The sequence below is a fragment of the Homo sapiens genome, chromosome 11 (assembly GCF_000001405.40).
Source record: "Homo sapiens chromosome 11, GRCh38.p14 Primary Assembly".
Taxonomy (NCBI): Eukaryota; Metazoa; Chordata; class Mammalia; order Primates; family Hominidae; genus Homo; species Homo sapiens.
The window spans coordinates 63,449,928-64,525,074 of NC_000011.10; the positions used below are offsets into that span (position 1 = coordinate 63,449,928).

The window sequence follows — 1,075,147 nt, forward strand, 5'->3', positions numbered from 1 at the left end:
CCTCCCCTTTCTGCCCACCCCCTGACAGGCCCTGGTGTGTGATGTTCTCCTCCCTGTGTCCAAGTGTTCTCATTGTTCATCTCCCACTTATGAGAACATGCAGTGTTCGGTTTTCTCTTCCTGTGTTAGCTTGCTGAGAATGATGGTTTCCAGCCTCATCCATGTCCCTGCAAAGGACATTAACTCATTCCTTTTTATGGCTGCATAGGATTCCATGGTGTATATTTACTACATTTTCTTTATCCAGTCTAACATTGATGGGCATTTGGGTTGGTTCCAAGTCTTTGCTATTGTGAATAATGCTGCAATAAACATACATGTGCATGTGTCCTTATAGTAGAATGATTTATAACCTTTTGGGTATATACTCAGTAATGGGATTGCTGGGTCAAATGGTATTTCTGGTTCTAGATCCTTGAGGAATTGCCACACTGTCTTCCACAGTGGTCAAACTAATTTACACTCCCACAAACAGTGTAAAAGCTTTCCTATTTCTCCACATCCTCACCAGCATCTGTTGTTCCCAGACTTTTTAGTGACCACCATTCTAACTGACGTGAGATGGTATCTCACTGTGGTTTTGATTTTCATTTATCTAAAGACCAGTGATGATGAGCTTTACTTCATATGTTTTTTGGCCGCATAAATGTCTTCTTTTGTGAAGTGTCTGTTCATATCCTTCACCCACTTTTCGATGGAGTTGTTTGTTTTTTCTTGTAGATGTGTTTAAGTTCCTTGTAGATTCAGAATATTAGCCCTTTGTCAGATGGATAGATTGCAAAAATTTTCTCCCATTCTGTAGGTTGCCTGTTCACTCTGATGATAGTTTCCTTTGCTGTGCAGAAGCTCTTAGTTTAATTAGATCCCATTTGTCAATTTTAGAATTTTAGTTTTTGTTGCAATTGCTTTTTGTGTTGTAGTCATTAAGTCTTTGTCCATGCTTATGTCCTGCATGGTATTGCCTAGGTTTTCTTCTAGGGTTTTTATGGTTTTAGGTTTTATGTTTAAGTCTTTAATCCATCTTGAGTTAATTTTTGTATAAGGTGTAAGGAAGGGATCCAGTTTCAGTTTTTTGCATATGGTTAGCCAGCTTTCCCAGCACCAATTATTAAATAAGAAATCCTTTCCCCATTGCTTGTTTTTGTCAGGTTTGCTGAAGATCAGATATTTGTAGATGTGTGATGTTATTTCTGAGGCCTCTGTTCTGTTCCATTGGTCTATATATCTGTTTTGATACCAGTACCATGCTATTTTGGTTACTGTAGCCTTGTATTATAGCTTGAAGTCAGGTAGTGTGATGCCTTCAGCTTTGTTCTTTTTGCTTAGGATTGTCTTGGCTATGCAGCCTCTTTTTTGGTTCCATATAAAATTTAAAGTATTTCTTTCTAATTCTGTGAAGAAAGTCAATGGCAGCATGATGGGAATTGCATTGAATCTATAAATTACTTTGGGCAATATGGCTATTTTCATGATATTGATTCTTCCTATCCATGAGCAGGGAATGTTTTTCCATTTGTTTGTGTCCTCTCTTATTGAGCAGTGGTTTGTAGTTCTCCTTGAAGAGGTCCTTCACATCCCTTATAAGTTGTATTCCTAGGTATTTTATTTTCTTTGTAGCAATTGTGAATGGGAGTTCACTCATGATTTGCCTCTCTGTTCATCTATTATTGGTGTATAGGAATGCTTGTGATTTTTGTACATTGATTTTATATCCTGAGACTTTGCTGAAGTTGTTTATCAGCTTAAGAAGTTTTGGGACTGAGACAATGGGGTTTTCTAAATATACAATCATGTCATCTGCAAACAGAGACAATTTGACTTCCTCTCTTCCTGTTTAAATACCCTTTATTTCTTTCTCTTTCCTCATTTCCCTGGCCAGAAGTCCCAATACTATGTTGAATAGGAGTGGTGAGAAGGGGTGTGTTTGCCTTGTGCCAGTTTTCAAAGGGAATGCTTCCAGCTTTTGCCCATTCAGTATGATATTGGCTGTGGGTTTGTCATAAATAGCTCTTATTATTTTGAGATATGTTCCATCAATACCTAGTTTATTGAGAGTTTTTAGCATGAAGGGGTGTTGAATTTTATCGAAGGCCTTTTCTGCATCTATTGAGATAATCATGTGGTGTTTGTCATTGGTTCTGTTTATGTGATGGATTACATTTATTGATTTGTGTATTTGAACCAGCCTTGTATCCCAGGGATGAAGCCAACTTGATCATGGTGAATAAGCTTTTTGATGTGCTGCTGGATTTGATTTGCCAGTATTTTATTGAGGATTTTCGCATCAAAGTTCATCAGGGATATTGGCCTGAAATGTTCTTTTTTTGTTGTGTCTCTGCCAGGTTTTGGAATCAGGATGATGCTGGCCTCATAAAATGAGTTAGGGAGGAATCACTTTTTTTCTATTGTTTAGAATAGTTTCAGAAGGAACGGTACCAGCTCCTCTTTGTACCTCTGTTAGAATTCAACTGTGAATCCATCTGGTCCTGGGCTTTTTTTGGTTGATAGGCTATTAATTACTGCCTCAATTTCAGAACTTGTTATCAATCTATTCAGGGATTCAACTTCTTCCTGGTTTCGTCTTTGGAGGGTGTATATGTCCAGGAATTTATCCATTTTTTCTAGATTTTCTAGTTGATTTGCATAGAGGTGTTTCTAGTATTCTCTGATGGTAGTTTGTATTTCTGTGGGACCAGTGGTGATATCCTGTATGTCAGGCCTCTGAGACTAAGCTAAGCCATCATATCCCCTGTGACCTACATGTATACATCCAGATGGCCTGAAGTAACTGAAGAATCACAAAAGAAGTGATATTTAAATGGCCTGTTCCTGCCTTAACTGATGACATTCAACTGCAAAAGAAGTGCAAATGGCCAGTCCTTGCCTTAACTGATGACATTAGCTTCTGAAATTCCTTCTGGCTCATCCTGGCTCAAAAAGCTCCCTGACTGAGCACCTTGTGACCCCCACTCCTGTCTGCCAGAGAACCCCCCTTTGACTTTAATTTTCCTTTACCTACCCAAATCTTATAAAACAGCCCCACCCTTATCTCCCTTCGCTGACTCTCTTTTCAGACTCAGCCTGCCTGCACCCAGGTGAAATAAACAGCCTCATTGTTCACACAAAGCCTGTTTGGTGGTCTCTTCACACAGAAGCGAGTGAAATTTTGGTGCCATGACTTGGACCAGGGGACCTCCCTTGTGAGATCAATCCCCTGTCCTTCTGCTCTTTGATCCGTGAGAAAGATCCACCTATGACCTCAGGTCCTCCGACTGACCAGCCCAAGGAACATCACACCAATTTTAAATCCAGTAAGCGACCTCTTTCTACTCTCTTCTCCAACCTCTCTCACTATCCCTCAACCTCTTTCTCCTTTCAATCTTGGCACCACACTTCAATCTCTCCCTTCTCTTAATTTCAGTTCCTTTCCTTTTCTTGTAGAAACAGGAGATGCATTTTATCCGTGGACCCAAAACTCCAGCACCGGTCACAGACTCAGGAAGACAGTCTTCCCTTGGTGTTTAATCATACGCGGATGCCTGCCTGATTATTCACCCACATTTCAGAGGTGTCTGACCCCTGACCCCTTCTCTCCATTTCTCTACCCCTTCTCCACTTTTATGGGGGGCAAGAACACCCCCAACCCCTTCTCTCCATGTCTCTACCCCTTCTCCACTTTTCTGGGGGACAATAACCCCCTGACCACTTCTCTCCATGTTTCTTGGGGAGCAAGCACCCCCCACCCCTTCTCTCTGTGTCTCTACTCTCTCTTTTCTCTGGGCTTGCCTCCTTCACTATGGGTAGGCTTCCACCCTCCATTCCTCCTTCTCCCTTAGCCTGTGTTCTTAAGAACTTAAAACTGTCAGGCCTCTGAGCCCAAGCTAAGCCATCATATCACCTGTGACCTGCAAGTACATATCCAGATGTCTGGTTCCTGCCTTAACTGATGACATTCCACCACAAAAGAAGTTAAAATGGCTTGTTCCTGCCTTAACTGATGACATTACCTTGTGAAATTCCTTCTCCTGGCTCATCCTGGCTCAAAAGCTCCCCCACTGAGCACCTTGTGACCCCCACCCCTGCCAGCCGGAGAACAACCCCCCTACTTTGACTGCAATTTTCCTTTACCTACCCAAATCTTATAAAATGGCCCCACCCCATCTCCCTTTGCTGACTCTCTTTTCAGACTCAGCCCACATGCACTCAGGTGAAATAAACAGCCTTGTTGCTCACACAAAGCCTGTTTGGTGGTCTCTTCACATGGATGCAAGTGAAAAAAAACCTCTTCAACTCACACATGACCTAAAACCTAAATGCCTTATTTTCTTCTGCAACACCCCTTGACCCCAATACAAACTCGACAGTGGTTCCAAATAGCCAGAAAACGGCACTTTCAATTTTTCCATCCTACAAAATCTACATAATTCTTGTCATAAAATGGGCAAATGGTCTGAGGTTCCTGATGTCCAGGCATTCTTTTACACATCGGTCCCTCCATAGTCTCTGCTCCCAATGCAACTCATCCCAAATCTTGCTTCTTTCCCTCCCACCTGTCCCCTCAGTCCCAACCCAAAGCATCACTGAGTGTTTCCAATCTTCCTTTTCTACAGACACATCTGACCTCTCCCCAGGCTGCCCCTCACCAGGCCGAGCTAGGTCCCAATTCTTCCTCAGCCTCTGCTCCCCTACCCTATAATCCTTTTTATCACCTCCCCTCCTCACACCCGGTCCAGTTTACAGTTTCATTCTGTGACTAGCCCTCCCCCACCTGCCCAGCAATTTCCTCTTAAAAAGGTGGCTGGAGCTAAAGGCATAGTCAAGGTTAATGCTCCTTTTTCTTTATCCCAAATCAGATAGCATTTAGGCTGTTTTTCATCAAATATAAAAACGCAGCCTAGTTCATGGCTCGTTTGGCAGCAACCCTGAGATGCTTTACAGCCCTAGCCCCTAAAAGGTCAAAAGGTCATCTTATTCTCAATATACATTTTATTGCCCAATCCGCTCCCGACATTAAATAAAAGTACAAAAACTAAATTCTGGCCCTCAAACCCCACAACAGGACTTAATTAACCTTACCTTCAAGGTGTATAATAATAAAGTAGAGGCAGCTAAGTAGCAATGTATTTCTAAGTTGCAATTCCTTGCCTCCACTGTGAGACAAACCCCAGCCATATCTCCAGTACACAAGAACTCCAAACGCCTGAACCACAGCTGCCAGGGTTTCCTCCAGAACCTCCTCCCCCAGGAGCTTGCTACAAGTGATGGAAATCTGGCCACTGGGCCAAGGAATGCCCACAGCCCGGGATTCCTCCAAAGCCATGTCCCATCTGTGAAGGACCCCACTGAAAATCAGACTGTTCAACTCACCTGGCAGCCACTTCCAAAGCCCCTGGAACTCTGGCCCAAGGTTCTCTGACTGACTCCTTCCCAGATCTTCTAGGCTTAGCAGCTGAAGACTGACACTGCCTAATCACCTTAGAAGCCTACAGGACCATCACAGATGCTCTAGGTAACTCTCAGAGTGGAGGGTAAGTCCATCCCCTTCTTAATCAATACGGAGGCTACCCACTCCACATTACCTTCTTTTCAAGGGCCTGTTTCCCTTGCCTCCATAACTTTTGTAGATATTGATGGCCAGGCTTCTAAACCTCTTAAAACTCCCCAACTCTTATGCCAACTTAGAAAATACTCTTTTAAGCACTCCTTTATAGTTATCCCCACCTGCCCAGTTCCCTTATTAGGCCGAGATATTTTAACTAAATTATCTGCTTCCCTGACTATTCCTGGGCTACAGCCACACCTTATTGCCACCTTTTCCCCCAGTTCAAAGACTCCTTCACATCCTCCCCTTGTATCTCCCCACCTTAATCCACAAGTATAGGATGCCTCTACTCCCTCCTTGGTGACCGATCATGCACCCCTTACCATCTCATTAAAACCTAATCACCCTTACCCTGCTCAATGCCAATATCCCATCCTGCAGCATGCTTTAAAAGGATTAAAGCCTGTTATCACTCACCTGCTACAGCATGGCCTTTTAGAGCCTATAAACTCTTCTTACAATTCCCCCATTTTACCTGTCCTAAAACCAGACAAGCCTTACAGGTTAGTTCAGGATCTGCGCCTTATCAACCAAATTGTTTTGCCTATCCACCCCATGGTGCCAAACCCATATACTCTCCTATCCTCAATACCTCCCTCTACTACCCATTATTCTGTTCTGGATCTCAAACATACTTTCTTTACTATTCCTTTGCACCCTTCATCCCAGCCTCTCTTTGCTTTCACTTGGACTGACCCTGACACCCATTAGGCTCAGCAAATTACCTGGGCTGTACTGCTGCAAGGCTTCACAGACAGCCCCCATTACTTCAGTCAAGCCCAAATTTCTTCCTCATCTGTTACCTATCTCGGCATAATTCTCATAAAAACACACGTGCTCTCCCTGCTGATCCTGTCCAGCTGATCTCCCAAACCCCAATCCCTTCTACAAAACAACAACTCCTTTCCATCCTAGGCATGGTTAATGCAGTCAGAATTCTCACACAAGAGCCAGGACCGTACCCTGTAGCCTTTCTGTCCAAACAACTTGACCTTACTGTTTTAGCCTAGCCCTCATGTCTGCATGCAGTGGCTGCCACTGCCTTAATACTTTTAGAGGCCCTAAAAATCACAAACTATGCTCAACTCACTCTCTACAGTTCTAATAACTTCTGAAATCTATTTTCTTCCTCATACCTGACGCATATACTTTCTGCTCCCCAGCTCCTTCAGCTGTACTCACTCTTTGTTGAGTCTCCCACAGTTACCATTGTTCCTGGCCCGGACTTCAATCCAGCCTCCCACATTATTCCAGATACCACACCTGACCCTCATGACTGTATCTCTCTGATCCACCTGACATTCACCCCATTTCCCCATATTTCCTTCTTCCCTGTTCCTTACCCTGATCACATTTAGTTTATTGATGGTAGTTCCCCCAGGCCTAATCGCCACACACCAGCAAAGGCAGGCTATGCTATAGTAAAAGCCACCAGCCCGCCTCTTAGAACGTCTCATTTTCTTTCCATCATGGAAACCTATCCTCAAGGAAATAACTTCTCAGTGTTCCATCTGCTATTCTGCTACTCCTCAGGGATTATTCAAGCCCCCTCCCTTCCCTACACATCAAGCTCGGGGACTTGCCACTGCCCAGGACTGGCAACTCTTAACTCCCTCTTAGAGAGGATAGATGATCTTTGCTGGCAGGGGACCCTCCAATACTTTCACCCTGATGAAGTTCTATTCTTTACTTTTATACTCACTCTTATCCTCATTCCCATTCTTATGCCACCCTCTACCTCTCCCCAGCTACCTCCACCACACTATCAACCTCACTCATTCTCTCCTAGCTGTTTCTAATCCCTCCTTAGTGAACAACTGCTGGCTTTGCATTTCCCTTTCTTCCAGCGCCTACACAGCTGTCCTCACCTTACATGCAGACTAGGCAACATCTCCTGTCTCCCTACACTCTGAACTTCCTTTAACAGCCCTCACCTTTACCCTCCAGAAGAACTCATTTACTTTCTAGACAGGTCCAGCAAGACCTCCCCAGACATTTCATATCAGCAAGCTGCCGCCCTCCTCCGCACTTACTTAAAAAACCTTTCTCCTTATATCAACTCTACTCCCCCCATATTTAGATCTCTCACAACACAAACTACTATTCCTGTGGCCACTCCTTTATGTATATCTTGGCAAAGACCCACTGGAATTCCCCTAGGTAACCTTTCACCTTCTTGATGTTCCTTTACTCTTCATCTCCAAAGCCCAACTACGCACATCACTGAAACAACTGGAGCCTTCTAGCTCTGTATTACAGACAAGCCCTCTATCAATACTGGCAAACTTAAAAACATTAGCAGTAATTATTGCTTAGGAAGACACTTACCCAGTATTTCACTCCATTCTTGGCTACCTTCCCCTTGCTCGTCAGACTCTCCTCCCAGGCCCTCTTCTTGTTTGCTTATACCCAGCCCCGTAAATAACAGTAAAAGTTTGCTCATAGACACTCAACGTTTTCTCCTACACCATGAAAATCAAACCTTCCCCTCTACGCTGTTACCCCATTAGTCCCCATTACAACCTCTGATGGCTGCCGCCCTAGCTCGATCCCTAGGAGTCTAGGTAAAAGACACCCCTTTCAGCCCTCCTTCTCATCTTTTTACTTTGCGTCTCCAGTTTTGCCTCACACAAGGTCTCTTCTTCCTCTGTGGATCCTCTACCTACATGTGTCTACCTGCTAATTGGACAGGCACATGCACACTAGTTTTCCTTACCCCCAAAATTCAATTTGCAAATAGAACCAAAGAGTTCCCTGTTCCCCTCATGACACCAACATGACAAAAAAGAGTTATTCCACTAATTCCCTTGCTTGTCGGTTTAGGACTTTCTGCCTCCCCTATTGCTCTCGGTACTGCAATAACAGGCATTTCAACCTCTGTCATGACCTTCTGTAGCGTCTCTAATGACTTCTCTGCTAGCATCACAGACATATCACAAACTTTATCAGTCCTCCAGGCCTAAGTTGACTCTTTAGCTGCAGTTGTCCTCCAAAACCGCTGAGGCCTTGACTTACTCACTACTGAAAAAGGAAGACTGTATATTCTTAAATGAAGAGTGTTGTTTTTACCTAAATCAATCTGGCCTGGTGTATGACAACATAAAAAAACTCAAGGATAGAGCCCAAAAACTTGCCAACCAAGCAAGTAATTATGCTGAACCCCCTTAGGCACTCTCTAATTAGACGTCCTAGGTCCTCCCAATTCTTAGTCCTTTAATACCTGTTTTTCTCCTTCTCTTATTCCATTTAATTTTTCAATTCATGCAAAACCGTATCCAGGCCATCACCAATAATTCTACACGACAAATGTTTCTTCTAACAACCCCACAATATCACCCCTTACCACAAAATCTTCCTTCAGCTTAATCTCTCACACTCTAGGTTCCCACGCCACCCCTAATCCCGCTCGAAGCAGCCCCGACAGACATCGTCCATTATCTCTCCATACCACCCCCAAAAATTTTCACCGCCCCAACACTTCAACACTATTATGTTTTATTTTCCTTATTAATATAAGAAGAGAGGAATGTCAGGCCTCTGAACCCAAGCTAAGCCATCATATCCCCTATGACCTGCACGTATACATCCAGATAGCCTAAAGTAACTGAAGAATCACAAAAGAAGTGATATTTAAATGGCCTGTTCCTGCCTTAACTGATGACATTCCACCACAAAAGAAGTTAAAATGGCCAGTCCTTACCTTAACTGGTGACACTACCTTGTGAAATTCCTTCTCCTGGCTCATCCTGGCTCAAAAAGCTCCCCCACTGAGCACCTTGTGACCCCCACCCCTGCCCACCAGAGAACAACCCCCCTTTGACTGTAATTTTCCTTTACCTACCCAAATCTTGTAAAACAGCCCCACCCCTATCTCCCTTGGCTGACTCTTTTCGGACTCAGCCCGCCTGCACCCAGGTGAAACAGCCTTGTTGCTCACACAAAGCCTGTTTGGTGGTCTCTTCACAAGGATGCAAATGAAACTCTGTATCATTTTTTATTGTGTTTATTTGATATTCTCTTTTCTTCTTTATTAGTCTAGCTAGCAGTCTATTTCCTTAATTTTTTCAAAAAAAAAAAAAGCCCCTGGATTCAGATTATTTGAAAAGTTTTTTGTGTCTCTGTCTCCTTCAGTTCCACTCTGATGTTACTTTTTTCTTGTCTTCTGCTAGCTCAATCATCCCAGGTCAACATCCCAGGTCAATTCCTGCTGTGCTGGCAGCAGGAATTTCAAGCCAGTGATTCATAGCTTGCTGGGCTCCATGGGAGTGGGACCTGCTGAGCGAGACTACTTGGCTCCCTGGCTTCAGCCTCCTTTCCAGGTAAGTGAACGGTTCTGACTCTCTGGGGTTCCAGGCGCCACCAGGGGATGAAAAAAAAATTTCTGCAGCTGGCTCGGTGTCTGCCCGAACAGCCGCCCAGTTTTGTGCTTGAAACCCAGGGCCCTGGTGGTGTAGGCTCACCATGGAATCTCCTGGTTTGCGGATTGCAAAAGCTATGGGAAAAGCATAGTATCTGGGTGGGATAGCACAGTCCCTCATGGCTTCCCTTGGCTGGGAAAGGGAGGCCTCCTGCTCCTTGCACTTCCCGGGTAAGGTGATGCCCCACCTTGCTTATGCTCGCCCTCCATGGGCTGCACCCACTGTCTAACCAGTCGCAATGAGATAAACAGGATATCTCAGTTGGAAATGCAGAAATCACCCGCCTTCTGCATAGGTCTCACTGGGAGCTGCAGACTGGAGCTGTTCCTATTCGACCATCTTGCCAGAACCCCCAACAAGAATATTTTTAAAACAAAGTAAATACCACCATACTCCTGGAAAAAAAAAATACACTTTTGCTGTCTGCCAAGAAGCAGCAGCATGGGGTTCACAAATAGTTGGATTCCTAGTAAAGATTCTGCCCAGCTGAAAATTGGCTTTGAAAATAATGCGACCAGAAACTTTGGGAGAACAGAACTTTAAGTGGCTCAGATAGCCTTCTTAGAGTTTGGATTACCATTGGTTGTTCTCCTAAAGTGATAAGAAGTTTCTAGAGGAACAGTGTGGAGATCAAAATGGCCTATGATCACCAGAATGCTATATATCCAGCCCCTATGCCCTTTGTGCTGTACTTGCCTATGTGGGTTATAAGGACCCAAGTCCTACAGAGTCAGGAATCACCCTTCCCTTTAAAATCTTCCTTCTTTGACAAAGCCCCGCTCCTACATGACTGCAGGAAATCCAGTTCTTTCCCAAAATATTCCAGAGGATACCAAAGGTAGCTTACATTTTCAACCAACATGGTGCCTCTCTGGTCTGCTTGTTTCCTATGGACCACCACTGGTCCTGAGCCTCTTCTCTCCATAGCTACAAACTTTTTGGGTACCACAAACCATACTTCTCCTTTTATTCCCCAAGAACAGCGAATAACAAAGCTTGAAGATAACAAAAGGGGAGTATGTGACAATAACTTAAAACTGGGAACTAGAGAGCAGCTTCTTTCTACTCCTGGTGTCACCCAAGGGTCCCTTCTGGCTTTTCCCCTGCCGCCTCTGCCCTGCTGCCCCTATGGTGGGGTCCATTCCCTTTTTTTCAGTTGGCATCTCTGGCTGACATGTTCTCCACCCCTAGGCAGCAAAACCAGATTCCTTTATGGCTCTAAAATCTCTGCAGAGGTGTTTGTTTCCTAAAGTTATCTTTTCTATCATTAAGCAAAATAACTGGATTGTGCGCAGCCCCCTGCTGGATCATGTGTCACTAGTACTGGGCCTCCCTACCATTAAGGAACCCAGCACTTTCAAGTTCTCTGATTCTCCATGTGACATGCCCAAGTGAACCAATACCACCACTGCCCCAATCACCCACCCATTCCCAAAAAGTGAAAAATAAGCACACAAACAAGTGACTAGTGTTTAATCTCAGAAACATTTGCATTCAGAGTACGTTCCCTTAGAATTTTCTCCTCTCCACTCCATGAGGAGTGGGCATGTGCTTTATTATATCAACAAGACTAAGAAGCCGCACCCGAGTGGTCCCACTCAAAAAAGAGATTTCTGTTTCTACCTCAAAATGCAGAAACCATTACAGATTAAAAGAGAAACACACACACACACTTTGAGAAACTCGCCCTTCCTCATCTTCAAAGTGTGGGGTATGCATTCCAGATCTCTCAGCCTGATGGACAGCTTGGAAGTGGAAGGGACCAATGTCCAGCAAGTGGACTTTGCCCCATGTCCATTGTGCCTTGTGTCTTCCTAGCCAACTCAGAACTCCTCACATCCAGCCCCCAGACTACCGCTCATGGGCTCAGGCAAAGGTGGGAGTAGCCAGGGTTTGGCACTTGGGAGACACTCAAAAATATTTTTTGGACAAACAAGTGAATGTGAGCCCTGAAACTTTCTAGAGAGTCTCTGTCCCATTGGGTTCAAGCCAGTAAAAAGCCAGAGAAGTGTCTTTCTGTCCCAAACATAAGCAAGAGATGGATGAGTCCTCTGTGCAGAAGTTACTAAACACTCCTTGGTGTGGAGGAGTTTTTTGTTAATGAAACAACATCCAGTTTGTTTGATGAAAGATTAATATGGTCAATGAGCTCAAAGTCATCTTCAGATTAAAGCATTCACTAAAACATGGCTGGGTTAGTTTGCAGCTAAAAGGAATAAATATACTTTATAAAATATGAGTTCCTGGTACTCAGGTTCTGCTTCCAAGGAAGTCTCAACCTAGACCATATAATGAATAGAGACTGAAGGAAGAGGTATTGGGAACTCAACTGATTCTCAGGCAGGGGAGTGTGAGAAGAAATGGGGAAGAGGAACTAGGGATATCAGTTTCATCCTGGTCATGATTCACAGAAATGAGTGCAGAGGGAAGACAAAGTCAGATGCCCAGACTGCAGTGTTGGGGAACAGGAGGCCATTGAGTTTAGATTGCTAAGAAAAGGATGGAGGGTAAAAACATTGAAGAGTTTCAGTGAGAGTCTATTTTCTCCAAATAGGAGAAAAGCTTATGGAGATACCAACAGACCTTATCTGAAACACTCTGAGGGTTCCATCTTGCTCTTTTCCACATTCTTCATATTTTCTAGGTATCTCTGGAGGCATAAGAGAACACTTTTCTAGCTTTTTTGGGTGGTTTCAGCTACCAGCTATCACTACAATCCCCAGCCATAATTTCAGATCTTCCATCCTGTCAACTTTCTTCAAAACACAAAAATAACTCCTTTCTCTCCCTCACTCACACAGTAGAGTTCAATTGATTAAACTTATCAAATTATTTTAAATATTCATCTGAAATCAGTGAGACTAGAAACTTCACATTTTAGGGTAATTATGAGGTACAAAAGCAAGATAAATTGTCTTATCGATGATACTTTTGATAGAAGATTTTTAAACAATAAGGCATAAAGTTGATGTATAATTTTAAAAAGAAAATATTTCTTGGGATATGTGTTTCTAGATTAAGGTACCATGGGCCCTGAATAACGAATCTCAGTTTTTCTTAAGGTCCTCCTCCTCTGAGCTACACTGTGGGTCGAAAAGGGCAGGATTATCATAAATGGAAAGAAGCTAGAGACATTTTAGTTAAATAAAAAGAACATCTGGAAAAAGACATCTTCGTTACTGGAAATATTCAAGCAGAGGTTTCTGGGATGTTTCTGATGGCACTCAAGCATCGGAGACCAAGGTCAGCCTAAGACACAAGCAAGGTCCCATCCTACAAAGAGAGTGAAATTAGATCCGTATATGAAATGCCTAGCACAGTGCCTGGCGCATAAGAGATACACACTAGATACCAGATCCTTCCCATCCTGAGAGTCTGTGGGTCTATGCTCGTATATATTGGATGTATTTCTGGAAGGGTAATTGGATACATTGTAGATTCTTCCAGAAGTTCACAATTTTCTTAATCGGAGCCATTGAGAGAAGGCAAGGGAAGGAAGCATGTTCTTTTTGCTTGTGTCAGTAACTCTTCCTCTAGCTGGAGTTTTCATCACCTTCAGGCAGTTATTGGTTTGGGCTTTATGCTATCCACTACAGCTGAAATAACTGCTCCAGCAGCCTTCGCTCCTTCCATCAGGGCGTGCTCTACCTGCAAAGCACATCAGTTCACAGGACAATCAGTACCAATCCTAGGCTTGCACCCTCCCCTACCTCCACCCCACCATACCCATTCAGCAACCAGCCTGTCTGGAGTCTATTCCCAAGAGAAGAAGCAGTCCATGCTATCTTATATTTTCAAAACTCCTAGAGTGACAAGAGACCAAGAAAAGCCAGGATTGTTGGAGACAGACAACCCCTTCCTCCCTCTGTGCCATTTGGCCCAGGGTCTGCTTCCAGTGTGGGGCTCAGAGGCAAAGGATCTCACAGCACCACAGCCACTGAGGCCCTCATTCTACAAACAGGGGATCCAAGAGCCAGGGAGCGGAACTCACTTGGACAGAGCCATACAGTGAATTCATGTCCAAACTTAGCTCTTGGGTTCTTGGGCCTCATGACTCCTAGGCCCAAGCTTCTTCAGAGGACTTCTTGTAATGCCCTCAGTCCTTGGGGTCTTCATGTGCAAATTCTCACGGGACGGGAGGTTTCTCACACCAGGGCCCACCAAGCCCCGGACACTAGAGAAAAGCCTCACAAGAATGGAGTGCAGGCTGGAGAGGATGCAGAGCAGAGAGGAGGAAGGTGCAGAAAGTAAAGGGCACAGCAGGGAGGCTGCCAATGGTCACTGAGGATGGGCTGGCAAAAGCAGAGACTAACATTGGAATGTGAGCCCAATCTGCTTAGACAACAGAAGAAACATAGAAAAAAAATAGAATAATTATGTTCTTCTTTTAATCCTTAATTTTTTCCATCTCTTTAAAGGGGGATAATAGGTTGGGTGTGGTGGCTCACGCCTGTAATCCCAGCACTTTGGGAGGCTGAGGCGTGTGGGTCACGAGGTCAAGAGATTGAGACCATCCTGACCAACATGGTGAAACCCCATCTCTACTAAAAATACAAAAATTAGCTGGGCATGGTGGCGTGCACCTGGAGTCCCAGCTACTCGGGAGGCTGAAGCAGGAGAACCGCTTGAACCTGGGAGGCAGAGGTTGCAGTGAGCCGAGATCACGCCATCGCACTCCAGTCTGGGTGACAGAGCAAGACTCTGTCTCAAAAAAAAAGGGGAGTAGTGATAATAAATGCTTTCTCTGCTCATCTCATGGAGTTTTAGTAAGGATCACCTATTAACATGAATAGCCCAAGTTTTCACATACATTTAGGATTCAAAGTTATTTCACATGCACTGAACTACATGAATTTATTACTTCTCTATATGGGAGGAAGTGACAGAGCCAAATGCAGTATAGGCCAGGCAGGTAATGTGAGTGAGGCAGGTGGGTGACATACCTACCCCTTATCCCCTGCAAAGCCACAGCATGTCCCTACAGAGTGTCAGCAAGTAGGAATGCCAGCCCAGTGGCCTGATCAATTGTATGTTAAAAAGAAAGCTGAGGGCCAGGCTCAGTGGCTCATGCCTGTAATCTAGCACTTTGGGAGGCCGAGGCGGGTGGATCACCTGAGGTCAGGCATTCAAGACCAGCCTGGCCAACATGGCAAAACCCCATTTCTACTCAAAATACAAAAATTAGCCAGACGTGGTGGCGCACACCTAGTAATCCCAGCTACTTGGGAGACTGAGGCAGGAGAATCGCTTGAACCCAGGAGGCGGAGGTTGCAGTGAGCCGAGATTGCACTACTGCACTCCAACTTGGGCGACAGAGCAAAACTCTGTCTCAAAAAAAAGAGAGAGAGAGAGAAGCTGAGAACCTACATCTTTTTATATAAAATTTCTATATTTTTAAATATTGGCAAGTAATTCAAACAAAAAGTGTGTGTGTGTGTGTGTGTGTGTGTGTGTGTGTGTGTGTGTATCCAAGATGTGGCCCACAAAGTACTAGGTTGCAATTTTATCAACAGAGTATCTGCTTCTGCTTATCCCTGCTTTGTTAAGGAAGAAATGGTCTTTGGCCAGTCACGGTGGCTTACACCTGTAATCCCAGCACTTTGGGAGGTCGAAGTGGAGGATCACTTGAGCCCAGGAGTTCAAGACCAGCCTGGGCAACATAGCAAAACCACCTCTCAACAAAAAAATTAAAATTAACTGGGTGTGGTGATGCACACCTGAAGTCCCAGCTATTCAGGAGGCTAAGGCAGGAGGACGGCCTGAGCCCAGGAGGTTGTGGCTGCAATGAGCCATGATTATGTCATTACACTCCAGCCTAGGTGACAGAGTGAGATCCTGTCTCCAAAGAAAGAGGGGAAAAAAAGAAAAGAAAGAAAAGCTTTCAGAAATATACTGATTTGACCAAGGATACCCCTCTAGTTAATAGTTGAGCTGGGGCTCCAATCGCTGGTCTTACTATTAGCCCAGTGCCTTTTCTACTCCTCCCTGGGTTAATAAAGGTGAAAATACCTCCTGAACCATAAAGTCCTGCAGAAATAGAAGGCCCTACTAGTATAACGAATAATATAATGAAAGCCCTGATTACCATTCTGATCACTAATGAAATGACAAACCCCAAGAAAGCTCTGGAAGAAGCCATCATCAGAGCAAATGGGGTCACACCTGCTGGCTCCGGGGTACGCCATATCTGAGGCCATTGACAAAGTGCTCACAGTTCCCTTCAATCAGGCTGTACTGCACGATCTTGTTGACCATCTTTTTTGTACGCTGGATGATCTTGTCCACCGGCAAGGGCAGGTACGTCCCATCTAGCTTGTTATTGACCTTCCAGGAGCAGCCATGCAGCACATCCTCCAGACGACTGTATTTCACCACGGCCCGATTGCTAAAGATGGAAGTAATGCTGCCCACCTCAAACTCCTCACCTGGAGACCAAAGACAAACAAAGGTTGGGAAATACAAGGAGTAGCAAAGCAGAGCACAGTCTAAGACTCTGAGTAAGCTGCTTCCCCTGGAGTCTCATTGGCACCATCAGTAGAAGGGTGGCAGAAGAGGGGAAGTTGGAATCAAAGAACCGCAGAGAATCAACTTTCCTGAGAAGCCCTTTGCCCTGCGCCTCACTCCCTGCTCTCAACCCGCACAGGAGTCTCTTTCTCATTAAACTCTTGGAGCACCTTCCCATGTGGTCCCAGACTGTGTTGCACTGACCTACCCAAGTCCTAGGATTTGAGTCTCATTTCCTGAGAAGACTTCAGTAATCTTCACAAACATGTAAAGAGCACTCTCTATGTAAGTGTCAGCTCATGGGTAAAAGGCTATCACATACATGATTATGGTGGTTCCATGTCACGCCTCCCTCTGGGCTGCCACAGGGACACAGGGGAAGCCAGCCAAGCAGGGCTCTGAATGGCACCTGCTCCTGCCAGCTTCCACCTACAGCCACTTGACTGACCTCTACTCAAATACGGGGATTCTCATTAAGGGTATGTTTGAAAACAGGGTTCCACAGCTTTGAAAAAAGAAATGTTTGAAAGGTGCTACATTATCATATTCAGCCCTGAGATGAGACAGAGACTGAAAGAGGGTCAGGAACCTGCCCAAAGCTGGGTGGGTAGTCATTTAAAGTAGCACTGCTACAACCATGTTGATATGCGAATGTGTATACCCTTCCCTTTATAAGTTGTCCAAGGGCAAGAAATGCTCCATGATCTTTTCTTACAAATTTGAAGAAAATCTGCTGATTTTATAAAAGCTGGCAATAGATAATTCAGCATTCAGGAGCAGAAATGGCAGAATTCATTTTCAGAGAGCAAGATAGGGGTGGGGGAAGACATAACTGATAAGTATCTCTGTGGTTGTACAAGAGGGAAACTCCTGGACTTAGTCTGGAAAGAAGAGATGAATTTCTACATTCTTTGAGTAGGTTCTGAGACAAGAAGTGGGAAGGGTATGAGTGGATGGGGCAGAGAAGAGAGGCAATGAGAAAGGGGCTCTGCTCCATGGGAACATCCCTGCATGGTGAGAGACTGGGCCAGAGGAAGAGGACAGGACACAGGGATGACAGCTGAGAACAAGTTAGGACCAAAGGCCTTTGGTATAGTGCCCTTCTGTAATTCAACTTTGAACTGGCAATACCTGCACAGGAGACAGCATTCAAAGTGCATTCAATGGTATTCAACAGGGTCTACCTACCCCTTCCTCTCCCAAACCCCAACCCTTATCAGGCCTCATCTCCTGAGATAACCACTGTGACCAGCAGTTCTAGATACCCAATTTTAAGTTGTTTCCCATTTTGCTGTACTCTTCCTCTACTATCATCACCTCCTCCCCCATCAAATCTCCACTAAGATTTAATTAACACAAATTGAATCTCAGCCATATGTTAAGCAGCTGTGAGAAATGAAAAGAGGGCTGTATCTACATTTAGGGTGAAACAGCAAGGAGCATGTTGGAACAGCAGCGAGACAAGGTGAGGACGAAGGTGCCAAAGGTGATCAAGAAGCCAGATGCAGTGTCTGAGGACTATAGAAAACAAATGACGATCAGAACATGTGAGCATCTGCACCCTCCTTGGGGAATCCTCAGAAAGATGAGGATAGATGCTCAACTTTTGTCAATACAAAATGGAGCTCAAGTTCTAAAATGTGTGTATTTAAACAAAGGGCCCTCTAGGAGGTCAGGGAACTTGGGCCACGCTCTTTACACTTGTATCACTCTTAGGCCTGGACACTCATTGGTTTTTGGTGAACAGAGACCAAGCTCTGTCACACAGTAAGCAAAGGTCCAGTCATGCTTCAAGGGGTCCCATTGCTAAAGAATGGCAGTAACTGAGGAACACAGTAATTAACTGTGCTTCTATTTACTTTGCTAACTTCAATATCAGTATTTCAATAGACTATTCACTCTTACTTGGGGGAGCCAGATGGACCACGCAATCATCTTCTACATAGATGGCCCAGTGCTCATAGCCAATTCGAAAAATCTCAATCAGGTCTCCAGGTCTGGGTCTTGGTTTTCCCTATAATGGAAAAATAAAAGATAAATGGCACATGCTCAAGGAACTCCAGAGACCTTGTTTTAGGATCAGGGACAGCTCAGCCTAAAGATCCCCTCAGTGTGGTTCATCACTTCACAGAAACCCAAGCTAAAGAAATTTCTCTTCACACTGAGGACCAAAGAAGTCCCCTCCTCTCCTACCCCACTCACATTACTAAAGCCATCAAGGATACCCGTGCCAGTTATCAATGTATTGCCTCTCAGCTGTGAATGTATCCTCCAATATATACCCTGTGATAGATGACTAAACTTGTTTTAAGCATTTCTTCCTTAAAGCAAGTAAGATGTTAAACCTTCTCAGTAAAGGGTGCTGGCTTTCTCTTGTACTGCAAGACAAAGGGGTTCTCCTGCAGTTTCTGGCTGGGGTGGGCAGGATGATGGTCAGTAGTGTGGGTGTGTGGACATCTAGTAGAGTTCTACCTCAGACCCAGGATCCTCAAGGCCTCCTGCCCCTGCTGGCACCCTGATTCCCTCTGCAGGGCCCCCACGTGACCCACCTGAAGCCCAGAGGGTGCCCCCATCCTCTGCACACCCACACCACCAGTTGCTAATAGCCACTTCAGTCCTGCTTGCCCAGCAAATGCAAACTTCTCTATTATCGTGTGTGTGTGTGTGTGTGTGTGTGTGTGTGTGTGTGTGTGTGAGAGAGAGAGAGAGACAGGTAGAGAGAGAATGAGAATATACATGAATAGGTAGGCATAGAGTTGTACATAAGCATCCATCTTTTTAAAAAATATTTGACCAGAGCTCCAGGTTGCACCTTCACTGCTGTGTTATCATCTCCTAGAGACCCAGCTTCTGTGGCCCTGTGACCTGCAGGTCTTTGGAAATCCATAGCTAAGATGTTAGGACTCCGCTGGAAGCCTAGAAATGGTATTGCTGTCTCTAAGCCAGACCTGATCAACTACCTGGAGCAAAGAAAAGAGCCCTGGAATATGGAGAGACACAAGATGGTAGCGAAACACCCAGTTACATGTTCTCATTTCACCCAAGACCTTTGGCCAAAACAGGGTATAAAAGATTCATTCCCAAAAGTGATACTAAAAAGATATGGAAAATGTGAACATGAGAATTTACAATTAAGGAAAGGCTGTAAAAGTGTGGGTGAGTGCAAAGTGCACAAAGGAGGTCATAATGGACTTAATTAATGTCATTAATGTCGTTAATTTGTCAACTACTCAGAGCAAAATATTTTAATGTAATACATATGTGAAAGTCTCTAGCAAATTTTCGAATTCAAATAGACATAAGACATGGCATACTGGAGAGAAACCTTTCAAATGTAAAGAATACGGCAAATTGGCCAGGTGCAGTGGCTCACACTTTTAATACTAGCATTTTGGGAGGCCAAGGTGAGTGGATCACCTGAGGTCAGGAGTTCAAGACCAGCCTGACCAGCATGGTGAAACCCCATCTCCACTAAAAATACAAAAAAATTAGCCAGGCTTGGTGGCACGCACCTACAGTTCCAGCTATTCAGGAGGCTGAGGCAGGAGAATAGCTTGAACCCAGGAGGTGGAAGTTGCAGTGAGCTAAGATCGCGCCATTGCACTTCAGCCTGGGTGACAGAGCAAGACTCCCATCTCAAAAAAAAAAAAAGAATGTGGCAAATTATTTCACATGCTCTCACACCTAACTCAACATCAGAGAAGTCATACTAGACAGAATTCTTACAGATGTGAATAATGTGGCAAAGCCTTTAACTGGTCTTCAAACCTTAATGAACATAAGAGAATTCACAGTAGAGAGAAACCCTATAAATGTAAAGGATGTGACAAAGCCTTTTAAGTGCATCTCAAGCCTTAGTAAACATAAGATAATTCGTGCTGGAGAAAAACCCTACAAATGCAAAGAATGTGGTAAAGCTTTTAACCAGTCTTCAACTCTTATTATACATAAGAGATTCATACTGGAGAGAAACCCTATGATTGAATATGGCAAAGCATTTTAAAGGTCCGTAAACATAAGATAATTCATACCGGAGATAAACTCTACAAATCTGAAAAATGTGGAAAAGCTTTTAACCACACCTCATACTTTTCTAAACATAAAATAAGTTATACTGGTGAGAAATCCTAGAAATGTGAAGAATGTGGCAAAGCCTTTAAATGGATGTCACACCTTACTGTATGTAAGATAATTCATACTAAAGAAAACCCCTACAAATATAAATAATGTGGCAAAACTTTTAATTAATGTTCATGCCTTATTGCACACGAAAGCATTTATACTTTAGAAAAATTGTACAAATATAAAGAATGTGGAAAAGCCATTGCTATCTGCTCACATCTTACTCAAAATCAGAGAATTCATACTTAATGAAACCATTATAAATGTAATTACTGTAAAAAAAACTTTCAGAAAATATAAGCCTTTAAAGTGAATAAGAGTATTTATTCTGAAGAAAAACATTACATATATAAAGAGGACTGTAGTGCCTTTACTTGTATTACAAACCTTATTGTACATATTTTATACTAGAGGAAAACACCAAAGCAGTTGTTCAAACCTTGTTGAACATCAGAGAATTTATGTTGCAAAGAAACCTTACAGATGAAATGAATGTAGAAACACATTTGTTTAAAAACTCCAGCATGAAGAACACCAGAGAGTTCATACTAAAAGATACTTTTGCAGATGCAGTAAATGTGAAAAAAATATTTAATCAAACATTAAGTCTATATAAACATCAGAGGATTCACAGTAGAAAGAACTAAGGTATAGACACTTCATACATTACACTAAATCAGAGTGTTGAGTACAGAAAATAATTCAAAGCCAAAACTGTCAGATTTTTTTTGTATATAACTTTAAAAGAAACAGAAGACTTTTTTTGAAGAGTTATAATTACAAAGTATTTGTTTTCCCTTGAAAAAATTATAGCTTGTTGAAAGCAAATGTAATTTAATTCTCAAATTACTTCATGCTGTTCCTTCATTCCTATTGTTTATGTGAAAGCATGTGATCCATTATTGTTGCATCAGATCTATGATAGATTCTTTTTCATTAGTTGGGCATTATTTATGACCATTTCCATGGAAGAGTAAAGACATTGAAATAAATGTAAGGTGCGCAATGAAAATCTAAGTGGAGAGGCTCTTTGTGGTTGACTTATAACATTGTTTGAGTGAAGCAAGAGGTAAGTGTTCAGAGTAATATTCTTCTACATGACAGTGAGACGAAAACATTTTGAATTTTAGTAGTAAATCATTTTACCAATTGTACTTTTATGTAATAAAATGCAGTACATTTTGAAATTCTGATTTAAGATTACAGGTGAACTTAATTTTTTAAACAAAATTGTTTTTAAAAAACATTAATAGGCTGGATAAAGAAAATGTGGAATACTATGCAGCCATAAAAAGGATGAGATCATGTCCTTTGCAGGGACATGGTTGGAGCTGGAAGCCGTTATCCTAAGCAAACTAACACAGGAACTGAAAACCAAACACCGCATGTTCTCACTTATAAATGGGAGCTGAATGATGAGAACACGTGGACACACAGGAAGGGGAACAACACACACTGGGGCCTGTCAGGGTGGGGGTTGGAGGAGGGAGAGCATCAGGAACAATAGTGAATGGATGCTGGACTTAATACTAAGGTGATGGGTTGATCTGTGCACAAACCACCATAGCACAATTTTACCTATGTAACAAACCTGCACATCCTGCACACATACCCCAGAACTTAAAAGTTGAAGAAAAAAAAAGGAAAGAAAAAAACAGCCCAAACAGCCATCAATAAGGACCAGTTAAGTAAATAATCCTATATCCACACACACAGAGACATTAGAGAGAGGAAGTTGAATTTACATGAGCAGCGTAATGCTGCTGAGATTCATGCTTGCTGCAGCATGCGTCAGTTACTCCATTATATGGAGGCACCACATTTTGCTTAACCAACGTTGTTCTTTTTCAGTATCACTTTGGCTATCCCAGGTCCTTTGTCTTTCCATGTAAATTTTAGGATCACTTCATCAATGGTTATCAAAAAAAATATTTTGACAGGGATTGTGTTTAATCTGTAGATCGATTTGGTGAAGACTGCCACCTTAAGATTGCAGATATTTCGCAATCCACAAACATGGAATTTTTTGTGTGTACTTAAATCTTCAATCTCCCTTACCAATGTTTTGTAGCCTAACATTTTTGTTAAAGTTATTCCTAAGTATTTTTATGCTATGATGAATAGAATTATTTTTTTAATTTCATTTTCAGGTAGTTCACTTGTAATATAAAGAAATTCCATTGATTTTTGTACATTAGCCTTATATTCTGCAACTTTGCTGAACATATTTAATTCTAATGGTTTTGTGGCCCAGGCGCGGTGGCTCATGCCTGTAATCCCAGCACTTTGGGAGGCCAAGGTGGGTGGATCACTTGAGGCAAGGAATTCAAGACCAGCCTGGGCAACATGGTGAAACCCCATCTCTATTAAAAATACAAAAAAAAAAATGAGCCAGGAGTGGTGGCACACGCCTGTAGTCCCAGTTACTTGGGAGGCTGAGGCACGAGAATCGCTTGAATCCGGGAGGCAGAGGTGGAAGTGAGCTGAGATCGTGCCACTGCACCACCGCACTCCAGCATAGGTGACAGAGCAAGACTCTGCCTCAAAAAAAAAAAAAGTTCTAATAGTTTTGTAAGTACAGGCATGTCTCATTTTACTGTGCTTTGCTTTATTGTGCTTCACAGATATTTCATTTTTTACAGATTAAAGGTTTGTGACAACCGTGCGTCAGATAAGTCAATTGGCGCCTTTTTTCAAACAGCGTGTGCTCGCTTTGTTAGCATTTTTTAGCAATAAAGTATTTTTAATTAAAGCATGTACTTTTTTACATGTAATGCTATTGCAAATTTAATAGGCTACAGAATAATGTAAACATAACTTTTATATGCACTGGGAAACCAAAAAATGTGTGCGACTCACTTTCTTGCAATATTCGTTTTATTCTGACGGTCTAGAACCAAACCCACAATATGTCTGAAGTATACCTGTATGTGATTGACTCCTTAGGATTTTCTACATACATTGAATTTTTCATAGGTGCCCTTTTTCAAGTTGAGGAAACTCCCTTTAACTGAGTTCAAGAGAATTTTTTTTTATCATGAATGGCAGATTTTGACAAATGCTTTTTCCAGAGGTATTGAGATGATCATATGATTTTTGTCCTTTACTCTATTAACATGATATTTTTTTGTTGTTTTTTTTTTTTTTTTGGTTTTTTGAGAGGAAGTCTAACTCTGTTGCCCAGGCTGGAGTGCAGTGGCGCAATCTTGGCTCACTGCAACCTCCACCTCCTGCGTTCAAGTGATTCTCGTGCCTCAGCCTCCCAAGTAGCTGGATTACAGGCATGCGTCACCACTCCCAGGTAATTTATTTGGTTTGTTTCACCTTGTTAACCAGGCTGATCTCAAACTCCTGACCTCAACTGATCTGCCTGCCTCCACCTCCCAAAGGGCTAGGATTACAGGCATGCCCCACAGCGCCCAGCCCTGGTATATTACATTAATTGACTTGGGGGTGTTACACCAAACTTGCATTTCTGGGATAAATCTTAGTCATTGTGTATAATCATTTTTATATTCATGCTGGATTCCATTTGCTAGCATTTTTCTGAGGGTTTTTACATGTATATTCATAGAGATATTAGTCTTGTAGCTTCCTTTTTTTGAGATACCTTGGCTTTGGTATCAAGGTAATACTGGCCTCACAGAATGAGTTGGGAAGCATTTCTTCCTCTATTTTCAGAAAGAGTTTATGAAAGATTGGTAATTTTTCTTATTTAAACGCATGGTAGAATTCTTGAGCAAAGCCATCTGGGCATGAGATTTTCTTTGTGAAAAGATTTTTATTTACTAATTCAATTTAGATTTTCTAGTTTTTCTTGAGCCAGTTTTATAATTTGTGTCTTTCTAGGAACTTACCCAATTCATCTCAGTTGTCTAATTTGTTTGCTTAAAGTTTTTCATAGTGTTCCCTTTTATGTCTATAAGATTGATAGTGAGCCCCCTCTTACATTCCCAGTTTTGGCAATTTGAGTGCTCTCTCTTTTTTTCTTGGTTAGTGTAGCTAAAAGTTTGTCTATTTTACCTTTCCAAAATACTATCTTTTGGCTTCATTCATTTTCTTTATTGATTTCTGTTTTCTATTTCATTGATTTCTACTCCAGTTGTTATCATTTTCTTACTTCTGCTTGTTTTGGTTTTAGTTTGCTTTGTTTCCCTAGTTTCCTAAGGTAGGAGCTTAGATTATTGATTTGAGATATTTTTTCCTTTCTAATACAGGCATTTGCAGCTATAAATTTTCCTCTAAGCACTTCAGCTGCATCTCATAAAATTGATATGTTCTGTGTTCATTTTCACTCAACTCAAAATATTTTCTAACTTCCTTGTTCTTTTTTTGACCATGGGTTATTTAGATGTATGTTGCTTAATTTCCAAATACTTGTAAATTTCCCAAAATATCACTTGGCTATTAATTTCTAATTTAATTTCATGTGATCAGATAAAATATTTTGCAGGATTTCAATCCCTTCAAATTTACTGAGACTTGCTTTATGGCCTAGAAGAGGGTCTACACTGGAAAACACTCATGTGTGCTAGAGAAGAATATGTATTCTGTTGTTGAGTAAAATGTTTTATAAATGTCAGTTAGATCATGTCAGTTAGTTGCTTACATCTTCTATCTGCTCACTGATTTTCTGTCTAGTTGTTCTATCCACTATTGAGAGTGGGGTATTGAAGTCTCCCAACTATTATTTCTGAATTCCCAATTTATCCCTTTATTTCTATCAGTTTTTGCTTCATACTTTTTGGGATTATTTTGTTGGATATGTATATGTTTATAATTGTTATATCTTCCTGATGAATTCACCTTTTGTCATTATAGAATGACCCTTTTTTTCTAATAATACCTCTTCTCTTAAAATCTATTTTGTCTGATATTAGTACAACCACTCCTGCTACGGCTACTGTTTATATCAACCTATTTGTGACTTTAGATCTAAAGTGTGCCTCTTGTGGATGGCATATAACTGGATCTTGTACTATCAAGTCATATGATCTCTGCCTTTTTTTGGTGTGTTTAATTCATTCACATTTAATGTTACTATTAATAAAGTTGGATTTATGACTATAATTTTACTGTCAATCTTCTGTACATCACGTCTTTTTTGTTCCTCTGTTCCTCTTTTGCCTTCTTTTTTGTATCAAATACGTATTTTCTAATGATCATTTTAATTCCTCTGTTAACTTTTTAATAACATTTTTAATAGTTTTCTTTGTGGTTGCTCTAGGGATTACAATGTGCATCTTGACTTATTGCTATCTACTTCAGATTAATACTAACTTGATTCCTGTAAAATATGGAAACTTAAAATTAGCTCCATTCCTTCTTCCCTCCTTTATGTTATTATTGTCAGATATATTACATCCAAATATGTTATAAACCGAAGACAGTGTTACAAATATTGCTTTATACAAATTTTTGTCTTTTAAATTAGTTAAGAGAAAAAGGAAAAAGTATACTTATGGTCATTTATATTAACTACATTTTACCATTTCTGGTACTCTCCATTTCTTCCTGTTGATTAAGATACTTACTGTCTGGTGTCATTGATCTAATACAGCTTCATTTCAGTCCCTCTCCTTTGTGCTATTACTATTATATTTATTATATATTTGCATGTTATAAGACCAAGAATAGGATTTATAACTAGTTTTATTCAATTACCTTTCAAATTGGTCAGCATAAATGATAAAATATATATTTAGATTCTTCTGTATAATTACCTTTACTGGTGCTTTGTATTTCATGTGGCTTAGAATGCTATCTGGTGTGACTTTCTTTCCACCCAAAGAATTTTCTTTGCTATTTATTTTAAGGCAAGTGTGCTAGCCACAAATTCTCTCATTCTCCATTCATCTGGGACTATCTTTATTTCACCTTCATTTTTGCAAGATACATTACTGGATACAAAATTATTGGTTAACAGGTTTTTTTCTTTCAGCATTTTTAATATGTCATCCCACTGCCTTCTGGTCTCCATTGTTTCTGATGAAAAGTTGACTATTGTTTTTTATTGTGCATCTCTTGTATACAATAAGTCTTTTTTTCTCTTGCTGTTTTCAAGATTCTCTCTTTGTGTTTGGCTTTCATCTGTTTGAATGATATGTCTGGGTATTCACAGAGCTTCTTGGGTGTATAGATTAATGTTTTACATCAAATTTGGAAAGTATTCAGTTATCTTTTATATAGGTATTTTTTTCTGCCTTTTTATCATCTCTCTTTCTGGGACCCCAATTATACATTTGTTGGTTTGCTCAATGGTGTCTCCTTGGCCTCTGAGGCTCTGTTCATTTTTCTTTTTCTTTTTCCTCCTACTCTTCATACTAGGTAGTTGCTGTTGATCCATCTTTGAGTTTGCTGATTCTTTTTTCTTTTTGGTAACTCAAATTTGCTGTTAAATCACTCTAGTGAATGTTTTATTTTGGCCATTGTGTTTTTCAACCCCAGTATTTTCATTTGGTGCTTCTTTATCATTTCTACCTCCTTATTAATATTGTATATTTGATCGGTCATTGTCATTCCACTTTCCTTTAATTCTTTAAACTTGATTTTATTTACTTCTTTAAATATACTCAAAATAGCAGTTTAGAAGTATTTGCTACATGCAACATGTAGGCCCACTAGGAAACAGTCTCTACTGTTTTTGTGTGTATGGGTCCCTCTTTCCTGTTTCTTTGCAGGTCTCATAATTTGTTGTTGAAAAACTGGACGTTCTAGGTAACATACCGTAGCAACTGTGGGCTCTGATCTCCTTCCCCACCCAACCAGGGCGGACGGTTGTTGCTGTTTGCTTGTTTGTTTGTTGTTTGTTTAGTGACCCACCTGGACTGATTCTGTGATGTCTGTTTGTCTCACAGCATGTAACCACTGAGATATCTGCTTAGAGTTTTTTTCTTGTTTTTATTTTTATTTATTTTTTTGAGACAGAGTCTCGCCGTGTCGCCCAGGCTGGAGTGCAATGGTGTGATCTCGGCCCACTGCAACCTCCGCCTTCCAGGTTCAAACGATTCTCCTGCCTCAGCCTCCTGAGTAGCTGAGATTACAGGTGCCTGCCACCATGCACAGCTAATTTTTGTATTTTAGTAGAGACAGGGTTTCACCATGTTGGCGAGGCTGGTCTCGAACTCCTGACCTCATGATCCGCCCACATCAGCCTCCCAAAGTGCTGGGATTACAGGCGTGAGCCACAGTGCCCGGCTTCTTGTTTTTAAGCCTGGCTTCCTAGATCGGCATAGCTTAATGGCCAGAAGTTGAGCCACACCTTGTGCCGCGAAGGCTTTACCTTTTGTCAGTGGATCTCTGTGTGGCTTGGAGAATTCATTCAAAGTTCCAGATTTTTATGAGTCTCCAGTCTGTCCTGAATGTGAATGTGTATGCAGCCTTGTGCATACCTTCTAGACCACCAGACACATGTGGCAGCTTTTCAAGACCCTCTTTAGTTGTATCATTACCTGGATTTCCATGTTAAATTTTTGGCAGGCCTGTTGGCCTATTGCTTGTCCTAACCAGTACTGCAACCTCAAGCTAGCTGCAATTTTGGTCTTCCATGATTGTCACTGAGATAACTCTTGTTTTCAACAACCCTGGGCATGGAAGTAAAGTCAGTCACCCTCTGCTGCCACGCCATTCCCTCCCACAAGCCCCACCCACCTGGATAGAACTTCCTTACCACAACCGCAGAGCTGGAGGTGAAGGGGCAATGCTAAAACACTACAGACTTCCACTGTTCTTTCTGAGAACCAATAGACTTTCTTTTTTTTTTTTTTAGACGGAGTCTTGCTCTGTTACCCAGGCTGGAGTGCAGTGGCGCGATCTCAGCTCACTGCAACCTCCGCCTCCCTGGTTTCAAGGGATTCTCCTGCCTCAGCCACCCGAGTAGCTGGGACTACAGGCTCGCGCCACCACGCCCTGCTGATTTTTTGTATTTTTAGTAGAGACGGGGTTTTACCGTGTTAGCCAGGATGGTCTCAATCTCCTGACCTGCCCGCCTTGGCCTCCCAAAGTGCTGGGATTACAGGCGTGAGCCCACGCCCGACCACGGATGGACTTTCTTAAATTAACCCTTCTCAATCTGTTGTATGGCTTTGGTCAAATTTCCAGTCTTTAAATGACTGTCTTTGGCAATTTTGTCTGGCTTCATAATTGTTTTGGGAAAAGAGGATTTGCTGAGATCTGCACTCAGCCATTCCACAAGTCCTGCCCACTTGCAGCAATGAGTTTTTGTGGGCACAAAGCAAACAGTATACACTACAATATTTCATGGAAGGAACTGAGGCCAAGAGAGAGGAAGTGCTTTGTCTAAAGTCCCACAGCAAGTCCATGGTCGAGCTAGGACCAGAACTACTCCCTTGCCCCTGCCAACAAACCAACTCTTTCTTCTGCCTTAAAGGGAAAATGTAATGGCAGCCACATATCCACTAGAGGGCTCCCCATACCAGGCTTCTCACCCAGAAAGCAGAATGATATTGCAGGAGACTTCAAACTGGACTTCATTTTCTTTTGCCATAAGCCCAGGGAAAGCAGTAGGGATATCCCCCACCATAAATCCCGGAAGCCGGTAGTATACAGAAGAGGTTGAGTGCTACGAGTTGGGAAGACAGCATGTGAGTGATGTAGATGGATACAGAGGAGCAGAAAGCAGCCAAGAGAGTAAGTGAAGAAAGGCAAAGTGGAGGAGAGCTCTTTCTCGTCCTTTGAAGAAGACTAAAAAGGAACAATAGCAAATAGTATTTTCTTTGTGATTCAGATAGTAATAAGACTATATTGCTTTAAGCAGATGCCTCTGTCTTCATAAATGGCAAAGGATCAGAGAAACTGTTTTAAAATGTTCATAAGAAAGTCTGAAGTTTAAATATTTTGAAGCTCATTTTAAAAAATCAAGTCAGGTTCAACATTTGCATGTGCAGATGCAGGTAAACAGTTAAATTGCCTTTAATTTATAATTTAGGTATATACAGATTTTTGATTCATAGATTGTCTAATTATTTTTTCCTTTCAGACATAGGTAAATGAGAGAGGAAGAGAAGTTATTTAGCCTAATTTCTTTATATGAACATATGTGCTAAGCTGAGGCCATTTCTGCTATTATACACACATGACACAGGAGACCCCATAGGCCCATCCTCACTGTTACAGTAATCTAAGGACCATTACTATCTAAGTCCTGACACTGGTCAGGAAGAAAAACAGAAATGCCCATGGACAAAAGATGAACAAGAAGTGAAGAACAGGCGCCAGAGCTCAAATCAATCCAACTCAGGCTATTATTTCTGGCATTGATCAGGGTGAAGGAAATGGCAGTAACAGTAAGATTATGGGACAGGTTTTTCTGAGTCACTCCAGAGGGAAAGCCACTTGACACGTTATGTTACTCTTGAACTAACCCCTGATTCCATCTCACTCTACCTGACCACAGACCCCAATACCTTAGAGTCCTAACCAATGCCTTTCACCCACCATCCACCATATCTAGTGGAGGGCAGGGCTCTCAGAGTCGGCCAAGCCAGCTGGACGGTCACGTCTGTTCTTTGTAGGAACATGCGGTCCGTTCTTCACCATCCCTCCACCTTGGACATATTTCCCCACCAACCAAATAGCCAGTTACTTCCCACTCAACATGGCTAGGTCATTCCCTATGACAACAAACAAGCAATCAATCAAATCCTTGTTGTTGTTTCCTGGAAAACTGACAGCAAGAAGATAACCCAATTCATTGTGAGGCCAATCTAAGCCAGAAGAAAGCTCAGAAAACCCAAGTTCTGTTCATCAAGGATGTCGAACAAGCTTTGTGGTACAGAAAACAGAAGGCTCAGGGATTGGAGAAGGAAAGAGGAGGGAATTTTGGAATTTTAAGTATTTTCTTTTGCATTTTAATACTCTCTCATCTGCAATATTGCCACTGGATGAGGTAGTAAGGTATAAAACTAAATGGGATTCACAGAGACTTAACAGTTATCCACTCTCTTGTTAAATTTCCTCCCACTGTAAATCGATTATATTGAGTATTGATTCTCAGCCTTGGTTACAAATTGAAATCGCCTGTGGAGCTTTAAAAAGTTCAGATTGGTCTGGAGTATAGCCTGGGTGCCAGAGTTTTAAAAGCTCCTTAGGTGAGTTTAAGGTGCAGCCAAGGTTGCGGTTATACTGGGGTCTTTTCTACAGTCCCATCCTTCCCTTTTTCTTTTCTTTAACATCTCTCCAGCATTTCATGAAGTTCTGCTAACTTCATGAGCCACAGAGTAGCTGTCTGTATGCTACAGAGCCGCCTCCAATCCCAGTTGATGCTGGTACCTTCAATTCTAGGTGAAGATTTTGCTGCCCTGTTTGCCTTTGTGTGATTGGATTAATTCGAAAGCCTTGTCTTCAAGCTCTTTCTTTTATTAATACTTGTTCAGTTCTATTTCCCATGCATTTTGTATATCTCTAAGTGTGTCTTTCATTTCCATAAGTTGTGCTTTTAATTTATAATTTCTATTTTTCTGGAGCATTTTTCATCCATATGCTGTATTGTCTTAAAAAATTGCTTTAACTTGGTTTTCACCTTTCTCTGGTATCTCCTTGAATAGCTTAATAATCAACCTTCTGGGCTGGGTGTGGTGGCTCACGCCTATAATCCCAGCACTGTGGGAGGCTGAGGCAGGTGGATCACCTGAGCTCAGGCGTTCAAGACCAGCCTGGCCAATATGGCAAAACCCCTCCTCTACTAAAACTACAAAAATTAGTGAGACATGGTGGCACATGCCTGTAATCCCAGCAACTGGGGAGGCTGAGGCAGGAGAATCACTTGAACCTGGGAGATGGAGGTTGCAGTGAGCCAAGATCGTGCCATTGCACTCCAGCCTGGGTGACAGAGCAAGACTCCATCTCAAAAATAATAATAATAATAATAATCAACCTTCTGAATTCTGTTTGTCCCTTTAGAATAAATGTTCATTTCAAAGCTCCCCGTACATCTGCACAGGCTGGCAACCCAGCTCTGGCCCTTCTCCCGGAAACAGGTGCCCACTTAGAGAAACTCCTATTTTCTAAGGCCTCCTATCTGACAAAGAAAAAAATAATCATAGCAAAGACTTGGAACCAACCCAAATGTCCAACAATGATAGACTGGATTAAGAAAATGTGGCACATATACACCATGGAATACTATGCAGCCATAAAAAATGATGAGTTCATGTCCTTTGTAGGGACATGGATGAAGCTGGAAACCATCATTCTCAGCAAACTATCGCAAGGACAAAAAACCAAACACCGCATGTTCTCACTCATAGGTGGGAACTGAACAATGAGAACACATGGACACAGGAAGGGGAACATCACACACCAGGGACTGTTGTGGGGTAGGGGGAGCGGGGAGGGATAGAATTAGGAGACATACCTAATGCTAAATGATGAGTTAATAGGTGCAGCGCACCAACATGGCACATGTATACATATGTAACAAACCTGCACGTTGTGCACATGTACCCTAAAACTTAAAGTATAATAATAAAAAAAAAGAAAAAAATAATCAAAAGTATGAACAAAGCCTCCTAGAAATTTGGGATTATCTCAAATGACCAAAACTAAAAATAATTAGTGTTCCTGAGGAAGAAGAGGAATCTAAAAGTTTGGAAAACACATTTGAGGGAATAATTGAGAAAAATTTCCCTGGCCTTACCACAGATCTAGACATCAAAATACAGGAAACTCAACAACTGGGAAATTCATCACAAAAAGATCATCATCCAGGCACATAGTCATCATGTTATCTAAAATCAAGACAAAGGAAAGAATCTTATGAGCTGTGAGGCAAAAGCGTCAGGTAACCTAGAAAGGAAACCCTAATAGGTTAACAGCAGATTGCTCAGCAGAAACCCTGCAAAACAGAAGGGACTGGGGTCCTATCTTTAGCCATCTCAAACAAAATAATGGTCAGCCAAGAATTTTGTATCCAGCAAAATTAAGCTTCATAAGTGGAGGGGAAATAAAGTCTTTTTCAGACAAAGAACTGCTGACAGAATTCACCACAACTAAGCCAGCACTACAAGAAATGATAAAAGGAGTTCTAAATCTTGAAAGAAAACTTCAAAATACACCAAATTAGAACCTCCTTAAATCTCACACAGCCTATAAAATAATAACACAATTTTTAAAAAAAAAGATATTCAGGCAACAACTAGCACAATGATTAAAACAGCACCTCACATCTCAATACTAAAATTGACTGTAAATGGCCTAAATGCTCCACTTAAAGGATACAGAATGGCAGAATGGATTAAAATCCACCAACCAAGTATCTGCTGTCTCTAAGAGACTCACCTAATGCATAAGGACACATAAACTTAAAAGGGGAGGAAAAAGATATTCCAAGCAAATGGAAACCAAAAGTGAGCTAGAGTAGCTATTCTTATATAAGACAAAACAGACCTTAAAACAACAACGGTTTAAAAAGACCAAGAGGGACATTATATAATAATAAAAAGATCAGTCCAACAGGAAAATATCATAATCCTAAATATATATGCACATAACACAAGAGCTCCTAAGTTTATAAACCAATTATTACTACACCTAAGAAATGAGATAGATGGCAACACAGTAATAGTGGGGGGACTTCAGTACTCCACTGACAGCACTAGACAGGTCATCAAGACGGAATGTCAACAAAGAAACAATGGACTTAAACAATACCCTAGAACAAATAAACTTAACAGATATTTACAGAACATTCCACCCAACAACTGCAAAATATACATTCTTTTCATCAGCACATGGAACATTCGCCAAGATAGATCATTTGATAGGCCACAAAACAAGTTTCAATCAATTTAAGAAAATCGAAAATATATCAAGTACCCTCTCAGACCACAGTGGAATAAAATTAGAAATTAACTCTGAAAGGAACCCTCAAAACTATACAAATACAAGGAAATTAAGTCATCTACTCCTCAATGATATTTGGTCAACAATGAAATCAAGACAGAAATTTAAAAATTCTTTGAACTGAACAATAATAGTGACACAACTTATCAAAAGCTCAGTGACACAGCAAAAGTGGTGCTAAGAGGAAAGTTCATAGCATTAAATGCCTACACCAAAAAAAAAAAAAAAAAAAAATCTAAGGTTACACCTCAAGGAACTAGAGAAACAAGAATAAACCAAACCTAAATCAGCAGAGGAAAAGAAATAACCAAGATCAGAGCAGAAGTAAATGAAATTGAAGCAAAAAAAAAATATATATATATATATGTATATATATATATATATATATATATATATATATATATATATACACATATATATATATGAAACAAAAAGCTGGTTCTTTGAAAAGATAAACAAAATTGATAGACCATTAATGAGATTAACCAAGAAAAGAGAAGAGATCCAAATAAATTCAATTAGAAAAGACATGGGAGATATTAAAACTGAGACCACAGAAATACAAAAGATCATTCACACACACAAACTAGAAAATCTAGAGGATATGGATAAATTCCTGTAAATATGCAACCCTCCTAGATTAAATCAGGAAGAAATAGAAACTCTGAACAGACGATAACAAGTAGCAAGATTGAAACAGTAATTTTTAAAAATGCCAACAACAGAAAAAAAAAAAAAAGTCCAGGACCAGACAGATTCACAGCTGAATTCTATCAGGCATTCAAAGCATTGATATCAATCTTACTGAAACTATTCCAAAAGACAGAGAAAGGGGGAATGCTCCCTAAATCCTTATATAAAGCCAGCATCACCTTAATACCAAAACCAGGAAAGGACATAAAAAAAAAAAGAAAACTACAGACCAATATCCCTGATGAACACGGATGCAAAAATCCTCAACAAAATACTAGTTAACTGAATCAAACAGCATATCAAAAAGATAATCCACCATGATCAAGTGGGTTTTATAGCAGGGATGCAGGGATGGTTTAATATATGCAAGTCAATAAATGTGATATATCACATAAACAGAATTAAAAACAAAAATCACATGATTATCTCAATAGACACAGAAATAGCATTTGACAAGATCCAGCATCCCTTTATGATTAAAAACCTCAACAAAATCAGCATAAAAGGGACAAACCTCAAGGCAATAAAAGCCATCTACGACAAACCCACAGCCAACATTATAGTGATTGGGGAAAAGTTGAAAGCATTCCCCCAGATAACTGGAAAAAGACGAGGATGCCCACTTTCACCACATTTATTCGACATAGTGCTAGAAGTCCTAGCCAGAGCAATCAGACAAGAGAAAGAAATAAAGGGCATCCAAATCAGTAAAAAGGAAGTCAAACTGTTGCTGTTTGCTGATATGATCATAGACCTGGAAAACCCTAAAGCCTAATCCAAAAAGTCCTAGAACTGGTAAATCAATTTAGCAAAGTTTCAGGATACAAAATTATTGTACACAAATCAGTAGCCCTGCTGTACACCAACAATGACCAAGCTGAGAATCAAATCAAGAACTCAACCCCTTCTAAAACAGCTGTAAAAAAAAAAAAATACTTAGGAATATACCTAACCAAAGACATGAAAGATCTCTACAAGGAAAACAAAACACTGCTGAAAGAAATCACAGATGACACAAACAAATGGAAACACATCTCATGCTCATGGATGGGTAGAATCAATATTGTGAAAATGATCATACTGCCAAAAGCAATCTACAAATTTAGTGTAATTCCCATCAAAATACCTATTCACAGAACTAGAATGAAACAATCCTAAAATTAGTATGGAACCAAAAAAGAGCCCACATAGCCAAAGCAAGACTAAGCAAAAAGAACAAATCTTGAGGCATCACATTACCTGACTTTGAACTATACTGCAAGGCTATAGTTACCAAAACAGCATGGTACTGGTATAAAAACAGGCATGTAGACCAATGTAACAGAATAGGGAACCCAGAAATAAAACAAAATACAGCCAACTGTCTTCAACAAAGCAAACAAAAACATAAAGTAGAAAAGGACATCCTATTCAACAAAAAATGCTGGGATAATTGGCAAGCCACATGTAGAAGAATAAAGCTGGATCCTCAACTCTCACCTTCTACAAAAATCAACTCAAGATGCATCAAAGATTTAAATCTAAGATATGAAACCATAAAAATTCTAGAAGATAACATCAGAAAAACCCTTCTAGACATTGGCTTAGGAAAAGAGTTCATGATCAAGAACCCAAAAGCAAATGCAACATAAACAAAGATAAATAGATGGGACCTAATTAAACCAAAAAGCTTCTGCACAGCAAAAGAAACAATAAGCAGAGTAAACGGACAACCCACAGAGTGGGAGAGAATTTGTACAAACTATGCATTCAACAAAGGACTAATATCCAAAATCTGCAAGGAAATCAAGCAAATAAATCAGCAAGGAAAAAAACAATCCCATCAAAAAGTGGGCAAAGGACATGAACAGGCAATTCTCAAAAGAAGATATACAAATGGCCAACAAACATATTAAAAAACTGCTCAACGTCACTAATTATCAGAGAAATGCAAATCAAAACCACGATGCAATAATACCACCTTACTCCTCCAAAATGGCCATAACTTAAAAATAAAAAAAATAATATGTGTTGGCATAGATGTGGTGAAAAGGGAACACTTTTACACTGCTGGTGGGGATGTAAACTGATACAATCACTATGGAAAACACCATGGAGACTCCTTAAAGAACTAGAAGTAGCACAACAATTTGATCCAGCAATCCCACTACTGGGTATCTAACCAGAGGAAAAGAAGTCATTGTATGAAAAAGGCACTTGCACATGCATGTTTATAGCAGCACAATTCACAACTGCAAAAATATGGAACCAGCCTAAATGACCATCAACCAATGAGTGGACAAAGAAAATGTGGTATATATATATATGCACACACACACACATACACACACACCACGGAATACTACTCAGCCGTAAAAAGGAATGAAACAATGACATTCACAGCAACCTGGATAGAGCTGGAGACCATTATTCTAAGTGAAGTAACTCAGGAATGGAAAACAAAAAAATCATATGCTCTCACTTATAAGTGGGGGCTAGCTATGAGGGCACAAAGGCATAAGAATGATGTAATCAACTTTAGGGACTCAGAAGGGAAGGGTGGGAGTGGGGTGAGGGATAAAAGACTACACATTGAGTATAGTGTACACTGCTCAGGTGATGGATGCACTAAAATCTCAGAAATCACCACGAAGGAACTTTTGCATGCAACCAAACACCACCTGTTCCCCCAAAACTATTGAAATAAAAATACAGATAAAAATGTATCAAATATGTAAATGTAAAAAACAAAACTATAAAATACCTAGAAGAAAACAGGAGAAAATCTTTGTGACACTGGATTAGGCAAAGGTCTCTTAGATACACCACCAAAGGCACTATTCATAGAGATTTATATGAAATCATGTTGTATGTCCACTTCTTTGGCGGTCTCCTTCATATAACTATTTTGAGTGACATCCGTGTTGTTGCTTTTTATCAACAGTTCATTCCTTTTTATTACTGAGCAGTATTTCATTACATTTCCGTTTTATAAAAGGAAAAGCTGACACATTGGACTTCATCAAAATTTAAGAACCTGTTCTGAAGAGACAAGCCACAGATGGAGAGAAAATATTATAAAGTATATATCTGATGACGTACTTGTATACAGAACTTCTGAAGAACTCTCAAAACATACAAACCAATAGGAAAAAATGGGCAAAAGATTTGAACACTTCACCAAAGATTATATATATGGATGGCAAATATACGCATGAAAAGACGTTCAACATTATTAGTCATTAGGAAAATGCAAATGAAAACCACAATGAGATACCTACACATCTATTAAAATAGCTAAAATTTAGAAGATTTTGACCATGCCAAATGCTGATGAACTGGAACTCTTATAAACTGCTGGTAGGAATGTAAAATGATACAACCACTGTGGAAAACAGTAAGTTAAGGTTAGAGCTCTTTTAGAATTTGTCTGGCAGGCTTGGAAAGCCCCAAAAAAGAAAAAAAAAATGTTAAGGAAAACAGTAAATTAAATATACATCTACCACATGACCTAGCCATTTCATTCCTACATATTCACCCAAGAGGAAAAAATATACAGTCTGCACAAAGACTCGTACATAAATGTTCAAGCAGATTTGTGATAGTCAAAAACTAGTAACAACTCAAATGCTCAATCAACAGGTGAACACATAAACAAGAGTGGTATATCCATACAATGAAATACTGCTCAGTAATAAAAAGGAATGAACTGTTGATAAAAAGCAACAACATGGATGTCAGTCAAAATAGTTATATGGGCTGGCTGCAGTGGCTCATGCCTGTAATCCCAACACTTTGGGAAGCCGAGGCGGGAGGATCATGAGGTCGGGAGATCGAGACCATCCTGGCTAACACAGTGAAACCCCGTCTCTACCAAAAATACAAAAAATTAGCCGGGCATGGTGGCAGGTGCCTCTAGTCCCAGCTACTCGGGAGGCTGAGGCAGGAGAATGGCGTGAGCCCAAGAGGCAGAGCTTGCAGTGAGCCAAGATCACGCCACTGCACTCCAGCCTGGGCGACAGAGCGAGACTCCATCTCGAAAAAAATATATATAGTTATATGAAGGAGACAGACAAAGAAGTGCACATACAATATGATTTCATATAAATCTCTAAAAATGTGAACACATCTATGGTGACAAAAAGCATATCAGTTGTTGCCTGGGGATGGGAGTGGTATGGGAAGAGAGAGGGATTACAAAAGGCACAAAGAAACTTTTGTAAATGACAGAGATTATTCATTATCTTGATTGTGGTGAAGATTTGACAGGATATATATATAGATGTCAAAATGTATCAAACTATACACTTCACTGGCATATATATATGCCAAATTTATCAAATTGTATATTTTAGATATGTGGAGTTTACTATATGTCAATTACACCTCAATAAAACTGCTTTAAAACAAAGCATAACCAACATCCCAAATCAGGATATTTATTAGACCATCTAAACCAAGTTTGTCCAACCCGCAGCCCACAGGCCACATACAGCCCAGGACAGCTTTGAATGTGGCCCAACACAAATTTGTAAACTTTATTAAAACATTATGAGACTTTTTTGTGGGTTTTTTTTTTTTTTAAGCTCAACAGCTATCGTCAGTGTTAGTGTATTTTATGTGTGGCCCAAGACGTTTCTTCTTCCAGTGTGGCCCAGGGAAGCCTAAAGATTGGACACCCCTAGAAACAAAGTAAAATACAATATGTAGAGAAGTTGCCAGGAGGTTAAAGATAGTCACTTTGAGAATTCTTGTTACACCTACCTCAGCTGCTTGCTTTATTAACTTGCCTTCATTCTCAGGCTTTGGAATTGAACTCCAGTCTGCTTTCTGGCTGGGTGTGGTCTCCAAGCTAACTACAGCCTTCTCCCTAAATGATTTTGCAATCACAAAGTTAACAAATATCACTATTTCATAATTATTGGAAAATCTGTATTACAGATTTGTGATTTTTAAGATGGCTTTTGGTTTGGAGACTGTAGGGAACATTTCCCCCCGTTTGTTTCTGTGAACCCATTAGCTTTCATACAAAAGAATTGCTGTTTGCTGGTTTTCTGACAATTGTTCAAATGCTAATGATAGCAAGAAGCAGTTTTGGGGGTTTTTATTTTTTAATTTGCTAATAATGTCTTTTTAATGTTTATCAAAGTGATACTTGCACATGGTTTCCAGTACATAAGAATTTATAATGAAATGCAAGGAGCCTTCCTCCTTTCCCTTTTCATCCCAGCCCTACTGCCCAGAGGCAAACCCCTTGAACTCTTTCTTCCAATAATTAGCCCCAGATTTCTAAGAAAGCTTGATAAGCCACAACACTGCAACTGCAAGTAATATGAATGAAATCAGTATATTTCTCCCTTGAAACAAAATGTTACAGGAGAGGACAGAAATGAAAGGCAAGAATATGCTTTCAAGCATATTAAATTAAGGTAGTATAGTAGAGTAAAATACTTCGAAGCCAAAAGATCTAGGTTTGAATCCTAGCTTTCATGATTGCTGTCCCACCTTGAGCTAGTAAATTAATGTCTGACTCTCAGCTTGATTATCTTTAAAAATAGAGATGAAAATGTGTCTCACAGTGGTCAAGAAGGTGAAAGGACACAGCACATGTAAACATCTGGTATACCACCAACTCAGAAATGACTTTTTCTTTACCTTTTCCCATGCTTTAAACTCTTCTCCAGAAAAAAATAGTGTGTGGGGCAGAGGGGACACCCCTCATTTTCAGTAGAGCTCCTCTCCAAAATTTCAGCCCCTCGGAATTTTTTAAAGCAGCAATCATCATGTTGTTAATGAAAGTGAATTCAGGAAATCTGCCAAAGGCCGACTCATTGTTCACTGATTAGTGAGACCAAGGACAATACTGTAAGCCTCCTGCTAAAGCCATTCATTTCTCTGGGGTCTAGAGAATGGCCTTGTGGCTAGAAACAGCTGCAACGCATGCCTGTGGCCAGCAGGTCCCAAGCCCAGTACCATCTGTTATCACCCAGGATCACACCAGCCTTCCCCTTGCTGGGTACCGGCTGGCTGGTTCACACAAAAACCACCTCTGGGTTTGTTTTACAGAACTGCATTCCAAGTCAATTCTCCAAAAGATTTCTTCCACCCAAAGACCCCAACCTTACAATCTTCTTACCCTTGCTGGATGCTTCTGCCCTGTTCTAATGTGCCCGGCGGAGGCTGCTTGGCTGGGAGCTGGACCAACGCTGCGAATCCCACGGATTCTTCTAATTCAAGGGGGGAAATGCTATTTAGACCTGTGAAAGGAGAGTTCGAGCAAGCACCTTGACCGCTACGGAGAGTGGGCTCAGAGCTCTAGTCTAGCATCGTGCCTGGCCCCTGGTTAGGCCTCAGAAAATCTTGGGATGAATGGAGAGGGTTGTGGAACTAGGTGCTGGAGCGGGTTCAGTTCCTCTGCCAAAGAGAGACTTTGGGATTCCTGGGAACGGAATCGGGGAGAGGATGAAGAAGGGCGCCTCGCCTCTATCCTAAGCCCGATGGGAGGAACCTCTGCCGAGCCAGAGCCGGTCTTAACACCACCCTCCGGAGCTGCCACCACTGCCTCACTTCCATATGAGATATAGCGGGAAGGAGGGAGTGGCTGCCTGGCTCGCTTTGATTAGCTTTATAACAAGCGGTCGTTCTGAAATACTCGCTCATGATGGCTAACAGACAACACAATCGCCAAATGTCTTAAGAAAAGGAGCTTTGAGGGTAACCGCCCGCTGGGACCTGAAGGACAATTGCGGATTGTCCTTCAGCCGCATTCTTGGGGCTGACCTGAGTGGGGCACAGCTGAACGTCTGAGCGCAGGCGGCTGGTCCTTGGGCCCGGTACTGGCGGTTCGCGAGGCGGGTTTGGGGAGGGGTGGGGGAATCCTAGGGAGGCGGAGCGCGTACTCCCCCTCGGCGCCCGGGCTCAGGCCCATCCCGCCTCTGCGGCCTCGCCGGCCCCCAGGCCTTGCAGGGGACTACGCCCCTGGCGAGTTCCCAGTCGGCGCGGCCCCTGGTCGGCGGAGCCGCGGAAGCTTGGGCACTGGGGGCGGCTCGGGGAGGAACCGCGGAGGGGAAAGCGCCGCGGGCTGCAAACGGCAGAGGCGCGCGGGGTGGCGACAGTGGCGCGGGCGCAGTGAGCGCGTCCGAGAACAGAATGGGACGAAACGGGGCGCTTAGAGGCCCGGGAATCTGTGGGTCTTTTAGGCGGAGAGGGGCGAAGGAGGTTATTCGTTTTGGGGAAGGTCATGGAAACAGCAAAGGCTCAGAGGTGGTGCCTAAAGTGGCTGGAGAAGCTGAACGGTTTGGAACAGAGGCGTGACTTGGAGGGGTAAATGGAGACCAGATTAGGAAGCCTTGGGAGGCACAATCAGGGGTTAAAATCTTGAACAATTCAGAGTTGTTTTATTTTTAAAAATATATAGAAAATGAAATCTACACTTACGTAATAGATAACTTATGAAAAAGTACATGGAATACACATGTTGCAGTCTTGCCAATGTACCTTAATGTAGCAGTTTCTCCTTGTCTGGACTGATACCCGGGATTCTTTGTCCTACTCCAAGAAAATTAAGGAACGGGACATAAGGTGAGGTGGGAGCGAAAGTTTAATAAGCGAAAGAAGAAAGCTCTCCACAGTGAGCTGAGTATGCAAGTGGATTGCCCTGTTACAGCTGAATTCAAAAGCTTTTGCAAGAAAATCTCTTATCTCTGTAGTAGTTTGAGTAACTTCTCTTATCAGTAAAGCTGTCTTACGCAGCTGTGGTTATGTATCTATGCAAGCACAAAGCACCGCCTTTTTTGTTTGCATAACTGTGGGTTTGTTTTAGGTAAGCCCCCCTCCTCCCTGTGAAAGTTCCCACCATGTATATGCCTGAAAAGGGGAGAAAACTTTCCTGGGAGCTCCCTAATTATACAAAGAACAAAAGGCTTCTGTGCTGGACCCTGTCTGCTTATCTGTGTGCAGGTGGAGCCTGAGTTTTTTACCAGGTTGTTTTATTTTTGCCTGTTGCTGTGACTTTTCAGGCAGGCCGCTTCTGCATTGAGTCTTCCCCAACTGATTTTCTCTTTCCTTCTCTCTCGCACACAGTTAGGAAACATAATGTAATTACTACCCATGACAAAACCATCCTACGTAAGAAATGGAACATTCCTAGTACAGATGCTCCCCACCTATGGATTCCTTCCTTATCCCTTCTCCCTCTGCACGCCCAACGTCTATCCTGACCTTTGTGTCTGTCATACCCTCACTTTTTAAAATAGTTTTTTAAATCGCTTCTTTGTATCCCTAATACATCACTTTGTTTTGCTTCTCTGAAACTTTATAAAAATGGTGCTATGGTCTGGGTGTTTGTGACTCCATAAAATTCATGTGCTAGAATTCTAACCCCCAAAGTGATGGTATCAGGAGATGGGCCCTTTGGTCATGAGTGGGATTCATAAGAGCCCTTATAAAGGAGGTCCTGCAGAGCTACCTAGCCACTTCCACCATGTGAGAACACAGCAGTTGCTGAGACCAGTCCCTCACAAGACAGGAATCTGCTGGTGCCTTGATCTTGGACTTCCCAGCCTCCAGAACTGTGAGAAATAAATTGTTGTTGTTTATAAGCCACCCAGCGTATGGTATTTTGTTATAGCAGCCCAAATGGACTAAGACAAATGGTATCATGCTGTTAAGTTCTCTTCTGCAATTTTCTTCTTTCAAAGTTGTTTCTATAATACATACACAGTGCTGTATAGTCCTGTAATTCATTTTCACTGCAGTAAAATATTCCACTATGTGGCTATACCACAATTTATTGACCTAGTGATAAAGCCACTTGGTGATTTGTTGGTTCTTTTTTTTTTTTTTTTTTTTTTCAATTTGGGGTTGGAAACAATTGAGAAGAACCCAATTTGTATCCTGGTGTATGCATGCAGACATCACACAAGATGTAATACCTAGGAGTATATACAAATATCCAACTTTACAATAAAACACTAGAACTATTTCCCCAATTGGTGGTCCCAATTTCACTTCTACCAGCAATGGGTAAGATTTATTAATTTACATCCTCACCAACACTTAGTATTGTCACACTTCTTGATTTTTCCAGGTGAGTGAATGTAAAATAGTATTTCACCAGCGTTTTAATTTGCATTTCCCTGATCACTAATAAAGTTGAGACCTTTACATATATTTATCACATTCCCTCTTTTTAAAAGTGTCTGTTCATGTCCTTTGCCCATTTTTCTTTGGAGTTGTGTTCTTTTTGATTTGTAGAGCTCTTTGTATATTCTTGATACTCATCTTTAGTCAGTTATACTTGTTTACACACATTTTCTTGCAGTTCATGGCTTGTCTTTTCACTTTCTTCATGATGTCTTCTGACAAGTAGAATTCATGTCTTTTCTTTTGTGGTCAGCTCCCTATCTTTTCATGAAGTCTTTCTTGCCCTGAATTCAGAAAACATTCTCTTATATTTTCTTTTTTTTTTTTTTTTTTTTTTTTTTTGGAGATGGAGTCTTGCTCTGTCGCCCAGGCTGGAGTGCAGTGGTGCTATCTTGGCTCACTGCAAGCTCTGCCTCCCGGGTTCACGCCATTCTCCTGCCTCAGCCTCCTGAGTAGCTGGGACTACAGACGCCCACCACCATGGCCAGCTAATTTTCTTTTTTTTTTTTTTTTTTTTTTTGTATTTTTAGTAGAGACAGGGTTTCACCATGTTAACCAGGATGGTCTCGATCTCCTGACCTCATGATCTGCCTGCCTTGGCCTCCCAAGTACTGGGATTACAGGCGTGAGCCACCGTGCCTGGCCAGATAGTCTCCTATATTTTCTTGAAAATGTTTTTAAATTTTGCCTTTTTCGCTAATCCATTTGGAATTGATTTTTGTATATGTGGGAGGCAGGGATCCAACTTCATTTTTCCTCATATGAATAACTGTCTCAGCATCACTTGTTGATAGTTTCCACTTCTTCATAGATGAACAAGGCCACCTCTGTCCTGCATAATGCTTTGAAAGAGCAGGAATACTGTTGACTCTATTCAGTATCACTGATAAATGTATCTGTCTTTGTGCTACTATCATGTGGTTTTAATTGCTACATCTTTATGATAAATCTTGATGTACAAATATCTCAAGATCCCTCCTTACTTATTCTTCCTCAGGAACTTCTCAACCATGCTTGAGCTTTTGCCTTTCATTATAAATTGCAAAACTAGTTTGTCAAGTTGCTCAAAATACCCTATTGGCATTTTGCTTGGAATTACAGTAAATCAATAAATCAGCTTGGCAATTTTGGCATCTTTACAAAATTGTTTCTTTCAGTTAATAATGTATTCTATCTCTCTATTGTTAGGTTTTAAAACCTTTCAATGAATTCTTCTAATATTCTTCATAAATATCTAATCTTAGTATATTGCATTTTCCCTCTACTTATTTGGAAGTTTACACTGTATTCTTTTACTTATTGCCCTTGAAATTTTAACATGTATGCTTAAGTCTAAAATTAATATCCTAAACAATCCTCTGAAACAATGTAAGGACCTTGGAACACTTTCACTCTAATCTTTCCTACCCATGCTATTTTAGTCTGCCCCTTTTTAATCCCCAATTCACATTATTATTACCATTATTATATTAGGCAGACATTCTTTTAGATTTGCCTATATGTTTGCCACCACCTTTGCTCATCATTCCTTCTTGCATCACAAACCTTCTGTCTGAGGTCACCTTTCTTCCCAAAATACAGATGGGCCTTGAAGGTCCTATAGTGAAGTTCTATTGGTGATTAACTGCTGGTTCTCACGGTGCTGAGATGAGGACCTCAGTGCTTCCTGTGACACCATGTGGAGGAGCTGAGATGGAGAAGCAGAAGGACTTCTAATTCTGGAAAGGCCTGTTAAATTAAGCTTAGCCTAAAGCTGCCTCCTTACGTATTTTAAGTTCAGCCTAAAGGTTTCTCTGTACATAGTGAAATGTAACTTAACTGGATGTGTAAACAGACTATAACCTACTCTTGTGCCAGCCACCGAGTTTTAGCCAACTGTTCAAATCATGTTCAAATAAGGCAAATGCCAAGCTGTAACCCGTCCAGCTGTTGCTGTACCTCACTTGTTTCTGTATATCACTTTCCTTTTTCTGACCATAAATCATCTTCGACAATGCAGTATCACTGGAGTGTCTCTGAATCTCCTGTGATTCGACAGGTTGCCTGATTCATAAATTATTTGCTCATTTAAACTATGTTCAATTTAATTTGTCTTTCTTTTGACACGCCCAAAGGGAGACCCAGGTGCCTCTCTGGCGGTGGGGGGTGAGAGTCCTCAGTGGCAGAGAGTGTTGGAATGAAAGAACTTTGCCTGCACACTGTCTCTATGGAGACCACATACACAAAGGCCCCCAGCACAAGAGAACTACGCAGAGCTGGAGGGAGTCCATGGACTGTCCCACGGCACACTAGAATCTATCACCTCTGTCCCTTCTCCATGCTCCCAACTGCAAAGGGAGGAAGAGGTGGTGTCTTTGAGGTAGACATAGTAGCCCCTGTCATCCTTCTATTCCAGGGTACTGCAGTGGGAGGGAGGGTGCCCAAAGGAGCAAACCGTGCTCCCCACATCCAGGCCCTTAGCCATGCATCTCACCTGCCATTAGTAGGATATGGAATCAAAAGCTTAACATTAATTATGGCTTTTGTTTTGAATTTCTACTTTTTACTATGGACATTTTCACATACATATGAAAGTAAGAAAGAAAAGAAGTATTCTGTTTGAGAAATGCAAGCCTCCTTTAAATTATCAGACCCAAAGAGACACTGGAATGAGAAGCAGTCGTGTCCCACTGCCCCCTTAAGCTTAGTAATGATTTCGAAGCTGCTTGCTAGGCAGGCTCCAGACTGAGAACCCACATAGCCTGCCACCCTCTGGATTATACCCATGGCATCTTTTTTTGTGGGGGGATTGGGGGGGATATTCATCCCTTCAAGGATTTATCCATTGTGTTACAAACAATCCAATTATATTCTTTTATTTTTAAATGTATAATTAAATTATTGACTATAGTCTCCCTGTTGTGATATCAATACTAGGTCTTATTCATTCTATTTTTTTGTACCCATTAACAATTCCCCCTCCCTCCCACCTCCCCACTACCCTTCCCAGCATCTGGTAAACATCCTTCTACTCTGTATCTCCATGAGTTTAATTGTTTTGATTTTTTAAATCCCACCAATAAACGAGAACATGTGATGTTTGTCTCTCTGTGCCCGGCTTATTTCACTTAGCATAATGACCTCCAGTTCCATCCATGTTGTTGCCAATGAGAGAATCTCATTCTTTCTCGTGGCTGAATATTACTCCCTTGTGTATATGTACCACAGTTTCTTTATCCATTCATCTGCTGAGACACTTTGCTTCCGAATCTTGGCTATTGTGAACAGTGCTGCAGTAAACATGGGCATGCAGATATCTCTCTGATATACTGACTTCCTTTCTTTTGGGCATATACCTAGCAGTGGGATTGCTGGATCATATGACGGCTCTATTTTTAGTTTTTAGGAACCGCCAAACTATTCTCTATAGTGGTTGTACTAATTTACATCCCCACCAACATTGCACAGCAGTTCCCTTTTGTCCACATCCTCCAGCATTTGTTATTGCCTGTCTTTTGGATACAAGCCATTTAATTGATATATCATTGTAATTTTGATGTGCATTTATCCGATGATCAGTGATGTTGAGCACTTTTTCATTTGCCTGTTTGCCATTTGTATGCCTTCTTTTGAGAAAATGTCTATTCAGATCATTTGCCTTTTTTAAAATCAAATTATTAGATTTTTTTCCTATAGAGTTATTTGAGCTTGTTATATATTCTGGTTATTCATCCCTTATCAGATAGGTAGTTTGTATATGTTTTCTCCCATTCTGTGGGTTGGCTTGACACTTTGTTGATTGTTTCCTTTGCTGTTCAGAAGATTTTAACTTGGTGTGATCCCATTTGTCCATTTTTGCTTTGGTTTTCTATGCTTGTGAGGTATTCCTCAAGAAACTTTTGCCAAGACCAACGTGAAAGTTACCCCAATGTTTTCTTGAAGTAGTTTCATGGTTTGAGGTCTTAGATTGAAGTTGTTAATCCACTTGATTTGATTTTTATATATGGCAAGAGATAGGAATCAAGTTTCATTCTTCTGCATGTGGATATCCAATTCTCACAACACCATTTATTGAAGAGATTGTCTTTTCATCCAATATATGTGCTTGGCACCTTTGTCAAAAATGAGTTCACTGTGGGTGTATGGATTTGTTTCTGAGTTCTGTATTCTGTTCCATTGGTCTATCTGTCTTTTTATGGCAGTAGCATGCTGTTTTGATTACTGTAACTCTGTAGTATAATTGGTAGTCAAATAATGTGATTCCTCCAGTTTTGTTCCTTTTACTCAGGATAGCTTTGGCTACTCTTGTGATTCCACACAAATTTTAGGATTTTTTTTTCAATTTCTGTGAAGAATTACATTGGTATTTTGATAGAGATTGCACTGAATCTGTAGATTGCTTTGGGTAGTATGGACATTTTAACAATATTGATTCTTCCAATCCATGAACATGAAATATCTTTCCATTTTTTGTGTGTCCTCTTCAACTTCTTTCATCATTGTTTCACAGTTTCATTGTAGAGATATTTCACTTCTTTGGTTAATTCCTAGGTCTTGGATTTTATTTGTGGATATTGTAAATGGGATTACTTTTTAAACTTCTTTTTCAGATTGTTCACTGTTGACACATAGAAATACTACTGATCTTTGCATGTTGATTTTGTATCCTGCAACATTACTGAGTTGGTTTATCAGTTCTAATAGTTTTTCGGTGGACTCTTTAGGTTTTTCCAAATATAAGATCATATAATCTACAAACAAGGATAATTTTACTTCTTCCATTCCAGTCTGGATGCCCTTTATTTCCTTCTCTTGTCTAATTGTTCTAACGAGAACTTCCAGTTCTATGTTGAATAACAGTGGTGACAGTAGGCATCCTTGTCATGTCCCAAATCTTAGAGGAGAGGCTTTCAGATTTTCCCCACTCAGTATGATACTAGCCATGCCAGCTGGTATCTCCCTAGGTCACATGCCACCCTAATTGATTGGCTGTATACCCAACCTGGCACTAGAAGTTGCCTAGGAATTGCAGTTCTTGTGTCCTAGACTGCCTTTCAAGTTTACCTAGGACCCCAGAGCACTTCACCCTGTGGTGGCTAGGCTTGCCAAGAAACTCAAGTTCTGACCACTGGCTAGGGCTGGTTCAAATGCTCCCTCCATGCCTGAGCGCTGGCTGAGCCCAGCATGGCTTTATTCTCTGCTGTGACAGAGCAGCACTGAGTTCCATGTAAAATCCTTCAGTCACCATGCTCTCCCTCCCCAGAGTGCACAGATTCTCTTCTCTATGGTGCATGGCCACTGCTAGGGGGTGGGGTAGGGGTGGTGTCAGCAATTCAAGACTGTCTCTCTTGCCTTCCTCAATGTCTCTTTCCACAATATGAAGTGAAAACCAGGTACCACAGTTGCTCACCTGATTTTTGGTCCTCGTGATGATGCTTTTCTGTGTGCAGATAGTTGATAAAATCTGGTGTTCCTGTGGTGGGGGGCGGGTGGTATAGGCTTCTATTCCACATCTCGCTCTGCCCCTTCTCTGTTTTTCATGAAGGACACTAGAATCTTCCCAGTCATCAGGTTCAAGATACTGGAGTCACTCATCCATCCCCTTTCCCTCGACTCCCTTATTCAGCTGGCTGTCAGGTTCTGTCAATTCTTCTTGCCTAGTATTTCTCCTAAATATCCTACCCTCTGTTCCAGAATGATTTGAAACTGACCTCTAGAGAAAGAGGATCCGTGGAAGAGTTTTCTAGTGATCTAGAAGGCTATCAGATAGAAGAGGGAGGCAGAGATATAGACCAAAGTAGGTGAAAGTACACATTAGTCCCTCCTCTAGGCCCCAAGAGTTACACCCATTCAGAAGCAGGGATTGTGAAAGAGCCTGCTGGAACAAAGAAGGGGACAGAGGGGGCCACCTCAAGATCCCTGACCACAAATTATTTTTCCTAGGCTGTTAATTGATAATTGATTAATAATAGTTATAATTGGGGTATTATAATTAGTAAATTATAATTTTTTATTATAATTTTAAATTTATATATAATTTTAAAATTATAATTTACTAATTGTAATGCCCCAATTATAATCTGTGGCCAGTTAGAAGAAGAGTATGGGACTAGTTTGTGCTTGAGCCACAATTCCAGGTCTACTGGGATAAATTGAGGAGCAGAGGCTGGACAAGAGCCATAAATCATCAGTGGTTATGAAACCACCTTTGCAAATTTATGATGGTGAGAAAATTATGACAGGGAAAGAGATCTGATCCAACTAACATCCATCTTGCTCTTGACCTCCAAACTGCCCTTGATCATTCCTGAGTTTAGGCCAAGCTAACTTTGGGAGACATTTATGTAAAAAGTAAAGTAGAGGTTCCTCTTCAAAGACTTTCCTCCCCATCTAATTAGAAATAAATAGTAACTTCTCTTAGAAGCAAAATTTATTCAAAGACCTGTGCTAACATTCTTAAATATCTGCTAGCCGTAATAGAGAAATCAATGTACTTTATGTTCTTAGCTCCCACAATTTAGCCTAAATATTTGCCCTGGCATGCTTATACTGGTCCAAGCAAGCATTAGGTTATAGCCTGTTCCTCTTCCTTATTTGAAGGTATTTTTACCTTTCTCAGCATTCCGCAAGTTACTTCCTCCTTCCTTTGTTCTCCTCTGCCTTTGCCTCTCTTAAAAAGCTCTAAGTTGCTAGCCAATCGGGACAACTACAGAATATGAGGTCCCGTTCCAGCCAGTGGAAACCGGACACAGCAGTAGGGTGAACACATCAGGTTATAAATGACCCTGTCTCCTTTGTTGAGTGTACTCTTATGGCAAAACTGCTGGCGAGTGTACCCTTTCTGCAGAAAGTATAAAAATGGCCTTGCTGAGAAAATTAAATTTATTTTCAAGTGCTATTTCATTATGGTACTGGGGAACAAACATTTCAAACATTTAGTTTATAGTTTAAATGATAATAGCCCTTCCCTAAAACTAACCCACCTTTGTAAAGCTAATGAAAGGCCACCAGGTTAGGAGGATGAGAGGAGCCTAGATTCTGCCAAGGTGTAGAGGTAAACAATTACCAGCCATTATTCCAGAGATCATAAGATTTGCAACTCCCCCAATTACTCCTGCAGATAATATCATGATTGTAGAACCTCAGATTGACAATTTGAGATGTATTTTCAGGTTTTTGCATTTCTGACAATCAACCGATGGCTCCACCTGGACCTGCCAACCCCGCCAAGCAGTCGTGGACCCAGAAGCAGACTCCCTGGCCTGCCAAACTATCCTTACAAAACCCTAGCCTCCAACTTTTCAGGAAGATTGATTTGAGTAATAACTCCATTTACCACGTGGCACGGCTGGCCTCAATGATTAAACTCTATTGCAATGCTGTGGTCTCAGTGAATTGGTTTTGTCTGTGCAATGGGCAGGAAGAACCCATGGGGCGGTTACAGTTACATTCATTCATTCCATAAATATATTTGAATACTCACTCTGTGTCAGGCACTTTGCTCAATACTGAGGGTATAGGAATAAGTCTGCCATCATGAAACATAGTCAGGGAGTACAGCGAATGGGGAGAAAAATTAAACAGTTCTTCAAATATACAACGAGTGATGGTAGGCATTGTAAGGGAAAAATGGAGTAGGGAGCTGAGCTGGCCGTGGGGATGCACCCCAACCACCTTGCACATGTGTTCTCAGGACCTCCTGAGGGCTGTCATGGGCCATGGTCACTCATATTTGGCTCAGAATAAATCTCTTCAAATATTTTAGAGTTCGACTCTTTTCATCAACAGGTGGGAATAGATGATCCCCTGCCAGGTTTGGGGAGAAAGGTGTGAGGACTAAACTCTGATTTTTTTATCTTGCCCAAATTCCTGAGGGGTCTGGGGAGTCATGCCCTACAAATCATAAATTCTCATCAGATGGGTTTTATTTAACCCTATATATTGTGACTGACTTTCCAACCTAGCTCTGGCATAACATTAGGAGACAAGGAAAAAAATCAAAATATTTTACCCCAAAACATGTTTCTTTGCCATATTTTGAAATGACCCTGCAAAGTTGTTCTTTGTGGGGGAAAATGTGCAACTGTAAAGAATCTCTGTTAACATAGCTAGGTTTTTTTCTTCCAGACCCTCCTAATCTCCTAAAGAGATTAACTGAGACCTGAATAGGAAACATTTGTCATCCATTGTCTCTAAGGGCAGCCACGATCAGACTTCAAAAGAACTTTGGTCTCCACAATCTTTATCTTAATCTGAACTTTCCCTTTCTATGAATTCCAGGTCTTTAGACAAACTCAACCAATTGTCAACCAGAAAATGTTTAAATTCACCTACAGCCTGGAAGCCCCCTGCCCCCCTCCTTCCTGCTTTGAGTTGTCCCACCTTTCTGGACCAAACAACCTATGTATATCTTTTTTTCTTTTCGTTTTTTTTTTTTTTTTTTTTGAGATGGATGGAGTTTTGCTCTGTCACCTAGGCTGAAGTGCAGTTGTGTGATCTCAGTTTACTGCAACTTCTGCCTCCTGGGTTCAAGTGATTCTTGTGCCTCAGCCTCCTGAGTGGCTGGGATCACAGGTGTGCACCACTATGCCTGGCTAATTTTTTTGTATTTTTAGTAGAGATGGGGGTTACACCATGTTGGCCAGGCTGGTCTCAAACTCCTGACCTCAAGTGATCCACCCACCTCGGCCTCCCAAAGTGCTGGGATTACAGGCGTGAGCCACTATGCCCAACCCCAAACCTATGTATTTCTTCAATGTATTTGATTGAGGTCTCTTGCCTCTCTAAAATGTATAAAACCAGGCTGCACCCCAACCACCTTGCACATGTGTTCTCAGGACCTCCTGAGGGCTGTCATGGGCCGTGGTCACTCATATTTGGCTCAGAATAAATCTCTTCAAATATTTTAGAGTTCGACTCTTTTCGTCAACAGGTGGGAATAGATGATGCCCTGCCAGTGTCAGGGTCACCCTAGGCCGTTGGCCCCCTGAGGTCACCAGCACTTTCCTGGATTTCTCTCACAAGTTCTCCCTCATTCTGGCTCAGGAAGAGAGACTGCTTCTCTCACCCCTAAACACTCACAGACACTGAGGCCCTTTCTTATCCTGGAGCAAGCAGAAGCTCTTGACAAGCCCAATAAAGTCAAAAAGCAGTTACCTAAAAAGAGAAAGGAAATGCACCATCCTCTTCCTGCAGCTGCCTCCCCGGAACAGGCCTCATCAGCCCTACCTCTGGCTGTGGCAATAGCCTTGGGGTTTCAGGAAGATAACAGTTACAGCTACTCCACTCTTAGGGGCTGAATTGGGTCCTTTCAAAAAGCCTGTGTTGAAGCCCCAGACCCTTAGAATGTGACTGTATCTGTAGGCAAGGCATTTTAAGAGGTGATTAAGGTAAAATGAAGTCATGTGGTTGGGCCCTCATCCAATATGACTGGAGTCCTCATAAGATGAGAAGATTAAGACACAAACGCAGAGACCTGGGGAAGGTGGCTATCTGCAAGCCAAAGAGAGAGGCCTCAGAAGAAACCAAACCCTCTGACATATTGATCTTGGACTTCTGGCCTCCAGAACAGTAAGAAAATAAGTTTCTGTTGTTCAAGCCACCTGGTCTGTGGGTTTTGTTATGGCAGTGAGGACTAAACTCTGACGTTTTTCTTCTCTTGCCTAAATTCCTATTTAAGGGGCCTGGGGAGTCACAACCTACAAACCATAAAATCTCAACAGAGGGGTTTTGTTTAACCTTACATAATGTGGCTCACTTTCCATACTGACTCTGACATAACATCACATGACGGATAAGAAGGAAATCAAATATTTTACCACCAAATATGTTTCTTTGCCATATTTTAAAATGGCCTGCAGAGCCATTCTCGTGGGGGGGAAATTGCATTTGTAAAAAATCTCTGCTAACATAACTAGATCTTTCCCCCTTCCAGGCCCTCCCAAGCCTGAAGAAATTAATTGAGTCTAGCACCTTTTTGGGGTCTGAATAGAAAACATTTGCCATCTATTGTCTCTAAGGGTGGCCACCCTTGAGGCTTCATCTACATAATGAGAACCCTGGTCTCCACAACCTCTTATCTTGACCCGGACACTCCCTTCTATTGATTCCAGGCCTTTAGATAATAACTTAACTCTTTCAACCAATAGCCAATCAGAAAGTCTTGGAGTCCCCCTATGACCTGTAACCCCCACCCCGACTCCCTCTTTGAGTTATGCCACCTTTCGAACCTGAACCAATCATAAAACCTGGCTGCAGCCCAACCACCTTAGGCACATGTTCTCAGGACCTCTTGGAACTGTGCCTTAGGCCTTGGTCACTCATATTTGCTTCAGAATAAACGTCTTTAAATATTTTACAGAGTTTGACTTTTTTTATCCACAGCAGCCCAAGCAAGCTAACGTATCCTCCTTCCTCATTTCACCCAGGAAGGAAGTGAGGCTGGATGGGGAAAGCACACCATTGACCTCAAGCCGCAAGATCTGCACTGGTTCCGGGGCTGGGACTAGGACCCAGATCTGATTCCAGTGCAGCGTCCCATGTCCAGACCCATTCAACTTGGAAACCAAAAGTAAAATTCTAGGCCCCACAACCAACTGAACGGACCCCTCCTCTCAGCCAAAGGCATTCCAAAGTTAACCTGAGAAACAGTTCAGACTGTGATGGGAAGTGGGGGTTGGATATGCCTTATTATGCCCTCTCCCCCTTTGAAATTCAGGCACAACTGACCAGCATTAACATTAAAACAAAAATCTGAAGACTGACTAAACAGACTCATTGTAGCAATAAGACACCAAGTTCTATCCTGGCTCTAGTATAGCATCACATGACAGAGGGCCCTGAAAGAAATTAAACCATTTTACCCCAAAATATTAATATACATATTTGACATATTTTGAAATGGCCCTGCAAACCTCACTCTTGTGGGGAAAATCTGCTCTGCAAAGCATCCCCTTCCCTTTCCAAGTCTTTTCCCTGATCCAGGCATCTTTTTAGGTCTGATAAGAGCTCTGATGCCTGCTTCCTGGAGGCTTCATCTGCATGATAAAACCTTGGTCTCCACACCCCTTAACTTAACCCAGACACTCCCTTCTACTGAGTCCAGGTCTGTAGGTACTTACTTAACTCTTTCAACCAATAACCAATCAGGAAGTCTTTGAATCCACCTATGACCTGGAAGCCCACCTCTTCGAGTTGTGCCACCTTTCTGGACCAAACCAATGTACATATCACATGTATTGCTTGATGTCTCATGTCTCCCTAAAATGTATAAAACCAAAATCTAGCTCAATAACCTTGAGCACACGTTCTCAGGATCTCCTGGGGCTGTGTCACAGGCCATTGGTCACTCATATTTGGGTCAGAATAAATCTCTTCAACTATTTCAGAATTTGACTCTTTTCTTCAAGAAACTGGCCCCTCCACCCTTAGCTTCCTCTCACTGTGTATACAGAGCACCCTTCCTGAGCACGTCTGATTGAATTTCTCCAAATAAGCACCTTCAGTAACCCAGCTCCACCTACTCGGCAACATCTGAACAAACTCAGCTCCGCACCCAAAGCCCTTCTAGTTCCATCCTAAGTCAATGCTTCTCAAACTTTAAAGTGCATCAGAATCACCTGGAGGGGCTGTTAAAATGCAGATTCCTGGCCCCAGCTTCCAGAGAGTGCTCCTCAGTTGGTCTGGGGTGGGGACCCCAAACTTGCATTTTTAACAAGTTTCCAGGTGAGGCTGATGCTGGTGGCTTGTGGACCACAGCTTAGGTAGCACTGGCTAAGATACCTTATCCCAGGACCCTTCATGCACTCTCCCTCCATCCAGGGAGCTGCTTACTCTGCCCTCAGCACCCCATGCGCTTGAGCCTTTGCCCAGCCTGGTCCTGGTCCAGGAATTCCCTGCTGCCAAGTCTGATGCAATGGGTCAGATCCTGGAACCTCCTAACTCAGGATAAAGTTGAGAGGTTGTGCTGCTTTTTAAAGGGAAAGCCTTATTGGGATTTGAACCAGAACTGGAAGGACTGTAGTAAAATGCAGATATTTGGGCCCACCCCCAGATACAGGCCTCGCTGTGGGACATGCTGCTATGGTCACTTTCTCCATGTACAGATGAACAAAGGGTGGCCCAGAGATAGGAAGTGACTTTCCCAAGGGCACACAGCACATTAGACGAGAGGCTGAAGAGGAAGTCAAGTTTCAAGTCTCCCTCCTGCGCAGTTCTGTGCTTCTTGTGCTGCCTTTTCCAAGCTTAAGGGGCTCTGCTTTTTCCCCTTCCCTCATTCTACTTTCTTGTGACCCCAGCTGGGCCCCAGCATTTCCAGCTGATGCTGAAATGGAGCCTCAGGGGGCTGTAAAACTTGGAAAAGGAAGAAGAGTAGAGGAAGGGGCAAGAAAATGAGAGGAAGAGAGCCAGGCGTGGTGGCTCATGCCTGTAATCCCAGCACTTTGGGAGGCCAAGGCGGGCGGATCACGAGGTCAGGATATCGAGACCATCCTGGCCAACATGGTGAAACTCAGTCTTTACTAACAATACAAAAATTAGCCGGGCGTGGTGGCACATGCCTGTAGTCCCAGAGAGGATGAGGCAGGAGAATTGCTTGAACCCAGGAGGCGGAGGCTGCAGTGAGCTGAGATCGCGCCACTGCGCTGCAGCCTGGCAAGAGAGCAAGACTCCATCTCAAAAAAAAAAAAAAAAAAAGAAAATGAGGGGAAGAGATAAAACCCTTTGTGGTGAAGGGAGGAAGGAATGGGAAGTCACCCAAGGCTGTCCAGGGAGCTGGGGGTGGGGCTGTTTCTGGAACCTAAGCACACGTACCACCTCCCCTTCCTCTGACCTAATGAGGGCTCGAGTTGGAAACCACAAACCCTCGTTGGCCCCACAGGAGCCAGCCTCTGGCTTCTCTCTGCAATGGCCATGTGCTGCAGACCCGGAGTGGGTAGTTAGTTGGTTAATGCCAGTCTTCCTCCCCTGGACACTGAGTTCTGCTGACAGCCCCCGCCCAGCCAGAGCTCTGCTGTATACCACCGGGAGTGGGGCTGGTGTGGAGCCTGGAGGTCGCCCGCTGCCCTCCTAGGGCTGCTCCAGACAGCATTAAAACGCTGCAGGTCGCAGGTGAGACTAACAGCTGGGAGAGCTGCTCCAGGCATTTAGGACCCTGACTGGGGCAGATGAGTCAGCCCAGTGGGGGCAGGGCTCCTGGAACGAGGATCTACAGTTGGAGTTGCCCCACTGTCATGTCACCTGGAGAAAAACTGGACCCAATTCCTGACAGCTTCATTCTGCAACCACCAGTCTTCCACCCGGTGAGTTGTCACTCTAATGTGGAACCTCCTCGGTCTCTGGGCTCTTCCCTTCCAACTGGGCCCACACTCCTGGGTGGTGGGGTGGAAAGGACCTCAGTCTTTCTGCTTCTCCCAGCACCTGCCCTGGGTTCTGGAAGGCCCTCCTGAGCTTAGTAAAGTGGCTGACTGCTAATTCCCACTTGGGTGTAAATGACTGCTAGGCTTCCAGGGTCACTGCATTTTGAAAGTGGCGAAGCCTGGAGCCACAGTGCTCTGCCCCTACTGTAATGGATGCTAGGAGGATGAGGGTGTGGGGGTAGGATTGTTGGGGGAATGCTGATTACTTAGTAAGGACAGTCTCATCCCCAGCCTGGAAGGAAGGGTCAGGTGGGAATTTCCACTCAGGGATAGGGGTTGGGGGTGTTTCTCTCTTTCTCCTCCAGCTCAGTCAGTGCCCAAGAGGTTTTCTGAAGCCAGGCAATGATTTACAGAAGGCTGAATTCCCAGCAGACACCCCCTACTAATGAGCATTAATTATCACTTTCCCTTACTTGGCCCTCCCCTCCCATGAGAGCTGCATCCACTCAGTTAATTACAGGCCTGGAGGGAGCCTGGGAATGGGAAGTGATCAACTGCTGAACCAACCAGCTGAGCTTGCCAAGCTGGCATCCCAAGCCTCCCTCCCATGCTTCTCAGGTGCCTGAGGAATGGGCTGAAGCAGCTGCCCAGGTTACGGCAGCTCCTTGCTTTAGAGGCTGAGAGCTCGCACCTGGAGGGCCATCCTGGTGGTTTTCAGTTTTTTCTAGGTGGTTTGGGTTCCTAAAGGTTGTTGGGAGTTAGAGAGCAACACAGGAAGGCCAATCCTGTGATACCACTGGTATGTACCTGCCATCCTGCTCACATTCATTCCAAACACATCTATGCAGAGCCCTCACGGCGTCAGGTGAGGCACTGAGCCTACAGGAGGGAAAGAGAAGGCTTCAGTTTTGAGGGGCTTATAAACTAGGGAAAAAAGCCAACCAGTCGCTCTAAGCCAAGGGCCAAGCCAGCCACATGAGCAAAATGCCCTGGGAGCTCAGGGGAAGAAAGGAATAATCCAAGGAACCCAAGTGGATGATGCTTGGAAAGAGTCAGGGTGGAAAGAGACAGGAGGAACAGCCCAGAAAAGGCAGGAAGTTGTAAAACTGTATGATGTATTTTAGGAAGGCCAGGCAACTTCTTTTTTTTTTTTTTTTTTTTTTTTTTTGAGACCAAGTCTTGCTTTTTCGCCCAGGCTGAAGTACAGTGGCATGATCTCAGCTCACTGCAACCTCCTCCATCTCCCAGGCTCAAGCAATTCTCCTGCCTCAGCCTCCTGAGTAGCTGGGATTAGAGGTGCATGCCACCACACCCAGCTAATTTTTGTATTTTTAGTAGAGATAGGGTTTCACCATGTTGGCCAAGCTGGTCTCGAACTCCTGACCTCAAGTTGATCCACCCGCCTCAGCTTCCCAGAGTGCTGAGATTACAGGCATGAGCCACAGAGCCCAGCCCAGGTAACTTCTACATGGGGAAAGGTGAGCCTGGGAAGGCCATTGTTAAGTGCCTCTCCAGGGGTCCATTTCAGAGTTAGCTGTCAGTTCCTAACTTGTCCATTCTTCTTGCCTCCCAGTTCCTAGTCTCCAGCCACTCAACAGTCCTCAGAAAGCCCCAGTACCAGGCTTCTGGGGACCAGGGTGACATCTAGTGGATGGCAAGCCTCCCTGGGGTCACTGCAGCCTGTTGTGTCCTAGGAGCTGGGGAAAGGCAACTGGCTGGTGCTGAATTTGGCAAGGGAGCGGAATTTGACTTCTCTGGTGTAATGCAGCTTTGCCGTGTGACGGTCCAGGAAAGGGGATTAGGTGGAAGAAAATATTTCAGTGAACACTGATTTTTACCTATAAGGAATTTTCTGTTTGGAGAGGAAAAGTTGAGTTTTATTCTGCTCCTTTCCTCCCACTCGCCTGACATAGAGGTCCCTAAGCCCTTTCTCCAAACCTGCATGGATGAGTTTCTTTTCTTGTTCAGGTGGTTCCTTATGTCACGACGATTTTTGGAGGCCTGCATGCAGGCAAGATGGTCATGCTGCAAGGAGTGGTCCCTCTAGATGCACACAGGTAAGGCGGGGGAGGTGGCCCAGGGGGTGCTGGAGCTCAGCCCTAGAGGCATCGAGCTGGAGGGCTCCTCCCTGCCACTGAGATCTCTGTGGGTCTCTGGTCAGAACCGCACTTTGAGAGCCTCACCTCCCAGTAGGTTTCAGGTGGACTTCCAGTGTGGCTGCAGCCTGTGTCCCCGGCCAGATATCGCCTTCCACTTCAACCCTCGCTTCCATACCACCAAGCCCCATGTCATCTGCAACACCCTGCATGGTGGACGCTGGCAAAGGGAGGCCCGGTGGCCCCACCTGGCCCTGCGAAGAGGCTCCAGCTTCCTCATCCTCTTTCTCTTCGGGAATGAGGAAGTGAAGGTGAAGGAAGGGACGGGCATTGGGTGGTCTAGAATTTGTGTCCTTGCGCCCTTCCTTCCCTCAGCCAGACTCCCCACGACACAATGTTGAGTGGCATTGGTAGTGGTCAGGTACCAAGAGGACCAAGGAGCTGCCATGCCCGGTTCCAGGCTGCCCTGGGCCCACATGGCAGCAAGAAAGCTCTACAGTGCCTGGCTCCAAAGAGGGCACTCCTGCCATAGTCATGGCAAGCACTTAGAGAGAACCTACTGTATACCAGGAACTGTTCTAAGCCCTTAAAAGTATCTGCTCATTGAATGCTCACAATAACCCCATTAGGTAGGTACCTTCATTATCCCCATCTTACAGCCACAGTGGCAGGGGAGAGGGACAGAGAACTTGATCTCAAGGTTTAGACCCCTAATGTGAGCTCCTGCCAGAAACATGATGGGATCTTCAGACATCTCCAGGAGACAGGGCAGCTGGCGGGAGGGTAGCCTCTTGAGCCTCAGTTTCCTCACGTAAATGGAGCAAAGATGACTCTTTGGGCTGCTGAGAAAGCACAATGAGGGGCCTCTGTTGGGGTAGAGGGAGCGTTGAAGGTGCCTTAGTCTCCAGGCCAGCTCTGCAACCTTTGGAAGATTACTTAAGCCGCCCAAGGCTCTGTAAAATGTACCTACCTCATAGAGATGACGTGAAGTTAAGTGAGGCAAAATTGAGGAAAAAGTGCTTGGCAATGCCTGGGACATTGTTATGAACTCAATGAACATTAGCTGCTGATAAGCCAGCCTCTGTCTGTCTCTCCAGGTGAGTGTGAATGGACAGCACTTTCTCCACTTCCGCTACCGGCTCCCACTGTCTCATGTGGACACGCTGGGTATATTTGGTGACATCCTGGTAGAGGCTGTTGGATTCCTGAACATCAATGTAAGTTTCCTTGGGACCAAGGCCTGGGCAGTGGCAGCCTCTAATTTCCCCTGACTCCTGGACGGGCCTGGGACCCCTTCCTCCACCCTAGACTGAGAGAGAGGACGCCCTGTGCACCAGTAATAGCCAAGGGGGAGGGAGTCCACTGAGGTTTCGGGTGTGAGTGGGCTGAGGGGGAAGAGAAAGTGATGGCAGAAAGGGTGTCCAGGAGCCGCAGGCAGGAGTCTGTAACCAGTGTGGGTCTGGTTAACACTGAGAAGCAATGGCCAGGAATGATTTGGCACACTGGGGGCCGAAACGGGTGGCAGCTGGCTTTATCATTCCCACCTGATGGGCTTATTAAAGCCCAGATTTCTGGGGCTTGCCACCAGAGATTCTGATTCAGTAAGTCCAAGGTGGGGCCTAGGAATTGGGATGTTCAAAATGCCAGCAAGAAGCTACCACTGACCAGCCGAATGGGAACATGAGGAGCTGTAAAGGCCAGGGCTCTGCCCACCTCCCAGGCATAGGTAGGGGATTGCAGTGGTCCTAAATGCTGCTGATTCTTTTCTCTCTTTCTGAACAGCCATTTGTGGAGGGCAGCAGAGAGTACCCAGCTGGACATGTGAGTTTCTTGGCAGCAAGGTCTGAGCAGCCACACCAGCTGACCCGCCCTTCTGGACTGCTGCTCCCATTACACAAGGCCCAGCTGCCCCTTCCCTCACTGCTGCGGTTGCCACGGACATGGCTGGCTCTGCTTCAGTCTCTGGAGGGCCTGGATTTTCCTCTCCCAGCCCCTCTCCAGGCCCAGCTTGGGAAGATGAATGGGGGTGGGCTGCATGCAGAGGGGGCAAGACCCCGTATTCCTAGCAGGAGAGGCCTTAGTTGAAATGCTCATTTCTCAAACCACCTCTGCAAGGTGGCTGGGGTTGGTCTTGCGGGACAGAAGGGGAGATGAGGCCCATGTACTGCCCAAGGCCACACAGGGAGTGGATGACAAATCCTCCACCCCGTTCTTCCCTATTATTCCAGCGCTGGTGAACCTCTGAAGTCCAGAGGATCCCACTGGGGCTCCAATGACTCACCTACTGCTGTGAGAGAGACAAGCCCCAAATATTCCCAATTTGTTAGAATAACAAGAGTTTCCCTTTTCCTGAGCAAATACCACATGGCCTTGTGTCCTCTCTTTCTTTCCCTGACAGCCTTTCCTGCTGATGAGCCCCAGGCTGGTGAGTGAACCTCCCTCCTGCTCTGTCAGGGCTGGGGGCGCAGCCTGGGTGAGCAGCTAATGAGCTCAGCCTGGTAGGACATGCCCCCAGCCTCAGGATTTCCCCTTCCTTTATAGAAAACTGCAGGCTGTGGGTGGGCCAGGCAGCTTATGCCCCCAGCCGCATGATTTCCCCTTCCTTTATAGCAAGCTGCAGGCTGTGGGTGGGCTGGGCAGCTTCAGGCTGAAGCTCCAGCTTCATTTTACCTTTTCTCCACTTATTGTGAACATCATTACTTGATACTTCTCTGTGCCAGGCCCGGTGCCAGGCTCTAGGATAGAGGAACAAGCTGGTCCCAGCCGTCCAGTTGCTCACAGGCTGGTGGGGGACAGACCACTAGATGGCAATTACAGTTAAGGATGCAGTGAAGGGAGAAGGACATGGTGGTCGGGACACAGAGAGGCCAAGCTCAGCCTGGACAGGCCGGGGAAAGTGTTCGGCAATAACAGAGTACAGGAGGCCAGGTGCTTAACAAATAAGCAGCGTGTCCTGGCGGCAGGCCTGGGCAGAACATGCCTGCCCCAGTGCTCCCCTGGCCCCCGGGGATGGGCGGTCCTCCCCAGTCCCCCTGGAAGTCAACTTCTCAATACCTCCCTTGTTCCTTCAGGAGGTGCCCTGCTCACATGCTCTTCCCCAGGGTCTCTCGCCTGGGCAGGTCATCATAGTACGGGGACTGGTCTTGCAAGAGCCGAAGCAGTAAGTATCCAGCATCTAAGTGGAGGGGAGGGAGCAGCCTCTCTGTGACAGTCACATGCTATAAAACATCATCTCTTTTAATCTCCTAGCACCACCATTTAATCCCCATTTTACAGATGAGGAAACAGAGGAGCAGAAAGGAGAAGTGGCCCAATTTGGCAGAGCTTATGAAGGTCAGGCTGGGACTGGGACCGACAGCCCCACTGCTGGGAGCATCATTCCTGCTGGTACATCTAGTCAGGCCTAGCCTCTTGTCCCAGGTCCTAGGAAAGGGGCCCCAGGAAAGGCCCTTCGTAGGTGCAGGCTGAGGCCCAGAGCAAACATGTAGCTTCCTATGGTAACACAATGTGTGGTTCAAAAGATACAGCCAGACTGCCCCAGAGAAGAGGGCTGGTATTTGGAAGCCAGGACTTGGAGGGACCCAGTGACTAAGTGGACATTACCAAACTTCTCCTACATGGTGCTTTCAAACCCAGACCTGTGGCTCCAATCCAGTTAGACAGGAGCCACTGGCCGGCCTGCCTTGAGGAAACGCATTAGAGTTTATGACTTCTCTGGGCCAGAATGCCTGGGTTGGCATGTGCTCAGGACACCTACTTGTGCAACCTTAGGACAGATACTTTTCCTCTCTGTGCCTCTGTTTTCCTCTCTGTAAGAAGGGGATGATAGGCCGGGCGCGGTGGCTCACACCTATAATCCCAGCACTTTGGGAGGCCGAGGCGGGTGGATCACGAGGTCAGGAGTTGGAGACCAGCCTGACCAACATGGTGAAATCCTGACTCTACTGAAAATAGAAAAATTAGCCGGGCATGGTGGCGCATGCCTGTAATCCCAGCTACTCAGGAGGCTGAGGCAGGAGAATCGCTTATACCCGGGAGGCAGAGGTTGCAGTGATCCGAGATCGCGCCACTGCACTCCAGCCTGGGCAATAGAGCAAGACTCCATCTCAAAAAAAAAAAAAAAAGATAGAGGGGGTTGATAATAATGCCGACTTTAGGGGTGGTACTTAGAATAGTGCCTGGTACATGGTAAGTGTCCACAAATGTGGGTACTACTGCAATCATCTCAGTGGAGGTAGGGGAGGGCAGAGTAAGGAAAGCACCCTATGTTCTCCTTGCTTAATTTTGTTTTTATTTTTAAGTCACTGACCTCACTAAACCCTTGCCCTGCACACTGCCGATCATGCCTGTGAATTCTGGGACAGGCATGAAGCCCAGCACTCGATGGCCTCGGCCTCCAAAGACAGGCATGACTGAGTTGGATTCCTGGTTTTGTCTCTTATAAACAGTGCGGTCGTGGGCCAGTCACTAAACCTCTCTGAGTCTGAGTTTCCCTACCGGAAAAAGGTGAATGATAATTCCAACCTGCTAGGGAAAATGAAAAGTGCTCAGTGATGGAACACTTCTTCCCACAAAACTTGGAGGCATGAGACCGGGTTCATATTGTAGCTCAAAGTCACAAGGTTACTAGTGACATAGTCAGCAAGTAACTGCTGTTTCCCAAGGGCCATGAATGCATGTGTCCTCAGAGGCCAGACAGGTCTCATAAATAGTGAGGAAACCAGTTGGGAAGGTGGTAAAGGGGAAGGAGTATCTCCATACACCCAGTCATGCCAGATCTTCTGACTATTTTTAAAGCAAAAATAGAAGCCATCTTTTATATAAACTCTCTCAATTTTTGAATATTATATTAAAGTTGAAGAATACTATGGACCAGACAAAACATTCCTATACACCAGTTCAGCCGAGATCCACCAACATGAAGATTTAGCACAGCACCTGGTATTTAGCGAGGCTGCAACCAATGCAGCTGCTGCTATTTTGTGAAAGCAACTGATGGCTTGAATGGGGCAGAGAGAGTAAGAGATGGAGGGCACAGGATTCATCTGCAGTGAAAATCTATCCCTCCTTCTTCACCTCATCCCTTCCCTCCTCGTTATTGAGTGGGAGTGTATGACTGCAGCCTCAAAGAGCTTCAACAGAGCTTCACTGGGCATCTGGTGATTTGTGATTATTCAGTGATCTAGTGGGCATCTAGTGATTCATGATTATCCAGTGATCTGGCGGGCTGAGCTGCATGAAGGTGAGGTAGGGAGACACTGAGGCCTCCTCACCAGGAGTTCGCAGGCCAGAGGAAGACACAGTGTTGTCTGGCAGGACGGGGTAGGGGGAGCCATAGTGGGGCTGGAGGCTCCACGCAGTCCACTCTCCAGGGTTCCTGCCTTCCAAGCTTCTTCCCAACATTGGGCCCTGGCCACCTCCTTCCCAAAGTTGGAAACTTACGGGGCCTCCTCCTGTAAGGATCTACCAATAGCCCTTGAAAGGCCTGTCCAGGGCGGCCTTTTCCCCTACCTTACCTGCCTCTGCATCCCATCAGGATGCCGCGCCTTCTCCAGCATAGCTCTTCAAGAAGGAAACTTGGGAAGTTCCCAAGACATAAAAATAATCTGGGCCGGGCGCGGTGGCTCAAGCCTGTAATCCCAGCACTTTGGGAGGCCAAGGTGGGCAGATCACAAGGTCAAGAGATCGAGACCACCCTGGCCAACATAGTGAAACCCCATCTCTACTAAAAATACAAAAATTAGCTGGGCGGTGCGGGCATGCGCCTGTAGTCCCAGCTACTCCGGAGGCTGAGGCAGGAGAACTGCTTGAACCTGGGAGGAAGAGGTTGCAGTGAGCCGAGATCGTGCCACTGCACTCCAGCTTGGTGACAGAGCAAGACTCTGTCTCAAAAAAATAAAATAAAATAAAGAAAAATAATATAATCCGGTTGCCCTATTTGAGAGGCAGGTGCCAGATCCCCCCACCCCCAAATCTAGAGTCATGAATCCTAGTTCACATCCTAACCTAAGGCCCTACCACTATTACTAGTAACAGAGAAGTCATTTAACTTCTTGTCCTCATCACTTAAATGGGCTGACAAACCTCACAGCACAGAATTTGTGAGGATTAAGGAAAGGCAAACTAGCTTCTGTAAAACACCTACTGTGTGCTAGGAATTGCTAGTTTTCACATACATTATCTCCTTTGTTCCTTTTTTTTTTTGGCTCTATGAGGTAGAGATTGTATTATATAGCAATATTTTTAAACAATAGGTATCATCTGAATGCTTATTACGTTCCAGGTGCTATTCTAAATAAGCATTTTTTTATGTATTCATTTAATTCTTACAACAATGCCACAGGCAGGTACAGGGCAGTTATGTTATCGTCACATTACAGATGAGGAAACTGAGGCACAGAGAGATTAAGAGTCTTGCCCAAGGTCACAGGACTAGAAAGTAGCAGAGCCAGGGTTGAATCGGGACTGCCTGACTCTAACCACTATGCTGTTTGGAAAACATTTAAGATAATACCTGGCACTTAGTTAGCATTCAATAAATGTTAGCTGTAGCTATCATCATCATAATCATCCCCATTTTCAGGAGGAGAAACTGAAGCTCAGGCTAGGCAATTTTCACACACTTCCCTCCCACCCCCATCCTCCTGTAGTCATAGATGGCAACCCTGGAGGTCAATCTCAAGTTCATCTAGAACTCGTGTTCTTTCCACTGTTCTGAGCATTCAGCCATGAGGCTGTCATAGGCCCTCAGTGCTTGTTTCTGGAGGCTGAAGCAGCTCAACCTTCCATCCACTCCCTGACCTCCATCCTTCCCCTGGGGGCTGAGCAGCGGCCTATGGGCAATGGGCGCTGATTCCTTCTCCTTCCTCCTGCTTCCTGCAGTTTTACTGTGAGCCTGAGGGACCAGGCTGCCCATGCTCCTGTGACACTCAGGGCCTCCTTCGCAGACAGAACTCTGGCCTGGATCTCCCGCTGGGGGCAGAAGAAACTGATCTCAGCCCCCTTCCTCTTTTACCCCCAGAGATTCTTTGAGGTAGGTCAGAGCCAAATGATTACATCCCTTCAGGCTGGAGCACAGAGCTGAAGTCCCATAATGACCTGGGAGATGCTGGGGCAGGTGTGCAGGACAGATGTTATGGGGTGGGAGGCCAGAGCCAGCAGAGCACAGCGAATGTCTGTACAGCAGTCCTCAACGCTCCACTCTGATGCCAGGGATCCCATGGCCAGAAACTCAATTGATGCAGGTGGGGGGGGGCCCAGGCATCAGCTTTATTAAAAAGCTCCCCTAATGATTCCGACGTGCAGAACCACTCCTCTACAGGAAGCAGCCCCAGTTACAGGTGGTGAAACTGAGGCCCAAGGCTGGGAAGATCCTTGTCAAAGACCACAGTGGGCTGGTGACAAGCCGGGCCCCTTATCCTGTTCTTTTCCAGCACTGTACTGGGTGCCCCCTGGGTCCAGTCTTCGTGTCCTATGAGAGGAGGAGGGTCTCACTGGAGAGAGCGTCAGGCAGACAAGGGAAAGTCTGGCTGGAAGCTGCAACCCCCTCATGTCCTCCTTTCCCAGGTGCTGCTCCTGTTCCAGGAGGGAGGGCTGAAGCTGGCGCTCAATGGGCAGGGGCTGGGGGCCACCAGCATGAACCAGCAGGCCCTGGAGCAGCTGCGGGAGCTCCGGATCAGTGGAAGTGTCCAGCTCTACTGTGTCCACTCCTGAGGATGGTTCCAGGGAAATACCGCCAGAAAACAAGAAGGTCAGCCCACTCCCAGGGCCCCACTCTCCTCCCCTCATTAAACCATCCACCTGACACCAGCACATCAGGCCTGGTTCACCTCTGGGGTCACGAGACTGAGTCTACAGGAGCTTTGGGCCTGAGGGAAGGCACAAGAGTGCAAAGGTTCCTCGAACTCTGCACCTTCCTCCACCAGGAGCCTGGGATATGGCTCCATCTGCCTTCAGGGCCTGGACTGCACTCACAGAGGCAAGTGTTGTAGACTAACAAAGATACTCCAAAATACAATGGCTTAAAGAATGTGGTCATTTATTCTTTATTATTTATTTATTTGTGGTCAAATAAATAAATAAGGTTATTTATTTATTTCGTTCTCATCTAGCAATTCTAGAGACAATGGTCCAGCTTAGCAGGGCAGCTCTGCTCCCTGGAGACATTCAGGGTCTGTCCTAGCCATTGTTCCACCACCCCCAGGGCATCATCATTGTCTCTGTGGCCCAAGCTCAGCTGCCACCCTATCTTGGCCTCACCCACTGAGAAGGCTAGTAGTGGCAGTGGACAAGACCCACCTGATATCATAAGCCCCAGACATGGGTCCGACACACACCAGCTACAGTCACATTTCATCTGCAGGCACTCAGTCTCGGTCACACTACCTGCAAGGGAGGCTGGAAATGTTCTTCAGTGGGACACATAAGACCAGCCACATGAAATAGAGTAGTCATAAAATAACAGAATAGTTTTATTCTATTACTATAAAAAACAGGGAGAATGGATTTTGGTGGATAGCCACAGTCTCTGAGACAAGTAGATGCTGTTAATATCCTCATTTTATAACATAAGAAACTGACGCACAGAAAGGCTAATTTGCCAAGATCACACAGTGAGTAAGTCATGGGATTAGAACCCAGGGATTCTGTCTGCAGAGTTTGCGGCTCTTAACCATAAACCATTATCTAGAGTACACAGGCACACTAGAGCTTCCAGATAAAGATGGACATCGGAGCTGGAGGCTTGAGAGGAATCAAAGAACCTTGCAAGTCGAAAAGTACAGACAAGACAAACGAAGGACCACCACCAAGGAAAGAGCAAGATTAAATGAGAAATAATTTAAGAATTATATATAACTGTATATAATATATACCATATATACATATATATAGCATAGTATACATTATACAGTAATATATGTGCCATGGTCTGAATGTTTGTGTCCTCCCAACTAAAATTTATATGTTGAAATCCTAGCACCCAAGGAAATGGTGTTTGGAGGTGGGGACTTTGGAGGGTGATTAGGTCATGAAGGTGGAGCCTTCATGAATGGGATTAGTGCCCTTATAAAAGAGACTCCAGGCCGGGCGAGGTGGCTCACGCCTGTAATCCCAGCACTTTGGGAGGCCAAGGCAGGCAGATCACCTGAAGTCAGGAGTTCGACACCAGCCTGGCCAACATGGCAAAACCCCGTTTCTACTAAAAACACAAAAATTAGCTGCGCATGGTGGCACACGCCCGTAATCCCAGCTACTCAGGAGGCTGAGGCAGGAGAATCGCTTGAACCCGGGAGGCAGAGATTGCATTGAGCCAACATCATACCACTGCACTCCAGCCTGTGTGACAGAGCCAGACTCTGTCTCAAAAAAAAAATATATATATATAAATAAAATAAAAGAGACTCCAGAGAGCTCCCTCACCCCTACCACCATGTGAGATTACAGCAAGAAAACAGGCGTTTATGAAATGGGAAGCAGGCCTTCACCAGAAACAAAATCTGCCAGTGCTTTGCTCTTGAATTTTCCAGCCTCCAGAACTGTCAACAATAAATTTGTTGTTTATAAGTTACCCAGTCTAACACATTTTAAAGCTGGACCTCTACCATTCACCATGTACAAAAGTTAACACAAGATGGATTAAAGATTTAAAGTAAGACCTTGAACTATAAGAATCCTAGAAGAAAACCTAGGAAACACCATTCTGGACCCTGATCTTGGAAAAGAATTTGTGACTAAGTCCTCAGAAGCAATGGCAACAAAAACAAAAATTGGCAAGTGGGACCTAATTAAAGAGCTTCTGGGCAGCAAAAGAAACTATCCACAGAATAAACAGACACCACACAGAATGAGAGAAAAATAGTATATTCACAAAGTGTACATCCCACAAAGGTCTAATATCCTGAATCTATAAGGAGCTTAACAAGAAAAAACCCCATCCAAAAGTGGACAAAAGGCATGATAGACAGGTCTCAAAAGAAGACATACAAGTGGCCAATAAACACATGAAAAAATGCTCATCATCACTAATCGTCAGAGAAATGCAACTCAAAACCACAAGAGGATATCATCTCATACCAGTCAGGATGTTTATTATTAAAAGGTCAAAAACAGCAGATGCTGGTGAGCCTGCAGAGAAAAGAAAATGCTTATGCACTGTTGGTGGGAATGTACATTAGTTCAGTCACTGTGAGAAGCACTTTGGAGATTTCTCAAAGAACTTAAAACAGAACTACCATTTGATCCAGCAATCCCATTACTGGGTATACATCCAAAAGAAAATCATTCTACCAAAAAGACACTTGGACTTGCATTTTTTTTTTTTTTTTGAGACGGTGTCTTGCTCTGTCACCCAGGCTGGAGTGCAGTGGCACGATCTTGGCTCACTGCAAGCTCCACCTCCCAGGTTCACGCCATTCTCCTGCCTCAGCCTCCCGAGTAGCTGGGACTACAGGCATCCACCACCATGCCCGGCTAATTTTTTGTATTTTTTTTTTTTTAGTAGAACAGGGTTTCACCATGTTAGCCAGGATGGTCTTGATCTCCTGACCTCGTGATCCGCCCACCTCGGCCTCCCAAAGTGCTGGGATTACAGGCGTGAGCCACCATGCCCAGCCGGACTTGTATGTTAATTGCAGCACTATTCACAATAGCAAAGACATGGAATCAACCTAGGTGCCTGTCAACAGAGGATTGGATGAAGAAAATGTGGTGCATATACACCATGGATTACTACACAGTCATAAAAAAGAATGAAACTATGTCCTTTGCAGCAACATAGATGCAGCTGGAGGCCATTATCCTTAGTGAATTAACAGAAGAACAGAAAACCAAATACCATATATTCTCACTTATAAGTAGGAGCTAAACATTGGGTGGTCATGGACAAAGAGATGGCAATAGACTCTGGGGACTACTAGACTGGAGGGAGAAAAGAAGGAAGGAATGGGAGAAAGGGTTGAAAAACCATTGGGTATTATGCTCACTACCTGAGTGACGGGATAATTCACACCCCAAACCTCAGCTTTACACAATATACAAACCTGCACAGGTACTCTCTGAATCTAAAATAAAAGTTGAAATTATTTTTTAAAAGAAGATAAACCTCAATTTCCACAAATGTTTTATAGGATATTTTTATTAAAATGTATTCTGTGTATAGATTTTTAGGGGCACAGAGGAGCTTGCATCTCTACATTGCTTCTTCCCAATCATATATACAGTATATCCCTCAATTTATTTTGGTCATCCTTTATTTCCTTCTGTCACTGGGAAACCAAGTTCTTTCCTTACTTTGTATTGATAGCCAAGAAAGAATATCCAATTGGAAAAAAAGGCAAGCAGATTTTATTGCTGGTCAGGAACGGAGGAGTGAGCTCTTTTTCTAAAGAACCCCTTCCGAAGGTGATGGAATCCAGGGAACTTTAAGGAATTAGATGTGGGGCGGGGAGGTATGTATGTAAGCATGTACAGGGAGGAACTCCAGATGTGCAGTTACAGATCATAAACATGCTTCTTCATATGAGGTATGTTCAGAAAATGGCAGCAATTTTCTTCTAGGGGTGGGGATTTGATATGGTTTGGCTATGTCCCCACCCAAATCTCATCTTGAATTCCCATGTGTTGTGGGAGGGACGCAGTGGGAGGTAATTGAATCATGGGGGCAAGCCTTTCCCAGGCTGTTCTCGTGATAATGAATAAGTCTCCTGAGATCTGATGGTTTTAAAAAGAGGAGTCCCCCCCTTTTTTTAAAAAAGTTTTTAAACTTCTATTTGCATATTTTTGAAAATTTTGCATTCCAATACTTAAAATCATTTGAACAAAAAAAAAATGGCACTCTGATTAAACAGTATTACAGGCTGCATGACACCTTGGGCCAGCTTGGTTTTACTCTAGATTTCATTGTTGTCCCACCCCACTTTTTCCACCCCACTTCTTCCTTCACCAACATGCACGTTCTTTCCTTTTCTGCCAGCCAGAAAGTCAGATGGGAGTGGCAGGCTTGGCCTTCATTGTCAGTAGTTCTTTGGTGTGAAAGGGGCAGCAGAGTCATTTAAACTTGATCCAACCTCTATGCATCTTACAAAGTTAAACAGCTAAAATAAGTAAAATAAGAAAGCAATGCTTGTGGAATGTACAGTGCATATTGGCAGCACATGCCTCATTACGATTCACCAGCTTGCTTCTCCTGTTCAATCATTTCTTTGGAAGGCAGTGGATTTTTCTCTTGCACTTCTGTCTTCTTCAGTTTCGACTTATCTCTTTGCCTCTGCCATCCATGTAAGATGTGACTTGTTCCTCTTTGCCTTCCACCATGATTGTGAGGCTTCCCCAGCCATGTGGAACTATTAGTCCAATTAAACCTCTTTATTTTGTAAATTGCCTAGTCTCAGATATGTCTTTATCAGCTGCGTGGCCTAATACAGGACTTTAGCATTATAATGATACGTTAATGATCTGAAGGTAACAAGGCATCACCAGCTCAGTTTGCTGGGGTCTTGCTCTGACCTTATCTTCCTCTAGTAATTGCCAAAGAGTCCTGAGGCTCCAGCAGCCTCCTGGGCCATCTGAAGTTCTCTTAAGCAAACATACCTGTAGGTAAAATGATTTAAAAACCTGTTTAAGGAAGAACAATGAGCTTTCTTAGTTATCTACTGTTTAAGAAAATAACAAGCTTTCTCAGCTATGTCTCCAGGGTTGCTCTGGTAACATAAGATGTGTGTGTTTGTTTTTACTGGGGCATCGCACAACTTTTGTTAGATTTATACTTAGGCACTTTATAGCTTTGTGTGTGATTTGTAAATGCTATCTTTTTAAAAAATTGTACTTACTTGATACTGGTACAAAAATGCACCTGATTTATGTATATTAATCTCGTTCCTAGCAAACTTGCTAAAATTATATATATTTTATTAGTTCAAATAGACAATCTTGCCCTGGCACAGTGGCTTACACCTGTAATCCCAGCGCTTGGGGAGGCCGAGGCAGGTGGATCGCTTGAGGTCAGGAGTTTGAAACCAGCCTTGCCAACATGGCGAAACTCCGTCTCTACTAAAAATACAAAAAATTAGCTGGGCATGGTGGCACATGCCTGTAATCCTGCCTACTCAGGAAGCTGAGGCACAAAAATCTGTTGAACCCAGGAGGCAGAGGTTGCAGTGAGCCGAGATCACACCACTGCACTCCAGGCTGGGGGACAGAGCAAGACTCTGTCTCAATAAATAAACAAACAAACAGATAGGTAATCTTACCACTTGCAAAAAATAATGATTTCTGATTTCTTCCTTTCCAATCTCCCTCTCCCTCTCTGTCTCTCACTCTTCCCCCCACTCCCAACCACATTCCCTCGCTTCCTTCCTCTCTCCCTCATGCTTCCTTTATTATATGACATTGGCCAAGAATTCTTGCACACTGTTGAGTAGCAGTGTGGTTAGCAGGCATCCTTGACCTGTTCCTGACCACAGGGAAATGCAATTAAGATTTCACTATTAAATATGATGATTATCATAGGTTGGGAATAGATACTATTTTTAGGGTAAAGAGATTTTCATTTTTTCTTAGTTTGTTAAGATACACTTTCATTTTTTTCATGAGTGAGTGTCAAGTCTGTCTTCTGCGTTTACTGATATGATCATATTTTTTCTAATCTGTTAATGAGGTAAATTACATTAATAGGCTTTCTAATTTCATGCTATAAGTATCTTTAAATTCCTTAAATTCCTGGAGTAAATGAATTTTTAATGAATACATTGCTGCATTTCATTTACTGATACTACTGTTCTTGCATTAAGTTCATAAATTAGCTTATAATTTTACTTATCCATCCATCAATACTATCATAGCCTTAGATTCTGGATTGTCTCTTTTCTGTGCAAGGTCATCAATTGTTTATATGTACTCTAGGTCTTTAATCCATAGATTCCATCTTCCTTTCTTTTTTTCTTACATTTTATTGTTGGGGATAAAACTGATAACTTTTCCTTATAGAGCTTCTCAGAGTCTGAATTCTGCTGGTTAATCCCTAGGGCATTGTTTAAAATACTCCACTGTCTCCTGTACTTCTTTTCATCTAGAGTTTTGATCAGATTCAGTTTCAATTTTTCAGCAAGAAAACCAAAACTACTATCTTATTCCCTAAATGTTTCTTTTTTAATTTAATTTAATTTTATTTATATATATTTTCTTGAGAGAGTCTCAACTCTGTCACCCAGGCTGGAATGCAGTGGCGCAATCTCAGCTCACTGCAGCCTCCACCTCCCAGGTTCAAGTGATTCTTATGCCTCAGCCTCCTGAGTAGCTGGAATTACAGGTGTGCTCCACCACTCCTGGCTAATTTTTGTATTTTTAGTAGAGATGAGGTATCGCTATGTTAGCCAGGCTGGTCTCAAACTCCTGACCTCAAGTGATCCACCTGCCTCAGGCTCCCACAGTGCTAAGATTCCAGTCATGAGCCACCATGCCCAGCTAAATATTTCTTTTTTTATAGCCTCCTGTTCTTGTTTCCTGAATATATTTTCTCTTCTCTCTTCCATGATATAAATTATAGGGAGCCGAAGACCCGTGGGATGTGACCAACTCAGCATTCCACTGGAGGCTATATGATCAAACAGCAAACTGTTTATCATAAATGCAGGATGTGAGCAAACTCACGACTGCTCCTGCCGACACAATGTTTGCTGAGGGCAATCGCTTCCTGGCACCAAGTTCCTTGAGGTTATCTACTGGGAGATCTAGGGAATGCAGTCTTGCAAGCCTACTCTGACCCCTTTTTCCACCCCCCTTTTCACTATCTCTTTTGCCTAATAAATATGGAGGGCTGTGTAAAGCTCAGCGCCCTTGTCCACTAGAGGCAAGTTGCCCCCGACCCCTTCTTCCTAATATACTCTTTTGTCTCTTGTCTTTTATTCCACGTTCGACCCCCCCACCCTTTCTTCAGTCCCCCTAGGTCCATACGGTTTACATAGTGGCACCCCGAACAGCAACAGAATCGGGTGCTCAACAATAAATGATGCTTTTGTAAATTTTCTTCTGCTTGCCATATTTTCTTTGTTTTCTTGAAGCTTATTTGTTAGTTATTTGTGTATTTTGCTGTCTATCTTTCAAATTAGAGGATTTCCTCAAATGCCTGGCAATCCTTAGTTGTTTGTGTTTTTGTTGTTTTTGTTTGTTTGTTTGAGATGGAGTCTCGCTCTGTCACTCAGGCTAGAGTGCAGTGGCATGATCTCAGCTCACTGCAACCTCTGCCTCCTGGGTTCAAGCAATTCTCCTGCTTCAGCCTCCTGGGTAGCTGGGAATACAGGCACATGCCATCAAGCCAGGCTAATTTTTGTATTTTTGCAAGAGATGGGTTTTCACCATGTTGCCCAGGCTGGTCTTGAACTCCTGACCTCAGGTGATCTGCCTGCCTCAGCCTCCCAAAGTGCTGGGATTACAGGTGTGAGCCACTGCACCCAGCCAAGTGGTTTGTTTATATTCAAGAGTGAGGCACTAAAATGCTAATTGGAAGCTTTGTGTACATGGGTTGGGCTTATTGACTTATATGACTCCTCACAGTGAAACAGGTCAATGGTCAATGGTCTCATTGTCTGAAGTGTTATCTGAGTTCATTGTCTCATGACCAAGAAAATTAAGGAGCATGGCTCCAAAGGGTGAGGTTGAAGTAAAAGTTTAATAAGCGAAAGAAGAAAGCTCTCCATAGTGAAGAGGGGAGCCAGAGTGGGTTGCCATTTTACAGTTGAATGCAAAAGCTCTTATAAGAAACTCCTCTCATTTCTCATGTCACCTGGCACATTTGGACCATGCAAGAGGGCTTACAAAAAAAATCAAACTTAATTGATGTAGAACAAATTCCATCCCATACAGAATATAGGTCTATAGTTTTTAATTTTCACAAAGAAAAGATAACCAGCTCATCAGAACATACTATTGGTACTGGTTTAGCAAAGGTTCATACTTCTAAGGTCAAGGCTGATATTGAAACAAAAAGATGTGTTCTTACCTGGAGAAGCCACATGAGCCACAAGGGCCATGTGTACTACATGGGTACAAGGAGGAGCTGGTACCATTCCTTCTGAAACTATTCCAATCAATAGAAAAAGAGGAAATCCTCCCTAATTCATTTTATGAGGCCAGCATCATCCTGATACCAAAGCCTGGCCAAGAAACAACAAAAAGAAAATTTTAGACCAATATCCCTGATGGACATCGATGCAAAAATCCTCAATAAAATACTGGCAAACCAAATCCAGCAACACATCAAAAAGCTTATCCACCATGATCAAGTGGGCTTCATCCCTGGGATGCAAGGCTGGTTCAACATATGCAAATCAATAAATGTAATCCAGCATATAAACAGAACCAAAGACAAAAACCACATGATTATCTCAATAGATGCAGAAGAGGCCTTTGACAAAATTCAACAACCTTCATGCTAAAAATTCTCAATAAATTAGGTATTGATGGGACGTATCTCAAAATAATAAGAGCTATCTATGACAAACGCATGGCCAATATCATCCTGAATGGGCAAAAACTGGAAGCATTCCCTTTGAAAACTGGCACAAGACAGGGATGCCCTCTCTCACCACTCCTATTCAACATAGCGTTGGAAGTTCTGGCCAGGGCAATTAGGCAGGAGAAGGAAATAAAGTGCATTCAATTAGGAAAAGAGGAAGTCAAATTGTCCATGTTTGCAGATGACATGATTGTATATCTAGAAAACCCCATCGTCTCAGCCCAAAATCTCCTTAAGCTGATAAGCAACTTCAGCAAAGTCTCAGGATACAAAATCAATGTACAAAAATCACAAGCATTCTTATACACCAATAACAGACACACAGAGAGCCAAATCATGAGTGAACTCCCATTCACAATTGCTTCAAAGTGAATAAAATACCTAGGAATCCAACTTACAAGGGATGTGAAGGACCTCTTCAAGGAGAACTACAAACCACTGCTCAATGAAATAAAAGAGGATACAAACAAATGGAAGAACATTCCATGCTCATGGGTAGGAAGAATCAATATCGTGAAAATGGCCATACGGCCCAAGGTAATTTATAGATTCAATGCCATCCCCATCATGCTACCAATGACTTTCTTCACAGAATTGGAAAAAACTACTTTAAAGTTCATACGGAACCAAAAAGGAGCCCACATCGCCAAGTCAATCCTAAGCCAAAAGAACAAAGCCGGAGGCATCATGCTACCTGACTTCAAACTATACTACAAGACTACAGTAACCAAAACAGCATGGTACTGGTACCAAAACAGAGATATAGATCAATGGAACAGAACAGAGCCCTCAGAAATAATGCCACGTATCTACAACTATCTGATCTTTGACAAACCTGACAAAAACAAGCAATGGGGAAAGGATTCCCTATTTAATAAATGGTGCTGGGAAAACTGGCTAGCCATATGTAGAAAGCTGAAACTGGATCCCTTCCTTACACCTTATACAAAAATTAATTCAAGATAGAGTAAAGACTTACATGTTAGACCTAAAACCATAAAAACCCTAGAAGAAAACCTAGGCAATACCATTCAGGACATAGGCATGGGCAAGGACTTCATGTCTAAAACACCAAAAGCAATGGCAACAAAAGCCAAAATTGACAAATGGGATCTAATTAAACTAAAGAGCTTCTGCACAGAAAAAGAAACTACCATCAGAGTGAACAGGCAACCTACAAAATGGGAGAAAATTTTCACAACCTACTCATCTGACAAAGGGCTAATATCCAGAATCTACAATGAACTCAAACAAATTTACAAGAAAAAAACAAACAATCCCATCAAAAAGTGGGCAAAGGATATGAACAGACACTTCTCAAAAGAAGACATGTATGCAGCCAAAAAACACATGAAAAAATGCTCATCATCACTGGCCATCACAGAAATGCAAATCAAAACCACAATGAGATACCATCTCACACCAGTTAGAATGGCGATCATTAAAAAGTCAGGTGCTGGACTGACTAATCATTAAAACAACAGGTGCTGGAGAGGATGTGGAGAAATAGGAACACTTTTACACTGTTGGTGAGACTGCAAACTAGTTCAACCATTGTGGAAGTCAGTGTGGCGATTCCTCAGGGATGTAGAACTAGAAATACCATTTGACCCAGCCATCCCATTACTGGGTATATACCCAAAGGATTATAAATCATGCTGCTATAAAGACACATGCACATGTATGTTTATTGCGGCACTATTCACAATAGCAAAGACTTGGAACCAACCCAAATGTCCAACAATGATAGACTGGATTAAGAAAATGTGGCACATATACACCATGGAATACTATGCAGCCATAAAAAATGAAGAGTTCATGTCCTTTGTAGGGACATGGATGAAACCGGAAACCATCATTCTCAGCAAACTATTGCAAGGACAAAAAACCAAACACCGCATGTTCTCACTCATAGGTGGGAATTGAACAATGAGAACACATGGACACAGGAAGGGGAACATCACACTCTGGGGACTGCTGTGGGGTGGGGAGAAGGGGGGAGGGATAGCATTAGGAGATATACCTAATGCTAAGTGATGAGTTAATGGGTGCAGCACACCAACATGGCACATGTATACATATGTAACAAACCTGCACTTTGTGCACATGTACCCTAAAACTTAAAGTATAATAATAATAAAATAAAAAGAAAAAAAAATTAGCCAAGCATTGTGGCACACGCCTGTAATCCTAGCTACTCAGGAGGCTGAGGCAGGAGAATGGCTTGAACCCAGGAGACAGAGGTTGCAGTGAGCCGAGATCACACCATTGATGGGACAGAGTGAGACTGTCTCAAAAACAGAAAAAAAAATGTGCATCCAGTAATGTGATCATACCCTCCCTCTTTCCCCTCCAACCCACTTACCCTCTTTAAATTTAGGAGCTCTCAAAATCACCTTTGGAAAACAGTATGGACCACAGATTGTTCCTGTGGATTTTATGATCCTTTTCTCTGTCCATGTCCTTAACTTTGGCAAAAATAAACTTTTAAATTGAGTGAGACCTGTCTCAGATACTTTTTGGTTTACAGTCATGAGTCAATAATAAACAGAAGGAAAAACCCAAATGACCTATAAATGTATAAAATAATACGCAGGCCAGGTGCAGTGGCTCATGCCTGTAATCCCAGGCCAGGTGCAGTGGCTCATGCCTGTAATCTGGATACACAGGATGGAGCACCCAGAGAGGCCATGGAACCTCTGCACCCCTTCCTGCATGTCTTACCCCATGCATCTCTTTGTTTGTATCCTTTAAAATAGCCTTTGTAATAAACTGGTAAGTGAAGGGGTGGGTTGCCCCTCCACACCTGTGGGTGTTTCTCGTAAGGTGGAATGAGAGACTTAGGAAAGAAAAAGAAACAGAGACAAAGTATAGAGAAAGAAATAAGGGGGCCCGGGGAACCAGCGTTCAGCATATGGAGGATCCCGCCAGCCTCTGAGTTCCCTTAGTATTTATTGATCATTCCTGGGTGTTTCTCCGAGAGGGGGATGTGTCAGGGTCACAAGACAATTGTGGGGAGAGGGTCAGCAGACAAACACGTGAACAAACGTCTTTGCATCATAGACAAGGTAAAGGATTAAGTGCTGTGCTTTTAGATATGCATACACATAAACATCTCAATGCTTTACAAAGCAGTACTGCTGCCCGCATGTCCCACCTCCAGCCCTAAGGCGGTTTTTCCCTATCTCAGTAGATAGAACGTACAATCAGGTTTTATACCGAGACATTCCATTGCCCAGGGACGGGCAGGAAACAGATGCCTTCCTCTTGTCTCAACTGCAAGAGGCATGCCTTCCTCTTATACTAATCCTCCTCAGCACAGACCCTTTACGGGTGTCGGGCTGGGGGACGGTCAGGTCTTTCCCTTCCCACGAGGCCATATTTCAGACTATCACATGGGGAGAAACCTTGGACAATACCTGGCTTTCCTAGGCAGAGGTCCCTGCGGCCTTCCGCAGTTTTTGTGTCCCTGGGTACTTGAGATTAGGGAGTGGTGATGACTCTTAAGGAGCGTGCTGCCTTCAAGCATCTGTTTAACAAAGCACATCTTGCACCGCCCTTAATCCATTCAACTCTGAGTTGACACAGCACATGTTTCAGAGAGCACGGGGTTGGGGGTAAGGTTATAGATTAACAGAATCTCAAGGCAGAAGAATTTTTCTTAGTACAGAACAAAATGGAGTCTCCTATGTCTACTTCTTTCTACACAGACACAGTAACAATCTGATCTCTCTTGCTTTTCCCCACAGGTAAGTGTAAGTAAGTGTTTGCCTGAGTTCTGTGAGCTGCCCTAGCAAATTAACCAAACCCAATGAGGAGGTCCTGGGAACCCCAGTTTATACACAGCTAATCAGAAACACAAGTAAAACAACCTGAAGCTGGCAATTCACATCAGAAGTTGGGGAGAATCTTGTGCAACTGAGCCCTCAACCTGTGGGATCTGACATTATCTCCAATTAGTGTCAAAATTGAACAGAATGAGAGGACACACAGCTGATGTCTGCTGCAGAATTGATGAATGAGTAGTTGGTGGGGACAAATCACACATTTCTTGGTGAGCAGAGGTCACAGAAGACGTTTTGTTGATTATTGTTGAATGAGAGAATAGAAAAAGCACGTTGTTTTTTTTCATGCGCGTCCGTGTGAAGAGACCACCAAACAGGTTTTGTGTGAGCAATAAAGCTTTTAATCACCTGGGTGCAGGCGAGCTGAGTCCGAAAAGAGAGTCAGCAAAGGGAGATAGGGGTGGGGCCGTTTTATAAGATTTGGGTAGGTAAAGGAAAATTACAGTCAAAGGGAGTTTGTTCTCTGGCAGGCAGGAGTGGGGGTTGCAAGGTGCTCAGTTGGGGAGGTTTTTGAGCCAGGATGAGGCCAGGAAAACGACTTTCACAAGGTAATGTCATCACTTAAGGTAAGGACCGGCCATTTTCACTTCTTTTGTGGTGGAATGTCATCAGTTAAGGTGGGGCAGGGCATATTCACTTCTTTTGTGATTCTTCAGTTACTTCAGGCCATCTGGGCATATACGTGCAAGTCAGAGGGGATGCAATGCCTTGGCTTGGGCTCAGAGGCCTGACATTTTTTATTCCTACAGTCTCAGAGGAATATAGCTAAAAATGTGTTTACAGAGAAGTTTATAGTATTAGCTTATATTAGAAAAGAAGATATGTCTCAAATCAATGATCTAAGCTTTTACCTCAAGGAAGTAGGGGAGCCAGGTTTTCAGCAATTGGCCAGAAAAGAAAAAAAAAGAAGGGGGAGGAAGCATATGAAAACCAAAACAAGCAAAGAAAGAAAATGTAATAAAGATAGAAGAAGTAATAAATAAAGTAGAAAAAGAAAAAAATCAATCAGTCTAAAGCTGGTTCTTTGAGAAGATCAATAAAATTGATAAACCTCTAGCCCAGGGGGTCAGCAGAGACCCAAGTAATAAATATGTTAGGCCTCGCATGCCAGGAGGCCACACAATCTGCCACTGTAGCACAAAAGCAGCCATAGACAATACAAAAATAAATGAGAATAGCTGTATTCATGGGTCTTGTAAGACAGGCAGTGGGCCCAGTTTGGACTGGTTTGGATCTGTGTCCCATGCCAAATCTGTGTCCCATGTTTGGGCCCCACATTGTAGGGGTGGGTTGCCCCTACACACCTGTGGGTGTTTCTCATAAGGTGGGACGAGAGATTTGGAAAAGAAAAAGACACAGAGACAAAGTATAGAGAAAGAAATAAGGGGGCCCGGGGAACCAGCGTTTAGCATATGGAGGATCCCCCCAGCCTCTGAGTTCCCTTAGTATTTATTCATCATCTGTGGGTGTTTCTCAAAGAGGGGGATGTGTCAGGGTCACAAGACAATTGTGGGGAGAGGGTCAGCAGACAAACACGTGAACAAAGGTCTTTGCATCATAGACAATGTAAAGGATTAAGTGCTGTGCTTTTAGATATGCATACACATAAACATCTCAATGCTTTACAAAGCAGTATTGCTGCCCGCAGGTCCCACCTCCAGCCCTAAGGCGGTTTTTCCCTATCTCAGTAGATGGAGCATACAATCGGGTTTTATACCGAGACATTCCATTGCCCAGGGACGGGCAGGAGACAGATGCCTTCCTCTTGTCTCAACTGCAAGAGGCATTCCTTCCTCTTTTACTAATCCTCCTCAGCACAGACCCTTTACAGGTGTCGGGCTGGGGGACGGTCAGGTCTTTCCCTTCCCACGAGGCCATATTTCAGACTATCACATGGGGAGAAACCTTGGACAATACCTGGCTTTCCTAGGCAGAAGTCCCTGCGGCCTTCCGCAGTTTTTGTGTCCCTGGGTACTTGAGATTAGGGAGTGGTGATGACTCTTAAGGAGCGTGCTGCCTTCAAGCATCTGTTTAACAAAGCACATCTTGCACCGCCCTTAATCCATTCAACTCTGAGTTGACACAGCACATGTTTCAGAGAGCACGGGGTTGGGGGTAAGGTTATAGATTAACAGAATCTCAAGGCAGAAGAATTTTTCTTAGTACATAACAAAATGGAGTCTCCTATGTCTACTTCTTCCTACACAGACACAGTAACAATCTGATCTCTCTTGCTTTTCCCCACACCACATTGGAGCTTAGCCCATGAAAGAATTCAAGGATGAGCCTATGGTGAGAGAAGGCAACTTTTTTGAACCAGTACTGCTCCTTGCAGAGCAGGACTAACCCATAGGCAGCGGGCTGAGTTGGCAACATATGGGCTGTTGGCAGCTGTACTTATACCCACTTTTAATTATATGCTAATTAAGAGACGGGTTATTCAGAACTTTCTGGAAAAGGGTGGAGAGTTTCCAGAACCATCTAAGGTAACTTCCAGGCCATTACCATGGCCTATTGCAATGGTATTTGTAAACTGTCATGGCACTGGTGGGAGTGTCTTATGCTAATGAGCAGTGAGGGCAAATAGAGGTCACTTCCATCACCCTCTGCTAGTTTTGGCTGGCTTCTTCACTGCATACTGTTCTGACCACATCCTGCTCCAATCAACATGATCAACAGGGCTGCAACGAGAAAGCAAGTCCTGCCAGCCTCCTACCTCGCTACTATAGTAGGTTAGTGGAGGGGGAACATTTCCTTGTCCCAAATTCCAGCCAGAGTCTTTCTCAACATCTAAATACTGAATGCTGCCATGGCTTCAAATAAATTTGCAATGAAAAAACATATTTTTAAATGGCTTTCTATTTTGCTGCAGGAAAGGAAAACAAAATCTCGGGACCCAAACTCACTAAGCCAAAGGGAAAATTCAAGCTAGGAATTGGGTCACCCAAACCTGCCTCCCATTTTGTTCCTAAATAGATAGCTACAAAAATAAAAAGCTATATAACTCCCTAACAATTTGCTCACAAGGGAATTCTTTGTGAGCCCCAAGATCTTCACCCTAAAACAGTTCTGCTGAATGACACCCTGATGATGTAAATTGACAGCTTATCATCACAGGTATGGGAGAAAGGACAGAACTATAAGTCATCCCTCCATTCACCTGAGACAAATGCATATTTGACTGCTTATATAAAAATCCAGATTCACTAAGCATGAAATGAATGCATAATTAACTATTCCTCTACCCCCTCCTTTCACATGTAAAATGCAGATTCAGTGAATGCTGATCAAAGACTCAAAGGAATGCAACCACTTGCCTCTTTTATCTACCCTCCCTTTTTTTCCCTTTTCTCTTTCCCCTAATGCCCACACTTTTCCCTTTAAATAATGATGTCCCCAGACGCACTTTGGAAAAAGCACGAATCACAGATGTTTCCTATGGTTTTCTGTTCCTTTTTTCCTGGATGTGTCCTAAACCTTAGCTAAATAAATCTCTAAATTTTTGACTGAAAGCTGTCTCAAATATTTTTTGGGTTACAGCAGCTATTGCATCTAGATATACAATATAAATTAATGTAAAATATCATATGCTTGTAATTTCATACATGCTAGAGATATCATCCCAATCAGGGAAAGCTGCAAGAAGAAAGTGTTGGTGGTAAAGCACAACTTCCTAGATTTTTGCTGTCAGTGGGCTGGTTGGAATTTAAACTCTTTGAGTATTAAAAACAAATCAGTCTTCATAACTGATTATTTCTGCTATTATTGTTACCTATTGGAGCCTCTAGGAAAAAAAGAGGCAATAGAGAAAGAGAGGCAGTCTCCGTTGCTAATGTGCTCTTGTGGGATTAGATGTCTGATCCTTTGGAGCAGACCATCCATCCTGATGTGGGTCAGTTTGGACTCCAAGTCTGACAAAGCAGAACAGGCTTCAGAAAGCCTTGTTTGTCACTTGGAATACAGCCGTCACTCCTGCAGCATCTAAGCTTTGGTGCTGCTGAAGAAAGGCCACTGGCTGTTTTGGAGTCCTGCATTCACAGACCCCAGCTGCCTGGAACTGACTCTAAGCTAAAACCTGACACTATCTACCACAAGCTGTTTCAACCTCAGCACAAGCTGCAATGAACTGGAAGTGTAAGCAGACAGCAAGGGTTTCCAGGGATTATAGGAATTTAATCAACTCAGCAATCAGCCTTTTACAGCCTACCATCCTGTAGCCTGTTTCTTCCTAAACCTTGCATAGAATGCAGTCATGTGGTTGGTTAAAACCAGCTCCTAACAGATCCCAGCAACCTACAGATGAATCTGAGTGAACTTTCCTCATTACCATGCTAAAGTCTCCACCCCGGAGGAGCTACAGCTTCATTACCATAGCATGCAACCTATGTGTTGGCACGATGACTCACTGCATCTGTGCAACTGGGACCCCTCCTCTGCATGTGCCGATGCACCCTCTCCCCTCTCCATCACCCATAAAACCCTCCTGTCACTTTTCGTAGGGAAGACTGCTTTGGAGAATCCTCACAGTGTCCTCCTTACTTGTGCCAAGTAATAAAACTGCTATTGATCCACACCTGTGTTCTCATGAAAAGTTGTTTGTTACTAAACGAATGATCCCCGTTTTTTTTCGAGTAACAGAAGTGGGCATGTATGGTTTCTTCTGATAGCAACCAAATACATGTCATTTGTCCACATCAATCAGTCCTGCAATTCTCCAACACTGACCGCATGTTCAACAATCCGACTCAATTCCGACGCTAACTATCCAGAGTTAGGCTCAGCCTCCACAGGTAAAGTCTCCAGGCTCAGCAACAAATGGAGTTCCCTGGCTACTCACATTTCTACCTGGCTGACTACAAATGGTGGAGACCCCCTAAATCCCCTTTAAATTTGATAATTCCCTAGAACAACTTCCAAAATTTAGAAAACTGCTTTACTTATGATTGTCAGTTTATTATAAAGGATACAACTCAGCAACAGCTACATGGAAGAAACTAAGAAGAAACTAATATGGGGGGCAGTGATTGTGCACAGCTTCCATTGTTAAAGAAAAAATTATCTAATGATACAAGCTTGATATCCACTGCACTGGGATTTTGCAGCAAGAGAGAGAGATGGGGCTCAAACTTGAACACAGCACGGGCAAGTGGGAATTCATAGGCAAGGAGAAGCATACAGGTCAGTGGATGCAAAATTACAAAGAGGAAACCTCAGGGGCAAGAGAGATTCTGGTTAAACCACACTAACAGGATTCTTGCTGAAGACAGGCCGGGGTGATCAGACATCACCTGGAGGACAGTGAGAAGGATGAACCCGGTCAGATATTGAGGGTGGGAAGTTCCTGCTAAACTGACTTGGCAGGGTCCTTTGCTAAAATTAGATTTTACAAGGAAGTACAGATGTGCCTAGGAAGAGGTTTGGGAACCTGACTAAAATGTGGTCACACAGAGAATCTTTGCCACCATGCCCTCTCCAGCCAGGCCAGTCTCCCACCACATCTGTGTTCACCTGCCCCAAAGCTCTCCCAACCCCGTCATGTAGGGGTTTCTACGGAGGCTGCATAATGTAGACATTACTGATTAAATAATGGTGATCAGTCCCCAACCTGAAGTTATCCAGCTCTCCCTCCTCAACCAAGAGCCACCTCATTAGCATAAACTCAGATTTGTTTGACAGAGACTCCTTCTGAATAACATGACATCCTATCACTCAGGAAATTCCAAGGGTCTTAGGACCTCTGTGTCTGGAACTGGGGTCAAAGACCAAAAATATATTTTTTTATCATGCCACATAAGGCATAAATAAACTTTTATTATGCTACAAGGCATAAATTTATTTAAAAATAAAAATTTTTATTATGCCACAAGGCAAAAACCCAGACTCTGGGATTGTTGAATGCAGACTCTTGTGGGGGCCCCCTTAAAGAGTTTTGTGATCCTAAATATTTCAAAATGGAGTCACTTACGACAAGTGACTCAGCCCACAGTGAAACTGCTGAACCCTCAAAATGATAAACATAGGTATAAAGGACTGAGGTAATAAGATAACATCTGCTGTGGCCAGACACCCCCAAGACCTGATGAGAAACTGAAACCAAAAGGTGGCTGAGATAATGACCATGGACACTCCTGCAGAGGGCCATAAAAACAGCAAAGAAACTGACCACGGCAAGACACCTGTAGAAGCTCTGCCCGAGAAAGCTCTGAGGCTTCCTCATGATATCCACAGCGGTCCCTGGAAGCTCTGCCCAAACACAGCAACATCGTTCAACAGTGTTTTGAGTGAAACCCAGAGGCATGCTAACCTAAACAACAGAAATGGGGGTTTTTTGTTTTGTTTTGCTTTGAGACATGGTTTCACTCCAGTTGCCCAGGCTAGACTGCAGTGGAGCAATCTCAGCTGACTGCAGCCTGACTTCTGGGTTCAGGCGATCCTCCCATCTCCGCCTCCCAAGTAGCTGAGAGTACAGGCACATGCCACCATGCCCGGCTAATTTTTTTTTCTGTATTTTTAGCAGAGACGGGGTCTCGCCATGTTGGCCAGGCTGGTCTTGAACTCGTGGGCTCAAGTGATCCACCTGTCTAGGCCTCTGGTTGGGTGTGAAAATATGGCCCAGTTCTGGCCAATGGAGAAGGGAACAGGTCATCTGGGGAACTGTGGGAAAGACTTAACTCCCTGAAAAAAAGACAAATGAGAATTATCTTTCCCTCCATCTTTTGGGCATAGCCAGGTAAAAATGGGCCACTCAAGGCTGCTACAGCCATGGGAGTCCCTGCAGGGCAACAGTGCAGACCCAGGACCAGTGCAATGGAGACAGCCTGCTGAGTCCTTGGTGACCTTGGTGAGCCACTAAACCCAACCTGAGTCACCCTCTTCCTGCCTTTCTGTTACCGAGACAATGGGTGTCCAGGCTGTTGAAGCCCTTTTGAGTTTAGTTCTGCTTCTTGCACCCAAATGCATTTTAATGGGGCCATGAGCTCCCAGGCTCCACATGGTCTAAGGTACCCCTCACCTCCAGGGCATCCCCATGGAATGAAACACCCCCTCTGGCCTTCTCCCAAGACTTCTGGCCCAATATTTTCTGGGTGTCTTTACAAGACAATGTCCTATGGGGTGCACTGGGGATTGACATCTCCCTGCCTCCGAATGCCTCCCCTTCCTGGAGTAGGAAGAGCTGCCCAGGGTTCTTTTTAGAAGAGACCTTTATTTTGGCCAGGTGCGGTGGCTCACACCTGTAATCCCAGCATTTTGGGAGACCGACGGGGAGGCAGATCACAAGGTCAAGAGATCGAGACCATCCTGGCCAACATGGTGAAACCCCGTCTCTACTAAATATGGAAAAATGAGCCAGGCATGGCAGCAGGTGCCTGTAATCCCAGCTACCTGGGAGGCTGAGGCAGGAGAATCACTTGAACCCGGGAGGCAGAGGTTGCAATGAGCCGAGATCGCACCATTGCACTCCAGTCTGGGTGACAAGAGCGAAACTCTGTCTCAAAAAAACAAACAAACAAACAAACAAACAAACAAAAAAGAAAAAAAAAGAAAAGACCTTTATTTCTCAAGCAAGGGCAGAAATTCAGGGCTCCCCTTCGACTCTGGCTGCTCCCAAGGTGGCTTTAAAGCACCAATGAGTCCATGGCTTGTGTAAGAAATGATTAGTCCTTCCATCTAGAGAAATAGCTCCTTTTTAAACAGTTGTCTCTTTTAAACAGTGTTTAGTATTTAAGTGAGGTTGAAACAGTGTCAAAAGGAAAGTGAAAGTGAAATTCTCTCCTTCAGCATAAAAGCTGATCCACAAACAAGAGGAGCACCAGACCTCCTCTTGGCTTCGAGATGGCTTCGGTAAGTTTCCCAGGGCTTTGCATTACTGACTCTACAGCAGTTGGGCAGCTCCCCCTAGGAAAGGCCTCAGTCCAGGCTCCTGGCCTTGGGCACACAGCTCCAGAGCTCGTCTTTAGAAGGCTGTCATGGAAAACTGTATTTGTCTTTTAAAAGTGCATCTGCCCAGCTGGACAGGGAGTCCTCTGGGCAGAGTCCACCTCCTCTGCGTAACTGGCACAGTGCGGGGAGCCCGGGACTCCCATGTAGTAGAGAGCTGTGGGGTGCCGGGTGTCAAATCTACCTCAGCCTGAGGAGAAGCCAGAGTGTGGGCAGGTGGGGGACTCTGGGTTGTGGGAAGCAAGCAAATCCCAACATCGTCTGCTTCTGCTGTGACTGGGGCTCAGTCCCTTCTCGGCCCCAAACGATGCTTTCTCTCTCCTCGTTCCTCTGTGGCATCATCCAGCCTTCTAAGGTGCATTCTAATCTCAGCAGCTTTCTGAAAACTGAAATTTCTCCTCCTATCAGCCCAGATGTACCGATTGGCAGAAGCTCTAGGGAGAGCAGGCTGAGCTCGGTGGTGTGTGACTAAAAAGGAACAGCGGGGCTCAGGCTATTACTAGAAACAAAACCATTCCGGGAAGGAGTCCTGCAAATTCTGGAGGGCAGCCCACTCCAACAGCACCACCTGATCCTGGGGAAGGGCTTTACTGCTGCCAAAACAAATCAGGGCTTTTAACAGGGAGCCCAGGCCAAAGCTCATATCTCACTGGCCACCAGCTGAGGTTGCCAGTACCTTGACTGTGGTTTTAGACATTCAGCATTGCAGTTAAAAGCCCCTCTCTCTCCCCACATGGAAACCATCTCCTGTGGTGCCCTGACATACAGAGGAGGAGCTGGGAGGGAGTCCTGGCCCTGCTCCTTTCTCCTCCCTCTTCCTTGTCTATTTCCTTGCCCCATTCTACGCCAGGCCCTTCACTGGGTCCTGGAGGTGCAGGGAGGGAGGAGCACACAGGATCCTGCCTGCCTGGAGCTCACAGCCCAGAGGGGCACAGGGAGGCACAGGGAATTGCAGCTCAACTTGACCCCTGCAGAGAGCAGCAGAGGCCCCCGGGGACCCAGGTCCTAGGAGTGGGGTGGCGGGTCAGCTGAGCCAGGCTGGGGCCATCAGGGCAGCTTCTCAGGTGAGGGGGTTTGAGGGAGGGGAAGAGGAAGAGTGGCTGCAGGGAAGTGATGGAGGCAGGGAGAACCAGATGTGCAGAGCAGCAGAGACCAGAGCCAGGGCAGTAGTGAGGGGCTGGGATGTCACTCAGTGGGCCTGTGGGTGCAGAGCCCAGGGAGGGAGAGGAGGGTGAGGAAGGGCCAGTCAGGAAGGGCCTGGGAGCTGCCCACAGGGTGTGTCCTGGGCCCTGAGGTCAGAGGACGGTCATGGCCAGATGTGCCCTTGGGAAGGCCACCATGGGTTCTGAGGAGTTGGATATGGAGTGGCAGGGACAGGAGGCAGGGGCTGGTCAGGGGGTTGTGGGGGTCACAGAGGCAGGCATGGGGCTGCCTGAACCAAGTCAGTGGATGGGATATTGACAAGCACACCAACAAGGAGAAGCTTCCGGAGTCCACATTGATTGGTTTTAGTGACTGGATATTGGCATGAGGAAGAGGGCAAAGGAGAGCAGACCCCAGGTCTATGATGGGACATCCTGGGATGAGGGAGGAGGAGGCTGTCACCCACTGAGGACAGGGACAGAGAGGGTGAAAATGGAAAAATCCTCCAGTCATGAGGCTGCTATGCCCTGGGGCAGGACATGGAGAAGTGGGAAGGAGGTGAGGAAGGGGAAGAAGGTGGCCAAGACAGGAACCAGGGTGAGGGGTGTGCAGGGAAGAACCAGCTCGGCCTCCTTCCAGCTGAGTGTTCTCAGGAAAGCCCTGCCACCTCTCTGATCCTCAGTTTCCCCATCTGTGCAATGGGATGATCATGCCTTCCCCTGGGGCTGTGGAGATGGTGCAGTTATTGTAGGACAAGTTCCCACAGAGGCCTGTTCTGTGAGTGCAGAGCCCCCTCAGTGCTGGGAGCTGGGGGGCCCCACAAGACCCCACTCAGGTCCCAGCAGGATGCTGTGAGCTCCTGTCTCCCAGGGTGTCATCTCCAAGAGATAGGTGTCCTGAGGCTGGATGGGGCAAGGTCTGAGGAGGAGGTGGCTCTTGGGGCCATGGAGAGGCACAGGGCAGGAGTGATGAGGAACTGAGGGTCAGTCTGCAGAGGGCGGAGAGCTCAAGACTCACCTTCCCAGCCTTGCTCCTGGCCTCAGTGAAGGTGCTGGTTCATGCAGGCTCTTGAGTCGGCCTACTGAGGAGCATGTGTACAATGCACACATGCACACACATCTGCATCCTCAGCATGCACACACACAGCACACACATGTCACACATGCGCCCAGACGGTCCTTCTGTCTCCCATCCCACAAGATCATTCTCCAGGCTTCCAGCCCCCAGTGCCCCCACTGAGAAGAGCCTCTGAAAGTGACAGCAGGGCTGAGGATCTCATGGGGCTAGCAGCTGATGAACATCAGCAAGGCGTCTCCAGGATGAGCTGCAGCTCCCCCAGCCAGGGTCTCTGCTGTTGCCTAGAAGGCCGGGTACTCCATCTCTGGCTTTTCTGTTGCAGCCACACCAAGAGCCCAAACCTGGAGACCTGATTGAGATTTTCCGCCTTGGCTATGAGCACTGGGCCCTGTATATAGGAGATGGCTACGTGATCCATCTGGCTCCTCCAAGTAAGGACTGATGAATATATAATTTTCAAAATATTTGTTAAAAGGATAATGAGAGGGCCGGGCACGGTGGCTCATGCCTGTAATCCCAGCACTTTGAGAGGCCGAGGTGGGCAGATTACCTGAGGTCAGGAGTTCAAGACCAGACTGACCAACATGGAGAAACCCCATCTCTACTAAAAATACAAAATTAGCCAGGTGTGGTGGCACACACCTGTAATCCCAGCTACTCAGGAGGCTGAGGCAGGAGAATCACTTGATCCCCGGAGGCAGAGGTTGCAGTGAGCCGAGATCGTGCCATTGCACTCTAGCCTGGGCAACAAGAGCAAAACTTGATCTCAAAAAATAAAAAAATAAGTCAATGAGAGCCACTGAAAGACAGTTAAGCAAGGGAAACTTGAGTTAGGAGACACATTCTTCTTAGAGGATGCTTGATGAGATTGCACACACATATGTCCCATGAAGTAGACACAGTGCATTCCATAGGTCCTGGCAGAACGGAAGAAGAGACCGTTGCCTCCCGCAGCGAAGCTGGGCTGCTTCAGCATTGGGATCTCTCCAGCTCAAAGTCAGTTACCTTGGCATGCAGAATCTCATACGACTTAAACCAGCCAGGTTTCTTAGGTCTTAAAGAAGAAAGTTTCTCAAAAGGAACAATGTTTCTCCGTGCCAGATCCTTTGCCTCATATGTTTTCACACAACAAGGTGTCTTGATATTATATACTTAAGATTCCTTACTGGGAGCAATTCTCACAGGTTTATACATTTTTTTAAAATTCTCATACAAATACACAGTAAGCAATACCAATGTTTTATTTAACTCATTAATAACAGAAGCAGAAATATGACATACCCAGTTAAAAGCAGAATGAAGGAAACGTATGTATGGATAGCCAATGAAAGGGGAAAAAACGAACACAGAGGCCAGGCACAGTGGCTCACTCCTATAATCCCAGCACTTTGGGAGGCCAAGGCGGACGGATCACTTGAGGTCAGGAGTTCAAGACGAGCCTGGCCAACATGGTGAAACCCCGTCTCTATTAAAAATACAAAAATTAGCTGGGGGTGGTGGCAGGCATCTGTAATCCCAGCTACTCAGGAGGCTGAGGCAGGAGAATTGCTTGAACCTGGGAGACGGAGGTTGCAGTGAGCCGAGATCCTGAGACAGTGCCACTGCACTCCAGCCTAGGAGACAGAGGAAGACATTGTCTCAAAAAACAACAACAAAAATGCAGAAATGAGACAATGAGACTGCCAAATTAGGTAGGTGCAGGCAAGTTCATATCCTCTAGGGCAGTGCCACTACATAACTTCTCATGTTCTCTTTTCACCAAGCATTTACATTGTCACTGGACAAAAACCATTCCCATCACTATCAGGGCAAGACATTTGCATCTTATCAGTTTTCTCCAAGCCATCATCTCCCAGGCAGGATTGTAAAAATGTCTGAATTGATGGAAAATAGTAAATCAAGCCCACTTAATCCAGATGATCCTCAGGGACCTTGTAAGACAAAGCATGGCAATGAAGACACATGGTCCTTTTTGTGCCTAACTTGCAGTGTGTAAAGAGGCTTTTTTTTTTTTTTTAAGACAGAGTCTTGCTCTGTCACCGGGATGGAGTACAGTGGTGCAATCTCAGCTCACTGCAACCTCCGCCTCCCAGTTTCAAGCGATTCCCCTGCATCAGCCTCCCGAATAGCTGAGGCTACAGGCGCATGCCACCACAGCCAGCTAGTTTTTTGTATTTTAGTAGACATGGGGTTTCACCATGTTGGCCAGGATAGTCTCGATCTCCTGACCTCGTGATCCACCAGCCTCGGCCTCCCAAAGTGCTGGGATTACAGGCATGAGCCACCGCGCTCAGCCGTAAAGAGGCTTTTTAAAGACAATTTTTCTCTCTTTCCTTTTTTTTTTTTTTTTTCCTCTGAGACAGTGTCTTACTCTGCCATCCAGGCTGGTGTACAGTGATGTGATTACAGCTCACTGCAGTCTTTTTTTTTTTTTTGCATAAACATTCTGATTTAATAAATGGTATGAATATATATTTTGCATACTTTACAATAAAGAAAATTTTGAAAGAAAATTGATCTAAAACTGTTTCCCTCCAATTTCCATGGTAAAGTCAACTGCATACAGTTCTTTCCATGTATAAGTTTTACATTTGTATTTTCTACAATTAAATAAATCTAAATGTTAAATTTTAGCACATATATCCAATTATGTACAAAATTACAATGTCAATTTATAAGTCAAGCTTACTTAAAAATCATAAATTACAAAAAACACATTATGAATAATTTTGTTCTGGAAGTATCATACCAACTCATACGATCTAGGTGAACCCAAAAGTAAAAAACAATGATTATAAATTACAGTAGTGTCTGTAAAACCCTGTTATAAAGGAGGTATTCTTTTAAAATATGTACCTTATATATAAAAGCTCCTGACTCCTTTTAAGGACCAAAATTATTTTCAGTTTAACCATTTTCATTAAAATGCTTATTTAAAAGTATCGCCTTATAAAACTGAGTATATAAAATACAATGCAGCCCTTGATAACTAAGAATCTTTATAAATGCTAATTATTTAGTGACCTGTTTATCAAACTATTTCTGTGGATGGGGTGATTTTTTTTCTTCCTCTAAATTAAGTGGCCCTAGACTAATATATTTATATAGTTATTCTGTTTTCTTCCGTACTGTCATTTCACATCTCTATCAGTGAGTTCCTCAGGATTTGCCTTTATTTTACAACTATGAAAGTCTTCAATCCAATTCCCTGCTTCCACACATAGGACACAGAAAGCCTAAACTTTCCTTTTTTCTGGGCTCCAATGGGAAGCAGCATTTACAACGTGTCTGGCTTGGTAGGAGGAAGATTGTCAATTGAGGTATCATGTGTGTTCACCTGCCTATCTTGCCCTATTTCTTTGGTTGCTGTAAATTTCCTGCTTCTCAAATATCTGGATTTTTGGCTACCTATTTGGCTTCCGTCTTTGGTGTTTATATCTGTCTGGTTTTAGCAGGTCTCTCTGATTCCTGACTCACAGCTCCTCTCCTTCACTAATATTCAAGTGTGCTGCTTGCCTAACTCCTCATTCCTTCTCCTTGAATTTCACTTTACAATTGCACTAGGTTCTATCATCGTTGGCCACAGATTACCACAAAACATAATTTCTTAAATTCTGCACATTTCTAATGCTTCTAATCTTGGTTTCCTACAAGATCTAACACTAAGCTTGTGTTATCCTGATTACAGTGTATGTAAAACAATGCTTGTGGAAAACTAACCTAGGAGAAAGCTTATAGGGGAAACCTGATAATGAATTTTATTAAATTAATAACCCTTATAAAAATTTCAAATGTAATACTACCTGGATTTGAACTTCAATACTTTTCTTAAGTAAAATTCTTAACCACGGTAGAAGTTATGTTTGTTGATGTTCACTCATCTATACCCTCCATATTCTCAGCAAAGTTGGCATAAATCTGACCTGAATAAATAGGGTTATAACATTATCAGGCTTGTAAAATACTTTATCAAATCAATGCATCAGTTAAAGCAGGGGTCCCCAACCCTGGGCTGTGTGTGGCCTGTTAGGAATCGGGCCACACAATAGGTGAGCTGAGAGGCAGGTGAGTGAGCATTCTGCCTGAGCTCCGCCTCTTGTCAGATCAGTAGTAGCATTAGATTCTCATAGGAGTGCAAACCCCATTGGGAACTGCACATGCAAGGGATCAGGCTCACTGCAGTCTTGACCTCCCCGAGTTCAGGCCAGGTGATCCTCCCACATCAGCCTTCTGAATAGCTGAGACGAGATGATAGGCGTGTGCCACCACGCGCAGCTAATTTTTGTATTTTTTGTAGAGACAGGTCTCGCCATGTTGTCCAGGCTGGTCTCGAACTCCTGAGCTCAAGTGGTCCACCTGTTTAGGCCTCCCAAAGTGCTGGGATTACAGGCATGAGCCACTGCGCCCAGCCAACAGGATTTTCTTAAGAGGGTTCTAAATGCAAACATCAGCCTTGAGATTAGAAACGGGGCAAAAGAGGTAACACACCTAATTATTGTGTGCATTAGGTACTATCCATTTTAATAAAAATAAGATAACACCTGGAGTCACTATATAATGGAATTGGGGCTCCATTGGTTGACAGCTCTTCTGTGTTCCTCTCTATGTGCCTAGAACTGTGCCAGATTGTAGGACAGAAGACACTTTACAAAGGATTCCCTCAGGGTCAGCCCAGTGCAGTGGAAGGAGCCTGCCCTTTGGGGCTTAAGAGAAGCAGTTTCACATCCTGATTCTAGGACTTTTCATAGCACAGAAAAGTCTCATGATGTCTCTCAGCCCAATATTGGTTTTTAAATTGAGATGATAATATTTTCCTTGAAAGTTAAAAAGGAGATTAAATTAGGAAGTATGTGTAACAGCACAGCATGGTAACTGAAACAGTGGGTACTAAACGAATTGGATCTTTTTCCGAAACACAAGTGTACAAAGCTGAACAGGTAATAAATATGCTTTACCATCATTGTTTATAATGATGAAAATTTTTCCAATACCTAAATGACGGATAACAGGGGATTGGCCACAGAAGTGATGTACATGCATAGCATGGAATATGGCAGCAGCCACTGGCAATCATGACATTCACTGACTTGAACGAACATTCACACCTTATTTTATTAAAAAAAGAGAGCAAAATCTATTAGCCCGGCGTGGTGGTGGGTGCCTGTAGTCCCAGCTACTCGGGAGGGTGAGGCAGGAGAATGGCGTGTACCCAGGAGATGGAGCTTGCAGTGAGCTGAGATCGCGTCACTGCACTCCAGCCTGGGCAACAGAGTGAGACTCCATCAAAATAAAAAAAAAAAGCAAAATCTGTGAATCCTTCAATCACATTTGTGAAAGGATAAACACCAGTAGTTCCTTAGTGGAGATTTCAAGCCCTTCTCTCCCTACTTCACCTTCCCCTGCCAGTGAGAGTGCCTCTGATTGCAGGTGAGTACCCCGGGGCTGGCTCCTCCAGTGTCTTCTCAGTCCTGAGCAACAGTGCAGAGGTGAAACGGGAGCGCCTGGAAGATGTGGTGGGAGGCTGTTGCTATCGGGTCAACAACAGCTTGGACCATGAGTACCAACCACGGCCCGTGGAGGTGATCATCAGTTCTGCGAAGGAGATGGTTGGTCAGAAGATGAAGTACAGTATTGTGAGCAGGAACTGTGAGCACTTTGTCACCCAGCTGAGATATGGCAAGTCCCGCTGTAAACAGGTAAGGACCTCTCTGGATAATCCATCTCCCTCTGCTTGGGGCTGGACTCACGGGGCTGTGCAGCCAGGCGATCACTGTGAATGATGCAAATGCAGCCTCTTAGAGACCTGCTGGCTGAGAGTCAGGACCTCTGAGCTCCAATGCCAGATCTGCTTCTAATCCACAGAGGGTCTTTGGACAGTTCCCTTCCCCCCAGGCCTCTCCATGTGCAGAGGAGGGGGTGGATGGAGGAGCTCTGAGGATCCTTCCCCTCTAAAACCTATCCTGAAAATGGCTCCTGAAGTTCTGGGGGTCATCAGGAGAATCTGGGCCAACCCAGGACAATGACAGGTCCTGCAACCCCCCAAAGAGTACTCAGGCAAGGGACGCTCAGGGTCCGTGGACCTGTGTAAGAGCTCAAGGACATTTGTGTGTAAGATCTGGGCACAGCCTCCATCCCTTGCCCCTTCACAGTCTTTCACATTTGTTGCCCCAAAACACTCAACTAATAAGTGGCAGAACCGGGATTTGAACCCCAGCTGTCCCTTTCTAGAGTCTCTGCCTGTGATGCCTACTCAGGGCCCCTGGCCTGCGTGACTGAATGGTTGGGGGCCCTTGATGAGAGAGGGATGGTGGCAGGAGTAGAGGCTTTGCGGAGGGAAATCCAGAGTTTGGCGTGGCATGTGATGTCTGAGGTGCCCCATTAGAGGCCCAGGTGGAGATAAGGCATGGAGTTTAGGCTGAAGTACAGCTGGAGATGGAAGTTTCCAGGCTGCAGTTGGGAATAGTACACAGTGACCCCAGGGCACGCATATGGCCATGGCCTCCCTAAGTCTCCCCTCAGCTTCTGCCACAGCCCTCCCTGTGCAAAGGTGTAGCTCAGGGAGGACCCAGACTGCAAAATAGTCCCCAGTCTGGCCCCTGGAGCTCTGACCCTAGGAAGCGAGGCACAAACCTTCTTCCTTGCCCCAAATCAGAACAAATGTCCTCACTTGGAAGCTCTCTCAAAAGGACCTCATGGGCCCATTCTCAGGACAAGCCCAGACAAGTCGAACACCAAGAAGTGGTCACAGCCCAGAAAATGGAGTCCCTGGGGATACAACCAACGGCTTCTCTGGGAGAGGATTCTGAGCCAGCCAGCTGGGAGAGAAGAGAGGAGATGCCAGGCCTTAGGGGAGGCAGGAGAGAGGGGAGAGGGAGAGGAGTTCCAGGCCCTTGGGAGGGAGAAAGTGCCAGCCTGGCTTGCCGTGAACGCTCAACAAAAGCTGCTTGCTTTGCAGGTGGAAAAGGCCAAGGTTGAAGTCGGTGTGGCCACGGCGCTTGGAATCCTGGTTGTTGCTGGATGCTCTTTTGCGATTAGGAGATACCAAAAAAAAGCGACAGCCTGAAGCAGCCACAAAATCCTGTGTTAGAAGCAGCTGTGGGGGTCCCAGTGGAGATGAGCCTCCCCCATGCCTCCAGCAGCCTGACCCTCGTGCCCTGTCTCAGGCGTTCTCTAGATCCTTTCCTCTGTTTCCCTCTCTCGCTGGCAAAAGTATGATCTAATTGAAACAAGACTGAAGGATCAATAAACAGCCATCTGCCCCTTCAGAAAGGACTTCTACCATGTTTTTATAGACTTCTGAATCACAAAGGAGGAAGGTAACATTGAGTGAACACTCACTGGGTAGTTCCAGCAATTTCTAGCCGGGTGACTTTAGAGAAGGCTCTTGATTCTCAGAACCTCAGTTCTTCCATGTCAGGTGATGTCAGGAGGATCACCTACGATAATGCATACACGACACCCAGCACTATGTCTGATATGTAACAGATGTTCAAGGAATTGTCTTCATCATTCTACACAGACATAACAGCGACATAATTGCATGTCATTAATTTTACTCTCAGGGAGGCGAAAAAAACCTAATTACCTTCCGGTATCGTCTCATGTGGTGCTTAAATCCCCTCACAACACCTACACATCTACCAGCATCTTCCCAGTTACCTTCCTCAGTTGGCCCTCTTTTTAGAAAGTTTTTTTTTTTTAGCTCAAAGGTCTGAGTTCTCACCCACCTGTGACTACTAGATGGAGTAATATTCTTTCCATGCCCAGATTGCCATGGCTCAAGCTGGTCCTGGGTGGAATGCTGAGAATTAGCTACCTCTAAATCTCCCTCCACTACTTCCAGCATGCCCTGGGTATGGCTCCAGAAGTGCCCAGGTCCCCATGTTTCTGTGCTTCCTCACTCCAGCCTCTGCCACCAGTGACCCTACTCAGTGGCCACTTCCATGGTGGTCACTGTGGCCACCACCACTCTGGCTTCAGGACTGAGGACATCACCCTCCCCTGGGTTGTACTTTTTCATGCATGAGCAAGCTGGTTGGTCCCTTAATTCCCCAACACAGTGGAGACCAGGCTGTAATGATTAACGACACTCCCCTGGAAGCTCAAGGCTATTGGAAGGTTGAAGAACAAAGAGAATAACTTATCATTGCTACAATTAGAGGGGGCTCTGCTCAGATTCCTGGCTGAAATACCAGGCTCCATTTGGGGATTGCAGAAGCATCCATGCCTGCCTTGCTCCAGGGCTACCTCCACAGCAGAGGGCCCAGCTGTTCTACCCAGAGTCCAGGCCTAAAAGGCAGAAGGCCCAGCAAGAGAAGAAGGCTTTCTCACTTCTTGTGATCTAAGGCTCACCTCCCCAGACTTCATTACCTGTCCAGGATCAATTGTTCCAGGGTGCTGGACAATGGGAGCATCCAGGCCCTTCCAAGGTGTGTTTGACCTCCATGACTAGGTCAGATCCCCATTAGGAGTCTCAGGTGTCCATGTGTCTGCACTTCATGTGATTCTCACAGTTGCAATGAACACTGATCCATGTGGTTATTTTACTAATGTGCCTTTCCCTGCCAGTATTTTGGGGACAGTCCAAGTTTGGTACCATTGGGACTCTAGCATCAAGCACAATGCTTAACTTACTATAACCACTCGATAGATGATGGATTACAAGCATGCACCTGTAATCCCAGCTACTTGGGAGGCTGTGGCAGGAGGATTACTTGAGCCCAAGAGTTTGAGATCAGCTTGGGCAACATAGTGAGACCCCATCTCTCAAAAAGGAAAAAAAGATAGTGGTTTACTTAATTAATAAATCTATTAACTGATATGTAGAAAAACAGGGCCAGGCACAGGGGCACACACCTGTAATCCCAGTACTTTGGGAGACCAAAGGAGGATCTCTTGAGCCCAGGAGTTCAAGACCAGCCTAGGCAACATAGTAAGACCCTGTCTCTACAAAAAAATAAAAATTAAAAATAAAAAAAGATTAGCCAGGTGTGGTGGTGCATGACAGAGCAGGAGCATCGCCATCTTGGACAAATACCAACATTCTGTGTTCCTCTTGATTAAAAACTGCCTAAATCCAGCCCCAGAACGTCAGTCCCAGAACATCAGGGCATTTCCCTATGCTGGGAAACCAACTCCCAGCATAACCAGAAACATTCCAACCCTAAGATAAAACCCTTTCCAACCAGAAACATGCCAACCCCAAGATAGCCTCCCCTCTGACGAGAGACATTCTAACCCTACAATAAACTTTCCCTCACATAGAAACATTCCGAACCTACAATGATCTTCCCACTTCCTAAACTCTTAAATATCCTTAGTCTGTTAGAACACTCCTGACCAAAATCAACCAGAAGCCCTTCTCAGGTTTATTCTCTAAATAAACCTGTCTTTGGCTGTTGAGCCCCTTTTTGTGTTTCTTTCCTCTTTAATTCTTACAGCGTGTGCCTATAGTCCCTGCTACTCAGGAGGCTGAGGCGGGAGGATCATTTGAGCCCAGGATTTCTGCAGTGAGCTATGATCAAAAAGAGTACAAGTAAAAAATAAAAATATAAAACATGACCACTGTTCTCAAAAAAATAAAAATAAAAAACATGACCACTCTTCTCAAAAAAATGTTGTGGCCACCACAGTAAAGGTTAATGCCCACCAGAATTGTGTTGCTATGAAGTTGAGAAATACACTGAACCAGTTCCAGACCTCTCTGGACTGACTTCCATGAACTAGATTTCACTAAATATGGAATATATATATATGTATATATACACACACACACATACACACACACATATATAATACATATTTTATATATAATTATATATATATGTAACAAAAGCATACTTCATTTTTTCATAAGTTCATTAAATGGTTGTACCACCTCTGGACAGTCCTTGGTCTCAGCAAATCTTTTTGCTAAGATTAAAAGTAGCTGAAGGCTGGGCACAGTGGCTCACACCTATAATATCAGCACTTTGGGAGGCCGAGGCAGGGGCATCACCTAAGATCAGGAGTTCGAGACCACCCTGGCCAACGTGGCAAAACCCCATCTCTACTAAAAACACAAAAATTAGCCAGACATGGTGGCGGGCGCCTGTAGTCCCAGCTACTCAGGAGGCTGAGATACAATAATTACTTGTACCCAGTGACGGAGGTTGCAGTGAGCCAAGATCGTGCCACAGTACTCCAGCCTGGACAACAGAGAGAGACGTTGTCTCAAAAAATAAATAAAAGTGGCTGAAGAGAGCATGCATATATTCCTTCCACAAGCTGTTTTTCAGCTTAAGAAATTTTTAAGAAAACTGATTGGTGCTGGAGAAACAGGAATCCTGGGCTGTGTGTGGTAGTACTCGATTGTCCTTTGTCGTTTGTGTCACTCTCGAAGACAGCATCCCTCTCCCCACCCAGGAGTGACGGGACAGCTGGCAGGACACAGAGAAGCCCTAGTGCTGCCCTCCTGCCTCATGGACAATGAAATGTTTTGCTTATGTGCATCCACCAGAAAGTGCTCTGAAGGTGTTTGGGATCTGAGACAACCAGGACACAGAAGGAACAGGAGCAGGGGAGCTCTCAGTGCTGCCTGCCCTATTGTCCTCTTTCCTGGGTGGCTTAAAGTCTCCTTTTGGGGTAAGAGAAAATAATTTAAGACATTAGTAGGGAGGGTCTTAGTTCCTGCAAAGATCTACTCAAACCATCAGGAGGTCCCATGGTTGGACCTGGCCCTTCCTGCAGAGCCCTGACCCTTGGCACTCAAGACACAGGAGAAGAAGGAAGCCGTCATGATGGGCCAGGGATAGGGCCCTGGGATCTGTCTCTAGCCCATCAAAGAAAGGTGAGAGGTGACAGCGTGCTGGCAGTCCTCACAGCCCTCGCTCGCTCTCGGCGCCTCCTCTGCCTGGGCTCCCACTTTGGTGGCACTTGAGGAGCCCTTCAGCCCACCGCTGCACTGTGGGAGCCCCTTTCTGGGCTGGCCAAGGCCGGAGCCCACTCCCTCAGCTTGCAGGGAAGTGTGGAGGGAGAGGCACGAGCGGGAACCGGGGCTGCGTGCGGCACTTGCTGGCCAGCTGGAGTTCCGGGTGGGCGTGGGCTTGGCGGGCCCCGCACTCGGAGCAGCCAGCCGGCCCTGTCGGCCCCGAGCAATGAGGGACTTAGCACCCGGGCCAGCGGCTGCAGAGGGTGTACTGGGTCCCCCAGCAGTGCCAGCCCACTGGCGCTGCACTCGATTTCTCGCTGGGCCTTAGCTGCCTTCCCAGGGGGCAGGCCTCGGGACTGCAGCCTGCCATGCCTGAGCCTTCCCCCACCTCCGTGGGCCCCAGTGCACCCCGAGCCTCCCCGACGAGCGCTGCCCCCTGCTCCACAGCACCCAGTCCCATCAATCACCCAAGGGCTGAGGAGTGTGGGCGCACGCGCGGGACTGGCAGGCAGTTCCACCTGCAGCCCCGGTGCAGGATCCACTGGGTGAAGCCAGCTGGGCTCCTGAGTCTGGTGGGGACGTGGAGAACCTTTATGTCTAGCTCAGGGATTGTAAACACACCAATCAGCACCCTGTGTCTAGCTTAGGGTTTGTGAGTGCACGAATCATCACTCTGTATCTAGCTGCTCTGTTGGGGCCTTGAAGAACCTTTATTTCTAGCTCAGGGATTGTAAATACACCAATCGGCACTCTGTATCTAGCGCAAGGTTTGTAAACACACCAATCAGCGCCCTGTGTTTAGCTCAAGGTTTGTGAATGCACCAATCGACACTCTGTATCTAGCTGCTCTGGTGGGGCCTTGGAGAACCTTTGTGTCCATACTCTGTATCTAACTAATCTGATGGGGATGTGGAGAACCTTTATATGTAGCTCAGGGATTGTAAACGCACCAATCAGCACCCTGTCAAAACAGACCACTCTGCTCTACCAATCAGCAGGATGGGGGCGGGAGGGGCGGGAGGGGCGGGGGCCAGACAAGAGAATAAAAGGAGGCTGCCCGAGCCAGGAGTGGCAACCTGCTCGGGTCCCCTTCCACATTGTGGAAGCTTTGTTCTTTTACTCTTTGCAATAACTCTTGCTACTGCGCGCTTTTTGGGTCCACACTGCTTTTATGAGCTGTAACACTCACCGCGAAGATCTGCAGTTTCTCTCTTGAAGCCAGCAAGACCACCAGCCCACCAGGAGGAAGGAACAACTTCAGACGTGCTGCCTTAAGAGCTGTAACACTCACCGCGAAGGTCTGCAGTTTCACTCCTGAGCCAGCGAGACCACGAACCCACCAGAAGGAAGAAACTCCGAACACATCCTAACATCAAAAGGAACAAACTCCAGACGCGCCACCTTAAGAGCTGTAATGCTCACCGCGAGGGTCCGCGGCTTCATTCTTGAAGTCAGTGAGACCAAGAACCCAGCAATTCCGGACACAAAGGGATGTTAAACACAGCTTCTCCTGCCATCTCTGTTTTGGAAAGCGTGCTCAAATTGACCACAACAGCTGTTCTGTTTACACACTCCGAAGTCAAAATCACTAGCCGCATTCTCAGGCTACATGATCTCCATAGTTCCCGGGAGGTGGGCAGTTTTAATACTGTGTGGACGGAAACTAGATTCAGAGTCTAAGCCACTGACCCAAGGTCACACAGCCACTAAGCAAAAGCTCTGGATTCCCTTCCAGTCAATTTGACCTAAAAGTCAGTTTTCTGGGCCAGGCCACTGGAATGTTCTCTGATGAGACTTGCATGGGCAGTCTCACTCGCAGCCTTGCTTGATGTCCCAGGACAGCTCCTGTCTGCCCACTGCAGATTTCGCAGGCTCAGGCCTTGGAGCAGCATCACTCAGTGCAAGCTTGAAGCTGTGGGCAGAAAGGTCAGGAGCTGCTCAGCCCCCCATTCTCTCACTTCCTGTGAAGAAATTGGTGGGACCAAAGATGGCGGATGCACCCCGGAAGCATCCTCCAGGGGGAGACCTGTGCTTCCCTGGGGCGGTGGAGGGAGTAAGTGTTCAGGGCAGCCACTTGTCAGGGTGAGAGCTATGCTGAGAGCACCTGGAGAATCTTCCTGGCTAGCAGACAGCCACCTTCTCACTAGATCCTCACGTGGTGGAGAGAGTGCCAGCTCTGGTCTCTTCCTTTTCTTTTTTTCTTTTTTTTTTTTTTTTTTCTGAAACAGGGTCTCATTCTGCCGCCCAGGCTGGAGTACAATGGCATGATCTTGGCTCACTGCAACCTCTGCCTCCCGGGTTCAAGCAATTCTCGTGCCTCAGCCTCCCGAGTAGCTGAGATTACAGGCACCTGCCTCCACGCCTGGCTAATTTTTGTATTTTTAGTAGAGATGGGGTTTCACCACGTTGGCCAGGCTGGTCTCGAACTCCTGACCTCAGGTGATCCTCCCACCTTGGCCTCCCAAAGTGCTGGGATTACAGGCATGAGCCACTGTGCCCGGTCTAGTCTCTTCCTTTTCATATAAGAACACTAAATCCATCCTAGAGGCTCTACCCTCACAACCTAATTACCTCCCAGTGACCCCACCTCCAATACCATCCCACAGGTGGGTTAGAGTTCAACATATGAATTTGGAGTGTGAGAGAAACACAAGCATTCAGTCCATAGCAGAGCCCAATTGTGTCTTTAATAGAATTCATACTAAGCTGCATTTCCAAATACATTTTCCTGTGCTTTTAACTCCATTAAAATAAAGATTCATGAACACAAAACAGTAAAATCAGTAAACCAAACTCCACTCCTGCTGGCTAAATAATATTCCTCCGTAAGAATTGGTGGTTGTTGGGACAATTTCTTGGATTTATTGCCTTTCCCGCTTGCTTCTGGCCAGCAGGATCCCCACAAGGCTTGCGGCAGCCAGCAGGCCTGCTGCCACACCTACTGTCGTGACTGCACCAGTGACCTGCAGCAGAAGAGAAGGGAGAGCACACTCAGCATCAGGGCGGGACCACGATACATACACCAGGAAACTACAGCTCAGGAAAGACTCATCTGGCCCAGTCCTCTTCATTTGAATCACAGAGGGAACAAATATTGGCTGGGAGAGGGGATGCCAAGAGGTCAGGCCACCCAGGAAAGAGGAGTGGAGATGTCTGGTGGGCACAGAATGAATGGAAGAATGAAGCCATAGGCGTGATATACACAGAGTCAAAGGAGGAAAACCAGATGCACCTGTGGGTATTAAAAGCATAATAGGTCGGGCTCAGTGGTTCACACCTGCAATCCTCACACCTTGGGAGGCTGAGATGGGCCGATTGCTTGAGCCCAGGAGTTCAAGACCAGCCTAGGCAACATGGTGAGACCCCCATCTCTACAAAAAAATACAAAAAAAAAAAAACAGCTGAGTCCAGGTGGTGCACACCTGTAGTCCCAGCTACTCAGGAGGCTGAGGCAGGAAGATGACTTGAGCCCAGGAGGCGGAGGTTGCAGTGAGCCAAGATTGCACCACTGCATTCCAGCTTGGGTGACAAAGTGAGTCCCTGTCTTAAAAAATAACAATAATAATTAAAGCAAAAAGCATAGTAAACCCCCAGCAAGGACAGAGGGGCAGTGCCCCAATGTTCTAGGTCAGGGCTGGCTGACTGGGGCCCTTGAGGCAGATATGAAGTTGGGAAATCACCCCTGGGAACTCTCACTACACAGGCTTGAGGGCAGGGAGCTCGCCTGGATTGGTCTCAATGTCCCAGGTGCTGATCCCACTGCCAGGCACAGAGTCGGCACTCATAATTCATCTGCTGAACAAATGCTGGCCCATGAGGAGCATTGAGGGTGTGCTTTAATGAGTAAGATTGTCTCACTTATGTGCTGGCAGGAAATGGTTCTGCAAAAGGAAGAAGAAACTGAAAAAACCACAGAGATGTGAGGCCGACCCCCGAGGGTTGGTGTGCTCGGCACAGCTTTTGGGAGCTAGCCGAGACAGTCTGCTGCGATCCTGTGGGTCTGCCCTGCCTGGGCCACTGTCTCTGAGAGACTAGCACTGGAGCGACTGGGGGAAACAACACGGGGTGGGGGGTGGGGGTGAAAACTGTGAGAATGGCTGCTTTCTAGATATCAGCACTGTGCTGGGAACTCTCCAGGCCCAGTATTTTTTTTAATCTGCCTGACAACTCTAGGAGGTAGTGATTCTAATTCCTACTTTCCAGAGGAGAAGACTGAGGATGGACAGTGTAAAGAACTCACGCAAAGGCCGGGGGGGCGGTGGCTCACACCTGTAATCCCAGCATTTTGGGAGGCTGAGGTGGGCAGATCATTTGAGGTCAGGAGTTCGAGACCAGCCTGGCCAACATGGTGAGACCCCCGTCTCCACTAAAAAAAATTAGCCAGGCATGGTGGCGGGTGCCTATAATCCCAGCTACCTGGGAGGCTGAGGCAGGAGAATTGCTTGAACCCAGGAGGCAGAGGTTGCAGTGAGCCAAGATCACGCCACTGCACTCCAGCCTTGGTGACAGAGTGAGACTATGTCTCAAAAAAAAAAGAAAAAAAAAAAAAGAACTCACGCAAAGCCACACAGCTGACAAGTGACAAGGCTCAGATCTGCCTGACTTCCCAACAGGGGCACTTAAGCCCTTCACAGACAGGGAAGCAAGTATTTAAACCAGCGACCAAATAGCAGATTTCTGTGGAGTATCAATGAATTTGAAGCATGTGAGTGACTGGGGAAAAGAAAGGGGGAAAAAAAACCATTTTATTCAAATACACTCAGAATTGTTTCCAAGTGTCAAAGACAAACAAAGCCAGACATAACTTAAGACAGCAAAAACAGATTTGATTCAGTCTCTACTGACAGCAGGGAAAGAGCTGAGCTCCATTCCAATTTGTGCAGAGGTGACTGACATTGTAAAGGGAGATGGAGGAGTAGGGAGACGGGTGAGCGAGGGCTCATAGAGTCAGGGAGGTGAAATATTACAAAGGATTAGTCCCTGAATATGCGATGAGGCCAGCTGTGTCTGCTAGCTGGCAATTATCAAAGTTAGGATTCTAACCTCCCACGGATATTGGGGACAGAGGCTCTATCCTTCCTGATGATTATATTTCAAAGGACTGGCTCTCAGGTCCTTGAGGAAGGCACTTCAGAGTTGTAAGGGATATACAGTCAGCCCTCCATATCCATGGATTCCACATCCATGGATCCAATCAATTGTGGATTGAAAACATTTGGAAAAAAAATTTTTTAAAGAACAATAAAAAATAATACACATTTTTAAAATACAGTATAACTACTTACATTGCATTGAGTATTATGAGTAATTATGAGTGGCTCATGCCTGTAATCCTAGCAGTTTGGGAGGCCAAGGCAGGTGGATCACTTAAGCCCAGAAGATTGAGACCAGTCTGGGCAATATGGTGAAACCCCATTGCTACAAAAAAGAAATACAAAAATTAGCCGGGTGTGGTGGCGTGTGCCTGTAGTCCCATCTACTCAGGAGGCTGAGGTGGGAGGATCCCCTGAGCCCAGGAAGGTTGAGGCTGCAATGAGGTGAGATCACATTTCAGTGAAGCACCTCTGCACTCCAGCCTGGGTGACAGAGTGAGATGCTGTCTCGAAAATAAAATAAGTACATGGGAGGATGTGCACAGGTTATATGCAAATATCATACCATTTTATACAAGGGACTTCAGCATCCATGGATTTTGGTGTCCTCAGGGGGTCCTGGAATCAATCCCTTCCCCACCCATGGATACCAAGAGATGACTGTATCTATGTTTCAAAGGGACAGAGGAAGGATTCATAATTATAAGTCCTTTGTAATAAACAGTCTAAGAAAGGGTCAGGGTCTTTGTCAGGTGTTCGTTAGAACAAATGGTAAATTCTCCTGGCAGCAGAGAGCTTTCTTAGGCAGGCATTTATCGGGGGGCTAGGGTCATCCTACGGACACAGCCTTATTTTGCCAGAAGCAGTGCTAGAGCTTGGTCATCTATTAGAGCAGGGGCTGGATGGCGTTGTTGTGTGCCAAGAGTCCTGCAGCTTTCACAAGTCCACTTTCTTACAGAGCAAGAGCTAGAGACAGACAGAGGAGAGTCTTTCCAGACAGACAGAGTCAGATGAGAAGGAAGGAGGGAGAGGAAGAAAGAAAGGCAAGTTATTGGGTGACCTGCAGGAGATGAAGTTCAACAAGAGAGGCTCCAGGACAAGGGACAAACTAAATAAAACTGCCTCCCCTGAGTCTTCCCCATTGGCTTGAGTTCTGACCCCTCAGAAGCATAGCAGAGGGCCAACCACTTCCTAAAATTGGGGTCTTCCAGATTGATTTTGTGGCTTCTGCACAGCCTATAGAAGAGCTTTTAGATGTATGATAAGGCAGCCCACCCCCAATCCCCTTCCGACACCCCTCCCATTCAGAGATAGGTCTACCCTCCTCAGCTCAACAGAGGGGAGACCCTGTCAGCAGGGTTCCCACTGAGTACCAGAGCATGTCCCACCGTGCCCCAGTGCCCAGCATGGCCTGGCAGTCTCTCAGTTAATAGCGTGGTCTCCCTCCTGGGGTACTTGTTTCCAGAAGTTGTGGATTTTCCTTACCCATCTCCCCTTTTTATCACCTCTCCTTCTCCTATCATACAACAGAACAGCTAAATCCTCCCACACCCTGAATCTACGGTGCACAGGCTAAGGTGTAAACACTCCTAGTCACCAGTAAGGGAGGATTCAAGAATGCATTGCTCCTAAACAAAGAGGGCTTCAGAAAGGAATATGCAACCACGTCGAGGCTCCTGCCTCATCTGTCTGCTGCTTTAGAATGAGAATTCTAAAGTGAGATGGTTATCATGAAACTGTGCATTAACACACTCATTTGAATTGAAAAATTGTCAGTTTTTTTCTGAACGTCAAAATAAGCCTGATTAGGCTGATTGGTTTGACAATAACACCTGGCTCGGCTATTTAAACTACACGGAAGACATTTTTCCCTAACTGAATGAGCTAAATGTGCAACTCCAAGATTGTGAAGAAAACATGTACACAAATATGTAATATGCAATATACCAAAATCCATCCTTTCCTTTACAAATTTTTTACATTTATGATTTTTTAAAGTGTTTGATGTCATCTAAGAATGTATGAGGGGATATGTGGTTTTTTAAGTTATCTTGGACTGAGTGTGGTGGCTCACACCTGTAATCCCAAGGGAGGCCGAGTCAAGGGGATTGCTTGAGCCCAGGAGTTCAAGACCAGCCTGGACAACATGGCAAAACCTCATCTCTACAGAAAAATCCAAAAATTAGCCAGGCATAGTGGCACATTCCTGTAGTCCCAGCCACTCAGGAGACTGAGGTGGGAGGATTGCTTGAGCCCAGGAGGTCGAGGCTGCAGTGAGCCATGATCGAACTCCACATGATATACTGCAGTCTGGGTGACAGAGTGAGACTCTGTATCAAAAAAAAAAAAGTTTGTGAGACCCTGTATCCAAAAGTTGGCCAACTATGGCCCATGGGTCAAATCCAACCTGTGAACTATTTTTGTAAAAAATAAATAATACACTTATTGGAAGACAGTCTCGCCTGTTCATTTATATATTGTCTGTGGCTGCTTTTGTGCTGCAAACTACGGCAGCAGGGTAATAAGACAGAGAACACCTGGCCCATAAAATCGAAGACATTTACTATCTGGCCCTTTACAGAAAACAATTGCCCAACATGATCTGGGCTTTTCCCCTTCCTGGCTCACGCTGTTCCCTCTGCCTACACTCCTTATTGCCCCCGTTCCCTGGTAATCTCCAGCTCATTTTCTTTCAGATTAATCAAAATAATTAAATCAGGCTGGGCTCGGGTGTGACCTCTTCTACAAAGCCTTCCTTGATCGGGGCCCTTGGAGAGAACACATGTAGGTTTAACTCCCCCGCTCTTCACCATGGCTGACATGGACTAGAGACTCAATAACTAGGAGTTTAATGAATTTGGACAAGTTACTTAAGCACGGTGAGCCTCAGTTTCCCCATCTGTAAAGTGGGAATCATAAAGCCGGCCTCTAGGGCTGTGGAGGGCTGTTTCAGGCTGTGACTCCCTTCTGTGGCCACCCCCCAACCCACTGCACTGGTCTACATTGCCGACTTGCCTATCTCCCCACCCTTGTCCCCACCCCAAATGTGACACCCTCAAGGACAACAGTTTCATATCTGCTATTTTGTCTTGCTCATGTCTATTTCCATCCCACCCTGGCCCCAGCAGGGACCCAGCCTCTGGCAGCTGAGGGAGTGGCCTGGCTCCTGGGAAGGGGATGCAGGCTGAAGATGCACCTGGTCACTGCGGGAGACGCCATAGCGCAGATGGTTCACGAAGTGCTCGCAGTTGTCACTGGTCAGCGAATAAGGCAACTCCTGCCCCACCAACTCCTCTGCCCGCTTGACGATTTTGTTGGAAGGCAGTGGTGTGTATCTGTCATCGTGCTTGTTATTGACCCTGTAGTTGTCTCCCCCAGCCACCACAGACAGCAGTTCCTTCTTCACTATGGCTTTGTTGGTCAGGGCAGACAGGACACTGGCCGCACCAGCTCCAGCAATTTCACCTGTGCAAACAGTGAGTTCAGTCCTGGGCAGGGCCTGGGGGGCTCAGAGCTGGAAGCCAAGCAGCCTCATCGCCCCGAGCACCATCAAGGAGGAGCAGCTGTGGAAGGACTTGTCCATCCTGCCTGGCCTCAAACTTGAAAACAGGGAAGACCCAAGCCTGGGTGACTTTGGAGAAGGTCCCTAAGTTCTGGTTTCCTCATTTCTAAAGTAAACAACCTGAGCTCTAAAGGACCATGTGAGTTCAGATATACCTGAAAGAGTCAACAGTCAAGGCAGTGTGGTACAGGGCAAAGAGAGGAGGCAGAAGAGCCCCAGGCCATAGTCCCAACTGCCGCTCACTAGCTTGTGGCTTAGAAAAAGTCACTCCAGGCCAGGTGCCTGTAATCTCAGCACTTTGGAAGGCCAAGGCAGGAGGAACACTTGAGGCCAGGAGTTGGAGACCAGCTTGCACAATATGCTAAAACTCCTGTCTCTAAAAATAAAAATTAAAAAAGTAGCTGGGCATGGCAGCACATACCTGTAATTCTAGCTACTCCGGGGGCGAGGCTGGAGGATTGCTTTAGCGCCGAAATTACAGGCTGCAGTGAGCTGTGATTGTGCCACTATGCTCCAGCCTGGGCAGCAGAGTGACACCTTGTCTCCAAAAAGGTAAAGAAAAGAAAATGTCACCCATTGCCCTGAGCCAGTGCTGTGGGAGCTCCAGTAGGTGAGGGTGGCATTTTGAAACAGTAGGAAAGGAAACAGCTGAACAAGACAGAAGCCTGTCCCAGGAATCCAGGGTCCCCAGGTCCTGGCCGTGGCTCTCTTACTGTGTGTCTTCAGAAAAAGCCCTTCTCATCTTGGGACCCTGGTTTCATCATTTTCAAATTAGAGGAACTAGGCCAGGGGATGTCCATGCCCTCCAGCTTTAAATTCTCCAATTGGCCTCTAAAGGGGACCCCAGACTCCTGGGAAGCTGAACTTAGTGATGTGAAGCCGCATGCTCAAGGCACACAGTCTGTAAGCAGAGGAGCCACAATTCCAAACTGGTTCTGTTGAGTTGGGAGGCCCACATGCTCCTTCCGTTATACTATGTGCTCAGTTGTACGCTATCTGAAGGAAGCAACTGCTTCTTACTCTTGCTTGTACCTCCATAACAACAAATACATAGGAGATCCCACGGAGGGATGCTCACCAAGTACAGTGAGTTGGTTCAGACTGAACCCCACTCTATAATGGAATAAAGGTCAATAGTCTCTCCACCAATTTACTGCAAAAGAAGAATAGCAGTTGCTACATCTAGCAGGAAAAAGCACAATTCATTCAGCATTATGTATTGAGTGCCTACTCTGCTAGACCCTGAAGTGAGGACAAGCACGTAACTGTGCATCTCTTCACATTCTTGATCTTAACCCTTGTGCTTAAAAAGAGAACCCATCCTTACTTGCCGGAGCCAGATGGACCACATAGCCATCTCCCACGTAGATGGCCCAGTGTGCATAGCCAAAGCGAGAAATCTCAATCAGGTCTCCAAGTCTCGGTCTTGGTCTGGCCTGCAACAGAAAAACCAGAAACAGGCAGAGGTGAGCCATCTGCAGGAAACATTCTAGGGCCTGACCTGCAAGGAGCCCCAGCTCAGCCTGCAGATTCCCTGTGCTCATCACCTGCAGGAAACAGGAAGGAGGGAGCACTCCTCACATATGTAGGAAGCACCTTCATTTACTGGGGCTGCAGGACTGAAAAGTTGCTCTTCAGGGGACAAGGAGGAGATGAAGAGAGTATCTTTGAGGGAGATTTTCATGCATGTGCAGCACAGGAGTGTGATGGAGTGATGTGCCCAGGCTGAGTGTGAGTGCATTTTATGCACAGAGTATGTTTTTGTCAGCTAGTGACTGCATGATTCCGAAGGAAGCCTAAAATGCCTCTTTAAGGGCCACCTGCCATGAGCCTGGGCCCAAGTGATTCCTACAAGTTCTAGAGGTCTGACTTGCAACGCCCAACATGTCAGAGGCAGGCGGACACTTGACCCACATTACACACCACTCCTTTGGGTGAAAACTATCATTACCCCCACTTGACAATGAGCACATGGAGTCTCAGGAACGTTAGGTAACTTGCCTAATAAGTAGAAGAGCAGGAATGAAGGGTAGGGCTGAATGTTTCCAACATTAATGCCTTTAACCATCCCAGAATGTCCTAGGCAAGCCCAGGGCAGCTGAAGTCTGAGCTCAGGCTAAAATTAAAGCAAGGGATGGCAGGGTGTGTTTGGAGTTGGTGGTAGGGCAGTGCCCCTCTGGAGGGTGCATGGGTGCGAGGAATGTTGCCCTGGCCACACCCAGAATGGGAGACAGCCCTTGCCACATAAATTCTGTTTCCGGTATGCTCTGGTGCCAGCCAGCACCCCTCCTCCCCCTATCTCAGCTGAGCCAAGCCACAAAGGAGTTGAACTGCTGCCGAGGGTGGTGAGAGTGCCAGCCAACTCAAAGTCTGGTGGGGAGCTATAGTTAAAAGTAAAGCCTTTCATTTGAAGTAATTTGGATGGAATTGGAGATCATTATTCTAAGTGAAATAACTCAGTAATGGAAAATCAAACATCCTATGTTCTCACTCGTAAGTGGGAGCTAAGCTATGAGGACGCAAAGGCATAAGAATCATACAACGGACTCTGAAGACTGAGGGAAAAGGGTGGGAGTGGGTGAGGAATAAACGACTACACACTGGGGCTGGGTGTGGTGGCTCACGCCTATAATCCCAGCATTTCAGGAGGCCGAGATGGGTGGATTGCCTGAGGTCAGAAGTTTGAGACCAGCCTGGCCAACATGGTGAAACCCCCATCTCTACTAAAAATACTAAAATTAGCTGGGTATAGTGGCAGGTGCCTGTAATCCCACCCACTTGGGAGGCTGAGGCATGAGAATTGCTTGAACCCGGGAGGCAGGGGTTGCAGTGAGCAGAGATCGTGCCACTGCACTCCAGCCTGGGCGATAGAGTGAGACTCCATCACAAAAAAAAAAAAAAAAAAAAAAAAAAAGACTACGCATTGGGTACCGAGTACACTGCTGAGATGATAGGTACACCAAAATCTCAGACATCACCACTAAAAACTAATTTATGTAACCAAATACCACATGTTCCCCCCCAGAACCTCGAAATTTAAAAAAAAGTAAAGCCTTTGACTAGAGGGGTCAAGAGTCAACTTGACCAAATAAGGGACAATTTGAGCATCAAAAAAAAATAATAAAAATAACTGTACACAAACTGAAACACATCAAATATGTTAAAACCCACGTGTTCATAAGGATATTTTTTAAAAACACTAGGCATCTTTGGAGGATGGAAAAGAATCACCCTATTATTCCAAAAGCTGGTAAATAAAGGAAAAGATTCAAGCATTTCCTAACTGAATTGTCCTCACGGAATGCAATTTAAAACTACAACAAACCCCAAAGCTACAAACCAATACTTGTAAGGTAGCCATATATGTATGCAAAAACAGAAAAATATTTGGAAGAATACGCACCAGGTTGTACAGAGGGGAAAGGCTGTACAGATGGGAAGGATGGTCAAAGGGGACATTAGTTTTTATGCTAATAGTTTTGGTTTTTGGCTTTTGGCTTTTTTTGAGACATGATCTCATTTTGTCACCCAGGCTGGAGTGCAGTGGCACTATCACAGCTCACTGCAGGAAGCCTCAGCCTCCCCAGCTCAAGTGATCCTCCCACCTCAGCCTCCCAAGAAGCTAGGACTATAAGCACATACCATTATCCTTGGCTAATTTTAATATTTTTTGTAGGGATGGGATCTCACTATGTTGCCCAGGCTAGAGTTTCGGTTTTTCAGACAAAGTGAATGTGTTCACGTATTTCTCCTGGAATTAAATACATTCTTTCTTTTTTAAGTCGAAGCTTTAGAGTCAGAGCCTCCTAAGTTCGAATTCCCTCTCTGACTTTTGGGCAGCCCCCTCTCTATACTTACCAGTATATCATTCCTCCTATCCATGAAGTTGGCAGTAATTATGCCTACTTCATAGGATTGCTTATTAACTACCTGGTGTGGATTAAATAAAAGAAGTGTTTAGCATGGTGTCTGGACCCCTGAGCACTTGGGAAATGTGGCTGCTATTGGGTCTAAAGGAAGAAGGAAACTAAGAAGGAATTGGAGGGAAGGAGGGAAAGTAGAGGGACTGGCCCTGCCTGGAGGCGAGGGAGACAGAGCCCTTTCTGACAGCCCCCATTGCCACCCACACAGCTGGAGCCCTTTCCCTGGACCCTCCCTCCCCAGCTAATCCCTCCCACTGAGGATGATGTGACAGAGGAGGCGGCCTGTGGGGTAAACCAAGGGCTGCTCTCCCTGAGCCCACCATTCCTGCCTTCAGGAGGCTTAGCAGAGCCACTGGTAGTTTGGCCAGAGGAGGGCTTGGAAAAGCATAAACGCAAACTTTGGCCACAGTAGAACCAGACCCCATGCGGCAGCTGAGGCTGGGGAGCCTCCAGGGTCATAACCCAGCACCGTGGTTCCTTCCCACAGTGTCTGAGAGAGCCAGACCCCCAGAACTCAGCATGTGCCCATGTGCCCTCCATGCCAGAGCTGTAGACCAACAAGAATACACATAATCATCACTAATAGGGTGGTTGTTCCTCAAATCAAAGCTTTAAAACCGTTTCTGGGGACTTACCAAAGCCATCCTTCCTTCAAGATGATGTCTTGTGTGTTGCTGACTCTGTGTCCAGCCTTAAATTAGCTCTGAGTTTCACTTTCCCTGTGACCCAGCCCATATACAACTATTTCAGAACATAGGCTGGGTGCGGTGGCTCACACCTGTAATCCCAGCACTTTGAGAGGCTGAGGCGGGAGGATCACAAGGTCAGGAGATCGAGACCATCCTGACTAACACGGTGAAACCCCGTCTCTCCTAAAAAATAGAAAAAATTAGCTGGGCATGGTGGTGGGCACCTGTAGTCCCAGCTACTCCAGAGGCCGAGGCAGGAAATGGCGTCAACCCAGTAGGCAGACCTTGCAGCGAGCAGAGGTCGTGCCACTGCACTCTAGCCTGGGCGGCAGGGCGAGACTCAGTCAAAAAAAAAAAAAAAAAAAAAACAGAACATAGATCAAGGTTCATGTAAAATTTTCCCTGTCTTCAAACAGGGGCAGAGCACATATCAAGTAGGCAAGGCGGCATGAAAATCAGCCAGACAGAAGAGGAATCAGAGCTCAGGATATAGATTGAGAAGGACTTAGTGGCAGTGTGGTCAGGGGCACAGCTGACAATCACCAAGTTTCAGGTGGAACAAGCAAGATCCAGTGGTTGTGGGGGCAAGGGAGGATATAGAGACAGAGACCATGGGGGAAAATTTCAAAAAGGAGAGAGGAGCCCCAGAGAGACTGAGATTCATGCCTCCAAATTGGGAATGATGGTTGCCGGGACAGGCAAACATTTCCACCAACCTCAAACCCCATGGCCCTAGAAAAATCGTATTATTGGAGGCACATTCCTCTACCCTGGAAACAGAGTGAGCCTGCTTGGACAGCAGTATAGAAACCACTCCCCTTTCTGCCTCTCACCCACAGTTCAGAAACACTCATTCCACACCAAATGGAAACCAAAACCCAGTACTGGGTGTGTAGAGGTTGCTTCTTTGAGGCACCTGCATGCTTATCTCACCCAAGCTCCAAATAAGTATCTCTTCTGTCATCTACATATAGTTGTCCGGTCCTGAGCAAACTGGACAGGAAGGGGTGGGTGGGGCTGGGGGGAGCTGAGCATCCTCACTGTGGGGCATGGGGGCGAGGACCAATAACTTACCCTCTTCAGGCTATAAACAAACAAACAAACAAAGAGCTTTAGTGTGGGGATGCAGATGGACTGGAGCCAGAACTGGAAAACTCTTTGGGAGCCACAGCAGTTCTGCATGACCAGCTACTCCCTCAGCTCACGTGGTCATGTGGTCTTGCTCCCATGGAGACGGCCTCTCTCAGCACCTCCACTCCATTCTCCTCTGAGTTGCAGTGGGACAATCTTCAAAGTATTCCTTCTGGAGGGAGACAGTAGGGTTGGCTTGGCTAATTATCTCCTGCCCCATTGTCCAGAGACCTCTGGGCCGGTCCCACTCAGGCTTGCTGATCATCTTTTTAGGGGCTGACCTCCAGTCCAGCAATCTCAGTTCTTCCTATGCCTGCCCTCCCCTTGCAACCACATCACACCCCTGTTTCCTGGGGCAGGAGGACTTCCACGTGCTGTCTGCTGAAAGGATCTCAGGTGGGTTGGCACAATGACCAACCAGACCATGCAGGGCGGAGTTGGGGAGGAACATCACTGTACTCATGCTGGGGCTTGTGGCTTTTCACCGAATCCAAGCTGTTCAGAGTGTCAGGAAATTATGTCCAGGAGCTATAGGAAAGGAGAGTCTGCAAATCAAGGGCCAGTGGAATGAGAATTCTGCTGTCTCCCTACTGTTCATGCTGAGCAGGAAAGGTGACAAAGTTCTACTGACAGAGAACAGGGTAGGGCAGGCCACACCCAGCCTGCTGGTAAGCTCTAGGCCTACAGCCTGGAATACTTACATTTTTGTTCACATGCACGCTCTCTATGTTTGTTTAATTGTATAAAAGGCTATAAAAGGAAAGATAAGCCTCCATTCTCCCCACCTCCAGCCTCCAGCCTCCAGCAACCCAGTTCCCCTTTCTAGAGGCAATGTTATCTTTCTATGTACATGCCAGGAATATCTTGGGCTACATATAATTTTAATGGGCTTTGGCCGGGCACAGTGGCTGATGCCTGTAATCCCAGCACTTTTGGAGGCCAAGGTGGGTGAATCACTTGGGTCAGAAGTTCGAGACCAGCCTAGCCAACATGGCAAAACCCCGTCTCTACTAAAAATACAAAAATTAGCTGGGCTTGGTGGCGCACGCCTGTAGTCCAGCTGCTCGGGAAGCTGAGGCAGGAGAATCTATTGAACCTGGGATGCAGAGGTTGCAGTGAGCCAAGATCACGCCACTGCCCTCCAGCCTGGGTTACAGAGTGAGACTATGTCTCAGAAATAAATAAATAAATAAATAAAGGATTTTATTAAATCTTATATCCATATAGAAGAATAATTGCAACATAAGTATAAAACACTAGAAATAATAACAAAACAGGTACCAATAAACCTAGTTGAAGAAATAGAAAATAACCAATTTCTTAAATAAGCCCTGTGTCCCACAAAAACCTGTCCACAGATGTTCATAGCAGCCGTGGTGGTTAATTTGTTGTGTCAATCCGACAGGGCCATGGGGTGCCCAGATGCTGTGTGATGTCTGGGCATGTCTGTTGAGGTGCTTCCAGATGAGATCAGCATTTGAATTGGTGGAATGGGTGAAGCAGATGACCCTCCCTTATGTGAGTGGGGAGCATCAATCTGTTGAGGGCTTGATTAGAACAAAGCTAGAGGAATGAGAAATTCGTCCCCTTTTCGTCTGCCTCACTACTTGTGTTGAGATAGCTCACCTCATCTTCTGCCCTCATACTGGGATTTACTCTATCGGCTCCCTGGATTCCCAGGTCTTTTGACGCAGACGGAATGATACCACTGCCTTTCCTGAGTCTCCAGGGTCTCTAGCCTGCAAACAGCAGATGGTGGGACTTCTCAGCCTCTGTGATTGCTGCAGCAGCTAATTTTTTGTAAGAAATCTTGATGGGGCCGGGCATGGTGGCTCACGCCTGTAATCCCAGCACTTTGGGAGGCCGAGGCGGGCGGATCACGAGGTCAGGAGATTGAGACCATCCTGGCTAACTCGGTGAAACCCCGTCTCTACTAAAAAATACAAAAAAAAACAATTAGCTGGGCGTGGTGGTGGGCACCTGTAGTCCCACCTACTCCGGAAGCTGAGGCAGGAGAACTGCATGAACCCGGGAGGCGGGGCTTGAAGTGAGCCAAGATGGCGCCACTGCACTCCAGCAGAGGTGACAGAGCGAGACTCCATCTCAAAAAAAAAAAAAAAAGAAATCTTGATGGATAGATAACCTCCCATTGGTTCTGTTTCTCTGAAGAACCCTGACTAATACTCAGCATTATTCATAATTGCCAAAAGGTGACACCCAAGTGTTCATCAACTGACGAATAAATGACGAAATGTGGTATATTCGTATGATGTGATATTATTCAGCCATAAAAAGGAAGTACTGATACATGCTAAAATATAGAGGAAGCTTGAAAACATGATAAGTGAAAGAAGCTGGTCACAAAAGCCATATAGTATATGATTCCATTTATTTGAACTGTCAAGAATGGGAAAACACACAGAGACATAAAGCAAATTCATGATTGTAATGATTATTTAGGGATGGAAGGGCTAGGGGATTCAGGTTGTGTTTCTTTTTAGGTGATGAGAAGGTTTTAAAGTTGATTGTGGTAATAGTTTCATGACTGTGAACATGCTAAAGGGCATCGAATTATATACTTTAGTAAGTGAACTATATGGTACTGAGGCAGGATAGATAGTCAAGGAGATGACCACGTCCTTGGGACATGGCAACCACACTGTCAACAGCACAATGAGCCCTGTAACCATGTTCATTGGGACATAGCAACCGCACCAACAACACAACAAACCTCAGCACTCACATTGTAATCAAGCTCATCCAAGCAGAACTACCTTCACTGGGGACTTTCCCCTGTAGAGAGCATGTGCATTTTCACTTTGCTTGTCCTCAGAATGACCCTTTGCTCATTATAATAGTAAAAAACACACCCCTGGGTAGAGATTTAAGACGGCAATGAGACATGCAATGTATGAACAAGCATGTACAGCAACTGCTCATGTGCACCCAGAGGACCACCCAGAACATGATTACTAGGAACACACCTCTTCCCACCCACTATGAATAATCACATAAGACTCTCATAAAGGGAGTTCCCTCAGAGCCAGTCTTTGCTGACTCACTCTTGATCAGCCCACTCTGACTTATCTTTCAGAGTGTACCTTTCAGAGTGTATCTTTCAGAGTTTTATCTTTGCACTAAATTACTTTCAGCTGTTTCTTTTTACACTCAGCTTTCAGAGTGTTCTTTCTCTTTTGCAATACATTGCTTTCTGTTGTTCCTCTATGGTTGTGTCTCTTGTTAAAATTATTTTAACCAAGAAGACAAGAACAGAGGTCTCACAATCACCGTCAACAGTATGTAAATTATACCTCAGTGAAGCTATTACCAAAAAAATTAACCCTGTGTTCCTCTTCCTCCTAATGCAGTTGTAGCCACTCTCCTGAATTTTGTCTCTATTGTCCTATTGATTTTTAAATTTTTTTATAAACACATCCCTTAATAATATATAAATGTAATCCTTAACAATATACATTTAGTTTATAATTTTTAAAGTTTGTAAAAGTAGAATCAAACATCAAGCATTCCATAACAATATTTTTGGTTCAATATTAGGTTTCATACCCATGTTGATTGGCCATAGCTATTCATTCATTTGCATGGTACTCCCATGTGGCAAATGGGAATGTGCCACAGTTTACTTATCCTGACTCCTGTCAACAATCACTGGAGGTTGTATATAGTCCATTCTCACACTGCTATGAAGAAATACCCAAGACTGGGTAATTTATAAAGGAAAGAGGTTTAATTGACCCACACTTCCACATTGCTGGGGGGCCTCAGGAAACTTACAGTCATGACAGAAGGCAAAGGAGAAGCAGGCACCTTCTTCACAGGGCAGCAGGATGGAGTGAGTGCAAGCAGGGGAAATGCCAGATTCTTATAAAACCACCAGATTGGCCGGGTGCGGTGGCTCACGCCTGTAATCCCAGCACTTTGGGAGGCCGAGGCAGGCGGATCACGAGGTCAAGAGATCAAGACCATCCTGACCCACATAGTGAAACCCCATCTCTACTAAAAATACAAAAATTAGCTGGGTTTGGTGGTGCAAGTCTGTAGTCCCAGCTACTCAGGAGGCTGAGTCATCAGAATCGCTTGAACCCGGGAGGCGGAGGTTGCAGTGAGCCAAGATCGCACCACTGCACTCTAGCCTGGTGACAGGGCAAGACTCCATCTCAAAAATAAATAAATAAATAAATAAAAATAAGATCTCACAAGATTCACGTACCATCATTAGAACAGCATGGGGGAACCACCCCCACGATCCCATTACCTCCACCTGGTCCTGCCTTTGACACGTGGGAATTACAATTCAAGATGAGATTTTGGGTGGGGACCACCGCCAAACCATATTAGGGGTGTTCCCAGTGTGTCACCATTACTGAACAGGTTACTGTTAATACTCTCCATAGTATGTTTTGATAAACAGATGTTCTTATCTAATGTAATGAAATTTATCTCTTTGTACCTTACTTTTTGTCTTTATTTTTTGTGCTTATGAACTACAGTAAGGTCATAAAGATGTTCTCCTGTATTTGCTTCTAAAAATTGACATTTGGCCAGGCACGGTGGCTCACACCTGTAATCCCAGCACTTTGGGAGGCTGAGGTGGGTGGATCACCTGAGGTCAGGAGTTCAAGACCAGCCTGGCCAACATGGTGAAACCCATCTCTACTAAAAAATACAAAAATTAGCCAGGCGTGGTGGTGCACGCCTGTAATCCCAGCTACTCAGGAGGCTGAGACACAAGAATTGCTTGAACCCAGGGGGCAGAGGTTGCAGTGAGCCAAGATCATGCCACTGCACTCCAGCCTGGGCAACAGAGCGAGACTCTGTCTCAAAAATAAAATAAAAATAAAAATTGACATCTGTCCTTCACATGTAAGTCTGAAATTCTCCCCAAACTGACTTTTTCTGTGCAGTGCAAAGTCCATGTGGTTATATGTGAATACCATTTACTAGTTAGGGATCAACAAACTATAGCCTACAGGCAAATGCAGGCCTTCATCTGTTTTTGTTTTGTTTGTAATAGACACTGGGTGTCACTATGTTGCCCAGTTCAAATAATCCTCCTGCCTCTGCCTCCCAAAGTGCTGGGATTATAGGTGTGAACCACCATGCCTGGTCTCCTTTGCCCGTTTTTGTACAGCCCAGTAGCTAATAATGGTTTCTGCATTTTAAATGGCTGAGAAAAACAAAAAGAAAGCTAATAACTCATGACCCATGAAAATTATATGAAATTTAAATCTCAATGCACATAAAGTTTTATTAGAACATATCCATGATCATTTGTTCACGTACAGTATTGTCTATAGCTGCTCTTACAATACCACAGCAGAGGTGACTAACTACAACAGACACTGTGAACACCACGTAAGGCTGTCTAGCCCTTACCAAAAAAGTTTGCCAATCCCTCAATAGTTCATCCTTTCCCCCCATGATCTGCAGTACTGTCTCTGTTGTAAATTAGAGTTTCATTTATTTGTGGGTCTGTTTTGGAAATTTGGCTCAATCCATTGGCCAATTTAACTATCTCTACACCAAAAATACACTATCTTGATCACAATAATAATTTATAATAAGCCTTAATAATAACACAAGTCTCCCTGCCTGATGTTCCTTCTTTGTTAATGAAATAGCTAACCCTGCCTCTTTACTTTTCCAAATACATTTCAGAATCTGGCTTCCAATTCCAGGAAAGACCTTGTTGGGATTTGGTTTGGAATCACATTGAATCCATAGGTGAGTTTTGAAAGAAACTGACATACTTATGCCATTGAGGCTTCCTATCCATTAATGATATATCTCTCTCCATTTATGAGGTCTTCTTTAATGTCCTTCAATATTTTCTCCATAGAGGTCTCACTCATTTGTTACCATAATCCTTGGTAAAACTCACCTACACGACCATCCAGGCACACCATTTCTTTGTAGAAAAAGTGTTAACTACTGATTTATCCTTTAATGAGCAAAGGACTGCTTAGATTTTTAAATATTTTCTTGGTTCAATTTTGATGACATTTTTCTTGGAATATATCAATTCCATCAAAATTTTCCAATTTTTTATAATTATTTATCAATATTTGTTTTTGCTGGTTTAATCTCTGCAGCATCTATAGTTGTGGTCTCTTTTTTACTCCTAAATCATTTGCTGTGCCTTCTCTCTTTTATATGCTTGTTTTTCTTCATTTATTTTTGCTCATATCTTTGTATTGTCTTCCCCTTTTTCTGTCTTCTTAAATTGGATAATTAACTCCTTAACTTGCACCTCTCCTTCCTTTCTTTCTTTTTCTCTTCTTCTTTTGCTTTCTTTCTCTTTTTCTTTTCTTTTCTCCAGGCTAGTATTGAATTCCTAGCCTCAAGCGATCCTCCCACCTCAGCCTTGCAAAGTGCTGGGATTACAGGCATAAGCCACCATGCCAAGTCACCTTTTCCTTTCTTAATGTAAGGATTTATGCTACAAAATTTTTTCTAAGCACCCCTTTAGCTGCATGGTCCAAATATTGGTATCTAGTATTTTTGTTATCATTCAGCTCTAAATATTATCTAACTCCCATTAGTTTTCTTTTTTTGACTCATAATGTATCTAGCAGTATATTCTAAAATTCCTGAAAGTATAGGGTTTTTCTGGTTATCTCTCGCTATTGATTCCTGAATTAATTGCTTTACGGTTAAAGAAGATTATTTCTACGTTACTAATCTAAAATTTGTTGGCTTGCTTTAAGACTCTCATAAATATTCCATGTGTGCAGTTGAAAAGAATCTGTATTTCACAATTATATTATATATGGTCATTAAGTAAGCTTGTTGGTAAATTTTCTATGTCTTTATAGACTTCTATGTTTCCTTCATTCATCAGTTCCTTAGAAAGGTGTATTTAGATCTCCCACTATGATGATGTTTGTCCTCTCCAAACTTCATGTTGAAACTTAATCCCAAATGTGGCAGTATTGAAAGATGGGTCTTTTGGCAGGGTGTGGCGGCTCATGCCTGTAATCCCAACACTTTGGGAGGCCGAGGCAGGCAGATCACCTGAGGTCAAGAGTTCAAGATTAGCCTGGCCAACTTGGTGAAACCCCATCTCTACTAAAAATAGAAAAATTAGCCAAGCATGGTGGCACACACCCATAATCCCAGCTACTCAGGAGGCTGAGGCAGGAGAATTGCTTGAACCCAGGAGGCAGAGGTTGCAGTAAGCCGAGATCCCACCACTACACTCCAGCCGGGGTGACAGAGTGAGACTCTATCTCAAAAAAAAAAGGAAGAAAGGAAAGGAAGGAGAGGAGAGGAGAGAAGAAAAGAGGAGAGGGGAGGGGAAAAGAAAAGAAAGAAAGAGAGAGCAAAAGAAAGAAAGAGAGAAAGAAAGGAAGAAACAAAGAAAGGAAAAGAAAGAAAGAAAGAAAGAGAAAGAAAGGAAGGAAGAAACAAAGAAAGGAAAAGAAAGAAAGAAAAAGAAAGAAAGGAGGAGGAAGGGAGGGAGGGAGGGGAAGGAAGAAAGAGAAAGAGAGAAAGAAAGATAGAAGAAAGACAGAGAGAGGAAGGAAGGAAGGAGGGAGGGAGAGAAGGAGGGAGGGGAAGGAAGGAAGGAAGAGAGAAAGAGAGAAAGAAAGGAAGAAACGAAAGAAAGAGAGAAAGAAAGGAAGAAAGAAAGAGAGGAAGGAAGGGAAGGAAGGAAGGAAAAGAGAGAAAGAACAGAGAAAGAGGAAGAAAGAAAGAGAGAAAGAGAGGGAGGGAGGAAGGAAGGAAAAGAGAAAGAAGAAAAAGAAGAAAAGAAAGACAGGAAGGAAAGAAAGAAAAGAAAAGGAAGGAAGGAAAGAAAGGAAGGAGGGAAAGAAAAAGAAGAAAGAAAAAGAAGAAAGAAAAAATAAAGAGCCTTTAATTGGTGATTGGATCATAAAGGCTCCACCGTCATGAATGGATTAACCCATTCATGGATTAATGAGTTAATGAATTAGTGGTTTATCACAGGAATGGGACTGGTGGTTTTATAAAAAGAGGAAGAGAGAACTGAGCTAACACACTCAGCCTCCTCACTATGGGATGCCCTGTGCTGCCTCCAGACTCTGTAGAGAGTCCCCACCAGCAAGAAGGCCCTCACCGGATGCACCCCCTTAACCTTGGACTTCTCAGCCTCCAGATCTATAAGAAGTCAAATCATCTCTCATTAATTACCCACTTTCAGGTATTCTGTTATAAACAGCAGATGATGAATTCCTCTTTGCAATCAGTCAAAAATTTCATTATTTTGAGACTTATTAAATGCAAGCAAGTTATATATTTCTAGTGAATTAAAACTTTTATCAGAATTTTTTTGTCCTCTGTCTAGTAATAACTTGCTTTAAAGCCTATATTTTCTTTTTCTTTTTTTTTTTTTTTTTTTTTTTTGAGACAGAGTCTCACTCTGTTGCCCAGGCTGGAGTGCAGTGGCGCGATCTCGGCTCATTTCCATTTCAGTCTTTGTGTGTGTGTGTGTGTGTGTGTGTGTGTGTGTGTGTGTGTGTGTGTGTGTGTGTGTGTGTGTGTGTGTGTGTATTTTTTTAGAGACAGTCTCGCTTTGTTGCCCAAGCTGTTCTCTAACTCCTAGACTCAAGGGGTCTTCCTGCCTCAGCCTCCCAACTAGCTGGGATTACAGGCAGACACCACTGTACCGATTTTATTTATATTTTATCTGTTTTTATATTTTGAATGTATCAGCTGTAAACTGTATTCCCTGGATTTGTTTTTTAATCCAGTGTAATGTTTGCCTTTTACTTTGCAAATTTAGTCCACTTAGGATTACTTATATATTTGGAATTAGTTCCTCCATTCTATTTTTTTATTTCTATACATGTCATCTGTTTTATGTAATTTTTTTCTCATTTATTGTGTGGTTTGGTTTTGGGTTTTTTTTGTTTTGCTTTGTTGTTGTTTTTAATTGAACCAGGTGTTTTTGTTTTGCCTTCTTGTGTTTGTTTTTCTCATTCCTTTTTCCCCCATAATTAGTTTGGAGGTTTACATTCCATGTGTCCCCCTCACCTTATACCATGTGAGAGAGCGAGCTTCCAAAGACCTACTGCTTGTTGACCTGTGTCCCTTAAGTTTGGGGAGCTCGAGAACTGGCATTAAGTGCTACATCTAAAAAGCCGGGGCAAAAAAAAAAAAAAAGGAAACTGTACTGAAAGAAAATGATTATTCTATCAACACTAGGACATGAATGGGCAGGTGTTTACCCTACACCAGAAGTGGACCCGGCAGGAAGGAGCTGGCATGGAGCCCTCTGTAAATCCTGCCCAGGCCTCCAAAAGACAGAATTGTCCCCAGACAACCTGGAGATGAAGGAAACATTCACAAGCAAGTAGGGAAGCATCGCCCTGTGGAAGGAAAGACCGTCGGCCCCAGGGGAGTACATCTGAGGAATACTCAGAAAAAAACCCTTCAGAAAAATGGTCACTTTGAACACCTGCCAAGCCCAGCAAGCAACAGCTGCAAGACCTCAAATGACCAGTCACACAACATGGTACCTTCTCCCAGCCTGACCCGTAAGGGCTCAGCAGCAGGGACGTCAACCATGAGCCCAGCCACATCCCTAATCCACTAAGCTCTCAGGCAACATTTGCACCATGTGACCCACCATCAGGCATAGGCGATAGGTCTAGTGGAGATCACCTGACCCAAAGGTAGCCAATGGGAAAGTTGAGTTATCTGGCGAACTGAGCCAATCAGATTCTCTCCTGGAGGTGCCACTGGGAGTGTGGACCCACAGACAGCGGGGAAAGAATCTGAGCCAATGTGGGAGGAGAGGAGCAGGCAGGAAGGTGGGTCAGAGACTTGGGGATCATGGCAAGCAGAAGCAGTGAGGAAGCAGGAGTGCCAAGGAGATGGAAGCAACAAGGCAAAGGAAAGACGTGTAGAGCAAAGGAAAATAAGGGAAATTTTAGTAAGATTGGCAAGCATCTATACTAAATTTCCTTATAGCCGAGGACTTTTTTTTTTTCAACTCAGCTGAACATCTACAGACTCCAGCTGCTGAGTCTCAGAGGCCATCCTAGATCTAGTTCCGGGCCAAGGGTCCTGGCTGTCTGCTGCTTTCTGTTCTTGTGTATTATGTCTTTCTGTCTCCCTTCCGCCCCGCATGTATCCTGACGACCAGAAACGCCCTCTACTTGAGATAACTGGAGCTGGACTCTGCCTCCTGCAATGCAAAGAACACAGCACGCAAAAAGAAAGTGAAAGACAATCCCTGACCAGGAAGACAGCCCGGCTGTTCCCTGAACAGACTTCACACCAGGCAGTTCTTGCTGCACTTCCCCCAATAAAATCCTCCCTCGTTTTGCTTTATTTTATTCTGTGAAAATAAGCCTTATTATAAATCACAATGAAATCCACAAACCAAACCCCAAACTCTCTAGCAAAACAAGACCCCCTTGATGTATAAAGTCATCGCTGACAGGACAGTCTTTTTCAGTTATTGCTTTTGTCGCTTGTTTCTTGAGAACATGACTCCAATAAGGCTCATGGCTGCCAAGCCCATTCCTGCAACGCTTGCAGCGATGATGACATCTCTGACCTGCAACAAAGAAGAGGGTGGGTCACACTCTGTGTCAGGATCCAGAGTACAGGCTGCACATTCAGCAGAAACATTCAGCTCGGGATACCTCACATGCCCCTTGGCCTCCCTGGCCAAACTAAGGAGTCAACAAACATTGGTAGGGAAGAGGGGAGGAGAGGGCTGGACGGGAAAAGAATTCGTGGCTGGAGCCAGCTGGCCTGAAATTTACATGGAACCAAAGATGGAAAACTGGATTCACCGTGTGGGTATTCAAAGCATATAAATCCTCAGAGCGTGGCTGTGGAAAGGACAGGGAGCTGATGCCAGGATGGTCAAGATCTTGGCTGGCCAATGGGGAGCTCTAGAAGCAAAGGTGGAGTCAGGGAGGAATTGTTATTGAGTAGTCAGTAACCTGTGACCTCCATAAGAGCAAGGAACTCGGCTGTCTTGTTCATCACTGTATCCCCAGTGCCTGGTCCTGCCAGGCATGGAGGATGGAGGTACTCTTCACATGTTCTTAAATAAATGACTCAATTATAAATAGTAGTGATGTTATGCTTAGAATTATTAGGATATCTGACTTGTTTGTAGTAGGAAAAAAAGTGTTTCAAAAGTAAAAGTAAATGTCCAGGTAAAAATTGAATATATGTCCAATTTTACTGCCTCCTGAAACTCAACTAAAAGTAAACTAAGGCATTTGTTTAAGGCATAATTCCACAAGAATACAGAAAGCACTAAATCCTAAGGCAGCAAAGGAAAAAGATGAGGATAAACCCTAATTATATAAAAGAATACTCCAAAAGGATCACATATTAAACCCAGGTACCTCTGGAAGTGGGAAAGAATGAGAGAGAGCTTTAGCTGGTCCCTGAACCTCCTCCCTGACCCCCAAAAGAAGTCTGAACGTTTATTCTTTGCAGAGGGTACAATAGAAGGCTTAGGGGCCTAGAAACCTAGAAGCACATGTGAGAATGTGGGTATCATACCACAAACAAGGGATTGAGAGATTGTAAACATGCTAAATGTGAGACTCCCAGACCTCCTACTCCTCTGTTCCCAGAACTTTACGCTCCACACAAGAGTCCAGAAGACTTTTCTGGGGAATCTGGCCCAAATGCAAACAACAAAAGATACCAATACTGGGAATTCCCAAACAGCCCACCCAGATCATCCTGCAGTGCAACTCAGAGTCAGCAAACCACTGCCCCTACACCCACCCCCACTCACTCAGAGCTCCATCCAGTAGCAAACCCCCACTTTTTTTTTGACAGACTGAAAACTGTTCAGCACAGTATGAAAGAGGTGAGATGCTCAGCTGGGTGTGGTGGCTTACGCCTGTAATCCCAGCACTTTGGGAGGCCGAGGCAGGTGGATCACTTGAGGCCAGGAGTTCCAGACAAACCCAGCCAACATGCGAAACCCCATCTCTAAAAATCACAAAAATTAGCCAGGCCTGGTGACACGTGCCTATAGTCCCAGGTACTCAGGAGGCTGAGGCAGAAAAAAATCACTTGAACCCGGGAAGTGGAATTTGCAGTGAGCAAAGACTGCGCCATTGGGCTCCGTCCTTGGCAACACAGCAAGAATGAGGTGAGGTACTGTTTATATAAATCATAATTAAGTGATCTCAACAATACAATGATTTTACAGTATACATTAGAGGCCAGTATATATAGAGGGTAAGAGAATAGTAACAAGGAAAACATAGGTAGAAAGAATTAGCATCTCTTTCCTAACCTATGAAGTTGAATAATAAATCTTGGTCAAAATAATTTCCTGATAGTAAGACAGTGAGTATATTAAGTGTATAAAACTGAAAAACCAAAGTGATAAAATAAGAAAGGTGCCTTTACACAAGTACCACTTGACAGAAGTGTTATTTGTAATTTCTCTTGGAAAAAAAGAAATGTTTAAAATGCTTTAAGGAATCTAAAATAAAAAGAACAAATACATATTTAGCTTAACAAATTTAAGAGGAGAAATTGTATTTAGATGTTGTAATTTAAAAACCTAGGGCAACAACATTTAACAAACAGACATTGTTTTTAGGATATAATTTGTTAACTATTTTAGTTTACACTAAGTAATGTGAGTTGGTTTTCTTTGAATTCAACTGAACATGATGGTTGGCAAGTGCACTTTTTTTTTTTTTTTAATCTTTGAGATGGAGTTTGCTCTTGTTGCCCAGGCTAGAGTGCAATGGCGCAATCTTAGCTCACTGCAATCTCCACCTTCCAGTTTCAAGTGGTTCTCTTGCCTCAGCCTCCCGAGTAGCTGGGATTACAGGCACCCGCCACCACGCCCAGCTAATTTTTGTATTTTTAGTACAGATGGGGTTTCACCATATTGGCCAGGCTGCTCTCGAACTCCTGACCACTTGATCCACCAGCCTCGGCCTCCCAAAGTGCTAGGATTACAGGCGTGAGCCGCCGCACCCAGCCAGGCAAGTGTACTTTTAATCATGAGCATACAACCAACACACCAAACATCTGAAGAAGTCCTCTAAAATTGAAGACAGAGACAAAAAAAAAATAGCAATCTGGAGAAACAGAAACTATATCTAGAAAAGAAAACATCCTTTTAACAACTATAGCTTCTCAGTCTTTTGGCTAAGATCAAGTATAAAAATTACCACTGGAGAATAAGACAGCATATTGCATCCAAAAGGAAACGTCCTTTTAAAAACTATCATTAGATCGCTTCTCGGCCTCTTGGCTAAGATCGAGTGTAAAAATTATCACTGGAGAATAAGACAGCATATTGTATCCAATAAATAAGAACGTGGTACTATAAAAAATAATGCAATATTGAGAAAATAAAAACGGTTCATAGAAAATAAAAATGTGAAAAAACAACTCAACAGAAAAGTTGAAAGATAAAGCTAAGTTAAGGAAATCTCTCAAAAAGAATAGCAAAAAAATAAAGAAATAGAAACCAAAGGGAAAAAAATAAAATAAAAAACAGAACAATCCGGCTGGGTGCAGTGGCTCAAGTCTGTAATCCCAGCACTTTGGGAGGCCAAGGCAGGCAGATTGCTTGAGCTCAGGAGTTCGAGACCAGCCTGGCAACATGGTGAAACCCCATCTCTACTAAAAATACAAAAAATTAGCCAGGCATGGTGGTGCGCGCCTGTAATCCCAGCCACTTGGGAGACTGAGGCTGAAGAATTCCTTGAACCTGGAAGGCAGAGGTTGCAGTGAGCTGAGATGGTGCCACTGCACTCCAGCCTGGACAACAGAGCAAGACTCAGTCTCAAAAGAAAAAAAAAAAAGAAAAGAAATAGTGCTCTGAGTCCCATCTTAATGGATAAAAGTAGACCTACACAAAGGCACATTACTATGAAATTTTATAGCATTGGGTAAAGATATTACAACATTTAGAGCAGGGAGAAAAACAGGAAATGGAGAAAAGATCAGGAATCAGGATGGCTTCAGATTTCTCAAAGCAATTCTGGAAGCAAGAAGACAATGGAGCAGTACTGGTACCAAAACAGAGATATAGACCAATGGAACAGAACAGAGCCCTCAGAAATAATGCCACATATCTACAACTATCTGATCTTTGACAAACCTGACAAAAACAAGAAATGGGGAAAGGATTCCCTATTTAATAAATGGTGCTGGGAAAACTGGCTAGCCATATGTAGAAAGCTGAAACTGGATCCCTTCCTTACACCTTATACAAAAATTAATTCAAGATGGATTAAAGACTTACATGTTAGACCTAAAACCATAAAAACCCTAGAAGAAAACCTAGGCAATACCATTCAGGACATAGGCATGGGCAAGGACTTCATGTCTAAAACACCAAAAGCAATGGCAACGAAAGCCAAAATTGACAAATGGGATCTAATTAAACTAAAGAGCTTCTGCACAGCAAAAGAAACTACCGTCAGAGTGAACAGGCAACCTACAGAATGGGAGAAAATTTTTCCAATCTACTCATCTGACAAAGGGCTAATATCCAGAATCTACAATGAACTCAAACACATTTACAAGAAAAAAAACAAACAACCCCATCAAAAAGTGGGCGAAGGATATGAACAGACACTTCTCAAAGGAGACATTTATGCAGCCAAAAGACACATGAAAAAATGCTCATCATCACTGGCCATCAGAGAAATGCAAATCAAAACCACAATGAGATACCATCTCATACCAGTTAGAATGGCGATCATTAAAAAGTCAGGAAACAACAAGTGCTGGAGAGGATATGGAGAAATAGGAACACTTTTACACTGTTGGTGGGACTGTAAACCAGTTCAACCATTGTGGAAGTCAGTGTGGCGATTCCTCAGGGATCTAGAACTAGAAATAACACTTGACCCAGCCATCCCATTACTGGGTATATACCCAAAGGATTATAAAACATGCTGCTATAAAGACACATGCACACGTATGTTTATTGCAGCACTATTCACAATAGCAAAGACTTGGAACCAACCCAAATGTCCAATAATGATAGACTGGATTAAGAAAATGTGGCACATATACACCATGGAATACTATGCAGCCATAAAAAATGATGAATTCATGTCCTTTGTAGGGACATGGATGAAGCTGGAAACCATTATTTTCAGCAAACTATCACAAGGACAAAAACCAAACATCGCATGTTCTCACTCATAGGTGGGAATTGAACAATGAGAACACATGGACACAGGAAGGGGAACATCACACACCAGGGCCTGTTGTGGGGTGGGGGGAGGGGGGAGGGATAGCATTAGGTGATACACCTAATGTTAAATGATGAGTTAATGGGTGCAGCACACCAACATGGCACATGTATACATATGTAACAAACCTGCACGTTGTACACATGTACCCTAAAACTTAAAGTATAATAAAAAAAAAAAAAAAAAAGAAGAAGACAATGGAGCAATGCCTCCAAAACTCTGAAGTGAAACCATTTCCAACCTAGAATTCTATACCCAGACAAAGTATCAAATCAAGTGAGAGGGTAAAATGACAAATAATTCAGACACACAGGGTCTCAAAGAATTTACCTCCCATGCATCCTCTTACAGAAAGCTGCTGAAAATGGTTCCCCAAAAACAGGGGAGTAAATGGAGAAAGTAGAAGACATGAGATAGAGAAAATGGGCCTTCTACTACTAGAGAGACTGGAAGGGAATCTCCCCAGAATGACAGTAAAGGGAGATTCCAGGATAACAACTTAGTACCAGGTGTAAAGAATAACTGGTAGGCAGAATGATAAGCCCCAAAAGGTGTCCATGTCCTAATTTCAGGAATCTATAAATATATCATGCTACATGGCAAGTGAGAATTAAGCTTACAAATGGAGTTAAGGCTGCTAATCAATTTACCTTAAAATACAGAAATTATCGGCCAGGTGTGGTGGCTCACGCCTGTAATCCCAGCACTTTGGGAGGCCGAGGAGGGTGGATCACGAGGTCAGGAGTTCGAGACCAGCCTGGCCAACATGGTGAAACCCCATCTCTACTAAAAATACAAAAATTAGCCAGGCGTGGTGGCACATGCCTCTAATCCCAGCTACTTGGGAGGCTGAGGCAGGAGAATCACTTGAACCCAGGAGGCAAAGTTTGCAGTGAGCTGAGATCACGCCACTGCACTCCAGCCTGGGCAACAGAGCAAGACTGTCTCAAAAAAACAAAAACAAAAAAAAGAGGAAATTATCCTAGATTATTCAGATGGGCCCAATGTAATTACAAAGTTCCTTAAAAGGTAGAAGACAGACAGAAGAGTTAGTGTCACAATGATGCAATATAAGACTCAACCAGCCATTGCTCTAGCTTTGAAAATAGATGGGGACTATAAGCCAAGGAATGCCAGTATGTTGTGGAAAGTCGGGGACCCCAAACGGAGGACCAGCTGAAGCCACAGCAGAAGAACATAAATTGTTAAGATTTCATGGACATTTATCAGTTCCCAAAATTAATACTTTCATAACTTCTTACACCTGTCTTTACTGCAATCTCTGAACACAAATTGTGAAGATGTCATGGACATTTATCACTTCCCCAATTAATACTCTTATAATTTCTTATGCCTGTCTTTAATCTCTTAATCACGTTATCTTCGTAAGCTGAGAATGTACGTCACCTCAGGACCACTATTGTACAAACTGATTGTAAAATATGTGTGTTTGAACAATACGAAATCAGTGCACCCTGAAAAAGAACAGAATAACAGCGATTTTCAGGGAACAAGGAAAGATAACCATAAGGTCTGACTGCCTGCGGGGTCGGGCAGAATAGAGCCATATTTTTCTTCTTGCAGAAAGCCTATAGACAGATGTGTGAGTAGGAGAAATATCGCTGAATTCTTTTCCGAGCAAGGAACAACCCTGGGGAAGGAATGCATTCCTGGGGGTAGGTCTATAGACGGCCGCTCTGGGAGTGTCTGTCTGATGCAGTTGAGATAAGGACTGAAATATGCCCTGTCTCCTGCAGTACCCTCAGGCTTACTAGGATTGGGAAATTCCAGCCTGGTAAATTCTAGTCAGACTGGTTGTCTGCTCTCAAACCCTGTTTCCTGTTAAGATGTTTATCAAGACAATGCGTGCACAGCAGGACACAGACCCTCATCAGTAATTCTAATTTTGCTTTCACCTTGTGATCTTTATAGCCCTTTGAAGCATGTGATCCTTGTGACCTACTCCCTGTTTGTACGCCCTCTCCCCTTTTAAAATCCGTAATAAAAACTTGCTGATTTTGTGGCTGGGGGTTGTCATCACGGTCCTACCAATATGTGATGGCACCCCTGGAGGCCCAGCTGTAAAATTTCTCTCTTTGTACTCTTTCTCTTTATTTCTCAGCCTGGCCAACACTTACGGAAAATAGAAAAGAACCTATGTTGAAATATTAGGGACTGGTTCCCCCAATACCAGTAACCTCTAGAAGTTGGAAAAGGCAAGAAAATTGATTTTCTCCTACAGACACTAGAAAAGAATGTCAATGCTTTGATTTTAGCCCAGTGAAACTCATTTTAGACTTCTGGCCCACAGAACTGTTGATAATAAATTGTGGAGTCTTAAGCCACTAACTTTGTACTAATTTGTTACAGCAGCAATAGGAAAATAATGCACTTATCAATCCAGATTGGAGCATTGTGACTCCAGAGCCTAGCATGTTGAGGACTGCCATAACCACTATCCTCTCCCATTGTACTGTGTTTCTAACCTAAAGCAACTTCTGGAGGATGTGATCTACCTAAATAAGAGAAAGAGCAAAGAAACAGAAAACTAAGAGATCATAGAATCAGAGAATGCAATCCAAGAGAAGGAAAGGAAATCCAAAGGATGACAGCCAAGGGGAGTCCAGGATGACAGCCATGCAATTGGCCAAGGAGCAACCAGCACAGAGGGAAGAAGGGCCATCTCTGGGATAGACGTGTCCAAGCAAAATAAACAAGAACTTGTAGGTTACTTGACATGGTTTCCCTTGTGGAGAACTGTACTGAGAGCTAATTGGATCATGTGGGAAGAATTGACAACAGGTACAAAGAAAACTCGGCAATGAAAGGAAGTAATAATTATCATAAAGAAAAAAGAACTCCCTCCACTTCCCTCCCAAAACAGAAAGGAAACTATCACAATTCACCACGACACTCAGCTGTGAGTTTTCTCATCATGAGTTCTGGCTGCTGAGAAATCAGTTCTGGGCACCTTGTGTTAATTACACTGCTGTGTTTCCTGAGGTTAAACACAACTATGTGTTTCCTGACATTAAACACATTTATGGCCCAGATAAGCCTCAGTAGCATCAAGATACGTATATATTTTTAACCACTGAAGATCCCCAAACTCTTCTCAACATTGGTCACATAGAAGTTTTAACAGATAGCCAGGCACAGTAGCTCATGCTTATAATCCCAGCACTTTGGGAGGCCGAGGCAGGCGGATGATGAGGTCAGGAGTTCGAGACCAGCCTGACCAACATGGTGAAACCTCATCTCTACTAAACATACAAAAATTAGCCAGGCATGGTGGCACGCACCTGTAATCCCAGCTACTCAGAAGGCTGAGGCAGGAGAATCACTTGAACCGGGAGGCGGAGGTTGCAGTGAGCCGAGATCACACCTCTGCACTCCAGCCTGGGTGACAGAGTGAGACACCATCTCAAAAAAAAAAAGTAGTTTTAACAGACAGAATTCATGATGACCAAAGTTTGGATGGAGCTACCAACCTGAGGTTTGACTGCTGCTAAGTCTTTAAATGCTCCTCTAAAAGATAATTAGGCATGGTTTTGTGGCAGCCATGGTTCTGTTGGGTTAACTTGCTAGGGAACCTGCATAAAATCACTTGTATCCAGCATTTTCCTTGCTAAGCTCTGTGTCAGGGTAGGAGAAATAGTCTGCAGATAATGGAGGAGGAACAATATGTCCCTAGTTCTTTATAGAACCTCATGGTGTGAAAACAAAAGCTGATGCAACTGGTTCATACAAAAGATACTTTGTCAAGGAAAACAACAATAACCTCATTGTTTGTGGCCATGCTTTGTACATAGTCAAAGAGTATGATTAAACACAAGACTGTTGGAAGCTAGTTAGTCCTAATAGTGCAAACTTGATGGGAAAAACTCTCTCTCCAAGAGTCAGTGCTACCTTCAGATGCCATTGATCATTTTCATGTTGCAAGACTGAAAGGTCCAATCCAGCTGCTGTGTTGTTATTACAGGATTTCTGATCATGAAAATGGGCTACCTGGTGTGTGTCACAGGTCTTAAATCAGGATATCAGGATATTGTGAAAGAGAAAAGCTGTCTCTCATTAGAAATATTAAGAAGACTGTTTTTTTTTTAAGTGGGCAAACAAATTCTGCCAGACTACAGACATTTAGACATTTATACTACAAAGCTCTTCTGAGTTAAGCCTTGATTTAGGGAAATCTAAATCATTTCTGGAAAAAAGAAAGTGCTAATGTGCTGCCTTCACTTTCAACAATGTTATAGGTGGATTAAAGAAGAAGTGGAGATAGTAGTGTTATTCTGAAAGCAATCCAATTGAGACTGTTAGAGGTTACAATATAAGAATGGTTATGAAATAGTTGTATATTTTCCAACAGTGATCAAGTATACAAAAAATAATAAATCATTTAAAAAGAAATAAAATATTTGCATAAAAATTTGGTTTCATTTACAGTAATTTCAAAATAATACCCCACAATTTATCCAGATTTATGTAATATATGTATTGCCGCCAGACACATCTTCAATTTCTATTTACCTTAATATTTTCTCTCACTCAGACTAGACTTCATTGTGAGTATAGCTTCTGGTTGCTTTTTTTTTTTTTTTAAGTACTGTTCAGTATGAAAGTTTCTTTACAAAACCCTACTAAAATATATGTTTTTTGAAACCTAAATATTTTTAGGTAGGTGGAAAGTAGGAGAATCTTTTTTTTAGAATATTCTTAGGCATGTAAAGCACAAATTACGTTTTAGTTTAAATTCATTGTTTCCCTTCTCAGGAAATTTGATTAATCATAAACTTTTTTTTTTGTTTTTTTTTGTTTTTTTTTTTTTGAGACAGAGTCTTGCTCAGTCGCCCAGGCTGGAGTACAGTGGTGCAATCTCGGCTCACTGCAAGCTCCGCCTCCTGGGTTCACGCCATTCTCCTGCCTCAGCCTCCCAAGTAGCTGCGACTACAGGCCACCACGCCCAGCTAATTTTGTTTTGTATTTATAGTAGAGACGGGGTTTCACCAGGTTAGCCAGGATGGTCTTGATCTCCTGACCTCGTGATCCACCTGCCTTGGCCTCCCAAAGTGCTGGGATTACAGGCGTGAGCCACCGCACCTGGCCATAAATATTCTTTTGAAGGAAAATCTAGTCTGCTTCAAAGAGCTCAGCACAAATATAATGACTGGTCAGATTCTTTAAAACACACAAAAATATCCTCATGAGTTAAATGAAAAGGAGAGTCACTGCACTGACAGTGCTTACAAAGAAAAATACTGGTGGACATTTTCTGATATGTACTAAATCTATCATCTCTAGCAAGATGGGGCATGCATCGAAGTTCTTTTTTTTTTTTTTTGAGATGGAGTTTTGCTCTTGTTGCCCAGCCTGGAGTGCAATGGCGCAATCTTGGCTCACTGCAACCTCCACCTCCCGGGTTCAAGCAATTCTGCCTCAGCCTCCCGAGTAGCCGGGACTACCGGTGCACACCACCACGCCCAGCTAATTTTTGTATTTTTAGTAGAAACGGGGTTTCACCATGTTGGCCAGTATGGTCTCGATCTCTTGACCTCATGATCTGCCCGCCTCGGCCTCTCAAAGTGCTGGGATTACAGGCATGAGCCACTGCGCCCGGCCAGAAGTTCTATGTTAATTTGACTCACAGCATGTGTCAGTGATCATTACTCACCTAAGTCACTAGTTCTCAACTGGAGACAGTTTTTCCCTGTGGGGGGAATTGTCTACAGACGTTTTTGGTTCTTACATCTGGCGGTGGGATGCTACTGGTATCTAGTGTGTAGAGGCCAGGGATGCTGCTAAGCATCCTACAGTGCACAGGACAGGACTTGACAATGAAGAATTATCTGGCCCATAATGTCAATAGTGCTGAGGCTGAGAAACCCCTATCCTAGACCAAGAAATGAAAGAGGAAATCTTTAGAAGCAGTAGAGATGGCACCTCTGTTTTTGTTGTAGAATATTCTGGCTTCATTTTCTGTGATGGGATCAAGTAGAATTGTTCATGCTGTTTCACTGTTGTGTTATCATTGTTTTGCCTCTTTCAAGTGAATGGGTAGATGGGTAGGGCCAAAGTCCCAGGAAGAAAAGTGTGATGTGTTCAATTTGCATTGTTTCATTTTGCAAGTGTTAAATTATTGTTTACAAAAAGAATAATGGTATAAGACATTTCTTAGTTATTTTACTATCTCAAGATTTGGAATTTTATTTAATTACTCCAAATAGCATTTATGGCCAGGCGCAGTGGCTCACATCTATAATTCCAGCACTTTGGGAGACTGAGGCAGGAGGGTTGCTAGAGACCAAGAGTTTAAGACCAGCCCAGACAACAAAGTGAGACCCTGTCTCTACAAAAAATACAAAAATCAGCCAGGCATGGTGATGTGCACCCATAGTCTCAGCTACTTGGGTGTGTGTGTGTGTGTGTGTGCACGTGTATGTGTGTGTTTGAGAAGGAGTCTCGCTCTGTTGCCCAGGCTGGAGTACACTGGCGCAATCTTGGCTCACTGCAACCTCCACCTCCAGGGTTCAAGCGATTCTCCTGCCTCAGCCTCCTGAGTAGTTGGGACTGCAGGTGCCCGCCATCACACCCAGCTAATTTTTGTATTTTTAGTAGAGACGGGGTTTCACCATGTTGGCCAGGGTGGTCTCAAACTCCTCACCTTAGGTGATCCACCCACCCCAGCCTCCCAAAGTGCTGGGATTACAGGCGTGAGCCACCACGCCCGGCCAGCCCCGTTCTTTATTCTGTTAATAACTGCTGAAAGAATAACTAAATGAGATGATTAGGATATATTTTGTAAACCTACCAAATATTCTTAACGTAGAACTCTGAATTTCAAAAAGTATCTTATTGCTTCCCAAGGTTGTCTTGTACTCTGTATTTGGAGTTTATTGCTGCATAGGAGCATGAGTTTTACCAAGAGTAAGTAAACACCTTGATAGTGATGCAAGATCACCAATGATGAAACTCAATTTGTTATCATGTTTGTCTTTCTTATGCTAATATTGTCACTGCTAATTCAAAAAAAAAAAACTTCTATTATACCTAAATCTGTCAATAAATGTTCATTTTCAAATTTAAAAAGATACATAAATGGGCCAGGCACAGTGGCTCACGCCTGTAATCTTAGCACTTTGGGAGGCAGAAACAGGCAGATCACTTGCAGTCAGGAGTTCCAGACCAGCCTGGCCGATATGGGGAAACCACATCTCTAATAAAAATACAAAAATTACCCAGGTGTGGTGGCACATGCCTTTATTCCCAGCCACTCTGGAGGCTGAGGCAGAAGAATCACTTGAACCCAGGAGGCAGAGGTTACAGCGAGCCAACATCGCACCACTGTGCTCTAGCCTGGGTGACGAAACAAGACTCTGTCTTAATAAATAAAAAGATACATAAATAAAAAACAAGAGAGAGAAGATAAGAAAATCAGCAAAGCAGTCTAGGGATCCAATAGCCTAATAATAGGAGTGCCAGAGAATACAAACTGGAAAATTTCCAAGAACTAAAGAAAGTGAGTTTCCAAGTACCTGGCACAATACATGAAAATAGACCCGTGCAAGGTAATAAATTTCAGAACACTGAGGATGAAGAGAAGATTCTATACAGTTCTGAAAAGAAAAAATAGATCACATACAAACAATAAAAAATCAGAACAGCTTCAGACTTCTCTACCACAATAACAAAAGCTAGATGACAATAAACCAATGCCTTCAAAATTCTGAAAAAAAAAATATTATTTCTAACCTAGAATTCTATACCCAGCCAAATGATTAATCAAATGTGAGGATAAAATAAAGATATTTTCAGGCATGCAAGATCTTTTTTTGTTTGTTTTTTGTTTCTTGGGTCTTTTTTTTTTTTTTTCTGACCAAGTCTCACTCTGTCACCCAGGCTGGAGTACAGTGGCGTGATCTCGGCTCACTGCAACCTCTGCCTCCTGGGTCCAAGCAATTCTCGTGCCTCAGCCTCACCAGTAGCTGGGATTACAGGCGCATGTCACCATGCCTGCCTAGGGATCTTTTTAAAATGTACCATTTCTCAGTAAACTATTAGGGGAAGTAGTCTACCAAAACAAGGGCATAAACCAAAAAAGAGAAGGATGTGAACTACAGAGGATAAAAGCATTAATATAGCAGGGAACTGAAAGAAATTTCTAGGATGCTAGTAAAGAGAGATACCAAGATGACAGCAATGCCTCATCAAGTGTGACAAGAGACAAATGTGGCCGGGCACAGTGGCTTATGCCTGTAATCCTAGCACTTTGGGAGGCTGAGGCGTTAGGATCATTTGAGCTCAGGAGTTCAAGACCAGCCTTGGCAACAGAGTGAGACCTCATCTCTATTAAAATAAAAAACAATAAAATAAAAAAAATTTTTTTTGAGACTGGGTCTTGCTCTGTCACCTAGGCTGGAGTGCAGTGGTGTGATCTCGGCTCACTGCAACCTCTGCCTCCCGGATTCAAGTGATTCTCTTGCCTCAGCCTCCTGAGTAGCTGAGATTACAGATGCCCAGCACCATGCCCGGCTAATTTTTGTATTTTTAGTAGAGATGGGGTTTCACCATGTTGGCCAGGCTGGTCTCAAACTCCTGACCGCAAGTGGTCTGCCCGCCTTAGTCTCCCAAAGTGCTGGGATTACAGGTGCGAGCCACTGTGCCCGGCCTAAAATAAAATTGTTTTAAGAAAAGAAAAACAAGACACAAATGTTTTGAAGGCTGTTATCCCCAAGAGATAGATGTAGTAAGTGCCACCATCCCCTGGTCTCCTGCTTTCTTTCACTGCATCACCTTTTTAACCTGACAATATTCAGGCACTAATGAAGTTCTTCTCATGGCCCTGCCCACTGATTCCCCAGAAGAAAGCTCTTATCAACTCTCAGGGAAGTTGAAGCCAGACCATGACCAACAGACTGCAATCTTCACAAACATTGGCAATATTGCCCTTTCTTTACCTAGTTAGCTATGTACCACCTACTCAATTTCTAAGTTGATCACCTTTAACATTCATATATAAATAGTTGTTGAACATGAATAACCCAACTGATCGAAGAAAAAAATAAGAGGATACCCATTCAAAGGTAACTAATATCCCACTGTAGACAGGTATAGGAACCGCCTAACAAACATGAGGGTTGGTGTAGTAAGCACAGCTGGTTATCAGCAGTATGAAGAGAGTAAGAGTGATTCCTATAGGTGGTGTTAGTCAGTGTCTTCCCATTCAAGTGGCTGTGGCCCACAGAGGCCAGGGGACCAGGCAATGGATGAGCCAAGCAAAAAAAAAAAAAAAAAAAAAGAGGAGGATAATTTAAAAAAAAAAAATGAGGATAATCATGACTATTTTTACTACTACAATGTATTCAGTGTGCTAAGAATAAACATGCTCTTATTTAATTCACAAGGTAATCCTCCAAGATGAGTATTATCATTCGTACTTTACCAAAGTGTAGGGAGCTGGACTAACTCTCCTGAGGTCAGACAGCCGGCAAAAGGCAGAGACCAGGTCCAGCCCACGTTGGCCTGACTCCAGGAGCCCAGGCTCTTAACCACCACACTGACCAGGGAAGAAGAAATTGGATCTCAAAAAAAATAATAATAAAAGTGAACAGCCTGATGGATCTTAAGCTAATCATTCACTGAAAAAAATATGTATTCTTTTGCATCAACAGCCATGTAAGAACCTTCCCAATGTTCTTTTCACCTATGCAAAGAAAAAAAAAAAAAAAAAGATGGAAGTGGCTGAAAGGGAGGGGGAAGAAGTGCAAGGAAATGAGAAGAGAAAAAGAGATTGAAAGGAGAGGAAAGACAAAAATAAAATCAAGTAAATGAACAAAACTGCATCCCCTAGGGTCTCCCAGATTCACCCTTAGGGTTCAGCCAGGCTGAAGACAGTGCTGTTTATAAGCACGATCAGGCTATGCCACACAGACCTGGGCTTCAAATCCCAACTCTGCTAATTATCTGCACAGGAAAAGACAGGTACCAGGTCTGGAGACTCAACAAAGATTTTTTTGATGAAATGAATGGCTGTAGACAAGTTACTTAAGCTCAGTTTCCCAATCTGTAAGGTAGTGGGTCCTAAAACCTGCCTTTAGGGCTGGGGAGGGCCATCTCAGGGACAGGTGGCCAGGGAGGGCTTGGCAATGGGAATGATCATCATGTCTGTGACTCCTTTCCTTGGCCACCCACCCCCGCCCCCGACTACACTGATCTGCATTGCCAACTTGCCTCTCTCCCCACCCTTGTCCCCACCCTTGTCCCAACTGTGACATCCTCAAGGGCAGTAATTCTGTCTCTGCTATTTTGTCTTGTTCATGCCTCCATAGCCATGCCCAGCCTCCGTCAGCAGAGGGAATGGTCTGGTTCCTGGGGAAGGCGACACAGGCAGAGGACGCACCTGGTCACTGCGGGCGACTCCATAGCGCAGCTCATTCACAAAGTGCTCGCAGTTCTCACTGGTCAGCTTGTAGAGCACCTCCTGCCCCACCAGCTCCTCCGCCCGCTGGATGATTTTGCTGCAGGGCAGCGGCGAGTACTTGTCATCATGTTTGTTGTTGACCTGGTACTTGTCACTCCCGGCCACATCATACAGCAATTCCTTCTTCACGATGGCCTTGTCAGTCAGGGCGGACATGACACTGGCTGCACCAGCTCCTGCGACCTCACCTGCAGATCCACAAAGAGGAAACAGAGGGATTGGTCCTGGGAAGGGCCACGGAGGCTCAGAGCTGGCCCCCAGCCGGGCATCTGCCCTTGGCTCATCCACAAAGGATAAGCAACAAGTGGAAGGGTCAGACGCATGGCTGTGGGCCTTGGGGAAGGTGTGTGTGGTCTCTGGGCCCTGGTTTCCTTATCTAAAATGAAAGGGAGTGAAGTTCCATGATTTACTGTGATTTTTTTCTTACTCTAGAGAAGGTGGTCTTCTATACCTCATGACACTTAAGTGGCCCCCTTGGTTATGCAAATATGAGCCAAGAGCATACTCATCCACCTGGGAAGATAAGGTGGGAGACTTTTATGATGGCATCAGGGCTACACCTACTTGACCACACAAAGCTGCTTACTGCAGAAAACATGGCTGGGTTTTCCAGAGTCCCAGCCCTTCTGGAAACAGACCCACCAAAACGCACAGCTGTCCCCCTAGCTGTGATGGATGCTAAGGAGGCTTAGTGGGTACATGGGCACAGCCCAGGCCAAGGCCCAGGGCAAGGAAGGGCCACAAAGCTCCAGAAATGAAATGATCTTGAAGACAAGGAGTCCAGGTTCAACATGAAGACCAGGATGGTGGACAGGGAAAGCTGATGCCAACACAGACTGGGCATTCCTCCCAACTCAAACAACCTGTGTGGCGCAGGGAGAGGCAGGCACTGAGTATGATGATTGAAAAAGTGGGGATGGGCTGGGCACAGTGGCTCATACCTGTAATCCCAGCACTTTGGGAGGCCAAGGCAGGCAGATCGCTTAAGCCCAGGAGTTTCAGACAAGCCTGGGCAACATGGCAAAACTCCGTCTCTACAAAAAATACAAAAACTAGCCGTGTATGGTGGTGTGCACCTGTGATCCCAGCTACTCAGGAGGCTGAGGCAGGAGGATCACTTGAGCCCTGGAGGTTTAGGTTGCAGTCAGCTGAGATTGCGCCGCTGCACTCCGACCTGGACAACAGAGTGAGATCTTGCCTTAGGAAAAAAAGAAAAAGAAAAAGTAGGTATGCACTCAAGGGATGGGCCTACGCACCCAGGGAGCATGTCAAAGGAGGTTCACTCTCACTCTCCTCAAACAGCCACTGTGACCCTGTCAGGGTCAAGGCCCCCAGGGTGCCACAGCAGCACCCTGTTAAACTGGGTAGGACCAGTCTTCAACAATGACATCCGTGTGACAGCAACAGCAGGAGAGGCCGATTAGATTTCAGGTCCTGCTCTTCTCCGCTTTCCAAAGACCAATAAACCTTTTCAGCCTGCATGCAATGCCTACATGCAATGCCAAGATATTAGAAATTTAGGGAATTCAGACTTGATAGGAAAAGGGCACGTGAAGCTTGGAAGATTCATTGAAGTAAATAAAAGAGAGGGTGCCTTATTGGAGCCCTGCGTTTGTCGGGAGGATGAGCTCCTGGGGCCCACCCAGCCTCAGCTCCCAGGCAAAGTGGGTGACAGCGCAGGGACTCGGAAGAGGCAAGCAAGTTGCCTAGAGCCCAAAGTTTAAGGAGGCACCAAATCTCAGGGCCATGCAAGTGCAGAGTCAACAACCAAGAGTGAGGACTTCCTTAAACTTATATCTAGATGCCACCCAGGACAGGGGTACCCTGTGCTCAAGCTGGCGGTGAGAAGCTCTGGGTTCGACCCCAGCACATCACCAACCAGCTGAGTGGTCTGGACCTGTCACTTCACTTTGCTCCAGAAATCCCCAAATACACACTAAAATTGATGCACAAATACATATCAACACAGTAATTTAAAGTTCCTTCTTTTTTTTTTCTTATTTTGAGACAGAGTCTCACTCCATTGCCCAGGCTGAAATGCAGTGGTGTGATCTTGGCTCGCTGCAACCTCCTCCTCCTCAGTTCAAGCGATTCTCATGCCTCAACCTCCTGAGTAGCTGGGACTACAGGTGTGCACCACCATGCCCAGCTAATTTTTATATTTTCAGTAGAGATGGGGTTTCACCATGTTGGCCAGGCTGGTCTCGAACTCAAGCCTGGTCCGAGCTCAAGCAATCCACCCACCTCGGCCTCCCAAAGTTCTGGGATTACAGGTGTGAGCCACCACACCTGGCCTAAAGTTCCTTCTTTTAAAAAGTGAGTCTACTGAAGAAAATATGAAGTGAACAATCACAGAAAGAGCATGTGGATGTGGCAATCCATCAGCGACTGAATTTTGGGATAGCTTGGACTGGGCAGTGCAGCATTGTGGTTAAGTGCACAGAATCAAGTCAGACTGCCTGGGTTTGGGTCCTGCCTGCACCCCTTACCATTATGCAACCTTGGGTAAGTTTCTTAACTTCTCTGAGTCCCCCATTCCTTGTAGGATAGAAACAAAAATAGTCCCTACTGCACAGGCAGCTGTGAGGATTAAAGGGGTTGGCCAGAAAACATGCTTTCACCAGTGTCTGGCACAGGACAGGCACTTCAGCAAGTTTATAAGCTTCCTTCCAGCTCTAATTTCTACAGTTTTCTCAGCAGCAGAAGGTCAGTCCTCCTTGCCTCATCTATCCCACATGACTCCTGTGAAACTCAAGTGAGATGCAGGTAGAAGCATCTTTTCCTTTGAAGGAGTATCACTGACCTGATGGTCTGTGACACACCTGTCCACCTGTCCACCCGGGTGCTTGTCATGCCTTCCCCAACCCTCTATCTACCACACACACCTGCTCAGTGCAGCCAATCAATACTGAGGCCCTACTGGGTGCCGGGCCTTGTCCAAGGTGCTGAAGTCAGTGACGTGATCTGGACAGCAGGCCTGCCCTCAAGCAATTCCCATGCTACTGAGAAGACGCTGACAATGAACAAATACACAAAATAAGATACTTGCAGGTACCAACAGACACTATGGAAAGACAGAGTGGAGTGACATGGCAAGGATGACCAGCAGAGGCTGCTGTTGCTCAGGCTGGGGAGGCCACCCCAAGGAAAAGGCATCTTTGCTGAAGCTTGAATGATGAAGCATCTAGAACAGAAGGAACAGCAGGAATGAAGTCTGCAGGGAGGAGAGAGCTTGGCATGCCAAGAGGCAGCAAGGAGGCCAACGTTGCTGGAGTCTAGAGACCCAGGAGGGGAGAAGAGAAAGACGAGGCCCAAAGTCACAGACCAGGCCAGACCAGGCCGGGCCCTACAGGCCACAGTGTAGACTTTGATGCTTTGTTTTGGTTTGGTTTTGGTTTGTTTTTTTGAGACGGGGTTTCACTCTGTCACCCAGGCTGGAGTGCAGTGGTGCAATCTTGGTTCACTGCAGCCTCCGCCTCCTGCTCGTGCCTCAGCCTCCGCCTCCTGCTCGTGCCTCAGCCTCCAAGTAGATAGGACTACAGTGGCGCGTCACCATGCCCGACTAATTTTTGTATTTTTAATAGAGACGGGGTTTCGCCATGTTGGCCAGGCTGGTCTCAAACTCCTGATCTCAGGTGATTCACCCACCTCAGCCTCCCAAAATACTGGGATTACAGGCATGAGCCACCGCACCTGGCCCTTGATTTACGCTTTCAAACAATCACACCACCTGCCCATGAATGAGGAACTGGCCGTGAGTGGCAAGAGGCAGAGAGACCAGCCAGAAGTGACACTGCCACCAGGCGAGGGAGGGTGGTTGCTCATACCAGGGCGCTGCAGTGGGGATGGTAAGAAGTGGTCAGAGCTGGGGTCTGTTTCAGAGATAAAGCCAACAGGATTCCCTGATAGATTAGACATGGGTTGGAAGGAACGGAGAATGACTCCTAGGCTTTAGGCCTGAGCAGCTGAATGGTGTCTTCCACTGGAGCCTCCCATTTGGGGCAGATCAAGTTCAAGATGCCAGGTAGACACCCAAGTGGAGTTACCAAGTAGTCAAGAGGTTATGCAAGTCTGAAGCTGAAGGGGGATGTAAATTGAGGGTTTGGGCTTAGGAGATATTGACAAATAGAAGGTATTGGAAGCTAAGGAATCCAATGAGGTCATCTGAGCTCGATTTAGGGAAATGAGAGAGGAGGAGGAGCCCACACAAGAGACCAAAAAAGAAGGGCCCAGAGGGAGAGGAAGAAAGTCAGGTGCCAGGTGGAGAGCAGGAAGGTCACTCACATCAAATGCTGCAGAGAAGCCAAGTCAGCTGTGATGGGACTTGGCTTTAAGCTTTGGCAAGATGTGGAAGCTTTTCCCTACCCTTGAGAACTGCTCTGTCAGGGGGGCAAAAAAAGAGAGTCTGAGAGCAAAACTCCATCTCAAAAAAAAGAAAAAAAGAAAAAGAAAAAAGAAAGTGTGGGTATAGGGGATGGAAGGCAGAATGGGAAGCGAGGAACCGGAGGTGGCCAGGCAGACAAAGCTGTAATGAGATCTGCTCTGTAGGGCGTTAAGCAGAGAAGGATGTGAGGCCGGGCGTTTGATCAACGGGATATATTACAGCTGTCTCTATGTCAATACGAATGATCCAGTTGAAAGGGAGAAGATGACAATACAGAAGGAGGTGGGGAATTTGAGGAGCAAAGTGCTTATGAAAGGAAGAGGAGGGGGTGGGGGTACATGGGTAAGGGGCTCAGGGTGGGGAAGATGACATCTACTCTGGTTACTACTGATAGGGTGAGGCCACTAGTTAGAATTAAAACGATATGCAAAAGACATGTTCAAGGGCCGTGCGCGGTGGCTCACGCCTGTAATCTCAGCACTTTGGGAGGCCGAGGCAGGCAGATCACTTGAGGTCAGGGGTTTGAGACCAGCCTGGCCAACATGGTGAAATCCCATCTCTACTAAAAATACAAAAATTAGCTGGGCATGGTGGTGCGTGCCTGTAATCCCAGCTACTCCAGAGGCTGAGGCAGGAGACTCGCTTAAAAGCAGGAGGTGGAGGTTGCAGTGAGCCAAGATCATGCCCCTGCACTCCAGCCTGGGCCACAGAGCAAGACTCCGTCTCGGAAAAAAAAAAAAAAAAAAAAGAGTGTCTATAACAGCTCTATTCATAGCAGTCAAAACCTGCAATGAGTCTGATGTCAGAAAAATGGATGCTAAATTGTAGCATATTCATATAACAGAAAATACACAGCAGTGAAAAAGAATTCCTGCTACTCACAGCAGCATGGATGACTCACATGGGCATGATGTTGGCTAAAAGAAGCCAGACACAAAAGAGCACGGGCCGTGTGATACCTCTTCCATGAAGTTCTAGAACAGGCAAAACTCATCTATGGCAGGAAAAGCTAGAATGATGGTTGCCTGGGCGAGGCGTGGGGAGGCATATTGTAGAAGCATGAGAGAGCCTTTCAGGGTAAGTGGCACAGTGGGAATGTTCTAGATGTGGATCTGGGGCACTGTTACATGGATGGTTTTTTTTAATTCACTGACTGTATACTTTACTATGCTTGTACATTTTACAATACTTATGTTATACCCCAGTTTAAGTTAAAGGCTTAAGAGAAGGGTGAGGAATTCTCACAAGAGTTCTCCAAGTTAAGTATTCATATCCTCAGTTTGCAAAAAAGGAAATCAAGGCTGAAGAATGGAAACTGGATTCATAACCAAGTCTCTCTGCCCAAACACCTGCACTCTTCCCAGGAGCTTTACGCTTAAGAGTTGAGTGTGTTGCGGCCGGGCACAGTGGCTCACGCCTGTAATCCCAGCACTGTGGGAGGCCAAGGAAGGCGGATCACGAGGTCAGGAGATCGAGACCATCCTGGCTAACACAGTGAAACCCCGTCTCTACTAAAAATACAAAAAATTAGCCAGGGGTGGTGCCAGGTGCCTGTAGTCCCAGCTACTCAGGAGCCTGAGGCAGGAGAACGGCGTGAACCCGGAGGCAGAGCTTGCAGTGAGCCGAGATCGCGCCACTACACTCCAGCCTGGGCGACAGAGCGAGACTCTGTCAAAAAAAAAAAAAAAAAAAAAAAAAAAGAGTTGAGTGTGTTGCATACAAAGTCACGGCATAAAAAACACATCAAAACAGAGCTTCGTCCTCAGATGCCACCTTGGTCCCTCTACAGCAGCGGTCCCCAACCTTTTTAGCACCAGGGACTGGTTTTGTGGAAGACAATTTTTCCATGGACTCGGCAGTGGGGAGGGATGGTTTCGGGATGATTCAAGCACATGACATTTATTGTGTACTTTATTTCTATTATTATTACATTGTAATATATAATGAAATAATCATACAACTGACGATAATGCAGAATCAGTAGGAGCCCTGAGCTTGTTTTCCTGCAACTAGATGGTCCCTTCTGGGGTGACGGGTGACAGTGACAGATCATCAGGCATTAGATTCTCATAAGGAGTGATATGGTTTGGCTCTGTATCCCCACCCAAATCTCATGTCAAACTGTAATCCCCATGTGTCAGGGGAGGGACTATATGGGAGGTGACTGAATCATGAGCGAGATTTCCCTCATGCTGTTCTCATGATAATGAGTGAGTTCTCACAAGATCTGATGGTTTAGAAGTGTGGCACTCCGGACATGGTGGCTCATGTCTGTAATCCCAGCACTTTGGGAGGCTGAGGCAGGTGGATCTCCCGAGGTCCAGAGTTCAAGACCAGCCTGACCAATATGATGAAAATCCATCTCTACTAAAAATAGAAAAATTAGTCGGGCGTGGTGGCAGGTGCCTGTAATCCCAGCTACTCGGGAGGCTGAAATAGGAGAATCACTTGAACCTGGGAGGTGGAGTTTCCAGTGAGCCGAGATTGTGCCATGGCACTCTACCCTGGGCAAGAAAAGCGAAACTCCATCTAAAAAAAAAAAAAGTGTGGCACTCCCCCGCCTCCTGCCACCATATAAGACCTGCCTTGCTTCCCCTTCACCTTCTGCCATGATGGTAAGTTTCCTGAGGCGTCCCCAGCCATGCAGAACTGTGAGTCAATTAAACCTCTTTCTGAAGGGCCGGGCGCGGTGGCTCACGCCTGCAATCCCAGCATTTTGGGAGGCTGAGGCAGGTGGATCACGAGGTCAGGAGATCGAGACCATCCTGGCTAACACGGTGAAACCCCGTCTCTACTAAAAATACAAAAAATTAGCCAGGTGTGGTGGCAGGCACCTGAGTAGTCCCAGCTACTCAGGAGGCTGAGGCAGGAGAATGGCGTAAACCCAGGAGGCGGAGCTTGCAGTAAGCCGAGATTGCGCCACTGCACTCCAGCCTGAGTGACAGAGCAAGACTCTGTCTCAAAAAAAACAAAAAACAAAACTCTTTTCTTTATAAATTACCCAGTCTCGGGTAGTTCTTTATAGCAGTGTGAAAACAGACTAATACAAGGAGTGTGCAACCTAGATCCCTTGCGTGTGCAGTTCACAGTAGGGTTCATGCTCCTATGAGAATCTAATGCCGCTGCTGATCTGACAGGAGGTGGAGCTCAGGCGGTAATACAAGCGATGGGGAGCAGCTGCAAATACAGATGAAGTTTCGCTCACTTGCCCACCACTCACCTCCTGCTCTGGAGCCCAGTTCCTACCCAGTACCAGTCCATGGCCTGGAGGTTGGGGACCCCTGCTCTAAAGAACCCCCTGAGGTTCCCAGGAGCAGACCTTGAAAACCAGTGCCCCACACCAAACTGCCCCATATCAAACTTCTTGTAACATTCAGAGACAACTGCCAGTTGGGAAGCAAGAAGAATGTTGGGGTCACCTGTTACCCACAGTTCCCCATCCCCTCTCTTCCCAGCCCCTGGGGCCCATCACAGTGGAGGTCCCATGTGTTCTTACTTGGAGGGGCCAGATGAACCACATATCCATCGCCAACATAGATGGCCCAGTGTCTGTAGAAAGGGCGAAAAATCTCAATCAGGTCTCCAGGCTTAGGCTCTGGCTGCAAAACCAAGAACAGGGCTGTTAGAGGGAGCATGAGATCGTGGAACCAGGACAGGGCTCAGTGAGGAAGGTGCAGCTGAGTGGTCCCCAGCTATCAGCTCAGCAGAACATATGTCCTGAGCCCTGCTCTGCCAGGTCCAATGCCAGTCCAACTTCACAAGCTTGTGACCCAGACCTGCAGGCACCATGGGCCTGCCCTTCTGTCAATACAAATTGCCAAGTGCAAACCTAAAAGGTTTCTTCATGAGCTGGAGTCTCTGCCTTATTATTTCTAGGAATATTATTTATTGAACTCTTACTCTGAGCCAAGCACTCCACTCTCCATGTTTTACAAGATGGCTCAATAAATCCACACAACCATCCAATGATGAACCCCATTTTATGGATGAGGAAATCAAGGCCTAGAAATGTAAAAGAATTTGTGCAAAGACATATAACTCATGAGTGACTTGGCCAGGACTGAACGCCCAGTTGGCTGATTCCCAGCCCAGTCTGACCATCAGGAAACACCACCAGTTATGTGACTAGAGCTGCCCACCTGGGGTCCATGCCAGAGGCTGCCAGATCTGGAGGGCATTCCACAGACACTCCCCAACACCTGGCCTGGGCCTAATGGAGAACTGGCATCAGTCTCCAGCAGTAATGTCCCCCGGCTGCTCAGCCTGATGCTAAGGTGTGCATGTTCACATTGAGTGAGTATGTGTGTGAGGGTGGATGCATGAGTGTGAGACTACGTGTGAGAGTGAGTGTGCGTATGTGAGAAGGGGAAGGTAGGGAGGGTGCAGTAAATGCTCTCACCCTGTTAGGGGAGCATGGGGCAGAGTTTGAGAAAACTTCAGAGAGGTTCAAGATCCCATCCATTCAACATTATCCACGTCCATTCAGCATTAACCACATCCCAGAATCAGACCCTGCACTGAGTGCTGGGGGAGGGGAAGTTCCGACTCTCACTAGAATCAGGGGTAAAGAACTTCTCCAGGCCAACCTTTAAACCCCTTTAATGAGCAAAGAAATCAACCTTTCAGAACACCTAGAGACAGAGCCCATCAGAGGCTGGTTCTGGCCCCTTCATCCTTTGCTGGAGTCTTCAGCCACAGTCAGGGCTAAACTGCCCTCAGCACAGTGAAGATATGGGGTGAGGACTCCGGCTTGCTTGCACCTTGAGTCAGATCCATAGGGGTTTTCCCACATCTCGCCAGCAAGCTTGGTGGCCCTACCAGAGACATTCCATCAAGGATGAGGCATGGGGAGGACTCATCCTCGGCTGACCTCCCCTGGGCGCAAATGATGGGCAGTGGTTAACAGCCAATCACAACTCTACAACGCCTATGAAGGCGGGTCAAAGGCCAGTTTGCTTATTATTTCACAGAAACATTAAAACTACAAACAGGTAGCATGTGTGGCAGGGAATTTTACAGATAAATCATGTTCTTTTGTTGCAGTAAATATAATTTCTTTTCCAAAATAGAGGGCACTCAGTTCTTACTGAGAACCTATTTCAGAACAATGGACAATGGTCACAATTTATGAATCCCATTGTTTTCCAGGAAAAAAAAAAGAGTATTAATTGTTTGGTCAGAGTTTGGGGATTCAAGAATCCCCAAAAAGGAATTTAAACAGGGATCTCCTCAAACAGACAAGGACATAAAGACTGGGTGGGTACCCATCCCTGAGGGAGGCTGCAGGTTGGAAAGAGATGGTGTGGACATCAGTAAGACCATGTTGAGTAATAAGCAGCTGGCAGTGTGCAGAGCCAAAGAGCTCACCTGCTCCACATAAACACCAATGAGAGGAGCCCTCACATAGAACATGCTGCCTTTATTTTTTCTTTTTAAGACAGGATCTCACTCTGTTGCCCAGGCTGGAGTGTAGTGGCATGATCGTGGCTCACTGCAGCCTCAACCTCCCCAGGCTCAGGTCATCTTCCCACCTCAGCCTCCCAAATAGTTGGGAGCACAGGTGCACACCACCATGCCTGGCTAATTTTTACATATTTTTAGTAAACACAGGGTTTTGCCTTGTTGCCCAGCTGGTGTCAAACTCCTGGGCTCAAGGGAACCTCCCACTTCGGCCTCCCAAAGTGCTGGGATTACAGGCACGTGCCATCGCGCCCAGCCCCATGCTGCATTTTTTAAAACAGAAGTTATTACGATGACAAAAAATAATTTAAAATATTATAATGGTTCAGACAGAAAAAGTATTCCGTTATCTAAAAAGGAAGAGTGAAAAAGTCATACCCAAAAAGCCACATACTGTATGATTCCATCTATATGTCATTCCAGAGCAGGCATAACTACAGCACGGAAAAGTGATCTGTGATTGTCACAGGGGTTGAGGAGAGGGACTGACTAGCAAGAGGCGTGAGGGAATTTCAGGGGTAAAATTTCTATACTCTTCTACATCTTCATGGTTTTTTTGTTTTTTTTGTTTTGTTTTGTTTTGTTTTGTTTTGTTTGAGACAGACTCTCGCTCTGTCTCCCAGGCTGGAGTGCAGTGGTGCGATCTCGGCTCACTGCAACCTCCACCTCCCGGGTTCAAGCGATTCTCCTGCCTCAGCCTCCCAAGCAGCTGGGACTACAGGCGTATGCCACCACGCCTGGCTAATTTTTTGTATTTTTAGTAGAGATGGGGTTTCACCATGTTGGCCAGGCTGGTCTTGAACTCCCAACCTCAGGTGATCCACCCGTCTCAGCCTCCCAAAGTTCTGGGATTACAGGCGTGAGCCACCACGCCCGGCCTACTCTTCTACATCCTGAATGTGGCAACCATTCTGCAATTACATGTGTTTATTAAGACTCACAGAAGTAAACACTGAAAGGGTAAGTTATAACTTAATTTTTTTTAAGAAACTAAATTTTAAAAATAAATAAAAATTAAACAAAAAAAAAAATTTTTTTTTTTTTTTTTGAGGCAGAGTCTCTCTCTGTCACCCAGGCTGGAGTACAGTGGCACGATCTCGGCTCACTGCAAGCTCCGCTTCCCGGGTTCATGTCATTCTCCCACCTCAGCCTCCCAAGTAGCTGGGACTACAGGCGCCTGCCACCACATCCGGCTATTTTTTTGTATTTTTAGTAGAGATGGGGTTTCACCATGTTAGCCATGATGGTCGCGATCTCCTGACCTTGTGATCCGCCAGCCTGGGTGACAGAGTGAGACTCCATCTCAAAAAATAATAATAATAAATAAATTTTAAATATTTATTTACAGTTTAGAAGGGAAAAAAGCTGTAATTTTTTTTTTTTTTTGACATTCAGCCAATCTGCCTATTCTTTGTAAGGGCAAGAGATACATATTCCCAAGCTCAACACATAATTACGCTCAAGCTCAACACATAATCTCACTCAAGACAACTTCTTTTTGAAAATGAAGTAAAAGACAGTGGGCTCACCTATGGAGCCCTACACACTAGTTAGGAGCAAGGGTTTGATGGTCACTTGGCAAGTTGGATATCTTTAAAAGACACTGCGAAGTGGAAAAATGGGGATGAGCTCTGTAACAAAATGCCACTTATATAAATTAAAGATACATGGCCGGATGCAGTGGCTCACGCCTGTAATCCCAACACTTTGGGAGGCCAAGGTGGGCGGATCACCCGAGGTCAGGAGTTCAAGACCAGGCTGGCCAACATGGTGAAGCCCTGCCTCTACCAAAAATAAAAAAAATTAGCCAGACGTGGTGGCGTACGCCAGTAATCCCAGCTACTCGAGAGGCTGAGGCTGGAGAATTGCTTGAACCCAGGAGGTGGTGGGGGTTGCAGTGAGCAGAGATTGCACCATTGCATTCCAGCCTGGGTGACAAGAGCGAAACTCTGTCTCAAAAAAAAAAAAAAAAACAAAAGGAGGCCAGGCACAGTGGCTCATACCTGTAATCTCAGCACTTTGGGAGGCCGAGGCAGGCAGATCACGTGAAGTCAGAAGTTTGAGACGAGCCTGGCCAATATGGTGAAACCCCCCGTCTCTACTAAAAATACAAAAATTAGCCAGGCGTGGTGGTGCACATCTGTAATACCAGCTACTTGGGAGGCTGAGGCAGGAGAATCACTTGAACCCAGGAGGCGGAGGTTGCAGTGAGCCAAGATCGCACCACTGCCCTCCAGCCTGGGTGACAGTGAAACTGTCTCAAAAAAAAAAAAAATGATGATTAAAGGGAACAAATAAACACAGAAGACAGGGGAGTCTTGTAGGGACCAGCAAGGACAGGGCGCTATGAAATGAAGATATGAATAATTCACCTCTACCACTAAGATCCACCTAGAAAAACAAGTACTTATCATTATACACGTCACCCATCTCAGCTGAATCAAAACTAAGAATCCAAAAACTCATGTTCTAAATTTAGAAGTATGAAAACTGCAGTTCATGGGCCAAATTTGGACCTCTGCCTGCAAGAGGTCTGCCTGCAAGCTAAGAATGGTTTGTACTTTTTTTTTTTTAATGCTTGGGGGAAAAGTCAAAGGAGGAATAGTATTTTGTGACACATGAAAATTATATGAAATTCAAATTTCAGTGTCCATAATGCTTTAGTGGAACATCGCCAGGCTCATACATTTACATTGTGTCTACCCTGGCTCCTCTCTACAACAGCAGGGTTGAATAGTTGTGACAGAGACCATATAGCCTGCAAGATCTAAAATGCTTACTATGATGGCCAGGCGCAGCGGCTCATGCCTGTAATCCCAGAACTTTGGGAGGCCAAGGCAGGCAGATCACTTGAGGTCAGGAGTTCGAGATCAGCCTGGCCAACTTGGTGAAACACTGTCTCTACTAAAAATACAAAAATTAGCCACGCCTGTTGGCAGGCTCCCGTAGTCCCAGCTACTCAGGAGGCTGAGGCAGGGAGAATCGCTTGAACCCAGAGGCGGAGGTTGCAGTGAGCTGAGATCACGCCATTGCACTCCAGCCTGGGCAACAGAGCAAGACTCTATCTCAAAAAATAAATAAAATAATAAAATGTTTACTATCTGTCCATTTACAGGAAAAGTTTGCCAACCCCTATTGTAAAAGAACCTACATTGATTCCAGGAATGCTACTGCACTGCCTTGTCAGGTAGTTCTCTGTTCCAGGATCAAGGTCAGGGCCAGCAGAGTGCCTGAGAAGAGAACTGCCTCCTCCATGGCAAAGTTCAGGAGAACCCCAGCCCACACAGTGACCAAGGCTCTCCCACACAGCTCACGCAACAACAATGGCAGAGTTGAGACTCTGCACCCACGGGATTTCAGAACAAAAAGCCTTTATCTTTCCACAAAAGCAGTGTTACCAAGAGCTGCATAGCAACCATTTTCCTTAGCAAGCAAACTGAGGAGCAATTTCTGGTCTCTGAAATTCACATTGAAAAAAACAGCTTGGATGCCGGGCTTAATACCCAGGTAATGGGGTTGATCTGTGCAGCAAACCACCATGGCACACTTTTACCTTTGTGACAAACCTGCACATCCTGCACATGTACCCTGGAACTTAAAATAAAAGTTGAAGGAAAAAAAAGAAAAGAAAAAAAAACCCTAACAACCATCAAAAAGGGCTAGTTAAGTAAATTATCCTACACACACACACACACACACACACACACACACACACACACACACACACACAGACAGAGATATTAGAGAGAGTAAGGTGAATTTACATGAGCAGGCATGGAAATATTAATTGAGAAAAGCAAGTTGAAAGACATTATTATTCCATTGTTGCTTAAAATACATTTTTAGGCCGGGCACAGTGGCTCATGCCTGTAATCCCAGCACTTTGGGAGGCCAAGGTGGGTGGATCACTTGGGGTTAGGAGTTTGAGACCAGCCTGGCCAACATGGCAAAACCCTGTCTGTACTGAAAATACAAAAATTAGCTGGGCATAGTGGCACATGCCTGGAGTCCCAGCCACTCGAGAAGCTGAGGCAAGAGAATCACTTGAACCTGGGAGGTGGAGGTTGCAGTGAGCTGAGATCACGCCACTGCACTCCAGCCTTTTTCAATAATATATATACATATAATAGACTTTTTTATACATTTATACAGAAAACGTATTATACACTACATATGAGCTAAGGAAAATAACCAAGCTGTTATATATTACATACGCAACAGTGCGTGGTTGGGATTCAGAACTTTTATATTTCATGTTATATTATTTTATTGTTTGAATTTTATTAATATGAATTACTTTGACAATAAAAATGTTAAAAAGTATTTAAAGGGAAAAAATACTCATGTTGATGGACTTGCAGTTTTTAAGTTGGGAAATGTAGATATTGTCTGTTGCCAAACCTCATGAAACTGCCTCTCAATTGAAGGTATTAATTTTCTTTTTAATTATATTCTAGGCCGGGCGCGGGGGCTCACACCTGTAATCCCAGCACTTTGGGAGGCCAAGGAAGGTGGATCACTTGAAGTCAGGAGTTTGAGACCAGCCTGGCCAACATGGTGAAACCCTGTCTCTACAAAAAATACAAAAATTAGCCAGGCATGGTGGTACATGCCTGTAGTCCCAGCTACTCAGGAGGCTGAGGCTGGAGAATCGCTTGAACCTGAGAAGTGGAGCTTGCAGTGAGCCCAGATGATGCCATTGCACTCCAATCTAGGCGACAGAGCAAGACTGCCTCAAAAAAAAAAAAGTATTTTCTAGTTTTCCAAAATGTTTAAATAAGCATGTGTTCATTTTAGAACCAGAAATTGAGCTAAGACTTGACAGAATCAGTGGTAATCCATACAATCACTATCATGTAAAAATAGCAAAACAGACACAAGCAAAAAGACTAGAAAGCTCTATAACAATATCCTAATGGACATTCCCTCTGGTTTCTGGGTGCTGGGGCTAAGCGTGGTTTTTGTGATAATTTTTGCTTCCTTCTATTTTTCTATATATTCCAGGTCTTCTGCAATGAGTATCTTTTAAGTTTACAGCATGCTTCTCAACATTTTATCACGAAAAATTTTCAAACGTTCAAAATTGAGGCCGGGCGCAGTGGCTCACGCCTTGTAATCCTAGCACTTTGGGAAGCCAAGGTGGGTGGATCACCTGAGGTCAAGAGTGCGAGACCAGCCTGGCCAACATGGTGAAACTCCATCTCTATTAAAAATACAAAAAAAATGAGCTGGGCATGGTGGAGCACGCCTGTAATCTCAGCTACTCGGGAGGCTGAGGCAAGAGAATCGCTTAAACTCAGGAGGCAGAGGTTGCAGTGAGCCAAGATCACGCCATTGTACTCCAGCCTGGGCGACAAGAGCGAGACTGTCTCAAAAAACAAAACAAAACAAAGTTAAAGGAAGTTTTTTAATGAACGTCTGTATACCTGCCACACAGATTGTGCAATTATGTGACTGTATTTGCTTCATCACAAACATGTCCATCTATTCATTCCCTCTGTCCAGTGTCTTTTTTGTTCTTTGTTTTTGTTTTTGTTTTTGTTTTTGAGACGGAGTCTCGCACTGTCGCCCAGGCTGGAGTGCAGTGGCGCGATCTCGGCTCCCTGCAAGCTCCGCCTCCCGGGTTCACGCCATTCTCCTGCCTCAGCCTCCCGAGTAGCTGGGACTACAGGCGCCCGCCACCATGCCGGGCTAATTTTTTGTATTTTTAGTAGAGACAGCGTTTCACCATGTTAGCCAGGATGGTCTCGATCTCCTGACCTCGTGATCCACCCGCCTCAGACTCCCAAGGTGCTAAGATTACAGACATGAGCCACCGCGCCTGGCCCTTTGTTTGTTTGTTTGTTTAATTTAAGAACTAACGCACTGAGGGAGTCCCAAGCGATGTCAGGGCAATGACAACACAGCCGACCCGCGCTCTGTGCTCAAGTTCACGGGGTTCCTGACTCCAAGCCTGCAGTCTTGATCCGCAGCTGTGGTTCTCAGACCTGAGCCTGCACCAATTACAGAAGAGGGGGTTGCTGACATGCAGGATCACTATAGCTTTTTGGCAATTCCCCTCTTCCGCCATCAAGAGCGCGGTGTAAGCGGCCAACGACACCCCTGGAGAACCCCTTCACCTTGGGAGGATGCCCACCTCTGCTTTGGAGGGCCTAGAAACCCATACACTGGCTGAGCTGTGCGCCCGGCACCAATCTAGGCACCTGGGCTCTGTGATCAGGGCGTGGAGCTTTTTGTTCAGTAACAGGAGACAAAAGGTTTTTAAAAAAATACCTTAGTAGGCCGGCGCGGTGGCTCACGCCTGTAATCCCAGCACGCTGGGAGGCCGAGGCGGGTGGATCACCTGTCAGGAGTTCAAGACCAGCCTCGCCAACATGGCAAAACCCCGTCTCTACTATAAAACACACACACACACACACACACACACACACACACACACCTTAGTAAATAAGTAAATAATCTAGAATATGAGAAGAGATCCGAAACCAACAGAAAGAAACAAAAAGCAGAGCGGAGCAGGGTCGGGAGCTGAGCGCTGGTGGGGTGGGGGCACGGGGTGCAATAGGAATTAGAGAGTCAGGGAGACTCCCAGAGCAGCGAGCTGGAGGCGGCCTCGCCTGGAGGCCGGAGATGAGCCTTGCAGATGGCTAACACCTCCGGCAGGGGGAGCAGCCGAGCAAAGGCCCCAGCGGGGCGCGTGTCTGAGCAACAGCAAGGAGGCCAACGAGGCCGGAGTAGGCGTGCGGGGAGGGCAGAGGGTGGGAAGCGGGGGTAGAACGGAGGGTCCAAGAAAAGCAGCCGGTCCGGAAGGCAACGCAGCACCTGACAGCGCTACACCTTTGCCTCTGTCACTGGCAGGGGCCACTGCCAAGTTTAGAACCCAGGAGACTCAGGATCCAACTTGGGTTTTAAAAGGGTCCCTCTGGCTGCTCCGTTGAGAAGAGATGAGATGTAGGGTGCAAGGAGGAGGCGGGAGCCTGCTAGGAGGCAACTGCAGAGAGGGGGGATCTGGGCATGAGTAGTAATGGATGCTGGATCTCCTTTGAAGCTGCAGCCCACCGACTGTGCTGATGGAATGAGGTGGGGTGTGAAGGAAAGAGGAGTCAGATGACTCCAAGGTGTCTGGACAGAGCAACTGGGAGGCGGGATGGGGCTGTTTAGAGACAGAGTAGGCTGGGGGAGAACCAGGCACTCACGCTGGGCAGCGGGTATCCCAACGAGAGGCGGGGACACAGCGCACACATCAGTATGGAGCTAGGGGTCATGGTTTAGAATGAGGATCATCCGTGTTCCTTATGAGATCAGCTCCTCCTGAGAGTTGGAGGCAAAAGCCTGGCTGAAATGTGTTTGAGAGAATGGGGACACAGTGGCATGTGCCTGTAGTCCCAGCTACTCAGGAGGCTGAGGCTGGAGGATCACTTGAGCCAAGAGTTCAAGGCCAGCCTGGGAAACATGTGAGACCCCATCTCTAAAATTTAAAAAATAATAATAATAATAATAAAGAAAAGAGAGAGAATGGGAGAAGATGAACTGGAGGTGATGTCAAAGAGAGCACCTGAGCACCTGAGATTTTTGTTTCGGTCTTGAAAGATGAGGGAAACTTGTATGTGGTAGAGACATAATTTAAACCCAGATCTAAGGACATCCAAATCCTACACACCGTGCTGCAATCATAGAAGCTGGTGGGGAGGAAGTAGCCTTTATGGAGATGTACGGAGAGAGGCAAGCAGGAGATAAGGAGGAGGCGGAAGGAGAGGGCAGGCAGGGCAGGGGCTTCCACTGTGGTGAGTGGGAATCTCAAGGTGCTTTTGGGGTTTGGTCAGAAGCAGGGTTCTTGGGGTGGAGCCCAAGCCTGGAATTTTTTTTAAAGTTCCCAGGTGGGCCGGGCACAGTGGCTCACGCCTGTAATCCCAGCACTTTGGGAGGCCGAGGCAGGCAGATCACGAGGTCAGGAGATCGAGACCATCCTGGCTAACACAGTGAAACCCCGTCTCTACTAAAAATATAAAAAATTAGGCGTAGTGGCACGTGCCTGTAGTCCCAGCTACTCGGGAGGCTGAGGCAGGAGAATTGCTTGAACCCGGGAGGCAGAGGTCGCAGTGAGCCGAGATCGTGCCACTGCACTCCAGCCTGGGCGACAGAGCAAGACTCCATCTCAAATTAATTAATTAATTAATTAAAACAAAGTTCCCAGGTGATTCTACTGTGTAGCCTGGAGCAAGGCCACAGGAGAAGGGTTGTCTAAAAGGGAGAGGTGGGGAGACTGAAGAGTTGGGTTAAGATGGCAGTCATGCCTCATTTCACAGGTGGGGAAACTGGAGCTAAGGGAGGTAACATCACCTGCCCAGGGCAGCCTGAAAGTGGCAACCAGCCTCTTCCTCACCCCTGCAAAGAAAAAGAAGACAGCCCCACCCTACAGCGGACTTTACCTCTCTCCAATCAAGGTCCCTCCAGATGCACCCATGCAACTCTGACTCAGTCCAAGACCCCCGGCTCTGGCACTGTGCGGGACCAGGGAGGACAGTGAGGATGCTTTCAGAATACTTTTTAACCCAAGGGTTGAAACAAAACAAAAAGAATGTTTTTCTTTCACTCAAGGCTATGCAGGAAGCATTCCAATCCACCTACGTGCCATTTGTCTCATCAGAGTTTGAGGGTTTGGGGTTGTTTATGACATATTTCAGGACTACAAAAAATACAGAAAGTGGGATAAAGAGCATGAGTGCTCTGTTTTTAAATCAAGATGAATTTAATTTTCAGAAACAGCATAGCGATTACACACTTGGGGGCCCTGTGTTCAAATCTGAGCTCTACTACTTACTAACTATATAGTCTTGGCCAAGTTACCTAATTACTCCTAACCTCAGTTTCCTCAGCTGCAAAATGGGGATAGGTACAGCACCTGATTTGTGGGATTATCCTGAGGATGAACAGAGTTAATATCTAAAAAACACTCAGTAAATAGGGCTTGATAACGTAGGAGCCATTCACTAACTGGCAGCTTTTACTGCCACCGTTCCCCAGGATGTTGTCATTATTTTTGATTTGGAAAGGTCACAGACCGCTCTCGGACCAGGTGGAGACACTGTGGAGGCTGTGAAACCCAGAATGAAACGAATTCTCCATGTCCCAAAACCACATTCTGTGGTGAGTGTGGAAACCCCTAAACTCACCCCCTTCACTTCTGACGCCCTGGGGGGAAAGCCTGTGATAAATGGAAAGGCTAAAGTCCAAGGTGGGTACTGAGAAAAGACTTCCCAGTTGGGAGTTTTGGTGCCAAGGTTTTAGGAAAAGAAAAACCCATAAGAAGCTAGGTCTCTATTTTCTGAGGCTGCATTCCCAGAAACAGGGCCCAGCCCACCTCCGGGGGCCTCAACTGAGCCCCTCTGTACTCTATTGCTGTGTGATCTCCAAGGATCACTTCACCTCTCTGAACTTCTCTGGTAAACAGGGCTAAGACCCATCTGGCAGGGTTTGTGTAAAGAATCATTGAAATAATGGAAGTGAAAGCTGTAAAAGCACTTATGCCTACGAGAGGGTTGAGACCCCATGCCGCACGCAGGCTGGGTGAGGACAGGGAGGAGAAGGAGGCCTGGCTGCCCAGATTCCCAGCCTCGGGCAGAGAGAGAAGGAGGAGGAGGGATGAACAGCAGCTGGCCTGACACATTACACTTTCCCTTATTGCCACCCTGTGCCCAGGCCTCTTAGCAAGTGGGGGAAAGATACTGGCAGCTCTGGCAGGCACCAGGCCCAGCCTCAGCAGCCCAAAGGTCATAAACATCCTGGAAAAGGAAGCAAAACTCATCCACCCTCCCAGACTTTGACCACCAGGCCCAGGCCTATTCTCCTACAGGGCAAACCTCACCTTCTGGTGAGTCAGAACTGCCCCTCTACTCACCCCCACCACTACCACCAAGCACTACTGGGGGTTTTCACCTGTTACCTGGAATCCTTATAAGAGCCCCATGTTACCAATCGGGAAACTGAGCTCAGAGATGGGAATTAACTTCCCTAAGGTCTCGGAGCTCCCCGAAAAGTAGCACCAGGATTCCGCAGCAGATCTGCCTGAGCTTAAAGGTGAGGTTCTTCCCACCACACCAAGTAATTCACTCCAAGGTACTGACGTTCAACAACTGTGCTCCCATGGCAAAACTGGCCTCTGCCTCACCGCACTCTCGGCCTGAAATGCCCTTTTGCCGTTCACCTGGAAGATTCCTACTCATCCCTCGAGATGGGCTCAACATGTCCACTCCTCAATGCATCCCCTGATGCCTCAGCAAAGCGAGTTGCTGCTGCCTCCACAGCCAAGCCATAGCCCTATTATTGGATGATTCATTGTTAAGCCTAGCCTGTGGGAAGAAGCGATCAATTTCCTTGCCCAGCCTGCCAGCATTCCAAGGACCAGAATTCCGTCTAATTCACCATTATCCAGCCTGGCACTGACAATGTTCTCAGCAGAGGTGTATGGTGGAGGGATGCACGGCTTCCTCCTCCAGCCCCTCTCAGCCCGTGGCTGAATAGGGATGAAACCCTGGAAGGCCTGAAGCCCCAACTGCTATTTAAGAAGGGTCCTCTTCTCTTCTTCTCTCCCCTCCCCTTTGCACCTTAACTAGTTCCACACAGATCCATCAGAAAATCAAGCAAACTCAGATCACAGAGCAGTCAATGACGGAGTCTAGACTCAGAGAACAGGGAAGGCCTATCAATTTCCTCATATTATGGAGCCTCAGTTTCACTTTGGGGTTTCATTTCCTTGGCAGCAGCTGCTCAACAAGCCACAGATTCAAGGATGGCGCAGGTGGAGGAGGGAAGGGAAAGGCTCCCCGCCCACTCATTCTAGCAAATTTGGAACACAGAGAGGAGAGAAATAATCACAGCAGGAGGCATCACAGGCTGAACTAAAGGGCTCAGGAAACTGTGGACACACCCTCTTCGATCCCCCAGGAGGCTCCTGGGGGCGGCTACAACAACTAACATAAAAGCCGCAAAAGCCCACAGTGGGGAGGCAGGATGTCCTTCCCCACTGTAGACAAATAGGAGCAAGATTGCTGTAGAGGATAGTTTTGTTTGGAGTTTTTTGTTTTATTGTGTTTTGTTTTTTTCTGCAGGCTCTCGCTCTGTCACCCAGGCTGGAGTGCACTGGCGCAATCTCGGCTCACTGCAGCCTCGACCTCCCGGGCTCAAGTGATCTACCACCTTGGCCTCTCGAAGTGCTGCAATTACAGACATGAACCACACGTCTGGCCCAAAGGGAATTTTAAAACAATAATAAAACCTATCAAAAGTCGGTCTGCCTTTTATTACTACCATGTGCTGGCCATTTTAAACAATGTCAGTGATAAAATACCACTCCCCCAAAAAATGTCTTATTCACCTAAATTCTAATTGCTGCAGTTACCATTGAGATTTAATCATATACATGTGAGCCACCAATTAGCACATTTTTATTTCTTATCCTTCTAAAACTTTTGTCTTCTACAAGTTAAATCAGAGAACACGCAGTTATCAGTTCCTGAAACACACAGACTCAGCCATAAGTTCTGTTTCAACAATCAGTTCCTAAAGGCTCAGAATAATTTGAACTCCATTTATACAGTTTATGTAGCCAATCTCTGTGGTCCTGCATTTTCCTGTGTTTAAACATAAAACAGCCTGTCTCCCAGTGCCAAAAGAAACTAAAAGAATGATGTTTGAAAGCCTGGGTGATTTTCATCATTTCTAAAGCAATGGATTAAATAAATGTCAAGGTTCACTATCACTCAGCCATTTTCTCTGATTTTTGCAGAAGAAAAACTTGGGGAATTTTGCCAAATATAATTGAAATGTATGATGGGCCGGGCGCGGTGGCTCACGCCTGTAATCCCAGCACTTTGGGAGGCCGAGGCGGGCACATCACCTGAGGTCAGGGGTTCGAGACCAACCTGACCAACATGGAGAAACCCTGTCTCTACTAAAAATACAAAATTAGCCAGGCGCGGTGGCGCATGCCTGTAATCCCAGCTACTTGGGAGGCTGAAGCAGGAGACTCGCTTGAACCCAGGAGGCGGAGGTTGCAGCGAGCCGAGATCACGCCATTGCACTCCAGCCTGGACAACAAGAGTGAAACTCCATCTCAAAAAAAAAAAGTATGATGAACTGTCTGGTGAAGATTTTGTTGTTGTTTTGTTTTTAGAGATGGGGTCTTGCTATATTACCCAGGGTAGTTTCAAACTCCTAGGCTCAAGTGATCCTCCCACCTTGGCCTCCCCAAGTGCTGGAATTACAGTAATGAATCACTGCACCCAGCCTGTCTTAGTGAAAATGTCTCTAAAAAGGAGATATTTAAGCTGTAGAACTGATTAAAGAAAAAAAGATTTAGGCAGTATTGCAATGTCTGGAATTTATTATGAAATGGGATTTTTATAAATCTCTGCCAAACTAATCCTGATGGTTAAGGCTTTTCCTTTGTCTCTCTAGTTTTATATGAAAGCAGCTTTTGAAATTAAAATTAATAAAAAGTGTTCTTCAATCAACTGGGAGCAAAGATGGACTAGTAGATATAGCTCCCCTGAATACTGACCATGAATATGCAAAGATTGATTTTGACAATGTCATGGACAACTTTTCAGAAGTTTCAAAAACAGAAGTTGTAGTGTTACTATTATTCATCTCTGATACCATCCTACATCTAAGTTTTTCCTTTTTTCAAAAATACATTAATGTGATTAAAACCTACTAATCCATTTTTTTTCCTGCTTTTGCACTCACATTTACTTTTTCATTTTTAATTTTTTTACTCTCATGATTACATATATAAGGTTTTTACTGTCATGATTACATATACGAGGTTCAATAAAAGAAAATGCTCACTGTGTTTCTTTCTGGACATTATTACTATTCATTGCATGATTATTGCTAAAAATAATGTTATCAGATAGAGAATGATATTAAAAAGTGACCACTCCAGGTGTCAAACAAACATGCCAGATACACCCTGACACCAGGCAAAACTCTTTATATGGACTGAGATAATAACAACAGTGAATTATGGTTGAGCACTCAAAATGTGTGCTAGGCATTGTTCTGGGCACTTTCTGAGTATTAAGTGATATAATCTTCACTCTGCGGCAGGGCTCGGTGGCTCACGCCTGTAATCCCAGCACTTTGCGAGACCGAGGCGGGCGGAGCACGAGGTCAGGAAGTCGAGACCATCCTGGCTAACACGGTGAAACCCCGTCTCCACTAAAAATACAAAAAATTAGCCAGGCGTAGTGGCGGGCGCCTGTACTCCCAGCTACTCGGTAGGCTGAGGCAGGAGAATCGCTTGAACCCGAGAGGCGGAGGTCGCAGTGAGCCGAGATCATGCCACTGCACTCCAGCCTGGGTGACAGAGCGAGACTCCGTCTCAAAAAATAAAAATAAAAATAAAAATAAATAAATAAAACAAAACCTTCACTCTGGGAAACAGTGGATTTGAACTTGATGAGAGTCTCACAACCAGATGCTCAACACTAGGAGGGTCCACCTCCAAATCCCATCCTCTGAATCCCTCTGCTGCGGTCCGGCCAGGCGGAAGGGGGGCAGTCGCCAAGCACAGTTAACGCTGGGACTCCGCTGGCAGGGCTGGTCATGGGATGAGTCAGCTGACATAGCCCCCAAGGCCTGTCCCGCTGTCCGGGTGTGGCTCCGGAGGGCAGCGCCAGATTTCTGCGGACAGACCTGCCCTGGCCACCTCCCTCCTGAGGGTCCCGCCTTCCGCTGGGCGCGTTTCAGGCAGGGCGCCCCCACACCGGCCCCCGGAAGGACGCGCCGAGACAACTCCCAACAGGTGCGCGCCGACCCGCAGCTGACACCGATGCCTCGCAGCTGACAGAGGTGCGGGCCCCACATCCTCGAGGCTCCTCTCTCGGAAGCAGTAATTCAGGCTCCGAGACAACGAGTCCCCACTAACAGGGGGCTCCCAGCCCCGCCCAGCCCCGCCTCGCCCCGCACTTACAATGGGCGCACGCATCTTCCCTCGCGGTGTGGACCCTCAAGGCCAGGCTCGATTTCGCTGCGTAGATGTCTGAGGCAGGGGGAGCAGGGATTTATTGTCATTAACAGGAAACTGCGTCTCCAGACCCCACGGGACTGCGGCTTCTGTTGGGCAGGGCGTGAGAGGCGCGCCTCGGACCCCAGGAACAACCACCTCGCTCCCTTTAACAACTTTCTCGCCGGGGCCCGGCGGGCGCCCAGGAGGCTGCAGGTGCCAGCGGGCGGCTCGGCAGGCTAGTCTACACCCGCCCTACCCAATTAGATCTCTTCCTCGCGGAAGGGGAGAAGCATCCCAGGCACCTCGCCCGGCCTTATCGCACCCTTCCAGGAAGACCCGATCCACCCACCTCGCGGTCTCGGAGGCAGCGCTGCAGCCCCAGCAATTGGACCGGGTCTAATGGCCGCGGTGGCCGGGCCGGCGTGAGGTCACCCGGCCCCTCCCCGCGCCGCCGGCTAATGAGAGCCTCGCAGAGCGCCCGGCCCCGGTCCCGAGCCCGGCGACTGCAGGACGCCCGCGCCCCCGGCACCGCCTCTTCCCGCCTCACCCATGCCCTGCGCGCCCAGCATCCAGGAGTCGCACACACTCGACCTCTGCACACACATCACACTGCAGGGCCATGATGGGTTTACTTTCGCCTTCACTCAAGAATGGGCTTATAGTTTAAAAACTGAAGGAGTTAAAAATATACCACCAAGGGCCGGGCGCGGTGGCTCACGCCTGTAATCTCAGCACTTTGGGAGGCCGAGGCGGGCAGATCACGAGGTCAAGAGATCGAGACCATGCTGGCTAACACGATGAAACCCCGTCTCTACTAAAAATGCAAAAAATTAGCCGGGCGTGGAGGCATGCGCCTGTAGTCCCAGCTACTCGGGAGGCTGAGGCAGGAGAATCACTTGAGCCCGGGAGGTGGGGGTTGCAGTGAGCCAAGATCGCGCCACTGCACTCTAGCCTGTGCAACAAAGCGAAACTCAGTCTCAAAATATATATATGTGTGTATATATATGTATATATATGTGTATATATATGTGTGTATATATGTGTGTATATATGTGTATATATGTGTATATATGTGTGTATATATGTGTGTATATATGTATATGTGTATATGTGTGTATATATGTGTATATATGTGTGTATATGTGTGTATATATATGTGTGTATATATGTGTGTATATATATGTGTATATATGTGTATATATGTGTATATATGTGTGTGTATATATATGTGTGTATATATGTGTATATATGTGTATATATATGTGTGTATATATGTGTGTATATATGTGTGTATATATGTGTGTATATATGTGTGTATATATATGTGTGCATATATATGTGTGTATATATATGTGTATATATGTGTGTATATGTGTGTGTGTGTGTGTGTGTGTGTATATACACACCACCATGGCATATTGGCTGTTTTGAATTAAAGGCATTTAAAACTCAGCAGGTGCAAGAAGACCCCTTTTCTGTGTCTTAAAAGCAGATGAAATTTCCATGTTGAAGGACACCTTCCTTATACTAGAAGAAAAAGCAACATCCTTATCCTCAAAGAGGAGATGTTGAGACGGAAAGAATTCTGTACAGACCTTGTTGAAATAACTTTTTTCATTTTTTACTTTTTGGGGTTTTTTGTTTTTTTTTTTTTGAGACAGTCTCACTCTGTCACCCAGGCTGGAGTGCAGTGGCTCTATCTCAGCTCACTGCAACCTCTGCCTTCCGGGCAAGCGATTCTCCTGCCTCAGCCTCCGGAGTAGTTGGGATTACAGACGTGCACCACCGCGCCCAGCTAATTTTTGTATTTTTAGTAGAGACAGGGTTTCAGCATGTTGACCATGCTGGTCACGAACTCCTGGCCCCAAATGACCCACCTGCCTCAGCCTCCGAAAGGGCTGGGATTACAGGCGTGAGCCACCACTCGGCCCATTTTTTACTTTTTAATTGACAAAAATTGCCACGTATTTGTCATGTACAACATGTTGTTTTGAAATATGTATACATTGTGGAATAACTAAATCGAGCTAATTAACATATGCATTACCTCACATACTTCTTTTGTGGTGAGAACACAAAACCTCTCCGTAATTTTCAAGAACATAGTACATTGTTATTTACTATAATCACCATGTTGTGCAATAGATCTGGTGAACTTATTCCTCTATTCCTCCTAACAGAAATTTTGTACCCTTTGACCAACATCTCCCTGACACCCCCCTGTTCCCCCCAACCGCCGTAACTGCCATTCTACTCCCTACTCGTGGGTTCCATTTTTTTAGATTCCATATATAAGTGAGATCACAAAGTATGTGTCTTTCTGTGCCTGGCTTATTTCACTGAACGTAATGTTCTCCAGGAAAATAACTGTTATCTGGTAAGCCTCCCCACATAATTTAGTTGCATCTTTTTAATTTTTATTTTTATTTAAATAGAGACAAGGTCTCAAACTCCTGGACTCAAGTGATCCTCCCTCCTTGGCCTCCCAAAGTGCTGAGATTACAGGCGTGAGCTACCGGGCCCCGCTCTTAGTTGCTTCATTACAACTTACTATTCTTTGTCCAATTCGGTGTAGAAGTAACTGACACCAACTACTTCTTTGGGTCTTCATTTCCTTATGAGGGCTCCTGTGTTGCAGGACGCAGAGGAGTAGAGAGACCAGTATAGGCCGGGCGCGGTGGCTCACGCCCGTAATCCCAGGACTTTGGGAGGCCGAGGCGGGTGGATCACGAGGTCAGGAGATCGAGACCATCCTGGCTAACACAGTGAAACCCCGTCTCTACTAAAAATACAAAAAATTAGCCGGGCGAGGTGGCGGGTGCCTGTAGTCCCAGCTACTCGGGAGGCTGAGGCAAGAGAATGGCGTGAACCCCGGGGGGCGGAGCCTGCAGTGAGCCGAGATCGCGCCACTGCACTTCAGCCTGGGCGACAGCGAGACTCTGTCTAAAAAAAAAAAAAAAGGAGAGACCAGTATAGGTGAATACAGGAGGATATTTATTTTAAGGTGCACACCAGCTCAGTGGGTTCACATCCAAAAAACTGAGCCTTGAACAAAGACCAAGCAGGATTTTTATAAGCAAATTTACAGAAGCAGCAAAGCAAAGGCAGTTAATCATATAATGACAGGTCACATAATCTATAGCATAACTGATGACATGGCATAACTTGTGGCCTTGCATAGCTGGTGGCCTTGTAGCTGCATTGAAAGTAAAAACAAGAACTGGCTAAATTTCTTTTAGCCAGATATTTTGTCCTTTTTTTTTTTTCTTTCACCTTTACTCCGGAGGTGGGGCATCTGGAGCCTATTCCTTTGGTTTTGACTTCTCAAACAGCATTATCTTATAACTGTCCTTGAAGTGAGCTTGCTAGGCAGAGGAAAACTTGCTCTTCTTTTCTTTTTAACCATTGCCTTGCCACATTCTGGGCTTTGGCTTTTACTTTTCTTGGAGTGAATGAATGCAGTACTTATTATTATTTTTAAATTTCTGCCTCACCTATGCCAGTAAAACTTGTATTAAAGAAATGTGTATGCTTTTCTCCTGTTAATCTTTTTTATTTTTTTGAGACAGGGTGATATGGTTTGGATCTGTGTCCCCACCCAAATCTGTTGTCAAATTGTAATCCCCAATGTTGGAGGTGGGGCCTAGTGGGAGGTGACTGGATCACAGGGGCGAATTTCCCCCTCAGTGCTGCTCTCTGATAGTGAGTTAATGCTTGGGAGATCTGGTTGTTTAAAAGTGTGTAGCACCTCTCCCCTTTCTCCCTTTCTCTTGCTCTGGCCATGTGAGGTGCTCACTCCCCTTTTTCCTTCTGCCATGACTGAAATGTCCTGAAGCCTCCCCCAGGCTTCCTGTACAGCCTGCGGAACCATGAACCAATTAAACCTCTTTTTTTTTTCTTTTTTGAGAGGGAGTTTCCCTCTGTCACCCAGGCTGGAGTGCAGTGGCGCAATCTCAGCTCATTGCAACCTCTGCCTCCCGGGTTCAAGCAATTCTCCTGCTTCAGCTTCCCGAGTAGCTGGGACTACAGGCATGTGCCACCATATCCAGCTAATTTTTCTATTTTTAGTAAAGACGGGGTTTTGCCATGTTGGCTAGGCTGATCTCAAACTCCTGACCTCAGGTGATCCGCCCACTTCGGCCTCCCAAAGTGCTGGGATTACAGGTGTGAACGACCGCAACCGACTTAACCTCTTTTCATTATAAATTACTGAGTCTCAGGTATTTATTTATAGCAGTGCAATAACACAGTGTCTCGCTCTGTCACCCAGGGTGAAGTCAGTGATGAGATCATAGCTCACCACTATGGCCTTGACCTCCTGCACTCAAGTGATTCTCCCACCTTAGCCTCCCAAGTAGCTGGGATGACAGGTGCCCACTGCACAACTGGCTAATTTCTTTTTTTATTTAAGCAGCAGTGTTTTACTATGTCACCCAGCCTCGTCTGCAACTCTGGGGTCAAGTAATCATCCCGCCTCAGCTTCTCAAAATGCTGGGATTCCAGGTGTGAGCCACCACACCTGGCCCTGTTGATCTATCTTATGTCAATGTAGTTCTTAGGCCCAGCTGAGACCCTAAGAGGATGGAGGTGGGGCTCACAAAACTGTATTAAATTTAAAGCTATTCAAAGGCAAGGATCTAGCAGAAAGTGCTTTTAACTATTGGGTCTTAATGTCATCACATATCCCCAAATCCTTGCACAAAACCTAGCACATCGGCTGGGCATGGTGGCTCACACCTGGAATCCCAGCACTTTGGGAAGCCGAGGCAGGCAGATCACTTGAGCGCAGGAAATCGAGACTAGCCTGGCCAACACAGTGAAACCATATCTCTACTAAAAATATAAAAATTAGCCACTCATGGTGCTGGGCACCTGTAATCCCATCCCCGCTACTCAGGAAGCTGAGGCAGGAGAATCATTTGAACCTGGGAGGCAGAGGTCGCGGTGAGCTGAGATTGCACCACTGCACTCCAGCCTGGGCCACACAGCGAGACTCCATCTCAAAAAAAAAAACCTAGCACACCATAGGCATTCCATGAATGAAAGCATGAATGAAGAATGAATGACCAACACAGGCTCTTTCTCTGCACTGGGATATGACTTCACACGAGTAGAACCAGCTCTTGTTCATCTCTGTATTCCTACCACTCCAGTGCCAGTACTGAGCCTTGCAGTCAGGATGTCCGGACCAAATCCTGACCCTGCCACTTACTATAATAGTTGTAGGGCCCAGGCCATGTTTTCTTCTCTGAACTGTTTGTCTGTAAAATAGGGCCTTAGTGATATTGTATAATGTTTAAGAATACATTCCCTGGCAGGGCGCAGTGGCTCACGCCTGCAATCCCAGCACTTTGGGAGGCTGAGGCGGGAGGATCACGAGGTCAAGAGATCGAGACTATCCTGGCCAACATGGTGAAACTCCATCTCTACTAAAAATAGGAAATTAGCCGGGTGTGGTGGCACACACCTGTAGTCCCAGCTACTTGAGAGGCTGAGGCAGGAGAATCGCTTGAACCCGGGAGATGGAGGTTGCAGTGAGCCGAGATATGCCACTGCACTCCAGCCTGGGCAACAGAGTGAGACTCTGTCTCAAAATAAAAAAATGTAAAAAAAAAAATACATTCCCCAAAGACAGAGCAACAAATGAAATGATGCTTATAAAGTGCTGAGCCCTCAGATCACGAGGTCAGGAGATTGAGACCATCCTGGCTAACATGGTGAAACCCCGTCTCTACTAAAAATACAAAAAATTAGCTTGGAATGGTAGCAGCGCCTGTAGTCCCAGCTACTTGGGAGGCTGAGGCAGAATGGTGTGAACCCGGAAGGCGGAGCTTGCAGTGAGCTGAGATCGTGCCACTGCACTCCAGCCTGGGTGACAGAGGGAGACTCCGTCTCAAAAAATAAAATAAAATAAAATAAAATAAAAATAAAGTGCTGAGCCTGACGTCTGGCACGTGGTAAATCCTCACACAACACACGGTGGCTGTTATTAACATGAGAATAGGTATGTGCCCATCAACATCACATGATCTTCACCAGCTTTCTGACAAGGAGACTCAGAGGCAATATAAATACCATAGCTTTATGTGCCTTATCACTCATCAAACAAATTACGGAGCACCCTGAGCCAGGGACTGACTATAAGGTCATCCAAACCCAGGATGGACAGGTTCGGTTTTGAGGCAGCCGGGCTGACTTCTGCCTTTCCTCACCCTCTGCTTCCAGAAGCACCCAGATGTCACCTCCCTTATCTTTTCCTGTTGCTGTGCCAGAAAAAAAGCAAAACAAAACCAAAAAAAAATCATACTGGGAAGGGGGAACAGTACTGAGGGCTATGTATTTTCACTTCTCACACAGTTCTCAAAAGAGGAGCTCTCTAAGAAAGGCCCCGGGACTTACTGAGAAACTGCCCCATGATGCCACACCATCACCAACAAGACGGTCCTTACCCCCCGCACAGAGCAGGTGGACAGGTGGACTGTGATGCCAGGATCCAACTAGTGTCCACCTCCAAAGCTTCCAGGCTTTTCTGCATAGCATGGCTATGAAGCCCCATTCCTCTTGTGATAAGGAGGAAACTATTAATTTTTTTTTTTTTTTGAGACGGAGTCTTGCTATGTCTCCCAGACTAGAGTGTTGGAGTGCAGTGGCATGATCTCAGCTCACTGCAACCTGCGCCTCCCAGGTTCAAGCGATTCTCCTGCCTCAGTCTCCCAAGTAGCTGGGATTACAGGCCCACGCTACCACGCCTAATTTTTGTATTTTTAGTACAGACAGGGTTTTATCATTTTGGCCAGGCTGGTCTCGAATTCCTGAACTCAGATGATCTGCCTGCCTCAGCCTCCCAAAGTGCTGGGATTACAGGCATGAGCCACCATGCCTGGCCAGTTTTTAAGTATTTGTAATCTCTCCATTCTCTGCCTTCTAAGGAGGATAGATGGATCCTCCAGAATCCATTGTTTTGCTGACTCTCTGAGGAGGAATAGCTGAGCAGGTGGGAGAAAATTGCACAGGCTAATTTGCTTTGCAGGCCTAATAGGCCCAATGGGGAATCTGAGCAAGCTGGGTGACACACAGGAAGGCCAGGGCAGGAGAAAGAAAGGGTGCAAGGGTGACGAGAGAAAGTGAACAGGGAAACTGCATTTTGTTTTTTTTTTTTTTTTTTTAGGGAAACTGCATTTAAAGGGAAGCTGTTTGCAATGCTTCTTTGCACACAAGGAACAGAATCCACAAAGTTCACAACAAGGAACAGAAACCACAAATTTCACAACATGACAACATTCAAAATGGGAGTATGTCTCAAGTGCTCCACCAGCCAGCTGAATGCAGGGTTTTCACAGGTGTAAAACATGTGACTATGCCAATTTTGATAGTTTCCTCTGACCAGAAAAATCAGGCTTTTATGAAAGAAACCAAAAGTGAAGTATAACTTCCTTCTGAATCCCCTTTGAAACCCAAGTCCTACTGAAGAGGAAAGAGAACAAATCCCTATTGAAATGCCCTGAAGAGCTTCCACTGCCTAAATGTGCAGCATAACCATCTCTACCTTCTCTTTAAAAAAAACATTCTAGAGGCTGGGCACGGTGGCTCACGCCTGTAATCCCAGCACTTTGGGAGGCTGAGGCGGGCGGATCACAAGGTCAGGAGTTCGAGACCAGCCTGACCAACACGGTGAAACCCCATCTCTACTAAAAATACAAAAATTAGCATGGTGGTGCGTGCCTGTAATTCCAGCTACTCAGGAGGCTGAGGCAAGAGAATCGCTTGAACCCGGGAGGCATAGGTTGCAGTGAGCCGAGATTGAGCCACTGCACTCCAGCCTAGGCACAGAGCGAGACTCTGTCTCAAAAAAAATAAGATAAAAATAAAAATAAAACATTCCAGAAGGCCAGGACTGGTGGCTCACGCCTGTAATCCCAGCACGTTGGGAGGCCAAGGTGGGTGGATCACATGAGGTCAGGAGTTCAAGACCAGCCTGGCCAACATGGCGAAATCCCGCCTCTACCAAAAATACAAAAATTAACTGGGCATGGCAGCGGGCGCCTGTAATCCCAGCTACTCAGGAGACTGAAGCAGGAGAATCGCTTGAACCCGGGAGGCGGAGGTTACAATGAGCCAAGATTGCACCACTGCACTCCAGCCTTGACGACAGAGCAAGACTCAGTCTCAGAGAAACAAACAACAACAACAAAAAAATTCCAGAACCTTTAACCTGGGAAATGTCCAGGTTTTGTGTCTCTTGTTGTTCAATGGCCATTGTTAACTGGAATTGGTTATCTGTAATGGATTATTTGTTTTGGTCTGCCCAGCAGTCTTTCATTTGGTGACTCCATGTGGTTCTGGTGGAGCTGTCAGTCATAGCACGTGGTCATCACTCTGACTACAGACACCTGCACCCTAGGTCTGGCTGGTTATAATGCCTCAGAGGCCAGGCTAGTGTTGACCATGGAAGGAGCATGACTCAAGCCAAACAAATCAGAAGCCTTCTCTGGAATGGAGATATACACACGTGTTTTTTCATAGGTAGCTCAAAAAAAAAAAAAGCCTGTTTCCTCAGGGCACATTAAAGTGGGATGACATAAACCTGGAACCACTGGTGCCTGTCCTCCCCTGGGGCATGGAGGAAACCTATCTGCAACAGCAGATAAATAGGTCACTGAACACTGAAATAAGAGCCCTGTTGACATTTGAGTTCCTCCAGTGCCTGATGTCAGCTTTACCCCTATATGTCCGATTACAAGAAACTTTTTCCCAGTTAACAATTTTTTCCTTCTTTAAGCTAATTAGAGTTGGACTTGTCTTTTGCAAAGTGATATATGATAATCAAAAGCAAGAATGTCAATGCGCCAAAGACAAGCCAGCTTGCTTGACTGCTCCCCATCTATACAGGACCGCATTCGTCACCCTGGTCCTTCCTTCTCCCCAGTTTATGCTGAGAGCGTCTACACATCAGTGTAGATGGTGGCACCCAAGTCCTGAATCTTTGTTTTCACCATACTCTTCACATCATCAGCCTCTGAGTTTGCCCCTTCCCTGCTAAACTGTGATGAACTCAAGGGCAGCACCTGGCAAAGCACCTGACACATGGTAACAACCAGGGATGGATGGTTGGATAGAGAAAGTCTGCTGATCCCACCCAGTGTTTCCAACTTGGGAAGAAATCTTTTTACTGTAGGGCTAAATGGGGTATGTCTAGCTATTTGTCGTATTTGAGAAGTTCAATTCAATCTCCTCACTGTGTCCATCAGTGAAAGAGAAAGCTTTAAGTAGAGATTTACGTTCCCTGCCCCCACCCCTGAAGAGCAACTGTTTAATCAGCTGGCTCCAGATGGGGCAACTAAATGAAAGTGCTACAAATTCAGAGGTCTTCACAAGTCCATGTTACTGTAAATGAAATTTGCGTAATTTTTTTTGAGAGACAGGGTCTTGCTGTTGCCCAGGCTGCAGTACAGTGATGGGACCGTAATTCACTGCTGCCTCCAACTCCTGGGCTCAAGTGATCATCCTGCCTCAGCCTCCAGAGCAGCTAGGACTACAGGTGCGCACCGTCATGCCTGGGTTTGTTTTTTGTTTTTTCCAGAGACGGGGTGGAAGGTGTCTCCATATGTTGCCCAAGCTGGTCTCAAAACTCTTGGGCTCAAGTGATCATCCTGCCTCAGCCTCCCGAGTAGCTAGGACTACAGGTGGGTGCCACTATGCACTTTTATTTTGTAGAGACAGAGGTGGAAAGTGTCTCCATATGTTGCCCAAGCTGGTCTCAAATTCCTGGGCTCAAGCATTTCTCCCACCTCAGCCTCCCAAAGTGCTGATTACAGGAGTGAGCCACGACACCTGGCCCTTGTGCTCACTTTTAAGCAACCCTGCCAACAATAGAGCCTTCTCCAGGACTATGCTAGTAAGACACTTGTTCAGTGTCGTTTTGTAGGACAGAGAAAGCTAACTCAAACCACATTGCCACTATCCCGTCAGAAGTCTTATTCACTTTGCCAAGCCAAACTATTTCACAGAACCTCCCATATTAAAAACACAGAGAAAGAAAACACAGATAACATGGTGTTGTGATCTTTATTCCATTAAATGATCTTACAAATTGGAGTAAAACAGAAACATGCTTTTAATATACTAATAGCATAATCTCATCCCATTGCACTTTTTAAAAACTATATTAAGTTTCAAAGCCACTCAAAGGCAAGGGTCTAGCAGACAGTACTTTTAACAAATCATTTTTTAAAATAAAAAAACCTGAGGAAAATTTGTGTATGTACAAGATTAGTATTAACTCCTTTAAGGCTTACATCCATGACAGCATGTATCTAATTAGAAAGCTATGGGAATCAATGCTACCTTCCCTTGCTCATAAAAACATTTAAACTGTAGTTCTGGCACACGAAATTTGCCCCAAAGAAAAATGTCTTTCAAAGCCCTTCTGTCCCTAGATCTGTTTTGCAAAGTTTCTGATATGGGGTACTTAGGTCACTAATGACAGGAATTAGGATCTTGTCTTCTTTCTTGTTCATTATTTTTATTTGTGGCTTAATGTTTCACCTGTATGTGAAAGATTTGGGGGTTCAAGTCACAGTGCTGAATTTTACTTTTTAAAAGAAAAACTATCAAAAATTGCTTTTAAAAAATCCTAATTACATTAGAAAATAGGATACCTGTACATTCATTTTTCAGAGAAGGCACTATGACAATGGAGAAAAACAGCTTTAAAGAGCTTAGATAATCCTCTGAATTAAAGGCATTCTTACTACTTCTGAACACAGAAAACGCCTGGGGATTGTACTGGCAAGAGACCACCTATTCTAAACCTCAGGTACAAAGTGTCCACTTGCCTCCAGACAATACTGAATTGTACTTTCTCCTTGGTACTTCCCATTCGATGAAGCAGTCTCTCTCTGTGGTCTCTGAACCACTATTTATAAAAGTGATGACTCCAGGACCACAGCCCATACCACCTGAGGCAATCCCTGGGTACAAAGCTAGGAATCTGAACTTTTTAAACAAGCCTGCTAGGTAAGTCTTATGCACTCCAAGGTAGATGAGAACCACTACCCTAAACATAGCTACAACAGGACTTACAGCAAGAAAAACCATTTGACTGCAAATATTATTTTACAATGGGCTTCTTAATGTCATTTTTAAAAATTAATCACACAAATAGTTTGTACTTTCATAACTGAAGCTTGTCTTCATTATGCCCTTATCCCTTGACTAGAATTTTGTTAAATAAAACATATGTAAGCCAGAATGACACAGCCATGTTGACAACTTGAGATGGAAGATCAAATCATCCTAAATTACATTTCAATAGTTCCAGGAAAGAAAAAAGTCCTGTGAAGACTTCCATGTAAGTTACATCATTTTTTAAAAGAACCTAGCAAAAAATTAAAAACTGTTTTATTAAAGTTTTAATTTTTAAAAAATTAAAAAATTAAAACTGTTTTATTGCTTTTGCATGGACTTGATTCAATCTACTTAATTTTGCTATAACTCATACATACATACATACTTATCCAAACTCACCCTATCCAAGGCACCATTTTACAAGCCAAGTAGAACACTGTGTGTGATCCACTAATGAAACCAACCACCAGTACAAGGCAGTATTTTTGTGTGTTTGACCAAAGCGCTTTACTTCATGTAAGAGAAAAAATAAAGCAAAACAAGGCCAGGTTCCAGTGGCTCACGCCTGTAATCCCAGCACCCTGGAAGGCCAAGACAGGCGGATTCCCAGAGGAGTTGAGACCAGCCTGGTCAACATGGCGAAGCCCTGTCTCTACTAAAAATACAAAAATAAGCCGGGTGTGGTGGCACATGCCTGTAATCCCTGCTACTTGGGAGGCTGAGGCAAAAGAATCACTTGAACCCAGGAGGCGGAGGTTGTAGTGAGCCAAGATTGCGCCACTGCACTTCAGCCTGGGTGACAGTACAAGAGTCCGTCTCAAAAAAAAAAAGGAATAAAGCGAAACACAGGCAATTTTACCAAGTATAAAAGAGGTGTTAAAACGTAAACTTCCATAGAACATTTCTTGGTATACTACGAAAATAAGGCATGACTCAGCTGGGCGGGGTGGCTCATGCCTGTAATCCCAGCACTTTGGGAGGCTGGGGGGAGTGGATCACCTGAGGTCAGGAGTTTGAGACCAGCCTGGCCAACATGGCAAAACCCCACCTCTAGTAAAAAAACAAAAATTAGCCAGGCGTGGTGGTGTACACCTGTAGTCCCAGCTACTCAGGAAGCTGAGACAGGAGAATCGCTTGAACCTGGGAGGTGGAGGTTGCAGTGAGCGAGATTGCACCACTGCACTCCAACCTGGGCGACAGAGCGAGACCTCTGTCTCAAAAAATAAAATAAAATAAAACAAGGCATGACTCTGAAGGTGTTTTATCATACATAGTAGTTTGTCTCATTTTATCTATGAGCCAATCTTACAGAAAGATTTCTCAAAGAATGAAAACTCTGATTCTACCATTTTTACTATAAGCAGCTCATTGAAATTATTTTTTCAAATTATCAACACTTAATTTATCCTGAAATATTTTAATAGAAAATTTTGGAAGCCTCCTTTTATATATTCATAGGAATGAGTTCCATATATTGTTAGGATTGTGTAAAATTAAAAATGCCTGCATGGAAAGCGGCAGAGCAACAGACACGACGCAAACAGGCACAGTCTGAGCATCTGAACCACAAGTAAAAGGTGAGAGAAGTAAAAGATATTATTTTTAACCTGGTTATAAATCTCCCCAGGATGATTTATAGCCAGTAATGATAATGCATCTTTTATTGAAAAAGCTGATATAAAATCATCAATTTACTGTTGAGAGAAAAGAGGCCAAAGAAAACTCTTAAGAACCCTCACTGAGAAAACTTTATAAAACACTTTCCAGAAGCAGAACTAAGAAAAAAAAAAAATGGTGAAGAGGACTTCCTCTGGATAATTAAACCAAGGTCTCTTTATAAGACCAAAACAGAAATGGTGAATTTAAATAGTAACTGAATCTTAAGATTTCATTAAATCATACATTATCACTTTTTTTAAAGTGACCTAATACTTTAGTATGAGTTTTCGACACATCACCCCTTCTTACCATTAAATTTTTTAAGTTATTCTGAAATCTATAAATTTACTTATAGAATGTATTAAAAGCTAAGTATGTCAATATTTACAGAGCCTGCTAATAGGTATGAACTTTCAGAGAGATAAGAGGTCACCTGAAAATGCACCAACATTTCAGAAGCAAGCTTTCAAGTTAACAGTCAAAGCTTGGTTGGCATCACTGATAAATGCAAGTAAACAAGCTGGAATTTTTCTAAAGTGTAACAGCAGTGAATAAAATAGCAAGAACTATTTGCAAGATGGCATATAAATATGAAACAATATGCTGCGAATTTAGGACTTACAAAAATACTTCAGTGGTAAAGTGTCAAAAGAAAATTCTTTGATAAAGAGATTACATGCGAAAAGGGACTTTTTTTCTACCTTCCATTCATACTTCATGTATGTAAAGTTTACACTCAGATCTTACCTTCATGTATATAAAATTTACACTCTTACCTCCCTCCCATAACAAAAGTTAAATTATCTTAGAAATTAAGGCTTATATACCTGAATGTTTATATAAATACTTGCAGGCAAGTTTTAAGTTTTAAAATCCACAATAATTCCAAAAGGAAAAGCAACTAACAGATAAAACTTTTATCTCCTAATCAAGGTAAATAGAAAAAAAGAACTCTTAGATACTTCTAGATATTTTTTATATTTGGGTAGGACTTTGATCCTTGCTAAGGCAAAGCTATCTTAAAGCTACCAGACTAGCCAAAGTAAAATTAAATAGATAATTCACTAAATAAAATGGGTTAATTTTAGCTTCATTATTAAGAACATTAGACACGGCAGAGAATGCAAATTAACATTCTGAATAAAGACCTTAAATCAGGTTATTAATTGCTGCTAAGCCACATGAAATTAGACATCAATTAAACGCAGTAATATTTGTATCTTCCCTCTAATCCTTAATAAAGTTCTGTTCTTATGCAGAACTCTCAAAAACAAAACCCCTCAAATGACAATTACAAGAGTTGTGTAAAACATACATACATATGTAAACCTACAGTGAACCTGACCAAGGCACAAGTTCAAGTGACTTATCAGAGGTCACATGGTTCATTTAAACTTAGCTTTTTTCTTGAAGTATCTAGCGCATTCCTTTTATTATGAGCCACTCTGGCTTTTCAAGGCACGTTTGCCTCTTTTTCTAGAAAGAAGCTATAGGGACCAAAAAAAAAAAAAAAATAGAGCAAGTTGCAACAAAACTGTCAGCCTACTGGGTAAAAACCTCACATTTCAGAGTATGGTATATTTAAATATGACATGATTTTTCCACACTATGTGGCAACAGGATTCCCTATTGTAAATTTTTTTTGAGTGTAATGACATCATTTTCAGTTAGTCTTTAGTTCTGAAGTTTCTCCAAGTTCTGTAAACTTTTAAAAAAGGAATCCTTCTTGGCCGGGCACGGTGGCTCACGCCTGTAATCCCAGCACTTTGGGAGGCCAAGGCGGGCAGGCGGATCACAAGGTCAAGAGACCAAGACCATCCTGGCCAACATGGTGAAACCCCATCTCTACTAAAAATACAAAAAAATTAGCTGGGTATGGTGGCGTACACCTGTAGTCCCAGCTACTTGGGAGGCTGAGGCAGGAGAACTGCTTGAACCCGGCAGGCAGAGGTTGCAGTGAGCCAAGATCACACCACTGCACTCAAGCCTGGTGACAGAGCGAGACTCCAACTCAAAAAAAAAAAAAAAAAAAAAAAGAATCCTTCTCAAAAGAGTAAAGTATAAAAGAAATGTCAAGTTTCACCCGAAAACGGCACCTTTCATGAGGTTATCCTCCATCCCCTCCCCATCGTGTGTGCAAAACCATGGAATCAATCTTAAAAGGCACTAAGTGGCACATAAAGAACTTAAAAGCTGCATTTCCATTTTTCCTCTAGCTTCCTCCTCCATAAAGTGCACAAAGCAGAGTAATATGAAAATAGACACAGGCTTGCATCTATAACAGCAAGGAAAAGAAATGCTTCCAAGAGAAATGGAAGTGTGTTTAATAATTTGAAACCACAGGAGAGGTCTGCTCATTTATTACAGGGCCATGTTTTAGCTCTTCCTGGATCGTCTCAGATCTGCCATTCCTCTGGATATGAACCTGTGGCCGTGGCAGAAACCCAGAAATCAGTAGGGGCTTGTTGTGTTCTTGTTTGATCTTCACGTTAAGATGCTATTGAGCTTTTTTATCCATGGATGGTCTTCCAACAACTGCATCCCTCACAGTGGCCTGAGTGGAATTACCGATATGAGAAGAAGCCTGCAAAAGTCCATTTATTCAACATATAAGTTAATAAAATACAACACAGCAACAAGAAAGTAAGTCCTTAAACTTTCAAAAACCTGTCTCCATCATCGGCATGTTACAGAAAGCAGTTGAATGAAAATGCAGGGATACAGAGAGGCTGTGGCAGCAGCTAACTCCCAAGAGAGCCAGGGGAACATCTGCTCTGTGGCTAGGGTAGGATAGGCAGCTCCTGTGGCTTCACAAGCTGCTAACCCAACTCACCTGTTCATGTTACTCAGAAAAACAAATGTATCATCTCAAAGATCTACAAAACTTGTGACCATGTCAATGTCCAAGAGCTACTGGGTTAGTCAGGTGTGGTGGCACTCGCCTGTAACACCGGCTGCTTGGGAGGCTGAGGTGGGAGGATCACTTGAGCCCAGGAGTTTTAAGTTACAATGAGCTAAGATACCAGCCTGGGTGACAAAGCAAGACCTCGTCTCCAAAAAAAATTTTATAAATAAATAAATAAGCAACCCAATAAATAAATAACCAAGCCACTGGCTTTTGGAAGATTTTTAAATAAAAAAGATACCATCCCTTTCCTAATCCAGTAGGACTCAAAACCGAACATTTTTCGTTAAGTTCATAATTTTTTCAAAGTTCTTGCTTTTCAATGAAGTAAATTAATCTAGAGGGGGTGAGAAGTGAGAATCACATAAAAATTATGTCTGAAGAGCATGTAATTAGAAGTTGCCGACCAGGCGCAATAGCTCATGCCTATAATCCTAGCACTTTGGGAGGCCGAGGTGGGTGGATCACCTGAGGTCAGGAGTTCAAGACCAGCCTAGCTAACATGGCAAAACACTGTCTCTACTAAAAAAAAAAAAAAAAATACAGAAATTAACTGGGCATGGTGTCAGGCACCTATAATCCCAGCTACTCTTGGGAGGCTGAGGCAAGAGAATCACTTGAACCCAGTGGGCAGAGGTTGCAGTGAGCCAAGATCACACCACTTCACTCCAGCCTGGGCAAAAGCGTAAAAATCTGTCTCAAAAAAAAAAAAAAAAAAAAAAGTTGCCAAAGGGGAACACAATCAGTATGTCTAAGTTGGAATGTTTTTGCATTAAAGGGCTATTTTTGGGCTGGGCACGGTGGCTCACACCTGTAATCCCAGCACTTTGGGAGGCCGAGGCAGGCGGACCATGAGGTCAGGAGTTCGAGACCAGCCTGGTCAACATGGTGAAACCCTGTCTCTATTAAAAATACAAAAACTAGCGGGCCGTGGTGGCACACACCTGTAGTCTCAGCTACTTGGGAGGCTGACGCAAGAGAATCACTTGAACCTGGGAGGCGGAGGTTGCAGTGAGCCAAGATCATGCCACTGGACTCCAGCCTGGGCAAGAGAGCACAGCGAGACTTTGTCTCAAAAAAAAAAAAAAAAAGCGGGGCGGGGGCCTTTTTAGACATGGAAACAAAATATTAAGAATAAATATTAATATCCTAAAGGATAATAAAACATACAGTCTATCAGAAAACAACAGCCAACGGAGTGGCCACTGTCTCATGTCTTCACTATGAAATTCTTCCAAACTGAGATATTTTACAACAGAAGCACAAATATCTGCCCATTATCAACCCTCAGGCTCTTCAGCAGCACCACTTACCTGCTCCAACACATATGCGGCACCAAAATCAATAGCTCCGCCCAGCTCACGATATTGACCAGAATACCTGATGTAGCCCCAGGTGAGGAGTGCTATTAACAGTAGTCCAACCATACAGTTGAACAACTGGGCTACAACCTCAAGACCTATGAAGCCAGTGAGGCCTGAGGCTATGTACAAAGCTACAATGCCCGTGAACAGCACTGCAGGGGTTCGGAAGGTGCTGAAGACGTTCTTGCTACCATTGTGCTTGCAGAAGTTCTCATATAATTCCTTGATTTCCTCCTCCAGCTCCTGCTGGTAACGAAAGCTGAAATCCTTCCCACCCATCTTCTTGGTCTTCTTAAAATGGTCCAGAGCAAGTTGTTTGAATTCACAGTGCTTCTCCTCTAGAATGTCTGGAGACAAATAAGGTTTCTCTCCCCCACAAACCTAAAAAGAACAAAGAAACAATATGTTAAAAGATCTCTTCAAAAACAAGTGCCAAATAAAACATGAAAAGATAATGAAAGGATTAGAATGTTTTAAGATGTTAACAATGTATTAATAAGTTAACTTTTAAAAGATGACTAAGACCAATAAAGTCTAGTTTCACTTCCTCTGAAAAGCACACTTAAAAAACCAGGGTGATAATATCAATTGGAAAGAGCAGTGACACTGGGACGGGTGCGGTGGCTCACGCCTGTAATCCCAGCACTTTCGGAGGCCAGGGCGGGCAGATCACTTGAGGTCAGGAGTTTGAAATCAGCCTGGTAAACATGGTGAAACTCCGTCTCTACTAACACAAAAAAAATTAGCCGGGCGTGATGGCAGGCACCTGTAATCCCAGCTACTCAGAAGGCTGAGGCAGGAGAACCGCTTGAACCCGGGAGGCGGAGGTTGCAGTGAGCCGAGATCGCACCACTGCACTCCAGCCTGGGCGACAGAGTGAGACTCCGTCTCTAAAAAACAAAAGCAAACGGTCGACTTCTGCAGGGCCCAGGTGAGAAAGGCCCACCTGTGTCCTGGTTGAGGGTCCTCAGGGTTCTTTGGGACCCGAGGATTCCTGAAATCATGGATCACCCACATACGCTTTGAGACATGCTTTAATTTTTTTTTTCTGGAAGCCCTGCGACTTCCCTAAAAATTAAATGAATTATAGAACAGATCTATGACCAATGGTGGCAGAGTCTACATAGAACTATGCTTCGTGGTGCTCTGGGGAAACCTTCTGACTTGTTGGCTATGCTATTCAGTATGGCTGTATAGCTCACTGTGCTTCTGAATACGTTGGTGGTGTTGTCATGTGTTCTGGACCATCAATGGAGCCTACAATTCAAAATTCAGATACTGTCTTTGCACAAAATCTTAGTCGACATTTTGATAGTATCCAAAGAGGTGACATTGTGATTGCAAAAAGCCCAAGTGATCCAACATCAAATATTTGTAAAAGAGTAACTGGTTTGGAAGGAGACAAAATCCTCACCACTAGTCCATCAGATTTCTTTAAAAGCTACAGTTATGTCCCAGTGGGTCATGTTTGGTTAGAAGGTGATAAATCTACAGAATTCTACAGATTCCAGTTACTATGGACCTATTCCATATGAACTAATAAGAGGACGAATCTTCTTTTAAGATTCGGCCTCTGAGTGATTTTGGATTTTTATGTGCCAGCCTTAATGGCCACAGATTTTCTGATGATTAGTAAGCATTTATTCTTTTGACTTGATTATTGTCTCCTGCTCATGTGAATTTATTACTCCCATTGAAACTATGTACTTACCAATAAACTATTTGCTATTCAAAACAAAACAAAACAAAACAAGAACAAACAAACAAACAAAGAAATGGTAATAATTAGAAGGCCCCCGTTACCAGGACAACCTGAATATAAGTTTATTGCCTCATCACTTAAAGATACATTAAGTAGGATCAAGTTGGGCTTTTGAAGTCAGCAACAATGCCCAGATTATAGATATTTCAGAATAAGGCGTATGTCCCACGTACCTCTTCCATGTTGTTATAATAAATGTCCTTGGCAGAGGCTGCAGCTGCTAAGTTGTTGGCTTCAGCAGTGGCCTTTTAAGAGAGAAAAACGTGAACTGTAAATCCTTCCTCTTTTAACATTCCTCCACAAATAACCTAACAAAAATCTTCTCTATTCCCCATTCTTCCTTTTTTATTAACCTTCTATTTTTCTAGATTTCCATATAGTTCAACTGATGAAATAGAATACACTTTTTCTGCCAAATTTTCTACCAAAAAAAGGTAGAAGTTCATATACATAGAAATATGTATTCTTATACATAAGAATCTTTAGCAAAAATTAAATCTCCAAAATTCAAGGAAAATATTATTTCCATTGCATCAATTTATTTTTTAATTGTTTAAATTTTTCTTTTTTTTTAAGACAGAGCCTCACTCTGTCACCCAGGCTGGAGTTCAGTGGTAATCTCAGCACACTACAACCTTCGCCTCCTGAATGCAAGCCATCCTCCTGCCAGTGCGTGCCACCACGCTTGGCTAACTTTTTAAGTTTTTGTTTTGCAGAGCTAGAGTCTCCCTATATTGCCCAAGCTGATGTTGAACTCCCAGGCTCAAGTGATCTGCCCACCTCAGCCTCCCAAAGTGCTGGGATTACAGGAGTAAGCCACCACACCTGGCTCCATTGCTCCAACTTTAAGAAATAGATGTGAGTCAAAAAAAAAAAAAAAAGAAGAAGGAAAGGTTGGGCGTGGTGGCTCACGCCTGTAATCCCAGCACTTTGGCACTTTGGGAGGCCGAGGCTGGCGGATCATAAGGTCAGGAGTTCAAGACCAGCCTGGCCAACATGTTGAAACCCCATCTCTACCAAAAACACAAAAAAATTAGCCAGGCGTGGTGATGTGCGCCTGTAGTCCCAGCTACTCAGGAGGCTGAGGCAGGAGAACTACTTGAACCCAGGAGGTAGAGGTTGCAGTGAGCCGAGATCACGCCACTGCACTCCAGCCTGAGCAATAGAGCAAGACTCTGTCTCAAACAAAAAAAAAAAAAAAAAAAAGGAAAAAGCCGGGTGTGGTGGCTTACGCCTGTAATCCCAGCACTTTGAGAGGCTGAGGTGGGAGGATCACTTGAGTCCAAGAATTCAACACCAGCCTGCTCAACACAGCTAGATCCTGTTTCTATTTAAAAAAAAAAAAAAAAAAGAAGAAGAAGAAAAAAAAGGGGGCTGGGCGCGGTGACTCACGCCTGTAATCCCAGCACTTTGGGAGGCTGAGGCGGGCAGATCACGAGGTCAGGAGATCGAGATCATCCTGGCTAACACGGTGAAACCCTGTCTCTACTAAAAATACAAAGAAATTAGCCGGGCGTGGTGGCAGGCGCCTGCAGTCCCAGCTACTCGGGAGGCTGAGGCAGGAGAATGGCGTGAACCCAGGAGGTGGAGCTTGCAGTGAGCCGAGATTGTGCCACTGCACTCCAGCCTGGGCAACAGAGCAAGATTCCACCTCAAAAAAAAAAAGGAAAAAATTATTTGCAATGTCAATCCCAGGCTCTAGCTCCCTTTATGAAAATTTTCTGCTACAAAATAAATCAACACTTGGCAATAAATCCCCTTATGTTCAACATATGAAAGTCAAAAATTATGTTTTAACCAAATGACATTCTAGTTGCAAATTAAAAACCTGATTAGTGAATAGTAAACAGGTGTGTCAGGACATGTTCCACTAAAGTAAATAACAGGTCAGGCACAGTGGCTTACACCTGTAATCTTAGCACTTCGGGAAGCTGAGGCAGGCACATCGCTTGAGCCAAGTTTGAGACCAGCCTGGGCGACACAGCAAGACCACATCCCTATTTTTTTCTTTTAATTAAAAAAATTATAGCCAGGCATGGTGGCTCACCCCTATAATCCCAGCACTTTGGGAGGCCAAGACGGTCGGATTGCTTGAGTCCAGGAGTTGGAGACCAGCCTGGGCAACATGGCTAAACCGATCTCTATTAAAAAATACAAAAATTAGCCAGGCATGGTGGTACATGCCTATAATCCCAGCTACTCGGGAGGCTGAGGTATAAGAATCACTTGAACCCAGGAGGTGGAGGTTGCGGTGAGCCAAGATTGTGCCACTGCACTCCAGCCTTGGCAAGAGTGAGACTCTTGTCTCAAAAAAATAATAAATTAGAAATTATATAAAAATAAAAAAAATAAACAACAGATGACAAGAACTTGCTTGTCTAACATGGTGGGTATGTTTCAACCACGTATAATAAACTGTGCTTCCCAAAGTGTGTTTGGTGAAAAGACTAGGCCCAGTGAGGAGAGGCCATTTCGTTTTAACTGTACCACCATGAATACAAACAAGTGAACTAGAAAAGGTCGCCACACTACTGCAAAATGTGCTAAAAAAAAATTAACAGACCTCAGCATGATGAAAAAGGAGAAAAAGTGCATTCTCTTCCTAAAGAACTCTGCTTATTGTATACAGGTCAACTCAAGTAATTTAAGGGTAGCGTTTAGGATGTCAAATCATTGTTTACCTGAAGCATGGACTTGGGGTGAGGCAGATCTTCTCCTTGATAAATTTTAATATATGCCTTAAAATATAAACATAAAAACTGCTATAAAATGTTATTCAGTCATATCTTACTCATATTTAATTTTTAGAAAGTGACCATACAACTGCATTTTCCTAAAGACTTAGGTCAACAACCAGGAATTAGCAAAAACACACCACACACCTTTGAGTGCATGTTAGCATTTTTAGTTAACTAAAAATGTTCTCAAGCAGCACAAGCCTACAGAGGCTAGGATTCCCATCCAGCTCCCCATGCACGCTGGCCTCACCACTACCTGTGGGCAGAGTGACCATCCGCCTTGAGGTAGTCGTGTCACATCTAGGTGCCGTCTCCTCCTACTCACAGCAACTTCCTAACCACCTCCTGTCCACACCATCTTCCTTGAGGAACAATCTTCCTTTAGTCACAGCTAATTGCTCCTCTAAGAGAGTGCAAAGAACATCCATTTGGTTCTTAGACCGATACTGCCACCCAATGGCCCACTCCTGGAAGGACACCAAGGTCTCTGAAAATGCCTCTCACCATCTCCCCCAGAAAATTTTTAAGTTTCAAAATATTTAAATTCAAGTTGATTTACGAGTGAGATCAGCTTTACCAAAAATCAAACATTTTAATAACTAAAACCCATATTTACCTTAAAATACTCCAGTAGTCCCCGACAGGTGACCTTTGAGCCATTGATCTCCTTTTCCATTAACTTAGATGGGTTTAATACATACGGTATCAGTGCCTGTAACTGCTCTTTGAATTCACCAGCAATATCTGTTCACAGGACGACAAAGAAGGGAAAAATAAGCCAAACAGCCTTATTCAACCAAGGTGAACACACAATGCAGTCTTCCCAGTCTAGTGCTTTTAACATTGGTTGTTAAAAGTGAGAGAGAAGCCGGGCACGGTGGCTCACGCCTATAATCCTAGCACTTTGGGAGGCCGAGGCAGGTGGATTGCCTAAGGTCAGGAGTTCGAGACCAGCCTGACCAACATGGTGAAACCCCGTCTCTACTAAAAATAGAAAAACTAGCCAGGCGTGGTGGCAGGTGCCTGTAATCCTAGCTACTCAGGAGGCTGAGGCAGGAGAATCTCTTGAACCCAGGAGGAGGAGGTTGCAGTGAGCCAAGATTGCACCATTGCACTCCAGGCTGGGAAACAAGAGTGAAACTCCATCTCAAGAAAAAAAAAAAAAAAGTGGGAGAGAAGAAGGGGTCTGAGACTATGTTTTGACACTTTCTGGCTATGACCAAGTTGCTGACAGATCTCTGTCCCAATGTACCTTCATTTTTCTCCTTCCCCACTGTAGTAGAAAGTCTTCTCTAGTTCAAAATAGAATACTATATATGCAGAATATCTTTACCTTGGTTTTCATTCTGGGATATCTGGTCTACTCCCTAGCCTTTCAAGAAATTTCACTTTTTAAAGAATTTGATGGCCGTGCGTGGTGGCTCACGCCTGTAATCCCAGCACTTTGGGAGGTCAAGGCGGGTGGATCACGAGGTCAGGAGTTCCAGACCAGTCTGGCCAAGATGGTGAAACCCCGTCTCTACTAAACATACAAAAATTAGCCGGGGGTGGTGGCGGGCACCTGTAATCCCAGCTACTCGGGAGGCTGAAGCAGAGAATAGCTTGAACCCGGAAGGCAGAGGTTGCAGTGAGCCGAGATCGCACCACTGCACTCCAGCCTGGGCAACAGAGTGAGACTCCATCTCAGAAAAAAAAAAAAAGAATTTCATTAACAGGGTCTTCAACAAGTCAATTTTCAACCTCTCAAGTTGTCTCAGGCCTTTGCCATGCCCTCACACTACTACTCCTTTAAATCAATTAGAAATCACTGGTCATTGATTTATTCTTGTTAATTTTTTTAATGTTAAAAGAAGTAGAAGTACCTGTGCCTCATTATATTTATTTTCTATTATCTCCTCAGAGACCCTCGGAACCACCCCAAAATGAAAAGACCACTAACTCAAGAAAGGTGACAGATTCTCTGCAGCTTCTACAAGGTTCCCACAGAGGGATCAGTACAGCCATTAAATAGAGCTCTTTCCTCAAAGTAAGAATTATTAGCTGGTCCAACTATGAAGACACAGGAGAATTAAAATACAGAAAAGCTGATTTACATAATCTTCTAACATCTTCCTGGGTTCCCAGCTATACACTGAAAAAAAGCAGGTAGGAGCCCACATCAAATAAGAACTCTTTAATACTCCACCAACCAGACTATAATATGAAAAATGAAACTAAAATTTCAAGAAAGCATGGGAAAAATACTTTATAACCTTGCAGTGAAAAAGTATAAAAGTATACATAACAGGCCATTCTGTACACATTCACATTTGCTTTCATATACTAAAGAAACTCTGAAAGACTACAAAAATGGAAGAGAGACTTTTCACTGAGTACTTTTTAATCCTTTTTAAAATTTTAAACATGTGAATGTATTACATATCCAAAAAACCTTTTTGTATGGTTTCAATTTCCATCACACTGAAAGATGGAGTGTTTCAAAAAATACCTCACACAAGTAGCAGCAGGATCCAGATGCTACACTTGTCACTTTAACAAGCTGTACAGACCCTATATGCTACTCATGTTTCTATGAAGGCTACACCAAAATAATAGTTTTAAAATTAGAATAGACAAGAACTATCTCATAACAGAAACAAACTCAATCTTTAGTGGTGTCAAAGAAGACTGTGCCCTACAAAGCCTCCTGTGTTAATTTCCAACTAAACAACTCAGTAGTTACTGTATTAGGTCTCCCTGTGACAGTAAGTAGGAAGATAACAATTTTCTTTATGCTGACAACACAGTCATCTTGCATCTGATGAAAAGTATTCTCAAAAAGCAGCTATTCTAGGCCTAGCGTGGTGGCCCGCACCTGTAATCCCAGCACCTTGGGAGGCCAAGGTGGGCAGATTGCTTGAGGCCAGGAGTTCAAGACCAGCCTGGCCAACATGGTGAAACCCCGTTTCTACTAAAAACACAAAAATTACCCAGGCATGGTAGCGCACTCCTGTAATCCCAGCTACTCGGGAGGATGTGGCACAAGAATCGCTTGAGCCCGGGAGGCGGAGGTGGCAGTGAGCTGAGATCGCACCACTGCACTCCAGCCTGGGCAACAGAGTGTAGACAAGACTTTGTCTCAAAAAACAAAACAAAACAAAAAAAAAAAAACTCAGCAGCTATTCTAGCTAATTACTTCAAGAAACAGCAGCTCAGCATCAGTTATACCAAAACTAAGATCATGTTTGGCAGGCATCTACCTCTAAATAAGTGGTTGATCTTTAAAAATAAAATAAAACCACTAAAATAATTCCTAAAGTATCTGGGGGAACATTTGCAGAAATAGTTTCAGAATGTAGTTCTTATGAAATTTAAATGTTCTACAAAAATTACACTTTAAGTTCCTTTTATGGATTAGCCCTAACAACCTCAGGCTAATGTCTTTTCCAAGTTACACAGAACAGGACTGCAGAATCTCAACCATGGAACTGCACAAGTATATATTTGAGAAAATATAATGCCTACCCTTTTTTTTAAATTCTGAAAACTACGTTAGTTCTACTAACAGGTCTCCTACAATAAACTGTGTGTGGTTCTCAAGCTAGCACTTGCCAAATACAAATCACCCGCTATTTGCAATTTAGCATCCAATTTACTCTTCACTCAAAACCCTTCAAAATCTTGGTTAAGTGGTTCCCTAAAATTAAAAAATATCCATCTCCAAATCTAAAATGTACATAAACCTTTGCAGAGCTAGTAAGAATTCTTCATGAACAATCCTCATAATAATTGTAGTTCCTTAAATAAACACAGAGGGCAGGCTTTTAACATATTTTTAAAGTTAGGCAAAAAAGCAAATTTTTGTTTTTCAAATCTTTCCACTTAAGAAAGTACTGGCTGGGCGTGGTGGCTCAAGCCAGTAATCCCAACACTTTGAGAAGCTGAAGTGGAAGGTGGGAGGATCACTTGAGGTCAGGAGTTCGAGACCAGCCTGGGCAACATAGGGAGACCCTGTCTCTACAAAAAAATAAAAAGATTAGCCAGGCATAGTGGTGCATGCCTGTAGTCCCAGCTACTGAGGAGGCTAAGGTGGGAGGATTGCTTGAGACTGGGAGTTAGAGGCTACAGTGAGCTACAATCACGCCACTGCACTCCATCCTGGGCAACAGAGCAAGACCCTGTCTCTAAAATAAATAAATAAATACATACATACATACATGAATGCATACAAATTTTAAAGTACTTATTTTTTTTAAATAAATAGGATCATACCACATATGCTACTCCACTATCTTTCTGCATTTAATAATATATCACAAACATCTTTCTGTATAAAGACACACAGATTCAACTATCTACCTTATCTTTTTTTTTTTGGGACAGAGTTTCGCTCTTGTTGCCCAGGCTGGAGTACAATGGCGCGATCTCAGCTCACTGCAACCTCCACCTCCCGGGTTCAAGTAATTCTCCTGCCTCAGTCACCCAAGTAGCTGGGATTACAGGCATGTGTCACCATGCCCAGCTAATTTTGTATTTTTAGTAGCGATGGGGTTTCTCCATGTTGGTCAGGCTGGTCTGGAACTCCCGACCTCAGGTGATCTGCCTGCCTCGGCCTCCCAAACTGGGATTACAAGCGTGAGCTACCGCACCCGGCCTCTACCTTATCCTTTTTAATGACTGCATTTTATTCCTTTCTGCAGATGTACCTTAATTTTTGTTTTTGTTTTTGTTTTTTTGAGACAGGGTCTCACTCTGTCACCCAGGCTAGAGTGCGGTGGTGCAATCACAGCTCACTGTAGCCTTGACGTCTGGGGCTCAAGCAATCCTCCTACCTCAGCCTTCTGAGTAGCTGGGACCACAGGGGTGTGCCACCATGTCCAGCTAGTATTTTTTTTTTTTTAGCGATGGGGGGGATCTCCCTATGTTGCCGAGGCTGAGATGTACCATAATCTAACCAACTCCACATAAAGACACATTTGTGTTGTTTCCAGTTATTCTCTATGATAATAATGCTACCATAGTATCTTTTTTTTTTTTTTTTTTTTTTTTTTTGAGACAGGGTTTTGCTCTTGTCGCCCAGGCTGGAGTGCAATGGCGCAATCTCGGCTCACTGCAACCTCTGCCTCCCAGATTCAGGCGATTCTCCTGCCTCAGCCTCCCAAGTAGCTGGGATTACAGGCACCTGCCACCATGCCTGGCTAATTTTTGTTTTAGCAGAGACAGGGTTTCACCATGTTGGCCAGGCTGGTCTCAAACTCCTGACCTCAGGTGATTCGTCCACCTTGGCCTCCCAAAGTGCTGGGATTACAGGCGTGAGCCACTGCACCCAGCCAGTATACATATTTTTATCCACTTATTTAAATAGTTCCTTAGGATAAACTCCTAGAAGTGGGATAGTGGATCAAAGGACGTGAACATTCTGAATTCTGATGCTGCCACGTTACAATTCATAAAGATGATCATTTATTACCAATGCTTTTGTGCTTTCCTGATTATTGTGATGCTGCACATATTTTCATTAATATATAATGACCATTTGTATTTCTTCTTTTTGGACTTGCCTTTTCATGTAAGAAAGGAAGATTTAAGACTTACCAGTGCATTTTATATAGCTCTATCTTGATGAGGAAACCAAATAGTACATAATTATGAGACTAAAGATTGCTCATACAGAATTTGTTCCCTATTTTATAAATGTTATATATGAAACTTGACACGCTTAATATTTAGTGATTAAACCATTCATAATCTACATATATGTATAGTGAGTTGAACAGCATCCCCCTCCCCAACAAAATGCATGTCCACCTGGAACTTCAGAAAATCTTATTTGGAAACAGTCTTGCAAATGTAATTAGCTGAAAGGAGGTCATACTGGATTAAGGTGGGCCCTAAATCCAAAGACTGGTGTGCTCACAAGAAAAAGACAGAACACACAAAGAAGGCGGTCATGTGACAACAAAGAACCTGGAGGCAACTAAAGGTACAAGTCAAAGAATGCCAAGGACTGCTGGCAACTTCCAGATGCTAGGAGAGAGTGTGGGACAGGTTCTCCTTCAGAGTCTCCGGGCGGAACCAACCATCATTTTGGACTTCTGGCTCCCTGACTTGCGGGGGAATAAATTTCCGTTGTCTTAAGCCACCTAGTTTGTGGTAATTGGTTAAAGGCAGCCACAGGAAATTAATACAACCAAAAGTGACACAAATTTCAAAAGCCAGGGTTACTGAACTTTAAAAAACTCTGCCTACTCCCTGAATGATAAAAATGAAAATGAACTTTAAAGCAATGCATTGGAATACTAAAACTGAAACTATGGAAGAATGCCATGTGTGTGTGTTTATACTGGATAATCACTAGGAGTCACTCTAATTCACCCTCTCCTAACACCTCCATTTAAGAATTCCACTGGACACATTCCCTATCAGTGATGAACAAATCTGAGTTCAGGTTGGGAAAAGTACAACCAATAATGGAGCATTATAATCCTAAACAATATATTACCTAGAGACATACACATACACACTTAACTTTCTCTCCCTACTCAGCTCTGAAAACTCCCTTGAAACTGCTTTTCAGGTAAAAGGTTCTAGGTCCACTGCTTGCCAAGCGGATTTCTCTCCCCAAGCAATAATCTTAGATTTTTCAATTGCCATGAAACAGGCCAGGGAAGTCTCCTCCTCAGGAAAGCTGTCAATCACGTAAAAGTATCAGAGAAGTGACAAATAAAAGGTAAAGGTTAAGTCTCTTTAACTCAGTTTCTTTGCAATATTAAGACCAGCTAGAATGAAAATCTTGAGTTGAACATTCATTTTCTTGGATCAACTAAATCAAATAGGTTGGAAATGATGCATTTTATATTTAATATGAGGCTATGAAAACCATTCACTTCAAAACCTTTTAGTAGTAACTAAACAGTACATATCCTCTAAATGATTTCCTCCATATAACAGAAGAACCCCTATTTTAGCCCAGTATGGGTTTGGAGCAACAAGAACTTGGATGTAGATCTACGCCTCACCACTTACTTAACTAGCTGAGCACTTTGAGCAAGTTACTTAACTTTCCTCCTTTTCCTTAACTATTTTTGCCATTTTCCTCACATATAAGATAAAGGAAATGACATCAAAGTCATTGGAATTACTGGGAGCATAAATATCAAAGTACCTAGCATAGTGTTGCAAACATTACCAGGAATCTGAGAGACTCGGATAAGCTTATTAACAAGTGCTCAGTTTAACACATGTATAAATTAAGGGCTAGCCATTTAATGACTCAAGGCCTTAATGAAAAAGGAACAAAGATAAGATAATGGAGCCCAAGAGTCCCAACTACGATTCCTCTCACCTACCATTTAGTTAGCACTTCCTGATATTAGCACATGACCCAGCGTCAGGTTTTGCTATAATCACAAATAAGATGAAAATAATAGCTCTGCCATGCATCATGCTGCCTTCCCTTAGGAAGTTAATTTTACTTAATATTAGCTGACTAATGTTTAGTCTTCCTTTATTTAGCATTTGTATCTCTTGTAAACCAAGAACCATAATGAGTCTCTTTAGAAAGACTACTAATGGATATGAACACCACCATTTCAGGTGGAGAAGTCAAGGTAAACTAATTCTGATGGTCTCAGTAAGTCAGGAGCAAAATCTGAACTAGACTTTAAATACTACTCTTTCTAAGAGAGCATACCATTTTTCTTAAGCATTCACTTGATTTGTAAGTGATTCATTATTTTTAATTCCAAAGATCGAATCACAGGTTTAAAATAACACCTGGAACACACCTTTTAATTTCCCATCAAAGTCAGGGCTTGTGGCCACCTGGAGTCCTGGATGTGGTAAGAGAAAGCAGGTGACATCGGAGAAACATGAGTGAATGTGATTTCGAACATTCTGAATTTCTTCATGTTGATGTTCCTTCACCTGCCAATGAAGACCAAGAATTTACCAACCAAAAGTCATTTGGTTTTCTTCACTAGGGACAACTAGTATAAGGACAAAGGAAAGAAGACTCCTCAACTCTGATGGATCATAGTGGCCAAATGAGAAAACTCAGAACCCTAAGAAGCAATAAACACACAAATCTGATTACCTACGGCTTGACTCCTATAGCTAGCAAACAGGTGCATAAGAGTTTCATTAAAATGAGTATTACACAAGAGATGGTTTGTGGGGATGAAGGAGGATCTAACCAATTAGTAGTGACAGACAAAGGATTCCTGTGTTTTGGTTTGGGGGAACAGGTTAGGCCTGTTTATATCTATCCCAAAATAAGTAAAAATTTTGAAGAATAACATAACTAAAATTCTGAGTATGATTTCTAAAGACACATATAGAACTTGGTTTAAAATGTAAAATGGAAATTATAATCAAAGCTTGGGCACTGGCCCAGAGTTTTCTTCTACAGTTCCTGTGTACTGTATATACAGGTTCTTTAATCTTGTCAAGAATAAATATTAGCTTGTGTTAAGATTCATATATAGTTAATGTATTCAATATCATTTTCAATAATTGCTTTAAACACAATAGCCAAAAGCAAATGAGAAAGCTATCACTACTTTGAGATAATTCATCAGAAGATTATAGTCCCACTTACCTGTAAACGCTTATCCAAAAATGCCATTCCTCCTTGGAGTCCATAGCTATATTCATAAGGGAAACTCCAATCTCTAACCAAAAACATCAGTGTCTATTTAAGAAAAGAGCGGAACATATTTTAACATGCATAAACACATTTTCAAGAGAACAACTGCAATACATCTTTGCATAATGCCAGCTTCTACAAAGGGGGTAAAGTAGAAGGATTTACCTTTTTTTTTTTTTTTTTTTTTTAAAGAGATTGGGCCTTGCTCCGTCACTAAGGCTAGAGTGCAGTGGCATGATCATAGCTCACTGTAGCCTAGAATTCCTGGGCTCAAGTGATCCTTTCACCTCAGCCTCCCAAGTAGCCGGGACTACAAGCACATGCCACTACTCCTGGCTTATTTTTTAATTTTTTTATATAGACAAGGTCTTGCTCTGTTGCCCAGGCTGGTCTTGAACTCTAGGCCTCAAGCAATCCTGTGGCCTTGGCCTCCCAAAGTGCTGGGATTACAGGTGTGAGCCACCACACCCGGCCAGATTTATCTATTCTGTAATGTCTTAGAAGTTTTACAAACACTGGAGGGACATGTTTAAGCCAAATATGAGGTCAATATATCCTATCTGCTATTTTTGTTCCCACAGGTTAGTAGGAACAGAAGGAAGACATTAATGAGAAAATGGTAAATTTGGGACTCTGCCTTAAAGAAATCTATGGGGAATACAGTAAAGGACAAAAGAGAAAACCACATGGCACCAGCTAATCATAAAATCAGATCTGTGGCCGGGCACAGTGGCTCACGCCTGTATCCCAGCTACTTGGGAGGCTGAGGCAGGAGAATCACTTGAACCCAGGAGGAGGAGGTTGCAGTGAGGCGAGATCACGCCACTGCACTCCAGCCTGGGTGACAGAGCGAGACTCTGTCTCCAAAAAAGAAAAAAATCAGGTCTGTTTTCAGCATTAGAAAGGAAGGCCAGCCACCGTGGCTCATGCCTATAATCCCTTTACTCTGGGAGGCCGAAGCAGGTGGGTCACCTGAGCTCAGGAGTTTGAGACCAGCCGGTCAACATGATGAAACCCCATCTCTACAAAAAATACAAAAAATTAGCCGGGCGCCTGAAATCCCAGCTACTCAGGAGGGTGAGGAAGGAGAATTGCTTGAACCTGGGAGGCAGAGGTTGCAGTGAGCCAAGATCATGCTACTGCACTCCAGCCTGGGCAAAATTTTAGAAAGAAACTCCATCTCAAAAAAAAAAAATAAATTAGAAAAGAAAAGAAATAAGGCTTACACACTGAAAGCACCTCTAATCCCATTGACTGAGGCTGCTGTGCTTCCTCATTCTCAAGAAACACTGAACTGAGGCATAGGTCAGCAAAGACTTTTTGCAGAGAGAGAGAGAGAGAGAGAGACAGAGAGAGACAGAGAGTGAGTGAGTGTGTATGTGTGTGTTTGTGTTGAGACGGTCTTGCTTTGTTACCCAGGCTGGAGTGCAGTGGCACAATCATGGCTCACTGCAGCCTTGACCTCCTAGGCTTAAGTGATCCTCCTACCTCAACCCCACCGAGTAGCTGGGACTACAGGCGTGCACGACCTTTTTATTTTATTTTATTTTTGTTTTTTTCTTTTTTTTTGAGACAAAGTCTTGCTCTGTCGCCCAGGCTGGAGTATAGTGGCATGACCTCGGCTCACTGTAACCTTCACCTACCAGGCTCGAGCGACTCTCCTGCCTTAGCCTCCTGAGTAGCTAAGATTACAGGCACCCACCACCACGCCCAGCTGATTTTTGTATTTTTAGTAGAGACAGGTTCCATGTTGGCCAAGCTGGTCTCGAACTCTTGACCTCAGGTGATCTGCCTGCTTTGGCCTCCCAAAGTGCTGGGATTACAGGCATGAGCCACTGTACCTACCCCCATTTTTTTAAGAGATGTCTTGCTATGTTGCCCAGGCTGGTCTCAAACTCCTGGGCTCTAGCAATTCTTCCACCTGGGTCTCCCCAAAGTGCTGGGATTACAGGTGTAAGCTACCACGCCCAACCCACAGAGCTTACTTTTTAAGCGATTACTCTGCCGTTGTAGCAGGAAAGCCGTCACAGACAGTACAAAGACAAATGAGCATGGCTGTGTTACACTAAAATTTTACCTACAGACAATGACACTTGAATTTCAGGTAATTTACGTGTCATAAAATAGTACTGCTCATTTTTTTCAACCATTTAAAAATGTAAAAACCATTCTTAGCTCACAAGTCATATAAAAACAGGTGGCAAGCTAGATTTGGCCTATGAGCTGTAGTTTGCCAATCTGTGAAAACAAAAACAAAGGTATGAATTATATTTAAAATAAATATTCTAACCTGGAAAGGCTTTTGGAAAATTTCATCCATTGCCAGACGACCGTATTCTGTGAAGAGCTTTAAAAAAGAAGCATTATGGTTTGTAAAGCAAAATTACTTAAAATAGTTCTATGGCCTTTTTAGCAAAGTATTCATTATATTTATACTGATACCAGACTTCTACAGTTTCAAAAGCCCACAGGAGTCATGAACCTTAAAATCATCTTGGTTATTCCCTGCTCACATCCCACATCCCAATTCATCAACAAATCCAGAATCCAGCCACTCACTATTTCCATGTGGCTTGGAATACTGCAATAGCCTCCTAACTGCCTCAGCCCATGCCTCCCTATGGGCTATTCTCAACACAGCAGCCACATTGACTCTTTTATAATATGGTTAGTTAGATCATATAATGGCTTTGCTCAAAACCCCACAACCTCATTCAGTATTAAAGCCAGTCCTTACAGTGTGATGCAGCCACACTGGCCCTCCTTCCTGTTCTTCAAATACACGGGGCACACCGCTGCCTTAGGACCTTCGTACTGGCTCCTCCCACTAACTATAAGTTCTTCTCCCAAATTTCCTCATGATCTGCTCCCTCACTTCTTAAGGTCTTTCAAATAGCTCCTTCTCAGTGAAGACTTCCATGGCCATCTACCGAAAAAGATTACAAGTTTGCCAATAATATTTCCTACTTCGTGTCTTTAAAAAAAAATTTTTTTTTTTGAGACAGAGTTGTGCTCTTGTTGCCCAGGCTGGAGCGTAATGGCGCGTGGCTCATCGCAACCTCCGCCTCCCGGGTTCAAGCGATTCTCCTGCCTCAGCCTCCCAGGTAGCTGGGATTACAGGCATGTGCCACCACACCTGGCTAATTTTGTATTTTTAGTAGAGACGGGGTTTCTCCATGTTGGTCAGGCTGGTCTTGAACTCCTGACCTCAGGTGATCCACCTGCCTCGGCCTTCCAAAGTGCTGGGATTACAGGCGTGAGCCACCACACCCAGTCTTAAAAGTTTTTTTCTTAACATTTATCATTATCTAATATACTATACCTCTTCTTGATTTGATTTGCATCTGTCTTTATACTAGCATTTAAACTCCATGAGGGCAGGAATATTTGTCTGTTTTGTGCACTACTGGATTTCCAGCAGCAAGAAAAGTATTAGGCCCATAATATTTATGTCATTCAAATGACTGAATTCTTTAAGGTTAAGGTTTACATGTATATTTACCTCTAAATCTTCAGGAAGCCTCACTAAAAGCATAACAAAACAAACTTTAAAAGTAAATAAATAAACAGGACAAAGCAGCCAGCAGAAAAGCCCTGTCAAAAACATTCTGGATGGAAAATAGACAAATGAGAACTGTCTCAAGTTTTGGCTTTCTCTGTTCTGCTAAGAAATCTGGAAGAGACAGGGGCCAACAAGGAAGAAGCAAATTATCTCAGTAGAAATCCCTGAAATGCTCAGAAATTATAAGCATACAGTTACCTTACAGGAGGAGGTGTAGGAGTCCAGCTGACAACTAGGAAATATGTGAGTCTTAGGAGAAAGTACCTACACTTCCAGGCACCCCTCTCTAACTGCCGTATTTTTCCTGCCTCCATAGAAGATGGGAAGTGTACTATCTGGAGAAGATAAATCCAAAAAAAAATCTAGACTTAGATACCAAACTCAGCTGAGGTTAGGAGTAAGTCTCCTACCTTCAAACAGGTACTTAAATCAAAGTCCACATAGTGAGCAGTGGGACTCCTTAGCCCTCTCACCCTACTGGTTGCCACAGCAAGCTTCTACCCACCAAGGCAGGAATTTAAAGAAATTTTTTCCAGGGAAACTAACAACCCAAGAATAAATATCTGCAAAAAAAATAGACATTTAGGAGTTGGCAACAAAATAGCTAGATAACCTTGCCAAACCACCTACCTCATTGTGATCCAAACCAGTACACAAGGCCTATCCTCTTATCAAAGCTCCCAGTTGGATTGTTAGTGGCTCTCTCTTAAATAGGTAGTCAAGGACCACCAGCTAGACATTTGAGAAAAGCCTCTTAGCAGGGCTGGCCGCTCTAATCCCAGCACTTTGGGAGGCCAAGGCAGGGAGATCACTTGAGGTCAGGAGTTCGAGACCAGCCTGGCCAACATGGCGAAACCCTGTCTCTACTAAAAATACAAAAATTAGCTGGGCATGGTGGCACATGCCTGTAATCCCAGCTTCTCAGGAGGCTGAGGCAGGAGAATTGCTTGAGTCCGGGAGGTGGAGGTTGCAGTGAGCCGAGATCGCACCACTGCACTCCAGCCTAGGCAGCAGAGTGAGACTCTGTCTCTAAAAAAAAAAAGCAAAAAAACAAAAAGGCCAGGCACGGCGGCTCACATCTGTAATCCTGGCACTTTAGGAGGCTGAGGCAGGCAGATCATTTCAGGTTAGGAATTTGAGGTCACTCTGACCAACATAGTGAAACCCTGTCTCTACTAAAAGTACAAAAAAAATTAGCCGGGTGTGGTGGCACGCACCTGCAGTCCCAGCTACTCAGGAGGCTAAGGCAGCAGAATCACTTGAACTTGGGAGGCGGAGATTGCAGTGAGTGAGCCAAGATCGTGCCACTGCACTCCAGCCTGGGCAACTGAGGGAGACTCCATCTCAAAAAAAATAAAAAAAGTACTAAAAATCCAGGTTAGGGGGGAAACTTATTTGGAAACAAAACCTGCCTTCAACTGACATGAAGCTTTTTATAGGCTTATTTACCCCATTTTATTGGTTATATATTTCACTGAAGAAATATTAATGTGTTTAATCAGAAGGCTCTGCATGAACATCAACACCCAGCTAATTTTTGTATTTTTAGTAGAGACGGGGTTTCACCATGTTTGCCAGGCTGTTCTCGAACTCCTGACCTCATGATTCACCTGCCTCAGCCTCCCAAAGTGCTGGGATTACACGCATGACCCACCACACCCAGCTGTGATTTCTTTTTTTACATCAAAATATTTAATCTATCTGGTCTATCTGGAATTTTTGTATATAGTACAAGGTAGAAATATAATTTTATTTTCTTTTTTTTTTTTTAAAGACAGAGTCTCACTCTGTTGCCCAGACTGGAGTGCAGTGGTGTGCTCTCAGCTCACTTCAACCTTTGCCTCCCAGGTTCAAGTGATTCTCAGGCCTCAGCCTCCCGAGTAGCTGCGATTACAGGCATTTGCCACCGCACCCAGCTAATTTTTTTTTTTGTACTTTCAGTAGAGACAGGGTTTCACCATGTTGGCCAGACTGGTCTCGAACACCCAAACTCAGGTGATCAGCCTGCCTCAGCATTCCAAAGAGGAATATAATTTCTAATTTATCTAAATACATAGCCAACTGTCCTAACACCATTTATTGACTGATCTATGCTTTATGGTATATGTGTATATATTCTTAAGTAGAATAAAATATATGAAAATGTAGTATATCGTAAGTACACTGCATTGATCTATTTTTTCCTGAAACAATGCCATGTTCTTGTAATTACAGATTTATAATATGTACTAAGTCAATTATCTCATATTTCCCCTGTAATTTTTTTTTTTGGCTGTTTTACAATTTAACTTTCCAAATGAATTTCACAACAATTCTGTCAAGTTCCCAAAATAATGCCTTTATGATTTTGTTTAGTGGGGAAGAACTGACAAGTTTATAATTCTCATTCTAAATGAGATAATGTTTATAACACACCGCAGTATCTAGTACAGAGTAAGCAATAAATACACGTTGGCTATTATCATCCCCATATGGAAGAAACAAGGCATATTTCTGCATGTTAAATCTTTTATATGCCTCATACAATTCTGAAGTGCTCCATATAGATCTTTTTTAAGTTTATTCTGTTTTCAATATTTTGTTGCTAAAGTCAATTTTTTCCATTACATTTTTAAACTGGTTATTGTTAGTAGAGAGGAAAACCTAATGATTTTGTATCTGTATTTTGTAATGGAGACCTTAATTATTTTTTAAGTTCCAAATAATTTTCTAGTTCATTCTTACGGATTTCCAGGCACACAAACATATTACTTTCTCCTCTGTAATATTTATATTTTACAGTTGCTGAGTCTACCAACAGCCTTGTCATGTGAGACAAGGTGAATTACATAACTGCATCATAATCTACTTACTACTTCTTATGGGTTGAATTGTGTCCTGAAGAAAAATATGCTAAAGTCCTCGCACCTGGTACCTGTGAATGTGACCTTACATATATCTATAGCACTTGGCCCTCTACCTCACACAAGGTAAGCATTCGAAAAATGGTTGAAAGGAAGGAGCTTAGAAAGGAATAAATTTCAGGTGAAATGGTGACCAACTCAAGTTGTGATCGAAGTTTTACAGAGCAACAGCTCTCAACCACTAAGCCATGGCACTGGTACAGAACTACCAATTATGAAGTACAGACAATTGCCATAAGCAACATTAAGGATCGAGGTTTAGGAGGAATTTTCCTTGTTTTTTAAAATAAACATAAAATAGAACTAATTCAAGGTAATCCCTATAATAATGACACCCTTACTCACTCACATTCTGATGCTTTCTTGAATGTCAGTGGGAGAAGTAGCATTAGAGTAACATACCAGAATTGCATCCAACCCTGGAATACTCACAAAAGAGCATTTTGTGGGAAAAACAGATAAGACCTGCTGCTATAAAAAAAGAGAAGAAAAAGGCCGGGCGCGGTGGCTCATGCCTGTAATCCCAGCACTTTGGGAGGCCGAGGCAGGCGGATCACGAGGTCAACAATTTGAGACCAGCCGGACCGACATGGTGAAACCCCGTCTCTATTAAAAATACAAAAAGTAGCCGGGCATGGTGGCGCACACCTGTAATCCCAGCTTGCAGTGAGCCAAGATTGCATCATTGCACTCCAGCCTGGGGACAAGAGCAAGACTTCGTCTTAAAAAAAAAAAAAAAGTCTATTCTGAACATAGCAGCCAGAATGATCCCTTTACAACAGGTCAGATAACATCATTGCTGACGACCCTCCCATGGCTCCCACCTTCCCCAGAGGAAAAGACCCAGAATGAGTGGGACCTCACTGCCTCTCTGACTTCATCACTTAACCCCTTCCTGTCACACTCTCCAATCCTACCCACCGGCCTCCCTGCCATTCCTTGATCTTGCCAAGCACACTCCCCTCAGGGTCTGTCTTCCAGCAGCTGCTCCTCTCCTGTAATAGTTTTCCGCCCAAATGTATCTGAAGGACTCACTTGCCCACTTTCTTTCATTCTCTGCTCAAATCATTAAGGCCTTCCCCGACCACTCCTGCTCCACCCCACCAATGGCTATACATAGTATAGAATTACTATGAACCAAAAACCTTCCTCTACATTTCAATCTTTTGCTAAAAACTACTCAGTTGTAAAATGTTCCTTAATCTTAAAACTTTTAAATAATATGATGTTAAAATTGTTATGAGAAATATATACCTGCAGCTGTTGAAGATCATCTTCTTGAATGTTCTGAGATAAATTATAAATCTAGAAAACAAAAATCCAGATTGATACTACTCTGGCTTACTTCAAACAAATCCCAAATAAGCCTAAAGGGCTGACAGAAGCTTTGAACAATTAAAGACTTGCATATAAGAACATGAGGCCTGTTCAAACAGCAATATGATCTGTCTTTTGGAAAACTATGCACATAAGATTGAAATCAAAAATTCCTCCTTTACAGTTTAAAACAGTTTTCCTAAGCTCTTATCAAATCTGTATTTTCTATATGATATAATAAATTTCCATTTTTTGGACTTTTCTTGGAACATATTATATATAATTATGACCAAAGAGGAAAAATTCTTTGGCTCCTTCTCAAACTTTTAAAAGTTTAACTGCATCTACAGTTTAAAAATAATATTTACATATCATCCTAGAAATTCTGTTAACAGAACAATAACCAAAACTGTATTTCCTCCCTTTATCTTATTTCCTTTGCGAGCTTTTTTCTGAGTCAAGTGGTTTTTACCTGAACAGAACTAGTCATAGTGCTTAGAGCAAAGATGGTAGCACAGTCTTTCACAGTTGACTGGCTGTCAAATGCCCCCTGGGTATCCATCAGAACAACTGCAACCTAAAAAAAAGGAAAATACAAACAAAAGAGATTAAACTAAGAAGGAGGAAACCGTAAAGGAGAAATTGAAAAGTACAGGTAATATATACTTAAGTACAGGTAATGTTTATGTGAGCCTTAAGCACCTGCTTGTAGGTTCTGTACAACTATTTAGGTGCTTTGCTTTGACTACAGCACTCTACTGAAGATTATCCAGCGTTATACAGAGCAATATGGAAGGCAAAAATTGCCCCACCAATTGAAACAGACAAAAGTTGAAAGCAATTAGCTTATCACCCAGCCAGGCATTTGGATGTTTCCTGTTGTTGAAAAAGAAACTAAAAAATATTCATCTTGGCCAGGTGCAGTGGCTCACACCTATAATACCAACAGTTTGGGAGGCCGTGGCAGCAGCAGCACTTGAGCCCAGTTCAATACCAGCCTGGGCAACATAGTGAGACCCAGTCTCTACATAAAATTTAAAAAATTAGGTCAGGCGCAATGGCTCATGCCTGTAATCCCAGCACTTCGGGAGGGAGGCAAAGTCAGGTGGATCACTTGAGGCCAGGAGTTCCAGACCAGCCTGGCCAACACGGTGAAATCGTGTCTCTACCAAAAATACAAAAATTAGGCCAGGCGCAGTGGCTCACACCTGTAATCCCAGTACTTTGGGAGGCCAAGGCAGGTGGATCACCTGAGGTCCAGAGTTCGAGACCAGCCCGGCTAACATGGCAAAATCCCGTCTCTACTAAAAATACAAAAAAAATGGGCGTGGTGGTGCACACCTGTAGTCCCACCTACTCCAGAGGTTGAGGCAGGAGAATCACTTGAACCCTGGAGGCAGAGGTTGCAGTGAGCCGAGACCACACTACTGTACTCCAGCCTGGGTGAGAGAGCGAGATTTTGTCCCAAAAAAAAAAAACCAAAACTCTTTGGTATATACCCAAAGGAGCTGAAAACTTATGTCTCAACAAAAACCAACACATGAGTATTTATAGGAGCTTTATTCTTAATTGTCAAAATTTGAAAGCAACCAAGATGTCCTTCAACAGGCAAATGGATGAACAAACTGGTGCCTTCATAATGTAGAATACTATTCAGCAATAAAAAGAAATGAACTATCAAGACACGAAAGAGTTGCAGAAATCTTAAAATTGCATTGCTAAGTGAAAGAGGCCAATCTGAAAAGGCTGCATATTGTATGATTCTAACTATATGACATTCTGGTAAAGGCGAAACTATGGAGACAGTAAAAAGATCAGTGGAGGAGTTTGTGGGGAGGGAAGAGAGGAACAGATAGGTACATTACAGAGAATGTTTAGGGCAGTGTGACTATTCCGTATGATACAGTAATAGTGGGCATGTGTCACTATACAGTTGTCAAAATCCAATGTACAACACAATGAGTGAGCCCTAAAGTAAACTATGTATGGGTTTTAGCTAATGACAATATATTGGTTCAAATATTAATTGTAACAAATGTATCACACTATTACAAGATGTAAACAACAGAGCAAACTGAAGGAGAATGTGGGAACTGGGCAGGTTGCAATTAATTTTCCTGAAAACCTAAAACAAAATAAAGATACAATTTGTTTTTTTTTTTTTTTTGAGACGGAGTCTTGCGCTGTGGCCAGGCTGGAGTGCAGTGGCGCGATCTCGGCTCACTGCAAGCTCCGCCTCCCAGGTTCACGCCATTCTCCTGCCTCAGCCTCCCAAATAGCTGGGACTATAGACGCCCGCCACCACGCCCAGCTAATTTTTGTATTTTTAGTAGAGACGGGGTTTCACTGTGTTAGCCAGGATGGTCTCGATCTCCTGACCTCATGATCCGCCCGCCTCAGCCTCCCACAGTGCTGGGATTACGGAGTTTCACTCTGTTGCCCAGGTTGGAGTACAATGGCACGATCTTGGCTCACTGCAACCTCCACCTCCCAGGTCCAAGCGATTCTCCTGCCTCAGCCTCCCGAGTAGCTGGGATTACAGGCATGAGCCACCATGCCCGGCTAATTTTTGTATTTTTAGTAGAGACAGGGTTTCACCACGTTGGTCAGACTCGTCTTGAACTCCTGACCTCAGATGATCCACCCACCTCGGCCTCCCAAAGTGCTGGGATTACAGGCCTAAGCCACCATGTCTGGCCTATTTTTTTTTTTTTTTTGAGACAGAGTTTTGCTCGTCACCCAGGCTGGAGTGCAATGGCGCAACCTCGGCTCACCACAACCTCCACCTCCCAGGTTCAAGCGATTCTCCTGCCTCAGCCTCCTGAGTAGCTGGGATTACAGGTGCACACCACCATACCCGGCTAATTTTTGTATTTTTAGTTGAGCAAGACTGTCTAAAAAAAAAAAAAAAAGTTGTTTTCTGTTAATTTTAATATCTGTGTTAGTTCTGAGACAGTTTTGATTGATTTTTCTCCTCATTTGGGTTATATTTTTCTGCTTCTTTTATGTCTGCAAATTTTTGATAGGATGTAGACTTGTGGATTTTCCCTTGTTGGGTGCTGGTTATTTTTGCATTCCTATAAAATATCTAGCTTTATTCTGAGATGTAGTTAAGTAATTTGGAAACTCTGGTTTTTTCTGTTCTTGCTGTTTAGATTTGTTAAATGGAACCAGAGTGTTGTTATTCCTCATTACTGAGGCAAGACTGAGTACTCTTCCTAATCCCACTGCAATCTCCGCCGCCCAGGTTCCAGCAATTCTCCTGCCTCTGCCTCCCAAGTAGCTGAGATTACAGGTGGGCGCCACCACGCCCAGCTAATGTTTGTATTTTTAGTAGCAACAGGGCATCACCATGTTGGCCAGGCTGGTCTCGAACTCCTGACCTCAGGTGATCCGCCCACCCCAGCCTCCCAAAGTGCTGGGAATACAGGCGTGAGCCACCGCATCTGGCCTTTTTTTTTTTTTTTAGATGGAGTTTAGCTCTTGTTGCCCAGGCGGAAGTGCAATGGTGCGATCTCGGCTCACTGCAACCTCCACCTCCCGGGTTCCAGCGATTCTCCCACCTCAGCCTCCCAAGTAGCTGGGATTACAGGCATGACCCATCACACCCAGCTAATTTTTTGTATTTAGTAGAGATGGGTTTTCACCATGTTGGTCAGGCTAGTCTCAAACTCCTGACTTCAGGTGATCCACCCACCTCGGCCTCCCAAAGTGTGAGATTACAGACGTGCGCCACCGCGCCGGCCAAAGAATTTTAAATGAACATCTTGTGGAACAACTTCAAGCAGCAAGAGGCACATGTAATAGGAGTCTCCAAAGGGAGTAACAGACCAAAAAAACTTGAAGAAATAATAACCTTAAAATGTCCAAATTTGATAAACATTATAAATCTGCAGATTCAAGAAGCTCAACAAAACCCACATACAAATAACATGAACTACATCAGCCTGGCGCAGTGGCTCACGCCTATAATCCCAGCACTTTGGGAGGCCAAGGCGGGCAGATCACGAGGTCAGGAGATCGAGACCATCCTGGCTAACACAGTGAAACCCCGTCTCTACTAAAAATACAAAAACTTAGCCGGGCGTGGTGGTAGGCGCCTGTAGTCCCAGCTCCTTGGGAGGCTGAGGCAGGAGAATGGCGTGAACCCGGGAGGCGGAGCTTGCAGTGAGCCGAGATCACGCCACTGCACTCCAGCCTGGGCGACACAGTGAGACTCCGTCTCAAAAAAAAAAAAAGAACTACATCAAAACACATAATAATTTGCTCAAAAACAGTGATAAAATCTTAAAAGCAACCAGACATACCCTATAAATATATATACCTATGTACCCACGAAAATAAAATTTTTTTTAATTTAAAGAAAAAAGCAACCAGACAAAAAAGACAGATTAGGTACAAAAGAACAAAAATAAGAATAACAGTGTATTTCTTGTCAGAAACAATGTCAGCAGACTGGGCACAGTGGCTCATGCTTGTAATCCCAGCACTTTGGGAAACAGAGGCAGGTGAATAACCTGAGGTCAGGAGTGCAAGACCAGCCTGACCAATATGGCGAAACCCCGTCTCTACTAAAAATACAAAAATTAGCCAGGCGTGGTGGTGCGCGCCTGTAGTCCCAGCTACTCAGAAGGCTGAGACAGGAGAATTGCTTGAACCCGGGAGGCAGAGGTTGAAGTGAGCCGAGATCGCACCACTGCACTCCAGCCTGAGCAACAGAGAGACTCCCTCTCAAAAAAAAAAAAAAGAAACAATGTCAGCAAAAAGGCAAAGGGGCAACACCTTTGAAGTACTGAGAAAAATACGTTGGCCTAGAACTCTACACTAAGAGTAAATATTTTCCAAAACAAAGGCAAAATAAAGATTTTTCAGATGTATGAAAGCTAAAAGAATTCAGTACCAACACTCCAGCACTTCAAAATATCAAAGGTGGCCAGGTGTGGTGGCTCACCCCTGTAATCCCAGCACTTTGGGAGGCTGAGACAGGCGGATCACGAGGTCAGGAGTTCCAGACCAGCCTGGCCAACATTGTGAAACCCTGTCTCTACTAAAAATACAAAAATTATCCAGGCATGGTGGTGTGCACCTGTACTCCCAGCTAATGAGGAGGCTGAGGCAGGAGAATTGCTTGAACCTGGGAGGCGGAGACTGTAGTGACCAAGATGGTGCCACTGCACTCCAGCCTGGGCAACAGAGTGAGACTACATCTCAAAAAAAAAAAAAAAAAAAGGACAAACAGGTGTGAAGGCATGCTTATAGGATTGGGCTAAAAACAGAAGTAATGGATGAAAGTCTGTATAAGAAACACATGACTTACCCCTCCCGATCCTTACAAAGAAATCTGTGGAGAGGCTCTATGCCCATAGCTTACAAGGCATAGATGAGACTGGGGCTAAGAAGCCCTACTGATAGCTAGGGGATAGTGAATGCCCACCTTCTGAACAGTGAGATCCCCAATGCCATTTCCCTGCTCAACTCCCAGAACAACAGCCAGGTCTGTGCCACCCATACAGGAGTAAGGAAGTAAAGAACAGAAGTGGTAACACATAAGAGCATCAGCCTCTGGGAAGTGAAAACTGGGTAGAGAGGAGAATAACACACATGACAGCTGCTTTCTGTTAGAAGCCTTACAGTAGTACCTGACCTTTTAAACTATATTCATGCATTTTATTTAAGAATCTTAAAAACAATCAATATGTATTAATTTTAAATCATTCACTTTGATAAAAAGTTGTTTTCACATCTTCCTTCCTTTTATTGAAAAAAAATTTCAGAAAATAACAGTTCATAAAAGACACAAACAAATCAACAGGTATATACCAGTGGAAAACACAATATGAAACTAAAAATGCCATTGGCTTTTTTTTTTTTTTTTTGAGACGGAGTCTCGTACTGTCGCCCGAGCTGGAGGACAGTGGTGTGATCTCGGCTCACTGCAACCTCTGCCTCCCGGGTTCAAGCGTTTCTCCTGCCTCAGCCTCCCAAGTAGCTGGGATTACAGGCACCCACCACCACACCCAGCTAATTTTTTGTATTTTTAGTAGAGACAGGGTTTCACTATGTTGGCCAGGCTGGTCTCAAACTCCTGACCTTGTGATCTGCCCACCCTGGCCTCCCAAAGTGTTGGTATTACAGACGTGAGCCACAGCACCCGGCTGCCACTGGCTTCTTTAATTGGTTAAGAGCACAAAATGTAACAGGCAGAAGGTCTGTTTCAAACAAATTAAAAAGCTATGTGTTTTTTAAATTCTCCCCAAGTTGGATATACACACACCCACAAAAATAGTGTGTGAAGGAAAGCTGTCATACACAGTAAGTTGTATCCTGAATTATTCAAGGAAACACATGTTGAAATAGGAATTAACAGAGTCAGCAACAGATTAATATTTTTTAACTGAGTCTAAAAATGCTACATAGCCCTAAGGAATACTACATAAAGTACTGCTAGGTACAAACAAAAAAGTCTGTATAGCTTTTAGCAAAAATGTTTTTCCAGAAAAGAAAATTAAAATAATGCAATCAGCAGACCAAGGAGACTACAGCTAGACATCAGAGCTACAACTTCGCATACCTGTGTCAGAAAATCCTATTTATCCACAACAGACTAAAATTTCAGGACAAAACAGGGACTTTTTAACTTTTCTTACTTTACCCATTTTAAATTCTTTGATAAAAGGTTTTTAATTGGGTTAACACAGTACATGCTGAAGTTCATATTTTGTTGTTGTTGTTGTTAATCTGTAAGGTCATTTTCATCCTTACCTTCTTCCCACCTGGCTTCTCCACAGTGAAAACTTCACTCCAGATTTGAATCCCAGTGGTTTCTGGATCAGATCCCCCTCTCCAGGAAAATCCTGTTAACGGTTCTTCTGGGTCACCCAACCAATTTGAATGGCCACTTTCCTTCTACAGAAGTAAGAAATTTCTATTAAATCTTAAATTAAAAATTTTATGCATCAAGGATAATCTATGAGCTTATTTCGCTTTTTTGGACATTAAAGTCTCACTTTTTACTTGAAATAAAATAATTCTATCTTACCTGAGAATATAAGTATCGTAGCATAAAATCCAGAATGAAGGACTTGCCCTTTCGGAAGGCACCAGCCACTGAAACCACCACCACATCAAGATCTCGGATGTGGTCCTGCAAGAGGATGCTGGCCAAGGCTTTCTCATCTAGCTCAAAGGAATGTTGATCTTTCTGAACCAAAACAACCTGCACTGGACCAGGCTTGCTGCTCTCCATGGCATCATCTATGTTCATGCAGAGAAAAAAAATCAGTGTCAAATATTTAAAATATGTTTTTGAATATAGGGAAAACAAAAACTTCTTAAACAGGGGACAGGGCCAGGCTCAATGGCTCATGCCTATAATCACAGCACTTTGGGAAACCAAAGCAGAAAGATTACTTGAGGCCAGGAGTTTCAGACTAGCCTGGGAAACGGTGAAACCCAGCGCTATGAAATTTAAAAAATTAGCCATATGTAGTGGTGTATACCTGTAGTCCTAGCTACTTGGGAGGCTGAGGCAGGAAGACTGCTTGAGCCCAGGGGTTTGAGGTTACAGTGAGCTATGACCACACCACTGTACTCCAACCTGGGTGACAAAACTAAACAAAACAAAAAACGGACACAAAAATACTAACCATAAAAGGGCAGGGCACAGTGGTTCGCCCCTGTAATCCCAGCACTTTGGGAAGCCGAGGTGGGTGGATCACTTGAGGTCAGGAGTTCAAGACCAGCCTGGCCAACATGACGAAACCCCATCTCTACCAACAAATACAAAAATTAGCTGGGTGTGGTGGCACGCACCTGTAAGTCCTAGCTACTCGGGAGGCTGAGGCACGAGAATAACTTGAAACTGGGAGGCAGAGGTTGCAGTGAGCCGAGATCATGCCATTGCACTCCCACCTGGGTGACAGATAAGACCCTGTCTCAAGTTAATGGGTGCAGCACACCAGCATGGAACATGTATACATATGTAACTAACCTGCACATTGTGCACATGTACCCTAAAACTTAAAGTATAATAATAATAAAAAATAAATAAAATAAAATGTTGTTAAAAAAAAAAAGACCCTGTCTCAAAGAAAAAAAGTACTATCCATAAAAGAAAATAAAATGACAACACAGACTTCATTAAAATTAAAAACTTTGTTCACTTAAAGACTTCAATAAGTAAAAATGCAAGCCATGGGCTAGGGAAGAGTATTCACAATATCTGTTTCCAAAGGACCCACATCCAGCATCAACATAGCAATCCATAAGAAAAAAATAACAGGCACTTTGTAAGAAAAAGATATACAAATCCTATTAAAAGGTACTTCCATATCATTACTTAACAGGGAAATCTAAATTAAAACCACAATAAGATACCACTACCTGCCCATCAGAATGGCTAAAATTTAAAGACTGACAATATCAACTGTGGGACAGGGTATGAAGCAACCGCAATTCTCACACATTCTGATAGGAGCACAAAATACTAAAGCCACTTCAAAAAACTGTTTGGCTGTATCTACAAAAATTAAATATATCTGTGATCCAGCAATTCTACTCCTAGGTATACACCTAAGAGAAATGAATGCCTATGTCCACCAAAAAACATATATACAAGAATGTTGAGCTGGGCATGGTGGCTCGCACATATAGTCCCAGCTACTTGGAGAGCTGAGGCAGGAGGATTACTTGGGCCCAGGAGTTCAAGACCAACCTGGACAATATTGCAAGACTCTATCTCAAAAACAGAAAGTTCATTATCAGCTTTACTCAAAACAGTCCAAAAGTGGAAATAAAACAATGTCTATCAATAATAGTGTTTGCCACTGCTAAGCTTTATTTAGATATATATATACACATATATATATATTATTTAATCCTCAGAACAACTCTTTGATGTAAATAATACTGCTCCATTTTAAGAAGAAGGAAATGGCCAGGCTCAGTGGCTCACATTTACAATCTCAGCACTTTGGGAGGCCAAGGCAAGCTGATCACTTGAGGTCAGGAGTTCAAAACCAGCCTGGCCAACATGGTAAAGCCCCGTCTCTATAAAAATACAGAAAAAAAAAAAAATTAGCCATGCGTGGTGTCGCACGCCTGTGGTCCCAGCTACTGAAGAGGCTGAGGGAGAAGAATTGCTTGAACCGGGAGGCAGAAGCTGCAGTGAGCCGTGATCGCGCCACTGCACTCCAGCCTGGGTGGCAGAGTGAGACTTGGTCTCAAAAAAAAAAAAAAAGAAGGAAATGAAGGCTTATGAAGGTTCAGCATATTGCCCAACAGGTCCTAGATATAAGCTCAAAAAGATCTTTAGGTGGTTGTATTTTGCATATCACTAGTAATAACTCAAAAAGTTTTAGAAGCTATTAATTCTATAGTTCAAAATTAAGCACTAACTATATTATACTTTCCTTACCAGAGTTTCCCTACCAAAGCACAAAGATAACTAATTAATTTGAAATTCAGGCCAGGCACAGCATCCACGCCTGTAATCCTAGCACTTAGAGAAGCTGAGATGGCAGGATTGCTTGAGGCCAGGAGTTCAAGACCAACTTGGCCAATATAGCGAGAGACTGTCTTAAAGAGAAGAGAAGAGAAGAGAAGGCAAGGGGCCGGGCGTGCTGGCTCACCTGCGCAATCCCAGCACTTTGGGAGGCCGAGGCGGGCAGATCACCTGAGGTTGTGAGTTCCAGACCAGCCTGACCAACATGGAGAAACCCCATCTCTACTAAAAATACAAAATTAGCCCGGTGTGGTGGCACGTGCTTGTAATCCCAGCTACTTAGGAGGCTGAGGCAGGAGAATCGCTTGAACCCAGTAGGTGGAGGTTGTGGTGAGCTGAGATTGCACCACTGCACTCCAGCCTGGGCAAAAGAGTGACACTCCGTCTCAAAAAAAAAAAGTGAAAAGAAAGCAAGAAGGAAATTCATTCAGGCTAGACATGGTGGCTCACACCTGTAATCCCAGCACTTTGGGGGCCAAGGCAGGCGTGTCACCTGAGGTCAGGAGTTCGAGACCACCCTGGTCCAACATGGTGAAACTCCATCTCTACTAAAAATACAAAAATTAGCCGGGCGTGGTGGTGGGTGCCTGTAATCCCAGCTACTCCAGAGGCTGAGGCAGGAGAATTACTTGAACCTGCACGGTGGAGGCTGCAGTGAGCCAAGACCGTGCCACTGCACTCCAGCCTAGATTTCAGAGCAAGACTCTATCTCAAAAAAAAAAAAAAAAAGAAAGAAAGAAAGAAATTCAGAGCCACTTAGTAGCTGTGGACTTATGGGAAGTTCACAAAAAACTACCAGTGGGGCGTAAGGAATGAATAAAGAACTATTTCCCTAAGAGTATGTGTCACTGGTATTAAAGATGTTTTTAGGTAGTTAAAAGGACATAGTAATTTTAATAATTATGCATGTTAATGTATACTTTAAAACAACAAATCTGTATTTTGATAAATTATTCTTTAGAAGGATGCTAAGTTTAAGAAGTCTGTTTATTTATTTAAGACAAGGTCTGGCTCTATAACTCAGGCTGGAGTGCAATGGCACAATCTTGCCTCACTGCAACCTCTGCCTCTCCGGCCCAAGTCATCCTCCCACCTCAGCCTCCCAAGTAGCTGGGACTACAGGCATTCATCACCACACCCAGCTAATTTTTGTATTTTTGGAGAGACAGTGTTTCACCATGTTGCCCAGGCCCGTCTTGAACTCCTGAGCTCAAATGATCCACTCGTCTCAACCTCCCAAAGTGTTGGGATTACAGCGACACCGTACCCAGCCAAGAAGTCAATTTAAAGTCGACTTAAGGAGACATATTAAGTAAAGCTTAGTACTGACAGGCAGACATGGCCAAAATCACAGCGACACAGTACCCAGCCAAGAAGTCCATTTAAAGTAGACTTAAGGAGACATAGTAAGTAAAGCTTAGTACTGACAGGCAGACATGGCCAAAATCACAAAGATGGTTCCAAAATGACTTTGTCTAACCAGCACTGAAGGCTACACGATCATGGCAGGCAAAGCAGACAAAACAGTTTGACTGCAAGACTCTCTCCCCTTCAAGCTACTGGAATTGCTGCTCACTTTTTACATTTATAGTATCAGATAGCAACAGAAGGGTTCTTCGCACTTTTTTTTTTTTTGGAGACAGTATTTTGCTCTGGCACACAGGCTGGAATGCAGTGGTGCAATCCTAGCTTACTGCAGCCTCAAACTCCTGGGTTCAAGCAATCCTCCCACCTCAGCCACCAGAGTAGCTGGCAGTACAGGTGTGTGCCACCATGCCTGGCTAATTTTTTAATTTTTTTGTAGAGATGGGGGTCTCATTATGTGGCCCACATTAGTCTCAAACTCCTGGGCTCTAGTGATCCTCTCACCTCAGCCTCCCAGAATGCTGGGATGATAGGCCACTGTGAATGTGGATGATAGCCACTGTGGCTGGCTTCTTCCTACTTTTTAAGTTTTTGCAGACTATTGGAAAACAAGTTATAAATATAGGTTAAATGTCATGCTATCATTGTAATCAATGTATACTAATACTTTTCTTTCCTGTTATTGCCTGGATTAAAAAGGAAACACTTCTGTGAATAATCTCTTAGGGTTCTTATTGCCCCAGCAGCAGGTAAATCCAAGATCCAAAGACCTTCAGTCTTTCATACAAAGAACTAATGAGAAGAATTTATTCAGACTTCAGGGATAAGCCACAGTGTTAAGTACTGTGTAGCACTCAAAGAAATACAAAACAAAGTCTTGATTGTGGCAGAGATGTCTGGTTGTTCCCCCAATATTAATTTCTCCCTCCTGCTATATAATAGATTTTTAGCTGGGCATACAACTGCCCAGAAGAAACACATTTCCAACCCAAATTTATAGCTAGGATATGACCAGGTGACTAAATTCTGAACAATGGGAAGTGACTGGAAATAACAGACACAACTTCCAGATCAGGCATTTTCCCCCTGCTTGCTGGCTAGATGTAAAAGTGGGAGTGAATCATCTTGGGCCAGGCATATGAGGGCAACACCCCAGGAATGCTGGAGAAACAAGAGAGGTCAGATTTCGTATAGCAGAACTGCCATATTGGTTCACTTCTGTGTGAAAGAAAAATAAATGTCTACCTTGCTTAAATCACTTATTTGGAGGCTCCATCAAATACAGCCAAGCCTAGCAGCCAACACAACAGTCTTCCAGGACTTTACAATTAAGTTCATCATACCAGATCTTTTTGTTTTATCTATTTCACTATTAAAAGTTTACTGAGCGAGGCCAGCCTCGGTGGCCCATGCCTGTAATCCCAGCACCTTGGGAGGCCGAGGCAGGCAGGTCACTTGAGGTCAGGAGTTCGAGACCACCCTGGCCAACATGGTGAAACCCCATCTCTACCAAAAATATAAAAAATTAGCTGGGCGTGGTGGTAGGCACCCGTAATCCCAGCTACTCGGGAGACTGAAGCAGGAGAATCGCTTGAACCCGGGAGGCAGAGGTTGCTGTGAGCCAACATTGCGCCACTGCACTCTAGCCTGGGCAACAGAGCGAAACTCTGTCTTTTAAAAAAAAGCGTACTGAGCAATGTGAATGTAATGAGCAATATCAATGTAATGACACACAGCACATACAATAAGCTATTGTTTTTTTGTTTTTTTTTTTTGAGACGGAGTCTCGCTCTGTTGCCCAGGCTGGAGTGCAGTGGCGCGATCTTGGCTCAGCGCAACCTCCGCCTCCCGGGTTCAAGCGACTCCCGAGCAGCTGGGACCACAGGCATGCACCTCCATGCCCGGCTAATTTTTGTATTTTTAGTAGATAGAAGGTTTCACCATATTGGCCAGGCTGGTCTCGAACTCCTAACCCTGTGATCCACCTGCCTCAGCCTCCCAAAGTGCTGGGATTACAGGCGTGAGCCACCGCACCCGGCCAATAAACTATTGTAAAATGAATGAATGACATGTACCATAATGTGGTTGAAGGCTACAACCCAAAGGATCCAAGTGGCATTGTCAGAGCAGTAGACATGGAAGATAAAGTTACGTGGTTACAAGATGGGGTAATCCAATGATAAGAATGTATACAGTTGAGACTGGGCATGGGGGCTCATGCCTGTCAATCCCAACACTGGAAGGCCAAGGTGGGTGGATCACCTGAAGTCAGGAGTTCAAGACCACCCTGACCAACATGGAGAAACTCTGTCTCTACTAAAAATACAAAATTAGCTGGGCGTGGTGGCACATGCCTGTAATCCCAGCTACTCGGGAGGCTGAGGCAGGAGAATCGCTTGAACCCCGGGAGGCGGAGGTTGCGGTGAGCTGAGATTAAGCCATTGCACTCCAGCCTGGGTGACAGAGTGAGACTCCATCTCAAAAAAAAAAAAAAAAAAGAAGAATGTATACAGTTGTGTACAGTGAACTGCACTTCAAGAGAAGCTGAAGACTACTGAGGACAGCTATGGGGGAAAAGTCCTTACTCATCTCTTCCTCTCCCTGTAGCACGGTACCCAAGAATAAAGGAAGGGAACCAGGCTCTGTTTAGTTGGAAGAGCTGGGGTGATTCTGCATTTCTCTTCACACCAGTAATATAAGCATGATTATCAACACCCACCAGATTAAAAAAGATCTTGTTGGCCAGGCATGGGAGGTCTCGCCTATAATCCTAGCACTTTTGGGAGGTTGAGGCAGGCAGATCACCTGAGATCAGGAGTTCGAGACCAGCCTGGGCAACACGGCGAAACCCCATCTCTACTAAAAATATGAAAATTAACCAGGCTTGGTGGTAACGCGCCTGTAATCCCAGCTACTTGGTATCACTTGAACCTGGGAGGCAGAGGTTGCAGTAAGTCAACCACTGCACTACAATCAGGACAACAGAGCAAGACCCTGTCTCAAAAAAAAAAAAAGATGTTGTTCACTGACAGTGATCCTTGGGTTTGGGCTTATGTAAGGGAAGAATTATTTTGAGCTGTACACACCAATAATGCAAGTTAAATGGAGCTGCTTATATATTACACCTTTTTTAAGACTGGGTCTCACTCTGTTGCACAGGCTAGAGGTGCGGTGGTGCAATCATGGTTCACTGCAGCCTCAACCTACCGGGCTCAGGCAATCCTCCCACCTCAGCCTCCCAGTATCATCTCACTGCAACCTCTGCCTCCTGGGTTCAAGCAATTCTCCTGCCTCAGCCTCCTAAGTAGCTGGGATTACAGGTACCCACCACCACGCCTAATTTTTGTATTTTTAGTAGAGGTGGCGTTTCACCACCTTGGCCAGGCTGGTCTCGAACTCCTGACCTCAGGTGATCCACCCGCCTCAGCCTCCCCAAGTACTGGGATTACAGGCGTGAGCCACCGCGCCCGGCCTACCCTCTATTTGGATGATACAACTTCACAGATCTCTAACTTGCATTTAGTCTAAATGTACAACTGCCTAAGGGACAGATTCACCTGCTTACTCTCAGAAGTAACCTGTGGAAATATACAAATTTAGGACTCAAAACACAAGTTCCTGTTCCAGCCCTGCCACTAACAACCTGTGTGATCCTGGGCATGTCTAGTTTTCAGTTTCATCACTAAAATGGGTCAAGTGCTAACTGGGTGTGGTGGCTCATGCATGTAATCCCAGCACTTTGGGAGGCCGAGGGGGGTGGATCGCACACCGTGCGATCAAGTGATCTATCCACCTCAGACTCTCAAAGTGCTGGGATTACAGGCATGAGCCACCGTGCCCGGTCCACTTGTCAGGAATCTTAAACTCTGGAGATCTAGTCTCCGGGGAGGGTACTAAAAATATCTGTAAGTGGCAACTTTACATGCCTTGTCCCTTTAGAGAAGCAATTATTTTCCAAGGTCTAATTCTGCATACTGCAACAACAGTTAATGCTGTATTACATTACTTACATGAATATGGATAACGTGATGTTTTTGCACAGACACAAAGCTACAGCTGGACCACTGTTACATCTATCATTCATATGTATTTATGTGAATTTACAACATATGTTTAAAATTCCAGAAATAAACAATTCGTAAGTCTTAAGATTGCAACGCAGTTCTTAGTACCATGATGAAATCTTGTGCTATCCTGCCTGGGACATGAATCATTCCCTTTTCCAGAGTATCCACACTGTATATGCTACCATGCCCATTAGTTATTTAGTAGCCTTCTCACTGATCAACGTAGTGTATACAGGGCTCAGTGCTATCAGCAGTTTCAGGCATCCACTGGGGGCCTTACAATATATGCCCCTCAGATAATGGGGACTACTTCATTGCTGTAAATAGCTCATGATAATATTCTATCACTCATCAGTTCAAGTATGTAGAAAATGTTGAAAATCTTTGTATAATTAGAAAGCATTTTTTTTTTTTTGAGACAGATTCTTGCTCTGTCGCCCAGGCTGGTGAGCAGTGGCGTCATTCCTGCTCACTGCAACCTCCACCTCCCAGGTTCAAGTGATTCTCCCACCTCAGCCTCCCAAGAGTTTAGGATTCCTGAGAAGTGGGCCGGGTGCAATGGCTCACGCCTGTAATCCCACCACTTTGGGAGGCCAAGGCGGATGGATCATTTGCAGCCAAGAGTTTGAGACCAGCCTGACCGATATAGTGGAACCCTGACTCTACTGAAAATTCAAAAAAATTGGCCAGGCGTGGTGGTGCATGACTGCAGTCCCAGCTACTCGGGAGGCTGAAGCAGGAGAATCACTTGAACTTGGGAGATGGAGGCTGCAGTGAGCTGAGATCGCGCCATTGCACTCCAGCCTGGGTGACAGAGCGAGACTCTGTATCAAAAAAAAAAAAAAAAAATGACAGTGTAGACTAGGGTTTCTCAACCTCAGCACTACTGACATATTGACATTGGAGCTGCACAACTGTTGTGGGGGGCTATCCTACGCACTACAGGCTATTGAGCAGCATCCCTGGCCTCTACCCACTAGATACCAGTAACACTCCCCACAACAGGTTCTAACACCCAAAAAACGTCTCCAGTCATTGCTAAATGCTCCAGGGGCAGGAAGAGGCAATATTACCATAGGTTAAGAACCACTGAGTAGAGTCAGCCTTGGTGTTTATCCTTACCATTCAAAGAGTTCTGAATACAAAGTAACCAACCAGTCACAGAAACACTTTGCTGAGTAGATTCATGTATGACTCAGGGTAAAGTTATGACCTGAGTTTTCCAGTCTCCTTATAAAATATCATATTCTCCAAAGGGCAAGAGCAACACACCCAAAACAGAGGCATACCATTTTCATGCCTTGTTCTTGCTGGCAGTCTTTAAGGTTTCTAACTGACAAAGCCAGAGAAAACATCATCACAGGCAAGAGTAAGTATACTAAGACCTTAGCCAACTCTAGAACTGCTGGGTGTGGTTCCTTCTGGTGGTGGAGGGGTGGGTGCTTTTATATACCGTTTTGTCTTAAGGCAGTGATTGTGCCAGTAGATACACTGCAATACGCTTAAGGCTGTTTCAGTGAAAATACTATTTAAATCTAATTAACCAGAATACTGGGCAAATTTTATATTTGTCTGTTGTAGAAAATCTTTTCGCCATAGCACAGAAGGCTGAACAAAACCATATTTTTTGTTGTTGACTAAGGATTGTGTAATGCTTCATAGGTTTACAAAAATTATCTATGACTAAATGGTACTGAAGATTCAGAAAATCCAAGGAGAGGGCTGAATCTGAAAATGATGCCAGGCTATATCACAAGTGGAGGAAAAAAACCTTTTTAATGGAATGAGCTCAGTAACACTTTTGTATCTCTTTCCTAAGAATAAGAATGCCACCAAAGGTTTGAATTAGCTGTGTTCCTTTTTTTTTTTTTTTTTTTTTTTTGAGACAAGGTCTCACTCTGTTGCCTAGGCTGGAGTGCAGTGGCAAGAACAAGGCTCACTGCAGAAAAAAGAAAAAAAAAAAGGCTCACTGCAGCCAACTTCCTGGGCTCACTCCATCCTCTCACCTCAGCCTCCTGAGTAGCCAGAACTACAGGCCTGCAACACCACGTTGGCTAACTTTTTTTTAATTTTTTTTTGGGTGGGGGGGGGCGTCTCACCATGTTGGCCAGGCTGGTCTTGAACTCCTGACCTCAGGTGATCCACCTGCCTCAGCCTCCCAAAATGCTGGGATTACAGGAGTAAACCACAGCTCCCGGCCAAGTAAGGATTTCCTAATTAGCGCCTACTATACCAGGAAAGCCTGTCTTCTAATCTGTTAACATACTTCAGCTGTGAAATATATCTAAGGTGTTCTGACAATCGAAATACCACGCAACTGGGCCAGGCGCCGTGGCTCACACCTGCAATCCCAGCACTTTGGGAGGCCGAGCTAGGAGGATCACCTGAGGTCAGGAGTTCAAGATCAGCCTGGCAAACATGGTGAAACCCCGTCTCTACTAAAAATACAAAAATTACCCAGGCGCGGTGGAGGGCGCCTGTAATCCCAGCTACCTGGGAGGCTGCGGCAGGAGAATCGCTTGAACCTGGGAGGCGGAGGTTGCAGTGAGCAGAGATCGCGCCATTGCACTCCACCCTGGGCGAGAGAGCAAGACTCCTTCTCACCAGAAGAAAAAAAAAGAAAAGAAAAAGAAAATTAAGCTAGTACACAACACCACATCTATCCCGTTACTTCTATTTCATGAATTCTACTACAATGAGGTAGTAAACTGTAGCTAATACAATAATGGGCCGGGCACGATGGCTCACGCCTGTAATCCCAGTACTTGGGAGGCCGAGGAGAGGAGGGTGGTTCACCTGAGGTCAGGAGTTCGAGACCAGCCTGGCCAACGTGGTGAAACCCCGTTTCTACTAAAAATACAAAAAATTAGCTGGGCCTGGTGGCGGATGTCTATAATCCCAGCTACTCGGGAGGCTGACGCAGGAGAATCATTTGAACCCAGGAGGCGGAGGGTGCAGTGAGCCGAGACTGCGCCACTGTACTCCAGTTTAGGTAGCAAAAACGAAACTCCGTCTCAAAAAAAAATAGCCGCGCATGGTGGAGAGCGCCTGTAATCCCAGCTACCCGGGAGGATGAGGCAGAAGAATTGCTTGAACCCAGGAAGCGGAGGTTGCAATCAGCCGAGATCGCGCCATTGCACTCCAGCCTGGGTGACCAGAGCAAAACTCCGTCTCAAAAAATAATAATAAAACAATGTGCTGGACTACTGCAATACTGAGATCCTTCTCAGCCAAGTGTTTACAGGTGTTAGAGCGGCAACAGGAATTTCTGGAGTACAAGCTAATCTCTGTGGGAATGGAAAAAAAAAAGCACTAATTTGAATTTCAGTACCTATGTTGCAATGCTAAATTCTTGACAGGGATTAGTACTCCGTAGGTTATGCTTCTTAAATCTCCAAAAGTAAGCCAATATGTGAAATCGTACATTTTTGGTCCGTTATTCTAAGACTGACAAAACGTTCCATTGCTTCGTATTTGAATTTGAGAACTGAGACTCATTTAAAAATTCTTCACTGTTCTTTTCCTTTTTGCTCTTCGATTTCGCAAGTGAAACGGTCATTTCAACAGCACACACATTACACTAGAATAAAGCCAAGTAAAATGACAGACTAAATCAGATCCGTGAATACACGGTGACTCCTTATTTGGTTTTTAATACTTTCACTATGTTTCATGTCTTCGGGAAAGCAAAAGAACAACGTACTGTGCCAAAAGCACTAACTTACGAAAAACCAATTTAGACCAATTCTTTACAGCGTTAAGTATGGGTTGAAAACCAACTTTCCTAATACTTGTGGTCAGTGCCTCAAGGTCGTTAGGATAAAAATAAAGCTTCCAAGACACTTCGCAGCCTTCCAGCACTTCCAGAAAGGCCAAATAAACCAGCATTCACCTTCCCGCTCCATCCAGGCCCCGATTCTCCGACCAGAGAGGGCGCTGAGTGCCCGGGCACGGAGGGGCAGCGCCCTGGGGCGCCCGGCTCTGCCCAGGGCGGGGCTCGGCGGGGCCGAAGCTCCGGACGCCGCCCACGGGGACCACCGGCCCTTGGGCCGCCCAGGGGCAGCTGCAGCCCAGGGGAGGAGCTGGAGGAGCCCCCGGCGGCACCAGGGCCCGAGCCCTGACGGCGGCCGCCCCCGGCCGAAAAGTAAGGAAGGTGCCGCCCTCGCTGGACCAGCTGGGCCCGAAGAGGGGCCCCCCCACCACAAATTCGGAAACCGAGTGACCCCGGCGAGGGACGCGCGGTCCCAGCCCCGGGACGAGGAAGGGCGGCGGCGCGGGCGGGGGTTCTTTTCAGAACTACAGCAGGGAAGGCGGCGGGGGTGGCCGCGGGGCGATCCAGGGAAAATCGGCGCCTCACCTGCTCCTCTTGAGGCAGCTGCTGCCACTCGCTGAGGGGACAACATGGAGCCTCCGCCTTCAAAGCAGAAGCAGCAGGGGTGCAGAGGAGAGGGACGGGTGCGGGCGGGAACGAACCGGGCCCTGGAAGCGGGAAACGGGCGGAGCCTGGGCTCTAGAAAAAACTAGCCAGAAGGTGGGGCACGCGGAGCCGCGACGGAGCGAGCGCAGCGCGGTCTGCGTGGCCCAACGGACAGCCCGAGGCGTGGCGAGCGCAGGACGAGGCTAGGCGAGGCGGGGCGGGAAAGCGCACGCGGCAGAATCCCGCCACCGCCTGCCGCGTGTGCGCGAAGCGAGCCGCCGGGTACCTGTTGGCGGGGCGCTGAGTGCTACCGTCCTTTGGGAATTGTAGTCCCGCGCTCACTGGGTCCCGGCCAGCGGTCCTCATACTGCGCACTCATCTGGGGCGGGGCTTGGCGTGGTTCTCCGACGACTGAACTACAACTCCCAGCAGGCTGTGCGGGAAGGGGCGGGCTGGCTCGGGTCCTCCTGCGAGCTGCGGCCGGCGCCTAACGTGCAGACCAGGCCCCAGGCCGAGGCTTTATCCTGGAACCACCAGTGTGAGAGACAGCTTTGGTGTTTAACTAGGCCTGGGACCACAGGTGGGCAGAAGAGAGGCCTCAACCCTGGATGGCATGAACGTCACTGGGTCTTTAATGATTTTGACTTCATAAGGGCAGGTGGCCGTGACTTCATTACCACCTTTATTATCATCTCCCTATATTCCTGTCCCTGGCCATGGCTGATGCGCACCATCACCGCTCTGATAGCTAATGTAAGAAGTCCAGGCCGGGCGCCGTGCCTCACGCCTGTAATCCCAGCACTTTGGGAGGCCGAGGCGGGTGGATCACCTGAGGTCGTGGGCGTTCGAGACCAGCCTGACCAACATGGAGAATCCCCGTCTCTACTAAAAATACGAAATTAGCCAGGCGTAGTGGCGCACGCTTGTAATCCCAGCTAGTCCAGAGGCTGAACAGGAGAATCGCTTGAACCCAGGAGGCGGAGGTTGCAGTGAGCCGAGATCGCACCATTGCACACCAGCGTAGGCAACAGGAGCAAAACTCCATCAAAAAAAAAAAAAAAAAACTTGCACGCACATCCCAGCATTCTCTGCTCCTTTTCCCTGCATTACTTTTCTCCAAAAGACTTCATACCACTTGGCCAGGCGCGGTGGCTCACGCCTGTAATCCCAGCACTTTGGGAGGCTGAGGTGGTTGGATCACCTGAGGTCGGGAGTTCAAGACCAGCCAGGCTAACATGGTGAAACCCCATCTCTTCTAAAAATACAAAAAATTAACCAGGCGTGGTGGCAGGCGCCTGTAATCCCAGCTACTCGGGAGGCTGAGGCAGGAGAGGTTGCATTGAGTGGAGATGGCACCACTGCACTCCAGCCTGGGAGAAAGAGCAAGACTCCATCTCAAAAAAAAAAAAAAAAAAAAAGACTTCCTGCTACTATCTGACTTATGTTTTACCTTTCATTGTGTTTGTCTCTTCCCACTGAATGTAAGTTCCAAACAGATAGGAATTTTTGTCTGTTTTGTTTACTTGTATATCCCCAGTCCCTAAATACTGCTGGCAGATAATAGAGACTCAAATATCTATTGAATTAATGGATGAAGAAGATATATGTTACATCTAACACTGCTCACTCACTTTCTGGTTCCTTTAATATTAAATACCTAACTTTTACTATTGAACAAAATACCCTAGTTTATTTTAAGGGCTCCCCAGAGATTCACTGAAATCCAACTTCTCAGGAAGTGACCAGCAAATACTGATATATGTCTCAATATTACATCATCAAGGTATCAAGGTCAATGTTAGCACATCAGCATTGTAGCCCTTGTAGAAGCTTTTGGCATTTGGAACAAAACAGTACAAATTATAGGTGGACTTAAGGATTAGTCACAACTTAGAAAGCAACCCCTGTAAATGAGAAACATGTTTTGTGTTATTTCCTTCTCAAATATCCAGGGTCATCAAAACACTGGACATTGAAAGTGCCAAATATTGACAATACTGGTTACAGCCTGCCTTCAGCTATCTCACTCTGAATTGAGTTATGTGCTATGATCAGAGGTTGAGCTTCCCTTGAGGTTTTCCAGAAGTAGGTGACATGTAGACATATTTGAGTGGACAGACTACTGGCTTTGGGGTCAGACTTACCTGGCTCTGATGTTCACTAGCTATGCAACCTTGGGCGAGCTACTTAACCTCTCTGAATCCATTTCATCATCTGCAAAATGATTTAAAGACCCACACGGTTGTTCTAGGCTAAGTGAGCTGTGTGTTTGGAAATGATGACTGCGTGGTTAGTGATCAAAATTAGTAATCAGCATATTCATTCTGGAAAAGCAAAATAAAGTCATAAATATTCAAGATACTCAAGTGGTTTATGAAACACAAAAATAGCAAAATTGTTTTCTGCAATGGCATCCACCATGACTCAGGTTCCAAAGCTTTCCAAAAATAGGTCATTTGTTATATGCCAGGTACCGTGATAGGCCATAATGCTGCATAAGACACATTCCTATCCTCCAGAGACTCGCAGTCCTGTGGGATAGACAGCTGAGGAAATATCATTCACTGTGACTGTACTGGGACACAGTTCAGCTTTCTGCCCTCTATGTGCAGGATCATTATTTAAGCAACTTGGAAGGGACAAGTTGGAATACTACATCCCTGGGCATCATTTAAATTTCCATACCTTATTTTGCATGTGTGTAAAATGGGGTAATGATTTGGCATCTTCATTTGTAAAAAGAAAATAGCCAACCCCACTTGATAGGGTCTTATAAAGTTGAATATTAGGTCCTCAACATGGTAACATACTGAAAGCTTAAGACCTTGTCAGCTACTTCATTATTGGTATTTCAGCCAACAGCACAGCGGTCTAACTGGGAGGATCTCTTGAGCCCAGGAGTTCAAGACCAGTCTGGGGGCTGGGGGCAGTGGCTCACACCTGTAATCCCTACACTTTGGGAGGCCGAGGCAGGTGGATCACCTGAGGTCAGGAGTTGGAGACCAGCCTGGCCAACATGGTGAAATCCCGTCTGTACTAAAAATACAAAAACTTAGCCAAGAGTGGTGGCAGGCACCTGTAATCCCAGCTACTCCAGAGGCTGAGGCAGGAGAATCTCTTGAACCCGGGAGGCAGTGGTTGCAGCGAGCTGAGATCCTGCCATTGCATCCAGCCTGGGCAATAAGAGCAAAATTCTGTCACAAACAAACAAACAAACAAAACGGTCTGGGCAACATAGGGAGATCCCATGTCTACCAAAAATAAACAAATAAATTAGCCAGGTATGGTGGGGTACCTGTGGTCCCAGCTACTTGGGAGGCTGAGGTGGGAGGATTGCTTGAGCCTAGGAGGTAGAGGATGCAGTGAGCCATAATTGTAGCACTGCATTACAGCCTGAGCAACAGAGCAAACCCTACCTCCAAAAAAAGAAAGAAAGAAAGAAAGAAAGTGGGGGCGGGGGACAGCGCACAGTGGCTCATGCCTGTAATCCCAGCACTTTGGGAGTCTGAAGCATATGGATCACTTAAGGTCACAAGTTCAAGACCAGCCTGGCCAACACAGTGAAACACTGTCTCTACTAAAAATACAAAAATTAGCCAGGCATGGTGGTGTATGCTTGTAATCCCAGCAACCTGGGAGGCCGAGGCAGGAGTATGGCTTGAACCCAGGAGGCAGAGGTTGCAGTGAGCCAAGATCATGCCACCACTGCATTCCAGCCTGGGTGACAGAGCGACTCCACTAAAAAAAAAAAAAAAAAGGCAGTGGGGATGAGGATACAGATTTGCTATATTCACCTTTGCTTATGTTTGCCACAGGAATATCCTAATAGTGGCCAGGCTCGGTGGCTCACGCCTGTAATCCCAGCATTTTGGGAGGCCGAGGCAGGCAGATCACGAGGTCAGGAGATCGAGACCATCCTGGCTAACACGGTGAAACCCCGTCTCTACTAAAAATACAAAAAATTAGCTGGGCGTGGTGGCGGGTGCCTGTAGTCCCAGCTACTTGGGAGGCTGAGGCAGGAGAATGGCGTGAACCCAGGAGGCAGAGCTTGCAGTGAGCTGAGATCGCAGCATTGCACTCCAGCCTGGGCGACACAGCAAGACTCCATTTCAAAAAAAAAAAAAAGAGAAAATCCTAATAGTAGCTACCTATATGTGTGTAGAGGAGTGGAGGGAGTTAGTGATAAAACTTTACAATATATATATTCCTGAATATTTGTGTACGTATATATGAATGATCTGTGACTACATATCAAATTTTTTTTTGAGATAGAGTTTCACTCTGTCGCCCAGGCTGGAGTGCAGTGGCGCAATCTTGGCTCACTGCAACTTTTGCTTCCCAGATTGAAGCGAGTCTCCTGCCTCAGCCTTCTGAGTAGCTGGGACAACAGGCATGTGCCACCAGGCTCGGCTAATTTTTTTGTATTTTTAGTAGAGACAGGGTTTCACGATGTTAGGCAGGCTGTTCTCCAACTCCTGACCTCAGGCAGTCTGGCTACCTCGGCCTCCCAAAGTGCTGGGATTACAGGTGTGAGCCACTGCGCCCGCCCTTCAAATGTCTTAATTTAAAATATATAATTTTTAAAAATTTAAAAATAAAATAAAATATATAATTTTTTCTAAAAGTCAAGAAAATATAGGGTAATTAGATGGCTTAGAAGTTAAACTGGGAAATTATCTGTATAGGCCGAGCACAGTGGCTCAAGCCTGTAATCCCAGCACTTTGGGAGGCTGAGGTGGGCCAATCACCAGAGGTCAGGAGTTCAAGAACAGCCTGGCCAACATGGTGAAACCCCATCTCTAGTAAAAATATAAAAATTAGCTGGGCTTGGTAGCGTGCACCTGTAATCCTAGCCAGTGGGGAGGCTGATGCAGGAGAATTGCTTGAACTAAGGAGGCGGAGGTTGCAGTGAGCTGAGATCATGCCATTGCCCTCCAGTGTGGGCGACAAGAGCAAAACTCCGTCTCGAAAATAAAGAAATTATCTGTATAAGATACCAGTCCTGGCCAGGAGTGGTGGCTCATGCCTGTAATCTCAGCACTTTGGGAGGCCGAGGCGGGTGGATCACCTGAGGTCAGGAGTTCGAGACCAGCCTGACCAACATGGAGAAACCCTGTCTCTACTAAAAATACAAAATTAGCCGGGTGTGGTGGCACATGCCTGTAGTCCCAGCTACTCCAGAGGCTGAGGCAGGAGAATCGCTTGAATCCGGGAGGCAGAGGTTGCGGTGAGCCAAGATCGCACCATTGCACTCCAGCCTGGACAACAAGAGCAAAACTCCGTCTCAAAAAAAAAAAATACCAGTCCTTACTACGTACTCACACATGCACACAAAAATACCAGTCCTATAAAGACAGGGCCAAAGAATAAGAGACCTAGCACAGCGCCTCAGGTGTTCAAGGGAACTTCAGAGAAATGGCCATACTCCAGTGTGCTCTTTATTTTTCTTTCTTTTTTTTTTTTTGAGATGGAGTCTCGCTCTGTTGCCCAGGCTGGAGCGCAGTGGCGCGATCTCGGCTCACTGCAGGCTCCACCTCCCGGGTTCACACCATTCTGCTGCCTCAGCCTCCTGAGTAGCTGGGACTACAGGTACCCGCCAGTAAGCCCGGCTAATTTTTTGTATTTTTAGTAGAGACGGGGTTTCACTGTGTTAGCCAGGATGGTCTCGATCTCCTGACCTCGTGATCCACCCACCTCGGCCTCCCAAAGTGCTGGGATTACAGGCGTGAGCCACCGCGCCTGGAGTTATTTTATTTTTCAAGATGAGGTCTCGCTATATTGTCCAGGCTGGTCTTGAACTCTTGGGCCCAAGCCATCCTCCTGCCTTGGCCTCTCAAAGTGTAGGGATTACAGAGGTGAGCCACCATGACAGCCAGGGAGCACTTTAAAAATTCCATCTTGGGCCGGGCGCGGTGGCTCACGCCTGTAATCCCAGGACTTTGGGAGGCTGAGGCAGGCAGATCACGAGGTCAGGAGTACAAGACCAGCCTAGCCAACATGGTGAAACCTCGTCTCTACTAAAAATATAAAAATTAGCCAGGCATGGTGGCATGGGCCTGTAGTCCCAGCTACTCGGGAAGCTGAGGCAGAAGAATCACTTGAACCCAGGAGGTGGAGGGTGCAGTCAGCTGAGATCATGCCACTGCACTCCAGCCTGGGTGACAGAGTGAGACTCCATCTCAAAAAAAAAAAAAATCCCATCTTGGACAAAAAAAAGGAAAAAAAAAATCCCAGCTGAGCCATTTCCCACCAAAAACTTCCACTCAATCCCCATTATTCTTAAGACAAAGCCTCAGTTCTTTGGTTCAATACTACTGCTTCTCCAAAAACTGGCCCCAACATATCTTCCTCATTTTAGATGTTATCCCTATATCTTCCCTCCTGTCCTAATTCAAGCCTTCAGCTCCAGCCAATTTGGTCTAACCAACACCCAAGACACCTTATACACGCTCACGTCTGAGCCTTTAGCCACCACATATGGCTGTACAGTCTGAGTGTTACACCAAGGCAGCTTGTGGAGACAAGGGGCAAGAGGGGATCAAATCTAGGTGAGGTTCTGCTAGCCAAATCAGCATGGAACTGTATCATGGGTGGGGCTGGGAGAAAGAGGTTCTTTTTTGTGATTCATCTGCCCAGAAGAGTACTTTTTTTGTATACATTCACAAAAGCAACCCCTGTATTTGCTTCATACCATCCTTTTCTGCTTTTAATGACTTCCTTACAATTCCAAACACCTATCTAACTTTGAGCATCTTCACAAAACCTCCTGGCTGGGCGCAGTGGCTCACGCCTGTAATCCCAGCACTTTGGGAGGCCGAGGCAGGCAGATCACGAGGTCAGGACATCGAGACCATCCTGGCTAACACAGTGAAACCCCGTCTCTACTAAAAATACAAAAAATTAGCCAGGCACGGTGGCACGCACCTGTAGTCCCAGCTACTCGGGAGGCTGAGGCAGGAGAATCACTTAAACCTGGGAGGCAGAGGTTGCAGTGAGCCGAGATCGCACCACTGCACTCCAGCCTGGGTGACAGAAAAAAAAAAAAAACCTCCCTAAGCCACTACAACTTCATGGTAATTCCTTCCCCTCGTTGTTTTTGTTTTTGTTTTTGTTTTTGTTTGAGGTGGAGTCTCACTGTGTTGCCCAGGCTGGAGTGCAGTGGCATGATCTTGGCTCATTGCAACCTCTGCCTCCCAGGCTCAGGTGATTCTCGTGCCTCAGCCTCCCGAGTAGCTGGGATTACAGGTACACACCACTATGCCTGGGTAATTTTGTATTTTCAGTAGAGATGGGGTTTCTCCATGTTGGCCAGACTAGTCTCAAACTTTTGACCTCAGGTGATCCGCCTACCTTGCCCTCCCAAAGTGCTGGGATTACAGGCGTGAGCCACTGCGCCTGGCCCCTCTCTTTTAAATTCATTTAATTTACTTGCCATCTAATCAAAGCACTATGGTTTTATGGTGTTTGGGGTTGTTTTTAGTTGCTATTTAATTTATATTATTTAACTTTATGTGAGTATGTTTTTTGTCCTAACTAGCTTGTAAGCTCATTGAAGACAAGACTAACATATTTTGGAGGTCTCTTCAAAGTTCCCAGAATTGTGTTATACACACAGCACATGATCAATACACATTCATAGAACTGGCCGGGCACAGTGGCTCACGCCTATAATCCCAGGTGTGGGAAACTGAGGCAGGAGGATCACCCGAGGTCAGGAGTTCAAGACCACCCTGGCCAACATGGTGAAACCCCGCCTCTACTAAAAATACAAAAATTAGCCGGACATGGAGGCATGTGCCTGTAATCCCAGCTACTCAGGAGGCTGAACCAGAACTGCTTGAACCCGGGAGGCGGAGGTTGCAGTGAGCCAAGATGGCACTACTGCACTCCAGCCTGGGCAATAGAGCAAGACTCCATCTCAAAAAAAAAAATGTCTGAAGGGTCTGAAAAGACCAGTAAGACCACGTGCATATCTTGCTTTTTAACTTCTCTGCTGCTACATATTAGGAAAATGGACTTCCTTCCAGCTGGAGTCTCCAGATTGTAGCAAGTGCTGTCAGAGTTAGCTACCAGCATCATTTATTTCCTTATCTAGCACTTAATAATGTAGATTTTTGTTTGTTTGTTTTGTTTTAAGGAGCAGAGCGTTTAATAGACAAGAAAGAAGGAAGGAAGAAGAAAACAGCTCCCCTAATAATGCGATTTTTAAAAAAACATATGCACGTATCAGAATGGGTAGATAACTGGCTTGGTTATCCGATCTGCTATTATTTCCCTTTGCCATCCAAGAGACAGTTTGCTGCATTATCAGCTGATGCAGTAAGTGCCAGGGTAAGGTATTAGCCACAAAGTTATTTTGGGAAATATTTTTCTATGCCTTTTTCAGAGCATTGCAAAGGCCAGGAGTCATCCTCCCACCCCCTGGGGCTTTACCTGACCTTAAAAACTCAAGGGCAGATGTAGTACACAGCTTGTTCTAGAAGATTTCCACTGGTCAGATCGCCTTTCCCCTCAGTGGCAGCTTGGCTGACCACCTCCCGCTTCATGAGGCTGCATCTTTACAGGATCTGCTGATCCTGCAATTGTACTTTGGGTCATCGATTGCTGCTTTAGCAGTAACAGTCGACAGCCTTGATTTTTATTATTTCCAGGATACAGTCCTCCTTTTTTTTTTTTTATTTGACGGAGATTTGCTCTTTCACCCAAGCTGGAGTGCAATGGTGAGATCTCTGCTCACTGCAACCTCTGCCTCCCGAGTTCAAGCAATTCTCCTGCCTCAGCCTCCCGAGTAGTTGGGATTACAGGCGCCCGCCACTACCCCCAGCTAATTTTTGTATTTTTAGTAGAGACAGGGTTTCACCACATTGGCCAGGCTGTTCTTGAACTCCTGACATCAGATGATCCACCTGCCTCGGCCTCCCAAAGTGCTGGGATTACAGGTGTGAGCCACCGCGCCCAGCCAACAGTCCTCCTTTAACAAAGACTATGCACCTTTCCAATATTTTGACCAGATGTAGGGAGAAGGCTTCGAATTTGGCAATCCAGCCCAGGAAAAGCAAAAAATGAACAAAATCCAATATAGGCTAGAAATCTGGTTTTAAATACATGTTCTGCTAAGGACCTCTTTTAGTCTATGAATAAAATTCAATTATGTGTATTTTGTGCCTTATTCTGATTTTTTTTACTTTTTTTTTTTTTTTTAAGGCAGGAAGGTTCTCGCTGTGTGGCCCAGGCTGGACTCCAACTCCTGGGCTCAAGTGATCCTCCCTTCTCTGCCGTAGCAGAGACTACGGGCCTCTGCCACTGACTGCGGCCTTATTCTGAATTTTTAATATCTAATTTTATCATCCCCCATAATCACAGCCAACATTTTCTTATCTCCTGGCTCTTCTTCATCAGCTCAGCATTTTTTTTCCCTCTCTAAAATATGTCGTCTCTATCTGACAGTCTATTCGGAGGAAAAGAGAACCTTAAGACCCAAGGTGGACCCTTCTCTGGCAACAGTAACGAGATAAGAATACGAAGCAGGTTCTGCGACTGCATTGCAATGTGATTGGAATGAGTAATCGTTTTTCATTCTGTATAGCATCTTTCTCCACCTACCAAATGGGGGGCCGTGCCATCTCTGCCTCTCGGTGAGGAGATATTACGACACAGCCAGTGAGATTCACAAAGCACCTTGCAGAGTGGGCCTACTCTACACTCTGGTTTTCAGTTTTTATTGGAGTCACAGGTGGGAATGCATCAAACAAAAGATATAGGCTCTGGAATGTACGGGAAAGAGAGTTTCCATAATGGAAGCCCAAAGACATTTCTACCGTTAAAATACATAATCTGCCGACCCTAAAACATTCACATAAAGAGGCAGGAGGGAATACTATCCCGCAGCTCCACGATTAGCCGCAGTCGTGGGCGGGGATTGGGGCTTGGATACGCCTTTTGCGTCTGGTCCCCAAGGGACGCTCCCCAACCCTCGGCGCGCGAGGCGCCGCGTGAGGCCGGCTTTGCCCCTCCTTCCCTGCAAGAGCGCAGAGGAGCGGTTCTTGCGCCTGCGCCCTGCGCCGCTGCGCGCTTTGGCACCCGCTTGGGGCCCTTTGTGCGCATGCGCGCTCGCGCTCCCGCCCTCTAGCTGCGCTCGGCTGAGTCAGTCAGTCTGTCGGAGTCTGTCCTCGGAGCAGGCGGAGTAAAGGGACTTGAGCGAGCCAGTTGCCGGATTATTCTATTTCCCCTCCCTCTCTCCCGCCCCGTATCTCTTTTCACCCTTCTCCCACCCTCGCTCGCGTAGCCATGGCGGAGCCGTCGGCGGCCACTCAGTCCCATTCCATCTCCTCGTCGTCCTTCGGAGCCGAGCCGTCCGCGCCCGGCGGCGGCGGGAGCCCAGGAGCCTGCCCCGCCCTGGGGACGAAGAGCTGCAGCTCCTCCTGTGCGGGTAAGGCGCGCGGGGAGCCCCCGCCCTGGGAAAGAGGGCGAGCGGGAGCCTGGGGGCTGGGGGGATTAGGAGGCGAGGCGGGAGGAGGACGAATTACCCTCGACTACTGACGGCTTCAGCCCCCCGGGGACGAGCGTTTGGAAAATGGGCAAAGGGGAAGGGGAACGTAAGGTTGTGCAGGCGGTGAGGAAATAGCGGGGTGTGAGGAAAACAGGTTGGGGGCGGGGAGATAGTCCAGTGGGCGTTAACGCCAAGACTGGGCAGGTGGGGAAAAATACCAGCTCGTGGGATAAAATGGAGAGTTGCTCGATGCATATGGTGAACCTGGGTGATTTAGTGAGGATTAGAGAGATTGAAAGGATACGGGCAGGTGGGTGGTGGGAGAAACAATTTGTTACTATTTTTGAGGGGATGGTGGTGAAAGGGTTGCATTGCAGGTTTGCAGACAGGTGTTGACATAATCAAGCATTCATGATAGTCCTCCAAAATATTTTTGGCTGCCCATGGGAAGGATGAGGAAGTTTAATGGAAGCATTGTAGCCTGTTTTTTTTGTTTGTTTGTTTTGTTTTTACTGTTTTCGGCTAGACTCCATGAATGCCGGATTTTTCTGAGGCTCCGAGGTAGAAGGAGGCGTGATGAGAATAGCTCAGGGAAGATTTGGGAGGGAGCTGCTAATGGTCCAAGATGGATCCGTGGCTGCATCTGCAACAGCCTGCTCTTCCCTGGCGCTGCGTGGGGGTGGGGACACGCAATCAGTCGCTTATATTCTAGAAAATAGAGTCATGCTAAGCTATCAACATGTTTTGATTTCATGTTTTCTGTGGGCTACTATTGATCGAAGTATAACAAAGGGGGGTGTTTATTGCAGAAAGGGGGAGGGGGAGAACATTCAGACAAAGCAAGGGCTGGTTGAGTCCCCTTCTCCCATCTCTGTGAAAGACTAAGAACGAAGCTGCAGACCTCCTTTAGTTTGCATTGTATACGCGTCTGCCTGCTGGTAAGAGCTGCCTGGCAAGCTCCCCTTATGCAGAAATCTGCAGTGCAGATGCCTTCTTAAGGGGGGAAAAAAAAACCACCATGGGCAGGTGGTAGTTCTCAAAGGAACGGAGTCTTTGAAGGGAAAAAAAATGCCTTTTGTCAAAGGCAGGGCCGTAAATTCGGGAGAGTAGAGATAATTTTGCTCTCTATTTAGTTATGTTAAAGGATTTTGATCATTTTTTTTTAATGCTTCGTTGTCTCCTTTGGCAGAATCTTGGGTTCTAAAGAAAAAATTTCTGATCTTAACCTTAAATGTATTATTCTCTACGTGTTTTTCTAGCAGTGAATTTTCACCTGTCTGAGAGCTTTGGAGCCCTGTTGGATTTTTTCAGTGTGGTTATGGCCATTTCAGTAGAAACAGGCAGTATCAGGAAGCTTTTGCAGATAAAAGAATGAGGCAGCAAATTTAGAACCCTGTCTCCTTTAAACCACCAGCCTTTTCTCCAAATTTTTGTGTTCTGGGCTAAGGTCCAGATGAACAGCGACTTCCTTATAACTTAGCAACTTGATCTTTTTGCTTTAATCACTTGTCATTGCTTACTGTTTGGTAGGCCCTTTTGTACTTACCTTTTGGGTTTTCTTGATTTTTCATTTTTGATTCAGACCTAAGTTTTAGAAATTTGGCTCTGTAAGCTCAAGATAAGACAGATGTTAAGTGTTGAAGAGTCATTTTAGTTAGCAGATTTGAAAATTTAGTCCTAGTTTGTTTATAACTAAATGGTGAAATCATTTGAGATTCAACTTTTTCATTCTTTTAATGCACTTATGGAAGAACTGGCCTAGTAGGCCAATGAAATAAGAGTATTTTGTTCACAGACACACAGGCATACCACAACCTAATTGGCACCTAAATTGGCAATACGAATTTAATGACATAACATATTTCTGTTTGGCTTACCTTTTTTTATGTCATCTACCCTTGTCACAATTTTTATCTATTTATTGTGTATTTTTTGCACTTCTCTTTATAATAGTGGAAAAGGTGCTGAAATTATGTGTTTTGTCGAAAGTAGTAGAATTATATCGTGAAGTGCTGTTCCAAGTACATGAGTTTGCATTACATTTTCCGAATAATATTAAATGCCGCGGTTTCCACTCGTTATTTCTTTCTCTTTTCTTTTCTTTCTTTTTTTTTTTTTTTTTTTTTTTTTTTTTAGACAAGGTCTTGCTCTGTCACAGACTGGAGTGCAGTGGAGCCATCTTGGCTCACTGCAACCTCCATCTCCGGGGTTCAAATGATTCTCATGCTTCAGCCACCCGAGTAGCTGGAATTACAGGCGTGTGCCACCACGCGTGGTTAATTTTCTTTTGGTTTTTTTTTTTTTTTTTTTTTTTTTGGTTTTTTTTTTGAGACGGAGTCTCGCTTTGTCGCCCAGGCTGGAGTGCAGTGGTGCGATCTCAGCTCACTGCAACCTCCATCTCCCAGGTTCATGCCATTCTCCTGCCTCAGCTTCCCAGTAGCTGGGACTACAGGTGCCCACCACCATGCCCGGCTAATTTTTTGTATTTTTAGTAGAAACAGGGTTTCACAGTGTTAGCCAGGATGGTCTTGATCTCCTGACCTCGTGATCCGCCCACCTCGGCCTCCCAAAATGCTGGGAATACAGGCATGAGCCACCACACACGGCCCACACCTGGTTAATTTTTATATCTTTGGTAGAGATGGGGTTTTGCCATGTTGGCCAGGCTGGTCTCAAACTCCTGGCCTCATGTGATCTGCCCTCCTCGGCCTCCCAAAGTGCTGGGATTACAGATGGGAGCCACTGTGACCAGCTTTACCCATTATTTCTTAGTAAAATTTTATTACAGAATTTGTATTTCTTAGATGTGCTGTAGACACGTATCACTATTAGCACTTAAAACAGTGATATATAGTAGTACTTGGTAAGTATTTGTTGAATAAATTATCAAATTTACGAGCTAGAAAGGCACACTTGAGAAATAAACTAAAGAGAAACTCTTTTTGGAGTCTCGCTCTGTAGCCCAGGCTGGAGTGCAGTGGTGTGATCTTGGCTCACTGCAACCTCTGTCTCCTGGGCTCAAACCATTCTCCCACCTTAGCCTCCTGAGTAGGTGGGATTACAGACATGCACCACCACGCCCAGATAATTTTTGTACTTTTACTAGATATGGGGTTTTGCCATGTTGGCCAGGCTGGTCTTGAACTCCTGACCTCAAGTGATCCGCCCACCTCGGCCTCCCAAGGTGTTGGGATTACAGGCATGAGCCACTGAGCCCAGCCAAGAGACTCTTATCTTAAATGCTTATCCATTGCAAATGTGCATTCATATTGTCTAAAAAGCACTAATACAGTTTTGGTGGGCCCAATGCAAGATCCTCATTTGTTGGGTCACTACTTGAACATAAAAGTTTACCTTAAGATACTGCAGTGTGGGGCCAGGCACGCTTGCTCACTCCTGTAATCCCAACACTTTGGGAGGCTGAGGTGGTTGGATCACCTGAGGTCAGGAGTTAGAGACCAGCCTGAACAACATGGTGGAACCCTGTCTCTACTAAAAAATACAAAAATTAGCCGGGCACAGTGACGGGCACCTGTAGTCTCAGCTACTCGGGAGGCTGAGACAGGAAAATCACTTGAACCCAGGAGGCGGGAGTTGCAGTGAGCTGAGATCACACCATGGCACTCCAGCCTAGGCGACACAGCAAGACTCCATCTCAAAAAAAAAAAAAAGTTACTGCAATGTGTTGTAATCATTTTTATTGCAGAAGCCTTTCCTCCTTGCTGGATGTTTTTCTTCATGTCACAAAGGAAGTGTCTCAGGCTTTTGCACCATGAAAATAAGATGAAGTTTGTTATTCCAAAATTTAACTTATTTAAAATGTAGATGCTAAAAAATTACCTTAATTGTTTAAAAAAAAAATCTGTACGTATTGCTGTCATCCTCCAGCTTCATGTTCTTTCACCAAGCTCCTCTTGGTTTTGGAGACTTGTCTTGATTTTAGTTAAAGAAAAATAAGTGATTGGTTGGTGTCCTACAGAAAACAATTTTGTCTTGACTGACCTGTCCAGTAATTAATTTTAGAAGTATTAGTTACTATATACAGGTCAAGAATGAGTGATGGCACTCTGTACTTTAGTGCCTTAGGTTCTAATGCAGCCAGCAATGTAGTATGCTTAGAGATGGGGATCAGGGGTCAGGATGGCTTCCCAGATTTCTGCCTTTGAAGGAAACTGAAGATATCAGAGGCAAAAATTTGAGGTTGAGGTAAAAGAGACTGAAATATTCAGTGTTCATTTCAGAGCAAGAGTTGCCTTTATTAGGCCTCAAGTATAGAGACACGTCTATCATCTGAACTTTAAAAGTACTTTAATAGTTTACTGATGACACGATGTTGAAATTCTGTAACTTGGCCGGGCACGGTGGCTCACGCCTGTAATCCTAGCACTTTGGGAGGCCGAGGCAGGCGGATCACGAGGTCAGGAGATCGAGATCATCCTGGCTAACATGGTGAAACCCTGTCTCTACTAAAAATACAAAAAATTAGCCGGGCGTGGTGGCGGGGCGCCTGTAGTCCCAGCTACTCGGGAGGCTGAGGCAGGAGAATGGCGTGAACCCAGGAGGCGGAGCTTGCAGTGAGCCTAGATTGCACCACTGCACTCCGGCCTGGGGGACAGAGCGAGACTCCGTCTCAAAAAAAAAAAAAAAAAAAAGAACAAATTCTATACTTGCTAGAGACTGCTTTTTATTGTTGTTATGAAAGTTGGCTGAGTCTGGTGGCTCACACCTGTAATCCCAGCACTTTGGGAGGCTGAGGTGGGTGGCTTGCTTGAGCTCACGAGTTTGAGACCAGCCTGGACAATAGTGGTGAAACCCCATCTCTACAAAAAGACAAAAAAGCAAGAATTAGCTGAGCATGGTGATGTGCGCCTGTGGTCCCAGCCACTTAGGAGACTGAGGTAGGAGGATGGCTTGAGCTGGGGGCAGAGGTTGCAGTGAGCTGAGATTGTGCCATTGCACTCCAGCCTGGGTGACTGAGCCAGAACTTGTCTTAAAAAAAAGAAAAGAAAAGGAAAAAAGAAAATCATGATGCCAAAATAAAACTACATTTTATATGTTTGTTCATGGAAATTAGCTCAAAGCAAAAACAGCTTGGGCAATTTTTTGAAAAAGGTTTTGCTTTAAATATTTCTTTCCTCACTCATGAAACTTAGTTGTTCTGTGTACTTTTTATGGCTTCATTTTCACACTTTGTTCTACCATATTAATCAAATGTGAATATGTAATTTGTGTTTTGAGTTAACCCTTAAATAAAAAGGAATGTGGCCCCCGTCCAACACTGACATCATCTGAGTGTTACATTCGTGTCAGATTATCAGTGGCAGTGTAATGTGTTAAAACACAGACTTGAGCTCCAGGAATGCCTAGATTTCAATCCTGGCCCTGTCTCTTAATAATTATGTGATCTTGTGCAAGTCCTGAGCCTCAGTTTCCTTAACTTGAAAATTGGGATAATAGTATCTATCTTGGAGTTGGTATGAAAATTAAACACAATTTGGCTGGGCACGGTGGCCCACGCCTGTAATCACAGCACTTTGGGAGGCCAAGGCGGGTGGATCATCTGAGGTCAAGAGTTCGAGACCAGCCTGGCCAACATGGTGAAACCCTGCCTCTATTAAAGATACAAAAAATTAGCTGGGTGTAATCCTGTAATCCCAGCTACTCAGGAGGCTGAGGCAGGAGAATCACTTGAACCCAGGAGGTGGAGGTTGCAGTGAGCCAAGATAGCGCCATTGCACTCCAGCCTGAGCAACAGGGTGAGACTCCATCTAAAAAAAAAAAAAAAGTGAACACATTTATAGGGCTTAACACAGTGTCTTGCCTGTAGTAAATAACTGTACCATTAATGTGAAGAAATGAAATATAGATCAACAATGTGACCTAGACACATTTGCTTTGTACCCTTAAATCCTGACCTTTATTAAATAACAATACCTAATGTTTGACATCCATTTGTAGGTTACAAACTACTTGCACATATTAATAGATACCACATAGCAGTTCAAGTACAAATGAGAAATCTGTCTTCCTCACAATCAAAGACTATTGTTATGCCTTTTTTCCCTTTCCACATGTGAGTCAGTTGTTTCAGTTTGTGGCCCTTCACATTAATGTCATAAAGCTGCCACCCGCTTCCACTGAGGTGGTCTGTTAAAGAGGTAGAGGGAGGAGTCAAGATGTTTCCCAGAAGGCTTGGCATGAATCAATATGCTTAAATACTTATGCAGATTCTGACTAATAAATGTTGTTATGATACATTAGGAAACCCCTTTCAGCACAGAGGCAAGCATACAGGAGACAGCAAGAATGGTCATGTCAATATGGCCTGCAAATGCCTGCTGACTTGGATTGTTTTTATTCTCCAAGAATAAGAAGTGTGTTTTGCTTTTTTTTTTTTTTTTTTGAGACGGAGTCTCGCTCTGTCGCCCAGGCGGGAGTGCAGTGGTGCGATCTCAGCTCACTGCAACCTCCATCTCCCAGGTTCATGCCATTCTCCTGCCTCAGCTTCCCAGTAGCTGGGACTACAGGTGCCCACCACCACGCCTGGCTAATTTTTTGTGTTTTTAGTAGAGACAGGGTTTCACCATGTTAGCCAGGATGGTCTTGATCTCCTGACCTCATGATCCGCCAGCCTTGGCTTCCCAAAGTGCTGGGATTACAGGCGTGAGCCACCACGCCCGGCCAAGAAGTTTTTTTTTAATGCTGTTTTTGTTTATTGTCAAATTCACAAGTAATGGAACCACTCTGATCAAATTAAACAACCAATCTACATACATTTAGTAGGTGCACCCTTACCCTAAATTGTCATTTCTAAGGGGTTGTTCATTAAGTGGCTGGTAAGAACCTCAGTGTTTTTATTCTTGGTGTTTTAAAGATGGGCTGAAAATAAAAACCAATATTACTGCTTTTATCAAATTATCCTGTGAGGAAATAATATATTTATCCTGATATAGGAGTTACCTGTCTAGTCCTGTGCATGTTTCAAGCCTTGTAAAATGAAGTTTGGTCATGAAGGAATTGGTGACGTCTGGTTGAAGGGAAAAGGGAAAGTTGAGCTTTCCAATTTTGTTTGAGTCAAGAGTATATTTTGCAGAAAGACACTTCTCTTTACCCATAATCCTAGAATTTACCATTTTTGTAATTCTGAACAGAATTACAAAGGCTTCATTAAGTAAGTAGGTTTTCTAATATAAATGTGCATATTTGTTGTGTGCACTTAGCTTATAGTTTGTGTTAACTTTATTGTTGATGATGAATTTAGCCTCCTAAAGTATACAAACTTGTGAAAAATTCATCAATTTTGTAGTATAACTTTTTCTCTTAATTTAGCTAATACTCTTTGTATTGTTCTAATTTTGGTATATGTGCTGCTGAAGTAAGCACTCATAGTAAAACTTTTTAGACAAAAATTAGCAGGTCGATATTTTGTTCTTATAATTGACTTATTCAGAAGTTGCCCAGAAAACTGACTTAACCTTCTATTCTGTTCATTTATGACAGCTACTAGTTGTAGAGTTATTTTGGATCATAGGGTATGGTGTTGATGTTTTGAAAGAAGTGTGTGTGTTAAATAAGTTTAGCTGTAATCAGTATTGCTTGTGATTGCATCATTGAAGTCTTCTGGGCATCTGTGAGTTTTGTAAGACATGTTACTCTGTGATATTGCAACCTCAGAGAGAATCTCTTTAAATACTGTAACGGGGTTTGCATTTCCATTTTACGTATGGGAGAAGATTATCAGCAAGTGGCCTGCTCTTGTGATTTTTTTTTTTTATTTCAAATAACTATTCTTACCTGTTTTCTCCAATCAACTGATTTATTATCTCCTATAACCATATCATTGTAACCTAACCAGAGAAGACAGTGAGCTTATCAGCAAGTGGCCCACTCTTGTGATTTTTGATTTTTTTTTTTTTATTTCAAAGAACTATTTTTTTGAGACAGAATCCCCCTCTGTTGCTCAGGCTGGAGTGCAGTGGTGGGATCTCTGCTCACTGCAACCTCCGCCCCCCGGGTTCAAGCGATTCTCCTGCCTCAGCCCCCTGAGTAGGTGGGATTGCAGGCTTGTGCCACCATGCCCAGCTAATTTTTGTATTTTTAGTAGAGATGGGGTTTCACCATGTTGGTCAGGCTGGTCCCGAACTCCTGACCTCAAGTGAACTGCCCCCGCCTCGGCCTCCCACAGTGCTGGGATTACAGATGTGAGCCACCACACCCAGTCTCAAAGAACTATTCTTACCTGTTTTCTCCAATCAACTGATTTATTATCTCCTGTAACCATATCATCATAACTTAACCAGAGGGAACGGTGAGCTTTTTGACCTGTTCCTCATTGGTAGCTCGCCCTTCAAGATATATGGAAGGACATTCTGGAAAACCTTTTGTTATGAAAATTGTGTCCTGTTATTTGAACATATTTCAGTGGAGGGCATTGTCTTTATTTTACGTATGAGATAGAAGTACTTGATTTTCACGATATCTTACATTTGTGTACTGCTTTATGATTTAAGTTGTGCCCATATGTTACCTTAATTCAACAACTGAGCATACATGAAGGCTCTTTGCCAGGTGCTGTGGAAGACAGAAAGGTAAATAAAATATAGATCATTCCTCTAGAGGCCATATTCTATAGAGGAAAGACTTGTATTATGTTTATCTGTGAGGTAGACAGGTAGCGATATAACCCCCTTCTTACAGATGGGGACTCAGGCACAGAGAGTTTAATGCCCACGCTTTAAGATTTGAAGCAACATGTAGTAAAAGTGGCTCAGTTACCCTTTTGAATTCAGTGATCAGTTTAATTTAAAAGTCTTAATTTCTGGCTCCACGGTTCTTAAGCCAGGTGCCTTTTTATTTCACTGCTCTACAGAAACTTTCTAGTCAAGTTCACCAGATATTTTCCACATTGTTAAATTCAGTGGTCACTTCATCCTCCTCTTAACATGCTTTCACAACAGCTTTTGACATAATTGATTATTCTCTCCTTGAAATGCTTTTTTAATTTGTCTTCTGTGACACCACATACTCACTCTCACTGGCTTTTCATCCTCTGTCTCCATAAAATTCACCATTTTAAGGTGGGTTTTAGTGTATGCACAAGGTTGTACAGCTATCTCCACTATCTAATTCCAGAACATTTTTATTACCCCAAAGAGAAACCCCATATCTGTTAGCAGTAATTCACCGTTCTTCCCTCCCCTCAATTCTCTGACAACTATTAATCTGCTTTCTGACTCTGTGGATTTCCTTATTCTTGAGATTTAATATTGCTAATTCTTTTTTTTTTTTTTTTTTTTTTTTGAGATGGAGTCTCACTCTGTCACCCAGGGTGGAGTGCAGTGGCACGATCTCTGCTCACTGCACCATCCGCCTCCTGGATTCAAGCGATTCTCCTGCTTCAGCCTCCCAAGTAGCTGGGATTATAGGCATGTGCCACCATGCCCAGCTAATTTTTGTATTTTTAGTAGAGGCAGGGTTTCACCATGTTGGTCAGGCTGGTCTTGAACTCCTGACCTCAGGAGATCCACCCTCCTTGGCCTCCTAAAATGCTGGGATTACAGGTGTGAGCTACTGCGTCCGACCTAATTATTTTTATTTTGATAGAGACGAGGTCTCACTATGTTGCCTAGGCTGGTATTGAACTCCTGGGCTCAAGCGATCCTCCTGCCTTAGCCTCTCAAAGTGCTGGGATTATAGGCATGAGCCACAGTGCCTGTCCCAATCTTTCCTTTTAAGTTCGTTCTTCTCACAGTCTTCTCAATCTCAATAAATGGCCATTCTGTTCTTTCCTTCTTTTGCTCAAATCAAAAACCTTGGAGTTATCCTTGATTCCTTTCTGTCCCTCATAGAAGCCATCAGCAAATGCTCTTGATTCTACCTTCAAAAAGATATCCAAAGTCTGACCAATTCTGTCAATCTCCATTGCTACCACCCTGGTCCAGGCTAGCTCTCTTGGGTTATTGTAGATGCCGCCTATCTGGTCTCCCTGCTTTCTCCTTTGCCTCTCTTCAGTCCATTTTCCACACAGCAGCTGGTATAAGCCTGTGAAAATGCAAGTTGGATCATGTCACTTATGGGCCAAGTGCTACAGTGGCTTCCTGTTACACTCCGTAAATGCTGATATCCTCAGAAGACTTATTAATAAATACCCTGTAATATCTGGCCTCAACCTCCCCCTTTCTCACCTGGCTTCAACCATACTGGCCTCTTTGTCTCACTCTGTTGCCCAGGCTGGAGTGCAGTGGCGCGATCTTGGCTCACTTCAAACTCTGCCTCCCAGGTTCAAGCAATCCTCTCACCTCAGCCTCCCAAGTAGCTGGTATTACAGGTGCGCACCTCCATGCCTGGCTGATTTTTGTATTGTTAGTAGAGACAGGATTTCACCATGTTGGTCAGACTGGTTTTGAACTCCTGACCTCAAGTCGTCCATCAACCTCGGCCTCCAAAAGTGCTGGGATTACAGGCATGAGCCACTGTGCCCAGGTTTCCTTGTTCTTTACACCAGAAATAACCCTCTACCTCGGGGTTTTATTTGCTGTTCACTCTGCCTAGAATGCTCTTCTCTCATTGCAGTAGACTCAATGTTTATGTCCCCACCCCTGCAACCCGGCCAAATCATATGTTAAAACCTAACCCCCTGGCCGGGCGCGGTGGCTCATGCCTGTAATCCCAGCACTTTGGGAGGCTGAGGCAGACAGATCACGAGGTCAGGAGATGGAGACCATCCTGGCTAACATGGTGAAACCCTGTCTCTACTAAAAATACAAAAAAAAATTAGCTGGGCGTGGTGGCATGCGCCTGTAGTTCCAGCTACTCGGGAGACTGAGGCAGGAGAATCGCTTGAACCTGGGAGGCGGAGGTTGCAATAAGCCGAGATCATGCCACTGCACTTCAGCCTGGGTGACAGAGCGAGACTCCGTCTCAAAAAAAAAAAAACACCTTCAGAAGGAAGGAATGCTTTTATAGACCACTTTGGTTTTCTTTTTTGCATGTCATGTGGCAGTTTTAAGTTATTAAAATAAGTACTTTTTAATGGGAACAACTTGACCAAATTTGTCACAATTTGTCACAGAATTTTGAGACCTATTAAAAAAGTTCAATGAGAAAGAAAAAAAGAGAGATGGGGTCTCACCATATTGCCCATGCTGGTCTTGACTGAATTCCTGAGTGCAAGAGATCCTCCTTCCTTGGCTTCTCGATGTGCTGGGATTACAGGCATAAGCCACCATGCCCAGCTTCCTTATTGGTTTTGTCCAGCAACTAAAACAAGCCCTTGGCTCATAAGAGGTGTTCAATAAATATTTATGGGAAGAATGAGTGGAGAAACTCTTCCCAGAAAAACATGCATATTAACAAAGTATTGTGGCCAGATGCAGTGGCTCACGCCTGTAATCCCAGCACTTTGGGAGGCCGAGGCGAGCGGATCACCTGAGGTCAGGAGTTCGAGACCAGCCTGACCAACATGGAGAAACGCCATCTCTACTAAAAATACAAAATTAGCTGGGCATGGTGGCACATGCCTGTAATCCCAGCTACTTGGGAAGGCTGAGGCAGGAGAATCACTTGAACCTGGGAGGTCGAGGTTGTGGTGAGCCGAGATCGCACCATTGTACTCCAGCCTGGGCAACAAGAGCAAAACTCCATCTCAAAAAAAAAAAGTATTGCATAGTTTTCACAGGGTTCATGAACTGCTGTCAAATTCATTCATAAACTTTAGGTTAAGAACATTTGGTTTTTGAAAGTCAAATTGTAAACTTTGTTACATGCTTATAATTCGTAATTTCTATAAGACCTCTATGGAAATGGATGTATCCATTTAAGTGCTGAGGAGAGAGTTTTCCTGTAAGCCCATAAAACTGTATCTGTAATAGAAATATGTTTAAGGTTAGCCTCTTTTATTTCTTCTGGACTGTAGGTATTTTCTACTAACAACTTTAATCCAGAAAAACATCTTTTCATAACCACTTGAATGCCACATTCTGGCATATTAGAAAGAGACTCTGGCCGGGCACAGTGGCTCATGCCTGTAATCTCAGCACTTTGGGAGGCCAAGATGGGAGGATTGCTTGAGCCCAGGAGTTTGAAACCAGCCTGCACAACATAATGAAACCCCATCTCTACAAAAATTAAAAATAATCTGGGTGTGGTGGTATATGCCTGTAGTCCCAGCTCCTTAGGAGGCTGAGGTGGGAGTATCACTTGGGCCCTCAAGGTCGAGGCTGCAGTGATTGCACTACCACTGCACTCCATCCTGGGCAACAGAAGACAGAAGACCCTGTCTCAAAAAAAAGAAGGCTGGGGTATTAAGATATATTTGTAACCAGTTTATTAATTAATTATGGTTTTTTTTTTTTCTGAAATGGAATTTTGTTCTTGTTGCCCAGGCTGGAGTGCAATGGCGTGATCTCGGCTCACTGCAACCTCCGCCTCCCGGGTTCAAGCAATTCTCCTGCCTCAGCCTCCCAAGTAGCTGGGATTACAGGCATGCGCCACCACGTCCGGCTAATTTTGTATTTTTAGTAGAGACGGGGTTTCTCCATGTTGGTCAGGCTGCTCTTGAACTCCTGACCTCAGGTGATCTTCCTGCTTTGGCCTCCCAAAGTGCTGGGATTACAGGTGTGAGCCACTGCGCCTGGCCTTTTAATTTACTTTTAAGACAAGGCATGGCTCTGTCACCCAGTCTGGAGTGCAGTGGCATGATATCGGCTCACTACAACGTCCATGTCCTGGGCTCAAGCCGTCCTCCCACCTCAGCCTCCGGAGTAGCTAGGACTGTAGGCGTGGCTATTTTTTGTATTTTTCTAGAGACGAGGTTTCACCATGTTGCCCAGGCTGATCTTGACCTCATAAGCTCAAGTGATCCTCCCACCTCAGCCTCCCAACGTGCTGGGATCACACGAGTGAGCCAGCGCGCCCAACCTTTAACCAATTTCATATCTACATAGTCCATTTTGTTTCTGTCAGGCTTTCTAATTTTCTTTTGCAACAAGAGTTCTGCTTTGTTCTTCCTCTTAGATTGCATATGCATTTACTCTAATAAATGGTGCAAAGAAAGCTTTCCAGCTCTTTTTAGTGATGTAACAGAAGAGTGGGCATCTTGGAAATTAGCACTGTTTTGACTTATATGAGAGGGAACTGCTGTCTTAGTAACTACTACATTAATAAGACAAATGTCCAGTTACTAGTTACTACTCAGTCTAGTTTTGAAATAACAAGCTAAATCTAAAAATCTCTTAGAGTTTGGGTTTCAGCAAACATTTATGAAGCTCCTGTAATATTCAAACCTCCATATTCTGTGATTTCTGCTATATGCTGGTCAATCTGAAAGATACGAAGATATGTAAGAGGGCTTTAACCCTCAGGTGCTTCCAATCAGTTTGTAATTATTTTCCAACAATAAATAAATTGAATTTATTTCATTAGATATTTTGAGAACTAAGATATTAATAATTTTTTTCTTTTTTTTCCCCCTGAAATTCCTGAGCTTCAACTAGTTGGTCTGTTTTTATAGTAGTTATGTTAGCTATAAATGAATAAATAAAAATCAGCCTGCCAGTTTATGTAGATTCTCCCCTCGAGGAGGTGGAGCTTAACTCCTCCACCACTTAGGGGTGGATGATGAGCTTAATGACTTGTTTCCACAGAGTACAGTGTGGAAGGGTGGGGAGAAGTACTGCTTCCTCCAACCAGGTGGAGAATCCTGGCAAGCACTACCTCAGCCAGGGATCAGGTTAACATCATCAGTTGATAAGTCATGTTGATAGTCTGTACTCTTGATATGCTGTGATGAGCATGGCCCTTGGTATTCTTCCCGAAAAGCCATCACTCCAGTCTAACCATGAGAAAAACATCTGACAAATTCAAATTGAGGGACATTCTGTAAAATATCTGACCAGAGTCTTATTAAAACTGTCAAGAGAAGTCTGAGAAGCTGACAGTCCAGAAAAGGCTAAGGAGACATGATGACAAAATGTGATATGGTATCCTGGATAGGATCTTGGGAAGAGAAAAGGGGCGTTAGGGAAAAATTAAAGGGGATCAAGAAAGAAGGACAGAGTGAGACCTTACTTCTCTAAAAAATAATAAATAGTAAGTAAAAATTACCTTTGTAATATTCTTTTTTATTAGAATACGATGAACATCTCTTAGTGTCAATAAATTCCCATCTACAACCCAGTTGTTAATGACTTATCCTATTGTTTGGATATATGAAACTTAAACGGTCTAATTATTAGACCTTTGTTAAGTTTCCTTTAAAAAAAAAAAAAAAACCTATTTTAAGGAATATTGTGATGAGGCCGGGCCTGGTGGCTCATGCCTGTAATCCTAGCACTTTGGGAGGCTTAGGCGGACAGATCTTGAGGTCAGGAGCAACATGGTGAAACCCCGTCTCTACTAAAAATAGAAAAATTAGCCAGACGTGATGGTGCGTACCTGTAATCCCAGCTACTCAGGAGGCTGAGGCAGGAGAATCACTTGAACCTGGGAGGTGGAGGTTGCAGTGAGCCGAGATCACACCACTGCACTCCAGCCTGGGCAACAAAACAAGACTCTGTCTCAAAAGGAAAAAAAAAGAATATTGTGATGAAGCCAGGTGCGGTGGCTCACGCCTGTAATCCCAGCACTTCGGGAGGCTAAGGTAGGAGGATGGCTTGAGCCCAGGAGTTCAAGACCAGCTTGGATAACATAGTGGGGCCCTGTCACTATTTTTTTTTTTTTTTTTTTGGAGACGGAGTCTTGCTCTGTTGCCCACGTTGGAGTACAGTGGTGCCATCTTGGCTCACTGCAACCTCCACCTCCCGGGTTCAAGCAATTCTCCTGCCTCAGCCTCCCGAGTAGCTGGGATTACAGGTGCCTGCCTCCACACCCAGCTAATTTTTGTATTTTTAGTAGAGACAGGGTTTCACCATGGTTGGCCAGGCTGGTCTCGAACTCCTGACCTCAGGTGATCCACCCTCCTTGGCCTCCCAAAGTGCTGGGATTACAGGCTTGAGCCACCACACCTGGCCCCTGTTGCTATTTTCTTTCTTTCTTTCTTTCTTTCTTTTTTTTTTTTTTTTTTTTTGAGATGGAGTCTTGCTCTGTCGCCCAGGCTGGAGTGCAGTGGCGTGATCTTGGCTCACGGCAAACTCCGCCTCCCGGGTTCACGCCATTCTCCTGCCTCAGCCTCCTGAGTAGCTGGGACTACAGACGCCTGCCACCATACCCGACTAATTTTTTGTATTTTTAGTAGAGATGGGGTTTCACCATGTTAGCCAAGGTGGTCTTGATCTCCTGACCTCGTGATCTGTCCGCCTCGGCCTCCCAAAGTGCTGGGATTACAGGCGTGAGCCATCGCGCCCGGCCCCGTTGCTATTTTAAGAAAATTTTAAAAATAAGAATATCGTGATGAATAATCTTATAGCCACATATTTGCACTGGTTATTTATTGGAATTAGATTTTCAGCAGGTCCACTTATGCTTTTTTTTTATTTTTATTTTTTTTTGAGATAGAGCCTCACTCTGTCGCCCAGGCTGGGGTGCAGTGGTTCCATCTCAGCTCACTGCAACCTCCGTGTCCCAGATTCAAGCAATTCTCCTGCCTCAGCCTCCCAAGTCAAGTAGCTGGGATATGTGCCACCACACCCAGCTCATTATTATTATTATTATTATTTTGAGACGAAGTTTCACTCTTATCCCCCAGGCTGGAGTGCAATGGTGCGATACTGGCTCACTGCAACCTCTGCCTCCTGGGTTCAAGCAGTTCTCCTACCTTGGCCTCCCGAGTAGCTGGGATTATGGGCACCTGCCACCACGCCTGGCTAATTTTTGTATTTTTAGTAGAGACAGGGTTTCACTATGTTGGCCAGGCTGTTCTTGAACTCCTTCCCTCAGGTGACCTGCCCGCCTTGGCCTCCCAAAGTGCTGGCATTACAGGCGAGAGCCACCGCGCCCGGCCCACCTGTGCTTTTTCAATCCCATATCTTCTAGCAATTTTGTGGGCTTTGTTCCAGAAAAAATTGTTTCTTTTTTATGTATTTTCAGACTTTTTTCTTCATTGGCTCCTTTCTGTCTTTCTGTAAATATACTTGTCATTTTCATTTCTAAAAAACTTTCCCTCAACGTTGCCTCTCCCTATAGCTGCTGCCCAGTTTTTAGTTCTTCCCTTTATCACCCGTATTTCCCATACTTTTTGTTTTCAGTGTTTTTTAAACTTACCTTCACTCCTCAGTCTTCAGTGTCTGTTCCCTCCCCCTCTACCACTCTCATTTTAGTCATCAATGCGAAATTAATTTCTGTGACCCTTTTCATAGTCTTTTTTTTTTTTTCTTTAAAACAGTGTCTCACTCTTGCCCAGGTGCCATGGCTCAATCTCAGCTCACTGCCACCTCCGCTTCCTGGGCTCAAGTGATCCTTTCAGCTCAGTCCCCCCAAGTAGCTGGGACTACAGGAGCAAGCCAGCATGCCTGGTTAATTTTTGTATTTTTTTGTAGAGATGGGATTTCACCATGTTGCCCAGGCTGGTCTCAAACTGCTGAGGTCAAGCCATCCACCTGCTTTGGCCTCCCAAAGTGCTGGGATTACAGGCATCAGCTACTGCGTCTGATTGTTTTTCATAGTCTTAATTTAGCCATTCAATGGCTTTGACTCTTAACCATTCTCTAAAGCATTCTCCAAATGGCACCATTTTTTCCTTTCTTGACTTCTTTCTGTTTTCTTCACTGGTCTTTCTTTCTTGATCCCCTTTAAATACACATATTTTAAAATTTCTCTTCATGCCATCTGGTAAGATCAAGTGGCCAATCTCAGCATACCTGGGAAACTTAACATGATCTAAGATCACTGAGGAACCATTGACTCCAGATACTGTCTTGTACATGAGGCAAGGCTGGGAGAGGTTGTTCCGACTGACTGCCAGCACCTGCTCCCGAGCTCCTACCACTGGCCCCTTTAAATATTGAGATACCTCAAGATTCTTTTGTAAAACTTCTGTATTTCTTCCTGGATGAAGGTATTCACTGCAGTGGTGTCAGTTCTCACCCAAATGTTAATTCCCAGATATTTATCTACAGCATTTACCTCTCTCCTGAGCCTGTCCCTATTACTGCACTGCCTGTTCAACAGTTGCCACTTATATATGCCTTAGGCAACTTTTTTATATTGAAAGTTAATAATATAAGGGATTCCTGGCCGGGCACAGTGGCTCACGCCTGTAATCCGAACACTTTGGGAGGCCAAGGTGGGCGGGTCACTTTAGGTCAGGAGTTTGAGACCAGCCTGCCAGCATGGTGAAACCCCACTAAAAATACAAAACCCCTACTAAAAATACAAAAATTAGCCGTGTGTGGTAGCATGCACCTGTAATCCCAGCTACTCAGCAGGCTGAGGCATGAGAATCACTTGAACCTGGGAGGCGGAGGTTGCAGTGAGCTGAAATCACACCACTGTACTCCAGCCTGGGCGGGCGACAGAGCTGAGACTCCTTCTCAAAAAAAAAAAAAAGAATTCCTTCTGTGTTCCCAACCATGGCATTTCATTTAGTCCCTCAGTGATCTTTTACTTCTCCAGTCTTTAACATCCAGGCAGATGGTCTCAAGACCTGTCTTCTCTCTTGTCAGCAGTCCTCTCATTCCCATCCTCACTGCCTTAGTGCGAGCCCTTATCTCTTGCCAAGATTATGCAGTAGCTTTTCAGTTCCGTCCATGCTCTACCCTGCTGCCAGAGTTCTTTCTAAAACACGTGATATTGTCACACCCTTACTTAAAAACCTTCAGTGATTCCTTATTACACAAAGGATATAATCCAGATTACATGGCATTTAAAGCCATTTGGAATCTGGCCAATTGTTCCTTCTCCCCAGAATGCCTTTCCCTTCCTTGTTCACCTCATGAACTTAAATCTTTAAAACCAAGCTTACCACCTCTTCTGAAACATTCTTAATTTACCATAGTGGCTGTCTCTGCTGCATTCCCACAACTCATACAGTTTTACTGGTGCATATTTGATTTTCAGCTACTTGTGGGCACTGTATTACCAGTACTAACACAGGTCCTGGACTTCGCTACTTAATGAAAATGGTTTCATTAATGGCATTTGAGGATTAAGATCATTCTGGGGTTCAGTTCCCTGTGACACAAATACAGAATATGAATACAATGTGGTTTTGTAAGTTAGAAACCTCATGGAATATTGTACCAGCCATTACCAGTTATCTGTGTTCTGCATCTGCATAACAATTTGCATGTTGAAATTTTCCATTAGGAGGGAGTGGTGTTAGGTGAAGGTGAAAAGGCAAACAGCTGGCATGCTCATAGGCTCTTCTTTGGCATTGGGCTTGAAGTATTTGGTTTTTCAGGTTTGTTGGGATTTAAACGCATCATTGGCAGAGATTTAATGTTGATAGTAAATGCATGTAGAAATGGATCCATCTGGAAACATAGAGATAGGAAAACATGATTCTTTTACTTTTTTTTTTTAAGGTAAGGTCTCACTCTGTTGCCCAGGCTGGAGTACAGTGGTGTGATCACGGTTCACTGCAGCCTCAGCTTCCTGGCCTCAAATAATCCTCTTACCTCAGCCTTCCAAGTAGCTGGGACTATAGGCTCATGCCACCACACCCAGCTAATTTTTTTTTTTTTTAATTTTTTGTGGAGACAGGATCTCACCATGTTGCCCAGGCTGGTCTTGAGCTCCTGGGCGCAAGCGGTCCACCTGCCTCAGCCTCCCAAAGTGTGGGGATTACAGGCGTGAGCCACCTCACCTGACCTGTTTCCCTGCCCCCATCCTTTTTATTTTTTTTTTTTTGAGATGGAGTCTCACTTTGTCACCCAGGCTGGAGTGCAGTGGCATGATCTCAGCTCACTGCAACTGCCCTCTCCTAGGCTCAAATGGTCCTTCCACCTCAGCCTCCTGAGAAGTAAAGGATTAATTGAAATGTTATTTTTTATTTGATCTTCTTCATTGGTCACTGTGTATCCTGATAAGAATTTTCAGGCCAGGCTTGGTGGCTCACACCTGTAATCCCAGCACTTTGGGAGGCTGAGGCGTGCGGATCACGAGGTCAGGACATCGAGACCATCCTGGCCAACATGGTGAAACCCTGTCTCTACTGAAATACAAAAAATTAGCCAGGTGTGGTGGTGCGCGCCTGTAGTCCCAGCTACTCGGGAGGCTGAGGCAGGAGAATCGCATGAACCCAGGAGGCAGAGGTTGCAGTGATCCGAGATTGCGCCACTGCCCTCCATCCTGGTGACAGAGCGAGACTCCTTCTCAAAAAAAAAAAAAAAGAATTTTCAGCTTTTAGTGCTCATATATAATTTGTTTCTTACAGTACTTCTCTTCCAAATTTTTATACTTTCTAAACCCTTGCTGTTTGAAGTATTGATATCATTTTGTTGTTTCTGTTTTTTTCCTGATATCAAATGTACAGCTCTTTTCCAGAATGTCATATAGTTGGACTGGGCCAGTATGTTGCCCTTTCATACTGGTTTCTTTCACAGACCAATAAGCATTTAAGGTTCCTTCATGTCTTTCTGTGTCTTGATAGCTCATTCTAGAATATCTTTTAACATCTCAATTTCTAAATTTAATCAGCTAAAAAGTCCCATATTTTATTTAAATCATCTACATAAAGTATAATGAAACTCAGGGTATGAGCCAGAGAGTAAAATTTCTCTCTATTTGTGAACAGTTCTACAGGCTTTATAGGGAGCAAAGTGCCGGAGGCTCCTCAGTTTCTGGGGAGGCTTCAGGAAGCTTCCAATCATGCAGAAGACACAGGGGGCACAGGCATGTCACATGGCAAAAACAGGAGCAAGAGAGCTACCCTTGATTAAAGTATCACTTAGACCTGGGTGTGGTGGCTCATGCTTGTAATCGCAGCACTTTGGGAGGCTGAGTGGGAGGACTGCTTGAGCCCAGGAGTTCAAGACCAGCCTAAGCAACATGGCGACACCTGTCTCCAGAAAAAAATAAAAAATTATCTGGGCGTAGTGGTGCACACCTGTAGTCAGTGCTACTCGGGAGGCTGAGGCAGGAAGATCACTTGAGCCCAGGAGGTCAAGGATGCAGTAAGCTGTGATCATGTCAGTGCACTGGGCAGCAGAGTGAAACTTTGTCTCAAAAATAAATAAATAAGGAAAGGACAATTTTTTAATTTGTAGGAGTAGATGTGGTACTTCATTTTCATATAATTAAAAAGCAGCTTTATATTTGAAACTAAATAGTTTTCATGAATTAGTACTTATAGCTATAGCCCTGTCCTTTAAAGCAATCTTCTAGCTTAAATATATTTCTAATATTTGTGAAAATATTTTTATAATTGCAAGATAAAAGGGAGTTAATATGTAAAGTTCAGTATTTAGGGACAATTTTGGAGGGTTTTGTTTTTCACATGGCTTTTTTATTCTTTTTTCATCATTTTTATTGAAAAAGTCATTTTATGTTCTTAGTGTGTGGTTTTTTTGTGTTTTTGGTTTTGGTTTTTTTTGTTTTTTTGTTTTTTTGTTTTTTTTTTGAGACAGAGTCTCGCCCTGTCGCCCAGGCTGGAGTGCAATGGCGTGATCTCAGCTCACTGTAACCTCTGCCACCCGGGTTCAAGTGATTCTCCTGCCTCAGCCTTCGGAGTAGCTGGGATTACAGGCACGTGCCACCACGCCTGGCTAATTTTTTGTATCTTTAGTAGAGACAGAGTTTCACCATGTTGGCCAGGCTGGTCTTGAACTCCTGACCTCATGATCCATCTGCCTCCACCTCCCAAAGTGCTGGGATTACAGGCATGAGCCACTGCGCCCGGCCGTCCCTTTGTTACTTAACAAATGGGAGCACACTGCTTTTTAAGCACACTGCACTTTGTTTTTGTTTTTTTGTTTTTTTGTTTTTTTTTTTGAGACGGAGTCTTGCTCTGTTGCCCAGGCTGGAGTGCAATGGCGTGATCTCGGCTCACTGCAAACTCCGCCTCCTGGGTTCACGCCATTCTCCTGCCTCAGCTTCCTGAGTAGCTGGGACTACAGGTGCCCGCCACCACGCCCAGCTAATTTTTTGTATTTTTAGTAGAGACGGGGTTTCACCGTGTTAGCCAGGATGGTCTCAACCTCCTGACCTCGTGATCTGCCTGCCTCGGCCTCCCAAAGTGCTGGGATTACAGGTGTGAGCCACTGCGCCTGGCCTGCACTTTGCTTTTTGAGTTTAATTCGTAGATGGACTATGTCTACGTATACACTTAGCCTACCTTATCTCAGGTTCTACATCTGTGGATTCAACCAATTGTGGACCAAAAATATTTTTTTAAAAAACAACAATAAAAAAAAACACAATTTTTAAAAACAATACAGTGTAACAACTATTTACATAGCATTTACGTTGTATTAGGTGTCTAAAGAATACTTAAAGTATAAGGGATGATGTGTGTAGGTTATATGCAAATACTATGCCATTTTATACACAGGACTTGAGCATCTTCAGATTTTGGTGGTGGGGGGTGGTGGTTTTAGAACCAATCCCCCTCAGATACCAAGGTATAGCTGTACCTCATTCTTTTTCATGGCAGCAAGTGTTTCATAGTTTGCATGTAACTTTAAAAAAAAATAACTTTAGGGGCCGTGCTAGTCTTCTGTGTATCCCTCCAGTTTTAGTATATGTGTTGCCAAAGCAAGTGATAGGTGTAACTTTAGAGTATTCCTAATATTTATAACCAGAGCTTTTATGAATATCTTCATACACATATTTTTTTTCTTTTTTTTTTTTTTGAGACGTCTCACTCTGTCTCCCAGGCTGGAGTGCAGTGGCGCGATCTCGGCTCACTGCAAGCTCCACCTCCCAGGTTCACGCCATTCTCCTGCCTCAGCCTCCCGAGTAGCTGGGACTACAGGCGCCCGCCACCACGCCTGGCTAATTTTTTGTATTTTTCATAGAGACGGGGTTTCACCGTGTTAGCCAGGATGGTCTTGATCTCCTGACCTCGTGATCCGCCTGCCTCAGCCTCCCAAAGTGCTGGGATTACAGGCATGAGCCACCACGCCTGGCAACACATATCTTTGTACATGTATGCAAATATGTCCATAGTATATATTCTTAGAAGTGTAACTGTAGAGTTAGTATTGTGCAGGGGGACTGGGAGGAGAATATGTGCATTTTAAATTTTGATACATGTTGCTGAATTAGAGGAGTATAATTTTATTTAATTAATTAATTTATTTTTTTTTTGAGAAGGAGTCTCACTCTATTGCCCAGGCTGGAGTGCAGTGGCACAATCTTGGCTCACTGCAAACTCTGCCTCCTGGGTTCAAGTGATTCTCCTGCCTCAGCTTCTTGAGTAGCTGGGATTACAGGCGTGCACTGCCACGCCTGGCTAATTTTTGTATTTTTAGTAGAGACGGGGTTTCACCATGTTGGCCAGGCTGGTTTCGAACTCCTGACCTCAGGTGATCCACCTGCCTCAGCTTCCCAAAGTGCTGGTATTACAGATGTGAGCCACCATGCCCAGCCTAGAGGAGTATAATTTTAGAAGATAGATTTCTCATGTAGTCCTGTCTTCCCCATGGATTAATTGTGATTTTTAAAAAAATATTTAGGGTCAACTTTGCATATTTGCCAATTAGATATTTTCAAATGCTTATATTAGTGACTTACCTCCTCAAAATGCATCCAGGAATGGTTAAAAGCAAATATTAATTAGTATTCAGATACTTATTTTCCCCTTCCCACACAGAGTAGCAGAGCAGCAGCATCTGTTCTTGAGGTTGTGCTTAATGTAAAATGCTAGGGGTTCCTCTTTTCTTTTTTTGAAGGTGAGAATGTTTGACTAAAAAAAAAAAAATGAATGGATTAACTTTTAGAAATGCATCTTGAAAATAAAATAAGGTTTTGCTACCAGGTGAGTGAAAACAATAATTGGAAATAAAGATTTGAGTTTTCCTCCTTGTTAAACCCAATGAAATTATGATGCTTGGCTCTTCCTCCCCATCAAAAAGAAAGTTAAAGTTAAAATTCCTGTGTGAGGTTGTCATATTCTCATGCTGTATATTTTCTTTCAGATTCCTTTGTTTCTTCCTCTTCCTCTCAGCCTGTATCTCTATTTTCGACCTCACAAGGCAAGTCTGTAATTTTTTTGTGTGCATTGGTAAAAGAAAAATGTTGAGAAAGAGGCTGTAACTGGGGATACGAGGCACAAGTCTTCTATTGCCCCAAATCCCCTAAAATAAAAACTAATTACAAGCTGATTCTTTCTATTTAGCAGTTTCCAGTGGGTTTCGTGTAATGGTTAATAAAGTAAAATGAGGCTGGGTGGACCCTGTAACATAGCATAAACTTCAGGAGTAGTTTTGAGTATTTCTTTAAAATTAAAAACTTGCCCACCAGAATTTGGAGCAGATAGAATTGTGGCTCAGAGGCCAGGTGCAGTTGCTCACACCTGTAATCTCAGCACTTTGGGAGGCAAAGGCGGGCAGATCACTTGAACTCATGAGTTTGAGACCAGTCTGGGCAACATGGTGAAACCCTGTGTCTACAGAAAATATCCGGGCATAGGTGGTGCATGCCTGTAGTCCCAGCTACTCAGGAGGCTGAGGTGGGAGGATTGCTTGAGCCCAGGGGCTGGAGGTTGCAGTGAGCGATGATCGTGCCACTGCACTCCCCGCTGGGTGAGAGAGCAAGACCCTGTGTCACCATCACCACCAACAGCAACAAAATTGTGGCTCAGGAAACACCCAACCCCTAGAATGCATTTAATATATTGTTTTGGAGCTATGAAACTGGTTTACAGAGGTAGCAGATTGGAAAAACAGTATAAAAGTGTGCTTCCACTGAACTAGAAAAATACCAGCCTAGCTAGGGTATTTTAATGTGAATTTATCTGAGACACGTCATAAAAGCTAGGCTAGTTCCAAATTGCCTACAAACATTGAACAAGTCAGTTATGTGACTTTTGGCAAGCAAGGCTTCTTGTCCTAGAGATTGAGTTGTGGCTTTGTTTTGTTTTGTTTTGTTTTTAATCTGTCAGTCTGTAGGGAAGGGAATCAGTTTGTGGAGGCAACATTGCCAAGAAGCTGAAAGAGAGGGTACTATGTGCTTCATCAATTTATACTAATAATAAAGTATTATTTCATTCGTGCTGTTTTTACTAGACCCAAATATATGTCAATTGAGAACCTTTATTTTAAAAGAGGAAAAAGTAATTAAAATCACTAGACAGATTGATAGATTTAAGAAGTCTTGTGCAAACAGTTTGTTGTTACAGGTGGAGTTCTCTAGCTGCAAAAGACTTTTATAAGAATAAAAACATAATGGGATTTAAAAAAATTAGTAAAACTTTTGCCTGGTTAAATCTGCTTCTTAGGAAACATGGTAGGGAATTTTTTTTTTAATTTGTTGTTGTTGTTGTTTTGAGATAGGGTCTCACTCTGTCACCCTGGCTGAAGGGCAATGGCACTTCATTGAATTCATAGTTCACTGCAGCCTCAATCTCCTGGGTTCAAGCGATCCCCCCACCTCAGCTTTCTGAGTAGCTGGGACTACAGGCACATGCCACCATGCCCTGCTAATTTTTTAATTTTTATTTCGTAGAGACATTTTGCTATGTTGCCCAGGCTGGTCTCGAACTCCTCAGCCAGTCTGGCTCAGCCAGTCCTTCCACCTTAGCCATCCACAGTGCTGGGATTATAAGCATGAGCCACCACCACACCTGGCCAACAATTTGTTTTAATTTAAACTGATGACATTAGAACCCCCAATTCCTTTATAATGTGTCTCATTGTGTGAATTTGGGTATCTTGTGGGCCAAATAATGACCTCTGAAATTAACATGTTTACATTAAAAGATAGAAATTTTGTTAATGTTAGAAAGTAACTCAAACGTATGAAGTAGTTATATTGTTCTTGACATTTGGAACTTGACAATATTTTTATTTTTAAGGATTTTTTTTTCTCATGAGAAAATAATTTAAGCAAATAGGTATTAAATTATTCTACTGTGGAAGAAAAATATGGTATAAATAGAACAAATAATTATTTCCTCTCTTGTAAGTATTTCAGATCTTTAAGAATACGTTCTAACCTTAAGTCACTATTTTTTTTCTTTTCTTTTTTCTTTTTTTTTTTTTGAGATGGAGTCTTACTCTGTCACCCAGGCTGGAGTGCATTGGTGTGATCTCAGCTCAGTGCAACCTCCACCCAAGAATCGCTCAAGCAGTTCTCTCGCCTCAGCCTCCTGAGTAGCTGGGATTACAGGCGTGCACCACCACGCCCAGCTAATTTTTGCATTTTTAGTAGAAACGGGGTTTCACCATGTTGACCAGGCTGGACTCAAACTCCTAAACTCAAGTGATTCGCCTGCCTTGGCCTCCCAAAGTGCTGGCATTACAGGCATGAGTCACGTCGCCAGGCCAAGTCACTTTTTTCATATAGAAAAGGGATAGTTGATACTCTAAACGGTGTAACGGTGTAACCCATGGCTTACATACCTAATGTATAACGTTGAAAAGATAACTGTCATAGCTTTAAAAATTATTTTAATCCCTGGTTAACAACACTTACATGTACACTCAAGTAGAAGGGAGGTAAATAAAAATGATTTAAATTAAAAATGAATGTTTTAATAGGCTTCAGTTTCACAGTGTGTATTAGAATTTGCAAGACAGCATACACTTATTCTTCCTTTTTGCCTACAAAAAAAATTTTTTGACCAATGTAGATTGAGAATAGTCTTATTGTAGAAAGGTAATTAAGAATGCCCTATCCGACTGTGCGCGGTGGCTCACACCTGTAATCCTAGCACTTTAGGAGGCTGAGGCAGGCGGATCACCTGACGTCAGGAGTTCGAGACCAGCCTAGCCAACATGGCAAAATCCCGTCTCTACTAAAAATACAAAAATTAGCCAGGTGTGGTGGCAGGCACCTGTAATCCCAGCTACTCGGGAGGCTGAGGCAGGAGAATCACTTGAACCCGGGGGACAGAGGTTGCAGTGAGCCGAGATCACGCTATTCATTGCACTCCAGCTTGGGCGAAAGAGCAAAACTCCGTCTCAAAAACAAAACAAAAGAATGCCCTATCCTCGAATGGGTTTCATTTAACCTATATTAGTAGCATTTTCTCCTGCAACAAACAAATAAACAAAACACATGATGGAAAAGTAGCCCAGTGGGGCCCTACGTCATTGGCAGTCTAGAGGTTAGCCTGTTCAGTTGTTTGAAGGAACACCTTGGCAGATGATTAGTTGTTTTCTAGGGTAGCCAAGACTGGTAGCTTCCAGTCTGCCTTAGTAAAAATAAGGGAAGAGGAAGCTGTTGATACATAGTTGGTTAACTGTATTAAAACCCTGAATGGAGATGAGGGCTCTGGGAACAGTCCACTTCCACACAGGCCTTTGAAAGTGACTGCTGCCACCTGCATGCACTTTGAGTCCGTCACTGACACTAACCCAACTAATTTCTTTGGCTTCATATACCTTAGCTATCTAGCCTTAGGGAAATTGTGTCTATTTTTATATACCCCAATCATATTAAGCAATATGTAGTAATAATAGGACTTAAAAAAAAAATAGAGACAAGGTCTCACTAGATTGCCCAGGCTGAACTCCTGAGCACAAGCGGTCCTCCTACCTTGGCTTCCCAAAGTGCTGGGATTACAGGCATGAGCCACCATACCTGGCCTAAATAGGACATGTTAAGATTTAAGTGACTTTTTTTTTATCCTGAAATACATATTTATCATTATTGGGTTTCAGGTAGATGCATGTATAAAAAATGTCATTGATTCAGACTGAGTTAAAGGCAGTTAAAGTTTTTAAAAGTAAATTTTGTGATATTTACTAAGTTGTACTGCTTTGAGAATACAGCTACATAAGCTAGGAAGTTAAACTTCTGATATGAATAGATTTCTAGTTAGAATGTCAGTGGAATAATCAGTTCCTTCTTCAATAAGTTGTACCCCTGAGTAGTCCTTGTCCTTGCAGTCTTTTGCTTATGGTTTCCTTTTTCCATCAAGCAACAATTATATTTCAGCCTAATCCCTGAGAGTTTCAAAATAGTGGATTACATTTTAATGATGTTTTCCTGTACTTCATAAAACATACAAAGATATTGACAGAAGTATAGATGTAGTATGTGGCTAATTTTTATTGAACTTTTACTATGCCCAGTAAACTTCACATGAATCATCTCATTTAATCTTCATAAGCAGTTCTATGAAGGGAAGGGACTAGCTCTTTTACCAATTGAAATGACTTGAAAATGGTGAAATCACTTGCTCAAGGTAACACAGCAAGTAAGTGATAGAGGGAGGATGCCAAAGCCGTGGTCATAACTGCTGTACCTATAATAAAGATGATCAAATAAACTAGCTGTATTTTAGGGTTTAGACTTCTTTTTAGAGATGGCATTTTGAAGTTAATATTAAAATCATGACAGCAGAAGAGGCAGATACCATTGTTTTGACCATATTATCACTATTAGTGATATAATTTAGTATCATCTGGGGTATATGCTCCCTCCAACAAAATCAAAATCAAACTGAAATTTTGTTTTACTTTTCAAAACCCTTGAGAGTGGAAGCTAGAAAATACTGTTTCTTTAGAAAACATTGGAAGAAAAGTAGGTGAAAATGAGATTGGAAAGAGGATCCATCCACCATGCCGCATTGGAAGCATTGCATTAATGAATGCTTGCATTCAATTTGACTAATGCAGTAGGCATCTGGAATAGGAAGTTACAACCCTGAACTTTGGGGGCAAGCATTGAGGAAAAAATAAATTTGCCAGTTACAGCCTTTTTTTAAAAAAAAAAAAAGAAAAACATTTTTCTTTGTACAAAAGAGACGTTTTGTTTAGGATCTAGCTTGGCTGCAGAATGTCTGCTGGCTAACTTCCTATTTTGATGCTGTGGCTGCAAGTTGTTGATACTGTTTTGCACGAATTTGTCTTGTTTTGTGAACATGAGAAAATTCAAGTGTAGGAAAACCTATACCTGAATATTTCAAACCTCCCTCAAATGAATATGCATAGTATGGATATGAAAAAGTAAGTTAGTGGCTACTACAGGCTGGCACCCATTCTTCACTGATGTATATAGTTATTCCATGTTATAGATATCCTTTTAGTAAAAAGTAATGAATTTCTTAGGTGAGCAGGTAATTAATCACATGGTAACTATAACCTAGTTTTAAACTATTTACTCTTTTTAGGAAGAACTCTTTGATATAGGATATAACATTCCTTATTCCTTAATTATAGATCACATTTTGTTTTTAGTAATTAAGTTATACGTACTTGAATAGATGAGTACTAAATCTTTATCTAAGAGACACTTTGGGGAAAAAGAAGCAGAATAAACAGTATATGAAGGGTTTTCAATTCAAATGTATTTACTCATAAGTATTTTTTGTTGGTTGTTTCTTTGTTTTTTAAGAGATGTGGTCTCACTGTGTTTCCCAGGATGATCTCAAACTCCTGGACTCAAGCAATCTTCCCGCCTCAGCCTCCTGAGTAGCTGGGACTACAGGCGGGCACCACTGTGCCCAGTCTTAGACATTGTAGTTTTTTTGTTTTTTTTTTTATCATGTTACTTTAAACTCCCCATCTTGCTCTGAAAGATAAAATACTCTAGGCATAAAAGAGAGAAATTTCTTCCTCAATTCCCATACCAGATTTTCTAGTCAGATGTGTTTTTTTCCTTATTCCAATAAAAATGCAGAATTACTGTACTTTAGAATTAGTATATGGAAGTGTTTAAAGTAGGCACGGGAAGACCGCTCCTGCTGTATGCCTTGGTACTCTTAAGTTGTGCAAGCCCATCTATGTGAGGAGAAGCCGTGACAGTGGCTCCTCCTGTGGGATTTTTATGGGACTAGAGCTCTGAAGTATGGCCCTTATCTTTCTGCTCTCCAACACATACCAAATGTATTAAGGCTGTGGTTCTGAAACCAGTTTCGTTGCCTGGGAAACTTGTAATACAGATTCCTGAGCTCTGTCCTCCTTAGGAAGTTCTGAGGCAGTAAATCAGAGATAAAGCCCATGAAGAACTAGTAGTTGCTCTTAAGTTTGAGAGGGATTGTGAAAAATTGTGCCAAAGGCTGTCTTTGTGCTCGGTTATTAAATTGTTCAGCTGGTTGTACATTGAACTAAAATATGCTTTGACCCTGCTGGTGGTAAAGATCATTTGTGAAACATTTTGTTGAGGAAAATTTACTGGCTGGGTGTGGTGGCTCACATCTGTAATCCCAGCACTTGTGGGAGGCCGAGGCGGGTGGATCACTTGAGGTCGGGAATTTGAGACAAGCCTGGCTGACATGGCAAAACCCCATCTCCGCTAAAAATACAAAAATTAGCTGGGTATGGTGGTGCACGCTTCTAGTCCCAGCTACTCAGGAGGCTGGGGCATGAGAATCACTTGAACCGGGGAGGTGGAGGTTGCAGTGAGCTGACATCAGGCCACTGCACTCCAGCCTGGTCGACAGAGTGAGACTGAGACTGTCTCAAAAAAAAAGGAAAAGTTATTTATCTTTCAGTGTTGGCTTAGAATTTCTTATATGTTAAGTTCTCTTGTGGGGTTTTTGGTTTTGTTTTTTGGGTTTTTTATTTTTTTTTTGTTATTTTTTTTTGAGACAGGGTCTCACTCTGTTGCCCAGGCTGGAGTGCAGTGGGTCAATTAGGGCTCACTGCAGCCTCAACTTTCCAGGCTCAAGCAATCCTCCCACCTTAGCTTCCTGAGTAGCTGGAACCACAGGCGTGTGCCACCACACCAAGCTAATTTAAAACAAAAAATTTTATTTTTGAGACGGAGTTTTCGTTCTTGTTGCCCAGGCTGGAATGCAATGGCGCGATCTCAGCTCACCACAACCTCTGCCTCCCAGGTTCAAGTGATTCTCCTGCCTCAGCCTCCTGAGTAGCTGGAATTACAGGCATGCACCACTACTCCCAGCTAGTTTTGTATTTTTAGTAGAGACAGGGTTTCTCCATGTTGGTCAGGCTGGTCTCGAGATCCCAACCTCAGGTGATCCACCTGCCTCAGCATCCCAAAGTGCTGGGATTACAGGCGTGAGCCACCGCGCTGGGCCCTACAATTTTTTATAGAGAAGGGATCTGTCTCATTATTTTGCCCAGGCTCGTCTAACTCCTGGGCTCAAGCAATCCTCCCACCTGGGCCTCCCAGAGTGTTGACATTACAGGCATGAGCCACTATGCCAGGCTGGGCTCTCAAGCATCTTTATCTGCATAGAACCTAGCACAATTCTTAGGATGCCATAGGCATTTGGTTTGTACCAACGTATTCAGACGTTGCATCACCTAAGATTTTGAAGTAGATAAAAGCTCTTTGAATTATCTTCCTTAATATGTGAATGGTAGGAGGGAAAGTGTCTAAAGCTCTACATGAGGATTTTCTGTATTATATACCAGATGAAGGTGGTTACAGTTTGCCAATATGCCTTTTCTCTCCCTAGTAAAAAGGCATGTGGTCTGGAGTCTCTATGTCAAGAGAGTTTTTTGAGAATGTGGTGTTTGGGGACATTTATTGGGGATTTACTAAGTGGCAGCTACTACTGTGAACATGTATTAACTCATTTAATCCTCACAGCAGTTCTAAAGTTAGGTGCTTTAATTTTCCCATTTTGATGAGATTGGATTAAGCAGTTTACTCAAGGCCACACGATTAGTAATTGTGATTAAAGGACTTTGATTTTTTTTTTTTTTTTTTTTGAGATGGAGTCTCACATTGTTGCCTGGGCTAGAGTGCAGTGGTGTGATCTTGGCTCACCGCAATTTCCACCTCCTGGGTTCAAGCGATTCTCCTGCCTCAGTCTCCCGAGTAGCTGGGATTATAGGCATGCGCCACCACACTCGGCTAATTTTTTTGTATTTTTAGTAGAGATGGGGTTCTCCATGTTGATCCGGCTGGTCTTGAACTCCTGACCTCGTGATCAGGACCAGCTCGGCCCCCAAAGTGCTGGGATTACAGGCGTGAGCCACCGTGCCTGGCCGACTTCGAATTTTTTAATAAGAATTTTTTGGCCGGGCGCAATGGCTCACACTTGTAATCCCAGCACTTGGAGAGGCCGAGGCAGGCGAATCACCTGAGGTTGGGAGTTCCAGACCAGCCTAACCAACGTGGAGAAACTCCGTCTCTACTAAAAATACAAAATTAGCTAGGCCTGGTGGCGCATGCCTGTAATCCCAGCTACTCCGGAGGCTGAGGCAGGAGAATCGCTTGAACCCAGGAGGCAGAGGTTGCGGTGAGCCAAGGTCACACCATTGCACTCCAGCCTGGGCAAAAAGAGTGAAATTCCATCTCTCAAAAATATAAAAGAATTTTTTATTTGGGTCTAAAAATTTAGAATTTAGAATATGACTACCAACTTAATTTCTTAGTCTTTGTTTCAGATAATATATCTCAGTGGAGTATTTAGAGTTTAAGAAGATGAGTAATCATGGAGCTGAGTACTTGATAAGTTTGAGAACATGTTCATGATCATTGTGGGGATATGACATTTTTTACCTCTTACCATATATCGATTCTCACCCACCCCCCATTTTTTGAAACAAGGTCTTGCTTTGTCACCCAGGGTGGAGTGCATGGCTCACTGCAGCCTCGACCTCCTGGGCTCAAGCAGTCCTCCCACTTCAGCCTCCCAAGTAGTCAGGACCACAGGTGTATGCCACCATGACTGGCTAATTGTTTAATTTTTTTGTAGAGATGGGGTCGCACTGTGTTGCCCAGGCTGGTCTCGAACTCCTGGGCTCAAGCTGTCTCCCTGCCTTGGCTTCTCAAAGTGCTAGGATTACAGGCATGAGCCACCACACTCAGCTGATTCCCTTTTTAGTAAATCTACTAGATCTATGACTTTATTTGTTAATAATTAGAGTAGCACCATGTTTTTAAGTGATTAGAACTCTTGAAAATGAATATCCACACTAAATTCCATTATAGCAAAGAACTAATTTAGAAAATGTTCATAATGAGAGTTTTGATGGCGATTTGTTTTGAGTAGTGTTGAAAGGCTCTTAGAGTGCATGTGAAGGGATGAATCTTTTGAGAAAAGAAAGATAGTAGACATTTTCTGAGACATAAAATAATCCAGATTTATTCCACCAGACAGCTTTACAGTGTATAGTATTTTAAGAGCTAACTGCCTTCAGATTCACTGGACTTTTCTGTCCTTTTGCCAGGTACTGACTTGGGCAACAGCAGTGACTACAAGTGCCATACTGACCAATTGGAAGAGTCTTTGCTTATCGGAGCTGTTCTAAAAGGCTTATTAGTTTTTGGTCTTCATTCTATTTAATGTTTTCATGCCTTTATAAACTTTTTACTTCCAGCCCAATTTTTCCCATTGTCTTGGTACAGGTCAGCTGTGTCCAAGTTTGTTAGGGTTTCAGCTAGCCAAAAATGGTATTTTCATTTGCTGAAATTCTAAACAAAATAATTAAAGTTAAAGCACAGATGATGATGCTACCTTATTTTTCTACATGTGGGAAAGCTTGATTGATAGTAATGATTAGCGCCTGCATCTCACAATCACTGAGAAATGAATGCAGCACTGAGCTCTGTTTGCCCTCTAAGCTTGTCCCCAGAAAAAACAAGATATACCCTAAATAGTAAGTTATAATATTTTTATTAGGGAACATTATTAGAGTTTTTTTTTAATATATCTCGTAGCCATGTCATATTAATCTTTTTTCTTTTTTCCTTTTTTTCATTTTTCTCTTTTCTCTTCTCTTCTCTTCTCTTTTCTCTTTCTCACTCTGTCACCCAAGCTGGAGTGCAGTGGCATGACCATGGCTCACTGCAGCCTTGACCTCCCAGACTCAAGCAATCCTCCCACTCCAGCCTCCCAAGTGACTGGGACTACAGGCACGTGCCACCATGCACGGCTAATTTTTCTATTTTTTGTAGGGGCAGGATCTCAGCATGTTGCCCAGGCTGATCTTGACCTCTTGGACTCAAGCAATTTTCCCTCCTGTGCCTCCCAAAGTTCTAAGATACAGGCATGAGCCACCACACCCAGCCTAGAGAATCCTTAATGTTTGAAGTCTGTCAGGCTATCATGGTGCTCAGCAGAGGATGTGTTAGTATTCTGAGAATAGGACTTCTAACTTTAGTTTTACCTGAGATTATTCTACACCTAACTTGAAACTTTTGGAGTATTAAAGGTTCAAAGAAGTTAAGAGAAAAGCAAAGCTTGATAAACTGACCAGTTTGTGTCCTGCTAAAGCATAGACAGTTTTACCATGCTCTTCCCAGTGACATGAATATTCTTTGGTTAGCATTCAATTTGGTTGCTTTCTTTTTTGTTTAATCAGGCACTGTCACCACTGTATTATTGTCATCATTTTGCTTATTGATTTTGCTTATTGTCTGCCTTCCCCTCTGTGTTGTAAGCTCCATAAAGGCAAGAAATTTTTTCTGTTTTATTCACTGCTTTAAGCCCAGTTTCTAAAACAGTGTCTGACACGTGGTAGGCACTCAATAAATACCTGTTGAATTATTACTAATTCATTTTGTAGACTTTCATCTGTAAGATGACAGATCTGAATCATCTGAAATCTCCATCTCCATAAAACATATAAGCTGGCTGGGTGCAGTGGCTCATGCCTGTAATCCTAGTACTTTGTGAGGCTGAGGCGAGCAGATTGCTTGAGCTCAGGAGTTCGAGACCAGCCTGCGCAACGTGGTGAAACCAGCTCTCTACTAAAAATACAAAAAATTAGCCAGGTGCGGTGGTGCACGCCTGTAATCCCAGCTACTTCGGAGGCTGAGTCAGGAAAATCGCTTCAATCTGGGGGGCGGAGGTTGCAGTGAGCCGAGATTGCACCACTGCACTCCAGCCTGGGCAACAGAACTAGACTCTGTCTAAAAAAAACACACAAAAAACACACAAAAAAACATATAAGCTGAACCTCCCCTGTGGGGTGGAGTCAGTTTGACTCACCTCAGAGTTGTTTGAAGAGAGAGGTTCCCAAACAGTTTTACCATAACCTTAGTTCACTGAATGTTTTGTGGTAGAAACACTGACTAGTAAGTTCAGTAACAATGCATGGCTCAGATTGTGGAATATTTCTGATTTAAATGTAATCTGTAGTACTTCACACTTCAGATTTTTGAACCTTTTAACCTACAATACTGGGCTTCATTTCTGTTATGCCCTAATCTAGTCATGCTGAATATCCATACTGTATAATGGTAGATGCAAACCATGTTTACTAAATTAGAACTACATATGAATTACAGTTTACTTCAAGTGTTTTGTTTTGGTAATATAGCTTTGCCACCAAGCTTTTACAGTTTTCCTTGAATGTACAAAGACTTTTTATTCTAATAACCAGATTACAGTTATACTATTTCTAAAGCTCAGCTCTTATTACATCAAGTTTCAGTGATGTGTTGAAGTAGGGGAACTTTATATGGCATTTCAAAACATTTTCATAATACTGGAATTTTATTTATTGTAAAATATTTTTGTCTTTAATAAAATAATTTTGAATGAAGTCATAATTTTGCTTTTATCTGGTATTTGGATGTTTACATGAAAAAGGGAACATAAGCTGAATAAAGGTAATCCCAAAAGAACTTCTCTGTCACATTTTCCCAGTTACTCATTCATGCTCAAGGCATTGCTGTCCTGAGCCTACTTAGGTCTCAGCTGACCAAGCTGAATCTTTGATTCACTTATTTGGGGCTATTTATTTAAGACCCACTTTGTCCCAGCTCCAAAGATACAACAGTATGCAAGAAAGACAGCGCCCAGGGTGGGCGTGGTGGCTCATGCCTATAATCCCAGCACTTCAGGAGGCCGAGGTGGGCAGGTTGCTTGAGCCCAGTAGTTTGAGACCAACCTGGCAATGTAGTGAGGCACCAGGTCTGTAGAAAGTTTAAAAATCAGGCCAGGCGCGGTGGCTCATGCGTGTATTCCCAGCTCTTTGGGAGGCCGAGGCAGGCGGATCACGGGGTCAGGAGATCGAGACCATTCTGGCTAACACGGTGAAACCCCGTCTCTACTAAAAATACAAAAATAAAATTAGCCAGGCGTGGCGGCGGGTGCCTGTAGTCCCAACTGCTTGGGAGACTGAGGCAGGAGAATGGCGCGAACCCGGGAGGCGGAGCTTGCAGTGAGCAGAGATCGCGCCACTACACTCCAGCCTGGGCGACAGAGCAAGACTCCGTCTCAAAAAAAAAACAAAAAAAAAAAAAAAAGAAAAGAAAGTTTAAAAATTAGCCAGGTGTGGTGGCATGTGCCTGTGGTCCCAGCTACTTGGGAGGCTGAGGTGGGAGGATAGCTTGAGGCCAGGAGGTCAAGGCTGCAGTGAGCCACAATTGTACCACTGGCACTCCAGCCTGGAGGACAGAGGGAGACCCTCTCTCAAATACAAACAAACAAATAAATGAAGTAAGAAAGCACCAGCCCTTGGGATATTTGTTTTGATCCTTTTCCCCAGTAAAAATTTGTTAGAGTGGGAAGTTAGAAAACAGTGTGGTAGATTGATGGCTACTATGGTATTAACTGATAAGACTTAACGTATTACTTTGAGAAGGATATTTTCTATTTTAAAAGTAATTCTGGAGTTAACTCTGTCTTTTTTTTTTTTTTTTTTTTTTTTTTTGAGACAGTTTCACTCTTGTTGCCCAGGCTGGGGTGCGATGGCGTGACCTCAGCTCACTGCCATCAATGTCTGCCTCCTGGGTTCAAAGGATTCTCCTGCCTCAGCCTCCCGAGTAGCTGGAATTACAGGTGCCTGCCACCACGCCCGGCTAATTTTTTTGTATCTTTAGTAGAGATGAGGTTTCACCATTTTGGTCAGGCTGGTCTCGAACTCCTGACCTCAGGTGAGCCACTGCACCCAGCCAAGTTAACTCTGTCTTAACCAAAGAAATCAATTTGCACAGTACAATATTGATTTAAATGACAAGTTAGTACAAGAGATTTTGGAGGGGCCAGGCGTAGCGGCTCACACCTGTAATCCCAGCACTTTGGGAGGCCAAGGCGGGTGGATCACTTGAGGTCAGGAGTTAAGAGACCAGCCTGGCCAACATGGTGAAACCCCATCTCTTCTAAAAATACAAAAATTAGCTGGGCTTGATGGTGCCTGCCTGTAATCCCAGCTACTTGAGAGGCTGAGGCAGGAGAATGGCTTGAACCTGGGAGGTGGAGGTTGCAGTGAGCTGAGATTGCGCCATTGCACTTCAGCCTGGGCAACAAGAAAAAGACTCCGTATCAAAAAAAAAAAAAAAAGATTTTGGAGGGGGTCCACCTTTTTCAGTACCCTTTAGTTTAGAACATCACAGCTATTTATTTGTACATGGGACAGATTCTCCCTGTGGATAGAATAGAATAATTCTAGTCTCATTTTTCAGATTCAGGAAGGGCCCATTGCATCTCCTAAAAATCAAAAAAGTCTGGCCACTAGTTTTTTTCCTTTTCAGATTGTGAGACTAACAGATTTATAGAGGCAGTCTGTGCTCTGAATTGTTCAGCTTACAGATTGAAGTCTATCAACCCTTTATAGTATCAGGTTATTTGTTTTGTATAAATTATTTTGCTTTTGTTGATTAGCTCTATCAAAGAATAAAAAACCTCCCAAGATTTCTCAATCTTACCGCCCTTCTTTATGCTTTCTCTGTACAATGGAAAAGTAGACCAAAAGTATTTGTCATGAAAATTTTTTATCATTTGCAGTTTGTGGCATGATATGGCTTTTCTGTTTCACTGTTGGCAGTTTTATGCATGTCCTGTAGGATAACTTGATCGTTTTGTTACATATTTATGTGTGTATATATACATCCTGTGTGTGTATATATATATTTATGTAATTTAAAAAATAAAAAGCATGCTGCTTGGCTTGGCTAGCTAATGTGTAATTGTACCTGGTAAACAATTTTTTTCTTTGAAATTCTGATCATAGAGGGATTGAGCTCTCTTTGCTCTGATGAGCCATCTTCAGAAATTATGACTTCTTCCTTTCTTTCATCTTCTGAAATACATAACACTGGCCTTACAATACTACATGGAGAAAAAAGCCATGTGTTAGGGAGCCAGCCTATTTTAGCCAAAGAAGGAAAAGACCACTTGGATCTTCTAGATATGAAAAAGATGGAAAAGCCTCAGGGGACCAGCAACAACGTATCAGACTCTTCAGTTTCTCTTGCAGCAGGAGTTCATTGTGACCGTCCTTCTATTCCAGCCAGTTTCCCAGAGCATCCTGCTTTTCTCTCAAAGAAAATTGGTCAAGTGGAAGAGCAAATAGATAAAGAGACCAAGAACCCAAATGGGGTATCAAGTAGGGAGGCTAAAACTGCATTGGATGCTGATGACAGATTCACTTTGCTGACAGCCCAGAAACCACCTACTGAGTACTCTAAGGTAGAAGGCATTTATACATATTCTTTGTCTCCATCCAAAGTTTCAGGAGATGATGTTATTGAAAAGGATTCCCCTGAATCACCATTTGAAGTAATTATTGACAAAGCAGCATTTGACAAAGAATTTAAAGACTCATATAAGGAGAGCACAGATGATTTTGGTAGCTGGTCTGTGCACACTGATAAAGAATCATCCGAAGACATTTCAGAGACTAATGACAAGCTTTTTCCACTGAGAAATAAAGAGGCAGGACGTTACCCAATGTCTGCATTGCTCAGTAGGCAGTTTTCACACACAAATGCAGCACTGGAAGAGGTGTCCAGATGCGTGAATGATATGCATAACTTTACTAACGAAATACTGACTTGGGATCTGGTTCCCCAAGTGAAACAACAGACCGATAAATCTTCTGACTGCATCACAAAAACTACAGGACTTGACATGAGTGAATATAATTCAGAAATTCCAGTTGTAAATCTTAAAACTAGCACTCATCAGAAAACTCCTGTATGTTCTATTGATGGGAGCACTCCCATCACTAAATCAACAGGTGATTGGGCAGAAGCATCTCTCCAGCAAGAAAATGCTATTACTGGAAAACCTGTACCTGACTCTTTGAATTCCACAAAAGAATTCAGTATCAAAGGTGTGCAAGGCAATATGCAGAAACAGGATGACACACTTGCAGAATTACCTGGATCTCCACCTGAGAAATGTGACTCTTTGGGTTCTGGAGTGGCCACAGTGAAAGTGGTTTTACCTGATGACCACCTGAAAGATGAAATGGACTGGCAGAGCTCTGCATTGGGAGAAATCACAGAAGCTGATAGTTCTGGTGAGTCTGATGACACAGTAATAGAGGACATCACAGCAGATACATCATTTGAAAATAACAAAATTCAGGCTGAAAAACCTGTTTCCATTCCAAGTGCTGTTGTAAAAACAGGTGAAAGAGAAATCAAAGAGATTCCCAGTTGTGAGAGAGAAGAAAAAACATCTAAAAACTTTGAAGAATTGGTCAGTGACTCTGAGCTGCATCAAGATCAGCCTGATATTCTTGGAAGGAGTCCAGCTAGTGAGGCAGCATGTTCAAAAGTACCCGATACGAATGTCTCCTTAGAAGATGTGAGTGAAGTTGCTCCTGAAAAGCCTATTACTACTGAGAACCCCAAACTTCCTTCAACAGTGTCTCCAAATGTTTTTAATGAGACAGAATTCTCATTAAATGTGACAACATCTGCCTATTTGGAGTCATTACATGGGAAAAATGTTAAACATATAGATGATTCCTCCCCAGAGGACCTGATAGCAGCCTTTACAGAAACCAGAGATAAAGGAATAGTAGATAGTGAAAGAAATGCTTTTAAAGCAATATCAGAGAAGATGACAGACTTTAAAACAACTCCTCCTGTAGAAGTCTTACATGAAAATGAGTCCGGTGGTTCTGAAATTAAAGACATTGGAAGCAAATACAGTGAACAAAGCAAAGAAACAAATGGAAGTGAGCCTCTAGGTGTTTTCCCTACCCAAGGTACTCCAGTAGCATCTCTTGACTTAGAACAAGAACAGCTCACAATTAAGGCTCTTAAAGAATTAGGTGAAAGACAGGTTGAGAAGTCAACTTCTGCACAGCGTGACGCAGAATTGCCTTCTGAAGAAGTACTGAAGCAAACTTTCACATTTGCTCCAGAATCTTGGCCACAGAGATCATATGACATCCTAGAACGTAATGTCAAGAATGGATCTGATCTTGGGATTTCCCAGAAGCCCATCACTATCAGAGAAACTACTAGGGTAGATGCTGTTTCCAGCCTTAGCAAGACTGAATTGGTAAAAAAGCATGTCCTAGCAAGACTTCTGACAGACTTCTCAGGTAACCATTTATATTAGAATACTGCATGTGGTTAATTCTGTGATTGATTACTTATCAGCGTGCCATTTATGTTAGTCTGATTTATACCTACAAAATTATGGCTAAAATACAAAAACAATATGCTGTATGATGGGAAAGGCAGATTCTTCTCCTGTCTTTTTTTAAATGATTGCTTGATTTGGTTTCCTTAATATCAATATTTCCCAAAGCAGTAGACCACTTTGTAACATTAATCTTCCCCTAAATATTTTTTCTATGCTCGCTGGGTACGGTGGCTCACGCCTATAATCCCAGCACTTTGGGAGGCCGAGACGGGCGGATCACAAGGTCAGGAGATTGAGACCATCCTGGCTAACACGGTGAAACCCCGTCTCTACTAAAAATACAGAAAAATTAGCTGGACGTGGTGGCGGGCGCCTGTAGTCCCAGCTGCTTGGGAGGCTGAGGCAGGAGAATGGCGTAAACCCGGGAGGCAGAGCTTGCAGTGAGATGAGATCGCGCCAGTACACTCCAGCCTGGGTGACAGAGCAAGACTCTGTCTCAAAAAAAAAAAAAAAAAGAAAATTTTTTTTCTATGCTCCAGTTATATTTCAAGGTACTTCTTTTCTTATAGGTTGCCCCTAAGGTGATATTAGGTGAGAATCTAATATCATCAGGTTCTTACTTATTTACAAAGCTTGTTTTTAAATCTCCATAATTGTCATACTTTTTAGCACTTGGATTTTTTGATATGTGCTTTGTGGAATCTTAGCAATCAAAGATAAAGGAATTCCTGCTGGGAAAGATAGTAAATGAAACTTTTAATTAATGTGATCGTATACTATAGAGATTTTATGCTCTGAAAGTAGGTAACCAGTATTGTAGTACTATTTTGTGAGTAATGCTTAGGAGAACTCATGCATTCTTCTACTTTCTATCTTATTTAATATTCTTCAGGCCAAAACTCATTATTAGATGGTACCAGAAACCCCTTCTCTTGTCTTTTATCTATTTCAAATGATCACTTTTCTAGCAAGTGGCTTTCAGTTAGATTACTGCAAATGCTGTCTATTCTGGGATCTTGGAAAGTACAAGAAAAAAAAAGGATCTTTCAAGCCCCTCTACAAGGGACCCCCATCCTTTAATGTAATACCAAGTTTTACATCTACTGTATGGTCAGTGTTAGGTGCTATGTAGAGGTCTGTGGTTTTTAAACTATTTGATTATAGATCTTTTATCAAATGAAATCATACACAGAGTTGTAGTATTTACAAGAAAATTAGATTTTTGTTAGGCTAAATGTATTTTGTGTTTGATTTTGTGCCTTTTTATAAAGGCATTTTCTTACTGGAAACTGTAGGTAGATTTATCTTTTTAAGTTTTAATATTTAAAATAGATAAATTGTACTTAACCTTACAATGGTATTGTGAGGATTAAATATGAAAATGCAGGTAATACAGTGCCTAGCACATAGTAAATATGCAGTCAGATTTAGCACCAAATACAGGGCCTGCCACATAAGTAGTACTGGATAATTATTTGTTGAATGAATGATATGAATTATTTCACTAACAATTATCAGTGAAAGACATTGAGGCTTTTTGATAAACCAAAAATTTTGAATTACCAATTAAGGATAGCTCTTATACTCTAGCATTTGAAGCTCACTGAATTTGGATTAAAGAGTACTAGGTTCTAATTCTTGCTGTGCTGTGTCTAGAAGTATGACTTTGAACAAGTAACTTACATAACCTTTCGGGGGCCTCAGTTTTAATATCTGTAAAGTGAGGATGTAAAGTGAAGTAGATGGTCTTCAATTATCATTTAAATAATATGATTCTCTGGCTCTGGTACATTCTAGATTTCTTCCTCAGTTGTCATAATTCTTACAGGTAGTAACTTTTGGGCAATAAGGCATATAGGAATTATGCTACAAGAACTCCAGTGTCTAATTCTGGCAAATTCCTGTTTTAGCATGACCTTAGATGACTAGTCTAATTGGTTCAGCATCTTCCTTTGTTAATGTGATGATCATTATTTTGCCCTGCTTTGTATGTTGCAGTAAATAAAGTGCTGTGTAAATGCTAATTATTAGTGATTATCAACTGAATTATTTAATCTAGCGTGAGAGATGTAAAGGGCTATGGAAGTTCAGGATATTTGTCACTGACCAAAGTCTATGATTAGTGTATGTTTTTAGATTGTAATTAAAGAAGACCGGTATAGTTAGACCAAGAAGTTTAAAGGCCTTTCTTGCAGCTTTCAAAAGTGAAAACCTTTTAAAATTGTCTTATTTATGAATAAATCTTTAAAAATATAATCCATTTCATTGCAGTGAAATAAATAAATAAAAACATAAACCATTTCAGTAAAATGCATCAGTGTCTAGTTTTATTTATTTATCTTTTTTTTTTTTTTTTTAATTTTTTGAGACAGAGTCTCACTCTGTTGCCCAGGCTGGAGTGCAGTGGCGCGATCTCGGCTCACTGCAACCTCCACCTCCAGGGTTCAAGCGACTCTCCTGCCTCAGCCTTCCGAGTAGCTGGGATTACAGGCGTGTGCCACCACGCCCAGCTAATTTTTTGTATTTTTACTAGAGATGGGGTTTCACCATGTTGGCCAGGCTGGTCTCTCAAACTCCTGGCTTCAAGTGATCCGCCTGCGTTGGCCTCTCAAAGTGCTGGGATTTACAGGCCTGAGCCACCACACACAGCCGATTGTCTAGTTTTAAATACGTGTATCTGCATATTCTTCCTTTCTAAGGTAAAAACAGTGCTTTAATTATATTCTGCCTTAAGTTGTTTGGGAAAATAGGCAAAAGAAACAATGAAAGAATTAGTGGTTTTCTGTTTGTTTTTGCTATTTTATGGTATATTATGTAACAGCTTGTAATGAAGCCTTTATCATATTATAGTTGGTTGCTGAGTAATTAAGTTATGATAGACTCTCATAGTTTGGGGAAGAAAATCAGATCCCTGCCTCTCACATACCTAGTGTAGTGAAGATAGTTTTTTGTGTTTTAGTATCCAGATTGGCAGGATGCAAGGAAATAAGCATATAGTTTGGTGAAGTACATGTAAATTGTTACAGCCTTTCTGGAAGGCAGTTGGCAATATGTAACAGACCTAGAACTGCCCTAGCAATCTTGTTTTTAGGAATTCTTTTTTTTTTTTTTTTTTTTTTTTTTTGAGACAGAGTCTCGCTCTGTCGCCCAGGCTGGAGTGCAGTGGCGCAATCTCGGCTCACTGCAAGCTCTGCCTCCCGGGTTCACGCCATTCTCCTGCCTCAGCCTCCCGAGTAGCTGGGATTACGGGCGCCTGCTACCACGCCCGGCTAATTTTTTGTATTTTTTAGTACAGACGGGGTTTCACCATGTTAGCCAGGATGGCCTCAATCTCCTGACCTGGTGATCTGCCCACCTCGGCCTCCCAAAGTGCTGGGATTACAGGCGTGAGCCACCCGTGCCCGGCCCTTTTTTTTTTTTTTTTTTTTTTTTAAAGACAGAGTCTCACCGTGTTGCCCAGGCTGGAGTGCAATGGCACGATCTCGGGTCACTGCAACCTCCACCTCCCGGGTTCAAGCGATTCTCCTGCCTCAGCCTCCCAAGTAGCTGGGATTACAGGTGCCTGCCACCACGCCCGGCTAATTTTTTGTATTATTAGTAAAGACGGAGTTTCACTATATTGGCCAGGCTGGTCTCGAACTCCTGACCTCGTGATCCGCCCGCCTTGGCTTCCCAAAATACTGAGATTACAGGCGTGAGCCACGGAACCCAGCTGGAATTTATCCTTTTTTAAAAATGTGCAAAAATAACTACACAGATGTTCATTATAGCACAGTTTATGATAGTGGCAGATATCTCGGTGTCTTAACAATTAGAGATTGGTTGAGTATATTATGGTATAACTGTGCAATCGAATATTACACAGTCATTGAAGTTGTTAAAGTTTTGTTTTTTTTTTTTTTAAGAAATGGAAAAATATAGAAAAGTACAAAGGCAGCCTACACCCATATCTTCTCTATATGTAGAATTAACTTATGTTAATTGTTAGCATTGGTAGTCATATTTGCTTCCAAACTAAAGGACTCTTTGATTACCACCTGGCCACGCCCTCCATCTCCCCTTCCCCAGACGTAACACCGTCATGGACCTGGTACATCCTTCCAGTTTATTTTAAATAAATGTGTTTGTATTGTTTTATGCTTTTTAACCATTCATTCATGTTATCATGTTTGTTGTATAACGTTTTCCATTCAACATTAGGTTTTTAAACTTCTTTCATGTTGGAATTTATATAATTTATTCATTTTAACAGCTATGTAGTAATCCATTATATGAATATATTATTTTCTTTTGGTAAGGATTTAGATTCTTTCCTATTTTTTGCTATTATAGACAGCGCTGAAGTTAACATTCTTCTTTTTTTTTTTCCTTTTTCTTTTTCTTTTTTGAGATGGAGGAGTTTCACTCTGTCGCCCAGGCTGGAGTGCAGTGGTGCAATCTCCGCTCACTGCAAGCTCCGCCTCCCGGGTTCATGCCATTCTCCCGCCTCAGCCTCCTGAGTAGCTGGGACTACAGGCGCCTGCTACCACGCCCAGCTAATTTTATTTTTGTATTTTTAGTAGAGTCGGGGTTTCACTGTGTTAGCCAGGATGGTCTCAATCTCCTGGCCTCGTGATCCGCCCGCCTCGGCCTCCCAAAGTGCTGGAATTACAGGCATGAGCCACCGCGCCCGGCCTTAAGTTAACGTTGTTATACTTGTCTGTTTTTACACATATGTGACTATTTCCCCAGCGTTAGGGTGCTACTGCTTATCAGTTTCACTTCTAGCTCTGTGCCTTATTTTTCTAGTTACTGTCAAAGTTAGTGTCTTCTGTTATGTAAAAATGTTCGTAATTTATTAGTAAAAACTACATTGTTCAGCACCCAGCAGATGGTGGGTGCTAAAGTGGAATGAAAAGAGTTACCAAACAAGGAATACAAAATAATTCCTATCTTGGTATCATTTAAAGTGAATCTATGCTAGAAAGATTCCATAAAGAAAAAAAATGAATCTATATACCTACATATACAGGGAATCTGAAGTAATTTTTAAAAGCAATGTCAGAATGGTTTTCTTTTCTTATGGCCAAGTAGGCTTTTACTGGACCTGACCTTCCTGCATATAACTGGACAAAATTTTTAAAAAACAAAGACCCGAAGGCACTGGAGGATGAACGGGAGCAGTCAGATTCTGAAAGAGAGTTGACACATGTAAGAAGAGACAGCATGAAATTAGTTTTTTATTTTTACTGCTTTTAGCTAGAGGACAGGCTGAAGTGGGCACCTGACAGGCTGGCTTAAACCTTCATAGAAAACCTAAGCAGTGGACAGCATTTGGGTCAGCCACAACCACTGAGTCAGTGGAATGTAAGGGGAGGAGGAATCTTGGAAGGGAGAGATCCAGAGAGTGACAGCCTAAAATTCTGTAGATAAAATAAACTGTGTTTAAGCCTCTGTTTAATTGTAAACCACACTTAACACAAAAGATTATAAGCAGCACAACTAGAGATGAAAGAAGTGAACTGGGCCGGGTGCAATGGCCCACGCCTGTAATCCCAGCACTTTGGGAGGCCAAGGCGGGTGGATCACGAGATCAGGAGTTCAAGACCAGCCTGGTCAAGCTGGTGAAACCCCATCTCTACTAAAAATACAAAAATTAGCCGGGCACATTGGCAGGCGCCTGTAATCCCACCTACTCAGGTGGCTGAGGCAGGAGAATCGCTTGAACCCCTGGGGGTGGAGGTTGCAGTGAGCCAAGATCATGCCATTGCACTACAGCCTGGGTGACAGAGTAAGACTCCGTCTGAAAAAAAAAAAAAAAAAGAAGAAGTGAGCCGAGTTTGTAGTTTGAAGGCCAGGCACAGTGGCTCATGCCTGTAATCCCAGTACTTCAGGAGGCTGAAGCAGGTGGATCACTTGAGCCCAAGAGTTCAAGGCCAGCCTGGGCAGCATGGTGAAACCCCATCTCCACTAAAAAATACAAAATTAAGCCAGGCATGGTGGCCTGTGCCTGTAGTCCCTGAGCCCAGGGAGGTCAGGGGTGCAGATCGCACCACTGCACTCCAGCCTGGGTGACAGAGTAAGACTCTATCTTGAAAAAAAAAGTTTGCAGTTTGAATCTAACCAAATTTATTACATGTTAAAACAAAAGTAATGATACTCTCCAGAGGAATAGAACACAGTCTGGAATTTGTACAGCATAATATTCACAATGTCCAGGATATAATCCAAAACTACATGTTTTAAGAACCAAGAAATTATAACTCAGTCTGAAGAAAAAGAGACAATCGATAGAAACTAACTGCATGTGTTGGAATTAGGAGTCAGGATTTTAAGGGTTTTCATTTTAATCACTCAAAGAAGTAAAGGGAAATATTCTTGTATTGAATAAAAAAGAAAATCTCAACCTAGAAATCGAAACAAAAAAGAGTCAGGTGGGGATTCTAGAACTGTAAAATATAACCACTGAAATTAAAATTCAGCAGGTGACCTTAACAGCAAAATGGAGATGACAGGGGAAGAAGCTGGTGAACTTGATAGCATACTAAAGAACAGAAAGAACACATATTTTTTAAAAGTGTCACCAGAGCTTCAGAACCCTGTGGGACAATATCAAAAGACCTAACTTTGGCCAGGCACAGTGGCTCACGTCTGTAATCCCACCACTTCAGCACTTAGGGAGGCCGAGGCAGGAGGATCACTTGAGCCCAGGAGTGCGAGACCTGCAAAACCTATTTTTTATAATTGGAGTCCTAGCAGGAGAGGAAAGTGAGAGAGAGACTGGAGAAGGACATATTTAAAGATAAAATGGCTGAAATTTTCTTAAATTTTATGAAAGGCACATTTACTGATGAAAGACGCTCATCAAACACCACCTACTAGGATAATTACAAAGAAAACCATACCTTGGTGTATGTGTCGGGGTCCCCAAGATAACCATCAGGGCCAGTGATTTGCTAGAAGGACCCATAGGACTCATAAACTGTAAACTAGCAGTTAATGGTTTATTACAGCAAAAGGACATAGGTTAGAATTGGCCAGAGGAAAAGACACACGGGATAAAATCTAGGAGAGATCAGATGCAAGCTTCCAGGTATTGAATGGAGTCATACAGGGATGTACTTAATTCTTTTACAGTGATGCGTGATAACATGTGCAAAGGATTCCCAACCAAGGAAGCTCTTTCAATCTTTGGTGTCTAGCACGGCATGCAGTGCCCATATGACTGAACTCAGCTACTCAGACCCCAGACCCCCAGAGCAAAAACATGTACTGGCAATAAATCATATTGTTAGGATAAATTTATCTGATACAGCATGGCCTAAGACCTCAGGCATGCAAAAATACTTATGAAGCAGAATATTCAAAGGGCTCAGAGGCCATCTCCAAGGAGCCAGCAAAGGGCTAGTCCTGAAGACAGACCTTTCTTTGGCATGTGCAGGGCTTGGCATTCTAGGCCTGCTGAGTTTTCACCCTTTCCTATACAGTGTATCGTAGTCAAGTTGCTGAAAACCAAAAATAAGGAGAAAATCTTGAAAGTAGCTAGAGAAGAGGCTGGGCGCGGTGGCTCACGCCTGTAATCCCCACACGTTGGAAGGCCGAGACAGGTGGGTCACAAGGTCAGGAGTTCGAGACCAGCCTGACCAACATGGTAAAACCCCATCTCTACTAAAAATACAAAAATTAGCCGGGGTGGCAGTGCACACCTGTAATCCCAGCTACCCAGGAGGCTGAGGCAAGAGAATCACTTGAACCCAGGAGGCGGAGGTTGCAGTGAGCCGGGATTGCGCCACTGCACTCCAGCCTGGGCGACAGAGCGAGACTCCGTCTCAAAAAAAAAAAAAAAAGAAAAAAGAAAAGAAAGTAGCTAGAGAAGAATGACACAGGGAAATGACAATTATAATTAGAGCTTACTTCTTACTAGAAACCACAGATGTTTAAAAGGCAGTAGAGTAACATCTTATAAAGTGCCCAACAGGGAAAAAAAACCTGTCAACCCAGGTTTCTGTATTCAGGAAAAAAACAACAAAAAAAACAAAAAAACTGCAAGATTAAAAGACATTTTTAGATAAAAGAAAACTAAAAGAATTCTACCAGAAGACCTGCACTACAAGAAATGCTAAAGGAAGTTTTTCAGATTAAAGGAAAGTGATACCAAATAAAAACTCAGACCTTTAGGAAGGAATGAAGAGAATTGGAAGTGGTAAACACCTGGGTGAATATGAAAGGCTTATTTTTTTCCTCTTAATTTCTTAAAATATATAGGATTGCTTAAAGCAAAAATTGTAATAACGTGTATAGAGGTTATGATGTTTATTTCTTAGGACAATTATAACAGAAAAAAACGAGTATATGGACTGTACTATAGCAAAGGTTTCTGCTTTTTTTTTTTTTTTTTTTTTTTGTTTGTTTGAGACAGGATCTGGCTCTGTGGCTCTGTATCCCAGTCTGGAGTGCAGTGGTGCAATCATGACTCACTGCAACCTAGACCTCCTGGGCTCAAGCAATCCTCGTGCCTCAGCCTCCCATGTACCTGGGACCACAGGTGCATGCCACCACACCTAGCTAATTTTTTTATTTTTTTAGTAGAGACAGAGTCTCATTATGTTGCCAACACTGGCATTGATCTCCTGGGCTCAAGTAATCCTCCCACCTTGGTCTCCCAAAGTGCTGGGATTATAGGCATGAGCCACTATGCCCAGCCTGTTTCTACATTTTTAATGTAATGGTACTATAAATATATATATATTTGGAGACAGGGTCTCGCTCTGTCACCCAGGCTGTAGTGCAGTGAGTGGCATGAACACAGCTCACTGTACCTCAACCTCCCAGGCTCAAGCAATCCTCCCACTTCACCTTTTTGGGACTATAGGTATATGCCACGATGCCCAACTAGTTTTTAAATTAATTTTATTTTTATTTATTTTTTGAGACAGAGTCTCACTCTGTCACCCAGGCTGGAGTGCAGTGGCGTGATCTCAGCTCACTGCAACCTCTGCCTTCCGGGTTCAAGGGATTCTCCTCCCTCAGCCTCCCAAGTAGCTGGGATTACAGGCACTCACCACCACGCCTGGCTTATTTTTGTATTTTTAGTAGAGATGAGGTTTCACCATGTTTGTCAGGCTGATCTCAAACTCCTGACCTCTAGTGATCCACCCTCCTCGGCCTCCCAAAGTGCTGGGATCATAGGCGTGAGCCACCGTGCTCGGCCAAAAGATGTTATTTAAATATAAAGACACAGGTTGAAAGTAAATGGATGGAAAAGATATCCCAAAAAATTTATAAATGTATGCCATGCAAACAGTAAGCATAAGAAGATGAAAGCTTTTATCAGAAATAAATAAGGGACATCTTATCATGATAAAAGATACCAGGAAGTCTTGACAGTTATAAGTGTGTATGTGCCTAATAATGGCTTCAAAATACACAAAGCAAAAATTGACAGAATTGGCTGGGCAATGGCCCATGCCTGTAACCCCAACATTTTGGGAGGCCAAGGTGAGAAGATCACTTGAGACTAGTTTGAGACCAGCCTGGGCAACATAACCCTTAACCCAACATAACCCTACCCTGGAGTTTTTTTGTAGAGACCCCCATCTCTACAAAAATTCAAAAATTAACTGGTTTGGTGGCATGCATCTGTAGTCCCAGCTACTCAGGAGGCTGAGGCGGAGGATTGCTTGAGCCCAGGAGGTGGAGGCTGCAGTGAACCATGATCACACCACTGCACTCCAGCCTGGTGACAGAGTGAGACCCTGTCTCCCAAAAAGGCAGAATTAAGGAGATATATTGGCAATCTGTAATAATTGGAAAATTTAATACCTCTTTCTCAGCAATTAACTAGACACACCCAGGTATCTGAACAGTACAATCAATGAATTTGACTTAGATGGTGGTTATAGAACACTACTCCCTACAATAGCAGAATACACATTATTTTACAAGTGTATAAGGTATGCATTCATTGGTATCGATAATATACTACTAGGCCCACAAAACAACTCAGCAAATTTCAAAGGATTTTTTTTTTTATTTATTTATTGGAGACACAGTTTCACTCTGCCTCCCAGGCTGGAGTGCAGTGGTGTGATCTCAGCTCACTGCAACCTCTGCCTCCCGGGTTCAAATGATTATTGTGCCTCAACCTCCCGAGTAGCTGTGATCACAGGCGCGTACCACCACGCCCACTAATTTTTGTATTTTAAGTAGAGACAGGGTTTCACCATGTTTGCCAGGTTGGTCTCGAACTCCCAACCTCAAGTGATCTGCCCACCTTGGCCTCCCAAAGTACTGGGATTATAGATGTGAGCCACTGTGCCTGGCCAAATTTCAAAGGATTTAAATCATACAAAATATGTTCTAAGGCCATAATGAATTTAAGCTTTAAATTAATGAAGATATCTATGATGAAGACAACATCTAGGAAAATTCCCAAATATTTGGAAATTAAGACAGTTTTACCTAATCTATAGATAAAAGAAGAAATCACAAGAAAAATATTAAGTGATTTAAACTGAATCACTTAAACTGAACAATGAAAATAAATCAAACTTGTGGAATACAGTGCTGAGAGGGAAATTATATAGCTTTATTTATTTTTTATTTTTTATTTTTTTGAGATGAACTCTCGCTCTGTCACCAGGCTGGAGTGCAGTGGCACAATCCCGGCTCACTGCAACCTCTGCCTCCCGGGTTCAAACGATTCTCCTGCCTCAGCCTCCTGAGTAGCTGGGATTACAGGCGTGCGCCACTACACCCAGCTAATTTTTGTACTTTTAATAGAGATGGGGTTTCATCATGTTGGCCAGGATGGTCTCGATCTCTTGACCTTGTGATCCGTCCACGTTGGCCTCCCAAAGTGCTGGGATTACAGGCTTGAGCCACTGCGCCCAGCCATGTATATAGCTTTAAATGCTTATATTGGAAAAGACAAAAATCTAAAACAGTGATCTAAGGTTCGAACTTGAAAATCTAGAAAAAGAAGAGCAAAGTAAACCCAGTAAGTAGAAAGAAAAAAAAAGAGCTGAAATCAATGGAATAAAAAAACAAACAATAGAAAAAATTAACAAAGCCAAAATTTGGTTCCTGGAAAGTTCAACAAAATTATTTTTTATTTTTTTGGAAACAGGGTCTTGCTCAGTCACCCAGACTGAAGTGCAGTAGCATGATCATAGTTCATTGTAATCTCAAACTCCTGGGCTTCAGCGATCCTCCTGCCTCAGCCAAGTAGCTAGGACTACAGGCAGGCATCTAGGGACTACAGGCACGCACTATCATACTTTATTAATTTTTAAAAATTTTTTGTAGAAATGGGGTCTCATGTTGCTCGGGCTGGTCTCGAACTCCTGGCCTCAAGTGATCCTCCCACCTTGGCCTCCTAAAGCGCTGAGGTTATAGGTGTGAGCCACTTTTGGCCAAAATTATTTCTTGACTGGACAAGAAAAAAAAAAAAGCACAGATTACCAATATCAAGCATGAAAAAAGGGTTTTCCATTCAGATCCTACAGATATTAAAAGAACAGTAGATTATTATGAACAATTTTATGCCAACAGATTTATCAACTTAGAGAAATGGACAAAATCCTTGAAAAATGCTACTTAATGCTAACACAATTTATATTAAAGAAATTAAATTCAGTATCAAAACTCTTTCCACAAAGAAAATTCCAGGCCCAGAGTTTTCACTGGAGAATTCTTCGAAGCATATAAGGAAAAAGGAGAGGAGAATACTTCCCAATTTATAAACTAGTATATATGTCATATATAATACATATGTATAGAGTAATACCAAAACTGGACAAAGACATGGCAAATACAATTATAGACTAATATTATTCATGAACGTAAATGAAAAATCCTTCAGAAGATATTAGCAGATCATACCAGCAACATAATAAGATAATGAATGCATCAAGGCTAATTAGGGTTTGTTACAGGATATACAGGATACAAGGTTGTTTTAAGATTAAATAATCAGGGCTGGGCTCAGTGGCTCACGCCTATAATCCTAGCACTTTGGGAGGCCGAGGCAGGTGGATCACTTGAGGTCAAGAGTTCAAAACCAGCCTGGCCAACATGGTGAAACCCTATCTCTACTAAAAATACAAAAAAAAAAAGGCTGGGCACAGTGGCTCACGCCTGTAATCCCAGCACTTTGGGAGGACCGAGGCAGGCACATCATGAGGTCAGGAGGGAGGACCGAGGCAGGCACATCATGAGGTCAGGAGATCGAGACCATCCTGGCTTACACGGTGAAACCCCGTCTCTACTAAAAACACAAAAAATTACCCGGGCGTGGTGGCACGCGCCTGTAGTCCCAGCTACTTGGGAGGCTGAGGCAGGAGAATCGCTTGAACTCAGGAGGTGGAGGTTGCAGTAAGCCAAGATTGCACCACTGCACTCCAGCCTGGGCGACAGAGACTGTCTCAGAATAAAAAAAAAAAAGATTGGATAATCAATATAATTCACCACATTAACAATGAAGAAAAACTATGGCATAAGTTCAGTTCATAAAAAGTGTTTGAAAATGTTTGGCTGAGTGCAGTGGCTCATTCCTGTAATCTCAACACTCTGGGAGGCTGAGGTGGGAGACTTGCTTGAGCCTAGGAGTTCAAGACCAGCCTGGACAACAAAGTGAGACCCTGTCTCTACCAACAAAAAAAAAAGGAAAAGAAAAATTAGCTGGGCGTGGTGGCGGTGGTGGTGTGTGTCTGTAGTCCCAGCTACTCGGGAGGCTGAGGCAGGAGGATTGCTTGGGCCCAGGAAGTCGAGGCTGGAGTGAGCCATGATTGTACAACTGCACTCCAGCCTGGGTGACAGAACAAGACCTTGCCTCAAAAAGAAAAAAAAACACCACATACATACGTATGTATATATGTATATACACACAGACACACATATATATATACACACACACATTCAGTGAGATCCTGTTTCTAAAATTTTTAAATAAAAAAAGTTCGATATCCTTTTCTGATAGAATTTTCTACAAACAAGGAATAGAAGGTAATTCCCTCAGTCTAATAAACAGCATCTGTTGAAAACTACAGCTGATGTCATCCTTAATACTGAAATGCTGAACACTTTCTCCTGAAGATTGGGTACAATGTTCACTCTCACCATTTGTATACAACATACTGGAGGTCACTTTGGGAGGCCGAGGTGGGCAGTTCATTTGAGGTCAGAGTTTGAGATCTGCCTCACCAACATGGTGAAACCCCCATCTCTACTAAAAATACAAAAATTAGCCAGGTGTGGTGGTGCACACTTGTAATCCCAGTACTCAGGAGGCTGAGGCAGGAGAATCCCTTGAACTCAACAGGCAAAGGTTGCAGTGAGCCGAGATCACACCACTGCACTCCAGCATGGGTAACAAATCAAGACTGTCTCAAACAAAAATAGCCAGGCACAGTGGCTCATGCCTGTAATCCCAGTACTTTGGGAGGCCGAGGTGAGCGGATCACTTGAGGTCAGGAGTTTGAGACCAGCCTGGCCAACATGGTGAAACCTCTACTAAAAATAGAAAAATTAGCCAGGCATGGTGGCACACACCTGTAATCCCAGCTACTCAGGAGGCTGAGGCAGGAGAATTGCTTAAACCCAGGAGGCGGAGGTTGCAATGAGCCGAGTTCACGCTACTGCACTCCAGCCTGGGTGATAGAGGGAGACTCTGTCTCAAAACACACACACACACACACACACACACACACACACACACACACACACACCATACTGGAGGTCCTAGCCACTGAATTATGGCAATAAATGGAAATAGAAGGAATCAGGATTAGAAAGGAAGAAGTTAAACTTTCTTCATTTGCAGATGACATGATTGTTTACATAGAAAATCCTAAGAAATCCACAAAACAACTATTAGGATTAATAAGTGAACTTAGCAGGATTGCGGGATAGATATTAGGTTGATAAACAAAACTCAATTTTGTTGTTATATATTAATAGCAAAATTTGACAATAAAAAAAAAACTTTTTTTGAGACAGCCTTTCTCTGTCGCCCAGGCTGGAGTGCAGTGGCGCAATCTCTGCTCATTGTAACCTCCGCCTCTAGCTGAGACTGCAAGTGTGCACCACCATACTTGGCTAATTTTTGTAATTGTAGTAGAGACAGGGTTTCATCTTGTTGCCCAGGCTGGTCTCGAACTCCCAACCTCAAGTGATCTGCCCACCTCAGCCTCCCAAAGTGCTGGGATTACAAGGTGTGAGCCACAATGCCCGACCTAGAAAATTATTTTTTTAAATAAGTAGTTCCATTTACAATAGCACCAAAAGCATAAAATACTTGGAATAAATTTAGCTAAAAAAGTACTTAAGACCGCAGTACTAAAAGCTACCAAACACTGCAGAGAGAAGCTAAAGAATGACTAAGAGGAGAGAGGTGCTATGTTCATGAATTGGAAGACTCAGTGTTGTTAAGATGTCAGTCCTACTCACACTGATCTATGGATTCAAGACAATTCAAAGTCCCAGATTCTAACATTTCTCTCTCTCTCTCTCTCTCTCTCTCTCTCTCTCTCTCTCTCTCTCTCTCTTTCTTTCAACCCCTGTTTCCTGGGCTCAAGCCATCCTCCCACCTCAGCCTCCTGAGTGGCTAGGATTGCAGGCATATGCCACCACACCGAGCTAATTTTTGTATTTTTAGTAAAGATGGAGTTTTGCCATGTTGCCCAGGTTGGTCTTGAACTCATCAGCCCAAGCATTCTGCCCAATTTGGCTTCCCAAAGTGTTGGGATTACCAGTGTGAGCTAAAGCGCCTCACCAATTCTAACATTTCTGTGGAAATACACAGAGCAAAGAACAAAATTGGAGAACTTGGAACATTTATTTAAAGACATTATAAAACTCCAGTAATAAAGACAGTATGGTACTGACGAGTCTACAAGTAAAGAAACAGAGAACCCAGAAATAACAAATTAGCACAAATTTAGCAACTTAAATTTATTATCTCACAGTTTTCATGGATCAGCATTCTAGGCATGGGCTAGCTGATCCTCCTGCTCAGGGCCTCACTGGGGTTGTGATACCATCTGAGACTCAGGGACCTCTTTCTTTCCAAGCTGGCTGGTTGTTGACAGAATTCAGTTCCTGGAAGTTGTGGAATGAGATACCCACTTTCTTTCTCCCTGGATGTCAGCTGGGGAAATCATGCTCAGCTCCTAGAAGCTGCCTGCGGGTGCTAACCTCATGGCCCTCTCACAACATGGTAGCTTGCTTCTTCGAAGCTATCAAGAGAATCTTATACAGTCAGTCCTCTGCATCCGCAGGTTCTGCATCCTTGGGTTCAACCAACCTCGGATTGAAAATACAAAAGAAAAAACAATAAAAAATAATATAAAGGCCAGGCGTGGTGGCTCATGCCTGTAATCCCAGCACTTTAGGAGGCTGAGGCAGGTGGATCACCTGAGGTAGGAGTTCAAGACCAGTCTGGCCAACATGGTGAAACCCCATCTCTACTAAAAATACAAAAAATTAGCTGGATGTGGTGGCACACACCTGTAGTCCCAGCTACTCGGGAGGCTGAGGCAGTAGAATCGCTTGAACCCGGGAGGCGGAGGTTGCAGTGAGCCAAGATTGCACCACTGCACTCCAGCCTGGATGACAGAGACTCCGTCTCAAAAAAATTTTAAAAAATAAGTATCCAAATGGATATGTCTAGGTTATATGCAAATACCATGCTATTTTATATAAGGGACTTGGGCTTCCATGGATTTTTATATCCTTGGGGATCCTGGAACGAATCTCATTCAGATACTGAGAAATGACTGTTTATATAACTCAAATGCAAAAACTAGAATGACTATCCCATCATATTCACAGGTTCTGTCCACAGTTAGGGGCAGGGGAAAGTGTTATACAAGGCATGTACAACAAGGGGCAAGAGTCTTGGAAGCTATCATAGAATCCTTTTTTTTTTTTTTTTCCCTGTGATAGGGTCTTGCTCTGTTCCTAAGCCAGAGTGCAGTTTTGCAATCCTAGCTCACTGCTGCCTCCTGGGCTCAAGGGATCCTCCCACCTCAGCCTCCTGAGTAGCTGGGACTACGGGTATACGCCGCCATGCCCAGCTCCATCTTAGAATTCCGCCTGCCACAATTCTAACTTCACATGATGTGCAGAAATTAAAATGAATTAGATCTCTGAACATAAAAACTAAAACCAAAAAACTTTTCCAAGAATGCATAGGAAAACATCTTCATGACATAGGGTAGGCAAAGATTTCTTAGGTAAAATACACTAACCATAAAATTAAAGATTGATGGCCAGGCATGCCGGTGTCTCATGCCTGTAATCCCAGCACTTTGGGAGGCCAGGGTGGGTGGATCACTTGAGGCCAGGAGTTTGAGACCAGCCTGGCCAACATGGTGAAACCCCATCTCTACTAAAAATACAAAAATTAGCCAGATGTGGTGACGGGCACCCGTAGCCCCAGCTGTTAAGGAGACTGAGGGAAGAGAATCACTTGAACCCAGGAGGCAGAGGTTGCAGTGAGCTGAGATCATGCTACTGCACTCCAGCCTGCTCAACAGAATGAGACTCTGTCTCAACAAAAGAAAAAAAAGGAAAATACTTTTTAGGTAACTAAGGTCAAAAGTTCACATTTTTAGATCCATACTATTCACCTGGAGAGGGGTAGACAATGCCATTTTGTTTTCTGTTTTATAAATCTGAAATTGAGGGCAAAGGGGATGGTAGGTTATTTTAATGAACAAACAACTATTTTTTCTGAGAGTGTGAGATGAACATTAGTTTGAAAGGGGTTCCTACATATTTCTCTGGCCTGCTGCCAGACTTATCTATGGCCAAAAGTATGTGTGTCTGTCTTTGACAGTGACAGCTTTGTATTCTGTCAGTGATCTTTCTGTGCCTTTTGAGGGGGTGGATTTCCTTGGTTAAGGATAAATCTGTAGCAGAGCAGAGTCTTAACCCATTTCAGCAGCCACAAAATTTGGGCCTGAGTTTACAAACACATCACCTGACGTCTCTTTTGCAACTCAAAAGTGGCTTCATTTATTATAACTATTAATGTGAAAGTAACCAAAGAAAAGAAATAATCTGTGTAAAAATGTCTGCATCTTTGTCTTTACATAAATTGTTCATATTAAAAAGCTTAACTGTTTCCCCTTTATTAACAGTTTCCTTTTTGAGGTTATAAAACATGGCCTTTTTTTTCCTTTTAGTTATTTCAGGCATGTTTGAGTGTTCTTAGGGATGTGTTATAGACAAGTTTTAAGAAACTGTTGCAAGGAAGGTGGAATGAATTGGAGATTTATTTGTTCTTAAAAAATGAAGTGGCTGGGTTCAGTGATTCACGCCTGTAATTCCAGCACTTTGGGAGGCCAAGGAGGGCAGATTGCTTGAGCCCAAGAGTTTAAGACCAGCGTGGGCATCAAACTGAGACCCCCATCTGTACAAAAAATTTAAAAAATTAGCCAGGCATGGTGGCATGTACCTGTAGTCCCATCTACTTGGGAGGCTGAGGCAGGAGGATCACCTGAGCTCGGGAAGTCGAGGCTACAGTGAGCTGTAGTCACACCAGCCTGGGTGACAGAGTGAGACCCTGTCTTTAAAAAAAAAAAAAAAAAGAAGGTAAAGCTGACAGACTACTAAACCTTGAAATTTCTTTCACATTTGTTCCTTTTCAGAATAAGTATTTGAACAGCTCTTCTTTTCTACCTTTGAGGTGTATACTTGGGAGAATAAAGTCAATTGACTTTTGGAAATGGCTAGTTAGAATCAAAACAAGAGCTTTCCCCAAATTCGGTAATAAAATTAACGGGTGAGGAATCAGTAAGGTTTACTGCTGTTCCTCCTGGAAATGGCACAAGACTGATTTCCTTTTTCCTTAGCCTGAGATTACCATTGGATGTGTTAGTGCCCTCTTCAGGTGTAACTTGGGTACTGCAGCCGGCGTCCTTAAATAACAGGGACAAGAAATAGATACTTTAATAAAATAAAACTTTAAAATAAATACCTTAAAGTTTTTAAAATAAAAGTAATATGGCCACATTACAAAAGATTTGGAAAATAAAAAGAAGGAATCAGTCGTAATTCCACCAGCAACGTAAACTCTTGGTGCAGACATTCCTTGTCAGATGTTTCATCTGTCATTAGCAAAATAATATAACTGAAAAATTAGTGATTTTACTTATGTAATGAATCACGAAAAGAGAAAAAAGTAAGGTCCTTTAAATGAAAAAAAATTAAGTGATATGATATTAAAGATAAAGTTGTAACCTGAAAAGTAAGGGAACATTGACTTCGTTCTTTTGAGAATTTTTGGCTTTTTATTTTTCCAGTACCTTTTGAACTAGCTTGGGTCACTTCCCTGTAGGACTTTAGGAAGAGACTAGCCAAGGCTTCATTCTTTCTCTATAAGGTTGTGTACTAGTGTGGCAGTTCGTTAGCCCATTGCCTCACAATTCTCTTCTGTTTTAGAACACCCAAGATAACACATAGCACACCCAAAGAAAAGGACATTCCCTGTCTGTATCAGTGGCTCTCTCCAGTAGTGATTCTCTACCTGACACATAACCAGAATCAAGCAATAATTTGTCCATAGCTTTAAAAAGGTGACATGCACCATCAGGAGTCAGGATCTACTCCCCATCCCACGTCCTTTATCCCATCTCACATGCAGCTGAGAGTCACTGACTTGGACAGTCTTCTCTAAAGAGTCTGCTCATAGAAGGTAAATTTAAGACATAAAAATGTTTAAGACTCTTAATCAAAAGACTTTAATTTTTTCTGATAAATTCAAAAAGATAGACTTTAACCAGCCCTGATGTTTGAGTGTAGATGATGAGGGAGAAAGAAGAGTGAACCCTATTTCTGTATTTGTCTTGGGTTTCTGGGTGGATGGTAGAACTATTTTCTGATCAGGGAAGAATGTCAGTCAGAAATGATGTTTTCTTTGATGTGTGGAATTTGAGGGGCTGAGATGCCTCAAAGTGATCCCTTCTGTTTCCGTAGCTTCAAATTACTACCTACATGTTGATAACTCCCAAATCTATACTCTATGTTGGTCTGGTCTGCCCCATAGGTGATGTATCATACTGCCTCTATCTCCTGGTCCTCTGTCTCCGTATATCATTTACACACCAATCTATTTAATCATAGTTCTGATAGCGCAACACTTTTTCATAGAAAAGTTTATATGGAAGTTTGATACATAAAATAGATTTGGTTAATAAGGCCCCTTCTAACCTCCCCATCTTAGTTTCTTTTTTTTTTTTGAGACGGAGTCTCACTCTGTCACCCAGGCTAGAGTGCAGCAGTGTGATCTTGGCTCACTGCAGCCTTCACTCCCCAGGTTCAAGTGATTCTCCTGCCTCAGCCTCCCAAGTAGCTGGGACTACAGGTGCCTGCCACCATGCCTGGCTAATTTTTTTTTTTTTTTTTTTTTTGTATTTTTAGTACAGACAGGATTTCACTATGTTGGCCTGGCTGATCTCAAACTCCTGACCTCGTGATCCATCTGCCTCGGCCTCCTAAAGTGCTGGGATAACAGGCATGAGCCACCGCGCCTGGCCTTTTTTTTTCTTTTAATAGAGATAGGGTCTCACTATGTTGCCCAGGCTGGTTTCAAACTCTTGGAATTCAAGCGATCCTCCAGCCTCCACTTCCCAAAGTGCTGGGATTACAGTCATGAGCCACCTTTAATTTCTTTGTATCTTACTGGCAACAAAGAGGAAAGGAAAAAATCTTGTTGCTCTATAGCTAACTTTAACTTCAATTCTTAAATTTTCTGTTACAATTGTAGCAGAGGTTGGCAGTCAAATGAATAATAATAGCTGATATTGTGTTACTATCTAATCAATAGTATTCTGAGCACTTCTACACATTAATCCACTTAATCCTGGCAACATCCCTATGAAGTTGATCTTGTATTATCCTATTTTACAAATGAGGGACCCGATGCACAGAGAGATTGAGTGTCTTGTCCAAAATCACAGAGCTGGCAAATGGAAGAGGATACAAACTCAGGCATTCTGGAGCCAGAGTCATTTCTGTGCTGTACTAACTCTAAAGCTGGGGATAAAGTATTTTACTAGGTAGGGATCCATGGCCAAGTGGAAGCCAGGAAGCATTAAGGGGTGAAATAATCTTTATTTTATTATAGTTATTTATTTATTTATTTATTTATTTATTTTTTGAGATGGAGTTTCGCTCTTGTCGCCCAGGCTGCAGTGCTGTGGCTTGATCTTGGCTCACTGCAACCTCCGCCTCCTGGGTTCAATCAATTCTTGTGCCTCAGCCTCCTGAGTAGCTGGGGCTACAGGCGTGTGCCACCACGCCTGGCTAATTTTGTATTTTTAGTAGAGAGGGGGTTTCACCATGTTGGCCAGGCTGTTCCCAAATTCCTGACCTTAAGTGATCCACCCGCTTCAGCTTCCCAGAGTGCTGGGATTACAGGCATGAGCCACCGTGCCCAGCATTTATTTTTTTTTTTTGAGACAGCGTCTCATTCTATTGCCCAGGCTGGAATGCAGTGGCATGATCTTGGCTCACTGCAACCTCTGCCTCCCGGGTTCAAGTGATTCTACTGCCTCAGCCTCCCCAGTAGCTGAAACTTACAGGTATGTACCACCATGCCCAGCTAACTTATGTGTTTTTAGTAGAGATGGGGTTCTGCCGTGTTGGCCAGGCTGGTCTCGAATTTGTGACCTCAGGTGATCTTCCCGCCTCAGCCTCCCAAAGGGCTGGGATTACAGGCATGAGCCACTGCGCCTGGCCTGAAATAATCTTTAAACATCTCTTAATGCACAATTGTCTGTTTCTGGATTTTCTATACCATTCTATTGCTCTATTATCTTTCGACCAGTACTATAGCATCTTGATAATGGTAGCTTTATATTTAAAATCAGGTCATGTTAATCTTCTAACTTTATTTTTCAAAGTTGTTTTGGCTCTTCTAGGTTTTTTTTTTTTTTGAGATGGAGTCTCGCTCTGTTGCCCAGGCTGGAGTGCAGTGGCGCGATCTCAGCTCACTGCAAGCTCCACCTCCTGGGTTCACGCCATTCTCCTGCCTCAGCCTCCCAAGTAGCTGAGACTACAGGCACCTGCCACCACACCCGGCTAATTTTTTGTATTTTTAGTAGAGATGGGGTTTCACCGTGTTAGCCAGGATGATCTCGATCTCCTGACCTTGTGATCCACCTGCCTCGGCCTCCCAAAGTGCTGGGATTACAGGCATGAGCCACCGCGCCTTGCCTGGCTCTTCTAGGTTCTTTACATTTGAATTTGCATAGGAATTTTAGATTAGCTTGTCCATTTTTACAAAAACCTACTAGGATTGTAGGCCAGCGCAGTGGCTCATGCCTGTAATCCCAGCACTTTGAGAGGCCAAGGCTGGTGGATCACTAGAGGTCAGGAGTTCGAGACCAGCCTGACCAACATGGTGAAACCCCGTCTCTACTAAAAATACAAAATTAGCTGGGCATGGTGGCACACGCCTGTAATCCCAGCTACTTTGGGAGGCTCAGGCAGGAGAGTCGCTTGAACCTGGATGCGGAGGTTGCATTGAGCCGAGATCATGCCACTGCACTCCAGCCTGGGCAACAAGAACAAAACTCCATCACACACAAAAAAAAGAAAGGATTGTGATTAAAGTCGTGAAGAATTATAGGTCAATTTGGGGATAATTAATGTCTTGGCAATTTTGAGTCTTCCAACCTTTGAAAACAGATAGCTCTCCATTAATTTAGATCTTTGTTGGTTTCTCTCAGCAATGTTTTATAGATTTCACTGTACTGGTCTTATATATCTTTTGTGAGATTTATACCTAAGTTTATATATATATATTTTTGTTTGTTTGTTTGTTTGTTTGTTTTGAGATTGAGTCCCACTCTTGTCACTCAGGTTGGAGTGCAGTGGCGCGATCTCAGCTCGCTGCAACCTCCAACTCCTGGGTTCAAGCGATTCTTCTGCCTCGGCTTCCCGAGTAGCTGGGACTACAGGTGACTGCCACCATGTCTGGCTAATTTATTTTATTTTATTTTATTTTTTGTATATTTAGTAGAGACGGGGTTTTGCCATGTTGACCAGGCTGGTCTCAAACTCCTGACCTCTGGTGATCCGCCTGCCTTGGCCTCCCAAAGTGCTGGGATTACAGGCATGAGCCACCGCGCCCAGCCTGTTTTTCTTGACTTAGTGAGCTGGCTAGAACCTTTAATACAGTGTTAAACAGGAGTAGAGGCAGAGAGAACTTCTTGCCTTCTTTCAGTAAGTACGATGTTTGCTGTAAGTTACTGGTAGATTACCTTTATCAAGTTGAGGGATTTCCCTTCCCTAGTTTCCTGAGATTTTAAAATCAGGAATGAATGTTGGATTTTCTCAAATGCTTTTTTCTGTATCATATGGTTTTTCTTTTTTAGTTGTTAATATGGTGAATTATGGAATTCTTCCTTGGTGGAATTCTTTAAAATGGAGAATTATTTTGATTATTGAATGTTAAGCCAATCCTGTATTTTTTCAAAAGAAACACCTCAGTCATGATGTAGTATTGCGTTTATTTATTGTTGTGTTTGGTTTGCTAAATTTTTGTTAAGAATTTTCACAAGCTGGGCACAAATGTCAAGTGGCTCATGCCTACAATCCCAGCACTTTGGGAGGCTGAGGCGGGCGGATCATCTGAGGTCAGGAGTTGGAGACCAGCCTGGCCAACATGGTGAAACCCTGTCTCTACTAAAGATACAAAAAATCAGCTGGGCGTGGTGGTGCGCGCTTGTAATCCCAGCTACTCAGGAAGCTGAGGCAGGAGAATTGCTTGAACCCGGGAGCCAGAGGTTGCAGTGAGCCGAGATCTCGCCATTGCACTTCAGCGTGGGCAACACACTGAGACTCCGTCTCAAAACACAAACAAAAACTTGATGAAGGAAGATAAAGGTGGGAAAGGGGCCAGGCACAGTGGCTCACGCCTGTAATTCCAGTGCTTTGGGAGGCCGAGGCAGGCAGATCACGAGGTCAGGAGTTCGAGACCAGCCTGGCCAATATGGCAAAACCCTGTCTCTAATAAACATACAAAAAATTAGCCGGGAGTGGTGGCAGGCACCTGTAATGTCAGCTACTCGAAGGCTGAGGTGGGAGAATCGCTTGAACCTGGGAGGCAGAGATTGCAGTGAGCCGAGACCACACCATTGCACTCGAGCCTGGCGACAGAGCAAGACTCTGTCTCAAAAAAAAAAAAAAAAAAAAAAAAAAGTGGGAAAGGAAGGAAAGATAACACATTAAAAAATAAATAATTTCCTGTTTTAAAAAGTAGTTATGCATTGATTACCAGTGGGATACATTCTGAGAAACGTCATTAGGTGATTTCATCATTGGGCAAATACCATAGTTAACTTACATAAACCTAGAAGGTATACTACTACATACCTATGCAATATGGTATCATCTATCGCTCCTAGGCCACAAATCCATACAGCATGTTACACTATATTGGATACTGTAGGCAGTGTGGTACAGTGCTTAGTATTTGTACATCTAAACATTAAAAAAATACAGTAAAAATACAATATTCTAATCTTATGGGACTACAGTCATATATGTGGTGCTTTGTTGTCCACATGTCATTTAGTACATAACTGTACTATACTCAGCCAGAACAGGTACATGAAAATAAAAGAGAATGAAAAGAAAGTTTCTGCTGGTCGCTGTGGTTCACACCTGTAATCCCAGTACTTTGGGAAGCCAAGGCCAGTGGATTGCTTGAGCCCATGAGTTTGAGACCAACATGGGCAACATGACAAAACCCTGCCTCTACAAAAAATAGAAAAATCAACCGGGAATGGTGGTGCACGCCTATAGTCCTAGCTACTTGGGATGCTGAGATGGGAGGATGGCTTGAGCCCAGGAGGCAGAGGTTGCAATGGGTCAAGATTGTGCCACTGCACTCCAACCTGGGCGATACAACCAGACCTTGTCTAAAAAAAGAAAAGAAAATTTCATGGACGCAAACCATGCAGCCTCTTGCTGGTTATGAAATACACACTAGAACTAGTGTAAGTCTAGTGGCTTCATTTTAAACTATTGGCAACTGCCTCATTTCTCACTTTTTCTTCATATTTTTCATCCTCTTCTCCCCCAAGGTATTAGAGAGGGAAAAGTTTCCAAAAACCATGCCAGTTTCCTTCCTTTGGTGTTCTATACTTGGAATCCTTAGTCTTCTGTGGTCAATAGAGTCATGTGCAAAAACTTGACTAGTTTAAGGGGAATTATTAGGAAACAAATGGTTTTGCTGTCTTTTGGTCATTAGCTTGGCCCCATGTTTAAGCATTCGGTAACAACTGTGAAGAGCCTGCTACAAATAAAGTGGTAGGTGCTCTGAAGAAAAATAAAGCTGTTAAAGGGAATAGAAAGTGATGAAGGCAGGGGCTGTTAGACAGGCTGGTCAGTGTCTGAGGAAGTAGCCCTGCACTGAGACCTGAAAAGTAAAGAAGCAAGCCATGGGGAGTTGGGGAGGAGCATTCCAGACAGAGGCTTGATGTGTTGAACCATCTTTTCCAAGCTCTTCCTCTGTTACCTTCTCTTTAGTCACTATGTCCCCTTTCTATCCCAGACCATAATTCCACCATTTATCTTAAGGCTGAGCCCAGGGCCTATATTATTATGCAGGTTGTTTACTGCACACATCTAGGGGCACTGTTTACACTTGTTATCTTTGTAGGTTTGAATATTTCTATTTCTTATGAGTTTTCCAGCAGATGGCAGTAACACGCATGAAGACAGGGTGACTTTTTCTAGTTTGCACAAAGGTCTTTTTTGAGACGGAGTCTCACTCTTTCACCCAGGCTGGAATGCAAAGGTGCGATCTCGGCTCACTGCCACCTCCGCCTCCCAGGTTCAAGTGATTCTCCTGCCTCAACCTTCCGAGTAGCTGGGAGTACAGGCACGCACCACCATGCCTGGCTAATTTTTGTATTTTTAGTAGAGACAGGGTTTCGCCATGTTGGCCAGGCTAGTTTCGAACTCCTAACCGCAAGTGATCCACCCACCTTGGCCTCCCAAAGTGCTGGGATTACAGGAGTGACCCACCGCACCTGGCCTAAAGGTGTAGACACTCTGATTTGCATCTAGGCACATGTCGTCTTTATCCCTTTTCCTTCTCTGATACATCAAGGTCCTTTTCTCTCTGGGTCCTAGCCTCATTCTCTAAGTTTCCTCTTCCTGTCTTTCAAATATTTTGAATGTATAGAAGAATTACAGTTGTGCTACAAGGAAGTCCCGTATAATCTGCACTCTAGTTCACCAGTTGTTATCATTTGGCCACATGTGCGTTATCATCCCCTCCCTCTCAGTATAGATAGATGTTTTTTTCCTGAACCATTTGAGAGCTGATTGCAAACATTCTGCCTCTTTACCCCTACTTTGGAGTGTGTTTCCATTGAACAAAACATCTTTGTTTTACGTAACCAACGAAAGTTATTGTTAAGGAAATTTTGCTTTTTGTTTTTTGTTTTTTTTTTTTGAGACGGAGTCTCGCTCTGTTGCCCAAGCTAGAGTGAAGTGGCGCAATCTTGGCTCACTGCAAGCTCTGCCTCCCAGGTCCACGCCATTCTCCTGCCTCAGCCTCCTGAGTAGCTGGGACTATGGGCACCCGCCACCACGCCCAGCTAGTGTTTTGTATTTTTAGTAGAGACGGGGTTTCACGATGTTAGCCAGGATGGTCTCGGTCTCCTGACCTCGTGATCTGCCTGCCTCAACCTCCCAAAGTGCTGGGATTACAGGCGTGAGCCACCGCACCCGGCTGTTAAGGAAATTTAACAGTAATTTAGGAAATTAAACATTGATAAACAGTACTTTTGTCAATTATATAGTACACATTTAAATTTTGTCAGTTGTACCAATGATGTCTTTATAGCTGTGTTTACCCCTTTTCCAGAGTCCAGTCTAGGATCACACTTTGTGCCTCATCCTGTCTCCTTACTCTCCTTTAATCTGAGAATTAAGATTAAAAGAAGTAAGTTCCTCAGCCTTTCTCTTTCACACCACTGACATTTTTGAAGACTATAGGCCAGTTGTTTTGTAGAATATTTCTCAATCTGGGTTGGTCTGGTGTTTTCTGATTAGATGCAGGTTACATGTTTTGGGCGGGAATACCATAGAAGTGATGTTGTGTCTTTCTCAGTGCATGCACTATGTCTGGAGGCATATGGTATCTGTTTGTTCTACTACTGATGACGTCGGCCCTCTAAGCCTTCTGTGTTGAAACTGTTCCTTGTAGTTATATGAATTCTAACATGTATATGCTTGAACTCTGACTATAGGAATTCTCCTACTTACAGGAATTCACTCTTAAGTAGGCAGTATTCTATTAAGTTCTTCTGTTCAATCTCTTAGTTCATCAAGTGAGCCTGAGTTCCCTCCCAATTCTTTCTCTCCTTTGCAGCATCACTATCTGGGACTCTCGGGTTCCCATCAGGAGTCATAATACCTTCTCTTTCTCCTAGTAAGTTGCATCCCTTAGCCAGACTCTTTGAACCAGTGATTACTTCTTATATACAATCAGCATATTTTTAGTGTTTTATTGAATCAAGTTAAGGTTCTTTGGCTCTAGGAAGGTTAGTCTTCAAAGAAATGGTTTCAGAAGAGAGCTGTATAGCTGAATGTGGGGAAGAACTAGGTACCCTCAAGACAACTTGAATCACACCCAGTTCATTTTATCGCAAATAAGTCTTTTCCGCTAACCTTATTTGAATTACTGCATGTCATTTACACTGTCTTAGCCTCTTTATTCCTTAAACTCTAGGAGGTAGATTTCATTTTCTTCATTTTTCAGATGTGAGGAAATGGAGGCTTGGAAAGGTTAAAGTAATATAGTGAGAAATTACCAGGACTTAAACTCATGTCTCTCCAACTCCAAAGCCCTTGCTCTTTTTTGAGAGCAGAGAGTGGCTGGGAGGAAAGTCCTCTAGCTATTCATGGTGAAATTAGCCTTCATAGACAGAAATACAAAAGGTAATGGCAGCCACGTGCAGAGGCTTATGCCTGTAATCCCAGCACTTTGGGATGCCGAGGCGGGCAGATCACTAGAGGTCAGGAGTTCGAGACCAGCCTGGCCAATATGGTGAAACCCTGACTGTGTCTCAAAAAAAAAAATAAAAGTAATGTCACTGCTAGATTGGAGGTGATTGCCGGCACCTGCCACTCAGAGAGTTGGAGGTGTCTTTAAACCAGGACCATCCTGGGCAACTAGATCTTACAGTTGGGGACTTACAAACTGGGAAAATCGAAATACTTCTACTTAAACTCATTTCCTGACATAATTATTAATAGTGCCCCACTCACTTTTTTTTTTTTTTTTAAACAGTCTCATTCTGTCACCCAGGCTGGAGTGCAGTGGCACGATGTTGGCTCACTGCAACCTCCGCCTCCCAGGTTCAAGTGATTTCTCGTGCCTCAGCCTCCCGAGTAGCTGAGATTACAAGTGTGCACCACCATGCCCAGGTATTTTTTGTATTTTTAGTAGAGACAGGGGTCTCACCATGTTGGCCAGTCTGGTCTTGAGCTCCTGGCCTCAAGTGATCCACCAGCCTCGGACTCCCAAAGTGCAGAGATTACAGGCGTGAGCCCCTGCACCCTGCCAGCCCCACTCACTTTTTTTTTTTTTTTTTTTTTTTTTAGACGGAGTTTCGCTCTGTCACCCAGACTGGAATGCAATGGCGCGATCTCGGCTCACTGCAGCCTCCGCTTCCCGGGTTCAAGCGATTCTCCTACCTCAGCCTCCTGAGTAGCTGGGACTACAGGCACATACCACCATGCCCAGCTAATTTTTATATTTTAGTAGAGACTGGCTTTTCACCATGTTGGCCAGGTTGGTCTCGAACTCCTGACCTCAGGTGATCCGCCCGCCTTGGTCTCCCAAAGTGCCAGGATTACAGGCGTGAGCCACCATGCCCGGCCCCCACTCACTTTTTTTAAGAGTACTGCAGCTTGGCCAGGCATGGTGGCTCATGCCTGTAATCACAGCACTGTGGGAGGCCACAGCAGGAAGATTGCTTGAAGCCAGGAGTTCGAGACTAGCCTGGCAGCATATTGAGACCCTGTCTCTACAAAAAAGAAAAAAGTACCTGGACATGGTGGCACATACCTGTAGTCCTAGCTACTCAGAGGCTGAGGTAGGAGGCTTGCTTGAACCCAGGAGTTAAAGGCTGCAGTGAGTAATGATAGTGCCACTGCTCTCCAGCCCAGGTGACAGAGTGAGACGCTGTCTCAAAAAAGGGAGGAGGTAGTATTGTGGCTTGGATAATTATATGGTCCCCTATACATAATCCTTCCTGAATTCTTTTCAGATTAACATTGAGACTGGTGTTTCTTTATAACTAGCACTAATAGTGCTTGGTCTATTTTTATTTACCACTTTCTTTGCCCCTGCCCCAATTTATACACTGGGGCAAAATTAGCTTTGGTTTTATAGTCTGTTCACCTAACTAATTTATAGGCCTGGTTTGCATAATTTAGTTAACAGCAAGATTTTGCCACACCTGCTTTATCATCCTTTCTGCCAAACTATTTAAGGTAAATGGCACTTTACCCCGGTGTATTTCCATAGCTGAAATAAGCTCTTAAATTTTTATAATCCTATCCTGAAACCTAATCGGTGTAGCAGAAGAACGTTTTGCCTCGTGAGTTATCACCCCTGACATAATTTGATTTTCATTTATAAGATTCTCTTAGAACCAAGTACAGTGGCACACACCTGTAGTCTGGCTACTCAGGAAGTGAAGGCAGGAGGATCACTTGAGCCAAGAGTTCCAGGCCAGCCTGGGCAACATAGTGAGACCCCATCTCTTTAAAAAAACAAAACCAGATTATCTTAAAGTGGGGCATACCTGTATTTGTGTGCTAATGTGAGGCTCCACAGGTATGCAAGACATAGTAGCTGTGGATGTTTCTTATAACTTATATTCCCTTTTCTTTTGTCAGTGCACGATCTGATTTTCTGGAGAGATGTGAAGAAGACTGGGTTTGTCTTTGGCACCACGCTGATCATGCTGCTTTCCCTGGCAGCTTTCAGTGTCATCAGTGTGGTTTCTTACCTCATCCTGGCTCTTCTCTCTGTCACCATCAGCTTCAGGATCTACAAGTCCGTCATCCAAGCTGTACAGAAGTCAGAAGAAGGCCATCCATTCAAGTGAGTTGAAGTCTTAAAAGCAACATTCTACATTTTAGTGGAAGGGTTCACTGAAGCTGATAGGTCTAAAACTCAGACCTGACTAAAAATCAAGAATTATGGGGCCTAATGCAGCTGATTGGTGGCATGAAGCATCCCCTAGAGACCTTGAAATCACCTTAAGAAGTGGCCAAGTTAGAAGCCAAGAACTTTTTGACAAATTAGAGGCTCATACTTGAAGTTCAAAGAGGGAGTCCTTCAAAGAAGACTCTAAATTCTTTTTTTTTTTTTTTGAGACGGATATTGCTCTTGTTGCCCAGGCTGGAGTACAGTGGCGCGATCTCAGCTTATCGCAACCTCTGCCTCCCAGGTGAAAGCGATTCTCCTGCCTCAGCCTCCTGAGTAGCTGGGATTACAGGCATGCGCCACTATGCCCAGCTAATTTTGTATTTTTACTAGATACGGGGTTTCTCTATGTTGGTCAGGCTGGTCTCAAACTTCTGACCTTGGGTGATCCGCCCGCCTCAGCCTCCCAAAGTGCTGTTTTTTTTGTTTTTTGTTTGTGTGTTTTTGAGACAGAGTCTCACTCTGTCGCCCAGGCTGGAGTGCAGCGGTGCAATCTCGGCTCACTGCAAGCTCCTCCTCCTGGGTTCATGCCATTCTCCTGCCTCAGCCTCCCGAGTAGCTGGGACTACAGGCACCCACCATCACGCCCGGCTAATTTTTTTGTATTTTTAGTAGAGACAAGGTTTCACCATGTTCGGCAGGATGGTCTCGAACTCCTGACCTTGTGATCCACCCGCCTCTGCCTCCCAAAGTGCTGGGATTACAGGCGTGAGCCACCGCTCCCGACCATAATGTTTGTATTTTTAGTAGAGACAGGGTTTTACCATATTGGTCAGGCTGGTCTTGAACTCCTGACCTCGTGATCCACCCGCCTCGGCCTCCCAAATCATGCATGGGATTACTATGCATGAGCCACCGTGCCCGGCAACTCTAAATTCTTGAGCAGGGCAGGGAAAGCAGAGCACCTAGAGCAGCGCTCGGTTAGATGGGGTTCCAAGTGCATGTTTAATCCCCCACATAGGTAAGACTTGACATGACTTTCAAACCTTGTTGTGTCTGTGCTTTGGTAATACCAGAACTCAGTGTTTTCATTCTTGGTTTATTACTGATTTCCTCCGTATCTCTTACTAGTTTTCTTAACGCTGGAGGTCTTAATGAAGTCAGTAATCTTCTGACTACATTTCTAGTATACAATTTCTAGCTTTTTTGATTGTGCTGTAACTTTAACTAATGTTTTCTTCACACTTTCCTCTTGAAAATCTTACCCCATAAACAATGTTGACTTTAACGTGAGCAAATGACAGTTTTTTGAAGGCTCTTTTTTCATAGAGAAGGAGACCCTGCTGTGACCTCTCAGGACTACAACAGAATAGGTTTCTGGCCACACCTGTGCTCCTTGTATTTTCTCTTGGTGGAAATAGAAGGAATAACTTACAACTTTATGTGGCATTAAAAATTTTATTGCAGTTCAGGTGCGGTGACTTACGCATGTAGTCTCAGCACTTTGGGAAGCTGAGGCAGGCAGATCGCTTGAGGTCAGGAGTTCAAGACTAGCCTGGCCAACATGGTGAAACCTCGTCTTTACTAAAAATATGAAAATTAGCCGGGCAAGGTGGCAGGTGCCTGTAATCCCAGCTATTCAGGAGGCTGAGGCAGGAGAATATCTTGAACCCAGGAGGTGGAGTTTGCAGTGAGCTGAGATTGTGCCATTGCACTCCAACCTGGGCAACTGAGCAAAACACCATCTCATAAAAAAACTGCTAAAAAAAACCCCCAGTACCCTGTTTTTATGTGTTCTGGGCTGTTAATTACAAATACAAATGTGGTTTTCCAAAATGTTTTTTTTAAAAAACAAAAACAGCAAAATTTTAGCATAAACAAAATATAGTTTTAGAAACTCCAGGATATGTTAATGTTAAAACTGCTAAAAAAAAAAAAAAAAGTACCTTGTTTTTATGTGTTCTGGGCTCTTATTTATAAATGGATTTACCTTCATGAATATCCAATGAGGTAGTAAAAGTGACACAGAACATAGGTCAGTTCTTTACTGTGCTTGACTGTCCCATGCTTTGCAGACATCTGGCATATTTGCCTCTGCCCACTAAATGACAGTGTGTCTCCACCCCACCTGATGACAACAAAAAAATGCTCCTACAGGTTCTAACATGCACCCTGGGAACCAATTTTACATTCTCAGTAACTACTGTGCTAACAAAATCTTCTTCCATGTCAAATGTATGACTGTTATTTCTTCTTCTGGAAGAGCCTACCTGGACGTAGACATTACTCTGTCCTCAGAAGCTTTCCATAATTACATGAATGCTGCCATGGTGCACATCAACAGGGCCCTGAAACTCATTATTCGTCTCTTTCTGGTAGAAGATCTGGTTGACTCCTTGAAGGTTAGTTGTTTCTGCAGCTCTTGGTGGTAAAACAGAAAAAGCAGGGACTGGGTTATAATTTGGAGGAAAAACAGTACATAGGATTTTATCAGACAAAAATGAACGTATGCTTAGCTCAGTCATTCTATAATGGGATAGGTGTCACTAGAGAAAGGTATAGCCTTCTGCTGGGGAACAAATATCAGAAGAGAGGTGATATAATTGGAAGCAGTGCAGTTTCAGTCTTTGGACCTCAGAAAACTACAGACTTCACTCACATACCTTCAAATGTATAACACAAGTAGGGAACCTTCATTTGGAAATTGTCCATGTCACACATCACTAAATTTATGCAGACTTAATTAGCTGGAGGAGAATGACATCAGTTAATGTGAATTTTGCCTTACGGTTATTCCTGCTTAACTTTTGATATGGCCTTCACAGCTGGCTGTCTTCATGTGGCTGATGACCTATGTTGGTGCTGTTTTTAACGGAATCACCCTTCTAATTCTTGGTAAGGTGGCAAGGAGAATGTGCCCATGCTCTTTGAAGTAGTTTGTAAGAATAAGAGTGAAGAGAAAGCCCAGCATGGCTCTACTCATTCTTCATTGCCCAGTCTTGACCCATAGAGACCTGGGAGTAGAGGCACTGGAGGAACCGGAGTTTGTGGTCACAGGTTTATGAAATGGTCTCAGTTATAAATTAAGAAATATCAAAACAGCTGGAAGTAAAGGACAGTTGTCTAGATTTGGTTTACGTATGGGGATCTTATTTACAGAAACCATTTTGGTAATTTGGAAATTGTTATTTGTGGTACAAAGAAGGTAGCCTGTATACCTGAAGAGGTTTTTTTTGTTTTGTTTTAACACTACCTTAAATTAGCTGTCTTAATTGGGAGTGCTAACCAGGATTTCTCATTTTGAGGAATGCCTGTGTTTTCCTGTATTTTTTGAGGAAAAATGTATATGTTACTCTGAGTCTTAAGATGTGACTGTCTCTCATATACACTTGCCATGTCCCATGATTCTGTCTTACAGCTGAACTGCTCATTTTCAGTGTCCCGATTGTCTATGAGAAGTACAAGGTAAGCATTTATCTGTTCCAAATCAAATGTGCCAGTTGATGTATGACTAGTTGTAGTTCATTTCTGAGACATTGAATGTTCAGAGCAGTCTTTTTATAACTATTTCTACAATCTAATTTTGTGAGTCAAGTGCCTATAAGAAACTGGTGGCAGTAGTTTCCTCCAAGGAGAGAAACTGGATATTTAGGAGAGAGATGACTAGGAAAGAGAAACTTCCTTTTTATACTTGTGTGCCTTTCGAGTTTTTAATCATGTAGATGTATTTTCTATGCAAAAGTAATAAGTTGAAAAAATGCTTAGGCCAGGGGTGGTGGCTTGTGCCTGTAATCCCAGCACTTTGGGATGCTGAAGCGGGAGAATCCCTTGAGCCCAGGAGCTCAAGACCAGCCTGGGCAACCTGGCAAAACCTTGTCTCTAAAAAAAAATAGCCGGATGCAGTGGCCTGCACCTGTAGTCTAAGATAGGAGAATCTACTTGAGCCTGGGAGACAGAGGTTGCAGTGAGCCGAGATCATGTCATTGCACTCCAGCCTGGGTGATGGGAGTGAAACCCTCTCTCAAAAAGGCCAGGAGCAGTGGCTCATGCCTATAATCCTAACACTTTGGGGGGCCGAGGCAGGCAGATCACTTGAGGTCAGGAGTTCGAGACCAGCCTGGCCAACATGGTAAAACTTCATCTCTACTAAAAATATAAAAATTAGCCCAGTGTGGGGCCAGGCACGGTGGCTCACGCCTGTAATCCCAGCACTTTGGGAGGCCGAGGCGGGCAGATCACGAGGTCAGGAGATCGAGACCATCCTGGCTAACACGGTGAAACCCCATCTCTACTAAAAATACAAAAAATTAGTCGGGTGTGGTGGCAGGCGCCTGTGGTCCCAGTTGCTCAGGAGGCTGAGGCAGGAGAATTGCTTGAACCTGGGAGGTGGAGGTTGCAGTGAGCCGAGATTGCACCACTGCACTCCAACCTGGATGACAGAGCAAGACTCCATCTCAAAAAAAAAAAAAAAAAAACGCTTAGATGGGAGATTGAGACCACGGTGAAACCCCGTCTCTACTAAAAATACAAAAAATTAGCCAGGCATGGTGGCGGGCGCCTGTAGTCCCAGCTACTCAGAGAGGCTGAGGCAGGAGAATGGCATGAACCTGGGAGGTGGAGCTTGCAGTGAGCCGAGATCGCGCCACTGCATTCCAGCCTGGGCGACAGGGAGACTCTGTCTCAAAAAAAAAAAAAAAAAAATGCTTAGATGAATAAAAGCCGGGTGTCTAAAAGGAAACTTTAAACTCTAGGTTATTCAGGTAATCCATCAGTGTGATGAGGTGTTTGCATTGTTGGATGATGTGTACCAAGTATACTAGATGCCATGAGATTATTCTTTATGGATTAAGTCATCCATCAAGAGACTTTTTGGCTTTTTGGTATTAAGTGAATTAGTGTTACACAAGAGCCATAACATATTTATGATGACAGAAAATAGATTAGACACACAGTTTCTAGTCATTGGAAACTGTTATATACTCCAGTGTCTCTAAAGAAAATACTTACCAAGTAAGACTTAACCTCTGCAAAAGATGAGTGATTTTTTCACTTTAACAAAGTGTGGGGTGTTTATGGTGTAATTTGGATTCTAAAACCAGAGGTTTTAAAAATACTTTTAAGGCTAGGTGTGGTGGCTCATGTCTGTAATCCCAGCACTTTGGGAGGCGGAGGCAGGTGGATTGCCTGAGGATGGGAGTTCAAGACCAGCCTGACCAACATGAAGAAACCCTGTCTCTGTCTCTATTAAAAATACAAAATTAGCCAGGCATGGTGGCGCATGCCTGTAATCCCAGCTACTTAGGAGGCTGAGGCAGGAGAATTGCTTAAACCCGGGAGGTGGAGGTTTCGGTGAGCCGAGATCACACCATTGCACTCCAGCCTGGACAACAAGAACAAAATTCCATCTCAAAAAAAAAAAAAAAAAAAAAAAAAAGGCTGGGCACAGTGGCTCATGCCTGTAATCCCAGCACTTTGGGAGGCCGAGGTGGGTGGATCACGAGGTCAGGAGGTCGAGACCATCCTGGCTAACACGGTGAAACCCCGTCTCTACTAAAAATATAAAAAATTAGCCAGGCGTGGTGGCGGGCGCCCGTAGTCCCAGCTACTCGGGAGGCTGAGGCAGGAGAATGGCGTGAACCCGGGAGGTGGAGCTTGCAGTGAGCCAAGATAGCGCCACTGCACTCCACCCTGGGCGAGAGCGAGGCTCCGTCTCAAAAAAAAAAAAAACTTTTAAAAACTGGGTGTTTTCATTTTCTACACTGGTCAGTCGTGTTTAAAAAATGGTTAAACTAGACAAAAGAGCCGTGCCTTCAGGAAAATTGGTGATCTGTATGTTACCACAACTGAATTTATTTTCCTTCCTTAAAGACCCAGATTGATCACTATGTTGGCATCGCCCGAGATCAGACCAAGTCAATTGTTGAAAAGTAAGTACATTTAGAGACCACATCATCATGAGGTATGCTTCCTTCCCCCCAATTATCTTTAGTCCCTTGTACAAAATGCAGATGCCAAGGAAAGTAATTTTCATTTTGATAAAAACCTTAGTTAATAGTTTCATTTTACTAAAAATTATTATAGCTGCTTCTATAAAAAGGAAAAAAAATCCTTTATATCTTTTTCTGGCCCTGCCTTCTGGACCTTTGTAGGCCAGGCATTTTGACTCACATCTGTAATGCCAGTGCTTTGGGAGGCCGAGACAGGAGGATTGCTTGATCCCAGGAGTTCAAGACCAGCCTGGGCAACATAGCTAGGCCTTGTCTCTACTAAGAATAAAAAATTAGCTGTGCATGGTAACACGTGCCTTTAGTCCCAGCTACTGGAGAGGCTGAGACAAGAGGATCAATGGGAAAAAAAAGATCAGTGGAATTTTTTGGAGACAGGGTCTTGCTTTGTCACCCAGGCTGAAGTGCAGTCTCGACCTCCTGGGCTCAGGTGATCCTCCCACCTCAGCTTCTCCAGTAGCAAGGACCATAGGCTACTCTGCCTTTTTGAACTGGCTTTTAAATGTTCTTCATTACAGGCTGGGCACGGTGGCTCACACCTGTAATCCCAACACTTTGGGAGGCCAAGGCCGGTGGATCACGAGGTCAGGAGTTCGAGACCAGCCTGGCCAACATAGTGAAACCCCATCTCTACTAAAAATACAAAAATTAGCCAGGTGTGGTGGCATGCAACTTTAGTCCCAGCTACTCAGGAGGCTGAGGAGGGAGAATTGCTTGAACCTGGGAGGCGAGGTTGCAGTGAGCAGAGACCATGCCATTGCACTCCAGCCTGGGTGACAGTGAGACTCCGTCTCAAAAAAAAACCAAAAAGTTATTGGTTGCTTCCCCACCTTCATTTATTTTCACATGTATTCATTTAAGCCAAACGTATCCCTCTCAGAAACAAAAGTTCTAGTAAATAAGTAACTTAAGGATCAAAGTTGTCTTTTCTAAGATTGCCAAATCTCTGTTCCCATTTTTTTAAACCAATTAATAAATCAGGAAATAAAATATTGACAAACATCTTTATGACTCCCTATATCAAAGAGTTGTTTTCTTCTTTTTACTTTTTTTCCCCATACCTAGAGGACAGTATTTTTTTTCTTTTTTCTTTTTTCTTTCTTTTTTGTTTTGCTTTCTAGAGACAGGGTCTCACTCTGTCACCCAGGTTGAAGTGCAGTGGCACAAGCTGAAAGCTCACTGCAGCCTTGACCTCTGACCTCCCTTGCTCCAAGTGATCCTCCCACCCCAGCCTCCTGAGTAGCTGACACTACAGGCATGTGCCATGCCCTGGCAAATTTTTTATTTTTTATAGAGATGGGGGTCTCACTATGTTGCCCAGGCCAGGCTTTAACTTCTGGCTTCAAGTGATCCTCCCACCTTGGCCTCACAAAGTGCTGAGATTACAGGCATGAGCCCTGCTTTTATTTTGAATTATTCATAGCAAATACTGTGAACCTAACGCTTTGAATTTGTTAACATTTTTCTTTTTTTCTTTTTTTTTTTTTTTTTGAGATGGAGTCTCGCTGTCACCCAGGCTGGAGTGCAGTGGTGCGATGTCTGCTCACTGCAGCCTCCACCTCCCGGGTTCAAGCGATTATCCTTCATTCACCTGCCTCAGCCTCCTGAGTAGCTGGGATTACAGGTGCACACCAACACGCCTGGCTAATTTTTGCATTTTTTAGTAGAGACAGGGTTTCACCACATTGGCCAGGCTGGTCTTCAACTCCTGACCTCATGATCTGCCTGCCTCGGACTCCCAAAGTGCTGGGATTACACGCGTGAGCCACCATACCCAGCCGGGAGAATGCATTTCACATTGCTTATGCAAGTCCAGGACTGTCCTCTAGCATCACAGTTAAAATAAAAACCTAGAGCAAATGCTAATGTTTTCACTTTCTTTCTTTTTCCCCTCCTTTTCTCAATAGGATCCAAGCAAAACTCCCTGGAATCGCCAAAAAAAAGGCAGAATAAGTACATGGAAACCAGAAATGCAACAGTTACTAAAACACCATTTAATAGTTATAACGTCGTTACTTGTACTATGAAGGAAAATACTCAGTGTCAGCTTGAGCCTGCATTCCAAGCTTTTTTTTTAATTTGGTGTTTTCTCCCATCCTTTCCCTTTAACCCTCAGTATCAAGCACAAAAATTGATGGACTGATAAAAGAACTATCTTAGAACTCAGAAGAAGAAAGAATCAAATTCATAGGATAAGTCAATACCTTAATGGTGGTAGAGCCTTTACCTGTAGCTTGAAAGGGGAAAGATTGGAGGTAAGAGAGAAAATGAAAGAACACCTCTGGGTCCTTCTGTCCAGTTTTCAGCACTAGTCTTACTCAGCTATCCATTATAGTTTTGCCCTTAAGAAGTCATGATTAACTTATGAAAAAATTATTTGGGGACAGGAGTGTGATACCTTCCTTGGTTTTTTTTTGCAGCCCTCAAATCCTATCTTCCTGCCCCACAATGTGAGCAGCTACCCCTGATACTCCTTTTCTTTAATGATTTAACTATCAACTTGATAAATAACTTATAGGTGATAGTGATAATTCCTGATTCCAAGAATGCCATCTGATAAAAAAGAATAGAAATGGAAAGTGGGACTGAGAGGGAGTCAGCAGGCATGCTGCGGTGGCGGTCACTCCCTCTGCCACTATCCCCAGGGAAGGAAAGGCTCCGCCATTTGGGAAAGTGGTTTCTACGTCACTGGACACCGGTTCTGAGCATTAGTTTGAGAACTCGTTCCCGAATGTGCTTTCCTCCCTCTCCCCTGCCCACCTCAAGTTTAATAAATAAGGTTGTACTTTTCTTACTATAAAATAAATGTCTGTAACTGCTGTGCACTGCTGTAAACTTGTTAGAGAAAAAAATAACCTGCATGTGGGCTCCTCAGTTATTGAGTTTTTGTGATCCTATCTCAGTCTGGGGGGGAACATTCTCAAGAGGTGAAATACAGAAAGCCTTTTTTTCTTGATCTTTTCCCGAGATTCAAATCTCCGATTCCCATTTGGGGGCAAGTTTTTTTCTTCACCTTCAATATGAGAATTCAGCGAACTTGAAAGAAAAATCATCTGTGAGTTCCTTCAGGTTCTCACTCATAGTCATGATCCTTCAGAGGGAATATGCACTGGCGAGTTTAAAGTAAGGGCTATGATATTTGATGGTCCCAAAGTACGGCAGCTGCAAAAAGTAGTGGAAGGAAATTGTCTACGTGTCTTGGAAAAATTAGTTAGGAATTTGGATGGGTAAAAGGTACCCTTGCCTTACTCCATCTTATTTTCTTAGCCCCCTTTGAGTGTTTTAACTGGTTTCATGTCCTAGTAGGAAGTGCATTCTCCATCCTCATCCTCTGCCCTCCCAGGAAGTCAGTGATTGTCTTTTTGGGCTTCCCCTCCAAAGGACCTTCTGCAGTGGAAGTGCCACATCCAGTTCTTTTCTTTTGTTGCTGCTGTGTTTAGATAATTGAAGAGATCTTTGTGCCACACAGGATTTTTTTTTTTTTTTAAGAAAAACCTATAGATGAAAAATTACTAATGAAACTGTGTGTACGTGTCTGTGCGTGCAACATAAAAATACAGTAGCACCTAAGGAGCTTGAATCTTGGTTCCTGTAAAATTTCAAATTGATGTGGTATTAATAAAAAAAAAAAAAACACAAACAATGACTGTGGCATCATTCTGCTAACTTTATTCTTTATACACAGTTTGGGTAAAGTAAGAACCAAACACTGCTTCCACTCCCCCTATCCTCACTCCACTTTGGGGACTTTAAAAAGTGACTAATAGTTGGTACTCGTAAGGATTCCCAAGACTGCAGAATTTAGTTGTACAGCATAACTGTGCATTTGATCTCTGAAAGAAAATAAGAGACCCTCTAAGAGGTGGTGACCTTAGAAGAATGAGGAGGGGTCAGGGGGTCTTTTACCCCAGTTCAGCCTCACACCAGCCTGGGAGATTTTCCCACCTGCAACGCAAAGCAGCCTGTAAATTACATATAGCCACAATACACTTAAATTGAGTCAATCACCGTGGAAAATGGGAACTAAATACATCATCAGGTCTTCATTGAAAGAACTTGAGTGGTCACCTGTGATTAGCTCTTCTCCTAAACTAAGGCTGCTGTGACCCTTAAGCTGGCTTTTAAAAATGTATTCAACATACCTCTTAGAAAACTTAGGCTGAAATATTTTTTAAATGACTGATGCAAACAATTTCACAAATACGCATACAAATGTTTGAATAATGTCACTAAGTAACATGGTATATAAATATGTATTCAGAGTAACATTTACATATTGGCCATAATAGCAAGCATACCATTAACAACAACAACAAAAAAAATCATGAAGAGACTTCACCTGTTCATGTCAGAATCCCAAGGCAAGGAGGCACACCTAGGCAAGAGGGCCAACTCAACTTGCAACGTCTAACCTGTGAGGCCATAACTTCCATCAAAGCAGGAATCAATGGAATCACTACCGCAGCCCTTCCCTTTCACTGGTGCCCGGCACTTCAGCTGCATCAAGATCAATGGAGGGCTCATGAAAACACTGCTAGGCCCCAACCAAGTTTCTGATTCAGTAACCCTGGGGTATGGCCCAAGAATTTTTATTTCTAGCAGATTCCTAAGGTGATGCTGCTGGTCTCAGGGACACACTTTGAGAGCCACTGGTGTGTTTGGGGCTGTCTCAGTAAAGATGTCCACTCTCCTGAGGCCTCTCTCTGCCTACGGAGGGGGGGGAATCTAACCCCTCTGCCCTGGCTTATCCGAACTTTGGCAGTGGGCTTGAGTGATTATAAATTGGTTCCCCCAATTTGCCTACTGTTTTTGAATGGGCAGAGTAAAAAAAGTGGTGTTAATACTCTGGATCCGAAAAAATGCATGAAGGAAAGTAAAAGAATGGCAGTGCCCAGCCTGGTGCCATCCATAATCTCCGTTCTCAAGCTTTTAATACTGTCTCAAAAACCGTGGAGGTTCAAACTCACTGGGAATTTACTTTTCAGTCAATTGACAACCCATTCAGGATCTTCCTGAATCCCTGGTGGCCTCCACAACAAAAAGCACAAAGCCCCCTGCCGAGGCAGCCTTGGGCCCTGCGGCAGCCGCCCCACCTCTGGAGTTCTGCTGGGGAGGGGAAGGACGATTGGATGGCGCCTTCCAGCTGAGGCCCTGCAGAGCTCAGTGTGCTCATCCCAAGGCAGTGTGCAGGGCTTTGCCACCTTCAGGAGTCACAGATCCACCGTGGTGGCCTGCATTGCCCAGCATGTCAATCCTTCGGCAGGCCTGACAAATTTTAATAACTGACCAGCGAATTGGGAAGCAGTGTGGCATCGTGCAAAGAACACTGAGTCAGGAGCTAGGATTTTCATTCTAGTTCTTGTACTGTCCCTACCTGGCTGTGTGATCATCTCGGTTCCTGGGCTCCAATTTACCTATCTGTGAAGGTGAGGAGGGTAGTACTAGTGATCTCCAGGGCCCTTTCCAATTCTGACAATCCTCAATTATATAAAAATGCTATAAAATCCGTGGTATAAAATCCAACTCCCAAACAGGAAGCGTCAAGGGGACTGGGCCTGAGGCACTTGAACCTTAGGCTCTGGCCTGGGGGTCAGGGATGAGAGGAGGGGCCTCCTCTTTGCCCTCTGCTTTCCCACTCCTGGGCTCTGGCCTGGGGGTCCGGAATAAGAGGGGCCTCCTCTTTGCTCTCTGCCTTTCCACCCCGAGGCAGGGGCTGGACCACGCTGCCCAGGCATCTCTTCCTCCAGACCCAACCCTCAAGTTCCACCCACTAGCCTCCCCGCCCCGGCTTTAGGACCGCGGGAACTGTTCCTGCAGCAGCCTGGCTTTGTGAAGAGCAGACAGTAGGGCCCGGAGTCTCCCAGCGGGATTAACATCAGCACAGCTAGTTGGGGTCCTCCCGTCCCCGCCTCTGCCCTCGCTCCTCCTTCCTTCAGGTCCTCCCTCCACCACCTCACAGCTTATCTCTGATACACGCATAATAAATAAGACATTTGCACATAAGGGTGACTGGGTCAGCTCTGTCCCCGCCCCTCCCCCTTTCATATAAAAGCATTAAATACAGTTTCAAAATAAAATACAAAGAGCAAAAAAGGGCCTGATCTCGGGGCCACCTGTTCTCCACAGGAGAATGAATCTACACATCCCTCTCGGACCTGCCTGGGAGATCGCGGGGCCCCATCCCTGCCACACAGGGCCTGCGGCTGCCACGGGGAAAAGAGGCCGAGGCCCGGCCCCAGGCCCTGCGGGTTGAGAACGGACGCCGCATCCACCGCGGACAAAGGGGGATGGGGATGGGGCGGGAATCGAAGGCTGACTGCCGGGACCGCCTGTGCCCCGGGCTCCCACGGACTTGGTTTAGGGGTAAGCAGAGACCCTCGGGGCAAGAGGAGCAAAGGAAAAAAGTGCTAATCCCTTTACAAGAGCTTTCCTGGAGGGCGTGGCAGCGGCCTGGGAGGAGAGTGGGGCCGCCGGGCGCACGGTTCTCACTGAGCCTGCCGGGGAGGTAAGCGCAGCTGGTCCAGCCCGGGCCCCGGGCGCGTAGCCCCGCCCTCGGTCCAACGCGCCTTCCCACCCCGGGAAGGCTCCCGAGCCCTGCGGCCCAGCCTCCCGCTGGAAGCCCCAGTCCGCAGCCGGGGCCTCCGAGAGGCCGAGAATCCCAATTAGGGAAGGGCAGCCAGCAGCCCCCAAGCCGGGAGCCGTGCCTGCCAGCGTGCAAGGCTGCAGGGAACTGGGCCCCCAGCCAGGGCCAGAGCCAGAGCCCGCACGGCCCCCCTTCGGCCCTAATACTGACTGACGGCGCCCCCAGTCCCGGCCTGCGGAGAACCCCCTCGCGGGGTGCGGCCGGGAGCGCTCGGCGCTAACACGTGGAGGCCACTGAGGATTCTCGGAAAACGTGGGCCCTGCGCGGGGAGGGCAGGGCTCCGGGCCGATGGGAGAGTGCGCTTCCCGCAGCGCACCGACTGGCTCAGGGACCCAAGTGGCACCGCGCAGACGCCGGTGGCCCCACCCGATCCCCCGTCTCCGCCCGGCCCGGCCAGCGGGGGGCGCGGCCGCGGGAAGCGCTAACACCGGACGCGAGGGTCTCCCAGCCGAAGGGCCGGGCGAGCACAGGGCGGGGCGGGGCCGATCCGACCCGACCCGACCTGACCCGGGGGCCCGCTAGGCCGCTACGCCCGACACACAGCGCCAGACTTGAGGTCCGCGCCGCCGTCACGCGGCGCCGGGGCGGGCGGCCCGAAGCCCTCGTGGCCGTAGCAGCGCAGCGCCGCCTCCTCGTAGGCCTCCAGGATAGTCTGGCGCTCCTCAGGCGTGAAGTCCATGGAGAAGGGGTGCACCTGCAGGATGTGGCGCTTGATGGTGCTCACCTTGAGCGTGGCCAGCGCGCCCCCGCACACCATACACACCAGGCCGCGCCGGCTGCCGTCGTAGTCCATCAGGTACTCGCCCCGCCACCGCGGCTGGTAGTTCCGCCGCTGCTCCCGGCTGCGGGGCGGGGGCGGAGGCGGGGGAGGAGGCGGCGGCGGCAAGGCGAGTCCCCCAGGCTCCTGGCCGTCCTCTTCGTCCTCCTCTTCTTCGGCGGGCCGCTCCAAGGGAGCTCCAGGGGACAGCGGAACGTCGCCTAAGGAGGGACAAAGGACCGCATTGGCGACGGCGGGGGGCAGCGGGCTGGGCCCCGCGTCTCATCTCCAGTCACCCCATCTTTGCCCTTCTATCCCATCCTCCAGTCCCTTCTGCCCCAGCAACTGCCCGGCTCTCCCTCTCCGCCTGCTCTGGCCCCACCGCTCACCCCACTCCTCCTCCTCCTCCTCTGGCTCCTCCTCCTCGTCCCCTCCCCCCTCGTCGGAGGCTGCGGCAGTGCCGGGGGGGATGGGGCCCTGGGGGGACTCGGGGCGGGGCGGCCCCAGGGCCAGCAGGTGGGCGGCCTTCTCGCTCCACTCCCGGGCGATGAGGGCCTGGACAGGCCCGCCGAGGCGCGTGGAGCCCGGGTGGCGCCGGCGGATGTGGCGCTCGATGGTGCTCATCTTGAGCGAGGCCAGCGCGCCCCCGCACACCCCGCACACCAGGCCGCGCCGGCCGCCGTCCAACTCCATGAGGTACTCCAGCCGCCAGCGCTCCTGGGGGTGGCGGCGGTGGGCGCGGCCCCGCGGCGACCGGCCCGGGACCCCCGCCCTCTCGCCCTCGCCCTCCTCCAGCTCCTCCTCCTCCTCTGCGGGCCCGGGCCTCTCAGGGACCCAGCCAGCCTCTTCCTTTACGTCTGGGGGGCTGAGATCCTGAGAGGAGGGGGCTCCAGCAGCGGAGGCCGAGTCCCGGCTCTTTCCGGTCAGGTCCTGGGGGGCGAGGTCATCGCCTGTTGGGGAAGGGGTGAGGGAGAGGGGCTCAGCCTGCTGGCTGGGTTGCCCTTGCCCACTCAGAGGGGTCCATCCTGGCTCCTCACCCCAGCCCCAAGCTAGAGGCCCCAGTCTGTCTCTGTCTGGGGGCAGGGGGAAAGTATGTGTGTGGAGCACCAGCTCCTGGCCTTCAGCCCTCAGCCCTAAGTCCCTGCCTCCCAGTTTTGGCCACAGACCCCACTTCAGAGCCCCAGTATGAGGGGGTCTCAGCCTGGGATGGGCCTCGCACCTGGTGGGGACTGGGTGAGCTCAGACAGCGCCTCGGGCTGGCCCCCCCAGGCCTGCAGCAGGGCACTGCGCTGGGGGCCGCTGAGCCCCAGGGAGCCAGGGTGCACCTCCAGCACGTGGGCACGGATGTCGTCCAGGTGCAGGCTGGGCAGTGCCCGGCCACAGGCCATGCACACCAGCCGGTTCCCCCGCGGGTCATAGTCCATGAGACACTCGGCCCGGAACCAGTTCTGCAGGGACTCCTTCAGCCTCCTCTCCAGGCGCCGGGCCCCCAGCCCCCTGCTGCCCCCGGCCCTCCGGGAGGCTGAGAGGCGCAGACGCCGAGCCCGGGGTGCCACTGGGCCCCCTCGCCGCTGGCGCCGGCAGCCCCCACCAGCTGGGGCTTTGCCTGAAAGGGTTGGAGGGAAGGAACTGAGACGCTGGCCCCACGGGAGCATACCCACTACAGCCAGGTCTCCCACAAGCCTCTCACTCACTTGGGCCCCAGGCCTAACCTTTGCCCTTCTCTTCCTCTCTCCTGAAATCCTAACTCCCTAAACCCTCCTCTGCTAGCATTTCAAGCACCACCCACACCTCCCCCAGACTGGAATCTAGCCCTGTCCCTGGCCTTCACCGTCAGCCACACCTCTCCAGCACCCTCCCCTTCCCTCACCCACCCCAGCCAGGCCTCCCTGCTCCAAGCCTTTCCACTGCCTGTCACCCAACTTCTCTCCTTGATACTTCAAAAACCACAGAATGTACAAGCTGTCATGGACATCGGAGACCCTCTCACCCCACTGTCCTTCCCCCACCTTTGTATAATAAGGGCAATAAACAGACCCCACCCAGAGGAGGAGCAGTGCCTTGCTCAAGAACACCAGCTCCTTGGCAGAGCAGCTGGCCCACTGTGCCCCACTGGCCACCCAGGCCCCTGCCTGTACAGAATCTGCATTTGCATTACCTGGGCCCTTGGGCGGGCAAGCTGGGACACCGGCCCCCTCCTCCTCCTCCTCTTCTTCCTCCTCCTCCTCCTCCTCAGCCCCCTGGACCCCCAGGCCCTCGGCCTCTCCGCAGGCCCCCAGCCCCAGGTGTGCATCCCAGCTGTTGCTGATGACTTCCTTCTCCCGGGGACTCCAATGCAAGGAGTAGGGGTGCTTTTGGCGGATGTGGCGCTTGATGGTGCTGAGCTTGAGGGTGGCCAGGGAGCTGCCGCACACCATGCACACCATGCCGTGCCGGGCAGGGTTGAAGTCCATCAGGTACTCCAGCCGCCAGTGGTCGTGGTAGTAGCGCCGGTGGTCACGGCCAGGGATGCGGCTCTTTCCAGGCCTCGAGGCCCGGGCCTCACAGTGGTCTGAATATTTCCTGCCTGAAGATGCTGGTCCCCTGGCCCTGGAGGAGGGCAGGGGGGCACTCCCCCAGGACCCCAAGGCACCCCCTTCCAGCTGAAGATCTTGCCCTGAAGAAGGGGAAAGGGAGACAGTTTTTCAATCTCTGATTTCCAGGGAAAGAGGCGAGGGCTTTGATGGTGAGCCCTGAGAAAGGGAGCTGGGGGAGGGGGTGTTCCGGGGCAGGAAAGGGACGGCAACAGCAATAAAAGGGATGGTAGAAGTGGGAGCCAAAACATTAGCCCTTTACAAAGGGCAAGGACCCTTTAAGAGGAGATCAAGAACAAAAGGACGCAGGGCACTGTGGAAATAGCTCTGACTTTTTAAAAAATAAGGTGAGGGCCAAGGAGCCAACCAGCTCTGTAAGGTGCCCTTTCTGGACAAGAGCCGTAGGGAGAAAGCCAGGAGAGCAGCAGGCCAGGGCGGTTCCAGCTGGAGCAGAGCAGGCAGTGGGGCCAGACAAACAAAGGGGGCATCTGTCTACAGCCAGGGCTGCACACGGGACCCACCCACCTGGGGCCCCCGCCAGGAGGGCCCCACCCACAGGTCTTCTCCCTTTTTCCAGTAATGCTTCAAATATAGCTTCCTGAGACTCCCATTTTGGGGATGGGCTAGGCATTGTCAGTTCCCCAAATCTAGGCCCCCACATGGGAGGGATCCCCAAGACAAAGCTGCCAACATCTCCAGGGAAAGGAGTTTCTGAGACTGAAACTTCTCCAGATTCTGGAGGAGCCAATGACCCTGTAAAGGGATGGCAGGAGGGCCACCAGAGTGACAACTAATGACACTGCGGCAGGGAGTGGCCACCATCCACTGAAGCCCATTAAGTCTTTCTGGGGCTTTATTTGCTGCTCTGGCAGGGAGCCGGCCACTGCCCAGCAGTCAGAAGGGCGGGCACTGGAGAGGCCCCACTAACCCAATGGTGTTCCCTGTGCCAGACACCCACCCAGAGCAGTCCCCTACCCTCCCTACAGTTCCCACCCCTCTTGATTTAGAAAAATGGTCTCCTGGGCACACAGGCAGGTTCTGGTCATTCTCCCAGTGGAGAATCACAGGGTTGGGAAAACAAAAGACAGGATCAGAAAGGGCTCCTGTCACCCTTGTGGAAGTTTTTTTGTTTTAGTTTTTATTTAAGTAGATCCATAGAATCCACTGGCTTCGGAGTCATAGGCCTGGGTTCAAGTCCTGGCTTCACTGGTAACTTGCTCTGTGACCTTTGATAGGTCATGTCCGCACTCTGGGCCTGAGCTTCTTTGTCTGCAACGACACTGGCTAGCTGGCTGGTCTCTAAGCATCCTTCCAGCGCTGGATCCAGGCTAGTCTAAGGTGGATTGGCCCTTTAAGAGCCGAAAAAGGGGGAGGAGCCGAGGTTCTTTAAAAACAAAAGGGGATGGGGCGTTTCTGGGAGGGGAGAGACCGGGAGGGGAGCCTGGAGATTCGGGCAGAGTCTCCCTGGCCTGGAGGAAACCCTCAAGGGTCTTAAGGCGTGACCCTGCAGCCGGGAAATGAGTCAACAGTCTCCTTTGAGAGCGAACGAGGAGGACTGGTTGGTTCCGCTAGAGCTGACAAATTAGGGCAAAAAAAAATTCTGAAAAGAAGGGAAGGGAGAATGCACCGGCCGGAGGGGTGCCTGCCTTTGTGGGCGAACCCATCGCTTTAAAAACTGCCCGCGGTGGGAAAAGATGGTGTGGGCCCCCGGGGCGCAAGCGATGCACTTTCCTAGGGAGAATGTGGGAGAAAAGAAAAAGGGTGCATGTCTCTCACAAGGCCACGAGACGAGAGGAGCAGCCCGATTTAAAACAGCAGAGTTCGGAGCTGAGCTCAGCTCCGCTGGGGAAAAGCCCCCGAAGGGGACCCAGGGTCTGGGCGGACTTTTGAGAGAAAGCCCGATTAGGGAGACCACCTGGGAGTCTGAAAGAGAAAGGGGCGGGGGCCAAAGTCCAGCCTCGCTCCGTGGCGCCCTGCCCCGTGGGGCCCCTCGGGCCTGGCCCCCAAGGCGGGGCGCTGCGGGCGGCAGCGGGGCCCTTTAAGGGGGAGGCGAGCCGCCCGAGCCCCGCGAGCCGACCCCGGGAGCTGGGCGGGGGGCTCCCCCGCCAGCCCTGCAGCCGCGCTCCGCGCCCACCAGGTGGCGCCCCCGGCCGCCCTGCCCGCGTCCCCCGCTTTGTTCGGCGGCGGAGAGGGGCCCCGAGCCGCAGCCCTCCCTTCCCCCACGCCGGGGCCCCCGCCCGGGCCGCCGGCCCCAGCTCTTACCGCCTTCGTCTTCCTCTGGCTCCGCGCTGCCGCTCGATCCGGCGGGCGGCAGCCGTCGGCCCCGTGCCGAGGCCACTGCTGGCCCGGGGCCGCCCCTGCCGCCGCTGCTCCGGCTCCGGTGGTCCCCGCCGGGCTCCATGCGCTGCGCTGCGGAGCGGGGCCCCGGGGCGGCGGGGCGCGGGGCCGCGGGGCCGGCGGCAGCCCGCGCGGAGCGCTCGCTGCGCGGGGCCCCGGGGCGCGGGGCGCATGCACGGGGCGGCCGGCCGCACGGACGGCAGGCTGCTCGCTCGGCGGCGCGGGCTGGACCGGGGTGGGGATTCCTGTCTGGGGCCCCTGGGGCTCCTTTAAGGGCTCCTGGGTAAATTTAAAGGGGCCGCGCGCTATTTCCTCCTGCCAGCTCGCGGGGGGCTGGGGGGAAAGGCGGGAGGCAACGAGCCCAGCCGAGGCTCAGCAGCCTGCGCCCGCTCCGGACGCTAGGGGCACGGACCTCGCCGCCCCCGCGGGCCCGCACCGCCGCCTGCGGGGCTCCGGTCCCGGCTCCCAAAGGGTCACTGAGGTGGCGAGGGGCGCCCGCGTCCGCTGCGACGCGCTTCCACCCGGGCTCGGCTCGCGGCCACCGCCCCCTCGGGGCATCTCAGCGCCGGGAGCGCCCGCTGAGGAGGCCGGGGTCCCTGCCCGGGGCTGCCTCCCGCCGCGCAAGCGGGTCGCGAGCTCCGTGCGGGCCCCGGAGCGGCCGCTACTGGCAGGGGCCCCAGATGGCTGCGGCCCCGCCGAGAGGGTGGAGCCGTGGGGGCGGCCGCGCCCCCTCCCGCGGGAGCCGCCCGGGAGCGCTGAGAGCTCGGGCTTCTCATGGGAGGGGCGGACAAGCGAGGCTCCCCCGAGCCAGCCAGGGGTGGGGGCGGCGGCCGCAGTGACTCGGGCTGGGGAGAGGGGCGCACAGCAGACCCGCAGAGAGCCGGCTGCGCCGGGGCCCGACCCTGCGGGCTGGAGGTGGCCCCAGGATGGAAGCCGGGAGGAGAGGGCGTGCGCGGCGGTGACTCAGGATCCTGCCCCCGCAGGCCTGGGGGTGCCTGACGAGGCCCTTGACGCAGCCCCAGACCCCCGGCCCGGCCCTAGGAAGCGAAAAATGCTGGCCCCGGGCGGGGTGTCGGGCACCTGGGGAGGCGCGTTACCACGGCTCGGAAGCGCTGGGCGGACCCTGGCTGCGGGTCCCGGGGCGCCCCCGGTCCCCCAGCTCCGGAGAAGCGGAGCGCAGGGACCCGGAGAGGCAGCCGGGGCGCAGCAGCCTGGGGTCCTCCTGCGAGGACCGGCGGGAGGAGCAGGTGCTCGCTTTGCCTGAGGTTGGGCGCCCACAACAAAGGCGATTCCTGGAGATCCAAATTACAGGGTGCGGGAGGCCTGCAGGGTCTTCTTATCTGGAGGCGGGTTTTGTTCCCTGCACTGGCGAGTTACCCAGCTGTCGCCGATGGCAGTTCGTCCGCTTGTCACCACCTACTGTGTGCCCGCATGCTTTCAGACGCTGGACACACAGCACTGAAAAACATGGGCAAGACCGATACTGCCTGTGACTTTCCTTCTCAGAGGCACCCACAGCCTCTGAAAAGGAAACCGCTCCAGCCTTTCGGGAGCCATGGGAATTAAATTACTTGGAACACAGGAAACCTGTCCCCGAAGTGCTTATGAGGAGGGGACAAGAACTAAGATTTCTTAAGTGCCTCTGGGCTCTGTCGCCGCGGAGATGTCCCGTCTCTTCCTCAGCCCCCATGTTGACGTGCTTGAGACTCCACCTTGGGTAAACTGAGTCTCCTTTCACAGCTCTGCTCTCTTCGCGGCAGGCCCTGCGCTCAGGGGGGCGGGGGGGGGTTGCACTTCCTCTCACCCACTGGGGTCAGAGGCCCTGATGCTGATGGGTGCCACGCAGGCCCTGAGATGGGAGATTCCTTAATTCATTATGTCCCTCATCTGTGCCAGGCCCGGGAACACAAAGGGAAAGTGAGACAGAGACCTGGGCTTCACGCACTTCTAAGTAGTATGGTTTAAAAAAAAAAAAAAAAGAAAAAGAAAGAAAGAAAAGAAAGGAAAAGAAGCTAAAAGAGCCTAATGTCCTAAAATGAAAGAAGCCTGTTCTTCTGGGGCCAAGGGCCCTTGTGCTTTATTCTAGTTTAGTTGCTCACTCCACAGAGAACCAATGCTGAGGGCCAGCCCCTGTGAGACTCTGGTGTCTGTCCTGCCAGTGCTCTGTGTGTATAAAAAGGGTAATTTTATTACCAGAAGAAAGGTATCAAAGCCACCTGGAGCCACCTTCAACAACCTCTGCCCTCCCCTTCCCACCCACATTCTGCACGACCTCAGGAACGGCTGCACGCTTGACAGTTCTAAAAGTTTCCCACTCACTACTTGATCCCCGCAGCAGCCCCGTGAAGCTGGAACTTTGTTGTCGGGATGAAGAAATGGAGACTCAGAGAGTCAAGAGCCTTGCGCAAGGCCATTCATTTATTTCTGCACTTCTTTTCTTGTTCAGAAAGCAGTCATAAGTGATGAGAACAGGGCTGGGGGTGCAGAGACTTAAGAATAACATAATGCAGTGGGGGGGTACCCCCCAACCCCACTGGGGGAAGGGGAAACCAATGGCAGTGAGTCAGGGCCACATTCTCACTTTCTCAGGCCTTAGGTGCTTTTGTCTTCATGAGGTATCTTCCTCTATTTAAAAAAAAAATAAAAATTTAAATAATTCAGTAGATTTTCATGGGCCCTACGCATTTATTTTTTTGATGTGAGAAAAAAAATTGTCTTTGACCCTTACATTTTTTTCATCTAATTTTAAAATAAAACATTTTCATGAGCCCCTAAAAGTACCTTGCACTCTAGGCACCAGTGCCTCGGTGCCCTGGGTCCCTGGCACTGATTGCAGTAGAGGGTGATAAGCACCAAGGAAAAGGGAAGCCCCAGGAAGGGTCACCCAACTGGGGAAGACTTCCTAAAGAGGGCATTGTTTAAACCAAAACTAGAAAGACCAGGGTATTGCCAGAAGGAGAAAGGGAACAAGGGTTTCCTGGCAGAGGCTGGGAAAATTCTGGATGAAGGAGGGTTTCAGGTGGGAGAGGGAGAAGAGGAAATAGAAATTGGCAGGGACTAGAGCCTTAGGTGCCACATGGAGAGTCTCAGTTTGTCCTGAAGGCACTGGGAATGCTGGGAATTGTGGACAATTATGGAGGCAGCTGGGAGAACGCTGGGGAGAGGGACAGCAACAAAGACCCATGTCAAGGCAGCAGCCCCAGGGCCAATGGAGAGGAGGCAAAAGATTTGAGCAGGGCCACAGCACATCATGGTGTAAACTTCACTGCATTGAGGAGGAAGAGAAGGAAGAGGTGGTGGCAACTGGAGGATGAATACCAGCTGAGTGAGGAGGAGGAGGAGAAGGAGGAGGAGGAGGAGGAGAAGGAGGAGGAGGAGGAGGTGGCAACTGGAGGATGAATACCAGCTGAGTGAGGAGGAGGAGAAGGAGGAGGAGGAGGAGGAGGCAACTGGAGGATGAATACCAGCTGAGTGAAGAGAAGGAGGAGGAGGAGGCAACTGGAGGATGAATACCAGCTGAGTGAAGAGAAGGAGGAGGAGGAGGCAACTGGAGGATGAATACCAGCTGAGTGAAGAGAAGGAGGAGGAGGAGGAGGGGAAGAAGGAGAAGGAGGAGGGCAAGAAGGAGGAGGAGGAAGGGGAGGCGACCGGAGGATGAATACCAGCAAAGCCAGGAAAAAGGATACCTCTTCTCACCAAGGGGCTATTTCTTACCTAAGTGATATACCTAAAAGTTGCTTATGCCTGGGGCAGGGGTCAGGAGTGTTGAGGGCTAGTAGTGGTTCTAGCTTGAGCATATCAAGAAGATAGAATTACAGGACATGGTGTCTGCTTGAATGTGATGATCCGGGAAAGGCCCTGCTAACTCCCAAGTATCTGGATTGAGAGGATGGGGCTATAAAAAGAAAAGTAGATTTGGAAGTAGAAAATGAGGTTACAGGCTGGGCGCAGTGGTTCACACCTATTACAGCACTTTGGGAGGCTGAGGTGGGTGGATCACCTGAGGTTGGGAGTTCGAGACCAGCCTGACCAACATAGTGAAACCCCATCACTACTAAAAATACAAAAATTAGCTGGGCGTGGTGGCGCGGGCCTGTAATCCCAGCTACTCGGGAGGCTGAGGCAGGAGAATCACTCGAACCTGGGAGGTGGAGGTTGCAGTGAGCTGCGATTGTGCCATTAGCCTGGGCAACAAGAGTGAAACTCCGTCTCAAAAAAAAAGAAAAGAAAATGAGGTCACAACCTGAGAACTTTGGAGCCCATTTCAAACCCAGAACTCCTGATTTTTACACCTTACCTCTTCCATTCTCTAACTCAGATTCACTTAGTCCCCTGTGTGGTGTCTCCAGCCAGCCCTAGAACTTCTAAGGTTGTTGGTCCCAGCCTTCAAGGGCCAGCGTCCCCCAGTGGGGCAGCCTTCTCCTAGTGCTTCAGTGGCTCCTTGGGCAGGTCCCGTTAAAAGGAGGGCCACTGACAACAAAAACAGAGGAACTGTGAATTGTGTTCCCAAAGGAAGGTTTTTAAGGAGGTAAAACATTAACCTCCCTAGACCCAACTTTGTGACAAATTCTGGATTCTACTTTTCAGGATATCTCAGAACTAAAAAAAAACAAATCCTGGTTCTAAAAGTAGCCTTCAACATTCTCCAGAGAGCAGACCCAAACTCCTTCAAAAAACTAAGATCGGTCATATAGGCTGTAATGTTAAAGGAACTTTCTATGTAGATTGTAAATTAAATCATCCCTTGTAAAATCCCAAAGGAATTTCAAACTTAAGGATTATATCCAGGTCTAAGCCAAAACCTTGAGCTTTGAATGTGTGTGTTGAGGGGAGAGAGTGTGGAATTTTATTTAATTTAATTAATTTATTTATTTTTTTGAGATGGAGTTTTGGTCTTGTCGCTCAGGCTGGAGTTCAATGGCTCACTGCAACCTCTGCCTCCCGGGTTCAAGCGATTCTCCCGCCTCAGCCTCCCGAGTAGCTGGGATTACAGGCGCCCGCTACCACACCCAGCTAATTTTTGTATTTTTAGTAGAGACGGGGTTTCACCATGTTGGCCAGGCTGGTCTCGAACTCCTGACTTCAGGTGATCTGCCCTCCTTGGCCCCCCAAAGTGCTGGGATTACAGGCGTGAGCAACCGCGCCTGGCCTAATTTTTGTATTTTTAATAGAGACGGGGTTTCACCATCTTGGCCAGGCTGATATTGAATTCCTGACCTCGTGATCCACCTGTCTTGGCCTCCCAAAGTGCTGGAATTACAGGCGTGAGCCACTGCCCCTGACCTAATGTTTGTATTTTTGCAGACATGAGGTGTCACCATGTTGCCCATGCTGGTCTCAAATTCCTGAGCTCAGGCGATCCTCCCACCTCGACCTCCCAAAGTTCTGGGATTACAAGCATGAGCCACTACGCCCGGCTTCTTTCTTTTTAAAATTGTAAGAACACTTAACATGAAATCTATCCTCTAAACAAGCTTTTAAATGTACAGTGCACTATTGTTGACCATAGGCACTAGGTTCTACAGCAGATCTCTACAGCCTATTCATCTTATTTAACTAAAACTTTATGCTCATTGGCCAGGCGCAGTAGATCACGCCCATAATCCCAGCACTTTGGGAGGCTAAAAAGGGCGGATCAACTGAGATCAGGAGTTTGAGACGAGGCTGACCAACATGGTGAAACCCCCATCTCTACTAAAAATACAAAAATTAGCCAGGCATGGTGGCACACGCCTGTAGTCCCAGCTACCCAGGAAGCTGAGGCAGGAGAATTGCTTGAACCCGGGAGGCAGAGGTTACAGTGAGCCAAGATTGTGCCACTGCACTCCAGCCTAGGTAACAGAATGAGACTCCGTCTCAAAAAAAAAAAAAAAACTAGGCCGGGCGCAGTGGCTCACGCCTGTAATCCCAGCATTTTGGGAGGCCGAGGTGGGCGGATCACAAGGTCAGGAGATCGAGACCATCCTGGCTAACATGATGAAACCCCATCTCTACTAAAAATACAAAAAATTAGCTGGGCGTGGTGGCGGGCGCCTGTAGTCCCAGCTACTCGGGAGGCTGAGGCAGGAGAATGGCGTGAACCTGGGAGGCAGAGCTTGCAGTGAGCCGAGATCGTGCCACTGCACTCCAGCCTGGGCGACAGAGCCAGACTCCATCTCAAAAACAAAAAAAACTCTATGCTCATTGATTAGTAACCCCTCTTTCCTCCTTTCCCCAGCTCCTATCAACCACCCTTCCACAGTTTGATTCTATGAATTTGAATTTTTAAAAAAATTTTTTTTTAGATTCAGGATCTTGCTGTGTTATCCAGGCTGGAGTGCCATGGCACAATCATAGCTCTCTGTAACCTCGAATTCCTGGTCTCAAGGGATTCTTCCGCCTCAGCCTCCCAAATAACTAGGACTACAGGCACCCACTACCACACCTGACTAATTTTTTAATTTTTTTGTTGAGATGGGTGTCTCCTCACTATCTTGCCCAGGCTGGTTTCGAACCCCCTGCCTCAAGCAATCCTCCTGCCTCAGCCTCCCAAAGTGTTGGGATTACAGTTGTGAGCCACATGCCCAGTCAAATTTGACTATTTTAGAAACTTCATGTCACTGAAATCATGCAGTGTTTGTCTTTCTGTGACTGGCTTAGTTCACTTAGCATAATTTCCTCAAAGTTCATCCATGTTGTCACATGTTGAAGAATTTCCTTCTATTTTAAGGCTGGATAAGATTCCATTGTATGTATACAAAGCATTTTCTTCATTCATCTGTTGGTGGACATTTAGTCTGTCTCCACATCTTGACTATTATGAATAAACATAGAAGTGCTAATATATCTCTGAGATCTTATTTGAAGTCTTCTGGATAAATGCCCAGAAGTGAGATTTACAGTGGCTATACCATTTCTCATTCCTAACCAACAGTGTGCAAGGGTTCCGATTTCCCCACATCCGTATGAACAGTGATTGCCCTGTACAGCGAAGCACTCTGAATGCCTCAGCTATGCAAACCATTTACTGGGGTGACTTGATCAATGAGAAAATACAGGATAGCCGGCTGGGAGTGGTAGCTCATGCCTGTAATCCCAGCACTTTGGGATGCTGAGGCAGGTGGATCACCTGAGGTCAGGAGTTTGAGACCAGCCTGACCAACATGGTGAAACCCCGTCTCTACTAAAAATTAGCTGGGCATGGTGGCTGGCACCTGTAATCCCAGCTACTCAGGAAGCTGAGGCAGGAGAATGGCTTGAACCTGGGAGGCGGAGGTTGCAATGAACCGAGATCACATCATTGCACTCCAACCTGGGCTACGGAGCGAGACTCCATCTCAAAAAAAACAAACAAACAAACAAAAACACAGGATAGTCTTCTTGGCCCTACCTGTTGGTGCCAATGGAAGGATAATTCTTAGGGCCAGGGCACAAGTGTCCTGAGTTCCCCCTGCCAGTGTGGAAAACCACAGATGCACTGGACGGTGCTCCTCAGAGCCAGCCTTGGATGCTGGCTGCTGCTGGCTCCCCAATTCCTGGTTTTAGGGACCTCTAAGATGGCCCCAATGTCCTAACCCGTCCACCCCACTAAAGAGGGACAGTCCCATAATGGTCCAACTCTTTGACAAGACCATGAGCAAGGATGAAGAACAAGGGGTAGTTGACCAACAAGGCCTTCATTCCTGTCCCTCTTTATTAAAAAAAAAAAAAACATAGACACAGAGTCTCCCTATGTTGTCGAGGCTGGTCTCGAACTCCTGGGCTCAAGTGATTCTCCAGCCTTGGCCTCTGATATGGTTTGGCTGCGTCCCCACCCAAATCTCACCTTGAATTATAATAATTCCCACATGTGGAGGGTGAGGCCAGGTGGAGATAATTGAATCATGGGGGCAGTTTCCCCAGTATTGTTCTCGTGGTAGTGAATAAGTCTCACAAGATCTGATGGTTTTATAAATGGGAGTTACTCTGCACAAGCTCTCTTGTCTGCCACCATGTAAGACATGACTTTGCTCCTTATTCCCCTTCTGCCATGATTTTGAGGCATCCCCAGCCATGTGGAACTGCGAGTCAATTAAACTTCTTTCCTTTATAAATTACCCAGTCTTGGGTATGTCTTTATGAACAGCATGAGAACGGACTAATACAGCCTCCCAAAGTGCTGGGACTACAGGTATGAGCCACCACACCCAGCCTGTCCCTCTTTAAATGTGTCAAAAGTGTAAATTTTGTATTTCTGTCTCCTTTCCATAACCTCAGAGTATTCCAGTGGCTGCTTACTGTTTTATCAATCCCCTCAGACTGAGTCAGCACCTTTTTTTTTTTTTTGGAGACAGGGTCTCACTCTGTCGCCCAGGCTACTAGAGTGCAGTGGCACAATCTCAGCTCACTGCAACCTTTACCTCCTGGGTTCAAGCAATTCTCCTGCCTCAGCTTCCCGAGTAGGTGGGACTACAGGCATGTGCCACCACGCCTGGCTAATTTTTTGAATTTTTAGTAGAGTTGGGGTTTCACCACGTTAGCCAGGCTGGTCTTGAACTCCTGACCTCAAGTGATCCGCCTGCCTCGGCCTCCCAAAGTGCTGGGATTACAGCATGAGCCACTGTACCCAGCCAAATCAGCACACTTTTGATAATAAATGATTAAAAATAAAAATAAAAATAAAACTGGCTTAAAAGTTTAAAGCAGGAGAGGGTGTATTGGTTCATGGGACTGAAAATTAAAAAATGATCTTCAGATGTGGCTCGATGCAAGGTTCAAGCAGTGTCCCGGTGATCTTAATGTCTGTCTGTCTGTCTCTCTCCATCTCTACCCTGCTCCCCTGTTTGTTGGCTGTCCTTTTGGAAAGGTCTTTCTACAGGATGACCCCAGCACCTCCAGACTCACAGCCTGACAACTGGAAGGCTCACAGAAAAGAAAGAGATCTTCTCTCCTCCAACAATGTGAACAAAGTCCCAGGTCTAAATCTCACTGGATCACATTGGATCATGAGCCTGTCCTTCAACGAGTTACTGAAACTAAACTCACGGGATATGCCATTCACTTAAGCCTGGGTCAGAGGCCCGCTCCTGGAGGAGTCAGCACTCCCAACTATGTGGACTAAGGGTGCTCTCTATAAAGAAAAACTGGATGGAGTTAACACAAGAAGTAATGCTGAACAGCAGAAACAACAGAAGTCTAGTCACTCATGTTGAGAACATATTGCCATTCCAATTAATAGCAAGACACAGTAACAGGAGTGAGGCACATCTTAGGGGTTGGCCCTTCCATTCTATCCCTTCACAGCCCTGTAGGAAATGGCTCTCCTCTGCTCTCTGGCCAGCTCTCCAAGGGCTGTCCCCAAGATCAATCCCTTCCGACCCAGAATGGGGCCCACAGCAGTCACCTTTCCTCCAAACTTTCCAGCCCAAAAGCCTATAGTTGCCTACCCAGTAAGAGTGGTCACTCTGACCCATGAAAGACCAGTCAGATCTCTCTCCTGACATTCTTTTTGGGGATTTCATAGACAGCCAAATGATCTCTGAGATTGACTTGAAACTGCACAAATCTATCATGAAGAATAGAAGCAAGAGGCCGGGCGTGGTGTAATCCCAGCACTTTGGGAGGCAGAGGCGGGTGGATTACAAGGTCAGGAGATCAAGACCATCCTGGCTAACACGATGAAACCCCGTCTCTACTAAAAATACAAAAAAATTAGCTGGGTGTGGTGGTGGGCTCCTGTAGTCCCAGCTGCTGGGGAGGCTGAGGCAGGAGAATGGCGTGAACCCGGGAGGCGGAGCTTGCAGTGAGTTGATATTGCGCCACTGCACTCCAGCCTGGGCGACAGAGCGAGACTCTGTCTCAAAAAAAAAAAAAAAAAAAAGGCTTTGGTCTTTATACTAAGAGAAATGGGAGGTAACTGAAGAGTGTGTGTGTGTGTGTGTGTGTGTGTGTGTGTGTGCGCGCGCGCGGGTGCATGTGTGTGTGTATGTAGAGATTACCAGATTTTTATTTTGATAGAATAACTGTGGAAATATATTTCAAGGGGACAAAGAGTAGAGGCAGGAAGACTGATTAGAAGGCTATCGAATTGGACTATCAGAGAAAGAGAGGCTGCCAGGAATAGACAGTGGAGAAGGAAATGCAGAAAGGAGCAGATTTCAGAGTTACGGAGGAAGGAAGTTTAACAGAATAGGGGATGGACTAGGGGAGAAAAGGGGGTTCCAAGGATGAGAATGAAGTTTTGAGTTTGCATGAAAAGAAAGATAGTATTGCTACTCATTGAACTGAAAGACAGTAGAAGAGAAGTGGGCTTGGAGGAAGGGGTGTATCAGCTTGAGTAACAGATAGGGTGTATGTGTTACATTTGGCTGCAAGTAACAGAGGACAGAGGCTAAAATATAAAGCTCTTTGTTGTTTATGTAAGAAGTCCAGGGGTTGGAGGTCCCAGACTTAGTTCAAATTCTTCCCACTCTTCAGCTCCATCATTTTTAGCTGGCTTTTAACTCTTTTGTTTGTTATCTCATGATCAAAAGCTGTATACCACAGCTCCAAATATGTGCTCATACCAGCATTCCAAGGAAGAAGAAAGAGACAAGGGCAAAAGTTCTTTCCTCCAGAGGCTCTGTCTTTTATCTGGGAATCAAACTCTTCCCTAGAAACTCCCCAGGAAATTTTCCCTTACCTCTCATTGGCCAGAACTGGTTGCATAGTTGTCTCTGGCTACAAAGGAAGCTAGGAATATTTGTATTCAGTATTTGGCAACAGGAAAAGCAATTATCATTGGTAGTTTAACCATAATTCATCCCCCGGGGTTGCGGGGAGAGCCTGTATTCCTAAAAATCAAGGGATTTCCACCTACTTCCTGTACCAAGCAGACATATATTGGCAGGATACAGGAGGCTGGGAAGGCTGGTGGGTCACAATGAACTGAGCATACATAGGTACACTATCATTTGTGCATATCATCTCCATTTCTTTCTGGAAACACCAGCTTCATTTTTCCTTCTGGAATGATACCTCTTCTCACACTCAAACTAAGTGGTTTTGGTATAGCTGATTTCATCCCCCACACTGAGTTGACATATGACCCAGGTAGGGTTACCAGATAAAACACAGGATGCATACTTGGGAATACTAATCCAAAAAAATTTATTCATTGTGTATCTGAAATTCAAATGTCCTGTATTTTTATGTGCTAAATCTGGCAACTCCACATCCAGGCCTATTAATAGGACACTAGATTGATTTGGAAAAGGCCATGAGTCCTAAGGTAGGCTGAGGAGAGTCATCCTTTGGACATCTGCTGGAGCTCTCTGGAAAGAGCCTGTCTCATTCTACTGGGGTTGCAAAGCTAGCAGAACATATGATCAGCTGCAGATATGTGCCCATGACCCAAATCTGGTCCATCAGAATACTATTTTCCCCAATTACAATGTTTGACTGATAGCTGGGCATATAACCCAACCCAAGCCAAGTCAGCAAGACTTGACCATGGAGCTGATGACGGAATTAATGGGCAGGAGAAATCTCTGTCCACGGGAGTTGCTGAGCTTGAGGAATGTAAGCCTGAAGCTGCTGGCAGATATCTCACCCCTGTGAGAGGAGGGTAGGCCTAAGAGTGAAGTCAGAAGAGAGAAAACCAGAAGCAAGAGATGGAAAGACAGACATCGAGTCTTCTCAATATCATTTTACCCTGAAGTCACCCTGACCCTGGACTTACTGGTTAATTGAGCCAATAACTTTCCATAATGGCTTAAGCCAGTTTCGGTTGGGGTTCTGGCACTTGCCACCAAGATAGTCCTGATTAGGGAAGATCTCAGGTTCAATTTTACACGCAGTAAATTTGAGATACCTCAGAGTGGAGACATCAAGTTGGCTGATGCAAATGTGGGTCTAATCTAGAGGTTTAAATTGGTAATTCTCCTTTGTATAGATGGAAAGTGAATTCCCCGTGCAAAAGCAGAAGATGGGTCTTCATTGAACATTTGATGAATAAATGAATGAAGGCATAAACAAATGAATACAACAGTCTGATTATTCCTTGGTAGCCATTTAAACCAGAAGTGCTGGCTAGGCACGGTGGCTCAACCTGTAATCCCAGCACTTTGGGAGGCCGAGGCGGGTGGATCATTTGAGGTCAGGAGTTTGAGACCAACCAGGACAACATAGTGAAACCCTGTCTCCACTAAAAATATGAAAATTATCTGGGCACAGTGGTGCGCGCCTGTAGTCCCACTACTCGGGAGGCTGAGGCAGGAGAATCGCTTGAACCTGGGAGGCGAACGTTGAAGTGAGCCGAGATCGCACCACTCTACTCTAGCCTGGGTGACAGAGCAAGACTCGGTCTCAAAAAAAAAAAAAATCAACAACCAGAAGTGCTGACAAGTCCAAGTAGATGAGATAAATAGAATGAATACAGCTCAGGAAATCATTAGTGAACTGGCAGACCAACTTGAGTAACTTTCCCAGAAAGAAACAAAATACAAAAAATAGGAAAATATAAAATAAAAACTATAAGATGCAGAGGGTACAAGTAGAAGTAAAAATACCCAGATAATAAGATTTCAGAAAGACACACATAAAAATAAATAGAAAGGCCGGGCGCGGTGGCTCATGCCTGTAATCCCAGCACTTTGGGAGGCCAACGTGGGTGGATCACCTGAGGTCAGGAGTTTGAGACCAGTCTGACCAACATGGCGAAACCCCGTCTCTACTAAAAATACAAAAGAATTAGCCAGGCGTAGTGGCAGACACCTGTAATCCCAGCTACTTGGGAAGCTGAGGCGGGAGAATCACTTGAACTGGGGAGATGGAGGTTGCAGTGAGCCGAGATTGCACTACTGCACTCTAACCTGGGTGACAGAGCAAGACTCCGTCTCAAAAAAAAAAAAAAAAAATTGAAGAAATAACATGGCTGGGCATGGTGGCTCACACCTGTAATCCCAGCAGTTTGGGAGGCAGAGGCAGGTGGATCAACTGAGTCGGCAGTTCGAGACAAGCCTGGCCAACGTGGTGAAACCCTGTCTCCTAAAAATACAAAAATTGGCCGGGCCTGGTGGTGCATGCCTGTAATCCCAGTTACTCGGGAGGCTCAGACAGGAAAATCGCTTGAACCCAGGAGGTAGGGGTTGCAGTGAGCCGAGATCGCACCATTGCACTCCAGCCTGGGCAACAAGAGTGAAACTCTGTCTCAAAAAAAAATTTTTTTGAATAAATAATAAAAATAAAATGTATTAAAATTTAGGAAAAGATCAAAAAGACTTCTGTTTCCTTTGAGGATATAGAAGTTTTTAGCAGGCCAGTGATCCCATTGCAAAACAAAAAAATTTTAATTGCAAAAATCATCTTTTTTTTTTTTTTTGAGACAGAGACTCACACTGTTGCCCAGGCTGGAGTGCAGTGGTATGATCTAGGCTCACTGCAGCCTCCACCTCCCAGGTTTAAGCGATTCTCATGCCTCAGCCTCCGGAGTAGCTGGGATTACAAGTGCCCGCTATCATGCCTGGCTAATTTTTTGTATTTTTAGTAGAAACAGGGTTTCACTATGTTGGTCAGGCTGGTCTGGAACGCCTGACCTCATGATCCACCTGCCTCGGCCTCCCAAAGTGCTGGGATTACAGGCGTGAGCCACCGCACCTGGCCACAGAAAAAAATCATCTTTTTTAAAGACAGCAGAGAGCTGTGAACACAACGAGAATGAAATGAATTAAAAATTTTTTTTTAATTTTTTCAGACAGAGTCTCACTCTGCCACCCAGGTTGGGGTGCAGTGGTATCATCTCGGCTCATTGCAACCTCCGTCTCCCAGGTTCAAGCGATTCTCCTGCCTCGGCCTCCCTAGTAGCTGGGATTACAGATGTGTGCCACCACACTAGGCTAATTTTTGTATTTTTAGTAGAGATGGGGTTTCGCCATGTTGGCCAGGCTGGTCTCGAACTCCTGACCTCAGGTGATCCACCCAACTCGGCCTTCCAAAGTGCTGGGATTACAGGCGTGAGCCACTGTGCCCGACCTTTAAAATGTTTTTTTAAATCCCCTCAAAAAAAAAAAATTCCAGAATGAATGAGCTGACCATCATTGGTCAAATTTTTTTCCTGGAGGCAATTCCCCCATTCTAGGCATAAAAACCTAGTCCAGGCAAAGGGACTCTCCTGGTGAGAAGAGAAACCAGCAGAGCTTTTGGTGGTCATGAGGCACTGGAAGCTCCTAGAAGCTCCTCAAAGGCAGAATGAAATCTTCTGCAGCCTCATAGTGTTCAGTAGACAAAGTCCCAAACATAGGACATTTGCCAGATTTTGAAGATACAATGGTCAGGAGGCAAAAGAGTGAGGCTCAAAACCTCTAAAAGGCAGAGGCTGAGTGAGGTGACTCACACCAGCAGTCGCAGCACTTGGGGAGGCTGAAGCAGGAGAACCACTTGAAGCCAGAGTCTGAGACCATCCTGGGCAGCACAGCAAGACCCCATCTGTACAAAACAATTTTAAAAAATTATCTGGGCATGGTAGTGTACGCCTATAGCCCCGGCTACTCGGGAGACTGAGGTATGAGGATCAACGGGGCCCAGGAGTTCGAGATTGCAGTAAGTTATGTTCATACCACTGCACTTCAGCCTGGCTCACAGCACAAGACTTTGTCTCTAATAAATAAAAATAGGAGGCTAAGACAGGAGAATCGCTTGAACCTGGGAGGTGGAGGTTGCAGTGAGCCGAGATTGTGCTACTGCACTCCAGCCTGGGCGACAGAGTGAGACTCCATCTCAAAAATAAATAAATAAATAAACAAATAAATAAATAAAAATAAATAAATAAACAACAGAACAAAATCTCCCACAGCTTATAAGCTGAAGAGACAGATACCTTCCAGGCTCCCCTTCAAAAGCCCAGGAGGATCATGGCTGTGGAACAGGGATAAGAGAGGTAGCCAGACTCATCCTAAATCCAGCTCAGTTCCTGACTGTATTGAGGTGATCAATTCCTAACTTTATTAACCTAAAAGAGTAAAAGTAGAACACTCTCCAGTGGAAGATAAAATCTTCTGTATGAAAGATAATGGTTCTTTGGATCAGGCATGTAAGAAGCTTGGAAGTTGTCACTCCATCCTGTTAATAAGTAAAAAGCTAAACAAGCTGAAAAATCAACAATGCTTCTTAGATCCATAAGAGAAATGGAGTCACAGGGCAAACCACTGTCTTCAAAATTGGAGACACAGACAGGTGAATACAGAGAATCACCATTTACCCAAGCAGAAGCCTCTGAGGGGGCCAGGCGGGGTGGCTCATGCCTATAATCCTAGCACTTTGGGAGGCCAAGGTGGGCGGATCACTTAAGTCCAGGAGTTTGAGACCAGCCTGGCCAACATGGCAAAACCCTGTCTCTACTAAAAATACAAAAATTAGCCAGGTGCGGTGGCGCAATCCTGTAATCCCAGCCACTTGAGAGGCTAAGGCATGAGAATCACTTGAACCCGGGAAGCAGAGGTTGCAGTGAGCTGACATCGTGCCACTGCACTCCCTCCTGGGCTACAGAGTGAGCCGGGGAGGGGAGGGGAAGGGAGGGGAGGGGAGGGGACCAAGAAACCTCCGGGGGATCCAGTGCTGGAGAGGAAACCATGAACTGCAATTGACAAAGTGCAGGAGGTTCAGTGTGGACAAGCCTGAAAGTTAAAAACTCCAGGATGACCCAGTCACAGGCAGGCCCCCGCACCTTTGTGAGTTTTACCTCCAGGAGCTTGACCTGGTTTTCACAGTAAATATTGGAGAAAAATTCCTTCATGCTTCCAGCAGTGGGAGGGGAAAAGGAACCATTTTGAAATACACCAGAGCATTCTGTTCTCAACAAAGTCTGCCCTCAGGAGAAATCAGGGCCTAAGCTTCCGGGTTTTATCAGGGCTTAACTCAGCTGGGAGAAGGGAAGTACCCAACTCCAGACCCCTCTAACCTTCCCTGTGGGAGAGGAAAATACCCCAATCCAACCCACTGTACATATCCAGACCCACCTAAAGGTGGTGGGGAGACTAGCAGCATGTGTGAAGTCCACAGTCCAGAGGCACAGACTTACTGAAAGACTGCGACCTATTCACAGGACAATAGTATCCTTTACCACACTCCCCCCATACCTTACCACCCCTTTACAAAGGCCTGTTTTCAGCAGGTTCTTTTACCCAGTACATTATGTCCAGCTATCAAGAGAAAATTACAAGGCATGCTAAAAAGACAAAAAAAGAGAGTTTGAATAGACAGAAGAAGCATCATAAGCAGACTCAGATATGGGAGATATTCAGAATTATTAGACCAGGAATTTAAAACAACGATGAATAATACGATGGCTTTCATGGATAAAGTCAACAGCATGCAAGAACAGATGGACAGTGTAAGACAGGTGGAAATTCTACGAAAGAACCAAAAAGAAATACTAGAGATGGAAAACATGAGGACAGAAATGAAGAATGTGTTTGGCGGATTACTTAGTGGTACAGTAATCCACTGAACACAGCGAGGAAAGAATCTCTGCGCTTGAGGATATTTCAATAGAAACCTCAAAAACTAAAAAGCAAAAAGAAAAGAGACTTTAAAAAAACCCCACAGAAACAGAACTTCAAGAACTGTGGGAAATTATGAAAGCTGTAACAACGTGTACTGAGAATAGCAGAAGGAGAAGAAAAAGAGAAAGTAACAAAAGAAAAGACATATTTGAAACAACAATGACTGTAATTTTTCAAAATTAATGTCAGAAACCAAACCACATATTTAGAAAGGTCAGAAAACATCAAGCCAGATAAATGCCAAAATGACACCTAGCCGGGCGCGGTGGCTCATGCCTGTAATCCCAGCACTTTGAGAGGCTGAGGCAGGAGGATCACTTGAGGCCAGGAGTTCGAGAACAACCTGGGCAACAGAGAGACCCTGTCTCTACAAAAAAAAATAAAAATAATTCTCTGGGTGTGGTGGCACCTGCCTGTGGTCTCAGCTATAGGGGAAGCTGAGGTGGGAGGATCGCTTGAGCCCCAGAGGTCAAGGCTACAATGAGCCATGATTGTGCTACCGCACTCCAACCCGGGCATCAAAGCAAGATCCCATCTGTTAAAAAAAAAAAAAAAAAAAAGGTTGGCACAGTGGTTCACACCTGTAACCCTCAGCACTTTGGGAGGCCAAGGTGGGAAGATCACTTGAACCCAGGAGCTCAAGATCAGCCTGGGTAACATAGGGAGACTCCCTCTCTACAAAAAAATTAAAAAATAAAAATAAAATACATAAAACATAAAAATAAAAATTATGTGAGGGCAGTGGCATGTACCTGTAGTCCCAGCTACTCACGAGGCTGAGGCAGGAAGATCCCTTGAGCATGGGAGGTTGAGGCTGCAGTGAGTTATGATCACACACTCCACTGCACTCCAGCCTGGGTGACACAGCAAGACCATGAAGAAAGGAAAGAAAAGAAAAAAAGAAAGAGAGAGAGAGAGAGAAAGAAAGAAAGAGAGAGGGAGGGAAGTAGGGAAGCAGGGAAGGAAGAAAGAAAGGGGAAAGGAGAGGGAAAGGGAGGGAAGGGAAAGGAAGGGTCCAGAAAGAAGCCAGAGGAGAAGAATAATACCTATAGAAGAGCAAAGATAAGAATTACATCCAACTTCTCAGAAACCATGCAAACAAGAAAAGAGTGGCAAACAGAAATTGAAGGAATTTGTTGCCAGTGGTCCTACCTTGCAAGAAATGGTAAAAAGAGGTTCTTTGAAGAGAAGGACAATGGTATAGGTCAGAAATTTAAATCTACATAAAGACAGAAAGAGCGGCCAGGCGCGGTGGCTCACTTATATAATCCCAGCACTTTGGGAGGTGGGTGGATCACCTGAGGTCAGGAGTTCGAGACCAGCCTGGCCAACATGGTGAAACCCCGTCTCTACTAAAAATGCAAAAAATTAGCTGAGTGTGGTGGCGTGCACCTGTAATCCCAGCTACTCTGGAGGCTGAGGTAGGAGAATTGCTTGAACCCAGGAGACGAAAGTTGCAGTGAGCCGAGATCGTGCCACTGTACTCCAGCCTGGGCAACAGAGTGAGACTCTATCTCAAAAAAAAAAAAAAAAAAGAGCACTGAACAAGGACAAAGTAAAAGTAAAACAAAAACTTTTTTACTTTTTTTCTCCTTAATTGATCTAACAGATAACAGTTGGTTTAAACTAATAATAATGATGTACTTATGTATGCATTTATTATGTACATAGACATACATTTATGTATATTGATGTATACGTGAAATGAATGACAGCAATAATACAGGAATGAGAGAGAAGAATTGGGATTTTTTTTTTTTTTTTTTGAGATGGAGTCTCGCTCTGTCGCCCAGGCTGGAGTGCAGTGGCTCGATCACGGCTCACTGCAAGCACTGACTCCCGGGTTCACGCCATTCTCCTGCCTCAGCCTCCAGAGTAGCTGGGACTACGGGCACCTGCCATCATGCCCAGCTAATTTTTTTTTTTTTGTATTTTTAGTAGAGATGGGGTTTCACCGTGTTAGCCAGGATGGTCTCGATCTCCTGACCTCGTGATCTGCCTACCTTGGCCTCAAAGTGCTGGGATTACAGGCGTGAGCCACCGCACCCGGCCAAAACACATCTTGATAATTTTTTTTTTTTGATGGCCTCCCTCTGTCGCCCAGGCTGGAGTGCAGTGGTGCGATCTCAGCTCCTTGCAACCTCCAACTCCTGGGTTCACGCGCTGCTCCTGCCTTAGCCTCCTGAGTAGCTGGAATTACAGGCACCTGCCACAATGCCCAGCTAATTTTTTGTATTTTTAGTAGAGACAAGCTTTCACCATGTTGGCCAGGCTGGGCCTCGAACTCCTGACTTCAGGTGATCCACCCACCTTGGCCTCCCAAAGTGCTAGGATTACATGCCCGGCTAATTTTTGTATTTTTAGTAGAGATGCAGTTTCACCACGTTGCCCAGGCTGGTCTCAAACTCCTGACCTCAAGTGATCTGCCTGCCTTGGCTTTGCAAAGTGCTGGAATTACGATATCTTAATAAACTTTTTTTTTTTTTGAGACAGAGTCTTGCTCTGTCACCAGGCTGGAGTGCAGTGGCACAATCTTGGCTCACTGCAATCTCCGCCTCCTGAGTTCAAGCAATTCTCCTGCCTCAGCCTCCTGAGTAGCTGGGACTACAGGTGCGTGCCACCACACCCAGCTAATTTTTGCATTTTTAGTACAGACGGGGTTTCACTATGTTGGCCAGGATGGTCTTGATCTCTTGACCTCAGTGATCCACCCGCCTCAGCCTCCCAAAGTGGTAGGATTACAGGCCTGAGCCATCGTGCCCAGTCAACTTTTTTTTTTTTTTTTTTTTTTTTTGAGACAGTATCTTGCTCTGTCACCCAGGCTGGAGTGCAATGGCGTGATCTCTGCTCACTGTAACCTCCATCTTCTGGGTTCAAGCGATCCTCCTGCCTCAGCCTCCCGAGTAGCTGGGATTACAGGTGCCTGCCACCACACCCAGCTAATGTATGTATTTTTAATATAGATTGGGTTTCACCATGTTGGCCAGGCTGGTCTCGAACTCCTGACCTCAAGTGATCCACCTGCCTCAGCCTCCCAAAGTGCTGGGATTACAGGCCTGAGCCACTGCACCCTGATGATGATAAACTTTTTTTTTTTGTATTTTTAGTAGAGAGGGGGTTTCACCGTGTTAGCCAGGATGGTCTCGATCTCCTGACCTTGTGATCAGCCTGCCTCAGCCTCTCAAAGTGCTGGGATTACAGGCATGAGCCACCACACCCAGCCGATAAACTTTTTAAAATAGAAAAGATACAAAGTATGCTCTTAGACCATGATGGAATTAAAGTAGAAATAAACAAGACAGATAGCTGGAAAATCCCAAAAACTTGAGAGATTAAACAACACACTTCTAAATAACACATGGGTAAAACAAAAAATCCCAAGAGAAATTGCAAAATATTTTGAACTTGGACGGGCAGGTTGGCTCCCGCCTATAATCCTAGCACTTTGGGAAGCTGAGGCGGGAGGATCGCTTGAGACCAGGAATTCGAGATCAGCCTGGGCAACATAGCAAGAACTCATCCCTACAGAAAAATTTAAAATTAGCCAGGTTTGGTGGCACATGCCTATAATCACAACTACTCTGAAAGCCAAGGCGAGAGGATCACTTGAGCCCAGGAGTTCAAGTCTGCAGTGAGCAATGTTTGCTCCACTGCACTCCAGCCTGGAGACAGTAAGACCGTGTCTCCCCTAAAAATAAAAATAAATTTAAAAAAGAAAAAACCAGCCTGGGCAACATGGCAAAACCCCATATCTACAAAAAAAAAAAAAAAGTACAAAAAATTAGCCACACCGGGTATGGTGGCACGCACCCGTAGTCCCAGCTACTCAGGCGGCTGAGGTGGGAGGATTGCTTGAGCCGGGGAGGCGGAAGTTGCAGTGAGCTGAGATCCCCCAACTGCACTTCAGCCTGGGGGACAGAACAATACTCTGTCTCAAAAAAAGAAAAACAAAAGAACAAAACCCCATAACTTATCAAAATTTGTGGAATGCAACAAAAGCAGTGCTTAGAGAAAATTTATAGCATTGTATGCATGTACTAGAAAAGAAGAAAGAGGCTGGGCACGGTGGCTCACACCTGTAATCTCAGCACTTTGGGAGGCCAAGGCCAACTCACTTGAGTACAGGAATTCGACACCAGCCTGGGCAACATGGTGAAACCCCCATCTCTACAAAAAAACACAAAAACTAGGCCGGGCGCGGTGGCTCACGCCTGTAATCCCAGCACTTTGGGAGGCCAAGGTGGGTGCATCACGAGGTCAGGAGTTCAAGACCAGCCTGACCAAGATGCTGAAACCCCGTCTCTACTAAATACACAAAAAATTAGCTGGGCGTGGTGGCACGCGCCTGTAATCCCAGCTACTTCAGAGCCTGAGGCAGGAGAATCGCTTAAACCCAGGTGCCAGAGGTTGCAGTGAGCCACTGAACTCCAGCCCGGGCAACAGAGCAAGACTTCGTCTCAAAAAAAAAAAAAAAAAAAATTCCAAAAACTAGACAGGCATGGTGGCGCGTGCCTGTACTCCCAGCTACTTGGGAGGCAGAGGCGGGAAGATCACTTGAGCCTGTGAAGCGGAGGTTGCAGTGAGAAAAGATTGGGCCACTGCACTCCAGCCTGGGTGACAGAGCCAGACCCTGTCTCAAAAAAAAAAAAAAAAAAAAAAAAGAAGAGAAAAGAAGAAAGACATCTAACAAAAGCAACTTAGCCTTCCAACTTAGGAAACTAGATAAAGAAAAGAAAAGAAAATTAAAACCAAAGTAAGCAGTAAAAAGAAGTAACAAATTAGAGTAGAAATGAATGAAAGTTAAAAAAAAAAAAAAGAAAAATCAATAGAGAAACTCAACAAAACCAAAAGCTGGCTCTTTGAAAAAATAAATAAAATCAATAAGCATCTAGCCAGGCTAAGAAAAAATATAGAGGACACAAAGTGGCTCATGCCTGTAATGCCAACAATTTGGTAGACGGAGGCAGGAGGATCCCTTGAAGTCAGGAGTTTCAGACCAGCCCTGGCAACAGAGTGAGACTCCATCTTTTGTTTTTTTCGCTTTTTTTTTTTGTAGAGACAGAGTCTCACTCTGTTGCCCAGGTTGGAGTATGGTGGCGAAATCTTGGCTCTCGGCAACCTCCGCCTCCCAGGTTCAAGCAATTCTCCTGCCTCAGGCTCCCAAGTAGCTGGGATTAAAGGCACTCGCCACCACCCCTAGCCAATTTTTGTACTTTAATAGAGACAGGGTTTCACAGTGTTGGCCAGGCTGGTCTTGAACTCCTGACCCCAGGTGATCCACCTGCCTCAGCCTCCCAAAACGCTAGAATTACAGGCATGAGCCACAATGTCCAGCCAAAACATTTTTTTTGAATTAGCTGAGTGGGGTGGCATGCACCTGTAGTCCCAGCTACTCGGGAGGCTGAGGTGGGAGGATCACTTGAACACAGGAGTTTGAGGCTACAGTGAACTAGGTCATGCTACTGCACTCCAGCCTGGGCAACAGAGCAAGACACTGTCTGAAAAAAAAAAAAAAAAGGAAGAAAGAAAAAGGAAGGAAGGAAGGAAGGGAGGGGCGGGCGTGGTGGCTCACACCTGTAATCTCAGCACTTTGGGAGGCCAAGGTGGGCGGATCACTTGAGGTCAGGAGTTTCAGACCAGCCTGGGCAAGCAACATGGTGAAACCCCATCTCTACAAAAGTACAAAAATTAGCCGGCCATGATGGCAGGTGCTTGTAATCCCAGCTACTCGGGAGGCTGACGTGGTGCAGTGGCTCATGCCTGTAATCCCAGTACTTTAGGAGATCAAGGGAGGTGGATCACTTGGAAGCCAAGAGTTCAAGACCCGCCTGGCCAACATGGCGAAACCCCATCTCTACAGAAAATACAAAAATTAGCCAGGCATAGTGGTGAATGCCTGTAATCCCAGCTACTTGGGTGGCTGAAGCACTAGAACTGTTTGAACCCAGGAGGTGGAGGTTGCAGCAAGTCAAGGCTGTACCACTGTACTCCAGCCTGGGCAACAGAGTGAGACTCTATCTCAAAAACTATAACAACAATACAACAATACTGTATATATTAGCAACCAAAAATATGATATACTTAGTGTAGAAAGTAAAAAATTTGCTCTTCAAAGTTTCCCTTCTTGTTAAAGAATAAATCATAAGTGTTAGAAATAATAGTTTCTGGCCGGGTGCGGTGGCTCATGCCTGTAATCCCAGAACTTTGGGAGGCCGAGGCAGGTGAGGTCAGGAGTTCAAGACCAGCCTGGCTAACGTGGTGAAGCCCCGTCTATACTAAAAATACAAAAATTAGCCAGGTGTGGTGGCAGGCACCTGTAATCCCAGCTACTCAAGAAGCTGAGGCAGAGAATTCTTGAACCCGAGAGATGGAGGTTGCCGTGAGCAGAGATTGTGCCACTGCACTCTAGCCTGGGTGACAGAGCAAGACTCTGTCTAAAAAAAAAGAGAAAAGAAAGAAAGAATAGTTTCTTGTAAAGACTAACTTCCTTCAAGCCTCCTTGCTTTGTGCTAATAACTCTTTGTTAAGCCCTATCCTATGCAGCTGTTAGACATAAGGGAATAAGTACATTCTATGTCCTTGTACTTTAACCAAGACATTTGTTCTGGACATGCTCAGGCATGTCCCAGCTCACAGCCTATGCCCCTTCCTTATTTGGGAATGTTATTACTTTTCTAAGTCCTTTCATAAGGAACTTCCTCTTTTCCTCTGTTCTCCATTGCTTTTACCTATTTAGAAAAGTTTTAAATTATTAGCCAATCGGGTTTTAGTTTAGATCATGCAGTCTGGCTCCAACTGATGGAGACCGGACACAGTAGCAGGGACAAACTGCATAAGGAATAAAAATTGTTTCCCTCCTTTGTTCAGGTGTGCTCTCACCAGTGTTCCATCTGCGAGGAGCACCCTTTCTGTAGAAATTAAAATTGCCTTGCTAAGAAAACTTTTTGTCTGAATGCTGATTTTTCCTTGCAGTACCGACGAACAAGTATTCTGTTTCTAAATAAACATTTTATATATAACATTATTATTATTATTTGTTTTTCTCACTTTTTTTCTTTTTGAAGCAGAGTCCCCCTTTGCCGCCCAGGCTGGAGTGCAGTGGTGGGATCTTGGCTCACTGCAACCTCCACCTCCCAGGTTCAAGTGATTCTCCAGCCTCAGCCTCCCCAGTAACTGGGACTACAAGCATGTGCCACTACTCTGGGCTAATTTTTGTATTTTTAGTAGAAACGGGTTTTCACTATGTTGGCCAGGCTAGTCTCAAACTCCTGACCTCAGATGATCCACCCACCTCAGCCTCCCAAAGTGCTGGGATTACAGGCATAAGCAATCATGCCCGGCCTTCACTTTGTCTTATGGTGCTGACCAATAGAACTTTTCATGGAACCTTTTATGATTATTCCAAAACTTATAAGGAAGTGTAATCACCAATGATAGTCAAGACTCTTCTGAATAAAAAAAGCAGAAAGGAAGACTTGTCCAACTAGGGATCAGAACTTACTAGGAAGCCATGGTACTTAATAACATGAGGTGCTGAGGCAGGAGAAGACAGATTAAGTAACCCAGACACAGACCCATGCTTTGTATGAAACGTTGATGTATGACAGACATGTTTTGTTAGGTCACTGGAGAAAGGAGGTATTGTTCAAAAATGGAGATGGAAAACTTAGCTATCCTTATAAACAAAAGTTAAAATGGATCACTCCCTTATACCATATTACACCAGCAACTACACATGGATAAGGGTGTAAACATATATATGTATATATATATGTATTTTGAGACAGAGTCTTCTCACTCTGTCTCCCAGGCTGGAGTGCAGTGGCCCAATCTTGGCTCACTGCAACCTCTGCCTCCCAGGTTCAAGCAGTCCTCCAGACTCAGCCTCCTGAGAAGCTGAGACTACAGGCATGAGTCACCACACCTGGGTAATTTTTGTATTTTTTAGTAGAGACAGGGTTTCACCATGTTGGCCAGGCTGGTCTCGAACTCCTGACCTCAAGTGATCCACCCACCTTGGCCTCCCAAAGTGCTGGGATTACAGGCATGAGCTACCACACTTGGCCAGGGTGTAAATATTAAAACAAAACTTTAAAATTTAATAAAAAGGAGAGATGAATATTTTTAAAACATTGGAGTAGAGAAAATTTCCCTAGAAAAAATAGAAAAAGATGTCATTTCCTCCTTCCTTTTTTCTCCTTCTTCTCTCCTTCCCCTTTGTTAGGGCTGAGCTTTCCACTGGCCCATAAAGCAGAAGGAGGGGGCCCAGTATGTTCCAGTCAACCTGTGTGACTAGGACAGAGGGAAGGAGTGGGATTGGGGAAGTGAGTAAGCACATTAAGGATGAAGGGAGTCAGACTTGCCACTGTAATATGTTACACATGGAAAGAGGGAAGGCTGGAATAAACCCTGCAGGGTTGGACTAGAAATTGGAGTATTGGCTGTGATTGTGTTTTTTTAATATACATAGACATAGATGTCTATTACTTGTACCAAAAAGTAAGGATGTGTGCATAGAAGAATTGTGGAATGTCAAAAGAATACAGAAACCAGCTTGAAGGGGTTTTCATTGGCCTAATCTAGAAAAAATTGAACATTAAAATATATCGATTGGGCATCATGGCTCACGTGTGTAATCCCAACTCTTTGGGAGGCTGAAGCAGGAAGAACACTTGAGGCCAGGAGTTTGAGACCAGCCTGGGCAACATAGGGAGACCCCATCTCTACAAAAGTAAAAATTAGCCAGGCATGGTGGTGTGTGCCTATAATCCCACCAACTCAGAAGGCTGAGGTAAGAGGATCCCTTGAGCCCTGCAGTTCAGGTCTGCAGTGAGCTATGATTGCCACACTGCACTCCAGCCTGGGCAAAGAAGCAAGACCTGCCTCTAAAAAATAATAATAATAATAACAATAATAATAATAAATGGCCGGGCGAGGTGGCTCATGCCTGTAATCCCAGCACTTTGGGAGGCAGAGGCAGGCAGATCACCTGATGTCGGGAGTTCGAGACCAGCCTGGCCAACAGTGTGAAACCTCGTCTCTACTGAAAATACAAAAATTAGCCGGGCATAGTGGTGTATGCCTGTAATCCCAGCTACTCGGGAGGCTGAAGCAGGAAAATGGCTTGAACCCAGGAGGTGGAGGTTGCAGTGAGCCAAGACCGCACCACTGCACTCCAGCCTGGGCAACAAAGTGAGACTCTGTCAAAAAAAAGAAAAAATTTTGTACAACTCAAGAAAAAGACAATTAAGAATAGGCAAGGGAGAGCCTGGCGCGGTGGCTCACACCTGTAATCCTAGCACTTTGGAAGGCCAAGGCGGGTGGATCACTTGAGGTCAGGAGTTTGAGACCAGCCTGGCCAATAGGGTGAAACCCCACCTCTACTAAAATACAAAAATTAGCCAGGCTTGGTGGTGGGTGCCTGTAGTCCCAGCTACTCAGGAGGCTGAGGCACAAGAATCGTTTGAACCCAGGAGGCGGAGGTTGCAGTAAGCGGAGATCCAGCCACTGCACTCCAGCGTGGGCAACAAAGTGAAACACCATCTCAAAAAAACAAAAAACAACCCCCCCCACAAAAAAGATCACGCAAAAGGGCCAGGCACAGTGGCTCACCATTGTAATACCAGTGCTTTGGGAGGCCAAGGTGGGAGGATTGCTTGAGGCTGAGATCAAGACCAGCCTGGGCAATATAGAGAGACCCTGTCTCTACTCACCTCCCACAAAAAAAAAATTAGCAAAGGACTTGAATAGACATTTCTCTAAAGAAGATACACAAATGGCAAATAAGTACATGAAAAGATGCTCAACATCATTAGACATTAGGCAAATGCAAATTAAAACCACAGTTGAAACCCTCCCAGGTTCAAGCGATTCTCCTGCCTAGCCTTCCAAGTAGCTGGGATTACAGGTGTGTGCCACCACACCCGGCTAATTTTTGTACTTTTAGTAGGGACACGGTTTTACCATGTTGGCCAGGCTGGTCTCGAACTCCTGACCTCAAGTGATCTGCCAACCTCTGCTTCCCAAAATGTTGAGGTTACAGGCGTGAGCCACCACGCCAAGCCAATCAGGTGGTTCCTTCCTTCCTTCCTTTTTTTTTTTTCTTTGTCAGAGTCTCACTCTGTCGCCCGTGTTGGAGTGCAGTGGTGTGAACTTGGCTCACTGCAACCTCCGCCTCCCAGGTTCAAGTGATTCTCATGCCTCGCTCCACAAGTAGCTGGGATTACAGTCGCACGCCACCACGCCTGACTAATTTTTGTATTTTTACACCATGTTGGCCAGGCTGGTAAATTTGGTGATTTCTTAAGCGTATCTTGGGGGAAAAAAGTTTCTGAGAGCAGTAAGTATAAACGTGTGTCTAAAATGTGTGTCCTTTTATTTATTTATTTTTTTGAGATGGAGTCTTGCTCTGTCGTCCAGGCTGGAGTGCAGTGGCGCAATCTCGGCTCACTGCAACCTCCGCCTCCCGGGTTCAAGCAATTCTTTACCTCAGCCTCCTGAGTGGCTGGGATTACAGGCGCCTGCCACCACGCCTGGCTAATTTTTTGTATTTTTAGTGGAGACGGGGTTTCACCATCTTGGCCAGGCTGGTCTCGAACTCCTGACCTCGTGATCCACCTGCCTCGACCTCCCAAAGTGCTGGGATTACAGGTGTGAGCCACTGTGCCCGGCCTGGACTTATCTTTTCCAATAGTTATTATTTCTTCCTGTACTTCCTGGGGCCTTGGAGGTATCATGAATCCATACCTGCTTTTTTTTTTTTTTTTTTTTTGAGACAGTGTTTTGCTCTTGTTGCTCAGGCTGGAGTGCAATAGTGCAATCTCGGCTCACTGCAACCTCCGCCTACTGGGTTCAAGTGATTCTCCTGACTCAGCCTCTTGAGTAGCTGGGATTACAGGCACCCACCACCACGCCCAGGTAATGTTTTTTGTATTTTTAGTAGAGATGGGGTTTCACCATGTTGGCCAGGCTGGTCTTGAACTCCTGACCTCAGGTGATCCATCCACCTCAGCCTCCCAAAGTGCTGGGATTACAGGCGTGAGCCACCGTGCCCAGCCTTTTTTTTTTTTTTTAGACAGAGTGTCACTCTGTCACCCAGTCTGGTGTGCAGTGTGGCACCATCTCCCCTCACTGCAACCTCCACCTCCCGGGTTCAAGCGATTTTCCTGCCTCAGCCTCTCCAGTAGCTGGGATTACAAGCGCACACCACCACGCCCAGATAATTTTTATATTTTTAGTAGACACGGGGTTTCGCCATGTTGGCCAGGCTGGTCTCAAACTCCTGACCTCAAGTGATCTGCCTGCCTCGGCCTCCCAAAGTGCTGGGATTACAGGAGTGAGCCACCGCGCCTGGCCATTGCTCTGGGTTCTTGATGCCTGTCATCACCTGGAGCTTGCTGGGCTGGCAAGAAGTGAACATCAGTGCCCTGTTGGCTGAAGCCCAGGATACAGCTCTAGACAACAGGATATAGGAAGGAACCCAGAAGCAAAACCTCCTCCTGTGGAAAGGGGTGGAGTCTTCCTTAGGAAGAGAGAAGTCGCCTTCCTTAGAGACTAGGAAGGAAGTTCATGGACACATGCAGGGTGAACCTGAGGACCAGAAGAGGAGAAGAATCCATGAAGATGCCATCCTTGAGAAGATCAAGAGATGTACTGCTTTACTGCATGCTACAAGGGAATGAATGGCTAAGTGAGCCTGAATTGTAATTTCTGTCTCTTTTATAATGTAAATTCCTTCTGAAAATGCCATAATTCCATGTTTTCCAAGCATTAGTATTCATGGGAATCACCTATAGCAGTGGTCCCCAACCTTTTTGGCACCAGGGTCTGGCTTCATGGAAGACAATTTTTCCACAGACAGGGTTGGGGGGACGTAGGATCGGGGGACCGATGGCTTTGAGATGAAACTCTTCCACCTCAGATCATCAGGCATTAGATTCTCATAAAGAACATGCAACCTAGATCCCTCAAATGCACAGTTACAATAGGGTTCACGCTCCTGTGAGAATCTACTGCTACTGCTGATCTGAAAGGAGGCAAAGCTTAGGTGGTAATGGCTCACCACCCCCATCACCTGCTGTGTACCCAGTGCCTAACAGGTGACAGACCCATACTGGTCTGCAGCTCTGGGTTCAGGGATCCCTGACCTCTATTTGTTGTAAATATAATTCCTAGAATCCTTCTATAGAGTCTGAATTAGTAGAAAAGGCAGACAGCTGTGGTTTATCCTGTTCAGCATCCTTCACCCTCTCTTTTGGAATACTTCTGGGAAACAAACTGGAGGACAAAATCCATAAGGACTTATTCATTAGCTCCCATCCCCATCAGTCAGTGATGGCCCCAAGGCATCGATTCTGCCACTTCTAGGATGCACGTGTGCTAGCGCTGAGCAGGCAAGAGTCCCACACTGAAGTATCAGAGAAGCTCCAGGGCAAAAAGCAAGAGGCACCAGGTGTGGGCCAGGTGCAATCACACTGCACCCATGCCAAGGCAGCAGAGCCTGCATAGAACTGGCGGTAGCAGCTGTGGCTTGAAAAAGAGGCATGGGCTGGGCGCTGTGGCTCACACCTGTAATCCCAGCACTTTGGGAGGCCGAGGCGGGCAGATCACCTGAGGTCACGAGTTGGAGACCAGCCTGGCCAACATGTTGAAACCCCATCTCTACTAAAAATACAAAAAAATTAGCCAGGCCTGGTTGTTCACGCCTGTAATCCCAGCTACTTGGGAGGCTGAGGCAGGAGAATCACTTGAACCCAGAAGGCGGAGGTTGCAGTGAGGCGAGATTGCGCCACTGCACTCCAGCCTGGGCAGCAAGAACGAAACTCTGTCTCATATCTCATTTTTTATTTTTATTTTTATTTTTTATTTTTTTCAGACAGAGTCTCACTCTGTCGCCCAGGTTGGAGTGCAGCGGCACGATCTCCGCTCACTGCAAGCTCCGCTTCCCAGGTTCAAGCGATTCTCCTGCCTCAGCTTCCCGAGTAGCTGGGACTACAGGCGCCCGCCACCACACCCGGCTAATTTTTTGTATTTGTAGTAGAGACGGGGTTTCACCATGCTAGCCAGGATGGTCTCGATCTCCTGACCTCGTGATCCACCCGCCTTGGCCTCCCAAAGTGCTGGGATTACAGGCGTGAGCCACCACACCTGGCACTGTCTCATATCTCATACCTACACACACACACACACACACACACACACACACACACACACACAGAGGTATGGCCAAGAGGATTTGAAGTAATGCACAAGAGATTTCCCATATGCTCCACTTCTTCCAGCTCTCAGCCCTGCATGGGCCCTCCATTAAGACCAATCCATCACAAGAAGATGTGTAGGACCAGCTATGTTCATTACCTTCCTCCGCTATTCCCCTTCTCAGTCTCTCTCACCTACACCCAACATTTTGTTTAATGGGTAAAGTGACCCAGAGGTAAGAAACAAAACCAAAAAAAACCCACCACCATTAAGTGATGGCACTAGTGGGGATTTGCACCCGCTCAGTTCTTCTCTAGAATTTGTTTGGGTGTTTTTTTGTTTGTTTTTGATATGGAGTCTTGCTCAGTTGCCCAGGCTGGAGTGCAATAGCGGGATCTTGGCTCACTGCAACCTCCGCCTCCTGGGTTCAAGCGATTCTCTGGCCTCAGCCTCCCGAGTAGCAGGGATTACAGGCGCCTGCCACCATACCTGGCTAATTTTTATATTTTTAGTAGAGACAGGGTTTCACCATACTAGCCAGGCTGGTCTCAAACTCCCAACCTCAGGCAATCTGCCCACCTCGGCCTCCCAAAGTGCTGAGATTACAGGCATAAGCTACCACACCTGGCCTAGAATTGGGGCTTTTTTTTTTTTTGAGATGGAGTCTCACTCTGTCGCCCAGGCTGGAGTGCAGTGGCGCAATCTCGGCTTACTGCAACCTCCTCCCCTCCAGGTTTAAGCAATTCTCTGCCTCAGCCTCAGGAGTAGCTGGGATTACAGGCGCGTGCCACCACACCCGACTAATTTTTTGTATTTTTAGTAGAGACGGGGTTTCACCATCTTGGCCAGGCTGGTCTGGAACTCCTGACCTCATGATCCACCCACCTCGGCCTCCCAAAGTGCTGGGATTACAGGTGTGAGCCACCGCGCCTGGAGAGAATTGGGGCTTTTAACCACGCAGTGCTGAGAAAAATTTCAAGGTAAGTGGCATCTGGGTTCAGTGAGAAAGAATACCATAACTGATTAGAGTGTCTACCAAAGGAATTGGTAGATACAACACCAAGAGAACAAGTAACAAAAGAAAAACCAGACTGGGCACGGTGGCTCACGACTGTAATCCCAGCATTTTGGAAGGCCAAGGCGGGAAGATCACCTGAGGTCAGGAGTTTGAGACCAGCCCAGCCAACATGGTGAAACCCTGTCTCTACTAAAAATACAAAAATTAGCTGGGTGTGGTGGCAGGCGCCTGTAATCCTAGCTACTCGGGAGGCTGAGGCAGGAGAATCACTTGAACCCGGGAGGTGGAAGTTGCAGTGAGCCAAGATCACACCACTTAACTCCAGCCTGGGCAAAAGAGCGAAACTCCATCTCAAAAAAAAAAAAAAAAAACAAAAAACTAGATACACTGGAAATTGGACATCAAAATTAGAAACTTTTGTGCTGCAAATCATAGACAGTGAAAAGACAACCCACAGAATGGGAGAAAACATTTCCATATCATATATCTGATAAGGGTCTAATATCCAGAATATATAAAGAACTCTTACAACTTGATAATATAAAGACTAATAATCTAATTTTTTAAAGGGGCAAAGGATTTCAACAGACGTTTCTCTAAAGATATACAAATGACCAAAAAAAAAAAGCACATGAAAGGTGTCTGATGTCATTAGTCAACAGGGAAATGCAAATCAAAACCACGGTGAGGTATCTCTGTGCCCCCACCAGGATGGCTGTAATATAAACAATGGACAATAACAAGTATTGACAAGGATGTGGAGAAATCGGATTTCTCTTACACTACTGGTGGGAACGTATGATGCGGCAGCTGTGGAAAAGAGTTTGGCAGTTCTCCAATAAATTAAACAGAATTACCATATCACTCGGCAATCCCACTCGCAAGCATATACCCAGAATAACTGAAAAAACACATGTTCAAACAAAAACTTGTACATAAATGTTCATAGCAGCTCTATTCACAACAGCCAAAAAGTGGAAACAACCTGATGCCCATCACTGATGAATGGAAGTAAAAGATTATATATACATACTATCAAATATTATCCAGAAATAAAAAGAAATGAAGCCAGGCACAGTGGCTCACGCCTATAATCCCAACACTTAGGGTGGCTGAGGCGGGAGGATCACTTGAGCACAGGAAGTCAAGACTAGCCTGAGCAACACAGTGAGATCCCATGCTACAAAAAATTATTTTAAATTAGCCGGGCATGGTGGCGTGCACTTGCAGTCCTAGCTACCCAGGAGGCTGAGGTAGGAGGATCACCTGAGCCAAGGAAGTCCAGGCTGCAGTGATCTGTGATCACACCACTGTACCTCCAGGCTGAGCAACAGAGTGAGTCTCTGTCTCAGAAAAAGAAGGAGAAAGAAAAGGAAAAAGAAGGAAGGAAGGAAAGGAGGGAGGGAGGGAGGAAGGGAAGGGAAAGAAAAAAGAAAAGGAGAAAAAGAAAAAGAAAGAAAGGGGCCGGGCAGGGTGGCTCACGCCTGTAATCCCAACACTTTGGGAGGGCGAGGTGAGCAGATCATCTGAGGTCAGCAGTTTGAGACCAGCTTGGCCAATATGGTGAAACCCCGTCTCTACTAAAAATACAAAAATTAGCTGGGTGTGGTGGTGGGGGCCTGTAATCCCAGCTACTCGGGAGGCTGAGGCGGGAGAATTGCTTGAACCCGGGATGTGGAGGTTGCAGTGAGCCACGATTGCGCCATTGCACTCCAGCCTGGGGGACAAGAGCGAAACTCCATCAAAAAAAGAAAGACAGGAAAGAAAAAGAGAGAGAGAGAGAAAGAAGAGAAGAGAAAGAAAAGAAAGAGAGGGAGAGAAAGAAAGGAGGGAGGGATGTTGGGAAGGAGGGAAGGAAGGAATGAAGGAAGGAGGGAAGGAAGGAAGGGAAAGAAAGAAAGAGAGAGAGAGAAAGGAGGGGGGATGTTGGGAAGGAGTGAAGGAAGGAAGGAAATGAAGGAGGGAAGGAGGGAGGGAGGGAGGTTGGGAAGGAAGGAAGGAAATGAAGAACTGATACATGTTACAACGTGGATAGACCTAGAAAATATATTGCTAATTTAAAAATGCCAGTCACAAAATGCCCACATATTATATGATCCCATGTATACAGAAGGTCCAGAATACACAAATTTGTAGGGACAGAAAGTAGGTTAGTGGTTGCTTAGGGATTGGGGTCGAGGGAGAAGAGTGAGGAGTGACCGCTAATGGGTATGAGGTTCGTTTTAAGAGGGAGGAAAATATTCTAAAATAAGATTGCCGTGATAATTTCACAACCCTGTGAATATACTAAAAAACATTGATATGCTCATTAAGTGAACGAGGTATATGGGAATATAAATTCTATCTCAATAAAGCTGTTTTTTAAAACCTGAAAGTCTCAGGCTGGGCACGGTGGCTCACGCCTGTAATCCTAGCACTTTGGGAGGCTGAGGCGGGCGGATCACGAGGTCAGGAGAGCGAGACCATTCTGACTAACTCGGTGAAACCCCATGTCTACTAAAAATACAAAAAATTAGCCAGGCGTGGTGGCGGGCGCCTGTAATCCCAGCCACTCGGGAGGCTGAGGCAGGAGAATGGTGTGAATCCAGGAGGTGGAGCTTGCAGTGAGCTGAGATGGCGCCACTGCACTCCAGCCTGGGCGACAGAGCAAGACTCCACCTCAAAAAAATAAAATACAATACAATAAAATAAAAAATAAAACCTGAAAATCTCAAATTCTGGGAAACCTCTCAATGCTGGGCAAACCGGGAGGTCTCCCTGGCACCACTCTTATCTCCATAAAATTTATTTATGTATTTATCTATTTATTTAATTAATTTTTGAGATGGCTCTCTCTGTCGCTCAGGCTGGAATGCAGTGTCTCGATCTCGGCTTACTGCAACTTCCGCCTCCTGGGTTCAAGCAGTGACTCTCCTACCTCAGCCTCCTGAGTAGCTGGGATTACAGGTGCCCGCCACCATGCCCAGCTGATTTTTTTTACTTTTAGTAAAGACAGGGTTTCACCATGTTCAACACGCTGGTCTCGACCTCCTGACCTCAGGTGATCCGCCCACCTCGGTCTCCCAAAGTGCTGGGATTACGGGCATGAGCCACCACGCCAGGCCCATACCTTTTTTTTTTTTTTTTTTTTTGAGACGGAGTCTCACTCTATCACCCAAGCTGGAGTGCAGTGGTGTGATCTCAGCTCACTGCAACCTCTGCCTTCAGGGTTTTAAGCATTTCTCTCTGCCTCAGCCACCCGAGTAGCTGGGATTACAGGTGCTCACCACCACGCCCGGCTAATTTTTGTATTTTTAGTAAAGACAGGGTTTCACCATGTTGGCCAGGCTGGTCTTAAACTCCTGACCTCAGGTGATCCACCCACCTAGGCCTCCCAAAGTGCTGGGATTCCAGGTGTGAGCCACTGCACCCGGCCTGCCAGGCCCATAAAATTAAAAAAAAAAAAGGGGGCGGGGGGGATTTGGGGAGAGAATGCAGTGTCTGGAGTATTAGTCAGCTTTTTGTTGTGGCAATGTTGTGTAACCAACAACCCTGGAACTTAGTCATTTACGGCAGCAAACATTTCTTTCTTATAGGTCTGTAGGTCAACTGTGGCTGCACTAGGCTAGCTGGGCTCAACTGTACTTGGCCCAGCTGTACTGTGAGTTAGGTTCCAGTCTACTCCAGGTGTCTCTCATTCCAGGACCCAAGCTGAAGAAGCAGCATATCCCTAGGGCATGCTCTTCTCAGATGGATGGCACACGCAATAGAAACCAAGCACACACCATACAATTACTACAACGCCTCAGCTAAGATTACTGCTTACTTCATGTCTGTTCACGCCCCATTGGCCAAGGCAAGTCACATGGTCACGTCCACAGTCACAAGGGTGGGGAAACATTCACTGTCTCATTTGAGGCACTGAAAAGCAAGGTAATGGGGCTGGACATATAATCTAATTATAGGAGGGGGTGGGATAGCTGGAAACAATAAGCCAACCAACTCAGAACAAATGCTTGCCATTCTTGCTCTACGAGACCTTTAGGGAGCAGGTCAAGAAGGATTCATCAGGCCAGGCATGGTGACTCACGCTTGTAATCCTAGCACTTTGGGAAGCCGAGGTGGGAGGATCACTTGAGCTCAGCAGTTCAAGTGGCAGAACATGGCAGAACCCTGCCTCTACCAAAAAAATATAAAAATTAGCTGGACGTGGTGGGATGTGCCTGTAGTCCCAGCTACTAAGGGGGCTAAGGTGGGAGAACTGCTTGAGCCCAGGAGGTTGAGGCTGCAGTGAGCCATGTTCGTGCCACTGTACTCCAGCCTGAGTGACAGAGTGAGATAAACACACATAAAAAGATAAGAATCGATCTATTTTGTCTAATTCTGCTGCATTAGCATCTTGTGTTTTTTTGGTTTTGGGGGGTATTTTTGAGATGGAGTTTTGCTCTTGTTGCCCAGGCTGGAGTGCAGTGGCACGATCTCGGCTCACCGCAACCTCCACCTCCTGGGTTCAAGCAATTCTCCTGCCTCAGCCTTCTGAGTACCTGGGATTATAGGCACGCGCCACCATGCCCAGCTAATTCTTTGTATTTTTAGTAGAGACGGGGTTTCATCATGTTGGCTGGGCTGGTCTCAAACTCCTGACCTCAGGTGATCCACCCGCCTCGGGCCTCCCGAAGTGCAGGGATTACAGGCGTGATAGGGTCTTTTTTTCTTTTTTCCGAGACGGAGTCTCGCTTTGTCGCCCAGGCTGGAGTGCAGTGGCACAATCTTGGCTAACTGCAACCTCTGCCTCCCAGGTTCGAGCGATTCTTCTGCCTCAGCCTCCCAAGTAGCTGGGATTACAGGCACCCACCACCACACCAGGTTAATTTTTGTATTTTTAGTAGAGACAGGGTTTCACCATGTTGGCCAGGCTGCTCTCGAACTCCTGACCTCAAGTGATCCGCCCATCTTGACTTCCCAAAGTGCTGGATCATGCCTGGCCAGGTCTTTTCTTAAAAAATAGAAATGGCATTTTAAATTCTGATTATAAAAGCAAAAATATCAGACAATACAGGATACTTTAACAAAAAAGTAGGAACAGCTTCCAGGAATAATTCTATGCCCGCCAATCTGACTCACCTCATTTTATTACACCAACGTGCAGGGCAGAAAGTCATTTGGTGATACGAGGATGTAAACAGTGCCTAGCATTGAACACACACGTGGACAGAGGAGGAGAAACAGGTTTGACATGTACAGAGCTAGAAGCTAGTCTGTGGGAATTAGTGGCCCATCTCCTGCCATGTGGAAAAAGACAGGCTGCAGGAAAGGGAGTATGGCTGATGTACACAAACAGAGGCAGAGACTGGGGGTGAAAAGAACGTCCTGGTAGCATTTATGTCCTGGGTCCGGTTATTCCTAAAGTCGGCCTGTATCCCTGCCCTTCCCACAATTGGGCATTCAGCCCTTCCTTCAGTTCCATGAGCCAATAAATCCCCCATTTTGTTCAAGCTAGTATATTTATTTATTTATTTCTTGAGACAGTCGCCTAGGCTGGAGTGCAGTGGCACGATCTCGGCTCACTGCAACCTCCACTTCCCGGGTTCAAGCGATTCTCCTGCCTCAGCCTCCCGAGTAGTTGGGACTACAGGCGCCTGCCGCCACACCCAGCTAATTTTTGTATTTTTAGTAGAGACGGGGTTTCACCGTGTTAGCCAGGATGGTCCCAAACTCCTGACCTTGTGATCTGCCCACCTCGGTGTCCCAAAGTGCTGGGGTTACAGGTGTCAGCCACTACGCCCAGCCAATTTTTATATTTTTAATAGAGATGAGGTTTTGTCTTGTTGTCCAGGCTGGTCTGGAACTCCTGACTTCAGGTGATCCACCCACGTCAGCCTCCCAAACTACTGGGATTACAGGCGTGAGCCATCACACCTGACCTTGAGCTAGTTTAGATTGAGAGTTCTGCAACAAGAACCCTAAAATGTGGCCACCCAGCTGGTGCTAACACCACAGATTCTGGGCTGATGCTGCAACTATAAAGATGGACAAAAACTGGTCCTGCAAACAAATAATTACAGCACAACGTGCCAAGTTTCATAACAGTGGGGTTCCAACGGATGTGGGACCAAGAGATGGACTTCTGACCACACACAACAACTGAATAAAATTTCACCAAGGAGTGCTAAGTTTTAGGGGCTGAACTGATACCAACATTGCTGTTAGGTCATTACTTTTCTTCTTTTGGATGACTTTAGGATAAGCTGGCAATAGGATTACTGAGCTGAAGAGCATGGCTATATATTTATTATGGCTTTTGCTAAAGACCACTACTAAATGCCAAGCCAGTTAAGAGTGAAGCCCCCCTGCCCTTACCTAGGCTTCAGACAGCCCTCTCCTCACTTGGAGCTGGGTCTAGTCCACTTGCTACAGCAGCCCACCCATATTTCTTTTTCTTTTTCTTTTGAGACGGAGTCTTGCTCTGTCACCCAGGCTGGAGTGCAACGGTGCAATCTCGGCTCACTGCAACCTCCGCCTCCCGGGTTCCAGTGATTCTCCTGCCTCAGCCTCCTGAGTAGCCGGAACTACAGGTGCGTGCCACCACCTGTAATTTTTGTATTTTTACAAAAATTAGCAGCCTGGCTAATTTTTGTATTTTTAGTAGAGATGAGGTTTCACCATATTGGCCAGGCTGCTCTCGAACTCCTGACCTCGTGATCCGCCTGCCTCAGACTCCCAAAGTGCTGGGATTATAGGCATGAGCCACCACGCCCGGCCCCCATATTTCAATATCCCCACAGCTATTCCCACTTGAGGCAGTCCACTCGCTGTCTCAGCTTGTCACTGGTGTCCTAAAATGCTACCAACAATAAAAGCTGTGCCAAAAGGAAATGCTTCCTCCAGCTTGGGCCTCCAGCCTAGGGGACACCATGGGGAGTGGCCTGGAGCAACTATTTGCTGGGACAGAAGCCATTGGTTCTCCACTCTTCCTGTTTTCAGTCTGTCCTGCCCCGTCCTAGGAATCTCATGTCTCAAGGCCAAATTCGCTAAGTCAAAAGACGAGTTACAGACATAACTTAGATTAGTAAGGGTCTACCCTCTCTCCTCCACAGGAAGCTGTCTCAACAATTAAGATTCCTGGCTGGGCACAGTAGCTCATGCCTGTAATTCCAGCACTTTGTGAGGCTGAGGTGGGAGGATCGTTTAAGCCCAGGAGTTTGAGACCAGCCTGGGCAACATAGGGAAACCCTGACTCTATAAAAATACAAAATGGGGCCAGGCGCATTGGCTCACACTTGTAATCCCAGTACTTTGGGAGGCCGAGGCAGGTGGATCACCAGGTCAGGAGTTCCAGACCAGCCTGGCCAATATGGTGAAACCTCATCTCTACGAAAAATACAAACAATTAGCCAGGCGCAGTGGCTCACGCCTGTAATCCCAGCACTTTGGGAGGCTGAGGTGGGTGGATCACAAGGTCAGGAGATCAAGACCATCCTGGCTAACACGGTGAAACCCCATCTCTACTAAAAATACAAAAAAATTAGCTAGGCGTGGTGGCGGGCGCCTGTAGTCCCAGCTACTCGGGAGGCTGAGGCAGGAGAATGGTGTGAACCCGGGAGGTGGAGCTTGCTGTGAGCCAAGATCACGTCACTGCACTCCAGCCTGGGCTACAGAGCAAGACTCTGTCTCAAAAAAAAAAAAAAAAAATACAAACAATTAGCTGGGCATGGTAGCGCGCACCTGTAATCCTAGCTACTCAGGAGGTTGGGGCAGGAGAACTGCTTGAACCCAGGAGGCAGAGGCTGCGGTGAGCAGAGATCGTGCCACTGCACTCTAGCCTGGGCGACAGAGCAAGACTCCACCTCAAAAATATATATGTAATAATAACAATAAATTAAATAAATAAATTCCAATTCTTGGCCAGGCACAGTGACTCACACTTGTAATCCCAGCACTTTGGGAGGCTGAGGCGGGAGGATCGCTTGAGCCCAGGAGTTCGAGGCTGTGGTGAGCTATGATTTCGCCACTGTACTCCAGGCTGGGTGACAGAGCCAGACTCTGCCTCTACAACAAACAAACAAACAAAAATTTGATTCCTGTATATGGCACTTTCTATGTAGCTGTGTAGCTGGTGGAGGAGAATTCCTGGAATTCCTAATAACTCCACTGAAGATGGTCTGGAGTCTTCCCTCAGAGCTCAGCGCAGAGAAGGTTTGCTCAGCAGAGCAGGTATGCAAGGCAGAAGGCCTGGCTTTGCAGGCCGACCAATTCGCTTCTGTGACTTTCATGTTGTTTGATTTGGTTTCTTCATCTAAGCATTGCAGTGTTTAAGAGCAAGGACAGGGGATAGAGCTAGGGTTGGGTCCTGCCTTAGCAACTAGCCACATTTCATTAAATCTAGGACATCATGGTTTGCAAGATGAACCATTATTTTATGTATCCCCAAAGAAAAAAATACTGCCAAACTATGACAATGATCTCTTATCACTTGGAATTTTATTTTACGTTTATTAAAAGAGCTCTTTTGGCCAGACTCGGTGGCTCATGCCTGTAATCCCATCACTGTGGGAGGCCGAGGTGGGTAGATCACTTGAAGTCAGGAGTTCAAGACCAGCCTGGCCAACATGATGAAACCTCGTCTGTACTAAAAATACAAAAATTAGCTGAGCATGGTGGCACATGCCTGTAATCCCAGCTACTCAGGAGGCTGAGACAGGAGAATCGCTTGAACCCGGGAGGTGGAAGTTGCAGTGAGCCAAGATAGCGCCACTGCACTCCAGCCTGGGCAACAGAGCAAGACTCTGTCTCAAAAAAAAAAAAAAAAAAATTAAAAGAGCTCTTTTAGGCCGGTGCAGTGGCTCATGCCTGTAATCCCAGCACTTTGGGAGACCAAGGCAGTCGGATCACTTGAGATCAGGAGTTCGAGATTAGCTTGGCCAACATGGTGAAACCCCATCTCTACTAAAAATACAAAAAATTAGCCGGGTGTGATGGCGGACGCCTGTAATCACAGGTACTCAGGAGGCTGAGATGGGAGAGTCACTGAAACCTGGGAGATGGAGGTTGCAGTGAGCCGAGATCGTGCCACTGTACTCCAGCCTGGGAGACAGAGTGAGACTCTGTCCCAACAACAACAAAAAAAAGAGCTCTTTTAGACTTGCAGATTTTTTTTCTTTTTTTTTTTTGAGACAGAGTCTTGCCCTGTCACCGAGGCAGGAGTGCCGAGGCAGGAGTGCAGTAGCACAATCACAGATCACTGCAACCTCCAACTCCCAGATTCAAGCGATTCTCATGCCTCAGACATCAAGGTAGCTGGGATTACAGGGGCACTCCACCACACCAAGCTAATTTTTTTTTTTTTTTTTTTGAGACGGAGTCTCACTCTGTCGCCCAGGCTGGAGTGCAGTGGCGTGAGATCGGCTCACTGCAAGCTCCACCTCCCAGGTTCATGCCATTCTCCTGCCTCAGCCTCCCAAGTAGCTGGGACTACAGGCGCCTGACACCACGCCCAGCTAATTTTTTGTATTTTTAGTAGAGATGGGGTTTCACCATGTTAGCCAGGATGGTCTCGATCTCCTGATCTCATGATCCACCCACCTCGGCCTCCCAAAGTGCTGGGATTACAAGCATGAGCCACCACGCCCGGCCTTTTTTTTTTTTGAGACAGAGTTTTGCTCTTGTTGCTCAGCCTGGAGTGCAATGGCCCAATCTCAGCTCACTGCAAGCTCCACCTCCTGGGTTCAAGTGATTCTCCTGCCTCAGCCTCCTGAGTAGCTGGGATTACAGGGGCCCACCACCAGACCCGACTGATTTTTTGTACTTTTAATAGAGATGGGGTTTCACCATGTTAGCCAGGACGGTCTCGAACTGCTGACCTCAGGTGATTCCCCTGCCTCGGCCTCTCAAAGTGCTGGGATTAGAGACATGAGCCACTGTGCCTGGCAATTTTTTTTTTTTTTTTTTTTTTGAGATGGAGTTTCCCTCTTGTTGCCCAGGCTGCAGTACAATGGCACAATCTCAGCTCACTGCAACCTGCGCCTCCTGGGTTCAGGCGATTCTCCTGCCTCTGCCTCCTGAGTAGCTGGGATTACAGGTGCCCGCCATCACACCCGACTAATTATTTGCATTTTTAGTAGAGACAGGGTTTCACCATGTTGGCCACGCTGGTCTCGAACTCCGAATCTCAGGTGATCCAACCGCCTTGACTTCCCAAAGTGCTGGGATTACAGGCGTGCGCCACCACGCCCAGCCATCCAGCTAATTTTTGTATTTTTTGTAGCAACTGGGTTTGGACATGTTAGCCAGGCTGGTTGCGAACTCCTGGCCTCCCGCCTTGACCTCCCAAAGTGCTGGGATTATAGGTGTGAGCCACTGCACCTGGCCCTAGATTTGTTGATATTTTAACATAGGTTTTCATGATATATCACTCTTCATATACATGAAAATGTAGGCAAAATAAATTGGTTGGGGTTGTCAAAGCCCTGTGACCAAGGACCACCAGGAACACACTTGTAACCAAAATTAGGTTTAATTTGCTGCAGTGAAGGAGAATACATCCCAGGGAAACCCTCAAGGCACCCTCAGGAAACTCCTTAAATTTGGCCTCGTTCCCATAGTTCTATGGAAGAATTAGGGAAATGGAACTGGTTCAGGATTGAATGCTGTCAAGAAACAGGGGCAGTTCAGAAACTGGGTATCTTTTTTTTTTTTTTTTTTGGAGATGGAGTCTCGCTCTGTCACCCAGGCTGGATTGCGGTGGCGCAATCTCGACTCACTACAACCTCTGCCTCCCGGGTTCAAGTGATCAGCCCGCCTTGGCCTCCCAAAGTGCTGAGATTACAGGTGTAAGCCACCACGCCCAGCCTGGACTACAGTAATTTTTGCTAAAGAGAAATAGCAATTGCTCCAAAAAAGGTGAAGTCAGGCCGGGCACAGTAGCGCACACCTACTTTCCAGCACTTTGGGAGGCTGAGGCAGGTGGATTGCTTGAGTCCAGCCTGGACAACATGGTGAAACCCCATCTCTAAAAAAAAAAAAATTCTTTTTTTAAAAAAAGGCAAAGTCGGCCAGGAGCAGCGGCTCACACCTATAATCCCAGCACTTTGGGAGGCCGAGACAAGCGGATCACCTGAGGTCGGAGTTCGAGACCAGCCTGACCAACATGGAGAAACCCCGTCTCTACTAAAAATACAAAATTAGCCAGGTGTGATGGCGCATGCCTGTAATCCCAGCTACTCGGCAGGCTGAGGCAGGAGAATCTTGAACCTGGGAGGCGGAGGTTGTAGTGAGCTGAGATTGCGCCATTGCATTCCAGCCTGGGCAACAAGAACAAAACTCCGTTTTAAAAAAAAAAAAAAAGGCCGGAAGCAGTAGCTCGCGCCTGTAATCCCAGCACTTTGAGAGGCCGAGGCAGGAGGATCACAAGGTCAGAGTTCAAGACCAGCCTGGACAAGATGGTGAAACCCTGACTCTACTAAAAATACAAAAATTAGCCAAGTGTGGTGGCAGGCGCCTGTAATCCCAGCTGCTTGGGAGGCTGAGGCAGAGAATTGCTTGAGCCCGGGAGGCGGAGGTTGCAGTGAGCCGAGATTGCACCACTGCGCTCCAGGTTGGGTGACAGAGTGAGACTCCATTTCAAAAAAAAAAAAAAAAAAAAAGGCGAAGTCACTTTGTGGTCATGAAGTGGCTTCATCTATGTCTCATTCTAAACATAGCTTACTTTCTGCTGGTAACAGCACAGTCTGAATGCCAGAAAAGCCATCTTTCACTTTCTTGATAGTCCTAAACTTCAGTCCTAAACTTCACGTTGATGTTGATTATAGAAAGCATCACCATTTGAGGGATATTAAAATGTGGGGGAAATATTCACTCTAGGTTGGATGAAATAAGATTCTTGCTGTATTACCTTGGGCAAGTAATCTAACCCTTTAAGCTTCAACTTCTTGCTCTATAAGCTGAGAATAATATGACCTAAAAGAAATAATGTCTACTAATTGGGTGGTACAATACTGGGTGTATCACTCAAGGTTCAACCAGGAAAATAGGAACCACTTTTTTTTTGAGACAATCTAGCTCTGTCGCCCAGGCTGGAGTCAAGTGCAGCGGCATGATCTTGGCTCACTGCAACCTCCGCCTCCTGGGCTCAAGCAATCTTCCTGACTCAACCTCGTAAGTAGCTGGGATTACAGGCACACACCACCATGCCGGGCTAATTTCTTTTTTCTTTTTTCTTATGGTAGAGACAGGGTTTCACCATGTTGGCCAGGCTGGTCTCGAACTCCTGACCTCAAGTGATCCACCTGCCTTGGCCTCCCAAACTGCTGGGATTACAGTTGGGAGCCACTGCGCCCCGCCAGGAGGGAACCACTTTAAGTATTGAAAACAGAGAGAATGTAATGCAGGGTTTTGGTGACACGATTAACAGGGGTTAACAGGGAGGTCTGGAAAGCCCAGCAGGGGACAGAGAGAGGCAGTACAGAGACTGGCAAAAGCAAGAAGCTGCCTACAACTCCTAACCTGCAGGGACAAAAAGAGGAGGTGGACTGAGTAGAGCCCAGGGGCATGGATCATCCTACAGATGTTGGGACCACAGCTACCTATCCATGAGCTGGAGCCACAGAGAGGCCTCATCTGCTGCTGGAGATGTCACCTGAGCCTGAGCAAGAGAGAGAAAGAGAAGAAATACCATGGCTCTTTCTTTCCTCCTGCCTTCTCTTCTCCTGCCACTGCCTCCCATTGGCTAAACCGAGGCCTGAAGCCAGATGCTCTGGGAGCCTGAGAAACTGCCCCCCGCAAGACTCAGCCCACTGCAATACAGAGCAGAGCAGAGGGGCACGGAAGGGATCTGTAGCAAATGGTAGAGAATGACCATTCAGCAGAAATAGTTAAACAGGCTTGGTAATACCTTTGTTGTAAAACCTTTAAAATATCAGATACACTTGCACATAACAAAATAATTCCCTTAAAAATAGACTGCAAGGCCAGGCGCGGTGGCTCACGCCTGTAATCCCACTTTGGGAGGCCGAGGCAGACGGATGATGAGGTCAAGAGATCAAGACCATCCTGGCCAACATGCTGAAACCCCGTCTCTACTAAAAATACAAAAATTAGCCGGGCATGGTGGCACGTGCCTGTAGTCCCAGCTACCCAGGAGGCTGAGGCGGGAGAATAGCTTGAACCTGGGAGGCGGAGGTTGTGGTGAGCCGAGATAGCGCCACTGCACTCCAGCCTGGTGACAGAGCGAGACTCTGTCTCAAAAAAAAAAAAATTAAAAAATTGACTGCAATCCATATAGACTAGTTCACACCTCTTCTCACACCCCCATCCTACTACGCGATTCTGAATACTACTGTGTCTGGTCTGATATAACGACATTCGAAGATGGATTTTCAGTGTCAGACATTTTGCATTTTCTGAGCTGAAATCTCATGAGGGTTGCTATAGAAGAGGGAGATGCACATTCCATGTCACAGAAGTAAAAGCTCACCCAGAGTGTGGTTATAGGGCAGCAATGTCATGGCAACTGGACTCTGGTCTTGGGGCTCTCAAGGGATTGCTGTGTGTCCTTGGAGAGGGTCACAAAATCTCCGGACTCCCGTGCCAAAAATGGAAATCATACCCATCAGGGTGGTTTATGTCCGCTCACAGTCCACTCTGCTTCTCTTCTTTGCCTTCCCAGAAGGGTCCAAAATGGTTTTTGAAAGAAACGATGAGCCGGACTAAGAAAACAGATAATGTGCCCACGGCCACGGAGCTGGCAGATGAGAAGGAATTCGGTCTCTGCGTTTCCATACCAAGGCCCTTTCCACTCACCCACCGCTTCTCTTCCTGCCCGGGGCATCTGCTGGCGGAGGAAGGCTTGTCCACGGAAAGGCAAAAGCGACTCCCGATCAAAATCCGGGGGCACCTGGTAGCGCTCTCCACGCCAGCAGAAACGCCCAACTGACTTCTTAATGGAGGGAAACCCCGGGCTTGGCCCGCAGACTGAGGGGCCCGCGTTGCGGGTTTTGGGGGCCCCTCTGCCTCTGCGCACCGGGTGGCCCCGGGTCCCCTCGGCCCTTCCCGCCGCCTCCCGGGTCCAGGGTTTCTAACGGGGCCGCGTGCCCGGGGCGGGGCCACGCGCGATTGGCCGCGCGGCATCGGGGGCGGGTCCGCGGCTGGCCGGCCGGGCGGGCGCCGACAATGAGCCTCCATAAAAGGGAGCGGCGGGGGGCAGGGGCCCCGGATTGAGCCCTCCCCGCCCGGGCTCCCGACGCGCCGAGGTCTCGGGGAGGCCCGGACGCGCCGGTCGCAGGCCCGGCCGGCGAGCGGCGGGCGGGCGGCGGGGAGGGGGCTGCGCGGGGCGGGCGGCGGGCCCGGCGCTATTCCGGCCAGGAGGCGGGAGGCGGTTGCCGGCTGCGCGCCGAAGCCTGCGCGCCAGTCCTCCGGCCACTGCTATCGCCCACGGCCGCACCATGGCCCTAAAGGCCGAGGGCGCCGCACTCGACTGCTTCGAGGTGACGCTGAAATGCGAGGAAGGGGAGGACGAGGAGGAGGCCATGGTGGTGGCCGTAATTCCGCGGCCCGAGCCGATGCTCAGAGGTGAGGATGGAGGGGATTCCACTTCCGCGTCACGGTGCGGGGCCGGGGCTGGGGCCGTCCCTCCCCAGTCGGGGTCCGGGACCCGGGCACCTTCTCACCCCCTTCAGCCTTGGGGCCCAGGTTTCCCTCTCGGATCTGGGTCCAGGGCGCGCTCTTGCACCTCCCCCACCATGGTTTAGAAGCTCAGGCCTCCTCGATTTCCCCCTCCCTTCCCCTTTCCCCCGCCCAGGGTCTGGAGACTTCGATCCACGCCCCGCACGCTCCGGATCTTCCGGTGCCCAAGCGCCCCCTCTCCCGGGCCCAGCACCAGAGGCCGGATCCCCAGAGGCGCTGGGTGGTTGCGGCCGCCGTCTCACAGCCTGGGAAGGGGAGGCAAGCACAACGGCCGGGCTGTGTTCTAGTCCGAGGGGCGGCGAAGCCTCTAGGCCGGAGGCTACAGGCGGGCGCCGCTGCCGACCTCCAGGAGAATTTTAAGGGCTCTCCGAGCATAACGCTTCCCTGCCCACCACCCCGCTTCATTCCCATTCCCGGGCCTTCCACTTGCAGGAGCCACAGGTGTCAAGTTCTGGAGAGAAGGGATGAATGGGACTGCATACAACAGCTAGTTTGGAAAAGCAGTGCAGTGCTAGAACGAGATTAGCTTTGGGAGGGGATGGGAGGAACAATCTCAGAACACTCGCTCTCCCCTCCCCCTTCACCGATTTCTAGTCCTCAGGAGCTTGCAAACCGTAAGAAAACAAAGAGCCATCTTTGTGGGAGACTTAATATGCATGAAAATGCAAATATATTTCCATTCTCCCACCCCGCTTTTCTTAGGCGGGATAGTACCCAAAAGAGGTTGAGAGCAGCAATGCCATTCATTGAACTTCAGCCGAACAGAATGATGTCTGCCTGCACTGCCTGTCATCCTTTTTGGAACTGGAAGGGTTATAAAATTCATGAGGGAAATAAAGGTCACCTCCCTTCTCGGAGCATTTAGTCCAAAAGATAGGTTGTTTTCCTACTTCTGCTAATATTTGTTGAGTGTTCATTGGGCATTGTCAGAGGCTGTCTCAGTTAATCCTCTCAACCCTGCAAGGGTGGCCTTATCCCCACTGTTAGGGCAGGAATAGACAGGTGAATTCATTCAACCAATATTCACTGGACGTCTACTTTAGGCTGTTTAGGCTAGTGTTTTTAGGCTGGGAAGTAGTAGTAAACAGAGCAACCGAAACCCTGCTCTTGAAGAACATATATATACCAATGGCTAAAGACAGAGAAATAGGTTCATGTATAGTATGTTGGGTGGCAATAAATGGTTCAGAGATCACTAAAGCAGGAAAAGGAGAAAGAGGAGGAATGGGTATTTAATTGAATATATCGAGTGGTTCAGAAAGGGTTTTCTAATAAGGTGAATTTTGAGCACAGACCCGAAGGAAGTGAGGATGCCAACCTTGCAGATATCTGCAGGAAGAGCATTTCAGGCCGAATAGCAAGTGCAAAGGTCCGGCAGCACAAGCTTCTGGAAAGATTTCGGTGGAGAGAGGAAGAAAGATTGAATTCAAGGTTTTTGGCCTGAGCAACTGGAGGAAGAGCCTTCCCATTTTCCGAGATGGGGAAGGCTGCGGTGCTCTTGGGAGACTGGGAGTGAAAGTTTGAATATGATTACGTTTGAGATGCCTATTTATGACATATTCAGGTGGAGAGGTCAACTAAGCAGTCAGATACATGGGCCTAGATTTCCTGGAAGTATCTAGCTAGTGGCGTAAACAGAAATTGCCAGCAGGCAGACAGTGGGAAGAGAAGGAAGTAGAGAAGTGTCTAAGGACTGAGTCCTGGGAAACTCCAGTGATGGCAGGTTGGAGACCGAGTCAGTCCCTCATCACACATTACTAAATGCCACTGCATGCGAGGAGATACAGATACAGATGCTGGAGATACAGATGCAAAACATCAGAAATCTGTATGGTCATGGATTTTTTTTTTTTTTTTGAGACGGAGTTTTGCTCTTTTTGCCCAAGCTGTAGTGCAATGGCACAATCTCGGCTCACTGCAACCTTCGCCTCCCGGGTTCAAGTGATTCTTCTGCCTCAACCTCCCGAGTAACTGGGATTATAGGCATGTGCCACCACGCCCAGCTAATTTTGTATTTTTAATAGAGATAGGGTTTCCCCATGTTGGTGGGGTTGGTCTTGAACTCTCAACCTCAGGTGATCCGCCCACCTCGGCCTCCCAAAGTGCTAGGATTCAGGCGTGAGCCACCGCACCTGGCCGTGGTCATGGATGCTATGGTGTGGTAAGGAGACAGGCAGTGAACATCCCAAAAACAAGTGCCAGGTGGTGATGTGTGCTGTGTTGGAGGTGATGCATAAGGGGAATGGGGTGCTCTAGTGAGGGGAGATGGTCTTCAGCAACAAGCCAGAGGAAGGGAGGGAATATTGAGAAGAGATGAGGAAGAACTAGCACACATAACTGAGAAAGAGGGCCAGGGAAGCAAAAGAAGAACCAACAGAAGGTCATGCCCTAGACGCAAGTGATGAAAATCAAGATGGAAGAGGTGATCGGCAGAGGATGAAGTTGAGAAACTGACCGCAGAGTTTAGCACTGCTGACTTGGATGAGAGCTGTTTTGGAAGACTAGTAGGGAAGAAAGCTGATTGCAACTGAGAGGTCATTTCTGCCCATGGTCGCATGAGAGATAGGTACAAGACATATCTCGTATCTCTTTCAGACACCACCTCTTGTATCCATGCAAGCCGAGGCTCCTATTTCTCATACCACCTCTTCCATGCAGCCCCCAGGTATTAGGGCCTCCTGTGTTTTAATTTTGTCCCATCCTCTCTGGAAGGTAGGAGGGAGATGCAGCCGTGAAGGATCATGGGCACTTCGTAAAAGCACTGAGCTTCCAGGCTGATGCAGGTCTAAGGCTGCCTTCTTTGCTGAACTGGAAAGGGTGATGCCCTGTGAAAGCTTATGGTCTGTCTGTGTACACAAAGAGCAGGTATCAGGCAGCAATAGGAGTGGGACCATGGCTGTAAATGCTCTGTGAGCACTGAGAAGGGAGGCGAGTTCTGAGGGGATGGGGTGGCCTTTAGAACGGGCATGGTGGCTCATGCCTATAATCCCAGCACTTTGGGAGGCTGAAGCAGGAGGATTGCTTGAGCCCGGGAGTTCACAACCAGCCTGGGCAACATAGCAAGACCCCATCTCTTAAAAATTATTTTTTTGTTTGTTAATTAGCTGGGTGTGATAGCATGCATCTATCTGTAGCCCTAGCTACTCAGGTGGCTAAGGCTGGAGGGTCCCTTGAGTCCAGGAGTTGAAGGCAGCAGTAAGCTATGATAACACCACTGTACTCCAGCCTGGGTGACAAAATGAGACCCCCATCTTTTAAAAAAAAAATTATTAGCCAGGCATGGTGGCGCTCACCTGTAGTCCCAGGTGCTTGGGAGGCTGAAGCAGGAGGATCGCTTGAACCCAGGAGGTCAAGGCTGCAATGAGCTGAGATTACGCCATTGCATTCCAGCCTGGGTGACAAAGTGAGACTCTGTCTCAAAATAAATAAATAAAATTTAAAAATTAAAAGAATTTACCTTCCTCATCCTCAAGAAAGTGTAGAAGTCAGATTTGGATGAAATCTATTGTCAGGGATTGGGGTTCTGGAAAGCTTCGCAGGGATGATGTTGCCCAGCCCAATTAGGGTGGTCTGGACAGATGTGCAAAGGCTGGAGACCTGCAAGAATGCAGCCTGTTGGGAAAGTATGTGTAGTTAGTCCTAAGGTCCAAGACTAGATCAAGAGGAAGTATAGACGCGAGAGTCGTGGGATCCCGGGCACATCGGCTGTGTTGAGTGTGGCGTGTGCCTCATGGGCTCCAGGGGAAGGAAGAAGAACACTTTGGCCAGAAATGCTCTCCTCCCCCATCCCACTCAAACCACTGAGTCTGGAGACGTGCTAAGTGTTGTTGGTTGTGGGCACCTTTAGTGATAACACCCTCCCCCTCTCCCCTCGCAGTGACCCAACAGGAGAAGACCCCACCGCCTAGACCCAGCCCGCTAGAGGCAGGCAGTGATGGCTGTGAGGAGCCGAAGCAGCAGGTGTCTTGGGAGCAGGAGTTCCTGGTGGGCAGCAGCCCAGGAGGCAGCGGGCGGGCACTGTGCATGGTGTGTGGCGCTGAGATCCGGGCACCCTCGGCCGACACAGCTCGCTCGCACATCTTGGAGCAGCACCCTCACACCTTGGACCTGAGCCCTTCTGAGAAGAGCAATATCCTGGAGGCCTGGAGTGAAGGGGTGGCCCTCTTGCAAGACGTGAGAGCTGAGCAGCCGTCCCCACCCAACTCAGGTAGTTGGTCCTGGGGCTGGCGAAGGGAGAAGTCGGACTTGTTGGGGCACTAGAAGCTCATTGTGCTCTTGCTCCCTGCAGACTCGGGCCAGGATGCCCACCCAGACCCAGACGCCAACCCAGACGCTGCCAGAATGCCAGCCGAAATCGTCGTTCTCCTTGACTCTGAGGATAACCCATCCCTCCCTAAAAGGAGCCGGCCCAGGGGACTCCGCCCCCTCGAGCTTCCTGGTTAGTCAACAGAGAAGCCAGTGAGCCCCGGTGGAGGTGGGGGTTTGGGGACAGGGTGAAATACAGGCCCTGTGTTCTGGGCAGGTATCTTCAGGAGCCCTGGGGTGGCAGGGTTCGGGGATGGCCTCTTTAAAAGGGTATGAGGTCTTTTCTTTTTGCAGCTGTCCCTGCCACAGAGCCAGGAAATAAGAAGCCCCGTGGTCAGAGATGGAAGGAACCCCCAGGGGAAGAGCCAGTCAGAAAGAAAAGAGGCAGACCTATGACCAAAAACCTGGACCCTGACCCAGGTGAAGGGGAGGCCCGGGGGAGGCGTGGGCTCTGGCCGCAGTGCTCTGAGGAAATCCGCATCAGTGAGGATGGAGCAGGGCCTGGGCGCAGGGCGCCTGCAGCTCCTGAGGCTTTTTCACTCACAGTTCCATCCCGTCCTCCCTTCCAGAGCCCCCATCGCCAGACTCGCCCACGGAGACTTTCGCAGCACCAGCCGAGGTCCGACACTTCACTGACGGCAGCTTCCCCGCCGGCTTCGTCTTGCAGCTCTTCTCCCACACCCAGCTCAGGGGCCCAGACAGCAAGGACTCACCCAAAGACAGGGAAGTGGCAGAAGGAGGCCTTCCCCGGGCGGAGAGCCCCTCTCCAGGTGAGCCCTCCTGAGAGGGAAGCACAGTAGGGACCTCGCAGGCAGCGCTCCTGGGCCAGGCCTCAGAGAGGCTGCTCTATGGCAGAGCCCACAGTAGGGGTGGGTGGGGTGGGTGGGGTGGGTGGTGCTCAGGTTTCCTGGTACACGGGGCCGGGGCAGGGGATCTGAATGATGAGGAAGGCTGGCCTGAAAGCTGAGCTTTTCTTTTTCTGTTTGTTTGTTTTTTGAGACGGAATCTTGCTCTGTTGCCCAGGCTGGCATGTAGTAGCACAAGCCCGGCTCACTACAACCTCTGCCTCCCAGGTTCAAGCAATTCTCCTGCCTCACCCTCCCTAGTAGCTGGGATTACAGGCGTGCGCCACCATACCCGGCTAATTTTTGTATTTTTAGTAGAGACAGGGTTTTCCCATGTTGGCCAGGTTGGTCTCAAACTCTTGACCTCAGGTGATCCAACTGCCTTGGCCTCGCAAAGTACACCACGCCTGGCCTATTTTTTTATTTTTTATTTTTTGAGACAAGAGTCTTGCTCTGTCGCCCAGGCTGGAGTGCAGTGGCGCGATCTCGGTTCAGTGCATCCTCTGCTTCCCAGGTTCAAGCGATTCTCCTGCCTCACCCTCCTGAGTAGCTGGGATTACAGGCGTGTGCCACCATGCCCAGCTAATTTTTGTATTTTTAGTAGAGACAGGGTTTCGCCATGTTGGCCAGGCTGGTCTCGAACTCCTGACCTCAGGTGATCCACCTGCCTCAGCCTCCCAAACTGCTAGGATTACAGGCGTGAGCCACCGCACCTGACCAGGTGGGCTTTTCTTAGTGTTTCCTTGTTTCCTGGAATTGGTCACTGGGTCCGGGTAGGCCAGTGTTTCCCAGAAGCCTGATACTGATTTCCACACATGCAGTTTGTTCTAGCTAGAGCCTGAGGGGTGCCCACCTTACCCTGGTGGAGCTGAGGCCCAGATGGGGCCACTCAGCAATTCAGTTAGGTGTCCAGAGAATAGATAAGATGAGCAGTGGACAGACACCTCCAGGGGACACCAGCTCAGTAAATTGCCTCATAACAGCAGTAAGTGCTTGTGTTGTTTGGGCTCCTACTGAGTTTAAGAAGCTTACATACAAGGCAAGTCGTGGTGGCTCACGCCTGTAATCCCAGCACTTTGGCAGGCTGAGGCGGGCAGATCACCTGAGGTCGGGAGTTTGAGACCAACCTGGCCGATATGGCGAAACCTCATCTCTACTAAAAATATAAAAATTAGCCAGGTGTGGTGGCAGGCGCCTGTAATCCCAGCTACTTGGGAGGCTGAGGCAGGAGAATTGCTTGAACCTGGGAGGTGGAAGTTGCAGTGAGCCGAGATTGCGCCACTGCACTCCAGCCTGGGCAACAGAGTGAAACTCTGTCTCCAAAAAAAAAAAAAAAAAAGAAGCTTACATACAGTTTATTTGGCCCTTACAAAAATAACTTGTATAGAAGGGCAGATGTCCATTCCTTTTTCCAAAAGGGAAAACCATTTCTCAAAGAAATGGTTCCTTCTTCCCCATGGTCCTTATGTCAGTTTCCTATTTGCTGCTGTAACAAATCACACAAATCTAATGGCTTAAAACAACACACATCGGGCCGGGCGCGGTGGCTCACGCCTGTAATCCCAGCACTTTGGGAGGCTGAGACGGGCGGATCACGAGGTCAGGAGATCGAGACCATCCTGGCTAACACGGTGAAACCCCGTCTCTACTAAAAATACAAAAATTAGCCGGGCATGGTGGCGCACGCCTGTAGTCCCAGCTACACGGGAGGCTGAGGCAGGAGAATGGCGTGAACCCGGGAGGCGGAGCTTGCAGTGAGTCGAGATCGCGCCACTGCACTCCAGCCTGGGCGACAGAGCGAAACTCCGTCTCAAAAAAAAAAAAAAAAAACAACACACATCGCTTGTGCCTGTAGTCCCAGCCACTTGGGAGGCTGAGACAGGAGGATTGTTTCAGCCCAGGAGTTCAAGGCTGCAATGAGCTATGATCACACCACTGCACTCCAGCCTGGACGACAGAACGAGACCCTCTCTAAAAACAAAACAAAACCCAAATTTATTATTTTACAGTTCTGGAGGTCAGAGGTCCAAAATGGGTCTCACTGAGCTAAAATCAAGCTGTTGGCAGGGCTGTGTTCCTTCCTGGAAGCTCTAGGGGAAAATCTATTTTCTTGACTTGCCCAGCTCCTAGAGGCTGCCTGCATTTCTTGGCTTGTGGCCTCCTTCCATCTTCAAAGCCAGCAGTGGCTAGTAGAGTCTTTCTCAGATACTGTCCTGGGTTCCGGCTCATCTGCCTCTTCCCCATTCAAGGACCCTCATGATTATATTGGGCTACTCAGTCCAGGATAATCTCTTTTTGAGTCCGCTGATGAGCAACCTTAATTTCATCTGTAACCTTCATTCCCCTTTGCCATGTAACAAAACATTCACGGGTTCCAGGGATTAGGGTGAGGGGCATCATTCTGCCAACCACACATGACCCAGCAGACAGAATTAGGATGAGACTGGAATGTAGTCCAGCAGGGCAGAGACCAAGCCTAGTCCTCTGTTCACCTCTCCATGCCAAGCATAGTTTACAGGCGCTCAGGAAATGCTTCTTGAAGAAGTGAATAGGTAGGAGTGCACGTCTCCTTGTACCAACTTGTCTGAAATGTGTGTTTGAAACTAGAGCCATAGAATGATGGCCAACGAGGTGGCTGGAGGCTCTCCTGAGAGTAGGGCTCTCAAAAAGCAGGTGTGCTTTTGTTTTTGTTTTTTGAGACAGAGTCCCTGCCCAGGCTGGAGTACCATGGCGCCATCATAGCTCACTGCAACCTCAAACTCCCAGGCTCAAGCAGTCCTCCTGCCACAGCCTCCTGAGTAGCTGGGACCACAGGTGTGCATCTCCACACCAGGCTAATTCTTAAATTTTTTGTAGAGACAGGTTTTCACTGTGTTGCCCAAGCTAGTCTCCAACTCCTGGGTGCAAGCAGTCCTCCCACCTGGGCCTCCCAAAGTTCTGGGATGACAGGTGTGCTTTTTTGCATAAAGAAAAAAGCCTTGGCTAGGCACAGTGGCTCACAGACCTGTCATTCCCAGCACTTTAGGATGCCAAAGTGGGAAGATTGCCTGAGGCTAGGTGTTCGAGACCAACCTGAGCAACATAAGGAGACTCCATCTCTAGAAAAATTTTTTAAATTAACTGGGCATGTTGGTGTGCACCTCTAGTCCCTACTAAGACTAGAGGCTAAGGCAAGAGGATCACTTGAGCCCAAGAATTTGAGGTTGCAGTAAATTCTGATTGTACTCCAATCAGATTGTACTACTGTACTCCAGCCTGGGCAACTGAGCTAGACTGTCTAAAAAAAAAAAAAAAAAAAAAAAAGAAACAAAGAAAAAAGGCAGCGTATTATGTACTCCTTTAGTCACACTCCACTCACCCCTCACAAAGTTTTTCTTTGTGTTCACTGCTATACCACTCTTAATTTGGTTTGTATCCTTCAGAGAGAGCTCTCTGTGTGTTTGCGTGTGTGTGTAGTTGCTTTTGTTTATTTGCCTAAATTTGAGCCCCCCGTTTTCTGATCTCGAGGCAGGCCTCACCCCTTCACGTAGATCACAGTTTTAACTGTCTCAAGTTTCAGCTTGAGTCACATTCCAGTCCTGGCTCCCTGAGACCGAGTGTGCTGCTTGGACTTGAGCGTGTCCCGAGTCTCCTGGTCCTCTCCGGTGGATCCCTGCTCTAAATGGCTGACCTCTTCCACTGTCTAATGGGTCTTCTGATTTCATTCTCGAAAGGGAGCCCTCATTTCAAGTCCTGGGGTACCCTGTGCGCAAACTCCATCTATCTGGAGTGGTGAGTAGATGAGAAGAGAATCCCTGAGATTCTAGGTTTCTTTGGGGTGAGTGGGCAAAGTCTGAGAGGAAGGGGCTTCAGCAGGCTGCTTGAGTGATCTGAGGGGGCGGAGGCAATTGTAGGGTGTTGTCAGCAGTGGCAGCCTTCGTGGAGGTTGGAGATGCCTGGGAAACCATAGAGGATACCTCACTGGTACACAAGTGTTCCTGGAGCCTGTGCCCGAGGGAGGCACCCTGGGAGATGGCATGAGTGAGACAGCCTTTGTCCCCCAAAATTCTGTGTCCAGGTATATAGGCTGGAGGCAGTAAATCTTTAAAAACCAGGGGCCCCCGTGGCGGTTCTTTGCGGAGCAGAGGCTCTGGACCTGTGGTTTCAGACGATCTCACGAACCCAAAGCTTGGACAGATTTCTCAGAAACCTGTGAGGCTTCGACCAAAATGTCTCTACTTTCTGTGTTGTTATGTACGTATTGAAGTTCTCTGAAGACTTTATTTAAATAAAGATCCTGCCACTTTAAAAAAAATTAGAGGTGTAAAAATCGTGGATTTAACAGTTGGAAAAGGCCACCTGTGGTCAGGTTAGCTGAGCTGATGAATGTGAATGTGAGGTAGTCCAGGAAGACTCTAGAACCTTCTGAGGACCTTGCCAGAGGAGGATGGGGAGAGTGTGCAGGCCAGGAGAGGAGGTGGGCCACAATGACCCACTGACAAGTAATGGAAAGAGGAGCCTCTCTGTCTTGCTGGTGTTTTTCTTTTTTTTATTTTGGAGATGGAGTCTCGCTCTGTCGCCCAGGCTGGAGTGCAGTGGCGTGATCTTGGCTCACTGCAAGCTCCGCCTCCTCCCAGGTTCACACCATTCTTCTGCCTCAGCCTCCCAAGGAGCTGGGACTACAGGCGCCCACCACCACACCTGGCTAATTTTTTGTATTTTTAGTAGAGACGGGGTTTCACTGTGTTAGCCAGGATGGTCTCGATCTCCTGACCTCGTGATCTGCCCGCCTCAACCTCCCAAAATGCTGGGATTACAGGCGTGAGCCACTGCACCTGGCCTGTTTTTCTTTTTCTTTTTTTTTTTTGGAGATGGAGTTTTGCTCTTGTCGCCCAGGCTGGAGTGCAGTGGTGCAATCTTGGCTCACTGCAACCTCCGCCTCCCAAGTTCAAGCGATTCTCCTTCCTCAGCCTCCTGAGTAGCTGGGATTACAGGCGTGCGCCACCACGCCTGGCTAATTTTTTTGTATTATTAGTAGAGATGGCGTCTCACCCTATTGGCCAGGCTAGTCTCAAACTCCTGACCTCGGGTGATCCGCCCACCTCGGCCTCCCAAAGTGCTGGGATTACAGGCATGAGCCACTGCACCTGGCCGGTCCTTCTCTTTATGATCTCGTGGTTACGGTGGGCTGATCACTCACTCCTTCCTGGAGACAACTTTCTTCCCTTGGCTTTTCAGGCAGCTGCTCGCCTGGTGTTCCTCTTCCCTCACTAACTGTTCCTTCTCAGTTTCTCTTGCCGCTCACTCTCAGCTCCCAGAGTTGGAACACGTCGTATCATTGTCTGCCTTTCCCTTTCTAGAATGTAAGGGCCTGCAGGTTAGGGTGTTTGCGTCCTGCACTATAATATCTGCGGTAACCAGAACAGTGCCTGGCACAGCGTAGGCCCGGCTTATGTGTTTGGTGAATGAGTACGTGCTTAAGTATCCGCAGCCGTGGGTCAGTGTCGGTACTCGCTCCCTGGGAGATCTCATCCAGGTTCACAGCTTTCAATGACATGTGTGTGCTCATAATGCCCACCTTGGCTGCTCCTTCCTGGTTCCATCCTCTTTTCCAGTTGCCCAGGTGGCGTCTCTACATGGGTGTCTAAAAGATCTCAAACATTGTGCCACCGCACTCCAGCCTGGCGACAGAGCGAGACTCCATCTCAAAAAAAAAAAAAAATCTCAAACTCGCCACATTGAAACTGAACCCCCAGTCTCACCAATGCACCCTACCCCTAGACTCCACAATCTTCCCTTTCCCAGTGAACAGGCAGCCCCAGGCTTCAGTTTGCTGTGACCACACCCACACAGTCATCCTCTTCTTTCTCCAGCCCAGCATCTGTCCAGCAGCCGATCCTCCAAAACAAGTTCAGAGCTCACACTGCTGTCACCACATCCACTGCTGCTACCCTAGTCAGGGCCGGCTCTCGCCTGGTTCCTGTAACAAACCTAAGCCAGGTCTCCTGGCTGCTGAGCTTTGCCCGCTATGCTCTGCTCTCCTGTAGCAGCCAGAGTGTCCCTGCTGAGAACACAAGTCAGATCCAGTCACTCCTCTACTCATGGCCTTTCTGTGCTGCTCCTGTTGCACTCCAGATAAAAGCCAGAGCCTTCATGGTGACTAGTGAGCTCCCCACAGGCTCCTGACCTCTCCCCCCACATCCCGCTCCCCGCACAGGCACTGGCCTTGCTGTTCCTGGGGAAGCCAGCGTGCTCCACCAGGGCATCCACATTTGCTCCTCCCTCTGCTCAAAATGCTGTTCCCTCCCTGTCTGCCTCACTGGCTCCTCACTCCCTCTGTGTCTGTGGTCCCCTGTCAGCTTTCTGCTATCCTATTATCCTATCTCCTTTCCCTGGTGTACTTTGCTACTTTGCATCTGTCCATATATAACATACTGCATTTTTTATTTGTTTATCCTATTTATTAGCTCTGATAAATAGAATGTGAAGTCCCAGAAGGCCACTTAGGGAGCTCCATTCACCGCTGTACCCCTAGCAATCCAAACGGCATTGGGCATATAGTACTCAATAAATTATTGTCAAATTAATGAACAAATGGGGTTCAGTGTTCCTTCAGGGAGCCTATAGTTTATCAGGGAGACAAACTGTGTTCTGGGAACACAGAATAGCATTTGGTAGGTGATAAAAATGGGGTGGCAGCCACTAAGTCATTTTAAATTCCAGCACATCGCACAGCAAAATTGTACCTGTTTTCTGTGCCACATTTTAAATAATCGTGTCTCTAAAAACAGGGTAGAAAAGGAACACACACAAATAAATCCTTCCCAATATAGACAGTGCAGTAGTTGAAATCACCATCTTCTGTTTTTGCCTTTCAATGTAATGTAACTTTTTTTTTTTTTGAGACAGTCTCACTCTATTGCCCAGGCTGGAGTGCAGTGGCGTGATCTTGGCTCACTGCAACCTCCACCTCCCAGGTTCACGCGACTCTCCCGCCTCAGCCTCCTGAGTAGCTGGGATTAGAGGGGTGCACCACTATGCCTGCCTAATTTCTTTGTATTTTAGTAAAGGGGTTCTCCATGTTAGCCAGGCTGGTCTCAAACTCCTGACCTCAAGTGATCTGCTCACCCTGGCCTCCCAAAGTGCTGGGATTACAGGCATGAGCCATCATGCCCAGCCCTAATGTAACGTAACCTTTGCACACGTCCCTGTTGCGTGCTCGTTTTTTATGGCTGCACGCAGCCACGGCAGTCCTCAGTCCTCTTTCCTCTGCCTCGAGGCCCAGCTTTGCCCATTATGAGTGCCTTCTCCATACTGGTAAGGTGGACACCTGGTCTTGGTGATGTAGGTGTTGACACTCAGGAGATAAAGAGCCTGGTGGAAGTTCGCCAGGGGTCTTTTCTGTCCCCCACGTAGTCCCTCATGAGCTCCTTGGTGGGCACAGCTATGCCTTAGACTGCTTCTGGGTGTTCCCACCCCATCACCTCTGCCCCACTCAGGCAGAACCCGTTAGGCTAGGATGCCCAGTAAGTTTGAGATAAAATGGAGTTGGCTGCAGGTAGGAGTTACAGGAAGAGGCACGAGCACCAGGCGTCCCTGTGCCAAAATACACACAGGAGGAAGGCTGCCTGGCTTCAGCTGGCTTGTCCCTAGGGAGGCTGTGCGCCTCATTTTCTAGCTGGCAGCAGTCCTCGATCACCCAGGAGTGGAGCTCCCTGCCATCCTTGGGCTTCCCCTCATGCCAGGCACTGGGCTGTGGACATAATGAAAGCCCTGGAAATGTGGGTACAGTTTGCGGAGCTTCCAGGGGGCATCCTCGTGGTGGGGTGTCTGGGGGGCTCTGACTGCTCTCTGCTCTCATCCCTGCCCAGCTCCCCCTCCGGGGCTCCGCGGGACACTGGATCTCCAGGTTATCCGCGTGCGGATGGAGGAGCCCCCAGCGGTCAGCCTCCTGCAAGACTGGTCCAGGCACCCCCAGGGCACCAAGCGTGTGGGAGCAGGTGACACCTCAGACTGGCCCACAGTTCTGTCAGAATCCAGCACCACTGTGGCAGGGAAGCCGGAAAAAGGGAATGGAGTGTAAATTCTTGCTTTCCTGGGGAGGGAGGGAGGGATGAGGCAGCGTCCCCCAGTGGCTTATAACTCAGAGCTGCCTGGCTCACCCACCTGGTGGAGAGAGTAGAAACAGGTGCCAGGGCAGGAGGGGGCTGGGGCAGCATCCACTGTTATTTCGGGGCACTGGAAAGTGTCTGTTCCTGGCCAGGCCTGAGGTCGGCGAGGGTGGCTGAGGCTGTTGTGCAGTAGGGCACTGGGCCTGTGGAGAACACCTACCCCAGTCCTTCGCTGACCCCCACCTCTGTTTGTCCCCCATGACCTCCTCCCACCCTCCCCCTGCTCCCCACCATTCTCCCTTGGCACAGTGCCTTACACAAGAGTGGTCATAAGGGGGTTTGAACTGAGTCCCACTACCTCGGGGGACACCTCTCCTCCCCACTTGTTCAGGCTTCTAAACCAGGAGGCCTCCATTACCTCTTCCTGTCCCACCCCTGCAGAGGCCTGAAGCTGGGCCTGGGCACCCCATTCACTCCCGTTCTCATTTACATCTGTTTTCCTGTTGTATATATCACCTTTGTTGACAATAAATTATTTTTTTTTATTAAGAGTTCCGTCTGGGCCATCATTGGGGGAGAGGGTTTGCTAGCAGGATACCTGGCCACCTAGAGCAACCCTGAGGGGCAGGAGGGTTGGAAGATGGTCCTGGGGGGAGCCAGGGAGCCACCTCTCCTGAAGGTGGGACAGCACCAGGGCAGGCCTCTGTGGAGCCCAGGAACGAGGGCTGACTTGTGCTATCAGTCACCTGTGGGCGTCTCACCCCCTCCCTTCCTCTCTGCTCTGGAAAGGGGGTCAGAAACAATTTTCTTTAACATTGTACCTTCTGGCTCACCTGGTAGGCCTCTGCCCAAAAGAGGTCACTGTAGAAGCCCAGGGGTGCTCACAACCAGGGAGCTGGGAATTAGCCTGAGCTTGCTTGCTTGCTTGCTTGCTTTTTCTTTTCTTCTTTTTTTTTTTTTTTTTTTTTTTTTGAGACAGAGTTTCATTCTTGCTGCCCAGGCTGGAGTGCAGTGGCGCGATCTCGGCTCACTGCAACCTCCACCTCCTGGGTTCAAGTGATTCTCCTGCCTCAGCCTCCCTAGTAGCTGGGATTACAGGCACCCACCACCATGCCCATGCCCAGCTAATTTTTTGTATTTTTAGTAGAGACAGAGTTTCACTATGATGGTCAGGCTGGCCTCGAACTCCTGACCTCGGGCGACCCACCTGCCTCAGCCTCCCAAAGTGCTGGGATTACAGGCGTGAGCCACCACGCCCGGCTTATCCTGAGCTTTCTAAAGTGAAATGGCGGTAACCAGCTTGCAGGTAGAAAGATGCCTCTCCTCCCTTTCCGTATGATGGTGAGGGGCACAGGGGTCCTAAACTCAGCCCCGCCTTTTCCAGCCCTACAGGCCTGCACCCTCAGCTGTCCACCTTCATCCCCCCCAACCCTTGGCTTAATTAAACCCAAACACTTGCTGGTTTCCCCTATTCCCTGGATCATGAGGAGGCCACTTTTGGTCTCTTCACCGGATTCCTTACCTTCCTAAACTAAACCAACAGGGGCCAGATCTGTGCGTGGTTTTCCCTTTGGTGAGATGGAGCACACAGGCAGCCCCTTCTCAAACCCCAGCTGTACTGTCCTGTTTAGAGCCCATGGCAGGTGTGGTAAGCAGGACTGTATACCTCTGCACATGCTGACAAATGTGCACATAGGAGAAGTGGGGGCACAGGTGGGACTTGGAGGGCAGCTATTCCTGTAGGACGCTGACATTGGCACATTTTTTTTTTTTTTTTTGAGTTGGAGTCTTGCTCTGTCACCCAGGCTGCGATCTTGGCTCACTGCAACCTCTGCTTCCCAGGTTCAAGCGATTCTCCTGCCTCAGCCTCCCGAGTAGCTGGGATTACAGGCGTGCACCACCATGCCTGGCTAATTTTTGTATTTTTTGGTAGAGATGGGGTTTTCGTCATGTTGGCCAGGCTGGTCTCAAACTCCTGACCTCAGGTGATCCACCCACCTCGACCTCGCAAAGTGCTGGGATTACAGGCGTGAGCCACTGTGCCCGGCCAACACTGCCAGATTTTGAGACTAACCAGGAAGTTCATCTCGGGCAGGCAGGGTCTGGGCCTGGGCAGCGTGTGCTGTGTGCTCACCTGATGGGGTGTCACCATGTGCCAAGCCAGGTATGAGGGATCTCACGACTTGGTGGGCTCCTGGGACATGATCCCTTCTCCCCATCTGATAAGCTCAGGAGGAGCCTAGAAATATACAGGGTCTTTGTCTAGGGGACATTAAAAGACAGGTGTGGTGGACAGAAGGCAGTGGCCAAGGCTTCAGGATGCCTTGTATCTAGTGTGGCTCCCCCACTGCATGATGGCAGGCAGGCAGGCCGGCCACGGAACTCCCATGTCTCAAACACCATTATCCACAGATTGGCAAAACTTGTATCCTACCTGATAGGAGGGAATAAATAATGCTAAAAATCTGGTTCTGCAAGCACAAATACTGCAAATGGTTTTCTCTCATCCTTTCAATCCTGTGACTTGTGTTTACATTTATGCCAATGTGCTTTTAAAACAACATGGCTGTGTTGCTGGGTGTTTACACTTGAGAAAACGTATGTAAAAGTTTGTTGTAAAATTGTGAAGCCAAATGCCCCTTTGCTGTTCTATGATTAATGGCTTGGCCTTCTAGACTGTGAGCTCCTGGGCAGGGACCAGGTTGTATTGACTTTGTTTTCCAAGTGTCCTGCCTGGGGCCTGGCACATAGTAGGTGCTCAATAAATGTTTCTCGAGTGCCCTCTGAGTGTGTATTCCTGTGTGACATTTTTCTAGTGCATGTTGGTCCCTGGAGTGTGGTTCTCAGCACAGGGTGGTTGCTACAGTGACTGTGCAGGGTGGGAACTTCATCCCCACATTGTGGCCAATAGGGGTCTCCCCAGCCTCAGCCAGGGCCCTGGGGACTATGTGAGTGTGTGTGGCCAGCAGCTGTGTGTGGCACCTCTGGGCTTCCAGGAAAGAGTTGGAGAAAGTGGGGCTGAGGATATGACTCCAGCCCAGGCTGGAAGGACCTTACTGACGGATTGCCCAGGGCTTTCCTACTCCACACCGGCTTGGAGTCCGTGACGCTGGTCCTGCATCCTGGTGCAACACCAGGGAAGCTCTGCACGAATGTCGGTGACTCTCAGGGCTGGTGGTGGCACCTTCATCCATGTGGTGCTGTGGCCCAACCATGTGTTTGGTTGAAGAAGTTGGGGAAGAGGGTGCCGCTGCCCCTGACTGCTGAGCCACACACCCATTTCCTGACTTCCCAGACCTCCTTGGCTCTCTGAAGCCAGCCACCTCCTGCCCTCCCAGCTGCCTTCCATGGGATCCAGGTGTGGGAGATCTTTTTGGATACCTAACAAGGAAAAACTTTCTACATTCCCAGTACTTCTGACACCAATGTTAGTGGGGAGGGGGGCGCCCACATCAATTCTCCGACTCTCCAGACACCAGCCAGCTGTTCTAAAATTCAGTTCTGACACTCACTACCCAGAGTTAGCACGGTCCCTGCAGGTGAAGGGCTCAGTCCCAGCAGACTGCCCCTGCTTCAGATACCAGTTCTAGGTCCCAGCTTGTCACCTGTACTTCTGACCAGCCCAAATTTGGAAGTTCCCACAACCCCCTCCTCAGTTTTGATAATTTGCTGTAATGGCTCACAAAAATCACAGAAACAGGCCGGGCGCGGTGACTTACGCCTGTAATCCCAGCACTGTGGGAGGCCGAGGCGGGTGGATCAACTGAGATCAGGAGTTCGAGACCAGCCTGGCCAACATGGCAAAACCCCGTCTCTACTGAAAATACAACAATTAGCTGGGCGTGGTTGCGGGTACCTGTAATCCCAGCTACTCTAGAAGCTGAGGCAGGAGAATCACTTCAAGTCAGGAGGTGGAAGTTGCAGTGAGCAGAGATCACGCCATTGCCCTCCAACCTGGGTGACAGAATGAGACCCTGTCAAAAAAAAAAAAAAATTAGGGAAACATTTACTTACATTTACTTGTTTATAAAGGATGTTACATAGGATATAAACAAACAGGTGATGAGGTACTGAGGGCGAGGTTCAGAAGGGTTCCAAGCACAGGAGCTTCTGTCCTAGTGGAGTTGGAGTGAGCCACCCTCCTGGCATGTGGATGGGGTGCTGTCCCTGACCTGGAACCTCCCAAACCCCATTATTTAGGGTTTTTATAGAGGCTTCATTAGGCACGATTGATTAAATCATTGGCCACTGGTGATTGGCTCAATCTCCAGCCCCTCTTCCCTCCCCAAGGTCTTGGGTAGGGATGAAAGTTGCAATCCCCTAATCACGTGGTTGGTTTCTCTGGCCACCAGCCCCATCCTCCAAGAGTCATCTCATTAGCGTGAACTCAGGTGTGGTGAAAAGAGACTCATTATGAATAACAAAAGATGCTCCTCTCTCCCCATCACTCAGGAAATTCCAAGAGTTTTAGTTCTGGACCAGAAACCCGGATGAAGACCAGATATATATGTCTCTTTTTTTTCTTTTTGAGTCGTAATCTTGCTCTGTCGCCCACGCTGGAGTGCAATGGCATGATCTTTGGCTCACTGCAAGCTCCACCTCCTGGGTTCCAGTGATTCTCCTGCTTCAGCTTCCTGAGTAGCTGGGATTACAGGCACCTACCACCACGCCCAGCTAATTTTTGTATTTTTAGTAGAGACGGGGGTGGGGGGGTTTCACCATATTGGCCAGGCTGTTCTCTTGGCCAGACTGGTCTCGAACTCCTGACCTCGTGATAACTCCTGCCTCGGCCTCCCATAGTTCTGGGATTACAGGCGTGAGCCACCTGCGCCCAGGTGTCTTTTTTTTTTTTTTTTTTTTTTTTTTTTTTTTGAGACAGGGTCTCGCTCTTGAGGCCCAGGCTGGATTGCAGTGGCACAATCTCGGCTCACTGCAACCTCCACCTCCAGGGTTCAAGCAATTCTCCCGCCTCAGCCTCCCAAGTAGCTGGGATTACAGGTGCTTGCCACCACCATGCCCAGCTAATTTTTTGTATTTTTAGTAGAGATGGGGTTTCACTGTGTTGCCAAGGCTGGTCTTGAATTCCTGACCTCAGGTGATCCACCCGCCTCGGCCTCCCAAAGTGCTGGGATTACAAGTGTGAGCCACCAAGCCTGGCCGATATATATGTCTTTTTATATCACAATGCTGGTAATCCTCTCTTTCTTGGGGACAAAGCCAGTCTGAGACAAGGGAACAGTCACCCCTGCCCTCCTTGAAGAGAAACTGGAGCATGTGGGAGTGTGAATGGGAATGGGGGACACTGGCTGGGCCCCTGCCGCACCCCAGTGGTGGCACTGGTCTGGTCCAGGCCTTGAGGCTTTCTAGCAGATGCTCCTGCAATCTGAGCTTCCTGTTTCTCTGCAGAAAATGCGGCAGTCACCCCCACCTCCACCCCACACACAGCTGGGCTGCTGTGTGGCTCAAATGAGACTCTGCATTTGGGGCCCTTTGTAAACTGTAAAATCCTGCACACCCCTAAGGTGTGGTAGAAGATGGGGGCTGGGATGGGAGAGGGTCTCTAATGGGCTTGCAGACCCTCTCTGCCATCGGAGTCTCTTGGGAGGGGGGCACCCTACTGAGGCTGCTTGCAGGTGCAGGGACAGGGAAGGGACTGCAACACCTCCTGGGGTGTCTGCCTTCCTACCTCCCTGGAGCCAGGTGCCTCAGCCCAGAGCCATCATGCCACCAAATTTGCTCAGTCCCTTTCTCCCCTAGAGAGAACACCCTCATTCTCAGGACAAATGTACCAGCGTCCAGGAAGGAAGAGGAGCCAGCCTTTGGGTTCCCAACACCAATGTCAATGGCTTGGATCTCCTCCAGCCCCACATCTGGTGGGGGTGGGCAGAGGAAGCAGGAAAAGCAGGTGTGTGATGGGAGATGGGGTAACCACCCTGTGTTGCTTAGATCACACAAGCATCAGTGAAGGACCCCATGGGCAGGCACTGTTAGAAACTATGGGGTACAGACAGGACACCTACCCTGGCTTCATCACAGATCACCTCATATTGTGCCCATTATACAGGTGAGGAAACTGAGGTACAGTGAGATGAATGCAGTGACTTGCCTGCCATTCCAGAGCTAGTAAAGGAACAGCTCTGGCCAGGCATGGTGGCTCACGCCTGTAATCCCAGCATCTTGGGAGGCCAAGGGGAGGCGGATCACCTGAGGTCAGGAGTTCAAGACCAGCCTGGCCAACATGGTGAAACCCCATCTCTACTAAAAATACAAAACTTAGCTGGGCATGGTGGCAGGCGCCTGTAATGCCAGCTTGGGAGGCTGAGGCAGGAGAATCACCTGAACCCAAGAGGCAGAGGTTGCAGTGAGTGGAGATGGTGCCACTGCACTCCAGCCTGGGCGAAAGAGCAAGACTCCATCTAAAAAGAAAAGAAAAGGAAAAAGAAAATAAGAAAAAAGAAACAAAAGGGAAAAGGGGGTCTTACTCTGTTGCCCAGGCTAGAGTGCAGTAGTGCAATCATAGCTCACTGCAACCTCAACCTCCTGGGTTCAAGTGATCCTCCCACCTCAGCCTCCCAAGTAGCTGGGACTACAGTTGTGCCACCATGCCTAGCTAACAGGGGTCTCCCTATGTTGCCCAGGCTGGTCTCAAACTCCTGGACTCAAGGGATGCCCCCCACCAAATTTGGCCTCCCAAAGTGCTGGGATTACAGGCGTGAGCCATCACACCTGGCTTTTATTTTATTTATTTATTAATATTTAGAGACAGGGTCTCACTCTGTTGCCCAGGCTGGAGTGCAGTGGTGTGATCATAGCTCACTGCAGCCTCGACCTCCCAGGCTCAGGTATAATCCTCCTACCTCAGCCTCCTGAGTACCTGGGACTACTGGCAAATTTTTTGTATTTTTTGTAGAGACGGGGGTTTGCCATGTTGCCCAGACTGCTCTCGAACTCTTTAGCTCAAGCAATTCATTCACCCACCTCAGCCTCTCAAAGTGCAGAGATTATAGGCATGAGTCACCATGCCGGGTCAGGCCTTAATTTTTTTAAGAAAAGGGCTAGGTGCCATGGCTCACGCCTGTAATCCCAGCACTTTGGGAGGCCGAGGTGGGCAGATCATGAGGTCAGGAGTTTGAGACCAGCCTGGCCAATATGATTAAACCCCGTCTCTACTAAAAATACAAAAATTGGCCAGGCGTGGTGGCGCACGCCTGTGGTCCCAGCTACTCAGGAGGCTGAGGCAGAAGAATCTCTTGAATCCTGGAGGTGGAGGTTGCAGTGAGCTAAGATTGCACCACTGCACTCCAGCCTGGAGACAGAGGGAGACTCCATCTCAAAAAAATAAATATATAAATACGTAAATAAATAAATTTAAAATTTGAAATGTTTTTAAATTTAAAATTTTTGACACATTTTATTCAGATAGTAGTCTGATCACATATGGTCTAAGAACAGTCAAATCATAAATCAAATATAAATCAAATGTTAAAGATGGATCTTCAAACATTGTAGCCAGTGATGCCACACTCACCTATGATCTCTGTGACATAAAACCACATCCACACCCCAGTGACCTCTGAAACATTCAACACAGCTTCCTTGACTGTGAGCTGTTTGAAGCTACCAGTTTGAGCGCTATTGACTTTTTTTTCCAGGCCCTGAATAACTCTAGGGATCTCAGCAGGGTTTGGAGGAACCAACTCCACCTCGGCGTAGTACTGAAATGTGGCCAATCAAGGCTTCAACTGAGTCACAGCAGCGTTCACCAGTACCAGGGCCTTCTCTGGCGAGGTGGTGGACAAATCAGGTCATGGTTCTAGGATGGAAAGTCTGTCGCCCCGAAGGGCCCGCTGAATGCCAACACCTCCCGGCAGTTTTACTCTCTGTGTGTGTTTTGTTTTCAGTTGTTCAGGCGGGAAAGCCTGCAATCGTCTTTAACTCCCCTCTTTCATAACCCCAACCCATCCGAAAGCCTGTTGGCTGTACCTTTCAAATATGTCCCAAATCTGATCACTTCTCACTACTTCCACTGCTGCTGCCTGGCCCCAAGCCACTGGCATCTCTCCCTTGAATTGTTGTAAAAGCCTCCTTGCTAGTGCCCCGGGTCTGCTTCTGTCATGCCCTTTCACTCTGTTCTCAGCCCAGCAGCCAGTTAGATCATGTTACTCCGGCGGCAACTCATCCCACTCCCAGGGAAAACCACAACGGTAGCCCACCAGGCCTGGTTCCCGTCGCCACACACCTACCTCCTCACTCACTCTGCTCCAGGCTCATTGGCCCCTTGCTCTTCAAACAGGCCAGGTATGCTCCTCTGGCTGGGTTCCTCTTCCCCTAGATGTCTGCAGAGCTCATGCCTTCACCTCCTTCAAGTCTTTTTTTTTTCTTAGCCTCCCAAAGTGCTGCGATTACAGGTGTGAGTCACCACGCCCGGTCTCCTTCAAGATTTTACTCAAGTGTCACCTTCTCAGTGAGGGCTCATGAACCCCCTCAGTACTGTAGCTTGTCTTCCACCCTCTCACCCCTGTAATCCTGGCTTAACTGGCTCTGTTTTTTTCTGATATCACTTAATACTGACTCTTTTGTTTGTTGTATGTCTTCCTCAAAATGAAAAGTAAGCTCCCCAAGGGCAGAGTTGTTTTTTTTTTGTTTTGTTTTGTTTTGTTTTGAGACAGAGTTTCTCTCTTGTTGCCCAAGCTGGAGTGCAGTGGCGTGGTGATCTCGGCTCACTGCAACCTCTGCCTCCTGGTTTCAAGCGATTCTCCCGACTCCACCTCCCAAGTAGCTGGGATTACAGACGCCCACCACCGTGCCTGGCTAATTTTTTGTGTGCTTTTTTTAGTAGAGACGGGGTTCCACCATGTTGGCCAGGCTGGTCTCGAACTCCTGACCTCACATGATCCCCTCACCTTGGTCTCCCAAAGTGCTGGGATTACAGGCATGAGCCACCGCGCCTGGCAGGCAGAGATCTTTATCTTGTTCACTGATCTACCTAAAAGCCTAAAACAATGCCTTGCACATAGTAGGTGCTCAGTAGGGATTTGCTGAATGAATAAATGAATTTGCAGATTTAGAGAGGGGGTAAATGTGTGGCAATAATTCATCTTTGAGGAGAACTAGGAGGGTTCATGGATTTGAGTAGGTGAGATTTGAACTGGATCTTGAAGTGGTTCTGGAAGCTGAGGTGGATGATGGGCAATCATCTATCAGCTTGACCAAAGGCATGGAAGTGAGAGAGACTGGCAGCGGGGTAGGAGTTAGGGAGAAGTGTGATCAGTGATAGTTGGAGAGGTTATTGTAAGGCAATGTGAGGCCAGATTGAGCAAAGTTTTAAATGCAGGCTAAAGGCTTTTCCTACAGCCAGGACCAGCTACATAATTTGTGGGGCACAGTGCAAAATGGAAATGCATGGCCCCCTTGGTCAAAAATTTCAAGATAATGGGCCGGGCGTGGTGGCTCACGCCTGTAATCCCAGCACTTTGGGAGGCCGAGGCAGGTGGATCACTTGAGGTTGGGAGTTCTAGACCAAACTGGCCAACATGGTGAAACCCTGTCTTTACTAAAAACACAAAAAATTAGCCGGGTGTGGTGGTGGGCACCTATAATCCCAGCTATTCAGGAGGCTGAGGCATGAGAATCACTTGAACCTGGGAGGTGGAGGTTGCAGTGAGCTGAGATCGCACCACTGCACTCCAGCCTGGGAGATAGAGCGAGATTCAGTCTTAAAAAAAAAAATTTCAAGATGGTGACAGCAGAGCATTAATCCAAGCTCAGGGTCCACCTGAGCACAGGGCTCTGTGTGACTGCATGGGGTCGTGGGCCCAAGAAGCCAGCCCTGCCTATAACCAGTGAGGGAGCTGGTGATAGCTTTCTAGCAGAGCAGAGATGTTATTGGAGCTGGACTTTGGGAAGATTATTCTGACATGTCTGGTGCAGTAGGTTGGAGGGAGTCTAGGCGGGGAGACAAGCTCAGCAGCCTTGTGCAAAGCTAGCAAGGAAGAGAAAGGATAGGTAGGGTAGGGGTTGGGGATGAAGGTCAAAGGGCAGGGGTGAGGCAGGGGTTAGAGCTAGAGTGAGAAGCTTGGAGAAGATGGAGTCTATTTAGACGAGAGTGTGGACCAGGGAGAGACTGCTGGAACACCAACCACCAACTGCTTCCTCTCTCTTTTCCCTGCTTTCCAGACCCTGGCATTAGAGGTGATACCAGGCACAGGAATCAGCAACGTGTCTCCCTTTGGCCACCAGAGGGCAGATGATTCTCAAGGATCGAATTTGGGTTGGGGAGTGAGGTGTTCTCTGTCCTCCTCTTCTCTCTTTCCCTCACCTTCATGGGTGTGCCTTCACCTTCTTCCTCAACGGTTGGGTGCCTGAATAGAGCTGGTATGGGGCATGGGGAGCAGTGCTGAAGTCCCAGGATTTACTAAGAGTGTAGTGATACCTGTTGCCTTAGGAAGTACTTTCATACCCTGGTAATTACATCTGCTCAGATGCCTATTTCTCTGATTGATGGGATGAAGGCTGGCTCAAGATGCTGTAGCTGGGAGTTGGAGGTCAAGTAGCAGGGGTCCAATCAGCAGTTTTCCCAATAACTCCTGGAGCCTCTCTGCTCCTGTACCTTTGGGAACCTGTTGCCTGAGTCTGGTTTCTGACTCCTGCGGGGCCTCTGCCTCCTGCCCACCTTAAGCCACTGATGGGAGGGTGTGGTTCCAACGTGTTCCAGGTACTATGGGTGAGGACAGCTTGGCGCTGGGGAAATCAGCCCAGGATACTCCCTGTCCTTGGTAACGCAGTGTAAGGGGAAGTGAGGAATGGACTGCAGTTGCCATACAGACTTCCTGTTAGTCAAGGGCTCTCCAAAGCTGAGAAGGACCTCCGAGTTCATGAATCCAATGGCTTCACTTTACTGATGGGGAAAATGAGGCCCAGAGGAGGAAAGAAAAGAAACTTTAAATGCCTTATCTTGCAGAGGCATTTTAAAAGGTAACTGGAATTCAGAAATGTCATTTTGAATGTCAACGCAGGAGCAAAGGCAAAGGAAAGAGGAGCCTAAACTCAGTGATGTTATGTGATTTTTCCAAGATCACGCAGCATTGGCACTTGGCAGAGCTGGGGCTGAAATGCAGGGCCCTGGACGCTCCCGCATCCGGTGCAGAGGACGCTGCCCTGGGCCTGCCTGGGGCCTTGCCGAGCCCTGCGGACTAGATGCGGGAATGCACGGATGAATCCACAGAAGCCAAGATAGACGGTGGCAGACAGGCAATAGACTGATGCTGCATTTGACAGGTATATTGATAGGCTAGATGATAAAAAGAAGATGAATTTTATGAGCTGACCGACAGATGGACAGAAATGCAGACAGGAAGCTGCTATAGAACCAGAGGATGCCAATCACAGGGACGGCTAACAATCTTGTTTTGTATTTAGTCAAATCACAAGCACAGACAGGTGACCCACGCTTCCTGTTCAAGGTTTGAAAATGCCCGAAAACTGACGGAAAGACACGAAGCGAATCAGACTCCGAGAGCCACCCGGGGAAACGACCGGGTGCTCGGAGGGCCTCGGGTGTTGCCGGAAATGGCCGACGACCGCCCTCGGCAGGGCTGTGGGAGGGGGCGTGGCCGGCTCAGCACGCGGAGCAGCTTCGGGTATTTCCGGAAACTGCCGAAAGCCCCCTTGAAGTGGGCGGGGAAAGGCCGGTGGGCGTGGCTGGATGGCCGTGGACGGGGGCGGGGGGTAGGCACCCGGGGTCGCTTCGTGGATTTCCGTAAACAGAGCCGAAGCTTCGTCTTCGGAATCGAGGAGGAGAGCGCGTCCCCGGGGTTTACCTTCTTCGGCTGTTTCCGGAATTCACCCGTAGTCTGTGGCCGGGAGGAGAAGGCGCGCCCCACCTCCCGTTTCTAGCCGCTTCGGATGTTTCCGGCTGCTGCCGGCGAAAAGAGCCGAGGGCCGGCGGTGGTGGCGGCCATGTTGGGAGCAGCAGGTCCGGCGGCGGCTGCCTGTGTGCCGGGCGCGGAGCAGTGCCGCTGAGGGCAGGGGAGGAGCGAGGCAGGCGGCCGGCTGCGGCGGCAGAGAGTAGGCGGAGCGGCGCGGCCCGGCCGAAAGGCGGCACAGCCCAGCCGGGGGTCGGGGGGGTGCGGTCCGGAGCCGCTCGGAGCCGGCGCGGCCTAGCCCGAGCGGCGCATCCCCGGGCTGGCGTGAGCGGCTGCCCGGCCTCCCCGCACCCCCGGCCGGGGCCCATGCGGCGGGTGCTCCTGCTGTGAGAAGCCCCGCCCGGCCGGGCTCCGCGCCTTCCCTTCCCTCCCTTCCTCCAAGCTTCTCGGTTCCCTCCCCCGAGATACCGGCGCCATGTCCAGCGCTCGGACCCCCCTACCCACGCTGAACGAGAGGGACACGGAGCAGGTAAGGAGCCCCGAGGGCTCCCCGAATTCTCTGGCTGGGCCCTTTGCACCTTGCGGAGCCTCCTCCCTCTTCTGCTCTCCTCGTGCCCCTGCTGCCATCCTGCAAGCCTCGGCTGCCCTGTCATCCGGCTCCTGGCTCCGGCTCCGCACATCCCGCTTCCGAGTCCTGACCTGGGACCCACCTCGTCCTGACTCCAAGCTGCACACTTGTCTTTCTGCCAACCCCCGTCTCCCCTCACCGCCCTCCTGCGCTCTTCCGTGTCACCTCCCCAGCTTCCCTTTCTCTTCCCTTTTTCTCTCAGGGGCCTTTCTGGTCTTCCTCCACCCACGCTTAAAGCAGCCACCCTCCCGCTCCTCGAATAGCAGCACCCCGCGATTTGCCACAGATCGTTGTCCACCTCTCCCTTCGTCTCTCCTGCCTCGCTTCCCCTCCGCCCGCACCGGTTCTGCCAGTCTCTGGGTTATCACCCTCAGGGTCCTTGCCCTGGACTGCGCTCTCGATCCCTGGCCCCTTGCAGTTCCCCCAGCTTTTTCTACCCTGCTTCTTCGTTTTCCAAATTGTGCTCTCCCTCTTGCTTGCAACCCACCAGCTCCACCCTCATCACCTTTCCAAATCCTTCGCCTACTCTTTGCTCATCACTTTCCCTTCTTTGCTCCAGGAGCTCCCTGGATCCTGGCGCTGGCATTTGTCGCTTCCGTGTTTCCCCACAGCTGTCATGCGCATAGTTTTCCCACAGGTTGCGTTTGGGGTTCCAATCATCACTCCCTTCAGAGTCTTTGGATCCCTCTTGTTCTCTTCCCCTCGGGTTTGGCTTTTAGGTCCCTGGGCCTCTTGTTTCTCTCTGTGAGTGTTCTACCAGCCTTCTACTGGGCTCTTTCTCCCAACCCAAAGACACTTGGCCCCACCGTATTAACACAACCTGTTGCTCAGTCCTTTCCCAGACCTCGCTGCATCACAGTTTTTGCCTTTCTGTCTTCGTACGCTGGAACACAAACCATGATGACTTTCTGTGTCTTCACTCCCGTGCCTGGCACTTAGAGTATTTTCTTTCTTGCTTGTTGCCTTCCTGTTTCTCCACCCTCACCCCATCTTCCTTACTGTGCCTTTTAATCAGCGTTGCCTTTCATCTCCGCATTAGTCTCCTGCCTTCTTCATGTCCTGTGTATCCCCACACCGTGCTTGGATCCATTCTGTTCCTATTGGCTAAGTCTCTGTAATGCCCAGGAAGTCCAGGTGTTTTGCATGCTAGTTTCTTGAGCTACACCTCAGCCTCACGACTCTACACGGTCCCCCTCATCCTGGCAGTCACTGCTATGTTTTTCACCCAAGTCTTAGCCTTTCTGTGTCATCTCACTTTTGATCCCAGAGACGTCCACTTTCCACACCTCCCCTTTCTTTCACCATCTCTAGCGTCCTTTGCTGACTGCTCTGTGCAGAGTCCCCTGCCTGTCATACCTTTCTTGGTGGAGAACTTTACTAGGCCAAAAAAACTTGACTTGAAAAAGAAGTGCTTCTGCCCCGGGGCTGCTGTGCTTTTTGCCTTCTTTCCCCTCCTTCCATCCTTTATGTTTCCCTCTTACTCCCTTCTTTCTTTGTAGCCCGGTAGAGCAGTTGTTGTATTCTCTTGCATGTGAACATTCTTCTTTGAAAAATCTTACCTCCTTTCTTTTACTGTGTTTTTCTATTTTGTTACCCCCTGGCCCTCTGTCACCTGGGCAGTTAGGAACTAAAGAGAAGTTCTAGGCAGAGTTTTTCTCTGCAGGGTTGACCCTTTTATTACTTGTGGATTATTTGCTTCTGGGGGTGAAATAGGGGTTGAGAGGGAGGGATGGTTGATTTCCATTTCATCACTGGGTTTGGCAGCTGGTTCTGCATGGGACAGGGGTCTTTGGAGACAGAGGAGCATGTTCTGTGTCTCGCAGTCTTTCTCTCCCTTGCCTACCGGCTGTTTCTCTCTCCTTACTGGGAATTGCTTTCTCTGGGCCCTCTTGAGGTTGCTTATTCCACCCATTTTCCTCTCACAACCTTTGTTTTAGCAGGTAAACCCTGCTTAACCAGAGAACTTTCCCAGACTGTTGATCGTGAGCTGGTAGGAGGAGGCCAAGTGACTGACTGGCACCCTCAGGCATTTGGGGAGTGGCGATGGAGTGCCTACTCTCAGTGAGGCTGGTGGGGGGCATTGTGTTCAGCAGAGCAGAGTAACAGACTGCCTCAGTGTGGTTTCTTTGTGCTGCTTACTACATGTAAATGTATTATTGCCATGGTATTTTTCCTGTGATGTGTGTGTTGATTTCCTTTCTTCCTTACATGCCTAGCATACTGCTGAGCATATAGTAGGAATTCCACCGTAGTGTGCATCCACTGATTCCATGATAGCAGCAATCAGTGACCATTTGGGAATGTAAGTAAGCTCTTTGCTCTTTGATAACTTTGCCCAGAGCAGTAGCTGCATACATTGTCATCCTGTTAGGATTATTAATTACCCATCCTATTTCTACTCTTTATGGACTTAGATTCTCCTTAGCCCCTTCATACCTTCTACTGTTGTTCTCAGGGTAGCCAGTCACTGTATCGATTTAATATTAAGTCTCATTCCAGTAAAAGCAGGGACTTTGGAAAACCTTGGATGCACCTATTCCAGACAGATTCCTGTATTCTTTTTTTTTTTTTTTTTTGAGATAGAGTCTCGTTCTGTCGCCAGGCTGGAGTGCAGTGGCACAATCTTGGCTCACTGCAATCTCCGCCTCCTGGGTTCAAGCGATTCCCCTGCCTCAGCCTCCTGAGTAGCTGGGACTACAGGCACACACCGCCACGCCCGGCTAATTTTTTGGATTTTAGTAGAGACAGCGTTTCACCATGTTGTCCAGGATGGTCTCAGTCTCCTGTCCTCGTGATCCGGCCTCCCAAAGTGCTGGGATTACAGGTGTGAGCCACTGCGCCGGGCCTGATTCCTGTATTCTTTAAAACGGGAAAAAAGACAAGCAGCAGCTCCTCAGGTCACAAGGCCAGGTATATCAAACACTGGCCTCCGAGAATAGATCATGCCACCAAGTGAAAGAAACCTCTTCTTGGTCCTGTTGTGATTTTAGATAAAGTAGTCATGGAAGCTTGGTCATTACTATAGTCTTAATGTTATTTTTTTTAAAAAGGGGATTTAGTTGGGCTGATTTCCTCCCCTAAAGGTCCTCTGTCACCTTATTTAAATTTAAAACTGGTTTTACCAGAAAATAGGTAAACAAACACCACTGGTTGTCTCCAGTCTCTTTTCTTGCTCTTCCTCTCCCTCTTCTTTAAAAATGTGGCTGATGAGAACCTGTTTCCAGGAGCCCTTTAATCACTCTGAAACACACAGACACTGAAAATGTTGAAGCATAAAAATAAACCTTGCGTTACAGGGAGATTGCCTGTGTGCTGTCCACTTCGCTTATAACAGTGAAAGTAGGAGATTAAAAAAAAAAAAAAGTTAAGCCCTGTCTTTAAGATGGTTTTTGTGACACCTGATTCCAGATGTGCTTTTTCACAGCCATAGACTTCCTGCTTTTGCAGAAGGAGGGTTCTAATCTGGGGCTCGTAGCTTGGGGGATTCTTAGTTTGTGAGCTGAGCTTTTTGTTCACTTCTTTTCCAAATGACTCTGCTGGCCTGAAGCTTGGCAGTTGTGAAAGCAATCAGCAAGATGACTGTTTGTCTTCCAGCCAGCAGCAGCAGTCACAGGCAAGCCTGGAGAAAGGTCCAGCTTCCAGAGTTCACCTGCTAGAGTTTTCCATAACACCTGGGGGAGAGGCTACTCCATCTGGGACCTGCCCCACCTCTGGGCCTCAGAAACTATGAGAGAGGGATTGAGAGAAAACTTGCCCCACTTCTGCTGCAGTGGGAAGGGAGGGGGCTGCTGTCAGGCTTCTAGGCAGTGAGCGGCATTGTTTATTCTCTCAGTTCTAGGAAGGGGAGTTTAGAAGTACTGGTGAAGAAAACAAAGTTACAAGATCCTATAAGGAACAGCTGAACTACTCCAAACACTCTCACTGGACCCCCATTGTTGATTCTGGATAAAAATATATATATATATAAAACTCTTTTTTTTTTTGACACAGAGTCTTGCTCTGTCGCCCAGGCTGGAGTGTAGCGATGCGATCTCGGCTCACTGCAACCTCCGCCTCCCGGGTCAAGCGATTCTCCTGCCTCAGCCTCCTGGGAGTAGCTGGGACTACAGGCGCCCACCACCATGCTGGCTAATTTTTGTATTTTTAGTAGAGACGGGGTTTTGCCATATTGGCCAAGCTGGTCTCGATCTCCTGACCTCAGGTGATCTGCTGGATAAATATTTTTTTTTTGCTTTTGGTGTAACTTAGGTAGATTGGATCGGCTAGCTAGCATCTCAGTCCACACTCTGAGCTGTGCAGCAGTGTGCCCTGGTGCTAATTCTCACTCTGTCCTTTGATTCTGGCCAGGGGGTCCTTGGTGGTGCTGCCTTCTGGTCAGGAATGTGGGTGAATGTCAGACCAAATAGTGTCACTTTCGGCTTGGCCCTAGAGATCAGGAAGGAAGTGTTGTTAGAGCAAGGGCTTTGGGAGTCCTTGGAGTTCGTAACCTTTGAATCTGAAAAGTAACTGTACCTAGTAAATTAGAATAATTTCTCTCTGGTCAGGCACCATGGCTCATGCCTGTAGTCCTAGCACTTTGGGAAGCCAAGGCAGGAGGATTGCTTGAGGCCAGGAGTTCAAGACCAGCCTGATCAATAAAGTGAGACTCCATCTCTACAAAAAAATTTTTTTAAATTTAGCTGGGCATGGTGGCACATGCCTGTGGTTGCAGCTACACAGAAGGCTGAGGCAGGAGGATGGCTTGAGCTGGGGAGGTCGAGACTGCATTGAGCTGTGTTTGTGCCACTGCACTTCAGCCTGGGTGACAGAGCAAGACACTATCTCAGAAAAAAAAAATTACTTTTCTCCAATTTATGGACTTCGGAAAGTAGCTAAACAGATGGATATAAGACAGTTGTTGAAACTCGGCCTGCTGCAGATTAAAATAAAGTTTGCACAAGGATAACTTAATCTTTCAGACCAACCAAAGTTTGGGCTGGAGATTTTTCTCAGCATAAATGTCCTAAGCAGAGTTGGTGCCTATGAGGTAGGAAAAGATTGAGACTTTGCTTGCCTAAGAGGTTTGCAGGGTTCGAGCTTTTGGGAGTCAGAACTTCTCAGACTAGATTGTTTCCCCTTTGGACAGAACAACCCAATTCTCAGTGGGCATTTGATCAGGACTAACCCAGGCCTTCATGAACTCTTTCCCATTGAGCACTTAGCCACCTGGCTGGCATTTCTCTTCTCCCAGGAGCTTCCATGAGGTTCCTACTTATGTATTATGTCGACTTGAATGAATATTTTATGTCTAGAGTGCAGCCAAGCCTCAGACTTTGTGGCCCATTATCGACAAATGGGGTAGGGGGTGGGCGCCACCTTTGGCCCCGTGATAGCTTCTCTGCTAAATGGACTCCCCCCAGCAGCACTTTGAAGCCCATTAATGGATTGGAATGAAGTAACCTCAGCAGATGGAAAGGGTGAGGAGGGTGGTCATCTTCCTTCCCTGAGACTGCCTGATGAGGCTTTCCTACAGTAACCAGGACAAGCCCCTATTCCCTCTGCTTGGTTAAGCTGTGGACTGGAGCTACTAGGCCTCTGCTTTGAGAGGAAGTATAGAAAGGATTTGATTCTCTTTTAGCCATGGTGGGGCCGCCAGTTTCCCCACTTTCCCATCAAAGCAAAAATTGAGAAGGATGTGGAAAGGGTGGGTGGAGTTTAAAGCTGGCCCTTCCTCCTTCAGTGGAAGTTCAGCAAAATGACAAACCAGATAGGTGGCTAAATTTCCTTCTCTTGATGGGAGATTCCAGTATTTGTACGTTTTGTGCTTGTAGCTTGGATTCTCCAGGCCTCCTCCCAGCTTTCATCAAACATGAGTGAGTCACTGAAGTGTTGTCTATGCATTTTCTCCCTTCTGTCTCTGCAAAGGGAAGAGTAAGCCTTTACAAACCTGTGGGGGAGGAAGTCACCCTCTTCCCACTGCTGGAGAGCCAGGCTATCCCCAGGTTAACCCTGAAAGTGCTAACTCCTGAGCAGAATGTTACTGCCACCCGCCCCCTTCCTTTTTGTTATAGGCCATTGAAGGTCATTGCTCGTCTTTTTTTTTGAGACAGTCTTGCTCTGGTCACCCAGGCTGGAGTGCAGTGGCAGGATCTCAGCTCACTGCAACCTCCACCTACTGGGTTCAAGCGATTCTCATGCCTCAGTCTTCCAAATAACCAGGATTACAGGTGCGCACCTCCATGCCTGGCCACTTTTTGTATTTTTAGTAGAGATAGGGTTTCACCATGTTGGCCAGGCTGGTCTTGAACTCCTGGACTCAAGTGATCCGCCTGCCGTGGCCTCTCAAAGTACTGGGATTACAGGAGTGAGCCACCGCGCCCGGCATCATTGCTTATCTTTTAGACTGAGATAGTACAGCTGATTCTAAACAGCACCCAGAGAGAATCTGGCCTCTTGATTTCCAGTTGTGTCTCAGAGGAGGAGGCATCCCAGTTCCTCCTCTTGCCCTCTAGACATCTCCTCCTCTGATAAGTATAAATAGGCTAGATCCCTTTATCTTCATATCTGTTTTTGTCTGGAATGTTTCAAGTTTCTCAAGCTAGGTGTGGTGGCTCATATCTGTAATCCCAGCACTTCGGGAGGCCACGGCAGGAGGATCACTTGAGCCCAGGAGTTCAAGACCAGCCTGAGCAACATAGTGAGACCTCATTTCTACAAAAAAAAAATTTTTTTTTTGAGACGGAGTCTTGCTCTGTTGCCCAGGCTGGAGTGCAGTGGTGCGATCTCAGCTCACTGCAACCTCCGCCTCCCGGATTCAAGTGATTCTCCTGTCTCAGCCTCTTGAATAGCTGAGATTACAGGTGTACGCCACTGTACCCCGCTAATTTTTGTATTTTTAGTAGAGATGGGGTTTCACCATGTTGGTCAGGCTGGCCTTGAACTCATGACCTCGTGATCTGCCTCAGCCTCCCAAAGTGCTAGGATTATAGGCATGAGTCACCCCGCCTGGCCAAAAAAAATTTTTTTTTTTTTTTTGAGACGTTGTCTTGCCCTGTCGCCCAGGCTGGAGTGCAGTGGCACGATCTCGGCTCACTGCAAGGTCCGCCTCCCGGATTCACGCCATTCTCCTGCCTCAGCCTCCCGAGTAGCTGGGACTACAGGTGCCCGCCACCACACCCGGCTAATTTTTTTGTATTTTCAGTAGAGACGGGGTTTCACCTTGTTAGCCAGGATGGTCTCGATCTTCTGACCTCGTGATCCACCCACCTCGGCCTCCCAAAGTGCTGGGATTACAGGCGGGAGCCACCGCGCCCAGCCCAAAAAAATTTTTAAAAAGTTACCTGGGTGTGGTAGCACATGCGTGTATCCCACCTACTCAGAAGGCTGAGATGTGAGGATCACTTGAGCCTGGGAAGTTGAGGCTGCAGTGAGCTGTGATCATGCCACTGCATTCCAGCCTGGGCAACAGAGTGAGACCCCATCTCAAGATAAATAAGGTTTGTCAGTCCCTGTGGTGGTTCTTTCCGCAGATGTCTGTCTTTGGGTTGGCACTTATTTCCCCCTACTTGCAGTTATTCCTTACATTTCTCATTAGAAAATGGCAAAAAGGGCAAAAGTAAATTCATTTCCTTTTTACACCAAATCATTAATTTTAGGCTTATAAAACTAAATGAACAGAAGATTTGGTAGGAGAGGAGGGGAGATGGACACTGATACTGGTGGCTAGGTGATCCTGAGGGACAACTGGTGCCTGGCAGAAAGAGAGGAGGGCTGTGTTCAGTGACTGGCTCCCAGCCACCTTTTTGGCCTTTTTCTTTTTAACATGAGGAAGGCGGAGCAGACCAGGGGCTTCTCTGTAGAACCAGTCAAGCTGGTTTTGGGCAGCCTTGGCCTATTTTCTTGTGTGCTCTTTGGGAAGTTGGCAATACAAAGGTCTGCCTCCTTTGGGGCTGTGTTCGTTGAGGCGAAAGTTTGGAAGACAACTATCTGTCAACAACCCCCTTCTCCCCAAACACTGAATGGGTCTCTGAGCTGGTCCTTCACTCCAGGGAGGAGGCTTTCTCTCCACCCTATGCTGAACCTGAAGGCAGCTTTGCTTTATACACCTTTCACTGAAAGCTCTAAGACATTAACTCCTTTTTTGGACTCCCTTCCCAATTCACAACTTGGTGAAAGACCCTCAGCCTAGCCAGGAGGAAGGGACTGGGTCTGCCTTTGGCTCCTCATTTATGGGTCTGGGAGGGGATCAGGACTCCTTACTGCTATGATCTGGCTGCTAAATTCAGTGACATCCCAGGCCTTTTTTCGTCCACGCAATGGGACTGTCTGTCCAGGCCTGCTGGGAAAGAAAAGAGAGAAAAAATAGTTTTTGCTCTTTGGCAGCTTACAGGGACTTCAGCCATAGGAAACAACCTGTAGGAAAGGTGGGAGCTTCCGGTCACCATGTGTGCTGACACTTCCTGCAATAGCACTAGGAAGTCTTTCTCAGGGAGCAAGGCCAGCCAGGTAGGATTATTTCCCAGTCTCCCAGCTAAGCAGGAAATGCCAAAATATGAACGTTTAGTAATTAGTGAGTGTAACTACCTGCTGACAGAGCTCCAGCCTAGACCTTGTCCTTGGGGGCTGGTTGCCCCTGTTGATACTACAGTGAGCTACTCATTGCTTCTGATTACCATTTCAGTATGAGTTTTGCTTTGGTTTCTGATATCCCATGTGCGGCTGCCTTTTTTCTCCACCTTCTTTTTGTTGTGTCTTTTTGTTTTTTTGAGACGGAGTCTTGCTCTGTTGCCCAGGCTGGAGTACAGTGGCACAATCTCAGCTCACTGCAACCTCCGCTTCCCAGGTTCAAGCAATTCTGCCTTAGCCTCCCAAGTAGCTGGTACTACAGGCATGTGCCAGCACACCCGGCTAATTTTTTTTTTTTTTTTTTTGAGACAGGGTCTCGCTCTGTCGCCCAGGCTGGAGTGCAGTGGCGCGATCTCAGCTCACTGCAAGCTCTGCCTCCCGGGTTCACACCATTCTCCTGCCTCAGCCTCCCGAGTAGCTGGGACTTCAGGCGCCCACCACCATGCCCAGCTAATTTTTTGTACTTTTTTTTTTTTTAAAGTAGAGATGAGGTTTCACCATGTTAGCCAGGATGGTCTCAATCTCCTGACCTCATGATCCACCCACCTCGGCCTCCCAAAGTGCTGGGATTACAGGCGTGAGCCACCGTGCCCGGCTGTAACACCTGGCTAATTTTTGTATTTTTAGTAGAGATGGGATTTCACCATGTTGGCCAGGATGGTCTCGATCTCCTGACCTCGTGATCCGCCCGCCTCGGCTTCCCAAAGTGCTGAGATTGCAGGCGTGAGCCACCGCGCCTGACCTTGTTGGTGTTTTTAAGAGACAGGGTCTCACCCTGTCACCCAGGCTAGTATGCAGTGGTGTGATCATAGCCCACTGCGGCCTCAAATAGCTCCTAGGCTCAAGTGATTCTCCCACCTTAGCTTCCAGAGTACTGGGACTACAGGTCACACCTGGCCCCCTCAACCTTCTGGACTTTTCACTCACCCCATCACTCCCTACTTCTCCGCCACAGAAGACTGTCATTGGCTATCTTTGCAAGTAGTATTGAAGCCACTCGGAGATTGTTGCTTTGTCTTTTTGCTCATGAAAGTTTGAATTACTGGTTCTCCAGTCACAGGAAGTGGGGCTCCTTAGGCCAGCTCCATCTCACGTAGTGTACTGATTATGTTGAGCTTATGGCACAGCTGAGAGGAGAGTCCAAACTTTTTGAACACTTTTTGACTTCCAATAAGTGGTTCCACTATGGTTAAGAGCAGGTTTGGTGGGCCGGGCGCGGTGGCTCATGCCTGTAATCCCAGCACTTTGGGAGGCCAAGGCAGGCGGATCACCTGAGGTCAGGAGTTCGAGACCAGCCTGACCAACATGGTAAAACCCTATCTCAACTGGAAATACAAAAATTAGCCCGGTGTGGTGTTGTACACCTATAGTCCCAGCTACTCGGAAGGCTGAGGCACAAGAATCACTTGAATCTGGGAGGTGGAGGTTGCAGTGAACAGAGATCATGCCACTGCACTCCAGCCTGGGCAACAAAGCAAGACTTTGTCTCAAACAAACAATAAGAGCAGGTTTTGCGGCTAGATTTCCTGTATTGGAATCCTGGATCATCCTCTCCTGTGATCTTAGGTTCCCTCTGTGTCTGTTTGCTCATCTGTAAAATGGGAGAAGAATAGTACCCATCTTATAGGTATAGCTGTTATGAGTATTAAAAGAGTTAATGAATAGAAAGCATTTAGAATAGCGCCTGGCACAGCAGAATGATCATTGTCATTATTGTTCCAGTTGAACAACACAGTGAATTTTATCTGAGCACCACACAACTCTAGGTCAGTATAAGGGGTGATGTTTGGGATTTCTCTGTAATCAGTTGAAAAAATCTTGTTCTGGCATCTTCAAGCCACTGGGGTCCTATAGGTGCTTTTTCTAACATTTCTGTTTTTTTGTTTGTTTGTTTGTTTTTTTGAGATGGAGTCTTGCTCTTGTTACCCAGGCTGGAGTGCAGTAGCACCATCTTGGCTCACTGTGACCTCCACCTCCCAGGTTCAAGCGATTCTCCTGCCTCAGCCTCCCAAGTAGCTGGGATTACAGGCACCTGCCACCATACCTGGCTAATTTTTTTTTTTTTTTTTTTTTTTTTGGATTTTTAGTAGAGATGGGGTTTCACCATGTTGACCAGGCTGGTCTTGAACTCCTGACCTCATGATCTGCCCACCTCGGCCTCCCAAAGTGCTGGGATTACAGGCGTGAGCCACTGCACCCGCCCTAGTTTGCTTTTTTACCAATCACCTATCTGAAAAAAAATGGAATGCTACTGGAGAGATTCATGTACTTCTGAGAACACTTTTAGCTCATTTTTTATAAGGCATCAATATTAGATAGTTTTCTTGATTAAAGAAAAAAAAACACCACCCACTGCCTGCCTATATTTCTGGGTTGCAAATGATGGCGGTGGATGTGCAGCCTCATCCGTGGCTAGAAGGCCAAATCCAAAGTCACCAGAGCTTGAGTTTTTTGAGAGTTGAGATCTGTGTGTCAAAGGGGAAGCCCTAGGGTGGTTCTCTGCAGCACCAAGAGCAGGGATTCATACCATCATGTTCCTTTCTTTTTTCTTTTCTCGTCTTTTCTTTCTTCCTTTCTTTTTGTTCTCATGAGTTCTCACTGTGTTGCCCAGGCTGGTCTTGAATATTTGGCCTCAAGTGATCCTCCCGCATTGGCCTCCCCAAGTGCTGGGATTACACACTCAGCCATGTTCCTTTCTTCAAGTACGGTATTGACCCTTTGGCCACAGGAGAACGTGCCCAGTTTTTCTTAAAGACCACGTGGGAACTCAGCAGCCCATGATTGTAGGTTCCTTTTTCCCTCATAGAGTGGCCTTCAAGGGCAGGTTCTTGTTATCTGCGTTTCAGAGACCCAAAGGGACACAGGCATTTCTGCTCCTGGGAATTTGCGGACTTTGAATCTTGAGCTCAGATTTTGGTCTCTGTTGGTTGCTTGTTTATCTTCATCTCTTGTCATTTCTGGAGCCTGCATGCCTTCTCAGAGCAGCAGGTAAGTTGCTTAGTTTTTTCACATTGAAGCTGTGGCTGGGGGAAGGTAACAGTGTCCCCTCAGAACTCATGGAGATGCCAGGCATAGTGGAGGCTGAGGCAGGAGGGTCACTTGAGGCTGGAGGATTGCTTGAGGCCAGCCTGGGCAACATGGTGAGAGCTCATCTCTAAAAAATTTTTTTAAAAATAACTCATCAGGGGCTATTTCTTTCATTGTATTTTCCTCTTCCTTTTGAACCCCTCTGCTGACTTGTTTCACTTTCTTTTTTTCTGTTTGGTTTCTTTGAACTCCCTTTCTTCATTATCATGTCCTCATTCCCGTCCATCTTAGGTTTTTCATTTCCTTGTTCCACTCTCCCTAACCTGTTTCTGTGCCCTGTTTATGGCATGGCTCAGGATATGAATTTTGATCTCCGTCTGAGATCTCCTTCAGGTATAGAATCCCAGACCACCTGGTCCTTTTGTTCTCTCATTCCTCTGATTTCTGTACATTTAAGGATTCACTGCTTTAGAAAACTTTTTTTTTTTTTCTTGTTTCTGGAGCCACCTCTCTCAGTAAAGCCAGGCTTGGCAACTTATTAGGGACAGCATTCTGGTTTCCCTGGTGACAGGGTTTAAGCTGATTCTAGGCTGTTGCCTCTAACCCATCAGGAATGCCATAAGTATAGACCCTGTCTTGGGAGAGATCTGGAGAGATACTTGAGAATTTTGGACACTGTAATATTGAATTTGGTTCTAATTGTGATCTAGAGACCCTCAGACTCTTTCAGGTGATGCACGAAGTCAAAATTCTGTTCATAGTAACGTTAACACAGTGTTGCTTTTTCACTCTCATTCCCTCACCAGTATACAGTGGCATTTTCCAGAGGCTAAATGATGTGTGGTAACATCACATTCTTCTGGCTAATGAAATGTGTAATTCTGTATTCTTGTGTTTTCTATAATTTTTAAGGTAGTACTTTAAGGTAAAAATATGGAAGTTTTCATTGATGGACTCAGTTTGTTCTTAGTACTTCTGTGCTCTTACTAGGTTTCTTCAGTTATAACTGCTATCATCTTTTTGTACACTTCATTACTGTCTAATAAATCCTTATTTTGAAATCCCAGCATTTTCCTGGAACCTTTGAGAAAATATAAGAAGTAAGTACTACTTGTAAAACTTGCTTGTAAAAACTTTTGGGAAAACTCCTAATTTTAAAAATTTTATTGACAACTTATTTTAGCACTTTATTCTAAAATAGAAAAAAATTTATATTATTTCTCTTATATGTAAGGGTGGATTGTTGGCTTAAAAAAGGGAGATTAGAAGACTTGCTTTTTCAACCCATAGCTGCAACTTGTATGTTAAAAATACTGAAGTGGACATACCAACAAGTATAAAGGAGGACTTTAAAGAATCTGGGCAGAACTGTAAATAAGAACTAAAAAAAAAAAAAAAGAAAAGAAATGAAAGTGTAATGAAAGCTACCTTCTCAGTTTCATAAATGTTCATAATGTACCTTACTGCGTCTTATGCGACAGAACATTTTCATGTAGTATTATGGTACCAGTTAAGTTGTGGCATTCTTTCAAGATCATTTAGAGTTTAAAGAAAAAGGAATTGCATATTTTATGCGTACGTACTATGAGCTCTTTAAAAGCCAAAATTTCTTCCAGTTTTTAAACTAGAAATAAAAAAGTCACTGAAGCCTCTATCTAACAGGATAAGTTGCCACATTGCTTTGGCTGGAAAAGCCCACACAGAAACTGAGAGACGAATGAAGTCTTGAACAGCTGACATTCCTGAATGCCCACTGGATGAAAAGTCAGTAAAATTCAAGGCAGTGCCGCTTTAAATGTTACCAGGATTCATTAAATTAAAGATTTAGCCAGGCGCGGTGGCTCATGCCTGTAATCCCAGCAGTTTGGGAGACCGAGGCAGGTGGATCACCTGAGGTCAGGAGTTTGAGACCAGCCTGGCCAACATGGTGAAACTCCTTCTCTACTAAAAATACAAAAATTAGCCAGGCGTGGTGGCGCATGCCTGTAATCCCAGCTACTCGGGAGGCTGAGGCAGGAGAATCGTTTGAACCCAAGAGATGGAGGTTGCAGTGAGCCGAGATCGTGCCATTGCACTCCAGCCTGGGCGACAAGAGCGAAACTAAAAAAAAAAAAAAAGATGTAGCTGCACACATGAAGACCAAGTTAATATCTTATTTACAGAATTTTACTTTCACCTTACAAATGAGCAAATCTATAGATGTGGCTCGACTTGCTGTATCAGCACCAACTGCTCATCAAAGAATAATTTATTTTATGTGAATGCTCAGCAGCAGATACAAATGGTGATAAATATTCAAAGGGTTGAATAACTTCCTGAATCTCATGACTTATCCTGGAACAACTTTATTTCCATTTGCACCCTTGGTGCAGAAGCAGTGGTGGAGAAAACTGCTGACGCCGTAACATGGATCAAGGAAGTGGCACTAAGCTCTACTAGTGGTCATTGTCATGGTCTTCTTTCCCACCACAAACTTGTGGTTGAAAAATAAAAGCCATTTTTACTTGAGAATGTCTTGAATGAAGGATTAAAGACTATCATTTTTTTTATTTACTTATTTATTTATTTATTTATTTTAATTTTTATCTATTTATTTTTTTGAAACAGAGTCTCACTCTGTCTCCTAGGCTGAAGTGCAATGGCGTGATCTGTGCTCACTGCCACCTCTGCCTCCTGGGTTCAAGTGATTCTCCTGCCTCAGCCTCCCAAGTTGCTGGGATTACAGGCACCTGCCACCACGCCTGGCTAATTTTTGTATTTTTAGTAGAGACAGGGTTTCGCCACGTTGGCCGGGCTGGTCTGGAATTCCTGACCTCAGGTGATCCACCTGCCTCGGCCTCCCAAAGTGCTGGGATTACAGGCATGAGCCACCATGCCTGGCCAAGACTATTAATTCTGTGTGTGTGTGTGTGTGTGTGTGTGTGTGTGTGACAAGGTCTCACTGTGTCACTTAGGCTGGAGTGCATTGGTGCAACCTCCGCCCACTGCAACCTCTGCCTCCCGGGTTCAAGTGATTTTCTCACCTCAGCCTCCCCAGTAGCTGGTACTACAGGTCCGCACCACCACGCCTGGCTAGTTTTTCTATTTGTTTTTTTTTTTTTTTTTTGGTAGAGACAGGGTTTTACTATGTTTGCCAGGCTGGTCTCAAACTCCTGACCTCAAGTGATCCACCTGCCTCAGCCTCCCACAGTGCTGGGATTACAGGCATAAGCCACCATGCCCAGTCTTTTATTTTATCAACCCTTTAATAAAGGTCTCTTTAGGCCAGGCATAGTGACTCACGCCTGTAATCCCAACACTTTCGGAGGCCAAGGCGAGTGGATCACCTGAGGTAAGGAGTTCGAGACCAGCCTGTCCAACATGGTGAAACCCTGTCTCTACTAAAAATACAAAAATTAGCTGGGCATGGTGGTGGGTGCCTGTAATGTCAGCTACTCGGGAGGCTGAGGCAGGAGAATTGCAGTGAGCCGAGATCGCACCATTGCACTCTAGCCTGGACCAACAACAGCGAGACACCATCCCAAAAAAAAAAAAAAAAAAAGGGTATTCCAAGTGAGGAAATACAAAGTATTCATGAGGCATTGCTGCTGTATGCCAAACTTGAGGAAAGCACATGTGTTGGAGCTGAACCAGCTGCAGGGATCATAATTTTTTCTTGAAAGAACAACTGATGGACAAACTAGAGTTGTTCATATGGACATTTTATGAAAATGAACAAAGTGAGCCTGTCATTGTTGCCAGTGATAAAATTCAAGTTTTCAAGTGAAAATTAGAATTTTGGAAAACTTGTGTCTGCTAAAACTTTTCCGAGATTGGTAGTAAAATTAATGAATGTGATTTTTTGACATTGTGTGAAACGTCAGTGTTTGGAAATTCTGCACAATTCAGTGAAGAAATATTTTCCAGATTGCTAGTGGGTAAAAGAGCCATTCAAAGTGCAGGACGAGGCCAGGCATGGTGGCTCACGCCTGTAATGTCAGCACTTTGGGAAGCTGAGGAGGGAGGATCGCTTGAGGTCAGAAGTTCAAGACCAGCCTCTGCAACATGGCAAGACCTCATCATCTCTGCTAAAATGTTTAAAAAATTAGCTAAGCATGGTGATATGCACCTGCAGTCCTAACCACTCAGGAGGCTGAGGCGAGAAGATCTCTTGAGCCCAAGGTCAAGGCTGTAGTAAGTTGTGATTGTGCCACTGTACCCCAGCCTGGGCAACAGAGTGAGACCTTATTTCAAAAACAAAAAAAAAAAAAAACAGTGCAGGATGACTAATGTAAAAGTATATGAAATGTTCCTTGATAAAATTTCAGGTTCCACATTGCAACTAGCCTTTAAAAACTACCACTTGTTGAATTTTGGTGTAGTATCAAAGAAGAAAATCCTCAGTATCTGAAAGGCTGTTGAACTCTATTTTTCAACTACATGTCTCTGTGAAGTGAGATTTTCTTCATATGTTTCAACCAAAACAACTTATGAAAACACATTGAATGTGGAAGCAGAGAGAAGTCAGCTGTCTTTCATTAAGCCAGACATTAAAGAGATGTGCAAGAATGTAAAGCACTGCTACTCTTGTGGTGAAATTTCATTTTGTTTTGGAAAATACAGGTTTTTTATTTTAAAAAGATTATTAGCATAAACATGTGGATTTATGATCTTGAATGGATTAATAAATATTTTTTAAAATTAGTTTCAATTTCTAATAAGATAGCTGTGTAGTCCTCAATAATTTTTTAAGCATATAAAGAGTTCTTGAGACCAAAGGTGAGAAAACCACGGTAGCAGACAAAACATGGGGCCCTTGTCTTGATCGGTTGGTTGGTTACTTGCTTTGACTTCATAAGGAGCTCTTGTTTTGCTGGTTCCCAGCCCCAGTATAATCCCTGCCTGGGCCTCAAAGAGGCATTCAGTACTTTGGTTTGCAGTCCTTCTGGTTCCAGAAGCTAGTTCTCTGTGATGTGAGGGACTTTGACCAAAGATAACTGATTTCCTCCTTCTGATACATACACCACTGGCCCTGTGGGTTTTTTTTTTTTGTTTTTTTTTTTTTTTTAAATATATGGCTTGTTTATTCTTTTTCTCCCCTTTTTTCTTTATTTCTTAAATTTTTTTCTCATTTTCCCTTTTAATTTCTTTATTGTTGGTTTATTTATTTTGAAACAGAGTCTTACTCTGTTGCCCAGGCTGGAGTGCAGTGGCGTGATCTCAGCTCATTGCAGCCTTGACCTCTCCAGGCTCAGTTGATCCTCCCACCTCCGCCTCCCAAGTAGCTGAGATTACAGGTGTGCGCTACCACACCCGGCTAATTTTTGTATATTTAGTAGAGACAGTGTTTCGCCATGTTGGCCAGGCTGGTCTCGAACTCCTGGCCTAAGTGATCCGCCAACCTCGGCCTCCCAAAGAGCTAGGATTACAGGTATGAGCCACTGCAACCTGTCTTGTTTTTTATTTTTCTCATTTTTTTCCATTTTTAAATTTTTCATGTTTTTTTTTTTTTTTTTTTTTTTTTTTTTTTTTTTTTGAGACAAAGTCTCTCTCGCTCTCTCGCTCTCTCACTCTCTCGCCCAGGCTGGAGTGCAGTGGCGCCATCTCGGCTCACTGCAAGCTCTGCCTCCCGGGTTCACGCCATTCTCCTGCCTCAGCCTCCCGAGTAGCTGGGAGGGACTACAGGCGCCCCCCACCATGCCCGGCTAATTTTTTGTATTTTTATTAGAGATGGGGTTTCACCGTGTTAGCCAGGATGGTCTCGATCTCCTGACCTCATGATCCGCCCGCCTCGGCCTCCCAAAGTGCTGGGATTGCAGGCATGAGCCACCACGCCCGGCCTAAATTTTTCAGTTTTTATACTCATTTCCTTTTTGTTCGTTTTCTTTCTTTAATTTGTTAGTATTTGTTGTTTTTTGAGACAGCCTCACTTTATCACCCAGGGTGGAGTGTGGTGGCACGATGTTGGCTCACTGCAACTTCCACCTCCCAGGTTCAAGCAGTTCTCCTGCCTCTGCCTTCCCAGTAGCTGGGATTATAGGCACTTGCCACCAAGTGATTTTTGCATTTTAGTAGAGACGGGGTTTCTCCATGTTGGTCAGGCTGGTCTCCATGTTGGTCAGGCTGGTCTCGAACTCCTTACCTCAGGTGATCTGCCTGCCTTGGCCTCCCAAAGTGCTGGGATTACAGGCATGAGCCACCGCCCCAGCCTGTTTTTTGGTCAGCTGTTTTGTTTTGATTGCATTATAAGATTAGTTCATCAGGTAGACTTCCTTTGGTATATATTTAGTTGTGGTTTGGAAAATAAGTTTTTTATTAAAAATAAGTCATTTATGTTTACATGTAATGAGTTTACTCATGTTCTGTTAAATGAATTGATACATATTTAAATTTTTCCTCACTTGAATTTCTAATATAGTAAATACTGATAGATAAAATTCATATAAACAAAAGCTTCTGGGTGTTCAGTTATTTTTCAAAATGCAAAGAGTCCTGAAACCAAAAACTGTAAGAATCATGGTTGTAGACAAAACTTGGTTTGGTTCTCCATGACTTTGGTTGATACATTTTTTTTTTATTTTTTTATTTTTTGAGACAAGTTCTCATTCTGTCACCCGGGTTAGAGTGGAATGGCATGATCTCGGCTCATTGCAGTCTCAACCTCCCAGGCTCAAGCAATCCTCTCATCTCAGCCTCCCAGAGTGCTGGGATTATAGACATGAGCCATTGTGCCTGGCTATATTATCATCGTTATTATTGTTTTGTTTTGTTTTTTGAGATGGAGTTTTGCTTTGTCACCCAGGGTGGAGTGCAGTGGCACCATCTCAGCTCACTACAACCTCTGCCTCCTGGGATCAAGCGATTCTTGTGCCTCAGCCTCCCAACTAGCTGGGATTACAGGTGCACAGCACCACACTTGGCTCATTTTTGTATTTTTAGTAGAGACAGGGTTTTGCCATGTTGGCTAGGCTCCTGGCTTCAATTGATCTGCCTGCCTCGGCCTCCCAAAGTGCTAGGATTACGGGCATGAGCCACTGTGCCTGGCCCTGTAATATAATTTTACATGAGTTAATAGTGTAACATTTTCTCAGTTGTAATTTTTTTTTTTGAGACAGTGTCTCACTCTATCACCCAGGCTGGAGTGCAATGGCACGATCTCCACTCCCTGCAACCTCCCAGGTTCAAGTGATTCTCCTGCCTCAGCCTCTTGAGTAGCTGGGATTACAGGCATGCGCCACCACACCCGGCTAATTTTTGTACTTTTAGTAGAGATAGGGTTTTCACCATGTTGTTCAGGCTGGTCTCGAACTCCTGACCTCGTGATCCACCTGCCTCTGCCTCCTAAAGTGCTGGGATTACAGGCCTGAGCCACTGTGCCTGGCCAGTTTTAATTTTAATACAATAAATATCAGTAGCTATCACCCACATGAAGAAAGCCATTTGACGTCATCAGTAAGAGTAAAGGGATTCCAGACAGTGTGAGAACTCTTTTGTAAACAGAGATAGGACTGATAATCCCTGTCCTCGATTGGTTGATTACTTGCTATGACCTCATAATGAGCCTCTGTTTTGCAATTTCTGGGGCCCTGGCTGGGCCTCAGGAAGGCACTTGCTGTCTTGGTTTTCAGTTGTTCTAGCTGAGGAAGCTGGTTCTCAGTGACCTGATGGACCTTGGCCAAAGTTGGCTCATTTCCTCCTTTGAATACATAGCATTACTTTATGTTTTTTTATTCCATTAAAAAGATCATTTGGCTTACTTGGATTTTATTATGAGGTTTGTGTTTTATTATGAGGTAGGTTTGTGTTTTTTTGTTTTTTTTTTAACTTATATGTTGGCTATTGGTCAGTTCCAAATTTGAAAACTGCAACGCTTACACAGCTTCTATCCTTGAAGAACCTTGGTGCCTACAATAGCTGAGAGCTGGTAGGCTGCAGTCACTAAGGCCAGACACTCAATAGTCTATTCCCTGGGTGGCTTGAGACCTGACATACTTTGTTTCTTTTTGTTTCTTTTCCTTTTGTACTTGACTCTTTTTAACCTGTTTATTTCTTTTTTTTTTTTTTCCCCGAGAAGGAGTCCTGCTCTGTCACGCAGGCTGGAGTGCAGTGGCACGATCTCGGCCCACGGCAACCCTCCGCCTCACAGGTTCAAGCAATTCTCCTGCCTCAGCCTCCTGAGTAGCTGGGATTGCAGGTGCCCGCCAGTATACCCGGTTAATTTTTGTATTTTTAGTAGAGAAAGGGTTTCACCATGTTGGCCAGGCTGGTCTTGAATTCCTGACCTCGTGATCCACCCACCTTGGCCTCCCAAAGTACTAGGATTACAGGCACAAGCCCATGCCTGGGCTAACCCCTATTTCTATCTTTCTTTTTTTTTTTCGAGACAGAGTCCCACTCTGTCGCCCAGGCTGGAGTGCGGTGGCCGGATCTCAGCTCACTGCAGCCTCCACCTCCCAGATTCAAGCAAATCTCCTGCCTCGGCCTCCCGAGTAGCTGGAACTACGGGTGCGTGCCACCATGCCCGGCTTATTTTTGTATTTTTAGTAGAGACAGGATTTTGCCATGATGGCCAGGCTGGTCTTCAACTCTTGACCTGGTGATCCACCTGCCGTGGCCTCCTAAAGTACTGGGATGACAGTCATGAGCCACCACATCCGGCCTCTAACCCTTGTTTCTTAATGAAACATACCTGTAAACCCCACTGTTATGTAGGTATACTTTATTTTTCCTGTAAGAGGTAGGTTTATTTGGAGTGTTTGTAGCAGTGTGTGAACTTTGTATTTCCTTGACAAGTCCTTAAGTGACAGGGAAAATTGTAGTAGTATATAATCTGTAAACTACCCTGTAATTCTCAACTTTGTTCTTTTGCATATACTCATTCTCCAATTTCCATAGCACCTCTAACTTTTAACAGCTTCCCTAAGTCCTACAAATAATAGACCTTGGGCCTCCTCTAATAGTCACTTTGACCAACTTTAAGCAAATCTTTTAAAACTCATGTCGGCTGGGTGCAGTGGCTCACTCCTGTAATCCCAGCACTTTGGGAGGCTGAGGCGGGTGGATCACGAGGTCAGGAGATCGAGACCATCCTGGCCAACATGGTGAAACCCCGTCTCTACTAAAAATACAAAAATTAGCCGGGCGTGGTGGCGTGCGCCTGTAGTCCCAGCTACTTGGGAGGCTAAGGCAGGAGAATTGCTTGAACCCAGGAGGGGGAGGCTACAGTGAGCCGAGATCATGCCACTGCACTGTAGCCTGGGTGACAGAGACTCCCTCTCAAAAAAAAAAAAATAAATAGAAATAAAAAAGCCAGGCACAGTGGCCCACATCTGTAATCCCAGCACTTTGGGAGGCCAGGGCGGGTGGATCACGAGGTCAGGAGTTCGAGACCAGCCTGGCCAATATGGTGAAACCCCGTCTCTACTTAAAATACAAAAAATTAGCTGGGTATGGTGGCGCGTGCCTATAGTTCCAGCTCTTCAGGAGGCTGAGGCAGGAGAATCACTTGAACCCAGGAGGCGGTGGTTGCAGTGAGCATAGATCACGCCACTGCACTCCAGCCTCGGTGACCGAGTGAGACTCCATCTCAATGAAAAAAAAAAACAAAAACAAAAACTCATGTCATTTGCTCAGAATCACATCTCATTGGAATCATTTTTTTAAAACTGTTTAATCAAGTGCTCAACATATCAATTCGTGTCTACATAGAGGATCATAGCTCCATTTCCCATCACTCAGCAAGTCCCATAATCTGCTTTTTCCACAAAGCGTATTTCTTTTCAGATTTACATGTGGCATGCATTTCAGTTCCAGAATTGAACTTAATGTGCTATTTTCTCTCTTCGGCTACTGGTCTGTGTGGAAGATAAGGAACTTTAATTTCGGGTTGGGTGCAGTGGCTCACGCGGGTAATCCCAGCACTTAGGGAGGCTAAGGCGGGCGGATCACGAGGTCAGGAGTTCAAGACCAGCCTGGCCAAGATGGTGAAACCCCATCTCTACTAAAAATACAAAAAACGTAGCCAGGCGTGGTGGTGGGCGTCTGTAATCCCAGCTACTCTGGAGGCTGAGGCAGAGAATTGCTTGACCCCGGGAGGTGGAGGTTGCAGTGAGCTGAGATCGCACCACTGCACTCCTGCCTGGGCGACAGAGCGAGACTCCGTCTCAGAAAAAAAAAACAAGAATTTTAATTTCAAATATTTGTTTACTGTATTAGTTAAGGCAACGGCTTAGTAATGGCACCTCCTGGATGGCCCTGTAAGCGCATTAATCTGGTCCAAGTCATTGGGAAACTCAGCCTTAAAGGGAATGGACTGAGTGGTTGAAGAGTAGGCAGGGTCTCCTCATTTTTGCATGGTTTGCCTCTGAGGCTGTGTATCTTTAGCTACAGACAGAATAGCTAACATTTATTGAGCCCTTACTCTGTCGCAAGCACTTGTTTAGTTGTTTTACATTCATTAACTCATTTACTCTTTTTTTTTTTTTTTTTTGAGACAGAGTCTCGCTCTTGTTGTCCAGGCTAGAGTGCAACGGCACGACCTTGGCTCACTGCAACCTCCGCCTCCCGGGTTCAAGCAATTCTCCTGCCTCAGCCTCCCAAGTAGCTGGGATTATAAGTATCTGCCACCATGCCTGGCTAATTTCTTTCTTTCTTTCTTTTTTTTTTTTTTTTGAGACGGTGTTTCGCTCTTGTTGCTCAGGCTAGAGTGCAGTGGCACTGTCTTGGCTCACTGCAGTCTCCGCCTCCTGGGTTCAAGCAATTCTCCTGCCTCTGCCTCCCGAGTAGCTGGGATTGCAGGTATCCGCCACCATGCCCGGCTAATATTTTGTATTTCTAGTAGAGATGCGGTTTTACCGTGTTGGCCAGGCTGGTCTCAAACTCCGGACATCAGGTGATCCACCCATCTCAGCTTCCCAAAGTGCTGGGATTACAGGCATGAGCCACCATGCCTGGCTTCATTTATTCTTTGTAAGTTAGTAGATCTCACTGTTTTACAGGTGAGGAAATAGAGGCCCAGAAATGTTGAATAACTTGTTTAAGGCTACAAACCCAGGTGGTCCAGAGTATGTCATTGTCAGAACCAGCTTTTCTTGGTTGTGAAGAATCCTTTGTCCCTGGCTTCAGTTGTGTCCAGGCAGTAGAAGATAGTTTCCTTAGGATTAGCTCCCAGTCAGTGTGAGGCAGATGTCTTGCAGCGGAATTTAGAGTCACAAATGGCCTCCTCTGCCTCCAGTTGTTTCTTTTGTCCTTGGTGGCCATTGGTAAATGTGGCCGAAATGGTGTGGATGGAGTGGGAGCAGCTTTCTGGGCTCACCTCCCTACTATTGAGGGCTCTACGCAAGAGCTATGGGAGACCTTTTTAAGAAACCCTCTTTAACCCCAGCTTCTGATTCACATCTTTATCTTTTCCCATCTTCCGGAATTTCAAGAACCCCTTTAGAAAAACCAAAGCCCCGAGTCCTAAAATTGATAACCAGCAATTAAGTACCTTAAAGTGTAGGGCATGATGGATTTCTAGGTTTGACTATCCTGCTTTGTGGCACCCATGAAATGTTGGGATTCTAGAACTCTTTCTTTGTAAGCACCCCACTCCCCACCAAAAAAAACCCCACTAAACATAAGAAGCTTTTGTCTGTGGATCTTAACTGTGTATATTTTGTCTCTAGGAAGCAAACTCAGATTCTCTCTTACAACCGTCTGTGTGCCACTTGCACACACACAGGCACAGAGCTACTTGCTTGTAGCCTTGACTGCCAGCAGCCCTGAACACCGTAGCTGGTGGTGCCAGGCCTTGTGTGTGTTTAGGACTTGCCAGTTCAGTCCTGGGAGCTGAACTCTGGACATCCTGCTGTGTGTCTCTTTATCCCATCGCTGGTGTAATTTATGCCACTACTTCCTGTTTGCATTTGCTCAGTCTCTCCTTTGGTTTGCTTCTCTCTGCTGAAGCCGGTCCCCATAGCTGTGCACATGGCTAGCTATGGGGACTAGGCATCTAGATATTCTAGACATCTGCAGTTGTTTCTTAGTGGGAATGGTTGCTTTATGTCTCTCTACAGAATTTTAGTTGAACTTGAGTGTATGATTTAATTTACTTGCTTGTCTAACTTCGGCAAGGGTGCCTTTTATTTTAAGATGCCAGCATGGGGTGAGAGTAAAGGGGTGAACTATTGCCCTCCCCCACCCCCCCACCCCCCACCCCCCCACTTTTTTTTTGAGACAGGGTTTCTCTCTGCCACCCAGGCTGGAGTGCAGTGGCGCAATCTCAGCTCACTGCAACCTCTGCCTCCTGGGTTCAAGTGATTCTTGTGTCTCAGCCTGCTGATTAACTGGGACTACAGGCGCCTGCCACCATACCTGGTTAATTTTGTATATTTAGTAGACACAGGGTTTCACCATGTGGGCCAGGCTGGTCTTGAACTCCTGACCTCAAGTGATCTGCCTGCCTTTGCCTCCCAAAGTGCTGGGATTACAGGTGTGAACCACTGTGCCCCCCCGCCCCACACCACCACCACTTTTTTTTTGAAACAGGATCTTGTTCTGTCACCCAAGCTGGAGTGTAGTGGCCCAAACATGGCTCACTGCAGCCTCAGCCTCCTGGACTCACACAGTCCTGCCTGAGCCCCCTGAGCACCTGGGGACTAATAGGCACGTCCCACTACACCCAGCTAATTTTTTTATTTTTATTTATTTATTTATTTTTTTGAGACTGAGTCTCGCTTTGTCGCCCAGGCTGGAGTGCAGTGGCGCGATCTCGGTTTGCTGCAAGCTCTGCCTCCTGGATTCATGACATTCTCCTGCCTCAGCCTCCCAAGTAGCTGGGACTACAGGCGCCCGCCACCACTCCCGGCTAATTTTTTTGTATTTTTAGTAGAGACAGGGTTTCACCATGTTAGCCAGGATGGTCTCGATCTCCTGACCTCGTCATCTGCCTGCCTCGGCCTCCCAAAGTGCTGGGATTACAGGCGTGAGCCGCCACGCCCAGCCTATTTATTTATTTTTTGAGATGGAGTTTCACTCTTGTTGCCCAGGCTGGAGTGCAATGGCTTGATCTCGGCTCACCGCAACCTCCGCCTCCCAGGTTCAAGCGATTCTCCTGCCTCATCCTCCCGAGTAGCTGGGATTACAGGCATGCACCACCACCGGCTAATTTTTTTTTGTATTTTTAGTAGATACGGGGTTTCTCTGTATTGGTCAGGCTAGTGGTGGTCTTGAACTCCCGACCTCAGGTGATCTGCCTGCCTCAGCCTCCCAGAGTGCTGGGATTACAGGCGTGAGCCACCGTGCCTGGCTTTATTTTTATTTTTTGTAGAGAATGGGGTCTTGCTTTGTTGGCTAGGCTGGTCTCAAACTCCTGGGCTCAAGTGACTGTCACCCGCCTTGGCCTCCCAAAGTGTTGAGATTACAGGCGTGAGCCACTGTGCCTGCTCTGTTGCCCTTGATTAAGGTATCACTTAGGGCTGGATGTAGTCGGTGGCTCACAGCTGTATTCTCAGCACTTTGGGAGGCCAAGGTGAGAGGATCACTTGAGCCCAGGATTTTGAGACCAGCCTGGGCAACAAAGCAAGACTCCATCTCTAATATTAAATAAATAAATAAGATTTACTTATCCAAAAGCACAATTATGTGCCTTTTTTCTTTTCTTTTGAGACGAGAGTCTGACTCTGTTGCCCAGGCTGCTGTAGTACAGTGACGCAGTCTCGGCCTTGACCTCCCAGGCTCAAGCAATCCTCCCACCTCAGCCTCCCAAGTAGCTGGGACTACAGGCATGTGCCACTATGCCTGGCTAATTTTTTGCACTTTTTGTAGAGATGGGGTTTCGTCATGTTGCCCAGGCTGGCCTGGAACTCCTGGCGTCAAGCAACCTACCTGCCTTCGCCTCCCAGAGTGCTGGGATTACAGGCAGTCGCCATTGTATCCAGCCCAGTTATGTAGTTATGTGCCATTTCTAAACTACTTTAGAACCCATCTCTTTGGTGTTTGTTTGTTTGAGACAGAGTCTCACTCTGTCACCTCAGCTGGAGTGCAGTGGTGTGATCTCAGCTCACTGCAGCCTCGGCCCCCAAGGTTCAAGCGACCCTCCCACCTCAGCCTCCCAAGTAGCTGGGACCACAGGTGCTCTTTTTGTTAAGAGTGGAAAAGCCAAGGTCCATGTACTTTTTTTGAGAAAGACAGCCTGTTGGCTTTCTTCAGAGTGGTTCTGCCCCTTCCCGTACCCCATCTCCAACACATTTTTATCTCTCAACAGAGGTAGCTGCTATTCACTCAGGTGTTCTTTAATGCTGTGGCCACGGCTTCCTTGGAGAGTGTGGCAGTGCTTTCCTTGCTAATGAAAAGGCTGTCATAATGGGTTAGGTCCATAGGGGCTCTGCCCTTCTGTACTTGTATTCCCAGGGAGAAAAATCTCTACCTTAATTACCGACATCTCATGCTGGCAGAGAGGTGTGGTTGCTAATTGATTAGATGACAGTCCTTTTCATTGATGTGGCACTGTTGGGGTGGTTTTGTTGTGCTTTTTCAAGTAAACAGATAGATTTGGGCCAGGTAAGTTGATTTTGGAGAGATGAAGTTCTGTGTAGGGATTTCCCTTTATTAAGCTCATGTCTTTAGTGCCACTTTTGTGTCCTGATTTTCTAACTTGATAGTAAGAAGTACTAAGTTGGCTTGTCTTGCTATTTTGGTGTGGGTGGTGAATAATGTCTCTTCTACCCTGCTCTCTGGTGCGTTCCTGTTCTGTTTGGTAGCACCACATTCCTCTATTTCGTTTGGTTTTCATTCCCTCTTTCTCTCTTGTAATGGTTGGACCCTATTCTGAAATATATATTTTAAGATAGTGTTACTTTGGGTGGTCGAGGCGGGCAGATCACCTGAGGCCAGGAGTTCGACACCAGCCTGGTCAACATGATGAAACCCTGTCTCTACTAAAAATACCAAAATTAGCCAGGCGTGGTGGTGTGCATCTGTAATCCCAGCTACTCGGGAGACTGAGGCACGAGAATTGCTTGAACCCAGAAGGCAGAGGTTGCAGTGAGCAGAGATTGTGCCACTTTACTCCAGCCTGGGCAATAAAGCAAGACTCAGTCTCAAAAAAAAAAAAAAAAAAAGTAGTGTTTAAAAGCAAACACCCTGCCTTTCTTGAAACCACAGAAACTGCTTGTGAAACAGCCGATAGGGCAGGCTGCCAAATACAGACTGTTAAAACCAATCTCTTAATGACAAAATGTCAAACACTGATGTTAAACCTTCATTATGACTGTGGTGTGAGGATTTTTCTCAATAAGAAATGTTTAGGTGCTGAACTCCCAGTTTCACATTCAGAATGCTTCTATTATCAAATTCCTCTTGGTACATCATTTCCGAGAGGCTTGTGTAGCTAATCCACTATCTACTGTACAGGAAAGATTTTAAATAAACCTATTCCCATTCATCCTCATCTGTGTTTTTTTGTTTTTTGTTTTAATTTCAAGAAGTAATTTTCTTTTGAGGTGATTTGGACCAACCGTCTCACTAGCTTTTCCCATTTAAGATAGGAGAACTAGATTCAGAATTGTGTCTTTTTCCTAACAGAAGACTGGGGCCTTAATCTTTACCCCCCAGGCTCTGATTAACTGACTTTTCTTTTTTTAGATGGCATAGAATCTTCTGTCTGTCTAGAGAATTTTGTTTCTTGCCAGGCACTGTCAGGAATTAGTATTCATTCCTCCCTGCTATCTTCCTGAAGAGCTGTGAACCTGCTGGTAGCCTGATGGATAAGGGTACAGTTGTTTGTTTATTTATTGAGACAGGGTCTCATTCTCTCACCCAGGCTGGAGTGCAGTGGCATGATCTTGGCTCACTGCAACCTCCGCCTCTCAGGCTCAAGCTATCCCCCAACCTTAGCCTCCTGAGTAGCTGGGACCACAGTCATGTGCCACAACACCCAGCAAATGTTTTGCGTTTTTTGTAGAGACAGGGTTTCCCCATGTTGCCTTTGCTGGTCTTGAACTCCTGGGCTCAAGTGATCCGCCTGCCTCAGCCTCCTGAAGTGCTGGGATACCAGGTGTGAGCTACCACAGTTGGCCAAGGTATAGTTTTATGAGCTGAGCTATAGAACTGGTTGAATGGGAATTAGGGAAAACAGACAACCAATAATTGGGAAGTAAAGGAAAAATATATAAGTGTGCCTCCTTGGTCACAGCTAGCCTTGTGACATTGGGGTTTTGGATATAGAACTTCAGGAATCCCTTCCACCTCCTTCCCAAGAGAATTTCTTCTGTTGGTGTTGTAAGGGGCTTTTTCCAACTTCATTTCCATTACCAAGAGTCTTGAGTGGCTTTATTTTCAACTTGGGTTTTTTAAGCGCTTCTCATGTCACCTTTGTTTGTGTACTGGGCCTGTCTCAAGTTTCCAGAGGGAGATGAAAGACAAGAAAAGCTAAATGACTGGTTCTTCAGTGAGTTTCCCAGAGTGGCTTCTTCTCATTCCAGCACTGCCTAACTCTCACCATGGCTGACGCCGTGGGCAGGCATCCGCATTCATGGAAAGCCAGGTCCTAGCTGGAAGTGACACAGGGATCTTCAGATCTCTCTTAGCCCACTGTTCCTCTGAAAAAAAAACAAAAGCCATAGACAGTAAATTGGGGGAATAGGCTGACCATAACTTCAGTTCGTGGATTTGGGTCCCACACTGGATTGTGTGATTTGTGCTTATCTCCTACTAGATTGTTACCTTCTTTGAAGGCTGGACTGTATCTTATCCTTCTCTGTATCACTTCGGACACCCAGAAACTGTTGGAGTACTTTGCACATGGTCACCTCTTAATGAATTATTTGTGAAACAAAAATTTTTTTAAATTGTAACATGAGGCTGGGTGTGGTTGCTTAGGCCTGTAATCCCCGCACTTTGGGAGGTAGAAGTGGGCAGATTGCTTGAGTCCAGGAGTTTGAGAACAGCCTGGGCAACATAGCGAAACCCTGTCTCTATAAAAAATAGAAAAGTTAGCTGGGTGTGGTGGTGCGGGCCTGTAGTCCCAGCTCCTTGGGAGGCAGAGGTGGGAGGATTGCTTGAGACCTTGTCTCAAAAAAATAAAAAAAAATTACTTAAAAAAATCGTAACATGGGTATTCTCCATTACAGTTACCCTTAGGGAAGTGTGTCCATATTGATTTGTAAGTCTGATATCAGTCTATCTGATTCTTTGGCTGTGTAAGTCACAAGTCTTAACCAGTATCTTAAGTAGGTGTGGTAATGACTACAGAGAAGTGCTTTTTCAGGATGAGAAGATGAGGGAGAAAATTTACACCATTGCTGGATTGTGTTAAGAACTCGGAGAGGAAACCACAGGGAGGATGCACTGCTGAGGAAATCGTCTGGCTTCCTGGAGTGGGGACCAGAGCCAGAGAGCCAAGCCCTCCTGGCTTTGCTGAGTTCTGTCCTTGCCCCTGACACCAACGTGTCTGCCTGCGTTGTTGCTCCTGGTTACAGTGGGCTCAGTCTTGCCTCTTTTTTGATGGGTGGGCAGAGGAACACTAGTGTTGGGAATATTGTCCAGCGTTGGAGAGATCATGTGGTCTGTCAGAAGGCTGGAGTTATTTATAGTGGGAGAAAAGCCCAGGAGCATGGCACGGGAAGAACTGATTTCACACCAGCTCAGCGCCTGATGATGGTGAGGACCCAGATTTTCCTTTGAGCATCTCAGAGCAGATCAGTCGCTTTTCCTGATTGACCCATGAACTGTGAGACTAGGGACCATGTTTTCCGAGGCCACTGTGAGTGAGGGAAGAGTGAGAAGGATGACCATTTTCTTCTTCCTTGATTCTGGTCTTTGTGATGTGTGGTATGAAAGTGTCATCTGACTTTTGAATCTCCTTTTATTGAACTGGTGAAGAAGGCACCAGCTGTGTGGGGTGGTGGAAATAAGGACCTGTTAAACTGGTCTGCCTGTATCTGCCTCCCTGCTCCCCCCTCACCCCACCCACCCCCACCCTGGGCAGGGAGGCTGAAACTGCTGCTTGCTAGGCTTTGCCAACTCAGTTTCTCTTCATGGATTACCTGCTCGCGGCAGGCAGGCAGGCAGCTCCCCACCTGGAAGCCTGCAGACTCGCCGAGCTGAGAGAATCATGCTGCAGGTGGGGGCAAGTGCTAGGAACTAGGTGTGCCACTTACCTTAACAGGAGCTGTGCCTAGTCCGGGCTGCTCAAACTAAGGCTGCAGAGCCCTGGGGCCTGTTGGAAATAGACTGTGCCTTTCCCTGCGCCTTGTGGCCACATTTTTATGGTATGTGGAGAGTCTGGGAGGGGCCGGGAGCTTGTAAATTGTGAGTAAATGAAGTCTAGGGAGGGAGATGATCCTTCTTGAGGGCACCCTGAGTTCAGGGTTGTCATGTTTCTGAGGTGTGCTACTGCTTAGTACCCTGATTTCTGGAGTTGTCTACCTAGGTTGCTTTTAATTTTTTCAGCCTTAGGTGGAAGAGATTTTCCATCTTGGTGTTTAGGCATGTTAGGTGAGGTTTACTTCCGGAGCCAGACTTTTAGGCAGGTTGTCTTGACATAAGTCAAGGTCAGGAAGCGATCTTCAGGACATGCAGACGATGCCCACTTCCTGCTGTGGTCTTGAAGAGGGCTGGAAGGCTTGTGAGCACAGAGGCACTGAGGGCTGTCGCATCCATACAGGAAGACACTCAGGGCTCGTCTCCGGTGCCTCATTTTATAAGCATGGAAACAAAAGTCCCAGGAGGGTGAATGACTTGCCCAAGGTGACATAAATTGTTTGCGCAGAGCTGGGTCTAGAATGGATCTTATGCCCTTGGCAGCGTGCCCCCATTGCCATCACTTCAGAGGGGCTGGCTGCAGCCCTCAACGGCAGAAGGCAAGCTGGGAAAGGACAAGTGGAAGGGTAGCAGGCCCCAATTCTGCACACTGGAGAGCACCTCTGAAATCCTGCCGGAGACTATGCCCATAGAGGTGCCAGAGGCCCTAGGGAATGATGATTTATTTTGTATTTTGTATTTTTGTGGAGACAGGGTCTTACAATATTGCCCAGGCTGGTCTCAAATCCTAGGCTCAAGTGATCCTCCCACCTGGGTTCCCAGAGTGTTGGGATTGCAGACATGAGCCGTGGCGCCCGGCTGGGAATGATTTAAAAGTCGGCACCAGCATTCTAGCCCTGACCCAGGCTAAAAGGGGTCACATGGAGCAGAGCTGTGCAAAGAGCTTTTGGGTGAGGAGTCACTCCGAGAAAAGCGAGAAGACTCTGACCCCGAGACTTCCCGTGGTGAGTTAGGAAAGCATTTCTGGAGAGCCTGTTAGGTGCCAGGCACTGTGGCTGGGCACTGAAGACACGAAGTGATTTAGTCTTGGAAATTCCCTTATGCTGCTCTCAGTCTGTGTAATAGTGAACAAGACAGCCAACAAGAGTTGTGAAGGAGGCCGTTCAGCAAGCAATGAAGTGCTAGTGCAGGAAGGCCCGAGCTGGGAAATGTCCGGAGAGACCCTGTGAAGTGATGCAGGGATCAGGAAAGCTTCCTGGTGGAAGCAATGTCTGAGCTGAGGCTCACCACAAAGAGGAATGGGAGTGACTGCTAGAGGGAAAGTGTTCCAGGCAGTGGAAAGCTGTGGCCAAGACCTGGGGGGGTCTGAGAGGCCATTGTACATTTGAAGACAGGTGGCTGGAACCCAGAGTGAGACTCTAGGAAGGGAAGAGAGTTAGTCTGGAGCTGCAGGCAGGGAAGGGGAGACAGCCAGCTCATAATACAGTGTGGGCAAAAATCCAGAAACCATGTGGATCTAATTTGATATCAATTTTACATGTATATGTGTATATACCTACACACACATACATAAAATCAGTTATGTTTGTGTGTGTGTATATGCATATTTGTGTGTGTGTGTACGTGCGTGCATACAGAAAGTTGTTTTTTTAAGGCATGCTTTAAATACGAAGCCATCACTTCCTTTTCCCAGTCCTGGGTGCCTTTTGAGATGAGTGTTGGTGCTCCCCCCACCGCCATGTGCCATCTTCTGGAGTAAGAGGGAGTGCTTTCACTGTGTGCAGGTGTGGCTAAAGAGTATTCACTGTGTGCAGGTGTGGGTGAAGAGTATTCACCGTGTGCAGGTGTGGCTGAAGAGTATTCACCGTGTGCAGGTGTGGCTGAAGAGTATTCACCGTGTGCAGGTGTGGCTGAAGAGTATTCACCGTGTGCAGGTGTGGGTGAAGAGTATTCACCGTGTGCAGGTGTGGCTGAAGAGTATTCACTGTGTGCAGGTGTGGCTGAAGAGTATTCACTGTGTGCAGGTGTGGGTGAAGAGTATTCACTGTGTGCAGGTGTGGGTGAAGAGTATTCACTGTGTGCACGTGTGGCTGAAGAGTATTCACTGTGTGCAGGTGTGGGTGAAGAGTATTCACTGTGTGCAGGTGTGGGTGAAGAGTATTCACTGTGTGCAGGTGTGGGTGAAGAGTATTCACAGTGTGCAGGTGTGGGTGAAGAGTATTCACTGTGTGCAGGTGTGGGTGAAGAGTATTCACTGTGTGCAGGTGTGGGTGAAGAGTATTCACAGTGTGCAGGTGTGGGTGAAGAGTATTCACTGTGTGCAGGTGTGGGTGAAGAGTATTCACTGTGTGCAGGTGTGGGTGAAGAGTATTCACTGTGTGCAGGTGTGGGTGAAGAGTAGGCTGTCCAGGATTTCAATCCTTGGCTTTTGCTCTGCAGCAAGGGCTGGCTGAGGGCACTGTGAGGCTTCTTCAGGCCCAGGAGTCAGGCCCACTTTCCCTTTTCTCTTGAGGGAATGACTCAGAGAACACTCCTGCCACCGGAGGTTCTGCAGGCTTTTGAGAGGCAGCCAGTGGAGGCTGATGGTAGCAGTTGGTGAGAAAGAGGAAGTATGTAGTGGCCATTCCTCCGGCCACTCCTGACAAATATTTCTGTCACTAAACAGCACCTCTCTGTGGCAGCCTTGGGCTGTGTTCTGGAAAGGGAGGAGCTTTCCTCTCCCTGTGGGAGGGCCTGTCATCTGTGGCTTCTGCTTTGCCCTTGGCCACAGACTAGATTGCACAACACAGCCAATGAGAGTCCCTCTTCCCTCACAAGTGCTTGGAGTGCAGACCTTAACTTACAGGGTTGTAGAAGTGACCGTGTTCCACACTGCAGGGTCCAGGTCACAGCCGGCAAAGCACATGAAAATTGACCTAAGGTTAGAATGTGATTATCCTACTGGGAAAGGTTTACTGGGACAGCATTTCACTTCTGACTCCATAGGCTGTCGTCTCCTGCCAGGGAGTGAGTTTTGTTTCCATGCTTGTCCAGTCTTTACTGCTTTCCCAGAGGCCATAAACCTGCCTTTTCCCAGAGGCCATAAACCTGCCCACCTCCTGCTATGTTCTAGTTCTGATAGGAGTACCATTCAGAGTTCTTGGCAGGGGACCAACCCGCTTCTACCGTGGTTGGTTTCCCCTCCTTTTCCCAGCTTGTTTGATGTGCACGTTCTCCAAAATTCTTATGCAGCTGGTTGGCTCTGTAGTGCCCAGAGATTGGAGCTCCTGCAACGGGAACCCCGCCGCTTCCCTCCCTGGTTTTAGGGGCAGGGCTTGAAAATAAAGAATCATAATCTCCCTTCCTCCTCCTCCTCCTCTCCCCCACTTCTCCCTGCCCCCACCCCCACCCCCACCCCCACCCTGCCAGGCAAACTGGAGTGACCAGCTCAGAGCGGGACTCAGTCCACCTCCCTGCTCTGCATGTCAGCAGTGATCTGGAGGAGATTCCGGGGCGCATGAGTATGTGAACTCTGGAGCACGTTACTGTCCCGGGCTGGCACTCTGTGGCAGGTGTGTGCACTCATTCTGCTGTTACTGGAGACCAGTCTCCTTAGGGGTGATGGTGACCCAGCTAGATGTCTGCCAGGTCTGTCCAAGGCCACCCTGTTCTCTAATAGCTTGGGAAATGGAAAGCACTTCTAAATACCCCTGCTCTTCAGAAGAGCTGGCTGGGTGGTTTGGGGAGTTTCTTCTTTGAATCTCTTAGAGTACAATATCCCTTTTTTCCCGAAAGCCAGGTTCTTTAGTTCCTAAGCTCCATTCTCTTGTTGCTAACTTACTACCTTCAGTTTTCTTAGGTTGGGTGCATCTTCCCTGGCCTCAACAAGACAGTGGCTGAAAGGTCAAGAGAGTGGTAGCTGCTCCTTTGAGAGAAAGGGGATGTTGGAGTGGGAGCACAGGCTGCCAGCAGTTGTTTCACCTTCCCCCTTTGGCTGGCTAGGAAAGGGGCACCACTTTAGTCTTCTGCCAACCTCCACAGCCAGCTGTGGGAAAACCCAAAAGGAAACATCCTCTCGCTGCTAAGACTTGAGAGCCTGAGGCAGAGACCAGCCAGTAGCAGCCCGACCCTGCTGAATGGGGAGGATTGTTTATTTTATTTTATTTTTTTCTGAGACGGAGTCTTGCTCTGTTGCTCATGCTGGAGTGCAGTGGCGCGATCTCGGCTCGCTGCAACCTCCACACCCCAGATTAAAGCGATTCTTCTGCCTCAGCCTCCCGAGTAGCTGAGACTGCAGGCATGCGCCACCACGCCCAGCTAATTTTTGTATTTTTAATAAGAGACAGAGCTTCACCATGTTGGCCAGGCTGGTCTTGAACTCCCGAACTCAGGTGATCCGCCTGCCTCGGCCTCCCGAGGGACTGGGATTACAGGCATGAGCTACTGTGCCCAGCCTGAAGATTGGTTATTTAGGGGCTGTGACAAATGGTTTTGCAGAGGAGCACTGGAAAGCCTGTAACTTCACAGAGCCAGGGGTCAGCTTTTGTGCCATAGCCTTATAGCTTCTGTGGCCTGTAGTGCCTGAGGCCAGGGGATCAGGTGCTGACCACCTTTCCCTCTTCCTTCCTGTGTCTTGCGGCCAGCGACTGTTATTGTCAGGTTGACCCTCTGGTTAGAGAGGATGACTTTGGCCTGGTGTCCAGACTCCCTGCTGCCTTATCCCCTCTGCCCTGGAACTGCACCTAAAAACAATTACTTTCCTCCTGATTCCAACATAAGTGGTCACAGAAAGTTCTGTTTTGGCATTTTGATTTCTGATTGGGAGTTTAGGCATCTGAGAATTGAATGCTTGCTTTATACAAATATACCCTTAAGACATCTCCTCTTTTTTCAGCCCTACATGCTTTGCTTGGGTATTAATTGAACTTGGGGCTTTTTAGGGACCTTATGTTGCCTACCTTCCTAGTTTCCCCTCCACTCCACCCCCAAAAAACCCAAAGAACATTGGAAAAATTGAGCAGTGCCTCAAGGTCACTTGATCATAAGTGGTATTTGGCATAGTTAACTGGTTTGGTGTTTGGTGAGAGATTTCTGCTTTATATTTGAGCAAAAAATTTCTTGGCGGGAGGCCTCTATGCTGTGTTGCCAATGCTTGCCCTGTGCGCAGGGTTTGCCCCCTCCCCTCCCTTGACAGGTTGTTCTAATCCCCTTGTCTATAAACAAGTGCAGCAGAACTTGTCGGCCCAGCTCACATGACCTTGGTTATCTCTTTAACCAGCATCAGCGTTAGATACCACGGTCACTTGACATGGTAGAGCTGTCAGGGTAGAGTGGAGATACCAGCAGGAATCCTGGTCCACGAAGAAAGGTAAATGGGAGTGTGTGTGAGGCCTTAGGACTGGGTGGGAAAAGTCTGTTCCCATGGGGTAGGGCTTTCAGCTGTGAGAAGAGGATAATTTCATTCCTTCTCCTTTTTTAAGAGACTGTCTCACTCTGTCGCCCAGGCTGGAGTGCAGTGGTCTAATCAAGGCTCACTGCAGCCTCAACTTCCTTAGCTCAAGCAATCCTCCTGCCTCAGCCTCCTGAGTAGCTGGGACCACAGGTGCATGCCACCATGCCCAGCTAATTTTTTTTTTTTTTTTTTTTTGAGGTAGAGTCTCACTCTGTCACCCAGGCTTAAGTGCAGTGGTGCGATCTCGGCTCACTACAGCCTCAGCCTCCCAGGTTCAAGCGATTCTCCTGCCTCAGCCTCTTGAGTACCTGGGATTACAAGTGTGTGCCACCATGCCCAGCTAATTTTTATATTTTTAGTAGAGATGGGGTTACACCATGTTGTTCAGGCTGGTCTGAAACTCCTGACCTCGTGATCCGCCCACCTCAGCCTCCCAAAGTTGTTGGGATTACAGGCGTGAGCCACCACGCCCAGCTAATTTTTCTTTGTTGAGATGGGGAATCTCATTATGTGGCCTAGGCTGGTCTCGAACTCCTTGCCTCAAATGATCCGCCTACCTCAGCCTCCCAAAGTGCTGGGATTACAGGTGTGAGACACTGTGGCCAACTTTCATTCCTTCTTTATCACCCTAAAATTTCTAGTTCTGGCGTCTTGTTTATCTTTCTCAAATCCTGTCTGCAGGGGCCCAGGACATGCAGCTGTTTCAGGAAACCGCCCTTGAGATGGGGCAGATGTATGCTAGTTCATGGGCTATAAAACTCAACACCAAAAATCCCATCGTCCTAAACAGTGACCTGTTATGTTGTGTGAAGGACAGTGGCGATGGGGGCCTGGCCGCCAGAGAGGCTGCTGGATTCTATGGCAGACACACTCAGGAGCTGGAAGTGTGGCTAAGCTTTCAGCAGCACCATCACTTCCCTCCCCATACACATGCACACAGGTTTCCTTTGTCTCACAGCTGAAGAGGCAGCGCCCAGCTTCAGTAAGCACTGTGTATGAGAATGGACTTACTCTGGCCACACTGTGCACACGCATGTGTGTGTAAAACACTGATCACATTTCCCATAAAGACTGTTGATTTGCAGAGTTTCCAGGCCCATACATCTAGGGCGGGATGTGTGTGTTTTCATCAGGGGAGAGTAGAGTGGCCTTTTGTGGAAGGGATAAAATGGTTGAGCTGCTGGAGACTTTTCTAGCTCCATTTATACAGCAGCCTTTCTGCCTGGGTGCAGACTTGAACCCAAGTCCAAGTTCAAGCCATGTGTGTAGATGACCAGAACTTAGCCTTCAAACTTAGCCTTCAACTTCAGGACTCTCCTGGAGAAAACATCCATCTCCTTTTGGAGATACAGAGAATTCGTGATGAGCTTTGAGTACAGAAGTTCAAGTTATATTTTCTGGCAACCTACAGAATAAGTTGGGAAAGGATATGTAATTATAGAAATAACCAGCATGTCGCCAGGCATTGTTGTCCGTGCTTTAGATGGTGTGGATATTTTGTAATTTCTGATTCTTTACCTACTGTTTTCAAGACTTGGTAGGGACCCCGTTATGGCTGTGGGGTTCTTTGTCCTTGGTAGTTAGCATGAACTATGTAGAGCAACAGAATGGGTAGCCGTGGCCTCTGGCCACCCAGCTAAATTCTACTGATGAGAGGTATCCTGGGTGGGTTTCTTCTTTGGGTCTTCGTTTATGCCGCCATTCCTATTGCCAGTTAGAGCTGCCTTTTAGGATTTGTTGGGTAGGAGCTGTATTCCTCTTGGAGCCATCTTTTCTTCCCTGCCATCTCTGAGTGAATTCAGAGGTGGAGAGCTACAGACTTGGCTGCTTGCCTCCTTCAAAACACCCAGCATTCCCTTGTCCACAGTCTGTGTAGCAGCACATCTAACAATGCCCAAAAGCGGCCCCCTTCCTCCCAGCCACTTGTTAATGGGTGGTTCTGGTTCCTGAGGGCTTCGACCAGTGCACGAGCTAATCTCACTGAAGAGTGCCATTCCCAGGTTCATACCACAGAAGTTAGAAAGCTCAAAGCCCAGGTCTTCTGCACCGAAGAGTGCCATTCCCAGGTTCATACCACAGAGGTTAGAAAGCTCAAAGCCCAGGTCTTCTGCTGCCTTGGGCCATTCCCTTCTCTTAGAAACCAGTTCAATCAGACTCTTTTTTTTTTTTTTTTTTTTTTTTTTTGAGACGGAGTCTTGCTCTGTCAACGAGGCTGGAGTGCAGTGGCATGATTTCGGCTCACTGCAGCCTCGACCTCCCCAGGCACAGGTGATCCTCCCACCTGGGCCTCCTGAGTACCTGGGACTACAGGTGCCCACCACCACGCCTGGCTGATTTTTGTATTTTTAGTAGAGATGGGGTTTCATCATGTTGGCCAGTCTGGTCTCGAACGCCTGACTTCAAGTGATCCGCCCGCCTCAGCCTCCCAGAGTGCTGGGATTACAGGCGTGAGCCACTGCACCCAGCCCAGACTCTTTTCATAGGATGCTGAAAGGATGAATTAAGTATAAAAAGTGCCTTTTGGCCAGATGCAGTGGCTCATGCCTATCACTTGAGAGGAGCTTGGGCAACATGGTGAAACCCCATCTCTACAAAAAATACAAAAATTAGTTGGGCATGGTGGTGGGCACCTGTAGTCCCAGCTACTCAGAAGGCTGAGGTGGGAGGATCACCTGAGCCTGGGGAGGTCGAGGCTGTAGTGAGCCAAGATCGCGCCACTGCACTCCAGCATGGTGACAGAGACCCTGTCTCAAAAAAAAAGTGCTTTTTAATAAGGTACACGTAATGGAAAATGGCTGTCATCTGGTTTGCCATACTCTGCTCCTAGGTAGAAAGTACAAACAGCAAGGGCCCCTTGGAGCAAAATTGTCATTGCCGCCAGTGAATAAACAGCAGTGGTTGGCTTTGAGGGGCACCTTCAGCCTAAAGCCATAAGCTGACATATACTCAGTCTCACTGAGAAGCTCGGGCTTTCCACTGTTCACCTAACTGCTGACAAATGAATCCTCCATTGATCTGGCAAGCTGGCCAGGATACCTGCCCAGGCCATGGCCACTTAGTAACAGGATCCGGTTCTCAGTGCAGGGTTGAGACTGCAGCAGCAGTGGCAAGCCCAGTAAGGCAGGTATGAAGCACAGCCCCCGCATCGGTTGCCTAGTAGGGAAGACAGTTGTAAAGAGCATTTGCCCCTGTTATGTCAGGGTACTGTTGCAGGTTGTCTTTTCTCCTCTAGCTGGAAGTTGTTCTACCCAGTCTTCCTTAATTAGCTCTTCTTTTGTGTAAGGCAGCACCCATTTAAAATTCTTTTCCTCCAGCCTCATTCCTCATCTCCATTTGGGTTTATATCTCCTCAGAACCTCTCTCCTACCCAGCCTTAAGCTCTACCCCAAATGCTTTGAAGCTCTCTTGTTCAAGTCTTTTTTTTTTTTTTTTTTTTTTTTTGAGACAGAGTCTCTCTCGCTCTGTCGCCTAGGCTGGAGTCAGTGGCACGATCTCGGCTCACTGCAAGCTCCGCCTCCTGGGTTCACGCCATTCTCCTGCCTCAGCCTCCCGAGTAGCTGAGACTACAGGTGCCCACCACCACGCCCGGCTAATTTTTTGTTTTTTTAGTAGAGACAGGATTTCACCGTGTTAGCCAGGATGGTCTCGATCTCCTGACCTCGTGATCCACCTGCCTCGGTCTCCCAAAGTGCTGGGATTACAGGAGTGAGCCACCGCACCTGGCTCAAGTCTTCTTGATTCAAGCCCTCACCCAGAGCTTGAAGACTAGGGAGCCCCCGTGTCTGCTGCCCATGGTGCTTGGAGAGCAAAGATCTGTTCCCGGGTCCTGAGTTGGAACTCTGAATTCATTTCCTGTTCTGGGCTATGGTTTAAGTCTTAAGTACAATTCACGTACCCCTTGAAATACTATGCTGGGACCTCATGGGCTGGCCTGAGAACACAGCTACCATTTGTAACATGTTTCTATGGAAAAAGAGTTCCTTCTTAGAACAGAACTTTTGGTAACTTGGGGATTTCTTGACTAATATGCTGCAACAGATTTGCATTTGCCTGTGGAAGTGTCTCTTTATTTTGTATTCAGCTGGGCACGGTGACTCACGCCTGTAATCCCAGCACTTTGGGAGGCCGAGGCAGGCAGATCACTTGAGGACAGGAGTTTGAGACCAGCCTGGCCAACATGGTAAAACCCCATCTCTACTAAAAATACAAAAAAATAATCTGGGCCTGGTGGTGAGCGCCTGTACTCCCAGCTACTCTGGAGGCTGAGGCAGGAGAATCACTTGAACCCAGGAGGTAGAGGTTGCAGTGAGCTGAGATGACACCACTGCACTCCAGCCTGGGCGATAGAGTGAGACTCTGTCTCAAAAAAAAAACATTTAAAAAATCACATTTTGTGGTCATGGCACTATCTATCACACAAGTAAGTTGTCCTCCTATATGCCAAATGACAGAAAAGAAGCACCCTCCTCTTCCCACCCAGAAAGGTTGCTAGAGAGCTACCCTTGTCTTCTGTGATTGCCTTGAGGGGCAGGTTTGTCTGGGTTCTCCATGTCAGCTGATTTGATCCATAGTCCAGTAGCACCTGAAACAGGATGCCCTCATTCCACAACTTAGGTGCCCTCTCCTGCTTGGTTTTTTAATGATCTGCTACAGGAGAAAGATAGCACCTCTCCCTTCAGCAGGAGCAGCCCAGTAAGGGCTTGCTTCTAGAAAGATTGGCCAGTTGGATTTTTAGTGGTCACTTAAGTGGAGTAGCCACTTTGCAGCCTGGCCCAACAGGGAGACAGTTCTGAGGTGAGGGTGGCAGTGACAGCCTTGGGGTGGTTTCTGATGTGCTCTGACCTCTGGCCATGGTGACTTCTGGAGCAACAAACTTTGTCCCAGTATTTTTTTCTGACATTTCCTCCTCCTTATTCAACTCCCTCTTTGAAACTGGAGGAGTAGGGAGGCAGTATTTGTTCACTTCCAGAGAAAGATGCAGCAGGAAGAGGCATATGTCTTGTTCTGCACTTTCCAGCAGCAATGCTGGGACTAGGGGGTCTAGAAGGCCTGTTTCCCAGCTCCAGGCTGGATCTTATCCTCAGCATACAAGCAAGTTTTAAGGAAACAACATTGGAAAGGGCAGAAACAAAGGGTTAAATCTGTACCCAGGTAGAAAGACTGTTGCATAAATGCTGAGTTTTTTTTTTGTTTTTTTTTTTAAGATCTCATGCTTCTTTTTTACTTTGTGTTGGCAAAAACCCCAGGAGAAGATGGGAGATTCTGGGAGGAGATGATTATGCTGGGTGAGTCAACTGAGCTCCCCAGCTGCCGTTTTTAGTTCTTTTGCTTTTCTGTAACAGGAGGCAGTTTGGGGAGGGGTTGGGGGCAGGGTGGGAATGCTGATTTTTGCAGCAGGACAGGAGGCAGGTGTGTATGGGTGAAATTATTTTGACACCCTAGAGTTAACCGGGCCTTAGAGTCAGTACATTGGTTCAAGTAACAAATATCAAAGCAGAACTCTTAGTGTGGCAAACAATAAATAATTGTCTCCTAGATTCTTATACAAGTCACTGTCCGTCCCCAATTGGTAGCTCTTAGAATGGCTCGAGTTGCATTCATTGTCACAGCAAGACACAATGGTTTTGATAGCAAAGCAGTAGAGAAACTAAATGTAGAGAGGCAGAGAGAACTGTATTAAGTCTGAGGACCTGGTGGTTGTCATGGGCAGCAGGAAGTGTGAAGGAGAGGGTTTTCCCTCCGATGAAAGGAAGGCTAGGGCTTGATTCAGGGGAGCAAGTGGGATGGGCCCTGCTGGTCCCTGGCTGTGCCTATATTCTGAGTCTGTCTCCAGCTCACCTTGGTGATCACTCACTTTTCATCCATCACTGGGATAGGGGATCTCGTGGCTCATTACCCTCATGGGTATTTTTTGCAGAGTACACTGAAGTGGGCTATCAGTTATCAGTTGGTCCCAGAGACCGTCATGAAGACATCGCAAAATGTTTTCTTATGTATTCATTTGTGCACATTTATTAATTCAGTACTTTACTGAATACTGTGCTGGGCATTGTTCTGGGCCATGAATAAGACAGACCTGGCCTGGTGCAGTGGCTCACGCCTGTAATCCCAGCACTTTGGGAGGCCAAGGCAGGCAGATCACCTGAGGTCAGGAGTTCGAGACCAGCCTGGCCAACATGGTGAAATCCCGTCTACTAAAAAAAAAAAACAAATTAGCCAGGCATGGTGGTGGGCACCTGTAATCCCAGCTACTTGGGAGGCTGAGGCAGGAGAATCGCTTGAACTCGGGAGGCAGAGGTTGCAGTCAGCCGAGATCACGCCACTGCACTCCAGCCTGGATGGCCAGAGAGAAACTCTGTCTCAAAAAAAAATACCAAGGTCCCTCCTTTTGTAGTGTAGTCTAGCAGGAAGGACAGATAGTAACCAACCAACTTCAAGGGCAACGAATGCCTCGAAAGAGGGGAAATGGGGCTGGTAGCAAGAAATTGTGATCTTCCTTCCTCTACCCTTATCTCTTGGGGTCGAGAGTGGGGTCGAGAGTGGGCAACTTTAAAGATCAAAAAGTTGTGCCTCTCTTGTTCCCTAAGTATTGTAACATGGGTCAGCTAGGTGTGGGCACTGTTGGGCACTGAGGGTATATGAAGGTGAGGGAGATACTGGCTCTCATCTGTCAGAGCATGAGGGGGTTAAGGTATGGGGACACAAACAAGAAATCAATGGGGCTGGGTGTGGTGGCTCACGCCTGTAATCCCAGCACTTTGGGAGGCTGAGGCAGGAAGATTGCTTGAGCCTAGGAGTTTGAGGCCAGCCTGGGCAAGATGGCAAGATGCCATCTCTACAAAAAAAATGAAATAAATAAAAAACTAGCCAGGCATAGTGGCACACACCTGTAGTCCCAACTATTCGAGAGGCTGAAGCAGGAGAATCCCTTGAACCCAGGAGTTTGAGGATGCAGTGAGCTGTGATTGTGCCATTGCAGTCCAGCCTGGGCAAGAGAGCAAGACTTCATCTCACAAAAGAAGAAGAAATGAAGAGTACAGATAGAGCGCTGAGAGTCTAGAGAAGTGAGTCTAGAGAAGTGAGTGACCACTCCCCGCTAAGACGGTGTCTGGATTTGAGATAAACAACGGATAAGAGGACTTACCTGGATCACAGGAAGGCGCATAGGATAGATGACCACTTTCCTTTTAGTATGTGTAGATCTGGGTAGCTCTTTGTACCACAATTCTGACCCATTCTTTTTTCTTATTATTTTTATTTATTTATTCAAAATAATAATTTTTTTTTTGAGACAGTCTTGCTCTGAGCCACCATGCCCAGCCTGAAATAATAAAAGTTTTAATCTTTTAAAAAATATGGGCCAGGCTTAGTGGCTCACACCTGTAATCCCAGCACTTTGGGAGGCCGAGCTGGGCGGATCACCTGAGATCAGGAGTTCGAGACTAGCCTGACCAACGTGGAGAAACCCTGTCTCTACTAAAAATACAAAATTAGCCGGGCATGGTGGCGCATACCTGTAATCCCAGTTACTTGGGAGGCTGAGGCAGGAGAATCACTTGAAACCCGGGAGGCGGAGGTTGCAGTGAGCCGAGATCACGCCATTGCATTCCAGCCTGGGCAACAGGAGCGAAACTCTGTCTCAAAAAAAAAAGGAATGCTTCACAAATTTGTGTGTCATCCTTGCACAGGGGCCATGCTAATCTTCTCTTTATTGTTCCATTTTTTTGTATATGTGCATGTACAGAGTAGTGGAGCTGGGTTATCACTACAGTCTAACTCCAGAATGACACCCTTCACTACTATACCATATATGGTGCCCCAGTATACAGCAGTGGAGCTAGGAAGAAAAGCCCAGTGTCTAGAGAGCCCAGAAAATATGCCAAGAACATATATACTAGGCAAAGAAAACGAGGTTAGGAGGAAGCCCAGCCACCTCAGCTGCACTGGTTAGGATCTGCTGCCTCCCCACAGTCCTCTGTAAAGTGAGCCAGACCTCTATGCTGCAGGCTTCCTTCTGCCTACCCCCACCACCCCCATCCCCCAGAGCCCTGGGCTACTGGCAGGCTGGCTCTCCTGTGATATGGAGGAACTTGTTGGTCTCCATGGTTACGGTAACCCACTGGTATGGGAGGAACCGCATAAAGTGCGAGGCTGGCAGTGTGAGCTTCCCTCAGCCCTTGGCACCATGTGGTACTGGTATGTCGGCTGTTTCATGGACCTTTTCTGGGAGGAGGGAGTTAAGGAACTGATGAAGAAGGGAAGAACCCTGGCAGGACCACTGTCGTCATCCTCTGGGCCACACAGAGGGCGAAGGCATGGGCACCATGTCATTCAGCTACTCCTCCTGCAGGATGGTTTTATGTTAGGAAAGAGGGTCCTCTTTGCCTGATTGCCCAGCCATGGCAGAATTTGACTTTTCCTTGTTATAGAGGGAATACCAGGATGACAGGAATCAACTTAGCTATACTGGTACTTACAGTCAAATTTCTAGGTATTGTAGCTCTTCCCAGAGCCCAGAGAACCCTTGGAGAGGGGAAACAATGGTTCCTACCCAAAAATGAAGCTAGATAATAATAGAATACATCATCAAGACATTACTGAACACCACGTTCTATGGTAAACACTGACATGGATTTTCCTTTTTTTTTTCCTTTGAGACAGGGTCTTACTCTGTCACCCAGGCTGGAGTGCAGCAGTGTGATCACGGCTCACTGCAGCCTCAGCCTACCTCCCTGGGCTCAGGTGATCCTTCCACCTCAGCCTCCCAAGTAGCTGGGATTGCAGGCACTTGTCACCACACCCCGGCTAATTTTTGTGTTTTTTTGTAGAGCCTGTGTTTTGCCATGTTGCCCAGGCTGGCCTCGAGTTCCTAGGCTCAAGGGATCTGCCTGTCTTGGCCTCCCAAAGTGCTGGAATCAGAGGTGTAAGCCACCACGCCCGGCCAGATTTTCTCATTTAATCTTCACTCTAATTCTGTGAAATGGGTACAGCTAGTATCTTTATGTCCCAAATGAGGAAACAGATTTGGAGAAGTTATGTCACTTTGCTCATGTTCAGTCAGCTGGTAAGCAACAGAGGTGGGCAGAGCGACTATAGTAAGTTTTCTGTATAGTTTACCTCTTTTAAGTTTCTGGAAGGCAGGAGCCAGATCGCACTGAGCTTTGCAACTGGAGCCAGGGCTCCAGAGTACTGCTCAACAAAGGTTTGCTAGGGCAACAGTAGCTGGGGATTTAGCGACCAGACCCCAGCAAGCAGATTCTCAGGGATGAAAGTAGTCCTGGAAGCCTCTAAAGCCCTGGTTGCTCAGTAGAATCTAGTTTCAAGAGGAGCCCAGCATTTCAAGTGGCTCTGAAGACAGAGGAGATTTGGAGAGTGCTCTTTGCATTGTGGCTTCCAGGCCTGAAGGAGAGTGAGCTGGAGGTTGCTCTCTGTTCTCACCTCTTATGCCATGTCAGGTTTTTCCCAGGCAGGCTTGAGTCCTGGGGGAGCCCCGCCTCATGGCCCAGGCTGCAGTGCTGATCTCCCTGCCTTGTGGTGAGGATTGCAGCTCAGAGAGCTAAAGGGCAGTAAACCACCTTGGTTTTGGCTTTGTGCTTAAGTTGCAGGCTCTTCTGGTTATCCTTTGTGAAGGAGGCTCTTACCCTGGCTGGAAAGAGGGAGCAGCCCCTGCCTCCCATCTACAATGGGACAGTAAAGGAATATGGCTGTTTCTCAAGTGGAACAGTCACAGTTAATTTTGGGGGTGGGAGCATCCAGGCTTTCCACTGGTGAGTGCCTGCCAGTTTTACAAGCTCTCCTACACTGAATGCTCCTCTGGTTTATTGACTCTTGGCAGTTGATAGCGATAGTTGCTCATGGCAGTTGATAGCGATAGTTGCTCAGAATCAAAGGATGAAAAGACAGTTTCTGGATACAGTGAGGGAGGAAGGGTTAAAAAACAAAGGACTCCAACTCCCAGTTACAAGATGTCCCATATGGCCATGCGCAGTGGCTCACTCCTGTGATCCCAGCACTTTAGGAGGCCGAGGTGAGAGGATTGCTTGAGCCCAGGGAGTTCGAGACCAGCCTGGGCAACATGGAGAAATCCTGTCTGTACAAAAAATACAAAAATTAGCCGGGCTTGGTGGCCCATGCCTGTAGCCCCAGGTATTCAAGAGGAAGATCACTTGAGCCCAGGAGGCGAAGATTGCAGTGAGCCAAGATCGTACCACTGCACTCCAGCCCGGGCAACAGAGCAAGACCCTGTTTAAAAATAAATAAATAAATAGGGACTTGCCACAGGCACATGACCTTTCTTAAGAGACAAAGTCTTGTGCTGGGAATGGTAGCTCATGTCTATAATCCCAGCACTTTGGGAGGCCAAGGTGGGCAGTTCACTTGAATTGTTGAGTTCAGTACCAGCCTGGACAAGCTTGCAAAACCCTATCTCTACAAAAAATACAAAAATTAGCCGGGCGTATTGCTGTGGGCCTATAGTTGCAGCTATTCGGGAGGCTGAGGTGGGAGGATGGATTGAGCCCAGGAGGCAGAGGTTGTAGTGAGCCAAGATCGTGCTGCTGCACTCTAGCCTGGGTGATAGAGTCATACCTTGTCTTGAAAAAAAAAGAGAGGCTGGGCGTAGTGGCCCATGTCTGTAATCCCAGCACTTTGGGAGGCTGGGGCGGGTGGATTACTTGAGGCCAGGTGTTCAAGACTAGCCTGGCCAAGGTGGTGAAACCCCATCTTACTAAAAATACAAAAATGATCTGGACGTGGTGGCACGCACCTGTAATCCCAGCTATTTGGGAGGCTCAGGCAGGAGAATCACTGGAACACAGGAAGCGGAGGTTGCAGTGAGCCGAGATCGCACCACTGCACTCCAGCCTGGGTGACAGAGCAAGACTCCATCTCAAAAAAAAAAAGAGGCCGGGTGCAGTGGCTCAGACCTGTAATCCCAGCACTTTGGGAGGCCAAGGTGAGCAGATCACAAGGCCAGGAGATCGAGACCATCCTGGCCAACATGGTGAAACCTCGTCTCTACTAAAAATATAAAAAAATTAGCTGAGTGTGGTGGCGGGCGCCTGTAATCCCAGCTACTCGGGAGGCTGAGGCAGGAGAGTTACTTGAACCCGGGAAGCAGAGGTTGCGGTGAGCCGAGATTGCGCCACTGCACTCCAACCTGGGCAACAGAGTGAGACTCTATCTCAAAAAAAAAAAAAAAGAGACGAGAGTCTAATTCTGTCACCCAAGCTGGAGTGCAGTGGCACGATCATAGCTCACTGTTACCTCCACCTCCTGGACTGAAACGATTATCCTGCCTTAGCCTCCCGAGTAGCTGAGACTACAGACCCATGGCACCATGCCTGGCTAATTTTTGAATTTGGAGAGAGAGGGTCTCACTCTGTTGCCCAGGCTTGTCTCGAATTCCCAGGCGCAAGTCGTCTTCCCACCTTGGCCTCCCAAAGTGCTGGGATTAAGGCATGAGCAACAGTGCTCAGCCCCGTGTGGCTTTTTTTTTTTGAGACAGAGTCTCACTCTGTTGCCCAGGCTGGAGTGCAGTGGTGCAATCTCTGCTCACTGCAACCTCCACCTCCCAGGCTCAAGCAGTTCTCATGCCTCAGCCTCCGAGTAGCTGGGATTACAGGTGTACGCCACCACGCTCAGCAAATTTTTGTATTTTTAGTGGAGATGGGGTTTCGCCATGTTGCTTAGGCTGGTCTCGAACTCCTGACCTCAAGTGATCCACCAGCCTCGGCCTCTCAAAGTGCTGGGATTACATGGTGGGGGCCACCATGCTTGGCCCCCATGTGGCTTTTAATCTAAATCCTACCCTATCTCTTCCCAGCTTTTCTGTTTGTAGTCAGTGCTTTGTATTTCCTCAGTTTACAAAATCCCTTACTGTCTCCCACAAATAGGATTGAGGAAACAGTCCTTCTGTCACATTGCAAAGCCCTAGAAAAATGAAGGGACTAGAAAAATGAAGCTGTTTGATCCTGCTCTGGTTCTCAGTCTACCAGTGAGTGAAGGGCCGGAGGGCCCGGGCAAGCTTGAGCCCAGGATCCAGTGGGCCCACTGAAGTCAGGGCCCACTTTTGGGGGGCTGGGAAAAGGAAGGGTTGCTGTGGGACCACTGGGATAGGCCTTTAAACAGCACTTCACCATTGGCCTGAATCAAACATTGTCATTCCCAGTGTCCCGAGCACCTTCCCTGAGTCTTCATACCTTCTGCCTCCTAGCTTATGGAGGAGGAGCCAGGGGCTTATCTTTTGGGGGAAATGAGAGCACGATTAGGCATCAAGAAGGGTTGATGAGAAACTGGTAAGGGGGACTGTCAAGAACAGCAGAGTGCTGAAATGGTGACAAAAGCTCTGGGCTCCGGCCCCAGCTCTGTACTGAGAAGCTGTGAGATTTTGGGCAAGTCTCATAACCTCTGAATGCCAATTTCTCAATGGAAAACAGGGAGACTACCTACCCTATAGGTCTGTGTTTGGAGAAAACAAAGTGTAAGCGCTGGACATACAGTAGCATCAGAAATGCTGAATCCGTTGGCCAGGGCTCATGTGTAAGGCAAACATTTCTTGGCCACTCCTGAGTAGCATGGTCTTGCAGGAATATATGCTTAAGTGCTGTGAGAGCACAGAGGAAGCTTTGCCCTTCCCTAGAGGGTTAATGGCTACCAACGTGAGAAGGTCACGGAGTTCCTTAATGAGAGGGAGCCTAGCCTAGAATAGGGGATGAATGAGAAATTGTTCTGAGAACCAGAGGCAAGGCTGCAACCAGCACATAGACAGGGGTCGTTGGTCTAGAAGGGGAGTCTTCTCCAGATGAGAGACAGCCAGCTTGCCCTGTGCTCACCATGTGCCCAGATAGTGGGGGCTTAGCAGGAGGAAGGTGTGAGGAATCCCAGGCCTTTGGAATTCCTTGAGAAAGCAGTGTTGTTTTGAAGGTAAGGCAGGGGATTGGTGACTGGAAACTTGGAGGTGAGTGAGAACCTAGGGATGAACGTTCAGAAGCAGGGCTGGAAGGAACTTAAAAGGGACATTTGGATTGTTTCTAGCTTTTGGGCAAAATCTAGGATTAAATATGATTTTTTCATTGATAGAATGCTCTATCAGTGATAAAGGCTCTTAATCTAGAAAACATACACCTCATAGGGGGCTTTACAGAGTCCCCAAACTCCCTGAAATTATGCTCAAAATATTTTGTGTCTAAGTGGAATGTGCATGTTTCCAAGGTTAAGCACTGCTTTTTTAGGAAGTAGGAGGTCCGTCCGCCACTGTCAGCTTGCTGGTTTCTGCTTACCCTCCTCCCCACTTCGTTCTTGAGGGGGTGGTTTGCTGGTCTTTGGCAGGGCCGCCACTCTGGGTCAGCACATCTGAGTCACACATGTTCCTCCCCAGCCCTATTGGAGGCTTTGTTAAAGTCATCTGCCCCTACCCAGGTCCCACCTGCCACAGGTGAGCTAGGGTTTTATGACAGCCGTGGCTGCAGTGAGTCTCCTCGACCTCTCGCCAGCTGTTACCCAGCAAAGCACCTTGGGGAGGGTGGGGCTGCCCACTTCCGGGGAGGGGGGGAGGGGGAGGGGAGAAGGAAGTTGATCTAAACCCGCCTCTTTCTCTGTCTCCCTTCCTGCCCTATTCCCCTCCTGCCCCTTCCCTCCCACCTTGCTTCTGGTGTGCTGTCCTGGAATTGCACGCGCTTCCTGACCACCAGGCTCTGGCCCTTGAGAAGCCAGCGGGGCTTTGTCCCTGTTGCTCTCCTTGCCAAACCCAGTCTCTCTGCTAGTGGTGGTTTCGGTTGCGACACCGTCCAGGTTCCCAGGCAGGAACCGCTCGGCCTGGCTGCTTAGCTACTTTTCACTGAGGAGGTGGTGGAAGGTGTCGCCTGCTCTGGCTGAGTAAGGGTGGCTGGCTGAGCCGGCAGCCCCCGCCCTAGGCCTGGCTCTTCCCGGCCTCTGTACTTTGCCCTCGCTGCCTGACAGGTTCTGCTGTGGGCTCTGCTGAATGGAAGTCGCTGGTAGTCCTTTTCCCTTTCTCCAGTCGGGTATGTTGTCCCCCTTTTTACTCTAGGATTGCCTCCTCCTCTTTCTTTCCTCTCATCTCAAACATAGGATCTTTAGAGAGTTGCTAAGGGGCGCCCTGCCTGAGTCCAGCATAGTAATATTCATGGGAAGGGTGTCCAGATGTGGAAGAGGCATTGACTAGGAAAGGAAGAGGGGGCACATACCAGAAGGGTCTCCCCTGAGAACAAGCAGCTTGACAAGTGGGCGAGGAGGGGCTGGTGGGAGGCAGAGGCCTGAGGCCTCAGAGAGGATGCTCCCGTGCTACAGTGAGGGGGAGCCTAGGATCTGGGGCCATTGCCCAGGACTGGTGCCCAAGGGACACTTTTCTCCCCCAACTCTATAGTGCCTGGCTTACTCTGCTTCTGGCCAGGGAATATCACCCCTCCTGGTTTGGCTCCTTCTCAGCCCTCGGGAAGCCAAAGGACACTTGAAGCCAGCCCTGAATGCAGAGCCCCAAAGCATGAGCTTCTCCATGGGACAACTGTTGGTAGGAGCCTCCAGCATTAGGGCAGGGGCCCTGCCTACCTGAGTCAGCGCCAGGCCTCTCGGGGTGGAGGCTGTCTTCCGGGCAAGCCTGACAACACACCTAGGCCGAGTCTGAGATCCCAGGCGGAAGGGGCCTGACAGGCCCAGTGGATGCAAAACTATCTTTTTATTTTCTCCTCCATGTCCTGCCTTCTCTCTTCCTCTCAGTAGCAGACCCCAAAGCTGTTTCAGCCCTACTTCTGAATCAGGCCTGCTTAGTAACTACTTGGTTTGCCTTTTGGTTCCAAATAACTGCCTTGCAGGGTGACCCCTTATTCTTTCTAAAGGCTACTTGAGAGCCATAGGGTCTACTCTTGACAGACCTCCTCCATCCTTTAGGGCCTGTCTAGAGTATGATATAGGCCAGAGCTTTGGGAGTGCCTGGTGTGCCACGTCTTACTATAAGCAGGGAGGATGGTGGTAGAGGGGAGAGCGTGGCTTTTGCCAGGTCCTATTGAGTTGGCCCAGCAGGGCAGCTAATCCTCAGCCTGCCATCCTGTTGGTGAGACCCAGGGCCAAGCTGAATGGTGCAGCCAGAACCAAAAAAGAGAAACTCTCTCTCCATATTAGCCACTGCATACTCTTACCTCTTTATCCTTCAGGGAAGAAGCTAGGTGAGGAAGTTGCCTCACTTGGGGCCTTGGCCCAAGAAGCATTTCTGTTGGAGACTCTCTCCTCTCTTTTCCCTTTTTCTTTTCTCTGCTTCCTTCCAGTGGCTTGCCTCCTTACCCTGGCTCACATCCCTGCTGTGGGAAACATCTTACAGCATAGAAGAAGGGGTGCAGGGGTAAGTAAGGGAAGGATTGAGCACTTGGAGTCCTCTGAGTTGGATGGTTCAGTCCCGAAAAGGGGGTTGGTGACTTTGGAGCAGGGGATCAAAGAGCAAGCACCAGTGCTTGTTGCTTCTCTGGCTCCTGAACAAGCAGAACCTCCTCTCTTTCCCTGTCCTGGATACCCAGCGTGGGACCAGCCCTTCACAGCCACCCTGTCTTGAGTTCCTGACTCTCCTCCTTCCCTCTTTTGAAGGCTAGAGGTGCTGGTGTCGGCTAGCAACAGGTTGAGGGAGTGTGGCATTTCACCAGGTCTGGAGGAGAGCGGGCACTCAACCTGGCCCCTTCTGCGGAAAGGCCCGTAGCATCTCTTGTCAGCCTTCAGCTGAGCTGTAGCTGGCTTAGCGGGCTCAACTTCGATTTGGAAGGTTGTTTTGACAGTGAGACTTCTGGATTGGCAGACAGTAGTATTTGGGGACATAATGATTGCTCTTATTGAACATCGGATAAGGCATTTTACATGTGCTCTTTCATCTACCTGTGTAAAGTAGGGAATGTTTATTGCCACTTTACAGATAAGGAAATTAAAGCTTGTACGTGGGGGAGCCAGGGCTTGAACCTGATTCTGTTGGACTGCAGAGTTCCTCGGGATCCTCCCTGGCACAGATGTCTGGCAGTATTGGCCACTGGTCGTTTTTTGGGTAGTTCTCTTCCCCATTTGTAATAGTCTCACCTCCTTCTTGACAATGTTGATGTTACACTTGTTTTATTTTGGGGCTTTTTGTGTTTGTTTGTGTGTGTGTGTGTGTTTTCCTTTTTGTGAATGGGGGTCTCACTGTATTGCCTTTTTAAATATATTCTTTTTTTTTTTTCCTTTTTGTGAACAGCAGGTCTTGAACTCTTGGGCTCAAGCTATCCTCCTGCCTCTGCCTCCCTAAGTGCTGCCTGTAAAGGCATGAGCCACTGTGCCTGGCTTGATGATGTTGATGATAATAATAAAGTTAATATGTGCTGAGTAGGTGACAGATTTAGGATTTGAAACCTGGCAGCTTATCTCCGACATCTACAGTCTTAACCAGAAAGGAAGAGAATGAATGGTACAATCTTGCTTGTGGTTGTTAAGCTCCTTGAGGCCCACTTGTGCAGCAGGGCCAGGCAGGGAATGCTGACCTGCTGTGCCACACAGACCAGCCCCTCGGTTCACCAAGAGGGATGGGCAGAGCAGAGCTCAGGATGGGCATGGGATGCCCAGATTTGGTCTCAGTTGGCAAAAGGCCCAAGTCTGCAGGTAGATGCTAAATCCCTGGTCTGGATTTTGAGAACTTAGAGACCGTCACACTTCCTGCTGCCTTGGGCTTATATCCTCGGAGAAACAGGGAGTGACAACAAACTTAGAAGGTGAACTAGAGGTTGCCAAGGAAACTTTCCCACCCATCTTCCTCTCGTAGGAGTTGGGGCAGAAGGAAGGTTTTTTCCTGTTCATTGCCCGTTAGGCAGATGGGTAGGGTTGGAGGCAGTCTAGCAGCACTGAAAGGGAGGATGGGGCTGAGAAAAAGGTAGCCTGAGGAGACCAGGCTTTCAGTACCCTGCTGGACAGGGCTAGGGTACCCTTCAGGAGGCTGGCCCAATCAGGTGCCAGCAGGGCCTAGAAATGCCCTTCTCTCCAAGGGGTGTGAACCCTAGAGTTCCTTTGGAAGGGAAAAAAGCAGGTATTTAAAAATCCACTTGTCTTGCAGACACTGTTTGAGGACCAACCAGGCTTAGGTGAGCTACAGGGTGCGTGGAGAACAGAGCACCAGAGAGCTCTGTGGGCTGGAATGAGCAGACAATAAGAGCTGGGGGGCTTCATGGAGATGCAAAGGTTGATGAGGAAGAGAGAAGGAAGTTAAAAGGGCCTCTTCTGGGATGTGAGGAGCCTCCCCCTTCAAACATCTACCAAATGCATGGGATCTTCCTCCTCCAAGGTCCAACCCCATGTGTTTCTGGGATCTGGTCAAACAGCTCACCAAAAGACAGCCTGCAGCTACCATGCAAAGGCCCTACGTGGGCACAGTGAAGAAGGGGAAATGTCAGAATCAGGATACTGTACTTAACTTGCTGCTGTCGTTTCTGCCTGAAAAGCATCTGGTTGAGCTAGCAAGCTTCTTGTCTAGGAATGCTGGACAGTTCCTTGGGTAGTAGCAAGTCATTCTTTTTTTCTCTGTGGTTTTTGAGTGCTTCACGTACAGCCAGCAGGGGCCATGAAAGGAAGAACTTTCACTCACACTCCTCTGGTCACCCTGCTGCCCTCCAGACTGTTTCCTTGAAGTTTCCAAGGCAGCTCTGGATGGTTCTGGGATGAGGCTCTGGCCTCATATGCTTTGTTGCAGTATGCTGGAGCGATCGCTCCAGATGTTCTTTGTGAGATGTAAACCAGGGCGCTAATCAGGAGTTAGACCAGACTCTGCATTTTTTTTTTTTTTTTTTGAGACAGGGTCTCGCTCTATCACCCAGGCTGGAGTACAATGGCATGATCATGGCTCACTGCAGCCTCGAACTCCTCCTGGGTTCAAGCGATCCTCCCGCCTCATCCTCCAGAGCAGCTGGGACTATAGGTGCATGCCACCACACCCAGTTGATTTCTTAATTTTTTTTTTTTTTTTTTTTTGAGACGGAGTTTCACTCTTGTTGCCCAGGCTGGAGTGCAGTGGTGCGATCTCAGCTCACTGTAACCTCCTCCTCCTGGGTTCAAGCAATTCTCCTGCCTCAGCCTCCCTAGTAGCTGGGATTACAGGCACCTGTAATCCACCATGCCCAGCTAATTTTTTGTATTTTTAGTAGAGACAAGGTTTTACTATGTTGGCCAGGCTGGTCTCGAACTCCTGACCTCAAGCAATCCACCTGCCTCAACCTCCCAAGATTTCTTAATTTCTTAATTTTTTGTAGAGACAGAGTCTCCCTATGTTGCCCAGGCTCGTCTCAAGCTCCTGGCCTCAAGTGATCCTCCTGCCTCAGCCTCCTAAAGTGCTGGGATTTAGGCATGAGCTACCTTGCCTGGCCTAGACTCTGAACAGTTTTAGTGAGATACCATAAGTTTATCCAAGTTTCTTCTGTGTTGTAGCATATATTCTTTTTTACTGCCAACCAATATTCCCCGGTAAGGATATGCTACGTTTGTCTATCCGTTCATCCAGCTGATGGGCATTTGAATTGTTTCCACTTTTTGACTATTATGGATTATGGTGCTGTGAACCTTGGTTACAGGTTTTTTGTGGATTTCTGTTTTCATTTCTCTTTTGTATATACTGAGGAGCGGAATTGCTGGCTCATATAGTCTGTGTTTAGCACTTTGAGGAATGTACACGTCTTCACATAGATGTATGTTTTTTGTCTAGACCATACCCTTTTTGTACAGGTTGAACATCCGTAATCCAAAAGCCAAAATGCTCCAAAATCTAAACTTTTTGAGTGCCAGCATGATGCCACAAGTGGAAAATTCTACACGTAACCCCATATGACAGGTTATAAGCAAAATTCAATCACTTTATTTCATGCACAAAATTATTTTAAAATGTCATGAAATTACCTTCAGGCCATGTATATAATGTACACATGAAAAATAAATGTTTAGACTTGGGTCCCATCCCTGAGATATCTGATTATGTATATGCAAATATTCCAAAATCCAAAACAATTTAAAATCTGCCACGTTTCTGGTCCTAAGCATTTTGGATAAAGGATATTCAACCCGTATTATGTTTATATGCCTCTTCAGTGCTGGTAGTTGTAGCTTCTGCTTCCTCATCCCCTCATTTGAGCCGGGTGGCAGAGCAGGGCAGACTGCTGCCTTGCTCAGACCTAATCGTTCAGTTCTTTCATTGTACAAGTATTCATTGAGCAGCAAACATAAGCCAGTCTCTCTAAGTGCTGGGATGTATCAGTGAATAAAGAATATATGCCTGCTTTCATGTGCTTCCATTTTTACTGGGGGAGATGGCAAATAAATGTAAAGTGATAAATAACAAAGGTTCAGTGGGGCATTCGTAGTTCAGCGGCAGAAATTTCGTCTCCTACGCGGGAGACTCGGGTTCGACTTCGGCCATGCAGTCCTTCCATGCAGGAAGGGCTACTACGTTTCTACCCAACAAAGTTATTATGGCTGGGCGCAGTGGCTCACGCCTGTAATTCCAGCACTTTGGGAGGCCAAGGCGGGCGGATCACCTGAGATCAGGAGTTTGAGACCAGCCTGACCAACATGGAGAAACCCTATCTCTATTGAAAATACAAAATTAGCCAGGCGTGGTGGCGCATGACTGTAATCCCAGCTACTCGGGAGGCTGAGGTGGGAGAATTGCTTGAACCCGGGAGGTGGAGGTTGCGGTGAGCTGAGATCGCACCATTGCACTCCAGCCTGGGCAACAAGAGTAAAGCTCTGTCTCAAAAAAATAAATAAATAAAAAATAAAGGTTCATGTAAGTTTTGGGTGGCGATGAGGGCGTTGAAGCAGTTATGACCATGTAGCTACCATGACTTTGAGATGCAGTCTTCTCGCAGTGTGCACAGGCAGCATGGAGGGAGGCAGGGTACCGGCTCTCCCTCCTGAACCAGACGAGCTGTTGTGTTGCCAATGGAGGTTCAGGGAGCCAGTGATGGGACAGCTCTGCTCCTGAGCTTTGCCACCCACAGGACCTGGGCACTGGACCTTATGATGTGCTTCTCTGGAGTGAAGACTGGCTGTCACCTCAGCCCCCTCTCCTTTCTTCTGCTGCCATATCATTCTTCACATGCCTACCAGCCCCCTGGAATCTGCCCCTGCACCCTCATCCCTTATATATTTTGCAGAGAGCGTTTAGAGGACTGGAAGTGTGGCATGTAATGGTATCTCTGTTTCCACCCCGCAGCCCACCTTGGGACACCTTGACTCCAAGCCCAGCAGTAAGTCCAACATGATTCGGGGCCGCAACTCAGCCACCTCTGCTGATGAGCAGCCCCACATTGGAAACTACCGGCTCCTCAAGACCATTGGCAAGGGTAATTTTGCCAAGGTGAAGTTGGCCCGACACATCCTGACTGGGAAAGAGGTGAGCACTGGGACTGGGGACATGGCAGCACCTCCCAGCCCTGTTGACACTCCAGCAGGTGGTGATGGGACTACTACTGCAGCCAACCTCTTGTTTATCCGGCAGAAATGAGATCTGAGATATAGGGGTGCAAAAAGCTGTGGGATGAAAAGGAGTAAGAAATATAAAGGAGGAAGTAGATTGGAATCCTGGGTTTCGCTGGTCAGAGAAGTGATTTGGGGCCTTTTTGTCTCATCCTCAGGTAGCTGTGAAGATCATTGACAAGACTCAACTGAACTCCTCCAGCCTCCAGAAAGTAAGCACATGGCACCTCCTGTCCCTTTTTTTTTTTTTTTTTTTTTTTTTTTTGAGTCAGAGCCTCACTCTTGTCGCCCAGGCTGGAGTGCAATGGTGTGATCTCGGCTCACTGCAACCTCCGCCTTTTGGTTTCAAGCGATTCTCCCGCCTCAGCCTCCCGAGTAGCTGGGATTATAGGCACCCGCCACCACACCTGGCTAAGTTTTGTATTTTTAGTAGAGATGGGGTTTCACCATGGTAGCCAGGCTGGTCTCGAACTCCTGACCTCAAGTGATCCGCTCGCCTCGGCCTCCCAAAGTGCTAGGATTATAGGCGTGAACCACTGCCCCCAGCCCACCTGTCCCTTTCTAAATCTCTCTTCTGGGGTCAATGATCTACTGACCCCATTTAGACCTTCTCTTGAATTCCTAGTTTAAATTTTCTGGCCATTTCGCTCACCGTCCCCCAACCATTCCCTCCCATGGCTCTGCTACCTTCGGGGCTTTGGTTGGATCATCTGTGGTGACTCCTCCTGAGTGGGCTTCCTGGCCATAGGCACTGGCTCTTGTGAAGTCTTTCTGTTCATTCCCAGCCACTTGGCCTACCTGTCTGACCTACTTCCTGCATCTTGTTATCTTCTGGCTTGTGGCCAGCCCTATGCAAAAACACATGTTTGTAGCCACTACTAGAAACACGTGCAGCTACTTCAAGATCTGGAATGATACAGGGGAGTGGCTTTAGAAATACAAGAATAAGAGGAAGCAGGGAACCTGCCGGTGGGTTCTGTGCCAGCTACCTTTTAGAGAATGAGCTCCAGCTCAAATTTTCTGAACAAAACCTAGTTCTGTTCATCTTGTGGCAAATCAGATATTTTCTCCATAAGCATATTGTGGCAGTTGAGTTAGGAGAAGGCATGATTCGTGCTAACAGAGTCAGATAGTGATACTGGGAACCTTAGGAGTAAGGGCTGAGGATTGTTGTTGAGGGCGATGCTCATGGAATTAGAGTGGATGAGTTGTTCTCCGGACATGCAAATAGCCAGAACCAAGGTGTTTCCTATTTATTGTTACCCCTGGGATCCCTTCAAGGGTTCTTCAGTTCAGTAGAAACATTGTTGTCATCATCAGGGTGTCTCTGCTTGAAGCTTTCCAGGAGGAAGGGAAAAAGGGCTGCTTATGACATCCTGGCTCCAGCCCCACAGAAGAAGTCAGCGTGGGGTAGGCCATTTGGCCTTGGGAGCAGTCTAGCCTGCCATCGTAATAATCGCCAGTCCACCAAGCCATCTTATTCCTGACCTTGTTTTTCTCCCTAATTCTTCTTGGTTTTCTCCCTAATTCTTCCTGACTCTCTGGAAGGCACCAACACCAGACAAATAGAGCCATTTTCAAAACCTTTTGAGACTCTTTGTTACTAAAGCCAGTCTGATTCTGGCCAAAAATGTGATCTCAGCAATGATCCCTGAAAAATGAACATTGAAGAAGCTAGCCCCCTCAGGGGTCTAGACAAGCCCAGAAAACCCCAAGTTCTCCCAGAAGAATGTCACTTCCATGCCAGGTGAGCAGCCTCAGGGGAAGAAGCCCTGGCAGCTGCCTCTGGCCCTATTTCAGAGCTGCTCCCCATTACTGCCCCAGAGGGTGGTATCCAGGCTTTTTGCCTCTCCATCCAAAATATCTGTTGGACCAGGGAAAAAAGTAAGAAAAACCTAGGCCCTAATAAAGGGTAAGGTCAGCATTGGGTTCCTGAGGATTGGAAAGCCTTTTTCTTCTTTTCCTTTCTAGCTTAGGAAAGCTCTGGGGCATCATTAAAGGGGAAACAAATGTATTCACTTTATTCCATAAACCATATCTTGAATTAGGGCTTCCCCTACCCCCAACAAAAACAACAACAAAAACTAGTTCTGTTCTTTGTGCAAGTGATGAGGCCTGAAATTACAAAAAGCCCCACCTCCAGTTCTCTGGCCCCCGCAGAGGGGAAGGAGTTCATTTCTGTCATCTTTCTTTATGGAAATACATGGTTTGGAGCCCCTGGTTTTGTTTCACAAAGAGAGCGTGAGTGTGTGGAGGTGGATTTGATTAAAATTGGCATCAGCTATATATAGGAGTGGCTTCTTCTGTCACCACCCTAGAGGCCCAGGAAGGAAAGGCCTATCCCCTAGAACAGAGCCCTCTGACTACTGTAAATCAGAAAATGATGGGGTCCCCCTCTGGTGCTCTACCACCCCTTTACACAGACCAAGCTGGGGTGTGTACTGTCACTGAACCAAGGCAGCAGCTCGGATTCTGAATATTCACGCACACGGGCTCACACTCCCTCCAGTAGAGGCACCCAGCCAAAACCTGCCTGCTGTTTTGGGGCTGGATTTGGTAGACGCAGCAGAGGGCATGGCTGGCTCATCCTGATGCCATCCCGGGTAGCACGTCCCCACAGCCAGCCCTCCTCCAGCTTCCCCAACTTCCCAGCCACAGGGAAGGCCGTGCATGAGCTAGACAACCACCCTATTTTCTTTTCCCTGCCCGGTTTTGGTTTTTTGGGAAAAACAAATCCTGGCAGGGACTGTTTGGAGAGACCTGATGGGAGCAAGTTGGGCAGGCATGACCCCTGGTATTTTATCTTCCAGCTATTCCGCGAAGTAAGAATAATGAAGGTTTTGAATCATCCCAACATAGGTGAGCACAAGTTGTTATTTCTTTCTTCTTCCCCAACAGCAAGGCACTGCTTTCCAGCATGTCATCTTCTCCCCGAGGTGCACTGCCTTCTGGAGTCTGCAGTCTTCAAGGATACCCCTGGGGAAGCTCAGCTCAAAATCCATCTCCCCTTCTGGCACACTGGGCTGTCTTTAGCAGTTTGGCTGGCATGAGAGGAACTTGTTCTTGGGAGTGGGGGATCATGAAAGGAGGGGAGACTTTCGTTCCTAGGATGCTCCTGGACATGTTGGAGAGCAGTATGTGGCCCCTGTTGCTTCTTGACTTAAGGCTTGGCCTTTTCTCTTGTAGTTAAATTATTTGAAGTGATTGAGACTGAGAAAACGCTCTACCTTGTCATGGAGTACGCTAGTGGCGGTAGGTGTGGAACTGCCTCTTCCTGTTGTGCCCCCACTTCTTCCACCTCCAGCCAGCTCTGACTGAGATCCCTGCCTGGTCTCTTACAGGAGAGGTATTTGATTACCTAGTGGCTCATGGCAGGATGAAAGAAAAAGAGGCTCGAGCCAAATTCCGCCAGGTAGGTGTGACTCCCTCCATAGGAGCTAGGCCTGACCTCTGCTTTTGGGGTTTGACATGTAAGGATAAGCTGCCTGTCTGTAAGTGGCCCTTGGAGGGTACTTTGGGCTCTGCTTATCCGTGTGGCAGGTTAGCACTAAGTCACAGGGTCACTGCTCTGTCAGCCCCTGTGGCCCACCCTCAGGCACCCCTGGGTTAACCCTTCTTCCTTCCTTTCAGATAGTGTCTGCTGTGCAGTACTGTCACCAGAAGTTTATTGTCCATAGAGACTTAAAGGTAAGGCATGCACTTCTCCTTGTGCCTTTGAGTGGGAGCCAGGTTGTTGCCTCTTGGTTCTCCATGATAAAACCATCAATAACCATCAGGCCCTGAGTGTTCCAGGAAACTCCAGCCTTTCTTTTTTTCTTTCTTTCTTTCTTTTTTTTTTTTTGAGATGACCAGAAAGCCCCTAGGGCTGCCTCTGATAGAGGCCTTGTGGCTGGACCTCGGGTTCCATTCTAGCCCTTGAGCAGGGGCCCTCTGCCATTTCACCTCTTGGCACATCACCTTTTAGTGCTGCCAAGCAAGGCAGGCACACTCCAGGCTTTCTCAGTCTTTCAGGCAACCTGGTAGCTGACCCAGGGAAGAGTGCTGAAAGTTCCACAGCTGTATCCCAGCTGCTTTGCAGGCAGGCACACACATACCATCTCCATCACCAAGATACTCAAGTTTGAGGACACCTGTGGGTCTCTTGGCTGCTGAGTCCTCACAGACATGATTTGATTAACCTGGGCCTGATGCTGAAGCTTTGCACAGCTCACAGGGTCTCTGGGCCTTCAGATCCCATCTCTCCCATGGCTGCCCACGTGAGGAGTGGCCTGCATTGCCTTCCTCCTGCCCAGCCTATTCACGCTGATTGAAGCCCTGCCCTGAAATTGGTGGAGAAAGTTCTGAGACTGAAGATGACTTTCCGTTTGTTCTCCCATTCCCCTCAGCTCCTTCCTGCCCAGGGCCTTAGTCTGGTCCACTTGGTTCCCTGATGTTTTCCATCTTACCTCCCAGGCAGAAAACCTGCTCTTGGATGCTGATATGAACATCAAGATTGCAGACTTTGGCTTCAGCAATGAATTCACCTTTGGGAACAAGCTGGACACCTTCTGTGGCAGTCCCCCTTATGCTGCCCCAGAACTCTTCCAGGGCAAAAAATATGATGGACCCGAGGTGGATGTGTGGAGCCTAGGAGTTATCCTCTATACACTGGTCAGCGGATCCCTGCCTTTTGATGGACAGAACCTCAAGGTGGAGTGAAGTGCAAGCTTTTTATTGCTTCTCATTTCCTCTCGGCCTCTGGTCTTAGCCCTGACCTCCTGCCTTTGCCACCTGTCTACATTTGTCCCAAGCCAAAGCTTCAGAGAAGGGCTTGCTGAGGTAGCAGCAGTCAAAGGCCTTCTGCACCTGGGAATGAATAACCTCAGTTCCTTTCTCGAAAGATGGGATAAACTGTGTGTGTGTTCATCCCCCAAGGCACTCCGGATTGCAGGCCTCGGACTGGTCAAGTTAGAGGGTACGAGGGTATTTGACTTCACTTGCCTCTCTGGTGAGGTGTCTTGTCCCCAGGCTGTCTGCCTTCTTCCATATTTCATTTATGTCTGCTTTGCCAGGCTTAAGCTCTCAGGATCTTGGATATTAGGTTTCTTCCTTTGGCCTTGGGGTGATTTCAATTTTCTAACCCTGGATCCTCCTGCAGGAGCTGCGGGAACGGGTACTGAGGGGAAAATACCGTATTCCATTCTACATGTCCACGGACTGTGAAAACCTGCTTAAGAAATTTCTCATTCTTAATCCCAGCAAGAGAGGCACTTTAGAGGTGAGCAGTGGAGCCCAACTGGCGGAAGGGCCTGGGGTCCCCACAGAAACTTTCCAGCTGAGTTTCTTCCCCCTGCCCTTTTCCTTCTCTGTGCTCCCCAGCAAATCATGAAAGATCGATGGATGAATGTGGGTCACGAAGATGATGAACTAAAGCCTTACGTGGAGCCACTCCCTGACTACAAGGACCCCCGGCGGACAGGTGAGGCTGTGCCGGGCTGTGAGGTTAAGCTTGCCTAGGAGTTGAGGCCAGTCTTAACTGTATGTCCCCCTGTGCAGAGCTGATGGTGTCCATGGGTTATACACGGGAAGAGATCCAGGACTCGCTGGTGGGCCAGAGATACAACGAGGTGATGGCCACCTATCTGCTCCTGGGCTACAAGAGCTCCGAGGTGTGTGCTCCCCGCCCCATTCTCTGACCTGGCCAGCCTCACTGTCTGTAGCACCTATGCTTCTAACACCTGTTGAGGGCAGAAGCTCATCTCTGAGTAGGTGTGCTCTCTGCTCACCAATTTTAAGCCTCAGCTTTGGTGTCTAAGGTCCTCTGGCCCATTCACTGATCTCCATGAGTGAATTAATAGAAAGCTGGTAGGGTCGGTGTGGGACTGGGTCAGAGTTTCAATACGGGTGAGTTGATCTAGGTTAGTCTGCATTGATTAGATGTGTCTAGGTCATCGGCTAGCACTACTACATTGATCTAGATATCTTTGTGTCTCTTTTTGTATCTGGAAGTGTACATTTCTGGGTGTGTGTGTGTGTCTCTGTGTGTGTCTGATCGGAAGTTTGAGTCTGTTGCTTTTTTTTTTTTTTTTTTTTTTGAGACGGAATTTCGCTCTTGTTGCCCAGGCTGGAGTGCAATGGCAGGATCTTGGCTCACTGCAACCTCCGCCTCCCGGGTTCAAGCGATTCTCCTGCCTCAGCCTCCCAAGTAGCTGGGATTACAGGCATGTGCCACCATACCCGGCTATTGAGTCTGTTGCTTCTGTCTAGTGCTTTATGTTTGGGTGTGTGTATCTGTGTGTGTGTGTGTGTGTGTGTGTGTGTGTATGTGTCCGTCTTCCCGTCTGTGGATCTGGAGACTTTGTGATTGTTCTTCTGCCCATTTGGGTTTTGTTCATCATCTGAGTATCCCCACATGAACTCCCAGCCTCCCTGCCCTGCTCTCCCTCTGGTGGTGGGATCCTTAAGAGGCACCTGGTGACACTTGGTATAGGCCCATATTGCTCTGTGTTGAGGGGAGTGGACTTGAGTCTGGACATGTGTTCTTGCGGATGTTTGTGTCTCTGGGTGTGTGGGCTTATGTATTCCTTTCTGAGACTGTGTTTGTCAGTGTCTGTGTCAGAGCATGTGTGTCTCCAGGGTCTCCTCCAGGGGGGATGTATTGGTCTTACAAGTGGATGTCCGGTATGATCCTGGGGTGTTTGAGTGTTGGGAGAGGGCGGTATGTGTAAATGTGTCCATCCATAGGGATCTCCACATGACTTCTGCCCTCCCTTGAAGCTGTTTTCTGTTTCTTTCAGCTGGAAGGCGACACCATCACCCTGAAACCCCGGCCTTCAGCTGATCTGACCAATAGCAGCGCCCCATCCCCATCCCACAAGGTACAGCGCAGCGTGTCGGCCAATCCCAAGCAGCGGCGCTTCAGCGACCAGGGTAAATGCTTTTGGGAGTTGTAGGTGGGGACTCACCCCTCTCCAGAGAGGTTACAGGTTCTGTGGGGACTTGGGTAACACAACTAAGTTTCAGTCCTGGTTCAGCCACTTATTAGTAGTGTGGCTATGGGCAAGCCACTTCCCTTCCCTCGCCTCTGTGGAATGGGGGCTTGCTGGGTTGTTGGCCAGCCCTGTAGGAAATGAGCATGCGTGGGGCTGGCACTCAGTGGACCCCTTGGCCTTACCCATTCCCATCCTCCCTCTGGCCCAGCAGCTGGTCCTGCCATTCCCACCTCTAATTCTTACTCTAAGAAGACTCAGAGTAACAACGCAGAAAATAAGCGGCCTGAGGAGGACCGGGAGTCAGGGCGGAAAGCCAGCAGCACAGCCAAGGTGCCTGCCAGCCCCCTGCCCGGTCTGGAGAGGAAGAAGACCACCCCAACCCCCTCCACGGTGAGCCGCACCCCCCGCTCTCTCCTTCCTTCCTGCGGTGGGGCCTGCCCTCTCCAGGCAGCTCTTCTCTTAATTCAGACTCTGTTCCCTTTGGCTACTACTTCTGCTTATAGCAGGAAGCCTCGCTCCCAGCAGTAAATGCAGAATCCTTTCCTTAACCTACCACTGTCTGCTTCAGGTGGAAGGGACAGGAAGCCTGTTCCATGAACCTGGGGGGAGAACCTGGCTGTAGACCACTTTGGCTTTCTGATAGAACGCTTGCCCTTTATTCCCCACAGAACAGCGTCCTCTCCACCAGCACAAATCGAAGCAGGAATTCCCCACTTTTGGAGCGGGCCAGCCTCGGCCAGGCCTCCATCCAGAATGGCAAAGACAGGTGAGAGACCCGGGCCCTGCCTGCCTCACTCCCTAGGAGCCATGTCTCACAGGGTGATGTCTGTCAGCAGCACCGTCTCCTGTCCCTGCCAGCGCATTGCTCCCTGCTCCCTGGAGTTCCATCCTGGCTGTGTCCAGTCCAGCTTTCCCCTCCCCTATTCCACGCCATTGCCTCCTCCCCATCTTCCTCTGACTGCTACTTGCAGTTTGCCAAGTGTGGGGCTGACCGTGGCCATCTCAGCTACATGCTCGCTTCTTGACCACGGCCAGGGCATGGCAGCTGCCCTCCTCTAGACATGAGCAGCTAAGGCCTTGTGTTGGGGGTCCCAGCTCAGGGCAGAACCAAGAGATGCCCACCTTGAGGGGTGTACACATAGAGGGCGACTCCAGCCATCCCCATGAGACCAGAGCTCCCCAGCCTTCACCGGCCGCATTTCTTGGTGTTGCATTCCTGGCTCTATCTCTTCTGAGTTTATGAAAGTTTCCCCTCAGCAACACCCCACTCTTTCTGTAGAAGAAACTCTCCTGTTCTTAAAATTCTTAGGAGGCCAGTGCAGCCTGGAGGCAGCGGCCCCTTGTCTGCTCTCCTTCATTTCTGATTCCTCTTCCCAGGCACTGACCCACCTCGCTGCTTCCCGACCTCACTCACCTCCACTTCTCAGCCCCGCATTCCTCAGTTCTGACTTGCATCCCGCTGCTGCCCAGGCCTGACTTCTACCCTGCCAGAGCTCCCCAGCTCTGGCCCTTCCCCTGCCCTTGCTTCCTAATCCAGGCCTCCCGCCCTCACTCACCCCTAACACGGGCCTCTCCGCTGCTTTTGTTTCCTAGCCTAACCATGCCAGGGTCCCGGGCCTCCACGGCTTCTGCTTCTGCCGCAGTCTCTGCGGCCCGGCCCCGCCAGCACCAGAAATCCATGTCGGCCTCCGTGCACCCCAACAAGGCCTCTGGGCTGCCCCCCACGGAGAGTAACTGTGAGGTGCCGCGGCCCAGGCAAGTGTGCTGGGGCAGCTGGTGCACCTGCTGCCCTCAGCCCACCCTACCCCCTTGCCCCAACAATTTCTTCTTCCCACTTGGGGGTCCTGCTGTGTTCTTGTCATCTTAGCCACAAGAAATGGGTCTGTCCCCTGCGGCCAGGAAGTGGAGGGAACAAAAAAGAGCATTAATGCCCCTCTTTTCCAGTTCTCCCTCTCAGAACAGGTATGCAGGAAGCTGTCCTAAGGCTCCAAAGGGAAACCTTTTTGTTCTGAACCTTCCAGGGTTTCCTTAGGGACCCCGGGGATAGTCGGCATCACAGGGACTCAATCCTCAAGGGTTGGTCCCCATTGCCGCCTTGAGGGTCCAGTCTGCCCGGCTCCCAGGGAGCCCGCTGTCTCCAGCCTAAACCACACTCCACACAGGGGTCCTTCCTTGCCTCCCTCCCTCCCTTCCCAAACCATCTCCTTCCACTTCCACGAGACTTCCTTCTCACCACTGTCCTCAGTAGTCACACCCTTCCTTCTGTGTCCTCGTGATGGCTGCCTCTGCCCTAGCATCCCCCTCCCTGTCCCCACCACAGGGTGTCCAGGTGCCCAGTGATGGCTGTCCTGTACCCTAATTCGTCCCCCTCAACCCCACTTCTCTTCCCACAGCACAGCCCCCCAGCGTGTCCCTGTTGCCTCCCCATCCGCCCACAACATCAGCAGCAGTGGTGGAGCCCCAGACCGAACTAACTTCCCCCGGGGTGTGTCCAGCCGAAGCACCTTCCATGCTGGGCAGCTCCGACAGGTGCGGGACCAGCAGAATTTGCCCTACGGTGTGACCCCAGCCTCTCCCTCTGGCCACAGCCAGGGCCGGCGGGGGGCCTCTGGGAGCATCTTCAGCAAGTTCACCTCCAAGTTTGTACGCAGGTAAGCAAGGAGCTTTGGGTGGCAGAGAGGCTCAGGCCAGGCCTTCCTGCTTTACTCGGGGTGGGTTGGGGGTTGGGGGTTGGGGTTTGGGACACTCTGTACCGGTATTGGGTCCTGGGGTTAGAAGAGGCTTCAGGAAGCACAAGAAATTAGGTCTTTGTCAACACCTTATGTGCCCAGGCCCACCCCTCTTAGGCCTCTCCCCAACTCCTCACAGGCACCCCTCATTCTCTGGCCCCAAGCAGATGGCCGATGCCGCCTCCTCTCTAGGAGAGTGTGAACTCAGATGCTAAAATAAAAGCCCCCCCTTCTCTCCTGGGTTCCCATGGAAACTTATATTTGGTGACGCAGCTGCAAAGTCATGAGGCATGAGCCAGGCTGGGGCCAGCAAGGAAAATTTTGTCCTGGTCTCTTGCCCCTTTGACTGCCTCTCCCACTAGTTGGTTCTGTTTCTGGCTGCAGGCGCAGCCATGCCCTTCTGCCCGGGGGTTTTAGGGTGAAACCTATAAATGAAATCACTGGCGAGGGCCTACAGTGGCCTCTTCCCTAACCTAACTCCGATGTGCCAAAGGTTTCCTGTGTTGGACCCAGGGTGGGGATCTCTTCACGGGGTTTCTCACACCTGAGCCCCCAGCCACCACAGAGGTGCAGCTTGAAGTGCATCCAGCCAACTGGCTGGCCTCCTGGGATGCTCCGCATCCCCATCCTGCCATTCCTCTCCCTGCCTTGGAGTAGCAGCTCAGGAAGCAGCAGGGGCTTTGAGAGAACAGGCTCGCCTGCCCTTCCTCTACGTTTCACTCCACTCTGCTGGAGGAGCCAAAGCCACTGCCCCATCCGAGCCCCAGAATGCAAGTGTGAGGCCTGCAGAGAGTGTGGGCAGGTCTGAAAGCCTGGGACTCTAGTCTCGCTGAGCGGCTCTTCCGAAAATGGGATGACCCTTGAACCTGTAAAGCCACCTCCCCCACCTGCTTATCCACATACCGTCTTGTTGGTTTTTTTTTTATTTCTTTTTTTATTTTGTCTTTTTTTTGTTTGTTTTTTTAGAAATCTGTCTTTCAGGTTTGCCAGAAGGTAGGCGTTGAGCCCGCTGTGTGTGTGTGTGTGTGTGTGTGTCTGTGTCCTGTGTCCTGCCTCCATCACTAACTCCCCTTTTCTGGCTCTTACTCTCCTCCATCTGCTTAACCAAGTCTGTGTGGCCCTCCTCTCTCTGCCATCTTAAAGGGATGAAGACTGCCTCTGATTGGGCATCAGCACAAGGCCTGCCCTCCGTGCCCCCAGTACAAACAGGCAGGGCTAAGAGGCCACATTGGCCCACTCAGGGCAAATGGCTTTAAAAATGAGGGCCTTCCTTGGGCCCACAGTTAACGCCTGTCCTCAAGTAAGGGGAGACTGTCTCAGGGAAGCCTCCCTTTAAGATTGTCTCCTCTCACCCACCCCACCCCACCCCCACTCCCTCTCACCCCAGGTTTTGGTCACAAGTGTTGGGATCCTTTCCTGCCCTTTCCCTTGTCATGTGCATGCGCTATGAGGAAGCTCCAGGGTTACAAGTGCATCTGGGATGGTATCTTGTTTGTTGTCTCCTGGGTTTCCTGAACTTCAGAGCTATGTGACCTCTTCCCCGTGGCCTATGGGATCGCAGGACTTTGGAGACACTACGGGGACCCTGGGGCCCCAAGGTTTCAGTCTGGCTCCCCCAGACCTTAGGAGCTTTTGTCTCACAAATGGAGCACAGCACCCCCTCCTGGCAGCTCCTGCAGAACTAGCCCCACCCACCCGCACCCCTGCCCCAGCACCCCTGCCACCAGCAGCATCTGGATAAATCAAGCCTCTTCTCCTCTAGGCTGTTTTCTCCAGATATGGCCTGTCTCTTCCAAAGTGCGGGGAGCTGGGACATTCTAGGGCAACGGCCATTCTACCCCAAGCCGTAGCAAAACAACAGGAGATCTCTGCACCCTTACTCAGGGGTCTCCCTTCACAGTCCCCTTCCTGGCTCTTTCACCCCTGGCCTTATGCTCATCCTCTCTGCAGGCCTCGGGGACCAAATACCAAGCTGAAGACCAAGGGCCAGGTTAAGAGTGCTTGTTCCCCAAGGCTGTCTGCTCAGGCCCTGCATTGGGACTGGGATGCCTGGCAGGCACATTGGTGCCACAGCTGATGGAGGAACGTCCAGACAGGGTCTTCAGGCTTTCCCTATCCCCTCCTCCTCCCACCCAGCTGTTGACTGCATGACTGGCTGCTGCCTCAAGGGGCCCCAGCAGGGGGCTGCCCCACAGGGGGTCTGGAGAGAGCAGGGAGGGTGCCTTCCTCGCACAGCCGGGCTCCCTGCTCGCAGTGCGCTTGTGTGCACCCCTGTGTTGGTTGTGTCTTCCTGTTTATTTCTATGTGCTGCTGCTCTTCCTCCTTCCTCTCATATCCTTCCTCCTCTGCAATCCCCAGTTTCCTAGCTCCAGACACCCATCTTCCAGCCAGGAGCTGGAGAAGCCGCTCAGCGGGGCCAGACCTCTTCCCCACCCACCCAACCAAGGTGTCTGCCCTGCCCTGCCCCACCCCACCCTCATCCTCCCTGCGTATGAGCAGATGGCCTGGCAGGCCAGCAGGTAGGGGAGTTGGGAAAGGTCGGAGGAGGCCGCCTTTTCCACTCAGCAGCAGGAAGCCATCCCCAGGTGCCTACCATGCAGACCCAGGCCTTGGCACTTTGAGTCTCCTGACAGGCCCTTGCGTAGCCACGGCCCCTCCTCCTACAGAGATTCAAAGCATTGCAGCCCCTTTCCTCCAAAAGGACTGCAGTCCTGAGACCCTAGCGTGTGGCTCCAAAAACGCACTCACACCTGCAACCCCCAGAACAGCGCGTGAGCCCTGGCTGTGGGGGAGCAGCCTCGTGCCGGGCCGTGTGCTCAGTGTGCTCAGTGAAGTGCGTGCACAGCCACTCCCCCTCCTCCCCCAGAGCAGAGGCTCCTTCTCCCCGGCACAGATCTGGGAATGTGGGGAGGGACAAGCCCCATGTGCTGGGCTCCCTGCTGGAAAGGAATGGTTGAGCCGCCAGTGTGAGGTGCTGCAGAGCCCTGTTGGCTTGCCAGGTGATGGGCAGAGGGCCCTGGGCTTGGGTCCTGCCCACCCACTGGTGGCACCTCCCCAGACCCACTCTCATCTGGGTCTGTGGCGGCGGAAGGAGCGAGAGATCCCAGCACTAAACTCTCCCTCGCTCTGTTTTTTGAGGAACCTGAATGAACCTGAAAGCAAAGACCGAGTGGAGACGCTCAGGTGAGAGGGCTGGAGCCAGCACTGGCCCTGCCCGGGCCACCGGGCTTGCCACAGCCTCCTGCTCCTCTCTTCCTTCTGCCACTTGGCTCTTCCTCCCGTGGTTCTGCCCTGTCCCTACCCTCTGGGGCCTCCCTTTCCTCAGAGAGTTTCCCCTTCCCAAACCCAATTGCAGGAGTTACGGGCCCTTCTCCTCAGGTCTGGTATATTCTGGAAGTCGGAGTTCTGGGTCGGGTGGTTGGGGCTACAGATTCCTACCCCTGGACTATCCCACCTCCCTGTGCTCGGAGGCTTCTTTCTGGAGAGAGAGTCTGTGCTCGTGCTGTTGAGGGCACTGGTGTCTTCCCTGACCCCACCCCGCCTACCCCAAGGCTGGCTTCTCCTCCCCTTCGCTGTCCTGAGAGATGGGGGTTGGAGGACTGCCACCCTCCGCCCCCGCAGGCCAGGGGCCACGCCTGGCTGCTCCTGCTCCCTCCCGCTCTCCTCTCTGGGCTCAGGGGCTGTCTGCCAGGGTGGCTCTCCTGGGGTGGGGTGCCTCAGCCCCCCCGTGACGCCCGCCTCTGCCCTCTCCACAGACCTCACGTGGTGGGCAGTGGCGGCAACGACAAAGAAAAGGAAGAATTTCGGGAGGCCAAGCCCCGCTCCCTCCGCTTCACGTGGAGTATGAAGACCACGAGCTCCATGGAGCCCAACGAGATGATGCGGGAGATCCGCAAGGTGCTGGACGCGAACAGCTGCCAGAGCGAGCTGCATGAGAAGTACATGCTGCTGTGCATGCACGGCACGCCGGGCCACGAGGACTTCGTGCAGTGGGAGATGGAGGTGTGCAAACTGCCGCGGCTCTCTCTCAACGGGGTTCGATTTAAGCGGATATCGGGCACCTCCATGGCCTTCAAAAACATTGCCTCCAAAATAGCCAACGAGCTGAAGCTTTAACAGGCTGCCAGGAGCGGGGGCGGCGGGGGCGGGCCAGCTGGACGGGCTGCCGGCCGCTGCGCCGCCCCACCTGGGCGAGACTGCAGCGATGGATTGGTGTGTCTCCCCTGCTGGCACTTCTCCCCTCCCTGGCCCTTCTCAGTTTTCTCTTACATGTTTGTGGGGGGTGGGAGATTGTTCTCCAGCACCCCACATTCACCCCTGCCCAGAGATTCCCCCTTCTCCTCTCCCCTACTGGAGGCAAAGGAAGGGGAGGGTGGATGGGGGGGCAGGGCTCCCCCTCGGTACTGCGGTTGCACAGAGTATTTCGCCTAAACCAAGAAATTTTTTATTACCAAAAAGAAAAAAGAAAAAAAAAATCCCAGCGGCCACCTTTCCTCCCTGCCCCATTGGGACAGTCGAGACTGGATCTGTGGGGTTTCCCGGGAGGGTGGCTCAGGGCTGGAACACTCTCAGGCAAGAGTGGTGGAGCTCCCGTCAGGCCCTCCGCCAGGCCCACTGTGGGCTTCTCCCCTCTCCTCCCTCCTTCCCCTCCAAGCAAACCACCAGAGGTGGCCTTCCCCTGACCTCAGGCCCCTGGGCTGGAGGCCTGGGCGGTGGGGCAGGGGGCGGGGGTGCTGCGCAGCCCTGCAGTGGGTGGGGCTGGGGGCTGCTCCGGGGCTGCTGAGGCTGGAGGGCCGGCACAAGGCTCCGCCTCCCTCCACACTGTACCCTCTGCCCCTCCTCCCCAGAGCTGGGCATTTCCTTCCACAAGCTGCTGTGGGGACGTGTGTTCCCTCAAAGTCTGTGCCATCTTCTCCCACCCCTCCCGGGTAGAAGGAGGGGCTGACCCCAGGGCTGGGAGAGGGGAGGGGACTGGAGGGCAGACTGGCTTCTCGGTCCCCAGGGGGCCGCTTGGGCTGTTGGTCTCCAGAGCAGGGCCACTGGGCACTCTGTGATGGGGGAGCCTTTGTCTGAAAGCACAGCCCCCTCGCCCTTCCTCTCCCCATGGCTTCCCCTTCATTGGCATTAATCTGGGCACCAGCTCTCTCCATAGCAGTGACTTCCCTCACCACTCTCATCTCTCAGCCTTGCCTTTTCTTCCTGACACTGTCGCCCCCTCCTCTCAGGAGACACTGCCGAGGGCCACCTGGCAGAAGGCTGAGTTAGGCAGCAGGGCCGGGAGCGTCTGCCCTCCACAGGGTGGGGGACAGATAGGCTAAGCGACTCCCAGCTTGCTACCCTCAGTGGCCAGTGTGGGCGTGGGCGGTTTGGGGCGCTTGGCTGGTGGTGGCCACTGCATCCCTTAATTTATTTCTCTGCTGTTTCTGTTCTTGAGAAATTGGGGGTGGGAGTCCTACACAGAGGCTGCCCCTACCCTCACCTGAGTTGTACATTTTTTTGTGATGGGTTTTATTTTTTATTATTTTATTTTATTTTTTTTTTTTTTGATTTATGATGACTCCACCCCTCTTCATCACCCCCGCTCCCAGGCCAGGCTCAGCGATTAAGCCGAGCCCTTGCGTCCTAGGAAGGGGCCTTGCCAACCTCAGCCCTCCTGCCCCACACTCCTACTGCGGCTCAGACCAAGGGCTCCCCCTCCCTCCCTTCCCCCCTCCTGCCCTATGGAACAGCCCGGGTGCTCTGAGGGGGCTGGGAGGGCATGGCTTGGCTCCCAAAGGGGGTAGGGGCCCGGGGCACCCAGGCAAGGTGGCCCCTCCCCGTCTAGCCCCCTCCTCCCCAACCCTGCACTTAGTTTCTCCTCTGGATCAAACACGTAATAAAGAGAATGTTTGGAATCTGAGCTGCCTCCTCCTGTTTCTTCTCCCAGCCAGGCAGGGACCCAGTCTCCTGTGGGCAAGATGTGGCCTAGCCCACCTGCCTTGCAGGAGAGACTTGATTCCTGTCTGGGGCCAGTGCTGGGTGGGCCCAGCTCCCCACTTACCCACAGGGCACAGACAGGAAGCAAAGCCCAGGGCCCTTGCACCAAAAGGGAAAGAAAACTCAGTAAGCTTAGATTTTATTTTTTTTAATTTTTAAAAAATGTTGAAAAATAAATCCATGTCTGCATAAGTTCCCAACCCCCATTTCTCCAAGTTTCTGGAAGGTGGGCTTGGTGGGCACCCTCAGCTCCTTAGCATTTCCCAGCTGGCCCCTGAAGACAGAGCTTCTCTTCCAGCCTCTGCTGCTGTAAGGCCCCTCTGCCCACCTCCCCCCCTGCAGCCTCCCTCCCCACCTCACCCCAGACTTATTGCTAAAAGAAGGGAAAGAGGAATGAGAACAGCCAGCACACCCAACTGCCCTCTCCCCACTCCACGCTAAGGTCACTACCCCGGACACACAAAGGGCAGGACCCAGAGGCCAAGCCCCAGCAGACTAGGACACAGCCATTCCAGTACCGGCCAGGAAGCGAAAGTGCCCTCAGGCCAGCTCAAAGGCCCCTGAGCCCGGCCATGGCCCCAGGAGACAGGCCCAGCTGCCAGGAACACATGCAGAACCCAAAGGGCGGGGCTGGGCTGTCCGAAACTCTGGTCTTACAAAGACCCCGCCAGAGCCCTAGTCCCTTCTGTCCTCAGTGACACCAGAGATGCCTGGGGATGGCCAGCAAAGGGGTCCTGGAGCCCGTGGTTGGTGGAGGACGTCAGGGCTCAGAGTGAGGGTGCTGGGGGCTCCAGAGGGGTTCCAATCAGGGTGGGTGGGGGCTGAGGGCCAGGGCGGGCGCTGTGGCGGGGGGCAGCCAGAGCGGGGCGGATGAGAGGCGGTGGGGGCTGGTTGGGGGCCAGCCGGGGCTGGAGGAAGCGGCCCTGCTGCAGTGGGGGTGGCTGTCGGAGCAGAGTGGGAGCCGTGGGCAAAGGTGGCCTCAGCAGCGGGGGTGGCTGGGACAGCGAGGTGGGAGGTGGAGGGGGTGGTGGCGCAGGGGGCACTGATCGGGGCACGGACGTGGAGACCGATGTAATCTGGACCTGAGGGGAGAGGAAAGAGTGAGAAGCCAGGCTCTTCCCGCCCTCAGCCCAGTCTAAGGACCAAGGCGGCGCCTCACCTCGCCTCGCCTCTCCTCTCTGAGGGGTTTCTCTCACCCCCTTCTCACCTCATCATCTTCCTCTAGGGCTGGGGCTGGCAATGGAGCCCCTCTCCTAGCCTCCTCCATGGGGACTGGGGCTCCAGGGGCCCCATCCTGCTCAGCCTCCCATTCCTGCAGCACCTCCTCCAGATTGAAGCGGCGCCGGTAGCTCACAAAGAAAGTCTTCACCTGGGTCAGAGTCTTGTTCCCAATCACCTCTGCAATAGCCCCAAAGTCTTTGCCATACCTACGGATGGCTGCAAGGGTCAAAAGGGCAGCAGCGTCAATACCCCTTCGAACTAGTTACTTCCCTGACCCTTCCCCTCTGCCCCCCCACTCCTTGGAGGGTGGGGAGATAGATTCCTGGGGTCCTCTCTTCTCACCACAGTTTAACCCACCTTGAACAGCCAAAAGCTGCTCATCTGTGGTCCAGCGGGAGTTGAACTTGGTGTTGGCCTGGAAAGCAAGGAACAACATATCCTTTAGACTCAAAACCATGCAAATGGAAGCCCTGCTCCCCAAGCAGTACTCTTTCTGCTCTGCCTCCAGAGAGAAACCCCCCTTTGCACCCTAACTTAAAGAGCAGCCATACCTCCGGGGGGCGTAGTGGATCAATACCGCCCTCCAGGGCTTGGCGCAGGCTGCTGTTCGTCTGCTTCATGCTCTGTACCTGGGAAGGCCAGGAAGTGGAGGAATATCAGACTCCCATCTCAGGCAGGCCACTATGCCCCTCACAGGACCCTACTTCTGCACAGACACCAGCACCACTGCCCCGGCAAAGCTTTCTGCCATCCACCATCTGGCTTGTTCCTCCTAAACAACTACTCAGTAGGGGAGCCGCTGGGGTTCTCCCCTTTCTGCAGACCAGTTTATATTTTTATTTTTTATATATATATATATATATATATTTTTTTTTTTTTTTTTTTGAGAAGGAGTTTTATTCTTGTTACCCAGGTTGGAGTGCAATGGCGCAATCTCAGCTCACCAAAACCTCTGCCTCCCGGGTTCAAGCGATTCTCCTGCCTCAGCCTCCTGAGTAGCTGGGATTACAAGCGCCTGCTACCACACCTGGCTAATTTTGTATTTTTTTTTAGTAGAGACAGGGTTTCTCCATGTTGGTCAGGCTGGTCTCGAACTCCCGACCTCAGGTGATCCACCCACCTCAGCCTCCCAAAGTGCTGGGATTACAGGTATGAGCCACCGTGCTCGGCCTATTTTTTTTTGAGACGGAATCTCACTCTGTCGCCCAGGCTGGAGTGCAGTGGTGCAATCTCAGCTCACTGCAACCTCCGCCTCCCAAGTTCAAGAGACTCTCCTGTCTCAGCCTCCCGAGTAGCTGGGATTACAGGTGTGTGCCACCACGCCCAGCTAATTTTTGTATTTTTAGTAGAGACAGGTTTCACTATGTTGGCCAGGATGGTCTTGAACTGTGTACCTCAGGTGATCCGCCGGCCTCAGTCCCCCGGAATGCCTGGATTACAGGCGTGAGCCAGCGCACCCAGCCTGCAGACCAGTTTTTAAGAGAAGGCCCAAAAAGAACACCACATTACTCAGAGTCCCAGAGGATGGGGCTCGGCCCCTGAACCATCTCGCTTACACCTCAGCTCCCCCTAGACTTCAGTTCCCAGGTGCCGAATGCCACCTTTGCATAGCCCGTTCATTTCCCAGGGCCCCACCTGGCGCTTGAGGGAGATGAGCTGAGAGTCAAGACCTCGGAGCGTGAGGTTGGCAAGGTCCGGGCTTCCTGACACTGCCGTGAGGCCTTCAGGGCTCAGGTACATGCCCTTGGGTGGGCGACGCCGGGTTCGCAAGGGATGGTGGCGGTACTGAGACACCTGGACCTCCTTTTTCCCAGGGCCTGGGCGTGCATTCAGGGGCCGAGAGGGTAGAGGCTGCCAGTGAAAGGAGAGGCAGGTAGGTGGTGCAGAGCCAGAGAGAGGCAAGAGGACAGGCAGGCAGGGCCCAGAGGCTCTGGGAGCTCACCTCTCTCTTGGGATCTGCAGGATCGGGCTCTCCCTCACTCACGCCTCCTCGACCCTCTTCGAGCTCATCACTGCTGACACAGGGGCCAGGGAGGGAATGAGGCAGCTGCCAGGAGCTCTACCTACCCCCATGCCCAGTGCTTGCTCCTGCCCCCACCTGTCTTCTTTGTCCTTGCGGCCCCCCAGCCGCCGGGCCTGTCTGTCCATCACACTAGTTCGGCTGCGGGTCTTCTTCCAAGAGTAGTAGTATTTCACCAGGCTGGGAATCAACTTGTCAGGCAGCTGGAGGAGGCAACGCCAGAAGCTGGGGACCACTCAAGACTCTGGGCCCCAGGTAAGCTCTTCAGAAAGGAGGGGCAGAGGAGCGCCGGGGAGTGGGGGTGGAAGGGCTTTACCATCTGCTGGATCCGCTGGAAGCATTTGCCATGGAAGCCAAAGGCCTGTTCAAACAGCACCTTGTCCTCTACTGTCCACTCGTCAGGGAATGGGGTGAAGTTGGCCAGGTCGGCCAGCGACTTCTCCACATCGTGCTTATGCCACAGAAGCATGCCCAGCGCCTGGCCCGGGGCAAGGGGCAGCTGAGCCTGAGCTGCCCCGGCACCGTTCCACCCCATTCCCAAGTCCCTGGGGGCCAAGGCTCACCTGCTCAATGTTGTAGCCATGCTTCTCCTTGGCCATCGCAATGTACTTGTCAACTGCAGGGGCAGCAGGGGCAGGGTCTTGGTGAAGGGGGTTATAGCTCCTAACCCAGGCCTGTCCAGAAAGGGACCACCCCACAACGGCCAGGTCCCTGAACACGAGCCCCAGGGCAAGGGTTGGACCCACGAACACCTCAGCTTCCAGCCCCCTTCTGAGAAGAGCTAGCTTGGAGCTGGGATGAACCCAAGCCCCCACCTCCCAGGGCTGTGCCCCACTCACGCTTGGCATCTGACACACAGTGGTTGGGTGACCACACCAGCATCCCCTTCAGCTCCTTGTTGCTGTAGCGTGCGGGGCTCTCTGAAAGGCCGAGGAGCAGGAGGGAAGACACTCAGATCAGCCTGGTGGCACAAGCCTAGACCCATGGCCAGAGGGCAGCAGAGGAGTGGAGCCAGGGAGGTTGAGGCCCAGAAGGGAAGGAGGGGCAGAGACCCAGACAGGAAGGCAGGGCAGGAAAGCAAACCATGCTGGGGGGCCACCCACCCCTGCCAGCCTGCCCTTCCAGGGGAGCCAATCAAGGGCGCCCCAGGTGGGGCTGCAGGCCAAGCCCCGGGCCTCCACCCCCACCCCACTTCACAGCCTGTCCTGCGGCTCACCAGGCTTGCACTCCGGAATTACGGCCTGGTAATTGGTTCCAACGCGGATCATGCTGTCTGTGGAGCCAGGGGGAGGCAGTCAGGACTCCAGGGAGGGCGGGCGGGAGGGAGGATGTGGCGGGCGGGGGAGGTGGCCGGCCTGGAGTTCTCCTTCCTGACCACCCAGGGCCCCCACCTTCCAGGAGGCTCACTTTTCCCTCATTGTACCCCAGTTACCTGCAGCCACAGAAGGGACTGGAAGAGGAAAAGACCCTGTCCAGCCATGGCCATTGGGGCTGGAGGGTGGACAAGGGGACAGTTTTAGAGCCCAGGCCAAGCAGGGTGCTTTGTTCCGGGGGAGGGGAGCGGGGTTGGAGGGCAGCCCCTAGACCTGGACCACAGCCCTGCAAGGAACCCAAGGCTCCTTCCCACCACAGGAGCCTCACAGCTCTGTGTGGAGGTGTCTCTCCAGTCCCTGCTCCAGCCAGACCTCAGTCCCCTGCAAGGTGGCAAGGTATGAGGGACCCACTCTATGCAAGGGAGGGATGCCTCGGTCCCTGAGGGGGTGAGGGCAGGGCAGGGGCCGGCAGGACGCCTCCACAGCAGCTAGGGGCCCAGGTTCCAGATTGGCTGTGCCGGCAGCCTGGGTTTGTGGGAGAAGCAACGCAGAGGCTCCAATCCAGGAGAGGCAGGAGCCATCAGTGTAACAGGCTCGTGGTCTGCAACTCTTCCCCCTCCCGCCCCACTCCGCTCCCCCCAGGCCGGCGCGCCTTTAACCCTAGGCCACCGGGCTCACCGTGCGAGTGCTCCTCCTCGCTGCTGTCATCCTCCGAGTGGGGCTGTCCGCCGTTGGGCACCGTCTTGGCCCGGCTACGGGACAGGATCCCAGAGCCCGCGCTCGGCTTCTCCATCACTGAGGGCATTACCCCGCCCAGCTGCCCCGGGGGGCGCAGGAGCCTTCGGAGAGCGACAGTGGTTGCCGCACTCGCTCCGAGTGCCGAGCCCGGCCCGGCCTGGAGAGGTCGCCACTGAGGTTAGGAGAGGCAGGAGGTCAGCGTGGCTAGGGTCCGGCGGGGTGGGAGCCCACCTGGTAGCCCCAGCGCTCTCCACGACCCCCACGAGCCAGGGCGTCAGAAAAGTTTGTGCAGAAGTGGGGGACGCAAGGGATGAGCGCAAGGTCCGGTGCGGCTGGGGCGTGATTACTATGTACGCCCCTCAGGGTTGGGGTTCCCCTGAAGTCGGGGCCCCCTGTCCTCGGGGCGCCCTGGAACCCCACCGCCCACCTGCCCACGCCGTTCAGCGGCTGGGCGCTGGAGCGCAATCTGCGCCCCCCGGGCTCTGCGCCTCTCAGCTGCGCCGGGGATGCCCCAGTCCCCGGGCGGGGACCCGTGTCCTAAGCAGACCCCTGCCCGCGACGGCAGCCGGCCGGGGCACCGGCGGCGGCGGCGGCGGCGACGGCGGCGGGACGGCGCGCACGGCGCGCGGCGCTGGGCAGAGTTGCCGGGAGGCGGGCGGAGCGCAGCCGCGGGTGCCGCCTCGCACCCTCCCCGGCGCGCTCGCTCTCCCCGCCGCGCTCGGGATGCCGCTTGCTCGCCCGCTCTCCGCCGCCGCTCGCTCCTCGCGCACACAATGAAGCTGCTGGCAGGGAAGTAGTGCCGGCTGCGGCCTCAGCACCCCTCCCCCAGCCGATGCCTCCGCCAGCTGAACATCTGGCCCTGGGGTGGGAGGGAGGGCCCGGGGGGCGGGGCCAGGGGGCCGGGGCCAGACCTCCAGGGGGTGGGATCAGGACCCTGGTGGGGCGCGCGTCCCGCTGCGGGGGCTCCCCTCGCGTCCCTGGGCTCCCAGACTTGCCCCTGGGGGAGACCCCACTGCCCCCCAGGAGTAGCCAGGGGTCAGCCCCACCCACGCGCACACCAACACCACACACCAGTGGGCTCGGGTTACTGCCGCCTGCCCCGGGGGCCCTGGGGCCGCCTGCCCGCCCGCCCGGGTGGAGCCCAGCTTTTCCTTCCATTTCCCTTCCTGCCAAGGAACTCCCCGCCCCCCCTTCCGCAGGGGGGACCCCCCTTATGCGCCCTTGGGGGCCAGAACGGATGGGAGGCTGGACAGGCAAGGAATGAATTCCTCCAAGAGCTACCCAGCCAGAGGCTGGCTTCTGGTGGATCTGTGGGTCCCCAAGGGTCGCCCCAATTCCCTTTAACTGCTGCAGTATGCACCCCTAAACAGTGGTAGCAAGGGCTGAGGGATGGGGAGTGGGAGGTGTAGGGGAAGGTCTGGGCTGCAGGGGAGAGAGGAGCTGGGTCTCCTCCCCACTGGGTTCACTGTCACCCCAGCTGGAAGCAGCATCCCCCTCCCCCCGGACAAGCACGGGCAGAGTGACAGACAGGGAAGCGGGTAGAGCGGCACAGACGGAGATGGGGGAGGGGGTGGGCAGAGACTTTCAAAGCCAGACCCAGCCACCCTGCCAGGCACACAAAGAGCCAGCGCACACACCGGCGGCGGCTCCGAGCCTGCGAGCTGCGCCCGTGCCCGTCCCCGCCGCCCGGGGCACGTGCTGCAGCGCACACAAGCTGAAGCCCCCGCCCGCCGCCCCTCCCACCCGGAGCCCCAGTCTCCTGGACACACCTCCACCCAGGCACACCCCGCTGTGCCCAGACTGAGCCGAGCCCGCACTCGCGCCCTCCTCTCCCTTCCCTTCCTGGTCCACTCTGTAATCAGATTCCTAAATTTAGAAGCAGCCTAGGGCCCAGCCAGGGATCCCTGCCCCCACCCGCTGCCTGCGGCCGAGTGGCCGGGGTGTTGCGGTCGGGCCACGACCCGGCTGGGGCCGCTTGTTCCCGGGGACTCCTGCGGACAGCCAGGGAAAGCCAGGCTCGACCCCACCCGGCTGCTGCGCCGTCGAGCCACATGGGGCCACCCAGCCAGCGGCCACGTTGCCCGCCACACCTCGGGCCAGGGCTACGGGGCCTTTATCCTCCTCTTAAATCATGGATTGGGCACCAAGCCCCAGGGTGGGGAGGTCTGGACAAAGGAGAATGAATGGACCAGGGGCTGGTCTGAGCTAAGGAGGTCTGATTCAAGACTGAGAGTCTTCCCAGGCCGACCCCTCCTAAGTGGCAGGGCGCCATCCCTGTCCCCAGCACCTCCACCCTTTGGAGAGACTCTCATTTCTGTCCCCTCCTGCCTGGCAGGCAACCATTGCTGCACACCAGCCTCTCCTACGGTGCTGTCTTCCATCTTGCCCCCGCCCCCTATTAGGCAGGGCCTCAGTTGAGTCCCCCATCCCCCTTGCCTCCTTCCCAGACTCAAACCTGCACCCCCAGGCTCAGCATCCTGCTTATTTCTTGCCTCCCTACTCCAGGGCTGCCCCAGGTACCCCCAGTCTCTCTAGCAGGGATCCCCAGCCACTGGATTCCCTCCGGCCCAGCATCCCTCTTCCCCGCCTCCTAAGAACCTCATTCTCTTCATTTCTATCTAGAGCCAGGCACTCTGGGCCAAAGGAAGACTCTGCTCTGGAGGTGGGGACAGGGAGGGGAGGTTTATTCCTTGGGGCGGGGGTTGGGAGAGTCCCTAGGCCCTGATGCAATGAGGCTTCTGCCTAGGAGGTGGGCCACGACACAGGAAGTGTGTCCTAGGAGTTTGGGGGCGACTGTGGGGGCCACGGGGTCCAGAGGGAAGGCGCATTCCTAGTGAAGAACCCCCTCATGGAGGGGCAAGGGTGCAGGGTTAGAAGGGGGAGGGGCAAGGCCCCACCCCTCCCACCTGCTACAGCCGCCCCCTCCCCAGCTGGCCCCCTCTTTTGTGCGAAGCCACACAAAGGACAAGGGGCCCCGGCCGGCCTGGCCATCTGCTCCCAGCAGCATGAAGGCTCTTAAAGAGACAGCACCCCCTCCCTGCCGCCCCGGGGCTGCGGGGCGGGGCTGCGCCACCGGATCCGGGCTCCGCGGTTATCCCAGATCCCACCCACCTTTCCCTGGCTCCACTTGTCCCCAGGTCAGAAATCGTCCTCCCCCAGGCCTGGGGCACAGAGGTGCCACGTGGCCAGGAACATGGGGGTGTGGGAGGGGAGGGAAGGAGAGGCAGCCCGGGGACCAGCCCCTCCTCTCCTGCAGCCTGAGGCAGCGGAAGGGGCCAAGGAAGCTGGGCAGCGCGGCCGAGAACCCGGGGCCCTCACCTACCCGAGCTACCTCCGAGCTTGGCGCGAGCCGGAGGGCTCCCGGGAATGCCCTCCCCGCCATTTTCGCCGATGAGCTCGGGCTCACCCTTCCACTGGAAGCGACAGCGCCTTCTTTTCGAGGGCTGCAGGCCAGGACGCAGGCCGCCTGGAAGCAAGTGTGATCAGGGCACATTTATTTCCTACGGTGTGCCAGATGAGGAAACTGAGGTCTTGCACAGCCCCTACACAGGCCTCCGCCAGAAGCTGCATCCCTTGCCTGGGCCAGAAAAGGCTCCTCACCCCTCCAGTCCCCAGGGAAGCCGGCCCTAGCCAGGCCGAGTCCCACTCAGCGCCCTTGCCACACACACAGCTCAGAGACACAAGTCTATATGATGCCTGTGGTGGTTTCCTTGCCTGTCTCTGGCTGGGCTGTGTCCCCATGAGGGCAGGGGCTCTGTTTGCTGCTGTGCTTTCGGGGCCTGGCATACAGTAGGCACTCAGTGTTTGCTGAATGAATAAGTGTCGGAAGCCCTTTGCCTTCACCGGGCTTCTCTGCGCTCTGCCTGCTGGGTTTCTTGCTTCCTCCTTCCTCAAGGTGAGGCCGAGGGGACAAAGGTTGAACAGGGATGCTGGGAGGGAAAAGGAGGGTGACCTTGGGCAAGCCATCCGGCCTCCCCTTGCCGCTCCCTCCTCCCGCAGGCGGGGGCAGCTCCAGCCAATCCCAAGCCCGCCAGCCCTGCCAGACAGACTGGGACTGTCCCGAGCTCCGGCCCAGCGAGCCTGGCCGCTGTGGTGTGTTGCCTGGGACCCTGGCCAGGCCATCAGTGGCCACAGCCAAGGGGCTAAACTTGGGGAGGGAGAGAGGCAGCGGGAGGGCCCCGGGGTTGGGGAGGGAGTGTGGTGGGATCCGAGCCAAAACCTGGCTGAGCAATTAGGGGGCTGGGGGGAGGTGCTTCCATCGACTGGGGGCCTGGCGGGAGGTGACCCTGGGGAAATGGAGGAGGTGGGCTAGAGTGGAAGGACCATGGCAGCTCCCTCTGGGGCCCCCACCCTCTCAGTCCTGCCCAGACAGGAATTCGGTTCCTCCCTCCCCTGCCGCCCACTGGGGCCCTGGGCAGGCTGTGTGGCCCAGGGTGCTGCCCTCCCCTTTTCTGGGCCCTGTCAGTGAACCCCCTGGCCTAGCCGGCACTCCTTCCCCCACCCCACCTCACCCCCCACCCAGGGTTGTGAAGAAGCTGAAAGAGGTGACAGAGGTGGCAATCTGGCGCTTGGCACCACCCCGGCACGGTGGCCGTGCAAGGAGGCGGCAGAGGGAGGCAAGACAGGCACATCTGGGAGTGGCCCTTGGGGGAGGATGCAGCAGACCAGGCGCGGGGTCAGCAAGGAGACTCCAGGCTTCAGACACCCACGTGGGGGAAATCTGATTCCCTGAGCAAATCTGACATCCCTGGGGAAGGGTCAGCAAGACCTCGGGTTGAGATGAGAGGTGACAGGAGCTCCCAGACTCCATGAGGGGGAGCCTGCTTGGTTTCTCCGGAAACTGGGATTGGGGGTGGGGGGCCTCCCCTTGCCCTCACCTGGACAACAGCTGCGCCCTCTGGCGGTGACCGCATGGACCAAGGGGGTCCCACCTCAGTCTGGGAACAAATGTCCTCCCAGAGAGGCTGAGCCTGGCGCCATGTTCCTGGGGAAGTGCCTGGATCATGGTCCCCCTGGGCCATTGGAGTCATTGAGCCTTAAATCCACCCCCAGCAAGGCCTGCCCCAGAACCACCCATCACCCTCCAGTGCAGTCAGGTGGACCAGAGGTCCCTAGAGAAGTGGCAGGAGCTCAGACTTAGGTTGAGTCCTGGCTCCGCTTCTTGCTAGCTACGTGGCCTTAGGTGAATTACTTGGCTTCTCTGAGCCTCAGTCCTTCATCTCTAAAAGGGCAAGATGATCCTGACCTCATTGACTGTTAGGAAGATCCAAGGACATCTCACATGGAATGGAGTAACAACATCAATGCTGGCTTTCATCTGAAGCCGTGCTCCCCTCTTGAGCACCCCCAGCAGGGCCCCCTCTGCCCATGGCTCACTGCTCCATGAGGCAGCCCATGCCCAGTGGACCAGTTCGGGCCAGCCCCACCTTGAGCTCCTGGGTCTGACCTCTGGAGCAAGAAGCTGCTCCATGACATTGGACACTTCACATCTTCTCAACTATGGGTTGAACATTTCCCACAAAGTCCATGTGTTGGAAACTTAATCCCTACTACAACAGTGTTGAGAGGTGGGACCTTTGGGCATGAGGCAGTGCCCTCAGGAATGGATTAATGCCATTATCTCAAGAGTGGGTTAGTTATTGAGGGAGTGGGTTCTAGATAAAAGATGAGTTTGGCCCCCTAATCCCACCCTGCATGTGAGTTCCTGCTGCCATGTGAGGATGCAGCAAGAAGGTCCTCACCAGATTCCAGCACCATGCTCTTGGACTTCCCAGCCTCCCAAACTGTGAGCCAAATAAACTTTTTTGTTTGTAAACTACCCAGTCTCAGGTATTCTGTTACAGCAACACAAAATGGACTAAGATACTCCCTTTAGACATGTCAGCAGTTCCAGATAGGTATCTGGAACTTCAGCCTTCAGTCTGACCTCTCTAATCACTCTAATTATACACTATACACACATAATACAAATATTTTTTTTCTAGACCAACTCTTGCTCTGTTGCCCAGGCTGAAATGTAGTGGTATGAGCTCGGCTCACTGTAACCTCTGCCTCCCAGGTTTAAGCGATTCTTTTGCCTCAGCCTCCCGAGTAGTGGGGATTACAGACATGCGCCACCACGCCTGGCTCATTTTTGTGTTTTTGGTAGAGACGGGGTTTTGCCATTTTGGCCAGGCGGGTCTGGAACTCCTGATCTCAAGCAATTCACCTGCCTTGGCTCCCAAAGTGTTGGGATTACAAGTGTGAGCCACTGCGCCAGGCCACTGAATACAAATTTTTAAATATAGCTTCGATTATATCCCATTCCTTCTCAGCCTTCCACGGTTCCCTATTGCCTTCCAGGAAAAGGTCTCACAGCCCAGTACTCAAGGGGTTTCTAGCCCATGTATGATCCAGCCAAACAGGTGGCTCACCATTCTCTGAGCCTCACCTGGTGGCCCAGGATGCTCCACCCACCCTGCAAACCCTGGCCTGGCTCACCCATCTGCATGCCCCATGCCCAGCCCTTCCCTCAGGGCTGCTGGGTGCTCTGCTCTGCCAGGGCACATCCAGGACTTCTGGCTGAGCAGTGAGTACCCTTCCTGCTCTCCCCACAGTCCCCCTCCACCACTCCAGCCACCATATGGCTCTTAGCATAGGACCTTGCCTCCCACTTCCAGAGGGAAGTGAGGCCATCTGGGAGGAACCCCTTCATGGCCTTTGTCTGCTCCTTCCCCTCCCTGTAGCATAGATGGACCTTCCCCCTTCAAGGCCAACCTCACTCCCAGGCTTTGCATCACCCTCAGTGCCAGCCCCACCACACACACACACCCCAATCCTGAGCACCTTGATTTTCATTTTCCTCTCCTTACTCATGTTTGTCTTCCCCCCTCATCACATGAACCTGCTTAAGTCCATTCATCCTAAACACACACACACCCCTGCACCTCCCGTACCCCACTCCCAACCCTCCCTTCATCCCATGTTCACCTTAGTTGCCCCTTTCAGCTAGCAGTATTGCTGCCTTAAAAAAAAAAAGTGCTTCTTAAAGAGATGTTCACACCCCTCCATCCCTGTCCTCACCTCCCACTCACTCCCCAACTCCACTACTCCACAGAAACCGTTCCTCCAAGGTCACCAGTGACTTTGTTATCTCTAAACCCAAAGGACATTTAGCGGGTATGTTCTCACTTCATCTCTGGGCAGGACTGGACAGACAGGGCCACCTCTAGCTCCAGGATGTGAGCTCCTCCCTGGCTCCCTTCCTGGCTGGACTTCAAACCCTTTATGTGGGTCCTTTGGGCTCCATCCACTCCCTCAATTCCCCTGGCTGAGATATATCAAACCGTGGGCTGTGGATAGCCCCCTCCTTCCCCAGCCCAGACCCCTGACCCCAGGCTGTGAACCCTATATCCTACCAATTGCCTTCTGGACTCAGCATCACTTGCTGTCCCCCAGGCCTGTCCAAAACCATCTCTGAATCTTCACCAATCTTCACCACCATGTGCCCAGCCTGCCCCTTCCCTATCCCTCTTCCTTTTATTTTATTTATTCATTGAGGCGGAGTTTCACTCTTGTTGCCCAGGCTGGAGTGCAATGGCACGATCTTGGCTCACCACAACCTCCGCCTCCTGGGTTCAAGCGATTCTCCTGCCTCAGCCTCCCGAGTAGCTGGAATTACAGGCATGTGCTACCACGCCCGGCTAATTTTGTATTTTTAGTAGAGACAGGGTTTCTCCATGTTAGTCAGGCTGGTCTCAAACTCCCAACCTCTGGTGATGTGCCCACCTCAGCCTCCCAAAGTCCTGGGATAACAGGCGTGAGCCACCATGCCCGGTCTATTTTATTTTATTTTTTGAGAAGGAGTCTCACTCTGTTGCCCAGGCTGGAGTCTGGTGGCATGATCTTGGCTCACTGCAATCTCCACCTCCCAGGTTAAAGCAATTCTCCTGCCTCAGTCTCCTGAGTAGCTGGGATTACAGGCATGCACCACCATACCTGACAATTTTTTTGTATTTTTAGTAGAGACGGGGTTTCACCATGCTGGCCAGGCTGGTCTCGTAATCCTGACCTGAAGTGATCTGCCTACCTAGGCTTCCCAAATTTCTGGGATTACAGACCCTTTATGTCTCTCCCCATTGGGATCCAAAGTAGAAACCTGGGAGTGGCCCTCCACTCTTCCCTCTCCTTTACTTCCTGATCTATCAGTCTCCAACTCTTGTGAAGTCCCTTCTCCCACTGCCCCTCCTGGCCTTCATCCTATTCCTGAAAGAGTCCCCCCACTGGACTCTCTGCCTCCTCTCTTGACTTCCTCTAATCTGTTCTTTATTCGACAGCCAGGGTGATCTTTCTTTTTTATTTTTTGAGATACAGTCTCCCTATAAGGCCCATGCTGGTCTTGGACTCCTGGACTGAAGCTGCCCTCCTGTCTCAGCCTCCTGAGTCACCGTGATTACAGGCACATGCTACCATGCCCAGCCAAGGTGATTTTTTTTTTTTGAGATGGAGTTTCGCTCTTGTTGCCCAGGCTGGAGTGCAATGGCGCGATCTTGGCTCACTGCAACCTCCACCTCCTGGGTTCAAGCGATTCTCCTGCCTCAGCCTCCCGAGTAGCTGGGATTACAGGTGCCTGCCACCACGCCCAGCTAATTTTTTTGTATTTTTAGTACAGCCGGGGTTTCACCGTGTTGGCCAGGCTGGTCCCAAACTCCTGACCTCAGGCGATCCACCTGCCTCAGCCTCCCAAACTGCTGGGATTACAGGTGTGAGCCACTGCGCCCAGCCTCCAGGGTGATCTTTCTAAAACCCAATCTGATCAAGTCAATCCTCTGCTTCTCATTATCCTTGGATTAAGATCAAGCTCCTTAGCATGACTTATCTCCTTCAAAATCTGGTCCCCTGACATCCATCCCCATTCCCCTTTTTTGTTTGGGGATCCATGTGGTGCTATGGCGTTGATCCCATGCCAATGCCAGCCTTTCCCAAGGCCCTGGATACCATGAATGCTTCAGAAATGAACTAGAAACCAAAGCTGGTCCAATCAGCATGTTGTAAATGTAAGACAAAAGACCAGGAAGCTGAGCACAGGAGTGTTGGCTGCCATCTTTGATCTTCGGGGAAAGCCAACACTATGGAGAATACCACGAGGAGATGGAAAAAGCCACCCAAGGCCAGGTGCAGTGGCTCACACTGTAATCCAAGAACTTTGGGAGGCAGAGGTGGGTGAATCGCTTGAAACTAGGAGTTCGTGACCACCTTGGGCAACATGACAAGACCCCTGCCTCTACAAAAAAAAAAAAATTAGCCAGGTGTGGTGGCACGTGCCTGTGGTCCCAGCTACTAGGGAGGCTGAGGTGGGAGGATCGCTTGAACCCAGAAGCCATGAGTGTGCCACTGCACTCCAGCCTGGGCGACAGGGTGAGACCCTGTCTCAAAAAAAAAAAAAAGATGGGAGTCTGAGGCATGAGAATCACCTGAACCCGGAGGTGGAGGAGAAAAAGTCACCCAACCAACCTCACTTGAAGTCACTGAACCTCTGGACCTTTTATTTTTATTTTTGAGATGCACTTTTGCTCTTGTCGCCCAGGCTGGAGTGCAATGGCCCAATCTTGGCTCACTGCAACCTCCACCTCCCAGGTTCAAGCAATTCTCCTGCCTCGACCTCCCGAATAACTGGGATTACAGGCACCCACCACCATGCCCGGCTAATTTTTTGTATTTTTAGTAGAGACGGGGTTTCACCATGTTAGTCAGGCTGATCTCGAACTCCTGACCTCAGGTGATCTGCCCTCCTCAGCCTCCCAAAGTGCTGGGATTACAGGCGTGAGCCACCACACCTGGCCTGAACCTCTGGACCTTTTAGTTATGTAAGGAGTAGGCCAATACATTTTTTCCTTATTGTTTAAGCCTGGTTGATTTCTGTTTTCTGTCACTTGCAATCAAAGCCTCAGAAATAATACACCTCTCAACACTATCCCACTTAACGATATGCCTTAGCTACACTCAGCAACTGGAAATGCCCAGGATGCCCTGAGTCCCCTCTCTTTCCTCCAAGTCTTTATATATACAATACCTGGAATGAAGCTCCTCCTTTCCTTGCTGTCTAATTCTCTCTCTCTCTCTTTTTTTTTTTTTGTTTGTTTGTTTGTTTGAGACAGAGTCTCGCTGTTCAGCAGTGACGTGATCTCGGCTCACCACAACCTCCACCTCCCAGGTTCAAGCAATTCTCCGCCTCAGCCTCCTGAGTAGCTGGGATTACAGGCGCTCGCCACCACACTGGCTAATTTTTTGTATTTTTAGTGGAGATGGGATTTCATCATCTTGGCCAGGCTGGTCTTGAACTCCTGACCTCACGATCCACCCACCTCGGCCTCCCAAAGTGCTGCAGGCATGAGCCACTGTGCCTGGCCTGTTTTTTTTTTTTGTTTTGTTTTTTTTGTTGTTGTTGTTTGTTTTCATTTATTTATTTATTTTGAGACAGTCTCACTCTGTTGCCCAGGCTGGAGTGCAGTGGCGCGATCTCGGCTCACTGCAACCTCTGCCTCCAAGGTTCAAATGGTTCTCCTATCTCAGTCTCTCGAGTAGCTGGGATTGCTAGGCGCATGCCACCATGCCTGGGTAATTTTTTTGTATTTTTAGTAGAGACGGGGTTTCACCATGGGTCTTGTACTGCTGACCTCATGTGATCCACCCAAACTCCTGGCCTCACGTGATCCACCCACCTTGGCCTCCCAAAGTGCTGGGATTACAGGCATGAACCACTGTGCCTGGCCCCCTTGCTGTCTAATTCTTACTTACCTTTCGAAATGAAGCTCAGATATCACCTTCTGCAGGACATCTGCCCCCTCCCTATCTCATCACTTATCACGATCTAATGGAACCACCTACTGGCTTTTGTTTTTTGTTTTTTTGTGTTTTTTTGAGGCAGGGTCTCATTGAGTCACCCAGGCTGGAGTGCAGTGGCAAGATCACAGCTTACTCAGCCTCAATCTCCCCGGCTCAAGCATTCCTCTCACCTCAGCCTCCTGGGTAGCTGGGACTACAGGTGTGTGCCACCACACCCAATTAACTTTTTATTTTTTATAGAGACGGGGTCTTGCTATGCTGCCCAGCCTAGTATTGAACTCCTGGGCTCAAGTGATCTGCCCGCCTCAGCCTCCCAAAGTTCTGGGATTACAGGTATGAGCCACTGCACCTGACCCCACATACCTTTTTATCACCTACTGGAGGCTGTGAGCCCAGAGGGTGGGGCACCTGTCTTACCCCAGCAACTTACACAGTTTCACAGTGGCTGATACACAGTGGGTGCTTAACTAATGGTTGCTGGGAGAATCAGCCTCAGGTGTCCCAAGCACCACTTCCCCAGGAAAGCCCTTCCTAACTGCTCCCAGCTCCCTAACAGCCCCCAGCTCCCTAACTGCCCCCAGCCCCCTTCCTAACTGCTCCTCCCCTCCCTAACTGCCCCCAGCCCCTCTCACTACAGATACCCACACTGGTAGGTCCAAGAAGATCACTTCTGCCAAACCTATCTTGATTTTACCAACATATCAGGACCTGCTCCTTGAAGGCAAAGTCTTGTAATAATAGTAGAAGTAAGAGCCAATTTCAAGTGCTTATTAGTTAGTTTTTCACAACTACATTCCCAAACCCTATTAGTGCAAGTATATAGTAGGTGTTTAAATACCATTGTTAAATAAATTAGTGGAGGAATAAACAAATGAAATGAATGCATATATATACCAACCACCATGTGCAAAATGCCTTACCTGGGTTATCCCATTTTTCCCCCATAGCAGCCCTATTTTCCAGACGAAAGGCTGAGGCTTCAGGTCACCTGCCTAAGATCACACAGCTTGATGGTGGCAGAGCTGAGAGCCAGTCCCAAGCTGGGTGATACCAGAGACATATTTTCAAAATCTTGTGTCCCCTCCCTTTCAGTTAAGATGCATGTGGCTGCAAGTAGAGGAACAGCCACTCAGTGATGACTTGGGCAAAGCAGGCATTTTACCTTTCCTAAGGAGTCAGGAGGTCAGTGTCACCACTGACAGAGGCTCAGTGGTCATCGAGGTCTCAGGTGCTTCTCCTTTCTCAGCATTGTCCCTTCCACGTATCAGATTTCTCCTCATGATCACTAGATGGCTGCAGCTGCTCCAAGCATCCCATCCTCTGAGGACAATTTCCAGAGTGGGAGAGGAGGGGCAGGGAGCACGGACTCTCTCCTTGGCATTTGTCTTGTTATCTATCAGGAAGAACAACCCTTCCCAGGAATCCCAGAACAGCCCCAAGTCCCTTAAACCAATCCCTCAAAGGAGAACAGGATTCCTAGGCTTGGATTAGACCCATGGTGCTTGTACTCCAGCACACCTGCCATGACCCCTACCCATCACCCGAGCAAAGGCGGGGTTCTGCCGTTGTCTTAGTCCATTGTGCTGCTGTAACAGAACATCTGAGACTGGGTTATAAAGAACAGAGGCGCCGGGCGCGGTGGCTCACACCTGTAATCCCAGCACTTTGGGAGGCCAAGGTGGGCGGATCATGAGGTCAGGAGTTCGAAGCCAGCCTGGCCAACATGGTGAAACTCCGCCTCTACTAAAAATACAAAAAATAGCCGGGCATGGTGGCGGGCGCCTGTAGTCCCAGCTACTTGGGAGACTGAGGCAGAAGAATTGTCTGAACCCAGGAGGTGGAGGTTGCATTGAGCCGAGATGGCACCACTGCACTCCAGCCTGGCGACAGAGCAAGACTCTGTCTCAAAAAAAAAAAAAAAAAAAAAACAGAGGCCGGGTGCGGTGGCTCATGCTTGTAATCCCAGTACTTTGGGAGGCTGAGGTGGGTGGATCACCTCAGATCAGGCATTCGAAATCAGCCTAGCCAACATGGTGAAACCCCGTCTCTACTACAAATACAAAAAAAATTAGCTGGGCATGGTGGCACATGCCTGTAATCCCAGCTACTTGAGAGGCTGAGGCAGGAGAATCACTTGAATCCAGGAGGCGGAAGTTGCAATGAGCCGAGATCGCCCCATTGCACTCCAGCCTGGGCAACAGGGCGAGATTCTGTCTTAAAAAAATAACAACTACTACAACAAAAGATTACTGGGGCCATGTTGGTGGCTGGCTACACAGGCCGGATAAGAGGTCTGGTACTAGAGAGGGTTCTGGGGGTGGAGGTCCTGAAAGAAGAAACAGAGATTTTGGGAAACATGGAGCCTTGGGAGTGTGTTAGTTTTCCCGGGCTGCCCTAATGAAGTATCACAAACCAGATGGCTTAAAACAACAGCAATTCGTTTTGTCCCAGTTCTCCCAGAAGCTCAAAATCAAGGTGTTGGCAGAGCTGGTTCCTTTTCTAGGCTCTGAGGGAAAACCCACTGCGTGCCTCTCTCCTTGGCAGTCCTTGACTCCTAGTTGCCTCGTTCCAGTCTCCGGCTCCGGCTTCACATGGCTGTCTTCCTGCTGTATCTCAAATCTCCCTCTGCTTTCTCTTCTAAGGACACCAGTCATTGGATTTAGGGCCCACCCTAAATCCAGGATGATCTCATCCCAAGAGCTTTAACTTAATTACATCTGCAAGACTCTATTTCCAATTAAGGTCACATTCACAGATACAGGGTAGGGGGATGGTTAGGACTTGAACATATAATCTGGGGGGATTCTATTCAACCCACTGTGGGAGATATCTCCATGGAGGGGCTGTTGGTGTATGACCTAATAGTTCCATCTGCAGGGCTCAGGTGTTACCTCCTCTAGGGACCTTGCTTCTTTTGTGCCCTACAGCACCTGTGCCTGCCGCCATCACTGCCCATATTCCTTCAGCTAACATTTACTGAGTGTGTGCTTTACACCAGGCACCAAGCTGGTGCCAAATTTAGCACATAAAAATACAAGACGGCTGGGCATGGTGGCTCATGCCTGTAATCCCAGCACTTTGGGAGGCCAAGGCGAGGGCATCACTTAAGATCAGGAGTTTGAGACCAGCCTGACCAACATGGTGAAACCTTGTCTCTACTAAAAATACAAAAATTAGCCAGGTGTGGTGGTGCACGCCTGTAATCCCAGCTACTCGGGAGGCTGAGGCAGGAGAATAGCTTGAACTTGGCAGGGGGAGGTTGCAGTGGGCCAGGATGGTGCCACTGCACTCCAGCCTGGAGACAGAACAAGACTCTCTCTCAAATTATTTTATTTTATTATTTTATTTTTTTTTTCCTCCCAGGTTCAAGCGATTCTCCTGCCTCATCCTCCTGAGTAGCTGGGATTATAGATGCCCACCACCACGCCCGGCTAATTTTTGTATTTTTAGTAGAGACAGGGTTTCACCATGTTGGCCAGGCTGGTCTTAAACTCTTGACCTCATGTGATCCACGTGCCTCAGCCTCCCAAAGTGCTGGGATTACAGGCGTGAGCCACTGTGCCTGGCCAGTTAAATTTAAATTTCAGATAAATGGTAGTCGGGCGTGGTGGTGCGCAGCTGTAATCCTACCTACTTGGGAGGCTGAGGCAGGAGAATCACTTAAACCCAGGAGGCAGAGGTTGCAGTGAGTCGAGATCGTGCCACTGCACTGCACTCCAGCAGAGTGCTACAGAGCGAGACCCTGTCTAAAAAATAAATAAATAAAACAGAAAATAAATTTCAGATAAACAGTGAGTTTCAGTTTGTCCCACTTATGGAATCTGGCAACCCTAACAGCAGAAAGGCACAGTCACCCACTGCAGGGAGCACAGGATGCCACATGGAGCAGCGGCCCTGGCCAAGCGGGCAGGGGTGGAACAACCATACAGAGTTTAGAGCCGCAGAAGGCCTTTAACTGACCAACCAGATGTGGGTTTTAGAAAAACAGGGGCGTGTGGTGTCACAGGAGCCAAGGGAAGAACAGTGTTTCAAGGAAGAGGGAGGGAATAACAGAGCTACATGTTGCAGGAAGGGCCGGAAAGATGAGGCTGAGACAGGGAAGCACAGTTGGAGTTAGCAAAACTGCTGGAGGCACCAGGAGGGAGGCGTAGGTTGCAGGGGACAGCAGCCAAGCTGCAGGGGTTGAGGAGTGAGAGGAATGAGAAGCTAAGGAAGGAGACACAGGGTAGGCTGTTGCCTCTACAAGCTTTTTGTGTGTGTGTGTGTGTTTGTTTGTTGTTGTTGTTTTTGTCACCCAGGCTGCAGTGCAGTGGCGAGATCTCGGCTCACTGCAACCTCCGCCTCCTGGGTTCAAGTGATTCTCCTGCCTCAGCCTCCTGAGTAGCTGGGATTACAAGTGTGCGTCACCACTCCTGGCTAATTTTTTTTGTATTTTTGGTAGAGGTGGGGTTTTGCCGTGTTGGCCAGGTGGTCTCAAACTCCTGACCTCAAGTGATCACCTGCCTCAGCCTCCTAAAGTGCTGGGATTATAGGCGTAAGCCACCACCCCTGGCCTCCACAAGCTTTTGAGTAGGGAAGAGAGGCCCCCTAGGGCGGGCAGGAGCCAGGAAGGAGCACAAGCGAAGGAGGCCTGGGGAAAGAGGTTCACAGCCGGGAGGGACCCTGAGGGGCCTTAGCGTTTGACACTCTAGGTGGACCTGGCCTTGGGTGGCAGGAGGAGAAGTGTAAATTCAGATTCTTCTGGGGAAGTCCGGGGACTCTCAGCTGCCCACTCATCACACAGTGCGATGACTGCCCTCCCCAAACGTGCTCTCCTTCTCTGGCAGGAGCTGTCTCCCAAGCTGTTCCTCCGCACAGAAGGCAAAGCGGAGCACATGGCGGCCCCCGTGCCTTGGCTGAATGAAGGAGTGAATGAATACTTGGGAGCGGCTGCGGGCCATAGAGGGAGAAGAGGGCAAAGCCTGGAGATTGGGAGTGGCTGTGTCTGAGGCATAGGGAGGAAGAGGCAGCGGAGGAGGGAGGAGCCAGGGAGTCCAGGGGCCTCGGAGAGATGAGGGAGACAGAGTCCCTTGCCGGAGAGGTCGGAGCCGAGTGTGGAGAAGGGGTGCTTCAGCCCCCTGCGTGGGGGTTGGAGAGAAGGGTAAATGAGGCAGCGTAGAAAGCCTGGTCAATGTGGGTGCGGCGGGAGGGATGCGATGCCAGGGAGGGGAGAAGGGGACACATACTTTTTTTTTTTTTTTGAGATAGAGTCTTGCTCTATTGCCCAGGCTGGAGTGCGGTGGTGCAATATCGGCTCACTGCAACCTCCGCCTGTAGGGTTCAAGCGATTCTCCTGCCTCAGCCTCCCAGGTAGCTGGGACTACAGGTGTGCGTCACTACGTCTGGCTAATTTTTTTTTTTTTTTAGATGGAGTCTCGCTTTGTTGCCCAGGCTGGAGTGCGGTGGTGCGATCTCTGCTCACTGCAACCTCTGTCTCCCAGGTTCAAGCAATTCTCTGCCTCAGCCTCCTGAGTAGCCGGGATTACAGGCGCCCGCCACCAGGCCGGGCTAATTTTTGTATTTTTAGTAGAGACGGGGTTTCACCCTTTTTTTTTTTTTTTTTTGAGATGGAGTCTCCCTCTATTGCCCAGGCTGGAGTGCAGTGGCTCAATCTTGGCCCACTGCAACCTCTGCCTTTTGGGTTCAAGCGATTCTCCTGCTTCAGCCTCCTGAGTAGCTGGGACTATAGGCACCTGCCACCAGGCCCAGCTACTTTTTGTATTTTTAGTAGAGATGGGATTTCACCATATTGGCCAGGCTAGTCTCGAATCCACCCTTGTGATCCACCAGCCTCGGCGTCCCAAAGTGCTGAGATTACGGGCATGAGCCACTGCGCCTGGCCTAACTTTTATACTTTTGGTAGAGACGGGGTTTCACCATGTTGCCCAGGCTGGTCTCAAACTCCTGGCCTCAGGCAATCCACCTTCCTCAGCCTCCCAAAGTGCTGGGATTACAGGTGTGAGCCACCGCGTCTGGCCACTTTGATATACTTTTGTATGGGTGTATGGGGTTCCATTCCTGCCCCAGGCCTTGCCATCCATCCCATCTTATTTAATTCTCACAACCACCCCTAGAAGAAGATTTTACTGAAGATGAAGATGATTGCTACTGGTGGTCTCACTTTACAAATAAGGAAACTGAGTCTCAGAGATAGTAGGCAGCTTGCCTAAAGTCACAAGGCCAACAAGTAGCAGAAAGGAGATTTAAACACAGGTTGGTCCAACTCCAGAGCAGGCTCTGTCCACCACCCCACAAGAACAAGGAAGCCCTGAGCAGGAGAGATGGCCCATAATCAGGGCAGGCCTCAGACAGAAGGATGCTGCCTTGGGGCAGAAATAGGGCACTGGGCCTTTTCGGGCCTCTTGGGTGGCCTGGATGATGTCACCTCCCCCAAGGACTACTGGGCTCACCTCCCAGGCCTTGCCTGGTTTCCAGCAAATTCCAGCAGGCTGGGGGAGCAGGGAGCAAACCCAAGAGTGGGGCATGGCAGAAGGGACAGGGCACAGGGGATGGTGGTGGCAGTCATCTGTGCACTGAAACAGCTGACCATGAAGTTCCCTGTAGGTAAGGAGACCAGAAAAACCAAAACACAGTGGGGACTGTGCCGAGGTGGGGGTGGAGTCTCATCCCTCACCTTATCCACTCCCTCACACCGCCCTGGCTCTGCAAATCCTTTTCTGTCAGTTGAAATTTCCTTGCCTAGGCTGGGTGCGGTGGCTCACGCCTGTAATCCCAACACTTTGGGAGGCTGTGGTGGGTGGATCATGAGGTCAGGAGTTCGAGACCAGCCTGACCAATATGGTGAAACCCTGTCTCTACTAAAGATACAAAAATTAGCCAGACACAGTGGCACATGCCTATAGTCCCAGCTACTCAGGAGGCTGAGGCAGGATAATCGCTGAACCCGGGAGGGGAGGTTGCAGTGAGCCGATATTGCACCACTGCACTCCAGCCTGGGCATCAGAGCGAGACTCCGTCTCAAAAAAGACAAGACAAGAAAAGAAATTTCTAGGCCGGGCGTGGTGGCTCATGCCTGTAATCCCAGCACTTTGGGAGGCTGAGGCGGGTGGATCACGAGATCAGGAGTTCAATACCAGCCTGGCCAAGATGGTGAAACCCTGTCTCTACTAAAAATACAAAAACATTAGCCAGGCATGGTGGCGGGTGCCTGTAATCCCAGCTACTGGGAAGGCTGAGGCAGAGAATTGCTTGAACCCAGGAGACGGAGGTTGCAGTGAGCCAAGATTGTGCCACTGCACTGCACTCCAGCCTGGCGACAGAGCGAGACTCTGTCTCAAAAAAAAAAAAAAAAAAAGAAATTTCCTTGCCTCCTCTTCCTTCTTCAAAGATAAGCTTGGATATCCCTTCTTCCCAGCTGGCTACCCTCCTCCCACTCTCAGCTCCCTCTCCTGGTCCCTAGAGGGCTGGCAACCACAACAAATTTCCTGACCACACAATAGGGCTGTCAGGCCAAAGATTCACTCATTCCAGTCTAACTGCATTCCCTCCACGGCCTCATCCAGTCTCACAGCTTTTTTTTTTCTTTTTGTGGTAGAGACAGGGTCTCGCTATGTTGCACAAGCTGGTCTTGAGCTCCTGAGCTCAAGGGACCCGTCTACCTCAGCCTCCCAAAGTGCTGGGATTACAGGCGTGAGCCACCACACTCGGCCTCAGTCTCACAGTTTTATTAATTTATTTATTTTAAAAAATCAAATTTGATTTTGTCTTTTCTATTTATTTTATTATTATTATTATTATTGAGAGGGAGTCTCGTTCTGTTACCCAGGCTGAAGTGCAGTGGCGCAGTCTCAGCTCACTGCAACCTCCGCCTCCTGGGTTCAAGCGATTCTTCTGCCTCAGTCTCCCGAGTAGCTGAGATTACAGGTGCCTGCCACCATGGCCAGCTAAGGTTTTTTTGTACTTTAGTAGAGACGGGGTTTTACCATGTTGGTCAGACTGGTTTCAAACTCCTGACCTCAAACGATCTGTCTGCCTCAGCCTCCCTAAGTGTTGGGATTACAGGCGTGAGCCACCATGCCCGGCCAGTCTCACAGCTTTAAATATTATCTATTCACCGACTGTGCTGAAATTGTTATCTCCAGCGTGGACCCCTCTCCTGAGTTCAACTCTGACTACCCCACGTCTCCACCAGAACGTCTAAAAAGCACTCAGACCTGATGTGGCCAAAACAGAATCCTGATCTTCCCTATACTCAAGCCAGCTCCTTTCAAAGTCATCCACATCTCAATTGAAGCCACTCCATTTTTCTAGCAGCTCAGGCTAAGTAGCTTGGCTCTGATCCTTCCCTCACACCCCACACCAAATCTGCAAGTCCTGTAGGCTCTACCTTCAATGCCCTTCTCCCACCTCTGCCGCTGCTCAACCGTGGAGGCTTCATCTGTTGCCTTGATTATAGCAGTGGCCTCTGGACACTGTCCTTCTTTTTTTTTTTTTTTTTTTTTTTGAGACAGAGTCTTGCTCTGTCGCCCAGACTGGAGTGCAGTGGCCTGATCTCGGCTCACTGCAAACTTCGCCTCCCATGTTCAAGCAATTCTCCTGCCTCAGCCTCTCGAGTAGCTGGGATTATAGGCACCTGCCATCACGCCTGGCTAGTTTTTGTATTTTTAGTGGAGATGGGGTTTCACTATGTTGGCCAGGCTGGTCTCAAACTCCTGACCTCAAGTGATCTGCCTGTCTCAGCCTCCCAAAGTGCAGGGATTACAGGCATGAGCCACCACCTTGCCCAGCCTGGACTGTCCTTCCTTTGACCTTGTCCCTACATTCTCATCTCAACCCAGAAGCCAGGGTGGTTCTAGGACCTCCTCTGCCTGCAATGCCCTTTCCCCAGACGTCCTCATTACTTGCTCCCTCACCTTCAGATCTTGACTCAAGTATCACCTCATGTTTGCCTTTCCTGAGCATCCTAGTTAAAACTATAAATCTCTCTCTTTTTTTTTTTTTTGAGATGGAGTTTCATTCTTGTTGCCCAGGCTGGAGTACGACGGTACAATCTTGGCTCACTGCAACCTTTGACTCCCCACTTCAAGTGATTCTCCTGCTTCAGCCTCCCGAGTAGCTGGGATTACAGGCATGTGCCACCACACCCAGCTAATTTTGTATTTTTAGTAGAGACAGGGTTTCTCCATGTTGGTCAGGCTAGTCTTGAACTCCTGACCTCAGGTAATCCTCCCGCCTTGGCCTCCCAAAGTGCTGGGATTACAGTCGTGAGCCACCGTGCCCGGCCTTTTTTATTTATTTTATTTTATTTTATTTTATTTTATTTTATTTTATTTTTCGAGACAGAGTCTCGCTCTGTTGCCCAGGCTGGAGTGCAGTGGCACGATCCTGGCTCACTGCAAGCTCCGCCTTCCGGTTCATGCCATTCTCCTGCCTCAGTCTCCCGAGTAGCTGGGACTACAGGCGCCTGCCACCATGCCCGGCTAATTTTTTTGTATTTTTAGTAGAGATGGGGTTTCATGGTGTTAGCCAGGATGGTCTCGATCTCCTGACCTCGTGATCTGCCTGCCTCGGCCTCCCAAAGTGCTGGGATTACAGGTGTGAGCCACTGCGCCAAGCTTTTATTTATTTTATTTTTTTTTGAGACCGAGTCTGGCTCTGTTACCCAGGCTGGAGTTCAGTGGCGCTATCGGCTCACTGCAACCTTCACCTCCCGGGCTCAAGCAATCCTCTAACCTCAGCCTCCAGAGTAGCTGGGACCACAAGTACACGCCACCACGCCTGGCTAATTTTTTTTTATTTTTAAATTTTTTTGCAGAGACAGGATCTTACTCTGTTGCCCAGGCTGGTCTCAAAGTCGTGAGCTCAAGCAGTCCGCCCATCTCAGCCTCCTAAAGTGTTGGGATTACAGGTGTGAGGCACTGCGCCAGGCCACAACTATAAATCTTGACCTTCCCTGTGCTCTCTCCCTGCTTTTTCTTCCTTCTAGAGCCTGTATCATTTTTTTTTTTTTTTGAGACTCTCTCTGTCGCCCAGGCTGGAGTGCAGTGGCACAATCTCGGCTCACTGCAAGCTCCGCCTCCCGGGTTCACGCCATTCTCCTGCCTCAGCCTCCCGAGTAGCTGGGACTACAGGTGCCCGCCACCCTGCCCGGCTAATTTTTTGTATTTTTTTAGTAGAGACGGGGTTTCGCTGTGTTAGCCAGGATGGTCTCGATCTCCTGACCTCGTGATCCGCCCGCCTCTACCTCCCAAAGTGCTGGGATTACAGGCGTGAGCCACCGCGCCCGGCCGAGCCTGTATCATTTAACTAACTATGTATATTACCTATTTATTTCATCTATTATCGGTCTCCTCCTTCTAGGATACAAGGGTGGTGCCTATTCTGTTTCTTATTGTTGTTTTCCTTGCTGCTTGGAACAGTGCCTAGCATACAGTAGGCACTGGATAAATGTTGTTGAGGCCACCACTGTACTGAGCACTAAAGTTGGAATAATGAGGCTAAGCACAGTGGCTGACGCCTGTAATCCTAGCACTTTGGGAGGCCAAAGTGGGAGGATCGCTTGGGCCCAGGAGTTTGGGACCAGTCTGTGTAACACAGTGAGACCCCATCTCAACAAAAAATAAATAAAAATTGAGCTGCGTATGGTAGTGCACACCTGTAGTCCCAGCTACTCAGGAGGCTGAGGCGGGAGGATCGCTTGAGCCCAGGAGGTCGAGGCTGCAGTGAGCTGTGATTGCACCACTGCACTCCAGCCTGGGCGACCGCGAGACCCTGTCTCTTAAAAAAACAAAAAGATGGAATAATGAGCAAAACCTGAAAAAGTCCATGAAGCTTAAGTGTTGGGCAGCATTTCACTAATTTTCGTCTTGAAGCATTTCACTAATTTTCGCTCCCTACCTGGGGAGCACTAGGAAGTGAAGACTCTGGCTCCACCCCTGGAGATTCTGGGGGAGGTTGGCAGAGGTGTGCACACTGCGGAAGCGCCCCCGGCGGTTTGGATTCGGGTCACGTGCGGGTCACTCCGGTGTGCTGGGGATGGGTTGAAATTAAAACTTTCCGGGATGCCTGGTGTTCACGCTAACAGCACTGTCCACTCTCTCCTAAACAGTGCTTACGTGCCCGTCTCCCCTCTAAACCCTGAGGTGTGGCGCTGAGATGGCACCTCGCTCCTCTCTGTGCCCCCTGGGCTCAGCACCGCGTAGATGCGAGTTAATTTTTATTGAGAACGTGAATGAATGAGGGGGAATGAATGGTTAGAAGACGAATGAATGAGTAACAGGACTCTGGTTAGAAAAGGAATTTCAAGAGTCAAGATCTGGAAGGTGGGAAAGTTTCCAAAGACTTCCGCTACGCGCGCTAGGGCTCTGGAGGGGCAGGTACTTTAGAGGTCGAGACGCGATTGGCCGCCTGGGAAGGTGGCTGTGCCGCCGGCTGCTACGCGCGGGGCCAAGGAGTCGCTGGCCGCAGGGGAGGTGCTGCCAACCACCCGGCCCCCAGCGGCGCGCGACTCACGGCCTGGGTGAGCAGCCAGGCCTGGCGCCGCCGTTGCCATAGTTACAGACGCAGCCCTGCGAGGGGGCGGGCTCTGGCCGCACGTCATTCCCGGCGCGACGCTCCTCCGCGCTCCCGCCTCCTCCTGGTCGGAGACCCTCGGCCAGCCTAGCGGGCGCTCCACCTGCGCGCCGGCTCACCGCTGCCCTGCGCCGGTTCTGCGCCGGCGCGGTACGAGGGCGCGCGGTTGGGCGGGGGGGGGGGGGGAAGCTGCGAGGCGCATGCGCGTTGCAGGGCCGTCCGCTCTGCTGCCGCCGCTGTTGCAGCCACCGCCGTTGCCGCCTCCCTGCCGGCAAGTGTGTGAAGAAGAAGCTGAGCGTTGTCGCCGCCGCTATGGGGGTGAGTGAGGCAGAGAGAGGAGATGGGAGGTCCAGGGGCGCTCCTCGCTACCCTCGCCCCCTTTGTTCTTAAACCCCCCTCTCACGTGACCCCGACCCCCTCCAGCCTCACGTGACCCCTGACCCCCACATGACCCGACTCCCCCATTCTAAGGGTCCCTACGCTAGGCCTAGCCCGGGAATCCTCTGGAGAGCCCCTGGTCCGGGGCCCCACCCCCTCGGCGCCCCCAGCGTCACGCCCGCCCCTTCCTGCTTCGCGGACCCGTTACTGGCCTCCCCACCACCGTCCCCCGCGGGGACCCTGGGGTTAGCTTCCCGCTCCCCCAGGGTCACTCATCACCTGGCTGTCACCAGCTTCGTCGCTTTTCACATCCGAGGTCAACCCTGGCTTGGAGGGAATTGAGGCCCAGAGGAAAGAAGGCGCCTAGCCAAGGTCATATTGTCGGGGGCGTCAGACCCCACCTTGGGCCTCCCGAATCCCAGTCCACTGCCCTTCCCGTTACTCGAGTCTCAGCGAAGCCGGTTCCCCTACACTCTTTCGAAACCTCTCCACCAGGTTCCTGCTGCTCCTGATAAACACAGCCTTCCTTTCCCATAGACTCCTGCCTTCGACGCCTCCTGGTTGCAATGAAATGGTTCTTACGACCGCTTGGGTTGTTAGGGGTTTTGGTAGTGCAGGTGTTTTTTGCAAGGGGAGGGCTGTGCAGGTGTGCGGGGAAGATGCGGGGAGGCGGGGGCGGCGGCCCAGCCGCGGATGGATATTGACCACTTGTTCCGTGCCGGCAGCCTGGAGGTGCATTTTAGTTTACTTTCCCGGGATATAGGGTAGGGCAGAAGTTATTTGCAAGTTTCTGTGCGTTCACCTTACTAAGTCTCAATTACAGCAGTATCAGTCACCCTCCTAAAAAGATAACGCTTTTCCTAGTATTGGCTGTATTCTTTTTTTTTTTTTTTTTTTTTTTTTTTGATATGGAGTTTTGCTCTTGTCGCCGAAGCTGGAGTGCAATGGCGCGATCTCGGCTCACTGCATCCTCCTTCTTCTGGGTTCAAGCGGTTCTCCTGCCTCAGCCTCCCCAGCAGCTGGGATTACAGGCGCCCGCTACTATGCCCGGCTCATTTTTGTATTTTTAGTAGAGACAGGGTTTCACCACGTTGGCCAGGCTGGTCTCGAACTCCTGACCTCGTGATTCACCCGCCTAGGCCTCCCAAAGTGCTGGGATTACAGGCGTGAGCCACCACACAGGCCTATATTAGTATTTACATGGAATTTCCATCACCTTAAGGGAACCCTGACTTTGGAGCCCGAGGTACCTCACTTCCAGCCCCGTCTTCGCTGCTGGTGGTATAATAGTGTGCCAGTGAGTTGGCCTTTATGTGTTTGAATTTCCTCACCTCTGTAATTGGGATGCTAATACCTCCCCCTTAGGGTAGTAGTGAAGATTAAGTGAGATAATGGATGTAGATTGCTAAGGAGGTGTCTCCTAAGTAGTGGCTGTTATTTTTGTCTGTATCCTCAGCCTTAACTTTACTGATCTAAAATGGATTTGTGCTATTTTTAACCCATTGGGTTTGTCCCTACTGTTGTTAACCTAGTTTTTTTTTTTCCCGTCACTCCACTATTTATCGACTGAACAAATCAACTTATTAGACAAAAATAGTTGTCTAATCCGTGTCAAAACAGTCATCGTGTTTTAACAAATAGTTTTGGGTATTACGTACTTCATATGTAGAAAACCAAGTCTAGAGACCTTAGGCATATTTAACCTAAATTTTGGTGAAAGGTCCTAGACACAGCCATTGTTGAAACTAAATGAAACCTGTGTCCCTTAGTAACTGTCTAACCAGAAGCAGCCACTGCGGATTAAGCAGAAAACAAGAAGTGTAACATGCCGTTCTAGTTCAACACTTCCTCGTTGGTTGGACTGAAATAGCAGGCCCTCAACACCATAAGACAGGGTGAAGGAAAAAAGAAATATGCCCCAGAGATTCTGCGATCCTTGCTTCCTTTAGGGCCTCAATCTTATACTTTACAGATGTGTTTCTCACATGAGACCCTACAAAGTCTCTTCTGGCCTAAAATTGACAGTAAGAGAGACTTGAATTCTCCTCCCTGAAACAGCTGGAACCGTCTCATCACCCTCATTCCACAACTGTGGGTGCTGGGGAAGTCATCATTCCTTGTAGTTACCCTGTGGCAGAGCCTGGCCTCAGGCTGAGTGAGGCTTCAGATGGAGCGCTTTCTCTTCAGTTGCCACACACGTGTCCTAGTTGCCACATTTGTGTCATCTTTCAGGAGTTAGAATTTATATTTCTCTTGCTTCACCAAAAACAGATTCTTTTTGGATATTGGATAGTATATGGGGTAGAGACATTGATACTGAAAATCTAAGAGATGCCAAATTCTTTTTCTGAAAAGTGGCTCCTCCTCCCATCTGGATGTTTCTTTTCTTTTCTTTTCCTTTTTTTTTTAGACAGAGTTGTGCTCTTTTTGCCCAGGCTGGAGTGCAGTGGCACAATCTCAGCTCACTGCAATCTCTGCCTCCCAGGCTCAAGTGATTCTCCTGCCTCAGCCTCCCGAGTAGCTGGAATTACAGGTATTAACCATCATGCCTGGCTACTTTTTTCTGTTTTTAGTAGAGACGGGGTTTCACCATGTTGGCTAGGCTGGTCTTGAACTCCTGACCTCAGGTAATCCACCCACCTCCGCCTCCCAAAGTGCTGGGGTTATAGGCATGAGCCACCGCGCCCAGCCTGGGTGTGTTTTTTTTAATTTGTCTTTATGACCCCTTCCAGTCGTAGAACTGTGTGTGGAGTTACTTTTTCAATGGGAATAGTAAGGGGAAGAGTTTTACACTGCACATGGAAACATTTATGTAACACTTTATAACAAAAAATGCCATATACATGTGATTGTGACATGGTGGAAGGAGCATGACTTTAGGGTTCAAACGTGGATTTGGATCTTGGATGATTCATTCAGCAGATGTGAACTGAGTATCTGCTGTTTGGTGAGCACTGGGTGAACATAGCCAGATAAAGCGGATCTACCCTCACCTCATGGGGAGAGTTGGAGGGAGTGGGAGGAAGAGACCGCTTTGAGAACTCTCCTCACCGCCTCTGTGACCCTGCAAGTTCCTTAACTCTCTGTGCCTCAGGTTTCTCATCAAAGAAGTAGTCACACCTACCATGCTGGGTTGTGAAAAGTAAAATAGATCACCTTTATTAAAGCACCGGCAGAAGATCTGAGGGAGGTCTTTGTAAACAGAAGTCCCCTCCTGCGACTGTTGGTGTAGACATTGCGAGCCCCATTTTATGGAGAAGAAAACTGAGAGAGAAATTTTGAGCAACTTGCTGAAAAGAGCTTAAGTAACTTGCCTGAAGTCACGCAGCTAGTAAGTGAAAGAGCTGAGAATCAAATCCAGGTCTTTTGATTCAAAATCCCGCACTCTCTTTTTTTGTACAAAGCTCCCTTGGAAAAGACACTTAACCACAGTGAGCTTTACTGTTCACTGTGCTTATTATCCATTTTAATTAGGAGCATTTTCCTGTGTCCCTGTAGGACAGCCTTACTTCCACAAGGCAGGGGCAAAGCTAATTGGAACAGTAGGAGACCACTTTTCCTAGTGCGGCCCCTCCCTGCCTGTCTGGCCCAGCTGGCTGCACCCTGCCTTCTGCCCCATGGGCAGGCAGCGGAGCTCGTAAGGGGTTCTTGAGTTATTGCGGTCTCAGGCCATGGCAGCTCCAGGCCTTGCTCTGAGGATTGCCAGGTCTACATGAATGAGCCCACAAATCTACTAGAGGCCCGGCTGGCCCTCCTGCTGCTTGTTCTTGGGAATTACTGCTCATGCTTAGAAGTGAGATGGAGGGAACCCAGGCTTCAGTGCTTTCTGGGTTCTGGGCGTTACCCTTGCCCTCCAGCACCTTTGATCCCTGAGCCCTGTATAAGAGAACAAGCATGTAGGGTGGAGTAAGGGAGCTTGTACCTGCACTGAAGGTGTGCTGGCTTCTAACCTGCCCTTACAGCTCCAAGAGGCCAACATTTGTACCCCCATCTTCATGGAGATGGAGTTGCTTTCATAAGTCATTCTGGGGGTGTCAGGAAGAGCATAGGCCCAATCTGATTGACGCCAAAGCTCATGCTCTTCTGCCCCATGGTGCAGCCCTGGACACCTTCCATCCGACGCTTCTCTGTCCCTCACCTCTGCCTCAGTGCAGAGGGTAGGGTGTATAGCGGCACTGTGTTGGCACGCTGTTACCAAACCAGCCAGGCAATGAGAAAGGAGTTGCCGAGTGGTTGCTGAGGGCTTCTGAAGCCCAGGCCTTATCGTGGCAGGGTGCAAGAATCTTTGTTGATGACCAAGTGGAAGTCCACTATGCAGGACATAGGCGCCTCAGTAGGGGACAGTGTGGCCAGTGGAACAAACATGATCTGCAGCCCATCCCTGGGATTGAGTCTCCCCTCTGCCCTTTATTCACTGCAGAACTGAGTGGTCACATTGTCTCTTCAAGGCTCAGTTTCCTATTGTGTAAAGGGAAGTGATAGTTTCTGCCCTGATAATTGAAACCATAACCTAGGCCGGGTGTGGTGGCTCACACCTGTAATCCCAGCACTTTGGGAGGCCAAGACAGGAGGATCGCTTGAGCTCAGGAGTTTGAGACTAGCCTGGGCAACATAGTGAGACTCCCCCATCTCTAAAAAAAATAAAGAAAAAAAAAGAAACATAATGTTTGTAAAGGTACTTTGCAAGCTTTATCTCTGTGTTGTCTTGAAATCTAAATTTCCAGAGAAAAAGATGAATGCTCTAAACCTGTCCATGGTAGAGGGAGGCTAGTTCTGTTCCAGGAGTCCAGCCTTATGAAGACAGTCTATTCTCTATTTTGTTCCTTCCTCTAGGGAGGTAAGATATGAGATCTTGCCTGTGTTCCACAGCGCTCAGCCATGAGATAATTAATAGCTGGTGTTGGTAGAGTTTGTGGCTATAAGAACAATCCCTGTGAGTTCCTGGTATCTGAACTCCTTTCTTCTTGGTTGATTAAAGTAGGAGGTAAGCAGTGTCATTCCTTGGAAAATAGTGGGTAGAACTGATTCTGAGAACTTCCCCAGCATCTGGTTTTTCAACTCATGCAGAAGGTTAATCGCTCTGAGTGTCCTTTCCTGGGGCCAGTCCGTGTCAGGGCTAGATGTAATTGGGAGTTGTCAAACCTCTCCAGAGAGCTCAGGGAAAGGAGGGGTGTTGGGGGGGAGGTGTCAAAAGAGGCTGCTCTATTGGTAAAAAGCAGAGCCAACTTACCAGTGCCTTTGGGATGCCTTCTGGGGACCAGCTGGGTGGTGCATGCAGTCTGCATGCCTGTGCTCTCTTGTTGTCCTGGGGAGAGAGAATGAGAATAGCCTTTTATTGAACACATACCATATTAACCCTCATAAGGACCCTCAGTCATCAAGCCAGGGGAGGCTCAGAGAAGTGCTGTGCCTCGTCCTAGCACTGCAGAGGGTGGAGAGCAGGAAGAGGCTTTGGACAGCCCTGGCGCAGTGGCTCACGCCTGTAATCCCAGCACTTTGTGAGGCTGAGGCAGGCGGATTACTTGAGGTCAGGAGTTAGTGACCAGCCTGGCCAACTTGGTGAAACCCCGTCACTACTAAAAATACAAAAATCAGCTGGACATGGTGGTGCGCTCCTGTAATCCCAGCTACTTGGGAGGCTGAGGCAGGAGAATCGCTTGAACCCAGGAGGCAGAGGCTGCCGTGAACCGAGATCTCACCACTGCATTCCAGCTTGGGTGAAAGAGTGAGACTCCATCTCAAAAAAAAAAAAAAAAGAAGAGAAAAAAGGAGGTTTTGGATGAGGCCTGCCAGGTGTCAGAGCCTGGCTCTTGCCGTGTGTTACCTGGCTTTTCACAATAGGGTGAGTGGGTCTTAGGCCTGAGAGAATCTCACGTCGGCCTCAAAACAGGACCTGATCTAGAAGCAGCTGTGGGCAATTTGCCATTCGCTGCTCTATGCCAGGAGAATCCCCACTTGCTGCTCCTCTGCTGCCCTGCTGCTGACTGTGTGCCTGCAGCTTCGTCTTGCTGGCCATGTGTCATCTGTGTCCTGAGGTGAACCCTTTGGGCCCCTGCCCTCTGCCCTGTCACTGGGTGTGCCCTGTCACTCGTTGGCCTTAACTGAGCAGGGCTTCTGGGAATGGCTCTGTGTCCTTGAGTCCGAACACGGTGGCCCCCACTTGAAATGAGACCCGGCTCCCACAGGAGCTGTGGCCAACCAGATCTTTGTCTCCCAAAGCTGGAAGACACCGAAAAGGCTTTGAATAAACTTAGGAACAGCCATCAACGGCTACCTTAGATGCTGTCTCCTCCCTGAAGCGGTCTTCAGTGTGTCTAAAGTTGGGTGTTCCCTCCTTAGGAGGGAGCGGGTGAGTGAATATTTACTAAGTGCCTGCTGGGGGCTGGCCTGCTGTAGGCGTTGTCAGCTGTTTCGCTGGGTCCCCACAGTGTCTGTGTCAGGACGGCCAGTGCTCTTTCTGAAGGGAAGCTGAGAAGTCTGGTGACCTCTGAGGACTCCCCACTACAAAATGACCTGCTTGGGTCTTTCCGCCCCTCCAAATGTGTGGCAGCAGAGGTGGGAAATTTCTCACTGCTGGGCCAGGCCTGTGGATGCAGGGCCCTTCGATTCCTTAAAGGGAAAGTCAGTGCTTGATTGGCCACAGCCATTCCAGCTAACGTTGCTTTTCCCTGTTGCAGAGAAAGTCAAGCAAAGCCAAGGAGAAGAAGCAGAAGCGGTTGGAGGAGCGAGCAGCCATGGATGCCGTTTGTGCCAAAGTGGACGCTGCCAACAGGGTGATTCTCCCTTTCTTCCCAGTCCCTGCCTCCTGGGACTTCAGCTTGGTTTATAATTTGACTTATTTTGTCTCCACCCTGTGGCAGAATTGTGACACTACCCACCCACACCGCCTCTGCCTCCTTGCTGTGCAGGGAACTGAGCTCATACCTGTGTGTTGGAAGTTGGCGCCAGCAGTTGGCCCAGGTGTTTGGGAAAACGTGGATTCCAGTGAAGTGGCTGCCTCCCTGTGGATCTTCTTCCTTATGAATAGAGGAGGATCTAGATAATTTTTTTTTCTTTTGTGTGAGACAGGGTCTCACTCTGTCATCCAGGCTGGAATGCAGTGGCACTATCTCGGCTCACTTCAACCTTGCAGCCTCTGCCGCCTGGGCCCAAGTGATCCTCCCACCTCAGCCTCTCAATTAGCTGGGACTATAGGTGCCCACCACCACACCCGGGTAATTTTTGTAGAGACGGGGTTTGGCCTTGTTGCCCAGGATGGTCTTGAACTCCTGAGCCCAAGCATTTCACCTGCCTTGGCCTCCCAAAGTGCTGGGATTACAGGCGTGAGCCACAGTGCCCAGCCCCTGCCTCCATTTAGTATCCCATTTTTTGGTCATTCTTTTAACCCACTCATAGTAAACACTCATTTATAAGGATGTGGCTCAGGGGCTTGATTTTCCATTTGGAGTTGTAACCAGGTAAAGTCAGTGTGCAGCAGATCAGGTAGCCTCTTCTTTGGGTTAGCTGTGCTGTGAGCAGGTTGTATGCCCACAGGCTAATGAGGTCTCCTCTTGCCCTGTCAGGTGATGCCAAACTTAACTCTCCTGGGCCTTTCCACCAAAGCCTTCCTCGCACATGTGACTTCAGAGCTAGGCAAATGGTGGGTTTTGGGAGGCTGCTCCTGGTTCTGAAGTTAGTCTCCCGTTGTGGGTCCCCACAGCATCCCACTCCAAGACAACAGCTCTTGGGATAGGATCTGCACCTCCGCCCCACTTGTCTGTGCTGTTCCTCTTTTCTTTCCCTCCACAGCTTGGAGACCCTCTGGAGGCTTTCCCAGTGTTCAAGAAATATGATAGAAACGGGTGAGTCACATTGAGCATTACCAACTGCTGTCTCCTCGAGTGTCTTCAGGAATTCCCTTTCCAGAGTAGGCTTCCTCAGACACAAATTTTCTCATTGTTCTTCGTATTTACGAAAAAACAGGGCTGGGTGCGGTGGCTCACGCCTGTAATCCAAGCACTTTGGGAGACCGAGGTGGGTGGATCACATGAGGTCAGGAGTTCGAGACCAGCCTGGCTAACATAGTGAAACCCCATTTCTACTAAAAATACAAAAAATTAGCTGGCACGGTGGCGATCGCCTGTAATCCCAGCTACTCGGGAGGCTGAGGCAGGAGAATCACTTGAACCCGGGGGGCAGAGGTTGCAGTGAGCCGAGATAGCACCATTGCACTCCAGCTTGGGTAACAAGAGTGAAACTCCATCTCAAAACAAAACAAAACAAAACAAAACAAAAGCAGAAACTGACTCGTGCCCTATATTGATATAAAATCCCCCAGGTAGGGTGGCAGAAGAATCCATAAATGAGCAAAGATTGCACTTAATCTCAGACTGATGTCTCTTTAGATAAATTTTTCTTTTATTTTTTGAGATGGAGTCTTGCTTAGTCACCCAGGCTGGAGTGCAGTGACGCAATCTCGGCTCACTGCAACCTCCGCCTTCTGGGTTCAGCCGATTCTCCTGCCTCAGCCTCCCAAGTACCTGGGATTATAGGTGCGTGCCACCACACCTCACTAATTTTTGTGGGTTTTTTTTTTTTTTTTTGAGACGGAGTCTCACTCTGTCGTTCAGGCTGGAGTGCAGTGGTGCGATCTCGGCTCACTGCAACCTCTGCCAGGTTCAAGTAATTCTCTGTCTCAGCCTCTCAAATAGCTAGGATTAAAGGCACCCGCCACCACGTCCAGCTAATTTTTGTATTTTTAGTAGAGTCAGGGTTTCACCATCTTGGCCAGGCTGGTCTTGAACTCCTGACCTCATGATCCACCTGTCTCAGCCTCCCAAAGTGTTGGGATTACAGGTGTGAGCCACTGCGCCCAGCTAATTTTTGTATTTTTAGTAGAGATGGGGTTTCACCATGTTGGCCAGGCTGGTCTCGAACTCCTGACCTCAACTGACCCACCTGCCTCAGCCACCCAAAGTGCTGGGATTACAGGTGTGAGCCACCGCGCCTGGCCTGATGTCTCTTCAGGACTGATTATTCTCTCTGCAAAGAATCATTGAGCTGAAACAAACTTGGAAAATTATCTAGGCTGACACTCACATTTAATGCATGGGAAACTGAGGCCCAGAGAGTCAAATGAGCTTTCTGAGTTTATGGAGTTTCCCCTGACAGCTGAGGGGCTTTTAATTTCCAATCTAGTGCTCTTTCCCTGAGTATACAGTATAATTGTTAAAAGCCAATTCCTGGCTATTTGGCCCTGAACAAATTACTTTTCTTCTTTAAAAAGAAAAATATTTGCTGGGCGTGGTGGCTCACGCCTGTAATCTCAGCACTTTGGGAGGCCGAGGTGGGCGGATCACGAGGTCAGGAGATCGAGACCATCCTGGCTAACACGGTAAAACCCCGTCTCTACTAAAAATATAAAAAATTAGCCAGGCATGGTGGCGGGCACCTGTAGTCTCAGCTACTCGGGAGGCTGAGGCAGGAGAATGGCGTGAACCCGGGAGGCGGAGCTTGCAGTGAGCCAAGATTGCGCCATTGCACTCCAGCCTGGGCAACAGAGCAAGACTCCATCTCAAAAAAATGTATATATTTTTTGGTAGAGAAGGGGTCTTGCCTATGTTGCCCGGGCTGGTCTCAAACTGCTGTCCTCAAGTGATCCTCCCACCTCGGCCTCCTAAAGTGCTGTGCCCAGCTGACCCTGAACAAATTACTTAACCTTTCTGTTCCTCAATTTTCTATTTAAAAATGGGCCTGGGCCAGGTGTGGTGGCTCATACCTGTAATCCCAGCACTTTGGGAGGCTGAGGTTGGAAGGATCGTTTGTGCCCAGGAGTCCAAGACCAGTCCTGGCGACATAGGAAGACCCTGTCTCTACAAAAAAAAAATTTTTTTAATTAGCTGGGCATGGTGGCACATGCCTGTATTCCCAGCTACTGAGAAGGCTGATGTGGGAGAATTGCTTGAGCCTGGGAGATGCAGGCTGCAGTGAGCCATGGTAGCAGCATTGCACTCTAGCCTGGGTGACAGCAAGATCCTGTCTCAAAACAAAACAAAAACCCAAAAACCAAAAATGGTTCTAATAATAGTACCTTTCTCATGGACTTGTCAGGAGGATAAGATGTAAAGTGTTAGTTCCTGCAGCATAATAAAAGCTAGATAAGTGTTTGCTGTTATTTTATTTTAAAATTTTATTTTAGATTCGCGGGGTACATGTGCAGCTGTGTAGTGGTGGGGTTGGGCATCTAGTGTACCCATCACCCAAATAGTAATCATCGTACCCAATAGGTAAATTTTCAACCCTCACCCTGTTTGCTGTTACTATTACTGATCCAGTTAACTATAGGCTCTGGAGTGAAGGCCCCCTCACGTTTTTTTCTCGTTTTGGTTTCTAAAATAGGAAGTATAATCTGCCTTACCTGAGATGCTGTTGATGAGTTGTGCTTCCAGAATGTAACATCTTGGCTTGGGGATAAACTGGGGCTCTGGGGGATTGAATTGTAGCTGGGCTTCTTAATAACTCTACTTGGAGAAGTCACTCATATTCCTCAAGCCTCATTTTCTTACCTGTCAAATAGGATGATGATGCCAAACTTGCAAGCTGTTTTTTTTTTTTTTTTTTTGAGATGGTGTCTTGCTCTGTCACCCAGGCTGGAGTGCAGTGGCGCCATCTCGGCTCACTGCAAGCTCAGCCTCCCGGATTCACGCCATTATCCTGCCTCAGCCTCCCGAGTAGCTGGGACTACAGGCACCCGCCACCACGCCCGGCTAATTTTTTGTATTTTTAGTAGAGATGGGGTTTCACCGTGTTAGCCAGGATGGTCTCGATCTCCTGACCTTGTGATCCGCCCGCCTCGGCCTCCCAAAGTGCTGGGATTACAGGTGTGAGCCACCGTGCCCAGCCAAACTTGGAAGGTTTTTTTTAAGGAAGAAAGAGAATATATGCAGCTCAGTAAGTAGCAGCTGGTATGAGGTTTTTTTTGTTTTTTTTTTTTTTTGAGACAGAGTCTCGCTCTGTGCCTAGGCTGGAGTGCAGTGGCACGATCTCGGCTCACTGCAGCCTCTGCCTCCTGGGTTCAAGTGATTCTCCTGCCTCTACCTCCTGAGTAGCTGGGACTGCAAGTACATGACATCACGCCCTGCTAATTTTTGTATTTTTAGTAAAGACGGAGTTTCGCCATGTTGGCCAGGCTGGTCCCGAACTCCTGACCTCAGGTGATCCACCTGCCTCAACCTCCCGAAGTGCTGAGATTGTAGGCGTGAGCCACTGCGCCCGGCCTGGAAAGTCTTTTGACATACTTTAGATATCCCATATTGTGATATCTCATAGTGTTTTCGTTTTTGTTTTTGAGACAGAGTCTCGCCCAGGCTGGAGTACAATGGCATGATCTTGGCTCACTGCAACCTCTGCCTCCCTGGTACAAGCAATTCTCCTGCCTCAGCCGCCGGAGTAGCTGGGATTACAGGCACCCCCCACCACGCCCGGCTAATTTTTTGTATTTTTATTAAAGATGGGGTTTCACTATGTTGGCCAGGCTAGTCTCGAACTCCTGACCTCATGATCCGCCCGCCTCGGCCTCCCAAAGTGCTGGGATTACAGGCGTGAGCCACTGTGCCCGGCCTCATAGTGTTTTCATATTCCGTATTCCCATTGACTTCCAGAAATGTGGAATAGCTCCAAAACAGGCATTGCCAGCCAAGTCTGGGCTCCTCTGGTGCCTTGAATTTTGTGTGGTTCCTGTGGTTGTGATCTTACTTTCATGTACTTTAATGGAGAATTCGTACCTGCAGGTGGGCTTTGGACATTTTATAGTTAAGATAGGTGCAGTGCTGTGTTTGGGCAGCTGTGATGGCTAAGTGGGTGATAAAGAAAGGAAGATGCTTCAGGGGCAGGGAGTTCTGAATTCATAAGGCTGAGTGTGGTGTGCCAGTCAGTAGAGGTGATGGGATTCCAGTGCGTACATCCTCTGGGGGTTGTGTCAAAGGTCACTGAAAGGTATTGATACGGGAGCTCTTTAAAGGCTTAGAGTTTGCTGACTCTAGTCCTTTCAGAATGTAGTGCTCTCTAGGGAATGTGATTTCACAGATCAGTCAAGGAGTTTAACTGTTTTTTACTTAAATTTCATTTAGAAACAGATACCTTAACACTTAGGCATTTGTGGGTTTAGAAAAACAGTGTTGGGCTGAAGCCTGCTTCACCCGGTTTTTTTTTGTTTGTTTGGAGACAGAGTTTCGCTCTCACTGCCCAGGCTGTAGTGCAATGGCACGATCTTGGCTCACTGCAACCTCCGCCTCCCAGGTTCAAGCGATTCTCCTGCCTCAGCCTCCCGAGTAGCTGGGATTACAGGCACCCACCACCATGCCCAGCTAATTTTTTTGTAGTTTTAGTACAGACGGGATTTCACCATGTTGGTCAGGCTAGTCTCGAACTCCTGACCTCAGGTGATCCATATGCCTTGGCATCCCAAAGTGCTGGGATTACAGGTGTGAGCCACCATTCCTGCCTCAATCTGTTTGATCAGCTGAGAGTATCCCCCCTGCTCAGATGAGGCAGGCAGGACTCCTGGGGCGGGGTGGGGCGTGTTGAGCCGTAGTCTTCTCGAAGGACCTAGGGTCACCCAGTGGTTTTGAAGGCGCAATTGGTAGATAAGAGGAATGGGGTCCCATGGGAGCCTAGTGAGGAGTCAGCTCAGAAATTACAGCAACAGGAAAAATGCCTAAGGGCAGGAACTAAATAACAGAAGACATGAGTGTTTATAACAAAGTACAGAAGAGACAGAAAAGGTAGAAAAAGAATAAAGAGAGAGCAGAGAGGGACAAGAAGTTTACAAAGTGCCGAGGCGGATTAGGACAGCTTGGGGAGGCAGGAAACGGGCCTTGTGGTTGGGGGGTGGGCCGTGTGGCCACAGTTGTTAATCTCAGCCTGAAAGACTTTGTTCCTGCACCTTCTCTAGTCATGCTGGGGCAGATACAGGGTTGGCTTTTCTCTGTGCAGTAACTGAGACTGGGCCTTCCTCCCTGTGATTCTGAGGGAGGAACAGCAGTGCCCTGGCAGGAGTGCTGTAACCAATTCCGTACACGTCCTGTCCTCTTCTCAGGTTGAATGTCTCCATTGAATGTAAGCGAGTGTCTGGACTGGAGCCAGCCACCGTGGATTGGGCCTTCGACCTGACCAAAACGAATATGCAAACCATGTAAGCTTGTCCCAACCAGGGGAGCCTAGTTCCTCTCGCAGCTTTCCCGTCTGACTGCTCCCAAATTCCCCAGGTATGAGCAGAGCGAGTGGGGCTGGAAGGACCGAGAGAAACGGGAGGAAATGACAGATGACCGAGCCTGGTACCTCATCGCGTGGGAAAACAGCTCCGTCCCTGTTGCCTTTTCTCACTTCCGGTTTGACGTGGAGTGTGGGGATGAAGTCCTGTACTGGTAGGAGCCATGGCTTGGGGGAGGTAGGGGAGAGAGACCCTGGCGATGTTCCAGGCACTCCAGCCAGGTGACAAAGCCCCTGGACCTACCTAGGTCTATGAGCTGCCAAGGACTGCAAGCTCCTCTGCCAGACCTTACAGCCTCTTCATGTCCCATCCTGCACGCTCACCTCTCTGCTTTCTTCACCTAGCTATGAAGTGCAGTTGGAAAGCAAGGTGCGGCGGAAAGGCCTGGGGAAGTTCCTCATACAGATCCTGCAGCTCATGGCCAACAGGTAAGGCCTCCCTTCTTAGGAGGCCCATATAGCACTCAGTTGGAAGGAGCTGTCACTGAGGCACTTGCCATTCTTTGAGCCTTGTTGGAGGAGGAGGCTCATAGGCATGTTTTGGGAGAAAGGTGTCTTAGAACCCTCTCAGTAAGATGCTCCCTGCCTTATTATGACTCCAGATTTTGTTTGTTTAGCTCAGTGCAGTGAACATCTTTTTTTTTTTTTTTTTTTTGAGACAGAGTTTCACTCTTGTTGCCCGGGCTGGAGTGCAATGGTGCCATCTTGGCTCACTGCAGCCTCCACGTACCGGGTTTAAGCAATTCTTCTGCTCAGCCTCCCAAGTGGCTGGGATTACAGGCGCGCACTGCCATGCCTGGCTAATTTTTGTATTTTTAGTAGAGACGGGGTTTCTCCATGTTAAGGCTGGTCTCGAACTCCTGACCTCAGGTGATCTACCTACCTCAGCCTCCCAAAGTGCTGGGATTACAGGCATGAGCCACCACACCTGGCCAGTGAGCATCTTTTGAGTTTCTAATCTCTGCCACCTTCTGTACCGAAGTAATGGTGCTACAGAGAGGAAGTGGGAAACATCCTTGCTCTGGAAGAAGCCAGTCTGGTCAGGGCCGATGCCTGTGCAGTCTGATCAGCCTGTGATGGGGGAAGCAGTGAGTGCTGTGTGGGGGTCCAAGACCTCCAGAGGCTAGAGGCCAAATTCAGGAACACTCGTGTGGGTGAAAGGGAGGTAACAGACAAAGGCAGAAAGGAAAGGAAGCATGACCTTAGTCTCTGTGTCTTTTCTTTTTTGAGACAGGGTCTCACCCTGTCACCCAGGCTGGAGTGCAGTGGTGTGATCGTATCTCACTGCAGCCTCTACCTCCCAGGCTCAAGTGATCCTCTAGCCTCAGCCTCTGGAGTAGCTGGGACTAAAGGCACATGCCACTATACTGGGCTGATTTTTTTAAATTTTTAAATGTTTTGTAGAAATGGGGTCCCACTATGTTTTCCAGGCTGGTCTCTAACTCCTGGGCTCAAATGATCCTCCCACCTTTGCCCCTCAAAGTGCTGGGATTACAGGTGCATGCCACCATGCCTGGCCATGTTTCTCTTTCTAAAAGGCGTTTGCTCTGCTTTCTTCCAGCACACAGATGAAGAAGGTTATGTTAACAGTATTTAAACACAATCATGGTGCCTACCAGTTCTTCAGAGAAGCGTTGCAGTAAGGAGCTGGGTGTGGGCCCTTCTGGGTGGTAGGTGGGCCTGCCCAGGGCCATTTTTCTGGTCCTGGCCCTCACTCATTCTGATGCCTGAGCTCATGGTCCAGTGGTCCATGGGGGTTCAGGTTCAGGGAGATGGTATGGCAGTGCTCTCTGATTTGGTCCACTGTCCACCTCCTGCACCCTCATCCTAAGGGTCTCATCAGTGTGGCTGGTAGAAGAGTTCTCGGGCCAGGGAGGAAGGCACTCAGCTGCCTGCCACCAACCCTTTTCTCCTGCCTGCCTTGCAGATTTGAAATTGATGACTCTTCCCCCAGCATGTCCGGTTGCTGTGGGGAGGATTGCTCCTATGAGATCCTGAGCCGGAGGACCAAGTTTGGGGACAGCCATCACTCCCACGCGGGTGGGCACTGTGGTGGCTGCTGCCACTGAACTCTCAGAGCCACTTTCAAGTCACAATGCTCTCTCCTAAGGCCTTTCCTCTTTCCTGGTCTCACTGTTCACCGGGTGTCCTCAGAGCTGTGGCCTCCCCAGCCCTGCACGTGCCAGGCTGCGCCCTGAGAGCACAGAACCCTGGGGAGAAGTGGTATCAGCTGCTCCTCCTCTCCTAGGAGACCAGAGTGCTAGAAGGGAATGAAAGGGAGAGGGAAGAGTAGGTGGGGCCGGGCAGTGAAGCTCATCCTCCACAGTGGCTGCCTCCTCATTTGGCTCCTGGGGCCTGCAGTGGAGGTTCTCGCACCTCTGCAGCCCCTAGATTCCTGGCAACCTCCCCTCCCCTGACACATACACACTTGGACAAATGGAATGTTTATGTCCACCTTTATGAAAGTTCTGGAGTCCTGGGTCTGGGGTTTGCTGGTCCCCAAAGAGGAACACACTGGGTGTAAGATCTGGGTGTAGAGGGCGGCTTCAGAGAGACTCACGCTTGCGCAGTTGGAATTGCTGTTAACGGAGACTGGGAAGATCTTTTGTGCCAAGATGCAGGGAAATGAAGAAAGCTCTTTCCAGCTGTTTTTATGGATTCATGGAGTGGGCTCATGTTGGGACCAGCTGACTCTGGGAGGAAGACTGCCTCTCCATCGCTGTCAGAGAGCCTGAAAGGACCAACAATGAGGTGTTCTTGGGACCCGCCATGGGGATGATTGCTTCTCTAGGCTCCTGGATGTTGCTGCATTCTAAGCTTAACCTCCTGGTCTCATGGCAGTGACTTGAGCTTTTGATTCATAGAAGAAAGCCAGAGGTTCTGCTTGTTCTTGTCTGCCAGCCCTCGTCGTTCTTTCTCCTCTGCCTCTCACCTCTACCCCAAATACCTCTGTTCTTAGTCTCAAGGGGAGAATAACATCAGGGAGCCCCTCATCTTCCCCAGAAGGACTTCTCGTTCCTCATGTAGTTAACTCCATTGATTTTCCTATCTTGGTGCTGATAGCTCTCTAAGGGTAGGGCACACCTCCCCACAGCCACCCTCCCTCTTCAGAGAGCCCCCAGCCAGCAGCAGGCCCCTCTGCCTGCACTCCTCAGGCTTGCCCCTCGCTGCCTCAGTGAGGCACTAGTGCCACTGCCGTGGCCCAGCCGGGCCATAGCTCAGGCTGCAGCAGAAATGCCTCTCAGTGGCCAACAGTTGCTTTTCTCTCTGGTGTCACCCTGTGGCAACAGGCTGGAGCAGGGGAAGGAGAAAGCCTTCCTCTTCTCTCATAGGATAGAAAGGCAGGCTCAGAACTAATGCTCATCCTGATCTCTAGGCCTTGTTCCTCTTCCAGGGAAGAAAAGCCAAATCCTTATCAAGGAAAAAGCACCTAACAGCTCCCTTTGGATATCCCTGAGCTCTGCTGTGGGGAGTATCATAAAGGTTCTAGCCTTCGTGAAGTTGTTCTCGTGGAGGTCTGTTGGTCCCTCTGACCTCAGCATCTGCTCACATCCCACCCTCTGCCCAACTCTGGCAGTCTCTCCTGGCAGATCTCCCCAGAGTGGTCCTTGCTTCTCACCTGGATTCCTGCTTGTGCAGGAGCCTGTGTACACAGGGCCTCCCTCACCCAGCCTGGCCCCTCTGCTGAGCACTTTGCGCTGCTCTTGATGGGCAGCAGTGGGACTGGGAACTCCTTAGAGAGGGCCTTGCAGCTTTACACTGGAATAAGTCTGCCTCTGCCTCTGCCTCACCCTGCTGGCTCCTGGTGGGTTTCATCCCAGGCAGAGTTGACATTGCTGGAGGGGTTTGGTGGACTCCTAAGAATCATGAAACCACAGGAGCATGTTTAGGAAGAGATTTGTCTCTGGTCCCTGTCTCTGAAAGGACACAGATGCTAAATATTTATTGTCTTAGATCATGGATTCCTGATACCTCTCACTCAAGGGGACCAAAAGGGACCCCCCCGTGTTCATCCCTTGTAAGGTGAGTTCAGTCTACGTTGTCTCTTTCCAGTCACTGGATACGTGGCACCAACTGGTCAATGGGTGCTTGGTGCCATACCCTGCTCACCCTAGTCTCTGCAGGCCATGTCCTGAAGGGTTCCTCAGGAGGTCGGGACTAGGGTGGGAGAGGCACTATCTGAGACCTGCAATCACTCTTGTTGGTCTTGAGCCCATTCATTTCCAAAACATCCATCTTTCTCCACTTCCCCCAGGTCTTGGTTTTGAGAAACAGCAGGCATGGCTGAGTGCGGTGGCTTACACCTGTAATCCCAGCACTTTGGGAGGCTGAGGCAGGCGGGTCACCTGAGGTCAGGAGTTCAAGACCAGCCTGGTCAACATGGCAAAAGCCCATCTCTACTAAAAAATACAAAAATCAGCCAGGCGTGGTTGTGGCCTGTAATCCCAGCTACTCGGGAGGCTGAGGCAGGAGACTCGCTTGAACCCAGGAGGTGGAGGTTGTGGTGAGCTGAGATCACGCCATTGCACTCCAGCCTAGGCGACAGAGTGAGACTCCATCTCAAAAAAAAAAAAAAGAGAAACATAGCAGGCCTTTTTTACCAGGCTTTTTGTGTTTTGTTTGTTTGTTTGGAGCATGTTAAGATTTTTTTAAGATTTTTAAAATTTTAGTTATATCCACCCTATTTCAGGTTATTTTTGTTGGTGTCAAGTATGTATAGGACATGTGAATGGTTCTTTTTAATTTTTTTTTAAGAGGAAATTTGGAAGATAAACTCCTTGATATATATATATATATATATATTTTTTTTTTTCTTTAGCAGCTTGTTATCACTGGAATCAAAGGGAAAAAGTGATCTCTTCTTGCATTGGTTGTATTTGTATGTCACAAATAAAAGACACTTTGGTCAGCTGCTGAGATGGCTTCCTGATGCTGGGGCACCATGGGCAGCGTGGATCTGGGAAGCTCTGGACCCTGAGCCTGTCCCAACATTGGGCCCGAACATCAGGAGGTGCATAGCTATGATAGCCCCATGCTGGAGAAAAAACTCAGGCTGTCCGGGGCAAGCAGCCAGAGCTGGGAACAGAGACCAAATGTATGTGTTTGTGCCACTTCCCAGGAGTTCTGAGTAGAGGCCAAAGGTGTTCTGAAGGGCGCCTGCTTTGCATCTTGGAGAGAAAGTCCCAAGCCAGGCCTTGTGACATTTGAAATCTGTGTCCAAACGTAAATTCCAGTGCCCATGTGTGGGAGGTGAATAGACGAGAGTGCTTCTTTCCTCTTTGACTTCATTGGGTTACTCAAAATATTCTTTGTCTCTTAAGATTCCTGCCCTCTTCCATCCATTCACAGAAGACAAGGCTCCAAGGAAGGGGAGCTCATGTCAGGGCTGCTGGGGCAGGAGAGTTATGAGCTGGTGGAGGCTGTGACCCCCTAGTGTGACAGATGGAGCTGTGCAGGTTGTTCCCCAAGCAGGGCTCCTGCCAGCCCTGGCCCGGGGGAGCTGGAGCTCAGTACTTTCTGTGGACAGTGGAGGGGCTGCCCCATTGTACTCTGCTTGGTGGTCTGCATCTGCTGGAACGGGGAGCAGGAGACCCTGATCCACATGGAGTGTTCGTGCCCTGGCAGAGCAAGCATCTGGGGAAAGAGGAGCCAGGGTTATACCTGTTCCGTGGGTCCCAGCTGTGGCATGTTGTGGCCTCTCCCCTGTGGGCAGGGGCACACCCGCAGGTGGTTTGTGCAGCTGTCTTATCTTTGAGGCCCAAAGAAAGGCAGCACAGCCCTTGGGAAGGGAGAGCAATTTGCCTGGCGAATCACATGGCCAGTTTCCCATGTGACAGAATTCTGCCCCTCAAGTTATTTGTTCCTTGAAGGCTGTGTTTTCATCCCAGGCAGAAACTTCCTGGAATGGCCATCCCCTTGCTGAAGGGTGAATGGCCACAGTTGGAGAGCTTGGGGCCATTCCTTCATCCCTGCCGGCTGAGTGCAGGGAGAGTTGAGGTCTGCACCCATTCCTCCTCCTTCTCCACCTTCACAATGGCCTGGGCCCTCCACAGTGGCTGCTTCAGTGAGGTGTGGTGTGACTTCTGGGTCTGCCCCATGCTGCTGCCACAGCTTCAGTGGGCAGGCGGAGCAAGAGGCACCACCGCTGAGCAGTAGACAGTCCAGAGCCTGGGCTGGACTGAAAGGGACTATGTCCCCAGCGGGAGGGACGCCACTCACCAGATGGTTTCTGCCGCCAGCTTTGAAGGTAGTTCAAACTAGGGGGCAGGCTTTTCTAGTTTTGGCTAGAATACTCCCTCCCCAAGTGCAGCAGAGGTTGTTCTATACCCCTGAGGACAGACGGGGTCTGGGGAGAGGGGATGTGTTGCTGTGGAGCCTGGTGAACTAATGTGGTGGTGTTACTCCCAATCTAAGGATAAATTGCCAGCGCCATGGCTCACGCCTAGAGCCCCAGCACTTTGGGAAGCTGAGGTGGGAGGATTGCTTTAGGCCAGGAGTTTGAGACCAGGCTGGGCAACATAGTGAGACCCTGTCTCTAAAAAAATATATTTTTTGATTAGTTGGGCCTGGTGGCAGGCACCTATAATCCCAGCTACTTGAGAGTCTGAGGCGGGAGGATTGCCTGAGCCTAGGAGTCTGAGGCTGCAGTGAGCTATGATTGTGCCACTGCACTCCAGCCTGAGTGACAGAGCAAACAAGACCCTGTTCTTAAAAAAAAAAAAAAAAATTGCAGTCATTGTGTCTTACGCCTGTAATCTCAGCACTTTGGGAGGCCTAGGCAGGCAGATCACTTGAGGCCAGAAGTTCGAGACCAACCTGGGCAACATGGTGAAGCCCTGTCTCTACTAAAAATAAAAAAATTAGGCTGGGCGCGGTGGCTCACTCCTGTAATCCCAGCACTTTGGGAGGCCGAGGCGGGTGGATCACGAGGTCAGGAGATCGAGACCATCCTGGCCAACAGGGTGAAATCCCGTCTTTACTAAAAACATAAAAATTAGCTGGGCTTGGTGGCGCATGCCTGTGTTCCCAGCTACTTGGGAGGCTGAGACAGGAGAATCGCTTGAACCTGGGAGGCGGAGGTTGCAGTGAGCCGAGATCACGCCATTGTGCTCCAGCCTGGTGACAGTGAGACTCCGTCTCAAAAAATTAGGTTGGACACAGTGGCTCACACCTGTTATCCCAGCCCTTTGGGAGGCTGAGGCAGGCAGATCACGAGGTGAAGCGATCGAGACCATCCTGGCCAACATGGTGAACCCGTCTCTACTAAAAATACAAAAATTAGCCAGGCGTGGTGGCACGTGGTGGAGAATCGCTTGAACCCGGGAGGCGGAGGTTGCAGTGAGCCAAGATTGTGCCAGATACTCCAGCCTGGGCGAAGAAGCGAGACTCCATCTCAAAAAAAGAAAAAAAAATTAGCTTAGTATGGTGATGTGTGCTTGTAATCGCAGCTACTTGGAAAGCAGAGGCTGCAGTGAGCCGAGATTGCCCCACCGCACTCCAGCCTGGGCGACAAAGCAAGACTCTCTCAAAAAGATAAATGGAGAGTGAAAAGTAACTTGCTCATGGGCCCAGTAGTAAATGGCAGAGCCAAGATTTGAACACAGCGTAGGAGGTGTTATCCCCGTTTCACAGTTAGGTAACCTGCAGCTTGGGAAAGAAAAGACAGGAGCAAGCCAAGGACACCCACAGCTGTGTACCTGACTAGGTCCCTTCCCTCCCTATGCTGCCTTGCCCCACGGCGACTGTGAGAGGCCCAGCTTCTTCCTGAGCAGGAGCTATGGGCCCCAGAGGCCTCTCCTGCCCCACCTTGCTACTCCTGGTGCTGGGGACAAGGGTGGTGTCTCCTGCTTCTGGCCTGCAATGCCAGGGTATTATGCAGTGCTGCCCTGGACAGGATGTCGGTTTCTGTGATTCCATCTACGTTCCTGGATTCCTACTATGCTGAAGTGAGCAAAGAGAACCTTAGAACCTGTATTGGGGCTTTAGGAGTCTGCTGTGGGTTGTTTTCTTTGTTTGTTTGTTTTTTTGAGACAAGATCTCTGTCACCAGGCTGGAGTGCAGTGGCACAATCAGCTCACTGCAGCCTCAACCTCCTGGGCTCAGGTGATCCTCCCACTTCAGCCTCCTGAGTAGCTGAGACTGCAGGCATACGCCATCACACCCAGCTAATTTTTGTATTTTTAGTAGAGAGAAGGTTTCACCATGTTAGCCAGGCTGGTCTCAAACTCCTGAGCTCAGGTGATCCACCCACCTCGGCCTCCCAAAGTGCTGGGATTACAGGCGTGAGCTCCCAAGCCTGGCCCTGCTGTGGAGTGTTAATTCTATTAAGGTGAACATTTAATAGTCCCTACGGACTGGCAGGGCTGGGGCTGAGGTCACATCATGTGGCGCTGGTGCTTAGTGCAGGCCACCCCAGTGCTGGAGGGAGGAGGCCCTGAGAAATGGGACCAGGCTGGGAGCCCCCTAAGGGGTGGAGGCTGTTTGACTCAGAGCAGGGCTTGGTAGGCCACAGCTGGGAGATCGGGAGCAGGGTGAGAGCCAGCTGTGGCTGATTTGGCTGTTGAAAGCCAGGCCCTGCACCTCTCTGGGGTCATGCTCTGATACAGGATGGCTCTGTTGCAGCAGGTGAGGCTGACGGGTGGCCTGGACACTAGTGGCTCCTGTCCGGCTCCCTGGCCCTGAGCCCCTCAGTGGTGACAAAGGACTAGGCAGCCACGTCCACTGAGGATCGTAGTGAGGTCTCAAGCCGCCAAGTGCAGGCACTGTGGATGGCGTGGGGCAGCACATGCCCTTGAAGTTGGTCATGATGTGGAACTGCCCCCGTGCCTAGCTCGATGCCTGGCAGGTGGGCCACACGGGTGTCACATGTGGGAGCTGTGGGGGGACCGCTCCTGTGGCGGCCCCTCTCCTGAATGTTGGATATATGGGATGGGGAAAGGTGGGGTATGTGGCTGGAGGGGTCCAGGGATGGGGCACTCAGGCTAGAGCCCTCTGAGGGTCCTGGCAGTGAGATTGGTGTCCAGGAACATGAAAAGGAGTGGGGACCTGCCCTAAGCTGATCAGGGGTCCAGAAACAAGAGAGGCCCATGGGTATTGGAGCTATGAGCGCAGGCTAGGGGCTCAGAAGGCAGAGGGGCCTGGATGTGGTTCCAGCCTGGTAGGGGTGAGTCTGGGGGCCAGCCCATGATGGAGGGAAACGTGGCCTGAGAAGCCAGTCTTCACCAAGCTGGAGCCACCGTCCCACATGGGTGCAAATGCGGTGATCTCGCCCTTACCACACAGGGCTGCTGGCTGTGGACTGCGTTCCGGAAGGGGTTAACCACCACAGGCTCTCGGCAGGCCCGCCCAGCCCTCAGCTTGCACCCTTCCCTCCCGCTGCTGGAACCCTGGGGTGCCCCAGCCAGTACAGCTGTGCCTGCCTAGAGAGCAACCCCTCCACCCCCAACCCCGCCCCCGACAGCTGTGTCTGGGCCTGTCCCCTGGATGCCTGGCAACAGCTGTATCCCAGGAAGAGCAAACACTCCTCTAAGATCCTTGTCTCTGTCCCGCCCCCTCCCTTGACCGTTGCCTGGTTAGGTTTCCCAAACTAGCTCTTCCAGTGATGCCGTCTCTCCCTCCATCTTCTCCTGGAGTTTGCATTAGCGCCCCCATTTTGCAGATGGGGAAGCTAAGGCCCACGGAGGGAAAGGTGCATTCTCGAGGTACCCAGCACCCCAGTGTTAGGCCTGTATCTCCTTCCCCGAGGCCCTTGTTCACCCTCCACCTCTGGGCACTGGGCCCTTCCTGCAGCTTCACTAGAGTCTCCTGCTGCTGCCGTCACCCCAAGAGTCATTCCCCACCCACAGGCAGATGAAGAGGCCCCAGCTGCCCTCTGAAAGCACAGGGCTGGCTTCTTTGCATCCTCACCATGCAGCCCTCCTGGCCAGCCCCAGGGCTCAGTGCCTGGCACCCACCTGATGTGCCAGGAGGAGAGACCAGGCCAGGTAGGGAAACTGGATACCCAAAGCTCAGGTTCTTACCAGCTCCAGATCAGATGCTTTGGGAGGTGGCAAGCTCTAGAAAGTGTGCAGAGGAGGGGCAGCTGAGGGTTCTTACCTGCTGGCCCCTCAGGACTGGGGTGCAGCTCCCTCCCCAGGCCTCGCAGTTCCATATTTGGACAAGAGCAGCTGCTGGTCCAGAGCCTTTCATGGGGAGAGGGCCAGGCCTGGGGTGGGGAGACCCAGTGTTTGTCCAGGCCATGTGTAAGCAGTGGGTCTGGGGGCCGCCTCTGGGGTGGGGCACCTGGTATGACAATCAGTGACAGGAAGCCTGGACCAGCTCCCCTACCCATCGCCAAGGCTTGGGATCTATTCCTAGTGCCCCACTCAGGAGGGAACAGGTTGAGCCCGGGGATCAGAGAGACCAAGGGCTCAAGAGATTTAGGTCTCACCCCTTAGTAGGGAGGGACTCCCTAGCAAGCAATCGGAGCGTGGGGGCAGTCCCAGGCGGGGGAACTGAGCTCCCCGTCTTTGCAGGCAGCACAGCAGCTGTCCAGGGTGATAGAGGGGGTCCCTGTCCTGTGGAAGGTTCCTGTCACAGAGAGCCTGTCACCACATGGGGCACACCTCCCTCATTGGACCAACAAACCCCCCTCTCCTTGCTCGTTTATTATTTTGAGATGGAGTCTTGCTCTGTCACCCAGCTTGGAGGGCAGTACTGCGACCTCGGCTCACTGCAACCTCTGCCTCCTGGGTTCAAGGGATTCTCCTGCCTCAGTCTCCCGAGTAACTGGGACTACAGGTGTGTGCTACCATGCCCGGCTAGTTTTTGTATTTGTAGTAGAGATGGGGTTTCACTATGTTGGCCAGGCTGGTCTCGAACTCCTGACCTCAGGTGATCTGCCCACCTCGGCCTCCCACAGTGCTGAGATCACAGACGTGAGCTACTGCACCCAGGCTTGCTTACTTTTAAGCAGTAAGAATTGCCCTAGGCTGGGCATGGTGGCTCTTGCCTGTAATCCCAGCACTTTGAGAGGCCAAAGCGGGTGGAATGTCTGAGCTCAGGAGTTCAAGACCAGGCTGGGCAACATGGTAAAACCCTGTCTCTTCTAAGATACAAACATTGTTTTGTAATATATTACAAAATATATACAAAAAAGTATATTATTGTAATATACAAAAATGTTTTTGTAATACAAAAATATATACTCTGCCCAGGTGGGAGGATCATTTGAGATTAGGAGTTCGAGACCAGCCTGGGCAACATAGCGAGACCTCATCTCTACTAAAAATAAAAAATTAGCCAGGTATGGTGGCAGGCGCCTATATTCCCAGCTGCTCAGGAGGCTGAGGCAGGAGAATTGCTTGAACCCAGGGGGCAGAGGTTGCAGTGAGCTGAGATCTTGCTACTGCACTGCAGCCTGGGCGACAGAGCGAGACCCCATCTCCAAAAAAAGAAAACGAGAATTGCCATATATGGAATCTTGGAAATACAGTAGAGACAGACCAAAAATGACCTACTTTCCCGCCACTATCTAGAGAACACTAGTGGTCACAATTTGTATGTGTCCTTCTAGATTTTTACATGCATATCTATTTCTCTATTTGTCTATTTTAGCAAAACAAGATCATATGGCATGTTATTTTCCCCTGCTTTTTCTTGTCTATTTTTATTGTTATTTTATTTATTTATTTATTTATTTATTTATTTATTTATTTATTTTGAGACAGGGTCTTGCTGTGTCGCCCAGGCTGGAGTGCAGTGATGCGATCTAGTCTCACTGCAACCTCCACCTTCTGGGTTCAAATGATTCTCCTGCCTCAGCCTCCTGGGTAGCTGGGACTACAGGCACATGCCACCACACCTGGCTAATTTTTTTATTTCTAGTAGAGACGGGGTTTCACCATGTTGGCCAGGTTGGTCTCAAACTCCTGACTTCAGGTGATCTTCCCGCCTTGGCCTCCCGAAGTGCTGGGATTACAGGGATGAGCCACTGCGCCTGGCCTTATTTTTAAAATTTATTTGTTTTGAGACAGAGTCTCTCTCTGTCACCCAGGCTGGAGTGCAGTGGCATGATCTGGGCTCACTGCAGCCTCTGTCCCCCAGGTTCAAGCAATTCTCCTGCCTCAGCCTCCTGAGTAGCTGGGATTACAGGCACCTGCCACTGTGCCTGGCTACTTTTTGTATTTTTAGTAGAGACAGGTTTCACCATCTTGGCCAGGCTGGTCTTGAACTCTTGACCTCGTGATTCACCTGCCTTGGCCTCCCAAAGTGCTGGGATTACAGGCATCAGCCACCACACCCAGCCTGGCCTTATTTTTTTGAGACAGGGTCTCGCTCTGTCATCCAGGCTGGAGTGCAGTGGCGCAATCATAGCTCACTGTAGCCTCACCCTCCTGGGCTCAAGCGATGCTCCTGCCTCAGCCTCCCAAGTAGCTAGGATTACAGGTTTGCACCACCATGCCCGGCTGATTTTTTGTTTTTAGTAAAGACAGGAGTCTCGCTATGTTGCCCAGGCTGGTCTCGAACTCCTGATCTCAAATGATCCTCCCACCTGGGCCTCCCAAAGCATTGGGATTACAGGTATGAGCCACTGCATCTGGCCTGTCTTGTCAAAAATTTTTAAAGTTTTTAATTGAAGTGTAACATACATACAGAAAAGTGCACAAACCGTGAAAGTCCCACCACTCACAATGGACTCATCACTAAGTGAACAGGGTGACCAGCATCCAGAAGCCAATCATGCCTCTTTTTGGCCCCCTGTCTTCCCTCTTCCCCTGGGGTCCCCACCACCTGACTCACACCTCGTGGCTCAGACCTGCTTGCTGTTGGGCTTTGTATAAATAGAAGCATGCAGCCTGTGCTCTTTCATGCCTGGCCTCTCCCCTCAACATTGTGGGATCCATCCGTGCTGCAGCTGGAGTTTGTTCATTTTCGCTATTCTGTCACATTTCATTGTATAAATGCACCATACAGTCTCACTGCTCTTTTGTTGAAGGACTGTGCCTGGATTCTGGGAAGGGTTGGTTGCTGGGAGGGATGGGGAAAGAGCAGAGACCTTGGTATTAATCCAACAGACAGACCTAGGTACAAGCCCTGCCTGGCACTAGCAGACTCAGCTGCGTTATGGAACCTGTCTGCCAGCCTCTCTTTCCTCCACTGTGATAGGTGTTCTGAGAGAAATGCATCACAGAGGCCTGAGGAAAGCCCTGGAACACAGCACAAACAAAAAGTTCAGTTTCCCAGCGCCAGAAAGTCCCCATCACCTCCTAGAGTATCCCCAGGCCCCTTGCCTGTGTTGGGGCTCAGGACACACCACTTCAAAATGTGACTGTAGGAGACCAGAATATCCCACCCTGAAATATGCTACTTTGGCATATTTTGAGCTGGTTACTCAGAGAAACTGCAGACCTAAGAGAAGCTCTGAAAAGCTAACCTTTTTAATGTCTTAATTTTTTTGTGTGTGAGAGAGACAGTTTTTTGCTCATTGTCCAGGCTAGAGTGCAATGGCCTGATCTCAGCTTACTGCACCCTCCGCCTCCCAGGTTCAAGCAATTCTCCTGCTTCAGCCTCCTGAGTAGCTGGGATTATAGGTGCTCGCCACCATGCCCAGCTAATTTTTGTATTTTTAGTAGAGATGGGGTTTCACCACGTTGGCCAGGCTGGTCTCAAACTCCTGACCTCAGGTGAGCTGCCCAGCTTGGCCTCCCAAAGTGCTATGATTACAGGTGTGAGCCACTGTGCCTGGTCCTTTTTGAGAAAAAAGCATTTTTATCTGAAGAAAGTAAATCAATTCATTCTATCTATCTAATCTATCTATCTATCTATCTATCTATCTATCTATCTATCTATCTATCAATCATCTATGTATCTGAGACAGAGTCTCGCTCTGTTGCCCAGGCTGGAGTGCAATGGAGCAATCTGAGCTCACTGCAACCTCTGCCTCCCAGGTTCAAACGATTCCCCTGCTTCAGCCTCCTGGGTAGCTGGGACTACAGATGTGTGCCACCACACCTGGCTAATTTTTGTATTTTTAGTGGAGATGGGGTTTCACCATGTTGGCTAGGCTGGTCTTGAACTCCTGACTTGAAGTGCTGGGATTACAGGCATGAGCCACCACTCCCAGCCTAAGGAATGTAAATCTTTTTAATTACTAGGCCCAGAGAGATATTAACATGAGACAGTAATTAATCTTTTGAGCTATGTGTTCATCTCTTGAAACTTCTTACTATTGCCACAAGTAGCTACACATTAACCTAACAGTGCCACACCAGACACTATAACCCATACCCTATAATGTAACACTAACCAGCCTCATTTCTATAAACCAATATTCCTTACAAACAACATTGTGTTACAGGAAAGGAGTCCCAATCCAGACCCCAAGAGAGGGTTCTTGGACCTCCTGCAAGAAGTAATTTGGGGTGAGTCCATAGCATAAAGCGAAAGCAAGTTGTTTAAGAATGGAAAGGAGGCTGGGCGCGGTGCCTCATGCCTGTAATCCCAGCACTTTGGGAGGCCAAGGCAGGCAGATCACGAGATCAGAAGTTCGAGACCAACCTGATCAACATGGTGAAACCCCATCTCTACTAAAAATACCAAAATTAGCCATGCGTGATGCCATGCGCCTGTAATCCCAGCTACTCGGGAGGCTGAGGCAGGAGAATCGCTTGAACCTGGGAGGCAGAGGTTGCAGTGAGCCAAGATTGTGCCACTGCACTCCAGCCTGGGTGACAGAGTGAGACTCCATAATCAGTCAATTTAGGCTGGGCGTGGTAGCTCACGCCTGGAATACCAGCACTTTGGAGGCCAAGGCAGGTGGATTGCTTGAGGCCAGGAGTTTGAGACCAGCCTGACCAACATGGTGAAATCCCGTCTCTACTAAAAATACAAAAATTAGCCGGGCGTGGTGGCGCATGCCTGTCATCCCAGCTACTCAGGAGACTGAGGCAGGAGAATTGCTTGAACCTGGGAGGCAGAGGTTGCAGTGAGCTGAGATGGCGCCACTGTACTCCAGCCTGGGTGAAGAGCGAGACTGTCTCAAAAATAATAATAATAAAACAAATTTGGGCTGGGCACAGTGGCTCACGCTTGTAATCCCAGCACTTCGGGAGGGCGAGGTGGGTGGATTGCCTGAGGTCAGGAGTTCGAGACCAGTCTGGCCAACATGGTGAAACCTTGTGTCTATTAAAAATACGAAAAAAACTAGCCAGCCATGATGGCATGTGCCTGTAATCCCAGCTACTCAGGAGGCTGAGGGAGGGGAATCGCTTGAACCCGGGAGGCAGAGGTTGCAATGAGCCAAGATCGTGGCACTGCTCTCCAGCCTGGGCTATAGAGCAAGACTCTGTCTCAAAAAAAAAAAAAAAAAAAAAAAAGCCTAACCTATTGAGAGTGCAGCCTGGCAGGTCTCAGCTTTATTTTACCCAGCCCCTACTCGAGATGGAGTCTCTCTGGTTCAAACACCTCTGACAATTGTATTGGCTCACTCCCTGTCCCCCCTTTTAAGTTGTTACTTTATTATTATTATTTGAGACAGGGTCTCACTCTGTCACTCTTGCGGTGGCATGATCATGGCTCACAGCAGCCTCTATCTCCCAGGCTCAAGCAATCCTCCCACCTCAGCCTCCCAAGTAGCTGGGACTACAGACACTCACATGTCACACCATTATTTTTTTGTAGAGACAAGGGTTTTACTTTATTGCTTAGTCTGGTCTTGAACTCCTGGTTTCAAGCGATCCTCCTGGCTCCCTATCCTACTTTTTTGCCTTTAAAAATCCACTTATAGGTCAGGCACGGTGGCTCACCCCTGTAATCCCAGCACTTTGGGAGGCCGAGGTGGGCGGATCACGAGGTCAGGAGATCGAGACCATCCTGGCTAACACGGTGAAACTCCGTCTCCATTAAAAAATACAAAAAAATTAGCCGGGCGGGGCGCCTGTAGTCCCAGCTACTCGGGAGGCTATGGCAGGAGAATGGCGTGAACCTGGGAGGCAGAGCTTGCAGTGAGCTGAGATCGCCCCCACTGCACTCCAGCCTGGGTGACAGAGTGAGACTCTGTCTCAAAAATAAATTAAAAAATAAAAATACAAAAATTAGCCGGGCGTGGTGGAGGGGGCCTGTAATCCAAACTACTCGGGAGGCTGAAGCAGGAGAATCGCTTAAACCCAGGAGGTGGAGGTTGCAATGAGTCGAGATGGTGCCACTGCACTCCAGCCTGGGCGACGGAGCCAGAGTCCGTCTTAAAAAAAAAAAAATCCAGTTACAACTGCTGCTAACCAGAGTGTATATTCAGGATAACTGGATTCTATGCTCCCAGGTTATAATCATCAAACTTGGCCCAAATAAGCTCTCTGCTTATGTTAATTTTGTTTCAGCTTCTTCCTTTTAGGTTGCTATTTTGTAATTTACATGCATAATGGAAATTATATTACGCTTACATTGGTAAGAGTATCTTATATCAGGAAGAGGGCTGCTCCAGACAACCTTTTTTTTTTTTCTTTTTTTTTTTGAGACAGAGTCATGCTCTGTTGCCAGGCTGGAGTGCAGTGGTGCGATCTCAGCTCACTGCAACCTCCACCTCCCAGTTTCACGTGATTCTCCTGCCTTGGCCTCCCGAGTAGGGACTATAGGCACGTGCCACCACACCCAGCTAATTTTTTGTATTTTTAGTAGAGACGGGGTTTCACCATGTTGGCCAGGATGGTCTCAATCTCTGGACTTCGTGATTTGCCCATCTCGGCCTCCCAAAGTGCTGGGGTTACAGGCGTAAGCCAAGCCTGGCCCAGACAACTTTGATCACCGGAGACTTCATCTGTGTAACAAGACGGCCTTTATTCACCATACACATCCTCCCCTCACCCTCATAACCCCTGAGAACTCCCATCCCCTGTTTCTTTCTGTAGCTCAGGATGCTATATAAGCTTCAGTCATCTGACCCTTCGAGCTACATGTTTTTTGGTACTCCCTTGTGTATGTGTATTAGGGTTCTCTAGAGGGACAGAACTAATAGGATATATGTATATAAAGGGGAGTTTATTAAGTATTGACTTACATGATCACAAGGTCCCACAATAGGCTGCCTGCAAGCTGAGGAGCAAGGAGAGCCAGTCCGAGTCCCACAACTGAAGAACTTGGAATTTGATGTTTGAGGGCAGGAAGCATCTAGCATGGGAGAAAGTTGTAGGCTGGGAGGTGAGGCCAGTCTTGTCTTTTCATATTTTTCTGCCTGCTTTATCTTCTAGCCCCACTAGCAGCTGATTAGATGGCACCCACCCAGGTTAAGGGTGGGTCTCCCTTTCCCAGCCCAGACTCAAATGTTAATCTCCTTTGGCAGCACCCTCACAGACTCACCCAGGATCAATACTTCGTATCCTTCAATCCAATCAAATTGACACTCAGTATTAACCATCATAGTATGCATCTAATTAGAAATGGTTTCTCACCTGTTGATCTGTCTTGTCAATTTAGTTCATAGTCCAGCCAAAGAACCTAGAGGTGTGGAGGGAAGCCGTTTTCCTCTTGCCTACACCTGACTGTGCTCTAATTGGGGAGTTATTCCTTTGTTTCCCAGTGCCAGACAAGCCCAGGAGGGCAGCAGGGAGGTCCTTGCCCCTTCCTTCTCCCAGTGGCAGCCAGCTGGGGCCTGGGCCTCTTAACCCTGTGCCCCTAGGGATCGGGAAGGGAGTTTAGAAGCATCTGTCCTGGGCTGTTTGCTAGGGCTCAGTGCAGGGCAAGAACAGGGACCTGGTGGTTGTGGGTGGGGTTGGGCTGAGATTGCTAAGAATGGGGCCGGGCACGGTGGCTCACGCCCGTAATCACAGCACTTTGGGAGGCCGAGGCAGGTGGATCACTTGAGGTCAGGAGTTTTGAGACCAGCCTGGCCAACATGGCGAAACCCTGTCTCTACTAAAAATACAAAAATTATCCAGGCGTGGTGGCGTGCGCCTGTAATCCCAGCTACTGGGGAGGCTGAGGCAGGAGAATCACTTGAACCCAGGAGGCAGAGTTTGCAGTGAGCTGAGATGGTACCACGGCTCACCAGCCTGGGCTACAGAGCGAGACTCTGTCTAAAAAAAAAAGTGCTCGCTTTGGCAGCACATGTACTAAAATTGGAACGATACAGAGAAGATTAGCATGGCCCTTGTGCAAGGATGACACGCAAATTCGTGAAGCGTTCCATATTTTTGAAGGGATTACAAACCAAGAGATACAAGTGGCTTCTAGAAATTAGAAAATAAAAGGTAATGGATTCTGCCCTGGAGCCGTGACAAGAAATACTGGCCTTCTGACATCTTGATTTTATATTTCTGATCTTTAGAACTGTAAGAAAATGAATTTGTGTTGTTGTAAGCCAAAAGCAAACAAACAAAAAACTAGAATGGGGTGGGGAAGGTGAGGGAGCGATGAAGAGGGATGAGCTTGGGGCCTGGGAACACATCCCTCCAGAGGAAGCTCAGACACAGCTCCCCTTCTAGGGCACCGCGAGTTCATTGCAACCTTGCTGTGACACCACCCCCCCGCCCCACCACCATGGAAGAGAAACCATGGGCTGAGGTTTCTCTTCCAAAGCTCCTGTTTCTCAATCTCTTGCCATCCCATCGCCACCCCCTGCCACAGCCTTTGATGTTATTAACCTCAATGTCAAAACTGGAACTTCTGGGAAGTCCACCTCTGCAGCAGCATGTGTGGTGGCTAAAAGCATGGCTTTTGGAGGCAACAGAACTGCCCTGTAATCCTGGCAAGGCAGCCTTGTAGCTTCATGATCTTGATCAAGTCACCTGACTCTTCAGGCCTATTTCCTCATTTGTAAAAAATTCGAAATAGGGCAGGCGCAGTGGCTCCCGCCTGTAATCCCAGCATTTTGAGAGGCCACAGTGGGAGGATTGCTTGAGCCCAGGAGTTCAAGACTAGCCTGGGCAACATAGTGGGACCCTGCCTCTACAAAAAATAAAAAGCCAGGTATGGTGGTGTGTGCCTGTAGTCCCCAACTACTCGGGAAACTGAAGCAAGAGGATCACTTGAGCCTGGGAGGTCGAGGCTGCAGTGAGGTGTGGTCGTGACACTTCACTCCAGCCTAGGCGACAGAGCAAGACACTGTCTCAAAATAAAATAATTGAAATAATAATAGCATCTATTTCATGACATTATTGTAAACCTGGAATGAGATTGTACCATTAAGACCTGGCCCAGGGGCTGGTCCCACACCCCCTTTCTCATGTGCCTTCTACCTAGTTCAATACTGTTCAGCCTCCTGCAGTTTATAAACATTCTGAGTGTCTGGTTGGAAACAGTGGTGAACCAACACAGGCTCTGCCCTCAGGTGGCCCCTAGTCTTGATGGAGACCCACCATGTGGGGCAGGGCTGACACAGGTGTTGCTGGGCACAGAGGAGACACAGGCTTGGGGTGACCAGCGAAGGCATCCTGAGTAGTGCCACCCCACATATCTTCCTAGCACATCATGGTTTTATTTTCACCGTGACACTTACACAATAGTTTCTAATTAAGTGCCTGTTTATTGTCTGTTTTTTCCCTCCAGAAGTCAGCTTTGTGACAAGAAACTCTATCCACCTCGTTCATACTGGTGTCTACAATAGTTCCTAACACACAGTAGAGGCTAATAAATATTCACTGAATAAAGTAAGTGGTATCATTAACTGGAAGCCAGGAAGCAGGAGTTAGCATGGTGAAAAAGGCAGCCTGCATAGGAGCTGAAAAAATGAACATAAAATGCAGAAGCAACGCCGGGCACAGTGGCTCATGCCTGTAATCCCAGCACTTTGGGAGGCTGAGGCGGGCAGATGACATGAGGCCAGGAGTTCAAGACCAGCCTGGCCAACATGGCGAAACCCTGTCGCTATTAAAAATGCAAAAATTAGCCGGGTGTGGTGGCATACACCTGTAATCCCAGCTGCTTGGGAGGCTGAGGCAGGAGAATCGCTTGAGCCAGGGAGGTGGAGGTTGCAGTGAGCTGATATTGCACCACTGCACTCCAGCCTGGGTGATGCATGTCTCAAAAACAAAACCCAAAGTGCAGAGGCAAGGCCAGGTGCCCTGACAAATGCCTGTAATCCCAGCACTTTGGGAGGCTGATCTGGGTGGATCGCTTCAGCTCACGAGTTTGAGACTAGCCTGACTAACATAGCAAGACCCCCCTCCAGCTCTACAAACACTACAAAAATTAGGCTGGGCGCTGTGGCTCATGCCTGTAATCCCAGCACCTTGGGAGGCCAAGGTGGGTGGATCGCCTGAAGTCAGGAGTTCGAGACCAGCCTGGCCAACATGGTGAAACCTTGTCTCTACTAAAAATACAAAAAATAGCCGGGCATGGTGGCAGATGCCTGTAATCCCAGCTACTCAGGAGGCTGAGGCAGGAGAATTGCTTGAACCCGGGAGGCGGAGGTTGCAGAGAGCCAAGATAGTGCCACTGCACTCCAGCCTGGGCAACAGCGCAAGACTCTATTTCAAAAAAAAAAAAAAAAAAAAAAAGCCAGGCATGGTGGTGGGCACCTGTAATCCCAGCTACTTGGGAGGCTGAGGTGGGAGGTTGGCTTGAGTCTGGGAGGTGGAGGTTGCAAGGCTGCAGTGAGCCGAGATCACACCACACTCCACTCCAGCCTGGGCTTAGAGCTAGACCTTGTCTCAACATCAATAACAAAATGCAGAGTGCATTTTGAATGCAACAAAAGGCTTGTTGGTGGAAATCAGAGAGCAGGGTCGAAGGTGTGGAATATTGAAGAGTTTTGAGAGTTGAGGCTGGACAGTGACATCCGGGAATTGGGATTTTGACTAGGAAGCAATGGGGAGCCACTGAAAGTATATGACTTGGTCAGATTTAGGTTTAAAAAACCAAGAAGGAAGGGATGGGGGAGGGAGAGAGAGTGATAGGGTAGGAAGGAAGGGAAGTTGGCTGCTCCAGCATGGTAACTGGAATTGAAGAGTGTAATAGTAATTGAGGGAGGTTTGGTTACTAGGTCAGTGTCAGGAATTCTCAACAAAAACGACGGAGGCCTGGTGGAGAGGAGGGGACTCTCAATAGAGAGATTTTTTTTTTTTTTTTTTTTTGAGACGGAGTCTTGCTGTGTCGCCCAGGCTGGAGTGCAGTGGCGTGATCTCAGCTCACTGCAACCTCTGCCTACCGGGTTCAAGCAGTTCTCCTGCCTCAGCCTCCCTAGTAGCTGAGATTACAGGCATCTACCACCATGCCTGGCTATTTTTTGTATTCTTAGTCGAGATGGAGTCTCACCATGTTGGCCAGGCTGCTTTCGAACTTTTTTTATTGTTGTTTTTTATTTTTGAGATGGAGTTTCGCTCTTGTGGCCCAGTCTGGACTGCAATGGCTCAATCTCGGCTCACTGCAACTTCCGTCTCCTGGGTTCAGCAATTCTCCTGACTCAGCCTCCCGAGTAGCTGGAATTACAGGCGCCCACCACCATGCCCAGCTAATTTTTGTATTTTTAGTAGAGACGGGGTTTCACCATGTTGGCCAGTCTGGTCTCGAACTGTTGACCTCAGGTGATCCACCCGCCTCGGCCTCCCAAAATGTTGGGATTACAAGCGTGAGCCACTGCGCCCGGCCAATTTTTGTATTTTTCGTAGAGATGGGGTTTCACCATGCTGGCAAGACTGGTCTCAAACTCCTGACCTCAGATGATCTACCGGCCCCGGCCTCCCAAAGTGTTGGGATTACATGCGTGAGCCACTGCGCCCGGCCAATTTTTGTATTTTTCGTAGAGATGGGGTTTCACCATGCTGGCAAGACTGGTGTCAAACTCCTGACCTCAGATGATCTACCCGCCCCGGCCTCCCAAAGTGCTGGGATTAGAGGCGTGAGCCAACGCGCCCAGCCCGTACTTTTTTTTTTTTAGTACAGACGGCCTCCCAAAAGTTCTGAGATTACGGGCGTGAGCCACCACGCCCAGCCTGAATAGAGAGAGATTTAACAGTATGAATGAAGGGAGGAGTCAAGAACAGTTTAGGCTTCTCGCGTACATGATTGGGTGGCCCCAGATGTCATTCACAAGTATAAGCCTTGGAGGCGGAACATAACTCGAAGAAGAGCCCTTTTGTGCTCCGCCCATAGCGTAGGAAGGTGTCAATTGGCTGTTTCGAGGAACGCGCCAAAAACTGCCAAGGGCTGTGGGAGGTGTGTTCTTGCGTCATTTCCGAGAGACTTCCGCGCCGCAGTTTCCCTGCTTCCCCAGCTCCAGAACTTCCGGCCAGCGCAGCCATTTTGGCTTCCTGACCTTGGGCTACGGCTGACCGTTTTTTGTGGTGTACTCCGTGCCATCATGTCCGTCCTGACGCCGCTGCTGCTGCGGGGCTTGACAGGCTCGGCCCGGCGGCTCCCAGTGCCGCGCGCCAAGATCCATTCGTTGCCGCCGGAGGGGAAGCTTGGGATCATGGTGAGGAACGGGCCTGGAAGAGCGCGGGAGGCGCCGTGGGCTGACCCCTTCTGCCTAGCTGACCTCAGGTGGTCCTGAGAATGCCTCGCGCCCCGCAGCGTAGCGGGGAGCAGCAGTGCCGGTTTGGGCATGTCTGGAGGGCGCGAACGACGGGGACAGTGCCCGGGCGACAGTCGGGGCTGTCGGCGTTAGGTCTTTCCCCACAGCCCCAGGATCTCGGGTCTGGTCCTGTCAGGCCCTCCCTCTCCTGTCGCCTCCTCGCTGCGCCGCCTCCTGCCGACTTCTTTAGCCGCTCTGAGCCCATTTTCTCGTTGGTTCACTGGGGGATGCCTGACGCTGTCAGCGACGAAAATGGTTGTTACTGCTATTTATTTTATTTTATTTTATTTTACTTATTTATTTTGAGACGGGTTCTCGCTCTGTCGCCAGGCTGGAGTGCAGTGGCGCGATCTCGGCTCACTGCAGCCTCCGACTCCCGGGTTCAAGCGATTCTCCTGCCTCAGCCTCCCGAATAGCTGGGACTACAGGCGCGTGCCACCATGCCCAACTAAATTTTGTATTTTTAGTAGAGACGGGGTTTCACCATGTTGGCCAGGATGGTCTCGATCTCTTGACCTCGTGATCCGCCTGCCTCAACCTCCCAAAGTGCTGGGATTACAGGCGTGAGCCACTGCGCCCGGCCTGGGAGGGGGTTTTCAGGCAAGGAAGGATAGGTATCGTTTTGGAGTTACTGGCCCATGCAAGGATCCTGGGTCTTAACATACAGGCTTTGCTTTTTTTGTTTGTTGTTTGTTTTTTTGAGACGGAGTCTTGCTCTGTCACCCAGGCTGGAGTGCAGTGGTGCGATCTCGGCTTACTGCAACCTCCGCCTCCCAGGTTTAAGCCAAGCCATTCTCCTGCCTCAGTCTCCCGAGTAGCTGGGATCACAGGCGCCCGCCACCACTCCCGGCTAATTTTTTGTATTTTTAGTAGAGACGGGGTTTCACCATGTTGGTCAGGCTGGTCTCTAACTCCTGACCTTGTGATCCGCCCGCCTTGGCCTCCCAAATTGCTGGGATTACAGGTGTGAGCCACCATGCCCGGCCCAGACCAGCTTTAAAACAGGTTTCAATAAATCCTGCTTCCTGTCCCTTCCTTTACCATCTGGTGGTGCATTTCTCCCTGAACCCTAACCCCAGCTGTCTCTCCTTCCTCTCACTCTTCCCCCTCCTTATAACTGACCCTTTACCTCAAGGGTTAGCGTAGCTTTGGACCTGCTCTGTCTGCTCCGTGGAGCGTGGATTCCTTTAACGTGAGGATGCGGGGCCTCCCACTTGCCTCTGAGTCCTGGCTCCCTGAGCGGGGCTTTCTGCTGCCTGGGAACTGCAAGGACTTAGAGAGCCTAGGGGAATACTGACTCCGAGGTGCCTTCTTTCTTGTGCTCTGTGTAGGAATTGGCCGTTGGGCTTACCTCCTGCTTCGTGACCTTCCTCCTGCCAGCGGGCTGGATCCTGTCACACCTGGAGACCTACAGGAGGCCAGAGTGAAGGGGTCCGTTCTGTCCCTCACACTGTGACCTGACCAGCCCCACCGGCCCATCCTGGTCATGTTACTGCATTTGTGGCCGGCCTCCCCTGGATCATGTCATTCAATTCCAGTCACCTCTTCTGCAATCATGACCTCTTGATGTCTCCATGGTGACCTCCTTGGGGGTCACTGACCCTGCTTGGTGGGGTCCCCCTTGTAACAATAAAATCTATTTAAACTTTACTTCAGAAATTCATTGTGCCTTCCCTCCTGCCTGGGCTCATGCCTCCACTGGCACTGGGTGGAGGTGTGGAGAAGAGCGCCCGGCTGGCTGCCCTGTGGTAGGTTTTGTGTGCCTCAGCTGGACTCCTCGTGTGCTTCTGTACCTTTAAATGGTGCCTGGCTTCCTGGGAAGACAAAGCCTGTTGTCATTGTGCAGCTTTTCTGGCTCATCCCCTCCAGCTCCCTTGTTTGTGCAAAGCCCAATGGGCGTGTATGTGTCTGTGTGTGTGTGTGTGTGTGTGTGTGTGTGTGTGTGTGTGTGTCCCACTGGGGCTGGATCTTCAGCTAGAAGCCTTTCCTCTAAGGGGCCAGCCTTCTCTGGTCTTCCTTTTTGGTGGACTTCATTTCTTAGGTGCTGGTGCCCTTCCTAATTGGGGGTAGGGACTTTGCAGAATCTTGGCTTTTTTTTTTTTTTTTTTTTTTTTTTGAGACTGACTCCTGCTCTGTTGCCCAGGCTGGAGTGCAGTGATGCGATCTCGGCTCACTGCAACCTCCGCCTCTCAGGTTCAAGGGATTCTGCTGTTTCAGCCTCCTGAGGCATTACAGGCACCCACTACCACGCCCGGCTAATTTTTTTTTGTATTTTTAGTAGAGACGAGGTTTCACCATGTTGGCCAGGCTGGTCTCGAACTCCTCCTGACCTCAAGTGATCCACCCACCTTGGCCTCCCAGAGTGCTGAGATTACAGCCACTGCGCCTGGCAATCTTGCCTTTTTAATTTTTTTTTCAAGACAGAGTCTTGCTCTGTCACCCAGGCTGGAGTGCAGTGGTGTGATTTCGGTTCACTGCAACCTCTGCCTCTGGTGTTCAAGCAATTCTCCTGCCTCAGCCTCCTGAGTAGCTGGGATTACAGGCACATGCCACCACACCTGGCTAATTTCTGTATTCTTAGTAGAGATGGTATTTCACCATGTTGGCCAGGTCTCAAACTCTTGACCTTGTGATCCACCCTCCTCGTCCTCCCAAAATGCTGGGATTAACAGGCGTGAGAGACCGCTCCGTGCCCCCGCTTTTTTTTTTTTTTTTTTTGAGGCTAGACTGCAGTGGCGCAATCACAGCTCTGTAGCCTTGACTTTGACTGCAGCCTTGACCTCCCAGGCTCAAGCGATCCTCCCACCACAGGTTGTACCCCAGTAGCTGGGACTATAGGCATGTGCTACCACCATGCCTGGCTAGTTTCATCTTTTTTTTTTTTTTTTTGAGACTGAGTCTCACTCTGTTGCCCAGGCTGGAGTGTAGTGGAACAATCTCGACTCACTGCAACCTCCGCCTCCCGGGTTCAAGTGATTCTCAGCCTCCTGAGTAGCTGGGATTACAGGCGCTCGCCACCATGCCCGGCTAATGGTTTTTTTTTTTTTTTTTAAGTAGAGATGGGGTTTCACCCTGTTGGTCAGGCTGGTCTCGAACTTCTGACCTCGTGATCCGCCCACCTCGGCCTCCCAAAGTGCTGGGATTACAGGCATGAGCCACTGCGCCCAGCCATACCTGGCTAGTTTCTTAAAACATTTTCTTGTAGAGATGGGGTCTTACTATGTTGGACAGGCTGATCTTGAACTCGTGGGCTCAAGTGATCCTCCTACCTCAGCCTTTCAAAGTGCTGGGACTACAGGTGTCAGCCACTGCGCCTGGCTGCTTGCTTTTTTTTTTTTTTTTGAGACAGAGTCTCGCTCTGTCGCCAGGCTGGAGTGCAGTGGTGTGATCTCGGCTCACTGCAACCTCCGCCTCCTGGGTTCAAGTGATTCTCCTGCCTCAGCCTCCCGAGTAGCTAGGACTACAGGCGTGTGCTACCACGCCCAGCTAATTTTTGTATTTTTAGTAGAGATGGGGTTTCATCATGTTGGCCAGGATGGTCTCGATCTCTTGAACCTCAATATCTGCCCGCCTCGGCCTCCCAAAATGCTGGGATTACAGGCGTGAGCCACCGCCGCCGGCCCCTGCTTGCTTTTTAAATGTCAACTCCAGGGCCCCTTTCCTTCTAACACTTTCCATACATGGTTATGGACTAATTGTCTTTCTTCATTCTATCTGCCAGCTTCCCTTTCTCCTCCTCTGTTTGACTTGGGGAATCTGCCATTCCTCTGTCCCCAGGAGTCCTTCCTCAGTGATTCTTTCTCCTGGTGTGTGAGGGGCAGGAAGTACCTCAGCAGGGGCAATGTTCCCAAACACTGCACGCTGAGCTGGAGTCCTGATTGCCAGCATCTGGAAGGAATACTCGGACCTGCCGGGTCCCACCCTCGAGGAAGACATGGCTTTACCTCTCCTTTGCATCCTCTTTGCTGGGGTGACTTGGTTGATTTCTGAAAAGACACAGGTTCAGTCTCCCCTGTGGAGCTGAGGCTGCCAGGACGCCTGTGCCTGGAACAGTGGGCAAAGATGTCAGGTGAGAGGGGAGGGCTGTGGTTGGCCTCAGGCCCTGAGTGTCTGAACACACGTCTTCCTAGCTCCTGTTCTGCAGGTTGTTTCCTGATTTATGTTGACAGAGCTGAGGGTGGACCTGACTCTCCTGCCGTAGCCTGGTCTTGCTTGGCTTTTCTGCGTGATGCCCAGGGAAGCCTGTGGGGCCCAGTGCCTGATACCGTACTGGGTTTAGCTCCTGCCATAGCTGTTTCCCTGAGCGTTAGGAAATTGTCCTCTGCCTCCTAGGTGGCTCCTTTCCTTCCACACAAGCCAGACTTTGTATATGAGGCTGAAGGGTCAGGGCCTAGTTGGAGGGCCGGGGAGAAGCTGCCTGGGCCTGTTGCCCCTAGTGGGGTTCAGAATGCTGCAGGTGTGCCCGGTGGGAGCATCGGCCAGGGAGGGGAGAGCCTATGTTGGATCTGGAGCCAGGATGGGGTACTGACCTAGGAGAATCCACCTGCCACATACAGGTATCACAACAGGTCCCTTGTTTCTGGATGGAGGGTCCTCATGGCCATCTTCCACACAACAGGACCACCCCTTGTTCTGTGCATGGTTCTGGGAGGCTTTTCTGCTTACATTAGTCCCTGTGGAGGTGGGACCTGAGCGCCCCCTGACTGTCCTCTCAGGCCCATCTCCTGGCCTGGCTGGCAGCTCCCTGGCCCTGGGGACCAGCCACTGCGGTGTGGGAGGCCGGGGCATTCCCACCAAGCCTGCACTTCTTGAGTAGAGGGCCCTGAGTGTCCTGGCCCTTGGTTGACTCAGGGCTGCTTTCCTCTGGCTGTGGGCACAGATGAGGTGCTGGTCTCATAACCACGGGGCTGCACACAGCAAGGACGTGGCACTGGAAAAAGTGTGATCTTGAGTTTTTCTTTTTTTTTTTTTTTGAGACGGAGTTTTGCTCTTGTTGCCCAGGCTGGAGTGCAATGGCACGACCTTGGGTCATTGGCAACCTCTGCCTCCCGAGTTCAAGCGATTCTCCTGCTTCAGCCTCCCGAGTAGCTGGGACTACAGACATGCACCACCACACCCAGCTAATTTTGTATTTTTAGTAGAGATGGGGTTTCTCTATGTTGGTCAGGCTGGTCTCAAACTCCCGATCTCAGGTGATCCACCCGCCTTGGCCTCCCAAAGTGTTAGGATAGGCATGAGCCACTGTGCCCAGCCTTCTTTTCTTTCTTTCTTTTTTTTTTTTTTGAAGACAGAGTCTTGCTCTGTTGTCCAGGCTGGAGTGCAGTGGCACGATCTTGGCTCACTGCAGCCTCCGCCTCCCAGGTTCAAGCAATTCTGCTGCCTCAGCCTCCCAAGTAGCTGGGACTATAGGCGCAGGCCACCACACCTGCCTAATTTTTGTATTTTTAGTAGAGATGGGGTTTCACCATGTTGGCCAGGCTGGTCTCCAGCTCCTAACCTCAGGTGATCCTCCTACATGGACCTCCTAAAGTGCTGGGATCACAGGCGTGAGCCACTGCACCCAGCCTGTTGTCTTGAGTTTCTTTTCTTTCTCTTTTTCTTTTTTTTTTTTTTGAGATGGAGTCTTGCTTTGTCACCCAGGCTGGAGTGCAGTGGCGCCATCTCGGCTCACTGCAAGCTCTGCCTCCCGGGTTCATGCCATTCTCCTGCCTCCGCCTCCTGAGTAACTGGGACTACAGGCACCCGCCACCACGCCTGGCTAATTTTTTGTGTTTTTAGTAGAGATGGGGTTTCACTGTGTTAGCCAGGATGGTCTCAATCCCCTGACCTCGTGATCTACCCGCCTCAGCCTCCCAAAGTGCTGGGATCACAGGCGTGAGCCACCGCACCCAGCCTGTCTTGAGTTTCTATGGTAACTCCACTGCCCTGCTAAGGGTTTGATTGGGTGTCCTCCATTTTTGTGCCCCTGGAATTGAATGATGGGTGCTGGTCCCCCTCCGAGGAGGACTGCTCCAGCCCAAAGTTTGATTGATTGAGCCACTGCCCCAACCTGTGCAACACCAATGGCTCCAGGCAAGTCCTTCAGGACCCTGGTCTGAAGAAGCCCTCAGCAAGCCCAGCAGTTCCTCCAGCCCCTCTTCCTCCCACAACCTGCCATGTCCTGCATTTGTGGGGATGGGTGGGGTGATGTATGTAGGGGTGGGCAGGACAGTGTAGAGTTTGAGTGACCTATCACGTTTGAACCCCAAACTCCTTGGTCCCCTGTGTGGCCATTAGGTCTGAAATCCGGTCTTCCACTGGCCTACCCTTGTCCCCAACCAATTCAGGGCCCTGGAGCAATTCTCTATAGAGAAAGCAAGGATCCTTATACCCCAAACATTTTCTGTGTCCACATGTGTGGGTTTCTGTGCCTGGTGTGCATGCTGACTGGAGAGGCTAAAGTCCCGGCAGGTGCTGTAATGTCAGGAACAGTGGTCTGGGAGTGGGGAGGCTTGGGCTTGAGGCCTGGCATGGCCACTGAACTGTACGACCTTGGGCAAGTCATCTGGTCTCTGAATCTCAGTTTTGTAAAATGAAGATATTGTGGCAGACAGAATAATGGCCCCCCGAAAATGCCCATGGTCTACTCCCTGGAACCAGTGAATATGTTATCTTACATGGCATGGGGGCTTTGTAGATGTGAATAAGGTCATGACCTTGAAATGAAAGGCTATCCTTGGAGATCCAGGCGGGCGCAATGTCGTCATAAGTCCTGAAGTGAGAAGCACTTAGCCTACCGTTGCTGGCTTTAAGGACAGAGGAAGCGGGCCATGAGCCAAGGACTGCAGGGGCCTCTAGAAGCTGGGAACAGCCCTCCTTTACAGCCAGCAAGAACATGGGGACCTTGGTCCTACCTTCTGCCAACCCGAACGAGTAGGAAGTGGATCTCCTTTAGAGCCTCTGGAAAGAAATGCAGCCTGCAGACACCTTGATTTTAGTCTGGTGAAACCCAGACTTCTGACCTCCTAAAGTGTAAGAGAGGCTGAGCATGGTGGTTCACACCTGTAATCCCAGCACTTTGGGAGGCTGAGGCAGGTGGATCACGAGGTCAAGAGATCGAGACCATCCTGGCCAACATGGTGAAACCCTGTCTCTACAAAAAATACAAAAAATTAGCTGGGCGTGGTGGTGGGTGCCTATAATCCCAGCTACTCAGGAAGCTGAGGCAGGAGAATCGCTTGAACCCGGGAGGCGGAGCTTGCAGTGAGCCGAGATCGCACCACTGCACTCCAGCCTGGGGAACCGAGCAAGACTCCGTCTCAAAAAAAAAAAAATTGTAAGAGAATAAATTTGTGTTGTTTTAAGCCACTAGGTTTGTGGTGACTCGTTACGGAAGCAATAAGGAAAGTAATGCATCATGTGGTGCTGTGAGGCCCTGGGGAGGGTCTGGGCCCAGCTGCTGGGACCGTCTGCAGGCATAAAGTGAAGTGAATGTACAGCACTTACAGTGGGTGCCCCAGCGAGGACTGGGGTGGTGGGAGTTGCTTGGGAGGGGCTCTGCCTGCATTGCCTCTGCCCCTCTGCTTGCTTTCGGCCTTAGGAGGTCTGAATCCTGCAGGTGACTCACAGCCCAACTTATGGCCCTGAGGCATAGACCCTGCTCTGCCGCATCAGCCTTTGCTGCTGTCAAAGCCTCCCTAGACCACGATTTCAGGGCTGCTGCCTGGAGACTCTCGTGGGTACAATGCAAGGTTTATGTGGGGGCCAAGCATGCCCCTACTCCCGCTGTCTGGGCAGCTGCCCGACTCCCAAGCCTGCACCGAGAATGGTCGCCTAATCCCCATGTGTGGCCCACCCTTCCAGGCTTTGGGCTGGCCACACCTTCCTGTGAGGACTGTGGCTGTTCCAGGGCCCATGCCATGCCCCTGTTGTCTTGGTCCATTCAGCCTGACTCCCTTCCCTGAGAGGCAGAGGCAGAAGAGATTGGGTGGGTCTGGAGCCATGTGGCCCCTTGGGGCCTCTGGGCTGTTGTGTAAACTTCCTCTAAGGCTGAAGTTTCACAGTCCCTGAGTCCCACTATGGGGTCTCCTCCCCTCCCTCCACCTGATGGAATCCCATGGACATGGATGTGGGGTCTGGGCAGGCACCAGTCTGGCAGGTTGGTGTGAGGAGGCATCTGTGCTATGTTGGCACTCTGGCTGCTACCTGTCACCTCTGTGACTGTCTCCGACATGCAGCCTCAACCAAGTGCCTGTGCTGCCTGTGTCATTACAGGCCCTTGACAGGAAGGACCAGCAGCATGGGACCATTTCCAGGGTGGCAAACTGGGGAGCAGAGACAAATGTCTGGGGCTGTGCCAGGGGCTCCTGGCGAATCTGCAGATGGGTTTTATTTTAATTTTATTTATTTATTTATTTTTCTTGAGACAGTTTCACCTGTTGCCCAGGCTGGAGTGCAGTGGTGCAGTCACGGCTCACTGCAACCTCTGCCTCCCGGGTTCAAGTGATTCTCCTGCCTCAGCCTCCCGAGTAGCTGGGATTACAAGCGCCCGCCACCGTGCCTGACTAATTTTTGTGTTTTTAGTAGAGACGGGGTTTCACCATCTTGACCAGGCTGATCTCAAACTCCTGACCTCATGATCCACCTGTCTCGGCCTCCCAAAGTGCTGGGATTACAGGCCTGAGCCACCATGCCCGGCCAAGGGTTTTATTTTTTTTATTTTTTGAGACGGAGTCTCCCTCTTTCGCCCAGGCTGGAGTGAAGTGGCATGATCTCGGCCCACTGCAACCTCCAGCCCCTGGGTTCAAGCGATTCTCCTGCCTCAGCCTCCCGAGCAGCTAGGATTACAGGTGCCTGCCACCACACCCAGCTACTTTTTTTGTATTTTTAGTAGAGACGGGGTTTCACCACGTTGGCCAGGCTGGTCTCGAACTCCTGACCTCAGGTGATCCATCCGCCTCAGCCTCCCAAAGTGCTGGGATTACAGGCGTGAGCCAGCGAGCCCGGCCTGCAGGTGGGATTTAGATGATTCAGGATAGAGAACCAAAATCCTCACACAGTAAAATTAACAGGACAGATGGAATGAGGATAAGAGAACAGTTATTTACTTATTTATTATTATTATTATTTTTAGATGGAGTCTCGTTCTGTCGCACAGACTAGAGGAGTGCAGTGGCTTGATCTCGGCTCACTGCAACCTCCGCCTCCCAGGTTCAAGCTATTCTTGTGCCTCAGCCTCCTGAGTAGCTGGGATTACAGGCGTGCGCCACCACAGCCAGCTAATTTTTGAATTTTTGGTAGAGACAGGGTTTCACCATGTTAGGCTGGTCTTGAACTCCTGACCTCAGGTGATCCACCTGCCTTGGCCTCCTAAAGTGCTGGGATTACAGGAGTGAGCCACTGTGCCTGGCCAAGAGAACAGTTATTAACCACCAAATAAACCATCATTGAAAAGAGCTAGGCAAGGCCAGGTGCGGTGGCTCATACCTGTAATCTTATCACTTTGGGAGGCCGAGGCAGGCGGATACCTGAGGTTGGGAGTTCGAGACCAGCTTGACCAACATGGAGAAACCTCGTCTCTACTGAAAATACAAAATTAGCCAGGCATGGTGCTACATGCCTTAATCCCAGCTACTTGGGAGTCTGAAGCAGGAGAATCGCTTGAACCCGGGAGGCAGAGGTTGCGGTGAGCCGAGATCGCTATTGCACTCCTGTTGCTGGGACTACAGGTGCATGCCACCACACCTGGCTAATTTTTTTTTTAATGTTTTTTATAGAGATGCGGGGGTGGGTCTCCCTGTGTTGCCCAGGCTGGTCTCCAATGAAATTCTCCCAGCTTGGCCTCCCAAAATGCTGGGATTACAGGCATAAGCCACCACACCCAGCCATCTTTGCTATTTAAAAAATTAAACGTGGCTGGGCGCGATGGCTCACGCCTGTAATCCCAGCACTTTCAGAGGCCGACGTGGCCGGGTCATGAGGTCAGGAGATCGAGACCATCCTGGCTAACACAGTGAAACCCCGTCTCTACTAAAAACACAAAAAATTAGCCGGGCGTGGTGGCGGGCGCCTGTAGTCCCAGCTACTCGGGAGGCTGAGGCAGGAGAATGGCTTGAACCTGGGAGGCAGAGGTTGCAGTGAGCCAAGATCGTGCCACTGCACTCCAGCCTGGATGGTCAGAGAGAAACTCTGTCTCAAAAAAAAAAAAAATGTTAAACGTAATTTTTAGATAATTCACAGGGAACTTAAAGAAGTTATAAAGAGGCCGGGCGCGGTGGCTCACGCCTGTAATCCCAGCACTTTGGGAGGCCGAGGCGGGCGGATCACGAGGTCAGGAGATTGAGACCATCCTGGCTAACACGGTGAAACCCCGTCTCTACTAAAAATACAAAAAATTAGCCGGGCGTGGTGGCGGGCGCCTATAGTCCCAGCTACTCGGGAGGCTGAGGCAGGAGAATGGCGTGAACCCAGGAGGCGGAGGTTGCAGTGAGCCGAGATCGTGCCACTGCACTCCAGCCTGGGCGACAGAGCGAGACTCCGTCTCAAAAAAAAAAAAAAAAAAAAAAGAAATTATAAAGATTCCATGTATCCTTTACTCAGTCTCCCCTGCCCCCACTAACATCTTGCAAAAATGTTGTGAAGCATACACCAGGATACTGACAGAGTCAGGGTATTGCGCATTTCCACCTTCACAAGAATCCAGACTTTCCCTTTCACAGCCACATCCACTTCCCTCCAGCACCTCCGCTTGACTCTTGGCAACCATTATTTTCCTTTTTTGTGAAGTCTTTGCTTTTATAAAGACCCTGCTTTAGTGGTGGCTCGCGGCTGGAGTCTCAGCTACTCTTCAGGCAGGGCCCGAAGATCGCTCGTGCCCAGGAGTTCGAGACTACCCTATGCAACATAGCGAGACCCTTTCTTTTCTTTCTTCTTCTTTTTTTAAAGGTCCTGCTTTAAAAACCAGAAGGACACAGAGCCCAAAGTTAGGTCATGAGGCTTTGGCCTTGACACCAAGGGATGCTGTCTCCTTGCCGGAAGCAGCTCACCAAAGCCGGCAGAGAACCCAGGTTCCGTGGGGCCACGATGTGGGGCTCCGCGGGCGCCCCGGCGCTGGCCGACTTCCTGTCTCCTGGGTCAGATGCTGCTCCGCACTGCAGCTATGGTCGCATGCAGTGCCTGCCGAAGCCCGCAGCAGGAATGCTGCCTTCGGTGATTTTAATTTCACTTTTCTACTTCTCTCAATAACAAAATCCGCGTTTCAAACTCCAGGGAAAAGAAAACGGAATTGGCTCCAGGAGGATCTGCAATCACCACCGGGAACTTTGGGAGGCTGGGAAGATGGAGCCAAACCAATGTGTGGGGTGGAGGTGCGGATCTGGGGCGGCCGGCCTCTCCTACAGGTCTCAGGTCCGCAGGCCTGGCGTGCCAGCACCTGCCACGGGACTGGAAGCCCATTCCTTGACAACGCCTAAGGGGATCCCGTTGCTAGGGCTGTTGCCAAGGCGGGGCAACGAGGAGGGGCTCGCTTCCGGGAGGACGGCAATTGGCAACCCGGAAGCGGTCGGTAGTGCGGCGCTGTTTAAAGATGGCGGCGGAGGAACCTCAGCAGCAGAAGCAGGAGCCGCTGGGCAGCGACTCCGAAGGTACAGATCCAAGGAGGGATGTCCGGCCCGGGCTAGTGGGGGCGATGCCGGGCCAGCTGCTCCCGAGGAGGGAGGGGAGGCAGGGCCGCTGGCTCTGGGGTCGAGGTGCGCGAGGGGTCCCTTCCTCCACCTCCGCTGCCTCCCCTCCCCCTCACAATGGAAGGAGCCACCGCCGCGACCCCCGGCCGGGAGGGAGCACGGGCGAGGCGGGCCAAGGCCCGCGGCCCTTCTCCATCGTGTGCGCCCGGGGCGGGGCCTGGGTCGCTCCGCCCTCTGCCCAACCCCTCGGCTCCTGGCTCCAGGGGCCCCGAGCCCTCTCGCCCCTGTCCTTGCAGTCAGGCAGAGAGGCCTACGCCAGGGCCGAGCCCCCCGGCCTGCTCCAGCGGCGGCCCGCGCCGTGAGGGCCTCGAGTTTCGCTGGGCTACGGAGCACAAAGGTCCGGGCGGGCCATTCGGGATGTCGTAGGCGGCCCTGGGATGTGAGGGGCCTGCGGGATCTGTCCCTGAGGCCTGCGACTTTTTCTGGTAGAGCCGCCTCTTCTGGCCTTGCAGCCCCTTTCCGCCTGCCTAGACATTGTTAGTCTCCTTAGGAGATGGGCCTTTCAAAAATGGTCCCACTCTGTCTTTTCCCGCCTATGAGTTGGGCCCTGGGGACCGCGTAGGTCATTGGGTGGCAGGGACAGTTCTTTTGCAGAGTAGTGCGAAAAGGGTAGGTAGGTCGACGCCCAGCCAAGAATTTGGGATGGCGAGCCCCAAAAGGGTTGACCTTTAAAGTCATTCAGCCCACGCACCTCATTCTCACCGAACACTTGAGGGAACGAGAAGTGGGAAAACGGCCCCGGAAGGGACTTGTTCAAGATGACATTAAGAGAGAGCCAGGACTAAAATTCAGGTGTCCTAGCTCCTCACCGATAGCTGCTCACAGTGGGGTCCATAGGGTGGACCTGCCCAGCTGGCTGATAATCCTAGAGCACGTACTGGTATGCCTCTAAGAAAGGCGAGGGTACTCGCCCCATTTTACAGTTGAGGAAAGGTCTCTGCCATGTGGTAGCCAAGGAGAGGTATTGTGCTGAAGAGCTCAGCCTGGAATTAGACAAACCTGGGTTTGACCGCAGGTCTTTTGCTAGTTGTGACCTTGAGCAGATTGCTTCACCTGTCTGCAGTTGTTTTGTTAATTGTAAAATGGGCACCATTAACAATATCCACGACCGCAAGAGGATGAAGGCGGTGATGGAGTAAAGTGCAGGCTCATAGGAAGCTCTCCTCCAGGCCAGGACTCTGCTTCCTCGTCCTACTTTCTGCAAGAGACCACGCCTGGCCCCAGAACATTCCCAGGCTGCTGGGAAGTGATGTTAACGGGAGGAAGGGGGTGTCAGAGCTGAAAGAGCGCACCTTAGGGATACCACGGTGCACCTCTGCCCCTTCATTTTAAAGATGAGGAAATGAAAGCCCAGAAGGGGAAGGGACTTTGCCAAGATGACACACTTGAGGTGGAGCACTCCTGTAATCCCAGCACTTTGGGAGGTTGAGGTGGGCGGATCACCTGAGGTCAGGAGTTCGAGACCAGCCTGGTCAACATGGCGAAACCCCATCTGTACTAAAAATACAAAAATTAGCTGGGAGTGGTGGTGCACGCATGTAGTTCCAGCTATTGGGAAGGCTGAGGCAGGAGAATTGCTTGCATCTGGGACATCTGTAACATACCTGCTTCCAGATTCTAAGCCTGTCTTCCTGACCCTGGGCTGCTCTTGTCCCTGGCCCAGCTGCCTGCAGTGGAGATGGCCAGGACCCCCTGTAATCTTTGGCTTTTTTCCTTTTCCCAGGTGTTAACTGTCTGGCCTATGATGAAGCCATCATGGCTCAGCAGGACCGAATTCAGCAAGAGGTGAGGGGCTGCAGTGGGCGAGGGAGGCAGTGGCCAGCAGCCCCATTGTGGAAATGCATAGGCTGGGCATGAGGCCTATTGTCTGTCTCTACTTTGGAAGCTCCCTCCTCCCTAGGCTATGCTAGGTACTGGTGCTTTTCTGGGGGTCGCTGTGCCACCGGGTGACCAGCCCAGCTCTTTTGTAGTTATTCTGTCTGTTAGGCATGGGTCACTCCATCTCCCTGCTAGGACATGACAGATCCCTGCCTCCTCCAGATTGCTGTGCAGAACCCTCTGGTGTCAGAGCGGCTGGAGCTCTCGGTCCTATACAAGGAGTATGCTGAAGATGACAACATCTATCAACAGAAGATCAAGGTGGGAGCCTGGCCAGAGCGGGTGGGAAGCACCCTGGGGGTGGGGCAGGAGGGTGCCTGCTTCAGACTTGCTTCCTGCTGGGTCTGTCACCTGAGGGAGTAGGGTGTTGGAGGACACTTTTCGTTGCTGGTTCTTGAAGTGCGTAGGCTGAGGCCTCAAAAACACATTGATTCAATGCTTGAACCTGGGAGGTGGAGGTTGTAGGGAGCCAAGATCACACCATTGCACTCCAGCCTGGGTGATAAGAGCAAAACTTCATCTCAGAAAAAAAAAAAAAAAGGTGGGGGGCAGGCACGGTGGCTCACGCCTGTAATCCCAGCGCTTTGGGAGGCCGAGGTGGGTGGATCCCCTGAGGTCAGGAGTTCGAGACCAGTCTGGCTGATATGGTGAAACCCCATCTCTACTAAAAATACAAAAATTAGCCGGGTGTGGTGGCAGGCACCTGTAATCGCAGCTACTCGCAGGGCTGAGGCAGGAGAATTGCTTGAATCCGGGAGGCGGAGGTTGCAGTGAGCCAAGATTGCAGCACTGCACTCCAGCCAGGGCAACAGAAGACTGTCTCACAAAAAAAAAAAAAAGACATTGATTCAAATCTAGACTCTGCTACTCAGCAGCTGTATCCTTGGCAAGTCCTTTAGTGTCTCTAAAATGGGTGTTCTCATCTATAAATAGGGACAATAAAAGCATCTTCTGGCCGGGCACGGTGGCTCACGCCTGTAATCCCAGCACTTTGGGAGGTTGAGGCGGGCAGATCACCTGAGGTCAGGAGTTCGAGACCAGCCTGGTCAACATGGCGAAACCCCATCTGTACTAAAAATACAAAAATTAGCTGGGAGTGGTGGTGCGCGCGTGTAGTTCCAGCTATTGGGAAGGCTGAGGCAGGAGAATTGCTTGCATCTGGGAGGCGGAGGTTGCAGTGAGGCAAGATCCCGCACTGTACTCTAGCCTGAGCGACGGAGTAAGACTCCGTCTCAAAAAAAAAAAAAAAAAAGGCCTGGCGCGGTGGCTTACACTTGTAATCCCAGCACTTTGGCAGGCTGAGGCGGGCGGATCACGAGGTCAGGAGATCGAGACCACGGTGAAACCCCGTCTCTACTAAAAATACAAAAAAATTAGCCAGGCGTGGTGGTGGGCACCTGTAGTCCCAGCTACTCGGAGAGGCTGAGGCAGGAGAATGGTGTGAACCCGGGAGGCGGAGGTTGCAGTGAGCCGAGATCGCGCTACTGCACTCCAGCCTGGGCGACAGAGTGAGACTCCGTCTCAAAAAAAAAAAAAAAGCATCTTCCCATAGGGCGATTGTGAGATTGAGGGAGGTGCAGGCTGGGCAGGAGCTGATGATCTCGGTGCCCATACGGGGGCTGACCAGGCTGGTGCTCAGTGGGGTAGGAGGGTTGCCAGAGGGCTGTTTCCCACAGCTTGCCTCCTGGATCTTTGTGGAGAGGCAGGCAGCAGTGGGGTCAAGGGGCCACAGATTTCCTCAAAGGGCCCTGCTGCATCACTCAAACGGAGGCAAACTTCACCACCCACTTTCTAGGTCTGTGAGCTGGGAGGATGACATGTGAAATGGGGCCAGGCATGGTGGCTCAAGCCTGGAATCCTAGCACTTTGGGAGGCTGAGGCCAGAGGATCGCTTGAGCCCAGGAGTTCAAGACCAACCCAGGCAACATAGTGAGACCTTGTCTCTCCAAATCAAAAAATTACTGGGTGTGGTAGCACATGTCTATAGTCCCAGCTACTCAAGAGGCTGCGGTTGGAGGATCACTTGAGCCCAAGAAGTTGAGCCATGATTGTACCACTGCACTCCAGCCTGGGTGACAGTGAGACCTGTCTCTTAAAAAAATAAAAAAATAAATAAATAAATAAATAAATAAATGTGACAATGGGTGTGTGGAAACAGTATCTGGTAGGCTCAGTGTAGGTGTTTAGTAAATGTTTCTCTTCCCCTGGAAGATGACAGATGCTTAGAGTCCTCTACTGGTAGGGGAGGCCTCTGTGGCCAGGTAGGTAACCCAGGTGATTGAAGGTGGCCAGGAAGTCAGATGGTGAACAAGGAGGGCAGCACAGCTCAGTATCAGCCAGACACTAATAGGGAGCAGAGGCCCCTGGGGGAAATGGGAGTGTCCATACCATTGTCTCCAGATCTGTTTTTCCAAGAGAAGCCAGAGGTAACCACAGCTCCTGACTTCTAACAGTTGGCAGCTAATTCAAATTTTAAATGTGTGGGCCAAACACACCTGCAGGCCAGATCCAGCTGTGTGAGATCTGTGCACTGTGATCTACTGAGGCCCCCTCCTCAGGGAGCTAGATTTCCTCAGGGTGCCTGTGGAGAGATGAAGGCACTGGCTGTGGAGCCTGATGGGCCTGGGTTCCAGTCCTGGCCTCACCACTTTGAGCTGTGTGATCTCGGGCAACACCCTGAAGCTCTTGGATCCCCTGTTCTCTCTGGGCGGGGACATTGTCTGCCTCACAGGGCAATTGTGAGGGTTGAAGGAGATGTTACGGGCGGTTGTAAGCAGCGGGTTACAAAGCTGCTCCTCTCCCCATACAGGGGGTGAGCTTCATTCATTCATTCCTCTTATGTCAGTGTCCTCCAGTGGGACCCCCCATGCCAAGGCCTGCCGCTCATGCTAGACCACCCTGGTAAAGTGGACAGGACAGGCTGGGCCCCAGGTTCTTCCCACGGAGTCATCAAACATTTGGATGTCCAGAGCATGCTGTCTAAAAGGCCTCTCTGTGCCCCCAGCACCCGCATTCTGTATGCTGTGCCTGAGCCCACCTTTTCTCCCTGGGCAGAGACAGCTGTGGCAGCAGAGCCCAAGCAGAGAGAGCTCCTCTCTCTCTAAATGGGCTCTTGTGAGGATCAATTAGGATGACGTTTATTCGCCCTGTGCCAAATCCCTGGCACAGAGAGTGTGCTCACAATGGCCATGGTGGCTGCTACAGTAGCAGTGGTGATTTGGGTTCTTTGTGGTCCTGGTGTGCTACTCATTTAACGTTTATTGAGAACGGACTGTGGTCCAGGCGCTGTTCTAGGTACTGAAGATAGAGCCATGCAGACAAAGTCCTGCCCTCACAAAACTTACAGTTCAGGGTGGAAAGACATGATAAGCCAAAGAGGGCTCTGGGACATGTGGGGTATCAGAAGGCGGTGAGTGCTGTGGAGAAAAATGAAAAGGGGATCGGGGCCGGGCGTGGTGGCTCACGCCTGTAATCCCAGCACACTGGGAGGCTGAGGCAGGTGGATCACCTGAGGTCAGGAGTTCGAGACCAGCATGACTAACATGGTGAAACCTCGTCTCTACTAAAAATACAAAATTAGCCGGGTGTGGTGGCGCATCCCTGTAATCCCAGCTACTTAGGCTGAGGCAGCAGAATCTCTTGAACCTGGGAAGTGGAGGTTGCGGTGAGCCGAGATTGTGCCACTGCACTCCAGCCTGAGTGACCAGAGCAAAACTCCACCTCAAAAAAAAAAAAGAGGGGATTGGGAGTGGGAGCATTTGCCATTTTAAACAGGGCTTGGTGAAGGCCTTGCTGATGAGGTGGTATTTGAGTAATGAACAGAAAAAGACCGGGGAGCGAGTCACAGGCGTCCGAGAGCAGTGCCCACCCAGGCCCGAGGCGAGAGGGCACCTGGATGGTTTGAGGCCAGCATGGAGGCCAGTGTGGCTGGTGGAGAATGAGGGGTTGGGGCTGGGGAACTGAGCGGGGCGGGGCGGGGTGGGGTGTTGTGGCGAGAGAAAGGACTCTGAGGGAGATGGAGATAGGGTGCATCTGGCAGGTGACTCTGGTCACTTTTCTTTTTTTTTGAGAGAGAGTGTTGCCCTGTCACCCAGGCTGGAGTGCACTGGAGTGCAATGGCACCATCTCAGCTCACTGCAACCTCCACCTCCCGGGTTCAAGCAATTCTCCTGCCTCAGCCTCCTGAGTAGCTGGGATTACAGATGCTCGCCACCATGCCTGGCTAATTTTTGTATTTTTAGTAGAGGTGGGGTTTCACCATATTGGCTAGGCTGGTCTTGAACTCCTGACCTCAAATGATCCACCCACTTTGGCCTCCCAAAGTGCTGGGATTACAGATGCCCACCACCATGCCTGGCTAATTTTTGTATTTTTAGTAGAGGCGGGGTTTCACCATATTGGCTAGGCTGGTCTTGAACTCCTGACCTCAAATGATCCACCCACTTTGGCCTCCCAAAGTGCTGGGATTACAGGCCTGGGCCATCACGCCAAGCCGACCCTGGCCATTCTCTTGCTGGGGTGAGAATAAACTCCAGAGGGTGAAGGGGAGGCAGGGACACTGCCAGGAGACTTGTGCAGTAAAATCTGCTGGAGGCGGGCAGCGGGTGGTAGAGGTGAGGAGTAAGAAGCAGTTGGATACCAGACATATTGAAGGGATGGATATGGTGATGGAGTCGGCAGCGACTGGAAGGCTTTGGGTGCTGTGGGTGACTGAGGTGGGGCAGCCTCGGGGAGGAGCAGTTGTTCGGAGGTTGATCTCAGCTGCACTCAGTGGAAATGCCTGTTGGACAGTTCAGAGGAGGTGTGGTGAGGCTGGTAGATAGGAGGATCGTAATTGGAGTTGAGAGTTGAGATTCACACTTGGGGCTATTTAAATCCTTGAGACTTTGGCTAGGGGCAATGGCTCATGCCTGTAATCCTAGCACTTTGGGAGGCCAAGGTGGGTGGATCACTTGAGGGCAGGAGTTCAAAACCAGCCTGGCCAACATGGTGAAACCCCATCTCTACTAAAAATACAAAAAAATTAGCCGGGCATAGTGGCGCGCGCCTGTAGTCCCAGCTACTCAGGAGGCTGAGACAGGAGAATTGCTTGAACCCGGAAGGCGGAGGTTGCAGTGAACCGAGATCGCGCTACTGCACTCCAGCCTGGACGACAGAGCGAGACTGTCTCAAAAAAAAAAAAAAAAAATTGCTTGAGACTGATGTCGTCAAGAGAGCAAGTATAATTTACATTTTTGTAGAGATGAGGTCTTGTTGTGTTGCCCAGGCTAGCCTTCAACTTGATCCTCCCCCCTTGGCCTCCCAAAACACTGGGATTACAGGTGTGAGCCACTGTACCTGGCCATGAGAGTGAGTGTAGTTTCAAAGAGGAAGCTGGCCGGGTGCGGCACTTTGGGAGGCCGTGGCAGGCAGATCACATGAGCCCAGGAGTTCGAGACCAGCCTGGGCAATATGGTGAAATCCCGTCTCTACAAAAAATACAACAATTAAATGGGTGTGGCGGTGTGCACCTGTAGTTCCAGCTACTCTGAAATCTGAGGTGGGAGAATTGCTTGAGCCTGGTAGGTTGATGCTGCAGTGAGCCGTGATCTTGCCACTGCACTCCAGCCCAGGTGACATAGAAAGCCCTGTCTCAGAAAAGAAAAAAAAAAGAAAAGTGGAAGCTGTCCCAGGCCTGAGCAGGGCGGGGTAGGCACATGGGAGACAGCCCTCATGCCCGTGGTCACATGGCAGGCACAGTGGCTAAGTGTGCAGTGACTGTTTTCCTTTTTCCTTTTTTGAAACGGAGTCTCCCTTTGTTGCCCAGGCTGGAGTGCAGTGGAGCGATCTCGGCTCACTGCAATCTCCACCTCCTGGGTTCAAGTGATTCTCTTGCCTCAGCCTCCAGAGTAGCTGGAACTACAGGTGTGTGCCACCACGCCCAGTTAATTTTTGTATTTTTAGTAGAGACGGGGTTTCACCATGTTGGCCAGGATGGTCTTGATCTCTTGACCTCGATATCTGCCTGCCTCAGCCTCCCAAAGTGCTGGGATTATAGGCGTGAGCCACCACACCCAGCCTCAGTGACTGTTTTCTTGCAGGTGACACACCATGTCTCGAAGGGTGCTGTATGGTTTGGTGGCATCCCTGACCCTCAGAGCTTAGAGAGATGAGGAGTGGCCTTGGAGGCAGGAGGAAGACAAGGAGAGGGTGGGGGCGCCAGCCCAGGGAAGGAGGCATCTAGGCAGGGCCACAGCCAGTGGCCTCAGTTCTGCTAAGGGGCCAGTGGGGGTGGGGCGCTGGGTTTGCCCCCTCTGATTGAGGGCGTTCAGCTGACCTTGGCTAGAGCAAAAGCCTCCCGAGGGAGAAAAGAGGTGGAGGCAGCACGGACAGCTTCATGAGGAGTTTTGCTGTAAAGAAAGCAGAGAAATTGAAGGGTAGCCAGACAGAAACGTAAAGTCCAGGATTCCCTTCCTTTTAAAGAAGTAGCTGAATGTGTATATGCTGTTGGGTCTAAACCAGTAGGGTGGGAAAAATTGATGATGGGGGTACTTCCTAGGATGATGTCTTTTTTTTTTGAGATAGGGTCTCACGCACTCTGTCACCCACGCTAGAGTGTAGTGGTGCCATCACAGCTCACTGTAGCCTCGACCTCCTGGGCCCACACAGTCCTCCGACCTCAGCCTCTCGAGTGGCTGGGACCACAGGATGCACCACCATGTGCAGCTCACTTGCTTATTTTTCAAGATGGAGTTTTGCTCTGTTGCCCAGGCTGGAGTGCGATGGCGCAATCTCGGCTCACTGCAACCTCTGCTTCCCGGGTTCAAGCGATTCTCCTGCTTCAGCCTCCCGAGTAGCTGGGATTACAGGCATGCACCACCATGCCGAGCTAATTTTATATTTTCAGTAGAGATGGAGTTTCGCCATGTTGGTCATGCTGGTCTCGAACTCCCGACCTCAGGTGATCCAACCACCTCAGCCTCCCAAAGTGCTGCGATTACAAGCGTGAGCCATCGCGCCCAGCCACTTATTTTTTTTAGAGAGACGGGGGTCTCACTGTGTTGCCCAGGCTGGTCTCGAACTCCTAGGCTTAAGCGTCCTCCCACCTTGGCCTCCCAAAATGTTGGGATTATAGGTGTGAGCCATGGCGCCCAGCTTGGAATGATGTGCTTGAGCCTGAGGGTGGGGGTGGGCTAGTGTGGAGTGGAGAGGCAGCTTAGGTGGCAGCTGGAACAGATCCTCTGAGGATTGTGGGAGGAGGCCAAAGGCAGATGTGCTGGTGGGGGCTGAGGAAAAAAGACAAGGTCATCAGCTGGGGGTAGGAGCAAGATGGGTAGGGGAGAGGGGAGGGTGCCCAGGCCAGGGGAGTGAAGTGTGCTTGCCAGGTGAAGTGTGCGTGGTGGGTGGGCACCTGTAATCCCAGCTACTTGGGAGGCTGAGGCAGGGGAATCGTTTGAACCCGGGAGGTGTAGGTTGCAGTGAGCCGAGATCGCGCCACTGCACTCCAGCCTGGGCAACAAGAGCAAAACTCTGTCTCAAAAAAACAAGTAGAGGAGGGAGGCTGTTTCTAGCCCCAGGAGGGCTGCGGGCAAGGCTTAGAGGTGGGGGAACTCTTCTCAGTGTGGCGGGAGCGGGGCTGAGCTGGGCTGTGCAGAGGGCCCCAGCCACCTGGTTGAGGCGTGGAGGCCAGCACTCCACCCTGGCCCTGACTTGCTTGCCCTGAAGTTCTCTTGGGCTGAAAGACTGGAGGAAACGCATTGCTCAAGGACATTCACTCACCTGTTGTTGTACAGTCCTGTAGGCCCCGCAGAACTTTAGTGACCCATGCAACTAGTTTGTCCTTAAGTGCCCAGCTTCCTGCCGTCTTTTGGGAGGACTCTGGGCAGTGGGCCGCTCCCATTGCCACATTCAGCAGCCTGTTTCAGGGACCCAGGGTGGCAGGTGGCTGCTGGGAGCTCAGTTGCCACCTTTGGAGTGTGACCTTTGCTGGGGGACATTTCCTTGGCCAGCCCCCGTTCTGGCCTGATGTTAACCTGTCGGGGTGGGGCTGTCTCCGCAGGACCTCCACAAAAAGTACTCGTACATCCGCAAGACCAGGCCTGACGGCAACTGTTTCTATCGGGCTTTCGGATTCTCCCACTTGGAGGCACTGCTGGATGACAGCAAGGAGTTGCAGCGGTGAGAAGGGTGGGCACTGGGCACCGAGGCAGGTGGGTGTCTACCTCCTCCCCGGGCGAGTAGGATGTGTCTCGAGTAGGGTGTCTCCCTCCTTCCCGGGCGATGGGCTGGACTCTGGCCTTGCCAGGCGGGGCAGTGCTGTCTCGGCCCTGGCGTCTGGGCTGGTCGAGGAGCCCATGCTGGGCCCGCCTTTCCATCCCACCCCCAGGTTCAAGGCTGTGTCTGCCAAGAGCAAGGAAGACCTGGTGTCCCAGGGCTTCACTGAATTCACAATTGAGGATTTCCACAACACGGTGAGCCCTGGTGCCTGTCTTGGGCTGGGCCATGGGGGAGGGGTTCACCTGGTGAGGACCACCCATCTCCTCCCCGTCATCTTGCCCTTTCTCCCTCCGTGGCTGCAGTTCATGGACCTGATTGAGCAGGTGGAGAAGCAGACCTCTGTCGCCGACCTGCTGGCCTCCTTCAATGACCAGAGCACCTCCGACTACCTTGTGGTCTACCTGCGGCTGCTCACCTCGGGCTACCTGCAGCGCGAGAGCAAGTTCTTCGAGCACTTCATCGAGGGTGGACGGACTGTCAAGGAGTTCTGCCAGCAGGTGCCGTCCCCCTCCCCTTTACTCTCGGCCGGGGGAGTGCAGTGGGCCCACAGGGCCTGGGGCGGGGTGCGGAGACCAGGGCCTGACCGGCACCTGTGCCACAGGAGGTGGAGCCCATGTGCAAGGAGAGCGACCACATCCACATCATTGCGCTGGCCCAGGCCCTCAGCGTGTCCATCCAGGTGGAGTACATGGACCGCGGCGAGGGCGGCACCACCAATCCGCACATCTTCCCTGAGGGCTCCGAGCCCAAGGTCTACCTTCTCTACCGGCCTGGACACTACGATATCCTCTACAAATAGGGCTGGCTCCAGCCCGCTGCTGCCCTGCTGCCCCCCTCTGCCAGGCGCTAGACATGTACAGAGGTTTTTCTGTGGTTGTAAATGGTCCTATTTCACCCCCTTCTTCCTGTCACATGACCCCCCCCCATGTTTTATTAAAGGGGGTGCTGGTGGTGAGCCGTGTGTGCGTGTCCCTGCTCTGCTGCCCGCCTGGCTGCTCTGTCTGCTGCCCCCTCCCCCCAGGTGGGTCCCCCTGCTTTTCACCTATCTACTCCTGAGCTTCCCCAACAGGAGCAGGTTTGAGGGGCCAGGCCTCTTGGAGGCCCCTCCTGCTTCGTTGGGTTCTGCTTCCTTCCCTTCTTAGCTGGCTCAGGGGCTTCTATGGGATCCTGGAAGTTCCTTAGGGACTTGCCCAGGGTCCCAGGGCCACCCACACTTCATCTGCTCCCTCATAGGCCCCACCTCCACGTCCCGGCTGGGCCCCAGACCCCAGCTTCCTGCCCTCCACCGGGAGTCTGCATGGTTGGGAGTCCTGGGTGGAGGGGCCTTTGTGAGGCTGGACCCGGCTCAGGGCAGGTGGAGGAGCTGGGCCTCCCACAGGGTGCCCGGGCAGTGCCATCCTGGTGGGGGAGGGCAGCCTTCAAACGTGTGGGGTCTACAGTCCTCAGGTCTAGGCAGGGCTGCCGGTTCTCCACCTCCCCATCCGCCCCAGGCCCCCTGCCTGTGCCTGCCTTGCACCCCCTCTGCTTGGGCCACGGTGTCTCTGCATTGCCTGCCTTTTTGCCTTCACCTCTTTTCTTCCCCGCCCCCTGCACATTCGGGGTCTCAGCCCCCAGGCTGTGAGCTCCTTGGGGGCAGGCCCTCAATAAATGTGAACTGCTGCTGCCGCCTCTGCCGTCCGCCTGTGCCTCTGCCCGCCTGGCTCACCGAGAGCTCTTGCCAGCCCCTTTCAGTGAAAGCATCTGGCCAGGGGCTCCATCCAACACCTGGGCCGCCTTCCTTCCCCCCAGTCAGAGCTCAGACAGTAGGAGCTGCCACAACGAGATCTTTATTAGGCTCCTCGGGGGCGGGGCGCGGAGGGAAAGAAGGGGTGGCCAGGCCCAGGCCAGGCTGCAGGCTTTGGCGACCTCTCAGAGCTGGGAGCGGGGTCCCGAAGGCGGGTCTGAGGGCAGAGCAGAGTCAGAGGTGTCTATGGGCGTCCCCGACCTCCCAGGCTGCCCCGTGGTTTCCCGCCCTGCTTGGGGGTGAGCGGGGGTTAGTGGGCGGGTTAGTCTAGGGCCGGGGCCGCCGCACGGGGCGAGGCCCTGCTTACCAGTCCCGGTCAGGGTGGGCTGCGGGAGCCTCAGGCTGGAAGGCAGAGGACAGTGAGAGCCCGCCCCCAGGGTGGACCGGGGCAGGGGCGGGCCGTGGGGCGGCGCGGGGCACGTACCCACGGGGAAGTAGTGGGGGAGCCGGCTCCGGTAGATGTCCTCGTCCTTCTCGAGGAACACGCAGATGATCAGCCGGTCCACCTGCGCCAGGGGCTGCTCAGCCTGGGCCGAGCTGCCACGCCTGGCCCCAGGATCCTGTGACTGCCTGCCCTGGTGCAGGCTTTCACCTGCCTGGCCCTGCGCCCTTCACGGAGGCTCACGGCTGTGTGCCATCACCCCCATCTCGCCACCGCCAGGCGCCCTTGCGCAGGAGAAACAGGGAAGGAAGGGGCGGGCCTGGCCCTGCGCTCTGCACCCTGACTCCCTGGGCGATGATGGGGGCTGGTCACTCTGGCCGGGATGCGGACCCCACCCTCGCCCGGGCCCAGGACTCACCTTGTCCTTGTGCTGCTCCAGCCACTCTCGCAGCGTGGCCAGCACGATCTCGGCGGCCGCCTCACAGGGGTAGCCTGAGGCGGGTGGGGCGGGAGTGAGTCCTAGGCTCTGGCCCCGCCCACTCCCCTGTCCGCCCCGGCCCCTCCCGGCGTCTGGGTCCACCGCCCACTCCTGGTCCTTGCCTTTCTTCCAGACTCACCAAACACGCCGGTGGAGATGCAGGGGAACGCCTGGGCGGGGAGGGGTGAGAGGGGGTTGGAACATTGTCACTGCGCCCCGCCTCCCGCCCTCCCCCGCGGGCCGTCCCTCACCACCGAGCGGAGCCGGTGCTCCAGCAGCAGGTCCAGACTGCTCAGGTAGCAGCTGCGGAGCTCGGCAGCCTGACTGGCGCTGGGCTCCCCGTAGGCGATGGGCCCCACTGTGTGGATGACGTCTACGGGGGGCGACGGGGTCAGACCGGCGGGGGTCTACGCGGTCCTCAGCTCCCTCGCTTCCCCCTGCCGGCCTGGGCAGAAGGGGGCAGGAAACACCTTTCCCCCCAAGCGCTGAGCCTCCTCCGCGAAGGCCCCCACCCCTGTGGGCCCCCTCGAGCCCGAATCCGCACGCGCACAGAGCCCCGCGCCCCCTCCCCACATCTGTATGGGCCCGGCTGAGACCCGAGCGCGAGTGTGGGCGCGAAGGCGTTGCCCCCCAGCTCCATCCTCAGCCTCCACGCACGGTCTCCCCCATGTGCTTCCTGGGGTGTGCGGGGTGGGGGCCGGGTCTTGGCCCTTAAGGTTAAGAAGGGCCCCCTGAGGAGTTCCCCAGCACTCCTGTGGGGGCCGCACCCCTGATGTCCCAGTGACACACGGGCGCCCTGTCTGCGCCCCACAGCTGGGGGCGCGTCGGGGACTCACACTTGGCCGGGAGCCGATAGCCGCCGGTGATCTTGGCCTTGCCAGTCTTACAGCTCTGCAGGGTCCGGCACTCGTCGGTAAGCAGGGGGCCGGCGGCCCGATGAATGCAGCCGTCCACTGCGGGAAGGGCGGGCGCGACTGAGCTGGCCTGGCAAGGCTGCGGCCCCGGGGTGAGCACCCTCAGTCCCGAGAAGCCCCTCGGCGATGCGAGGACCCATGCGGAGCCGCGCCCCAACCCCGTGGCCTCCGGCCGCGGCCGCTGCCCCCACCCCCGCCCGGAATGTTTCACATCTGGGGAAACCGAGGCGCAGAGCGGGACGGCCCTGGGCCTGGCGGGAAGTCGCGCAAGGAGGCCGGCAGGGGGCGCACCCGGCCCACCCTGTCCCTTCCAGGCCGCGCCGCCAGGGCCCAGGCAGGGCGGCTCCGGGAGGCGGGGGCCGCCGGGACAGGAACCGCCGCCCGAGCCGGGGTGACGGGGAAGCTTCCTCCCCGACGCCCCTCCCTAGCCCTGTCCCGGGCGCGCTGCAGGGCCCGCGACCAGTCGCTGCCTCCGCCCGGGCCTCAGCGTCGGTGCGATCCCAAGGCCCACCTCCCCAGGCGGCGCCCCATCACGGGGCGGCGGCAAACCCTAGGACCCATTTTGCGGATGAGGAAACCGAGGCCACCTTGTTACAGGGTGATCAGATCTGTAGCTGGAGTCTGGGTCTTCCAGCCGCGCGGGGAGGTGAGCCCGACGCCCGGGCCCGAGTCTCCTGGCGCGCAAACCCCAGCTGGTTAATGAACCGCCTCGTTAGCGCATCCAGCTTAATTACGGCCCCGCATGGGCTTGTTTATCCGAGGGCGGCTGCAGGGCCTCGCGAGCGACCCTGGGGACCCGGGCGCAGATAAACAACCGGGGCGCAGCGGGAGGCATGGAGGAAACGCTCCAGCAGCCCAACCTCGCCAGGGCACCGCGCAGGAGAGGCGCGGCCTCAGGCAGGCCTGGGTCCAGCCCGGGCTCACCCCTCATCGGCTGTGAGATCCTGCCCCTTCCCCTCTCTGGCGTCCACCCTCTTATCTGGAATACCGGGACAGCGACCCTCCCACAGAGGAAAACGCCGCGTGCTGGCCGGGAGGACAGGGCCCATCTTTGGCAGCTCTGATCGCCCACGCCAGGAGCTCCTCAGGCACCAGCTGCCTGGTGCTCACAGGCGGGCATCAAGAGAGGACCATCATTCCCCATTTTACAGATGGACAAACCAAGGCCACCTTCTCCTTCATCACCTCAGTCTCGGCACAGTTCCAGGGATGCCAGGTAGCTCACACCCCTTTCTTTTGCTGTTTGATCTCGTGCCCTGGGGGCACAATTAAACCTCATTCTGCAACTTTACTCAGAGCTGGCACCAGGCAATTTCCCAGAGCGTCCCAGGGATGGGTGGGCAGAGAGGTTAGGGGAACGCTGAGAACGGCTCAGGCCTGGATCCCTTCCACCTGCTCCTCTCCTCTGCAGGGAGAAAGGCAGCTGTAGCCCAGGGCGAGGCTGAGATGGAGCAAGAAGGCAGGGCCCAGAGCGGGCGTCCAGGCTGGAGCTCCCAGTGCTGGGAAGTGAGTGTTCCGAATGGGGTGCCGTGGCTGGGCTGTGGAGCTGGGCAACGTGAGTTCACATCCTGGCTCTGCCAGCCACAGATGTGTGACCCCTCACATATCATTTAACCTCTCTGGGTCTCAGTTGCTCCATCTGGAAAATGGGATAATAGCACCCACCTCAGAGCTCATTGGGCTGTTGGAAGGATTGAGTTAAACTAACTTTGTAATGTGCTTAAGGCAGTGCTTGGCAAGAATGGAGGTCATGAGTGTATCCTGTTATTAACAACAGTGTGACAGTGTGGGCATGTTCGGGTATGTGTACATCAGTGTGATGGGAGGTGGGTGCACACAGGGTGTTCACAGTGTGTGGGGGTGAGCCCAGGGATCTGTCTGAGCTGGCTCTCCTAGGAGCCTCCCGGGTCGAGCACCTGGCACCGGCTGCTCGAAGTCTCTGGGGGCTCACCGCCCTGCAGGCGACCTCGGCCAGCTGTGGGGGCCCGTGCGGGGAAGTGGAGCTCAGTGTTTCAGGAATTTAATGTTTCCTGCGGAAGTGGACTGGCCTGCAGCCAGGCCTTTGGGGCTGACCTGGGGGCGCAAGGGAGGTGGAGGGAGCTGGAATCAATGCTGGCAGAGGGCTCAGGCCAGATGCCCCCTCCTCACCCCCAGCAGTTCCAGAACAGGGCCTGGGCCAGGTGATGGCTCTGCAGGGGCCCCAGGGAGGGGCTCCCCTAAAGCAGAGATGAGGGACAGGTCACTGTCAGCCCACTGCTACCCCAACAAGCTAGAGTGCAGCCTGGCCCCTCTTGCCTGCGTGTCCCTCCCTGTCCACACACCAGCCTTCTCGCTCTCTCCCCTGAGAGTGCAGAGGGGAACCCCCCCACCCTGCTCTCCTTAGCCATAGGCCCAAAGGACCCCTCCCACACACACTCCCAGAGTCCCCTTAGCTCTGCCCTCCAGGCCCTGTCCTGGCTCTTACCTGGGGCTAAGCTAGGTCCTAGAGACTCAAGCTTCCTGGGGTCCCATTCAGGGGAGATGCCCTTCCTTCCCTCTTCCCTCTTCCCACCCCACCCCAAGGCAGCTGGAAAAGACCAGCAGCCCTGATCCCTGGGGCTACCTGGTGGAGGTGGGGTATTCCCAGTTCACAGGAGCTGACCAACCCTTAGTCTCCTCTCCAGGGCCCTCAGCCACCAAAACAAACCTCCAGGCTCCAGCTCAACCCTCACCCCAAGTCAGCAGAAAACCTGGGGTCTTTCCTGGGGAGGCAGAGCCCACTTGGGTGGCGGGACCCCCCTGAGATGTTTCTCCATCAGGTCAAAGATGAAGCCTTCCTCCACCTGTGGCCAGAAGATGGCCCCTAAGGCCCCTCTGCCTCCTCCCTGCAGCCCCTTCTTCCCTCCACCCTCCTCTACCGTTAAACTCCCCCTGATATGGCTCCTTCATATCAGCCCTCTGTCTCACTATATCATCCAGGCTGGAGTGCAGTGGTGCAATCTTGGCTCACTGCAACCTCTGCCTCCTGGGTTCAAGTGATTCTTATGCCTCAGCCTCCCGAGTAGCTGAGCTTACAGGGGCGCACCACTATGCCCAGCTGATTTTTTGTATTTTTAGTAGAGATGGGGTTTCACCATGTTGCCCAGGCTGGTCTTGAACTCCTGACCTCAAGTGATCCACCCGTCTCAGCCTCCCAAAGTGCTGGGATTACAGATGTGAGCCTGTGTTTTTTTGAGACAGGGTCTTGCTATGTTGCCCTGCCTAAGCCTCCTAAGTAGCTGGTATGACTCACCCCCCATGGCCTTTGTCAGCCTTCTTGTTGGGTAAGCACCTGCGTGGTGATTTACAGCCGCTGTCTTATTATTTTTCCTGTTTATAGAAGAAGAAACTGAGGCACAGAGAGCAAAACTTGCCCACACGGCTGGAAGGTTGGGCTCCCAACCTCAGTGGCTCTGCTTCCTCTGGGACCACTAAAGGGCCTCGCCCTGAACCACTCTGGCTGACTGGTTTGAATGGCCCCCTGTCCACGCTCTTGGGGAGGCAGTGTCTCCCCACATCAGCACGTCCCCTTCCAGCAGGGGGGCTGCCCTGGTGGCCTCTTGTTGCACAGTGTTCTGAGGCCACTGTCTTTCTGGACGGTTTGGCTGCCCCCAGCGCTGACGGCTCCCTCCATCCAGCGGGACTTCCCGTCTCCTTCGTGGGCTCTCGTTCCTCAGGCCGCTCCTCAAATGCCACTGGGGCTCTGCCTGCCCTCGCCTGAGCCCGGAGGAACCTCTTTCTGCCCCAAGCCCTGGCCTCTGAGCGGCCCTTGACCCTCCGCCCCATCTTAGGCATCTCCCTGCTTTGCTGTGGTAAAGCCCTGCCTTCCAGCCTCCACGGCCAGCATTCAGCCCAGCATCTGTGCGCCTCCCATGGAAGGATGTTGTGGAAGGAAGGAGGGCTGGGCTGAGTGATTGCCCATGGCCCTGGGCATTCCTGGGGCAGTGGAGGGCACCAGGAGTGGGCAGTCCTCAGAGCCAGCAGAGGCGGAAGGCAGGCAGGCTCCGGTGGGGCCATCCGCCAAGGCGCTTAGGATGAGTTGGCCGCTATTTAGGGTGCTGTAATATGCATGAAGGGAAGATTAGATATTTAAATTTATTCAGCAATAAATGCATCTCAGTGGGGGAGCATTCCTCATGCTAAACAAACAAGCAGGCAGGGGCTAATTAATTATTTACAGGAACATAAGGAGGCCTGTGGCCCACAGGACCAGGAGGGCAGCTGTGCCCCTACCGAGGGCAGGGCACCCCAACCCGCAGGCCTGGACCTGCTCCTGGTCTCTCTCTGCTCCCCCATTCCCCCTACCATCCCGTGGGGCTGGCCCACGCTGTGCCCTCTTTGGGATTTCTCTTCCCAGAATTCCTGGCCACGAGATTGCTGGTGGTTTGGGGCAAGTCACTTAACCTCTCTGAGTCTCAGAGCTCTGGCCTCCAGAGACTGGTGGGGGCTGGGAGGGGTGACTCATGCCTGTAATCTCAGCACTTTGGGAGGCTGAGGTGGGAGGGTCACTTGAGCTCAGGAGTTCGAGACCAGCCTGGACAACATAGTAAGACCCCATCTCAAAGAAAAGAAAAAAGAGTGGTGGGGAGCACTGAGATATGCTGGAAGGTGTCAAGGGGGATGGGAGACTGAGGGCCAGGGGGGTTAAGCAACCTGTCCAAGGCCCCACAGTGAGAGGAGGAGCAGAAACTAAGATCCACTTTATTTATTTATTTATTTATTTATTGAGACAGTTTTTTGCTCGTTGCCCAGGCTGGAGTGCAATGGCATGATCTCAGCTCACTGCAACCTCCGCCTCCCGGGTTCAAGCAATTCTCCTGCCTCAGCCTCCTGAGTAGCTGGGATTACAGGCGTGTGCCATGATGCCTGGCTAGTTTTTGTATTTTTAGTAGAGGTGGGGTTTTGCCATGTTGGCCAGGCTGGTCTTGAACTCCTGACCTTGTGATCCGCCCGCCTCGGCCTCCCAAAGTGCTGGGATTATAGGCGTGAGCCACCGCGCCCGGCCAAGACCCACATTATTAACCCTCATCGTACAGAAGTAGTGATAGGCTCAGAGAGGCAAAGCCACTTTCCCAGAGCCACACAGCAAAGTGTAAGGCCTTGCCTGGGCAGCTCTTGCCCCTGGCCCCCACCTTCCTAGACTCCTGTGGGCCCCAAGAGCAGGGAGGTGAACAGGAAGGGGGGCCTGGGCAAGGTTGTGGGGGTGAGTGGGGCCTGGGCTGGCTGGGTGTCCAGCCTGCTGCCCTGTGACTGCAGCGTCTGGCCCTGCCTCTCAGGTGCCGAGTCTCATACCTCTCTGGCTCAACCTCACGCCTCTGAAATGAGCTTTTGGGGGCTGTATGGGAGGATCCCCTTTTTACAGATGGGAGGCTGAGGCTCAGCCATGGACTTCACAGGCAGGGGATTCCTTTGCCCTGTCATGCTTTTGGGGGCCTTGTACCCCAGGGACTGGCTGCACTGCCAGGGTGGAGATGCCCCTGAGAAGGCAGGCAGGAGGGCTGGAGACAGAGGGCCTTGGGGAGGCAGAGGTGTGAGCTGGGGTTTGAGGGAGGGGTGTGTCTCCCCTCCAGCCCAGGAAGGACCAGGGGTCTGGGCTCCAGGGACCACTCCCGCCTGGACGGGCTGGGCACAGCCTGGAGGGCATTGGCAGCCAAGCCTCGGTGCAGCCCATGCTGGTTTCCCTCTCTGGAGGAGGGCTACAGAAATACCAGATGCCAAGGCAGAAAGGGACAAGGCTCCCGGGGAAATGGGGGAAACTGAGTCTCTGAGAGGGTACCAACTGCGTCAAGGGCAGACATCTGACTTGCTGCCCCAGGCTTCTAACCCTGCAGAGGGAAGGTTTAGCCACAAAGACCGGATAAGTGACCTACCCAAGGGTCTTGCGCTCTCTTCTCTCCCAGCCCACTCCTCATTCTCCACCTCTGGCTTCTATTCAACTAGGCCAAGACCTGAGCGATATCCCATTGCCGGAACCATCTTTGCTTCTGCTCACACCCTCCTGGTCGGCCATTCAATCAACAAACTCTAGCCAGCCCCGGCTCTGTGCTAGGCTTGAGCTCAGCCCAGCAGGGTGCAGAGCCCATCCTCACCAGGCCCCACCCTCTCGGTGCCAAGGCGGGTGGGTGCCCGGGGGAGAAGATGGATGGACGACAGTTCTGTGATGAGATCTGAAATTCATTACGGGGTGAGATCAGCTCCTTAAATGGGGATTTGAAAACATTAGGGCTTCATTATGTACACAACGGCAGTGCCTCATTCATCATGCAAAAATCACTCCCGTTATTAAAAATCCCTGTGGCAGCTGCATGCCGGGGCTTGGTGGCATCGTGCCTGCTGGGGACAGAGCAGGAGCTCCACAGCCCTGCCTGGTCAAAGTTGTGGCCACGGGACAGGGGCCCCAAGTCCCAGCCTCCCTCTTACACAGGGGCCAGCTGCGGGGTGGGGCGGGAAGTGAGGTTCAGCTCCAGGGACTTAGTGCCTCAGTTTCTCCACCTGCAAAATGGAGACGCTAATGATGCCTCCCATAGGGCGGGGTGAGGGTGTATGAGATTCTTCAGGGAGAGGTTCAAAGGGTGCTGGTGGCCATGTCGTAAGTACTGAGAATGCCTGGCTGCCGTTGGCACCATCATCAACTGGGGTCAGGCAGGGGTGGCAGGAAGGCCTGGGGGCCTTTCCTTGGGGAAGGGCACGCATCCCCTGTCATAAAACCTCCCATGGCTCCCAAGAGTACATGGAATAAAATCCTCAACTCCAACAAAGCTTTCCTGGACTCTCTGGGGCTCCCTGCAGCCTCCCTCTCAGATGAATTCACTGCCTCCCGCGCCCCTCCTACTGGTTCCAAACTCTACCATTCAAAAAATGCGTACGAGGGCTCGGGGGCGACGTGCCACGTGCCAGCCCTATGCAAGGGCCAGGAGTCCTGTGGCCGCAGCAGTTCTAGGGACGGGACACGCGGCTCTAAGTTGTGGGCGTGGTGAAAAAGGAGAAGGGGAAAATGGAGCTGGCCCCGAGGAAGGAGGGAGGGATGGGCGCCGTTCAGAGGATGAGGTGGCCCCTCCGAGGAGGTGGCATTGGAGCAGAGCCCTGAGTAATGAGAAAGAACTGGCTTTGGAAGGAGATGGGGAGGAGAGTCCGGGATGAGAGTCCGGGCGGAGAGCTCAGGAAGGGCAGAGCCCTGTGGCAGGAACAGGCCGGCGGGTGAGGCTGGGAGGGAGCGCTGCCTCTACAGGACCTCCCGGGAGGTGCGAGGAGTCGAGCAATTGGGAATTGATTCGAGCGCGGTGGGAAGTTTCCATCAGTGAAGGGACGTGTTCTGGTTCGGCCTCTGGACCCTCTTCTGTTCCCTCTTCTGGACACGCCCTTCCCTTCTATGCTGAAGCACAGCCCCCTCCCCCCTCGCCCTTTGCCAGACAGCCCCACGCCAGAGGGTCCCGGCACGCCCACCCTGCACACACAACACCCACCAGACTGGCACAGGGACAGGTGCGGGGACTGCCCAGCCCTTCCGGCTGCCTGCTGCTTCTGAGCTCAGCCCTGCTGGGGAGGGGAGGGCCGCACACAGCCCCGCCTCCAGAGGGCCGAGGCTGGCCACAGGCCACGGAGGTCACGTTTATCTGCTCGCAGAGCAAGGCCACGGCTAATCGGAGCGGCCGGAGCTGAGCCTTTTCCTAGCGGCCGCGGGAAGCAATCACGGATTAGCAGCGGCCGGGCGATGGGAGATAGCGCCAGAGCAGGGCGCGGAGCGCTTGTGAGCCGGGCAGGAGTCGAGCGCTGAATACTTAGAGGCCTGGGCGAATCCTCCCGGGCCTGCGGGTCTACGAACAGAGAACCAGCCAGAGCCAGAGAGAAAGAACGACAGGAGAAGGGAGAGGGAGCCAGGGAGAGGCAAAGCGTGGAGGGAGAAATGGAGAAAACGAGGGAGAGAGGGAGGTGGCAAGAGAAAGAGGTGAGGGAGAGAGGCAGGGTTGTGGGGGAGAGCGCTCGGCTGGCCCCCAGGGTCCCAGCATGTGTGTGAGGAGGGACCGGCCCTGGGTGGCGGCTTCTGAGCAGGTGAGGGAGTCTGCGGTGGGGCCTGGGGAGAGGCGCCCAGGGTTAGGGTGCGGGCGCGGGACAGGGAGTGTTGTCCACCTGGCAGACCTTCACTAAATGCAGCAGTGGAGGGGGTGTCGGAGGGGCTGCCCTGACATGGGAAGGTGAAACTAGGCGGGAGGGTTGCGACAGGAGGGCAGAGGAGCGCTCGGGCCCGGGAGCAGCATGTGCAAAGGCCCGGTGCTAGGGGAAGACAGTGAGGGAAGCCCAGCCACCCTAGCTTCTCTTGGGCGGTGTAGGAGACACACACACGGGCTTGCCCTGCCAGCACAGGGTGCAGAGGTGCTCAGGGCCGACGGCATGGGGGCAGGGGCAGCTGCACCCACACAGGCAGGCTCGGCTCCTGCAGTTTGAGCGGGGTCGCTAACCTCAGGAAGGCCCCAGACAGAATGTGGGGAGGTTGGGGATGGGGTTCCATCCTCTCCTGCCCGCCTGCCAGGGACCTGCCTGACTCCCTCCCACCCATGCCAGGAGCTGACCCTTTGGGGCGCTGGCCAGGCCGGAGTAGAGATGGCGGCCACGCAGCCAGAGGAAGGCGGCCCTGAATTAATCTGTCACTAAAGCTTGGCCGTGGCAGGCGCAGTCATGATTTAGATGAATAATTGAAACGCTCGGATACATTTATTATCCCTTTAGTGCAAAAGTGGCAGAGAAAGACGAGGGGTAATTGAAAAAGAGCGCACAAATCTCCCCGAGAAAGCCGGCTCCTTATCTCCGAGTAAACATTTCAGTCCTAATAAACAGGAGAGACACGGGCGTCAGGGCTCTGTCGATTCCCATCCTGATTTAGGACCTGCCTCCCTTCTTACCATACAATAGGAGAGTGTTTTAAAAAATGTTTTTATTGAGCCAGTAAAAGCTTTCCAGGAGGGAGGTGGGAGAGAGGAGGGGGCCTGGCAGACACCAGGCCAAAGGGTCTGTCGGGAAGGCTGGCAGCTGCCCCAAGCCCATCAAGCCTTCCTGAAGCAGACACAGGCCTTCCCCCTGGGGGGCCCGTCCATCCTGCTCTACCTGCAGAACTCCTATTTAGCCTTCGGGACCCAAGTCAAATGCTCCCTCTGCTGGGAAGCCTCCTACCAAACTGGGTCTCCCTGAAGGCAGAGCCAAGCCCTGAGTCCCAGCATTTGGCATAGCTCCCTCAACTCAGAGAGAGCTCCAGGGAAGAATGGGTAGTAAGGGAGTAGGGGGACTTCCCCAGGACTCACTGCATTGCCAGCACCATCTAGTTCGGCCCCAGGGTGTGGTGGGTGGGGGTCCAGGCCCAGAGTGAGGCAGGCACAGGAGTCCTGTGCCCTCCAGGTTAAGTCCCTTTAGCCCCAGCAGCCCCTGGGGGCTCTCACTGCATTGGGGGTGCCCGGGAGACTCCCTTCTCTGCTCCCCTGAGACTGCAGCCCTCTTCTGCTCTAAATCACCGCACATTTGCCGTAAAAACAGTGGGCTCGGGCCCCAAAGCCCTGCAGGCCAGTCCCAGCCCCATCTTCTGAGCCCCAGTTGCGCCGGCCCCTCCTGGCAGGAACTCCACGCCACTACCCACACCAGGGTGTTGGCCGGGGTGTTGGCTGGGATGTTGGTTGGGTTGTTGCCTGGGGTATTGGTTGGGGTGTTGGTTGGGGTGTTGGCTGGGTTGTTGGTTGGGGTGTTGGCTGGGGTGTTGGCTGGGGTGTTGCCCAGGGTGTTGGTTGGGGTGTTGGTTGGGGGGTTGGCTGGGGTGTTGGTTGGGGGGTTGGTTGGGGTGTTGGTTGAAGTGTTGCCTGGGGTGTTGGTTGGTGTGTTGGCTGGGGTGTTGGTTGGCATATTGGTTGGGGTGTTGCCCAGAGTGTTAGCTGGGGTGTTGGTTGGGGTGCTGGCTGGCATGTTGGTTGGGGTGTTGGCTGGCATGTTGGGGTGTTGGAGTGTTGGCTGGTATGTTGTTTGGGGTGTTGGTTGGGGTGTTGGTTGGAGTGTTGGTTGGAGTGTTGGCTGGGATGTTGGCTGGGGTGTTGACCGGGGTGTTGGCTGGAGTGTTGGTTGAGATGTTGGCTGACATGTTGGGGTGTTGGTTGGGGTGCTGGCTGGCATGTTGGTTGGGGTGTTGGCTGGGGTGTTGGTTGGGGTGTTGGTTGGTGTGTTGGTTGGGGCGTTGGCTGGCATGTTGGTTGGCATGTGTTGGTTGGGATGTTGGCTGGCATGTTGATTGGGGTGTTGGCTGCCATGTTGCTTGAGGTGTTGGCTGGGGTGTTGGTTGGAGTGTTGTTTGGGGTGTTAGTTGGGGTGCTGGCTGGTGTGTTGGTTGGGGTGTTGGCTGGCATGTTGGCTGGCATGTTGGTTGGGGTGTTGGTTGGCATGTTGGTTGGGGTGTTGGCTGGCATATTGGTTGGCACGAGTTGGTTGGGGTGTTTGGGATGTTGGCTGGCATGTTGGTTGGGGTATTGGTTGGGGTGTTGGCTTGCATGTTGGCTGGAGTGTTGGTTGGGGTGTTTGCTGGTGTATTGTTTGGGGTGTTGGCTGGCATGTTGGTTGGGGTGTTGGCCAGGGTGTTGGCTGGCATGTTGGTTGGGGTGTTGGCTGGCATGTTGGTTGGCATGTGTTGGTTGGGGTGTTGGTTGGGATGTTGGCTGGTGTGTTGGTTGAGGTGTTGGTTGGGATGTTGGCTGGCGTGTTGGCTGGCATGTTGGTTGGGGTGTTGAAGTGTTGGCTGGGGTGTTGGTTGGCATGTTGGTTGGGGTGTTGGCTGGCATATTGGTTGGCACGAGTTGGTTGGGGTGTTAGGATGCTGGTTGGCATGTTGGTTGGGGTATTTGTTGGGGTGTTGGCTGGCGTGTTGGCTGGGGTGTTGGTTGGGGTGTTGGTTGGGGTGTTTGCTGGTGTATTGTTTGGGGTGTTGGCTGGCATGCTGGTTGGGGTGTTGGCTGGCATGTTGTTGGGGTGTTGGCTGGCATGTTGGTTGGGCTGTTGGCTAGGATGCTGATTGGGGTGTTGGCCAGGGTGTTGCCTGCTGCCCCTCTCCATTGAGGGACTGGCAGACTGGCAGTCCCCAGGGTGAGGGGATGGGATGTGGGTGCCAGACTGAGAGCTGTGTCCCTGGCTCCCAGGGCACACAGAGGGTGCCACTCACTGCACCACAGATGTTAATTATTTACTTCAAAGCAGGAAGCTCTTCTAGGAGCTCAGAATCTCCCATAACCCTGCCCTCGGGGGAGTCCATTCCGGTGGGGAGGCAGGCAATGAAGAACAAACACAAAACGCAAGCAGGGAATCAGGGCTGCGGGACGAAGACATGGAGCAGGGCAGTGCATCAGGGTTCTGGGCAGAGTGGCCAGGGCAGGCAGGATGGCCCTTGTGCGTGTTCGAACAATGGGTGGCTGGTCATGGGAGGGGCGCGGGTAGAGGCCTGAACTCCTGTAGGAGGGATGTCCAGGGACCCCACGGGAAGATGGGTGTGTCTGGGCAGAGTCAGATGGGGTCTAACTTGGGCAGGTAGGCGATTAGGACTGGATGAACTCAAAGGATGGTGGGAGGAGCAGGGGTATAGGGGAGGGCAGAGCACCTCCGGGGACCAGGCTGGGCTCCATTCCAGCCCCAGCATCGTCCCTACCACAGCCCCCTCCCCACCACCTCCACTGTGTTCCAATCACATTAGCAGAGTGACAGTCCCAGCAAGTGCTGGCGGCGGCTCCATAAATCTCAGCCCATGTTAAAAGGTTGGACTCCGGGCCCACTTCCTCCAGGGGCACCCGCCCCGTCCATCTCTCCATCAGTCAGGTTGTGTGAGAGGCCTGTGCCAGCCGCTCCGCACCCCTAAATGCTGGAAGGAGAACCAGAGAGACCTCTGCCATGCCTCTGAGTGGCCAGGGCAGGGCCCCTCCACTTCCTAGAGTGAGGTCACAGGCCATCTGTGAGCCACTCCTGGATTTGCCAAAACATCTTTGGTTTCCACCAGCTGCCCTTGGGTAAGTCCGTTGCTTAATGTGTAGGGTCATCTCCACCTTTACCTGTAGTTCATTCATTCAATAAACTTTTTTTTTTTTTGAGACAGGGTCTCGCTGTGTTACCCAAGCTGGAGTGCAGTGGTGTGATCTTGGCTCACTGCAGCCCCTGCCTATGGGGTTCAAGCAATTCTCCTGCCTCAGCCTTCTGAGTAGCTGGGATTACAGGTGTGTACCACCATGCCCAGCTAATTTTTGTATTTTTAGTAGAGACGGGGCTTCACCATGTTGGCTAGGCTTGTCTTGAACTCCTGACCTCGTGATCTGCCCACTTCAGCCTCCCAAAGAACTGGAATTACAGGTGTGAGCCACCGCTCCTGGCCTTAATTTTTATATTTTTAGTAGAGACAGGGTTTCACCATGTTGGCCAGGCTGGTCTCGAACTCTTGACCTGAGGTGATCCACCTGCCTTGGCCTCCCAAAGTGCTGGGATTACAGGCATGAGCCACCATGCCCGGCCCCTTGTTCCTTGTTTTTTGAGACAGGGTCTAACTCTGTCACCCTGGCTGGAGGGCAGTGGCGCAATCATGGCTCACTGCAGCCTTAACCGCCCGGGCTCAAGTGATCCTCCTACCTCAGCCTCCCAAGCTATGACTACAGGCACACATGCTAGCATGGTTAGTTGATTTTTTTTTGTAGAGATGGGGTCTTACTATGTTCCCCAGGCTGGTCTCAAATTCCTGGGCTCAAGCAATCCTCCTGCCTCGGCCTCCCAAAGTGCTAGGATTATAGGCTGGGATTACAAACATTTACTGAGCACTTATTATAAGTGCCAGCCCCAGATACAGTCTTTCATTTTCAGGGGGTAGAAGACAAGGAACACAATATGTAAGTAAATTATACAGCACATTAGAAGGAGACAGGTGCTCAGAAAAGTTAAAACCACAGCAGGGTGGGGGCCGGGGGAGTGCCAGCATGGGGCAGGGGAGGCAGCTGCAATTTCAGCTAGGGGCCAGGGTGGACCCCCCTGAGAGATGGTATTCAAGTCAAGGCCTGTCGGAGTGAACGGAGCAGCCGCGTGGACAACTGGAGCAAGGGCATTGCAGGCAGAAGGAACTGCCAGGGCAAAGGCCCGGAGGCAGGAGTGGGCGGGGCCTGTCCAGGGAGGCCAGGGTGGCCGGAGCAAAGTGGAGAGGGTGGCAGTGCGGAGGTGACTGTGAGAGGTGACTGGGGACCTAACGGGCCATGCTAAGGAACTTGGCCTAGGCCCTGAGTGAGACAAGAACCCTGGCAGGGTGGTGGGCAGAAGAGACTCGATGAGCTGATGTGGGACAGAAAGGCCCACCCCCTTTGTGATCCTTTATCTTCCTGAACTGAATGGCTAAAGATCTCGCTCCTCACAGGCTGTCTGGGATCCTGGGCCATCTCCCATCTCCCCACCTCTTGGCTGGGCTCCAGTCATTCCTGTGTCAGAGCCTCCCTCTCCTCCACTTCCAGGCCTTTGCCTGCGCTGTTCCCTCTGCCCGGGACACCCTTCCCAGCACTCTTCGCTGGGCTCATGCCTACGCATCCCTCAGATTGCAGAGGAGGCACCACCTCCTTCTAGAAGCCTTCCTGATGCCCAAGCAGGGACAGGCACTCCTCATCAAGCTCCTATGGTGCCACTCCCACCCCCACCCCCACACCACAGATCACCCTGTGTCTTGGTGGTGCTCTCATCTGCACTGGGAGCTCAGGGGACAGGGACCAGGCCCATCTGTGCCCGGCAGTACCTGTCCTGGCACCCAGCTCGGGGCCCGGCACACAGGGGTGATCAATGAACGGAGGAAGGGCAGGGTGCTGTGGGTGGGACATGCAGGTGTCAGGTCTGCAAAGTGTCCTCCAAAAGGACAGGCTTCGGAAGAGGGTCCTAGGTGGTCTGTTTTCAGGACCACAGTCCCCGGCAAAGCCCCTCATTCTGTGAGGCCTCTGGGGAGCTGTGACCTCCATGGGGACAGCTAGAGGAGAATGGGGAGGAGGGAAAACATCTCAGCCACAAACAGACCCCCATTCTGCATCCTGGCTGGTCACCGACAGCTCTTAATGCTGCTCTTATTTATTCCTGACCTTTATGCCCCTTTTATTTTTCCCCCTTTTAAAACCTGGCCTGGGCCCTGCCACCGCTGCCGTAAACACGGCCCCCGGGATTTATCCGACGGCACATTAACCCCTGGCCCCTAGCTCACCAATCATCCTGCTGCCTGTGCAGACAGCGGGCAGCCTGGCCAGCTGGGGGGCTGCAGGACTGGGCTGAGGGGCTGGTGTGGTCTGCCCTAGGTGGGCTGGCCATGGAGGCAGGTGCTGGGGGTACAGGGACACGCCCGCTTGGTATCTGTGACCTGGCCTGTATCCCTTGCGGCCAGGCCCACCCTGACCTCTGACCTCCTGCCTGCCTGGCCCTTCCAGAACCCCTGCTCCGTGGTGGTCGTTAACAATGGCAGACACAGAGACATCCCAGGGCTGAGAGCTGGCAGCTCTCTCCCTGACTTTGTGAGACCTGTCCTGGCTGCGGAGCCCGAGGTCCAAGGGCAGGGTAGAGATGATAATTTTGCCCTCACAGGTGGGGAAACTGAGGCCAAAAGGGACAGAGCTGCCCAAGGTCACAGGGAGATCAAGGTCAGGGCTGGGTTTTTTCCACCACACTTGTGGCCCCTGCCCAGTTACAGAGCAGGAGGCCTGCATTCAGAGGGGTGGGGAGCTGGCCCAGGTTGCCTGGTGGTGAGGGTGCCAGGCCTGCCATCCAGGTCTCCAGCTCTGGGGAAGGGAGGCACCCTGTGAGGACAGTGGGGAAGGTGGATTGCAGTGAGATGGGCACCGAGGGCGAGGGGCAGGGGAGGAGCAGACCCAGCAGGGGAGATGCCACACCCCACCCCCACCAAGACAGAAGGTCCACTCACCGCCACCGCCTCCGAGCAGGGAGCTGTTGGCTGCAAGAGAGAGAGACAAAGGCAGATCAGTGGGGAAGGGGCTGCGGCGGGAGTATCAGCCTTGAGGGGAGGGTGATGTCAAGATGGGAGTGGGCTGCCAGCTAGGTCTTCAGACTTGGGCACAGGGTCTTCCCAGTCCTCCGGGGCGGTAGTAGACGATGGTGAAGAGGGAGGAGGTTCTTCATGGTCCTGGGGTTTGTAGGGTGGTAGGGCTGGGGACACAGGAGAGCTATCAGGGCCTGCCTGCTCACCCGGACGCAGACGCATGGGGGGGTCCAGAGAGGCAGATGGCCCCCGCCACGGCCCTTTCATTCCTTCACTGTTTCGCCCACAGTATCTCCTGAGGCTGGTCGGCGCCAGGCCTGGTGCAGAGATGTGGGGAGGAAAGGACAGGTCCCCTTCCCCAGGGCTCACAGCTTCCGGCAGGGCATAGCCTTGAAGCCACTAGGAAGCAAACTGCACCTTTGCAACCGGGCTAAGCGCTGCCCAGGGCCAGAGCTGGAGGACTGAGAACGCGGAGCAGTGCTGAGGGGGCGCAGAAGGGGGCAGGGGCGGGGGCGTCCAACTGCGAGAGGGACAAGGCGAGCCGGGTAAGGGGCCTGGAGCGCTGCCACTGGAGCCAAAACCAGATCAACAGCGGGGTGACTGGGGCCATGTGGCTTCGTGCCTCATTTTCCCCATGTGGGAGAATAGCCCCACCTCACCAGCTGGTGTGAAGGTCAATGGAGAGGGGTCCTCAACTCTGAGCCCCGCTGCAGGAAGACCTGGGTCCCCGCCCCCTCCTTGGACTAGGGGTAGTGCTGCCAGGCAGAGCTGGACTGACGGCTTTGTGGCTGCCACCTTCCTGCGCACAGCCCTGTCTGTCTCAGTCTGTCCGATCGGCTGCCCCTCGCCACCATGCAGCTGACACGGGGGCAAAGTGAGGCTGGCAGCCCCTCTCTGTAGGAATGCCAGAGCTGTGCATGCCAGCACTGCCCCCAGCCTGGGCTCCAGCCCCGATCCGCAGCCTGCGTCCGTGGTAACTGCCAGAGCTCATCAGGGAAAGCAGCGGGTGAGGCCAGGCAGGTGCCGCCCAGGCCCAGATGCTGCCCAGGTGGGAGGCCAGCTGCGCCCGCCCCTCTGCCGAGGAGTCCTGGCTCCCAGACAGGGCCTTCAGCTCTGCACACAGCTTTGCTACCCACCCCATCTGCCCAGACCATTGCAGCCCTTTCTGTAGAAAGGATGAGGGGACACAGAGCTGAGCTGGGTGGCCAGGCTGCAGGCCCAAGATGCCGTGAGGACGGCATGGACGCTGCTAAGTGGTGTCGGGCGGCTCCGAGTGGCTGGTCTCCCAGAGCTGACAGCTCTTCGCTTGGGGAATAATTAATTCCACCGCCCAAAAACCCAGGGCTGCAAGTTGCCATGTTACTTGCGAGATTAATACAAGCAGCTAATTAAGATGGAGAGGCGAGGAGCGGCTGGGCGCTCCCAAAGCAGGGGTGGGGGCCGCGGGAAGTGAGGGGGAGGTGAGCTGAGTGGTGCCAGCGAGGCAGTGGGAGCATGAGCCGAAGCCGGAGCTGGAGCTGGAGGGAGAGCAGGACACGGACCACAATGGGGTGCCCAGGCTGGCCCAGGACAGGCTGCAGAGGGGCGGGCCCCCCAGTGACTCTGGGTGGGGCCTGTGCCCACAAATGCACATTTCTTTCTTTCTTTCTTTCTTTCTTTTTGAGATGGAGTCTGGCTCTGTGGCCCAGGCTGGAGTGCAGTGGCACCATCTCGGCTCGCTGCAACCTCCACCTCCCAGGTTCAAGTGATTCTCCTGCCTCAGCCTCCTGAGTAGCTGGGACTACAGGCATGCGCCACCACACCCGGCTAATTTTTTGTATTTTTGGTAGAGACTGGTTTTCACCATGTTGGTCAAGCTGGTATCGTACTCCTGACCTCAAGTGATCCACCCGCCACGGCCTCCCAAAGTGCTGGGATTACAGGTGTGAGCCACCGCGCCTGGGCATGAATGTACATTTCTGCTGACCAAGACTATTTGCTGGGTGTAGACGGGGTGCTGGGCACAGATGGGCCCATTTATTATCATAACAAAGCCACAAGGGAGGTGCGATGGTTCCCATTTTACAGAGAAGGAGACTGAGGCTTAGGGAGCTTCAGTCATGGGGTGGCAGCAGCAGAATTGGAAGAGTCTGTCTGACTCCAAAGCCAAGCCACGAAGCCAGCTGACCCCAGGGACACTGTCTGAGGGTCGGTCAGAGGGACTGCCTTTCCCTGGCCAGGGGTGGGGCTTGCCTTCTCGAAACCAGGCAGAGTACCCCGCAAGCCCCAGATGCAGCCTCCACCCACTCCCCACCCCAGCAGGTCCAGCTGCAGAGGCGAGGGCTGGGCATCTGGGCAGTGCCACCCCAGAGCCAGCGAGGGAGGAGGGGGCATCTCAGGTCTCGGTCCAGCTCCAGGCCCCTTGGCCTGGGCAGTCCTGGCAGCGGTCGGCAGCTGCCCTCCTCGGGACCCCCCCACCTCCCCCCATCACCTCTCTCTCTTAATTAACACCGGCCACAAATGAGCTGGCTCCTGCTCAAAGAGGGCACTGTGCCAAATAGGTTGGCAGCGAGCCTCGAAGGGGTGGTAGGGGAGGGTTGCTGACCTGCTGTTCTGCAGTCCCCTGTGGGAAGGTGATGCCATTCCCCTGCCCACCTGGCGCCCCCAAACTCCACTGTGTGTGGCCTGCACTGCACCCGGCAAGGTGAGTGGGGTGAACTGACCTGACGCCAACCCGGCCAGAGCCTGAGGAGGGGGTGAGCTGGGGGCAGAGGGAAGACTTTGCTGGGTGGAGCTGGGGGAGGCCAGGCCAGGAGATGGGATTTGCCACAGGCAGGAGAGTGGCTGCGGCCCAGTGCTGGGGGCTCAGACTTGGATGCACGGAGGACCTGGTCCCAGGCCACCCACGCACAGTGGGTGCCCCGGGAGGCCAGTCTACTGTGCCCCCTTCTCTAGCCCCCTGTGCCTGACGTCCCACGGGTGGGGGGGCTCTGGGGGTCAGGTGGCCAACCTGGTGGCTGGGACCCAGTTCCTCAGCTCCTCCTTTCCCTGGGCCCCCGTTCTGGCCCCTGGGCCTCGACACCAAGCCACATGGTTCCCCCATAAAGCTGCCTCCAAGGCCGGAGAGCTGGGCCAGGCTGTGCAGGGGAATGGCCCGGAGGCTTGCAGAGAAGAGCCTAGGGAGGCTGTGCCAGCCAATGCCAACAGACAGGCTTCTGGGTGTGGCCACCCAGCCCGCCCAGCCCAGGGCAGGGCCTCTCAGGTCTCCCTGCTCCTCAGGCCTCCGTGCACCCCAACATCTTGGCCTGTGGCCGGCCCTTTTCACCTCAGCTAGTTCCTGGCCACCGGCTTGAGCCTCTAAGTCCCCTCTCTACTGCACCACCCCCCTCAGTTTGCTGGGAGGCTCTGGTCCTTACACAACAAGTCATCAACCCAGTTTCCAGAGGAGGAAACTGAGGCTCACAGAGTACCCGGGGACTGGGGGAGATGCAGGTGGGCCCAGGAGCACTGGTTGTCACAGCTCCTTTTCTTGACCCCCAACATGCCCACCTCAAAGGGCTCTTCTTGCTGAAGGCGTGGTGGCTTCAGGCGGGCAGTGGCTGTGTGAGGTGGGGGATGGGCACTGGACTGCGAGTCCAAGCTGGGGCTCATGATCCAGCCCCACCCAAGGGACCCAGACCTGCTCCCAGCAAACAGGGGCCTTTGAACGCCATGTGGGGCTGAGTGGGGGACCCGAGCCTGGACCTGGGAGCTTGGAGCGGCACAGTTCGCTTTGGCTCTGGGTGGGGGCGGGGCCTCCCGGCAGCAAGCACACCCTGGAGGCTGTGGAGTGCCCTAGTCTGTGGTCTGCTCTTGGAGTCACCTGTAGGCCCCCACTGCAGGCCGAGGTGGCCCGGCCCCATCGGGTTCCCCCCGCCCGAGGACATGCCTGCGCCATGCTCCCTGGGACTTGATTAACTGGCTCTGAGCCCGGTGCTGCGCCTGTGACCTTGGGGTGGCACCCCTCAATGCCAGTCACTGCCAAGTCCTCTGTCCGCTGCTGGCGGTCCCTGGGGACTGGGGGCCTGGAAACCTCAGTCTCCGACTCCCACACACCCCTCCTCCCGGCCCTCCTCTGCCCCAGCACTTGCTGTCCCTGAGGGCAGGTGCAGTAGCTCCCCAGTTTGTGCCCCTGCTCCCAGCCTAGTTAGAGGCTAGCAGGTGGCCGCTGTCCAGCGAAAGGGAGAGGGCCAGACCTGAGTGCTCAGAAACGACAGGTCACAGGAGGCCCGAGGCACAGGTGGCACCCGGCCCCTCCTCCATGCTCCACACAAAACATTTGAATTCAGTGCCAGTTGGGTGCCAGGGTTGTGCTGGGCAGCAGGCACAGAGAAAAGAACAGTATGGAGTCCCTGGGCCTTGGAAGCTTCCAGTCCTGACCGGAGGGGTAGCTGGGAGCAGGCTTGAGAGCTGCCCCGGGCGTGCTAAATGCTGTGGCGAGGGGAATGGGGGCGTGTGGGATCTACTGAAGTCTGCAGACTGGGAAGGCTTCTCGGAGGAGGTGGCATTTGAGCTGAGGCTTGAAGGATAAGAAGGAAAGGCATGGAGGGAGGGGCACGGGGACGTGCATGATGAGGGCACCCTACCAGCCAACACCTCACTGAGAGGGCAGCGCCAGCCTCCTAGGGCCCAGGCAGGGCCAGCCTCCCTGCTGGGCACAGTAGACACGTGCTTAGGGCCCATGACACTTTTAGGGGCCCACAAAGATGTTGCAGTTCTTTTAAAATCAGAAGAAAACAATGAACTTTTAGGTCAAAGACAATGTTATCAGATATAATATTAATACATTTGTCTTGATGCTAACCAAGTCATAAAATATAATTTAAGATATGTTTTATGGAGGAAAGGGACCAACAAGGTGGAATGCCTGGGCCCAGGCTGGGTAAGCTTGGTGCATGCACAGCTCATTTAATCCTTTCCCTGTCTGGAAGACGTGTTTACAGACCTGTTTTACAGATGAGGACGCTGAGACACGGAAAGTGATCCTCTCACAATGTACATTTGGAGAGGAGGTAAAATCTCCTATTTTGCCCCAGCTGCCCTATGAAAACCCTCCCAGTAGGGAACCCTGGGGGACTTGGGAGCCTTAGTGAGAAATGAGAAATCCCTTTGCTCTTAGGATAAAGACTGGCTCCTTGCAGACCCCCAGGCCCCATCGACCATCTCCTCCCCTTCTCCTCTCCCTCTGCCGTACATATGGTCCTCAAACTTGCCCCATGCTCTCCAGCCCCAGACCCTTTTCATAGACTCTGCCATGGCCCCTCTGCCTGGAGGAGACCCTCATCATCTGCCACCTCCTCAGGTCTCCTGGCCCCCGGTGATGCTCTCCTGGGGGGGCCATGAATCACTATCACTGCCTCCAGAATCCCCTCCCAGGTGCCTATCTTTTTTTTGGAAATGAAGTCTCACTGTCGCTCAGGCTGGAGTGCTGTGGTTCGATCTCGGTTCACTGCAACCACTGCCTCCAGGGTTCAAGTGATTCTCCCACTTCAGCCTCCTGAGTAGCTGAAAGTCTAGGTGCGAGCCACCATGCCTGGCTAATTTTTTTTATTTTTAGAGACGGGGTTTCACCATGTTGGCCAGGCTGGTCTCGAACTCCTGAGCTCAGGTGATCCACCCACCTCGGTCTCCCAAAGCGCTAGGATTACAGGTGTGAGTCACGGCGCCCGGCCCCCAGGTGCTTATCTTGATACCCCCACTCCTGCCCTCGGGTGTCTCCCTCATGGTTCTTCCCCGGCTCTCAGCACAGCGCCTGGCTCACAGCAGGTGCCCACTAATGAGTTCCTGAAGGAGCCCGTGGACATTACAGATGGTGCCCAGAGTCACTCAGCTGGATTTAAGCTGGGTCTGCCTGCCTGACTCCCAAGCTCCAGCTCTCTACCATGGGCCATGCAGGGGAGCCCACCCTGGGGCCCTTGGGAGGCAGGACCTGGGCCGGGAGCTGTGTAGGCGACAGGGGCTGCTCCAAGGGCAGTGGCAGGAGGCCAGAGCCACGAAGGTGCTCAGGTGCAGGAACTGCCTCTGCTGTTCCCCTGACAGGGACGAAATCCTCCAGCCCAGGGAGGGGGGCTGCCGAGGGCGGTGAGGGGTGCTGTGTGGGGGCCGGGACATCAGAGGAGACGCAGTGACCCAAGGAAAGCGCTGAGCAGGTTCCTGGGCCAGGGAGAGGCTGGGCGAGCAGGCACAGAGGTGACTTTGAGGCGGGCACAGCCCACCTGCATGTCCCTGGAGGCCGCCTCCACTCCCCCTGCTTGCTGCTCTGGGCCTCACCCTGGCCTCAGCTGCCTGGAGGGGCCCCAGCCAGGAGTTGGGGGGGTGGGGGCTGCTCCCCTAAGTCACCCAGCGTCCTGGCCTGGCCTTCATTCTCCTCTTCCCCTTGTGAGCCGGATCTCAGCCTTCTGTTCTCTGACAAGTGTGCAGCCAGCCCCACCGTGTGCCAGGCGCTGGGACACGGATGGGGCAGCCCTGCTGGCACGTGCATCATCTGGCTGGGAGACCATCAGGAAAGACAGCACGAGAATCAACTTGCACAAGAATCCCTGTGAGTGCCAGAGGCCGAGAAGGAAATGCAAGGGAGTGGCAGGGGGCCGGGGGGGGGGGGGGGGGGTGTGAGGTGGCGGCGGGCAGTGGATCTGGAGGGGTGGGTGGGGCCTGCTGAACCCTGGAGCTGGTGTGAGCAGCACAGCCAGGCAGGGGTGGGGGACGAGGAGCAAAGGCCTTGAGACCTCAGGGGCTGAGGAGCAGGGAAGGAGGACAGAAGTGAGGGGGCTCAGGCAAGAGCAGCCCCTGGGGGGCCTTGAGAGCCTTAGTGAGAAATGGGAGCTGCTGGGGGGTTTAGACAGAGGAGGGATGAACCGCACAGGGAAGGGACTGGGGGCACAGGCAGTGGCAGGAGGGGCCTCCTGGCTACTGCAGTGTCCGGGTGACCCCTGCCTCCGGGATGCCTCTCAGACTTCCCCTGGGGATAGCAAGCCTCCTTGGTGCTCCCACAAAGTGTGTCCCCAGCATCCTCCTCACCCTCCCCGAGCTCAGATCCCCGCCATCAGCACAGAGCCTGGCACCTCCAAGGGGCTCCATGACTGCCAACTGTCCCAGCATCTGACCAGCTGGCAGGCCTGGCCCCACAGGGGGCTTAGGGGAGCGGAGTTTGTTCTTGGAAATCGATGCCCCACTTCCTGCAGGCCAGCGGTGGGTATCCGTGTGACTTGAGGGCGAGTCGTTTAAAACATGTTTTAGATTAGAAACACCCCGCAGATGGAATAACATGTGAAATGTGCTGGATTTTGAAGATAAAATAAGAGACTTCAAAGGCCCCTCAAGCTGTGAGAGCAGTTGCTTGTTTGACAAGCTCTGTCCCCCCAGGCCAAGGTCACTGTCCTCCGTGGTAGGGCGGCCCAGGTGGAAGGTGGGAGACTTCCTGGACATTTTCCAGGCTGGGGAGCCAGGGGAGCAGGGGCCTCACTGGAGGGTGAGGGCTCCCATTTATGGGCACCAAGTGCATCCCCAGCAAGCTTCCACATGGATTTTTTTTTTTTTTTTTTTTTTTTTGAGATGGAGCCCAGGCTGGAGCACAGTAGTGCGATCTCAGCTCACTGCAACCTCTGCCTCCTGGGTTCAAGAGATTCTCCTGCCTCAGCCTCCCGAGTAGCTGGGACTACAGGCATGTGCCACCACGCCGGGCTAATTTTGCTATTTTTAGTACAATTGGGGTTTCACCATGTTGGCCAGGCTGGTCTCAAATTCCTGATATCAAGTGATCCATCTGCCTTAGCCTCCCAAAGTGCTGGGATTACAGGTGAGCCACCACGCCTGGCCTCCACATGGATCTTTGACCATCATCTTTGCACACACCCTCCTGTCCCACTTACAGATGGGGAAACTGAGGCCCAGAGAAGAGAAATGACTTGCCTAAGGCCACAGACTTCAGTGGGAGGAGCCAACAGTCTTATGCTTTGCCAGCCCTGGTCCTGAAACCCCCAGCTGTGATCTCGGGTCAGCTGCCCCACCTCCTGGGGCCTCAGTTTCCTCATCTGTAGGGGGGGTGATCATTTAACTGAGGCCCTTGTGAGGCATAGATGATAAAGTTAAAAATGCCCGTAAAACCTACAGCCTCACAGGGCTTCACTGTGGCAGTGGGCCCCGAAGCTGGGTGGGGGCGGTTCCTGGGGGCAGAAGGTCCCAGCACTCCTGGTAAGTCAGGGAGAAGGATTTGAACCCCGCTGCTCCAGGGCTAAGCCCCTCACCACGTCTTCTCTGACGAGCCTGGGAGCTGCTCAAAGCTGCTGGGGTGGTACCCAGCTGGGCATCCCCACTAGATTCCCCTGGGTCTCCTCCTTCCCACTGGGCCCATTCCAGGCCCTCCTTTCCCCGACTCCCCTGTACCTCAGAGCGGCCTCCTTCACTCCCACACACCTCCAGGTGCCCCCTGCCTGTTTGCCCACGTCCACTCCACTCTATAGCCCCTCTTCCTGGTCTAATCGAGGCATCCCACCCCCACGCCTCTCCCCATAAAAGCCTCACAGTTCACTGTTTGAAATGGCGTGGCTGCGGTTCCAGCTGGCCTGGGCCTCTCTTGTCTGCTTCCTGCCTGGGTTTCTTGGGCTCTGTCTGCCTGGCTGCCTGGGCCCCTGGAGACCCAAGCTCCTGGCCAGTCTCACCCCAAGCTGTCCCCTAAACCCCTGGCAACATGGAGGTCCCCCTCAACACCCCCTCTCCAAGCCCTGTCCCCAGGCACCTTCCACTTATTGCTATTTTCCTAAGTAAAAAATTCATGTTCATTCCACCAAATGGAATACCATGAGCATGCAACACAAAAACAAGAGAAACGCAAGTCAGCTGCTCGCTCATGGCGCAGACTCGGCTCGCCCCATTCCCATGGCCCTGAAGGACCTTCCAGACTTTAAAACGAAACAAAAAATAGCTGATGACACATTTATCAAATAAGTTCTCCGTGCTTTGCATTGGGCCAAGTATTTCCAGTGGCTTCTTTCATTTCGCCCTCCCCACAAGAGCCCGTTGAGGGGGTCCTATGATTTTTCCCACTTTACAGATGAGAAAATAGAGGTTCGCAGAGGCTGAGTGACTTGCCCAAGGTCATGCAGCTGGGGAGTGGGGAGCTGGGTCTGAATTGGGCTGTCTGACTTCCATGGGAGGACTGAGCTGCTGCACTGCAGGACCCCCAGCTGCTGCCTGGGCCTCCCCTCTCCTGGGCGCCATGGGGCAGGCACTCAGCATCCCACATTAGCATAACCATAAGCATCCCTGAAACTCAATTACCAGGAGATGGCTTGGGCCCCAGCCAGCCGGGCAGTCTCCATCCTTGCAAGAATGAGGGGCTGGTGATCCAGGGAGCCTTGGCGGGTGGGAGGGTGGAGGGCATCAGAGAAGATGAGGGAGGAGTTGGGGGGCCTTAGGACGGCCATGGACCCCTCAGTCTGTGGGTCTTGAAGGCAGCCTTGACCCCTAGGAAAGGTCAAGGCCCAGCCCCAGCTGGGCAGGCCCGACTGCCCCGTAGGAAAAGTCACGGGTTCCTCTGCACCCAGCTTGCTGGGTGACCCCAGAAAGCCCCTTGCCTCTCTGTGATTCAGCTTTCTTCTAAAAGGAGAAAACCAGAAGCTATTTTATTGTTCTTTAATTTTTAAATTTTTTTTGAGACAGAGTCTCACTCTGTCGCCCAGGCTGGAGTGCAGTGGTGCTACCTGGGCTCACTGCACCCTCCACCTCCCAGGTTCAAGAGATTCTGCCAGGCCTCAGCCTCCTGAGTAGCTGGGACTACAGGCACACGACACCACACCCATCTGATTTTTGTATTTTTAGTAGAGACGGGGTTTCACCATGTTGGCCAGGCTAGTCTTGAACTCCTGACCTCAAGTCAAAGTACTCAGATTACAGGTAGGAGCCACCATACCCAGCTGGGGCTATTTTAGTAGAAAACAAAGCAGGAGTTTGCACGAGGAAAGAGTGAGCACCAGCTCTGAACAGCCAGGCCAGCCTGGGCTCCCCCTGACTCCCAGATCCCCATCCCAGGAGGCGTGGCTGCTGTGGCCTCCTACATAGGCGGCTCCTCAGCTGCCCCTCACCCCTCATGCCTTCCTCTCCCAGCAACTGATGAGCCTTTTCCATGCATTTCCTGCATGGATGAATCAACCTCACAAAACAGCAGAAGCCCCCTCCCTGCAGAGGTGTCCACTATTCTGGATTTGGCATGTTATTTTCTTTAGAGTTTTACTATGCGTGCCCCTCAACAAGGTAAGATAGGTTCTGTGTCTTTGAGTTTTGTATAAACGGGAGCTCCCGGTTTGCTGTTATTATTCATTGCAATGCTTGTAAGATTTATCTGGGCAGGCCCACACTGCTCTCATGGGCCCCCCCCGCTCCTTTTTTTTTTTTTTCAGACGGTCTCGCTCTGTTGCCCAGACTGGAGTGAGTGCAATGGTGGGATCATAGCTCACTGCAGCCATGACCTCCCGGGCTCAAGAGATCCTTCTGCCTCAGCCTCCCAAGTAGCTAGGACTACAGGCACACATCACCACATCCGGCTAATTTTAAAATTTTCGGGCCGGGCGCCGTAACTCACACCTGTAATCCCAGCACTTTGGGAGGCCGAGGCGGGTATATCACAAGGTCAAGAGTTCGAGATCAGCCTGGCCAACATGGTGAAACCCCGTCTCTACTAAAAATATAAAAATCAGCTGGGCGTGGTGGTGCGCGCCGGTAATCCCAGCTACTCGGGAGGCTAAGGCAGGAGAATTGCTTGAATCTGGGAGGCGGAGGTTGCAGTGAGCCGAGATTGTGCCATTGCACTCCAGCTCTGGGCAAGAGAGCAAGACTTATCTCGGGAAAACAAACAAACAAAAATTTCACAGAGACAGGATCTCCCCATGTTGCCCAGGCTGGTCTTGAACTCCTGGGCTCAAGTGAGCCTCCTGCCTCAGCCTCCCTAAGGGCTGGGATTACAGGTGTGAGCCACTGCGCTCGGCCTCGTGTTCACTGGTGTTTAATGTTCCATGGTGGAACTACCCCACGCCCAGCCACCCATTCTCCCACTGACCCACAGTCAAGCATGCTTGGTTTTGTCTCATGCAAACACAGTGGCAGTAGCATCTTTACACGCCCCATGCACACATGCACCAGAATTTCTCTTGGGTCCACACTTAGGAGTGGGCTGCTGGGTTGTGGAGTGCGCATATCTTAACTTTACTAGTTATTGCCAAATTGCTCTGCAAAGTGGTTGTTCAGATGATCGTGTTAAAATATAAATTAGATCGTGTCACTTCCCTGCTTAAAATTCTCCAATAGCTTCCGATTATACTTAGAATAAAATCCATGCTTCCCTCCATGGAGGCATGGCTGTACCCCACACCCCTCCCCCACAATTTCCTGGCCTCTTTTCTCTTCCTTCAATAGGTCTGGCTCTTTCATGCCCCAGGGCCTTTGCACATACGTTTCCCTCTGCCTGGCACACTCTTCCAGCTCTTCCCAAGCTGAGCTCCTTCTTATCCTTCAGGACTCAATGAAAATGTCACCTCCTCTAAGGGGCTGCCCCTGACCACCCAGTTAAAAGGCCTTCTGCCCCATTCCCCTTATCAGCCTCTTTATTTCCTCTGGAGCCCACACCCTGTGCCCATAATGACCTCATCCTCTGATGTGTTTGCTGGTTTATTAACAGCATGGCAGCCTGTGGGGAGACGACCTCATTTGCTTTGTACATTCCTGGATCCCAAAGGCCGGCATGGCCTGGCACCTAAGAGCTCCTCTTATGACTACTCATTCATTCAACAGACATTGATGAGGCCACCGATGTCACAGAGGGTTAGCAGTGGGGAAGGGGCTTTGCAGAGGGGAGTGTGGCTGAGAGGAGGGCAGAGAGGTGACCAGGCCCACGGGGCCCTCCCTGATCCTTCTCCCACAGTCATGGGGTGTCATGGCGGGTGCTGGAGCTGGGAGCAGCAGGGTTGGTCTTGCCCTTTAGAAAGACCCCCTTTAGAGCTGGGGAAGGGAGCAGATTGAAGAGGTGGTCCTGGAGGCAGGGGCTGCAGGGATGGTGGTGGCTGAGGATGGGTTGAGGGAGGGCTGGGAGAGGCGGCATGATTGAGCCCATGGGACCAAAGAGAAGACCGTGGAGATGGGACTGGATCAAGGATGCGATTGGCTCAGAACTGGCTCAATCCAGTCAATGGAAGAGCACATGGTCTATGAAGACACAGTGGTAGCTGTAGCCCCGCCACCCTCCTGCCCATGGGGGCTTCCACCACCCTCTGCAGGAAGCTGGGAAGGGGCTCATTCATGTCTAGCCCACCCAGAGGCTCAGGTCTTAACCTCTGGGGTTATAGGTTATAGCCTCCCCCTGGCCCCCAGTGACCGCTTTGAACACTTCCCCAGACGCTGCCTGTAAGCACTACACTCGGCCTACAATTTCCGTGGGAGGATCCTCCCGGGGCCCCCAGCAAGGAGCCCTTGACCTAGGTTCCCCTCCCCCACCACGGATTTGAAACCGAGGCCCTAGAAGGAAAGGAACTGGAAGAAGGTGGCACAGCTGAATTGTCACTTTGCTTTTTAGAATAGGAAGTGTTGCACCAAGGCCAAAAACGTTCCCTTCTCAGTAAAGACAGAGGAAAGGCAGCAGCCACTTGCTGCGCAGGGAATCTAAGTCAGACACCAGGAAGCACCGTCCTCTGCCTGCCGGGCACCCGCCACCTCTCTGCAGCCAGTGGCTGCTCACCCTCTGAGGCTGCCCAGGACTCTCAGGATGCGGGGCTGGGCAGGCGGAAGAAGCAGTTGTGTCTGACTCTAAAACTAGTGCTTCCCCAGTGGGGAGTGCTGGGGAGGCGCATGGGAAGGGCCGGGTGGGGTGGGGACCAGGCCTTCTAGTTCCCTGCTGTCCCCAGCGCCAGGGCCTGTGCTGAGGGTCTGGAGCCGAGGGGGCCCCTTGCCCTGTGTTATTACCCCTCCCAGGCCTTGTCCTGTGGGGACACGACAGGACCCTAGCCTGGTCCCTGCCTGCCTGCCTTAGGGCCCCCCTGGCCTGGGCGCCTCCTCTTCTCTGTTCCCCTGCCCTCCCAGCTTGGGCTCCACGCTGCAGAGGGAGGAGGGAGAGGGAGGAGGGAAAACGGTGGAGGGAGGTGGGAGGCAGGAGGCGGAAGGAAGGAGCAGGAGGCAGGAGGAGGTCAGTGTGGCAGCCATTGGTATGCGAGGCCCGGCCTCAGCCCCTCTGCTCCCTCCGCGGCCCAGCCTTTCTGCTCAGCTCTTTAAGAATCCCTCCTCGGCAGCGGCAGCGTGCTGGTTGCTGGGCAACCCCATCGCGCCCCGCCCCCTGCCGCTGGCGCTGGCCCTCTTCCCCTCCCCCTCCTCCCGCAGCTCCTCCCAGTGCCCCCAGCCTCAGCGGCGCTGGTGCTCCTAGCTCAGAACCTGCCAGGCCTGGCTGCTGGGGGCACCTGTGCCCGGCAGGTAAGTGGCTTTGAGTGACTACATCCAGCCCCAGCTCTGGAGTACAGCTCTGCCTCCCAGGACTCAGGGAGGGAGACCCTGGGCTTAGGACACTCTTTCTCCTTACTTCCCTGCCCCTGGAGCACCTAGGCCAGCAGGCGAGGGCAGGTGAGGGGTCCCAGAAGATGCCATCTGTTTCCGCAACCCCAGCTCTGCAGCCCCAGGACTCTGGGAGAGGGACCCTGGACTCAGGGCACCCCACCTCAGACTCTCCCATCCCCACCTCCCCGCCCCAGGGCACCATCTGTGGCCTTAGCTTTATTGGCATCTGTTGGGGGACAGAGACAACCCAAGGGGAAGGGCGAGGAGCTGCTTGAGTTCCCAGTGAGGTGGGGAGTGGCCACCTGCTGGGGTTGGTTGAGCCGGGTGCTGGGATGTGGGCGCTGGGCCTCAAGAGCCTTTGCGCTGTGGGGGAGGCTGAGGCCATAAAGCAGCTCACACGGGCAGAGGAACGGGAGGGGAGATGAGGGGGCTGCAGAGCTTGGGGCCCCTGAAACAGGCATCTGGCGGCCGGCAGAAGAGGCACAGTGACGGGGTGGGGGGATCCCCAGTAGAGGTCTCTGAGACACCAATCTCAGAGCCTCCTGCATCCCCTACCTCGGGCAGTCACAGGGACCCCGTCCCCTGGCTCCCTGATGTCTTGGGGCTGCCACCCTCTCTTTGGATCAGGCCCTACCTCTCGCTCCCAATGGCATCCCCTTCCTCACTGTCCCGGGGGTCCAGCCCCCATTTGCTTCCACCTGCCACAGACTCTGCACCATCCAGAAGGCCCAGTCTCTCTCCTGGAGGCCCTTCCCAGCCCACCCTGCGCAGCTGGCCTCGCCCCCACCCCCCTCTCGGACCCATGCCCATGAGCTGCTCGTCACACAGCCCTCCCTACCCTGGCTGAGGCTGGTGTCTCCACAGGGCTGTCTTTCAGGACACAGTTCACATCTCCTTCCTGAACTTGGGATGTGTGTAACAGGTGAATGACAGCTGGAGTAAAGGAAGGTCTAAATCACCGCAAAAAGCATATTCTCTGCTGGGAATGATCGCTGAGAAGGGAGGGAGCCGGGAGAGGCAGCCCTGAGTGTCTGGAAGGGATGGGGGCAGGGGAGGTGATGTCACTGGTGGGGAGCAGAGGAAGCTCCCAAGGGAAGGAGGGGCCCATGAGAGAAGCCTGGCCACCAACCGCCTCAGTCCTGCTGGGGCTGGGGGCTGACCAGCTGACAGGTGGAACAACCACCCCCCGGGTGACACAGTCTTGCCTTTGCCCAGGCCTGCGTTCCCACCCTCTCTGGCGTCTGTCTCCCCACCCACCCAGGGGCAGCTGGTTAGACCTGATCTCCCCCGTCATGTCTCCATCACCCCCCAAACTCACACCCAGACTCTACCCACTCCCCAGTAGCTGGATGTGCATCTGGCCCCCCAGAACCCCAGGAGCCATCATCTCCGGGCAATTCCCAGTTTTATGAATCATGGTTGGCCTTGGGACAGCTCCGTCATTGTTGCCTTGAAGGGCTCTGTCAGCCTGATGCTCGCTCCTGTTTAATGTTCTGTCCATTCATTCACCACATTCACCAATGCCTGACCATGCTGTCCCCACATGCTGGACACTGTAGCAGGGGTTGGGGACATGCAGGAACCCAAATAGGCCCGGCTGTGCCCTCAAGGTGCCGACAGTCTGGTGCAGAGATGAATACTAACAAAACACACATCACTGGACACAGGTGCCTGTGATTCTAAGTCACGATACTATTGTACGTACTCCCCAGGAAGCAAACACAACGCCAGAGAAAAAATCAGCCACACCCGGATCTTAGAGATGTGGACATGTTGGCCGGTAGATGAAAAACGCAGTCATAGAAATCATAAGCAATCACCAACGAGCTGAGTGCTACAAAACAGAAGTGGAGGAGGGAGACAGAAGAAGGTGACCTAATCGGGAAGGTGGGGTTAGAAGCTGGGCATGGTGGCGGCACCTGCAATTCCAGCTACTCGGGAGGCTGAGGTGGGAGCATCGCTTGAGCTCAGGAGTTCGAATCCAGCCTGGGCAACATAGTAGATCCTGTCTCTTAAAAAAAAAAAAGGAAGGTGGGTGGGTGGTGGGGATGTGGGGGTTAGGGAGGCCTTTCTGATGATAGGTTGGCCAGGCTCTGGGCTGATGAGGAGGAGTTGGTTAGGACTGGAGAGGCGGAAGGGTGCAGAGAAGTAAGACCCTTGTTTCAAGGCCTGGGGGCAGGAGCATGCTGAAGGGAGGGATGAGGATGAGGAGGAGGCAGGCACTGGAGCAGGGCTGGAGGGGTGCTCTTGTCCTGGCTGGCAGCCTCCCCGGTGCCAGTGGCCTGGTCTGACCTGCCTTGGGCCCCTCCCTGCTCCCAGCACCAGTCCTGGGGGTTGCTGACTTCACCCTACCTGGCTTTGTCCCTTCTGTGCCTGCTCCTTGGGGCACCCTCTCTGGGACTTTCCTCCTGGGCTGGAGGTCTTGCTCTCTGGCTCTCCCTGAAGCTCTGCGCCAGGGCCCACCCTCCTGGTCCTAGACCTTGTGCTTAGAGGGGAGAAGCCCCAGCCCTCTGTGTTGTGCATAATGGTGGGAGGGGAGCACAGTGGAGTTAGAACTTGGATCAGAGAAGCTGCTGGAGCCTGCCTGCCTGCCTGCCTGCCTTCCTTTTTTTTTTTTTTTTTTTGTGACGTAGTCTCACTCTGTCGCCCAGGCTGGAGTGCAGTGGCACAATCTCTGTTCACTGGCAACCTCCGCCTCCCAGGTTCAAGTGATTCTCCTGCCTCAGCCTTCCCAGTAGCTGGGATTACAGGCATCCGCCACCATGCCAGCTAATTTTTGTATTTTTAGTAGAGACGGGGTTTTGCCATGTTGGCCAGGCTGGTCACGAATGGCTGACCTCAAGTGATCCACCTGCCTCGGCCTCCCAAAGTGCTGGGATTACAGGCGTGAGCTACTGCACCCGGCCACTGCTGGAGCTTTCTGATGTGTGCTGGCCTGGTGTCCCTGAAGTGGCATGCACAGCCCGCCTATCCAGAGGTTACATATCCATGCATTCGCGTGAACATCCCGTAGTATACTGGGGCATCACTGGGGCCCCGAGCTAGGAGTCCACCCCTCCTTGGAGGTGATACCCAGGCTGGGGCCTGTGGGGAAGGCTGAGGCCAGGGTTGTGCCCTCTGAACATCTGCAATTTGTCCTTGCCTTGGTGCCAACCCCTGACCACTGCCCTGGGATGGCTTCATGCCTGGATGCCCAGCACAGAGCCTGGGGCTAAGGGTCCCTGATGATGACCACAGACCCCACCCCCCAGTGAGGAAGACCCTGTTCCTCCCTTGAGTCAAGTCACCTCCTTCCCCTGCCCCCAGCTGAGAACAGGCCCAAGTGAAGCCAGGGGTGGCCCAGCTTTAGTTGACCACAGTCTAATAATGGTGAGTCATATTGTATACTTTGTATACTTCACTGTATACGAAGCACTTTCCTCCTGGGACCTCACTGGACTCTCGCTAGCCCTGGGAGGTCTGAGATGGCCTTGTTAAGATAAGGAAATGGAGGCACAGCAAGGCTGGGATGGTGCCCAGGGCCGATGGCTGGTGAGTTGCAGGATGGCGAGCAGGACCCAGATTTAGGGGCTCCAGAGAGGGTAGATGGCAGCTGGAGAGGTAAGGATGCTTCGGGCAGGGCCAGGGTGACCTTGGCTGCCCGGTGGTAAGGCCCACCCCACCAGGCTGTGTGGGTTACTGCCCCTCTGGGAGCCGGGAAGCTGGGGCTTGGTGAGCTCAAGGTTGAACCTACAAATCATCGCCAGGTGACTTGAGCTGCCCTTGCGGCTGAGTGCATCCCCCATGAGTGCCCAGCAGGGACTAGCTCAGTCCTCCAGCCCAAGGCCACACTGCCTTTACCAGTCACCTGTGTCCTCCTGGAGCCCACAGCTCCCAGGGGCTCGGCAAGGGTTTGTTGACTGAACAGTGATCTTTCTGACTCTCAGAGCCCACTGTCCCCTTCCTGGAATGACACTCCCTCGTGGTGCCCTACTCCTTCCAAGATAAAGAAGAGGCACTCCAGGTTTGTCTAAGACCCTGCACACCCATCCTGGCTGACACCAGCCACCTCATCTTCCACTATCCGCCCCCCAGCTTCTGTCCCCCACTCTAACCAAGAATTCCTGAGCCTCAAAGCCAAGGCTGTTTCACGTCACAGCAACTGTGAGCTTCTGCTGTCTGCAAGAACATCCCTCCTGCCCCTCCAAGACCCAGGTCAAGAGGCACCTCCCTGAGGAAGCTGATGTCAAAATCGACTTGGCCCTCTGTCTTGGGGTCACGAGGTAATGCCTGCTTCAGCAAGATCTTGCTAAGCCATAACTGTCTAGGTGCCCAGCCCCCATGCTGGAATTTCAGCTTTGCCAGGGCGAGATCCAGCAGGGCCCGATTCACTTCTGGTCCCTGGTGCCCTAAACAGCACCTGGCACACAGTGGACTCCCAGCCATATCCCCCGAACTGTGCACAGCCACCAGGCATGGCTGAGCGGGTTATTCCATCAGCTTTGTGGAATATCGTGCAGCTGTTAAAACCACAATTATGAAGATGATTTTTGTTTGTTTTTTAGGGACAAGGTTGCCCAGGCTGGAGTGTAGTGGCACGATCATAGCTCACTGCAGCCTCAACCTCCTGGGCTCAAGTGATCCTCTCGCCTCAGCCTCCTGAGTAGCTGGGACTACAGGTGCCTAATTTTTTTTTTAAATTATTTTTTGCCGGGTGTGGTGGCTCACGTCTGTAATCCCAGCACTTTGGGAGGCCGAGTTGGGTGGATCACCTGAGGTCAGGAGCTTGAGACCAGCCTGGCCAACATAGTGAAACCCCGTCTCTGCTAAAAATACAAAAATTAGCCAGGCGTAGTGGTGCATTCCTGTAGTTCCAGCTACTCGGGAGGCTGAGGCAGGAGAATTGCTTGAACCTGGGAGGCAGAGGTTGCCATGAGCTGAGATCGTGCCATTGCACTCCAGCCTGGGCGACAAGAGTGAAACGCCGCCCCCCCAAAAAAATTATTATTTTTATTTTTTTGTATTTTTTTTATCTCAAACTCCTGGTCTCAAGCAATCATCCCACCACAGCCCCCCAAAGCTCTGGGATTACAGGTGTGAGCCACCATGGCTGGCTCGAAGATAACATTTTGATATCTAAGTGTGACATGTCAAACAGAGCTACAATCATACAATCCATTCCACTGCGAGGCATTGAGTGCCCGCGCTCTGTGCCAGCTCTGTGGCTTGGTGTGGGGGTGGCAGGGATAGAAAGGGGTCTCTCCTTCAAGACATTTAGTTCAGAAGAGGAGGAAGGCTTGAACATAATTCCTGAGCCACACGCCAAGTGCTGGGATGGAGGAATGACAGAGCCCCAGGGCCACACGTCCATCTGGGGGTCTGGGAAGGCGGGACGGAAACCACAGCTCTGTAAAAATTACAGCCGTCTCTGCATGGACAAGCCTGGAAGGGAGCAGAGGAACGGAAGCTGTTGACGCCACAGGGCGGTGGCATTGTGGGTGATTTTTCTTTCTTTTATTGTTGGTATAATGCTGTTTGGGCAATAAATAAAAATTGGGAGGAAAAAATAGCTGTTTGGTGAATTGAGTAGAAATTGGGAGAAAGAAGAAAGGGAGTTAAGGGGAGGGAAATTAGAAGGGTGAAGTGAGGAGGGAGAGGCAGGAAGGGCAAAGACAGGCGCATGCAGAGCGCACAGAGGCCAGAGGCGGCGGCCTCAGGCTAGGCCCCAGTCTGTTCCCGGACTGGGCGCAAGAGGGCTGGGTTTGCACAGGGAAAGGAGGGGGAGAGGTGCTGGAGTCTCTGTAGGGGGGACCCTCCCCAAGGGGATCTGGGAGGGCATCCCAGAGGGGAGGTGGCCCCCAGGCCTCGATGGACAGCAAAGAGCAGGGCCGGCAGAGGGGGTCCCAGCCAGACTGTGGGCGGTCTGAGGGTGGATCAGGAGCACTGGGGCCCTGGTGGGGGCTCTGGGCAGGCTTGGGACTCAGAGCAGCCACTGACAAGGTGATGAGGTCTGACCAGGGCAGGCCAGGCTGGGTATATGGGAGAGTCCCTTACTTAGTGTCCCAGCGAATGCCAAGAGCACGGGGACTTTCAGGCTAAGAGGAGGCTGTCTGGTCTAAACACTCCCTCACCCCACCCGGATGCCACCCACAGGCATGAACATCTTCCCAGTCTCTAATAGGTGCCAGGCACTGGGCCAGCCACCCTCCCATTCAAGGTCTTCTTCATCTCTCACAGTAACCTTTGGAGCTAGGTAGTAACGGTCCCATTTCACAATCCAGGACACTGAGGCTGGGAGAGGTTCAGCAACTTGGCCAAGGTCACAGTCAGCTGGGGATGGGAGGGGGCGCTGGCATGGGACCCTGGCACTGCCCCCTTAATAGGTGGGAGGGGTATTGCTGGGGAGCGCCCGGGTGTTTACAGCACGCGGCGGATGAGAGGGTCTGCCCAGGGAAGGGGCGCCAGGCAGGAAGGAAGGGGTTACTTTGGCATGCAGAGTAGGCGGTGGGTACCTGTTTGTGAATGAATGCACGGGTGGACGGATGAATGAATGAATGAATGAATGGATGGCTGGAGGGATGGTTGAATGAGTGGGTGCGGAGAGGAGGGTGCTGGGGAGGCGGCGCGTGAGCTAGAACCCCTTTCTCCCCCGCCTCCACGGTGGAGGTTGGCTTTGGGAGCCTCCCTCCCCCAACTCCCCAGAGGGGTCGGCTCCCCCACCCGCCCTTCCCCCAGCCAGTTTAGCCGAGGGCGGGGGAGGGGGGCGCGGAGGCCGCTTCTCCCCGGCTGGGCCAGAATCCCCGCGCGGCGGCGCAGCCTCCCGCGCCGGGTCCCGCCGGCCAGTGCGCAGCGCGGCGCCCCCGTCCTCCTCCCCCTCCCCTCCTCCTCCTCTCCCTCCCCGCTCCGCGCCTGCACGCACGGCCCCCGCCGCCGCCGCCGCGAGGGGAGAGGCGGCCGCACAGCCTGGTTCCCCGCGCCCTGCTCGCCGCCGCCGCTCGCGCGGGCACCGCCGCTGGTCCCCGCCCCGCCGCCGAGCGCACCCGCCCGGGCACACGCACCCCGCCGCTGGACGCACCCCCCGCACTCCTCCCGCGGCTCCGCCGGGCGCCCGAGCCGGGCAGATGCGCCGCCGCGCGCCCCCCGCTCCGGGCCCGCCACCGTGCTCTGCCGCGCGCCGGGGGCTCCTCTCCCGGGCCCCCCTGGGCGCCCTCCGGCTCTGGTTCCCGCCCGCTCCTTGGAATAACCCCTGAGGCTCCAGCCGTCACCGCAAAGTTTCCCGAGGAGACCCGCCTCCCCGGCCGCTGCGCAGGTAGGGCTGGCTGCACCGGGCGGGGGTCGGGGTCCGCGCGTCTGGGACAGGGCGCCAGAGCCGACGGGGCGGGGGCCGGGGGCCCGGGGGCACCGAAGCGCCACGGGGTCAGGCAGCCTGGCTTTGCCCCAGAGCGGCGGGAGATGGGACGCCCAGCCTTTGGGATTTGGGGTGGGGGTCCCTGAGTCAAGAGCCAAGCACCAGTAGCGGTGGCGCTGGCCCCGCCGCGGGGAGGCGCGGGGTGCGCGGCCGGCGGCTCAGCTCTCCCGAGCCGAGGCTGGAAAGGGCGGGGGCTCAGCTGGAGCTCTAGTCCAAGCCCTCGCTGCACCCCCCAGGGAGGGGGCCTGGCCCGTGGGGGGCGTCAGGCCGGTCATGTGGGTCCCAGCTCCCGCACTCGGGAACCGGAGGAGGGCGCGCGGCCAGGGACAGCCGGCCGGCCTGGGCGCCGCGCTCCCGTCCCCACCAGCCGCGTGAGTCACGGTTGGAGCGAGGTTTTATTTTTAAAACGACTTCAAGGGGGGCATGAGCAGCCTCCAACTTCCCTCCCTGTGCGCGCTGTGGACCGTCAGCCCTGAGCCGGGCGGGGGCTGGGGCCGTACACCTGGCGGCTGGAACGGTGAGACCATGGTGCCTGGGCGGGGGGCGGCGGGCACCCCCCATCCCCCAGCTCTCAAGACAAGGAGGCGGCCCGACCCGGCGGCGCACGCCCCTCCTCGCGGGCACTGGAGACCCCGGGGAGGAAGGCTGGGGAGTGTTGTCGCCCAGCTGCAGGGAACCGTGGTTGATCAGAGCTCCCCGAGGAGGAGAAAGTTGTGGAACAGGGACACCAGGGAGCTGCCACAGCCTTCCCGGTGGCCCCGGGAGGTCTTCGAGGCCCTCCAGGGTGGGCAGTTTTGAGAGAATACAGCCCAGCTGGGGTGTGCCAGGCCCCCGAGGCCCAAGCCAGAGCTCTGATGTGAATAAATACAGCCAAGGCTGGGGACGGAGGTGAGGGGTGACTGAGAACAGCCCTGCCTCACCGCGGCCCCTACGCCCTCGGGTTGGATGGAAACCAGCCCCTCCACATCCCCCTCCCCAGGTGGCTCAGGAGTTAGGAAGGAGGCTGTCTGTGGGGGGGACCCACGATGCCACTGTGGAGGGAGGTGGCTGAGGCACCCTGTCTCTGCCCGGCGGCCGCGGGGGAGGCAGCCGCCGCGCTCAGGGGCTCCAGATTCCAGTTTCTGGAGTTGAAAGCTACTGCATCTCTTCCGCCAGCCCCGGGAGGAGAGGCGCAGACATCACCTGTCAGCTGGTGCTGACTCCGTGGGCGACTGTTCAGGGCTTCCTCAGAAGGTTTAAAATGGAAATGGCCTGAGCTGACAGGGCCCGTGCCTGGGAGGGGACGCTGCCTAGCTGGGCCAGCAGTGAGGGGGCCCTGGTAGGTGTGAGGGGCAGGAAGAGCTGAGGGCTGTCACATATCTGGCTGAAGGGTCGGCCATGGGCACAGGGTGTGTGTGTGTGTGCGCACCCAGTCCCATGTTCTTTCCCAGACACAGAGACTGGATACTCTTCAGTAAAAAGCACCCTGACCCCAGCATGGAGGCTCCGTAGCCCACACCCCCAAGGCAGCTGTGGCCTGCTGGACTTCACCTAGACCTGGGTCTGTGCATCCGCACTCTACCATTTATTGGTCCCTCCACCTCCCTGTGCCTCAGTTTCCCTTGTTGGTAAAATGGGATTGATAGTGCCACCTCCTGAGCCTGAGCCAGGGTGCTGCTTTGTAAGTGCATTTGACGCATGTTGTTAGTGGTCCTGCTCCTGGACTGGAGGATTCTCAAGGGCTGAGGGTATCTGCAGGGACTTCAGAGGGTCGGGGGGTCGGATTTTCCCACCACCAGCCAGTGTGCTGTCACTGGACTTCATCCTCACGCTGGCCCTCAGTGGCAGCGCCCTGTGTCCCCTCCTCCCCATCTCCGAGGCCTCCCATGAAAGCCCCTGGGAGGTCCGCCCAGCTGTTTCTAAGGAGGTGATGGGGAGGGGGTGCTGCCATCCCACTGGTCACCCACTGCCAGAGGTGTACAGACTTAGCTCTGTAGAGATTCATGCCTGGTGGCTGAGCCTGTGTCGCATTCACTGGGTGACCCTGGGCCTGCAGCCTCCCCTCTGGGACCGGCTTCCTTGCCTGCGCAGGGGTTTACAGCAGTTGTCCCACAGAGAGGATGTCTGGGTGTTCTGCGTGTGGGTGCAGGGAAGGGCAGTGCACACATGAGCAGGTGGCATCTGTGCTTGCTTCGAAGTTAGCTGAGAGGACTAGGGCTCCAGGTGGCCTTGACCCTGCGGGTGTTGAGGGACGGAGAGGTGGGTGTAGAGCCCAGAGGCCAGCACGGGGGCAGCTGTCAAGTGGCTGCTCTGGTGCAGGGGGAGGATGAGGCCTCCAGGATCTAGCTGGGCACAGCCACCTCTGCCCAGTCATGGGGCTAGCAGCCCCCTCCCCAGCCAGCCAGACATCCCCAGAATCAGGGCTGGACATGGCCTGATCTCAGAGATGGGGCCTGTATGGGACTGTGTGGGTCTGGCTGTGCTGGCCCTTCTGCTCTAGAGTCTGGAAATGATATCAACCACCTAGTCATCCCTGTTGATTGTGTTCCTGGGACACTAGAATGCCATCACAGGGTCCTAAGGACTTTCGGTTCCTGGGGAGGGTTTCTCTACCTGGCCTGCTAACCTTCGGCAAGTGACCCGTCTTCCTCATCTGTAGGGTGGGGTAACAGCAGTACCTACCTTGGGGAGGCACCCACGTTGAGAGGATGCGTATGAGGTTTCTAGCAGAGTTCATGCCTAGCAATGTGGGGCCCTTGCCTAGTCTACACCCCTCGTTCACTGTGGGCCAAGGGCTTTCAGCTTCTTCAGGCCTTGGGGTGGCAGGGAGGACTGAGGTGGCCCTCATCCCCTGCAGGCAGGGGCCATCCACTCTGGTACCTGGCCCAAGGGGCAGTGGGAAATGCCCCAGAGCAAGGGGGAGCTGGAGGGCTTTTGCTGAGGCCCCTTATAGGATGGGGTGCGTGAGGCATGTGGGTGAGCGAGCGTGGGTGGACAAGAAGGGGCGTGGGTGTGGCGAGGGTGCTAACTGCCTATAGTGGGGTGGGTGGGGACTGCCCCGGGGGTAGCTTTCCCTGCTCACTGGCAGAGGAGAGCGCCAGCCTCTGGGAGGCCCAGGCCCCAGGCCCTGGCTGCTGCCCCCGGTGTACTGCCTTCCAAGTGTGTTTGAGGTCGGGTGGTAGCGGGGGGTCCCTCCTCAGAACCTGTGTTGTTCTGCCGGAGACAAAGTTCAGGCTCTGGCTGGCCCACGAGGCAGCTGCATTCTGTCCTCTGCCATGGGACACTCACCCTGAGAGGGCCAGGGCTGTGGTGTGGGGCAGACTGGATGGCCGGGAGGAGACGGGAAAAGGACAGCACCCCTGTTTTGCCCTCCTCCCCCCGGACAGCCTGCCTGGAGTTCTCTGGCAGCAGCTGGAGACACCAAGAGGGTTCCATGGAGCAGGCTGTGTTTGTGCAGGCCTGTGTTTGCCTGTTTACCATCGCTCGAGGCCCCCAGAGCACTGCCGCTCCCCGGGGCCAGCGGCTCTGCAGATGATGTCAGGGTTTGGGGGCCTCTCCTTGCTTTGTGGAGGTTGTTTGCTGGATTCCTGCAGCCCTGGGTTTTAAAATGACAACCTGCAGAGCTGGTGGCTAGTGAGGGTGGGGGAGAGGACAGGGAGGAGGATGGGTGGGAGTTTGGGGCTGAAGCCATGGAGGATAAATGGGCTGGCCCACCAGTGCTCCTCTGGCACGCCTGGCTCCCTGGCTCTTCTGTTTTCCCTTCCCTCACTCCTTCCCTCCTTTCCTGCTCATTCATTCATTCATTCATTCATTCTTGAGATAATCATTGAGCATTAGTTATTGCCAGGCACAGTGCTGGGCTCTGGGACAAAAGTGGGGAACAAAAGCAGTGGGTGTCTTGCCCTCAGGGCGCTTCCAGTCAGATGTGGTGTCAGACATTAGTCAGATCTACCTCTTCCCCGTGAAGCCTTGGCTCTGAAGGCGCAAAGTGGTGAGGTCAAGTAACAGAGGGGCCTGCTGAGGGGTGGGATTGAGGGGGACTTCCCAGGGAAGGGGGTGCTTAAGACATGAAGAGTGAGCTGGAGCCAGGGAAGGGCAGGGACAGAAACAAGGGCCTGGAGGACAGGATGGATGGAGAGGGCTGCATGGAGACCCCCGGCAGGAGGGCAGAGGGGCTCAAGGCACCCGGCCAGGGCTGGGGCTGGTGGGCTGTCTCCCTGGGTCTCTGTGGCCCATCCATCCCCAGCTCTCTCAGGATTCCTGGGTCTGCCTCAGGGACCCTCTGCCTGTCCTTGCAGATGGGCCTCTGGAAGAGTGGGCTTCCTAGGCCCGGGATGCCAGGTCCCCTTTTCCCGAGAGCTGTGTGTTCACCTGCGTAGACAGGTTGCCCCAGCATCTGATGGGCTGTGAGACAAATGTGGGCTTGTTTATGACGGGGGCGGTAGCCCTGGGTGGACCGAGAGCTATTAGTGATGAAGGAGAGTCCGCAGAAACCCTCCCCAGCCCTGAATGTTCCCGGTGCAGGGAAGTGGGCTGGGGTGCAGGCAGAGGGAGAAGGGAGTGAAGGGGCTGTGTCCTGGAGGGCCCCGGACCCGGCTGTATGGGGCTCAGCTAGCCACTAGGGGACACTGCCTCCCAGGCAGACCGCAGGACCCAGGCATCCGACGTCCGGCCAGGCCCCAGGTGTGGCAGGCTCTGCTTCAAGGGGTCAAAGGGCATCCTCATGGGCAGACGGGGTCTATTGTCTGGCTGGCAGGGAGGCAGTGGCCGGGCTGGTTGGGGATGGCTTATACTTAATTAAAACTGGGATTAAAACTGGGGTCACGGGGCGCTAGTCCTGGCCATTCCTGCCCGCGTCACTCTCCAGAGGCAGCTCTGTGGCAGTATTTTTTTCACGCCCCTTTCCCTCCTTCTGCCTGAATTAATCGTTGGCACCAGATTACAACAGATTTAGCAAACTGTAAAAAAAAAAAAAAAAAAAAAAAAAAAAAAGCATGAGCGAGAGAGGAAGAGAGAAAAGAAAGGAGGGAATGCCTTCCGTGAGGAGCCGGCATTTATCTCCAGAAGCAAATTGCTCTTCTTGAACCATTCCTGCTGCCCCCCACCCCTCCACCCCCCGTGACGCCTGGGAAATGCTGCTCGGGAAAATGTCCTCAAAAATGCTGCCGGGTGCTGGAACCAGGAGGGGCTTTTCCTGGGGGAGGTCAGCCAGGGGCTGAGGAGGAGAGGAGAGCTCAGGGGAGTGAGGAGGGTGCCCGGGGCTGCTCTGGAGGGTGTGTTGGGGGACACCTGGCTGGTTCTGAGTGGTCGCAGAGGTGGGGCTTCGTGTAGGGCAGAGCGAGTGAACAGATGAATGAATGGAAAAAGGGGTGCAGCCAGGACCGAATGACCGCCTCGGGAGCTGGTGTGGTGGCAGTGGAGGGTCCAGCCTGCCCATCAGGATTCCTAGGGACAAAATCCGAGGGACTGAGCTCTCTCAAGCGACATAGCATCTTGGGTCTTGGATCCAATTCCACTTCTCTCTGGTCAGACCAGAGGGGGCCTGGCTTTGGTTCAGGGAATCTGGCTGTTAGGGGGTGGGTGTCTGGCCCTAGGGACATGGCAAGTCGCAGAGGGTCACGGGAGTTTCACCTCAAGGCTGAGGGTGCCCCGCCCAGTTAAAGCACAGGAGTGAGATTCGGTGGGCTGAGAGCCCCTGGGCTCCTAGCCTGGGCTGGGCTGCCCCACCCTGAGTGGGGACTTGGGTTCAGTGGGGGGCAGTTAGGGGCCCACCCTTCCTTCTTCGCTCACTCACTCTCTCGGGCAGCGGCCATGGTGGGCCAGGCCTGGAGCTGGCCACAGGGAAGGTGGCGGTGGCCCAGTCCAGTGGGACCAGGCGGGAGGGGGAGACAGATGTGCACCACGCTCACACCTCTGGTGGGCACACATGCACCTTCATGCACACACTCTTGCACACACATGCTCACACCTAACCCACCTTCCTCTCCTGTCTTCCCTGAGCCAGCCTGAGCCAGGCTCTGAGGTGAATGAAGCCCACATCTCACCCCCACCTCTGGAAGCTGCCACGAGGAAGGGGCTGGAGTGGCTGCCCCACCCTTCCCGTGCAGTCCCCTGCCCTTCCTGCCCCCAGACAGTGGCCATCTGTTGCCCAGGCCTGGACCCCTCTCTGGGGAATGGGGGGGTGTGAAGGAATGAGAAGTGGGAGTGACAGCCCCTCCCCTAAGCCCTGCTCCAATAGAGGAGGCCCTGTGATGGCCAGCCCTGCAGCGTAACCTTTGACCCCAGGGAGCCAGCAGTCAGGTAGGCTCTGGGTAGGGCCACCCCCTTGGCTAGCCAATGGGGGGCTGGCCTGGTGGCCAGGCCTGTGGGGGTCTTGGAAGCCCTTCCCTGCCTCACTGGGGCTGCATGCCTCCTAGGCTGTCTACCGGTCCCAGGGAGATAGACAACACTCCCCTGATCCCCCAGTCACAGTGGGGTGCTTCATGCCTCAGTTTCCCACTACTTCTGGACAAGGGGTTGGACCACTAGGTCCCTAGTAGCTGCCACTCAGAGCAGCACCATGGCTCTGAGCCCTGAGACCCCCACCAGGCTTGGGCTAGCCAGAGGGGCTGGGTAGTGCCACACCCCAGTTTCCAGGGGCTTCTGGCTTGACAAGCTCTGCCTGGTTTATCTTCTTCCCACTGTGAGAGCAGGGAGACTGAGGCACAGAGTGGAGACACGCCCTGTCCAGTGCCATGTGGTAGTCAGGACACATTCTGGGGCAGAAGGGCTATGAAATGAAAGCTCTGGAGTCGATGAACTTGGGCTCGAAGCCCACCTTTGTTACTTATCATCTGAGTACCCTGGACGCCTCACGTCCCCTCTCTGTGCCTCTGTCTCCACACCTGTGAAACAGGATGATGGCATACGTGCTGACATCCCAGGGTTAGCATGAAGACTCCATGTGACTGTGTCCACAGAAGGGCTTTGTGGGAACCAGTAGTTACTTTGGATCATTGGACAGGCCCCGCCAGACACGTGCTGGGATAATCACCCTGCTCGGGGCTCTGAGGAGCTCAGGGGCTGGAGAGGGGCTGTACAGGCTAGCTTTCCGCCCTCAGGACCCCACCCTCTCTGGCAGGAAGGCTTGTGGGGCACTGCTGAGCCCCGAGGTCTGGGGCCCATGCAGTAGCAGGTGGAATGCATCAGGGAGCAGTGGACTCTAAACGCCTGGTTGTGACAAAAGGGCAAGTTGAGGTGTGGGTGACTCCTGGGGGAGCTGGGGAGAGCTGAGCTCTGGAGGGCTCTGGAGAGCAGCAAGGGTTAGGAGGCAGCAGGTGTGGGAAGGGCAAGAGGTCAAATCGTGGAAAGGGAAAGCATGGGGCTCAAATGTCACCTTCTGCTCATTAAGGGTGGCAGAGAGGTCATTATTGAGTGTTTACTGCATACAATGCATATTTCATAGAGCACCATGCTAAGGACTCTACCTTGCAGAATCCCACTGAGGCTTCACAACAGCCCCATTGCACAGAAGAGAAAACTGAGGCTCAGGCAGGTAAAGTGATTGGACCAAGGTCACGTAGCCAGGACATGGCATCTTTTTTTTTTTTTTATGACGGAGTTTCGCTCTTGTTGCCCAGACTGGAGTGCGATGGTGCAATCTGGGCTCACAGCAACCTCTGTCTGCAACAGGTTCAAGCTATTCTCCTGCCTCAGCCTCCCAAGTAGCTGGGACTACAGGTGCCCGCCACCACGCCGGGCTAATTTTTCATATTTTTAGTAGAGACGGGGATTCACCATGTTAGGCAGGATGGTCTCGAACTCCTGACCCTCAGGTGATCCACCCACTTCGGCCTCCCAAAGTGCTGCGGTTACAGGTGTGAGCCACTGTGCCCGGCCCAGGACATGGCATCTTAAAGCATATGCTCGTAACCCCCTCAGCCTACAACACATGAGAGTAATCAACACAGCAATAGTAGCTGACATTTATATCACACTTACTATGTACCTGGTGGTTGGCAGTTCCCCCAACAACTTTTTTTTTTTTTTTTTTGAGATGGAGTGTTGCTCTGTCGCCCAGGCTGGAGTGCAGTGGTGCAATCATAGCTCACTGCAGCCTCTAACTTTTGGGCTCAAGTGATCCTCCCACCTCAGCCTGCCGAATAGCTCGGACTACAGGCACGCACCAACACACTGGCTAATTTTTTAATTTGGCAGAGACAGGGTTTCCTTATGTTGCCCAGGCTGGCCTTGAACTCCTGGCCTCAAGCGATCCTCCCGCCTTGGCCTCCTGATTACAGGTGTGAGACACTGCGCCTGCTCTCCCAGCAACTTCTGAAGTAGGCACTATTATTATCCTGATTTTACCCCAGGGGTAAACTGAGGCACTGAGTGGCAAAGTCACTTGCCCAAGGTCACACAGAGGAAGGGGAACCACGTTCATTAGGGTGAACTTGGGTCCTTTACAAAGGAGGATGGGAAACTGAGGCATGGAGATGGCAGGTAACTGCCTGAGGTCACCAGCACCTGAGCTTTGGTATCTGTCATGCTCCCCCCTCACCAGACCCCTCCCCAAGCTGGGGACCTGCCCAGGACCTCTGAGCTGTCTCCTGTGGTCTAAGAGCCTCATACTTCCTCTTCCCTGCCTGGATTCTGCCTTCGTTTCCTGAGGCCCCACTGTGTGCTGGGCCTGGGGCTGGTACTGACAGTAGGTGATGTCATTTAACACATGTGTCAGGGAGGAATCAGGGAAGGCCTCATAGGGTAGGTGTCATTTGCACTTTGGAGCCAGGTGGGAGGGCATTATTCCTGGAGGGGAACAGCCTTGGCAGAGGCATTGTGAGCAGTCAGGCCTGTGCGGGCTGAGGGGGAGCAGTCCGGGTGCATGTGGTGGGTGGCATGTGCTTCTGCCTCGGCCGAGTGCTTTTCTGCAGCCCAGATGCTGGCCTGTGACGTCAGCAGGTGGCCCAGCTGGGCCTCGCTGCCCGCTGGTGCCCTCGGGAGGAGTGGGGCGGGTGGTGGGCGAAGGGGCCCGGGAGGGTGCTGGCGGCCTGCCGTCACAGAGCAATCTCCATTAGGGCCCCTGAGCGAGTGGCAGCAGCTCCTGGAATCCTATTAAAAGCTTTTTCATTGTTCCCCGAGTTATGCTCTGCTCCGCCGGGACCTGGGCATGTTGATAATTTATTTGTGGAAGGGAAAGGGGTGAAGAGCGCAGGAGAGAGGAGGAAATGTCATTATTTACTCAGCTTGGTTTCTGCAGCGTGGGCCCTGCCGTGGGGCAGCTGGAGAGGGGGCTCTACCACCCCTATCCCAGCCTCTGGGTCACTTATGGGACCCAATTTGGTAGGTAGGGGGTGAGGGTCTGCCGAGGGAGCAGCGGCGTTCAGCTGGGGTAGCCACCTTGCTGCGTCCTGAGGGTACAGATTGGAGAGACTGCTCCTGGGGTCTCAAAGGCAGGCGCACATCCCTGCTGCTGGCCAGCCATGTGGTTGCATAAGCCACTGTACCCCTGGATGCCAAAAACCAGAAATAGACCTCACTTTTCTGGGGGATGAGAAGGAATTCAGAACTAACAATAATAGTAATAACAGGTGGGCATGCTGGCTCAAACCTGTAATCCCAGCATCTTGGGAGGCTGAGGCAGGAGGATGGCTTGAGGCCAGGAGTTTGAGACCAGCCTGGGCAACATAGCGAGACCCCATCTCTTAAAACAATAACAGCAGTGACACTGGGTAACATGACTGAGCACTCACTGTGGACCTGCAGTGTGCTAAACATGTCACGTACAGTACTGTATCTCATTTAATCCCCATAAGTGGGCAGTGATACTGTTATTATTCCCTTTTTACACATGAGGAAACTGAGTTACAGGCAGCCAAGGTCACACAGGTCACACAGGTTCTGAGCGGCAGGGGTAGGATGGGAACCCGGCTTCTCTTAGCATGGGTGCTGCCTCTGGCCTCCTGAGCCTCTGTTCTCCAGAGCAGCCGACTCCCACTGGGTCCCCAGTCCCTCTCATCCAAAGTGAGGAAGCCCCAGAAGAGGGACAGGGGCCACCTCCTGCAGAACCTTCTAGTAGCAAACTTAGTTGCTACTAGAGCCTGGTGGGGCACAGATGAGGAAACAGAGGCTTACAGAGGTGACAAAGGCAGGGTGGAGCCAGGCTGGCCCTGGGTTCCCAAAGTGTCCCCTGTGCTGGGGTGCGAGGCTGCCCAAGGGGACAGGAGGGAGCTGGGTCCTACCCTTGCCCTGGACCCCAGACAGTGCTGGCCTTTGTCTGGGACCCTGCGCTGTGCTCCAGCCCAGGTCAGCTTCATGCACACTCCTGATTGGCCCGTTCTTTTTTTCTTTTTGAGACGGAGTTTTGTTCTCGTCGCTCAGGCTAGAGGACAAGATCATGTACCCTCCCAAGTAGCTGGGGCTACAGGCGTGTGCCTCTATGCCCAGCTAATTTTGTATTTTTAATAGAAGCAGGGTTTCACCATGTTGGTCAGGCTGGCCTTGAACTCCTGACCTTGAGTAATCCGCCTGCCTCAACGTCCCAAAGTGCTGGGATTACAGGCGTGAGCCGCTGCGCCTGGCCTGGCCCGTTCTTTAAGCTGTGGAGGAATTCATGGTGTGATGTGAAGTCTTCCCCATCCCTGCCTCTCCCCATCCTCTAGCCAGATACTGCCGGACATTTTAAAACACTTGAATTCAGTCAAGTCACGCACTAGCTCTGAGACCATCAGTGGCTCTCTAGTTCCTGAGAAGTCCAGCGCCCTCAGCCTGGCATTTCAGACCTTCCCAGCATGGCCCTGGCTGATGCACCAGCCTCGCCCCAGTGCCCCCCCCGGCTAGCATGCTCACACCTCTGAGCCTTCGACGTGCTGTTCCCTGTGTCTGGAAGGCCACCCTCACTCCCCGACATTGGCTGCCTCATGAAAGGCGGTGCAGGTGGCACTGCCTGCCTCCACCCACCTGTGGTGCCCCCCTCCCCTCCCCTGCCCCAGAGAGGTGCTGCTGAACTGTGGAACCAGTCAGATTCCTCAACTCCTCCCAGCAAGCCTTCCTGGCCCGAGATAAATGGCTTTCTTTGTACAACAGCCCTGGGAGTGGGTAGCGTGAGCCCATTTTAAGAAGGCGAAACCTGAGGCTCAGGGAGGTTCAGTCACTGGGCCAAGGTCACCCAGCAATCGGAGGAGATAAAGCCAGGTCCATGCCATGGGGTCCCTGTCCTGTTCCGTTTCACCCCCAGCAGCCGTAAAGCAGGTGGAGGAGTGACCAGCTTGGCATTCCCTGAGCCCTCCTCACCTGCCTGGCATTCACAGAGGATCACATTTAATCTTTACAGTGGCCCAGATGTACTTAGAGGCTCCATTTTACAGATGAGGAAACTGAGGTTAATAGAGGGAAGGAAGGCCGGGCGCGGTGGCTTATGCTTGTAATCCCAGCACTTTGGGAGCCTGAGGCAGATGGATCACCTCAGGTCAGGAGCTCGAGACCAGCCTGGCCAACGTGGTGAAACCCCTTCTCTACCAAAAATACAAAAATTAGCTGGGCATGGTGGCAGGTGCCTGTAATCCCAGCAACTCGGGAGGCTGAGGCAGGAGAATCGCTTGAACCTGGGAGGTAGAGGTTGCAGTGAGCTGAGATCGTGCCATTGCACTCCAGCCTGGGTGACAAGAGTGAAACTCCGTCTCAAAAAAAAAAAAAAAAAAGGAAGGAAGCAGGAAAGCAGAGCCCCAGCCCTGCAGCAACTTCCTGGGACCCTGATGGTGGATAGGAGCTTTCCCAGTGCCCTGTGTGCTGGGCCTGAGCCACCACTTCAGAGTGGGGATGCTGGCAGGCCCTGCCCGCCTGAGGCCCAGCCTGGCTCTCAGGCCTGCAGCCTGCCCTGGCCGGCGGGAGGCAGTGGGCCCAGAAGCAGGGCCGGGCAGGGGCCCTGCCCCCACGACAGCTGCCTCTCTGGCCCACTGGCCTCTCAGACAGACAGGGCTTGTGAGAGCCGGGGGCCTTCGAGGAGAGCTCAGCTCCCGCCGGCAGCTACTCAAAGGCCTCATTGTGGCAGGAGAGTCTGCCATGGGCAGCTGCCCCCATGGGAGGTGCAGACAGAGCCCAGCCTTTGTGCCAGTGCACTGTCCCTGCCCTGACCCGGGGTCAGCAGGACAGAGGCCCTTGTCTGTGGAGGCTGGGGGCCTCCCGGGGAGGGTCTGCCCTGGACCCTCCGTTGGCCTGGGACGGGTGTGGCCTGTGTTGCCAGGCTGTGGTTGCCAGGGACCCAGGAGCCCTTCCAGCTCCCAGATCCAGCCATGGAGGAGGCTAGTCCTTGGCCTGACTCAGGCTTGGAGAGGTGCAGAAGTCAAGCAGGATGGTTAATAACAGTCATGGCAGCAGGGGCTGCAGCCCCAGCGGAATTCTTACTGTTCCTGCCGCTAAGCACTTTATGCGTCATCACCGATTCCTTAAAGCAGCCCTACAAAGTGCCTGCAGTTTTTGCTCCATTTTAGAGATGAGAAAACCAAGGCTCTGCAGGGTTAGGAAATTCAACCCAGATCCCATAACTCTAAGGGCGGAGCTGGATCCCACTCCAGAACCCATTCTGAGCCCCAGGGGCTGCTATCCCCACCAAGCACCCGAGGTGGGCCAGGCACCAGGGCCATCCCATGGTGCAAACCCAAAGCCGCCCTTGCCCTGTCCCCACAGAGCTCCCAGCCAGCTCGCCAGACCCTCAAAGCAGTCTGGTGTGAGGGAGAGCCTGTCATCCCATTTTAGAGCCAAGGAAACTGATGCTCAGAGAGACAGACTGGGGTGCCGGCTGCCTCCTGCCCTGAGTGTGGGTGATAGGCAGATCACATATTTGTCCTTCAGGGGGTGGGGCCTTTGCCTGCACTTTGTGGGTGAGGTATTACATTCACTGGAGTGGGGAACAGTGGAGGAAAAGTGACAGAGCCCCTGAGAGGTCTGGGGGACTTCAGGGCTGAGCCACCCCATTCATAGTCCCACTCTTGGAAGGACCCCCAGAGACCACTGTGTTTGTTAACACCCCATTGTGTAGTAGGAAACTGAGGCACAGAGAAGCGAAAAAGGGACTGGCCCAGGATCCCCAAAGCCTTGGGGATTGAACAGGGTCCTACCGATGCCCAAAGGCTGTGCTGTTCACAGCGGTGCCCACGGCCAGTCCTGGGCAGGGAGGTCAGCAGGCCCCCTGAGCACTTCCTGTGCGCTGGGCCCAGTTCTGAGCATTACCCGCATGACTCGCTTCATCCTCACAACCTTATGGGGGAGGTATGAGGAAACTGAGGCCCCTTCCCCAGGCCACACCTCCAAGGTCAGCCTCCCCAAGCGGTCTTGGTCTCCGAGCTCAGCTGGTTCTATTGGCTTCCTGTCCTGCAGGACCTGCTGACTCCCGCACAGACATCCTGATGGTTCAGGGTTGGAGGTGCCTGCTGAAGGGGGTGGACGCTGGGGGTGCAGACAGACAGCTCAGTGATCTGCGGGGCAGGCTGCACACCCCAGAGCCCAGTGTCTTGCCTTCTCATCCTGAGGGGGATCGGTTTCTCCATCTGTGAAATGGGCGCCAGCCTGTGGGGGACCCACAAGTGAAGTCGTCTCTGCAGACTCCCTGCTTGCTAGGGCTGGGGCCTGGCTGAGCTGTGATCCACCCCACCATCCCCCAGCTCTGTTCTAGAAAGGCTGTGTCCCAGACCAAGACGCTGTGGCCCCGGGGGGGAGGCCAAACCTCTCTCAGAGCCCTCTTGGCCTAGCGATCGCACAGAGCCAGCCCAGGCCTGGATGCCATATTATAAATAATGCTATTAATATTAATAAGAAATGGCCTGGTAAAGTGATGATGAGGGTGATGGCCTACTCTTCCCTCGAGATCTCTCCGGAGGCTGGGAAACCAGGCCCTCGGTCCTTATGCCCCACAGGGAAGCCGGGTGCAGGCTCCGTCTTCACCCTGCCACTCCCACCTCTCCCTCCACCCATCCCTCCCTCCCTAGACCCCAGCCTGGGGATGCAGGGAGGGCCGATGACCCATCCCCACAAGAGGAGGGACCTGAGACCCCGAGAGATGAGTGGCTCCCCAGGACTCACAGCTACCACGAGGCCCAGAGCTTGACTGAGTTTAGTGCTCTTCCCACTGACCCTTCTGAAATGTGCAGGCCACCTAGGGGCAGCTGGACACGTAGGGGTCCTGGGGCCAGGCCCTTGGCCAGCCCTCAGTGTGACAGTGGTGGGGACCCAGATGCCCGGGCACTGCTTCCACTCTGCCCCTTCCTGGCTGTGTGGCCATGGATGCTTCAGCCCCCATACCCTCTATTGCTTCTGTTCCCAAGGGTCACCTGGTGAGGACAGCCCTCCCTCACAGCGCTAAGGACAGGCCTGGCACACAGTGAGGGCTGTCCAGCGGTGACCATGACCCAGCAGTGACCATGGCCCAGCTGACTTTCACTCTTGTCGCCCAGGCTGGAGTGCAGTGGCGCGATCATGGCTCACTGCAACCTCTGCTTCCCGGGTTCAAGCGATTCTCCTGCCTCAGCCTCCTGAGTAGCTGGGATTACAGGCGCATGCCATAATACCCCGCTAATTTTTGTATTTCTAGTTGAGATGGGGTTCTGTCATGTTGGCCAGGCTGGTCTCGAACTCCTGACCTCAGGTGATCCGCCTGCCTTGGCTTTCCAAAGTGCTGGGATTACAGGCCTGAGCCACCGCGCCCGGCCACAGCCTTGCTTTTCTTGACCCTCCAAGACTTTCTTGTTGCAGGCAGCCAGGCCTGTCCCCTGAGCCCCACTCCTGAATCCTCTGGACCAGCCTTGCCCAGGGGGACAGCCTGGTAAATTCCAAGGATTGAGGCTCAAGTATTGTGCCCCACCGATCTGGAGGAGAGATTCACTCCATGGATGCTGCCTGTGGGTGCAGCCCCCAAAGCCCCAGGTTTGAGGCCCCCTGACCACTCACCTAGCCACCTTACTAGGCCTCAGTTTTGTCATCTGTGACATGGGGCCAGGGGTGCCAAGACAGGATGATGTGGGCAGCAGCCTTACCCCACGTAGGTGCCCAATCAGGGGAGGGGAGGGGCTGGTCCCTCTTTTGAAGTAGCTCTGGGCAGACACCTGCCTTGACGGCCCTCTGGGTGCTGATGTGGTGGGGTGGGTGCGTGTGGTCACGAGCTAGAGAGGCAGCAGGGACTCTGGCGGCTTGGCCTGACACTCAGTGGTGACAGTGATGGCGGACCCACCCTCCCCAGGGTGGCACTGATTGAGTCTCATTGTTGTGGGGCGGGGGCACCCTCTCGGAAGCCTCGCTCCTGGCTCCTGGGCGGCAGAGCTGTCGGCCGGGCAGGCTAACAGCTGTTTGTGCAGAGACTAAATCTGTCCGGGTCTGACAGACGGCCTTGTGCCACCACCGCCATTCCTGCGTGGAGCGGGCAGTGGGCTGGTGGCAGTGTGTACATCAGCCCTCTCCGAGCTCACGGCCCGGAGCTTATAGGGGCAGGGGCCGAGGTTGGTGAGCTCCTCCCTGAACAGTGGTTTGGCCAGATAGCCCTGCGGCCCAGTCCCTCTCAGGACAACTTCTGAGGGTGCCCATTGCCCATGGCTTCATTGCCTGTCCACCCCCAGGGACCTCAAGGCCTAGCTGGGATCCTCTGGATATTGGGGGCCATGGCCGTCCCATCGTGGGGTCCTGCCTTTCCTCTCTCGGGGGCTGCAAGAGAGGTAGAGACTGGATACTCCAAGGCCACTGGTGCCCGGACAGTGTTATGTGTTTGTGCCATTCCTGCTTGGATGAGAGGGGGTCCAGGCGAGAGCTGGGGGCTTGCTAATGAACTTGGCTGGTATCTAGGGGGGCATTTTGGGAAGGAGGAAGGCAGAGTCCCTGCATTGGAGCAAATCCCTTGGAGGAAGCCCTGGCCCTCCTCCCTGTAGTGAGAAAGAGTGGCCTTGGGGCCAGAAGATGGCTCCCAACAAGGCACCCAGAGCCCCGGTGCCAAACCAGGGATGCTCAGTTCTAAATCTAGAAGGGTGGTAGGAAGCCCAAATAAGCATTGTCGGGGTGGGGGAAAAAAAACAACTTTTTTTGCTGTGAGGCCTTGAAACAATGTGAGAAGTTGTGAGAATTATTTCCCTGTGACCCTGGAAAGAGTTTTTAAAAATTTTTAAAGAGATGGGAGTCTCACTAGGCTGCCCAGGCTGGACTCAAATTCCTGGCCTCAAGCGATCTTCCATCTTAGTCTCTCTCCCCAGTTGCTGGGACTACAGGGGCAGGCCTGGGCCAAGCTTGTGGGAAGGTTTAAATGTTGACATGAAGTTAGCCCTTCTGAGGTTGGCAGGATGGTCAGGAGCAGGACAGTATCTGAGCTTCCACTCCTCACCCGCTGCTCTTGGCAGACATGGCTAATCAATCCCAGCCCTGTCTCCTGCTGAGTCCAGGGAGGGCCCACCTGGGAGGGCAACTGACCTGGGCATCCCTGATAGTGTTTTGCAAATGAGGAAATGGCGCTTAGAGAAGCCAAGTAGCCTGCCACAACCTCCCAGCTTCTAGGGGTGGAGTTGTGATGTAAACCTGATTCTCCTGACTCCAGAACTTTGTGATCATGGAAGCTGGTGGTCCAGGGGCCCTTTGCCCAGGTGGGGTTCTGCCGTGGTGCCAGCAGCTTTAATTATGCCCCTGCCAGAGCCCACCACTACTCCACCCAGCTACCCTCCAGATAGGCACAGTATGGCCAGGCTTGGCCTCACGGTCAGGGCCATCTCTCTTTCCCCACCCCTGGCTGCAACCTGCCTGTGCTTGGGTATAATTACATTCGGTTGCTTACACCCCGGGCTCTCAACTGCAGCCAAACAGTGCGCTGCAGCCTCCGAATGTGGGGCTTCTGATTCCCTCCAGCACGCTGGGCCTGCCTGAGGGGTGTGCAGGGACCAAGAAGGTGCAGTCACCAGGCTCATGCGGGCCCCAGACGGAGAGCTGGGGCTGGGCTTGGGGCCCTGGGGTGGGCGTGCTGGGGAGCAGGGTGGGGTGAGGCTCCCCTCTTTAGCTGCTAGGCTGGTGCCTCAGTACACCTTGGGCCTCGTTAGGAGGTAGTTTTCCTGGCTTTGAGGTTACCCTTTTAATTAAGCCAATTAATTAGTGCCTTTAATGAAGCAGATTAAGCAGGCTGGGCTCTGTTAACTGGGGCTGTCACAGCCCATGGTTTCCTGCAGATCTGTACTTAGAGGCCGGCCCTCCCTCCAGGGGCACTGAGGTGCAGGGTTAGGCTGGGCTGGGGATGTCTGTGGCCCCGATGGGAGTGTGGCCAGGAACCCAGGCCTGGGTTGGGGAGGCAAGGCTGGTCTGAGGCTGTAGGGACAACCCTGGACTCAGACACCACAGCACACAAGGGCCAGAGTGGGAGCAGGAAGTGGGAGGGATGTGGGGCCCCTACCCTGGGGATCTACAGGGGGCAGCTGGCTCAGCGGGGTCCTCAGCAGGTGTGACTGCCTGGGGGAAGGGGCTTAAGGGGCCTGGAGCCCCTACTTTCTCCTTCCCTTGCCTTCCGCTCTCTGGGACTGCTGGGCCTTGGTTGTTTCTAGCCCAGTGGGGTTGAGCCCTATAGCGGCATCCCGAGCCCCTTGCCTGCCCGCAGATGGGGAGGGGAGTGCTCAAGGTCACATGGGAGTTAGGGGCAGGGCTAAGATGCAAGGCCGCATACCCGGTTGCTTCCGTCATCCCCCCCACCACCTCTGCTGGCCCGGAGTCATCCTTGCATGGCACGGAGCTGTTCCTGCGTTCCAGCACCGTGCTGGGCGCTCTGCACTGTGATCTAGTTGACTCCTTGCTCCCACGTGGTTCAGAAAGCGAGGCCCTGGCCCTGGTGGCAGCAAGCAGCTGTCACCTCCACCTGCGAATGGGGATGAGGATCCCAGCTCCACAGCCCCTGAGTTCTACCAGGCAGGAGCCTGGAGCCCCACGGCTAGCCAGGGTCAGGGCAGGGAAGCGGAAAGGAGGCCCCAACCTCCCTGGGGACGTCTTTAGGTCTTCCAGGTTTGAGAGGACAGACCATAGCCTGCTTCAGGAGACAGTTGGCTCAAGTCATGACAGGAGAGATTTAGGTTAGACAGAGGAAGAACTGCCTGACAACGGGGATTATTAACAAGTTTGCAAAGGAAAGAAGCGGCCACTTCTCCAGGAGACTGAGTGCTTTCGGCAGCCAGCCTGATAGGCTTTGAGCTCTTCTGCAAACACCGCACTATAAATCCAGGGTGTTTCCAGTAAATATCAACAAAGTGGGTGCTGGGTTCGCTGTGCAGTACCCTCGGCAGCCCTCACCCCTTGCATCTTCTCTCTGCTCAGAGGTGCCTGATGGGGTGCAGAGTGGCAGCCAGCCAGCAGGCCCCAGGCTGGTCCATCTACCAGGGCAAGCCACGGTTCCTGGGCCTCCGTTTCCTCATCTTTAAAATGGGTGGAGTACTTGGTGAGGAGAGAGACAACCTCACCTCCTGCTTTTTGAAGAAGACATTCCCCTCTATCTTGCTCCCAAATCAACAAACTTCCTTGTTTCCTGCCTGAACCCCCACCTGGCCAGCCCCTTCCTGCCTTGATGGGTCCTCCTGTGTCACTCATCTTGTCTCCTCAAGTGGCCACCCCTTCCTTGGGTGGTACTTTCCAGCCAGCTTTTAAGGGAATTCTAGCATCTCCCGTGACAAATACCCCCACTACTCTTTCTGTCTTGGTGACCGCCCTCTTTCTCCCCTGCTCTTCACCGCTGAATTTCTCAGGATGGCTCAGGATCTCCTACCAGCCCTTTCCTACCGCCACTACCATCCAGACTCTGCCAGTCTTCTCCTTTCTTTCCCATGCTGACAGCCCTTCCTCCAGGAAGCCTTCCTAGATCCCCCCAGCCTGGTCCAGAAGGTGACCCTCATCACCGCCAACCTGTGTGTCCTGAGAGCAGCCCTGGGCTTTAGTTGTCCCCAGATCCACCATGCCCAGCACAGGGCCTGGCATGGAGCCCAGCCTGCAGGAGGTGCTCCTCTGGGCCGGGAGCAGGGTGAGGGGCAGCCAGTAGCTTTGCCTCGAATTTGCCTTGAGCGGGACACCATGCAGTGGGCGGGAGACAGGAACAAATGCCATCATCACACTCAGAGACACCTCTTTAAATACCAGCTGGAAGCAGCCCGGTTTCTGGGTGGGTGGAGTTGCCCTTCATTCACAAGAAACGATGGGGGATGGGTGCTTTGCACAGGCCAGGACGGGAGCTAGTGGCAGGGCAGGTAGCTCCTGGGGCCCAGGGTCTGCTTGTCCCCATCCTAAGTGGCTCCCCTGCCCCATTAGGGGGCTAAAGAGGAGCGGGGGAACCTTTCACTGGTGTCCTTTCCAGCACGGAGCACAAGGGGACTTTCTCTGTCCCTCCACGAGGCAGCCAGCCCAGCAGAGGCAGGGACATCATCTTTTGCTTCTATTCCCCGGGGCCTGCATGTTAGACCAGGAATAAATAGCCTGGATGGATGGATGGGTGGACAGATGGATGGATGGATGGATGATGGGCCATGGGAGGGAGTGGCAGGGGGATTCCCTGCTCCTCTGCACTGCCTCAGTTTCCCCTTTCATACAGAGGATGCTGGTTTGTGGGATTCAGCCTCTTTCTGGGTACCATTCTTAGCACCAGGCCAGGCCGGTGACTCTTGGGTCTGCTATTGTCCTTCCAGGGCTTTTGGCAGGCAGGGCACAGCAGGTGAGGGACAGATGCCATGCTGCCTGCAGCCGACAGCCGTATCAGCACCCGGGGAGCTCCTGGGAGGGACGCGCTGTCGGTCCTCTGGGCCTCAGGCCTCCTGTCCACAGAATGGGAGCACAGTTTGTCCTCCCTGTGGGCCAGGGTTGGCAGGAGGCTGTATTCAGACAGGAGGAGGAAGGGAGCTTGGAGTCTGCTCCACCCCCGGCAATAAGCAGCCCCGGCAGTTGGGACCCCCGCCCACTTTGCTCCCATCTTTTGGGCTGTGCAGGCAAAAATGCCTGGGTGTCTTTGCCCATTTGGCTTCCCTGGAGGAGCTGCAGCAGGTGGGCCCATGGGAGAGGCTGAGGGAGCTAGGCCTCAGCCTGTCTCCAGGGTCCCTGCTGCAGCCCCTACACGTTTTGCTTCCTGCTCCTCCCGCTACCCCGCCACTCCCCGCCCAGGCTCTGCTTCAGTGCCAGAATGAACAGGCCCCCTCTCCTAGTGGAAATTTACACCCACAGCCCAACCAGGCTGCCTGAGGGGAGGAGGGTGGGGAGGAAGGGGGAGCAGCTGCGGGAACAGGAGGCTGTACTAGAGAGAAGACAGACGGACGGAGAGACGGAGCCTGGGTCTCCATCTGTAGGCAACAGCCGGGGGCCTGGCCCAAACCTCATGCCCCAAAGGCTGCGGCCAGGGTGGCCAGCCCTGAGTCCGGATGGCAGCAGCCAGGGCTGGTTGTGATGGAGAAACATGGCCGACAGGTCACAGGGGACAGGCACCACCCGGGGCTGTGCCCACCAGCAGCACTCATAGGGGACAGCAGAGAACCCGGCAGGGGTGTGAGGCCCATCCTGGGGACCCCTTGGTGTGGGATGGGGTAGTGCGAACCCTGGGCTGAAGGAAGGGTTCTGGCTGGTGCAAGGCCTGTCCCACCCCCTGGGATGACCTCCACTCTGCCTTCTAAACTCATCTACACTCCCTAGACCCAAGGTACCAGGGTCGGAGCTGGTCTGCACCCATCGGGCTGACACTGCCACAGGACAGCCCCTCCTTTGCTCCCAGCTTCCCCACCCAGCCCGGGTACAGCCTTGGCCCTTCCTTTCAGCTTCTGCGCCCGTGTCACCCCCCTAAGCAAGCCTGCCCTGGGCTCCCAGGCTCCAGGCCTCCCTGCAGGCCAGCCTGCGTCGCACCAGCTCTCACGAAACAGGGCTTCCTGTGTGTTCATCGGCTCCCTAAGTGCTTGCTGGACCCGGGTGCCCCTGTGCCACTTTAGGCCACAGCCAGCCCCGTGTTTATAAGGCTGGGAGAAAGGGCAGCCTCTGGGACCAGCTTGGCTGGGGGCTGAACGTAGGGGACGGGACAGCCCATTGGTGGTTCCTCCCTGCAGACTGAGAGCAGGTGGGGTCCCTCTGCTCAGGCCGCAGGGACCCCTCATCCACCCTGTATGTGCACAGCTCTTGCTCGGTGAACAGTTTCACCTACCAAGGCAGATTTAAAACCTCATGGGGAGTGACCCACATGGTGCCAGCTCATGCCAGTTCTGAGGACAGAGAGAGGCCAGACCCAGTCCCTCCCCTCAGGAAGCCCCAGCCAGCCAGGAAGGCTGGCGTGGAGGCAAGCCCAGCTCTCCAGGCCAAACAGCTGCCACGCCCATTTTACAGATGAGAGAGGGGCTGGCATCCTGAGGCCATCTGGCTGGTCACTGCCCGAGCAGGACCTACACCCAAGGGCCTGGACCCCTTGAAGATCAAGGTCAGGAGAGGGGGCTACAGGGTCCCCAGGGTGTCTGCTCCCCCACTCTATCTGTACCCAGACCTGAGGGAGACCTTCCCACAAAGGGGTGCCTGACATGGCCCAGGAGGAGGAAGGGGACAGCCACTTGTTGAGCGCTTACTCTGTACTTGGTGCTGGGCATGTTCGCGGGTCCAGCAGGCAGCAGCACCCCTTTCCACTTTACAGTTGTGGAAACCGAGGCACGAATTCGTGAGGTCACAGGATTTGAACTCATGTGGGTGCAACCCCAAAGCCAGTTTTCTTTCCACTGTGCCACCCCTGGGCTCCCAAGACAACGCTGCCACTGCCACCCCACCTTGTGCTCAGCCTCCTGGGACAGCTGGCCTGCCACCATCTGTGAGCCACTGAGTAATGCGCAATGTAATCTGCGACACTGGGCTGCGCTAGGAACAATTGCGAACCCATTACAGGCCTATTTTCCTAATCCATGACACCTTACTGCAGCCCCCAGCGACTGTGTTTCTGGGATAGACGGTGGAATGCTGTCCACCCACGAAATGACTAATCCTCTCTTTCTGGGGCTGGTAGAGAGGTGGGCATCTGAGCAGGGTAACCTGCTCCTGCCCCGAGGGTGCTCTCGGATGAGCAGTTGGGGACTACTGTCGGCTCTGCTGTGCTCCTTGGTGCCCATCTCAGCCCCCATCCGAAGGCTGACGCTTAGAGGAGGCAGCCCAGGCAGGGCTTAGTCTGGACAGTCACCTGCAGGTGAGGAGGGCTTGGGGGGGGGTCCTCCCCTGTATGCCAGGCCTGACGAGGGGGCACCTGTAGCTGCCACCTGGGTGGGCGAAGAGCAGGTCAGGCCTTTTCCCAGGCAGCTGCCTCATGCCTTTTGGAAGGGGCAGCAGATGCCCAGGCCTGGGAGATGCCACGAGGACACTGAAGAGGGGGTGGTGGAGGAGCCGGCAGCTGCCGGGTGCAGCGGGCACGGCCCTGTAATTGGGCAGCCTGTTCCCAGATAAGGCCCATGACACTGAACAGCTTCCCGCTCCACGCCGGCTGCAACCGCTCATTTCCTGCTCCCTGGCCAGCGATGCCAATTACCTCGCCTCCTGCTTGCCAGCGGCAGCTTCTAGGGTGGCCAGACGATTCCTCTGTCATCGGCCAGGGCCTGGATCCTCTCTGACGGGTGGGAGGGCGTGAAGAGGGCAGCCGGCAAGGGGGGGTAGGACCAGTGATAGGGGAGCTTCCATCTTCACTCTGGCCTGGGCCACACCCAGGCACAGCTGGAGGTGGGGGTGAGTGACACATGGACCCAGGCTACCGTGGGAGGGCTCCATTTCCCCCTCTGCCCCTACCTTCAAAACAGGGGCTCACTGTCTACTGGATGGGCTGAGGAGTGCCTGATGCTCTTTGGATGGAGTGAGGATGGGCACCCAATTTGCACTGGGGGAAACTGAGGCTCACATGGAAATTTGACCAGTGCTGAAAGGACGGAACAGCCCCTGGTCCTTCTCTTCCTCTTCTGTGTTTCCCCCAGAGGACAGACTTGGGGAGCAGTAGGAGGGGCAGCCTGTCTAAAGGGGGCAAAGGCTGGCTCCAGATTCCTCTTGCCGAGCGGGGAAAGGGGAGAAGCAGGTGAGAGGTGCCGCCCTGTGAAGAGGGTCTTGCGGGTCCTGGCTCCACTGAAGGTGGATGCGTGTAGCCACCGACATGGGAGGCGTTGCGGGCTTATCCCAAGAGGCTCGCAGCCCAGCAGGCTGCCCTGCTCCCTGTAGTGGGGGTGGGAAGAGATGTCCCCCCAGGGTTGGAGGCTGGACAGGGAAGCGTGGGCCCACCTGTTCTGAGAGGGCATCCCATGCCCTTCCACAGGCTGACCCTGGGTACCCAGGCCCCCCAGGCCATCCCTGCCTGCAGGGTACTTCCACCCTCATCTGGGGAACAGGCATCTCAGAGGCTGGAAGGTGTGTGTGCCTCCGCAGGGGTCTCGGGGTACCTGGACTCTTGGATGGATGGTGGGCCAGAAAAGTCCAGCCCTGCAGTGGTGCAGATGGGGAAACTGAGGCCTAGGCACAGAGAGGGGCAGGTCACTCAGCTACTCCCAGCTGAGGCAAACGCAGGCCTTCCCCTCTGAGTCCGGGTCTATTCCCTCTCCTGAGTTTCTCAGTTAATCATTTTGGGTCTTCCAAGGGTCCTGACCCCGAGAGGCCCGCCCCTAGGCGCTGATTGGTTGCTACTGATCCAATAGGGTCCAGCCCTTGAAGGCCGAGGAGGCGAGGCGAGGCTGGCAACCGCGACCTCCTGAGCAGCTGGGGCGCTTGGGGGATGTTGGGGGGCCGGGGCACCCTGTGGTACTGAGGGCCGGGAAGGGCGGTGCGGGACGTCCAGGGGCCCCCCTCCCACACGGCAGGGGGGAATGGCGAACAACTCCCTAAGGGGCAACTAACAGACCAATTAAGCTGCCAATAAAAAATTTAATCAAGTAATAATGCACCTTACTTTGTTTAATTAGTGTTCTGTCAAGTGAATGAATATTTAAGGCGCGGACGGCGGTGCCAGCATCTGCCCAGCGGGCAGAGAGGCCAGGCCCACATTTCAAGCGGCCTGACAGCTCCCCACGCGGGCGCCCAGGAGGCCCCAGAGCTCCGGGAGCGGCGGGAGGTCTTCCTCCGCCTGCAGGCCGATCTGGGCCTCAGTTTCCTCATCTGTAAAATCGGGGGCAGGAGTCCAGCAGAACACCAGCCTTTCTGCCAGACCCAGAAGGCCTCGGATTGGTTGTGTTTCCGGATCCCTAGAGTCCCAGGCAGGTGCGGGAGGCATGTGGGACCTGGGGCCCCTGTCGGGGCTGCCCGCGACTCCAGGCCCTCACAGATGCCTGGCGGCTCCGAGGTCGGAGCTGTGTGTGCTGTGAGGGGTACCCAGAGCAGGCCCCAGCCTGGAGATACGCTGGGCAGTGGCCTCCCATGCGCGCACAGCCTGAGGATTAGAACTGGTGAAACTGGGTTCTCCTCCGGACGCCGTGACCTGGGGCAAGGTCTGTCTGCGCTTCTCTTTAGTTCATTCGTTCATTCATTCATTCATTCATTCATCAACTTCGAGGCTGAGCTCTGTGCCGAGCCCACTGTATTTTCACCGGAAAATGCGAGACTTTCATTTCTACCTCTCGAATGCCCAGTCTTTGAGTCCTGCAGCCCCCGGGTCGCCCGGGTCCCGGAGCCGGCGGGTGTGAACGGGGCCAAAGCCCTCCAGGCCGGGCGTGTCAGCCCCGCCCCCGAGGCTCTTTGCATATTCATGACCTTGGCGGGCATGCGCACCGCGGCGGCGGCGGCGGCGGGGCTCCCGGGCCGCCAGGCGACCGGGCGGGCCGGCGTCGACCTTCCCCGACCCAGGCATCCTCAACCGCGGCCTCCTCCTCCCTTGTCTTGATGGAAAGGGCTTGGCGTCCCCCCCACTCCCAACCACCTGAGAGCCTCGCGCTGGAAGGACTTTGGTAATTATTTGTTTCAGTTGAGCTGTTTTCAGTCTAGGCTAGGCTGAGTCTTGTAATGAGTATGGATTTGCCAGTAAATAAGTCCCCCGCTTCTAACCCCTGTAATAAATGCATTTGGAGTAATCTGGCGATCACGCGGTGTAATTGCTGGCTGTCAGGGCAGATGGATGCTCCGCGCGCCGACTTTGCAGCCGTCTGCCCTTCCTTCACGCTGAGCCTCCGCCCCCAGCCCGCAGCCTGGAGGTGAGGGCCCTCTGCTAGGCAAGAGGAATGGGCTTGGCCCGCCCAGACCCCAGGCCGGCCTCCCAGGACCTTGGGGTGCCTCCTGCGCCCAACAGCTTCGTGGGCTTTCCAAGTCCCCTGCCTCTGACCCCGCAGTCCCCAGGCAGCTCCTCCCCGGCTCTGCACTGTGATCACCGGTCTTGTTCACCATTCAGGGTTCTGAGCACCACCCCCCATTTGCTGCATTGGGTTATCTGTGGATGGGGTCCGAATCTGCATGCCTCTCTGGCTCCAAGTTAGGCAGCTAGGGCACTTTTGATATGATACTATCAAGGTCCAATTTTAATTTTTAGAGGAGTAAATGAGACTTTTTTTTTTTTTTTGAGATAGGGTCTCACTCTGTCACCCAAGCTGGAGTGCAATGGCACGATCACAGCTCACTGCAGCCTCAACTTCCTGGGCTCAAGCCATCCTTCAAGCCATCCTCCCACCTCAGCCTCCCAAGTAGCGGGACCACAGGCGTGTGCCACCACGCTGGCTTTTTTTTTTTTTTTTTTTTTTGTAGAGACGGAGTCTTGCTATGTTGCCCAGGCTGGACTCAAATTCCTGGGCCTCTGCCACCACCATGCCACCCCCACCCCCCTGCCCCCTTCTACTTGCTTCTGTTAGTTACTTTCCCAAACAAATCCTGTCCTGAGATTCTGTCCTGTCCAAAGCCTCTGCCTGGCATGCCTTTGCCCCTTCTCTGCCTGGGGGATGTCTGCTTAGCTGTGCTGAAATGCCCCTCTCCTCCGCAAGGCCTTCCTGGATTTCCCCAGACAGGGATTCCTCTGGCTGAGCACCCACAGGGGCCTGGTTCTGCCACACTATGAGGGTTCCACCTCCCCTTTGCTTCTTGGAGTACTCCCTGTGCCTTGCATAGTACTTGGCACACAGTAGGTGCTCAGTAAATGCATCTATCAGTGAGTGAGTGATGAGCCCTGGGTGTCTCCCAGAGGGAGTCCTGCGTCTGTGGCTGGCTCAGACATATGCAGAGGCCCTCCCACACCTGGAGGTCTTATGTCTGCCTAGCCCTCTGCCCACACCCTGGAACCAACTGGGCATAGGCGGAAGGCTCGCCTCACACAGGGCTGCAGGAAGCATCACAGATTTCAGCCAATCTGGCGCAGCCTCCTCCTGCACTCTGGCACCCAAACAGAGGTGACTGTGAGACTCTTGTACAAGCTCGGTCTCTGTTTCCTGAACACCACCATGTACAGGCACTGTCCTGGGCGCTGGGGATGGAGCAGCAAAGGCACGTGGCCCTGCCTCAGTCTCCAGCTCTGCAGCAAGGTTTCTCAGGGAAGCCAGAGTGCTGAAGGCTTCCAGTGTGCCCGTCCTGCCCCGCGCAGCCTGACCCAGGCTGAGGCCCCAGATGCCCACCCCAAAACCAGGCCGGGCAGGTCTGGGGTGCCTGGCTTTATCAGGTGCCTGCCCACACAGCTCACACAGCAGGGGCAGAACTCAGCAGGGGCACCTCCACCCCGGCCCCGCCTCCTAGGCCAGTCCTTCCCAGCCCTGCACTCAGTGTGACCCTTCATTCCCCACAAACACCTGAGCCACCTCCGTGCTCCAGCATGGCCTGGGGCTGGGACAACACAGCTGCAAGGGGACAGGGCTCCCGGCCCATCTTCCGAGCTGTGAGGGATTCAGTGAGATATAACTTGAGCAAAAGCACCATGCCTGGTGACAGTCGTTCTAGTTTAGTCTCCATATGAGTGGAAACTTCAGAGAACAACGCGGGCAGCAGAGAGGCCACCCTATGGTGATCAAAGGCACAGATGCAGGAGCTGGGTGTGTTAAGGCTCTGTGCGCCCTGCTTAGGGTACACAGAGAGGTCGCTTACCCTCTCTGTGCCTCAGTTTCCTCATCTGAACAATGGAGAGCAATATTAGCGCCCTCTTCCTAGGGATAATATTGGCCAAATGAGTTAACAGTTGTAAAACACCTAGAGGATTGCTGGGTGCAGGGAGGTGCCACACACGTGTCAACTGAAAATCCAGCAGAGACCCATGCCAGATGTCAGGGAAGCCCAAGGAGCGATGGAGGGAGAGGAGGAGGACTTCCAGGGGTGGCGAATTGTGCTTTTCTTGAAGGATGAACAGTTCATCAAGGGGTGGGGAAAGGCATCCTGGCAAAGTCCCAGGTGCCCCCCAAAAGTCTCCGTTACTGCCCAGCAGCCAGCAACCTTCAATGCGGCCTCTTCCCCGGCGTCTCTTCCTGGTGAAGCTCACGTAGGAATGAAACCACCTCTGGAGGAGTGGGGTTTGTGTGACGTGGGAGTGTGTGCTGGATGGGCAGAAGCCTGGGGGTGTCAAGGGACACACCTCAGCGGGTGCTGAAACCTACTCCCCCCTCCATGGGCAGCCACGCGGTCCTCGCCCGGCTGTCAGCCAGCAATCATGCCTAATAAAGGCCCCAAATGAGACAGCCGAACAGGAGCACCTTCACTCTAACAATGCAATTAGCACAGACAATGCCTCCCGCTTTCTCCCCAGCCCCAGAGAGGGTGGTGGAGGGGGACCAGCCGGGCCCTCCCCAGTGAGCTGCGGAGAGGTTTGAAAGGAACCAGTGATAGACTAAGAGGTGACAATGAATCGCATCCGAGTGACGGCTCCTCTTGTCAGGCAGCCGCAGGGAGAGAGCGCATCTTCACTGGATCTTTGTAGGTTAGCCAGCTTTGAACAGCGACACCCACACAAACCCGAGGTCTCTCTCTCTGCGCCCCCTATCTCTCCAAGCCCCTCGGTCTCTCCCACTCTCCCTTTCAGCATCTTCTCTCTCTTGTCTTCTGAGGACAGATGCAGGCTGGGTTTACATGAATAAAACATCAGTGTAGGGGAAAAAAATCCCAAACTGCACAGCCTAGGGTTGGGGACAAAAAGCAACCAAGCCACACCGTAGTCTCCACGTGCAGCCCTGTTCAGGCGGCGGGTAGGGGGGTGATGTCTCATCAGAAGAGGGGCCTGCCTGTCCAGGTAGATCCTATGGGGCCACAGGCATTGGATGGAGGATGGAGGAGGCTCAGGGCCAGTGCCGGGACTCCAGCTCCTCTGGGCACTGGGCAGGCAATCTCTGTTTTCTCTTGGCCAAAGAACCGGAGGCCTCAGGCCTGCCCCGGATGGGCACGCAGGCAGGGTGCATATGTACGTATGTGCCTGGCATGGTCCTTGCCTGAGTCCTGCCTGCTGGCTGACACGGAGCTGGCTTTCTTCCCTGGCCCTGTTAAAACCCAGAATGTATCCTGACAGCATTGGAACAGGATGCAGAGTAGGGGCCTCTGGCAGGACATTAAACGGCACCGAGATAGAAGGAGGGGGGCCCTCCCTGAGTTCTCCTCTCCCCTCCCTGCCAGCCCCCCAGCAGGCAGCCAGGCCTGGACCCACCATCCAGCAAAGGCTGACAGAACAGAGGCTGCCAACTAAAACCTGGGCACCCGGTGGCCAAGAGGCTAGAGTTTCACAAGGACCTCATTCATTCATTCATTCATTCATTCATTCATTTGATGAGTGCTTCCAGAGCCCACCTATGACGTGCCAGGCAAGGCGGCAGGCAGGAGGGCCACCATGGTGACTGAGACAGACTCAGGGTCTTTCCCTACACTCCAGAGCACAGGCTAGTTGGAACAAGCCAGAGGCGGGCAATGCTGGTGCTAGGGACATGAGCAGGGGTGAAGAAGCCCAGCAGGGCCCAGCACAGGCACCTGAGCCAGACTCGGCGGCCTCGGAGAGACTTCCCAGAGGAGAACGGGCTACACGTGGGCCTGGAGGTGAGGTAGAAGTGGCCCAGGGAACGGGTGCAGGACAGAGTTTCAGGAAGCAGGCCTGGGGTCAGAGAGGCCCAGAGATGAAGAGCGGGTAGAGTGTTGAGCGATCGGAGCAGTGAGGCGGTGGGTGGGCAGGATCGGGCAGGTGGCGGGCAAGCGTCAGCTGCCTCAACATGCAGGAGGCCAGGCTTTGTTCTGAGGGCGGCTGGGGCCTTGGAGGGTTTTAAGCCAGGTCCTCACAGATTTGCCATGTACGAAGAGTTCACCCACTACCTCCGCTCCAAAACAGAACATTTACTGAGGCTCCAGAGAGCCTGGCAGGGTGTGTGCTTGTCCTGAGCTACAGAGGACTTAAAAGATGAACAAGGGGCCAGGCGCGGTGGCTCATGCCTGTAATCCCAGCACTTTGGGAGGCCAAGGTGGGCGAATCACGAGGTCAGGAGATCAAGACCATCCTGGCTAACACGGTGAAACCCAGTCTCTACTAAAAAATACAAAAAATTAGCCAGGCATGGTGGCGGCCGCCTGTAGTCCCAGCTACTTGGGAGGCTGAGGCAGGAGAACGGTGTGAACCCGGGAGGCGGAGCTTGCAGTGAGCTGAGATGGCGCCACTGCACTCCAGCCTGGGCGACAGAGCACGACTCCGCCTCAAAAAAAAAAAAAAAAAAAAAGATGAACAAGGAGACTCCCCCTCTCTCCATGCACAGGCAGGCAGGTGGGAGATCGCAACAACCATTCACCCCAGTGCAGAGTGGTTGGCAGGGAGAAGAGCACAACTAATCCTGCCTCAGGAAGGCTTTCCAGGGGAGGTGACCTTTGGATGAGTCTTGATAGACAAAAAGAAGCTTGCCAAGTGGCTATAAAGATGAATTTAGGCCGGGTGTGGTGGCTCACGCCTGTAATCCCAACACTTTGTGGGGGCTGAGGTGGGCGGATCACCTGAGGTCAGGAGCTCAAGAGCAGCTTGGCCAACATGGTGAAACCCTGTCTCTACTAAAAATACAAGAATTAGCTGGGCATGGTGGTGGGCACCTGTAATCCCAGCTACTCAGGAGGCTGAGGCAGGAGAATTGCGAGAACCTGGGAGGCGGAGGTTGCAGTGAGCCAAGATTGTACCACTGCACCCCAGCCTCGGTGACAGAGCGAGACTGTCTCAAAAAAAAAAAAAAAAAAAAAAAAAGATGAATTTAGGCCAAGCATGGGTGGCTCACACCTGTAGTCCCAGCACTTTAGGAGGCCGAGGTGGTAGGATCACTAGAAGCCAGGAGTTTCAGACCAGCCTGGGCAACAAAGCAAGAACCCCGCTATCTCTACAAAAAATTTTAAAAAATTAGCGGAGTGTGGTGGCATGCGCCTGTAGTCCCAGCTACTCCAGAGGCTGAGGCAGGAGGATCACTTGAGCCTGGGAGGTCAAGGCTACAGTGCAGTATGATCCTACCTGTGAATAGCCACTGCATTCCAGCCTCCAGCCTGGGCAACAAATCAAGACCATGTCTTCAAAAAGAAAAAAAAAAAAAAAAGAATGTAAATAATCACGCTCCTTCTGAGATGTCTGCCTGCAAGGTGGGAATACGATGAGAGCCCCCAGGCATGAGGCTTCCTTCCTACCTTCCAGGCCCTTCTGAGTACTTAGATCAACTTAATCCTAACAACTATCCTACGAGAACTCCATTAGACAGAGAGGCAACTTGAGGCTCAGACTGTGAAGCAGATGGCCAAGGTCAGGCTGCTGGAAGCTGAAGAGCCAGGATTCAGGCTCAGGCTATAGCTCCGGAGCCCACGCCCCAGCCCAGGTGCTGCCCGCCCCAGTGCGCTACGGAGGGTCACACAGAGCCCAGCTGGCATCCCAAGCCTCTGCCCTCACGCTAGGCAGTCCCTGGGGAGATTGGATGAGGGGCTCAGGGACCCCCCATGCCCAATGTCCTGGCTCATTTGGGTAAACTAAGGCCTGGCAGAATGGAAGCCATTCTCATTACACCACAGGCCAGGGCCAAGTAGGCAGGGCTGGTGGGGGTGGGAGGCCGGCCATACCCACCTGTAGGCACATGCGGCTCCAAGGAGATGGCAGATGGGAGGGGTGGGGAGAGGCCTTGCATGGCACCCACTCCCACCTGTGCGGCACGAGAGGGAGGGAAGGAGCATCATTAACACGACATGGCCTCCTCCCCACTGCTCAGCCTCTCCCGGAGGATGGTGAGGGGGGAATCCATTATCGGGCAAAATAGCAGCTGCTGACGTGAAAATGAAATATAGATTCAATACCTGAGCCTTTCAGCTCACAAATCATGCCCCCGGCCCAGGTGACAGCCAGCACAGACGCCCAGCTCAGATAACAGAAGGGAGGAGATAGGTCGGGGACGGGGACAGACGGCACCTCCCCAACTCCCCAGCCCCTCCCCCTGGGGCTCAGGGACCCAAAGCAGGGACCAGGACCCAGGCTTGTCTCCCTCCTGTCCCTAGGTGGGTGACGCACCAACATGCCCGTGGCCTCCGGTGCACACACAGGGTCCCCAAGCAGGCAGCTGGAGGGCTGGGGTGCCTGGAGCTGCCCTGCCTGCAGTGATTGCGGACACGCCCCTCGCGAGGCACCGCAGGCTGCCACCCCCAGCTTGTGAACTGGGGGTGGCCCCAGAGCTGTTTGTTTTCCCTGACTGAGGGGCGGCTGTGCCACCCCCACACTCCTGAAATGGGTGATGAGGGGGTTGGGGGAGGAGCTGAGCGGCCCACTTCCTGCTGCTGTCCATTTAGCCAGCGGTTCGCTCGGCTTTTAGGAGGGGGCTGGCGGTGAACCCATCCCCGTTACAATGCACTCAGGGACCCTGACAACTAATTTAATTTAAAACAGCCTTGCAATAAAAGCTCAGAACGGAAAACCGCCGGTCTTGGGGGTTATTTAACAAATTGCCTCACAGATAAATACATTAAAATGATTCTCAAACCGGAGCCGGGCGAAGTTGAAGTAAAATTAAGAAAGTTGAATCAAAATGTAAATTAATGGCATTAAGATATGGCGTTCAAATTGGCAGGACTCACGCTTCGGGAGTGTTGGCAACGGTTCTGCCTTCTGTTCAGGTGATGTGGCACCTCCACGCGGTGTCAGAAACCCCTTCAGTCCCAGGCATTGGGGAGCTGGTGGCAAGGCCACCCCAACCCCACCCAGCACCCGCCTGTCCCACTCTTCCGCCTTTGGGGACAGTGATGCCTACCAGGCCCTGGCAGGCTCAGGCCCAGCTGCCCGCATGCCCTAGTAGCTGTAAAATGGAGGTATCTACTGCATTGACCTCACCAGCTGCTAGCAAGGAATAAAAGAGTCTGGGCACGGTAAGGGCTGGCACAGATTGGAGCCCTCCACAAACATGAGGTCCTAGGATAACGATGGTTGTCTCCCTTGCACATATTTACTGCCGATTACTCTTACAGAGCCCCGCATTCCCATTTGATTGGCAGATAAACTGAAGCCAGGGAAGCCCAGGCAGAATAGATAGGGTTCCATGTGCAGAGGGGCTTTTGTCTCTACCCCCTCCAGCCTGCACCAAGGGTCCTGATCTCACGTGTCTGTCTCTCCCAGCTGAGGGCAGAGAAGCTGCAGCTGGGACAGCTGCTAGCCTGGGAGCCCAGATAATGGGCTCAGAACCTGGGAGCACCCCCATGGGCATGCTCCCCCATCCTTTGTGGGCCTGTGTCACTGAGCAGCCCTCCCAGCCTGGTTGAGTGAGCCTCGGCCTTCCCCGGAGGTTCACAGAAGTGTGGGGACTTGGCGGGAAATGGGCATCCGTGTGAACCCCCACCCCAGAGTGGCCCAGGTGCCAACAGACAGCACTGGGAACATTATCTAGAGCTGCCTATCCTGATAGTGCCACTCACTAATCAGCTTGGGACAGAAAAGAAGAGGGATTCCTCCGGGGGCAGTGGCAGGTGGGGGTGGGGCAGGATGGGGGCAGGAGAAGGAGCCCTGGAGAACCAGTTAGGGGTGTGAGGGTGACGGTGTCCAGCACTTCTCCCAACCTTCGATTGCAGGGGTCGAGGGAGAGGTGCGGGGAGCAGAGCAGGAGGGCCACTGCGCGCGGCCGGGGGCCCGAGGTGGGCGCCTTCACCTGGATCCGCAGTTCTACCTGACACCGGAGACAGCTCTGAACCGCAGGGGAAGGTGCTGCCAGGCCTGGATGAGGCACGGCTGTCAGCCGAAGAGCCTGGGGGGCACAGGAGGCTGCCAGAGGATGGGGGTCTCTCTCTGGCCCAAAGCCCCAGGAGCCAGACCTTCTCCCTGCCATCTGGCTCAGGGACCCTGGGGGTCTTGGAGCCCACTCCCCAAGGACAAGCTGCTGGCCAGTCTGGTCCCCTTTAGCCTCTGGCTCTGGGGTAGGGGAAGGGCAAGCACAGCCACAGGAAGCCTTTGTGGGGAGGGAGGGGCTCTCCCTGCCCGTGTGGTGCCCCTAGCTGTGGGGCCAGGTGTGGAGGGGGCCAGGGCTGCTGATGCCTCCTGCAGTGGCCTGACCCCATCCTGGGCATGGGGAGGCAGCCCCTCCATGGCTTCCCTGCAGGGGCACAGGCAGAGCAGGCGGTGGTGGGGCTGGTGACACCCCCGGGCCCGGCCCCGGCAGCTGTGTCACCTAAATGCTTCGCCAGGAAACCTCCGCACGCTGCCGGCCACTGCAGACGCAGCAGACGCAACAGGCTTCTTATCGACAGTCATTAAGTCTTTAGCAAATGGTTCAGAGAGAAAAAATAGCCACGATGAGGATTTATCTTGGGCGCCCCTCCCAGACCTCAACTGAGAAGGCACATGTCACCCTGAGCCCGACTCGCGCCCAGTGGGATCAATGTCCCTCTGCAGGGGGCAGAGCAGGGGGCCAGGAAGCTGGGGGACAGGCGGGGATGGTGAGAGGTGTCCGCCAGACCAGGCTCTGTGCTAAGCACTCCCTGCAGCCTCTTAATCCTCAGGGCAGCATGAGAGATGGATGCTGTTATCACTATTATACCCCTTACATAGATGTGGAAACTGAGGCCCGGAGAGACCAGGTCGTGTGCTCAGGGTCACACAGCTGGTTGGGCGACAGAGATGTGAGGTGAATCCCTGCTGCACCAAGTGGGGTGTCTGAGTCTACTGATCAGAGCCCTACCTGGGCTGCCAGTCCTCAGCCCAGCCTTGGGGAAGGAATCGGAGCCTCCTCATGTTCCCTGGGGGCCTCGGAGCTGTGACTGAGAATTCCAATGATCCTCCTGGCCCTTCTGAGCTTGAGCTTTCTCTCCTATAAAATAGAGCCGGCCACGCCTCTCCAGGAGAGGCCTCCGGGAGGGACTGCAAGGGATAAAACGCCAAACAAATAGGAGCTGGTGGGAAGCTTTCGGACCCTCCTTGCAGGAATGCAGGCCATGGGAAGGCTGCCCGAGAGCAGAGCTCGAGAACTCGAAGCAAGTCAGGTGGGATCCAGCCTCACCCTCCCCTCTCCCCCGGAGGGGCCCCCTTCCCAGAGGAGGAGAAAGCACCATAACTAACACTCGGGCTGGGGCCTCAGGGGCCTCCCAGCTGATCGGGGCAGATTTAACAGGACTTTGAAAAATAAAAAAGGTAAAACAGCAAAACAGCTGCCTGCTCCTCCCGCTGCAATAAAAATGGATTTATTTGTTCGTGGAATGAAATTTAATAACTGGTGGGAGACGAGGCGTGAACAATAATAGTTTTTTGCTCTTTCTCGTTTTGGAAGAGGGGAGAGGAGGAAGGAGGAATGAATGGGGCCCCCCTCTGGGACACTTGGGGAAGGGGTACCCATGGGTCCACATCTTCTAGGGGTTGGTTAAGTAGACCAAGGAGGGGCTGTCTTTATTCCAGGCTCTGAAGGGTTTGACTATTCAATCCTCAGACCTCCACAGTTCACAGAGCGGCCATACTCATCTCTTTATTCTTCTCTGTGCACCTGTTGGGGACACCAGGCCTTTGTCTCTGTTGGGACCTCCACCTGGGGTGGCTTTTTGCCTTTGTTGTCAAAATTCTACTCATCCTTCCCCAGAGCCCCCTCAAAATAACCTCCTCTAAGGCCCCTGGTTTCCCCCAGCTGCAAACCACCCTCCCAGCCTTCCTCCCTAAGACCCTGTCAGGTACCTCTCTCTCTCAGGGAACCCACAGGGTTCCCACCCAGCACAGGCCTGTGTGGGGTACTCAGGTGCTCCCTGATTCCAGCTGGGATCCCAGACCTGCGGTCTCAATCTCTGGGCCCAGCACAGAGCAGCTCTCTAGCAATGTTTGTTGAATGAATGAATGAAACTCACGGATGGAGACCCAGTGTCTACCCTTCCCCTTAACTGGTATGGCCAGGGCTGGGGCTGGGCTGAGGCCAAGGAGAGCATTGTCCCCTTGGCCAGCTCGCCCAGGAGTCACCCTGGGGCCCATCCCAGACCAGGGGCCCACTCTGGGCAGGGTGGGAAACCTTGCCCCTTAGTTTCCTTCCCCAAATGACCGCTCTTCCCACTACAGGTTCTGTCGTATCACCTCTCCAGACCTGTTTCCCCATTTGTGAAGTGGGAACCACAGAGCCCCCCAGCTTGGTGGTTATGGGGTGGTCATGAGACCAAGGCCCTTTGTCAAGCAGGAGGCCCTAGAGTCACAGATGGCAGGAGACTGGCCTGCCCCATCCTCCTCAGGGCCTGTGGGGCCTAAAGGCCAAGGGGTAGGGATGGATCTTTAAGGGGCATCGAGACTCACCCAGGCCAGGCTGTGGGCCGTGGGCAGTAGTGGCGAGAGCCCTGGGAGGGCGCCTCAAGAAGCAACCCCTAATCTGCCCAGTGACACTTCTAGGTCCCGGCTCTGCAGTCTGGAGAGGCCTCAGCTGCCGAGGGGAACGGGCTGGCTCCTGAGCCGCTCCAGCAGGTCGATAGCAAAACAAACGCACTATTGACCGCCGCGCGCACTAAATCCTCCCGGCAGACAAGATGATGTGAGCCCGAATCGAATCGACTGCTGAACTCATAACCGCTGGGGCCTGCCCCGGCTGGCAGCCAGGGGTGGGAGTGAGTGGGAGCTGTGGCTGGGCCTGGGGGGACTTGGGGGTCGGGAGCAGGGTCTGCTTCATCCTCAGCTGCTGTGGGATGGAGGGGCTGGTTCTGCACCCAACCCACAGATGGGTACAGGGGTGATGCCGGCCCTGGAGAGCCAGGCCCCAGAACTGTAGCAGCCTGTGGCTGCACCAGGGCGAGCCTTTGGGGGTTGCCTCTGGCAGAGGCCGTGGAAGCCAGCAATGCAGGAATCCCAGAAGCCAAAATTAGAAGGTCAGCTGATCCGGCTCATTTAAAAAAAAAAAAATAATAATTACATAACATTGGATAAATATGAAACGTACATGTGGCATTCCATAAGTTACGAGCATGATGATAAACCAGGCACCCGTGAACCCGCCACAGAAACTAATAACATAGCAGCTGCGCTGCATCCTGACGTGTGGCCTTGGCCATGTTTGCTGGGGCCTTGGTCTCCACAAACATCAGATGGGGATAACAAAGCCCCCTCGCCCCCATGCCCTGGTTATAGGGCTGTTCTCCCCATGCCCTGGTTATAGGGCTGTTCTGGGGATTAGAGGAGTTAATGTCTTAAAGCACTAGAAATACATTAAGAAGCAACTGCTTTTGGAATCTGGGGTTGATCTCTGTCTTGCTTTGTGTTGCAGCTCCACCCTGCATGTGGCTCAGTGGTCCCCAACCAGAGCGTCTGAGGGTCTGTGAACCCCGAATCCCACATAAACCTACGTGTGGAGCAGGGGCTTTATTTTTTCTCAAAAGAGTCAGGTTCTCAAGGTGACCTTCCCCAAAGTGGAACCCTCTGATCTGTTCTAACTGCCCTGTCTTCTGAAGGGTCCTGCAGCCCAGAGAGGGGTCGGGACCCACCCACAGGCAGCCAGAGGCAGAGCCAGCAGGCCCAGCTCCTGACGGCACAGAGCCACTTGTCCCTGCTCCAGGGTGCCCAGACACATGCAAAGAGGCTGCGGAGGGGGCCAGGGACCCCCACCGTGGGTTTCTGAGGGCCACGGGGCACCAGGCACAGACTCCCAGGGCTGCCTGCTTCTGCCTAAGTTTACCCCCTCATCCGGCCATCGGTTTCTTCAGAGATACTTCTGGGTACCCGCTCTGTGCTGATGGAGCTGGCTGTGATCAACCGGCTGTCACTTAACCAGTGTCCTGTGCCCCCAGCAGACTCCCACTCCCCCATGCCCATCCTGGCTTTGCTCTGAGGCAGCCCAGACCAGACTTGGGGGTCCCAGAGACCTGTCTTTGAACCCCACTTGCAACTTCTGGCTTCTACTCTTAACTCCCTTGAGCCTTAGTTTGGGCACCTGTCAGGTGGACAGCATGAAACTGGAGGTTGGTGGAAGGATTAGCTGAGGTCCTCTGTGGCACTTACTAATTAACTTAACTAATTCAAAATTAGTGCCAGTTGCCTGCCGTGCTGAGGCCACTGGCCTGGCCCAGGTACGGCAGGTGCAGGCCAGAGCCAGCGCTGGGGGTGCACATGTACGTCTGGGCCGGGAGCCTGTGAGGTCTGGCACATCAGATGGCATGCGAGAGTGTGCGTGCGCGTGGGTTCTCGCCTCCCAAACACACTCCTTGGGGAGTAAAAGCTGGGCCTCGGCAGGGTAAACACTGGAGCTTCCCACTGAGAAACCCAGCAGCCGCATCCAGCCCTGTGTTGGGGAGGGGGGCCCACAGCCCCCAGAGCCTTGCAGGGCCAGAGATGCAGTTGGGGACCCGGATCCAGCCCAGCCACTTAGGGGCTCTGGGGTTGAAGGGTTGGTTGGGCTGAAGGTCAGGGAGGGAGGCTGGGGCCCTGAGCCCCCAGGGTGCTTTGGAGGCCCAGGCACAAGGCAGAGGCGTCTGGCCAGGCCCTGAGTCCCCAGCATGTCTGCTCCAGGGCCACTGTCAGCCCGGCCAGCTGGGGATGGGGGTGGGGGGAATACCCCCTCCCCATTCTGGCCTTGCCTCCTCTCAAAGAAAGAGTCATCTAGAATGTCACAAGTAGACATGAAGCTGGCTCAGGGCAATGGTCTCCTTTTATGATGGGGAAACCGAGGCAGAGAGAAAGGAGGGCTTCCCCCAAGGCCCCAGAATGCAGTTCGTGGGGTTCTTTCCTCTTTCTCAGGTGTGAGGCTCATGAGGAAGGTTTCCCCACCTTTCCTAGCTGCCGAGCTCCTATGCATTCTGCAAGGTCCCGCTCTGGGAGGATTTCCCAACCACTGCCCTCTCACCTCTGCAGTTTCTAATAGCAGCTTCCTGTGCTGAGCTCCAGGGGTGTGGTCCACCCACAGGATCCCACGTGACCCTAGGAACAGCCGTGGGAGGGAGGACCTGTCATGTTATAGATGAGGAACAGAGCTCAGAGAGGTTCAGTTTCTGGCCTAAGGTCACGCAGCAAATAACGTGTGGAGAAGCAATTCCGATGTCACCTCCATGTCCCCGCAGGCCCTCCGTGGCAGCCCTTCTCCCATTGCTGAACTGGGCTTTCCCCAAGGGGGGCTGTGCCCTTACAGCATGTCCAAGTAGTGGGACCCCCTTTATCCCAGGAGCTAGATACCACCAAACTGCCCTGTGGGTCCCTGAGCTGCTGCCCCAGAGGCCCAGGGGTGACCAGGCTCCAGGCTTCTCATGAAACAAGCAGGTTATTGAATGGAGTCACTCCCCAGTTCCTGGGGCTTGGGGTGGGGAAGCCTGTGGCCTGCCTGGTGAGCTCTGACCTCACTCCAGGATCCTGAACATGCCCCTTTCCATCTGGGAGCCTCCTGCAGGGTCAGGGAGATGCCACCCTGGGGCAAAAGGGGTCACTTCCCATTAAATCAGTTGGGCTCCTGACCACTGTACCCCTCTCCTTAAGGTTGAAAAGGGAGGTCCAGGAATTCAAGACCCCACCCTAGCCACCTGTGTGCGGACAGGGGGTTCTGGCTTTGGGGAAGGCCTGGGCTCCACTGTGGCTTCAGGAAGCACCTTGGTCTCTCTGGGCCTCTTTCTCTCACTTGGAGAAAACGGTTGGTGAGGCTGACCCCACAGGGCAGCGCATGAGGGTCTGAGGCCATGAGCCTGGACCATTCTGATCCACATGCCAGCTCCAGCCTCTCAGGGACTCCTGGACCATGTCTAGATAGGCTGGGACCTGCCTGGCTGGCCCTTGGCCCCTCCCTCCAGGTGACATCCCATCACCCTGTTTAGACAGAAGTCATCTTTCTGGGTCTAAACCGTTCCCTGGGCACTATCCCAAGCTTGACACTTTATACCCATCATTTCTTCATTGCAATCCAATATTGTTTCCATTTTACAGATGGAAGCAACCGAAGCTCAGAGAGGCTAAATAACTTCCCCAAAGCTGCCCAGCTAGTAGGTGGCAGGGCCCCAGCTGGGCTCAAACCGAGGGAACAGGCAGAGGTGGAGGGATGATCTGGCCTGCTGCCCTCCTTCCCTCAGCAGCCAGATCCTTGTCCCATTCCATCCTGATATGGAGTGACAACCTACACAGCTCTGGCTGAGAAGAAGGGGGACCCCGAATCTGGCCCTGGCTGCTGCTGCTTCTTTTTTTTGAGATGGAGTTGCGCTCTTCTTGCCCAGGCTGGAGCGCAGTGGCACAATCTCAGCTCACTGCAACCTCCACCTCCCAGGTTCAAGGGATTCTCCTGCCTCAGCCTCCCAAGTAGCTGGAGTTATAGACTTGAGCCACCATGCCCAGCTAATTTTGTACTTTTTTAGTAGAGACGGGGTTTCACCATGTTGGTCAGGCTGGTCTCAAACTCCTGACCTCAAGTGATCCACCCGCCTCGGCTTCCCAAAGTGTTGGGATTGCAGGCGTGGGCCACTGTGCCCGGCCTGGCCCTGTCTTCTTGGCATGCTGCTACCTCAGGCTGGGGTGAAGGAAGCCCTGGTTCCAAGTCGCTCTCTCAATCCCTCCTTCCCACAGCCTCCTGGTGGATCCAGCCTGCAGCCAGAGGCCTCTCCCTCAAGCACAGGCTGGCCCTGCCAGTCACCTGCCCCTGCCCTGACCCCAGCGACCTTCCCAGCTCCCAACACATCACCCTTCCCTTGCTGTGCTCCTGCCCCTCCATCTCACCATGCAGGGTCCTGCTTCCTTAGCAAGACCCTCCAGCCCTCACCAGGTGCCCCCATGACCCTCCACTGCATGGGTCAAAAGACCCCACATGCCATGCTCTGACTTGGGGTTAGGGACAGGGACAGGTCTGGAGTCTCCCTGGTGCCCAGAGCAGCCTGGAGACCGTGATTGTCTCCAGTGCCCACAGCAGTGCTTGGCACATCACAGGTGGTCAACTGTACTGGATGGATGGATGGACGGATGGATGGACGGACGGACGAATGGATGGATGGACGGATGATGTCTCATCTGTGCCGGGCCCTGTGCTGGCACTGGGGTCTGGAGACATAGTTGCTTCTCTAAGTTCTCGGCCAGAGAACTTAGTCATCCTCACAACAGCCTTATTGGACAGATACTATCATTATCTCCATTTTCCAGAGGAGGAAGCTGAGGCACAGAGAGAGACGAAATCGCCTAAGAACACACAGCTCAGAAAGAGGTTGGTCCTCCATGTTTTCAGGAGCCGGAGGTTTGATCCAGGACAACACTGCGATGAGCATGTTGTTGTTGGCAGAGCTAGCTAAGGTGGGACCCAGGCTCTGGGCTCCCGTCCCTCCTACTGCGTGAGCAGCCCCCCGGTCCTCCTGCAAGCCTCTTCCTGCCTCCATCCCTTGCCTTCCCAAGCTGCCACACTTACTCATCGGCTTGGGGCTAAGACTTCTTCATGTGGAAGGGATCAGCACGGAGAGAATTTTCACAGCTGGGTTATCACCTCCTAAAAATAGGGCTGAGTGACGGATGGGAGCTGTCGCTAGGCCCTTGAGCTGTGGGGAGTAGATGGGAGGGAGGGAGATAGGGCAGGGTAGGGGGGTCCACAGACCCCAGACCCCACAGGCCTCAGCCCAGTGCCCTCCACCTCAGTCCAGCCTCGGGTAGGCCTGAACCCCTTCTCCCTGATGATGGAGAAACTGTTCTGCAGCTGAGGTCTTCAGAACTGGGTCTGAGCCTCCAGGAGGAGCTACCTGGAAAGGCACCAGCCACAGGGACCCAGTGATTCATTTGCCCAACAGGTACCCCAGGCGGCCAGCTGGAAATGTTTGCATCCAGGGGGTCAGGGAGGCCAGCACCATCTCTCAGGGGCTGTGCTTCCAGAAGCAATGTCTGGGAATTGGGGGCCCCTGTCACGGGGCTGCCCTGCCCTCTGTCCCTCCCCAGCTGTGCCCCGTCCTCGGATTTTCCCCCCAAGCTTCTTGGTTTTTAAAGACCCATCAGCCTTGCCTCAGGACCCAGGTACTGATGGGCATTTGTGGAGACAGACTAGGCTGCAGGCCGCATGTGGGAAGGTGAGGGGCGGGGCAGGGGGGGTCCCTCACTCCCAGTGCACATGTGCACACATTCCACCTAGACACAGACTGACGGGCACACACGAACAGAACTCATAGATGGACGCTCAGAGGCACATGCTGGCACACCCCCACCTGCCGTGCCCCCTTGTTGTCTGGGAGCATCAGCATTCAAACAGGTCTCAGGGGGTCACTACCCCTCACTGCATTGCCGAGGGAGGAGTCCCCAGCCCGTGGCTGGACTGGGCCCTGGCTGGGCCTCCGGCCGCCGCTCGGACATTTGGGCAAGGAGTCTCCTTTGGCTATGGGTGGGCTTCAGGAGCCCAGGGCCCCCTGATTGGTGGCAACAGCAGATATGTTTAGGCCCTTAGACCCTCTGGGGACTGTGGCCTGCAGCCAGCTAAGCCCTGATGGGCCCGTGCTCAGCCTGGCCTCCTTTCCCCTGCCTCCTCCTCAGCGGGGGTCCCAGACGCTCTCCCCGTGCCCAAGGCCCAGGCATCGGGCACAGGGAGGTACAGCAGCTCTGGGAATGGCCTTCCCTTTCACAGTCACACTGCCCTGCGCACCTGCCGGCTTGGGGCTGCAGGCAGCACTCCTTTCCTTCCTCTCAACCTCAACCCTCCTTGTGCCCAGCTCTGTGCCCGCCCCAGAGATGCAGAAAGAACTGGCCATGCCCATGCCCAGTAGGACGTGCCCTCCAGAAGGGAGGTGGGCAGGTGTGCTCTCAGCACAGGTCCCAGGCATGAGACCCCTGCCCTGGCCTCTTCTCCAGCCTGGACCCCTGCCTGCAGGCCTGCCTCCCCTCCCAGTCCCTGGCCCGTCTGCGTTCAGCAGCTGCTCTCAGGGGGCTGAACGGCTGCAGAATTACAATATTAAATGCAGCTGCACCGAAACATGGCCTCAATCCAATTACGCCAGGAAACAAGAGGAGCCACTTAGGCTAATCTGGTTATTCCACCCCGGCCTCCCCTTGCAGCATCGGAGGGATACCCGGGAGGGGAGCTGTCTGGGTGGGCAGTGGTGTGAGCGCGGCCCTGTGCCCCACAGGGTCCCATGGGGGGTGGCCACAGGATTGCCTGGCCCTCTCCTGAGGTGATCATGGCTCCTGCATCCTTGTCCTACAAATATGTGCTCTTCACCGAGCTTTGAGGTGCCCCAGCAGCAAAGGGGGAGCCAGGCTTTGCCCTCAGGGAGGGCACCCCAAGCTGGGGAGACAGGCCACAAGGAAACCCAAAAGACGGGTGACTGCAGGGGGGGAGGCCTCTCTGAGCAGGGGGTGTGGGGGCAGGGGCCAGCTTGAGGACACATAGCTGGCCGTGGAGACTGTCTCGGCAGAGGGGACAGCGAGAACTCAGAGTGGGAGTTTGGCAGGTTCCAGGACATATCTTTATGCCAGTGCGGTTAAGGGTGGTGAATGGCGGAGACAGAGGTCTGTAGACTCCGACAAGGAACATGGATTTGTTCTGAGGGGAGGGTGGTGATGGGACTGGGTTCCCAGGGGCTTGCTGAGCCGCTGTGCGGACAGACCGGGGGCGGTGGGGAGGCGCTGCTGTCTCCTGGCAAGAGATGGTGCAGTGGGGGGCGGTGGACGGGAGGGAGGGAGGTGGTTGGATTCATTGGATTTGGAAAGGACTTGCTGACGACTGTGTGTGGGATGAGGGAAGAGGGTGTGTAGGGAGCCCCACGGCCCCTTCCTGCTCTGGCATGTGGCTTGAGGGGTCACAGGGGCTCCCACCTGTGCTGTGTGCAGCTGGCGCTGCAGATGCCTCTGGGAATGAGACAGACAGGGGTCTGCCCTCTGGGAGGTTACGGTTAAAGGGGAGACAGATTTGGAGCAAGGGATGATAGGAGGGAAGGGGGTCGTTGGGGATGGGGGGGTGTGCGAAGACAGTGGGTGTTGAAGCCAAGATCCAAGAAATGAGCAGCCGGGCACGCAGGGGCAGGAATGGGGCAGGGATGAGAACTGTGCCTTAAGCAGTCACCAGCAAATGCAAAGGCTTGGAGGTGAGAGAGACCGCAGCCGCCACGGGCACAGAGAGGAGTCCAGGGTCCTGGGCGTGGGGTGGGAGATGGGCTAGACGGAGGCAGAGTTGGGCCTAGAGGCCCCTCACTCAAAGCCTGTGGGAGCAGAGACCCCTGGAGGAGGTGTGGTTGGGGAAAGGAAGGACTGGGGATTGGGTTCAGGGAGAGAGTGGGGCGCACGCTCAGAGAAATGTGGAGTGGAGGTAAGGAGGGAGAAGAAGGCACTTCCATCTGGAGGTACAGCTGGGTCTGGGGACCACTTGGACCCCAGGAAGGAGCCACAGGGAGCCAGCAACAGCTCCAGAGTGAGGGAGTACCAAGACAGAAGCTTGTCTTCAGTCGTAAATGAGGGAGGCAGGGTTGTATCACAGGAAGGGACAAACTGACCTGAGATCAGGCCTCAGCTGTGTTATTCACTTGAGACCTTGAACAAGTTGCTTTCCCTCTCTGAGCCTGGAATTTTATTTAATTTTGAGATGGAGTCTCACTCTGTCGCCCAGGCTGGAGTGCAATGGCACCATCCCTGTTCACTGCAACCTCCGCCTCCCAGGTTCAAGCGATTCTCCTGTCTCAGCCTCCCGAGTAGCGGGGATTACAGGCGTGCGCCACCATGCCTGGCTAATTTTTGTATTTTTAGTAGAGACGGGGTATCAACATGTTGGCCAGGCTGGTCTCAAACTCCTGACCTCAAGTGATCTGCCTGCCTCAGCCTCCCAAAGTGCTGGGATTACAGACGTGAGCCACTGTGCCTGGCTGAATATTTTTCTTTATAAGCTTAGTTCAAATTCATCTTTAAACATTGAGATATAACTCACATACCATAAAAGTCACCCCTTCAACGTGTAGAATTCAGCGGGTTTTTTTGTGTGTATTTACAAGGTTGTGCAACCATGATTCCTATGTAATTCCAGAACATTTTCATCCCCTAAAAAGAAGCCTCAGGTTTATCATTTGTAAAGTAGGGACAAAAATAAGCACCTAAATCAAAGAGAGGTGGCGAGGGTTGAACACAAGACACCCAGTACAGTGCTCAACACGTAGGCGTTCAGCAAGGGAGGGTTACGTTTATGATACAGTTACGTTTATGAGCCTCCCCTCCCTGCATCCACTACACAGACCTCAACTACTGAGGACCTCTCAGACCCAGGACCGGGGAAGGAGGACGTGCAGAGGGGACAGGCCCCCGGCTGGATCCAGGGGTGGCTTTTAGAGCCAGTGGTGCTCAGAGAGGACCAGCAGTGTCCTCGGGCTCAGTGATGGGAGAACTCTTGGGGTGATGGGGAGGGAAGAGGCACCCTGAGCAGCCATCAGTGGCTGTTTCTGGCACTGAGGACTCGGGCTGCAGGCAGACCTTGAGAGAATCCCCACTGCTCCTGAAGTCCCTCCAGTCTGTTGGAATTATGTGACATTGTTGAAGTCTGTTTAATGAGGGGACATTCTGCCATCTTCCCCCAAGGTTACACTTCTTATTTTATTTATTTTGAGATGAAGTCTTGCCCTGTCCCCTAGGCTGGAGTGCAGTGGCATGATCTCAGCTCACTGCAACCTCCACCTCCCAGGTTCAGACAATTCTTCTGCCTCAGCCTTTGGAGTAGCTGGGATTACAGGTGTCCACCACCATGCCTAGCTAATTTTTGTAGTTTTAGTAGAGATGGGGTTTCACCATATTGGCCAGGCTGGTCTTGAACTCCTGACCTCAGGTGATCTGCCCACCTCGGCCTCCCAAAGTGCTGGGATTACAGGCGTGAGCCACCACGCCCAGCCTACACTTCATATTTTAAAATCAATGACCATGAACTCGCATATCCTGAGGTGTCTAGAGTGCTGGGCGTGCTCAGGGACGTTACAACAGCACTGTGGTCCTGGGACCTGTCCCAGCTGTGACCCTCATACAGGGATTGGCAGAGTGCCAGCAAGGGCTCAGGACAAGCCCTGCCTGGTACGTGGGGTTCAGTGAACATCAGTGTAACACCCCCCCGACCCCATCGCAAACCACACATATCATGGGTATTATCAGAGCGGCTGAAGGCACAGGCCAAAGACAGGGAGCAAGGTGAGGAAGGGGACCACTCTGGGTGTAGACTCTGGTATTCAGTCGGCGCCCCATACATGCTTTTCTGCTTGAACCATGCAGGTGAGGGCGTGTGGCTGAAGCCTGTTCCTGCTTGGGGGTTGGCCACACAGCATCCCAACTCCAGGTCCAGAGCCGAGCCTGACAGCCCTCCTCCACTGCCTCCTGGAGCTGCCGGAGAGAGGTCCGGGTCCGTTCTCCCCAATTCACAGACATGAAGACTGAGGCCGTGGTTCCAGTGGCTGCTCGGTGGTGGGGCTGGAGCTTGGCAGCATCCTGCAGCCCTCTGGACTCCCGGCTCTCGAGTGCCGCGTTCTACCTGCTGTGTTCTAAATGGACATGCCATCCCCACAGCTGTGTCAATAAAGCAGCCATTTACAGAGCGGGCGCCGGATCCCGTGACAGGTTGAAAAGTGTGTGAGCTGCAGCGTCCTGGGCTGGGGCAGAGGGGCCGTGGCGAGAACAGATGGGGCTGTGCCCATCTCCCCAGGCCCTCCTGTGGCTGCGCCTGGAGCCTCCCGGGAGGGAGGCCAGAGCCAGGAGCAGGCCAGAGCCAGGAGCAGGCGCGAAACATCCCTTAAATATTGGTGCTCTCGGCAGCACTGGGCCCCTGCTTAGCAGAGGATGGCTGAGCCTGGGGGGTGGAGAAAATCTTGCCTCCTGCTCTGAGCAGCCAGCAGAGACGCTGGGTGGAGGATGATCCGGGGGGACCGTGGAAGGCAGGACGGGGGCCAGGAGCATGGCTGGAGTGATTGATGGCTGGGAGGGAGCCTGAAGTGGGGGCGTCCTAAGGTGAGGGGCAGGCAGGTGAGGGGCTTGAGGGCAGGGCTGAGGGACTGAGGGCCAGGCTGGGGCCAAGAGCTGGTCCCAGGGGGTGAAACAAGGCTCGGTGCCTAACGGTGGTGGCCGTGGGAGTCAGAGCTCCAGGCGGAAGTAGGGTTCAGATTCAGGTGAAGCTTAGGGGTCCCTGGGCTGAAGACGGAACCTCTGAGTGCAGGCACCAGGTGGGAGGGTGGGGACCCCCAGCCTGGAGCCCCAGACCCCTGTCCTGCTCCACCCTGCAGGCCCCTGGGTCTCACACAAGGAATGTGGAGCATCCTCCTGAGAGGACTCAGAGGGGATTCCTGGGCCTTGGCATTTGGGACCCCTGAAAGTCACCTGCTCCCATTTCCCCTGTTTCCCTCAGCTCAGACATCACCACGACCCACAGGGCACCAGACACCGAGGTAGGCAGGGCTGTGCCTGCTCCAGCCCAGGGCCCCCTGCCTCTCTGCCCTCATCTGTCCCTGCCCTGACCTCTCTCTGCCTTCCTTCCTCGTCACAGCAGCTGCCGTGTGCCATTGGCACCTCCTGTGTGCCAAGTGCTGGCTTAGTCTCCCCTGGCGTTTTCTCATATCCCATTAACAACCCACCCAGTGGGTATCATCATCCCCATTTCACAGGTGAGGAAACTGAGGCTCAGGGGGGCAAAGTGACTCCACAGGCCAAAGATGAATGAGTAAACAGCAGTATAATATGTAAATGGAGCCGGGTGCAGTGGCTCATGCTTGTAATCCCGGCACTTTGGGAGGCCGAGGTGGGTAGATTGCCTGAGCTCAGGAGTTCGAGACCAGCCTTGGCAACATGGTGAAACCCCATCTCTACTAAAATACAAAAAAACAGCTGGGCATGGTGGTGGGCACCTATAGTCCCAGCTACTCCAGAGGCTGAGGCAGGAGAATCTCTTGAACCCAGGAAGTGGAGATTGCCATGAGCTGAGATTGCACCACTGCACTCCAGCCTGGCAACACTGCCTGGGCAACACAGTGAGACTCTGTCCCCCAAAAATAAAAGAAGCAAATGGCAGGATTTGAACCCCAGCCTGTCCGCTTCGGGTGCCTGGCTTTTTTCCATCCCGTCTCCCTCCCTCCTCTTGATCCTCTCGTATTATGTTGTATTTCTGTAAGCTGCCACAAATCCTTTCGAGAACGAGCCGGGAATAAATAAATAAGCATGTAAGTGAGTAATGAGAGGCCGCAGTGAGATGCCAACGCCGGGTCAGAGCTAGGACCTGGTTATCAAAATAGGAATGGGACTCGCCAGACTGGCTCCAGGTCTTCTGCTAGTGTGTGGAATGGGGGTTCGGTGACTCCTGAAGGGCCCCAGCCCCAAATTCCCAAGGTCAAGGGGTGAGTCAGCAGGGGTTGGCATCAACAGACCGACGGATCTGCCAGGGCCGGTGAGGGGCGCTGACCTGGGGGGTGCTGGGCGAGTGTGAGCAGCGTGCAGGCGGGCGTGCGGCCGGCCCCGTGGGCAGGGGCACATATGCGGCAGCCCGGCGCTGCTGTGGGCTGACATGAAGAGTGTCATTTACACAACTGGAACACGTGCTGGGTTCCGGCCTTTCACTGGTCCCTCAGGAGGCAGAGCTGGTGGTGAGGCAGAGACTGAGGTTTCCATAGTGTGTCCCTGCCATCCTGCACACGGGCCTGTGTGTGCATCTATGAGCGTGTGCGTGTAGGTATACCTGTACATGAGTGCATGGCACGCGCGCCTTCTGCAGTCCTGGAGGATGCTGCCTCCCCCTCCTCTCAGCCCCCTCCCAGGCCTGGGGCAAAGCAGTGACAGGGACTCAGCCTCCAAAGGTGACACGGCTATTTCCATGCCTGGATCCTGGCCAGAGGCAGCAGGAACACATGTGTGAGAGTGGGGGATGCCTGTCCCCCAGCCTCGAGGAGCCCCTGCCACGTGCTCTGCCCACGTGCATTTCCTGCTCTGCCCCCGCTGCCTGAGCTGCCTACCTTTCCCGCGAAGCCCCCTCCCTGCACTGTGGGCAGGCGCTGTGGAGGCAGCAGCAAAGAGGCAGCGAGGGTGGGAGGACAGTGAGCCTTGGGGTCACGGGGCCTGGGCTTGGGTCATCGCTGCTGCAGGCCTGAGGCAGTTTCTTTGCCTCTCTGAGCCTCACTTTCCTTCTCTGTAAAATGGGTGGACAGTACCCACTTAGGACAGCGCCTAGAAGGGACCCAGCGCATGGCAGTGGGGTCAAAGAGTGATGGGCAGGTTGGGCAGGGCCAGTCAGGAGGGAGCAGGGCTGTCCACGTGCCCGTGCTGCTTCGGCTCAGCCCTAGGCCACACCTCGTGCCTTGGTGACCCCAGCATTCTCCCTCACCCGCCAGCCCAGACTGGGCAACCAAGAACCGTAGCCCCAAGGTCCAAAGAGGTAATGCCCCGGCCCGGGAGGGGCGCAAGACCACAGGACTCACAGGGAGAGCTGCGTGTGTGGGGGCTCTGCAGTCCCCCTGCTCCCTCCAGCCAGCCTTGGTGCTGCCCTCCCACAACAAGGGTTTCCGTCTATGGGGAGGCCACATGCAGACACAGTTCTAACTCTGCCTTACTATAACAATGGGTCCTATTATCCCCATTTTACAGATAAAGAAACTGAGGCTCAGAGAGGTTCAGTCATTGCACAGATCCCCCAACATATCAGTAGGTTTCAAGCCCATGCAGTGGGGCACCAGGGAGGATTGGGGGTTCTGGGCAGAGGATGGGGCTTGAGGGCAGAGGGCAGCTTGGAGGAGCACGCCCGAGTGGACAGGTGGGGAGCTGGAAGGCTTAGCGGGGCTCCTTGGAGAGCAGCGCTGTCCCTGGGCACCACGGAGGTGGTTCCTGGCCAGAGCTGATTCTGTCCTGTTCAATTTTGAACTGAAGTGCAAACAAGCCTCAGCGCCCGCTGCTCCCACCCCAAATCGAATTCGTGCTAATATTTCTCTGGGGGCGGCGGGCTGCCTGCCTTCCGGGGACGGAGGGCGGGGGAGACTGGCAGGGAGGCCAGGCCCAACCACGGGGCTGCCGGGACCAGGCCATGTGTCTGGGGCGGCCGGCTTAGCTGGCTGGGATTGTCCACCCAAATTAAATTTTAACCCAGCTCATAAATCTTCCACTAAGTACGTCCCCTGCCGCCCGCCCGGGTCCACCCCAGGCCGCAGCGTGGGCCAGCACAGCGACAGCCTTGTTCCTCTGCCCCACATGGCTGTGGGGAGGCTGGGCCTACCTGCCTTGGGAAGTGGGACGGTCACCCACAGACAGGCCCAGGGGCAACCTTGCAGGCTGTCCCAGGAGGAAGTTCAGTGTTGTCCATTGGGGGCCTGCTTCTCCCAGCAACCTTAACTTCTCAGGCCTCAGTTTCCTCAGCTGGGCAAGTCGGGGAATAACAGCATCCCCAGCAGGGATGCAGGAGGAATAAGAGATGATGCAGATAAAGTCCTGGGGGGTGAGGAAAGGGGGCCCTTCTCAGGGGCCACCCCACCCCCACAGAAGGGGAGGCTCAGGTGCCCTTCCTGCGCCCCCAGCCCCTGCCTCAGCAGATGGTTAGTGGGCTTGCAGCCTCAAAGGAGGCTCAGGGAGGGAGGGTGGGGGTGGAGGTGGCCACAGCCTGTCCCTGCCCTCCCTCCCTATGGAGCCCTGGGGGCTGTGAGCTGAGTCGGCTGGGCCAGGCCATGAGCACTCAGCACTGGTGGGGTGGGTGGCTGCGCACACACAGCCATTCAGGGGAAGCCGGGACTCAACAGTGGGATCCCCCAGGGCTGGAGTGGGGAGGAGGGGCTTAGCTCAGAGCCCACCCTGCCCCAGGTCTTGCATTCGGGGCCAGAGGGAGGCTTCCTTTGTTGAATTGTGGTTTTAGGAGGCGTAAAGTGCATACCGGCACCTGCACAGCCTGGGGTGTGCAGTTCTAAGACCTGTGAATCTTACATATGCATATGGTGCCCTTGTGACTACCCCCGAGCTCAGAGGATGGAACATTCCCTCCCCACCCCCAGCTTTCTACTCTCCAGTCCAAACCTGTCCCTCTGCTCTCCCCATGCCCTCAGGAGGAAGTCCAGGCCCTTCCCTGAGGTCCCCTAGCTGACCGCCCTGCCCCAGGCTGAGTTGTCTCAGGACAGCCACAAAGCCAGCCTTCCTCCTGCCTCCGGGCCTTTGCACAGCGGTTCTGCGACTGGGGTGCTTTTTCCGGCCCCTGCAGCCCCACTTCTGTCTGAGACTCCTATTCATGCTCCAGGGACTCACATCATGTGTTCAGGGAAGACAGAGAGGGGGAGAAGGGCATGAAGAAGGAAGGTTCTCGTGCTCACAGTACAGAGATGTAGACACACCCAGATCACCCAAGCAGCTGTGGAGCTGGACGTGAGCCCTCATCCGCTCCTCCAACTAGCCCGTGACTTCCACAGGCGGTGCTAGGGGTGGCGGCTGGGGATGGAGCTGGGAGGGGAGGTAGCAGGCAGCCCGCTAGCCCTTCCCTGTCCTGGCAGGAGCTGTCACTGCCTCTCTCCTTGATGGCGGGGTATGAAGAGAAGCCTTTTGACGCAGGGAGATGACCCCTCCCCGGCCTCCACCTACACAGCAGCCACGTGGCCACCCTGAACAGCTGCCACAGTGACCGACACCCCCTGGATGTGTTTGTCCTCCCACAGCAAAGCACAATTAACATCCCCACTGGTAAATGATATGGGGCCATATTTCACCTGGACCCAAATGTGGGCCACAGAGGCATTAAAATAAATGACGGCACGGTTCAGTGAGGTCTCCGATTCTTGGATCTGGCAGAAGTGCACCTGTGCAGCGCCCCCACTGCTCTCCTGGGCCCCTGCCCCAGTTCCATGCCCTCTGTGCAGGGAAATCAACCTGCTCCTGTCACTTCGGATGTGGGAACAGGGTCCGCCACCCAGACCTCACCCCAACCCTGCCACCCCTGCCACCCCTGCCACGGCTGTAGCCCTGACCACAGGCCGGTTGTCCCCAGCCCGAGGAGACTCCGGGGTGCGTCTGCCTCCCAAGAAAGCCAGGTTCTCTGGGAACCAGACTGGGCAGGGTCCAGTTGGCCACACCTCTCCACAGTTGCCACCCCTTGCTGGAGCTCTGGGCTTGGAGGCAAGCACGCAGTCCCCAAGAAATGGGCGCAGCTGGTACCAGCATCCTGCAGCTTCACTCGCTGCAGCCTGCAAGGCTGGCCTTGCCCGCGGCCCCAGCCACCCTGCAGGACATGCAGCCACGGGTCCTTGTCCTCATATTCACTCTCCTGTGATGATCTCATGATGCTGCATGCTTGGCCTGGTCCTTGTGGTCCCTCACCCTGTCCACCCAGTACACAGAGCACGCTGTGCACGTCTGAATGACCGGAGGCTGGACGCCTGCCCAGGGCTGGCTTCTCTGCACTGTGGGGTCCACAGACCACTCTCCTGGGGGCTGTTTCAGGAGATGAAGGCAGTGGGTACACAGGGCTTAGCTCCTTCTTTCTGCGACAGGGGAGAGGTGGAGAGGCCTGGATTGTGTCAGGAGGGGAGGCCGGGCCTCCTCAGCTGTTCGAGGGGCCAGAGCTGGGAGGGCCTCGAGAGGGGCTGTGGTGTGGAAACACCCCGGTGGTGGAGGCCCTGGTGGCCCTGTCACTGGCTCTCTGGGCCTCCCCTGGCTCTTCCCATAGGCACTTGGCCCCTCTATCTCCACCCCAGGGCCCCAGGAGTTCTGTTACTCAGAAAGTGCTCTGCAAAAATAAAGTTGAACCCCGCAGGGACCCAAAGCAGCCAGACTCCTCCAGGGGTGTAGGGTGGGGAGGTTGGTAAAAGTCGCTGCCTCCTCTGGGGAGGGACCAGGCAAGCACCCAGGGGAGCCGTAGCCAGGAGATGGGGGGACCTTGCGTCACTAGGCTCGGTGGCCAGGCGGGGCCAGGGAGGGGCAGCATAGACCAGGGGGCAGTGGGGCCTTGGGCGTGACTGTCTGCGGGCCTCGGGGTCCTCACCTGTGGAAGGCCGGCACAAGCATCCTCCCTGTGAGCCCTGCAGGTGCGGCTGTGGGCCTGGGGCAGGGCAGGCGCTCAGGAGCTGGCTGCCTAGCCTCCCCTTCCTCACCAGGACGGCAGAGGCTGACTCTCCTCTCACCTGCAGGTGGCACCACCCTTTACAGTGTGTTTCTCCTGGCCTGGAGCAGGTCTCTCCTCCTCCTCCCCGGGTTTTGTTTTTCCATCAGCACACACCACCAGGCCACCCTTATTGGTTGTGTGACCCACGGCAAGTCACTCGACCCCTCTGGGTCTCGGCTGCCCTGTCTATGAAATGGGGATAATCGTGTGTTTCCCCAGGTCACTAAGAGCACGAGATGAACGACAGCAGACAGTAAGAGACTGAACAGAGCCTGGCACATGATGGGCTCTTGGTGGGTGGGAGTGGCTGTTCTGTTATTACTTGGCAGGGGCACTAGGCAGGATCGCAGGCGGAATCGGGTGTATTGAAGGTGCGGTTCACAAAGTCATGGGCGGGGTTAGGAAACCAACAGGGGAAGGTGGGCAGCTGTCACCATGGAGGCTGGGGAGGAGGCAGAGGTTACCAGACTCAGAGAGAGCCACCGAAGCCACTGGGAGGGCCACTGACAAGAGAGGGAAGCCTCAGGAACTCGTGCCCCGCCGGCTGTCCTCCCTCCCTCCGGCCTGCTGCTGTGGCTCCTCTGTGAACCCAGCCGGAAGGCAGGAGCCCAGGAGCCCGCTGGTGACCAGCAGCCTTCCAGGCACAGGGCGGGTCGGGGAGTGATCTGACGGGACAAGTGCTCTGCTGAGGGGCTGGCATTGCACCGCGGAGGTGAGGGCCCCGGGCTCTGGGTGGGGGAGCAGGGCTTGGTGCTGCTGTTTACCAGCTGTGAGACCGGGGTAGGGCAGCCAAGTGTCCCAGTGTGCCAGGGATTCGGACCCAAACTCGGTCAAAATAGGGCCCGCAAGTCCCCTAGACCTGGGGCAGGAGGCTTATCATCTCTGAGCCCAGATTCCCCATCTGTAACATGGAGGAGTCGTCACCTCACGGAGCAGGGGTGGGATTCAACACAGGTGTGGGTCCAGCCCCCTCCCCTGACTCCCCCAGGGCATTCTCCAGCCTCCTCCTGTTATCCATGCACTTTCCTTCCCAGCTGCCGGGTCGGCAGCCACGGACCAGAGAAAGCGGCTGAAAACTTGGGGAGACTGTTCTCAGAGCAAGGAACTCCCCAGTCCCAGCCTGGCCCCACTCCTGGGGTGGAGGTGATGCCTTGAGAGAAGCTGGCCCAGGGCCTGGACAAAGTGGGGCTCTTGAGGGAGGGTGAGAGGCCCTGAGACAGTGCCATCGGGGAAGCTGCCAGTCCCGTGGGGGCAGGGCTGAGAGGAGGGTAAGGGCTCCTAATGCCAGTCTCTGTGCCCACTCATAGGTGTCCTGCCCCCAGGGAAAGAATGAGGAGGATGATGGTGCTGGAGTCGAGACCAGCTCTGCCCTGTGTGACCCTGGGCAGGGCATTCACCTCTCTGAGCCTCAGTTTGCCCCCCACGCCCTGTAAAGTGAGAGGATTGGATAAGATGGCGTCTTCATTGTTTCAGCACTTATGACAAGGCCCTCCATCCAAGTAACAAACAAAAGGGAAACACAAAGCCTGTGACTGGACTCAACAGCTGTGTCATCCTGAGCCCAGAACCTTCTAGAATGGGGCTGGGGGAGGGGAAGATATGCACCCTCTCCCCACGGGGCTAGGGACTCATCTCTGCCTGTCTTCCCAGGCCCCAGGTTTCAGGCCCCGAACAGCCTGAGTCCACAGGGTGACAGGGTGTGGGAAAGGCCAACGGGCGTGTGGGTCTCCAGCCTTTGCTCATCCTCGGGAAATGCATCGTGCGTTGCTTTTCCCGTCTGGGAGTCTAATAGTCAGCAGTTATTTATCGTCTCGTTTCTTAGTGGGTAGGAAAGCCACAAATAAGTAAACTCAGGCAGCAGGGCACAATTACTGAGCCTGGTGCTTTATTTCCTCAACTCACCTCCAGCCCGGGCAGCAGTGGGTCGATAATAATTTACGAGGCAGCCCCTGAGGTGGAGGAGGAGGAGGAGGCCAAATAACCACATTTGCTTCCCCGGGCCCTCCCTCGACCGGCTCTGCCTGCTCACAGGTGGCTGGGCCAGGAGGCTCCGGGATGAGGCAGGAAGTGGAGGCTGTGGCCAGCCATCGCCGCAGGAGGGGTCCCAGCTGGAGCACTGCGCAGCCCCAGGCCTTGTCCCCAGCCACCAACAGACCACTTCTCTGAGGCGGGGACGTCCCAAGACTAAAATGGGGGCAGGGGTGGCAGCGTCTCTCCACCACATCCCAAGACTAAAAGGGGGGCGGGGTGGCGGCGTCTCTCCACCAGGCACTTGGGGTTTGTCTCTGGGGCTCTGCAGAAGCAGAGCCCGAGTCGGGTCCAGCCCTGCACTCCCAGGGAGCCCTGAGGGACGAAGTAAAGCAGGAGAGGGCAGGGGGAGGGACAGCCAGGGTGGTCACAGTTTGGTCTGCCCTGTAGGGGGCACTGGCAGAATCTGCAGCACTGACCTCTGACCTCTGGGTCAGTTGGTTACTGACTGCTGACTGTGCCTAGGAGAAGGGGGAGGAGGGAGGGGAGAAAGAAGACAGAGGAGGAGGAGGGAAGAGAAGATGAGGAGGGACATGGGAGGAGGAGGGGAGAAGGGAGAGGAGAAGGAGGGAAGAGAGGGTGGGGAGGGGGCATGGGAGGAGGATAGAAGAGGGATGGGGAGGGGGCCTAAGACTCCAGCTCCTGGGGCAAGGGAAGTGGGCAGTGGCAGCCTCCGCTGCAGGGTCTGCAGCCCACGGAGTGTGGGACAGAGTTCATCCTGCCTCAGAAGGAGGCTGGGATTTGGATTTCATCACTCACGTAGCTGATTTCATCACGTTTCATTTTCTGTCAAGTTTCCTGCCGTTACAATCTCATTCATTCCTCTGGGGACATGAGGATGCCAGGTAGGGAGGTTGGGGGGCGGGTGGCACCACCGCAGCTTTTGCCCCAGGGCTGCACTGGTGCCAGGGAGGTGGATGTGGGGGACGAGCCTACAGGGGTGAGGCTGGGGTGGGGTTGGGGTTGGTGGGTTACAACAGTAGCTGAGGTGCATGCCCAGGGAGAGCTGGGCCAGTCCTTCGGGCGTTTGCACAGCACCTCCTGGAGTCCTTGCCACAGCCTAGGACGTTGCCGCCACCATCCCCCCATCCGACAGATAAGGAGACTGATGTTCAGAAGACACTCGGCCCAAGGGGCACAGCTGCTGAAGTTGCACGAGGGGCCCCAACTCCCCACCTGGACACTGGCCATTAGCACTGTCCTGTCCCCTCCAGCAAGGCTTACTGTTCTTCCCACAACAGCCCTCCTGACAGTGGGCCACTACCCCAGTCCCCCAGGAGGCTGCTGAGGCCCAGCACAGCCAAAGGCAGGAGCACCAGAGCGGCTGCTGGGCCAATCCCACCATCTGGCCACTCTTCTCTGTGTCCCGAGGCCTCTCTCTGGGGCTGCAGGAAGCATACTGAGGGCAGTGGCGTCACTCTGGGCTCTCAGGTGGTAGAGGACAGCGGGGCTGCCGGCCCTCTATCCCCACGTGATCTCAGCTCCTGAGGGTCCCAAAAAACAATCCTCCCACCCAAGCCAGGACCATAGCACACTCTGGTGTATTCAAAAGGCCACCGTCCTTCCTGGCCTCCAAGCTTGGCCCGTGTTAGGGTCGCCGTGGCATCCCGAGTGGGTGGAGTCACTGCACAGTCTCAGGCTCCAAAGAGGGCTCTAATTCCTACCCACTAACGTCTCCCCTGTTCTTGTCTTTCTGTCTGCCTCTTAAAAAAATTAAACACGGATGGTTTCATATGGGGAGAATTAGTATTCCAGGCAGGCCAGGGGATGTGATCAGAATGTCAAGGCCAGAGACACAGAGCCTGAAGGGAAGGAAAGAGGTGCTGGGCCTGGCAGGGGTCCTGGGGTGGGGGCAGAGGGCTCTGACCCTGCCTATGGAGGGCTGGTGGGGCCTCCCAGGGGCCTATGTGCCGCTGGAGAGGTTGAGGTTGGGTGTGGCCAGAGGTCTTGACACAGCATCCACGATGGGAGGAGATGGGGCCGCTCAGAGACCGCGTGTGGTCATGACACGTGCCTTCCCATGGCCCAGCCCGGCTCCTCTGCCCCGTCCACTCCCACTCTCATTCAGCCCTCACTTGCTGCAGGCACGTGTGCCACTGTGTGCCAGCCACCAGCTGGGTACCAGGGAGGCACAGGGCAGGGACAGGCCTATCCTCACCACTGCATGTCACCAGCACCAGGCCCCTGCATGGCACACAGCAGCCCCTTACCAAAAGCCTGAGTAAACGGGTGCATGAACACCCACAGCATCTCCCCAAGCATGGTTTGAAGAAGACATGAACGCTGGGAGGTTAACACGTGTCACCAAAGACAAAGTCAATGGGTAACCGCTGGAGTGAACAAACTTCAATTGGCATCTTTGCCGCAGGACTTCTCAGATCCTTTAATATGCTAATGTGCCCTGTGACCCTGCAGAGGGAGTTCGGCTTGCAGCCTCCAGCCAACCTTTAGTCCCTGGCCACACCGGAGTGGCTGGTGTGGCCTTGAGGACCCGGAGTGGAGAGAGGAGTGAGTTTGCATCCAGGCTCTGGAGCAGACCCCCTGTGGGACCCTGGGCAGGCTCCTGAATATCTGTTTTCTCAGGTGGAAAATTGGAATGGTAATAACAGTGCCTGTGCATTCAGTGAGGCGACGTGTGAATAGTGTCTGCCTCGGACACAACACAGGGCGGCCACTACTGTTGTTAGTATTATTATTATTATCCACATCAACATCTCAGCTCTGTGTGCCTGGGCCATCTAGAACTCGATCGAGTCAGCTGCTGGTGTTGTCACTGCTGCGGACACAGTCCTTACCCGTAAGAGCTCACGGCCCATTGGGAAAAGACAATTATACTCCCCGGTGGAGAGGGCAAGGGCTGAGTGAGCCGGGAAGCCAGGCCTCCACCTGGCATGCTCACCGCTGCCTGGCATCTCTGCCAGTGGCCATGTAGACTAGGTATGGATGCCCCTGGTGGGGGCAGCCTGGCCCACCTTTGGGCATCTCTGCCTGGTACAGATTTCTTTCTTAACTCCATCCCTCCCAGTCCTTCCCTCCCAGTCCTTCCAGTTCTTGGGCCTCCCAGAACAGGTCGGTCTTCCTTCTCTGCTGAAGACAGGAGACTGCCCTCTTCCCTGGACAGGGCTGAACAAGCCCCACCCCCTCTTGGTCATGGCCAAGGTCACTCCCCACCCACTGGGCCTCCCGCTCTGTAGTGTGGCTGTGTGTCTCTAAGAGCCCAGAACAGAACAGTGTTCTAGTCTGGCCTGGCCAGGGTGGAAGGAGGGAGGAGGTGGTACAGTGATCACCTCCTTCAATATACCATTGATTCCTCCATTAATACAGCCTGTGCAGCAACCAGAAGCTGGGGGCAAGGTGTCCCTCTGTGTCTGGTACAGTGAATCACCTTGCTCTGCAGAAGCAGAGGATAGCTGGCTGATAGAAAGCACGGTGCCAGGGGAGCCTGAGAGGCCAAAGCTAAGCAGGCCAGGGCCGGGCGCAGTGGCTTATGCCTGTAATCCCAGCACTTTGGGAGGCCAAGCCAGGCAGATCATCTGAGGTCAGGAGTTTGAGACCAGCCTGGACAACATGGTGAAACCCCGACTCTATTAAAAATACAAAGCTTAGGCTGGGCGTGGTGGCTCACGCCTGTAATCCCAGAACTTTGGGAGGCCAAAGCGGGTGGAGCACAAGGTCAGGAGTTCAAGACCAACCTGGAAGACGGTAAAACCACGTCTCTACTAAAAATACAAAAAAAGTTAGCCGGGCATGGTGACAGGCGCCTGAAATCCCAGCTACTCAGGAGGCTGAGGCAGATAATTGCTTGAACCCAGGAGGCGGAGGTTGCAGTGAGCTGAGATCATGCCACTGCACTCCAGCCTGGGCGACAGAGTGAGACTCCAACTTAAAAAAAAAAAAAAATCCCAAAAAACAAAGTTAAGCAGGCTGGGGACAAGGAAGGGTCAGGGAAGCTTCCTGGAGGAAGAAACAGTTGTCAGTTAGAAATGAATGGCAGGCTCCTGGAGTGAAGGCCTCCTGAGTCATCCATCCCTGCCCCTGCCTAACCGCAGGCTGACTGGCAGAGCCATTGGGTCGCGTACGTCATGGGGCAGACTCCGGAGGCTCAGTGTGTGGCTGCTGCGGGCGGGACCATTTGTCTTTGGGAAAAGTGGTTCAGGGAGGCTGACCACAGAGGCCAGAGGCCTCTCAATGCTGACCCCTATCTACCAGGATTTAGAAAGTCACCCCTGACCCCACGACCACGGCATCCTTGGCTGTGCCTGGGGTTCACAGGGGAACTGAGGCTGAAGCACTTCCCAGAGGTCACATCCAGGTTGGGGGGCCCAGGAGTGGATTTCGCCGAATGTCCCATCTGGGCCTGTGTCCCAAGAGGGGAGGTAGCCACAGGTTTCCCAGCCCCGTGTGCTCCAGGAGTGAAAGTACTAGGGGCCTCGTTAGCTGTGGCTTCAAAGAGCCTCGTTATTAACAAAAGTGTGCCGCGAATGCTTTCTCTTCCTGCTTCTCTCCTTAAGGCAGGCTCCCAAATGAAAAGGAAAATATACAATGAGAGGCACTAAGGAAACCTCAGAGGAAAGCCAGGCGTCTGCAAAGATGGGGAAGGAACGACATTCCACTCTCGTGTGAGGTGTGGGCTGGCTTGCTTGCTTTATTTATTTAAAATAGTCTCTCTTTTTCCCCCATTCCTCCCAATTCAGCTAGTCTCTCAGGCGCACTTTAAGTTCTTTTGAAGTGTTACAACCATTTTCTCCTCTTTCAATTAACAACAAGAAAAGGAAGCTAATAGCTTCCTGAGCCACTCGCTGTAAATATTAACAAAGTCTGGCCGCCTGGGCCGAGCGCACAGCATTGCTCTCGGCCAGAGAGAGCATGTTTATGGGAAGGAGGGAAAGGGTGGGAGATTTCCAACACAGGCAAAAAATCCCTTGGCACAGGCTCTTGCTGGTGCAGGGAAACCAGAGAGCTGGGAGCTGAGTGAGAGGGCACCTGTCCCTGGGGGCTGGAGGCTGGCAGAGCTGGTGGGAGGGAAGTAGAGAACTGAGGTTGCTAGTGGATGCTTCTGGAAGGAAAGGCGGCTTCCCCCAGCTGCACCTGAGTAACTCGGATGATGGCATATGTGTGGACTGGAATCCCCAGCTCACAGCGGAGGTCTGAGGAGGGCTGGGTTTCTAGATGCAGCAGGCGGAGGGAGGTGCTGCACACTGGACCCCCAGCACTAGCACGGAGCCCTTGAAGGAAGTGAGCAGGGGGCTCCTGAAATAGGCCAAGAGGGGCTCCAAGTCAGGGGTTGAGACCTGAATGGAGGAGCGCGAGGCTGAGGGGAGGGTCTGGGGAAGGGGCAGCCGAGGGAGGGAGCTGACTGCCTTTGGGCAGAGCCTGGGTTCTCTGACAGCTCCTCGCTTTCTCCCTGGGGAGTCTCCAGCAGTGGTCCCCCCACCCCCCAGGGGCCCATGAGCCTGCAGGATATGTCGCGCTGCAGCCAGCACAGTGCTGCTTCAAACTGCCACTTGAGAGCTCCAGCGTGGGGACAGCGTGGGGCCCACTTCACAGCCAGGCTGCCAGGAGACGCTGTGAGAGTGCCCAGACCCTGGAGGCCAGGAGGGGACCAGGGCTGCCCGCCGGCTCCACCACCTGCCTTGGCCAAGGGCCAGCCAAGAGCACTGTGACGGGCAGGCAGGGGGTCGAACAGCCACTGTTCTGCCGACAAAAGCAGGCCAATTTCCTGAAAGAAGAGGTTCCGGCCTTGGCTGGTGGCGCCAGGTTCATCACCCCGAGCTTCCTCTAGGCTGGACACGGTCCCTAATGGGCACGGGCGACGCATTACAGTGAGGTCTGCCAGGTAGAGCTGGCAGGCAAGTGGTCGTTCCTGTCCCCTCTTTTTTTTTTTTGAGACTGAGTCTCGCTGTGCTGCCCAGGATGATGAAGTGCAGTGGTATGATCTCGGCTCACTGCAACCTCCGCCTTCCGGGTTCAAGCAATTCTCTTGCCTCAGCCCACCGAGTAGCTGGGATTACAGGCGCCTGCCATCACGCCCAGCTAATTTTTTTATTTTTAGTAGACACGGGGGTATCAACATGTTGGCCAGGCTGGTCTCGAACTCCTGACCTCAAGTTATCCGCCTGCCTCAGCCTCCCAAAGTGCTGGGATTACAGGCATGAGCCACCGCACCCTACCCTCTCCCCCTTTTGTGCCTAGAGTTGCTCTGTGAAGGGGCAGGCTCTGGCCGCAGTGCCCCTCCCTGAGGGGAAGAGGGCAGGCCTGTGGGGGGCTGCCGTGTCCCCATACCCTCCAAGCACACTGCCAGCTGTGTCCCTTCGAGGGCCTCCCCCGGCAGAGCTGAGAGCCGATGCCTGTCCCTCCGTGAGCTGGGTGCGAGTGGCCCTTGCTGGTCCCCCGCTCACCCACTCTCTCAGCGTCTGGGCCCGGGAGTTCCTGCCTACCCTTGCTGGGAGGAGATTGCAAAGGCACAAGAGCACTCCAGGCGGATGAGAACTCTTCAGGCGCCTGCCTGCTCCTGTCTCCCTGCTGCCCGGGGATGGCGGTGCCCACTGGCAGCTGTTTCTAGGTCCCTGTTGCTCAGCTGCACTGTGAGGACGGCAGCTTCAGCTAGGGAACCCTCCCCCTCTGCAGCATCCTGAGCCTGGCAGAACTGGGCCTCCAGACCCCCCAGAAAGTACAGGGAGGGACTGCTGGGTCCAGTGGGGCAGGTAGGGAGGGGCAGGTGGCTACGGTCTGCGCCCAATTTGGGCTTCTCTGCCAACTCAGCACCAAGGGATGGGTGAACTCCCAGGCCACCTCTGGCCAGAGCTGCCCACATGTGAAGGGAAGGAAGGAAGAAAATAAAGAAGGGGAGATGTCCCGTGGCAAGAGAAGCTCCGTCCTGGGCGAGTGGGCCCCGCACCCCTGAAGTGCCCTGCTCTGGGCGCTGCCTGCTGAGTTTCTCTGATGGCCATCTTGAGGGTGGGCGCTGGCAAAGGCCCAGGCCCGCCGGCCGGGCGGCACAGACTCCTGAAGCCACCCACGGCCTGGCTCGCACACTCTCGCAAATACCCTGAAAGTCTGGGTTTTGTCAGGAGATGGTTTAATTAGCAGAGCGGAGGCTGGGAGGGTTCGCACCACACAAGCAGGCTCTCGCCTCCGCCTCTTCTCACCCTGCTACTCGGGTGCCATGCAGCGGTGCCAAGCCTGGGGGCCCGGAGCGAGTGGGCAGGGAATGGGGTGGGCCCATCTCACAGGGCAGAAGGCACAGCCTCCAGAGGCCTTCCTGCTCCTGCTCAGGCCTGGGGCTGCAGGCTGCAGATCAGGACCAGGCTTGGAGCCCATAGCAAGCCGGCTGTCCATGGCTCTCTTGGTGGTGCTCCTGGGAGCACTCAGCTGCCCTCCAGTGAGGAGAAGGAGGCGGGAACCCACTCAGCACCCAGGCCTGTCTTCAGGGAGTAAAACCTGGGGGCCTCCCAAGTTGGCCCCTTCCCTTCAACCCCTCACTGTATGAGGTCCCTACCCCATGTCCCTGTCCCTGTTCCTGAGGACATGGTCCCAGCTTTTCACTGGTCCTCTCCTGTGCACCTGGGCACCTTCCAGGTCTCCATGCAGCAGCGAGAACACTCTTTCTAAACTGCAAGTCTGGTCACGCTCCTCCATGCCTCGGCACCCTCACAGCCTCCCCCCTGCCCTTGTACAAAGACCAGGCCCCTCAGTGCAGCATTCAGAGCGCCCCTAAGGCCAGGCTCCGGGCCCTGCTTCAGCTCGGATCACGGCCCTCCACTCACTCAGAGCTCTGGGACACTGACCTCTCACTATACCAAGCCCTCCCACCTCCAGTCTTCACATAGGCTGTTCCCTCAGCCTGAAATGTTCTTCCCGTCCCACTCCCAACATGCTGAGCCCATTACTGGAGCGGTCCTAGCCCCCACACGGCAATGCTCTCCCTGCCCCCAGCCTTCTGTCTCCAGTGCCCTCGGGAGAGAGGGAATAAGCAGCCCCCAGACTGCTCTCTGCAATGGGAAAGAAAGGAACAGGCTCTGTGGATGGCCATCCTGGTAGGGGGAAGTCAGAGCCATGGAACAAACTCCAGTTTGAGTCACAAAGAGCCTTTTCATCTATAAAGGTCAGATACAGATGCTGACCTCAGCCTGGAAGTCCAAAATGAAAGAAAATCCTGGGTCTCCTAGCTCGCACCAGCTCTGACCTGCTTACAATGATCTAAACTCTGCCCTCTTTGCCACAGGGCAGCTCTTCCCAGGGAGGGGGCAGGCATGTTGTTCATTTAAAACACCACTTCGCTAAGTCACCAGCCATAAAGCCCACCTGGGTTTCTAGCAGCACATACCAGCCATCTGATTAATGACACATACATAAAAATCCATCCCAAAGAGCCAAAGGTTGAAATGAAACAGGAGGGCTAATTGCTAATATAGGAATTAATATCAGAGAGCTCCGATCTTTAAGGCAGCTATGAACTGTAAAGCTGAGGGCCTGAGGATCGTTTCTACTTCGGGAGGAAGCCCTGAGTGCCAAGGGTGGGCAGTGGCTCTAGAAGATAGGCAGGTGGTCAAGGGGAAACACAGCCAGACCTGCCTCCCTCTGGATTGCCACTGAGCTCACATGTGACTGTCATAACATGAGAGTACCCCAGAACCACAGCACAGCGTCATCTTCTCCAAGAAGCCTCCATGATCCACCCCACTCCCCGAAGGCTGGGCAAGGCGGGGCTCTTGGCTCCCACACTGCCCTGTGTGCGTCTCACATTGTAGCCCTCTGAAAACCAATGCCCTCCCCACTGGACTGTGAGCTCCTGGAGGATGAGGGCATCTCTTTGGATCCCCAATGTCTTGTACAATGCCTGGAGCATGATTAGACTCAGAATATGTTTGCTGGATGGAGAGATGGGTAGATGGAAAGATGGAGAAATGGATAGGTGGAGAGAAATGGATGAATGGAGAGACGGATGGATGAATGGACAGACGGATAGATGGAGAAATGGATGGATGGATGAAAAGATGGAGAGATGGATGGATGGATAGAGGTGAATAGATGGACTGATGGAGAGACGGATGGAAGGATGAATACAGAGATGGAAGGATGGATGGATGGAGAGATAGGAGGATGGATGGAGAGATGAGTGGATAGATTGATGGAGGGATGGATGGATGAAGAGTTGGAAGGATGGAGAGATAGATGGAAGGATGGATGGAGAGATGAATGGATGGGTTGACAGATGGAGAGATGGATAGGTGAATGGAGAAATGAGAAGGAAGGATGGACGGATGGAGAGGTGAATGGATAGATGGATGGATGGATGGATGAATGAATAGAGAAATGGTGAGATGGAGGGATCGAGAAATGGAGGGAGAGATGGAAGGATGGAGGGATGGATGGATGGAGGGGTGCACAAGAGAGCCTCAGGAGAAGCCCAGGACCCCTCAGTGCAGTGTTTGGTGGATGGTCCGTTTCTCTTGCGCTGTCTTGGAGTAGTGCAGCAAGAAGGAAACTGGCCTGGAGTTTGAGGCCCTGACACTGCTACAGGTTGTATAACCCTGCACAAGTCCTGCTCCCTCTTCTCAGTCCACACAATGAAAGTGGTCCTCCCTGACCTGCTAGCCATGCTGTCTTCCCAAGCTCAGGGAAGATGGCAAGGCAGAAATTACTGGGAAAGGACAAGGTGCATTGTCCCCTGGCATATATGTATGGGCAGATTCGGCCAAAACGCAGAGGGTGGTGCAGAGATGTGAGATTGGGCACTTGGCTTTCTTTCCCTCCTTTCAAATTTCTTTTAATACAGTTGTGATGTGATTGACGACAACAAAAGTAGAAAATTGTGTAAGCATCTCAAAGTACTTTTACTCAAAATGGAAGCTTTTATGATGTTGACTCAAAAAATGGTTTATTGGTTTTGAGCACAGAGACCAGACCTGGAGCCTGTGGGAACGGGGGAGGCCAAGGCGAGGAGTGTAACCACTAACTTCACACGGCATGGTCTCCACTCACTCGAGCCAGAAGGGTGGCCACTGGGGGTGCTGTGGCTCTGGCGGGAGGTGTCTGCCAGGCGCACGCATTTACATATTTATTCTTGGGCCTCCTTTGGTTCAGTGAATGCAGGTGGCTACTAATGATCATCATTATGCGCCCACACAAGGGAAGAGCCACAGTGCTGCTGGAGAGCTCACACCTCCCAACCACTGCCAGCCAGACTCACTTGGAAAACCAATACACACCCCAGAAGCCTGAGAGGCCCCACTTATCCAGGGCACAGACGCTGAGGAGCCCAGTATCCCAGCACTGGGGTTCCAGGAGGCTCTGCAGGCCCCAGGGAAGGTGGGGGTGGGGGCTGCAGCAGGGAAGGTGGACTGAGGACATACAAAGCTGGACGGGCACCAAGAGCCTCACTTAGTGCCTTGGTTTTCTAAATGAGGGAGCAGATGGAGAGTTTGGTGGGTGCATTTATTAAGCACCAACTGCATGCAAGGCACTGAGCCAGGTGCTGGGGGATCCAGCCTCAGGTCCTCCCTTGAAGCCAGGGAGACAATTCTTTTCATGCTCCGTTGTTGCTGTCATGGTTCACAGGACCACACAAGCCAAGCAGAGGGTGGCCCATTGCAGGGAGGGAGGGATGACGTCTGCATGGATTCTTACAGAAGGGGAACAGTACAGTGAAGGGCCAGGCTGGAGCCAGCTCAGGGCATTAGTGGGCAGTAGTGGGAGACACGGCTGGTGGGCTGGGCAGGGCCCTTGGAGACTACTGTAGGAGCACTGCCTCTATCCTGAGAGCTATGGGACGCTCTCAGGATAAAGCCGAGAAGCTATGGGAAGGGTCTGAGGTGAACACACCAGTGGGATGAACCTGCCTCCTTTTTGGGTTCTTAATTTCAAAAGCAGAGCTCAGTGGTTTCTCTCTTTATCGGGAGGCAGCGGCCACAGCTGACTGGAGCCTCTGGGCTCCCAGGACACGGCAATCATCCTCTCAAAATGCCAAGGCCCGCTGCCCCTGCCCCACCCCCATCGGTATAAAACAATTTCTGCGCCCCGGCCAGGGAGGCGGATGACCTCACTGGACTTTTTCCATCTCTCGCTTTCATGGAGAAATTACAATTTATAATTGGATGAAATCACGCGGGTGGTAATAGCAATAAGGGCTCGTGCTAGAGCCGGCCGCCCTCCCGCCGCGTGCAGGGACTCTGTCCTCATCTTCCCTCCTGCGTAAGCCCCACCGTACCCCTTCCAGGGCCTGTGCCCCACCTGTAGTATTCACCAGGCACTGGCCATTCAGAATCGATGTCCCGTGGGGCTTGCTGGCTCTGAAACCTCCTTCTTCCTAGGGCAGCTTGTCCCAAGAAAACTCCCCCTGCCACCCTGTCCACCCCATCAGACTCAGCCTGCACACCACCTGGCTGGCACACACCCTTCCCAAATGCCTTCCCTGCCAGGCTGTGAGCCCCGTGGGCAGCCACCCCCCATCTGGGTGCTGGGCTTATTAAAACATGAACCCTAATATCCCTGTTTTTATTTGTAACGGCCTCTGACAACAAGCATTTCTCAAATCAGCCACCTTAGGCCCTACAAAGAAAAGTGCCCAGATGCAGCTGAGCCCATCTGGATCTGATTTCAAACCAGAGTGAGCACTCTCAGATGTGTAATAAAAGCCCTTTTCCAAAGAGGGGTTCCTGCAGGGGGAATACAGACACCAGGGCGCCGCGGCCCTTCCACATGCCGCACTAATGAGAGGTGCTGGGGAGGGCTCGGGGTTTTGTTTTGGATTCCAGAACAGCCTGCCCTGCCCTCCGTCTGTGTGGAAGAGGAGGGCGGCTGCGGGTGTTGAGGACTGACCCCCCACCTAGGAAGTGGGGTGGGCACCAGACAGAGGCCAGAAACACGGAGACCCAACTTCCCCAGTTCCCTGATGGTCCTGCTTCCCATGGTGGGGAAAGGCAGTGCTTGTTCTGGAAGCCCAGGCCATGGCGGCCCAGTTGGAGCCTTTGAATGACATTTAGCAAGAAGAGCAGGTGCCGGGGGAATTGGAGCCAGCTCTGGGCTGGGCGGTTGGCCCTGCACGGCCAGGAGCTCGAAAAACTTCATTTTTCTCTTCCCAGTCCTTCCACCCCCAGGGAGGGAAAACCAGGTAGCTGCAAGGCTGGGCACCATGCATGGCCAATTGTCAGGATTTGGAAAGAGGCAGGAGATAGGGAGAATAACCCCAGCCCCTTCCCCGGCTCATAGGCAAGTGGCATTAAGAAAAAAAACAGGATCCAGGCTGGGTACAGTGGCTCATGCCTGTAATCCCATCACTTTGGGAGGCCGAGGTGGGCGGATCATGAAGTCAGGAGATGGAGACCATCTGGCCAATATGGTGAAACCCCATCTCTACTAAAATTAAAAAAAAAAATTAGCCGGGTGTGGTGGCTCACGCCTGTAGTCCTAGCTCCTTGGGAGGCTGAGGCAGGGGAATCGGTTGAACCTGGGAGGCAGAGGTCGCAGTGAGCCGAGATTGTGCCACTGCACTCTAGCCTGGCGACAGAGCGAGACTCCATCTCAAAAAAAAAAACAAAAAAACAGGATCCAAAGCAAAGGGGGCTGCAGCCCAGTGGCCCTGGTGGATGTTGTCCCAGTACGGTCCCTCATGTCTCTGGGCTTAATCACTGGTATTGTTTTTGGCAGGTGAGGAAGCAGGCAGTGGGCGAGAAGATGGATTCCTTTTTGGACAGACAAGACCAGAGAGTGAAGCGGGAATAACTCATCCTCCCTACCTCCCCAGCAAGGAAACCTCTACAAACAGGAGCAGCCAAGCAGGACTGAGGCCCTTGCCCCCCAAGCATCTTCTCAAAGAAGGGCATGTGGGGGCCTGACAGCTCAGCTGCATGTGTCAGCAGCTCCAGCCCCACCATGAACATCTGAACTCCTCAGCGGGGTAATGGACCCCCTCCTTTCCCCCGGAGACACAGCCTGAGTGGCAGGAATACAGAGCCTTTGGAGAGTGGCTCCCTCTCAGCTCCGTCATGCAAGAACACTCTCTGCACCCAGCCCATTCTGCCAAGTGACTTAAAGGAATTAAAAAAAAAAAAAGCCTTGGTAAACAAAAAGGGGGTAAAAGCCACGCAGAGGCCCTTCAGAAGAGGTGGCGGGCTGCAGACAAAAGGGCAAGAGTTGAAAAGGGCTGTGGAGGTAGCAAGCAGCAGAGGCCACCCTGCTCAGGGCTGGGTGCCAGGCCACAGGGCATGCCCGACGAACAGGGAGTCGGAACCCCCTCAGGCCACCCTCGGGAGTCCTGGGGTCCAGAGGGGTGTCCCTGTACCCCTTGCACACAGGACCCTCACTCTGCAGGGATAAGCCAGCTGCGCCTGCAGCCTAGGGTGCCAAGGAGGCTGCTGATTGTGGCCCACAGCCTCATCTGAACGCCAGGAGACCAGGATACCGAGGCACCGGATCCCCTCTCTGTGCCCTGGGGAGCCCCAGTGCTGCCCAGTCACCCCAGGGCTGAGGTCTGCGTCCCTAGTGGTGCAAGGCCTGGTAGGACCACGGGGCAGGGAATGTGAGCGCCATCTGAGCTCACGGTGTCCTGAGTCGCGGCTTCGTGACTTTGGCAGGGGCCTCCGGACCAGTGACCCCAGTCAAACCCAGAGGGTCTTGGGCGGCAGCGACGAAGGAGGTAAGGCCCAAGGACAAGGGAAGAGGGACGCGAATTCAGAAGGGCTCCAGGGTGGGCCCAGGGTTCCTCGCACCCAGACAGCTGGGTTGCACCCTCCAAAGGCCCCTTTTCCCAGCCAGAGCTCCACAGGTCTCCAAGGGTCTGCAGCTCCATCCCACACACCCACTCACGCAGTTCATGCAGCTGGCAGCTTCTGCTTGCCGGCATAAGCATCATTTGCCACCTGGTGGTCCCCGTGCTGCTGGGCTCTACCCAGCAGCTGGACCCAGGATGTAATGGAGTGGCCTCTCCTGGAGTAAATGGCCCTGCAGCAGGGTGGAGGAATCTCATTTTGAGCCCCCTCCCTAAAGGTGGTAGCAGTGAGGCCTTGGCGGGGTGGTGGGCAGGAGCTCTGGTAACCTAGGCTACTTGCCCTGGCGCCTGCTGCCCTTGAACGAGAGGGAGTCCACAAGTCTATATCAGGGCCCGCCCCTGTTCTGGCCAGGGGACCCAGGGTGGGTTGATCCAAAGCTACTGCCCAAGGTCCTGCTCCTGTTGGCCCTTGGGCACCATCTGCACTGGCTTCCAGTTCAGCCTCTTTGTTGGTTACTGGAGCAAGCTGAGGCCCAGAGAAGGGCAGAGAGTGCCCCAAGGGTCACACAACAGGCGGTGAGTCCTCCCTGCCGCTGAGGAGGGGCTGACTCCTCCAGGGATCCCAGGAGGCCAGAGGGAGAGGCTGCACCGCCAAAAACACAAATCCCAGCAACCTCAAGCCTCTGTGCCCTGGGCAGGACAGGGAAGCCCCAATTCATTACCAAGATGGAAAATGACACTTCCCACGCTCTTCCTCAGGAGAGGGGTTGATTTATGATTGCACCAGGGCCTGGGACATTCGTCAGCACGGCGCAGCATGCATGCCATCTGCGGGGGCATTAATAGCCATGTTATTAGCCACCGGTGTGAAAGATGCCCTGCGGATGGGCTATTTGCTGTTATTTATTATAAAAGTGCGCCAGCCCGACAGCGGGGCCGCGAGCGTGCCTGAGCCGGAGCTGGGCTGGCTGCTTCTCTCCCAGTGCCCAGCCCTGGTCCCTACTGCCCCTCTAGTCCCTAGGAGGGCTCGGGGGTCATTCCCAGGCTGAAGCCAAGCTAGAGGGGAGCAGCTGCTGTCCCCCAGGCCTGCTGCCATGAAAGGTCTGCTCAGTGGCTCTGTGCAAAGGGAGGCAAGAAACAAACGCTCTGGGCAGACAGACCTGGGTTGGGGCCTGGCCCTCTGGTTGTGAGCATGTGACCTTGGACAGGTCTGCCCCTCCCTGTATGCCTCCCCTTTCTGCACTGGGGATGCAGCCTGTCCCCTCCACACAGGCTGTGGCCAGCTGGAGAGAGCATTCTATGACGTGCCCAACACTCAGGCACCCAGCCCTGCCAGCTACTCCTAATGCTAAGAGGCGTGACCCCACAGGCATGAGTGACCCCACAGGCGTGAGTGACCCCACAGGCTTGAGGGGCTGCAGACATGCTGGTGGAGAAGAGCGGCTCCCATGAGGCCCTGCTGGAGTTGAGACACTGTTCCCCAGCATCCTCCCTGTGCCAAACCCCTGGGAAAGGGTTACAGTTGGGCGCCAAGGCCCCAGGAGGTGGGCGGGGAGGCTGCCCACAGCTGCGGGAGGGCTCTGTCTCCACCCTGAGCCTGTCTCTTCCATGCAGGGCCTCAGATTTTCCTCATCTGCAAAAAGCAGACAATCGCTGAGGTCCTTTATCTCATGATTCCAGGGTCCTGAGTGGTGGGTTCCATCCGTGAGTGTATCTGTGGGGTGGGCGGGAGGGGAAAAGGCCCTCTGTAGGAAAGTGAGGATCACCTCTGATAGTTGGAGACAGACAGGCAGTTGGGCAGTGCCAGGCCAGCATCCATATCAGTGGGGGTGAGGAGGGATGGCCAAGAGTCTCCCTTTGGGGTCAGAGAGGTCCCGCTGGGCAGCTGAGATAGGCGGTAGGAGACCTGGGAAGGGGAGAGCTCCAGACATCGAGTCTGAGGCCTGGGTTTGTGGCCACCCCTCTGCCATCTGCTGCACAATCCAGACCTTTCCCTTTGCCTCTTTGGGCTGCTGTGGTGAGGGCACCCTGGGTCACCATGACGTCCTGGGGTGGGCTGTAGGAAGGCCAGCCTCCCTCTTCTCTACCACCCAGCCCTGGGTCTAGGTTCAGGGGCCTCCCTTTTGGTGGCCCTGTTCATTCATTCATCAGATGTTTACTGAGCACTTTCTGTGCCAGGCTCCATGCCAGGCACAAGGCAGACCATGTCCTAACTATAGGAGTTTACATTCTAAGGGGAGGAGACAATCCATAAACTCATGATAAATAAATAGGGAGGGTCCCACTGGGAGAAGGGCCTGCCTCCTGCCTTGTCAGGGTTGTTCTCAGCCCCTGAGAGGCCCTGCCCTCAGAGCCCAGTGCCAAGCCTCTGATCTAGGATCAGTGAGTGTTGCCCATCACCAGCCTTTACTGGTCACACTGCTCCTCTCCAGGCTCTCTGCTGTGGCCCAGGATCCTAAAGGCGGCTGAGGAGAGAAGCAGTGCAGAGCCCGCAGCCTCAGTCCTGTTCTGGAGGACTGTCCCCAGCCCTGCTGGTGCTGCCTCTCTTCCTTTTCCTCATCCCCCAAAATAAAGACCTTTAGCCCCTCTCCTTCCCTCTGAAATTCCACTGGGCTTTCTTTTATTTATTTTATTTTATTTTTTTTTGAGATAGGGTCTTACTCTGTCACTCGGGCTGGAGTGCAGTGGCACGATCTCTCGGCTCACTGCAACCTCCGCCTCCCAGGTTCAAGTGAATCTCCTGCCTCAGCCTCCCAAGTAGCTGGGATTACAGGCATGCACCACCATGCCCAGCTAATTTTTGTATTTTTAGTAGAGACAGAGTTTCGCCATGTTGACCAGGCTGGTTTTGAACTCCTGACCTCAGGTGATCCACCTGCCTCAGCCTCCCAAAGTGCTGGGATTACAATGAGCCAACTTGCCCAGCCCACTGGGCTTTCTTTTTCCCTTCCATAAAGGAATTAAGTCTCAGTTTAGGCAGCTTTACTAAAAATGGACACAGACAGACAGAAATATCAGGTGTAGGAGCATCTTATTAAATAATGCCGAGAGAGAAAGGAACAAAATTACACGTGTCTCCTTTCATCCCCCCACCCCCTCCTGGCCTTGAATGGTTTAATATCGAACACTGTTATCAATATAATTAACTTCCTAAGACACAATTCTAAAGTCCTGTTTTTTTAAAAGCGATTTACATTCTCTGAAGTTCAGGACATCCCGCCGCCTGGCACCAGCGCCACCCAGCCGGCCTATGTGGTTAGGTGCATTTATAGTGGATTTGCATACCTGTCTGCAATTACCGCCAGTGATAACAGCTGATGCATAATGCATGCAGCATGAAATTAGAAAAATAATTAACTTTAGGTTTTAAAAGAATTCCCGCCCCAGCCCCCATGCATCACAAGTTCTAAATGATACCAGTGGATGGGATCCAGGAGCAAAGCTGTTCAGGGTGATGGGTGTGGCTGGCTGGCACCCTGCCCTGGCGGGAGCTGGGGTTAGAAGGTCCTTGAGGGTCATGGCATCTAGTCCCTGCCCTAAGGAGATGCCTCTGGTGGGCCTGCAGTCCCTGGGGCATCTGCCTGAACTAGGGCTTGGAAAAGCCCCACTCACACGACTCAAGGCTCCCCTCCCTTCCTGCAGTTCATGTCTGGGGCTCAGGGAAGAATGGCTCATTGCTAGTAATGGTAATAGTTCCCTCATTCTGAATACGACTCTGCTAAACATTGAAAGTAACCTTATTTTATCTTCACAAAAGCCCAGGGAAGTAGATCGTTTATGGTCAGATAGACTTGAGACCCCTGTAATCCCAGCACTTTGGGAGGCCGAGGCGGGCAGATCACCTGAGGTCAGGAGTTAGTGACCAGCCTGACCAACATGGAGAAATCCCGTCTCTACTAAAAATACAAAATTAGTGGGGCGTGGTGGTGCATGCCTGTAATCACAGCTACGCGGGAGGCTGAGGCAGAAGAATCGCCTGAACCCAGGAGGCAGAGGTTGCGGTGAGCCAAGATCGTACCATTGCACTCCAGCCTGGGCAACAAGAGCGAAACTCTGTCTCAAAAAAAAAAAAAAAAGACTTGAGACCCAGGGCCACCCCACAGTAGGCTGAGCAGCTTGGTTGAGCCAGGCAGACCACTGGCTACTTGCCTTCACAGGAAAGGGGCTTCCTGGCGAGAAGGAGGGGAGCTCTCCCTGGGTCTCCCTGAGCACCAGGAAGCAGCGGCCTGCCCTGTCTACCTCCTGGCCCTCTTCCCTCTGTCTTATTTGCAGTTGAGCCCCCAGGAAGGTGGGGTCTTTCATTAATTTAAACAAAGGTTTGCTGAAGCCCCATCACAGAGCTGGAGATGATTGTGCCTTGGTAGGGCTTCCTGTCTAGTGGGAGGTGGGACTGGGGTCCCACTGGCCTTTCCCGCTCTGGGGCTGAGAAACTGCTTCTGCCCGCAGTCTGCCTGCACGGCATTCTCAGTGAGGAATTGAAGGCATGGCAAGGTTTAGGGGAGACACATGAATTATTGCTGAAGGGAGGGACTGGCAGGGGAAAGACACCTGCAAGGGACCCCACCTGGGGGCTGGGAAGTGGGGGAAAAGCCAAAGGACCCCAGGGTCTGCAGCAACCACACACCAGTGCCAGGCCACACACCAGTGCCAGGCCACATGGGCAGCCAGATTCCTAAGGACAGAGGCAGGCAGGTGGGCAGGAAGGAGGCTGAGGGGCAAGTGGGGGTGGGGGAGACGTGACCAGCATCCATGCACGTGAGCATGTACTTGTCTTTCCTACATACAGAGTTTACATGCAGGACACTTCCTCTCCCCGCCTGGCCCTGCCTGAGATGCCCCCATCCCAGGGATGGGACAGGTGAAAGAGGAGACGTGGGAGTGAGGCCAGACAGGGATGGGGGGCTATTTCCTTGCTGGCTTCCAGAAGCTCCTGGGACATGCCTGTGAATAGAAAATAGCATCCCCAGGTTCCATGAGGGCCAGGAGCCAGCAGCAGGGTCCCCAGCAAAGGCTGAGCAGCAGACAGTGGGCCATAAGCCACCACGAGGGGTGGGGAAGAAGCTTGGTGTCACTGACTTATAAAGGCTTTGCAGTTGGGTGTAGACACCCACACTCAGCTTCCCTACTGCTCCCCCAGACCTGGGAAACCCGGGAGGCTGCCGGCCTCTCCCCACTCGTGACACTGGGCAGCAGCTCCACAAAGGGTCTAATGCACCGTGAGCACAGCTTCTGGGGAGGGCTGCAGAGGGGGTGGAAAGGGGAGGGACAGAAGCCTCAGGACTTCTCAGGGGTGGGAGTGAGTGTGGCGTGGAGGAGGTAGGGAACTATTTCTGGCCACTGGATGACCTGGTGACGAAGGCCCATTTAAAACCCTCTTACCTCCCCGGACTCCTCCACCCTGCCCCCAGCCTGGAGGGCCTCCCATGGGAGGCTGGTGCGGCCCCACAGGAGGGGATGGTTGATGGCCCCATCCACCAGCTCTGTGCGGCCCAGACATAGGGTCAAGGCTGCCAGCATGGCTTGGGGGAGGGGCAGGGTTGCACCCACACAGTTTGAGGTGGGCAGGGGGCAACACCTCAGCTTCACAGAGGCTGATAAGGGGTCAGCCTGTCCGGAAGGCACAGCAGGAGCAGGGGAGTAGAGAACGGGCCACTGGAGCGCGGAGGACAGAGACGGGCAGCTACTGCAGAAGCTAGGCCGTGTGTCTGGGGAGGCAGAGACTTGGGGCAGCTTTTAAACTGGATGCGTCGGGGGCATCCAGATCACACTCAGGAGGGGGTACTCTGCACATATAATGTCAGTGAATCCTGAATTGTAAGTTCCCATGTAAGGGCCCCTATTATGACCACATTTATAGATGAGGAAATCAAACCTCAGAGAGGGCAAGCAGCTTGCTCAAAATAACACAGCCTGAGGCCCGGCGTGGTGGCTCACGCGTATAATCTCAGCACTTTGGGATGCTGAAGTGGGCAGATTGCTTGAGCCTAGGAGTTCAAGACCAGCCTGGGCAACATAGCAAAACCCCATCTCTGCAAAAAATACAAAAATTAGCTGGGTGTGGTGGTGCAGCATGTGGTCCCAGCTCTGCAGGAGGCTGAGGTGGGAGGATCACCTGAGCATGGGGAGGTCGAGGCTGCAGTGAGCCGTGATCGGGCCACTGCATTCCAGACTGGGTGACAGAGCGAGACTGTCTCAGAAAAAAAAAAAAAAGAAAGAAATCATACCACCTGAAAGTGGCAGAGGCAGGATTTGAACCCAGGCCTCTCTGTCCTGGAGGTTGGCAGGGGACAACGACTGATAGAGCCAAGAATAATGCCAAGAATAATGCCCCAGGGCCCCCAGCTAAGCGGAGGAGTAATGGACACCTACAGCCTGAGCCATCCCACTGCTCCCTTCGCCCACCCCCGTGGCCCGCTAAGGATCCGGCTGTCAGTCATGGAGCTGGCAGGTCGTAACTCACACCACGCTGAAGTCTGAGGGATCCACGCAAGGGCGACAAGCGATCCCATAAAAGATGGGCGATTTACCAGGTTTAATTTGATGGCCACATAAACTATGAAACACACAACAAGGGAATAAAAAGGCAAGCAGGCACCCAGGCAATTAGAGATTCCTCTGGTGAGGCGTGCTATCTTCCTCCCCACCCCCAGGTCCCGCCCTACTTTCCTGGAGCCAGAGGGCTCAGCCTCGGGCTGGCCTTGGGGAGGGGGGCGGCAGGGGAGCCTTTGGCCAAGATGGATGAGGCCCACAGACAGTGGAGCGGAAAGGCCTTGGGTCCCTGCCTCCCAAATGCTTCTTGGTTATCCATCAAGCATCTCTGAAAGGTGCAATTTAGACTCTATTATGATGCTGAGGCCTCTGAAGGCTGAGGACTGTGGCCATGAGCTGAGCGGGCGCTGGGAACAGATGTCCATACCAGGGAATGCGGTGGCTTGCCTTGGCTTTGGCCTTAACAAGTTTGCCCCCTACTTAGGGCACTGCTCAGAACAGCTGAGTACAAAGGCCACCTGTATCCCTTGTGCCAGAACTCAGCAGCCAACAGACCAGGTTGGGGGTAATCCTCCAGCCAGACGCTGGGGGCCCCCTGGCAGAGGTGCTCCTAGACTCAGACTTGACCCTGGAGACTGAGGCAAAGTGACCTGTGAGCTGGCCTGTGTCTTCCTGTCTCTAGCATTGCCCTGTGCTACCTACCTGCTCATAAGTGGCTTGAGGCAGGACCTCCGGCTCCATAACCTTCACGAGCCTGGCTCAGTGCAGAAGGGACAGACGTGCAGTGGGAAATCTGGGCTGGCTGTGACCTTGGCTGGGCCCCTCATGTCTCTGAGTCTCAGGCTGCTGGGCTGTGAAATGAGGGCTGTGGACCTGTGTGTAGGCGGCAACCTCTGCACCCTTGCCTGTGAAGGGGGGTGGGTGAGGTCTGGCCAGAGAGGTCACCCCACCACCTAGGCTTTTCCTGATCCTCTGAAGGCTGATGTGTCTAGCTCTGCATGCTGTCCTGGCTTCAAGCCCGTCCTTTCCCATGATCTGGGCCAGTGTCCTTCCCAGTCCCCAATGTAATGAAAGGTGAGGTGGTCAGATAAGGGTCAGAGCAGCCTGGGATGGCCCTGGGCAAAGGAAGCAGGAGGCTCACAGGAGAGTGGGCATCTCCATGAAGGTCTGAGAATGCTCAGCCTGGGCTGCAGGACTGTGTCTGGGCTGGCCAGGGACTCACAGCCCTCAGCAGTGTGGAGTCAAGCACTGAGGTCCTGCAGCCACGCAGCCCTGGGGTGGAATCCAGACCCCACCTCCTTCTGCCAGGGGACCATGGACAGGTCTCTGTGCCTCTGTTCTCTCATCTACAGAACGAGTCCATCACAGTTTCTCCTTTGAAATCTTTAGTGAGCATCTGCCACGTGGGAAACACTATGAATAAGATGCACAAATCCCTGCCCTTGTAGAGCGTACCTTCTAGTGGGGAGACAGACAATAAAAACAAAAAAGGGCCAGGCACTGTGGCTCACCTGTAATCCCAGTACTTTGAGAGGCCCAGGGAGGTGGATCACGAGGTCAAGAGATCAAGACCATCCTGGCCAACATGGTGAGACCCCCGTCTCTACTAAAAATACAAAAAATTAGCTGGGCATGGTGGTGCACACCTGTAGTCCCAGCTACTCAGGAGGCTGAAGCAGGAGGATCTCTTGAACCTGGGAGGCGGAGGTTGTAGTGACCCAAGATCGCTCCACTGCACTCCCACCTGGTGACAGGGCAAGACTCCATCTCAAAAAGCAAAACAAGGCAAAACAAAACAAAAAAGATAAAACACGTAGTGTGTTAGTTGGTGGTAAATACTATAGGCAAGCAAGGAACTGAGAGGAGTATCTGGGAGTTATAATTCTCGATAGGGTGCCCAGGAAAGGCCTCACTGGAAGGAGATGCAGGCGTGGATCTGGGGATGAGCTGTCCAGGCAGAGAGCACAGCACTTGCAAGGGCCCTGGGGATACTAGGGGGTGCCTGGCTGCTGCAGTCAGTGAGAGGGGAATGGGGTGGACCAGGCCAACAGGGGTGCCACATAGGATTGCACAGGGCCTTAGCAGCCACCTTGATGACTGTGGTGGCTGCCTGGGCAGAGACCCTGTAAGTGTGAAGGGAACGTTTGAGTGTGCAGGGGTGAGTGGCAGAGACATTCACCACGGCAGGGCCCATTCTGTCATCGGGTGGTCACTGATGCAAAGCCATGCTTGGCCACAGTCCCTGCCCTGGCAGTTTGGTGACATGAAAACACCAGTCACCAAATGGTGTGACCTGCAACCCACAGAGTGCTGCAAGCCTCAAGATTGCCAAGATTCTGGCCTCCTCCCTAGATGGCCTGGGTTCCTCCTACCTGGTTCTCAAGTAGTCTTGAGTAAGCTAACATCTCTGAGCTTCAATTTTCTCATCTGTTAAATGGGATTAAGGGCACTGACCTCATGTTTGTTGGGAGGGTTAAATGACTTAAATATTAGGAAAGTTCTCAGCAAAGCCTTTATTATAGTGTGAACTATCATCCATCCCATCAGAATGGAATCCCAAGTGGCTACAACAGGGCCTGGAATATAGTAGATGCTCAATAAAGCTCTGTTGGATGCATGATGGATGGATGGATGGATGGATGGACAGGTGCATGTGTGAATGGACAGGTTGATGCATGGATGGATGGATGGATGGATGGATGGATGGACAGGTGGATGCATGGATTGATGCATATATGGATGGATGGATGGATGGTTGGATGGATGGATAATTGGATGGATGGATAGACAGGTGGATGCATGGATGGATGGATGGATGGACAGGTGGATGCATGGATAGCATGGATGGATGGATGGTTAGGTGGATGGATGGATGGATGGATGGATGGATGGATGGATGGATGGATGGGCAGACAGGTGGATGCATGGATGGATGGATGGATGGTTAGGTGGATGGATGGACGGACAGGTGGATGCATGGATTGATACATGGATGATGGATGGATGGATGGACGGACAGGTAAATGCATGATGGATGGATGGACAGGTGCATGCATGATGGATGAATGAACAGGTGGACGCATGGATGGATGGATGGATGGATGGACAGCTGGATGTATGGATTGATACATGGATGGATGGATGGATGGATGGATGGATGGATGGATGGACAGGTGGATGCATGGATTGATGCACGGATGGATGGATGGATGGATGGATGGATAATTGGATGGATGGATAATTGGATGGATGAATGGACAGGTGGATGCATGGATGGATGGATGGATGGACAGGTGGATGCATGGGTTGATGCATGGATGGATGGATGGATGGATGGATGGATGGATGGATGGACAGGTGGATGCATGGATGGATGCAAGGACTGGTGCATGCCTGAATGGATGAATGAACAAGTGGATGGATGCATGGATGCCTGGATGGATGGATGGTTAGATGGATGGATGGATGGATGGATGAATGGACAGATGGATGCATGGATGAATGGATGGTTAGGTGGATGGATGGATGGATGGATGGATGGACAGGTGGATGCATGGATTGATACATGGATGACGGATGGATGGACGGACAGTAGATACATGATGGATGGATGGATGGACAGGTGCATGTATGAATGGATGGATGGGTGAATGGACAGGTGGATGCATGGATGGATGGAGGGATGGTTGAATGGATGGATGGATGGATGAATGGATGGATAGATGGATGGATGGAGGGATGGTTGAATGGATGGATGGATGGATGAATGGATGGATGGATGGACAGGTGGATGTATGGATTGATGCATGGATGGATGGATGGATGGATGGACAGGTAGATGCATGATGGAAGGATGGTGGACAGATGGATGGATGGATGGACAGGTGCATGCATGAATGGATGGATGGATGAATGGACAGGTGGATAGATGGATGGATGGACAGGTAGATGCATGGACTGATACATAGATGGATGGATGGATGAATGGATGGATGGATGGACAGGTCCATGCATGAATTGATGGATGGATGAATGTACAGGTGGATGGATGGTAGGTGGGTGGACAGATGGATGGGCAGAGCAGAGGGAAGCTTTATCTGGGGCCTCAGGAAAACCTAGCAGAGGAGGTAACATTTGAGCTGGGTCCTGCAAGAGTAGCTTGCTCGATGGAAAGAAAAAGCAGCTCAGGAATAGAGAAGGACAGAGAAGACAGAAAGTTTGGCCTGGTTGAGTAACAGAGATGTTCAGTCCCTGGGGCATGAAAATAAGGTCCCTGCTGGCTCAGTGAGCAGGTGCCGGCTCTGCTCTGCACACCAGGGCTGCCCTCCCAGGCTGGGACTTCAGGTTCCGAGAGGCCATCATGTCCCATCATTGAAAAGCCTCCGTGAACCCAGTGTTTTACAGCAGACTTTTGCTGGCTGCATGAAGACACCTTCCTCACTGAGACTGAAAGATAATTTCTCTTTAATTGATTTTTTACCACTATGAACAGTAAAATAATATAAGAAAAATCTATGCTGCTATTTTTCCATTTGTGAAATCCAAAATTACACCTTGCAGCCAATTCCCTCAGAGTACAGACGTGACTCCTCCCTCCTTTTATTTGTCTCATTCCTTTAAGTGCAAGAAAACAGACCACTTTTTTTTTTTTTGAATAGCTGAAAGTTTATGATTTGAGAAAGGGGCAAGGTGTGGGACAATTTCCCACACAACTCGGAACCCAGGGCCAGGGAGGCACCTCTGATGAAAAGAGATTTCTGTAAATACATGAGAAAGTGATTCTGTTGACACCTCATTCTTCTGTCTGTAGAATGTACGAGTGACAACAGGACATGTTGTTTTAACACCAGACAATGAAGCTCCCTGCTCTCCACTCCTCGCCAGTGATGGCACTGACAGCTTCGTTCCCGCAGGTTCTGGCGACGCCCCCCTTTTGAGCTCCTGGGCCTTCCAGCAACAAGCTTTCCTTTCGAATCCTGGGTCCGAGCCAGACAGCAATGCGTGCTCCTCGTGCAGTGCCAGGGAAACAGCAGCTATGAATCCATAAAACACGCCCTAAATCCATCCCATCCATATTGACTGGTACCTTTAGCGTTGGCCATAAAGTGGCTTTGTGTGAAGTCTTGAGAGAAGAAACCAAGCCTGCTGCATGGCTCTCACTAAATTAACCTCCCTGAGGCTCCGGATCACATTCCAGGAGGGCCGCGGCAGCACGGGTCTCATTAATGCGCAGCCTCTTGGCTCCTGATAAGATTTAACATTAGCCAGATGTTGTTAGAGTCCGACCTCGGCGGGAGCAATCACCTGCGGCATAAACCTGGCACAAAGGCCACTCCTCCAGCTTGACCTCACCCCGCAGGACCGGACTTCGGTCACCCCTTGGTACAGGCTGGCAGGTGGGAGGGAATGCACGATTCACTCCTGGGGTCGCTGTCGCCGCCTCCCTCTCACTGCCCCTGTCCTGTGCTCCTTGCAGGTATTCAGGCTCCAGGCCAGGTGGGGCCGGACGCCCCCAGCCATCCACCATGGTGGTGGCACACCCCACCGCCACTGCCACCACCACGCCCACTGCCACTGTCACGGCCACCGTTGTGATGACCACGGCCACCATGGACCTGCGGGACTGGCTGTTCCTCTGCTACGGGCTCATCGCCTTCCTGACGGAGGTCATCGACAGCACCACCTGCCCCTCGGTGTGCCGCTGCGACAACGGCTTCATCTACTGCAACGACCGGGGACTCACATCCATCCCCGCAGATATCCCTGATGATGCCACCACCCTCTACCTGCAGAACAACCAGATCAACAACGCCGGCATCCCCCAGGACCTCAAGACCAAGGTCAACGTGCAGGTCATCTACCTATACGAGAATGACCTGGATGAGTTCCCCATCAACCTGCCCCGCTCCCTCCGGGAGCTGCACCTGCAGGACAACAATGTGCGCACCATTGCCAGGGACTCGCTGGCCCGCATCCCGCTGCTGGAGAAGCTGCACCTGGATGACAACTCCGTGTCCACCGTCAGCATTGAGGAGGACGCCTTCGCCGACAGCAAACAGCTCAAGCTGCTCTTCCTGAGCCGGAACCACCTGAGCAGCATCCCCTCGGGGCTGCCGCACACGCTGGAGGAGCTGCGGCTGGATGACAACCGCATCTCCACCATCCCGCTGCATGCCTTCAAGGGCCTCAACAGCCTGCGGCGCCTGGTGCTGGACGGTAACCTGCTGGCCAACCAGCGCATCGCCGACGACACCTTCAGCCGCCTACAGAACCTCACAGAGCTCTCGCTGGTGCGCAATTCGCTGGCCGCGCCACCCCTCAACCTGCCCAGCGCCCACCTGCAGAAGCTCTACCTGCAGGACAATGCCATCAGCCACATCCCCTACAACACGCTGGCCAAGATGCGTGAGCTGGAGCGGCTGGACCTGTCCAACAACAACCTGACCACGCTGCCCCGCGGCCTGTTCGACGACCTGGGGAACCTGGCCCAGCTGCTGCTCAGGAACAACCCTTGGTTTTGTGGCTGCAACCTCATGTGGCTGCGGGACTGGGTGAAGGCACGGGCGGCCGTGGTCAACGTGCGGGGCCTCATGTGCCAGGGCCCTGAGAAGGTCCGGGGCATGGCCATCAAGGACATTACCAGCGAGATGGACGAGTGTTTTGAGACGGGGCCGCAGGGCGGCGTGGCCAATGCGGCTGCCAAGACCACGGCCAGCAACCACGCCTCTGCCACCACGCCCCAGGGTTCCCTGTTTACCCTCAAGGCCAAAAGGCCAGGGCTGCGCCTCCCCGACTCCAACATTGACTACCCCATGGCCACGGGTGATGGCGCCAAGACCCTGGCCATCCACGTGAAGGCCCTGACGGCAGACTCCATCCGCATCACGTGGAAGGCCACGCTCCCCGCCTCCTCTTTCCGGCTCAGTTGGCTGCGCCTGGGCCACAGCCCAGCCGTGGGCTCCATCACGGAGACCTTGGTGCAGGGGGACAAGACAGAGTACCTGCTGACAGCCCTGGAGCCCAAGTCCACCTACATCATCTGCATGGTCACCATGGAGACCAGCAATGCCTACGTAGCTGATGAGACACCCGTGTGTGCCAAGGCAGAGACAGCCGACAGCTATGGCCCTACCACCACACTCAACCAGGAGCAGAACGCTGGCCCCATGGCGAGCCTGCCCCTGGCGGGCATCATCGGCGGGGCAGTGGCTCTGGTCTTCCTCTTCCTGGTCCTGGGGGCCATCTGCTGGTACGTGCACCAGGCTGGCGAGCTGCTGACCCGGGAGAGGGCCTACAACCGGGGCAGCAGGAAAAAGGATGACTATATGGAGTCAGGGACCAAGAAGGATAACTCCATCCTGGAAATCCGCGGCCCTGGGCTGCAGATGCTGCCCATCAACCCGTACCGCGCCAAAGAAGAGTACGTGGTCCACACTATCTTCCCCTCCAACGGCAGCAGCCTCTGCAAGGCCACACACACCATTGGCTACGGCACCACGCGGGGCTACCGGGACGGCGGCATCCCCGACATAGACTACTCCTACACATGATGCCCGCCCACCCGGGCTGCCCCGCCTCAGCCCCAGCTGCCCTGGCGTGGCCATGTGGCTTTGCCCAGCCTGCTGCAATCCAAGAGAGCAAGGAAGAGAAATTCCATGGGTGACTTTCCTCCGCAGAAAGCAAAGTTTGGGGAGGGCTGACGATTTTGTAGAACACAACAGTGACAATTTTTTTTAAAAGAATAGAAGGCAGGAGGGGGAATTCGACATTGTTGAAGACATAATTTATACCAAGTTATGCCAGTTGGGGAGGGAAGGACTAAAAATAATATTGCAGGCAGGGCTGGGTTGGGTTTTTTTTTTTTCCCCCCTGAACTGGAAGGATACTACCTGTACAACATCTGTGGACACCTCATGCTCTGTTCAAGGCCATCACAAAGGAACCGCCAGGGAGAAGCAGCCGGCTCTCAAAGCTCCCACGCAGCTCTCCCGCCACTGGCCACTCGCTGGCGACCCGATGGAAGGTTTTCAGGCTCCTCACAAAGGAGAGAGGGAAGAAAAGATCTTTTGCCCTGGAGATATGGTCCTGAAATCTCTCCCCTGGCTTATTCCATACCATTTCCCTTGCAGATTTGCAGAAACATGGCATCTTTCACTGCATTCTTTGAACAATCATGTAGTCGATTAAAAAAAAAAAACAAACTTTTTTTTCCTAGGCTGAAGCCCTCTTCAGTTCCATGCACCACGCTCCGTAGAAGCCCCGGCGGAAGCCGTAGCTTTCCCTGCCACCTGGAGGTGCATCTGTCTGCCTGTCTATCCCTGTCGCGGTGTCTCTAAGTACAGATGGGTAGATAGAGCCACATGCACGGTCCTTACCGTTCTTCTTGGGTCAGTTCTTACCATTTCCTGAACAATAGAATTGTGAAAGTGTTGCTTTCTCCTAGAAATCCTTGAGTAAGTAGACCGTGTGTTGGGGATGGGAGTGAGGTGGGGGAGGAGACTTGGTCTCCAGGGGCTGCTGCTGTTCCTAAAGGCTGAGGTGTGTATGTCTCAGACGGGTGGCTTAGGGAGGCGTCGCAGCTGGGGCTGCCAGTCCCATCCTGGCTCAGCTTGGCCAGCACTGGGCTGCTCTCCTTTCTGATACAGATAAAAGCTTTATTTGATTCCAGTGTCCTCGTCTCCCTCCCCCACCACGTGCAATCACCTTAACAGCTACTTTCTGAGCATTTACCATGTGCTGAATGTTCCCTCCTAGGACGGGTAATTAGCGCAGGGATTTTTTTTTTAAATATCAGCTGATTAGACCTATTGGTTTCCATGGCTGCTCAAACAAAGCCCAGAAAAAGACACAAAAATTCTCGAAAAAGCCCTGGGTGATGGCAGTCCCTCCCTGAATGTAGAAAACTCAGCTGGGCCCACCCCTGGGACTCTGTTTCTTGAGAGGGAGAGACCAGATCTCTTTCTAAAAATGCCAGCCTCCGAAAGGGCCCTGACTGGGACCCTCAGAAGAGTTAAGATTTTATTTCCTCCCTCTGGAATCCATGTCGCTATCATGCATTTATCAACTGACAGTGCAGTGTGGTGAGCCATGAGATTAAAACGATGATGAAATAATGACAGCGAATTGGAGAGGGAGGAAGAGCGGAGCCTGGGGTTCCGACGTGCCTGCGTCCCAGTACTCAGGGAGCCCGGGTCACCATCTGTCACTGTGCCGCTTGTTCTGCGCCAAGGAAAAGGAACGTCAAAGAGGAGATGCTGGTCCGAGGGCAGGAGGATGAGAGGGCTGGGAGCGCCTGGTGGTGCTATTTTCAAACGGCCTCCACCACCGTGCGAAAAGCAAAGGCAGAAGCAGCAGCGGGGCAGGGGTTACGTTAAAAGGCCCGACCGCCACCTTCAGTGAGGAGATGGGGCTGAAAGGAGCGGACACAACAGCCACGTGGAAAGTGGAAAAATGGGCACAGGCTCCCAGCACGGCCTGGGGGGGCTAGCCCACGAAATAGGTCCACTCCCCAGCCCTGGGGAACAGCCGAGCAGCGTGGTCACGTTTCACTCGAAACTAGACGTGTTTTTCCTTTTCCTGCCTGAATCATTTTCTCACACAATAAGGTCAAGAGAGAAATTTCCCCAGGCCTTAATGTCAGGTCTGTATAAAAGGCAGCCCCAGGCCGGGTGCAGTGGCTCACGCCTGTAATCCCAGCACTTTGGGAGACTGAGGCAGGCAGATTTTCTGAGGTCAGGAGTTTGAGACCAGCCTGGCCAACATGGTGAAAGTCCGTCTCTCTAAAAATGCAAAAATTAGCCAGGCATGGTGGCAGGCGCCTGTTACCTGGCTACTCGGGAGGCTGAGGCAGGAGAATCGCTTGAACCAGGGAGGCAGAGGCTGCAGTGAACCGAGATTGCGCCACTGCATTCCAGCCTGGGCAAAGAGTGAGACTCCATCTCAAAAAAAAAAAAGTAGGCCCTCCCAGTGGACCATGGCCCCCCAGCCCCGAGATGAGCAGAAGGGCCCACCTGGGATGTCTGGGAGGAGAGCGTGCCCGAGGTGTGCCACGTTGGCACAGGGGACAGAAGTCCCAGGTCTCTGCTGATTCTAAAATGAGACCACCCCTCCCTGAAGGGCACCACTCTGATCACTGCCTTCCCCCAAGTCCCGCCCATCTGCAACACGGTGCTGCCAGCACACTGTCCCCACCTCACCTAGGTCCCCCTGTCTCCTCTCCCCACCCTAGACAGGTCAGGTCATGCCCTTAGTGGCTAGGAAGGCATCTGGGGACAGCAGGTGGCCCGGACCGTGAGAGCTGCCTGGGAAGGTCCTGCTTGGCTGGGGCAGGAGTGCGGGAGACTTAGTGCTAGAGAGCAGGCAGAGCTGGGAGCCAGCCTGTGCCCAGCCACGCCCTCCGAGACAAGGCCTGAGTGATGAGCTTTCCTCCCCTCCCATTGCACAGAGCAGGCCCAGGCAGGCAGGAGCCCTGGCAGCTGCCCCAGAGGAGCTCCTTGGGCCCCAGGACCACGCGAGTCTCCTGTTCCTGGTTCTTGCACTAACTGGGCGAGGGCGGGGCTCGGCCCCTCTTACCAGACCCTGCCTGCCTCATCGTGGGGATCACCCACCCACTGGCGCTCTAAGTGTGGAGGAAGGTAGATGCTCCACCCAGTCAGGGCCCTGGGACCCAGCTCTAGAGCTGACTTTCTCATCTTTTCTGCCCCTTAGCTATCCTGACACCTTCCCAGGGTCCTTTCTGGGCTTTCCCAGAGGAAGCCCCCAAATATCTGCTGTGTCACAGCCCCTCAGCCAGGGAGGGGCCAGAAGCTAGGTCCGTTCTGAAACCCCATCCCCTCTTGGCCCAGCTCCTCCCAGCTGGTCTCATACCACAAGATAGGAGATGTTTCAGGACACCCAGCCTCCCCTACACCTCAGACATGCGTGAGGACACAAGGCCTGGGATGCCAACCCCAGCCTGTCTAAATTCTCCCGGGCTCCCGTGCACAGCTGACATTTCCAAGGGAACGTCCGCGGCTGGGCTGACCCTCACAGCCTCTAAGTAGCCAGAATAACCTCAGCGGCCCCAGCACTGATGAGTACGTTTTGTGGCATTTAAGGCAGGTTTAAAGTTAAAGATAAAAAAAGCCCATGACGCTTCTTTGGTTAAGTGGTTTACCCTTCGTGGTAATTAGATGTAGTGATTGGAATCTCTTTTCTATTACATGGCAATTTTCCTTTAAATCTCCCCTAAAAAAAAAAAAGGAAAGGAAAGAAAAGGCAAGGAAGGAGAGAGAGAAGGCACCAGCAGGCCGGGAATCATTTGCATTTTGCGAATGAGGCCTCTTGTAAGCTCAGCTCAGGCGTGGGGCCCAATGTATGGAATGCTTAAGAGATTACTAAAAATAAAATCTATTAATTAGTCATACTCAATTCCACAGACATGATGTGCATCAAAAGCTCCTTTTCTTCCCTTTTCTCCTTCCCCCTCCCCACGGCCTCCCGCCACAGCCTCCATCTTCTCTAAATAGGCTGGGGCTTGCTCCACGCTAACATGGTGCATGCGGCGGCCAGGGGCCTCCCTGACACAGGGCCAGGATGCAGGTCCGGAGCCAAGAGCAGGGGCATTGCACCTTCCTGGCTCTGGGTGACGCTGGCAGGGGAGGGGACAGCACCTGGGAAGATGGCAGCAGCTAGGAGGGGCCCAACCTGACTCTCCCAAAGCCCAAAGCCCACACCTGCCGTGTGCCTCTTCTCCCTCCCTCTACACAGGCACCGGGTCTCCTCCTTCCCCTGGGGATCTGGGAAACCCTCCCTCTGAGCCCAGCCCAGCCCTGTCCGAACAAAGCCAGGCAGAGAGCTGAGGAGGGGGTCGGGGAGATGTTTCCAGAGCGGTGCAGGGAAAGAGGGTTTGGTGAGAATACAGCCTCTGTTTCCCCTTCTGTAAAGTGGGGGTGTGCTAGGGAGGGGTCCAGCGTCACTCAGGAAACTGGTGCTCCAGAGGCCAAGTGGGGGCCCTTCCCCGCTGCTGGTGCTGAAAGGTTCTAGCTGGCCCAAGTCAGGTGAGGGATCCCTGAAGGGTTGGAGGGGCTGGTCAGGGCCTGAGCAGAGGACAGGCTGGGACCCAAGGCTGCCTCGGAACCTGTGCCTCCCTCCTTCACCTCCGGCCCTGGAGCCAAGGAGCCAGGAGAGGAGGAGAAAGAGCAGACCCTCCCCCTTGAAAATGGCAGCTCAAGTCCCAAAGCCAGCCCACTTCAGAAACCTGCTTCCTGCTGAACGTGCCAGAGAGGAGGCTGGGGCTTCTGAGCCTTGCACTTATGAAAAATACAACAAGGAGAACTGGATGCAGCAAAGAGGGAGCAAAGGGGCGGGGAGGGCAACGGGGAGAGCAGGGGCAGTGCTGGCAGGAGGGGCCGGGCGCAGGGACCTGTGCCCCCAAGGGCCAGACCCTGCTCTCAGGGCCAGGACGCAGCCAGGGTCAGTGACGGGCGTCCGCGTGCCTCCTCATACTCGATTGGCACAGGTGACGGTGGCTGCTGCCTGCCCCTGGATGGGCGCCAGGGCAAGCACTCACAGGCGATTCGCAGCCGTGCATTGGCCTTCCGAGTGCAGAGAGGAGGCATTTTTTTTTCTTAAGGAGGGATAAAAAGGCTCAAAAATGCAAATCGTTACCGTTTACAACCAAGCAAGTCTGCTAAATTGATTAGGAGAGATTAAACTCCTTGGAGGTGCAGGGAAAGGGGGATTTTTCGTGGTTTATGAACCTGCCCCAAGTGGCTATCTGCATAGCAGGGACTTTCTGGGCCTCGATGGGTGGGGTGGGGGGGTTGGGGGTGCAAGATGGGGGCACCTGCCCTGGCTTGGCTCCCTGGGGAGCCAGGGTCTCTGAAGACAACACCAAATGGACCAGAGCACTCAGGCTTGAGGCTCCAGCACTGCCCTAGGGAAAGGGACTCAGGCCTCTGGGACAAGTGGCCCATCCAGTCCTTAGAAAGTAGGACTCTAGAGCCGTGGGCTTTTCTGCTTCCTTTCTGTTCTGGGTGGGTCTGTCTCCAATCCACTCCTTGTGGCCAGTAAAAGGGGAGTGGGTAAAGGGAAAACTGAAGGTCAGGGAAGAGAAACTCTAGCCCAGCAAAGGAAACAGGCAGTGAGCTCTCCGTCACTGGGAGCATTCAAGCACTAGATGGGGACGTGGCAGATATTTTCCTCCCAAGGTCTGGTGCTTTGACTAGAAGATCCTGGTTCCCACCCTTGCTTTCTCATCCCCCAGGACACTGAAAGGGAGCAGATATCAAGAGAAGTTCACCATGTTGTTTAAAGTCACTGGTGTCCCCTGAAAACCCCAAGTCAGGGCAGTCCTGAAGCCAGACCATCCTGCCCCACCAAAGAGCCACTTGTGCCAGCAGAGAGGCTGCAAAATACCCATCCTCAGTGTCCAAGAGGCACCAAGAAAGTACAGATACATGCCACCCCCTTTCCAGAGTCTAAACTCAGCACCTATGGCTCGCCAGAGGGGCTGACAGAGAGCGCCTCCCAGGCCCTGCAGCTCCGAAGCCCAGGCTGCGTCCTGGACCTGTCTCTTAAGCCAGGGCTGCCCCACGTGCAGTCCAACACGCTCATGCTGCTGCTGCTGCCACTGTATCTATCCATCCATCCATCACCGCCGGTGGATGGCGCCTGGGGCACTTTTCACTCTGTGGTTTTAAGCATTTACTGTTTCTTTTGAAATGTTCCAAGTAGGTGCCTGAAATACCCATATTTGCTTCTTTTTAAAAAACTCACAGAAAGATTCTTTTTGCTCTCCATCCCCTCCCTTTGCTCTTCCCCCTCCCTCGGCATTTTTAATCTGTGGGTTTTCCCTGGTTTTGGAAATTCCAAAAGTGGGGGTCAGGCCCCCTTTCTCACCATAACAGATTTGCGGGTGTGCCTGGAGACCCCCAAAGCCACAGAGCAAAGCCTGGTCTTTTTCTTTTTTTTTTTAGACAGAGTTTTGCTCTTGTTGCCCAGGCTGGAGTGCAATGGTGCAATCTCGGCTCACCGCAACCCCTGCCTCCCGGGTTCAAGTGATTCTCCTGCCTCAGCCTCCTGAGTAGCTGGGATTACAGGCGTGTGCCACCATGCCTGGCTAATTTTGCATTTTAAGTAGAGACAGGGTTTCTCCATGTTGCTCAGACTGGTATTGAACTCCCAGCCTCAGGTGATCCGCCCACCTTGGCCTCCCAAAGTGCTGGGATTACAGGCATGAGCCACCGTGCCCGGCCAAAGCCTCGTCTTTTCTCCACGTCTCCCCCGGAGACCCCTGCCTGGGACAGCTCCTGCTTCTGGTACCTGCTGGAGACCCTGGCCAGGGCCTGGCTCTTTGAGACCACTGTCACTGTCCCCTCCCGCCCCTTGTCACTGAAATGCCCGGCCTGTGCCAGGAGAGAGTGAGGGTGTGCTGAGGGCATAGGGCAACCTGTGGGTGGGATGACTGCCCCCACGTCCTAACAAAGCCAGCCCCCAAAGCACTGTGGCCATCTGAGTGGGCACAGTGCCCTGGCCCCCCTGCCTCCCCACACCTGAAAGCCCAAAGCCTAAGACCAGAGAGTCCTCAAAGGAAGGTCTTTGCTGCCACAGCCCTAAATCTCATCAAGGTAGATAGTCAGAGTCAGCACCTTGCCCTTCCCAGGGTCACTGGGGCCCAGCACAGTGCCTGGCACACAGGGGTACTCAATCCTTTCTCTGCCACCAACGGAACGAGGCCGCCTCCTCCTCTCACTTCCTCCCCAGTTGCCATCTGCCCACTCATTGAGGATGGCCCAGGCACGAGTGTTGGCAACAAACAGGCTTCTCTCGTCCTGCTCCTGCCCCGCCAGCAGCTGGCACAGAGAGGGGCTCATCTCAGCAGCTTTACCTCTTGGAAGCACCTCGCTCCACCCTGCCTTGGATCCACGTGTTGCCAGCTGTGAGCCAGATGGAGAAATGTAGCCACTCTGAGAGATCCGGTGGCTGCCCCAACCTGTGTCAGTAACTCAGTTTCCCTTCTCCAAGACTTGCCTTGAGTGGATGACAAGGGGGAGAGAACTGGGGGAGGGCCCCACAGAGGCGCTGCAAGAAATCCAGATCCCAGGCGACACCTGCTGCCTTGCCTGCTGCCCCCGCAGAATCCCTGCATCTGGAGCCACCCACCTGGAGGAACTCATCGGGCTTCCTCTGTAGACGGGAAAAAACAAACGCACCACAAACCGACAATCAAAGCCATGGCGGATGCGGGGCCGCCACCAGTTCATCTCCCTGGAGCCAGGCGGCTCCAGGCCTCTCTCACCTTTCTTGTGTGGAACGCAGGCTTGCAATGTTCTGAGCCCACCTGTCCTCGGGCTAGTCCCATTTTCAAAAGTTCTGAGTACGCAGGTGAGAAGACACCCCCACAAAACCCCAAAACTAGCCTTAGGCTGTTTTTCCCCAACACAACGCACCTCCACACCCCACACCGCCAGCAGCCCACCTGGGTACCCAAAGTGAGCCGCCAGGGGGTTCCGAGGACCCTGCCTGGTGCCTTCCAGCTCATAAGGAGAGGCCAAGAGCCATGGGGAGGAAGCCACACGGCCCAGCGCTCAGGGCTTGTCATCCAAGAGTGAGAGAAGTGGGGAGAGAGGTGACGGAGGGTGGAGTGGTGTGTGGCGTCGAAATAGGCTAGCCAGAGAGAGAGGTGCTTGTGGGATTCTGCTGGCTGGAGCCAGGAGGTAAGTGTGAACAGGGAGGCCAAAGATGAAAGTTATCTGAAAGAGCCCGTACCCCCTATAAACACGGCAGAGGAATGTCTTAAGAGCCACCAACAGTAATTCCCTTTCCGGATGTTAACAGGTTATTTGTATCTTATGTGGTGTCGTAAAGCATTCTGGAGTGGCACACAACGTCATCCCCTTCCCGGTGGTCTGAAGAGGAGGAGGAGACCAGGGAGGGGTCCTTGGCCAGCCCCTGGCGGCCAAGGGGTGGGTCCTTCTGCTCTATAGAAGGCAGGAAGCCCGCCAGCTAACCGCCCGGGTCAGAGGGAGCAGGCCTGATCTCTCCCAAGCCTGTGACCGAGGTCCTGCCTGATGTCCAAGGGGCCCCTGTGCCAGTACCCCCACTTCCCACGCCCCCCAGCCTTCCTCACCTCCAGAATCAGCCGCCCAGGTGCAGCACTATCTCCTTTCTTTTTCTTGGAAGCCGTCTCAGGGGCCTGAGTGACGGGCCTGACCGTCCCCGCTACCGCCTGCTGCCATGCGACCAGATGGCTGACCCGGCCCGGCTTCTCAGGGCCCAGACCAGCCTGGCCTCGTGCCCACCTGCTTCGCTCCCAACCTCACCACCAGGCAAGGGTTTCCAGAAAACCGAGACACGCAAACACCCACCACCACGACAACAACACAAACCAAAGTGCACTGCGAACCGCCCTTTGGCCTCCTTCTTGTAGGTGCCTTGAAACTTCAATGTTGAGATGAATGTGATTAACTACTTGGTCCTATTTTCTGTTTGTCTATTTTCATAGAAAATGTCCAAGTCCACTTGCCTTGTTCTTTCTTGAAATAAATAGAAAGATTTAACTTTTACGGTCATCTCTTGCTGCTGACTCTCGGCTTGGCACCCCATCGGGCCAGGGGCCAGGTGTCCGGGGCACACGTGGTCTCAGCGGCCCACCCCCTCCCCGGGCCTTGCCCCCGAGGCTCAGCCCACCCCCTCCCCGGACCTTGCCCCCGAGGCTCAGCCCACCCCTCCCCGGGCCTTGCCCCCGAGGGTCAGCTCTGTTCTTGGGGTGCCCTGGCTCGGAGGCGGTGACCCGGCAGGATGGAGACTGTTCCCTCCGGCACCATCCCAACCAAAATGATTCCGCTGCAGGAAGAAGGGCCCTCTGTCCCCACCCACAGGCCCCAGAGGTCTACTGACACCTGAGTCACCACAAGGGGACCCAGAGCTGAACCAGAGCTGAACGTAGACTCCGAGGGGTCTCTACATGGAGAAGTATGTGTCAGCAGGAGCTATGGGTTATCCTGGAAGAGGCTCCAGCAACCAAGTGGCTCCGGGGTAAAAGTGGGACTGTCCGGGTGTTTGGGGACATGAGCTTATGCCACCACCCCAGACGCCCCCCATCCCCTAGATGTACCCATTACACTCACAGCTCTGGAGCCTCATCTGCCTCTCTCACATCCCAAAGGGAGGGGGACAGGAAGGAACAAAATTTCCATGAGAACAATAGCAGTCTCTGCTAAATTTAACATAAAACAAGAACTCATTACTTCTGCCTGAGATCTGATTTCATGTCTGGATACAGTTAACGGGTTTTTCCTTATATTCCAAAGAAGCAAAGTTAATTCTCAGTGGCCGGTGGCCCTGAGTGGGGTGACGTGGGCCCCACAGGTGCTCTCTGCCCCACCCTCCTCCTCCATCCTCACCTCCTGTCCTGCCAGGGCAGGAGCAGCCCAAGAGAGACCACTCTAAGGTGTGGCACACAGTGTGACCACCCAGGAAAGGACCCAGGCTGTTCTTCCAACTTCTCCCTGAGACCCAGCGCACAGTGGGTGCCCAGGAGGGGTGCCCACTCCCTCACCTGAGACCCATTCTCTGGGGCTGTCGAGGGCTCTTTCTGGAACACAGTCAGCCAGCCAGCCAGCCAGGAGATATTGACTGAGGGCCTGCTATGCTCTGGGGCTGGTGTATTCCTGCCTCATGGAGGAGTGAGGAATCTACGTGGCTGAGTCAGGGCCTAGCCTGGGTGGGGCTGGGGAGGCTCTGTGGGGAACCAGATTTCCACAGAGGACGCTTCCACGGATAAGGAGGACTAGGAGGCAATGGGGAAGGCCTGGCACGCCGCCCGCCTGAGGTAGACAGGAGGGCAGGTCCACTTCTGCGCCCCACTCAGGAAGGCCCTGTGTCCCCCCATCTCCCCGTTGCCCCCCTCAGACTCCAGCCTCAGTGCAGCCCCACCCTCTGCCCTCCACGCCTGACACCCCCCAGGCCCAGTGTGGCTTAGACTTCAGGTCTATGCTGCACTGGTTTCCCACGCCTCTGCTGGCCTTTCTCACCTGCACAGGTGACCCCTTCCCACGCCTCGCTTGGCTGAGCCCAGACTGGCAGCTCTTGCCCTCCACACCTCCAGATCCCCAGAGGGCACTTGTCTGGCACCAGGAGGCCCCGTAAACAGGAATGAAGAGTGAGTCGATAAACAGTAAATCAATCAGCCAATCACTCCATGGATCCATGTGAGTACAAGGAGGATGATTCTCCAAGCACAACAGCCCTTGCCAACCCCAGTGAACCCACCCTTCCCCAGGAAGTCCTGCTCCCGGCTTTACCTCACCCTCCCCACGTGTGGCAGCGCCACAAATCTGGGGACACCTGTGGAGCCCTCGAAGCTAGGGAAGAAGGGCTGTGTTCTCAAACTGTGTTCCTCAGCCCCTGGAGCTAACACAGGTGTTGCCCAGAAAGGGTTCCCGGTCACAGGCCTTTGGGAACCACTGGATTAACACCACTGCTCTCCTGGGGCAGGGCCTTGGAGTCCCTGGGTATTGGGTTAGACCCATGGGCTCCGCCAGTTACCACATGTGCTACTCATCCTCTCTGTGCCTCAGTTTCCACCTCCATGCGTACATGATAACAGCTCCATCCCCGACTGCTGTTGGGAGGGTGAGGTGGGACGACACAGGTAATGCCACTGGGAGTGCCCAGCTCAGAAACCACCCGCACCAACCCTACGGCTGTGACGGAGCCTCTGTGAGAGGGCGTGGGAGGCCGGGTTGCCTACAGTTTGTCTGGGGAGTGTAGGCCTCCCCCACCCCCAGCACAGCCTCCTGGGGGGTTTCTCCCGCATTCCTGGCCCCCAGGGATGGAGCCAGGTGCTGAGCTGGTTGGCACTTCTTGCAGGGAGGCCCAGGTTCTTGGCAGGACCTTTGGACCCAGGCAGCAAAGTGCCCCCAGGTCCAGCACAGAGAGGCAACCGTACAGGGTGGGGCCTGTTCCCCAAACCACCCCCACAACAATCCCAGGTCCACGGCCTGCTGAAGAGGATGACAGGCTGGCTGCAGCCTTAGGCTTCAGGATTGGGGGTGGGTGTGGGGGACATCTCAGGTTTTAATACGCGCCCCAGGGGAGTTGGAGGCTCAGCCAGGTTTGGGCCGCACAGGAGGGAATTGCCAGGACCTGCATTTCAGGAATGAAAGGAAAACCCTCCAAACATAACCTGTTCTGAAGAGGACCGGGTGGTTGGGGGGCCGTGAGCCTCCCGTTCTTACAGGAAAGCAAGCAGGACTGGCCAGTGCCTCAAAGGCACTGCAGGGGACCTGCTGGCCCCAAAGAGCCCTGACACCATGTCTTCAGCTGGATGCCAGGAGATGGGGTGGTCCCCCGAGAAACCTACCCCACACCACTGCTGCAGCCCCCCACCGTGCCACCCTCCAGCCAAGCCACTTTGGGCCCTTTCCTTCCCCACAAATCTCTCAGGACTTGCATTATCACTGAGATTAGGGGCACGTGTGGGTAAGACCCCCGAATGGCTGCCCTGCGGCCAAGAGGCACCTTAAGTCCCGGGGCTCCGGCTTTGTGTATCTGACTCCGTCTGTTTTGTCAGACTCAGGACTAAAAAGCTCCTGCTCAAATGAGAGAGAGAGAGTGGGTGATACCTACCCCTCCATGGCTGCTTTCCTGTACCTGGAAACTGCCCTTACCTGGCTACCACTGGGTTCTGGAAGCTTCCCTTCTCCTGCCCCTACTTCCCAGGAGGGGTCTCTGGCCTCACCGAGCAACCTGAAGAAGAGGCGTCGGAACCTGGGAGGGGTCTAACACCCCAGGCCACACCCCCACACCCAAGTTCTGTGGCTGAGTCTTATCACCCAGCCTAGGAGGGTCCCGGACGCATGGGAGGGCACCCAGCTGGCCCTGAAATTCTGCCTCCGTGGGTCTGACATTGGCTCATCCACTTTCAGGCACCCCAAATAAGGCATGCTTCCAGGACCCCCCCACACATGCCGCTGCCTCCCCGCCGCCGCACCCACGTCACCTTCCAGTGCTGACACTGCCACCTCCCCACCCGCCACCCTGTCCAGCACCTCCAGAGGACCTTCTCCTCCTGCGGCAAAGTAAACAGGCTCTCTGGAGTGCTAACTGACAGCACAAATGAAATCCTGCACTCCCTCCCTCTAAGATTTACAGGGGAAGTGAAATCTTATTTGCAATGCTGCCAAGCCTGGGACGAGATGAAATTATGCCTCAAGAAGAGAACTGGCCGGCCCGGCGAGGAAGCACTGCATCGGAGATGGGCTTATTAAAACCACAGTGGCCACATTTCAACCTGTTTCAGGTGTTAAGTAATTTACTGCCACCCAGAATTCAGTGGCAGGTTTTTATCATTTTTATTCTTGTGATGCAGGCGAGTGCCCCAGGAGGTCCCTGTGCAGGGAGCTGCGGGTCTAAATGCTCCCTGTCACCCCCGCCCCAGGCACTGCAGAGGGAAATGGGGGCCAGCTGCCTGAAGCGGGTGAGGACACCCTGACTCTCTCCAGGGTTACACCCAGCTTGGCCATAGCTCAGAGTGACGGGGAGGGCAGGCTTTAAGACCCTCACCCCACCCACGTGTGGGGGCTCCATGATCCCTCAAAGACCCTCGGGACGTTTTCTTTTTTTTGATGGAGTCTCGCTCTGTCACCCAGGCTGGTGTACAGTGAGGTGATCTCGGCAGCTTCCGCCTCCCAGGTTCAAGCGATTCTCCTGCCTCAGCCTCCCAAGTAGCTGCGTGTACAGGCGTGTGCTACCACGCCCAGCTAATTTTTGTATTTTTACTAGAGATGGGGTTTCTCCATGTTGGCCAGGCTGGTCTTGAACTCCCAACTTCAATGATCCACCCGCATCGGCCTCCCAAAGTGCTGGGATTACAGGAGTGAGCCACCGCGCCCAGCCCCTCAGGATGTTTTCTGAAGGCAGCAGGAATGTAAGCTCTCTGGGAGCAGAGACTACCCTGTTTCAGGCTGTGACTACCAACCAAGCCTTTATTGAGCACCTACTGCATGCCAGGCCCTGTTCAGATGGGGAACATGCAGCAAATGGGACCGAGAGCCCCCTGCCCTGTGGAGCTCACGTGCTGCCTGCCGGTAAGTGTTGAGTAAATATTTGTGGTTGGTTGATGAAAATCTCCTACAGGCAAACAGGCCCTTGAAAGAAAAGAAGCTGAGGAGGGGGGCAGGGGGAACCGGAGGGAAGTGAGTGGCGGGAGGGAGGGGCGCACTTGACTGAGCATCTGCTACATGCCAGTCATCACAGTGACTGCTGGCAGCCCTGGAAGTGGGGCCTCCCCATGCCGGAGCTGCTGGGGCCAGGTCTCTGCACCTTCCCCTGCTCTGGAGAACTATGCAGAAATGGCTGATACTCCGTCTGAACTCATGAGGAACACAGTCTCCTATTCATGGGGAGCTGGGGACAAGGGGACCTACAGTCTGGGATGTGGTTAGGAACAGCCCCACGTCCTCCAAGCTCTCGAGCCCTTTCTCAGTGGTCCCGGGAGGAGAGCTGTTTGATGCCTGCTGGCTTTGGGGGGATTAAGCCTATTATGGAGGCTCCCGGGGCTTATCTGATGCCTTTCTCCACCTGTTTTCAGATATTCCAGGAAGACCAAGGGGAATCTTCTATGTCCAGGCTGAGCCAAGAGCAGAAATTCTTTAATTAGCTTTCTCCTGGATCAGGGCCCTGGCGGATGGATTGGTCACTGGGGGTGGGGCGGGGGGAGGGGAAAGGGATTGAAGTCCTCTTTAAAGCAGAGATTACAAACCCAGGGTGAAGGGCTTCAGGGCAGTTGCCAGGGACGGGCGGGTCCTGAGCAGGCCCTCCCCAGTCAGCGGCTCCTCGGGGTCTGGCAGATGGAATCTGCCACCAGGAAGATGCAGGGATGTGCTCTATTGAGCCCGCGGTCCTCAGGAAGCTGGCACAGAGAGATGCTTGGCACAGTCCAGGCTGTGTGCCCGGGTCTCCTAATGAATGTGGCTCTTCCCCATGTGACCATCCAGATCTGTAACTTCATAATTAGGGGGGATTTCCTGAAGGGGCGCCCATCTGCGAGAGGCAAGGCAGCGGGGGCCAGTGGTGCCAGGCGCCAGGCATCTGTCACCGAGCTTCATCCTCACGGCAGGGAGGTGCGGCAGGCTGGCTTACTCCCATTTTAAAACCAGCAAACCAAGGCCCAGATCTAAGCAGCTTGCCCAAGGCAATGGTGACGGAGTTAGCTCTGGAACCAGGTCTGTCCGGGTTCCCCCCACTGCCCCGAGTCCTGGCCCCATGAGGCCTCATGAAGAGACCAGGCTGAGGGTCAGTGAGCTGGAGGGAAATGCACACCCATGAGCCCCAGCCAGAGCGCCCTGTGGGGAACTAGACCTCCCCAGGAAGACCTCCCACAGGAAGCCGTCCCTGAGCAGCCCCCAGCGCCTTGGATTCCTGCACAGATGCACGGAGCCCCCACGCTATGCCCCTGCTGCCCCGCTACACAGGGAGCAAGGACTGGGTCTTAATCACTTCGTGCCCTTTGAATGCAGAAAGGAAGGTTGCGTCCACCTCAGCTTGGGAAACTGGAAAGAAGACTGGCAGGAAGCCAGGGGCACAGGATAGGCCAGGCTATGCCTCAAAAGATGGGGGACAGGGACAGAGGGAGCCAAGAGAGGAGACTGCTGGGGATCCCAGGCTGGAGCTCTCCTGCTGGCTGCCTTGCATAGGGAGGCACACGCAATGTGAGAGGGCAGGAGGCCGAGCCAGATGCCCGGGGCTGCGGCCGTGTGAAGTGTGGCTCGCGTTCTCTCCCTTGATCTCCTCCTAAAAGGCAGCTCCCCTGTGCTCCGGAAGCACTGGACACAGGTAGAGCAGGCAGAGAAAGACATCTGGACCCAGACCCCATGGGCATGGCCCTGCCACCCGCCCCAGCCTCCCTTCCCAGTGCAGCAAGCTGAGCCATTCCCAGAGCAGACTGCCCCAGGGCCCCTGTCCCCAGTCCCTGACTCTCAGACAGGTTTTCCCCTGGGATCCGGTCATGACGGGTGACTTGTAGGACCCTAGGGCACCCCAGCTGCCCGGGTACATCTCCCTTGTTCCCCCTTGCAGCCCCAGCACCTGCTGCAGGAATTAATGAAACGAATGAATGACTGTTACAGACTACATGGGAGCGACAGCAAACCCAGGTCTGGGGAAGTTCCTGGAGGGGAGGGTTTCTCAGCTGGGACCTGGAGGACGGTCGGAGTCAGCCAAGGAAATGGAGGAGAGGGTGCTCCTGACAGAGGTAAGTGCCCAGGCAAAGGCCAGGAGCAGAGACAGAACATGCAGCTATAAAGCCCAAAGTCACCCAACCCGGCTAGAATGGATAGGGTAGGAGAGGGAATGAATGAATGAGAAAAGGCAGGAGAAGTTCTGGGGCTAGATGACAGAGGTGGCCATCAGGGCAAGAAGGCTGAGGTCACCACTAGAGCTTCCCACAGTGGAGGATTCCAGGGGATTCCAAAGAAGCCAAGATAACAGCCAGGGCCGCCCAGCTCTGGAGGTCCCCATGTCCATCACAGTCATTCCACCCCACCCTGAGCTTTGCAGTACACCCCTGGCACCAGTCATGAGGTTGCAGAGAGAGTTGAAACCCTGAAGCAGGAAGCAGCATTCCCCCAGTGAGAGGCCAGGCCCAGAGAAACCCCAGCCTCTGCCAAGGAAGCGTGAGGACCCCAAGGGCAAGGGAGCTGGTGGGGGTAGGGGTGAGACTGGAAGTTGAACCCACAGGGAGGAGGGAAAGCAAAGGATACAAAGGCAGTGGCGGCAGCAGCCCCGCTGAGACTTGCTGTGAGCAGAGAGGAGCCCTGTTTACCTGGCATGAAGCAAGTATTTCCAGGCACCTACTACATGCGGGTTTGGTGTGAGATGCAGGGGTGGGGGACAGCACCTGAGGAAGCACCTGCCTCCCCGGCTGCGCCACACCTGTACACAGCAATACTTCCAGCACCCGCCTCTCTAGTGGGTGAAGAATGATGTCTCTCATTTCAATTAGCTTTTTCTTGATTACTTGCGAAGTTCTGCATCTTTTCACTTGTTTACTGGCCATTTGTTTTTCTCCTACCGGGAATTGCCTGTCCACATCTTTCACCCATTTTTCTTATTGATTTGTAGGAGCTCTTCGCATATTAAGAGAGGAGTAGAGAAGCAGCCTTCTCCTAGGGCAGGGCCCTCAGAGTCTCCCTCCAGGGTCCTCGGTCCCAGGGAAGGCAGAGAGATTTGTGTGGGTTGCTGGGTGCTCCCGCTGAATCTCTGCCCCCTGCCTGGCTCCCGATCAGCCAACTCTGCCAGAAGATGAGGCATCTCCTGCAGGTGAGGGCCCCTGCCAGGCCTGCATCCTGACTGGTAAAACCCAGAGGGCTTATTTTTCACTTACACTGAGAAGTCTACACTGCCAGTGGCTGGCAAGGTGCCCCAGATGGCACCTGAGGGGAGCCAGCTGGCATACCCGGGCATCGCAGAGGACAGAATGACTCTCGCCATCCCAGGTCAGTCTAGCAGGGACCATATGACAAATGGAACAGGTCCTGAAGCCTCAGGCCGGCCCTCCCACTAGAATTCCAGGCCCCCTCCCGGTCCTGGCACACACCTTCCCTGTCCCCCTTTCCAACTACAACGGTCCCTAAAGAGCAACCCCGGCCAGGGCCGCTCAGCTCTGGAGGTCACCATGTCCATCACAGTCACTCCACCCTCCACCCCACCCTCAGCTTTGCAGGAGACACCTGAGCCCTTGCCGCTTGCCCTCGGCCACCTGACCTTTCAGGGCCAGAACCATCCCTGCATTTTATTTTCCCTCCAGAGCATTCCACATTTCAGTGGACAAACACGCAGGCCATAAAACTGATTTCCAAAGCCTATAAAGGCAATAACATTTAGGGAGGAGGAAAAATAAAGCCCCTCCTTTCCCAGAGTAACGGCTGCCAGGAGTCCTCGAGGGGCCCCTTCTGCAGCTTGAGGGGAGCAGCGCAGGGCCAGCTTGCAGCCTTCCCCGCGCCAGGTGGTAAATGGCCACCCAGCACATGTTCCGAGGGCCCACGGCAGCCAGAGAGACTGCAAACTGCCTGCTTACCCTCTTCTCTGGTGCCCCTGCCCAAGGCTGTGTGGTTCCCCAAGAACCAGGGAAGCCTCGTTGGCACCCCGCGCCTGCCCTCTCTCCCCTTCCCCCACTAAGCTCCCTGCAAGGACCCCTGGAGCAGCTTCCCGGCTGGTCCAAGTCACCCCTGCTGCAGCCAGCGCAGGGGATGGCCCATGCTGTGGGCGGCCCGATGGACGTCCTAGGCAGCCAAACCCACCGTCCTGCTCCCCGCCACGCTCGGCTGAGCCCTCTGGGGAACAGAAAGGACACTGCCACAAAGGTGGCCACCATGACCTCGATGGCAGAGTGGGAGTGGATCCCATCAGAGACCAGAAAGCTCAGCCTTCCCTCAAGCTCTCCAGACACACCCATCCTGGGCTGTCACCAAGTTCACTAACCAGAACAACACCTAGAGTGGTCACCATGTGCCCACAACTCCTCATTCATTCATTCACCCATTCATTGATTCAGTTAAGGGCACTTCCCAGGATACATAGGGAAAAGATCTGGGTTCAAGCTTCCTGGATCCCAGACAAGTCACTTATGGTCTCTATAGCATAGCTTCCCAACCTGAGAAGTGGGACTCATAGCCGCCTCTCAGGCCATGACTGTGATGGTTATTCTGGGCTGGGAGAGCTGCTGGATGAGGGTGGGATGCGTTGGCAGCTGCAAGGCTGGGCCCAGTATGAGGGCAAGGTCCAGAGGGGAGGGGCCTGCCTGGAGGCTGGGGGATGCACCAAAGGACCCCAACAGTCCTTTCCAGGCAAGGATGCAACAAGGCCAGGAGACAAGGCCTGTGGGGGTAACATTCCTGCCTTCAGGGCAGACCCACCGGAGAGGGTCAGAGGGACCCCCCGCCACCGACCTGTGAGGGACCCGGGTGGCTTCCAGGAGCCCCAGGCCCGGAAGTCACTCATCCTCCTTTTCCTCAGGGATTAGAACACATCGTGACGTGGAATTAGCCACGGGCTCAGCCTCTGAAAAGAGGTGGAGAGAATCGGGAGATGGGGATCTTCCAACCAGGGAGCCCCTCCCTGCACAGGGGCCTCCCCAAGTCTCTGCAGGGATGGGGGGATGAGGAAGTGGGGGTGCCAGCCCCCGGGAGCAGCGGGGAGGGCTGGTGCGGGGCTGGAGTGGGCATCTCAGCATTTGCATGGAGAGCTCTCTCTGGTGCTGAATTCATGCAGCCGCCTGTGTGATTCCTAAGGCGAGACGAATCTCCAGGCCGCTTTTCTCAGCAGGAACAAGGCTTTTCTTCAAATCGATGGTGACACATTTTTAAACTCCGATATTAAGGAGGGAAAGATTTTGCCAGCCCCCCAGGGGCAACCCTTATTAGTCACAGGCTCATCTGAGAGAAACAGCAACAGCAGACCCAGTGGGCCTGAGCAAGACAAGAGGCCCAGAGGCCAGCTGCCGTGAGCACGACACAGGGGAGTCGACAGTGACAAATAGGAGGGCAGCGGCGGGGGGGTCTCCTGAGCTGGGGCACAGCCATGTGAGGGGCGAGCACTTTGGGATGGGCTCTGGAGCAAGGGATAAACCATCCTTGGGGGAGATAAAGAATAGTTGGTGAGGATACTAGAGAGGAAAAATGAAGAAAAAAGGCCAAGAGGAGAAAGAAAAGAAGGCATTCAGCTGAAACTTAAATTGACTTCCAAGCTTGGAGTTATGGATCCTAAAATCTTGTTACAAATTTTGCAGTGGCTGCTGGGAAGCTCAGAGCTGCATCTCATATTCAGTTGCAACAGATTTGCTCAGCCTAGTTTTGAGGTGTCATCTGGGCCGGGTCAGGAGAGGATACCAGGAGCCAAGATACCCCCAAGTAGCCATCGAGAGTGTAAACTACAAGGGCAGATATGAGCCGTAGTTCCTCGGAAGGCCACACACCAGCATCGAGTAGCAGGTGCCAGGGCAGAGAGCAGGCCGTGACCAGGAACCAGGCAAGAGGCTGGTGGCCTGGAAAGCACGTGCTGAGGGCATCCAGGCCGCAGAGTTCCAGGTGGGACCAGGAGCACAGTTCTTAGGAGATACCCAGCTCAGCATCCCCTGCTGTGGCTTGGTTCTTTTTGTTCCTGTTTTAATGGTTCTCAATTTTACTGTTCCTATTTTTCAGTGGAAATAAGTAAATGTTTTTTAAAAAATTAATGCCAACTCATATGCCCATTTCCTTGGTGACAGCAGTCACCATTTACTGAATTCCAATGACTTGTCAAGTGTTTGCATGCACCATCCTCTGCCTTCAGAGGGGACATCGCTCTCCTGGGTTTACAGGTGAGGAAACTGAGGTTCAGGGGAGAGGTGTATCCCGGCCAAGGTCACAAGAGCTAGCAAGTGGCCACAGCAGGACTTGAACCCAGCCCTGTCCCATGCGCACCGGAAGGCTCCTGCCTCCTTGTTAGGAGGAAGAGGAGGCTGGGTGGAGGCCGAGGCCAGGGAGGCCCTGAGAGGCAGTCAGCTGACCCACAGAACCCCCTCCCCGGCACTGCCTGGTCTCCTCCCGCGCAAACATACCCCACCTTCCTGTGACCCTCACGGGGAAAGCTCCCCGCAGGCTGCCAGAGGGGATTTAGCTCCTTTGACAATTGAAGCTGCAAAGCTCTCCTCACAAATGTCAATTCTGGGCCATTTGCTTCGTAGATTTTAATGTTCCTGTTTCTCCTCAACGTCCTCAGCAAGGTAGCTCTTGCTTTTCAAAAGGGATGTGGCGTTTGATGATGTTTAAACCGTACCTGAAATACAGCCAGGCGGCAATAATAAAACAGCCGCGGGCCCTGCTGGCAGAGGAATGGCTGACAGCCGGGCCTCTCTCCCCAACTGCGATGCCGCTCGGCTCTGGTTTTTACCGCAATTACAATGTCCGAAGACAGGGAGGAGGCAGCAGCGGGGAGGAGGAGAGTGGGGAATGGGCGTTCAAGGGCCACTTGTTGCCGCCAGGAGGTGGGTGCCACTGATGGGGATTTTTTTTTTTTTTAAGACAGAGTCTTGCTCTGTCGCCCAGGCTGGAGTGCGGTGGCACCATCTCAGCTCACTGCAACTTCTGCCTCCCAGGTTCAAGCAATTCTCCTGCCTCAGCCTCCCGAGTAGCTGGGATTACAGGCACCTGCCATCATGCCCAGCTAATTTTTGTATTTTTGTAGAGACAGGGTTTCACTATCTTGGCCAGGCTGGTCTTGAACTCCTGACCTCAGGTGATCCACCCACCTTGGCCTCCCAAAGTGCTGGGATTATAGGCGTGAGCCACCGCGCCCGGCCCACTGATGGGTTTTAATGAACCGAAGGGAATGCCAGCCATGCCTCAGTGGAGGAAGCCGCCAGTGACCTCTCAGCCCCACCTCTGCTCACTGCCTCCCGCACCACTGTCAGGACAAGCTCTGTCCTGGTGCCCATCCTCCCCCGGATCTGCAGCCCACATGCTCTCCATGCTCCTGCATCCTCCCGTCCTCCCTGGCTTCCATCTCCTGACACCCGGCGCGGATATAAACAGCCGCGTCCCTGCCCCTGCCAGGAGTGGACAGAGCAGGAGACTCCCACACAGCCGTGCCCACCAGGGCAGCCTGCTTCCCCATAAGACTCCTTAGCCATGAGCCATCATGAGTTCCTGTATGTCCTTCCAGGGGCAGGCATGCTCGGGCTGCCCCCACCGCAGAGGAGCCCTGTCCAGGGACGGAGACCCAGAGTCCATGGAGCTGCCCCTGCCCTCGAGGGGCTCGGAGTCCTGTGGGTGGTGAAGTGAGATCCCTCACTGCTAATAACAGTCACTACCGTTTATGAGCCCCTCCAGTGTGGTAATGCATTTTTTTCCTATTAATGCCCCCATAAGGAACAGATGGGAAACCCCAAGGCCTAAAGAGGCAGGGGCTGGCCGGGTGCGGTGGCTCATGCCTGTAATCCCAGCACTTTAGGAGGTGGAGGCGGGCGGATCACGAGGTCAGGAGATCAAGACCATCCTGGCTAACACGGTGAAACCCCGTATCTACTAAAAATACAAAAAATTAGCCGGGCGTGGTGGCGGGCGCCTGTAATCCCAGCTACTCGGGAGGCTGAGGCAGGAGAATAGCATGAACCTGGGAGGCGAAGCTTGCAGTGAGCCGAGATCACGCCACTGCACTCTAGCCTGGGTGACAGAGCGAGACTCAGTCTCAAAAAAAGAAAAAAAAAAGAGGCAGGGGCTTGCCCAACATAGTGGAGGAACCAGATCTTAGCCAGTTCTGTCTGGTAAGCAGCCACTGCCCTGGCCTCTGGGACCTCCAAAGCTGGCCAACCAAGCATGCCAGCGCCCTCCACCCCACCCCTGAAGGCCTTCAGGGGTCTTCTCTGGCAGCTTAGGCCTCAGCAGATGGCAGCCAGGCCCTGACAGGGCCACTTCAGTCACCTGGCTTCTCTGGGGACATCCCCTGTCCTAGCCCACCTCACGCCCCACTGCACAGGCCGTTTCCATGTGACCACACATCTTTCCCAATGGAAGGCAGAGCAGGCATGGACCGCCTTGCTGGCAGTGGGGAGTGAGGGGCCCAGGCTGCCTGCCCTGTGCCCTCATGGTCAGGAAGCCCATCCAAGAGACTCTGGCAGTCAGGAGAGGGCCGTCCCCTCGGCCATGCCAGGTCCAGCAGGTGACTCGATTCCCTACCACGAATATGGGAAGGAGGTGCCTTCAGCCTGTTCAGGATAGAGGGACCATTCCCCCGTTCCCAGCCCCACCAAGGGCTGGGTGCAGGGCAGGTGCTGGCTGATGGGATGCCCGGTTCAGCGGGTCTCAGCAGCCCTCCCAGAGCAGCAGCTATGGCAACAAGAACTAGAGCTGGCATCTCCTGGGCGCTCACTCTGTGCCAGACACTGTACTGAGCATCCTACACAAGCAGTCTCCTCTCAAACCCACAGTGCTGGGGGCTGGGTCCCCATGCACTCTTATCCCTGTTTTACAGACAAGAAAACAGGCTCAGAGAGGTTAAGTGATTTGCCCAAGGTCACAAAGCTGGTACACGGTGAAGCCAGGACTTGTACCCAGGACTCCAACTCCCAGTTACAAGATGTCCCATATGGCCAGGCACAGTGGCTCATGCCTGTAATCCTAGCACTTTGGGAGGCCTAGGCAGGAGGATCACTTGAGCCCAGGAGTTTGAGACCAGCCTGGGCAATATGGTGTAAATCCACTTCTACCAAAAATACAAAAATTAGCTGGGCATGGTTGCATGAGCCTGTGGTCCCAGCAACTCGGGAGGCTAAGGTGGGAGGATTGCTTGAGCCCAGGAGGTCAAGGCTGCAGTGAGCTGTGGTCACACCAGTGTACTCCAGCCTGGGTGGCAGAGCAAGACCCTATCTTTAAGAAAATGTCCACATGGAGAATCCACAGTAGATGGGGCTATTCGTGGTGGGGGAGGTGAGGAGACGGGGCCTGGGTCCTTGACTGTTAATCCTGCTATGTCCTGGAGGCCACGCCAAGCTGGCACCAGGCCCGGCCAGGACTCATCCAGGAAGCCCCAGGGTCAGGGTCTGGAGAGTGTCTGAGCCCACTCTAGAGGTCTAGGGAAAAGATTCAAGTCAACGCACCCACAGACATTGCCATCTGCACAGAGCCGGGGAGCGGGGGCACTGTGGCCACCACGTGCTGCTGCAGCCAGACCCCTTCATATCCTAGGCACACAGAGTACCCATCCGTTAAACGGGCAGGCAAGCCACGGCCTCCTGGGGAGCCCTGAAACCAGCTCGGCTGTGCCTTGCCAAGGAACTGGCGGATCATTCCAGGAGAGCGAGCCAAGGGCTGCAGATCCAGCCCTTTTCATGCTTGGCCAATTTAATGGTCCCCATTAATTTCAAAACACACACATTCCCACAAGCTCCGGCCTCCTCGGCTCAGTGCTCGGGTGGACAGCACACCGGGGACGCAAGCAGGGGCACAGGTGCAGGCGCTGAGGCCTCAAGGACAGGAAGGAGCCACAGAGGATGTGCTCGGGACACTGGGCACAGGGTAGGAGGCAGGGTGGCCACCCCATGTGGGGGCAGCAGACTCCTAGCTGGGGTTTTCTAACTACGAGTCTGCCGCGAGGGGGAGAAAAGGCCCTTGGGTTTGTAGTTCTGCTTTGCCACCTTCCTGCTGTGTGACCCTGAACAGGTCACTGTCCCCCTCTGGGCTTTAGATCCTCCCCTGTCCTCCTCTACAGGACGCCAAATGCCAGGAGGGCAGGCACTGGGTTACACTGGGCCTTGTACCTCCAGCACCTCAAAAGGAGCCAGGAACCTCATAAGGACCTAGAAATGCCCACCACCATCCTAATCTGTAAAATGGATCAGCCCCTTCAGGCCTAGAGGGGTGGGGTAGGGGGCTGGGCTAGGCAGGAAGAGGGGACTTAGAGGGTGTCACTGATTCGTGCAGCCCCTCCCACCATCTGACCAACTCTCAAGGGCATGGAGTCACTTATTCATTCAACAAACATCAGGTCAGACATGGTGGCTCACACCTGTAATCCGACCATGCTGGGAAGCCAAGGCAAGAGGATGACTTGAGCTCAGGAGTTTGAGATCAGCCTGGGCAACACAGGGAAACCCTACCTCTACAAAAAAATTTACAAAATAAATCTACTGAAACCCAGGACAGAGAGCTACTGGGTCCACAGTCTACTCTCACATTCCCCATGGAAATGACAGAAGAACTTCAGGTAAGAAGCAGGGGACGGGGCGGAAGACCTTGGGGTGGAAGGACCCTGGAAGGTCCTTTCTGAGTGCCGCCCCCCAGCCAATGCTCCACTCACTGGACCAGACCCTGCGAGCCCACAAGGGCATCTCAATAATTCAGGAGGGATCCATCATTTATGAATTTATGTAACCACTGCCCGATCTTGTGGGGATGAGCCGCCCTCCTCTTGCACTGGCGGAAATTAGCTCCTGGCTGTGTCTGGGTGTTCCGGGCTTTCTAATGTGGGGAGGGGGCCTCTTGGACCCCAGGCATCCTGACTGGCCCCCCTGATCAACTCTGCCCCTCACTTCCAGACGACCCAGAGGGAGCTGGTGAAAAAGCAAAACTGGGCCGGGCATGGTGGCTCACGGCTGTAGTCCCAGCACTTTGGGAGGCTGAGGCAGGTAGATTGCTTGAGCCTGGGAGTTCAAAATCAGCCTGGGCAACATGGCGAGACCTCGTCTCTACAAAAAATAAAAAAATTAGCTGGGAGGGGTGGCATGCCTGTGGTCCCTGCTACTCAGGATGCTGAGATGGGAGGAACGCTTGACCCCAGGAGGTGGAGGCTGCAGTGAGCCATGATTGCACCACTGTACTCCAGCCTGGGGAACAGTGTGACCCTGTCAAAAAAAAGGAAAGAAGGGAGGGTGGGAGGGAGGGAGGGAGGAAAGGAAGAGAGGAAGGAAAGAAAGGAAAAAGGGAAAGAAAGGAAGGAAGAAAGGAAAGAAAGGAAAAAGAAAGAAAAAAACCTGATGGTCTCTCTCTTAAACCCCAAATCTGAAAGATGAGGGTTTGATTCCCAGCCCTGCCTTTTACCCAGAGCCGTGACCTGTGGGTGCCTCAGTGTCCTCATCTGTATAATGGGGGAAATGTCAGTGCCTGACTCAGACACGAGGCAACGTGTGCAGCGTGTTGAGCAGAAGGAACACTCAGTACCAAGCGGCAGGTGACAGGCTGCCCTCAGTCCAGAGCCGGAGCTCCATGGGGCATGCCGGGGACTTGAGGGGGCTTGGGACACAGGATACCGGGCAGGCTGAGGGAGCTGGAGCCCACCAGGAGGCCTCAGGGGACCCAGGAGCCCAGATTCAGATGTTGGTCCCATCTTTTTTACAACGACCCCTCCCCGCTGTGGCAAACTTCTGCCCCACCTCTCAGTTTCCTGGCCGTGAGGACAGACAGGACACACCCACTCTCAGAACTCAAATTCATCAACCAAAAAAAAGAGAACAGAGAGGAGGTATTCCCTTCCCCCAACCCCGACACACACATACACACACACACACACACACACACACACACACACACACACACACACACAATTTCCTGGGGGCTCTGGAGCTCGGCAAACCTCCCATCCCAGCTCTACTACCATTTAGCTGTGTGACCTTTAGCAAGTTGTTTCACATCTCTGAGCCTCCATTTCACCATTAGCACAATGAGACTGATATAGTGCAAGAGAGATTAACTGCACACGGTATGAATGCAGCCTAGACCTAGAGGGAGACACCTCCCACCCCAAGCTCTGGGTCTCCCTGTCCTTATTATCTTATGCTCCCTGCCCCCATTTTTCCACCTAGCAGCCCAAGTGATCTGACCAAGCCCCCCCAACTCAGGCCCCGGCCGTGGCTCACTCCAGACCCCTCAGAGCCTTCCCACAGTGTCCCGTCCACCTCGCCCCTCCCTGTCTGTGCTCTCTCCCCACAGAATGCTCTTGCCCCGACTTCTGACTTAGCACCCCGTCCAACCCAAGCACCCTCTCCTCCAGGCAGCCTTCCCCACTGCTTCCCTCCCCTGTAGGCCAGACTCCTGCCTCTCATGCACCATGGTTCCTTTTCCATTCACATGTGTTACCCCTTATCCGGAATTAGAGACTGTGTCCTTTGCAGCCCAGGCCCACCCCACGGCGTGGTGCACAGCAGCCGTATCATCTATGTATGTTGCATGGATGAAAGTGCCTGAGTTCGAATTCTGGCTCAGTCACCTGCCGAGGTGGGGCTTGTTATCTGATCCCCGAAAATGGGGTAACAATCCTGCCTGCCTCTCGGGCCTCTGAGAGCACTGAGCACATCCAGAGTGGCCAGGGCACCGGAAAGTGGCCCGGCCCCACCTGCTCTTGGCTTCCCCGAGGAGGAGGGAGCCCGGCCCCACCTGCGCTTGGCTTCCCCGAGGAGGAGGGAGCCCAGGGCCAGGCCCATGTTGCTAACAGGTTCCAGCTGCAAAGTCTGCTGTACAGCCAGCCCTGGACTCGTCGCTGGCCCGGCCATCTCCCCTGCCCACTGCGGAGAGGTTTCTGCTGTCGTGGTGGCCGGCAAGCCTCAGCAAACACATTAAAATCTGAAGTGACAGATAAAGCGATTTACGGCGACAGTTCAGCGTCAGATCACTTCCCACAAGGCAGTCCGCATCCCTGCGGGGCCCCTGCTTGGTAGTCCATCAAGGCGGTCTCTAAATCACTGACTCCAAGCAGTGCCCAGGGACAGCCGGACGCAGGGGCGGGTGGCCGCTCAGGTGGCCACTCAGGTTCTGGCCTGCTCCTTCTCACCAGGCCAGGCTCTGCTGGGCCCTCCAGGCGGCAGGAGAGGATGAGGCAGGGGCTGCCGGTGCTTGGGAGGAGGGCGGTGATAAGCGGCCAGCAGATTCTCACAAATCAAAGCCCCAAGACTTAAGGAGATAGAGCGCCACTTCATGACTTATTTTAAATAAATAAGCGGCTTAAAAATCTCCCTGCGAGGTCGGCTTGTCGCTGTGAAACATGGCTTCCCACCCGTCCCCGCCGCACACCTGGGCCCCTCAAAGGCTAGCTGACCCGCCTCGCCTCCCGCCACCTCCTTGCAGAATTAATTGGTCCCTGCGGCGTTGCGTGGCACTTTGTTCAGACCTTGCTCCTAGCACTTTGTCACATTATACTCTGCTTAGTAGCTCTCGCTCCTGACTTCCCAGTAATCATTTCCTGGGGACTCTCCGTGTGCCAGGCCCTGGGCCCAGGGCTGGACAGGCCTGAACTCCTGTCCTCCTCACCCCTGCCCTTCGGTGGAACTGATGCTGATGCCATTTCTCAGATGAGGAAGTAGAGGCCACGGAGTGGCCAGCAGGGGTGCTGGGACCCTGACCTGCTCCTGGCCACGGTGCGCACAGCCCATGCTCACTGCTCTGGGCTGGCATTGAAACAAAAGATCCCTTCCATCTTTGCACAAAGCCTTTCATCCATCTCTGCCCTGTCCTCTTATGACATGAAGGCCAAAGCCAGGCAGCTGGACCCCTGGGTTGGCCAAGAATGGGGATTTTTCTTTTTTTTTGAGATGGAATCTTGCTCTGTCACCCAGCAACCAGGATGGAGTGCAGTGGCACAATCTCGGCTCACCGCAACCTCCACCTCCCAGGTTCAAGCAATTCTTCTGCCGCAGCCTCCTGACTAGCTGGGACTACAGGCGCATGCCACTGTGTCCGGCTAATTTTTGTATTTTTAGTAGAGACCAGGTTTCACCATGTTGGCCAGGCTGCTCTCAAACTCCTGACCTCAAGCGATCCGCCCGCCTCGGCCTCCCAAAGTGCTAGGATAACAGGCGTGAGCCACCGTGCCTGGCCAAGAATGGGGATCTTTCTTTGTGCCCGGACATGTCCTGCCCAGGACTCTGCTATCTGTCAGGAACAAGAAGTCCACACACACAGGTCTGGTGCACCAGGAAACTCAAGGGCAGGGAGGTGGCCTAGTCAAGGTCACTGCACCCCCGTGGTAAAAAGGAGACATAAACACCCTGGCAGCCACAGCACCCCCTAGTGGATACCCTGAGACCGGCGCTCTCCCCAGACACAGGACTGAGGTCATAGGCAAGGCTGGAGAGGCAGGCACCGGCTCTGAGAACCTCCTCCTCCAGAAGAGGGGGCCTGCGGGGGCTCCCTGGCTTATCTCCTGCACATGGCAGCCCAATTTCATTAAGACGGATGCGCCATGCTCCTGTGGGCAGGAGCCGTGGCCGACACAGATGGCAGGAACCTGAGACTCTCCCGGGTGCTACCCAAGCAAGTGGCCTCAGCTGGCAGCCCACGGGGACAGGGCCCAGGGAGGCCTGCACTGTGCCTGAGGGTGTGGGGGTTTGTTCCGTCCCTGCAACTTCAAGCCCTGCCACCCGCCAGCCAGGCATCCCCACTTCTATGCTTCTGCCCAACCTCCCACCTCACTCCCACCACATCCCATACAAACACACATCACACCACACACACCCTCCATCACCCACACCCCATGCATCACACAAGCACAGACACACACACATCACGCACACACACGCATCACACACATCATACAAATGCATACGCACACCCCACACACATAGGCCAAACTCCTGACCTCACACACACACTCTATCACACACACCCCACGCATCACACAAGCACAGACACAAACATGCTACATCACAAACACACGCACCGCACACATCACACACACAGGCCAAACTCCTGACCTCACACACACACCATCACACACATCCCAATCACATCTCATAGCCCAATAATGTAAGAGTGGAAACCAGTCCTGAATTTCAAATGCCAGGAGATCAGTAGGGAAACAGAATCTGATTTTCTTATTTTTATTTGTTTTTTGAGACAGCATCTCACTCTGTTGCCCAGGCTGCAGTGCAATGGCACAGTCACAGCTCACTGCAGCCTCGACCTCCCAGGCTCAAGCAGTCCTCCCACTTCAGCCTCCCAAGTAGCTGGACTACAGGCATGCACCACCACACCCTACTAATCTTTTTTAATTTTTTTTTTGGTAGAGATAGGGTGCCACTGTGTTGCTCAAGTTGGTCTCAAACTCCTGGGCTCAAGCAATCTTCCTGCCTCAGCCTCTCAAAGTGCTGGGATTACAAGAGTGAGCCACCGCCTGCAGCCTCAGAGTCTGATTTTCTTTCTTTCTTTTTTTTTTTTTGAGATGGAGTCTCACTCTGTTGCCCAGGCTGGAAGGCAGTAACACAATCATGGCTCACTGCAGCCTTGACCTCCCAGGTTCAAGCAATCCTCCTGCCTCAGCCTCCTGGGTTCAAGTGATTCTCCTACCTCAGCCTCCCAAGTAGCTGGGATTACAGGTGCATGCCATCACGCCTGGCTAATTTTTGTATTTTTAGTAGAGATGGGATTTCGCCATGTTGGCCAGGCTAGTCTCGAAACTCCTGACCTCAAGTGATCCGCCTGTCTCAGCCTCCCAAAGTTCTGGGATTACAGGTGTGAGCCATCGTACCTGGCCCAGAATCTGATGTTCTATTATATATATATATATATTTTAGATAGGGTCTCACTCTGTCACCCAGGCTGGAGTGCAGTGGCACAACCATGGCTCACTGCAGCCTCAACCTCCCAGGTTCAAGCAATCCTCCTGCCTCAGCCTCCTGAGTAGCTGGGATTATAGGCACACACCACCATGCCGTATTATTTTTTTTTTTGTAGAGATAGAGTCTCACTATGTTGGCCAGGCTGGTCTCAAACTCCCGAGCTCAAGTGATCCTCTCGTCTCGGCCTCCCACGGTGCTGGGATTACAGGAGTGAGCTACTACGTCCCGCCCAGGGTCCGATTCTCAATGGCCTGACGGAGGTCACAGGCAGATGCCTCTTCAGGGAGGGGAAAGAGTGAGGGGGGCGGGCAGGGGGACACCTGGCAACTGCCCTCTCCAAGGATCCCCAGGGCCCTGCTGAGTGGCAAGAGAGATGCCCACAGCCTGGCTGGAGACCCCTTCAACCCCACAGCTTTTCAGGATGGAGGAGGGTGGGGGGTTGGGAGCTCTCCCCGCCCCCTTTCCCTCACAGCCCTCTCCTAGCTCCCACTGCACCCTTCCCCTCCACATCCCTGCAGCTGGACCCAAGCCCAGGCAGCGACAGCCCCTCCCATATGGCAGCAGGAACAAAGAGAACTGTTCCCCACAACAAAATCCAGAAGCTCCGGCGGGCGGCCAGATCTCAAGCTCCCAGCCCAGTGTGACCCACGGCGTTCTCCATGGGCCACTGACGCCCGCGGGGCCAGCACTGCTCCTGGCTTCAAAAATATAAATTTAAAAATCCCCACCCCAAGATAATTGCTCTCTCCTCTGGCTTATTGTGGTGGCTCCGTGGTAGGCACTGAGAAGCAATTATTCACGGCTAATGATTATAATCAAGTCAAATAGAATTTAATGGACACGTATTCTCTTCCTGCTTGAAACTTTACATATGAATTAAGCACATATGGGTTTCACGAGGCACAGACGCAGATTTATGCAGCCCCGAAAAGCCCTGCCGTTGCCAACGACTTTTATTCCACTAATAAACAGGCTGATATATGGGCTCCTGGGAACTGCAATCTCTGCTGCCCCCTGGTGGGCACAGGGGCTGGGGTGGGAGCCAAGGCCACCCAGGACCCTGGAGGCCTGACCAGTGCCAAAGCCACTTTGAACGCTGGGGTTCCACAAAGCCCTGGACGGCTGAAAGGAGACTCGGGCTCTGTGTGGGAAGCCCGTGTTCAGACCCTGCCTCCGTCATTCCCTGGGATTCCAGGCGGGTACCGGGTCCTCCTGGCTGTGAGAGTCTAGAACAAAAAGATCCCAGGAGAACACACCAAGAGGTGTATGGGTAAACTGAGGCAAGCAGGGGGAGGTGAAAGCTGATCATTTGCAGGAGGTACCATGTCCCTCGGCACCGCTGGGACAGGGGTGATGCCCAGAACGGCGCTGATGACACCAGTTTCAGCACCAGTGCGAGGTGCTGAGCCCCGATTCCCGCCAGGTGCTGAGTGACCGTCATTTGCACGTCACGTGCATCAGCTCCGAGTGCCCCCAGTAACCTGACGGGTGGTTTCTTCACCACCCTCATTTTGCAGAGGAGGAAACAGAGGCCTAGGCAAGGACACAGAGAAGGGGAGTCCACAGAGAAACTCAGCCAGCACTGCCCCAGCCCTGGCCCTGGTGCAAATGGAGCTGGCACTAAACCGCTTCTGATGGAGCTGCTGCATCCAAAACCTGGCGACTCCCAAGGGCACTTAGGAAGCAGTGTTAATCACGCCCACAGCCCGGGTGCAGCCTCCGGAGCGCCCCCATTCCATCTGAACCCATCAACACCCCACCTTGGTCCCTGCACCCTTTCTCCTGGCCCATGTTGCAGCGAACCACCAACCCAAGGGGGACAGAGCTCACAAGATGCCTCATTTTCCCTCCGGCCACTTTGCAGCTCAGCAAGAAGGTACCGCTGCAGTACCTCTCACACGCTTGCCAGTGACTGGCAGGGCTGGAGTACCCACTGGCCTGCCTGACTGCCCCCTCAGCCACAGCCCCAAGGCTCTGCCCTTCTGCTCCAGGCCAGCCCCTCCTGGGCACAGGCAGCAAGAACGCCCTTCTCCCCTAGGCCGCTGTAATGTCTGCCAACCCAGATGTGGCTTTGTCTTAGCTGTGTGTCCTCAGATGGACTAGCAGTTCTCATCCTAGTGGCCCTAGAGAAACACACCAGAACCACCTGCAGAAGCCCAAGGTGACCCTAGCTCTCCCTGCTGCCCTCAGCCAGCCACACTGAGCAGAAACTCCTGCCTACGTGTAACCTGTCACCTGTGTGCCTAGACAGGGAATGTGCGGGCAAGGCACCCCCATATGACTATCCAGCTTTGCAGTCAACAGTGGGAAGACGCATAGAGCAAGGTTGCTTCAGGAAACACAACTCAGACCCCACGGACCAGGCCCGGGGCGGCCGAGTGAACTCCCCTCTCCGGATCCTAGAGCCTGTCACTCACAGAGATTAACGGAAATGCTCACAGCATCAGCACCACCATGCCCCAGAGTCACTGGGGGACAGCGCTGGGGCCAGGCACGACCGCTACAAGCGCAAAGTGGGGACGAAGGAGACTCGAGAAGCTCCTGGGGGTGCCCTGGGCCTGCACAGGTTAGGGAGGGGCTGGCACAGCAGGGTTTTCCCTGTGAGCTGGAGCCCAAGACGAGAGGACCTGCCCCCCATATTCAGGGTCTGAGAAAGAGGCCCCCCTTCCTCCAATGCTTGGTGCAGATGCCAGGTAAGCAAAGGAGCAAGCGAGCAGGCGGGCGAGGGCCGGGGTTCAGCCGCCACTCAACCTGTTCCACAAGCCACCTGCTCGACTTAACCAGCCCTTGGCACCCCATGCCAAAGTCCTTTCCTGGCGCCTTTGACCTTGCCAGACAACCACTAGCTGTGTGGAGTAGCAGCCCCCTTCCTCCCTCCCACAAAGAGGCAGCCGGCTCCCATACTCATCACAATAAACTGCCAAGCCAGCAAGAGGCGAGCGCAGGAAGCTGAGCAGCTCCTGTTTCTAGGCTCTGGAAAGCTGCCAGGGCATGGCAGGGGACCTCTCTGCCCCCACTATCCCTCGACAAGCTCCCTCACCCGCCCAGGTCTGAAGCGGGGGCAGGCCAGGCCAAAGGCAGAGGAAGGCAGGTGCTGGTTGGGGCTTCTGTGGCCCCCCAAGGTCAGACCTCCCCGCTGTGGCCTCTGCCTTCCTGGCAGGGCAGCCCAGTTTCAGCCCAGCTCTCCCCCTTCCCCGGCCACTAATGGGTCTCAGTGGAGCAAGGCGCCCCCGACACAGCAGGTCAGGGTTTCAAGGGAAGAGGAGCCCGAGTGGCCGACACGTTGGGCTGCCATGGCGCCAGCAGGCTGTCCTTGCCAGCAACCCGAGCCTCACTGGAGCCAGGTGGCGTCCACCCAGGCCTGGCACAGCAGAGCAGAGCAAAGGCAACAGGGCGGCCACCAGGTCTCTGGTTCAGGCCAGCCACTCACCGGCGTTGACGATGGCGTCCACCTCCAGCTTGGTGATGTCGCTGCGGAGCAGGGAGATTTTCTCATTGAGCTGCTTGTCCTTTTTATACCTGGGCTCCTCCACCTTCACAGCCACCCCTGGAACAAGTAGGGGCCGGGGAGGTCACAGCGAGGCTGCCCACTGCAGAGGGACCCAGCCAGGGCCCAGGGGCCAGGGCCTTCCCTATCGACCTCCCTCCACCTCCAGGGGCAGCCTGCAGCACGATGACTGCTGACCCAGTACCAGGAACCCACACTGAGGAGCACCTACTGCGTGCTAAAATCACGCGGGGACTCCTTGCATCTTCACAGCAAGGCCACCAGCAGGTACAGTGCCAATATCATCTATCCCATTTCACAGAGGTAGAAACTGAGGATTAGGTGGGTCAGAGACTTGCCTAGGGTTATGGGTCACCAGGCCTGCTGTCTCACCAACACACCCCACTGTAAGCAACCAAATCGCAGCTTCAAACCCCAGCTCCCCACAAGCAAGTAATCTCGGGCAGGTGGCTCACCTAACCTAGGGCTCTGTTTCCAACCATACAATGGGGATAAAAATTGCACTTGTTGTGTTAATAATTGAATGAGATGGCCAGGCGCAGTTGCTGACGCCTGTAATCCCAGCACTTTGGGAGGCCGTGGCGGGCAGATCACTTGAGGTCAGTAGTTCGAGACCAGCCTGGCCAATATGGTGAAACCCCATCTCTACTAAAAATACAAAAATTATCCAGGCATGGTGGTGCATGTCTGTAATCCCAGCTACTCAGGAGGCTGAGGCAGGAGAATCGCTTGAACCCGGGAGGTGGAGGTTGCAGTGAGCCAAGATCGAGCCATTGCACTCCAGCCTGCGCAAAAAGAGTGAAATTCCATCTCAAAAAATAAAATAAAATAATTGAATGAGGTGATACACGCGGAGCACCTGCCTGCAGCAAGCACTCGATACATGCCACTGGACTAGCTCTTCTTGTCTGCACAATTCTCCCAAGCCACGGGTCTGGAGCCTGCCCACCAGGGCCTCCCCCGAGCAGGGCCTACCTTTCGCCATCTCCTTCCATGTCGGGATCTTCTTCAGCCTGACAAAGTCCTTGCAGAAGTAATGTTCCTCCCGCTGCTTGTCACTCAGGCCCTTCAGAAAGGCTGCAGAGGCAGGAAGGAGGATCAGGGTGGGGGCAGAGGAACGGGCCTGGGGCTTGCACCCCCACATCTCCTTTCTTGCCTCATCCAAGAATGCAAACCAGCTCTTCCTGTCCCTCCTTCTCTGGGCACACAGGGCAGGCATGCTGGGGAAACCTCAGAGGCCCCTAGAATATCTTGTCCTGCTCTCTTTGTTCAGGGAGGGAAACTGAGGTCTGGGGAGGCTGAGGGACTGGCTCAGGCATCGCAGACCTGGGTTGTGATGAATTCAGCTCTGCCACTTTCCAGCAGCGTCCACATCTCTCTGGGTCCCCCGTTTCTCCCTGATTAGAACGGGGGTGAAGACGTCCCCTGCAGAACAGCTCCGAGCTTCCTCCCACACACTAAGGCCAAGCCGGTTGGCAGCACTCAGCCAGCGACATTATCCATCAGTCCCACCGCCAGTCAGTTCTGCCCTCACTGTCACTGCATGCAGGCAGCGGGACAGCTGTCCTCCTCCAGGAGCTGCAGGACCAAGTGGACCTGGCACCTGTCCCCAACATCCCCCCCGGCAGCGGCTGAGGGCTCCCAGCATGACCAATGGGGTTGGAATCGTTCTCGTTTTACAGATGAGGAAACCGGGGCTCAGGGAGGTTGGGAGGCCACCCTCACACAGCAGGGACTTGAGTGAGGAGCCAGGCACCCCCCACCCGCTCACAGACTCGGGGTCCACCCTGGCCGGCTCCCCTTGCCTGAGCACTGTCCCATGGGCTCCGCCTTCCCTTGGGGGTGGCACCAGGCACAGAAACCTGGAACCCGTCTCAGAAGGGCCCGCCCCGACCGCGCCAGGCCAGGCTAGCAGCTCACGGGCTCCCCCTGCTGGCCCGAGGCCGCCTGCACACCCAGGCGCTCAGCCCAGCCTGGCACCCTGGACCACAGGCTCCCGGGATGGGGCAGCCCCCACGGCAAACAGCAAAGGCTACAATTGAGAAACTCAAAAAGCATCAAAAAATATGTAGAGGCGGGAGAGCAATTAGAGGAGGTGGTGAGAAAGGAAGGACTGCAGCCTGGAAGCTTCTATGCACATGGCAGTGAGGGGGACAGGTAGGTCCCTCCACAAATGTTCAGGGAGGTTGGGAGGCCACCCTCACACAGCAGGGTGTTTTCCCGGCCAGAGTCACTTCATCATCCAGGCCTCCATCTCCTCATCTAACCACTGCTGGCAGGGGTGATAACAACCCAAGGATGCTGAGAGCATTAGATGACAGAACTCATGCAAGGGGCCCAGTCCAGAGTCCCTGCTGGATGCAAAGGTGGGGTCATCACAAAAGGCTAGGCCCACCCCTGGTCAGCCCCCACTGCTGCTCAAGCCAGAGCCACCTTTCCTGGCAGCCACTTCTGCCCCCTCTTCCATAAACATGTTTGGGCACGAGTAGGTCCTGCATTCAGTACCAGCGCTGCCACCTGCCAAGCCCACCTCCCAGAGGACTCACTGCTGCAGGTCCCCCTCCACCAGGCTGTCCTGCCTGCCCTCAAATAATCCCGTCCCCTCCCTCAACGCCCGCATTCCACGCCCCTGCAGCTGCCCCCTCCTCTGCTGTCTCCACTTCTTCCCTCCCATGCTCCCTTCAGTCCACCCAGTCTGGTCCCTCCTTCCAACAAGGTCAAGGTCACCACACCCCATGCAGCGGCCCCTCCTGCCTTCCCTGTGGACAGGAAGTGTCCTTGCTGCTTTCCTCCCTAGGTCTTCTAATCAGTTGCACAGATTCAAAACGCTCTTTAAGCAAGCAACCTCCGGGGCTGTCCCTCCACTCTCTTCTGAGCCTCTGACCCCCACAGTGCCTGCCTGCTCTCATTCCCCAAAGCCCAGGCATGCAAAACAGAACGTTTGACTCTTTCCCCCAAAACGTCATTTTTTTGTTGCTCCATTCTTCCCTCTTTTTTACTCGAGACCCTGCACCAGGGGTCCCTCCCTTTCCATCCTCTTTTGGATTGATCCCCGTGACACCCTAGAAACCAAGCCTTCCTCTCACCCTCCAGGACTGAGCCTTCCTCATGGCTCCCTAGATCCCACAGACGCTCCCAACTCCCAGCTGATCTCCGTGTGCATCTCATCCCCATCTGTTCCTTGACCGGCAGCCATGGATCCTGGGAACATAAATCAGGTGCCATCCCTCCTCTGTTCAAAACTGCATTCAAACGCCGGTCCTCTGGCCTCTCTCCCACCTCACTCCCAATGCTGCCTCCCCCACTACACCAGTTCCCCAAACAGCCAGGCTGCTTCCTGCCCCAGGCCCTTTGTACCTGCTGTGCTCTGCAGGATATGGGATAGTTTGCTTTTGTTTACACTTATTCTTTTATTTTTTTTTGAGACGGAGTCTCACTCTGTCGCCCAGGCTGGAGTGCAGTGGCACGATCTTGGCTCACTGCAACCTGCACTCCTGGATTCAAGCAATTCTCCTGCCTCAGCCTCCCTAGTAGCTGGGATTACACGCGTGTGCCAGCACACCCAACTAATTTTTGTATTTTAATAGAGATGGGGTTTCACCATGTTGGCCAGGCTGGACTTGAACTCCTGACCTCAAGCAATCCACCCATGTCAGCCTCCCGAAGTGCTGGAATTACAGGCGTGAGCCACGGCGCCGGCCCCCTTTCTTGATCTTGGCCATCTTGACCTGTAGGTTCCATAGGGGATCTGCTGTGTTTGCCATCAGATTCCCACCACCTGGCACGGTGTGTGGGCACCTGAGGGTGCCTGAGGGGCACGCTGAGGAATAAATGAGCCAAGACCAAAGGTTGAGGGCGAGTTTGCTAAGTACAGAGTCTTCTAGGCAGAGGGAACAGTATGTGCAAAAGCCCAGAGGTAAGAGGGAGCCAGAGATGATCCCCTAATTAAAAAAGAAAAAAAAGAGAGAGAGCATTTGGGTGGAGAAAGTGAGGCCAGTCGGTCTCTCCAGGTCTGCCTCCCTGTCTGAGGACGGACAGATGCTGGTGGCAGCCGGCCTAGACCCAGGCTGCGCCTTTTCTTCTGTTATAGGTCCCGCCAGGTTTGGGTTCGTGACCTCCCAACACCATGCTCAGTTTGAAGCCTTGGGTTTTCCCATCTCTGGAATAGGGACAAGGCAGGCCTTCCCTTGCTAACACCCAGGCTTGCTGGGAGGGTCAAAGGAGAAGGTGGCTGTGTGCTGCAAAGTGCGGTCTACACGCCAGACACACTCACTCCTTCCTGGCGGCTAAATAATGCCCAAAGAGAACAAAGCAAACAGGACAAAATTGTGGAGAACTTTTTTTTCCAACTTGGGGACACAGCAGCCGGAGGAACTTTTCTAATTATTTGGGTCCCCAGCACTTGGGGAGACCAAGGCAAGCCAATCACCTGAGCCCAGGAGTTCGAGACCAGCCTGGACAATATGGAGCAACCCCATCTCTACCAAAAAATACAAAAAATCAGCTGAGCGGCCGGGCATGGTGGCTCACACCTGTAATCCCAGCATTTTGGGAGGCCGAGACAGGTGGATCACCTGACATCAGGAGTTTGAGATCAGCCTGGCCAACATGGTGAAACCCCATCTCTACTAAAAATACAAAATTAGCCGGGTGTGGTGGTACATGCCTGTAATCCCAGCTACTCGGGAGGCTGAGGCAGGAGAATCGCTTGAACCTGGGAGGCGGAGGTTGCGGTGAGCTGAGATCACACCATTGCACTCCAGCCTGGGCAACAAGAGCAAAACTCCATCTCAAAAAAAAAAAAAAAAAAAAAATCAGCTGAGCGTGGTGGACATGTGCCTGTAGTCCCAACTGCCTGTGAGGCTGAGGCAGGAGGATCGCTTCAGCCTGGGAGGTCAAGGCTTCAGTGAGCTGTGATTGTGCCACTGCACTCCAGACTGCCCAACAGAGCGAGACCTTGTCTCTAAATAAATAATTTGAATCCCCATATTTGTCACCTTGCACAACTGTGACCTCCCCACTGCGAGGCCTTGGCATGCCACTGTGTGGGCACTCCCAGACGGCTGGACCTGTGGCCAGAAAGTCAGGTACCCACCGTGATGCTGGCGGGACTGGTGGGCTGGGACCCGGACGGACCCCAGAGGCCTTGCTGAAGTGTCTCTGGCTGGGCAGGCCCTGGGAATCCCATGGAACTAGACCAGCGTGACCAGAGACACCTCAGGTGCCCTAGCAGATATCATCTGGCAGATGCCACCACCTTGTTCTAGAGAGGAGGCAGAGTGACCTGCCCCCAGTCACACATAAGCGAGAGGAACCTGAACTTGCTCCCACACTGCCCTCCCTAAGCATGGTAGCCTGGTCTGAGTGATCCACAGCCCACAAAGCCCCTTCTCTCCAGCAAAGCCCACAGGATTGCTCCACTTCCCAGAGACAGCATGCTGGCTCTGCCACCAGCTGGCTGGGCGCCGACCTTGAGGACATCTGTCAGCCCGTCCCTTCTAGTCTATGGACCCAAGTGCATGCCTCAGAAGGCCAGCAGGCCAGACAGCATGTCTGTCCTCACCACCAGAACAAGGCTGTGGCCTGGCTGATCCCCAAAGAGCTACACACTGCACTGGTTTCTGATTTATGGGGAAAGAAAAGGCCAACTGCGCCCATTCAGCATCTCACCTCCATGTCCTCTTATCGGCAATCCTCGCCCGCCAGGCCCCTCTTTGTTCCCCCTGGAGGAGAAACAGGGGCCTTAAGCCAGGAACATGCCCCACGCATTTCTGTGTTTTTTTTTTATTTTTTTGAGACAGAGTCTCACTCTGTCACCCAGGCTGGAGTGCAGTGGCACGATCTCGGCTCACTGCAACCTCTGCCTCCTGGGTTCAAGCAATTCTCATGCCTCAGCCTCCTGAGTAGCTGGGATTACAGGCATGCACCACCACACCCAGCTAATTTTTTGTATTTTTAATAGAGACGGGGTTTCACGATGTTGCCCAAGCTGGTCGTGAACTCCTGACCTCAGATGATCCACCTGCCTCAGCCTCCGAAAGTGCTGGGATTACAGGCGTGAGCCACCGCGCCCGGCCTTGCCCCATGAATTTCTAACATTTCCCACCTCCTCCTGTAAGAAGGACAAATGCAGACTTAAAGCACAAGTGAGTTTTATTTGTTATAAAAGATGTAAAACATGCATTTTCATTTTCTTTCATTTTTGAAGAGGCAAGAGTATTTCACAGTTCAGTGAGATAGGTGTTGTAAAAAGATGTCCGCAGTAAATTTTGATGGAGAGGCCTGACCCCAGACGAAGCTTCCAGCGGCTCCCAGGCACGAAAGCCAAGCAGGAGGAAGCAGGCTCCACCAGAACCATAAAGTGCAGCGGGCGAATGGGAATTCAATGCTGTGTTTTAAGAAGTGTCTTTATGGCACTTTGCAAGATGGTGTTCAGAGAGGTGAGGGCAGGCTGGGGCACCAAGGCAGGGCTCCTCTCAGAGAGAATGCCAGGTGGGCAGGGCTGATAAAGGCTGGGCTCCCAGAATGCAGCGGCATTTAGACTCGGTGGCAGGGGCATTAATCACCTGCGCTCACCGGCCCGCAAGAACAGGGTCTTGTCAAAGCCCACAGCTCGAGCAAAAGGGAGACGGAGCACGCAGCACCTTGGAGCCCCTCTCCTCTACCCTGCCCCCTTGTCTCTGCCCACACCAGGGCATTGGCAAGGCTGCGTCCCCAAAAGACAGGTGGGAGAAGCCCCCCGACTCCCAGGGGTACCTGGAAAATTTGCCAGTGCTGCAGTCAAATCAGATAAGCCATCCACTCTGGATGAAATCCCACGGGGGCTGAAATTAGCCCTGGCTTCTGCACAGTGTGGTGTGAGGCTGGAGCGTAGCAGCCCCACCTTGAGTCACCAAGGAGAGGATGGCTTAGGCTGTGCATGCTCAGGGCCCCAGCACGTGAGACAAGCCTACAAGAGCCCAGTGTCACCACGGCCAGCACAGAGCAGAGAGAGGAGACAGGCCTGAGGGCCTGAGGGGTGACAAGGAAGGGGAGGCTGCTGGGACCCATTCTGGGCCATGATATATAAAATCATTTCTTTTCTTTTCTTTTTTTAATTTTATTTTTAGGAGAGACAAGGTCTGGATATATTGCCCAGGCTGGTCTCGAACTCCTGGGCTCTAGCAATCCTCCCACCTTGGCCCCTAAAGTGCTGGGATTACAGGCGTGAGCCACCACGCCTGGCCCAAAGTGGTTTCTAATGTGATCCCAGCACAACCTCCAAGCAGGTGCCATTGGTCCCATTTTATGGATGAGGAAACTGAGGCTTGGAGAGCGAGGAAGCAGCAGCACGTCTCCACATCTGACAACAATGTCCCTGCTCTTTGTGGCTCACAGCTCTGCCTGCCAGGGGCTGTTGGAACAAGGACCCAAAGCCAGGCCCCTCCTGTGATGATACAGCGCCAGATACCGACAAGGGCCCAACCTAAGTCCCTCATGCCCAACTGCCTTTACAGTGAGGGTGTTTCCATGATCTTCTGATGAAAAGGCACTCCCGGGGGGATAAAGAAGTGCCTCAAAACTGAGGGTATTCAATTAGAGAAAGTAGGACGGGCACAGTGACTCACGCCTGTAATCCCAGCACTTTGGGAGGCTGAGGTGGGTGGATTGCTTGAGCTCATGAGTTCAAGACCAGCCTGGCCAACATTGCAAAACCCCGTCTCTGCAAAAAATAGAAAAATGAGGCCGGGTGCAGGGGCTCACACCTGTAATTCCAGCACTTTGGGAGGCTGAGGCAGGTGGATCACGAGGTCAGGAGTTCGAGACCAGCCTGAACAACATGGTGAAACCCTGTCTCTACTAAAAATACAAAAATTAGCCGGTGTGGTGGCACAGGCCTGTAATCCCAGCTACTCAGGAGGCTGAGGCAAGAGAATCGCTTGAACCCAGAAGGCGGAGGTTGCAGCGAGCCGAGATTGCACCAGTGCACTCCAGCCTGGGTGACAGAGCGAGTCTCCGTCTCAGAAAAAAAAAAAAAAAAAAATACAAAAATTAGCCGGTGTAGTGGCACACACCTGTAATCCCAGCTACTCAAGAGGCTGAGGTGGGAGGATTGCTGGAGTCTGGGTGGCGGAGGCTGCAGTGAGCCAAGATACCACCACTGCACTCCAGCCTGGGCAACAAAGTGAGACCCTGTCTCAAATAAATAAACAAACAGGCCAGGCACGGTGGCTCACTCCTGTAATCCCAGCACTTCAGGAGGCCAAGGCGGGCGGATCACCTGAGGTCAGGAGTTTGAGACCAGCCTGACCAACATGGAGAAACCCCGTCTCTACTAAAAATACAAAATTAGCCGGGCATGGGGGCGCATGCCTGTAATCCCAGCTACGCGGGAGGCTGAGGCAGGATAATTGCCTGAACCCAGGAGGCAGAGGTTGTGGTGAGCCGAGATTGCGCCACTGCACTCCAGCCTGGGCAACAAGAGCGAAACTCGGTCTCAAAAAAAATTAAAAAAACAAATAAATAAAAATAAATTAGAGAAAGTAACCCCTGGCTAGTAAAATCAGACACTGCTGAAGTGTCCCCAAAAGACTGAAAGTCTCCCAGCCAGGAAGATCCAGCCTGAAGGTATGTACATACCTAGAGGGAGAATGGGCCCATGGAAATGAGCGTCAGCCTGGAGGTAAAGAAAAGGAGTGTCCAGGGGGAAGCTGAATTTGGCCGTCAGCTTGGAGGACAAGCTGGGCCATGGGCTGGGCATCCTTCCATGGGTCCAGAGCAGGCACTCAGCACTGCATATAGATGGAAATACCGAGCAAACGCCCGGGGAAGGGGATCCTTGTGGGTGGGCTGACCCTTCTCAAACAGGGAAGCTTACCTGCCTTGCCCAGGGCAAGGCTTCCAAAATCACTCAACCAGCCCTGGATAAGATCGCATGCTCTGAGCAATCCTAAGATTACAATTTGGCTTCCATGAGGCTTTCCCATAGGGAGAGGAGGCTCTGCTCAGGCACACCTGAGTTTTCAGACCCACTGCCATTATATTTCCCCACCACAAACTGCACATATGCCTTCTGACCTATACGTCAGTCTCTTGTGAGTTTGGTTACTGTGTGCCAGGCTTTGAGAGAGGATCCTCTCAGGCAGACAAGTATTTGGAGGCCTATCTAGGTACAGCCCTGAAATGAGAGCACATGTCCATCAGAGACATGGAGAGAATGTTCAGGAAGCCAGGCACAGTGGCACACATCTGTAATCTCAGCGCTAGCACTTTTGCAGGCGGAGGTGGGAGGATCACTTGAGCCCAGGAGTTCGAGACCAGCCTGGGGCAACATAATGAGACCCTGTCTCTGCAAGACATTTTTAAAAACATTAGCCAGGCATGGTGGCACATGCCTATAGTCCCAGCTACTCAGGAGGCTGAGGTGGGAGGATGGTTTGAGCCCAGAAGTTGGAGGCTGCAGTGAGCTGTGATTGCACCACTGCACTCCAGCCTGGGCAACAGAATGAGACCATATCTAAAAAAAAAAAAAAAAAAAATGTTCAGCACAGTTTTATTCACAAGAAACCCAAATGCCTATCAACAAAAGAGTGGGGGCCGGGATGGTGGCTCACACTTGTAATCCCAGCACTTTGGGAGGCCGAGACAGGTAGACCACCTGAGGTCAGTATTTTGAGACCAGCCTGGCCAACATGGTGAAACTCCGTCTCTACTAAAATACAAAAATTAGCCAGGCGTGGTGGCGGGTGCCTGTAATCCCAGCAACTCTGGAGGCTGAGGCAGGAGAATCGCTTGAACCCAAGAAACGGAGGTTGCAGTTAGCCAGGATCGTGCCACTACACTCCAGCCTGGGCGACAGAGCAAGACTCCATCTCAAAAAACAAAACCAAACAAAACAACAAAAGAGTGGGAAACAAGCTGTGGTACGTTCATATGCTGGAACACTATACAGCAATGAAAAAGAGGGAACCATTGCCACATCCAATAACAAGGACGAACTGGCCGGATATTGAGTAAAAGGGGCCAGACTTCAAGAAGAGACAAAATGAACAGATATCACAAGAGTGATTAGCTCCAGACAGTACCAAGTGAAAAGAGGCGACTTCTGGCGTGATGGCAATGCTCTACCTTTTGACCCAAGTAGTGACTGCACAGTTGCATACACTGTGCACTGAAGATCTCTACACTTGCAGCACTTGACTGTCAAATGTAACTTGGCTGAAAGTGTGATTTGAATGTAACGATGAAAAGTGTAGCAGTCTTCAAGGGCCACGGCTCAGACCCTAATCAAAGGCAGAGTCCAGCTGGGGCAGCCCCCCAGATCTCCCATAATGTGATGGCTTAAAAAATACACTTGGCCAGGCACAGTGGCTCACACCTGTCATGCCAGCATTTTGGGAGGCTGCGGTGGGCGGATTGCTTGAGGCCAGGAGTTTGAGACCAGCCTGGGTAACATGGTGAAACCCAGTCTCTACAATAAAGGTTTTAAAACATTAGCAGCCCATGGCTCACACCTGTAACCTCAGCACTTTGGGAGGCCGAGGTGGGTAGATCGCTTGAGCTTAGGAGTTTGAGACCAGCCTGGGCAACATGGTGAAACCCAGTCTCTACAATAAAGGTTTTAAAACATTAGCAGCCCATGGCTCACACCTGTAACCTCAGCACTTTGGGAGGCCGAGGTGGGTAGATCGCTTGAGCTTAGGAGTTTGAGACCAGCCTGGGCAACATGGTGAAACCCAGTCTCTACAATAAAGGTTTTAAAACATTAGCAGCCCATGGCTCACACCTGTAACCTCAGCACTTTGGGAGGCCGAGGTGGGTAGATCGCTTGAGCTTAGGAGTTTGAGAACAGCCTGGGCAACATGTCAAAATTCTGTCTCTACAAAAAAATACAAAAAATTAGCTAGGCGTGGTGGCGTATGCCTGTAGTTCCAGCTACTTGGGAGACTGAGGTGGGAGGATCGCTTGAGCCCAGGAGGTTGAGGAAGCAGTGAGCTGAGATCTCACAACTGCACTCCAGCGTGGGCAACAGACCTTGTCTCAAAAGAAAAAAAAAAATTAGTTGCACATGGTGATGCGCGCCTGTACTTCCAACTACTCAGGTGGCTGAGGCAGGAGGATCGCTGAGCCCAGCAGTTTAAGGGTGCAGCTAGCTATGATTACACCACTGCACTTCAGCCTGAGCAACTGAGCGAGACCCTGTCTCGAAAAAAATTTAAATTAATTTTAAAAATTTTGGCCGGCCACAGTGGCTCACGACTGTAATCCCAGCACTTTGGGAGGCTGAGGCGGGCAGATCACGAGGTCAGGAGATTGAGACCATCCTGGCTAACACAGTGAAACCCTGTCTCTACTAAAGAATACAAAAAATTATCTGGGCATGGTGACGGGCACCTGTAATCCCAGCTATTCGGGAGGCTGAGGCAGGAGAATGGCATGAACCCAGGAGGAGGAGCTTGCAATGAACCAAGGTCGCGCCACTGCACTCCAGCCTGGGTGACAGAGCAAGACTCCATCTCAAAAAAAAAAAATTTAAGAAAATTGGCCAGGCCCAGTGACTCACGCCTGTAACCCCAGCACTCCGGGAGGCCGAGACGGGCAGATCACGAGGTCCGGAGATCAAGACCATCCTGACTAACACGATGAAATCCTATCTCCACCAAAAACACAAAAAAATTAGCCGGGCGTGATGGCACGCGTCTGTAATCCCAGCTACTGGGGAGGCTGAGGCAGGAAAATCACTTGAACCCCGGAGGCGGAGGTTGCAGTGAGCTGAGATCACACCACTGCACTCCAGCCTGGGCAACAGAATAAGTCTTCATCTAAAAAACAAACAAACAAACAAACAAACAAACAAAAATTAGCCGGGTATAGTGGTGGGTGCCTGTAATCCCAGCTACTCAGGAGGCTGAGGCAGGAGAATCACTTGAACCCGGGAAGCAGAGGTTGCAGTGACATCACACCACTGCACTCCAGCCTGGACAAAAAGAGTGAAACTGTCTCAAAAAAAAATTTTTTTAAGAAAATAAAAACACACCTTCAAATTCTTTGAGATTCTTTCTTTCAAGAGGTAGAGCCTAATTTCCCTCTCCTGGAGTATGGCCAGACTCCCTGACTCGATTCTGACCCCTAGAATAAAGCAGGAGAGACTTCGAAGACGAGGTCACAAAGAAGGCACTGCAGCTCCATCGGGGTCTCCTCACGATCCCTCTCGTGGAGCATATGCTCTGGGGGAAAAGCTTAGGACATCTATCCCATGTGAGGCACTCAAGCAGCCCCATGGAGAGGCCCCAAAGTGACCAACCGAGGCCTCTCACCAAATGCCATTTTATGGGAGGGAGCTGTTTAGGAAGCCCATCCTCCAGCCCTAACCAAGTCCCACCCGGCCTCAGAGGGAGGGAGACCCTGAGCTAGAACCACCCAGCTAAGCTTCTCTCAGTTTCCTGACCCTCAAGAGATGGAGAGAATGCAGGTTTGCTGTTTTACGCCACTAAGGTTCGGGGTGTTTTGTTACACAGAAATAGATAACTATTGGGGGATCTCCACATCTCACCCCCGAAAGCGTCCCTCTAACTGTGGCTTCAGTAGCAGGCAGAGCCCCAGACCAGCCCCACTCCTTGGGCCTGGCCCACTGTCACTCAATAACGGGTCTGGAATATCATTACCCAGCTGGATGCCTCTTCTCAGGCCACCACCCCTGAGACGCCTCCTCTGATCTCCCCAGCTCAGGTGGCCCCATCTGCTATGGTGTCTTCACAGCACTGAGGTTACCGGGCCTTGTCTCAGCTGCTAGAACACATTCTTTACAATAGATGCTTTGTAATCCTCACACCAGATTACAAGCTCCATGAGGGCAGGGCCCTTGCCTATCTGACACATGTCTGAGTCCCCAGCCTGACCACCTAGGGGGCGTTCAATAAAAGTTTGCTGCATGATTGGAAATCCCACCTCGAAGCAAAAGGGAGACCCCAGTGACAACACAGCAGCCCAGGAACCCCAGCCCCATCACAAGGTCCGGTTGCTTTCCTGGCACCAAGGAGTGGGGCTGTGGGGGCTGGATCCTAAAAACAGCGGCAGCCCTCGAGCAGGTGCCTGGGCACCTTGTCTCCGTAGCTCTTTCCCACCCTCCTGGGTTGTTGTCCTCTGAGAGAGTGCTCAGGGGAGCAGGGGTCTCTGTGGGGACAGTGGCTCCCCCTCCAGGGGTCTCTGCCAGCCCCAAACTCCTCCTGCTGTTCTGGGGCAAGGGCCAAGTGCCTGACAAGTTCTCCATCTGCTCACGGGCTAAAGTCGGTGCTTTCTGCCGTCACTTTTAGATCCTGGCGCAGGCCACACAATTCATGTCAGGAGTAAATCATTTTGATTTCCACCTCTGGTCCCGAGAAAGCCATCTTCTCTTCACCCCTAACACCGCAGGACCCCCCCATCCTGCCTGCCCAGCCCAGAGGCCACACCTACTCCACCACGGAGGCCCAGCCAATTAGCCACTTCCCTGCACTTTTGAAAGGGGATCCAGCCGGGAAGAGTCACAGGATCCCAGGAGGCAGGCCCTGAAAGGCAGGGGCAGCTGGGTGCCCGGCAGGGCTATTTGGGGCTCAGTAGCGGCAGCTTGGGTTCTCTCTCTCCCCAGGCCCCAGACTCATGCCCCCTCCAGGAGCAAGAGGAAGTGGTGTGATTCTTGAAGGGTGTCATCAGTTGTCACAGGGACAAGACCCCACCTCTGCCCTGCTCCTCTAACCTCTGTTCCTGGCATGAGCAAACTGCTCACAAGTGGCCAGAGGCCAGCGAGAAGGGGAAAAGGGCGCCAGACCACGTGCCCAGGAAGGCATCAGAGTGCGGGCTTGGGGTGGGGTGGAGGCAGGACAGGCCAGCCCAGGAAGGTCACTCTGTGAGGTTACGTGCCCCACCAGGTGGGACGCCAGCCCCGGAGCTGTTCCCTCAGCCCCATTCCCGAACACTTAAGAACCACACTGTGCAAAGTTTGGAGAGTCCGGGATCATAACCTCCACTTTGCCACCAGCTCCGAGTGACCTTGGGGAAGCCAGCTGTGGCACTCGGCCTCAGTTTCCCTCCTGCACAGGGAAGGAAGTTGGTAGGTCCTGCACAATCTCTGGGGTGCCCTGTGACCCATTCCAATGGGGTAAGGAAGGCCGCCTTCCTCACGCTGCCCCCTGCGTGGACACTTGGACCTGGTCTGGAGTGAATTGTTCTGTGGGGCTGGGAACACGCGCGGGGGCGGGGGGGGCTGTCAATGGGGAGGAGGGGTCCGTTCCAGGGCAGATGGGGCCTCAACTTCCCCAGGTCTCTCGGGTGGAAGGGGCTGCTCGCTCGTTGGGGGCCGCCCAGCCGGGAAGCTCCACGTGAGGCCGCCCTCTCCCTCGCGCCCCCTCGTGCTTACACTTACATTTCGCCTCCTTCCAGTCGGTGGAGGTGCTCAGGTCCACCTTCGCCGCCATGGCCAGGGGGGCCCAAGTGCGCACCCCGGCTGTCCGCCCCACCGCCGCCGCCCCCCACGCCCCAACTCCCGCCGAGGTCCGCGCACGGCGGCCGAACACGCCCAGGAACGCCGGGGGACCGCACGTGCTGCTGCGGGTCCTCGTGGCACCCGCCAAGTGTCCGGGCCGGGGGCGCGGGGGGACGAGCAGCTGCCCCGCCGCGCGCAGCTGTGCCAGGCGGCCGGACAGTCGGCTCTGTAGAGACATGAGCGGGCGGCGCGGGACGGCTCTCCGCCCACTTGGACTCTATTTACGGCGCTCGGGAGTGTCTCTCCCTTATTTACTCTGGGACCGGGTGGCGACTGCCAGCCAGCGGCGACCTGCTCGGAGCCAGCGGGAGGCGCGGCCAGAAAACCCGGGAGCGCCGCTGGGCACCCTGGAACTTGTAGTCCGGGCCGCCGGATGGGCCCACGCACTCGTATACACACGTGCGCGCCCGCCCGGGCTCCCAGTGTCGCGGATGGAGCCCCGCCTGAGCCCTTCGACTTCTCCCGTGGCCGCCAGGCGCCTCCCCTCCGCGAGACCTCGGCCGCCTCTAACTTTCTGGTTGGCTGAGCGTCGGCTTCCCCGGCACGGGCTGAAGCCCCCGGGCCTTCCACGCAGCCCCGGGCCCCTCTGCCGCTCGGCCCCGCGGCGGAGCAGGCGCGCCGGCCGCTGCGTATCGAGCTGGGAGAGCCTGGCGCGGCTTCCGCAGTGCCGAGCGTTTTGCAGCCTGGGAGACCCGGGCTTCTCTCCCCGCGGGTCAGCAGGGCACCGCCTCCACACCCCAGCCTGCCCTCCTAGGGACAGGTGCGACGAACGGGTAAATCCGGTTTGGGGACTTCTCCCCAGAGCCTCTGCCTTCTAACAGCCCCGGGGCCAAGGCTCAGCTGGAGCAGAATCTAGGACAGCTGGGGAGGAGAGTCGAGGGTGGAAATAGTGGAATTTGGAGGCAGGAAACTTAGGCTTCAAGTGGCGTTCAAGGGTGGAAGGATTGGGGTGATGTTTTTGTGTGTGTCTGTGTGTTTTTTTTTTTTTTTCTTTTCTTTTTTAAACAAAAACCGGCCGGGCGCGGTGGCTCACGCCTGTAATCCCAGCACTTTGGTAGGCCGAGTTGGGTGGATCACGAGGTCAGGAGTTCGAGGCCTGCCTGGCCAACATGGCGAAACCCCGTCTCTACTAAAAATACAAAAATTATGCAGGCGTGGTGGTGCATGCCTGTTAATTACAGCTACTCGGGAGGCTGAGGCAGGAGAATCACTTGAACCCGGAAGGCGGAGGTTGCGGTGAGCCGAGATCGTGCCATTGCACTCCAGCCTGGGTGACAGAACGAGACTCTGTCTCAAAGAAAACAAAACAAAAAACACGAGGATGGATTTTTAAGTACTTTTATATATTTTTATGTACTATTAATATTACTTTATGATAAATATAATGAATACAGGCCGGGCCATTATAATAATATAATGAATGTAATAATGAATAATGAATAAGTGCTCACACCTGTAATCCCAGCACTTTGGGAGGCTGAGGCAAGAGGATTATTAGAGGCCAGGAGTTCAAGACCAGCCTGGGCAATATAGTGAGACCCCCTCATCTCTACCCGCCCCCACACAAAAAAATTACCCTGGTATGGTGGTAGACACTCACCTCTAGTCCCAGCTACTCCAGAGGCTGAGGCAGGCAAACACTTGAGCCCAAGGGTTCAAGGCTACAGAGAGCCATGATGGCACCACTGCACTACAGCCTGGACGACACAGTGAGACCCTATCTCAAAAGTAATAATAATAATGAATATATTTTAATACGAGGGAGGAACGAGCCAGGGTTTCAGAGAAGGTTCTAGTACTAGTGTTGCTGCCCTAGGGTACCCTAGCCCCTTAAGACTCAAACTTCTTGAGCTGTCAGCTAGGAATAAGAGAGTCTGGCTGGTTGCAAACCTGCTCCTGTGCTCCAGGCCTCTGACTCTGAGTGTGGCAATAACCATGGATGGCCGTACGAGGATCCCTGACCTGCCATGGATGCAGATGGAACCACTGGGATGGTGACACGGGCTCACCCTTGGACTCCAGACATTAAATCTGCCCAAGAGAGGATCAGCATAGACTTGCCAGCAGCAGGGTAGGCAGTCATCAGTACTGGGAGTGAGGGCAAAGGGGAGCCAGAGGCCAGGAAGGAAGAGCCCACGGCCCCCAGCATTCCAGGACCACCAGCAAGGCCTGCACCCTCTCCTGAAAACATCAGCAAGGCACGGTTCAGGATGTAGGGGTCAGGCTCCAGGTCACCTCACCAGTTGTGGCCCCTCCAGTAACTCAGAGTAAAGGAAGGACCTTGCTGACTGCAACCAGGACAGCCAACACCTACATGCACGAAGTCCCAGCTGTACTGAGCTAAGCCCTCTATGTCCATTCCCACTACCTCCATTAGCCCGTTATATCCTCAGCTCTCACCCCCTCCAGGCAGAGAGATGATTGGCCCAAGGTCAGGTCAGGATCCCAGCCCCGACTTGGGTCCAGGTCTGTTTGGTTCCCATCTGCAGTCTGGAAAATGGTTATGCAGGTGTCACTGATTGGTGAAATGAGGCATGTGGGTGATGCAGTATATTACTTCTCCATTGCTGCTGTACCATTACCGCAAATTCACTGGCTTCAACGACACATTTAGTATCTTAAAGTTCTGTAGGACAGAAGTCTGATGTGGGCATCACTGGGTTAAAATCAAGGGGAACACGAGGCCATGTTCCTTTCTGGAAGCCCTAGCAGACAGCCTGTATCATTGCCTTTTCTGATTCCCAGAGACCACTCACATTCCTTGGCTTGAGACCTGTTCCTCCATGTTCAAAGCCAGCGCGGTTGCATCTGAGCATTCTCCTGTAGTGGCATTTCCCTCTGATACTCTCCTTCTGCCTCTCTCTTCCATCTTCAGGGACACTTGTGATTACATGGAGCCCACCTAGATAATCTGTGACAATTTCTCTACTTAGCTGATTTGCAGCCTTCATTCCCCTTTGCCGTGTAATGTAACATATTTACAGGCTCTAGGATTTAGGATGTGGAGTCTTTGGAGGGCCATTATTCTGCCCTGTGCAACCTTCCTGGCAATGTCTAGTGAGGATGATGAGGTAGAGGCAGGGTCCCCAGCCATAAGAAAGTCTTGGCGTTCAGGCCGGGTGCAGTGGCTCACGCGTGTAATCCCAGCACTTTAGAAGGCCAAGGCGGGTAGAACACCTGAGGTCAGGAGTTCGAGAGCAGCCTGGCCAACATAGCGAAACCCCATCTCTACTAAAAATACAAAAAAAAAAAAAAATTAGTTGGGCATGGTGGCACACGTCTGTAGTCCCAGCTACTCAGGAGGCTGAGGCAGGAGAATTGTTTGAACCTGGGAAGCAGAGGTTGCAGTGAGCTGAGATCGTGCCACTGCACTCCAGCCTGAGTGGCAGAGTGAGACTCCCTCTCAAAATAAATAAATAAATAACGCAGGTGTAGTGGGTCACACCTGCAGTCCCAAGTACTTGGGAAACTGAAACAAGGAGATCACTTGAGTCCAGGAGCTGGAGGTCAGCCTGGGCAACACAGTGAGACCTTGTCTCTAAAAATAAATAAATAAGTAACATGCATTTATTTATTTATTTATTTAGAGACGGAGTCTGGCTCTGTCGCCCAGGCTGGAGTGCAGTGGCATGATCTCGGCTCACTGCAGCCTCTGTCCCCCAGGTTCAAGGGGCAGCCTCCCAAGTATCTGGAGTTACAGGCATGCGCCACCATGCCCCGCTAATTTTTGTACTTTTAGTAGAGACGAGGTTTCACTATGTTGGTCAGGCTGGTCTCGAACTCCTGACCTCAGATGATTCACCCACCTCGGCCTCCCAAAATGCTGGGATTACAGACATGAGCCACTGTGCCCAGCCAACAAATATGTATTTAAAAAAACCATTTATATCGTGTTATTCACCTGCTCAGAAATCTCCAAAACCCACGTCCTACACGGCCAGGCTGCTGAAGCACCCTGGATGCCTACTGTGTACCAGCGCTACTGTTTCTTTTTGCTGGGATTCAGCTCTGCTATCACAAAGATAGTGAAGGTCCCTGCTAACAGCTCTCCGTGGTCTACTGGAGGCCTGGGTCACATGCGTAAGTGCTCCTGGGCAGGCAGCAGCATTCTAAACTTCAGTGAGGAAGGATATCTTCATAGAATTTGAGCTGGACCTTTTGGAAAAAGTAAAATTTTGCCAGGTATGGAAGGTGTGTATGTGTTGGGGGCGTTCCACGCAGAGAGGCCCACAGAAGCAAAGGCGTGGAAGTCTGTGGAATGCTGAATCTTCGGCTGGGGCTGTGGCATAGGGTGTTGTCAGTTGAGGATTTTTAATGTTGGAGAGGGGGTTTTGTGCAGAGAAAAGCTACCTACTGCTGCTTGTGTTTAAATTAATACTGTATTTATTAAACATAAATTTTAAAAACTAGTTTTTCTTAAACATCCAAGTGCAATTTGTAAATCTAGTTTTCTATGTATAAGCCTACTAATTTTTTTATAAAAGTAAGAACAATTATGTTCACTTATTCTTTAATATTTAATTAACTCATAAGTTCAACAGATTAAATTATTCTAAAAATTAATGCCAGTTACAAACTTAGGTAATTAAATCCTCTAATAGATTTTAAACTATATTTTACAGACTTAAAGTAGCTGATCCTCTCAAACACCTCAAATTCCAAGCAGAAGAGACTTACAAGGATTTTTTTTTTTTTCTTATCACTTAAGCAACTCTTTTTCTTTTTCCTTTTTTCAGGGACAGCGTCTACAGGGTCTGGAGCAATCATGACTCACTAGCTTTGACCTCCTGGGCTCAATCGATCCTCCAGCCTCAGCCTCCTGAGCAGCTGGGACTACAGGTGTGTGCCACCGCACCCAGCTAATTTTTTTTTTTTTTTTTTTTTTTCCCGTTAAAGGATTTATTGAAACATCAACCTTCACTTTATTTATTTTTTTTTTTTAATTTATTTTTTTATTGATAATTCTTGGGTGTTTCTCACAGAGGGGGATTTGGCAGGGTCATGGGACAATAGTGGAGGGAAGGTCAGCAGATAAACAAGTGAACAAAGGTCTCTGGTTTTCCTAGGCAGAGGACCCTGCGGCCTTCCGCAGTGTTTGTGTCCCTGATTACTTGAGATTAGGGATTGGTGATGACTCTTAACGAGCATGCTGCCTTCAAGCATCTGTTTAACAAAGCACATCTTGCACCGCCCTTAATCCATTTAACCCTGAGTGGACACAGCACATGTTTCAGAGAGCACAGGGTTGGGGGTAAGGTCACAGATCAACAGGATCCCAAGACAGAGGAATTTTTCTTAGTGCAGAACAAAATGAAAAGTCTCCCATGTCTACTTCTTTCTACACAGACACGGCAACCATCCGATTTCTCAATCTTTTCCCCGCCTTTCCCGCCTTTCTATTCCACAAGGCCGCCATTGTCATCCTGGCCCGTTCTCAATGAGCTGTTGGGCACACCTCCCAGACGGGGTGGTGGCTGGGCAGAGGCGCCCCTCACCTCCCGGACGGGGCGGCTGGCCGGGCGGGGGGGCTGACCCCCCCCACCTCCCTCCTGGACGGGGCGGCTGGCCGGGCGGGGGGCTGACACCCCCACCTCCCTCCCGGACGGGGCGGCTGGCCGGGCAGAGGGGCTCCTCACTTCCCAGTAGGGGCGGCCAGGCAGAGGCGCCCCTCACCTCCTGGACGGGGCGGCTGGCCGGGCAGGGGGGCTGACCCCCCCCCACCTCCCTCCCGGACGGGGCGGCTGGCCGGGCAGAGGGGCTCCTCACTTCCCAGTAGGGGCGGCCGGGCAGAGGCGCCCCTCACCTCCCGGACGGGGCCACTGGCCGGGCAGGGGGGCTGACCCCCCCCACCTCCCTCCCGGACGGGGCGGCTGGCCGGGCGGGGGGCTGACCCCCCCACCTCCCTCCCGGACGAGGCGGCTGGCCTGGCGTGGGGCTGACACCCCCACCTCCCTCCCGGACAGGGCGGCTGGCCGGGCGGGGGGCTGACCCCCCCACCTCCCTCCCGGATGGGGCGGCTGGTCGGGCGGGGGGCCGACCCCCCCACCTCCCTCCCGGACGGGGCGGCTGGCCGGGCAGAGGGGCTCCTCACTTCCCAGTAGGGGCGGCCGGGCAGAGGCGCCCCTCACCTCCCAGACGGGGCGGCTGGCCGGGCGGAGGGCTGACCCCCCCACCTCCCTCCCGGACAGGGCGGCTGGCCGGGCGGGGGGCTGACCCCCCCACCTCCCTCCCGGACGGGGCGGCTGGCCGGGCAGAGGGGCTCCTCACTTCCCAGTAGGGGCGGCCGGGCAGAGGCGCCCCTCACCTCCCAGACGGGGCGGCTGGCCGGGCGGGGGGCTGACCCCCCCACCTCCCTCCCGGACGGGGCGGCTGGCCAGGCGGGGGGCTGACCCCCCCACCTCCCTCCCGGACGGGGCGGCTGGCCGGGTGGGGGGGCTGACCCCCCCATCTCCCTCCCGGACGGGGTGGCTGGCCGGGCTGAGGGGCTCCTCACTTCCCAGTAGGGGCGGCCGGGCAGAGGCGCCCCTCACCTCCCGGACGGGGCGGCTGGCCGGGCGGGGGGCTGACCCCCCCACCTCCCTCCCGGACGGGGTGGCTGGCCGGGCTGAGGGGCTCCTCACTTCCCAGTAGGGGCGGCCGGGCAGAGGCGCCCCTCACCTCCCGGATGGCACGGCTGGCCGGGCGGGGGGGCTGACCCCCCACCTCCCTCCCGGATGGGGCGGCTGGCCGGGTGGGGGGCTGACCCCCCCCACCTCCCTCCCGGACGGGGTGGCTGCTGGGCGGAGATGCTCCTCACTTCCCAGATGGGGTGGCTGCCGGGCGGAGAGGCTCCTCACTTCTCAGACGGGGCAGCTGCCGGGCGGAGGGGCTCCTCACTTCTCAGACGGGGTGGTTGCCAGGCAGAGGGTCTCCTCACTTCTCAGACGGGGCGGCCGGGCAGAGACGCTCCTCACCTCCCAGACGGGGTCTCGGCCGGGCAGAGGCGCTCCTCACATCCCAGATGGGGTGGCGGGGCAGAGGCGCTCCCCACATCTCAGACGATGGGCGGCCGGGCAGAGACGCTCCTCACTTCCTAGATGTGATGGCGGCTGGGAAGAGGTGCTCCTCACTTCCTAGATGGGATGGCGGCCGGGCGGAGACGCTCCTCACTTTCCAGACTGGGCAGCCAGGCAGAGGGGCTCCTCACATCCCAGACGATGGGCGGCCAGGCAGAGACGCTCCTCACTTCCCAGACGGGGTGGCGGCCGGGCAGAGGCTGCAATCTCGGCATTTTGGGAGGCCAAGGCAGGCGGCTGGGAGGTGTAGGTTGTAGTGAGCCGAGATCACGCCACTGCACTCCAGCCTGGGCACCATTGAGCACTGAGTGAACGAGACTCCGTCTGCAATCCCGGCACCTCGGGAGGCCGAGGTTGGCGGATCACTCGCGGTTAGGGGCTGGAGACCGGCCCGGCCAACACAGCGAAACCCTGTCTCCACCAAAACCAGTCAGGCGTGGCGGCGCGTGCCTGCAATCGCAGGCACTCGGCAGACTGAGGCAGGAGAATCAGGCAGGGAGGATGCAGTGAGCCGAGATGGCAGCAGTACAGTCCAGCTTCGGCTCCGCATGAGAGGGAGACCGTGGGGAGAGGGAGAGCGAGAGGGAGACGGAGAGCGAGAGGGAGACGGAGTTTTTTTTTTTTTTTTTTTTTTTAAGAGATTGGGTCTCACTGTGTTGCCAAGGCTGGTCTCAAACTCCTGGGCTCAAGCAATCTTCCTGCTTCAGCCTTCCAAGGTGTTAGGGTTACAGGCATGAGCCACTGTGCCCAGCCAAGCAACTCTTATATACTAATAAACTTATAAATCTGGCAAATCAGTTATCTTAAATATTCAATCCTGTTTCCAAACTTAGATCCTCTTAGACTGTCACAGTTATCTACTGCTTTGTAATGAGTCACTGAAAATGTACTGGCTTAACATAACAACAGTTCTAAGTCAGCAGTTTGGGCTGAGCTAAGCTAGCCGGTTCATCTGCTGGTGTCACTGGGTCACTCTTGTACCTGCAGCTATAGTCATCTGACAACCCAACTGGGGTTGGGGGTCCAAGGTGGTCTCACTCACATGACTGATGGTTGGTGCTGGCTGTCAGCTGAGGCCCCTTGGCTCTGCTCCACATGGTCTCACCTTTCAAGGTGGCAGAGCCAGCCAGAGGAGCAGATACACCACCACAGCAGGGCTGAAGTTGCAGTGACATTCAGGACCACAGTACAGTTAGGGTTTTCCTGCTACTGGTCTGAGATTTAAGACCAGAGCAGGACCCAGGAGAATTCTACCATATCTAAAGGGATCCCCAGATCCACTCCTCTCCCCTGGGACTTAATGATAAAGTCTGATGCATCACTGTTTCCTGAGAGTCTTAAGTGGCAGCCCTCCCCCATTTTTACCCTGCCATCTTTCTACTTTTTATAGCCTCATTTGGGTAGATAAGCGTCCGTCCCTCCAGCTCTCAGGTCCTCCTGTCGTCTTCTCTGATGACAATTTTGCATTCCACCCTCATCCAGGTTGTACTACTGTCTTCATATCTCACTTTATTACTTGCCTATGTTTCATTTTACTATCCGTTTCATTGGCCATATTGTACAGTCATTATGTTGAGAGGTATATAAGGGAAGGATGGATTACAAGGTATTAAATGTCCAGAGCTTGCAGCTATAAACCAGGAGCCTGGAAAACAGAGGATGCCCCTCCACCTGATTTTTTTTTTTTTTTTGAGATGGAGTCTTACTCTGTTGGCCAGGCTGGAGTGCAGTGGTACGATCCTGGTCCACTGCAACCTCCGCCTCCCAGGTTCAAGTGATTCTCCTGCCTCAGCCTCCCGAGTAGCTGGGACTACAGGCGCGTGCCACCACGCCCAGCTAACTTTTATATTTTTGTAGAGACGAGGTTTTGCAATGTCGGCCAGCCTGGTCTCGAACTCCTGACTTCAGGTGATCCACCCACGTTGCCCTCCCAAAGTGCTGGGATTACAGACGTGAGCCACCGTGCCCAGCCTCTATGTGACGTTTGGCAGACTGATCTGAAGACCATGTCGGCTGTCTGGGAAAGTCCTCAGTGATCTTGAGAGGGCCAGACAGATACTGAGTGTTCTTATCCCACGCCACCCTCCCCAGGGGAAGGGCCTTAGTGGGCCAGGGGGTTTCGTTCCTGGAGCCAGCAGAGGGAGGGCTTCAGCTGCCCCTACTCTGACTTCAGAGAAGGCCCAGGAGGGAGGTAGATGCTTCAGGGACATTTGGATTGAAGTGCACAAAATCCTTTAAAAGTAATGTTTATTGTAATAGATTTTAACAACATAGAAATAAAGTAAAAAGTGAAAGCCAGCAGGGTGCTGTGGCTCAGGCCTGGAATCACAGTACTTTAGGAGGCCAAGGCAGGAGGATCGCTTGAGCCTGGAAGTTCAAGACCAGCCTGGGAAACATAGTAGGACCCTGACTCCACAAAAAATATTGGCCGGGCGCGGTGGCTCACGCCTGTAATCCCAGCACCTTGGGAAGCTGAGGCGGGCAGACCATCTGAGGTCGGGAGTTCGAGAGCAGCCTGACCAACATGGAGAAACCCCGTCTCTACTAAAAATACAAAATTAGCCGGTCATGGTGGTGCATGCCTGTAATCCCAGCTACTTGGGAGGCTGAGGCAGGAGAATTCTTGAACCCGGAAGGCAGAGGTTGTGGTGAGCCAAGATCACGCTATTGCACTCTAGCCTGGGCAAAGATAGCTAAACTCCGTCTAAAAAAAATGAAAGTAAAAATATTAGCTGGGCGTGCTGGTGCACCTGTAGCCCCAGCTAATCTGGGGGCTGAGGCTGGAGAATCACTTGAACCCAGGAGTTCAAGAGTAGCCTGGGCAACATAGTGAGACCCTGTTTCTACAAAAAAAAAAAAAGTGAAAGCCCTTGTTATGGGCTGAATCATGTCTGCCTGAATTCCTATGTTGAAGCCCTAACCCCCAGTAGCTCAGAATGTGACTGTATTTGCATATAGGGCCTTTAAAGGGGTAATTAAGGCTGGGTGCAGTGGCTCACACCTATAATCCCATCACTTTGGGAGGCCGAGGCAGGTGTATCACCTGAGGTCAGGAGTTTGAGACCAGCCTGACCAACATGAAGAAACCCTGTCTCTACTAAAAAATACAAAAATTAGCTTGGTGTGGTGGTACACGCCTGTAATTCCAGCTACTTGGGAGGCTAAGGCTGGAGAATCACTTGAACCCGGGAGACAGAGGTTGCAGTGAGCTGAGATCGCGCCACTGCACTCAAGCCTGGGTGACAGAGCGAGACTCTGTCTCAAAAAAAGAAAGAAAAAAAAAGAGGTAATTAAGTTAAAATCAGGCCATTAGGGTGAGCCCTACTCCAGTCTGACTGGTGTCTTTTTTTTTTTTGAGATAGAGTCTTGCTCTGTTGCCCAGACTGGAGTGCAGTAGCATGATCTCAGCTGACTGCAACCTCTGCCTCCCAGGTTCAAGCAATTCTCCTGCCTCAGCCTCCCGAGTGGCTGGGACTACAGGCGCCTGCCACCACGCCCGGCTAATTTTTGTATTTTTAGTAGACACGGGATTTCACCATGTTGGCCAGGCTGGTCTCCAACTCCTGACCTCAAGTAATCCACCCGCCTCAACCTCCCAAAGTGCAGGGATTACAGGTATGAGCCACTGCGCCTGGCCTGACTGATATCCTTTTAAGAGGAAAGTTCGGGGCTGGGCGCAGTGGCTCACACCTGTAATCTCAACACTTTGGGAGGCCGAGATGGGTGGATCACTTGAGGTCAGGAGTTTGAGACCAGCCTGGCCAATATGGTGAAATCCCATCTCTATTAAAAATACAAAAATTAGCCAGGCATGGTGGCACATGCCTGTAATCCCAGCTACTCGGGAGGCTGAAGCGGGGGAATCACTTGAGCCCAGGAAGTGGAGGTTGCAGTGAGCTGAGATCACGCCACTGTACTCCAGTCTGGGTGGACTCCATCAGAAAAAAAAGGGGTGGGGGGGGGCGGAAAGTTGGACACACAAAGAGACATTAAGGATGCTGGAGTGCAGAGGAGGGACCACGTGAGGATGCAGGAAGAAGGCAGCCATCTGCAAGCCACGGGGAGAGGCCTCGGAGGAAACCACACCTGCTGATGCCTTGAACCTGGGCTTGCAGCCTCCAGAACTGTAAGAAAATACATTTCTGTTGTTTAAGCCACCCCATCTGTGGCATTCTGTTATGACAGCCCCAGCAAACTATCACAGCACACCGCCTCCCTGTTCCCAGTCCACAGAGGTAATTCCTGTAGCCACTGGCTGCGTATCGTAGATTTTTTCCCTGCATGTATAATCATATGTGAAGAGATACACACATAATTTTATTTTTACAAAAATAGGATTCAGCCATACACACTGTTCCACAACTACTATGCTTTTTTTTTTTTTTTTTTTTTTTAACTCACAACACTTCTGACACCAAATGTGTGGGTTTTTTTTTCCCACATCGACCAACTCTCCAACACCATCTGGGTGTCCTACAATTGAATCCATTCTGATACTATCAACCTGGAGTTGGCATCAGCTCCCACACGTTAAGGGCCCAGTCCCACAAGACTACCCCCACTTCAAACTCCAGGAGCAAGTCCTGGGTCCCCCATACTTCTGACATATGAATTGGGGGTTCCCATGACCCCCTCCTCAGGTTCAATAATTTGCTAGAACAGCTCACAGGAAAACAGTTTACTTTTTTTTTTTTTTTTTTTGAGACAGAGTGTCTCTGTCTGGAGTGCAGGAGTGCAGTGGTGCTCGCTGCAGCCTTGAACTCCTGGGCTCAAGCGATCCTCCAGCCTCAGCCTCCCAAGTAGCTGGGAGTACAGGCATGTGCCACTGCACCCAGCCTAACTTACTATTGCCGGTTTATCATAAAGGATAGAAGTTCAGGAACAGCCAGATGGAAGAGATGCATAGGACAAGGTGTGGAAGGCAGGATGCAGAGCCTCCAAGTGCTCTCTGATCACTCCACCCTCCCAGCACCTCCATGTGTTCTTCTCTGAACCCTGTCATTTAGTTGTTTTTTTTTTTTTTGAGATGGAGTTTTGCTCTGTCACCCAGGCTGGAGTGCAGTGGTGCAATCTTGGCTCACTGCAACCCCTGCCTCCCGCCCAGGTCAAGCGATTCTCCTGCCTCAGCCTCCTGAGCAGCTGGGGCTACAGGCGTGTGTCACCACATCCAGCTAATTTTTTGTATTTTTAGTAGAGACGGGGTTTCACCGTGTTAGCCAGGCTGGTCTTGAACTCCTGACCTCAGGTGATCCATCCGCCTCAGCCTCCTAAAGTGCTGGGATTACAGGCGTGAGCCACTATATCCGGCCTCATTTAGGAGTGTTAGGGCGGCTTCATTATACAGGTATAATTGATTAATTCTTGACCACTGGTAATTAACTCAATGTCCACCCCATCTCCCCTCCCCAGGGTTTGAACCCTCTAATCATTTACTGGGTTCCCCTTCTCCTGGCTACCACCCTCATGCGCCAAGAGTCACCTCATTAGCATAAATTTATGGTTGAAAGGGGCTCATTATGAGTAACAAAAGATGCTCCTCTCCCACCATCACTCAAGAAATTACAAGTGTTTCAGGAGCTCTGTGCCAGGAACTGGAAGTGAAACCCAAATATGCATACTTATATTCACAATATCACAACCACTAACTTTTTTCATTCTACCATATGTCCTTGCCATGTCAATATCTACCCAAATGTTGTTTCTTCACACTTGCCAATATCCCATCCTATGGAGGCAGCATCGTGTTTTCCAGTGTCCTCCATAGTTGGACTCAGGTGGTTTCCATCCCTTTTGCTGTCCCAGACAGTGCTGTGTGAGACGTCCTGTGCCACCAGGGTAGGGTCCCTGCGGGAGACATTCCTAAGAGCAGAATCACTTTTGTGTTTTCAATAGCTATTGCTAAGCGTACCTTCCTACGGGCGGTGTAGAAGAGGCACGTATCCCACCCACGTCCACACAGGCACACTCTCTACCACTTGGTATTTCTCAACAGAGGTGCTGGGAAGGAGACAGTGGGGTTGGGCCATTTGGATCTGAGGGGCTACAACAATTCGGCTCAGAAAAGAATAAGCAGAAAAGGGAGTGAGGAAGCCCAGAGGGAAGGTCCAAGGGACCTTCTGGGAAAGGCTGAGGGACCCCCAGGGCAGCGGAGGGTGACCAGTTCCATTGGCTCATTCAACAAACACTAAGCACTGACAATGCCCCGGGCTCTGCACTGGGGTCCAGCACATGGCAATGAAAGAAACGTCTTCCTCGTGGGAAGAAGTCGACACACAAAAGTCATTTCACAGAGTGCTTGGATCAGTGGGCTGGGGCGGCTGGAGAGGAGCAGATGCAACAAGCACTAGCATGACACTGGCTCATGAGAATTCCTGAGAATTTCTGCCATACGTGGCGAAGGGGAAAGTGCAGGAACAAATCCTTGGACATGACTGTTCTAGTTACCTACTGCTGTGGAACAAACTACCTTAAGCTACCTTGCTTTTCTGGCTGGGAACAATAGCAATTTAATTCCTTCTCAAGATTTTGTGGGTCAGGGCTCAGCTAGGTGATTCTTCTGCTCCATGTGGGCTTGACTAGGGTCACTCAGTGGGATTCGCTGGAGACTGGGCTGGGCTAGAGGGCCCAAGACAGCTTCCTTCATGTTACCTGGAGCCCGCACTATGTTGCGGAACAGTTGGCTTGCCACAAGGCTAGCGTGGGCTTCCCCACACCATGGTGGCCTCAGGGCACTCAGACTTCTTCAGTGGCAGCACAGGCTCCAAGGCAGTGTGTCCCAAGAAACAAGAAGTGGAAGCTGCCAGTTTTATAAGGCTTGGAAACTGCAAGATGTTATTTCTGTTGTATTCTATTGGTCAGAGTAGTCCCAACTCCATGGAATTCAAGGGGAGGGGACACAGACCTCCCACTTTGCAATGAGAGGGGTGTCAATGAATATGCACCATCTTTCATCTCTCTCAGTGACCCTTGACATCGTTCTCTTGCCATTGGGTGTCATATTATGTGCTGTGGTCAGTTGCAATCTGCTTGCCATGTAGCAGGCAGGTTTCACCCTTGAGCCTCAACCTCGGTGTGCAGGAACTGCTGTGTTTATATTAATATTTCTCTCCCTCAGCTCTATTGACATTTGGAGCCAAATAATTGTGATGGCTATTCTGTGCCTTGTAGGGTGTTTAGCAGCATCCTTGGCCACTACAGCATGTGCACACAAACACACACACACACTCAGTTATGACAACCCAAATGTCTCCAGACATTGCCAAATGACAGCTGGGGACACCCTAGCTGAAAACCATTGCCTCGGCCGGGCGCAGTGGCTCATGCCTATAATCTCAGCACTTTGGGAGGCCGAGGCGAGTGGATCACCTGAGGTCAGTAGTTCGAGACCAGCCTGGCCAACATGGAAATAACGCATCTCTACTAAAAATACAAAAATTAGCCAGGCATGGTGGCACATACCTGTAATCCCAGCTACTTGGGAGGCTGAGGCAGAAGAATTGCTTGAACCTGGGAGGCAGAGGTTGCAGAGAGCTGAGACTGCGCCACTTCACTCCAGACCGGGTGACAGAAAGAGACTCTGTCTCAAAAAAAAAAAAAAAAAAAGAAAGAAAGAAAAAAAACCATTGCCTTGGGATCACCTTGTTCTGACGTAAGCCTCTATCCTACTCAGCTGTGAGGAACTCATCCTGTTCCCAGTTCACATGGTCCTTAACCCTTGGGAAGGGCTCTGATCCACTGTGTGCCATGGCTGCTGCTGAGCTGGCCTCACCTCAGTGGTCCCCTGAAATACAGAGTCTCTCCTCCCGCCCCCTAACCCAACCCCACATCTTACAGAGGCTATATATGGCCTGCGTGCCTAGGCTGGGGGGGCCCCTTGCAGGGTGTCTAAGCACATTGTCACCTCTGACTCTGGGCATCTACCAGTCCAAGGAGCAACACTCCTTCCCCCTACACCCTGAGGGGGTCCCGGGGGTCTGCGTCCAGCTGACGGAATTAGCTGATGGACTGGATGCGGGCTGTGAAAGAGGATGAGTCGAGAATGCTTCCACAGTTTTCAGCCTGAGCCGCTGAAAGAATAATGATGCCATTGGCAAGAGGAAGTCAAGGGCAGGCGGGGTTGAGAGGGATATTGGGAATTATGATTTGAGCACCCCGGGAAGTCTGTCAGCCATCCACACGAAGATGTCCAGATGGCAGCTGGATAGATAAGTCTGGGACTGGGGGGTGAGATCTGTGCAGAGGACAGGTTTATGGGAGTCATCTGAGATGGCATTTATAGCCACAAGACTGGCTGGATCTCCCAGGGAGGGGGGTGTGGATAGCAAGGCCCAGGACTGGGCTCCAGGGTTCTCTGATTAATAATTATTAGATAATAATTATCATTTTATTCCTTGAAGCATCTGGCACAGTGCCTGGCTCTATACAAGTCCTCGGAATTGGACAGAACTCTACAGTACTTTATTTTCCCCACTAATAAGGATGCCAGTTCTATCTTTGCAGAAGAGCTACAAGTTAGGATCACTCAGTTAAGTAAGAAATTAAGAGATTTCTTAGGAGTTTCAAACAAAAATTCCAGGTCTACAGAGCCCCAATTCTGAGCTGCAGCCCTTCCCTAACCCCTACTCCCCACTTACACTGAGATCCAGCTCTCCTAGTTTTTCTGATATTGAGAAAACTTTAAAGTTGGGAATTTGCTCTGCTGAGACTCAGTCACCCTCGCTGTACCTTCAGTGCCACTGCTGCAGGAACTACGGCCTCCAAGCTGACTCCAGATACAGCCTCGCCATGCCTCTCCCTACCCTTGACTGCAGCAGCACTGAAATAGCAGCGTGAATCACTCTGGGACGTCACGTGATGCCCAGGCCAGGACGCAGCTGTGGTTGGTGCGCCTGTGTTCCAGGGACCTGGGAGGAGGGCCCTGGCCGGCCAGAGTGGCTGCCTCCCTGTCCTCCTCTGAGTCCACCAAGAGGCTTGGAGAAGACTGAGTTGGTGGAAGTTGTAAGAGCTAACACTTCTGGGTATTCAGAGGTGGCTTTACTGTAACACTAAAGCAGCTTAAACATCGGGGACCCCATTTGTGCTCCTTCTAAAGCCACACACCTCATTTTTTGTGTTTCTTTTCTCAAAGCGAGCTCTCAAATTGTCATAAGCTTCAGGTCTGACAAGACTCAAGGCCAACCCGGGAGGATTATATTGTTCAATCTGCATAGTAACCTTGGGAAGTCAAGGGCACTTTATCCCCCCTACCTTACAGACAAGGACACTTAGAGCACAAAAAAGCCTTCCTTAGATTTCTTGAAAATTCTGGGCCAGGGCCAGGCATGGTGGCTCACGCCTGTGTAATCCCAACACTTTGGCAGGCCAGGGCAGGTGGATCACTGGAGGTAATGAGTTTGAGACCAGCCTGGCCAACATGGTAAAACCCCATCTCTACTAAAAATACAAAAAAAAAAAAAAAATTAGCCAGGCGTAGTGGCGGGCATCTATAATCCCAGTTACTCGGGAGGCTGAGGCAGAATCGCTTGAACCTGGGAGGCAGAGGTTGCAGTGAGCTAAGATCGCGCTACTGCACTCCAGCCTGGATGACAGAGTGAGACTCTGTCCCCCACCCCCCCCCAAAAAAAGAGAATTCTGGGTTGGGCGCGGTGGCTCACGCCTGTAATCCCAGCACTTTGGGAGGCTGAGGCATGTGGATCATGAGGCCAGGAGTTCAAGACCAGCCTGGCCAAGATGGTGAAATCCTGTCTCTACTGAAAACACAAAAATTAGCCGGGCGTGGTGGTGGATGCCTGTAATCCCAGCTACTCTGGAGGCTGAGGCAGATAATTGCTTGGACCCAGGAGGTGGAGGTTGCAGTGAGCCGAGATTGCACCACTGAACTCCAGCCTGGGAGACAGAGCGAGACTCCATCTCAAAAAAAAAAAAAATTCTGAATTTGCCCTGGCCTCAGCACCTTTGCATCTTCTGTGCCCCCTAGGCTTCTCCTCGTCCCATCTCTGACAAGCCTTCACTAACCACTCACCTCTGGGAATGCTTTCCTTCCCTGCCTCCCAGGTCATCTCTCTGTGCCTTGCCTTTTGTGTTCTCTGTAGCACTCACTCTTAAGAATTATCATTTGTGCACCGATTTTGATTTAATAACTCCATGTAGTTCTTATTCCGTAGCCAGGCAGTTCTTTTTTTTTCTTTGGAGACCGAGTCTTGCTCTGTTGCCCAGGCTGGAGTGCAGTGGCGCAATCTTGGCTCACTGCAATCTCCACCTCCCAGGTTCAAGTGATTCTCCTGCCTCAGCCCCCCAAGTAGCTGGGACTAGAGGTGTGCACTACCATGCGTGGTTAGTTTTTGTATTTTTAGCAGAGATGAGGTTTCTCCATGTTGGCCAGGCTGGTCTTGAACTCCTGACCTTAGGCAATCCCCAGGCACTCTTCTTCACAAGTTCTAAGTGCTTTATAAACTATCAAATCATGTAATCCTCACAACCACTATGATGTCAACACTTTTTAATCCCCATTTGAAGATGGAGGCAACTGAAGTACAGAGAGGTTGTGCAAGTTGCTTAAAGTCACACAGCTGAGAGTTTAGGTATCATCTGTTTCAGTAGAAAAGGTTCCTGTGAGCAGAAGCTTCATCTGGAGCTGCCCTGGTCACTGCTACAGTCCTGCACCCAGAGCAGTGCAACACACTTTAAAAAAAGGTGTGTGGGAAATGGGACCTGGCTACGCAGAGATAAGCTGCTGGGGAGAAGATGGAAGGCCTGGAAAGGCCACTGCTGGTCAGGTGGGCAGCAGCGTGGTGGCCTTGAGACAGTGCCAAGAAGAAATGAAAGGTGTCCTTGACAGAATGGATGTAGATGAATAAGAGAGGCAGCCAAGGCCTCAGAGGAACCTTTGACCCCGCTTTCCTTCATGCTCCCTCCAAAATGCATCCAGAATCCAATTCCTGTCCCCTCCTCTGCTCCCATCCTGGCTCCCTGGGATTACTACCACAGCCTCCTAAGAGGTATCCCTGCTCTCACCCTCCCCTCTTCCTCCACACAGCAGCCAGAGGGATCCTGAGAAAACTAAAATCATGTCACTTCTCTGCTCAAAACCTGCCAATGTGTTCAGGAGTAGCAATGGCCTCTAACCTTGCAGGACCTGGCCCCTGCTTCCTCTCGGCAGCTGTGCCTCCTGCCATCCTGGCTACCCTGAGGCAGCTCCCACCCCAGGCCCTTTGCACTGGCTGTTCCATAGGCCTGCAAGGTTCCCCCCTACATTTCCATGGATCTCACTCCCTTGCTTTCTTCAAGTCTTTTCTCACCGTGCCCCACAATTGAAAATGCAAAACCGCTGGGCACGGTGGCTCACGTCTGTAATCCCAGCACTTTGGGAGGCCGAGGCGGGGGGGGGGGGGGATCACTTGAGGTCAGTAGTCTTGAGACCAGCCTGGTCAACATGGTGAAACCCCGCCTCTACTAAAAATAAAAAAATTAGCCGGGCGCGGTGGCGCACACATGTAATCCCAGCTAACTGGTAGGCTGAGGCAGGATAATTGCTTGAACCCAGGAGGCAGAGGTTGCAGGGAGCCGAGATTGCCCCACTGCACTCTAGCCTGGGAGACAGAGCGAGAGTTTAAGACCAGCCTGGACAACATGGCGAAATCCATCTATACAAAAAAAAAAACAAAAAAAAAAAACCCAGAAAAATTAGCTAGGCGTAATGGTGCTTGCCTGTAACCCCAGGTACTTGGGAGGCTGAGGTGGGAGGATGGCTTGAGCTCAGGAGGTTGAGGCTGCAATGAGCTGTGATGGCGCCACTGCACTCCAGCCTGGGAGACAGTGAGATTCGACTCCGTCTCAAAAAAAAAAAAAAAAAAAAAAAAAAAAAAGCAGGCGGTTAGATTGCACAGGCCCTGAACCCCATCCTAAAGCCTCCAGCACTTTCAAGTGAGGGATTACCAGGTTTGCGGATCTGCTGCAACTTGGCTGCAGTGTCCAAAATGGGTGGGGCAGGTGGAATTAAAGATGAGGCTGTGGAGACAAGCTACTGGCAGAGAGGACACACTTTAAACCCTGGGAAGATATCATTACCCAGAGAGGGGGAAGGATGAGGACACTGCAGAGCCCAACATCATCGCCAGACCCGAGTCATGCGGCTCCTTTGTTCCAGGAACCAAGGCTGACCCTAGAAGCAATAGCAGCATTTTCACTCCGCAGGTGCATCTCTTCCACGCTTTGGGGTGCCTGCCCTGCCTCCGACTTCTGGGGCTGGGATTTAAGGCCCTACCAGGGCACAGCTCGCCAGCTCACAGGCGGTCAACTACTGATTCAGTTCTTCGTCTCCTTCACTCCTTTACATCGGACTCACGAGGGCTGAGGGGCAGCTCCCTTTCGTTAAGTGCTTCCCGCGTGCTCAACACCGCACGAATTCCCCTCGGCCCTACAGGACCAAACGACCGGCGCGCTGAGAAAGGGTGTGCGGTTCCACTGAGGACGCCCAAGCGGGACAGCCGGGCCCGCCGCGGTGAGATCCCCGGCCTGTCCAGCCCAAGCCCAAGCGCCCTCGCGGTCACGTGGCATTTCCGGAACATTCAGAACCTAACAGCCAGGAGGCAGGAGGGCCGGGCCGAGGCCGGAGCGCTGGACAACGCGGGTAGCTGGCGCTCGAGGGACAGGCAGCTCCCACCGGCTAGGACCCCCATCCCGATGCGCGGGCGAAGGGCTGGGGCCCTGTGCCGCTGGCGATCCCGGGGACCGCCTGGAACTCGCGGCACTCGGGAGCGAGAGGGAAAGCAACCCAGAGGCCCCGCAGCCGCCGGCGACACAGCTACAGACCCCGACTGCAGCCGGTACTCCCATATATCAGGGGCGGGGCGAAACCCGGCCTTTTGAAGGGCAGCGATTTAAACCAATCAGCGCAAAGAGTTGGCAACCCTCCGCCCAATTGGAATCGCTCTCATTCTGAAGGCGGTTCCGACATGGAGTCCGGCAGCCCAATGGGAGAGGTGGAAATTTCCAGAACGATCAGAACCAATGGGCGCGGCCAGCGCGGCTACGATTGGCAGTGCAAAAGACCAATCCGTGTCGCAGAAGTTCGCTCCTCCCTCCATTCGTGGAGCCTGAGATGGGTGGGTTTATAGAGGAGCGCCCAATCCTGAGGTGCGGGGGAGGCAGGGTTGAGGGAATTACTCCCCGCTGTCCAATGAGAAGGAAGTGGAGATGATGGGCTGGACCTCAAGCCAATAGTAGAGCAGCACAGACATTCCCCCTAGAAGAACTCGACCAGTGAGCAGGCGAGGAAGGGGCGGGAGCCGGGGTCCCGGTAGCTTCTAGTAGGTTCCAGAAGGCGGCGCGTGCGGTTGGGAACGCGGAGCGGACGGATTCGATTCAACGGGGTTCCGGACCGCGCTGCGCTATGGAGCAGGTGAAGGGGGAGGGGCGGGCTGAGGCCCCGAGCCTGCTCGGGGACCGGCGGTGGCCAGGCCGCGGTAGGGGGGCGGGGCGGGCGCCGGATCCAGGAGACCGGAGCTCGGCGCTGGGGCCGGACGGGGCGGCGGCGGGGAGGTGAGGGCCGCGGGCGGCGGGCGGGAGCGGGATCTTTAGCGAGGCCGGCCGCGGGGAGCGCCCATCGCCCCCTGGTTGGGCGAGGAGGGCCCGGCGGAGGCCACAGCTTGGGTGAGTCCGGCCGGCGGCGGGAAGAGGGGTCGCGACCGGGCCCTGAAGGCGTCCCGAGGGGGCGGCTGCGGGCCATGTTGGGGAGGGTGCGGGCCGCAGGGGGCGGGGTGGAGGTGGGCCGGGGGCCGGGGTCCGCACCCGCGAGGTAGCCCTCCGGGAGATCTCAGACGGCCGACGGAGAAACCGCTCGGGACTTAGCCACGAGGAACTTGGACGGATCCAGGGAGCGGGGACGGGGATACACTGGGAGTAGCCGAGGATCTTAGCAGCCTGGGATGCAGTTGGGGCAAATGTTACTCTTCTACATCTGAGAAGGTCAGGGTGGGAGAGCGTTGAGCGGGGGTCTGAGGAGCGACAGACCGACTCTACCTGATGCGGGAAAGGGAAGGGTGCCGCAAAAGTCCTTGGGACGAATTCCATCTCTGACAGTGTTTTACAAATGTATTGCGGCCCCTCCCCCTCTTTTTGTATGCTTGTGTGTGTGATTGTCGAGTGACCGAGGACCAACACTTCCGAAAGGTGGGTCTGAAAGATGGGTTTCTGACGACCCGGGGGTGGTTGTAGACAATTTACAGAGATCAACCGCTGGAAGTTATGGGCCTCTACTGAGCATTTGAGGGGCCGAGTTTGAAGCGGTTGCTGCTTCCTTTCAGTGACTTGGTTATGTCCTCAGTAGCTTGCGGTTATGAAAGGCCTAGAGGTTTTGTTCGATTTGAAGCTGTCATTGAGCTGTAATGATTCATCGGAAGAAAAAGGACAAAACAACCTCCAAGAAACCTCTACCAACCTCCGAGAAATCATCCTCCCGCTCGGGAGTACTACTGTCTTCGCTCCGGGCCCATAACACTTGGGGGTGACAATTCTGAAACTATACCTGGTATCTGGTTCTTACTTCAGGGCCATAAAACTAAGATCGCCCACACTCTCCCCTTAAATAAGACATCTCGATGGACTAGTGACTACCATCCTTTTTTTGGTGTGAGCTACAGAGCTGAGCCTTTGGTCTCTTGTAGCAGTTGCTGCTTTAGGCAAAGCTCGAGCTTCCTTGCTGTATTAAAAAGAGTGGAAATGAAGTTAGTAAACTTTTTTGTGCCCATATAATATTTCAGTTGTATCTAGGGTTAAATGGGCTGTAGTATAGGTGAGGAAAAGATTTCTGGAATAAGACGTTGCTCTTTTACCTTTAAGAAAGGATCTGGGGCCGGGCACCGTGGCTCAGCCTGTAATCCCAGCACTTTGGGAGGCCGAGGCAGGCGGATCACGAGGTCAGGAGATCGAGACCATCCTGGCTAGCACAGTGAAACCCCGTCTCTACTAAAAATACAGAAGAAAAATTAGCCGGGCGTGGTGGCGGGAGCCTGTAGTCCCAGCTACTCGGGAGGCTGAGGCAGGAGAATGACGTGAACCCTGGGGGCAGCTTGCAGTGAGCCGAGATTGCGCCACTGCACTCCAGCCTGGGCCATAGAGCGAGACTCCGTCTCCCTCCAGCCTGGGCCACAGAGCGAGACTCCGTCTCAAAAAAAAAAAAAAAAAAAAGGATCTCGGCTGGGCGCAGTGGCTCACGCTTATAATCCTAGCACTTTGGGAGGCCAAGGTGGGCGAATCACCTGAGGTCAGGAGTTCTACACCAGCCTGGCCAACATGGTGAAACCCCCTCTCTACTAAAAGTACAAAAATTAGCGGGTCATGGCGCAGGCCTGTAATCCCAGCTATTGGAGAGGCTGAGATAGGAGAATTGCTTCAACCCGGGAGGCGTAGGTTGCAGTGAGCTGTGATCACGCCACTGCACTCTAGCCTGGGTGACAGAGTGAGACTCCATCTCAAAAAAAAAAAAAAAAGAAAAGAAACGATTTCTGTTACCAAATTTATTTTGTATTTTTTTTAGAGACAGGGTCTGGTTCTGTGGCCCAGGCTGAAGTGCCCTGGTGGGATCATAGCTCACTGCAGCCTCAAGTTCCTGGCCTCAAGCGATCCTCCTGCCTCACTCTCCTGAGTAGCTGGGCACACCACCACAACTGGCTAATTTTAACATTTTTTGTAGAGACGGGGCTCTTGCTGTTTCCCAGGCTGGTCTCGAATTTCTAGGCTCAAGCAATCCTCTAGCCTTGGCCTCCCACTTCATTAGCACTAGGATTACAGGCGTGAGTCACCTTGCCTGGTCTTAAAATGTTTGTTTTTAAATTACCACTACTGGTGATAGAAGTGTATGTACAGGTAGGTAGATGGTGAATGAATATTTGACTTAGGACAGCAAACTGGCATGGCAGCTGTACAGATGACCTGGCATTTAATCCCAGGTGTGTTTGAGCCCACCATCTGGAAGCCATTCCTGAAAACAAACACGATTTCTCTACCTTTTGTTTTCATTTTCAACTGTGAGGTTTGTATTTCAGTTTAGAAAATACTCAAGTTGGGCCGGGTGCAGTGGCTCACACTTGTAATCCCAGCACTTTGGGAGGCCGAGGTGGGCGGATCATGAGGTCAGGAGTTTGAGACCAACCTGTCCAGCATGGTGAAACCCCGTCTCTAGTAAAAATACAAAAGAAAAAAGAAAAACTGGGCCGGGCGTGCTGGCTCACGCCTGTAATCCCAACACTTTGGGAGGTTGAGGCGGGTGGATCACGAGGTCAGGAGCTCAAGACCAGCCTGGCCAATATGGTGAAACCCTGTCTCTATTAAAAATACAAAAATTAGCTGGATGTGGTGGCACGCGCCTGTAGTCCCGGCTACTTGGGAGGCTGAGGCAGGAGAATCGCTTGAACCCGGGAGGCGGACCTTGAAGTGAGCCGAGATTGCGCCACTGCACTCCAGACTGGGTAACAGCGAGACTCCGTCTCAAAAAAAAAAAATAAATAAATAAGCGGACATTGTGGTGCGCGCCTGTGGTCCCAGCTACGTGGGAGGCTGAGGCAGGACAATTGCTTGAACCTGGCTGGTCGAGGTTGCAGTGAGCCAAGATTGCGCCACTGCCCTCCAGCCTGAATGACAGCGAAACTGCATCTCCAAAAAAAAAAAGTTGGACAGATTTTGAATGTTCAGGCTTTTTTTTTTCAATAGGGGCCTTTCAAATCCCACAATGATACACTTCTTACATTTAACCCAACACAGGCGTACAGCCATGTAACACATTCAGCAAAACAGTATTTACTGTTATGTGCACTGTGTGCTGGTATTTTTTTGTCCCATTTGGTCTCTTAAAATGCTGGTCATGACCTACAAAATTGATTTCCTGACCCACTGTTGATCAGTACTCTGTTTGAAAAATGCTTTTCTAAAGCATAGGCAGGAACTTCACCAGCTGCCTCTTGACACCACTTGAGTTTTGTTAACTCTTCGTCTTCTGGCCTCCATCTTGGGCTCTAGGATTTTTTATCCCTTGTTTGCTTAATTTGGCAGGTTCCTTCTGCCCTTGCCTCTGTAAGGTCTCTGATTGATGGAAGTTCCTGATCTCTCTATTTGAGGATTCCAAAATCATTTCTCTCTTTTTTTTTTTTTTCCAAATAGAGTCTCACTCTGTCCTCCAGGTGAGAATGCAGTGGTGCAATCTCGGCTCACTGCAGCCTCCGACTCCCAGGTTCAGATGATTCTCCTGCCTCAGCCTGCTGAGTAGCTGGGACTACAGGCATGCACCACCACATCCGGGCAATTTATTTATTTATTTATTTTTTTGAGACTGAGTTTCGCTCTTGTTGCCCAGGCTGGAGTGCAATGACGCAATCTCAGCTTACTGCAACCTCCGCCTCCCAGGTTCTAGCAATTTTCCTGCCTCAGCCTCCCAAGTAGCTGGGATTACAGGCATGCACCACCACGCCCGGCTAATTTTTTTTGTATTTTTAGTAGAGACGGGGTTTCTCCATGTTGAGGCTGGTCTCGAACTCCTGACCTCAGGTGATCTGCCCACCTTGGCCTCCCAAAGTGCTGGGATTACAGGCGTGAGCCACTGCACCCGGCAGCAGCTAATTTTTGTATTTGTAGTAGAGACGGGGTTTCACCATGTTGGCCAGGCTGGTCTCGAACTCCTGACCTCAGTTAATCTACCCGCCTCAGCTTCCCAAAGTGCTGAGATTACAGCCTAAAATCATTTCTCTTGACAAAACTATTTCTTGCATCAATTTACTGGGTCGTGGGTGGATAATACATAGAATGAGTTAGTAACTTCGGTGACAACTCTATCTCACAGAACGTTTACCTCTTAAAAGTGTATTTTGGCCTGGTGTGGTGGTTCACCTTTGGGAGACTGAGGCAGGAGGGTTGCTTTAGGCCAAGAGTTTGAGACAAGCCTGGGCAATATGGTGAGACACCATTTCTACCACAAAAAGAAAAAAACATTTAGCCAGGCATGGTGACACACACTTGTAGTCCCAGCTACTTAAAAGGCTGAGTTGGCCGGGCGCAGTGGCTCATACCAGTAATCCCAGCACTTTGGGAGGCCAAGGCAGGCAGATCACCTGAGGCCAGGAGTTCAAGACCAGCCTGACCAACATGGAGAAACCCCGTCTCTACTAAAAATACAAAATTAGACGGATGTGGTAGTGCGTGTCTGTAATCCCAGCTACTCAGGAGGCTGAGGCAGGAGAATCGCTTGAACCTGGGAGGCAGAGGTTGTGGTGAGGCAAGATTGTGCTATTGCACTCCAGCCTGGGCAACCAGAGTGAAACTCTGTCTCAAAAAAAAAAAAAAAAAAGGGCTGAGTCAGGAGGATTGCTTGAGCCCAGGAGCTCAAGGTTACAGTCAGCTGTGATCATGCCACTGCACTCCAGGCTGGTAACAGAGTGAGATGCCATCTTTAAAAAAAAATAAATATGGCCAGGCGCGGTGGCTCACGCCTGTAATCCCAGCACTTTGGGAGGCTGAGATGGGTGGATTAAGAGGTCAGGAGTTCGAGACCAGCCTGGCCAACATGGTGAAACTCCATCTCTACTAAAAATACAAAAATTAGCTGGGCGTGGTGGCGGGTGACTGTAATCCCAGCTACTCAGGAGGCTGAGGCAGGAGAATCGCTTGAACCTAGGAGGCGGAGGTTGCCGTGAGGCAAGATTGTGCCACTACACTCCAGTCTGGGGACAGAGCAAGACTCTGTCTCAAAAAATAATAATAATAAATACAATGAGCTTCTCAAGGGGTTGCCTGCCCTCAGGTAGGCTGCTGTGGGGCACCTGACCTTTTGTGGGGCAGCTCAGTAAGGAGAAACCCTTTAGTGAGGACACTGTTCTGACAGGGCCAAGGCCTGCCTCACTTTTTTTTTTTTTTTAATGAAAAAGTAAAATTTAATGTGGAAAATGCAAACTTGGGGAGGGCAGAAAGATCACACACAAGGCTGTCACTTCACACTTGGAGGGTTGCACAGTGGCCCAACAGAGGCACACCTCACTTGCCAGACGGTGGGGCAGGTGGGCAGAGGTGCTCCTCTCTCCCCAGTCAGTTGGGTGGCCGGGCAGAGGCGCTCCTCACTTCCCAGTCGGTGGGGCGGCCAGGCAGAGCTGCCTCACTTTTTAAAACTGCTGTATCCCACCGGGCGCGGTGGCTCACACCTGTAATCCCAGCACTTTGGGAGGCCAAGGCGTGTGGATCACCTGAGGTCAGGAGTTTTAAGACCAGCCTGACCAATATGGTGAAACCCCGTCTCTACTAAAATTACAAAAATTAGCCAAGTGTGGGGGTGTGCGCCTGTAGTCCCAGCTACTTGGGAGGCTGAGGCAGGAGAATCGCTTGAACCTGGGAGGCGGAGGTTGCAGTGAGCCGAGATCGTGCCACTGCACTCCAGCCTGGGTGACAGAGTGAGACTCTGTCTCAAAAAACACAACAAAACAAAACCCCGCTGTATCCTTACTTCTTGCACTTTATATGTTTGAGAAGGGAGAGGTTTAAACCACAGTAGCATTTCTTCATCCTCCATCCCCTTTGTAATGTAATATTTAAGAATGGCAGGAATCAATTTGGGGAGCTAGCTTGACTGTTACCCATTAATGAACATTTATCTATCCTGTGGTGACATGTTGCCACACCAGGAAATGGAGACTGGTTCTTCCCTGATGGGAGGAGATGACAACTATGCCATAGGCAAGCATCTTGCCGCTCCCAAGAAAGAGAAGTCTCCGCTGCCATCCCACAGCCTTTGGGTCACTGGAGCATGTATCAGTGCCACTCCGCCCACCTTCTTCCTGTGAGGGGTGACTAGGGCTGTGCTCTGTTTGTCATTTGGATGCTTTGGAAATCTGTGGCAAATGAATTGACTTTTCCATGGAAGGAGCATGTGGCACATTCTGGAGTGGCTTCGTGAGCTCCATGTGGAGACCGGAAGAGTGGCAGAGCCCTCGTTCGTCACATGGGGGCCAGCGTGGAGTGCAGCCTGGGCTCTTTGCCCCTGCTTATTTTTTCTTTGCTGGCTCCTTAGGGAAGGTGTGAGAAATTAAATAAATGAACCGGTTTTCTCTCTTCTGATCTGTAAAGTCACCTATTTATTTGTTGGTAACTACATGAAAGAATGAGTGTTGTCTTTAAAGCTTGGGATTAAATGGGCACATCATAGAGAAGCTGTGTGTTCCTTTCCCCTCAGGTCAATGAGCTGAAGGAGAAAGGCAACAAGGCCCTGAGCGTGGGTAACATCGATGATGCCTTACAGTGCTACTCCGAAGCTATTAAGCTGGATCCCCACAACCACGTGCTGTACAGCAACCGTTCTGCTGCCTATGCCAAGAAAGGAGACTACCAGAAGGCTTATGAGGATGGCTGCAAGACTGTCGACCTAAAGCCTGACTGGGGCAAGGTCAGCTGTGGGCAGTGGAGGGAGAGAGGCCCTTCAGACCCTTCCAGAAATGCCTTTTGGTGGCCTGAGGTTTACCTGTCCTGATACACTGATAGTTACCTACCCACCTCCCTGTTTGAGTATCCTCCTCAGAAATGGCATTTTTCATCAAATCTAAGGTAGCCATTAGTTGTAATACAGGCTTTATTTTTGGTACTAAGAAGGAAGAGGCCAGGGCTGGGCGCGGTGACGCACGCCTGTGATCCCAACACTTTGGGAGGCTGAGGTGGGCGGATCACTTGAGGTCAGGAGTTCAAGACCAGCCTGGCCAACATGGTGAAACCCTGTCTGTACTAAAAATGCAAAAAAATTTAGCCAGGCATGGTGGCATGTGCTTGTAGTCCCATCTACTCAGGAGACTAAGGCAGGAGGATCACCTGAGCCTGGCAAGCGGAGGTTGCAGTGAGCTGAAATCGTGCCACTGCATCCAGCCCAGGTGACACGGCAAGACCCTGTCTCAAAAAAAAAGGAAGAGGCCCGGTACAGTGGCTCACGCCTATAATCCCAGCACTTTGGGAGGTTGAGGCAGGAGGATTACTGGAGCCCAAAGGTTTGGGACCAGCCTGGGTAACATAAGGAGTCCCTGTCTTTACCAAAAAAATAAGGGAAAAAGTGTTGCCAAAGAAACTGACCACAGTCGATCAGAGGTGAACAAGGCGGGGCGGATGTGCCTCTGCTATTTGGATGGATCCTTACAGTAGCAGCCTTGGCCTCGTAGCCTACTCCTCTCCTTTTTTTCTCTTTGGCCTTCATGTGAATACTCATTTTTCCCCCATAAAAGTAGAATTGTTCTTTTTTGAGTTCGTCTTCTAGATTTACCTCTGGGTGTTCTCTATTTTGTGTCTGTCTTTGGTGGTTTAAGGGCTATTCACGAAAAGCAGCAGCTCTAGAGTTCTTAAACCGCTTTGAAGAAGCCAAGCGAACCTATGAGGAGGGCTTAAAACACGAGGCAAATAACCCTCAACTGAAAGAGGGTTTACAGAATATGGAGGCCAGGTTGGCAGGTAGGTACCACGCACAGTTTTCTTTCTTATTATTAATGTGATTAATTTTGAGTCTTCACCCCTGAGAAATGTCAGTCTGGTAGGGTATGGGACACAGTAATTCTAGTGAACTCATTTCATAGTGATGTGCTTTCCTTTATTTGGACAGAGAGAAAATTCATGAACCCTTTCAACATGCCTAATCTGTATCAGAAGTTGGAGAGTGATCCCAGGACAAGGACACTACTCAGTGATCCTACCTACCGGGAGCTGATAGAGCAGCTACGAAACAAGCCTTCTGACCTGGGCACGTAAGTGGACGCCGCTCACTGAGGTTCTGGAAATCGGGGAATGTTATGCTTTCTTCCTGTAACCTCACAGCAGAGGGTTCCCTGGTCTAAACTGCAGAGTTTTTGCCTTTGCTTATTCTCTGCAGAGCAGTAGGTGGTGGTCGTTTATTTGTAATTATAGAAAGGGTCAGGGGAGCATATTTCACAGTAATCTAGAATGTTCTTTGTCATCTGTATACACCTCTCTCCTGCTCTTCTAGAACTCTGATCTAGCGTCAACCCCATCCTTTCCATCTACTTAGGCCCTACTTTCTCTGTTGGTATATCAGAGTGGAAACAGGGTTGAAGTTCATGTGTAAAGATGTGTCTAAATCTTGTACTGGTATTCATCTCTATCAATCCTCTGGCTCCTGAGATCAGCTACGGAAGTATACCTAAAACAACTCATTCCTCTGTGTATCTGCTAACCTTGAGGAATAAACTTGACCTCTGTGACTTCATTTTATTTTATTTTATTTTATTTTATTTTTTCAAGATGGAGTCTCGCTCTGTCCCCTAGGCTGGAGTGCAGTGGTGTGATCTCAGTTCGCTGCAACTTCCACCTCCTGGGTTCAAGCGATTCTCCTGCCTCAGCCTCCTGAGTAGCTGGGATTACAGGTGTACGCCACCACGCCCAGCTAATTTTTGTATGTTTAGTAGTAGCGGTGGGTTTCACCATGTTGGCTAGGCTGGTCTCAAACTCCTGACCTCAAGTGGTCTGCCCGCCTCGGCCTCCCAAAGTGCTGGGATTACAGGTGTGAGCCACCGTGCTCCGCTATCTGTGACTTCATTTTATTTGTTTTTGTTGACTCTATTTTAGATAGTGTTTTGACGGTTTGAGTATTTCTCAATTGTAACTCATGAGTGGTGCAAAATCTAGCCATCTTTTGATGGGTGAGGAGCTTCTAAACACAAGAATCTGACTTTAGTAGTAAGTGGGAGTTAAAAGACTAATTGTGGGGAGGAGTAATTACAATTTTTCTTTATTTTTTTAAATCAATACTAGGAAACTACAAGATCCCCGGATCATGACCACTCTCAGCGTCCTCCTTGGGGTCGATCTGGGCAGTATGGATGAGGAGGAAGAGATTGCAACACCTCCACCACCACCCCCTCCCAAAAAGGAGACCAAGCCAGAGCCAATGGAAGAAGATCTTCCAGAGAATAAGAAGCAGGTCTTGTTTTTTTCTCTCCTCACTGTCACCTATCTATAAACAACTAGAAATCTTTATGTTGAATGGGGACATCTGTTGACCTTGATTGACCATGATTATTATGGTTTTTTTAGAGACGGAGTCTTGCTGTGTTTCCCAGGTTGGTCTTGAACTTCTGGCCTCAAGCGATGCTCCTGCTTCAGCTAGGATTACAGTCACGAGCCACTGTGCCCACCTAAAACTATTTTGAGTGCTTTAGTATGCGCTAAGCTTATGGCTATTATTCATTAGAATGGCCAGCATGTTAAAAAATCAGCTTCAGGCCAGGCACGGTGGCTCATGCCTATAATCCCAGCACTTTTGGAGGCCAAGGTGGGCAGATCACCTGAGGTCAGGAGTTCAAGACCAGTCTGGCCAACATGGTGAAACCTCATCTTCACTAAAAACACAAAAATTAGCCAGGTGTCATGGTGGGCGCCTGTAGTCCCAGCTACTCGGGAGGCTGAGGCAGAAGAATCGCTTGAACTCGGGAGGCAGAGGTTGCAATAAGCTGAGAGCTCATCACTACACTCCAGGCTGGGTGACAGAGCGAGACTCCATCTCAAAAAAAAAAAAAAAAAAAGCTTCACAAGAGCATTCCTAGGAGTAATGTGTAGCAAAGAGTGAGCTGCGGGAGTTGCCCTTCCCGTGGTCACCACAGCGGCTTCATTGCTGCCAGTGTGAATGTTGGTCCTAGCAAGACTGGAAAGTTGAGAGTAATTCACGTCCTTGTCGTGATCCGAAGAATGTTGTCCACATCAATCCCTAGGCCTTTGCTTCCTGGCTGGACATGGTGTGTGGTTGGGAGTGTCCGCTAAGCAGCACTCTTTTAGAGCAGAAGGCATGTGCCTCAACGATTTCATTTCCCTCCTTGTAAACTGGAACAGCAGATTGTTGCCAAATTTAGCACCTTGAAATGGGTAAGCGTTGGTTGTTTAGGGTGTCTCAGCTGGAAAAAGGCCCTCCAGTGTGGGCGGTAGTGAGCTTTGCTGAAGACTCGTGCCACTCAGCCGCTTCTCATCCTCTCACCACCCCCTCTGCTATGGTTCCCTGACAACTAAGACCCTGAGGCAACCACAAGACTGACACCAGATCTGCTGCAGCCTCAGAATAAAGCCTGGTCCAAAACTCTGCTGTCCTCACCGGTTGCTTCAAGTCGAAGGGATTTCCTCTCCCCTAAAGAAGCGCTCTGCTTCCTGACAAAGATCTAGGAGAGTAGGTGGAAAAGGGGGAGTTTCAGAGCAAGCAAAGATGAAGTTAGTTTTCATTCTAACGGCTGATACTTTATTGTCTATAGCTGACTGATGAAGAGGCCTTCAGGAGAACTTGATAGAATTCTATTCATGTTAGTTGCATTTCAGAACTTGTGACAGATCATAGATTCTTGCTTTGTCACCTGAGTTAGATTTGCTCAGCACTCACTTCTAAACCTCATCTAGGCACTGAAAGAAAAAGAGCTGGGGAACGATGCCTACAAGAAGAAAGACTTTGACACAGCCTTGAAGCATTACGACAAAGCCAAGGAGCTGGACCCCACTAACATGACTTACATTACCAATCAAGCAGGTGAGGCCCAGAAACAAGGGGCAAGGGAATTGTTGGGTGTCTCTGAGGGAGGAAGCAAAGACTGACTGTTCCTTCTTAACCATCCTGCCTGGCAGCGGTATACTTTGAAAAGGGCGACTACAATAAGTGCCGGGAGCTTTGTGAGAAGGCCATTGAAGTGGGGAGAGAAAACCGAGAAGACTATCGACAGATTGCCAAGTAGGCTCAACCTTCCAGAATACCTTGAGTAGCGCGGAGGGTTTGCTGTCCAAGACTTAAGTTTCTCTGCATGGGGAGGAGGGCTGCTGGCCATAGAATCTGCTGTGTTAAGAAAGGGCTGGCAAGAAGGTCACCAGAGACAAGACAAAAGGTGTTGAAGGCAGTGATGCGGGCCTTTCTAGCTGCAGGTGTGTTTTTCTGCAGGAGCTGACTTTATCTCTCTGTCCTAAGCAGTCCTTGTCCCTCTTTCTTTATCAGAGCATATGCTCGAATTGGCAACTCCTACTTCAAAGAAGAAAAGTACAAGGATGCCATCCATTTCTATAACAAGTCTCTGGCAGAGCACCGAACCCCAGATGTGCTCAAGAAATGCCAGCAGGTGCGTAGGAAAAGAATAGGGGTATTTTCTTGTTTTCCTAATAATTGAGCCATTGTTTCTTACTGTTTTATTTAATAATGAACTTGACTTTTTTTTTTTTTTGAGATAGGGTCTCACTCTTTCACCCAGGCTGAAAGACAGTGGCACAATCGTGGCTCACTGCAGCCTCAACCTCCTGGGCTTCAGTGATCTTCCCACCTCAGCCTGAGTAGCTAGGATTACAGGCACGTGCCACCACGTCCAGCTAATTTTTTTTTTGAGATGGAGTCTGTTTGTCACCCAGGCTGGAGTGCAGTGGCATGGTGTCTGCTCACTGCAACCTCCGCCTCCCAGGTTCAAGCAATTCTCCTGCCTCAGCCTCCCGAATTGCTAAGACTACAGGTGCACGCCACTATGCCCGGCTAATTTTTGTATTTTTAGTAGAGATGGGGTTTCATTATATGGACCAGGCTGGTCTCAAACTCCTGACCTCATGATCCACCCACCTCAACCTCCCAAAGTCCTGGGATTACAGGCCACTGCGCCTGGCCACGTCCAGCTAATTTTTTTATTTGTAGAGAAGGGGTCTCACTGTGTTGCCCAGGTTGGTCTTGAACTCCTGAACTCAAGTGATCCGCCCTCCTCAGCCTCCCAAAGTGCTGGAATTATAGGCGTAAGCCACTATGCCTGGCTGAACCTGATCTTTTTTTAGGTAGTGGCTTTGGTCATCTTACATGATTCTTTCTCTGTCATTTAACAGTGACAACATGTAGGAAGTGATCTGGTGTTTTTTTTTGTGGTTTTTTTTTTTTTTTTTTTGCAGTTTTTGGTATTGGCCAAGATTTCAACCCTAAATGTGTTAATATTGAGGGCCTGTGCATTGAGAATGTTAATAGTTCTTGTAACATAACATTTTGACTATTTTATAAAGACTGTAAATTTCTTTTAAAATCTTGCCAGCAATAGCCGGGTGCAGTGGCTCACGCCTGTAATCCCAGCACTTTGGGAGGCTGAGGTGGGTGGATCACAAGGTCAGGAGTTCAAGACCAGCCTGGCCAGGATGGTGAAACCCCGTCTCTACTAAAAATACGAAAAAATTAGCTGGGCGCAGTGGCAGGCGCCTGTAATCCCAATTACTCAGGAGGATGAGGCAGGAGAATCGCTTGAACTCAGTGGGGCGGAGGTTGCAGTGAGCCGAGATCATGCCACTGCACTCCAGCCTGGGTGAGAGTGAGACTCCATCTCAAAAAAAAAAATCTTGCCAGCAATAGCCAGTCGCAGTGGCTCACGCCTGCGATCCCAGCACTTTGGGAGGCCGAGGTGGGCGGATCAAGAGGTCAGGAGATCGAGACCATCCTGGCTAACACGGTGAAACTCTGTCTCTACTAAATAAATAAAAAAAATTAGCCTGGTATGGTGGTGGGCGCCTGCAGTCCCAGCTACTCGGGAGGCTGAGGCAGGAGAATGGCGTTGAACCCGGGAGGCAGAGCTTGCAGTGAGCCGAGATCGCGCCACTGCACTCCAGCCTGGGCGACAGAGCGAGACTCTATCTCAAAAAAAAAAAAGAAAAAAATCTTGCCAGCAATACTCTGAAAATTAAAATCCTAATCTGATTTTTTTTTTTTTTGAGATGGAGTCTCGCTCTGTCACCCAGGCTGGAGTGCAGTGGCGCGATCTCGGCTCACTGCAAGCTTCCGCCTCCCGGGTTCACGCCATTCTCCTGCCTCAGTCTCCCGAGTAGCTGGGACTACAGGCTCCCGCCACCACACCAGGCTAATTTTTTATATTTTTAGTAGAGACAGGGTTTCACCATGTTAGCCAGGATGGTCTCGATCTCCTGACCTCGTGATCCACCCGCCTCGGCCTCCCAAAGTGCTGGGATCACAGGCGTGAGCCACCGCGCCCGGCCCCTAATGTGATTTTTAAGCCCAATATTTAGATGATTATGAGCGTTTAAATTATTATTTCAAGAATTATGTTTTGTAGGCAGAGAAAATCCTGAAGGAGCAAGAGCGGCTGGCCTACATAAACCCCGACCTGGCTTTGGAGGAGAAGAACAAAGGCAACGAGTGTTTTCAGAAAGGTACTGCCTGCAGCTGGGGGATTGGGGGAGCAGTGCTGGGTGTGCCTCCCGTGCCTGGCTGTGGGGTAAATGGCCGGCTACACATGGGGGCTTTTTGCTTTTTAAAAGACAGTCTTTGTTTTTCTTCCCCAGGGGACTATCCCCAGGCCATGAAGCATTATACAGAAGCCATCAAAAGGAACCCGAAAGATGCCAAATTATACAGCAATCGAGCTGCCTGCTACACCAAACTCCTGGAGTTCCAGCTGGCACTCAAGGTGACGAGACCTGTGGGGGCGGCCATTACTGAAAGCCTGCACATGAGGAGTGGGTTTTCTCTCTCTCTCCTCATCAACATTGAGTTGATGATGATCATGATGTTTGAGACAGTGTCTCACTCTGTCCTGCCTCAGCCTCCTGAGGAGCTAGGACCACAGGCTCATGCCTCCACATCCTGCTACATTTTTTATTTTTTTTGTAGAGTTGGGGTCTTGCTGTGTTGCCCAGATTTATAGGGGTGTGTGTGTGTATGTGTGTGTGCGTGTGTAAAATATGGGACCTGTATCTAACTGGTCGTGTGTGTGTGTGTGTGTGTGTGTGTGTGTGTGTGTGTAAAATATGGGACCTGTATCTATCTAACTGGTCCTGGTCCATGGAGTCACTACTGGTTGGCAGTACATTGGAAGGTGGGTCCTTTCACCCCTGTAACCTTCCTCTTTTTTCTTTGTTTTTGCCTTTTTAACCATTTTTAAGAAGTGGAATTGCTGGGTCATGTGGTGTCTGTGTTTACTTTTTTTGTTGGTTTGTTTGAGACAGTCTCACTCAGCTGCCCACACTGGAGTGCCGTGGCACAATCTCGGCTCACTGCAACCACCATCTCCCGGGTATTTTAGTAGAAACGGGGTTTTACCATGTTGGCCAGGCTGGCCTTGAATTCCTGACTTCAGGTGATCCACCCGCCTCAGCCTCCCAAAGTGCTAGGATTACAAGCGTGAACCACCACGCTTGGCCCCCTTTTTTTAAAAAAAAAAAAAAAAAAAGACAAGGTCTGGCTCTATCGCCCAGGCTGGCTGGAGTACAGTGGCACAATCTCAGCTCACTGCAACCTCTACTTCCCTGGCTTAAACCATCCTCCCACCTCAGCCTCCTGAGTAGCTGGGACTACAGGTGTGCACCACTGTACCCAGCTAATTTTTGTATTTTTTATAGAGACAGGGTTTCACCATGTTTTCCCAGGCTGGTCTCAAACTCCTGGGCTCAAGCGAGCCTCCTGCCTTGGACTCCCAAAGTGCTGGGATTACAGGCATGAGCCACTGCGCCCGGCCTATGTTTTATTTTTGAGGAACCACCATATGTTTTTCAGCAGCTGTACCATCCTTGCTTGCTTTTCTGTTTTGCTCAGCTAGGTAGGTCTGCTGTTCTCAGTCATATCAAGTTAGGTCAAATACAATTGTTTGACACTGTGGAGTTCCCATAATCCTCTCGAATCTCAGCCACCCTGCCTCTATCAGCAGTTTTTTTTGACTGTTCTCTAGCTGACAAACCTGGACCGTATTGTGGGAAGGTGACAAAGTGTGACCTGTCTAGAAACAGCCATACCTGGGTTTGTGTTGGTTTTTATATTTTGTGCCACTGTCTTCTGGGTCTGTGTCTTGGCCTAGAGACATCATTTCTACTAGTAGGATTGTGCAAGAGTCATGTCAAAAGCATATTGATTTGTGAGGCAAAGAATAGCAGGTTGTCAATCACCTGGGAGGTGGGCAGTACTTTCCCGATCATGAGAGCGTGGAGAAAGAATGAATGGGATTTCTGCTGCTGTCCCAGCTTCTTGGTGCAAGAGTTGGAATTAATTCCAGGGGAGCTCAGTGTACTGCATAGTGTTCTCTTCCTCATCATTTCTCACTTTGAAGATGTTTCAAAGAGAAGAATACATAGTGAATATCTGGTGTATCTTCCACCTTTATCTGACAAATGTTGACCTGTTTTTGCTGAACTGTTTGCGAAAGGAAATTGTATACATTTGGTACTTAGAATGAGACATCCAAGTCTTGTGCACGCATTGCCTGAAAAGACTCCTGTCCAGTGCAGCACTGTCAGCACACGCGACCTCACCAGACCAAGGCCTGATGCCATCTGCCGTCTGTCCATCCATACTTAGACTTGCCCACTTCTCCAAAAATATGTTTTAAAACTGAGGTTTTTTTATTTTTGTTTGTTTGTTTTTATTTTTTTTTGAGACAGAGTTTCACTCTTGTTGCCCAGGCTGGAGTGCAATGGCGTGATCTTGGCTCACTGCAACCTCTGCCTCCTGGATTCAAGCGATTCTCTTGCCTCAGTCTCTTGAGTAGCTGGGATTATTACAGGTGCAGCCACCAGGCCAGCAAATTTTTTTTTTTTTTTTTTTTTTTTTTTAGTAGAGATGGGGTTTCACCATGTTGGCCAGGCTGGTGTCAAACTCCTGACCTCAGGTGATCCACCCACCTTGGCCTTCCAGAGTGCTGGGATTACAGGCATGAGCCACCGCACCCAGCGTTGTTTTGTTTTTTAGTCAGCAATGGTTTTGGATTCCAAAGCTCTCAGGACCAAGGCCCACGCATTTTGTCTAGTTGTCATGTACTCTTCAGTTTCTCAAACTGGAATTGTCCCCCGCTATGTGTTTTTCATAACATCAGCCTCTTGCAGAGTCCAGGCAGTTTGTCTTGTGTGGGATGATCCATCATCTGGAGTTGTCTTTCCTGATGTTGTCCCCTCTGTTTGGTGCTGGGTGAGGCATTAGAGTTGGAAGTCCACATGCTTGAGTTGCCTGTACTGAGCTTGTCCAAGGGAATGAGCCTAATTTCTTTCTGTTGCTTCATTCTAGGACTGTGAGGAATGTATCCAGCTGGAGCCGACCTTCAGTAAGTGCCTTTCTGCTGCCTGTCCCCTGTCTCTAGCCAAAAGATTAGAGAAGGAAAGGGCAAGCCCTTTGTCTACCTGTGTGTCCTTGGGACCTGTAGGATTTAGGATCCAACATCAGCAGGTGTGAACAGTGTTGGTGTGCAGGTGAAGAGGTGCAAGGAGCAGCCTTGGGCGCTGCGGTTGGATAACGCGCCACCTTTCCTGTTTGTAGTCAAGGGTTATACACGGAAAGCCGCTGCGCTGGAAGCGATGAAGGACTACACCAAAGCCATGGATGTGTACCAGAAGGCGCTAGACCTGGACTCCAGCTGTAAGGTGGGGCTGCTTCTGGCCTCCAGGGGCCCCCCCTGCCTCTTTCTCTGTTGGGGCTTTTCCATGTTCAGTCCCTGATTTCTTCCCTGTCACCTCCATTTCTCTCTGTTTCTCTCTTACTTGTTCTCTCTCCCCTTGTCAGTTACCTCTGTTATCTTGGACCTGCTGAAGCAGTGAGCTGGGTGGTCCTAACACGCTTCACCTTTGTCTCTTCTGGACTGCAGGAGGCGGCAGACGGCTACCAGCGCTGTATGATGGCGCAGTACAACCGGCACGACAGCCCCGAAGATGTGAAGCGACGAGCCATGGCCGACCCTGAGGTGCAGCAGATCATGAGTGACCCAGCCATGCGCCTTATCCTGGAACAGATGCAGAAGGACCCCCAGGCACTCAGCGAGTACGTAGAGTCAGAGAGGCGGCCTTGCTGGAAATGGAGAACAAAAGCAGGCAGATGAGTGCACGCGGCTGGGGGGTGGTATGCTCAGTCTGCGAGGAAGAGGAATTCTGTCATTCTTCCTAAACTTAAGGAGATTGGCAGTGGGTGGCGAGCTGGAAGGGCTTTGTTAGTCGTGATAGCTTAAGCAGTCATTTGGAAAGGCCCATTTAGCTGGGAGAAAGGTCTTGACTGGAAGCTGTGTCGTGGGCTCAAGAGTAGGACTGGCAAGTTCTGCGAAGTGGAGCAGGCCTCTGCAGCTCGGCGCCCCGGGCCTCGCCAGGACCCCTCCCTGCCGGGGCCTTCTGTAGAGGGGGTTGAATTGGGGCTTGCTCTGAGAGCAAGTAAGACTTTAAAGGTTGTCTCATTTCAAGTAACTGCGTCTTCCTCTGTAGACACTTAAAGAATCCTGTAATAGCACAGAAGATCCAGAAGCTGATGGATGTGGGTCTGATTGCAATTCGGTGATGACTTGTTCATCCCCCCTTCCCTTCGCCCTCATGTGGAAAGAGGAGCTGGGACCGCGGCGAGCAGCACGGAGCGGAAGGGAGAGCAGGGGAGAGAAGGCCTCATCTCTCTATATTTATACATAACCCCGGGGAAGACACAGAGACTCGTACCTGCGCTGTTTGTGCCGCCGCTGCCTCTGGGCCCTCCCAGCACACGCATGGTCTCTTCACCGCTGCCCTCGAGTTCCATGTCTCTTTCCCCTGCCCCTAGTTGCTGTCTCGGCTGCTCTCCCATAGTTGGTTTTTTTTTTATTTGGGGCAGTGGGCATGTTATGGGGAGGGGAGGGGGTTCTTCCAGCCTCAGGTCCCAGCTGTCTCACGTTGTTTATTCTGCGTCCCCTTCTCCAATAAAACAAGCCAGTTGGGCGTGGTTATATGTTGCTTTGGCCTTGAGTGATTTTTTTTTTTTTTTTAAACCAGGAGTTTGTCTTGCAGGGGCTGCTCCTGGAACCTGATCTTGCTCTTCTCTTTGGGGCGGGCTTAGGAGGAGTCCCAAGCTGTGGCTTGGCACAGCTCCATGGCTTTGCCAAGAAGGTTGCCAGATGGCGCTGTTGCTCAGCAGCTGGAAGGGAATCTGAAGGCTTCCCCACCCCAAGTAGTACCAATGAGAGGTTCAGATAAGCTTTGGGTGCTGTTAATTCTCCACGTTATAGTGGAGATCCAGAGAACAGGATTCTAATGTGAGATGCTGAGACCTCTGTGGGGAGAGGGCAGCTATGCTGTTAGCTGCTGTTAGATTTAGGAGTTGGGTCATGGATTGTTTTTGTTTTGTTATTTGAGATGGAGTCTCAGGCTGGAGTGCAGTGGTGTGATCTCGGCTCACTGCAACCTCCACCTCCTGGGTTCAAACGCTTCTCCTACCTCAGCCTCCCCAGTAGCTGGGATTACAGGAGCCTGCTACCACACCCAGCTAATTATTATATTTTAGTGGAGACAGGTGTTTCGCCATATTGGCCAGGCTAGTCTCGAACTCCTGACCTCAAGTGATCCACCCGCCTCAACCTCCCAAAGTGCTGGGATTACAGGCATGAGCCACTGCACCCCACTGGGTGATGGGTTTTTTTTGTTTGTATTTTTTGAGATGGTGTCTCTCTCTGTCGCCCAGGCTGGAGTGCAGTGGCGTGATCCAGCTCACTGCAAGCTCTGCCTCCCGGGTTCACGCCATTCTCCTGCCTCAGTCTCCCGAGTAGCTGGGACTACAGGCGCCCGCCACCACGCCCGGCTAATTTTTTGTTTGTTTGTTTGTTTGTATTTTTAGTAGAGACGGGGTTTCACCGTGTTAGCCAGGATGGTCTCAATCTCCTGACCTCGTGATCCACCCGCCTGGACTTCCCAAAGTGCTGGGGTTAACAGGCGTGAGCCACCGCGCCCGGCCTGGGTGATGGTTTTAATGCACGGCTCTTACCTGAGAACTTAGGGTGCTAAGCTTTAATTACACTTTTCCATGGTTGCAACAAGCTGCGTTTTCTAAAGCTCTCTTCCTGGACTGGGGAGGCCTTTGGGGCAGGAGTAAAACTTCCTCATTTGCTCCAAGAGTGCTGCTTTCTGGGCTAGGAAGGCGCTGAGACTAGCAGCTGGCTGGACTTCCTGCTGTTAGTTTCATCAGCTTTCTTTTCCCCTGGGAATCCCCGGCAGGCCGCCCCCTTCCCCATCTGAGTGGCGATGCTCAGGTAGCCTCCCCCATTGGCAGGACTCTGCCGCCCCCAGGCTTGCCCACCCTGCATGCTCCAACCCCAGTGTGTTCACTGGAAAGGCCGCTGTCCTGCGCAGAGCTGGTGGCGGACGTGCCTTGCTCTACTGAAGTCCACATCCTAGGGCAGGTGATGAGCAGGAGGGTATAGACCACCAGAGACCCCTGAGGTGTCACCTAAGCAGGGACTTGATGGGAGTGAGCCTCGTGGGGACTCGGGGAGGCTCATCCAAGTGGAGCACAGTGGAGGGGTCGTGTTTGGAGCTGGGTGACCTGAGGGCCCGGGAGGTTGTGGATGGTCTGGGCCAAGTACTGTTCACTTGTTCACCTGGCAGGTCTGAGTTCATGAGTTTGAAGGTAGCCCTACGCGGAGCTAGGAAAAACTGCAAAATGGACTTGTTTCCCTCTGGGGCCTTGAGGGATCCTTGGTTGATAGGGATAGCCAGGCTGGAGCCGATTTAACCTGTGAGTCCCAAATAACCTGGATACACTCTGTCGACTCCTGGGCTCTCCCTCCGGCAGCCCAGTGATGTTTCAAAGCCCAAGGTCCCCACCTCATGTGACAGGCTGAGGATGGCAGACACTTCCCACAAAAGTGGACCTAGCCCTGAACACACACAGCCGGGGGACTTGTTGAGTTTGCACTGAGCTTCCCTCCAAATGAGGAAGGGGGCGTTTTTATGGTGTTGAGTCGCTAAGCCCCGCTCTCCCTAGCTTCCTGTGCTCTCTGGGGACAAAGGTGGGGGGGCCCCTGGAACCCTCTGTGGGCTGGCAGTGTGCTTCCTGCACCCAGCGCCAGCCCGCCCTGGGGAGGGGCTGAACCCGCCCTGCTCGTGATAAGGCACAAGCAAGGGCTGCCCTGAAGGAAGCTCCAAAGAGAAAGGAGGGCAGGAAGCCCACGGCCCACAGGGGTGTAGCCCGAGACCCACCTGCAGCCCCCAGCCCTTGCCAGGAAAGGTAAGCTCAGGCCTCACTGGGACCCTGGGCCCTTCTCTTCCTTATCCTCCTGCAGCCTCTGCCCAGCCTGCCTCTCGCCATGCGGCAGCCTGAACTTTCCACCTCCCCGGAGAGGCTTTGGCTGGTTTGTGATGTTGGCATCTGAGCTGTGGGCCAGGATCGGAACTACTTCCTGGCCTGGGTACGAAGCCATGGCCAGAGTGGGCAGCTGCCCCTGAGGGTCTGGGAGTGAGCTGTGGGCTGGCATTGAGCACGGTGGTCCTGAGTGAGCCCCTTCTTACCCGGCCTCAGTCTGCCCGCCTGTAGGATGGGAGCGGATTGGACTACATGGTCTCTGAGGGCCCTCGCGGCTCAAGCGCCAGCGCTGGAGAGAGAGTCTGAGGGTACCACGGGCGTGCTGGCCTGGGTGCTCACTCCCGCCCTCCTTCATGAGCGGCTTTCCTCTGGGTGTGTCCAGGGCATCACAGAGCTCTTCTGCCCAAACCCGGAGGCCTACCAGGGCCTGCCCACCTTGCCTCCTTCCACACTCTCTGTAGCAGCAGCCGCAGCCATGGCGGGGATGAAGACAGCCTCCGGGGACTACATCGACTCGTCATGGGAGCTGCGGGTGTTTGTGGGAGAGGAGGACCCAGAGGCCGAGTCGGTCACCCTGCGGGTCACTGGGGAGTCGCACATCGGCGGGGTGCTCCTGAAGATTGTGGAGCAGATCAGTGAGTGTCCGCTGCCCGCTTGCTGAACTCGGCACCATGGGCGGCCGCCACGGGTGTCTCTGGGCACTTCCGGGCCATCCCTGCTGCTCAGCTCCCGATAATGGTGTCACGGTGACTCAGGCATTAGCTTAATCATTTGGTTCCAAAAAAGACATTTCCCCAACTTCCTCTCCCTCCCACCCTCTTCCCTCCCTCCCTTCTGCTGCAGCTGGTCTGCTAAGGATCAGACGCAGCCACAATCCTCCATTCAGCCACCAATAGGGGCAGAAGGAGTGGTCTTGTCTGGGCCGAGGCTGAAGTCACATTGCTGAGGTCTGAGGGGGTCTAGGTGACCCAGGGGCCTGCCCCCACGCTCCCTCCCCTTGGCGGAAGCTTTGAGCAGGTTGGTGACAGGCCCAGCCTGGGTGGGAAGGCCCTGCCCCCACAGGAAGTTACAGCAGAGCAGCTGTGGTATCAGTCATGGAGGACCACGGGGCTAGTGACACGGGGGCTCCTCATCTTCCTTCCCTGCCGGGGGTGGGGGCTACCCCTTCCTGAGAGAGCAGCAGGAAGACCCCGATAGGCAGAGCCGGAAGACAGGCCCACCACAGTCCCGGCCAAGAGCCTGGGCCTGGGCTGCCAGTGGGTGGGGGGTGGGTGATGGTGGGGAGGCTTCCTCAGACCCCGCCAGGCCACCATGTGCAGCACAGGAGGAGGTCAGTCCGACTGTGGAGAGGATAGGGTCCAGAACGGCCCGGCCACAAGACTGAGGCTGTGAGGGGAGCTGCCAGGGGCAGGGCCCGGAGCAGCTGTGAGAATAGAAGTGAGGAACAGAGAGAGGGTGGTGAAGACCTGGGTGGCCCCAGGGCACGGCATGAGGGTAACGCAGGAGGCCTTAACCTGGAGTCAGACAGACCCCGCTGCTCTACCCGCTGCTGGGCACCCCAGGGCAAGTTCCTTTAGCTCTGTGTTCCCTGTGGTGGGGATACTGTCACTCCTAAGCACATCAGCTCTGTCTACTGATGCTCAGCCTGGCCGCCCCGGGCCAGTCCCTGGCCTCCTGGAGCAGCAGCGGGTGAGACTGACCCATGGGGGCTGCGTGCCGGCTGCCGCACAGAGGGCGCTATCATGGGGGCCTGGAGCCAGAGGAGGGGGCTGCCCCGAGCCCAGGATGGGGATAACCCCAGGAGAAGTCCTGAGAGGTGGCCTCAGCAGGGAGGAGCAAGGTGGTGGCGCTGGGACTCGGAGGGCTGTGAATTAGGGCTCTCGGCTGGTGAGGATGCTGGGAGCGTGACCAGAAATGAGGCTGGCTGGTGCCTGGCCAGCTCTGCATGGCCCCGAAGGCCTCCAGAAGGGGTCTAGACTTTCTTCTGGAGGGGAAGGTGGCCACCGAAGGGTTCTCAGCAGGAGGCTGTCCTGCTAAGGTCAGCAGCAAGGCGAAAGGCTGGTGGCGGCAGGCCCCTGAGGAGGCTGTGGTCCTGGTTAGAGACACCAGGGCCTCCTAAGGCCGGGCAGGGAGGATGGAGAGGAGGGTGGATTTTAGAGGTGGGATTGGCATTGATTACATGTGGTGGCTAGAAGAGAAAGGGAGGATGCCTGGGCCTTTGGCGCGAGTCCGTGTCCCCCAGCCCTGAGAGGTGGTGTAGGGAGCTGGTGAGGAGGGGGAGCTGGCTAGGAGAGGGCACCTCTGTGCACAGCGAGTCTGAGCTGAGCTCCAAAAGCCGAGACCAGGAGTCATGGTGCTTACAGTCCCAGTGTCAGCCACTCGGCCACAGGAACAGAGGGTTCTGGAAAGGAGGAAGCCGGTGGACAGGCCCCTCAGCTGGCAGCACATGGGTTTCTGGCTGGGGGCCCAGGGCAGGGTCTGGGCCGAGGGCCACGCATGGGGAGGCAGCAGAAAATGGCAACTGAAACCACAGAATAGGGAGACCCAGTAAGGGGACCTGGCCGAGGCAGGAGAAGAGGGTCCCAGGCCGAACCTGGGGAAAGGACAAGGTAAGGGGCCGGTCAGGAGAGGGACCGGAGAGGGGCCAGAGAGGACAGGAGAAGAGCAAGGAGCCAAGACAAGGGGATGCGGCGGCACACAGCCAGAGTCCCACTGGGGTGCCCAGGAGGGAAGGGCCCAGCCTGGGAGGGGAAGTGCCGGAGGACGAGCGCTTCTCTTGGTTTGGCAGCAGTGGTGATGCCCGGCATGTGCAGCAGTGGGGTTGGGGGCTGGCTGAGGTGGGTGGGATGCAGTGGGAATCAGAAAACTCACCGGGAGGACCTGGGAGGAACTCAGGAAACAGGGCTTTGCAAACTCTCAAGGGCTGTGTGCCCAGAGCAGCTTTCCGGCAGCCTTTTTCCTATGCTCTCTCCCACCTGTTCATGCTCCTGGAGGGAGGAGGCGGGGAGACCTGTGCCTTCCATTACTGTAACTCCAGTTCCCAGCTGGCTGACAAGGGACAGACGCACATCTCTAATTCAATGCTCACTCATGGATCGTCATGTGCGTGCACAAGTTTGCTGCAAACCCTGCAGCTACCACATGGGAGGCCTTGTTCCGTGTCCCAGTTTGTAAGATCGTTATTGTATCTTACAGGGAAACTGAGGCCCAGTGAGGTTAAGTGGCTTGTCCAAGGTCACACAGCTAATAGCTAAAAATATTGAGTGCTCACTGCTCCAGGCCAGGCACAGGTCCAGGCCCTGAGGACATACAACGGTGAGACAGACGTAGTCTCTGCCTCCAGGAGCTCCCCAGAATGCAAGACAGAGGCTGTTAAACCGTGGATTATGGGAGGACAGAGGGGGCGTCATGTGGAGGGAGCCCAGTGGGCTGGAATGCAAGAGATGGGGCGCTAAGATTGGGGCACTCAGATGCTGGGTTGGAGAGCTCCCCTGGGAAGCGATATAGAAGCCAAGCCTAGAAGGCCAAATCAGGGGCTGCCTGCAGAGAGCCCTGCTGCTGTTACCATGGGGTAGACCCCAGGCCCGCCCAGGCTGCCCCACTCTTGGCTTAGGCAGGGCAGGGGAGTGGTCGCCCCAGGCTTCTGAATCCTGGGGTTGTGCTGGGTGTTGGGGGCACCAGGGAGGAAGGTTGGACCCAGATGTGCCCCCGTGCCCCACAGATCGCAAGCAGGACTGGTCAGACCATGCTATTTGGTGGGAACAGAAGAGGCAGTGGCTGCTGCAGACCCACTGGACACTGGACAAGTACGGGATCCTGGCCGACGCACGCCTCTTCTTTGGGCCCCAGCACCGGCCCGTCATCCTTCGGTTGCCCAACCGCCGCGCACTGCGCCTCCGTGCCAGCTTCTCCCAGCCCCTCTTCCAGGCTGTGGCTGCCATCTGCCGCCTCCTCAGTAAGTTGCCCGGCTGATTCCCCTGGCCCACGAGGGTGATGCAAAGAGGCAGGTTCCCCCGTTTCCAGGCCCAGCTCTGTTGACGCTGTCCTTGCTGTCTGGGTTGCCACCCTGCCTGCAGGGCTGTGACCCGCCCCAAGCACCCATGGGTGAGGTGGGGAGGCTGCAGCAGGACCTAGTCCCCGCTGAGACCCTAGCTCCCCTCAGGCATCCGGCACCCCGAGGAGCTGTCCCTGCTCCGGGCTCCTGAGAAGAAGGAGAAGAAGAAGAAAGAGAAGGAGCCAGAGGAAGAGCTCTATGACTTGAGCAAGGTTGTCTTGGCTGGGGGTGAGTGCAAGTGGGGGTGGGCCTGGGGGGTTGGGGGCAGGGGCCGGCCCGTGAGTCCCAGCCCTGGGGGACAGGCCTGGTTGACTCCCAACCTGCACTCCAGGCGTGGCACCTGCACTGTTCCGGGGGATGCCAGCTCACTTCTCGGACAGCGCCCAGACTGAGGCCTGCTACCACATGCTGAGCCGGCCCCAGCCGCCACCCGACCCCCTCCTGCTCCAGCGTCTGCCACGGCCCAGCTCCCTGTCAGACAAGACCCAGCTCCACAGCAGGTGCACCCAGGAGCCACGCCCCCTGTGTCAGGGCTCCCCCACCCAGGATCCACCCCCTGTCCCGTGTCTGTGCCCACCCCAGATCCACACTTCGTTTCCAGGCCTTTTCTCTGTGTGTGCTTGTCCCCCCAGCCCAGCCCCCCTCCCCACCCCACGGCCGTACCTGGCGCAGCCCTGACTGCTGCTTCTGCCGCGGCCCAGGTGGCTGGACTCGTCGCGGTGTCTCATGCAGCAGGGCATCAAGGCCGGGGACGCACTCTGGCTGCGCTTCAAGTACTACAGCTTCTTCGATTTGGATCCCAAGGTGGGTCGGGGCAGGGAGAAAGCGGGCCTCAGGTCCATGAGATGTGGAGACCTAGGGCCTGGGGTATGGGCTCTGGGATGTTAGTGACTTGTAGTGGCCTGTCCGTCTGCCCGTTTGTCCATCCACACCTTTGTTTACTGACCCCACAAACACCCACTGAAACTCATCTACTCACCTCAGCATCAGGCCAGGTCCTGGGCCCCGGGCAGATGCTGAAGCGGATGAAGACCAGTAAGTCTCAGTGCCTGTTTCCCAGGGAGCTGTCAGGGAGGAAGCTAAGACCCACAGATCCTCATAGACAGTGTGTGTGTGGGTGCCCCTGAGAAGTCTGGGGCTCAGGTGGGAGAGGCCCAAGCCTGGGAGCTCTGGGAAGGCTTCCTGGAGGGGGCACCATTAGGGACTGCAGGACCTGGGGGTGGGTGAGGAAGGAAGCTTTGCAGGGTGGCCCCTCTGTGCCCTGTTCACTCTTCCTCCCTTCCTCCATTGGCAACCAACATGCTCCAGGCAAAATGCTCCATGCAATGTGCTTCGCGCACATCTCAAAAACTTCCCAGAAGTCCACAGGTTGCTCTTTCTACCTGTAGGCCCCACCTCTCTGCCCCCTTTCTCTGCAAAACATCGTAGTTGTCTGAACGCTTGCTCCGCAGAATCCCACTTCTTGCTTCCAAGCTTTCTCTGGGTGCTGTTCGACTCCCTCTCACTCCTTGGCCATGGCTATTCTATATATTTTGACACCATCCACACGTGAGAAGTGCACCTGCTGAGGTGGCCACGTCTCCAGGCTATCTGTTCCCTGGCCATGTCCCACCCGCTTCTTACTTGACCACTTACTTGCAGCATAGACACCACCCCGACCACTCCTCCAGAATATCTTCCTCCTGAAGCCTCCTGTACACTTGCTTGGGGGGTGGCCTCTCCCCAAGCCACTCTGCCAGGCTCTGTGATGTTCCCTCCTCCTCTCCATGGCCTCTCGGTGTTGGTGAGCCCCAGGCTCTGCCCCAGGCTCTGCTCTGGGCCTCTGCTCTCTCCTCTCCTTCTCTCAGTCATCTCCAGTCTTGTGGATTTCAATACCATCTCCACACTCTCTCCCAGCTGATCATCTCCAGCTCAGATGTCTCTCTCCTAAGCTTTATTTATTTATATATTTATTTATTTTTATTTTTTGAGACACAGTCTTGCTCTGTTGTCCAGACTGGAGGGCAGTAGTGTTATCCCGGCTAACTGCAGCCTGGACCTCCCAGGGTCATGTGATCCTTAAGCCTCAGCTCCCCAAGTAGCTGGGACGATAGGCGTGTACTATACCTGGCTAATTTTTTTTTTTTTTTTGACATGGAGTCTTGCTCTGTTGCCCAAGCTAGAGTGCAGTGGTGCAATCTCGGCTCACTGCAACCTCTTCCTCCTGGGTTCAAGCAATTCTCCTGGGATTACAGGTGTGGGCCTGGCTAATTTTTGTATTTTTTTAGTAGAGATGGAGTTTCACCATATTGGTCAGGCTGGTCTCGAACTCCTGACCTCAGGTGATCCACCTGCCTCAGCCTCCCAAAGTGCTGGGGTTATAGGAGTGTATTTTTTTAGTAGAGATGGAGTTTCACCATATTGGTCAGGCTGGTCTCGAACTCCTGACCTCAGGTGATCCACCCGCCTCAGCCTCCCAAATTGCTGGGGTAATAGGAGTGTATTTTTTTAGTAGAGATGGAGTTTCACCATATTGGTCAGGCTGGTCTCGAACTCCTGACCTCAGGTGATCCACCCGCCTCAGCCTCCCAAAGTGCTGGGGTTATAGGAGCGAGCCACTGCGCCTGGCCTAATTTTTTTTTTTTTTTTTTTGAGATGGAGTCTTGCTCTTGTTGCCCAGGCTGGAGTGCAATGACGTGATCTCAGGTCATCACAACCTCCGCCTCCTGGGTTCAAGCAGTTCTCCTGCCTCAGCCTCCCGAGTAGCTGGGATTACAGGCGTTGAGCCACCATGCCCAGCTAATTTTGTATTTTTAGTAGAGATGGACGGGGTTTCTCCATGTTGGTCAGACTGGTCTCGAACTCCTGACCTCAGGTGATTTGCCCACTTTGGCCTCCCAAAGTGCTGGGATTACAGGCGTGAGCCACGGCGTCGGGCCAGCTGTGCCTTTTTATTCTAGTGTTTTCTTCTCTATGACATATTTCCACTTCTTTGTTTTGCCATTTCACACATTATCTATTGACTTTGTAAGAAGGTTTCACTGTCTTACATTCTCTTCCCTGCCCACACAATACACACATTTCCTTGCCTCTTTCTAAGTGAGTAGTGTCTGTAGTCTTTGGTTAAAACAATGTGATATGGCTGTAAATAGTAACACATATAAATAGTGTTCCTAGTTAAGCCACAGAGTAACTATGATTATTTTTTCCCTTTTTGCTCAAATGGTTTTGAAGTTCATAATTGCCTTTTTTTTTTTTTTTTTTGAGATGAGTTTTGCTCTTGTTGCCCAGGCTGGAGTACAATGGCACAATCTCAGCTCACTGCAACCTCCACCTCGCGGATTCAAGCGATCTCCTGCTTCAGCCTCCCAAGTAGCTGGGACTGCAGGCACGCGCCACCATGCCCAGCTAACTGTATTTATTTATCTATTTTTGTTGTTGAGATGGAGTCTCGCTCTTGTTGCCCAGGCTAGAGTGCAATGGTGTGATCTTGGCTCACTGCAACCTCCGCCTCCCGGATTCAAGCGATTCTCCTGCCTCAGCCTCCCTAGTAGCTGGGATTACAGGCGCCCACCACCACGCCTGGCTAATTTTTTGTATTTTTAGTAGAGATGGGGTTTCACCATGTTGGTCAGGCTGGTCTCAAACTCCTGCCCTCAGGCGATCCACCTGCCTCAACCTCCCAATATGCTGGGATTACAGGCGTGAGCCACCATGCCTGGCCTACACTTTTCTTTCTTATTTTTCGGTTCTTTTTCTTTCTGTGTCCTACTCTCCGGAGACCTCTTCAACTTATCTTCTAAAATATCTATTGAATTTTTAATTTCTGTAACTATATTTTTAAGTTCCAAGAGCTCTTGTTTTTTGAGTGTTCTTTTATAGGGTTTTTTTTTTTTTGAGAGGGAGTTTCATTCTTGTTGCCCAGGCTGGAGTGCAATGGCGTGATCTCGGCCCACTGCAACCTCTGCCTCCTGGGTTCACGCGATTCTCCTGCCTCAGCCTCCCACATAGCTGGGATTACAGATGCCCACCGCCACCATGCCCAGCTAATTTCTTCTTGTATTTTGAGTAGAGATGGGATTTCACCATGTTGGCCAAGCTGGTCTCGAACTCCTGACCTCAGGTGATCCACCTGCCTTGGCCTCCCAAAGTGCTGGGATTACAGGCATGAGCCACCACGCCCGGCTCAGCTTATTTTTAACAAATGTGTATGGTTGTGCAACCATCACCACAATCCAGTTTTAGAACATTTCCACTGCCCCAGACAAGCACTGATTGCACGATGCCCATTTGCAGTCATTCCTCCTCCCACACCCCGACCACCACTGATCTGCTTTCCATGTGGCTTTAATTTACATTTCCCTGATGACTAATAAAGTTGAGTCCCTTTTCATAAGGCTATTAGCCATCTGGATATCCTGCTTTGTGAGGTTTCTGTTCAAACATTTTGACAATTGTCATATTGAGTCGTTTGTCTTTTTCTTATTGATTTGTAGGAGTTCTTTATATATTCTGGATATGAGCACTTTGCCAGATAAATACATTGTGAATATATTTTCCCCCTCTGTGCTTTGCCTTTTAATTGTCTGAATGGTTTCTTTTCATAAACAGCAGCTCTTTATTTTAATAGAACCAAATTTATATTTTTATCTTTCTTTTTTTATTTTTAGAGATGGGGTCTCGCTCTGTCACCCAGACTAGAGTGCAGTGGTGCGATCATAGCTCACTGCAACCTTGAACTCCTGGGCTCAAGCAATCTTCCTGCCTTAGCTTCCTGAGTGGCTGGGGCTACAGGCATGTGCCACAAGCCTGGCTAATTCTTTAAAAATTGTTTAGAGATGGAGTTTTGCTACGTTGCCCAGATTGGGTCTCAAGTTATCCTCCCGCTTCGGCTTCCTGAGAAGTTGGGATTTTTTTTTTTTTTTTAGACGGAGTCTCACTCTGTCACACTCAGGCTGGAGTGCAGTGGTACGATCTCGGCTTACTGCAACCTCCGCCTCCCGGGTTCAAGAGATTCCCCTGCCTCAGCCTCCTGAGTAGCTGGGATTATAGGCATCTGCCACCACACCCAACTAATTTTTGTATTTTTAGTAAAGACAGGATTTCACTATGTTGGTCAGGCTGGTCTCACACTCCTGACCTCAAATGATCCGCCCGCCTCGGCCTCCCAAAGTGCTAGGATTACACGCGTGAGCCACTGCGCCCAGTTACATTCCTTTAAAAAAAGAATATTCTGGTCTTGATTTATGAGTGCAGTGCTTTAGCTCTGTAAGGATTTTTTTTTTTTTTTTTGAGATGGAGTCTTCTTCTGTCACCCAGGCTGGAGTGCAATGGCAAGATCTCGGCTCACTGCAACCTCTGCCCCCCTGGTTCAAGCCATTCTCCTGCCTCAGCCTTCCGAGCAGCTGGGATTACAGGCATGCACCACCACGCCTGGCCTAATTATTTTTGTATTTTTAGTAGAGACGGGGTTTCACCACATTGGCCAGGCTGGTCTCAAACTCCTGACCTCGTGATCTGCCCGCTTCAGCCTCCCAAAGTGCTGGGATTACAGGCGTGAGCCACCGGGCCCAGCCTCTATAAGGATTTTTTCGCCGGGCGCGGTGGCTCACGCCTGTAATCCCAGCACTTTGGGAGGCCAAGGAGGGCGGACCATGAGGTCAGGAGATCGAGACCATCCTGGCTAACACGGTGAAACCCTGTCTCTACTAAAAATACAAAAAATTAGCCGGGCGTGGTGGTGGGCGCCTGTAGTCCCAGCTACTTGGGAGGCTGAGGCAAGAGAATGGCGTGAACCTGGGAGGCGGAGCTTGCAGTGAGCCGAGATCACGCCACTGCACTCCAGCCTGGGTGACAGAGCGAGACTCCATCTCAAAAAAAAAAAAAAAAAAAAAAGGCGGGTGCCACCATGCCCAGCTAATTTTTGTACTCTACAAGGATTTTGATTCACGTTTGAAGTTCTCTTCTGCGCCCTACCTGGCCTTTATTTCCTCCAAGCTGTTTTATTCTTGTTGTCTTGGTCTCTATGGTTCACTCTTGAAGCTTTCCTTAAATGTGGGTAGTCCATGCCTGTCCATTCATATTTAAAAGTGAAGCTCTAAGAAACCAATTGGAGACCCTGAGTGTGTGAGTAGGGCTTGGCATCTTGGTGGCCCCCTGGAGGCGATGGGGCCGGGCTGCCACTCTTTGTCGGGCATTTCTCTGGTGGCTCAGCCTCTCAGTGGCAACCCCACTGATCTTTCAACTGGAGATAGAAGGCTTCCTGCCAATGTCTTGGGTGACAAGTGGGAAAGGGTGTGGGTGTGTCACTCATCTGAATGCCAGCTTTCTTTAAATTTGTGTTTTTGCCGGGCACGGTGGCTCACGCCTGTAATCCCAGCACTTTGGGAGGCCAAGGCAGGTGGATCACCTGAGGTCAGGAATTTGAGACCAGCCTGATCAACATGGAGAAAGCCTGTATCTACTAAAAATACAAAAGTAGCTGGGCGTGGTGGTGCATGCCTGTAATCCCAGCTACTCAGGAGGCTGAGGCAGGAGAATCGCTTGAACCCGGGAGGCGGAGGTTGCGGTGAGCCAAGATCGTGCCATTGTACTCCAGCCTGGGCAACAAGAGCAAAACTCCATCTTAAAAAAAAAAAATTGTCTGTTTTCACCCTAGTGCAACCCCCACCCCGTCCAGCTGTGTCTGGGGTACCAAATGCAGGGGTGCATCTGGCTCAGCATCTCCAGAGAGTGAGTCCCAGCTTCTGCCAGGTGTCTCCTTGCCATCACTTGGCTGCATGGAGCTGGGGAGGGACCTGCTTTTTTTCTTGGACTTTATCCAGAGTCCTCTCTTCAGCTCACCCTCGCATCTCATCCAGAGGATCCCCATCAGAGCCTGCCAGGGGTCCGCCATGCAAACTGGATGCCTCTGTTGAGATCTCTGTTCTTTTTGCTGATTGCTTTCCGCCTATTTTCAAGTCTCATTGGTGGATTTACCAGACAGGAGAGGGACAAGGCGTGAGGCCCTAGCGCTCTCTGCATAACCCAGTTCCCATCTACAGTTTGCTCTCCATCTTCCAAATTATTTCCTTTTTCCTTTTTTTTTTTTTTTTTTTTTGTGACGGAGTCTCGCTCTGTCGCCCAGGCTGGAGTGCAGTGGCACGATCTCGGCTCACTGCAAGCTCCGCCTCCCGGGTTCACGCCGTTCTCCTGCCTCAGCGTCCTGAGTAGCTGGGATTACAGGCGCCCGCCACCACGCCTGGCTAATTTTTTTGTATTATTAGTAGAGACAGGGTTTCACTGTGTTAGCCAGGATGGTCTTGATCTCCTGACCTCGTGATCCACCGACCTCGGCCTCCCAAAGTGCTGGGATTACAGGCGTGAGCCACTGCGCCTGGCCTTCTTTTTCTTTCTTTTGGAGACAAGGTCTCACTCTATCCCCCAAGCTGGAGTGCAATGGTGCAATTACAGCTCACTGCACCCTCAACCTCATGGGTTCAGGTGATTCTCCCACCTCAGCATCCTGAGTACCTGGGACTACAGGCACGCACCACCTCATGTGGCTAATTTTTTGTATTTTTAGTAGAGATAGGGTTTCACCATGTTGCCCAAGCTGGTCTGAAACTCCTGGGCTCAAGCTATCTGCCTGCCTTGGCCTCCCAAAGTGCTGGGATTACAGGCGCAAGCCACCGCCCCGGCCTGTCCTTTGTCCTTTTGGGTTTATCTTCCTAAACCTTTGCTATCAATTTTGGGTGAGTTTCAGCGGGATTGTTGGTCTTCTGTGGGTAACTGGGATCCCCTCTTGGAGTCTCTGCCTTCCCAGTTCCTTTTCTCTGGAATCCTCTTCCTTCACGCTTCCCTTGAGTGGCCCACTGTCATCCTTCCTATCTCTACTCAGCTTGTCACCTCCTCAGGGAAGCCTTCCCTGACTGCTTCCCCATGTTCCATTCTGTCATCTCCATTGAACTTGGGGGGGCCTTAGACTGAGGGCTCATGTGAGCTTCCCTGTGGAAACTGTTTCCTTGATAGTGTTTATTGCAGCCTTGGATTATTTGACTTATTGATTGGTTTACTCGGTCTCTCCTGCACCCAGGGCAGCATGCCAGCACACAGTAAACATCAGCACAACCAAGCCAAGGTTTAGACGTGCAGGCCTGGGCAGCAGGGGGCTAGCAGGCTATTAAGGATGGGGTTGAGGTCTGTGGCCCATGTCTGGCCACTGAATGAATCTGCCTCAGCAAGGAGGGCAGGGCAGAGGGCCAAGGCTGGCAGGGGCTCAGTGCAGGGCGTCCAGGGCAGCTGGCATCTGACCAGCCCAGCCTCCAGCCTCCTCTCCCCCCGCTCCAGACAGACCCCGTGCGGCTGACACAGCTGTATGAGCAGGCCCGGTGGGACCTGCTGCTGGAGGAGATTGACTGCACCGAGGAGGAGATGATGGTGTTTGCCGCCCTGCAGGTACCAGGCGGGCCTGGGGGCACCAGGGCAGGTGGGAGGTGAGCCAGTCCCAGGGCAGGAAGGGCCTTCCTGAGTGGGGGCTACCTCCAGGGAAGCCCGGCCTGGGGGTACTGCTAGGGGACCAGGCTGCTGGACTCAGCCCTCCCTGGCTTCATGACCACCTAGTACCACATCAACAAGCTGTCCCAGAGCGGGGAGGTGGGGGAGCCGGCTGGCACAGACCCAGGGCTGGACGACCTGGATGTGGCCCTGAGCAACCTGGAGGTGAAGCTGGAGGGGTCGGCGCCCACAGATGTGCTGGTGAGGAGGGGCTCAGGGCAGGGGCTGGGCAGGGAGAACTGTGAGGTACCGGGTGCCCCTCTGACTCTGGTCCTCCCATAGGACAGCCTCACCACCATCCCAGAGCTCAAGGACCATCTCCGAATCTTTCGGTGAGTTGGGGGCCAGAGTAGGCAGCCCTGCTGGAGGGGTTGGTCTGCATATGGAGGGAGGGGGTGAGGCGGCCTTTCACAAACCCCAGCATCCCACGAAGGCCCCGGAAGCTGACCCTGAAGGGCTACCGCCAACACTGGGTGGTGTTCAAGGAGACCACACTGTCCTACTACAAGAGCCAGGACGAGGCCCCTGGGGACCCCATTCAGCAGCTCAACCTCAAGGGTAAGTGCACAGGGCCAGGGGCTGGGTGGGGGGATCCCCACTTGTGGGCTAGGCAGGTGAATGCTCTCACCGGCCCTGTTTCCTCCTGGAGACCGGGGAAGATGCCCTCTGTCCTGAGGTGACGGTGTGGGCTAGGATGCACTCCAGGACCTCAGGCGGCTCTTCCCCTCCCGACCTCCTAGACCACCCCTTCTCTCCCTCCAGGCTGTGAGGTGGTTCCCGATGTTAACGTCTCCGGCCAGAAGTTCTGCATTAAACTCCTAGTGCCCTCCCCTGAGGGCATGAGTGAGATCTACCTGCGGTGCCAGGATGTGAGTGAGGGCTGGGCAGGGGCCAGGGCCGGGCAGGAGCTGGGGCAGGGGCAGGGGCTGAGGAGCATCAAGCTTGGTTAGCACTGTCCCCCTCACCCCTCTCGCCCAGGAGCAGCAGTATGCCCGCTGGATGGCTGGCTGCCGCCTGGCCTCCAAAGGCCGCACCATGGCCGACAGCAGCTACACCAGCGAGGTGCAGGCCATCCTGGCCTTCCTCAGCCTGCAGCGCACGGGCAGTGGGGGCCCGGGCAACCACCCCCACGGCCCTGATGCCTCTGCCGAGGGCCTCAACCCCTACGGCCTCGTTGCCCCCCGTTTCCAGCGAAAGTTCAAGGCCAAGCAGGTACCAGAAGGCGTCAGGGTGGGAATGAGCATAGTGTTTACCCAGAGACCTCTGACCCCTGGGTCTCCACAGAGCCTTCCTCAGGAAAGCTACGTACTCACTGGGCTTCTCCCACTGTGTCCCTGAGATTGTGCGGCTGGTACCCACCCTTTGGGAGGAGTCACGGTCCAGGTGCCCATGTCCACCTTGCAGCCTGGCGCAGTGCAGATCTGCACCTTGGCGGCCCCACGTGGGCACTGCCCCTTCCCAGGCTCACATGCTGTCACCCTGATGGGGAGGTGGGGGCTCGGTGACTCTGGAGGAGGGGAATAGTGCCTGGCAGCCCGTCACCAGTATGGTCCCGCAGCTCACCCCACGGATCCTGGAAGCCCACCAGAATGTGGCCCAGTTGTCGCTGGCAGAGGCCCAGCTGCGCTTCATCCAGGCCTGGCAGTCCCTGCCCGACTTCGGCATCTCCTATGTCATGGTCAGGTATGGCCCCTGGCCCAGCCCCCTGCCCAGCACCGTCTCTGCCCTCACCTGCCACCCGGCTGCTGTGTGCCCACATCCCAAGAGTAGGTTCTGGACAGGCACCCCAAAGACTCCCTTCCCTTGTTCTTTGTAAGCAGGCCTTACTGAGGGCCCCATGTGTGCCCCTCATGCTGTCCCTCCACAACAAACATAAGAGACAAAGCTCACGCCAGGTACTGGGGCTCATGCCTGTAATCTCAGCACTTTGGGAGGCAGAGATAGGAGGATCACTTGAACCCAGGAGTTTGAGACCAGCCTGGGCAACACAGAAAGTCCCTCGTCTCTACAAAAAATTGTAAAAAATTACCTGGGCATGGTGGTGGTCACCTGTAGTCCAGCTACTCAGGAGGCTGAGGTGGGAGGATCTCTTGAGCCTGGGAGGTCAAGACTGCAGTGAGCCGTGATCACACTACTGCACTCCAGCCTGGGTGACAAAGCGAGACTCTGTCTCAAAAATAAATAGGCTGGGCCAAGCATGGTGGCTCACACCTGTAATCTCAGCACTTTGGGAGGCCGAGGCGGGCAGATCACGAGGTCAGGAGTTCAAGAGCAGCCTGGCCAACATAGTGAAACCCTGTCTCTACTAAAAATACAAAAATTAGCCAGGTGTGGTGGCACGCACCTGTAGTCCCAGCTACTCAGGAGACTGAGGCAGGAGAATCCCTTGAACCCAGGAGGCAGAGGTTGCAGTGAACTGAGACCATGCCACTGCACTCCACGCTGGGTGACAGAGCGAAACTCTGCCTCCAAAAAACAAAACAAAACAAAAAACAAATAGGCGGGGCACGGTGGTTCACGTCTGTAATCCTTGCACTTTGGGAGACCGAGGCGGGCAGATTATTTGAGGTCAGGAGTGTGAGACCAGCCTGACCAACATGGTGAAACCCTGTATCTACTAAAAATACAAAAATTAGCCGAGTGTGGTGGCAGGCGCCTATAATCCCAGCTACTCGGGAGGCTGAGGCAGGAGAATGTCTTGAACTCGGGAGGTGGAGGTTGCAGTGAGCCGAGATTGTGCCACTGCACTCCAGCCTGGGTGCGAACGAGTGAGACTCAGTCTCAAATAAATAAATAAATAAATAAATAAATAAATAAATAAATAAAAGAGCCTGCGCGATGGCTCATGCCTGTAATCCCAGCACTTTGGGAGGCCAAGGCAGGCAGATCATGAGGTCAGGAGTTCGAGACCAGCCTGACCAACATGGTGAAACCCCGTCTCTACTAAAAACACAAAAATCAGCCACAAGTGGTGGCACGTACCTGTAATCCCATGTACTCGGGAGGCTGAGACAGGAGAATCACTTGAACCCGGGAGGCGGAGGTTGCAGTGAGCCGAGATCGAGCCACTGTACTCCAGCCTGGCAACAAAGCGACACTCCGTCTCAAAAAAAAAAAAAAAAAAAAAAGAGATTTCAGGTCAGGAGAGCAGAAGAACCAGTTCTTGCTCCAGCTCTGCTGTGGACAGTTCACTGTCTGGGCCTGGGTTCGCCGGTCCGCAAGACAGGGCTAGCGGTGGATGCTGTTATGGGGAGTGGGCCCCTTTGATTAGTTGTTTCCCAAGACTGCAAAGAAGGGAGGGAGACAGCAGTTGATGAGGATGGTAACAAAAACCAAAAAAAGTTACCATTTAAAGGCTTGGCCTGTTTGCCCGATGCTGCTAAATGCTGTTGTGGGGATTTTATCAATTAACCCCCATTTACCAGATGAGGAACTTGAGGCCCAGGGAACCCAAATGGCTTGCTCAGGGTTACACAGCTGGTGAGCTGCAGTCGGGAAGGGCTGGCTCTCCAGCACGGCGCCACATTGTCTGGGCGGGCTCTGGCCATGCAGGGTGGAGCCCTGGCTCACTCTCTCTCCCTGGGGGCCAGGTTCAAGGGCAGCAGGAAAGACGAGATCCTGGGCATCGCCAACAACCGACTGATCCGCATCGACTTGGCCGTGGGCGACGTGGTCAAGACCTGGCGTTTCAGCAACATGCGCCAGTGGAATGTCAACTGGGACATCCGGCAGGTGGGCCCAGACCCAGGGTATATGGATGGGGGACAGGTGCAGGCCGGAGCTGGATCCAGCCAGGGTGGGGCAGGGGCTGCTCCCTTATCCCACCCACCATTTGCCCCTCTGTCTGCCCTTCAGGTGGCCATCGAGTTTGATGAACACATCAATGTGGCCTTCAGCTGCGTGTCTGCCAGCTGCCGAATTGTACACGAGTATATCGGGGGCTACATTTTCCTGTCGACGCGGGAGCGGGCCCGTGGGGAGGAGCTGGATGAAGACCTCTTCCTGCAGCTCACCGGGGGCCATGAGGCCTTCTGAGGGCTGTCTGATTGCCCCTGCCCTGCTCACCACCCTGTCACAGCCACTCCCAAGCCCACACCCACAGGGGCTCACTGCCCCACACCCGCTCCAGGCAGGCACCCAGCTGGGCATTTCACCTGCTGTCACTGACTTTGTGCAGGCCAAGGACCTGGCAGGGCCAGACGCTGTACCATCACCCAGGCCAGGGATGGGGGTGGGGGTCCCTGAGCTCATGTGGTGCCCCCTTTCCTTGTCTGAGTGGCTGAGGCTGATACCCCTGACCTATCTGCAGTCCCCCAGCACACAAGGAAGACCAGATGTAGCTACAGGATGATGAAACATGGTTTCAAACGAGTTCTTTCTTGTTACTTTTTAAAATTTCTTTTTTATAAATTAATATTTTATTGTTGGATCCTCCTCCTTTCTCTGGAGCTGTGCTTGGGGCTACTCTGACACTCTGTCTCTTCATCACCAGCCAAGGAAAGGGGCTTTCCTGATAAAGACAAGAGTTGGTTAGAGAAAGGGACACCTAAGTCAGTCTAGGGTTGGAAGCTAGGAGAGAGGTGAGGGCAGAAGGGCACAGCTTTCAGGAACAAGGAATAGGGGCTGGGGTGGTGGTTCTCACGGGTAGGGCGTAGCTGCAGGGCCTCCTTGAAGTACTTGGGAAGGAGGAAGCCATCAGTATTCCCTGGAGTCAGAATCACCCCATTGGCAGAGCGGAAGAAGGGTATTCCATCTGCTGACAGAGCCAGAGATGTGACTCATGCCCTCCCCGAAGGCAAGGGCAGCTCCTGCTTTGTCCAGACTCACCTGCCAGAGCCAGGGGTCCATCGATGAACACAGCTATTTCACAATGGGACCGCATGCCTGCAGAGACAGCTGGAGCTGAGGCCTGGGCACCTGGAGTGCAGTCAGCAACCTAGGCAGACTGGGGTCCTGGGCTGGGGGATGCAGGGGTGCTGCTCCATGCCGGACATGGGGTGGCCCCAGACAAGTGTTGTAACCTTTGAAGGGGACCTGGGAGGACAGAGTGGGTGGGAGTAGCTAGGTGGAGGGGAGGGCACTGACCACTGATGATACCGGGGTCTCCAGGCAGTCCTGGGGCCAGGTGAATGTGCGTCCTTCCCTGGCAGGACAGGCCTTTGAGTAGGATGGATGGCCAGTGCTTCCAGAATGTACCATGGACTAGCATCGGGGGCAGGGCCTGCGGTGTCTCCAGGGGCATCAGCTCCAACTTAGGTACCTGGTTGAACGGGTAGCAGTGAGACCCCCTTCGCAGGCAGGGGTCCCTCCCATCTCGTCTCGCACTTGTCCCCTCACCCCGACCTGCAGGGAATGGCCCTGGTTGGCCCGGATGAGAAGGCCAGTGCTGGGATCCCCCAGCTGCAGGGCGAACCGCTGCTTCCTATTGGTGTCCACCACGCGCTGCACATCTTCAGCAGAGAAGCCGCGGAACTGGGGCAACTGCAGGAGGGTGCCCAGGGGCACGAAGCCATCTGTGGGCAGGCAGGGTGCTCAGGAGCTAACCTTGCTCTGGACTGGGCCAGGGTTAACAGGGAGCCACAGGCAACCGAAACAAAGTCTGGGCTTGGAGATCGCTTGGGCATCCTCTGTGGGACCTTTAGAAAGTCTCCCCTTTCTGGGCCGCAGTTTTTTCAACTTACATAAAAAGAGGATCTGCCTCACGGAGGGGCAGGGAGGTGAGTGCCCAGCATAGCGCTGGCCCGGAGTGCACACTCACACCACCAGCTGCACCGTATCCTCCAGGGCTCGCCCTCGGGGTAAGTGCTGATCTGGCTGCTTGGCTGGAGGGGGCGGTCACCAGGCCTGGCCCAGACAAGAACTCTCCTCAGTCTGCTGTGGACATGACAGGGGCTCTAGGCCTTGCTCTCCTCTGTGCATGGGGAGGAAGTGCACTCTGTGCCTTCCTCAGGGAGCGGTGGAGGCAGCCATCAGGGAGGAGTCGCAGACAGGCTCACGTTTCTCTCTGGGCTCAAGCCCCAGCCTCCAAGGCCCCTACTTACCAGCTCCCATGGGAAGCCCCAGCTTCAAGGCCCCATGGCGCAGGGCATAGGACAGAGCCTTGGACAGCTGCACGTCTCGGTCCTGAAAGAACCCAGCGGTGGCCCCTAGTCTCCATGGTGACCCTGCCCTACTGCCCATCCTGAACCCTCAATGACCCACTGCAGAGAGAGCCCAGAGAGAAAGGAGTGCCAGTGGTCTCCAGGAATAGTAGGACCCTTCAGCTCCGCCCCCCAGCAACTCCCAGGGAGCCTGGACTGGTGGGAGGGGGTGGGGAGGAGGCGCGCACCTGTTCTCGGGGTCTGGGAGCCCTTCTACCCCTGGACCCTGCTGCTTCCTGCCTCCCTCCTCCAGAGAAGTTCATGGTTAAGACCTGTGGGGGGCAGTGACGAGGGGGGACTGCTTTAAGGCCCCTTCCACGTCCCCATCCCTCCCAGAAAGTCACAAAGCCTCAGGAAGTGAGCGCTGGGTGGGAGTATACGGCTCATTAAGTTCACCACCCCCAAGTCCCTGCTGCAGAGAGGGAAACTAAGGCCCAGCAGGCCAGACTTGCCCAAGGTCACACGGTCAGCCAGGAGCGCAGGGAGGCCGAGCCCCGCACCCCAGATCGCTGGTGCGCCCCGCAGGGTGGTCCGGGAGGCAGGGCCGACGTGCCGACGGACCGGGCGGAAGCGTCGGGGCGGCGGGGACAAACCTCCAGGATCCTCGACCGCGGCGGACCCGCCAATGAAAAGCCGCGTGGAAAGGGGGCGGGCACTTCCGCTTCGGGGAAGGGGCGGAGCCTGAGGGACCCGGCGGCTGGTGAGCGCCCGCTGGAGGCTGGAGCTTCCGGGCCCTGGAAAGGGGTCCCCGCGCGCCCCGGGTCGGAGGCAGACCCCTGGGTTTGGGGGACATGGGCATTTGGGGCGCCTGAACCCAAGACCTCTGGATGGTAGGGATGCCCGGGCGTCCTGGATACCCTGCGGGACTCGGGGCTCCTGCGGGGAAGATGGCACGTTTTACTGCCCAAGGAGTGGTCAGGGGGGTGGAGAAGCGCTGCGGATACCCTCAGGAGGTCTGCGACAGAGGGGGCTAGCTGCGCAGCCCAGGAGTGGTAGTGGCCCCCCTGGATGACAGGCCTGGCCGTATCCTCCCCCAGAGCTGCCCCGTTCAGACCATGGATCCTGAGGTGACCTTGCTGCTGCAGTGCCCTGGCGGGGGCCTGCCCCAGGAGCAGATACAGGCCGAGCTGAGCCCCGCCCATGACCGTCGCCCACTGCCAGGTGGGGACGAGGCCATCACTGCCATCTGGGAGACCCGGCTAAAGGCCCAACCCTGGCTCTTCGACGCCCCCAAGTTCCGCCTGCACTCAGCCACCCTGGCGCCTATTGGCTCTCGGGGGCCACAGCTGCTCCTGCGCCTGGGCCTTACTTCCTACCGAGACTTCCTGGGCACCAACTGGTCCAGCTCAGCTGCCTGGCTGCGACAGCAGGGTGCCACCGACTGGGGTGACACGCAGGCCTATCTGGCGGACCCACTGGGGGTGGGCGCTGCACTAGCCACAGCCGATGACTTCCTTGTCTTCCTGCGCCGCTCCCGGCAGGTGGCTGAGGCCCCTGGGCTGGTGGACGTACCTGGTGGGCACCCTGAGCCTCAGGTGAGATTCCAGGCTGGGCACAAAGACCCAGACAGCTCAAGGGAGCTGCAGCTCTCCACCCTCCCAATCCTCCCAGCTTTGGTTTCCTCATTCCTTAAAGGGAAAATTGGCCTGGTATTTCTCTGGAAGTTTGCTCAGGGCAGTCCACCTGCCTCCCCACTGACCCCTGCCCCAGTCCTGTGAGAAACTAGAAAACACGGGAGGAAAGATTGGGCACAGGAAGAAGATGCCCTACTCCACCCCTGCCCCCTGTGTATCTCCTTTGAAGCTGGACCTCTGGTTGTCTGTCAGGGAAAGGACACCAGACTCAGGATCACTAACTCTCTTACACTGTGCCACATCAGACCCTCAAGGCCAGCAGGTATAGGCTTGCTGGTCCTGAGATGGGGCAGGGGGAAGAGGTGGGGAGCAGGGGCTGAGCCTGACCTCTCACAGGCCCTGTGCCCTGGTGGCAGCCCCCAGCACCAGGACCTCGCTGGGCAGCTGGTGGTACATGAACTCTTTTCCAGTGTCCTTCAGGAGATCTGTGATGAGGTGAGTGAGGTTGACCTGGACAGGGTGGTAGACATGAAGGGAGGGGGTAGGACTTGCCAGAATTCTACAGGTCTGGGCTGGCAGGAGGCCTGCAGGCATCTGGCCAGCAATGAGGGAAGAAGTTGGCTTTGCAGCTATACATACTTGGAGTGGAATTCTAGCCCTCAGTACCCTCTGCCTTGGATTCTTCTTCTTTTCTTTTTTCTTTCTTTTTTTTTTTTTAGACAGAGTCTCGCTCTGTTGCCCAGGCTGGAATGCAGTGGCACGATCTCTGCTCACTGCAAGCTCCACCTCCCGGGTTCACGCCATTCTCCTACCTCAGCCTCCTGAGTAGCTGGGACTACAGGCATCCGCCACCATGCCTGGCTAATTTTTTTTGTATTTTTAGTAGAGATGGGGTTTCACCTTGTTAGCCAGGATGGTCTTGATCTCCTGACCTCGTGATCTGCCTGCCTCAGCCTCCAAAAGTGCTGGGATTACAGGTGTGAGCCACTGCACCAGGCCGGATTCTTCTTCTTTTTTTTTTTTTTCTTTTTGAGACAGAGTCTTGCTCTGTTGCCCAGGCTAGTGCAGTGGTGGCATATCGGCTCACTGCAACCTTCGCCTCCTGGGTTCAAGTGATTCTCATGCCTTGCCCCGCCAAGGATTCTTCTTTTCAATGGAAACAATGATAAATATCTTGCCTACTCCCCAAGTCTGTTGAAAAAGGAGTAAGTGGCCGGGCGCCGTGGCTCATGCCTGTAATCCCAGCACTTTGGGAGGCTGAGGTGGGCAGATCACAAGGTCAGGAGATCAAGACCATCCTGGCTAACACGGTGAAACCCTGACTTTACTAAAAATACCAAAAGTTAGCCGGGCGTGGTGGCGGGCACCTGTAGTCCCAGCTACTCAGGAGGCTGAGGCAGGAGAATGGCGTGAACCCGGGAGGCGGAGGTTGCAGTGAGCCGAAATCGCGCCACTGCACTTCAGCCTGGGCGACAAAGCGAGACTCCGTCTCAAAAAAAAGAAAAAGGAGTAAGTGTGGCAGGGTGTGGTGGCTCACACCTGTAATCCCAGCACTTTGGGAGGCCAAGGCCAGCGGATCACCTGAGGTCAGGAGTTCGAGACCAGCCTGGCCAACATGGAGAAACCCCATCTCTACTAAAAATACAAAAAATTAGCCAGGCGTTGTGGCGTGCACCTGTAATCCCAGCTACTCAGGAGGCTGAGGCAGGAGAATCACTTTAACCTGGGAGGCAGAGGTTGCAGTGAGCTGAGATCGTGCCACTGTACTCCAGCCTGGGCGACAGAGCGAGACTCCATCTCAAAAAAAGAAAAAAAGAAAAAGGAGTAAGTGGGAGTCCCAGTCACTAAATTGACTTCTCTTGGGTGACCTTGGGCAACGTGTTCAATCTCTCTGGTTTTGGTGTACCTGTAAAACAAACATGCCCATCATCTGACATTCTGTAATGCTGGGTCCTTGATCTACAAGCTATAAAATGCTGTACACAGGTAACAGGCGGTTTTTCATTGAGACGGGCAGGGATGTGGGCAGTGGCATTGATAGGTGGGACCTCCCCCCACCCCACCCTCCACCGCAGGTGAACCTGCCGCTGCTCACCCTGAGCCAGCCCCTGCTGTTGGGCATCGCCCGAAATGAGACCAGTGCTGGCCGAGCCAGTGCCGAGTTCTATGTCCAGTGAGTAGGCTCGGGTACATGATCCTGGGTCTTGGGAAGGTGGGTGGTGAGGAGTGGGCTGAGGCAGCTGTGGCTCCACAGGTACCCCGCAGGGGCTGGTCACCCACTAAGCCACCCTTGTGTTCTTGTCCAGGTGCAGCCTGACTTCTGAGCAGGTGAGGAAGCACTACCTGAGTGGGGGACCCGAGGCCCACGAGTCTACAGGAATCTTCTTTGTGGAGACACAGGTGCAGAGTGACAAACCATCTTGCTTGGAGGCCAGGGCTGGGGCCTGCAGAGGCCTGGCAATGCATATCTTGTAGGGGAGGTGTTGGCTGGGTCACAATTCCCTCCAGAGTCACAAGATTTGCCCTCAGTGCAAGGGAAAGGTCCAGGGACATGTTCAGCCCCTTAACATGCCTCCCTAAGGACAGTGCAGAGGTCTCTGAGGCTCAGGAATTCTGGGCACAGCCCTGGCAGGAGAAGTGGCAAGCTTGAATGCCTGGGTCTCGTTGTCTCCCCACAGAACGTGCAGAGATTGCTCGAGACGGAGATGTGGGCTGAACTCTGCCCCTCGGCCAAAGGCGCCATCATCCTCTACAACCGGGTTCAGGGAAGTCCCACTGGAGCGGCCCTAGGGTCCCCAGCCCTACTCCCGCCGCTCTGAAAATAATAAACGACTTTATTCTTGGATTCCGTTGGCATCTGCTATTTCTGTAACAGAGAGGAGCAATGGGCCCTGAGTGTGTAAGGCAGGACAAGTGACTTGGGAAAAAAAAAAAAAAAAACCCGCCCAGCCTGTGTCCCCCTCTGCAAGCAGGGGATAAGAACTGTGCCTCCCTTTCTTTGCTGGCTCCAGAGAGGCTCCGGGGCGGAAGCAGCTCCGTAAGATATACCTCGCTGCAGAGGGGAGCAACAGCGGAACGGAGACACGGTGGCCGGGCCGAAAACGTCACAAAGCCGCAGAGAGCGGGCTCTGTCCCGCCCGCTCCCCAGGTGGGCGCCCGCGCCTGTCCAGCGAGTCCGCAGGCTGGGGGACCGGAGGCACCAAAGGCCAATAGACATGTAGGGGCGGGGTCTCCACCGATTTTTTTTTTTTTCCTGACAGGTGGACGTGGTCTTGGCATCCACGCCAATGAGAATGTGAGGGCGGGGCCTGAATAGACGCAGGAAATGGCGACGGCCGCGGGTCTGTGAGCAGCGGGGGCGGGGCCTGGTTGTGGCCCCTCCTTCTCCCGTCCCCAAGTTCCCTGGGTGGGAACGGGGTCTTGGGGTCCCTGGCTGGGTGGCCAGACCCCGAAGCCAGCGCTGGGAAGGGCTGCGGATGCCCGGGTCAGAGGAAGGGGCAGGTCCAAGGACACGCGGGTCTGGTCCTGGGCAAGAACCGCCCCCTCTCCGGGCCTGCTTCAGTCTTCCTTTGCAGAACAACGGGCCAGGCCCCTTCCCTCTGCCCCCGGGTGCTTGAAGTCTAGCCCCATCCTGGTCCAATGCGCTCTTGGTAGCCTCCTTTCCCAGCTGCCCGCCCGCCGCCATGCCGCCCTTACTGCCCCTGCGCCTGTGCCGGCTGTGGCCCCGCAACCCTCCCTCCCGGCTCCTCGGAGCGGCCGCCGGGCAGCGGTGAGTTGGGCGCGGGGGGCCGGCCCGGTTGTTCAATGGGTTTCTGTTTGCCCTACGTGCTGAGTTAGTTGTGGTCTCTACTCCGTGTCAGGAGGCTCCCAGGTTTGTCTCAGGTAACCCTCGCCTTCCCTGCTGAGGATCAGAGATAGAGAAGACCCCCAAGGTCATACACCGATTTAAGCGGCAGAGGAGGAAGTTTGAGTCCAGGTCAAACCCAACGCTCTTACCACAGCTCTAGTGGTTTCCAAGCATCGCTGTATCACTGTGCATAACCCTCTGTGGGGGGTGGGAGATGGGGAGGTGTCGGGTACAAAATCCAGATTCCTGGGCTCTGCTCTGGAGATTCTGAACTGGAGGAATCAATTGGGTGGGGGTCAGGAATCAGTTTCTTTCTCTTTTTCCTTTTTTTTTTTTTTTTTTGAGATGGAGTTTCGCTCGTTGCCCAGGCTGGAGTGCAATGGAGCAATCTCGGCTCACCACAACCTCCGCCTCCCGGGTTCAAGCGATTCTCCTGCCTCAGCCTCCCGAGTAGCTGGGATTACGGGCATGCACCACCACGCCCGGCTAATTTTGTATTTTTAGGAGAGACAGGGTTTCTCCATGTTAGTCAGGCTGGTCTTGAACTCCCGACCTCAGGTGATCCGCCCTCCTCGGCCTCCCAAAATGCTGGATTACAGGCGTGAGCCACCGCGCCTGTCCAGGAATCAGTTTTTTCCAACAAGTTTTTGGACTCCACTTTGAGAAATCCTGACCTGCACTATGCCTGAAACACTCCAAAGGGGGTGCTGATCTGGAGACAGATCTGTCCTGGGACCTGTTTCAGCCCTGTCAGCTCCTGGTGGCTGAGTTGAAGGGTGTGGCCCAGAAGGCAGGGCAGAGCTAGCTTCTGGGTTCCTTCAGCCCCTGCAAGGTTTGGGACTCTGTCCACAGGTCCAGACCCAGTACTTATTATGAACTGTTGGGGGTGCATCCTGGTGCCAGCACTGAGGAAGTTAAACGAGCTTTCTTCTCCAAGTCCAAAGAGGTACCCGTACCCCTGAGGTGGGGAGGGGGAGCAGGAACTTTGAGCCAGTGGGGGTGTGCTTCAAATTCCCAGGAGTAGACCAGCATCTCTGGCGGGTGCCACATTTTTTCAGCCCTCATAGGGAGTGGCAGGTGCTCAATGGTAGGGGAAAGGCTGTGGGCAGGAGCCAGGGGTCCTGTCTGATGGGCTGGGCTTGGTTTTCTTGACCTGCCTGCCTGCTCTTGAGAAACCTGGACCAGGGCATATGGTGAATGCAGGGGGCTGGCAGGTGGGGAGGGCTTGAACACAGGAGGAAGCAGGAGTCCATGCTCTCTGGCCTTCTGAGGAGTGGGCAGGCCTGAGTGAGGGTCACTGACCAGGCAGGGCCTCTGGGTATGACTGGAGCCCTGGTGGGTGGATGTCATCAGCATGGGTCCTGGGGAGGGACAGGCAAAGGGAGATAAGGGGAGTCCTGCCCCACCCCAGCTGCACCCAGACCGGGACCCTGGGAACCCAAGCCTGCACAGCCGCTTTGTGGAGCTGAGCGAGGCATACCGTGTGCTCAGCCGTGAGCAGAGCCGCCGCAGCTATGATGACCAGCTCCGCTCAGGTAGTCCCCCAAAGTCTCCACGAACCACAGTCCATGACAAGTCTGCCCACCAAACACACAGGTACAGTAATCCTGCCCTCAGCTTGCCCCACCCCCAGGTCTCTTGGGTAGTCTCATTTCCACAATGTCCCTTCCTCTGCCTCCCAGCAGCTCCTGGACACCCCCCAACGCACAGTACTGGTCCCAGTTTCACAGCGTGAGGCCACAGGGGCCCCAGTTGAGGCAGCAGCAACACAAACAAAACAAACAAGTGCTGGGGTACTGCCTCCTCCTCATGCTGGCGGGCATGGGCCTGCACTACATTGCCTTCAGGTGATGCCTGTTCTCCCCGGGGTGATGGGCAGAGGGCAGGAGGGTGGGTGAATTCCAGTGTGGTCAGCCAGTCCTCCACAGCACCTCGTGGCCCGTACTCTTGTGTCTCTCAAGCTAAGAGCTGCTTGAAGTTGGTCTCTGGAGCCTCTCCTTACTTATTAAAGGCAGCGCTGCACCAAGAGCTAACGTTGTCATTTACAGTTTTTCATATTTCGAATGTAAATCTTTCATGCTGGCTGCCAGGAAGGGATTGAGCCAAACAAAATCAAGCACAAGCAGCAAATGCAGCACAGCTCATTCATTTGGCAGTAGGCATCTCCCTGCCACTCTCACGCGTGCCACGGAGCTGATTCTCTTTATTCTCTTTTTTTCTTTTTTTTTTCTTTGAGATGGAGTCTCACTCTGTTGCCCAGGCTGCAGTGCAGTGGCGCAATCTCGGCTCACTGCAACCCCACCTCTGCCTCCCAGGTTCAAGCAATTCTTCTGTCTCAGCCTCCCGAGTAGCTGGGACTACAGGCGTCCACCACCACACCCGGCTAGTTGTTTTGTATTTTTAGTAGAGATGGGGTTTCACCATATTGGCCAGGCTGGTCTCAAACTCCTGACCTCAGGTGATCCACCCGCCTCAGCCTCCCAAAGTACTGGGATTACAGGTGAGAGCTACCGCGCCTGGCCACAAAGCCGATTTTCTATAGCAGATACCTAAAGGCCAGTGCCCACTGCTAGCAGCCTGCCTAGTTCAGTGATGGAGTTAGACGCATACCCTTTCTAGTCTTCTGGGAGGAGCACCCCCATGTCCACAGCTGCTGTCACACCTCAAAGTGACCAGGGACTTCGGATGCCATTGGACCCTAGACAAGCCAGGGCCACTCTGAGCCCTCCCTATCTATCACAGGAAGGGTTAGACTGAGGTTCCTAACCCTGTGTAAGGGTAAAAAGCTGTGAGGCCCCTAGAGTGGGGTGGAAGGGGGCAGGACTTCAGGGACAGCAGGAATTGGATTCCCAGGGTTAATTGTGACCCATTGCAGGAAGGTGAAGCAGATGCACCTTAACTTCATGGATGAAAAGGATCGGATCATCACAGCCTTCTACAACGAAGCCCGGGCACGGGCCAGGTCTGTCCCTGCTCTATTCTGCTCCCTGCTCCCTGTCCAGGAACCACACTTCGGGATCCCTATCCCAACCACCCAGGTGCCCTCTCCTCCAGGGCCAACAGAGGCATCCTTCAGCAGGAGCGACAACGGCTAGGGCAGCGGCAGCCGCCACCATCCGAGCCAACCCAAGGCCCCGAGATCGTGCCCCGGGGCGCCGGCCCCTGAGGGGCTCACCTGGATGGGGCCTGCAGTGCGTTCCCGCTTTGCTTCCTTCCCTGGACGGCCCGCTCCCCGAAACGCGCGCAATAAAGTGATTCGCAGAGCTCGTGTCCGGCTCCCTCCTTAAGGCCCGACGCCCCCGGCCCCGGCCTCGCCAAGGGGCAGCGCCCCGCCCTCCGGGTAGTGGCGGCGGCGACTGGGGAGCCCAGCCTCCTGGGCGGTGCGTCCCCTTTCCCCTGCCGCGGCGGGAGGCGGGAGGGGGTGTGTGGAGGAGGCGGGCCCCGCCGACGGCCTCGCCCCCCCACCCCGCCGCCCCGCCCCCGCCCCACGGGCCGGTGGGGAGCGCGTGTCTGGGTCACATGAGCCGCCTGCCCGCCAGCCCGGGCCCAGCCCCCCGCCGCCCCCGCCGTCCCCGCCGCCGCTGCCCGCCGCCACCGGCCGCCCGCCCGCCCGGCTCCTCCGGCCGCCTCCGCTGCGCTGCGCTGCGCTGCCTGCACCCAGGGCTCGGGAGGGGGCCGCGGAGGAGTCGCCCCCCGCGCCCGGCCCCCGCCCGCCGCGCCCGGGCCCGCGCCATGGGGCTCTGGCTGTCGCCGCCCCCCGCGCCGCCGGGCTAGGGCGATGCGGGCGCCCCCGGCGGGCGGCCCCGGCGGGCACCATGAGCCCTCTGCTCCGCCGCCTGCTGCTCGCCGCACTCCTGCAGCTGGCCCCCGCCCAGGTACGTGCGGCCCGACAGCGCGCCCGCCCGCCCGCCGTGCCCTCTCTCAAGGTTGGCGGAAGTGAGGAGGCGACCCGCGGCCTCGGCCGAGGGGATCTGCGGGGTCCGGCCTTGGACGCGGGCGTCTCGGGGGCCCGGCGCGTGCATCCCCTGGGAGGTGCCCCTCCCCGCTGGCCCGCCAGCCCCAGTCTGGGGCCACTCCTCCGCCCCACCCCGTCCCCTGGGCACCGCCGGGGGCGGGGCTCCCTCGGTGCCTGCAGGACCTGCTTCGGTGGGCACTGTGCGCGCTCCTGATCTGCATGCAGCCCCCAAACATGCTCGGCTCCGCGGCCTGGAGATTTGGCGCGGCCACCAGAGCACCTGTTGCGTTTTGGGCCAGGGCAGGTCCCGGGTGGCCAGGAGAGGACAGGTAAAGCTAGAGCAGTGGCCGCAGGAACAGAGCAATCTGGAAAGATGTCAGAGAGGTGGTGAAGCCTACTGATGCAAGGGCAAAGCCCCAGGGACGGTGACAGGGCCACACCCTCCTAAAGTGTACCTTGGGTACAGGTCTTTTCTCTCCCACAGGCCCCTGTCTCCCAGCCTGATGCCCCTGGCCACCAGAGGAAAGGTAATACTTACAAAAACTCGGCACTAGCCAGCACTAAGAGGGTTTGTCATGGGCCCTGATTCCAGGTGTCCATCATCTTGTGTAACTCCCCTAGAAGATTCAAACTATTATTCTACCCATTTCACAGAGGAGGAAATTGAGGCAGTGGGGTTACTGGGATCTGGATAAACAGGGCAGGGGAAGACAGGTTGTGAGGGCAGAGTGGGGAGGGCTAGTGGAGGGTGGCTGTGACTTGGGGACTGGGGAGGACAGATGCTGGGAGCAGCTGCAGGAAAACCAGTGAGGACTTAACCCCTACCGGTCTGCTCCCAGTGGTGTCATGGATAGATGTGTATACTCGCGCTACCTGCCAGCCCCGGGAGGTGGTGGTGCCCTTGACTGTGGAGCTCATGGGCACCGTGGCCAAACAGCTGGTGCCCAGCTGCGTGACTGTGCAGCGCTGTGGTGGCTGCTGCCCTGACGATGGCCTGGAGTGTGTGCCCACTGGGCAGCACCAAGTCCGGATGCAGGTACTGGGCAGGTGGGGCAACGGGCAGGGGATGCAGGTACTGGGCAGGTGGGGCAGCGGGCAGGGTGGATGCTGGCTGGCTCTGGGGCTGGGGCAGCCTGGAGACTGATGCACAGGAGACAGGGTTGGGGGGAGGGCTGGTGGCCAGCCTCCCGGCTGTTGGGTGAGCTTTTCTCCCTTCAGTCTTAGAGCATCCCCTTTCTCTCTCTCCCTCACTGTCCCCCCTGTTCTTCTCCTGAGCACAGATCCTCATGATCCGGTACCCGAGCAGTCAGCTGGGGGAGATGTCCCTGGAAGAACACAGCCAGTGTGAATGCAGGTGCCAGCCAGGCCCAACTTCTGAGCTCGCAGAGGCCAGGCTTGGGGGGTGCTGGGTATGGTGGTCCACAGAACTGGGGACCAGGTTCCTAAGAGTAGAACCAAGGGGCCGGGCGTGGTAGCTCACGCCTGTAATCCCAGCACTTTGGGAGGCCGAGGCGGGCGGATCATGAGGTCAGGAGATCGAGACCATCCTGGCTAACATGGTAAAAACCTGTCTCTACTAAAAAAATACAAAAAATTAGCCGGGCGTGGTGGCGGGCACCTGTAGTCCCAGCTACTCCGGAGGCTGAGGCAGGAGAATGGCATGAACCTGGGAGGCGTAGCTTGCAGTGAGCCAAGATCGTGCCACTGCATTCCAGCCTGGGCGACAGAGCAAGACTCTGCCACAAAAAAAAAAAAAAAAAAAAAAAAAAAAGAGTAGAGCCAAGGGTAGGCCTTGGATCTGGGGCAACAAAGTAGGATGCTTGGGCCGGGGGTAGTGGCTCACACCTATAATCCCAGCACTTTGGGAGGCCCAGGCAGGCAGATCACCTGAGGTAAGGCGTTTGAGACCAGCCTGGCCAACATGGTGAAACCCCATCTCTACTAAAAAAAAATACAAAAATTAGCCGCGCATGGTGGCAGGTGCCTGTAATCCCAGCTACTTGGGAGGCTGAGACAAGAGAATAGCTTGAACCTGGGAGGCGGAGGTTGCAGTGAGCCGAGACCACGCCACTGCACTCCAGCCTGGGCAAGAAGAGGGAAACACAGTCTCAAAGAGAGAGAGAGAGAGAGAGAGAGAGAGAGAGAGAGAGTAGGATGCTGGGATTTCCTGATCTTCCTCTTGTTTGTCTGTGTCTGTCTATCTTACTTTTCAGACCTAAAAAAAAGGACAGTGCTGTGAAGCCAGACAGGTGAGTCTTTTGGACTCCAGCTGAGTAGGGGTATGGGGAGTACAAGTGAGTCCAGAAGCTGTTGCTCCTCTTTCTCCTCCCACCCGTCCCCCACTTTCCCTTTTCCTCTGCTCCCCAAGCCTGTGTTCTCTGCCCCGACCCCAGCTCTAGGGAAGACTCTTCCTTCCCACCCCAGACATGTCGCTTCTCCTCCCTAGGGCTGCCACTCCCCACCACCGTCCCCAGCCCCGTTCTGTTCCGGGCTGGGACTCTGCCCCCGGAGCACCCTCCCCAGCTGACATCACCCATCCCACTCCAGCCCCAGGCCCCTCTGCCCACGCTGCACCCAGCACCACCAGCGCCCTGACCCCCGGACCTGCCGCTGCCGCTGCCGACGCCGCAGCTTCCTCCGTTGCCAAGGGCGGGGCTTAGAGCTCAACCCAGACACCTGCAGGTGAGGCGTCTGTGGGGTGGTGTTTGTTTGGGAAGGCACCAAGGCCCTGTCCTGGAGCAGGTCCAGGGTGAGCCTGCCAGTAGGAGGAGGGCCAGGGAAGGGGAAACTGTTGAATGTGTTGAACAAATATTTACCAAACAGCTGCTGGCACCTGGAGCTGTATAAGCAAGTCCAACATTCTAACTCAGGAGTCAGATACAGGAGGGACAATGCCAGCAGAGGATGTCAAGGGCTGTGGTGAGGGGTACCTGGCCTCGTCTTTCAGAGGTCAGAGATCTCTTGGAGGAGGTGACATCTGCCCGGAGTAGAAATGTAGGACACAGCTTTTCCAGCTTGCAGTTCGGGCCTTCCCAGAAGCCCCTGTGGTAGACATCTGCCCTTACCTACGGGCTTCAAGAGGCCAGGGGACATAGTGGAACCCTTGTCCACCCTTACCTGATGTGTTTCTCACCATCCGTGTCCCGCAGTGAGGCCATGGGGTGAAATCATATGGGCAGGGCCAGTGGGGGCTCCCGAGGAGTGTCAGGAGGGGATGACCTTTGCAAAAGGTTCATCCTTCGCCCTGCAGCCTCCAGTGCCCAGGGCCGAGTGGTGTGGCAGGATGCTCAGGTTGTGATCTTAGTGGGCCCGAGGCACACATGAGTCCAGGGCTGGGGCTGCGCTCCAGCCAGCATGAACAGATCACTTCCTCCCTCCTCAGGTGCCGGAAGCTGCGAAGGTGACACATGGCTTTTCAGACTCAGCAGGGTGACTTGCCTCAGAGGCTATATCCCAGTGGGGGAACAAAGAGGAGCCTGGTAAAAAACAGCCAAGCCCCCAAGACCTCAGCCCAGGCAGAAGCTGCTCTAGGACCTGGGCCTCTCAGAGGGCTCTTCTGCCATCCCTTGTCTCCCTGAGGCCATCATCAAACAGGACAGAGTTGGAAGAGGAGACTGGGAGGCAGCAAGAGGGGTCACATACCAGCTCAGGGGAGAATGGAGTACTGTCTCAGTTTCTAACCACTCTGTGCAAGTAAGCATCTTACAACTGGCTCTTCCTCCCCTCACTAAGAAGACCCAAACCTCTGCATAATGGGATTTGGGCTTTGGTACAAGAACTGTGACCCCCAACCCTGATAAAAGAGATGGAAGGAGCTGTCCCTGCCTGTGTCACTGTTTGTCACTGTCCAGGCTGGCTGGTTTGGGCATGAATGTCTGCATCACTAAATCCAGAGCTTGTCTTGCTCCCTCATTGTGCAGATGGAGGAAATGAGGACTAAGGCCCCACAGCAGATCCCAGGCAGGGCCAGAATTATGTATTCATCACTTTCAAGTTATTGCCACGCATGGGAGTCAGGGATAGCCCAGTCAATACAGACTGCCTGCCCTCCTGCTCTTCACCAGGGTTCTTTTCTAGAAGGAGACAGCCTTCTGTGGCCAGAGAGCTTGGGGTAGGACCCAGATCTACTGAGTGACCTTGCTTGTCACTACCCCTGCCTCTCTGAGCAGCAGTTTCCACATGTGCACATAGAGGGAACAGAAGATTGCTGTGGTTGGCGTCCTCGGGCCCCAGAGAAGTTTGAGACTATCTTTACGTAATAGAAAAGAACACTTGTTCTTCCTGCCAGGCAGCGCTTTCAGCATCTGCTGCTTTTTGTTCCCTGCAGCTTGAATCTAAAGCCTCAGCACCTGCCCTGTCTTAACTTCACTCCCACCTCCCTGAAAGGGAAGCACCGCAAGTCTGGGGCTGGTGGGCCTGGTTTGGGCGGCAGGCTCCCCTCAACCCAACCCACAGTTTTTTGTTTTTTTTTTTGTTTTTGGACAGAGTCTCACTCTGTCACCCAGGCTGGAGTGCAATGGCACAATCTCCACTCACTGCAACCTCCATCTCCTGGGTTCAAGCGATTCTCCTGCCTCAGTCTCCCAAGTAGCTAGGATTACAGGTGCCCACCACCATGCCCAGCTAATTTTTGCATTTTTAGTAGAGACGGGTTTCACCATGTTGGCCAGGCTGGTCTCGAACTCCTGACCTTGGGTGAACCACCTGCCTCAGCCTCCCAAAGTGCTGAGATTAGAGGCGTGAGCCACCGCGCCCGCCCAACCCACACAGTTTTCTCCACCCTCGCCTCCCTTGCATCCTGCAGCTTCCTTCATCATCAGTTGCTGCCTGAGATTCTCCTGACTTGTCTATCCTAGCCCAAGCCCAGCCCCTACCCTTCTCCCTGCAGCCTCCAGTGCCCAGGGCTGAGTGGTTTGGGGTGGATGAAAGGCCAACCTTGGGCACCACTGCTTTGCCTGCTGAAGCAGGACATTCAGGGGCAGAGTTAACTCAATTGGGCAGCCACTGGGAGGGGCAGCCACCCTAATGGAGGCTTTCTCTGAGGTGTTGGGTCAGAGCATGTGGGTATGATCTTAGTGGGCCTAAGGCAGGAGTGGGTTGAACCAGGAGACAATTCCTGACAGCGATTACTACTTTCAAATCATTTTCTCAGTCATGATGTCACTGGACATGCCATAGGTCAATTAGCATGAGGCAGAAAGGGGTTAGGGCCCCAGAGCTACCGCCTCCAGAGCCCAGTTAGCCCCACCAGTCACGCACAATGCTTCACATGCACCTCCTCACTTTCTCCTCGCTCGATTCTGAGGTCAGCATCATGATTGTCTTCCTTTTACAATTGAGGAAATAGGCTCAGAAAGGCTAACTGGCCGGGGGGATTTGACCTCAACTCAGCTGTCTCCCTAACCTTCAACCTAGGTTTAGCTGCCTCTCAACTGCAGGTTCATTACTTCAGTTGACAGATGTTTGGTGGCTGCTGGGGCGCCTGAAAATAAGTCTGGTGGGGGAACAGGCCCAGCCAGATCATTCCAGTCATGAGTCACAGCCCAGGTGCACAGGTAGAGGTAAGCCTGGCTCCTGGGAGAGAGATGTGGGCAGGAGCATTGGCTGGAAGCCAGGGCTTGTCATTGGACATCATCTCGGTCCTGCAGGGGCCCTGTGGGGTGGGTGTCATCAAGCCCGTGTTACACGCCTGTATTGGATGACAAATTCTACCAAGCACACAGCCGACCGGGAGTTCAAACGTGAGTGTCACTGTGAAGCCCAGGCTCCACAGCGACTGAGGGCCGTGGGCCATGATGAGGCCCGGGAAAACAGGAGTGCTGTGGGAGAGGCTGGGGGCGACTTGAAATGGCGCCTCAAGACCCCCTCCGGGAACCCACGCCCGCCTGACCTTACTATCACCTCGGCCGGAAGTGTCTCCGGCCTTTTCGGAAGTCACTTTCACCTAACCTTACAGACTACCGCTCCGCCGGAAGTGACGCAGGGCAGCGGCGTCGCGGGGGCGGGGCTCGGGAAAGACCCGTGCCAGCGGGCGTGTGGCCGCGGGTTTCGCACGGTCCAATAAGGGAGGGCGGCGTGGCCCGGCCTGGTAGCGACGAGGACGCGCCTGCGCAGAGGCGGCAGCACCACCGGGGTTGACTCCGGGGGCGCGGCGAGGAGGTGAGCGGGGGCCACAGCCCGGGCTGGGGGGAGCCGGGGTGCAAGAGGGCAGGCTGGATCAGGCCGGGCAGAAGCGGACCGGGCTCCGAGTGTCAACGAGAGCTAGGTGACGAGGAAATTGGGGGTGGGGGCCGGAGCTGTCCGGAGATGCCGCAGGGGGAGGGTTCTCACGCCGCACGGGGCGGAGTCCTGGGACTCGGGGCGGGACGTGGAACCGGGACGGGTGGGACCTCCGAGCTGGTGCCAGTGGAAGGCGGAGCCCGGCGGCGGGGGGCGGAGCTAGGAGGGTCGGGGGACGGAGCCTGGCTCTTGAAGGAGGAGCTGGAGGAGGTGAAAGGCGGAGCCTCGGGGTCGGAAGCAGAGGGGGACGGAGCGGAGGCGCTGGGGGCGGGGCTTCAGCCGGTGAGTGGCGTGGCTACGGCTCCGGAAAAGGGGTCTAGTTCTGTCGAAGGCGGGGCTGCAGGCCCGGGGGCGGTACCGCGTCCTCCGAAGGGCGGTGCCAAGGAGCCAAGTGAGGAGCCTGGCCCGAGTAATGGCCCCGGGCGTCCTCGCGGGGGTGGTCTCCGTGGTGGCCGGGCTTGGGGACGCCGTAGGCCGAGAACTCCACCGGGAGAGGTGGTGTGGGTGGAGCGGGCTCGGCGGCCAGCAGACACAGGGCCAGTCTGGGTGCCCCGGAGACCCCCAAGGGCTCAGAGTTGGGGCGGCGCCCCGGGCGGAAGCACAGGGCCAGGCTGGGGGGTATCTCCCGAGGACCCGGGCTCCTCGGAGCCACCCAGTGGGGATGTGTGGGTGCCTCGGGGCCGGCCCCCTGCAGCGGCCGCAGAGGTGTTGGTGTGCTGGACCGGGGGCAGCTGGGTGTGGCGTGAGTGGGGCCGCCCAGTCGGGGCAACTGCAGTGCAGCCAGATAGGGTCTGGACTTTGCGTAAAGGGACAGGCGGGAACTGAAGAGCGGAGGTGGGGACTGGGAGGGAGGGAAGGTATGGGGGTGAGCAAAGGGGCGGGTCCCTGGCTGCTGTGGCCTCCCCTGACCCCCTCCCCCCGCTGCTGGGGTCCTCGGCCAAGCCCCCTTCTCACTGGACTGGTAAGTGTGGCCCCGGAGCCCGGGGGAGAGGGCGGTGACCCGGGACAAAGGGGATCCCCCGGGGCAAGGAAGATACAGTGGCGGTGGAACCCTCCTGTTACCTACCCGTGTTCCATACTCTCCCTGCCCTCCCCCACGTTCAGTCGGTCGGTCGGGGTCTGTGCCCACAGAGACATGAGGCTGAGCTGGTTCCGGGTCCTGACAGTACTGTCCATCTGCCTGAGCGCCGTGGCCACGGCCACGGGGGCCGAGGGCAAAAGGAAGCTGCAGATCGGGGTCAAGAAGCGGGTGGACCACTGTCCCATCAAATCGCGCAAAGGGGATGTCCTGCACATGCACTACACGGTGAGTGGGTTGGGCGGGCCTTTTGGGAGTGGGTGGGGCTTCCGAGGACCAGAGAGTGCTTGGGAGTCTGGTTCTCCATAAGCCAGGTAGGTGACCTTGGGCAAGTCCCCTCTCGCCTCTAAGCCAGTTTCCATGGTTCTGCCTTGCCCTTGCCTACTGCCCAGGTGGGCACCAGCAGGCAGTGACAGTGTACTGTGAGCTGCCCAAGGCTCTGTCCTCTTAAAGAACTATGACCAGCTGGGCGCAGTGGCTCACCCCTGTAATCCCAGCACTTTGGGAGGCCGAGGCGGGTGGATCACCTGAGGTCAGGAATTTGAGACCAGTTTGGCCTCATGATGAAACTTTCTCTGCTAAAAATACAAAATTAGCCAGGCGTGGTGGCGGGCGCCTATAATCCCAGCTACTTGGGAGGCTGAGGTGGAAGAATTGCTTGAACCCGGGAGGCAGAGGCTGCAGGGAGGCGAGATCACGCCGCTGCACTCCAGCCATGGCAACAGAGACTCCATCTCAAAAAACAAAAAGGACTGACCACCAGGGCTGTGGGTGGGCGTGGGGGGGCAGCTTGATGGGGAAAGCAGCTGAGGGAGGGGGTGTCAGGGGTGGTCCCCTCTTCCTCACTGGCCTTCTCATGGTTCCACAGGGGAAGCTGGAAGATGGGACAGAGTTTGACAGCAGCCTGCCCCAGAACCAGCCCTTTGTCTTCTCCCTTGGCACAGGCCAGGTCATCAAGGGCTGGGACCAGGGGCTGCTGGGGTGAGTCATGGGGGAATGGGCTTGGGAGTGGGGGCGTGCATGGCCACCGCCCAGGAGGTAAGCTGTGGGAGGCAAGCCCCAGGGATACAAGACAAGGGCCCTGGGTGCTGCCATGGGCTGAGCATGTGTCTTCCTGCAGGATGTGTGAGGGGGAAAAGCGCAAGCTGGTGATCCCATCCGAGCTAGGTAAGAGGCCCCTCCTGAGGGTGCAGAGCGAGTTTGGGGTGTGTGACTGGGAAGGGTGAAAGCTGCTTCAGCTTTTCATTGGTCTTCACCGTATCCATTCATTACAATACATGCCTCCTCCAAGTTTGGCTGTGTCTAGCAGTGAGTACAGGGCAAGATCATTGAAGCACTCAGCTGTAGTGGCCCCACTCTGCCCTTGCCAGGCCTTTGGCACCCCCTTCCCATCTCCATTACCCTTCTCCATTTCTGGCCTTCTTGCTGAGAGGGGCGGAACACTCTCCCTTTGCCCACACTGGAAGGGAGCTTGGCCATCACTGACTGTTTCTTTGTGCATCTTCAACAGGGTATGGAGAGCGGGGAGCTCCCCCAAAGATTCCAGGTAGTAAACCTTTTGATACCTCCCATCACCTGCAGCCAGCCCACCTCCCTGTGGCCCTGGTTGGCATTTTGACTCCCCTTCTCCCCTACAGGTGGTGCAACCCTGGTGTTCGAGGTGGAGCTGCTCAAAATAGAGCGACGAACTGAGCTGTAACCAGACTGGGGAGGGGCAGGGGGAGAGGCCCCCATCAGGGACCAGACTGTTCCAAAAAAAAAACAAAAAACAAAAACAAACAAAAAAACACTTAAAAGCCCAAGGAGTAAGCCTGTGTGTGTTTGTGGGCCCTGAGAGACTCAGAGACCTCAGCTCCAGCATACCCCACCACCTTCTCCTTTCCCGACTGTGGAGCCTTGGGGGTCTAGGCTCAATGACATGGTGGCCCTTGCCCAGAGAGAAAGGAGTGTTCCTGCCTGCCAACAGCAATACTGCTCCCCCCACCCCCACAGCTCCCCAGCCACTTTCAACTCCTGGTCTGGGAGCCAGCACTGGGCTATCGTCATGGCTACGTGGCCCTTAGGAAGGCCTGTGGTCACCTGGGGAGAAGCTGAGCTGGCAGAAGTCAAAGAGCAGTGTGCCCCCCTAAAAGAGACCAGCCGAGCCTGTTAGCTGCACCAAAGGCGTATCCTAGCTTTATTAAAGGGCCCGCGCCGCAGAGTCAATATAAAAACACAAAAAGTCCCATCAGTTTAATAACAATAAAAAACCCCAAAAGTGGAAAACTGAGGGGGCAGGGGAAGAGACCCCTGGGCCAGGGGCACGAGGAGCCCTGCTCATGGCACCAGGCCTGGCCGCAGGGTCCCCCGGTATTGCTGTTGCTACGAGGTTGGGGGGCAGCGATTGTCCTGTGGGAGCCACCGTTCTCCTGGGTCGGGGACCGTCACTTCTTCTGGGGTGTGCTCAGCTTCTGCATGCCCCGGATCTTGTCCAGCAGGCCAGAAATGAAGGCCTGGATGGGGTGGGAGGGTAAACATTAAGGAGACCAGACCCCAAGATGACAGGAGCCGGGCTCCCCTCACCCTGCCACCCCCGCCAGCCCCCCAGGAAATCTCTTACCTCTGTGGGTTTGTAACAGTCAACCAGCAGCTCCTAGCAGAGGATGGGGGAGGAAGGATAAGTGAGTCCTCAGGAGTGGGGGCCTGGAGCTCGCCTATACCCACTTCCAAGAGACTGGGGCCACCCTGAGGCACAGGAGATGCCACAACAACCTCACAGCTAGGCATTGGCCCCATTCTGTTGAGGCAGGAGCTGGGGCTTGAGGGCCTGGCTCCACAGCCTCACTTTCCCGGGGCAGTGCCTCAGGCAACCCATCGCCCCCCAGCCCCCTCACCTTGACCCTGGCAGCCCGGGCATCGTCACTCTCCATGTCCAGGAGCTCATCCACGTCAATCTCCAGTTCTGGGATCTCCTCTTCCTGGGGTGGGGGTGGGGGAGGAGGGAGAGACATAAGCCTGAGTTGGAGAGAGGGTGTGAGAGGGGCTCTGGGTTGAGGCCCCTGCCTACCTCGGAGGAACCCAGCCCTCTGCCCAGCAGACAGAACAGCAGCTGCTCTGGGGAGGAAAACAGATCAGGCCCGTGCCAAGGCAAACTGCCCAAAGCGGGGTGGGGGGGGGAGCTTCCTGTCCCTGCCAGTGGGCACGGGGGGTGACAGACAAGGCCAGACAGCCAGGGTTGGGGACCTTGGGCTGGGAACCCAGCAGATGTGTCTCCCCAACATCCGGGCCCCCCATCTCACCAGAGCACCGGTGGGTGCAGCTGTCCCAGCTTATCATACCCCCCTCCCCTCCCCCAAACACCTGTCACAGCTCCCCGGGAGTGAGGAGGAAGTGAAGGCTGAGGGGTCACTGGGAAGGACCCAGGCCTGGCAAAGAGGAAACAAAGAGCCCATGCTTTGGTGAGGGAGGGGATGCCCACCACCCTGCCACACCCTCCCCAGGAAGCCCCTATCCTGTTTGTAGTCAGCTGCATTCCAGGGCTGGGCTAGGGTAGGCAGGCAGCACCGGGCAAACCCACTCCTCCACCCTGCCCCCCGGGGCCTGAGTCACCGTCTGAACAACCAGGGAGTCATGGGGGTGGAGAAGCAGAGCCCAGAAAGCGGGCTAGCCTGCACGCACGCCAAGATGGAGCTCCAGGCTAGCCCACAGAACAGCCCAGCCGCAGCCGTCCTACCAGACCAGCACCTTGTAACCACAGTCTAACCCAGCGGGCACCAGGCGGTGAGACCTCCTGCCGCTGCCAGCCCAGGATAGCCCCCTTGCCTCTTGCCCAAGGCTCAGGCTACCCCTTGAGGCGTCTGGAGGACACTAGGCTTGACCTGGGGAGTGGCATGATGGGGGGCAGGGTCCGAGGCAACGGAGAAGGCAGAAGTGACTTAGGTCAGGCAAGAAAGAGTATATATTGGGGGCGGGAGTGCAGAGGGGAGGGGAGCGCGCGGGGAAGCAAAGCGCCCTTTGACTCCAGTGACAGGCGAGCTCACAGTGGAGCTGCCAGGCGGACCGGCGCGAGACCGATTTTGGGGTGTCGGCGCGGGGTGGGAACACACCTGGCAGTCGTAGAGGCGCGTGAGCTGCTCCAGGATCCACTCCTCTAGGTTGAGGCGCTTCCGTAGCTCCTTGCGGTCATACTTGACGGTGACCTTCCCTTGGCGCCTCACTGGGCCCTCATCGTCCGCCCCGCCCGGGCCCTCTCCTGCGGCCCCGGGGGGGCTCTGAAAGTAGACGCGTGGTCCTGGGCCGCCACTGCCCGGCCCGGGGGCCGGGGCCGCCAACGCCGCGCCCCCCGCGGTGCCGCTGTCCGCCATGGCGGCCGCCGGGGCCACGTGCGAGCGTCGGGCCCCTCCCTGCGCCACCGCCTCCGGGACGCCCGCCGGCTGGCTCGGGTTAGCTCGCCGGCTCCGCTCCGCGCGGCTCCGCGGCGAGGGCGGCGGCGGGGGCGCCCGGGGGCAGCTGCAGCATGCGGAGCCCCCGGGCTTGGCCTGGCCGCGCCCCGCCCCCTCCCCGCCGATCCGCCCGCCCTTTGTCCCCCGCGGCCGCCGCCCGAGCTGCAGCCGCCGAAGCGCTTTCTCTGTCTCGCTCTTCCTCCGCCCCCCGACCACACCCCCTTAAAGGGCCAGCCCCTCTACAGGCCCCTCTCCCCTACTCCGCCCCCGGGCAGGGGTAGGGGAGGGTCTATTCGGCAGGGGGTGGCCTAGCTGTCCGTACTCCCCAAACGCAACCTTCCAGTCCCAAACCCAGGCGTTCTAAGCGCTCAGGACGACGATTTGCGCTCACGCCAGGACCCTAGTCTTCATTGGACCCTTCCTCATTCTGTCCTCATTGAGGCCATCTGAGAATAGGGGCTATCTGAGAATGCAGGGGAGTGGACATCGTGTGCAGACAGGGAGTCTGGTGAGGAGACGCTGCGGTCCCCGATGTCCAGGTCCTCCAGCCCTCGGCCAGCGAGGAGCGAACGGGCTCCTCCGCACGGACCGACACGTGGACTGGGCTCCTGGGAAAGGAAGAGTGGAGAAGGCGGGCAGGAGCTGTCCGGGTCCCTAGACTCTCCGAGTAGCAGGTCCCACGCCCCCAGCGGAAGAAGCCGGGGCTGGGGGTGAGCGGTGGCACCCGGCCGGCCCAAACGGCCAACCCCGGGCAGCCACCGCCCACCGGCAAGATGGCGCGAGGCTCGGGCTTGTGGGAAACGGAGTCCGCTCCCGGCGCCGCCCCTCCCCCGCCCTGCGGCCAGGCCGGGAAGCGCAAAGTTGTTTGGGGCGTCCTCTGCGCCTCGCGACCCGAGTGCGCACAGAGGGGGAAACTAAGGCGCAAAGAGCTGGGCAGTGCGGGGGCCGCGACTTATAATAATAAAGGCGGTAATTGCGGCTGACCCTAGGAGCGTGCGTCGGGACCGCCGCCCAGTCGGCTCCGCAGAGAGGGCGCCGTGCCGGGGCTCCTGCACCCCCGCCCTGCGGCTCCTCGGTCCTTCACATAGCCCTGGCCCACCTCCAATAAGCCGACGGCGCATCCCATTCCCTCCCTCTATTTTATTTTCTGCATCTTTAAATGGTCTCATTCATTCGTGTATTGTCTGTCTCCCACTTCTAGATTGTGAGTGCCACGGGGCTGAGGCCTGCGCCGACCTGGTCTGCTGGTGCTACCAGGCTTGAACAGTCTTCAAATCCACTGCTATTAGGCAAATTACCTGGCTCCCGCTGAACTCCAGCACCTAGAACTATGTCACACTCGTAGTAGGCCGCTGCATTGGTTGAACAAATGATTTTGAAAGAATGAATGTCTTCCTCTGTGCCTGCATTTCCTCAGAAGGCTGTAACAAAGATTAAATAGGAAAATTCGTGGAAAGTTCAATTACTACACCACAGAGGTTAATTAAGTCGCACTGCTAGATAAAACGGGAGACGAGACTTTGAACCCAGGCTGTGTGGCTCAAACCCCCTGACACGAAGTCTCTACTCAACCTCCTCACTACCCTGTAGACACCACCCAATAAGGCTGCGCAGCTCCCGGGGGATGTTTCTGTGGAAGGCAGGCTCACCTTGTGCCACCCCAAACAGGGTCTTGGATCTGAGAGGCAATGTTTCTGCTCCAGCCCCTCAAAGACACTCTTTGGATGTTGTGGGGGGAAGCCCTCTGCAGCGGGTGGGGTTCAGAGATGGATTGGGATTGGCCCCGGGGTCACACAGCTGGGGCTGCATCCAAACTCCAACCCAGGATGTTGGGCTCCTCCTTTGCCCTATAGTCAGAGAGAAGAGACCAAGAGAAGACAGAGGCTGGGCATTGTGAAGGCAATGGGCTCACAGGGCTCAGTTCAGGGAAGGGTAGAGTGAGCTGACCCCTCCCCTTCCCGTGCCCCTCCTCCGGCCTCAGCCTCCCTTCAGCCAGTCTGGGTGCCGAGGAAGGGCTGACCCTCGCTCTTGCGGATTAGGTAGGATCCACCCTCTCCACCGGGAGCCCTATCCGTGGCCTGGCCTCCTGCCCTAAGCCTGGCCTGATAGGAGGATCACTTTACCCCAGTCCAAATTCCCCACCACACCCCACCAGGCCAGGCCAGCTCCCTCTGAACCCAAGCATTGTTTGTACCTTGAGGGTGCACACAGATTAAAGGGGGAAGACCCTCAAACAGCCCCTAATGCCCAACAGCTTCTGTGGAAGTGGGGCCTGCAGGCCATGAAGACCCCCAGCCCTAGCTCTGCCCCCAAGATGCTGTGACCCTGAGCCCTGACCTTTCTGTCTGTCCTCCCTCAGGGTTGGTGTGAAGGTCTCCAGCCATGTCCGTGTCCACAGGTCAGGCATTCTTTCTGACTCTCCCTCTTCCCCCCACCGCGCCATGCCCAGGCACACCCAGATTCCTGTCCAGTTCCCATGGCTATCCACCCGAGACCACTTGGTGCAGGTGGGCATGCTGGCCTGCCACCTTCTTGGAAGCTGGGCCACAGAACCTTAGCCTTGGAGTAGAAATACTGGGTTCAAATCCTGGCTCTGCCCCATGGGCTGAGAGGCTGTATGCAAGTCACTTACCTGCTCAGAGCCTCTTCAGGGGGCTTATGGTCCTGACCTCCTGTGGTTGGGGGCCCATGCCCAGCCCTGGCCCTCCTGCCTGAGCCCTACTGGGACTGGAGTGTACCACTGCTCCTCCTCCTTCTAGCCTCAGTCTGTGGCCTCCCCAGCCCTACCCCTTCCAGGGCCCCAGCCCCCCTCCATTAGAGTGCATCCTTGAAGCAGAGGCTCTGGGGAGGGTCCTGTGGGTCAAGACCGCTCCTTCAATCAAGGGTAGAGTCCGGAAAGGCTGCCTGCCTTCACCATTACTGCCTGCTGAGATACCCTATTACCATTACCAAGGATGGAAGAAAGTGTCTGGGAAGGAAGGAGCCCTGTAATGGGGGCTGCCCTGGCCTCCAGAGACACAGGGTTGGGGGAGGAGAGAGGCTTAAGCCCAGGAAACAGGTGCCCATCCTGTTTTTTTCCACAAGGAGCTGCTGCCCAATGCTTCTCTAAAGTACGCTTGCACAAGGCCTAGGGCCCACAGCTCAGATCCCCTAAGCTCAGGCCTTGGCTCCAGGCTTTGCTAGCCCTGGCACAAGCTGGAGGTTCCACTGCCCCAGAGCTGACCTATGCCCTTTCCTCCCTCCCTGGTATACCCACAGCTTCCAGCTACTCATGTCAATTTGGCATCTCCCACCCATTTGCTTATGTATACAACAACCTTTAGGTTCTGGACAAGGTGACTGAGGCACCTAGAGAGACTAGGTTCTGCCACTAGCAAGAGGCTGCTAGCAAGAGCCGGATTTGAACTCCAGCCTGTGAGGGCAGAGGCCAAGCTCCACCTTGCATGGTTCTGTTTTCCCAATGAGGTCTAGAGGCTCCTGGGCCTCAGGAAGTCGGAGGGTTGAAATCCTCCTAAGAAGCTGTGTGACCTTGGGCAAGTCCCTTCCCCTCTCTGGGCCTCAAGTGGAGATCATAATCACACCCCACAGGGCCAGGGCTGAGAGCGAGGAGATCCGCCAGGTTAGAGTTGATGGAGAACTTGGCGGGGTGTGGAGGAAGGCCAGGGCCAGGCAGGGCTCCTTGTGGAGGTCTCAGAGCCTGGGGCAAAGGGGCCTGCAGGGGAGCTCCTCCTTTGCTGACCCCTCCTCCCCCAGAGCCAGCTGCATCTCTTTCTGGGTTTCTAGGTGACTTGGCTGGCCCCTCTGGATGAGTTCTACTTTAAACCTGCTGCTGTTACTGCCTCTGTATTGGGGGGGCTCCCACAGGGGCCCCCAGGCAGGAACCCCCCCCACCAGCTAAGCCCTGCGGGAGGGGCTGCAGCCCCCACCCATCCCATTGCCCATGCGCCTTCCCCGCTCCCATCTCTGGAACGCAGATTTCAGGGCACCTGCTGTGGGCCAGGCACTGCAGAGCCCCTCCTCAACCCTCCTGTCTGGGGACATCCACAAAGCTTCTGACCCCTCTGGGCAGACAACAGCGTTCCCCCCGCGGTTCCCAGCCAAGAGGCTCACAGTCAGGTTCCAGTCATGGGAGTCTGCAGCAACAAGAAGGGGGCTGTTCTAGGGCTCACTCTCGAAGACCAGGATGCTTGGGTCCTTAAAGGAGGTGGCAGGCGCCCGGCCTCCCTGGGCTAGGGACGGGGGAGGGGTGCCTGCCGGCGGGAGGTCCATTAGCCGGCTAAGTGCTCCCAGGGAGGGGGGACCGCGCGGCATAAGAGTGGGTGAGGCGAAGCCAGGGCAGAGGGGGGCGGAAGAAGCTTTTCCTGCATTCAGCTAAGTGCGGCAGAAGAGGGTGGGCGACAGGGCTGTGCAGCGACCCCCCGGCCCAAGTCTAGCCCTCCGCTGGTACTGCAGCCCTAGTCGCTCGGAAACCTCAGTGGGCTGATCCCGGACCGCCTTAAGCAGCGCCCTCTACACCCAGTCCCTCCAGCTGCTCCCCAACAGCCACTTCGGCCCCCAGCGCCCTCCTTCCACCACAGGCCTGAAGAATCAGGTTCTGCTGAGCCCCGCAGCAAAGCCCCCGACCCGTCCGCGTGCCCCTGCCCCAATCCCCGCTCCGGCTGCAGTCGCCGCCCCGGCCGCCAGGGGGAGCCGACGCGGTGGGAGGGGGCGGGGCCCGGGAGGCCCCGCCCCGTCCCCGCCCCGCCCGGGCCCCGCCGAGGCTCTGGTCGGTCCGGGACAGACTGGCGGGCGGGCGGGCACTGACGCCGCGGGGCCGGAGCGGGCCGCGCGGTGGGAGCAGCGGCGCCGTCGGTCCCCGTCAGGGCTCCGTGGGTCCCCGACCCGCCCCTGGCCGGGCCATGGCGGGCGCCCAGCCCGGCGTCCACGCGCTGCAGTTGGAGCCGCCCACCGTGGTGGAGACCCTGCGGCGCGGGAGTAAGTTCATCAAATGGGACGAGGTAAGCGCGCGGGCCCCTGCTCCGCCCAAATCCCGGGACTCTTTCAGTCAAGCTCGACCAGACGCTGGGGACCCCCACCCCAGCCTCGCCTGCCCGTGGCGCCACCCTCATCCCAGTCTGGCGGCGCCCCGGAAACTTAAGTCCCCGATCGTCTCCGTAATGAAGACTTTGTCCCCCCAACTCCCAGTCCCTCAGCTCTGGAAAATTTGCCTCCACTCCTTGGCGCAGAGACTTTGAACCCCAATAAACCCCGTCCCCCCGTTTTCCATTCGTTCTTCCCACCGCTCCCTGCCAGACTAATTCTCGTTCCCCGATCCTGGCCTGGTGCCCAGACCCCTGCCCAGCACTAGACTCCCCGGCTGCAGGACCCTGACTTCCAGGCTGGCTGGGGGCATCCTCATTCTGGGTGTGTGCCAGGGCGCCCCTACTCTCCCCGGTGCCCTGCCTGAACAGTCCTCGTCCATTCATCATTTTTCCCCCTGTTCTGGTTGGCACCCCTTCGCCCTGCTTCTGGATCCCAGCCCAGCTCCCTGTTCAGATGGGAGCACCCAGTCACCCCCTAGTGGAGACTTTGCCCCCCAAGTTCCTCCACCCCTGGGAACTTTGCTCCCCACTCCTTAGGCTTGGGACCTTGAACCCCAATACATCCTGGCCCCCCTTTCCCTGTCCTGCCCCTGGTGCTTCCCAAATGCCTGTGTCCCCACCTTCGGCTGCCCATCCCCATCCTGGGTGCATCCTCTTCTGCCCCCTGGGCCCTTCCTTCCCTAGGGCCTCCACCCGGCCGGCCTGAGCTTCCTCGCAGCTCCTTCCCAGTCAGGCCACGGGCCTGGAAGACTCTGGGCTCTTTTCCGGCTGGGTGGGGCCCCGGGGTAGGCGTGGGAGCTGGGGGGAGGAGATGGGGGCGTGGCCTGAAGCGGCAGGTGTGCGAGGTGGGGTGCCTGGGGGCCCCAGGGGCCGGGGGAGACCCCTCCCCCCAGGCTGGCCTGAAGGGAAAAGTTTCTTCTTTTCATTCCACTGTGATAAACCCAAATAAGGAAGTGGGAACAGGGAGAGGGCCCTGGGGGTGGGGTGGGGGGTGCTGACGGAGGCTTGGGGCAGGAGAGCAGGGGACCTGGGCTGCCTTTGAGGTCCAGACCCCTGGGGAGAGGTGGGAGGGAAACACTAGGGGCAGTACCCATAGACTCCCCGCTCTGCACACCATTCGGGGGCCTCAGGCCCAGGGTAGGGTTGGGAATCCGGAGAAGTGCTGGGGCTGGGTGTCAGCACACTGAAGTGGGGAGGCCCATGCATCCCCAAATTTTGGGGGCCTTCTGTTCCCAGATGAACGCCCATCTTTTGTAAGCAAAGCCTGCCATGGGTGGGGCTGGTGCAATCCCCATTCTCCAGAAGAGGAAACTGAGGTCTGGAAAGCAGAGAGTTATCCCAGGCCCCACAATGGGGTGTGGCTGAGGCCAGGAGCCGGGAGCCTGGCAGAAGTCTCCGCTCCCTGCTTCCCAGGTCACAGGACGCTGCAACCACACTGCCTGCAAGCAGGTCCTGGCTCCAGTGATCTCGGGCAGGCTACGAAGTGTCCCTGTAACTCAGTGTCCTCATCTGTAAAATGGGAGTGACAACAGCACATGCCTCTTAGGCTGGTTAGGAGGCCTTTGTGTGCTCGAAGATGCTAGGTGCATAGAACTGTACCTGGTGCGCAGTAGGGGCGGTGTGCGTATATGAGATGTATTGATAATAATAGTATTGTCCACCAGACACTGAGATGCATTTTGGGGGTGGCACCCAACATGAGGTGGGGTCCTTTTCTGTCTGGAAGAACCTGGAATAGGAGGGTTCTACCTGTAGCCACTTGTTCACTCTGGCCCTGGCCGAGTCTAAGCCCTGGAGGACAGCCCCTCTGGCTGCTGGTCCTGAGTCACACAGGGTGGCCCTGGTAGTGTGCCAGGGACCGGGCCCTTCTTAGAAAATGGGGCTGGCATGCACTTCCCTGCCCCCTGCCAGCTGCACGGCTGTTTGAGGGAGGAAGAGCTCACTGCCCAGTCCTGAGAGTAGGGCAAGTCCCCTTCTAGGGGGACTGTTCTTCTACGAGATGGGGATGAGCTTTGAGGCTGTGAGGACCCCGGCAGATGTGGTAAGGTGGATAATGGGCTTTGAGGCAGACCACAGGGCTATCGTGATGTCCCAAGGGATGCAGAAGGGCAGTGGGAGTCAGACTTCTCACTTTCATGCCTTAAACATTCTGCAGTGGGGTGGATTGGGGGGCTGCCACTGTCACAGAGCTCTCAGCACTTCTGGGGAAACTGAGCCCAGGATGGGGGCTGGGGACCTCTTCCAGGGGGTGGGTCAGATTTCACGGGTGGAGAAGGAAGGGCAGGGTGTCCTGGCAAAGGGAACATGAGACAAAGCCCTGGGAAAGGTCAGGTAGAATCCTAGGGCCAGAGGGAGGTGAGGCTGGGAAGAGGCTTTGAGGTAGGTGTGACACTAAATGTCACACCTAGGACCTTGGCTTTGTTCTGAGGGCCACAGGCAGCCACACAGGACCTGTGGACTGGATGAGGTTTCGTCTTAGCTCATGGGCAGGAACTCTGGGGTGCATGATGGGAGGGCCCCAGGGGCCAGGCCTGCACCACAGCCCTCACTTCCTGACCCCTGCTGCCCTGTGCTGTCCTCAGGAGACCTCCAGTCGGAACCTGGTGACCCTGCGTGTGGACCCCAATGGCTTCTTCTTGTACTGGACGGGCCCCAACATGGTGAGGGTGGGCGCTGGTGCAGCTCGCTCAGGCCAAGGACCCCTGTCCCAGACCCCTGCCCTGCCCGTGGGGGTGGGGCCCGGCTGCAGGCTGACCTCTCCCACTGCTGCCCAGACAGGAAGTGCTCAGGGCAGGAGCTGAGGCTGGGGCTATAGCCAGGGGCTGGCCATTCCCTGGCCTGGGTAGAGAGCTTGGAAGCTCCTGGCTATTGCCCTGCAGCCTCTCATACTCAGCCTGGCATCTGGTTCCCCCCAGGAGGTGGACACACTGGACATCAGTTCCATCAGGGACACACGGACAGGCCGGTACGCCCGCCTGCCCAAGGTGAGTGATGAGCCTGGGAGTGAAGACCACAGCGAGGCTGTGCGGGAGCCCCCTCTTCACCCTTCGCTGTCACCTACTCAGGACCCCAAGATCCGGGAAGTTCTGGGCTTTGGGGGTCCCGATGCCCGGCTGGAGGAGAAGCTGATGACGGTGGTGTCTGGGCCAGACCCAGTGAACACAGTGTTCTTGAACTTCATGGCCGTGCAGGATGACACAGCCAAGGTGGGCTGGCACCAAGGGGACGAAGGGGGAGTCACTGTCTTATTCTGTGAGTCGGCCGTCACTTACCGAACACCTGCTGTGTTCTAGGCTGCTCTGTGACCTACTGTGTACCAGAGGCAGTTGTGGACCTGGGTTGTGGCTGGGCAGCCCCTGTGTCCCCCACTCACCGCCTCCCCGTGTATACTGGCCCCCCAGGTCTGGTCTGAGGAGCTATTCAAGCTGGCTATGAACATCCTGGCTCAGAACGCCTCCCGGAACACCTTCCTGCGCAAAGCGTGAGCCCCAGGCCACCCGAGGGGGAGCCGGGGGGTTCACGTGGCCGTTTTCAGGGTGTGACCTCTTCATCTGCCTTCCCAGATACACGAAGCTGAAGCTGCAGGTGAACCAGGATGGTCGGATCCCCGTCAAGAAGTGAGCACCCCTTCCCCCAGCACCTTCCTCCTGCCCTGACCTTGGTGACCTTTGTCCTCCACTGACCCTGAACCCCTCCTGCCCGCATCAGCATCCTGAAGATGTTCTCAGCAGACAAGAAGCGGGTGGAGACTGCGCTGGAATCCTGTGGCCTCAAATTCAACCGGGTGTGTGGGGTGGGGACAGGGGCGGGGTGGGGTGTCACGGTGGGCACCCACCCTTACGGGGCTGCCCGCCCCTGGCTTCTCACCCCACACTCCTCGACCTCCAGAGTGAGTCCATCCGGCCTGATGAGTTTTCCTTGGAAATCTTTGAGCGGTTCCTGAACAAGCTGTGTCTGCGGCCGGACATTGACAAGATCCTGCTGGAGATGTGAGTGGGCCCGGCCTGCCTCACAACCCCTGTGCTCTGTGTTTAGCTTCTGCTTAGCGTGCCTCTAGCTCAATGGGGAGAGGGGAAACTGGTGGGCCGGGTCCTGGAGCGCCAGGGGGCGGAGGGGTGCCCAGGGAGAACCTGTCGGTGATGTTCCTGTACTCAGACCCGCCGTTTCTGCCCCTCAGTTACAGGCAGCTCTGGGCTAACCCTGTGCCAGGGTTGGTTTAATCAGCCCACTCTGCAATGGGGTCCAAGCCTCAGGTGTGTTGTGAGGTCTGGAAGCGAGGGGTGGTGGGCTGACCACTTGGCAGCTCCTAAGCCCTGGCCATTGCTGGTGCCCACTAGTCTGCTGCCTTGACAATCCTGAGTAGTCAGGAGAGTAAAGGGGGAAACTGAGGCCCAGAGGTTGGCCATGACTCACCCAGAGTCCCACTCACTGGGTGCCAGATCCAGGGGCAGGCCTTCTGACTCCCTTGCCCAGGGCAAGGGCTTGGCGACGGGGTGGGAGCCCTGCCAGGCTCCATCCTGACCCAGCTTCCTGTCCCCTCCAGAGGCGCCAAGGGCAAGCCATACCTGACGCTGGAGCAGCTCATGGACTTCATCAACCAGAAGCAACGCGACCCGAGACTCAACGAAGTGCTGTACCCGCCCCTGCGGCCCTCCCAGGCCCGGCTGCTCATCGAAAAGTATGAGCCCAACCAGCAGTTTCTGGAGCGAGGTGAGCTGGCTGGGGTGCAGGTGGGTGGGGGCAGGTGGGACCCCAGCTGACCCTGCTGATCCTCTCCCACCCCAGACCAGATGTCCATGGAGGGCTTTAGCCGCTACCTGGGAGGCGAGGAGAATGGCATCCTGCCCCTGGAAGCCCTGGATCTGAGCACGGACATGACCCAGCCACTGAGTGCCTACTTCATCAACTCCTCGCATAACACCTATCTCACTGGTGAGTGGGGAGCAAGGGTGGCACCCGTGACCTCTGCCCTGTGACCCTTGCACAGCCCCACTCCTCCTGGGGCACAGTCCTTTTGGCCCATTTGCTCATTCATTGGCCAGTGCTGGGGATGCAGGCAGGGAACAGGCAGCCAGCCCTGAGCAGTGGGGCCTCATGGTGGCTTTCCCAGGGAAGGGCTGGAACAGCTTGTGTTAGGGCCTGCAGCAGGAGAGACTTCAGGGTCCTTTTTTTTTTTTTTTTTTTTTTTTGAGACAGAGTTTCGCTCTTGTTGCCCAGGCTGGAGTGCAATGGCACGATCTAGGCTCAGCGCAACCTCTGCCTCCCAGGTTCAAGCGATTCTCCTGCCTCAGCCTCCCAAGTAGCTGGGATTACAGGCATTCGCCACCACGCCCGGCTAATTTTGTATTTTTAGTAGAGATGGGGTTTCTCCATGTTGGTCAGGCTGGTCTCAAACTCTCAACCTCAGGTGATCCGCCTGCCTCGCCCTCCCAAAGTGCTGGGATTATAGGCATGAGCCACCTCGCCCAGCCTGCAGGGTGCTTTTAAGAGGCTGGAAGGGGGTTGGGTGCGGTGACTCATGCCTGTAATCCCAGAACTTTGGGAGGCTGAAGCAGGCAGATTACTTGAGCCCACGTTTTGAGACCAGTCTGGGCAACATAGCATGACCCCATCTCTACAAATAATTTTTAAAAAATTAGCTGGGCATAGTGGCGCATGCCTGTGGTCCTAGCTGCTTGGGAGGGTGAGGTGGGAGTATCGCTTGGTTCTGGGAAGGTTGAGGCAGGAGTAAGCTGTGATTGCACCACTGCACTCCAGCCTGGGTGACAGAGTGAGAGACCCTTTTCTAAAAAAAAAAATTAAATAAATAATAAAAAAGCAGAAAGGAAGCTGGTGCGGCAGGGTGCAGAGTGCTGGAGATAGGTGCCTGCTAAGAGAGGGAGAGCAAGGCAGGGCTAAGCCCAGGGGCCTAGAGGCACTTGGATTCATCCTGGGTGTGAGGAAGAGGCTTTTTGGAGGGTGAAGCAGAAGAGGTGATGTGACCTGATATGATATGTTTTTAGAAGGATGATGCCAGGTGCTCTATAGAGATTGGATTGAGGCCAGGCACAGTGGTTCACACCTGTAATCCCAGAACTTTGAAAGGCTGAGGCGTGTGGATCACCTGAGGTCAGGAGTTCGAGACCAGCCTGGCCAACATGGTGAAACCCCATCTCTACTAAAAATACAAAAATTAGCCAGGCATGGTGGTGGGCAACTGTAATCCCAGCTACTCGGGAGGCTGAGGCAGGAGAATCGCTTGAACCAGGGAGGCGGAGGTTGCAGTGAACCGAGGTTGTGCCACTGCACTCCAGCCTGGGTGACAGAGCGAGGTTCCGTCTCAAAAAAAAAAAAAAAAGAGATTGGATTGGAGGCAGGGAGGGCTGGAGTCTTCCACACAGGAGGTGGTGTGAGCTGTGCCAGGGCTGAGGTGGGTGGAGGGAGTGAGGAGAGGGAGGGATTGTTGAGGCAGTGGGGAGCTATAGTGAGTCTCAGGGATGACTCCCCCCAGCTCACGCTGGTGGGATGGACAGGTGGTGGGTATCCATCTGAGAGATGGAGAGCCCTCTGCAAATCCAGCATGTCCTGGTTCCAGGTGGGGCCGGGGTGGTGAGGAGCTGGGCTGGTGGGCGGCCTCGGTGACAGAGCCTCGCCGCCCCAGCGGGGCAGCTGGCTGGGACCTCGTCGGTGGAGATGTACCGCCAGGCACTACTATGGGGCTGCCGCTGCGTGGAGCTGGACGTGTGGAAGGGACGGCCGCCTGAGGAGGAACCCTTCATTACCCACGGCTTCACCATGACCACAGAGGTGCCTCTGCGCGACGTGCTGGAGGCCATTGCCGAGACTGCCTTCAAGACCTCGCCCTACCCCGTCATCCTCTCCTTCGAGAACCATGTGGACTCGTGAGTGAGCCCCTGGCATGAAACCCCATGGACCGGGGGACAGTCTTCCAGCTTCAGTGCTGTTGGACTGCTCAGGGACCTCCAACCCTGCGAACGGCCACTGACATGTCCCGTAGACCTCAGCTTCCTCTCTGGGGGAGGGATCTCTGACCTCTGACCTCGGTTCCGCAGGGCAAAGCAACAGGCAAAGATGGCTGAGTACTGCCGCTCCATCTTTGGAGACGCGCTACTCATCGAGCCTCTGGACAAGTACCCGGTACGGGAGCTCGGAGCGAGGGGGGTGGCATGGGGGCCAGGGTGCTGCGGACCCGGTCCAGGGCCCTGACTCGTCCATGCCTGCCCAGCTGGCCCCAGGCGTTCCCCTGCCCAGCCCCCAGGACCTGATGGGCCGTATCCTGGTGAAGAACAAGAAGCGGCACCGACCCAGCGCAGGTGGCCCAGACAGCGCCGGGCGCAAGCGGCCCCTGGAGCAGAGCAATTCTGCCCTGAGCGAGAGCTCCGCGGCCACCGAGCCCTCCTCCCCGCAGCTGGGTAGGCCCCAGCCCGGCCCGCCACCCTGACTTGACCCTAGCCTCTGGCCTCATGCTCCAGGCGCCGTGACACTTCATCCCAGACCCCCAGCCCACCCTCCTGCCTCGCTGTGCGCCTGTTCCCACAACCGGCCTGTCTCCTCACCACCTGTCGGCTGGTGTGGGGCCTCTGACCCCTGACCTCAGGTGCACGTCTCACCCAGCTGCACCCCAACTCCTGACTCCCAACCTCAGCCTCTCACCTCTCAGAGCCTTCCCACAACCCGGTGATGGCTCTGAAGGCTGACCTCTGACCTCAGTAAACCACATCCCACACTGGGTGTGACCTCAGACCCCTAAGCCCGCATTGAGTTCACCTGCCCAGTTGGTTATCATTTCAGCTGACCTCTGACCTCTCACCCCTGACTGTTCACCTCACTATGCCCCCTCCTTAGACATGGCTCTGACTTACCCCTGACCTGTAACCTCTCTATGTCATCCCTTACCCCGCTATTAGGGCTGTGGTATGCTACTTCCTGACTTCTCACCCCACTGAACCACCCTATCTGCCTCCCTGCTGAATATCACTGCAGACCTTTACCTTTGACCTATGACCCCTCTCAACCCATACTGGGTTAATACCATCTGACCTCGACCTCTTGGCCTCTCCCCAAGCCACACTGCCCTGAGAGTACCCCTTGAATTCCCCACTGAGTCACCTCGGCACACACTGGGAAAAACCCCTCCAGACTTCCTAAGCAGCTGTGTGGTCCTGACCCCTCACCCTGTGGCCCTGTCCTCTGCAGGGTCTCCCAGCTCTGACAGCTGCCCAGGCCTGAGCAATGGGGAGGAGGTAGGGCTTGAGAAGCCCAGCCTGGAGCCTCAGAAGTCTCTGGGTGACGAGGGCCTGAACCGAGGCCCCTATGTTCTTGGACCTGCTGACCGTGAGGATGAGGAGGAAGATGAGGAAGAGGAGGAACAGACAGACCCCAAAAAGCCAACTACAGATGAGGTCAGGCCCACAGGGTGGGCAGGTCGGGGAGGTAGCATCTATTTACCTCCCAGGGGGCTGGGTCTGACCATCAACAAGACTGACATCACCCCTGCCTCCTGGGGCTCAGTGTGGGTGTGAGTGAAGGTGGGAGGAGGGCTCTTCAGTCATCAGGCATGGAAACAAGCATACAGTTCTGCTGGTGATGTGGCCTGGGAGGTGCGAGTTAGGGTACAGAACTGGCAGAGGATAGGGAGTCTACCCTGGGCAGGGAGGTGGGGCAGGGAGACCTCAGGAAGGGGGACAGCATGTACAAAGGTCCTGGGGCAGGGCCAGGGGGTGCAGGAGCGGGGAGCATTGTCATGGGGAGCATTGAGTAGCTGTGAGGAATGGTACAGAAAAAATCAGTCTGAGCTGGGCGTGGTGGCTCACACCTGTGATCCCAGCTACTCGGGAGGCTGAGGCATGAGAATCCCTTGAACCTGGGAGGTGGAGGTTGCAGTGAGCTGAGATTGCACCATTGCACTCCAACGTGGGCTAAAAAGGGAGACACTATCTCAAAAAAAAAAAAAAAAAAAAAAGACATCATTGCTATAAAGACAATTACTGGAGCAATTAGTGAAATTTAAAGATGGACTACATATTAGATAATATGTTAATGTTTTGTTTCCTGAATTTAATTATTGTATTGGAGTTATAGAAGAGAATGTCCATATATGCTGAAGTATTTATGGGTAAAGGGTCATGATGTCTATAATTTACTCCCAAATGATTCAGTAAAAGTAATGATAATTATAACACCTATATGGGCCAGGCGAGGTGGCTCATGCCTGTAATCCCAGCACTTTGGGAGGCTGAGGTGGGCGAGTCACCTGAGGTTGGGAGGTTCCAGACCAGCCTGGCCAACATGGTGAAACCCCATCTCTACTAAAAATACATAAATTAGCCGGGCAAGGTGGCGGGCGCCTGTAATCCCAGCTACTTGGGAGGCTGAGGCAGGAAAATTGCTTGAGCTGGGTGGTGTCCAGGGCGCATCAGTGAGACCCCGGGGAGAAGACTGTCGGCACCACCAGCAGTGTGTATATAGTGCTGGGAAGAGGGTCAGCACCTCCTTCATGGGGGGCAGGTGAGGGAATGGCCAGCTGTGGCGGGAATGGCACTGCTGACCCTGGGTTGGGGCCCACAGGGCACAGCCAGCAGCGAGGTGAATGCCACTGAGGAGATGTCCACGCTTGTCAACTACATCGAACCTGTCAAGTTCAAGTCCTTTGAGGCTGCTCGAAGTGAGTGGGGGTGGGTGGCAGGCATGGGAGCTTGCCCAGCTCAGCCCTGCCAGGTCTGACGCCCTTTCTTGGCTCACCCCTAAGAGAGGAACAAATGCTTCGAGATGTCGTCCTTTGTGGAGACCAAGGCCATGGAGCAACTGACCAAGAGCCCCATGGAGTTTGTGGAGTATCCTTTGAAGGTGCTGTGGGCGGGCAGGCCAGGGTGGGGCGCTCGGAGGCCGGCTCCGGTGTTCTGTCCCCACATATGCCACCTGCACAGGGTGCTGGCCCTCCGGCGGCCCTCCTGCACCCTGGCCTGGGGCTTGGGCAGATCCAGGCAGTCTCAGGGGGCATGGCTAGGCTAAGAAACAGAGGCCGGGTGTGGGGGTCACAGGAGCACCTGGCTGAGGCCGGAGGTGGAGGCTGATGGGGTGGGCCCTGGCACCTGTGTGGCCCCTGACCACCAATCTCAGATACAACAAGCAGCAGCTCAGCCGCATCTACCCCAAGGGCACCCGCGTGGACTCCTCCAACTACATGCCCCAGCTCTTCTGGAACGTAGGGTGCCAGCTTGTTGCGCTCAACTTCCAGACCCTCGGTGAGCCCTGGCCCCCTCCATCTTGACCCCGACCCTCAGTCTTACTGACTTCTGACCCACGATCCTGCTGGTCTTGCCTGAATGGACCTCTGACCCTGTCTCATCCCAGATCCCAGGGGAACCCAGCTCCCGACTCACCCCGCCTCCTGCCCTTGGCTGATACCAGACCCCTCCCCTGTCTGATCTGTCCTGGATCCGGACCCTGATGCCATTTGAGCCCGCCCCTGACCCTGGACCTTGGATGCCATCTGACCTGATGATCTCCCATTCCCCACATGGCACCGTCCTGCCTGATCCCTGCCCCTGCTCGACGTGCCCGTGGCACCCCAGATGTGGCGATGCAGCTCAACGCGGGCGTTTTTGAGTACAACGGGCGCAGCGGGTACCTGCTCAAGCCGGAGTTCATGCGGCGGCCGGACAAGTCCTTCGACCCCTTCACTGAGGTCATCGTGGATGGCATCGTGGCCAATGCCTTGCGGGTCAAGGTGGGGCTTGCGGGCGGCTCAGGCCAGGGGTGTCCTGGGGGCAGGACTCTCAGCATCCGCCTCACCCTCCTTGGCCCACCCCCAGGTGATCTCAGGGCAGTTCCTGTCCGACAGGAAGGTGGGCATCTACGTGGAGGTGGACATGTTTGGCCTCCCTGTTGATACGCGGCGCAAGTACCGCACCCGGACCTCTCAGGGGAACTCGTTCAACCCCGTGTGGGACGAAGAGCCCTTCGACTTCCCCAAGGTGAGCCTGGCCCCTGCACCCGCCCAGGCACAGGCAGATCCAGCCCAGACCGCCCCGACTCTCAGGTGGGAGAACAGGAACCAGGCACACCGTTGGCGACTGGGGATCAGAAAGTGGGGGGTGCCATGGGTCCCCCAGGACCTGCCTGTCCGAGCGTCAGTCTCCCTGCCCTCCTTAGGGTAAGAGACCAGGGTGAGAAGGTGAGATGGGGGTTGGGGGGTGTCAGCTAGACGTCTTGTGTCCCCTGCGAGGAGTGGACACAGCCTACCCTGTCTCCGAGGCAGGAGCTGAGGTCACAACCCCAAGCTCATATCCGCTCTTCAGCACCCCGCACGGCCCTGCATGGACGCGGCCTCTGCTCCCAGCCTGGGCATGTGTGTTCTTGGTTTCCTGCTCATGACTCACTCCCGTTTCTAAACTGGCAATGACCAGAACTGTCTGTGGGGGCCCTGGAGGGGCCTGGCTGCCTGTCATCTTGCCTCAGGGTCCTGATGGCTGCAGTCATCCATTAGGCCAGGACATGGAAGTGGGGTCAGCCATCAGCTTAGTGGCAATGGTGACTGATGGTCAGTAGGTCAGCTCGTCTGAAGGTCTGCTTTGTTAAGCTTTGATGGCTGTGGTTAGCTGTGGCCTGGTAGCCACAGTGGCCCAGGGTCAGCCCTGTGGCTCAGCTCCAGTCTGGCCCACAGGTGGTGCTGCCCACGCTGGCTTCACTTCGCATTGCAGCCTTTGAGGAGGGGGGTAAATTCGTAGGGCACCGGATCCTGCCTGTCTCTGCCATCCGCTCCGGTGAGGCCTTGGTGGGCTCTGGGCAGCACAGCGGGCAGTGGGTAGGGCCCCCACCTGGCCCAGCAACCCAACGTTGCCTTCCTGACCACCCAGGATACCACTACGTCTGCCTGCGGAACGAGGCCAACCAACCGCTGTGCCTGCCGGCCCTGCTCATCTACACCGAAGCCTCGGACTACATTCCTGACGACCACCAGGGTGAGCTGGGGGTGGGCGGGGCCTGCCTGGCCAGGGAGTGTGAGGGACAAGGGCCACCCCCAGGGCCTGGGAGTGGCCGAGCTGGATGGCCCCGACTGAGTAGGGAACTGAGTAGGGAACAGATCTGAGGACAAGCTCTGGAATTCCTCATTGAGACCAGAGGTGGCGGGTGGGGGTGGCCTGGGGGCTCTGTCTCTGAGACCTTGGCCTTCTGCCTCCCCCCAGACTATGCGGAGGCCCTGATCAACCCCATTAAGCACGTCAGCCTGATGGACCAGAGGGCCCGGCAGCTGGCCGCCCTCATTGGGGAGAGTGAGGTGAGCCGGGGCAGGGCAGGGCTCAGGCTCACTGTGACCCAGGGGGCCGCTGGACATGACTGCTGTGGCCACATGAGGAGGGGGCTTCTGGTCTCTCTAGCGCAGTAGGCTTGGCAGCCCTGGGATTTTGAGGAGATGAAAACCACCCATTTGCATTCAGGAGGCCTTCAGGTCACACCTGGGCTGGAATTCCTCCAGCTCCATGTAGGCTTGGAGTGGGGGTACAGGGGTCTCAGCCACTTCATCAGGGCAGTGCGAAGCCACAGAAGCTGTTCAGACGTGGTGTCCTGGGAGTCATGAGGAGGGCAGTGGCTTCCGTGGGGAGGGGTCAGGCACGGAGGTTCACCTGCGCTTCCAGATCCAGTCCCCCCAGGGCCTGCGGCAGGCGGGCGGGGAGAGATGACTGCAATTAGGGCTGCCTGGAGCTGTTAGCGGAGAGGCTGGTGCCCACTCTGCGGTTGAGTCCTCTGTTGATTTAATCAGGAGCTCAGCAGCAAGGAAAATGAGCGACTGTAGGCAAGGCTGGGGGACACAGGCAGGGGAGGAGAGGAGGCTTGGGGCTGGGCCAGGCCTTTCCAGAACAATCTGGGAGTTACTGAGCACATGCAGTGGGCTGGCATTATGTTATCTTCCCCACAGCCCATGTGGAAAAGGGGTTTAGAAAGGCTTGATTTATAGCTCTTCTCATGCAGACAGCCTCCTGTTACAGAGCAGTCCAGCAGTGGCTTGGACTAAGGGAGGCTGACAGGGGTGCTAGGGGACCCAGGAGGTGGTAGAGGACAGAAGGGTCTGGAGGGAACAGCATTTCTGAAAAGAGCATTCTCCTTTCTCCCTATAGGCTCAGGCTGGCCAAGAGACGTGCCAGGACACCCAGTCTCAGCAGCTGGGGTCTCAGCCGTCCTCAAACCCCACCCCCAGCCCACTGGATGCCTCCCCCCGCCGGCCCCCTGGCCCCACCACCTCCCCTGCCAGCACCTCCCTCAGCAGCCCAGGTAAGGAGTGGCCTGGGTCGGGGGTGGGCTGCAGGGAGGCACCCCCCACCCTGTCCTCCAGCTCCTCACAGGGCCTCTGCTCCCCAGGGCAGCGTGATGATCTCATCGCCAGCATCCTCTCAGGTAGGGGGCGGGGTACCTGGAGGCAGGGGGCTGCCTTGCAGGTTCCCCCACCCCCCGCCCACCTTTGCTCTGCCGCTCCCAGAGGTGGCCCCCACCCCGCTGGATGAGCTCCGAGGTCACAAGGCTCTGGTCAAGCTCCGGAGCCGGCAAGAGCGAGACCTGCGGGAGCTGCGCAAGAAGCATCAGCGGAAGGCAGTCACCCTCACCCGCCGCCTGCTGGATGGCCTGGCTCAGGCACAGGCTGAGGGCAGGTGCCGGCTGCGGCCAGGTGCCCTGTGAGTGTCTGGGCCGCCTGTGTGCTATGTGTGCTGGGTGTGCTGATGTGAACATGGGGGTCGGTGGGCATGGAGAGATGGCAAGAGCTGCTCCTTGACCCCCAGGGAGGAGGGTTCAGTGCAAGGATGGAGGAGGCTTTCCACACCAGGCGTCCCTGTGTCCCCCAGGGAGTGACATCTCTTTTGAAGTCCATGAGGAGCATGTTGCCCAAACAGGCTCCCATCACTTGGGTGGAGCTAACAGGCCTCCTGGTTTGCATAACAGACCTGGCCCCATGGGATGGTGTCTGCCATCGCTTGCCAGGATGTGCCCCCCTACACACCCTCCCCATCCCAGTCCATGTGACGGGCCCAGGCATCACCCAGAGGGGTTCTCCTCGCAGAGGTGGGGCCGCTGATGTGGAGGACACGAAGGAGGGGGAGGACGAGGCAAAGCGGTATCAGGAGTTCCAGAACAGACAGGTGCAGAGCCTGCTGGAGCTGCGGGAGGCCCAGGTGGACGCAGAGGCCCAGCGGAGGCTGGAACACCTGAGACAGGTAGGGGGCCTGCAGTGGCCAGGGAAAGCCTGCTGGATAGACCCGTCGTCAGCCCGGCATCACCTGTCAGCTCCCTGTGTCCACAGGCTCTGCAGCGGCTCAGGGAGGTCGTCCTTGATGCAAACACAACTCAGTTCAAGAGGCTGAAAGAGATGAACGAGAGGTGAAAGCCGAGGATTGTCTATGGGAAGGGCTGGGGACTTCTAGTACCAGAAGGAGGGCAGAGTCTGTGCTTCTGCCGCTGACCCCTCCTCTTCCCCTGCCGGCTTCTCCAGGGAGAAGAAGGAGCTGCAGAAGATCCTGGACAGAAAGCGCCATAACAGCATCTCGGAGGCCAAGATGAGGGACAAGCATAAGAAGGAGGCGTAAGGGCACCGGGACCGGGGGCCATCTGGGTACTGGGGAGGCAGGGCAGGTGTCTGGGCCCCGAGCCATCCTGCGTTGCTCCCGTGCAGGGAACTGACGGAGATTAACCGTCGGCACATCACTGAGTCAGTCAACTCCATCCGTCGGGTGAGTCAGGCTCCCGGGCCACCCTACCCCACCTCCCTTCCTTCACTCATCAGACACCCATCTCCATGCCTGGCCTGGTGCCACGTTGCCCTCAAGGTTCTTCTAGGGCCTTTCTCAAGTGCCCAACAGCCCCAGGGTACCCACATCATACCCAAAGCCAACTGTCTGTACCAGTGTCCCTGGCTTTGGCGTCCTTGGGCCCAGTCCTCTCACAACCCTGATACATTGCCCTGGGAGCCTTCGCCCACCTGACTTCTTTTTCTTTGAGACAGAGTCTCACTCTGTCGCCCAGGCTGGAGTGCAGTGGCGCGATCTTGGCTCACTGCAACCTCTTGGGTTCAAGCAATTCTCTTGCCTCAGCCTCCCGAGTAGCTGGGATTACAGGCATCCGCCACCATGCCTGGCTAATTTTTTTATTTTTAGTAGAGATGGGGTTTCACCATGTTGGCCAGGCTGTTCTCGAACTCCTGACCTCAGGTGATCCGCCCGCCTTGGCCTCCCAAAGTGCTGGGATTATAGATGTGAGCCACTGCACCCGGCCTCGCCCACCTGACTTCTATACCCAGCCAGAGCCTCGAGGCTCTAGCCCCTCCCTCAGGGCCCCTCAGCTGAGCCCTTGCCCACCCCTGTAGCTGGAGGAGGCCCAGAAGCAGCGGCATGACCGTCTTGTGGCTGGGCAGCAGCAGGTCCTGCAACAGCTGGCAGAAGAGGAGCCCAAGGTGAGGCCATGGGCGAACAGGTGGGCAGACGGGGTGCAAGGCAGCCAGGCCTCGCCTGTGATGCCCATCCTTCTCCCACAGCTGCTGGCCCAGCTGGCCCAGGAGTGTCAGGAGCAGCGGGCGAGGCTCCCCCAGGAGATCCGCCGGAGCCTGCTGGGCGAGATGCCGGAGGGGCTGGGGGACGGGCCTCTGGTGGCCTGTGCCAGCAACGGTCACGCACCCGGGAGCAGCGGGCACCTGTCGGGCGCTGACTCGGAGAGCCAGGAGGAGAACACGCAGCTCTGAACTGGCTGAGCGAGGTGGCCACAGGGCCAGGGCGGGCGCTGGGTGGAGGGCAGGAGGCAATGACACTAATGCTTTTTTTTTTTTTTTTTAACTTTTTATCTAGAAATTTTATTTTTTTAAACCCGGGGCAAGTACCTCAGCTAACTCCCTTCATCCTCCTGGGGCCCCTCCTTCCTGCCCTCAGTCTTAGGTTAGGGCCTTGGTCAGGGCTTTGCTCCCTGTGACACCCACACCCTCGAGCTAGCAGCGTCTCCTCCCTTCCCCGGGAGAGCTGGCTGGAGACTTGGAGCTCCGGGAAGTAGGAGTCACATTTTTTTCTCTATTCTTTGGGGATTTTTTTTACATGAATAAAAGTGGATTTCAGGGACCCTGTGTGCAGTGTGATTTGGGGTGACAGGACTCTGGGCCCTAAGTTTCCTCATCTATAAAATGGACTTTGGGCATTTGGTGGGGTTGAGGTCACGCCTCCAGCCAAGGGCTGCTGGGTTGAACCTGAGCTTGCCCTGCCGAGTCTGCTGAGCTTCCGTGGCCTTCTGCTTGTGCCCTCTGCCCCCAAGCCGCTGTTCCTGTTCCCCCATCCCCATGACTTTCGTCTCTCCGAGGCTCTCCCTGTTCTCTCTTTTCTGAGGCTCAGGCCTCTGCTTCAGGAAGCCTTCCCTGCCCCGCTTCCTGTGGCCTGATATGACCCAAACGCCTAGTATCTTCCGCTGGGGCTGCTCTGGGCCCCCGACAGGCAGTTGACTCTATCAGGTGATGGATCGGCCAGGGTGGAGCAGGGCAGCTCAGAACCTGCCCAACACCGGGGGACCTGGGTCTTCAGAAATAGGTGGGCAGTAGGCCTGCCTGTGACTCTGGGGGAAGGGAAGTGGACAGTCACAGACACGCAGGGGCTGGGCCACCCAGCATCCCCTCATCCCTGTGAGGGAGATGTTATGCCTGTTTTACAGATGAGGAGACTGAGGCCCGGAGCCATCTGTCGTGTGCTAGGCCACAGCTAAGTCAAGACGTCCTGACCTGGAGGCAGGGCAGGCCTGGACCCTCCGTGGTGGACTGTCTTCAGCCAGCCTGGACCTGTCCCATGCCTCAAGACCAGCGAAAAGTGGCAGAGAGCCCACAGTGCGGGCTCCAGGGCGGGGCTGGGCTCGCAGCAGGGTCGGCTTGGCACCTCTTCAAGGCCTCTCCCAGCTTCCTGGCTCTTCCCAGGCTGCCCGCCTGCATCCCTCCTCCAGGGGAAGGCGGCCTCTTATCTGGGCTTATCTCCTGCCAATTGAGTATCTTCTTTGCTTTGTTTTTGCTGCAGCCTCAGGCAAACAGATGGGGTGGGGAGGCCAGGGAAACAGGCTCCGGAGTAGGGCCCTCCTCCCTCAGGGTCAATGCAATGGCCCCAGACTTCCTCACTTCTTCTGTGGGACGCTGCCCTATCCCCCAGTTCTGCTCACTCCAGTGTATTCCGTATCTAGGCTCCTCAGCAGCCAACTCCCACCTTCCTGACTCTAGCTGGTGTCCACTGAGGGACACACTCCAAGTCAGTTCCCAGGTCCTCAAATACCAGCTGAATGTCTAACTTCTGGGTGTGACATTCCAGCCCCTAGAAGCCTGGCCTCTGCTGCTCCCCTGTCCTTCCATGGGTCCACTCCTCCTTGCGCCGGGGGGGATGACCCTCACCTCACCTTCCGGTCGCAGCTCTAGCTGCCTCCTCCCTGAAGCCCTCTCTGACTGCCCTGCCGATTCCGGGCCCTCGGGAGCTTCCGCGAGCAGGGCCGTGGCGCAATGCATCTCTGTGCCCGGCACCAAGAACCGGCCCGGGTTATAGGGGGCGCCAATAAATCTTTCTGGAACGGAGCCCCCGCTCTGTCCGGGTCCCCGCATGAAGCCTCAGTTTCCAGCGACCGCGCTGCTGCCAGCCTGGCTCAGCCGCTCCCTCCCGCCCCGCGAGGTACCCGGGCGGCGCTGGCCCCGGGCCGGCCACACAGTAGCTGCTGGAAAGGGCTGACCCAAATAGGAGCGAGTGACCCTCTCTGGGGGGCCGCGGCACGGTTTGCAGAGCGCGGGATCGGGCTGCCGGCAGCGCTGCGGTCCCAATGCGCGTGCTGGGGACTTGGACCTGGGCCGCGCAGCCCAGGCCCGCGAGCCGCCGCGACCCCTTCCGTCTCTGTCGCTGGATGTCAGGCAGAGCCTAAGTTTCCCTCGTAAGACAGCGGCCTCTTTTGAAAGTATCCGTGAGAGCACTACCCCGGCCTGCCGGAGCCCCAGTCGACGCACAGAAAAGCCTCGGCGGCACAGACGCGGGCTTTATTAACATTTGGTAGTGAGCACGGCCCCCAGGGCATCGCGGGGGCTCGGGTCCCGGTGACGCAACGGTTAAACCTGGCTCGCGACTTAGCGCAGGCGCCTGGGGGAAAGCCCGGAGCCTGAGGGCGGGGCCACGGAGCCACTTCCGGCGGCTGTGGGCGGAAAACCCAAAACTTCCGATGGGACCAAGCCTTCCGTGGCTTCACACGCACCGGAAGGGAATCTGGGTCAGCCCTCCCTCCAAAGGAGACAGCACGGATCCTCTTTTTGCATAGGCCTGAGGGAAGTACTTCCGCCCATATTCAAGATGGCTGCCCAGGGCAGTGGGAACGGGTGGAGTTTCGGGATGTGGAGCGAAGGTCACTGGGAGGGGGCGGAGCTTCCCCTGCCCAAGTTCCGATCCCACCAGGACTGGAAGACTCGCGTCCAGCTGGAGCTTTGCCGCATCTGCGTTGCTGTGCCCGCGCTCTTCGGGCGAGGAAGTCCCTTCTGGTGGAGGGAGAAAAGGGTTACATGAGTTAGATTACCATGGCAGCTCGAGCCAGGCTCTCCACTTCCGTGAGCCTTCCTCTAAGTGAGATCGGGGGGGAGATAATGAAGGCCACAACTCCCAGGAGGCTCCACGCCGGGCGGTCAGGGACGCTCGCGAGGACGCATGGGCCCCCAGGAATGGGAACTGGTTAGATCCCAGGAACTCCGTGCCGGAGACGGGAAGAGAGGATGCCTAGGGCCCTAAATGGAAAGGCCAGAGCTGGAGACCTAGCACCCAGAAGATGAGACCGCAATTCGAGAATCAAAGGGCCGGGAGCGATGGTGAGCGCCTGTAATCCCAGCACTTTGGGAGGTTGAAGCGGGAGGATCCTTTGAGGCCAGGAGTTCCAGGCTGCAGTGAGCCGTGATCGCACCACTGCACTCCAGCCTGGGCGACAGAGCGCACAGGTGCCAGCAAGGAGCACAAATACCAGCATGCCTGGTCTTCCAAGAATTCGGGGAACCCAGGAGCTTTGGCCTGGAGTGGGATCTAGACTACAGATCCCAGCATGCCCTGTGAGACACACACACACACACACACACACACACACACGCCTGGAGTGGGATCTAGACTACAGATCCCAGCATGCCCTGTGACACACACACACACACACACACACACACACACACACACGCCTGGAGTGGGATCTAGACTACAGATCCCAGCATGCCCTGTGACTGACACACACACACACACACACACACACACCTGGAGTGGGATCTAGACTACAGATCCCAGCATGCCCTGTGACTCTCTCACACACACACACACACACACACACACCTGGAGTGGGATCTAGACTACAGATCCCAGCATGCCCTGTGACTCACACACACACACACACACACACACACACACACACACACACGCCTGGAGTGGGATCTAGACTACAGATCCCAGCATGCCCTGTGACTCTCACACACACACACACACACACACACACACACACACACACGCCTGGAGTGGGATCTAGACTACAGATCCCAGCATGCCCTGTGACTCACACACACACACACACACACACACCAGGCGGGGGAAGAGCTGGGGAGTGGGGGCGGGGAAGTCTTGTGACTACAAATCCCAGAATGCTCTGGAGCTAGGAAGGAACAGGACGGCTTTGGGGAGGGGTCGTGGGACTCCAGATCCGGGCGTGCCTTGGGACAAGGCAGGGACAGACCGGCGGGGGGCGGCCTGGTACTTCAGGTCCTGGCACGCTGGGGACTGGCGCTCACCTTAAAGGAGTCCACAAACTCGTCACTCATCCTCCGGAGCTCGCGGCCATAGCGCTGTGCTGCCCAGAGGTTGGGGGGCGCCGAGCGCGAGCGGCCCCGAAAGGGGCTGGGCTCCTCCCCCATCCCTTCGTCGTCCTCCGTCCCCGCGGGGTAGGAGCTGTGGCGACTCCGGATCTCCACAGCCCCAGCGCCTGCAGAGGGTCAGTGGGTAGGGGGGCGACGTTAATCTCAGCTCCTCTAAGCCCCTGGCCCTGCCTGAACCCTCCCCATCAGCTCTGCAGGCCCACTCGTGGGTCTTCCAGGGGCGCATCACAGCCCACCTCTCAGAGCCCCAGTCCCTTGTATGTGAATCGAGGGGAAGCTCAGGGGCCTTTGGTGAAGATTTAGGTTAACTTCTCATTAATCCCACGAATCCTTACCGAGTGCCAATAATGGGTGAGGCCCTGTGCCTAGCACAAAATAAGGGCATAAGAAATACTAGTTACATCACAAGGTCAGGAGATCGAGACCATCCTGGCCAACATGGTGAAACCCTGTCTCTACTCAAAACACAAAAATTAGCTGGGCATAGTGGCACGTGCCTATAGTCCCAGTTACTCGGGAGGCTGAGGCAGAAGAATCGTTTGAACCCAGGAGGGAGAGGTCGCAGTGAGCCGAGATCACGCCACTGCACTCCAGCCTGGGCGACAGGCTTTTTTTCTCAAAAGAAAAAAAAAAAAAGCAAGAAGTATTATTAGTGCAAGACCTTCATGGGGCCTCCTGGCAACCCCTGGGTTGGTAGCTATTTCATAGTGTCTGTTCTACATCGGAGGAAGCCAATCCCTTGGATAGGAAAGTGTCCTGCCACAGCCGGCAGGATTGAATGCCTCCTCTGCAAGGGACCTGCAGAGCCCCTGGAGAACAAGAACTTGGCCGCTACATGTCCGCATCCCCCACAGAGCCTTCTCTGGAGACAGTGTCTGGAACTGTTGACGTTTTTAGGTACCATTGATGGTGCACTTACGTGTAGGCCGAGACATTCCCTTATTATCCTCCTAACCACCCTGGGAGGTGAGTACCAAACATGCTTAGGTGAGAAGACAGAAGCTTAGAGAGTTAAGACTTGCCCAGTTTCTGTGAAGCTGTGGAGGCCTGAGGCTGGAAGGTTCCAAAGGTTTGGTGGAATCCAGAGTCCAGTGATGATCAGCGGAGCTCTGTGTCTCTCCCCTTGTCTAGCCAGCCTTCGACTCTCTTAGCCTGTGTCCTCACCTTTATGAGGGGATAATCCTAGCCCTGACTCCCAGTGGCTGTGTGAACATCACATAAAATTAAAAAATGTGAAAGTGCTTTGTGGCTGGGCGTGATTCCTCACGCCTGTAATCCCAGCACTTTGGGAGGCTGAGGCAGGTGGATTGCTTGAGTTCAGGAGTTCGAGACCAGCCTAGGCAACATTGCAAAACCCCATCTCTATTAATTTAAAAAATTAATAAAAGAAGGCCAGACGTGGTGGCTCACGCCAGTAATCCCAGCACTTTGGGAGGCCAAGGCAGGTGGATCACCTGAGGTCAGAAGTTCGAGACCAGCCTGGCCTCAAACTCTGGTGAAACTCCGTCTCTACTAAAAATACAAAAATTAGTTAGGTGTGGTGGTTCACGCCTGTAGTCCCAGCCACTCAGGAGGCTGAAGCAGGAGAACTGCTTTAACCCAGTGGGTGGAGGTTGCAGTGAGCCGAGATTGTGCCACTGCACTCCAGCCTGGGTGGCAGAGCGAGACTCTGTCTCAAATAATAATAATAATAACAAAAGAAAAAAGAAAGTGCTTTGTAGGCTGCAAGTGCACTATGGGTTATTATTCAGAGGCCCGCCTACTATGGTCTATTTGAACTGTGCTCTGTGCCATCTCCCAACTCCTGCCAACTCCACTCCTCTACCCAGACCGATAAAGACTTAGAACCACTCCCCTGAGCAAACACTCAGAGTGCAATGACAGAGTGAGAAGCAGGTGGGGGGCTGGGCGCAGTGGCTCACGCCTGTAATCCCAGCACTTTGGGAGGCCGAGGTTGGGGAGATCACGAGGTCAGGAGTTTAAGACCAGACTGACCAAGATGGTAAAACCCCGTCTCTACTAAAAATACAAAAAAATTAGCCAGGCGCGGTGGCAGGCACCTGTAATCCCAGCTACTCGGGAGGCTGAAGCAGAAGAATCGCTTGAACCTGGGCAGCAGAGGTTACAGTGAGCCAAGATCACGCCACTGCACCCATCTCAAAAAAAAAAAAAAAAAAAAAAAAAGAGAGGCAGGTAGGGAAACATGCTGGGTGTTTATGGCAAGATATGTCTGTCAGGGAGGCTCTTTGGAGGAGGTAAATTACAGGCCAGGAACTGAAGGCGGGGGATAACCATTGGAATGTCTCTTCTCCCCTCAGAGGACCTGAGGACCTGGCCTGTGGGCCAGTGCAGGGCCTCCAGGGGTCCCAGCTAGGACACATAAATGAGACACATGACTAAGAAAGCAAGTAGGTGGCCGGGTGCGGTGGCTTACGCCTTTAATCCCAACACTTTGGGAGGCCGAGGCAGGCGCATCACGAGGTCAGGAGATCGAGACCATCCTAACACGGTGAAACCCCATCTGTACTAAAAGTACAAAAAATTAGCTGGGCATGGTGGCTGGCGCCTTAGTTCCAGCTACTCGGGAGGGTGAGGCAGGACAATGGCGTGAACCCGGGAGGCGGAGCTTGCAGTGAGCTGAGATCACGCCACTGCACTCCAGCCTGGGTGACAGAGTGAAACTCTACCTCGAGAAAAAAAAAAAAAGCAAGTAGGCGCAGTGGCTCACGCCAGTAATCCCAACACTTTGGGAGGCCAAGGCAGGTGGATCACTTGAGGCCAGGAGTTCGAGATCAGCCTGACCCAACATGGCAAAAACCCATCTCTACTAAAAATACAAAAAAAGGCCAGGTGTGGTGGCTCACGCCTGTAATCCCAGCACTTTGGGAGCCCAAGGCAGGTGGATCACGAGGTCAGGAGTTCGAGACCAGCCTGACCCACATGGTGAAACCCTGTCTCTACTAAAAACACAAAAATTAGCCAGGTGTGGTGGCGCGAGCCTGTAATCCCAGCTACTCAGGAGGCTGAGGCGGGAGAATCACTTGAACCCAGGAGGCAGAGGTTGCAGTGAGCCGAGATTGCACCACTGCACTCCAGCCTGGGTGGCAGAGTGAGACTCTGTCTCAAAAAAAAAAAGAAACTAGCCAGGCATGGTGGTGTGGGCCTGTAGTCCCAGCTACTAGGGAGGTTAAGGCACAAGAATCACTTGAACCTGGGAGGCGGAGGTTGCAGTGAGCTGAGATCTCACCATTGCACTCCAGTCTGGCAGTCTGGGAGACAGAGTGAGACTTTGTCTCAAAAAAAAAAAAAAAAAAAAAAAGCGAGTAAGGGAACGAGAGGACGGAATCCGGAAAGGCCTAGGGTAAGATAGGCTGTGATCAGAGTGCCTGGGCATTCTGAGCATCACCAAAGCCCAGAGCTGCCCCCAGGTCAGGTGGGGATACCTCAAGACCCTGGAGGAGTGAGGTGGCAGTGGGGAGAGGCATACTAGGTCAGGAGTAAAGATTACAGATGACAGCCAGGCGTGGCGGCTCATGCCTATAATCCCAGCACCTTGGGAGGCTGAAGGATTTCGGATAGGGGCAGGAGAGCCGGGAACAGAAGGGGCACTGACGGAACAGGCCTGTCTGCAGAGTAATTTCCAGTTCTGTGGTGCGGTGACTGTGGAGCAGGGGTCAGCTAGGTGGGCCAGGCCCTGGCCACATTCCTGCTCTGACCTTAGCCCATTCTCCAACCCTTTGGGGCCCCAGTGTCTTCTGTGAAATGGGGGCAGTTCCCCATCTGCCAGGATCGCCATGACAACAAATGAGAGCAGGAAAGCCCCCTACCGGCCCCTCATAGCCTGAGGCCTCTGAGAGTCCCAGCCAGGTGAATATCCAGCTCTCCCTGTTGTACAGATGAGGAAACAGAGGCAGAGGTTAAGAACTTGCCTGAGGCCGTGTGGCTGGGACAGCCTGCTTAGCCACCTAAATACGCAGGAAACGGCAGCTGTTCTCCTCCACTAGCTCTGAGTGGGGCCACAGGACCACTACGCTTGCCGGACACAAGGCCCCACAGGTGGAAGGTGAGTGACTTGCACCCAGGCACTTGGCCTGGGCACTGCCCCTTGCCCAGGGATCAGAACAAGCAGAAGACACTGGGCAGGTATGGTGGATGGTCGGAAGCCCTCCCTGTGTATTCATTCATTTGATCCTTGCCACACCCTATCAGGGAGGTTCCTCATGGTTGCCATTTTACAGAGGAAGAAACTAAGGCAGAGAGCATAGGTAACTTGCCCAAGGTCACTGATCTAGTAGGTAGCAGAGCTGGGATCCCAACCCAACCAATGTGGCTTCAGGGGCTGTGTGCTTAGCTGTCATGCCCCAGGCTCCTTCCAGCTGTACCTTGGGCTGCCTTGGAGGCCTAGGCTGGGGAAGGCCCCTTTGGGCCTTCTGCTAGCACCAGTTCTGCCAGGAACCTGTCCTATGGGGTGGGAGTTTTTCACCAAATTCGTGGACTTAGCCAAGCTAGTTGTTATCAAGATGATACCCATTTGTGTAAATTGAATTATATATATGTAAATACAAATATACATATATTTATGTGTGTGTGTGTGTATATATTTGTGTGTGTGTGTGTGTATATATATATATATGTATTTTTTTTTTTTTAGAGGGAGTCTTGCTTTGTCACCCAGGCTGGAGTACAGTGATGTGATCTTGGCTCACTGCAACCTCTGCTCACCAGGTTCAAATGATTCTCCTGCCTCAGCCTCCTGGGTAGCTGGGATTACAGGTGCCCGCCACCATGCCCAGCTAATTTTTGTATTTTTAGTAGAGACGGGGTTTCACCATGTTGGTCGGGCTGGTCTTTAACTCCTGACCTCAGGCAATCCAAGTGCCTCGGCCCCCCAAAGTGCTGGGATTACAGGCGTGAGCCACGGTGCCCAGCCCTAAATTGAATTTTTAAAAAGTGTTCTATTTACAGGGAAAAACCCTGGGGGAGTGTCTGTGAATTCCCTGGGGGAAGGAGAGGGCTGGGGCAGGGCCTGGGCCAGACTCTCCCTTCTCTGGGGAAGGGAAGGGGTGTGGCTCCTCCTTGGGTGTGAACGTGGGTGGGTGCCCAGGCCTGCCCACTCTTGCCATCCGCCTAGAGCCTGGCCCGGAGCTGGGTGTGGAAGTGGAGGGTAGTGGCTGTGGCTAGAAGTGCCCCAGGCCCCAGCATGGCACCTCTAGCTTTACATTCTCTGCGTGTTGGGCTTCTGAGTCAGCGGCTGGGGCGGACATCCCTGCTGATGCTTCCGCGAGCATCCCTGCACTGGGATTTTCAGAGTCCTCAGATTCCCAAGAAGGAGAATACGAAGTTCTCCCTGTTTTATAGATGAGGAAACAGAGGCACACTTAATTACAAGACACTTGCACACTGAATTGCACACTTAATTAAAACAGTGGTGTTCCAGACCGTTTGGAGCAGTGAAGCTCTGCCATCAGGCAAGGGCTGGGTTTGGATCCTGCCCCTACCACATGCCGACCACACACAATCTGCTGCCGGGGGAGGCTGACGTCAGTGGCCAGCACAGTGGCCAGTGCTGCCACCCCACCCTGGGCAGACACTCGCAGCCTGTCCGCCTCCGGCACCTGTAGGCCTCAGCCTTGACTATAGCCTTCCGGTACAGAAGCCCCTTCAGGCCTGCAGAGAACACCCCCAACCTTGCTCAGAGCTCATAAAATCAGAAAGTACTCTAAAGTTGGCAAATGTTTCCTTTTTGTTTTTAAAAAACAGCGACAGGGTCTCTCTCTGTCACCCAGACTGGAGTGGGGTGGCACGATCTCAGCTTACTGCAGCCTCAAAATCCTAGGCGCAATCGATCTTCCCACCTCAGCCTCCTGAGTAGCTTGGACTACAGGCATCACCATGCCCGGCTAATTTTTTAATTTAAAAAATTTTTAGAGAAGTGTCTTGCCATCTTGCCCAGGCTGGTCTCGAACTCCTGAGCTCAAGTGATCCTCCTGCCTTGGCCTCCCAGAGTGCTGGGATTACAGGTATGAAAGGCTGGCTGGCAAATGTTTGTTCACTTTCTTTTCCCTTTTCCTAAGTTAGCTGAAAATGTTTTCTATAAAGGGGGTTCAGTGGGCCACGTGGTCTCTGTGACAACCACTCACCTTTGTGGCCAGAGCTGAAAGGAAACCATAATCAATGTGTAAATGAATACACTGCACCTTGCTGTGTTCCACTAACACTTTCTTTAGGGACCTTGAAATTTGAATTTCATAGAATGTTCACGTTACAAAATATAGTTCTTTGGATTTTTGTCCATAACTTAAAAATATAGGCCCAATGTGGTGGCTCATGCCTGTAATCCCAACACTTTGGGAGGCCAAGGCAAAAGGACTGCTTGAGGCCAGGAGTTCGAGACCAGCCTGAGCAACACAGAAAGACCCTTGTCTCTACAAAAATTAAAATAAAAAAATTAGCCAGGCATGGTGGCGTGCGCCTGTAGTCCCAGCTACTTAGGAAGCTGAGGTGGGAGGATGGCTGGAGCCCAGAAATTTGAGGCTTTATAAATATATAAAGCCAAGAATGTACATAAAGGCAAGAAAATCACTTGAACCTGGGAGGTAGAGGTTGCTGCGAGGCGAGATTGCACCACTGCACTCCAGCCTGGGCGACAGAGTGAGGCTCCATCTTGGAAAAAAAAATTATATATATATATTTATATATAAATATATATATACATAAATAATAACAATGGCAGTTCTAATAATAAGAGCCGCAAACACTTAGCCCCTCCTCTGCGCCAGGCACTGTTTCCAAGCACTTTTCCTATATTAACTCATCAGGTCCTCGCCACAGCCCTGCGAGGTGGGACTAGTTCTATTCCCGTTTACAGATGAGGAAACTCAGGCAGATGGAGTTAATTAACCTGCTCAAGCTCAACCTGCTAGGAAGGGTAGAGCCACGTTTGAACCCTGCAGTCTGGCCCAGGGGCTAGCACTGGGCTGCTTCTTTCTGCCTCTCCACTGTCCACACCTGTTTCAGACACTGGGCTGTGTGGGCTGTCACAGCACAAGGTGGCTGCAGTCCCTGCCCTGGGGACACCTCAGCCATCCAGCAGGGGGGCCTGGTGGCAGGGACTATGAGGAGTGACCGAACCAAGTGTGAGTTGCTCTGCGCAGGTAGAGAGGGCAGAGGCCCCGTGGCTCTGGCGGGGCACTGGCACTTGCTGATCTTTTCTGGGAAACCACTTGCTTTTGGAGACACTGAAAACTAAATCAAAAGGTTAAGAAATCCAGCTCTGTCCTCACCTGGCAGCTGTCTTCTCCCGCAGCCCTCTTTCCTACGGGTCTGCAGCTGGGGCTGGGGGGAGGTGTCGTCCCTGGCCTGTGCAGAATGTTACTCCTGTCCTCTGCCACTCCACCAGCACCCTGTCTCCTTTCTGTACCTTGCTACTCCTTCTACCATGATCTTGTCCCACTCTCCCCTCAGACTCATTCCCAGGGACATAACCTAGGCCTTGTCACCATCAAATAACTCCATCCCAAGCTTCCCACCAGCTGACCCAACCTGTGTGGATCATGCCCCCGGGACCCCAACTCCAACGATGCTGCGGCTTCCCAGGGCTTGCTCCCTTCCCTGAAGCTCAGCCAGCTTGGACCCCACATCTACCATTCCTTCCTTTGCACACACCTGAAGCCCCTACCCCTAACTGGACTGAGACAAGCACAACTCTGGTTCAGACTCCAAGTCCCTGCCAGCTCCCACTAGCACCCTGCTAAAAATCCCACCAGATGCTTAAAAGCCACCTCTAGCGGCCAGACGCGGTGGCTCATGCCTGTAATCCCAGCATTTTGGGAGGCTGAGGCGGGTGGATCACGAGGTCAGGAATTCGAGACCAGCCTGGCCAACATGGTGAAACCCCCGTCTCCACTAAAAACACAAAAATTAGCTGGGCATGGTGCATGCCTGTAATCCCAGCTACTGGGGAGGCTCAGGCAGGAGAATGGCATGAACCCAGGAGGTGGAAGTTGCAGTGAGCCGAGATCGTGCCACTGCACTCCAGCCTGGGTGACAGAGTAAGACTCTATCTCAAAAAAAAAAAAAAAAAAAAAATCCCCCTCTATCCCACCCTCTAGGGTAGCCTCCAGATCCTCCCTCACCCTTCAGTGTTTCTTCTCCATTAAAAGCAACTTCATCCTACCGGGTGCTCAAGCCAGATTCCTTGGTGTTGGCTGGGCACTGTGGCTCATGCCTGTAATCCCAGCACTTTGTGAGGCCAAGGTGGGAGGATCACTTGGGGCCAGGAGCTCAAGACCAGCCTGGCCAACATAGCAAGACCTTGTCTCTAAAATTAATAATAATTTGGCCAGGCGCGGTGGCTCACGCCTGTAATCCCAGCACTTTGGGAGGCCAAGGCGGGCGGATCACAAGGTCAGGAGATCGAGACCATCCTGGCTAACATGGTGAAACCCCATCTCTACTAAAAACACACAAAAAAATTAGCTGGGCATGGTGGCGGGAGGCTGTAGTCCGAGCTACTCTGGAGGCTGAGGCAGGAGAATGGCGTGAACCCGGGAGGCAGAGCTTGCAGTGAGCTGAGATGGTGCCACTGCACTCCAGCCTGGGCGACAGAGCAAGACTCCATGTCAAAAATAAAATAAAATAATAATAATAATAATAATAATAATTTTTTTTTTTGAGACGGAGTCTTGCTCTGTCGCCCAGGCTGGAGTGCAGTGGCACCATCTCGGCTCACTGCAAGCTCTGCCTCCCGGGTTCATGCCATTCTCCTGCCTCAGCCTCCCGAGTAGCTGGGACTATAGGCACCCACCACCACGCCCGGCTAATTTTTTGTATTTTTAGTAGAGACGGGGTTTCACCGTGTTAGCCAGGATGGTCTTGATCTCCTGACCTCGTGATCCGCCCGCCTCGGCCTCCCAAAGTGCTGGGATTACAGGCGTGAGCCACCGCGCCTGGCCTAATTTATTTTATTTTTATTTATTTTTTGTTTTTTGAGACGGACTCTTGCTCTGTCACCCAGGCTGGAGTGCAGTGGCAGGATTTCAGCTCACTGCGACCTCCACCTCCTGGGTTCAAGTGATTCTCCTGCCTCAGCCTCTCAGGTAGCTGGGATTACAGGCGCCCACCACCACATCCAGCTAATTTGTGTATTTGTAGTAGAGACAGGATTTCACCAAGTTGGCCAGGCTGTTCTTGAACTCCTGACCTCAAGTGATCTGCCTGCCTCAGCCTCCCGATGTGCTGGGATTACAGGTGTGAGCCACCACGCCCGGCCAATAATAATTTTTTTTTTGAGACGGAATCTTGCTCTGTCACCCAGGCTGGAGTGCAGTGGTGCAATCTCTGCTCACTGCAAGCTCCGCCTCCCGGGCTCACGCCATTCTCCTGCCTCAGCCTCCAGAGTAGCTGGGACTACAGGCGCCCACCACCACGCCCAGAGAATTTTTTGTATTTTTAGTGGAGACGGGGTTCACCGTGTTAGCCAGAATGGTCTCTATCTCCTGACCTCATGATCTGCCCACCTCGAACTACCAAAGTGCTGGGATTATAGGCGTGAGCCACCGCGCCCAGCCTAATAGTTTTTTTAAAATTCCTTGGCATCATCCTGACTCCTCTCTTTCCCTCGCACCCCACATCCAGTCCATCAGCAGATCCTGCCAGTTCTGCTTTAAAAATAAATCCAGGGATCAGCTACTTCTCACCACCTCCCTGGTGACTCTCTGAATGTCTAAATCTGACCATGCTGCCTCTGCTCAAATCCTTTCCAGGTTTTTACTCAAAGGCAATGCCAGAGTCCTTAGAATGACCTTCAACTTTAGGTCTCCAAATACCCTTTCCTAAACCCCCTCCCCTAGGCCCACCCTAGCCAGGAGCAGGTGTTGCCCTCGAGGCCTTACCATCTGCCCTTCTCTCTGCCTGGAACTCTCTTCCCATCATCCCTGTGGCCTTGGCTCCAGTGGTGCTTCTCACCAAGGTGAGTGCTGACCACCTCTGCTACCATCACTCCCCCCGCCCCTGTGACTCCGGATTCTCTTAACTCTTTTTTTTGAGATGAGTCTCACTCTGTCGCCAGGCTGGAGTGCAGTGGCACGATCTTGGCTCACTGCAACCTCCGCCTCCCGGGTTCAAGCGATTCTCCTGCCTCAGCCTCCCGAGTAGCTGGGACTATAGGTGCGCGCCACCATGCCCAGCTAATTTTTGTATTTTTGGTAGAGATGGGGTTTCACCATGTTGGCCAGGATGGTCTCCATCTCTTCACCTTGTGATACGCCCACCTAGGCCTCCCAAAGTGTTGGAATTACAGGCGTGAGCCACCGCGCCCGGCCTCTCTTAACTCTTTTACATGCTGCCCCCATACAAATCTTCTCACGCATGATAGGATGCTTTTGTGCTTGTTTGCTCATGGCCCCACCAGCTCACTAGAAGGTAAGCTCCACAAGGGCAAGGATTCCTGACGCTTGGGTTCACCGAGGCCCCCTAGCAACTGGAACAGCCTGTGTCACACGGTGAGCACTCACTGTGTGGCGCGAGTGAATGCTGAGTGTGTGTGGGGGGCAGAGAGCAGGGGAAGTTTGTGAGCAGAAAAATGGCCAAGTGCAAGCTCAGGAAGTTAAAGAAAGCTGTGGAGGCTGAGCATGGTGGCTCACGCCAGTAATCTCAACAGTCTGGGAGGCCAAGGTGAGAGGATTGCTTGGGCCCAGGAATTCGAGACAAGACTGGGCAACAAAGCAAGACCCCACCTCTACAAAAAATAAAAAATGAGCTGGTGTGGTGGCATGCACCTGTGGTCCCAGCTGTTCTGGAGGCTGAGGCAGGAGGATCGTTTGAGCCCAGGAGTTTGAGGCCTGCCTGGGCAACAAAAGGAGACCCCGCCCCTGCCCTCATCTCATGAAAATGTGAAAAATGCTGGGCATGGTGGCTCACGCCTGTAATCCCAACACTGTTGGGAGGCTGAGGCGGGTGGATTACGAGGTCAGGAAATGGAGACCACCCTGGCTAACACGGTGAAACCCCATCTCTAATAAAAATACAAGAAATTAGCCCGGCATGGTGACACGCGCCTGTAGTCCCAGCTACTCTGGAGGCTGAGGCAGGAGAACTGCTTGAACCCAGGAGGCAGAGGTTGCAGTGAGCCGAGATTGCACCACTGCACCCCAGCCTGGGCAGCAGAGTGAGACTCCGTCTCAGGAAAAAAAAAAAAAAAAAAAGAAAAAGTAAAAAATAAATTAACTGGGTGTGGTCCACACACCTGTATTCCCAGTTACGTGGGAGGATCACTTAAGCCCAGAAGTTCCGGGCTGCAGTGAGCTGAGATCGCACCTCTGTACTCCCTCCTGGGTGATAGAGCGAGACCCTGTCTCAAAACAAAACAAAACAAACAGAAAAAAAGAAAGCAAGCTATGGGGTCCAATCTGAGAGAATCGAGTGTGGGTGTTTATCCGTAAGAGAGCGAGGGGAAAGAGGCCTCTTAAGCCTTCTTAATCCTGAAAATGGGGAGGAGGTCTTTTAAGCTGCAGTGCCAGAGTGACATGACCTAGTTTTCTATTTTTAGAGATGGGGTCTGGCTATGTTGCCCAGGCTGGTCTTGAATTCCTGGGCTCAAGCCAGCCTCCTGAGTTGCTGGGACTACAGACATGTGCCACCCCACCCAGCTTGACCTGGTTTTTGTGTTCAGAAGATATCTGTTGTTGTTCCAGGTGCCAAGGCCAGTGCTGGGCACAGGGGTGCTAGAGCCTACTGAGAAATGGACATAGAACCCCAGTGTCCATCCTTCCATCTTGGAGCCTGTGCTTCTCACCCCACACAGCCCTGCTGTCTGGGAGGACTGTCTGCCCCTTGAGGTCATCTGCCCCTGGCCACTGTGCCAGGACAGTCCTGCTGTGGGTACGAGCCACAGGGCAAGAAAGAACACATCTGGGAGCTGGAAGGCCTAATCCCAGGGAAAGCATGTAGCCTGGGGCAGGGCACCAAGGAGGCTTCCAGCCCCCACATTCTAAGGAAAGAAACACCAGGAAGGTGTGGCCTTAGGCAGGCCCCTTTTCCTTTTCGGATCACTGCCTGCCTGTCACTGATTTCTGTCCTAACCCCACACTAATAGCTGCTATATATATATATATGTATTTTAAGAGCTGGAGTCTCCCTAAGTCACTCAGGCTGGCCTTGAACTTCTGGGCTCAAGCGATCCTCCTGCCTTGGCCTCCCAAAGTGCTGAGATTACAGGTGTGAGCCACCACGCCCGGCAGCAACCATTTTTTAGCTTTAATGTGCACCAGCTCTGTAATCAAGTGCATCCTATATGTTCCTGCTAATTAACTCAACAGTCCTACAATGGTGGTTATTAATTGCTGTTTTACGAAAGAGGAAACTGGGGCTCTGAGAGTTTGGGGACCGACCCAAAGCATTCAGTGCCTGTGGATGCAACTGGGATGCAGGGAGCCAGTGGGCTGGGGGTGAGGTGTCCCGGCAGGTGGAGGTGGTGGGGTACTTACCTCCATGATGGCTGCTGCTGGTTGGCTGCTCCTGCTGGTGACTGGCGTCCCACAGGAGGCCTGGGGCCTGGCGATGATGCTTGCCGGAGCCTGAGGGCCCGTCCCCTGCGGGGCTGGGGCCCAGGCCCCTCTCTGCAGAGCTGGAGTCTTCCTGCTCACTCGGCTCAAACTCTGGGATCTGGAACATGCTCTGGGCTGTGAGGACAAGATGTTACGTAGTCAAGGCACAGCTGGGGCCAACGGTGGCCCTGGAAGGCAGAGGCAGGTACCCCTGGCTTCCTCTCCCACCGTAGCGCCCCCAGGCCCGCCAGGCCTCCTGGGCCCTCATCTGTCTGCCGGGTCTGGCCTGGCAGGGAGCTGAGGCTGTCGGCTCAGGACCTCAGTCTCCCCTCAGAACCCCGGTGGACCCAGGCCCCGCCCCGCCCGTGGTGACGGCGCACAGGTCTCACCCCAAGCCCGATCTCGAGGCCCCTGACCCGGGCCTGCCGCCTCCCTCCAGCACCCCGGGCTCCGGGCCCTAGTTGCTTGGGCAACGGGAACTGTCAGCGACCTGGCCCAATCACCTCTCGGAACGTCACTCGGGTAGGTCCAGAGGCGGGGTCAACCCGGCCCGGCCCCGCCCCCCCGCCGGATCCAAGGCTCCTCGTCCGCATCCTTTTTCCTCCCTCCTTCGGCCCCGGGGCTCACATCCTCGCTGCCTCACACCTTGGGCGTGTGTGGGAGCAGGAGAGGGATTCTCTGGGGTCCCCATTTGGAACCTGGAGACCCACTTCTGCCAACAAGTCCTTCAGCCCCTCTGGGCCTTAGTTTCCCCCCAGTGAAGTGGGGATAGTGACAGCTCCCCCGGGAGCCAGTGAAAACTTTGTGAAGGGAGTGATTACTGCGGGCGAAGGCGCTTGGCACAGCCACAACTGAAGCTCAGCCGTCGGATGTGATTATTGTTGCTATTGTTACCGCTCCGCCTGGACTGGGTGCCCGGTCGGAAAGTCCCGCTCCCCGCTCCTCCTCCCAGGCGCGGAAGCTTCGCGCCGCCCGCCTCGGGGGACACCTCCCGCGCCATCTCGGGGGCACTGGAGATAAGGAAAGGAACCTCCTCCCTGGCTGGGATGGCTGCCCGGGCGCGGGAGGAGGGCCGGGGACCCGGTGAGGGAGGACCGTAGGGCCCGTGGGGGCTTCACGCCTGGCAGGCGGCCGGCCAGGTGAGCAGGGCCGCGGGCGCGCCGGGGCGAGGGGCGGGCCCGCGCGGGGGATTCGGGGCTCCGCGGGTTCAGGCCCGGGGGCGGGGCCCGGGGGCCATCTTGGCTATGGGCGGAAGTTTTCTTCAGAGACCGAGGGACGGGAATCCGTTGCCGCCCCCGGCCGGGCGGCACGACCCCGATTTGGGTATAGGAGAGAGGAGCGTGGGAACTGGCGGACCCCCATACAAGTAAAGGCGGGCGGCACGGGGCACGGCCCACCCGGGGACCCCCTGGATGCGGCACGGCCCCCGCAACTCGGCCGCCCTCCTGCCGCCTCCCGTAACCCCGGGCGCCCGCCAGCGGCGCAGCTCGCGCCAATTCTCGTACGGTTTCACGCCGGGTGCGGCGCTGGACTGCGGAGCCAGCCGGGCCGCTGCGCAATTTGCGTAGCGAACGGCGCCCGCGCAGGCGCGGAGGGGGAGGGGGGCGGAGCAGCGGGAGCCGGGGAGCCGGAGCCCCGGGTCCCCACGACCTGAGCCGGCTCTCCCATCAGCGGCCTGAGGACCTGGCGTCCGCCTCCTCCCTCCCCTTGAGGCTGGAGCGTGGACGCGGTGGGGGAGGGTGGGGCGGGGGCAGCTTTCGAGAATTACGAGGACAGGAGGCAGAGGCCCTCCCCATCCGCATTATTGGAGGAGAGAGAGCCTCCCCCAGCTTGGGGAGGGGGAGAGCGGGGCATTGGGCGCCCCTCGCAGCGGCCGCTGCCCTGACCCGACGGGTATCAGCCGGCTCTCCCCCTCCACCCAGGACGACATGAACGACCGAGGCCAGGGAGTCCTCTCCTTGGGCCTCTGCATCCCCCCATCCTTGGCTCTGGGGTAGGCCCAGGGAGGAGACACCCCCAACCCCTATCCGGTCTGTCCTGGAGAAAAGAGACTGCCCTTCCATGCCCCTGAGTGAGGGGCCTGGGGCCCAGGCTGCCTGTGTTCCCCAAGGGCAAGGGTCTCTCTGTTGAGGAGGAGGGGCCTGTCAGCCACAACTTCTTTCCTCCTGAGCGCCCCATCTCCCTCTCTGCACCCTGCAATTCCCACCCCTCCGTATTTATTTCCCTGGTCCCGCCGACAGTCCCTCCTTGTCTGTCTCCGGGATTCAGGCCTCCCTCCCTGACATGGAGAGTAACCTGTCTGGCCTGGTGCCTGCTGCCGGGCTGGTGCCTGCGCTGCCACCTGCTGTGACCCTGGGGCTGACAGCTGCCTACACCACCCTGTATGCCCTGCTCTTCTTCTCCGTCTATGCCCAGCTCTGGCTGGTGCTTCTGTATGGGCACAAGCGTCTCAGCTATCAGACGGTGTTCCTGGCCCTCTGTCTGCTCTGGGCCGCCTTGCGTACCACCCTCTTCTCCTTCTACTTCCGAGATACTCCCCGCGCCAACCGCCTGGGGCCCTTGCCCTTCTGGCTTCTCTACTGCTGCCCCGTCTGCCTGCAGTTCTTCACCTTGACGCTTATGAACCTCTACTTTGCCCAGGTAACCAACTGTGGTCCCGGGTGGGGGGCGGGAGGTGGCAAGCCTCAAGGACCCACAGGAGTGAAGGGCATCTCTGCTCCTAGGTGGTGTTCAAGGCCAAGGTGAAGCGTCGGCCGGAGATGAGCCGAGGCTTGTAAGTACTCGGGACACTGGTGGGCTCAGCCTCCAGGTCAGGGGCAGGTGACAGTCCCATGTAGATCCCTTCCCACCTCTCAGGGCTGAGACAAAGGCAACCCAGGGAATGTCTGTGGAAGATCTTGGAAAAGTTAAAGCACCTGGCGCAGATGGCTCAGCAGAGGCCTTGCAGATCTGCAAGGCACAGGAATAGGAATGCTTGTGGTAGTGTGAGGGAGAGGGCCCCAGTGTCATCCACCATGGAGGGCGAGCTGGAGGCTCCAGCCCATGGAAGCACCAAAGCCATATGCACTCCTGGGTGACCTGGGGCCGCAATGCCCTCGTCATTTGTACAGTGTCTTACGGTTTATAAAGAGCTTTCCCAGCCATCTTTTATTTGTACAATTTCCCTGAGAGGCTACTATCCTCCCTTGAGAGATGAAGAAACTGAGGCCCAGCCAGGTAAGACAGCAGGATCAAGGTCGCAGAGCTGGGGCTCAGACAGAGACTTCTGACTCCAGTTGGTGCACCTTCCGAAGTACCATGGCTGTCAGTCACCTTCTGACCTTTTTGGGCCTCAGTTTCTCCATCTGTAAGAGTGGAGGAACAGGGCTCAGACTGGATGCCCTGAGTTTTGTCGACATTGGGGTTTCCTGCAGGAGGTGGGGCAGGTGGTGAGTGCTGAGGGCTGTTGAGGGCCCGCGCTGACTGTGCTGTGGCTGCAGGCTCGCTGTCCGAGGGGCCTTTGTGGGGGCCTCGCTGCTCTTTCTGCTGGTGAACGTGCTGTGTGCTGTGCTCTCCCATCGGCGCCGGGCACAGCCCTGGGCCCTGCTGCTTGTCCGCGTCCTGGTGAGCGACTCCCTGTTCGTCATCTGCGCGCTGTCTCTTGCTGCCTGCCTCTGCCTCGTCGCCAGGCGGGCGCCCTCCACTAGCATCTACCTGGAGGCCAAGGTAGGGCTGCAGCACTGATGCCCAGGTGTCTTTTGGGTCTCTCGGCAGCGGTTCTCAGGGTGTAGAGGAAGCTGGGAGCCTTCTCTCCCTGAGGGTCCTCTGTTGTTACCTGTGCCAGGGGACCAGTGTGTGCCAGGCGGCCGCGATGGGTGGCGCCATGGTCCTGCTCTATGCCAGCCGGGCCTGCTACAACCTGACAGCACTGGCCTTGGCCCCCCAGAGCCGGCTGGACACCTTCGATTACGACTGGTACAATGTGTCTGACCAGGTGGGCATACGCATGTCTGCCACCTCCTTAGTAGCCGTGGCACCTTGGCCCCAGCTGGCCTGGGCCCTGTCCCACTACCCCTTTGGCGTGACTGCAGACTGGCACCAGCCCCTGCCTTCCCACAGGCGGACCTGGTGAATGACCTGGGGAACAAAGGCTACCTGGTATTTGGCCTCATCCTCTTCGTGTGGGAGCTACTGCCCACCACCCTGCTGGTGGGCTTCTTCCGGGTGCACCGGCCCCCACAGGACCTGGTAAGGGTCTGCTCCCTCTTCTGTGGGGCCAGTGGAGGGGGCGGATGTTGCAAATCCTGGGTTGGAGTCTGGGGTTGGGCCTGGGAGGCCAGTGCAGGACAGGAGTAAGTATCGATGATGGCTTCCTCCCCCAGAGCACCAGCCACATCCTCAATGGGCAGGTCTTTGCCTCTCGGTCCTACTTCTTTGACCGGGCTGGGCACTGTGAAGATGAGGGCTGCTCCTGGGAGCACAGCCGGGGTGAGAGCACCAGGTAGGAGCCGTGGCACTGCCTCAGTACCCCTGCCCTACCCGCCCACCCCGCTGGCTCCATCAAGCTATGGGGGACCGAGATAGCCGGGTCTTGCCTTCCACCCCTGCCATGGCCTTTGCTTCCCCATCTGTACTAGGTGAGGTCCCCTGGGTTCCTATTGCTAAAGCCTCCACCTCTTGCCTAGAGATGTACTTTGTCCTGGGCCCCGAAGGTCTAGGTCACAGGGGTTCTGTTCTAAGCCTGTCTTCCTCCTGCAGCTCTTGTGACTGTGGCCCTGGTCACTGTCCTGAGACTGACCCTGTTTCTCTGCTGCAGTATGTCGGGCAGTCTAGGCTCTGGGAGCTGGTATGGTGCCATCGGGCGTGAGCCGGGCTGGTATGGGGGCAGCCAGACGAAGACCACTCCTCTGCTCTTCTCCCAGGTGCCAGGACCAGGCGGCCACCACCACAGTCTCTACTCCACCCCACAGACGTGATCCCCCTCCCTCCCCCACAGAATACCCAGGCCCCAGTCCCCCTCACCCTAGGCCCCTGTGCCAAGTTTGTCTGCCGCTTCTTGCCCAGGATCCTGGGGGTCGTGGCTACCCCCTCCTCTGGCCGGCTCCTTGCTGCTCCTGTCATAGTGAGCTTGTGCCGTCCCCCTAGGATGGGGGGCATGGCCCTGGCTGCCAGATGCCCACAGCACCCTGGCATGACCTGCCACCTCTGCTTCCACACCGGAGCCAGCTACCTCTCCTGTGCCTGCCACTCAATAAACAGTGTCTGCGCCCCACAGTTGTGCACCTGTCTGTCATCTGCCTTGTGTTCCTATCACTTTTGCCTGTTTGGCCTAAGGCTGAACAGACACTAGCCCTTGAAGTGGGCTGCTAGGCTGGGCAGGGGTGACTTACCCCATCAAGGCTGGTGGGCTGGGAGAGGAGGGGCCTGCAGTTTGCAAGGGAAGGAGACCACACAGGCCTTTGTTCTCAAAGCTCTCCTGGCCCAGAATTGCCCCACTACCTCCAGATCCCTCTCCACTTGAACAGTTGCTACTCTTTCCTCAAGACCTGCGTCAACTGTTACCTCCTTTAGGAAGCCTTCTGTCTCCTGGTCAAGGGACATGGCCCCTCTGCTGGGCCCCACAGCTCCACATTACTGATTATGTGGCCATTGAGGTTCTTTGTTTTGTTTTGTTTTTTGAAGCAGGGTCTCACTCTGTCACTCAGACTGGAGTGCAGTGGCACGATCATGGCCCACTGCAGCCTCAACCTACCAGGCTCAAGCAATCCTCCTGCCTCAGCCTCCCGAGTAGCTGGGAATACAGGCACATGCCACCATTCCTGACTAATTTTTTAATTTTTAATTTTAGAGGTGGGGTTTCACCATGTTGCCCAGGCTGGTGTCGAACCCCCGGGCTCAAGCAATCCACCCACCTCAGCTTCCCAAAGTGCTGGGATTACAGGCATGAGGTACCATGCCTGGCAGCTTCTGAGTCTTAACCCCAATGGATTAGACTTTCTGGAGGCCCTGTTTCCCTATCACCACCCCAACCTGGTCTTTAGGAGTCAGGAGTTAGTCCAGGGCTTGCTGGGGAGTTGGCGCAGTGACTGAGCAGCCCCCATCTTCCTACCAGGGCGTGGGTTTGCCCAGATGTACAGGTGGTCCCCTAGCTATGCCCTCCCGTTAGCCCTCTTCTCCACTGTCCTTAGTAGCATAGTCACTGCCCTCTGCTTCCATGGCCCTGGCAGGTCTGTCTGATGGCTAGGAGTCCTTTGCTGGAGGGTCTGTCCCCTGCCCACATAGGTGGTTGTCCCAGCTTTTCAGAGTTCCCTTGGCTTATCACTGGGCCTGCTTCAAAACCCTTTACTTGGGACCATCCTGGGCACCAGGCCCTCAGGGCCTCCAGAGAGGGCATCTGAGACTCATAGAGAATCAGCTTGAAGCTGGACAATCACTTTTTGTTGAAATAAAAACTGCTAACGTTTGTGGGGCACTTTATTGTGTGTGCCAGGCTCTGTTTTGAGGATTTCTAAACACTGGCCTCCTTAATGCCCAGAACAGCACCCCGAAGTGATGATTAATCATCCCTTTTCTGTAAGTGGGAACAGGGAGACTCCAGAGTTTGGTAACCTGTTCAGGTTCCCTACCAGTAGCGGGTGGTCAGCCTCAAAGCCCAGGCTGAAAGCCATCCAGCATGAGGGCTGAGGACCCCAGCAGGCACCAGAGGGTCTTTGGAGAGGTCACAGGTTGTCAAGTGGGTGAGAACAGGGCGGGGCAAGTTCAGGACCAGCCAGGGCCTGGGTGTTCAGGCAGTGGGAGAGTGGATGCTGGCACCAGTGCCATGCTGGGATCTGCAGGCAGCTTCAGCCACAGCCTTCCGGGGCTGATTTCTGGGCATGGAAGTGAGAACCAAAAGCTGGGGCAGGGAGCACCCTGGAGGGATAGCCGGGGAGCAGGTAGAGGGCCAAAACCTGGAGTGGGGGCAGGAGGTGCTCCAGCAGCAACTCCCCCAGAGGTGGGTCCCAACCTCCACGTCGGCCAATTCCAGGTGGCCCCACCGGGTTTCCCCCACCCCTTTGTCCCGCGGAGCCCCTCCCTCATGAGTGCTGAGCCCAAGGGCCAGGCTGTCCCCAGGGGCGGAGAGTTGCGGACCCTTCCCGATCCGGTAATGGGCCTGGGAGATGCCAGATTAGCGTGGTGCCTGTCCGGAGAGACGGGCCAGCTGATGCCCAGGTCGGGGCCCTGCCGCTGGCCACACTGGGCTCCGGTCCAAGGCTAGAAGGCTGGCCCCTGCTGCAACCCCTCTCCGGCTCCTCTGCCACCCACCTCCCGGGGCTGGCCGGCTGTGGGGAGCCAGGCGGCCGCAGGTAAACGGCTTGGGGCGGCGCCGGCGGCGAGGGCGCTGCACGGAGGGAAGCGCGGCGCCGGAGGGGTTAACCGCGGGAGGAGGGGGGCTTCTGCCGGCGGGAGGGGGGTCCCAGCCCCGGCGGCCGCCCGCTCCGCCCCTGCCGCCTCCGCGGCCCAGTCGGCACCGGCGAGGCCGTGCTGGAACCCGGGCCTCAGCCGCAGCCGCAGCGGGGCCGACAGTAAGTGCGGTGCGGGCTCCGGTGCGCGGGCAGGACTCAGGGGCAGGGACGCCCCAGGGGCGACTGGCCGGGCGGGGTGCCCACCTCTCGCGCGTGGGCGCCTCCGGGAGTGGTGTGGCCGCCGGTCCCGCCGCCCGCCACGCTCCGAGGCGTCGCTGTGCGGACGCGGGGGAGGCGGTGGGAGCGAGCTGCGGGCGCTGCGCGGTGGCCCTGCTGTCTGGCGTGTGCACGCTAGTGTCCACACACGTGTGCGTGGGCTCTGGGTGCCCTGGCGCGGCCGGCACGCCCATGGGGGCCGGGGATGCCGGGGCGTCTGCGGAGAGTGCAGGTGGGGTGCGTGCGTGCAGCGGGGCGGCGCGGCGCTGCAGCCTCGGGATGGAGCGTGGGCGCGCGGGTCTTTGTGCCCGCGCTTGGCGGCGCGTGCCGGGGCGTGTGTGCGCGTGGGCGCCGCCGCCCGCTGTCTCGGACTGACAGCTGTCTCGGGGGCTGTCGCCCCGGTGTGGCCTTTGCGGACCCCCGCCCCGCTTTTTCCGGGAACTGGGCGTCCCCAGCACCCCTCCTCGCCTGGGTGCGGCGGCCGGGACCCGCCCCTGGGTTCCTCGAAAGCCCGGCGGGGCGCGGGGGCACCCTGGAGGGCCAGCCAGGAAGCAGGGCGAGGCGAGAGGGGACGGAGAAGCCGCGGAGATGCTGTCACAGCCGCAGCGGGCGAGCAGGGACCCACCATTCCCCTGTCCCCGCCTTGCGCTGTCCGGCCTCTCCTCCGGGTTTCCCTTCGGACGCCTCCGAGCCCCCTCAGCCTCCTCCTCGAGGGCCAGCTCCCCGCACCCCCACCAAGCTCCACACATTTCCTCGCTCGCCCCGCTTCCCCCTAGGCAGGCTTAGGCTCTCTTTCGGCCTCCCACTCGCCTTCCTTTCCCTTCTCGGTGCCCTCCTCTCTTTCCTCACCCGGTAGTCCCAGACAGGGGCTGAGGGCCGGGCAGCGGAGGTAAGGGGAAGGCTGGAGATAGGAGGGGGACTGGGTGTGTCCAGCCAGAGGGATGTCTGTGGACAGTGCAGCTGGGGGCTTTATGGATCTTTGGGTGTGTAGGGGATAGAGGAGGAGGGTGTGGGTGTCAGGCCAGCTCAGTGACCCCAGCATCCCTGGTTTTGCCCGCAGTGACGACAGCTCCCCAGGAGCCCCCCGCCCGGCCCCTCCAGGCGGGCAGTGGAGCTGGCCCGGCGCCTGGGCGCGCCATGCGCAGCACCACGCTCCTGGCCCTGCTGGCGCTGGTCTTGCTTTACTTGGTGTCTGGTGCCCTGGTGTTCCGGGCCCTGGAGCAGCCCCACGAGCAGCAGGCCCAGAGGGAGCTGGGGGAGGTCCGAGAGAAGTTCCTGAGGGCCCATCCGTGTGTGAGCGACCAGGAGCTGGGCCTCCTCATCAAGGTGCGTGGGTGGGCCGCAGCCCCTTCAGCTGTCACCCATCACCCCTGGCGCTAGCTGTGTGCCAGTGAGGCCCTGTGCCAGTGCTGCTTTCAGATCAGTATCCCTGAGGACGGGTGCAGTGGGAGGCTGTGGGACAGAGGCTGGGGACCAGGTCTCTGTGTTTTCAATAGGGCAACTGTGGGGTCATTTGTTTTCCTGGAGAGCCTGGCACAGGACTGTGCACCTATAATGTCTCCTTCAGGGTGTGATGGTGGTGGGATGAGGGGGAAATGAATGAATGAATGAATGGCCATAGCGCATGGGCTATGTTACATTTGCACAGGTCTCACTCACCGGTCTAGATTGCCACACAAAATCCAAGACTCTCATTTAAACATGAATTACAGTTAAACTGCAAATGCCTTTTTTTTTGAGACGGAGTCTCCCTGTGTCACCCAGGCTGGAGTGCAGTGGTGTGATCTCAGCTCACAGCAACCTCCGCCTCCCAGACTCAAGTGATTCTCCTGCCTCAGCCTCCCAAGCAGCTGGTATTACAGGGATTCATCACCACACCCGGCTAAATTTTGTGTTTTTAGTAGAGATGGGGTTTCACCATGTTGGCCAGGCTGGTCTCAAACTCCTGACCTCAAGTGATCCACCCGCCTCGGCCTCCCAAAGTGCTGGGATTGCAGACATGAGCCACCACACCTGGCCCACAAATGCCTTTTTAATACAAGTCCATCCCAAGCAATATTTTTGTTTGCTAAATCTGGCAACCCTACCTACACCGGTTCCCATACTTTTCTTGGAGTCATGTGCCTTAGAAAAGCCCAAGAACATGGTGAACACACCCCCTCCCCCTGGAAAAGTGTGCATATGAACATGTGCAGGTGATTTGGGAGGGTTCCAGGATCCATGCCACCAGGAATGCCAGGTCAGGTGCCCCTTCCCCCAGCATGCATGCTTACCATGTGGGGAGAAGGGGGGGTGCGTCAGGGTTCCCTGAGGCACTTCTGGTCAGACTCCAACCATAGACTCAAGAAAGTGTTGGCCGGGCACGGTGGCTTATGCCTGTAATCCTAGCACTTTGGAAGGCTGAGGTGGGTGGATCACCTGAGGTCAGGAGTTCAAGACCAGCCTGGCCAATGTGGCAAAACCCCATCTCTACTAAAAATACAAAAATTAGCCGGGTGTGGTGGTGCATGCCTGTGGTCCCAGCTACTCGGGAGGCTGAGGCAGGAGAATCGCTTGAACCCAGGAGGCAGAGATTGCAGTGAGCCAAGATCACACCACTGCACTCACTCCAGCCCAGCCTGGATGATCGGTCTCAAAAAAAAAAAAAAAAAAAAAGAAAGTGTTGGGCTGCAGCCTTCTGGGATACAGTCAGGCAGGCACGTCTGTTACTTTTTCTGATTTCGGAGTCACTGTCATACAAAAAAATTAAGATTTAGCTTTAATAAATTAATGTCTATTATTTGAAATTGAAGAGTACCCTTTGTTCCCTGCCTGTTCTTTGTGGAGAGAGGGGCCATTGGCACGGAGGCCTCAGTGTTCCAGCAGATTCTCAAGGCAGCAGGACTCAGGGCAGAGATGAGTGTGGGGTGGGGTTGGGACACAGACCACCCGACAGCATCTCTGACACTTACAGAATGCCAGTGGAGGCTCAGAGAGGCGTGGGAAGAATGTATCTGGCCAGACCACAGGGCAGAGAGAGGGAGGGAGGGAGGGAGGGAATCTGACCTAGTTTGTCTTCACAATGGAATTGCTTTTTTCCTGGATAAGAAAAAGGAAGAAAAGGAGAGGCAGGACCTAGAAGGGTGGGTGACAGCCGCTTTATTTCTCTTCCACAGTAGGATTCACTCCCTGAATTAGTTGTGCAGCAACTGTGCACCTACTGTGTGCTAGGTGCTGTAGTGTTATATGCCAAGGGGATATTGGAGTGGATCAGACACAGGGTCTGCCTTGGAGGGTGTCACATCTAGGCAAGGGGAGAGATCCATGGTCAGACAGATCACTGTAGGATTCAGTGGAAAGGAAGTTTCCCTCTTTCTGTTAAGCACCAATTGTGCTAGACCTTGAGCTAGGGGCTGGGGACAAGGATGGAGATGTCAGGGGCCTGAGGGATGACCTGGTGATTGAAATACACCAGGCGAGAGGGGTAGAGAGTAGAGACGAGGGGCAAGAGATGCCCATGTGGAGAGACAGCATGGGCAAAGGCGTGGAAGCTGGAAAGTTCCGGAGCATTTTGCAGAACCTGGAGTTAGCAGATGCCTAGTCATTTGAAGCAAAAATTAGAACACACAGGATGACAAAGGATTTTTCCCTTAAGTCGTGAATTTATTGGAAAAGTGTTGCAAAATACACATTAAATCACTTTTAATTAGCTATTTCGCTTCTTGCTTTTATTAACAGTTATTACAGGAAATGGAATCATCTCAGAAAATCTGGGGGGAAGGTTGCTGTAACATGGGGTGCCAAATTGGAGTCCCAGGGAGAAGACTAGGGGAAGGGGGGTGGGGACCAGTTTGAAAAAAGGAATGCTGGTCTGGGGTGTTTAGGCCTGCAAGGAGTGGGGAGCCATGGAGGGTGTTGAGCAGCCACTTTAGGAAGATTAGTTTGGACTAAGTCTTGCTAATGAGGACTTCAGTCAGGGGGCGAAGAGGTGCTTTATGATACGCCCCACAGACACCATTCTGGTACCTTGACACTGCTGCTTGGGGAAGAGTCTCTCTGACTTCCTCTCACCTAGGGCAAGCACTCTCAAAATAGTCCCTGCCCATGGGACCTGCATGCTGGCGAGAGGGGGAGACACCCAAATAGGGACATTACATTCATTTAATAATATGTATTGGCTGGTCCGAATACAGTAGTGTTTACAACTAATTGATCACAACCAGTTACAGATTTCTTGGTCCCTTCTCCACTCCCACTGCTTCACTTGACTAGCCTTAAAATAATAATAATACTTATTGAGAGGTGCTCAATCAATATGATTTACACTGCAGCACAGGGTTTGGCTTGGGCTTCCTCAGGGGTGGGATGTGTGTGTTTTTGTGTGTGCATATAAACCTCCTAAAAATTGGGAGCAAAATTTTGTGGCATATAAACCTTCCTGGAGAGAAAGTCCCTAGCTTTCTTGAGATTTTCTAAGGAAAGGGACTCAAATTCAGCTTCCATAGGTGCAATGGGAGTGGTGGGGTTGGAAAGCTGGAAACACAGGGTGTGGTCACTGCTTGGGAACTTACTCAACAGTCAGTGCTTACTTTGTTGCACGTTCACAAAAAATCTGGGAGGCAGATGCTGTCACTATCCTTCCCACTTGAGACATGCAGAAGCTGAGGCCAGAGAGTTCACTTGCTCAAGTCCCATAGCACCAACATTTGAACCCAGGCAGTCTGGTCCCAGGGTCTGTGCTCCTGACCATGGTAAAAGTGGAAATTTGTTGTCTGAAGTTAGGGGCCAGATACTGAAAATGTTTCTCAAACATTGTAGAAGTCAAACAAACTCACCTGCAGGTAGACTGGACCCAGTTTGTATCTTCTGCTGTAAGGGACTGCCTCCTGGGAGACCAAAGGGAAGGGGAGAACAGGGAGGAGCAGGGAAGGAGCCACCCTAGAGACTGGAGGGGCCACGAGTTGCCCTAGACAGGAGGGAAGAACTGAAGCTCCTCCTTCTGCACCTTGTCCTGCAGGAGGTGGCTGATGCCCTGGGAGGGGGTGCGGACCCAGAAACCAACTCGACCAGCAACAGCAGCCACTCAGCCTGGGACCTGGGCAGCGCCTTCTTTTTCTCAGGGACCATCATCACCACCATCGGTGGGGGAGGGGATTGGCATGTGGGGGGCGGCAAGGAGCTTCCTCATGGGGGAAGGTGCAGGGAGACGGAGGGGTCCCAGGTGGCCCCTAGACTTCCTGCATCGCCCCTCTGCCCAGGCTATGGCAATGTGGCCCTGCGCACAGATGCCGGGCGCCTCTTCTGCATCTTTTATGCGCTGGTGGGGATTCCGCTGTTTGGGATCCTACTGGCAGGGGTCGGGGACCGGCTGGGCTCCTCCCTGCGCCATGGCATCGGTCACATTGAAGCCATCTTCTTGGTGAGCTGCTCCATGCCCTGCCTGCCCTTGTGCTGGGCTCCGGCTACCCTTCCCCATGTCCCTGGCACATGAGCGCGCCCCCAAAGACCATAAGCCTCTCCCACAGGCTCCTGGGGGCGGGAGTGGGGAGTATGGGAGTGGGGATTGTTGGTGTCTCCTGGGTCCTGCCTACTGCCCCATCCCGCAGAAGTGGCACGTGCCACCGGAGCTAGTAAGAGTGCTGTCGGCGATGCTTTTCCTGCTGATCGGCTGCCTGCTCTTTGTCCTCACGCCCACGTTCGTGTTCTGCTATATGGAGGACTGGAGCAAGCTGGAGGCCATCTACTTTGTCATAGTGACGCTTACCACCGTGGGCTTTGGCGACTATGTGGCCGGTGAGGCCGCCCTTCTTGTGCTGCACTTTCCCATCTACTTTATTCCTGATCAGGGGCTCTGCACTCCTGCCTTTCCCTCCAGATCCCATGTGGTTGCTCTAACCCCTGCATCCATCATGGAATGCACCATCACAGCCTTGCACACACACCAGCGCCTTATGCACACTCACATTCTTATATGCTTGAGTCCCATGCATGCTCACACATATATTAAATGCACCCCTCGCATGTGTCACATTCTTGCACGGGAGCGCCCCTTCTTGCATGCTTTTATCTTGCACACTTTCAACTCATGCACACCACTCATTTTCCTGCCTGCACTCACACACTCAAGCACATACCCATTGCCCTAGGGAGGGCAGGTCCTCTCCAGGAACTGGGAGGGGGGCACTGAACCAGAGCTCACAGGCTTGCCCCACAATCCAATTCTTTCTACCTTCCCTGGTGGTATCCCAGGCGCGGACCCCAGGCAGGACTCCCCGGCCTATCAGCCGCTGGTGTGGTTCTGGATCCTGCTCGGCCTGGCTTACTTCGCCTCAGTGCTCACCACCATCGGGAACTGGCTGCGAGTAGTGTCCCGCCGCACTCGGGCAGAGGTAGGCGCCCCAGGGTTGGCACTGTGCCTGCGCACTGTGGTGCAAATGTGCTGTTCCCTAGCAGGGGGTTGATCAGGCTGTCTCCTATCCAGGGCGTGGGCTCCTGAGGCAGGGGCTGAGTGAGCCTCTGTGTGTGCCCCGCAGGGAACAGAGGGGTATAAGTTTGTGGGTACCTTCACCACCTCTTCCTTCATGGGTAGGATTGCCGGATTTAGCAAATAAAAATGCAGAAAGCCAGCACAGGCAACATGGTGAGATCCCGCCTCTAGAAAAGGCACAAAAATTAGCCCTGCGTGGTGGTGTGTGCCTGTAGTCCCAGCTACTCGGGAGGCTGAGATGGGAGGATCGCTTGAGCCAGGGGAGGTCGAGGCAGCAGTGGGTCATGATTGCACCACTGCACTCCAGCCTGGGTGACAGAGTAAGCCCTGGTCTCAAACAAACAAACATTAACAACAACAACAAAAACAAAACTCAGTTAAATTTGAATTCCAAATAAATAAAATTTTATTATGGCGGGGGGCAGTGGCTCATGCTTGTAATCCGAGCATTTTGGGAGGCTGAGGCGGGTGGATCACGAGGTCAGGAGTTCGAGACCAGCCTGGCCAACACAGTGAAACCCCGTCTCTACTAAAAATACAAAAATTACCTGGACGTGGTGGCGGGCGCCTGTAATCCAAGCTACTTGGAGGGCTGAGGCAGGAGAATCGCTTGAACCGGGGAGGCAGAGGTTGCAGTGAGCTGAAATCACACCACTGCACCCCAGCCGGGATGACAGAGCTAGACTTGTCTCAAAAAAAGAAGAAAAAAAAAAAAAAAAAAAAAAAGCATGTCCCAAATATTGCACGAGATATATTTATACTAAAATTTTATTTGTTGTTTCTCTGAAATTCACATTTAGCCAGGCGATTTGTATTTTGCCACCCTGCTGGGAGCACCCAGTGGAGGAGCCCTTCCATCCTTGGGGCTGGCTGAGGCTGGAGGACCAGGCAGAAAAGAGGGTTGGGGTTTGATCCCTGCTGGTGAAGGGGCAGGTTCCCGGGGGGTCGCGGAGGGGGTCTAGACCTCTAGTCGAGGGCTGCTTTCCCTCTCCGTGCAGATGGGCGGCCTCACGGCTCAGGCTGCCAGCTGGACTGGCACGGTGACAGCGCGCGTGACCCAGCGAGCCGGGCCCGCCGCCCCGCCGCCGGAGAAGGAGCAGCCACTGCTGCCTCCACCGCCCTGTCCAGCGCAGCCGCTGGGCAGGCCCCGATCCCCTTCGCCCCCCGAGAAGGCTCAGCCGCCTTCCCCGCCCACGGCCTCGGCCCTGGATTATCCCAGCGAGAACCTGGCCTTCATCGACGAGTCCTCGGATACGCAGAGCGAGCGCGGCTGCCCGCTGCCCCGCGCGCCGAGAGGTCGCCGCCGCCCAAATCCCCCCAGGAAGCCCGTGCGGCCCCGCGGCCCCGGGCGTCCCCGAGACAAAGGCGTGCCGGTGTAGGGGCAGGATCCCTGGCCGGGCCTCTCAAGGGCTTCGTTTCTGCTCTCCCCGGCATGCCTGGCTTGTTTGACCAAAGAGCCCTCTTTCCACGAGACTGAAGTCTGGGGAGGAGGCTACAGTTGCCTCTCCGCCTCCTCCCTGGCCCCGGCCCTTCCCTCACTTCCATCCATCTCTAGACCCCCCCAAGGCTTTCTGTGTCGCTGCCCCGGGCGGGTGTATCCCTCACAGCACCTCACGACTGTGCCTCAAAGCCTGCATCAATAAATGAAAACGGTCTGCACCGCTGCGGGCGTGACGCTCCCGGACGCGAGTGGGTGTGGAATTGCTTTCCTCGGGCCACCGTGGGGGCACCTCTGGCCTCCCGTGACCCCCAGGCCGAGGGTCCCCGGGCACCCAGGTCGGTCAAGTCTCGGCCCTCTCAGGCCCGCGTCTCTGCCTGGAGGAGACTGTGTAGGGTCCGGCGTGGGGATCAGCCAGGATGGGCTGCGCGTCTCCAGCCTCTGCACACACATTGGCGGGTGGGGTGCAGGGAGGGAGAGGCAGGGGAGAGAGAATGGCATCTCGCGTGGAGGGCTGTCGTTTGAACTCTCCCAGCGCGAGAGACCCTGCCCCGCCCCCTTCCTGGAGCGTTGACTCCCTTCTCGTCTCGAGGCCTGTGGCGTCTGGGTCCGTTGGGGCAGAACCATGGAGGAAAAGCCTTCGAAAGTAAGACGTCTCCCTAGGCCCCTTACCCTGTCCGCTCCAACCCACCCTTGGTCCGACTCGGGCCCCTGGCGCTATTTCTTACTCAGCCTTGGCTGCCCGCAGCCCCCACCCAACCCCACGTTCTACGGGATCCCCAACCCGGCCCGGCTCAGTTCCCCAGCCCGCTCTTCCTTCCCGCTCCAGCCATCCGCGACCCTTGGCTCCCTCCTTGTATGTGGCCCACAGGTGTCGCTCAAGTCTTCCGACCGCCAAGGCTCGGACGAGGAGAGCGTGCATAGCGACACTCGGGACCTGTGGACCACGACCACGCTGTCCCAGGCACAGCTGAACATGCCGCTGTCCGAGGTCTGCGAGGGCTTCGACGAGGAGGGCCGCAACATTAGCAAGACCCGCGGGTGGCACAGCCCGGGGCGGGGCTCGTTGGACGAGGGGTACAAGGCCAGCCACAAGCCGGAGGAACTGGACGAGCACGCGCTGGTGGAGCTGGAGTTGCACCGCGGCAGCTCCATGGAAATCAATCTGGGGGAGAAGGACACTGCATCCCAGATCGAGGCCGGTCAGTGTGGCCTCGCCAGGCCGTGGGCACCCGCAGGGCAATAAGCTGGCCAGGGACTCAATTTCTGGAGCTGTAAAATGGGGGGAAGCTGATGGGATCCAAGTTTCTAGGATTCTCTGGGAGAGGCGCCCGCGCCAATCTTTCGCCCTTTAAATCCGCCAGGCATTCTTGGAGCGCCCCCTCCCGGGCAGGCGTTGTAACAGGCCTTTCGGTCGTGACGCGCAGAGTCCGGGGAAGGACGCACCAAATAAATTGCGCAAAGACCCCGTGGTAGGACCTGCGGGGTTTTTTTGTTTTGTTTGTTTTGTTTTGTTTTGTTTTTGAGACAGGATCTCACTCTGTCGCCCAGGCTGGATGGAGTGCAGTGGTGCGATTATAGCTCACTGCAGTTCAAGTGATCCTCCCGCCTCCCACTTTTTTTTTTTTTTTTTTTTTTGAGACGGAGTCTCGCTGTGTCGCCCAGACTGGAGTGCAATGGCACGATCTCTGCTCGCTGCAACCTCCGCCTCCCGAGTAGCTGGGATTACAGGCGCGCGCCACCACGTGCGGCTAATTTTTGTATTTTTAGTAGAGACGGAGTTTCACCATGTTGGCCAGGCTGGTCTCGAACTCCTGACCTCAAGTGATCCGCCGGCCTCGGCCTCCCAAAGTGCTGGAATTACAGGCTTGAGTCACTGCGCCCGGCCTTTGTTTTTTAGAGATGACGTCCTGCTTTGTCACCCAGGCTGGAGTGCAGTGTTGTGATCATAGCTCACTACAGCCTCAAACTCCTAGGCTCAAGGTATCCTCCAACCTCAGCCACCCCCACCACCCCGAGCTGGGAGGACAGGCCGGCACCATCCTGCTCAGCTAATTTTTTATTTTTTGTAGAGAAAATTTCGACATGTTGCCCCAGCTGGTCTCAAACTCCTGGGCTCAAGTGATCCTCCTGCTTCGGCTTCCCAAAGTATTGGGATTACAAGTGTGAGCCACCATGCCCGGCGAGACCTGTGTTTTTAATGGAATCATCCCACCAGTTGCAAGAGTTAACTCCTTGTCTTATGATTTGCGCTGGTTGAGGAGGTGTACGTCTTTCCATTAGTCAGTTGCTGGTTACAATTTCTAAGCCCCTACTACGTGCTGGGCACTGTCTGGCACCCCCTCAAACTACTTCATCAGAGAGTAAGAACCAATAACAGTATAACAATGGTTACATATTGAGCACTTGCTGTGTGCCAGGCACGGGGCTTCCCCTGGATTGTCACCTTCAAACTTCACAACCTCCATAAAGAGCTATTTATTTTTTATTTATTTATTTTTATTATATTTTTTGAGACGGGGTCTCACTCTGTCGCCCAGGCTGGAGTGCAGTGGTGCCATCTCGGCTCACTGCAAGCTCTGCCTCCCAGGTTCACACCATTCTCCTGCCTCAGCCTCTGGAGTGGCTGGGACTACAGGCGCCTGCCAGCACGCCCGGCTAATTTTTTGTATTTTTAGTAGAGACAGCGTTTCACCTTGTTAGCCAGGATGGTCTCAATCTCCTGACCTCGTGATCCGCCCACCTCGGCCTCCCAAAGTGCTGGGATTACAGGCGTGAGCCAACCGCGCTCGGCTATTTATTTTTGAGTCAGATTCTCACTCTGTTGCCCATGCTGGAGTGCAATGGTGCGATCTTGGCTCACTGCAACTTCCGCCTCCCCGGTTCAAGCAATTCTCCTGCCTCAGCCTCCTGAGTAGCTGGGATTACAGGTGCCTGCCACTATGCCTGGCTAATTTTTGTATTTTTAGTAGAGACGGTGTTTCACCATATTGGCCAGGCTGGTCTTGAACTCCTGATCTTGTGATCTGCCCACCTTGGCCTCCCGAAGTGCCTGGATTACAGGCGTGAGCCACCACTTGGCCAAGAGCCAAGAGCTGTTCTTTTTTTTTTTTTTTTTTTTAGTTTTTTTTTGAGACAGAGTCTCACTTCTTCACCCAGGCTGGAGTGCAGATGTACGATCTCGGCTCAGTGCAAGCTCCGCCTCCCTGGTTCAAGTGATTCTCCTGCCTCAGCCTCCCGAGTAGCTGGGATTACAGGCACTTGCCAGCAAGCCCGGCTAATTTTTGTATTTTTAGTAGAGACGGGGGTTTCACCATGTTGGCCAGGTTGGTCTCGAACTCCTGACCTTGTGATCCGCCCACATTGGCCTCCCAAAGTGCTAGGATTACAGGCATGAGCCACCGTGCCCGGCCAAGAGCTGTTCTTATTACCCCATTTTACTGATGAAGAACTTGAGGGTCAGAGAGTGTCAGTCACTGGTCCTAAGTGTCACACTGTGGGGCAGTCATTACTGGAACCATGTGGGTGGGGCTCTAAAGCCCAGGGTTGTAACCTCTGTCCCATGCTGACCCCAAGGCTGCACCAGGAGCTGGTCTCTGAAGGCCATTCCCTCTCACAAGGTGCCTACCCATCTCCTGTGCTCCAGGGAAGGCCCAGGAGTCTGCGGATGACTAACCCTTTTTTCTCTTCTCCCAGAAAAGTCTTCCTCAATGTCATCACTCAATATTGCGAAGCACATGCCCCATCGAGCCTACTGGGCAGAGCAGCAGAGCAGGGTTGGAGGGGCTGGGGAGACTGGGCGTTTCGGTGGGGTAGGGGATAGGCAAATTGGGGGTTGATAGGATATGAAAGTTGGGGGTGGTTGGCAGGGTGGAGGGGCAGGCAGGCTGGTTGGGGGTTTGGGGGCCACAGGGAGGAGGTGGGGGCATTTCAGCTGTGGGCAGAGATGAAGTACCTGGACGCCTAAGCCTCTTGCTGCTTCTCCAGCTGCCACTGCCCCTGATGGAACTCATGGAGAATGAAGCTCTGGAAATCCTCACCAAAGCCCTCCGGAGTAAGCTCCCCGCCAACCCCCAAGAACTCCCACGACAGATTCTGGTGGATTTTGCAGGGCTGGGGCCCAGGGGGGTGGGGTTTCAGGGTGCCTTATGTCTTGTCAGATGCCCTTGGCACTCACAAGTATTCCAAGGGCCCCATAAAAGTTAAAAGCTGAGGGACTGGGCACAGGAAGACCCAGTGGGGGACATGTGGTGATGGGCAGAGGCCTGGGCTCCAGGCTGAGTGCAGCCCCTCTCCAGCTGAGGGAGGCTTTTCTGTGGCTGTTTCTCCACCTGCACAGTGGGATGACCGCCTTGGTGTGGCCTCGACTGCCTCTGGTTGGGGAGTTGTGAGGAGCCTTTGGACAGTGGATTATGTGGGTGAACTTTTGCTGCTGTGGTAGGAAAGCCCAGCGGTGATAAAGGGCCAGCTGATGGCTTAGAGTGGGTGGCTGGTCCAGAAGGTGGGCAAACTGCTCGCTACCACCGCCCTAGTTCAGGCCTGCAACCTCTTCCCTAGCCTTGACCTCATCCATCCTCCACCTTAACACTCAGCACCCTTAGAGATGCAAAGTTCCCCAGGCTAACACAGACCTGAGTGCCCTGCGCTACTGCTACCTCGAATCATCTGCGGTTCCTCGAATCACACATGCGGCGCCCCCTGGTGGGGAGACCTTTCGGTTGCTCACTGCCCTGAGCCGAGCTCTGCCCTCCTCCTAGGCTACCAGTTAGGGATCGGCAGGGACCACTTCCTGACTAAGGAGCTGCAGCGATACATCGAAGGGCTCAAGAAGCGCCGGAGCAAGAGGCTGTACGTGAATTAAAAACGCCACCTTGGGCTCGAGCAGCGACCCGAACCAGCCCCGTGCCAGCCCGGTCCCCAGACCCAAGCCTGACCCCATCCGAGTGGAATTTGAGTCCTAAAGAAATAAAAGAGTCGATGCATGGTCCGTGAGTCAGTGCAGGACAGCCCGCGTGAGGCGGACGCACGTGGCCCCGCCCTTCCCCGTGACCTTCATTCGGTCACCGCAGTGACCTTCATTCGGTCACCGCAGTGACCTTGAGCTTTCTCCGTCCGGGCCCTATCGGCCCTACCTTCCGGGACTCGCAATCCAGGACTTATTGCATGTTTTAAGTCGGCTTCACCCACCCCGAGTTCCGCAGCTCTGTGGGGCTACTGGGTCTACGGTTCGAGTGCTCAGTTGGTGTCGCTTTGGGGGAAGGGGGTAGGGGGAACGGGGCAGCACCTCCCTCCTCGCGACGGCGCGCTAGGCTCCGCCCCTCAAGCATAGGTAGCAGGTCCAGCCTCTCCGCTCGTCCCGCCCTTGCGTTTTCATCTGTAAGTGGTCTCTTGGCTCCGCGACTGCAGCCTGCACCGCCTCGCCCACTCCTCTCGCGCGCAGCAAGCCCCGCCTCCTCCGTTACGAAAGAGCGCTTCTGGCCCCACTTGCTCTCGGCTCTATTGTCCCCGCCCTCCGCGTCTCCGGCCCCGCCCCTCCCAGGGGCCGCGTACGCATGTGCGCCGCAGTGGCTCGGCGGGCTGCGGGGCGGGACCTGCACGAAGGCCCGCCCACTGGCGCTGCCGGCTCCGCCCCGACTCGTCCGGGCGCGCAGGCGCCGCCCGCCCCGCTGGTCTGATTAGCATAGGACCCCGGGCCCCGCCCCCTGCTTTGCATGCGCACGGCCGGCCCCACCCCCGCTGTCAGCTGGAGGAAGCGGAGTAGGAAGCGGCCGCGATGTCCTTTTGTGTCCTACAAGCAGCCGGCGGCGCCGCCGAGTGAGGGGACGCGGCGCGGTGGGGCGGCGCGGCCCGAGGAGGCGGCGGAGGAGGGGCCGCCCGCGGCCCCCGGCTCACTCCGGCACTCCGGGCCGCTCGGCCCCCATGCCTGCCCGACCGCGCTGCCGGAGCCCCAGGTCCGGGGGCGGAGGGGAGCGCTGCCGCGGGGGTGGGCGGGCGGGGCGCGGGGGCCATGTGCGAGCGCGGCAGGGAGGCGGGCGGGGCGGGCTGCAGGCGGGGTCCGACTCTGGGGCCAGTCCGGGCCACGGTTGGGACCCAGTCGAGGGTCGGACTGGTCAGGGTTCAGGCGGGATCCGGCGTCCGAGTCCTGGTGGGCCGGCCTGGGGCAGGATCTGGCTCTGGCTGCGGGTCCTGACTCGGGTCAGGGTTGGGCCTCCGATCCAGCCCGCTCCGGGGCAGGGTTCAATCCCGCATTTGCCGAAGTCCCTGGGGCTGGCCGGGGTGGAAGACGGGGAGGGCTCTATGTCTGGGAAGGGGCTCTGAAGACCACGTGGGGGCGCTCGAAGGGGCCTGGGGCCACCCTCCTCTCTGGGTCAAAGGTCATCGCACCGGCAGGGGAGAACTTCCTCCTCCTTGGCTCTCCCCACTTACTTCCTGATAACCTGGTAGAGGTCTCCCGCGGGCGGGGAGGGGGAGGCGTAGCAACTTTAGGCAACTTCCCAAAGGTGTGCGCAGGTTGGGGGCGGGACGCGGCGCCCCGGGAGGTGGCGGCCTCTGCGACAGCGGGAGTATAAGAGTGGACCTGCAGGCTGGTCGCGAGGAGGTGGAGCGGCGCCCGCCGTGTGCCTGGGACCGGCATGCTGGGGCAGGAGGGCAGCCGCGTGTCAGGTGTGAAAAGCTCTGGAGGTGTTTTCATGAGTCCGTGCCTGTGCGTGTGGATGTGGGGAGACCTAGTGAGAGTGTGTGTGATCATGAGCCTTGACTGAGTTCGTGGATGGGGTGTGCGCTCCAGGAGAAGTGTGTGAGCACAAGTGTGAGCAGGAGTGAGCACGGGTTTGGGAAGGCCGGTGCAAGTGTGAAAGCCCTCAGCAGAGAGCGAGCCTGCGTGGGCTTGTGGGGCTCCTGAGCACCCCGGTGAGTGGAGTGTGTGAACTCGGTGTGAGCACGTCCACTGGCCTTGGGTCTGCTCTCCAATGCAGAATACCCAGATGAGGGCAGGGTCTCAGAGGTCCCCCCAACATCTGGAGAAAACTGGGAAGTATCCTGCTCCTGGCTAGGGATTCCAGGTGGGGTTGAAGGTTGCCTGGGGGCTACGGTTACCCTGCTCCCTGGCCTGGGTGGGAGTAGGGGCTTTCTAAGCCTCCCCCAGGTTCCCAAGGGGGAGACCTGCTGTCAGTTACTGGCCCTGAAGACTCTGTTTCCATGGCAACAGCTAGGAGGGGGCAGTGTTCCTGGGCAGTCCTTCCTTGGACTCTGCCCCCCTTCTTCCCCACTTGCTGGGCTTGGAAGCCTGGCCCTAGGCCCGAGGTTGGGCAACCCGTGTGGCAGGGTGTCTCCCATCCCCCATACCAGTGCTTTCCTGCGAACCTATGGGTCTCTCCGTGCAGGTGACCAGCGCCATGTCCAGCCAGGTGGTGGGCATTGAGCCTCTCTACATCAAGGCAGAGCCGGCCAGCCCTGACAGTCCAAAGGGTTCCTCGGAGACAGAGACCGAGCCTCCTGTGGCCCTGGCCCCTGGTCCAGCTCCCACTCGCTGCCTCCCAGGCCACAAGGAAGAGGAGGATGGGGAGGGGGCTGGGCCTGGCGAGCAGGGCGGTGGGAAGCTGGTGCTCAGCTCCCTGCCCAAGCGCCTCTGCCTGGTCTGTGGGGACGTGGCCTCCGGCTACCACTATGGTGTGGCATCCTGTGAGGCCTGCAAAGCCTTCTTCAAGAGGACCATCCAGGGTGAGCCCCCAGCCCACTCCCCTGTCCTTTGCCCTGCACCCTCTGGGTACACTGCTGGGTGCAATAGGCCCCCTGATGGCTGTGGCACCGCTTGAGGCTAACAATCTGGTGTTTCCAGTCCCTCTACCTCCCAGAGACACTCTTTCCCTGAGAAGTATGGTAAAAGCACCGGGTGTGCTGATGCATTGCAGTGGATGTGAGTGAGTTCAGGGTACCACCTGGGTACTCTAGGCCCAGCACCTTCTACAGTGGCTCTGAAAGAGTCCAAGGCAGCCTCTGTCTGTTCCTAAGCTTTGTTCTTGTTTCTGGCAGCTTCTGACCTCTCCCCAGCATAGAACATGTCCCCTTTTTGTTAATTTTCCCAAAGCAGCACCAACACAAGGCAGATTTTAATTTTTTTTTTTTTGAGACAGAGTCTCACTCTGTTGTTCAGGCTAGAGTGCAGTGGCACAATCTCTGCTCACTGCAACCTTTGCCCCTGGGTTCAAGAGATTCTCCTGCCTCAGCCTCCTGAGTAGCTGAGACTGCAGGTGTGCACCACCACGCCCAGCTAATTTTTGTATTTTTAGTAGAGACGACGTTTCACCATGTCGGCCAGGCTGGTCTGGAATTCCTGACCACAAATGATCCACCTGCCTCGGCCTCCCAAAACAAGGCAGATTTTTATCAGTACTTGAGAGGGGCTACATCATAGTTTAGCACCCAACTTTAAAAAGACTAACAGGCAAGGCCGGACACAGTTGCTCACACCTGTAATCCCAGCACTTTGGGAGGCCAAGGTGGGCGGATCACCTGAGGTCAGGAGATCGAGACCAGCCTGGCCAGGGTGGTGAAACCGCATCTCTACTAAAAATGCAAAAAATTAGCTGGGCATGGTGGCTCGCGCCTGTAATCTCAGCTACTTGCTACTTGAGAGGCTGAGGCAGGAGAATTGCTTGAACCCAGGAGGCAGAGGTTGCAGTGAGCCAAGATCACACCACTGTACTCCAGCCTGGGTGACAGAGCGAGATTCCATCTCAAAAAAAAAAAAAAAAGGCCGGGCACTGTGGCTCATGTAATCCCAGCACTTTGGGAGGCCGAGGCGGGCGGATCATGAGGTCAGGAGATTGAGAACATCCTGGCTAACACGGTGAAACACTGTCTCTACTAAAAATACAAAAAATTAGCTGGGCATGGTGGCGGGCGCCTGTAATCCCAGCTACTTGGGAGGCTGAGGCAGGAGAATGGCGTGAACCCAGGAGGCGGAGGTTGCAGTGAGCCAAGATCACGCCACTGCACTCCAGCCTGGGCGACAGAGTGAGACTCCGTCTCAAAAAAAAAAAAAAAAAGGCTGGGCGCGGTGGCTCATGCCTGTAATCCCAGCACTTTGGGAGGCCGAGACGGGCGGATCACCTGAGGTCAGGAGTTTGAGACCAGCCTGACCAATGTGATGAAACCCCGTCTCTACTGAAAATACAAAAATTAGCCAAGCATGGTGGCATGCGCCTGTCATCCCACTCAAGAGGCTGAGACAGGAGAATTGCTTGAACCTGGGAGGCAGAGGTTGCAATGAGCCCAGATCGCGCCATTGCACTCTAGCCTGCGCAACAAAAGTGAAACTCCACCTCAAAAAACAAAAACAAAAACAAAAACAAAAAAACCCAAAAACGCTGGGCTTGGTGGCTCATGGCCTGTAATCCCAGCACTTTGGGAGGCTGAGGCAGACGGATCACGAGGTCAGGAGTTCGAGACCAGCCTGGCCAACATGGTAAAACCCCGTCTCTACTAAAAATACAAAAATTAGCCGGGCGTGGTGGTGAGTGCCTGTAATCCCACTACTTGGGAGGCTGAGGCAGGAGAATTGCTTGAACCCGGGAGGCAGAGGTTGCAGTGAGCTGAGATCATGCCACAGCACTCTAGTCTGGGCAACAGAATGAGACACTCTCATCTCAAAAAAAAAAAAAAAAGGACTTACAGGCATGTCTGCTCTTAAAAGTCACTAATTTTTTTCTCACTCAGGAAAGCTTATCAGAATTTGGGGGAATGAGCAAGATGCTGACATTAAGCATTGCCTGGGAAGGGCCTATTATTTCCGTTATTTCTGCTTTTATGTAACCATTGGTTACTTTGGGGGCTATAACACGTATAATTAAAAAAAAAAAAAAAAAGGCCAAGTGTGGTGGCTCACACCTGTAATCTCAGCACTTTCGGAGGCTAAGATGGGAGGATCACAAGGTCAGGAGTTCGAGACCAGCCTGGCCAACATGGTGAAACCCTGTCTGTACTAGAAATACAAAAATTAGCCAGGTGTCGTGGTGGGTGCCTGTAGTCCCAGCTACTCAGGAGGCTGAGGCAGGAGAATTGCTGGAACCCAGGAGGCAGAGGTTGGAGTTAGCCAAGATCGTGCCACTGCACTCCCAGCCTGGGTGACAGAGTGAGAGTTCGTATCAAAAAAAAAAAAAAAAAAAAAATCTTGAGTGCTTACCTTGTGCTAGGCACTGTATTCTTTTATGATCTCAGTTAGTCCCCACAGCAACCCTATAAGGTGTCAGTACTGTTATAACTGAAACTAAGAGAGGCATTTGAAACTTTGTTGAAGTCTCACAACTAGGAAATGGCAGAACCAAGATTTGAACTTGGGTCAGTATAGGTCCAGAGCTGAGCTCTTCAATGTTAGACTGCTTCCTCTGCTTATTACTAATAACACCGAACTTTGGACAGACGCTGAATGACTGATTGTGACATTCCAGCACGTTTTTTTTTTTTTTTTTGAGACAGTCTCGTGTGGTCGCCCAGGCTGGAGTGCAGTGGCACGATCTCGGCTCACTGCAAGCTCCGCCTCCCGGGTTCACACCATTCTCCTGCCTCAGCCTCCTGAGTAGCTGGGACTACAGGTGCCCGCCACCACGCCTGGCTAATTTTTTGTACTTTTAGTAGAGACGGGGTTTCAGCGTGTTAGCCAAGATGGTCTTGATTTCCTGACCTCGAGATCCACCTGCCTTGGACTCCCAAAGTGCTGGGATTACAGGCGTGAGCCACTGCTCCTGGCCAGGTTTTTTTTTTTTTTTTTTTTTTTTTTGAGATGGAGTTTTGCTCTTGTTGTCCAGGCTGGAGTGCAACGGCCTGCAGTCGTGGTTCACTGCAACCTCTGCCTCCCGGGTTCAAGCCATTCACCTGCCTCAGCCTCCCAAGTAGCTGGGATTACAGGCGCCTGCCACCATGCCCGGCTAATTTTTGTGTTTTTAGTAGGGATGGGGTTTCACCATGTTGGCCAGGCTGGCCTCAAACTCCTGACCTCAGGCGATCTGCCCTCCTCGGGCTTCCAAAGTGCTGGGATTATAGGTGTGAGCCACTGCACCCCGCCAATCCAGCAAGTTTTAACTTGGCCAAAATCCACCAATCTTAAACTTTGTGCACCCTTCCCACTCTGAAGAACAGTGAGCCAGCCGGCCAGGGTGCGGGTATCTCCTACCTACCCTGGGGCCCCTCACTGTATGTTGACTATTGACAAATATTTATTGTGTGCTGGCTGTGAATAGGACTTGTATATTGAGCACTTAGGTGTCATGAACCATGCTGGATGTTTTGACCATATTATCCCCTTTAATTCTCACGACCCAACTCTGTGGGGCACTTTTACAGCTGGGAAACTGAGGGTTCAAGGGGTTAGGTATGGGACTTGCCCAAGGTCATAAAGGTATGTGGTAGCCAGAGTCCCTGTTCGGCACAGACCTGTTCTTTGCTGTCCTGGCCAGTGTTCCAGGCCTTGGGGACATAGCTGGGGCTGAAGCAGGGCTGTTTCTGCCCTCAGGCAGTTTACATCCTGGCAGAGGGGAGAGCTGGGCAACAGTGAGTTGCACAGACTTGTCTTATTACCGCTGTGGTATGTGCAGGAAGGGGAGGTGCTGGTTCTGAGGCTCCAGAGGGCTTGTCTTTTTTTTTTTTTTTTTGAGACGGAGTCTCGCTTTGTTGCCCAGGCTAGAGTCCAGTGGCGCGATCTCGGCTCAGTGCAAGCTCCGCCTCCCGGGTTCAAGCGATTCTCCTGCCTCAGCCTCCCCAATAGCTGGGATTACAGGCGCATGGCACCACGCACGGCTAATTTTGGTATTTTTAGTAGAGACTGGGTTTCACCATGTTAGCCAGGATGGTCTCGATCTCCTGACCTCGTGATCCACCCGCCTCGGCCTCCCAAAGTGCTGGGATTACGCTCCCGGCCTCTTTTTTTTTTTAGACAGAGTCTCACTCTGTTGCCAGGCTATAGTACAGTGGCACGATCTCAGCTTACTGCAACCTCCGCCTCCCAGGTTCAAGCGATTGTTCTCCCTCAGCCTCCCGAGTAGCTGGGACTACAGGCACACGCCCAGCTAATTTTTGTATTTTTAGTAGAGACAGGGTTTCACCGTGTTGGTCAGGCTGGTCTCAAACTCCTCACCTCGTGATCTGCCTGCCTCGGCCTCCCAAAGTGCTGGGATTATAGGCGTGAGCCACTGCGCCTGGCCTTTTTTTTTTTTTGGTACAGAGTTTCGCTCTGGTTGCCCAGGCTGGAGTGCAATGGCACGATCTTGGCTCACTGCAGCCTCTGCCTCCCGGGTTCAAGCGATTCTCCTGCCTCAGCCTCCGGAGCAGCTGGGATTACAGACATGCACCACCATGTCCGGCTAATTTTTTTTTTTCGAGATGGAGTCTCACTGTGTCACCCAGGCTGGAGTGCAGTGGCACAATCTCGGCTCACTGCAACCTCTGCCTCCCGGGTTCAAGCGATTCTCCTGCCTCAGCCTCCTGAGTAGCTGGGACTACAGGTGCCTGCCACCACACCCAGCTAATTTTTGTACTTTTAGTAGAGACGGGGTTTTACCATGTTGGCCAGGCTGGTCTTGAACTTCTGACCTCAGGTGATCCACCCACCTCGGTCTCCCAAAGTGCTGGGATTACAGGCGTGAGCCACCGTGCCCGGCCGTGGTGTCTTGAGCTGAGTGCAGAAGCGCAAATAGGGGGTAGGAGAAAATGCACCGCGAGGAGAAATGTGCTGCGGGCCTGCTGTCTAGCTGTGTCATTTGGTCGTTGCGGGGCCCTGTGAGGCCGGGAGGGCTGCCAGCACCCACCATGTGCCAGGCCTCGTTGCTAGTGCTGGGGCCAGTTCCTGCCCCGGTGGAGCTGCCACTGAAGGGGGAGGCGTAATAAACAAGATAGGTGAGTGCATATGCAGCGTGGTCTGTTGTGCTGAGGGCTGAAGAGAAACCAGAAGCAGGGCTCAGAGGCCAGGAGGACTCTGCAAAGGGATTTGGCATTATCACAGGGTGGCCAGGGAAGATCTTCAAGGTGACAGTGAGCAGAGGGAGGTGAGGGAGCCTGTGTGGACTTCAGGACTAGAGCTCCAGGCAGGGCCTGTTTGAGGAACATGGAGGAGGCGAGAGCAAGGAGTAGAGGTCAAAAGGAGGCAAGAAGCAGGGGCGTAGGCCTAGGAGGACATAGGTTCGCTTTGGCTTGGACTCAGAGAAGGGAAATCCCCAGAGGGTTTTGAGAAGAGGAGGTACAGGATGTAATGGAGGCTTAATAGGACCCTCTTGGCTGCTGAGTCGAGAACAGACTGGAGCAAGCAGGGACAGCCAAGCGAGGGGCGAGGTGACAGTGACTATCAGGTCAAGGGTGGAAGTAGTTGCCAGGGGCAGGAGGCGGATTCTGGACCTTGGAGGAGGTAAAGCCCACCAGAATGTGTCGGTGGCTTGGATGTGGGGTGTGAGAGGAACCAGAGATTCTGCCTAGGTTTCTTCTTGGGCAAGTGAACACGTGGAGTCCACGTAGGCTGTGTTCGGTCCGAGATGCCTTCTAGACATGCAGGATGTCAAGGAGGCAGCTGGAGAGATGGGTCTGGAGCTCACAGCAAGTCCAGGCTAGAGGTAGAAACGTGAGAGCCCCACGGCTGGGGAAGATTGCCATGGGATTGGAGATGAGCTCCAAGGACAGCCCTGGCAGTCTGGATGGAAGAGCTTGGGAAGATGCTCAGAAACCACAAAGTGGCTGGTGCGGTGGGAGGAAAACCAGAGTGTATGCTGTCCTAGAAGCAAAAGAAGAAAGTGTTTCAGTGTTTCTAGGAGCAGGAAGTGATCAACAGCCTTAGATCCTCCTTTTAGGCCAAGTAACATGAGGACTAAGAATTGACCACTGGATTTAGCAATGCAGAGGTCCTTGTGGCCCTTGATGTCGGCAGATGAGGGCAGTGTGGTCCAGAGATGAGGCTTGGGGCTGAGATGCAGCCCCGCTGCCTGGTCCAGCTCCTCCCTCATCCAGGCAGGGCTCCCCCGCCCAGCAGCCACTCCCCTCCCTGCCTGCTCATGGCCCCCTGCTCTCCCTTTCCTCCCCATACCCCCAGACCTGTGCTTGCCCGGGGAGAGTCAGGGCTCTCCTGTCAGCTGGGTCCCCTCCCAGCCCCGGGAGGCCGCCACTGGAGCCCTGCCTCTTCCTGGCAGGGAGCATCGAGTACAGCTGTCCGGCCTCCAACGAGTGTGAGATCACCAAGCGGAGACGCAAGGCCTGCCAGGCCTGCCGCTTCACCAAGTGCCTGCGGGTGGGCATGCTCAAGGAGGGTGAGCGCTGGGCAGGGGCTGGGCGAGGGCTGGGGGAGTCGGGGACCCGGGCCAGGTGGGGGTGAGGCCTGGGAGTTCTGGTGAGTGGACTCGGGGAGGACAGCTCTGGAGAGCAAGCCCCACCCTGCCCACAGCACCACAGTCACAGTCCTATCTGTCCCACAATTCAAGGAGTGCGCCTGGACCGCGTCCGGGGTGGGCGGCAGAAGTACAAGCGGCGGCCGGAGGTGGACCCACTGCCCTTCCCGGGCCCCTTCCCTGCTGGGCCCCTGGCAGTCGCTGGAGGCCCCCGGAAGACAGGTGAGAGCACTGTGGGTACCTGGGGCTACGAAACCGGAGGCCTATGTGTGGCATCATAGTTACCTTGGGCACTGGGACCTGTATTTCCCCTTCGTCTCTTCACTCACTCATTTCCCCAAGACATGTGAAACTGCCTTTTCCTGCATCAGGAAAAGTAGTAGAACTGGGAACAGGGACGATTTTCCAACACTCACAGCCTGTCCACAAACACACGGGCTTTCCCTGGGAGACAGTTAGCGCTCTTCCCTGGAGGGAAGTCACTGGACAGCTGCTACTGAGGAAGGCCACAGGGGGAGCCACTGTGGGAAGATGCTTGACCCCTGAGGCCTGACAGATTCGAGTGCTCCTGACTCTTGTCCTCTAATTGTCACAGCAGCCCCAGTGAATGCACTGGTGTCTCATCTGCTGGTGGTTGAGCCTGAGAAGCTCTATGCCATGCCTGACCCCGCAGGCCCTGATGGGCACCTCCCAGCCGTGGCTACCCTCTGTGACCTCTTTGACCGAGAGATTGTGGTCACCATCAGCTGGGCCAAGAGCATCCCAGGTAAAGGGCCCAGGTGACCCGGGGCTGCCCTGAACGGGCCCGGCTCTGGTGCGCTTGCTCAGCCAGGCCCGCTCCCCGCTGCCCCCTAGGCTTCTCATCGCTGTCGCTGTCTGACCAGATGTCAGTACTGCAGAGCGTGTGGATGGAGGTGCTGGTGCTGGGTGTGGCCCAGCGCTCACTGCCACTGCAGGATGAGCTGGCCTTCGCTGAGGACTTAGTCCTGGATGAAGAGGGGGCACGGGCAGCTGGCCTGGGGGAACTGGGGGCTGCCCTGCTGCAACTAGTGCGGCGGCTGCAGGCCCTGCGGCTGGAGCGAGAGGAGTATGTTCTACTAAAGGCCTTGGCCCTTGCCAATTCAGGTGAGTCTGGGGCAGGCACTGACAGGTGAGGTGTCTCCGTAAGGTCTTCAGGTTAACTCAGTGACGGTAGCACAGCCCCATTTTGCAGATAACGAAAACTGAGGCTTAGGGAAGAACAATGACTTGCTAGAAGTCAAAAAGCAAGCCAAGTGCAGGCTCCAAACTGCACACAGGATTTTGAGCCCTAGTGCCACACTAATGCAGAAAGGTCATTTAGTGGGAGGGAAGGTGGGGAGGGTACAAGGTGGCCACAGTTGAGGGAGAGAGGGTGGGGTCCTGGCCCACGAGCCGCAGCAATGAGTGGTGCCTCTCAGTCAGCCAATCAACAAATCCTCGTTTGGCTCTTCCTTAGGCCCCATCCAGCAGTGCTCAAGATACGGGGAGTGCCCTTGCCAGAGATAGCCCAGGCCAACACCACATTCCTCTCTTCTTGCAGACTCTGTGCACATCGAAGATGCCGAGGCTGTGGAGCAGCTGCGAGAAGCTCTGCACGAGGCCCTGCTGGAGTATGAAGCCGGCCGGGCTGGCCCCGGAGGGGGTGCTGAGCGGCGGCGGGCGGGCAGGCTGCTGCTCACGCTACCGCTCCTCCGCCAGACAGCGGGCAAAGTGCTGGCCCATTTCTATGGGGTGAAGCTGGAGGGCAAGGTGCCCATGCACAAGCTGTTCTTGGAGATGCTCGAGGCCATGATGGACTGAGGCAAGGGGTGGGACTGGTGGGGGTTCTGGCAGGACCTGCCTAGCATGGGGTCAGCCCCAAGGGCTGGGGCGGAGCTGGGGTCTGGGCAGTGCCACAGCCTGCTGGCAGGGCCAGGGCAATGCCATCAGCCCCTGGGAACAGGCCCCACGCCCTCTCCTCCCCCTCCTAGGGGGTGTCAGAAGCTGGGAACGTGTGTCCAGGCTCTGGGCACAGTGCTGCCCCTTGCAAGCCATAACGTGCCCCCAGAGTGTAGGGGGCCTTGCGGAAGCCATAGGGGGCTGCACGGGATGCGTGGGAGGCAGAAACCTATCTCAGGGAGGGAAGGGGATGGAGGCCAGAGTCTCCCAGTGGGTGATGCTTTTGCTGCTGCTTAATCCTACCCCCTCTTCAAAGCAGAGTGGGACTTGGAGAGCAAAGGCCCATGCCCCCTTCGCTCCTCCTCTCATCATTTGCATTGGGCATTAGTGTCCCCCCTTGAAGCAATAACTCCAAGCAGACTCCAGCCCCTGGACCCCTGGGGTGGCCAGGGCTTCCCCATCAGCTCCCAACGAGCCTCCTCAGGGGGTAGGAGAGCACTGCCTCTATGCCCTGCAGAGCAATAACACTATATTTATTTTTGGGTTTGGCCAGGGAGGCGCAGGGACATGGGGCAAGCCAGGGCCCAGAGCCCTTGGCTGTACAGAGACTCTATTTTAATGTATATTTGCTGCAAAGAGAAACCGCTTTTGGTTTTAAACCTTTAATGAGAAAAAAATATATAATACCGAGCTCAAAAACACTGTGTTTGGTGTCATTGGGTCAAGGGTTGGGGATACACACGGCAGAATTCGGAAACAGGGTATAGATCAACAAAAATACACAGTCATAACAAGAAAAACTGGCGCCTGGCACAATCAACTCTCAGTTTCCTCTTCACTCAGCAGCATGTTGGGGATCCCGCGGCTGATGGGGAACATACGTCCAGATTCCGGGCACTGCAGGGTGCCCTCTATCACTTCCACCTGCGGGCAGGGAGGGACAGAGCTGAGCACTGGCAGCCTCAGTGCGGGAGGCAGGTGGCCCGGGAAGCAAGTGATGGGCCGCTTCTCACCTCCAGCAGCAGGTGGTGCATGGTCCTCAGAAACTCCTCATTCTCCTCATATCCCTCAACCGGCCCTTTCGGCACCTGGATCAGACGCAACTGTGGGCAAGAGGCCAAAATTATCTCCGGGCATCCCGAACTCCCGCCTCAGCCCGGCTGAGGTGTGCCCGCCCCGCATTCCCCGGGATATGCTGGGGCGGGGTAAGGATCCTCACGTTATCGGCCGCCTCCAGGAACGCCGACCACTCCACTTTAGGTATCATACGCGCCACGAAGTTGGGGTTGAATTCCACAGGGCAGATACGGACCTCGGTGGCCTGCAGGGCGGAGGAGTTTAGGCAAGCACTGGACCCCGGCCCACCATCCCGCCCGAAAAGGGAAGACTGCCGCCGGCGGGTACCTGGAGGCGCAGGGGGAAGCCACGGGACCCCACCCCCCGCACATGCGAGCTCAGCAGATTGTGGGTAAGCAGTTTCATGTCGCCGCACAAACTCTCGCCAGGCCGGAACCGGAAAAAGGTCGTCCTCCGCTGCCTCACTTCCGGGGATGCTCCTCTCGATGCTATTGGATAGCCAGGAGAACCGGAAGTGGCGAACTTGCTGGAACTTCTCGTGTTTGTGGGAGCTGAGGTAGGTAGGTGAAAGACCTGTCGGGTCACGCGCCGCTACCGGAAGCGTCTCAGCAGGAGGTTCCTACGGCGCACGCCCAGCTTTTTTTTGCCACAAATTCTTCGTAAGATGCAAATCATATGCAAAATAGCTGCAATGCAGGAGCTCTCGTTGAATGCAAAATAAACACATTTTACTCCTACACAGGCGCCTAACACCGTCGTCCTCTGTATCCCACTTTCGGTTAAGGGGCAGAAATACCGCCCTATCTGTAAATTAGGCCCATGGAAGCCGAGCCGCACCTCATTCCTATATGCAAATTAGCTGCTCCAGTGCCGAAAGCTCCGCCCCATTTGTAGTTGCGTCGGCTGTCCAGCACCCAGTGCAAACGAGGCGTGGGTCCCGGAAGCTCTGTTCTGCGGGTGGCCGCTCGCGCCTGCGCAGTGGAGGCGGCCCAGGCCCGCCTTCCGCAGGGTGTCGCCGCTGTGCCGCTAGCGGTGCCCCGCCTGCTGCGGTGGCACCAGCCAGGAGGCGGAGTGGAAGTGGCCGTGGGGCGGGTATGGGACTAGCTGGCGTGTGCGCCCTGAGACGCTCAGCGGGCTATATACTCGTCGGTGGGGCCGGCGGTCAGTCTGCGGCAGCGGCAGCAAGACGGTACAGTGAAGGAGAGTGGGCGTCTGGCGGGGTCCGCAGTTTCAGCAGAGCCGCTGCAGCCATGGCCCCAATCAAGGTGACCGCTGGCCCGGCCGGGCCTGACATCCCCCACTACCCCCATGGCAATCCCCGTCCCGCTAGTCTGAGAGTATCGCTTTATTTCCTGCCTGCCAGACCCCTCCCCTCCGCCCGCCCGGCTCATCCCTTCAGAAGGCCCTCGTGGCTGCCCACCTTTCTCGCCAATCGTGGGGGCCTCACCTCCCGGGACAGTCCCGAGGCATTGTGTTTTTTGTTTTTTGTTTTTTTTTGAGACGGAGTCTTTCTGTGTCGCCCAGGCTGGAGTGCAGTGACGCAATCTCTGCTCACTGCAGCCTCCGCCTCCCGGGTTCAAGCGATTCTACTGCCTCAGCCTCCTGAGTAGCTGGGACTACAGATGCGAGCCACCACGCCCAGCTATTGTATTTTTAGTAGAGACGGGATTTCACCCCGTTGTTCAGATTGGTCTCGAACTCCTGACCTCAGGTGAACCCCCCCCGCCCCCCCCCGCCTCGGCTTCCCGAAGTGCTAGGATTACAGGTGTGAGACACCACTCCCGGCCTGATTTCCCCTATCTTCTGAAACAGCTGTCCCTTAGCGCCCCCGCGGGGGCTTACCCCATCCCACTCCATGACCTCCCCTCCCCCCATGGCGAATTCCCACCTTTCTGTCTTTCACTCACTTCCTGGAACCGTCCCCAGGGCCTTGGACCTTCCCCCTTCTCCTCCCAAACCTTGTGAGACCCCATTCCCTTTCTACTTCATCCTGCTCTCAACCTTTGGGCTCCTCAGAGGCCCTCACCTCTGACTCTCTCTCCCTACCCACTCTGGTCCCATGAAGCCCTCAAGTACTCTGGGGATGGATCCTTCCCCCTTCAAAAGATTCCTTCTTTTGTTCTACACCTCCTGGGTGTAGGGGCCTGGACACCCTCCCCCAACGTTCCACCTGCCGCTGCCCTTCCTCTTCCTCCTCCTGAGGGTGGGACCCTCAGACCTGGCCAAGATCCTCTCCCTCCATGTTGTCAGGGACTCCTCCTCACCCCCAAATACAGCCCTCTAGCCCCTGTCCATTTTATTCCACTCCTTTCCTGTAACCTAGACAGCATGTTATGCAACCCTTTGCGACACATGGGGAAACCTTCCCTCCCTTTCTCTGTTGTCACCAATGGCCCCTTAAGAGGAGCAGGGCCACCTTGAAACTTGGAGGATATGGGGTAACCCAGTGGGAGCGGGCAGGGAGGGCCCTTGGAAACTGACAGGGCTGGAGTATCCTGCTGGGTTTCAGCCCCGGTTCCTGCAGGCACAGCTGCCAGGCTCTCTGTTCACCTTCCTGCCTCTGGTTTGCCCCGGCTCCCTCACCCCCCTTACCCTGGAGTCCTTCCTTCTAGGTGGGAGATGCCATCCCAGCAGTGGAGGTGTTTGAAGGGGAGCCAGGGAACAAGGTGAACCTGGCAGAGCTGTTCAAGGGCAAGAAGGGTGTGCTGTTTGGAGTTCCTGGGGCCTTCACCCCTGGATGTTCCAAGGTGAGGCCCTTCCCCTTCTGAAGATCAGGACCTGGGATCTTTTGTGTTGCTCTTAAGTCCTCCACATAGTCCTGATAGGACTCCTAAAAAGCATTTCAGTGCCATCACAAAACAAGTAGAGCTGGGTAGAGCTGGGCGCGGTGGCTCACGCCTGTAATCCCAGCACTTTGGGAGGCCAAGGCGGGTGGATCACGAGGTCAGGAGTTCAAAACCAGTCTGGCCAAGATGGTGAAACCCTGTCTCTACTAAAAATGCAAAAAAATCAGCCGGACATGGTGGCGGGCGCCTGTAATCCCAGGTACTGGGGAGGCTGAGGCAGAGAATTGCTTGAACCCAGGAGGCGTAGGTTGCAGTGAGTGGAGATCGTGCCTCTGCAGTCCAGCCTGGGTGAAAGAGCGAGACTCCGTCTCAAAATGAAAAAAAAAAAAAAGAAAACAAGTAGAGACTGCAAAAAGGGAACAGTACCAGGAATGTTGGAGAAAAACATACTACAATTAAATCCAACACCCCTGTTGGTCCTGCTAAATGACAGGCACTGTGGAAGGTGCTTGGGACTCAGATAAATAAGACATAGATCTGCCCATGGAAAGTTCACGTCTGGACCATAAGGCATTAGGTTTCATTCTGAGCTTCCTAGTGGCCAAGGCAAAAAGGAAATAGAATGGTTTAGACAGCTCTCATTGTCTGATCAAAGGTGTTGAGGCAGAGCACTGAGGAGGGCCTGGAGATAAAGGGTGGGCTGGGGGTCAGATGCAGTTATCCCTTTGCCGACCCTTTGTTCCCCTTCCTCAGACACACCTGCCAGGGTTTGTGGAGCAGGCTGAGGCTCTGAAGGCCAAGGGAGTCCAGGTGGTGGCCTGTCTGAGTGTTAATGATGCCTTTGTGACTGGCGAGTGGGGCCGAGCCCACAAGGCGGAAGGCAAGGTGAGGTGAGGGGCCTGCAGGGAGTCAGGACCAGGTAGGATATTCTTCTTGTGACCTTTACTTTCTCTGCAGGTTCGGCTCCTGGCTGATCCCACTGGGGCCTTTGGGAAGGTGAGTGTTCCCCTGACCGCCACAGGGACATGGCAGTGCGGGGAGCAGTGGGGGCCCTTAGCCTCTTCAAGGATTTCTGACACTTTTCTCTGTCTCTTCTTAGGAGACAGACTTATTACTAGATGATTCGCTGGTGTCCATCTTTGGGAATCGACGTCTCAAGAGGTAAAAGTGGAGAGTCCTCTGTGGAGAGAGTCCTCTGTGGGAGAGAGTCCTCTGTGGGAGAGAGTCCTCTGTGGAGAGGGTCCTCTGTGGGAAGAGTCGTCTGTGGGGGAGAGTCCTCTGTGTGGGAGAGTCGTCTGTGGGGAGAGTCCTGTGTGGGGAGAGTCCTCTGTGGAGAGAGTCCTCTGTGGGGGAGAGTCCTGTGTGGGGGAGAGTCCTCTGTGGGGAGAGTCCTCTGTGTGGAGAGAGTCCTGTGTGGGAGAGAGTCCTGTGTGGGGAGAGTCTTCTGTAGGGGAGAGTCCTCTGGGGAGAGAGTCCTGTGTGGGGGAGAGTTCTCTGTGGGGAGAGTCCTCTGTGTGGAGAGAGTCCTGTGTGGTGGTGAGTCCTCTGTGGGGGAGAGTCCTCTGTGGGGGGAGTCCTCTCTGGAGTTCTCTTGGGCCCCTGGCTGTTCACTGCCTGTCTCCATGCCCAGCCTCCAAGCCCAGGCTGATGCAGCTGGCTGGGCCCCTCTTTCCGGCAGGTTCTCCATGGTGGTACAGGATGGCATAGTGAAGGCCCTGAATGTGGAACCAGATGGCACAGGCCTCACCTGCAGCCTGGCACCCAATATCATCTCACAGCTCTGAGGCCCTGGGCCAGATTACTTCCTCCACCCCTCCCTATCTCACCTGCCCAGCCCTGTGCTGGGGCCCTGCAATTGGAATGTTGGCCAGATTTCTGCAATAAACACTTGTGGTTTGCGGCCATCTCCTTGGTTATGAATGGCTGTTTCGCTGAGCGCCAGGCATTCTGGCATCATCACAGACTGGGTGAGAATGGTGAGGGCGCAGATGGGCTGAAAGGGAGAATGTAGGGGGTCCTGCTTAATTAAGGGGGAGCTAGGGAGGGCCTTTCAAGGGAAGTTTTTTTTTTTTTTTTTTTTTGAGACAGTTTCACTCTGTCCCCTAGGCTGGAGTGCAGTGGCATGATCTCGGCTCACCACAACCTCTGCCTCCCAGGTTCAAGCGATTTTCCTGCCTCAGACTCCCCAGTAGATGGGATTACAGGTGTCTGCCACCACGCCCGACTAAGTTTTTGTATTTTTGGTAGAGACGGGGTTTCACCATGTTGGCCAGGCTGGTCTCGAACTCCTGACCTCAGGTGATCACCCGCCTCCACCCCCCAAAGTGCTGGGATTACAGGTGTGAGCCACTGTGCCCAGCCTTGAGGCAGGTGTTACTGAGCACTGAGAAGGAGCCAGCAATCTGAAGAGGAAGGGAAGAAGCGCTCCCCACAGAGGCAGCACAGAGGGCGAGGCCTGGCCGATGGCATGTGGCGCACAGTGTGGCCTTTGTACCTGCTCTCTGGGTGCTGCCTGATGCCATTTAGTCTGGAAACCCCATGGCGGGAAGCTTGGCTCCCAGCATTCCTGCCGGGGCCCAGCCCCACCATCCTTTCAGACTTGACCCCCTCCTGGGCACACCCTCATCCCAGGAAGAGCTCAGGTCACTTTAGGACCATCTGATGGACAGGGAGAGGGGCTCTGGCACAGCACTTGCTCATTCCAGGAGGGCTCCCTGGGGGAAGAGTCTAGGTGAGCTGTGGAGGGGAGAAGATGCTGGTGAGGCCTGACCAGTGGTGGCTGGGTGTGAGGGGCCTCAAGTGGGGACACCAGCAGGGTGTGGGGATGGGGGCCATTGCCACGGCAGGCCCTGCTCCTGGGCCTCTGCCCCTTGGTGCAGGGAAGCCACGCCTGTGATGGTGAGGCCCCACTGCGTGGAGTCTAGGGGGCCTCTGTGCCCTGCGCGATGCTGCCTGCCTGCCCACCCCAGGTGTGGTAACAGCCCTCACAAGAATTGGTGAGGTGTGGACTGCTGCTGCCTCTCAGCCACCTACAGGGAGTCCGCATTCCATCACCGCGTGGAGCTGCCCTGCCATGAACCACATCAATACCTGGCTCCCAGGCACTTCCTGCGTAGTGGTCCCCAGGGGTCAGCCCCCACTGCTGACTCAGGCAGGCCACACTCTTGAGAGGTCAGGGAGAAGGTCAAAGCAGGGCCTCATAGAGCAAATGACCCTTGAGGCAGTGGGAGTGGCGCCTCAAGTGGGAGGCGGAGGGAGGCCCATAGCCCTAGGGGTGAGCCCCATAGCCCTAGGGGTGGAGGGTGGGACAATCCCATGCTGCCGCAGCAAGGTGGGTAGCAGGAGTAGGGGGGGAATGTTGGGGACAAGAGAGGATGCCTGGAGGTCAGTGGGCTCTCTGAAGCTGATGAGCAGCTTGCCTTCCACCCTACAGGCACCTTGGCCATGGGCTACCGTGTGCAGCCCCCAAGCTGGGAGGCTGGGAGAGGCACCAGATGGGCAGCAGGGAGCAGGACCCATGATGACAGCAATGCCCAGGAGGTGGAGGTGGAGATGTGTTGGGAGGGAGGGTGCATCCAGGGAGCTGCTTGCTGAAGGTGGAGGGGCTGGGTGCTTGTGGTCACGTCTGTGAGAACAGACACTCAGTAGGAGGGGAGCCAGCCTCCCTGCCCAGGGTTGCAGGTGCTCAGCCTACCCGAGTCGTGCTGCCCACCAACCTCTGTCACTGTGGTTCTCTCCCACAACCTGCCACCCCTTCAGGGGTCCCAGGTGGGGGCAGGGAAGGAGGCTGACTGCACCTCGAGCTGCCCTGGTAAACTGCCTGCCTCTCCTCTCCTGCCAAACTCGGGGGTACAGTGTTGTCCTCATGGACACGCATAACACAAAGCCCCTTTCTTTCCCGGATACCACCTCTTTATCCTCTCATCATACAAATGAGAAAACAGACGTGGAGCTTCCTACAGGGCACCTGTGAGCTAATGAGTGTCTCCATTAGTAAATAGGGGGTGGTGGTAGCAAATAGCCCACCCCACTGGCTGTGCACCCCACGCTACCCAGGCAGCTCCCTGCTATCGGGGAAGCCCAGCTCCGTCTCTGTCACTCTGCTGCCTGTTTCCTCTGCTCCTGGGCTATTATCTGGGCTGGCTGAGGCCAAGCAAGGCCTCTAGAGGAAGTGTCCCCTCCAAGGTCTGTTGCCACTGGCTGGGCCTCTAGGAAGGGTTGAGAGGGCTTCCAGGGCTGGGGTGGCCCTCTAGGACAGCCTGGTGTGGGTGGCGGTGGGGCTGTGGCCTCAGTGGCCCTGACTGCTGAGCATGTGGCTGAGCTTGCTGGAGTGAGGACGTCCTTGGGTGGGGGCACGGAGGACTGGCCCTGGAAGCTGCTCCAGGCCCTGGAGGGCCCAAGATTAAACAGCACCTGGCAAGAGAACCTTGCATAGCTGTCTCCAGGTTGGACAGGTGGGGCTTCAGGCCTGGAGATAAGGGCAGACCAGGCCACGGTGTCCTGGACCAGAGAGCCCTGGACATCTGGGCTGCACCTGGCAGAGCTGTGCGTGTGGCCTTCCTGGGCTCTTGGTGGCCGAAAGACCAATGTTAAAAAACATAACAGGCCAGGCGGGGTGGCTTACACCTGTAATCCCAGCACCGTGGGAGGCCAAGGCGGGTGGATCATTTTAGGTCAGGAGTTTGAGACTAGCCTGGCCAACATGGAGAAATCCCATATCTACTAAAAATACAAAAATTACTTGGGCATGGTGGCGCATGTCTGTAATCCCGGCTACTGGGGAGGGAGGCTGAGGCAGGAGAATTGCTTGAACCTGGGAGGTGGAGGTTGCAGTGAGCCGAGATCGTGCCACTGCATGCCAGCCTGGGAGACAGAGCAGGAGTCTGTCTCAAAAAAAAAAAAAAAAAAAAAAAAAAGAAAAGAAGCTGAAACATCCACCCAACAACACATGCCCCAGTGAAACTCACTTGCCTGTCCTAGCATGCCCAAGGCCATAGCAACTGAGACCAGAAGGCCAAGGGTGTTACTCAGCATCAGTGGTTCTGGGCCTTCCTGGGTCTAGAGTCCCTTTGAAACGCAGCTGAACAGACCCCAACATGAGCCTGAAGAGTGTTGACCTAAAAGGAAGAAGCCTAGGCAAAATTAATATCAGCGGAGACTTTATTTGGGCCAAGCTTGAGGATTGCATCCCAGGAGCACAGATTCAAGTTGCCCTGAATATACACTCCGATTAGCAGAAGTTGAAATGGATTTTAAAAGGACAAGAGAGCTCCTGAGTTGTTTACTAAGAATTTACATTAAAATAACAAACTGGCTGGCTGCAGTGGCTCAGGCCTGTAATCCCGGTTCCTCTGGCAGCTGAGGTGGAAGCATTGATTCAGGCCAGTTTGAGACCAGCTTGGACAACATAGCAAGACACCGTCCCTACAAAATAAATAAATAAATAAATAAGTAAATATATAAATAAGTTGTCGTAGTGCATGCCTGTGGTCGTAGCTACTCAGGAGGCTGAGGCGGGAGGATCGCTTGACACCAGGAGTTGGTGACTAACTACAGTTAGTGAGCTATAATCGTGCCACTACCCTCCAGCCTGGGTGACAGAGCGAGACCTTGTCTCTAAAAAAATAAAAATAGGCCGGGTGTGGTGGCTCACACCTATAATCCCAGCACTTTGGGAGGCTGAGGTGGGCGGATCACCTGAGGTCGGGAGTTCGAGACCAGCCTAACCAACATGGAGAAACCCCGTCTCTACTAAAAATACAAAATTAGCCAGGTGTGGTGGCTCATGCCTGTAATCCCAGCTACTCGGGCGGCTGAGGCAGAAGAATCACTTGAACCTGGGAGGCGGAGGTTTTGGTGAGCCAAGATCTCACCACTGCACTCCAGCCTGGGCAACAAGAGCCAAACTCTGTCTCAAAAAAAAAAAAACCCAAAACAAAAACAACTAAATAAAAATAAATTAGTGACACCCCGTCTCTACCAAAAAAATAAAATAATTGGGTGGGTGTGGTAGCACGTGCCTATAGTTCGAGCTACTCCAGAGGCTGAGTTGGGAAAATCACTTGAGCCCAGGAGGCCAAGACTGCAGTGAGTTATGATTATGCCACTGCACTCCAGCCTGGGTAATAGAGCAAGACCCTGCCTCAAAAAAAAAAAAAAAAAAAAAAGGCTCAATAAAAGGTTATTTGAAAGATAAAAATCAGGCCAGGCATGGTGGCTCACGCCTGTAATCCTAGCACTTTGGGAGGCTGAGGTGGGCGGATCACCTGAGGTCAGGAGTTTGAGACCAGCCTGGCCAACATGGTGAAACCCCATCTCTACTAAAAATACAAAATTAGCCAGGCATGGTGGTGCCATGCCTGTAGTCCCAGCTACTTGGGAGGCTGAGACAGGAGAATTACTTGAACCTGGGAGGCAGAGGTTGCAGTGAGTCGAGATCACGCCATTGCACTCCAACCTGGGCAACAGAATGAGTCTCACCACAACCTCCGCTTCCCGGGTTCAAGCGATTCTTGTGCCTCAGCCTCCTGAGTAACTGGGACTACAGGCGCGTGCCACCATGCCCGGCTACTTTTTGTATTTTTTAGTAGAGATGGGGTTTCATTATGTTGGCCAGGCTGGTCTTGAACTCCTGGCCTCGTGATCTGCCCGCCTCAGCCTCACAAAGTGCTGGGATTATACGTGTGAGCCACCGCGCCTGGCCTATCGGGGGAGTTTTCAATAGGCCCTAAGGGAGTCAAGTCTGGGTTTCTGAGACAAAGAAAAGGTTGGAGGGGTCCTGGTGTTCCTGGCCTAGATCAGGCTTGGGCTGCAGCCATGAAGGTGCTGTGATCAGGGGCAGTGGAGGCTGCTGGCCCCAAAGGGACACACTCTACTGGGCGTGGTTGGGGTTTGGTGACACAGGCATTGAGAAGTGACAGCAGATAGTGCAAAGTGTGCATGGGTATAACTTCTGGAGAAGTTCAGGTAACATCTATGCGAAGGCACAGATTCTTGGTGTTAACGAGCATGCATATTGGCCTGCCATGTGATTATATTTGTATCATCAACTCGCACTCCTGGAGTTGGGAATCATGTCTTTTTACTTAACACAGGTAAGGAGCCCTGCTCAGGGTGGGAAACACAGATAATACTTAACACGTTTTGGGAAGGAGTAAAGAAGTGAAGGCCAGGCGTGGTAGCTCACGCCTGTAATCCCAGCACTTTGGGAGGCAGAGGTGAGCGGATCACCTGAGGTCCGGAGTTCGAGCCCAGCCTGACCAACATGGAGAAACCCCGTCTCTACTAAAAATACAAAATTAGCAGGGCGTGGTGGTGCATGCTTGTAATCCCAGCTACTCAGGAGGCTGAGGCAGGAGAATCGCTTGAACCTGGGAGGTGGAGATTGCAGTGAGCCGAGATTGTGCCATTGTCTGGGCAACAAGAGCAAAACTCCATCTCAAAACAAAACAACACAACAACAACAAAAAAACAAAGGCTTAGCTCACAGGTATGCACTAGAGAGGTTGAGCTAGTATGCTAGCTGTGTGATTATTCCTTCTGTCTTGCTGCTCTGCCATTTTAAACACGTCTTTACCTTATGATCCACTGTGGCTGCTTGAGTTCCAGCCATCACATTCATCGTCCAGCCTGCAGGAAGGAGGAAATGAAGAACAGAAGATAAAAGGCCCATGCCAGCTGTCTGTCAAGAAGCTTTTTCTGGAAGCTGTCATATATCCCTTCCACTTACATCTCACTGGACAGAACTTAGTCACATGGTCATACTAGCTGCAAAGGAAGCTGAGAAGTATCAACTTCATTCCAGGGTGCCATGTGTCTAAATTAAAAATTATGAGTTTTTTTAGTCAGGGAGAGAGAGAGAAAGGATATTGGGTGGACAGCAAGCAGTGTGGCCACACAGGGATCACCTCTGAGAAGAGGGACCTTTGAGGTTCCATGCTTCCCAGGAGATGCCCACTTCCCTGCCTTTCCTGTCAGCCATGGAAGGGCATGGTTAATACGAAGCTGGCCCAGATCCACGTGTGGTCCCCTCATCTCCCCAGTGACTTCTCTCCAAGCCTCTGTCCCCATTCCCTGCAACCTTGGTCACCAAAGTCACCCTGATTCCCAATTGTGGGTCCTCCAATCTCTTCCCTTTCAGCATCTACCAGACAATGTTCCCCGCTGGGATGCCCCTGCCCAGATCACTCTAACCTTCAGGGCCCCAAGTCAGTTTCACTGCTGAGGACAACAGCCCTCTTTCCTGGTTCCCTGTCCCTTTCCTGAATTAGTTTCTGCGGGAACTGAGCCACATGGTTCGGCTTCATCAAAGATAGATTTGCCAAATTGACATACAATTCACATATCATAAAATTCAGCCTGTAAAATTGTACAAAGGCTAGACATGGTGGCTCATGCCTGTAATCCCAGCACTTTGTGGGGGTGAAGGGGGATGCTTACTTGAGTCCAGGAGTTTGAGACCAGTCTGGGCAATATAATGAGACCTTGTCTCTTTTTTTTTTTTAAAGTGTACAAGTCGGTTGTTTTCAATATATTCACCGAGTTGTGCAACCATCACCACTAAGGCACAGGCGGATCTTTTTTTTTTTTTTTTTTGAGATGGAGTCTTGCTCTGGCACAATCTCGGCTCACTGCAAGCTCCGCGTCCCGGGTTCATGCCATTCTCCTGCCTCAGCCTCCTGAGTAGCTGGGACTACAGGCGCCCGCCACCATGCCCGGCTAATTTTTTGTATTTTTAGTAGAGACGGGGTTTCACCGTGTTAGCCAGGATGGTCTCGATCTCCTGACCTCGTGATCCGCCCGCCTTGGCCTCCCAAAGGCCTCCCGGCCTTTTTTTTTTTTTTTTTTTTTTGAGACAGGGTCTCCTTCTGTCACCCAGGCTGGAGTGCAGTGGCACGATCTCGGCTCACCACCAGCCTCTACCTCCTGGGTTCAAGTGATCTTCCTGCCTCAGTCTCCCTAGTAACTGGGACTACAGGCATGAACCACCATGCTCAGATAATTTTTGATTTTTTTTGGTAGAGACAAAGTCTCTCTGTGTTGCCTGGTCTGGTCTCAAACTCCTCTGCTCAAGTGATCCTCCTGCCTTGGCCTCCCAAAGTGCTGGGATTACAAGCATGAGACACTATGCCCGACCCTAAGACAGATCTTTAATCTCAGTGACTTCTCACCAAAAGAAGCTGCTTTTCTCCTCTGAGCATTGCAATTCTCATGTCATTATGAGTGGCCCAATCAGGTGTTCAGAGGTTCCACTTGCTCACCTGTGTCTCCTCACAGTCACATAGGTATCTTCCCTTCAGTGCCTCTTTGCTGAAAATCATCTCTGCACCAGGCACTGTGCGAGGCTCTGGGGATACAGCAGTGAATATGCCGTGCATGGGCCCTGCAGGCATCAGGTACCAGGTGGGAAGGGTGTTCCAGGGGTGGGAACAGCCACTGCTAAGGTCTGCAGGCCAGGAAGATGAGGGAGGTCTGGGCTGAGCAGTGGTGAGGATGGAGATGGGATATTGCCCGCAAGCTGTGGCTCGCGTGGTTTATCTTGGTGGAGAGCTGGGTGTTTCCAGTGTTTGGCTGGGGCAGCTTCCAGCTTTGGACACACTTCTATTTTTGTTTCCTCTTGGGCTCCTTCTACAGGGCTTATTCCCAAACGCTGGAGTGCTGGGTCAAAGGGCTCCGGAGGTTTTATTGGTCTCAGGAAATTCTGAGACCGTGCTGACTTGTACGCTTTTAGAGAGTGAATTTTATGACATGTGAATTGTATGCCAATTTGGCAAATCTATCTTTGATGAAGCTGACCAGTGTGGCCCAGTTCCCACATGGAACAATTCAGGGCAGGGACAGGGAGCCAGGTGTGAGGGCTGTTGCCTCTGAGCCACCTGTGACCTGTGCTGTGTTCTCTGCTGCAGTTGCCAACTAGAGTTGAGTTTTACCTTTTGGATTTATTTTTTGCCAGTTTAATGGATGTTTAATGGCACCTCGGAGCTGTCTTTAATGTGTGTGTCTTTAATTACGAGGGCAACTGGCAGCCATGGGGCTTGGCCCTGGATTTCCACCTTGTTTCCTAATTGGATGCTGGGCTCCAGCCTTGCTGTCCCACCCGACAGCAACAAGGAGTGGAGTGGAGCCGGGTGCAGTGGCTCGCGCCTGTAATCCCAGCACTTTGGGAGGCCGAGGCGGGTGGATCACCTGAGGTCGGGAGTTCGAGACCAGCCTGACCAACATGGAGAAACCCTGTCTCTACTAAAAATACAAAATTAGCCGGTCGTAGTGGCGCTTGCCTGTAATCCCAGCTATGTGGGAGGCTGAGGCAGGAGAATTGCTTGAACCCAGGAGGCAGAGGTTGCAGTGAGCTGAGATCGAGCCACTGCACTCCAGCCTGGGTAAGAGCAAGACTCTGTCTCCAAAAACACAAAACAAAACAAAACAAAACAAAACAAAATACAAAGGAATGGAGTGGAGGAGGTGGCGGGGAGCAGGGGGTGGAGGGTGGGGTGGGGTTGTGGGTAGAGTGGGGCTGGGAGACTGCGAGCTCTTAGCGCCAGAGGAGGACTGAGATTTCAGCCTCAGCTGCCCTACTTGCCCCCATTCCCTTCTGAGCTGCACTTTCCTGGCCTCTGAAATAAGAGTTCATTTGTTCAAAAACATAAAAAAAAAAAAAAACTGCCTTCAGTATCTTGGCTCTGCCACTTCCTGGCTGTGTGGCCTTAAGCAAGTGACTTAACCTCTCTGGGCATCAATTTTTTTCATTGTAAAGTGGGGATAACCAATAGATCCTGCATTTTTTTTTTTTTTTTTTTAGATGGAGTCTCTCTGTCGCCCAGGCTGGAGTGCAGTGGCGCAATCTCGGCTCACTGCAAGCTCCATCTCCCGGGTTCACGCCGTTCTCCTGCCTCAGCCTCCCGAGTAGCTGGGACTACAGGTGCCCGCCACCGTGCCCGGCTAATTTTTTTTTTTTTTTGTATTTTTAGTAGAGACGGGATTTCACCGTGGTCTTGATCTCCTGACCTTGTGATCTGCCCACCTCGGTCTCCCAAAGTGGTGGGATTACAGGTGTGAGCCATCGCGCCCGGCCAGCTCCTGTATTTTGCAGCTGAGGAGGGGATTAAGTGATTGAGATGTGGGAAGTGCTTAGAATGGAGCCCAGCAGAGATCAGTGGGCAGCGGACATCGGTGCTCTCATGGACCCAGTGGGCTCAGCACTGCGCTCTCTGCACTGCAGTCATGGGTGAGCCCATGATGGCTTCCACTTGACAGGGGAGCAGGCAAAGCAAGCACGCGAAGGTGCCGGGTGCATGGAGTGGAACCCTGCTGTGGGAGGAGGATGGGGGCTGCTTTACAAGAGAAAGGACTTTTCTTTTCTTTTGTTTTTTGAGACAGGGTCTCACTTTGTCACCCAGGCTGGAGTGCAGTGGTGTGATCACAGCTCACTGTAGCCTTGAACTCCTGGGCTCAAGTGATCCTTCTGCCTCAGCCTCCCTTGTTGCTGGGATGACAGGTGTGCTCCATCATGTGAGGCTAATTTTTGGATTTTTTTGTAGAGATGAGGTCTCACCATGTTGTCCAAGTTGGTCTTGAACCCCTGGGCTCAAGCAATCCTCTTGCCTCAGCCTCACAAAGTGCTGGGATTACAGGTGTGAGCTACCATGCCAGGTCATGAAAGGACTTTTCTGAGAAAGGGACATTTGAGAGACCAGTATGGGATAAGGGGAAAGGGTGTGTGTGTGTGTGCGTGTGTGTGTGTGAATGTGTGTGAGCATGTGTGAATGTGTGTAAGCATGTGTGAATGTGCATGCGTGTGAGCATGTGTGAATGTGTGTGTGTAGGGAGTTGGGGAGTGTGTGACTCAGACATGTTGAGCTCCAAGTTGAGTGGTCGGCGATGCAAAGGTGCCGAGTGGGGGAGAGCGATTGAGGAACCAGCGTGGCCAGAGTGGAGGAGAGGAGGAAGGATGAGGTCAGGGTGGTGAGGCGGCACCTCTCCACGGCCTTGAAGGTCATGGTGAGCTGCTGAGTCAACTCAGGGAGAAGCCACTGGAGAGCTTTAAGCCCGGCATGGCCGTGAGCCAGGCAGTTTCTGAATGACTCCTTCAGTGCTGGGTGGATGCCCCCTGGAGGAGGATTCGTGCCTGCACCCCAGCATGGCTTGGAGGCACAGGGTGAGGCACAGCAAGTGCCCCCCTGGAGCATGGGAGTGCCCGGGGAGAACAGGAAGGGAGAGCCGGCCTGGTGTCAGGTAGTGGGGGCTGGGCCGGGCCTCACTCTACAGTAGCGGGACCCCAGGCCGCGCAGGCTGCACTCTGAGTCACGGGGCACCTGGACGGGCACTGGGCAAATGGCCCTGGGCCCCACCCTTCCTGGCTCTGGCTTCCCACTGCCTCCTGCCACCTGGGTAGCTCTTTGGGACCACTCCCCTGGGCATTACTGCTAACTCCACCTCCACTATTTCACCCTCAAGTGGTGGGTGGGGAGACGACCCCTTCTCAGACACTTGGGTGGGAAGGAGGGGGACCCCGAAGATCTAGCAACAGAGGGTCAGCTGCCCAGAAGGCTTTGGAGGCTGTTTTTTGTTTTTTGAGACTGGGGCCCTGAATTATCTGCTTAGAGAGCTGGGCCCCAGCCAGGCCGCTGGGGTGCCAGGCGGAGCTCCGGGGCTGCCTGCAGCAGGGAGAAAGCCTCACTCTGACCTGGCTCTGGTTGGCTCAGGGCTCTTGCTGGATCTGGGCCCCCACCTGCCCTGGCCTCCTTGGCTTCCCCTTCCGCCCAAACCCCAGAGCCCTCCTGCTTCTGGCCTTTGAGACTGAACCAGAGCTAGCTAAAAAATTCGAACCCAGGCCGGGAGTGGTGGCTCACACCTGTAATCCCAGCACTTTGGGAGGCTGAAGCGGGTGGATCACCTGAGAGGTCAGGGGTTCCAGACCAGCCTGCAACGTGGTGAAACCCCCGTCTCTACTAAAAATACAAAAATTAGCCAGGTGTAGTGGCGCACGCCTGTAATCCCAGCTACTCCGGAGGCTGAGACAGGAGAATCGCTTGAACCTGGGAGGCGGAGGTTGCAGTGAGCTGAGATCGCGCCATTGCACTCCAACCTGGGTGACAAGAGTGAAACTCCATCTCAAAAACCAAAATAAAACAAAACAAAAAAACCCCCAAAATTAGAGCCTATAAGAGGACTGGGAGATGGAGTCCTTCCCAGCCCCGCCTGTGTGGATGGAGAAGCCGATTCCCTGGGGAGGAGACAGAGGCTGACTGTGCTGTCCCTCTGTCTGTCTGTCTTTCTCAGCTTCTTGCCCACCTCCGGGGTCCCCATGCTGGGCAGCAGTGGACAATGAGCCCCCCTACTTTTTTTTTTTTTGAGACAGAGTCTTGCTGTATCACCCAGGCTAGAGTGCAGTGGCACGATCTTGGCTCACTGCAACTTCCGGCTCCCGAGTTCAAGCAATTCTCCTGCCTCAGCCTCCCGAGTAGCTGGGATTATAGGCATGTACCACCATGCCCAGCTAATTTTCGTATTTTCAGTAGAGATGGAGTTTCACCATGTTGGCCAGGCTGGTCTCAAACTCCTGACCTCAAATGATCCACCTGCTTCGGCCTCCCGAATAGCTGGGATTATAGGCATGTACCACCATGCCTGGCTAATTCTTGTATTTTCAGTAGAGACAGGGTTTCACCATGTTGGCCAGGCTGGTCTCAAACTCCTGACCTCAAATGATCCACCCGCTTCAGCCTCCCAAAGTGCTGGGATTACAGGCATGAGCCATCGCGCCCAGCCGACACCGAGCCCCCTTAAAAGCTGCAAGGAAGAGATATCTGAGAAAGCCAGTCATTATGGCACTGTAGTCATAGCAAAATATGCAAACATTTAAAATATCCGTCAGCAGAAGGCTATTTAAATGATGACGGGATAGCCACGTGGTAAAATACTACACAGCTGTTAAAAAGGTCAAGGTTCTGAACAGAAATGAAATGGACTGCAAAATACATTGTGAAGCAAGGAAGGTGTGTGGCTGTGTATGTGGTTGCAGCCACTTGTTACAGGCTCACACATGCAGCCATTTGTATCCTCAGGAAGGACACAAGAAATTGCCTTTGGAAACGGGATGGGGACCCGGTGAAGGGATGGGAGACAATTTATTTTTTTCTCTATACTCTTATGTATTTTTTTTTTTTTTTGGAGACGGAGTCTCCCTTTATCCTCCAGGCTGGAGTGCAGGGGAGCAATCTCGGCTCACTGCAACCTCCACCTCCCAGGTTCAAGCGATTCTCATGCCTCAGCTCCCTGCCTGGGATTACAGGCACCTGCCATCACACCTGGCTACTTTTTGTATTTTTTAGTAGAAACGGGGTTTCTCCATGTTGTCCAGGCTGGTCTTGAACTCCTGACCTTAGGTGATCTGCCCGCCTCAGTTTCCCGAAGTGTTGGGATTACAGGCGTGAGCCATGGTGTCCGGACTCTGTGTACTCTGGATATTGGTTTTTCTTTTTCTTTTTTTTTTTTGAGACAGAGTTTCACTCTTGTTGCCCAGGCTGGAGTGCAATGGTGCCATCGCGGCTCACTGCAAGCTCTGCCTCCTGGGTTCAAGCGATTCTCCTGCCTCAAGCTCCCAAGTAGCTGGGGTTACAGGCATGCACCACCAAGCCTGGCTAATTTTTGTATTTTTAGTAGAGACAGGGTTTCTCCATGTTGGTCAGGCTGGTCTTGAACTCCCGACCTCAGGTGATCTGCCCGCCTTGGCATCCCAAAGTGCTGGGATTACAGGCGTGAGCCACCACGCCCAGCCGACATTGTTTTTTTGTTGAGACAGGATCTTGCTCTATTGCCCAAGCTGGAGTGCAGTGGTGTGATCACAACTCACTGCAGCCTTGACCTTCCTGGCTCAAGGGATCCTCTCACCTCAGCCTCCCAAGTAGCTGGGACCACAGGCACGCACCACCATGCCCAGTTAGTTTTTTAGTGTTTTTGTACAGATGGGGTCTTGCTATATTGTCCAGGCTGGTCTCCAACTACTGGGCTCAAGTGATCCTCCTGCCTCAGCCTCCCAAGATGCTTGGATTACAGGCATGAGCCACCACACCTGGCCTCATTCTTGACACTTTTGATCATGTGCTGTATCTGAAAAAAAATTTTAAGGGAAAAGTCCAAGGTAAAGGGACCACTTCCACCCTTTAAAGAACACCCCTGAACACCTAAATGGGCCTTGGAATCCCCGGATCTCAGCGTCAGCTGATGAGCAAAGCCCCTCTCCAGCCTCCCCTCCTCCCCACAGATTCCCTCTGCCTGACTCAGCTGAGGCGAGTCAGATAACCAGATGGAGGTGCAGCCAGGCTTGTCTGGAGTGACAGATGTGAGAGCAATAGAGACATGGCCCTGCCCCTAAGGCCTGAGGAAGGGTGTGACTCAGATATTGAGCAAGACAGAGGCCCTCAGTCACCAGGAGGTGAGCCCCTGTCACCACACTTGGATAACCCCGTGGGAGCTGCTGGGCGCGCACAGGACAGGTGCTCCTGAGGGATGCCCGTGCGGGGGTGGGTATGCAAATAGGAACAAGCTTTGCAGAGTGGACGGATGCTTGATATTATTATTATTATTTTAATATTATAAAATACTTTATTAAAATTCAGGAAGGGTTAGGTCAGGTGTGGCTCATGCCTGTAATCGCAGAACATTGGGAGGCTGAGTCACTTGAGGTCAGGAGTTTCAGACCAGCCTGGGCGATATGGTGAAAACCTCATCTCTACAAAAAATACAAAAATTAGCTGGGCGTGGTGGTGATGGGTGCCTGTAGTCCCTGGGGAGGCTGAGGCATGAGAATTGGTTGAAGCCAGAGGTGGAGACTGCAGTGAGCCAAGATCACGCCACTGTACTCCAGCCTGGGCAATAGAGTGAGTGAGACTCCATCTCCTCCCACCCCAAAAAAAAAGTAAAATAAAAAAGTAATAAGATTCAGGAAGGGTTAGTATTTTTAATTCAGTATATATATACATACATATATATACACATACATATATATACACATACATATATATACACATACATATATACATACATATACATATACACACACATATATACATATATACACATATATACATATATACACATATATACATATATACACACATATATATACACACACACATATATACATACACACACACACACACACACACACACACACACACACACACACACACATATATATATATATATCGGAGTTTTGCTGTTGTCCCCCAGGCTGGAGTGTAGTGGCCCGATCTCGGCTCACTGCAGTCACCGTCTCTGGGTTCAAGCAATTCTCATGCCTCAGCCTCCCCAGTGACTACAGGCATCCATCACCACCATGCCTGGCTAATTTTTGTATTTTTAGTAGAGACAGGGTTTCACCATATTGGCCAGGCTGGTCTCAAACTCCTGACCTCAGGTGATCCACCCACCTCGGCCTCCCAAAGTGCAGGGATTACAGGCGTGAGCCACTGTGCCTGGCCAGGTATAGAATTTTAAAAAAACTTACATTTTAGGTTCAGGGGTACACATGCAGCTTTGTTATATGGTAAACTCATGCCACGGGGGTTTGTTGTACAGATTATTTTGTCACCCAGGTATTAAGCCCAGTATCCAATAGTTATTTTTCCTGCTCCTCTCCCTCCTCCCACCCTCCACCCTCAAGTAGGCCCCAGTGTCTGTTGTTCCCCTCTTTGTGTCCGTGTGTTCTCATCATTTAACTCCCACTTATGAGGGACAACATGCGGTGTTTGGTTTCCTGTTCCTGCATTAGTTTGCTAAGAATAATGGCCTCCAGCTCCATCCATGTCCCACGAAGGACATGATCTCTTTCTCTCTTTTCTTTTTTTTTTTGAGATGGAGTTTCCCTTTTGTTGTCCAGGCTGGATTGCAGTGGTGCGATTTCGGCTCACCGCAACCTCCGCCTCCTGGGTTCAAGCGATTCTCCTGCCTCAGCCTCCCGAGTAGCTGGGATGACAGGTGTGAGCCACCGTGGCTGGCTAATTTTGTATTTTTAGTAGAGATGGGGTTTCTCCATGTTGGTCAGGCTGGTCTCGAACTCCGGACCTCAGGTGATCCGCCCGCCTCAGCCTCCCAAAGTGCTGGGATTACGGGCGTGAGCCACCGTGCCCGGCCTTGATCCTTGATATTATTAATACTAAAGATAATAATCAGGTTGGGTGTGGTGGCTCACACCTGTAATCCCAGCACTTTGGGAGGCTGAGGTGGGCAGATCACCTAAGGTCGGGAGTTTGAGACCAGCCTGGCCAACATGGTGAAACCCCATCTCTACTAAAAAAAATAGAAAAATTAGTCAGGCATGGCAGCGCATGCCTGTAATCCCAGCTCTGTAGGGAGCTGAGGCAGAAGAACCGCTTGAACCCAGGAGATAGAGGCTGCAGTGAGCCGAGATTGCTCCACCACACTCCAGCGTAGGTGATAGGGCGAGACTCTGTCTCAAAAATAATAATAATAATAATAATAATCACCCCAGGGACATTTAATGAAGGCTTGTGCTGGGCATCAAGGCCTGGAATTCTGGCAACAATGAGAGGATCACTCCCATTTCCAGAGGTATTTCAAAAGGGCTGAACAGCTGGCTGTGCTCCTCTGCTACCAATCCTGCATGGCTTCCTGTGGCCTGGTCAAGCCCAGCTCACCTTGACTATGGGTGCCCCTTGCTCCTTGCACTCTTGCCCCACTGCCTTCTTTTAGTTGGCTCTGCCACTTAAAAGCTGTGTGACCTTAGGCAAATTACTTAACCTCTCTGTTCCCTCCTCTATAAAATGGAGATAATCCATAGTCCTTATTTCACAGACTAGTCCAGAGCCAACACGTTAGTAAGTGTAAAGCACTTACAACCATGCCTAGCTCAAGGGAAGCCCGTGTTTGCTATGATGTCATTATTACGCCATATTTCATCAAATCTAAGATGTTGGCCAGATGTAGTGGTGCACGCCTGTAATCCCAGCACTTTGGGAGGTCAAGGCAAGCGGATTGCTTGAGATCAGGAGTTCAAGACCAGCCTGGGCAACATGGTGAAACCCCATCTTTACAAAAAATACAAAAATTAGTTGGGTGGATGGTGGATGTCTGTGGTCCCAGATACTGAGGAGGCTGAGGTGGGAGGATCCCTTGAGCCAGGGAAGTTGAGGCTACAGTGTGTTGTGATTGCATCACTGCACTCCAGCCTGGGTGACAGAGATCCTGTCTCAAAACAAAAAACAAAAAAAAACTAAGATGTCATCGATTATAAAAATGTCACTAAGAAAAGAGAATGCTGCCAGTTAACGATGTCCCAAGGTTCTTTCATCACTAGAATTTTTCTTTTGTATTTCTCGAAAGAGCTCTGTTTCACTTAAATGTAGATTCTTATCATATATAATTCTCATGCACACATAAAAAGGATAATAGAAGCAAAATAAATTGGTTACCATGTTCAGAAAACTCCTTCACATTTAGAGTCCAACTTGTTTGAATCATTTTTGGTCTGAGAGTCGTGATGTCTGTGTCTGCCTGCCACCTCCTTCTCTGAGTCCTTGAGAGTTCTACGGAGAGCAGTACTGCTCCAAACATTCCATAAAACAGCCAGGCGCTCTTAAGCCAGCTTTACAATTGTGCAGATGAAGTGGAGCCGAGTTTTCACTCTGCTCTAGGAGTGTCACTGACAGGCCGGGCGTGGTGGCTCACACCTGTAATCCCAGCACTTTCAGAGGCCGAGGTGGGTGGATTGCCTGAGGTCAGGAGTTCGAGACCAGCCTGGCCAACATGGTGAAACCCTGTCTCTACTAAAAACACAAAAAAGCATCTGGGCGTGGTGGCAGGTGCCTATAATCCCAGCTACTCAGGTGGCTGAGGCAGGAGAATTGCTTGAACCCGGGAGACGGAGGTTGCAGTGACCCGAAATTGCACCATTACACTCCAGCCTAGGCGACAGACACAGCGAGACTCCGTCTCACCAAAAAAAAAAAAAAAAAAAAAAAGGGAGTGTCACTGACAAGCCTGGTTCCCTTCCCCTGGGGTTTCCCACCATTTGAGTCCCAGGGCTAAAAAGGGTTCTGCTTGCCTCTAGGATTTCTTCCAAGCTGCTGACACTCTTCTGAAGGATTTGATGCTGGTGCTTTTCAGGTGTGGGTCCTGACAGTGATGTTGGGACGGCAGCTAGCCAGACAGCAACTGTACCATGTAAACTCACTTCAGAGGTGTAGAATGGGGGCTGCGTGAGGCAGCTCATGCCGTCATCTCAGCCCTTCAGGAGGCCAAGGCGGGAGGATCACTTGAGCCCAGGAGTTCGAGACCAGCCCGGGCAACACAGCAAGACTCTGTCTGTACAAAAAACAAGCAAAATAATTAGCCAGGTGTGGTGGCACACACCCGTAGTCCCAGTTACTCAGAAGGCTGAAGTAGGAGAATTGCTTAAGCCCAGGAGGTTGAAGTTGCAGCGAGTTGTGATCTTGCAACTGCACTCCAGACTAGGTCACAGATTCAGACTCTGTCTCTTAAAAACAAAACAAAACAAAAAGTGAAACGTGAACATTAAGCATCTTGGAATAGATAAAACATGCATAATTTCCAATCTTTTTGCTGACCATGCTTCCAGCTGCCTCAGAGCAGTTGCACATTCTGTTCCTGCTGCCTGGAATACCCTCCCTTCCTTTCCACTTTGCCCTGTTAACCCAGCCATCCCTGATCTCATGCGTACTCCAGGATGCCTTCCCTGATCATCCTGCCGAGGTCAAATCCCCTCCCCTTCATAGCACCTAGTATGGCTACAACAGTCTCGAGTGTATAGAGGATGGGGTGGGGTGAGGTCACAGGAATGATGCTCCCTTCTATCTGGGGTTCAAGGGAGGCTTCTTGGAGGAGCATCTGAACCAGGCTTCCCAGGGGATGTGGTTTGGGTAACTTTGAGAAATACTGAAGGGAAAAGAAAGAACGCTGTAGTGAGTGAAGCCTGGCATTTGGGAAGATGGGTGTGTGGGTGACCAAACTCACCACGCAAGGCCCAGAGCCCTTTTGAGGCCCTCGAAGGTCCCAGGCTGGGGTCATCCTCTCCAGTTTCAGTTTGAGAAAACAAGGCCCAGAGAGGTGAAGGGCTGTTCGGTCATTGCCCATGGAGCCAGGGGAGCTGTGGGCCTTCCGCCGCCAACCTCTGGGCTAGCCCTGCAGAGATGCTAGGAGGATGCAGGGAGGTGAGGTGGGGGCTGAGGTAGGACTCAGACTGCCCAGGCCCGCCTGCACCCGGAAGGAGGAAGCTGCACAGGGTGTCTGTGGCTGGCCCCGGGATCCCCCACTCGGGGACTTCCTCTTCCTCTCAGGGCAGGTGCAGCTGCCACAGTGAGACGGGCACCCCGACCCGGGCATGGAGGGGGGCAAGGGGCCCAGGCTCAGAGACTTCCTGAGTGGGAGTCTGGCTACCTGGGTGAGGGGGCAGGTGGCAGCGGGTTGGGGAGGGGAAGTGAGCCCCAGCCAGGGGCTGGTGTTGGCGCTGGCCGGGGGAGGGTGAGGCAGAACCAGGCCGGAGGGGAGGGCTGGGTTCAAATGTGGGGGATGGAGATATGGTGTGGGGGGCTGTGGTGAGGGAAGAGGGGACAGAGGCACTCAGAGGACGGGTGAGAAGGGGTGCTTGGGCTCACTGGGGCAGGTCGGAGGGGCTCAGGGTTCACTCTGCTGGTCGGCTGACCCCTCTGGGCTCCTCACAGGCGCTGGGACTGGCCGGGCTGGTCGGGGAGGCGGAGGACTCGGAGGGGGAAGAAGAGGAAGAGGAGGAAGAGCCGCCCCTTTGGTTGGAGAAGAGATTCCTGCGCCTCAGCGATGGGGCCCTGCTCCTCCGGGTGCTGGGCATCATGTAAGGGGCATCGGGCCGGGGCGGTGGCGGGGAAGGATCTGAGAGGAGGGGAAGCGGGTGGGCGGAGCCTGATGCTCAGTGGGCGGGGCCTGAGGGACGGTGGGCGAGGCCTGTTGACGGGAGGCGGGTCCTCGAGCCCACCTCCGGCTCATAGTGCCCCCAGCTCCCGAGGGGGACCTCGGATGCTCAGAGGCCTTGACGGACCTGCTGCCTGGCGAGTGTGGAACCTGAACCACCTGTGGGGCCGACTGAGGGACTTCTACCAGGTAAGGGGTCTCGAGGGAAAGGCGGAGACAGGAGGGGAAGAGGAGCCCCTTCGGGAAGGCGCCTCATATAGTCTGCCTCTCTGCCTCCAGGAGGAGCTGCAGCTGCTGATCCTGTCGCCACCCCCAGACCTCCAGACATTGGGATTTGACCCTCTCTCAGGTGCTCTCCCCACCCACACCCTCCTGCCTCTGCCCCCGCACTACTCTACCTTCCCCGCCCCAGTTAACCCCTTGTGGCATGTGCCTTGCAGAAGAAGCGGTGGAGCAGCTGGAAGGCGTTCTTCGGCTACTGTTGGGAGCGTCAGTACAGGTGAGCCGGCGGTGGGAAGGAAAGGTTAGGGTCGAGCTTTGGCGGTAGAGGAGGGAGATCCTGCACCAGCTCCCCTTCCTGTCTCCCCTCAGTGTGAGCACCGGGAACTCTTCATCCGCCACATCCAGGGCCTCAGTCTCGAGGTCCAGAGCGAGCTGGCCGCTGCCATCCAGGAGGTACTGAGACGGTTCGGCAGCCCAGACTGGTATGGCACCTGGGACGCCCTTGCCACACCGCGGCTTCCACTGAACTGCTCTTCCTGCGCCCCAGGTGACCCAGCCGGGGGCCGGCGTGGTGCTGGCACTGTCTGGGCCAGATCCTGGGGAGCTGGCACCTGCCGAGCTGGAGATGCTGTCCCGGAGCCTGATGGGGACACTGTCGAAGCTGGCACGGGAGCGTGACCTGGGGGCCCAGGTAGGGGCAGCAGGGGCATCGTGGACTCAGGTTGGGGAACTGGAGGACCATCAGGGAGCCGGTTGTGCAAGGGAGATGGAAGTTTGGGGCCCAGGCATGGGGTTGTGGTCTGAGGTCTTGGGCCATCAGTGATGTCACAACCAGATGGCCCAAGACCCCAGACCACAACCCCATGTCTGGTGTTGTGGTTGGGGGTCGATGTGCAGAGGCATTGGATAAGTTAGTCCTGACCCTTGACCCCTGACCTACAGCGGCTGGCTGAACTGCTGCTGGAGCGAGAACCCCTCTGCTTGAGGCCTGAGGCTCCCTCTAGGGCTCCCGCCGAGGGCCCCTCGCACCATCTGGCCCTGCAGCTGGCCAACGCCAAGGCTCAGCTGCGGCGTCTGCGGCAGGAGCTGTGAGTGTGCGCAGCCTGGGAAGGGGACTGAGTGGAGAGGGGCAGATTAAGCCTGGATGGGACCCTAGCCCTGGTGGCTACGGGAGGGGTCAGGCCTGGGAAGGGCTGGGGGTTGTGGGCCCCCAGACCCTCCCTAGACTCCCCTTCCCTCCAGGGAGGAGAAGGCCGAGCTGCTGCTAGACTCCCAGGCCGAGGTGCAGGGTTTGGAGGCCGAAATAAGAAGGCTCCGCCAGGAGGTGCGCTCACATGCTCCCCGCCACCGCGGCATTCCCTAACCTCCCCGCACCCGGTCCCATTGCCTCCCTCCCAACCCGGCTCCTTCCCGTCCCTAATCCCTCTGGCCCGCGGCTGGCTGTTCCCAGCTCCACACCGTCTGGCCCAGGCCCAGGCGCTGTCGGGACAGGCCAAGCGGGCCGAGCTGTACCGCGAGGAGGCAGAGGCGCTGCGGGAGCGGGCCGGCCGCCTGCCCCGCCTGCAGGAGGAGCTGAGGCGCTGCCGCGAGCGGCTGCAGGCGGCTGAGGCCTACAAGAGTCAGCTGGAGGTGAGGCGGAGACGGAGCCGCGGGGCGGGGCGTGCGCGAGGGGGCGGGCCAGGAGGAGGGGCGAGATTGGGTCCCGAGGGCAGAGAGGCAGGTTCTCTGGAGGGGACAGTCACAGGTGGAGAAATGGGTGAGGACAAATTCAGGGAGGTGGCGTCTGGGAAAGGGCCTCCAGAGGATGGGGCAGGTGTAGGGGAGTGGGGGGGCTGTGTAAGTGATGCAGCCTTGGAAGGAGGGCTGTTCCCGGGGGGGAGGGGCGGGGCATGGACAGAAGGGCGGGGCCTGCACAAAGGGCGGGGCCAGGGGCGAGGGAGAAAGTACCTGAAGAGATCTTGGTGGGAAGAAGATGGAAGGGAGTGGCGGGGCCTAGAGACTGATGGGGTGCAGGGTGGGGGAGGGAGGCAGGGTCTGTGACAGGCTGAGGGGAAGGAGTTTGGGACCCTCAGGCGCTGGAGTGCATGGGGGCTGCGTGGCTACCGGTTCTCCCTGCTCTCCCACCAGGAGGAGCGGGTGCTCTCGGGGGTGCTGGAGGCGTCCAAGGCGCTGCTGGAAGAGCAGCTGGAGGCTGCCCGAGAGCGCTGCGCCCGGCTGCACGAGACCCAGCGCGAGAACCTGCTGCTGCGAACCCGGCTGGGCGAGGCCCATGCGGTAAGGTAGCCAGAGTGATCCCACTTGGGTTGCCCCGTCACCCCATGACCCCATTGATTCCCTAGTGGTCCCTAGTGATTCTTGCAACCTCTGCTCTTGGTGACCTCTAGTGACCCTCCGACCTACACACTCGGCCTGGCCATGGTGTGGAGGGCTTGTCTGACCCTTCCCTCACCCCCAGGAGCTGGACTCTCTGCGGCATCAGGTGGACCAGCTGGCTGAGGAGAATGTGGAGCTGGAGCTGGAGCTTCAGCGGAGCTTGGAGCCACCTCCAGGATCCCCTGGGGAGGGTGAGGGACCCCACTGGAAGGGCTGGGGTGGGGGCTTCCTATGCTTTCCAGCAGTGTACTGGGGAGAGCCTCTGACTCCCTCCCTTCTCCCAAGCCTCTGGGGTGTGTATGTGAGGAGCCAGGCAGTAAAGGAGGGGTCCTGACCTCATCTCTCATCCTCAGCACCCCTAGCAGGAGCGGCCCCCTCGCTGCAAGATGAGGTGAGGGAGGCAGAGGCTGGGCGGCTTCGGACCCTTGAGAGGGAGAACCGGGAGCTTCGGGGGCTGCTTCAGGTGCTTCAGGGGCAGCCAGGGGGCCAGGTAAGTCCCCTCCCCCAGGGTCCTGGCCGGCCCTTCCCCTAGTCCCTCCCTGGGCCTGACTGTCCCTCTCGTATGCCCTCAGCACCCCCTGCTGGAGGCACCGAGAGAGGACCCTGTTCTTCCAGTGCTGGAGGAGGCTCCCCAGACTCCTGTGGCCTTCGACCACAGCCCTCAGGGCTTGGTTCAGAAGGCAAGGGATGGAGGCCCCCAGGCCTTGGACTTGGCTCCCCCGGCATTAGACTCAGTGCTCGAGGCATCAGCTGAGTGTCCCCAGGCACCTGATTCAGACCCACAGGAGGCAGAGAGTCCCCTTCAGGCAGCTGCCATGGACCCCCAGGCCTCAGACTGGTCCCCGCAAGAGTCAGGCTCTCCTGTGGAGACACAGGAGTCCCCGGAGAAGGCTGGCCGTAGATCCTCTCTCCAGAGCCCTGCCTCTGTGGCCCCACCTCAGGGTCCAGGGACCAAAATTCAGGCCCCGCAGTTGCTGGGAGGAGAGACAGAGGGAAGAGAGGCTCCCCAAGGCGAGTTGGTGCCTGAGGCCTGGGGGTTGAGACAGGAGGGCCCTGAGCACAAGCCAGGGCCTTCGGAGCCCAGCTCTGTGCAGCTGGAGGAGCAGGAGGGCCCAAACCAGGGCCTGGACCTGGCCACGGGACAAGCAGAGGCCAGAGAGCATGACCAGAGGCTGGAAGGGACGGTCAGGGACCCAGCCTGGCAAAAACCACAGCAGAAGTCAGAAGGGGCTCTTGAGGTCCAGGTCTGGGAAGGCCCAATCCCAGGGGAGAGCCTGGCCAGTGGTGTCGCAGAGCAGGAGGCCCTCAGGGAGGAGGTGGCACAGTTGAGGAGAAAGGCTGAGGCCCTTGGAGATGAGCTGGAAGCCCAGGCCCGCAAGCTGGAGGCCCAAAACACGGAGGCTGCCCGCCTCTCCAAGGAGCTGGCCCAAGCGCGAAGGGCAGAGGCCGAGGCCCACCGGGAGGCAGAGGCCCAGGCCTGGGAGCAAGCCCGGCTGCGGGAGGCAGTGGAGGCTGCTGGCCAGGAGCTGGAGTCTGCGTCCCAGGAACGGGAGGCGCTGGTGGAGGCGCTGGCAGCAGCGGGCCGGGAGCGGAGGCAGTGGGAGCGTGAGGGGTCCAGGCTGCGGGCCCAGTCGGAGGCCGCCGAGGAACGGATGCAGGTGCTGGAGAGCGAGGGCCGCCAGCACTTGGAGGAGGCTGAGAGGGAGCGCCGGGAGAAGGAGGCCCTCCAGGCGGTAGGTCAGGTTGGGGCTCACCGCTGGGGTTGGGAAGCAGAGTTCCAGGCTGTTGGGAGTTACTGATTCCATCAGCAGCTGTTCAGTGGGTGCCCAGCACTGAGCTGGGGCTGGAGATAGAAAGGCCAAGTCCACCCCTGCCTTCCAAAGGTGTGCCTGGCCTGGGGCACAGAGCCATGTCCACTGTGTGATGGGGGCGCTGTGGGAGGGGGTGGGACTGCCTAGTACACATCTTGGCTCTCTGGCTGCAGCAGTAGACTCACCTCCACCCCAGGCATCCTTCTGTAAAACAGGGGTACTATTCCTGGCCACCTGGGGTGGTCTTAGGAGGACCTTGGGAGACAGTAGCTGTAAAGGTCTGGTTCATGCTGGCAAGGGTATGTTGTAAGTGTTCAAGCACTGGTTATTCAGAGCCAAGTGCTACGAGAGCCCATGGGAGGGTGAGCTGATGCCCAAGTGGAGGCAAGGAGGCTTTAGGAGGAGTGACCATAATGTCACTAGGTGGGGAGGACATTTTGTCCAGAGGGAATGGCATGTGCAAAGACAAAGGCATTAAAGACGCTCAGGGGCTGGGTGTGGTGGCTCACACCTGTAATCCCAGCACTTTGGGAGGCCGAGGTGGGTGGATTACTTGAGGTCAGGAGTTCTATACCAGCCTGGCCAACATGGTGAAACCCTGCCTCCATTAAAAATACAAAAATCAGCCAGGCGTGGTGGCAGGCACCTGTAATCTGTTACTTGGGAGGATGAGGCAGGAGAATTGCTTGAACCCGGAAGGCGGAGGTTGCAGTGAGCTGAGATTGTGCCACTATACTCCAGCCTGGGCGACAGAGCGAGACTGTCTCAAAACAAACAAACACCATCCAATGAAACAACAACAAAAAAAGAATGCTCAGGGCCCAGGAGGAAGGGATGATGAGGGCCAGCTTTGAATGTGTTGGTCCTCCCTCCCCAGGCAGGGAAAGCCAGGGTAGAACTGTGTGGGGCTGCGCTTGAGGAGGGTCACCTTGGTGGACAGGGGAGCTTGGGGCTATCAGGACGCAGTAGCCATGGTGTAAGTGGCAGAGGAAGCTGACTAGGGAGGCATGGGAGTGGGTGTGAGAGGAGGACTGGACACTTTTTTCTTTTTGAGACAGAGTCTCCCTCTGTTGCCCAGTCTGGAGTGCAGTGGGGTGATCTTGGTTCATTGCAACCTCCGCCTCTCAGGTTCAAGAGATTCTCCCACCTCAGCCTCCTGAGTAGCTGGGAGTACAGGCACACACCACCACGCCTGGCTACTTTTTGTATTTTTTTTTTTTTTTGAGACGGAGTCTCGCTCTTTCGCCCAGGCCAGACTGCAGTGGTGCTATCTCGGCTCACTGCAAGCTCCGCCTCCCAGGTTCACGCCATTCTCCTGCCTCAGCCTCCGGAGTAGCTGGGACTACAGGCACCCGCTCCCGCACTCGGCTAATTTTTTGTGTTTTTAGTAGAGACGGGGTTTCACCATGTTAGCCAGGATGGTCTCGATCTCCTGACCTCGTGATCCACCCGCCTTGGCCTCCCAAAGTGCTGGGATTACAAGCGTGAGCCACCGCGCCCGGCCAATTTTTGTATTTTTAGTAGAGATGGGGTTTCATCATGTTGGCCTGGCTAGTTTCTTTCTTTTCTTTTCTTTTCTTTTTTTGAGACAGAGTCTCCCTCTGTCACCAGGCTGGAGGCGTGATCTCGGCTCACTGCAACCTCCACCTCCCAGGTTCAAGCGATTTTCCTGCCTCAGCCTCTCGTGTAGCTGGGACTACAGGTGCATGCCACCATGCCCAGCTAATTTTTTGAATTTTTAGTAGAGACAGGGTTTCACCATGTTGGCCAGGATGGTCTCAATCTCTTGACCTTGTGATCTGCCCGCCTCGGCCTCCCAAAGTGCTGGGATTACAGGCGTGAGCCACCGCACCTGGCCAACACACTTTTACTTATTCATTTAAACATGTTTACAGGCATCTTCTTGGTGCCAGGCCCTGTACCAGGCTCTGGGCACACAGCAGTGACCACGAAGCTAGCAATCCAGTGTTTGGGCGTGGCTTCAGCTTCCTTCCAAGCTAAGGAAGGGGTTAGGGCTTTTGCCATGGGGGATTGGGCAGCCACTGAAGGCTCCCCAATGGGCAAAGTGAGCAAAGTGGTCAGGTCTGCGTGTGAAAAGGCGCGAGGAAGGGTGTTTGGGCCAATGGGCCCCAGTGCTAGGGGACCTGTGAGATTGCAACACAGGTAGGAACTGAGTCATCCTGCACAGGCAGTTTCCAGTCCCATTTCTGTACAGACAAGGACCCTGAAATTCAGGGAGGAAGAGTAATTTGCTCAGAGACCCATTATGAGGATGGGGGGTGGGGAGAACACTGCTGGGTAGACATGGGGTCAGGCGTTGTGCAAGACAGGCCCAGGGTAAGGGGGTTCTGGCGAATGTGAGAGGGAAGGTGAGAGACCATCTCTGGGGTCCACTCTGTGGGGTGTGGCTGAGATGCTGTCTAGCCGGGCGACCTGCCTACTTTCCAGCTGTGTGGCTTGGGGCAAGTTACTTAACCTCTCTGAGTCTCAGTTTTCTCACTTGTAAAACTGGAATAAAAATTGTACCTGCCTTGGCTGGGCACAGTGGCTCACACCTGTAATCCCAGCACTTCGGGAGGCTGAGGTGGGCGGATGACCGGAGGTCAGGAGTTCGAGACCAGCCTGGCCAACATGGCAAAACCCCAACTCTACTAAAAACACAAAATTAGTCGGGTGTGGTGGCACGCACCTGTAATCCCAGCTACTCGGGAGGCTGAGGTAGGAGAATTGCTTGAACCCAGGAGGCAGAGGTTGCAGTGAGCCAAGATCGCGCCACTGCAGTCCAGTCTGGGTGACAGAGCAAGACTCCGTCTCAAAAAAAAAAAAAAAAAAAAAAAAATTGTACCTGCCTCACAGGATCCTGTAAGATAATGAGCGTAGGGAGCTTGGGGCAATGCCTGGCACCTAGAATGGACCTGTTCCATGGGAGGGAATGGCAGCAGGTAGGCAGTGAAGGTGAGGGTAGGGCTGGCGGGCTGGAAGAGCCGGCTCCAAGGACTGAGAGGGTGGGGGAAGCTAGGGACAAAGGGGGAATTTTGTGAGATTTCCTGGTTGGAGCAGGAGAAGGTGGCTGGCCAGGGGGAGGTCAGGGAACCAGGGGGTCTCAGGTTGTCCACTGGGTGGGGAAGCCTCCCAGGCTTGGGGGAGGGGGTTCTAGGAGGGCTGTGGCCAGGGCCCGGAGGAGGGCAGGGCAGGGGCTGGGCGGGAGGTTCTATTCACCGTGCCTCCTACCCCAGTACTTGCGCTAGTGGCTGTCAGCCAGCCAGGCAGCAGTGCCTCATCGGACTTGTAGTTTTTCAGGGAGAGGTGGTGGCCAAGAGTGTCAGGAGGTGCAGTGCCCCTTGGGCAAGGCCTAGGTGCAGTTATTAAGCCAGGAAGGTAGTTTTCAGCAGCAAGGCTTGTAGGCTTGGTTTCCAAGGCAGGATTTGGCTGGCAGCTGGTCATGGGCAGCTGTCCCCGAAGCTTCATCCTGCCAGGCCCCCCATGTGGCAGAATGGTTTGGTCTCCCTCCCTCTGGGGCACACAGGCCAGAATGGGCCTCCCGTCTCCTTCCAAAGTGGTGCAGCCCAACCGCCAAAGGCCACAGGTCACCTAGCTGGCAGCATCCTGGCGCCCCCTGCCCCCCCAGCCCCCACTGTCAGCTCCTGACTTCCTGTCCCTCCAGCCCTCCGTGGCCTTTTCCCTGTAGCCAAGGTCTCTCACCCGACCCACCTCTGCTGAGCCTCTCTAGCTGTCTCGCTGTCACATGGCTGGGGTGGCAGCCCACCGGGCGCATCCACCTTTCACTGCGCACATGAAGAACCGTGGGCTCAGAGAGGTGACGGCACTTGCCCAACATGTGTCACCTACCGACTCCCAGCCCAGGGGCCTTCCTCATGCCCTGCCAGGCTTACAACACCCAGCTCTTTCATGCCCAATTTCAAGGGCCCCAGGCTTTGCTCCCATTTTATAGATGGGGAAGTAGAGCCCAAAGGCTTAATGATACGTGCCCAGGATGGCAGGTCAAGGACAGAAAGGCAGCTCTCTTGACTCTCAGGCCTCTGTCTCCGGCTGTCTCCTGCCCCCTTGCCCTGAGCCTGCTCTGCTTGCCCTCAGGAGCTGGAGAAAGCTGTGGTGCGGGGCAAGGAGTTGGGGGACCGGCTGGAGCATTTGCAGCGTGAGCTGGAGCAGGCGGCTCTCGAGCGCCAGGAATTTCTGCGAGAAAAGGAAAGCCAGCACCAGAGGTGGGGACAGGGCTGAGGGGAAGAATGAGGGAGGCAGGGGTGTGGTGGGGCGAGGGTGGGGTGGGGCTGGGTGCTAAGGATTCTCCTGGCAGGTACCAGGGCTTGGAGCAGCGGCTGGAAGCTGAGCTGCAGGCGGCGGCGACCAGCAAGGAGGAGGCGCTGATGGAGCTCAAGACCAGGGCCCTGCAGCTGGAAGAGGAGCTGTTCCAGGTGATGCCTGCCCGCCTGGGAGCTGGGGGCCATGCCACCCTGCCCTCCATCCCATGAGCAGATGCCAGGGTCATCTGTCCTCCTAGTCTTGCCTCTGGATTCTTGGCTAGCTACTTGCCTCACTCCCCATGTGGGGCCTGTTGGAGAGAGCACTGTGCTGGGAGTCAGGTGGCCGTGTTGACTTATCTGGGGTCTCATTTTCCCCATTCTGCACATGGACAGAACTTCTGCTGTGGATGACTGCTCCGCCTGTCTCACCCGAGGTCCTCCACTGCCTAGGGAGCTCAGTGTTTGGCATCAAGGAAGCCAGCGATGGTTTCTGATACCCAGGCTGTGTGCGGGCTCCACACGGAGGGTGGGGTGGTGGTGGGGCCCAATCCCAGGCTGCCATCCTCAGGGAGCTCACAGGACAGTCAGGATAGAGGCAAGAAAACAGGTGACAATAACTAGGTGCCAGGGGCTGTGAGGAGGCCATGCAGGGGCTTGGGAGGGTGGTACCCAGCAAGATACCCAGCAGGTGCATGCGAGTCTATCAGGGAAGGTTTTGTGGAGAAGGTGGGGTTGAAACAGAGGCTTAGAGAAGGCCCCACACAGCAGCTCATGCCTGTAATCCCAGCACTTTGGGAGGCCAAGGCAGGTGGATCACCTGAGGTCAGGAGTTCGAGACCAGCATGACCAATATGGTGAAACCCCATCTCTACTAAAAATACAAAAATCAGGCCGGGCGTGGTGGCTCACGCCTGTAATCCCAGCACTTTGGGAGGCCGAGGCAGATGGATCATGAGGTCAGGAGATCGAGAGCATCCTGATGAACACCGTGAAACCCCATCTCTACTAAAAATACAACAACAACAACAAAAATTAGCTGTTAGCTGGGCATGGTAGTGGGCGCCTGTAGTCCCAGCTACTCAGGAGGCCGAGGCAGGGGAATTGCTTGAACCTGGGAGGAGGAGGTTGCAGTGAGCCGAGATCACACCACTGCACTCCAGCCCGGGTGACAGAGTGTGACTCCGTCTCAAAAAAACCCAAAAAAACAAAAAAAACCCTAAAAATTAGCCAGGCGTGGTGGCCCACATCTGTAATCCCAGCTACTCGGGAGGCTAAGGCAGGAGAATTGCTTGAACCCGGGAGGCAGAGGTTGCAGTGAGCCCAGATCACACCTCTGCACTCCTGGCTGGGTGGCAGAGTGAGACTCTGTCTCAAAACAAAAACAAAAAACCAAATAGTCTTAGAGGAGTAGTGGGATGGAGAAGTGTTATGAGCAGAAGGCTCTGCCGCAGAGAGACAGAAGTTGAGAAGGGCAGGGTGGTGACGGTGGAGCTTCAGGAACCAGGAGCAGGGACTTGTGGGATCCAAGGGAAGGCATGGGATTGGGGCGGGGTGGACTAGGCTAAATGCTGCTGGCAGGGCAGGTCCATAAGCGCAGGTCCTTGAGGCATCCCCAAGGCACTGCGGCTGTCCCGCATGACCTCCCAGGGACTCTCCTTGCAGCTGCGCCAGGGCCCCGCGGGGCTGGGGCCCAAAAAGCGTGCGGAGCCTCAGCTGGTGGAGACCCAGAATGTGCGGCTTATTGAGGTGGAGCGCAGTGTGAGTGTGGGCCCACAGTGGGCCCTGGGGAGGTGCCCCGTGCAGTGTGAGTGTGGGTCCACGGTGGACCCTGGGCTGGGGGGTATCCCGTGCAGTGTGAGTGTGGACTCACAGTGGGCCCGGGGGTGGGGGTGCCCCATGCAGTGTGAGTGTGGGCCTGTGGTAGGCACTAGGGGGTGCCCCCGCCACCTGGCTATTGCTAACCCCCACTTCTGGGCAGAATGCGATGCTGGTGGCAGAGAAGGCAGCTTTGCAGGGGCAGCTGCAGCACCTGGAGGGGCAGCTGGGGAGCCTGCAGGGCCGTGCCCAGGAGCTGCTGCTGCAGAGCCAGCGGGCGCAGGAGCACAGCAGCCGCCTGCAGGTGGGTGGTGGCCCGGGTGCCCATCCCTGCCCATGTACTGCCCCCTCCTGCTCCTTTTGGATCATCCTGTGGCCTTTTTCTATCCCAGCTCCCAGCCAGCTGCCCCACCTCTTCCCCAGTCTCATTTATCCTTGTCCTCTGACCCCAGCCACCATTTTGCACCATCCTCCCTGCCACTATCTCCTCCTACCTGCCGCCAGCCCCCACATCTACACCCATGTCGCCCTGCGCTCTCACTGTCCCAGCCCTCCCCTCCACAGGGCGCCATTAGTCCCATTCTGCCCTGTGCCCCTTCCGGACAGCCTGGCCCAGCCAGCCTCTGCCGCCTCTCCCCTGCTCACCATCAGCCTCTGGCTGGGGCTTGTACTGCCTGCTGTGCCCCCAGCCCTTTGCCTCCTCCACAACTCTCTCATTGTCTTGGGCCCTACCGTCTGCCCTTAGCCCCCCGCCTCTCACTCGATTTCCAGCCAGGGGTTCCTCCCCAGCAGCCCCTGCTTCCCTCCTCCATCCTAGGCCGAGAAGTCTGTGCTGGAGATTCAGGGCCAGGAGCTGCACCGGAAGCTGGAGGTGCTGGAGGAGGAGGTGCGGGCGGCACGGCAGTCCCAGGAGGAGACCCGCGGGCAGCAGCAGGCCCTGCTTCGGGACCACAAGGCCCTGGCACAGCTGCAGCGGCGGCAGGAGGCCGAGCTAGAGGGACTGCTGGTGCGGCACCGAGACCTCAAGGCCAACATGCGGGCACTGGAGCTGGCCCACCGGGAGCTGCAGGGCCGGTGAGCATCACCAAATGCCCAGCTCCTCCCCTGGCACCCCCTATCTGCCAGAGAAGACTCCCCTCAGCAGGTCTGACTCCCCATCAGGAAGCACCTCCACCTCCGCTCTGTGATGCCCCGGCCACTGCTGTGCCCTCTGGGGTAGCTGTGCTCCCCACACTTCTGGGTTGGGCTCCCCGTGGGGCTCACCTATTGGGAGTGGTGGGCACCTGGCATGGCATTCTGCCCAATGGCTTCCTCTGGGGGACCTAGGCTTAGGAGGTGACAGACCCCCCCGCCCCGGGTCCAGATAGTCCAGCCAGCTGCTTGTGGTGGCCATAGGTTCACACAGCCCTCTTAGCCCCTTGTCCATCCCAGGCACGAGCAGCTGCAGGCCCAGCGGGCCAGCGTGGAGGCACAGGAGGTGGCCCTGCTGGCAGAGCGTGAACGCCTGATGCAAGATGGGCATCGGCAGCGGGGCCTGGAGGAGGAGCTGCGGAGGCTTCAGAGCGAGCACGACAGGTGCCGCCCCTGCCACAGCCTCTAGCAGCTCTCAGTGGCCCCATCCTGAAAGTGGGTTGGGGGTGTGGGGTCCTGTCTGGCCTCCCCTCCCCGGCATAACTTCTCTGGCCAGCACTCGGACTGGGGACCCAGGTCCCTTGGAGAGCAGCTCTCCTTGCCTCCCAAGGGCTCAGATGCTGCTGGCAGAGTTGTCTCGGGAGCGGGGTGAGCTGCAGGGTGAACGCGGGGAGCTACGGGGCCGGCTGGCGCGGCTGGAGCTGGAGCGGGCACAGCTGGAGATGCAGAGCCAGCAGCTGCGCGAGTCCAACCAGCAGCTGGACCTGAGCGCCTGCCGGCTGACCACGCAGTGTGAGGTGTGGCTGGAGGGCCGGTGGGGGTATGGGCGTGTGGTGGGGCAGAAAGCCTAGACCCAGGTGGTCCTGAGCTGGGTCCCACCCTCCGAGCCATGGTGCCCCCCTGCCAGCTATTGACACAGCTGCGAAGTGCCCAGGAAGAGGAGAACCGGCAGCTGCTGGCTGAAGTTCAGGCCCTGAGCCGGGAGAACAGGGAGCTCCTGGAGCGCAGCCTGGAGAGTCGGGACCACCTGCACCGCGAACAGCGGGAGTACCTGTGAGTGGGCCGCCTGGGAGCGGGGTGGGGCCTGCATCCCCTTTGGGCGTTCCTGGGGAGAGCCCTTAGTGAGGGCCTAGGGACAGGGTTGGAGCTGACCTTCCAGGTCAGTCCAATCTGCGGCACGGGACCAGTGCGTCCTCGCTGCAGCTTGTGCCTTGCTACTGCCTCGGCCTCCCTGGGCCTCACACCCACCTCTCCCTTCTCACTCCTGCCAGGGACCAGCTTAATGCCCTGCGCCGCGAGAAGCAGAAGCTCGTGGAGAAGATCATGGACCAATACCGCGTGCTGGAGCCTGTGCCCCTGCCCCGGACCAAGTGAGCAGCCCTGTCACCTCCCTCAGGCTGGACATCCTGCTAACCTCTGCCCCTGCCCTGGCCTCTGACCCCAGGCCCAGCTCAGGTCCAGGCCCCATGAAGGTCAACCTGGCCTTTGACATCCCCAGGACACCCTTTGCTCCCTCCCTCCTCCCTGTCCTGACCCCCTCTTGTGCCCTCTTGCCCCCAGGAAGGGCAGCTGGCTGGCAGACAAGGTGAAGAGGCTGATGCGGCCCCGGCGGGAGGGGGGCCCCCCTGGGGGGCTGCGCCTGGGGGCCGATGGGGCTGGCAGCACCGAGAGCCTGGGGGGCCCCCCGGAGACGGAGCTTCCTGAGGGCAGGGAGGCAGATGGGACAGGTGGGTCTGGGGGTCAGGTGGCCAGGATGGTCCCTGCCCCACATCCTCTGTCCCCCACCTTGGCACCTGCCTCACTGCCTGGCCTGCATGCGTGACCCCATTGGCCTTCCCTGAGGCCTGCCCCCCCTGCCCTGATGCCACCAGGGGCTCTTTTCCCTGGGTCCTACAGGGTCACCCTTGGCCCACACCTCCCTCCTGCCTGTGCTGTCCCCGACCCAGCCTGCCCCATCCGCAGCGGAGCCCAGGATCTGGGAGGTGCAGTGGACTCTAGGGAGAGGTCATTGTTCCTAGACTGCAGATGAGGAGACTGAGGCCCCGGGAGGGGAAGCTTTTGCCCAAGGTCATGCAGTGAGTTAGTATGAAGGCCAGCACAGGGCCAGTGTCCTGCTGCCCCACTCATTTGCCTGGCTTCTCCCCCACCTCTGCACCTCCCCTCCCTGGCCCTGGGCAGCTTCACCCACTGGCCCCTCTACTCCATCCAGGGCCCTGTTCCTCTGACCCCCTCCCTGCATGAGCCTCCGCCCCCCCCCTCTGACCCCTCCCCTGCATGAACCTCAGCCCCCTCTTCTGACCCCCTCCCTGCATGAGACTCAGTCCCCGTTCCCTTCCTCTGACCCCCTCCCTGCATAAGCCTCAGCCTCCCCCCCTCCTCTGACCCTCTCCCTGCATGAGCCTCAGCCTCCTCCCCTCCTCTGACCCCCTCCCTGCATGAGCCTCAGCCCCCACTTCCCTTCTCTGACCTCCTCCCTGCAGGAGCCTCAGCCCCCCCGCTCCCCTCGTCTGACCCCCTCCCTGCATGAGCCTCAGCTCCCTCTCCCCTCCTCTGGCCCTCTCCGTGCATGAGCCTCAGCCCCCACTTCCCTTCTCTGACCTCCTTCCTGCAGGAGCCTCAGCACCCCCTCCCCTTGTCTGACCCCCTCCCTGCGTGAGCCTCAGCCTCCCCCCATTCTCTGACCTCCTCCCTACAGGAGCCTCAGCTCCCGTCCCCTCCTCTCACCCCCTCCCTGCATGTACCTCTTGCAGGGTCCCCTTCCCCGGCACCCATGCGCCGGGCCCAGAGCTCCCTCTGCCTGCGGGATGAGACCTTGGCAGGCGGGCAGCGGCGGAAACTCAGCTCAAGGTTCCCGGTGGGGCGAAGCTCTGAGTCATTCAGCCCTGGGGACACCCCTAGGCAACGATTCCGACAGCGCCATCCAGGCCCCCTGGGGGCGCCCGTCTCCCACAGCAAAGGTGAGGGACAAGGGTCACTGTACCAGCCAGCCCCCCAACTCTTTGTGGACCCACCAGCTCCTTGGGGGAGGAGGCTTCCTTCTTGTCCCCTGTGTCTCCTGCAAGCTCTGTCCACTTCCGCACTGGCCCTGGGCCCAGTGGTTGCCTTGTGCCTCCCAGGACCTGGTGTGGGATGGGAGAACTCCGCTGAGACCCTGCAGGAACACGAAACAGATGCCAACCGAGAGGGTGAGTGGGGGACTGTGGAAGGAGTAGTATTCTTTGTCCTGCCTGGGGCCCCTGGCAGAACCTCATTCATCCATTCTTTCATTCGACAATGATCCTTTACCAAGTGCCAGGTGACGTGCTGGCAGGGGACACAGCAGGGAACGTTCTGGTGTGAGGAGGCAGATAGTAAACAATTTGCCTAAAAATAATTATTATCTACAACAGCCCTGTCCACTAGAAATATGGTGTGAACCACATGATAATTTTAACTTTTCCAGTAGGCTTACCAGAAAAAGTGAAAAGAGACAGGTACAATGGATTTTAATAACATTTAACTCAATATGCCTACGCTATTACCATTTCAGCATGTAGCCAGTGTAAAAATCATGAATGAGCTATTAGACGTGATGTTTTTTTTTTTTTTTTGAGATGGAATTTCACTCTTTGGCTCACTGCAACCTCCTCCTCCCAGGTTCAAACGATTCTCCTGGCTCAGCCTCCCAAGTAGCTGGGATTACAGGCATGGGCCACCACGCCAGGCTAATTTTGTATAATTATTATTATTTTTTTTAGTAGAGACGGGGTTTCACCATGTTGGTCAGGCTGGTCTCGAACTCCTGACCTCAGGTGATCCGCCCGCTTCAGCCTCCCAAAGTGCTGGGATTATAGGTGTGAGCCACCCAGCCAGACGTGATTTTTTTCATAGTAAGTCTTTGGCAGTTTCGGAGGCCAAGGCAGGCAGATCACTTGAGGCCAGAAGTTAGAGACCAGCCTAGCCAAAATGGTGAAATCCCGTCTCTACTAAAACTACAAAAATTAGCCAGGCATGGTGTCCCATGCCTGTAATCCCACCTACTCAGGGGGCTGAGGCAGGAGAATCGCTTGAACCTGGGAGGCAGAGGGTGCAGTGAGCCAAGATCACGCCATTGCACTCCAGCGTTGGTGACAGAGTGAGACTGTCTCAAAAACAAAAAACAAAAAACAAAAAAACATAGTAGGTCTTTGAAGCACGTCACAGGCCAACCCCATCTCACCTACTTAGCTCCGCCCTGGGCAGCTCAGCCCTAGACCCGGCTGGACCATCAGGAGGCGCTAATGCTCTGGGAAGAAAGGAGAGCAGGGGAGGGGTCAGGAGCTCAGGAGCTCTGGGCAGGCTGGTTGGAGTTTTAGTAACTGGGGTGCTGGGGTGGGCCTCAGAGAGGATGTGAAATTGGAGCAAAGACTTGGAGGGGAGAGTTTGTCGTGTGGACATACCTGAGAACAGCATTCTGGGCAGAGGGAACCGCTGAGGGAACAGCAGGCGTGGTGCAGCTGGAAGCGGGGGGTATTGGCAGGTCGGGGGTGGGCAGAAGGTGCTCGAGCCTGTGGGCCTCCTGGGACTCTGGGAGTCCTCCTGAGGGAAGCAGATCTCAGCTGAGCCTTTCCCTCTAGGCCCTGAGGTACAGGAACCGGAGAAACGTCCCCTCACCCCATCCCTCAGCCAGTGACACCGTGGGAACAGCAGGCTTGGGAGTGCAGCCTTCTCGGCACTGGAGTGTCAGCGGAGGCCCCAGGCAGCCCAAGAGCTCAGGGAGCCAGGGACCCCAAGGGGAGTCCTTGGACAAGGAGGCCTGGGCCCTGAGATCCTCCACGGTCAGCGCCGGGGCCCGGAGATGGAGCTGGGACGAGTGTGTGGACAGGGGGGATGGCTGGCCCCCACGAGCAGCTCCAGGCTGGAGTTCTGGTTCTTCCAGGTGGCTCCCGCTGAGGCAGCGGTCTCTGGGGGATCCCCCAGCTGAAGGAGGCTGGCAGGAGTTGGCAAGAGAACCCCCTGCCCTGTCCAGGTGGGAAGCTGAGTCCCAGTGCTGGGGGACTGTGGCCTGGGCTGATCTTGAGCCTTAACTGGACATGAGGGGCATGAGAATAAAGCTGAACTGCAGCCTCCTGAGTCTTGCTCTGTCTGTTGGCCGCACTGGGTACCTCAGGGCACCAGGACACATGCCGCCCCAGTCCTGCTGGTTGGTGGGGGTCTGTGGGCAGAGGGCCCCTGCCTGGACAGGGCAGCACAGGCCTTTCTCCAGGGTCTTGGCCAGTCCGGCCGGCCAAAGCCCGGATGTCCTGGTGAGGTGGAGAGGGGATGACATCCTGGGTAGCCAGCAGGGATTGGGGTCTAAGATCTGGGCTCAGGGGTGTGGGGCAGTGAAGCCCCTGTTGCCCCGCCCCCACCCTCTCCCAGGGCACTGTCTTCTCTCTGTTCACATCCTCCTCCTACTCATCTCCCCTCCCTCCTTGAGGTTGAGCCCCCTCCCCAGGGAGTTCTCAGCCTGGCGGGGCATCACTTAATGCCAGGGGTTGCCAGGAGAGGTGGGAGGGACGCTGGCTCTCTGACCAGGGCCTCTAGCCTGATGCCTGAGAGGCGGGGCAATTCGGCTGGGGTGCAGGATGTGAGTCAGGGTACCTGGGGCCACCCAGGGGAGGGTGGAGCTGCCCAGGGCTGAGATAAGGCAGCCTGAACTTGGGGGGTGCAGAGCTGGGAGGGACGGTCCGTCCGGCCTCCCAGGTGTGACCTGCAGCAGCTTGAGTTCCTCCTCCTCTCAGCCAGGGCTTCACAGGACAGGGGCGTGGGGTGGACACCCTGGCCTCTCCAGCTGGCAGAGGAGCTGAGAGCCCCTCCCACCGGCCTCAGGGTGTGGGGCCTCATGGCTGTCCCACTCTGCTAGGTGGCCCCATTGGTGGTCAGGAAGGGAAAGGCAGGAAGAAGACGGAGCAGGGGCTCAGGAGGACCAGTCAGCAGGGGCCCTGGGCCTCATGGGGAGAGGGGGCAGCCCCGTGTGGCACTGACATCTCTTCTTGAGGCCTGCTCAGGGCTCTAAGCTGGGTACTGCACCAGGCTAGGAGACAACAGGAGCAGAACACGTGAGGTGCGCATGGCACCTGGTGGGCTCTGCACGGTGACTGGGGGCTGAAGTGCTTCTGCAGGCACCCCCGACAGAAAGCTGGTCAGAAAACTGGCCACTCCTCTCCTTGCCATGGGGTCCCAGGCCGGGCTCCAGCCCCCTCTTGGTGATGAGGCTCCTCCTTGCAAAGGCCAGTCCTCTGGGGAGAGGGGCCCTGCTGGCCACCCCCAGGACGATGGAGTGGGGTGGGCTCCACTGCCTGAGAGTTGGGTGACTTCCAGGATCCAGACCCCCTCTCAGCCTGCCCAGCACCAGGCACCTCGTCCCCCACCTTGGGGCACAGACTCCTAATGTCCTCCAGCCACTGGCTGCAGCCGGCATTCCCGGGCAGATTCCTGGCTTGGGGACTAATGCCCCAGAGGCTCCAGGTTACCCACGGGCTCAGGGATGGCTCCCACGGGGTGTTTCCAGTTCCCGGGAGAGTCGAGTAAGGTCCCGGAGCGCACGGCCCTGAGGCCTGGCCTGGGGGCTCGGGAGACAGGGCGGCCCCAGCCGGCCGCCCACCGGCAGCCCGGCGCTGTCACGTTCCAGCCGCCTGACTCAGGCCGCGCAGGGCGGGGAGCCGGGAGGCGGTGCCGGCGCCCGCCTCGGCCCCGGAGGCGGCACCAGGAAGCGCCCGCCCCGGCCGGAGCCGCCATGTAACCGGCGCCGCCCGGAGCCCGAGCCGCGCGGGCCCCAGCGACCCGCCCGCCATGGGGGACGAGGACGACGATGAGAGCTGCGCCGTGGAGCTGCGGATCACAGAAGGTGGGTGTGGGGCCTGACTGCGGCTGCCCGGGGCAGGCCGGGACGGGTCATGGACCGGCTGGGCTCATTCGCCCCCTGTGCCCACAGCCAACCTGACCGGGCACGAGGAGAAGGTGAGCGTGGAGAACTTCGAGCTGCTCAAGGTGCTGGGCACGGGAGGTGAGGACCCCCATCCACCGGGCAGGCGTCCCAGGCGCGGTGCCCCTGACCTCCTGCCTGCTCACTCTTGGGCCTGGGCCAGGCCACTGAGCAGGCCCCCCACCCTTTCCCGGCACAGCCTGCCTTGCCTGCCCCGCCCTGCCTCGCCAGAGTTTGCATGCCCACTTCCAGGGCACTCCACATTGACATCACTCCTCCCTCCACGGTCCTGTGCGTGCATACCCCCCTGGATTTGCCAACACCCTGGGGAGGGGGACTGGCGCCCCTCTCAAGTGATTTGCATAGCTCCTCCCTTTCTTCCAATATGGGATCCCCCTCCCACATTTTGCAAATGCCCCAGCGCTGGTTTGCGCATCCCTTCCCCAGCCAGGTGCACACCTCTGCCTCCCTTCCTTGCACTGGCATCTTTTCACATCCATCTGATCTCTCGCAGGTTTGCATATGCCCCGCCCCCATGCCTCGCAGCAGGCCCCCTGGAGATGCATGCTCCCCAGCCTGGTTTGCACATCCTTTCCCTGGTTTTGCTGGGCACCCTCCCGGGGTGTGCACACCCTTTCCTTAGAAGGCTCTGCCAGCTTTTTGCACACCTGCCTGTTGCCCCAGCTCCTTCGCCTCATTTGCACACCCTCCTGGGTTGGCATCGCCCCCACCCCCCAAGCCTGCACCAATCTCCCGCTCACAGCCCACCCTCCACCCACTCGCTGCTCCCACAGCCTACGGCAAGGTGTTCCTGGTGCGGAAGGCGGGCGGGCACGACGCGGGGAAGCTGTACGCCATGAAGGTGCTGCGCAAGGCGGCGCTGGTGCAGCGCGCCAAGACGCAAGAGCACACGCGCACCGAGCGCTCGGTGCTGGAGCTGGTGCGCCAGGCGCCCTTCCTGGTCACGCTGCACTACGCTTTCCAGACGGATGCCAAGCTGCACCTCATCCTGGGTGAGCGCACACCACATCCCAACGGGGTTGGGGTGGCTGGGGGCAGGCGAGGCCACCTGACGGGGCTGCTTCCTGACTTCCACTGCACCTCCCAGACTATGTGAGCGGCGGGGAGATGTTCACCCACCTCTACCAGCGCCAGTACTTCAAGGAGGCTGAGGTGCGCGTGTATGGGGGTGAGATCGTGCTGGCCCTGGAACACCTGCACAAGGTGGGTGAAGACCTGGCCGCAGGCTGTTGCTATGGAAACTGGGTCTGTGCCTTGGAAGGAATCTGCACGCAGGGCAGCCTCAGGCTTCCCCCTGGGCTTCCTGGGGGGCCAGTGGTGAGCTGGGTGGGAATTGGAGCTGCTTCCCCTGGACCCCTTGCAGGAAGCCTCAACGTTGCCTGGTGGGGTCCCCTCCCCTGGCACCTCCTCGAAGGGGCTTTCCTCTTTCAGGGAACTCGGGGCTGCGTTCACAGAACTTCCTCAAATGGAAACCTCACGGCCTGGCTCCTAAGGCCTCCTTGAAATGGAGCTCTTCACACAGACTTTCCTCTCTCTGGGACCTTGGGGCCTGATCCACGGGGCCCTCCTTCTTTGTTTTATATCTTAAATGGCCTTTCTTATTCAGTGGCTCTGCCCTGGAGACCCCCTCTACAGGCAGATGACTTTCTCTGGGGGGTCTCCTTATCCTGAGCAGGGCCAGGAGCTGGAGGAGCTGGGGAGGGTTTCGGGGAGGAAGCCTCAGCACCCCTCTTGCTCCTACCAGCTCGGCATCATTTACCGAGACCTGAAACTGGAGAATGTGCTGCTGGACTCCGAGGGCCACATTGTCCTCACGGACTTCGGGCTGAGCAAGGAGTTCCTGACGGAGGAGGTGAGTGGAGGCCACCTCTGCCTGCAGTGCCCCATTCAATCCTTCTCCTTCCTGCCTCTTCCTGCTCTGGGCCTGCATTCTGGGGCTGCAGAAGTGAATAGCTCCAAGAAGTTTCCACAGCTCAGCTCTCCAACCTCACAAGTTGAGCGAGTCTTACTCTGGGCCTTGTGGGGCACTGGGGCACAGGAGAGGTTTCGACATCTAAGCAGGACCTCTTGCCCTCCCAGAAAGAGCGGACCTTCTCCTTCTGTGGCACCATCGAGTACATGGCCCCCGAAATCATCCGTAGCAAGACGGGGCATGGCAAGGTAGGTTGGCAGGGAAGTGGGGCTGGGGGAGGTGGAAAGGTGGGGTGTGAGGCAGGGGAGATGCAGGCCCTCACCCCGGCTCCACCCGGCAGGCTGTGGACTGGTGGAGCCTGGGCATCTTGCTCTTCGAGCTGCTGACGGGGGCCTCGCCCTTCACCCTGGAGGGCGAGAGGAACACGCAGGCTGAGGTGTCTCGGTGAGTAGGGCTGGACGTGGAGGGCGGCCAGAGGGCTGCAGGGCCTGCCTGGGCAGGGCTGTGGGTGGGGGGCTTGCTGCCCCTGACACCCCCCCAATCCTCCCAGACGGATCCTGAAGTGCTCCCCTCCCTTCCCCCCTCGGATCGGGCCCGTGGCGCAGGACCTGCTGCAGCGGCTGCTTTGTAAGGATCCTAAGAAGCGATTGGGCGCGGGGCCCCAGGGGGCACAAGAAGTCCGGAACCATCCCTTCTTCCAGGTGAGGCTGACTCAGGGCCCCATACCTCCTGGTGCATACCCAGGTGGGGCTGCTGTTCCAGGTTGAGGTTGTGCCTGGCCAGTTTCACTTTATTTGGAAATCCCCCCAGAGAAAGAAAGCAAGTGTGTGTCAGCTAGGTTTCTCTTCACATCCATCCCCACTGAAACTTGGCAGATGTGTTCCTGAAAGAAAGGATTCTAGGTTCATTGGCTGTTGGGGCTGTCAGGGATTTGAGAATGGATTGGTCGGTCCTTTCACTGGACAGACCCAGAGAAGGCAGGTGACCTGCCCCCGACGGCACAGTAAATGGTGCCGAGTTGGGAATAGACCTTGGGTCTAGATAGATCTCCTGCTGGTCCAAATCAGTACGGAAACCCACACTTATGGCTTTTAGCACCCACCCAGGCATTTTGTTCTTTGTCCCCGTCCCTGTACAGTCTGTGTGCCTGTCATTCAGATGGACGGTTGATCAGCACACATGGGTGTTTGCTCACTTGTTAGGAGCACACACATGTTAGAGTGCAGTGCAGAGTGAATCTGGCCATGCGAGAATGCACTGACTCAGGGGCTGGGCCTGGCCAGCGTCATCGCCCAGCAGGACTTTGTAACAGTCAATACCTACTGTGTGTCGGCCCTTTGCGGACATGAACTCATTTCACCCTCACAACTACCTGATTCTTATTTTTTAGACGGAGTTTCACTTTGTCTTCTGGGCTGGAGTGCAGTGGCACGATCTCGGCTCAGTGCAACCTCCACCTCAGGGGTTCAAGCGATTTTCCTGCCTCAGCCTCCCAAGTAGCTGGGATTACAGGCACAGGCCACCACGACTGGCTAATTTTTATATTTTTAGTAGAAACGGGGTTTCACCATGTTGGCCGGGCTGGTCTTGAACTCCTGACCTCAAGTGATCCACCTGCCTCATCCTCCCAAAGTGTTGGGATTACAGGTGTGAGCCACCACGCCCTGCCACAACCACCTTGATTTTTGTCCCCATCTTTACAGATGAGGAAGCTGAGGCTCCAAACAATTAAGTACTTTGTCCAGGAAGTGATGGAGCTCAGATTCAACCCAAGGCTGAGAGGCTTGAATGCCTGTGCTTAATGGTCTTCTGCTTAAGTGTAGGCATCAGATTTGCCATCCGTCTGACATCTAAACAAAAGCACCCATTTCTGGGTACTTATTGTGGGCCAGGTACTGTGTTACTCATACTTCGAGTGCCATCTCTTTGAATCTTCCAAGCCCTGGGAGGGCCTGCCTGAGATGATTTCTTACATAGGAATCTATGTCTTTGAGGTGAAGATGTCCCTTTGCACGGGGTGGGGAAAGCATCTGAGCAGTGTTGGTTTCTTTCAGTGAATTCCGTAAGCCCACCCTTCACCTATGCTGGGTGCTGCGCTGGATACTGGAGTGGGTTGACCAGTCATACAGGAGAGGCCCCAAGGTCTTCAAGGCCTGATGTGTGGAAGGGTGTTTCCCTCCTTCTGTCTTTTCTTTTTCTTTTCTTTTTTTTTGGAGACAGAGTCTTGCTCTATTTCCCAGAGTGCAGTGGCATGATCATGGCTCACTGCAACCTCTGCTTCCCTGGTTCAAGTGATTCTCCTGCCTCAGCCTCCCGAGTAGCTGGGATTACAGGTGCGCACCATCATGGCCAGCTTATTTTTGTATTTTTAGTAGAGTCAGGGATTCACCATGTTGGCCAGGCTGGTCTCAAACTCCTGGTCTCGTGATCTGCCCGCCTTAGCCTCCCAAAGTGCTGGGATTACAGACACATGAGCCACCACGCCTGGCCTCCTTCTGCTTTTTCTTGGACAGCTTCTTTGGTGAGAGCAGTGCTCAGGTCCTTGGTGGTAGAACTGGAGCCTTCCAGCTTGAGTCAGTCATCTTGGCTACATCGACAAAAAGTCCAACTCAAAATGGTGATATCTGTTGGAATCAAGTTTGGTGCTAGCCACAGAGATCAGAATGAACAGAGTGACCTAAGAGGTTTACTTATAAGTAAACCTTTTATTATACTTACTTATAAATAAGTGGCTTACTTATTTTTCTTTTCACATAAAAGAAGTCCAGATTAGCAGACCAGGGCTGCCGCAGTGTCTTCACAGTGCCACATTGTCTTCAGGAATCCAAACTCTTCCTCTTCTTTTTTTTTTTTTAATTTTTTTTTTATTCTTAGCAAGTAGCTTCTATCCCTGGGGTTGCTTCATGGTCCAACATGGTTGCTGGAGCTCTTGCCATCTAAGCTGTCTCCCAGGTAGGGAGCAGGAGGAAGGAGAAGGGGCAAAAGGAGCACATGCCACCTAGCAACCTCCCTCTTCAGGATCTGTTCCTGGAATCCTACCTAATAATTTTTTTCTGATAAGTTTTGGTCACCCCTAACTGCAAGCAAGTTTGTAAAAATATTCTTTTAATTGTGTATATTGGTTCGTGGAATAAAACTGGGGCTATGGTACTAAGGAAGACAGGGAGAATGGATATTGAGCAGGCAATCAACAGATTCTGCCGCATTAGCTTAAACATAAATGGGCATGTTTTGGCTCTCATAAGTGAAAAGGTCGAGGGAAAGTGGTCTGACTTAAGGCAAGACCACATCCAGGTGCTGAAACTATGTCCCTTGGTTCTGCTTTTTCTGCATGGGGACTTCATCTAACCCTGAGAGGGTCCCCAGCAGTTCCAGACCACATCCTCTTAGATTTAAGTCCAGCAGGAGAAAGAGATTTGTTTTTCACGCCAACTCTTTTTTTTTTTTTTTTTTTGAGATGGGGTTTTCGCTCTTGTCGCCCAGGCTGGAGTGCAGTGGCGCTATCTTGGTTCACTGCAACCTCTGCTTCCTGGGTTCAACTGATTCTCCTGCCTCAGCCTTCTGAGTAGCTGGGATTACAGGTGTGCACCACCACGCCCAGCTAATTTTTTTTTTTTTTTTTTGTATTTTTAGTAGAGATGGGGTTTCACCATGTTAACCAGGCTGGTCTTGAACTCCTGACCTCAGGTGATCCAGCTGCCTTGGCCTCCCAAAATCCTGGGATCACAGGCATGAGCCACCACGCCCGACCTTTTCACACCAATTCTATTAAAAGTTCCAGAACTGACTAAGTGTGGTGTCATGGTGGTTCTCTAAGGGGAATAGGGATTGTGTTACCAGAGGGAGAGAGAAGCCAGGGAGGCAGGAGGAACAGCTGCCCACCCCAAATGCCAGATGGGCCCTTGCCTCATGGAGGAACTGCCCAGTGAGGGTGGGCTGAGTGGAGGGAGTTTCTCGTTCCTGGCCTTTGACACCTGACCTCTGATTCCCTTCCCTCAGGGCCTCGATTGGGTGGCTCTGGCTGCCAGGAAGATTCCAGCCCCATTCCGGCCCCAAATCCGCTCAGAGCTGGATGTGGGCAACTTTGCGGAGGAATTCACTCGGCTGGAGCCTGTCTACTCACCCCCTGGCAGCCCCCCACCTGGGGACCCCCGAATCTTTCAGGTGAGGGGAAACTCATGGAACCCAGATGCAGGAGAGATGAGATGTTGCTGTCTGCCTCAGCCCTGGCTGGCCCGAGGACACTGCCTAGGCCTTGTGTCCTGATTGGGACTCAGCGTCTCCCCTAGACGTCGCCACTTCAGTGGGACCTAGGGTTGTCAGTCACAGAGACCACCCAGGCAGGATGTGTGTTTGATAGTTCATGGTTTATCTTTAAACCTTCTGTTAATTTCCCTTCTATTCCATCATCTCTTTATTGTTATGTAAAAATATTGTTTGAAATTATTCACTTGCGGCTGGGTGTGGTGGCTCACACCTGTAATCCCAGCACTTTGGGAGGCTGAGGCAGGTGGATCACTTGAGGTCAGGAGTTCGAGACCAGCCTGGCCAACATGGGGAAACCCCGTCTCTACTAAAAATACAAAAATTAGCTGGATGTGGTGGTATGCGCCTGTAATCCCAGCTACTCGGGAGGCTGAGGTGAGAGAATCCCTTGAACCTGGGAGGCGGAGGTTGCGGTGAGCAGAGATCACACCATTGCATTCCAGGTTGGGCGACTGAGTGAAACTCCGTCTCAAAAAAAAAAAAAAAGAGATCTTCACTTTCTCACGTGGACACCTAGGAGGAGATGCATGTTGATATTGTGGCTTTGCATGCCCTTGGCATAGCATGGTACACTCCTGGAGGGTCAGGTCCCCTCCACCGAATTTTTTTTTTTTTTTTTTTTGAGACGGAGTCTCACTCTGTCTCCAGGCTGGAGTGCAGTGGCTAGATCTTGGCTCACTGAAATCTCTGCCTCACGGGTTCAAGCAATTCTCCTGCCTTAGCCTCCTGAGTAGTTGGGACTACAGGCGTGCGCCACCACACCCAGCTAATTTTTGTATTTTCAGTAGAGATGGGGTTTCACCATGTTGGCCTGGATGGTCTCAATCTCTTGACCTTGTGGTCCGCCCACCTCGGCCTCCCAAAGTGCTGGGATTAGAGGCATGAGCCACCATGCCAAGCCCCCTCTACTGAATTTTAGAAGCTTACACCTTTTGGACAAGTCCAAACTCCCTTTGCTTGGGCATTGAGGCCCTTCATGATGTGGTCCTTGCTTAGAACCTTAGCCTCAGTTCTCATCATTTTCCTACTTGATGCTCTGGAGGGCATGATCGAACTGCTCAGAGGTTCCAGAATATACCTCTGTGCCTTTGCACTTGCTGCTCCTGCTACCTGGAGTACATTCTCTACAGCAGTCTACATGGCAAGCTTCTACCCCTCTTTTAGGCCTCCTTGTCTGCTCACCTGGCCCAGGGGGTCACCCTTTCTTTGTGCTGCAGTCCTCTGTGGACAGCATCTCCTTCTGTGCAGTTTATCATGTTGCCATAATGATATTATATCATTATCACTAAATAAACCAGTATGGTTTGTTTAATAGACAGACCAAGTATGGCTGGATAAGTCCCTTCTCTGAAGCTCTTAGAATTGACAACTCTGTGCTTGAATGTCCACATTCCATTCCATTGTCTCACAGCCCTCATGATAAAGTTCTTTCTCTTGAATTGGTAGGTACTTTCATTCATTCATTTAATGATTCAAAAATGTGTAGTGAGTGCCTAAAATATTCCAGGTACGGATCTGGGTACTACATTTTTAGGAGAAGATGACACATAGTTTATTTTTAAAATTATTTTTTAAAATTAATTAATTAATGTTTTAGAGACAGGATCTTGTTCTGTGGCCCAGGCTGGAGTGCAGTTGGGCAACCATGGCTCACTGCAATCTTGAACTCCTGGGCTTGAGTGATCCTCCCACCTCAGCCTGCCCAATAGCTAGGACTACAGGCAAGTGCCACCACTCCCAGATAATTAATTTTTTTTTTTGAGACGCAGTTTCGCTCTTGTTGCCCAGGCTAGAGTGCAATGGCATGATATCGGCTCACCGCAACCTCTGCCTCCCGGGTTCAAGCGATTCTCGTGCCTCAGCCTCCCGAGTAGCTGGGATTACAGGCATGTGCCACCACGCCTGGCTAATTTTTGTATTATTAGTAGAGATGGGGTTTCTCCATGTTGGTCAGGCTGGTCTCAAACTCCTGACCTCAGGTGATCTACCTGCCTCAGCCTCCCAAAGTACTGGGATTACAGGCGCAAGCCACCGTGCCTGGCCACAACACGCAATTAAAATGACCCTTAAAAGCTCCTCAAATTGCCAGGACATGGATCTTTAGGAAAAGCAAAGAATTAACTCTGCCTTCTTTTTGCATTTCTTCAGTAGCTCCCCTTGCAGAAGAAGCCAAAGTCCGGCTTGAAAGGGAGGAATAAGTTTTTTTTCCTCAGCGGATAGAGTTGGATTCTCATAAGCTAAGCGTGAACTCAGGCCACACTTTCAATATATTCATTGGTCCTTTCAGTGCCTTCAGCCCTTGGCACCTGGGGAGGAATAAGTGGTCACTCTGATGAGAAAGTTGGGGTCACAGGCTGGTGGGGACAGACATGGCCCCAAGTGATTATAAAACCAGGTGGAATAAAAAGTGTCCACACATCCTGTGTGTACCAGAATGCAACTGGAACACCCCCCACTGCCCCCTTGTCCAGGGTCTTGCCTTTGCCTGGTTCCCCACCAGAGTCTCCTCACCCGCACCCCCAACCCCCATGCCCATGCCCATTCCCCGGACTCCCGCCCTGCAGGGATACTCCTTTGTGGCACCCTCCATTCTCTTTGACCACAACAACGCGGTGATGACCGATGGGCTGGAAGCGCCTGGTGCTGGAGACCGGCCAGGTCGGGCAGCGGTGGCCAGGAGCGCTATGATGCAGGTGGGCTGGGCTGGGCTGGGTTGGGGGGAAATTGGTTTTAGGAGAGGCCTAGGCCCGGGGACTCTAGGCCTAGATCCAACTGGCGCCCGCAGCGTGAGCTCAGCAAGGTCCTAAGCCTCTCCGACATGGGGCGTGGCGGGGCCGCGGGGCTACCAGGTGGGACCTCTGACGCGCCGCCTTCGCCTTCGCCTTCGCCTTCGCCTCCAGGACTCGCCCTTCTTCCAGCAGTACGAGCTGGACCTGCGGGAGCCTGCGCTGGGCCAGGGCAGCTTTTCTGTGTGTCGCCGCTGCCGCCAGCGCCAGAGCGGCCAGGAGTTCGCAGTCAAGATCCTCAGTCGCAGGTGGGAGGGCCCAGGCGCGGGCAGGGGTGGGGGTGGCAGAGCGCTGTCCCGGGGGCGGGGCCGAAGCGCGGCGACCGTAACTCCTTCTGCTCCGTCCCCCAGGCTGGAGGCGAACACGCAGCGCGAAGTGGCTGCCCTGCGCCTGTGCCAGTCACACCCCAACGTGGTGAATCTGCACGAGGTGCATCACGACCAGGTGATGGCTTCCGGCCAGGGGAGGGCGGAGAGAAAAGGGGCAGGCGGCGGGGCTTGGGGGCACTATGGGCGGGATCTAGGGGTGAATTGGGCGGGGCCTAGCGTTTGATTCGGGGCCCAAAGGGACCAGGGAGGCGCAGGGAGTGGAATTTGAGGGGAGTAGGGCCTGAGGACGGGAAGGCGGAGCTGAGGATGGACAAGAAAAGGGACTTTGGCCGGGCGCGATGGCTCACGCCTGTGATCCCAGCACTTTGGGAGGTCGAGGTGGGCGGATCACTTGAAGTCGGGAGTTCGAGACCAGCCTGGGAACATGGCGAAACCCCGTCTCTACGAAAAATACAAAAATTAGCCGGACGCGGTGGCGTGCGCCTGTAATCCCAGCTACTTGGGAGGCTGAGGCACGAGAATCGCTTGAACCCGGAAGGCAGAGGTTGCAGTGAGCCGAGGTGGTGCCACTGCATTCCAGCCTGGGCGACAAAGCGAGACTGTCTCCAAAAAAGTAACAAAGAAAGAAAGAAAGAAAAAGGACTTTGAGGAGGGGGTTCTCGAACATTGGCAGGGCCCGAAGGCCGGGGGCGGGGCCTGGGTGGTGGGAGGGGGCTTGCCGCCGTGGGTGGGTGTTGACCTTGGCCCGCCACGCCGCCCGCAGCTGCACACGTACCTGGTCCTGGAGCTGCTGCGGGGCGGGGAGCTGCTGGAGCACATCCGCAAGAAGCGGCACTTCAGCGAGTCGGAAGCAAGCCAGATCCTGCGCAGCCTCGTGTCGGCCGTGAGCTTCATGCACGAGGAGGCGGGCGTGGTGCACCGCGACCTCAAGCCGGAGGTGGGCGAGCTGCCTCGGCGGCGGGGCGGAGCGGTGGCGCCGGGGGCTGCCTCTGACCACTACCCCGCCGCCCTCGCAGAACATCCTGTACGCCGACGACACGCCCGGGGCCCCGGTGAAAATCATCGACTTCGGGTTCGCGCGGTTGCGGCCGCAGAGTCCCGGGGTGCCCATGCAGACGCCCTGCTTCACGCTGCAGTACGCTGCCCCCGAGCTGCTGGCGCAGCAGGGCTACGACGAGTCCTGCGACCTCTGGAGCCTGGGCGTCATTCTGGTATGGGACGCGGTCCTTGAGGCGGGGTCAGGGTCGCTCGGACCTGGCGTCTTCCTGATGTGCAGCAGCACGAGGGAGGGGACAGGGGTCATCTTGGTGGGGGCGGCTGGGTTTCGTCCGAAGCTGGGATCGGGGTGGTTCAAATACAGAGGTGGGGTCGCTCTGGTGCTAGAGTCGGAGCATCCGGGTATTGGGGGTTAGAAGTCAGGGTTCACCACGCGTGGGTCTCAGGAGTGCCCCTAGTGGGGAGGGTGAGTGGTTCTGTGGGAGCGGAGGGGTCAGCCTCGGCACCCCAGCCTGGGCCGGCCTCACCTTCCCCTCACCCTCCTAGTACATGATGCTGTCGGGGCAGGTCCCCTTCCAGGGGGCCTCTGGCCAGGGCGGGCAGAGCCAGGCGGCCGAGATCATGTGCAAAATCCGCGAGGGGCGCTTCTCCCTTGACGGGGAGGCCTGGCAGGGTGTATCCGAGGAAGCCAAGGAGCTGGTCCGAGGTGCGGAGCTGGAGGTCATAGACCATGGTTGGGGAGGGGGACGCTGGGACAGGGATGGTCACTGGGCCAGGTGTCCTGGTTGGGGATGGGTAGGGGAGGAGAGTGGGGCTGTTACGATCTCTTTGGGGCTCAGCCTTTACGCCAGGCTCCTCCCCACACTTCCTTGCCCCGCCTCCAGGGCTCCTGACCGTGGACCCCGCCAAGCGGCTGAAGCTCGAGGGACTGCGGGGCAGCTCGTGGCTGCAGGACGGCAGCGCGCGCTCCTCGCCCCCGCTCCGGACGCCCGACGTGCTCGAGTCCTCTGGGCCCGCAGTGCGCTCGGGTCTCAACGCCACCTTCATGGTAAGGGGCAGGGTCTGTTGAAGGGAAGGGGTGGGCGAAGCCTCGAGAGGTGGGGTCTGGGGAGGCCCGGCCATCGGAGCACAGAAAGGCGAGGTGAGGCCGGGCGCGGTGGCTCACGCCTGTAATCCCAGCGCTTTGGGAGGCCGAGGCGGGCGGATCACGAGGTCAGGGGTTCGAGACCAGCCTGAACAACATGGTGAAACCCCGTCTCTTCTAAAAAGAGAAAAATTAGCCGGGTGTGGTGGCGCGCGCCTGTAATCCCAGCTACTCAGGAGGCTGAGGCAGGAGAATCTCTTGAACCCAGGAGGCGGAGGTTGCAGTGAGCTGAGATTGCACCACTGCACTCCAGCCTGGGCGACAGAGGGAGACTCCGTCAAAAAAAAAAAAAAAAAAAAAAAAAGGGAGGTGAACCGAATCCGGTGGTCGGTCTGGAGGCCAAGGCCCTGTCGGCCTTGACCTAGGCGGCTGGAGGCAAGGTCTGGGAATGGAGGTCAAACTAGATCTGGAAGCCGGGGTCAGGCGGGGGTGGGGGCACTCACCCTTTCCTTTCTGCCAGGCATTCAACCGGGGCAAGCGGGAGGGCTTCTTCCTGAAGAGCGTGGAGAATGCACCCCTGGCCAAGCGGCGGAAGCAGAAGCTGCGGAGCGCCACCGCCTCCCGCCGGGGCTCCCCTGCACCAGCCAACCCGGGCCGAGCCCCCGTCGCCTCCAAAGGGGCCCCCCGCCGAGCCAACGGCCCCCTGCCCCCCTCCTAATCCCCACCACTGTGACCCCCTTCCCTCATAGGGGCTGTGACCTGGGAGCCCGGCTCACTCCCGGAGGCCTCTGCCTGCGGCTGACCTGATCCCCAAGGGACTGTCCTTTCCTCTCCTACCCCACCCCACTCCCAGACAGAGCAGAAGTATTTTTATAAGCAGAGAATTTTTTATGTCTTACCAGATAGAGTTGCAGGGAAGGGGGGGCCTGCTGGGGAGTGGGGTTTGGGGGGCCCTCTCCCAGGACACTGCCTCTTCTGGGCAGAAGGCCCCTCCAGGGGGACTGCTCCAACAGGAAAGAGCCCCTCCCCCACTTCTAAGCACTGAGTTAGGAGTGCTAACTCCTAAACTGGGACCCCCTACCCTGTTCTCCCCTGAGGCCCCGTTCCTGGGAGGGGCACCCCTCAACTGTCACTTTATGGACTGTCTGTGCAATTACGTCCACCAAAGACCCGTGTTGGGGGTACTGAAGGAGAGGCCCTGGGGGACCCTCTGAAGCATTTCTGCCTCACTTTATGTCATCTGCTTCTCCCCTGTTGGGGCTAAGGAAGGAGATAGGTGGCTCCTAAAAGAGGAGGCCATCTTCTCACCCACCCCTTCCTCTTTGGCACAGCTACTCCTGGCTGGGGGTGGGGCCTTGGGGGTCTGGGCTGGGCATCCATGGTCACTGCCTCAGCCCAGCCAGGCTGTGCCTTTGACTTTAAAATAAAAGTCCACCCAGTGCTGTGTGTGGCATCTGCGTGTCCTCGTTCGTGTTGTGGGTGTCTAGAGCAGAGATTCTGGGCAGACAGGCTGCTAGCCCGTGGAGTTTGGAACCTCAGTGGGGAGGGACAGGCAGACTCTTCTGGGCAAGAAGATATTCTTTGTTCCTTGACTTTTGCTATGAGCAGGAGGGCGCAACTCTCATCCTGGGTGTATATCCGGACAGCTCTGCTGGGTATCATTTAGGATATTCTTGGTTGTAAATACAGCTGCTGCTTGACTTAGGGTGGACCTACATCCCGATAAACCCAACCTGAATAGAAAATGCTGAAAGCCGAAAATACATTTAATGTCTGCAACACAGCAGACGGTGCCTGACTTAGGATTGTTTGATTTACCGGCTTTCAGCTTTACCATGGTGCCAAAGCGATAGGCTTTCAGTAGAAAACATAAATAAATGGTAAGGAGCTTCCTGACTTACGATGGGATTACCCATCGTAGGTCGGAAAATTCGTGTCAAGCATAAGTCAGTCGGGGACTGTCTGTAAGAGAAAACCCAACCCAAACTTGCTTAAGCAAAACACAGGGTTTTGGGGGGCTCTTGGAACTATGCAGCTTCTCGATAGCTTCAGGCAAGACCTAATCCAGACTGAAGCACATGATCAGGACTCAGCTGCCGAGTCTGCCGAGTCTGCCGAGCTTTTTATTGTTTTCTTGGCGGTGGTCCAGTCTGGAGGACTCTCCTTATGGACCCAAGACGGGTGCCAGGCGCTCCAGGGACTCCAGATGGAAATATGGAGATGGAAATGGTTTCACGGTTCCCAAGGGAAGTCCTGAGATGTGCTCTGACTGGAGCCACTGAGGTCATGTGCCCACACTGAACCAATCACTGTGGCCAGGGAGGCAGTGTGCTGATTGGCTTAGGTCTGGACCATGGCCTCCCCTCTGGAGGCTCATTGGGTGGAGAGTAGGGGAGGGGTGGGCCCTTGACGGAGGTTACTTGAACCCGGCTGGGTGGTCAGTGAAGGTGGGAGTGAGTGGATCAGCCCCATTCATTAGGGCCCTCACTGGGATCAGAGCTTGGTTCCCCTCAGGGAGTGTCTGAGACTCCTCCCTGTGTGATCCCTGCGGGGTGTGTGTGTGTGTGGCCATAGGGCGGTTGTGGCCTGAGCACTTTTGCCAGCACCGCAGGTAGGTTCTTTTGTCCACACATGGGGATGTCCTGACAGCTCCCGCCCCAGGGTCTGCCTGAACCCCACCCTGGGCCGCCTCCCCATCGTTTCTCTCCCTGTGGCTACCCTGTGAGACCATCTCATGTGGACCTTCCCCTCCTGTCCCCGGGAGGCCTGGGGATCTGGGCTGGGACCCAGAGGTGCCCAGGTGAGGCGAATCAGGCAGTCCTTGTGGGCAGGTGGGGCTCCGGGGGAGTGGAAAGGGTATGCGGGCGCCAGCTGTGTCCCATCCTGGTGGTCTGAAAGAACAGGAAGGGGCCCAGGACAAGGGGCCCTCAGGAGAAGGGAAGAAATTCTGAGGCTCTAATTCTGACTCCTGTGTTACCAGCTGTGTGACTTTAGCAAGTCACCTAACAGCCCCAACCTCCCCTATTTGTCGAAAAGAGGAACTAGAGAATTAACAGATTTAAGAGTATGGTCACTCAGTCACCAGGAATTTATTGAGATTTACTGACCTTTTCCAATGTGTAGGGACCCTCCTGAGCACTCTAGGCGGGAATCTCATTGAAGGAGATGAAAGGGTCCCATTTCATCAGATACTCACAAGCACTGAGTATTACCATTTCAAAACCTTTTCTAATTGAGTGGATGCAAAATAGTCTCTCATCTTCAATTTCTTCACCTCTCATTCCATGTAACTCACAGCCACCCTATGAAAGAGGTATCCTTAGCCTCATTTCTTCCTATTAATTAATTAATTTAACTTTTATTTTAAAAAGAGATTTTTTTTTTTTTGAGACGGAGTCTGGCTCTGTTGTCCAAGGCTGGAGTGCAGGGGTGCGATCTCAGCTCACTGCAACCTCTGCCTCCTGGGTTCCAGTGATTCTCCTGCCTCAGCCTCCCGAGTAGCTGGGATTACAGGCGCCTGCCACCACACCCGGCTAATTTTGTATTTTTAGTAGAGAAGAGGTTTCACCATGTTGGGCAGGCTGGTCTCGAACTCCTGACCTCAGGTGATCCGCCCGCCTCGGCCTCCCAAAGTGCTGGGATTACAGGTGTGAGCCGCTGCACCTGGCCTAATTTAGCTTTTAGAGATGGGGTCTTGCTCTGTTGCCCAGGCTGGAGTGCAGTGGTGCCATCGTAGCTCACTGCAGCCTCAAACTCTTGGGCTCAAGCGATCCTTCTGCTTCAGCCTCCGGAGTACTTAGCCTCATTTCAGGGGTGAAGAAACGGTTCAGAGGATGCAGTAACCCAGAGAAGGGAGGATGCTGGGTGGAAAGAGCAGGGACTTAGAGGAATGAGCCAGCCTTGGTTTGAATCCTGCCTCTTCTCTGTGTGGTCAAGGAGCCTGCGGGTGGGAGATAGATGTGATTGAGCTGCAGGCTGGCCAGGGTGTAAAGCGGCAGAGTGGAAGGGGACACGGTGGGCACAGGCAGGGAAGTAGGGAGGCCAGAGGCCAATGCTCAAGGTCTTAGGTCTGGCCCCCTGCTTCTATACCTTGACTTTGGCTGCTGACTAGCCTTACCTAACATGGAGGCTGGCTCTTCCAGGGGAGCCAGGAGAGGTCACCCTCCTACACTGGGCTTCTGTTTCCACTCTTCAAATGTCCTCAGTGAACAGGCTTGGGCTTCCTGCTCTGATAAAATGTTGGCGCCCCAAGAGGGTCCGACAGCCCTGTAAACCTCTGGCTCCCTCCAAGTCGCTGTTAACTTTTTTTTTTTTTTTTTGGAGACGGAGTTTTGCTCTGGTTGCCCAGGCTGGAGTGTAGTGGTGTGATCTTAGCTCACCGCAACCTCTGCCTCCTGGGTTGAATCAATTCTCCTGCCTCAGCCTCTCGAGTAGCTGGGATTACAGGCATGCGTCTCCATGCCCGGCTAATTTTGTATTTTTAGTAGAGACGGGGTTTCTCCATGTTGGTCAGGCTGGTCTCGAACTCCTGACCTCAGGTCATCCTCCGGCCTTGGCTTCCCAAAGTGGTGGGATTACAGGCGTGAGACACCGCTCCTGGCCTGCTGTTAACTATTAATAACTACTGTTAGAACTAAAGTTCTGGCCGGGCACAGCAGCTCGCGCCTGTAATCCCAGCACTTTAGGAAACCGAGGTGGGCGGATCATCTGAGGTCAGGAGTTCGAGACCAGCCTGGCCAACATGGTGAAACCCTGTCTCTACTAAAAATACAAAAAATAGCCAGGCATTTTGTAATCCCATGCATGTAATCCCAGCTCCTAGGGAGGCTGAGGCAAGAGAATCGCTTGAACCCGGCAGGCGGAGGTTGTGGTGAGCTGAGATGGTGCCACTGCACTCCAGCCTGGGCGACAGGGCGAGACTCCATCTCAAAGTTCTAGAGTCACTGTTTGACTCTAAGCAAGTTACTTCTCCCTAAGGTACTTTGGGAGTGTAAACAAAAATATTCCATATGAACGTAGAGATTGCAAACTGGCCTGTGCCTGGCCTATAGAAACTCATTTTTGGGGCCAGCACTTTTTTTTTTTTTTTTTGAGACAGTGTTTTATTCTGTCGCCTACCCTTGAGTGTAGTGGTGCAATCTCGGCTCACTACAGCCTCAACCTTCTGGGCCCAAGTGATCCTCCCACCTCAGCCACCCAAGTAGCTGGGATTACAGGCATGCGCCACCATGCCTGGCTAATTTTTGTATTTTTGTAGAGATGGGGTTTCGCCAAGTTGCCCAGGCAGGTCTTGAACTCCTGAGCTCAAGTGATCTGCTTCCCAAAGTGTTGGGACTGCACGCATTAGCCACCGCACCTGGCCTAAGCACACGCTGTAAAATGAGGAAAAGCATATGGAATCCTAGATGTGAGGCTTTTGCTGATGAGCTGGAAGGGCTGGCCCTGGGGCAGTCTTCCTGCATGGTCTAATCAGCTGGAGCAGAATCACGCTGCCGCCACAGACAGGGCCTCTGCTTTCCAGGTTGCCGCAGTCCCCACCACTCCCTGTGGTTACACCAGCTCTGTCCTGCATTCATCCCTCTGGCCCTCTAGGCATTTGAGTTTGTGACTCTGATATAAACAGTCTCCTTCCACGGTCACTGCTGCACAAAAATGGGCTTTGTGAAATGTCAAAGATACCCCTTAAATCTTTTATTTTTGGCCAGGTGCGGTGGCTCATCCCTGTAATTCCATCACTTGGGGAGGCCGAGGCGGGTAGATCACTTGAGGTCAGGAGTTCGAGACCAACCCAGCCATGGCAAAACCCCGTCTCTACTAAAAATATAAAAATTAGCCGGGTGTGGTGGCGCAGGCCTGTAATCCCAGCTACCTGGGAGGCTGAGGGAGGGGAGTCGCTTGAACCCGGGAGGTGGAGGTTGCAGTGAGCTGAGATGGCGCCACTGCACTCCAGCCTGGGCGACAGAGCGAGATTCCATCTCAAAAAAAAAAAAATCTTTTATTTTGTTTTAAAACTTAAATTTAGTTTCTATTTGTATTTGTGAAAGACGATAAATTTGGCCGAGTGGGGTGGCTCTCTCCTATAATCCCAGCACTGTGGGAGGCCAAGGAGGGAGAATCCCTTGAGCTCAGGAGTTCCAGACTAACCTGGACACCATAGTGAGATGAGAGCTTGTCTCAAAAAAAAAAAATATATATATATATAATTCATATGATTCAAAATTCAAAGGATCCATAAAAGTACATAGTGAAAAATGTTCTTCCACATGCTGACCCTCTGCCACGTACCTTCTGTTGTTGCCAGAGGAAGCTAATGTGTTCTTGTGTAGTTTTCCAGGAATATTTATGTGTAGTCGAACAACTATATAATAATATGCATGTATAAGTAAAAATTCATATTAATTAAATGTTAATTTTAGAAAAAATCAGTAAGAGGCTGGGCACGATGGCTCACGCCTGTAATCCCAGCACTTTGGGAGGCCGAGGTGGGCGGATCAAGAGGTCAGGAGATCGAGATCATCCTGGCAAACACGGTGAAACCCTGTCTCTACTAAAAATACAAAAAATTAGCTGGGTGTGGTGGCGGGCTCCTGTAGTCCCAGCTACTCAGGAGGTTGAGGCAGGAGAATGGCGTGAACCTGGGAGGCGGAGCTTGCAGTGAGCAGAGATTGCGCCACTGCACTCTAACCTGGGCAACAGAGCGAGACTCCGTCTCAAAAAAAAAAAAAAAGAAAAAATCAGTAAATGCAAAGGAGATTTCAAAAAATCACTCGTGGCATTACTCTCCATAGATAAACTGTGTTAGTTAATATTTTGATGCATTCAATTCTTTTTTTTTTTTTTTTTTTTTGAGACAGATTCTTGCTGTGACACCCAGGCTGGAGTACAGTGGCGGTATCTCAGCTCACTGCAACCTCCCACTCCTAAGTTCGAGTGATTCTCCTGTCTCAGCCTCCCAGGTAGCTGGGATTACAGGTGCGCAACATCCCACCAGGCTAATTTTTGTATTATTAGTAGAGACGGGGTTTTACCACGTTGGCCAGGCTGGTCTCGAACTCCTGACCTCAGGTGATCCACCCGTGTTGGCCTCCCAAAGTGCCACTTACAGGCATGAGCCACTTCGCCTGGTCTGATGCATTCACTTCTAAGTTTTTCTTTGTTTTTTTTCTTTTTGAGGCAGGGTCTCACTCTGTCACCCAGGCGGGAGTGCAGTGACATGATCATAGTTCATTGCAGCTTCAACCTCCTGGGCTGAAGCAATTCTCACACCTCATTTTTTGATTTTGTTGTTGTTTTTTGTAGAGATGGAGTCTCACTATGTTGTCCAGGCTGGTCTCGAACTCCTGGGCTCAAGCAAGCCTCCCACCTCGGACTCCCAAAGTTTTGGGATTACAGGTGTGAGCCACCATGCCCGGCCTAGAATTTTCTTTATTGATACAGATTTTTAGTTAAAATGGCATCAAAATGTAAATAGGTTATTATAGCCTGTCTAAAGTCAAAAATAGATTGTGAATATCTTTCTATGTCAATGACTATATTTTACAATTATTCTTTGTAGCTGTAGGGTGCTTCATTATATGGGTATGCAATGATTTATTTAGATTGTTTCTATTTTTGGCTACAGCTCCTTGCTATTTTAAACAGTGCTGCAGTGAACATCCTTGTACCTACGTCTTTGCTCACCTGTCCAAATATTTCCTTAGGATACGTTTCCTAGAAGTGAAGTTAATAGGCTAAAGGATGTGCCGCTGCATGCACGTTTTAAAGGTCTTTGATATATGTGATCACACTGCCCTTCAGAAAGATCCTATCATTTTATATGACTTGCAGCAGCACGAGCAAGATCCAGGAAGCACTGTCTCCTTTAAAATGAAATAGCAGGCCTCGCCAGCGGAGTGTGTCCTTGCCCTCATTTTTCTTGGCGGAGCTCCTGGAGGCTGATGCAGGAGCGGAGGCTCTCCCTTTCCTGCCCTGCAGTCGCCCGCTGGGCCCGTGATGGTGGTGGAGGGTGTTGTGGACCATGAGTAGGGGACGAGGGACAGAAGTGGTGGATCTGACCTTTGTCTCTGCGGGAATGGGCTGGGGACACAGTCTGCATGGGGGAGGGAGAGAGTGATTCCAGGGATGTGCTGAAGGGTCCCCAGGGAGTGGGCATGCTTGAGGGCAGGAGAGCTGGGCGTCGGGGAAGCTTTGCAGAACCATGAACTGAGCCGCCGAGTGGCTTCATACCAGGGCTCTTCTCCCAGCTGTGCAGTCGTGACCAAAACCACTTGGGCTTGAGTCTCCGTGGCCTCTAGAGTGAAGTGCGGATGGAACAACAGCCACTGGAATTGCCGACGGGTGCACGGCCAAACGCTTGGCAAAGTGCGTGGCGCGCTGGGATTCCCCCACAAAAGGCAGTTTACCAAAAAATTATTAAGAGAACCCAGGAAAATTGAGGCCAGTTCAGGCTTGCTCAGGAAGGGACCCATGTCCAGGAAAGAGAGAGCGATGCTCTTCCCTCGCTCCCGGTCCCCCTTCCCTGGGCCACCGGCCTTTCCCTTCCGGCATCAGCCAGAGCCAAGTGTTCTGAACACTACCCCCGCCCCCACGAAAAGTGAGGACCAGATGGCGCCCCACCCTCTGAATACCTCTCAGCACGGAGTGTGAATCGCCACCGACCTGGCGTGTGTCAGTAGCTGCCTGGGAGCGGCCAGGATGGGCGTGGGAGCACACTCTTGTGTATGTGAATGTGTGCGTATGTGAGTAAATAAGTGTGTCAGTGTGAGATTGTGTGTGAGCACCTGTGTGTCTATGTGAGCGTGTGAAGACGTGTGAGTGAATATGAGGATGCTAGGGAGCATGTGAGTGCGAACTCATGAGTGCACGAGTGTGTGGGTGTATGGGAGTGTGTATGTGAGCACGTGAGTGTGAGAATGTGGATGAGTGTGGGTGTGTGTAAGCACAAGTGTGTGGGTGTGTATGCAGGTGTGTGCTGTGAGGATTGTGTTTGCATGTGTAAGTGTGAATGTGTATGAATGTATGTGAACAAAGCCTGTGTGTTTTGTGTGATTTGAGTGTATGTGTGAACATGTGTGACAGTGTGGACATATAAGTGTGAGTGTGAACAAAGCCTGAGTATGTTGTGATTGTAAGCATGTGACAGTGTGTGTGCATGAGTGTGTGAATGTGTGTAAGAATGTGTCAGTGTGTGTCAGTGTATGTATGTGTGTAAATGTGTCAATGTGTTGAGTGTATGTATGTGTGTTAGTGTGTGTCAGTGTGGCTGTGTCAGTTTGAGTGTGAGTGCACATGTGTGAGCATGTGTGTGGGTGTGAGCGTGTGTGTGTGGGTGTGTGTGTGAGCATGTCAACGCGTGGGTGTGAGCGTGTGAGTGTGGGTGTGAGCGTGTGGACGTGTGTGGGTGTGAACGCGTGTGAGTGTGTGGGTTTGAACGTGTGTGTGGGTGTGAGCGTGTGAACGTGTGCGGGTGTGAGCGTGTGTGTGTATGTGGGTGTGAGTGTGTGAGCGTGAGTGTGAGAGTGTGTGTGAGTGTGTCGCTCTCTGAGGGAAGCACACAGCGCCGTGGTAGAAGCTCTGAAGTAAACACTTCGTTCTTCAGTTGATTCCCCTCCACGGGGACCCTGTTGCCTACTGGGACTGTATTGTAGCCGGGGGATGCGGGATTCAGACCCGGCCAGGAAGGCCTGACTCTCCGCACTGGGTGGGGCCGGCCTGGAGGCTGCAGAGGGGAGCCGCGGGCAGGCACGGGGCGGCCGCTGGCCGTGAAGTGATGTGCTGGTTGACGCTGTGGGCATGTAGGGGCTGTCAGGGGAGCGGTGACAGAACCAGGGCCAGGCGGGAACTGGAATCTCCAGGGATCTTGCTTTGCCTGTGAGTGGGGAAAGAAGGGCTGTGGGGAGAAGCACCGCAGGACTAGGCTGGGGGGACTGGAGCCCGGAGGTAACCCTGAGGCTGGCTTGTGACTTCATCTCCAGGGCAGACGCAGCCTGGGATGTGTGTGGGGAGTCCCTGGCCTGCTTGGAAAGGGAAGCCCTTCCTCCCCAAAGCTGAGCCTTCCCAGAAGGGGTGCTCCGGCTCTGCTGTGGGGAAGACTCTGCCCTCCGCAGCTGCCCTCAGATGTCACTGGGGGAGGGTATCCCTAATAACTGTTGTGTAAAGTGTAAGAAGCTCAGGGCACTGACTCAGGTGTGCAAGAAAAATCACTTTTTTTTTTTTTTTTGAGATGGAGTCTTACTCTGTTGCCTAGGCTGGAGTGCAGTGGCACAATCTCAGCTCACTGTAACCTCCGCCTCCTGGGTTCAAGTGATCCTCCTGCCTCAGCCTCTCAAGTAGCTGGAATTACAAGTGTGCACCACCACACCCAGCTAATTTTTGTATTTTTAGTAGAGACGAGCTTTCACTATGTTGGCCAGGCTGGTCTCAAACTCCTGACCTCAAGTGATCTGCCCGCTTCGGCCTCCCAAAGTGCTGGGATTGCAGGTGTAAGCCACCGCCTCCCACCACTTGTTTTTAACCACTCAGCAGTGTTTCTGACATCAAGACCTTGGCTGAACTGGCAGAGAAAAAGTAGCTTCCAATTTTCCTGGTGAACTTCCTACCCTGCTCAGGGTCCTGTCACAGCGGCAGAGACCTCTGAGGGACCAGAGCAGCAAGTAGGGGCCAGGAGGGCCCCCATCATGGGTGCACACAGGAACTTCTGACACGTCCACACTCCAGTCCTTAAAGCCCACAAGATCCTTCCATGGCGCGCTCAGGGCAGGAGACCCTGGGTGAGCCACTAGTGGGCCCCCTTTTGAGAGGCCCCAGCACGGTTCCTCCCTGGGGCCTAGGCTTTCTCTTGGCAGGCTGCTGTGAGTAGAGGCAGGAATCTCTGCTCTCAGGATGCCCAAGGCTGGCTCTCCTTTTTTCTCCAAGACAAAGGATTTTGGAGGACAAAAGTTAAGAAGACCCATCGGTGTTTTTTGTTTGTTTGTTTAGTTTTTTTGTTTTTTTTTTTTGTTTGTTTTTTACTGTGTCTCACTCTGTTGCCAGGCTGGAGTGCAGTGGCATGATCTCGGCTTACTGTGACCTCTGCCTCCCGGGTTCAAGCGATTCCCCTGCCTCAGCCTCCCGAATAGCTGGGACTACAGGTGCACACCACCATGTCGGGCTAACTTTTTGTATTTTAGTAGAGACGAGGTTTCACCATGTTGGCCAGGATGGTCTCTATCTCCTGACCTCGTGATCCGCTCGCCTCGGTCTCCCAAAGTGCTGGGATGACAGGCATGAGCCACCGTGCCCGGCACCCACAGGTGTTTTTACCTAACACCTGCCTCGCCTAAGGCAAGTACTGCCTGTTTGAATGGGCCGTGGTTTAAGGAAAAGGGGGAAATAGAGAAAAAAGAAAAAAAAAAACAGATGAAGAGCTCAAAGAACGATCAGGCATGTACGCATGCATGAACATTATTAATGTGGGAGTGGTTGTAGATTCCTCCCCATTCATCCTGCTTCCTTCTCCAGAGATAAGGATTTTTACTGGAGAGGGGACTGGTCTTTGTCTCAGGGCAGAGAGGCGTGGTAGGTCCCTCCTGCTGCAGCCCAGTGGGGCAAAGGGAACCAGGGGCTCTTGGACCCAGGCTCTAGGGACTTGGCCCGAGGCTCCCAGGCTTACCCTGGGAGCATTACCATCCCAGGGAGATGGGGGTGAAGGAGAGTGTGGGGATATTCTGGAAGTGATGTACATCACTGCTGACCGTGTCATTGGCCAGACTTGTCACCTACCCTCCTCACCTCCCTCCCCCGATGCAGAGGAGGTGGAGAAAGGGATGGATGTTGGCAGACCGTCCCTTCTTCTCCTTCCCGTGATCATCACATCAAATCACCATCATGTCTTCTCTGGACACCACGATTCCCTACGAACGATGTCCCAGCATCTCCCACCCCTCCTCCATACGGTCCTCCATATAGAAGCCAGGGGAGTTAAAACAATGAGAGCAACACATATCTAATCTTTCAACTTCTGTAGGATAAAGCCCACGCCTCTTTCCATGACTCATGCAGCCTGGCCCCTGTTACCTTTCCAGTCCCCTTTCTCACCATCTCCTGCCATGGGCTCTGCTCTGGCCAAATCAAACCTCTTCCAGGTCCTCAAATGCATTGTGCTCATCCTTTGCACTTGCTGTTCCCTCTGTGGGGCACGCTTTCCCCTTCTCTTGGCCAGGCTGATGCCATGTCATCCGTCAATGCTCGGATGGCTTTATTTCTCAGAGCAGCCCCTCCTGACCCCTCCACTAGCCTACAAGCCCCGACTCTTTGTGCCGTCAGTAGGCAGCAGTTCCCACCGAAGCAGCCGTCCCTGTGTGTTGCTGTCATTGTCTTTTCTTTTTTTGGAGACAAGGTCTCGCTCTGACGCCCAGGCGGGAGTGCAGTGGCATGATCTCAGCTCATGGCAACCTCCGCCTCCCAGGTTCAAGCGATTCTTCTGCCTCAGTCTCCCAGGTAGCTGGGACTACAGGTGTCCACCACCACGCCCAGCTAATTTTTGTGTTTTTAGTAGAGATGGGGTTTCACCATGTTGGCCAGGCTGGTCTCGAACTCCTAACCTCAGGTGATCCACCCACCTCGGGCTCCCAAAGTGCTGGGATTACAGGCATAAGCTACCACACCTGGCCTGTTGTCATTGTTTAATTATCAGTCTCTCTGCCTGGGATATGAGCATGGCGGGGAGGGACGAGACTGTCCTCATCATTCACCATTGTATCCTTGGTGCCACATCATCCCTGGCACATAGTAGGTACTCTGGCGATGTTTGTTGAGTGAACAAGTGAATATACTTGTAGATTCAGCCATTCCCTAGCAACCCCAGTTAAGCCCCCTGCCTGGGGTCAACCCAGACCATCACTGCTCTCCTCTCCCCATCTAGGTGCTCAGGGTGGGCTGGCCAGGTGTGCAGGGCCCCTTTCTCAGGCTGCCCTGCACATCCCGTGTTTCTCTGGATGCTGCATGTGTCACAACAGCTCTGCCACCTGCAGGCTGTGTGGCCTTGGGCAAGGCACACTCCCTCTCTGAGCCATGGCTTCTTTATTGACTCTTAGATTCAGTTCTGCAGAACCCTGGTGCTCTGAGGAGGTCTCCATGAGCAGGGTAAGGGGAGGCTGGATGGCTGGATAGTCCCTCCGCTTCAACCAGAGTGGCTTTGCTTTGATGTGTTTCTTATGCTGGGGTCAAATATAAGATTCTGTTTGGAAAGGGCTCTGCTGAAAATAGTAGTGACTATATCTCTAAGCTAGAAGATGAAGCGGGTCTCAAAGCTTAGCTTCAGGAGTTTCCCTGAAGGAGTGTGAAACCCATCTCCATCAATTCCTAGCTAAGTGACCTTGGGCAAATTACCGACCCTCTCTGTGCCTTAGTAACCTTATCCACGAAATGAGGCAATAATGTTGGCCGCCTCGTGGCATTGCAAAGATAAGGTCAAGTAATGCATGCCAAGCACTTGGAACACCTCCTAGGCAGAGGGCAGGAGGGCCCCTGGGATGAGTGAGGCATGGAGGTTGTTGCCATTCAAGCCAGGCCGACTCAGGCTGGCTCCCACAGGACGGCGCGTAGGTGCAGGTGTGAAGTGGTCTTTCAGCACATTTTCATGGAAAGAAGCCTTTCCTTTCAGATTCCTGAAAACCTCAGAGCTAAGGACTTTTCAGCGGGAAAGTCAGGGAGGGCAGTTTCCATAAGTGCACCTCACACTGATGCTGGCGTCTGACAGCTTCCCCCATAACACTGGACCGAAGGTGGGCGGGGCGCGGGCCAGCTCTGTGGGTTTGCTCTGGGCGGTTTGAAGACAGCAGTCACCAGGCCAGGGCCTCTGTGACCCCTCCCTCCTGCCTGCTCCCTGCGGTGCCCCCACTCTTTCTGATTCTCCCTGGGGCCTGGGAGACAGTGGGACACCCTGGGATGCCTGAAACTGCAGGTTGAGAGGCAGCCAGGGAGTGGGGTCCTCTGGGAGGAGCCTCAGGCAGGTTTCTGGGCCCCCTGTAACCGGCTGAATCAGAATTTCAGGGAGTGCAGTCTGGGAATCTGCTTTTTAAAAAGCTTCCCAGGGTCATGTGCAGTGACTCATTCCTGTAATCCCAGTACTTTGGGAGGCTGAGGCAGGAGGATTGCTTGAGGCCAGGAGTTCAAAGTTACAGTGCACTATGATTGTACCACTGCACTTCAGCCTGGGTGGCAGAGCAAGACTCTGTCTCAAAAACAACCAAAAAGCAACCTTCCATGGTGTATATTCAAGCTATGGAGCCACAGATCTCATCTCATGAACCTCCTGAACTTTCCTAATGGGGAGACCGAGGCACAGAGGGGAAGGGACTTAGCCAGAGCCACAGGGCTGCCGACTGGCAAAACCAATTCCCGTGATGCCCAGCTGAGGCTTTCTCCCTCCCTGGGCCACACTTGCTGTAATGTGGAATTTTCCATAGGGACACAGATCCAATTTTATACTAGGAGCTCTCAGAAACCAGTATTCTCTGCCAGAATTCCCTGCCATCACCCACTTTAGTGGAAAGCTGGTATTCTACAGAGTAAGGGGTGTCTGCTATGTCCCCCACTCCCACCACACCATTCACAGGTCCTCAGAGCCTCTCTGTGTTATTTTTCCTGCCCAGCGGGGGTCAACAGGTATCTGGCAGGGCCTGCTCACCAACAGATGTCCCTGTAGACCTGTCATAAGGCAGGCTGCCGGGAGCACACTGGACACAGAGGGGAGGTGGGGAGAAGCTGCCTGGGAGCCAGTGAGACCAGGCAGGCACTGACTGCTTAGCGGGGGCAGGCGTTTCTCCACCGAGAGAGTTGCAGATGCCAAACAGACTCTGCAGCTCCGAGCTCTCCAATCTGCCTCAGCGGGGTCTTCCGTGCCCTGCATCTCCCCTGGCTGGGGCTTGGAAGCTCAGCCCGGAAGGTTCTTCTTGCCTGAGTGAGTCAAGTCCAGAGAAAGTGTCCGTGGTTGCCTGTGGAAAGAGGAAGCACTTTCTGGCTATTTCCTTTAATAACAACAAGAGTAGCGATGACGTTGAGCCCATTTATTGAGCCTCATGATGTGCCAGGCCCTGTGCCACACAGGTAGAAGGTCACACATAGGATCCCTGCTGCTGCTGTTGTTAATAGTCATGGCCAATGTTATTACTGAATCCTTCTCTGTACCAGGAGCCAGGCACCGGGCCCAGCACTGTCTATAATTTCCTTTCATGAACAGGTTCTACATTATCATCATCTGCAATTGTTTCCATGTTGTGGATGAAGAAAATGAGGCTTGGAGAGAGAAAGTAAATTGTCCAAGGTCACACAAAGGCATCCACAGGCATTGGCCCTAGAGCCTGGGCCTCCCTACTTGAGAACTAAGCCCTTAACCACAGTGGTTGAGCGGTTATGCTGCCTCTCAAGGTTATCTCCTGCCTAAGAGATATTTCTTTCTAGCAGATGTGTGGTGGTTCGCTTTCCTCTGCAATCCGTTTTAGCTCTCTTTGCCCCAAGGATCTGGTTCTCGCTCCGACTCTGCAGAGCCTAGAGCTCCATAGACGCCAGCCCCGGGCTCTCTTTGCTGGAGGTGGCATGGCAGCTCCATTTGCTGTCTTTGTGAAATAAATCATGTCAGTCATGTGACAGCGCACTGTCCCTCATCATAGCCTAGCTTTCCATTCTGATCCACAACTTGGTACCTCAATGTGAAGACTGTGGTCTGGAATGACAAGATTCCAGAATACAGCCATGAGTCACTTAGCCATGGGGACACGTTCTGAGAAATGCATTGTTAGGTGATTTCATCACTGTGTGAACATCAGAGTGCACTTACACAAACCTGGATGGGTAGCCCGCAACACAGCTAGGCTAGATGGTACAGCTGATTGCTCCCACACCACAAGCCTGTATGGCAGGAAGTGCTGAGTAGCAGAGGCAATTGGAATAGAATGGTATTTGCGTATCTAAATGTATCTAATCATAGAAAAGGTGGCACATTGCACTATGATGATATGATGGCTATGAATGACATCACTAGATGAGAAAAATTTTTCAGCTCCCTTATAATCTTTTATTTTTGTTATTTTTCTTTTCTTTCTTTCTTTCTTTCTTTCCCTCCCTCCCTCCCTCCCTCCCTCCCTCCCTCCCTCCCTCCCTTCCTTCCTTCCTTCCTTCCTTCCTTCCTTTCTTTCAAAAAATAAAAGCATACAGACAACCTCTTGCTATGTTGCCCAGGCTGTAGTCAAACTCCTCGCTTCAAGCAATCCTCCTGCTTTGGCCTCCCAAGTCCCAACCATGTTAGCCAGGCTGGTATCGAACTCCTGGCCTGAAGTGATCTGGCCACCTCAGCTTCCCAAAGTGCCAGGACTATAGGTGTGAGCCACCACACCCAGCCTCCATTATAATCCTATAGGACCACCATGGAATATATGGTCCCACACTGTCCAAAACATCATCATGCAGCCCATGAAATTAAACTGTTTCAAGGAGAAAAGCAAAGAACACAAATGAAAGATGGGTGAGGAGGAATCAATTGTGTGAACACTCAAGAGATGAAGACGCTGAGGTCCCAGTAGACCACCGGCTGTCAGCAGCGGAATATGATAGCAGATTTGTTAAGGTAAGCACCACAAAACAGTGCTGCATCCCAGGTGTAGAATGGGCTGAGAACATCTGACACTTTGCCTCCTCTTTTTTGATGTCATAATCACTGTTGTATTATTCTCCACAAGCATCCAGGAGGGAGATTAGTTTGGGCCCCTATCCTCTTAGTTTTATTAGCTCTGTAGAAAGTATGGCTGGCCAGGTGCAGTGGCTTATGCCTGTAATCCTGGCATTTTGGGAGGCCAAGGTGGGCGGATCGCTTGAGGCCAGGTGTTCCATACCAGCCTGGTTAACATGTGTAATCCTGTCTCTACCAAAAATACAAAAATTAGCCAGGCATAGTGGTGCATGCCTGTAATCCCAGCTACTCTGGAGGCTGAGGCAGGAGAATCACTTGAACTTGGGAGGTGGAGGTTGCAATGAGCCGAGATCGTGCCACTGCACTCCAGCCTGGGCGGAAGAGCGAGACTCTGTCTCAAAAAAAAAAAAAAAAAAAAAAAAAGTATGGCCAAGGCTGGTATTTTCTATACTCCTGTCTTCCTTAGCTTCCTTAGCAACACAAAAGCTATAGTGTTGGGTGTCAATGGGCTTTTTATAATATCACATTTCCTAGCCTTTCAGAAATAGGCCTATAAGATGTAAGCAAAGGTTATTGAGTATGGTTTCTGGGAAAGCTCTCCAAAGGAGGCTAAGCTGAGAGGCATGTCCTTTTGCCTTGCCCCTTCCTACTCTCTGCTGCCTGAAATGTGGATGTGATGTCTGGAGCTGCAGTAGCCATTTTGGGATCATGAGGTAGCCCCAAGGATGGGAGCCTCATGTTAATGATGGCAGAGAGCAAGATAGAATGAGCCTGGGTCACTGATGGCTGTGGACCTGCTGTATCAACCCTGGGCTGGCTAACTCTAGACTTCTTTTCACATGAGAGCAAAATTTAACCTCTCCCTTATTATAGCCACTGTTATTTTGATTCTCTGTAGCTTGTAGCCAGGTGCAATTCTTAACCGATAGCAAAGCTTTTGAGCACACCTGATGCCTCACTTCCCATCTCTATTCATGAATAAAGGGAAGTTTGACATGGATATAGCAGGGTGTCCCTGAGGCATCTGTACTGGGAACAGAGCCTGCTTTTTGTGGGCCTGGGGGCCTTGTGTTGGCTTGGTCCTGTTTGCAGGAACGGGCATGCCCGCTGGTTTTATCTCTCAGAACTGGAGGAGGAGAATGAAGTCGTTTGGTGCAGAGGTGCCCTGGGAGGGGAAGGGGCAGCAAGAATGGTGGAGGTGGATGCTGCGAAGTGACGGCTGGGCTGGGGCCTGGGGATCTGTTTCTGGGAGTGGTAGCAAACTTCTGGGCTCAGGCAGTGTCCCTTCTGGCCTGGGTGACAAAGAACAGTGCAGCTATGGGACAGCACAAAGTCGTGTGTTTCTGCCCCAACCCTAGCCTAACCTTGACTCTCTAGGACTGGCAGCCTGGGAACACTGGAGGCCAGCAGAAGCAGGGGATGCAGAGAGGATGGGGCCAGGTGGAAGCCAGGTGTGGGCTTGGACCTGAGCATGTGGGAGACACTCAACATGCCCTGGAATCCCCAGGGGTGGCAGGTGCTGAGGTGGGCTGTGCTCTGTGGGTGTGCAGCCGGGCACTAAGAATCTTGGTAATTTAGCTGGAGAGCTTGTTTGTGCCCCGGGTAGCCGAGCTGGACATGCAGGTTGCAGAGGGAGTTGGAAGCTGATGGACTTAATGAACATCGTAAATCCCACGGCACTCCCGCATCGTGCCTCCCTGTTGCCTGGTGGAGACTTACCTCTTCAGAAAGCTGGTTTCAGCAATCGCTCCATAAACATCCTTGAAGTTCATGGCCCTCTTTGCTGTCTCGGAGCTCACGCTGCACTTTCTCAGTCTGTTCCATGTTTGCTGATTGAATCAGCAATTCAGCCATTTGGATTAAAAGGCATACACAATTTTTTTTTTTTGAAAGCAAAAACATCTTCTGTTGAAGCAGCTCTGCCTGACCTACCATTTGCCAAAGGAGATGTTCTCAGAAACGTGTTGTTGCCAATGCTCAGAATAAAGATCTGAAAGCCTGTAGCAAGGATCAGAAGCCTCATGGCCAACATCTCTGCATTTATAAAGCATGATTTCTCCTGTGAGTTTGGTGAGGAGATATTTTAACCCTCATTTTGCAGATGGAGAAGGTACGGGGAGGTCTTGCATGTGATGATGAGGCCAGTCATTGGTGGAGACTCCAGGTGTCTTTTTATGTCATCTCACCATCCCTTAGACTGTTAGCTTCAAGGGAAGATGGGCTCATTATTAGCCCAAATATTGACTTACATAGAATAAAAGTGGTAGCTGATATTTGAGCATGGACTCTGAGCCTGGCCCAGGACCAAGTGGCTTTGATCTGTGATTTTGTGTAGTGTGTGTAGCTTACCCAGCTCCTGTTCCTCCCACTTGTGCTTTCTGGTCCCTCCAAGCTTGCTCTAGGTCAGTTGCTGGAATGCACGGGATGCTGGGATAGATGCTCACCCATTTCTGCTGGTCACAGATGAGGAAGCACCTAGCCCTAATGGCAGCTGGCAGCCAGCCTGTCACCCCAAGGACACCATACCTCAGGGTCCAGCTGAGGCTATGGATGACAGAGGAGAGAGGGAAGAGGTCAAGTCCTGAGGACACAGCTGAGCTGCTGGATCGAACCAACCCTGAAGTCCACCCTACTGCTGAACTGTCCTTTAGCCAGGCTGCATCTCCATTTATCATTTTATTTCTTGGCACCTTCCAGAGCCAAGAGAGAGAATCTTCATGTCCAAGGGTCAGCATGCAGCTCATAGAGGGGCCGGAAATCACAGCTGTGTCTGTGCTACTTCTTCCCATCTTCAGGTGCCATGAGTGAATCAGGAAAAGATATTGGTACTGTATTAGTCTGTTCTCATACTGTTAATAAAGACATACCTGAGACTCTGTAATTTACAAAGGAAAAAGGTTTAATTGACTCACAGTTCCCAGAGCTGGGGAGGCCTCAGGAAACTTACAATAATGAGAGAAGGGAAAGCAAACACGTCCTTCTTCACAGGGCAGCAGGAGAGAGAAGAATGAGCAAAGATGGAAAGCCCCTTATAGAACCATCAAATCTCATGAGAACTCACTCACTATTATGAGAATAGCATGGGGGTAACCACCACCATGATTCAATTACCTCCCACCAGGTCCCTCCCACTACATGTGGGGATTATGGAAACTACAATTCAAGATGAGATTTGGGTGGGGACACAGCCAAAACATATCAGGGACTAAGGATACCAAGTCACGGGAGTCATCAGCTCAGTTCAATGGTGTGTCAATTAACAAAGTGTTCTGCAGTAAGAAATCACCCCATCTGGGTGATATGTGTAACTGGCAGAGGAAGTTGGCTCAGTGATGGGGAGCTTCTAAAGAAGCCTGGCCTGGCTGTGGTGTGGGATGTGGACACTGGCCCAACAGAGGGGCCTGTGGCTCCAGCAGAGGGGACATGCAGGTAGCCGATGGCCCAGAGCAGGGCTGTACTCCTTCCACCACACACCACCATTCTTCAGGTGCGGTGACAAGGCAGGGGAAGCTGCTGGGATCTCTTGGGACTTCCAAGGGGCTGAGGTTGTTCATTTACCAGACTTCAGTGGTTACTACAGAGGGCTGTCCTGTGGCCCACAGGGGGCAGGGCAAGAATGAGAGTGGACTTGGGGCCGGGTGTGGTGGCTCACACCTGTAATCCCAACATTTAGGGAGGCCGAGGCAGGTGGATGAATTGAGGTCAGGAGTTCGAGAGCAGCCTGGCCAACATGGTGAAACCCCATCTCTACTAAAAAAATACAAAGATTTAGTGGTGGCCCGCGCCTGTAGTCCCAGCTACTTGGGAGGCTGAGGCAGGAAAACCACATGAGCCCAGTGGGTGGAGGTTGCGGTGAGCTGCGATTGCACCACTGCACTCCAGCCTGGGGGGCAGAGCAAGACTCTGTCTCAAAAAAAAAAAAAAAAAAAAAAAAAAAGAAAAGAAAAGAAAACAAAAAGAGAGTGGACTTGGCCCAGAGGTGGGTGACGGTCAGTAGCCACCTGTGGAGCCTGGGGCTCTGTGCCACGGTGGCCTCTCTGGAGATAAGGTGGCGGGTGCCAAAGGGAGGGACCCTCAGGGAGGAGGCAGTGACTTGGCCAGTTCACACTCCAAGTCTGTATTTTGGCTCAGCTGGCCCAGAAGTTCCTTGGCACCCCTTTCCCCAGAGGGAGACGTGTGCAATGTGTGCAGAGCCCCGCAAGGGGAGGACAGGTTGGCTCCCCACTGCCCCCAGCAGAGGGTGGGAGTGAGACTTAAGAGATGGGACCTCAGTTTCTCAGTGGCAGGTAGTGGGGTGCTGCCCACAGCAGCATTTGCAAGCTATGTTCCTTGGAGCTCAAGGAGGTTGGAAGTTTATGATAGATGCTCAGCAAAAATGTTGTCATCAGCCGTGTACTGTGCTGCCTCTTGGAAAGTCATCAAGGGCCTCAGCGCATTAAATGCTCTGAGGAGTCCTGCATTGTTATATGTGTTTAATTCAAGGCTCCCCATGGCACACCCAGCAATGCCTGTGGAGCACTGGGGTTCCCTGGAATGTAGTTTGGAAACTGTTCTGGATCTGGCTTGCTCTGAGCCTGGACATTGTCTTGGGAACAGGCCAGGCTTGTCATGGCAGGTGGTTTATGAACAGAAAGCTGCCTCATTAATTTGCAGGGAGGTCATCTTCCCTTGCACCCATCATCCCAGATCACTCAGCTCTGGGCAGGCCCCTTGCTCTCTCCCCACAAGCCAGGGAGCTCAGCCTGTTTTTTTTTTTTTTTTCCTTGAGACGGAGTCTCGTTCTATTGCCCAGGCTCTGGAGAGTGCAGTGCTGTGATCTCCCCTCACTGCAACCTCCGCCTCCCAGGTTCAAGCGATTCTCCTGCCTCAGCCTCCCAAATAGCTGGGATTACAGGCACCTGCTACCACGCCCAGCTAATTTTTGTATTTTTAGTAGAGACGGGGTTTCTCCATGTTGGTCAGGCTGGTCTTGAACTCCCGACCTCAGGTGATCTGCCTGCCTCGGCCTCCCAAAGTGCTGGGATTACAGGCATGAGCCACCGCGCCCGGCCACTCAGCCTGTCCTTCTAAGGCAGTTGCTACAGCTTTGTCTTTTAGGGTTTTTTTCTAGGAGGGAGAATGGTCCCAGGACTCCCTCCTGTGTGACTCTTGCAGGTCACTGCATGCTGGGAAGGGGAGGAGGGTCCTGATCTCAGGTAGATCTAGGACATTCCATTCCCGGGCTGGTTCCTGATTTCCCTTCTGGGGTTGTTCCCCAGGCCTCTGTAGCGGGGGGCCCTGTTGGGGCTGGGGGAGCTCAATCTCTGCAGCGGACTTTGGGTCAATCCTTTCCTGGTTCTGTTTCTGTTTCCAAAGAGCCATGCATTCACTCACAACGAGAACTTTCTCTACATGTAAGGCTGGAGCTGGGCCCAGGGATAGAGAAGTGGACAAGATGAAGCTTTGTCCCTGCCCTCAGTGGGTGCTCATGTGGTGTGGGGACAAAGACCTTAGCTGATGAGGCCGCGAGGGAGGTGGTTCCAGGGAGCACATGAGAGGGAGGCACTTAACTTTATCCATGGGGGCTGGAAGGGATTCAGGAGGTACCAGGAAGGCTGGAGAACCACAGAAACAGGGTGCAGCTCCCAGAACCCGAGGCAAAGTCAGGCCACGGGAGCGATCGGCCGCTGCCACCATTGAACACTGGGTGCCACGCCTGGCCCCACTGCAGCCTCTGGCTCTGTGCCCCAAAAGCCACCTACTGTCCCTGAAGTTGGACACTGTGGCCAGAATGGACGGACTTGACACTGTCCCTAATTCTTTTTTTTTTTTTTTTTTTTGAGACAGAGTCTCTCTCTGCCGCCCAGGCTGGAGCGCAGTGGCCTGATCTCGGCTCACTGCAACCTCCACCTCCTGGGTTCAAGTCATTCTCCTGCCTCAGCCTCCCCAGTAGTTGGGATTACAGGCATGCGCCATCACGCCTGGCTAATTTTTATATTTTTAGTAGAGATGGGGTTTCACCGTGTTGGTCAGGCTGTTCTCGAACTCCTGACCTCAGGTGATCCACCTGCCTTGGCCTCCCAAAGTGCTGGGATTACAGGCATGAGCCACCGCGTCTGGCCTCTCTCTTTTTTTTAGAGACAGGGTCTTGCTCTGTTGCCCAGGCTGGAGTGCAGTGACACAGTCTTGGCTCACTGCAACCTCTGCCTCCAGGGTTCAAGTGATTCTTTTGCTTCGGCCTTCTGAGTAGTTGTGCCTGGCTGTGCCCAGCCAGGATAAATTTTTATTTAAGTCCTTTGCACACTTTCTTTCTTTTTTTTTTTTTTTTTATGGAGCTTCGCTCTTTAGCCCAGGCTGGAGTGAAGTGGCATGATCTCGGCTCATGGCAACCTCCCCCCACTGGGTTCAGGAGATTCTCCTGCCTCAGCCTCCCAAGTAATTGGGATTACAGGCGCCTGCCACCACACACAGCTAATTTTTTTGTATTTTTAGTAGAGACAGGGTTTTGTCATGTTGGCCAGGCTTGTCTCAAACTGCTGACCTCAGGTGATCCTCTCGCTTCAGCCTCCCAAAGTGCTAGGATTACAGGTGTGAGCTACCACGCCTAGCTCCCTTTGCACACTTTCTAACTGGATTTTTGTGTTGTCGTTGAGTTGCAGGAGTTATTTCTATATTCTGGATATTAATCTCTTATAAGATACATGATTTGCAAATATTTCTTCCAATTCTGTAGGTTGCCTTGGGCTGTACTTTTAAATTGTTGAATTCTTTGTAATTTTTTGTTGTTGTTTTTTAAAGAGACTAGGTCTCGCTGTGTCACCTAGGAGGGAGTGCTGTGAAGCAATCAGCTCACTGCAGCCTTGAACTCCAGGCTCAGGAGTTCCTCAGCCTCAGCCGCCTAAGTAGCTAGGACTACAGGTGCATGACACTATGCTCGGCTATTTTTTTTATTAAAATTTTTATTTTTATTTTTTGTAGAGATGGGGGTCTCGCTATGTTGCCCAAGCTAGTCTCAAAGTCCTGGCCTCAAGTGATCCTCTTGCCTCAGCCTCCAGGATGTTGGGATTACAGGTGTGTGCCACCGCACCTGGCCCTCGTCAGTTTTTGGAAGATGACAGCACAACATGTCAATAACCATAGTGGCCGGCGATCTTGTATCTTTCTTGCTAACAGAAGTCTGGTTTCGTGTGGGGAGGCAGCATGCTCAGCCTGGGTCCTGACAATAGGATTTCCATCTGATACTCCACCTTCCCAGTCTCTGTTGCAACTGGGGGTGGCCGTGTGATGCGGTTCTAGCCAAAGAGATGTGAAGAAATGTGAGGAGGAGGGGGTGCTTCTGGGAAACACTTTACTTCTTGATGAGAGGAACACTCCTTTCTTCCCAATAAAAGGCCAATAAAAGTGGACTTGGCTCCCGGATAACATCTCTGAACTATTTCCCCAAACCCAGAATAGCCCATACCCACGCTGCTGCCTCTTATTGCTTCAGCCTCTGATATGTAGATTTTCTATTCATTGCATCCAGAGACATTCCTAACGGCTACAGCTGTGTGACACCTAGGAAGAAAATTCATTTCTTATTCCATTTCCTATCTTAAATTAGGTCAAACGACACTGTGTAATATAACTCCCAGTGGGGTTTGAACATTGAGAACCACATCAAAACCTGCAACATAAGACAGCTGCAAGGTAAACAGGAGCCCCCATGATTGAAGTCCAAAAATGCAATACCTTTCTCCCTCTAAGGCAAAGCCCAGATGAATTCAAGTCAAGACCCCTTCCTCTGCAGTGTCTTACCATGCTCGGCCTTAGGTGGAGGGCCCCACTTGGCTGAAGTGTGGCTTCCCTTGGTGGCAGTTGCAGTCCAGATGGCTCTTCTCCACTTTTGGAGTGAACTTGATACAGTCCTGGAGTGCAGTGGCGTGATCTTGGCTCACTGCAACCTCTGTCTCCAGGGTTCAAGCAATTCCCGTGCCTCAGCCTCCCGGATAGCTGGAACTACAGGCATGCACCACCATGCCTGGCTAATTTTTGTATTTTTAGTAGAGATGGGGTTTCACAATGTTGGCCAGGCCGGTCTCGAACTCCTGACCTCAAGTCAAGAGATCTGCCCACCTTGGCTTCCCAAAGTGCTGGGATTATAGGCGTGAGCCACTATGCCCGGCCACAGTCTATGTTTCTAACCTGGACTGACTTTTCCAAAGAGCCAGTTCCTGGCACATATGAGATGTTCCTAGCACACTCCACACCCACAAAGTATAAACATCAGACAGACAAAAGCAGCACCTCCATCATCACAGCAGCAAACCCAGCAACGCATGGTCCAGAGTCCAGTCCAGAGCCCACTGCGGTGGGCAGCCAGAGGCCTAGAGGAGCTGGCTTAGCTGGAGCAAAGATGCAGGCACAACGCACCGGCGACAAGAGGAATGATGTTGCACTTCACCAGGAGACGAGAGTCCACGACCCAGGAATTGAAACTCCACTGGTGGAAATTGCCCAATGAGAGGCAAACTGTGTCCCCTGCCGTCCGTATCCACCCAGGCTCACAGCTTCCTCTGAGAGCAGCGGGGGGACAGTTGTCTTCTTGGGTCACTTAACATTTGCAGTGAAGTCATTCCTGGAGCCCTTACCTAGGGCTCCCCGCCCCTCCCCCACCTTGTGCTCATCCTGCTTATTCAAAGGCTCTTAATTTTGATGAGTTTCCCACTCCTCCGGCAGGCCCTTCTCAGAGCTGCATGCTTGATTCTCTGCAGTTCCGGTGGTGTCCTGCTTTGCCCTCTAAGCTTCTCCTTCCTCAGCGAGATCTGCAGGAGGCTTACAGCTCTGGGCCGTGAAGTCTCAGCAGCTGCTCAGGAATTCCCGGGGCCCTCCAAGGGGCCTCAGACCCGAGGTGTCTCCGCTGCAGAGTCACCGTGGAATATTCCTGATCCAAAGCAGCTGCCAATGCCTCAGACGCCTGTGCCCCCAGAGGGCCAGGGGCAGCTGTGTGTCTTTTCCCAGGGGCTTTTGAATTTCCTAGGACTTATTTTTAGAGCTGCAACAGAAGCCCTCCTTTCTGCCACTCCGTCTCTGCAGCAGTGGGTCAGGCTTCCGGTGTTTATTTCCATCCATGATTCCTCCCCAACTGAGGTTCCCAACCGCAGCAGCTCATTGGAATCGCGAGTCTACCGATGCTCAGACCCCACTCCAGGGATCCTGATGAATTGATCTGGGGTGAGAGCAGGGGAGGGGCCTGCATCAGCATCTTAAAATTCCTCAGTGGTTGTAGCAGCCAGATGGAAAACCGAGGCTTTTCCAGGGGTGCAGCTAGGTTGTTTTTCTTTTTCTTTTTCTTGGAGTCAGGGTCTTACTCTGTTGCCCAGGATGGAGTTCAGTGATGCAGTCTCCGCCTTACTGCAACGTGGACCTCCCTGGGCTCAGGTGATCCTCCCACCTCAGCCTCCCAAGTAGCTGAGACCACAAGCGTGCACCACCATGCCTGCCTAATGTTTGTATTTTTTGTAGAGGAGGGGTTTCACCATGTTGCCCAGCCTGGTCTTGAACTGTGATTCTCCTCCCTTGGCCTCCCAAAATGCTGGGATTACAGATATGAGCCACCATGCCCAGCCCCAGCTAAGTTTTTTAAACATAAAAACCCATATAAGGCCAGGCGCGGTGGCTCACGCCTGTAATCCCAGCACTTCAGGAGGCCGAGGTGGGCAGATCACGAGGTCACGAGTTCGAGAACAGCTTGGCCAACATGGTGAAACCCTGTCTCTACTAAAAATACAAAAATTAGCCGGGCGTGGTGGCGGGCACCTGTAATCTCAGCTACTTGGGAGGCTGAGGCAAGAGAATCACTTGAACCCAGAAGGCGGAGGTTACAGTGAGCCGAGATCACACCACTGCACTCCAGCCTGGGTGGAAGAGCGAAACTCCGTTTCAAAAACAAACAAACAAACAAACAAACAAACAAACAAACCAAACAACCAACCCACCCCGTATTGGTCCTTTCCTTTCCTTCGATACATAGTCTTACACTGTCTGCTGTATTGTGGAGTCTTTCTCTCTCCTTTTTCTCCCTTTTTTTTTTTTTTGAGACGGAGTCTCACTCTGTGGCTGACGCTGGAGTGCAGTGGTGCGATCTTGGCTCACTGCAACCTCCACCTCCTGGGTTCAAGTGATTCTCCTGACTCAGCCTCCCAAGCAGCTGGGACGACAGGCGCCCGCCACCACGCCTGGCAAATTTTTGTATTTTTAGTAGAGACAGTGTTTCACCATGTTGGCCAGGCTGGTCTCAAACTCCTGACCTCAAGTGATTTGCCTGTTTTGACCTCCCAAAGTGCTGGGATTACAGGTGTGAGCCACCGTGCCCGGCCCTTTTTCTCTTTTATTTACTGTAGACCACAGTTAAAGTAGCAACTCATGGTGGTCCAGTGATATATGGAGTTTTTGGCCCAAATTTGAATCACTGTGGACCCATCAGGTCCGTGAACTTACCCCATGCTAATATATTTCCCCAGTTCCTGAATGTACAGTTGGAGTAGGCGTTCCTGGCAACAGGCAGAATCTCCACTTGGGCTCTCTGACCTGCAAAGAAAGATCCATGAAGATAAGAAGGGCCATGTGGGAGACCCTGGAGCTTCCCCTCCCTCTGAGCTAGGAAGTCAGAGCAATGCGAATTCCTGGGCAGCTGCTCTGAGATTACACAGCCATGAAAGACGTGAGGGTGGCAGGGGAGGTGATTCCTAGCACAGCCCCATTCACATGTCTGTTTGATCTGTGCAGAAGGTGGAAGGGTCCTGGGTCCTGGAGGACTGTGCGTTGCTGTAAACGTAGCCAGGTGGTGACTCCACCTGCAGCTGCGGCTCTAGGTGCAGTATCTTCCCTGGAGCAAAACAGCATACCCCTGGCACCTGCTATGCAGCTTTTGACCCATCCAAGTATTTTTTCTGTATAGCAGTTTTCAAGGACCACCAAAAGCAGTTTGCTTTTATCTGTCACCTTCACAGTCTTGCCTCAGGGCCACGTCAACCCTTCTACTTTCTGCCACAGTATAGTTGGCAGAGATCTTATTCTCTGCATTCCACAGGACATGATACTGGTCTACTACCTGGGAAACATTATGTTGATTGGGCCTGCTATGATCTCAATGTCTATCCCCTCCAAAACTCATGTCGAAATTTAATTGCCACTGGGATGGTATTGGGAGGTGAGACCTTTAAGAGGTGTTTAGGTCATGAGGGCCCCACCCTCATGAATGGGCTAATGCTATTATTGGCAGAGTGGGTTTGTTATTGAGGGAGTGAGTTCGCCCTTTCTTGCCCTCTCTCGCTCTCTCTTTGATCTTCCACCATGTTATGACACAGCAAGAAGGCCCTTGCCAGATGCTGGTCCCTCGATCTCAGGCTTTCCAGCCTCCAGAATCATAAGTCAATACACTTCTGATCATTATGAATTATCCAGTCTGTGGTATTCTGTTTTAACAGCACAAAATGGACCAAGACAGGGCCTGAGGAGCAAGAAGCAGCAGATACTTTCATGTACATTAGTAAGACAAATGAAAATGAGATGGGGGAGATGAACCCCATAATAATTCAGGGGTCTGTCACCTCAGGGAGGTTGATGGGGCACCAATAGTCTGAAGCATGTCAAGATATCCCCTCCAAAGTGAAGGATATGTTGCTGCATCTGGACCACCTACCACAAAAATAATGGAGGTTTGCATACATCACATTTGAGAGTTTTACTCCAACCCATTTGATCAGAAATGTATTGGCTTATGGTTCTGGAGGATGGAAAGTACAAGATCAAGGGACCAGCATCTGGCAAGGGCCTTCTTGCTGCATCATAACATGGAATAAGGGCAAAGAGTGAGTGAGAAAGGGCAAGAGGGGGCAAACTCACTCCCTCAATAACAAGCCCACTCCCTCAATAATAATAATGCAATAGGTGCCAGTTTTGAGTGGGGACCAAATCAAGAGAAGACTCTGCAGCCAGTCCAGCCTGCACAGCAAGTGCTCTTCCTTTGGGCCTTGTGACTCCACAGACTGATGATGCTCAGAATGTGCTTGTGAACAGGGATGCTGCTGTCAAGCATGGGCTGCAGGCAAGTGTCAGGAAGAGGATCACTGTGCAGGCCTCCAGGGTTCTCGTGCAAGTCCATGCCCTCTTCTGCAACAGAGTATTCTCCTTTACAGAAACAATTCCTGGGTTGGGCATGGTGGCTCATGCCTATAATCCCAGCACTTTGGGAGGCCAAGGTGGGCAGATCACTTGAGGTCGGGAGTTTGAGACCAGTCTGATCACCATAGAGAAACCCCGTCTCTACTAAAAATACAGAAAAAATTTATCCGGGCGTGGTGACGCATGCCTGTAATCCCAGCTACTCGGGAGGCTGAGGTAGGAGAATCGCTTGAACCCGGGAGGCGGAGGTTGCGGTGGGTCAAGATTGTGCCATTGCACCCCAGCCTGGGCAATAAGAACAAAACTCCATCTCAAAAACAAACAAACAAACAAAAAAACAAGAAACAGTTTCTGGCTTATAGCTGTGCCCTGGTAGGGACTGAACACTGGACATCAAGTGACCATGTGGCCTGAGCATCTGTTTCAGAAGGTTGGGTTCCCACGAAACATACCGGGAGGTGAAGATTTGTGGGCAAGGGGTTTATTGGGAAGTACTCTTGGAAATAACACCCATAAGGGAGTGAAGGAGATGGGATTGTGAAGAGGGAAATGTTGAACTATGACAAAGTTGCAACAGAGGGCTAGCTAATTCCCCGGGGAACTCTGGAACTGGGTTAGCTCTTCAGCCATATCCCAGATTCAGGCAAGAGAGTTAAGCCATTGCACCCCTACATCGACTAGCCATTGGAAGCAGGCTTCCTCCAGGGTGGGGTCACATCCGTGGGTGAGGCAACTCCCTGCTGCTGAGGGCCAGGGCCAGAGGGTGACTCAGCTGTGAACCGTCTTGGCAGCTGGGGAACGAGGGCCCCAGTCCTGGAGGTGGGATCTCCCTGAACACCTCAGTATCCAAGGTGTCCAGTGGAAAGTGGGTGTTATCAGACCCACCAAGCCCTGAGGTCAGCCGGTGAGGCTGAATCTATCCTCAAGTGGGAATGTGCAGAGGCACAGGTAAGTTGCAGGAGCAGGTGGCTCAGACTCCTTTGACACCGCTGATCCCCACCTATGGCCTTAGGGATGTGTGATTGAGAACACTTGTTGGGTTTAGTTTATAGGTGATTTTGCATAATATCCTGGCATTGACTGGAAGTGGGTGCCTGCCATGTGACAGCCTCATTCAGGGGGTGCTCTGAAGGATATTGAAAGACATAGTCAAGCAGAACTCTAGGGGTCCCACTTTGGACTGACAGAGGATCTGGATCTACAGTCATTCATGGGCAATTGCTAATGGTTTAGCTCAGAAGTTGGCAAACCACAGCCCACAGGTCAAGTCTGGCCACCCTCTGATTTTGTAAATAAAAGGTGTTTTTGGCACTCAGCCACGCCCATGTGTTTGCTTTTTGTGCTGCTTTCATGCGACAACAGCAGAGTTGCATAGTTGCAACGGAGAACAAATGGTCCACAGAGCCTAAAACATTTATAAATTTGATAGAAAAAGTTTGCTAACCCCTGGCTTAGCTGAATGGTCAGGGATTTGGGAAAAACAGAATTGGAAGATGGTGACATGCAGTGTGGGTAGGAAATACGTGGAGCGCTGAGAATGGGCACAGAATGCAAAGATGTTTGTTTCCAATGCGGATGCCCCGCAGAGGGCACCCCCGGCAGAGGAGCTCTTCAGAGCCAGGTGGACACAATGATGAGAGCGTGAGGGAGAATTTCTCTGTGGATGTCAGTTATCCTCTTTCCCCAGCCAGCCCAGTGCTTGCCCATTGTGTCCATGTTCAACGTGGCCATGGTGGCAGAGATGGAGGTTATGCAGGGGTTCAGCGGCGAATGTGTACTTCTCGGCACCAGGGCTTCTGGATAACGCTACTGCTGAGTGCCCGGCCTGCCAAGAGCAGAGACTGACACTGAGCCCCTGATACGGTGCATCCAGTGCACCAGGCAGCCTGCTAGCAGGTTGATTACTTGAACCCTTTCTATTATGGAGGGGATGGAGATTTGTTTTCACTGGAAAAGACTCATACTCTGGAGATGTGTTTGCCATCCCTGCTCGTAATGCTTCTGCCAGCATCATCATCTGTGGACTTTGTGAGTCTTATTCACCATCATGGTACAACATTGCTTCTGATCAAGGAATCCATTTCATGACAAAAGAAATGTGACAATAGCTTTATGGTCATGAGGTTCTCCGGTCCTACCAAATACTCCATCACCCAGAAGCAGCTGGCCTCATGGAATGGTGGAATAGCTCAGGGAAGACTTATTCAGTAAGTCATCATCAGCTGGGAGACGACACCCCGACAGGAGGGAGTTCTGTCTTACATGAGACAGATATGCTTTGAATCAGTGACCAATTTATGTTGTTGTTGCTTCTCCATGGCCAGAAAACATGGTCCAGGAATCAAGGGATGGAATGAGAGTGGCTTCTCTCATTAAAACTAATATCCCATTCATAGATTTTATTTTCTCCCGTGTCAGCAACTTTGAACCCCACTGGTTTGAAAATCTTAGTTCCCAAGGAGAGAATGCTTCCCCCAGGGGACACCATTGTTTTATTGAATCAAAAGTTGAGATGAGTTGGGCGCGGTGGGTCACACCTGTACTCCCAGCACTTTGGGAGGCTGAGGTGGGCGGATCACCTGAGGTCAGGAGTTCGAGACCAGCCTGACCACCATGGAGAAACCCCGTCTCTACTAAAAACACAAAATTAGCCAGGTGTGGTGGCGCATGCCTGTAATCTCAGCTACTCGGGAGGCTGAGGCAGGAGAATCGCTTGAACCCAGGAGGCAGTTGTTGCAGTGAGCCGAGATTGTGCCATTGCACTCCAGCCTGGGCAACAAGAGCGAAACTCCGTCTCAAAAAAAAAAACAAAACCAAACAACAAAAAAAAACAAGTTGAGATGGGGTTCTCAGCCACTGGATCAACAGGCAAAAGACAGGGTTACTGTACTGACTGGGATTACTGGCCCCAATACCAAGGGGAAAGGGGGTTCCTGCTGTGTGAGGCATATTTCCTCCCCTCCTCTTCCTCATTTTATTTTATCATTACATCATGTGATTATATTATTTTATGTAAGCTTTACAAATTTTAACTTTTTGATTTAGTCTTTAGGTAGCAGAATTTTCAGATGGGATGGTGACTGACTCAGGAATAACTAACGCGTCCTGAAGACGGATGGTGTGTTTATCTCCCAGGATGAACCCAGTGACTGCTGGGACTTCGCATCTTCTCATTTTGGGGAGACGGTGCGTTATGGATTGAATTGTGTCTCCCCAAAATTCATATGCCGAAGCCCTAATTCTTAATGAAGACATTTGAAGATAGTGTCTTTAGGGAGGTGATCAAGATTAAATGAGGTCATAAGGTGAGCCTGAATCCTATAGGACTGGTGTCCTTATAAGAAAAAGAAGAGACTCAGATCTCCCCCCAACCTCACTCTCCTTGTGCACACAGAGGAAAGGCCACGTGAGGACACAGTGAGAAGGCGGCTGTTTATGAGCCAGGAAGAGGCTTCCTCCCACCAAAAATCAACCTGATAGTAGTACCTTGATCTTGGGCTTCTGGCCTACAGAACTCTGAGAAAATAAATTTCTGTTGTTTAAGCCACCCGGGCTGTGGCATTTTGTTATGGCAGCCTGAGCAGACTAACACAGAGTGAGAATGTCTTTCTTTGTATGAAGGATAGTTTCATCTTGTTATGTAGAGACACAGAGTTATTTTTGTTGTTGTACAGAACTCCAAAAATATATGCAGAGGGGTGTTCACGAATGCAGAGTAGCCAAAGGGGTAGACTTTGCCAGTTATCAAGTTACTGTCTTCCAGCTTCCAGCCCAGCCTTCTATACGCTCTGTGTTGTGATGATGGAGTTGGAATTCTGCAAACCATGTTTCTGCTTTGTCTGCTGTTTCCCTGCTGGGCTCTGACAATAGGGGATGTTAGAAAGAGCAACTTTGGCCGGCCATGGTGGCTCACGCCTGTAATCCTAGCACTTTAGGATACCAAGGTGGGCAAATCACCTGAGGTCAGGAGTTTGAGACCAGGCTGGTCAACATGGTGAAACCCCATCTCTACTAAAAATACAAAAATTAGCCGGGCATAGTGGCGCATGCCTGCAATCCCAGCTACTCGGGAGGCTGAGGCAGGAGAATCGCTTGAACCCGGGAGGTGGAGATTGTGGTGAGCCGAGATTGTGCCATTGCAGTCCAGCCTGAGCAACAAGAGCGAAACTCTGTCTCAAAAAAAAAGAAAGAAGAAAGAAAGAAAGAAAGAAAGAAAGAAAGAAAGAAAGAAAAAAGAAAGAAAGAAAAGAAAGAAAGAAAAGAAAGAAAGAAAGAGCAGCTTTGAGGCTAGAACAAGACGAAGGTTCTTGCTCCTTTCGGTCTGCTTCCTGTGGGCATCACCCTCACACAGCTTCTTCACTGTGGCAGCGGCAGTTCCTTCCTGCAGTAGCTGCTGGATCCAGTTTGCAGTTTTTCCAGCAGGCACACCAGCCCCTTCAAACCCCTCTGGAGACATCACAGCACCTGCTGACCCTGTCTGCTCCTTAGAGGTCTGCATTCTAGCCTTCCATGTTTTCATAATTCCAGTCCCTTCTTCATTCCTCCAGCCCTGGGGGTGTGTGTTGCTTCCTGGAAGGTTCTCCCCTTAGAGTTCTCTTTTTTGCATTTTTAGTTTTTCAATGCCTAGTTAATAATTTTTTATATTAAATTTCCTCTGTTAACACAACACATGGTTTCTGTCTCCTGATGGGACCATGACTGATATAGACCTGGATCATTGCAGATTCTGCCTTGTGGATTCCCCATAATGAGAGAGATAAAATAATTAGAGTCTGATTTTGCCGAAAGTACCTGTTGTTCCAAAAAGCCCTCCCCATCCTCAGCCCAACACCTTCTCCCTGCCCAACATCTAAGCCAGTCGTGACTGCACCCAGAGTGCTGCTTGGCTCTGAACCCCCAGCTCCTAGGATGGACCAGGCACATCGCCTCAGGGCTCAGACCACTCCTGCTTCCCCACCTAACATCACAGGGTCACCGTGAAATTCAGGGTCCAGCCTGTTCTGTGATTATCTTTCTGGACTCTTCTCACAACTGCCAAGTTTTCTGTAACCACTCCTGGGGTCTCCAGCTCCTTAAAGGAGGCCCCCCCACAATGAGAGCTTCAGGAGGAGGGAGGCTTTTGAGGAGCACCTGTCCTGGAATCTCCCGGGTGGGCCATTCCAGCTGACTCTGGAGGTGTTCTAGTTACCCCTGTTAGATTTCTCATCTCCAAGTCACCTCCCCAATCCAGTGACAATAAAAGAAGGCTTCCTTCTCCTAGTTCCTTCTGCCAGGGCACTTAGGAGGGTGGGATGGCAAAATTTCCCTTGCCCCCATTCCTACCTGCCTCCCCTGACCTCTAAGGGCCCAACTCTTCTCCTAAGGCAATTCCCCTCTTCCTCCAGTTCAGCCAGGATGACTTCCTTAATTTTTCAGTCACTTTCTTCTTCTTCTTTTTTTTTTTTTCTTTTTGAGACAAAGTCTCACTCTGTCGCCCAGGCTGGAGTGCAGTGGCGTGATCTGGGCTCACTGCAACCTCCACCTCCTGGGTTCAAGTGACTCTCGTGCCTCAGCCTCCCGAGTAGCTGGGATTACAGGCGCCTGCCACCACGCCCAGCTAATTTTTGTATTTTTAGTAGAGACAGGGTTTCACCATGTTGGCCAGGCTGGTATCAAACTCCTGACCTCAGGTGATCCTCCCACCTCAGCCTCCCAAAGTGCTGGGATTACAGGTGTGAGCCACCGCGCCGGGCCATTTTTCAGTCACTTTTTCCCAGCTCCTGTTCTGGCTGTAACATTTGTTTTTGAGCCAATTCCATTTCTGCTTGAGTCTGTATGCACAGCTAGTAGCTGGTGACAGCGTCCTGCAGGAATGCATTCACATCTCCTTCTTAGCTTTCGGGTTTACAATAATTACACTAATTTGCCTTTCAGAGACAAAAGAAGATAGCGGTTAAGAGGCAGAGTCCAGAGCCGGACTGCCTAGGTTAAAACTGTGGCCCCTTCCACCAACTAGCTGTGGGACCTTGGGCACATTATTTATTTATTTACTTTTTTTTTGAGACAGGGTTTTGCTCTGTCGCCCAGGCTAGAGTGCAGCAGCATCATCATAGCTCACTGCAGCCTTGACCTCCTGGGCTCAAGTGATTCTCCCACCTCAGCTTCCCAAGTAGCTGGAAATATAGGGGCACACCACCACGGTCAGCTAATTTTTTTTTTTGTAGACTCCCACTGCGGTCAGCTAATTTTTTTTTTTTTTTTTTTTTTTTTGTAGACAAGGAGTCTCAGCATGTTGCCCAGGCTGATCTTGAACTCCTAGGTTCAAGTGACCCTCCTGCCTTGGCCTCCCATAGTGCTGGGATTACAGGTGTGAGCCACCACACCTGGCCTGGGCACATTATTTAAGGTCTTCATGTCTCAGTCTCCTCATCGCAAAATGCATATAATAGATTACCCTATCTCAGAGGCAGGGTGTGAGGATTTGATGGGCTAACCCACAGAACGCTGAGAAATGTCCCCGTCACAAAGCAAGCACCCACTGAGTATTCACTGTGATCATTATTCTTGACTTCACCCCAAGAAGAAGACTCATTCCCCGGAAGGGAGTTGAATCAAATACACATTTAGCTTTTGCAGATTGTATTAAATGTAGCTGGTGGAAAAAGGAGAAAGAATCATTTACATATTGCTGAGCTCCTGTTGGAGGCAGGTCCCTCAATGGGCCTCCTGGAGTGGGCAGGAGAGGCCCCTCTGGGATGCAGCTCCCTAGCATGACCCCAGGGCCAGCGTGTCACAGCTGACTGCCAGTGGAGGATTTGCAGACCACGTTTTCCACATAGTGCAGCCTCAGTGCGAGCCAGCTGCAGCCCTGGAGGGAAGCCCAGCTGTGCCGGACTTCCTGAGAGATGAGGACTCCAAAATAGCATCTTCCAGAGGGATTTTTCGAGGGTCACTGATTCCACGTGATTTTTGCCTCCTGCTTTGGAATCTAACTCTGTGTAATGCCATGTATACAGCAGGGGCCCTGTGGAGTAAGGGGTTAACTCAACAGGCCTGGGCTGCCCAAACCCTGCACATTCCAAAGAGAGGACTGGCCCTTGCCTGGCCCCTGGGAGATAAGCTCTGCGCCCTTGGAATATCCTGCCTAACAGGAGTGTTTTTTTCACCTGGGGCCTTGGGCCACCTGAGACAGTTTATGCCAGCAATGTGATTTATGGCGAATGCCTGTTTTTTTTCGCCTGGGGCCCTGGGCCAGGCTGTATCAGTCTGCCTTAAGCTAGGGCTGGAGATGAAATAGTTAAGGTCAGTCACGTGGGTGCCACATGCCTCTATGACTGACCCCTAATAAGACTTGGGACATTAGGGCTTGGCTGAGCATCTCTGGTTGCAATATTTCGTATGTGTTGTCACACCTCTATGGACTGAATCTCTGTGTCCCCCTAAAATTCTTTTTTTTTTTTTTGAGATGGAGTTTTGCTCTTGTTGCCCAGGCTGGAGTGCAATGGTGCGATCTCAGCTCACCACAACCTCCATCTCTTGGGTTCAAGCGTTTCTCCTGCCTCAGCTTCCCGAGTAGCTGGGATTAACAGGCATGCGCCACCACACCTGGCTAATTTTGTATTTTTAGTAGAGACAGGGTTTCTCCATGTTGGCCATGCTGGTCCCGAACTCCCGACCTCAGGTGATCTGGCTGCCTCGGCCTCCCAAAGTGTTGGGATTACAGGCGTGGGCCACTGCATCTGGCCTGGCATCCTTTTTCTAAAGAGCTCCCCACCTCCATTCTATTAGGCTCAGGGGTCACAAAACCTAGCTCCACCCGGAATTCCTGGCCTCTGGAAGGGCCGGCTCAGGAGAAGGGCCCATGGGCTTCAGGGTAAATCCCGTCCCTGCCAAAGGTCAGAGTTGAACCCTTGGGGCTTTTGCAATTTAAACTCCAGGTTTGCTAAGCTGACTTAGAAATTGAGTGAGGAGGGAAAGCAAATTAATGAGCAAAATTCCGCAGTGGACTCCCAGGGCCTCGCGCCCCACAAAAGACCCACGCACCGAGCTTGGACTGGGTCTCAGCTCAGGGGCCTTCTGCGCTTGTGGAGTGTGAGCTCCTGGACAAGCCTTGACTCATCCTAAGATGAAACCCTTCCCCTGTGTGTGTCTGTGTGTGTGAGTCTATGTGTGGGAGTGTGTGTGTCTGTGTGTGTCTGTCTCTGTGTGTGTGTGAATGTGTGTGTCTCTGTGTCTGTGTGTGTGTGTCTGTGTTCATGTCTGTGTGTGTCTGTGTATATGTCTGTGTGTGTCTGTGTATATGTCTGTGTGTCTGTGTATGTGTGTGTGTGTCTGTGTCTATGTGTGTATGGGTGTGCCTGTGTGCCTGCGTATGTCTGTGTTTCTGTGTGTCTCTGTGTGTGTGTGTGTGTATGTCTGTGTGTGTTTTCCTAAATTCTTTGTTTTTCTGTCACTCCATCTGCTGTGGCACACCCTTCAATATCAGCTGGAATTGCGATAAAAGCCAGTCGCATCCTGCACAGGCTCAAGACCTGTAGGTGGCCAGAAACACTGATCCTTCCTCATAGTCCTCAGAGCCCCAAAAGCCAGTCCTTCCAAGGTTTGTTTTTGTTTTTTGAGATAGGATCTCGTTCAACAGAACAGCCCAGGCTGGAGTGCAGTGGTGGCAAGATCACGGCTCACTGCTGCCTCAACCTCCCAGCCTCAAGTGAGCCTCCCTCCTCAGCCTCCAAATAGCTAGGTGCACACCACCACACCAGGCTAATTTAAAAATTTTTTTGTAGAGTTAGGGTCTTGCCATGTTGCCCAGGCTGGTCTCGAACTCCTGGGCTGAAGTGATTCTCCCACCATGGCCTCCCAAAGTGTTGGGATTACAGGTGTGAGCCACCTCGCCTGGCCCCGATCTCTCCATATAAGGACACTCACCCCATCATGAGGGCTCTTCCAAGAGCTCCTAAAGGGCGTCTTGGTCATTGAATGAGAGTTACAGATAAAGATTCTTTGCTCGGCCAAACTTTAGTCAGGCTTCTGAATCTTCTGCTAGGCCCATCTGTGCACTTCCTTGTAAAATGCAGTTCTAGGCCAGGCGCGGTGGCTCACGCCTGTAATCCCAGCACTCTAAGAGGCTGAGGTGGGCGGATCACTTGAGGTCAGAAGTTCGAGACCAGCTTGCAACATGGTGAAACCCTGTCTCCACCAAAAAAATACAAAAGTTGGCTGGGCGTGGTGGTGCATGCCTGTAATCCCAGCTACTTGGGAGGCTGAGGCAGGAGAATCACTTGAACCCGGGAGATGGAGGTTGCAGTGAGCTGAGATCATGCCCCTGCACTTCAGCCTGGGCCACAGAGTGAGATTCCGTCTCAAAAAAAAAAAAAAAAAAATCCAGTTTTAGCGAAAGAACCCTGGCCTGTGTCAGCAAGAATCCTGTTAGGTCGGGTTAAGCAGAATCTCCCCTACCCCTTGGTAATTTTCCATCCACTGACCCCCACACTCCTTGGCCATAAATTCCTACTTGCCTGTGCTATATTCAGAGTGGAGCCTAATCTCTCTCCCCTACCGCAAGATCTTATTGTGGGGGTCCCTGTATCAATCTCCACGGTCCTGGATAAAGTTGGCTCGGCCATGCTTTACCAATGTCATGGAATAATTGTTTCTTTAACATTCACCAAGGCCTTCTTGGTCATTGCACCGACAGCTGGAGATCCGAGGTGTTGATCACTCAGCATCGCCTCCTCCACGGTCACCTGAGAACAGATTCCAGGACCCAGGGGAGGGTTGCGGCTAATGAGCAGAAGCTCGATGTCAGACTTCTGGATCATCGGACCCAGGGTCTCTGCCGGCCACTCTGAATTAAGCGCTCCTGTTCACAGGCAGATGGTGCAGACCGTGCCCCTGGGGCTCAGGCAGGTCCAGAGAGAGGAGAGAGCAGAGAGCAGGCCCCGGCCTTTTCTTGTAGTACTCTTGCCCCTCCGCCCCTCCGTCCCCCCGCCCCCACCACCTCCGGGTGCAGTCGGACTCCCGAGCTTCGCGCTTCGCATCGGATAAATCACTGCACCTCTTGGGAGCTCAGGGAATGAGGGCCTGCGCAGCCGGGCCAAGGGCACCAGGACTTTGTGAGTGGGGAAGGGAGTGGGAATCCTTTCAACTATGGCTGAGGCATTTGCGGGAAACAGTTCATTCCCCAATCCCCCTCGCTATCCCCCACAACTACTGAGCTTCCTCTCCCTCCTCCCGGCACCCCCTCTCCCCTCCCCGCCTCCTTCTCTCTCTGGTTCCTTTGCACACACCAGTCTTCTGCCTACAGGCCCTTCCTCTCCATCCTGGCCTACGAGACTCCTGCGCACCCCTCAAGAATCTGCTCTGTCCGGCTCCGGGAAGTCTTGCCACACTTTCCAGTGGCTTAGGGGGCCCCTCCCTGTTCATCCCCCTCCCGCCTGTTCTTCCCCCTCCCTCTTCTTCCCCCTCCCTCCTGTCTCTGGCTCATTTCATGTAGTTCCCATTTGATTTCTTCTTGCACACCCTTTTCAGTTTATGTTCTCTTGCTGTATTTTATGAATGCTCATTAAGCCACCTTAAATCCCATCTGGAATGACTTGGGAGGGGGCCAATGCTGCTGCCCTGTGACTCTTGAGAGTTTGATATAAGACGACCACAGCCGCCAGCTGCAGCCCACGTCCTGGGACTGGAAGATCTCATGATTAGCTCTCCTGGCTCTGCACCAGCTGCCTAAGAAACGTGAGCCTTCTCAAGCTGCCGCCATGAAATATCTGTCCATAAAGATGACTTTTATGGGGAGCCGTGCTGTGGTTCTGAAACGAGATTGACACCTTAGCTTGGTTCATGCATATAGCACTCCTGGGAATTATGTGGAAGAAAGGTCTGGCCATGGGGCCGGGGTCGGGGGAGGCAGGCGAGGTGGAGGTGCCCAGGGTGTGAAAACTGAGGAAGTGATGACTCTCAGGCTGTGCCAGAGCTGGGTGGACACTGCCTGGCCCCACGTGATGTCCCCCAGTGTGTCCCCTCCCTGCCTCCTGCTGTCTCATCCCAGATGAAGGCTCTCACTTCCACGCCAGGCTCTGCCTATCTCAGGATGAGACTGTCAACTCCGTCCACAGGAGATGCCACACGTGTTGTAAACAGATGTGACTGGCATAGAATATTCCCCAAGTCTGAGTTGTGTGGTTTTGAGTGACACATGTCCTGAATGGGACACTCCTATCCAATCCAGATCCTTCCATGCAGCCTCGCCTCCATGCCAGCAGATCTGCTGAGTTGTCTTTGCATTCTTGGTTTCCTATCTCCTGGATAGGATGGATGCCTGTCTGACACATGCATGTGTACACACACGCACACATGCACACCCACCTCTGCAAAGCAAATACAAATACATGGGCTTAGGTGAATTGGAATCCATTCATTTGTCAGATATTTCTTAGGCATGTTCTCTATGCTGGGCACTGTCCCACACAATGAGGACATAGCAAGGAACAAAAAAGGGAAAAGTCCCACCCTCATGGAGCTTATATTTTGGGGTAGGAGTCAGTCCATAGATACAAGCCTAAGGAATAAAATATGCCATATGCTAGGCAAGACTACATCAAGGAAGGGGTGGGAGTGTTGGGATGGAGCTGAAACTTCAGGAAGGACCAGCCAAGGAGGCCTAAAGGCATGAGGAAGTGAGCAGTAAGCCCACAGATGTCAGGACAGGAGATCCAACAAAGAGCTGGGGGTAGCAGGTATGTGGGGGCAGCAGGAGGCCAGTGGGTGGCCAGAGAGAGAGAGAGAACCCAGGATCACAGTGGGGACAAGGTGGGGGAACACAGTGGCCTGGTGGGTTGTAGGAAGGACTTTGGCTTTGACCACGATGCGATGCTGCTTGGGGAGGTTTAAAGCAGGGGCAGGGCGGGAGATGGGACCTGACTTTCGATTTAACAGGATCCCCCTGGCTGCCTCGAGGAACGCAGGCCTCTGAGGGTCGGAACTGGACTGGGAGGCTGGTCAGCAGGCTCCTGCTGTCCTCTGTTGGGAGGTGACAGTGGCTAAGACTGGCATGGAGGCAGCGAGGTGGTGGTAAGTGACAAATTGTGTGTGTGTGTGTGTGTGTGTCTTTTTTTTTTAATTTTTAAATTTTTATTTATTTATTTTTGAGACGGAGTCTTGCTCTGTCACCCAGGCTGGAGTGCAAGATCTCGGCTCACTGCAACCTTCGCCTCCCGAGTTCAAGCAGTTCTCTTGCCTCAGGCTCCCAAGTATCTGGGATTATAGGCGCTTGCCACCATGCTCTGCTAATTTTTGTATTTTTAGTAGAGACAGGGTTTCACCACCTTGGCCAGGCTGGTCTCCAACTCCTGACCTCAGGTGATCCGCCCGCCTCAGCCTCCTAAAATGTTGGGATTACAGGTGTGAGCCACCGCACCCAACCTAGATTCTGGGTATATTTGTATATATTTTGAGTGCAAAGCTGATGGGATTGACTGACAGGTGGGATGTATGGGAGTGGGAGAGAAGCCAAGGAAGAGCCAAGGCTGATTAGTTGGTTTATTTATTCGGGTAAAATTCACATAATGTTAATTTAACCATTTTAGAGTGTATTCAGAGGTATTTAGTACCTTCACAGTGTTGTTCCATCATCGCCTCTGTCTCATCCCCAAACATTTCCATCAGCCTGAAAGGAAAACTTTGTATGCATTAAACAGTCACTCCTTCTTCCCCCTCCCGGAGCCCCTGACAAGCATGAATCTGCTTTCTGTCTCTATGGATTTACCTATTCTGGTAAATCACTTAGCATAATGTCTTCAAATTTCAGCTATGTGGTAGCATGTGTCAATTTCCTTCCTTTTTAAGGCTGAATAATATTCCACTGTATGGCTAGACCACATTTGTTTAGTCATTCATCTATCCATGGAGATGGGTGTTGTTTCCATGTTTTAGCTACTGTGAATAGTGCTGCTGTGAACATTCATGTACAAGTTTCTCTTTGAACACCTGTTTTTTTCCCTTTTATTTACTTATTTATTTATTTTGAGACAGGGTCTCTTTCTGTTGCACAGGCTGGGGTGCAGTAGCATGATCTCAGCTCACTGCAGCCTCCACCTCCCGACCCAAGTGATTCTTTTTTTTTTTTTTTTTTGAGTTTCGCTCCTGTTGCCCAGGCTGGAGTGCAATGGCACGATCTTGGCTCATCACAACCTCCGCCTCCCAGGTTCAAGCGATTCTTCTGCTTCAGCCTCCCGAGTAGCTGGGATTACAGGCATGTGCCACCACTCCCGGCTAATTTTGTATTTTTAGTAGAGACGGGGGTTTCTCTAGGTTGGTCAGGCTGGTCTTGAACTCCTGACCTCAGGTGACCGGCCACTTCAGCCTCCCAAAGTGCTGGGATTACAGGCGTGAGCCATCGAGCCCAGCCCCCAGGTGATTCTTTTACCTCAGCCTCTTGAGAGCTGAAACCATGGACATGTGCCAACACACCTGGCTAGTTTTTTAATTTTTTGTACAGACAGAGTTTTGCCATGTTGCCCAGGCTGGTCTCGAACCCCTAGGCTCAAGTGATTGCCCTACCTCAGCCTCCCAAAGTGCTGGGGTTACAGGCTTGAGCCACTGTGCCTGGCCTGAACACCTGTTTTCAATTCTTTGGGGTATGTATACACAGGAGTAAAACTGTAGGATGGTATAGTAATTCCATGCTTAACTTTGCGAGGAACGGCCAAGCTGTTCTCCACAGCAGCAGTACCATTTGACATTCCCATCAGCAAGGTACAAGGGTTCCTCTTTTTCCATATCCCCGCCAACACTTGCTATTGTCTGTGTGTGTTTTTTTAAATTATAGCCATCCTGGAGGGTGGGCGGTGGTATCTCATTGCAGGTTAGATTTGCAGTCCCTAATGACTAATGATGGTGAGCATCTTTTCATGTGCTTCTTGGCCATTTGTGGAGCCAAGGGGCTTAACCTGAGCAACCAGAGGAAGGATGGAGCTGCAAAGAAGCAAGATGGGGAACGTGGAGGGAGAGGAGGTCGGTTTGACAGGCTGAGTTTGATGTCCCCAAATGGAGAGGTCCAACTGTTGGAGGCCTGTGAACCAGAGCGACTCCATGTTGAATAGGAGCTGTGTAAAATGAGGCTGAAACCTCCTGAGCTGCATTCCCAGACAGTTAAGGCACTCTAAGTCACAGGATGAGATAGGGGTCAGCACAAGATACAGGTCCTGAAGACCTTGCTGATAAAACAGGTTGCACTAAAGAAGCTGGCTAAAACCCACCAAAACCAAGATGACCACAACAGTGACCTCTGGTTGTCCTCACTGCTCCAATCCTATCAGCGCCACGACAGTTTACAGATGCCATGGCAATGTCAGGAAGTTACCCTATATGGTCTAAAAAGGGGAGGCATGAATAATCCATCCCTTGTTTAGTAGATCATCAAGAAATAACCATAAAAATAGGCAACCAGCAGCCCTTGGGGCTGCTCTGTCTATAGAGTAGCCATTATTTTATTCCACGACATTTTTTTTTTTTTTTGAGACGGAGTCTCGCTGTGTCGCCCAGGCTGGAGTGCAGTGGCGTGATCTTGGCTCACTGCAACATCCACCTCCCAGGTTTAAGTGATTCTCCTGCCTCAGCCCCCCAAGTAGCTGGGATTACAGGTGCCCGCCACCATACCTGGCTAATTTTTCTTTTTTTTCTTGTTTTTTTGAGACGGAGTCTCACTCTGTTGGCCAAGCTGGAGTGCAGTGGCGCGATCTCGGTTCATGGCAACTTCCACCTCCCAGGTTCAAGCGATTCTCCTGCCTCAGCGTCCCGAGTAGCTGGGACTACAGGTGCATGCCACCATGCCCAGCTAATTTTTTGTATTTTTAGTAGAAACGGATTTCAACATGTTGGCCAGGCTGGTTTCACACTCCTGACCTCAGGTGAACTGCCCGCCTCGGTCTCCCAAAGTGCTGGGATTACAGGCATGAGCCACTGCCCCCGACCTAATTTTTGTATTTTTAGTAGAGATGGGGTTTCACCATGTTGGCCAGGCTGGTCTCGAACCCCTGACCTCAGGTGATCCACCCACCTCGGCCTCCCAAAGTGCTGGGATTACAGGCGTGAACCACTGCGCCTGGCCAATTTTTTGTATTTTTAGTAGAGACGGGGTTTCACCATGTTGGCCAGGCTGGTCTTGAACTCCTGACGTCGTGATTCGCCTGCCTCGGCCTCCCAGAGTGCTGGGATGACAGGCGTGAGCCACCACGCCTGGCCTATTCCTCTACTTTCTTAATAAACTTGCTTTCACTTTACGGACTCACCCTGAATTCTTTCTTGCATGAGATCCAAGAACCCTCTCTTGGGGTTTGCATCAGGACCCCCTTCCTGTAACACAACTGTAGTTGGCTGTGACTCAGGGGGTTCGGGGGAGGCCTGGGCTAGAGGTATGAACTTGGATGTGATCCACGAGGTGCAAGCGTGAGTCGGGCACACCCACAGTACAGGCCGGCCCATGAGGAGGAAGATGGGGCAAGAGTGGGGAGAAGACCAGGTGCACGAGGCCCCTGGAGGCCCTGGAGGGAGTGTTTCAAAGAAGGGAGGGTGAGCACCTGGGTCCTATGCTCTGGTGATTGAGTACCACAGAGCTGACAGCTGACTTGGCAGAGCAAGGTGACCTTGACAAGGGCAGTTTGGGCTGCAAGCCTGCCTTGAGTGGGCTTTGCGAGAGGACAGGAAGTGTGTGAGTGGAAAGGGGAGAGACTGCTCTTCAGAGGCTTCGGGGCCTTTGCTGTCAAGGGAAGGAGGGAAATAAGATGGCATTTGAAAAAGGAGTGAGATGAAGAGAGTTTAAGATGTAAGCAGGGAGGACGCAGAGCTGACGGGATGCCTGACCGATGCCCTGGAGCCTGGGGGAGGGGCAGATGTGCTGTGGGGGTGGAGGAAGTTCTTAGCTTAAAAGGATGCACCAGCTCTGAGGGGAGTGGGGGAGGAAGATAGGGGTCTGAGGAGAGGGGAGGAGGTGGGAGGGGAGCGTGGGCCCAGGGGTGCAGCATGCTTGCCGGGAAGCGTTACAGTGGCCCATTTGAAGTTAGCTCAGGAATCGAGATGTTGAAAAGACAGCTGTGTCTTACGCACACATAATCTGCAGGGCACAGCTATGTAACCGTAAGGACAATTGTTTACATTTGTAAACGGAACCCTTTAACGCCGTGGAAAAGCCACTGTGCGCCTAATTCATTCTAGAAGGCCTGTGTGCTACATCTGCCTAACTCAGGGTTTCTAACCTGGGCTCCCCGAGGGCCTCAGGCATATTTTCAACACCTTCAATTCCCTTACAAGAATAGTTTTGGGAGTTTCATGTCACTGATAACTTAAATGCTTGATGCTGGTCCACCCGGATGACTACATATGAGTGCACATTGCCCCGTGGGTTCGTGATCACACGTGTCAGTGCACACTGCCATGTGGGTTGGTGGTCAGAGGTGTGAGTGCACACTGCCATGTGGGTTCATGGTCACAGTTGTGAGTGCACACTGCCATGTGGTTTCATGATCACAGGTGTGAGTGCACACTGCCATGTGGTTTCATGATCACAGGTGTGAGTGCACACTGCCATGTGGGTTTGTGGTCACACAGGTGTGAGTGCACACTGCCATGTGGGTTTGTGGTCACACAGGTGTGAGTGCACACTGCCATGAGGGTTCGTGGCCACAGGTGTGAGTGCACACTGCCATGTGGGTTTGTGGCCACAGGTGTGAGTGCACACTGCCATGTGGGTTCATGATCACAGGTGTGAGTGCACACTGCCATGTGGGTTCCTGGTCACACATGTGTGAGTGCACACTGCCACGTGGGTTCGTGGTCACAGGTGTTTGTGTTTGTCTCAGCAGAACAGAGGCAGGCTACCACGGACAGATGCATTCTGGCCATGGTTCCAATGGAGAACCCCGGTGGAACAACCCACCAAACCCACTGTGCCACTGCTGAGTAATGGGGGACTTAGTTTCAGCAAAATGACATCATCACTTATGTTAATTTAGTGCTGTTTGAATTTTACTGGTCGTTTGTTTTGTGTTTAATTTGTATTGGCTTACAGTTCTGTAAGAACAACAATCATAGCTTTTGTGTTTATCTGTGTTTAAGTAAATTATAAAGAATGAGGCTGGGCGCGGTGGCTCACGCCTATAATCCCAGCACTTTGGGAGGCCAAGGTGGGTGGATCACTTAAGGCCAGGAGTTCTAGACCAGCCTGGCCAACATGGTGAAACCCTATCTCTACTAAAAATACAAAAAAATTAGCTGGGCATGGTAGTGCACATCCGTAATCCTAGCTACTCGGGAGGCCGAGGTAGGATGATTGCTTGAACCCGGGAGGTGGAGATTGCAGTGAGTGCCACTGCACTCCAGCCTGCGTGACAGAGCAAGACTCCATCTCACAAAAAGAAAAAAAAAGAATGATTTACTCAACAATTGGTTCTGAGAAATTGGATATCTACATGCAAAATAATGAAGTTGAACCCTTACCTTATACCATAGACAAAAATTAACTTAAAATGGACCAAAGACCTAAACATAGAGCTAAAACTATAAAACTCTTAGAAGAAAACATAGGGGAAAAGCTGCATGACATTGGATTTTGCAATGACGTCTTGGTTTTGATACCAAAAGCACAGGCAACAAAAGAAAAAAAATAGATAAATGGAACTTTGTTAATATTAAATATTTTGTGCATCAACAGACACTTTTTTTTTTTTGAGACAGGGTCCTGCTCTGTTACCCAGGCTGGAGTGCAGTGGTGTGATCTTGGCTCACTGCAACCTCCAGCTCCCAGGTTAAAGTGATTCTCTTGCCTCAGCCTCCTGAGTAGCACCACCACACCCGAGTAACTTTTGTATTTTTAGTAGAGACGGGATTTTGCCATGTTGGCCAGGCTGGTCTTGAACTCCTGACCTCAGGTGATCCACCCGCCTCAGCCTCCCAAAGTGCTAGGATTACAGGTGTGAGCCAATGCGCCCAGCCTGATAGGGAGTTAATATCCAAAATGTATAAGGAACTCCTACAACTCAACAATGAAAAACAAATGAATTAAAGAATGGGCAAAGGACTTGAATAGACATTTCTCCAAAGAAAAACATGAAAGCACATGAAAAGATGCCCAGCATCGCTAATCATTAGGACACAAATGAAAACCACAGCCAGATACCACTTCACACCCAGTCAGATGCCTATAATAAAAAAAAAAAACAGCACATGTTGGCGTGGATGTGGAGACTTTGGTAACTGTGTGCCCTTCAGGGGAAAGTGTAAAATGATGAATTTGCTTTGGAAAATGGTATAGTGGTTCCTCAAATAATTAAACATAGAACTACCATATAATCCAGTAATTCCATTTCTGAGTATATACCTAAAACAATGGAAAGCAAGACGTTGAAGAGATTTGTACACCCATGTTCCTAGCAGCATTCTTCACAATAGGCAAGAGGTGGAAACAGTGCAGTTGTCCATTGACAGATGTATTAGTCAGTTTTCATGCTGCTGATAAACACATGCCTTAGATTGGTTAACTTTTTTTTTTTTTTTTTTTTTTTTTGAGATGGAATTTTGCTCTTGTTGCCCAGGCTGGAGTACAACAGCTCAATCTCGGCTCACTGCAACCTCTGCCTCCCGGGTTCAAGCAATTCTCCTGCCTCAGCCTCCTGAGTAGCTGGGATTACAGGTGCCCGCCACCACGCCCAGCTAATTAAGACTGGTTAACTTATAAAGGAAAGAAGTTTAATTGACTCACAGTTCCACATGGCTGGGGAGGCCTCACAATCATGGTGGAAGGCAAGGAGGAGCAAAGTCATGTCTTATGTGGCGGCAAGGAAGAGAGAGAAATGAGAACAAAGCAAAAGGGGTTTCCCCTTATAAAACCATCAGATCTCATGAGACTTATTCAATACCACGAGAACAGCACAGAGGAAACCGCCCCCATGATTCAACTATTTCCTCACTGAGTCCCTCCCGCAAGTGGGAATTATGGGAGCTACAATTCACGATGAGATTTGGGTGGGGACACAGCCAAACCATATCAACAGATGAATGGCTAAGCAAAATGTGGCCTATCCATACAGTGGAATATTGCTCTGCCTTAAAAAGGAAGGAAATTCTGACACATGCTACGCGTGGATAGACATTCAGGATCTCGTGCTAAGTGCAACGAGCCAGTTATGAAAGGACAGATACTGTAGGATTCCACTTATAGGAGGCACCTGGAGTGAGATGCATAGAGTCAGAGAGTGGAATGGTGGGTGCCAGGGGCTGGGGGAGGGGCAAATGGGGGGTTAGTGTGGAGTTCTGGTTGGGAAGATGAAAAAGTTCTGGAGCTGAATGGTGGGGATGGTCACACAACAATGCACTTAATGTCACTGGACTGTATACTTAAGAATGGCTAAAATGATAAATTTTACGATATACATATTTCACCACAATAAAAGTTAAAAAGAATAATTTAGATAAACCCTGGGAAGGTGTTCATCAAGGTTTCCAAAATGCCAGGTGGTCCTGGTCTTAGTCAGGTGTCTGGATGGAGAATGCTGGTGCCCCAACTCCTCCTCCTGTCTGTGCCCACACGCAGTGCTGGGCCGGACACTTGTCTGTCCTGAGGGGAATGTGCAGCCTCTGGGCCTCCCTGGAGAGAACAGGTGAAGGAATGCCTGGGGCTCTCTCTGTGCCCTCCTCGGGAGGAAACGGGACCCAGGCGATCTTGGACAGAAGCAGGGTCCCGAGCAGGGGATCACTAGCTGCTTCCGTCCGTCTCTCTTCGGCCCTCCTGTCTGCCAGCTGCACCTCTGCTCTCTTCCAAGGGGCAGCCCCCACCAGGGGCAGTTGTCCAGCTCTTGTGCCTGGGCCGGCACTGGCAAGTTCATTTCCATGGGCATAAGCAGTCTCCATTCTGGCTTGGCAGCAATAAACCTGGCACTGGATGTTGTCCTGGTCCATACATATGTGCCAATCGGTCCAGACTCCTAGAGCTCAACAAATGGTCCTGTGAGAGCCTGGCGCTGTGTGAGCCCGGGAAGGCAGTGCAGTGCAGTGGCCAGGTCATGTCACCCAGGCTAGGGCTTGGCCTTCTGGGGAGCACAGCGAGGGATGGCCTGCCCTAAGGAAGGCCCTCTCTGAGGTGGGGATGGTTTTCCAGGGTTCCCTGGGCTCCCAGGTGCTCCCTCCTCCCCTGTACCCCACTCTTCCATACCCCGGGGCTCATCCCTTCTCCACTTGGGTCCTTGTTCCACTGAAAATCTCCCCCTACCCTCCCATCTCATGGTTTTCTTCCTCCCCGCTGGCTCTGCCTTCCCTTCAACCAGCACCAATGCCAAAATCAGCACCAGGAGCTGCCATTCATATCGTCTCTACCATATGCCCATTTGAATCCTTATTGACAAGCTTGTGACCTTTGTCAAATTAGTGACCTATCTGAGCCTCAGTTTCCTTTCCTGTAAAATGGGCACATTAATACCTATTTTACAGATGGTTGTGAGATGGGTCGTGCCTGACACCATTTGGCGCTCAGCCAACTCTTGTTTGTTTCGTCGATTCTGCTGGGTTGCCTGGCATTTTGATTTATCTTTAATTCATACCTTTGAATCTGCTGTAAACTTGGCAGCCACATCACCAAGCTCGTTAGATTGCAGGTTGGGAAGCCTAATTAGGTTCTAAGGAGGTTAGAAATCTGTCCTCAGGGACAAGTTCTCAAGCTTTAGAATGTGGACTCATGACGTCATTTTGGTCCCTGGAGGCATTCTTCTCTAGCTGTATGTGGGAAGCTCTGTGTTCCAGGCTGTGAGGCTGCCAGGCAACAAAGTTTCCCAAGTCTCAAGGAGCCATGTTGTGAGTGTTTGACAGCCAGGTCTTGGAAAGGAAGGCCAACATGCCCTGGGCTGATCAGACTCCATCATGTTGACTCCTGGGAGGCACATTTTTGAGAAACAATTAGGAACCAGGAAGCATTCTGAGGAGGAAAGCCAGGATAAAGAAGACTCAGATAAAAAAGTCATCCCACCAGGTCTGGATGCAGTGTGACTGTATCAGTCAGCTTTTGCTGGGTTATGCCAAGTAACAAACAGGTACCAAACTCAGTGGCTTATAATAATTATAATAAAAAGGGTTGTTCTTATTAATGTTGCACATTGCCTGCAGTAGGTGTGAGCCTGTTCTATGTTTTTTTCATTCTAGGATTCAGGCTGAAAGATCAGCTATGAAACTGCTGGTTTTGAGGCACAGGAAAAAGAGTGATGGCAGAACTGAGAAATGACTTTAAAGCCTCTGCTCAGAAGTGGCTTATATCCCTCTGTTCACATTTTATTGGCCACAGAGAATCACATGATCAAATATGTCTTCAGACTTGATGGGCTTAGGGAGATACCATGCTCCCACAGGGAGGGGTGGTAACTATTTGGCCAGCACAGAGTAGATACCAACAGTTATTAAACTGTTTGTTGAATGAATGAATAGATGAATTCTCTGATCCTGGAAGGATTTAAATAAAGAATGGATGACCATTTGTATTACCTATCTATTGCTGCATAACAAATTATTAAAAAACAGTCTGGGTGTGGTGGCTCTCACCTGTAATCCCAGCACTTTGGGAGACTGAGGTGGGAGGATGGCTTGAGCTCAGGAGTTTGAGATGAGCCTGGGCAATGGAGCAAGACCTCATCTCTATTAAAAAAGTTTATTAAAAAACTTAGTGGCTTAAAGCAACAATAAACATTTATTATCTCACATAGTGTCTGTGGGGCAGTAATTCTGGAATGGTTTACTTAGCAGGATGGCTCAGATTTGAGGTTTCTCATGAGATTGTAGCCAAGTTATTGATCAGAGCTGCAGCCATTTATAGGCTCCACTGCCAAAAGGCTCTGATTCCAGGATGAGTCACTGACATAGACGGGGAATTGGGACTGGCTGTTAGCAGGAGGCCTCACTTCCTCACCATGTGGCTTATCCACAGGGCTGCTTGAGTGTCCTCACAATATGGTGGCTGAATTCCTCCAGAGCAAGTAATCCTGGAAAGAACAAGACAGAAGCCACAATGTCTTTAAAGCTTCAGAAGGCACACACTATCATTTCTACAATATCCTACTGGCTACACAGGTCTTCCCTATTCGATGTGGGAAGGGACTAAATAAAGGTGTAAATAGCAGGAGGGGATATCATATGGGGCCATGTAGGAGGCAGTCTATCATAGCTCACCCTCTGGCCCCCAATAAATTATATCCTTTCCACATGTAAATACTCTTACCTCCTCCCACAGCCTCCAAAATTCTCATCTTATTAAAGCTCAAAGTCCAGAATCTCATCATCTAAATCAGGTTCAGATGAGGCTTCTAGGGTAAGGCTCCTCAAGTACAGCTCTTGAGAATAGTTTTGCTTGATCTGAAGACATGTGAACTAAAGAGGCAGTTATCTGTATCTCTGTATCTCTGTACCCTGCAACATACAACAGTGTGAGAAGCATAAGATAACCATTATAGACATTCCCAATTCGAGAAGAGAGGCACATAGAGCTGTTTGTGGTGGTGTGTGCCTGTAGACCCAGCTACTCGAGAGGCAGAGGCAGGAGGACCACTTAAGTCCAGGAGTTCAAGGCCAGCCTGGGCAACATAGTGAGGCCCTGTTTAGAAAAAAAATAAAAGGAGGCACACAGGAGTCACTAGCACATAGCAATTCTTAAATCTAGCAGACCACACATTGGAAGTTACTACACTAGGACTTCAGGGCTGGAAATAATTCTCCTTGGCTCTTGGCTCTGCCCTAGGGACTGTTGGCTTTGTCTGGGGGCTGAGTCACCTTTTCTTTTTCATGAAAGGTGGCTTATCTTAGCAGATGATTGGTTTTCTTAGCTTTCTTCTTACCTATAGAAAAGAAGTCCAAAGTCTTCTTTTTATTTTGTATTGTGTCTGTTTCTTTCAGTCCAAACTAGCAGTGCTTCTGCCAATACAATTCTTGTAAAGCCCTTTTGGGTCCCCTATGAATCTTTTTGAGGTTTGCTCTATTTAACAAGTCTCTTTGAGATAAGCCTGTCTCTACCTTGGCATTCTGCTGACACTGCTGAGGAATATCTTTAAACTTCTTAGGAACCTTATTATGAATGATTCTCTGAAGCACCCTTTACATTTTCTGAAGATATAATACAAGAGCTTATAATCACTCCTCTAGCTTCATCATTAGACTATGTTTTCCTGATATTGTCCTGGATTTGATCTTTTCCCAGAAACTATTTCTTAAATTTAGCATTGTTTGCCATCTGTAGAAAATGGGAATTTTCAGAACCAGAAAGTCCTGGCACCTTCATGTTGAACAGTTCTTCCTTTAGCTTATTTCTCTCCTATCTCATTTTACTAAAACAGGCAAGAAGAAGTGAAGTGGCACTTCCAATACTCTGCCTGGAAATCTCCCTAACAAGATCACCTAGCCCATTAAGTACATTTTCTACTTTCCACATTACTACAGATAACAGTGCTGCTAAACTTTCAGACACTATAACAATAATTTTCTCTCCTCCAGTTTCCAATAATACTTTCTCCATTTTCCTTGAAGTCTTCATCTGCAACACCCTCTAAGGCCACTTGGCTTCAATTAACAGTTGAAGTTCCTGGCCGAGCGCAGTGATTCACGCTTGTAATCCCAGCACATTTGGAGGCCGAGGCAGGAGGATCACCTGAGCCCAGGAGTTTGAGACCAGCTTGGGCAACATAGTGAGACCTCAACTCCCCAAATTAAAAAATGAGGCAGAAGGGTTGCTTGAACCTGGAAGGTCAAGGCTGCAATGAGCCGTGATCATGCCACTGCACTCCTCTCTGGGTGACAGGAGTGGAAACCTTGTTTCAAAGAAACAAACAACAAGAAACAGGTGAAGTTCTGGCTAGATACCAGAATTGCTTGACTCTTTTGTGCACGGATTTCTCCCCCTTCCTCAAGCCCATTTCCTACTTAGGGCATTGGAGTGTTCTTTTCTTTTTGTCTGTAATATCTTCCAGATATCTTCATGGCTTACTGCTCTCCTTAATTCAGGTACCACTTAAATGTCACCTCTTCAGAGAAGCCATCTGTGACAATCTAATATAGGGTCCCAGGCTGGGCGCCGTGGCCCATGCCTGTAATCCAACACTTTGGGAGTCCGAGGCGGGCAGATTGCCTGAGCTCAGGAGTTGGAGACCACCTTGGGCAACATGGTGAAACCCCATCTCTACTAAAATACAAACAATTAGCCGGGTGTGGTGGCGCATGCCTATAATCCCAGCTACTCGGGAGGCTGAGGCAGGAGAATCACTTGCGCCCGGGAGGCGGAGGTTGCAGTGAGCCGAGATTGTGCCATTGCACTCCAGCCTGGGCGACAGAGCGAGACTCTGTCTCAAAAAAAAAAAAAAAGGGTCCCCATTCTCTATACACTGACTCTGCTTTATTTTTCTTCATAGTACTTTTCACCACCTGACATCATGTTATATATCTATTTGTTTACTATCTCTCACTACATTAGAATTCAAGCTCACATGGGCAGAGGTCCTGTCTGTTTTATTCGTAGCTGCAGTCCTAATGCCTGGAAGAATTCCTAGCATGTCACAGTTGTCCAATAAATGTTTGTTGAATGAAGGCATTAAGCAGCCTCTGCAGAGGCACCCAGCATAGGTAGACGAGGCTCACGCTGGGATTCAGAGGGGATTCTCCAAAGGCATCCAAGGAAGAAGTTTTTGGAAATAACAGGCAACAGGATACACACAGGTTCAGGAGCAGGATATCGATGGCAGGTCTCGGAGTCAAAACAGGATCTGCCCTGCCACGTCTGGCCTTTTGTTTTCCCTGAAGAGGTGAAACCTTGAGCAGGTTAGGAGATCTGAGCCTTTTTCCTGAGGTAGCTGATAAGCGGGTATTTCCTTTTTCTTTCTTTTTGAGATGAAGTTTTCACTCTTGTTGCCCAGGCTGGAGTGCAATGGTGCGATCTCGGCTCACTGCAACTTCTACCTCCCGGGTTCATGCGATTCTCCTGCCTAAGCCTCCCGAGTAGCTGGGATTACAGGCATGAGCCACCAAGCCTGGCTAATTTTGTATTTTTAGTAGAGACAGGGTTTCTCCATGTTGGTCAGGCTGGTCTCGAACTCCCGACCTCAGGTGATCCACCCACCTCGGCCTCCCAAAGTGCTGGGATTGCAGGCGTGAGCCACCCGCCCAGCGTTCCTTTTTCAAAATAGTACACTGGTGCCCACTTGGCCTGTGATTCAGCCTAAGCAGGATTTGTGGACACAGGGAGCTTTCGGAGGCAGGGGTTGGTCAGAGATTAGGGATGGAGTCCATGCACAAACGTCTTCAGTCCCATGGAACTGGGTATGTGGGTTAGGGCCACAGAATATGGCAAAGACAGTTTTGTTTGTTTCTTTGTTTGTTTTTTGAGACAGAGTCTTGCTCTGTCGCCCAGGCTGGAGTGGTGCGATCTCGGCTCACTGCAACCTCCGCCTCCTGGGTTCAAGCAATTCTCCTGCCTCAGCCTCCCGGGTAGCTGGGACTACAGGTGTGTGCCACCATGCCTGGCTAATTTTTTGTATTTTTAGTAGAGACAGGGTTTCACTATGTTGGCCAGGCTGGTCTCAAACTCCTGACCTCATGATCCGCCCACCTCGGCCTCCCAAAGTGCTGGGATTACAGGCGTGAGCCACTGCGCCCGGCCAAAGACAGGTTTTATATGGAAAGATGGAAGTGGGAAATTGAGGTGGCGGAAGTTTCAAGAGTATGTGTAGAGAAGGGTCCATGAAGGAGGTGAGGGCAGATCCCCCTCAGCAGACAGACCTGGTTAGACTCAGCTCTGCAAAACATGAGCTGAGCTGCTGAGAGGCTACTTCAGCCTTTATTTATTCCACTCAGTGTGAATATTCATGCATCTCACTGTGAAAATACTAATATGTTTGATCGCAGCGTAGTGCCCCAGGCCCACTGGGGGCTGTTATATAATGCACAGTGTGTATGCATCACATTCTCTTTCTAAAATGTGAAGAAATCAGATTTCTGAAACACATCTGGCCCCAGGGCTTTTTGAGAAAGTCAGTGGATCTATAAAAACACTAACCCCAGGGGTGCTACAGAATTACACTAGAAAATATGTATCTGGTGCCAAGCACAGGCTTCGCACACAGTAGGTGCTCAATAATTGCAACCTGTTACTGTCTATTCACACCTTGATTTCTAGGAGATATACATGTATGGAAATGTATAAGTTTTGTACTTCTTTTGCTAAATTTATTCTGAAATTTTAAATTCTTTTTGATACTATTGTAAATGAAGTTTCTTTTTAAATTTCTTTTTTTTTTTTTTTTTTTTTGAGTCTGACTCTGTCACCCAGGCTGGAGTGCAATGGTGTGATGTCAGCTCACTGCAACCTCCACCTCCCGGGTTTAACCAATTCTCCTGTCTTAGCCTCCTGAGTAGCTGGGACTACAGGCGCCCGCAACCACATCCAGCTAATTTTTTTTTTTTTTTTGTATTTTAGTAGAGGTGGGGTTTCACCATGTTGCCCAGGCTGGTCTTGAACTCCTGAGCTCAGGCAATCCACCTGCTTAGGCCTTCAAAAGCGTTAGGATTACAGGCATGAGCCACCATGCCTGGCCTTTAAATTTCATTTTGTAATGTCCACTGCAAGTATATAGAAATACAATTGGCTTATATACATATTTTTTATTTTTAGAAATGGGGGTCTCACTATGTTGTTACCCAGGCTGATCTGGAACTCCTGGCCTCAAGCAATCCTGCCTCAGCCTCCCTCAGCTGGGATTACAGACGCGGCCCACTGTGCCTGGCTTGGTTCTTATATATTGATCATGTATCCTGCAACTGTGCTGAACTTGTTTATTAATTCTAGTAACGTTTTTTAGTGGATTCCTTTTTTTTTTTGAGACAGATTTTCACTCTTTCACCTAGGCTGGAGTGAAATGGTGTGATCTTGGCTCACTGCAACCTCAGCCCCCAGGTTCAAGTGATTCTCCTGCCTCAGCCTCCCGAGTAGCTGGGATTATAGATGCCTGCCACCATGCCTGGCTAATTTATATATTTTCAGTAGAGACACATTTCACCATGTTGGCCAGCCTGGTCTCGAACTCCTGACTTCAGGTGATCCACCCGCCTTGGCTTCTCAAAGTGCTGGGATTACAAGGGTGAGCCACCGCACCCGGCCTAATGGATTTCTTAGTCTTAAATATACAAGATCATGTCATCTGCAAATAGAGATAGTTTTATTTCTTTTTTTCTGTATATATATGCCTTTTATTTCATTTTTTCTCAAACCACTATACCACCAAGGATTTTAATTTCATTTTCTTGTCTAATTGCCCTGGTTAGAACTCCAGTACAACACTGAATTGGAGTGGTCGAGGCAGGCATTCTTGCCTTGTTCCTGATCTTAGGGAGAAAGCTTTCCGTCTTTCACCATTAAATGTTAGCTTAGCAACATGGCGAAACCTCATCCCTACAAAAAATGCAAAAGATAAGCTGGCATGGTGGTGCTCATCTGCAGTCCCAGCTACTCGGGAGGCTGAGATGGGAGAATAACCTGAGTGTGGCAGGTGGAGGCTGCAGTGAGCTGTGGTCACGTCACTGCACTCCAGCCTGGGTGACAGAGTGAGACCCTGTCTCGAAAAAACAAAAACAAGCTGGGTGCGGTGGCTCATGCCTGTAATCCTAGCACTTTGGGAGGCCGAGGCGGGCGGATCACCTGAGGTCAGGAGTTCGAGACCAGCCTGACCAACACGGAGAAACCCCGTCTCTACTAAAAATACAAAATTAGCCAGGTGTGGTGGCACATGCCTGTAATCCCAGCTACTTGGGAGGCTGAGGCAGGAGAATCGCTTGACCCTGGGAGGCGGAGGTTGCGGTGAGCCAAGATCATGCCATTGCACTCCAGCCTGGGCAACAAGAGCAAAACTCCGTCTCAAAAACAAAACAAAAAAAACCCAAAGTGATGTTAGCTGTGGATTTTTCATAGATCTCCTTTATTAGGTTGAAGAAACTCCCTTTTATTTTTAGTTTGTTCAATGCCTTTTTCATGAAGGGGTGGTAATTTGGTCAATGAGTTTTTCTGTGTCTATTGAGATGATCGTGGGTTTTTGTCCTTTATTTTACTGAAAGGGTGACTTGCATTAATTAATGTTCAGATGTTAAAACAACCTTTCATCACGTGGTCATGATGTATAATCCTTTTTATATGTTTCTTTCTTTCTTTTTTTTTTTAGACAGGGTCTTGCTCTGTTGCCCAGGCTGGAGTGCCTTGGCATGATCACAGCTCACTGCAACCTCGACCTACTGGCTCAAGCAATTCTCACACCTCAGCCTCCCAAGTAGCTGGGGCTACAGGCGTGCGCCACAATGCCTGGTTAATTTTTTAATTTTTTTGTAGAGACAGGGTCTCACTATATTACCCAGGCTGGTCTTGAACTCCTGGGTTCAAGAGATTCTCCTGCCTCAGCCTCCCAAAGTGCTGGAATTACAGGCATGAGCCACCACACCTGGCCCTTTCTATCTGTTGCTGGATTTGTTTTGCTAGTATTTTGTGGAGAATTTTCACATCTGTATTTACAAGAAATATCGGTCTGTAGTTCTCATTTCTTATGATGTTTTTGTCTAGTTTTGGTATCAGGGTAATACTGGCCTCAGACTGAGTTGGTAAGTGTTCTTTCTTCTTTTACGTTTTGGCAGAGTTTGTGAAGAGTTGGTAGTAATTCTTTAAATGTTTGGTGGAATTCACCAACGCAGCCTTCTTGGCCTGGGCTTTCCTTTGTGGATAGTTTTCTTATTATCAATCCAATCTTTTTACCTGTCATAAATGTATTCAGGTTTTCTGTTTCTTCTAGAGTCAGTTCCTATAGTTTGTGTCTTTCTAGGACAGGGGTGTCCAATCTTTTGGCTTTCCTGATCCACACAGGAAGAAGAAGAATCGTCTTGGGGCACACATAAAACACACTAACATTGACGATAGCTAATGAGCTAAAAAAAAATGGCAAAGAAATCTCATAATGTTTTAAGAAAGCTTACAAATTTGTGTTGGGCCGCAGATTGGACAAGCTTGTTCTAGGATTTGTTCATTTCACCTAAGTTACTAATTTGCCGGTGTACCATTTATATTTATTTGAAAGAGCTCCTTACACTCTAGCTGCTGATGGCTCCTCCTTGAATCTCTCTTCCTTTTGATTTTCATGATGTGCTTTCTTAATAGTCTTGTGACTTTGGCCTCATTAGAATGGGGACGATGAGAGGGCTCCCCCGTTGAGTGCTCGTCAGGGTCAGATGAGCGGTGCCTGGGACGTGTGGAATGTGGCGCCTGGCTCTGGGGAAGCATTAAGCGCCTGCTCGCTCTCGTCCTCACCCTCCCGGCTGCCTCCAGCTCTGGCTACTCACCCTCGGCCTCAGCAGCCATTCTTCAGGCCAGTGACTTTCAGCTGGGGATGATTTTACCTCCCTGGGGACTTCTGGCCATGTTTGGAGACATCTTTGGTGTCACCACCAAGGGCATGCGATTGACTACCAGCAGGAAGAGCCCCAGACACTGCTAAACACCCCGCAATGCACACAGCATCCCCCCACAGCAAAGATTTATCTGGCGCTAAATGGTAGTGCTAAAGTCTCTATGGAAACAGCTCTCCATGATTGTTGTAGAAAGAGTAGAAAATATAGTTAAGCCAAAAAAAAGAAAGAAAGAAAAAAGAAAAAGAAGAAAAATCTCTTATAATCTTGCCACATTGAAAGAACTTCTGTTAGGAAGGAGTATTTTTTATTTTAGAAATAGGAATGTTTTGAGAATATTCTGGCTCCTTTGAGTTTCCTCCCAGCGATGTCACCTGCTCGTGGTGTGACACAATATGTGCGGTGCTGGTTCAGGTCTCGGCCAGTCTGTAGATGGTCTCTCCCTCCTTCTTGATGAAGAGCAGAGGCAGTCCCTAGAAGGTGGGCTTAGTCAGGTGAGGGTGAGCAGGGCCCCTGGTTTGTCTGTAGTGGCTTGGCGTCTTTCCATTGAACTCCGTGTGCATCTAGATGTGTGTGCACAAGGATGTCCCCGAGTCACCACCCAGCTGGAACGTAGACCAGTACGTTCGATTCTGTAGCCTGGTTAGTTACGGGAAAGAATACAACTTGGGTTCATTTTGGCAGGCCCACTTGGGTTGCATTGTTTGATTATGTAGTAGGTCCCAAATGTTTTTCTGGGGCCAAGGGCAGCCCAGGCAGGGCACGTGCCCTTGCTGCAGCCAAACACAGACATCATTTGTCCCCTCAGCATTTGTCACACCTTGATCTCACATGTCTCCCTTGTAAAGCTCTGTCTCTTGTGTACTCAGGCGAGACCCGGGGCTCAGATGACATCTCCCGGAGGAGACACTGGCTTAGCCTGGGCTCTCCTTGGAAAGGTAGCAGATATAAGCTTCAGGCCTCTCCGTAAGAAATCAAACTTGCTCAAAATTGCTGTGCATTGCCGCATGTCGGTGTCAGAGGCTGAGCCAGCCACCCAAAGGCGCTGAGGCTCAGCCACGGCAGGGTGAACAGGTGTTCAGTATGTTACTTCTCACCCTCTACCATTTGCGGAATATCAGAGGTAGGCGCCTTGGCCCAGCCTTGCGACCGGCTTCCAGTTTGCAGGTGAGGCCCTGAGAAATGGTCGCTCTGCTTGGCCGGGGCTGAGCCTGGGCTTCTGATCTGCAGGTGGGCAATCTGCCCTCTCCACTCCTTTCTCTCCCAGGAGAGGTCTGAGTCAGCCCATCTGAGCTCCACCGGGGCCCAGACTCCATATGCTTAGGCCCTGGGGCCCCCAACAGCTGATCTACAGCCGTGACCTTGGAATCACCAGGGAATTTCAAAAACAGGCAGGGTTCCAAATCTACATTGAGACATCTCTCCTGGGTCAGCCAGGAGGTGAGGGACCACTGTTCTGGCCCCCTCTTTTCACAGAGGAAGAAGCAACATCCAGCCTGAAGGAGGAGACTGACCATAGCCAATGAATCCCCCAACACCACCTTCACCTTCTCTCTCTCTCCCTCTCCTGCTGGTGTGTGTTTCAGGGGGTGTGAACATGTGGACTCGTACGTGCCATGTAGATAACCTTCCCTCTCTGCTTTAAGCCTTCCCTGATATAGCGTGTGGCCTGCAGGGTCTGCTTGATGCCGACATCGACCCCACGATGGGGACAGACCCTGGGGATGTGTGATCCTGAGTCGGCCGGGGCCCCGCTGTTCTTTGGGAGCTAAAATCTGCCATTTCGCTTAGCAGAGACCCCAGTTCACAATAGAAGAGGTGGCCGCCGACAGCCTAGAAATGCGGCCTCTGGCTTCATGAAAGGTGACTTTGAAAAGCTGCATTTGTGCTTGACGAGGTCTGGGCAGCTGAGCTTTACGGTGACAAATGATTTCAGCGCGAGGCCACGCTGTCGGGAGCAGTAGGGGATAAAAGGCTCCTTCTCTAAGGCTCCCCTTTAAAACATTTCTTTTTATTATGAGCTATTTCAAACACAAACACGAGTGGAGAGAACAGTACAATGAAGCCCCATATACCCATCACTCACCCAGATTAGATAATCAGCACGATTTGGCCACATTGCTTCACTATCTCCTCTTTCTTTCTTCTCTTTCTTTCTGCTGGAGTATTTAAAATAAAATCTCAACCATCACCTGGCTTCACCTTTGTATCTTCCTCTGAAAAAAAGATATTTTCTTACATAACCACGAAGCCAGGACCACACCTGAGAAAGTCAATATTAACCCCTCGGGGCCGTCTGATACCCAGTCCATAATCAAATGTCCCTGTTTGCCCTAAAACGGGCTTTCTATACTGTTGGAATCTGGATTCAGAAAAGGCTCATGTGCAGTGTTTGGTCATTTAGGTCTGTTATTTATTTTATTTTATTGGAAACAGGGTCTCACTCTGTCCGCCTAGGCTGGAGTGCAGTGGCGCGATCATGGGTCACTGCCACCTCCAACTCCCAGGCTCAAGGGATCCTCCTCGCTCAGCCTCACAAGTAGCTGGGACTTGTAGTCAGGCATGTGCTGCCACGCCTGGCGAATTTTAAAATTTTCTGTAGGGATGGGCCCTTGCTATGTTGCCCAGGCTGTTCTCAAACTGCTGGGCTCAAGTGATCCTCTAGCCTTGGCCTCCAAAGTGCTGGGATTACAGGCGTGAGCCACTGCACCTGCCCAGGTCCTTAAGTTTCTTAAGGACCTTCCAGTCTTGGGCTGATCCCCACCCTTCCTCTTATAAATTTAATGACATTGACTTATTGTAGAAACCTGGCTATTTTTGCTTAGGTTTGCTCCACATCCTGGACTCCTCTATCTGCTTCCTCATGGCGTTGGACTTACCTACCTACCTCCCCTGTGCTTCCTGTAAATGGATGTCAGCATTAGAGGCTCAATGAGAATGAGATTCACCTTTTCTTTCCCCAAGAACAGGCCACAGGTGGTTCTGGGTGCTTCTCACTGTCTTATCGGGGGCATGCCTGGTCGGCTTGTCTCTCTTTTCGTGATGGTCAAAAGGACTTGTGGGTCCAGAGGGTGACAGCCCCACCCGTCCATGGTAAAGTTCCTTGTCTGGTAGCTCATCTTCAAAGATGGCCCCCAACGAATGTGCCTCCCAGTGTTCTCACCCTTAGGTAGTCTCCTCCCCGGGGCTGAATCCCGGCTGGCTGGCTGACTTGCTTTTGCCCACTAGGGTGTGGTGGAGTGAACTCGTGTGATATCTGAGGCTGGGTCATAGAAGCCTTGTCCTCTGAAAGTCTCTGGTCTTTCAGAACATGTACTCTGGGGGAAGCTAGCTGCCATGGAAGGAGTGACACTATTCTGTGACCACCATGATGTGAGGAAGCCCAAGCTAACCATGGGGAGAGGCACCTAAAGAGAGACAGACAGAGAGAGAGAGACCCACCAGCCCTTGCTGCCTCCTGCAGTTTCAGCCAAGGCACCAGACACCAGACTGCTGAAGACATCCTGGGTATCCTGCCTAGTTGAGTTTTCAAATCACCGCAGTCCCAGCTGCCATTTGACTCCAACTGTATGAGAGGCCCCAGGTGAGATCTGCCCAGCTGAGCCCTGTCAGCTCATATTCAGTGAACTCTGAATGTGAGAGGTAATATGAAATTGTTGTCATTAGTTACCACATTTAGGGATGGCTTGTTATTAACTGGGAACACCAATCAACTTTTCCCCTACATGTTTTAACCATTGCCTGAATCAGTCACTTTATTAGAAGTTACAAAAATGAATTTCTAATTCCATCATTCCTCTCACATTTATTTGCTTGGTTACCCTGAGATATGGTCCCTAGATGAAAGATGGGGAAATTATGGGATTCTCTCCTTTTCATGGATGGCCCACTCTCCTTTGAAAGTGGTGATCTGACCCTTCTTGGATCCTTGGCCCAGATCAAGGTAGGAGAGAAAGAGGAAGACAGATAAGAGGTGGAAGGTGAATAGGAGACTTGGTTTCCAAGGAAACCACCAGGTAATCATCAGGCCCTCTGAGGATCATTATTTCTTTCTCTTGCTAAAAGCCAGATGCTGTCACCTTCTAAGCCAGCTCAGATGCTTGGGCAGGCACTAAAATGGGTCCTTAGGGGAGGCAATGGGCGTGAGACCCTGTGGGGTGGCTGCTTCCACCCTCAGGCTGGCTCCCTCTCCAGGGCCTGTAGGTCCTCACCCCTTCCTCTCAAAGACAGACCACTTACCCCAAACTTCCTCAGGCCATGAGGAGTGCCTAGTTCTGGGCTGAGGGCTGCATGCAAAGCTGTCTTCCCAGGAGCTCCAAGGGACAGGATGACTTTGCTCAGAGTCGTGTCCTGGGCCTTCATCTGTGAGAACATTGAATCTGAGGACGCTGCCTTGTCCCAGGGGTGATGGTGCCCTGAATTCCAAATCCTTCAGAAGAAAAATGAACAATGACCCTGTGTCCAGTGATCAGAGGTGACTCCAGAGTGAGCCTGGCCATGGTGCGAGAGCTGCCAGGGGCAGTTAAGAGCCACTATTTATTTATTTTTATTGATTGATTGATTGAGATGAAGTCTTGCTCTGAAGCCCAGGCTTGAGTGCAGTGGCACGATCTTGGCTCACTGCACCTCCGCCTCCTGAGTTCAAGCGATTCTCCCACCTCAGCCTCCTGAGTAGCTGGGACCACAGGCATGCACCACCACACCCAGCTAATTTTTGTATTTTTACTAGAGATGGGGTTTCACCATGTTGGCCAGGCTGGTCTTGAACTCCTGACCTCAGGTGATCCACCCACCTCAGCCTCCCAAAGTGCTGGGATTACAGGCATGAGCCACTGCGCCCGTCCGAGAGCCACCATTTAATGAGCACTTACTATGTGTGGGACAGACCGAGGGCCACTCAGCGCTGCAGGCCAGTGACCTCACAGATCCTTGTAAGAGCTCCCTGAATGGGCGTGCCCTTCAACCTGCTTCACAGATGTAGGGATGGAGGCCCAGCAAGGTCGAGCCACTTGTCCAAGGTCATGCAAAGTGCCGCCTGCCATCTAACTGCAGAACCAATTCAGACATTCGCCCTTGCCAAGCCCCGTCTTGCTGGGAGTTGCTCTGGCAATGAGTACTCCTTGTTGTTTTATTATTTACCTCCAGCTGTGCACCTGGATTTGTTGGGTGACCCATAAGACATAAAGGATGGAGGAGTCCTACTCCAGGCTGGTGCCTGAGTCCTGATTGTGTGTGGGGCCCCCTGCCCCCCACCCCACCCTGGGGCACTCAAGGCAGATCTGAGTTCTGATTGGCTGGACTGGCTTTGGGTGGGGCTGGTCTAGACGTGGTCAGTCTTGCACATTCACAGAAGTGCTCAGTGCAGTCACTGCCTGGGCAGTGGAGCTGGTGCTGTCTTTGGCATTCTCCCCAGTGTGGAACAGACTTTATTTGTTCTGCAATAGTATCTGACAGCATCCGGTTTAATGCATGCATGGAGGAAATACCCCTAAACATAGTGTCCCCCTCATCAGAAACAATGGCTGGACACGTGTGAACATTTAGGAGGTGTTGCTTAAGCAAACCAAGCTCTTACGAATGTGGGGAGGGAACACCATTCCCTACAATGATTGTGCCGTGTGAGCTCTGGTTACAAGGAAAGGGGTCCAGGGTGGGCCCGGGAGGTTCCTGTCCATGCCGAGCCTGGCTCACATCAGGGCAAGATCACCTCCACCCAAGGTGGGCTTGGGTGGACCTACTGGCCACCTCTCAGGAACTCAGAACAGCACTGGGTGCTTTTGTCTGGGATTTCAACACATCCCTCCAAGAACCTTGCGAGGCAGGGAGCATTGTAATCCCCATTTCACAGGTGAGGCAGTTGAGGCTCCGCTCACCTTGCCCATTCAAGGTCACGTAGGTGTTTTCCTAAATGGAGCCAGGATTAACATGCTGGTCTGGGAACCTTCTGTTCTCTTCCCAACTGACAAGGAAACTTCACTATCACGGATTCATTAAGACCTTAGATTATATTTTCTCTGATCACAAGGGTAATATGTCGTGATTTCTAAAATAGAGACGTTAGAAAATATAGAGAAAAAGAAAAACATAAAAGTCACTGTGCCCCTATTCAGAGATAAAAGATGCCTATTCTTAGACTAGTGACTCTCCGACGGGAGCACGTGTGAGACTCACCTGGAGGGCTTGTTAAAGACACAGATTCCCTGGCCCCATCCTGAGTGTCTGAGTCGGTAGACCTGGGTAAGGGCTAAGGATTTATGTTTTTAATGATTCCTGGGTGATTCCTTTCTTTGGGACAACTGCTTAGATTAGGGTCTGTCAACCTCAGCACCATTGGCACTTGGGGCCTGCGGGTTCTCTGCTGCAGGGCTGTCTTGTACACTGCTGGGTGGTTAGCAACGTCCATAGCCTCTACCCTCTAGATGCCAGAAGCACATTCCCCCTGAGCTGTGACAGCCAGAAATGTCTCCAGACATTACCAAATGTCCCCTGGGGTGGGGAGCAAAACTGTTCCCAGTGAGCAGTCCTGTTCTATTCTTGTTTTCTTTTTTTGTTGTTTCTTTTTGAGATGGAGTCTCGCTCTGTCACCCAGGCTGGAGTGCAGTGGTGTGATCTTGACTCACTGCAACCTCTTCCTCCTGAGTTCAAGCGCTTCTCTTGGCTCAGCCTCCTGAGTAGCTGGGATTACAGGCACCCGCCACCACATCCGGCTAATTTTTGTATTTTTAGTAGAGACAGGGTTTCACCATGTTGGCCAGGCTGATCTCGAACTCCTGACCTCAGGTGATCCACCCACCTCGGCCTCCCAAAGTGCTGGGATTACAGGTGTGAGCCACCGCGCCTGGCCTCTATTCTTGTTTTCCATGTCCATTTATATTCGCACAGAGAGACACTCCTCCGTCACACACATGCACATATACACATGAACACATGCATGCACACACATGCAGAACACACATGAACATACATACATATTTTTCTTTGAGAATAATGTCAAACTATAAATACAGTTTTATAACTTGCTCTTTTTCACCTAACAACACATTGCCAATTAACTCAGCAATTAGCTTTGCTGGCAGCAAAGAGAAACAGGTTTTCTGCACAGATGATGTGGGAAGCATCACTGAGAGCCTACCACATGGCTCTGGGCCAGGAAGCGGGCAGCGGAGGGGGCACCTTTCAGATCCACCATCCTCTCCTCGGTGCAGGTGCAGGAAACTCCAACTTCGGGCAGGTGTGTCCACCTCTTACAAAGCTCTCTGTCTGGCTTCCAAAAGCTCTGGACTTAGCTTATAAGAAAAATGAGTCATCTGACAACATGGTTGTGAACTAGGACAGAGGTACTCAGGGATGCAGGGCTGTTCTCTCCAGACTTGCACCATCTTCCCCCCTCAGTGGGTTCTAGAAGTGGACCAAGAGACCCCAAGCTGGTGCAGAGTGAGTGTCCCCGGCTCTCCCCTGTTTGCCTGGGGGTGGCCAGGCTGGGACTGCATCAGGCAATGGCTGTGGCTATTGTCAGGCAGGCAGGCTGCCCACCACACAGGCATGAAAAAGGCCCTGGAGGGGGTTCCTGGGGCCTTCTATGGGATGCTGGCTTTTGCTATTCCGGTTATCCCTGAGGTCTCCTTGGCTGTCAGCCTCATGGTTCATTGTCTCCAAGCCAGGAATCGGCCACTGCCCACTGCCCTGAGTGGGGTCGCTCTTTGGGCTCAGTGTTAGGGTAGTTGCTGGAAACTGCAAGAGGCTGTCTGGGCAGGAATGTTGCGAAGGGAATGCAAGGAAGATGAGAGGGCCGGGTTGCGACCCTCACTGCTGCCTCTCCTGACACCCTCTCCTCCCTCCCCCTGCCCTTGCTAAAATAGTTTGGGGGGAATTGACTCAGCCTCCAGGGATGGGCCCTGATGGGTCTAAACAATCCATGTGATCCTGTCCTCTGTCCCATGGGGTTTCTGTGCCAGAGCTGTGTGGGCATCTAGTGTGTGCCTCTCCTCCCAACTGTGTAGTCAGGTTAGTGGCTTGAAATCAGCCATGGGGTGGCCGTGCGCGGTGGCTCACACCCATAATCCCAGCATGCTGGGAGGCTAAGGCTGGCAGATCACCTGAGGTCAGGAGTTTGAGACCAGCCTGGCCAACATGGTGAAACTCTGTCTCTACTGAAAATACAAAAATTAGCCGGATGTGGTGGCAGGTGCCTGTAATCCCAGCTACTTGGGAGGCTGAGACAGGAGAATCACTGGAAATGGGGAGGGGAGGTTGCAGTGAGCTGAGATTGTGCCACTGCATTCTAGCCTGGGCAACAGAGCAATACCCAGTCAAAAAAAAAAAATCAACCATGGGGAGTGTTTATACCACAGAAAATGGCACATGCTATAAATTAGAGCTTTTCCTCACACCCGTCCCCACCCCAGAGAGCTGGCTTACCTACACACCACTGACCCTCTCCCACTAATTGTGATAAAGGAGCCAGGCAGCCAGCTGCTGCTGGTGGCCACCGCACAACCACAGAGGGCTGACGGCAGGAGGACAGTGCAGAGAGACAGAAAGAGCATGGCTGCGGATGACATGCCTGATCATGCCTCACCTCTGGACTTTTTGGTTACATTTTTTCCGCATTCTTGAGAGCATCCTAAATGCTGCACCCTGGCCCTGGGGTGATTGACAGAAGGCAACACAAATGCCAGGTGAGGACCTTCAGCCCCCGGCCACTGTGGAGCAAGCAGAGCTGTTTTTGTCAAAGAGCAAAATTCTCTAGCCTGTGAGTGTTGCCGGGTGGACCTTCCCCTTCCTCCTGCCTCCCGAGGGGATGCTGCCCCAAAAGGGTCCATTTCTCAGTCTCCCCTGCCCTTAGAGATGAGCCCTGTTTTTGCCCTTTTGTGATATAAAGTTAGAAGGATGGGAAAGAGAAGAGAGGAAAGAGAGGAGAGAGGAGACAGCGAGAGGCGGGAGGCCAGGGACACCCACAGGCTATGAAGGGGCAATTTCTCAACATGGGAGTTCCTTTGTGGTTTTCTTTTTTTCTTTTTTCTTTCTTTCTTTTTTTTTTTCTTTGAGACGGAGCCTCGCTCTCTTGCCCAGGCTGGAGTGCAGTGGTGCGATCTCGGCTCACTGCAACCTCTGCCTCCTGGGTTCAAGCAATTCTCCTGCCTCACTCTCCCGAGTAGCTGGGATTACAGGTGCCCGCCACCACACCCGGCTAATTTTTGTATTTTTAGTAGAGATGGGGTTCACCATGTTGGCCAGGCTGGTCTAGAACTCCTGGCCTCAAGTGATCTGCCTGCCTGGGCCTCCCAAAGTGCTGGGATTACAGTCATGAGCCACCACACCCAGCCTCTTCTTTTTTTTTTTTTTTTTTTTTTTGAGAGGGAGTCTCACTGTGTCACCCAGGCTGGAGTGCAGTGGTGTGATCTAGGCTCACTGCAACCTCTGCCTCCTGGGTTCAAGCAATTCTCTTGCCTCAGTCTCCCAAGTAGCTGGGACTATAGGCACGTGCCACCATGCCCAGCTAATTTTTGTATTTTTAGTAGAGACGGGGTTTCACCATGTTGGCCAGGCTGGTCTGGAACTCCTGGCCTCAAGTGATCCACCCTTTCGGCCTCCCAAAGTGCTGGGATTACAGGCGTGAGCCACCATGCCCCCGGCCACCTTTGTTGTTTTCTGAGGATATTTTAACAACTTCTGGAACACAAATCTGGCTCTGCACAGTAGCTGGATTGGGCAATATGAGTCCACTGATGTCCCCGCTGCCCCAGGGACTCTGGTATCTGGGGCAGAGGTGGGACTGGATGGGTCTGAGCAGGATTTTGGCCAATTCCCCTGGGACTTTCCCAGAAAAGAACTGATGGACCCAGGTAGCCAGGGGCGACCATTCCACAGCTAGAGAAACCAAAGCGCTTTGAATTTTTTTTTCCTTGGGACATCTCCCAACCCTATTCATAAGCTTTGGTCTCTTTTGTACAGAAGAATGTGGAGTGAAGCAGAATACAGTGACCTAGGGGAAAAAAGAGGAAACAGTACAATTTTAGCCCAATTTTTCTGGAGAGAATGGAGACCATGCTTTTGGTATTGTCTGGGAGGGCGCACACCATCAGCGGCCTTGGACCAGGCTGGGAAACGTGTCCAATCAGCGGAGCCCTCAGGGGCTTGTACTAGTCTTTGAAGAAAGCCCTTTGGAGCCAGCTTCTCGCCCGGTTGTGCTGGGGAAGCAGAATTCTCAAAGGTCACGTCGCCCTCTCGCTGCCCAGCGCTGGGGGGAGGCTCCTCTTCTGCTCCCTCGGCAGCATCTGGAAACGGCCTCTTCATGGCCTCTGAGACGTTTTCTCTCTCTCCTGGGGGCTGGGGCTCACTTCCTCCCCTTGATGTCTCCCCGTAGGTTCTGTCCTTGGCTCTTTTGCCTCCAGGGGCTTCCTCGGCAATTTCACCTGTTCCATGGTTTCAGTGATCCTGTCTCTCTGGAATGTGGGTGGACAGCCTTGGGAAGCTGTGAATTCTCCAGCACCAAAACCGTCCTCCCTGAAAGGGACAGACAGCCACTCCCCGCAGAGCTGGGGAGACTCGGGGACCCTGAAGAGCAGGGGTCTCAAACTGCAGTGCTGGAAAGGGCCAGGCAGGTGTGCAGAGGAGAGGCCTGGGCCAGGAGGGAGGGGCAGGGTGCAGTCAGCTGGACGGAGAGTGCCTGGGTACTGGGCGAGGACGGCTGAGCTCCAGCTGCCGTGTAGGGATAAGGAGCCTCAGTGGGGCCAGTGCAGTGGCACTTAACCACAGGGATGCTGATGCAAATAAGCACGAGCCTCTTACACAGCACCTGACATGCAACAGGAGGCCTCCTGTTTTAAATTTTAAAAAAATTTTTCGAGATGGGGTCTTGCTCTGTTGCCCAGGCTGGAGTGCAATGGTGCAATCTCGGCTCACTGTAGCCTCGAGCTCCTGGGCTCAAGCGATCCTCCCATCTCAGCCTCCTGAGTAGCTGGGACTATAGGCATGCACCACCATGCCTGGCTAATTTTTAGTATTTTTTTTTTTGTAAAGTTGGGGTCTCACTATGTTGCCCAGGCTGGTCTTGAACTCCTGGGCTCAAGTGATCTGCCTGCCTTGGCTTCCCAAAGTGTTGGGATTACAGGCGTGAGCCACTGTGTGTGGCTCAGGAAGCTTCTTGATTCTTCCACATTGATCTCCCCCTCCTCTGAATGGTTGTCATGGTGTTGTGCCCCTCATGTGGTCCTGATCACACATTTCTCAGGTGATGGGATGTATCAGTTAGCTACTGGACAATAGTGTCATGTAACAAATGGTCCCCAAACTCAGTGGCTTAGAACAATGGTGATTTGTTCTCATGATTTTGTGGATTGGTTGGAGCTTGGCTGGTGCGGGCTTCTGGCTGGGGCAGCTCAGGCAGCTCCACTTTTCCCTGCTGGTCTGTGGCTCAGTGGGGCAGTGCAGCTCCACGAGTCTCTCATCCTCCTTGCATGAGTGGCTCAGCTGGGACATGCTTCTTTCAGAGCAGAACATACAAGGCTTCTTGGCACCTGGCAGGTGGTCACTTTTGCTTATGTGCCATTGGCCAAAGCAAATCCCATGGACAACCTCAAAGTCAAGGAGCAGGGAAGTACCCATTGCCCATGACAAGGCCACAGCAAGGGTGTGGACGCCGTAGGAGGTGGTGAGTTAGGACTTCAGCCCCGCCCCGCCGAGCCCACAGGGACGGAAACAGTTTTAGGTGAGTGCCTTTTTGCAGTGGCTGACTCATGGGGACAGGACCCTTCCTGAATGGCCTGGGACCCTGTTGAGAGCCATCTCTGGGGGAGAGGTTCCAGCAGCCCAAGTGACATATTAGCAAGAATTCGAGCCAGCATTTCTGTGCATAGGGGTAGGGAGTGGGGAGAAGGGCCTAGCAGGGCAGTGTGGTGCATGCAGTAGGTGCTTACTCAGTGTTCGATGGAGGAATGTAGACTGTCTTCTATCCAGGAGTGAGGGAAGCAGATTTTCTCTGGGTTGAGGCAGGGAGGAGGCTGGGGGTGGAGGCCTGGGGGGCTTTGATGTCCCTTTCTTGCCCCCAGGAAGCACTGCTGACTCCCACAGAGAGCAGAAAAAGAGCAGGTTAACAAAAGGAGTTTATATTCGGTCTTGAAATGTATTCCTTCGGGGGTTTCTTTTTTTCCCCAGCAAGTCAGTTCCTTTTCAGTATTTCCTTTCATTTTGTTTTAGATTTATCTTTCTATAAATAGCATGACTGGAATGAAACGTTTATTGAGGTACAACAGTGTGCAAAATGCATTGCTCTTAATAGGACAACTTGATTGCGGGTGACCACACCCATGCCCATGCAGCCAACACCCGCATCAAGGCCTAGGACGTGCCTCATCCCCGGGGAGGCCCCTCATGCCCCTCCCGGAGGGAAGCTCCATTCTGACTTCTGTTGCCATTGTGTGTTCTACTGTCTGTTCTGGAACTTCATCACCACCGAATCCCACAGGATATGCTCTTTCGTGTCTGCCTGTTTTCTTCTACTGTTAGTGAGAATCCTCCGTATTACTGCGTGTAGCAGCAGTTTGCTCTTTTTTCCTGGTTCTGTAGTAGTCCATTGCATGAATATATCATTATGTATCCATTCTACCATTGATGGACATTTGGGTGGTTTCTAGTTTGGGGCTATATTAAGTAACACTGCTATGAACATTCTTGCACATGTCTTTTGGTGGGAAATACGCACTCATTTCTCTTGGATATTTGCCTAGGAGTGGAAATGCTGGATCATAGGGTGGACGTATGTCTAGCTTTAGTAGATAGAGAGAGAAAATGGTTTCCCAAAGTAGTGGTATATAATGAGATTTTTTCGATCCGTCCCTCCCTCCCTCTCTTCTTCCCTCCTTCCCTCCCTCCCTTCCTTCTTCTCTCCTTCCCTCTCTTTCTTTCCTTCCTTCTTTCTTCCCCAATTTGAACTTCCAAGTTAAAAGGGGAATTTAGTACATTCACATTTATTGTGACAATTGATATATTTGTTTTTATCCTTTTCATCTTATTTTATGGTTACTATTTGTAACAGAAATCACCCAGTTGAAGCAGCGAGAGAGTCATCCAAGGAACTGGGTGCTTACACGATGCTTAGAACAACTGGAGGAGGAGGTTTGGCGATGAGCTTTCAGGAGTGACTGACTGCCACCTCAGAACTGGCCTGAAAGGGAATTGCTATTTCTGGCACAGCTGGGAACCTGGGGACTCAGCCCACCACTGTCCCAGAGGCTGGCCAAGGACCACACCATCCCTGCTGGACGCAGGGGTCAGAACGCAGCTGCCACAACCGTGGGCTCCAGGACTGCGTGGCTTAACCCAGCAGATGAAGCTGGATGCTGCCTCTGCCCTGGGACCTTGGATCCTCACCATCCTCCACATTTGCATCTTTTAAATAACCTTGTTTAAACCTCGAATTCTCTCTTACTAATCCAAGTTAACTATGAAAACTACCCAACCCCCTAAGGTTTCACTTGGCCGCTCTGCCTACACTACCTCAAAAGAGAAGCCTAGAACTTTTACTTCCCTTCCCTCGCTCCCTTACTGCTGCCCCCAACTCGACGTCTGAGTTTTGCAGATGCACTGAGAATGTTTAGTTCCAGTCTCAGCCCATTTATTATTATATTTTCTCTTCTTTTTGTTTTTTCAGATGGAGTCTTGCTCTGTCGCCCAGGCTGGAGTGCAGTGGTGCAATCTCAGCTCACTGCCACCTCCACCTCCCGGGTTCAAGAGATTCTCCTGCCTCAGCCTCCTGAGTAGCTGGGATTACAGGTGTCTGCCACCACGCCCGGCTAATTTTTGTATTTTTGGTAGAGATGGGGTTTCACCATGTTGGCCGGGCTAGTCTTGAACTCCTGACCTCAGGTGATCCTCCCACCTCGGCCTCCCAGAGTGTTGGAATTACAGGCGTGAACCACCACACCTGGCCATACATTTTGTCTTATAGTATGTTTCCCGCCTTTCAATCATCCCTCCTTTAATTACATGATATTTCTCGGGCATATTGTCATCCATTGAAATGTAATCAAACACACTTTGGCGCTGGCTGCTATTTCCTGTGTTCTGTCTTCCACTCTTTTGAGACTTTTGTTCCAATTTGATTTTCAACTTGTTAGAGGGTTTTCTGGTCTGCTTCCCTTGGTTTCTTTTCCTGGTCTGCTGCCTTTTCTCACTAGTTGGCAGATTGGTTCTCTCCCTTCTCACTTCCAGGGATGCAAATGAGAAGTCTGCCTGTCTGTTGTCGCAGGGCCCTTTCTGGCTGGAAGCTCCAAAGACTTCTCTTTATCCTGGAGCTCAGACGTCTCACCAGGTGTGTATTTTTTATTCATCACGGCTGCCTAGAGTCCTTTCAGGTCACAAGATTCACGTCTCTCTTCTACTCTATTATTTCTTAAATTACTATATCTCCTTTTGTTCCTTTCTCTTCTTTTAGAAATGCTATTCCTTACAATTTAGGGTCCTAGATCTGATTCTTCAGCCTCTTACCTTTTGATTCTTGCCTTCGTTTCTCTGTGTTTGTGTCCGACGTCATGGGCGAGCTCTTCCATCTGATCTGCCAGAATGCAGCTTTTGTTTTCTAGCGGATCTTTCCTCCCTTCATGTCCTGGATTGATTTTTTAATTCTGGAAATCGTGTGTGTGCTGAGCTCTCAGGAGCCTTGCTGTGTGTTGTGTGCAGAGGAGGCCCTGGTCCGGCCAGGTGGTTCCTTTGCCACCTGCCGAAAGCAACGATTTCCTTGGCATCTCTGCAGGTGGAGTGACAGAAGCCTCACAGCTGGCTCAAACCTACAGGGAGTAGAAGACATGGGCAGGGGGCGACCCACTTGGCCACACTGGGACCCTTCACCGAGATGTGCCTTGGGAGGACCGTTTGTACTCTCAGGTCTTGGCTGTAGGAGCAGAAGTCCAGTGGCAAAAGCTATACGGACCCCAAAGAAGCCATGACCCCAATGCCCGTATCAGATGTGGCCTAGTTGGTTGATGCAGAAAGAGCCAGTGGGGCGCAGAGAGCGAAGAAAAGTTCTGCTTAGAGAGGAAGATCAGGCCCCAGTCAAGGAGTGGGTCCTTTATGTGGGAGGAAGAGCCAAATGGATATGTGCTTACCAGAGGGGAACTGTGGACAGCGCTCAGTGTCCACTAAACCTGACCCATTTTCTTTCTTTCTTTCTTTCTTTCTTTCTTTCTTTCTTTCTTTCTTTCTTTCTTTCTTTCTTTCTCTTTCTTTTTCTTTCTTTCTCTTTCTTTTTCTTTCTTTCTTTCTTTTCTTTTCTTTCTTTCTTTCTTTCTTTCTTTCCTTCCTTCCTTCCTTCCTTCTTTGCTCCCTTCCTCCCTCCCTCCCTTCCTTCCTCACTCCCTCTCTTCCTTCCTTCCTTCCTTCCTTCCTTCCTTCCTTCCTTCCTTCCTTCCTTCCTTCCTTTCTTCTCTTTCTTCTCTTGTTTTTGTTTTTTTTGAGATAGGGTCTCACTCTGTCGCCTAGGCTGGAGTGCAGTGGCATGATCTTGGTTCACTACGGCCTCGACCTCCTGGGCTCAAGCCATCCTCCCACCTCAGCTGGGCTTGAAAGGGAATCGCTATTTCTGGCACAGCCGGGAACCTGGGGACTCAGCCCACCACCGTCCCAGAGGCTGGCCCAGGGCCACACCATCCCTGCTGGACGCAGGGGTCAGAATGCAGCTGCCACAACCGTGGGCTCCAGGACTGCATGGCTTAACCCAGCAGATGAAGCTGGATGCTGCCTCTGCCACCTGAGTGGCTGGGACTACAGGTGCACTCCATCATGCCTGGCTAATCTTTTGATTTTTTTTTTTAATAGAGATGGGGTCTTGCTGTGTTTCCCAAGCTGGTCTTGAACCCCTGGGTTCAAGTGATCCTCCTGTCTCAGTCACCCACAATGTTGGGATTACAGGTGTGAGCCACCTTGCCTGGCTAAATCTGGTTCATTTTCTTCCTGACACACAAACTACAGTTCCCAGCTTCTCCTGCAGCTGGCTAGGTCCCTGTGGCCATGTGACCTGTTCTAGCCAATCAAATGTGGGCAGAAGGAACATGTGCTCCTTCCGTGGCATTCCTATGTGCTGTGATCTGGAAGGCCACATGTTGAGGATGGCAGGGCTCCACGATGGAGGGATCTCAGGTTTCAAAGTCACTGCAATGCCAGAGAACTGCATGGGAGAAGCACCCAACCAAGGACATTCATATTCAACTTGCATGAGCAAGAGATAAACTTGTGTTAAACTACAGGTTTGGAGCATGCTTGTTACGGCAGCTAACCTATGCTGACTAATACAGAAGTCTTTCCTGGAAGCCCCCTGGCAGACCTGCCTAGCCAGCTCATTGATGGCAACTGGGTGCATGCTCCCCACTGAGTCACTGGTGGGTGGGATTGGTATCCAAACCATATCAAGGTTTGCCAGCAGGAAGAAGGTGGGAACTGATTCCGGGTAAGCAACCACAAGCAGCTGCCATATTAGTGAGGCTGAACAGCTTTTTATATATTATTGGCTAATTCCACACTTGTTTTGTCAATTGCCTCTTCATGTCCTTTGCCTGTTTGTCTGCCATGTTTGGGGTATCCATTGACTTCTGCTATGGAAGCAGAAGACGCCAGGGGCCCACTTTCCCAGCCTCCCTTGCAGGCTGCAGGCTTATGATTGAGGATCTGTCATTCAGAGGCTCTTGCCTCAGGAATGGGATTAAAAGCTAATGGCCAGAGGTAGCAGAAGCCGTGCAGACTTGATTCCAGAGAGAGTGAAAGCAATGGCAGCTGATCCGTGGCAGTGCGCAGGACCCAGTAAAAAGGTAGCCATGGTGTCTTTACTTGACCAGCTGGAGCACAGTTTCTGTTCCTGTCTGGGAGGCCTGCAAGCCTGGTTCTCCAGCCCACCCAGAAAGTCTGTGGTGGTACTTGATACTCATCCCTTTTCTGCTTAAATCAGCTAAGGTCAGTTTCTGTTGCTTGCGAGAAAAAACTATCATATTAACCCTCCATCTGTATTATCTGTTACAAATCTTTTTTCCAGTTGTCAGTAGTCTTTCAACCATACATATATATATATGTGTGTGTGTGTGTGTGTGTGTGTGTGTGTATAGTTGTATAGTTATATATATTATATATATAATATATAATAGCTTTCTCAGAGAGAAGTTTGAGATTCTCATGCAGCCGCATAGATCAACCATTTAGTTTCTGGTTTTCAGGTCAGGTTTATTTATTTATTTTTATTTATTTATTTATTTTGAGACAGAGTCTTGCTTTTTCGCCTAGGCTGGAGTGCAGTGGTACAATCACAGCTCACTGCCTCCTGGGTTGAAGTGATTCTCCTGCCTCAGCCTCCTGAGTAGGTGGGATTACAGACGACCACCACTACATCTGGCTAATTTTTGTATTTTTAATAGAGATGGGGTTTCACCACGTTGGTTGGCCAGGCTGGTCTCGACTTATGACCTCAAGTGATCCGCCCACCTTGGCCTTCCAAAGTACCCAGCCTCAGGTCATGTTTAAAAAGGCTTTCCTTAATCCAAGATTATAAATATATTTAATTAAGTTAAAAAACTTAAGTTGTTATTGGATTCAAATATTAATATTTAAATATTTTGTTTAAACGTATACAAAATTAAAAAATTCAAACACTACTACTAGGCTTAAAATTATATAAATAAAAAAGAGTTCTCTGCTCCATTTCTCTGATTCCCAAAACTCCCTCATTAGGGGCACCCACTTTCAGTTTTTGAGTAGATGTTTCATCTTTTTCTTTCTTTCTTCTTTTTTTTTTCGAGATGGAGTTTTGCTTTTGTTGCCCAGGATGGAGTGCAATGGTGCGATCTTGGCTCACTGCAACCTCCGCCTGCCGAGTTCAGGTGATTCTCCTGCCTCAGCCTCCTGAGTAGCTGGGACTACAGGCATACACCACCACGCCCGGCTAATTTTTGTATTTTTAGTAGAGATGGAATTTCACCATGTTGGTCAGACTGGTCTTGAATTCCCAACCTCAGGTGATCCACCTGCCCCGGCCTCCCAAAGTGCTGGGATAACAGGCGTGAGCCACTGCGCCCGGCCTCATCTTTTTCTTAAACCTTCATTTCTAAGTGAAATGGCTTCTACTCTTAATTCCTGATTTTCTTCACTTTCTGATCTCGGATTTGAGATCTCACTTGCTACCATGAAAAATGAGACTTTATTTTCTTACCATCCACACTTCTATTATCTGTCACTGCTCAGCCTCTTTTAAATCTATGGGCCCCCTCTGTCTTTTCTTTTCATTTCTTTTCTTTTCTTTTCAGATGGAGTCTTGCTCACTGCAACCTCTGCCTCCCGGGTTCAAGCGATTCTCCTGCCTCAGCCTCCGGAGCAGCTGGGATTACAGGTGCACACCACCACATCTGGCTAATTTTTGTATTTTTAGTACAGAAGGGGTTTCACCATGTTGGCCAGGCAGGTCTGGAACTCCTGACCTCAAGTGATCTGCCCACCTCAGCCTCCCAAAATGCTGGGATTACAGGCGCGAGCCACTGCACCCCGCCCGTTTTTTTCTTTTCTTTATAAAAGTTGAAATACACTAGCTGTATCTAGTTTCGGGATGTGCATGATAATTGGATACATTCCTATAATCAAATCAGGGTAATTGGGATGTCCATCATCTTAAATATTTATCTTTTCCTTGTGCCAGGAACATTAGGATTATTCTTTTCTAGCAATTTTGAAGTGTACAATCGATTAATGTCACCCTACTGATCTATTGAACACCAGATGTTATTTCGTCTATGTAAGTGTGTATTTGTACCCACTCATCAACCTTTCTTCATCCCCTCCTTTCCCCCTCCCCTTCCTGGCCTCTAGTAAGCAGGTTGCTGTTGCAAATTACGTATTGAAGAAACTGGCGCTTTGTCCTATGGTTGCCTGCAGTCTGGATTTTGCTGGTCACGTCCCCTTAGCTTTGTTGAGCAGGCTCCCCAGTCCCTGTATTTCTTGTAATTTGATAGTTGGCAAACTTTTTCCATAAAGAGCCAGCGAGTAAATATTTTGGGCTTTGTGGGCTATAACAGTCTCTGTGGCAATTCCTCAACTCTGCTGTCACAGCGAGGCCGCAGCCAGAGACAACATGTAAACAGCGGAGCAGGGCTCCGTTCCCACAGCGCGGGATCTGGGTCCCAGTTTGCACAGCCCTGAGTCGAGGGTGGATCCAATCCAGGTCTGATACAGCATTTCAATGGTGATGCCGCAGCCTTCCACACTGAGGCACTTAACACCCCATTGTTCCCAATTGCATTTTAACTGAAAAAATACAAAAAGAGATCAAAACTGAAAGTGCAGTTTCCTCATGGTCCCACCACATTTTGGAGAAGTGTATAAATGGAGAAGTGAAAGCTCCATCTTCTGCCCCTTCCCCATGAGAGAGCCTCTATTCACAGCCAGGTCAGTTTCTTCCAGACTGTTAACATCCGTGTGAGTGCACATGTCTACACTGCGTGGAGCCTGCCTGCTTCCTGCCCCGCAGGCGTGTCTGCTGTGGGAAGGCTGGAGTTCTGACCTTCCCCCTCCCCCTCTGGGTGACAGGTGGCTCAGTTCTCTTCCCTGCCACGTTCAAGACCAGGTTGGGGGAGGGGGTGAATGTCACTATTCCCCTGACTGCCACTGTGGAGAGGGGAGACCCTCGCCCCTTTTCTGAATTTTTCCTTACCCCTTTCCTTGGAATAAAGCAAACACCAGACCCAAATGGATTTTAAGTGACACTTTCCCAAGAGTCTGGAGAGGGGACAGAGACTGGACGTGGTGTGTCCTGCCTGAGCCGAGTCATCTGGTTACGAGGGCAGGGGCAGGCTGGGGTGGGGCTCATGCGCCCCGGAAGCACCCTGGCTCCTCGCTCTCCCATGCCTCTCCCTTTATGTCCTCTGCTGTCCAGCGCCTGGGCCCCGGCCCTCCCTGGGACACCATCCTGCCCTGCCCGAGTCGTGGCTCTCCAGTCTCTTTCGGGGACTCGCCCCTGGCACCCACTAGATGGCGCTCCCGGCCACTCAGCTCCCCCTGCCTCGCTTGGGGTGGTGCTGGACGTCGGGAGCGCTGGCCTCTGCTCTGCTGATTTGCAGGTGGGAGTGCAGGGTGAGCCCGGCGCAGGGGATAGGAGGTGGGGGAGTCGAGAGCTGGAGTCAGGCGCCGCTCACGCTGGGATGACGGAGTGTTAACCTCAGACTCTGGGTCCCTTTGGGCCGAAGCTTTAAGAAAACAGGGGCAGCGAGCCCGGCGTCCCAAGGAGCCTTGCCAAACTGGGCATGGAGAACGGGCCTCCTGGATGGCCACCCGCCCAGCTGCCAAAGAGGCCGGAGAGCTGGAGCCGGGACTTGGAGGATCTTCTTCAGAGAGGCAGGAGGGCGGTCCGAACGTGCCCCCACCCCTGACCTCAAGCCCATGTGGAGAGGGCCAACAGAGCCTCTTGGAGAGCTGGATTTGCGTCCTCTGCAGCTTGGGGGACACGTCGTTGATGGTGACTGACACGCCCCAGAGATAGTGACATGATGATTAAGAGTGACAGCCTGAGGGAGCTGAGCGCAGCATGGCTGGTCTGGCAGCTGCTGTCGGTGTCGCGACCCCACCCCACTTCCCCGGCTCCCTGCCTCCTTCGCTGGAGAAGCATCCTCAGCCAATGGAGCCACAATACCTGGTACGTTCAGGCGACGCCCACAGCCCACGGCTAACTGTACAAAAGACTGTTCCCTCGCCTGCCTCTAGATGGCGATACCTCTGCCCCAGGGCCCCCTGCATATCTGCCAGAGCTGTATTTACCCTGGGACCACGCCTTTACCGAGTCCTTTCTCCTTCCCCGCCCCTCTGCCCTCACATCCTGGGCGGCTTGTCCCAGGATGAGCCCTCCCCTAGTAAATCCCTGTCTTGGGCTCTGTTTTCAGACAGCTGAAGGCAGGGAACAGCAGGAGGGGCCCCAGGAAGCTGGCCCCAAGGACGGGATGCTGCAGGAGGATGCCCCGCTGGCCCCTGGTGACTGGAGCCCGTTGCGGAGGCCCCTGGCACGAGGTGGCAGAGCAGCTGCTCAGGCCTCCGCCTGTGGTCACCTGGGACAGGACTCAGGTGGACGGGGATGCCCGGCTCGTTTAATATCACTGATGTTGAGAGACAGATGGGAAAATAGCCGTGAGAAGGACGTGGAGTGGGGAGGCTGTCACTGAATACTACTGACACTTAGAAGAGGGAAAATGACAAGTTCAGGGCCACGCATCACCAATTTAAAGCAAAGTCAGGATTCCTTGGCAGAATTTAACGAAATGCTTCTCTTCTATAGCCAGGGGTCAGAGGGCAGAAGACAAGGTGCAGGACTCCAGAGAAGGCCAAATTTCCAGCCCAGGGAAGTCCCTTCTCCAAAGTCAGGGCCCCAAAGGGAAGGGTGGGGTCCCTGATATCTGAGATGGACTATCTGAGGAGACACTCTTGAGACATTGAACCCCCAGATTCTCCTGTACCTCCTGGCCTGCAGAAGTGACCCATTGCCTCTGTTGGAAGACAGAGGTCCTCTTTTGCTTAAAGACCATGCAGAAACTAAGGGAAGGGACCTTACAAGATAAGGAGTTCCTCTCTCCAGCATCTGTCCCCACCTCCCCTCCTGACCACCAGGCTCAAAGCTGGATCATATCTCAGCATGACCTGACCAAGGATGTGCTTTGCATGCCAGGGACCAAGAGGGATTAACAAGCAGAGGAGTGGTGGGAGCAAGCCAGCAGGGACCAGCCGGGTCTAGAGAATGTTCCTAGATGTGGACTCTGAAGGTTCTAGATCAAGGGAGGCTGCATAGTAGCTGGAGACTGGAGAGTTAATTAGTACAGAAAGACTCCCTAACCCCTAAAAAGGCCCTGGGAAGATTCTAATATGTTGCTTGGGAGGGTTCTTTTTTTTTGAGACAGAATTTCTCTCTGTCGCCCAGGCTGGAGTACAGTGGTGCGATCTTGGCTCTGCAACCTCCACTTCCCAGGTTCAAGCGATCCTCCTGTCTCAGCCTCCCGAGTACCTGGGATTACAGGCATGCACCACCATGCCCAGATAATGTATTGTTTTTTTTTTTTTTAGTGGAGATGGGATTTTGCCATGTTGGCCAGGCTGGTCTCGAACTCTTGACCTCAAGTGATCTGTCCACCTTGGCCTCCCAAAGTGCTGGGATTACAGGTGTGAGCCACAGTGCCCAGCACTTGAGGCAGTTCTTGAAAGCTTGGAAGAAGTGATAGTGCATAGGCGATGAAGTGGAGATGTCAGAACAGCCCTGGAGGAAGGTATGCAAAGTCTCAGAGAAGTGGACACGCCAGAATGGCTCTTCTATTGTAGGTTGTACAGGAAAACAGTGTGACAAGAGTGATGCCATCTTAAAACCGCCATATGATGATGAATGTTTCACCCCCATATACCAAGCTGCTCTGCAGTAAGCTCTTTAAACAATGCCTGTACCATACATAACCCTTTGTAAAGATGCTTAGCTAACCCCCTCCCCAAGTGGCTATGAGTTTTGCATTAAAATCGGAGATATGGCCACCTGCACATGTTTTACCCTAAAAGCTTGCTACATAAAAGTACTTTCTGCAGGGCAGATGTGGGGATCTACCATTTTGTGGCAGCCCGGAACATCGCTTCTGCTCCTAAGTCCCTATTAAATATTTCTTTACAAGAAACTGGATTTGTCAGCCTCTTTCTTCAGCCTCTCAGCTCCCTCGGCCTTTGCAGGTAGATTTGCACAGACCTGTTCACCACGAAACAGGGTGGAAAACCCACCAGCTGGCCATGTTCTTTGGAAGGTTCCAGCTCTTTACCCAAATGATAAGGCCTGAGCTGTCGAGGAGACATTGGCGTTGCTGAGCAGCCCTGTGAGGGTTGCCCGGGCCTGGCAGGGGTGGGCTGCCATGGATCTGAGCTCTCCCATAGCCACAGGGACAACTGGATTCCCGAGTAGCACAGGTCAAAGGGCAGCACTTAACTGTCTGTCACAAGCAAGGGGGTGAGAGGATCAGAATGGACAGCAGGGTTGGGACAGCCGCGGGGGAGCCTGCCCTGCCCAGCCTATGGAGATGGCTCATAGGACATAGCATTTCCAGGGGGAAGGTGTCTAGGCAGCCGGCAAGGATTTTGTTCAACAAATAGAATGAAAAGCAACCAAGAATCGATGAGCAGAAGTCCAAGGCCGGATGCCCCAACAGAAAGGAATGATCCCCTGCTGTTTCCAAATCTGAACTTGTTCTCAATCTCAGAATCCATCAGTGGAAGAGGGGCAGGTCCCAAGAGGAAGGACCCCGCAGCCATACCATCCCCCAGGACTGTATCGGTTTCCTGGGGCTGCTGTAAAAACCTGCCCCAGACTGGGTGGCTTAAACAATAGAAATGCATTGTCCTGGCCAGGCACGGTGGCTCACGCCTGTAATCCAGCACTTTGGGAGGCCAAGGTGGGCGGATCACAAGGTCAGGAGATCGAGACCATCCTGGCTAACACGGTGAAACCCCGTCTCTACTAAAAATACAAAAAAAAAAAAAATTAGCCAGGCGTGGTGGTGGGCGCCTGCAGTACCAGCTACTCAGGAGGCTGAGGCAGGAGAATGGTGTGAACCTGGAAGGCAGATCTTGTGGTGAGCCAAGATCGTGCCACTGCACTCCAGCCTGGGCGACAGACCGAGGCTCTGTCTCAAAAAAAAAAAAAAAAATGCATTGTCTCCCACAGTTCTGGAGACTGGAAGTCCAAAATTGAGGCATCAGCAGGGCTGGCTCCCTCCGAGGGCCGTGAGGGGTGTCTGCGCTGCCTCTCTTCTAGCTCCCTGGCAGTCTTAGGCGCTCCCTGGTTTAGAGATGCATCACCCCGACCTCTGCCTTCATCTTCCCGTGATGTTCTGCCCATGTGCTTACTTGTCTCTGCGTCCAAATTCTCTCCTTGCCCCACCCATTTTTTGTTTTTTGAGACAGGGTCTCACTCTGTCTACACTCCAGGATGGAGTGCAGTGGCACGATCATGGCTTACTGCAGCCTCGACTTCCTGGGCTCAAGCGATCCTCCCGTCTCAGCCTGCTGAATAGCTGGACTATAGTTGTGCACCACCACGACAGCCTAATTTTAGAAATTTTTAGAGATGGGGTCTTGCTGTGTTGCCCAGGCTGGTCTCAAACTCCTGGCCTCAAGGGATCCTCCCACCTCCAATTTCCCCTTTTTATAAGGACACAGTCGTAATGAATTAGGGCCTATCCTAATAACCTCATCTTAGCTTGATCATCTGCAAAGACTCTATTTCCAAATAAGGTCTCATTCACGGTCCTGGGGATCAGGATTTCCCCAGTACCGGGGGAATGGTGGAGGCATGATCCAACACATAACAGGGAACTTAGCCATTTTCTCCAGCAGCCGTACACTGGGAAGAGGGCATGGCCAGCTCTGGTCCTGTGGGAATTGGGTGGATGGAGTTAGAAAAGCAGGGGATTTATGGAGGTAGTACCTGTGACAGGTAAAGGAGGGGGCAGGAGGGGGCTGGGGACTTTCAGGCTCTGAGGAGGGTCTGACACCTGTGAGAGGAGATGAGGAAGGAAGGAGGATTGGGTAGGAAAAGCCTTGGACTGCAGTGCAGCTTGGAGGGAGTCTGGCCAGCCCAGCAGGGGCTCTGGAACCAAGATTGCTCAAAGAGGAGTCCCACGTTGGGAAGGAATGCCAGGGTCTCCTACCCCTGCTGCAGGTAGGCACTGGCTGGGAGCTGCCTGGGGCAGCATGACCTTGGCTCAAACACTGTCACCCATTGTGGAGGCTGTCAGCTCACTGCCCTGTGGCAAGGGGGTGCTGAGTGGCATCTCCAGGGCTGCCACAAGGGGGTTTCCCAGATCTTTCAGGGACTTTTGGATATAGGGTTCAGATTGACATTGACACCCAGGGACCCAAAGGCTGTCATGTTAACCATAGAGTAAAGATGTAATAGGAACCAGGTAATAAATGGAGTCCTGGCCTAGGTCCATCTCACAATAGGCCTCCGGTGTGTCCAGAGACGTACCATGTGGTCATTCCCCCAGCTCCTGAATGTGTAAATGGAGTAGAAATTCCTGGCAGGTGGGAGAACCTTCATGTTGGTTCCTTGACCTATAGCGTGTGAGCTGTAGCGTTAGGCCCGATGGAAGCCCCTGAAACTGCCTTTCTCCTGCATCCCCCTCCCCACTGCCCCAGAATACGACACAGTCAATATTGCATTTGTGGAGGAAGGACAGAGATTAGTGCCATCTTCAGAGACTTAAGAATGCAGAAGAGGCTGGGCACCGTGGCTCACGCCTGTAATCCCAGCTCTTTGGGAGGCCGAGGCGGGCAGATCATGAGATCAAGATCATCCTGGCTAACACGGTGAAACCCTGTCTCTACTAAAAATACAAAAAAATTAGCTGGGCGTGGTGGCGGGCACCTGTAGTCCCAGCTACTTGGGAGGCTGAGGCAGGAGAATGGCGTGAACCTGGGAGGCGGAGCTTGCAGTGAGCCAAGATCGCGCCACTGTACTCTAGACTGGGCGACAGAGCGAGACTCCGTCTCAAAAAAAAAAAAAAAAGAATGCAGAAGGAGGGTCTTTGTCATAACTCTATTGAGCACACCAGTGTGGCCCCTGCAAAAACCATGTGCATTGATGCATTGTGGCATTATTGGAGAACCACGAATTTAACAGAGTGTTCTCCCCAAGTGTATCTTTTTTTTTTTTTTTTCCAGAGACAGGGTATTGCTGTGTTACCCAGGCTACTGGAGTGCAGCTGCACAATCCTGGGTCACTGCAGCCCTGACCTCCTGGGCTTAATAGATCCTCCTGCCTCAGCCTCCCGAGTAGCTGGGACTACAGGTGTACACTAGCATGCTTGGCTAATTTTTGTATTTTTTGTAGAGATAGCGTCTCCCTACTGAACTCCTGGGCTCAAGTGATTCTCCTGTCTTGTCCTCCCAAAATGCTGGGATTATGGGCATGAGCCACCGTGCCTGGCCCGTGAGTGCATCTTCTCTGAGAAATGGAGCATCTTTGCTGGAGCTGGGTAAGGTCATCACGGATCTATAGGATGCAGCTGTGTACATTCACGGCCTTACCCCAGGGCTACGTCAATTTTCCTGTTCTCTATCACAACATAGTCTGAAGGGATCCAGCCCATCGGGGCAGCCTCCAGGCCACCACATTGGTCAGTGCCAGGAGCAACATCGTGTTAACCAGACCTACAGAGCAAGAAGCAGCAGGTCCCTTGGAAGCTTTCGTAGAATATGTGGGGGAGGAGGATGGGGGGTTAATGGGAAGGCTCAGGGGCTGCCATGCTGTAGGGGTTTGACGGGGCCAGTGGTCTGGCCATGTCGGGCTATCTCCTGCAAAGTAAAGGGTGGTTACTGCACCTGTCCTTCCTACCACGTGGAAGGAGGCACGACTTCTGGCGGGACTCTTTGAATTTGGGGGTGGCATACTCAGCACTTGGGAATCCAGTTTTGGCCCATTTCTTGAGTGACACAGAAGGCTGCTAGTTTGGAGATGCAGTTCTATGAGCAAGTGTGCTTGGGACATGTGACTCTGCAGACCCTGTGCTACACGGGGTGTCTGTAGTGGAGAGGGTCACCACACGGTGTCCCTGGCAGGCCCCAATAGGAAAGCCACAGTGCAGACCCCGAGGGTGCTGGAACAACGCCACGCCATCTGCAGCAGAGAAGGGCTCTGGATGTGTCCCCAAGCCCTGGGAGAAACTGAGCATCTGACCAGGGGACATCAAGTGATCAAGTGGACACAGCTTTTCACCATGAGCTGACGAGTCACCAAATCACAAGGCCAGGCATCCGTCATGAGGCACAAGTGGCACATCAGGGATTGGGCTCCCAAAGGTCCCCAAGGCAGGAGCTACGTGGTCCAGACCCCCTGCCTCTGGCCATGCGGCACCAAGGCCTCCCCTCAGCTCACATCCTGGGGGGTTTTCCTGTGACCAGCGGAGATAGGCTGCAGTCTCACCCCAGCGGACGTGTTCCTGCGAGCTGAACGCGTGTGGCTGCTGCACCACAGCCCTCCCAGGGAGGCCCTCAAAGACAGCGGCAGGCCGTCGGCAGTGCACCTGGTGTGTGCACTTGTGCAAAGAGAGAAGTGGCTTGAGGAAAGAATGTACATGGGCTTGTGGACAGTGGACAGTGGCTTAGCTGGTGGGTCAGGGATCTAGAAGGAGCAAGACTGGAAGTTTAGGCCGGGCTCGGTGGCTGACGCCTGTCATCCCAGCACTTTGGGAGGCCGAGGTGGGCTGATCACTGAGGTCAGGAGTTCAAGACCAGCATGGCCAACGTGGTGAAACCCTGTCTTTACTAAAAATACAAAAATTAGCCAGGCATGGTGACGCATTCCTGTAATCTCAGCTACTCGGGAGGCTGAGGCAGGAGAATTGCTTGAACCTGAGAGGTGGAGGTTGCAGTGAGCCGAGATTGTGCTACTGCACTCCAGGCTGGGCCACAGAGCGAGACTCCATCTCAAAACAAAAACAAAAAGATTGGAAGTTCAGGAACAAGAAGGGCTGGGGGAAAGGCATGTGTGTAGGCTGGTAGGACAGGCATGAAGAGTGAAAATCTTGATCTCAGATTAACATCCGAGAGTATCCCGTGCGGAAGAGACACTGAACAACCAAATGGACAGGACGACCCAGTTGGCCTTCATCCTTGGCTGCCATAGGGCTTGGGCAATGGGCTCACGAGTGGAACTGTCATGGCGGCAGAGACGGCGGCTACTCCTGGGCCCAAGAGCACGTGCCTCTACTTATCGAGGCTGACACGGTTACTGCCACCTCTGCGTGTCTGATCCGTCAGCAACTGAGACCAACGCTGAGCTCCCAGTACTGTCCCATTCCCTTGAAATGACTGGCCAGCCACTTAGTAGCAAACTGATTTCACAGGACCCCTTCCACCCTGGAAAGGGCAGAGATTCACTCAGTTCCATCAGCCCGATTCCAGGAATGGGCTTGCAGTTCCTACTTTTGGGGTCTCTGCCAACATCACTCTCTGAGGGCTCGCTCTCTAAGTGGCTGATTCTCCTACACAGGATTCTGAATGACATCACCTAAGGCCAGGGGATTCACTCTGTGGGGAAGCAGGTGCGGCAGTGGGCACGTGACCGTGGGATCCGCCAGCCCTACTGCAGATCACGTCTTCTGGAATGCCAGCCTGGGCAGCCGCAGAATGGCCTCTGGGATCACAGCTTTGAGGTGATACCAGGTCACTATCCCTCAGGGTGTGATTGCTCCTTAAACTAAGCAATTATAAGGCACTGTGTTCACTCCAGGCAGCATAAGGGTTAGGAGTGGCCCTATTCGCCATTTCCCCTGTGACCCACATTGAGGAATCTGTGCCTCCTATCCCCACGCCATTAGGCTTTGTCCATCAAGAAGTCCTGGTCCCTGAGGGAACATGGCTTCCATAGGGGATATGGTGAGGGTCCCACCAAGCTTGAAGCTCTGGTTGCTGCCTGGTGCCTTTGGGCTTCTGTGCTAGTGGCCCAGCAGGTATGGAATGAACGTTCTACACAGCACGGGCCAGGGATCCCGATCAGCAGAGGGAGGAATGCAGCTATAGGATGGGGCCTATATGTAAATTGGCACATACAGCAACCATGGCGTGATCAGGCCATGGCAACCAGGGCCTCAGACCCCTCAGGGATGAGAGTCTGGGTCGCCCCACCAGGCAAGGCCCCAGCCCAGCAGAGAGTAAGGGAGGAGTCAAGGGGGCCGATGGCATGGATCAGTTAAGGCCTTGGGGTCAGTGGCAGCAATGGGGTCCCTAGTCCTTCGCAAGAGCCTGCCTTGTGGCGGTTTCCCCAGGGAGGGTTTCTGACCGTCCTGGAGAAGCTGGGCCTGCACAGAGTGGACTCTATGCGAGAAGCAAACAGGTCTGAATGGTGCAAAGGGTGGGCTGTAGTGGACAGTCTGGTGCCTGGCCCAGACCCCTTCACCTGGCCAGGGCACATGTCCGTCCATCAGCAGCTGCAAGAGGGACTGCTAGTGGCAGGGAGTTTCCCGTCTTCTCCACACTTGACCTCAGCCAATGGAGCTGCTCTTCCTGCGGTGTAAAGTCCCCTTCTCACTGCAGTGACAGGCCACAGCCAGTGGCTGAGGAATCAAGGGGACAAAAGACCAGCTCCATTGCTTCAAGCTGGGACAGCCCTGCAGTGGGGTTTACTCTTTAGAGCCTCCTCGGATCAGAACCTGAGACTCAACTTGAGGGCACGTGCCTGCCTGGCCTGCACCCCTCCCTCATCTGCTTCCCTCACTTCCTGAGAGCTTCTCCTGCAGAGCGGTCCCTGGTCAATGACCAGAACAGGAAGATCCAGAGACAGAGCCCATTGATGGAGCCTGGGCGGAGCCAGTGGGGAATAGGGAGTGATGCTGAATAGGTATGAGGTTTTCTTTCAGGCAAGGAAAATGTTTTGGAACTTGATAGAGGTGGTGGCTTTAAAACATCGTGAGGGTACTAAATGGCACAGAAACAGTACACTTTAAAATGGTTAATTTTATGTAACACGAATTTCACCCCAATTTAAAGAAATAGATATAAGAAAAAAAAGGACCTCCCCCTTCGTCCCCGGCAGCCACTGCCAGCTTCTTTCTTGCGGTGGGCTGAGCCTCAGCCTTTAGTGAGATGGAGAGTTGGATTCTCACCTGGTCTTGGGTGTCATAATTACTGAGCCAAGGCTGTTCTTGGATCTAGAAGTGAGGACATGACTTACATTGCCTGGGACCATGTGCCTGCCTGAGATTTATCTCAAGCGGGGGTGGGAGAAAGGAGCCCCACAGACTGAGGACAAAGCAATATCACCCTGTCCTGCACCTTGCCTGTCCTGTTCTTCCTCAGGACTGGCCACGCTGAGGTGTCACTTTTCTTCCTAAAATCCTCTGCAGCGTTGGAGACAGCATCCCCAACCCCCCAAAAGAAAGTAAACATAATGCTTACTTTCTTTCTTGTGAATACTAATCCTGGCTAAATTATTCACTTCTTTTTAAACCCCTATTTTTTTTTTTAAACAAAGCTTTTCTTTATTAACTGAGAAGGATTTACCCCTCAGAATCCAGGCATCTCTCTCAGCCCCATGGAGAAGGGGGAGACGGGATCGAATGTGTTGGGAGCTGAGCAGTAAGAAGGGAATCTCAGGAAATCCCACTGGTGCTCAGACATGGGATCACATCACCCTCTCAAAGAGGCTCCCCTGGGCTCTCTGTCCCGCCCCGCCCCGCACCCCCACCCCCTTTCCATTTCCTGTATTTTCTCTGTAACACGATGGTTCTGGGATGACCTCACTTGCTGACTTTTCTTCCACTGGAAGTCGGCCCCATGAGCGCAGGGACCTCATTTTTCTTGCTTGCCAGAGCATCTGCCTCACCCCAGAACCTCATCTGCCACACCGAGGTGCGCAGGAAGTGTTCACTGCACAACTGCACAGTGCTTTCTAGGTTAATACATGTTTATCCATTCCTTGCCTTTAAAAAAAATTGTGGTAAAATGTATATAACATAAAATTGACCATGTTAACCATTTATAAATGCATAGTTCTGTGGTATTAAGTACATTCACATTGCTGTGCAACCATCCTCAGCATCCATCCATCTCCAGCCCTTTTTCATCTTCCCAGATTGAAGCTCTGTGCCTGTTAAATACTGACCGCCCGTCCCCGACCCCAGCCCTGGGAAACTCTCTTCTATTCTCTGACTCCCTGAATCTGACTGCTCCAGGTACCTCCTATAAGTGGAGTCATACAGTACTTGCCCTTTTGTGACTGGCTTCTTTCACTTAGCCCTAATGTTTTCAGGTTCAACCATGTTGCAGCATATGTCAGAATTCCCTCCCTTTTTAGGGCTAAATAATATTCCACTGTCTGTGTAGACCACATTTCACCACTTGCCTTTTAATGGCCGAGTAGTATACCTTCATTTATTTATTTTTTGTTATTTTATTTTATTTTATTTTATTTTTTTGAGACAGGGTTTCGTTCTGTTGCCCAGGCCGGAGTGCAGTGGCACAATTACACCTCACTGCAGCCTCAACCTCCCTGGGTCAGGTGATCCTCTCACCTCAGCCTTTTGAGTAGCTGGGACTACAGGTAAGCGCCACCACACCTAGATAATTTTTGTATTATTTTGTAGAGACGGGGTTTCACCGTGTTGCCCAAGCTGATCTTGAACTCCTGAGCTCAAGCGATCTGCTCACCTCAGCCTCCCAAAGTGCTGGGATTACAGGCATGAGCCACTGTGCTCGGCCTACCTTCATTTAAGTTAAAATTCTTTACAGAGAGTCATTTAGGTTTCTTTTTTTATTTTTTTATTTAGTAACAAATTAGAAAAGCATACCCTTTAATTTTTTTATACACTCATGCTATTATTTCTGTAGGGGACATTTCTAAAAGTGAGACGGCTGAGTCATAGGTTGTAAATAAGCACTTCAAAGGTTTTTGAATATTGTCAAATGGTTCTTCCAAAAGGTTACACCAATTCCTGTTGACAGCAAAAGAGTTTGAGTATGTTCTTCCCCCAACGCTTTTTCCATCTTTCAAAATTCTGCCCAACTGGCAGATAAAACATGATTATCTCATTGTTTTAATTTGCTTTTCCTTAAACATCATGGAGACAGAACCTGTATTTTTTGTTTCTTGGTCATTTATGTATTTCTATTTTGGGGATTTTCTATTTCTGTCCTTTGTCCATTTTCCCATTTTCGTCTTATTTTCATTCTCCCTAGGATGTTCCTACATTTTCTGGTCACGATCTTTTGCTACAGATATCTATTCTGAATCGGTGGTTTGTTGTTTTCACTTTGTTTATGGTGTCTTGTGTTGAACAGAAACACCCCATTCTAACATAGTCACATTTATCAATCTTTTCTTTTATGATGTGCTTTTCACATCGCATTTAAGAAATCCTTCCCCTGTGCAGAGATCAAAATTAGGTTTCTCTTGTACTTTCTACTTATAAATGTTTTACAATTTTGCTTTTCATCTTTGGAAACTTTATGGACCTTGGTTTTGGCCCAGTGTTATCTATGGTGGGTTTCCCCAGGGGTTGATCCTGAGACAAGGATTTGGGTGGAAGAGGGGAAGGCAAGTCCTAGGAAGGGTGCACTGATGAGCAGGTGCCACTGGGAATGGTGGGGAGGTGGTGTAAGACATACCCCACAACTGTCCCTCTGGAGGGGCCAGGAAGCTGTGGTATTATCCTTCAGCCTCTGCCCATTACCACCAGCACTACCAGACCCTACTCCTGGGACGATGACTCCCTGGTTCTTCCAGCTACTGTTCTTGCAAGGTCAGTGGAAGCCCTGGGGTCTCAGAGGGCCATGGGTGTTCACAGGGGACACCTTTATATGCACTGGGTCAGGGGATTGAAGGGAGAGTGGCCTAGGCACCCCGGTGTCTGCTATAGTGTGAGGCTGGAACCTACATTAATTTCGTTCCAAATGGACAACCAATGGACCAAACAGGATTTTTTTTATCCATCCACTTTCTTACTGATTTTATTAAATCAGATTTCTGGGGTTCAGTATTCTGGGTGTATCTGTCTATCCTGTGTTGCTATCACATTGTTTAAATGATCACAGCTTTATAAGTCTTGATACCTGGTAGGGGAAATCCCTCCTCATACCTTGACTTGTTGCTCTTGTTTGAAATTGTTTTGGCTATTCTTGGCCCTTTATTTTGCATTTGCATTTTAGGATTATATTATCGAGTTCCCTGAAAAGCCCCATTCAGAATTTGATTGGCCTTGTGTTAACTTTATAGATTAATCTAGGAAGCATCGTTTTGTTTATGGTGTTGAGTCTTTCTATCCATGAACACGCTATAGATCTTTATTTATTCATGACTTCTGTGTTCTGCAGCAATATTTTATGCTTTCCTCCATAAAGATCCTACACATCACTCCCTCTCTTGAAATCTCAGTTCCCATTGTTTTTGCTGCTATTGTAAGTGATGCCTTCTTATAACATGTTTTCTAGTCAATTATTGCTGGGCATAGAAGTATTCTTGATCTTTTATAATGTACATTAATCTTATATCCAGCAACCCTGCCAAACCTTTATCACTTTTCAGAGTTTGTGGAAGCTCTTGGATTTTCTATGTCAACAATCATATTATTATCAGCAAAGAATCACAATATGTTGCTTTTTTCTTTCCTATTGATGCAGGACAGGTGAGCCCCAAACTGGGGCTTAGCCCATAAGGGTTCTTGGCTTTGCCCAGGAAAGAATTCAAAGGTGAGCCAGTGGTAGGTTGGAAGAAAACAGCTTTATTGAAACAGCAGTGTTAGAGCTCTGGTGGAGTTTCAGTTCTGTGACTGCTCCTGCTAAGCAGGGCTACCCCATAGGCAGTGTGCTAAGAGTAGCAGCTCAGGGCAGGGCAGGGCAGGGCAGGGCAGGACTGGAGTCATATTCATGCCTGCTTTTTTTTTTTTTTTGAGACCGAGTCTCACTCTGTTGCCCAGGCTGAAGTGCAGCGGTGCCATCTCAGCTCACTGCAACCTCCACCTCCTTGGTTCAAGTGATTCTCCTACCTCAGCCTCCCAGATAGCTGGGACTACACACCTGGCTAATTTTTGTAGTTTCAGTAGAGACAGGGTTTCACCATGTTGGCCAGGCTGGTCTCGAACCCCTGACCTCAGGTGATCCACCCGCCTTGGCCTCCCAAAGTGCTGGGATTACAGGCATGAGCCACCATGCCAGGCCCTTACCTACTTTTAATTGCATGCAGATTAAGGGGCAGTTTATGCAGAAATTTCTAGGGAAAGGATAGTAACTTTTGGGTTGTCAGGTCATTGCCATGGAAAAGAGCGGTGATGCCCAGGTGTCACCATGGCAACAGTAAGCTGACACGGACACTGGTGGGAGTGTCTGCTGGAAAGCTGCTTCTGCCAGGTCTCTGTTTTAACCAGTCCTCAGTTTGGCCTGATGTCCGATCCCTGCCTCTGGAGTGGAGTTCTGCCTCCTACCTCACTATTATTACACTGTTCCTTTTTCTTGTCTTACTGAATTGGCTAGGACCTCCAGTACAATGTTGAATACAGGAGTGGTTGCTGGCACCCTTATTTTATTCCTGAATTTTCATGGTAATGCTTCTAATGTTTTAACATGAATAATCTTATCTGCTATGAGTTTCTGATAGATGTCTTTGATCAAACTAAGGGAAATCCTTTCTATTTTTAGTTTGTATCATGTATAGGAGTTGAATTTTATTTTATTTATTTATTTATTTTGAGACAGGGCCTCAGTCTGTCACCTAGGCTGGAATGCAGTGGCACAATCTTGGCTCACTGAAGCCTCCTCCTAGGCTCAAGGGATCCTCCCACCTCAGCCTCCTGAATAGCTGGGACTATAGGCGCACACACTACGCCCAGCTTATTTTTTGTATTTTTGGTAGAGATGGGGTTTCGCCATGTTGCCCAGGCTAGTCTCGAACTCCTGACCTCAAGTGATCCTCCCACCTTGGCCTTCCAAAGTGCTGTGATTACAGGCATAAGCCACTGCATCCAGCCTGAATTTTATTACATGGTTCTCTGCATCTATTGAGATGGTGATGTTTTCTCTTCTTAATCTGTTAATGTGGCAAATTCTATGTAACATATTTTTCTAAAATTGACCATTGCGTGCCTAGGATAATGCCAATTTGGTTATGATGTATATATGTTTAAAATGCACTGCTTAATTTGTTTTGCTTGTATTTATTTAGGATTTTTATATCTCTGTTTAAAAGGGGGATTGGCTTATAATTTTCTTTTTCATGCCATCTATGTCCAACTGACATATTAGTGATGCCATCTTCCTAAAATAAGTAGGGTCTGTCTTTTATATTATTTGAAAACTTTGCTTACAATTTCATTCAAGGTTTAATATTTATTAGCATAAAGTTGTTCATCATCTTCTCTAATGATTTTTAACATTCCTGTGGTATGACTAGTTAGGATCTCTTCCGAGGAACATTGTTTTTGTTCATGCCTTCATCCTTTGAGGTGATTGGACTTGCTAGAAGTTTGTTCATTTTGTTGTTCTTTTGGAGGCATTAGCTTTCGGCCCTGCAGACTGTTAGGGGTTTTAGAGACCCCGATAAATATTGTCTTTCTTTTTATGGGATTTGTATATCATTTGAGGAATAAGACAAAAAGGGAATCCGGGAGACCAAATGATCATCTTGGTTACCAAAGAAGTTGATGATGCGGGAGAATGAAGCATACCTTGTCACAAAGACACCCCCAGGGCTGCAAGCCACAGTGCGATGGACTCGTGTGCTCGCTTACACAGGGCTGGGGAACTGCAACCCACACTCTGTCTCTTGGGGACAGGGTTCTGGTGTCCAGTTTACTTTGTGGTCAAGAACAATAAGAAAACACATTCTTGGCTGATGGTGGGAAAGGAAGACAGAAGACGAGAGGGGAAAGGCAGGCTGGCAGGTCCATACATGCTTAATTTCTCCGTCCAATCAGGGGAACCCATTGTGTCCCTCAGGAGGTATGAGGTAGAGGAGTGAGAGGAAAGGGGCCCACAGTATTCTTTCCCCCACTTGGAGGGATCCTCAGGAGTAGGGGATCAACAGTCTCCCTTGACGCTCACCACCTCCAATATTGAAAAGTTACTATCTCACAAGATTTTCTTCTGCATTTTTTTTTTTTTCTTGGATGGAGTCTTGCTCTGTCACCCAGGCTGGAGTGCAGTGGCGCAATCTTGGCTCACTGCAACCTCCACCTCCCAGGTTCAAGCGATTTTCCTGCCTCAGCCTCCCGAGTAGCTGGGATTACAGGCATGCATCACCACACCCGGCTAATTTTTGTATTTTTAGTAGAGATGGGGTTTTACCACGTTGGCCATGCTGGTCTTGAACTCCTGACCTCAGTGATCCACCCACCTCGGCCTCCCAAAGTGCTGGGATTATAGGCGTGAGCCACTGTGCTCGGCCTCTTTTGCCATTTTAATTTCATTCCTTTTACTTCCTTTGACTTTCTCTAATTTTTTTTCTAACGTCTTGAGTTGAATGCTTTAGTCATTGTTTTCAGTCTTCATTTTTTTAAATAAAAATATAATACAGTTAAGGGTATAAATTTAGAACAAGTACCTATGCATTTTAACTGCATCCCACAAGTTTTGAAAAGTAGTACTTCCATAGACATTCAGTTCTAAATATTTTGTCATTTATTTGTAGGTTCCTTTATCATCTATAGTTACCTAAGGCTAATTTCTTATTTCTAAATGAGGTGGGTTAAAAATTATTTTTTAAAATCGTGAATCTTCAGTTTACCTGAATTGTGCTTAGATATTAGGGCCTATAAGATACAGATTCTTCCACATATTTTTCTTTTCTTTTCTTTTCTTTTTTTTTTTTTTTTTGAGACAGGGTCTCACTCTGTCACCCAGGCTTGAGTGCAGTGGCATGATCTTGGCTCACTGCAACTTCTGCCTCATGGGTTCAAGCTATCCTCCCACCTCAGCCTTCCACCTCAGCTGGGATTACAGGCACGTGCCAGCACACCTGACTAGTTTTTGTATTTTTAGTAGAGGCGGGGTTTCACCATGTTGGCCAGGCTGGTCTAGAACTCCTGACCTCAAGTGATTCGCCCGCCTCTGCCTCCCAAGGTGCTGGGGTTACAAGCGTGAGCCACTGTGCCCGGCCCACATTTTTTATTATCTCCTCTGTGACCTTGTAAATGGTCAGTCTTTACATATGTTCAGTTTATGCTTGAAACTAATGAATATGGTTTATTTGTTGCATCCAGGGCTCTATATAAAGTAGATTAAGCTTGTGAATTTTGCTGTTCAGACATTAGAAACCATTGCATCATTTTTTATCTGCTTGAACCTATTTGTTTTTGATAGATGAGCATCAGAATCTTTCTCCATGCCTGTGGCTGTTCAATTTCTCCTTGTAAAAGAGTCAGTTTTTGCTTTGTATATATTGAGGTTATATTGTTAGGTGCATGCAAATTCAAGCTTTGGGGGCTAGTACACTTTACCATTATGTTGTATATTTATTTATGCCTAATAATGCGTTCTGTCATAAATTATTGTTTTAATATTGCCAGGCCAGCTTTCATGGGTTGGTTTTGGTCTGGCTTCTAGCTGCCACCCAGTATGAATGTCCTCCTTTTTCCTTAGTAGCCCACCCAAGTTGTGTTAGTGGTGAAAATGTACCTGGCTGAAAGACTTCATTAAACAGTCTCCCTTTCTGCAGGATGAGGCCCTATGACTAGATGCCAGCCCAGGTCAAGAAGGCTGCTTGAAAGAGTCAACCGAGTGGGGAGGGTGTCCTTTTATTTCTGCCTTTCTGCTGCCTGGAATGCTGAGTGGATGGCTGGAATTCCAGCAGCCATCTTTGAATATGAGGTTGCCTTGAGGATGGTACCAGGTACTGGAGGTGTGGAACAGAAAGAAGGAAATTACTGGATCCCTATTGACAAAGGAACTATTCTACCTTTTCTGGGTGGCTTTCATTCATACCTTTTTTTTTTTTTTTTTTTTGAGACAGAGTTTTGCTCTTGTTGCCCATGCTGGAGTGCAATGGCGCAATCTCAGCTCACAGCAACATCCGCCTCCTGAGTTCAAGCAAATCTCCCACCTCAGCCTCCTGAGTAGCTGGGATCACGGTCATGCGCCACCACACCCGGCTAATTTTGTATTTTTAGCAGAGACGGAGTTTCTCCATGTTGGTCAGGCTGTTTTCAAACTCCCAACCTCAGGTGATCCCCCCAGCTCAGCCTCCCAAAGTGCTGGGATTACAGGCGTGAGCCACTGCGCCCCGGCCTCATTCATACTTTTTAATGTGAGAGTGGCTTTACTGTGTTTTTGACTTATTTTATTTGACTCTTTTTGACTTTTATTTTATTTTATTTGAGACAATCTTGCTCTGTCACCCAGGCTGGAGTGCAGTGGCGTGATCTCAGCTCACTGCAGCCTCTGCTTTCCGGGCTCAAGTGATTCTCCTGCCTCAGCCTCCTGAGTAGCTGGGACTACAGGCGCACACCACCATGCCCAGCTAATTCTGTTTTTCTATTTTTTTTTTGTTAGATACAGGGTTTCGCCATGTTGTGCAGGCTTAATACTGTATTTTTGTTCCTTTCTAATCCTTGACTGTGGCATAATAAGAAATATTATATTATAAATGAGAACATTATATTTGATCTTTGTCCCCAGTTCCTGGCACAGAACTCCTGAATTGGAATTTCCTGAGGGACAGAAATGATAGAAGCATCTTTATTTCAAATGAGGTGACTCTTGGCAGGTCCCTAGATAGCTTTGGATGCAGGCTGGTTACCAAAAAGACCAAACCTTGATTCAAAGCCTAGAATTTTGCCCCACCCCCAACTTCTGGGGCAAGGATAGGGGCTAAAGATTGATTTAATAATTGATCATGCCTACAGGATAAAATTCCATAAAAACCCCTAAAAGGCTGGGCACAGTGGCTCACACCTATAATCTCAGCACTTTGGGAGGCTGAGGGAGGTGAATCACTTGAGGTCAGGAGTTCGAGACCAACCTGGCCAACATGGTGAAACCCCATCTATACTAAAAATACAAGAAGTTACCAGGTGTGAGTGTGCGTGCCTGTAACCTCAGCTACTCGAGAGGCAAAATAATCACTTGAACCCTGGAGGCCGAGGTTGCAGTGAGCCGAGATCACGCCACTGCACTGCAGCCTGGGCGAGACTCTGTCTCAGGAAACAAACAAACAAAAAAAACCCTAAACGATGGGGTTTGAGGAGGTTCTGGGTTGAACACATGGAGGTGCTGGGAGGGTGGTATGGCCAGAGAGGGCATGGAGGCTCCTTGCCCCGATCCCCGCACCTTGCTCTGTGTGTATCTTTTGTCTGGCTGTTCCTAAATTTCCTGAATTGTGTCCTTTATAATAAACCGGTAATAGTAAGTAAAACATTTTCATGAGTTCTGTGTGTCCTCCTAGTAAATTACTGAACCTGAGGAGGGGTTGCAGAAACCTTTGGTTTATTGCTAGTATGGGGGGCCCAGGACTGGGATTGGCATCTGAAGTGGGGCCAGTCTTGTGGGACTGAGCCCTTAGCTTGTGGACTCTGATGCTAACTCCAGGTAGATAGTGTCAGAATTGGATGGAATGATCAGGCATCTAGGTGGTGTCAGAGAATTTGTTGGTGTGAGGAAAAAAAAAACAAAACACAACCCTTCATATTTGGTAACAGGAGGACAAAAAAGCCTCTCAGATTGGCTGGGCTTGGTGGCTCACGCCTGTAATCCCAGCACTTTGGGAGGCTGAGGCAGGTGGATCACGAGGTTAAGAGATCGAGACCATCCTGGCCAACATGATGAAACCCTGTCTCTACTAAAAATACAAAAATTAGCTGGGCGTGGTGGCGTACTTCTGTAATCCTAGGTACTCAGGAGGCTGAAGCAGGAGAATCGCTTGAACCCAGAAGGCAGAGGTTGCAGTGAGCCGAGATTGCACCACTGCTCTCCAACCCGGCGACAGAACAAGACTGTCAAACAACAACAACAACAACAACAACAACAACAACAAAAACCTCTCAGACTGACCGACCATCTGGTCAACTCATCAGCTTCTGCCCATGAATCAGTGTAGACCCATACTTCTGGCCATCTCTCCTTCTGAGCAAAGTGGACAACCAGGTGTTCTCTGTAAGTTCTGCCCAGTGGGAGGATTTTCCTGCTCCATTGTCCCTCAGGGCCTCTCCAAGTAAGGCAGTGATCATCCATATACTAGGCTCAGGGATTTTCTTTTTCAGTCATCTGGCGGGTGAGGGGCTGCCATATTTTTTCTTTTTCGAGGCAGGGTCTTGCTCTGTTGCCCAGGCTAGGGTTCAGTGTTGTGATCACATCTCACTGCAGTCTTGACCTTCTGAACTCAAGCAATCTTCCTACCTCAGCCTCTTGAGCATCTGGGATAACAGGTGCATGCCACCATGCCTGGGTAATTTTTGTAGAGGTAGGGTTTCGCCATGTTGCCCAGGCTGGTCTTGAACTCCTGAGCTCAAGTGACCCACCTGCCTTGGCTTCCCAAAGTGCTGGGGTTACAGACATAAGCCATTGTGCCTGGCCTCTGCCACGTGTTTTGAAACACCTCCAGCCCAGTGTATCACCCCTGGGTAAAAATCACTTAATAGGGGTTTTCCTTGGCAGAATCACACAGTCCATTTTGTCAACATGATCCTGAGCGTACAGTAGGTGTTCACATAATTCATTGATATCAGTATCAGTACAAAGCTCCCTTTGCACAGAGTGGGACAAATCCTCATCCTAAAGACTTGATTGATGCCATCAGTTTACTGGATCCTTGCAACTTGGCTTTATCATGACATTTACATCTGAGCAGGGAGTTTAATATCAGTTTCAAGCTGGCCCTGGCATGGCAGGAGGTGGAAGTGAGTCTTCCCACAGGTCAGTGGATGTCGGGCAACTTGCTGGCATGGCAGTCTCTGAAGGGCTAACAGGGTCCTCTGACCTAGGAATGGGCAGAAGCTGGTGCCTGTGACCTGCTGCTGCCCTCCGAGGCACCTGTGCTGCTCTTGCGCCTTCCTTGATGTCTCTTGTGCTTCCTGTCTGCAACTGCTCTGTAGAAACAGCACCTGTTACCGGTGATTTGTGTTCCCCCAGAAAGATACATTGAATTCCTAATCCCCAGTACCTCAGAATGTGACCTTATTTGGGGTTAGGGTCTTTGCGGTAGTCAATTGAAGATGAGATCATTAGGGTAGGACTTCATACAATCTTACTGTGTCTTTACAAAGGGACTTTTGGACCCAGAGACAGATACAAAGGGAAAATGTCATGTGAAGATGAAGGCAGAGATTGGGGTAATGCATAAGAAATGTCAAAGACTGCCAGCAAACCCCCGGAAGCTAGGAGAAAGGAATGGGACAGATTCTCCCTTGCATCCTTCAGAAGGAACCAACCCTGGCCTCCAGAACTGTGAGATGATAAATGTCTGTTATTTTAATCATTCAATCTGTGGCAGTTGTTATGGCAACCCCAGGAAACAAATGCAGCATCCATCACTCCTCTAACACTCAGGAAGTCTTTCCCTCAGGCCTGTCTCTCACCCTGAAGTCTCCTCCCAATCCTCTCCATCCCATGTCTGAATTTTTCTATTCAGCGATGACAACAAGTCAAGTTGACATCAAGGTGGTGGATGAGTGTGGGCTCAAAGCTGCTGGGGTCCTACATATGCCCCCCAGGCTGGTGCACATTCCTGCTGGCCAGGTCTAGACTTCACTTTGACCCTTTTGTAATCCCTAGGTTGGTGCAGGTATGGAGAAGGGTCAGCTAAAGACTGATGGTCAAGAGTAAAGAGGCTGGGTCCAGGATACTGAGTCCTCTTTCTTTTGTCTTATTTTAAATGTTGGATTTCAGAACCATGTTGCTCCAGCTTCAGGAATGTGTGACTGAAGGTACAGGATCTCATTCAGATTAAGGAAAATATTATAAATTTTCTTGTTATTCACATTTTAAAAATTCCTCTAGGTCACAAATTCATGTAGGCAATAGGAAAATTATATTTATTTTTGAGAAAATACAGAGGCTTTGTTAATAAGTTAGTTAAAGCACAACTGAGTTGAAGAATAAACCCTGTTTTCCCTGAACTAATAGGACTAGTAAGAAATGAAGAGAAGTCTTCAATCCTGAAATGCCCTATAGCATCACTGTTAAACTTAGTTCAATAGATTTGCTGGGAGAGAGAGGTGGGAGTAGACGTGTTGCTTCCCGCCACCCACAAATAAGTTATTGTTATTTATATTTTTATGATTTTGTTAAAATACATGCTTATTGTAAAAATATCAAGCATTATGGAAAAGTATTAAGAAGAAAGTAAAAATCATGTGAAATCCTCCCACCTTGGTATTGCCACCATTGATGTTTTAGAGCACATCCTTTCATGCCTTTTTCTATGCATCTCTTTACCCCCAGTACATTATTTTGCATACATTGGATTTTGGTAAATACTTTTCAAAATTGTGAATCATTATTTCATTTTCCTTTTTCTTTCTTTCTTTTTTTTTTTTTTGCTACATCCACCTCCTGCTACCCCAGGTACACAGTGGTAACATCTTTTCTCCAGGCTCATTTAATCATCCACAAAGTCCCATACATATACTGTAGAGTTTTCAACAAAATCAATGCTTGTCTTTTTGACAATGGAATCAAATCATAACACTTTTCTGTATCTTGATTTCCTCACTTCATACATTACAGCAATTCCCCAGGCCATCTTGTATAACTCACTTGCTCTTTCGTGGTTGCATAGAAGTTCATGGTGTAAGCATACTGCCCTTTGCTCACCCTGAGTGAGGGTCTTTCACTGTGGCCCAGGCATACTCACTGTCACACTCACGTCCCCATACCCCTATGTACTGCTGCTTTTGTGTCCATGGAACAGATTCCCAAGGATGCTATTGCCCAAAGGGATATGCACATTAAAGTTTTAATATATACAGATGAATTGATTTGCAAAAAGATTATTGTCAATTCACGTCCCCACCAGAAGTTTGTGAGAGGATTCTTTGCCCCACATCTTCCCCAATTCTATAAGCAATCTGTCTTTTTTATTTGTGCTTAAACGATCTCTACGGTGTTACACACAAAAGTCATTCATTTAACCATAAGACTTTTATTTTCTGGACCCTGAGGTGCCATTTATCTTTTTTATTTCTTTTAAAATAGTGGCTATTATTATTTTTTTTAAAAAAACAAGTAATGCTTGTTCAATGCAGATAAATTGAAGAACACAGAAAAACTCAAGAAAAGTCTAACCCAAATGCATAATCACCTGTCCACTATTAGCATTTTGATATGTTTTCTGCTAGTTTTTCTTTATGTATATTTTCAGACAGATACAGATTTACAAAAATATGTGTTTTTTTATATATGATTCTGTTGTCAGCTGTTTTTTTCTCTTACCAATACATTATGAACATTTTTTCCATGCTGATACATGTTTTTCTATGGCATAATTTTTAATAGATGAAAATTATTCTATCACATAATTCTTCCTTAACCAATTCCCTGCTGGACATTTCTCTTTTTTCTTTTTTTTTTTTTTTGCTACCATAAACAATACTGGGATGAACATCTTTTTCCATTATGTTAGTTCACTTGTCTGCTGGTCTTCTATAGGTAGAGTTGTTAAGTCCAAGGTGATGACTTTTTCAGGGTTTTCTTTCTTTCTTTTCTTTTCTTTTCTTTTTTTTTTTGAGACGGACTTTCGCTCTTGTTGCCCAGGCTGGAGTGCAATGGCACGATCTTGGCTCACCACAACCTCTGCCTCCCAGGTTCAAGCAATTCTCCTGCCTCAGCCCCCTGAGTAGCTGGGATTACAGGCAGGCACCACCATGCGTGGCTAATTTTGTATTTTTGGTAGAGACAGTGTTTCTCCATGTTGAGGCTGGTCTTAAACTCCTAACCTCAGGTGATCTGCCTGCCTCGGCCTCCCAAAGTGCTGGAATTACAGGCATGAGCCACTGTGCCCGGCCCATTTTCAGGGTTTTCATACCAATCAGTCTCTGAAAGATTGTATCAGTGGGTGCCCCCCTCTACTTTGAGCCAACAGTGGTGTTGGGGGCTCATTTCAAACCAGAAGCAGACACTCTAACGGTGCTTGATTCCAGATCTTCTTCAGCCCCACCCTGTGACATGGCACCATGGACAACACACTCTTCACGTCTCCCAGGTTTTGGTGTTCTGTGTCTTACAGGCTTTTGTGTTCACGACCCCAGCGGACCTTCAACATTGATCCTGCAAGGTCGAGAGGGCCAGAGCCCATCCCTATGGATGGGAAACCTGATGCCACAGAAAGTCAAATGACCTGAGTCAGCAAGTGTATGGGTCAGCTCAGGCTGCCATAACAAAATATCACAGACTGCAGGACTTAAACAACAGAAATTAATTTTCTTACCGTTCTGGAGGCTGGAAGCCCAAGATCAAGGTGTTGGCAGTTTGATTTCTTCTGAGAATTTTCTTCTTGGTTTCCAGATGCTGCCTTCTTGCTGTGTCCTAATGAAGTAGGAGACCAGCAGGACTTGTTTTCTGGTCACAACCCTGCTGACCAAAATAGGATCTGGTCCAGAAAGATAAAGTAAAAAACCGAAACCAACTGGCCCAAACCAATAGATGGTTGCAAAAGCAATCTCTGGCTGCCCTCAGGGCTCATTAGCATAAGACACTCCCACAAGCACCATGACAATTTACAAATGCCCAAGTCATTCTACAATGACCGGGAAATTACTGCGCCTTTCCTACCCAGCCTTCAATTTACATTGAACCACCCCTTAATTTGCATGCAATTGAAATTGGGCTTATGTGAACATAAATACAGTTGCCAAGAGCCCATACAACGCTTACTCTGGGCACACTGCCCGTGAGTCAGGCCTGCTCTGCAAGGGGCAGAACATCAGCTCCCCTTGAATTCTCTCCTGTGTGAAGCCAAGCACTGTCCCAGGCTAAGCCCCAATTCTGAGGCTTTCCTGTCCTGCATCACTCACTTGGCCATTTCTCTGTGCAAGCACCTCCCTGGTGTCTCTGTGGCTCCACATTTCCTCTGCTTATAAGAACCCCAGTCACATTGGATTAGGACTCATCCTAATGGCCTCATTTAACTTGATTGCCTGATTAGAGCTCCTATCTCCAAATACAGTCACATTCTGAGGGACTAGGCTTGGGACTTCAACATATGAATTTTGAGATGGGCACAGTTCTGCTCCTCACAGCGAGTTAACAGCAGAATTGGGGAGGTCCTGGCCAGGCGCAGTGGCTCATATCTGTAATCCCAGCACTTTGGGAGGCCGAGGCAGGCGGATCACCAGAGGTCAGGAGTTCGAGACCAGCCTGGCCAACATGGTGAAAGTCCGTCTCTACTAAAAATAAAAAAAATTAGCCGGGTGTGGTGGCATGCACCTGTAATCCCAGCTACTTGGGAGACTGAGGCAGGAGAATTGCTTGAACCTGGGGGGTGGAGGTTGCAGTGAGCTGAGATTGCACCATTGCACTCCAGCCTGGGTGACAGAGCGAGACTCTATCTCAAAGAAAAAAAAAAAAAAGAAGTGGGAAGATCCAGATTTCTGGGGAAATCCAGATTTCTGGTGTACTCTCCTGAGAGCAGAGACTCTGGTGGGGGTCTGGGATGGAATGCAAACACAGTGCTCAAGACTGCTCCTGTGTCCCTGTTCATTTGGCTGGGGAGAAGCTACGACGTCACCAGGGATTCTCTTCACAGTCCCACTCTTTTGGGAAACTGGAGGAATTATCCTCGGATCATATTACCAGCCTCTGATGTGGGGAATCTTGCGGTTCATAGATTCAGCCCAGTTTTCCAAAGTGATTCCAACAAATGGACTCTAGAAGTTCTTTTTCTACCAAGTTTCTTTCATTAGCTCCAGCAGAAAGCAATGCAGGGGAGAAAGCGCTGAGTTGAAGATGAGAGCCCAGAGGTTTCGGGAAGTTTGGCTTCCCAATCAGTAGTTGCATGAGCCTTTTCTACAAAATGAGGATGGCCCTATCATCTGGAAAAGCTCTTTGTAATCTGTAAACAAAACACTTTATGAACATTAATAATAAAATAACATAAAACAAGAAAGAAATAGACAGAATCCAAATCATTGGTATCTGTGAAGGAAATAAAGTTAGTACAGACTGAAATAGAAAAAGTGTGATTTGTAACTTTGCTGTGAAGTTCAGCTTCATTTTCATTTGCTCTGGACATTAACAATGTGACTGACAGACTGACTTCTGACTTGGAATTTCTAACAACCCCATCAAGAGGCTGTACCCAGCATCTCAATGAGCCAGACTGCGGGTGACGTTTCCCATTCAGCAATTGCTGGTATTGGTGAGCCGCGTTCAATGTTTCTTGGCAAGGCCAGGCCCAAAGAGGTAGTTGGAAGAGTCTCCCGGGTGGCTGATTATCTTGGGCACACTAGACTTGGAGTTCAAAACACATAGAAAAACAGCACGAATGAATGGAAAAAAGGAACTGGAGACACAGTGACCCGCGAAATGGGTGAAGAGAACGTAGTCTTAGGAACGCCGAGAGGGATATTTCCCAGGAGTAGCACCAGCTTTGTGGTTGGTGAGGTTTTAATTAGATTTGAAGGCTTTTGTTTAAGCCTCAGGATAGTAGATTTAAACAGATCGATACACTGAATTCGAATGTAGGGAGTATCATGGGACACTGGAGACCGGTCCTCAGCAGAGGAATAGGGGCTGGCAGTGTTGTCACATGTGTCCCTGACACATGTGTGGGAAAGAGAACTGGGAGGGACCAGGCTGTTTAGAATGCTGTAGATACGGGTTTCGCACTTGGCCTCTTGCACCAGGCACTAGATGAATAACCACGGGCAAGTCAGTCCGACACTCTGATTTCTCCCCGCCGAGCGGGCACAGCGACATCTCGGGGATTCGGACATGGAGATGAGAGCCTAGATGTTGGCTGGGTTGCAGAACAAGCCAGCTGGGATGGTATCAGAAAGTGTCTTTCTTTTTGCCCCCCAGTGCCCCACTTGAATTCCTGCAGAGGGTGAATGAGTGTCCTGTGGTTGCTGGAAAAAAGTGCCACAAACCAGACAGTGTGAAACAACAGAAACTCACACACAGTCCCGGGGGCCAGAAGTCTGCAATCAGGGTGTCGGCAGGGCCATACTCTCTTCAAAGGTGCTGGGGGACCCTTCCTGGCCTGTCCATCTTCTGATCATTGCCTGCGTTCTTTGTCTTGTAGACGCGTCACTCCCGTTCCCTCTGTCATCCCAGGGACTTCCTCCCTTGCCTTTGCATCCTCTTGTCATCTTCCCTCTATGAGTGTGTCTGTGCCCAAGTTTCCCTCCTCTTATAAGGACCCTAGTAAGTCCCTTGGATTTAGGGTCCACATGAATCCAGTATGACCTAATCTTAACTGGGTTACATCTTCGAAGACTTTATTTTCAAGTAAAGTCACATATTGAAGTTCTGGGTGGACACGAATTTGTGGGGGCTGTTGTTCAACTCAGTACAGTGAGAGATGAAGATGTGGGTGCTCCTAGGCCGGGCGCTGTGGCTCATGCCTGTAATCCCAGCATTTTGGGAGGCTGAGGTGGGCGGATCACGAAGTCAGGAGATCGAGAGCCTACTGGCCAACATGGTGAAACCCCGCCTCTACTAAAAATACACAAAAAATTAGCCAGGCATTGTGGCCCGTACCTGTAATCCCAGTTACTCAGGAGGCTGAGGCAGGACAATCACTTGAACCAGGGAGTTGGAGGTTGCGTGAACCAAGATAGAAAAGGAAACGTGGGTGCTCCTATGACTTTTTCAATTACCCTCAGGGGAGAAATGTCCTGTAGTCACTTTAAGTCCAAAATAGTTTCTTGGCCGGGCGCGGTGCCTCACGCCTATAATCCCAGCACTTTGGGAGGCCAAGGTGGGTGGATCGCTTGAGTCTGGGAGTTTGAGACCAGCATGGGCAACATGGTGAAACCCTGTCTCTACAAAAAAATACAGACATGATGTTGCATGTCTGTAATCCCAGCTACTCGGGAGGCCGAGGCTGGAGGATCGCTTGAGCCTAGGAGTTCAAGCCACTGCACTCCAGCCTGGGTGACAGAGTGACACCCAGTCTCAAAACAAAAACAAAACCAAAAGCATCAAAATAAAGTCTCGATTCAGAAATTCAAGGCTTCCAGTTCAATGTGTTAGTCCACACATTCTTCCCCATTCCAAGCCAAGGCATCTCGGACAGGCAGCAGGGGCTGGGGAGCATCTAGGTGGCATCTTCCTTCTCTCTGATCTCCTTTTTCGTCCCCTCTGAAGGGGAGGGGCAGGCTCCAGGAGGAGCCATTGGGGCAGGAAAGGTCTGCGTGGCTGACACTGTCCTCATGTGGTTCTGTGTTTGGTGTCTGCCAGAGTTCACAGCTGTCACCTCCTCTCTTGGGACTTGGCCAGTTTGGAGACCCTCAAGGCAGGGGTTCCTTGATGGCAGACCCTGCGCTCTGGGCAGAGGCTTTGTTCCTGAGTTCACTTCCTCCAAGCAGCCCGCCTCCTACCCCCCTCTGCTGAGGCTGTTTGTCCTTCTAGGTGGCCCGCTGGCCTGCACCGGCTGGCACTGCAGCCCTCATCTGCCTCCGCCTGGTCAAACTATGGCCTGTGGGCGGGACCATGCTTTAAAATGGGTGAGCCAGCCCTGGTCTCTCGACTCATCACTGTGCCTCTAACTGTGGGGTCCTCCAGCAGGCTCTTTGGGATGTCCAGGCTCTCCAAGCTGGAGTTATGAGGCAGACACCCCCTTACCCTCACCCAACTTGGGGGAGGTGGGACTTCCAGTTCTCTCTAAATAAATCCTTTTTCAAATACCCGCCCTGCCCTGATCCTTTTAGATTCTAGCCCTTGAAAAGTCGTGACACCTCCTTTTGGCCACCCTGCCCTGACAGCCAGTAGGGAGCCCCGTCTCACTCCTCGCTCTGCTGTCTGAGATCTGGTGTCTTGGTGCCTCAGTCAGTCTCGAGTGGGAGACCCTGCTGCCCACGTCAAGCGCTAGCACAGGGCTTGGCATATAGCAAGCCCTTGATAAATGGAAGCTGTTGTTATTCAGACACATTCCTTGCCCTCGTGAGGCTTAGGGGGAATGGCTCAGAAATGGAAAGGTGGCCTCAAAGGGCTCCCTCGATGGCAGTGAGAGGAGAGGATGTGAGGCTGAGGTGACAGGGAGGGAGCAGGCAGGGCTCCATGCAGGATTCAGGAATTGAACGAACCCTGAGCTTCCGTGGGGTTTGAGTCGGGGAGGCTGGCTGTGACGTTCAGGGCTGTGTGGATCCAGCAGCCCATAGGAAGGAGCTACAAGGCTTACAATGTTGTGGGAGGTGCTAAGGGCAAGCCATGGACACCAGGCTTCATCCTGCAGGGGATGACAGGCCTGGCAGGTGTGAGAGCTGAGGACGCACAGTGAGTTGGGGGCTCAGCGGGGGAGGAGCCACGCTGCCGTTCTTCCCTGCCCATGGCCTCAGAGGCCACGAACCCTTTCTCCTAGACACACTCTTCTCCTTAGACCTCGGCTTTGTCCTGGTTTTTTCCTCGGCTCTCCAGAGTGGGTTCCCTGGTGTCCTAGGTCAGATTCCCTAGAGGTGGAGCCTGGAACGGGGAATTTTTTTTTTTTTTTTTGAGACAGAATCTCACTCTGTCTCCCAGGCTGGAGTGCAGTGGCATGATCTTGGCTCACTGCAAGCTCCGCCTCCCGGGTTCAAAGGATCCACCCACCTCAGGCTCCGGAGTAGCTGAGATTACAGGCACGCACCACCAAAGCTGGTTAATTTTTGTATTTTTAGTAGAGACACGGTTCCTCCATGTTGACCAGGCTAGTCTCGAACTCCTGAGCTCAAGTGATCCACCCGCCTTGGCCTCCCGAAGTGTTGGGATTACAGGCATGAGCCACCACACCTGGCCAAGATGATGATTTTGGAGCAAGGTTTATTGAGAGGGGCTCTCAGGGGAAGGGAAGTGGAGGAGGCAGGAGGAAGACAGGAGGAGGCTCAGCAGACATTGTGTTTCCGCCACAGTCTGCTGGCCTCAGCCTCATCCCACTGGGGAGCCGTTCCCAAAGACAGGCAAGGAGGTGGAGATTTTGTGCCCTGCATGGGATGACACTGGCTTTAGGCTGCCCTCTGAGGGATGCTGTGACGGCCCAGGCACTTCCAGGGAGGAATCTCCTAGATGACTGCAGTCCTCTCCAGCTCAGAGTATCTGGGCAAGGCACCACCAGCAGCTTCTCCTGTTCTGCACCTGCTTCCCCATGGCTCTTCTTGTCCTCCCAGCAAGGGCACAGGGCTCCCTCCTCACCTCTCTCCTCTCCACTCACCTCACCCGCTCTGCAATCCAACGTCTTCCACAAGGCTTGTTCACCAACATCAACTCCTATCTTAGCAAATCATAGCAAATTTATTAACAGTGACTTCTAAGTAACATTATTCCTGATGGTGTGTGTCTTAGTCCATTTATGCTGCTATAACAAAATACCTGAGACCTGGTAATTTATTTAAAAATACCCAGAATTTATTTCTCACAGTTCTGGAGGCTGGGAAGTTCAAGATCAAGGCGCCAGCAGAGTCAGTACCTGGTGAGGGCTGTTCTCTGCTTCCAAGATGGCACTTTGTTGCTGCATTCTGCAGAGGGACAAAGGCTGTGTCCTCGCATGGCAGAAGGGACAGAGAGGCAAGAGAGAGATGAACCCCTTCCAACAAGTCTTTCAGACCAGCTCCGATTCCATTCATGAGGGTGGTGTCCTCCTAACTCAGTCACCTCCTAGAGACCGCACTTCTTAATACTTTTGCATTGAGGACTAAGTTTCAACATGAATTTTGGAGGGAACACAAATATTCAAGCCATAGCAGTGACTTATATTGTTTTTTATTTGCTTTTGTGTGTGGTTTTTGTTTGTTTGTTTTTGGTTTTTTTGAGATGGAGTCTCACTCTTGTTGCCCAGGCTGGAGTGCAATGGTGTGATCTTGGCTCACTACAACCTCCACCTCCTGGGTTCAAGCAATTCTCCTGCCTCAGCCTCCTGAGTAGCTGGGATTATAGACATGCACCACCATGCCTGGCTAATTTTGCATTTTTAGTAAAGATGAGGTTTCTCCATGTTGGTCAGGCTGATCTCGATCTCCCAACCTCAAGTGAATCACCTGCCTCAGCCTCCCAAAGTAATGAGATGACAGGTGTGAGCCACCACGCTTGGCCATATTCTTTTTTATTATCTTGTATTTATAGAAACCAACTGTAACTAACATTTGTGTCTTCTGTTACCATTTTTCAGGCCCATCCACATCTTTCATTTTGATCTTGTTTCACAACTCAATCAAGTGTTTTTCTAAATTCTCACTTTAGAGTTAATGACTGTGAGCATGAGATAGGAACTGTGTCTGGGCTTGTTATAGAAGAATAGTAAGTATATAAAATTCTGTAAAATCAACTTTATTGAGCTATAAGTTGCACACAATAGAATGCACCTATTTTAAGTGTGCGGTTCAATGGGCTTTGGCTTTGACCAACATATATACCTGTGTAACCACCACCTTCATCACCACTTCCCTGGTCCTGGCTGATCATCAATGCTTTCTGTCACCATACATTAGTTTTTAGCCTTTTTGGAATTTCATGTAAATGTAAATCATACTTTGTGTAGCCATTTGTGTCTAGTTCCTTTTGCTCAGTGTAACATCTGTGAGATTTATCCATGTTTTGGTTATTGAGAATAAAGCTACTATGCACATTTAAGTACACATTTCTGTGGAGATATATGTTTTTATTTTTCTTGAGTAAATACCTAGGAGTGTGATTCTGGTTTGCATGGGTAAGGATATGTTTACATTTATAAGACAATGCCAAATTATTTCCAAAGTGGCTGTGCAATTCTGCATTTGCTCCAGGAATGTGTGAGAGCTCCAATTCCTTCTTGTCAACACTTGAAATTATCAGTCTTTTAAATTTAAACAATTCTAGTAGTGTCAGTGATTTTTTTTTTTTTTTGAGACAAGTTATCGTCCTGTTGCCCTGGCTGGAGTGCAGTGGCACGACCATGGCAGCCTTGATCTCCTGGGCTCAAGCATTTCTCTCACCTCAGCCTCCAAGTTGATGACATTTCAGGCATGCACTAGCATGCCCAATTAATTTTTTCATTTTTTGTAGAGATGGGGTCTTGCTATGTTGCCCAGGCTTGTCTCAAACTCCTAGGCTCAAGTGATCCCCCCACCTTGGCCTCCCAAAGTGCTGAGATTACATGTATGAGCCACCATGCCCAGCCTAGGGTTTTAATTTAAATGTGTATGATAACCAATGATATTAAACTTCTATGTATGCACTTACTGGCCATTTGTATATCTTCTTCTGTGAAATATCTTTGAACTTTTTACACATTTCTAAAAATCGGGTTGTCTTCAAATTGAGTCGTAAGGGTTCTTTACATTCTGTATACCACCAGTCTTTTAGCAGATAGATGCATTGTAAATAATTTTTTTTTTCTGGCCTGTGGCTTGCTGTTTAATTTCCTTTTTAGCAGGGTCTTTTGAAAAGGAGAAATTTTAAATTTCCTCAAGGTTTAATTTATTGAAAATTTATTGGCTCATGATTTGGGCTTCCTAAGAAATCTTTGCTTACCACAGGGTTGTGAAGATTTTCTCCTGTTTCCGTCTAGAAGTTTTATAGTTTTAGTTTTTATGTTTAGGCCTATGATGTTTTTCAAATTCATTTTTGTGTACCATATGAGGAAATGGTCATTTCCATATATAGTTGTTTCAGTACTTTACTGAATAGACTATCCTTTCCTCATTGGATTATTTTGGCAGTTTTGTAAAACATCAACAGACCATGTATGTGTGGGTCTGTTTCTGGATTCTCTATTCTGTTCCACAAATATATGTTAACTCTTATAGCAATATTACTTGCCTTGATTACTGTAGTTTTTTGTTTTTTTTTTTTTTTGATGGAGTCTCGCTCTGTCACCCAGGCTGGAGTGCAGTGGTGTGATCTTGGCTCACTGCAACCTCTGCCACCCGGGTTCCAGCAATTATTTTGCCTCAGCCTCCCAAGTAGCTGGGATTACAGGTGCCCGCCACCATGCCTGGCTAATTTTTATATTTTTAGTAGAGACGGGGTTTCACTATGGCGGCCAGGCTGGTCTCGAACTCCTGACCTCAGGTAATCCCCCCACCTCGGCTTCCCAAAGTGCTGGGATTACAGGCATGAGCCACCGTGCCTGGCCTACTGTAGCTTTACAGTAAGTCTTCTCATTGAAATGTTATATATATAACAAAATAAAAATTTGTTTTTATGTTATTTTAGGTTTTCCACATTTTCTCATCTTTTTCAAAGTTATTTTTGCTCTTCTAGGACTTTTCTGTCTCCATATAAATTTTAGAATCACCTTATAAATTTTTATTAAAAAATCTACTGGGCTTTTAATTGGGATTGCATTAAACCTCAGCTCAACTTGAGTAAAACCAATATCTTAATGATATTGAGTTTTCCAATCCATGAACAGGGTATATCCCTCCATCTATTTAGGTCTTTAATTTCTCTCAGGAATGCTTTGAAGTTTTCAATTTACAAGTATTGCACATATTTTATTAATTTTATCCCCAAAGTACTTCACATGCTTGATGAAAAATTTTTCATTTCCTAATTCATCCTTGCTAGATTAGGTATACAATTGATTTTTGTATATTGAACTTGTATCCAGCAACCTTGCCAAATTAACTTCTTAGCAAAACAGACTGGATGCTGTGTTTACCCCTGGGCACAGAGGGACACACACACAGCATCCCAGGCAGTGCTGCAGATGTAAGGTTGTTCCCAGATTTGTCCATAGAGTCATTCCATTTCATTGCCGTCAGAGACTAACAAAGGTAAACCTTTATGCAGGGCCAGAGAGAGGCTTCTAAGGCATAACATTTAGGAAACTCTTGCTCTTAGCAAGGACAAGGTATCCTTAAAAAACCTCCTTAAATTTTGCATCTTGCTCCCATGTCATCATTATAAAACCCGAATGGAATTCCACTTGCTAAAAACTCCCTTTTTCATATGCATATTTAATGTTCACTCGAAAATCTAAATGCATCTACAGAAAGAAAACAAACAGAACTATTTCTGTTTAAAAGTAATTCTTTATTTTTAAATCTCCTGTGTGCCCACAGACATCCAGGGCACAAAATAAAGAGCATGCACGTGGCAGCTCCAGATCCCACAGGCACAGGGATGTGACACTGGATTTTCCAGAAATGCAGCTGCCACACAAACCAAGGGAGATGGCTCTTTGTTTTTTGGGGACTTCTCCAAGAATCGTTCACCATGGCAGAGCCTCACGGTGCTGAGAACAACACCACTGATGCTGGCTTCCATCCATTGGCCTCTGCAGCTGTCCCTTGAAAACATGTGCCAGACAGTCCTGGAGAATTCTTTTAAGAGACTAGGAGCAAGTATTATCTAGTGTGTGTTAAATATACACAGAAGAAACTTTGGTTTTGGGTGGGGGATGGTGGCTTGCGTCTGTAATTCCAGTACACTGGGAGGTCAAGGCAGGAGGATAGCTTTAGGCCAGGAGTTCGAGACCAGACCTGGCAACTTAGTGAGACTTCATCTCTACAAAAACCAAAACAATTACTGGAAGTTGTGGCTCATGCCTGTAATCCCAGCACTTTGGGAGGCCAAGGTAGGAGGATTGCTTGTGTCCAGGAGTTCAAGACCAGCCTGGGCAACATAGTGAGACCCTGTCTCTACCAAAAAAAATTAAAAATTAGCCTGGCATGGTGGTGTGTGCCTGTAGTTCTAGCTACTTGGGAGGCTGAGGTGGGAGAATCTCTTAAGCCTGGGAGGTTGAGGCTGCAAGGAGCTATGATCATGCCACTGCACTTCAGCCTGGATAACAGAACAAGATCCTGTCTTAAAAAAAAAAAAAAAAAAAAGAAAAGGAAAGAGAAAAAAAGAACTTTGGTTTTCTATGGAAAATAGACACAAATCTTTCCTATTTCTAGGCACAAACAATTGTTCAGGCTTTGCACCATATAAGTGTCCCACAGAACATTTGCAAGGTGGCAGGAAGCTGAGTGTTGCAGTGAGGGGCTGTCCTGGACAATGGGGGCACCTGTTGCTCTGGCTGTGCCACCAAATGCCAGACACAATCATGGCAACCACCAAAGGGCTCTTATAAATGTCTGAATGCCACTGTAGAGAAATACTGTTTTTAAAGGGGCATTGGGCTGCAGGGTGGCAAGAGTCTCATCAAAGTGTGCGCCCAATTCAAATACTCACCTTCCCCACTGCTACTGTTACCAGAAAGGGGTCCCGATCCAGATCCTAAGAGAGGGTTCTTGGACCTCACATGAGAAAAAAATTGAGGTAAGTCTGTAAAGTGTGTTTCACGTGTCCGTGTGAAGAGACCACCAAACAGGCTTTGTGTGAGCAACATGGCTGTTTATTTCACCTGGGTGCAGGCGGGCTGAGTCCAAAAAAGGAGTCAGCAAAGGGTGGTGGGATTATCATTAGCTCTTATAGGTTTTGGGATAGGTGGTGGAGTTAAGAGCAATGTTTTGGTGGTAGGGGGTGGATCTCACAAAGTACATTCTCAAGGGTGGGGAGAATTACAAAGAAACTTCTTAAGGGTGGGGGAGATTATAAAGAACCTTCTTAAGGGTGGGGGAGATTACAAAGTATGTTGATCAGTTAGGGTGGAGCAGAAACAAATCACAATGGTGGAATGCCATCAGTTAAGGCTATTTTCACTTCTGTGGGTCTTCAGTTGCTTCAGGCCATCTGGATGTATAAGTGCAGGTCACTGGGGGTATGATGGCTTAGCTTAGGCTCAGAGGTCTGACAAAGTGAAAGCAAGTTTATTAGGAAAGTAAAGGAATAAAAGAGTGGTTACTCCAGTGGCAGAACAGCGGTATGGGCTGCTCACTGATTACACTTATAGTTATTTCTTGATTATATGCTAAACAAGGGGTGGATTGTTCATGAGTTTTCCAGGAAAGGGGTGGGCAATTCCTGGAACTGAGGGTTCCTCCCCTCTTCAGACCATAAAGAGTAACTCCTGAATGTTGCCATGGCATTTGTAAACGGTCATGGCGCTGGTGGAGTGTCTCTTAGCATGCTAATGTATTATAATTAGCATATAATGAGCAGTGAGGACAACCAGAGGTCACTCTGTCACCAACTTGGTTATGGTGGGATTTGGCTGAGTTCTTTGCCTCAAACTGTTTAATCAGCAAGGTCTTCGTGATCTGTATCTTGTGCCAACCTCCTATCTCATCCTGGGACTTAGAATACCAAACTTCCTGGGAATGCCGCCCAGTAGGTCTCAGTCTCATTTTACCCAGCCCCTACTCAAGATGGAGTTGCTCTGGTTTGAATGCCTCTGAGGTTACAATGCAGGAAGCATTTCTCTCAGACCTCCTCTCCCGCTCAGTATCAGTCTCTCCCCCTCTGCTACCTCAAAACAAAATATTAAAAACAAAACAAAACAAAAAATACTCCAGTCTTTCCCTTGACCACCCTTTCCAGCCACAACCCATTTCTCGGTTCCCTTTCAGTGCCAAACTCCTCAGCAGAGCCGTCCGCTCCTGCTGTCTCCATTCTATCACCTCACACCCACTTTTTAATCTAAGCAAAAGAATCTGAACATATAGAAGAGTGCAGAGAATTCACAGCCCAGATTTGACAACTGCAAACATTTTGCTGTATTTGATTGGGATTTGTGTGTTTCATCCTCCCCACCCTTTCCTCCCATGCTTCCTGCCTCTGAGCCCTACCCCAGGCTGGGTCCCGTATTCCACACTCACCGCCTGGTTGAGGAATCCCAGTGGGGCGGCGCCTCCATCTGTCTGGGAGTTTGGCTGGTGGCCGCCTGCGCCTCGGGTAGGGAAGCTCCACGAGACAGAGATCTCGTCCATTCTCACCCCAAGCTCTCCCGCACCTCGTTAAGGCATCCAATAAATAGTTGTTGCACCGAAGAATGGCCACCCACCAGCTGAACTCCCAGCCTGATCCCTGATTGCCAATAATAGGATCTTACATGTCAATTCAAGCCTAATTATTTCCCTTTTGATTATTTTTTTGTCTTCTAGTTCTGATCATTTTTGTAATAAGGCACTCCCTGGTGGAAACATGGAAAGTACAGAGAGGTAAAAAGCGGAAGGGGAAAACTCACTCATAGTCCCATCATCCAAAAACAGCCCAATCGCATGGCTCAAGGCAACACCTCTTTGTCTTACCTATTTTGACGTGGATGCAACAGGTAGAGAGTTTCATTCACCGGAAACTCCACCATCGATCCTCATAAGAAAAGCAGAGAGAGAACTACGTGCTCCCTGGGGTCCCATGGGTGGCAATGAGGTCCTCAGTCCAGTTCCTGTGAAAAGATGTCTCGAGAGTTTTTTTTGAGACAGAGTGTCACTCTGGTGCCCAGGCTGGAGTGCGGCGGCACGATCTTGCCTCACTGCAACTCCCACCTCCTGGGTTCAAGCAATTCTCATGCCTCAGCCTCCTGAGTAGCTCGGATTACAGGTGCCCACCACCAGGCCCAGCTAATCTTTTTTTTTCATTTTTAGTAGAGATGGGGTTTCGCCATGTTGGCCAGGTTGGTCTCAAATGCCAACCTCAGGTGATCTGCCCGCCTCGGTCTCCCAAAGTGCTGGGATTACAGGTGTGAGCCACCGTGCCTGGCCGAGTCATTTTTGGCTGCAGAAAGGTTTGGGGTTCCCCCTGGTTGGTGGGGGATATCAATGAGGGGAGAGGTGGAGAGATTTCAGCAACTTCTGTGCCTGGGAAACTTTGAGATGGGGAAGAGAAGCCTACACTGGATTTATGGGTAGCCTTCTAGGCAAAGCTCTCTGTGAATCATTGTGGCTTCTGGATTCCAGCTGCCATTTCCTTCAGTCCTACATCAAGCAGTGACTGGGCCACATGGAGCCCTGCGAGTGATGGGTTACAGTGACAGTCACACATGTATATGTCTGAGGAAACTTCATTGTAGCCAACAGCTCCTGCTCAGGATTGAAAGAAATAGAGTATCAGAGGCATATTAGAGTTTTCCAGAGAAACAGAACCCATAGGCTACATAGAGACATAAGAGGAGATTTATTATGGGAATTGGTTCACGCAATTATGGAGGCTGAGAAGTCCACCATCTGCCACCTGCGGAGTGGCCTCTGGGGGCCAGGGCAGGATGGGGAGGGAAGGGAGGGAGTCAGAACCCCCTCCTGTACACACTTCCATGTTGATATTATTACATTTTGTTGTAATCATTCATTTATGGGTTTGTGCCTCCCAATGACTTCCTGTTCCTCTAAGGGGACTATGTCTTATTGATCTTTGAGTTACCAGCTCCATGGACAGCACCAGCAGATGCATAGAGCTCAACACATCTGTTGGCCGAATCCACCTCCCTTCACCCTGAGGCACCCTGCACAGGGTTTTCAGCACTGCGTGGATGCTCCTTCCCCACCTGGCTGACTCCTTGAGCACAGCTTTAGTCATGAGCCCCATGGGACCACCCCAAGTCTCTCTGTGGATGCACTTGGCCAGATCATGGGTTAAGCTCCTTTTTGGGGCTATGCCCACTGGGCCAGTACTCATAGTTCTCCTCCTGCCAGGAATGCCGTTAGTAGGTAGAGCTGGGCCACTGCCCCGCAAAATGGACACGTGGCTCTGCCTAAGGCAGCAAGGACCACCAGGATGGTGTGGGAGGAGGGGAGGAAAAGGACCTGGGGCTCTGAGGCAGGGCAGGCTTCATGGGTCTGTGCGGCCACTTAAGAAGGGCCCAAGCTTGTTCCAATGCTTTCCAACCACCAACTTGATACTACTTCTGAATAAAAGGCCTGTGTTTTCATTTTGCACCGGAACCCACACATTTTGTAGCTGGTGCTGCTGTGAGGAATTAGCAGAGGAGGGTCCCAGAAGCAAGAAGGAACAATGGGCTGTTTAGAAGAAGCTCTGGGCCTCAGCCACCCTCAGAGAGCAGTGATGACCGGAGCTTGGGCAGGGGGTGGGTGAGTGGGGGGCAGGGACATGGCTGGCATGCTCTCTCTGCCCTGATCGGAGACCCACGATTCTCCAAGGCATTGGGGACCAATATCCCTGGTCCACGAATGGCCACAGGCCCCAGTGGTGAACTTCGTTTTTTTCTCATTGGAGAGAAAATAGCAGAGTGAAGACCTGCGATTGAAGATCACCCCAATGTAGAAATATTTTTTTCAGAGAAAAGAAAAATCGAGTTCTCAGTGTTCCAGCATGGCTTTGCCAAGACTGAGAGGAGGCTGGGGCAGATTGAGCCCCATGAGACCACCCTCATGCCCCCACATCCAACAACTGCAAAATGTTCAGTGACCCAAACAGATGACAGCCAGTCACAGGGTCACAGGGACCCGAGCTGCACAGACAGCTCATCCTCACCCTCATTATATGCAGATTCTGTATTTGCAAATTTGCCAACTTGCTTAAATGTATTTGTAAATCCAAAATCAGCACTCAGGGCCTTTTTTTTTTTTTAATCTGAGACAGAATCTTGCTCTGTTGCCCAGGCTGGAGTGCAGTGGCGTGATCTTGGCTCACCGCAAGCTCAGCCTCCTGAGTTCACGACATTCTCCCGCCTCAGCCTCCCGAGTAGCTGGGACTACAGGCGTGTGCCACCGCACCCAGCTGATTTTGTTTTTGTATTTTTAGTAGAGATGGGGTTTCACTGTGTTAGCTAGGATGGTCTTGATCTCCTGACCCTGTGATCCACCCTCCTTGGCCTCCCAAAGTGCTGGGATTACAGGCGTGAGCCACCGCGCCCGGCCAGTCAGGGCCTTTTGAGTTCATTTATGGACAGGCCCAGTGGCCAAAAAAAAAAAAAAAAAAAAATGCTTTGAATGTATGTTCCCAGTTGAGGCTGAACAAGGAACTGCCATCTTGCTTCAGCTCTTATGTCATAAACACATTTTTTCGAAGTCTATTTGGTGCTATGGTTTTGCATTTTCATGTTTCTTCTAGGTGATTTTGTTTAAAATGGCCCTGGCTCCAGAATAGCACTAAAGTGCTATCTGTTGTTCTAAGCACAAGAACCTGCCCCATGGAGAAAACACATGTGTTAGATACACTTCGTGCAGGCATGAGATAATTAATCAGCAATAGACACAAAATGATGTATATTTAAACAGAAACACACATAAAGGAGAATTGTTTATTCATTGACTAATAAATGTGACCAGAGGCTGGGCATGGTGGCTCACGCCTGTAATCCTAGCACTTTGGGAGGCCGAGGTGGGTGAATCACCTGAGGTCAGGAGTTCGAGACCAGCCTGGCCAACATGGCAAAACCCCGTCTTTACTAAACATACAAAAATTAGCCAGACGTGGTGGTGTGTACCTATAATCCCAGCTACTTGGGACGGTGAGGCAGGAGAATCACTTGAACCTGGAGGGCAGAGGTTGCAGTGAGCCGAGATCGCACCACTTCACTCCAGCCTGGGCGAAAGAGCCAGACTTTGTCTAAAAAAAAAAAAAAAAAAAAAAAAATGTGACCAGAGGCTCACAGGACCCTGACCCCAAGTTTCCCTAAAAGCAATAATTCAGTATCCACTAGTTCTAGTTCAGTCTTTGAGGGGACCTTACAGAATATAATTATTGCCAATGATGAGTATCAGCTGTAATCCGAGAGGCCTAAGAAGTTTAGGAATGCATTTCGGGTTTCTTTGCCTTGTGGGTATATAGACTTAAATCACCACTTTTTTGATGAGAAATAGGCTTAGAGAGATTAAATGATGCTATGGACGAACATTTGTGCTCCTCCAAATTCATATGTCAAAGGCAGAATCTTTCTGATTCTAGAGCCAGGACATACTTTTCAAACATTTGCACCGAAGCATCCCCAACACGGAAGAGGGAAATACGGGTCCCTGGGGGTACAAAGGGGTGGAAAATGACCCTTCTGGGTGTAAAAGTCCTTGAAAGTCTCTGTTTGACCTTAAAAATTCCTGTAAATTATTCATTCCACTCTACAGATAGTATGCTTTTGTTTTACCATAAAATATTATATTAAATCACTAGTTGAATGGTGTAACTCCAACAGCTAGACACACTCACTCGGATGTCATATACACTCCTAGAAAGAAGGGGCTGCTGAGCCTAACTCATCCCTGTGTTCCCTGGGCCCAACAGAATAGAGAGTCCCACACAGACACGGGATGAAGAGGGTCAGACAGAGGCACGGGATGAAGAGGGTCCCACACAGGCACGAGATGAAGAGGGTCCCGCACAGACACGGGATGAAGAGGGTCCCGCACAGACACGGGAGGAAGAGGGTCCCGCACAGGCACGGGAGGAAGAGGGTCCCGCACAGGCACGGGAGGAAGAGGGTCCCAGCACAGGTACAGGATGAAGAGGGTCACTGCCAGAAGCCAGGGCGCTGCGAGAGACAATGTGACAAAATCATTTCCTTAGGCATGGTCCTCTGGACACTCCAGCTTGGGCCAGTTTTCCACACTCCCTGCGGGACACGCATGCGCCTCTATCCTGCTTGACCACGTGGGGGCGCCCCACACGCGCTGTACCCCGGTACCCGCACCTCTGCGCGTTTCACTCAGATGTGGCTTTGTTTCCCACGATGTCCGCATCGTCCTCTGTGTCAGCCATGGTTGCCATGGATACCGTGGCTCCCAGCCAGAGGAGGGTCTCAGGGCTCAGAGGCTTTGTTGATGTTAGGCCATCAGTTCAAGAACAGGACCACGCAGTGGGGAGCTGTGTGCTGATGCGGAAGGACCCTGTGGATGTTACCGGGGAAGAATGAATGGAACTCCCTTCTGAGCAGCCTCAATGGAGACCAACCCAACACGCTCACCTTGTGTTCACCCCGTGCAGCAGGGACTGCCCCTGCCTCCCACGCAGGAGGGGCCAAACCCACTCACAGCAGGCCTGAGGCCCCCAGGTCTCGGGGTCACGGGGGAGTTCCTTGTTCCTCTGTCCCTCGTCCTTTCTGTCAGCTCGCCGTGGCGTGTTGATGCTGGCGTCGTGGTCCTTCGTCTTCCTTTGTGCTCACACTGACGGTTTCTGGACTTACGCATGTGGATGTCTGATAAGTGCATCCAGAGAGCCATGCCTTTTCATAAATGATGGTTGCTTCTCAGATTCACTGTGGCCAGGACACTGCGTTTTTGGAGACCACGTGCCGGCGGGCACACACCCTCCTGTTGCTCAGATGAACCAACCGGCCTCCATTCCTGTGCTTCCGCAAGTGGCCTGTTCCACACCTGCAGCCGTCTGTGTGCCAATCAGGGACTGCTGAACAACACCTGTGGCTCTGAGGGCGTCCTCTGAGGGATCTCACCCGAGTCCCACGGAATCTGATTCTGCAGCAGCCTCCCTTTCCCAGTGGCCACCCAGTCCCCACGCTGCCCACTGGGGCTCTTCTCGACCCCCATCATGGGCGTGTGGCTTGCCTGGCCGTGACAGCAGGCTGTAGTTTCCTGCACCCACTGCACCCTCTCTCTAGAACATTCTCCAGCTTGAGCAGCATCTTCAGGAAACGCCATCTGATCACAGCGCCCATCCGCGGCGCAGACCCACTCCTCCCTTCCATCAGTGTGGCTTTTGTGTTGGTTCAGTTACTCTTCTTGGTTTCTTTTGAATAATTTCGTTTTCCTTTCCTAATTTCTTAGGATGAATACAACATATTCGTTCTTTTGATGTGCTTGGCTCATCTTCCTACTTTAATAACGAAAGCATTTTAAAGTGCTAACATTTCCTGTGAGTATTGGTTTTTGAGGATTCACACAGATTTCGGGATGAAACGTCCTTTATTATTATTATTATTATTATTACTTGCAGGATAATATGCCGTTGTAAAACTTCCTATTTGAGCTAGGTGTAAGCTAGGAATGTGTCTCTTAATTTTGAAGTTGTAAACATTTTTGGGTTATCTCTGTAGTAATTATTCCCAATTGTTTTGGATTATGTTTAGAGGATTTGCTGGTAAAGCCTGTTTAAAAAATATTCTCGGCCCGGCACGGTGGCTTACGCCTGCAATCCCAGCACCTTGGGAGGCCGAGGGGGGTGGGGGCACGGATCACTCGAGGTCAGGAGTTTGAGACCAGCCTGGCCAAAATGACGAGACCCCATCTTTACTAAAAATACAAAAATTAGATGGGTGTAGTGGTGCATGCCTGTAATCCCAGCTACTTGGGAGCTGAGGCAGGAGAATCGCTTGAACCTGGGAGGTGGAGGTTGCAGTGAACCAGGATTATGCCACTGCACTCCAGCCTGGGCGACAGAGTGAGACTCTGTCTCAAAAAATAAAATAAAAATAAAAAATAAATAAAGACATCCTCAAGGATTTCTTTATGGCTAAGAACAGGAATGTGTTCCATGGACTTGAAAAAATGAATCCCTACTCAGGTGATATAAAGATATATTTCTATTAAGTATGAAGATTTTAGTGTATCTTATTGTATATATTGACATTTCCCACTATACTTGTATATGTGTGTTTACACATATTGATATGTGTATACATGTACACATACATAAATATATACACATACATATACGTGTGTGCATCTTTTTTTTTCCCCGAGATAGGGTCTCAGTCTGTTGCCCAGGCTGGAGTGCAGTGGCGTGATCTCGGCTCACTGCAACTTGGCCTCCTGGGTTCAAGCTATTCTCATGCCTCAGCCTCCCAGGTAGCTGGGACTACAGGCACCCGCCACCACATCTGGCTAATTTTTGTATTTTTAGTAGAGACAGTGTTCCACCATGTTGGTTAGTCTGGTCTTGAACTCCCGACCTCAGGTGATCCACTTGCCTTGGCCTCCCAAAATGCTGGGATTACAGGCGTGAGCCACTGTGCCTGGTCATGGATCTATATTTTAATCAAAGTCTCCTACCATTTCTTTTTTCTTTTCTTCTCTTTTTTTTTTTTTCTGAGATGGAGTCTCGCTCTGTCAACCAGGCTGGAGTGCAGTGGCTCGAACTCGGCTCACTGCAACCTCTGCCTCCTGGGTTCAAGTGATTCTCCTGCCTCAGCATCCTAAGTAGCTGGGATTTATGTGTCACCATGCCTGGCTAATTTTTGTATTTTTAGTAGGATAGGGTTTCACCATGTTGGTCAGGCTGCAGTCTCCTACCATTTAGAATAGCTTTTGTTTATGTCTACCTGCGGCACTGTTTTGTGGACACAGATCTATTTTTTTCATAAATGGTGGCTTTTATCATTATGTAATGTCCATTTTTTTCTAGTTAGTGCTTTAACCCTCAATTCCACTTTCTCTCATATTACCACTCATGTTTGCTTTTTGTTTCCATCTGCCTGGACTTCTTGTGACCATCTTATTTTGGTTCTGCTTTTTCCTTCCTTCCCCTTTCTTGCCTTCATTTGAACTAACTTTTCTTTTTTCCTTTTCCTATTGTTTGTTTATTCTTTCTGTGTTAACCATAGATTTTTTTATATGTATACTTAAATTAACAAAATCTAAATTTAATCAATATATTCATTCTCTTAATTAAGGACTTTACAATGCTTTAATTCTTATATAACCCATCTAACTTACACATACTATTGTTGTCTTCACTTTTATCTTTTTTAATCCCTAAAATTAGACATTATTATTATTGCTTCATAGTCAATATTTAGATGTCTATGTTTTAACCAGTTTCTTTGCTATTATTTCATATTTTTAGAGCTAAAGATAATTTTAATTTTGAAATGATTTTATACTTGTAGAAATTTGGGCTGGGTGAGGTAGCTCACCCCTGTAATCCTTGCATTTCGGGAGGCTGAGGTGGGAGGATGACTTGAGCTTGGGAGTTCGAGTCCAGCCTAGGCAACATAGTGAGACCTCGTCTCTATAAAATAAAAAGAATTTTAAAAAGAAAATTGCAAGAAGAGTACAAATAGCATGCTTTCCCCTTCTGAACCACTTGAGAATTAATTACCAGCCTGATGCCCATTATCTCAAATTCTTTAGGGTGTACATCCTACAACAAGGACAGTCTCCTGCATAGCAAGGCAACATCAACATCAGGAAATTAACACTCACACACTACTACCATCTAATCAACAGAATCCTGCATTCATGTTTAGGCAATTTCTCAGGAACATCCTTTGTACCAACAAGATCTCATCTTGGGTCACAAGTTGTATTTAGTTGACATATCTCTTCAGTCTCCTTCAATCTAACAGTTTCTCTGTCTTTTCTTGATTTGTATGACCTGACGCTTTTGAAAAGCACAGATCAGTTATTTTGTAGAATGTTCCTCAAGTACAGGATTGTCTGATGCTTCCTTTTGATTAGATTCAGGTTACGCATTTTTGGCAGGACTATCATAGCAGTTGGGCTGTGTTCTTTCCATTGTATCCTATCAGGGAGAACACAACATAGATTTATCCTATGACTGGTGATGGGACATCATGCTTTGACTGTGACTTTGGTCACTTGGCTAAAATGGTATCTGCCAGGTGTCTCCACCGTAAAGTTATTATTTTTCCCTTTGTATTTAACAAATGTTTTGTAAAGAAGTACCTCGAAACCACGTAAATATTCCTGCCTGTTCAAACTTTCACTCATCAGCATTAACATCTACTGATACTTCTTGGCTAAATTACTGATTACTAACAGCTATGATGATTACCAAATGGTAACTTTTCTAATTCCATAATTTCTTCCACGTTTGTTAGTTGGCATTTTGTTGTAAGAAAATTTTTTCTTCTCCTCATTTATGTATTCATTCATTAGTATCTATATGGCTTTCTGTTTTATCCAATAGGTTATGTTATTATTATCTAGTTTGGTGTTCAAATTATGTCAGAACAAGCGGGACCCCTTTAGAGCTGGCTCCTCTGTCCTTTTAATTCATCTCCTTCGATTTTTGAGCACATGCTCACTCTCTGGCACAAAAGATGTTATAGGTTTATCTTGTGCTTTTCCTACCTCAACCCTGGAATCAGCCATTTTCCCAAGAAATCCTGGTTGCTTTTAGGGGAGAATGGTATTTAGAAACCAAGATTTGAGTGCTGGGCACGCTCATTGCTGTTGGGGTGTTATTGCATCCAGGCCTTCTTGGTGGATAAAGCTAGCAACACATGTACGTACACACACAATTATATCTATATTCATTTCTGTATCTGTCCATAAGTATTGAAAACCATTAGTTCATCCCTCCAATTATAATCTAACACACAGCGTTCATTCCAGTTTCCTCCTTTTCCGTGTCTGTAACTTCTGCGGCAGTGAGAAACCTGGCTTTCATTTTCCTCAATATTTTGCTTATTTGATCAATCTTTTCTAGGTAACCAACCTACTTCCATGATGCCATGTGCTTCTCAGTACTCAGAGCCGCTTTGCTCTGAGGACATTTTCCCATCCCAATGAGATACCTGAAAAGATGGGCCTTGTTTTTCATAGTCCCTTCAGGCTAAGGGGACAAAAGTCAGAGTGCCGGGAAAGGGTGGTCTGAGGACATAGGAAAAAGAACAACCAGAAACCAACAAAAGTGCTTTTCCTATTCTCTCACTCGATAATCAACAAGCAATACTTCTTGATTGATCTGCTTGATCTTTTCCCCCATACACCAAGCAATCAATCGACTTTGCAGAGGACACCAGCTAGGCATCCTCCAATTCAATTCTGACGCTGTCTACCTGGAGACGGCGTCAGATCCCACAGGCTGAGCACTCAGTCCCACAAGGCTGCCCCCACTTCCAGTGCTCATCGAAAGCCCCAGGTTGTTCCACCTGTAATTCTGACCCACCAGCTATAAATGGGGGTTCCCATGACCCCCTTTTTGGGTTTGATTAATTTGCTGGAGTGACTTACAGAACTTAAGGAAACACTTATTTACATTTACCAGTTTATTACAAAGGATATTACGAAGGATACAGATGAAGAAATGCATAGGGCGAGGTATGGGGAAGGGGCATGTTTCCCTCTCCAGGTGCACACCCTCCAGGAACCTCCACGTGTTCAGCTATCCAGAAGCTCCCAGAACCAAGTCCTTTTGGGTTGTTTAATTTTTTAATTTATTTTATATTTTTCCATAGGTTATTGGGGAACAGGTGGTGTTTGGTTACATGAGTAGGTTCTTTAGTGGTGATTTGTGAGATTTTGGTGTACCCATCACCCAAGCAGTATACACTGCACCCTATTTGCAGTCTTTTATCCCACGCCCCCCCCCCCACCCATCCCCCCAGGTCCCCAAAGTCCATTGTATCATTCTTATGCCTTTGTGTCCTCATAGCTTAGCTGCCACATATCAGTGAGAATATACGATGTTTGGTTTTCCATTCCTGAGTGACTTCACTTAGAATAATTTTCTCCAAACTCATCCAAGTCACTGCGAATGCCATTAATTCATTCCTTTTTATGGCTGAGTAGTAGTTCCCTTTTGGGTTTTTATGGAAGCTTTATTACATAGGCATGATTGATTAAATTATTGGTCATTGGCCATTTAACCTTCAGCCCCTCTCTCTTCCCCAGAGGTTGGTGGGGGACAAGATGAAAGTCCTAATCATATAATCCTGCTTTGGTCTTTCTTGTGACCAGCCACCATCCTGAAGCTACATAGGGGCTGTCAGCCATCAGTGAATTCATTAGCTACAAAAGACACTCATCACTTTGAAAATTCCAAGAATTTTAAGAGTTGTGTGCCAGGAAAAGACCAAATATATATTTCACAAGATCACAGATGGGAACCTGTAAACCCTATCCCACTTTAGGCTAGGACCCAAAGGGCTACACGGAAGGAAATAGAATAATCTTAGCTTTTCATCATCTGGACAGCTCCGAAAATCTGAAGCCCTGAATTTATATTAAGGTGATTCTAGACTGGGCATGGTGGAATCATGCCTGTGATCCCAGCACTTTGGGAGGCCCAGGTGGGAGGATCACTTGAGCCCAGGAGTTTGAGACCAGCCTGGACAACATGGTGAGACCTGGTCTCTACAAAAAATATTTTTAAAAAATTAGCCAGGCATAGTGGTGTGCACCTGTGGTCCCAGATACTCGGGAGGCTGAAGTAGGATTGCTTGAGCCGAGGAGGTAGAGGCTGCAGTGAGCCCTGATCATGACCCTGCACTCCAGCCTGGGCAACAGAGTGAGACCCTGTCTCCAAAAAAAAAAAGAAGAAGAAGAAGAGATGATTCTAGATCGTTATTATCCTCAGTACCTGGAAAAAAGAAAAGGAAAAGAAATATTATCTTTAAAGGAGAATTACATCCCTCAGGTCTCAAGTGTTTTCTACAATTAATTTTTTTTCTTTTTAGACAGAGTCCCCTTCTGTTTCCAGTCTGGAGTGCAGTGGCTTGATCTTGGCTTACTGCAATCTCTGCCTCCCGGGTTCAAACGATACCCCTGCCTCAGCCTCCCAAGTAGCTGGGACTACAGGTGCGCACCACCACGCCCGGCCAATTTTTTTTTTTTTTTTTTGAGACCAAGTCTCACTCTGTTGTCCAGGCTGGAGTGCAGTGGCGCGATCTTGGCTCACTGCAAGCTCTGCCTCCCGGGTTCACGCCATTCTCCTGCCTCAGCCTCCCGAGTAGCTGGTACTACAGGCGCCCGCCACCACACCCGGCTAATTTTTTTGAATTTTTAGTAGAGAGGGGGTTTCACTGTGTTAGCCAGCATGGTCTCAATCTCCTGACCTCGTGATCCACCTGCCTCAGCCTCCCAAAGTGCTGGGATTATAGGCATGAACCACCGCACCTGGCCTAATTTTTTGTATTTTAATGGAGACAGGGTTTCACCTTGTTGGCCAGGATGGTCTCGTTCTCCTGACCTCGTGATCTGCCCACCTCAGCCTCCCAAAGTTATGGGATTACAGGCGTGAGCCACTGCACCCGGCCTCTATAGTTAATTTTTAAAATAGTTATCAGGCCAGGCGTGATGGTTCACACTTGCAGTCTCAGCACTTTGGGAAGCCAAAGTGGGTGGACCACTTGAGGCCAGGAGTTCGAGACCAGCCTGGCCAACATGGCGAAACCCCATCTCTACTAAAAATACAAAAATTAGCCGGATGTGGTGGTGGCCACCTGTAATCCCAGCTACTCAGGAGGCTGAGGCAGGAGAATCGCTTGAACCTGGAAGGTGGGGGTTGCAGTGAGCAGACATAGAGTCACTGAACTCTAGCCTGGGAGACAGAGCAAGACTCTGTCTCAAAATAACATAAAATAAAACAAAATAAAATAAAATAAGGTATCAACTACACATTCCAAAATAATCAGATGCATGAAGAGACACTTAGAGCAAGAACCAGCACAAACAGTAACAGAGGGACACAATATTCAATATACTATAAAAACTGTAGACTATGGAATAATTATGTTTACTATGTTCAAGAAAATACATGCTATGCTTGAATTTTTTGGCCAAAAATAAAAAAGCAGCAGCAGCAATACCTGACATAGCAGCTTTGACAAAGAACCAAATAGAAATTCTAGAACTAAAAAATAACTAAAATTAGGAATTCCACTGAATTCCTAATTCCTAAGACAGGAATTCAATTATTAGTTTATTATACATAGGTATAGAGAGAATTAGTGAACTGGAATATAGGTCAGAATAAACCTGGCAAAATAAAGCATGAAGAAACAAAACCTCTCTGTCTCTTGTCTCTCAGAAGAGAGATGAAAAGATCTAATCTGTTTCATTAGAGCCTCAGAAGAGTGGCTGGAGGAAATGGTGCAGAAACATTTGGAAAGATTATGGCTGAGATTTCCCTGGATTTGAGGAAGAACTAATGTTAATACTCATAGATGAGTTAATACTCATAGATTCAAGAGGCCCGAAAATACCAAGTAGGATAAAGAGAAGGAGGAAGTAATTGCAGCTTTGGCTGCCTCACAGAGAAGCCACTGTCCCTGCCATGATGATGAAATTCCAAGAGGCACCACATCAGCCCCCGCCCCACTGTGACCCTCGCCCAGACCACATGGATGGAGGAAACTGAGTCATGGTGTCAGGGAGCCATACCCTGGTCACTGCTCAAGAGCTACCTTCGAATCCTCATTTTGAAAGTGAAATTGCATAATTTTCACTCCATGTACTCTGGAGCCTATGTATAAGAAACTAAACTTTAGAAGCAAGGAGATAGGACAAGAGGAAAGGCAGTCAACTTGGCCACCATACTGGTGACAAAGGTGGGCACCAATGGGAGGGGAGCTGGGGTAATGATTCAGCCTGGAAAGGTGAGTAGAACCAGAGGGAAGGCACGAGGATGACCCATCAGGACCAGGTGGAAAATTCCACTGGGATCTGTGCAGTCCCTACACCCTGCTTCCCGCAACCATCCTCAACCCAACAGCCCCACAATCCCATTCTACCACAAAGATTATGTAGCTCCTTCTTTACTGTCCTGAAATGGAATTCAGAGATACATTTTTAGACCTCAATATAATTCTCTGACAGTAATAAAGAAGAAATAAAGATAACTTAAATAAAGTAATCTGTATTATAATAGATAAATGTCCAAGCACAACTCCACTAGGAGACATGGTCTTCCAAATGGGTGACTAAGTCTTGATAAAAATTGGAACAAAACAAAGTACAATCTCATTTCACATGATAGTTGAAAACTTCAGGATTCAGTTAAAAATATATATAATATAAAATATAACACATTATATTTTTATATATAGTAAAATAATATTAGGTTTTAGGTGCTGAATGATTATAAACAAAGTACTATAATAAAATTTAATTTTGAAATTATGAGACTTCTTTAGCATTTCAGAATAACTTTAAAATGATTTAAAATGATTTTAAATGCAGTCCAGTGGACATTCAGAAGTTGTGCGGGATATGGATGAATCTTGGTGGTGTGGGACCACCTTGCCCACTGTGGAACATTTTAAGTCCCCACCCCAGTTTTTGCGGATGCCAACAGTGTCCTCACCCAGTCACTGTGATACAAAATGCCTCCAGAAGTCTCCAAACCTATTCCGGGTTCTGCCCGTGTTGAGGGCTCCTGGTTTAGGGTGTGGGCTGGGGCTGGCACTGTGGGTGGACACTTGTTCCTCTGACTGCCTGCTGGCCTCACCACCCCTGTGGGCCACAGCCTTGGAAAGAACAGTCCTCATTGGCTTTTTCTTCAAACACGACCCTGGGGATGGCTTTAGTAGCTCCTGGAATGGGGAATCTTAGCCCCGTCTATGGTCAGGTGTCTCCCCAGCTCGCTGAAGAAGAATGTGAAGGGAGAAAGGCTGAGAAGGGCCCCATTAAAGGCGGAAGAATCGCTTCCTCACCTTTCCCCAGTGAGAGAAGATGCGCTTTATTTGTTCATAAAACACACCCATAGCAAAGGCCTGGCACGGTGCACAGTGTGGGGAGCAGAGGATGGGGTCCTGCCCTCCTAGAGTGTACAGCCTGGGTGTGTGGGGGAGAGAGATAATAAACAAGGAAATAAACGGTTACGAGTGTCCCAACAGTCACAGGAAAGAACAAGTGCTGTGTGTGGAAGAATAAACCAGAAGGACGCCACAAAGGAAGGACGGTTGGGGTGGGGGCGGCCACAAGAAGCTCCCACTCTGTCTTCAGAGCTTTGGGTGGGGGGGCGGGTGCCCAAGCTATACTCACCCCTGAGGCTGTTGGTCTCTGGCCAACTTTAACAATGATTCAGGTCTCACTGGACGCACAAGGTATACGTCCTTTCAGAAAGAATGCAGAGCAATGGAAGAGTGGGTGGATTCTTTAACAAAGAAATTGCAAAATTCCAGCAAAATACAACATTTTGGAAGGAAAATCCCTTAGAGGCTCCCCTTTGGTGGCATAGCATCATGGAAATGAACCAAAGAAGAAATGAAACATTTAAAGAACATCCTAAGTTTTAAATTAGACCCAAATGCTGCGACCTCATCAAATAAACACCCAATCCACCAAATTCTAGCCCCACCAGGAGGAGTTAAGGAAGGAGCACGCTCTCAAAATGGCACCCGGGGCCAGCCCTGTGATGGGCGGACTCGGGTCACGTGACCCCAACTGCGTCTTCAAGACTGATCTCTTGTGAGGCTCTTAAAGCGGCGCTCCCCAACATTTCTAGCACCAGGGACTGGTTTGGAGGAAGGCAAATTTTCCAGATGGTGGGGGATGGGGGTGGGGGTGGTTTCAGGATGATTCAAGGGCATTTCATTTATTGTGCACTTTATTTCTATTATTATTACGTTGTAATATATAAGGAAGTAATTATACCCCTCACCATAATGTAGAATCAGTAGGAGCCCTGACCTTGTTTTCCTGCAATGCGACGGCGGCGACAGATCATCAGGCATCAGGTTCTCATAAAGAGCGCACAGCCTAGATCCCTTGCATGCGGGGTTCACAGCAGAGTTCGTGCTCCTGTGAGAATCTAACGCCGGCACTAATCTGACCTGAGTGGCGCTCTGGTGGTCACGTGAGCAACGGGGAAGCGGCCGTAAGAACAGATGAAGCTTCACTAGCTCCCCAGCCGCTCGTCTCCTGCTGTGTGGCCTGGTACCAGTCTGTGGCCCAGGGGCTGGGGACCCTTGCCCTAAAGGCTCCCGGGGCCGGCTGGGCCTGCTTGTGGGTAAGGGAGAGAGGACAGAAGCCTGTGCTGCTCAGGAGCCCCCACCACATAATGCCCTGTGTCCCAGATCCTAAATTCCTGAAAAGGCTAAAGTGAAGGACGATATTAGAGGATATTGAAAGTTTTGTTCCACAACTCCAAAACTTCTTTTATTGCAAAAAGATTTCCGTACCAAGCTTTGACATATATATATATAAATTTTTTTTCTTTTTTGAAACAGGGTCTTACTCTGTCACCCAGGCTGGAGTACCGGGGCAAAATCTTGGTTCACTGCAGCCTCAAACTCCCAGGCTCAAGCCATCCTCCCACCTCAGCCTCACAAATAGCTGGGACCACAGACATGCTCCACTATGACTGGCTAATTTTTAAACTTTTTTGTAGAGACAGGGGTCTCCCTCTGTTGCCCAGGCTGGTCTTGAACTCCTGACCTCAAGCGATCCTCTCGCTTCAGCCTCTGAAAGTATTGGGATTATAGGAGTGAGCCACCTTGCCCAGCTTAAAAATGCCTATTAAAGAAAATTTGGAAAACATATAAAAAGGGAAAAAGTCAATTCTATCTTTGTTTCCGTTTTGCTATCTGTCCAGTGCACTGGGGTGTGGAATGCTAACCTCGTCTCCTCCTACTACCCATGACTCTGCCACCTCCCATCTGTCCTCCTGCTTTTCATCGACCACACCTCCCACCTTGCGACCTTTGCACTGGCTCTTTCCTCTGCTGGAATGCATATTCCCAGAATCTGTATGGCTGACTCCCTCACCACTGAGTCTTTACTCATACACGACCTTCTTGACGACACTGACCTTGACCGCCCCACTTGTAATTGCACTTCCGACCACTCCTGATCCCCCTCCCGGTTACTCTGCTTAGTCTTATTCCTATAGCATTTACCACCTTCCTGCAAGCTAGGTAATTTACTTCTGGATTATGGTTATTTTCTATTCCTGTCTCCCCGATTGGACTGTGTCTATGTCTGTGTCTATGTCTACGTCAGCTGCACGGGCATAGAGATTTTTACCATTTTCTTCACAGGCATATCCCAAGCACCTGGAACAGTGCCTGTCATATACCAGGTGCTCAGTACATTTTTACTTGATGAATTAAATTAATGAAGCCTGGCTGATATTTATTGAGTACTTACTCTGCGCCAGACATTGTTTCAAGTACTTTACATTTTTCCAACAACCCTTGGAGAAAGTTTTAATAAACCCATTTTACAAATGAGGAACCCTAGGCACAGAAAGGCTAAGCAACTCGCCTAAGATCACACAGCCAGTAAATGTCAGTGCCAGGATTTGAACCCAGGCAGTCTGACACCAGAGCTCATAGTCTCAATTGCAGTGAACACCACAGAGCCAGGCATGTTTTAGTGGTCACTACATTTTAGTTGAATAAATGAATAAATAACTAAAAACCAAATATATCAAATAACATTCTAATTTCTCTGCCTAGAGATCAATACTGGCCAACACATGATGGGACATTTTTCTTGACCCTCTCCAATGTGAATTACTTCCTTTTATATGGAAGATTGTGAGCCCTTTGAAGACCTGATGGAAGCTATTGGACAGTAGAAGACACAGAGTGTACATGCAGGTGAAATGTTGCATGCAATTTTCAGGGGCTTAATGGACCTTCCCCATCACATTACAGTTCTCCAGAGAAACAGAACCAACATGGGAGATCTGTGTGTATGTCTATGTCTGTGTCTGCGTCTCCATCTCTGTCTATGTCTGCCTCTGCGCCTGCACCTGCGTCTGCATGTGCGTTTGTGTCTGTCTGCGTCTGCGTCCGCGTCTGGATCTGGGTCTGTGTCTGTGTCTGTGTCTGTGTCTGCGTCTGCGTCTGTCTGCGTCTGCGTCTGTCTGCGTCTGCATCTGCGTCTGCATCTAGGTCTGGGTCTGTGTCTGTGTCTGTCTGTGTCTGTGTCTGCGTCTGTATCTGTCTGCGTCTGTGTCTGTGTCTGCGTCTGCGTTTGTCTGCATCTGCGTCTGCATCTAGGTCTGTGTCTGTGTCTATGTCTGTGTCTGTGTCTGTCTGTGTCTGTGTCTGTGTCTATCTGTGTCTGTGTCAGTGTCTATGTCTGCGTCTATGTCTATGTCTATATTAATCAGGATTTTCCAGAGAAACAGAACCAATGGGATATAGATAGATGATAGATGTGTACATAATATATATAGAGGGATAGATGGATAAAAATAGATAGATAGATGATAGATAGATAGATAGATATGAGAGGAGCGTTATTAGGGGAACTGGCTCAGGTAATCAAAAGTTGAGAAGCCCTGCAATATGCCATCTGCAAACAGGAGAAGCAGGGAAGCTGGTAGCGTGACTCAGTCCAGGCACAAAGGTCTGAGAACCAGGGGGCCAATGGGGTAACTTTCAGTAGGAGCCAGAGGCCTGAGAAACGGGGATCTGCTGGTGCAAGTCTCAGAGTCCAAAGGTCAGAGAACCTAGAGTTGTGATGTTCAAGGGCAGGAGAAGAAGGATGTCCCAGTTCCAGGAGAAAGAGAGCGAGCAAATTGAGCCCTCCCAAGCCTTTTTGTCTGTCCTGGCCTTCAGCCAAGTGGATGGTGCTCCCTGCACACTGAGTAAGGGTGGATGTTCCTTACTCAGCTTACTGATTCAAATGCAAGTCTCTTCCAGAAACATCCCCAGACATACCCAGAAATTATGCTTTACCAGCTGTTTCATATTTCATAATTTTGTCAGGTTGACACCAAAAATTAACTATCGCAATATCTATATGTATGATCTAGATCTGTATCTCTATCTAACTGCCTATCATCTAGCTGAAAGATGTATTAGAAGGTACTGGCTCATGTGATTATGGAGGCCAAGAGGTCCCACAGTCTGTTGTTTGCAAGCTGGAGACCCAGGAAAGCTGGAGACCCTGAAGAGTGGGAGACCCAGAAGAGCTGAAAACCCAGAAGCTGGAGACCTGGTAGAGCTTGAAACCCAGAAGCTGGAGACCCAGGAGTGCCAGAGACCCAGGAGAGCTAGAGACCCAGGAGAGCTGAAGTCCCAGAAGCTGGAGACCTGGTAGAGCTGGAAACCCAGAAGCTGGAGACCCAGGAGAGCTGGTGGTGTAGTTCGAAGGCCTGAGAGCTTGATGGTCAATGGTGCAGATTCCAGTCTGAGTCTGAAGGTATGAGAACCAGGAGCACCAAGGACAGAAGATTGATGCTCGAGCAGTCAGGCAGGGAGGGAATTCAACCTTCCTTTGCCTTTTTGTTCTCATCAGGCCCTTAACAGGTTGCATGTTGCCCGCCCACATTAGGGAGACTATCTGCTATCCTCAGCCCACCGATTCAAATGCTCATCTCTTCTGGAAACACCTTTATGTAAACACCCGGAAATGACGCTTAGCCAGCTACCTGGGCATCCTGTGGCCCAGTCAAGTTGACACATAAACTTAACCATCACATCACCCTCCTCTTTCAACCAAATATGGACCAGGGGGTCATGCACTCCAAGGAAGCTGGCCTGGTGGCTGGCCTACTCTGCACTGACCCTCTATGCAGGCTCCGGCCCCCTCAGCTTTAGAGGGAATTAAAGGGTACTTCTTTAAGGGTCATTTAGACTGAATTCATTCTTTCCAGGCACTGAGCCAGGGGATGCTGCAATGACTGTGACAGGCCAGATACTGCCATGGCAGAGGGGGTATCAGAGGAACCTAGGCAGACCATCCTGGCTGACCTACAGTGAGAGCAGTGGTTTCTTTCAGGGAGTGGCATGATTCAGTGGGGAATGTGGAGGAGGAAGAGAGAAGTCAGTGAGACCCTTGAGGAGGCCATGGCAGTTGTTCACTGATAGTTCTCTGCATCAGGGTGCTGGCCATGGAGATGGGAAGAAGTGGACAGATTCAAGAAATATCTCAGAGACAGAGCATAAGATTTGGTAATAGATCAGATGAGGGGTTTTTAGATTGTCACAGAGGCAAACCAGGAGATAGGACTCATGTGCAAAGGATTTATTAAAGTGTTTGCAGGACAAATGGGAAGGACAGTAGCCATGCAGGACAAATCCCAGATGGCCTTGGCCACCCAGCTCTTCCCCACTTTCTTGCTTGTCATTTTCAGAATAACTGTTGATTGTGCTGGGAGTGCAACAACTTGAGATAAGAAGGAACTGGCTGGAACAGTCCAAGGTCTCTCCCTGTCCCTCCTAGAACAAGATGTCCTGCAACACTTGTGCTCAGTGAGTCAACTTCCCCTAGGTATAAAACCTAGAGTGGAGCATCTTTTGGCGTCCCTTGGCTGTGGTGCTGCCTAGGGCATGTGCAGATGGACTCTACCCACCCTGGCCAGCTTGCCTGAGCCTTGTCGGGGAGCAGGGACCCTAGGCTCCTGCTGTCCCCTGATGCCGATCCGCGAATAATAAAGTTGCTTTTCTTAATTTACAGTGTGAGCGTTCTGTCTCACCCGGCTTGTGCAAGTGGTAGAGTAACCTTCCTCACAGGGGGAAGCAGGATCAGGAGGAAACCACACAAAGGTGCAGTCTCAGGTGAGAGCTGAGCCCCAGCCAGATCCCGCAGGACACTCTGCAGCCTTAACGATGTCCCAGAGCTCATCCCACCTCGAAGCAAGGCAGCTGGGCTCTCTGAGGGCTGCTGCCAGCTGCAGGCTCCCAGACACTCCTGGCTTTCAGGGGTATCTTGTTAAAGTGGCAGGGAGAAGAAAAGGGAGACTTTAAGGATCACATCAGGTTATCTGCTGCCAGGTGGATGGTGCCACCATGATTGAGATGGAAAGATAAGGGGCAGCAGGGGTTCGGGGGATCAAGGACTGGACTCCTTGAGTGTGAAGTGCCCGTTAAACATTCCAGTGGCAACATCAGGTAGACCATTGGTATGATTCTGGGGTCTGGGGGTGTGTGGGGTGGGGTTGGGCTGGAGGTGCGCTTCTGGGAGTCACTGGGTGTGGCCGGCGTCTGAAGCCATGAGACCATCTACAGGGCCTTGGCATATGCCATCCCTTCTGCTGGGAACTTGCTGGCCTCCTCCTCACTTGTTAATTTCTACTCATGCTGAGGCCCTTGGCTCATGCATCGCTTCCTGAGGGAGTGTCTCTGACCTCCCTGGCCGCACCAAAGCCCCCTGTCAACCTTGTTCTCCTGAACTTCTGCTCTGTAGCAATGGCCGCAGTTGGAGGTTTGCATCTATTTGTGTGATTATGTGGGTTTTATCCACCATGGGGCCCTCAGCTTCCTCTTCCCATGCTTGATGGAGAATTGGAGTGTCACGCCACTGACGGCTCTGCTCTGACGAGGTCTTTCTAGCCTCAGGAGCTTGTTCATGGGGTCCCTTTCATTCCCACCAATTTGTTAGTCCAGCTTCATCTCTTGCTGAGCTGTTCTCCGCCTTGAGACCTAACTGTTCACCCTCCCTGAGTTGGCTGTGTGCGATCCTGCCCCATGACCGTGCAGATGCCACGTGACCCAGTCCGCAGTCGTCTCTTGTCCCCATTGCTGGAGCCAGCCTCCACCTCTCAGTGGTCCTTTCTGAGACCAGACAGATGAAATTAGGCGCATTCAGGGTGGTACGGCTGTAGACGTGCAGGTCCTTTCAAAAGTGCCTTCTCCTCGAGGCTCTTTCCAGCCCTCTCTCCTAGAGGAGCCCTTTTCTCCTGCTCTGTGTCTCCCCTTGGACCCCTTAACACGGTCTGTGTTTTTTGAATATCCCTCGGCAAAGCAACGGTGTGTGCTTTCTTGCCTGAGGGCTGCAACCAAGCCTGAGTCCACCTCGAGACTCCCTGGAGCAGAGCCCAGCCCTGGCATGCAGTGTTCAGACTACATGGAGTCGTGCACTGCTGCTGTGTGCATCTCTGTGTGTTCAGTACAGAGCTGCAGAAGGGCCACCCCTTCATTACCTGGGGTCCCAGAAGTCCCTATTGTCAGGAAAAAGGCATGAAAACCTCAGCCTCTGCTTCTGGTTCCTGACTCACACTGGTCACCTTGACCTTATAAACAACTCCTGCAAACCTCTGTTATTTTATGGCTTTGTTCTGTTTTTATCAGTGTGTTTTATCTAATATATTCTGAAAAATTTAGGACTTCCCAAAAATATCCCACGTACATGTAAAAGAGTCAGCTGAGAATAGCCAAAAGGAATCACATACATTTTTGCATGGGAAAGAAGTCTTTTAACATTTAGTATTGTTTTTATGGTGGTAAAATATACATAGCATCAAATGTACCATTTTACCATTTTTAAACGTATGATTCAGCGGCATTTAGTCCATTGACATGGCTGTGCAGCCATTGCCACCACCCAGCTCCAGAATGCTTCATCTTTCCAAACTGAAGCTCTGTCCATTAAGTACTCTCTGCTCCTCCTTCTCCAACCCCTGGGAAATGCTATTCTTTCTGTCTGTATAAATTTGGATACTCCAGGCACTTCCTATGTGTGGAATTATACAGATTTGTCCTTTTGTGACTGGCTTGTTTCACTTTGCATAATGTCTTCAAGATTCATCTGCGTTGCAGCCTGAATTTCTTTCCTTTTTAAGGTTGAATAATATTCTATCATCTGTAGATGCCCCTGTATTGACAATGTTTTCTCACTTTCTGTGTTCTCGTTGCTCTGGCATTGGGATCCTTGATCGTGGAGAGTCTGCCCCCTCCAGAGCTAGCTAAGTCCTGAAGCTAGCAAATGACTCCCCTGCCTGCAACACACCTTTTTTTTTAAAATTATACTTTAAGTTTTAGGGTACATGTGCACAACGTGCAGGTTAGTTACATATGTATACTTGTGCCATATTGGTGTGCTGCACCCATTAACTTGTCATTTAACATTAGGTATATCTCCTAATGCTATCCCTACCTGCTCCCCCCACCGCACAACAGGCCCCGGTGTGTGATGTTCCCCTTCCTGTGTCCATGTGTTCTCATTGTTCAATTCCCACCTATAAGTGAGAACATGCAGTGTTTGGTTTTTTTGTCCTTGCGATAGTTTGCTGCACACACCTTTGACATGCAGACCAACCAACCCAGAGCCCACATTCCCAGCCTCCTCCTTTATCACAAACTCACACACTGAGCCAATAATCCCCCGGCCTAAGTCACCCCAGGGTCAGGTCCTGGACAAGTAGGGACTGGCCCTATACTCCAGAGTCCACCAAAATTATTCAAACCACCCAATTGAAACTTAGCACACCTGCCCCGCCACGCCTATTCTATCCCATGAAAACCCCAGTAAGGGCCACGGCCACTCTCTCACCTGACAGCCCTGGTGCTTCCCCACGTGGCCCTGTGTGGCCGGCTGTGATCCTGTTTCTAGGGTGAGGACAAGTTTCCTCCTCCACGGTGATCATTTCCTTGACTGTGTGTCTCCCCTTTCCTGCTTAAAACAAATTGAGGCAACATTTTCACACATCATGTTTATCTGTTCATCCATCGATGGACTTTTGGGTGGTTTCCACCCTTTGGCTGTTGTTTCTCAGTGGAATATTTCAAGCAAAAAAAAATTTATGCATAAGAAGAAACAAGCATGGGCTGGGCGTGGTGGCTTACGCCTGTAATCCCGCCACCATGGGAGGCTGAGGTGGGCAGATCACGAGGTCAGGAGATCGAGACCATCCTGGCTAACACAGTGAAACCCCGTCTCTACTAAAAATACAAAAAATTAGCCAGCTGTGGTGATGGGCGCCTGTAGTCCCAGCTACGTAGGAGGCTGAGGCAGGAGAATGGCGTGAACCCAGGAGGCGGAGCTTGCAGTGAGCTGAGATTGTGCCACTGCACTCCAGCCTGGGTGACAGAGCGAGACTCCATCTCAAAAAACCCCCCCGAAAAAACAAAAAACAAGAAAAAACAAAAATCAGCCAGGCGTGGTGGTGCATGCCTGTAATCCCAGCTACTCGGGAGGCTGAGACAGGAGAATTGCTTGAACCTGGGAGGCAGAGGTTGCAGTGAGCCGATATTGTGCCACTGTACTCTAGCCTGGGCGACGGAGAGAGACTGCATCTGAAGAAGAAGGAGAAGGAGAAGAGGAGGAGGAGGAGGAGGAGGAGATAATGAATACAAGGAATATCCATGTGCTGTCACCCTACCTAAGAAACCAGAGGTTCTGACTTCCCCTGACTTATCCTGAAACCCCCATGTGTCCTCTGGCCCCCATCCCCTTCCTTCCCAAGGGATTTGCTCTACCCTATTAGCGTCATTGTTACCGAACTGAACTGGAGTCCGCTAGCCCAGCACAGTAAGCCAAATATCTACACTGAGGTTTTGAGGTGAGAGGAAGGAGGGTGTTTGTTTACTGGGTGCCAGTCGGGAGCTTCCGACCTCCCTGATGGCCTACACACGAGGGTTGTAAAGGCAGCGGTAAATTTCAGGAAAGCAGAAGTTACAAGCAAAATCGTATCAGTACATGGAGGTTCTACCTTGGTTTGGCCTAAAGAGGAGGAATATCTTGAAGCAGAGGCTTACAGGTCATAGGCGGATTCAAAGATTTTTGATTTGTGATTGGTTAAGGAAGCAAAGCTTTGTCTAAAAACTTGGGGTCAGGGCTGGGCACAGTGGCTCACGCCTGTAATCCCAGCACTTTGGGAGGCCGAGGCAGGCGGATCACCTGAGGTCAGGAGTTCGAGACCAGCCCGACCAACATGGAGAAACCCCATCTCTACTAAAAATACAAAATTAGCGGGCGTGGTGGCACATGCCTGTAATCCCAGCTACTCGGGAGGCTGGTGCAGGAGAATCACTTGAACCCAGGAGGCGGACGTTTTGGTGAGCCCAGATTGCACCATTGCACTCCTGCCTGGGCAACAAGAGCGAAACTCTGTCTCAAAAAAAGAAAAACAAAACAAAACAAAACAAAAAACACTTGAGGTCAGTAGAAAGAAATGTTAAGGTCTGGCCTGTGGCTGTGCCCTCAGGAAGAAATTTAGAACAAAAAACAGCAGTCAGAATTTAGGCCTCAGTCCCCCTGGTCTAAGTCTACATGGCAGTGGATGGCATTTGCCATTTAGTGGGGATCTGGGCTTCTGAAAAACAACTCAGGGACATAGATCAGGATGTTATATTTCATTTCTGTAGGAACCCAAACCTCTCGTGGCACTAACTTATTTGGGCAGGCATCGCTTTAAGCTACCGTTACGGTCTTGTTTATCAATGAAGTTGCTCGTTTGCTTCTCAAGGCTAGCTAGGTGTGGGGAATTTCCCTTGAAAGAATTCAAGATTTTCCTTTATTTCCATGCTTGGGGGGCTCGGCAGGCCCCTATGAGGGGTGCCTGCTGTACCCGCCCCAGGCAGGATTGCAGCTTTCACTACACATGAAGGTCCTCAAAAACAACATATGGTATAGGTATAGTCTTGTACGTTCTTGAATTTTATAGGAATAGCATTATTTGATACAGACATGGGCCTGTTTCATGCAGCTGTATGTTTTTGAGATGCATCCATGCAGAGGCCAGCAGCTTTAGTTCATTTGTCTTCCTGGCTGTGTAATATTCCATGCTTTGAAGGCATCACACTCTCCTATTGATGGGCACTCAGATGTTTCCATTTTTTAAAACTAAATCATGAACATTGTGTGTCTGTGTGTGTTGGGAGTGGGGGCATCTCTAGGGGACAGAGTCTGGAAGTGAACTGAGGGAGGAGGATATGTACATTTTTATTTTACCAGATAGGACCAAACTGTTCTCCAAACCGAGAAGCCAGTTTGCACCCTGACCAGCCGGGTCTGAGGATTCCTGGTGAGACAGAGGAGCTGACCCACACTGGAGACATCCTTTTGTTCGTGCTGTCCTCCACTGCGGGTGGTTTGGCATTTGGGAGAGTGGTTTCCTGGAGCTTCTTGCAACCATGAATGAAATGGTTTGTCCAGGACATTTCTGAAAGGGAACCCCTTGTTTCTATTGCAGGGACCCCAAGGGGCGCATTAGGCAGCAGAGATGGCCTGGCCAACCATCACACTATTTCTGCTTTTGAGAGAGTTCTCAGGACCCTGGAGAGGCACCGCCTGGCTGTCTGTGGATGTGCGTGCTGACCCTCTCCCTGTCCCTGGGAGGGAGCTCTCCCTGAGATGCACCCAGCCCGCTCTCTGACCTGGAGTTTTGGTGTCCTGCTGATCCCAGGCGACAGTGGACAGTGGCTCCATCAACTTCTGGCAATCGGTTTGGCAGATTTACAGGCATCAAACAACAACAAAAAAATTGCTGAACGTGCGTGTAGGGAAGCGTTTTTGTGCCAGTGTGCTGTGACAGTGCAAAGAATTTCAGTAAAGAGGAGGCAAATTTCTTTGAAATTAGAACATTCAAAGTAACTACTCAACTCAGGCCTTTTGATATTGCCTTAAGAAATCTGTTTTGCCCATAAAATCGGGTCTCCGCTGTTCGCATCACACAGCTGACATGTATTTCAATTTTCAGAGAGCAACTTCTTCCACTTTGCCTTCTGTAATTCAAAATAGAAATCTTTAAGTCCTCGGGAAATTGTTTTTATAATATTCTAAAGTGAAAATACTTGCAAATGTGTACTTTTTGGAACAAGCGTAAATTTTAAATTCAGGACTAAAGTAACCTTTTATGTGTGAACTTGTCTCTACTGTAAATCACAAGCGTCGTATTCTTTATTCTTTGAGCGTGTCTCAATTGCCCTGTGTTTTCATGAGACTGGAGTTGCTGGGTAGGGGATTGAGCTGGGCTCGGAGGCTGCTCTACGTGCTTCATATGCTTCCAGTGTTTGCTTGTACAGCTGGTGCAGCCCCAGGCATCTCCAGCCTATGGGCACCAATAATAATCTGGTAATGCCTGCTATGGTATTGCCCCCATCCTCAGTTGGGGTCTCGGCTCCCTGCAAGGTTCTCTCAATCCCCCCCATATATCTGTGGGTGTCCCACCTGTGCTCAGGCCCAGGCAGCTGCCAGCTGGCATCTGATGGGCACCAACACTGCTGATGCTTGGCACACCAGCGCTGGTCTTTGCTGGACAAAGCCGTCCCTTCCCTTGGCCCAGTCCCTGGCATCTGTCTCCGAGTGCCCTGGGTGGCAGGTGGGGAGAAGGCTCATCTCTATGGTTTGCTGAAGGGCTCAGGCTATGCCATTAAGCCCTAGGTGCCTGGAAGGTTTTGCAAGAATAGCTCTTTCAGGTTGTTACTCACGGTCTTTCTAGGACCCGGATGTGGCCAGGCTAGGCAGGGGCCTGGGCTGAGCACAGAGGCTGATGTCGGTTATGGTCTCGGGGTCCTGCTCCCTGCAGTGCAACCTGCACTTGTTAATGCATCAGCCTCTCCTGCCCGCTCCTGCCCCCTGTTCCTCCAGGAAACAGGGTTCTAGGCCTGCCCCATCATTTGCTAGAAACTCGCATCCCAGCTTGAGCTCACACTGTACTCGGAATACACAGTTTCCTCACAGCCAGAAATGCACATCAACCCATTGGCCATATTCCTAAATGTGCAGCAACTCAGACCCTTCCATGGAGCATCTGGTACCACTTGCTATGGGGTGCCACTGAGCACAGGAGGAGTGAGAGACACCTTCAAAGATCAGGAGAAGGTGGGGACAGAACTGAAGTCTCCAGACTTCTTCTGGCTTCAGTTCTCCAACCAGGAAATGAGCGGGTTGTACCTGTTGACCTCCAAGGACACTTTAAGCTCTTTAAACCATTAGGAGAAAGAATTAAACATTATTGGCTGGGTGTGGTGGCTCACGCCTGGAATCCCAGTGGTTTGGGAGGTCAAGGGAGGATCACTTGAGGCCAAGAGTTTGAGACCAGCCTGGGTAACATAGTGAGACACCATGTCTACAAAAAATTAAAAAATTGGCTGGGTATGGTGACACAAACCTGTAGTCCCAGCTATTCAGGAGGCTGAGGCAGGAGGATCATTTGAGCAAAAGAGTTTGAGGCTGCAGTGAGCTACGATCACGGCACTGCACTCTAGCCCGGGCGACAGAGTGAGACCCTGTCTTAAAACAAACAAACAAACAAAAACCCACCTGAGCCACCTCTCTTTCAGTGACCTCATTTGGAACATCCATCCATTTTCAGCCTATTTTCTTCGCAAATAGGAACATTATGGTTACGAATTTCCCTACAAGTATTGCTTTGGTGGCATCCCACAAGTTTTGGTGGGTAGTATTTTCACCACCATTCAGTTCTGAGTATTAGAGATTTCCACTATGATTTCTCAATGGACTCATGAATGACTTAGAGGCATAGTGTTAATTTGTTTTTTGATGAAAGGGTAGGTAATACATTCAAAAGTTTCAATATTCAAAACGCATAAAAAGTCTACAAGGAAAACTATTTTTTCTACTCCTGTCCCCCAGCCAGCCACCCATAGGCAATTACTATTATTCATTAGCTGAGAGTCCATCCAGGTAAAGTTTATGCACACAAAGTAAAATGTGTATATATGAATATAGAAATATATATTATGTATGTGTGTAAATATGCATATATTGCTTTTCCTAGACAAACCTTACTCCTTCAGCTCTGAAGTGTGTTTTAGCTTGTCCTTAGAAAAATGTCTTAGAGATCATTTGGCATCAGTATGTGAAGAGCTTCCTCATTTGTTTTTACAAATGCATTGTATTCCATTGAATTTGATGAACCATAATCTAAATGTCAGGTTCTCTATTGATATATATTTATGTTGTTTATAGTTCTTTGAAATTTATAAACAACATTGCAATAAAAACCCTTTCTTTTACCCATTATTTCATAGGCAGCAAGCAGGTCGGTAGAAGTGGAGTTGCTAAATCAAAGCATATGTGCATATCAATTTTGACAGCTGTTGCCAAATGCTTTCCATTGAGGCTGTGCCGTATCTACCTAGAGCAGCGTAGAGTGAGAGGTCCTATTTACCTCCTGGCTTTTCCAACAGAACGTCCTATCAAATCTTGGTTCTTTGTTGATCTATTAGTGAATAACAGTATCATTCTAGCTTTATTGATATTTCTGTTATTGTAAGTGAGGTTGAGCATATTTTCATGTTTTAAATTAATTTATACAGATCTTGGTTTTGAAATGCCATTCTCCAGTGAAAGGAACTGGGGATCCTTGGAGAAATGGCTGATTCTAGGTCTGGGGCAGGGAATATACAAGATCAGCCTGGAGCATCTTTCAGTGTTGGAAGCAAGGAAGCACTCAAAACACAACAAAACCAGAACAACCCACAGTGACGGGGTTATGTCAAAGGCTCATGGGAACCAACTGCAAAGGCTCCCAGCAGCCTAAGAACCACTTGAGCAGCAAAATAAATAATGTAGTGCTGGACCATAGCCCAACGTATTAAATAAATATACATCAGTCCACGTATAAATAAATATACATCAGTCCACATATAAATGAATATACATCAGCCTGCATATAAATAAATATACATCAGTTCACACATAAATAAATATACGTCAGTCCACATATAATATACATCAGTCCACATATAAATAAATATACATCAGTCCGCATATAAATAAATATACATCAGTCCACATATAAATAAATATACATCAGTCCACATATAAATAAATATACATCAGTCCACATATAAATAAATATCCATCAGCTCACATATAAATAAATATACATAAGTCCACATATAAATACATATACGTCAGTCCACATATAAATAAATGATTGAATAAATAAATAAATGGGGGGAGAAGGGACAAATCTTCCTTATAGAAGAATCCCAAAAATATATGTAGATATCCACCCCGTAGATGGTGAAGTTTAATTCCCCTCCCCTTGAGTGTGGGCTGGATTTAGTGATTGGCTTCCTAAGAATAGAAGATGGGAAGCAACAACAGTAGCTTTACCGTGGAGGAAACTGCAGACACCATCCAAACCACGTGATGATGGTCAACATCACCAATGATGCCACGTGAGTACCACACACACCCCCTGCTGTGATGTGATGAAGGGAGTCCTTAAACTCATATCCCCTCTCTAGTCATGAAAAAAGTCAGACAATCCTAAACTGAGGGACATTCTATGAGATACCCGACCACTACTCTTCAAAACTGTCGAGGTTATGATAAACAAAGACAGATGGAGATACTGTCACCAACCAGGGGACACCAAAGAGACACATACATGTGAGTGGCACTCTAGATATGAGCCTGGGACAGAGAAGGGAATTATTGAGAAAAATTAGTAGAATATGAACAAAGCTTATAATTTGGTTAATAGTAATGAATGTGCTAATGCTAATACCTTAATTTTGACAAATACACCACAGTTATTATGTAAGATGTTAGCATTAGGGGAACTGAAAGAAAGGTGTACAGAAAATCTTTGTATTATCATTGTAATTTTTCTGTAAATCTAAAATTATTCCAAAATATAAAAGGTTATTTTTAAAAAGTTATTTGTATTTTTTAAATGAATAGTTTACTCATCCCCTTTGACATTTTTTCTTTTGGTGATTAGCCTCTTTCTTGTTTATTTATAGAAGTTCTTTACATATTAGTCTTTGATTAATTATACTTATTTTCTCCAATTTGACTATTTTTTGATTTTACTTAAAGTCATCTTTTCCCATTCAGATTTTTTTTTTTTTTTATACAGGATCTCTGTCACCCAGGCTGGAGTGCTGTGGCACAATCATGGCTCACTGCAGTCTTGACTTCTTGGGCTCAGGTGATCCTCCTACCTCAGTCTCCTGAATAACTGGGACCACAGGTGCACATCACAATGCCCAGCTAATTTAGAAAACATTATTTGTAGAGACAGGTGTCATTATGTTGCCCAGGCTGGTCTCAAACTCCTCAGCTCAAGTAATCCTCCCACCTCAGCCTCCCAAAGTACTGGGTGTAAGCCACTGCACCCAGCCCAGAAATGTTTTAATTTATATAGTCAAATTTCTTCATTTTTTATTTCTTTTGTGCCTCTTAACTTTGTGTTATAGTTGGTAAGGGCTTCTCCCATTTCAATCTTATAAAATAATTATGCTATGTTCACTCAGTGCTTTTATTTTAAGAAGTACTGTTTTTATTTTTCCAGTATTGTATTCTTCCAGGTTTTAGAAATTTATTAATTTCTGAAGCTGCATCAGTTAGCACACAGTCAAGAGACAGGAACCACCCCAGTTATCTGAACAGAGAGGATTTAATATAAATAATTGTTAACTAGATAAACAGTTGTTAACTAGGTAAATAAAATGGTAAAAAAGAGAAATGTAGCCTATCAAGGGATTAGCAACCACAGGCAGCAGCTGCCACCCCCAGGGCTGAGGGAGCAAAGGGAAGAAGCTGGAATTATTAAAGCTTAGTAATTAAAGGAGAGGCCCCCTGGGCTTGGGACCCAGACTTCTGAGGAGAAACTCTGGTGGGTGCTGGTGTATCTGTGGGATAGAGAGGGGACAAGACGAAATTGGTTTGCAAATGTCTAAAAAACTGCAAGCTGGATTTCACAGCTGCAGGAACTGCTGCAGCCAGGGTGAAGCAGCTCTGCTGGGAGGATGCTCATCAGAACAGGAAGCCAACTGGAAGGAGCAGGTCCCTTCTTCCAGCCCAGCTTGTTAGTCTCTCTCTAGTGCCCCCTATTGGCAGACCCTAACAGGGATGTGACTGTCAAAGCAGAAATGTTTGCAGAGTTCCATCACCAGTATCACAAAACCGAATACAGAAGGCTGGTTTGGAAATGAGACAATAGTTTAATAACGGACCCACTTGCTTATGAAAAACAATTCAATGACGTTTGAACACTTCAGTTCACCTTATTCCATCTTATATTTCATTGGCGAATTACAGTGACTACAAAAAGTTGCCTTAGCTTTAGTTTGTTTTTTTAATCTTTCAAAATAAGTAATATATTACTATTTTATACAGTCTATACATCTTGTTAAGAATTATCCACATCACACCCGTTCATTTGCCCATAATTTCTTCTTCTTTTTTCCTCTATAAACTTCTCCATTCTCCTATTAGTGCTTCCTAAGACTACGAAAACAATCAAGTTGTACACAAATACTTGTGTCAGGGTCAGCTTCTAGGATAGCTAAAATTAAAACAGAGCCCAAAGGCTCCTGTATCAGAATTAATGAATGTAACATTTTAAACAGACTATATTTATACTGTTAAAAGAAATAAAAGATGGATTGAAAACATGAGTAAGATATAAGAGACTTCAAACATAACTAGGCACATTTTTTAAAAAGCTAATAGAATTCCTAGAACTGAAAGTATTATTATTGATATTAAAGACTCAATGTATAGACTGCAGAACATACTGAACACAGTTGAAGAGAGAATTGGTGAAATGGAATGTAGACACTATACAGTAAAAGTCCAAAGAGGAAAGTAAAGGAAGTCCATGGATGCATTACCAAGCAAGTGTCAATGTGAGCCACAGAAATGCAAAGCAGAGGAACTCTGGAGACAGTGCAGAACATGCATGGGGGCTATTCCAGTCTGGAGGTATTTATTTTCAAACTTCTTTTCATCATTGGCTGATGTTGCAAGGATGTTGCAGGGGAATTAATTTCCAGGCACTTCCAGTCTTCTCCCTGTGCATTGGGACAGAGCCTTTAGACAGACACTTGAAAAGGATGCCACCAGCATGCACTGGAACAGTGAGGGCTGAGGAGACTTGGGTGGGGCACCTAAGGGAACATCTGCCATCATTCACCCCTTGAACAGCTCAGATGCACTCATGCTGCAAGTAAAGTTGACTCTGCTCCATCCCTGCTTCTTCAAGGTTGTGGCCTATCACAATTTCTAAAAAATAACAGGCAGGTCAGGTGTGGTGGTTCATGCCTGTAGTGCCAGCACTTTGGAAGCCTGGGGCAGGAGGATCACTTGAGCCCAAGAACTCAAGACCAACCTGGGCAACATAGTGAGACCCCAGTCTCCACTAAATAAATAAAACAATTAGCTGGGCATGGTGGTGCACACCTGTAGTCCCAGCTACTTGGGAGGCTGAGGTGAGAGGATCACTTGAGCACAGTAGGTGGAGGCTGCAGTGAGCTGTGATTGTGCCACTGCATTCCTGCAGCCTGGGCGACAGAGTGAGACCCTTTCTCAAAAAAAGAAAAAATAATACAACCGGAATATTAGCAGGACGAAGTGCAGTCCCTGCCGCCTCAGTGGGTCCCAGGGCCATACCTGACATTCATTATCTCTTTCCTCTACCAACTATTCTGGATTCCCTGCACCCTGGGCCTGTACTTCTGCTGGTCTTGGTGGCTTGCCTGGTGGGGTGATGCAGACTTCATCCCTGAGGTGTCTGAGCCCCTGGTCACCACACCTGGCGAGGCCATGGCTGCTGCAGTTGCCCGTTCAGACTTATTACCATACCAAGCACCAGGAGGGGCTGCAGCGAATTCCTCAGTCTTCAGACAAAGTCCTTCCTGCTCCTATTACATGGCAGCATACAACCACCCTCACCAAATGCCACCTACTAACTGGAGTCCTTAACATGTCCCCATTGAAGCATTCCCCTTCCCCAGTGGGAAATAACACCCCTAGTCCAAGCAGAGCTTGAAGTCGTGGAGATGGGAAACAAATTCGCCAGGGAGTCCTGCGGATGATGGTGAGAGCTTCCGCCCCTACTTCCACCCCTACTTTCACCCCTTGGGTCCTCTCACTATAAGGGACACACACCATGGGGTGGCCATTGGTTCAGAGTATAGATCGCACCTTCCAACTCAGTGTCCCAGTGCCCTAGGGTGTCTTCCCCAAACTGGTTTCTTCCCCAAACATTCCACCCAGCCGGCAGATGCTTAGATGGAGACCCTAGTGGGTCCTCTTGTCCTGCCCATCATCACAACTATTTTGCTGTAATTTGATTCTCTCAGTTCAAGGCCATGTTATTTGCAATCCCATAATGGCAAATTAGACACCCCGTGAGTCCGCAGACTCACATGAGTCCAGAGTACTAGCTGGAGCCCTGCAGTCAGGCAAGGTAAAATCCTACCTGGAGTAGGGGTCAATTCTGGTCCAGAGGGCTTGCTGCTCCCTCCAGTGTAGGGGGATTAAATGCAACCAAGCTGCTGTCACATAGCGAGTTGGTCTCCTCCAGGGACAACACCATAATGAGGGCCTAGCGTTAGTCTCTGCTCCTGAACACGCAGGTGTTTAGCCGAAGCTGGATCAGCCTTTGTGAGCCGGACTCCAGGCACAGATGGAGTGAACCCATGCACGGTCTCCCAACCCACCACCGTGGCGACTCCTTGCACACACTCATTGTGCAAGTGCAGAGGTGGCTGTGGGCAGAGGCTGGTTGAGCTCTGCTGGCTGAGTCACCTTTTCTATCTGGTTCTTCAGTGCTTCATCTGCAGTTGATAATTTCAGGGGGCCAGCGGTGGTGTTGACGTAAGACAATGTGCTCACTCCCATTTGCTCATTCCCATCACTCTTTCCCAGGCCATTTTTTTCTGATCTTCCAATCTCGTTCCTTCCAAGTCTCTGACGAACCAGCCCAATCAGTTACCATTGCCCAGAGTCTGTGTACATCCTTACCTAAGTGGATAACCAGGTGCTTGCCTGAAGCTCTGCTGGCTGGATCGGCTTGGAGTGAGGCAGCATCCATTTTTTATTTGCTCCAATATATCAAGCCAATATATCAAGTTTTTTATTTGCTCCAATATATCAAGCCAATGAATGAGACCCAGAGGATCCCAGCCTCTGTTAGCCAGGTGAGGTGTGAGCTGAGAGAGGCAGGGATGCCAGAGATGGGTGACATGGGGTCTGGGCCACCTGTTTGTGTAACCTGTTTATACCATTAGGACCTGCTCAGGCATGTTCCTGACTGTTCCATTTTCATCATTCAGTGGATTGTTTTCATTACGGCCAAACACTCCGGCTTGGCAAGCCTGGTGATGCCCAGCTCAAGATGGGCAGCTCTACCACGGAGTCACTGTTGTCCTGTGCCAGGCATGAGTGTCTGTCTATGAACTACTTTTCAGTGGTGACCAATTCTCTGCTGCTGACAGTATTGCCTGGTTCTTGCGTCCACACCGTGAATCCCCTATCTATTCTTTCCAGATGCTTTCCAGGCTTTCCACAGCATCCCTCTCTGCCACGGGCAGCTCTGGCACCGCAGGATGTGAAAAGATGCAGCCCAAGTGGCAGAGTTACTTATCTGGCACCTGAACCTTCTAGAGAGAGAGACATTTCTTGCTCTCAGATCCAACAAAACCGGCAGTCTCCAAGTCATCTCATAAAGAGGTTGGAGCAGTATTCCCAAGTGTGCCATGACAAGAGATCATCTCCAAAGTCCCAAGAGGCTTACCAAGGTCTGTGCCTTTTCCTTAGTGGTGGAAAATACAAGATGACGTAACTCATCCTTTACTTTGAAGGGAATGTCTCAGAATGACCCACACCACTGGATTTTTTTGTTTTTTTTGAGTCTTGCTCTGCTCCCCAGGCTGGAGTGCATTGGCGTGATCATAGCTTACTACAGCCTCGACTTCCCAGGCTCAAGGGATCCTCCCACCTCAGCCTCTGGAGTAGCTGGGATCACAGGTGCACGCTACCATGCCCAGCTAATTTTAAAAATTTTTCGTAGAATTGGGGTCTCTCTATGTTGTCCAAGCTGGTCTTGACCTCCTGGGCTCAAGTGATCCTCCTGCCTCAGCCTCCCAAGTAGCTGGAACCACAGGTGTGCACCACCACGCCCAGCTACTTAAAAAATTTTTTTTAGACATGGGGTCTTGCTATATTACCCAGGATGGACCCCTGGATCTTTATTGAGATAGCAGACCCCTGAACCACTCTAGGGCTTATCCCCCACTCTCTGCAATGCATGGGTGCCTTACAAGGGCATGTAGGGTATGTTCCACTTCCTGCTTACCAGGTCTGATTAGCATGGCATCTTCAGTGTAGCATCCCTATGTGATGTTCTGTGGGATGTCCAGATGATTAAGGTCCCTGTAAATGTGTACTGCTGCTATTCCAGGTAAGTGCAAATCAGTTTAGATACATCTTCCTGATAGGGTTTGAGAGGGTACACACACCAGATCAACAGCTTTACACCGAATTCCAAGGCTGTGCTGATCTGTTCTACTGAAGACATTGTACATGGCACAACAGCAGCACTTGGGGCTCCCATGCGGTTGGGTTTACAAGAGTCCATCATCATCTGCTACAATTCAGATGACTTTTTCAAGGGCCATACTGGTGAATTAAAGAGGGATATATTAGGGACCACATTCTCTGCATCCTCTAAGTGAATAAGGGTGACACTCATCTCTGTCATGATGCTCAGACTTAGTATTGCTTCTGATTTTCCATCTTGTAAGTGTCTCCAGCCTAAACATGTGCTCAGAGACTAAAGAAATGGCCATAGATGGTTCTCCAGACTCACTGGCTTCCTGAAAGGTAGACTTGGGCCAGAACTTCATTTATCACGTGGCTTCTGTAGACCCCACTCTAATGGGGGCGGTCACGATGGTATTTTGGGTTCTCTGGGACCAGTGTCAATTCTGACACGTATCCATCAGTCCTTGAGAAATCTGGGCATCCTCCTTCCCCACTATAAAAGCTATTCTGATAAATAAGCAGAGCAGAGGGATTGGGAGAATCCTACTGTGTGGGCTTTCAGGATCCTTCCTCAAGAGGACCTTTCTTCCCTTCAATCCGCAGGCTCTGAGTCTGAGAACTAGCACGAACCTAGAAGTTGGCGAAGAGATAATAATGTTTCCATTGAAGTGGCTGGCCTCAGCCTTCTGCTCACACATTCTTATCCTTTTTTGGTTACATAAGTCAAATAAGCACACTGGCTGCCCACCTACCCTGCCTCTAGAGAGAACACAGTCTTTTTTTGTTTTGTTTTATTTTTTAGATGGAGTCTCGCTCTGTCGCCAGGCTGGAGTGCAGTGGCGCAATCTCAGCTCACTGCAACCTCCACCTCCCGGGTTCGAGCGATTCTCCTGCCTCAGCCTCCCGAGTAGCTAGGATTACAGACATGCACCACCACGCTCAGGAAATTTTTGTATTTTTAGTAGAGATGGGGTTTCACCATGTTGGCCAGGATGGTCTCGATCTCTTGACCTCATGATCTGCCCGCCTCTGCCTCCCAAAGTGCTGGAATTACAGACATGAGCCACTGCGCCCGGCCAGAACACAGCCTATTATTCGTTACCACAGAGCCCTGAATGTCAGGCTCCTGGTGACCTTTCCACCCTCATTGCACATTTTGGTAATGGCATCATCTTGCCTCTGAGGGTTAAGAGTGCTACATGGTCTCTGCCGTTTTGGGATCCTCTCTTCTCCGTGGACACTAGGGAGGCCAGTTCTATAGCAGCCTCCCGTCATCAATCCTGTACTGCAGATGATGACCACAACCGGATTTGGCAACGCCGCCGGGGCTTCCTTCACTGGTGCATGTCTTACAGTCTTCACAAGCAGAGTCCTCTGGCGCTCCCTGGGAACATACACAGGGAGTAAGTTCTCCAGTCTTCCATCATAACTTCATTGTAACACGTGCACCTTCTGAGCCACTTGATCCCTTTCTTGATCAAAATCTGCCAAGGTAACTCCAGCATTTCTTCCTCATCTACTGCAGGCCATTGTTGCTAAATCTCAAGATGGCAGCCTAGTAAAGCATTAGGCACAGCTCAAGCTGCCCTTGTCATGATGAAGACTCCTGAGTCACGGGACGGTGCCCCTTCATTGGTAAATTCTCCCCCTCCTGGCCTACTATTCCACCCCTAATCTTGCCCAGCACACTCCATCCACCCCCAGGCATGTGCTCCCAGGTTTGTAGGTGCACGTTAGCAGGAACCTGCAGTTCCCCTCCCTCTCTTCCCTCTCGTCTTCTCCGTAGTCTCTTCTCTCGTATTTGGCCACAGCCGGGCAAGCCTTCCCAGCTGGCCATGCAGAGACTTGACCATCTGCTGTAGGTGGGATTGTTCTAGCCCACCTTTCATGAAGGAAGCAGCCTCTCAAGGGTTCCAGGCTTACAGGTAGGAGGGGGCTGTCATTTCATCTCCTCCCTTCCCGTGGGCTCCAGGCCTTATTTCCCATCCCCATGGGGATCTTAAAACCAAGACCTCTGTTCAATTCCACAAAAACCATTTGCTCCTAATTGCCCAGGCTTTCTCTTCCATTTCCCTGTTTGTTCCATGGAGTACTTTTACGTTCTTGCAAGCCCAGCTATGCATTTCAAAGAATGTCTGTGGCATTTAATCTAGCATGTTTACAGGCTTCGTTTTCGTTGTTGTTGCTATTATTTTCATAATATTAAGTCCTTGATATGGTAGGAAGCAGAACTCCTTGTGGTTTCTCTTTGCTTTTAGCTTCTGTCACAAAAAAAGTCATTTGCTGTTGCAGAACAAATTGAACTGTGGTTTCCGTGCTAGCATGTTCCAAACAATTAAAGTACTTCTTGCCTCTTTCCACCCCCGGAACTTTGGGGGAATTAATTTGGGAGTTGGGAGCAGGTAGAAATTTGTAGTGGGAGGGTCATATTAATGTAGGATAAAATCACTGTGATGTGGGGCAGGGCACATCCTACTGTGCCCTCCTAACGCCCATGTAGTCTGCTTTTGATTGGTACTTTATCTTTATTTATTATATCTATTTATAAATATTTAGTTTTGTTTTCTTCTAGGTCTTTGCAGTTCATTTTTCCCCTCCTTTGACACATGTGCAATCTATTTTTGTGTGTGGAGTGAGATATGAATCCAACTTTCCTCCCCCATATGGCCAGTGAATAGTCCTGGTTCTACTTCTGAAGACGCTCCTGCTCTTGCCCACTGAGTATGACACATCCATTATTTCTGGGCAGGCGGTTCTGTTCCACTGACCGGCTGTTCATCCATGCATGGAATCAGTAGGAGTGTGTTTGGCTGCAAGTAGGAGAAAAAGAACCCCAAACCAGCTACGCCTTAGACAGGTGGTGGGTCACTTTTTCATGTGTAACTGTGAATCCAGAATGGACAATTTCTGGCATTGGTTCAGTCACCTAATGGTGCCACCAGGGACCACACCCTCCCCTTCTCTCTTTCCATCCATGCCATAACCATGTCTGTCACCTCCTGGGTACAGATGGCCACTGTAGCACCAGGCCTCTCCTCTGCTCTTGGGACAACGGAGCGAAGTGTGCCAGCAGCATCTGCCCTTTCATCGGGAGGGCGAGGTTTCCTAGAGCCCCAGCCGACTTCTGTTCATGCCTTGCTGGCCAGAGCCAAGGTGTATTCTGCTTCCTCCAATTGTAGGGAAAGCTGGAAAAGTGGGTAACTGGACTGTCCTGAGTGACTTAGAGCAATCGTGATTACCTTGGGCTGGGTGTGAAGGCAGGAGCTCCAGTCTGAACCGCTGTAGCATTGCAGTGCCCTGAGAGAATATTGTGCCTCAGGGGTACTTGTGCAGGAAAAACCAAACCAAAGCTAGAATTCCTGGATGTGGCTGTTTTCACACAGGGCTTGCATTCCGCCTGTGGGGGGTGTGACACACCCAACCTCCCCCAGCAGGACTGGATGATCCATTTAAACCACACCCCACTTGACCCCACAGGAGAAGGTGGAGAGCACAATGTGCCTCAGGGAGCCCAACTGAGTGAGGTGGGTGGCAGAGGGTGGTATACAGAATGACACTTGTGATATTACCATACCATAAGAAATCTATATTTGGTCTCTGCTCCTGGTTCTTGGCACACAGCCTCTAAAACCCTTGGAATCTCTGGCGTGGTAAGAGTGCCTTTAGTATGCTCATCAGATGACTGGTGGTTGGGGGCCCCTAGGTAGCCTTAGGATGGGACTGGTCACCAGAAAGACCAAGGCAGGACTAGCCAGCCCCACCTCCCAACCTCCAGGGAGCGGAGAGGGGCCGAAGGTTGAGTTAATCACCAATGGCCAATGATGCAATCAATTCTGCCTACAAAGTGAAGCTTCCATAAAACCCAAAAGGACTGGGTTTGGAGAGCTTCCGGGTTGCTGAACACGTGGTGGTGTCCCGAGAATGGCGCCCAGGGAGGGTGTGGAATCTCCGCGGCCCCCCTCACAGCCCTGCCCCATGTGCCCCCTCCATCTCGCAGTTCATCTGTGTCCTTTCTAATCTTCACAATAAACTATAACTGTAAGTAAGTGTCTCCCCGAATTCTGTGAGCAGTCCTAGCCAATGAATTGAACCCGAGGAAGAGGTCGTGGGGACCTCTTAGAGGTGATTGGTCAGAAGCACAGGTCACCACCCAGGGCTTGTGATT

The 1,075,147-nt window shown here is 50.8% G+C and overlaps 35 protein-coding genes, 16 long non-coding RNA genes, 2 other non-coding genes and 9 pseudogenes across 247 annotated transcripts, besides 206 other annotated features; 40 read left to right on the forward strand and 22 right to left on the reverse strand.

Moving 5' to 3' along the window:
• Positions 2,521–3,082: an enhancer, noted in NCBI's record as "OCT4-NANOG-H3K27ac hESC enhancer chr11:63219920-63220481 (GRCh37/hg19 assembly coordinates)". NCBI's record gives its function as "activates a minimal SCP1, AML or CMV promoter by ChIP-STARR-seq in primed H9 embryonic stem cells {active_cell/tissue: H9 hESC(primed)}" and the evidence as "EXISTENCE:reporter gene assay evidence [ECO:0000049][PMID:30033119]".
• Positions 3,083–3,643: an enhancer, noted in NCBI's record as "NANOG-H3K27ac hESC enhancer chr11:63220482-63221042 (GRCh37/hg19 assembly coordinates)". NCBI's record gives its function as "activates a minimal SCP1, AML or CMV promoter by ChIP-STARR-seq in primed H9 embryonic stem cells {active_cell/tissue: H9 hESC(primed)}" and the evidence as "EXISTENCE:reporter gene assay evidence [ECO:0000049][PMID:30033119]".
• Positions 10,585–11,196: an enhancer, noted in NCBI's record as "H3K27ac hESC enhancer chr11:63227984-63228595 (GRCh37/hg19 assembly coordinates)". NCBI's record gives its function as "activates a minimal SCP1, AML or CMV promoter by ChIP-STARR-seq in primed H9 embryonic stem cells {active_cell/tissue: H9 hESC(primed)}" and the evidence as "EXISTENCE:reporter gene assay evidence [ECO:0000049][PMID:30033119]".
• On the reverse strand, positions 11,477–41,240 carry PLAAT5 (phospholipase A and acyltransferase 5). Of its 7 annotated transcripts, none has more exons than XM_011544751.4 (6): positions 40,960–41,240; positions 40,316–40,403; positions 38,944–39,049; positions 18,430–18,538; positions 16,183–16,445; positions 11,477–13,668 (listed from the first exon to the last, which is right to left on the reverse strand). In XM_011544751.4, the coding sequence occupies exons 1-6, from the start codon at positions 41,105–41,107 to the stop codon at positions 13,576–13,578; spliced, it is 807 nt and encodes a 268-aa protein (XP_011543053.1). In that variant the 5' UTR covers positions 41,108–41,240; the 3' UTR covers positions 11,477–13,575. The 7 variants fall into 7 exon arrangements, with proteins under 7 accessions (XP_011543053.1, NP_001140201.2, NP_001140200.2 ...); NM_001146729.2 differs by having other exon boundaries at positions 40,316–40,406; NM_001146728.2 differs by having other exon boundaries at positions 16,233–16,445; positions 40,316–40,436.
• Positions 19,449–21,148, forward strand: LOC100533643 (zinc finger protein 91 pseudogene; annotated as a pseudogene).
• On the forward strand, positions 37,583–37,631 carry LOC124902822 (uncharacterized; annotated as a pseudogene).
• Positions 41,241–45,540: 4,300 nt separating the features above from the next.
• On the forward strand, positions 45,541–50,682 carry LOC124902684 (uncharacterized). The gene is made up of 2 exons (XR_007062702.1): positions 45,541–45,682; positions 50,475–50,682. It is a non-coding gene; the product is annotated as an uncharacterized LOC124902684 (long non-coding RNA).
• Positions 51,236–51,763: an enhancer, noted in NCBI's record as "NANOG hESC enhancer chr11:63268635-63269162 (GRCh37/hg19 assembly coordinates)". NCBI's record gives its function as "activates a minimal SCP1, AML or CMV promoter by ChIP-STARR-seq in primed H9 embryonic stem cells {active_cell/tissue: H9 hESC(primed)}" and the evidence as "EXISTENCE:reporter gene assay evidence [ECO:0000049][PMID:30033119]".
• Positions 53,079–53,749: an enhancer, noted in NCBI's record as "NANOG-H3K27ac hESC enhancer chr11:63270478-63271148 (GRCh37/hg19 assembly coordinates)". NCBI's record gives its function as "activates a minimal SCP1, AML or CMV promoter by ChIP-STARR-seq in naive and primed H9 embryonic stem cells {active_cell/tissue: H9 hESC(naive and primed)}" and the evidence as "EXISTENCE:reporter gene assay evidence [ECO:0000049][PMID:30033119]".
• LGALS12 (galectin 12) lies at positions 56,157–66,845 on the forward strand. Of its 11 annotated transcripts, none has more exons than XR_950085.3 (9): positions 56,157–56,600; positions 58,626–58,714; positions 58,848–59,064; positions 59,851–59,970; positions 60,536–60,574; positions 61,152–61,178; positions 61,825–61,913; positions 62,003–62,086; positions 65,636–65,720. XR_950085.3 is itself a non-coding variant. In NM_001142535.2 (9 exons), the coding sequence occupies exons 1-9, from the start codon at positions 56,532–56,534 to the stop codon at positions 66,464–66,466; spliced, it is 948 nt and encodes a 315-aa protein (NP_001136007.2). In that variant the 5' UTR covers positions 56,157–56,531; the 3' UTR covers positions 66,467–66,845. The 11 variants fall into 11 exon arrangements, 7 of the variants coding, with proteins under 7 accessions (NP_001136007.2, XP_016873947.1, NP_149092.3 ...); XR_950087.3 differs by having other exon boundaries at positions 62,030–62,086; XR_007062516.1 differs by having other exon boundaries at positions 58,851–59,064.
• Positions 60,306–60,937: an enhancer, noted in NCBI's record as "H3K27ac-H3K4me1 hESC enhancer chr11:63277705-63278336 (GRCh37/hg19 assembly coordinates)". NCBI's record gives its function as "activates a minimal SCP1, AML or CMV promoter by ChIP-STARR-seq in naive H9 embryonic stem cells {active_cell/tissue: H9 hESC(naive)}" and the evidence as "EXISTENCE:reporter gene assay evidence [ECO:0000049][PMID:30033119]".
• TMSB4XP5 (TMSB4X pseudogene 5) lies at positions 70,507–71,025 on the reverse strand (annotated as a pseudogene).
• Positions 78,016–78,677: an enhancer, noted in NCBI's record as "OCT4-NANOG-H3K27ac hESC enhancer chr11:63295415-63296076 (GRCh37/hg19 assembly coordinates)". NCBI's record gives its function as "activates a minimal SCP1, AML or CMV promoter by ChIP-STARR-seq in naive and primed H9 embryonic stem cells {active_cell/tissue: H9 hESC(naive and primed)}" and the evidence as "EXISTENCE:reporter gene assay evidence [ECO:0000049][PMID:30033119]".
• Positions 79,340–79,999: an enhancer, noted in NCBI's record as "OCT4-NANOG-H3K27ac hESC enhancer chr11:63296739-63297398 (GRCh37/hg19 assembly coordinates)". NCBI's record gives its function as "activates a minimal SCP1, AML or CMV promoter by ChIP-STARR-seq in naive H9 embryonic stem cells {active_cell/tissue: H9 hESC(naive)}" and the evidence as "EXISTENCE:reporter gene assay evidence [ECO:0000049][PMID:30033119]".
• Positions 81,550–81,844: an enhancer, noted in NCBI's record as "tiled region #8142; K562 Activating DNase unmatched - State 5:Enh". NCBI's record gives its function as "activates a minimal TATA promoter and a strong SV40 promoter by Sharpr-MPRA in K562 cells {active_cell/tissue: K562}" and the evidence as "EXISTENCE:reporter gene assay evidence [ECO:0000049][PMID:27701403]".
• Positions 81,986–82,645: an enhancer, noted in NCBI's record as "OCT4-NANOG-H3K27ac hESC enhancer chr11:63299385-63300044 (GRCh37/hg19 assembly coordinates)". NCBI's record gives its function as "activates a minimal SCP1, AML or CMV promoter by ChIP-STARR-seq in primed H9 embryonic stem cells {active_cell/tissue: H9 hESC(primed)}" and the evidence as "EXISTENCE:reporter gene assay evidence [ECO:0000049][PMID:30033119]".
• Positions 85,033–85,122: an enhancer, noted in NCBI's record as "active region_4869". NCBI's record gives its function as "activates an Ori minimal core promoter by ATAC-STARR-seq in GM12878 lymphoblastoid cells {active_cell/tissue: GM12878}" and the evidence as "EXISTENCE:reporter gene assay evidence [ECO:0000049][PMID:35858748]".
• Positions 86,780–86,829: an enhancer, noted in NCBI's record as "active region_4870". NCBI's record gives its function as "activates an Ori minimal core promoter by ATAC-STARR-seq in GM12878 lymphoblastoid cells {active_cell/tissue: GM12878}" and the evidence as "EXISTENCE:reporter gene assay evidence [ECO:0000049][PMID:35858748]".
• Positions 86,881–96,531, forward strand: PLAAT4 (phospholipase A and acyltransferase 4). Its single transcript, NM_004585.5, has 4 exons — positions 86,881–86,950; positions 89,589–89,697; positions 94,694–94,962; positions 96,222–96,531. Exons 1-4 carry the CDS (start codon positions 86,942–86,944, stop codon positions 96,327–96,329), a joined length of 495 nt encoding a protein of 164 aa, NP_004576.2. The 5' UTR covers positions 86,881–86,941; the 3' UTR covers positions 96,330–96,531.
• Positions 95,222–96,421: an enhancer, noted in NCBI's record as "MED14-independent group 3 enhancer chr11:63312621-63313820 (GRCh37/hg19 assembly coordinates)". NCBI's record gives its function as "activates an origin of replication core promoter dependent on BRD2, BRD4, P300/CBP and CDK7 cofactors, and independent of MED14, by STARR-seq in HCT116 cells {active_cell/tissue: HCT116}" and the evidence as "EXISTENCE:reporter gene assay evidence [ECO:0000049][PMID:35650434]".
• A 6,311-nt stretch (positions 96,532–102,842) lies between the features above and the next one.
• Positions 102,843–115,143, reverse strand: PLAAT2 (phospholipase A and acyltransferase 2). Of its 2 annotated transcripts, XM_011545120.3 has the most exons (5): positions 114,855–115,143; positions 114,517–114,745; positions 110,158–110,266; positions 108,465–108,733; positions 102,843–103,138 (listed from the first exon to the last, which is right to left on the reverse strand). In XM_011545120.3, the coding sequence occupies exons 2-5, from the start codon at positions 114,622–114,624 to the stop codon at positions 103,037–103,039; spliced, it is 588 nt and encodes a 195-aa protein (XP_011543422.1). In that variant the 5' UTR covers positions 114,625–114,745; positions 114,855–115,143; the 3' UTR covers positions 102,843–103,036. The 2 variants fall into 2 exon arrangements, with proteins under 2 accessions (XP_011543422.1, NP_060348.1); NM_017878.2 differs by lacking the exons at positions 114,517–114,745; positions 114,855–115,143 and adding an exon at positions 113,389–113,452.
• Positions 104,048–104,167: an enhancer, noted in NCBI's record as "active region_4871". NCBI's record gives its function as "activates an Ori minimal core promoter by ATAC-STARR-seq in GM12878 lymphoblastoid cells {active_cell/tissue: GM12878}" and the evidence as "EXISTENCE:reporter gene assay evidence [ECO:0000049][PMID:35858748]".
• Positions 114,409–114,488: a silencer, noted in NCBI's record as "silent region_3435". NCBI's record gives its function as "represses an Ori minimal core promoter by ATAC-STARR-seq in GM12878 lymphoblastoid cells {active_cell/tissue: GM12878}" and the evidence as "EXISTENCE:reporter gene assay evidence [ECO:0000049][PMID:35858748]".
• Positions 117,258–117,785: a transcriptional cis regulatory region, noted in NCBI's record as "candidate enhancer chr11.2897 targeted for multiplex CRISPR interference". NCBI's record gives its function as "positively regulates PLAAT3 gene expression in K562 cells {active_cell/tissue: K562}" and the evidence as "EXISTENCE:mutant phenotype evidence [ECO:0000015][PMID:30612741]".
• Positions 117,578–117,627: an enhancer, noted in NCBI's record as "active region_4872". NCBI's record gives its function as "activates an Ori minimal core promoter by ATAC-STARR-seq in GM12878 lymphoblastoid cells {active_cell/tissue: GM12878}" and the evidence as "EXISTENCE:reporter gene assay evidence [ECO:0000049][PMID:35858748]".
• Positions 117,638–117,727: an enhancer, noted in NCBI's record as "active region_4873". NCBI's record gives its function as "activates an Ori minimal core promoter by ATAC-STARR-seq in GM12878 lymphoblastoid cells {active_cell/tissue: GM12878}" and the evidence as "EXISTENCE:reporter gene assay evidence [ECO:0000049][PMID:35858748]".
• On the reverse strand, positions 124,535–167,000 carry PLAAT3 (phospholipase A and acyltransferase 3). 3 transcript variants are annotated; one of them, NM_001128203.2, is made up of 5 exons: positions 164,458–164,506; positions 164,073–164,141; positions 148,134–148,236; positions 140,173–140,441; positions 124,535–125,119 (listed from the first exon to the last, which is right to left on the reverse strand). In NM_001128203.2, the coding sequence occupies exons 2-5, from the start codon at positions 164,085–164,087 to the stop codon at positions 125,018–125,020; spliced, it is 489 nt and encodes a 162-aa protein (NP_001121675.1). In that variant the 5' UTR covers positions 164,088–164,141; positions 164,458–164,506; the 3' UTR covers positions 124,535–125,017.
• Positions 125,291–140,163, forward strand: LOC105369335 (uncharacterized). Its single transcript, XR_950179.3, has 3 exons — positions 125,291–125,363; positions 136,641–136,700; positions 140,102–140,163. It is a non-coding gene; the product is annotated as an uncharacterized LOC105369335 (long non-coding RNA).
• Positions 151,476–151,977: an enhancer, noted in NCBI's record as "H3K27ac hESC enhancer chr11:63368875-63369376 (GRCh37/hg19 assembly coordinates)". NCBI's record gives its function as "activates a minimal SCP1, AML or CMV promoter by ChIP-STARR-seq in naive H9 embryonic stem cells {active_cell/tissue: H9 hESC(naive)}" and the evidence as "EXISTENCE:reporter gene assay evidence [ECO:0000049][PMID:30033119]".
• Positions 155,220–155,985: an enhancer, noted in NCBI's record as "H3K4me1 hESC enhancer chr11:63372619-63373384 (GRCh37/hg19 assembly coordinates)". NCBI's record gives its function as "activates a minimal SCP1, AML or CMV promoter by ChIP-STARR-seq in naive and primed H9 embryonic stem cells {active_cell/tissue: H9 hESC(naive and primed)}" and the evidence as "EXISTENCE:reporter gene assay evidence [ECO:0000049][PMID:30033119]".
• Positions 160,799–161,308: an enhancer, noted in NCBI's record as "NANOG-H3K4me1 hESC enhancer chr11:63378198-63378707 (GRCh37/hg19 assembly coordinates)". NCBI's record gives its function as "activates a minimal SCP1, AML or CMV promoter by ChIP-STARR-seq in primed H9 embryonic stem cells {active_cell/tissue: H9 hESC(primed)}" and the evidence as "EXISTENCE:reporter gene assay evidence [ECO:0000049][PMID:30033119]".
• Positions 162,062–162,562: an enhancer, noted in NCBI's record as "H3K4me1 hESC enhancer chr11:63379461-63379961 (GRCh37/hg19 assembly coordinates)". NCBI's record gives its function as "activates a minimal SCP1, AML or CMV promoter by ChIP-STARR-seq in naive H9 embryonic stem cells {active_cell/tissue: H9 hESC(naive)}" and the evidence as "EXISTENCE:reporter gene assay evidence [ECO:0000049][PMID:30033119]".
• Positions 164,559–164,638: a silencer, noted in NCBI's record as "silent region_3436". NCBI's record gives its function as "represses an Ori minimal core promoter by ATAC-STARR-seq in GM12878 lymphoblastoid cells {active_cell/tissue: GM12878}" and the evidence as "EXISTENCE:reporter gene assay evidence [ECO:0000049][PMID:35858748]".
• Positions 164,659–164,718: a silencer, noted in NCBI's record as "silent region_3437". NCBI's record gives its function as "represses an Ori minimal core promoter by ATAC-STARR-seq in GM12878 lymphoblastoid cells {active_cell/tissue: GM12878}" and the evidence as "EXISTENCE:reporter gene assay evidence [ECO:0000049][PMID:35858748]".
• On the forward strand, positions 166,381–209,035 carry LNCROPM (lncRNA regulator of PLAAT3 mediated phospholipid metabolism). 2 transcript variants are annotated; one of them, NR_199012.1, is made up of 4 exons: positions 166,381–166,485; positions 187,564–187,808; positions 200,633–200,820; positions 208,860–209,035. It is a non-coding gene; the product is annotated as a lncRNA regulator of PLAAT3 mediated phospholipid metabolism (long non-coding RNA). The 2 variants fall into 2 exon arrangements; NR_199013.1 differs by lacking the exons at positions 187,564–187,808; positions 200,633–200,820; positions 208,860–209,035 and adding an exon at positions 171,277–171,806.
• Positions 174,160–222,047, reverse strand: ATL3 (atlastin GTPase 3). 10 transcript variants are annotated; one of them, XM_047426725.1, is made up of 14 exons: positions 221,709–222,047; positions 221,363–221,484; positions 209,111–209,325; positions 208,834–208,977; positions 202,544–202,648; positions 202,009–202,059; positions 196,580–196,636; positions 194,242–194,334; positions 193,430–193,568; positions 186,280–186,407; positions 185,607–185,663; positions 183,099–183,170; positions 181,113–181,544; positions 174,160–179,478 (listed from the first exon to the last, which is right to left on the reverse strand). In XM_047426725.1, exons 1-14 carry the CDS (start codon positions 221,786–221,788, stop codon positions 179,392–179,394), a joined length of 1,782 nt encoding a protein of 593 aa, XP_047282681.1. In that variant the 5' UTR covers positions 221,789–222,047; the 3' UTR covers positions 174,160–179,391. The 10 variants fall into 10 exon arrangements, with proteins under 10 accessions (XP_047282681.1, NP_001276977.1, NP_056274.3 ...); NM_001290048.2 differs by lacking the exon at positions 221,363–221,484; NM_015459.5 differs by lacking the exon at positions 221,709–222,047 and having other exon boundaries at positions 221,363–221,449.
• Positions 181,342–182,541: an enhancer, noted in NCBI's record as "CDK7 strongly-dependent group 2 enhancer chr11:63398741-63399940 (GRCh37/hg19 assembly coordinates)". NCBI's record gives its function as "activates an origin of replication core promoter dependent on BRD2, BRD4, P300/CBP, MED14 and CDK7 cofactors, with strong dependence on CDK7, by STARR-seq in HCT116 cells {active_cell/tissue: HCT116}" and the evidence as "EXISTENCE:reporter gene assay evidence [ECO:0000049][PMID:35650434]".
• Positions 182,267–182,895, forward strand: IMMP1LP1 (inner mitochondrial membrane peptidase subunit 1 pseudogene 1; annotated as a pseudogene).
• Positions 220,814–221,315: an enhancer, noted in NCBI's record as "H3K27ac hESC enhancer chr11:63438213-63438714 (GRCh37/hg19 assembly coordinates)". NCBI's record gives its function as "activates a minimal SCP1, AML or CMV promoter by ChIP-STARR-seq in primed H9 embryonic stem cells {active_cell/tissue: H9 hESC(primed)}" and the evidence as "EXISTENCE:reporter gene assay evidence [ECO:0000049][PMID:30033119]".
• Positions 220,814–221,325: a biological region, named in NCBI's record as "H3K27ac hESC enhancer GRCh37_chr11:63438213-63438714".
• Positions 220,976–221,235: a silencer, noted in NCBI's record as "silent region_3438". NCBI's record gives its function as "represses an Ori minimal core promoter by ATAC-STARR-seq in GM12878 lymphoblastoid cells {active_cell/tissue: GM12878}" and the evidence as "EXISTENCE:reporter gene assay evidence [ECO:0000049][PMID:35858748]".
• Positions 221,266–221,325: a silencer, noted in NCBI's record as "silent region_3439". NCBI's record gives its function as "represses an Ori minimal core promoter by ATAC-STARR-seq in GM12878 lymphoblastoid cells {active_cell/tissue: GM12878}" and the evidence as "EXISTENCE:reporter gene assay evidence [ECO:0000049][PMID:35858748]".
• Positions 221,316–221,815: an enhancer, noted in NCBI's record as "H3K27ac hESC enhancer chr11:63438715-63439214 (GRCh37/hg19 assembly coordinates)". NCBI's record gives its function as "activates a minimal SCP1, AML or CMV promoter by ChIP-STARR-seq in primed H9 embryonic stem cells {active_cell/tissue: H9 hESC(primed)}" and the evidence as "EXISTENCE:reporter gene assay evidence [ECO:0000049][PMID:30033119]".
• Positions 221,646–221,765: a silencer, noted in NCBI's record as "silent region_3440". NCBI's record gives its function as "represses an Ori minimal core promoter by ATAC-STARR-seq in GM12878 lymphoblastoid cells {active_cell/tissue: GM12878}" and the evidence as "EXISTENCE:reporter gene assay evidence [ECO:0000049][PMID:35858748]".
• Positions 221,856–221,965: an enhancer, noted in NCBI's record as "active region_4874". NCBI's record gives its function as "activates an Ori minimal core promoter by ATAC-STARR-seq in GM12878 lymphoblastoid cells {active_cell/tissue: GM12878}" and the evidence as "EXISTENCE:reporter gene assay evidence [ECO:0000049][PMID:35858748]".
• Positions 231,523–309,964, forward strand: RTN3 (reticulon 3). 13 transcript variants are annotated; one of them, NM_001265589.2, is made up of 9 exons: positions 231,573–231,851; positions 254,924–254,980; positions 268,775–271,105; positions 300,064–300,271; positions 302,580–302,718; positions 303,142–303,211; positions 303,735–303,781; positions 306,185–306,243; positions 308,229–309,955. In NM_001265589.2, exons 1-9 carry the CDS (start codon positions 231,710–231,712, stop codon positions 308,272–308,274), a joined length of 3,099 nt encoding a protein of 1,032 aa, NP_001252518.1. In that variant the 5' UTR covers positions 231,573–231,709; the 3' UTR covers positions 308,275–309,955. The 13 variants fall into 13 exon arrangements, 11 of the variants coding, with proteins under 11 accessions (XP_011543032.1, NP_958832.1, XP_011543033.1 ...); XM_011544730.3 differs by lacking the exon at positions 306,185–306,243 and having other exon boundaries at positions 231,523–231,851; positions 308,229–309,964; NM_201429.2 differs by lacking the exon at positions 268,775–271,105 and having other exon boundaries at positions 231,523–231,851; positions 308,229–309,964.
• Positions 231,746–231,865: a silencer, noted in NCBI's record as "silent region_3441". NCBI's record gives its function as "represses an Ori minimal core promoter by ATAC-STARR-seq in GM12878 lymphoblastoid cells {active_cell/tissue: GM12878}" and the evidence as "EXISTENCE:reporter gene assay evidence [ECO:0000049][PMID:35858748]".
• Positions 309,965–318,848, reverse strand: ZFTA (zinc finger translocation associated). Of its 4 annotated transcripts, NM_001144936.2 has the most exons (5): positions 318,557–318,848; positions 315,880–316,377; positions 314,941–315,327; positions 314,111–314,671; positions 309,965–313,942 (listed from the first exon to the last, which is right to left on the reverse strand). In NM_001144936.2, exons 1-5 carry the CDS (start codon positions 318,693–318,695, stop codon positions 313,491–313,493), a joined length of 2,037 nt encoding a protein of 678 aa, NP_001138408.1. In that variant the 5' UTR covers positions 318,696–318,848; the 3' UTR covers positions 309,965–313,490. The 4 variants fall into 4 exon arrangements, with proteins under 4 accessions (NP_001138408.1, XP_047283433.1, XP_047283434.1 ...); XM_047427477.1 differs by lacking the exon at positions 314,941–315,327; XM_047427478.1 differs by lacking the exon at positions 314,111–314,671.
• Positions 311,688–312,447: an enhancer, noted in NCBI's record as "NANOG-H3K4me1 hESC enhancer chr11:63529087-63529846 (GRCh37/hg19 assembly coordinates)". NCBI's record gives its function as "activates a minimal SCP1, AML or CMV promoter by ChIP-STARR-seq in naive and primed H9 embryonic stem cells {active_cell/tissue: H9 hESC(naive and primed)}" and the evidence as "EXISTENCE:reporter gene assay evidence [ECO:0000049][PMID:30033119]".
• Positions 318,265–318,564: a silencer, noted in NCBI's record as "silent region_3442". NCBI's record gives its function as "represses an Ori minimal core promoter by ATAC-STARR-seq in GM12878 lymphoblastoid cells {active_cell/tissue: GM12878}" and the evidence as "EXISTENCE:reporter gene assay evidence [ECO:0000049][PMID:35858748]".
• Positions 318,785–318,834: a silencer, noted in NCBI's record as "silent region_3443". NCBI's record gives its function as "represses an Ori minimal core promoter by ATAC-STARR-seq in GM12878 lymphoblastoid cells {active_cell/tissue: GM12878}" and the evidence as "EXISTENCE:reporter gene assay evidence [ECO:0000049][PMID:35858748]".
• Positions 318,965–319,174: a silencer, noted in NCBI's record as "silent region_3444". NCBI's record gives its function as "represses an Ori minimal core promoter by ATAC-STARR-seq in GM12878 lymphoblastoid cells {active_cell/tissue: GM12878}" and the evidence as "EXISTENCE:reporter gene assay evidence [ECO:0000049][PMID:35858748]".
• Positions 319,195–319,664: a silencer, noted in NCBI's record as "silent region_3445". NCBI's record gives its function as "represses an Ori minimal core promoter by ATAC-STARR-seq in GM12878 lymphoblastoid cells {active_cell/tissue: GM12878}" and the evidence as "EXISTENCE:reporter gene assay evidence [ECO:0000049][PMID:35858748]".
• RN7SL596P (RNA, 7SL, cytoplasmic 596, pseudogene) lies at positions 347,857–348,144 on the reverse strand (annotated as a pseudogene).
• Positions 361,610–361,904: a silencer, noted in NCBI's record as "tiled region #949; K562 Repressive non-DNase unmatched - State 3:PromF". NCBI's record gives its function as "represses a minimal TATA promoter and a strong SV40 promoter by Sharpr-MPRA in K562 cells {active_cell/tissue: K562}" and the evidence as "EXISTENCE:reporter gene assay evidence [ECO:0000049][PMID:27701403]".
• Positions 363,165–363,634: a silencer, noted in NCBI's record as "silent region_3446". NCBI's record gives its function as "represses an Ori minimal core promoter by ATAC-STARR-seq in GM12878 lymphoblastoid cells {active_cell/tissue: GM12878}" and the evidence as "EXISTENCE:reporter gene assay evidence [ECO:0000049][PMID:35858748]".
• SPINDOC (spindlin interactor and repressor of chromatin binding) lies at positions 363,529–377,789 on the forward strand. 10 transcript variants are annotated; one of them, XR_007062453.1, is made up of 7 exons: positions 363,529–363,886; positions 367,878–368,207; positions 368,289–368,438; positions 368,600–368,725; positions 368,875–369,075; positions 372,704–372,921; positions 373,208–375,720. XR_007062453.1 is itself a non-coding variant. In XM_006718437.2 (7 exons), exons 1-7 carry the CDS (start codon positions 363,760–363,762, stop codon positions 377,131–377,133), a joined length of 1,125 nt encoding a protein of 374 aa, XP_006718500.1. In that variant the 5' UTR covers positions 363,529–363,759; the 3' UTR covers positions 377,134–377,789. The 10 variants fall into 10 exon arrangements, 9 of the variants coding, with proteins under 9 accessions (XP_006718500.1, XP_011543072.1, XP_005273839.1 ...); XM_006718437.2 differs by lacking the exon at positions 373,208–375,720 and adding an exon at positions 377,001–377,789 and having other exon boundaries at positions 372,864–372,921; XM_011544770.2 differs by lacking the exon at positions 373,208–375,720 and adding an exon at positions 377,039–377,789 and having other exon boundaries at positions 372,864–372,921.
• Positions 381,394–381,611: a silencer, noted in NCBI's record as "fragment chr11:63598793-63599010 (GRCh37/hg19 assembly coordinates)". NCBI's record gives its function as "represses an EF-1alpha promoter that drives an FKBP-Casp9 reporter gene in an ReSE screen in phorbol 12-myristate 13-acetate-treated (for megakaryocytic differentiation) K562 erythroleukemia cells {active_cell/tissue: K562(+PMA)}" and the evidence as "EXISTENCE:reporter gene assay evidence [ECO:0000049][PMID:32094911]".
• Positions 382,420–383,239: an enhancer, noted in NCBI's record as "H3K27ac-H3K4me1 hESC enhancer chr11:63599819-63600638 (GRCh37/hg19 assembly coordinates)". NCBI's record gives its function as "activates a minimal SCP1, AML or CMV promoter by ChIP-STARR-seq in primed H9 embryonic stem cells {active_cell/tissue: H9 hESC(primed)}" and the evidence as "EXISTENCE:reporter gene assay evidence [ECO:0000049][PMID:30033119]".
• Positions 384,665–385,117, reverse strand: ATP5MGP1 (ATP synthase membrane subunit g pseudogene 1; annotated as a pseudogene).
• Positions 387,869–388,857: an enhancer, noted in NCBI's record as "H3K27ac-H3K4me1 hESC enhancer chr11:63605268-63606256 (GRCh37/hg19 assembly coordinates)". NCBI's record gives its function as "activates a minimal SCP1, AML or CMV promoter by ChIP-STARR-seq in primed H9 embryonic stem cells {active_cell/tissue: H9 hESC(primed)}" and the evidence as "EXISTENCE:reporter gene assay evidence [ECO:0000049][PMID:30033119]".
• Positions 389,118–389,267: an enhancer, noted in NCBI's record as "active region_4875". NCBI's record gives its function as "activates an Ori minimal core promoter by ATAC-STARR-seq in GM12878 lymphoblastoid cells {active_cell/tissue: GM12878}" and the evidence as "EXISTENCE:reporter gene assay evidence [ECO:0000049][PMID:35858748]".
• MARK2 (microtubule affinity regulating kinase 2) lies at positions 389,183–461,093 on the forward strand. 5 transcript variants are annotated; one of them, NM_001039469.3, is made up of 19 exons: positions 389,183–389,633; positions 445,232–445,411; positions 445,653–445,706; positions 448,305–448,353; positions 448,681–448,746; positions 448,836–448,906; positions 449,125–449,181; positions 449,947–450,183; positions 450,632–450,751; positions 450,853–450,952; positions 451,030–451,142; positions 452,271–452,403; positions 452,674–452,855; positions 453,134–453,231; positions 454,059–454,220; positions 454,859–455,116; positions 456,161–456,187; positions 458,333–458,377; positions 458,950–461,093. In NM_001039469.3, the coding sequence occupies exons 1-19, from the start codon at positions 389,580–389,582 to the stop codon at positions 459,308–459,310; spliced, it is 2,367 nt and encodes a 788-aa protein (NP_001034558.2). In that variant the 5' UTR covers positions 389,183–389,579; the 3' UTR covers positions 459,311–461,093. The 5 variants fall into 5 exon arrangements, with proteins under 5 accessions (NP_001034558.2, NP_001156768.1, NP_004945.4 ...); NM_017490.4 differs by lacking the exons at positions 389,183–389,633; positions 456,161–456,187 and adding an exon at positions 438,610–439,037 and having other exon boundaries at positions 452,677–452,855; NM_001163296.2 differs by lacking the exons at positions 454,059–454,220; positions 458,333–458,377.
• Positions 389,278–389,517: a silencer, noted in NCBI's record as "silent region_3447". NCBI's record gives its function as "represses an Ori minimal core promoter by ATAC-STARR-seq in GM12878 lymphoblastoid cells {active_cell/tissue: GM12878}" and the evidence as "EXISTENCE:reporter gene assay evidence [ECO:0000049][PMID:35858748]".
• Positions 419,800–420,019: an enhancer, noted in NCBI's record as "active region_4876". NCBI's record gives its function as "activates an Ori minimal core promoter by ATAC-STARR-seq in GM12878 lymphoblastoid cells {active_cell/tissue: GM12878}" and the evidence as "EXISTENCE:reporter gene assay evidence [ECO:0000049][PMID:35858748]".
• Positions 421,919–422,028: an enhancer, noted in NCBI's record as "active region_4877". NCBI's record gives its function as "activates an Ori minimal core promoter by ATAC-STARR-seq in GM12878 lymphoblastoid cells {active_cell/tissue: GM12878}" and the evidence as "EXISTENCE:reporter gene assay evidence [ECO:0000049][PMID:35858748]".
• Positions 425,330–425,831: an enhancer, noted in NCBI's record as "H3K27ac hESC enhancer chr11:63642729-63643230 (GRCh37/hg19 assembly coordinates)". NCBI's record gives its function as "activates a minimal SCP1, AML or CMV promoter by ChIP-STARR-seq in primed H9 embryonic stem cells {active_cell/tissue: H9 hESC(primed)}" and the evidence as "EXISTENCE:reporter gene assay evidence [ECO:0000049][PMID:30033119]".
• Positions 432,660–432,758, reverse strand: RNU6-1306P (RNA, U6 small nuclear 1306, pseudogene; annotated as a pseudogene).
• Positions 438,590–438,699: an enhancer, noted in NCBI's record as "active region_4878". NCBI's record gives its function as "activates an Ori minimal core promoter by ATAC-STARR-seq in GM12878 lymphoblastoid cells {active_cell/tissue: GM12878}" and the evidence as "EXISTENCE:reporter gene assay evidence [ECO:0000049][PMID:35858748]".
• On the forward strand, positions 444,368–444,436 carry TRR-CCT9-1 (tRNA-Arg (anticodon CCT) 9-1; annotated as a pseudogene).
• Positions 452,887–453,699: an enhancer, noted in NCBI's record as "H3K4me1 hESC enhancer chr11:63670286-63671098 (GRCh37/hg19 assembly coordinates)". NCBI's record gives its function as "activates a minimal SCP1, AML or CMV promoter by ChIP-STARR-seq in primed H9 embryonic stem cells {active_cell/tissue: H9 hESC(primed)}" and the evidence as "EXISTENCE:reporter gene assay evidence [ECO:0000049][PMID:30033119]".
• Positions 457,534–458,207: an enhancer, noted in NCBI's record as "H3K4me1 hESC enhancer chr11:63674933-63675606 (GRCh37/hg19 assembly coordinates)". NCBI's record gives its function as "activates a minimal SCP1, AML or CMV promoter by ChIP-STARR-seq in naive H9 embryonic stem cells {active_cell/tissue: H9 hESC(naive)}" and the evidence as "EXISTENCE:reporter gene assay evidence [ECO:0000049][PMID:30033119]".
• Positions 460,330–460,624: a silencer, noted in NCBI's record as "tiled region #844; HepG2 Repressive non-DNase unmatched - State 18:Pol2, and K562 Repressive non-DNase unmatched - State 18:Pol2". NCBI's record gives its function as "represses a minimal TATA promoter and a strong SV40 promoter by Sharpr-MPRA in HepG2 and K562 cells {active_cell/tissue: HepG2 | K562}" and the evidence as "EXISTENCE:reporter gene assay evidence [ECO:0000049][PMID:27701403]".
• On the reverse strand, positions 461,303–477,835 carry RCOR2 (REST corepressor 2). Of its 3 annotated transcripts, XM_047426828.1 has the most exons (14): positions 477,239–477,835; positions 469,869–470,391; positions 466,403–466,634; positions 465,628–465,684; positions 465,251–465,331; positions 464,975–465,027; positions 464,728–464,889; positions 464,490–464,614; positions 464,334–464,403; positions 464,027–464,242; positions 462,943–463,020; positions 462,749–462,806; positions 462,378–462,607; positions 461,303–462,252 (listed from the first exon to the last, which is right to left on the reverse strand). In XM_047426828.1, exons 2-14 carry the CDS (start codon positions 469,953–469,955, stop codon positions 461,938–461,940), a joined length of 1,764 nt encoding a protein of 587 aa, XP_047282784.1. In that variant the 5' UTR covers positions 469,956–470,391; positions 477,239–477,835; the 3' UTR covers positions 461,303–461,937. The 3 variants fall into 3 exon arrangements, with proteins under 3 accessions (XP_047282784.1, NP_775858.2, NP_001350577.1); NM_173587.4 differs by lacking the exons at positions 469,869–470,391; positions 477,239–477,835 and having other exon boundaries at positions 466,403–467,237; NM_001363648.2 differs by lacking the exons at positions 462,378–462,607; positions 469,869–470,391; positions 477,239–477,835 and having other exon boundaries at positions 466,403–467,237.
• Positions 464,740–465,692: an enhancer, noted in NCBI's record as "H3K4me1 hESC enhancer chr11:63682139-63683091 (GRCh37/hg19 assembly coordinates)". NCBI's record gives its function as "activates a minimal SCP1, AML or CMV promoter by ChIP-STARR-seq in primed H9 embryonic stem cells {active_cell/tissue: H9 hESC(primed)}" and the evidence as "EXISTENCE:reporter gene assay evidence [ECO:0000049][PMID:30033119]".
• Positions 466,314–466,977: an enhancer, noted in NCBI's record as "H3K27ac hESC enhancer chr11:63683713-63684376 (GRCh37/hg19 assembly coordinates)". NCBI's record gives its function as "activates a minimal SCP1, AML or CMV promoter by ChIP-STARR-seq in naive H9 embryonic stem cells {active_cell/tissue: H9 hESC(naive)}" and the evidence as "EXISTENCE:reporter gene assay evidence [ECO:0000049][PMID:30033119]".
• Positions 467,069–467,188: a silencer, noted in NCBI's record as "silent region_3448". NCBI's record gives its function as "represses an Ori minimal core promoter by ATAC-STARR-seq in GM12878 lymphoblastoid cells {active_cell/tissue: GM12878}" and the evidence as "EXISTENCE:reporter gene assay evidence [ECO:0000049][PMID:35858748]".
• Positions 467,329–467,388: a silencer, noted in NCBI's record as "silent region_3449". NCBI's record gives its function as "represses an Ori minimal core promoter by ATAC-STARR-seq in GM12878 lymphoblastoid cells {active_cell/tissue: GM12878}" and the evidence as "EXISTENCE:reporter gene assay evidence [ECO:0000049][PMID:35858748]".
• Positions 468,066–468,115: a silencer, noted in NCBI's record as "silent region_3450". NCBI's record gives its function as "represses an Ori minimal core promoter by ATAC-STARR-seq in GM12878 lymphoblastoid cells {active_cell/tissue: GM12878}" and the evidence as "EXISTENCE:reporter gene assay evidence [ECO:0000049][PMID:35858748]".
• Positions 470,289–470,951: an enhancer, noted in NCBI's record as "NANOG-H3K27ac-H3K4me1 hESC enhancer chr11:63687688-63688350 (GRCh37/hg19 assembly coordinates)". NCBI's record gives its function as "activates a minimal SCP1, AML or CMV promoter by ChIP-STARR-seq in primed H9 embryonic stem cells {active_cell/tissue: H9 hESC(primed)}" and the evidence as "EXISTENCE:reporter gene assay evidence [ECO:0000049][PMID:30033119]".
• Positions 470,952–471,612: an enhancer, noted in NCBI's record as "H3K4me1 hESC enhancer chr11:63688351-63689011 (GRCh37/hg19 assembly coordinates)". NCBI's record gives its function as "activates a minimal SCP1, AML or CMV promoter by ChIP-STARR-seq in primed H9 embryonic stem cells {active_cell/tissue: H9 hESC(primed)}" and the evidence as "EXISTENCE:reporter gene assay evidence [ECO:0000049][PMID:30033119]".
• Positions 488,078–488,578: an enhancer, noted in NCBI's record as "H3K4me1 hESC enhancer chr11:63705477-63705977 (GRCh37/hg19 assembly coordinates)". NCBI's record gives its function as "activates a minimal SCP1, AML or CMV promoter by ChIP-STARR-seq in naive H9 embryonic stem cells {active_cell/tissue: H9 hESC(naive)}" and the evidence as "EXISTENCE:reporter gene assay evidence [ECO:0000049][PMID:30033119]".
• Positions 488,677–488,726: a silencer, noted in NCBI's record as "silent region_3451". NCBI's record gives its function as "represses an Ori minimal core promoter by ATAC-STARR-seq in GM12878 lymphoblastoid cells {active_cell/tissue: GM12878}" and the evidence as "EXISTENCE:reporter gene assay evidence [ECO:0000049][PMID:35858748]".
• Positions 488,817–488,956: an enhancer, noted in NCBI's record as "active region_4879". NCBI's record gives its function as "activates an Ori minimal core promoter by ATAC-STARR-seq in GM12878 lymphoblastoid cells {active_cell/tissue: GM12878}" and the evidence as "EXISTENCE:reporter gene assay evidence [ECO:0000049][PMID:35858748]".
• Positions 488,987–489,066: a silencer, noted in NCBI's record as "silent region_3452". NCBI's record gives its function as "represses an Ori minimal core promoter by ATAC-STARR-seq in GM12878 lymphoblastoid cells {active_cell/tissue: GM12878}" and the evidence as "EXISTENCE:reporter gene assay evidence [ECO:0000049][PMID:35858748]".
• Positions 488,987–489,181: a biological region, named in NCBI's record as "ReSE screen-validated silencer GRCh37_chr11:63706395-63706580".
• Positions 488,996–489,181: a silencer, noted in NCBI's record as "fragment chr11:63706395-63706580 (GRCh37/hg19 assembly coordinates)". NCBI's record gives its function as "represses an EF-1alpha promoter that drives an FKBP-Casp9 reporter gene in an ReSE screen in K562 erythroleukemia cells {active_cell/tissue: K562}" and the evidence as "EXISTENCE:reporter gene assay evidence [ECO:0000049][PMID:32094911]".
• On the forward strand, positions 489,075–507,392 carry NAA40 (N-alpha-acetyltransferase 40, NatD catalytic subunit). 5 transcript variants are annotated; one of them, XM_011545254.3, is made up of 9 exons: positions 489,075–489,175; positions 495,913–496,008; positions 496,798–496,874; positions 497,024–497,076; positions 502,311–502,406; positions 502,480–502,638; positions 502,829–502,912; positions 504,045–504,122; positions 504,411–507,392. In XM_011545254.3, the coding sequence occupies exons 3-9, from the start codon at positions 496,872–496,874 to the stop codon at positions 504,550–504,552; spliced, it is 615 nt and encodes a 204-aa protein (XP_011543556.2). In that variant the 5' UTR covers positions 489,075–489,175; positions 495,913–496,008; positions 496,798–496,871; the 3' UTR covers positions 504,553–507,392.
• Positions 495,116–496,045: an enhancer, noted in NCBI's record as "H3K27ac-H3K4me1 hESC enhancer chr11:63712515-63713444 (GRCh37/hg19 assembly coordinates)". NCBI's record gives its function as "activates a minimal SCP1, AML or CMV promoter by ChIP-STARR-seq in naive H9 embryonic stem cells {active_cell/tissue: H9 hESC(naive)}" and the evidence as "EXISTENCE:reporter gene assay evidence [ECO:0000049][PMID:30033119]".
• Positions 511,300–511,857: an enhancer, noted in NCBI's record as "H3K27ac-H3K4me1 hESC enhancer chr11:63728699-63729256 (GRCh37/hg19 assembly coordinates)". NCBI's record gives its function as "activates a minimal SCP1, AML or CMV promoter by ChIP-STARR-seq in primed H9 embryonic stem cells {active_cell/tissue: H9 hESC(primed)}" and the evidence as "EXISTENCE:reporter gene assay evidence [ECO:0000049][PMID:30033119]".
• RNU6-45P (RNA, U6 small nuclear 45, pseudogene) lies at positions 520,543–520,648 on the forward strand (annotated as a pseudogene).
• Positions 524,607–525,046: an enhancer, noted in NCBI's record as "active region_4880". NCBI's record gives its function as "activates an Ori minimal core promoter by ATAC-STARR-seq in GM12878 lymphoblastoid cells {active_cell/tissue: GM12878}" and the evidence as "EXISTENCE:reporter gene assay evidence [ECO:0000049][PMID:35858748]".
• On the forward strand, positions 524,693–526,616 carry COX8A (cytochrome c oxidase subunit 8A). The gene is made up of 2 exons (NM_004074.3): positions 524,693–524,867; positions 526,298–526,616. The coding sequence occupies exons 1-2, from the start codon at positions 524,754–524,756 to the stop codon at positions 526,391–526,393; spliced, it is 210 nt and encodes a 69-aa protein (NP_004065.1). The 5' UTR covers positions 524,693–524,753; the 3' UTR covers positions 526,394–526,616.
• Positions 527,344–528,021: an enhancer, noted in NCBI's record as "H3K27ac-H3K4me1 hESC enhancer chr11:63744743-63745420 (GRCh37/hg19 assembly coordinates)". NCBI's record gives its function as "activates a minimal SCP1, AML or CMV promoter by ChIP-STARR-seq in naive H9 embryonic stem cells {active_cell/tissue: H9 hESC(naive)}" and the evidence as "EXISTENCE:reporter gene assay evidence [ECO:0000049][PMID:30033119]".
• Positions 528,698–529,375: an enhancer, noted in NCBI's record as "OCT4-NANOG-H3K27ac-H3K4me1 hESC enhancer chr11:63746097-63746774 (GRCh37/hg19 assembly coordinates)". NCBI's record gives its function as "activates a minimal SCP1, AML or CMV promoter by ChIP-STARR-seq in naive H9 embryonic stem cells {active_cell/tissue: H9 hESC(naive)}" and the evidence as "EXISTENCE:reporter gene assay evidence [ECO:0000049][PMID:30033119]".
• OTUB1 (OTU deubiquitinase, ubiquitin aldehyde binding 1) lies at positions 536,511–548,485 on the forward strand. Of its 2 annotated transcripts, NM_017670.3 has the most exons (7): positions 536,511–536,587; positions 538,410–538,471; positions 538,727–538,825; positions 546,603–546,721; positions 546,930–547,014; positions 547,123–547,317; positions 547,422–548,485. In NM_017670.3, exons 1-7 carry the CDS (start codon positions 536,530–536,532, stop codon positions 547,617–547,619), a joined length of 816 nt encoding a protein of 271 aa, NP_060140.2. In that variant the 5' UTR covers positions 536,511–536,529; the 3' UTR covers positions 547,620–548,485. The 2 variants fall into 2 exon arrangements, 1 of the variants encoding a protein (NP_060140.2); NR_003089.2 differs by having other exon boundaries at positions 546,603–547,014.
• Positions 536,590–536,959: a silencer, noted in NCBI's record as "silent region_3453". NCBI's record gives its function as "represses an Ori minimal core promoter by ATAC-STARR-seq in GM12878 lymphoblastoid cells {active_cell/tissue: GM12878}" and the evidence as "EXISTENCE:reporter gene assay evidence [ECO:0000049][PMID:35858748]".
• Positions 546,876–547,813: an enhancer, noted in NCBI's record as "H3K27ac-H3K4me1 hESC enhancer chr11:63764275-63765212 (GRCh37/hg19 assembly coordinates)". NCBI's record gives its function as "activates a minimal SCP1, AML or CMV promoter by ChIP-STARR-seq in primed H9 embryonic stem cells {active_cell/tissue: H9 hESC(primed)}" and the evidence as "EXISTENCE:reporter gene assay evidence [ECO:0000049][PMID:30033119]".
• Positions 548,486–548,630: 145 nt separating the features above from the next.
• Positions 548,631–716,186, reverse strand: MACROD1 (mono-ADP ribosylhydrolase 1). Of its 6 annotated transcripts, NM_014067.4 has the most exons (11): positions 715,770–716,186; positions 702,365–702,466; positions 701,312–701,428; positions 565,325–565,354; positions 550,300–550,416; positions 549,715–549,836; positions 549,603–549,633; positions 549,404–549,477; positions 549,028–549,109; positions 548,911–548,945; positions 548,631–548,760 (listed from the first exon to the last, which is right to left on the reverse strand). In NM_014067.4, exons 1-10 carry the CDS (start codon positions 716,065–716,067, stop codon positions 548,941–548,943), a joined length of 978 nt encoding a protein of 325 aa, NP_054786.2. In that variant the 5' UTR covers positions 716,068–716,186; the 3' UTR covers positions 548,631–548,760; positions 548,911–548,940. The 6 variants fall into 6 exon arrangements, with proteins under 6 accessions (NP_054786.2, NP_001397948.1, XP_011543272.1 ...); NM_001411019.1 differs by lacking the exon at positions 548,911–548,945; XM_011544970.3 differs by lacking the exons at positions 548,911–548,945; positions 565,325–565,354.
• Positions 548,750–549,687: an enhancer, noted in NCBI's record as "H3K27ac-H3K4me1 hESC enhancer chr11:63766149-63767086 (GRCh37/hg19 assembly coordinates)". NCBI's record gives its function as "activates a minimal SCP1, AML or CMV promoter by ChIP-STARR-seq in naive H9 embryonic stem cells {active_cell/tissue: H9 hESC(naive)}" and the evidence as "EXISTENCE:reporter gene assay evidence [ECO:0000049][PMID:30033119]".
• Positions 548,750–549,720: a biological region, named in NCBI's record as "H3K27ac-H3K4me1 hESC enhancer GRCh37_chr11:63766149-63767086".
• Positions 549,261–549,350: an enhancer, noted in NCBI's record as "active region_4881". NCBI's record gives its function as "activates an Ori minimal core promoter by ATAC-STARR-seq in GM12878 lymphoblastoid cells {active_cell/tissue: GM12878}" and the evidence as "EXISTENCE:reporter gene assay evidence [ECO:0000049][PMID:35858748]".
• Positions 549,481–549,720: a silencer, noted in NCBI's record as "silent region_3454". NCBI's record gives its function as "represses an Ori minimal core promoter by ATAC-STARR-seq in GM12878 lymphoblastoid cells {active_cell/tissue: GM12878}" and the evidence as "EXISTENCE:reporter gene assay evidence [ECO:0000049][PMID:35858748]".
• Positions 549,688–550,623: an enhancer, noted in NCBI's record as "H3K27ac-H3K4me1 hESC enhancer chr11:63767087-63768022 (GRCh37/hg19 assembly coordinates)". NCBI's record gives its function as "activates a minimal SCP1, AML or CMV promoter by ChIP-STARR-seq in naive H9 embryonic stem cells {active_cell/tissue: H9 hESC(naive)}" and the evidence as "EXISTENCE:reporter gene assay evidence [ECO:0000049][PMID:30033119]".
• Positions 549,688–551,143: a biological region, named in NCBI's record as "H3K27ac-H3K4me1 hESC enhancers GRCh37_chr11:63767087-63768022 and GRCh37_chr11:63768035-63768542".
• Positions 550,371–550,950: a silencer, noted in NCBI's record as "silent region_3455". NCBI's record gives its function as "represses an Ori minimal core promoter by ATAC-STARR-seq in GM12878 lymphoblastoid cells {active_cell/tissue: GM12878}" and the evidence as "EXISTENCE:reporter gene assay evidence [ECO:0000049][PMID:35858748]".
• Positions 550,636–551,143: an enhancer, noted in NCBI's record as "H3K27ac-H3K4me1 hESC enhancer chr11:63768035-63768542 (GRCh37/hg19 assembly coordinates)". NCBI's record gives its function as "activates a minimal SCP1, AML or CMV promoter by ChIP-STARR-seq in naive H9 embryonic stem cells {active_cell/tissue: H9 hESC(naive)}" and the evidence as "EXISTENCE:reporter gene assay evidence [ECO:0000049][PMID:30033119]".
• Positions 557,945–558,535: an enhancer, noted in NCBI's record as "H3K27ac-H3K4me1 hESC enhancer chr11:63775344-63775934 (GRCh37/hg19 assembly coordinates)". NCBI's record gives its function as "activates a minimal SCP1, AML or CMV promoter by ChIP-STARR-seq in primed H9 embryonic stem cells {active_cell/tissue: H9 hESC(primed)}" and the evidence as "EXISTENCE:reporter gene assay evidence [ECO:0000049][PMID:30033119]".
• Positions 571,623–572,321: an enhancer, noted in NCBI's record as "H3K27ac-H3K4me1 hESC enhancer chr11:63789022-63789720 (GRCh37/hg19 assembly coordinates)". NCBI's record gives its function as "activates a minimal SCP1, AML or CMV promoter by ChIP-STARR-seq in primed H9 embryonic stem cells {active_cell/tissue: H9 hESC(primed)}" and the evidence as "EXISTENCE:reporter gene assay evidence [ECO:0000049][PMID:30033119]".
• Positions 572,322–573,020: an enhancer, noted in NCBI's record as "H3K4me1 hESC enhancer chr11:63789721-63790419 (GRCh37/hg19 assembly coordinates)". NCBI's record gives its function as "activates a minimal SCP1, AML or CMV promoter by ChIP-STARR-seq in primed H9 embryonic stem cells {active_cell/tissue: H9 hESC(primed)}" and the evidence as "EXISTENCE:reporter gene assay evidence [ECO:0000049][PMID:30033119]".
• Positions 572,610–572,904: a silencer, noted in NCBI's record as "tiled region #3196; HepG2 Repressive DNase matched - State 8:EnhW". NCBI's record gives its function as "represses a minimal TATA promoter and a strong SV40 promoter by Sharpr-MPRA in HepG2 cells {active_cell/tissue: HepG2}" and the evidence as "EXISTENCE:reporter gene assay evidence [ECO:0000049][PMID:27701403]".
• Positions 573,719–574,417: an enhancer, noted in NCBI's record as "NANOG-H3K27ac-H3K4me1 hESC enhancer chr11:63791118-63791816 (GRCh37/hg19 assembly coordinates)". NCBI's record gives its function as "activates a minimal SCP1, AML or CMV promoter by ChIP-STARR-seq in primed H9 embryonic stem cells {active_cell/tissue: H9 hESC(primed)}" and the evidence as "EXISTENCE:reporter gene assay evidence [ECO:0000049][PMID:30033119]".
• Positions 577,816–578,617: an enhancer, noted in NCBI's record as "H3K27ac-H3K4me1 hESC enhancer chr11:63795215-63796016 (GRCh37/hg19 assembly coordinates)". NCBI's record gives its function as "activates a minimal SCP1, AML or CMV promoter by ChIP-STARR-seq in naive and primed H9 embryonic stem cells {active_cell/tissue: H9 hESC(naive and primed)}" and the evidence as "EXISTENCE:reporter gene assay evidence [ECO:0000049][PMID:30033119]".
• Positions 578,329–583,257, forward strand: LOC124902685 (uncharacterized). Of its 2 annotated transcripts, none has more exons than XR_007062707.1 (3): positions 578,329–578,863; positions 579,626–579,866; positions 580,657–580,895. It is a non-coding gene; the product is annotated as an uncharacterized LOC124902685 (long non-coding RNA). The 2 variants fall into 2 exon arrangements; XR_007062706.1 differs by lacking the exon at positions 578,329–578,863 and adding an exon at positions 582,871–583,257 and having other exon boundaries at positions 579,430–579,866; positions 580,657–580,814.
• FLRT1 (fibronectin leucine rich transmembrane protein 1) lies at positions 586,004–669,244 on the forward strand. 7 transcript variants are annotated; one of them, XM_047426696.1, is made up of 4 exons: positions 586,004–586,232; positions 653,267–654,254; positions 665,626–666,197; positions 666,292–669,244. In XM_047426696.1, the coding sequence occupies exon 4, from the start codon at positions 666,341–666,343 to the stop codon at positions 668,363–668,365; it is 2,025 nt and encodes a 674-aa protein (XP_047282652.1). In that variant the 5' UTR covers positions 586,004–586,232; positions 653,267–654,254; positions 665,626–666,197; positions 666,292–666,340; the 3' UTR covers positions 668,366–669,244. The 7 variants fall into 6 exon arrangements, with proteins under 7 accessions (XP_047282652.1, NP_037412.2, NP_001410896.1 ...); NM_013280.5 differs by lacking the exon at positions 665,626–666,197; XM_047426698.1 differs by lacking the exon at positions 586,004–586,232 and adding an exon at positions 586,755–586,848 and having other exon boundaries at positions 653,267–666,197.
• Positions 586,044–586,946: an enhancer, noted in NCBI's record as "H3K27ac-H3K4me1 hESC enhancer chr11:63803443-63804345 (GRCh37/hg19 assembly coordinates)". NCBI's record gives its function as "activates a minimal SCP1, AML or CMV promoter by ChIP-STARR-seq in naive H9 embryonic stem cells {active_cell/tissue: H9 hESC(naive)}" and the evidence as "EXISTENCE:reporter gene assay evidence [ECO:0000049][PMID:30033119]".
• Positions 586,947–587,848: an enhancer, noted in NCBI's record as "H3K27ac-H3K4me1 hESC enhancer chr11:63804346-63805247 (GRCh37/hg19 assembly coordinates)". NCBI's record gives its function as "activates a minimal SCP1, AML or CMV promoter by ChIP-STARR-seq in naive and primed H9 embryonic stem cells {active_cell/tissue: H9 hESC(naive and primed)}" and the evidence as "EXISTENCE:reporter gene assay evidence [ECO:0000049][PMID:30033119]".
• Positions 598,288–598,846: an enhancer, noted in NCBI's record as "H3K27ac-H3K4me1 hESC enhancer chr11:63815687-63816245 (GRCh37/hg19 assembly coordinates)". NCBI's record gives its function as "activates a minimal SCP1, AML or CMV promoter by ChIP-STARR-seq in naive H9 embryonic stem cells {active_cell/tissue: H9 hESC(naive)}" and the evidence as "EXISTENCE:reporter gene assay evidence [ECO:0000049][PMID:30033119]".
• Positions 599,159–599,659: an enhancer, noted in NCBI's record as "H3K4me1 hESC enhancer chr11:63816558-63817058 (GRCh37/hg19 assembly coordinates)". NCBI's record gives its function as "activates a minimal SCP1, AML or CMV promoter by ChIP-STARR-seq in naive H9 embryonic stem cells {active_cell/tissue: H9 hESC(naive)}" and the evidence as "EXISTENCE:reporter gene assay evidence [ECO:0000049][PMID:30033119]".
• Positions 602,614–603,157: an enhancer, noted in NCBI's record as "H3K4me1 hESC enhancer chr11:63820013-63820556 (GRCh37/hg19 assembly coordinates)". NCBI's record gives its function as "activates a minimal SCP1, AML or CMV promoter by ChIP-STARR-seq in naive H9 embryonic stem cells {active_cell/tissue: H9 hESC(naive)}" and the evidence as "EXISTENCE:reporter gene assay evidence [ECO:0000049][PMID:30033119]".
• Positions 603,158–603,701: an enhancer, noted in NCBI's record as "H3K4me1 hESC enhancer chr11:63820557-63821100 (GRCh37/hg19 assembly coordinates)". NCBI's record gives its function as "activates a minimal SCP1, AML or CMV promoter by ChIP-STARR-seq in naive H9 embryonic stem cells {active_cell/tissue: H9 hESC(naive)}" and the evidence as "EXISTENCE:reporter gene assay evidence [ECO:0000049][PMID:30033119]".
• Positions 604,246–604,788: an enhancer, noted in NCBI's record as "H3K4me1 hESC enhancer chr11:63821645-63822187 (GRCh37/hg19 assembly coordinates)". NCBI's record gives its function as "activates a minimal SCP1, AML or CMV promoter by ChIP-STARR-seq in primed H9 embryonic stem cells {active_cell/tissue: H9 hESC(primed)}" and the evidence as "EXISTENCE:reporter gene assay evidence [ECO:0000049][PMID:30033119]".
• Positions 608,963–609,145: a silencer, noted in NCBI's record as "fragment chr11:63826362-63826544 (GRCh37/hg19 assembly coordinates)". NCBI's record gives its function as "represses an EF-1alpha promoter that drives an FKBP-Casp9 reporter gene in an ReSE screen in phorbol 12-myristate 13-acetate-treated (for megakaryocytic differentiation) K562 erythroleukemia cells {active_cell/tissue: K562(+PMA)}" and the evidence as "EXISTENCE:reporter gene assay evidence [ECO:0000049][PMID:32094911]".
• Positions 608,963–609,801: a biological region, named in NCBI's record as "H3K4me1 hESC enhancer GRCh37_chr11:63826482-63827200".
• Positions 609,083–609,801: an enhancer, noted in NCBI's record as "H3K4me1 hESC enhancer chr11:63826482-63827200 (GRCh37/hg19 assembly coordinates)". NCBI's record gives its function as "activates a minimal SCP1, AML or CMV promoter by ChIP-STARR-seq in primed H9 embryonic stem cells {active_cell/tissue: H9 hESC(primed)}" and the evidence as "EXISTENCE:reporter gene assay evidence [ECO:0000049][PMID:30033119]".
• Positions 610,942–611,101: a silencer, noted in NCBI's record as "silent region_3456". NCBI's record gives its function as "represses an Ori minimal core promoter by ATAC-STARR-seq in GM12878 lymphoblastoid cells {active_cell/tissue: GM12878}" and the evidence as "EXISTENCE:reporter gene assay evidence [ECO:0000049][PMID:35858748]".
• Positions 619,234–619,961: an enhancer, noted in NCBI's record as "H3K27ac-H3K4me1 hESC enhancer chr11:63836633-63837360 (GRCh37/hg19 assembly coordinates)". NCBI's record gives its function as "activates a minimal SCP1, AML or CMV promoter by ChIP-STARR-seq in primed H9 embryonic stem cells {active_cell/tissue: H9 hESC(primed)}" and the evidence as "EXISTENCE:reporter gene assay evidence [ECO:0000049][PMID:30033119]".
• Positions 623,376–623,564: a silencer, noted in NCBI's record as "fragment chr11:63840775-63840963 (GRCh37/hg19 assembly coordinates)". NCBI's record gives its function as "represses an EF-1alpha promoter that drives an FKBP-Casp9 reporter gene in an ReSE screen in K562 erythroleukemia cells {active_cell/tissue: K562}" and the evidence as "EXISTENCE:reporter gene assay evidence [ECO:0000049][PMID:32094911]".
• Positions 643,324–643,994: an enhancer, noted in NCBI's record as "H3K4me1 hESC enhancer chr11:63860723-63861393 (GRCh37/hg19 assembly coordinates)". NCBI's record gives its function as "activates a minimal SCP1, AML or CMV promoter by ChIP-STARR-seq in naive H9 embryonic stem cells {active_cell/tissue: H9 hESC(naive)}" and the evidence as "EXISTENCE:reporter gene assay evidence [ECO:0000049][PMID:30033119]".
• Positions 644,324–644,831: an enhancer, noted in NCBI's record as "H3K4me1 hESC enhancer chr11:63861723-63862230 (GRCh37/hg19 assembly coordinates)". NCBI's record gives its function as "activates a minimal SCP1, AML or CMV promoter by ChIP-STARR-seq in primed H9 embryonic stem cells {active_cell/tissue: H9 hESC(primed)}" and the evidence as "EXISTENCE:reporter gene assay evidence [ECO:0000049][PMID:30033119]".
• Positions 644,530–644,824: a silencer, noted in NCBI's record as "tiled region #12931; K562 Repressive DNase matched - State 8:EnhW". NCBI's record gives its function as "represses a minimal TATA promoter and a strong SV40 promoter by Sharpr-MPRA in K562 cells {active_cell/tissue: K562}" and the evidence as "EXISTENCE:reporter gene assay evidence [ECO:0000049][PMID:27701403]".
• Positions 660,443–661,223: an enhancer, noted in NCBI's record as "H3K4me1 hESC enhancer chr11:63877842-63878622 (GRCh37/hg19 assembly coordinates)". NCBI's record gives its function as "activates a minimal SCP1, AML or CMV promoter by ChIP-STARR-seq in naive H9 embryonic stem cells {active_cell/tissue: H9 hESC(naive)}" and the evidence as "EXISTENCE:reporter gene assay evidence [ECO:0000049][PMID:30033119]".
• Positions 671,960–672,891: an enhancer, noted in NCBI's record as "H3K27ac-H3K4me1 hESC enhancer chr11:63889359-63890290 (GRCh37/hg19 assembly coordinates)". NCBI's record gives its function as "activates a minimal SCP1, AML or CMV promoter by ChIP-STARR-seq in primed H9 embryonic stem cells {active_cell/tissue: H9 hESC(primed)}" and the evidence as "EXISTENCE:reporter gene assay evidence [ECO:0000049][PMID:30033119]".
• Positions 679,550–680,143: an enhancer, noted in NCBI's record as "H3K4me1 hESC enhancer chr11:63896949-63897542 (GRCh37/hg19 assembly coordinates)". NCBI's record gives its function as "activates a minimal SCP1, AML or CMV promoter by ChIP-STARR-seq in primed H9 embryonic stem cells {active_cell/tissue: H9 hESC(primed)}" and the evidence as "EXISTENCE:reporter gene assay evidence [ECO:0000049][PMID:30033119]".
• Positions 696,040–696,541: an enhancer, noted in NCBI's record as "H3K4me1 hESC enhancer chr11:63913439-63913940 (GRCh37/hg19 assembly coordinates)". NCBI's record gives its function as "activates a minimal SCP1, AML or CMV promoter by ChIP-STARR-seq in naive H9 embryonic stem cells {active_cell/tissue: H9 hESC(naive)}" and the evidence as "EXISTENCE:reporter gene assay evidence [ECO:0000049][PMID:30033119]".
• Positions 702,457–703,452: an enhancer, noted in NCBI's record as "H3K27ac-H3K4me1 hESC enhancer chr11:63919856-63920851 (GRCh37/hg19 assembly coordinates)". NCBI's record gives its function as "activates a minimal SCP1, AML or CMV promoter by ChIP-STARR-seq in naive H9 embryonic stem cells {active_cell/tissue: H9 hESC(naive)}" and the evidence as "EXISTENCE:reporter gene assay evidence [ECO:0000049][PMID:30033119]".
• Positions 703,194–703,413: a silencer, noted in NCBI's record as "silent region_3457". NCBI's record gives its function as "represses an Ori minimal core promoter by ATAC-STARR-seq in GM12878 lymphoblastoid cells {active_cell/tissue: GM12878}" and the evidence as "EXISTENCE:reporter gene assay evidence [ECO:0000049][PMID:35858748]".
• Positions 703,453–704,447: an enhancer, noted in NCBI's record as "H3K27ac-H3K4me1 hESC enhancer chr11:63920852-63921846 (GRCh37/hg19 assembly coordinates)". NCBI's record gives its function as "activates a minimal SCP1, AML or CMV promoter by ChIP-STARR-seq in primed H9 embryonic stem cells {active_cell/tissue: H9 hESC(primed)}" and the evidence as "EXISTENCE:reporter gene assay evidence [ECO:0000049][PMID:30033119]".
• Positions 715,705–716,205: an enhancer, noted in NCBI's record as "H3K27ac hESC enhancer chr11:63933104-63933604 (GRCh37/hg19 assembly coordinates)". NCBI's record gives its function as "activates a minimal SCP1, AML or CMV promoter by ChIP-STARR-seq in naive H9 embryonic stem cells {active_cell/tissue: H9 hESC(naive)}" and the evidence as "EXISTENCE:reporter gene assay evidence [ECO:0000049][PMID:30033119]".
• Positions 715,743–715,842: a silencer, noted in NCBI's record as "silent region_3458". NCBI's record gives its function as "represses an Ori minimal core promoter by ATAC-STARR-seq in GM12878 lymphoblastoid cells {active_cell/tissue: GM12878}" and the evidence as "EXISTENCE:reporter gene assay evidence [ECO:0000049][PMID:35858748]".
• Positions 715,973–716,052: a silencer, noted in NCBI's record as "silent region_3459". NCBI's record gives its function as "represses an Ori minimal core promoter by ATAC-STARR-seq in GM12878 lymphoblastoid cells {active_cell/tissue: GM12878}" and the evidence as "EXISTENCE:reporter gene assay evidence [ECO:0000049][PMID:35858748]".
• On the forward strand, positions 716,311–720,803 carry LOC105369339 (uncharacterized). 4 transcript variants are annotated; one of them, XR_950187.3, is made up of 3 exons: positions 716,311–716,662; positions 719,799–720,071; positions 720,626–720,803. It is a non-coding gene; the product is annotated as an uncharacterized LOC105369339 (long non-coding RNA). The 4 variants fall into 4 exon arrangements; XR_007062704.1 differs by having other exon boundaries at positions 716,311–716,649; XR_007062705.1 differs by having other exon boundaries at positions 716,311–716,649; positions 719,799–719,969.
• Positions 716,313–716,572: a silencer, noted in NCBI's record as "silent region_3460". NCBI's record gives its function as "represses an Ori minimal core promoter by ATAC-STARR-seq in GM12878 lymphoblastoid cells {active_cell/tissue: GM12878}" and the evidence as "EXISTENCE:reporter gene assay evidence [ECO:0000049][PMID:35858748]".
• Positions 720,497–720,697: a silencer, noted in NCBI's record as "peak1294 fragment used in MPRA reporter construct". NCBI's record gives its function as "represses an SCP1 promoter by STARR-seq MPRAs in K562 erythroleukemia cells {active_cell/tissue: K562}" and the evidence as "EXISTENCE:reporter gene assay evidence [ECO:0000049][PMID:32103011]".
• A 4,371-nt stretch (positions 720,804–725,174) lies between the features above and the next one.
• On the reverse strand, positions 725,175–735,754 carry LOC124902686 (uncharacterized). Of its 5 annotated transcripts, XR_007062710.1 has the most exons (4): positions 732,966–735,754; positions 730,403–730,520; positions 728,633–728,803; positions 725,175–727,068 (listed from the first exon to the last, which is right to left on the reverse strand). It is a non-coding gene; the product is annotated as an uncharacterized LOC124902686 (long non-coding RNA). The 5 variants fall into 5 exon arrangements; XR_007062711.1 differs by lacking the exon at positions 728,633–728,803; XR_007062709.1 differs by lacking the exon at positions 725,175–727,068 and having other exon boundaries at positions 728,175–728,788.
• Positions 731,352–731,853: an enhancer, noted in NCBI's record as "H3K4me1 hESC enhancer chr11:63948751-63949252 (GRCh37/hg19 assembly coordinates)". NCBI's record gives its function as "activates a minimal SCP1, AML or CMV promoter by ChIP-STARR-seq in naive H9 embryonic stem cells {active_cell/tissue: H9 hESC(naive)}" and the evidence as "EXISTENCE:reporter gene assay evidence [ECO:0000049][PMID:30033119]".
• Positions 731,678–731,727: an enhancer, noted in NCBI's record as "active region_4882". NCBI's record gives its function as "activates an Ori minimal core promoter by ATAC-STARR-seq in GM12878 lymphoblastoid cells {active_cell/tissue: GM12878}" and the evidence as "EXISTENCE:reporter gene assay evidence [ECO:0000049][PMID:35858748]".
• Positions 731,854–732,353: an enhancer, noted in NCBI's record as "H3K4me1 hESC enhancer chr11:63949253-63949752 (GRCh37/hg19 assembly coordinates)". NCBI's record gives its function as "activates a minimal SCP1, AML or CMV promoter by ChIP-STARR-seq in naive H9 embryonic stem cells {active_cell/tissue: H9 hESC(naive)}" and the evidence as "EXISTENCE:reporter gene assay evidence [ECO:0000049][PMID:30033119]".
• Positions 734,238–734,743: an enhancer, noted in NCBI's record as "H3K4me1 hESC enhancer chr11:63951637-63952142 (GRCh37/hg19 assembly coordinates)". NCBI's record gives its function as "activates a minimal SCP1, AML or CMV promoter by ChIP-STARR-seq in primed H9 embryonic stem cells {active_cell/tissue: H9 hESC(primed)}" and the evidence as "EXISTENCE:reporter gene assay evidence [ECO:0000049][PMID:30033119]".
• STIP1 (stress induced phosphoprotein 1) lies at positions 735,345–754,616 on the forward strand. 3 transcript variants are annotated; one of them, NM_001282652.2, is made up of 14 exons: positions 735,345–736,047; positions 743,151–743,360; positions 744,262–744,403; positions 744,552–744,693; positions 745,718–745,886; positions 747,344–747,470; positions 747,566–747,668; positions 747,927–748,047; positions 750,013–750,109; positions 750,242–750,366; positions 752,949–752,985; positions 753,198–753,301; positions 753,523–753,695; positions 754,127–754,616. In NM_001282652.2, exons 1-14 carry the CDS (start codon positions 735,898–735,900, stop codon positions 754,197–754,199), a joined length of 1,773 nt encoding a protein of 590 aa, NP_001269581.1. In that variant the 5' UTR covers positions 735,345–735,897; the 3' UTR covers positions 754,200–754,616. The 3 variants fall into 3 exon arrangements, with proteins under 3 accessions (NP_001269581.1, NP_006810.1, NP_001269582.1); NM_006819.3 differs by lacking the exon at positions 735,345–736,047 and adding an exon at positions 736,244–736,343; NM_001282653.2 differs by lacking the exon at positions 735,345–736,047 and adding an exon at positions 736,244–736,343 and having other exon boundaries at positions 744,334–744,403.
• Positions 735,367–735,436: an enhancer, noted in NCBI's record as "active region_4883". NCBI's record gives its function as "activates an Ori minimal core promoter by ATAC-STARR-seq in GM12878 lymphoblastoid cells {active_cell/tissue: GM12878}" and the evidence as "EXISTENCE:reporter gene assay evidence [ECO:0000049][PMID:35858748]".
• Positions 735,557–735,696: a silencer, noted in NCBI's record as "silent region_3461". NCBI's record gives its function as "represses an Ori minimal core promoter by ATAC-STARR-seq in GM12878 lymphoblastoid cells {active_cell/tissue: GM12878}" and the evidence as "EXISTENCE:reporter gene assay evidence [ECO:0000049][PMID:35858748]".
• Positions 736,397–736,456: a silencer, noted in NCBI's record as "silent region_3462". NCBI's record gives its function as "represses an Ori minimal core promoter by ATAC-STARR-seq in GM12878 lymphoblastoid cells {active_cell/tissue: GM12878}" and the evidence as "EXISTENCE:reporter gene assay evidence [ECO:0000049][PMID:35858748]".
• Positions 755,403–755,965: an enhancer, noted in NCBI's record as "H3K4me1 hESC enhancer chr11:63972802-63973364 (GRCh37/hg19 assembly coordinates)". NCBI's record gives its function as "activates a minimal SCP1, AML or CMV promoter by ChIP-STARR-seq in primed H9 embryonic stem cells {active_cell/tissue: H9 hESC(primed)}" and the evidence as "EXISTENCE:reporter gene assay evidence [ECO:0000049][PMID:30033119]".
• Positions 755,403–756,528: a biological region, named in NCBI's record as "H3K4me1 hESC enhancers GRCh37_chr11:63972802-63973364 and GRCh37_chr11:63973365-63973927".
• Positions 755,803–756,062: an enhancer, noted in NCBI's record as "active region_4884". NCBI's record gives its function as "activates an Ori minimal core promoter by ATAC-STARR-seq in GM12878 lymphoblastoid cells {active_cell/tissue: GM12878}" and the evidence as "EXISTENCE:reporter gene assay evidence [ECO:0000049][PMID:35858748]".
• Positions 755,966–756,528: an enhancer, noted in NCBI's record as "H3K4me1 hESC enhancer chr11:63973365-63973927 (GRCh37/hg19 assembly coordinates)". NCBI's record gives its function as "activates a minimal SCP1, AML or CMV promoter by ChIP-STARR-seq in primed H9 embryonic stem cells {active_cell/tissue: H9 hESC(primed)}" and the evidence as "EXISTENCE:reporter gene assay evidence [ECO:0000049][PMID:30033119]".
• FERMT3 (FERM domain containing kindlin 3) lies at positions 755,993–773,964 on the forward strand. 8 transcript variants are annotated; one of them, NM_001382448.1, is made up of 16 exons: positions 755,993–756,060; positions 756,943–757,068; positions 757,427–757,597; positions 760,684–760,917; positions 761,125–761,244; positions 761,348–761,516; positions 761,718–761,820; positions 769,324–769,431; positions 769,597–769,731; positions 769,813–769,862; positions 769,964–770,088; positions 770,293–770,399; positions 770,509–770,742; positions 771,089–771,213; positions 773,121–773,262; positions 773,386–773,964. In NM_001382448.1, exons 3-16 carry the CDS (start codon positions 757,438–757,440, stop codon positions 773,563–773,565), a joined length of 1,992 nt encoding a protein of 663 aa, NP_001369377.1. In that variant the 5' UTR covers positions 755,993–756,060; positions 756,943–757,068; positions 757,427–757,437; the 3' UTR covers positions 773,566–773,964. The 8 variants fall into 8 exon arrangements, with proteins under 8 accessions (NP_001369377.1, NP_848537.1, NP_113659.3 ...); NM_178443.3 differs by lacking the exons at positions 755,993–756,060; positions 756,943–757,068 and adding an exon at positions 756,794–756,887 and having other exon boundaries at positions 757,424–757,597; positions 769,952–770,088; NM_031471.6 differs by lacking the exons at positions 755,993–756,060; positions 756,943–757,068 and adding an exon at positions 756,794–756,887 and having other exon boundaries at positions 757,424–757,597.
• Positions 756,963–757,042: an enhancer, noted in NCBI's record as "active region_4885". NCBI's record gives its function as "activates an Ori minimal core promoter by ATAC-STARR-seq in GM12878 lymphoblastoid cells {active_cell/tissue: GM12878}" and the evidence as "EXISTENCE:reporter gene assay evidence [ECO:0000049][PMID:35858748]".
• Positions 757,363–757,442: an enhancer, noted in NCBI's record as "active region_4886". NCBI's record gives its function as "activates an Ori minimal core promoter by ATAC-STARR-seq in GM12878 lymphoblastoid cells {active_cell/tissue: GM12878}" and the evidence as "EXISTENCE:reporter gene assay evidence [ECO:0000049][PMID:35858748]".
• Positions 758,383–758,502: an enhancer, noted in NCBI's record as "active region_4887". NCBI's record gives its function as "activates an Ori minimal core promoter by ATAC-STARR-seq in GM12878 lymphoblastoid cells {active_cell/tissue: GM12878}" and the evidence as "EXISTENCE:reporter gene assay evidence [ECO:0000049][PMID:35858748]".
• Positions 758,563–758,642: an enhancer, noted in NCBI's record as "active region_4888". NCBI's record gives its function as "activates an Ori minimal core promoter by ATAC-STARR-seq in GM12878 lymphoblastoid cells {active_cell/tissue: GM12878}" and the evidence as "EXISTENCE:reporter gene assay evidence [ECO:0000049][PMID:35858748]".
• Positions 772,990–773,099: a silencer, noted in NCBI's record as "silent region_3463". NCBI's record gives its function as "represses an Ori minimal core promoter by ATAC-STARR-seq in GM12878 lymphoblastoid cells {active_cell/tissue: GM12878}" and the evidence as "EXISTENCE:reporter gene assay evidence [ECO:0000049][PMID:35858748]".
• TRPT1 (tRNA phosphotransferase 1) lies at positions 773,872–776,330 on the reverse strand. 18 transcript variants are annotated; one of them, XM_024448709.2, is made up of 8 exons: positions 776,264–776,330; positions 775,859–775,942; positions 775,572–775,653; positions 774,874–775,043; positions 774,616–774,790; positions 774,358–774,414; positions 774,173–774,283; positions 773,872–774,040 (listed from the first exon to the last, which is right to left on the reverse strand). In XM_024448709.2, the coding sequence occupies exons 2-8, from the start codon at positions 775,931–775,933 to the stop codon at positions 773,949–773,951; spliced, it is 762 nt and encodes a 253-aa protein (XP_024304477.1). In that variant the 5' UTR covers positions 775,934–775,942; positions 776,264–776,330; the 3' UTR covers positions 773,872–773,948. The 18 variants fall into 18 exon arrangements, with proteins under 18 accessions (XP_024304477.1, XP_006718770.1, XP_024304476.1 ...); XM_006718707.4 differs by having other exon boundaries at positions 774,173–774,286; positions 776,264–776,310; XM_024448708.2 differs by lacking the exon at positions 776,264–776,330 and adding an exon at positions 776,171–776,259.
• Positions 774,923–774,982: an enhancer, noted in NCBI's record as "active region_4889". NCBI's record gives its function as "activates an Ori minimal core promoter by ATAC-STARR-seq in GM12878 lymphoblastoid cells {active_cell/tissue: GM12878}" and the evidence as "EXISTENCE:reporter gene assay evidence [ECO:0000049][PMID:35858748]".
• Positions 775,165–775,887: an enhancer, noted in NCBI's record as "H3K4me1 hESC enhancer chr11:63992564-63993286 (GRCh37/hg19 assembly coordinates)". NCBI's record gives its function as "activates a minimal SCP1, AML or CMV promoter by ChIP-STARR-seq in naive and primed H9 embryonic stem cells {active_cell/tissue: H9 hESC(naive and primed)}" and the evidence as "EXISTENCE:reporter gene assay evidence [ECO:0000049][PMID:30033119]".
• Positions 776,053–776,462: a silencer, noted in NCBI's record as "silent region_3464". NCBI's record gives its function as "represses an Ori minimal core promoter by ATAC-STARR-seq in GM12878 lymphoblastoid cells {active_cell/tissue: GM12878}" and the evidence as "EXISTENCE:reporter gene assay evidence [ECO:0000049][PMID:35858748]".
• On the forward strand, positions 776,331–780,342 carry NUDT22 (nudix hydrolase 22). 12 transcript variants are annotated; one of them, XM_047427700.1, is made up of 7 exons: positions 776,331–776,370; positions 776,708–777,205; positions 777,474–777,566; positions 777,641–777,739; positions 779,320–779,417; positions 779,551–779,644; positions 779,923–780,089. In XM_047427700.1, the coding sequence occupies exons 2-7, from the start codon at positions 776,726–776,728 to the stop codon at positions 780,061–780,063; spliced, it is 1,005 nt and encodes a 334-aa protein (XP_047283656.1). In that variant the 5' UTR covers positions 776,331–776,370; positions 776,708–776,725; the 3' UTR covers positions 780,064–780,089. The 12 variants fall into 12 exon arrangements, with proteins under 12 accessions (XP_047283656.1, XP_047283663.1, XP_047283658.1 ...); XM_047427702.1 differs by lacking the exon at positions 779,923–780,089 and adding an exon at positions 780,256–780,342 and having other exon boundaries at positions 776,347–776,500; XM_047427699.1 differs by having other exon boundaries at positions 776,347–776,500.
• Positions 776,488–777,007: an enhancer, noted in NCBI's record as "H3K27ac-H3K4me1 hESC enhancer chr11:63993887-63994406 (GRCh37/hg19 assembly coordinates)". NCBI's record gives its function as "activates a minimal SCP1, AML or CMV promoter by ChIP-STARR-seq in naive H9 embryonic stem cells {active_cell/tissue: H9 hESC(naive)}" and the evidence as "EXISTENCE:reporter gene assay evidence [ECO:0000049][PMID:30033119]".
• Positions 777,008–777,525: an enhancer, noted in NCBI's record as "H3K27ac-H3K4me1 hESC enhancer chr11:63994407-63994924 (GRCh37/hg19 assembly coordinates)". NCBI's record gives its function as "activates a minimal SCP1, AML or CMV promoter by ChIP-STARR-seq in naive H9 embryonic stem cells {active_cell/tissue: H9 hESC(naive)}" and the evidence as "EXISTENCE:reporter gene assay evidence [ECO:0000049][PMID:30033119]".
• Positions 779,219–781,443, reverse strand: LOC124902687 (uncharacterized). Its single transcript, XR_007062713.1, has 2 exons — positions 781,241–781,443; positions 779,219–780,110 (listed from the first exon to the last, which is right to left on the reverse strand). It is a non-coding gene; the product is annotated as an uncharacterized LOC124902687 (long non-coding RNA).
• DNAJC4 (DnaJ heat shock protein family (Hsp40) member C4) lies at positions 780,505–784,354 on the forward strand. Of its 4 annotated transcripts, none has more exons than XM_047426865.1 (6): positions 780,505–781,013; positions 781,944–782,037; positions 782,503–782,687; positions 782,774–782,938; positions 783,967–784,053; positions 784,146–784,354. In XM_047426865.1, exons 1-6 carry the CDS (start codon positions 780,928–780,930, stop codon positions 784,255–784,257), a joined length of 729 nt encoding a protein of 242 aa, XP_047282821.1. In that variant the 5' UTR covers positions 780,505–780,927; the 3' UTR covers positions 784,258–784,354. The 4 variants fall into 4 exon arrangements, with proteins under 4 accessions (XP_047282821.1, NP_001294909.1, NP_001294910.1 ...); NM_005528.4 differs by having other exon boundaries at positions 780,621–781,013; positions 782,777–782,938; NM_001307980.1 differs by having other exon boundaries at positions 783,967–784,354.
• Positions 780,962–781,021: a silencer, noted in NCBI's record as "silent region_3465". NCBI's record gives its function as "represses an Ori minimal core promoter by ATAC-STARR-seq in GM12878 lymphoblastoid cells {active_cell/tissue: GM12878}" and the evidence as "EXISTENCE:reporter gene assay evidence [ECO:0000049][PMID:35858748]".
• Positions 784,205–784,694: a silencer, noted in NCBI's record as "silent region_3466". NCBI's record gives its function as "represses an Ori minimal core promoter by ATAC-STARR-seq in GM12878 lymphoblastoid cells {active_cell/tissue: GM12878}" and the evidence as "EXISTENCE:reporter gene assay evidence [ECO:0000049][PMID:35858748]".
• Positions 784,657–789,337, forward strand: VEGFB (vascular endothelial growth factor B). Of its 2 annotated transcripts, none has more exons than NM_003377.5 (7): positions 784,657–784,966; positions 785,531–785,573; positions 785,886–786,082; positions 786,327–786,400; positions 787,260–787,295; positions 787,493–787,728; positions 788,429–789,337. In NM_003377.5, exons 1-6 carry the CDS (start codon positions 784,907–784,909, stop codon positions 787,704–787,706), a joined length of 624 nt encoding a protein of 207 aa, NP_003368.1. In that variant the 5' UTR covers positions 784,657–784,906; the 3' UTR covers positions 787,707–787,728; positions 788,429–789,337. The 2 variants fall into 2 exon arrangements, with proteins under 2 accessions (NP_003368.1, NP_001230662.1); NM_001243733.2 differs by having other exon boundaries at positions 787,594–787,728.
• Positions 784,915–785,284: a silencer, noted in NCBI's record as "silent region_3467". NCBI's record gives its function as "represses an Ori minimal core promoter by ATAC-STARR-seq in GM12878 lymphoblastoid cells {active_cell/tissue: GM12878}" and the evidence as "EXISTENCE:reporter gene assay evidence [ECO:0000049][PMID:35858748]".
• Positions 790,175–791,077: an enhancer, noted in NCBI's record as "H3K27ac hESC enhancer chr11:64007574-64008476 (GRCh37/hg19 assembly coordinates)". NCBI's record gives its function as "activates a minimal SCP1, AML or CMV promoter by ChIP-STARR-seq in naive H9 embryonic stem cells {active_cell/tissue: H9 hESC(naive)}" and the evidence as "EXISTENCE:reporter gene assay evidence [ECO:0000049][PMID:30033119]".
• Positions 790,577–790,636: an enhancer, noted in NCBI's record as "active region_4890". NCBI's record gives its function as "activates an Ori minimal core promoter by ATAC-STARR-seq in GM12878 lymphoblastoid cells {active_cell/tissue: GM12878}" and the evidence as "EXISTENCE:reporter gene assay evidence [ECO:0000049][PMID:35858748]".
• Positions 790,677–790,796: an enhancer, noted in NCBI's record as "active region_4891". NCBI's record gives its function as "activates an Ori minimal core promoter by ATAC-STARR-seq in GM12878 lymphoblastoid cells {active_cell/tissue: GM12878}" and the evidence as "EXISTENCE:reporter gene assay evidence [ECO:0000049][PMID:35858748]".
• Positions 791,077–792,096: a silencer, noted in NCBI's record as "silent region_3468". NCBI's record gives its function as "represses an Ori minimal core promoter by ATAC-STARR-seq in GM12878 lymphoblastoid cells {active_cell/tissue: GM12878}" and the evidence as "EXISTENCE:reporter gene assay evidence [ECO:0000049][PMID:35858748]".
• Positions 791,078–791,978: an enhancer, noted in NCBI's record as "H3K27ac hESC enhancer chr11:64008477-64009377 (GRCh37/hg19 assembly coordinates)". NCBI's record gives its function as "activates a minimal SCP1, AML or CMV promoter by ChIP-STARR-seq in primed H9 embryonic stem cells {active_cell/tissue: H9 hESC(primed)}" and the evidence as "EXISTENCE:reporter gene assay evidence [ECO:0000049][PMID:30033119]".
• On the forward strand, positions 791,168–794,205 carry LOC114841035 (uncharacterized). Its single transcript, NM_001370414.1, has 6 exons — positions 791,168–792,286; positions 792,457–792,631; positions 793,272–793,384; positions 793,524–793,570; positions 793,914–793,949; positions 794,041–794,205. The coding sequence occupies exon 1, from the start codon at positions 791,353–791,355 to the stop codon at positions 792,148–792,150; it is 798 nt and encodes a 265-aa protein (NP_001357343.1). The 5' UTR covers positions 791,168–791,352; the 3' UTR covers positions 792,151–792,286; positions 792,457–792,631; positions 793,272–793,384; positions 793,524–793,570; positions 793,914–793,949; positions 794,041–794,205.
• FKBP2 (FKBP prolyl isomerase 2) lies at positions 791,168–794,208 on the forward strand. Of its 8 annotated transcripts, none has more exons than NM_001135208.2 (6): positions 791,168–791,311; positions 792,457–792,631; positions 793,272–793,384; positions 793,524–793,570; positions 793,914–793,949; positions 794,041–794,205. In NM_001135208.2, exons 2-6 carry the CDS (start codon positions 792,461–792,463, stop codon positions 794,100–794,102), a joined length of 429 nt encoding a protein of 142 aa, NP_001128680.1. In that variant the 5' UTR covers positions 791,168–791,311; positions 792,457–792,460; the 3' UTR covers positions 794,103–794,205.
• Positions 792,127–792,366: a silencer, noted in NCBI's record as "silent region_3469". NCBI's record gives its function as "represses an Ori minimal core promoter by ATAC-STARR-seq in GM12878 lymphoblastoid cells {active_cell/tissue: GM12878}" and the evidence as "EXISTENCE:reporter gene assay evidence [ECO:0000049][PMID:35858748]".
• Positions 792,881–793,781: an enhancer, noted in NCBI's record as "H3K4me1 hESC enhancer chr11:64010280-64011180 (GRCh37/hg19 assembly coordinates)". NCBI's record gives its function as "activates a minimal SCP1, AML or CMV promoter by ChIP-STARR-seq in naive H9 embryonic stem cells {active_cell/tissue: H9 hESC(naive)}" and the evidence as "EXISTENCE:reporter gene assay evidence [ECO:0000049][PMID:30033119]".
• Positions 794,209–794,551: 343 nt separating the features above from the next.
• PPP1R14B (protein phosphatase 1 regulatory inhibitor subunit 14B) lies at positions 794,552–797,016 on the reverse strand. Its single transcript, NM_138689.3, has 4 exons — positions 796,489–797,016; positions 795,277–795,360; positions 795,003–795,035; positions 794,552–794,895 (listed from the first exon to the last, which is right to left on the reverse strand). Exons 1-4 carry the CDS (start codon positions 796,744–796,746, stop codon positions 794,827–794,829), a joined length of 444 nt encoding a protein of 147 aa, NP_619634.1. The 5' UTR covers positions 796,747–797,016; the 3' UTR covers positions 794,552–794,826.
• Positions 795,939–798,287, forward strand: PPP1R14B-AS1 (PPP1R14B antisense RNA 1). Of its 2 annotated transcripts, none has more exons than NR_135087.1 (2): positions 795,939–796,162; positions 798,026–798,287. It is a non-coding gene; the product is annotated as a PPP1R14B antisense RNA 1 (long non-coding RNA). The 2 variants fall into 2 exon arrangements; NR_135086.1 differs by lacking the exon at positions 795,939–796,162 and adding an exon at positions 797,127–797,332.
• Positions 796,690–796,869: a silencer, noted in NCBI's record as "silent region_3470". NCBI's record gives its function as "represses an Ori minimal core promoter by ATAC-STARR-seq in GM12878 lymphoblastoid cells {active_cell/tissue: GM12878}" and the evidence as "EXISTENCE:reporter gene assay evidence [ECO:0000049][PMID:35858748]".
• Positions 797,590–797,729: a silencer, noted in NCBI's record as "silent region_3471". NCBI's record gives its function as "represses an Ori minimal core promoter by ATAC-STARR-seq in GM12878 lymphoblastoid cells {active_cell/tissue: GM12878}" and the evidence as "EXISTENCE:reporter gene assay evidence [ECO:0000049][PMID:35858748]".
• Positions 798,454–799,101: an enhancer, noted in NCBI's record as "H3K27ac-H3K4me1 hESC enhancer chr11:64015853-64016500 (GRCh37/hg19 assembly coordinates)". NCBI's record gives its function as "activates a minimal SCP1, AML or CMV promoter by ChIP-STARR-seq in primed H9 embryonic stem cells {active_cell/tissue: H9 hESC(primed)}" and the evidence as "EXISTENCE:reporter gene assay evidence [ECO:0000049][PMID:30033119]".
• Positions 799,102–799,747: an enhancer, noted in NCBI's record as "NANOG-H3K27ac-H3K4me1 hESC enhancer chr11:64016501-64017146 (GRCh37/hg19 assembly coordinates)". NCBI's record gives its function as "activates a minimal SCP1, AML or CMV promoter by ChIP-STARR-seq in naive and primed H9 embryonic stem cells {active_cell/tissue: H9 hESC(naive and primed)}" and the evidence as "EXISTENCE:reporter gene assay evidence [ECO:0000049][PMID:30033119]".
• Positions 799,748–800,395: an enhancer, noted in NCBI's record as "NANOG-H3K27ac-H3K4me1 hESC enhancer chr11:64017147-64017794 (GRCh37/hg19 assembly coordinates)". NCBI's record gives its function as "activates a minimal SCP1, AML or CMV promoter by ChIP-STARR-seq in naive and primed H9 embryonic stem cells {active_cell/tissue: H9 hESC(naive and primed)}" and the evidence as "EXISTENCE:reporter gene assay evidence [ECO:0000049][PMID:30033119]".
• Positions 801,415–801,884: a silencer, noted in NCBI's record as "silent region_3472". NCBI's record gives its function as "represses an Ori minimal core promoter by ATAC-STARR-seq in GM12878 lymphoblastoid cells {active_cell/tissue: GM12878}" and the evidence as "EXISTENCE:reporter gene assay evidence [ECO:0000049][PMID:35858748]".
• Positions 801,415–802,335: a biological region, named in NCBI's record as "H3K27ac-H3K4me1 hESC enhancer GRCh37_chr11:64019089-64019734".
• Positions 801,603–819,525, forward strand: PLCB3 (phospholipase C beta 3). Of its 4 annotated transcripts, NM_001316314.3 has the most exons (32): positions 801,603–801,821; positions 804,488–804,565; positions 804,821–804,889; positions 804,971–805,111; positions 805,307–805,386; positions 805,469–805,522; positions 805,614–805,689; positions 805,794–805,894; positions 806,449–806,615; positions 806,691–806,837; positions 808,546–808,786; positions 808,958–809,042; positions 809,131–809,317; positions 810,102–810,307; positions 811,473–811,569; positions 811,654–811,738; positions 812,025–812,149; positions 812,480–812,634; positions 812,720–812,881; positions 813,571–813,670; positions 813,764–813,868; positions 814,094–814,185; positions 815,024–815,177; positions 815,265–815,300; positions 815,383–815,575; positions 815,959–816,112; positions 816,199–816,275; positions 816,388–816,477; positions 816,568–816,625; positions 817,258–817,344; positions 817,426–817,643; positions 818,577–819,471. In NM_001316314.3, exons 1-31 carry the CDS (start codon positions 801,723–801,725, stop codon positions 817,627–817,629), a joined length of 3,705 nt encoding a protein of 1,234 aa, NP_001303243.1. In that variant the 5' UTR covers positions 801,603–801,722; the 3' UTR covers positions 817,630–817,643; positions 818,577–819,471. The 4 variants fall into 4 exon arrangements, with proteins under 4 accessions (NP_001303243.1, NP_000923.1, NP_001171812.1 ...); NM_000932.5 differs by lacking the exon at positions 818,577–819,471 and having other exon boundaries at positions 817,426–817,996; NM_001184883.2 differs by lacking the exons at positions 804,488–804,565; positions 804,821–804,889 and having other exon boundaries at positions 805,025–805,111; positions 817,426–819,525.
• Positions 801,690–802,335: an enhancer, noted in NCBI's record as "H3K27ac-H3K4me1 hESC enhancer chr11:64019089-64019734 (GRCh37/hg19 assembly coordinates)". NCBI's record gives its function as "activates a minimal SCP1, AML or CMV promoter by ChIP-STARR-seq in naive H9 embryonic stem cells {active_cell/tissue: H9 hESC(naive)}" and the evidence as "EXISTENCE:reporter gene assay evidence [ECO:0000049][PMID:30033119]".
• Positions 802,336–802,982: an enhancer, noted in NCBI's record as "H3K4me1 hESC enhancer chr11:64019735-64020381 (GRCh37/hg19 assembly coordinates)". NCBI's record gives its function as "activates a minimal SCP1, AML or CMV promoter by ChIP-STARR-seq in naive H9 embryonic stem cells {active_cell/tissue: H9 hESC(naive)}" and the evidence as "EXISTENCE:reporter gene assay evidence [ECO:0000049][PMID:30033119]".
• Positions 802,372–802,585: a silencer, noted in NCBI's record as "fragment chr11:64019771-64019984 (GRCh37/hg19 assembly coordinates)". NCBI's record gives its function as "represses an EF-1alpha promoter that drives an FKBP-Casp9 reporter gene in an ReSE screen in K562 erythroleukemia cells {active_cell/tissue: K562}" and the evidence as "EXISTENCE:reporter gene assay evidence [ECO:0000049][PMID:32094911]".
• Positions 809,925–809,974: an enhancer, noted in NCBI's record as "active region_4892". NCBI's record gives its function as "activates an Ori minimal core promoter by ATAC-STARR-seq in GM12878 lymphoblastoid cells {active_cell/tissue: GM12878}" and the evidence as "EXISTENCE:reporter gene assay evidence [ECO:0000049][PMID:35858748]".
• Positions 810,015–810,114: an enhancer, noted in NCBI's record as "active region_4893". NCBI's record gives its function as "activates an Ori minimal core promoter by ATAC-STARR-seq in GM12878 lymphoblastoid cells {active_cell/tissue: GM12878}" and the evidence as "EXISTENCE:reporter gene assay evidence [ECO:0000049][PMID:35858748]".
• Positions 819,565–819,684: a silencer, noted in NCBI's record as "silent region_3473". NCBI's record gives its function as "represses an Ori minimal core promoter by ATAC-STARR-seq in GM12878 lymphoblastoid cells {active_cell/tissue: GM12878}" and the evidence as "EXISTENCE:reporter gene assay evidence [ECO:0000049][PMID:35858748]".
• On the reverse strand, positions 819,901–834,777 carry BAD (BCL2 associated agonist of cell death). 2 transcript variants are annotated; one of them, NM_032989.3, is made up of 4 exons: positions 834,704–834,738; positions 834,255–834,449; positions 821,686–821,876; positions 819,903–820,410 (listed from the first exon to the last, which is right to left on the reverse strand). In NM_032989.3, exons 2-4 carry the CDS (start codon positions 834,439–834,441, stop codon positions 820,282–820,284), a joined length of 507 nt encoding a protein of 168 aa, NP_116784.1. In that variant the 5' UTR covers positions 834,442–834,449; positions 834,704–834,738; the 3' UTR covers positions 819,903–820,281. The 2 variants fall into 2 exon arrangements, with proteins under 2 accessions (NP_004313.1, NP_116784.1); NM_004322.3 differs by having other exon boundaries at positions 819,901–820,410; positions 834,255–834,777.
• Positions 820,135–820,564: an enhancer, noted in NCBI's record as "active region_4894". NCBI's record gives its function as "activates an Ori minimal core promoter by ATAC-STARR-seq in GM12878 lymphoblastoid cells {active_cell/tissue: GM12878}" and the evidence as "EXISTENCE:reporter gene assay evidence [ECO:0000049][PMID:35858748]".
• Positions 820,604–839,573, forward strand: GPR137 (G protein-coupled receptor 137). 31 transcript variants are annotated; one of them, NM_001378078.1, is made up of 8 exons: positions 820,604–820,734; positions 836,583–836,954; positions 837,038–837,087; positions 837,794–838,019; positions 838,138–838,287; positions 838,413–838,541; positions 838,676–838,794; positions 839,110–839,567. In NM_001378078.1, the coding sequence occupies exons 2-8, from the start codon at positions 836,598–836,600 to the stop codon at positions 839,267–839,269; spliced, it is 1,191 nt and encodes a 396-aa protein (NP_001365007.1). In that variant the 5' UTR covers positions 820,604–820,734; positions 836,583–836,597; the 3' UTR covers positions 839,270–839,567. The 31 variants fall into 31 exon arrangements, 27 of the variants coding, with proteins under 27 accessions (NP_001365007.1, XP_011543470.1, NP_001365013.1 ...); XM_011545168.3 differs by having other exon boundaries at positions 839,216–839,567; NM_001378079.1 differs by lacking the exon at positions 820,604–820,734 and adding an exon at positions 834,916–835,453.
• Positions 820,694–821,259: an enhancer, noted in NCBI's record as "H3K27ac hESC enhancer chr11:64038093-64038658 (GRCh37/hg19 assembly coordinates)". NCBI's record gives its function as "activates a minimal SCP1, AML or CMV promoter by ChIP-STARR-seq in primed H9 embryonic stem cells {active_cell/tissue: H9 hESC(primed)}" and the evidence as "EXISTENCE:reporter gene assay evidence [ECO:0000049][PMID:30033119]".
• Positions 821,428–821,657: an enhancer, noted in NCBI's record as "active region_4895". NCBI's record gives its function as "activates an Ori minimal core promoter by ATAC-STARR-seq in GM12878 lymphoblastoid cells {active_cell/tissue: GM12878}" and the evidence as "EXISTENCE:reporter gene assay evidence [ECO:0000049][PMID:35858748]".
• Positions 821,668–821,717: an enhancer, noted in NCBI's record as "active region_4896". NCBI's record gives its function as "activates an Ori minimal core promoter by ATAC-STARR-seq in GM12878 lymphoblastoid cells {active_cell/tissue: GM12878}" and the evidence as "EXISTENCE:reporter gene assay evidence [ECO:0000049][PMID:35858748]".
• Positions 825,175–825,835: an enhancer, noted in NCBI's record as "H3K27ac-H3K4me1 hESC enhancer chr11:64042574-64043234 (GRCh37/hg19 assembly coordinates)". NCBI's record gives its function as "activates a minimal SCP1, AML or CMV promoter by ChIP-STARR-seq in primed H9 embryonic stem cells {active_cell/tissue: H9 hESC(primed)}" and the evidence as "EXISTENCE:reporter gene assay evidence [ECO:0000049][PMID:30033119]".
• Positions 826,496–827,155: an enhancer, noted in NCBI's record as "H3K27ac-H3K4me1 hESC enhancer chr11:64043895-64044554 (GRCh37/hg19 assembly coordinates)". NCBI's record gives its function as "activates a minimal SCP1, AML or CMV promoter by ChIP-STARR-seq in naive H9 embryonic stem cells {active_cell/tissue: H9 hESC(naive)}" and the evidence as "EXISTENCE:reporter gene assay evidence [ECO:0000049][PMID:30033119]".
• Positions 828,682–829,183: an enhancer, noted in NCBI's record as "H3K4me1 hESC enhancer chr11:64046081-64046582 (GRCh37/hg19 assembly coordinates)". NCBI's record gives its function as "activates a minimal SCP1, AML or CMV promoter by ChIP-STARR-seq in naive H9 embryonic stem cells {active_cell/tissue: H9 hESC(naive)}" and the evidence as "EXISTENCE:reporter gene assay evidence [ECO:0000049][PMID:30033119]".
• Positions 834,618–834,907: a silencer, noted in NCBI's record as "silent region_3474". NCBI's record gives its function as "represses an Ori minimal core promoter by ATAC-STARR-seq in GM12878 lymphoblastoid cells {active_cell/tissue: GM12878}" and the evidence as "EXISTENCE:reporter gene assay evidence [ECO:0000049][PMID:35858748]".
• Positions 835,258–835,997: a silencer, noted in NCBI's record as "silent region_3475". NCBI's record gives its function as "represses an Ori minimal core promoter by ATAC-STARR-seq in GM12878 lymphoblastoid cells {active_cell/tissue: GM12878}" and the evidence as "EXISTENCE:reporter gene assay evidence [ECO:0000049][PMID:35858748]".
• Positions 839,574–841,374: 1,801 nt separating the features above from the next.
• KCNK4 (potassium two pore domain channel subfamily K member 4) lies at positions 841,375–850,104 on the forward strand. 4 transcript variants are annotated; one of them, NM_033310.3, is made up of 7 exons: positions 841,375–841,639; positions 843,015–843,280; positions 846,951–847,074; positions 847,192–847,352; positions 847,540–847,726; positions 848,183–848,322; positions 849,419–850,104. In NM_033310.3, the coding sequence occupies exons 2-7, from the start codon at positions 843,092–843,094 to the stop codon at positions 849,797–849,799; spliced, it is 1,182 nt and encodes a 393-aa protein (NP_201567.1). In that variant the 5' UTR covers positions 841,375–841,639; positions 843,015–843,091; the 3' UTR covers positions 849,800–850,104. The 4 variants fall into 4 exon arrangements, 2 of the variants coding, with proteins under 2 accessions (NP_201567.1, NP_001304019.1); NR_133661.2 differs by lacking the exon at positions 841,375–841,639 and adding an exon at positions 841,796–841,858 and having other exon boundaries at positions 847,688–847,726; NM_001317090.2 differs by lacking the exon at positions 841,375–841,639 and adding an exon at positions 842,071–842,191.
• Positions 841,795–854,842, forward strand: KCNK4-CATSPERZ (KCNK4-CATSPERZ readthrough (NMD candidate)). Its single transcript, NR_133662.1, has 11 exons — positions 841,795–841,858; positions 843,015–843,280; positions 846,951–847,074; positions 847,192–847,352; positions 847,540–847,726; positions 848,183–848,322; positions 849,419–850,504; positions 850,730–851,060; positions 853,555–853,634; positions 853,846–853,912; positions 854,616–854,842. It is a non-coding gene; the product is annotated as a KCNK4-CATSPERZ readthrough (NMD candidate) (long non-coding RNA).
• Positions 849,331–850,325: an enhancer, noted in NCBI's record as "H3K27ac-H3K4me1 hESC enhancer chr11:64066730-64067724 (GRCh37/hg19 assembly coordinates)". NCBI's record gives its function as "activates a minimal SCP1, AML or CMV promoter by ChIP-STARR-seq in naive H9 embryonic stem cells {active_cell/tissue: H9 hESC(naive)}" and the evidence as "EXISTENCE:reporter gene assay evidence [ECO:0000049][PMID:30033119]".
• On the forward strand, positions 850,431–854,843 carry CATSPERZ (catsper channel auxiliary subunit zeta). The gene is made up of 5 exons (NM_001039496.2): positions 850,431–850,504; positions 850,730–851,060; positions 853,555–853,634; positions 853,846–853,912; positions 854,616–854,843. Exons 1-5 carry the CDS (start codon positions 850,484–850,486, stop codon positions 854,717–854,719), a joined length of 603 nt encoding a protein of 200 aa, NP_001034585.1. The 5' UTR covers positions 850,431–850,483; the 3' UTR covers positions 854,720–854,843.
• Positions 855,304–855,813: a silencer, noted in NCBI's record as "silent region_3476". NCBI's record gives its function as "represses an Ori minimal core promoter by ATAC-STARR-seq in GM12878 lymphoblastoid cells {active_cell/tissue: GM12878}" and the evidence as "EXISTENCE:reporter gene assay evidence [ECO:0000049][PMID:35858748]".
• Positions 855,597–866,816, forward strand: ESRRA (estrogen related receptor alpha). Of its 6 annotated transcripts, none has more exons than NM_004451.5 (7): positions 855,597–855,809; positions 857,241–857,577; positions 864,024–864,140; positions 864,312–864,440; positions 864,814–864,984; positions 865,074–865,343; positions 865,780–866,816. In NM_004451.5, exons 2-7 carry the CDS (start codon positions 857,253–857,255, stop codon positions 866,037–866,039), a joined length of 1,272 nt encoding a protein of 423 aa, NP_004442.3. In that variant the 5' UTR covers positions 855,597–855,809; positions 857,241–857,252; the 3' UTR covers positions 866,040–866,816. The 6 variants fall into 6 exon arrangements, with proteins under 6 accessions (NP_004442.3, NP_001269380.1, NP_001269379.1 ...); NM_001282451.2 differs by having other exon boundaries at positions 864,817–864,984; NM_001282450.2 differs by lacking the exon at positions 855,597–855,809 and adding an exon at positions 855,951–856,521.
• Positions 856,224–856,293: an enhancer, noted in NCBI's record as "active region_4897". NCBI's record gives its function as "activates an Ori minimal core promoter by ATAC-STARR-seq in GM12878 lymphoblastoid cells {active_cell/tissue: GM12878}" and the evidence as "EXISTENCE:reporter gene assay evidence [ECO:0000049][PMID:35858748]".
• Positions 866,136–866,651: an enhancer, noted in NCBI's record as "H3K4me1 hESC enhancer chr11:64083535-64084050 (GRCh37/hg19 assembly coordinates)". NCBI's record gives its function as "activates a minimal SCP1, AML or CMV promoter by ChIP-STARR-seq in primed H9 embryonic stem cells {active_cell/tissue: H9 hESC(primed)}" and the evidence as "EXISTENCE:reporter gene assay evidence [ECO:0000049][PMID:30033119]".
• Positions 866,533–868,669, reverse strand: TRMT112 (tRNA methyltransferase activator subunit 11-2). 7 transcript variants are annotated; one of them, NM_001372071.1, is made up of 5 exons: positions 868,615–868,669; positions 867,522–867,745; positions 867,337–867,438; positions 867,131–867,220; positions 866,533–867,041 (listed from the first exon to the last, which is right to left on the reverse strand). In NM_001372071.1, the coding sequence occupies exons 2-5, from the start codon at positions 867,597–867,599 to the stop codon at positions 866,934–866,936; spliced, it is 378 nt and encodes a 125-aa protein (NP_001359000.1). In that variant the 5' UTR covers positions 867,600–867,745; positions 868,615–868,669; the 3' UTR covers positions 866,533–866,933. The 7 variants fall into 7 exon arrangements, with proteins under 7 accessions (NP_001359000.1, XP_047283075.1, NP_001359001.1 ...); XM_047427119.1 differs by having other exon boundaries at positions 867,522–867,880; NM_001372072.1 differs by lacking the exon at positions 868,615–868,669 and adding an exon at positions 868,032–868,063.
• Positions 867,809–868,008: an enhancer, noted in NCBI's record as "active region_4898". NCBI's record gives its function as "activates an Ori minimal core promoter by ATAC-STARR-seq in GM12878 lymphoblastoid cells {active_cell/tissue: GM12878}" and the evidence as "EXISTENCE:reporter gene assay evidence [ECO:0000049][PMID:35858748]".
• Positions 868,099–868,258: a silencer, noted in NCBI's record as "silent region_3477". NCBI's record gives its function as "represses an Ori minimal core promoter by ATAC-STARR-seq in GM12878 lymphoblastoid cells {active_cell/tissue: GM12878}" and the evidence as "EXISTENCE:reporter gene assay evidence [ECO:0000049][PMID:35858748]".
• On the forward strand, positions 868,194–871,884 carry PRDX5 (peroxiredoxin 5). 5 transcript variants are annotated; one of them, NM_012094.5, is made up of 6 exons: positions 868,194–868,459; positions 869,807–869,941; positions 870,734–870,865; positions 870,938–870,976; positions 871,080–871,141; positions 871,659–871,884. In NM_012094.5, exons 1-6 carry the CDS (start codon positions 868,289–868,291, stop codon positions 871,762–871,764), a joined length of 645 nt encoding a protein of 214 aa, NP_036226.2. In that variant the 5' UTR covers positions 868,194–868,288; the 3' UTR covers positions 871,765–871,884. The 5 variants fall into 5 exon arrangements, with proteins under 5 accessions (NP_036226.2, NP_857634.2, NP_001345440.2 ...); NM_001358516.2 differs by having other exon boundaries at positions 868,359–868,459; NM_181651.3 differs by lacking the exon at positions 870,734–870,865.
• A 3,238-nt stretch (positions 871,885–875,122) lies between these two features.
• Positions 875,123–890,865, reverse strand: LOC102723878 (uncharacterized). Of its 3 annotated transcripts, NR_188518.1 has the most exons (4): positions 890,614–890,865; positions 889,973–890,151; positions 877,557–877,609; positions 875,123–875,404 (listed from the first exon to the last, which is right to left on the reverse strand). It is a non-coding gene; the product is annotated as an uncharacterized LOC102723878 (long non-coding RNA). The 3 variants fall into 3 exon arrangements; NR_188520.1 differs by lacking the exon at positions 890,614–890,865 and having other exon boundaries at positions 889,973–890,228; NR_188519.1 differs by lacking the exon at positions 890,614–890,865 and having other exon boundaries at positions 888,412–890,228.
• Positions 875,413–875,565: a silencer, noted in NCBI's record as "fragment chr11:64092812-64092964 (GRCh37/hg19 assembly coordinates)". NCBI's record gives its function as "represses an EF-1alpha promoter that drives an FKBP-Casp9 reporter gene in an ReSE screen in K562 erythroleukemia cells {active_cell/tissue: K562}" and the evidence as "EXISTENCE:reporter gene assay evidence [ECO:0000049][PMID:32094911]".
• Positions 881,107–881,629: an enhancer, noted in NCBI's record as "H3K4me1 hESC enhancer chr11:64098506-64099028 (GRCh37/hg19 assembly coordinates)". NCBI's record gives its function as "activates a minimal SCP1, AML or CMV promoter by ChIP-STARR-seq in primed H9 embryonic stem cells {active_cell/tissue: H9 hESC(primed)}" and the evidence as "EXISTENCE:reporter gene assay evidence [ECO:0000049][PMID:30033119]".
• Positions 881,895–881,944: an enhancer, noted in NCBI's record as "active region_4899". NCBI's record gives its function as "activates an Ori minimal core promoter by ATAC-STARR-seq in GM12878 lymphoblastoid cells {active_cell/tissue: GM12878}" and the evidence as "EXISTENCE:reporter gene assay evidence [ECO:0000049][PMID:35858748]".
• Positions 884,915–885,415: an enhancer, noted in NCBI's record as "H3K4me1 hESC enhancer chr11:64102314-64102814 (GRCh37/hg19 assembly coordinates)". NCBI's record gives its function as "activates a minimal SCP1, AML or CMV promoter by ChIP-STARR-seq in primed H9 embryonic stem cells {active_cell/tissue: H9 hESC(primed)}" and the evidence as "EXISTENCE:reporter gene assay evidence [ECO:0000049][PMID:30033119]".
• Positions 884,915–885,703: a biological region, named in NCBI's record as "CRISPRi-validated cis-regulatory element chr11.3041". NCBI's record gives its function as "regulatory_interactions: CCDC88B | MRPL49".
• Positions 885,008–885,703: a transcriptional cis regulatory region, noted in NCBI's record as "candidate enhancer chr11.3041 targeted for multiplex CRISPR interference". NCBI's record gives its function as "positively regulates CCDC88B and MRPL49 gene expression in K562 cells {active_cell/tissue: K562}" and the evidence as "EXISTENCE:mutant phenotype evidence [ECO:0000015][PMID:30612741]".
• Positions 885,010–885,269: an enhancer, noted in NCBI's record as "active region_4900". NCBI's record gives its function as "activates an Ori minimal core promoter by ATAC-STARR-seq in GM12878 lymphoblastoid cells {active_cell/tissue: GM12878}" and the evidence as "EXISTENCE:reporter gene assay evidence [ECO:0000049][PMID:35858748]".
• Positions 885,520–885,579: an enhancer, noted in NCBI's record as "active region_4901". NCBI's record gives its function as "activates an Ori minimal core promoter by ATAC-STARR-seq in GM12878 lymphoblastoid cells {active_cell/tissue: GM12878}" and the evidence as "EXISTENCE:reporter gene assay evidence [ECO:0000049][PMID:35858748]".
• CCDC88B (coiled-coil domain containing 88B) lies at positions 890,277–907,607 on the forward strand. Its single transcript, NM_032251.6, has 27 exons — positions 890,277–890,399; positions 890,680–890,825; positions 890,980–891,091; positions 891,182–891,251; positions 891,343–891,401; positions 891,494–891,577; positions 891,672–891,815; positions 892,067–892,212; positions 892,367–892,448; positions 892,595–892,753; positions 893,252–893,398; positions 893,580–893,688; positions 893,851–893,987; positions 894,070–895,230; positions 899,404–899,531; positions 899,624–899,741; positions 901,233–901,328; positions 901,549–901,689; positions 902,203–902,459; positions 902,817–902,960; positions 903,127–903,313; positions 903,424–903,569; positions 903,788–903,886; positions 904,077–904,243; positions 905,267–905,473; positions 905,633–905,701; positions 907,112–907,607. The coding sequence occupies exons 1-27, from the start codon at positions 890,340–890,342 to the stop codon at positions 907,165–907,167; spliced, it is 4,431 nt and encodes a 1,476-aa protein (NP_115627.6). The 5' UTR covers positions 890,277–890,339; the 3' UTR covers positions 907,168–907,607.
• Positions 890,816–890,895: a silencer, noted in NCBI's record as "silent region_3478". NCBI's record gives its function as "represses an Ori minimal core promoter by ATAC-STARR-seq in GM12878 lymphoblastoid cells {active_cell/tissue: GM12878}" and the evidence as "EXISTENCE:reporter gene assay evidence [ECO:0000049][PMID:35858748]".
• Positions 890,916–890,965: a silencer, noted in NCBI's record as "silent region_3479". NCBI's record gives its function as "represses an Ori minimal core promoter by ATAC-STARR-seq in GM12878 lymphoblastoid cells {active_cell/tissue: GM12878}" and the evidence as "EXISTENCE:reporter gene assay evidence [ECO:0000049][PMID:35858748]".
• Positions 891,922–891,977, reverse strand: MIR7155 (microRNA 7155). The gene has a single exon (NR_106977.1). It is a non-coding gene; the product is annotated as a microRNA 7155 (primary transcript).
• Positions 892,830–893,124: a silencer, noted in NCBI's record as "tiled region #2125; HepG2 Repressive DNase matched - State 4:PromP". NCBI's record gives its function as "represses a minimal TATA promoter and a strong SV40 promoter by Sharpr-MPRA in HepG2 cells {active_cell/tissue: HepG2}" and the evidence as "EXISTENCE:reporter gene assay evidence [ECO:0000049][PMID:27701403]".
• Positions 909,021–909,510: a silencer, noted in NCBI's record as "silent region_3480". NCBI's record gives its function as "represses an Ori minimal core promoter by ATAC-STARR-seq in GM12878 lymphoblastoid cells {active_cell/tissue: GM12878}" and the evidence as "EXISTENCE:reporter gene assay evidence [ECO:0000049][PMID:35858748]".
• Positions 909,021–909,787: a biological region, named in NCBI's record as "H3K27ac-H3K4me1 hESC enhancer GRCh37_chr11:64126659-64127186".
• On the forward strand, positions 909,235–922,288 carry RPS6KA4 (ribosomal protein S6 kinase A4). Of its 7 annotated transcripts, none has more exons than NM_003942.3 (17): positions 909,235–909,363; positions 909,451–909,522; positions 910,236–910,454; positions 910,550–910,665; positions 911,207–911,314; positions 911,542–911,622; positions 911,715–911,818; positions 911,925–912,075; positions 915,374–915,538; positions 918,205–918,333; positions 918,541–918,674; positions 918,777–918,870; positions 919,519–919,692; positions 919,772–919,966; positions 920,298–920,457; positions 920,636–920,799; positions 921,356–922,288. In NM_003942.3, the coding sequence occupies exons 1-17, from the start codon at positions 909,309–909,311 to the stop codon at positions 921,551–921,553; spliced, it is 2,319 nt and encodes a 772-aa protein (NP_003933.1). In that variant the 5' UTR covers positions 909,235–909,308; the 3' UTR covers positions 921,554–922,288. The 7 variants fall into 7 exon arrangements, with proteins under 7 accessions (NP_003933.1, NP_001006945.1, NP_001287731.1 ...); NM_001006944.2 differs by having other exon boundaries at positions 918,559–918,674; NM_001300802.2 differs by having other exon boundaries at positions 918,562–918,674.
• Positions 909,260–909,787: an enhancer, noted in NCBI's record as "H3K27ac-H3K4me1 hESC enhancer chr11:64126659-64127186 (GRCh37/hg19 assembly coordinates)". NCBI's record gives its function as "activates a minimal SCP1, AML or CMV promoter by ChIP-STARR-seq in naive and primed H9 embryonic stem cells {active_cell/tissue: H9 hESC(naive and primed)}" and the evidence as "EXISTENCE:reporter gene assay evidence [ECO:0000049][PMID:30033119]".
• Positions 910,521–910,630: an enhancer, noted in NCBI's record as "active region_4902". NCBI's record gives its function as "activates an Ori minimal core promoter by ATAC-STARR-seq in GM12878 lymphoblastoid cells {active_cell/tissue: GM12878}" and the evidence as "EXISTENCE:reporter gene assay evidence [ECO:0000049][PMID:35858748]".
• On the forward strand, positions 918,675–918,776 carry MIR1237 (microRNA 1237). The gene has a single exon (NR_031602.1). It is a non-coding gene; the product is annotated as a microRNA 1237 (primary transcript).
• Positions 919,232–919,751: an enhancer, noted in NCBI's record as "H3K27ac-H3K4me1 hESC enhancer chr11:64136631-64137150 (GRCh37/hg19 assembly coordinates)". NCBI's record gives its function as "activates a minimal SCP1, AML or CMV promoter by ChIP-STARR-seq in naive H9 embryonic stem cells {active_cell/tissue: H9 hESC(naive)}" and the evidence as "EXISTENCE:reporter gene assay evidence [ECO:0000049][PMID:30033119]".
• Positions 923,051–923,100: an enhancer, noted in NCBI's record as "active region_4903". NCBI's record gives its function as "activates an Ori minimal core promoter by ATAC-STARR-seq in GM12878 lymphoblastoid cells {active_cell/tissue: GM12878}" and the evidence as "EXISTENCE:reporter gene assay evidence [ECO:0000049][PMID:35858748]".
• Positions 923,051–923,607: a biological region, named in NCBI's record as "H3K27ac-H3K4me1 hESC enhancer GRCh37_chr11:64140451-64141006".
• Positions 923,052–923,607: an enhancer, noted in NCBI's record as "H3K27ac-H3K4me1 hESC enhancer chr11:64140451-64141006 (GRCh37/hg19 assembly coordinates)". NCBI's record gives its function as "activates a minimal SCP1, AML or CMV promoter by ChIP-STARR-seq in naive H9 embryonic stem cells {active_cell/tissue: H9 hESC(naive)}" and the evidence as "EXISTENCE:reporter gene assay evidence [ECO:0000049][PMID:30033119]".
• Positions 923,608–924,161: an enhancer, noted in NCBI's record as "H3K27ac-H3K4me1 hESC enhancer chr11:64141007-64141560 (GRCh37/hg19 assembly coordinates)". NCBI's record gives its function as "activates a minimal SCP1, AML or CMV promoter by ChIP-STARR-seq in naive H9 embryonic stem cells {active_cell/tissue: H9 hESC(naive)}" and the evidence as "EXISTENCE:reporter gene assay evidence [ECO:0000049][PMID:30033119]".
• Positions 929,268–929,885: an enhancer, noted in NCBI's record as "H3K4me1 hESC enhancer chr11:64146667-64147284 (GRCh37/hg19 assembly coordinates)". NCBI's record gives its function as "activates a minimal SCP1, AML or CMV promoter by ChIP-STARR-seq in naive H9 embryonic stem cells {active_cell/tissue: H9 hESC(naive)}" and the evidence as "EXISTENCE:reporter gene assay evidence [ECO:0000049][PMID:30033119]".
• Positions 937,180–940,386, forward strand: LOC124902688 (uncharacterized). The gene is made up of 2 exons (XR_007062718.1): positions 937,180–937,438; positions 940,199–940,386. It is a non-coding gene; the product is annotated as an uncharacterized LOC124902688 (long non-coding RNA).
• A 4,028-nt stretch (positions 940,387–944,414) lies between these two features.
• On the reverse strand, positions 944,415–945,904 carry LINC02723 (long intergenic non-protein coding RNA 2723). 2 transcript variants are annotated; one of them, XR_001748068.3, is made up of 2 exons: positions 945,278–945,904; positions 944,415–944,772 (listed from the first exon to the last, which is right to left on the reverse strand). It is a non-coding gene; the product is annotated as a long intergenic non-protein coding RNA 2723 (long non-coding RNA). The 2 variants fall into 2 exon arrangements; XR_007062719.1 differs by having other exon boundaries at positions 944,415–945,037.
• Positions 957,166–957,797: an enhancer, noted in NCBI's record as "H3K27ac-H3K4me1 hESC enhancer chr11:64174565-64175196 (GRCh37/hg19 assembly coordinates)". NCBI's record gives its function as "activates a minimal SCP1, AML or CMV promoter by ChIP-STARR-seq in naive H9 embryonic stem cells {active_cell/tissue: H9 hESC(naive)}" and the evidence as "EXISTENCE:reporter gene assay evidence [ECO:0000049][PMID:30033119]".
• On the reverse strand, positions 960,151–970,288 carry LOC105369341 (uncharacterized). 2 transcript variants are annotated; one of them, XR_001748069.2, is made up of 4 exons: positions 970,210–970,288; positions 968,376–968,438; positions 962,233–962,288; positions 960,151–960,990 (listed from the first exon to the last, which is right to left on the reverse strand). It is a non-coding gene; the product is annotated as an uncharacterized LOC105369341 (long non-coding RNA). The 2 variants fall into 2 exon arrangements; XR_950196.2 differs by lacking the exon at positions 968,376–968,438 and having other exon boundaries at positions 960,191–960,990; positions 970,210–970,278.
• Positions 965,769–966,269: an enhancer, noted in NCBI's record as "H3K4me1 hESC enhancer chr11:64183168-64183668 (GRCh37/hg19 assembly coordinates)". NCBI's record gives its function as "activates a minimal SCP1, AML or CMV promoter by ChIP-STARR-seq in primed H9 embryonic stem cells {active_cell/tissue: H9 hESC(primed)}" and the evidence as "EXISTENCE:reporter gene assay evidence [ECO:0000049][PMID:30033119]".
• Positions 966,270–966,770: an enhancer, noted in NCBI's record as "H3K4me1 hESC enhancer chr11:64183669-64184169 (GRCh37/hg19 assembly coordinates)". NCBI's record gives its function as "activates a minimal SCP1, AML or CMV promoter by ChIP-STARR-seq in primed H9 embryonic stem cells {active_cell/tissue: H9 hESC(primed)}" and the evidence as "EXISTENCE:reporter gene assay evidence [ECO:0000049][PMID:30033119]".
• On the forward strand, positions 968,209–971,143 carry LOC124902689 (uncharacterized). Its single transcript, XR_007062720.1, has 2 exons — positions 968,209–970,695; positions 970,805–971,143. It is a non-coding gene; the product is annotated as an uncharacterized LOC124902689 (long non-coding RNA).
• Positions 989,550–990,081: an enhancer, noted in NCBI's record as "H3K4me1 hESC enhancer chr11:64206949-64207480 (GRCh37/hg19 assembly coordinates)". NCBI's record gives its function as "activates a minimal SCP1, AML or CMV promoter by ChIP-STARR-seq in naive H9 embryonic stem cells {active_cell/tissue: H9 hESC(naive)}" and the evidence as "EXISTENCE:reporter gene assay evidence [ECO:0000049][PMID:30033119]".
• Positions 990,614–991,144: an enhancer, noted in NCBI's record as "H3K4me1 hESC enhancer chr11:64208013-64208543 (GRCh37/hg19 assembly coordinates)". NCBI's record gives its function as "activates a minimal SCP1, AML or CMV promoter by ChIP-STARR-seq in naive H9 embryonic stem cells {active_cell/tissue: H9 hESC(naive)}" and the evidence as "EXISTENCE:reporter gene assay evidence [ECO:0000049][PMID:30033119]".
• Positions 999,130–1,001,730, forward strand: LINC02724 (long intergenic non-protein coding RNA 2724). The gene is made up of 2 exons (NR_073177.1): positions 999,130–999,725; positions 999,970–1,001,730. It is a non-coding gene; the product is annotated as a long intergenic non-protein coding RNA 2724 (long non-coding RNA).
• Positions 999,469–999,718: an enhancer, noted in NCBI's record as "active region_4904". NCBI's record gives its function as "activates an Ori minimal core promoter by ATAC-STARR-seq in GM12878 lymphoblastoid cells {active_cell/tissue: GM12878}" and the evidence as "EXISTENCE:reporter gene assay evidence [ECO:0000049][PMID:35858748]".
• Positions 999,469–999,877: a biological region, named in NCBI's record as "ReSE screen-validated silencer GRCh37_chr11:64217054-64217249". NCBI's record gives its function as "regulatory_interactions: NRXN2 | RASGRP2".
• Positions 999,608–999,877: a transcriptional cis regulatory region, noted in NCBI's record as "silencer region targeted for CRISPR/Cas9 deletion". NCBI's record gives its function as "negatively regulates NRXN2 and RASGRP2 gene expression in K562 erythroleukemia cells {active_cell/tissue: K562}" and the evidence as "EXISTENCE:knockout evidence [ECO:0001091][PMID:32094911]".
• Positions 999,655–999,850: a silencer, noted in NCBI's record as "fragment chr11:64217054-64217249 (GRCh37/hg19 assembly coordinates)". NCBI's record gives its function as "represses an EF-1alpha promoter that drives an FKBP-Casp9 reporter gene in an ReSE screen in K562 erythroleukemia cells {active_cell/tissue: K562}" and the evidence as "EXISTENCE:reporter gene assay evidence [ECO:0000049][PMID:32094911]".
• Positions 1,022,939–1,023,679: a transcriptional cis regulatory region, noted in NCBI's record as "candidate enhancer chr11.3159 targeted for multiplex CRISPR interference". NCBI's record gives its function as "positively regulates ATG2A gene expression in K562 cells {active_cell/tissue: K562}" and the evidence as "EXISTENCE:mutant phenotype evidence [ECO:0000015][PMID:30612741]".
• Positions 1,040,064–1,040,565: an enhancer, noted in NCBI's record as "H3K4me1 hESC enhancer chr11:64257463-64257964 (GRCh37/hg19 assembly coordinates)". NCBI's record gives its function as "activates a minimal SCP1, AML or CMV promoter by ChIP-STARR-seq in naive H9 embryonic stem cells {active_cell/tissue: H9 hESC(naive)}" and the evidence as "EXISTENCE:reporter gene assay evidence [ECO:0000049][PMID:30033119]".
• Positions 1,045,521–1,050,967, reverse strand: LOC124902690 (uncharacterized). Its single transcript, XR_007062721.1, has 2 exons — positions 1,050,094–1,050,967; positions 1,045,521–1,046,689 (listed from the first exon to the last, which is right to left on the reverse strand). It is a non-coding gene; the product is annotated as an uncharacterized LOC124902690 (long non-coding RNA).
• Positions 1,073,586–1,073,786: a silencer, noted in NCBI's record as "peak1297 fragment used in MPRA reporter construct". NCBI's record gives its function as "represses an SCP1 promoter by STARR-seq MPRAs in K562 erythroleukemia cells {active_cell/tissue: K562}" and the evidence as "EXISTENCE:reporter gene assay evidence [ECO:0000049][PMID:32103011]".

Excerpts from the sequence above, each read along its gene's own strand:
- FKBP2 (NM_001370365.1), top strand. The coding sequence starts at position 791,738 with ATGGCCCCGGGCGTCCTCGCGGGGGTGGTCTCCGTGGTGGCCGGGCTT. Across the intron at positions 792,632-793,271 it reads TCCTGCACATGCACTACACG|GGGAAGCTGGAAGATGGGAC; the intron begins GTGAGTGGGTTG and ends ATGGTTCCACAG. Across the intron at positions 793,571-793,913 it reads GGTGATCCCATCCGAGCTAG|GGTATGGAGAGCGGGGAGCT; the intron begins GTAAGAGGCCCC and ends CATCTTCAACAG.
- OTUB1 (NM_017670.3), top strand. The coding sequence starts at position 536,530 with ATGGCGGCGGAGGAACCTCAGCAGCAGAAGCAGGAGCCGCTGGGCAGC. Across the intron at positions 536,588-538,409 it reads GCTGGGCAGCGACTCCGAAG|GTGTTAACTGTCTGGCCTAT; the intron begins GTACAGATCCAA and ends TCCTTTTCCCAG. Across the intron at positions 547,015-547,122 it reads TTGAGGATTTCCACAACACG|TTCATGGACCTGATTGAGCA; the intron begins GTGAGCCCTGGT and ends CCGTGGCTGCAG.
- PLAAT2 (XM_011545120.3), bottom strand. The coding sequence starts at position 114,624 with ATGCAGAACTGCTGTGGCTCCCAAAGAGTTTTCCAGTTCTGGCTCCAG. Across the intron at positions 108,734-110,157 it reads GGTCCATCTGGCTCCGGCAA|GTGAAATTGCTGGAGCTGGT; the intron begins GTAAGGATGGGT and ends CTGTTTGCACAG. Across the intron at positions 103,139-108,464 it reads GCGTCTCCCGCAGTGACCAG|GTCACTGGTGCAGTCACGAC; the intron begins GTGCATCTTCAG and ends CTTCTGCTGCAG.
- NAA40 (NM_024771.4), top strand. Across the intron at positions 502,407-502,479 it reads AAAACGAATATGCAAACCAT|GTATGAGCAGAGCGAGTGGG; the intron begins GTAAGCTTGTCC and ends CAAATTCCCCAG. Across the intron at positions 504,123-504,410 it reads TTCTTCAGAGAAGCGTTGCA|ATTTGAAATTGATGACTCTT; the intron begins GTAAGGAGCTGG and ends CCTGCCTTGCAG.
- MACROD1 (NM_001411019.1), bottom strand. The coding sequence starts at position 716,067 with ATGTCTCTACAGAGCCGACTGTCCGGCCGCCTGGCACAGCTGCGCGCG. Across the intron at positions 549,110-549,403 it reads TGGAGCAGCACAAGGACAAG|GTGGACCGGCTGATCATCTG; the intron begins GTGAGTCCTGGG and ends CCCCTGGCGCAG. Across the intron at positions 548,761-549,027 it reads CCCCCACTACTTCCCCGTGG|ACCCGCCTTCGGGACCCCGC; the intron begins GTACGTGCCCCG and ends CTCTGCCCTCAG.
- PLAAT4 (NM_004585.5), top strand. Across the intron at positions 89,698-94,693 it reads GATCCATCTGGCTCCTCCAA|GTGAGTACCCCGGGGCTGGC; the intron begins GTAAGGACTGAT and ends CTCTGATTGCAG. Across the intron at positions 94,963-96,221 it reads GCAAGTCCCGCTGTAAACAG|GTGGAAAAGGCCAAGGTTGA; the intron begins GTAAGGACCTCT and ends CTTGCTTTGCAG.
- BAD (NM_004322.3), bottom strand. The coding sequence starts at position 834,441 with ATGTTCCAGATCCCAGAGTTTGAGCCGAGTGAGCAGGAAGACTCCAGC. Across the intron at positions 821,877-834,254 it reads CAGCAGCAGCCATCATGGAG|GCGCTGGGGCTGTGGAGATC; the intron begins GTAAGTACCCCA and ends GACCCTCTGCAG. Across the intron at positions 820,411-821,685 it reads AGTTTGTGGACTCCTTTAAG|AAGGGACTTCCTCGCCCGAA; the intron begins GTGAGCGCCAGT and ends TCCCTCCACCAG.
- GPR137 (XM_011545168.3), top strand. Across the intron at positions 836,955-837,037 it reads TGAACCTCTACTTTGCCCAG|GTGGTGTTCAAGGCCAAGGT; the intron begins GTAACCAACTGT and ends CTCTGCTCCTAG. Across the intron at positions 838,020-838,137 it reads GCATCTACCTGGAGGCCAAG|GGGACCAGTGTGTGCCAGGC; the intron begins GTAGGGCTGCAG and ends TACCTGTGCCAG.
- FERMT3 (NM_178443.3), top strand. The coding sequence starts at position 757,438 with ATGGCGGGGATGAAGACAGCCTCCGGGGACTACATCGACTCGTCATGG. Across the intron at positions 771,214-773,120 it reads ATCTCCTATGTCATGGTCAG|GTTCAAGGGCAGCAGGAAAG; the intron begins GTATGGCCCCTG and ends CCTGGGGGCCAG. Across the intron at positions 773,263-773,385 it reads TCAACTGGGACATCCGGCAG|GTGGCCATCGAGTTTGATGA; the intron begins GTGGGCCCAGAC and ends TCTGCCCTTCAG.
- KCNK4 (NM_033310.3), top strand. The coding sequence starts at position 843,092 with ATGCGCAGCACCACGCTCCTGGCCCTGCTGGCGCTGGTCTTGCTTTAC. Across the intron at positions 843,281-846,950 it reads AGCTGGGCCTCCTCATCAAG|GAGGTGGCTGATGCCCTGGG; the intron begins GTGCGTGGGTGG and ends CTTGTCCTGCAG. Across the intron at positions 848,323-849,418 it reads CCCGCCGCACTCGGGCAGAG|ATGGGCGGCCTCACGGCTCA; the intron begins GTAGGCGCCCCA and ends CTCTCCGTGCAG.
- TRMT112 (NM_001372071.1), bottom strand. The coding sequence starts at position 867,599 with ATGAAACTGCTTACCCACAATCTGCTGAGCTCGCATGTGCGGGGGGTG. Across the intron at positions 867,439-867,521 it reads GCTTCCCCCTGCGCCTCCAG|GCCACCGAGGTCCGTATCTG; the intron begins GTACCCGCCGGC and ends TCCGCCCTGCAG. Across the intron at positions 867,221-867,336 it reads TCCTGGAGGCGGCCGATAAC|TTGCGTCTGATCCAGGTGCC; the intron begins GTGAGGATCCTT and ends TCTTGCCCACAG.
- COX8A (NM_004074.3), top strand. The coding sequence starts at position 524,754 with ATGTCCGTCCTGACGCCGCTGCTGCTGCGGGGCTTGACAGGCTCGGCC. Across the intron at positions 524,868-526,297 it reads AGGGGAAGCTTGGGATCATG|GAATTGGCCGTTGGGCTTAC; the intron begins GTGAGGAACGGG and ends TGCTCTGTGTAG.
- CATSPERZ (NM_001039496.2), top strand. The coding sequence starts at position 850,484 with ATGGAGGAAAAGCCTTCGAAA. Across the intron at positions 851,061-853,554 it reads TGCATCCCAGATCGAGGCCG|AAAAGTCTTCCTCAATGTCA; the intron begins GTCAGTGTGGCC and ends CTCTTCTCCCAG. Across the intron at positions 853,913-854,615 it reads CCTCACCAAAGCCCTCCGGA|GCTACCAGTTAGGGATCGGC; the intron begins GTAAGCTCCCCG and ends CCCTCCTCCTAG.
- VEGFB (NM_003377.5), top strand. The coding sequence starts at position 784,907 with ATGAGCCCTCTGCTCCGCCGCCTGCTGCTCGCCGCACTCCTGCAGCTG. Across the intron at positions 786,401-787,259 it reads CACAGCCAGTGTGAATGCAG|ACCTAAAAAAAAGGACAGTG; the intron begins GTGCCAGCCAGG and ends CTTACTTTTCAG. Across the intron at positions 787,296-787,492 it reads AGTGCTGTGAAGCCAGACAG|GGCTGCCACTCCCCACCACC; the intron begins GTGAGTCTTTTG and ends TCTCCTCCCTAG.
- LOC114841035 (NM_001370414.1), top strand. The coding sequence starts at position 791,353 with ATGCCGCAGGGGGAGGGTTCTCACGCCGCACGGGGCGGAGTCCTGGGA.
- TRPT1 (NM_001160389.2), bottom strand. The coding sequence starts at position 775,933 with ATGAACTTCTCTGGAGGAGGGAGGCAGGAAGCAGCAGGGTCCAGGGGT. Across the intron at positions 775,044-775,571 it reads GGGGCTTCCCATGGGAGCTG|ATGGCTTCGTGCCCCTGGGC; the intron begins GTAAGTAGGGGC and ends GCCTGCCCACAG. Across the intron at positions 774,415-774,615 it reads AGACCCCGGTATCATCAGTG|GCATGCGGTCCCATTGTGAA; the intron begins GTCAGTGCCCTC and ends CTGTCTCTGCAG.
- FLRT1 (XM_047426696.1), top strand. The coding sequence starts at position 666,341 with ATGGTGGTGGCACACCCCACCGCCACTGCCACCACCACGCCCACTGCC.
- PLAAT5 (NM_054108.4), bottom strand. The coding sequence starts at position 41,107 with ATGGGCCTGAGCCCGGGCGCCGAGGGGGAGTACGCGCTCCGCCTCCCT. Across the intron at positions 40,437-40,959 it reads TTCAGCTGTGCCCCACTCAG|GTCTAAATAGCATTTCCCCC; the intron begins GTCAGCCCCAAG and ends CTCCTTTCACAG. Across the intron at positions 13,669-16,182 it reads GCGTACCCCGGAGCCAGCAG|GTAGAGCACGCCCTGATGGA; the intron begins GTGTGACCCCAT and ends TGTGCTTTGCAG.
- SPINDOC (XM_011544770.2), top strand. The coding sequence starts at position 363,760 with ATGGCCCTAAAGGCCGAGGGCGCCGCACTCGACTGCTTCGAGGTGACG. Across the intron at positions 368,208-368,288 it reads GCCGTCCCCACCCAACTCAG|ACTCGGGCCAGGATGCCCAC; the intron begins GTAGTTGGTCCT and ends TGCTCCCTGCAG. Across the intron at positions 368,439-368,599 it reads CCGCCCCCTCGAGCTTCCTG|CTGTCCCTGCCACAGAGCCA; the intron begins GTTAGTCAACAG and ends TTCTTTTTGCAG.
- RTN3 (XM_011544730.3), top strand. The coding sequence starts at position 231,710 with ATGGCGGAGCCGTCGGCGGCCACTCAGTCCCATTCCATCTCCTCGTCG. Across the intron at positions 231,852-254,923 it reads CTGCAGCTCCTCCTGTGCGG|ATTCCTTTGTTTCTTCCTCT; the intron begins GTAAGGCGCGCG and ends ATTTTCTTTCAG. Across the intron at positions 303,212-303,734 it reads AATCACCCTTCTAATTCTTG|CTGAACTGCTCATTTTCAGT; the intron begins GTAAGGTGGCAA and ends TCTGTCTTACAG.
- MARK2 (NM_001039469.3), top strand. The coding sequence starts at position 389,580 with ATGTCCAGCGCTCGGACCCCCCTACCCACGCTGAACGAGAGGGACACG. Across the intron at positions 451,143-452,270 it reads TGGGCTACAAGAGCTCCGAG|CTGGAAGGCGACACCATCAC; the intron begins GTGTGTGCTCCC and ends TGTTTCTTTCAG. Across the intron at positions 454,221-454,858 it reads TGTGAGGTGCCGCGGCCCAG|CACAGCCCCCCAGCGTGTCC; the intron begins GCAAGTGTGCTG and ends CTCTTCCCACAG.
- PPP1R14B (NM_138689.3), bottom strand. The coding sequence starts at position 796,746 with ATGGCGGACAGCGGCACCGCGGGGGGCGCGGCGTTGGCGGCCCCGGCC. Across the intron at positions 795,361-796,488 it reads CGCGCCTCTACGACTGCCAG|GAAGAGGAGATCCCAGAACT; the intron begins GTGTGTTCCCAC and ends CCCCCACCCCAG. Across the intron at positions 795,036-795,276 it reads CCCGGGCTGCCAGGGTCAAG|GAGCTGCTGGTTGACTGTTA; the intron begins GTGAGGGGGCTG and ends ATCCTCTGCTAG.
- ATL3 (XM_047426725.1), bottom strand. The coding sequence starts at position 221,788 with ATGAGGACCGCTGGCCGGGACCCAGTGAGCGCGGGACTACAATTCCCA. Across the intron at positions 221,485-221,708 it reads ACTCAGCGCCCCGCCAACAG|GGCCCGGTTCGTTCCCGCCC; the intron begins GTACCCGGCGGC and ends TCCCGCTTCCAG. Across the intron at positions 209,326-221,362 it reads AGCTGCCTCAAGAGGAGCAG|ATGATGCCATGGAGAGCAGC; the intron begins GTGAGGCGCCGA and ends GCATGAACATAG.
- CCDC88B (NM_032251.6), top strand. The coding sequence starts at position 890,340 with ATGGAGGGGGGCAAGGGGCCCAGGCTCAGAGACTTCCTGAGTGGGAGT. Across the intron at positions 891,402-891,493 it reads TGTTGGGAGCGTCAGTACAG|TGTGAGCACCGGGAACTCTT; the intron begins GTGAGCCGGCGG and ends GTCTCCCCTCAG. Across the intron at positions 895,231-899,403 it reads AGAAGGAGGCCCTCCAGGCG|GAGCTGGAGAAAGCTGTGGT; the intron begins GTAGGTCAGGTT and ends GCTTGCCCTCAG.
- DNAJC4 (NM_001307980.1), top strand. The coding sequence starts at position 780,928 with ATGCCGCCCTTACTGCCCCTGCGCCTGTGCCGGCTGTGGCCCCGCAAC. Across the intron at positions 781,014-781,943 it reads GGAGCGGCCGCCGGGCAGCG|GTCCAGACCCAGTACTTATT; the intron begins GTGAGTTGGGCG and ends CTCTGTCCACAG. Across the intron at positions 782,688-782,773 it reads TCTGCCCACCAAACACACAG|CAGCTCCTGGACACCCCCCA; the intron begins GTACAGTAATCC and ends TCTGCCTCCCAG.
- PLCB3 (NM_001316314.3), top strand. The coding sequence starts at position 801,723 with ATGGCGGGCGCCCAGCCCGGCGTCCACGCGCTGCAGTTGGAGCCGCCC. Across the intron at positions 808,787-808,957 it reads TTCGAGAACCATGTGGACTC|GGCAAAGCAACAGGCAAAGA; the intron begins GTGAGTGAGCCC and ends TCGGTTCCGCAG. Across the intron at positions 811,570-811,653 it reads GTCCTTTGAGGCTGCTCGAA|AGAGGAACAAATGCTTCGAG; the intron begins GTGAGTGGGGGT and ends CTCACCCCTAAG.
- PRDX5 (NM_012094.5), top strand. The coding sequence starts at position 868,289 with ATGGGACTAGCTGGCGTGTGCGCCCTGAGACGCTCAGCGGGCTATATA. Across the intron at positions 870,977-871,079 it reads CCACTGGGGCCTTTGGGAAG|GAGACAGACTTATTACTAGA; the intron begins GTGAGTGTTCCC and ends GTCTCTTCTTAG. Across the intron at positions 871,142-871,658 it reads GGGAATCGACGTCTCAAGAG|GTTCTCCATGGTGGTACAGG; the intron begins GTAAAAGTGGAG and ends TCTTTCCGGCAG.
- RCOR2 (XM_047426828.1), bottom strand. The coding sequence starts at position 469,955 with ATGTGCCCTGATCACACTTGCTTCCAGGCGGCCTGCGTCCTGGCCTGC. Across the intron at positions 465,028-465,250 it reads CTGTGTGTCAGATGCCAAGC|TTGACAAGTACATTGCGATG; the intron begins GTGAGTGGGGCA and ends CTGCCCCTGCAG. Across the intron at positions 464,615-464,727 it reads TCCAGCGGATCCAGCAGATG|CTGCCTGACAAGTTGATTCC; the intron begins GTAAAGCCCTTC and ends TGCCTCCTCCAG.
- LGALS12 (NM_001142535.2), top strand. The coding sequence starts at position 56,532 with ATGTCACCTGGAGAAAAACTGGACCCAATTCCTGACAGCTTCATTCTG. Across the intron at positions 61,914-65,635 it reads GTCTTGCAAGAGCCGAAGCA|TTTTACTGTGAGCCTGAGGG; the intron begins GTAAGTATCCAG and ends TGCTTCCTGCAG. Across the intron at positions 65,787-66,319 it reads ACCCCCAGAGATTCTTTGAG|GTGCTGCTCCTGTTCCAGGA; the intron begins GTAGGTCAGAGC and ends CTCCTTTCCCAG.
- NUDT22 (XM_047427699.1), top strand. Across the intron at positions 777,740-779,319 it reads TTCAGGAGATCTGTGATGAG|GTGAACCTGCCGCTGCTCAC; the intron begins GTGAGTGAGGTT and ends CCTCCACCGCAG. Across the intron at positions 779,645-779,922 it reads TCTTCTTTGTGGAGACACAG|AACGTGCAGAGATTGCTCGA; the intron begins GTGCAGAGTGAC and ends GTCTCCCCACAG.
- RPS6KA4 (NM_003942.3), top strand. The coding sequence starts at position 909,309 with ATGGGGGACGAGGACGACGATGAGAGCTGCGCCGTGGAGCTGCGGATC. Across the intron at positions 910,455-910,549 it reads CAAGCTGCACCTCATCCTGG|ACTATGTGAGCGGCGGGGAG; the intron begins GTGAGCGCACAC and ends TGCACCTCCCAG. Across the intron at positions 919,967-920,297 it reads GGAGCCTGGGCGTCATTCTG|TACATGATGCTGTCGGGGCA; the intron begins GTATGGGACGCG and ends TCACCCTCCTAG.
- ESRRA (XM_017017313.2), top strand. The coding sequence starts at position 857,223 with ATGGGTCTCTCCGTGCAGGTGACCAGCGCCATGTCCAGCCAGGTGGTG. Across the intron at positions 864,141-864,311 it reads GGTGGGCATGCTCAAGGAGG|GAGTGCGCCTGGACCGCGTC; the intron begins GTGAGCGCTGGG and ends CCACAATTCAAG. Across the intron at positions 865,344-865,779 it reads CTTGGCCCTTGCCAATTCAG|ACTCTGTGCACATCGAAGAT; the intron begins GTGAGTCTGGGG and ends CTCTTCTTGCAG.
- PLAAT3 (XM_011544741.2), bottom strand. The coding sequence starts at position 166,719 with ATGAAGACCCAAAGAAGTAGTTGGTGTCAGTTACTTCTACACCGAATT. Across the intron at positions 148,237-166,659 it reads ACCGAATTGGACAAAGAATA|CCAGAGCCTAAGCCTGGAGA; the intron begins GTAAGTTGTAAT and ends TTGGTTTTGCAG. Across the intron at positions 140,442-148,133 it reads GGTTCATCTGGCCCCTCCAA|GTGAGGTCGCAGGAGCTGGT; the intron begins GTAAGAACACAT and ends GTGGATCTGCAG.
- ZFTA (NM_001144936.2), bottom strand. The coding sequence starts at position 318,695 with ATGGAGCCCGGCGGGGACCACCGGAGCCGGAGCAGCGGCGGCAGGGGC. Across the intron at positions 314,672-314,940 it reads GCTCACCCAGTCCCCACCAG|GCGATGACCTCGCCCCCCAG; the intron begins GTGCGAGGCCCA and ends CTTCCCCAACAG. Across the intron at positions 313,943-314,110 it reads GGAGGAGGAGGAGGAGTGGG|GCGACGTTCCGCTGTCCCCT; the intron begins GTGAGCGGTGGG and ends GTCCCTCCTTAG.
- STIP1 (NM_001282652.2), top strand. The coding sequence starts at position 735,898 with ATGGAGTCCGGCAGCCCAATGGGAGAGGTGGAAATTTCCAGAACGATC. Across the intron at positions 748,048-750,012 it reads TGCTCAAGAAATGCCAGCAG|GCAGAGAAAATCCTGAAGGA; the intron begins GTGCGTAGGAAA and ends TATGTTTTGTAG. Across the intron at positions 750,110-750,241 it reads CAACGAGTGTTTTCAGAAAG|GGGACTATCCCCAGGCCATG; the intron begins GTACTGCCTGCA and ends TTTCTTCCCCAG.